Genomic DNA, 1084280 nt, shown 5'->3' on the forward strand with positions numbered 1-1084280 from the left:
TAAAGTGAAGTAACCCCATCATGGCTCTGCAACTTCTAAGTTTGGAATTGTAATGAGCTTAACTCCCCTCGGAAGAGAAAAAGTGTTTTTCATATACTAAAAAAGGAACAATTGGACCTGATTTGTTTACAAGAAACACATGTAACAAGGTTACACAGGAAAATACTCATTAATAAGAGACTGGGACAAGAGTTTGTCTCATCTGATAAAGTTAAAAAAAGAGGAGTTGTGATATATGCAAAGGAGAGATTATTACCGAAACTAATTTTTAAAGATAAGCAAGGAAGATTTCTGGCAATTGAAATTCAAGTTCAAGGAGAGAAATTTTTGATTGTAGGAATTTATGCACCGAATGAGGGGAAATCTGAATTCTTCAAGAAGTTGCATGAGACTTTATTGGACTATTTGGACTATAATTTGATTCTGATGGGGGATATGAATGGAATAGTATCTACAAACATGGACAAGGCACAAAGACAGGTAGTCACCAAAGATGGTAGACTACCAAAAACCTTTTTTGAGATGACAGACAATATGGACTTAGTGGACATTTGGAGAACAAGGAACCCCCTGGAGAGAGAGGGAACCTTCTTTTCTGAAGCCAAGATGACATGGACTAGAATTGACCAAATATGGGTAACTAGAGGAATGGCACCAAAGATAAAGAAAGTGGAAATCTGCCCAAAAACCTGCTCCGACCATAACGCTGTAAGGATGGAGATGAAGCAATTAACAACTGGCTCCTTCAGATGGAGGATGAATGACACCTTATTTAGAGATGAAGAAGTGTACAAAAAAGCCCAAAAAACTTTGAGAGATTATTTTGAAAAAAAACATGAACACTAATGTTGAAAAAAGAGTAATCTGGGACGCAATCAAAGCTGTTATGAGAGGGTTTCTGATACAACAGAATGCAATAAAGAAGAGAAGTCAAAATGAGAAAAAAGACAAAATTCTGGAGAAAATAAAAGAAGGGGAGAAGAAATTGAGAGCAAAACCAAAGTCGCAGGAGATTTTGAGAGAAATACAATTATATCAAGTACAATACATAGAATTGATGAATCAGGAAATAGAATGGAAAATTAAACAAATGAGACAAAAGACATTTGAATCAGCGAATAAATGCGGGAAACTGCTGGCTTGGCAAATGAAAAAAAGACAAAAACTAAATACTATTACAAATTTAGAAGTGGAAGGAAAGAACATACATAATCCAATTGAGATTAGAATCTGTTTCCAGAGGTACTTTAAACAATTATACCACAGAAAAAAATGGACATAGACCGATTTCTGAAGACAAATGGATTACAAAAAATCTCTCAAGAAAGTAAATTAATGTTGAACGATAAAATATCTGAACAGGAAGTAGAAGGTGCCATCCAAAATATGCAATTGGGCAAATCTCCAGGACAGGATGGGCTGACTTCCAGATACTATAGATCTTTGAAGGAGTGGTTACCTTTGAAGGAAGTCTGCAATGAAATCTTGGAAGGGAAAAGGGCACCAGAGTCGTGGATAGAGGCGTATATCAAACTTATACCGAAAACAGAGACTGAAAAGACTCAACTCAAGAACTACCGCCCCATATCGTTACCAAATGTGGATTACAAAATCTTTGCTGACATTTTGGCCAAGAGATTGAAAAAAGTACTGATGGAAGAGATTCATAAAGACCAAGCGGGCTTTCTCCTGGGAAGACATAATTGACATTCTGGAAAAATTAGAAGTGAATATAAACACTAAAGCAGTTCTGATATTTGTAGACGCGGAGAAAGCTTTTGACAACATCTCTTGGAGTTTTATGAAAAAGAACCTACAGGGGATGGGGGTAGGCCAAGGTTTTGAAAATGGTATAGGTGCAATATACTCTCAACAAAAGGCTAAACTAATTGTAAATAATGTGGTAACGGAAGAATTCAAGATAGAAAAAGGGACATGACAGGGTTGCTCAATTTCCCCATTGCTCTTCATTTCGGTCCTGGAGGTTTTGCTGAACATGATTAGAAGGGACCGGTTTGTCAAAGGTATACAGGTCGGAGCCAAACAGTACAAGCTGAGAGCATTTGCAGATGACTTAGTATTGATGTTACAGGAGCCAGAATCTAGTACTAAAAGGGTTTTAGAACTAATTCAAGAATTTGGTCAAGTGGCAGGATTTAAACTGAACAAGTTAAAAACTAAGGTTTTAGAGAAAAATTTAACATCGATTGAAAGAGAGAGGTTTCAGAATGAGACAGGTTTGACCGTGGTTAAGAAAGTGAAATACCTGGGGATTAATATGACAGCTAAAAATGGGAACTTATTTAAAGATAATTATGAAAAATGCTGGACGGAAGTGAAAAAAGATTTAGAAATTTGGTCAAATTTGAAGCTTTTCTTGTTGGGTCGTGTCAGGGAACTGCCATCGGAGGGACAGGTGGTGGAGAGGCTCCAGGAGAATAGGAGAGACTCTACAGCAGAAGAAGGAACCAGTAGGGGGAGAGCAGGAGTTCCAGCGGAAAGGGAATCGGGGGAGAGGCTCTGGGATACTTCTAGTGAGAACAGTGAGGAGGTAACAAGACCCCCTTTAGCAACCCCCACCCCTCGCCGGAAGCTGTCACGCAGAGAGTCCAGGAGGCGCATGTCCGTCAAACAACTTTTATGTTGGAGTAAGTTCCGTAGACGCCCACTGTCGGATTCTACCAGCGACTGACGGAGTCATGCTTTGGGGGCTCCGTTAGTGCCTAGGTTTGGGTGACCAGCCAAACCCCAGAGGGATCAAGCTTTTACGCACAAGCAGCTCATTATCCCATCACAGGTCGAATTGCAGCTATAAAGATGAATGTAGTGCCTAGAATGTTGTTTTTGTTTCAAACACTGCAAATTGTGGACAAGATGGACTGTTTCAAGAAGTGGCAGAAAGATATTTCTAGATTTGTCTGGCAGGGCAAGAAGCCCAGAATAAAATTCAAGATATTAACTGATGCAAAGGAAAGGGGTGGATTTGCCCTGCCAGACTTTAAACTTTACTATGAATCAGCAGCATTCTGCTGGTTGACAGACTGGCTGCTTCTTGAGAACACAGACATTTTGGATTTAGAAGGCTTTAACAATGTTTTTGGGTGGCATGCATATTTGTGGTACGACAAGGTTAAAGCACATAAAGCATTTAAAAACCATATTGTCAGGAAAGCATTGTTTAATGTCTGGATAAGATATAAGGATTTATTGGAAAATAAAACCCCGAGGTGGTTGTCACCAATGGAAGCAAAAGCTCAGAAAAAGCTCAATATGGAGGCCAAATGGCCGAAATATTGGGAAATTTTGGAACAAGAAGGAGATAGACTGAAACTGCAGAGTTTTGAGAAATTAAAAAACAAAGTGCGAGATTGGCTTCATTATTATCAGATAATGGAGGCATATAATTTGGACAAGAAAATTGGCTTCCAGGTGGAAAAATCAAAATTAGAAACAGAACTGTTAGAACCTAAAACTAAGATTTTGTCAAAGATGTATAACTTGCTGTTGAAATGGAATACTCAGGATGAACCGGTGAAATCTGCTATGATTAAATGGGCACAAGATGTTGGCCATAACATTATGTTTGCTGACTGGGAACAGTTATGGACCACAGGTATGAAGTTTACGGCATGCAATGCCTTAAGAGAGAATATTATGAAAATGATTTACAGGGGGTACATGACACCAGTCAAGCTTGCAAAAATATATCATCTGCCCGATAATAAATGTTGGAAATGTAAAGAAACTGAAGGTACATTCTTTCACCTTTGGTGGACGTGCCCAAGGATTAAGGCTTTCTGGGAAATGATCTATAATGAAATGAAAAAGGTATTTAAATATACCTTCCTGAAGAAACCAGAGGCCTTTCTCCTGGGCATGGTCGGCCAATTGGTGCCAAAGAAGGATAGAACTTTCTTTATGTATGCTACAACAGCAGCAAGAATACTTATTGCAAAGTCCTGGAAGACACAAGACCTACCCACTCTGGAAGAATGGCAGATGAAGGTGATGGACTATATGGGATTGGCAGAAATGACTGGCAGAATCCGAGATCAGGGAGAAGAGTCGGCGGAAGAAGATTGGAAGAAATTTAAAGACTATTTTCAGAAATATTGCAAAATTAATTAATGTTAGAATGAGGTTGGATAGAAATTAAGTGGTTTCCAGCTGTAATGCTTTAAGAGAATATGAAAAAAAGGTTTTGAAATAGGTAAAAAATTAATGGTAAGGATTTGCTGAACTAACAATCCGAATTGGAATACAAAAAAGGGAGGTATGAGGAGGTCCGGGAAACAAGCTAAAGGAAAATAAGTAATGGAAAATCTGTGTGTTTTTAATTATTTTTACTTTTGTATTTTTGTTATTTTTTCTTTTTCTTTTCATTGTATTATTATTGAAAATTTTAATAAATATTCTATAAAAAAAGAAAAGCTCAGTTTGCACCCACAATCACACCCACGCGCCCCTCCTTCATCCAGACAGGCAAGAAACTTTCTTACAGTTCTATCAAGGATGCCTTCCAGCAGGTGAAGCATCTGTGGAGCATACAGACCAACGCTAACCACAGACCCAGGACCTTGGGTTTCCCATCCTTGCTGCAACAGGGCATGAGCTTCAGGATGAGATTAAGTAGTGCATTAACCACCAGATTCCAGCTAATTGAAGGAAAAGCAGTATGGTGACCTGTGTAAAAGCTTTTGGTTCAGTCTGGCTCGTTGCTCTGGGCAATGAGGGGAGTTTGTTGTATGTTGTGATAGAACCTGACTGCTTTTGCTTTGGTGCCTCCAACAAAGCATTCAGCAAAGTTGAGCAGGTCTAATAAGTTCACTTCCCTTGGATGGCATTGGCAATCACTGTACAAGTAGAAACATTGGCAGCAATCCTGATTTTATGTCTCCCTTGCTGCCAGAAGTTCTTAAATAGGTTTAAAAACATGTGTCCAGAATGTTTTCTTTTTAAGTGTGCTGTACTCATTTAAAGTTTTAAATGGACTGTTTAAAATCTGGCACCTTATCCTTGGGATGGAGGAGACTCCACTGCTTAATGTTACCTGCTTTTGAAGTACAGATGTTCTTGCATTTCCCCCTAGGTTAAGTGCTTTTAAAAAAAACCCTGCACACAATTGCTCTCACTTTCAGAAGCCTGTTATGCCTGCAAGGATGAATCAGCACTGGGAAATTACAGTGAAATTCTGGGTACCCCCTTGTTTCATGGAAAGCAGCTGCCTTATTAGAAAGGCAACTAAAACAAAGCAGGTCCCCAAGAGTAAGAAAAGCAATATACAAAGTCACAAGAACTCCCAAGAGCAATGAATATTGCACCTGGAGATCCAATATTTCAAGTATTTAGATAAATTGTAATTGTTATGCAATTGTGGCAATCATTTCTGCTTGTTGATATATCTCTATCTGTATGTATGTAAGTAAGTAAGTAATTTTATTTACGGCCATAGGCCCATACAGGTAAAAAACGACACATAAATAACAACTTGTGCACGTGGGAAATAACATAAATAACAACTTGTGCACGTGGGAAAAACAGCCGCTAAAACACCACTATAACAATAAAATACTATAAGATAGAATGGCATACTACGCCTTAGTTAGCTTGTAGTGCTCCTTGGCGTCGCTTTTGGGTAAGGACAGCGACCAGGAACCTTGCCACTTTCAGGGTCGTATGAGTATCCTTATCCTGCAAGATTTGGGCAAGGTGGAATTTTGGTGGGGTACCCTCTAGTTTCTGTATGATTGATCCCAACAAATTTGCCCGTGGCACATTGAACAGGGGGCAAGTGAACATAATGTGCTGGAGCGACTCCGGTGTCTCCTTATCACATTCGCACATGGCGGGGGCTTGGCCCTTTGAGAATGTATGTCTCAGGACGTTGGAGGGAAAAACGTTGAACCTCGCTTTGGTGAAGGCCAGTCTATGGGCAACAGTCGAAAGGGAGGAGAGGTATGATGGAACGCAGTAAGTTAAAGTGATACCAATGTTCTGAGACGAACAAACACCTCCCCCCAGCATATAATTTCGCTGTAGATCGATGTCATCCAGTCTTTGGCGGATCAGTCTTTGAGCAGTAATTTGGTCTAGTTTTAGGGAATCTGAAGGAGAGATTCCATAGCTCAGGAGTTTGGCATGGATGTATGTATGTATGTATGTATGTATGTATGTAAAACATGTTCATTTTACAGCCCAATTCAAACCTAAGATCTGCCAAGATGAGCTTGGATTTGGTGGATCTTGGCTTCTTGGGCTTTCCTACCTGTGTCCCTTGTTCAGCTGGCAGAATTTACATGTGACCTAGCAACCCAGTGGAAGAAGTTAGCAAAAATGGTGGTGTGTCAAATTCCTCCCAAACAGAGAACTTAAACTGGCATCAGTTATGACAGCTTTCTATAATTAGGACTGCTCTTTCAAAATGTTCAATATAAAACATTTAAAAAAAAAATTCCATGACTTTTTGGGTTCCTGTGACCTTGTCTGCTGATTTTTTTTTAATTAGGACAACCATTGAAGCACATCGTAACCCATCAATTCTCTAAATTCCAAAAGAAGGTGGCAGAGGGCCCTTGACCCTAAAGTCTCCTTCCTTTGTAACCACAACTCAGTTAATGATTACAGGAGAATCAAGCAAATTGGAATATATGTCTGCATTTATAAATTATGCAAAATTCCAGAACATTTACAGTATTTCATATTGCATTGCTTGAAGACAGAGATGTGGAGAGTTCTGCTTTTGCCAGAATCTAGACCATAGTCCAGGGTCCAGAGTCCAGAGTGGTATTGTTTCAACAATAAATCCAGATCTCACTGGCTCTAGTAAGTTCTGAGTCTGTTCTGGAAACAGCTGGCTATATGGAGAGTAGCACAATGTTGCCACATGGGGCAAATAAGTCTCTTGTCACTACTTAGGTGAAACATCTGAGAAGCTCAAAAGAAGCCAAGAGAGTTTCAATAAGTCTATTGACATTTCTCAGGGGCTGGCTATGCATCTTGCATCCCTAACTGCAATTGTTGTGTGGTGGTTGTTTCCATCGCTGTGCAAAATTCTGGAGGAGCCTGTAATTGCACCCCCTGGAGAAAGGTAATAAATACCTTTTAAAAAGGTTTGAAGGTTTGAGAAATGAGGCATTGCTCATAAAGTGTACACACATCCCAGGCTCACCACTGCTTAGTGATGTAAGAATGCATTGTTTTCTGTTTTGCACTGTATTTGTCACATGCAGCAGTGTTTCCGTTCTGCTGCAGTTTGTCTTTTGCCAGAAACTTAGTTCTTCATCTCACTGCTGCTGTGGCAAAATCACATAACTTACTTAATCATGTAGTTAAGTTATATTGTCATTAAATCATTCCACTCCATTAAGCTCAATGCAAAGGAAACACAAAGCAGTGTGCATAATCAGTTACTGTGTATATTGTTTGTGGGCTGAAAGCAACAACAGAAGCAGAGAACGACTGTATGGACAGATTAGATTCCCATTCATGGAGCAAATAAGCAAACCTCAGCCATTTCCACTCCTATTTCTGTTTTCGATGGTTTTTGCAGTGTTTCCAACACCTTCAATATCGTGTTTGACCAGAAGTCACAGTGTTTCGGGGGGAGCAGGGCGCTGATAGGGATGGCAAAGCTGTGGTTTTCCACATGTTGTTGGATTGAATTTTCCATCATACCTGATGATGGTTCGTCATGCTGCCTGGGACTGATGGAAGTTGAAGTCCAACAACTTCTAGAATGACACCAAGGGGCATGACTCCATTATGTACTACAGGAAGTGATGCTTCTCTCCATCTACTTCCAAATCTTTTCTACCTGTCTCCAGTCTACATTCCAAAGGTCAAGAGCCATTTTTTTCTCCCCCTCTCAGTGCAGATGACAAGAAGTATGCAGAATGTGGTGAAGACATCATGTTTATTTCTTGCTGAAGACTCGTTATTTACATCACATGGACTATTTAATAGGATCTTATACTCTCTGAAGAAATCTAAGAATAAATATGAAAAAAGAAAAAAATATTTTATTCCAATGGTCTCTGAAGATATATTTTACATTTTTAAACATACTCTCTTGATTGCATGTTGAATATATATAGACTTATCTCCAAGGGTAAAAAAATCCATCTGAATCTTGTTATGCACCACAAAATAAAAATAAAATTAAAATCCATTCATCGTCCAAAGCAAAGATTAGCTACACATTAATGATGCCACACAGGAAGTGCTCATTGTCCCAGAAGGCCTCCTAGTCATAGTCAACATAGCTCTTCTCTGGAGAAGAAACTGTGGTGGTAAATTGTCTTGGATGACCTCCTACTGGTTCTTCAGGCTGCAAAAAAAAGGGGGAGGAAGAAGCTTCTTACTCATTTGCAACAGGAATGAAAGCACAAAATTTGAGGGCTCTCTGGAGAGAGGTGGGCCAAACAACAGGCCTTATCTGTAGCCCTTTTTTATGGGATGCTCTCTCCAGGGAGGCTAACCTGGCACCAACCATGTCATCATTTTGGTTATTGAGAGCTGTTTGTTTTCCAGAGTTTTGGGGCAGCACCATAATATATATATTATTGCATAGTTAAATCCGCTTTCAATCATGTTTCTGTGGTTTTAATGTAACATTTACATTTTTTATTCTAAATTGCTTTGGGACTTACTTAGTGGGAAGTAAGGTACACATTTCACAAACCTAACCAAATGATAAGCTAAGTGGCCATGCTGTGGCAAAGCCCACACACTGTTTTTGTGAAATGCTTCACTACCCTGGGGAGGGGGAGAACTGACATATTAAATGTTCAAATTACCTGGGGATGGGGGTCCAACATCTTCAAAATGCCCTTTCCATTCAGGTTCCTTGCCTGCAGGACTTTTAGCCATGTGACCACCAACCCCCCTCTGCAAAATTTCCTTTTAAATTCTCAAATTAACTTATGTTATGGCATAAACAGCTTGCTGGACCATTTCAATGTTTCCTGCTTGTTTGTATCCTCCCACTGCACTTCACGCTACAAACAAACAGGATCTAAAAAACTCCTCAAACTTATAGAACAAAAAAGGAGAGAACTAGACTCCTTAGAAATCAACAAAACAATGATCAACATTCTATACTCTAAACAACGTTTCTATGAATATGGAGGGAAAAACTCCAGATTACTAGCAAATAGATGTAGGAAAAAAGCACTCAAAACAAGAATACACTGCATCACCAAAAAAGACGGCAACATAACATTCTCCCCCAAAGAAATAATCTCAGAATTTGCAGAATTCTACTCCAACCTATACACCTCCCATAACCCACCAGAGAGGGAAATCAAAAAATTCCTAGCAGGACTGACCATGCCAATGAGGAACCAATGAGGAACAGGAATTCATGGACAGTCCTATCACCCCAGAGGAAATAGATGCGGTCCTCAAAAACATGAAACCACACAAAGCCCCAGGCCCAGATGGCTTCACAGCAGAATTCTATAGGAAATTCAAAGAACCCTTGATGCCCTACATGACCCGCCTATTCAACGACATCATAAAAGGGGGCCCCATCCCCAAAACCTGGACCCACTCCAAAATAGTCTCCATCCCAAAACCACTAAAAGACAGCCTCAAAGTAGAATCATACCGCCCAATCTCATTAATAAACCAAGACTACAAGATATTCACATCAATCTTGGCCCACCACCTAAAATTCTTCCTACACAAGTTAATAGCCCCAGACCAGACTGGCTTTGTCCCTGGCCGCAATATAACAGACCCCATCAGGAAACTACTGAACCTGATCGAACACAGCAAGGCAACTAAACTCCCATTGACAATTATGTCCTTAGACATCCTCAAAGCCTTTGATTGCTTAGAGTGGAAATACATATTAGCAGTACTAACTAACATGAAATTTGGCCCCAACTTCCTACAAATCCTCAAACAAATATACTCCCAAGCCTCAGCAAGATGCAGAACTAATAATATGGATTGTAATACTATAGCTATCCAAAGAGGCACGAAACAAGGATGCCCACTGTCTCCCTTCTTATTTATCCTGGCTCTGGAACCCTTAGCAATCCGCATCCGAGCAGCCACAGACATCAAGGGAGTGGAAATAAAAGGCAGAACCTATAAATTAGGGCTCTTTGCAGATGACCTAATGGTCACAACACCAGACCCCATAAGCACAGCAACCTCCCTAATCAGAGAACTCAACACATTTGCAATGGTGTCGGGCCTACAGGTAAACTTCACAAAGTCAGAAGCTATGTGCTTCAACACCCCTCCTCACACCCAAACAGAACTCACTAAGGTCACCAAAATAAAACTTTGCCACACCAAGTTCAGATACCTAGGGGTACAAATAACCAGAAACCTCAATAAATTGCAACTCCATAACTACAAGCCCCTGTGGCGACAAATTAACAAAGACCTAAAGAGATGGAATAACATGAATTTCACTCTCTCAGACAAAATAGCCATGATCAAAATGATCACACTCCCAAAACCTATTCCAAACCCTCCCAATCTGGATCCCCCCCAACCCAACTCCGCAGTTGGCAGAGAAAACTACACTCTTTTATCTTCTCACATAAAAAACCAAGAATAAGCCCCAAATACCTGCACCTCCCCACCTCAGAAGGAGGATGGGGAATCCCCAACATAGAAGCATATTACATTGCCAACCAAATACGACATATAATCCCATATACACTCAAAGATGAGACAAAACAATGGGTACACCTAGAGAGGGACACAATTGAAAATACCTGCACCACAGCATACCCACTCCTCCCAAACAAACTAAAGAAAATCCCCACAACACTCAACAGGTACACACAGACCATGCTCAAAGCATGGAAAACACAAATAGGCAAACTATCCCCAACCCCATCCCCACTAATCCCCCTGGCGTACCAACCATTATCCCACCATGCAGCACAAAACCTCCAGATAAAAACCTGGCGAACCAAAGGCTTATATCGCCTAATAGACTTTTATAAAAATAACAAACCTTTGTCAACACAAGAAATACAAGACAAACTATAAGACACCTGTCAGGGACGCAGCGGGAGCGCAGGGAGGTGAGGTGATGGAGAGCGAGGGGGAGCAATCCGAGGGCAGCGTAGGAGAAGATGACAGTAGCCCGAGAGATTCCATGAGCCTCTCCAGCGAATTGGAAGATTCACAGAAGGGGGCGCCGATGGCCGGGGCAAGGGGGGTCCCAAGAGGGACACCCCAGAAGCAAGGGGCCAGCGGAGACTCCCAGAGCAGCAGTTGGAAATCAGGACCAGCTTCCCCACCAGAGCGTAGTGGGGGGGAGGAGTCCCAGGTATCAGGGCCAGCGTATTCACCACCAGCGAGAGAATATGAGTCAGGGCTGACCACGCCTCCATCGGAGAGCGAGGGAACGGTCAGGAGGAGGGTTGCCGGCTGGGCGCGCGCGCCAAGTTCAAATGTACAGGCGAGCGGCACAGCAGGTAGCCCGGATAGGGAACCAGGTCCTAAAGCCCGCCGGAAGGAGGGGCAAGAATCAGGGGGGTCAGCGTCAGAAGAGTCCAGAAAGGATGAAACCCCAGCGGGCAGGAGGGCCCAGAGGAGGAAGGAGCTAAGGAAGAGGTGGAGCAAGGCTAGAGTCTTAAACTGGTGTGGAAGGGGAGGAGATTCAGACGGAACTTCGCCGGTCTAGACTTTAAGATGTAGAGCTGCACGCTGCGGCTTTGAAATGGAAATTGAACTTCAATAAAGACTTTTGTACATAACTACAGCCGGGCGTTGGTCCTTTGTGAGCTGGTACCTAGGGGCGGCTCTGACAGTAAGTTCCGTCTCTATAAAAAACCTTCGCAGCGTGAGAGACGCAGCGAGGGACAAAACTTGGTGCTTTGCTAGCTCACGAAGATCGGGAAGGATGAGTACCGATGAAAGAATAACAGCCTTGCAAGATGCGGTCTCAAGGCTTAACATGGAGATAGCAGCATCCAGAAAGAGGGAGGATGACGCAGCTGCTGCCTGCCGGGATCTGCAAACCAGGTTGGAAGTGTTAACCAAACAGGGGCTACCGGGTGCCAGACCAGAGGAGATTGGTCTAGGAAAGAGGGGAGGCAGCCTCGTGTCTCATTTCGATGGGAGCCTGCAGCAGTATCCAAACTTCAGAGCAGACGTAGTTTTCGCGCTCAAGTTGCTGGAGAAGGATTTTAGAGATGAGGAGGAGAAAGTAGGCTTCATACTAACTCATCTCCATGGAGAAGCTAAAGCGTGGCTGCGCAATCTATGGCGCGATAATGACCCAGCCCTCCGAAATGCGGATGCCTTTATTAAGGCGATGGACGCTTGTTTTTTATCAGCGGTAGATGTAGGTGTGCGACAATATCACTCCCGCTTTTTTGCATTGGTCAACGCGCTAGGGTGGGAAAAAGACTCAGCTGCCGTCCGGGACCTGTTCTGGGAGGCTGAATGGGCCGGTTAAAGATGAAATTGCGAGGGGGGAGAGACCCCAGACCACTAAGGAAGTCATCCAGAGAGTGCTGGCCATAGGAGTGAGGCTGGAAGAACGTCCTTGGAGCAAAGAAGAAGGACATTGGGGACGCACGCCAGCTAGATCGCCTTCTTTCTTTCCCAGAGAGACAGCGCGCGCCCATTCCACGCCTCCACTGGGAGGGGGTGAAGAGCCAATGGAGATAGGTGGTGCCAGGGCTCAGACAGCAACCAGAGCCCTAACACCAGGAGCAGTCAAGGCGAAGCCTCCTAGAGGGAGCAGGAAGTGTTACATCTGTGAAAGTGCTCAGCACATGGCGAAATAGTGTCCCCAGAGGTTCCACAAGCACACTGCAGCCTCAGCAACAGTAACAGAAGCAGTTCAGCAGAGAGAACCACAGCAGGGAAACGACGGAGTCTGGCTGGAAGCGGAGGCACTGGGGCCCAGCCAGACGAGTCAGTGAAGCAGTCCCCAGGAATCTTACAGCCCACAGACCCCCCTCCCACCCAAACCAGTGGTACAGCTCACCGCATCACTCCAGATTCACAATGGGCTCACCATGGAAGTCCCTATTACCATTGACTCTGGTAGCAATGCAGACTTTATAGGAGTGGATTTCATCAAGCAACATAGCATAGCGCTCCTGCCAGCGACGATGCCCCTGAAAGTAGTCACAGTCGATGGAAGAGAATTGCTGGGGGGACAGGTGGTACAGCAAACGCCGCCAATGATGATGCAAATTGGAAATCATCGGGAAGTCATCAGCTTCAATGTCACCCACCTGTCAGACACGCCCATAGTATTGGGCATGAGTTGGCTGCACAGGCATAGCCCGGCATTAGCATGGTACCAGCGTCAATTGACCTTCTGCTCCTCCTACTGCACAGAACACTGCATCCTGACTAGCCAGGAAGACGAGGGGCAAGAGGATGAACCACAGCTACAACTGGGCATGCTGCAAGCGGTACCCGACAAGTACAAGGCGTTTTTGGAGGTCTTCTGCGAGAAGGAAGCGGACAAGCTGCCTCCCCACAGGCCCTACGACTGCAAGATTGACCTTCTGCCGGGGGCGACGCTGCCGACGGGGAGACTGTATTCCATGTCTGAGGATGAACTGCAGGAACTCAGGGAGTTCATACATCACAACTTGAAGAGGGGATTCATCCGAGAATCAAAAGCAGTGGGGGGCAGTCCTGTGTTCTTCGTGAAGAAAAAAGACACGCCCCAAAAGAGGCTGGTAGTTGATTATAGAATTTTAAATTCAAAAACTAAGCCCACGGAGTTCCCCATGCCCAAGATCGACGACCTGCTCGCGACGGTGAGGAAGGGACGCATCTTCACCAAGTTGGATCTACGTGGGGCGTACAACCTCATACGTATGCGGGAGGGCGATGAGTGGAAGACGGCCATGTTTACGCCGCTAGGCACCTATGAATATAGAGTTATGCCGTTTGGTTTACAAAATGGCTCCCACTGTTTTCAAGCCTTCATGCACCACGTCTTAGCGGGACTCCTCTACAAGAAGTGCGTCTGCTTCCTGGACGACGTCCTGATCTTCTCAGAATCACAGGAGGCTCACGAGAGGGACGTCAAGGAGGTCCTGCAGAGACTACGGGAGCAGAGACTTTACGCCAAACTGGAGAAGTGCCAGTTCGACATGACGGAGGTGAATTTCCTGGGCTACAAGCTATCCGACAAGGGACCTCGCCAAGGTCCGCTCGGTGTTGGACTGGAAGAGCATGCGCAATCGGAAGGAGGTCCAGAAGTTCGTCGGCTTTGCCAACTTTTATCGCAAGTTTATCAAGGGGTTCGCCATGCAAACGGCGGCCATCACAGACACCCTCAGCTCCAAGAAGAAGAAGTTCATCTGGACGGAGCAGGCGGAGCGCTCCTTTCAGACGCTCAAGCATCTCTTCGCGTCCGAAGAGCAGCTGCTGCACGTAAACCCCAGGAAACCCATGAGGGTTGAAACGGACGCTTCAGACAGAGCCGTGGGGGCAGTCCTGTTGCAGCGAGACCCGCAAGGGGACTGGAGGCCGTGTGCCTTCTACTCCAGGAAACTCAGCAAGTCGGAGCAGAACTACACCATCTGGGACAGGGAGTTGCTGGCCATTCATGCAGCCTTCAAGGCGTGGCGGCACTTCCTCATCGGAGCCAAACACACAGTGCAGGTCCGCACGGACCATAAGAACCTGGAGTACTGGCGCACGGCGCGGTTCCTGAACCAGAGACACATCCGCTGGGCGGAGTTCTTTGCGGATTTCGACATCAGGATAGAATACATCCCGGGAGACAACAACATCATGGCGGATGCGCTATCCAGGAAACCGCAGTATCTCGAGGAAGAGGCACCGGCGGCGGCCAAGCACATTTTCGCACCGGAAGCGAGGGCATGCGCCTCAGCCACAGTGGACCTGGACGCGGTACGTCGCGCGCTGCAGACGGACTCCTTCGCACGATCCAAGATGGAGGAGGTGCGCAGCGGCACAGCGAAGGGCGACGAGTTCCAGATACACGACGGACTGCTCATCAGAAAAGGGGCCCTCTACGTGCCAGGAGACGACCTCCGAGCGAAAGTACTGCAGCAGTTACACGACGCGCCCAGCGCTGGGCACTTCGGCAAAGAAAAGACGGTGGACTTAGTAGCCAGGGACTTTTGGTGGCCCAAGATGAGGGGGGAAGTCGCGGATTACGTCCCGAGGTGCGACACATGCCAAAGGGCCAAGCCAGTACACAGGCCGCCAGCGGGACTGCTGGAACCGCTACAGACACCACTCGAACCATGGGAGAGGGTGGCCCTGGACTTTGTCACGGATCTGCCCAGTTCGCGGGGCAAAACAGCAGTACTCGTGATCGTGGACATGTTCACCAAGATGGCCCACTTCATTCCTTGCGCGAAGGTGGCCACAGCGGAACAGACCGCCAAGCTGTTCATAGACCACGTGTTCAAGGTGCACGGCCACCACGATCTATCCTGTCCGACCGGGGGCGCCAGTTCATCTCGAGCTTCTGGCAGAAGCTGCTGGGCATCCTGAACGTCAAGATCAACTTAGCGTCGGCACGACACCCGCAGACCAACGGACAAGCGGAGAGGGTCAACGCCATCATGCAGCAGTACCTGAGATGCTACGCGAATCAACAGCCCTCGACCTGGGTGGACTACCTACCGCTGGCCGAGTTCGCCTACAACAACACGAAGCACGTGTCCATGGGGGTGACACCGTTCTTCGCCAACAATGGGCGGCATCCCAGAACCTTCCCGGGATTAGAGAGAGTGGGGGAGGGGGAGCCACAGGGAGCAGAAGCCTTGGCAACGGAGTTACAGGAGGTCCACGAGCAACTCCGGAGGCAGTTAGAACTAGCAAAACATGCATACAAAATGCAGGCAGACAGACACAGTAGAGTTGGGTAAGACATACAGGTGGGAGACTGGGTCTGGTTAGCGGCCCAGGCAGTACCGGCCAGATCGTTAGCTAAGAAAAAGCTCGGACACAAGCAGCTAGGGCCTTACCAAGTCGAGGCACAGACCAATCCAGTGGCCTTCCGGTTGACACTCCCGGAGGGATCCAGAATGCACCCAGTCTTTCATAGATCAGTGCTCACGCCCTACAAGGCACCTCACAGGTTTCAGGCGCCAGAGACAGCACCAGACCCGCTCAGGGAAGCGACCACGAAGGGGGGGTCGCCGAGGGTGGAGCCACTCAACGAGGCCAAGGAGATTTTAGACTCGAGATGGGGGGAGGAAGGGATTGAATATCTACTCGCCAGGGAGGACACCCCGGCCAGCACCAACAAGTGGGTACCGGACTATGCCGTGGAGGAGCAATTCCTCAAAGACGAGTTCCATGCACTTTTCCCACACAGACCCATGCCGGCAGATTATTTTGATGAATATCTTTTCACACCCACACTCTCAGCCAGCACGTTTCAGGGGTTCTCCTCAGCTGAGGAAACGGCGCCGGAGACTACCTCGCCGGAGGGGTCGATCTCAGGCTTTGGTACGGACCGCTCTTATTGGTGGGACACTCAACCCGAGGAGGAGTGGCGCAGGGAACTGCTAAGAGGGCCCTGGCACGCAGCCTCACCCGAGGAGATGGGGGGACAGGAGGGCATGGACGGGTTGGGGGAGGACCCTGGGTTCGAGCACACCTGCAAAGAAAAGGAAGCGGAGGAGATCGACATCGATGTGCCCATCACGGACTGGCAGCAGGCCAGGGGGGAAGAACTGTATCCGGCACTCACCCCCACAGCATTGGAGCACCCGGAACCCACGCCAGAAGAGGGAGAGGGGGAAAGGGGGGGCTTCGAGGGGGGGATGTATGTCAGGGACGCAGCGGAGCGCAGGGAGGGGAGGTGATGGAGAGCGAGGGGGAGCAATCCGAGGGCAGCGTAGGAGAAGATGACAGTAGCCCGAGAGATTCCATGAGCCTCTCCAGCGAATCGGAAGATTCACAGAAGGGGGCGCCGATGGCCGGGGCAAGGGGGGTCCCAAGAGGGACACCCCAGAAGCAAGGGGCCAGCGGAGACTCCCAGAGCAGCAGTTGGAAATCAGGACCAGCTTCCCCACCAGAGCGTAGTGGGGGGGAGGAGTACCAGGTATCGGGGCCAGCGTATTCACCACCAGCGAGAGAATATGAGTCAGGGCTGACCACGCCTCCATCGGAGAGCGAGGGAACGGTCAGGAGGAGGGTTGCCGGCTGGGCGTGCGCGCCAAGTTCAAATGTACAGGCGAGCGGCACAGCAGGTAGCCCGGATAGGGAACCAGGTCCTAAAGCCCGCCGGAAGGAGGGGCAAGAATCAGGGGGGTCAGCGTCAGAAGAGTCCAGAAAGGATGAAACCCCAGCGGGCAGGAGGGCCCAGAGGAGGAAGGAGCTAAGGAAGAGGTGGAGCAAGGCTAGAGTCTTAAACTGGTGTGGAAGGGGAGGAGATTCAGACGGAACTTCGCCGGTCTAGACTTTAAGATGTAGAGCTGCACGCTGCGGCTTTGAAATGGAAATTGAACTTCAATAAAGACTTTTGTACATAACGACAGCCTGGCGTTGGTCCTTTGTGAGCTGGGACCTAGGGGCGGCTCTGACAACTCCCAAATGCCCTGGTTAACACAACACCAACTACATGCCCTCTTAAACAACCCAACAGTAAAATTAGCAGCAACTAGGCCCCTGACAACCTTCGAAAACCTCCTCCTAACAACAAAGGGAAACAGTAAAGGGACGGTATCCGCAATATACAAAATACTACTACAAAATCCCACAAACCCCCTAGACGCAATCAAAAAACAATGGGAGAATGACATAGGCTATGAGATTAACCCCACGCAGTGGACCAGAATGTGGTCTAAACCTCCCTTTAAATCCATATCAACGAAAAGAAAAGAACTCACACTGAAACTCACCTACAGGTGGTACCTAACACCAAGGAAACTAGCGCTAATACGCCCAGGAACCTCACCAAAATGCTGGAGAGGTTGCACCTCCACAGGCACATACCTCCACATGTGGTGGGAGTGTCCCAAAATCCAACTATTCTGGGCAACAGCCATACAAGAAATATGTAAAATAACTAAACAAGTATTAGATATCACCCCAGAATTGGCCCTACTAAACATCTTCCAAGACAACAACGCCCATTTACACCACAAAGAACTCATAACCCACCTACTTTCAGCAGCTAGAAACACCATAACCAGACACTGGAGAGACCTGTCAGGAGTAAGCATGGACCAATGGTACCAAATAGTATGGGAAACAGCCCTACTGGAAAAATTAACTAATAAACTGAAACTGACACGGGGACAAACAGTAGAAGACACCTTCACCCCGGTATGGCTCCCCTTTATCACATACACAGCCCAACAGGACAACGACAATAATCCACCAACAGCATACAAATCAATATGGCTAACCTGATCCAAAACACCCACCCACCCCACTCACACACGAAAACAAAAATCACCACAGCCAATCACAAACAAACAATCACACCCTAGGCCAACCCCAAACTCTCTCACCACCAAAGGAACACAAGTGAACAACACAAACAACGCTGACACCAAACTCTACATACATTAAGCATAATAGAAACACCACCACCTGACCCCACCCCCATCCATCTTCCCTCCCTCCACCCCCTTTCTTTTTCCCTTTTTTTCCCCTTCTCCCCCTAATGCCTTAACACATGAAACGGATTTGTAAAAATGTTACATGGGGGAAAAAATACGAGACATTACACTTCTGTAAAACAAGAAAATCCTAAATAATAATAATAAAAATATCTTCCCACTGCACTTTAACCAAACACTGCAAAAAATAGTAAATAAAAGAGCAACCTCAATGAGGTCACATGTAAGATTGCATGTAAGTCTTGGTGTCATTGTACATATAGTTATCAAGCTTTTTGGGGGGCCATGTCATTCAGCTCCTGCACCACACCAAAAAAGAGACTTGATGCAACCATAGGCACAACACAATCACAAAGACTGTTTCTTTGTTGTTGTTTTTCCCTTTCCCGATGTGCATGTGAAGACTGAATGCAGCCTGAGACTGGGGGAGAAATGAGTACATTTTAGGTGCATCCAATTGACATGTGACTGCCAATGCACAGGTCCTTTTGGACCCAGAAGAGGGAGGAATGGGGGGGAGGGGGGATGCTACCAGAGAAGAGCAGGCTTAGGCAAACACTGCCGACCCGCACAGGGGCCAGGAACCAACATGTGAGCAAAATGGCTGGTGCCTGGTGCAAGTAGGCATTTAAAGATGAATGCACTTTACAAAACAATATGAAAACAGAAGCACGGCTATCCTTCAAAATTCACACTTCTTCCAATTTTTGCGATTCAGTTTTCCAGCCAAGTAACCTGTAAAAAAAATGCATATGCTGGAGTAGTGTCTACAAAAATGTCTATATTAGTGAAAATAACATGCAAAAATGCATATACAGGGGGAAAATAATTTGCAAAAATTACACACAAAAATATTTGGAGAAACAGAATCTCAGGTAGGTGAACTGCCCAATTCCTAGAGGGTTGAATTAGGACGTGGGTGACCAGGGTTCCAATCCTTCCTCAGCCATGAAGTTCACTGGGTGGCCTTGGGTCAGTCACTGCCTCTCAGCCCAACCTCCCTCAAAGGATTAAATGAGCCAGCCTGAGATCCTTGAAGGAAAAGGTGAGGCATAAAGGCAAGCAAAAAAAATTTTCTGTGCTCTGCTGGTTTTGCACCAGCAGGACAGAAGGGCCAGAGCATAAGGTCCCAGGCACCCCAGAGGACACCCTGGAGAGCCACTGCCAGTCAGTGTGGAAAATAGTGAGCTGTATGAACCAATGGTCTGGCTCAACACAAGGCTGTTCTCTATATTGTTCCTTCTGTGGGGTTCATTATTTTGTCTATTCTTCTTTTCTCTGGTGCTTTCTGTCCCAGTTTTTCCCTCCCACTGGTTGCAATGGGGAGAACAATTGGCACGCCAACGCTGATGCACTTTCGCCCCATTCTTGGTCTGTGTGTCTGGTGAATGGGAGGATCCAATGAATGCTTTCTTTTTGATGGTGCCACTGTTGGACCACAGATGGCAGATTGGTGTAGGGCAGATGGTGTAGTTGGTGATGCTGGACATGAACATCATCTGTGAACATCTTCTCTGAGGTTGGAGGGGAGACACACTCTACCTGGTGGCCCCTGGGCTGTGATGCCCTCCCAAAAACCACAGGAGAGCATCTAAACAACTAACAGTGAGAGAACAAATGTTTTCTTTTGGGTGCAAAAGTCATTCCATCATTATAATATATATGCCTCTGAAATCCATTACACATTTAGTGATTTTCAAAATGTGATCAAAATACTTAAACAAATCAAGATAACTATTTCCCCCTTTCAACAAAAAAGAAAGATGAGAACTTTAAATCTCATCATGATGGAACTATTCCAGCCTCTTTCTAGCAGCACAGTATTAAAGTGCCTTTAAATCCCAATTAGCTTTTATAAATATTCATCTGCTAGAGTTATTATTGCACTACAGACCTCTTTTTCATATATTAGTTCTCTGCATGAAGCATGAAGCTCATCGAATAAACGTGGCTATTAATAAATGCTGCAGCAATTTAAATTACCCCCCAAAATAACAATCTTTTAGAAAAAATGGGGCAGATGTGCTTTAATGCTTTGGTGCTTAACAAAATTTCCTTAAGTTTTATGGAAATCTAACTGGGCAGAGTAACTTGAACATCTCTCAGGAATATATTTTGATTATGTGGGATTTTTACTTTAAAGGCAAATGAAGATGAAGGCAATGGAGGAAAACATTGTCTGCCTAGAAATGCAAGGTTATAAAAGCAGACAATGAAGACATTCAATTTTAGTGGCCCTTGTAAAGGTATAATGGGGAAGCTGAGCGAACACTGTGCTTGACAGCAAATTTTAAAATCTGGGGGGTGAGTTAAGGAATAGCATCCCCCACTCTTTTTTTCTGTGTAGTGGAGCCGACTTTGGAGAAATCAAAGCTAAATCCCAGAAGCTCTTAGCAATGGTGCCATGGGCTCAGGGTGCTGGCCTAGGGATGTGGGAGCCATGATGCTCACTGGGTGAGCTTGGGCCAGTCTCTGTCTCTCTCCTCCCCTAGAAGGATGAGGAAAATTGCAAAAGAAGCATCCCTAGAAGAGTGGATGATCTTGGATTAAAGCAATCAAGTGGGCACATATGAGGCAAGTAGACTGATTCCAAGCAGTGGAGGATTTTATATACTAATAGTTTCTTGGGTTCTTCTGTGCTGCAAGTGCTGGCTGGATGCCTGGCTGCAGGTAGTGGGAGACTCTCAGCTGCTCTGTATTAACTGCATCTCAGGGTCCTGGGCTAATCATGAGTAATGCCAGGTGCACTTCAAGGCAGGCTATAAAAGCCATATGTGGGAGGGGCCCGGGGAGCTTCTGCCCAGGTCAAAGGACCTGATGCTGGGAGAGTGACGGTCGGGGTCTTTTTCCTGGAGCTCCGGGCAGCTGAAGGGGAGATTGGGTAGCCCCTGTTGGGTATGTTTTAGTTTATGCTTTGCATGCCTGCTGTTTATTTGTTAATAAAACTGTTTTGGTTCCCCTTCCACCACCTCATTCCTTTTGTCCTGATATCCTTGGAAAGAACTGCTGTATTTGGCAGCACACTTGTTGAGCAAAAATGACAGCCCGAACCACTGCCAACCTGTCGGGGAAAGGGGCTCCCGGTTTGGGCTGGCAGCAGCCACAGCATGTCAAGCAGCCCGAGCTGCCCGAACCGGAGCCCAGGCCACCTGAGCCCAAGCCCCCAACCCCCTAAAAACCTGGACATTTCCTTTAAAATGTAAAAATCCACCCAGATGGGCATGTTGGCCCCCCAGAAGAGGACATGACCAGGTTTCCTCAGATGTATGGTAACTCTAATGTGAAATTACTAATGCCTGAACTACAGTGGTAGTCAATCCCAGCTTGGCTAACAAAATCCACTCCTCAAGACCTGGTACCCTGAGAAGACTCTCTATCCACAAAGACCCCTTAGCACTCTTCATGGTTCTGAGGGCTCCACTTGGCTGCTGTGGTGAATCCAAGGGGCTCCTGGCACATAGAGGTGTGCTATGCAGGAGAATGTGCCATTCCGGATAGTGACCCTTGAACATGACATGCACGGTGCTCTGCCTCACAGAAGGATAGTTTCTCAGTCATCACGCAGCTGGAGTTATGTGTGAAGAAGCAAAGTCTCCCTTCTGCCCTGCAGCGTCTCTGCTCCACTACAGTTCATGTTCCATCATCTTGTTATCCACCGTGGCAGAATTACATAATTAATTACAGACATTACATAAGCCACATTCCACCACATATACTACAATGCAAATGCAAGGCAAAATAAAAAATATACAGTATCTTATTTGTGGACTGAAAGCAAAGCAGCAGCAAATGTCATTCGTATTCACTGGACACAGGACAAATAAGTGAACATTAGCAATTTTTTCTCCCCTTTCTGTTTCCATTGGAATGCTCCAATGAAAGACCAACCCCAGAAATTTTGGCACCTGAGATTTTTCATTATGGAACTGAATTCAGTTAAAATATAGCATTAGTATTATTAACTGACAATGCACTGCCTTTAAATATTGCTCTGCAACTGTTGCCTGAGGTGACTGAATCATTCCTCTCTTAACAGTAGGCTTGGCCTTGCATGAGTCGCCTTCAGCATGGTTTCTACTGCCTGCCCCTCCCCCTTCCCTCAGAAAGTGGGTCAGGACACAAGGGCTTGGGTCTCTTTCTGCCAGCTATTACCAAGGAAGAAGATTCCTCCAACTTCTGCAGCCTGCCTGACCCTATTGTGGAAGTGGCACATGACTCTTGCCGTCCACTGACTGCTGGTCCCCATGGAAACCAGGCTGCTTACGAGTCCTGCGTTCAGCACAAACAGCCCTCTCCACAAGTGGCATGGCCTCTCCTTGCCCCTGTGTCTCACTCTGCTTTGTCTGCAGGGAAAAGCCAATTTCAGTCCCAGTCACCATGCCCAATTGACAGGGGTGATGGGAGTTGTGGTTCAACACCTAAAGGACTCCAGGTTAGCCTGACTAGCAGCAGTTCTTCAGTGTCTCAGTGAGGGTTCCCCCCCCCCACTCGTGGTCTTTTCAACTGACTATATGAGGGACTGAATCTGGGGTCTTGTGCACATAAAGCATCAGCTCCACCACATGGTTCTGTGAATGTCTGTGGGTATGCCTGTGCAAAGGGTTTGTGTGCAGAGGACTACAAACATGCAGGGGAATGACTGCACTCTACATTATTTTTAAATTCATCCCCCAAAATAAACTTTCAAAAGCAAAAATTACAAATGTTTGAAATTCAACCAGTTTGAATTCCAAAATGTTTCCAGTGTCATGTGTGCAAATTGTTGCTTTTATATAGATGAAGATGGACCATGTCTTTAAATTGTGACTATTGCACAATAGCAATTATGTTAAACATCAACTCATGTTTAAATCAATGATTAATAAAATGATTAATAAAATATATTCTAGTTTTCACTAATCTATTGTATTGTTGTGCGTGTGTGAGTGCCAGACTCCCCTGTGTACTGAATTTCAGACTCCCCTGTTGTGAATATCTGGGTGCCAGATACTGAACCTTTGGATTCAGCAAATGTTAAAATATAAGCCAGGCCAGTTTTGTGCTGAGGAAATCACCTGGGGTCATGGGCCATTAGGAGAACAAAAGGTGACATGCCATGAGGAAAGAGATGGGGCTCTGTGGTACATGGCAAATGGGATGAGCCCCTCCCTCAACTCATAGTTAGTTAGAAGACAAAGGCAGAGTTTGAGGTGAGCTTTTAGAGTTGAAGGGAAAAGGTTACAGTTGGGTAAAGGCGGCAAGCTAGAGCCATCAGAGCATGATGGTTGATTCTGTTTTGAATCTACTGCTGTGGGGGAAGCAAGACCCTCTTGGAGTGATTATGTTGTGAACCCCTCCATTGTAGGATCAGGTTGTATATATAAACCATATATCATAAAGACACCACAGTCTCTGCTGTGCCTCATTCCCAAAAGGAAGCACCAACTCTGAGTAAAGTTCCTGGAACCACTGGAAATCTTGCAGTGCTCAGAGATTGGGGTGTGCAACAACAGCATGTTCACCCGTCTTCTGATTATTAATTTGGGGATAATAATGTATTTTCCCATTCTCCAAGAGAGTTAAGGTCAGCTAGGGTCTACTATTTTTATTTCTTATTCAGGATGTTGCAATCATAAGAAATCCATTCACCAAACCTTGTATGAGTCATCAAAACCAAGTGGTAAAGGAGGAGCTGTAAATCAGACATTTTAGTAATATTTTTAACACTGTTCCCATTTTTTCCAAGACACTTGGACGCATCCATGATTAGTGAAAATAATTCTCTTTGACATTCCCAGTGCTCAGGTGGAGCACTTAGTTTATGCCAATTTTAAAAATTAATGTACTACATTATTATTATTATTATTATTATTATTATTATTATTATTATTATTATTATTAAAATTTCTATACTGACCCTCATCTGAAGATGACAGAGGTGTTTGAAACATAAAAATACATCATCCCGCCCATCTGGGTTTCCATAACATAGTAAAAAACAAAAACGATAATCCACAAATACAGTTTAAAATGCTACAGATTTTTTTAATTAGCCAAAGGCCTAGGAAAAGTGAAATATGTAGTAAAGACACTAGGCAAGCTTTCCTGGGAAGAGCATTCCACAAGCAGGAAGCCACCTAAGTAAGCTTTTTTTTAAAAAAAAAAAAACCCTCAAAAGTTCATCAGGTATACCTATTTAGGAATATGGGACTGGGATGGGAACACAAACAAGCTTGAAAATGTGATGTGATTTTGCCCAGACCAAACATGAGCTCAAGCAGGACCGACTCAAGACATTTTGGTACCTGAAGAAAACCACAAAATTTTGCCTACCCCCAACCTGGAAAGAAGGGGAGGGAGTGAAGCTCTACATCAGGAACAAGGTGAGGAGTGGAGAGCTATATCAGAAACAAAGGAAGGAACATTCACATGTTCCTAGTCTTTGGAAGCCAAATGTGCTGCCCCCTACCTTGCCTCATTGGTGGGCCAGCCCTGAGCTCAAGTGCATATTATAACAGTCTCCTTCTAATTCTTTCAGTTCCAGAATCTATCTTAGGCTGTGCTGTGAACCAAAAAGCTCTTCAGACCCATCCAGGAAAGACCCATCCAAAGACTCTTCAGAGAAATGTGTCTTCAAATCCAGGGGCGGGGGAACAGGGCAGCATATGAGGGTGTGCATATGAAGTGGCAGCCACAGCCTCACAGAAGCCATGTTCTGGGACAGGGATGGAGCAGGGGTGAGGCAACACAGGGGATCCCCAGGTCTTGCTGCTACCACATCTCCAGCCCAGCACCACTGCCAGGAGGGTGCCACTTCTCTTCTGTACCCCCTTTCAAGTGCCACTGCTGGAGGCAGTAATAGAGGGATAAAATGGCTCCTGAATTTTGGAAACCAGGCTGCTTACGAGTCCTGCGTTCAGCACAAACAGCCCTCTCCACAAGTGGCATGGCCTCTCCTTGCCCCTGTGTCTCACTCTGCTTTGTCTGCAGGGAAAAGCCAATTTCAGTCCCAGTCACCATGCCCAATTGACAGGGGTGATGGGAGTTGTGGTTCAACACCTAAAGGACTCCAGGTTAGCCTGACTAGCAGCAGTTCTTCAGTGTCTCAGTGAGGGTTCCCCCCCCCCACTCGTGGTCTTTTCAACTGACTATATGAGGGACTGAATCTGGGGTCTTGTGCACATAAAGCATCAGCTCCACCACATGGTTCTGTGAATGTCTGTGGGTATGCCTGTGCAAAGGGTTTGTGTGCAGAGGACTACAAACATGCAGGGGAATGACTGCACTCTACATTATTTTTAAATTCATCCCCCAAAATAAACTTTCAAAAGCAAAAATTACAAATGTTTGAAATTCAACCAGTTTGAATTCCAAAATGTTTCCAGTGTCATGTGTGCAAATTGTTGCTTTTATATAGATGAAGATGGACCATGTCTTTAAATTGTGACTATTGCACAATAGCAATTATGTTAAACATCAACTCATGTTTAAATCAATGATTAATAAAATGATTAATAAAATATATTCTAGTTTTCACTAATCTATTGTATTGTTGTGCGTGTGTGAGTGCCAGACTCCCCTGTGTACTGAATTTCAGACTCCCCTGTTGTGAATATCTGGGTGCCAGATACTGAACCTTTGGATTCAGCAAATGTTAAAATATAAGCCAGGCCAGTTTTGTGCTGAGGAAATCACCTGGGGTCATGGGCCATTAGGAGAACAAAAGGTGACATGCCATGAGGAAAGAGATGGGGCTCTGTGGTACATGGCAAATGGGATGAGCCCCTCCCTCAACTCATAGTTAGTTAGAAGACAAAGGCAGAGTTTGAGGTGAGCTTTTAGAGTTGAAGGGAAAAGGTTACAGTTGGGTAAAGGCGGCAAGCTAGAGCCATCAGAGCATGATGGTTGATTCTGTTTTGAATCTACTGCTGTGGGGGAAGCAAGACCCTCTTGGAGTGATTATGTTGTGAACCCCTCCATTGTAGGATCAGGTTGTATATATAAACCATATATCATAAAGACACCACAGTCTCTGCTGTGCCTCATTCCCAAAAGGAAGCACCAACTCTGAGTAAAGTTCCTGGAACCACTGGAAATCTTGCAGTGCTCAGAGATTGGGGTGTGCAACAACAGCATGTTCACCCGTCTTCTGATTATTAATTTGGGGATAATAATGTATTTTCCCATTCTCCAAGAGAGTTAAGGTCAGCTAGGGTCTACTATTTTTATTTCTTATTCAGGATGTTGCAATCATAAGAAATCCATTCACCAAACCTTGTATGAGTCATCAAAACCAAGTGGTAAAGGAGGAGCTGTAAATCAGACATTTTAGTAATATTTTTAACACTGTTCCCATTTTTTCCAAGACACTTGGACGCATCCATGATTAGTGAAAATAATTCTCTTTGACATTCCCAGTGCTCAGGTGGAGCACTTAGTTTATGCCAATTTTAAAAATTAATGTACTACATTATTATTATTATTATTATTATTATTATTATTATTATTATTATTATTATTAAAATTTCTATACTGACCCTCATCTGAAGATGACAGAGGTGTTTGAAACATAAAAATACATCATCCCGCCCATCTGGGTTTCCATAACATAGTAAAAAACAAAAACGATAATCCACAAATACAGTTTAAAATGCTACAGATTTTTTTAATTAGCCAAAGGCCTAGGAAAAGTGAAATATGTAGTAAAGACACTAGGCAAGCTTTCCTGGGAAGAGCATTCCACAAGCAGGAAGCCACCTAAGTAAGCTTTTTTTAAAAAAAAAAAAAACCCTCAAAAGTTCATCAGGTATACCTATTTAGGAATATGGGACTGGGATGGGAACACAAACAAGCTTGAAAATGTGATGTGATTTTGCCCAGACCAAACATGAGCTCAAGCAGGACCGACTCAAGACATTTTGGTACCTGAAGAAAACCACAAAATTTTGCCTACCCCCAACCTGGAAAGAAGGGGAGGGAGTGAAGCTCTACATCAGGAACAAGGTGAGGAGTGGAGAGCTATATCAGAAACAAAGGAAGGAACATTCACATGTTCCTAGTCTTTGGAAGCCAAATGTGCTGCCCCCTACCTTGCCTCATTGGTGGGCCAGCCCTGAGCTCAAGTGCATATTATAACAGTCTCCTTCTAATTCTTTCAGTTCCAGAATCTATCTTAGGCTGTGCTGTGAACCAAAAAGCTCTTCAGACCCATCCAGGAAAGACCCATCCAAAGACTCTTCAGAGAAATGTGTCTTCAAATCCAGGGGCGGGGGAACAGGGCAGCATATGAGGGTGTGCATATGAAGTGGCAGCCACAGCCTCACAGAAGCCATGTTCTGGGACAGGGATGGAGCAGGGGTGAGGCAACACAGGGGATCCCCAGGTCTTGCTGCTACCACATCTCCAGCCCAGCACCACTGCCAGGAGGGTGCCACTTCTCTTCTGTACCCCCTTTCAAGTGCCACTGCTGGAGGCAGTAATAGAGGGATAAAATGGCTCCTGAATTTTGAGTGTGTACACATTCCTACTGATAGACAAGCAATAGATAAGGCATTAGCAGAGAGTGGAAGGGAGAGAAGTCAGCTTGCTCAAGAAGCACAGGCAGCTTCAGAAAGCAGGGGGTAGCATTCCTCACCGGAAGAGGCAGCAATTAATTCCCTGAGCCCAAAGAGTAGATATATGGAAAAGGTATTAGACAGGAAACAAACCCAGAAATGCAATAAAACTTCTAGCTAATTTCAACTTGTGCGCTGTGTTATCAAGATGGCAGCCTGGGCTCCTGAAAGGGAGAGTGCTCTTTTGCTTGGATCTGGGTCGCCAGATTCCCACAGGCATCTGTTTGGCCACTGTGAAACTAGGATTCTGGACTAGATGGGCCATTGACCTAACCCAAAGGCTCTTATGTTCACATAGCATTAACCCAGAGGCACTGGAAGGGGATGGAGGTCTAGGGCCTATTTGGACATCTCTTCAGGTTCCGGCAAATGCCAGTTCCCTAGCAGTATGAGTCTCAAGAATATTGCTTTAATACCATTGGCTTTTATCTGTTCTCTCTCTATTCTGGGAGGCTGGAACTTGGTGTCATGTCACATTCATGGTTTTTGTTGAATGCAACAGTCATGTATCTTCTTATCTTCTCAGCAATATATAAACCTGTGATGGGCACTTCTGGGTTGGCGCCATCGTCGAATGGCGGAGTTCCTCCGACTGGAGGAACGGGCTCCGTGAAAATTGGGTCTTCCCACCGCGGCGAAGGTGGGGACCCGCTAGAAACCCCAGGCGGAGAAGCCTGGGGATGTGGGGTTTGGTGGAGCACCGAGAGCGCCTCCCCTACTCGCCGGGAAACCCTTTTTTTGGGCTCCGGAGTGAAGTGGGGTGAGCAGCGTGGTGTAAACGAACCGATTGCTATTTTCACGGAGGGAAGCCACACAGCCATCGACAGAGAGCTTTTTCCTGATGACATTTGGACTCTAAACAAGCACCTGTGAGTAAAAACGGAGGATTGGATTAAGGAAAAACATTTTTTTGAATTAGGCACGAAGCGGGAAGGTATAAAAAGGAAGTCTGCCTCCCGTTTTTTTTTTGTAAACAGATTGAAGCAAAGATCGTACAAACTAATTAGCCTTGAATTTGATTTAAAGATTGAAATTTCCAGCACTTATGACCAATAAAACCCCCTTGACAGCAGGAGGAAAGGGGGTAAAAGAACTTTGATTATCTAATCCTGCAGATAGAAAATAAAGGAATAAATTTCCATTGCCCCCAACCTGCGGACGGGACGTCGGGACAGATTCTTTGAAGGAAATGGATCTGGACAGATAGAAACAAAAGAGAAACAAATAGACTTTAATGTCGCTTTCTGCTTGTGCTTTTTGCAAGGAAACAAAGTATTGGAAAATTGAAAGTAAACTTTCCTCTGTTTGAAACATTTTAAAGATGGAGGTTAACAAAAGTTCTGCCCTCTAGAGGGAGTTTGTTAGCTTTTTTGTTGCAGTTCACAAAGAGACATAACAGCTGTGGAAATCAGAGTGAGACCAGATATTTGACCTTGACTAAAAATGAGCAGGAAGGAAGTTTTTCTTGCTGCCCTTGGTAAAGTGTATGCTATGCTACAGCAGCTGCAGGAGGATATGAACTTGGTAGATGAGAAACTGGATGCCATGACTGCTGTAGCTAGAAAGGAGAAGAAGAGAGTGAAACCTTACAACAACTGACCCAGGAAATTGACCTAAGGCAAACCCAAGGGCAGGGGGAGATGGAAGAGACTGCTATTATACCTCAAAAGTTACAAAACGAGAGGCCTAACGTTGTTGAACCCAAAGGGTGTCTGCAAACTTCTGGAGTTAAGGGGATTCTTAGCCCTAGTGGGACTGTGAAACGAGAAGAAGTACTTTTGGAGCAACTACCGTTTGGATTATAAATTTAACAATGGGGAGTGGAACTGGGGGGAATGGAACAACCTGACAAATGGAAATGGAGACTATGACTGTATGGAACTTCCCAGAGATCCACTCCCCAAAGAGAAGGGTAAGAAAGTACGAAAGACTTTAACAAGGGACAAAAAAGTCACGTATCACAACCAGGAGCAAGAAAATCTGCAGAGGTGGCATGGAAATGGCTTGAGAGCCTCAGACATTAGAACACCGGACTGAAAATTAAGATTAAAGGGTAGAAAGGACAGACGCAACCCGAAACCAGGAAGAAAGGGACGATGGACAAAACCAGAAGAGAACTTTTCTTTTTATGTATATATATTTGGTTAATTTTGAGTAATATTTGTGAAATAAGAGATTGTGGCGGAAAGGAAATAATTGGCTTTAGTAGAAAGATTTATGGGTAATAAGTTTAAATATAATTTAAATTCTAAATTTAAAGGTTTATGGTTCGGAAAGTAAAGATAAAGTTAAAGATAATATTGATCAATTTGAAATAGATCGTTAAGATAAACTAGTCTATTTTTGATAAATATGGGAAGAATTTGCTGAAACATTGATTAAATTGGAATACAAAAAAGGGAGGCATGAGGAGGTTTAAGACACAAGATAATGAAATGAAGCTATTTTGAATCTTGTATGCTTCTTTTCTTCTTTCTTTTTTCTTTTTTTCTATTTTTGTTTGTGTATGTTTTAAATGTTTTTGTATTTTGAAATTTTTGAATAAATATTATTTTTTTTAAAAAAAAAAACCCTGTGATGGGATTGGGAATAGAGGAGGAATTTGCTTTTTGCAATAGAACAGCTTGCTCCAACACTCCAAAATAAATCAGAATGTGACTCCAAATTGGATTATATAATCCAGATTTTGTGATGCAGTGTGCCTGAAAATATGTATTTTAGGTTTAAAACTGTAGTTCATTGAAAAACATTGAAAATGTACATTTAAAATAACAAATACATGCAAAATGTGTAATTTAAATAGAGATTTTTCATGCATTCCTCCAAAACATCTGCACACAACAGGATGGAAAACCTAAGACTGAGCAGCAGCAAAATTAGAATTAGGCTATTCAGTGCATTTCTAGATGTGGTATCATTATATTGCAAACTCCTCAACTCCTAGGAGTGGCACCAATGAAGTGAAGTTGGGACACAGAAACTTAAATTTAAGAAGAGCATTCTGGAACAGATCAAAAGCCCGTCTAATTCAACACCCCCCTTTTCTTATAGTGTCTGACCAGATGCCCGGGGCAAGCCCCAAAGCAGGATCTGAGCACCAGAGCACCCTCCCCATTTGTGCTTGCCAGCCACTGGCAACTCAAAGGCATGCTGCTTCTGAACCTGGAAGTAACATAGAGCCATCATGCCTCGTGCTCACTGATGGACTCATTTTTGATGGCGTTGCCACGTGGGAGCCAAGTTCATAAATAATATGTGCTGGGTGAAGAAGTCCTTCCTTTTTCTGAACAAAAATATTTCCTTCCAGTAGCACCTAAAAGACCAACTAAGTTAGTTCTTGGTATGAGCTTTCGTGTGCATGCACACTTCTTCAGATACTTCTTCTTCAGGTGTATCTGAAGAAATGTGCATGCACACGAAAGCTCATACCAAGAACTAACTTAGTTGGTCTTTAAGGTGCTACTGGAAGGAATTTTTTTTTGTTTTGACTATGGCAGACCAACACGGCTACCTATCTGTAACTTCCTTTTTCTGGTCTTGGATCCACTGTCCATTTCATTAGATGACCCTAGCATTATGTCAGATAAATTAAAAACACTTCTCTCCACACCATAAATCATTTTTGGTAACCTTTAATCATATCCATTCCCACCACCCACTGTTTGCTTCCCCCCCAAACTAAAAAGCTTCCGACATGGCCTTTCCTCATGTAAGAACTGCTGCAGCCCCCTGATCATATGGGTTGCTTCTTCTGAACCTACAACTGAATCATATTGTATTTATCCATAGTTCTCAGGGTGGTTCATAGCATAAAAACAGAAGATCAAAACATAAAATACATAATGAAAAGAAGAACGAAAACAAAACAAACCAATAATGCCCATCACCACCTTTCACAAGCACATTTAAAAGCATATCGTCTGATCACCTCATCTGTCTCCTGAGAAATCTCTATGCAACAGAACTGGATATGGAATAACTGATTGGTTCAAAATTGGCAAAGTATGACAATGCTGTATATTGTCTCCCTGCTTATTTAAATTATCAGCAGAACACATCATGTAAAAGGCTGGACTGGATGAATCCCAAACCGGAATTAAGATTGCCAGAAGAAATAACAACCTCAGATATGCAGATGACACGACCTTGATGGCAGAAAGTGAGGAGGAATTAAAGAACCTTTTAATGAGGGTGAAAGAGGAGAGCACAAATTATGGTGAAGCTCAACATCAAAAAAAACAAAGTGTTGGGATACTGCCAGGGGGACAAAGGCCATCATGCCCCCACGTCGATGCCGGACGATACATCGATCTCTCGTAGAAACGCAGTATCAGTCAATTAGTGACACGAGCCTCAAGAAATAGCTTGCCACATTCCAGAGCTCGTGCACGCTCTATCAGCATTCGCACAGCAAAAGATGCTCAGGAGAGTATTATCTACAACTTTATTCAGCGTTGATCAGAACAAAGAAAAAACATGACTACCTGCTTCGATGTCTCAGGCACAGAGAGAGAAACGAAAGCAATAGACAAAACAAACTTCCTGTGAACAGGAAATACGCAAGCTGTGACACAACAACCTGCTCCCTTTTTAAGGTGGAACGGAAATATCCTAACATCCTCCCCCTTTCCGTGTAACCTGTAGTACCTGTGGTTCAACCCAATTGCAACCTCTGTACATATACCTTAAGTTGTTCTCTGTTAACAACCTTAGACAACAGATCAGCAGGAATTTCATTTCCTGCCATGTAGGACACCTGAATGAGTCCTTTCTGAATACACTCTCTTGCATGCTGTAGCTTAATCTGCAAGTACTTGGTTCTTTGCTTGCAACTCTCTGAGTTCAGCAAAGCCAAACAGGATCTATTGTCTTGATACACTTGTATAGGACATTTCACAGAAACCCCAATGTCCTTAAACAGTTGCATCAACCATTCACAATCCATGAGTGAAAATGACAGAACATTGAGTTCTGCTTCACAGGAACTTAGGCTTACTGTCATCTGCTTTTTGCACAGCCAGTCAAACAGACAGTGGTTGTACATGTAGCATACTCCAGAAGTGCTTGTAGCATCCGTGGTGTCACTTCCAAAACTAGAATCTGCAAAGATTTCAAGACCTCCAGTCTTCTGACTGGTGAACCTCAGCCTGTAGTGCAAAGTCCCTTTCAAATAGTGGGCTATGCGCTTCAGAGCTTTCCAATCCTGAACAGTAGGATTGTTGGCATGTCTGCTAAGCAGGTTAGTGCTTACAGCTATGTCAGGTCTTGAGCATCTAGCAATGAAATTCATCTTGCCTAGAATGCATCTGTACAGCGTAGTGTCAGAAAATGCTTCAGCAGTACTATCTACCTGGTAACCTGTCACCATTGGTTTGTCTGCTGGGTTTGCATCAACCAAATTCAACCTGGTTGATACATCAGCAATTTTCTGTGTTTGGTGTACCTGAAAATTACCTGCTTGGTCCCTCTCCACCTGCAGAGAAAGATAGTTGGATACCTCACCAAGATCCTTCATGTCAAAGTGCTCCTTCAGCTGAGCTAGGGTGCTTTGGTACAAAGCCTGATTCTTCCAAAACATCAGAAGATCATCAACAAAACATAAACAATACAGTTTGTTTTGCCCCTCCTCTTTGACAAACACACATGGATCAGCTTTGCCCTGGTGAAAACCTAAGCCTAACCCTAACCAGGATGGGCCAGGATGGGGGCAGAGGTAAAAGCCTCCTTCAGGAGCTTGAAGGCCTCTTGCGCTGCTGGCGCCCACTGGAACATGGCGTCCTTCCGGACCAGGGTGCAGATGGGGGCAACCACATGCAAAAACCCCTGTGGCGGTGGAAGTTGGCAAACCCGATGTACCGTTGCACTCCCTTTACATTCCGGGGGGGGGGGCTGCAGTCCAGCACCGTCTGCACCGTTTGGGGGTCCATCTGGAGGCCAGCAGGAGAAATGATATAACTCAGGAACTCCATGTGCTCCTGGTGGAACACACACTTTTCCAGCTTGGCATACAGCTGGTGCTACCTAAGGTGCTGCAGGACCAGACGGACATGCTGGCGATGCTCCTCTGGGGACGTTAAAAATATCAATATGTCATCCAAGTACACGACCACAAACTGGTCCAGTAAGTCACAAAAAACGTTTGTAAACAAGTGCTGGAACGTGGCCGGTGCATTGCACAGTCCAAAGGGCATGACTCGGTACTCAAAATGGCCATACTGGGTTCAGAACACTGTTTTCCATTCATCCCACCTTTCGAACAATTCAGCCTCACGAACAATTCAGGAATTAATGGCAAGGAGTAGCGATTCTTGATGGTAACCTGGTTCAGCTTTCAGTAGTAGATACATGGACGTAGCTCACTGCCCTTCTTTTTAACGAAGAAGATGGCGGCCCCAGCAGGGGATGTGGAGTGAACCCCCTGGCAAGGTTGTCGTCTAGCTCCTCTCAAAGGGCCCCTAGCTTAGGAGCCGACAAGGCATAAATGTGGCCAAAGGAAATATCTGCTCCTGGCTGCAAGTCAATAGGGCAATCGTAAGTCCAATGGGGTAGCAACACCTCAGCCCCTTATACATCCGCCAAATCCCGGTAGTCAAGTCAAGTCAAGTCAAGTTTTATTGCGGCAAAAGCCAGTGACACAGAACACCACAAGATCAAACAAAAGGAAATCAACAACAGCATCAAGAAGAAAAAAGAAAAGAAAATTATTACACAAGGGAGCTTCGCAGTGTGCCATTCAACAAAAGAGATTTACGCTTCCTGATTGCTAAAGTGCAAAATTTGGCCACCTCATATGATATTGAGCTTGAGGAATCTTCCAGAAGGTATTTTCATAGAATTTCGGGGGAGGATTCCAAATAATGTTGAAGGGGTATAAATTTTGATAAAAGCGGCAAAATAAGTTGAACTCGTTCTTCACTATAGAATTCGCAAAATAGAAGGATGTGAGTGACAGATTCTACCTTATTAGACATACAGGGGCAGAGACGCGCATGCATTGGTACCCGCGTAAATTTGCCGTACAGCACTGCTGAGGGCATTGTCTCAAAGCGGGCTCTGGAGAAAGCCCATCTATAAGCTTCGTTAGTGATTTTTTTTTTTCTGATTAAATTTTTATTTCATGGAAGTAAAGAATATGTACACACACACACACATATAAACATACAAAAGTAAAAGTATTACACAGACAAATAAAGATAAAGAAAGAAATAAAAATAAGAGAAATATATAAAAACTTAATTTTCACTTTGGTCACATTTCTTAATCTTCATTTTCAAAACTTCCTTTAGCTTTCCCGAAAATCATTCGAAGTAACACTTTAAATTACACATTTCTTAGTATATATTGTCATTGTACCTTTTTATATACATTTCTTAGTGTATATTAACCTTACATATTATTTAGTCTCCTATTCTCTTTAAACAATAACTCACCATCTTTCACAGTGCGTCTCTAAATCCCTTTAGCGTTATTTTCCCTTGACTAATAAGTTCCAAGTAATCTACATATTTTCCCCAATCCTCAGTGAACTTTTGGTCTCTTATGTATCTTACTTTGCCTGTAAGTCTGTCCAATTCCATATAATCCAACAGCTTAAATCTCCATTCCTCCACCGTGGGTATCTCCTGCTTTTTCCACATCTGGGCCAGCATTACTCTTGCTGCTGTAACTGCATAATATACTAATCTACGATCTTTTCTTATCTCATAACCCAATATACCTAGTAGGAAAAATTCTGCTTTCTTTGGAAACGTATATTTTAAAATCTTCTTCAGTTCTATATAGATTTTTTCCCAGAACTGTTTAACTTTTCCACACTCCCACCACATGTGATAGAAGGAACCCTCACTAACCCTACATTTCCAGCACTTGTTATCCACCTTATACATTTTTGATAATTTCATAGGTGTTAAATACCATCTGTAAAACATCTTCATTATGTTTTCCTTTACCGTTACACACGCCGTGAAATTTAGTCCTTCCTTCCAGAGTTTTTCCCAATCTTCAAATAGTATATTATGTCCTACATCCTTTGCCCAGCGAATCATTACACACTTAACCTCCTCATCCCCTAAACTCCAATCCAACAGTATCCTATACATTTTCGAAACAATTTTTTCTTCTTTGTTTATAATCTCCGTCTGAAACTTAGATTCCTTCTCTGCATAGCCTCTTTCTTTAAGATCCTTCCTGAACATTTGGTTCACCTGGAGATGGTGTAACCAGTCATAGACATGTTCTTTAACCTGGTCGTATGGTCGTACAATCCATTTCCCATCTTCTTTAATTATTAACTGGTTATATGTTGCCCATTTACTTCTCATATTAATAGTCCTCGCACACATGACTTCTAGAGGTGAAAGCCAATGTGGGGTTTTTGGTTCCAACAGATTTTTATATTTATCCCATATTTCAACTAAAGGTCCTCTGAAAATATGATTCCCAAATCCCTTGTGTATCTTCCATTTATCCCGCCATAAGTAGGCGTGCCAGCCGAAGTTGTTATCGTAACCCTCCAAGTCTAATAATTCCCTGTTCTCTAGCCTTACCCAATCTTTGACCCAACATAGGCAAACCGCCTCATAATATAATTTCACATCCGGCAAGGTGAAGCCCCCCCTTTCTTTTATGTCTGTTAATAGTTTAAACTGAATCCTAGGTTTCTTTCCCTGCCATATGTATCTCGACAACACTCGTTGCCACTCTTTAAAGATTTGGCTTCCTTTAATTATAGGGATAGTTTGAAATAAGAACATCAACCTCGGCAGCACATTCATCTTAATTGTGTTAATCCTTCCCCAAAACGACAGTTTCAGCCCTCCCCAAATTTCCAAATCTTTTCTTATTTTCCTCCACGTCGATTCATAGTTATTCTTAAACAGATCTATATTCCTAGGTGTTATCCAAATGCCAAGATATTTCACTTTTTTAACCACTTCTATTTGCGTTTGCTGTTGAATTGTTTCTGTTAGTTTCTGATCCAAATTTTTACCTATTATTTTTGTTTTACTCTTATTTAATTTGAACCCTGCTACCTCTCCAAACTGATCTAATTCCTTTAATATCTCTCCTGTTGCAGTTGTTGGTTCTTCTGTCATTATAACTACATCATCCGCATAGGCTCTGATCTTATATGCATTCTGCCCAACTAACACTCCTTTTATTTTTTGGTTCTGCCTTATAGAGTTTAGTAGTACTTCTAAGGTCATTATAAACAGAAGCGGGGAGAGCGGGCAGCCCTGTCTTGTTCCTCTTCGTATCTTTATCTCTTCTGTCACTATATTATTGATAATCAGCTTGGCTTTCTGATCTGTATATATGGCTTTTACTCCATTAAAGAAATCCTCCCCCACTTCTATATGTTCTAAATTTTTCAACATAAAGTCCCAAATAACATTATCGAATGCCTTCTCGGCATCGACAATCATCATTATGGCCTGTTTGTTAATCTTGACAGATAAATACTCTAGCATGTTAATTATATTTCTTGTATTGTCTCTCATCTGCCGTCCTGGCAGGAATCCCGCTTGATCCCTATGAATAGTCTCTGATAGTAGCCTCTTCAGTCTTTTTGCAAGGATCCCCGCGAATATTTTATAATCTACATTTAGCAGTGAGATCGGTCTATAATTTTTGACCTGAGTTAAATCTGCGTCTTGCTTGGGGATAAACGTGATGTATGCCTCTTTCCAGGTCTCTGGGAATTCTCCTTTCCTTAAAATGTTATCCATAGTTTCTTTCAGAGGTCCCACCAAAATGGATTTCATCTCTTTGTAATAACCTGCGGTGAATCCATCAGGACCTGGGGCTTTCCCCCTCTTTAACTCTTTAATTACGTCTTCTATTTCATCACTTCCTATTGGGGTATTCAGCTGTTGTCTTTCCTCCATTGAGATTTTTTTCACCCCTTTATCCTTCAGAAATCTCTCTATTCTCCTTAAACTAATTTTCTCTTTGTTGGAATATAATCTTCTATAGTAATTGAGAAACTCTCCCCTAATTTCTTTAGGATCTGATTTCTCTTCCTCTCCCACCTTTATTTTGTTTATTGTGCTCCTTTCCTTCCTCTTTTTAATTTGCCATGCTAACCACTTGCCTGACTTATTTGCAAACTCGAAGTTTTTTTGTCTTAATTTTTTTATATTCCATTCCACCTCTCTGTTTATTATTGTGGCAAATTGAGCTTGTAAAATTTTTATATTTTCTTTTGCTTTCTGGCAATTGGGTTTTTGGGATAATTTCTGTTCGTTTGCCATTATCTGCTTCAAAATCTCATCTTTCCCTTTCTCTCTCTTCTTGTTTTTGATTGCATTCTGCTGGATAAAATAACCTCTTATTACTGCCTTACTTGCTTCCCATACTACGTTAGCTTTTGTTCCTTTACCGCGGTTTTCCATGAAATATTGCTTTAGTTTTTCCTGCGCTATCTCAACAATTTTTTGATCCTCCAGCAGATAATCCTTTAATCTCCATCTAAAAGTTCTTGGCTCCAGGCTTTTTAATTCCAACTCCATCGGATTATGATCTGAGAATACACTCGGTCTTATTTCTATTAGTTTAATTCTTGGGCATAATTCGCTTGAGATCCATATCTGATCAATACGTGACAACGACTGGTTTGGTTCGGAGTGGAAGGTGAATTGTTTATCCAGTGGGTGTTTAAGACGCCAAATATCTATCAAATTACCGTTATCTACCATTGAGAAGAAGGATTTTGGTAGCTTCCCATTCTTACTTCCTCCTTCCCTACACCTATCAGCTTCTAGAGAGACCACCCCATTCAGATCACCCATTAGAATAATTTTCTGATCGACAAATTCACATATTTTCTCTTCCAATTTTTTGAAAAATTCCGACTTATTATCATTTGGGGCATATACCCCAATTACCACCAAATTTTCTCCTTGCCAATTGATACGGACCCCTATTATTCTGCCCTCTTCGTCTTTAAATATTGGTTTAGCCTCAATCTTATTTTTGATATAAAAAACCACCCCTCTTTTCTTCTCTTTGTCCAAAGACTCAAATTCATTTCCTAACCTCCTATTAATCAGTATTTTCCTGTGCCTTCTTGCTACGTGCGTTTCTTGGAGACAAATAATATCTAGATTTTTCTTTTTCAGATATTGTTCAATTTTATTCCTCTTTTTTTTGTCGTTCATCCCATTAATATTCCAACTCCAGCTTTTTAACCCCATTGTTTCTATTGTTCCCTTAAATTTTCCTTATCTTTATAAATTTCCTGGATCTTCCTCTTCTGGCTCTCCTTCTGTCTCTTCGTCCGGTCCACTCCCTCCCCCTTCCTCCTCTTCTTTTGATTCAGATTCTCCTGAGGCTCCTCCTTCCGCTTCCCCCTTTCCGTTCATCTCCACCCTTAATTCTTTATATTTCCTCAAGAATTTCCCGGTTTCCTCCTGGTTTGATAGCTTATGCTTCTTGCCTCTATATATAAAGGATAACCCTTCCGGGAATTCCCATCTAAATTCAATTTTATTTTTCTTCAGTGCTTGCACCAACAATTTATAATAATCTCTACGTTTAAGTAGTCTGATTGGGACGTCTTTAAAGATAATAATATAATTTCCCTCTATATTCAATCTCTTTTCCCTATTCCTTAAGAGTATCTTATTAAACAATCTTCATTTCGCCACTAGATGTCGCCAGATCCTTAATTTAACATTAGCTTTTCGGCGTCCCCTCTCCCAAAGTTGCTCTCCCCTATAGTTCCAAGATATCAATTCAGTCTTTCATAAACAAATAGCAGTCCCAGTTTCTTTCTAAAATGTCCCTTTATCTTAGTTCTTCTGCTTTTAATCACTCACTATTTGAAAATTCCGGTTTTCATGTTCCAGTCCAGTAAAGGAAAAGAAAAAGAAGTCAAGCGCCTCAGTAATAGAAAGAAGAGAAAATCACCTACGGTGTGGTAGTTTCACTGGTGTATATCACTGTCCTTTTTTCCTCTCCCCTTTCCGCCTATTGCCAGATTCACTCTCAAAGGTTTCTAATGGCGGCAGGGGCTTCTCTTCCGGTTTGGAATCCCTTGCGTTTATCGCACAGAACAAAGAACAAAGAAGCGTCTTTTCTCCTCCTTTCCCCCTCCGTTTCGCCGAGGACGCCTCCCTCCAGATATTTTTCCTTGGCCTCTCTCCTTCCCCCCTTCTGTAACAGTACACCACAATTTTTTCTTTTCTTTTCTCCCTTTTGTCCTGAGGGGACGGCTGAGAGGAGGTATCTTATCCACCAAGGCAACTCACTTTCACTTTCCTCTCACACTGGCGTCGCGCTGCGTCTGGGTTGATTTTCGGTTTTCAGCTAAACTCCGTTCACTCCTCTTTGTTGCTCCGAGACTTCCTTGTTGTTGCTTGGTCTTTTGACCACCAAATTGGAATGTTTTCTTTCGTTTCGGAGTTCTTAGTTTGAGAACGGACCGCTTTCTCCGCAGGCTCAGGGCTTCGCTAATTGGAGGTAGGTAATGGCGTCCCTCAACCTGCAAGATCTCTCCGCCGCTCTCTTCACCTCTTAGAGGTTACCTGGCGACCGGGTCGATCTTTCTTCTGGTCGTGCCGGGAACCTGACCTTCTGAACACCCTCCAGAAGTATTTTTGGGGGTCTCCGCGCCCTGGAGTTGCCCCCACCCTCCAAAATAGCTCAGGTTCTCCCGCTTCGTTAGTGATGTTAGTTAAGTAAGGGGCAGCTGAAAAATTAGACCAAGCTTTTAAAGATCTATACGTCTCCGGGAGTAGGGCGTCTTCTTGTTGTAATTCGACATCGTAGAGTCTCTGAGTGATAATTACTTTAGCCTTGTTCAGAGTTCTAATAAGAAGATTTTCAGGGTTTAGGCCAATTTGTTTGATCTTGTTAGTTATTTGCATAAGCCAAGGAGGATAGGGAACTGCGGCCAGGAAGTAAGGTAACAGTCCCTTAGGATTGTAATGGATTTTCAACCAGAGGGATATTGTTTGCTCCCAGACTTTTAATTCCACTCGGGGCAGTCCTGCCTCTTGCCTTAAGACTGCATTAGGTGTACACTTTGGGGTAGCAAATAATGATCTTAAGAATTTTGATTGCACTGTTTCAAGGGTCTTAAGGTTGGTAGAAGGGCTAATTTGAGAGCCATACAGGAGTTCGGCTAACGATTTTGCCTGGAAAACTTTAAGGGCCATCGGGAGGAAGCCAGCTCCTTTCCTTCTGAATAATCTAAGGATGGCATTTGCACTTCTTCCTGCTGATATAGCTGATGTGGTCAGGTGTGTTGACAATTTGGCATTATAAGAGAAAGTAATGCCTAGGTATTGGAAGATCTTAGTCTGTTCAATGGCATTTCCCTTTACGCTCCAATTATCTTTCCTGAAGGAGCGGTTAAAATGTACAATTTTGGTTTTGGCAAAGTTAATTGTTAACAGCTCAGTGTTACATTGGTCACTAAACTTTCCTAAGGCACGTTTCAAGCCCACTTTGGTTTGAGAGAGAAGAACAGCGTCATCCGCATACATTAAAACTGGTACTTTTCGACTTCCGGGTTGGCGCCATCGCCGAATGGCGGACTCCCTCCGAGCGCCGGAGGGAGCCTGCTCGGCAGGGGCTGGGTCCTACCGCGCCGGTGACGCGGGGACCCTCAAAAACCATGGGCGCTGAAACCCATGAACATGGTGACTCGGCGGGCACCATTTGCGCCCCCCGACCCACGAAGGAGACTTTTTAAAGGCTACGGAGCGGGGGTCGGGGGGTGATGTGGTGCTATGAGTCCTCCGCTTCCCCTGCCGAGCGAAGCCGCATGCCATTTGACGGAGAGCGCTGACTTCTTCCATTGAAAATCTGGACTAAAAAGAACAACCCGTGAGTAATCGGAAATCGGACTTAAAAGGGAAGAAAATTTTTTTTAATTCGGAGCGAGCGGGGGAGGTGCAAAAAGGAAGTCCGTCTCCCCCCTATTGTAGAGGATTTAAAGCAAAGGATTTGACAACTAAGATCGAGAGCTACCTTACATTGATAAAGTTATTAATTTCACGATGGAAAATTATAAGACTGTGCTGAAGGAGAAAAGTGGAACGTATGAGCTAAAATGCAACCCCCCCGGGAACTGGGAGCGATCCGCGAGAGCGCCTGGTGAGGAGAAATAGAAGCTTTGACAGCTGTCAAAGGAGCTGTCAAAGTTGAAGAATAAAAAGAGAACTTTGTTACGAGGGCTTTGCCGGTTACATTTGTTACAATTTGATATAAATATGTGAAAACAAGGGATAACAAGTTACTTTGACTGTTGGGTGTGATCTGGAAGGAAACTGATTTACTAGAATCCCTCTAGAGGGGCTGTGGGACACTACATGGTTCTGGACCTCTTCTGAAGGTGGGTGGGGGGCAAAACTCTTTGCTCCCCCATGCCTGCCTTCCCGGGAGAGCGGAGAAACGCAGCGCTGCGTTTCTCCGCTCTCCCGGGAAGGCAGTCAGGGGGGACAAAGACTTTTGCCCCCCCGGCCTTCAGAAGAGGTCCAGGACTTCTTCTGAAGGCGGGGAGGGGGCAAAAGTCTTTGTCCCCCCTGCCTGCCTTCCCGGGGGCTTTTAAATCGCCCCGGGACAGTGGAGAATTCCTCCGCTGTCCCGGGGCGATTTTAAAATGCTGGCGGGCGGCAGCGCTGCTGCCCGCCAGCATTTTAAAATCGCCCCGGGACAGCGGAGAAGTCTCCGCTGTCCCGGGGGCTTTTAAAATGCTGGGGGATGGCAGCGAAGGCTTCGCTGCCGCCTGCCAGCATTTTAAGATCGCCCCGGGACAGCGGAGAAGTCTCCGCTGTCCTGGGAAGGCAGGCGGGGGGAAACAAAGACTTTCGCCCCCCGCCGGCCTTCAGAAGAGGTTGAGGGACAGACTGTCCCCGGACCTGGTCTGAAGGCGGTTTCCATAGGAACGCATTAATGCATTTTAATGCATTCCTATGGGAAACCGTGCTTCGCAAGACGAAAAACTCGCAAGACGAAAAGACTTGCGGAACGAATTAATTTCGTCTTGCGAGGCACCACTGTATATGGAGTTAGCAGAAATGACCGGCAGAATCCGAGACCTGGGAGAAGAGGCCGTGGAGGAGGACTAGAAGAAATTCAAGGACTATTTACAAAAATACTGTAAACTGTATGAGTGTTGAGAAAGATGCAAGATTATAAATAATATGGCACCATTAAATTAGTTGATATATATCTCTTTTCAGTGTCTACCCAATTGTGATGTAAAAAGTAAGGAATATGAAGTTAAGTGAAAATAAATGAAAAGTTAAACTTTGGTAAAATAATATGTTAAAATTAAGCTTTTAAGATTGGGGTAAAATTATTTAACATTTGGGACATAATATCTGAAAGTTATAAAATAAGAATTGAAACAAGGTGATAAATTGCTGGACAAAGTTTGATAAACTGGGAACGCAGGAACGAGAGACGTGAGGAAGTCCAATGAAGTGAAGAAAGTATGGTTATTGTAAAGTTATATGTCATTTTGTTTGTTTTTTATATTGTATTAAGAAAATCTTGAATAAATATTTTATAAAAGAAAAAAGAAAAGACCCTGATGTTGGGAAAGACTGAGGTCACAAGGAGAAGGGGATGACAGAGAACGAGATGGTTGGACAGTGTTCTCGAAGCTACGAACATGAGTCTGACCAAACTGTGGGAGGCAGTGTATGACAGGAGTGCCTGGCTTGCTCTGGTCCATGGGGTCACGAAGAGTCGGACACGACTAAACAACAACAAAAGGTTTGTTTCCGGGCACAAATTAAAGTGCTGGTGATTACGTCAATTAAGCCCCCAACAGCTTGGGGTCCAGACACTGGAAGGACCACCTTCTACAACATGGTAGAATCATCAAGGGCTTCTTCATATTGCCCTTTCTCCACAACCAGCAGGCAGATACAGTGGTACCTCGGGTTACGCTTCAGGTTACAGACTCCGCTAACCCAGAAATAGTACATTGGGTTAAGAACTTTGCTTCAGGATGAGAACAGAAATCGTGCGGTGGTGGCGCGGCAGCAGCGGGAGGCCCCATTAGCTAAGATGGTGCTTCAGGTTAAGAACATGTCAGGGAACTGACATTGGAGCCAGAAGTGGAGGCAGGGCTCCCAAGCGATGCCGGAGAAGGGCCAAGCAGGGAGAGAGGGGACTCATCAGCTGGGGAAGGAAATCAGCGTAACACCAGGGATAAAGGGGGGCGGAGGTGGGAATCGGAGAGAGGGCTCCAGGACTCTTCGCTGGAGACCAGCAGGAGAGCACAGGTCCTCCGCTACCCACACCCACCCTGCGCAGAAGACTTCCGTGCAGGGAAAGTAGGCGTAGACTTGGCGTCAAAGAACTTCTTTGCTGGAAGAAGTTCAAGAAACGCCCACTGACGGATTCTGCTAGCGACGAAGTGAAGGGCTGTCCAGCCAGGAAAGGTTTAACCAGGCTACCTAGCCAGGAGTGGCAGCAACTTACGCACGAGCAACCCCATATAACCATTACAGAACAGTTTCAGGTTAAGAACGGACCTCCGGAACAAATTATGTAACCAGTGTAGTGGCTAGGGAAGGGGGTCATAATAGCTCAGATTTCTTCAATTTTTAAACCCTGTCCACATTCATGTCCAGAAATCCAATTTAAGGCAGGCTAACTTTTTATAGGGACGCGGGTGGCGCTGTGGGTAAAACCTCAGTGCCTAGGACTTGCCGATCGTATGGTCGGCGGTTCGAATCCCCGCGGCGGGGTGAGCTCCCGTCGTTCGGTCCCAGCTCCTGCCCACCTAGCAGTTCGAAAGCACTCTTAAGTGCAAGTAGATAAATAGGGACCGCTTTATAGCGGGAAGGTAAACGGCGTTTCCATGTGCTGCGCTGGTGCTGGCTCGCCAACTGCAGCTTCGTCACACTGGCCACGTGACCCGGAAGTGTCTTCGGACAGCGCCGGCTCATGGCCTCTAGAGCGAGATGAGCACGCAACCCTAGAGTCGGACACGACTGGCCCATACGGGCAGGGGTACCTTTACCTTTAATTTTAACTTTTTATAAATCTTTTTGAAGTGAAGGTCAACTTCCTCTTAACAGAACAGTCACTGCTGCTTTGGCTCAGAGGCAAAAAAGCTGAGAGAGAAATCGTTTGCATTGTCTGAAGAATGGAAGGAATAAAAATGCAGTGAGGGGGATCTAGTCAAGGCCTTTCATATTCATAGATGCTGAGGAAAGGTGAGGTGTGCAGAGGAAATTGCAAGTGAAAAAATATAGAACAAGAGAGCAGAAAGGTAAGATTATTGGTGCATGTGATGTTTCCTTTGCCAAAGGCAAAGTGAGAAACCTTAAGCAGAAGTGGAGCTCAGTGGTGTTGCGTCAACTCACGGCACTCAGAGTGGGAACGTGCGTCTGGGGTGTGTGCATGTGGGTTGTGGAGGGTGAAGGATCCTGCCATGGCAGTCCAGGCCATACTGGGAGCACCTGCTTCATGCTCCCTAAAAAACCCACGGTGGCTGACTTAAAATGGTCAGCTGATGAAACAGTGAAATAGTGGGATTTTACAAATTATGGGGTGGGAGTGGGGGAGAACATAAAACTGTTATTTCAAAGTTCTCTTTAAGTTTTCATGAAGAGCCAAACAGACCATAGAAACTTCCATCTCCTGATACCTGTACATACAAACAAGCTTAGGGGACGAGCCCAAATTTCATCATTGCACAATTGCAGGGTTTTAACAACAGAGAAAAATAAATAAATGAACAATAAAAGTATATAGCACCTGTATGGCTTTCCACCAGGTATTTGGTAATCCAAATTTCCAACTGAAATTAAAATCAGAGTAGCACTGAGTAGTTTATACACACCTCCATTTGACCTGCCTCTTTCCCCCAGGGAAACTCAATCTTTAGCACTGGATCATCATCATTTCAGTAAAAATAAACTAAATCAAAACTTTAAAACATTTAAATGACCTAATCTTTGGAAACAGGTTGCCAGAAATTGCATATTTTAGCCATCAAATGAACAACCATCAAGGACATTTATAAATGCCCCTGAATGCTAATAATGAAGGGACAGATGTGCCTCACCATGAGGGGCGTTCCAGAATCAGGGGACCACTAAGAACCCTCAGGCCCATTCATGGATCAGCACCAACCGGACAACACTAAGGTGGAATCTACACTCATATAAAAACTATTCTGAAAATGCTTTTTAAAAAGCGTTTTTAAAAAATACATTGAATTTTCCATAAGGCCATCTAGTGTCACAATATATATCGCACTTAAAACACACTTAAAACGTTTTATTTGCAGCTGTATAGCTGAGTCCCAAGTGACACGACTGCCAACAGGGGCTCATCTGCCGGCCATACGGTCCAAGATGGTTGATACTGGGGGAGGCAATCTTTTAGGTACCTGGATTCCAAGCTATTTTGGAGTTTGCATGCAAGTACTAATGACTTGGGACGTGGGTGGCACTGTGGGTTAAACAACAGAGCCTAGGACTTGCCGATCAGAAGGTCGGTGGTTCGAATCCCTGCGACAGGGTGAACCTAGCAGTTTGAACACGTCAAAGTGCAAGTAGATAAATAGGTACCGCTCCGGCGGGAAGGTAAACAGCATTTCCGTGCGCTGCTCTGGTTTGCCAGAAGCGGCTTAGTCATACTAGCCACATGACCCGGAAGCTGTATGCCGGCTCCCTCGGCTAATAAAGCGAAATGAGTGCCGCAACCCCAGAGTCAGTCACGACTGGATCTAATGGTCAGGGGTCCCTTTACCTTTACCTTTACTAATGACTTGAATTGGGCCCAGAAACTCACTGGACAAATGAAGCTTGTGCTCTTAAAAAGAAAACCTTATATTAAAAAGAAGCTGTGCTATGGCATTTTCTAATGGTGAACTCCACCCCTAAGCAACTGCTAGAGTATTTCTCTTCTCCCCCTGGAGAAATTTAGTGAAATGATCCTCCTGATTTCTCTGACACCAACAGGGTGGATAACTTTTGAGATGCTGCTTACACATAGCTCTAATGTTTTGGCAACAACCCTTCACACAGCCTTTCTGTCTGTGACAAGTTAGCATGTCAAGAAGAAAGAAAGAAGATTCCACCTAAACATTAGGAAAAACTTCCTGACAGTAAGAGCTGTTCGACAGTGGAGTTTGCTGCCAAGGAGTGTGGTGGAGTCTCCTTCTTTGGAGGTCTTTAAGCAGAGGCTTGACAACCATATGTCAGGAGTGCTCTGATGGTGTTTCCTGCTTGGCAGGGGGTTGGACTCGATGGCCCTTGTGGTCTCTTCCAACTCTATGATTCTATGATTCTATGAAAGACTCAGCCTTAACCTTCTCTCCCATGTTCCTGGCATTATGAAGAAAGAAAGCTTCCAAGTACATGGCTCCTTCTGCTACATTCTGAAGTGATTCCAGGAGAGCTACACCATGTAGCAGTTCGAAACCTCTCTCACGCAAGAGAGAGGATCAAAATAGAACTACAGGAAAAGTGAAAAGTGGAATGACAGGTAAACAAGGAAATTGGTTCCCAACATGTTTTGAGATACTCTCAAAAAATGCATGCTTTTGTTTTGTTCCCAGATTTCCCTTGGGTTCAAATCTCTAAATGCAGTGGAAGCCAACTTGCGCAGCTGTCTACTTTCCTGTTTTTAAATGTCTAAATCTCTCTCTTGCTAGGAAAACCCATCTTAGGTTTCCTGTATTTGAGAGTGCAATCCAAAAACTTTCCTCCATGCCTGTCTCTCCATTATGATCATACTCAAAAGTCAAGGGCACAACCCTAATTTCCAAAATAGATCTGATTGAAGATGGGGGGGCAGTGCCCTTATGCCCCCCTCTCTCAGATTTACTCACCAAAATGTCACACCCAGCCAGCCAGCCAGCCAGCCAACAAAGGGTTACTCACTTGGTCTGATGTTTGGACCCCTTCAGGTGCGCGTGATACTGTTCTATGGAGTTTAGAGTGACATTGCAGATGTTACAGGTATAGCTCCGCTTAAGACCTGTGGACAGAATGCATCAGAATTAGATGCACTGTGTTATACTCACAGTGAATTATGGCAACATTTTGCACACACTCTTTGTCTGGCTTTCTGAGCGGCTATTTTGAGCTACAGATCTGCACAAACCTCTGCGAATACATTCAGAACAAGCAAATGTGCCCTTTGCTAATTTTTAGGATCTTCAGATTGATCTGTATATGACAAATTGACCTGAGTTGGTTCATGATTTGACCAAACACAGCGCACATCCCGAGTTTTATATCCCACTGCTCTCATACTTAAATCCTTCCATTGAAGCTTAATGGTGCTCAGTTGTGACTGATGATTCCCAAAATGTATAATCTTACATTATGTCTCCCCATTGCTGCAACAGATGGTTCTGCAGCCATTATCAGCTTAACATATGTTACAGTGAATGCCTGAAATTTGGTGACAATCCCAGACAAATTTTGTAAATGTCTAAAAACTTACAAGATTCAGAAGTAAATGTTGACAGTCACCTAAAATGTGATTGTCACAATTCACTTGCATATAGGTCTGAAAAGCAGGGAATAGTGCCCATTTGCACATGCTCAGAAAATTCATTTTGGACACTGCATTATAATACATGTTATTATTAGAAATTTGGCTGCGTTTATTAGCATGAATTCACATACTGGAATGATATCACCTGACAAACTCTTGTCTGGTCAGCTACTTAACAAAGGAATGTTAATATTCCTTAATGGTCTGACATCTCTGTCCAGTCTGTAAAAACAGAGCTGTGCGAACATTTTGAAAATTCCTTTTTGACCGTTTGTGAAATGAACAAGAATGCAATGAAACCCTCCAGATTTATTTATTTTTTGAGGAGGGGGAGAATGCTGTTATCCTGACTTAACTGTAGGAGGTGGCTAAGGCTTCTGTTTTCCTCCCTTGCTATTTCAACTTTTGAAAAAGCTTCTCACGGGATAATGAATGTTCTCTCTGCAGCTTCCCATAGGTCACACTTCATGGAACACCTTGGGGACTGATGTAGGGATGTGGGAGAACATTACCAAAAATGGAAAAGGGAGTAGAAATGGTTTCTTCAACCCATGTCCAGAATGGGAATCAATCCAGCTGCTGTTTTCATTCCACAAATGATATGTAATTGATTCCCCCCCCCACTGGATTGCATCATTTGCACTGAAATTAATGGGGTGGAATGCCAATATAATTTGTGCAATTTTGTCATAGCAGACAGTGAGACAAATAATGGTTTTTTGGCAGAAAACAAAGGACAGTGGAATGGAAACAGTGCTTCATGTGACACAAGGTGGGATGGAAAATGACACCTTCTTGCATCCCTTGAGTGATGCCACATTATGTTGCTCCCAAGGTATCCCAATAAATGCAGTTAGTAATGTGAGGCTCTCTCTGCAGCATCTCTTTGGTCACACCTTCTGGGGAGACCTGTAAGATCAGCAATATCTGATCAGCCTCCCAAAATCTTTGGGGAAATTTCTCTCACCTCCAAAAAGCAGTAGAAAATAGCAAGATAACACACACATTTCCACAGGGACACTATTTTCACAAAACTGGAAGGAGGGGGGGATTGATCAAACCCAGAGGGAAAGTGACAACTATGAATTTGGACAGAGACAGAGAGATGCAGACAGAGGCAGAATTTTCTGCTGGAGTTGGTTTTGACAATATAAAGCCCAGTGCTGCTTGCTTGCCAAAACAGTTATTTTGCTACCTGCCATAGATGTCTACTTGCTTCCACGGTGCTCTGCACCTCTGATTGTACATAAACCAGATATTATAAAGCACCACAAGTCTCCACTGTTTTCTCACTCCATGAAATCAAAACTCAGCAGCAAGCAACACCCTCACTGCTCAGGGGGATGGGTAGCATATAACAGTATTATCACAACTAATGGTTTAAATAATGAATTGTGTTAGGGATGGGGAACCTTTTTCATCTGAAGGACCATATTCCTTTCTGAGCAGCATTCCAGGGGCCACATGGAGTTCCAAAAAACCCCAACATTTCCAAATGGACTGGAAAAACCTTACTTTTTATTTTATTTATTAAGATAATTTCTACATTTCTAAGTGGAGTACAGAAAACTAAATCAACAATAGACAACCAAAATAATGAACGTTACAAAAAAAAAAAAAACATTTAACACAAATTACTAATAAATCAATCTGTATATAACATTTCCTTCTACTGCTTAAGTGTTTCTCCACTCAGCACCCCTCAGCATCCTGGCTTTCAGGACTCCATGCCTCCATGCTGGCTCTCACTGAGGGCCCAAACAAACTCACAAATCACCCCCCAAATCTCACAATGAAGGAAGTTCCTGAAACCTGCTGACATCACCTACATAGGTTTGTTTTTAATGGACTGGTACCCAAGTGAATGCAGCTTCCTCAGTTGCATGGCGAGTTCCCACCTCCCACCAGTAGAAATAAAGACACGTGACACAGATATTTAAGGTTAATGGGCGAAATTAGGCCACAGCTTTATTGGTTACAGGTAAAGAGTGGTATTGGCTTAGGCATTGGTCCTATCAGACTACCCGGCTTCAGCCTGCTTGCTTGAAGACCGGGAAGGGTTAACACCAGCAGGGGGAGCCCTGCTGATGCACATCAACTAGGGACTCCCCCGGGGTCACCGCTCGGGGGCGCACTTTAGACCCTGGCCTCCATAGGCTTCGGACGAGGCCACGCCCCCGGAATCCTTTACCGGACTACTCTTCAATATTTGGGGGAGGTGATGGCACTCCCCCCCAACAGATCTACATAACAATACCCCTACCAATGCCTAATCGCCAAGACCAAGTGAGTTGTGACGATTTGCTACAAGGTAGGTGAAAAACCAAATGGCCTGTGCTAATTTGCCGTGGAAAAATTTCCTACCAGGCCCCTTAATGGCGACCAACCAAGGTCCATAGCAAGGTCGAAAGGGGAACCTTAGAGGGTGGGCAGGTGGGAAAACCTTACCAGCTGAGCAGACCCAAATAGGGAGATCCCGGGGCCGTACTTGCCTTAAATGAGGCAAGCCATGTCCCCAGAGCCAGCTGATTGGCTGGCTCAGGGGATGACGCGGCCCCGAAGATTCCCCTGTTTGCGCGGGGGCTGAAGCCAGCCTCCGCACGTGTGTTGGGGACGTGAGCCCGCAACACCACCTCCTCCTTATGTCGGAAGTGGCTTTTCCCAACAGTTCAGTTGCACCCCACATGGAGACAGTTTTATTTGTTAAATAATTTTTTATTAATTTTTCATTAATAGCAATCCAATATAAGCCACATTAATACAATACCAAATCACAATACAATTAAAAGAGCCAATTATACAGTTCCGAATTAAACAATTTGGGGTGACTTCCCGTGTTCTGATTATCAGGAGATGATGATGTTATTCCTTGGTCCTGCTCCAGTTACCACAGTTCCGATCTTAATTCTTTATTTTAACAGTCACTGGTGTGATGACTTTCGTTTGTATTTAGCTATTCCATATCCATTAATTTGCAAGCGGAGTTTATATCTTGTAACTTACTGTGTGAAATATTTGTTTATATTGGTCCTTCTCTTCATGTTGTAATAATCAATCATCTTCAGCCTCATGCCCCCCTTCAAGGGCTGAATTCTCAATTATGCCACAGCTTCACGCCATCTTGCCTTTTCAAACTGAAAGTGAACTGGCATCTGACCATGGCTTTGGGAAGACTTCCAGCATTTTCTTCTTTCAACCTTTCCAATCTACTAACAAGCTGGTGTCTTGCCAAAACCATAACCATAATAAATCAAAGTTAGTGCCCTCTTTAGAAGGTAATGCCACCAATCCTCACAACATTTTCACAGTCTATTTGTTCAAATGATCCATAAAAAATTATGTTCTTGTTATTTCCCTCTTGCATTCCATTAATAGTTGTAATCCATGGATAATTAGATTCATTAGTAATTAATTCTTCTTCAGTGAAGGTTTGCTGAATCATAATGTAGCAGGTGTTTTCAGTCAAACAAAGACAAAGCAGGGGTTCGAGCAAATGCCTTTATTTTATAGCTACAGCTAGACCCCAGTCCTAAACAGACTGGAGTATTGATCTCAGTTCAGATAAAACTTATATACCGTAGGTTTTTCAGAAAGCAAATCTGCATGATGTATGAACATATTGTATTGTAGTCCAGAACTCTGACATGATTTATGAAGCAGGACGTTCTGTTAGCCAAGAAACTGACATGATGTATGAGACATTTGACATGTTACAGATAGGATGTAAAGTGGTACCTCAGGTTACAGACGCTTCAGGTTACAGACACTTCAGGTTACAGACTCCGCTAACCCAGAAATAGTACCTCGGGTTAAGAACTTTGCTTCAGGATGAGAACAGAAATTGCACGACGGCAGCAGGAGGCCCCATTAGCTAAAGTAGTACCTCAGGTTAAGAACAGTATCAGGTTAAGAACAGACCTCCAGAACAAATTAAATTCTTAACCTGGTTTCACTGTACAGGATTTTCTGACTGCCAGGAAGGTTGACGACATTCTACGTCCTTGATAAGGTACTTCAAACAACACAAACAGGCTGGACATGTCAATTACTGTCCAGATTAAAGCATTCCAAAGCTGAGATACTGTTTGGCAAGCAAAACATACAAATCCTCATTAGTCCCTTCCTGAAGCATTCTTACAAACTCCAGTCAAAGTAAACTTTTCACCCCTTCGTGAACTGCAGGCCTTGCAGAGAGAAAGTTTCTCCTTTTTACAGGCTTCAGTCTTGCAAACCCCAAATAAATTCTGTTTGCTCCTTCCCTCAATAAAACAGCATTTATATTATATTATATTATATTATATTATATTATATTATATTATATTATATTATTATATTACACATGGAGGCAGTTCTAGGCTGCAGAAGGTTCAGTTTGGTTTCTCAGGGGCTCCAAGGAGATACCAAATGGGACACCCCTCCACTCATCGCTCGTTCTCTGGCCTCTGCACACCTCTCCTCCTCCAGCCACTACCATGCTTTTCAGGGTACAAAATACCAATGTCTCTGGGGCTGAATAGGAGCAGAATAGCACTAAGTACTCTCCTTGTTCAAACAACAGCTGCCATTATCTCCTGCGCATTATCTCCTGGAGTGTAGCTCTTAATCAGCATGAAAATATGGTGCACTTTAAGTGCAAGGCATTATTTCTTCCTTCTCTTTTCCCCTTGGCAGAGGCTTCAGCCCAACCAAGTTGCCATCCTACCCTTGCTCACTTGCTTGGGCCAGAAATGCATGCAGGTTTGCAGACAAAGAGGCAAAAATACCCCCTTTCTTTTCTTAAAAAAGCAAGAACTAGGAGGAGTTGGCCTGATGCTTTGAAGTGAGCAGATTAAGGCTCCCCCTCAGAACCACAAAATTCACCAGCCAGAGCCAAGTGTAAAAGAGCTGTTCGACAATGGAATGGTCTCCCTCAGGAGGTGGCAGACTTGATCTTGGAGGTTTTTAAGCAGAGGTTGGATGGCCACCTGACATGGATGCTTTAGCTGAGATCCCCGCATTGCAGGGGGTTGGACCAAATGATCCCCAGGGTCCCTTCCAACTCTACAATTCTATGATTCTATGTACAAGTTGAACAATAACAAAAAAAAAAGAGTGCCTCTGAGAAGCTTCTGATACTAGGAATTTTCATTCCTGTATTTTCCAATATTAAATTTATTGCTTGCTCCCAATAGCTGCATACTTTAATAGCTCTAAACAGCCAGCTTGTTTCTTTGGTTTTTGTTGTTTTTAATTGGGAGATGTCTCTGGATACTGACATTACAGATCTCAGATTTAGCTTTTAAATCTCACTTTTTTCCTGTTCTTTTTTGGTAATGGAGTGATCTAGGCCAGAAAATGGGGCATTTGCTCTGTTCACAAAATCTTTTATTTTGGAAATCAGTTGCTTCTGGCAGAGCAATAACAACACTTTGTGCTTATATAACACCTTTCACTACAGGCCTTCAAAAGGGCTTGGATACATGCATCTCTGAGAACCTTTGTGGCCTGTCAGGTTGATGCTGGAGTTTAGAACTGTTGCCTGCTTCTGAGCACACAAGGAAGGAGCAGGTCTTTGGCACTCAAACATTGGTAAGTAGAGTTCACAAGGCTACTTTTTATTCAGATGTGAGCCTTTACCTGTCCGAATACAGATGTAAGGATCTCCAAAAACCTTCTGTGCCACCAGGGCCTTTGGGTCCGTCCCCTGAGAAACCAAAGGCTCCGTGCCTGAAAGAGGCCACCAGACCAAGGAATGTTGCAGGCCTGTGTGTCTTCAGGTCAGAGCACTGATCCTTCAAGGACCTGAGAGAGGTGGTTGGGAAGCAGAGGCTTAAAAGTGTTCAGTTTGCTCTCCATCATTGTTGGAGCATTTTTTTCCCATGGACCTACCTGTGCTCAGGGGATATGACAGTCATGGTATGAAGGAAGTTTCCCCCCTTCTCTCATAGCACTAGAACTTGTTGACATGCAATGAAGCTGAATGTTGGAAGGTTCAGAATTCTGAATCTTAAGAAATAGTGACAGCGAAGATTAGACAAACCATGGAGGAAAAGGCTATGGGACTGGGGGCACATTTGGAATTTTGAGAAGGTGCCAAGGGTGCCAGTCACAAAATGGCTGCCACCTGGGATGGAGCCTGAAAAAAATATCTGCCGCCTCCAAAAGTGGGAAAGAAAGAAAAGATATGGGAGCGTAATATGGTTCAAATATGGAAAATCTTTTCAATTCACTTCTTTTCCAGACATTGCTATGTTTTGTAGTCTGTTGCTGTAGATGACAGCTAGAAAATAAAAGATCATTGAACCCAGGAATAATTCTGAACTACAACCGCTGGTCATACACACACTTGCACAGCAACACAGCATTGGCAGTGCCTGGGGTGTGCAGGCACACGTTGGACGGGGGATCTACCAGTCCAGCCCTTGCTGCCACCACCGCTGGACTGACGCCACCGCCACCGGAGCAAAGTGGGGCTGCACTCAGCTACCTGCCTGCCTGCACAGCGGGCAGCCTGCCAGGCAGATGCAACCCTTGGTGGGCAGAAAGGGGCACACAGCACACAGCACACAGAGGGGCTGTGCTGGTGTCACCTGTGTGGGGGTGACTGGTTCACCTCCCACAGCTCCCCTGGCACCCCCATACTACACCTTTCCTGCACATGCATAGTCACAAATAAAAAGAAAAGGTTGGCAGACAAGAAAAAAGATACAGGAAATACAAACCATCCCTTAGAATACAAACAAACCATTGCTTAGTTCAGGAGTGAAGTGACAGACTCATGGAAAGTCAAATAGAGTGCTGCTCCTTCCAGGTTTGGGTCAAACCAAATAGCAATACAAAGCTATGCATATAATATGCAATATTTTTCTTACACTTGTAAATCAGTCATTTTGTTATTTTTTTAATTGAACAGAGCACTGTAAACCACATGTGTCATTGGAGTCATTTTAGAACCAGGTAAAAAAAAATTGTTTTGCCCCTCCATCCCCATCCCTGCTGACCTGTCCTGTATTTTGGCTGAACAAAGGTGGCAATCCCAGTAGCAGTTTCAACAATACTGGCCCAAACGAGTGTAATGTTTGAGGCTGAATGTTATGTACAAGTTCTGAAAATTGGAGGTGTATGAGATGAAGACATTAGCGTTTCTGACTTTGCCCTGTGCTCTGCCCTCTCCAGACAAGTGGGGAGCAATCCATGCAGGGGGAAAGTGCTGATGGGAGCAAGGATTCCTCTCAAAGGTGCCTTCAAACAGCAAGAACTTCAGAACAATCAGGAAAAAGGTGGTTCTTGTCACCTTTTTCTGAGGGCCACAGGGTTAAATTGGTTTAATTTGTCAAGTAAAGCTGATTTGATCCATGGGAGACAATTTGAATATATGAAAACATATTTTAATAGGAGGTGAGACTGACATTTCAGAGAACTTTTGTTTATTTTTTTTAGACCTGGTATGCTACTCTGCTGGGGAGTGTGTAAAGAGAGGTATTTTGTTTCTGAAAGCAACCTCTGTTTAGATTTTTCTTACGAAATTTTAAGTTGTTTCATATTTTTCTCAGTATCTCTCCAAGTTGTCTTCATTGTTTTGGTAACACGTGTTAAAGCAATTAAAATGCTGGGGATTCATCAAATATAAAATATTTAATCAGTGGACAGCCTTTCAAATATCAATTGCCAGGATTTAAATATTCAGTGGGCATCTTCTGGAGGTGATGGCTTTGAAAAAAAATATAGTAGATATAAAACTTATTCCCCAAATCCACAGCTCAGTATAATATAAATGGTACACACAACTGTAAACTCAACAAACTACCTTCAAATGCCAACAGTGTCCTTCAGCTCTCTATATTGGACAAACAGGCCAGACCTTACACCAAAGAATAAACAGACATAAATCGGACATCAGGAATCACAAGACAGAGAAACCAGTAGGAGAACACTTCAATCTCCCAGGACATTCTATACAAGATCTCAAAGTAGCTGTTTTACTACAAAGGAATTTCAGAAATAGACTGGAAAGAGAAGCTGCTGAATTGCAACTTATTACCAAACTTAAAACCATGGAGAGACCTGGTCTGAACAAAGACATTGGATTTTTATCTCATTATACATGACAAAGCCACTTTTCACCTTCTCACCCCTTGCTTTTTCCTGTAATACCTATTGCAGTCGTTAAGAGTCGTCAACAGGCTCATCACAGCTATCTGCCAATCACCCATTCCCACCACCCTTCTGAGTAATACCGCTCCCCACCTTCTCACTATATAGAAGGGTCACTGAAACTTTTGTTTCAGTGTATCTGAAGAAGTGTGCATGCACACGAAGGCTCATACCAAGAACTAACTTAGTTGGTCTTTAAGGTGCTACTGGAAGGAATTTTTTTTGTTTCAACAAACTACCTGTTTGTTGAATGGATTTGTTACCACCAGTATTTATTTATAACAATCTAGTGCTGTTGACACCCCATTTATGGGTGTTCACAGTGGGGGCAAGGGGAACAATTCCCCCAATGAACCTTCATGCCCAGATTCCCAGATTTCATTAAGAAAAAGAAAAAGAGTAAGGTTCTATCATTCTTAAAACCTGAGATAGGAGACAAAATATACAAGCACTCTTGTGAGAAATTAGCCTGTTCCCTTTCCAGTGTTTTACTCCACTCCCTCAAATAAATAAATAAAATAAAATACCCCACCCTGTAAAAATCCCTGCAGACATCTATGCCCCCATTCCCCCCCCCCATTTCTTATCACGGACAAACAGGACACCTTCCCTTTGCAGCAAACTGCTGGTGTTAAAATAATTTATCACTTTTGGTGGGAAAAAGAAATAACAGATTTCCCCTGTGTCTGCTTTTGTGTTTTGTTGTAAAATCACAGGTTTCGATCCAAATGCACTCCTGGAGGCTTAATGGAGGATATTCTTTGTGCAGGGAGACACAAACACACACCTCTGTATAATCAGAAATAAGCATGGTTTGTTGTATTTTAAATAGGGGTGCTTATGGTGCTGGCATCTGCCAGTTTCGTCTGCACTGGAGATGTTCACCCAAGATGGTTACTGGATATTTCTGACTAACTGTTGCATCCCCTTACTCTTCTAGAAGTACATTTCCAGAATCAGTGACTTTCAGGGGTGAACACTGTTGACTTCTAGAGGCTGGGTTTTCCACTGTTTCCCCACTAACAAATGTTTCGCTTGGTGATACTCCTAAACTGTGCTCCTAAAATTTTCCTCAAAAAGGGAGCGGTGCTATGCGATGACATAACTTGGCTTTGTTTTTGTTTTTTTAAATAATTTTTATTAAGTTTCATATTACCAAATTAAATACATCAAACCAATTAATCCAAATTATATCAATACATATCATGTAATCCAATTGTTTTCCAAATTATAAATTTTTGTGGGGGGTACCCATGCTTCTTGATCGGCCGGAGTCCAATCCTCAAATATTTCTGCTGCTTTCATATTAAGAATGATATTTCCAGTCCCCTCTTCTCAATCCTTGTCGTTGCTCATTTTCCTTTTCATTCACCTCCGAGTTGCTCCGCCGAGTGGGTTGAAAAAAAACAGTCTTATTTGTATTTCTGTGTGGACTTTGTACTGCTCTCTCATAAATCACTCTCATCCAATAGTCCAGGCATTTCCGCTCGAGCAAGCAATCGCCACCTTGTCGTTCTGATGAAATGCAGTCTAAAAGCTCGCTCATTAACTTTCCCGACCTGTTGCATCGTAAATTAGTCTTTTTCCAGGAGGGCTGCCCCTTCCAGTTCACAATCTCATTGAAATAATAAATCTTTGGCTCGCCCTCCCCACGACCAAACCTCCTGCAACACAGATCTATCTTTCCGCATCAAATCTCCATTCTTACTGTGTCACAAAGAGAGCCTTAATTCTTTCCAAATACTTTACAGAGTAGAACCTTCAAATTCATGTTATTCCCACACAGTTCATTTTTAGTCCCATTTGCCAATTAGTTGTTGTAACGGATCTTCTAAGAGGGAGGGTTATTAGTTAATCACATAGAGCAAAAATAATAAAAAGTCATTCCCCCCCTTTCAGTTCCATTGCATTCCATTCCACATACCAGCTTATCTGTAGTACTTTGATGTAATCTTCTGTCTCAATCTTCTTCATTTCAGTGGCAAAATTGTTAGCAGATAAAAAACCCCTGCCTCTCTTGAAGCATGTGCATTATCTTTCTCCAATTTTTTTTCCCTTTTAAGTAACGCAACTAGTTTCACTCCTGGAAGTAGCTTCGGAGGAGTTCCGAAACTCGCAGAGGGTTGTACACCCAGTGCCTCACCCCCTCCTTCTTCCAAACTCGGGGGTGATTTATGGCAACAGTGGGTGAAAACTGCATCTCTCCCCCCTGGAGAGATGAGGGAAACTGATTTACTCCCCATAATCAGCCTCTAATTACCTTGTGCGAGCTGGATAGATGTTAATATCCGCCATCTTCCAAGGCGCCCCTAGCGCCCAATAACTTGGCTTTGTTAGGGAGGAAAGGATAGAATACTGCCACTCCCAAAGTTACTGTATTGTGTTGTCCCTGAAATTTGTTCCTTTTTTATTATTCTTCAGCAGTTTTAGCCCCCACACAATTGAAATAAATCAATGGGTCAGATATTTCAGTCTAGCACTAGTACATCTGTGGCTGTCACTGGATTGGTAAAATGTGCGAGGGGGAAGGCCTTACATTCTTCCACCCGGCAGCATGGATGCAGCCTTTGCCAATTTGGTGCCACTATGCTGGCAGGGATGAGAGTTGGAGCCCAAACTGCCCTATTTGGCCTTCCAGTCCTTGCTCCAAACAAATATAAACATTTCTATGGTGTAAAAGTAACCATGTTAATAAAAATCAGTTAAAATAGTAAGTTCAGAATTCAATTAAAATGCCTGCTGGAATTTAAAAAAAGAAGTATTCAATAGGTAGCAGAAATTCAGCAAGGAGGGAGCCTGTCTGACCTCATAGAATCATAGAATCATAGAATAGAGTTGGAAGAGACCACAAGGGCCATCGAGTCCAACCCCCTGCCAAGCAGGAAACACCATCAGAGCACTCCTCAACTTGGAGTTCCATATAATTAGGCCCCTAATACTGAGCAGGTGGCTCCTAGTGGATGTGAGTCTGCATTTGAGCCATGGAGGACTTCCTTGAAGACCTCAGGGTACAAGGGATGAGCAGGCCTCTGAGTTATCCAGTGACCAAGCTGTTAAGGGCCTTGCAGAGAATCTTGAACCGGGCTCAATATCATCCGATATACTAATAATAATTAAACTAGAAAATGAAAAAAGGAAAGTTATTTCCTCAATGAGTTCACCATGAGGAAGGAAGGGATGTGATTCAGGGGCAAAGGGATGTGATTCAGGTCCCAGGTTCAGTTTCTGACATCTCCAGGCAGGGCTGGGAATGTCCATTGTCTGAAACCTGGGACAGCCTCTGCCTGTCCTTTTAGACAATGCTTTTAGACAAGGTGGGCCCAAGTTCCTCTCTTGTAAACAGCCAGACAGCTGGTGGGGAGGAAAGGGAACAAGGCATGTTGATCACAGTATGTGGGGTTTATTATCTCTTTGGATCAGAATTTTGTTGGCACATAATGCACCATATTCTTATCCCCGTGAATGGAAGTTTTCACAGTCAGCAAATGGTTCCCTTGTTCACCAAATAGATTTAGCAAGCTGGGTCAATGTTTATAGGATCAATTTTGTACAGCAAAGAAGGTCAATTTTTAATTTGCAAAACATGCCTGCATACACACTTATGCAATGCATATCATCCAGCCTGAGTTGAACACTTTAACACCTTTTGCCTGAGTCTCTTGTTGGAATCAATGGTCCTTAAAAGTGATTGTTAATACTCTGCCCAGGAGTGTGAGGTGGGCTTACACATATGTTTCTTAATCTAAAGGTTTGTCTCAGATGACTCAGAGGATCCTGGAGCTTGTGTGTATTCTGTGAATTGCTGAATTGCAGTAAATAGAGCCTATGGGCATCTTTTAGGCATGAATACTCAAAACACGGATGCAAAACTGTTCTAAAGTTTTCTGCAGGTAATACACTGTTTTAGTCATCTCTCTGTAGATTTAAAAAGTCAGAATTTCTGTCCTACTGCATTTAATAATTTAACATGAGCTTTAATGTTCAGGCAGTTGTTGCATTTCCACCATTTATCTCTTCCATTAGGATAAAAAAGAAGGTCTAAGTGCCCAATTCTGAGCTCAGATCTACTGGGCTGGGCATATTAGGATCCAGTCGATCTCTGTCTGAGCTGGGCTATGCCAGCATAAGTCTCCAAACCCAGCTGAGCTGGAGATACAGTGCTACCTCGAGTTACAAATGCCTCAGGTTACAAATGCTTCAGTTTACAAACCCCGCTAACCTGGAAGAGTTACCTTGAGTAGAGAACTGCCACAGGATGAGAACGGAAATGGTGTGCCAGCGGCGCAGTGACAACAAGAGGCCCCATTAGCAAAAGCACGCCTCTAGTTAAGAACAGTTTCAGGTTAAGAACGGACCTCCAGAATGAATTAAATTTGCAACTAGAGGTACCACTATGCTGGCATAAATCTCCCATCATGGTTTAGCCAGTACTCAGCCAGCATAGTCAAGATGTGTGGATATATATCTTATTTCCCAAGGAAAATCCACTTCTCAGTGCTAAATCACAGCAAACTGGAGAAAACCTGAATTGCTGTTTGCTTTGACTGTTTTGGCTGTTTGCGCTGGAAAGTGGTTTTCCCCATGGGATGAGAGGAAGTGTAGAGAAGCCCTCACATCCTTGCTTGTCTCTGGCTGTGTGGCATATTATTTATTTATTATTCTGTATTAAATGTCTAAACTACCCTTCATCTGAGGATCACAGGGCAGTTTAGATATATAAAAAAGACAAAAATACATACCATAGTAACAAACAGAAACAATTAACCCCACCCCCATTTTAATAGGCCACAGACTGTCTAATTGAAGGGACGCAGGTGGCACTGTGGGTTAAACCACAGAGCCTAGGACTTGCCAATCAGAAGGTCGGTGGTTCGAATCCCTGTGACGGGGTGAGCTCCCGTTGCTCGGTCCCTGCTCCTGCCAACCTAGCAGTTCGAAAGCACATCAAAGGGCAAGTAGATAAATAGGTACCGCTTCGGCAGGAAGGTAAACGGCATTTCCGTGCACTGCTCTGGTTCGCCAGAAGCAGCTTGGTTATGCTGTCTGTGGACAAATGCCGGCTCCCTCAGCCAATAAAGCGAGATGAGCACCGCAACGTCACAGTCGGTCACTACTGGACCTAATGGTCAGGGATCCCTTTACCTTTTATTGTCTAATTAGCCAGAAGCCAGGGAGAAGAGGAATGTTTTTGCCTGGTACAAAGATATTGTTATAGATTTTGGAAGAATTAGCGAAAGCTAACATCAGTGACACGCTGTTCCAACAACACAAGAGACGACTCTACACATGGACATCACCAGATGGGCAGCATCGAAATCAGATTGATTATATTCTCTGCAGCCAAAGATGGAGAAGCTCTATACAGTCAGCAAAAACAAGACCTGGAGCTGACTGTGGCTCAGATCATCAGCTTCTTATAGCAAAATTCAAGCTTAAACTGAAGAAAGTAGGAAAAACCACTGGGCCAGTAAGATATGATCTAAGTCAAATCCCTTGTGAATACACAGTGGAAGTGAGGAACAGGTTTAAGCATTTAGATTTGGTGGACAGAGTGCCTGAAGAACTGTGGATGGAGGCTCGCAACATTATACACCAGGCAGCAACGAAAACCATCCCAATGAAAAGGAAATGTAAGAAAGCAAAGTGGCTGTCCAACAAGTCCTTACAAATAGCGGGGGAAAGAAGGCAAGCAAAATGCGAGGGAGATAGTGAAAGATACAGGAAATTGAATGCAGATTTCCAAAAAATAGCAAGGAGAGAAAAGAATGCCTTCTTAAACGAGCAATGCAAAGAAATAGAGGAAAACAACAGAATGGGAAGAACCAGAGATCAAGAAAATTGGAGATATGAAAGGAACATTTTGTACAAAGATTACCATAATAAAGGACAAAAGTGGTAAGGACCTAACAGAAGCAGAAAACATCAAGAAGAGGTGGCAAGAATACACAGAGGAATTATACCAGAAAGATATGTGGTAGTGTGGTTGCTGACCTTGAGCCAGACATCCTAAAGAGTGAAGTCAAATGGGCCTTAGAAAGCACTGCTAATAACAAGGCCAGTGGAAGTGATGGTATTCCAGCTGAACTATTTAAAATTTTAAAAGATGATGCTGTTAAGGTGCTACACTCAATATGCCAGCAAGTTTGGAAAACTCAGCAGTGGCCAGAGGATTGGAGATCAGTCTACATCCCAATCCCAAAGAAGGGCAGTGCCAAAGAATGCTCCAACTACCACACGATTGCACATTTCACACGCTAGCAAGGTTATGCTTAAAATTCTACAAGGTAGGCTCAAGCAGTATGTGGACTGAGAGCTCCCAGAAGTGCAAGCTGGATTTAGAAGAGGCAGAGGAACCAGAGACCAAATTGCAAACATGCTCTGGATTATGGAGAAAGCTAGAAAGTTCCAGAAAGACATCTACTTCTGCTTCATTGACTATGCAAAAGCCTTTGACTGTGTCGACTACAGCAAACTATGGCAAGTTCTTAAAGAAATGGGAGTTCCTGATCACCTCATCTGTCTCCTGAGAAATCTCTATGTGGGACAAGAAGCTACAGTTAGAACTGGATATGGAACAACATGGATATGGAAAGGAGTACGACAAGGCTGTATATTGTCTCCCTGCTTATTTAACTTATATGCAGAATTCGTCATGCCAAAGGCTGGGCTGGATGAATCCCTAGCCGGAATTAAGATTGCTGGAAGAAATATCAACAACCTCAGATATGCAGATGATACAACCTTGATGGCAGAAAGTGAGGAGGAATTAAAGAACCTTTTAATGAGGGTGAAAGAGGAGAACACAAAATATGGTTTGAAGCTCAACATCAAAAAAACAAAGATCATGGCCACTGGTCCCATCACCTCCTGGCAAATAGAAGGGGAAGAAATGGAAGCAGTGAAGTGAGAAATTTTACTTTCTTGGGCTCCATGATCACTGCAGATGGTGACAGCAGCCATGAAATTAAAAGACGCCTGCTTCTTGGGAGAAAAGCAATGACAAACATAGACAGCGTCTTAAAAAGCAGAGACACCACCTTGCCGACAAAGGTCTGTATAGTTAAAGCTATGGTTTTCCCAGTATGGAAGTTAGAGATGGACCATAAAGAATGCTGATCGCCGAAGAATTGATGCTTTTGAATTATGGTGCTGGAGGAGAGTCCCATGGACTGCAAGAAGATCAAATCTATCAATTCTTAAGGATATCAGCCCTGAGTGCTCACTGGAAGGACAGATCGTGAAGCTGAGGCTCCAATACTTTGGCCACCTCATGAGAAGAGTCCCTGGAAAAGACCCTGATGTTGGGAAAGATGGAGGGCACAAGGAGAAGGAGACGACAGAGGACAAGATGGTTGGATAGTGTTCTCGAAGCTACCAGCATGAGTTTTACCAAACTGCGGGAGGCAGTGGAAGACAGAAGTGCCTGGCCTGCTCTGGTCCATGGGGTCACGAAGAGTCGGACCCCTGCAAAGTTGATGGGCATTGCCATTCAAATAGTGTGCACGCACCATATAATGTGATTGATTTTGTGGGGTGGGGCCACCGCAATATTTCATTCTAGTTGGCCACCGATCCTGGGAAGGCACCTGCAGCTCCCATTGCCATTCCAGTGCATGATGGCCTTGCAGAGACCCAGCTATAGTGGAGGCAGCAGCAGCTGCACCACCAGCGGATGCCATCTCACAGTGGCTAACCAGTGGTCTATGGGAAGCCTGCAAGTGAAACTTGAGCACACTAGGACTCTTTCCACTTGTCATTCCCAAGAAATCATATTCAAATGCATGCCTGCTTGATACTGGAAATAGCATGCAGTTAGCCATCATTACTTTACAGCAGCAGAACGATTAAGTTCAAACAAAAGAAGGGGCGGGGGAGCAAGCTGGTGCCATCATCACTTGTCTAAGGAAATCTCCCAACCCTGAATTTTAAAACATTTTTTCGTCCTGGTCCTCCGCCAATTTCTTCCTCCTTTCCTTCATGCTCCCTCCCCTTTGTTTCCAAAAGCTTCAGCTCAGCTCTAAATCACCCTAGAATTTGGCCTCTGTCCTCAGTGCTTCAGGATTAATACAGGCACATTCACCCAAAAGAGCATATCTCATGTCGTCTTAACATCTCCTCCTCTGCTACCCCAGGAGTGTGGGTGGGAGATGTCAAAGTGTCTGGCTGCTTAATTCCAGATTCCAGCCCTCTTCCCCTTCTCCTGCAGTCTCCCTGCAAACCTCCCCTAGCAAATCCTCTCCACAATATAGCAGGGCCTCAGCCTCTGGCAAATTTCAGGTGCATAATGAGTCTGAGATGCTTCTGTTTATTTTTCATGCACACTCTCAAATATGCCTCATGCATACCTCCAGTTCCTTGATAGTTCCTGTTGTATAGTTTATTTCTTTGTAGAGGCATATTTGATTATCCATCCCCTGCTGGTTGAGTCATCTGAAATGCATCTCAGACCATGTGGGGATTTGTAATGTCTCAACAGGATTTATATTCTAATATTCAGTAATGTTCTCCTTCCCCCTACCTCCTCTCCCTTACAAGCTTTAGGATTTTAAAACACACACACCTATGTCTCACATTAAGGGGAGTTAGAGGCACCAATTATTTAGCTTCCTTATAAAGCAAGAGGTGAGGAACTAGGGAGGAAGCAAGGTTAAATGCTCAACAGTGCAAAGGACTACTCATTTGATGGCTGAGAACAGTTTTTGCTGCAGGGGCCACATGTGTGGGTGGTCACTCACAGGCTCATTGAGTGCATGCTGAGATTTTGTTTTTTTCTCTGCCTAATCAAAACACAAATCTAGACCTATTGCATATTTTATGCCACTGAAAGCTACATTTTCACAAGCAGGTTTCATTCTGAAAATAAAAACTCAACACAGATTATTTAATTCCCCTGTTTGAAAATGGATGGAGGCAGTCCCAGCTGAATACAGGATTAGACACTATAAAGGATAAAGTAGAAGCAAAAATATTGTTGCCTTCCACTCCCATCTCTGAGTAGTGCCAGATTCCAGGGGTTCCAGGCGCTTTCCCAGGGTCCATATTTCCTTTTGGAAATGAGGCACAGTGGAGATTGTGGTGTCTTTATGATATATGGTTTATAGGGTTCAAAAATTCATTATGACATAGTGTAGTTAACGATGATCATCCTGGACAAATCTGGTTTTTAATTCCATGTGAAACATTTTATAATGAATAGAGTACTTTTCACAAAATGTTTTCTGAGAAACCTTTGTACCACAACAAATTTTTGAATTTCCTTTTTATCATAATTCTTCTGCTTCTAGAATTCTATTGTTTGAGAACCATTATTTAATTTAATAACCTACTATGTTTGAAATGTAATATCAGTTTCTGACATTTTACCAACATCAGTGGTGACACTAATAGAGGGATACTTATAATTAAAAATAATATTTTGGCAATGTATATTTAATCACCAATATTCTTCCAACCCATGATATTAGTAATGATAACTATATCTCCAGTTTTTCTGTTTCTTTATATAATTTCCCATGCTTAAGCTTTTCCATCTCTTCAAAGTTATTTGTTATCATTTTCCCTTGTTACGTCCCCCCCGTTCTCCTAGAAATCAAGTTCCACACATCTTCAAAACAAAGGCACATGCAACAAAAGAAAACACAACTTGTCCCCCTAGGCACATTATTTAAGAACCTGTTTGTGCTCCCCCTCCCCCACACTGTATGATGACACCAATGACAATCTTAGCTGCAGTGAACATTCATTTACCAGCTGTTGTACATGTTCCTGCACAACTTCAGCCATCAAAACTGTGTCAGGAGCTCATCCTACTCTCGAGTAGGACCCTGGCAGAGACACGTGCCCGACTGACATGTTCACTCCTTCCTGGTCGATCGTTCGGGAGCTCTATAAGCTTTCTTCTGCCCAAACATCACAGCGACCGATGCCAACAGACATTGACACACTTAGTTTCTTGCCTCTCTGAAGAAACAGTGTCTACCCTTACAGCCTTTGGGCCTGGTTTCCCGTACCTTGAGGAGAAACCCTGTACCCCTTTGAAGACTCTCCCCAGTGAGACCTGTGTCGAGCCACTAGCCACAGCTAAATCTGCAACAGCTGTGTTAGCAAACTCCTGAGCATACCTGGTTGGCTTCTCACCCTTCGTAGCTCCTCCTGATCTGCGCACCTGGCGCATCTCTTCCACTGTATCAGTGGAACTCACCTCAGTGCACCTGCTGTTTATAACAGCAACAGACTTAGTATCTATGGGGCAATGGGGTAGCCTAGGAAAATACACACATTTCCCCCCCCCCCCTCTGCTCTGCACTCAATATCCCCAGTGAGTAAAATTAGCTTGGTTTGAGGCTTTAGTACTCTGTACAAGCCTCCATACCACAGGAAGATTCTATGCTCCCTGCCTTGTGATGTCTCAACCCACATGTCAGACCCATCCATTGGCATCCTGGCTTTTTCCAGGTTTATCTTGTCACATTTCCCATCAGAAACTGTCTGAATCCAGGGAAAGACCTTGCAAACTATGTTTGCCGAGCATATCGCTCTGTGACTTTGGAACCCACATGTCAGATCCAATCATTGGCATCTTGGCTTTTTCCGGGTTTGCCTTTTCACTGTCATCATCACCAATAGGGTGCTTTTGTAAAATAGCCATATTGCTTCCCCCTTTTGCTTTGTCCTGAGCACTGGTACATCTGACCATCTTCATGTCAGACAGCAGCAATCTGGGAGCTTCATGCTTACAACCTGCATGAAAAACATGGTTAACAGACAAAACATTACATGTCTCTTGAACCATTCCACCATCCCCTATGTTAACATTATAACATAGCAAGAACAAGCCATTTACACAATAAACATCACAATGTAAAATGTCGCTTTCAGTCTTCTGGGTTGTTTCACTCTGTTTGTTGCCATAAACAGAACAGCCACACTGCACCAGCTGGGCTTCTTGACCTGGAATGAAAAACATGTTAGACATCATAGCATTACAGCTTTTCAGTTCTACGATCCAGGTGCTATGTACCCTCAACGAATCTCCACTCAACTGGTGGATTGAATCCTTCTGTGACGTACGCCTGGTGAACCAGTCCCATCTTCCACAAAGGTGTGCCTTCGCTTCAGATTCTAGTACAAGAGATTCTAGCACCTCTGCCCTGGAACAGTTAGTCACCATCTCTGCACTGAAGCTCTGTATCTCTGGCATTACTTCATGTCACCTGTCAGAAATGCTGCAAACCTTCCTGGCTTTTGGAATCTGTCCAAACTTCTCACAGGACAAACTTTCCACTGCTTTCCACTGGTTGCAGTGATGGTTGCGATGATGTCACAGCCAGTTCCCCTTCTTCTCCTTCCATTCTGGAGAGTCCTCTCCCCGAATAGGAAACAATGCAATTTACCTCTAAAACGCCTCCAAACACAACTGGAGCTTTTGCTTTCAAGAACCATTGCCTCCCATATAATGTGGGCATCGGAGACAGCAAAGTCCACCTCTCCAAACTTCTCTGGCATCCTAGATAGCCTGTCGCCATCTTGGAATGTCCAAGTGTGTTGCAGATGAAATTCCTGCTGATCACACACTCTGGCTGTTGGCGTCAGACACAGCATCATACTGCTTTTGCAGCTTTGGGAAAAAAACACTGCTCCCCCACATTCCCAAACTCACAGGGAGAATCAGAAGAATCCTGTCTTCTCAAAGTTCATTCCTTGCTGCTTCAACGCAGCATTGGGGGAAATTGCTCCCTCCCCCATAGCTGATGTTTCACAAACAGCTATTGCCTTGGCAAAGCTTGCTGCTGCGCAATCCAGCTTCATAAGCATCGGGGTATGTCCTCCCTTCTGTGGCACATAAATCAAGGCTACTTTCTTGGCAAAGACCTGCCACATCAGGTATTCCATTGCTGTGCAATGCCAGGTCAATGATTCATAAGACCACTGCCATCCATGACTTGATCATGGATGGAGGACTTGACCTGGCATGTGTAACAGAGACTTGGTTGGATGAAGCAGATGGGCCTGTCCTTGCCGCTGCTTGTCCACCACGTTTCTCTTACGCACAACAACCCAGGTCATGTGGGCGGGGAGGGGGGGTTGCAGTGATTTTTAGGAAGTCATTAGTTTGCACCAGGCATCCTATTGGGAAGACCCAGTTTTCGGAATGCATGTTCTGGAAGTTGGGCAATAGGGGCAGTACAGGATTCCTACTGGTGTACCGACCTCCCCGCTGCACCAAGGATTCCCTGCCCGAGCTGCTTCAGGTTGTGGCGGATGTTCTCCTGGAGACACCTAGCTTGGTTGTCCTAGGGGATTTTAACATCCATGCCGACACGACCTTACAAGGGGCCGCTCGGGACTTCGTGGAAAGCATGGCCTCCATGGGGCTGTCCCTGAATAAGTCTGGCCCAACCCATAGCCGTGGACATGCCTTGGACCTGGTGTTTACCTCTACGGATGTCGGTGATCTGACACTAAGTAAAAGTGAAACGAAAGAAGTGCCATGGTCAGACCACTTCCTGGTGCAACTGGACTTCTCTGCGACCCATCCCCTCTGCAGGGAGGTGGGACCGATTCGGATGGTCCGCCCCCGCCACTTAATGGATCCAAATGGTTTCCAGAGAGTGGTAGGGGATGCTTTATCCCATGTTGATGGCCTTTCAGCCGATTCCCTGGTGGCCCGCTGGAATGTGGAGTTAACCAGGGCTATTGACTGTTTGGCTCCGAAGCGCCCTCTCCGATTGCATGGAGCCCGGAGAGCCCCGTGGTTTTCCACGGATCTGAGGGCAATGAAACAATTGTTGAGACGGCTAGAGCGCCAGTGGCGGATAACTCATTCTGAATCTGACTGGACACAGGTTAGAGCTCAACGTCGAGCCTACCAAGTGGCGATAGCGACGGCGAAGAAGACTTTCTTCACCGCCTCTATTGCATCTGCAGAAAACAGCAGCAGGAGACTCTTTCAGGTGGTTCACAATTTAGCGGAACCACCTGCAACATCAGGGCCCAGTACGGGCCACATGTTCTCCTGCAATGATTTTGCAAATTTTTTTGCAGATAAAATCGCTCACATTCGGGAAGAAGTAGACTCCACCGTGGGAGCAGGGCCGGGGCGGGAGAGTGCTAGAGTCCTGTCTGGTCAAGTTGTGTGGGATCAATTCCAATCTGTTACCTCCGAGGATGTGGACAGGCTGCTTGGACGAGTGAAGCCAACCACCTGTCTCCTGGATCCTTGCCCATCCTGGCTTATAAAAGCTAGCCGGGAAGGACTGGGCGATGGGCTTCGTGGGGTGGTGAATGCTTCCCTCCGTGAGGGAGCCTTCCCAGACCCGCTGAAAGAGGCGGTTATTAAACCGCTTCTTACAAAACCATCTTTAGATGCGGCCACGATGGCCAATTATCGCCCAGTCTCAAACCTTCCATTCTTGGGCAAGGTGATTGAGCGAGTGGTTGCTGAACAACTCCAGGCACGCCTGGAAGAAGCGGACCATTTGGATCCCTTCCAGTCGGGATTCAGGCCTCATCATGGGACTAAAACTGCCTTGGTCGCACTGGTTGATGATCTCCGGCGGGCTAGGGACAAAGGTGAGAGCTGTTTCCTAGTTCTGCTGGATCTCTCAGCGGCGTTTGATACCATCGACCATGACATCCTTCTGGACCGTCTTGAGGGGCTGGGAGCTGGGGGCACTGTCATACAGTGGTTCCGCTCCTTCCTCCTGGGCCGTGTTCAGAAAGTGGTGGTGGGGGATGAGTGTTCAGACCCCTGGGCTCTCACTTGTGGGGTGCCCCAGGGTTCTGTCCTCTCCCCCATGCTTTTCAACATTTACATGCAGCCACTGGGAGAGATCATCAGGAGGTTTGGGCTGGGTGTTCATCAGTATGCAGATGATACCCAGCTCTACCTCTCTTTTAAATCAGAACCAGTGAAGGCGGTGAAGGTCCTGTGTGAGTGTCTGGAAGCGGTTGGAGGATGGATGGCGGCTAACAGATTGAGGTTGAATCCTGACAAGACAGAAGTACTGTTTTGGGGGGACAGGAGACAGGCAGATGTGGAGGATTCCCTGGTCCTGAATGGGGTAACTGTGCCCCTGAAGGACCAGGTGCGCAGCCTGGGAGTCATTTTGGACTCACAGCTGTCCATGGAGGCACAGGTCAAATCTGTATCCAGGGCAGCTGTTTACCAGCTCCATCTGGTACGTAGGCTGAGACCCTATCTGCCTGCAGACTGTCTCGCCAGAGTGGTACATGCTCTGGTTATCTCCCGCTTGGACTACTGCAACACGCTCTACGTGGGGCTACCTTTGAAGGTGACCCGGAAACTACAACTAATCCAGAATGCGGCAGCTAGACTGGTGACTGGGAGCGGCCGCCGAGACCATATAACACCGGTTTTGAAAGACCTACATTGGCTCCCAGTACGTTTCCGAGCACAATTCAAAGTGTTGGTGCTGACCTTTAAAGCCCTAAATGGCCTCGGTCCAGTATATCTGAAGGAGCGTCTCCTCCCCCATTGTTCTGCCCGGACACTGAGGTCCAGCTCCGAGGGCCTTCTGGCGGTTCCCTCACTGCGAGAGGCCAAGTTACAGGGAACCAGGCAGAGGGCCTTCTCGGTAGTGGCGCCCGCCCTGTGGAATGCCCTCCCATCAGATGTCAAAGCGATAAACAACTACCTGACATTCAGAAGACATCTGAAGGCAGCCCTGTTCAGGGAAGTTTTTAATATGTGACATTTTAGTGTATTTTTTGTCCCATTAAACTTTAATTAGTTTAATGTAAATGCCCAGTGCGCTTCCATCGTCACAAGTCCCACTACAGCAGAGTATTTCGCACAGCAGTTGAAGAAGGGCAGGAGAGGCAGTATCTTTTCAAAGAGGAGTCTTGGAGCATGCGGTTTGTAACTCAAAGATAAGGTTTATTTACAAAACAAAAAACAACCCTGGCGAAGAACCACACATCTCAGCAAACACGCCCAAAAAGGGGGAGAAAAGGGGAAGAACAAACACACAGGAGACTATTTATACAAACTCATGTTCCTGGAAGCCTAATGACCTCCAGCTGCTCAGTGATTAGAGCGTTTCTGCTACCCTTTAACCCTTTGATAGCAACACCCCCTCTCGCTCGTAACACTGAGCTGTACCAACCTTAATTCAAATTTAAACCTGAACAGAAACATTTATGAGATTGCGGACCCAAAGCTTTCGTAAAACCGTCTGCAAGGTTTTCTTGGCTTGGACAATACTTTAGTTCAATTAAACCTTGTTTTACACTTTGGCATACATTTTGATAACGGATATCCAAGTGTTTTGTGTGTGCCTTGAATTGACCTGATTTAGCTAGTTTAATACAAGGTTGACTGTCTTCCCACACTCTGATAGGTAGGGAACATTCTCCAAACAATTCTTGTACCAGTTGCTTATAAAATTCCAGTTCTCTACATACATCTGATAATGCATTGAACTCAGATTCAGTTGAACTTAAAGCTATAAGTGATTGCTTTCTTGATCTCCAACCAATTAGTGCATTTCCAAATTTTATCGCCATTTCTGACACTGATTTTCTATCTGGTCCAGCATCTGCCCAACTACTGTCGGCCCAACATTCAAGTTGTGTGCTGCCCTCTGCTGATAGTTTTAAGCGAAACCTTTTGGTAGTTTGGAGATACCTTAAAACTCTTTTTACTCCTTGCCAAGCATGCATTGATGGTTTTTCAGCTTGTCTACACAGCATGTTGACAGCATATGTTATATCGGGCCGAGTCCACTGTGCAATGTGGAGTAGACTGCCTATCGCTGACTGGTAAACCCCGGGATTAGAGAACTCTGCCTGTTGCTCGGCTTGAGCATCCTTTATGTAACTTAACTCCATTGGGGTTTTAACACCAGCACAGTTGTCCATTTTAAACCTTTCCAGCAACTGCTGGATCTTAGCTTCTTGGCTGAGCCAATAGTTCCCATTTTCATCTTGCTGAATTTTAACTCCTAGATAAACAGATACATTGCCTAGTGATTTTATCTGAAACCTTTCTCCAAGCTTTGTGGCAAATTGTTGTGCAAGTTTATCATCCTTTCCACTGTATAATAAATCGTCAACGAATATCAAGACTGCTTCTTGTTCACATCCCAAGCCTTTTAGATAAAGACACGCATCTGCTGCGCTTTTTCTGAACCCCATGCTCTCTAGAGCATCGTTTAAGCAGGAATTCCAATTACGGGCGGACTGTTTCAACCCATAAATGGATTTGTGTAGGCGCCAGACCTGGTTTGGCTTGTCTCCTTCAAAACCCGGTGGTGGTGTCATATAGACTTCCTCCTGTAAGTCTGCGTTTAAATAAGCCACATTGACATCAAAATGAAACAGCTTATTTCCCTTCTTAGCTGAAGAGGCTAAAAGCATTCTTAATGACTCCGATCTTGAAGTAGGTGCATAGATTTGAGAATAGTGAACACCTTTGCGCTGCGAAAACCCTTTTGCAACTAGTCGGGCTTTATATTGCAACTCTTCAGTAGTTGTGGGCTTTAAACGATATACCCATCGACAACCTACAGCTTGTTGCCCTTTTGGAAGCTCTGTACTTGTAAACACACCGAGAGACTTCATTGAAGCCATCTCTTTTTCCATTGCTTCCTGCCACTTAACGGCTTCTGAGCTTGGAAGCTGTTGTACCTCCATATAGCTATCTGGCTCACACTGTGCCATATTTACGTATACACTTGTCACCTTAAACCGCTCTGGTGGCTTGCCCTTTGTGGCACGATTTGACCTGCGCAATTGTTCCTCTTGTGCCCCCTCTGACCGTTGGCTGTCAGAATCTGTCTCAGACTTTATACCTGGATGTGCCTCTAGGGATAAAGACCTCCGTTTAGATACCTCCCTTGGGCTTGGTGTTGCAGGCGACCTGCTTTGCTTTTGCTGTCTGCTAGGCCTACTGACTGGCGATGTTGGAACACCCCTAGATTTTGGCTTTTCTACCTTAGGAGAAGGACCTTGTGCCTGGTCAGAATCTGCATCTGAACCATGTGCACCATCCTCTTCTGGCTCACTACTCTCTGGACTTTCATTCTCAGCATAAATGCCTAAATCATCTCCCAAAATGTCAGGGTTAGCATGTAAGTGAGTCCATCCAGATTGCTCACAAAATTCAGCGCTCCTACTGAGGACCACTCTTGTAGTATCCCCATTTGGGTTCACGAACCTCCAAGATTTGGCGTGTGGTTCGTACCCACAAAAGATGAGTTTCCTAGCCCTTGGACCTCCCTTTTTCCTTAACGCTTTTGGGATAAGTACATAGGCTGGACATCCAAACACCCGAAAGTAATTAATTTTGGGCTTCTTCCCATATAAAGCAAAATATGGGGTAGTTGCAATTACCGAATTATATACTCGGTTCAGAATATGAGTAGCCGCCTGCCAGGCTTCCGCCCAGTAACTTTGAGGGAGTTTAGCATCAAACAACATAGAGTTTGCCAGCTCTTGCAGAACCCTGTTTTTACGTTCGGCCATGCCTCCTTCCTGGGGGGAATAAGGTGTAGACAGACGATGCTTAATTCCCTTTTTCTTAAAGAAATTCTGCAACACAGACCCGGTAAATTCTGACCCTCTGTCTGTCTGAAAAGCAAGTACTCTAGTACCGAATTCAAGTTCCACTGCATGAACCCAATTTTTAACTGTTTCTGCAGTATCTGCTTTTGTTTTGAGAGGAAAAAACCATGTAACCTTTGTTTTGTCATCTGAGAGACACAGTGCATACCTCGAACCTCCCATGCTAGCAACAGGCATTGGGCCACATAGGTCCATATGCACAAGTTGGAATACTTTGTCAGATTTCCTATCTGAACTGGGATAGCTGCATCTATGAACCTTCGCCCTTTTGCATGCAGTACAATCCAAATACTTAGTACATTTGTTCATTTTGCACCCTTCTGATAATTCAGGTTGCCTTTTAACATACTGAAAATTAATATGTCCCAAACGGCGGTGCCATAAATGGACACAAGAATTATGGGTAGGTGAGTTCACACAACCAGCATGAACCTGTTCAACTTCATCTGGACTTGTCTCAAAATAATATAACCCATCTCTGCATTCCACCTGCAAAAGAGATACGTTATTCTTTGAAATAGTGCAAACCCCATTTTCAAACACAGTTTTAAACCCAACTCTATCAAGTTCTGACACAGACAAAATACACCCCTTCAATCCCTTTAGCACGTAGGCATCAATTTCTGTTTGCAAACATTTCAAGAACACTGTGCCTACGGTCTCTAAGGAACCTTTAGTTGAATCTGCCATTGTCACAACTTTAAGGGTTTGCAAATGTCTGCAATTCTGCAAATGGACACTAGATGGCGCCACCAGGTGGTGAGATGCACCACTGTCGATCAACCAGCGTAGATTGCTGCCTTGGCCACGCCCTTGCATCAACGCCATTACTGAAGCCATGTGCTGTGTGCTGTGGGAGTAGCCACGACCTCCTCCTCTTCTTCGACGTCCCCTGGAACTCCTTGTCTGGTAACTAGGGGTAACGGCCTTGGTGCTGTCTTGACCAGGTTCACGTGTGCAATTCCTAATTAAATGGGAAGGGGAACCACAGCGAAAACAGTGTCTAGCTGCAAAAGCATTTACTGTGTGCTCAAACTCAGCATCAACACTCTTAGGCACAGCATAACTCCCCTTTAAAGACAAACCTCTTTCTCTTTGCCTTTTATCCTGTTCATCTGCAAGCCGAGATGAAATGTATTCAAGGGTTAATTCAGTTGAAGGCATAGCTTCCAAGGTTAGAGCTAGAGTCTCATAGCTTTTATCAAGAGAAGACAACAATATGTATGACTGCTGCTCCATAGAGAAAGGAATGCCCAGCTGTCTTAGTTGATTAAAGGCAGACACCATTTTGGCAATATGTTCTTTCACACACGCTCCCGGTTGGAGACGTAAATCAAACAAACATCTTGTAGCATGGATCTTGGCCCCCGCAGTGTTTCTGGAATTTAGCCGCTGCAGAACCGTCCAGACCTCATGCGTGTTCTTTAACTCAGAAACGTAAGGCATTTGCTCTGGTCCCACTGCCAAAACAAGTAGACCTTGGGCTTTCCTGTCACGTTTCTGTGAAGCTGCTGCTGTTGCTTTGTCTTCTGCAGACGCGTCTGCAGCTGCCTGTAAAGGCGGTGCTTCAGTACAACTCCACAACTCTTTTGCTTGCAACCAAACCCTCACTCTAGCCTTCCAATCTTGCCAATTTTTCCCATTGAGTCACGTAAACGGGACAGAAAAACTTTCCTGGGACTCTGCCATCCTCCCTGGGGCTTAGGAACGATACTCACACACCTGTAGACCGTCTCCCAGCTGCTGAGGTGGCTCCTTGAGGAATAAGACGTCTTCCAGCGAGTACAAACTGCTCAGTGCCTGTTTAAAACTTTTCTAGGCACGTTGCAGGACTCAAGCTGCTTTGAAGGCTTTCGTTGTCGGCAACCGCTTCTGTCTTCGCTCCAGTCCTTTCATAAATCACTCTGAACTGCACTCCTTAGCTCCTTCTTGACGTATAAACAACCATAACCTGTCCCATTAAACTTTAATTAGTTTAATGTAAATGCCCAGTGCGCTTCCATCGTCACAAGTCCCACTACAGCAGAGTATTTCGCACAGCAGTTGAAGAAGGGCAGGAGAGGCAGTATCTTTTCAAAGAGGAGTCTTGGAGCATGCGGTTTGTAACTCAAAGATAAGGTTTATTTACAAAACAAAAAACAACCCTGGCGAAGAACCACACATCTCAGCAAACACGCCCAAAAAGGGGGAGAAAAGGGGAAGAACAAACACACAGGAGACTATTTATACAAACTCATGTTCCTGGAAGCCTAATGACCTCCAGCTGCTCAGTGATTAGAGCGTTTCTGCTACCCTTTAACCCTTTGATAGCAACATTTTTCATCTCTGTTGGAAGCCGCCCAGAGTGGCTGGGGAAACCCAGCCAGATGGGCGGGGTACAAATAATAAATTATTATTATTATTATTATTATTATTATTATTATTATTATTCCCTCTATTTAACTCAGGGACTTGGGATTTTTTTTTTTTTTACCCCTCCAAAAGGTCCATTCTGCAGCTTAGTCCAAGCTGTTCTTATCAGATGGCTAAAAATCAAGCCTTCTTCTGCCGGCTTGCCCTGGGCCCATGACTGTTGTCAGGAGCTTGTCCTACTCTCGAGTAGGATCCTGGCAGAGACACATGCCCGACTGGCATGTTCTCTCCCTTCTGGTCGTTCGTTCGGGAGGTCCATAAGCTTTCTTCTTCTTCTTTTCTTTTTTTAAAAAATAATATTTATTGCTTTTAAAAATTACAGAAAAGGAAAAGAAAAAGAAGAAAAGACAAAAGAGAAAAAACAAAAAAGAAAGGAACAATACAATACAATATAAAAACAATACAAAACACAGCCTAAACACATTAAACTAACCACATTAAACTAAAAAAAATCCTTCCAGTAGCACCTTAAAGACCAACTAAGTCAGTTCTTGGTATGAGCTTTCGTGTGCATGCACACTTCTTCAGATACACTGAAACAGAAGTTACCAGACCCTTCTATATAGTGAGAAGGTGGGGAGGGGTATTACTCAGAAGGGTGGTGGGAATGGGTGATTGGCAGATAGCTGTGATGAGCCTGTTGACGACTCTTAACGACTGCAATAGGTCTTACAGGAAAAAGCAAGGGGTGAGAAGGTGAAAAATGGCTTTGTGGGTTAAACAACAAAGCCTAGGACTTGCCGATCAGAAGATTGGCGGTTCGAATCCCCGCGACGGGGTGAGCTCCCATTGCTTGGTCCCTGCTCCTGCCCACCTAGCAGTTTGAAAGCATGTCAAAGTGCAAGTAGATAAATAGGTACCACTCCGGCGGGAAGGTAAATGGCATTTCCGTGCGCTGCTATGGTTCACCAGAAGCAGCTTAGTCATGCTGGCCACATGACCCAGAAGCTGTATGCTGGCTCCCTCGGCCAATAAAGCAATGAGTGCCGCAACCCCAGAGTCAGTCACGACTGGACCTAATGGTCAGGGGTCCCTTTACCTTTACTTAGAGTTGCATGGGGATTGCTACTGCACACCCAGTGGAAGAAAAAAAACTCTTGGGTAAAGTTACAACAAAGTTATTCTAGAGATTGAAGAGCAACATTCAGAAATGACCAGAGACCTGGAGTGCTTGCCAGCCATCTCCTCCTGGCTTCAGTTGGATCTACCACCCAGCAGAGACAGCATCCTCAGCAACTCTTGTAGCAGGACCCTTTAGAACTCTCCGAGGTCCTGTCTACTCTTTGTGTGATCTGGACTTCTGACCTGGATTCTGCCTGTTTTGCATTTGAGCCACAAGCACCCTCCATGCTGGGCAGTAGGAAGCTGCCTTATTCCAGATTAGATTATCTTTTCATCTATTACAATTTTGCCTGCTTTCACAGCACATACTACCTGGTCTTTTTACCTGGCGATACCAAGGATAAAGTGGGACATTCTGCATGTAAAACACACACTCTGCTACAGAGCGACAGTCTCTCCCCATAGCCTGGGCTGTGGTTAGGATTGGCTAAGGTGCAAGGTCACAAGGAACCTTTGTGCTCCCAAAGAAGCAATTCACATAAGCAAGTTGACTTATATGCAGCGAGCAGACTGCTGCCGTGACTACATATCCCCATCCTCTAAACCACATTTCTTGCCTTGCTGTAGGGAAATCATAGGAAGCTGAGGCTGAAAGATTTGTCTTGCCTAAGGCACCCTTGCAATGAGTGAGAGTTGAAAGGAAGGCCTCCTGCATCGTGTAACTCCCAGTGGATGCAGCTGCATTCAGGGACTGGTACAAGGTCATACCATGAACCACCCCCCCTCGACTGACCAGGTGTGTGAACCCAGGTCTCTCCAGCCAAAGTCCAGCATGCCAATTCCTACCTCACCCTTTGCCAGCTCACTTTTCTCTGGCTGTCAGCTGATCCCATTAATTTGGTATATTGGGTTGTATCCAATGCTAGTCCTAGAGACGAGCCACTGAAATGAATAGGCATGGTTAACTTAGGTCCATTAATTTCAATGGCTCTACCCTGAGTAGAAGTTACTTGGCTATACCTTTTGCTATCTACTCCTATTTGGGTATCCTGCCTTTTTCTTTGGCAGGGACTCAAGATGGCTCAGAGATAAAATAGAACCAGCTAAAAACTTAAGAAAAACCCAAATAATTAAAAACAATTAAACATTAATAGCTGTCTGGTATGTTTCTTTGTACTTTGAACTTTTACCACTACACTGCTGCTAAGTTCAAGAAATAGCTTAGCTCTGTCAGAGGTGACTGAGCTATGATGGCTGTTTTCACACATGCAAAGTATACAATCACTTAAGTTTGCAGTCCCCAAACTGACAGGGAACCCAGTGATAGGGTACAATTATCAGAGGGGACTGTGCATAGATTGGGATGAAGCTGTGGCTTAAAGATGAGCTTGTTCAGCTATGTAGTGTCTCTCTCTGTGTGTGTTTGCTTGGGCAGAAACAGATATGCAGATGCAGAGAAATTTACCGTATTTTTCTCTCTATAGGACACACCGGACCACAAGACACACCTAGTTTTTAGATGGGGAAATCAAGAAAAAAAATTATTCCCCCCAACCTCAAAGAGCAGCGGACAGGCTGCGCGCAGCCTGTCCACTTCTCCCAGAGCTTCTCGGGGCTGCGGGGGAAGCCTGGGTTCCCCCTCCAGTCCCAAAGAGCAAAGAAGCCAAGACAGCGAGCGGGATCCATCCCGCTGGCTGTCTTGGCTTCTGCCATAGCCGCGCAACCTCTCCAGCCAGGAGCTAAACCTCTCCAGCGCGGCTAAAGAAGCGTGGCTAAAGAAGCCAAGGCAGCCAGCGCGATCCATCCCACTCGCTGCCTTGGCTTCCTCTTTAGCCTTGCGCAGCCTCTCCCGGCTGGAGAGGCTGCGCACAGCTATGGCAATTCCCCCACCTACCGCAAAAGCCCACGGGAGCCGAGCACCCTTTAAGGAGTGTGCAGCTCCTGCGGGCTTTTCTACGAGGAGGGAGAAGGGACTGACTGGCCGCGTTAGTCCTTTCTCCCTCCTGGGGAAAAGCCTGCAAGAGCTGTGCGAAGCTTCTGTGCAGCTCTTGGGGGCTTTTCCTGCCTGCCTCCCCCCTGCATTTGCTCCATAGGATGCACAGACCTTTCTCCTTAGTTTTTAAGAGGGAAAAAGTGTGTCCTATGGAGTGAAAAATACGGTAATATAAGAGCATTCACAGATGGAACACTCCAATTCTAACTGGGTCAGTCAGAACTAAATGATCTCTCCCTCATCACAGCAGGTCACATTCGTGTTCACATACGGAGAGATTAACTTTACTATTAATAATCTTCTAAGTAAAAAAGGGAGATAAAGCCTAGGCAGAAGGCAATTTGAATATTTAAAATGTTTTATATCATTTTAAGGTGATAAAATGAAAAATCTTGTGCTAACCTTTTTTGCCAGCAGCTGCAGAATCTTGAGGATGACAGCAAGACACGGTGGTTGGATAAGGGGCTTTATTTTTAAAAAAGAAACATATGGATTTGATCTATTTAAAAAAAAGCTTTTTGGTAAAAATATTCCTTTAATTATTATTTTTTTACAACTGTCTAATGTTTATCATGGGACGCAGGTGGCGCTGTGGGTTTTGCGCCTAGGACTTGCCGATCGAAAGGTCGGCGGTTCGAATCCCTGCGGCGGGGTGCGCTCCCGCTGCTCGGTCCCAGCGCCTGCCAACCTAGCAGTTCGAAAGCACCTCCGGGTGCAAGTAGATAAATAGGGACCGCTTACCAGCGGGAAGGTAAACGGCGTTTCCGTGTGCGGCTCTGGCTCGCCAGATGCAGCTTTGTCACGCTGGCCACGTGACCCGGAAGTGTCTCTGGACAGCGCTGGCCCCTGGCCTCTTGAGTGAGATGGGCGCACAACCCCAGAGTCTGTCAAGACTGGCCCGTACGGGCAGGGGTACCTTTACCTTTACCTTTAATGTTTATCATAGGTAAAAATAGCCACTTTCTGTATATGGCAATAATAATAAAAAAGCATCCCACCCATCTAATATAGTCCCAGTTAGGGCACCAAGCACAGTATCAGCAGGTGGCATTCTTATGCAGAAAGAGTCTTGCATAAGCTGGGGGGTGGGACTGCTGTTACTGTGGGACTTACACTAAATAAGGAAAGCATATCTGCTCATCCTGTATATTTCACTATACAATAGAAATGTAAGAATGTATTTGTGCAGCCTCAAATAGAGGATTTGTAGTGCTGCAACACAATCTTGGATTTGCTCGAGGCCAAGGTATGTTAGGGGTGCAAAAGTAAATGCATGTTGCACAACAATGGGGGGGGTTGTGTGCAAGAGGGGAGTTGCACAAAGGAGTAGAGAGGAGGATGCATGGGCATGGGTGAAAGTGGAAAACGAGTGCCAAGCTGGCTGCAAGCAAAATAGAAAAGATAGGTGACATCAGTAATGGAACTGGGAAGGTGAAAAGTGAACTTCATAGTTGCATGAGCTGAGAATGGGAAGATCTAGGGGATTAATGTGGGGGGGGGGGGTGGGAATGGCAGGAGGGTTGGTGAGAAGAGCAAGCAGGGCCACAGCCTCCAGTCTGTCAACAGACATTTATAAAAAGCCATCACTGAAGTGAAATCTGTGGATTTGGTAGGTTCACCTTTAAATTTGAAAGGAGTCAAATTTCTCCCCATCTCTACTCTGAATACCAGTAGCTGGGAATCACAAGTGAGGAAAAGTGCTGTTGTACTGAAGTCCTCCTTGCAGACTTCCCAGAGGCTGCAGCATCATAAATGCACAGATTCATAGAGTTGGAAGCGACCATAAGGGTCATCTGGTCCAGCCCCCGGCAGTAAGGAATCTGTTGCCCAACGTGGGGCTCAAACCCATGAGCCTGAGATTGAGAGTCTCAGGCTCTACTGACTGTGCTATCTCTAATCTTGAATGCTGGACTAGATGGAGATTTGGTCTGAACGACCAGGGCTCTTCTTACACAGTGTTAAGAAGATGTTAGCTTAAGACTCCTCCCTCATCTCTCCTAGCATTGCTGGGAGTCGTAGGGGAAAAGTTCCCACTGGCAACCAAAAAGCTACAAGCCACACTAGATGGGGATGATTTCAATTCCAATCACAGTGGAGGAGTAAAGACACCCATCTCCTCTCCCCATATGCCTGCCCTGTAATTAATGAAGGAAAATCAAACTACATAGCTGCAATATTAAGCAGTATCTTTCCCTGTAGATCTGAGAGGAGAGAGGATGCCTTGTTGAATAATTGGCGTAGCTAATTGGATTGGACCCCAATTAGGCGCAGCTGCTTGAATGGAAGCCCGGCACACTTCTGTCTGGCACCTCTGCTCCCGGTCCTCCGTCCTTCGTCAGCCACAAATGCAGAGCTTTTACCCGCAGCGTGCTGTTGCTCCCCGGTGTTAAGCAGATCAAACACACTTAGGTGTCAGTGTGTTTATAACTCAGTTTTTATTCAAGCAGTTAAACAATTACAGAGCTTTCCTGGACTCAGCTCACACATTTTGCTTCTGTCTCTTTCGGAAGCAGAGACAAAACAGGCAGTGAGATAAAGCCACTCCCACCTAGTAGTCACGCCTCAGGAATGGAGAGACGTCACTCAGAACTCCTTAACCCTGTGAAACTAGCCACATGCCTATGCAGCAGAGATGTTCCTTAAGCTCTGTAGACTTGGTATTCTTTGGGACTTCAAAATGTCATTTGGCAGCACTTTGAGCTGGTTAAGCAGAATGCTAGTGCAACTGCGTCAAAATTGGAGTCAGGATGTGCTATTTTACACTCACCCATGTCAAGAAGCAAACTATTCTGCACTAAATGCAGTTTCCAAACCATCAAAAGTAGAGTGTATTTCAATCATCCCAGTGGGAAGCTTACAAAAGCACTGATGACAGAGGTCCAATCCTGGTCCAAGATCTCTGCCTTTACCAAACTTTGCCCCACTTTCAAACTTTCCCATGCAGCGTCTAGTTGGGCTGGATCTCTCAGCAGCCTTTGATACCATCAACCAGACATCCTTCTGGACCATTTAGAGGGGCTGGAAGCTGGGGGCACTGTTATACAGTTGTTCCTCTCCTTCCTCCTGAGCTGTGTCCAGAAAGTGGTGTTGGGGGGATGAGTGTTCAAACCACTGGGCCCTCACTTATGGGGTGCCTCAGGGTACCATTCTCTGCCCCAAGCTTTTTAACATCCATATGAAGCCACTGGGAGAGATCATCAGGGGGTTTGGGCTGGGTGTTCATCAGTATGTGGATGATACCCAGCTCTACCTCTCTTTTTAATCAGAACCAGTGAAAGCAGTGAAGGTCCTGTGTGAGTGTCTGGAGGCAGTTGGAGGATGGGTGGCGGCTAACGGATTGAGGGGACGGGTGGGGGTGGGGGACTCCCTGGTCCTGAATGGGGTAACTGTTCCCCTGAAGGACCAGGTGCGCAGCCTGGGAGTCATTTTGGACTCACAGCTGTCCATGGAGGTGCAGGTCAATTCTGTGTCCAGGGCAGCTGTCTACCAGCTCCATCTGGTATGCAGGCTGAAACCCTCCCTGCGCGCAGACTGCCTCACCAGAGTGGTGCATGCTCTGGTTATCTCCCGCTTGGACTACTGCAATGTGTTCTACATGGGGTTACCTTTGAAGGTGACCCGGAAACTACAACTAATCCAGAATGTGGCAGCTAGACTGGTGACTGGGAGCGGCTGCCAAGACCTCATAACACCGGTCTTGAAAGATCTGCATTGGCTCCCAGCAGGTTTCCGAGCACAATTCAAAGTGTTGGTGCTGCCTGGTCTGGTAGTGGCCTCGGCCCAGTATACCTGACAGAGCGTCTCCACCCCCATTGTTCACTGAGGTCCAGCTCTGAGGGCCTTCTGGTGGTTCCCTCACTGCGAGAAGTGAGGTTACAGGGAACCAGGCAGAGGGTGGTCTCTGTAGTGGCGCCTGCCCTGTGGAAAACCCTTCCATCAGATGTCAAGGAAATAAACAACTATCTGACTTTTTAAGACATCTGAAGGCAGCCCTGTTTAGGGAAGTTTTTAATGTTTGAAGTTTTATTCTGTTTTTGGTCTTCTGTTGGGAGCCGCCCAGAGTGCCTGGGAAAACCCAGCTAGATGGGCAGAATATAAATAATAAAATGTAGTAGTAGTAGTAGTACCAAATGGAGCCAGCACAACATATTCCTCCTGGCGGCTGGTGGTGGCAAGGAAACAGTCCCTGCAATGTGGCCAAAGCACATGCAGCTCCCTGCCAGGATGGAGGTCACACAGAGGCCACATCCTGCCAGCACTTTGGTCAAGGGCACAAATCTGCCCTGCATGGCACGAGGCTCTTCCTTCCTCGGAAGCCTGAACTGCAGTCTTGTAAAATTAAAAACACATCTGTACTCTGCGGATACATTTTTAATATAAACTTTGTAAATGTCACACTGAATGCATCCTCTTTGAACACACTGGTGGGGAGCCATCTGAAGCTGCTCATTCACTGACAGAGGGACCCTGGATATCCTTCTACCAATCTCTCCAAGGTAAGGATGGAGGGCAAATGCAGAAGAGTCCAACTTGAGGACCTATTTTACAGAACAGGAACAATATATGCATTGGGGTGGGAAATCTCAGAGTCAATTGTGGCCCTCCAGACTTCTCTGCCTAGCCCTAGGTCATTCTTTCTCCCTAAGCCATACCTCCCCTCTCTTCCGGCCTGCTCAACGCCCTCCTTGAGTACTTCTTCCTGGCTGAACTGAGGAGTTAAGCTTGCTAGAGGGGACCCTCTTGGTATTTCCACTGCCTTCAGAAGCTTGCATGGAGCAGCCTGGGGGAGGGGATTCTCTGTGGCAGCCCCTGAGCTGTGGAATTCCCTGCCTACAGAGGTGTATCTGGTACATTCACTAGGGGGTTTCCATCACATGCTGAAGGTGCTTGTGCGCCCCCCCCCCCCGAGAACCCACCCTGTTCTCTGACTATAATTTATTTTAAACTGAGAGTATGTGTGGGTGTGAAAGCCACCCTGGAATCTTACGTTGCGATTCGGCACTTCTGCACATGTGCAAAGCACGATTTAGTGCTTCTGCGCATGTGCGATCACCAAAACCCAGAAGTAATCCGTTCCGGTACTTCTGGGTTCAGTGCGGTGCACAACCCAAAAACACACAACCTGAAGCATCTGTAATCTGAGGTATGACTGTAAAAATAATATAGAAATCTCTGGTGTTTGTGTGGCTGAAATGTCACCCCCTGTGCAGAAGTAACAGTCACCTACATTTTGCCCCTGCCCCCCCGTACTGCATGCAGGTTTTCTCCTTGATTGTGTGTGTATGTGGCCCCCCCCCCACATACACATGTGGCAGGCTTATTTTTTAAAGGCAGGGTAAACAAATAGAGAATGCCATGCCTTTAAAATGCTTCTTTAAATCTTGACCTGTGCTAAACCAGTTAAATCAAAAGAGGCACTTAAAGAGGACATCGTGAATCGTGAGGCTGATATCAGATTTATAAAAGAGGATTATGGTAGTTAACACTCTTTCCCATATTAAACAGCTTCTAAGAAACTGAAACTTTTTTTTTTAAAAAAAGGTTTTATTTCACCCGGCACTAACAAATCAAATAGCTTTGCAGATATTAATTAATAATTCACCCCATCACTTCTTCTGTTTTATGCATTGCTTCATCCAGCAAAAGCCGAGAAAGAGCAGAGCCACCAAGGAAAAGAAGGGTGGAGAGAGAGAGAGAGAGAGAGAGAGAGAGAGAGATGGGGGTAGGAATGCCCTCTAGACATCTTTTTTATTGTGTGTTCATGATGAATTGTGCCCATCGTGGTCCTGGGGCAGTTACACCTGACCCCATTTTCAATACTGTTGGTGCCTGAGAAAGTTTTGGAGAGGACATACCACTTTGTTTCTGTTACATGCCCTGTCACTTCCTGATTATATCCTGCAACTTTTCATACCACGAATGTTCCTGGAGGTTCCGTTCTTTTTATCCCACTTTTGCTTTGCCTCACCATAGGGCAACAGTGCAGACACATTGGGGGATGCATCCCAGAACAGCTAACAAAGGGCAGTGGTATGTCAATGGTCCAGTATAGATCCACCACTGATGCACAATGAATGTCTCCATTACATGTTATTGCCTACACGAGCAGAAAAACACCCATCTGGAGGGGCCCTCATGTAGTCCTGAAGAGAGGAAGTAGATATATTTGTTTATAGAGTATTTATTTCTCAAGCTCCTCTTACACAAGGAGGCAACCTTGAGCTAGTCACTGTCTCTCAGCCTAATCGACCTCCAAAGGTTGCTGTGGGGGAAGATGGAGGCAAGGGACCCAATACGTGTCACTTTATGCTCCTTTCAGGAAAGATGGGATATAAATGGAATAATCATCATCATGCATAACACTTAAGGCAGCCTTCTCCAACTTAGCACCCTCCATATGTTTATTGGACAGAGCTCAAAATATCTAGAGGTCACTAGGCTAGGGAAGGCAAGTCCACGGAGGCTCTCTCTCAGAAAGTTGTTCCAAAGGAGAACCAGGAGTTTATATGGAGCATCTTGCATAGTAAATTGGAAACTGGATAGGAAAAAAAATAAAAATCTTTCATTTTGGTTGCCAACTTTACTCCCTGCCAATGTGCTTGTAATAATAATAATAATAATAATAATAATAATAATAATAATAATAATTTATTTATACCCCGCCCATCTGGCTGAGTTTTCCCCAGCCACTCTGGGCGGCTCCCAATCAGTGTTAAAAACCGTACAGCATTACATATTAAAAACTTCCCTGAACAGGGCTGCCTTAAGATGTCTTCTGAACGTCAGGTAATTCTTTATCTCTTTGACATCTGATGGGAGGGTGTTCCACAGGGCGGGCGCCGCTACCGAGAAGGCCCTCTGTCTGGTTCCCTGTAGCCTCACTTCTCGCAATGAGGGAACCGTCAGAAGGCCCTTGGCGCTGGATCTCAGAGTCCGGGCTGAACGATGGGGGTGGAGACGCTCCTTCAGGTATACAGGACCGAGGCCGTTTAGGGCTTTAAAGGTCAGCACCAACACTTTGAATCGTGCTCGGAAACGTACTGGGAGCCAATGCAGATCTCTCAGAACCGGTGTTATGTGGTCCCGGCGGCCACTCCCAGTCACCAGTCTCGCTGCCGCATTCTGGATTAATTGCAGTTTCCGGGTCACCTTCAAAGGTAGCCCCACGTAGAGCGCGTTGCAGTAGTCCAAGCGTGAGATAACTAGAGCATGCACCACTCTGGCGAGACAGTCCGCGGGGAGGTAGGGTCTTAGCCTGCGTACCAGGTGGAGCTGGTAGACAGCTGCCCTGGACACAGAGTTAATCTGCGCCTCCATGGACAGCTGTGAGTCCAAAATGACTCCCAGGCTGCGCACCTGGTCCTTCAGGGGCACAGTTACCCCATTCAGGACCAGGGAATCCTCCACACCTGCCCGCCTCCTGTCCCCCCAAAACAGTACTTCTGTCTTGTCAGGATTCAACCTCAATCTGTTAGCCGCCATCCAACCTCCAACCACCTCCAGGCACTCACACAGGACCTTCACCGCCTTCACTGGTTCTGATTTAAAGGAGAGGTAGAGCTGGGTGTCATCTGCATACTGATGAACACCCAGTCCAAACCCCCTGATGATCTCTCCCAGCGGCTTCATATAGATATTAAAAAGCATGGGGGAGAGGACAGAACCCTGAGGCACCCCACAAGTGAGAGCCATGGGGTCTGAACACTCACCCCCCACCACCACTTTCTGGACACGGCCCAGGAGGAAGGAGCGGAACCACTGTATGACAGTGCCCCCAGCTCCCAGCCCCTCTAGACGGTCCAGAAGGATGTTATGGTCGATGGTGTCAAAGGCCGCTGAGAGATCCAGCAGAACTAGGAAACAGCTCTCACCTTTGTCCCTAGCCCGCCGGAGATCATCAACCAGCGCGACCAAGGCAGTTTCATTGGAAGGGATCCAAATGGTCCGTTTCCTCCAGGCGTGCTTGGAGTTGTTCAGCAACCACCCGCTCAATCACCTTGCCCAAGAATGGCAGATTTGAGACTGGGCGATAGTTGGCCAAATTGGCCGGGTCTAAAGATGTTTTTTTAAGAAGCGGTTTAATGACCGCCTCTTTCAGCGGGTCTGGGAAGGCTCCCTCACAGAGGGAAGCATTCACCACCCCGCAGAGCCCATCGCCCAGCCCTTCCCGGCTCGCTTTTATCAGCCAGGATGGGCAAGGATCAAGGAGACAGGTGGTCGGTTTCACTCGTCCAAGCAGCCTGTCCACATCCTCGGAGGTAACAGATTGGAATTGATCCCATGTAACAGGACCAGACAGAACTCTAGCACTCTCCCGCCCTGGCCCTGCTCCCACAGTGGAGTCTACCTCCTTCTGAATCTGAGCGATTTTATCTGCAAAGAACTTTGCAAAAGCATTGCAGGAGATCTTGGGGTCCCTACCAGGCCCCGGTGGTACAGGTGGTTCTGATAGATTGCGAACCACCTGAAAAAGTCTCCTGCTGCTGTTTTCTGCAGATGCAATGGAGGCGGCGAAGAAGGCCCTCTTCGCCGTCGCCATTGCCACTTGGTAGGCTCGACGTTGAGCTCTAACCCGTGTCCGGTCTGATTCAGAATGAGTTTTCCGCCACCGGCGCTCTAGCCGTCTCAACGATTGTTTCATCACCCTCAGCTCCGGGGAAAACCACGGGGCTGTCCGGGCTCCATGCAATCGGAGAGGGCGCTTCGGAGCCAGACAGTCAATAGCCCTGGTTAACTCCGCATTCCAGCGGGCCACCAGGGAATCAGCTGAAAGGCCATCAACTTGGGATAAAGCATCCCCTACCACTCTCTGGAAGCCAATTGGATCCATTAAGTGGCGGGGGCGGACCATCCAAATCGGTCCCACCTCCCTGCGAAGGGGAAGGGTTGCGGAGAAGTCCAGTTGCACCAGGAAGTGATCTGACCATGGCACTTCTTTTGTTTCGCTTTTAGTTAATGTCAGATCACCAACATCCGTAGAGGTAAACACCAAGTCTAAGGCATGTCCGTGGCTATGAGTTGGGCCAGACTTATTCAGGGACAGCCCCATGGAGGCCATGCTTTCCACGAAGTCCCGAGCGGCCCCTTGTAAGGTCGTGTCGGCATGGATGTTAAAATCCCCCAGGACAACCAAGCTAGGTGTCTCCAGGAGCATATCCGCCACGACCTGAAGCAGCTCGGGCAGGGAATCCTTGGTGCAGCGGGGAGGTCGGTACACCAGTAGGAATCCTGTACTGCCCCTATTGCCCAACTTCCAGAACATGCACTCAGAAAACTGGGTCTTCCCAATAGGACGCCTGGTGCAGACTAATGACTTCCTAAAAATCACTGCAACCCCCCCTCCCCGCCCACATGACCTGGGTTGCTGTGCGTAAGAGAAACCTGGTGGGCAAGCAGCGGCAAGGACAGGCCCGTCTGCTTCATCCAACCAGGTCTCTGTCACACATGCCAGATCAAATCCTCCATCCACAATCAGGTCGTGGATGGCAGTGGTTTTATTAATCATTGACCTGGCATTGCACAGCAACACTTTCAGGTCATGTGGGTTTCCCTTGCTGATTACTGTATCCTTCCGGTCAGGACCAGACCTGGAGGCAGGGATAGTCCTCAAACAACGACTAAACCTGCCTCCTCGGTAATGACATGGTCTGGTCTTAGCATAACTCCTCCTCCTGCCCGTGATCACTGAGATTGGGTGTCCCAATACATCTCCCCCTGTGGAACCTGCCCCACCCAATCTATTGGCTGAGGCCCACTCCCAGGCAGCCATGACCCTTCCCCTTAAAAGGCAAAATACAAACTATATAATAATTTACAGTAGGCTGTAACAGTAGGCTGCCATGGATCTCCTCCTTCAACCCTCATGCAAACAGATCTTGTTGGCAGGCTACTTTGTGAACTTAGGCACTGTCCCTCCCCACCCCCTCACTCACTTCTCCAAGTGGCCCTCAATATTTGTAGAATAGTGTTTGAAAATACAATATTTGAAAGATTGTCTCTCATTATATACTCAACTATTTGCTGCACTCTGCAGGTGAGGGCCTTCTACAGGTACCATCTTATCAGGCAGTCCACAAAATGCAGGACTTGGGCCTTGAGTGTTGTGGCATCTGCCCTTTGGAACGCCCTCCCCTTGGAAATTAGGCAGGCGCTGCTTCTGTTGCCTTTTCAGCACCTGCTGAAGACCTTCCTCTTCCCACAAACCTTTTAAGTAGAGATCTTTCCCAGTCTGCACCTGTACTGAAATGGATTTAAGGTTTTAAAAATGCTTCCATTCTTTAATCTTTTGTTGTTTGCCACCTGAGGCGCCTTTGAAAGGAATAAATAAAAATAAATAAACAAACTTGCTGCTGGCCACGAATGTGAAAGAAGAAACTAGGGCAAGCACAAAGTCTGATGCAATGCTGGAATATTAAGTTTATGGCCTAATTTACCAAGTTCCTCACAAATCTGGTCAAAGCAGCACCAATCTTTATTACTCAGCTTTACGTATTGTTTCCGCTTAATTTCTTATATTTCTATATTGCTTCACGTAGCCAGAGATGTCCTGGTATGATTTATCATAATAAATACAATCTGGATCCCCTTGAGTTCTTTAGCTGGCTTCTCTGGAAGTAGCCATGTAAGAAGGGATGAATCTATCAATCTCTCATTTTTCCCATCTTAAATTCAGTATTAAAAATCCTCTCATGAAAATTCATCAGCATTTCACCCTTTATATACATATTTCTGTATGCAATTTTCCCCAATATGCAAGTTTTCAAAGCAAGTTTTCACTAATAGGCATTTTTATGCACATTTTACCATATTGCATGCATTTCTGTATGTAGTACTTGACCGGAGAACTGTGTTGTAAAATTTTGAGATAAATTAATTTTGGAGGATGGCTGTGTTTTGGTTCAGAAGGACCTCTAAATGAGAATTGAATTGAATTCCCTCTCCCCAAGGTACTTGTTATCTGGGGAATCAGGTTCGCGTCTCCGCTCCTCCACATGCAGCTGCTCGGTGACCTTGGGCTGTTCACACTTCTCTGAAGCCTCTCAGTCTCACACACCTCACAGAGTGTTTGTTGTGGGGGGAGGAAGGGAAAAGAGAATGTTAGCCACTTTGAGACTCCTTCGGGTAGTGATAAAGCTGGATATCAAATCCAAACTCTTTTTCTTCTTCTTCCTGCCAACCTAGTAGTTCAAAAGCACATCAAAGTGCAAGTAGATAAACAGGTACCACTCCGGTGGGAATGTAAACAGCATTTTCTGTGTGCTCTGGTTTCTGTCACGGTGTCCCGTTGAGCCAGAAGTGGTTTAGTCCTGCTGGCCACATGACCAGGAAAGCTGTCTGTGGACAGACGCCGGCTCCCTTGGCCTGAAAGTGAGAAGAGCACCACAACCCCAGAGTAGCCTTTGACTGGACTCAACTGTCCTGGGGTCCTTTACCTTTTTTATTATTATCTAGAAATAAACAGATCTTACAAAAATGCCATAAAGCCTTCAGGATTCCTCTCATCACAAGGGAATGAACCTTCATACTGCCTGGGCATGGAGTTATAGGTGCGATGGCATCATTATTTAATTAAACTGATGAAATCCCAAATATTAGATTTGGGAAGCAATGACTATTTCTGAAGAATGACAGCGTTATCAAAACTGGAGAGGATGTTTCATATAAAATTAAATACAGCTGGGCCTGTAAACATTGTTCAAGTGAAGCAACTCATTGGGAAAACAAAAGCAAAACAAAAACATTTTTTCTTGTATTGCTCAGGGACAGATTGTTACAAAACTTTGAAGCTTGTCAACAGGCAGAAAAAGCTGTCAGTTGGTAGAATTAGGGTGAGATTCCTCCACCTCCACCCGGTTGTTGTTACTTAGATCTTCTGGCTATTAGAGCAAGAGAAATTGACTTGGCAGATGTGAAAACCTTTGGGAAAAATTCAAAAGAGATATTTGTGCTGGATTGTAATCGGAAAGATTCTTTGCAGAACCACCCAGAAATCTTCACAGGTCTCATGATCAAGCAAAGCACTTGATTTTTCTGGAATGTGGACATGTGCTACATGCATAGAAAGTTATGTTCTTCAGGGGGATTTTTACTTATTCATTTCCACAGAATCACAGAATCACAGAACTGTAGAGTTGGAAGGTACCCTAAGGATCATCTAGTCCAACCCCCTGCAATGCAGGAATATGCAGCTGGTCCATACAGGGATCAAACCTGCAACCTTGGTGTTATCAGCACCATGGTCCACTTTTTGTCTTTTTTTTTTTTTAAGAGACTGAATAAAAGAAATTAGGAATAAGCTGAAACGCCTTACATTATTTTGGGTTCATTTTAGTTAATACTGGAAAATATGGTAGCCATGTGCCTTATTTTACTAAGAACTGTCTGTTCAAAGGCTGTCCAGTTCAAGTCTTTCCTGGCTTGATAGTTTTTTATCACAAGTGTCCACTTGTTATGGTTTTAGTATTGTTTCAAAAGTTTCTGTGTTTTTAACTATTTTCAATTATATATAAATCTAATTGAAATGGTGTCTTAGAAGGTGATCAATAAATTAATGACACGGATGATAATGATGAGGATAATAATAATAATAATAATAATAATAATAATAATAATAATAATGCTTTCCATTTTTTATTATATCACTGCAGTTATGAAGCAAAGGCTTTTCAGCTAGCCATCCACATTGTGGAAACCCTTTCTCAGGGACACTTGACACATCTGCTCTGTTCTAGTTTTTAAGAGGCTATTTTGCACCAGTGAGCAAAACTTAGTTTTATTAGATTGCACTGAGATCTTTCTGACATGTGCTCTCTCTCTCTCTCTCTCTCTCTCTCTCTCTCTCTCTCTCTTGTTGTCCAACATTTTGCTGCCTCAGGTCCTAAGAGTCCCCTTTCTTTTCAGCCTCCCTCATTTCCCTTCTGATTGGCCCCATCACCTGCTCCTAAGAGCTATATTGCTTCTGTTCCCATTGTCATAGGGCCCACTTCCTCTTGTACTGCCACTTTTCCCTGGGAAAACCCCACTGTTTACCACTGTATTGGGATGAATGCCAATCCAGTTTCTTCCAATTCATCAGGGTACTTTCCTGGGGAAAGTAGAGGAGCAAATGGTAAACCACTCAAACTCATGACAAGTGGAAGTGTGGATGCGCCCATAGTTGGCCATGGAACACCAGGAGCAAATCAGGGTTGATATGACTAGATAGAGGTTGTTGCTGCCATCCCTCTGTCTCGAGAGACAATGGACTGTGCCTCCAGGGATGAAGTCACACCACTCTGTGATCTCCCCGATGTGCAAGTCTGGGCTGTGTGGACGGAGATTCTGGGCTGACCAAACAGCAAGACACCCTTTTTGGCCTCTCTGATGTGGTCCCAAGGAAATCAGAATTTTTGCCACAGTTGCTGGAAAGGGGCGCACACGGCGCCATCCAGCCATCTTAGGGATGCCACTCTGGATTTGTGGAGGGTTTACTCCTGAGCCTTTTCTTCTGAAGATACCCTGCAAGGCAGCAGAGGTTAAGGAGCAGAGTTCTCCTTTTCCTAGATGGGCTCCCTTCCCAGGTGGATGAGCCCCACTTGTCCCTCACTTCCTGGGGAGGGCGGGATACAAAAAAAGGTTGTTTATTTTTTTATTTTTATTATTATTTACAGCACATGCAGAAACAACCTTCTTGACTGCTGGACCCACTATTGGTCTCCTCTGCTCAATCTGCCAGCACCTGTCTTCACATTCAGGGAAGTCTTTGACTCACCAAGAGTTTGAAACCCATCGGCTTCCCTCACCTGGTTTAGCCGGCCAGTCAAAGACATTCCCTGGGGTGTGGCTGCTGTCACCTGCTGACAGCTTCCTGGAGCCGCAGGTGAGAGCTGGGAGCAGGGTGAGGACAAACTACCCCAGAAGGAGCATGACATGTCTCCCACCAGAGGTACTACCCCTCCCCCAACACACCATACACCCCTATTGACTTTCACTCAAGGAGGGGTGTGGCAAGATGGCGGCTGTAACAACTTCTCCTCCGTGAACCCTCCTGGATTACAAACCTTTTATAGCCTTTTACAGCCTTTTATAGCCGTTTTTATAGCTGTTTTTATTAGACTTTTAATTATTTTACCTCTGTTAGAAGTTTTAACCATTTTATCTCTACTGTTGGCCAGTCGTGGCCAATATACATATTAACAAGGATATTCAAACCTTCTGCTGAGAAAGCCTGCTGCTGATTAGAAACGCCGCCTTGAAGACTGGGTTATGCTGAGCAGTGGAGGAGGAATAGCAGAGGAGTTGTGTCCACAAAAGATAAGTTCTCTTTTTATCTCCGTTTACGTCTACTTTTAACCTCCGTAGTCAGTGAGACAGTGACAAATGGGTCATGGCAAGCGACCAAGATCTGCTGAGAAAGGTTGTTCACCTCCAAGAGCAAAGCAGTCAAAGCAGTCAAAGCTTGAATCTCCCTCACCACCTACTAACAATAACAGCCAAACAGAGCAAGTAATTGTTTCTGCGGTCGAAACATACAACCGCTTTTGGCCTCTGTATGGTCAAGGGGAGCTGGAAAAGCCAGTTGATCCAGAGGCGGATGGAAGCCATAGGGAAGCCCCCCTTCCTGACACCTTAATTACACCTTCGCCATCACTAAAACAGGACGCATCAGGGCAAACTGCCCATGAATCAGTACCTGATCAAATACAACTAGTAATCAGGACTTTAAGCTTCATTTTCAAGCAATTGGAAGGGATTTCTTTATCTTTGAATAAACTTTCACAAGCCCTTCTGACGCATCCATCTTCCTCAACTGAGCTATCTAATTTGCATCAATCTCCTGTGCAGCTTGTAAGTGCCTTAAAGAGACAACATGACCAGAAATCTCACCTTAAGGGTTCTAGAAGCAGGCTGCCACTGCCCCAAAGGAACAAGCAATCCTTGATTTTTCAACCTAATAAAATATGTCTATCCATTTTTTCCCGTGACGCCCCCAGACTTAGGTGGAATAACCTGAGGATGGCTAAAGGGTACCTACGTGATTTGCTAAATATCCCTTTTTTCCAGATAGATCTTACATCTGTAGTACCCCTAAATGCCACGCCCTGGCCAAGGAAATTTATGCTCTCCTTCCAGTCTGCAAGGGTCCCACATCTTCTTGCAAGACAAAAAGACCAGCTGGCAGCCTGGGAGATTGTAACAACAAGAGTCTTTAAGGACACGAGTGTCAAACCTCTTTTTGCCAACTTCTTAACCGACAATGAATGCTCGTTACCTCCTTCTGTTCCAATAATAAAGGAAAAAACACCTAGCCGGGTACCCCCTGTTCCACCTGCGATCCCAAGTGCCCATCTAGTTACGCTGAGGAATGATCCAGTTTGCAAGTGGAGATTGGAATATCCCTGAAGAGAGAAATCTTATCTCCTCTTATGGAAAACTCCCTTCAGAAGAACAGCAGGCTATTCTCGACAGATTGGATCTACTCAAACAAAGACTCCTATCGCTAGGGGACCCCTTTATGCCGACGAGAGAGGAGAGCAGGCGCTCCACGTCCCACAAGGCGTCTCCATCAAATGCCTTGATAAGCTTTCAACCTGCTACTTTGTTACCCCCTACTGATCTGAATCAGCAGTCACCTGTGGACCAACAGCACCATTCTACCGTGGAGGAAGTCGATAAACTCAACACTCCCGTCTCTGACCTTATGTCCAATCAAAATATGGAAGTTGATGAATCCTTTGCTTCAATGCCAGAGCTAGAATCTACCCTGTCTGAAGATCACCAGGAAATGATTATGCATGCACCATCCCCATGCTCACGTCCTTCTATACATCTGCGTGATAATTCCTCTCCATCTGCGCAACAACTACAAGTGATGGCTGGAACACCTCTTAGCGCTACCCTGGTTAAGACTGACAACTCTGATGGATCTACTAGTATAGCCCATCAAAGACCTACTACTACTCACCTCAATGAACAGCATCCGACCTCACCAACTTTGCCTAATTCTTCCTCCCCGGCAAAGCCCTCCCTGCCTGTTAATGTTACCAAATCATGGATTCGACCAACACAGAAGAAGACCTTATCCGCACAAACTAAAATTACTGATTTCTCTATGGGTCCTCCTCCTACCTCCAAGAACCTATTAAACAACTCAAAGTGACAATTACCGGGACAGCACAAGGATCTGACATTATCAATACTTAGCTGGAACATTGCTGGTTGGAGAACCAAAAAATCAGATCCCGAATTCAGGAAGTATATAAATTCATTTAATATCATTCTATTCCAAGAAACATGGGATGTGGAAGAGATTACCATAGACGGCTTTGATCTTCTAACACTTCCGGCCTCCCCTTCCTTGAAAGGTGGTCGCCCCAAAGGGGGTCTTTTGATTGGGATCTCACTCCAACTTCACGCCAAATTCACTCTGGTACGGGCTTCCCCGCCTTTTGCTCTATCTGGACTGATCGCAGAAGGGAAGTCCTCATTACTAATTACTAATGTCTATCTCCCCCCTGAAGGCTCTGCACCTGATCTTGATTGGAGATGGGAATCATTTGAAAATCACCTATTGTCATGTCATACCAAATGCCCTAACTCGTACTCCTTAATTGGGGGAGACTTTAATGCTCGTATTGCCACAAACTGGGACCTACTAACCAAGTCCAAACGGTGGACTCCCCCATGCTTGGACAACTTTGACTTGGAACATGCCAGAATTAGAACTTCAAAGGACAACAGAGTAAACAAAGCAGGAGTAACCCTTTACCAAATGGCCATTCGCCTGAATCTAGTCTTCTTGAACGGCACCTTCCCCCCCGACATACCGGGGGAGTTCACTCACCTGGGACTAGCATCTAACAGTGTTATCGATTACTTCTTGATCTCTGCAAATTTGGCCGTTAATGTACTTTCCTTCCAAGTTGAAAACCAACATTTCAGTGATCACCTTCCCAGGTCATGGCTGCCTGGGAGTGGGCCTCAGCCAATAGATTGGGTGGGGCAGGTTCCACAGGGGGAGATGTATCGGGACACCCGATCTCAGTGATCACGGGCAGGAGGAGGAGTTATGCTAAGACCAGACCATGTCATTACCGAGGAGGCAGGTTTAGTCGTTGTTTGAGGACTATCCCTGCCTCCAGGTCTGGTCCTGACCGAAAGGATACAGTAATCAGCAAGGGAAACCCACATGACCTGAAAGTGTTGCTGTGCAATGCCAGGTCAATGATTAATAAAACCACTGCCATCCACGACCTGATTGTGGATGGAGGATTTGATCTGGCATGTGTGACAGAGACCTGGTTGGATGAAGCAGATGGGCCTGTCCTTGCCGCTGCTTGCCCACCAGGTTTCTCTTACGCACAGCAACCCAGGTCATGTGGGCGGGGAGGGGGGGTTGCAGTGATTTTTAGGAAGTCATTAGTCTGCACCAGGCGTCCTATTGGGAAGACCCAGTTTTCTGAGTGCATGTTCTGGAAGTTGGGCAATAGGGGCAGTACAGGATTCCTACTGGTGTACCGACCTCCCCGCTGCACCAAGGATTCCCTGCCCGAGCTGCTTCAGGTCGTGGCGGATATGCTCCTGGAGACACCTAGCTTGGTTGTCCTGGGGGATTTTAACATCCATGCCGACACGACCTTACAAGGGGCCGCTCGGGACTTCGTGGAAAGCATGGCCTCCATGGGGCTGTCCCTGAATAAGTCTGGCCCAACTCATAGCCACGGACATGCCTTAGACTTGGTGTTTACCTCTACGGATGTTGGTGATCTGACATTAACTAAAAGCGAAACAAAAGAAGTGCCATGGTCAGATCACTTCCTGGTGCAACTGGACTTCTCCGCAACCCTTCCCCTTCGCAGGGAGGTGGGACCGATTTGGATGGTCCGCCCCCGCCACTTAATGGATCCAATTGGCTTCCAGAGAGTGGTAGGGGATGCTTTATCCCATGTTGATGGCCTTTCAGCTGATTCCCTGGTGGCCCGCTGGAATGCGGAGTTAACCAGGGCTATTGACTGTCTGGCTCCGAAGCGCCCTCTGCGATTGCATGGAGCCCGGACAGCCCCGTGGTTTTCCCCGAAGCTGAGGGTGATGAAACAATCGTTGAGACGGCTAGAGCGCCGGTGGCGGAAAACTCATTCTGAATCAGACCGGACACGGGTTAGAGCTCAACGTCGAGCCTACCAAGTGGCAATGGCGACGGCGAAGAGGGCCTTCTTCGCCGCCTCCATTGCATCTGCAGAAAACAGCAGCAGGAGACTTTTTCAGGTGGTTCGCAATCTATCAGAACCACCTGTACCACCGGGGCCTGGTAGGGACCCCAAGATCTCCTGCAATGCTTTTGCAAAGTTCTTTGCAGATAAAATCGCTCAGATTCAGAAGGAGGTAGACTCCACTGTGGGAGCAGGGCCAGGGCGGGAGAGTGCTAGAGTTCTGTCTGGTCCTGTTACATGGGATCAATTCCAATCTGTTACCTCCGAGGATGTGGACAGGCTGCTTGGACGAGTGAAACCGACCACCTGTCTCCTTGATCCTTGCCCATCCTGGCTGATAAAAGCGAGCCGGGAAGGGCTGGGCGATGGGCTCTGCGGGGTGGTGAATGCTTCCCTCTGTGAGGGAGCCTTCCCAGACCCGCTGAAAGAGGCGGTCATTAAACCGCTTCTTAAAAAAACATCTTTAGACCCGGCCAATTTGGCCAACTATCGCCCAGTCTCAAATCTGCCATTCTTGGGCAAGGTGATTGAGCGGGTGGTTGCTGAACAACTCCAAGCACGCCTGGAGGAAATGGACCATTTGGATCCCTTCCAATCGGGATTCAGGCCTCACCATGGGACTGAAACTGCCTTGGTCGCGCTGGTTGATGATCTCCGGCGGGCTAGGGACAAAGGTGAGAGCTGTTTCCTAGTTCTGCTGGATCTCTCAGCGGCCTTTGACACCATCGATCATAACATCCTTCTGGACCGTCTAGAGGGGCTGGGAGCTGGGGGCACTGTCATACAGTGGTTCCGCTCCTTCCTCCTGGGCCGTGTCCAGAAAGTGGGGGGGGGTGAGTGTTCAGACCCCATGGCTCTCACTTGTGGGGTGCCTCAGGGTTCTGTCCTCTCCCCCATGCTTTTTAATATCTATATGAAGCCGCTGGGAGAAATCATCAGGGGGTTTGGACTGGGTGTTCATCAGTATGCAGATGACACCCAGCTCTATCTCTCCTTTAAATCAGAACCAGTGAAGGCGGTGAAGGTCCTGTGTGAGTGCCTGGAGGCGGTTGGAGGTTGGATGGCGGCTAACAGATTGAGGTTGAATCCTGACAAGACAGAAGTACTGTTTTTGGGGGACAGGAGGCGGGCAGGTGTGGAGGATTCCCTGGTCCTGAATGGGGTAACTGTGCCCCTGAAGGACCAGGTGCGCAGCCTGGGAGTCATTTTGGACTCACAGCTGTCCATGGAGGCGCAGATTAACTCTGTGTCCAGGGCAGCTGTCTACCAGCTCCACCTGGTACGCAGGCTAAGACCCTACCTCCCCGCGCACTGTCTCGCCAGAGTGGTGCATGCTCTAGTTATCTCACGCTTGGACTACTGCAACGCACTCTACGTGGGGCTACCTTTGAAGGTGACCCGGAAACTGCAATTAATCCAGAATGTGGCAGCGAGACTGGTGACTGGGAGTGGCCGCCGGGACCACATAACACCGGTTCTGAGAGATCTGCATTGGCTCCCAGTACGTTTCCGAGCACGATTCAAAGTGTTGGTGCTGACCTTTAAAGCCCTAAACGGCCTCGGTCCTGTATACCTGAAGGAGCGTCTCCACCCCCATCGTTCAGCCCGGACTCTGAGATCCAGCGCCGAGGGCCTTCTGGCGGTTCCCTCATTGCGAGAAGTGAGGCTACAGGGAACCAGACAGAGGGCCTTCTCGGTAGCGGCGCCCGCCCTATGGAACGCCCTCCCATCAGATGTCAAAGAGATAAAGAATTACCTGACGTTCAGAAGACATCTTAAGGCAGCCCTGTTCAGGCAAGTTTTTAATATGTAATGCTGTACGGTTTTTAACACTGATTGGGAGCCGCCCAGAGTGGCTGGGGAAAACTCAGCCAGATGGGCGGGGTATAAATAATAAATTATTATTATTATTATTATTATTATTATTATTATTATTATTATTATTATTATAGTGACCACTTTGTCATTGTTCCGGTGCCAGAAGGACTATAAACACTCAGTCCTTCTGGAAACCTCATCATCGACCAAAATAAGAGGGATCAAATGGTCGGAGGCTGTGGCCCAAAAATACCAGGAATTTTTTCATAGGAAAATCATTGCCTATCTACCTCAAGTAACTACTGATTTACAAGACTTCAATTCGGTTTTGAAACTTTTTAACCTTCTTATAACAAACCTTACCACTTTTTTTACATCACCTCCTCAAAAGGCGAAAGTGGCGCATTGCAGTACTGGGGCCCCTTGGTTTAACACCTCTTGCAAACAAGCAAGATCCCTTCTTCATTCTATCTATAATGAATACAAAAACTCTAATGCCCAGGCTCTACCACCCTCCTATTTACAAGCCAAAAGAGCATACAAACAGACTTTAAAGCTGGCCAAACGCGAATGGTACCAAAAGCGTTGGCGAGCCTTGATTGCGGCCTCTAGATCCCGCAGACCACAGGAATTTTGGGCTCTGATAAACAAAAGAGGAAGGAAGTACCCACTGGCGATTATCCCTGCGCCCACATGGGAACAATTCTTGAGTAAATATTTCTCTTTGGCAGAGGAATCCAACTCATCCACGGAATTCCGAGCCGACCATCTACCTTTGTGGCCCTCTACCGACCCAGAGCTGATAATGGACTTGATACTAGATCTGAAAACGGGCAAAGCCCCTGGGCCGGATCTAGTCCCTGCTGAGGCTATTGTTGCGCAACCGAGGTGGTGGGCTGAAATTCTGGCCAAAGTCTTTGATGCAATTAATTCTACGGGGCTTATCCCTAGGTCATGGAAGGAGGCCGTGATCGTACCAGTCCATAAAAAGGGTCCCCCTGCTGACCCAGAGAACTACCGGAACATCAGCCTTTTGTCTATCATCGGGAAAATCTATGCAAAATTTTTGCTGTCTAAGCTGTCCCATTGGGCATACGACTCAAATTTGATTGGCCATGAGCAAGCGGGCTTTAGGAACAATTATTCGACCACGGACCATATGGTAATTATGTATCATCTTGCCAGAAAATATTCTGCCCCGAGTCGGGGGCGCCTATGTGTCGCTTTCATAGACTTAAAGGCCGCCTTCGACAGTATCCCAAGAAACTGTCTATGGAAGAAATTAGAGAGATGGGGCATAGATAGAAGGCTGTTATGGCTTATAACCCAATTACACCACGGGTCGTCGGCTAGAGTGAGACTCACACCGGCGGGAAACCTATCCAATGAGGTCCCAATAAATAGAGGAGTGCGCCAAGGCTGCATTTTGGCCCCACTCCTCTTCAACTTGTTTATTAGCGACATGAAGCTCTTTCTGAGTGAGTCTCAAGCCAACATTCATGCCCCCCGCCTAGCTGATTTTCGCTGCCCTCTGCTCCTATATGCTGACGATGCAGCGATCCTTTCCTACACTAGAGTCGGTTTATGCAGAGCTCTAAAGATTTTTGCGGCTTATTGCAAACTCAACCATCTGACAATTAATCATGGAAAATCTAAAGTACTGGTCTTTACCAGGTCTCGGAAAACTTACAGCTGGAAGTTAGATGGAGTCCAATTAGAACAGGTTTTCAAATTTAAATACCTGGGAGTCTTTTTTCACTACAACCTAAGCTGGAAGCCACAGATACAGTATTTACTGAACAAAGGGAAAACAATACTTTACACTCTACTCCAATTTTTTGCGGTCGACGGAGCCTCCCACATCCCTTCTGCATTGAAGGTGTACCACGCAAAAGTGGTTTCCACCCTCTGTTATGCTGCCCCACTCTGGGCCCCAGGGTCCAATTTAACATCGCTGGGGACATTGCAGAATCAGTTTCTCCGTCGCCTCCTGAAACTCCCCATGTGTGTGAGCAATGCAGCCATACATCTGGAGCTAAGGACTGCATCATTGGAGACTGTCATCTGGAAGCGAGTCTTTGGCTACTGGCTGTCCAGCTGGCATAGGCTTCCCGACCATTACCTCTTTCAGTGCCTCTGGCGGGATGACTTTGTTAATCCGTGGGTAGGAAAAATCCATGCCAAACTTCTGAGCATCGGAATTTCCCCAGCAGACTCCTTAAAGATGAACCTACGCTCAGCCAAAAGCCTTATCGAGCAAAGATTAGCAGACATTGAAAATCAACACAACCTCTCCAGGGGTGGGGGTGTCTGCTCCCCCAGGTATCATGGAATAACCCCAGCACTTGGCCTTCCATCATATATGTCATCTCTTTCATCTGTACCACACCGACTTGCATTTATTCGTGCAAGGTTCAATGTTTTTCCATCGAACCTGCTGAGCCACAGATTTTCCAAGGGTTTGGTGTCTCCGCTATGCGAGTGTGACGGGAAAACAGTTGAATCTCTTCCACATATAATGTTCAACTGTCCCTTACATAGCATAGCCAGGACTAAATTCCTGGGTCCTGCTTTACTGCGCTTGGTTGGCAGGCCTGTTGAGTCACATGCCGCACTGCTTTTGCAGGATACAGATCCTTCTGTAACTCTGCAGGTGGCGAGATTCCTGAATGCGGTTATCTCACACACAAAAACCACCAAAAAACAACATCAACAACAAAAACTAATCGGACAGTTATGATGAGAGTGCATGACGGATCTCGTCTCCAGTTCTCCTTTTTCTGGGAACCGTCCCTTGGATCTTTCCGGGCCCCAAGCTGTTATTTGTCACTGCTCAATGACCCACCCTTGCATCGTGGTGTTCCCCTTCTGTTGTTAGATGTATTGGTTTTTATGTTTCTGTGCTTTTAGGTTTGTACACATTTTATGGGCTAATAGCCGTAAATAAATAAATTTGATTTGACTTGAGTAGACTTGGATCATTCAAGGCATTTAATACAAAGGTGCCGGGCAGGAGCTCAAGACTCCCTTGGCAACCACCTGTGCATCCCAAGGGAAGGTTAAAGCAATGGGCAGCATAGTCTTAAACCACTTTAACATAGAGGAAAGAAGCCCGGGAAGCCACTTCATGCTGCAGTTGCAAGAGTTTTGCACCAGAGGGTGCTGGAGAATAAGGCCCACGGGGGTCTCTCGGTCAAGGCTGTTGGTTTTTCTGGAATAAGACATAAAAGGAAATTCTGCCTGAGGCGGGAGACGCAGCAAATAAAAGAGAACCACCTATTTCCATCTCACATATAATCATACTGTTAGGGGTTATGTTGCTAAATTTGCTGCCTTGGGGCAGATGAGAGGATAATGCTTCAATCTCTGTGTTTTACATATATTCTGAAGAACACTTGTGGCATGTGCTTGTTCCAGAGGGAAGGATGCCACCCATTCAAGAAGGATTTAATAACAGGAGATTCATCTAGAAACTCAACCTGCATTTTGTGGAGCTCAGGCAGGGAAAGGGGAAAGGAACACAGCACATTAAAAAAACTATATATAATGTAGCACTAGGAAACCCTTCTGTTTTCAAATCCCTTTAGTGAGACATAAATGGATAAAACATTCCATATTTGATGGGCTTCCAGCTAATAGTACTTGACTGCAGGAAGTTAAAGGGAAAGAATGTTTCCCCAACTCAGGAGATGTGTTTTGTCAAGATTTTACATAAGTAACAGATTTCAGTGGAGAAGGAAGGGAATTGGGTGGGCAGTTCCTGTAAAAATGAGGAATGAATGGGCCTTGGCAAAAGTGGCTGCAGACCCTCCCTCCCCCAGGGAGACCTCACCTGCTGGGATTTTGTGGGAACAAGGTAGAAAATGGGCCATATTCTTCAGTCTGCAGCCGTCCTAAAGTAGGATATTCTAGACCAAGGGTGCCTAACCTGTGGTCTGTGGGATGCATAAAGCCCCATCAATGGTTAATTAGTGGCCCCAGGCAAGACCCACCAGAAGTGTCTGAAGGCAATTCACACATAGGAACCTGCCTTATACTGAGTCAGACCACTGGCCCATCTAGCTTGGCACTGTCTGCACTGAATGGCTGTGGTCTATTCCAGCCAGCCCAGGGATGTCAAGGATTTAAGCTGAGAGCTCCTGCATGCAAAGCAGATGCACCACGACATCAAGGAGTATAGGAAGCCGCCTTCTACTGAATCCAACCACCAAGCTAAGCCTTGTCTAAGCACTGACTGGCAACTCTCCAGGGCTTGAGGCTGGGTCTCTCCCAGCCCCACCTGGAGCTAATGATTCATTTACATTTATTGAAGGAATGGGTTTCCCAAACCCCAAAACATTATTATCTACTAATAATAAGGAGCCTGGGCTGATGAACAACAAGTGGTAAGGTAATAAAAGCATCTTGAAAACAATTGCTGTACACATGCAGAATGAGAAAGAGGAAGGTCTTGTATGCGCTGAAAAGACAACAAAGATGGCACTTTTTGGATATTCAAGGGGAGGGCATCCCAAAGGGCAGGTGTCACAACACTAAATGCCTGATTTCTACATTGTGTGGAACAGACCTCCTAATAAGATGACATCTGCAGGAGGCCTGAACCTTCTGCATGCAGAGCAGATGGTTTACCACTAAGCTACAGCAGCCCTGTCCCAACCATTAGGAACATAGATACATACCTTCCAAGTGTCCCAGAATTATGAAAGCCTTCCCAGCTTCTGATTTGATCCCAGAATGTCCCTATTTCGCCAAGCTCAGGGAGGAGGTTGAACTGGTGCTTGTCCTGAGCAACAGCAGTGGCAGCAGCTGCTGCAGCTGCGGTGGAGCCTCTCCATGGCCTCCTCCCTTGGGCACCTTGTGGCAGATGCTGGAGAGCAGGTGAGGAGGAGGAGAGGCTGCTTTTGCTGCTGACGCCCAGTCTCGCATGAGGCGCCAGCCCTGAAGTGCAGACAGAAGGCAGGGCTGCCCTAGGTGGGGAAAATGGGGCAGCAGAGTGCAGTCTTGATTTTCTTTATTTAAAAAATGCTTTGTGTGTCTGCATCTATTTCTGCCCCTTTATAAGATTAATTTAGGAGTGTTTTTTTTTTTTTTTTTTGTAAATCTACCAAAGAATCAAATCAAATCAAGATTAAGGGTTTTTCTCAGGATGGTGAAGGGGTGTGTGATGTATCCCTTTGGACTAGTGGTGGCAACATTTGCCCTTCTTCTGATAGGAAATGCTTTGCAGGGGACAATGACAAAAAATGGGGGTCAAGGAGGGTCAGTTGCGGCCAGGGGGGGAGTGAGAAATGCCCCTATTTTCATCTGATGAATGTTGGAGGGTATGTAGATAGGAAGCTGCCTTGTACTGAATCAGAGCCTAGTGGCACCGCCTGGCTTTCCAGGTTTCAGACAGACTTCTCTCCCAGCCCCCTCTGTGCTTTTCCACTGAGCCACAACTCTTCCTCAATATAAGAAGCACATAACTGGAGGCAAACATCACTCACTCCTATGAGGCAGCAGACCTCATAGATCTCACATCAGATCCCCAGGAAAAGAGAGACAGACAGACAGACAGACAGACAGACAGATGCTGCACCCTAAGATGCCTTGAGCCCCTGGGGTAGGGCATTCAACTAGTGTGATGGAAATCACTGGAATTGCATGGAGCCCTCCCAATGGCTTGCTACATGGACGCTTGGAGGACTGGGGAGAGCACTCAGGGGGTTCCCACGTTGATGCTTTTAGAAAACCAAAGGCTCTTACCTCTTAACTCGCCTAGATCCAGTGTCTTCCCTAGTTGCTCTAGTAAATCTGCCCTGGCTGCATTCTTTTTGTGCTTCTTCCCGTCATAGTGTTGCTGTGCCATCATTGGGTTATTAAACCAAGCCGTGCAGAGCTGGCAGTACCTGTCAGAGTCTCTTCTCTGATGGGGCGAAGACACCACAGGAGAACTATCCAGGTGTGACTGCTTTAGAGAACTCAGGTTGGTCTCTGCAAGAGAACAAAAGCAGGTCAGGTGAGCTGAATAAGAAATAGTTTTATTACATAATTATGCCTAACAAGCATTCCCACCTTTCATAGAATCATAGAATCATAGAGTTGGAAGAGACCACAAGGGTCATCGAGTCCAACCCCCTGCAAGCAGGAAACGCCAAGCAGGAAACCTTTAGCTAGAACAACAATAATTTATTTATACTCCAACAATCTGGCTGGGTTTCCCCAGCCACTCTTTCTCACTCCACTTTCTCACTCCACTTCCAGACCCACCTCCAGCTTGGGCCTCACTTCCTAAACTAGGTAAGGGAGGTGCCCTTAATGGTTTATCTTTCACATTTATCTTCATAGTGGCCAATGGCAACTATAATTGTGGGGTGCATGCAGCGCTCATCTTCTGTGGCATCTTGCCACTAGCAGAGGAAGAGACTCTGTGGTCAGATAGGGCTGGCAGGGCCTGCCATTGGACAAAGTGAGGGAACTGCTTCAGGCAGCAGATACTGAAGCCTTTCTTCTCTGTTGGAGGAGAGAGCTGGGGAAGAATTGCAGCACAGGGGTGGAGAATTTGCTTTGCAGGCAGAAGGTCCCAGGTTCAATTGCTGGTGCCTCCAGGAACGGCTGGGAAAAACTGCTCCTTGAAGCCCTGAAGAGACACTGCCAGTCAGAGTAGATAATGCAAAGCTAGAAGGACCAGTGATCAGATTTGGCATAAGGCTACTTCTGCACTATACATTTGAAGCAGTATCATGCCACTTTAAACAATCCCGGCTCCCCGCGAGGACTACTGGGCACTTTGCAGTTTGTTAAGGGGACTGAGAGTTGTTAGGAAACCCCCATTCCCCTCACAGAGCTTTATTGGCTTAATTAGGCGTGACGTGGCTAATTACTTTACGATCTCAATTAGCTCTTTACAGCGGTCCGGTGCGCTTCCTCAAGCTGCGGCAATCTGCTCCGTTCGGTCACGCCTTGCAGAGTAAAACACAGCGGGGAAAACTGTTGTTGCTGCTGCTGCTTAGATTCAGACAAACACACCAAGCACTTGTGTGTCCATTAACAGTTCTTTATTGCGACATTTCTCAGAAATACACTCCAGGACTTCTCGCAGCCATAGCTACTGCTTCCTTCTCCCTCAAAGACAGAGAGGAACAGAGAAAACTCCTCCCACCTTCGAAACCTTACGTCAGAATGTGAGGCATTACTCAGAACATCTTAACCCGTTAAGTTCTGAATCCCAACAAGCTTCACTTCTCAAAGTGGCTTAATAGCCTCTTCCTCTTCCAAGGGAACTCTAGGAGTTGTAGTTGTGAGATGAATAATGGGGTGGCCTCCTAGCAATTCTCAGCACCCTCAAAGACTACAGTTCCCAGGTTCTTTGAGGGGAAATCCATGGCAATTGATATGACAACTGCTTTAAATATGCACTGCTTCCTATGTCCTGTGTATAAGCTACACAGTCGGTTGTTTGTTCCTCTGCCCCCAAAACAGCTTGTTACTGGTGTAATGGAGGACACTATCCTAACCCCGAGTTTGAATTAAGGTTCAATGCCCACGCCAGTTGAGTGGCATATACACTGAGAAATAAATAAGTGAATGAATGAAAAAATACCTTCATGCTAGTGGTGGGTGGGGCTAAGGCCAAAATTGGAGGGGGCAACAAATGTAAATGTTGCCTTCGTGTAGTCAGCTAGCTTTTACACCTACTCCCCTCCTTCCATTCAGAGAAGCAGAAGGCATTATCAGAGTGCAAGGACACATCACACTGAAAGAAGGTGCAAAGCAGACTTCTGGTCGGCTGTGGGAGCCATTACTGGCGTGGATTTAGCCTCTACGGGGAAATCTGAGTTTAACAGGAGATTGGAGCTTCACAAAGGCGCTGTGAGCTCCAGAAAACCCCCAAAAGGAAGTTTTGGGTGCTGGGAACCCAGTGGCACCCCTGGTGTATCTCCCCCAGGGCTAAAGATCCTGTAAAAAGGCTCGGAAGCCCAGGGGGATGGAGGCGCGGGTGCATGGGGGGTTTAATCGCTAGGAGAAATTTGAAACAGGAGGAACTTAAATTAGATATTGCAGAGACCTTAGCAGAAATTAGAAAAGATATAAAAGATACTTGTAATGGTTCTAGGGGTTGCTCGTGCGTAAGTTGTTGCCACACCTGGCTGGGTTACCTGGGTGAACCCTTTCTGTCTGGACAGCCACCCACCCATGGCTGTCTCAATCGCTGGCAGAATCCGTCAGTGGGCGTTTCTTGAACTTCTTCCAGCAAAGAAGTTATTTGACACCAAGTCTCCTCCTACTCTCCCTGCGCGGAAGTTTTCTGCGCAGGGAGGGTGTGGGCAGCGGAGGACCCGTGCTCTCCCCGCTGGTCTCTGGCGAGGAGTCCTGGAGCCCCCTCGCCGATTCCCCCATCTGCCCCCCTTCTCCACTAGTGCTACGCTGATTTCCTTCCCCAGCAGATGGGCTGCCTCTCTCCCTACTGGGACCCTCTGTGGCATCCCTCTGGAGCCTTCCCTCCGCCTCTGGCTCCGATGGCAGTTCCCTGACATCCACCTCCCCCCCAGGACCCCCTCCACCCCGGCCCGATTTTCCGATTCAACCTCGTCTCTTTCCTCGGCCGACAATGCGGGGAATCCCCTGAAGGAGCTGTCGCCATCCTCTGAGGATTCAAAACCCGCTTCCCACCCGCTCCGATCTCTTCCCGCGGGGTGGGCCTCCCAGTCTGATTCTTCTCCCTCTGACACCTCCCCTCCCTCCTCTTCGGAGGCAGGAAAACCCACAAAGTCCTCTTTTTCGTCTGTGGTTCCAAATTCTTCCTCCCAGAATCTCGCTAGTGGTTTTGGATTATCTGGGAACAGGCTGTGGAATTCTTCCACCAGATACCCGTCATTGATCAACTCAGCGGGGACCCACGTGTTTTCTGATCTGGGTTCTCCCTCTCAAGCTACCAAGTACTCCACCTGGCGACCTCACCACCTTGAGTCAAGTGTTTCTGTGGCTTGGTTGCTGCGTTCCCTCTCCTCTACCTGCGGGTGGGTGGTGACTCCTCCCTCCCGCCCCAGAAATTCCCGTCCCTCCCTGTACGGTGAAAGTGGGGACCTGTGGAACACCGGATGTATCTTCATGCTGTTAGGCAACTTGAGCTTGAATGCCATGGGGTTCACCTGCTGTGTTACCTCAAAAGGCCCCAGCCGTCTCGACTGCAACTTTTTGCACCCTCCCTTTAGGGGTAACCCTTGGGTTGACAACCACACCCGGTCTCCCACCTGTATGGCCTCCCCCTCCCAATGGTGCTTGTCCGCCTGCCTCTTGTAAACTTCCTTGACCCGTTCCAAGTTCATCTTGAGTTGCTGGTGCAAGGCCTCCATTTCTTCTACACCCGCTCTGCCACGGGTATACTCCATCCTTCCTCCCCCCCTCCCCGGGAAGGCCCTGGGATGACACCCATAATTGGCCATGAACGGGCTCATTCCCGTGGACACATGTTCAGCGTTATTGTACGCAAATTCAGCCAACGCTAGTTTCTCTACCCAATCGTTCTGTCTCTCGATGACGTAAGAGCGTAGGTACTGCTGGAGTATACTGTTTGCTCTTTCTGCTTGTCCATTGGTTTCCGGATGCCTCGCCGTTGAGAAGCCCACCTTGACCTGTAGCAAGCTCATGAGCTTCCTCCAGAACCGGGAAGTAAATTGTTTCCCGCGATCTGAGATGACCCTCAAGGGAGACCCATGCAGCCTGAAGATGTGATCCACAAACAACCTGGCTGACTCCTCTGCCATCACCGCATGTGAGCAAGCTATGAAATGGCACATCTTTGTCAGTAGATCGATTACTACCATGACTGCTGTTTTCCCCCTTGACTTGGGCAAATCTGTCATAAAATCGATGGACACCACCTCCCAGGGTATTCCCGGTGTGGGTAAGGGTTCCAGTAACCCTGCGGGGGCAGCCCTCTCCCCCTTTGCCCTCTGGCATTGGTCGCACCCCCGTACATATTCCCGTACATCTTCCCTCACCCTTGGCTACCAGAACTGCCTGGTGACAAGCAGCATGGTCTTGGGACCCAAGATGGAGAACTCTGGGTGGTGCCAAGGAACTCCTAAAGGTGCTTTTAAATTTGGAGGCAACACAAATTGACCTCTGTGCAGTCCTCCCCCTTGTCCATCATCATAAATCCCAGAGAGTCCTGCTTGCGTTCCAATCCAGAAAAATTCCCACTATCATATTACGAAAGAAAGCATTTTTGTTTCGCTGTGGGATAGCACCAACGAGAGCCTTTATAGACCCTACGCCTAAACCCCTACTGTTGGAAGCAATAACCAAAGAGGGCTCAAAATCTGCTAAACCCGATCCACCAGTGGACACCGGAGTGGGTGTTCTACCCCAGGAGAAGAGTTATGTGGCCTCCACTCCCCTAGCAAAGAACAATGACCATCCGGAAAGTGGCCTGACACCACCAGAAGAGATCGAACTCATTGCCTCCTTTGCATATTTACCAGTGACGGAACAAAAAGAAATTATTAATAGACTGGAATCGCTTAAAACCCAACTTATTAGGAAGCTCAGCACCAGAATACTCACGTACAGCGAACATGACTCCCTAGAAGAACCAGATCATATGGATCTCTCAATATCTAATGCTAAATGTATGTCGGCAATGGAGGATAAGATACAACCCCAAGAAGCAACTACCAGTCCTTCCCTCCAAGCAGAACAATCCTCTGTGCTCTTAATAGATTTACATGACTGTCCATTGAAAAACATACCTGAAGAAGGCAGCATACAACAGGAAAAATCCCCTTCTACACATTCATCGATGCCAGACTTGGAACCTTCTTATAGCACTGATCAATCAAGAGAAGAGGTGCCTTTGCCAACCTTCCCAAATAGCCCTCTCGCCCAGCCTTATCCCTCTTTGCGGAGTATTATGGATTCAACAGCAAGACCAGTGATGGAACTGATTGAAGACCCAACAGGCCACATAAATCAGGTAGCCCAAAAGACCAGTAGCGGGCTAAAGAGAGACCAAACTTCTGATGAGATAGCTGGTCCACCCCGGGTGGCCCACCAACCTCTTTTGGAAAAGGGGTCCGCCCCTGTTCAAGGTCCTACTCCTAGTAGATCGAGTGGCCAAGCTCAACAGTCAGATGACCTTGTAAATCCCACTCAGCCTTTACGAGAGGTTTTTCATCAGAGGAAGATAACTGATTTCTTTATTGGCTCCCCTCTTCCTGTACTAAAGTTGAGCCAATTTTCCAAATGACAGTCAATTGGAGGAACGGGGAAACCCCAGCCATCAATATTAAGTTGGAACATTGCTGGATGGAAAAGTAAAAAATTAGACCCCGAATTCCAAAAATATATTAATTCCTTTCTTATCATACTATTACAAGAAACTTGGGTGGAGGAGGAAATTGAGTTAAATGGCTTTGAGTTTATATGTCTGCCTGCTAGCCCGTCAACGAATGGTGGCCGCCCTAAAGGTGGCCTTACAATTGGTATCTCCCTTAAACTTCGGGCTAAACTTTCACTAGTGCATGCATTTCTGCCTTATGCTATTACCAGACTGATCTCTGGTGGAAACTTCTCTTTATTGGTTACAAATGTTTATTTCCCTCCGGGAGGGTTAGCAGCTGATCTTACTTCTAGATGGGAATCCCTAGAGGATTTTTTACTTTCTTGTTATCTTAAATATCCCAATGTCCCCTCCATTACTGGAGGCGATTTTAACGCTCGGATAGCCTCAAATCGTGAGGCTCTTAAAAAGTCTAAGTGGTGGGTTGACCCCGGTGTTCAAACTTACGATCTAGTATACACCCCTACTAGAATATCAAAGGATGTAAAAGTCAATAAGGCGGGAGTGATGCTTTATCAGATGACTCTATGCCTTAATTTAATTATATTAAATGGCAGGTGTCCTCCAGACATACCAGGAGAGTTCACCCACCTGGGGTTAAAATCAAACAGTGTTCTCGACTATGTATTGGTTTCCCGGGATCTGTTTTTGAATGTCACCTCTTTTAAAATTGATAATGCCCAATTTAGTGACCATCTTCCCCTGACAACCAAGTTATGTGTTGACTGGCAGTTGCTCGACCGCTCCCACCCAATCCCGGTGATTGTGGAGTCGTCCACTAAAACAAAGGGGACTAGATGGTCCCCTGCCCTCGCTCATAGATATATGGATTTAACTGAGAAAAGTTTTCTGGTGATCAGCCGGACGTAGGAATAGTCCCGCGTGATTCTATTACCTGTATGAATTTTTTTCCTTGCCTGATAGAAGTTTTAACTCGCTTTTTTACTTCTCCAACCTATGGAGTTAAAAACGATTATGTTAAATTTGGCGCCGCTTGGTTCAACTCTGCTTGCAAACTAGCCAGACTCCATCTACATACAATATATAATGACTATAAACTTTCCGGAGCTCCGGCCTTACCTCCATCTTATTCCCTGGCTAAAAAAGCATACAAACAGGCCCAGAAATCGGCCAAATGGGAATGGCATTTAAATCGTTGGCAGACTATAATTTCTGCCTCAAAATCTCATAACTCCCAGAAATTTTGGTCCTTAATAAAGGGAAGAAACACGAAGTATCCCTTAACGGTGATCCCGGCCCCTACATGGGAACACTTCCTGAGAAAATATTTCTCAGTGGCAGAAGCTCCGGCCACTCATTGGAGACCTTCGAATCCCCTTCCCGTCTGGCCCAATACCGACCCTGCAGAAATCCTAGAATTGATAGCTGAGCTGAAAACTGGTAAGGCCCCTGGGCCAGATTTGGTCCCTGTTGAGGCTATAAAGCTTCATTCTGCATGGTGGGCAGGGATTTTAGTTAAAACGTTCGATGCAATAAATGCCACGGGCTTAATACCAGGAATGTGGAAGGAGGCCATTATAATTTCTGTCTACAAAAAAGGCCCTCCCGGTGACCCAGGGAATTATCGGAATATCAGTCTGCTATCGTCCATTGGGAAAATATATGCCCGTTTTTTGCTGGCTAGGTCGATGAAGTGGTCAGTTGAGGCTGACCTGATTGGACATGAGCAAGCTGGATTTAGATTAAACGGATGCACAACAGACCAGGCAATTATTCTTTATCACTTAGCCCGTAAATACTCGACACCTCGACGGGGCCAACTTTGCGCAGCTTTCATAGAGTTGAAAGCTGTGTTTGATAGTATTCCGAGGAAATTACTATAGGATAAATTTGCGTGTTGGGGAATAGATAGAAGGCTCCTGTGGCTTATCTCCCAACTTCATGCCGGGTCCGTGGCCAGGGTGAGATTATCCCCTGCTGGAGACCTGACAAACCCAGTGCCAGGAAATAAGGGTGTGCGCCAGGGGTGTATTTTAGCGCCTCTTCTTTTTAACTTATTTATCAGTGATATGAGGAACCCATTAGCCGTCTCACAAAAAATTATCCACACCCCTCGTATAGCAGATTACCGTTGTCCTTTACTTCTCTACGCAGATGATGCGGTACTACTCTCTTACTCCAGAGTGGGTTTAAGGAGGGCACTAAAGATTTTTGTGACATATTGCCATTCTAACCATCTGTCTATCAACCACACCAAGTCCAAAGTCCTGATATTTTCAAGGAGTCGAAAACTTTATTCATGGAAACTGGAGGGCACGAAAATCGAACAAGTACATAAATTTAAATATTTAGGAATTTATTTTCCATATAATTTAGGGTGGAAAGCACACGTTGAATATCTTCAAAACAAGACAAAAGCCCTATCACACTCCCTCCTCCGTTTTTTCTACTCTGAGGGGGCCTTATTCATCCCTGCGGCCTTGAAAGTGTATAGCATCAAAGTGATGGCCACAATGGCCTATGCTGCACCTTTGCAAACCTCTCACCTTTAGAGTCACTCCAAAGCCAATTCTTACGCCGACTTCTAAAATTACCAATATGCGTAAGTAATGCAGCTATTCGCTTAGAAATGAAGATCCCCTCAGTGGAGTTAGTTATATGGAGGAGAGTTTTGATTTATTGGATATCCCTATGGCATAAACTCCCGAACCACTATCTCATTCAATGCATGTGGCGAGATGACTTCACAAATTTGTGGTCAGGAAAAATCCATGCCAAATTGCTGTCCTATGAGATCTCGCCCACGGAATTGCTCAAACTGGATCTAAATGTGGCAAAAAGGTGTATAAATCAAAGGCTGGATGATGCGGAGCTATTCCAAAATTTCGTAGCTGGTGGTGGAGCCTGCTCGCCGTTAAATTTCGGCATAACCCCTATCTACCACGCTCCGTCCTATTTAACATCGCTTATGGCCGCGTCTCACCGATATGCCTTCATTAGAGCTAGGTTCAATGTCTTTCCAACAAACCTGCTGAGACATAGATTCACAAAGGGCCAAGTCCCTTCAATGTGTGCGTGTGAAATGAAAACATCTGAATCTCTACATCATGTTATGTTTATCTGCCCTTTGTACAGTTCAGTCCGTGCTAGTATACTAAACTCCATAATCCAGCCTATGGCTGACAAACCAGTAGACCTACAGCTCGCCTGGGTTCTTCAAGATGTGGATCCTTATATTACCCTACAGGTTGCTAAATTCCTAACAGCCGTCCTCTCGTACAAGAGACGGAATGGAATGTTAGCCGATTATTGATAGTTATAAGAATTTTCTATAATGACATCAGATATTGAGTTTAGTGTAGTGCCTAAAAATTTTAATTGTAATCTTAAACTTTTCTTATGAATGGCTAACATCTGTCCTTGTGAGTTGTGAACTGTGTTATACTACTTGTGGTTTGTACGAGTCCGCAGTTTTATTTGATTTGTTTTGTTGTGTTGTGTTTCATGATGGGCGTAAAGCCGAATAAACATTTTGATTGATCATGGTCTTGTGTTGTCCAAAGTGCCCAGCTGTTGGGTTGTCGTGGAGTTGTTTGAGTACCTTCCCCCTCAAGGTCTCCCCCGGTACATACAGAGCCCCCTTATAGTACAGTAGCCCTTCTTTTTCCTCAAACCCTCTCTGGTCTTCCCTTCCATCTCGGAGTTCTCTGATTTTCGCTTGAGCGAATGCGTTGTCTCTAGTAAGCCCGGTCAGTTCTCGTTTCCCAAACAACGCTCCCCCACACACCCATCGGTCCTCGGGAAACATGTGTCGGACCTCCGGCGGTCCCTCTCCTTCCATGTACTCCGGCTTCCTGGAGAGAGCATCTGCTCTTACGTTTTCCTCTCCCGGCACGTATCGTATCTCGAAGGAAAACATGGAGAACTCCTGAGCCCATCGAATCTGTCTCTGGTTGAGTACTCACACGGTCCTCCAGTATTCTTGTGGTCAGTACAGACCTGGATCTTGTGCCACGCCCCTATCAACAGATGTCTCCATCACCGAAAGGCTGCATAAATCGCAAGCAGTTCGTGGTCATACACGGTCTAGTTTTGCTCCGACTTGTTCAGCTTCCTTGAGAAAAAGGCACACTGCCTCCAGCTCTGCTTGGCCCCTGGCTGCAAAAGGACCGCTCCAACGGCTCGGTCGGACGCCTCCGTCTCCAGTTTCATGGGCTTCTCCAGATCAACGTGCAGGAGCTGCTCCTCCGAAGCAAACGCCTTCTCCAGTCTTTCAAAGGAATGCTGGGCACTTTCTGTCCACGCAAACTTTTTGCTACTGAGACAATCTGTGATGGGCGCGGTTAAGTGAGCGAAGTTCTTTATGAACTTCCTGTAGAAGTTGCTGAACCCTAGGAACCTCTGCACATCCTTCTGGGTTTTGGGGGCCTTCCATTCCAGCACTGCCTTCACCTTGCTTGGGTCCATAGCTAGGCCCTTGTTTGACAACTTGTACCCCAGAAACTCGACTTCTCTGGCGTGAAATTGGCATTTTTCCAGCTTGACCCACAACTGGTGCTTCTGCAATCTCTGTAGTACTTCCCTGACGTCTCTGACATGTTGCTTCTCATTGTCCGAATAGATTAACACGTCATCCAAAAAGGCTACACAATTCTTGTACAGCAGGGGCCCCCACACGTGGTGCATGAAAGCTTGAAAGCAGGCGGAGCCTGATTGTAATCCAAATGGCATGACTAAGTACTCAAAAGCCCCTAGGGGGGTGAACATGGTAGTTTTCCATTCGTCCCCCTCCCTTATCCTAATCAAATTGTATGCTCCCCTGAGGTCCAGCTTGGTAAAAATTTTCCCCTGCCTCACCCGTGTTAAAATGTAGTCAATCCTGGGCATTGGGAAGGTCACGGGTTCTGACACCAGATTTATCTGGGCTGATTAGTCTCCTTTTTGTTCACAAAGAACACCAGACTGCCCCCCACCACCTTTGATTCCCTTATGAAACCCCTCTTCAGGTTCTTGTCAATAAATTGCCGCAACTCATGCATCTCCCGGTCAGACATGGCATACAGCTTACCCACCGGCAGCTGAGCCCCTGGGAGTAAGTTGATTTGGCAGTCAAAGGGCCTATGGGGGGTAGTCTATCTGCCTCCTTCTTGCTGAAGACTTCCTTCAGGTCAGCATATTGTGGTGGCACCTCCCCTTTTAGTTCCACGGCAAGCCCAGCCACCCTGGCCACCGTCATTCTTGGGTTCTCCCCCAGACAGTGTTTCAAGCAGTAAGCTGACCCAAAGGTGACTGACCGCTGATGCCATGACACTACTGGATCATGCAGTGCCAGCCAGCTCATTCCCAGTATTACTGGGGGTCCTGCCAGTGTGGCCACGTGAAAAGCGATGGTCTCCGTGTGCCTGGAAACCCTCATTTGCATTGGCGGGGTCTGGTGTGTCACTCCCCCCCCCAGAAGTTCCCTGCCATCGATGGTGGTCACTTGCAAGGGAAAATCCAGGGGCAGCAGGTGGAGTTGGTGCTCCAGAGCGAAGTCCCTTAATCCAGCAGCCCCTTAACCTTGACTGGGTGCCCATTCGGGAATTCTAGCACCACTTCTATGGCTATAGCTGCCTTGGGAGGGTCAGGCTGGGGCACTTCTATTGGTTGCTGGCCTGGCTGCTGCCCCTGCTGGTTGGCAGCCAGGCGTTGTCATTTCCCTGCGCCTGCCCTTCCTCCCCCTTCTCCTCACAGCCAGCAGCCCCCACCATTCCTTGCCAGGCTTTTCTTTGAGGGCAGACCTTAGCAAAATGTCCTGGCCGCTGGCAGAAGAAACACTTCTTGGTAGTTTTCCAATCCTTCCCCTCCCTCTTGCGACCTTCACTGGAGTTTGAAACCTCGCACGTGCGTGCGCCATCAATTTCCATTGGCTCAGCCGCCTGGGAAAGCTGTCTCGGTATCTCAGGAATGCGGTAGTCATGGCAACGTTCCCCTCTCACTTCGCGTTTCTCCTGAGCCCGCGCTTCCTGCCGTACTCCAATCGCAAGCACAGCTTTGGTCAGCTCATCCATCGACTGTGGGCGGGGCGCGTGGAACAACTCGTCTTTCACCGTTGGGGAGAAACCCTCCTCAAACAACATTTGTATCGGTTCAGAGTCCAGATCCCACCCGAGCCAGTGGATCAACATCGCAAAGCGCAACCAGTAGTCTCTAAGGGACTGGCTGGCTTGCCAGCACCCCATCAGTTCCCGCCGAGTCGCACTTTGCTCCACTTCGCTGGAATACATCGCTGGAATACATTGTGTACTAGCCCCAGTACTTTCCTTGTGATGGGGGTGGGTCTGACCTGTGCATCCTGAGCCCGTCTTTCATCCAGCCGCGCCATCAGGATAGCTACATGCTGTTCCAAGTCTCGATTTCTCTCTACCAGACTCGGCATCGCAGCTGGTTGCTCCGGCTCTCTGGCTGTCCCTGTTCGGCTCATCGTGCTGCCTCTCTGGGGCTCCGCACAAGCAACGTCAGTGACTGACGGATTGCTGTAATGGTTCTAGGGGCTGCTCGTGCGTAAGTTGTCACCACACCTGGCTGGGTTACCTGGGTGAACCCTTTCTGTCTGGACAGCCACCCATCCGTGGCTGTCTCAATCCCTGGCAGAATCCGTCAGTGGGTGTTTCTTGAACTTCTTCCAGCAAAGAAGTTATTTGACGCCGAGTCTCCTCCTACTCTCCCTGCGTGGAAGTCTTCTGCGCAGGGAGGGTGTGGGCAGCGGAAGACCCGTGCTCTCCCCGCTGGTCTCCGGCGAGGAGTCCTGGAACCCCCTCACCGATTTCCCCATCTGCCCCCCTTCTCCACTGGTGCTACGCTGATTTCCTTCCCCAACAGATGGGCTGCCTCTCTCCCTACTGGGACCCTCTCTGGCATCCCTCTGGAGCCTTCCCTCCGACTCTGGCTCCGATGGCAGTTCCCTGACAATACTGAAAAAAATCTAGATAACAAATTTGATAAAATGGAGGGGGGAAATGATAAATCGGTGGCAGAACTAAGAGGCCAATTAGGAGAGGTCAGGACAAAAACACAAACCCTAGAAGAGACTGTAAAAAAGACACAGAAAGAAGTTAGAGAAAATAAAAAGGGGGGGAATAAAACCAGAAATTGCTGATCTACCTAAAATGCATGAAGAAACTATGGATGCTCTTGCCTTTATGGAAATGAAGGAATTAAATCTCCACTTCAGAGGAGTAATAGAGCAGGAAGGAGAGACTATAAAGGAAAGACTGATAAAGGAAATTGCAAATTGGCTAGAACTAGAGGAAGACCAAGTTGGAAAAACAATAGATAAGGCTTTTAGGATTAAATAGAAGACAGAAAGAGGTAAAAAACTGCCTGGTGACTGCCTTGTATATTTGAACTCGAGAGAAATGAAAGATTTGATTTTAAGAACAAATCGAGAAAAAAGGTTACACATAGATGAAAAATTCATTTACAAGGAAACACCAAAAAGATTTCTGAAATGCCATGAAATGTTACAATATGAGAACATCGCAGCCGCAGACAGCCAGCTTGTTGGCATCATGTGATATGGCTAGCTGTGGGAAAGTAAATTCCCGGAAGTTAATGGGGTGGTTTCCCTAGAAACGGACAGAACAGAAAAGAAAAGGATAACAAATCAAGGGAAGCTGCCTAAAACATTTTTCAGTTTGGTACAAAATAATGATTTGATAGACGAGGAACCCCTAGAACCATTACAGGAGTGGACATTAATATTGTATGGGATGCATCAAAGGCGGTAATAAGAGGATTTTGGATACAGCAGAACGCAATTCAAAAAAGATCAAGAGAGAGTAAAAAGGAAAAGATATTAAAACACATAATAAGTAATGAAAAAAAATAGTAAACAACTCCAAAGACAATCAAGCTAAAACTGATATAAAAAAGTTACAAACACAATTTTTGATATTAATAAATCAAGAAATAGAATGGAAAATTAAAATTTTAAATTTTAAAGCAAAGAAATTTTGAATCTGTGAATAAGATAGGAAAATTACTCGCCTGGCAACTTAGGAAGAGACAAAAACAGAATACAATAACGAAATTGACGGTTGAAGGGAAAACAGTTGAAAATCCAGATGAAATTAAGAAGAATTTTCAAGGATACTATAAACACTTATTTAGTAAAGGAAAGGAAGATGAAGGTAAAATAGAAGAATATTTGGAACAGAACAAATTGAAGAGAATATCAAGCTAGGAGAGAATTCAACTCAATAATAATAATACAATAGAAGAAGTTAAAATGGCAATAAAACAAGCAGTAATTGGTAAGACATTAGGCCCAGACAGATTGACATCCAAATACTATAAGAAATGCTCGGAATTCTGGAGACCTGGAGAGAAGCCCATATCACCCTGCTTCCTAAACCTGACAGAGACCCGACTCAAGTCAAAAATTATAGACCAATCTTTCTCCTAAATAATGACTATAAATTATTTGCTAGTATTCTAGCCAATCGGTATAAACAAATATTAGGAGAGAGAATTGGGAAAAACCAAGCCAGCTTTGTGCCTGGTTGACAACTGAAAGATAATGTTAGAATCATTATTGATATAATTGAATTTTTGGATGGCAGAAGGGATATGTTCTTGGATGCCAAGAAGGCATTTGATAATGTGTCTTGGCACTTCATGAAAAAAAATCTAGAAATTATGAACATGGGAACAACATTTATAAATGGAATTAAATCTATTCAGAACAATATCCCAGATTAATAATCAATAACACACTTACGGAAAGAATTGAAATATCAAAAGGGGTGCCCGTTATTCCATTATTATTTATAACAACATTAGAAATCCTGCTGAAAAAAATAGACAAAACAAAAGAAATAAAGAGCATTGGAATTGGCTATAGAGAGTACAAGTATAAAGCATTTGCAGATGATGTTGTGTTGACGTTGGAACAACCAACAACTAGTGCAGTTGAAGCAGTGAAAAGGATAGAAGAATAAGGTCACCTAGCAGGATTCAAACTTAATAAGAGCAAAACAAAATTATTAGCAAAAAATATGGACAGTAAGGAAATAGAAGAGACACAAATCAAAACATGACTAATGACCGCAAAAAGGTAAAGTACCTGGGCATATGGCTTACAACAAAAACATTACCCTCTACAAGGACAATTATGAAAAGGTATGGAACGAGATAAAGCAAGACCTAGAAATTTGGACTAGAATGAAATTATCGCAGCTATTAAAATGAACATGTTCCCAAAATTGTTATTTTTATTCCAGACCATTCCCATCGTATGCAGAACAAAGCAATTTGATATTTGGCGATAACGAATCTCTAAATTTATCTGGCTGGGGAAGAAGCCTAGGATTAAATACAAAATTTTGACAGATGTAAAAGAGAGAGGTGGCTTCTCACAACGAGATTTAAAAATTTATTACGAGGCATCTTGCTTTAGTTGGTTGCATGAATAGATGACACTGGACAATGAGGAGGTATTAGATCTAGAAGGATTCGATAACAGGTTCGGATGGCACGTTTACATGTGGTATGAAAAGGTAAAAGTACATAAAGGGTTTCTGTGCCATATCATCAGAAAATCCTTGTATGAGGTATGGAATAGGCATAAAAATCTGTTAGAATGCAAAACCCCTTGGTGGATTTGACCACTGGAGGCATTTGCAGTAAAAAAGAAGAATATGGGGGAGGAATGGGTGACATATAGAGATTTATTGGTGGAAGTCGATGGTAAATTAAAATTAAAATCATTTGAAGAGTTGAGGGAAGCTAACTGATTGGTTACAGTACCACCAATTGCAATATGTCTTTAGGAAAGATTATAAAAGTAATGGATTTGGTAACACTAAATCAAAAATTGAGACAGAACTGTTGTGTAGTAAAAAGAAAATGGTGTCAAAAATGTACAAGGTACTATTAGAGTGGAATACAAAGGATGAGGAGGTAAAGAGTGTGATAAGATGGGCACAGAATTTGGGACATAATAATGACTTTGAGAGATGGGAAGTAATGTGGAATAAAACAATCAAATTTACTGCATGTGTGGCTCTCCAAGAGAACTTAATGAAGATGATGTATCGTTGGTACATTACCCCGCGTAAGCCTGCTAAAATGTATTGGTGTCAGGATAAATCATGCTGGAAATGTAAGGTGAAGGAAGGGAACTTCCTACATATGTGGTGGACCTGCACCAAAGTTAAGGTTTTCTGGGACACTGTTTACAATGAATTAAAAATACAACTTTAGTAAAAAAACCAACCAGAGGCATTCTTAACTGGGGCTAATTAGTGAAGAAATTAATAAAAAAGATGTAAATTTATTCATGTACACCACAACGGCAGCAAGAATCCTCCTGGCCCAAAGATGGAAACAGCAAGAACTCCCCACACTTGAGGACTGGCAGATAAAGATGGCAGAATTTGTGGAGTTGGCGAAGTTGACAGGGAAAATCAGGAATCAATCCGATGAAAGATTTCAAAAGGACTGGAGCAAATTTATTTATTATTTGAAAGAAAATTGTACTTATCTGAAAACGTTTGTAGCTTTAACATGAAATGTTTAGTAATGTGAAATTAAGATGCTAATTTACAAATGAGAGAGTGATTTTTAAATGTTGATATAAAGTAAAGAAGTGATTATGGAAATGTGATAGATATGTTAATGTCATAGGGAAGTCAGAAAAGAGGGAGGGAAGGAGGTCAATGCTCTTTTTGAGCAAATAATATATGTTGTGAATATGTGTATTGAATTAAAATGAAATACAGTGGTACCTTGGGTTACATACGCTTCAGGTTACATACGCTTCAGGTTACAGACTCCACTAACCCAGAAATAGTACCTCGGGTTAAGAACTTCAGGATGAGAACAGAAATCATGCTCCACTGGCACGGCAGCAGCAGCAGGAGGAGGCCCCATTAGCTAAGGTGGTGATTAAGAACAGTTTCAGGTTAAGAACAGACCTCCGGAACGAATTAAGTACTTAACCTGAGGTACCACTGTATGGAAAACTCAATAAAAATTATGTTAAAAAAAAATAAAGAAGGTGAAAAGCAGGACATGGGAGGGGTGTGACTCGGGAAGAGGTGGTGGGACTAGGAAGCAGTGGGACTGGGGAGAGACTTGAGGGCCTGACGTACCCTCTTCCACAATCCCAAAGTGGCATAGCATATCATAGGTAGCTCACTGAGACTAAACAGTTCCTGGTCCTCAAACCCATGGAGTCTACAATAAAATCTGACTATGAATGGTGTCAGGGAACTGCCATCAGAGCAAGAAACGGAGGCAGGGCTACCCAGCGATGCCAGAGAGGGGACGAGCAGGGGGGAAGGATTTCAGCATAACACCCATAGAGAAGAGAGGGAGATGGAGAATTGGTGACAGGGCTCCAAGACCCTTCCCCCGAAACTAGTGGAGAGAGCGCTGGGACGCCCCTGCCTTCCCCTTACTTGTGCAGACGCGTTCCTCGCAGAGAACATAGGAGGAGACTCGGGGGTCAAACAGCTTTTATGCTGGAAGAGGTTCAAGAGACGCCCACTCTCGGATTCTGCAAGTGACTAACAGGTCACGGAGGGCGAGCTCCGACGCTAAGTATGGTTGGGCAAGCAAACTAACTGAACTGAAGTAAGGTTACGCACAAGTAACCCCTCACAACCATTACAGCAATCTGAGAGTCACTGCTGTTACTTGTGCGCAAGCAGTGGAAACATGAGCCAGACTGGAGGCGCCGGGGGCAGCGGAGCCAGCTGCGGGGGTGCAGGACTTACTAAAGAGGAACCAGGAGCTGGAACGGCATGTAGCACTGCTGATGGCGTGGCTGGACGAGAGGCACACCCAGGACGCGCAGGTTAGACCCACCCCAGTCGCAAAGAAGGTGCCAGGACTAGTACACAAATTTGGGGGGGAGCCCCAGAAATATAATGGATTCCAAACAGAAATAGAGTACGCCTTGCAGCTGCAGCATGACTTTGCTGACGAGGCAGCGCAGGTGGCGTATATCGTGGGGCACCTTGAGGGCAGCGCGAGGGAATGGGTTAGACCCCTAATGGCCGCGCAGAACCCCGCCATGAAGGACGTTCGGAAGTTTCTTCAGGCAATGGACGCAATGTATTCTAGCCAATTGGGGGAGAGCGTGAACCAAAGGGAACTGCTGAGATGCAAGCAGGGGGAACTTTCCGTGAGAGACTACTGGTCCCACTTTGCGATGCTAATACACCGGCTCAAATGGGATCTAGATAGCCCTCCCATACGGATGCTGTTTGAGGAGGGGTTGTCCCCAACCTTGAAAGATGAGCTCTCTCGCGCGCCCCGCCCAGAGACTATGGATCAGCTGACAAAAGCAGTGCTGGCGATAGGCGCTCGCCAGGAAGGGCTTTGGAAAGGCGGGAAGAGAGGGGAGAGCGCCACTCTGACTACCGCATTCCAGAGATGCCTAAGCTGCCTGCCGATGATGTAGTGCCAATGGAAATCGATGGAGCGCGGGTGCGCGAGGTTTCTGGCGCCAACCAAGGAGGCAAAAGGGAGGGAAAGGCTGGGAAAAGCACCAAGAAGTGTTTCCTCTGCCAACGGCCAGGACACTTTGCCAGGGTCTGTCCTCAAAGAAAGGCTTGGCAAGGGATGGTGGGAGCCGCTGGAAGTGAGCAGGATGGGGCAGAGGAAAAGGTGCAGGGAAACACCAGTGCTTGACTGCCCACAGGGGGGCGCAGCAGCCAAGCGAACAGATAACAGAAGTGCCCCAACCGGACCCACCCAAGGTTTCTATAGTGATAGAGGTGGTGCTAGAACTCCCAAATGGACATCCAGTCAAGGTGAAAGCAATGCTGGACTCAGGCAGCTCCTGTAATTTTTTTAGTAAGGAGTTTGCATTGGAGCACCAGATCCACCTGCTGCCACTTGATTTCCCGCTCCAAGTGACCACGATAGATGGCAGGGAGCTGCTGGGAGGGGAAGTGACACATCAAACCCCACCTATGAGAATGAGTGCATCCAGGCACACAGAGACCATTGCCTTTCACGTGGCCACACTGGCGGGACCCCCGATAATACTGGGCATGAGCTGGCTAGTGCTACATCATCCAGTGGTGGCCTGGCACCAACGGACAGTCACCTTCGGGTCAGCACCCTGTTTGGAACACTGTCTGGGGGGGGGAGAAACCCAGGGTGAGGTTGGCCAGAGTGGCAGCAACTACACTGAAGCAGAGAGCGGACATGCCGCCACAGTACGCGGATTTACAGGAAGTCTTCAGCAAGAGGGAAGCGGACATGCTGCCGCCACATAGGCCCTTCGACTGCCAAATCAACCTGCTCCCTGGGGCGCAGCTACCGGTGGGTAAGCTGTATGCCATGTCGGACAGAGAGATGCAGGAGTTGCGAGACTTTATTGACAAAAACCTTAAGAGGGGGTTCATAAGGGAATCTAAGGCAGTGGGGGGCAGCCCTGTGTTTTTTGTGGACAAGAAAAACACGGATCAGCTTAGGCTGGTAGTGGACTTTCGAAAATTAAACCTTGTATTGGAACCCGTGACCTTCCCAATGCCCAGAATTGATGATATTCTGACTAGGGTGAGGAAGGGCAAGATCTTCACCAAGCTGGACCTCCGGGGAGCATACAATCTGATTAGAATAAGGAAGGGGGACGAATGGAAAACCACCATGTTCAACCCCCTAGGGGCCTTTGAGTACCTAGTCATGCCATTTGGATTACAATCAGGCTCAGCCTGTTTTCAAAGCTTCATGCACCATGTGCTGGGACCCCTGCTGTACAAAAACTGTGTAGCATTTCTGGACGACGTACTGATCTATTCGGACAATGAAAAGCAGCATGTCCAGGACGTCAGGGAAGTGCTGAAGAGGCTACTAGAGCACCAATTGTGGGTCAAGCTGGAAAAGTGCCAATTTCACGCCAGTGAGGTGGAATTCCTGGGATACAAGTTGTCGGACAAAGGACTTGCCATGGACCCTGGCAAGGTGCAGGCAGTGCTGGAATGGAAGGCCCCTAAGACCCGGAAGGATGTGCAGAGGTTCCTCGGGTTCAGCAACTTCTACCAGAAGTTCATCAAGAACTTCGCCCACTTGACCGCACCCATCACGGATTGTCTCAGTAGCAAGAAGAAGTTCGTCTGGACGGAAAGTGCCCAAAGGTCCTTCGAAAAACTAAAGAAGGCGTTCGCCTCGGAGGAACTGCTCCTGCACGTGGATCTGCAGAAGCCGATGAGGCTGGAGACCGACGCATCAGACAGAGCTATTGGAGCAGTGTTGCTACAGCCGGGACGGAGCCAACACACCTGGAAGCCGTGCACCTTCTTCTCACGGAAACTGAACAAATTGGAGCATAACTACACGGTGTATGATCACGAACTGTTAGCTATTTATGCAGCGTTTCGACAGTGGAGACATCTCCTAATAGGGGCACAGCACAAGATTCAGGTTTGCACGGATCATAAGAACCTGGAATATTGGAGAACAGCTCGAGTGCTCAACCAGAGACAGATTCGATGGGCACAGGACTTCTCCAAGTTCAACTTTGAGATCAAGTACGTGCCGGGGGAAGAGAACGTGAGGGCAGACGCGCTTTCACGGAAGCCCAAGTATACGGAAGGAGAAGGACCGCCGGAAGCTCGACACGTGTTCCCTGAGGAACGATGGGTTTGCGGGGGAGCGTTGGTTGGGAAACGAGAACTAACCGAGCTGATTCGCCAGAACGAATTCGCCCAAACCAGAATCAGGGAACTCAGGGGAACTGGGGGAGATCAGGGAGGCTTTGAGGAGAGGGAAGGACTGCTGTATTACAGGGGAGCAATGTATGTGCCCGGGGAAGCCCTGCGAGAAAGGGTTCTCAGACAGCTTCATGACAACCCAACAGCGGGGCACTTTGGGCAACACAAAACCATGTTACTGGTTACTAGGCAATTCTGGTGGCCAAGGGTGAGGGAAGATGTACGAGAGTATGTACGGGGGTGTGACCGCTGCCAACGGGCCAAGGGAGAGAGGGCGGCCCCGGCGGGGTTACTGGAGCCCTTACCCACACCGGGAAGACCATGGGGGGAGGTGTCGATCGATTTCATGACCGATTTACCCAAATCTAGAGGGAAGACAGCAGTCATGGTAGTAGTAGATCTGCTAACCAAAATGTGCCATTTTATAGCATGCTCACATGCAGTAACAGCCGAGGAAACTGCCCGGTTGTTTGTGGATCACATCTTCAGGTTGCATGGGGCTCCTTCGAGGGTTATCTCCGACCGGGGGAAACAATTTACCTCGAGGTTCTGGAGGAAACTCATGAGCTTATTGCAGGTGGAAGTGGGATTCTCGACGGCGAGACACCCGGAGACCAACGGGCAAGCAGAGAGGGCGAACAGCATTTTACAGCAATATCTACACTGCTACGTCAACGAGAGACAGAACGATTGGGTAGAGAAGCTAGCACTAGCGGAGTTTGCATATAACAACGCTGAGCATGTGTCCACGGGGATGAACCCGTTCATGGCTAATTATGGGTTGCACCCCAGGGCTTTTCCTGGGAGAGGGGAGGAAGGGTGGAGCGTGCGCGCCGCAGAGCAGTTTGTGGAAGAAATGGAAGCTCTGCACCAGCAGCTTAAGATGAACCTGGATAGGGCCAAGGAAGTGTACAAGAGACAAGCAGACAAACGTCGCCGGGAAGGGGAGACCATTAGGGTGGGGGACGGGGTGTGGTTATCCACACAAGGCTTACCCTTCAAGGGCGGGTGTAAGAAACTGAGGCCAAAACAGCTGGGACCATTTGAGGTGACCCACCAAGTGAACCCGGTGGCGTTCTGGCTCAAGTTGCCAGACAGCATGAAGATCCACCCGGTATTTCATAGGTCGCTGCTCTCACCGTACAGAGGGGAGCGGAGGGTCCGGGAGGCAGGAGGGGAAGGGCTCACCCACCAGCTAATGGAAGAGAGGGAACGCCACCACGAGGTAATGGAGATCCTGGATTCGCGCTGGCGAGGGCGGCAGGTGGAGTACCTAGTGGCTTGGGAGGGGGAACCCGAGTCAGAAAACACGTGGGTGCCTGCAGGGGAAATAGATGATGGATATCTGGTGGAAGAGTTCCACAAGAGGTATCCGAGGAAGCCCAAACCCCTCGGGAGATTCTGGGAGGAGCAATTTGCCACCACCGATGCGGAGGAGGAGGATTTCGTGGGTTTTCCAGCTTCCCAGGAGGAAGGAGGAGAATCGTCAGGAGAGGAGGAGTCAGATTGGGAAGTCCCACCCGTGAGAAATTGGAGCAGGTGGGAAGCGAGGTTTGAGTCCACGGACGACGACAGCAGCTCCTTTCGGGGGTTCCCGGCGTCGTCGGCTGAAGAAGGGGACAAGGTCCCGTCACAGGGTCAGGCCGGGGGTGAAGGGGGTCCTGGGGAGGAGGTGGATGTCAGGGAACTGCCATCAGAGCAAGAAACAGAGGCAGGGCTACCCAGCAATGCCGGAGAGGGGACGAGCAGGGGGGAAGGATTTCAGCGTAACACCCATAGAGAAGAGAGGGAGATGGAGGAATTGGTGACAGGGCTCCAAGACCCTTCCCCCGAAACTAGTGGAGAGAGCGCTGGGACGCCCCTGCCTTCCCCTTACTTGCGCAGACGTGTTCCGCGCAGAGAACATAGGAGGAGACTCGGGGTCAAACAGCTTTTATGCTGGAAGAGGTTCAAGAGACGCCCACTCTCGGATTCTGCAAGTGACTAACAGGTCGCGGAGGGCGAGCTCCGACCCTAAGCATGGTTGGGCAAGCAAACTAACTGAACTGAAGTAAGGTTACGCACAAGTAACCCCTCACAACCATTACAAATGGCTACGTGCTCTGGCCAGATTCCATCAAACTTGATTTAAGGCAAAATGTCTAACAGCCATGTAGTTTCTCAACAAACACCTTGCTTGGAAGAAGGCTCAAAGAGTTGCATTTTCAAGTTGAATCTGATACATGAAAGAAGGCATTCTGTCTGAACTTCAATGAGATCAGATCTAGAGAAAACATAAACTTGATGGAACCTTGATCATTTGAGTCTGGAAGTGCAGAGGAACCCCCACTGCCAGAAACATATCCAACATGCATAACCATGACTTTTTCACAAGGAAACGGCATACATCCTTCCTCTAGGTCAGGGGTTGGGCAAATGCAACCCTCTGCATGTCACTGGGCTATTTATTTGTTTTATTAAACAAAATTCATGCACCACTTAATTGTAATGAAAAGTCTAAGCGGTTTACAACAAAATAAAATCAAACATTAACATTAGCATTAGCAGACTGTTAACTACAGTGGTGCCTTGGGTTACATATGCTTCAGGTTACATACTCTTCAAGTTACAGACTCCACTAACCCAGAAATAGTACCTCGGGTTAAGAACTTTGCTTCAGGATGAGAACAGAAATCATGCTCCACTGGTGCGGCAGCAGCAGCAGCAGCAGCAGCAGCAGGAGGCCCCATTAGTTAAAGTGGTGCTTCAGGTTAAGAACAGTTTCAGGTTAAGAACGGACCTCCGGAACGAATTAAGTACGTAACCAGAGGTACCACTGTATAGGCCATTGGTTGTCGAACCAGTGCACCATGGCACCCTGGGGAGATTGAGGACACTAATTTCAGAAAAGGCAAGCTGGGCTGTCATGTGCAGTGTGTCAGCTGGGACCTGCAGAACAGTGGTCTTGCTTGGGTTCCTGTCAGCATGTGCGCTCCCACTTTACATGTGTGCCAAAAATGTTGCCCAAAAGGGGCAGGGTGGTACAGGAATCCCCACATACGAACAATCTGTAATGGAGCCCCAGTGTAAGCAGTTCCCACAGGGGAGCTGCAGAAAGAATGTGGTTGGTCAAGGGAGCCATGGACTCAAAAGGCATTCAAACATTCAGCAATAGGCTAAAAAGGTCTGTGTTTTAAACTCAACTTCTATTATATCTTATATCTTATATCATTTCAGACCATTAGAGTCAAACAATGGTTGGAAGGCACCAGGTTCCCCACCCCTGCTATAAAATCATTTGTAGCCATATTAATTTCTTCTTTCCAAAAGAATTTTTTTTTTAGGTTCTGAGTGTTTTGGATGGCAAGCTTCCCCTCTCCTCCAATTATTATTATTGTTCTAAAGCTGCAACCCATGAGGCAGTGAGGGTAAAAGGAAGGAACTGCCCTACTGGTGAGACCATTGCTCATTAGCAAATTGAGATCCTTGGAGCATTTGGCAGTGAAAGGATAGGGACATTTTCTTTTCCATGGCATCATTTGCTCTTCCCTTCCAATTACCCAACTTTATTCCTTAGTACTCAACTTCCCTACAAAGCAACGACCTTGTTGATTTGTCGCATAACTGTTGTTGCTATGGTAGATCTACAAAGGAGGAGGAGAGGAAGGAGGAGGGAAATGCTAATTAATACAATCATCCTACTATTTGTCTTGGATCTGAACTCTAGGTCACACATCAAGCCAAGAGCAATGCTTAAATAGCATTGTGGTAGAAACATGCTTCTGGGAGGAGCAGGGCTTAAATAACATGGTGAACCTCCTCCCCTCTGTCACACAGATAGCCTCCAGCATGTGGTGGCCTGGAGGACAGGATCTGCATGATTTCTCCAACTCCAAGAGAGGGAGAGACTAATGTGAGCCAGGCTGCTGCACAATTGCGTGCACATGAATTTATTTGATCCAATATTCTGCCTTTCGGAACATAAATCCTCACCATTAAATTCACCTGAAGCACCTTGTCCATTAGGCACCACTCAGATTATTGCAATTCACCTGGAGAAGCCCTCCTAATGGACCGACACTTGTTGCTGTTATTAATTAATTAATTGAATTTGCCCTTCACCTGAGGATCACAGGGTGGTTCACAATATAAAAACATAAAAATGTGTGACAGTAACAAGCAAAAAGAATACCCCTCTCCCACAGTATTATTATTATTCTCATTTTAGCAATTTTAGCCTGGTTGGCCCACTCAACTGTGGCCGTGCCTCTGCCCTGCCTGGACTTGGGGTGGTGAGGTGTGGAAACCTCTGACCTTTGCATGGCCAATTGTACAAAGTCACATCCTACTGAAATCAGACAATTCGGATATTTCGCCACCTGCAGAAAACATTGTTGTTTCATCAAACATTTTTAGAGAGTGAATTTGAATAACCTTCTGCATTTTATTATTCTATGGTATTTTAATGATTTTGTTATACCATCATAAATTATATTTGTCCTATGAGTTGGTGCATTATAACAAAGGAACATAGGAAACTGTCTTATGCAGAGTCAGACCATTGGTCCATTCCGCTCAGAACTCTTTACACAAACTGGCAGCAACTCCATTGTGTTTCAAAACAGAATCCCTCTGAGCCCCACCTGGAAATGATGGGGATTGAACCTGGGACCATCCCATGTGAAAAAGCCACTGAGTCGCGACTCTTCTTGAAATCTGCTGCCTCTGAACAGGGAGTTTCTATAAAGCCCTTGTTACTAATGCCATCTGTCCCCCACTCTGGAGTTGTCTAAGGCTATGTACACACCATACATTTACAGTAATGCACACTTAAAGCACATGACTTTCCCCCAAGAATCATGGGAACTGTAGTTTGTCCCCATAGACCCAGTGGCGTAGCGTGGGGGTGTAGGGGGGGCCAGACGCACCGGGCGCAACATCTGGGGGTTAGGGATAGGGGGCGCAAATCCACGGGTTAGGAGGCGCAAATTACTTGCCTTGCCCCGGGTGCTGACAACCCACGTTACGCCACTGCATAGACCTACAATTCCCAACACCCTTAAAAAACTATAGCTCCCAAGATTCTTTGGGGGAGGTAATGGGATTTAAATGTGCACAGCCTAATCTTAATTCAAAACTATTTCAACAAGTGGCCATTGCCGCATCCCTAGATTAATTATGTGTTCTGTGAAGAAGGAACCCTCTTTTGTCTGACTCTTGCAGGATTCCTCCACACTGGCATAGCGTGACTGGGGCTGTGGGGTGGTCGGCCCTGGGCACATTATTCTGAGGGTGCAAAAGGGCATAACCAGGTGCCTCCATGAACAGGCAACCTATGGAGAGGTAAGCTGCACCAGGGGAAGCCTGGCTGGCTGGTGTGGAGCCGTGCTCTCCTCTCTCTCTAGGAGAAGGAGGCACCATCCCAGCCCCAAAGGCCTGGCCCTGGCGCAGCTTGCTTCCCCGCAGGGCGCCTGTTGCATCCTCTCAGAATCTGGTGGCGTCAGCGTTAGAAGACCCTGGGTGCGAAAAAGCCACAGTACACCACTATTCCTCCATCCCAGAGAGCGATTTGTGCTACAGTCGCTCTCTCCTCACCCCTTTCTATCTGGTCCAAGTTTTCCCTTTTACATGCACAGGAGTTGCTACCATAGCATTTAAAAAGAAAAAAATGCTTTGCACTCTGCACATCTTAAAGAAAAGGAATGACCCTCTTCTCTCCTCTCCCCTTGCTAGCATATCTGATTATTAGTTGTGGCTGTGTGTGTGTGTGTGTGTGTGTGTGTGTGTCATCTTGTAAATAAATAAAACATTGCCACATCTCTGTAAATCTGCAGACGTTTATCACCAGATAGCATAAGAGAGAAGTTGTTTCACTATGTCTTGGGCCATAAAGCTAAAAGTTTTGCTCTTCTGGGCAGACAACTCTTTGTTTATCATCTTGCTTCTGCCCTGCAGGGAACTAAGCTAGCAGCCATTGCCAAAGCTGGTAGTAGTAACCTCAGAATTTATATTTGATGAAAGCGGAAGAATTATGTACTTCCCAGTGGCTGTGCTGTGCCTAAGCCAGGCATAGGTAGATTTAGGTGGGTTCTGTTAGTATTTGTATTGTATTTGCATTGTTGCAAATTGTTTGCATTCTTGCATTGTTGTTGTTGTTTTATTTGTACCACACCCATCTGACTGGGTTGCCCCAGCCACTCTGGGGGGCTTACAGAATATGCAAAAACAGAACAAAACGTTAAACGTTTAAAATTTGCTATATAGGGTTGAATTCAGATGTCTTCTAAAGGTTGTTTATCTCCTTGACCTCTGAAGGGAGGGTGTTCAACAGGGAGGGTGCCAAGAAGGCCCTCTGCCTGATTCCCTGTAGCTTCAATTCTCACTTCAGCTTCCCTGGGTGACTGTGAGTTCTAATACTCTGAGAGAGGGGAGGAAAGGTTTGCAAACAATCGCTGACATTTGACTTTTCTAAATGTGAGAGTTAAGAGGGTCCGCATTACTGAAGGCACAGTGGGAGCATGCAAATATGGCAAAATGCAAGAAACCAACCCATCTTCCTCCCACTTTTAAAAAAGGAGGAAGAAAGACTAAATTCTCCACCAGCAGCAAGGAGCAAAATGATATTCTGTATGAGTGCTGGAAGGAGAAATAAACGTCTTTGTTGAGATGTCAATTAAAGGCAGTTCCAAAATTGGTTATACATGGCCAGAGGGTACAGCAACAGCTTCCATCTTACAAGCAAGTGTTCAGAAAATAGGGAAACAGAGACACTTTTTGAGTGGCATCTACAGGAATAAAGGGGGTCCTCATGAGCCTGTGTGGATGGGTGTTTCTAAGATTGCCACAGCAAAGCGAGCAATGAATAGCTGCTTTCCTTCAACTTTCTTTCTGTGCTTCTTGTCTGCTATCCCGAATCCACAAGGCCAGTCAAAGTGCCACCCTCACCTCTGCTTAACAGGAAACTGATGCATGGATCCAAAAAGACAGAGTATTCCACTCCTTAAAAAGAAAAGGGGGAAAAGGAAAGCCTTTATCGTCAATGTATTTGGACCTACCTGTGGCCTTTAACGTTGGCTGCTCTCCTAGCAACAGTTTTAATCTTTTGGCATGAATTTTCCCTTGATAGTGTGACTCAGCCACGACGGCTGAAGTAAAGGACATGTTACAGAGCGTACAGCATTTGTTCTTATCCACCGATTCATTGTCGCTGCCCTGGAGGATGAGAAGGAAGAAGCAAGGATGTTATGCATGTCAAAGGCAGCAGTCACAAGAGGGCCAGACTCAGATGCAAATTCTGGTAGCACCAGATCTTGGGGCTGGATTTTGAGGACTCTGGGTCTGATGGATCCATTTCAGACATCCGCCTGAAATCATGAGGCATCTGAAAGGGGGAAGGAATAGGAGAAGTGGGCTGGGATGAAAGGCAAGTGGCTAATGTGGGACTCTCCAGATGTTGTTGGACTCCAGCTCCCATCAACATCTGGAAAGCACCAGGTTGGCTACCCCTGATATCAGGGGTATAGTGGGTGGAGCAGGGGGGCTGTAGCCCAAGCCGTGTTTAGGGAAGTTTTTAATGCCTGGTTTTTATTGTATTTTAAATATTTTGTTGGCTGGAGAAACCCAGCCATATGGGAGGGGTATAAATAATAAATTATTATTATTATTATTATTATTATTATTATTATTATTATTAGGCACAAGCCAGGTGCCCCCAACAGGGATCCCTGTTCCACCCTGCCTGCTGCCAGTCTCTGTGGGCCTTTGAGCCTGGCTGAATAGCTGCCCAGCCAGCATCAGGGGGGAGGATTGCCTGCCAAGGGCCATGTCAGCCAGCCAGGCTTCTCCCTGCATGGATGGGCAGTGACACAGCACAGCCCCACTTGGTTCTGGTGGGCAGAGCTGAACGGGCACATGCACCCCATGGTGTTGGTGGCAAGGGCTGGCCTGGCGTGGTGGGTTCTGTTGACCCTCCATGCCCTGCTTGGGGCATGTGCCCCAGGCAACAAAAAAGGATGCAACACTGCTGCCTGATATAAAGAACAATTACTTGTTGCATTCCTGCCAACATGGAAACTGTTGGACCTAGAAGCACGGCCTTGTCAGTGAAATTACCATACCTAGCTAGGAAGGTAAGAAGACTAGCCCAGGCCTGGCTCCAAATAAGAATTTTTGTGTTTATTAAGGGAAGTGCATTCTTGATGAGAAATAGTTCTATAGTCCTAGCTAGCTAAGTAGCTGGAGAAACAAAGAAGCCATGCTTGCCCCTTTGTTCTCAGAAAATACATCCAAGAGAAGGAGGCAGTTGTAAAAAGGATATAAGCCAACACATTATCAGTCTAAATTTCAAAGGGCAGAGAGAGGTTAGCATACCAATTAAAGGTACAGGGTTAGCCTGTGAATCTGGAGGCCCCTTACTCTGCTTAAGCACCACGCAGACCCTTTTCTGCATGCTGGATCACACCCAAACTTCCAACAGAAACAGCAGAGGAACTCTCTGCAAGCCACTTCAGCAGCTGAGGGTTCTCATAACAGCCCTTCATCTGCCTGCATCTAAATCAGGGCTGGCAACTCACTGGCTGAGGGGACAAATGCAGCCCTACAGGCCTCACTATGGTCTTCAGAAGGTTGCCCAAGAGGGAATGTGGCCCTTGGGTAAAAAAAAATTCCCCACCACAATTTAAACAACCACAACAACAATTTTATTATTTATACCCTGCCCATCTGTCTGGGTTTCCCCAGCCACTCTGGGCATCTTACAATAGATGCATCCTTGTCCTGCCCAAACATTTGATTTCAAGAGGCTCAGGAGAGGAGACAAGGCTTACAAGACTCTAGTGCACATGTGTATACTTCATCAGCATTTTCAAAAAGCATCCTCAGAAGTCAAACAGGGACAGGTAGCAGAAAACCGGGTTAAGCTGGAATAGATGGACAGCTTTGACAGTGGACTCGTTTCCTGTGAGCTGCCTCTTACAACTCCCAAAGCATCCCCCAGTGTGAGTAACACTGATGCTGCAAGCTTGTATCAAACACATTATGCTAAGCTTGAGCCCAAATTTCTCAAGGACATTTTTCAAGGGGTGTGTGGCCTGAGATGTTTTTATTTTTCTCACTATGTCCCCCTCCCCAGAAAGAGAAGACCATGCTGCAAAATTACAGCTGAATATAGTCTACCATCTAATCATAGTGGATGCTGTTCCCTGACCCAAAGAAGCAACAGCACCCCATAATGACACACAACATCCAGAGCATTGTGAAGGATGTAAAATGGTGGCCTGACAGCTTCTGCCCTTTGCCCTGACATGCCACCAAAACACCTAAAACAAACTTTGGGAGCGGGGAAAAAGAAATTTCTGTTCCCCCTGGAGGAATTTAAGAAATTAGTCCTCCCAGTTCCTTTGTCCACACACAGTGGTGATGAATTTCGAGAGGCCATTTATACACAACAGCTACATGGGAGAAGCAGAAGCCAGGACAACAGCAGAGTAGGTAAACCTTTGCCATCTCTCCCTGCTCTGCATTTTGGTTGCTCTCTCAGCAAGGACAGTCGAGCTGCCAGACTGGAGTTGCCATATTTCAAACAGTGAAAATCCGGACAGAAAAGTTGAGTTTTTAAGGGAAATCAACCCAAATGACACTGCTGGCATGGATTGCCATTTAAACAAAATTGGCATGTAGATGTGTCTTATTATTCTGGGCTAGGGAGGGTTGCAGGTCATTTCATTGCTAGGGTGGTACCAAAATTTTCTATTTCTCTTCGGTGGAGTATCATCATGTTTTAATATTTTATATTGACTGCTAATGTTTATATGAATTTCTCTTCTTTTCTGTGGCATAATGTTTTTATGTATATGTTTTCCAATGCAAGTCACTTGGAGACTTATAAGTAAAAAATAACTAATATGCTTAAATAGTAATAGTAATAATGCTTTAAATTGTGCTTTAAATTGAGCTTAAACAGATGACCAATGGAAATGGCATAAGATCAGAAACGACTGCTCCAATCTTTAGGCCCAGATAATAGTCTGTTGACAGGAGTACGCCAGCAGTAAATCGCACTGTACACGTTGGAGTTAACCCTTTATTAACAAGAACAGGATCTGCACAGATTTGGCAGAATGTCAGGCCTAATGAGCGCAGGAACTCATCCCCACTAGGTCTTGCTGCATGGATCAGTTACCAAGACGAAAGGTCCTCACCTCCCCACAGCTGTCTTTGTCTCCTCCTCTTCTGGTTTTCCCCCAAGCAATCAAAGACTGTGCCTGTGTGCCTCCTGTCTTTGCTCCTTCTACTTCATGCCTCTTCTGGTTCTGGGAGACCAGCAGAGAGGGGAGCTTGTTGCAGCAGCAGGAGGAGACACCTTCTCCAGCCTGACTCCTCTCTGCCTCTTGGCTTCCCTCCCCTCCCTCCCCTGCTTCAGCTTCACCCTCTGATTCTGGACTTCTCCCTGCCACACACTCTCCCAGCTCACTAAGCCCTGTTACCCCTTCAGTGACACCTCCTCTTCCCAGTCTTTTCCCTCTGACCACTCAACATTGTCCCAGCACCGCTCCCCATGCTCTGAGCCTTCTTCTCTTGGCGGTTCCCCAGCTGGTTCCTCCCACTATTCCCCTACATCCAACCAGTCCATGACATCTGGACTCCATATTTTGGATCACTTGAGGTTTCTGGAATGCCTTTGAAAGACCGTGGATCCAGTCTACCATTATTGGCCCTGAAAATAATGGACATGTTTTGAGTGTGAGAGGTGAGCTGCATGCCATATTGAGGCCCTTTATGTTGGGCACCTCTTATTTAGTTATTCTGCCATCTTTCTCTCACTCCATAAACACAAGTAACAGAAAGGTAGCCGTGTTGGTCTGCCATAGTCAAAACAAAAAAATTCCTTCCAGTAGCACCTTAAAGACCAACTAAGTCAGTTCTTGGTATGAGCTTTCGTGTGCATGCACACTTCTTCAGATACACCCAGAGGTGTATCTGAAGAAGTGTGCATGCATACGAAAGCTCATACCAAGAACTGACTTAGTTGGTCTTTAAGGTGCTACTGGAAGGAATTTTTTTGTTTTGTCCATAAACACAAGCACAGCTTCCATCAGTAACAGCCATGACAGTTAGACCACCTGCAAACAGAACCTGTCATAAATTAGAAGATGCTTCCAGCCACATTAAAAATTAAAACTCTAGGAGATTAGTTTGTTTTTAAAAAGATCACAAAAAATAGCAGCCTTCCAGCCAAAAATACATACCCATGCTGGGCTTCCATTGCATTCAAGCTCAGTGTTCTGGATGACAAATGTAGCAAGGAAGCCCGATTTGTATGTAATGAATATTCACCAAGCCCTATCAGATTTGTGAAATGGTAAGCCTGAACTTTAGGAACATAAGAGAAAGTGAAATGCTGTGATGTGTCCAAATTGGACAACAAACCTATAAACTAAGGGCATTTGCAGATGACATAGTTCTTTTTGTGGTAAACCCTCTGGTTAATGTGATAAAGCTATTTGAAATGATAAAGCAATTTGGTGATTTAGCTGGTTTTTATACTGATAGGGATAAAAATAAAATGTTGGTGAAAACTATGGATCAGCATATGAGAAAAGTTCTGCAAGAGAACTTGGGCTAAAGGAGGAAAAAAAGGTGAAATATTTAGGTATAAAAATGCAGTGTTATATTAAAATAATTATGCAAAAGTGTGGAACAGCATGAAATTAGATTTGCTAAGATGAGAAAGAAGGAAGTTTTCATTGTTGGGAAGAACATCGGCTATAAAAATGAATGCGCTCCCTAGGATGTCTTTCCTATTCCAGACAATACCAGTAATAAGTAATATGAACTGCTTCAAACAATGGCAAAAAGAACTATCTAAATTTATCTGACAGGAGAAAAAATCCAGGAATAAATTTAAAACTTTAACGTATGCTAAAGAAAAAGAAGGGTTTTCACTGCCAGACCTAAAATTTTACTCTGAAGCAGCCCATTTGAGTTGGATGAGGGAATGGATGGTATTGAAAAACACGAGGTTACTTGATGTAGAAGGTTATGGGTGGCATGCATATTTATGGTAGGAGAAAGTCAAGATCCACAGAGAATTTTTAAATCATGTTATAAGAAGAAGTTTGTATAGCGTGTGGATCCAATATAGAAAATTTATTGAAGGAAAACACCATTGCAGTTATTTCCAACAAAGGCATGTGCTCAAAATAAATTGACTATGGAAGCAGAATGGGGTACATAGAGAGAGAGGTTTTCTGGAGATGGTTGTGAATTGAAAACACAGGAAGAAATTCAGGAATGGGTGATGGGATGGCTTTAATACCACCAAGTAAATGAATTATTTAAGAAAGATAGGACATATGGTTTAATAGACCAAATATCTGAATTTGAATTAAGAGTGCCAGAAGGCAAAGAAAAACTGATTCTGAAAATGTATAAAACGTTATTAGAATGAGAAACAAAATATGAACTGATTAAGCCCACAATTATACATTGGGCTAAAGATCTGTGACATAATATTGATATGGTGGCATGGGAAAAGTTGTGGAAATTAGATATGAAATATACTGCCTGTATAATGTATAATGTTATGTACTGAGTTGAATAGGATCCAAACTGCAGCAGTCTGATTGGTCTTAGAACAATAGGATTCAGAATGCAGCAGTCTGATTGGTCCAAGAACAATGCAGCAGTATGATTGGTTGGCAGGAACCACCCAATCATGCTCCAGATAGAAGTGAATCCACAACCTGATTGGCTTACAGTAGAATTCTGGAATTAGCCAATCATGTGCAGCCCATTGTGTAAATAATGTATATAAAGCAGATACTTTGAGGGGACTTTCATTCATTCCTCCTCACCACTATGAGCTGAATAAAGAGCATGAAATCACTTTGCGACTCTGAGTATATTTCACTGGCGACAAAGGTGGAATCCCACTGAGCTGACTGCCACACATAGCACCGCAGCACCGCCACCTGCCGCACCGCTACCTGCCGCACCGCTGCCTCGCACCGTGTATCCAGGCTTCAGCTCCGGGACCCAAGGAACTCAGAATGGCAACCAACAGCAGCTTCTCGCCATTCAACCCAGCATCTGGAGACTGGGAAGCGTACGCCTCTCGTTTCACCTTCCTCCTAGAAGCCAAAGGGATCACCGATGAAGAAGACGCCAAGAAGAGGGCAATATTCTTCAGCGTCTGCGGAGAGGAGACGTTTGAAATTGCCCGGGCTCTCCTTGCGCCTGAAGACGTTGCTACTGTTCCATACAAAACAATATTGGAACAGCTGAAGGGGCACTTTTCGCCACAGCCCTCAGTGGTGGCTCGTCGAAATGCCTTCTACGCAAAGCGGCAAGCCCCTGGGGAAACCATAACTGGGTTTGTGACCTCTCTCCACCAGGCTGCCCGGTTCTGCAACTTCTCAGAGATGGAGAACATGCTTCGTGACCGCCTCGTCAGTGGTCTGAAGGATGAGAAGCTGCAACGACGCCTCTACGCTAAGAAGAACCTAACATTCCAGGTCACTCTGGAGGAGGCCCTGGCAACGGAAGCTGCCGAGAGGTCGACGCAAGAGGCACGGCCGAGCCAGCCGTCCCAACCGAGGGTCCACCACGAAGACCTCACCAACGACTCAGGATCCAACAGGGAGGAGGTGCACCGAGTACAGCAGCGCATTCAAGCAGCCCACATACCTCAGCTGCCTCGACGAGAAGGAGGGAACTGCGTAAGCTGTGGAGAAAGTCACGAGAGGACTTTTGCTGTTTCCGCAACGCAGAGTGCAGGCAGTGCAGAAAATTGGGACACATTGCCCAGGTGTGTCGGGCTCGGCCCACCCGACGCCAGGCATCAGATGACCAATCCAAGAGCCCCAGGTCCCGGGGCCCAATGCACCAAGGCAACTCGACGGAGCTCACGGACTTCCAGGTATACCAGTTGCCCCACCCCAACGTAGAGAAAATTTATGTAGAGGTAGAGATAGAGGGGGCCCCATGCCGCATGGAGCTTGACACGGGTTCAACTCTATCCATAATCTCGGCAAGGACCTTAAGGAAACTGTGTCCTACTGGGGGTCCCACACTCAGGCCGGCCCCATTCACCCTCCGGGACTTCCAGAAACGCAATACCGAGGGCAGATGCGGCAACTGGACTTGCTTGTGGTCAAGGGCCCCTACATTAGCTTACTGGGATTGGCATGGTTTGGACCATTGGGGCTAGACGTCACCGGGGTGAACCACACCAGCTTACAAGTGGATGTGGACGCCATATGCAAGGAATTTCCGGGGGTTTTTGATGGGAAATTGGGACAGTATACGGGCCCCCCCCCATTGCTCTACAGCTTGACCCCACAGTACGACCGGTCAGGCTCAAGGCCCGCTGGGTCCCGTTCGCCCTGAAACCCCGTATAGACGAGGAATTGGACCGGCTTGTGGAGCAAGGAGTGCTGGAGCCGGTGCCTAATGCCCCCTGGGAAACCCCAATTGTCACACCCGTCAAGCCTAATGGTTCGGTCCGCATCTGCTCAGACTACAAATGTACTATAAACAAGGCCCTCACGGCCCATGCATACCCAGTGCCAGTGGTCAGCCATGTCCTTGCCACCCTGGCTGGGTCGAAAATTTTTGGCAAGCTGGACTTGGCCCAAGCATATCAACAGCTGCCAGTAGATGAGGCCACAGCAGAGGCACAGATGATTGTGACGCACAAAGGAGCATTCAGGGTAAAGCGGCTGCAATTCGGGGTCAGCGTGGCACCAGGCATATTCCAGAATCTAATGGACTCTCTCTTAAAAGGGATTCCTGGCGTCACCCCCTTCTTCGATGATGTGTTGATTGCCGGCCCACACCAGAGGAGTTTGAGGACCGCCTCCGCACCGTTCTGCACCGTTTCCAGACGGCGGGTCTCAAGGTGAAGAGGGAAAAATGTCTACTAGGAGTGCCTCAGGTGGACTTTCTGGGATTTATGGTGGACGCAGAAGGGGTCCACCCGACTGGGGACAAGGTAGGGCCATTTGTGATGCCCCAGCGCCCAAGAACAAGACTGAACTTCAGGCCTTCTTGGGACTATTGAACTTTTACCATTCCTTCCTTCCCCACAAGGCGGCGGTAGCGGAGCCCCTACACAGACTCCTGGACAAGCGGGCCCCTTGGGTGTGGGGCCAGCGCCAGGAGGCCGCATTCCAGGCAGTCAAGGACTTGCTTGTCTCAAACTCGGTCTTGGCACACTTCGACGAGAGGCTGCCGGTGGTGCTAGCATGCGACGCCTCGCCCTATGGCATCTGCGTTGTCCTGGGACACCAACTCCCGGATGGAAGAGAGGTACCGGTGGCATACTTTTCCCAGACACTCAATGAAACCGAGCGGAACTACTCGCAAATCGACAAGGAGGGTCTGGCAATCATGAAGGGAGTAAAAAAAATCCATGATTTCTTGTACGGGCGGCCCTTCACCTTCTACGTCCGCAGCCATCCAAGTACTACGCAGGCTGTTTGCAACCCACGGGCTCCCTGACACTCTCGTCTCAGACAATGGGACTGCATTTACGTCAGGAGAATTCCAAACCTTCACAGCGCAGAACGCCATCCGCCACATCCGTTTGGCGCCATTCCACCCTGCCACCAATGGCCAAGCAGAACGCATGGTGCGGACCACCAAGGACACCCTTCGCCGCATGACGCAAGGGGATTGGGAGTACCCCCTTGCCACATTCCTTCTAGCACAGCACAGCACCCCCAGCTCAACAACTGGCCGGAGCCCTGCTGAACTACTAATGGGTCGGCGCCTTGCAATCAGATTGGACTGCCTTCACCCCGATAGAGCTCAGGATGAGGTACTGGTGGGGGAAGGCAGGAACCCCCGGACCTTCGAGACCCAGGAGCCAGTGTACACAAAGAATTTTGGGGCAGGCCCTGCATGGGTACCCGCCACAGTCACCAGGGTCACTGGCCCCGTGTCATACGAGGTGCTAACAGATGGGGGGCAATGCTGGCGCCACCACTGCAACCGGATATGGCGACGATTCCTGGGAGAAAACCAGGAGGAGGAGGACAGGTCAGAGGAGTCCCAAGGGAACAGTGGGGCAGTGAGGCCCATAGAGCAGCAGGGGCAAGCAGGAGAGGCAGAATCAGTAAATACAGAGAGGACCCGTGAGGCCGAAAGGACACTGGAACCAGAACCACGACTGAGCGAGCCGGTTGCGCCAGACCAAACAGCCCCATCACAGCCAGCATCCTTGGAACATGAGCCAGAACCTGAACCCCGGACCAGGGAACACCCCAGGCCGCAACGCATACGTAGGCCGCCGGCGTACCTTGAGGACTATGAATGTGACCTCCCGGGCAGGACTGGAACTTAGAGGGGAGGGGTGTTATGTACTGAGTTGAATAGGATCCAAACTGCAGCAGTCTGATTGGTCCTAGAACAATAGGATCCAAAAGGCAGCAGTCTGATTGGTCCTAGAACAATAGGATTCAGAATGCAGCAGTCTGATTGGTCCAAGAACAATGCAGCAGTATGATTGGTTGGCAGGAACCACCCAATCATGCTCCAGATATAAATGAATCCACAACCTGATTGACTTACAGTAGAATTCCAGAATTAGCCAATCATGTGCAGCCCATTGTGTAAATAATGTATATAAAGCAGATACTTTGAGGGGACTTTCATTCATTCCTCCTCACCACTATGAGCTGAATAAAGAGCATGAAATCACTTTGCGACTCTGAGTATATTTCATATAAGGAAAATGATTTGAAAATGATATACAGGTGGGTCCTTAACACCTAATAAACTGGCCAGGATGTGTAAGATTGTTTCAAGTAAATGCTGGAAATGCAAACAGTCTGAAGGGACATTTTTTCATATGTGGTGGACTTGTAAAAAAGTAGCAGGCTTTTGGGAAATGATACATAATGAATTGAATAAATTTTTAAAATAGACATTAGCAAAAAGCCTGAAGTATTTATTTTGGGAATAATCAGTGTTTTTTTCTGGGGGGACACGGGGGGACGTGTACCCCTAAACATTTGGAGGAGCAGCAGCAGTAGTAGTGGGGGATTTGGGTAGCTTACACGCCCTGCAGAAAGAGGATGAGGCATCCTTTTTGTGGGTGAGTTCCTTTTTATCCTTAGCGCATCGTCTTTAGTTGGGGATCCTGGCTGGCCTTTGGGAGAGGGGGCGGGGGCGCATTGGAACCGAGCGGAGTGACTGAGTGAATGCTGCCAGTGGCGTCCTCTCTCTCCGCCCCCATGCACCACTTTCTCCTGGGTGCGCACGCGCCTAAGGCTGAATGGAAAATGGAAGCAGCCTGGAGGCAGGGCAGCCTCTCAGCGGCTCATGAGGAGCATCTCTGAGGTGAGAGATGTTGAGCAGAGGCTCTGTGAGAGGGCGTGAGGGATGCGTGGCAGTGCCTGTGTGCATGCGACTTAAGAGGGCGACCTACTGTCTCTCCCCTCTCCCCCCACTGCCCCTCACAAAGTCCCTGGCACAGCTTGGTGCTACTACAGCTGCTGCTGCTGCTGCTGCTGCTGTTGTTTGGATGAAGGTGGCTTCTTCTGAACGCTGAGCCAATGAGGGACCGCAGTCTCCCGCCCTCTTTTTTTAGTGGGATGTTGAGCTAAAGGCAGTGTTTTTCCCCACATACTGTATTTATTTTCCCCAATTTGAACTATAAAATGGTGATTTTCTTGAGTCAAAATGAGAGAACCCCCCAAACATTTTTTAAGAAAAAAAAGCACTGGGAATAATAGTAACACAGGTCCCAAAAAGTTGCTTAAATTGTTTATGTATGCCACCACCGCAGCCAGAAATCTCTAGGCACAGAAATGGAAAGAAGAAGTTCCAACAAAAGAGGAGTGGGATTTGAAATTATTGGACTATATGGAAATGGCAAAATTGACAGCAAAAATAAGAGAACTTTTTTGAATTAATTGAGGAAAATGTTAGTCAAATGAAATTGCAGGCAGGACTTGAAATATAAAAGGAATGAGAATGATAAATGAATGTAATGTAGGATACATGTTTTAGCTAAATATTACATTTGTGGGTGTAGATGAATGATTTGAATAGAAACATCATGGAAGTAAGGGTGAGAAGTCAAAATTTTAAGGGAATATTGTACTGAAATTGAATTGGATTTGTTAAATTGTTTGAAAACTAGTAAAAATTTGTGGGGGGGAAGCCTGAACTGTACATACTACTGAGGGAAATGGAAAGACACCCCCAGCACAAGACAAGTGGTGACTCTGAGGTGCCATTAGCGTTTATGTTCTGTATCATTGCATGCAGCACTGTTTCTGTTCCACAGCAGTTCATCTTCCACCCAAAACTATGCAAAAATGCTAGGATTTTTGAAGTGTAAAAATACCTCACTTTTACTGCCACATTCTGCACAATGGGTGGAATATCTCTTAGAGACTCTGCTCAAGTTGTTGCTATTACTATTGTTAGTAATATCAATATTAATATTTCTCATCATGTTTTACAAAATACCTCAAAGAAGCAACTTACAAAATATTCAAGTACTGAAAAACTTAACAAACTTCAAAATTCATAACATAGAATAAACCATAAGAATAATAAAAAGTATTCACCCGTCAGCAAGAATAAAAAGACCAATCCTATTCCACTAAAAGATGAACTACCAAAACAGGCTGGAATAAAGTTATATTTGCAGCACGGCAGCTTCAGTAACAAGTGAGTTTGACAACATATGGTTGAGGAGTTCACAGCATTTGCCCCTTACCATCATTGCACATTAGGACTGGTCCAATTTTACTCCCTGAAGCAACAGGTGAGATGGTGCCCTCCCTTTCTACATATAAGAGCCAAATTAGGCTGTGTAGGCAGTAGAGGGAATGCTCACCCCTTGCCCCCTTGCCCAGCACCTGCCACCTAAGGCGGTTTTCTCACCCTGCCTAATGATAGGGCCTGCCTTGCTGCCCAGGGTACTCTCATCCTCTCCCAAATTTGGGCCTTCTGACATTGCTTCCATAGTGTAGGAAGGAGCTGCACAGAAGCAGCAGGCATTCTCAAAGGTCATGCCAGGAGGGGTCTTTGGTTGCGGGATACTTACAGTCTCAGCAGTAAGAGCAAAACCAACAATTTCCATAAATCTATCCGACTAGTAAGAAACTTCCTTTTTGATTCCTGTGACTGTATGAAATCCTTCCCTCCCTAATTTCCAAGCCAAATTAATTAACGTTCCATTTATAATCATTAGTTCTCATACACGCAAGCTTCTTTAACCTAAATTACTCTTCCACCCCTGCTGTGTTACTTCCTCTGATGTATCGGCTATAAAATAAATCACTCCCTCCTGTCTCCAGAGCTAAATAGGCAACACTTTTTTTAATCTTTAATCAGATAAACTCTCTGCTCTTATGCATTTTCAGAAGTGTTCACACATCAGCTGTGAAATTCCAGCAATAATCTGCCTGCTTCTTATGCGTAACTGGGTTGCCTTAAGTTATCACTGAGGCTGTGCCCTACAGAGGCTGTGAATTTCAAGTGCACATCTGGTATGTTTTTATTAGCTTCACAACAATTTTCTTGTAGTACCTTTATGAGGACATAATAGGGCTGGCAACAGATTGCCGAGCCAATAGCTATGAGCCACAGGGCTCAATCACATGTCACAGCTGATAGCCATAGCCAAGAGTCAGCTGATCGCTCCCTCTAACAACAAACACAGGTGGTGAGTGTTGACAGGATTAAAGCCAGAAATGGAAGCAAGAGGGAGAGAACACTGAAAAAGTCAAGGGGGGAATCTCTACCCGCAACCCCCAGCCCAGGGAGGACTGAGGATGTCATGCAATGCTAACTGAAGAAAGAAAAGGGCGGGAGAGAGAGACTGACTGGAGAGCCAAACAGGTACCTACTGGACATATCTGCAGGAAGCTGCCTTATACTGATTCAGACCCCTGGTTCATCCAGACCAGTGTGGTCTCCAGTGGGACTGGCAGTGGGTTTCTAGGATATCTGACCAGGAGTCTCTCTCAGCCCCTCCTGGAGATGTCAGGGATTGAACCTGGGTCCTTCTGCATACAAAGCAGATGCTGCACCACTGAGCTACAGTCCCCTCCACCCTGGTTAGGATGGAGGATACACTAGGTTGCTTCATTACAGTGTCTGCTTCTATTATATCACTGACAATCTACTGGAAGGCTCAACATCACTAGGACAGATGGTGTGAGGTTCAATCTCCCTACATGGGAGCTATCCTCAGGGTGCCACAGTCTTGGTACACCATGAAAGGGCAATGGACCTGAAAGACTGCCAGCCCCTGTATAAACCTGAAAGATGACTTAGACCACCTGGGGAAATTCTACTTATGGTACCGCACCCCAAATAATATCATGGGGCAGGGACCTGAGAATGGGCATTTTCCACAATTGTCACTGTAGCACAAAACACCCTTCCCTCTGCCGTATGTGTTGATCATTGCTTGCTTCAGATGCCTTAGTATCGTTTTGCTCAGGCTTTTCCTGACCCACAAGATTGGACCCTGTCTTCATTTGCCTGAATTCTAAGTTTTTGTTTTCATATATTTTTGCGCTACTGTTCTCCTAGCTTTTGTTGTACATTGCTTTGAGGTTTTTTTTTTTTACCTATTTTAGAAATGCTTTTAAATAATATAATATAATATATTTGTGGGCAACCCTGGAGGTGACAAATCTGTTTCTTCCTTCTTGTTGCTGTGACCAGTATTTGATGCAAAGGATCCTTCTCTTGAGGCGAATGCCGCCGGTGGCTGGTCTGAGTTGCAGAGCACCGACTTTCATCCATTTTCAGACCCCTGTAGCAGTGGCAAGATTTGCTTTTAAAGCTTGAGCCAATTTCCTACTTTCTCCTAGTGTGATGAATAAGTAAGATTGTATTGCTATGGTGACTCCCCCTCCCAATTGTTATTCCAATCCCTCCCCCCTGCTTTTACCTATGGTTGAAACAATAAAGAATGACTGACTGACTGGTGTGAAGGCTTGATGTTGTTCCATCTCAAGTCCCAGGGGTCACTTCTAATGCAGCTCTACATTAGAGTCAGTCAGCAGTATACTTGTTCATCTGGAGAAATGTTTTGTGCCAGCGGAAGTTGGCTTCCCAAAATAATTCATGAGAGGCTTGCTGGTAACTTTGCTGCAGAATTGATTGCACAATCTGTTGCGTTATAAGTTGCTGCTAATGCAACTGTTGCACTGGATTCCTCTGTTGTGCAACACTGAAACTCACCCCTCCATTAGTGAAAGTGCTCTTGTGCTAGTAGAGCAAAAACATTAGTTACAGTCTCCAGATTGTGGCCCCTTTTTATATTCTTCCACAGAGCTGAATGGGAACTATGAAGAGCTAACCCACCACACTCTGCATAGACCTTCACTTTATAGCCCCAGAAATCAAACATTGCTGGCAAAGGATGCTTTAAACCCTCCTTCCCCAAGGACTGTATACAGTTGAAAATCATGCCTCCCCTGTAACATGTCTTTTATTAAAAAAAATTAAATGCCTGATGTGCTTCCAAGTGACACATCTAGTATTATATCTAGTTTTGGCCTTCACTTATATGCTTTCCTAAGTTGTTACCAAAAGAAACTTCCCTTTCCCCAGCTAAAAATGGTTCCCCATCCCGGATCTAGAAGAAGCTGCAGCTGGGGCACTAGCCTAAACTAATGAAAGACTGCTGTGGATGTATCAAACTATGGAAAATGCATAAATAAATAATAATAATAAAAATAAAGACTGTTGCATGGATTGCTGAAGCAACATATGTGATGCTCCTTTGACATTTGATAAATATTCTATATAACAAGCTGCATATTATCAATAACCAGGCAAGTTATATTATAAAGTCTTTTTTTCACCTTGAAAACCCAGGGACTAGAAAATTAGAAAATGTTTTAAACTGGATTTTATCATATTCTTGATTTTATCATACAGAGTATTTTGACTACTGAAGGTGTATCTATCAACATGCATCCTAGTCCTCTCATGCATATTTATGCAGAAATAAGTTCTGGCTTCTTCCTCCCAAGAAAACATGTCCATGGAAAGGCAGCTCTAACGTCAGGGTGTCTCTGCACTTGTTTACAGTGTCCACCACAAACCGATCTGATGTTTCATGGGAAGTGGCAGCAAGTCCTTCATTAATGGCACAAAATGCCTGTGCTGAGAGTCCAGCAGCTTCAGAGCTATTTTTAGTGGTGAAGTTGCTACTGAGTTTAATTAGCTTGCCTGACAGAAATATTTCCTGCTATTGATGTACCAGGAGAATTTATTAATAAGAGCTACTAAAGGTCCCCTTGTGTGTGAAAACATTTTTTAATCTTCTTGTTTTCATTACTGTTTAAGTGCCAACAATCATATCACATTCTTTGCCATAAAAACACGTCTGAAATGGACATCTTTGTGGGTCTACAGCCCTTTCGCACAGAAAAGTGGGGAGAAGGCCACCGGGTGGTGGCAGAGCATGCGTGCACGCAGAAGGTTCCTGGCTCATTCTCCAGGCAGGGCTGCAAATGCCCCTGGTCTGGAGCCCTGGAAAGCTGCTGGCAGCCTGGGTAGACAACACTGAGCTAGATGGACCAATGGTCTGAATCCGCATGAGGCAGCTTGCTATGTTCCTATGGCCAGGATGCCCCACATGCCACTGCAATCAGAGTTGTATCCAAGCTTCTCGGCCAGAGCTCTCGTGCTGGCAGACAGATGGATTCTAATTTTGTGCAACAGAAACTTGTGCAACAGATTGCACAGACTATTGTGTCCTGAAGTTATCAGCAGCTTGCTTATGCATTCTTTTGAGCAACTATGTTCCACTTGTGCAAAACATTTCACCAGCACAACTACTATATCGCTGAGTAACTTTAACTTAGTGCTCCACTGGATATAACCCATACAGCACAAACCGCCTAAGGAGGTGGACTTGGGAGTATCTCCTCCCAAGCGAAATGCACAAGACTGCTCTATCTTGGAGCTGTAGACATGACAGCGCCAGCTTGGGATCTCAGAAAACCCCATTTGGGAGAGCTTCCCACTTTGGATATGTTTGCTGATTCTCACCGGCAGGGATTCCAGCTCTTCTGCCTGCCTGTGGAAAGGGGAGCTCCAGGCCAGCAGAGACCTTGGTGTCACTCCAGAGCTGGAAGCCAGAGAGAGGCCAAAGGAGGCTGGCTGGGCTGTGGAAAGGGAAACCTGCAACCCATCGGCACACACCATTTGTTGTTGTTGTTTAGTCGTTTAGTCGTGTCTGACTCTTCGTGACCCCATGGACTGCTGCACGCCAGGCACTTCTGTCTTCTACTGCCTCCCGCAGTTTGGTCAGACTCATGTTTGTAGCTTCAAAGACACTATCCAACCATCTCGTCCTCTGTCATCCCCTTCTCCTTGTGCCCTCCATCTTTCCCAACATCAGGGTCTTTTCCAGGGAGTCTTCTCTTCTCATGAGGTGGCCAAAGTATTGGAGCCTCAGCTTCACGATCTGTCCTTCCAGTGAGCACTCAGGGCTGATTTCTTTCAGAATGGATAGATTTGATCTTCTTGCAGTCCATGGGACTCTCAAGAGTCTCCTCCAGCACCATAATTCAAAAGCATCAATTCTTCGGTGATCAGCCTTCTTTATGGTCCAGCTCTCACTTCCATACATCACTACTGAGAAAACCATAGCTTTTACTATACGGACCTTTGTTGGCAAGGTGATGTCTCTACTTTTTAAGATGCTGTCTAGGTTTGTCATTGCTCTCCTCCCAAGAAGCAGGCGTCTCTTAATTTCGTGGCTGCTGTCACCATCTGCAGTGATCATGGAGCCCAAGAAAGTAAAATCTCTCACTGCCTCCATTTCTTCTCCTTCTATTTGCCAGGAGGTGATGGGACCAGTGGCCATGATCTTGGTTTTTTTGACCATATTTTGCGCTCTCCTCTTTCACCCTTAATAAAAGGTTCTTTAATTCCTCCTCACTTTCTGCCATCAAGGTTGTGTCATCTGCATATATGAGGTTGTTGATATTTCTTCCAGCAATCTTAATTCCGGCTAGGGATTCATCCAGCCCAGCCTTTCGCATGATGAATTCTGCATATAAGTTAAATAAGCAGGGAGACAATATACAGCCTTGTCGTACTCCTTTCCCAATTTTGAACCAATCAGTTGTTCCATATCCAGTTCTAACTGTAGCTTCTTGTCCCACATAGAGATTTCTCAGGAGACAGATGAGGTGATCAGGCACTCCCATTTCTTTAAGAACTTGCCAGAGTTTGCTGTGGTCGACACAGTCAAAGGCTTTTGCATAGTCAATGAAGCAGAAGTAGATGTCTTTCTGGAACTCTCTAGCTTTCTCCATAATCCAGAGCATGTTTGCAATTTGGTCTCTGGTTCCTCTGCCTCTTCTAAATCCAGCTTGCACTTCTGGGAGTTCTCGGTCCACATACTGCTTGAGCCTTCCTTGTAGAATTTTAAGCATAACCTTGCTAGCGTGTGAGATGAGTGCAATTGTGCGGTAGTTGGAGCATTCTTTGGCACTGCCCTTCTTTGGGCTTGGGATGTAGACTGATCTCCAATCCTCTGGCCACTGCTGAGTTTTCCAAACTTGCTGGCATATTGAGTGTAGCACCTTAACAGCATCATCTTTTAAAATTTTAAATAGTACAGCTGGAATACCATCACTTCCACTGGCCTTGTTATTTGCAGTGCTTTCTAAGGCCCATTTGACTTCACTCTCCAGGATGTCTGGCTCAAGGTCAGCAACCCCACTACCTGGGGTGTACGAGACATCCATATCTTTCTGGTATAATTCCTCTGTGTATTCTTGCCACCTCTTCTTGATGTCCTCTGCTTCTGTTAGGTCCTTACCACTTTTCTTCTTTATTATGGGAATCTTTGAACGAAATGTTCCTTTCATATCTCCAATTTTCTTGAACAGATCTCTGGTTCTTCCCATTCTGTTGTTTTCCTCTATTTCTTTGCATTGCTCATTTAAGAAGGCCTTCTTATCTCTCCTTGCTACTTTTTGGAAATCTGCATTCAATTTCCTGTATCTTTCTCTATCTCCCTCGCATTGTCAGCTTGCCTTCTCTCCCCCGCTATTTGTAAGGCCTCATTGGGCAGCCACTTTGCTTTCTTGCATTTCCTTTTCATTGGGATGGTTTTCGTTGCTGCCTCCTGTATAATGTTGCAAGCCTCCATCCATAGTTTTTCAGGCACTCTGTCTAGCAAATCTAAATCCTTAAACCCAGTGGCGTAGTGTGGGGGGTGCAGGGGGTGCCAGCCGCACCGGGCGCAACATTTTGGGCACTCGCAGCTCTCTGCCCCTACCTGGCTCACTCTCTCTCACACACAGTTCTGGCTGTGCGAATCCGAGCTGCCGGGTCGCCGCCCACTGTGCGGAGCAGAGAGAGAGCGAGGGAGGGACTATCTGGGGGAGTGCAGCAAGCTTCGGGCCGCACAGGGCTCTTCCGACGGCGCCGAGCCCTTCGCGGAGGCTGCGTCACCCGTACTTTAGAAAGTGGTGCGTGAAGTTTCCCCGCAGTGGCCAGCCGGCCCCGGAGCACGTGCAGAGCGCCGATTCCCCCTGGGAGATCCAGGCCGGCCGTCCAGTCAGCGACAGCGCTGGCGCCGCGCTCCTTCCTCCCCGTGAGCGCCCCGTCGAGGGAGGCTGGTCGTCCGAGCCAGGCACGGCCGAGCGCGCCTGCCCGCCTCCTCCCGGCCATCGGGGGAGGGATCCAGGACGGGGAGCCACCCCGGGCGGAGGCGGAGTCGCGCAGGGGAAAGGCTGCCCGCGCTCTCTGCGGCCCTCTGCACATGCTCGCGGGCGCCACGGCCTCGCTCCTCCGCCGAAAACCAGATCCAGGGAAGGAAGCCCCGCGCAGCTAAGAGGCTCCGCGAGCATGTGCAGAGCGCCCGCCCGCCGGGACTGCGTGAGAGAGCCAACGGGCAGCCGGGGGGGCAGGAGGCGCCCGGGCTCCCCGCTTCCTTCTGGAGGGGAGATGGCGCTTGCCCAACCCAAGGCAAAGTGGAGGAAGAAAGTCTCTTCCCGGCTTCGTCCCCTTCCCAATATTCAATTTTTGAAACATGTCTAGGGCGGGTATAGCAGCGAAGAGCTTGGCGGCTCCTTCAAGGGGGCCCGAATCTGGAGGCTGCAGGCGAAGCCTCCCCAATGCCCAAAGGGCGAGGCTGATTTTAGTACTATAAAAATCCAAGGCTCCTAGCCCACCCTCCGCTCTCCGTTTTTAATGGCCTGATGCCTGTAAGCCGCCCTTTGATGGACTTTGAAACCCTCAAAGGGGGCGAGGGAGCAATATTTCCAATCAATCAACAGCCCACCTGAAAAGGAGGGGGGGAATAATCTGCCTCCCTCCCGCGATGGGAGAACTGGCAAAGGTTCCTTCTGCTTTAACTGAATTAGAGGGGGGGGGTGTTGTCCCTCGCAGAAGGCAGCCTTCCTCCTCTCACTAAAACAAAGCCACGAGGTTCCAGATTGTCTGGATAGCCAACACTGCGATCCTAGAATATATGTAAGTGGCACAAGGTGATCCCACAATTGCAGAGGCGTGTTCTGGCTGGAGAGTGACAGACGCAAGTCCCGCGACCCTCAGGAAACAAATCAAGAGTCAATAAGAACCAGGGAAGCAGGGCAAGGAGTCTCCCTTAGGAGTAAAGAGAGGATTAGGATAAAAGCCTTTACAACAATGAAGGCTATGAATGAGGTGGGACGAAACCCAAGGAAATGCTGATGGGCAACCTTGCCTAAGAACCTGAGCCTGGCCCCATCAGGGCTGGATGACCCTCAGGTGTTCTGGGTGGGAGCTGTTTTGGAAGACACGTACATTAGATGCACTAGCACTGAGCTACAGCCCATGTCCAATTGGAGGATATAAATATAAATTCTGTAATTATAAATGAATGGATCTCCGTGTGCTTCCCCTTGGGTCTCAGAGCAGCTCACTTTCTGGTCAGTCATGTCTCCTGTCAATTGAGGACCTGCCATTTTGGATTTTACACCTCGTGTGTATCAGAATGCCAATTCCAGCAGGAACAATTTGCAGCAAGGAAATAAAAAGGTAAAGGGACCCCTGACCATTAGGTCCAGTCGTGGCCAACTCTGGGGTTGCGGCGCTCATCTTGCTTTACTGGCCGAGGGAGCCGGTGTACAGCTTCTGGGTCATGTGGCCGCCATGACTAAGCCGCTTCTGGCTAACCAGAGCAGCGCATGGAAACGCCGTTTACCTTCCCGCCTATTTACCTATTTACCTACTTGCACTTGACGTGCTTTCAAACTGCTAGGTTGACAGAAGCAAGGACAGAGCAACGGGAGCTCACCCTGTCGCAGGGATTCGAACCACTGACCTTCTGATCGGCAAGTCCTAGGCTCTGCGGTTTAAGCCACAGCACCACCTGTGTCCCAGCAAGGAAATAGTGGGCAAATAAAGGATTCTGCTCCCCCCCCCTATGCCTCTGCTCCCGACATCACCACCACTCCACGAAATGCAGCTTTCCTGATCTGGAGGGGTCTGTTGGGTGCCTGAGTCATATTTGCTGTCTGAAATAAAGCTTGTCTTCTGGTTCTTATAGCCTGCATTTTGCAAGGCCATTTGTGTTCATTCTTAATCAGATGCACAGGGACATAAACATGAAACAGTTTATTATTCTACCCAAATATCAGTAAGACGGGCCAAAAATAAGTTATAAAGGTAAAGGTAAAGGTACCCCTGCCCATACGGGCCAGTCTTGACAGACTCTGGGGTTGTGCGCCCATCTCACTTAAGAGGCCAGGGGCCAGCGCTGTCCGGAGACACTTCCGGGTCACGTGGCCAGCGTGACATCGCTGCTCTGGCGAGCCAGAGCCGCACACGGAAACGCCGTTTACCTTCCCGCTGGTAAGCGGTCCCTATTTATCTACTTGCACCCGGAGGTGCTTTCGAACTGCTAGGTTGGCAGGCGCTGGGACCGAGCAGCGGGAGCGCACCCCGCCGCAGGGATTCGAACCGCCGACCTTTCGATCGGCAAGTCCTAGGCGCTGAGGCTTTAACCCACAGCGCCACCTGCGTCCCAAAATAAGTTATAGATGGTGTCAAATGAGAACAATAATCAAACAAATCTCAATGTGGCATGAATGCAACGTGGCGTAGCGTGGGGGGTGCAGGGGGGGCCCGGCCACAACATCTGGGGGTTAGGGTTAGGGGGCGCAAATTACTTGCCTTGCCCCGGGTGCTGACAACCCACGCTACGCCACTGCTTAAACCTGTTCCTCACTTCCACTGTGTATTCATAAGGGATTTGGTTTAGATTGTATCTTACCGGCCCAGTGGTTTTTCCTACTTTCTTCAGTTTAAGCTTGAATTTTGCTATAAGAAGTTGATGATCTGAGCCACAGTCAGCTCCAGGTCTTGTTTTTGCTGACTGTATTGAGCTTCTCCATCTTTGGCTGCAGAGAATATAATCAATCTGGTTTCGATGCTGCCCATCTGGTGATGTCCCCGTGTAGAGTCGTCTCTTGTGTTGTTGGAAAAGCGTGTTTGTGATGACCAGCTTGTTCTCTTGACAGAACTCTATTAGCCTTTGCCCTGCTTCATTTTGCTCTCCAAGGCCAAACTTGCCAGTTGTTCCTTTTATCTCTTGATTCCCTACTTTAGCATTCCAATCCCCTATAATGAGAAGAACATCCTTCTTTGGTGTCACTTCTATAAGCTGTTGTAAGTCTTAATAGAATTGGTCAATTTCAGTTTCTTCAGCACCAGTAGTTGGTACATAAACTTGGATCATGTTGTGTTATGTTAAAAGGTCTGCCTTGGATTCATATCGAGATCATTCTATCATTTTTGAGATTGCATCCCAGTACAGCCTTCACCACTCTTTTGTTGACTATGAGGGCCACTCCATTTCTTTTACGGGTTTCTTGCCCACAGTAGTAGATATGATGGTCATCCGAACTGAATTCGCCCATTCCCGTCCATTTTAGTTCACTGATGCCCAGGATGTCAATATTTATTCTTGCCATCTCATTTTTGACCACATCCAACTTACCCATCCAACTCACACACCATTATCTACTGATAAAACACACATTGAAACACATATTTAAATGCAAATGTTTCTACTTAACAAAATAGATTAATATGGAAATAGGACCACTCCTTTTCTTCTCACACTGGTCAATTCTGCTGGGGTCCTCATGCTGTGATTTAAGGAAAGGGAGCTGTGTTTAGACGAAGCACTCTGGCAAGGGGACGATAATTTTCTGACCCCCTCAGACTGATTTGAGAAACGTTTTTCCTCCAACCATTTTTTCCCCCAAGAACCTCAGAAAACTGCATACATTGGGGTGATGAGAGTTGTAGTTACATTAGGGACAGAGGGCTGAGAAAGGTTGCATCAATTTGATACTCATGAAGGACACACTGCAGAAGATGACAGTGGTGTTGGTGCCACCCCCAAGGCCTCCTGCAGCAGGCTTGCTACTCCTGCTAAGGCCACAATGGGTGGAGAGCAGTTTCTCTCAATTTCCCCCTTTCCCAATCTTAAATTCATCTCACCACATTGCCATACCATTTTGAGATTTGTTTACCTTGTGAAAATTCATAAGCATTTTAGTTCGACTCTCTCCCTCCTATACAAATCTTTATTTGCAAATTTTCCAACACATATTATTCATTTGTTTGCAAGGTAATTTCCCCTAATATAGTGCATTTGTGAGTGTTATTTTGCCAATATATTGTTGCACGCCACCCCAATCTCTGAACTATGTGAGATTCCAGGGGTTCCAGGTGCTTCCCTAGGGATCATGTTTCCTTTGGGGAATGAGGCACTGTGGAGACTGGGGTGTCTTTATGATATATGGTTTATCTACACATATATACAACCTGAGTCTACGATGGGTATGGGTGTGTGTGTGTGTGACAACATCACTTCCGGTTGGCGCCAGCGTTTAATGGCTGCCCTTGCCTCGAGCTCCGAGGCAGGACTGCTCCGCGTGTTCGGGTCTGACCCGCTACGGCGAGCGGGAGACCCCTAAAATCACAGGCGCAGAAGCCTGTGAGCAAGGAGACTCGGTGGGCACCTTTTGTGCCCCCCAGTACTGTGAAGGAGCCTTTTTAAAGGCTCCGGAGCGGCATCGGGAGTAGCGCGGTGCTGAGAGTCGCTACCCAGCCCGTGGAGTGAAGCCGCGTTGCCATGAACGGAGAGCACCGATTCCTTCCTGAAACTGAGAATTGACTGCAACATCCGTGAGTAAGATTGAGGGACTGAATGGGACACTAAATTGGGAAATTTGACTGAAAATGGGAAAGGCATAAAATAAGGAAGTCTGCCTCCCCGAACTGCATGACTAACAAAGCAACGAAAAAAGTAAGCTGCATTTGAAAGGAAAAACCTTTTGCAATTTGTCAAACCTGACATCGGATCTAGATTTCCCCCCAACAGACAGGAGAAGGGGGGAGGATAATCGGACATTGTTAACCTGCGTGAAAATAATTGGGAAAAAAGATCTTTCACTGTCAAACCCCCCCTAAGTCGGGCTGCCAGAGCAAGGCACCGTGAAAAGTGAACTGTCAGATTAAACTGGATACAAAGTGGGGTCTCTGTCTGAAACAAAGTTACTGGACTTTAAGGGAAGAAAGTTGCGGACTTTTTGGTTATATTGAAACAATTGTGGATTTACAGAGTGAACTCTTGAACTTTTTATTCATTGCTCTATGTTCTCCCTGCTTCCTTTGTTACCTTTTTCCTTTGGATACAATTGAATGCTCCCTCTAGAGGGCCTAAAGAGAAACTGTTACATTGAGAAAGAAACAGTGGGATTTTCCACTTGCAACTTTTTGCTGTGAGAACGACCTTGAGGACATGAGTGGTTCAGATGAGATAGTAACCAGACTCAAAACAAAGCAAGCACAGCAGAAGAGAAGGGGCTCAACATTAGGAACAACACCAGCTGCACAGGAAAAGACAATAACAGCATCTATGGATCCTATGACACAGGCATTGTTAAAAATAAATCAATCTTTGGAGGCACTAACAAAGCAATCCACAGAGAATTCCAAAAAATTGACAGAACTGACAGCAAGATTGGATTTGAACACAGCAAGCGTATCATCTAACACAGACTCTATAAATAGACTAATTCAAGAAAGTTCTGAGACACGAAAGATCGCGGAAAGTGCAAAAAATACTGCAGAAGAGACAAGGGAAAAGTTTGAACCGATTAGAAAAAAAGTAAATGAACATGATGCAGCCCTGTCCTTACTGGAACTACAGAGAAAGGAGAAAAACCTGAAATTAAGACTGGTACCTGAGAGTGAGGGGGATGACCTTGCGGAATTCCTTAGAAACAACTTTGCAGAATTTTGGCATGAAGAATGGGAGGAAAAAGATGAGCTTGAAATAACAACGGCCTTTCGGCTTGGCAGGAGACAGGGGAAGAAACCAAGGGACTGCCTGATTACACTGAGATCCAAGGAAGAAAGAGATAAAATATTGAACCTGCACTATCAAAAGGCGCTGGTGATCCAGAATTGTCAAGTACAGATTTTTAAAGATATCCCTAAATATATTTTGGAGGTGAGAACTTTATTCAAAGACTTGGTCGACCTGCTGAAGAAAAATATCATTCCTTTCAGGTGGGAATTCCCACAAGGACTATCTTTTAATTTCAAAGGAAGGAAGATAAAAATAAGAACAATTCAAGATAAAGAACAGTTTCTGGGGAGATACCTGGAAGATCTACAGAAAGGGACGGTAGAGGAGAAAGAACCAACTGACATTGCTAACCTGTCATTCGGGCTTTTACCACCATCAGAGGAAGAACAAAAACTGGGAGCAGTTGGAGGAACAGATATTAAGTAACAAAATGTCTCTGCAACTTCTTAGCTGGAATTGTAACGGTTTGAACCTTCCCCGAAAAAGACGGCAAGTTTTTCATATTTTGAAGAGAGAACAATTAGACCTAATATGTTTGCAAGAAACCCACATTGCCAGAATACACAGGAAATTATTAATAAATAAGAAACTTGGACAGGAATTCATTTCATCAGATAAAGTGAAGAAAAGAGGCGTAGTGATTTATGCGAAAGAAAAATTGGTCCCAAAAATGATATTTAAAGATGAACAAGGGTGATATCTGGCAACTGAAATACAAGTTCAAGGAGAAAAAATTTTGATAGTTGGAATTTATGCACCAAATGAAGGGAAGGCCGAATTCTTTAAGAAGTTGCACGAGACTTTAATGGACTTCCTGGACTATAAAATTGTAATGATGGGAGATATGAACGGAGTTGTCTCCACAAACATGGACAAAGCACAGAGACAAGTGATATCTAAGGAAGGGAGACTACCAAAGACTTTTTTCGAAATGACTGAAACTATGGATCTGATTGACATCTGGAGAACAAGGAACCCTCTTGAGAGAGAGGGAACCTTTTTCTCTGAAGCAAAAATGACATGGACAAGAATTGACCAAATATGGGTTACTAGTAGCCTGGCGCCAAGAGTAAAAAAAGTAGAAATCTGCCCAAAAACCTGCTCCAACCATAACGCTGTAAAGATGGAGATGAAACTAACAACAACTGGATCCTTTAGATGGAGAATGAATGATACCCTACTTAAAGATGAAGAGATTCACAAGAAGGCCCAAAAGGCATTGAAAGATTATTTCGAGATAAACTTGAGAACAGATGTGGAGAAAAGAACAATTTGGGACGCAAGCAAAGCCGTGATGCGAGGTTTCCTAATTCAACAGAACTCTATAAAGAGGAAAAAACAAAATGAGAGGAAAGAAAAAATCTTAGAAAAAATGAAAGAAGGAGAAAAGAAATTGAGGTCCAAACCAGTCTCATGAGATTCTGAGAGAAATAAAGTATCACCAGATGCAATATATGGAATTGATGAATCAAGAAATAGAATGGAAAATAAAGCAGATGAGACAAAAGACATTTGAATCAGCGGATAAATGTGGGAAACTTCTGTCATGGCAATTGAAAAAGAGACAGAAATTGAACACCGTGACAAGTCTAGAAATGGACGGAAAGATTATCCACAAACCTAATGAGATAAGTAATTGCTTTCAAAGTTTTTTTAGGAAATTGTATGCACAAGGGCCAGTCAATGAGCAAGAAATAGAAGAATTTATTAGAAAATATGGTCTACCAAAAATTTCAGAACAAAGTAAAATGATTTTGAATGAAAAAATAACAGATCAAGAAATAGAGGGTGCCATTCAGAACATGCAATTGGGAAAATCACCAGGACCAGATGGTTTGACCGCTAGATATTATAAAGCGTTGAAGGAATGGTTGATGCAACCATTGAAGGAAGTTTGTAATGAAATTATGGAGGGGAAAAAGGCACCTGAATCGTGGAAAGAAGCTTTCATCTCACTTATACCGAAAACAGAGTCTGAAAAGAACCAGGTTAAAAACTACCGCCCAATATCTTTACTTAATGTGGATTACAAAATTTTTGCAGACATTTTGGCAAAAAGACTGAAGAGAGTGTTGATAGGGGAGATTCATAAAGACCAAACTGGCTTTCTCCCAGGGAGACATATGTCAGATAATGTGAGGAACATTATAGACATTTTGGAGTTATTAGAAGTTGACATTAACAGAAAGGCGGTTTTGATTTTTGTGGATGCGGAGAAAGCCTTTGACAACATTTGTTGGAGTTTTATGAAGAAGAATCTCCAAGGGATGGGGGTAGGCCAAGGTTTCGAAAACGGTATAGGTGCAATATATTCTAAACAAAAAGCAAAGTTAATTGTAAACAATGTGGTAACGGAAGAAATTCCTATTGAAAAAGGCACACGACAGGGGTGCCCAATATCCCCTTTGCTTTTTATATCGGTCCTGGAGGTTTTGTTAAACATGATTAGAGGGGACCAGTTGGTTAAAGGAGTTCAGGTCGGAGTTAGACACTATAAACTAAGAGCATTTGCAGATGACCTAGTATTGACTTTGCAACAGCCAGACACTAGTACTAAAAGAGTATTAGAGCTAATCGAGACTTTTGGTCAAGTAGCAGGATTCAAACTTAATAAACAGAAAACGAAAGTGTTAGAAAAAAACTTAACTACAGAGGAAAGAGAGAGATTTCAGAGTGAAACAGGTCTGGAAATAACGAAAAAAGTGAAATACCTGGGGTAAACTTAACATCTAAGAATGTGAATTTATTTAAAGACAATTATGAAAAATGCTGGTCAGAAGTAAAGAAAGACCTAGAAATATGGTCAAGGTTGAAACTCTCCTTGTTAGGCCGAATTGCTACTATCAAGATGAATGTATTGCCTAGAATGTTGTTTTTATTTCAAACCTTACAAATATTGGACAAGATGGACTGTTTCAAGAAGTGGCAGAAAGATATATCAAAATTTGTCTGGCAGGGCAAAAAGCCCAGAATAAAATTTAAGATTCTAACTGACGCAAAAGACAGAGGGGGGTTTGCCCTGACGGACTTAAGACTCTATTATGAATCGGCAGCTTTTGCTGGTTGAAAGACTATTTCTTGAGAATACAGACATTTTAGATTTGGAAGGGTATGACAATAGCTTTGGTTGGCATGCATATCTATGGTATGACAAGGTAAAGGTATGTAAGGGTTTCAAAAAACATATTGTCAGAAAAGCATTATACAATGTCTGGATTAGATATAAGGATCTGTTGGAAAGTAAAACTCCCAGGTGGTTGTCACCAATGGAAGCTAAGGGGGTTAAAAAACTTAATATGGAATCTAAATGGCCAAAATATTGTGAAATTCTAGAATATGAAGGCGAAAGGGTTAAACTTCAGAGCTATGAGAAATTAAAGTCCAAAGTTAGAGATTGGTTACATTACCATCAGATAAACGAGACATTCAAACAAGACAGGAAAATAGGATTTCAGAAGGAGAGGTCAAAGTTAGAAACACAACTGTTAGAACCCAATACTAAGAATCTGTCAAGAATGTATAATCTGCTGTTAAAATGGAATACACAGGATGAAACGGTGAAATCAGCTATGATTAAATGGGCACAAGACATTGGTCATGACATTATGTTTGCCGACTGGGAACAGTTATGGACCACTGGTGTTAAATTTACGGCATGTAATGCCTTAAAAGAAAACATAATGAAAATGACCTACAGGTGGTACATGACCCCAGTCAAACTTGCAAAAATCTATCATTTGCCCAATAACAAATGTTGGAAATGTAATGAGACGGAAGGTACCTTTTATCACCTTTGGTGGACCTGCCCGAGGATCAAAGCCTTCTGGGAAATGATCTATAATGAAATTAAGAAAGTCCTTAAGTGGACCTTTCCTAAGAAACCTGAGGCTTTTCTCCTGGGCATGGTTGGCCAATTGGTGCCAAAGAAGGACAGGACTTTTTTTATGTATGCTACCACAGCAGCAAGAATTCTTCTGGCAAAGTATTGGAAGATGCAAGAACTACCTACTCTGGAAGAATGGCAGACAAAGGTGATTGACTTTATGGGACTGGCAGAGATGACCGGCAGAATCCGCGACCAGGGGAAAAAGACAGTGGAAGAAGACTGGAAGAAATTTAAAATGTATCTCAAAAATTGTTGTAAAATTGAGGAGGGTTAGATGTCAAGGGGTAAGAAGTAGAGAATTACAGCTGTAACTAATAAATTAAGGAAAACTTAATGAAAGGGAATTAAATGGATAAATGGATTGACGGGTTGCTAAAAAATTGTAAAATAAGGATGCAGTGAAAGGGAGGTATGGGGAAGTCGGATGAAAGAAGGTATACGAAAATAAGATTGTGAAATTATACATGTTTGTTTTTGTTTTAGTTTGTCTTTATTATGTGTTGTGCTTGTCTTTTTTGTATGTGTTTAAAAAATTGAATAAAAAAAATATTTAAAAAAAAGAAAAGAAAACATCAACACCCCAAAAAGGTGTTGTTTCTTCTATAGCCACAGCCTTGGATTCAAACAAATCCAACATTGCTCTCAAACATTGTTCTGGCTCTCTTTCCTGTTGCTACTTTACATCTAGGTCACATCACTCCCAAACTCTCTATGCTAAACACTGGCTTTATCTCTTGGGGGGGGGTACCCATTTGCCTCTTGCACCAAGACCCTTAATCCCCCATCAGCTCAGGAGGGAGCTAGCTTGGCTATTTCCCAGAATTAAAAGGCTTGATTAGCTTTTAACACTAGCTGAATCCAGGGAATACTTTCTTTCAAAGCCAGGGCCTAACCTGGGAGAGAGGGGTTTACATGACAAAAGAGGTTAATGGCCCATCTGAGAGGAATCTTGGGCCTGGGCAGAAAGCGGTTGTCAGGGGGATGTGGTGTGTGAGAGAGGTGACAGAAAATGAGTCTTTTTAGCAAGGTCCTCTGGGGCAAAGAAGTGGGGGAGAACAAAGACCCAAGGGGCAGACTGCCTGAAGACTGGCTAGGAGAAATGCCTTGGACTCCAGGGCTTCACCTCTGTGGGGAACAAACCCCTCTTGAAATGACCATACTGTAAGATCTGGACTCCCTCCATGCAGAATGAAGGTGTAAATAGGTGAATAAACTATAGTTCTTAAAGCTACAACAGTGTCTGCCATGTCTTCAATTCTCCAAAGGAGCACAGACCCTGGCTGAGGGCCAAGACCCCTGGAATCCCCTGTGTGGCACAACAGGGATTGTGGTGGCTGGTAACAAAACACACCTTGCTTGACTGGAGAACTGCACTGCAGAATTTGAAGAGTGAAAATTTTGAAGGATAGCTTGTGTTTTGGTTCACATGTTGTTTTGGAAAGTATAAATTACTTCCCCCTTTAAATGCAAACTGAATAGAATTTCTTCCCCAATGCTGGTGTGGGAGGGTGCAGACTGGCTGCAGGTAGAGGAGATCTGAAGGCACTTTGGCAGTAATTTCCTATAACCTGGAGCTGATGCTGCTATTCTGTTACCAGTTGAACCTGGGTGCTGACACATAGGCTTCCTTTTTTCTTCCTGGATAATTCCAGTTCAAGCCCACCTGAAGTTTGGGTTTCTGAGAGTTGCAAACCTGGTTTATTATGCAGTCAATTTGTCTCTCACCTGGGAGAAAGGGACTGAAAAGGAACTCTCCCCACATAAAGCATGTTTACTGCTCATCAAAATCTAGTAGGGAAAAAGACGATGTTCTAAACTACAGGGGCCATAAATGCTTATTAGCAGAGAGCCTTGTTTTTCATGCCCTGTTTTTATTTCTTCTTCTTCTTCTTCTTCTTCTTCTTCTTCTTCTTCTTCCCTTCCCCTTCTTCTTTTTACATCAAACTCTACTCTGCTCTAAGACCCCAGGGAATGATTTCAAAGTCATTTCAAAGTTGAAGTGCAATGAGAAATGCTCTGGATTAATGGATCGACATCCACTGTAACTCTCAAAAGAGCCACCCACGAAGGTCTTGTTTGAAAATCTGATTTAAAGGATGTTTGTGCTCTGGGATTCTCTCTCCCCCCCCCCCTCTCTCTCACACACAGACATGCTCGAGATGTGTTTGTTCTGAGCACCAGTGTCATTGTTTCTCTTCAACCTACTTTCAGAGAGATATGTGATTTAAAAATAAAAAATAAAAATCCTCCTGACAAATCAGATGCATCTTATTTCAAAATCCAGACTGTTTCTTTTCTCCTCTCTTACTGTTAACTCATTCTTCGTCTTTGTTCAGATGTTATGTTGAAGATTATGGCAAGTGCCTCACAGGAATGCTTAAAAACAACCTTATCCCTAGCAAAGAGTGCTTTCTTTGCATATTCCTCTTCTGTATTTTAGGTGATGCTTTACTATTCAGAAGGGGTGGGGGAGGATTTCCCCCCTCCACTTTTTGCAACAATCTGACTCCCAATCTTAGACTCCCAAACTTGCTTGAGAATTGGAACTCAACTCCCAGTTCTCTGGAGTTTGCAGTGGATTTTCAGTGCACAAAAAGTACAGACTAAAAGTCCTATTTTACTGGTGAATGCACTGGAAATCATTGAATAGGATGATCTTTACGTAAAAGGGGTGGATTTTACATAAATGTGTGCACAAAATGTGTATAATGGGATGGAATGGGACAGAGTGAGTTGGGATGGATCTATGACTATCATTGATGGCTCATCCCAGCAAGATCAAAACACGATGGTATTGAGTCCTCAGCCCCTGCTCCTTCCCTCCTTTTGCAGTGTGGTGCATTTTGTCATTAGCTGCTTTGTGGTTTTATGATTTCAGTTGGACTTTTAAAATGTGTGATACTTTCGTAGCCTGCCCTTGAGGCATTAGGTGAAGTAATAATAATAATAATAATAATAATAATAATAATAATAATAATTTATTATTTATACCCCACCCATCTGGCTGAGTTTCCCCAGTCACTCTGGGCAGCTCCCAATCGAGTATTAAAAACAATACAGCGTTAAACTTCCCTGAACAGGGCTGCCTTCAGATGTCTTTTAAAAATAGGAAAGCTACTTATTTCCTTCACATCTGAAGGGAGGGTGTTCCACAGGGTGGGCGCCACTACCGAGAAGGCCCTCTGTCCGGTTCCCTGTAACCTTACTTCTTGCAATGAGGGAACCACCATAAGGACCTCGGTGCTGGATCTCAGTGTCCGGGCTGAACGATGGGGGTGGAGACGCTCCTTCAGGTATACAGGACCGAGGCCGTTTAGGGCTTTAAAGGTCAGCACCAACCCTTTGAATTGTGCTTGGAAACGTACTAGGAGCAAATGCAGATCTCTCAGATTTCTGCAGATCTCTCAGTGTTATGTGGTCCCGGCGGCCAGTCCCAGTCACCAGTCTAGCTGCCGCATTCTGGATTAATTGCAGTTTCCGGGTCACCTTCAAAGGTAGCCCCACGTAGAGCGTGTTGCAGTAGTCCAAGCGGGAGATAACTAAAGCATGCACCACTCTCCGCAGGCAGGTAGGGTCTTACCAGGTAGAGCTGGTAGACAGCTGCCCTGGACACAGAAATAACCTGCACCTCCATGGACAGCTGTGAGTCCAAAATGACTCCCAGTTACCTCATTCAGGACCAGGGAATCTCCCACATCTGCCCGCCCCCTGTTCCACAAAAACAGTACTTCTGTCTTGTCAGGATTCAACCTCAATCTGTTAGCCACCATCCAACCTCCAACCACCTCCAGGCACTCACACAGGACCTTCACCGCCTTCACTGGTTCTGATTTAAAGGAGAGGTAGAGCTGGGTGTCATCTGCATACTGATGAACACCCAGCCCAAACCCCTGATGATCTCTCCCAGCGGCTTCATATAGATATTAAAAAGCATGGGGGAGAGAACGGAACCCTGGGGCACCCCACAAGTGAGAGCCCAGGGGTCTGAACACACATCCCCACCACCACTTTCTGGACACGGCCCAGAAGAAAGGAGCGGAACCACCGTATAACAGTGCCCCCAGCTCCCAGCCCCTCTAGACAGTCCAGAAGGATGTTATCGTTGATGGTGTCAAAGGCCACTGAGAGATCCAGCAGAACTAGGAAACAGCTCTCACCTTTATCCCTGGCCTGCCGGAGATCATTAACCAGCGCGACCAAGGCAGTTTCAGTCCCATGGTGAGGCCTGAATCCCAATTGGAAGGATCCAAATGGTCCACATCCTCCAGGCGTGCTTGGAGTTGTTCGGCAACCACCCGCTCAATCACCTTGCCCAAGAATGGTAAATTTGAGACTGGGCGATAGTTGACCAAATTGGCTGGGTCTAAATATGTTTTTTTAAGAAGCGGTTTAATGACCGCCTCTTTCAGCGGGTCTGGGAAGGCTCCCTCACAGAGGGAAGCATTCACCACCCCGCAGAGCCCATCGCCCAGCCCTTCCCAGCTCGCTTTTATCAGCCAGGATGGGCAAGGATCAAGGAGACAGGTGGTCGGTTTCACTTGTCCAAGCAGCCTGTCCACATCCTCGGAGGTAACAGATTGGAATTGATCCCATGTAACAGGACTAGACAGAACTCTAGCACTCTCCTGCCCCGGCCCTGCTCCCACTGTGGAGTCTACCTCCTTCTGAATCTGAGCGACTTTATCTGCAAAAAACTTTGCAAAAGTATTGCAGGAGATCTTGGGGTCTCTACCAGGCCCCGGTCGTGCAGGTGGTTCCAATAGATTGCGAACCACCTGAAAAAGTCTCCTGCTGCTGTTTTCTGCATGTGCAATGGAGGCAGCGAAGAAGGCCCTCTTTGCCGTCGCCATTGCCACTTGGTAGGCTCGACGTTGAGCTCTAGCCCGTGTCCGGTCTGATTCAGAGTGAGTTTTCTGCCACCGCGTTTTAGCCATCTCAACGATTGTTTCATCGTCCTCAGATCCGTGGAAAACCACGGGGCTGTCCGGGCTCCATGCAATCGGAGAGGGCGCTTCGGAGCCAGACAGTCAATAGCCCTGGTTAACTCCGCATTCCAGCAGGCCACCAGAGAATCAGCTGAGAGGCCATCAACTTGGGATAAAACATCCCCTACCACTCTCTGGAAACCAGTTGGATCCATAAAGTAGCGGGGGCAGACCATCCGAATCGGTCCCACCTCCCTGCAGAGGGGAAGGGTCACGGAGGAGTCCAGTTGCACCAGGAAGTGATCTGACCATGGCACTTCTTTTGTTTCACTTTTAGTTAGTGTCAGATCACCAACATCCGTAGAGGCAAACACCAAGTCTAAGGCATGTCCGCGGCTATGAGTTGGGCCAAACTTATTCAGGGACAGCCCCATGGAGGCCATGCTTTCCACGAAGTCCCGAGCGGCCCCTTGTAAGGTCGTGTCGGCATGAATGTTAAAATCCCCTAGGACAACCAAACTAGGTGTCTCCAGGAGAACATCCGCCATGACCTGAAGCAGCTCAGGCAGGGAACCCTTGGTGCAGTGGGGAGTTTGGTACACCAATAGGAATCCTGTACTGCCCCTATTGCCCAACTTCCAGAACATGTACTCAGAAAGCTGGGTCTTCCCAATAGGACGCCTGGTGCAGACTAATGACTTCCTAAAAATCACTGCAACCCCCCCTCCCCGTCCACATGACCTGGGTTGCTGTGCGTAAGAGAAACCTGGTGGGCAAGCAGTGGCAAGGACAGGCCCATCTGCTTCATCCAACCAGGTATCTGTCACACATGCCAGGTCAAGTCCTCCATTCACAATCAGGTCGTGGATGGCAGTGGTTTTCTTCATCATTGACCTGGCAACACTTTCGGGTCATGTAGGTTTCCCTTGCTGATTCCAGTATCCGTCTGGTCAGGACCAGACCTGGAGGCAGGGATAGTCCTCAAACGACGACTAAACCTGCCTCCTTGGTAATGACATGGTCTGGTCTTAGCGTAACTCCTCCTCCTGCCCGTGATCACTGAGATCGGGTGTCCCAATACATTCCCCCCTGTGGAACCTGCCCCAGCCATTCTATTGGCTGCCCACTCCCAGGCACCCCTGACCCGTCCCCTTAAAAAGCAAAATACAAACTATATAATAACTTAACAAGAAAGAAAGAATAAAAACAAAGCAAAAACAATTATACTAAAATTAAACAACTCCCCTCCCTGACTAATTATTTATCCCACCCCAAGCAAAAATAATAAAATAATATATTATACAAAAAAACCACCATTTAAGGTGTAATAAATTAAAAACACTTAAAACATTTAAAACCATTTTTGTCACTTGCTGCATGGAGCTGCTCAGGCCTCTTAAGCTGTGGCGGTGAGTGCAGGGCCCGCCCCCTAGGACCGATGGAGTTGGCAGGAGAGGGAGCGGTCCTCCCAGCACTCACGAGAGGATGTGTAAACAGATAAATCCGTAAGAACATAGGAAGAGCCTAAAAATAAAGAGAGAAATAACTTAAAGAAAATAGAAAAAAATTTAAAAGACAAAAAGGTGCAAAAGATCCCGACAGAACAAAAAGACCAGCTGAATACCCCAATAGAAGTGGAAGAGATCAGAGAGACGATAAAAGAATTGAAGAGAGGCAAAGCCCCGGGTCCAGATGGATTTACTTCAGGATATTATAAAGAGATGAGAGATGCCTTGTTATTTCCAATGAAAGTAGTTATGAATAACATCTTAAAAGCAAGAGAAATCCCAGAAACGTGGAAGGAAGCATTTATTACTTTGATTCCAAAACAAGATGCAGATCTGACACAAGTTAAAAACTATAGGCCTATCTCTTTACTGAATACGGACTACAAAATATTTGCAAGAATTTTGGCGAAGAGATTGAAAAAGATTCTGATAAATATTTTTATCCACAAAGATCAAGCAGGGTTCTTGCCAGGCAGACAAATGAAAGATAATGTAAGGAATATAATCAACATTTTAGAATATTTGACTGCCAAAAATGAGAAACAAGCGATACTGATGTTTGTGGACGCTGAAAAAGCCTTTGATAACATCATATGGGATTTTATGCTGAAAAATATAGAGTATATGGAAGTGGGAAAAGAATTTTTTCATGGAATCAAGGCAATATACACAGAACAGAAAGCTAAATTGATAGTTAATAATGTTGTTAAGGAAGATATAAAAATATCTAAAGGAACAAGGCAGGGCTGTCCGCTCTTGCCACTGTTATTTATAATGGTCCTGGAGGTTCTGTTAAATACGATTAGACAAAACAATTCAATTAAAGGGGTGACAGTAGGTTGGAACAAATATAACGTAAAAGCCTTTGCCGATGATCTGGTTATAACGATGGAAGAACCAGGGGAGAGTGTCAAAAAAGTGTTAGAGGAGATTGAACAATTTGGGAAAGTGGCCGGTTTTAGGTTAAATAAGAAAAAAACCAAAATAATGGTGGAAAATATGGAGCTTAACAAGATAGAAATAATGCAACAACAGACATAGATAGAAGTGGTAAAGAAAGTAAAATATTTAGGAATTTGGTTAACTCCTAAAAACATTGACCTGTTCCAAAACAATTATGTTCAGATGTGGAAAGGAATTAAGAATGATCTGGAGGTGTGAGGTAGAATGAAACTGTCCTTTTGGGGCAGAATATCTACGATAAAAATGAATGTGCTTCCAAGGATGTTATTTTTATTTCAGACTATCCCTGTTATTAAAGGGGTAGGGATATTTAATGATTGGCAAAGAATGATTTCAAGGTATATCTGGCAGGGCAAGAAGCCAAGAATAAAATATAAATTACTTACAGATGTGAAGGAAAGAGGAGGCGTCGCCCTGCCAGATATGAAATTATATTATGAAGCAGCTTGTCTTTGCTGGTTAAAGGAATGGATCAAACTAGATAATACGGAATGACTGGACTTGGAAGATTTTGATAACAGATTTGGGTGGCACGCTTACCTATGGTGTGATAAGAAGAAAGTTCATAAAGGATTTGGGAACCACATCTTCAGGGGTTCATTAATAGAAGTATGGGACAGGTACAAAAACCTTCTGGAGCCAAGAGTTCCACATTGGTTATCTCCGTTAGAGGTTATAAGTGTTAAGAAAATAAACATGAGAGGGAAATGGGCCACATAGGGAGAGTTAATAACTAAAGAAGGAAGAAAATGGAAACTAAAACCATACGAGTTTGTAAAAGACTATGTGTATGACTGGTTACATTAATTCCAGGTAAATGAAATGTTTAAAAAGGATATAAAGGAAAGTGGATTTGCAGAAAAGAGTTCAAAGTTCCAAACAGAGATAATAAAAAATGAATACAAAATTCTGTCAAAAATGTATAAGATATTGCTAGAATGGTATACAAAAGATGAAGAGGTGAAATCGGTAATGATAGTGGGTGTCAGGTCTGCCTCTAGATCCCAGCTCACAGAGGACCAACGCCCGGTGGATATAATGTACAAAAGTCTTTATTGAAGTTTAGTTTCCATTTCAAAGCTCTGGGCGCGCAGACCCACGTCTTGACACTAGACCGGCTAAGTCCCCTCTGACTCACTGCTCCACCCACACCAGTTTAAGATTCTAGCCCGGCTCCACCTCTTACGCTGTTCTTTCCTTCGCTGGGTCCTTCTGCCCTCTGGGGTTTCCTCCTTCCTGGACTCCTCTGACGCTGAGCCCCCTGAGTCTTGTCCCTCCCTCCGGCGGGCTTTAGGACCTGGCTCCCTTCCCGGGCTCCCCGCTATGCCGCGCTCCTGTACATTTGAACTTGGCGCGCGCGCCCAGCCGGTGACTTTCCTTCTGACCGTTTCCCCGCTTCCTGATGTGGGCGTTGCCAAACCTGACTCCTCTCCTCCCTCTGGTGGTGAGGACACTGGTCCCGACTCCTGGGACTCCCCCTCCCCACTGCGCTCTGGTGGAGACGCTGGTCCTGATCTCCAACTGCTGCTCAGGGACTCCCCGCTGGCCCCTTCCTCCTGGGGCTTCCCCCCTGGAACCCCCCTCGCTCTGGCCACCGGCGCTCCCTTCTGTGAGTCCTCCGATTCGCAAGAGAGGCTTGTGGAATAACTCTGGCCACTGTCACTGCCTGCGCCCCCCTCGTACTCCTCCTCCTCACTCTCCATTTGCTCCCCTTCCTGTGTCTCTCCTTCTGAACCCCTGACAGTGGGCCAAAGATCTTGGATAAAATATTCAATTTGAAGATTGGGAAAAACTTTGGAAAGAAAAACTAAAATTTACTGCATGTGTGGGGTTGAAGGAAAATGTAATGAAAATGTTTTATAGATGGTATATCACACCGGCAAAACTGGCAAAAATGTATAAAACATATAATAAGTGCTGGAAATGTAAAGAAAAGGAGGGTACATTCTACCATATGTGGTGGGAGTGTAAAAAAGTAAAGAGTTTCTGGGAAGCAGTATATAATGAATTGAAAAAGATGTTAAAATATACCTTTGTTAAGAAACCAGAAGCTTTTCCTTTAGGGATTACAGGAAAAGAAATAAGAAGAAAAGACTGCAAACTTTTCCAGTACGCAGTTACAGCAGCAAGAATTTTAATGGCCCAAAAATGGAAACAAGAGGAAATACCGATTCAAGAATGGAGAATGAAACTAACGGACTATTCGGAACTTGACAAACTGAACTGTCTCTCCTTCTGAACCCCTGACATCCATCCCCCCCTCGAAGCCCCCCCTTCCCCCTCCCCCTCTTCAGGTGCGGGTTCCGGGTGCTCTAGAGTTGTCGGGGTGAGTTCAGGATACAGTTCGTCCCCCAAGGCGTGCAGCCATCGTGATAAGTCCGGAAAGTCCTCCATGGGCTCATCGACTGCGATTCCCTCCGCTTCCATCTCCTGGGCTGTGTGTTCGAAATCTGAGGCCGCCCCCAAATCACTCAAAACCCCTTCTCCCCCTGTCGCCTGAGGTGACGCCACTTCCCAGGGTCCCTCCGGCATGTCTCTGCGCCATCCCACTTCGGGTTGGTCCTCCCACCAATAAGATCCCCCCGTGCCAAAACCTGAGAGCGATCCCTCTGGGGAGCTGCCTCCCGGAGCCGAGTCCTCCGCTGACGAGAAACCCCGGAAAGTGCTGGCCGAGAGTGTGGGTGTGAACAGACAATAATCGAAAAAGCCCGTCGGCATAGGCTTGTGCAGGAAAAGTGTATGGAATTCTTCCTTGAGCAACTGCTCCTCCAATGCGTAATCCGGCACCCACCTGTTGGCGCTGGCCGGGGTGTCCTCTGGCGAGAAGATATTCAATCCCGTCCTCCCCCAACCTTGAGTCCAAAATCTCTGTGGCTTCGTTGAGTGGCCCCCTTCTCGGCGACCCCCCCTTTTTGGGCGCTTCCCTGAGCGGGTCTGGCGCTGTCCCTGGTGCCTGAAACCTGTGGGGCTCTTTGTAGGGTGTGAGCACTGATCTATGAAAGACCGGGTGCATTCTGGACCCCTCCGGTAGTGTCAACCGGAAGGCCACTGGGTTGATCTGCGCCTCTACTTGGTAAGGCCCTAGCTGCTTGTGCCCGAACTTCTTCTTGGCTAACGATCTGGCCAGAACTGCCTGGGCTGCTAACCAGACCCAGTCTCCTACCCGGATGTCTTCCCCAACCCTCCTGTGTCGATCTGCCTGCACTTTGTAAGCCTGTTTCGCCATCTCTAACTGCCTCCTGAGCTGCTCGTGGATCTCCTGCAACTCCGCTGCCGCCCATTGTTGGCGAAAAACGGTGTCACCCCCGTGGACACGTGTTTCGTGTTGTTGTAGGCAAACTCGGCTAGCGGTAGGTAGTCCACCCAGGTCGAGGGCTGCTGGTTCGCGTAGCATCTCAGGTACTGCTGCATGATGGCGTTGACTCTCTCCGCCTGTCCGTTAGTCTGCGGGTGTCGCGCCGACGCCAGGCTGACCTTGACGTTCAGGAAACCCATCAGCTTTTGCCAGAAGTTGGATATGAACTGGCGCCCCCTGTCGGACAGGATGGACCGTGGTAGGCCGTGCACCTTGAACACGTGGTCTATAAACAGCTTGGTGGTCTGCTCGGCTGTGGCCACCTTCGCGCAAGGAATGAAGTGGGCCATCTTGGTGAACAAGTCTACTACCACGAATACTGCCGTCTTGCCTCTCGAGCTGGGCAGATCCGTGACAAAGTCCAGGGCCACCCTCTCCCACGGTTCGAACGGTGTCTGTAGCGGTTCCAACAGGCCCGCCGGCGGCTGGTGTACTGGTTTGGCCCTTTGGCAGGTGTCGCACCTCTTGACGTATTCCGCGACATCCCCCCTCATCTTGGGCCACCAAAAGTCTCTGGCTACTAGGTCCACCGTCTTCTCCTTGCCGAAGTGTCCCGCGCTGGGCGCGTCGTGCAGCTGTTGCAGGACCCTCGCGCGGAGGTTGTCTCCCGGCACGTAGAGGGCTCCTTTGCGGATGAGCAGGCCGTCGCGTATTTGGAAGTCGTCGTCCCTCGCCGTGCCGCTACGCACCTCCTCCATCTTGGCTCGCGCGAAGGAGTCCGTCTGCAGCACGCGACGCACCGCGTCCAGGTCCACCGTGGCTGACGCGCATGCCCACGCCTTTGGTGCGAAAATATGCTTGGCCGCCGCCGGCGCCTCTTCTTCGAGATACTGCGGTTTCCTGGACAGCGCGTCCGCAATGATGTTGTTGTTTCCAGGGATGTATTCTATTCTGAAGTCGAAATCTGCAAAGAACTCCGCCCAGCGGATGTGTCTCTGGTTCAGGAACCTCGCCGTGTGCCAGTACTCCAAGTTCTTATGGTCTGTACGGACCTGCACCGTGTGTTTGGCCCCAACGAGGAAATGCCGCCACGCCTTGAAGGCTGCATGTATGGCCAGTAACTCCCTGTCCCAGATGGTGTAGTTCTGCTCCGACTTGCTGAGTTTCCTGGAGTAGAAAGCGCACGGCCTCCAGTCCCCCTGGTGGTCTTGCTGCAACAGGACGGCCCCCACGGCCCTGTCTGACGCGTCCGTCTCCACTCTCATGGGCCTGCTGGGGTTCACGTGTAGCAGGTGTTCCTCGGACGCGAAGAGGTGCTTGAGCTTCTGAAAGGACTGCTCTGCCTGCTCCGTCCAGATGAACTTCTTCTTCTTGGAACTGAGGGTGTCAGTGATGGCCGCTGTCTGCATGGCGAAACCTTTGATGAACTTGCGATAAAAGTTGGCAAAGCCGACAAATTTCTGGACTTCCTTTCGATTGCGTGGGCTCTTCCAGTCCAGCACTGCCCGTACCTTGGTACTGTCCATGGCGAGTCCCTTGTCGGACAGTTTGTAGCCCAGGAAGTCCACCTCCGTCTTGTCGAACTGGCACTTCTCCAGCTTGGCGTAAAGCCGGTGCTCCCGCAGCCACTGCAGGACTTCCCTGACATCTCTCTCGTGAGCCTCCGGCGACTCCGAGAAGATGAGGATGTCGTCCAGGAAGCAGACGCACTTCGTGTAGAGAAGACCCGCCAAGACATGATGCATGAATGCTTGAAAACAGTGGGAGCCATTTTGTAATCCAAAAGGCATAACTCTATATTCATAGGTGCCCAGCGGCGTAAACATGGCCGTTTTCCACTCGTCACCTTCCCTCACGCGAATGAGATTGTACGCTCCGCGCAGATCCAACTTGGTAAAGATGCGACCCTTCCTCACCGTCGCCAGCAGGTCATCGATCTTGGGCATAGGGAAGGCTGAGGGCTTAGTTTTCGCATTTAAGAGGCGGTAATCAACTACAAGCCTCTTTTGGGGCGTGTCCCGCTTCTTTACAAAGAATACAGGGCTGCCCCCCACCGCCTTGGACTCTCGGATGAATCCCCGCTTCAAGTTGTGATCTATGAACTCCCTGAGCTCCTGCAATTCATCCTCAGACATGGAATACAGTTTCCCCATCGGGAGCGTCGCCCCCGGCAGGAGGTCAATCTTGCAGTCGTAGGGTCTGTGGGGAGGCAGCTTGTCTGCTTCTTTCTCGCAGAAGACCTCCAAAAACTCTTTGTACTTGTTAGGTACCGCTTGCAACATGCCCAAGTTCAGCTGTGGTCCATCCTCGTGCTCCTCATCATCCAAGTCAGCCAGGATGCAGTGTTCTGCGCAGTAGGAGGAGCCGAAGGTCAGTTGCCGCTGGTACCAAGCTAATGCCGGGCTGTGCCTATCCAGCCAACTCATTCCCAACATTATGGGCGTGTCTGACAGGCGGGTGACGTTGAAGCTGATGACTTCGCGGTGATTCCCAATGCGCATCACCATTGGCGGCGTCTGCTGTAGCACTTGCCCTCCCAGTAGCTCCCTGCCGTCCACCGTGACGACGTTCAGAGGTACCGTCGCTGGCAGAATGGCTATGCCATGTTGCTGGATGAACTCCATGCCTATAAAATCTGCATTGCTCCCAGAGTCAATCGTAATGGGGATTTCCACAGTGAGCCCATTGGGAAGTTGAAGGGATGCGGTGAGCTGCACTACTGGTTTGGGTGGGAGGGGGTCTGTGGGCTGTAACATTACTGGGGATTGCTTCACTGACTTGTCTGGCTGGCCCCCAGTGACTCCATTTCCAGCCAGACAGTGGAGTTTTCCTGCTGTGATTCACTCTGCTGAACTGCTTCTGTTACTGTCGCTGCGGCTGCAGTGTGCTTGTGAAACCGCTGGGGACACTCTTTCGCCATGTGCTGAGCACTGTCGCAGATGTAGCACTTCCTGGTCCCTCTAGGAGGCTTCATTTTGACTGCTCCCGGCGTTAGGGCTCCGGCTGTGGACTGAGCCTTAGCACCACCTATCTCCATCGGCTCCTCTCCTCCTCCCAGCGGAGGCATGGATCGAGCGCGCGCCGCTTCCTTGGGAAAGGGGGGCGGTCCTCTCGCTGGCGTGCGTCCCCAGTGCTCTTCCTCCTTGTCCCAAGGGCGTCCTTCCAGCCTAACCCCAGTCGTGAGTGCCCTCTCCACAACGTCTTTGGTGGTTTGGGGTCTCTCTCCCCTTGCAATTTCGTCTTTCACAGCTCCGTTCAGCCCCTCCCAGAACAGATCTCTGACGGCAGACGATTCTCTCTCCCAGCCCATTACATTCACCAATGCAAAAAAGCGTGAATGATATTGCCTTACAGTGGCTCTGCCTTGCCTTAGTCCGTGAATCTCTTTCCTAGCGATATCCACATCAATCTCAGACAAAAAACACGCATCCATCACTTTAAGGAAGGCACCCGCATTTTGGAGGGCTGGATCCTTATCTCTCCAGAGATTGCGCAGCCAGGATTTAGCCTCTCCCCGCAAATGCGATACTATAAATCCCACTTTCTCTTCCTCTCTTCTAAAGTCTTTCTCCAGCAGTTGCAGTGCATATACTACATCTGCTCTGAAGTTAGGATACTGCTGCAGGTTCCCATCGAAATGCGACACAAGGCTCCCTCCTCTGTTCCCCAGCCCAATCCCCTCTGGTCTGGCGGCCGGTAGCCTTTGTGCAGTCAGCACTTCTAACCTGGTTCGCAGATCCTGGCAGGCAGCAGCTGCTTCCTGTTCCTTCTTTCTGGACGCCAAAATCTCTGCGTTCAGCTGCGTCACGGCATTTTGCAAACTTGCTACCTTCTCTTCGGTAGTCATTTTTCAGGTATTCGTGAGCTCGCGAAGTACCAATCTTCACCCCTCACTGCTTTCCCGCACGTCACGAGGTGATAAAATTGGTGTGTAGGAGAGGGGACTTACTGTCAGGTCTGCCTCTAGATCCCAGCTCACAGAGGACCAACGCCCGGTGGATATAATGTACAAAAGTCTTTATTGAAGTTTAGTTTCCATTTCAAAGCTCTGGGCGCGCAGACCCACGTCTTGACGCTAGACCGGCTAAGTCCCCTCTGACTCACTGCTCCACCCACACCAGTTTAAGATTCTAGCCCGGCTCCACCTCTTACGCTGTTCTTTCCTTCGCTGGGTCCTTCTGCCCTCTGGGGTTTCCTCCTTCCTGGACTCCTCTGACGCTGAGCCCCCTGAGTCTTGTCCCTCCCTCCGGCGGGCTTTAGGACCTGGCTCCCTTCCCGGGCTCCCCGCTATGCCGCGCTCCTGTACATTTGAACTTGGCGCGCGCGCCCAGCCGGTGACTTTCCTTCTGACCGTTTCCCCGCTTCCTGATGTGGGCGTTGCCAAACCTGACTCCTCTCCTCCCTCTGGTGGTGAGGACACTGGTCCCGACTCCTGGGACTCCCCCTCCCCACTGCGCTCTGGTGGAGACGCTGGTCCTGATCTCCAACTGCTGCTCAGGGACTCCCCGCTGGCCCCTTCCTCCTGGGGCTTCCCCCCTGGAACCCCCCTCGCTCTGGCCACCGGCGCTCCCTTCTGTGAGTCCTCCGATTCGCAAGAGAGGCTTGTGGAATAACTCTGGCCACTGTCACTGCCTGCGCCCCCCTCGTACTCCTCCTCCTCACTCTCCATTTGCTCCCCTTCCTGTGTCTCTCCTTCTGAACCCCTGACAGTGGGCCAAAGATCTTGGATAAAATATTCAATTTGAAGATTGGGAAAAACTTTGGAAAGAAAAACTAAAATTTACTGCATGTGTGGGGTTGAAGGAAAATGTAATGAAAATGTTTTATAGATGGTATATCACACCGGCAAAACTGGCAAAAATGTATAAAACATATAATAAGTGCTGGAAATGTAAAGAAAAGGAGGGTACATTCTACCATATGTGGTGGGAGTGTAAAAAAGTAAAGAGTTTCTGGGAAGCAGTATATAATGAATTGAAAAAGATGTTAAAATATACCTTTGTTAAGAAACCAGAAGCTTTTCCTTTAGGGATTACAGGAAAAGAAATAAGAAGAAAAGACTGCAAACTTTTCCAGTATGCAGTTACAGCAGCAAGAATTTTAATGGCCCAAAAATGGAAACAAGAGGAAATACCGATTCAAGAATGGAGAATGAAACTAACGGACTATTCGGAACTTGACAAACTGATCAGGAAAATAAGATATGCTCGAAACCAAAAGTTCATCAAGGAGAGGATTGGGGAAAATTTGTAGAATATCTGAAAAATATATGTGAGGTGCAAACAACGCTAGTGGGGTTCCAAGAAGCACTGTAAAGGTATTGTTTAAAGAAAATAGAAAAAAGGAGGGACGATAAATGGCAATACAATTAAATAAATGTGTATCGAATGGTAAAAATGGATGATTACCAGAGAAGCTGAAGGAAGACCAAAATTTGAACTTTGTTAAAATTAGGTAAAATTTGGATAAAATTGTATGACTGTATTGAAAACTAATAAAAATTATTATTTTTTTTAAAAAAAAAGAACATAGGAAGAGCCTGCTGAATCAGGCCAATGGCCTACCTAGTGAGGCAACCTGTTCTCACAGGGGCCAGCCAGGTGCCCCAAAGGGGAGCCCACAAGCAGCTCCCACGGAAGGCAGTGATGGCCACCAACCTGAATGTCTTTAAAAGAGGACTGGAATGATTCCTGGAGATCCATCTATGCTCCTGGCCACAATGGCTCTGCTGTGTCTCCATGGTCAGAGCTGGAAATCACCATGGGGGGGGGCGTGCTCTTGAGCTTGGGTCCTGCTTGTGGGTTTCACCAGTGTGAGACCAGGATGCCGGACTAGGTGGGCCCTTGGCCTGATCCAGCAAGCTCTTCTTATGTTCAGTTGGGAGGTGGGTGTTGGAGATGGCTGTCTCTGTCACCTCACCTGATCAAAACAAACACTCAGCCTAGCAGCTGAGGGGGCATTCTAGAGGTGTTCTCACCCCCCCGAGCTCTTTGCCCCTCTGCAGGGGCGTCAGAGTCATTTGAACATAATGGCCTCTGCCCCCTTCTTCACCTGTGACACCACACTGCTTACTTTACTGCACCCTTTGTGTCCTCAGCAAAAGGATTTACAACAGCATTAGGATCACATTATCCCAGAAGAAGTTAGCTTTCTGCTCTAATTTCTCTGTATTGTTAGGGACAGCTGCAAACAAGAACTCTAGTTCCATAAAGCATAAAAATGTATAGCTGCCATGGTGGGGAATCCTGAGGCATGAATACTCTGCACTGATTACGAAAACTGCCTTGCCTGAAAACTGCTCTCTGTGAATTTTCACTTCATCTCCCCCACACCCCAATCCTGTTTCGTGATATTGTCTCCTCTGATGGCCATTTCCATCCCCTCCAACCACTGCTTACTTATCCTTCTTGGATTAACCATAGGGATGATACCAGACAACCAGAGATAACATTGTGCATATCTCTATGCTCTGTGATCAGTTTGGCTACAGTATGATATCACCAATACTGTCTGATGCTCCTGGCTAAGTGTGACAGATAAGTAGGAAAAGCAAGCCTTTCCCACGCAAAGAAAGTTGTGAAGGTCCTCAGGGAATTGCAGCAACCAGACTGGCTTCAGCCATGGCTGCCCTTTTCAGAAGACCCTGATCCCAGAGACTGGTGGGACAAGGAACAGTTGCTATAAACCTAGGAGGAATGAGGGCAAATAGTCCAGTGTCAGGGACTGGCTGGATACTGATGAATGGGCATCGGGAGAAAAGGCTTTGGAGACTGACTTGGAAGAAGGGATCAGTGAACTGGAGGAATCTGTAGCAGCCAGGAGACGAGAGTGAGAGGCAGGAGAAGCTGCAGGATTGGAGAGTGAAGAGCAGGGGCAGGAGCATGTAGAGAGAGGTCAGGGCTGCCCCATGTCCTCCTCCTGCCCCCACCTTTCCTGCCCCCACTGTCTCCCAGGACCAGGTGAGGACAGAAGAGGGAGGAGCAGAAGCAGGTCACATGCAGGCGAAGTCTTCACCTGCTTGTGTGAAGCGTTTAGGTTGAGGATGGGGCCCCTTTGCTACAGCAGCTGTTTCATCAGGTGCACACCTGGAAGTAGCTGAGAGATGTACTTTTGACAAGGGAACTTTTTCATCCCTCTGGGTATTCCATGCCTGACTGTGCCATGAAAACCAGAGGCAGCAGTTCATGGGGGGGGGGGGAGAGGAGAGGCTGGTGTGCTGGAGAAGGAAAGAGAGGAGCAGCTTTGTGTCACCTCTCCCCCCCCCATCAACATGTCACCTCTTGGCTCCATTCATGCTTCTTCCCCAGCCTTCAGGGAGGTTCTGGGGGTTCTGATAAGAAGGTGGAGCTGCTGCTTGTGGTTCCACCAGTCTGGCGGTGCAACACCTCCTTAAAGCCTGGACACACATGTAGAATGGCCATTGCCCCTGGGCATCATGGGAATTATGTAGTTTCCAGTGCTTTCCAACTTACTCACCAGAAGTGGGAGGCAACGGACAGTAATTTTTTGGGATTCCTGGAATTAATTGATACTCCCTGAGCACATCTACCACGGCCAGCAGCACTCAAGCTGCCCATGTCCCCTCCTTTTGCAAGCAAGGAGAATCTGCCAATGTTGATCTCTCTCTGTTTCTCATATTTCTAATCTTTAGTTATCCACATTTCCACATCAGTTTACATTTTTTTAAAAGTCATCATGAAAATTATTTAGCATTTAAACTAATATACACATTTTTGTATGCAATTTTGCCTGATGTACACATTTGGCAAAGTAATTTCCTCGAATATACTGTTCTTTTCACCAATAGGGTGAGCAGAGGCTTGACAACCACATGTCAGGAGTGCTCTGATGGTGTTTCCTGCTTGGCAGGGGGTTGGACTCGATGGCCCTTGTGGTCTCTTCCAACTCTATGATTCTATGATTCTATTATGATTCTAGGGATTTTAATGCATGTTTTCCCCTAGTATATGCATTTTTGTACACAATACTTGATTGAAGAACTCAGTTGAAAAACTATGGATTTAAGATTGATGTTTTGGTTTGCACATTGTTTTGGGACTTGAAAATAGATAAGTTGACCTTTAAGTGGAAACTGAATTGAATTTACCCCCCCCCCTTTTTTTTTGCAAAGAAAACTTTGGGAACCAGCAAAGAGGTGGTGGTGCAGGCCTTCAACACTGTAAATCATAATGCCCTGTGGACTGTCCTTCTGAAAATTGGCTGCCCAGATAAATTTGTGAACATCCTTCGACTCCTCCATGATAATATGACAGCAACAATCACAGATAACAATGGCTCTCAAAGTGAACCATTCAAAGTGGGATCAGGTGTTAAACAGGGTTGTGTTATCACTCCAACTCTATTTATTATTTTTATTGCCATGATTCTACAATTTGTTGAATGGAAACTCCCTACTGGAGTAGAAATCATATATCAAACAGATGGAAAGCTCTTTAATCTGAGTAGGCTAAAAGCAAAGAGTAAGGTTACCATAACTTCCGTCATGGAGCTTCAGTATGCTGATGACAACATAGTGTGTGCACACTAAGAGGATGACCTCCAAACCATCCTAAATATTTTTGCTGAAGCTTATGAAAAGTTTGGTGTATCGCTCAACATCCAAAAAACCAAAGTGCTGCATCAATAAGCACAAAACAACCCCTCTGCAACACCACAAATCCAACTCAATGGTGTAATGTTGGAAAATGTTGATCACTTCTCCTACCTGGGAAGTTATCTTTCCACAAGGGTCAACACTGATGCTGAAATCCAGCATTGCCTGAGCTGTGTGAGTACAGCTTTCTACTGATTGAAGTGCAGAGTGTTTGAGGACCGGGACATTCACAGGGAAACCAAAATGCTTGTTTACAAAGCTATTGTACTACCAACCTTACTGTACGCTTGTGAAACATGGACCACTTATAAACGCCATCTCCAACTCCTCGAAAGATTCCCTCAATGGTGTCCCCAAAATTTTTACACATCACTTAGGAAGACAGACAAACTAATGCCAGTGTACTGGAAGAAGCAAAGATCACCAGTGTTGAAGCAATGATTCTTCAACATCAACTCCGTTGGACTGGTCATGTGGTTTGGATGCCTGATTATCTTCTTCCAAAACAACTACTCTAGTCTGAACTTAAAAATGGAAAGTGTAATGCTGGTGGTCAACAAAAGAGGTTTAAAGACTCTCTCAAGGCAAATCTTTAAAAATGTAGTATAAACACCAACAATTGGGAGACACTGGCCTGCAAGCGCTCCAGTTGGAGAACAGCCTTTACCAAAGGTGCCATGGGCTTTGAAGACACTCAAACTCAGGACGCAAGGGAGAAACATGCTAAGAGGAAAGCACACTTGGCAAACCCTCACTGTGATCAACTCCCACCCAGAAACCTATGTCCCCACTGTGGAAAGACATGTGGATCCAAAACTGGCCTCCACAGTCACCTATGGATACAAAGTTAAAACCGTGTTCATGAAAAACAATCTTACTCAGCTATGAGCGATTGCTGAAGAAGAAGAAGGTGGTGCAGGAGCCAAGCAAGTCTGCTATGATCCAGGCTGCCTTTCAGAGTGTTTGGACTCAGCCTATAAGTAGCTTGATGTTTTCCAAATTGGGGAAGTTCATTTCTGAAAATTCATCTCCTTGAATCCTGAGCTTCCTTGACATAACCCCCAAACACATGTGTTGTGTCAGCTTGACACTTTTTGTGGTAGAGTGACAGATGTTATCAATATACTTTACTAACTGCCAAATAAATATTAGCAAATACAACCATTCATTTTCAGCTCAGTGGTAAAGGTTAGCTCACAAATGATTTTGAATTGGGTCATTTATAACCAGAAGTGTAGAGTAGGAACACTAAATGTGCTTAATTGTAATAGGGTTGCTGCACATATTCATTACTTTCCTTCTCAGATATGAATATGGCATATTGACAGCTGTTGGAACATGTCCCAAAATTAAGAGCTGCTCTCCAAATCATTAACCTGAAAAGAAAAGAAAAGAAAAGAAAAGAAGGGAAGGGAAGAAGGGCAGCAACACAAAGTCCAAACAATTCATAGACTGGGGGCCCCATCACCAACCCCTTCATTAATTTTTTTCAGGATATATTTGTGCCTCCTGGGTTTTTCTCCCCACAAAGCTAGGATTTTCAGACTCAGATTATGAACAGCTGCTAGCAGCAGGGTGGCAATGGTAATTCAGATCTCCAGAGCTGGGGAGAGAGACGTGTCCAATTCATAGCTGAGCTGACAATATATGCTCCTACATTTTCATGTGTTGCTTAGTGCTTCAAAGGTATTGCCATTGTTAAGGGCCCCATGAGCACACGAGGAACATTGTCTCCAAGAACACTAACAGGCTTAGTTCTTCATAGAACAGGTTGAATCCTACCCAGACTTCCCAGAATGCCCACACTTCCTGCATAGCGCATTCTGGGCCCCAAAGGATGATGGCGACCTTGACCACATCTTGGACCTGATCCATTTTAAGAGGTGTTTTGTAGTCCTGTTGGGTAGGTAACTGCTAACAGATATAGCAACAAAACTCACATTTTCTGACCGCAGCTTCTTCGCAGGACAGCCTCCATCTAGTGGGTGGAGCATATAGTAGAGACGAACTTTGCTGGCATGTTTCCGGCTCTGGGGAAGAAAACCCAAACATGTTGTTTGATATGGCATACTTGAATGATGACCCATTTTAAAAACAAAACAATACACCTCCTCACATGTGGAAAAGCAGCATGTCAAGGAGGAGGCTTCAGCAGTTCTGCCCTATTGAGGCACAGGAACATAGCACAACTCTGCTACAGGCTGGTCTGAGGCTACATATGAACCTGTGGCCTGTGGCTCACCAGCCCTTCTATTAGGCCCAGGAAGTCCTCTTCAGAAAAGGAAAGGAAACTCTAAGCCCAATCCAATGCTGTGTGCATTCCCAGTTCACTTGCACAGTCACCCCCCCTTTTTTTGCTATTGGAGATAGATGCAAGATGGCATGCTCTGACCTAATCTCTCCAAATGACATTAATTAGGCTAAACAAAAGAGCCAATGTGGCAGGTGCCCCAGAGGAGCAGCAAAATCAAGAGACCCGGCTCTGGAAATTGTTTTATTGGGTCATCTGATCTCAGTGGATGTGGAGGCCACTTTAAGGGGGGGGCAAAATCTGAAATGCTGTGCCAGCTACATGCAGCATGAGCTGCGCACTGCAGCAGCCTTGGAAAGAAGATGATGGATAGAAATGTAATAACTGAAAACCCAATGGGAGTATTGAAGGGTGAAAGGGCTGCAAACACCTGAGTTCCATCAAATCCCCTGCCTGCCATCTGGGAATGAAAAATAAGAGCATTAGGGCCCGCACAGTGGTGAACAGAGCCCTCATCAGAATCGTTACAAAATATAGGCCCGGTCCAGCTGTACTTCATTATTTTCTACTGATCTCAATGAGACTTCCACATGGGTTTCACTTAGTCCCACAGAAATCAATGGGACATAGAAGTATGGGTAGGGGAAGAAGTTCACTTTAGTTCACATTTAAAGGCAAACTTACTTAATTCACACTACCTGGCTCAATATGTGACCCAAAACACAGCATTCATTCAAAACCTTCACTTCTCTGAATTTTGCGGTGCAGTTTTCCACTCAAGTAATGTGTGCAAACATTATTTTTTTAAGGTAAAGTGTACATAAAGTGCTGCATATATATATTAGGGAAAGCAGCTTGCAAAAATGTATATATTAGGTGAAAATTCACTTAAAATGTGTTTATTTTGAGAAATCCACACCAAAATGCTGATGAATTTTCATGAGAACCTAAAAATAAACTCCATAAACTGATGTGGAAAAAGAGAGATTGCACATCAGTTTATGGAATCTCTGGAAAAAGAGAGATTGAGGGTTTCCGGTTTCCGTTGCAAGCAGAAAGGGAGCGCGGAAAAACTCCGGAGGAGTTTTCCGAATAATGCAGTGATCAGGGGGGGGTCGCAAAGGCACTGCGCCCTCCCAGAAAGCTCAAGGGGGGAATCCCTTGAGGGAAAGAGCCCCAGCCGTGTGGATGCGGACCGTCGTTTTTCGGGGTTTTTTTGTTTAAGAGCCCGGAGTGACGAGACCGCTAGCATCAAAGGGGAAACAACGATCCTGCATTACGATGCCTCAGGCTCCCCCTGAAGAAGGCGACGGACCTCCAAAATCATAAGTGCGGAACCCTTAGTGTGAGTAGCTGCTCTTTACTTCAAAAACTTTGAAAATACACTAAGAGAACGTCAGATGTTAGAAGATTTAACTTTGGGAGCTCATCTCGATCAGAGGCTTAAAATGGCGCTGGCTATAAAGTAGCAAGGAGGTGGCAGGAAGTCTTTTTTCCGCTTGACTGTGTGAGCTATAAAGCCATAAAGCAATTATCTTGTGAGCTATAAAGCTATAAAGCAATTATCTTGGACCTTTTGAGTTACAAAGCAAATATTTTGGACTTCTAGAGTAACGAACATAAAAAAACCCTGAAATATCTCACAGCCACGGACTCCTATTTAGAGGAGCTGCCAAGATTTAAAAAACAGTCTGACATCGAGCCTCTTCAAGACGGGACCTTTGTGGGTTTAAATAGAGAAAAAGAACTGTTTATATGAACTGCCTGTAAAAGTATTTGGGAGAAGGACCTGAAAGAGCTGGTCGGAGACACTGGCTGGAAACACGGTTTAAACATAAAAAGAATTAGCAACGAAAGGACCTTTAACCTGTGAAGAACTGCGGGCACGGGAGAGAGGTCTCCTTAAGACCACTACGCTTAGGACAAAACTTCACGAATTTAAAGTACAACTCCCCAGCTCGTAAAACCTTCACCTTCACTATGTATATAATTTAGTGTTTTTCCTCCCTCTGGTTCCCCCCCTTTTATTCCCCCTCTCCCTTTCCCCCCCTATTTACCTCCTCCCCCCATTTTTTCTTTAATACTTTAATACTTGCCCTTCTTGCCCTTCTTCCCTTTCTTCCCTCTTTATTGTAACAATTTAACTTAACTAACCTAAATAAAAATTTATTCAATCCATTTTTACCCTCATTTATATACCTTTAGTTATGAAAGGAATTTAAACTACCTGAACAACATCTGATCCAGGATGCTTCTTTATTTGCTGGTTATAACCTTTTACGCTGAATGATAAGGTGATTAACTACAGTCTGCTGTTGGCCACAACCGGTGCAGAGTGGCTTCGGGGACATAATTATATCTCTATAGAAACTGCAGAAAGAGACCTACTGGAACGTGGAATTAGAGTCACCAGAGTGCAAAGACTCAGTACAACTCCTGAAAACTGGATTAAGCCAACAAGTGGCTGAAAATTACAGGAATATAGAAAGACTATACAACCCCTCCTGGATTAAAAAAGAAAGACTCTATATTTGATTTTTGTCTACTCCCTCTTATCTTGTTTAACTTTGTCCTGTCTCTAATAACAACTATACTAATATACTAATTCAATTTGAGTACTCAACAATCCAAAGGTTTTTAGAAATGTAAATGGGATTTAACAATTTTGAGTGAATCATTGGAAATAGGCGAACTGAATTAAGATAACGAAAGTTATTATCTAAAACGGGGAAAAACGAAAGAGGATAAAAAGACAGGAAGATAGGAGAACAATTTACATAGCCTAGAGTGTCTCTGGGGTGGAGAATATGTATACATATAAGGGGGGGAAATAAAAAGAATAAAGAAAAAATAAAATAAGGATAAGTAAGATTGTGAGCCCCTTTGGGGAGAGAGAGACAACTTACAAGATGTCGTGGAAAGATGGTAAAAAAGTCGGAGGGACTCCAGGAGATAGAAAGGCATCCCGGCAAGAAGAGATTAAAGATCTAGACATTCTATGGCTAAAAATCAAAGAGGAATTCAAACAAAGAGAAGTGCATATGGAAAGTAAGTTAGGAGAATTGCAGGAACAAATAGATAGTAAAATAGAAAGTGCTGTAGGCGAACTCACAAAAAGATACAAGATCTGACAGTCAAATCAAAAATACTTGAAGAATCAAATAAAAGAACGCAGAAAGATTTGAGGGATCAAAAGAAAGAAACAGAAAAGCTAAAGGATGAAGTAAAAAACTTAAATAAAACACAAGATCAACTATGGGACAATTTGGCCATGGCAGAGATGCGTCAAAAATATCTTAATTTAAAATTCAGAGGGATTGCCGAAGAAGCAAATGAAAACATAAGGGAAAGAATAGTTAAGGAACTAGCAAAATGGCTGCAGATGAAAGAGGAACAAGTAGCATACACCATAGAGAACGCATTTAGAATAAGAGGGAAACCACAACAAATCAAATAAAAAAAAACCCCGGGAGACTGCTTAGTAATTTTTAACACCATAGAAATGAAAAACACAATTGTAAGAACGAGCTTTAAAAAAAAGCTGATGATTGGAGATCGTCCAATCATCATTTTTAAAGAAATTCCAGTCAGGATTCTATGTAAAAGGGAAGGATATACACAGTTGACAAGTGTGCTGAAGAGAAGCACAATTCAGTATAAATGGGAATTCCCAGAAGGGGTTTCCTTCTATTACAAGAACAAAAAATTCAAGTTGACAGATACACATGAAGCAGAAAAGTTCCTGAGAAGGTATGAAAAAGATCTGGGTAGAGAGGAAGCAAGACAGCGAGGAGGTGACCTGGATGCGGGGGGGAGGGAGGCGGGGGGGGAGTGGAGTTGGGGGTGGGGGGGGAACAGAGGAGGAGATGGAAGACACAAAATCGGAGGAAGAAGAGGAAGGAGAAGACAGAGAATCTAACAGAAAGAATAACACCAGATTCTAAACTAGAAACAAGGATAAAGCGCACACAATAATAACCCAAAATGTCTCTCAAGTTTCTTTCGTGGAATGTGAATGGTTTTAATGATAAGCCCAAGAGAAATAAATTTGAAAAGATTATAAAGAAAAAAAATATTGATGTTGTTTGTTGCCAAGAAACTCATGTTGCCAAAAAAACATAAGCATATTCTAATAAATAAGAAGTTGGGAATAGAATTCATCAATTCAAACTCAAAGAAAAAAAAGAAGAGGGGTAGTAATCTATGCGAAGGAGAAACTAGAACCCAAACAAATTTGCAAGGATGAGGATGGAAGAGTTTTAGGAATTCAAATTAACTACCAGGGAGAGAAAATAAACGTGGTAACAGTCTATGCCCCAAACTCAAATAGAATGGAGTTCTTTAAAAAACTGGAACAATCTTTATTAGAGCTAGACAACAATAAACTGGTCTTACTCGGAGATTTAAATGCGGTTCCGACGCCAGAACTAGATAGAAGTACAAGAAAAAAGAACATAAATCAAGGGAAATTACCGAAATCGTTTAATGATCTGGAAGAAAATCTGGACCTAATAGATATATGGAGATACAAAAACCCTACAACGAAACAATTTACCCATTTCTCTGAACCACATCAGAGCTGGAGCAGGCTGGATCAGATATGGATCTCAAGAGAATTAATAATAAGAACGGAGAAATGCGAAATACTACCCAGAACCTTGGGACGCAGGTGGCGCTGTGGGTTAAAGCCTCAGCGCCTAGGACTTGCCGATTGAAAGGTCGGCAGTTCGAATCCCTGCGGTGGGGTGCGCTCCCGCTGCTCGGTCCCAGCGCCTGCCAACCTAGCAGTTCGAAAGCACCTCCGGGTGCAAGTAGATAAATAGGGACCGCTTACCAGCGGGAAGGTAAACGGCGTTTCCGTGTGCGGCTCTGGCTCACCAGAGCAGCGATGTCACGCTGGCCACGTGACCCGGAAGTGTCTCCGGACAGCGCTGGCCCCTGGCCTCTTGAGTGAGATGGGCGCACAACCCCAGAGTCTGTCAAGACTGGCCCGTACGGGCAGGGGTACCTTTACCTTTACCTTTACCCAGAACCTTATCGGATCATAGCCCAATAACATTAAAATTAAAGTGGAAGATCCAAGGGTTGTACAGATGGAGAATGAATCACTACCTACTTGAAAAAGAAGTGATCGAAAAAGCTAAAACTACCATAAAAGACTATTTTGACTTAAACATCAACAAAGGAACAGGTATAGACACAGTATGGGATGCTAGCAAGGCTAAGTTAAGAGGCCTCCTGATACAACAAAATACCCAAAGAAAAAAGGCTAAAGAAAAAAAAAGAAGAAGAATTAATCCATCAATTGAAAGAATGCGAAAAAAATATGATAAAAAATCCAAACGACGATGGCCATAAGCAACAATATAAAATGCTCCAAACAGAATATTCGATATTAATAAGCCAAGAGGTGGAATGGGGAATAAAGTTAATGAAACAAAGGTCCTTCGAATCGGCAAATAAAATTGGAAAGTTTCTGGCGTGGCAACTGAGAAAAAGAAGAAAACTTAGTACCATCAATAAAATAAAAGTTGAAGAACAAGTCCTGGAAGACCCCAATGAAATAAAAAAGAACTTCCTTAAATTCTATGAGAACCTATACAAAAGAGAAGAAGAAGATTTAACGGGCATCGCAAAATACCTAGAAGAAAATAGTCCTAAAAATATATCAGAAGAGGAAAGAACCGCCTTAAATAAACCCATAAAAATAGAGGAGATCCGAGAGGCAATCAAAAGGATGAAACTGGGGAAAGCCCCAGGCCCAGATGGGTTATCTGCCAAGTATTACAAGGTCCTAGAGGAATATATAACACCAGTACTATGTGACGTAATCAACAAGATACTAAGAGGAGGAAAAATGCCAGCATCCTGGAAAGAAGCCTATATCACGTTGATTCCGAAACCAGATTCAGACAAACTTAACATCAAGAATTACAGACCGATTTCATTATTGAATAACGACTACAAGATCTTCACAGATATAATGGCACACAGACTTAAAAAGTGTTTAACTAATCTCATTCATATTGACCAGGCCGGTTTCCTTCCCAACAGACAAATAAAAGATAACATTAGACATACAATAGACATTATTGAATATTTAGAATGTCATAATGAAATTCCCGCTGCTTTAATGTTCGTCGATTGGAAAACACCAAAAATCCCAACACTAAAGGAGTGGCAACTTAAATTATCCGATTATTTGGAGTTGGCTAAATTGACACAGAAAATAAGAAATCAAAGAAGTGCAAAATTTAACAATGAATGGGATAAATTTAGGATATATATGGAAATAGAGACAAGGGGGAAATCAAAATGTTGATCAGAAACACATATGTACTTACAGAAATCACAGTAGGCATGAGATAACGCTTACTACGTAAAAAGTTTTATTAAGGAATAGACACAGCAGATAGATAAAGAAGGCAATATTTTCCGAAATCGAGATAAAGGGAAGTCGATCAATGTCATTTAAAGTTGTATGTATTTCGTGTTTTTCTTTTTCCCCCTCTTTTTCTTTTTTTTCTTCCTTCTCTTTTTCTGTTTTTTCTTTTTCATTTTGTCTTTTGTACGTTTGTGAAATATATTTATGTCAAAATTTAATAAATAAATAAAAGGAAAAAGGAAAAAGAGAGATTGAAATAGAAAGATTTGCCCATCTCTACTTAAAAGTGCTTAGCTTTGCCTGGAATGTGCACTGTGTATTAGGAGAGTGAGCGGGGGGGGGGAGGTGTTTAATATGTACCCTCCAACAATTTCACAAATGAAACTAAAAGCATTCTTGCCTAGTAAGAAAAGTCCCTAACTTGTACCCAGCCAGGATCACTGGCAGACCACCTACCCACTATTAAGTATTACAGACAACTCTCCTTTCCCTGCTAGGTGTCCTGACTGAGCCTGTCCTGCCAACGCAGTGCATCATATTTGGTCCTCTAATATACCAACAATTCAAAAAGAGCAAACAGGTGAAATGACAAACTGACTACATGGTTCCTCAGCATTCATAGACTCATCAGGTTAGAGGGAGTTCCAAGAGTCATCTAGTCCTGCAATGTAGGAATCAGCTCTCAAACAGCTCTTATCAGGGCCGGATTTAGGTTTGAAGGAGCCCTAAGCTACGGAAGGTAACAGGGACCTTTATATGTCCAGCTGTCCTTTGTCACTGTTTTTTGTGTTGAATTTCTTAAATTACTTACATCATAGGAGCCCACACAACACAAAACACTGTTGCTGTATGTCGGTTTTATTTTATTTGTTTTTTAATCTTATATTTTGGAAATGTACATCCAGTTTTTTTGCCTTTACATTTTTTTGGGGGCCCCCAAGAGAGTGGGGCCCTAAACCAGTGGTGGAGCTAGGGGCTTTGCCACCCGGAGCGGGGGACATGGCACATTGCCTGCACCAGCGACTCAATGGGAGCATCGAGGGAATTGTGGATGGCTGCAGCAGCAACGAGAATAACTTATGCAGGGCTTGCAATGCAAGTGATACTGCCAATGAAAAGCTCCTAGCCTGCTCTCCCGCTAGTACAAACACAAAGAAAGAAAAAAGAAAGGAGGCCCCCCTCCACAAACAGCGAGGGAGGCAAAGAACAAAACACATGGAGAAAAGCCCCCTTAGTGCTCCATGAATTTGAGCGAGGGAAAGGGTCAAAACAGTAGGGGAAAGAGAGGTGGAGGAAAGAGAGAGGCTTGGGGATGCTGACACGAAGTCAGTTGCGATTTAAAGCAACAGTAGGGAATGTAAGAGAATGGGCTACTTGGGGGGTGGGGAGAGAAGCCCTGAGGTGCCAATCCACAGCAAATGTGTTCTTCTGAGGAGGGGCCTGGGGAGCTTTGCTCCTCTTTGTGTTTGTGTGTTGCATGTTGCTGGGCTTTGGAGGCTGGGAGAGACAGGGGAGCAGCTTTGCCACAAGCCAGGGAGCTTGGCTGGAGCGCCCGGTTGGGGACCAGCCAGTCAAGGCTGACCGTTGGGGACTCCCCTGTCCTCCCCCCTCCCCAGCAGAAGCTGGCAAGCGGCAAAGTGGAAGCCGCTTACAGAAATCTGGGGAGGGAAGGAGGGGCATGGAGCCATGGCTCCCGTCTGTCCCCAGCCCCTCCCTCCCTCCTGTAAAGTCCCTCGCTCTAAAGTGACAAAGCAGGAGCCACTTACAGCGAGCCAAAGCTTTGCCACTCATGGGCTTGGGGGTCGCAGGCGGGGCCCCCTGCCCAAATGTCACCCCCCTTCAGGATGGCACCTGGAGCGGACCACGCCCTCATCGGTACGCCTCTGCCCTAATCTATAGCTTATTTAGTTTACCTATACGTAAATCCGGCACTGGCTCTTACCATCCAAATTCATGTTTTGTTGGAATCTCCTTTCTTGTTAATTTGAATCAGTTGGTTTGAGCATTAGAAAACATGTTTGCTCTCCCTTCTATGTGAAAAGCCCTTCAAATAATTGAAGATGGGCACTATACTTTTGTCGATGCAGCCTAGAACTGCATTAGGTTTTTCTGCTGCTACATCGCATGGTTGACTCATGTTAGGCTTGTGGCCTATTAAGACCCCTGGATCCTTTTCATGTGCGCTCCTGTTAAGTCAGGTGTCCCCCACCCTGTATTTGTGCATCTGATCATTTCTGCCTAACTGCAGAACCTTACCATAGCCCCTACTGAAATTCATTTTGTTCTTTGGGGCCTTTTTCTCCAACCTGTTAAGGTCATCTTGAATCCTGTTTTTGTTTTCTGTGCACACATTGCACACTTTGGAACACCAGAAGCTTCCTTCTTCCACCATTGGCCCATCTCACTCACCACTAACTGGCATCAGTTCTCCACCCCCACCTTGAGGTTGAAGCTGGTGCCTTACGTAACCAGGGCAGATGTTCTGCCACTGAGCCCAGGCATGCAAGTCAAGATGCATCAGAGCCCCAAAACTCAAAGAGATTTTAACTTTTAGCAGCCAAATGAAAGGGTCCTAATGCCGGAAAACTGAAGCCTACATCAACCATAATGTTTTAATGTATTGTCAAACTCCCTCAATCTAATAGCAAACACGGGTGGTGAGTGCTGACGACTGAGCCAAAACAGAGCCACTGAGAAATAACGTCAGGGAGACATTAATATTTGCAGAAGTAAAAGCCACCCCCTTTCAAAACAGTTTGTTGTAGGTCACACTTGTCTTTCCTAAAAGGCAAAGTAAAGAGAGTGATTTATCCAGATCACGCCACCCAGGATACTGAAATGGTCTCTGTCAAATTGGGAGAGCTGGAGAGTAGGCAAAGGCCCGGAGAAATGAAATGGGTGCATGCACCAGGTCCTATTGCTGAAAGTACTGTATATGGGAGAATTGTATTGGCCTGTGGTTCTAGGTTGTGCTATTAGCGGTTGAGTTATTCAGTTCAAAGAAAAGTGCAAATTTTGCATTTTGAGTGAAGTCATTTACCTTGCTTCAAACAGCATTAGGTTTTATGCTTCCGGGACTGGCTTTGCCCTCTTGTTAATTAAAACTTTGCCCTGCAGCATTCTTTGCTCTTCTAGAGGAAAAGGCACATTCGCACATGGAGGTCTTTGCAAGAGCCTGGGGACTTCTAAGAAGGAGAAGGCACAAAGCCTGGAAATTTGCATCTCATCTGAGCTGCAGAACAAACTTCTACATCTTTTCAGCCACACAACCACCCCCCCCCAGCTGAAAGGAAATCTGAGGCACTTGGGGGCAGAAAACACCCCCATAGCTTGCTGCTATAATGATCATTGTCAAGTTTCGCTTGCAAAGTCCTACCACAACAATGTGGCAATGAAATGAGAGGACAGGCAATGGCGGAGCAAGCCGATTGGGCACCTGGGGCAGCGCACGTGCCCTGTACCCAGGGGCGGGGCCAGTCACCCGTGGGGACGGGGCAAGGTGGGGCAGGACGCTCTATGGGGCCTCTGAGGAGTTTGCCTGCCTCCTCCCACTCAGCTGCCCTACAGCTGAGGTGGAGGTGGTGGGCGGACCATTTGGGGCAGCATGGGGGGCATTGCAGGCCCCATGGTGAGTGCTGCCGGACAGAATACCAGGTAACTGGCCTATGCAGCAGCAGGGGCAATGCAAACAGGTCTGTTTGGAATCCTTGCTTCTGATGGCACCACTCTGTTGGAATTTCAGATCACAGATCAGCAACTGGGAGGGGGCAGAATTAAATTGCCATTAAACTATGTTAGAAGAACATATTTCCCTCATCCAAGAGCAGAAGCAGTTCCATTTGTATGCATCACTGTGCCTGCACATTTTTTCCAGGAAGAAATTTGTGCATTAAATAAAAGATAAGAGTGCAAATAAGAGAACGAAACAAATTAGCAAGGATAAGTGGTGTCAAATAGCTACACTCTTTGGGGTGAGTGTTGGAGCAGAGAAGAAATGTATTTTCCCCTGACAGATGCTCAGATGATCTAAAGGGAAAAAATCACTTTTAGTGACATGTGAAAATATCCTTAGTGTTGCATTGCAGAGGAGCAGCAAAGTCTCCAAATGTTGTGCTGCAGTTCTCCACCTCTCTCCCCCATAAATTGATATTGAAATTGAAAAATTCATATGGCAAAATATTAATAAGGAGAAATGTGCATATGTATATATTAGAGATATACAGAAATGTGTTATATTAGGCAAAATTGCTTAGAAAAATATGCATATAAAGAGAAACAGCCACTAAAATGCTGATGGATATTCATTGGCTGCCCCTCCCTTTAATGGCAAACTGATGTGGCAAAGTGGCACACTGAACCTAAAACTGAAAGGAGAGAGAAAAATGGGGAGAAATTAAAATGTCTCCAATCTCTAGAGGTCTCTGCACCCAGTGTTGGAACTTCATGCTCCGGCACCGGGGGGGGGGGGGCGCGGAGAGCAGGCGGATTGGGGCTGGTGTGCGTCCTGGGGGTGGGGCATGCCGCCTGCACGGGGGTGGCACCCAGCGTGGGCAGGCAGTGCGGGGCAGCCGTGATGGCACCCTACCAGGATCGCACTGCCAGGGGCGGTGCGCTCCCCCTGTATTCCTCTTCCTCCGCTGGTGTCTGCACCCAGTTCTGCCACAACAGGCACTGGGGCTTCCTTGAAACTTGGTTGAGTTGCATGAGTTGTAGTCAATATTACCCCTACTCAAAGTAGACCCATTGAAGATAATGAATGTAACTAACTTAGGGTCATTGTTTTCAATTGGTCTACTCTGAGTTGAACTGGGTAGAAGCCCGTGTCTTTTGGTTCTTCATCATGCATGTATCAACTTTATCACTTTATCCAGCTACTGACCCTGATCCACCTACATTTAAGCACCCAACCACATTCCTATGCTCAGTCAGAAGCAGCCACCATTTGTTTCAACAGGACTCACTCCCAGATAAGTGTGTATAGGATTGCAGCCTGCACATGTAAGACCGCAATTCTAAGCACATTTACTAGGGAGTAAGCCCCTTTCACTTCTATAGAGTTTACTTCTGAGTTAATAGGCTTATGATTGCCTTGTAAGGCTGCAACCCTGTGCATGCTTACCTATGAGGAAGGCTCACTGCAGATAATGGGCTTTCCTTCTGAACAAGCACACATAGGATTAGGCTACATCTCCCACTAAAATCAATTGAACTAGTTAGACGTCCAGATGCTTTTGGTGGGACAGAGCCATTACTGACTATGGCCAGACTAGGTCCACCGTTCTCCTGCCCCCACCCACCCACTCTTTACTTGTGTGTAATGGTCTTGTATTAATTTTAGACTACTGGGGGTGGAGGGGGGCACCTCAGGACCAGGGACCTGTGATTATGTGGGGAGGGGCTTATCTGTCCTCCAATATTTTATTCAAGTTGGCACCCCTGGTTATATGTCAAGAACACATAGGGGAGGGGAGGAAATTTAAATTTACATTTATTTATTAAAGTGAAGCTTTAAGGTGGTCAAAAACTGGGCAGTTAAAAGACTAGGACTTTCACCATGCCTGTCAACTGTCCTGGAAAAACTGGGGCATCCCATTTTTCCCCCATGAGAGCATGGCGGTCAGTTGGGGTGTCTTGCTCTTGTACAATTTTGGGCCAAGATCTCGCCCTGTTCCGTGAACTCGCACAGTGCACCAACACATGCTTTTTCCCCAGTCTGAGATTTTGTGCAGTACCCCAAATGCACATTTTGGGTGCCTGCCAAAACCCCCACTTTTTCTGCACCCATGATCTTGTGCAGGTCACGTGACTCATATCGGAGTGCAGACCCGGAAGATAGTGTCCCGGATTGGAGCAATGTCATGTTGGAGGGTGTGCTTTAACCAGGAGCACAGATAAAATCCATGGGTAACAAAAAAGTCACTGTTGTTGATTGTAAGTGTTTACTCAAACCCTGCTAATGAGTCTATTTCTTTACATTGTTTCTGTAAATACAACATAAATGATTCCCAATCTTTTTAAAATTCTCTATTGTCTTTGTCTCTGAGTCTCTCTGTTAGTTTCGCCATTTCAGCATATTCCATCAGTTTTTGTATCCATTCTTCCTTAGTTGGTATTTCTTTGCTTTTCCATCTTTGGGCTAGTAGCATCCTAGTCGCAGTCATAGCATACATAAATAGTTTCTTCTTTTCTGTTGGTAGTTCTTGACCCGAAATGCCTAGTAAAAAAACTTCTGGTCTTGTAATAAAAGTCAATTTAAACATTTTTGATTTCATTATAAATCATATTCCAATAATTTTTAATCAGTTTGCAAGTCCACCACATAAGGAAAAAAATGCCTTCCTTTTCTTTACACTTCCAACATTTGTTGGAACCTGTTTTGTACATTTTTGCCATTTTTTTCAGGTGTAATATACCATCTGTACATCATTTTCATATAATTCTCTTTTAATAATATACAATCAATAAATTTCAAATTCACTCACCACAATTTTTCCCAATCTTCCATTTGTATATTATGTCCTATATCTTGCACCCATTTTATCATCACACTTTTCACCTCTTCATCTTTTGTTTCCCATTCTAATAATAAATTATATGTTTTCTTCAAAAGTTTGGTATTGTCCTCTATGTCTTTCCTTTGGAATCTAGAATAGTGTAGCTAAAACCTTTCTTTTTGTCTTCTTTGAAAACCTCATTTAGTTGTTGATATTGCAGCCAATCATAAACATATTCTTTGATCTCCTCAAGTTCTTTCAGCTTTAAATTCCCTTCTATTTCTGTCAGTAGGCCATGTTTTCCCCCTATTTATTTTTTTAATTGAAATTACTTCTGTTGGAGAGACCCACCATGGAGTCTTTTGTTCTAACAATTCTTTATGTTTTCCCCAAGCTCTTAAAAGAGATCTCCTGATTATAAAAAGCTTTGTGTCCTTTCCCTTTATTATACCACAGATAGACATGCCATCCAAATCTGTTATCATGTCCTTCCAAATCTAGTAAATCTGTATTTTCTAATTTTATCCAATCCTGGATCCAAGTAATACAAGCAGCTTCATATCTATCTTTAATATCTGTGAGTATTTTGTATTTTTTTCTTGGCCTCTTTTCTTTCCATATGAATTTTGAAATATCTGTTTGCCATTTTTTAAAGCAAACTTGTGATGGCCTGGGAATCGGATTCAGAGGCTGAACCTGAGGAATCCCAGACTGCACAGGAGTACCCACCCCCAGGGCCGGCTGAGCTGGGGCTGGGGCTTGAACCTGAAGGGCCCTCACCTGTGCTGGATCCTCAGGAGCAGACACCAGCTGAATCCGCTCTGGCTCCACAGGTGCCTGAGGACCCATTGCCTGCAGGTGCTCCTCTCCCAGCCCTGTCAGGGGAAGGTGAGGTTGCCTCTGGGTCTAGTAACCCTCCAGCCTCTCCTGAGCTGCAGAGGCTCAGGGCAGAGAGGCAGAGGGAACTAAGTTCTTGCAGGAGGAGTGCTCACCTTCAGGCCAGGAGAGGCGAGTCACCTGTGGACTGGGGTGGCCCATGCCTCAGAGGAGATAAAGGCCAGCCTGCCCAGCCCCAGGTTGCGGGAGTAACATCGTTGGTTACCTGTTCCTGCCGGCACCCTGTCCTGCTTTCTGCCAGAGTTCCTGACCACGCCTGACTCCCTGCCTTGGACCCCGCTTCAGCCTCGGACCGGACACTGACCACGCCGCATGGTAAACCCCCCCCCCAGGACCAGCACAATACTGTATTACTTCATGCCTGTATTGTCTGAAACAAAAAAAAACATTTTTGGCAATGCGTTCATCTTAATGGCTGCAATTCTTCCTAATAGTAACTTCCTAGATGGCTTTGTGATGGACCATTAGAAGAGCTGCAGCTTGCCTGGGCTACCTGTGGGATTGGCTGTTACCTGCCCACATTTTGGACCTGAACTGCTTCCCTGTGCTTGATATTTCTTGGATTGCACTGTACCGTCATCCCTGCTCTTCTTGGTAAGTGTTTTGGTAAGAGGCTTATACCTCCCGCCACTTGGATGCTAGATCCCAAGGGCAACCACTGGAGCAGGAAAGCAACTGGGAGTCAGTGAAATTGAGGCAAAATCAGTGCTACGTACGATGAACAGCTCACTTCAGCTAAAACTCTGGCAATTGCAAACTGGGACAAAATGTTGTCCTCTAAGGAAGGTCAAATGTTTAGGTACAGCCTCCTGCTGTTTCTTTGCTGGGTGCTTTGTACGTGACTTTCTCTTTTTATTGCCCGGTTCATTTGCAACTTATTACTGGGTGTTTTGGGGTGTTTTTGTTTTTGCATCCTGTGTAATGTGCTCAGATGTTTTACCTGACTAATGAATCTCAGAATAGATCCTTGTTTCTCTTTAAATAGCATCCAATCATTGATTCTTAAAGGGACTCTTTGGACTCAAACCCTTGGTTCCTCTCTCACTGAGGAATCCAATAACATCTTAAATGGATTCATTTTAATGATATTATCAAATGGAATGGCAGTGTCTGGATGCACCTAGGGAATGATAGCTGAATCCTTTATCTGTGTCAAATACCGTATTGACGTGAATACAAGCCACACCTTTAAAATTAAAGGCTTATTAGTGGGTGCGGCCCACCTCCCAGCTCTACCACCCTGAATGGGGGGCGGGGGGCAGCCAGCACACCCACCTCCTGACACTACCACCTCCCGGCACTACCTCCCCCATCTGGCACCGGGGGAGGCCTGGGAGTGGCAGGCGGGCTGCTTCTTGGGGGGGGGGGGGAGCCGTGCCGCTTTGCCAGCAGCGTAAGGTTGCAAATATAAGCCACACTTTAGGTTTTCAGGGTTGGAATTGGGGGGGGGAGGAGTGTGGCTTATATTCGGGCCAATACGATAATAGCTGAAGCCATTTGCTACATAACTGGTGATTATGAAATTACAGCAATGTCTCCCAAATTCCCCATTGTCCCTGCACATGAGATAAAACTGGAGCCCATTTCATGCTCACATTTCCCCCATTCTGTTCCTTTGTTGTTTTCAGTGGTGCCATTGGGGTAGGAAACTGGCGCAGATGCGGAGAAGGCTGCTTGGCAGAATGAACAGGTGGGCTCCTATATACAGCAGGACTAGCCTAGCCATTTGTAAGCAACTGCAGTAATGCATCTGTGTCCATTAGGGATGAATGAACTTGTCCCAGAAGAACATTCCACTCTCTCATTGGCTGTTCTGTTTCTAATATGCCTGTATTACCAGTGGCAGGGTGTGTGTGTGTGTGTGTGTGTGTGTGTGTGCGCGCGCGTGTGTGTGCGTGCGTGTGCGTGCACTAAACCCTAGAAACTAATAAATGGTAGGCTTATGATTATTTTGGCTTAGAGGGAAGAGATACCAGCTGCAGAGGAATTGCTGGGCTAGCCTATACAAGATGACCTGACCGAACTGGGGCCATTAAGAAACAATACAGGGCCAACACTGCCCTTCCCCTTGCCCCGAGGTGTGAACAGGGACTGGGTTCAGAAAGTGGCCACGATAACTGGGTGTGAGGAAACAGGAAAAAGAGTTTGGTAGCAAGGGGTTTCTTGGACAGGCTGGCTGAAGGCTGGCTGGGAGTGATGCCTTTGACTCCAGGGCTGCACAGCTGTGGGGGTCAAGCCGCTCTTGAGGTGACCATGCTGTGAGCTCTGGACTCCCTCCATGCCAAATGAAGGTGTAAGTAGGTGAATAAACAATGTTTCTTAAAGCTACGACAGTCTCCACCGTGCCTCAATTCTACACAGGGACACAGACCCTGGGTGAGTGCTGGGAACCCCCCAGGATCTTGTCACCACTCGGCAGAGAGAGGGGCAGGCACCCAACTTCTGTGACATTATTATTATTGTTTATTATTATTATTATTTATTATTATTATTATTTATTGCAATGCCAGCCCAAAGAGCAGATTCGTGATCCAAACAGTTAAACTGATTGGCTTGCAATAAGTAACAGAAGGGTTACAGTGAAATACCATTCTGTTCTAGTTTTTTCAATTGTCTTTACCATTTCAACTGTTTTAACTGTTTTTCTTATTGCACATTATAGTGTTGTAACCTGCCCTAGGTGAAGAGCAGGTAAGAGATCTCATAACTGAAATGAATAAATGAATAAAATATATGAAAACCATTTGCAAATGGGGCATTGTTCCTTAGAAGGTAAAGAGCTACAGGAATCAACATGTGAGCTGAGCAGGCCCAAAGATGCACCGGTCTGGATACTTACTCATGAACACCACAGAGGCTGAAAACTAAATCATAATTAAACTCTGTTTGCATTCCAAAATGTTAAAGTTCGTTCAATGTTAAAATGGTCCTGGTGCACATCCAGGCATTTACAGACCTAGCTGATTCATCCGCTGAGGTGCCTGTTTTCATGACCCATATTCCTCTGGTGTTTTTACTGTTGCTGTCACTGATGGAAGTATTGAGGGTGCTGTTGTATTAGCATATTGATGATTGCTATGTTTAAACTCTGTACTTTTGTTCTGTTTGTGAGTTGCCTAGAGGCTATTTTTGTATTGGGTGACTAATAAATCAAATAAATAAACAATTTCGAGTTTTAGCTGCATCGCTAATTACTATCTAAAGAGAGGGAGCTGTAAGACCATTACATTACCTAACTGCCACTGCTCATGGTTCCAGTGGGAGGCTTTCTAAAATAAATTCCAGTACTGGAGTACTAAATGCAGCTTTTTTGTTCTTTCTATTCCATCACTGCCTGGGCCATAATGGGAGGCAAGGGAACAGGCCAGCAGGAATAGTGAATAGCCAGGAGCAACTCCAGGGAGATCCTGTCCATGAGCCCTGCTCGGGGGGTCCTGGGCAGAATACCAGACTATGGGGTTGCTGGGTCAGGAGCATCCCAAACCCTGGAGCATGTTGGAAATCAAGCCTATATAGGGAGAAACTGGCAACTCTCCCAGGCACCTGGCTTGGTCTCCGGTTGACCTCCCTGGCTGCATTCCCCAGCAAGATCTAGGCTAGATCTCGATAGGCGATTCTTCCCAGCGTGCGAAGAACACACCCACTCCCTCCTGCTCTCCCGGCAGGGAAAGGAGACGTTTCTGTACTCTTCAAACTCCAGCAATCAAGTGACAAAGACTTCCTGTACTTCCTCTACATACGCAAGAGGAAGGTCTCAGATTACACTCTGAGCAAATTCCGGTGCATTGCCCTGTGAATTGACTGTCCCACTGTTTCCCACAGACAGTCCCAACATTCCTATCATGTGATGTTTTCAAGCTCGCAGCTTTCAGCTGCGTTGCATCCATATCGTAACAGGCCCTGCTGGTGACACATCGATCATTAAGCACAGCCACTGATTGCATATCATTCAAATAAAAACAGAATGTCTGTGGGGAGGCAGCTTGTCCGCTTCTTTCTCGCAGAAGACCTCCAAAAACTCTTTGTACTTATTAGGTACCGCTTGCAACATGCCCAAGTTCAGCTGTGGTCCATCCTCGTGCCCCTCATCGTCCAAGTCAGCCAGGATGCAGTGTTCTGCGCAGTAGGAGGAGCCGAAGGTCAGTTGCCGCTGGTACCAAGCTAATGCCGGGCTGTGCCTATCCAGCCAACTCATGCCCAACACAATGGGCGTGTCTGACAGGCGGGTGACGTTGAAGCTGATGACTTCGCGGTGATTACCAATGCGCATCACCATTGGCGGCGTCTGCTGCAGCACTTGCCCTCCCAGTAGCTCCCTGCCGTCCACCGTGACGACGTTCAGAGGTACCGTCGCTGGCAGAAGGGCTATGCCATGTTGCTGGATGAAGTCCATGCCTATAAAATCTGCATTGCTCCCAGAGTCAATCGTAATGGGGATTTCCACAGTGAGCCCATTGGGAAGTTGAAGGGATGCGGTGAGCTGCACTACTGGTTTGGGTGGGAGGGGGTCTGTGGGCTGTAACATTACTGGGGATTGCTTCACTGACTTGTCTGGCTGGCCCCCAGTGACTCCATTTCCAGCCAGACAGTGGAGTTTTCCTGCTGTGATTCACTCTGCTGAACTGCTTCTGTTACTGTCGCTGCGGCTGCAGTGTGCTTGTGAAACCGCTGGGGACACTCTTTCGCCATGTGCTGAGCACTGTCGCAGATGTAGCACTTCCTGGTCCCTCTAGGAGGCTTCATTTTGACTGCTCCCGGCGTTAGGGCTCCGACTGTGGACTGAGCCTTAGCACCACCTATCTCCATCGGCTCCTCTCCTCCTCCCAGCGGAGGCATGGATCGAGCGCGCGCCGCTTCCTTGGGAAAGGGGGGTGGTGCTTTCGTTGGCGTGCGGCCCCAATGCACTTCCTCTTTGTCCCAAGAGCGTCCTTCCAGCCTAACCCCAATGGTGAGTGCCCTCTCCACAATGTCCTTGGTGGTTTGGGGTCTCTCCCCCCTTGCAATTTCGTCTTTCACAGCTCCGTTCAGCCCCTCCCAGAACAGATCTCTGACGGCAGGCGATTCTCTCTCCCACCCCAATGCGTTCACCAATGCGAAAAAACGTGAATGATATTGCCTTACAGTGGCTCTACCTTGTCTTAGTCCGTGAATCTGTTTCCTAGCGATATCCACATCAATCTCAGACAAAAAACACGCATCCATCACTTTAAGGAAGGCACCCGCATCTTGGAGGGCTGGATCCTTATCTCTCCAGAGATTGCGCAGCCACGTTTTCGCCTCTCCCCGTAAATGCGAAACAATAAATCCCACTCTTTCTTCCTCATTTTTAAAGTCCTTGTCAAGCAGCTGCAGTGCATATAGTACATCTGCTCTGAAGTTAGGATACTCCTGCAGGTCCCCATTGAAGTGAGACACAAGGCTCCCTCCTCTGTTCCCCAGCCCAATCCCTTCTGGTCTGGTGGCCGGTAGCCTCTGTGTAGTTAGCACTTCTAACCTGGTTCACAGATCCTGGCAGGCAGCAGCTGCTTCCTGTTCCTTCTTTCTGGACGCCAAAATTTCTGCGTTCAGCTGTGTCACTGCGTTTTGCAGACTCGCTATCTTCTCTTCGGTAGTCATTTCCCTGGTTTTCGTGAGCTCGCGAAGCACCAATCTTCACCCCTCGCTGCTTTCCCACACTCCACGAGGTTTTAAAATTGGTGGAAAATGACGAGAGGGGACTTACTGTCAGGACTGCCGCTAGGTCCCAGCTCACAGAGGACCAACGCCCAGTGGATGTTATATACAAAAGTCTTTATTAAAGTTTAGTTTCCATTTCCAAGCTCTGGGCGCGCAGACCCACGTCTCGACGCTAGACCGGCTAAGTCCCCTCTGACTCACTGCTCCACCCACACCAGTTTAAGATTCTAGCCCGGCTCCACCTCTTGCGCTGCTCTTTCCTTCGCTGGGTCCTTCTGCCCTCTGGGGTTCCCTCCTTCCTGGACTCCTCTGACGCTGAGCCTCCTGAGTCTTGCCCCTCCCTCCGGCGGGCTTTAGGACCTGGCTCCCTTCCCGGGCTCCCCGCTGTGCCGCGCTCCTGTACATTTGAACTTGGCGCGCGCGCCCAGCCGGTGACTTTCCTTCTGACCGTTTCCCCGCTTCCTGACGTGGGTGTTGCCAAACCTGACTCCTCTCCTCCCTCTGGTGGTGAGGACACTGGTCCCGACTCCTGGGACTCCCCCTCCCCACTGCGCTCTGGTGGAGACGCTGGTCCTGATCTCCAGCTGCTGCTCAGGGACTCCCCGCTGGCCCCTTCCTCCTGGGGCTTCCCCCCTGGACCCCCCTTCGCTCTGGCCACCGGCGCTCCCTTCTGTGAGTCCTCCGATTCGCTAGAGAGGCTTGTGGAATAACTCTGGCCACTGTCACTGCCTGCGCCCCCCTCGTACTCCTCCTCCTCACTCTCCATTTGCTCCCCCTCCTGTGTCTCTCCTTCTGAACCCCTGACAATGTCTAAAAAACAAACAAATATGTCGCTTGTTGGAAATTAACCTCAGCTAATGCAGTGAGTTGGGGGGGTTCTCAGGTAGAGCTGAAGTAAGGGGGTCCTTCTTCCTCACCGGCTGAGGTAGAGGCAGCCCAGTGGATAGGAAACGTTTAATGTCAGCTCCTCACTTCTGGCCAGATGATCTGCATGCCCTGAGACCCTTACGCTTGGACAAAGGCTATAGCAGGAAGTGAGGAGCCTAGCAGGGTGGCTTGAGATGAAGACCCTCTCTGGCTCACAGGCTGCAGGCTGCAATTCTAAATGCGCTTTCCAAGTACCAAGCCCCACTGGACTCCAAAGGACCTGCTTCTCAGAAGATGCGCTTAGTTTTGTGCTGCTGGCAGGGCTTGTCAAGGGATCCTCCCCAAAGCTATTCCCCAAAGCAGTTCTCAACAAGCTCTCACGATCAGCTGCTGTGAATGGGTGTAAATGGCAGCCAGAATTGCAGGCCTTGAATTTCCTTCTGACCTCAGTATCTACTCAGTATCTACGCAGTATCGACCTGGCCACAGTGATCCATGCAACGGTCACCTCCAGGCTTGACTACTGTAATTTGCTCTACGCGGGGCTGCCCTTGAAGCTGTCCCAGAAACTCCAGTGGGTGCAGAATGCTGCAGCGAGGCTCCTCACGGGGTCTCTGCCATGGGAGCATATTTACCCAGTGCTTTTCCAGCTGCACTGGCTCTCGGTGGAGTACAGGGTCAGATCTAAGGTGCTGGTTTTGACCTTTAAAGCCCTTCATGGCCTAGCACCCTCATACCTATGGGGCCGCCTCTCCTAGTATGCCCCACGGAGAGCCTCAAGGTCCACAAATAGCAACACCCTAGTGGTCCCGGGCCCTAAGGAAGTTAGATTGGCTTCAACCAGAGCCAGGGCCTTTTCAACACTGGCTCCGGCCTGTTGGAACACTCTGCCTCATGAGACCAGGGCCCTGCAGGATCTGATTTCTTTCCACAGGGCCTGTAAGACAGAGTGGTTCCGCCTGGCCTTTGGCTTGGAGCCAATTTGATTCCATTCCCCTATTTCTTATTTCTTTTTCCTTTCTCCTCCTGTGATGAGGCTGCATTTTAATATTTTAATGTTTCAATATTTTAATTGTTGTATTTTAATCTTGTTTTTAAATTGTATTCATTCAACTTGTTTTTATTATTGCCTGTTATCTGCCCTGAGCCCGGCCTTGGCGGGGTATAAATAAAAAATTATTATTATTATTACTCCCACCTTCATCAAGACTTATGCCGTTCTACAAGACGTTCTTGTTCGTTCAGAACAATACATAGCATTAACTTTTGACTCTAAAATAATCCTTTTCCAAGCTTTTCATTCTAGTATGTAAAAATACACAGCCCTACAATCTCAAATTTGCTAACAGCAACAAAGGTGTTAATAACAAAAAGACTGAGACATATAAAAGCAATCCCTTCAAGGTGGATGAATGATAGGGCTGTGCACAGTCCCCCTTCCTGACCCGACCCAAAGGAGGCCAACCCCTCCTTCCTGTCTCCCGACTAGAAGCAGAAGTGTTTGATCCTGCAAGGTACAAGGTGCTTCTTTGCAAGAAGCACCTGCAGGGATGTTGTCACTTGCAATGGAGTGTCATGCAGGATTGAATCCCAATTCACCCTTCCTCAAATACCTCCCTGCCAGACCTCCAAACTTTCCAACATTCCTTAGGTGAAAATAGGGACATTACTCACTCCCAGCAAATGACTCTCCTCGAGACCCCAAAGCATTTCCAATCAGAAGAAGGGGGGGTGCCGCCACCACCACACCAATGGGACACAGCACACATGGCCTTCACCGTCCTGAGAAAGCCCCTTCATCCCAATTTTAATTTACGCTTTGGTGGATTGACAAAAAGACAAACACACCATTAAATACACTCTAGAAAGGGGCAAGTAAAGGGACATGGGTGGTGCTGTGGTTTAAACCACTGAGCCTTGGGCTTGCCGATCAGAAGGTCGGCGGTTCGAATCCCTGTGATGGTGTGACCTCCTGTTGCTCAGTCCCTGCTCCTAGCACTTCAAAAGCATGCAGTGCAAGTAGATAAATAGGTACCGCTCTGGTGGAAAGGTAAACGGTGTTTTTCGTGCGTTGCTCTGGTTTCGCCAAAAGCGGTTTAGTCCTGCTGGCCACATGACCCAGAAAAACTGTGAGTGGACAAATACCGGATCCATTGGCCAGTAAAGCGAGATGAGCGCCGCAACCCCAGAGTCATTCGTGACTGGACTTAACTGTCAGGGGTCCCTTTACCTTTAGAAAGGGGCAAGATTAGACACAGATGCACAAAAAAAATTATTTAAAAAATCAAGGCTCCTTCCGCTCTGCCCCACTCCCCCTTTCTTCTCGCCAGGCTGGCCCTGCCCTCTGCCTGCCCCTTAGGGCCAATGCATCACACAGGGCTGGACCTCAGAAGCCCAGCCTTTCCTCCTCCTCGCCTGCTCTTCAGCAGCCACTATGAGCTGCCCAAGGGAGGTGGCCAGCACTGGTGGCCCTGGAGAGTCCCTGGAAAGGCCCTGGAGAGGAAATAGGATGCTCTCTTGCAGCCACTATTGCTCAGGTCATCCTGCTCACTGAGTTCAGCAGCAGCAGCACTGGCAGGGGAAATAGGGACATTCCAGGATCAAATCAGAAGATGGGATGGCTTTCGTAATTCTGGGACTGTGCCTGGAAAATCTGGAAACTTGGAGGGGATGGACCTCACAGCCCATTCCCAAAGTCCCATTGTTACAGCAGCTGCCTGGGCATACCTCAGCGACACCCTAGCTCCCCCCAGGTCCCAGGTTCTCTGGAACTCCTGCAGCACCGCAATGGCTGATGGTAGTTTGCTGGGCAGTTGCTATGGCAACAGGACCTTAAGGATGGGCAGTGAAGAGGCTTGGGGCTGGGTTCTGCAGAGTGCTCTTTTGCAAGATCCTTCCACTCATGAAGAAGCACCCACCGGCTGGTGAGTGGATGATTCAGTCCCGCTATGCCCTCCCCCTAACACTCCAGGGTGCCTGACCAAAGATGATCCTGTGGGTGCCAGCAACCATCTTGGCTGAAGCCTGAATTTCCCCCTCCCTACTCTGAATCAGCATGATTTGGCTTGGGATTCAGGCTTTGGCCAAATCTGGTGCACAGTTCTAATAAAGAACGCATGGCAATGGACACAATTATTGGAAATTTATTGGAAAGAGTAAAAATAAAATTTTAATTAACTATTGGAAGATAAATTTTTGATTTCAGGAAGCTCTGTGAAAAGAATAGATAGGAATGTCGCTTAAAAGAGAATAAGGATTGTTAAAGTGCAACATAAATTTAGGAAATGTGAGAAGTTGTGATAAATATGAAAATTGTCAGATAGGCTGATGGAAGTCTAAAAGATGTATAAGTTAAATTGGATGTTAAATTATAAATGGAATGGTTATTGGAAATTTGAATAAAAATTAATTTTTTTTAAAAAAGAAGATAAATTTTGGAAGATAAATTTTGGTGTAGAAATTAATGCATTCATGTTTTACTGCTATATAAGCCACAGTTTAATATAGTTTGTATAATTTTTAAGTGGATTGCTTATGCTGTCCAGATATATATTGTCTAATCTGAGTTTTCATATTTATAATTTTTTAAAAACAGTGGTGAATGGACAAGAGAAGCCATAGCAATCTCAGGAGGAAGGGCCGTAGCTCAGTTACACAGCATCTGTTTTGAGTGCAGAATTCCATCCCTGGCAGCTCCAGGTAAATGCTGGGAGGGACTCCTGTCTGCACCCCAAGAGAGTGGCTGCCAGTCAATGTACACAATGCTGAGCCAGATGTACCAGTGGTCTGACTTGGAAGAAGGCAGCTTTCTATGTTCCTCATCGTATCTCCTACTTCACTGTGGGTTTTAAAGGGACATACACCTTCTCCAGACCACAAATGGGCAAAATGAACTTTGCACACAGAGATAGTACTCAAGAGGAATGATTGATGGTGGTAATGTTACACTCATTCCACTTCTGCAGGGTTTGGTTTCCTTTGGAAGGTCACTGGAGGTGCATAGCATTTTGTAAAATTTGCCTTTATACACAAATATCCAGGCTGGGCAGAAGAGCCACAGCATATGCTCTCCAGCAGGCAGCTACATACCCTGCTCCACATCAGATCTCTGGGTAGAGGCAGGCTGCACCCCAAAATGCTGTGAGCTTACAGAGCCCCCAAACATAATCCTTTGTTCCCTTTCACAGATCCCTGAATCACACCATCCTTCCCTTGGAGTGAAGTGAGGTCTGCTTTGCCCTATGCAGAAGCCTTAATAACCAGCTCTCAAGAGCAATCACCGGACAATGAGCTCTCATGGCGACACATTGCATTTAATTTCCCTGGCAAAAGTTGTACCTGGAAATTTCACCACGACTGTTAGCCATTTCTTCCAGCAGTGTTCCTACTAACCTTCTCTGTCCAAACTCCTCAACTTGCAGCCATTCCACTCTTAAAGTCAGTATCCATGATTGTGCCTTGACTACGCGCATTGGACTAGGCTAGACTACTTCTGCATCCCATCCACACTCCATTTTGGGCTGTGAGAGAAATAGAACAACCATAGCAGGACAGGCTAATACATGTGTGACACTTCTAATGGGCTATGTATTCCTTTAAAGCACCTTCTTTCCAACTTTGGAGCCCCAGAAATTGTTGGAATGCAACTCCCATCATCCCTGGCCACTGGTCCTGCTAGCTATGGATGAAGGGAGTTGTAGTCCAACAACATCTGAGGACCCAAGGTTGAGAAAGGCTGCTTTAGAGAGGCACAGAAGGGACAGTGTGAGTTGCCATGGGGACAGGGATGCAACTCCACCTATGAGAAGCCAGAAAACATTTGTGACCTTATGCGCGTGGCAGATGTGGGTGGGAAGAGTCACCTGAGATTGCTGGGAGAGAAGAGGAGGCATTAGGTGCTTCTGACCCCTCCCCACTCCATTTCTGAGGCTAGGGCAGAGGGTTGAGAAGCCAACAAAAAAGAGCCAGAATAGAGCCATGTTTCATAAGCCTTCCTGCCACCACTAGCAGAACTCTAGGATACTACAGTTGGGCAAAGAATTCACAGGAATGTTTCTGCCATCCCCTCCAAGAGAGATGTGACAGAATTCCATGGGAAATGGAAGCAGGAGCAGAAATTGCAGCAATCCCATTGGACATCTGAGGTCAGAAACAAAAAATCATGCAATAAAATGCAAGCGGAATGAACAGTCCCTCCTTTCTTTTAGTACACAAATATTATGTACATAATAGTGTTATTTTCTGAATTGTTTTAGTTGTTTCCCTAGCACTGAAATTATTTATGTAATTAATTGCATCCATATTGGCCACAGTGGATTGCAAGGCTAATAAGGGGTTATAGCAGAAGCTGGATTTGCAGCAGAACAGAAGCAGCCCTGATTGCGATGGTCACAGGACAGGAGAGATATCGCTACCTCCCAGTGAGAAAATGAACTATTCCTAAAACCACCACCTTAAACTTCCTCTCCCCAAAGTTAGAGATAAGTTTCTAGTGCATTTATATTTTCCTTCTGGTGAAGGTTAGTGGATAGGGAGAACAGACTTGATTTTAATTAAACTTGTCAGACATTCACTGGCTGCCTCGACCTTCTAGCTTTTACAGGCTGACAAGAAAAGGCAGATAAAACAGCTTTGTTCAGACCCGTGTGGGCTCAGGACTGGAGTTCACTTGTCTTCAACCTTTGTTTTAGCTTTTTTAAAAAATCAGAACAACTCAGACCTCATGCTTCCCCACCACTTCTTACATTCCAATAATGGAGGAGGAGAAAAGGGCACTCCAGTTTGCAAGAGGCAGGAAATGCATTGTAGGATTGAAGTAAGATTGAACCCAATATGTAATAATAAAAGATAGATTGCAGCTATGAAGCAGGGAAGTGCAAAATATTTCCTATTTCTGTGCATGTTTCCATCTTGCCAAAGAATGACTCTGCATGTTTGGAATCTCAAGATCATGGGTTTGCGACCTATGTTGAGCAAAATATTCCTTGCGTTGCTGTGGGTTGGACCAAGGGTACTAAAGCAGCTTGCAGATGTAATCTGAGAGCCTCTGTCTATAGTCTTTGAGAATTCTTGGAGAACAGGTGTGGTTCTTGCAGATTGGAGGCGGGCAAATGTCCTCATCTTCAAAAGGCAGGGAGAAGGAAGTCCCGGGTAACTACCAACCAGTGAAGTTAACATCAATACCAGAAAAGGTCCTAGAACAACAGACAGTTTGTGAGCATTTAGAAAAGGATGCTGTGATTTCTTTAAAAATAGGTTTCTCCAAAATAAGTTTGGTGGATTCAAGGGAATGCTGTGGACATAGTGTATCTTGACTTCAAAAAGGCTTTTGACAAAGTCCCCCATGATATTCTTGCAAGGAAGCTGGTAAGAACTGTTTGACCTTGGAATGGTCTCCCTTGGGAGGTTGTGAACTCTCCTTCCTTGGAGGTTTTTAAGCAGAGGTTGGATGGCCATCTCTCATGGATGCTTAAGCTGAGATCCCTGCATTGCAGGTGGTTGGACTTGATGACCCCTGTGGTCCATTCCAACTCTACAGTTCTGTGATTCTACAAAATTCTCAAGATATTGGTATCCTAGGAAAAGTGGGCAACATTCCATGTTGAAGTGCTAATGTGGTTCATTTTGCTTTCCTTGTTCACCCTCAAAGCATCAGGACGCTAGCTTGGGGACTGCGTATGCTTCCTCATTCTATCCCACTGGCTTAGAAGGGCAAACAACTTACCAATGAGGGAAAATGGGCAACCTCTATCTGCCTCAGTCAGTCCCTGTGACCATACATGTCATTCCTTCCGGCTCTACCTCAGATTGGGCTGCATCCACACCACAGTTCATTCCATTTCCCTGACTTTCCCCTAACTGTTAATATCTGCATTATTTCTGAGCTTTCAGGTGTTGTAAAAGCCACTCTCAGAAAAAACTGAATGTTGATATGTTGACTGTTCTATTCTGTGTTATTAGATTCCAGAAATTTTTTGTTTTGCAGTTCCTTAACCTGGAAAATCATGGGCATAAAGTGATGAAATCTGGGGTGGTATACCAGCACACAGTTCTTTCCTGCTGTTTCCATGGGGGAACAGATGCATGAATGTGCATAAAGAGTGGGGGAACAGCAACACTGTCCAATGACGCTGGTTGCTGTGCCACACCGCATCCACATGAAATTTAGTGTGACATGCTGGCATACTGGTCAAAAAGCTGCAGTTACACAACACGAATACTGCAGTTTGTGAAAAGAACATTAGAAAATGGGAAAGTGGCAGTAGCATTATGATCAGCCAAAATGAGTGCAATGAAGACCCCTTCCCAGCTTCCCAGTCCTGACAGGCACCACCACTCGCCACCTTCTTTTGAATGATAATTCTGTGCAAACTTCTTATTGACTGGTTCAACCAGCTGAGTGTCTAAATGCCATACCTTGGAGATTCAAATGGTCACAACAAGGAGCCTTTATCCATGCTGATGATGGGGTCCAAGAAGGCTTTCTCTCCTTTAAGTAAATGAAATGCGCCTGAGCTTTTAAAACGTCCTTTCCATTTGGATCAAAAAAACCTCCCTTTCCAAGCTTTGCTTGAATATGTTGACCATGTTTTCCACAACATGACATCTTAGTGCTGTATTTTAGTATTCCACATTATGGGCTACACCTGTTTGGGTCATATGGGCTAACATAACTAGCAGGCATTCCAACATGGGACACTCTACAGAGCAGCCTGAATCCCCCTGGGTTCTCCTTACCCCATGGATATATGTGCCCTAGGCCAATTGTAAGCAGTTTTTCTATCTGCAAAAAGCCACTCGTGTCAACAAGAGCTGTGAGCATGCCCTTAGAACAGCCTTTACCAATCTGGTGCCCTCCAGGTGTTTTGGACTACAACACCTAGACAGGAGATGTAGTCTGAACATTCTGGGAGGTATCAGGTTGAAGATGTCTACCTTACAGTGTGGAAACTAGTGAAAAAGTCATTTGTTGGGTGGGATGAAGCTGCAATACTGGTTTTTCAGCAGGTGGGTTGATGTTGCTTACCAGCAGGAAAAACAAGGCAGTAGTGAGGTCAGTGCAGTGTAAATGCACCAGCAGAGTCCATCTATACCCCTACAAGTGCAAATGCACTGTCCAGGATTCTCTGCTGCCTTGTTCCTCCCTCTCTCCTGCCCCGTCAGGGATAATGACCCACCTGTCAGAAAGCGAGCACAGCAGCCCCACCCCAACCAGCGAGCAGCTTCCGATTACTGTCACTAATTTATGAATTGTCTTCCACATGAATCTCAAAGTGATGTTCATAAAAGCAACTAAAAATAGCGTTAAAAACAGCTCCAAAACCCCTCCAACTAAAAACGAAAGGGAATAAACACCAAAGGCAGACTTCTTTGCACCCAGCTGGAAAAACTCAATGAAACTGCTTTAGAAGCCTTGGTGTTAACCAGCATAAATAATAATTTTAAAGTATTAATTGCTTTGTCTAGATGAAGTTTTGCTGACCATTTGCTGTTATTAATTTACATTATGCTTCATGTATAATTATTTTGTACACTGCTTTGTGAGGGCAACTGACTTGAAAGGGGTTTATTTAATCATTTAATAAGTAACTAAATTTTTAAAAAGCATAATGGCTCAATTTAGCAATACTTAATAGGAAAGATCCAACTCCCTCCAACCTGACTGAGAAATTCCTAGGAAGCAGTGGCAAAACTGGGGCACAGGCCTCCCTTTTCTTTCCTGTTGCACACACTTCCTTGAATCTCCTGTTCTCTAACAAATCAACTCTCTGCATAATCCAAAAGTATGTCTATGGCAATGACGTCCCTCCCACATGACTTGAAGAAATAAACATGTAACTGGTTCAGCTACAGGGAAAGTCAGTCCTGGGAAGAAAGCTCTGACTCCACCTGTTCAATCTAAGGCTTGTCAAGGCTGGGTTCAGATGCAGGTCAACACACAAGCAGCAGAGTCTTTCAGTGCAGTTAATTCTTCATTCAATAAAACAGCACACAACTCAGCCACACTCCTGGTGGGTCTTGCCCCTAGAGAGAAGTTGCCAGGATGGACAGTGCCCTCCTTCTTCCCCACTAAGGCTCCTCCCCTGCAGCCTCAAACTGCATCTGGGTACCTGCTATCTCTCTTCCGCATCATCCTGCGCATCCTGGGAGACAAGTGGGGAGGGGAGCTTGTTGCAGTAGGAAAAGCAGACTCCTGGTATTCTCCTGCAGCCTCTTGCTCCCCACCCTCTGCTTCAGTCTCTGAGTCTGAACTACTCCCTATCACTGGCTCTCCTTGATCTCAAAATCCTGTGGCCTCTTCAGCATCAAACAATGCCCCTGACTCTTCCCCCTCTGACCTCTCCTCAGTGTCACACCACCAATCCCCGGGCTCTGAGCCTTCCTCCTCTGGGGAGTCCCTTGGGGGTTCCCTAGCTGGGGCCTCCCACCACTCCTCTTCATCCAGTCCGTCCCAGCCTTCTCCAGCACAGTAGATACAAGAGGAGTCAGGACGGCTTTGAAAACAGTCCCATGTGGTAGCATTAGCCTATCAGAATGTGTGTGTTGGTTGGAGCACTTTGTTATTTTTTGGGGGGGGGGTTGTTTTGGATAATGTATATTTAAATTGATTTCAGGGGAAGAAAACTGCATGAAGCTGGAAGCAAGTTTTCCTCACTTTTTAAATAATGTGTTTAGGGTTGGTTTTTGTTTCATTTTTTAAACAGACATGTACATGTAAACAATTGTAAGTTTAAAAATTGTAAGTTGTGTGATACAGGTTAATTTCTAAATATGAGGGATGGAATCAATGTTGCCTGGAAATCCTACTTGGGCTTTCCTATGTGGGAGCTCTTTCCTTATCCAGAGATGTGCCAAAAATAATTGAAAATATATATTTTTAAAGATGAGAAGGGAATGGCACTCTGCCCATTTGTAAAGGCACACTTTCCTATGTAAGTGCTGTAAAAGCCATGTTGCGATTAAAACAGCAAGCTTAAAAATGACAGCCCTACCAAGTCAAAACTTTACCAGCCTGTACTGCAAGGAATCCTACTTCAAGGGATCCCCCTTCATGGATCACTGCCTTGCCGTGGCGAAGGGGCTTGAATAACTCAGAGAAGCTATGAACTATGCCGAGCAGGGCACCCATAGTGGAGAGGTCATAGTGGAGAGTTTCGACCAAACGTGATCCACCTAGAGGAGAAACCGGCAAGTCACTCCAGTATCCCTGCCAAGAAAACTCCATGGAAAAGAGAACAGGCATATAAAAGTTATGACGCTGGAAGATGAGCCCCTCAGATCGGAAGGCGTCCAACATGCTACTGAGGAAGACCGGAGGACAAGTACAAGTAGATTCAGAGCTGATGAAGCAGCTGGGCCAAAGCCGAAAGGACGCTCAGTTGCGGATATGCCTGGAAGCGAGGAAAGTCCAATGCCGTAAAGAAAATTATTGCATAGGAACCTGGAATGTAAGAACCATGAACCTGGGTAAGTTGGATGTGGTAAAAAATGACATGGCAAGAATAAATATAGACATCCTGGGCATCAGTGAACTAAAATGGACGGGAATGGGCAAATTCAGTTTGGATGACCATCATATCTACTACTGTGGGCAAGAAACCCATAAAAGAAATGGAGTGGCCCTCATAGTGAACAAAAGAGTGGCGAAAGCTGTACTGGGTTGCAATCTCAAAAATGACAGAATAATCTTGATACGAATCCAAGGCAGACCTTTTATCATCACAGTAATCCAAGTTTATGCACCAACTACTGGTGTTGAAGAAACTGAAATTGACCAATTCTATGAAGATTTATGGTCTGAAGCTCAACATCAAAAAAAGGAAGATCATGGCCACTGGTCCCATCACCTCCTGGCAAATAGAAGGGGAAGAAATGGAGGCAGTGAGAGATTTTACTTTCTTGGGCTCCATGATCACTTCAGATGGTGACAGCAGCCACAAAATTAAAAGACGCCTGCTTCTTGGGAGAAAAGCAATGACAAACCTAGACAACATCTTAAAAAGTAGAGACATCACCTTGCCAACAAAGGTCCATATAGTTAAAGCTATGGTTTTCCCAGTAGTGATGTATGGAAGTGAAAGCTGGACCATAAAGAAGGCTGATCGCCGAAGAATTGATGCTTTTGAATTATGGTGCTGGAGGAGACTCTTGAGAGTCCCATAGACTGCAAGAAGATCAAACCTCTCCATTCTGAAGGAAATCAGCCCTGAGCGCTCACTGGAAGGACAGATTGTGAAGCTGAGGCTCCAATACTTTGGCCACATCATGAGAAGACTCGACTCCCTGGAAAAGACCCTGATGTTGGGAAAGATGGAGGGCACAAGGAGAAGGGGACAACAGAGGACGAGATGGTGGGACAGTGATTTCGAAGCTACCAGCATGAGTTTGACTAAACTGCGGGAGGCAGTGGAAAACAGAAGTGCCTGGCGTGCTCTGGTCCATGGGGTCACGAAGAGTCGGACATGACTAAACGACTGAACAACAACAACAACAACTGCAAGGAAGAATCTGGTCCTTTGGCTCACAAGCAATGTCAGTTTCAAACCAAAATCAGAGTATTTAATTGAGCCAATGGGTCTTCTCAAACCACCATCAGTGTGGAAACCTTTAATGCTGCAGTTTTGCACAACTGATTAAATTAACAGCACCTGTGATTCTTGCTGTCTGATTCACTGATCCAGCTGGTTTGGAGAAAAGCAGCAAATTTCCAGCATGCTGAACAGGTGCTCTGAACAGCTTAAAGCAACACCATACACACAGGCTTTTTCAGGCATTGCATTAGAGCAGAAGGGCTCCATGATCAACCAGTAGCGCTGGCCTAATTCCATGCAAGTGGGAGGATGGGGAGAACCAAGAAGAAGAGTTTGTGGAGAGAGGGCTGGGCTGGGCTGGGCTGGGGTTGCCCTGGCAAATGTCCAGTTATCCAACAGATCAACCTTGAGAGAATGTGACCCTTGACAGAAAAACTGTCACTGCTCCTCACCCCCCATTATGGCAAAAAGTTTCAGACTTTTCCCCAAAGGTCTATGGAGTTCTTGGACACTTACAAAGGGTTCTAGATAGCAATATCAGGAGTAGCAGATAGTGATGGGAGTCAAATTCAATTCAGTTCGCATTTAAAAGCAAATGAACTTGCAATATATTAGGAGAAATTTGCATTAAAATGCTGGTGAATTTTCATGAGGACTTTGTTTTTAAATCACAAACTAATGCTGGAAATGTGAGGAATTGAATTTAAGATTGGAAAAATGAGAGAAACTACCCCTAATAACACTTCTAAATTTCTTTGGAAGACCTTGCCCATCTCTCCTGACCTTCTTTTCCAATGCACAGTCACAACACAGCATTGGCTGAAGCACTCATGCTTCAGGTGCTCTAACTCTGAGCAAGAGAACTCCCCTTGCCACAGAGGGGAGTCAGCCACATTCCTGGTCTAGCTTTCATCCTATGCTGCAGATGCTCCTCTTCACCTTGGCCTTTGACAGCTGTACATTTTTTAAAAAAATGATATTTATTGAAGTTTCCATTAACAACATATAAAAACAAACAACAACAATAAAAAACAAACATAAACAAAAACAACAATTATAGTTTCAGACCTTATTTTCTCAGCCTACTTTCCCCGACTCCCTCATACCTCCCCGTTCTGTATTCTAATTTCATTATCCAGTCAGTAAATCCACTCCCTTATTTCCCAAAGTTTTTTGACAATTCCATTCCTTTTCTTAATTAACATCTCTGAACACCGTATTATTTTCCAACCCATGTCTTTCTAGCCTTCATTAATTTTATAATACTTGTCAAGATAATCTTTAAATTTCTTCCAATCTTCTTCCACTGTCTCTTTCTCCTGGTCTTGGATTCTGCCCGTCATCTCTGCCAGTCCCAATGTAGTCTGTCATTTTCATCTGCCATTCTTCCAAGGTGGGTAGCTCTGGTGTCTTCCAATACTTTGCAATAAGAATCCTTGCTGCTGTTGTGGCATACATAAACAAAGTTCTATCCTTCTTTAACACCACATGGCTAACCATGCCCAGGAGAAAGGCCTCTGGTTTCTTCAAGAAGGTATATTTAAATACCTTTTTCATTTCATTATATATCATTTCCCAGAAAGCCTTAATCCTTGGGCATGTCCACCAAAGGTGAAAGAATGTTCCTTCAGTTTCTTTGCATTTCCAACATTTATTATCGGGGAAATGGTAGATTTTTGCCAGTTTGGCTGGGGTCATGTACCACCTGTAAATCATTTTCATAATATTTTCTCTTAAGGCATTAAATGCCGTAAATTTCATCCCGGTGGTCCATAACTTTTCCCAGTCAACAAACAAAATGTTGTGACCAATATCCTGTGCCCACTTAATCATTGCAGATTTAACAGTTTCATCTTGTGTATTCCTTTTTTTCCCCCAAATACATTTTTATTAAGGTTATGCACATAACAAACATACAACCAAATACAAAAGAAAAAATTGTAACAAAAAAAAGAGTCAAGATATACAAGCCAACTTTTTCCTCTCTCTAACTATACAAAGATAGATTAATCTGGCTATTTCGCAAAACAGTAAAAGATTAAAACACACACACACACACACACACACACACACACACCACCTCCTGGACTTCCTTCCATCCTTTTGGTAAGTATCGAATATCTGCTTCCATTACGTATTTGATTTTTAATCTATAGACCTAAATTCACACGCTGGTAGTATTTGTTCTGACCCCGCCAATCACATTAAGCATTTATTCCAATATAGTTCCAGTATTTACTCCAATTTTTCAGAGATTTCTGTTCATCGTGGTCTCTTAATTTACCTGTTAATTTATCAAGCTCAGCATATTTTATCATTTTAATTTGCCAATCATTTATATTGGGGATAGTTTCCACTTTCCAATATTGTGCCAATAAAATTCTCGCTGCTGTGGTGGCATAGAGGAATATCGTTCTATCTTCTTTCTTAATATCTTTACCCGTCATTCCCAGCAAAAAGGCTTCGGGTCTTTTGGGAAAGGTGTATTTAAATATTCTTTTAAGCTCATTGTAAACCGATTCCCAAAAGCCTTTCACCTTTTTGCATGTCCACCATAGATGATATAGGTCACCCTCCACCTCCCCACATTTCCAGCATTTCTTATCTTTTAGTCTATACATTTTGGCCAACTTCACAGGGGTGTGGTACCACCTATATAGCATCTTCCAAACATTTTCTCTCAGAGACATACATGCTGTAAACTTTATGTTACAATTCCACACTTCCAGCCACCTTTCAAAATCGATGTTATAACCAAAGTCAATTGCCCATTTAATCATTGCCTCCTTCACCTCCTCGTCCTTTGTATACCACTCTAAAAGTATGTCATAGATTCTAGATAGGGTTTTGTTTTTACCTTCTATTACTTCTACATTGAATTTTGATTTTTTGTCATCAAAACCCAACTTCTTCTTGTCCTCTTTTAGCAAATCATTCACCTGGTGGTATTGCAACCACCCAGTTATCTCTTCATAGGGTCTAAGTCTTGGCCCTTGGTCTGTTTTTCTTAACATTTCTTCATAGGTGGCGTTTTTTTCCTCCATGTTTGTTTTCTTCACCGTTAAAGCCTCAATTGGTGAGATCCACCATGGGGTCTTTTTTTCAAGGAGATTTTTATTCCTTTCCCATGATTGGTATAAAGGTCCTCTAAAAATATGATTTAGAAAGCTCTTGTGGACCTTCACTTTCCCATACCAAAGGTACGAATGCCATCCATACCAATTATTAAAGCCTTCTAAATCCAGTAGATCTCTATTCTCCAGTTTTATCCAATCTTTTAACCAAAGTATGCAGGCCGCTTCATAGTATAGACTTAGATCCGGGAGAGAAAAGCCCCCTCTTTCTTTTTTATCTATCAAAATTTTCATTTTTATCCGTGGCCTTTTCCCCTGCCAGATATACTTTGCCAAGACTCTCTGCCACTCTTTGCATTGTTTTAGGTCTTTAAGTATGGGGATGGTCTGGAATAGAAATAGCATTCTAGGCAGAATATTCATTTTGACAACAGCTATCCTCCCCAAAAAGGAGAGTTTCATCCTCCCCCAAAATTCCATGTCTTTCTTTATACTCCTCCAGGTGACATCATAGTTATCCTTATATAAAATTATGTTCTTAGCTGTGACCCATATCCCAAGATACTTCACTTTCTTAGCTACTGCAATTTCCGTCCTTCTCTCTAAATCTATTATTTCTTCCTTTGTTAAATTTTTAACCAACATTTTGGTTTTATTTTTATTTATCTTAAGTCCTGCCACGGCTCCAAATTCGTCAATCTTTAGTAAAGCTTCTTTTACACTCTTTTTTGGGTCTTCTAAAGTTAGTACGATGTCATCTGCAAAGGCCTTGATTTTATATTCCCTCTTTCCTACCTGCACTCCTTTTATTTCTGTTGCCCCCCTCAGTCTCTCATTCAGTATTTCTAGTACCGTTATAAACAGTAAAGGAGACAGGGGGCAACCCTGTCTAGTTCCTTTATATATACCAAAATATTCTGTTGTGGTGTTGTTTATTACCAATTTTGCCTTCTGTTCCTTATATATTGCTTCTATCCCTCTTCTAAATTTCTCTCCCATTCCCATCGTTTCCAGACTTTTCTTCAAGAACTCCCATGAGATGTTATCAAACGCCTTTTCAGCGTCTATAAATACCAAGGCCGCTTGTCTGTCTATACTCATATCCAAATACTCAATAATATCTATCAGATTCCTTACATTTTCCCTTAATTGCCTCCCTGGAAGGAAACCCGTTTGATCTTTATGTATTTTGTTGTTCAAAACCTTTTTTAGTCTTTCTGCCATTATGTCTGTGAATAGTTTATAATCATTATTTAATAATGAAATTGGCCTATAGTTTTTCACTTCCAGGGTATCTGCATCTTTTTTAGGAATCAAGGTAATATATGCTTCCTTCCAGGTGTTCGGGATCCTTCCTTCCTTTAATATATTATTCATCACTTCTCCTAGCACTGGGGATATTTGGTTACTTAGTGTTTTATAGTATTTGGCCGAAAGGCCATCTGGCCCTGGGACTTTCCCACTTTTCATCCTTTTAATAGCCTTTTTTATCTCTTCTTGAGTAATTGTCTGGTCTAATATCTCATTTTCTTCTTTTGAAAGTCGTTTTAGGTGATGCATTTGCAAAAAGTGGTCTATTTCTTGCTTTGTTTCCTTTCCTCTTTTATATAAATCCTTGTAATATTTTTGAAATATCTTTCTTATCTCTTTTGGCTCTTCCACAATCCTTTCTCCTTCCCTTATCCTACTAATCGTATTTTGTTTTCTTCTTTCTCTTATTTGCCACGCCAGGTATTTTCCTATCTTATTTGCTGACTCAAACGTTCTCTGATTCATCATTTTAATTTTCCATTCTACCTCTTGGTCGATTATTGTAGAAAATTTAGCTTGTAATATCTTTATATTCTGTTTTGCGATCTCCTCATTGGGGTTGATAGTCAACTTTCTTTCATTTTCCATAATCTGTGTTAGGATCTGTTCCTTCTTTGTCTCTTTTTCTTTTCTTACTTGACTATTTTTCTGTATTAAGAAGCCCCTCATAACTGCCTTTCCTGCGTCCCACACAGTCTCTATAGCAGTTTCCCCATTTAGATTCCATTTAAAATAGTCTTCTATTGTCTCTATTGCCTTATTTACGATCTTCTGATCATTAAATAAAAATTCATTCATTCTCCATCTAACCGTTCGGATATCCCTACCTTTTAGCTCAATGGAGACCGCATTATGATCAGATATAGTTCTTGGGAGAATTTCCGATTTAGTTAGATTTTGAGTTAGTTCCTTCGAAATCCAAATGCTGTCTATTCTCCCCCAACTCTGATTTGGGTTTGAGAAGAAAGTATATTGTTTTGTTGTGGGGTTTTTAAGTCTCCATGCATCAATCAGTCCCAGATTGTTTACCATATCAAAGAAGGATCTCGGTAATTTACCTTCCTTCTTCTCATGTTTTTTTGTTGACTTATCTAGGTTTGGGGACACCACCCCGTTAAAGTCACCCATCAATATCATTTTTTGGTCCGTCCATTCCATCAATTTGTCTCCTAATTCCAAATAAAAGGCTGATTTTTTGTCATTTGGAGCATATATTCCCACAACAACTATTTTTTCTCCCTGAAACACCATTTGAACAATGACTACTCTCCCTTGGTCATCTTTGTATAATAATTGTGGATCATATTTTTCCTTTATGTATATTACCACCCCTCTTTTCTTCACTCTATCTGATGTCACAAAATCTATTCCCAATCTCTTATTGCTTAGTAATCTCTTATGCTTATTTATTATGTGCGTCTCTTGGAGACATATTAAGTCACAGTTCTTTTTCAGTAATATGTGTGTAATCTGATTCCTTTTATTTTTATTGTTCAATCCATTCACATTCCAGTTTAGTATTTTTAATGCCATCTGTTATATACTATTTAATTAACTTATTAAACCTATATACAATTTAGTGTTCTTTGTCTCCTTCCTCTAGTTCTTCTCTTTCTCCTATTGAGCTCTCCTCTCTTTCTTCTTCTTCACTCCCTCCTTTTTCTTCTCCTTGCTGGTTCTCTACCTCCTCCTCCCCCATCATTTTCCCCAGGTCCTTCTCGTATCTCCTTGCAAATTTTTGAAGTTCTGAGATAGTGGACAGTTTAAACTTTTTTTCTTTGAAATAGAATGAAATACCTTCCGGAAACTCCCATCTATACAAGATCCCATTTTTCTTCAGTTGATTTGTTAATTTTTTATATGGGTCCCTCCTTCGAAGAAATCTCGAAGGAATCTCTTTGTAAATAATAATTGGGTTTTCTTCAATATATAACCTTTTGACATAGTTCTGTTTCAAAATTTCGTTTCTTATCTCCAATGAGTTAAACATGGCTATTACATCTCCTGGCAATTTTTTCCCTCTGGCCTTGGCCGATTTTGTTCTTATTCGAAATATGTTTACCAAGCAATGGTTTATCTCTTCTTCTTTTCTATCTAGCCATATTGCCAGCTCTTTCACCACTTTAGCTCTAATATTCTCATTTAAATCCTCTGGTATTCCTCTAAGTTTTAGGTTAGATTGGTTTTGTCGCAACTGCGTCATAGCCATGTTGTCCAACAACTCTTCCTGTGTTGCTCCTATTTCTTTAACTTCTAATCTAATCCTGTCCATCTCTTTCCTACTGTCTTTCGTGTCCTTTTGAACCCTTTTCACTGAATCCTCCAAAACCTTAGCTTTTACCGAGAGATCCTTAACTTTCCCTTTCAGTTCCCCTACCACTTCCTCCAGTTTTTTGTCTAGAGTATCTTGTACCTCCATCAATTTTCTCTCAATATACTGTTCATTATTTTTAAATTCCTTTCTTATTTCGGCCATCAAGCTATCATAATCTCTAATTTCTCTTCCCTCCTTCCCCTCTTCTTGTCTTGAAGGCCTCCTTTCCGCTGGTGTTGCCACCCCCTTCTTAGAACCGTTCGGCATTTGTATATTTAAGTTTAGTTCTTCCTAGTATACTGTATAATGTAATATACTATGTGGGTAAGATATAGAGGCCCCTTCATGGATCACTGCCTTGCCGTGGCGAAGGGGCTTGAATAACTCAGAGAAGCTATGAGCTATGCCGTGCAGGGCCACCCAAGATGGACAGGTCATAGTGGAGAGTTTTGACCAAACGTGATCCACCTGGAGGAGGAACCGGCAAGCCACTCCAGTATCCCTGCCAAGAAAACTCCATGGACAAAGACAACAGGCATATAAAAGATATGACGCTGGAAGATGAGCCCCTCAGGTCGGAAGGCGTCCAACATGCTACTGGGGAAGAGCGGAGGGCAAGTACAAGTAGATTCAGAGCTGATGAAGCGGCTGGGCCAAAGCCGAAAGGACGCTCAGTTGCGGATATGCCTGGAAGCGAAAGGAAAGTCCAATGCTGTAAAGAAAAATATTGCATAGGAACCTGGAATGTAAGAACCATGAACCTGGGTAAGTTGGAGGTGGTCAAAAATGAGATGGCAAGAATAAATATTGACATCCTGGGCATCAGTGAACTAAAATGGACGGGAATGGGTGAATTCAGTTCGGATGACCATCATATCTACTACTGTGGGCAAGAAACCCGTAAAAGAAATGGAGTGGCCCTCATAGTCAACAAAAGAGTGGCGAAAGCTGTACTGGGATGCAATCTCAAAAATGATAGAATGATCTCGATACGAATCCAAGGCAGACCTTTTAACATCACAGTAATCCAAGTTTATGCACCAACTACTTGTGCTGAAGAAACTGAAATTGACCAATTCTATGAAGACTTACAAGACCTTATAGAAGTGACACCAAAGAAGGATGTTCTTCTCATTATAGGGGATTGGAATGCTAAAGTAGGGAGTCAAGAGATAAAAGGAACAACTGGCAAGTTTGGCCTTGGAGATCAAAACGAAGCAGGGCAAAGGCTAATAGAGTTCTGTCAAGAGAACAAGCTGGTCATCACAAACACGCTTTTCCAACAACACAAGAGACGACTCTACACATGGACATCACCAGATGGGCAGCATCGAAATCAGATTGATTATATTCTCTGCAGCCAAAGATGGAGAAGCTCTATACAGTCAGCAAAAACAAGACCTGGAGCTGACTGTGGCTCAGATCATCAGCTTCTTATAGCAAAATTCAAGCTTAAACTGAAGAAAGTAGGAAAAACCACTGGGCCGGTAAGATACAATCTAAGTAAAATCCCTTATGAATACACAGTGGAAGTGAGGAACAGGTTTAAGGATTTAGATTTGGTGGACAGAGTGCCTGAAGAACTATGGATGGAGGCTCGTAACATTATACAGGAAGCAGCAACGAAAACCATCCCAATGAAAAGGAAATGCAAGAAAGCAAAGTGGCTGTCCAATGAGGCCTTATAAATAGTGGGGGAGAGAAGGCAAGCAAAATGCGAGGGAGATGGTGAAAGATACAGGAAATTGAATGCAGATTTCCAAAGAATAGCAAGGAGAGACAAGAAGTCCTTCTTAAACGAGCAATGCAAAGAAATAGAGGAAAGCAATAGAATGGGAAGAACCAGAGATCTGTTCAAGAAAATTGGAGATATGAAAGGAACATTTCGTACAAAGATTTCCATAATAAAGGACAAAAGTGGAAAGGACCTAACAGAAGCAGAAGACATCAAGAAGAGGTGGCAAGAATACACAGAGGAATTATACCAGAAAGAAATGGATGTCTCGTATACCCCAGGTAGTGTGGTTGCTGACCTTGAGCCAGACATCCTGGAAAGTGAAGTCAAATGGGCCTTAGAAAGCACTGCAAATAACAAGGCCAGTGGAAGTGATGGTATTCCAGCTGAACTATTTAAAATTTTAAAAGATGATGCTGTTAAGGTGCTACACTCAATATGCCAGCAAGTTTGGAAAACTCAGCAGTGGCCAGAAGATTGGAGAAGATCAGTCTACATCCCAATCCCAAAGAAGGGCAGTGCCAAAGAATGCTCCAACTACCGCACAATTGCACTCATTTCACACGCTAGCAAGGTTATGCTTAAAATTCTACAAGGAAGGCTCAAGCAGTATGTGGACCGAGAACTCCCAGAAGTGCAAGCTGGATTTAGAAGAGGCAGAGGAACCAGAGACCAAATTGCAAACATGCGCTGGATTATGGAGAAAGCTAGAGAGTTCCAGAAAGACACCTACTTCTGCTTCATTGACTATGCAAAAGCCTTTGACTGTGTCGACCACGGCAAACTATGGCAAGTTCTTAAAGAAATGGGAGTGCCAGATCACCTCATCTGTCTCCTGAGAAATCTCTATGTGGGACAAGAAGCTACAGTTAGAACTGGATATGGAACAACTGATTGGTTCAAAATTGGGAAAGGAGTACGACAAGGCTGTATTTTGTCTCCCTGCTTATTTAACTTATATGCAGAATTCATCATGCGAAAGGCGGGGCTGGAGGAATCCCTAGCCGGAATTAAGATTGCCGGAAGAAATATCAACAACCTCAGATATGCAGATGACACAACCTTGATGGCAGAAAGTGAGGAGGAATTAAAGAACCTTTTAATGAGGGTGAAAGAGGAGAGCGCAAAATATGGTCTGAAGCTCAACATCAAAAAAATGAAGATCATGGCCACTGGTCCCATCACCTCCTGGCAAATAGAAGGGGAAGAAATGGAGGCAGTGAGAGATTTTACTTTCTTGGGCTCAATGATCACTGCAGATGGTGACAGCAGCCACAAAATTAAAAGACGCCTGCTTCTTGGGAGAAGGGCAATGACAGGCCTAGACAGCATCTTGAGAAGTAGAGACATCACCTTGCCAACAAAGGTTCGTATAGTTAAAGCTATGGTTTTCCCAGTAGTGATGTATGGAAGTGAGAGCTGGACCATAAAGAAGGCTGATCGCCGAAGAATTGATGCTTTTGAATTATGGTGCTGGAGGAGACTCTTGAGAGTCCCATGGACTGCAAGAAGATCAAACCTCTCCATACTGAAGGAAATCAACCCTGAGTGCTCACTGGAAGGACAGATTGTGAAGCTGAGGCTCCAGTACTTTGGCCACCTCATGAGAAGAGAAGACTCCCTGGAGAAGACCCTGATGTTGGGAAAGATGGAGGGCACAAAGAGAAGGGGACGGCAGAGGACGAGATGGTTGGATAGTGTTTTCGAGGTTACCAGCATGAGTTTGACCAAACTGCGGGAGGCAGTGGAGGACAGAGGTGCCTGGCGTTCTCTGGTCCATGGGGTCACGAAGAGTCGGACACGACTAAACGACTAAACAACAACACAAGATATAGAGGTAACAAGGTTAACAAGGTTAACGTCTCTCAGATATTACAACAGGATTCCAAAATTGACTAAATTGGTACAGCACAAAAATTAACCCTTAATTAAGATCGGATATTAATAATACAGTTTTAACTGTACCTAAATTCAGACACGTATTTGAATCCTCAGAGTCTTATAATTAAATGTGGTAAACACCTGAACCTCCAGAAACACTTCCAGATTCAGGGGGTTCTCAAACTCATGAGCAAGGTCCTGCGAAAACGTATTCTTTAACTTTGCATCCCGGGGTGTATGTCTCTTTAAATCCCGAAGAATCAAGAGAATCACAGCTGTCTCTGAAGCTCAAGAACGTATCCGGTTGGGGATGAAGAAGGTGGGTCCCCTTTAACTCACTCAATATGGCAGTCCTTTCACAGTCTCACCATCTTTAAGCAAACTTTAAACAAACTTTAAACACAGTCTCACAGTCCCTGTCTTTAAACACAGAGTGCTGCTAAGGCACCTATATTCCACACTCCGTTTAAGTCCCAATTCTCCCCAATCCTGAGGTTTAAAAGCAAAAGTCCTCCACCGAAACCCGTGCTGGCTAAAACGCTCTCCGTCCCGATGAAACAGAAGTCTTTTTCCCCTCTCCCTAGTCGATGTAGTAGTTCAACTGTTGCCTTGCCTCTGACACTTTATACTTTGTGTCTGAGGTCTTTCCACCACACACTCACTGGCAGCTTGTTTCCTCTTTTCCTCTTTTGTTTCCTTTCTGCCAGCGTCTTGCTATACTTTCTTTTCACCTTACCGCCAGGAATGGACTCCTCCTCCTTTTCACCAATTATTTCTTCTCCGCTGGGTTCTTATCAAACGTTCCTTTAATCTTATCTAAGTAATTTCCAATATTTCTTTTATCCCCACTGCTTTTTCCACAGTGATTTATAGCTACTTCCCAGCTTCTCCGCTGTTGTTGGAGGTCCGCCGCTTTCCCTCGGAGCTTGAGGCTTCACAGCATCTTGTATTTCAACAGCAAATTATACATTCTTGACAAGTTCTTAGTATTGGGTTCTAACAGTTCAGTCTCTAACTTTGATTTTTCCACCTGGAAGCCAATTTTCCTATCCATCTTATAGACTTCCAGCATTTGATAATAGTGAAGCCAATCTCGGACCTTACCTTTTAATTTCTCAAAACTCTGCAATTTCAGTTTATCACCCTCCTGTTCCAAAATTTCCCAATATTTCGGCCATGTACATTCCATATTAAGCTTTTTTACTGCTTTAGCCTCCATAGGCGAAAGCCACCTTGGGGTTTTATTTTCCAGCAGATCTTTATATCTAATCCAAACATTGTACAGTGCTTTTCTGACAATATGATTTTTAAAACCTTTATGAGCCTTAACCTTGTCATACCATAGATATGCATGCCACCCAAAAACATTATTAAAACCTTCCAAATCCAAAATATCTGTGTTCTCAAGACGCAGCCATTCCTTCAACCAGCAGAAAGCTGCTGATTCATAATAAAGTTTCAAGTCTGGCAGGGCAAATCCCCCTCTTTCCTTTGCATCAGTTAAAATCTTAAATTTTATTCTGGGTTTTTTGCCCTGCCAAATAAATTTAGAAATATCACGCTGCCATCCCTTGAAACACTCCATCTTATCAATAATTTGCAGTGTTTGGAATAAAAATAACATTCTAGGCAATACATTCATCTTAATAGCTGCAATTCGACCTGACAAGGAAAGCTTCAAGTTTGACCAAATTTCCAAATCTTTTTTTACTTGGTTCCAACATTTCTCATAGTTATCTTTAAATAAATTCATGTTTTTAGCTGTCATATTGATCCCCAAATATTTTACACTCTTAACCACAGTTAAACCAGTTTCATTGACAGCTGTACATTTTAGGACCTACCCTATTCTTTTGTTTGTAAATTGTTTAACTGCTTTTAGTATTTTTAAAAAAATATATTTTTGCAACCTGCCCTAGGCTCTTATAGTGAAGGAGTGAAGGGCAGGTAAGAATCTAATAAAGACTGCTACCCTTACTGCTAATAACAGCTGCTCCATTAAAAAACCCCCAGCTCACAAGCATGCAAAATCACATCAGCTCCACAGTTTATGCACATGGTAGAACCACATGAGCACTGATGGCAAGGTAGCCAAGGCCACCAGCCCCAGCCAGGATGGCCAGTGGGCAGGAATGATGGGAGTGATAGTGCAACAACATTTGAAAGGCATTTGATTGGCTACCCCTGAGCTAGCCATCTTTATGGCTGAAATTCCATCTGGCAAGTGCCTCTTGCTAGTTCTTTATCAGTGTGGCAGTGGCCCATTTCCAGCACCAATTTTACAGGGGAGCAGCTGCACCGGCTTTCCTTAGCAACTTCCACATTTGTTGCTTGCCAGCTGCAAACTTCTCAATGGCACCCAGCATCTCTGTGTCACTTTAAAACCATGCAGACCATCACTTCCCTCTCTAGGTTTTTGTTGGACAGTTTTTGCTGCATGGCTGCTGCAGATGCCTAAGAAGCAAGCCATTCCATGTCTCCATGCCTCGTATTTTCATCAAAGCCCTTCCAAGCTCCTCCCTCAGACTCTGCACTAGTGGATGGCCATGAAGAGTCCATGTGTTTCCCTCACCTGGGCTGGATCTAGACACATCAAAGAAGCATTTCAGTTAAACGCGTTGTAAACTTTGTATGCAAAATTGGGTTGGCAAAAACAGAAAACAGCCCCATCTGGTGTCACAGTTTTATAATGCATATACAGCACATATAAAGCGCTTTTTCTATGCCAATGTAGCTGCATCCCTGTAATAAAAGGAGAGGGAGCAAACCACCAGAACAGAATTGCTGGTATCCTGCTTTGGGAAATATACAGTGGTACCTCAGGTTACAGACGCTTCAGGTTACAGACTCCGCTAACCCAGAAATAGTACCTCAGGTTAAGAACTTTGCTTCAGGATGAGAACAGAAATTGTGTGACTGTGGCACAGTGGCAGCAGGATGCCCCATTAGCTAAAGTGGTGCTTCAGGTTAAGAACAGTTTCAGGTTAAGAATGGACCTCCAGAATGAATTCAGTTCTTAACCCAAGGTACCACTGTATAGTGAAAGTTGGTTGTATTCAATCAAAAGCCTGCAATGAGTCATAAATCTGTTATGGAAGGAGCATAACAGAGTACTCACAAGCCCATCAACATTCCCTGATGACTGTCTGGCTTTCTCTGCATTAATGGATTTATCTGCTTAATCACGGTCTCTGTTAGATCAAGAACAAGATGAAATAGCTACAGATGTCTCTGGAGTCATTCCGTTCCTGTTAACAGCCTGGAACATGGACGTCGGGGGTGAGGGGCAGTTGATCCCTTGGTGAATCTCTTCAATTAGCTTAGAGTAATATTTTAATACAGATAACTGTTTTCTTCCTCCTGCTCCAGCATAGGGCAAACCCAGTCTTGGTAAGGAAATAAATGAGATTGAGCTCTGCTTCTTTCCCCACTCCAGCACTACCATCATTGAGCAGGGGAGCTCACCATTACCAGCCATGGATGCAATGATGATGAGGAGGATCAGTGGCGTAGCGTGGGTTGTCAGCACCCGGGGCAAGGCAAGTAATTTGCGCCCCCTAACCTGTGGATTTTAGCACTCGAGTCTCTTCCACTAGATTACCCCCCCCCCCCCGATTTTGTGCCCGGTGCGGCCGGCCCCCCCTGCACCCCCCACGCTATGCCACTGATGAGGATGAGGATTTCATTTCCTCCATGTTTCTCAGCAGCAGCACAAAAGGCAAAGCTCCTCTAAAGTAGCCTGCCCGCCATGTTGCTCACCCCATAATGCCTCAGATGTCGTATCATACTGTGTAAAAATGGCAGCCCCCCACCTGGCTGTCATTTCTCCCTAGAGGGCCCTGGAACAGGTGTAGGGAACCTTTGCCTCTTGAGATGTTGCTGAACTACAACTGTCATAATCCCTGGCCATTGGTTATGCTTGCTTGGGCTGATGGGCATTGGAGTTCAACAATATCTGGAGGGCCAAAGGTGCCCCACTCCTGCCCTGGAACAACACTGCATCTCTTGAATTGTGAGGAGATGAAAATGGAGACTGGCCTGATGAAGAGAAAGTTTGCCATGAGGGCCTCCATTGCCTAAGGTGGAGGCAAATAATAATAATAATAATAATAATAATAATAATAATAATAATAATAAATGCAAAGAGACACTAACCCATACCACAAGTAAAGGTAAACTCCTCTCAACTGCAAATAGTTTGTGAATTTCACCCTCCTGCCAGAAGCACCTAGCTGTTTTTTGTGGGGAGGGAATATTCTCTTTGGGGAACTTTTTGTAGGATAACCAGCCTCATATAACCAACATGCTTAAGTTTAATGAATGCATGAAGGTACACATGATGCATAGAGGATGCTGTTCAGTCAGGCTTAGCTATGTCACTTCCCTTGGGAGGAAAGAGGCCATCAATCCTATTGTCCCTCCCCCAGTCTAGCTGAGAAACTCAGCGGGTGAAGAGGTCTGAGCTGTTGTTCTAGCTGAACCACATGGCTCTTGAGTTCCTATACCAATAATCTAGGAACCTTTACCACTCTGTAACTAAGATGAATTCTACTGCCTGTGCAACTTTTTCTGAATGCTGTATGGAATAGCACATGAACCTGACCTTTTTATTATGCATTCATGATGAATTGTGCTCATGATGGTATTGGTGCAATTATACATGATCCTGGTCTCATGTTTATGTTTCAAAGGCTTTAAGGTGGACCTGTGGCTTCCTTTTCCAATCAGTGCACATCCCATAGTTTCCTGTTGAAATTCTGTAATTTTTTTAATGCCTCCAATATTCTGAGAGGGGTTTCTTGGTGCAGAAAAGACTGCTCCCTGAGGTGGCAATAATGTAACATTGAGGAAGAGTTGCAGAACAACTAATGAAACAAAACGATGTGTGGACAGTCCAGTAAAAATCCACCACTAACACACTATTTTTGCATCAATTGTATCTTACAAAAAAACTTCCACCAGTCTGGAGAGGCACCCTTAGCGCTAGTAACCAAGGATTTCAACATCCCTATCTCACACTGACAAGAGCTACCCTTCAGTTTTGAACATTTCTTCTGCTGTTTCAAAGTTATTCAGCTATAGACTCTTCCTCTGGCATCAATCTTTCAGTTTCAGGAATGTGATTCCTGCTTCTTGATCCTTAACACATTATTGCATCAACAGAAAATGGTACAACTCATTCATTTAGGCAGGAGTGGTTTTGCACGCCATTCTGTCTAAAAATGGACAAGCCAAGTGCCAGGAGATTAACTCAAGGCTCATCAAAGCTATTCAGACATTGATCACGCTGCCAAAACTGATTGCCCAAAGTGCTCATATATGACAAGACGAGGGCTCCCAGAGGCAGCACAAACTCAGGCACCAGCAAGAAAAGGACAGGAGGCCTTGCTTGTGTCTATGCAGGGAAGCAGCGTTCACATTTTAATTGACTTCCCATTCACATTCCCCAGAATTTTGGTCAGCCAACTGACAGCTGGATAGCATGAGCCAGGCGATCCCAAAATAACATACCTTTCAAAAGTACACCTTCTCTCTCTCTCTCTCTCTCTCTCTCTCTCTCTCTGTGTGTGTGTGTGTGTGTGTGTGTGTGTGTGTGTGTTTAAACCATAGCAAAATAAAATAGTAGCAATTTTTAGACATGGTGTTGTTGTTTTAAATGGCACAAGAGGAAAATGTTAGAAGAGCAGTTTAAAGAACACATGTGTGCTTGAATAATTTGGCTCAGGGCTGAATCTGAATTTGCCTGAGTAATTTGCCTGTAGTATTTTTGCAAGGAGAGACTCAAGCCTGGCAGGAAGCTGCCTTCTGTTGAATCAGACCATTGGTTCATCTAGCTCAGAAGTGTTCTCAGAGCCAAGAGGCAAACTGCTCCCTGGACCCTGTCACAAGCAGAATAAATGCCATGTGAGTGCTGTGGGCTTAGGGTTCCTGAGTCATGGAAGCTGTTCCAAATGGTTTTCCACTTCCCTCCAAGAAGGAGGTGTGCAGCTTCAGAGCATCCCATGGGGCCCATTTGGCCTCAGGGGCCCACAGCACCTTTGCTTTATTCTTTTCCATTTTGTTGTATTTTGTTTAATTCTCTAGGTTTGTTAATATTGTATGGCAGGTTTTCAAGTTGTATGTACACCATCCTAAAACACACCATCCTGAAATTCTCCTCCCACTCTGGAGTAACCCCCTGGGGGCCGGACTGGAGGCAAGTGGAGCCAAGGTCAAAAGTAGTCGGGATGCTTCCATTTCTACCTGCCTCTCCCCCCTTCTCGGGAACATTTTCTTCCTCACGCTTTCTGGCCCTCCTCTGCTATCTGCTTCTTTCTCTCTGCCAGATGCGCTCTCACTTTCTTCCACCCCCTTTTCCTCTTTCTGCCACGTCCTCCCCCATACCAGGCCACCCATATGACTTTGAGACCATCTTGGTTGCCTCTTATTGCAGACCCAGGTCATGGAACCTGGGGGCTTATCTGCACTTACCTTTGCTCTGCTCTTTCCAGGCACAGCCTGCAATTTCCCCATGAAAATATGCTCTTTAAAGCTCAATTGGAGTAAATGTAAATCCATGGAAACCTGAATTGATGTTCGCTTCGATTCAGCTTTAAAGAGTGGGTTCTTGCAGAGAAAGTTTGGGGCAAAACAAATAAATAACTAAATGCTCAGACATGGTGCATTCAAGGGCAGACCTCTGCCTGGAAAAAGGAGGGCAAAGCTAAGTGTGGAGCAACCCTCAGCTTCCACCCACCACCATGAACTCCCCTGGTCAGGACTGGCAGCAGCGGCAGAGACGTTCTCTTCTTATGATAATATTTTATTCTCGTGTTAATTATGCTGTTTTAAATGTGCATTTTATATCTGACTTCATTTAGTAATGTTGTCTTTTGAAACATTCAGGAGATTTATCTGGTTAAATTCACTATGCTAAATGTGCATTCTGTAGCTGACCTCCTTCGTAATACTGTATCTTGAAATCTTTAAGATAATGTTTTAGTTTCCTGTTAGCCATATTGTTTTGAATGTATACTTTATATTTGACATTCTTCAACAATCTTCTACTCTGGATTGTTTTATTCAATGTTTTAGTGTGCTGTTAAACCACTTTTTATTTTTTCTTACAAATATAAAACAGTATGGAAATGAAACATAATAATAATAATAATAATAATAATAATAATAATAATAATAATAATAATAGACAAAGGGCCACATGGAGCTTGATGTCCACAGCTTACCTACCTGTTATTCAATGCTTCTGCTCTCAGACATTTTTCTACATAATGGCGGTGAATTTCAAATTCTCTTAGGCCCTGTCCTTGTTTGGAAGATAATGTTTTTGCCTGTCTTCCTCCCTCCTGAAATGTTCCTTATTTTTGGTTCTTCGGTTACAACAGTAGCCTTCAGACATACTTGCAGAGAGACCACATCCCAAAAAAAGGAGAGAATGGTTGATATGAGATACTAGTGGGCTTGGGGTGGCACAAAGTTCTCAGCCCATGGTGCCTTCAGTTTTTTTAAAAAATTGGTACTTGGGGGTGCTCAAGAGATGTCCCTGCTGTGCCCAAGTTCCCAGATAAAGGACATTTGCACCCTAGCCCCAAATCCTCCTGGTGGAAGTGCCACATCAAACCCTCAAAGTGTCCCTATTTTCCAGGAATGTCCCTAATTTAGAGAAGCTTCTCCTGGTTTCTGATTTGATCTTGGAATGTCCCAGTTTTCCATAGGATGTCCCTATTTTCATAGAATAGAATAATAGAATCATAGAGTTGGAAGAGACCACAAGGGCCATTGAGTCCAACCCCCTGCCAAGCAGGAAACACCATCAGAGCACTCCTGACATATGGTTGTCAAGCCTCTGCTTAAAGACCTCCAAAGAAGGAGACTCCACCACACTCCTTGGCAGCAAATTCCACTGTCAAACAGCTCTTACTGTCAGGAAGTTCTTCCTAATGTTTAGGTGGAATCTTTTTTCTTGTAGTTTGGATCCATTGCTCCGTGTCCGCTTCTCTGGAGCAGCAGAAAGCCACCTTTCTCCCTCCTCTATGTGACATCCTGTTATATATTTGAACATGGCTATCATATCACCCCTTAACCTCCTCTTCTCCAGCCTAAGCATGCCTAGCTCCCTTAGCCGTTCCTCATAAGGCATCGTTTCCAGGCCTTTGACCATTTTGGTTGCCCTCCTCTGGACACGCTGCAGTTTGTCAGTGTCCTTCTTGAACTGTGGTGCCCAGAACTGGACACAGTACTCCAGGTGAGGTCTGACCAGAGCAGAATATAGTGGCACTATTACTTCCCTTGATCTAGATGCTATACTCCTATTGATGCAGCCCAGAATTGCATTGGCTTTTTTAGCTGCCGCGTCACACTGTTGGCTCATGTCAAGTTTGTGGTCAACCAAGACTCCTAGATCCTTTTCACATGTACTGCTCTCAAGCCAGGTGTCACCCATCTTGTATTTGTGCCTCTCATTTTTTTGCCCAAGTGCAATACTTTACATTTCTCCCTATTAAAATTCATCTTGTTTGTTTTGGCCCAGTTCTCTAATCTGTCAAGGTCGTTTTGAAGTGTGATCCTGTCCTCTGGGGTGTTAGCCACCCCTCCCAGTTTGGTGTCATCCGCAAATTTGATCAGGATGCCCTTGAGTCCATCATCCAAGTCGTTGATAAAGATGTTGAGTAAGACCGGGCCCAAGACAGAACCCTGTGGCACCCCACTAGTCACTCATTGGAGAAATGTTGGAGGGAATGTCACATGATCCCCAAGAGCCAATCCAGGCAAAGATATGGCAGCTGCCATTAGTACTGGCACCAGGATTTTCTCAGTGTAGCCAATACTGAGCAATAGACCACTGGTCTGACTCAACATAAGCTTCCTATGTTGAGCCAGTGTGAAACAGTGTTTGGAGTGCAGGATTGGGGCCTGGGTGATCTGATTCAAATTTCCATGCAGCCCTAGGGAGATTTGGGGCCAGTCACTGCCTCTCAGCCTAACTTCCCTCACAGTGTTGTTGTGGATAAAATGGAGAAGGGAAGAATCGTGGGCACCCTCCTTGGAGGGAAAGTGGAATATAAATGCTTAAATAAATAAAGGTTCCTGCCTGCGTACCAAGCACATGTCATTCCAAATCCCCAGGCAACCTCGTCCTTTCTTTAAAGCCTTCTAGGTTAGAGATATTTCCTACAGCTTTTCATGTGGATGAGAGATGAAATCCAATTGTCATTATTCCCAGAGACAAGCAGGAGGAGGAGGAGGAGGATGGCTGTCACAAAGAGATGTCCCACAAGGGCAGCGTGTTGTTGCATGTCAGGTCAGAAGCAAAGATTTGCAGGAAACATTCTGATTCTTTTGTCAGCTCCTCATTGCATTTGCCTTTGGAAAATAAATATGACTATAATATCTGCAGGATTGTTGACAAATTATGACCAGAATCCATTCTGGCCCTACTAAAAGGCAATGTAGGCAGTTGCCCTAGATGGCAGTCTCTAGGCACCAATCAGACCGTCAGAGAGGGAGACAGATAGATCTGACCCATGGGGCACAATCCACCAAGCAGTCTCCTGGTGCAAGCCCCCTAGAAATGGCTGGCAGCATCGTTTCAATGAAGTCTACATGGGAGAAATTCCTGGCCCACTGCTCATCTGAAGCAGGTTTGTCAGTGTATTTCGCTAGACACTCTTACAAGCCTTCTCATGACTCTGTGCGTTATTGTGAAGAGGTTTGTAAGCACGTTCAGCCACACATGAGTACAGACTTTGCTGCAGGGATGGAGTCCTCATGCCCGGTGAGCATTGGGAACATAAGGAAGAGCCTACTGGATCTGGTCAATGGCCCAGCTAGTCCAGCATCCTGCTCTCCCAGTGGTCAACCGGATGCCTGTAGGAATGCCGCAAGCAGGATTCAAGCACAAGAGCCCTCTCCCCTCTTGTGGTTTCTAGCAACTCGGATTCAGAGGCACTGCTGCCACTGACCAAGCCATCTGACCAAGCCCTCTCCTCCTCCAAGAATTTGTCCAATCCTCTTTTAAAGTCATTCAAGGCGGTGGCCATCCCTGCCTCCTGTGGGAGCAACTGCCATGCTTTATGACCTGTGTGGTGGTGGTGGTGAATTATGCTGCCTCTTCCAAATTTAAGCCCTGATATATATTTTTAAACGCATGAAAAGGACTCTCATCAGTTCGTACATTTGTTCTGACAGAAGGCCAAGCAAGACATTTGGGGGTAGAAAAGAGCTTGCGACAAATAGATTTGTGTGACAAATGTAAGGTGGAGCAGAAAACACCTTCCTATGTTTCCCTTCTGGCAAATAATGCCCCACAAATGCACACTAAGATGGACAGGTCCATCCCAAAAGCTCACAACCATGGTTTCTAACTTGCCTATATTGCTAGGCATATCATTGTTCAAGAAACTGTGGGATGTGAAACACATAGCAGTCAAGTACAACATTCCTAGAATGGATATGCTAGGGGATGCTTTGTACGAGCCAGGAGAAAACTTCCTATTTACTCCTGAGCTGGGACCGATGTGGGTGTGGCCTAATTTGGGCAAGAAGGAGCACACGTTCTTCTTTTGCTCTCTTCTTCTCCATTTTGCTTTTCCATGTGTTAGCAGAGGTGACTGCTGACTTGGAACTAACTCCCTTATGGGATAGTTCTACATGTTTTGTAGTTCTACATAGTTTTGTAACCTAAGTCTGCCTTCAGGGATCTGTGAACTGAATGATTGTCAGTAAACTACTTTTATATTTGTTATGTATTGAAGTTCTCACCCTGGCCACCAGGAGTATCGTGTATATAGTTTTCACTCAGGTACACGTCAGTTACTTTAGGCGGGAAACCCTGGGTTGTTGTTGCTACAATGTTGACAGCCGGCTGCCTATAAAAGCAGGCCAGCTGAGCTGTTTGCTGTTTGCTGTTCAGTTCTGTTCCAGCTTACAAATAAAGAGCTGCTTTGGAGAAATCACTGCGTTGTCTGCTATGTCTACCCACTATTTAACACTGGCGATGAGGATGGGATCAATGGACATCAGAGCACAGCCAGATTTGGACATTCACTGAGCAGAATAACTGAGCGGAATCACTGAACAGAACCAATTCAGAGCTGACCGTTCTGGCTAGAGCACTGTGTTCCATCCATCGCCCTCCAGGTCAGCATCGGAATCATGGCTTTACTCGTGCCTCTACCGCCGTTTGCCCCAGACTCTGAATTATGGGACTCTTACCTCGCTCGGTTCAACTGCTACCTCCAAGCAAACGTGCTGACAGCAGTGTCAGAATTGCGTAAGCGAGGCCTCTTCCTCAGCCTTTGTGGCCCCGAATTGTTCGAGATGGCCCGAGCACTGGTTGCACCTTTAGCAGTCCAGGAAGCACCCTGGGACACGATTCATGAGAAGCTCAGCAACCACTACGCACCAAAGCCGTCCAAGATTGCTGCCTGCCATGCGTTCTACCACCGGAACCAGGCAGAGGGGGAGTCAATTAACAACTACACCACCGCTCTCCGGAAGGCTGCGCTGCACTGCAAGTTCCAAGACTTAGACGATGCCCTGATGAATCGAATCATCTGGGACATCAGTCAACAACGGCGTCTCCTCGCCAAGCCAGACCTAACGTTGCAGAAGGCCATTGAGGAAGCCGTGGCCTCAGAAGCTGCTGAACTCTCCGCCCAGGAAATGCGCAAGGCCAGTAGCCCGCATCTTGCTAGGAAGCCTGTCCCAGTGTATCACGAAGAGGCCAGCAGTGACAAGGCATCCTCCAGTGAAGATGATGATGTGCACCAGACAAAGTGGGAGCACGGGAAGTTCAAACAGAAGTCCACGGGCCAATCAGAATGTGCTGGCTGTGGAGGCAATCATTCCCGTGCCAAGAGTCGGTTCAGAGACGCCATCTGTCGGTGATGTTCCAGGAGGGGTCACATCGCTAAGGTCTGTTGATCAGCTCCGTCCAACACCTCCCCCTCGCCATCTCACAAGTCCAGGTCTTCCCCCCAGTCAGCCAAGGGAAGCTGCTTCACCCTCACCTCGCCACTGCCCGTCCGGAACCATGATTGGCCAAACCGACTCGCCTACGCGTCGCAAGCTACACGTCACCGTGCTCATCGAAGGAGCTCCGTGTGACATGGAGATTGACAATGGGTCTGCCTTGTCCGTCGTATCCTGGAGCACCATCAAAAGACTCATGCCCAAGCTGCCCAAGAGGCAACTCGGCCCACACCGCATACATTTGAGAGACTATCAGGGTAGGCGTTGACTATCAGTGGTAGGCGTTGGCCGGTTCTGGCTCACTGTAAAGAATTTTTCAGGCCTGCTCCGACTGGTGGTGGTCGAAGGCCTGTGGCCTAGCCTCCTAGGGAAGACTGGTTTGAGGCCCTCAGCCTGGAAGTCACCGGCATCAACTGCATCTCTGACTCAGAGGCTGATGGCCTAATCAAAGGCAGGAAACCCTGGGTTGTTGTTGCTACAATGTTGACAGCCAGCTGCCTTTTAAAAGCAGGCTGGCTGAGCTATTTGCTGTTCAGTTCTGTTCCAGCTTACAAATAAAGAGCTGCTTTGGAGAAATCACTGCATCATCTGCTATGTCTACCCACTATTTAACAATATTGACTTTAATAACTTTGTCGTGTATATTCTTTTTAAGAGGGACAAGAAGGGATCTTACCAGGAATCTTATATAGAGAGGCTCAAATGAGCCCAGAACAAACAAACTGTTGTGTGTTTAAAGGGGAATGTTGAAACTGCTAAGATTTAGAACTTGCTAACGCAAGTTAGGAAGAATATCATTAAACAATATATCCTCTCTTGCCTCCCTGAACATTCCCCACAGACACAACATGCTCCTGAGAAATGCCTTGAGGAGGAAGAGAAAAGGAAGTGTTCTCTGTTAAGCCTCTGGTTCTCAGAGAGCAATTTCATTGGCAATAATGAAAGCACATTTCAAAGCTTTACCAGTGCAGATAGAGAAATGGGGGGGGGGGGATAGATGAACCTCATTGCCAACAGCTCCATTTTTTGAATACTGTAAGTGTGCGGCTCCTTTTTTTTATTCCTCACTTCATATGAGAAATGACTTTATAGGTCATTTTTAAAAAAATCTGTACATTTGAATTTTCGACACTGGGGGACAAAGTCAGAGAGAGAGTAAGGCAGCCCTTGACAATTGGAGTGGGAAGGGATGAAAGAGGGACCAGGTGGATGGATTTGTTACAGAAGGAGGTGCTGGTAACTGTGGAGAAAGCAGAATGTTCTTTTAACTCTCAAACATGTTCTGCTTGGGCATCCATGCTTCCCTGATATGTGCCAATTATTTCCAACAGCCACCTGTTAAGCAGTCTGTGAGTTTAGCTGCCTATCTTGGGAAGGAGATTAGTAACGCACATGTATTTTGATTTTTTGACAAAGGTTGGCCTGACATTTTTCTACCGTCCTTCTCCCCTACACACCAGAGGCCATGGGAACACCTTTCCATGGAATCAGGTGGAGGAAGGGCTTCAGGGTGCCATTCAGAGTGACAAGGTGCATCTAGGATACCAGGATGCTCACCCATGCGGAGTCATTGCTGATTTGCAAGATTCAGGGTTTTGGGCGGTGGGGTTGCTTTTGGTATTTTGTCTTTCTGGGGAAAGTGTCATGACATCTCTATGTAATTTGCAGCCCATTTCTTTGCACTGAAATGAAAGGGGTGGGATAACAACAATATAATTTACATAATGAAGTACGTATATTACATCAGCTATGGAAATTTGACACAGTGGACAGGGATGAGAGTAAAGTCTTTGGCAGATGGTGAACTGCAGTGGAGCAGAAATGGTGTAGCACATTACCAACAGGCTGGAGCAGAAAACACCTTCCTCTTCTAAAAAAGGTTCTTTGCTCTTTAGAAACAACACATTTTAAAAACCTTGGTTGTTTATGTTTTTTAAAAATCTCTTTGCCCCAGGGTGTGGATTGGATACAACCACTGTCCTCCGTTGCTAAGGAGCTCAGGTGTGCTGTCACTGAGTTTCACTTTATAGGCAACTGCTAAAAGCATGAGAATTTTGCAAGCTGGAGAAAGGGAACACTTTATAGATGGCCTCCATAATAGGCATTAGTAACTTTCTACCTGGGGGAAGCAAGGGGGAATGTAAATGCCTTTCTCTGGACCTGTTCCCCCCCCCACCCTACAAACTACCAATAAAAAGCCACTTATTAGTCCTGGTGGGAACAAAAGTGCCTTTCCAACAAAAATCTCCCTCCTGGTAAACTTGGCAACAGATGCTTTCATTTCTTCAGGTGAGGATCCACCACCTCCGTTTTGCACAGAGAACCCTTTTGCACTCACTACTGGTGCTTCAGAAGCAAGCTTCTGTAGCTGTGGGGAAACCACAGAAAAGGCCACCCCCTAAATGCACATGGAGGAGGACATCCGTAGACACAGCATGGTATCTATGGGAGAAGGAGAAGGTCTTCCATTAGGCACTGTGGTCCCAAGCTGTGAAGAGATGGGATAACTCAGCTGGCGGTACATGAGACGCTTAATCTCAGAGTTGTGTGCTCTAAAAAGAGCTAGCTTTCTAAAAATTCCTGCATTGCAGGGGGTTGGACTTGATGACCCTCGTGGTCCCTTCCAATTCTATGATTCTATGAAATGGATCTGGAACTGAATCAGAAGCTAGCAGCAGATGGGTGTCTACTTCTTCATCCACAAGATGCCAGTCTGAGATCAGGATGCATCACCCTCACCCCCCCGATAAAATATTTGAGAGGGCCGCCCCCCAGGTGGATGGGCATTGCCATTTCAATGGTGTGTGTGTGCTGTATCATGTGACCTGGGCCCCCCACTATTTTCAAGTTGGCATCCCTGAGATGCAGGATAACTCTTTCTACTGTTTCTCTAGCATCATCTGCTTAAAGAAAGGGTGGGTGGGTGAAAAACAGAGCCAGCAGGAATAGGGAGTGGATTCCACCACTGAGTGGAGAAAAACCCACCCCCATTTCCACACACCTCCCCCAAGAAAATCCACATTGCTCAGGCAGAGCAGCAAAAATGGTAGCAGTCATTAGGCTTATTCTTGATAATGAAAACAAATCAGTGCTTTTTACAATGATTTGGCAGCAGAGAGCATTTGAGCAGAAAAACTGGTTGTGAGATTATAGCATTCTTCACTAAACTGTCCCCATGATGCAGGTCTGTTTCAGGTGGGGAGGTGAGGGTATCTTTCTTTCTCTCTCTCTTTAGCTGTCTTCCAAAACAGAAATAGCAGGTGTTGCTCTTAGAATTTGATACTTCCTTTGCAGTCAGAGCAGGGCTGGATGAACCATAAAGCAAAATAAGCAGGTGCTTAGGGCATCAAGGGAAGGGGGCACCACAGAAATTTTCCACTGCTGGATTTTTAACATTAATGGTCACAAATTGCTCAGCTGAGCATTCATTTTCTCAGCTGAAGGATATAAAAAATCCCAGCAGAACAACTGTGCAACAAGGCAGGCTGGATGCCTTACCTCTGCTAAGTACAGAAGCAGATGTGTTACGTAAGATTAATTTTGAGGATCAAATCAAACACTTTGAAATTAGAAAAGTACAGAAATTTTTCAAGTATAAATAAAGGGGAAGTATACAAAAAAACATTTTTTTCACTGTACTGTAGGTTTTGTTTCATTTTGGAAAATAAAATTTTATTTTATGGTTTCTTCTTTAAAATTAGATATATATGGGGGCACCAAAATCTTTTAAGTGCTAAAGGTCTTATTCCAGTCCTGAGTTAGAGAACAGCATATCCTGCAATAAAATTGTTATAAAATGAAACCACTCCTTTTTGTCTGTTTGTTGGTGGCATTAATTTATATTAATTAGCATCAGTTATGACAAAGACAAGCTGTTAGGTCAGTTTTCCCCATGCATTCCTTTGTTTTACCAGTTTTGGTGATTAGCAGTAAGGAAGGCCAGACACCCCTGTTATTGCCTCTGCTGTGATTACAAAAGTTAGCCCCCCCCCCGCCCATTTGTATTTTACCCTTCCCCTTCGCTTCGTGGGCAATTCAGAGTAGAGAGAACAGGAGGTGCAAGCTGGCTTTGTCACAAGCTGCTGGTGTCCCAGCATTAGCGTGAGCAGGCACTGCAGGGAGCAGAAGCCAGCACTCAGGCGAGTTCCGCAACCACAGCAATCCTGCTTCTTCCTCCGCTGTCATCCAGCTTGCCTCTCTGCCAACCCAATAAAAAGCTGCTGCTTACCACCATTCCACTTTGCCACAGGTGGATATGATTTGCATTCCAGCTGCCCAGAACCATCAACCAGAGATGGGCAAATCTGTCAATTTTGGTTTCTGTCAGTTTTCAGATCTCAGCATTTCCACGAGATTTATTTTTAAAGTCAGTTGAAAATGATCAGTGTTTTGGCGCAAAATTCTCCTAATAGTTAATATTTATTTATATCTCCTCCCCAACCAGGATCCCATTTTATATACCCATTTCTTAATACAATTTTGCATAAAACACACCTTTTCCCATAGTGATTTCCCCCTAATATAATGTATTTTTGGCTGCTATTTGCACCAATATGTAGATGTTTATCCACAGTTTACCCTAGTATATGCATTTTTACACACATTACTTGGTTGGATAATTGCATTGAGAAATTCATAGAAGTGCACATTTCAAAGGATGGTTTTGTTCTGGTTTACACATTATTTCAGAAAGTGTGAATTCGGTTCACCTTTGATTGCAAACTGAATCAAATTAGTCACCCCTACAGTCAAACGCCCTTTTGTTTCCATTAGTGTCACTCATCAATGACCAGTCTCTCCTCTGGGTCACATGACACCATCAATACAGCATTCTAAGGGCTCCTTCCAAACACTTTCTCTTGGTCATATTGTTCTGAAGTTGCCAGGCAGACCAGGACAGGTTTGTGGAAACAGGAGGAGCAAAAACATATAGAAACCTACTGCTCACACTTCGCAGGGACCCCTCACTCAAGCCATGACCTGCTGATCATCAGGACAGACATGCTCTCAGTTGTATTATTACAATGAAGTCTGAAGTGTGTTGCTACATGTTTTATAGCCAGTTGATAACACCCTTTAACATGTCTTTTAGCAGACAGTCACACAAAAACCCCGAATGTATGTTCAGTCTGTGAATTTTTAACATTTATAATAGAAAGCTGAAAGCATCTGACACACCATTGAGGATGAATGAGATATTCAGTTCAGTTGACATCTTAATGCAAAATTGCATAATCTTCACTTTCCAAAACAATATGAAATGTAGCTATTCTTCAAAATTCATACATCTCCAAATTTTGCAATGAAATTTTCCAAACAAATAAACTTTCCAATTGCTTTAAATGCTCACCATCCCTAAACATACATCCCTGTACAATCCAGCATATACAGGGATAGAGCCAAATTTGCAGCACAATCCCAGGCTACCCAATTTAAGTTCTATTGAGCTTAATGGGGCTCACCTTCAGATGAATGAGCATTGGCTGCGAGGAGGAAGGCAGTTCAACTATCCACATCCAAATGCCAGCAGGATAGAAATGAGGTTGGAGGAAAAATCAGGAGGAATATCCAACTTTCCCTGCTGCATAAGGATGTGCCAGGAGACTGGGGTGGCTTTGGATCCTTTGGCACCCAGCCATTTCTCATCCCTCCCCTGGCACCCCACAGGCACCCCCCCTTTGGGCTCTCTTGTCACTGCTCAGATGCCAATTGGCCCAGGAGGTTAGAATTCACCATTGCATCTCATTCTCTGATGTTGCAGCCTCACACACAGCAGATATAAAATAATCTCTAATGTCAGAGCAGGATATCTGAGATTTCCCATGTTCCTGGGAGCCAGGGTCATAGAACTGCACCCAAATTTAGGTGACTTTAGTTCCCATTGAAAACAATGGGGCTTAGGTCATGATGAATAATTTGTCCCATTGATTTCGGTGGGACCTAAGACCAATTTACAGAGGCTGCTTCCGTATCACACATTTAGAGCACAATGCTTCCCACACAAAAAAATCATGGGAACTATAATTTACCCCTCAAAGAGCTACAATTCCCAGCAGATAGATAGATAGATAGATAGATAGATAGATAGATTCTTTATTGTCATTACACAAGTGCAACATTGCACAAGTGCAACGAAATTGGATGCCATCCCTTAAAAACAACAAAAGCAACACAACAACAACAACCAAACAAACCACATTCCAGCCACACCCACACCCATCAAACTCCCAGGTCACACTATCGAGTTACTGCATTTAAGAAGGCCACAGCTCTTGGATAGAAACTATTTTTCAGTCTATTTGTCCTTGACTTGATGTTTCTGTATCTCCTGCCAGAAGGCAGTAGTACAAACAGACTGTGTCCCGGGTGAGATGCATCCTGCAGGATATTGTTTGCTTTCCTAAGACAACGGGAACCGTACAGTTCTTCCAAAGATGGGAGGGGATGACCAATAATCCTTTGGGCTGTGGTTATGACCTTCTGGAGCACCTTCCTCTTCCTAGCTGTACAGCTGGAGAACCAGGCACAAATACAGTATGTGAGAATGCTCTCTATGGAGCCTCGGTAGAAGGACACCAGCAGTCTCTCACTCAGATTGTTCTTCTTTAAAAGTCTGAGGAAATAAATTCTCTGCTGGGCCTTCTTCACCAGAGCAGTGGTATTTGCGCTCCAAGTCATGCCCTGATCGATAGTCACTCCCAAAAACCTGAATTCCGCCACCCTCTCCACCCGTTCCCCGTTGATATACAAGGGCTGAATGTCCGCCTTTTTTTTCCTGTAATCCACCACCAATTCCTTGGTCTTAGTCGTATTAAGAGCCAGATTGTTCTCTCCACACCAAGCACAAAGCCGCTCCACCTCGTCCCGATAGGCGGACTCATCCCCTCCTGAAATGAGCCCCACCACCGTAGTGTCATCAGCAAACTTGATGATTTTGTTGCTGGAATAAATGGCTGTACAATCATAGGTATAGAGAGTATAGAGCAGGGGACTCAACACACAACCCTGTGGTGAGCTGGTGTTAAGGCTAAGGGCTGTGGACATATGTGACCCTACTCTAACCCTCTGAGAACGTTCTGACAAAAAGTCCAAAACCTGACAAAAAAAAGACAGGTGGAGTTGGAGAGTCCAATCGCCTCTAGCTTGGACACCAGTCTATGGGGGAGGATAGTGTTAAAAGCAGAGCTAAAATCCACAAACAGCAGCCTCACATAACTCCCCGGCTGCTCCAGATGGAACAGAGCAGCATGGAGAGTGGTAGTGATAGCGTCTTCCGTGGATCTATTTGCCCTGTATGCAAACTGGTAGTTGTCAAAAGCTAACAACCCCAACAAGCTACAGTTCCCAAGACTCTTTGGTGGAAGTCATGTGCTTTAAATGTATGCTGTGTGCACAGCCTTACTCTGGATCCTACCCATTCTCCTTATTTTCTTTTTGTGGATCCAACAATAAGATTCTCACCCTGCTGTCCATTGAGAATGCCTATTCACAACAGCAATTGTACAAAGTTTGCACTGAGCAGTGGAAAATCAGAGATATTTGAGAGCACCCCTTACAGACCTCTTTGTAGCCCAGAGGTACTGCAGCCCTCCAGATGTTTCTTACCTCGTAATGAGCCACACGCTGCGATTCTGATATTAGCTGAGCGCTGCACACTTTGCAGTAGCTTTCTGTGAATAATTCCTGGTCAATATCTGATGACTTCATCTGCTTATAGGGAAAAAAGAAAGGAAAACAATAAAAAATATGTGAATCGTTGTTGTCGCTGTCTTACTTGCAGCAGTTATAAAATAGCATTTCACAAAGACCCATGAAAAGAGCTGTGCAAATAACTTTTCTGAAAAATTGGAGATAAAATCAAAATTGTTGTTACAATTGAATTGGACTATTGGAAGAAAGTCTTTGCAATTATGTAGAATGTAGAATTGTAGCTGACACTCGAACTCAGGACACAAGGGAGAAACGTGCTAAGAGGAAGGCACACTTGTCAAACCCTCACTGTGATCAACTCCCACCAGGAAACCAATGTCCCCACTGCGGAAGGATGTGTGGGTCCATAATTGGCCTCCATAGTCACCTAAGGACTCATTGTTAAAATCCATGTTTTTGGAAGACAATCTTACTCGGCTATGAGGGATCGCCAAAGAAGAAGAAGTCAGTCCGATCCATCTGAGAAGAACTTGCTTCTCGTAGGTGAAGTACAGAATAGAGTGAAAATGAGCTTTAAATGTGAAAGTTACATTTTATGCTACTTCTGATTTCAGGATTGAGAATGTCATAGAACATGCTTTAAATCAACAGACTTTAAATCCCTCTTGCAAGTTAATGGATATGGAATTTTTGAATATGAGTGGAAGTCATTATACCAGTGGCTGCAAAAACAGAAGACAGGATCAAGATTGGAATTGCTGTATTTGGATTATAGATAAGACTATGCGCAGGACCTAGGAATAATTATTTCTGGACGATCAGAACACAGGAAGTCACTAAATTTGTTTAATTTGGAATGTATAATTGGCTTTATAAATTGTATTATGATTTGGTATGATTTGACATTGTAATGTTGTTGTTTAGTCGTTTAGTCGTGTCCGATTCTTCATGACCCCATTGTAATAATGTTACATTGTAATAATGTGGCCCATATTCATGACAAATTAATAATTTAAAAATTTAAAAATAAAATTATATATATTTAAAAATAAAATTATATATATTTTTAAAAGAGAATGTTATAGAACCATAGCATTGTGGACTTGGAAGGGACCCTGAAGATCATCTAGTCCAACCCCCTGCAATGCAAGAATCTCAACATGTGCCCCCCTCCCATCCAGTTTGAAACCATACTGGCCTCTAGCAGTTTTATTGCTATATGTCAGTGATGGCAAGCCTTTCAGAGACCAAGTGCCCAAACTGCAACCCAAAACGCACTTATTTAACGCAAAGTGTCAACACGGCAATTTAACCTGTATATGTCATTTTTTCTGTGTGTTTCATTTTTAAAAAATGCTTTATTAATCATTTTTCATGTATATACAACACATAGTTATCTTCATTTCAGTCAGTCCAATAATCTATGCTCACAAAGAAAATTACATATAATTTCAACTATGTGTTTTCTACCCAAACATAAGACCTCCCATTCTCTCCATGTTTCGCTTTGTAATAAACATATTACTTTAATTTGTTATTATTATTTGTAAAAATTCTCTTTTCTATTTTGATGTCATTTTCCTTTATATATATTATTTACAGAAATCATTCAAAGGGAACTACTGTGCTTACATTACAACTATTTTTCAAGTAGTTCTTGAAGTTATCCAATTCTAGAATGAACTCCTGTCTAGGTTTGTCTCTGATTCTTTCAGAAAGAGAGGCTAATTCTGCATATTCTGTAAGTTTGAGTAACCATTCATCTCTAGTAGGAAGTTTGTCATTTTTCCAATATGATGCAATAAGCACCCTCGTGGCCGCAGTTGTGTACAGAAATTTTTTTCTTAAGCCCTTGTGAATATCTGTACCTGTAATACTCAAAAGAAATGTTTCTGGTTTTTAAGGAAAATTTACCTTTAGCATTATTTTTAGTTCTGAGTATATGTCATTCCAGAACTCTGACTTTTCGGCAGGTCCACCATATGTGAAACATGGTGCCTCCTGTTTCCCCACATCTCCAACAAACATCTGGTGTGTTTTTATACATCTTAATTTTTTTTAAAATAATATTTATTAAAAGTTTCCAATTACAACAAAATAAAAAAACAAAACATCCAAATTTAAAATCTTGTTTTCCATAACATCTTTCCAGGACTTCCCCTCCCCTCCCCCTCTTGTATTCCAATTCTTACTTATAAATTCAGCAATTTCTTATCCCAAATTTTGAACTTATTGTCATTGACCCAATTTAAAAATAGTTTCCCATCTCTTAAAATCGACCTGTTCCCTTCCACGCGTTCCCCCCTTTAACATACATTACAAATTAAAATATAATGAAATAAAACGTAGTTTAACACCCTTTGGATTCCAAATTTCCCTCCCCCTTTTCCCGGTTGCGTTCCCAAAATTTATCAACATCTGATGTCTTCCTGGAGCTCCCACAATTATTTAAGCCATAGTCCTTTACCAGTCATCTTTAATTTCGAATGTCCAATCCTGGAAGGAGTCTGTCTCAAAAAGGCCCATTTTTTCCATCCAGATTTTTATTCATTAGGAATTTTATTTCTTTAAACCTTTCAAATCTGGATGTCCCAAATGTTCCCTCTTCCAACTTTATCCAATTCTTGTTATTCTTGTTATTCTTGTTGTTCTTGTTGATCTCTCTCCTTTTCTTTTTCTTTTTTTCCTTTCCTGTTTTCCTGCACAAATGTTCTAATTCCAAAAGCTTCAAATTCAGCTGCAGAGGCTCTGTTATTCAGGAACGAAACATAATGCCAAGTCCCTTCCATTTTTCAATAGATAAGTCTATTGTCTTCTTTAGTATGTCAGCCTCTGTAGTCAAAATAGTGTTCCATTTCTGCAGTTTCCCAGGAGATAGAAAGTTCTATTCAAATTCCATGTCAACAACTTGTAATATCCCTCGGCTCCTCTAGGTAGGTTGCAATAACTCAGTTCCCTTCCAGATCACCCCAATCAGTCCAAGTAACTTGTTATTCCTTGTTTTAAACAATTTGTATCCAATTTATAACAAATGTAACCGGCAAAGTCCTTGTAACAAAGTTCTCATTTTTGTTCTTCTGCTTTGACAGCTCTTTGATAGCTGTCAAAACCTCTCTTTGTCTTCTCCTGACGCTCTCGCAAAACGCTCCCAGGGTTTCGGGGGGGGGGGTTACTTTTTAAATCAATTCCACTTTTCTCCTCCAGCTCAGTCTTATAGTTTTCCGTCGTGAAATTAATAACTTTGTAAAAATAGGGTTGCACTCGATCTTAGATGTCAAATCCTTTGCTTTAACTCCTCTACAACAGGGGGGGGGGCTGACTTCCTTTTTGCGCCTCCCCCGCTCGCTCCAAATTTTTTAAAAAATTTATCCCCCTTTTTAGTCCAGGTTCCAATTACTCACGGGTTATTCTTTTAGGTCCAGATTTTCAATAGAAGAAGTCAGCGCTCTCCGTCGAATGGCATGCGGCTTCGCTCGGCAGGGGAAGTGGAGGACTCAAAGCACCACCCCCCCTGTCACCCGTTCCGTAGCCTTTAAAAAGGCTCCTTCGCGGGCTGGGGGGAGCGCAAAAGGTGCCAGCCGAGTCACCATGTCCATGGGTTTCAGCGCCCATGGTTTTTGAGGGTCCCCGCGTCGCCGGCGCGGTAGGACCCAGCCCCTGCCGAGCAGGCTCCCTCCGGAGCTCGGAGGGAGTCCGCCATTCGGCGATGGCGCCAACCCGGAAGTGTTGTTTTTATACATCTTAGAGAGTTTATGTGGCGTCAGGTAAAGGTAAAGGGACCCCTGACCGTTAGGTCCAGTCGTGGCTCTGGGGTTGCGGCGCTCATCTCGCTTTACTGGCCAAGGAAGCCGGCGTACAGGGGGGCCACTAGGTGGCGCATCTGAAGATGGCTGACAATAACATCTCTCTGACCCACACGAGGTAATTTGGAGGCTATGATGGGGGTAATTAGCCTCCTTAACCCCCCCCCCAGGATTGTGGGGGGGACAGCCCTTGCCTGCTGTGCCCTATACCACCCCTGGATTTGTGGGGGTGGGGGCACTAGGCACAAAGCCCTCCTGTGGGATTCCGGCACTCCTGGACGCCGTCCCTGATTCGCGCCGCTAGTTGCAAGAATCTCCAAAAGAAACAATTTGGACGAGATAAATTGCACATGCTTCAAGGAAAAAGGGGGAGTAAAGACTGCTGACAGAAGAGATCTCTGATAACAAGACAAGAATAAAATAAAATATGAGAAGATACGTCAAGATATGGTACGACAAATGACTGAGGGGGGAGGGGGGAAAAACCTGCCTTCCCCTTTTTTATGTGATTTAACAAGAATCCCCTCCCCTAATGAGTCAGAAACTAAGGACTTAAGCTGTGGATTTAAGGCTGTGTGGAGATAAACTTTCGAACCAAAGCAATGTTTCAAGATGAAGCTGAAAAGCTAAGAGTTTTGGAATGACGCAGTTAAAAATGCCATCGCCATTTTGAGAGGCAATGTAGGAGCTCTTGGGCCTGGGAGGAGAAAGAGAGAAATAGAGTTGTTTAAATATTGTGGATCAACTCCTCGGTGGGACTTAAGAGCGACAAATGCCAAATTTATGATGGAAAGAGCGATGCTATCTACGAAGGATATATATGGAAACCATCTGGACTTAGTGGAGGAACGGGAAATCCACAGAGGATTATTATTTTGCTTATCGGCTTAAGGAGACTAACAGAAGAGATCGTAAAGGAAAAATAGAAATTATATGAACAAGATATGCTGTGGAAACACCAAGATAAGACTGGATAGAATTATGAACTTTGTCTGGACTGATTGGGACTGATTTGGACATTAACGCAGTAATAAGAAGATGATCTGAATCCCCCTTTGGATCTTGAAGTATGGGTTCCCCCAACAAAATTTAAAAATTTGGCTTTGTAATTTGGAATTTATGCGATGTGATTTAATTTGATGTGATTGGCCAGTTAATAAAAATTATTTTTTTTAAAAAAAAAAAGGAAGCCGGCGTACAGCTTCCGGGTCATGTGGCCAGCATAACTAAGCCGCTTCTGGCGAACCAGAGCAGTGCACGGAAACACTGTTTACCTTCCCACCGGAGCAATACCTATTTATCTACTTGCACTTTGACGTGCTTTCAAACTTCTAGGTGGGCAGGGTCAGGTACCACCGGTATAACATTTTTTGCATATTTTCCTTTATGGAGTAACAGGCAGTAAACCTCTAATTTACCTTCCACAAATTCTCCCATTGGGACATCTGTATAGTGTGGCCTAGATCTTGGGCCCATTTAATCATAGCCGACTTAACCACCTCTGGGAAGTCAAGGAGGAGTCGGTAAGCCTTAGAAAGAGTTTTAATTTTGGAATTAATGACATCTGTTTGAGATCTTGTATTTTCTACCTCAAACCTTTTTTTTCTCAACCTTAAATCTTTCAAGCAATTGATAGTACAGTAGTACCTCAAGTTACAAAGCCCCAGGTTACAAATACTTCAGGTTACAAATGCCACTAATCTGGAAGAGTTGAGAACTTTGCCCCAGGATGAGAACGGAAATGGTGTGCTGGCAGTGCAGTGGCAGCTAGAGGCCCCATTAGCAAAAGCGCACCTCTAGTTAAGAACAGTTTCAGGTTAAGAACGGACCTCTAGAACGAATTAAGTTCGCAACTAGAGGTACCACTGTATTGAAACCAGTCACTCATTTGATCCCTTACTTCTTCAAATGTTTTTAATTTTAATTGGTTTCCTTCCTTCTTAAGTAATGTTCGGTAGGTAGGCCAATTCCTACTTGAATTTTTCCTCTTTATGGCTAATGCCTCAGTTGGTGAGATCCACCATGGTGTCTTCTGTTCTAGAAGGTCTGTATATTTATCCCAGGCTTTAAATAAGGATTTTCTAATGATGTGATTGGTAAAATCCTTGTGTATTTTAGCTTTTTCATAAATCAGATATGCATGCCAATCATATCTGATATTGAATCCTTCAAGATCTAATGTCTGGGTTCACCATTACAGTGGTACCTCGGGTTTAATTAAGTACTTAATTAATTCCAGAGGTCTGTTCTTAACCTGAAACTGTTCTTAACCTGAAGCACCACTTTAGCTAATGGGACCTCCCGCTGCTGCTGCGCCGCCGGAGCATGATTTCTGTTCTCATCCTGAAGCAAAGTTCTTTTTTAAAAAAATAATATTTTATTAGATTTTAACAAGAAAAAGGGTTACAAAGACAACAAAAGAATGAAAGAAAAAAAGAAAAACACCAAAAAATAAAAAATACAGAAGCCAAAAAATTTAACACAAAAACAAGAAAAAAGTAAAAGTAAAATAAAAATCCCTCCTTTCAATTTCTCATCGTTCTTTTACTTTTTTTCCTGACTTCCTCTCACCTCTCTCTTTGTATTCCATTTAATTTTTTTTAGCAAATTCATCTTATTTACTCAAACCACTTCATTTTTTGCATTAATATCATTAATTTTAACTTGTCCTCAAATCTCTAAAATTTCTAAATTCAAACCATATTTAACCTTTCTGCGTAAGCCAATTCCTTTCCAACATCCCTTAATATTTCATTAGTATTACACTAATTCCATAAATATAGGTTTATTACAAAAAGCATTTCTCATTCTAGATTTATCCAACGTCCCTTTTCCTGGTTCCGGGTAATGTCAGTCCTTGTCATTATATCCTCATCAGTCCGGTGTTCTAATATCTGAGGCTCTCAGGTCACTTCCAGGCCCCCTCTGCGAGTTTCCTTGTTTCTGTTTGTATTTGCATACATCCTTGTTCCCTGTTGGGTTCTTTTGAATTCTCTTCTCTTTCTCTTTGGAGAGCCAATCACCGGGGAGTTCCGTACAGTAGTATTTTTCATTTCCTTTTATCCAATTGTCCCATTCCCTGGTGTTGCACTCCCCAGTGTTTATTTTGTAATCCAAAAAGTGATTGTTCCAAAGATGATCTTCCACTTGTCTCACAGTCCCACTAGAGATAAGAATTTTCTTAAGTCCAAAATTTAGCCAGTATCCTCCAAGTTCCATCTCCCAGTGTTGCAGCTTTTGGTCATGTAGGACTTGAAGTCTCTGTGTCTTTTGAGGTGCATTCAAAACCTCTTCTATCTTTCTCTGCCCTTGCACTTGCCCTGTTAAACCAGTTTCATAAGTAGATTGTTGAGCAGTTTCTGTAACTGCATTTCCCATTGGCATCTCTTTGTTAACTGCAGCTGTTATATAGTCCATCTTTTGATTCATCAGAGACACTTTCTCATCCAGCTGTCGCAGCACAACATATATTTTGTCCAGGGCAGATAAAACTTCCTCTCTAATCATTTCTGTCAAGGTCAGGGAACAGGTCCCACGGTCTGATTTTCACAGTTACTATATTCTCTTTTTAGATTAAAGCAGACACACTGGCAGGCTTCCTCTAGGGGGTGTAGTTACTTTTTAACATCCATTTTCAAAATGTATCCAACAAGGAAAGAAAAAGTTACTTTCGATTTTCAGATATTTTGTTTCCTTCAATATAAAGCAAACAGGCAGAAAGCGGCGTTGGAATTATTTTTTTTCCTTTTCCAATTCTGTCAATTTTTCTATATTCAAATTGTAAACATCACCGACAGTTTCTTTCCTGTCATTCCGTCCCCAGGTTAGGGACAATGGAGACTTATTTTCTTAACTCACTCTCTGCAGGATTAGAAAGTCAAGTTTTTCCCCCTTGCCTCCTGCTGTCTAGGGGGATTTGGTAGTTAAAGGTGCAGGAAATTTCAAGCTGTCATTTTTTATCTGGCTTTCAGCTTGTAAAATCTTTGCTTTGATCTTTATACAAAGAATGGGAGGCGGACCTCCTGTTTGCGCCTTCCCGTCTCGGGTCAAATTCAAAGGTATATTTTTAATCCAAAAGTTTCAATTGTCCTACTCATGGGTTGTTGTTTAGAATCCGAATTGTCACAGGAAAAAGGACAGCGCTCTCCGACATCAGCTGTGCAGCTTCGCTCCGCAGAAGTACCGATTGACTCTCAGCACCACGCCAACCCCCGTCTCACTCCAGACCCTTTTGTGGGGTTCCTTTGCCAAATGGAGGGGGCGCAAACGGTGCCCGCCGAGTCCCACGGTCGCTGGCTTCTTCCGCCTGCGGTTTTCAAAGGGGTCCCCGCTTCGCTGCAGCGGTAGGACCCGATTTCTGTGGAGCTATCTCCCTCTGAATCAGAGGGAATCCGCCATTATCGGAGGCGCCGCCTCCGGAAGTCCTGAAGCAAAGTTCTTAACCTGAAGCACTATTTCTGGGTTAGCAGAGTCTGTAACCTGAAGCGTATGTAACCTGAAGCATATGTAACCCGAGGCACCACTGTATACACCATTCCCTTAACCAGGTGAGACAGACTGCCTCATAGTACAGTCTTATATCTGGCAGTGAGAAGCCTCCTCTGTCCTTAGTGTCAATGAGCCTCTTCCCCTGCCAGATAAATTTTGAGGTGTATCGTTGCCATTCCCTGAAGCGGTCTGTCCCACCCAGTATCAGGATTGATTGGAAAAGGAATTATAATTTGGGGAGCACATTCATTTTTATTATAGAGATCCTTCTTAAAATGGATAATTTCAATTTGCTACAGGTATCCAAGTTTCTTCTAATTTCAGCCCAAGCTGGGACATAATTATCCTGGTATAAGTTGATATTCTTTGAGGATATCCAAATGCGCAAATATTTAGCTTTTTGGCAGATCTTTAATCCTGATGTTTTTTCTAAGTCTGCTCTTTCTTCATTTGTTATATTTTTGACTAATATTTTAGTTTTTGTCTTACTCAATTTAAAGCCTGCCACCTCATCAAAATTTTCCATCATCTGGTTTTCTGTCATCACCAGCACGTCATCAGCGAATGCCTTCATTTTATACACCCTTTCTCCTAGTGTTATTCCTTTAATCATATTATCTTATCATATCATCTTATTTAATACAGTGGTACCTCGTTTTGAGTCTGCCCCGTTTAGCATCCATTTCATGGAACGTCTGCGGCAAACCTGGAAGTACTGGAATGGGTTACTTCCGGGTTTGCCACTCGCACACTCGCACAAGCACAAAATCACACTTAAAGCATGCGCAGAAGCACAAAACCGCTCCACACGCGTGCTCAGAGCGGCACTTTGTCGAGAGTCCCTTTCGTTGGGTTAGGGTCCCTTTCATTGAGCATCCGGGGCTCCGGAACAGATCCTGGACTCAAAACAAGGTACCAATGTACTTCCAAGATCAAAATTAATATTAAAGGAGACAGCGGTTAGCCGTGGGGTGTTCCCTTGCTTATTGGTCATTCTTCTTCTTTTCTGTGTGTTTCATGCTTCTTTTTTATGACTGCTGTTGTAATAAATAATCCTTCTTAAAAGTTATTGCATTACATTCTTCATTAAATTATTTTCCCATTGATATATAATTTTTTGGTATAACTCAGTGCTTTTTTTCTAAAATAAATGTTTAGAGGTACTCTCATTTTGACTCAAGAAAATCACCACGGGGGGTGGGGTGGAATAAATACAGTTCAAATCGTGGGAAATAAATACAGTGGTACCTCAGTTTTCAAACAGCTTAGTTCTTGAACTACTTGGAACCTGAATGCTTCAAACCTGGAAATGAGTGTTCCAGTTTTGGAACTTTTTTCGGAAGTCGAACATGCTCTCTTCTGAGTATAACTTCCATTTTGAATGCCACACTTCCATTTTCCTAGTGAGAAAAGGCACCTGCCACCCTCCAACGCTGGGTTCTGCCGTTGCAGCCACAACATCAACCAGGGAAGGTGGAGGCAGCCCAGAAGCTGTATCTGAGAGCCCCTGCACCACCTGAAAGCAGCCAGGCGCTCCTTAGATGAGCTGCCCGATCCTGCTCCTACTTGCTTGCAAGCAGGAGTGGAGGCGGGGATCTCTCAGCACAAAGTGCACTCCACTTCTGAGAGATCCCCGCCTCCACTACTGCTTGCACTTGAGCCCTACTCTCCCCCTCACCCCCAGCGCAGAAGTAGCTGCCCTGCTGGGGCGATGCGTGCTATATGTTCGCCACCACTGCTATATGTTTTGCCACCCAAATTCCACCAAAGAAATCCTTTTTCATTGTACTTTTCAGAACAAAAGCATAAATTGGACATTACAAAAACCATTTCCAGAGGGGCTGCTGTGTGAGCCTCTTGCAGAAAAGACAACAAAAAGCTTTGTAGCACATTAAAGGCTACCCAATGTATTATGGCATAAGCTTTCCAATACTACAGTCCACTGCATCAGATGTATGCAGTGCTTTTTTCCTGGAGGGATGCAGGGGTACCTTAAACATTTTGTGAATCTTTGTACTTTTGTCCATTTACTGTATTTATTTTTCCCAATTTGAACTATAAAATTGTGATTTTTCTTTAGTCAAAATGAGAGTACCCCTAAACATTTTTTTTTAGAAAAAAGCATTGTGTAGATGGATACTGTTTATGTCTTTTGACATGGTGCTATTCTACTTTTGTGTGTGAATATATGTATATACACTCTTAGATAGTAAGTGGAAATAATTAAATAAACCAATAAGCAAACTAGCAGCCTTGACTTTCGCTTTTCGTAGGAAACACGAGACAGAGATAACAGAAATGCTGCTAACTCCATGCTGGAGCTACAAACATTAATGCAAAGTTGTTTACTGCAGATGTAAATGAAAATTTGATACTGGCTCAGTCACAAAGCAATTTGCAGAGACAATTGTTTGGCACACTGTTCACAACAGGGCTGTGACTGAAGAGCCCAGGCATCTTTCTTAAGAAATGCTCAACCAGAAGTGACAATACTGTAGTTTTGAATCCCTCGCCCAAACATGTTCTCTCCAGCTAGAGAAAAGTGCTGTGGTGGTTCTGTATTTCAGGATTTTCTGTCAAAGGAAACAATGAACATGTACCACTCACTTGAGCTTACCAGAGCCTTCAAAATATTTGTGTCCTCCTGCAGTTTTCAGTAAAGATTCCCTCTCATTCATGGATGACCTGCTTCAAGGAAAGCTGGCATCGCTGTTCCTTCCTCCCTTGTTATCTGGGTGACTGGAGATCACCCACTGAGAGCAAGGGGGAGCCCAGGGAGAGTAGCAAATTGCTCCTTAAAGGGTGAGACTCCCTTCTAAGAAGATTCAAAGATCAGGTTAGAAGCTAGAAACCAAGGGGTGGGTGGAATGGGGGTGCTGGGCTCATTCAATCCTTCTAATGAGATACACAAGTGTTTAATGAATTCACAAGTGTTGTTGACTCAAAAATGAGTAGGCATCCTTTTATCAGCCGAAGAGGTGGTGGAACTTTTGCAGCCCAAGGGCCACATTCCCTTTTACAAAGTACAGCTTCCAGAATTATTTGGGGCAAGACACAAGATTATAAGGTGCTGTAATAATATTTTCAATGCAAGGTGTGAATGTGGCCTATATGATGAGGCTGCAAGGTCACATGGATCAGACTTGCCCCATCACTGATGCACAGAGTGGCCACAAACAGACCATCCATGCTTTTGCCACTGTGTGCCAGGATATGCCCTCACTTAAGCTAGGGTTGCATCTCGTTCATTTGGAAGAGATCCATGTGTGTACAAGACTCCCTTTACATGCTGTGTAGGCATTAGGGGATTGTGGCAGCCCTGTGCAATGGGATTGGGGCTAGAACATATGCCCCTGCAGCCCCACTCATACATTTTTCTATTCTTTTTTTGGGAGGGGTGACATCTGAACCTGCTATTAAGGCTACCTAAGGTTGAGTGTGAGTAAAGAAAAGGCATTCCCAGCTTACATTCTAAGGCTGAAATTCTATACAGAAGAAGGTCACGAGATGGTCCATAGCTTGGTTGTAGACCATCTGCTTTGCATTCAGAAGATACCAGGTTCAATCCCAGCATTTCCAGATAGGGCTGGAACTGTAACCCTGGTAAGTCAGTGTGGACAGCACTAAGCTGGATGGACCAATGGTCTAACTCAGTATGAAGGTAGCTTTTTATTGATAAATCAAGATGCAAATCCGAGTAAGGACCTGAGAAGCGAACTGAAGGCTCCTACATGTCTCACACTTCTTACCTTATGACATGACCCCTAAATCTAGCATGGAGCCAGAGTCAGAGATGGGAAGTCAGGTCTGGGTCAGGGCTCAGAGCTGACTTCTGAAGTTAGGAAGACCCTTGTGTCTGAGACTGTTGAACAAAAGTTCCAGAAGAACCTCCCAGGCCACCAAGGGAGCTCTGCAGGGCAGAGCCTGGACCCTTCTCAGGCACCTTCCCCATAGCTTGAAGAACAGGTGCCTCCCACTGCAAATCACAAGTCCAGCAGTGCAGGCAGGGCATCTGGAGGGAGGCTGCAGGAGAGAGGAGGAGTGATTGTCTTCAGGGCAGAGAGTTGGTCCTTTAAGGCTCTGAGGTTCTCTACAAGGAGGTGGAGTCTGGAGGAGATAGTCTGGAGATAGAGGCTTGGAAAGCCTTAGTCTATTTCTAGTATTCCTGGGAGTAAGTTGCTACTTCCATGGCCTTGGAACCTATAATCAGCTTTGCCTGACCTCTTTCTCCATGGGATTGGGAAATGCACAGCATCGTGACAGCCAAAGGTGAAGGTCTAAGGCAGCTTCCTTTATCTTGATTTTAATTCAATTTTAAGCTGTATTTCAGTCGATTGCTGGATTTTATGTCTTAATGTATTATATATTTTTTGATGTTAGCCGCCCTGAGCCCGGTTCTGGCCAGGGAGGGTGGGATATAAATAAAATTTATTTTTATTTTTATTATTTCTAAACTTGTTGCTCCATAGGAGAAGATGTGTGTTGAATTCTGCTGCAAGTTACTGTGCTAGATGAGGCCCATGTTGAATATTCTCTTTGTCTTTTAGAGGCCAGAAACAGTGTTGGGAGGGAGAAAAGTCTGTTCCCTAACATCTTTTCGGTGAAACAATATTCACCCCCCCCCCAAAAAAAAAAATCAATTGTCCACTTTCCAGCTATTTTCTGGTGTTTCAATGCCACCACCCCACCTTCTAGCTATGGCTCATTTCCTGTGCCTATATTATTTATTTGTTTATATACTCTATTTATAGACCATCCTAATGGCTCCCAAGGTAGTTTACAATAGAGCCAAATTAAAATAATTCACCAATACAGCAATCTGAGTCTACGTATAAACAAATCTAGAAACAAAATGGGCATGGAGTCTACCTCTTGCAACAATGAGCGGAGCACAAAGCCACATGGGCAATTCCAACTAGCCTGGCATCATCATGTCACGACTGGTATACTGTCGCCCTGCTGGGTAGTCAGTCAGATCTGGCCAGGTGATTCTGCTGCATATACATCATATATTTGAAGTACATTTTAAAAACATGATTTCCCCCAAAGAATCCTGGGAACTGTAGTTTAGCCATCACAGAGCTACAATTCCCAGCACCCTCAACAAACTACAGTTCCCAGGATTCTTTGTGCTTTAAATGTATGGTGTATATGAAGCCAAAGTCACTGAGGTCAATGTACTGAACCAAAAGAGAAGTGGGTAGGGATGTCAATAAACAGGCAAAACATTTCTGAAGACCTTGTGGGGGAAATGTCAGAAGACGGTACGCAGTTGGTGATGTTGCAGAAATATTCCCAATTAGGAATGTGCACCAACCACAACATGAAGTTCAGACACTGATTCATTGTTTCAAAAACAGCCCACTTTGGTTCAAGAGCTATACAGGCTCCCAGATTTGGATTATAGTCCTTCAAAGTCCACTTCATCTCTCCCTAGTGGGAAAAACAAGAAGTGCCATTTGTTTCCTTTTGACAGATACGTAAGAAATTTGCAGGCATGCAGTGGATAAATCCTGCCAAAATACAGTAAATAGGCCCAGGGGCTTTCATGCTGGGCACCTTTATTTTGTTAAACAAACAAATAAATAAAGTGTCAACAACATTTTTCCATTTGGGGGAGAGATTTCAAGTTTTCCTGAAAAGTCAGCCATTACAGTTTTTGAGTGTATAAAAAATAGAATAATAATCTCTCCGCGTGTTTTGTGGGCCAATAGGTTGTAAACTGTAGGCATCTGAGAGGAGTCCCTGAATAAGAAACCTGCCAAATTGCCGACAAATAGGTTGAGGGGCTTTTGAGCTACACATCTTTGAATTTGATTTTATGGTGGGAAGAACTAGAAGGAGTTGTTTTTTTGGGTAATATTATTCCCTGTGATTAACAAGCTAGACCTTCCAGTCATAAAAGAGCTCTCCCCACGCTGGCATACAGTGGTACCTCGGGTTACAGGTATTGGCCCATATTAACTTGCATAATTTCTATTTCTGACCTCCAACAAATGTGTGAACTGCAGCAGTTCCTACTGCTTTTTCTGATGGACATTTCTAACCAGTATGACCAATAGGTGAGGGTGGGTTGTATTCCAAAAACACTTTGGAATTCCCTGTGGGATGTGAAACACAGAGCAGTCAAATACAACATTCCTAGAGTGGACATAAAAGGGGATGTCTGGACCAGCCAATCAGAACTTCCTGTTTCCTCCTGGGCTGGGACAGACTTCCTCTGCATGTGACCAGAGGTGGGTGTGACCTCATCTATGCAGGTAACAAAATACCTCAGGGGAGGCAGCCATCTCTCTCTCTGACTCCATTCCTCGAAGAAGCAACATTTGCTTAGCCTGAGATGCTCTCTTGGCTTCAAGAGAGGACAAAGGAACTAACTCCTTATGGGATAGATTTAACGTGTACATATTTTGTAACAAGTCTGCCTTCTGAGATCCATCTGTAAACAGAATGTGTGTGAGTAAACTCTTTTATACTTTTATACAAGACTGTGTCGTGTCTATCTTTTCATGAGGGAATAAAGGGGAATTACCAGGAAACTTACTTTAGAGGCTTAAACAAGCCTGGCAAAGACGTTATCCATTGCACAAGTTTAAAAAGGAGAATGTTACTCAGCTAAATTATAGAACTTGTTAACACAAGTTGGGAAGGATATAATTAAACAATATATCCTCTCCTGCCTCCCTGAACATTCCCACATTCCCCACTTATGCTCTAAACTTCTATTCAACCTTATTCACCCTTCACAAAGTTCTTAGGGCAGCATTGCTGGCAGTTGTCCAAATTTATCTTCTCATTAACCTTCTAGAGCTGGTTAGACTGAGAGCAATTGACTTGACCAAAATGAGGGTATCCTTCAAACTCACTGCTGCAGCTGATTGACCATCGAGTTGTTTTACTAGACAGTCATTTTGAGGAGGAAGTGGAGAGCAGTGAGCCAAGATACCACCTCTGTCCCTGGAGATTTCCACCTCACGCAGCGTTTGTTACAATCAGTGCTGCTTCCATGCCACTACATTTCAGCTTGGACTAAAACCTATGTCATTCAACTCTGCTATGGCCATACCTAATGCAATTAATTATGTGATTTATTTCAGTGCCCTTCAAGGGAAAACAATACAGAGAAGAAAGTAATTATTTACATTATATTGCAGTTTAAAACAACAATAACAAAGACCATTTGTATTTGCTTATATGATTTCTGTTCCTGACGATTCCTTTCTCCCTCCATTTCTGTTTCCAGTAGAATTCTCTGAGATCCCTATACTACACTGCCTCTTTCCAAAGTGAAAGGGAAACATCACAGTGATTTCCAGGGTGAGGAGGGGAGTGTGGTGACAAATGCCTCCAAAGCAGCGCACTGAAGGTAGCTTCCTATAGATCAAATCCCCCAAAATGCATTTCATAGGCTTCAGGACTATTTCAACAGAACTGGCAAAAATGCATTCCATATATACTGTAGCCTGCATTTCTCTCCTCCCTGTAAGGTGTGTATTCCTCCAAAGCTATTATAGAGGTCCTGCTGTGGTGTTCTTGGGCTACCCAGAATACCTTCTAAGGGCTTAGAAATGCATCATCACAGCCCCCAAACACACTGAGCTAAAAGGAAAAGCAGAGGGTCTGGCAGCTGATGCAAGCAATTCCTGGTGTAGCAAGCCAGGAGGGGCAATACATGAAACTCAGAGCCAAATGCCTTGGAAGGAGTGCAATGGGAGGGCTGCTTTCCTCCCTCCCTTAATCCAGCCCCAAGTGTCCTTGCTGATGAAATGCAGGGGTCTGTAGGGAGAACTGTGTGTTCTGAGAAGTTTCCTTTCCCTCCCTATATCTCTAGTCTCTCTGAGTCAGAAGAATATTTGAGCTATAAGAACACAAGAAGAGTTTGCTGAATCAGGCCAGTGGCCAACCAGATGCCAGCAGAACCTGAGCACAACTGGCATTCAGCGGCATACTGCCTACAACAGTGGAGATGGAACATAGCCAGCAGGACTGGTAGCCACTGGTAGCCGTAGATCCCACTCTTTCCTCTGCACCTCCTCTAACTTCCCTGGTCACTTTCACTGCTGTTCCCATCACCAATGGATGGGGAGGGGAGTTTGTGTTTTGAGGCTGAGGAATTGAAGGACCAATTTTTTTAGAAATGGAGAAGGAACCACAGATGGGCAGGTAATTTTTATAAGCCTCTGGGTTTGACTGTGTGGCAGCAGGGAATATCTGGGATATCTGATACTTCCCAGTTATTTGCATGGCAACTCGAATAACGTCTGAGTTAATCTAAAGCAATTCTTGGATAGCTTGCTCATCTCTTGCTGTTGGTATTCCTTGCATCTTGCCAGCACCACTGGCAACTGTTATCCAGAGCTGGCAATTAGCCAAAATACTAGAGGATTTTGTTTTGCCTTCATTTTTAAGAGCAACAACCCAATTTGCATTTACTGAACCAATGCACAGAGTGGTGCAAATGCTCCATCCTTTGTAGGCACAGCCTCCATGTTTTCAAATATATTTCCATAATAAAGAGGACTAGAAACTCTGCTTGCTTTTCAAAATGAAATGCAAATTTCTCAGAATACTAGGTCAGGTGCTGGGAATTAATGGCACAAAATCTCAAGCTTTGCCAAATTTCCAAAGACAGCTGGAGATCTGACAGCCACGCACCAATTGATTTTTCAGCATACACATCTCTGATCTCTCAGCTCTTCTGGACCAGTCATCAAGTCCGAGACTCCCACTAAATTACTCAGGAGCAATAATAATAAGAAACCCCCAAGCACTTACTGTCTTAAACACTAAAAGCACCCACTAATTAGCCAGCCTCCTCCATCCCTGGGAAAAGTACTATTAGAACTTTTGACAGCATAACCCAACCCATTTGACATCACTGGAGTTAAATCCTGGTAAGTAAATCTGAGTGCATTGAGATACCATTAAAGCCTCCCTATATTTACAACTCAGCAACAAATTTCTCCCTACATACAGTGGGTCTGTAGGAGTGGTGGGAGAAACCATAGTTTTGCATGCCAAATGTCCCAGGTTCAATCCCCAGCATCTTCTGGTGGGGCTGAGATCAACTCCTATTTGAAAGCCTGCAGAAGCCAGTCAATGTAGACAAATGGATAGAACGGATGGACTCATGGTTGGGCTCAGAACAAGAGACATTTCTCTATTGCTAAAGGACATCTGGGGATGGGCCATCACAGTGGTAGAACGCCCGCTATGTGAATCACCCTGATATCTTGTGATGAAGGGTGGTATATTAACAACAACAACAGCCCCAACTTCAATCCACGTTCAGCCAGGATCAGAGGTATAGTGGTCTTGGGTCACAAGGGCTCTGTCTCCAACTTCCTTGAGTGCCTAATCAACATGAAAGTGACATTTCTGTTTGCCTTGTGCCTAGAAAGCACGGGTCTGACCAATTTCCTGCTTGTCCTGTGCTTTCTAGGCATGGATCCAACTATTTGTTTGCCTTTTTGCCCTGCCACTTCCCCCTAGAAAACCCACTGTTTGTCACAAAATCAGAACAAATGGCAGCCCGCCGAACATCCAGTTGCCATTTGTTTCAATTCAGCACTAAACCATGAGTTATAGAATCATAGAATCATAGAGTTGGAAGAGACCACAAGGGCCATCGAGTCCAACCCCCTGCCAAGCAGAAAACACCATCAGAGCACTCCTGACATATGGTTGTCAAGCCTCTGCTTAAAGACCTCCAAAGAAGGAGACTCCACCACACTCCTTGGCAGCAAATTCCACTGTCGAACAGCTCTTACTGTCAGGAAGTTCTTCCTAATGTTTAGGTGGAATCTTTTTTCTTGTAGTTTGGATCCATTGCTCTGCTTCTCTGGAGCAGCAGAAAGCCACCTTTCTCCCTCCTCTATGTGACATCCTTTTATATATTTGAACATGGCTATCATATCACCCCTTAACCTCCTCTTCTCCAGGCTAAACATGCCCAGCTCCCTTAGCTGTTCTTCATAAGGCATCGTTTCCAGGCCTTTGACCATTTTGGTTGCCCTCCTCTGGACACGTTCCAGTTTGTCAGTGTCCTTCTTGAACTGTGGTGCCCAGAACTGGACACAGTACTCTAGGTGAGGTCTGACCAGAGCAGAATACAGTGGCACTATTACTTCCCTTGATCTAGATGCAATACTCCTATTGATGCAGCCCAGAATTGCATTGGCTTTTTTAGCTGCCGCGTCACACTGTTGGCTCATGTCAAGTTTGTGGTCAACCAAGACTCCTAGATCCTTTTCACATGTACTGCTCTCAAGCCAGGTGTCACCCATCTTGTATTTGTGCCTCTCATTTTTTTTGCCCAAGTGCAATACATTACATTTCTCCCTATTAAAATTCATCTTGTTTGTTTTGGCCCAGTTCTCTAATCTGTCAAGGTCATTTTGAAGTGTGATCCTGTCCTCTGGGGTGTTAGCCACCCCTCCCAGTTTGGTGTCATCCGCAAATTTGATCAGGATGCCCTTGAGTCCATCATCCAAGTCGTTGATAAAGATGTTGAATAAGACCGGGCCCAAGACAGAACCCTGTGGCACCCCACTAGTCACTCTTCTCCAGGATGAAGAGGAACCACTGATAAGCACCCTTTGGGTTTGGTCAGTCAGCCAGTTACAAATCCACTGAGTGGTAGCATAGTCAAGACCGCATTTTACCAGCTTCTTTACAAGAATATCATGGGGCACCTTGTCAAATGCCTTGCTGAAATCAAGGTAGGCTACATCCACTGCGTTCCCTTCATCTACAAGGCTTGTAATTCTGTCAAAAAACGAAATCAGGTTCGTCTGACATGACTTATTTTTCAGAAATCCATGCTGACTATTGGTGATCACAGCATTCCTTTCTAGGTGCTCACAGACTGTTTGCTTAATGATCTGCTCCAGAATCTTCCCTGGTATTGATGTCAGACTGACTGGGCGGTAATTATTTGGGTCCTCTCTTTTCCCCTTTTTGAAAATAGGGACAACATTTGCCCTCCTCCAGTCTGCCGGGACTTCGCCTGTTCTCCAGGAATTCTCAAAGATGACTGCCAGTGGTTCTGAGATCACATCTGCCAGTTCTTTTAATACTCTTGGATGCAGTTCGTCTGGCCCTGGAGACTTGAATACATCTAAACTAGCCAAGTATTCTTGTACTATCTCCTTAGTTATTCTGGGCTGTGTTTCCTCTGCTGAATCATTTGCTCCAAATTCTTCAGGTCGGGCATTGTTTTCCTTAACCCTGGCTTCTTTAGGCACCTTCCATGTTTCCGTCTCATTGGTATTGCCTGAAGTTGTGCTTTTACTATCTCCCTCTTAACAAACTCCCAGCCATCATGAACTCCTTTTCCTTTTAATATTACTGTCCATGGGATCTCACCCAGCACTTCCCTAAGTTTTATGAAGTCGGCTTTCTTAAAGTCAAGAAATTGAGTCCTAGTATGCTTGGTTGCTCCTTTCCGCTGTATAGTAAACTTCAGAAGAGCATGATCACTCGCGCCTAATGATCCTTCCACTTCTACCCCACTAACCAGGTCATCAACATTGGTTAGGACCAGATCTAAAATGGTTGTTCCTCTTGTTGCTTCTCCCACTTTCTGGACAACGAAGTTGTCTGCAAGGCCAGTGAGGAATCTGTTTGACCTTATGCTCTTGGCTGAGTTTGACATCCAGCAAATATCCGGGTAATTGAAGTCCCCCATTACTACCATCTGTTCCAGGAAGGCATCATCTATGTCCTCCGTTTGGCTTGGGGATCTATAGTAAACTCCCACAATGAGGTTCCTGTTATTCATCTCTCCCTTAATTTTGACCCAAATGCTCTCACTTTGGCTTTGAGGTTCTAAATCTTGGATCTCTTCACAGGTATACACATCCCTGACATATAACGCCACTCCTCCTTTCTTGTCTGGTCTGTTTCTCTGAAATAGATTGTAACCCTCCATTATTACATTCCAGTCGTGGGACCTATCCCACCAAGTTTCAGTGATGCCTATTGTGTCATATTTAGTTTGCTGTACCAAGAGCTCAAGCTCATCTTGTTTATTACCCATGCTTTGCGCATTAGTGTACAGACATTGAAGTCCATTAATCATTCCCCCGTGTCTCTTATTTAAGGATTTTTTCCTCCCACCACTAGGTCTGTGTGCTGTTTGCTCCATTTGGTCTATGACATTTGGATGATCATCTTCATCAATTGATAGACTCCTACCTTCAGGAGCACTGTCTTCCTCCCCCACATTAGTCAGTTTAAAGCCCTCCTGATGAGGTTTCTGAGATTTTTGGCAAAAACATTCCTCCCAACCGTTGTGAGGTGCAGCCCATCTCTTGCCAGAAGTCCATCTTCAAGAAACTGCAGTCCGTGATCTAAGAATCCAAACCGTTCCTGTTTACACCATTTGCGAAGCCAGCTGTTCACTTCCACTATTCTTCTCTCTCTCCCTGGGCCACGTCGTTCAACTGGGAGGACAGATGAGATGACAATTTGTGCATTTAATTGCTTCAATTTCCTGCCCAGAGCCTCATAGTCTCTTTTGATCTTCTGGAGGCTATTGCTTGCAGTGTCATTGGTTCCCACATGAACCAAGAGGAAGGGGTATTTGTCAGTGGGTTTTATGATTCCTTGCAGTCGTTCAGTTACATCTTGGATCTTAGCCCCGGGGAGACAGCACACTTCCCGAGACATCTTGTCAGGCCCACAGATCACTGCTTCCGTTCCCCTCAGTAGGGAATCCCCTATCACCACTACACGCCTCCTCTTAGGTTTGGTCGGGGTTCTTCCGTGATCTGTCCGTTCCAAGGTCGCCTGGGACCAGGCAGCAATAATAACCTGTCACCAGGCAGCATTAATAACCCAGAATATATGTGGCTGTTTTTCCTCTCACAATCACATTTTGTTATTAAAGGGGTGAGATGTCATTGCATTGCATTGCATTGCACTGCATTGCATTACACAGATATGAGTCAATGGGAGTCATGAAAAAGCCTACGGGGATAAAGTGGAAATATGCCCCAGCTGCCAGGGGCATGGAAGGAGCCAGAGCTTCCCCCACTCCAGGCACCCGCAGGTCTCCAGGAACTTCTCCTGCAGAGTCAGATTAAAAGCAGTCTACCCCTGCTTGAGGTTCTCCAGCTGTTTGGGACTACAACTGAAGTCCAAGACGTTTCCTGGGCATGGCATTGCAGAAGGCTGGATAAAAACTGAACAACAAAAACCAGACCAGCCCTTTCCCACTCTCCTCCTAGGGCCCAGTTTAACCAAAGGAAAGCCCAGCCAAAGCACGCAGAGGCCTTAGAAGAAGCCATGTTTATGGACCCTGATTAGCAGCTATTGCATGCAGGAGCAGGGATGGAGAACCTTTCTCAGCCCTAGGGCCACATTTCTTTTGCAGCAGCCATCTGGGGGACATGTGACAGAGGTAGGCGGGGCCAGAGGCAAATGTGGGTGGGGCAGTGGAGGCAAATCCTGCCTTTGTACCATAGGCTTTTTCCTGCATTCTCTCTTCGTCCTTCATCCAAGCAAGCAAGAGACGTGCTCGGTGTTCAAGAACTTGTTGCAGGCGGGGGGAAAGGAGAGTGCAAAGAAGGGAAAGAAAGAGGGTGTGGCTGGGGAGACTTGGCATCCTGGGCCTCAGAGTTGGATCCCAGCTCTGAGATTTACCTCTGGTGTAAGGCTAAAGTGCTGGACTTGTAACCAGAGCATCAGCTCCCATCACCCCTGACCCTTGGCCACACTGGTGGAAGTGCCTGGGAGTGGAAGCCTACAACCTCTGGAGGGCAGCCCATTGGCTCCCCCTGATTTGCAGGATGCAAATAGACAAAGTTCGACTGAAACATCTCATCACCTCCCTCCCTCCTATTCCATGGTCCTGCTCACACATAAGCTGAGCAAGGAGGGTTTTGTGAACCCTGTTCACTCCCTTCAGAGCTTCCATTTCATGCTTACAATGTTTATTTTAAAGCATTTGGCTCAGCCCTTGCAAAATATAGCTTGTGGTGTCGCTGGAGCTGTTGACGGCAAGGGCTGCATCCAACGCAGCACTAAGTGAAAGTCACCTAGTGAAATACTTGTTCTGCTGGCAAAATGTTTTATACCTCCGGAACATTTTTGCACAAGAGGATGCATAAGCAGGTTGCTGGTGACTTTATTGGGCAATTGTTGTGCAATGAATTACTGCTAACACAACTGTTGTGCTGGGTTCCTCTGTTGTGCAACTTGCCTCTGCACTGGCAGACAGCTATCATTGGATAGAGCCCCGTAGGGTGGTGAGTTGTGTACTACCTGTGAATGGGTGCCTTCAATGCCCCTCCTGCTCTCCCTTCCTATGGTCCTCTTTAGTTTCAAACCAGACTGGAAAGCCTTCAAATACAGGGCTGCCCTCTGACAGCACCCTGAAAATGAGGAGTGTCCTCTATATAGTAAGACACATGACCACCCTCACAAGATGCAAGTCTGGAATAATTCCAGGGAAGCTTCTGTTGACTGATTTTTTTTAATCTTTGGGGGTATATATATATATATATATATATATGCTACCAGCTTTCTTTAGCACACTCAGTGACAAATACAGCTTGCAACAGGTTTGTGTTTTCTTCCTCCCAAAAGATGTCAAAACCTGGGCTATGTTTAACAAAATGACAAATTTAGAAGGCACACATTAAACCATACATTGTGCTACAATCTCCCCTAAGGGCACAGGTGTGCGGCAACTGAAAAGCAAAATGGAGACAATTCATTTGTAACATGATTTTCTGATTGATTTTTTTATTTATTAAAAAAAGGTACCTCAAGGCAACTAACAGTAAAACTAACAAACCATCCAAACTGACAACTCAGAGAATTCAGGCCTTCATTTGAAAGCCTCAACACAGTAACAATTTGAAATTGTAAAAAGCAATATCAGCCACATAAAATCAACAGGACAAAGAATCACCAGCACTGTGACTACATAAGAACACATTCATGTGTAAAACCTTGCAGAAAATACCTGAAAATGAATCTGTTGGTCATTTCCAAATGCCTTGCAAAGCAATACTGGCTCAGGCAGGGGAGGCTGGCTTTACTGGCCCATGGCCCTTCCAACGAGGATGTCAAGCAGGAGGAGAAGGTCAGACACTCTGCAACAGCTGTTAAAGGGGCTGGATGATTACTGCATACCGGGGAAAAACAAAATTATGGCTGGGAATGCTACAATCTTTTTTAATGAGGTAACAGGACTGATTATGCAGACTTTCCAAGTGTCCCTATTTTTCAGGGACAGTTCTGGATTTACAGAAGCCACCCCAGTTTCTGATTTGATCCTGGAATGTCCGGCTTTTCCTTAGGACATCCCTATTTTCATCAGAGAAATGTTGGAGGGTATGGAGTTATGAAACCCTGACCCATTGTTTGAAGATTGGCAGAGCAGAAGCTTCTCAAGTGAGGCTCAGGAGGGCATCAGAAGCCACTCACATGGTGCAGGCGCATGCAATCTGATGCCAGACAGGTTTTCACTATGAGCACGCAGAGAGCCACAATGATGACTGCCTAGCACATGGTGCATATACTGTGGTAAGCAACGCAAAGAGAAAAGAGAAAAGATCCCAGCAGGTGGAGAGAAGGGCTCAGGGTGTGGCAAACTGATCACTTCCCAAGGCTCTGCAGGAGCCAGAGGAAACCTTGTGGGCTGGCCGGGAGAGCCAGGAAGGATGGAAGTGAGAAGTCCAAAGGGTGTAAGGATGTCTTCAGCCTTGCTCTGGGATCAAGGGAGCACAATGCCCACATAGGAGGGGATTCAGAGACCAAAGAAACCTGTCCCAGGTAATTTTCAACAGAATTGTGGAGCCAGCTGTAATGTGCTGCCATTAGCTCTAGTTGATGGAGAAACAAAGATTGAACCAGAGAACCCTGAAATGTGTCGTGAAGCACAGGCTTAAAATTCTCAGTCCGAAGTACAGTAAACTCTATTACCTACAGTTCATAATTATTAAGGGAAATGTCCACAGAGAACTGCTAGGAAGCACAGTAGTTCAAGACATGACATTGACTCAGGTGCAACAGGAACACATCTTGCCTAAAGTACAATCCAGTGAGCAGATCCATTCTGTGGCATGGACAACAGAGAAAACGCTGGAGACATTTGAGGATGCTTTTCTTTTTCCTATACTAATTTTTATATAGAGATGCACATTTAGAAAGAAGTGCTACAACTGAAACACAGTACTGTATTTCCATATATTATTTTTTATGGATAGATGCAAATTTAGAAATAGAAAAGTAATATAATGTAAATAAACATGACACGTTCACCATATTGAGGGAGAGTGTGGCCAGTTGGCCTCCTCATCTGCTGTCCAGCTTCTCACTGTAGATGGGCACTTTTAAGGCCCATTGAGGCCTCTTTTCCTTCTTCTGGGTCTTTTTTTGGGGGGTGGGGGTGTTGCAAGTGAACAATATCACATTTGATTCTTGCAAGCAAATAACAAAGAGGGAGGGGAAAACAATGAGGACCAACATGTCAACATGGAAAGCCATTCTGAGTTGTCCCTGTTACACGTGTGAAAGGGGAAGGACATTTGGCCAGGAAACTCAAGCTTGAGGTGGATCCTTTGATCAAGCCAGTAAAGATCCCCCCTCCCCCGTCGAGTGCCTGCAGTGCTGGCAGAACCACGGAGGAAGGAACTGGCAAGCCTTCAAGCCTTAACTGCTCCAGTAGAGAACAGCACAGTTTGAATGAAGAGCTTAGCCATTATACAGAAGCCGCCTGGTAAATTGCTCTGGCTACAAATGCCAATGGACATCAGCCCAGCCCCAGCCCCTAAGTATTTCAATGCAGATTGAATCAAGAGATGGAAAATATCCCAGGACTGAAGATAATTGCAGGTAATATCCTAATTATGGGAGAGGGAGATGCAAGAGCCCAAGGGATCATGACAAACAGTTGTACTGTTCCCTTGAGTGGTGCAGAGATGGAAACATAAAGTTGCATCAAGATAAGGCTAGGGTGAGACTGAAAAAAGTACCCTGCATTGGCCACCTGTTGACGGCAGGTGGTTTGAAAGTGGACCCTTGGAATGTTAAGGTGAGACAGGAGGTGCCACTACCTGAAGTTGTGAAAGGTGTTTAAAGATGCTTGGGAATGGGAATCTACATGGCAACATTTTCCAAGGGGCTAACAACTAGCCATGAGCAGGTGACACTGTGGTCTAAACCACAGAGCCTAGGGCTTGCCGATTGGAAGGTTGGCGGTTCGAATCCCCACAATGGGGTGAGCTCCCGTTGCTCGGTCCCTGCTCCTGCCAACCTAGCAGTTTGAAAGCATGAAGTGCAAGTAGATAAACAGGTACCGTTCCAGCGGGAAGGTAAACAGCATTTCCGTGTGCTGCTCTGGTTCGCCAGAAGCGGTTTAGTCATGCTGGCCACATGACCCGGAAACTGTACGCCAGCCCCCTCGGCCAGTAAAGCGAGCTGAGCACCGCAACCCCAGAGTCGTCCACAATTGGACCTAACGGTCAGGGGTCCCTTTACCTTATGAGCCACTGAGACAGCAGACACATGAAGAAGTGGAGTGGGAATGGTCAGGCATTTGCTAAAATAAAGGTTACAGTAACGAAGGACCCCCCTCACAACCACCACCAATTGCTTCTCCCAGTAAGACACTGTCTGAATCTGCAAGAGGATGTGCCCAAATGGGAAAAGAACGTTGGGCTGTGCTTTCCAGTACAGTGGTACCTCTAGATGCGAACGGGATCCATTCCGAAGCCCCATTCGCATCTAGAAGCAAACGTAACTAGTGACAGCACATCTGCGCGCGTCGCTTTTCGTCGCTTCTGCGCATGCATGCGATGTCACTTTGAGCATTTGCGCATGCGCAAGCTGCGAAACCTGGAAGTTCCGGGTTAGCTCCGTTACTTCTGGGTTGCCGTGGAGCGCAACTCAAACGGCTCATCCCGAAGCACATTCAACCCGAGGTATGACTATATGCAGTGCTTCCACCAGCTCCCTTTGGGACAGACAGTGTGCATGTGCAATCTGATCACAAGTCATGATGCAGAAACCATTGTTTGACAGCCCTGAAGAGGCTTCAGAGGATGTTGATGAGACTTCAACATCAACAAGTATGATGTGCATATCAAGTATCATCCAGGCAGGGGTGCCAGGTTCTGCCCCACTTTGTGGGTGCCTGGCACTGGCCTGTGATGTCATGCGGCAAGAGGAGGCCACAGTGGACCTTCCGGAGGCCACAGTGGGCCCCAGTTTCATGGTATGGAGCCACACGGCGGGGTAGTGGGGGATAGTGGTGGTGGCAAGTGGCAGCAGCAGTGGTGGCACACATTGGCGTTGCACGTTGTGGTGGCGGCAGGAGGGGGCTGAGCATCCACAACAACAAAAATGTGGGTGCAAGGGCCCCTTGAAGTTGGGGCCACTGCATCTAGGCAAGCACCTTCGAATGGCAGATACACTGAGCAGAGTACCTCCCTCAGAGCCCAATGAAGATGGTTCAGTAGAAAAGGACATAGAATTAAACAAATGTGCTGCAGAGTCTACCCATTGCATTGCCAGACCAACAAGTGATCCTGGGTCCAGAGTTGCCAATAGCCAAATGTATTATCCTAGACAATGAAGTCTCCAGAAGAAATGGATGACACTTGTGCAAAAGCAACTGGCCTCTGTGGCATGCAGATGTACCAAGAGTATGCAAAAATGTTCAAATGGGAGAAACCACTCCTTGGGACACCCTGAACCAAGACCACATGGGGGTTTACAGGCCAGGACCTATACATTAAAACTGACCAACAGGTCAACTGAAACCAACATTATTCCTACTGGTCAACATGTTAGGGCCATATGCCAGAGGAAGGAATGGTCAAATTGAAAGTGAGCATTGCAAAGTTGAAATCTCCACCCTGCTCTCACTCTCTCCTCTCTATCCCAAGCCCAGGGCTGCAATGGGAATTAAGATACCCAGCCTCCTGCTAACCTAGCAAATAGCTCAGTCAGTAGAGCATGAGACTCTTAATCTCAGGGTTGTGTGCTCAAGCCCCATGCTGGGCATAAAAATTTCCTGCATTGCAGGGGCTTGGACTTGATGACCCTTGTGGTCCCTTCCAACTCTACAATTCTATGATTCTACAAACATCTGTCCTTCTTCTCGCACCATTGCAAACAGTTAGGAAAACAGGAAGGAGAGAAGTTATGATTCTGGAGCACACACAATGGCACATGAGGGGGAGAAAAGGCACCTTGGCCAGATTAGAAGGAAGCTGGAGTAACAGGAAGCTGGTTGGTTACTGATAGTTTTCTACTGCAGCTCCGGAAGAGGAGTCTGAGAGCTGGGGTGGGTGGGTGCTGGACTTAGTGCCACAGAGACTATGGGGCAGCATTAAAGGAGAGAAGTTATTCACTCTGATGCTTGCAGGACCCATGGAGGCTGTTTGCAGAGGTATAGATTCTACATCCATGTTGCCACGGATGTCATGTTTCCTCTTGGCCTTTTATTGGAAGGTGCATTGTGAGTTCTGTTGCTAGAAATGTCAGCCTTAACCTTACAGAACAGTACCATACTACCTTGGCAGAAAATAAAATAAAAGGAATACAGAATTGTTTACATGATGTTAACATCCTAGATACAATGTTCATGTGAATCCTATTCTACATCAGCCTTCCCAACCTGGTTCCTTCCAGATGTTTTGGATGACAACTCCCATCAGCCCCTGGAGCCAATGGGAGCAAATAGTTCAGAACATCTGCAGGAAAGCAGGTTGCAGAAAGCTGTACTGAAAAACAGCTTGAAAGCAGATATTTTTAGTGTCTGAGCTAAATCTCTCTCTCTCTCTCTCTCTCTCTCTCTCTCTCTCTCACACACACACACACACACACACACACACACATAATTATCATGGGGCACAAACAGCAGCAGTGATGATGAACCTGTTGCCCTACAGATGATGTTGGATTCCAGCTCCCATCAGCTCCTGGCTGCACTGCCAATTGTCAGGGATGATGTGAATTGTAATTCAGCAACTCAGCAGAATCTGGGCAGACATTGGTTCCTCACTTCTGAACCTCACCCGCATTTCTCAGGACCCCAATTCAAATGAACAGGAACTCTACAAGAGCATGGAAAGAGCATCTGGCTGAGCCTATGGATTCTAATCAGAGTGAGCCATGGGAAATTACTTCTGACTTGCTCAGGATTCCACTGCAAATGAAGCAAATCCTAAGCAAACATGGTATCAAGTCAGAAATGCTTTTCTTCCTCCAGCTCCTTCCCGACCCATTTAGATACAGTCATCCCATAATGTATCTGTTGCTGTGGCAACCAAGGTTTTGCACAAACAGCAGCATAAATAATTTTGTGAGAGCTTTGCCCAAATGTTTGGATCCTTGCTGCCGGGTATCAGAATGCACCTTTGCAGCTGAAGGTTTTCAGTGCACTTGGATTTTCTCCTAGCACAGCATCACTTGATGACCAATCCTGCTAGCCGGTCCATAGGAGGTGCTCAGCCCATGGAAGCTGCATGAAAAGTGTCTTCAACAGAGATGCTGGGAAAGCACATTTAAGTGAGAAATAGAAAATCAGTTCGGGGCATGTCTCCTGCCTATAAAATTTCAGCGCAGCTGTTGTCCAGAGGAAGGACTTTATTTTTCCAGAGAAGCAGAACCTCCTTGTTTTCATCATCTTGTGCATCCCCCAAATACTTCAAAACAAGTGGAGCTGAATCCTTTCTTTCTTGCTTCAACGGGACTCATAGCCCCAAGTGCTCTGCATAATCCATCCCTGCCAGTCCTCATCAAAATCAACTTGGAAACCCAGGAGGCAGAATGATGAAAGGTGGCAATGAGCTCAGATGTGGAGAAAGCCTTTCGGGATCAAATGTGACTCACAGCATTTAAGCAATTGTTTTAATACTGGTTCCCTGGCTTGCTGGCTGGCTTGCTTTATTTGTTTATTTATTTATTTTAAGCATCTTCTGTGGTCTGATACTCTGGCTTAGATAAACAGAGCATACACAGGCAACTGGAAGCTCAGAGGAGCAGATCAGTCCCTGAAAGGCTTCTCACATGGGCTCCATCATAGCTTGCCATCTCAGGCAGAAAAGTCCACAAGTGTGTGAAAGTCCATCCATGTTCATGCAAGTTTGAGTCACACAGGACTTCATATGGACTTCCTTTACAGAGAATGCCTTACTAATTCCTTACTATTTCTTACTATTTGGTCCTTGGGACTGAGGTTCCCCATCCCCATTCTGCCCATTTCCAAATGCTCTTTATTCTAACGCTGCATTTTAACATTGCAAAATGGAGGGAAATAATTGTGAACAGTAACAGAATGTAAAGACTTGCAGCTCACTGGATCAGCTGCATTGCAAATTCAGCTGCATTGTTCTCTGGCTCAGAATTTAAGCTGAACTGTTCCCTCCCTCCCTCCCTTCCTGGCACTTTGAATTTTCCTGTTTCAGCAGCCAGGTGCTAAGGACACATGCATGTGTAGCTTCTCAGGTCACTTGAGCCCTTTGTCTGAACATTAGACACCCTTGAAAAGAACATGTCCGGGGGATTTTTGCTCATGACACCATCTCATGCACAAAAAGTCCTGGGATATGTCATTTCCAGAGTGACTGATGGAAAACTACAATTAAGAAGGCATTTGACAATGTCTCCTGGAGGTTTATGGAAATAACACTGGAGTTGACAGATAATTTCTATAAGGTATAAATTATTTGCAACAAAGAGTTAAACTAGTTATAAATAACAATATAATGGAAAACTAATATTAAGAGAGGTAAGAGACAGGGGCGTCCTTTTTCCCCACTGTTATTTATTTTGGTGTTGGAAATTCTGAACACAAACATCAGAAAAGAAAAGAACATAAGGGGTATAGTTGTTGGAAACAAGACCTTCAAAGTTAAAGCCTTTGCTGACAACCTGACTATAACAATGGAAACCCCAAAAGAAAGTGTGCCAATAGTAGAATAAAATCATAGAATCATAGAGTTGGAAGAGACCACAAGGGCCATCGATTCCAACCCCCTGCCAAGCAGAAAACACCATCAGAGCACTCCTGACATATGGTTGTCAAGCCTCTGCTTAAAGACCTCCAAAGAAGGAGACTCCACCACACTCCTTGGCAGCAAATTCCACTGTCGAACAGCTCTTACTGTCAGGAAGTTCTTCCTAATGTTTAGGTGGAATCTTTTTTCTTGTAGTTTGGATCCATTGCTCTGCTTCTCTGGAGCAGCAGAAAGCCACCTTTCTCCCTCCTCTATGTGACATCCTTTTATATATTTGAACATGGCTATCATATCACCCCTTAACCTCCTCTTCTCCAGGCTAAACATGCCCAGCTCCCTTAGCTGTTCTTCATAAGGCATCGTTTCCAGGCCTTTGACCATTTTGGTTGCCCTCCTCTGGACACGTTCCAGTTTGTCAGTGTCCTTCTTGAACTGTGGTGCCCAGAACTGGACACAGTACTCTAGGTGAGGTCTGACCAGAGCAGAATACAGTGGCACTATTACTTCCCTTGATCTAGATGCAATACTCCTATTGATGCAGCCCAGAATTGCATTGGCTTTTTTAGCTGCCGCGTCACACTGTTGGCTCATGTCAAGTTTGTGGTCAACCAAGACTCCTAGATCCTTTTCACATGTACTGCTCTCAAGCCAGGTGTCACCCATCTTGTATTTGTGCCTCTCATTTTTTTTGCCCAAGTGCAATACATTACATTTCTCCCTATTAAAATTCATCTTGTTTGTTTTGGCCCAGTTCTCTAATCTGTCAAGGTCATTTTGAAGTGTGATCCTGTCCTCTGGGGTGTTAGCCACCCCTCCCAGTTTGGTGTCATCCGCAAATTTGATCAGGATGCCCTTGAGTCCATCATCCAAGTCGTTGATAAAGATGTTGAATAAGACCGGGCCCAAGACAGAACCCTGTGGCACCCCACTAGTCACTCTTCTCCAGGATGAAGAGGAACCATTGATGAGCACCCTTTGGGTTTGGTCAGTCAGCCAGTTACAAATCCACTGAGTGGTAGCATAGTCAAGACCGCATTTTACCAGCTTCTTTACAAGAATATCATGGGGCACCTTGTCAAATGCCTTGCTGAAATCAAGGTAGGCTACATCCACTGCGTTCCCTTCATCTACCAGGCTTGTAATTCTGTCAAAAAACGAAATCAGGTTCGTCTGACATGACTTATTTTTCAGAAATCCATGCTGACTATTGGTGATCACAGCATTCCTTTCTAGGTGCTCACAGACTGTTTGCTTAATGATCTGCTCCAGAATCTTCCCTGGTATTGATGTCAGACTGACTGGGCGGTAATTATTTGGATCCTCTCTTTTCCCCTTTTTGAAAATAGGGACAACATTTGCCCTCCTCCAGTCTGCCGGGACTTCGCCTGTTCTCCAGGAATTCTCAAAAATGACTGCCAGTGGTTCTGAGATCACATCTGCCAGTTCTTTTAATACTCTTGGATGCAGTTCGTCTGGCCCTGGAGACTTGAATACATCTAAACTAGCCAAGTATTCTTGTACTATCTCCTTAGTTATTCTGGGCTGTGTTTCCTCTGCTGAATCATTTGCTCCAAATTCTTCAGGTCGGGCATTGTTTTCTTTATCGGAGAAGACTGAGGCAAAGAAGGCATTGAGGAGTTCAGCCCTTTCTGTGTCCCCTGTTTGCATTTCACCATCTTCTCCTCTGAGTGATCCCACTGTTTCTTTGTTCTTCCTTTTGCTACGAACATACCCATAAAAGCCTTTTTTGTTGCTTTTAACCTCTCTGCTTTAGCTTTTCTGACTTTGTGTCTACACGTGCTGGCTATTTGTTTGAATTCCTCTTTGGTGGTTTCCCCCCTTTTCCATTTTTTGTACACATCCTTTTTTAATCTTAACTCAGTTAAAAGTTCTTTAGATAGCCACCCTGGCTTCTTTAGGCACCTTCCATGTTTCCGTCTCATTGGTATTGCCTGAAGTTGTGCTTTTACTATCTCCCTCTTAACAAACTCCCAGCCATCATGAACTCCTTTTCCTTTTAATATTACTGTCCATGGGATCTCACCCAGCACTTCCCTAAGTTTTATGAAGTCGGCTTTCTTAAAGTCAAGAAATTGAGTCCTAGTATGCTTGGTTGCTCCTTTCCGCTGTATAGTAAACTTCAGAAGAGCATGATCACTCGCGCCTAATGATCCTTCCACTTCTACCCCACTAACCAGGTCATCAACATTGGTTAGGACCAGATCTAAAATGGTTGTTCCTCTTGTTGCTTCTCCCACTTTCTGGACAACGAAGTTGTCTGCAAGGCCAGTGAGGAATCTGTTTGACCTTATACTCTTGGCTGAGTTTGACATCCAGCAAATATCCGGGTAATTGAAGTCCCCCATTACTACCATCACCCATTACTACTTCAATGACATTGAAGTCCATTAATCATTCCCCCGTGTCTCTTATTTAAGGATTTTTTCCTCCCACCACTAGGTCTGTGTGCTGTTTGCTCCATTTGGTCTATGACATTTGGATGATCATCTTCATCAATTGATAGACTCCTACCTTCAGGAGCAGTGTCTCCCTAGAGAAGATTACAGAATTTGGCTTAGTCGCAGGCTTCAAACTCAATAAAGAAGAAAACAAAATGTAAGTCAAAAATATGAGAGAACTACAATCATACCTCATGTTGCATCCACTTCAGGTTACGTGTTTTCATGTTGCATTCTGTGGCAACCCGGAAGTACTGAAACGGGTTACTTCCAGGTTTCAGCACTCGCGCATGTGCAGAAGCGCTAAATCACACCACATGCGTAGACATGGCACTTCAGCTTGCGTCAGTTCTGTGTTACAGTTGGGTCTCTGGAATGGATCCCGTCCGTAACATGAAGTTCCACTGTACAACAGCTTACAGGACTGACAATTTGTAAAAGATTCAAATATCTAGGAATCTGCATATCGGCAAAGAACATAAATCTTTATAAAGACAACTATATACCAATTTGGAAGGAGATAAAAAGAAGCTTGGAAATATGGGACAGATTAACATTATCATTCTGGGGTAGGATCTCCACAATAAAAATGAATATGTTGCCTAAAAGGCTTTTTCTATTTCAAGCTATCTCAGTAGTGGACAGTGCAAAACATTTTAAGACCTGGCAGAAAGATATAACAAGATTTATTTGGCAGGGCAAGAGGTCAAGAATAAGTTATAAATTATTGACAGATGGCAGAAAAAGAGGAGGTTTTGCACTGACAAATTTAGAATTGTATCATGAAGCTGCATGCCTATCTTGGATTAAAGAATGGCTAGTATTGAAAAACACTGATATACTAGACTTAGGGGGCTTTAACAATCGTTTTGATTGGCATGTTTACTTATGTTATGTCAAGGTGAAAGTCCACAGAGACTTTATGAATCATGTAAGAAGAAGGTCCCTATACTCAGTCTTGGTTAAAAAACAAAGGTATCCTGGAACAAAAGACACCCTGGTGGCTATCGCTGATGGAAGCCATGAAATAAAAAAAAAGGTTAACATCATGAATGATTGTGTTACATATAAAGAAATTCTCTGTGAAGGAGGTAACTGATTAAAACTCAAGAACTTTGAAAGAGTTATGAGGGTCCCACCAATTCACATCCTCTAGTTAACCAAGTAAATAGTGGCAAGACCTAGCAAACGTTGGCTGCTCACACAGTCCTTAGGTACTGTGAGGCCACTGGATCCTTTCCCAAGAGGTGCAGATTGGCTTCTCCTTCAAAGGAACACACTGGATGTAATACAATGGGCCCCATCAATCTGTGACCAAAAAGGGGGTGGGGCTCAATTATGTTGTAAAGCAGGAGTTGCCACCGTGGTGTCATTGCATGCAATGGTGCCCTTGAGGTCTTCCTCTGGTGCCCAAATAGCCCCTGCTTTGGTCACATGGAGGTAGGGGAACTGCTGCCCCCGCTTAAATCAAGTAAATAAATAAAAATACTTAACTAAAAGTAGAAATTGTAAAAAGATTTTGACAGATTTTTCTGAGCACTTGGGGCCAAAAGAAAGCAATTTAAAACAACTGTTGCTGAGACATTTCATTCCAAACCTGCTGCTAACAAGTGGGTATCCTGCCCCGTCCGCCCCCGGCCATAAATCCTGGCTATGCCCCTGGCTGGTCTTGAGATGGTGAGGGGGGCTACCCCTTTCTCCCTTAAAAAGTGCTGAAGGGGAAAGTTGGAAGACTGACACACTTTCTTCCAGCTCAATGTACTTTTCAGGACTCAGATTAATTCTATTGGCTCTGAGGCTTCCCAGAACACACATTGTGTGGGAGTCTATGGAGTTTTACTCAGAGCTGACCTTTTGAAATCAATGGAGCCTAGGTATATTCATTCATTTCAGTGGGTCTACCTTTGACTTTTTCTGTCTCACTGGGGGTTGGGGGGGGCTAATTCCAGGGAGGGAGACGGGAAGTGACCAGAGCGGAGGGTTCCCCCTGGCACTAGCTGAAAAATCTGAATGGGCCCACAGGCTTGAAAAGGCCAGCGCCCCCTGCCCATTCGCAAGGGACCCCATGCCACGCAGACACAGGGAGGGTGGGAGGACCCCCTGGCCTGCTCTTTAGCCTGCTCTGGTTTTTATTCCTCTTCCTTAGTGGCTTGTTATGAGTTTGATCCTGCACTCAGCTTCTCCTCACTCACAATTTCTTTCAAAAACAAGAATGCCACATGTGGCCAGCTTGAATGGTCCAGTTGCTCTTGAACCGTAAAAATCCTCCCTGTACATTTGTGGCCACAGGGCCATGCGTGAACGGTGCTTGCAGTGTTCGCCGTCAAAAAAGAGCAAGCGAGCATTTCAAGCTTCACTTCTGCAATCATCTAGTTGCACTTCACTGATGCTCACTGGGACCAGCTCTGGCTTCGTGGCTGCTGATCCCTCCGTCATTTCCTCTCCTGACCCTCCCCTCCCCCATGCATCCAGCCCTGACCCAGAACAACCAGCATGATCAATAAGAGGGATTCATGCCTGCTTTCCAGTGACTGGCTTAACTCTTTCCTCACCAGAGGAAGGCCATAGGGATTCTTGTGCTGAATCTCATTGAAATGTTGGCTAAAAAGAATAAAATTGCATTTTAGTGCAAGCTCATTCATTTGTCACTCAGATACATCCTGGCTCCTCTCTTTCAATTTGGGTCCTTCTCTTCATAAGGAATATGGATATTAGAATAAGAGCTGTGCAAAAAAAAAACCCCCAAAAAACTGGGGGGGGGGGGGGTTCTGTCATCAGTTGATGGGGGGAAATTTGCACCTGAAAATTAACAAGAGAAGAGAAAATGTAAGCGACATTCTCATAGGTGGGGACAGAAATTAGCTGCGTTATACCAAGTCAGACCATTGGTTCATCTAGCTCAGTACTGAGTACACTGGCTGACAGCAGCTCTACAGGATTCCAGGCAGGAGTCTCTCCCAACCTTACCTGGAGATGCCAGGGAATGAATATGGGACTTTCTGCTTGCAAGGCTTGCAAGGCAGACTCTCCACTACGGGCTTTTCAATGCACTGAACTTGTAAGAACTTGTGAAGTGACCAAGGGCAATTTGTGAGTGTCATTCATTCTACAAATTGTTTCACCAACGTTCTATCCTCTGCAGCCTCCCTGAGTGTCCATGCATCAATTGAAGCCCAGGGAAAGACATTATTAAGTTACTCCTACTGTGGGGCTTTCTCAGATCAAGAAAACCAGGCAACCAGGGAGGCTGCAGAGCACTGAAGAACAGAACAGATATTCTCTTTCTCTCTCTCGGATGAACACACACACACACACACAGCTCAACCACACCTAGGGATGGCAAAATGGAAAAATGGGATTGGTTCTCTCAATATCTCAACCCCCCCCCCCATCTAAATTCAGTTCTCTAAATTTCTGCAGCAATTTGTGCTGCAGGGAAATGTTTATTCTGCTAGGATATGCTTTTGAACGCTGTCAGCAGCGTGTCAAGGCCCAAGACACCACTGGCATGGTGTGACTGTGGCTGTGGGGACAGCAACCCCAGGCGCATGATTCTGAAGGCACAAGAGGGTACAATTTAAGGAATGGCAAAAGATACTATCGAGGTTATCTTATAATAGATAAAAAGGAAAGAGGTGGATTTTCAATGCCAGATTATAAACTTTACTACGAGGCATCCTGCCTGTGTTGGTTGAAGGAATGGATAACTTTGGAAAATACGGATTTACTAGACTTAGAAGGATACGACAACGGATTTGGATGGCATTCTTATTTTTGGCATGACAAAGTGAAAGTTCATAAAGGGTTCCTAAACCATGTGTTAAGAAAGATTTATGACGTGTGGGACAGTTATAAAAATCTGTTAGAACGGAAAACAGCATGGAGGCTTTCACCAACAGAGGTATTGTCTGTCAAAAAATTGAACATGGAGGGAACCTATGGTGAGATATTGATGGAAACCGAGAAAGGCTTAAAACTGAAACCATATGACCAAATAGAGGAAGTACTTACGGGTTGGTTGCAATATCATCAAGTAAATGATATATTTAGACAAAAAAACCACAGGATTTGAAAATAAAAAAATCGAGATTCCAAATCGAACTGCTGGAGAGCAAAGTAAAATTGTTATCAAAAATGTACAATTTTTTGTTAGAATGGTATACACAGTGGCGTAGCGTGGGGGGTGCCAGGGGTGCCGGCCGCACCGGGCGCAACTTGGGCGGGGGGCGCACTCGCACTAGCAGCTCTCTGCCCCTACTAAAATCCACGGGTTAGGGAGCCCGCGCTCGCTCGGCTTGGTGAGGAGGTCGCAGAAGGGGGAGAGCAAAGCCTTCTGCCGCGGGCAAAAAAAGGAGAGGAAGCCGGGCGGGCGGGGGTCTGGCTGCGCCTGCTGCTGCCGTTGCCGCTGCTGCCGGGCTTTGACAGCTTGGCGAAGCGGAGGGAGAGGAACTTTATGGTAATTGCTTCTCTCTCCACTGGCCGCCGGGGTAGTGAGCCGAGCCGAGCGGAGCCGGGAGTCTGGCGAGGGGGCGGGAAGAGACTTTCCCCCCTTTTCCCCACCTCGCCTGGTCAAAAGGGAGAGCGGAGTCTCCTCAGGGCGCCCTCAGGCAGGGCAGGGCAAGGCAAGCAGAGTGAGGAGGAGAGAGAGGGGAAGGGGGGGAGCAGCCAGGAAACGCCGCGGTGTGGAGGGGGAATCAATTAAGGAGAGAAAGCGAAAAGCCTTGGAGAAAGAGAAAAAAGGAAAGAAAAGAGGCAGCTCCGGGAGAGCGCGGGGGAAAGAGAAGCCTCGCTGCTGCTGCTTGGGAGAGTAAATTATTGTACTTGCCTTGCCCCAGGTTAGGGGGCGCAAATTACTTGCCTTGCCCCAGGTTAGGGGGCACAAATTACTTGCCTTGCCCCGGGTTAGGGGGCGCAAATTACTTGCCTTGCCCCGGGTGCTGATAACCCACGCTACGCCGCTGGGTATACAAAAGATGAAGAGATCAAAGAAGTTATGATAAAATTGGCTATTGACTTTGGGTATAATATTGAGTTTGAATCTTGGTCAAAATTGTGGAATGAAATCTTAAAATTTACTGCACGCATGGCCTTAAAAGAGAATGTAATGAAAATGATGTACAGGTGGTATTTGACACCGGTGAAGTCAGCCAAAATGTATAGGATGAGGAACAAACTATGCTGGAAATGTAAAGAGAAAGACGGAGATTTTTACCATATGTGGTGGACTTATATAATAATAATAATAATAATAATAATAATAATAATAATAATAATAATAATAATAATAATAATAATTTATTATTTATACCCCGCCCATCTGGCTGAGTTTCCCCAGCCACTCTGGGCGGCTCCCAATCAGTGTTAAAAACAGTACAGCAATACATATTAAAAATTTCCCTGAACAGGGCTGCCTTAAGATGTCTTCTGAATGTCAGGTAATTCTTTATCTCTTTGACATCTGGTGGGAGGGCGTTCCACAGGGTGGGCGCCACTACCGAGAAGGCCCTCTGTCTGGTTCCCTGTAGGCTCACTTCTCGCAATGAGGGAACCGCCAGAAGGCCCTCGGCGCTGGATCTCAGTGTCCGGGCTGAACGATGGGGGTGGAGACGCTCCTTCAGGTATACAGGACTGAGGCCGTTTAGGGCTTTATTATTATTTTTTTTAATAATATTTATTGAACATTTTCAAATATAACAGAAATAAGAAAAGAAATAAAACATCCATTTTATAACCTTATTTTCATTAGCATCTTTCCAGCACTTCCCCACCCCACCCCCTCTTGTATTCCAATTCCTTCAAATAGATTCAGCAAGTTCTTACCCCAAATTTTAAACTTTTTATAATTAACCCAATGTTAAAAATGTTTTTCCATCCCCTAAAATCGACCCAGCTCCCTTCCACGAGTTCCCCTCTTTAATATGCAGAACAGATTAAAATAAAAGAAAATAGAAAAATGAATAAAGTATAATTTAACACCCTTTGGATTCCAAATTACCTCCCCCCTTTCCCGGTTGCGTTCCCCAATGTCCATCAGTGCCTGTTGTCATCCTGGAGATCCCACATCTAGGCCGAAATCCTTCACAAGTCCACTTTGCCGTCTTTTTAATAGTCTTTGCCGTCTTTTTGATCATCTTTAGTTTCGAGCGTCCAATCTTAGAAAAACTCTATCTCAAAAAGGTCCATTTTTTCCATCCAGATCTCTGTATTTAAGAGTAAAAACTCCAATTTTGTTTCTTTAGACCTTTCCAATCTGGATGTCCCAAATGTTCCCACTTCCAACTTTGTCCAATTCTTGTTGTTCATGTTGTTCTTATTATTCTCTCTCCTCACTTTCCTCTAGTTTCTTTTCCTGCTCTCCTGCAAAAATGTTCCAATTCCAAAAGCTTCTAAATCCCCTACAGAGGCTTTGTTATTCAGGAACAAAACTTTACGTCAAGTCCCTTCCATTCTTCAATAGATAAGTCTATTGTCTCCTTTAGTGTAGAGACCTCTGTAGACAAAATAGTGTTCCATTTCTGCAGTTTCCCAGGAGATAAAAAGTCCAATTCAAATTCCATGCCAGCAATACTTGTAGTGTCCCACAGCCCCTCTAGAGGGATTATAGTAACTCAGTTTCCTTCCAGATCGCACCCAACAGTCAAAGTAACTTGTTATTCCTTGTTTTAATCAATTTATATCTAATTTGTAACAAATGTAACCGGCAAAGTCCTCATAACAAAGTTCTCTTTTTATTCTTCAGCTTTGACAGCTCCTTTGACACCAACACTTTGAATCGTGCTCGGAAACGTACTGGGAGCCAATGCAGATCTCTCAGAACCGGTGTTATGTGGTCCCAGCGGCCACTCCCAGTCACCAGTCTAGCTGCCGCATTCTGGATTAATTGCAGTTTCCGGGTCACCTTCAAAGGTAGCCCCACGTAGAGCGTGTTGCAGTAGTCCAAGCGTGAGATAACTAGAGCATGCACCACTCTGGCGAGACAGTCCGCGGGGAGGTAGGGTCTTAGCCTGCGTACCAGGTGGAGCTGGTAGACAGCTGCCCTGGACACAGAGTTAACCTGCGCCTCCATGGACAGCTGTGAGTCCAAAATGACTCCCAGGCTGCGCACCTGGTCCTTCAGGGCCACAGTTACCCCATTCAGGACCGGGGAATCCTCCACACCTGCCCGCCTCCTGTCCCCCAAAAACAGTACTTCTGTCTTGTCAGGATTCAACCTCAATCTGTTAGCCGCCATCCAACCTCCAACCACCTCCAGGCACTCACACAGGACCTTCACCGCCTTCACTGGTTCTGATTTAAAGGAGAGGTAGAGCTGGGTGTCATCTGCATACTGATGAACACCCAGTCCAAACCCCCTGATGATCTCTCCCAGCGGCTTCATATAGATATTAAAAAGCATGGGGGAGAGGACAGAACCCTGAGGCACCCCACAAGTGAGAGCCCAGGGGTCTGAACACTCACCCCCCCCCACCACTTTCTGGACACGGCCCAGGAGGAAGGAGCGGAACCACTGTATGACAGTGCCCCCAGCTCCCAGCCCCTCTAGACGGTCCAGAAGGTTGTTATGGTCGATGGTGTCAAAGGCCGCTGAGAGATCCAGCAGAACTAGGAAACAGCTCTCACCTTTGTCCCTAGCCCGCCGGAGATCATCAACCAGCGCGACCAAGGCAGTTTCAGTCCCATGGTGAGGCCTGAATCCCGATTGGAAGGGATCCAAATGGTCCATTTCTTCCAGGCGTGCTTGGAGTTGTTCAGCAACCATCCGCTCAATCATCTTGCCCAAGAATGGCAGATTTGAGACTGGGCGATAGTTGGCCAAATTGGCCGGGTCTAAAGATGTTTTTTTAAGAAGCGGTTTAATGACCGCCTCTTTCAGCGGGTCTGGGAAGGCTCCCTCACAGAGGGAAGCATTCACCACCCCGCAGAGCCCATCGCCCAGCCCTTCCCGGCTCCCTTTTATCAGCCAGGATGGGCAAGGATCAAGGAGACAGGTGGTCGGTTTCACTCGTCCAAGCAGCCTGTCCACATCCTCGGAGGTAACAGATTGGAATTGATCCCATGTAACAGGACCAGACAGAACTCTAGCAATCTCCCGCCCTGGCCCTGCTCCCACGGTGGAGTCTACCTCCTTCTGAATCTGAGCGATTTTATCTGCAAAAAACTTTGAAAAAGCATTGCAGTAGATCTTGGGGTCCCTACCAGGCCCCGGTGGTACAGGTGGTTCCGATAGATTGCGAACCACCTGAAAAAGTCTCCTGCTGCTGTTTTCTGCAGATGCAATGGAGGCGGCGAAGAAGGCCCTCTTCGCCGTCACCATTGCCACTTGGTAGGCTCGACGTTGAGCTCTAACCCGTGTCCGGTCTGATTCAGAATGAGTTTTCCGCCACCGGCGCTTTAGCCGTCTCAACGATTGTTTCATCACCCTCAGCTCCGGGGAAAACCACGGGGCTGTCCGGGCTCCATGCAATCGGAGAGGGCGCTTCGGAGCCAGACAGTCAATAGCCCTGGTTAACTCCGCATTCCAGCGTGCCACCAGGGAATCAGCTGAAAGGCCATCAACTTGGGATAAAGCATCCCCTACCACTCTCTGGAAGCCAATTGGATCCATTAAGTGGCGGGGGCGGACCATCTGAATCGGTGCCACCTCCCTGCGGAGGGGAAGGGTTGCGGAGAAGTCCAGTTGCACCAGGAAGTGATCTGACCATGGCACTTCTTTCGTTTCACTTTTACTTAGTGTCAGATCACCAACATCCATAGAGGTAAACACCAGGTCCAAGGCATGTCCGCGGCTATGCCTTGGGCCAGACTTATTCAGGGACAGCCCCATGGAGGCCATGCTTTCCACGAAGTCCCGAGCGGCCCCTTGTAAGGTCGTGTCGGCATGGATGTTAAAATCCCCCAGGACAACCAAGCTAGGTGTCTCCAGGAGCATATCCGCCACGACCTGAAGCAGCTCGGGCAGGGAATCCTTGGTGCAGCGGGGAGGTCTGTACACCAGTAGGAATCCTGTACTGCCCCTATTGCCCAACTTCCAGAACATGCACTCAGAAAACTGGGTCTTCCCAATAGGACGCCTGGTGCAGACTAATGACTTCCTAAAAATCACTGCAACCCCCCCCACCCTGCCCACATGACCTGGGTTGCTGTGCGTAAGAGAAACCTGGTGGGCAAGCAGCGGCAAGGACAGGCCCATCTGCTTCATCCAACCAGGTCTCTGTCACACATGCCAGGTCAAATCCTCCATCCACAATCAGGTCGTGGATAGCAGTGGTTTTATTCATCATTGACCTGGCATTGCACAGCAACACTTTCAGGTCATGTGGGTTTCCCTTGCTGATTACTGTATCCTTCCGGTCAGGACCAGACCTGGAGGCAGGGATAGTCCTCAAACAACGACTAAACCTGCCTCCTCGGTAATGACATGGTCTGGTCTTAGCAATAAAGTAAAGGTATTTTGGGAACTGATCTACAATTAATTTTAAAAGATGTTTAGATATACCTTCCCCAAAAAACCAGAAGCATTTTTGCTGGGTGTGATGGGAGAAGAAATTGCAAAGATAGATCAAAGACGATTTATGCATGCCACGACTGCGGCAAGAACTTTATTAGCCCAAAGGTGGAAAATGCAGGAATTACCAATGATCAAGGAGTGGCAGACGAAAATCATGGACTATGTGGAATTAGCCAAGTGACAAGTAGAATCTGGGACCAAGATGACAAAAAATTTCAGAGAGACTGGAGTAAATTTATTGAGTATATAATTATTGTAAAAATCTGAAGATACTAGTGGGATTGAAATAAAGCCTGCAATGAAAAACCTGAAAAAACTTTAAACTTTCTAGACCAAAGAGTCTAGATAATAAGGATACAAAGATCAGAAGTTGAGGATTTAAAGTGTGATATAAAGACTTGAAAACAAAAACCTGTTGAAGGGATGGAGGGAAGTCACGAGCTCAGCAGTGCAAAGAGTTTATTTTGTTTGTTACTGTATTGCTATGTTGGAAATGTGTTAAATTTGCAGTATAGTTCTCCAGCCAAGTAAGGTGTACACAGACACACACCTGGATAAGAGTGTACTTAGCAATACACACACAAAAATTCATTGTTTAGGGGATATAGTTTGCAACAATGTAAACAAAAATATTTACATTATGGAGAAATTCACACTAAAATGCTGGTGAATTTTCATGAGGACTTTTTAAAAAAAGAATTTACAAATTGATGTAGAAATGCAGAGAACAGAGGGGAGCCAAAATTGACAGATTCATCTGCTTGCACCTCTGGTGGCCTTGTGGTAACTTAGTAGTGAGCTTACTGCAGGGGTGAGATTCAGACCAAGAAATCTCCTGGCTCACCACTTGGTCTTTTGTCCACTTCCCATTCTGGCGAAGGAGTTTTGCTCACTGGCAAAGCTCCTGTGCAAATGGTCCCAGTTCAGTGGAGGCTACCACTGCCCACAACTACTGGTCAGGATTGCTATGGAGCATCTCCAGTGCCAGCAAATACCAGGTGCTTGTGGCCAACCCAGAGGGATCTATTTTCCTTCTCTTCCATATGCTTTCTTATCTTATTCAGTAGAACATCACAGGTCATGCAACCCGACGTGAAACTCTCACAGCAACTGGGCATCACATGCTGAAACATGGACCGAGGAGGGTGACCAAGATGGTCAAGGGTCTGGTCAAGGGTTCCTAATGAGGAATGGTTGATGAAGTTGGGTGTGTTCAACCTGGAGGAGACTGAAAGGAGTCTCCTTCTTTGGAGGTCTTTAAGCAGAGGCTTGACAACCATATTTCAGGAGTGCTCTGATGGTGTTTCCTGCTTGGCAGGGGGTTGGACTCGATGGCCCTTGTGGTCTCTTCCAACTCTATGATTCTATGATTCTATGATATGATATGATATCTTAAGGGCTGTCACATGGAGGGGGGAACAAGCTTGTTTTCTCCAGTTCTGGAGGGCAGGACTCGAATCAATCGCTTCATATGACACGAAAGGAGATCCCAACTATAATATTTAGGAAACCTCTGACGGCAGCCCTGTATAGGGAAGCTTTTTAAGGTTTAATGTATTACTATGTGTCAGGGGTTCAGAAGGAGAGACACAGGAGGGGGAGCAAATGGAGAGTGAGGAGGAGGAGTACGAGGGGGGCGCAGGCAGTGACAGTGGCCAGAGTTATTCCACAAGCCTCTCTAGCGAATCGGAGGACTCACAGAAGGGAGCGCCGGTGGCCAGAGTGAGGGGGGCTCCAGGGGGGAAGCCCCAGGAGGAAGGGGCTAGCGGGGAGTCCCTGAGCAGCAGTTGGAAATCAGGACCAGCTTCTCCACCAGAGCGCAGTGGGGAGGGGGAGTCCCAGGAGTCGGGACCAGTGTCCTCACCACCAGAGGGAGGAGAGGAGTCAGGTTTGGCAACGCCCACATCAGGAAGCGGGGAAACGGTCAGAAGGAAAGTCACCGGCTGGGCGCGCGCGCCAAGTTCAAATGTACAGGAGCGCGGCACAGCGGGGAGCCCGGGAAGGGAGCCAGGTCCTAAAGCCCGCCGGAAGGAAGGGCAGGACTCAGGAGGCTCAGCGTCAGAGGAGTCCAGGAAGGAGGAAACCCCAGAGGGCAGAAGGACCCAGCGAAGGAAAGAACAGCGCAGGAGGTGGAGCCGGGCTAGGATCTTAAACTGGTGTGGGAGGAGCAGTGAGTCAGAGGGGACTTAGCCGGTCTAGCGTCAAGACGTGGGTCTGCGCGCCCAGAGCTTTGAAATGGAAACTAAACTTCAATAAAGACTTTTGTACATTATATCCACCGGGCGTTGGTCCTCTGTGAGCTGGGACCTAGCGGCAGTCCTGACACTATGTTTTTATATATGCTGGAAGCCTCCCAGAATGGCTGGGGCAACCCAGTCAGATGGGCAGGGTACAAATAAAAAAATAAAAAATGATGCTGCTGCTGCTGATGATGATGATTAGAAAGAACATTCTGACAGGAGGAGCTGTTCGACAGTGGCGGTTGTGGACTCTCCTTTCTTAGAGGTTTTTAAGCAGAGGTTGAAAGGCCATTTGTCATGGATGCTTTAGCTGAGATCCCCGCATTGCAGGAAGTTGGACTAGATGATCCTTCTGAATCTATGATTCAACTGAAAGCACTTAATAGAAGGCAGCCTTCTTACCTCCTAAGCCCTGTCAACTACTGTTTGTGCCCCCAGGTGGAAGAATAACCATGAAGCAGAGAGGAGCACATCAGAGCGTGTGCCCAGGGATGCTACACATTGGTGCATTGAGAGAGGTGCTAGAACAGCCCCTCCTCCCCAGCCAGCAAGGCCCTATGATGGTGGGGCTCATGAGAGCTGTGATCCAAAGCGTTGGTGGAAGGGCTCCCACTTGGGGAAGGCCACACTATAAGGAAAGAACAGCAGTTTCATTTCCATAGGAAAAAATATGTTCTCTTTAGCCCCCTTTTGCTAAATGAGACAAAACCGGTGATCAGGGAAGAAAGAAGAGCATTGCAGTTAACAAGAAATTAAGCCAGCAATAAAATTAGAGAGGAATTAGGAATGGCTCCCCGGGGAGTGTTTCCTCAAGTCAAGGTCATTCTGTGAACTAGATATCCCTTGACAACTTTATTTCCTTCTAATTCATAAATATGTATGTGAGCAGCAAGACTCCCAGAGAAAACGGCACCCCCACCCCACCCCCGCAGCCAACCTTGAGCCCCATGTCTGCGTTTTGGCTGCGCAGGTCATGTTACCTGGCAGCTGGCGCCAGCAGGGGCTCCTATTGCGGGGAGGAAAGTAAGAGCATCAGCACATTGAGCAGACGCGGTAAAAGTGCCAGCCGGCACTTTCATGCCAAGGTGACCAGGAGCGGACGGAGCTTTGGGCAAAGCTGCAGAGAGTCAAACATCAAAGACTGGGGGACTCTTTCAGCAAGGCGGGGGGAGGTTTTGTGCACCCTGAGGGCCACCTTCCCATCTGGGCAACCTTTCAGGGGCCACATAGCAGTGGGGGTGGGTGGCAAGAGGCAAAACTGGGCAGGCAATTGAAGTAATGTTCACCTTTGCCCAGTAGGGTAGTTTTTGCACACTTTCTCTCTCCTCCATCCAGGCAGGCATTTTCAGAGTTCAAGAACACATTCCAGGTAGGCAAAGACATTCCAGGAGGCTGCAAACAGGGCAAGGGAGGGCTTGGCCTGGGGAAAGGGGGGGTGGCTAGGGTGGCCTGGAGAGAGTTCCAAGGGCCACAGAGAGAGACCTTGAGGGCCACCTTAGCAGTAATCTGCCTCATTTGGAGATGAAATGTGGAGGGGGGTTACAAGCATCATAAGATACTTGCTACAAAATAGCAGGGGTGAGCCAAAACTTACTTGCCTATTCGGCACAGTAGGAAGGGAGGGAGACCCTTACTTGTCCTCCACAATGTCACCACGTGATCAATGTGATAGCTCTCTTTTCGTTTACTGAAGCCCAAGCCCCCTGTAACTGAGATGTAGGGTCAGGATGCTGTCCATTCATGAGGTAGCCTCTGGTCAGATGGTGGTCATCCACATCTCTAACAAAGGAATGCAGAAGGAACAGCAGGCAAGGAGGGGGCAGGGCTAGAAGAGCCAAGAAGAAAACAGGCAGCCGAAGGGGAGGTACCAGAGAGCACTGAACAGGTTCAAAAATAGTAAATATGCCTAAAACCTTCTCCAGAAGAGGAACATTGGTAATTTCAAGGGCAGAAGCAAAGTGCTTCCTCTCTCATGCCTCCAAATACCGCCCTTTACTGCTACTCTGAAAACAGAAATAAGATCAGAAGGGGGAGGGGATCTACACACCTCTCTATAGCTGTTGGTGAGTGACTCGCATCTGCCACCATCACATGTAGTCCCACCACAAGTAACTGGTGTCTGTGGAGGGAGCACCCGGCTCATAAATTCTCCCAGATCAGATCTGCCCATATTACCTGGAAGAGTTTCTATGACAAAGATCTGGCTCATCCGTGCAGTACATCACTTTATCTCTTGCCATGTGATTGCACTGAGCTGAATCGGCTAAGTGTCTCTGTTACAAGCATTCTGTTTGACTTGACATTGGATGATACAAATGTTCTTTCCTTGGTGATTAATGTAGGGTGGCTCATTTTCACACACATGACAAAGGATGAACTTGCACAACCAAAATGCAAGTAGCTTTTTAAGGAGAGTAGCAAACTGTAACGGGCATCACATAAAAGGACCTGTGCTCCTTCACGCTCCCTCACTTATAGTCACATTTGTCCCGGTTTCTGTCTTTCAGTTATGTAGGATATAATCACATTTTAACTACTAGTGTTTATCCCTTACCTGTTTTAAGTCTCATTTGCTCGGTTTATCCTCATATTTTTAATCTTATGCTGGTCTGTGACCAAAATAAAGTTTGATACTGATACTGATACTGAATGGGCATCACGAAAGGAGAAGGGGTTGTTGTCTTTGTCCATAATTTGAGCACTGCTTACATGGTCCAAAACATCCACTGTCCACTTTGCCTCTGATCTCACCCACTACTGGAATGTGGCCTTTGGACTGAAAAAGGTTCCCCATTCCTGAATTACACATACCCAATGCACAGCAACACACAGCCTAATACCCAGTTTGTTAGGATCAGCATGACCGAAATCCTATGCATTGTTTTTTCCTGGGAATAAACTCCATGGAATCAGGAGAGGTTACTTCTGACTGCAGAGATTCTACTTGTAAAAATGTGTTAAGAAAATACATTTGCTGCACTGAAACAATATCTTTAGCTTTTAATAATAAATGCAAACCATATTGCAAAGAAGTGCTACCATTTAAAATGCTAGCCTGAAATAGAAACTCCATGAAAGAAAAGGAAAAATATCCATCTTCTGCTTGATTGTTTTTCTGATTCTCTGGCTTCCTCAGTCCTAATCTGTCACAAGCAAACTTGAAAGACTCCTTAACACCTCACATATGTGCTGGGACAAAAGATGTTTGTCAGTTGTGTTGATGCTCTGGCAAATAATGGCATCACTCCTGCTCTGAAAAAAGTCCCAAAGCTGAGTCCCACTGTACTACACCATTGCAAAAGATGGGGCAGAATTTTGATTCAGTTTTGCATTTGAAGGCAAACTTACTTAATTTTTGCTTTCTGGAACCATATGGGAATCAAAACACTGCCATCCTTCAACATTCACACTTCGTCTAATCTTGCAGTGCACTTCTCCCGCCAAGTAATGTGTATAAAATGCATATTGCTGTGAGTTTGTGGATGCCAAACACCCTAAATAGCCAGACCTGGGTGTATTAAGCCAGACTCATGTGTATTAGGCTTTGTATGAGACATCTATAATTCCCCAGACCTGTGTGTATTAAGCTGTGTGTTAGACACCTTTCTAAACCCTAGGAATCAGGATGTGTTAAAAACAAATTAGATGATAACCAGGGGACAGGCCATTAAATAAACCAAGCATCAAAAGGACTCTGACTGAGATGGCCAGTGGATGGGGCCCATCCCTCCTTCAGCAGTTGAGTTATGTGACCGGGAGACACAAAGCAGCAGACAGAACATGATGTCTGCTTGGATCAAGGGCTGCACCTATGGAGGAAGCAAGACCCTCCTGGAGTGCTGATGCTCATTTCCAAAAGAAAACACAGACCCTGAGTAAGTGTGACTGGAATCTCACATTGCTCAGAGATTGGCGCGGGCTGCAACAATATACTAGGGTAAGGTGTTAATAAAAATGCACATATTAGCAGAAATAACAAAAACATGTGCTATGTTTTGGGGAAATGATTTGCAAAAATGTGTACATTAGGCAAAATTGAAGACCATTTTGAGAAATTTGCATTAAAATGCTGGTAATTTTCATGAGAATTGGGGTGTACCTGCAGGTGTGTGCACACAGGAGAACAGTGTTTGCAAGTGATATAATTTCTTTCCAGGGCATACTGTGATCAAGCCACAGATAAAAACACAGCAGCAAGGGCTGGTTAAAAAGCTGGCAACTATTAGGACCAGAAGGCAGAAATAGGTCTCCTGCAGTTTGTAACAGATTTAACAACAACACAGTCCTATTTTAATCTCAGTTGTTGGAGATCTGATGGGACTGATTCAATTGTTTATTTAAAAAGGTATATAGCACATGAATATAGCACATGAATAGCAGAAGGCATGTGTTGAGATCAACAGGATCTGAAAGAGTATTATTCTCCTGCCCTCCTTCTCTCTCTCTCTCCTCCCCCCCACCCCCTCCGCCCCCCCGGCTGTGGGGTTACATCTATGCCAGATGCAACAGGGGAGGGGGTGAAATCAATGCTTTGTAGCAATATATGGGACTGCATTGCATTTTTATGAATTATGAAATGCCCAAGGCAAGCCCTGAACATCAGACTAACCTAAGTTGGGAAACAGAGCTTTGGGGTGAGCCAACATGAACCTGAGAATATTATCATGGAGATAGCAGTATAGTTTAGGAAATATGGAGCATGGAAATGCTTCAAAATTTACAACAAATCAGCCTGTTTCTGGTCTGGGCAGGTTCTGCCTGTATCCATGCATACATCTTTTCCATCGTATTTCCAATTATTAGCTGCATTTTTTAAAAAATAAAGCCTCATGAAGATGCATATTTAAAATGTTCTTTCAAAATACTATTGAAATATGTACTTTATCTCAATGTATGCATTTCTAAACAGTGCACATTTTAAGAGCATTCTGGTATCTTTCTGAGTCACAAAAATGGCTCAGAATCCAAGACACTCCACAGACATCCAGATCCATATGTTGGTCCCTGATGTGCAGAGTGGATCAGTTTGCTTCAGGATTCATATAAATCAAATTCTGTGAGCATGCCTAATGGACAACAACTACTACAACAACATAACCTTAAGCAAACCTTCTGTCTTGCACAAAGGCACAATCTCAAAAGCTTCTGCTGCCGATTCCAGGAGGCTTCAAATGTAAAACATGCTGCCCCTGGCAATTTGGGGAGAGGGGACTGAATTAAGGACTTCTGTATAGAAAAAAAACCTGGGAGAAAGGGTGATAATTTCACTGGGATGGGGAGGTCTCAGAGAGACTGGCAGCAGAGTAGAGGAAAGAACAAGGTGTTAGTCTTTCCAGGTGACTCTCCAGGGATTGATGGAAATTACTCAGCATAACACAATGCAAGCATCAAGGGATAACTATGGGCCAGCCCTGCGCTTGAGGATGAGACACAAAAGCTTCTGTTTAACAGGAAGACTTTATTATACAGTTTAGCCAAACTAGACAGCATCTTAAAAAGTAGAGACATCACCTTGCCAACAAAGGTCCGTATAGTAAGAGCCATGGTTTTCCCAGTAGTGATGTATGGAAGTGAAGGCTGGACCATAAAGAAGGCTGATCACCAAAGTATTGATGCTTTTGAATTATGGTGCTGGAGGAGACTCTTGAGAGTCCCATGGACTGCAAGAAGATCAAACGTATCCATTCTTAAGGAAATAAGCCCTGAGTGCTCACCGGAAGGACACATGGTGAAGCTGAGGCTCCAATACTTTGGCCACCTCATGAGAAGAGAAGACTCCCTAGAAAAAACCCTGATGTTGGGAAAGATGGAGGGCACAAGGAGAAGGGGACGACAGAGGACGAGATGGTGGGACAGTGTTCTCGAAGCTACCAGCATGAGTTTGACTAAACTGCGAGAGGCAGTGGAAGACAGGAGTGCCTGGTGTGCTCTGGACCATGGGGTCACGAAGAGTCGGACACAACTAAACAACAACAGCCAAACTGGAGAAAGGCCAGAGCCCAGTGGTAGAGCATCTCCAGTTTGGGTTGGGAATGTTTCCTGTCTGTAACCCTGGATATATGCTGCCAGCCAGTGTTGACAATACAGAACTAGATGCAACCAACTGTCTGACTCCGTACAGGACAGCTTCCTAAGTTCCTGAATTCAGCAAAGGCTAGAGATGGAAATATAGTCTGGGAGAGGTGGGAAGGTGGTATGACACAAACTACTGGGCACATGGCTTCTCCTGCAAGCCAGCTGCATCAGTGAACGGCAAAGCTGCTATGGAAAACTCTCTGTCTGCATCTGCCCACTGGCCACACTTCCTGGAATGCCTTGGGAGCAACACCACGTCTCTTTGCATCTTGTCACTCAAGGTATTCTGGGAAGGGGGGCTAGCAGGTAGTGGCACAAGTCTGTCTCCACAGCTTCCCACCAACTGCACTTTGGACCAAGAGCCAGCAGACATAGCAGGAACCCCATCCCAAACATTTCTAAATGCCTTCCAAAAACAGCAGAGGATTTGCACTGTTTTCCTTAGAGAAATGTTGTCATGAAACTGGAAAAGAACCCATGGAAAGCTGGGTCTTTAGTGGAAGACTGACTGTATGAGTTAGAAGGGGCTGCTTAACACGTTCCTGGCAAGCTGCTTAGTTCTTTTCTCCCACAAGCAAAAAAGAAGTTGAGTAGAAAATTGGGTGGTGGGGAAGAACATCAGAAGATGGATCACGCCAAAAGGAGTCCATCTAGTCTAGAGCCTGGTTCTCAACTTGGCCAACCGGATGCCACAAAGGGAAGCATGCAGCGGGCAGCTGAGTGCTGCTGCTGCTGCAGCAGCAGCAGCAGCAGCAGCAGCAGCAGCAGCAGCAGCAGCAGCACTCTCCTCACTTGTGATTCCCAGCAGCTGGAACTTATGGCAGTTCTCCAATGAGCTCCATGTGGCATACACGGTTCTTCCAATCCTCATTTAATCCCTACAACAAGCCTGTGAGGTGTGTTAGGCTGAGAGGCAGAATGACTGGCCCAAGGTCACCCAGTGAGCTTCATGGCAGAGCTGTGATTTGAACCCTGGTCTCCCAGAGTCCAGTGCTCTAATTGTTACACCACCCTCGCTCTTAGGATTCAGCCACCCCTACACACTCCAAACTGATTTTCCATTTTCCTTCTGGGGATGGTAGGTGGCAAGGAGAGAATCACAGAATTACACATAAGGCGCAATCTGGTCCTAAATTTAGAGAGCTGCAAACATTACCAGAGGGAGGTTGAGGGGGGGCATTAGGACACCTATGCCTTGATGCAGATGCAGGCCTTCAGTTTCTGTAAGGAGGTGATGACAAAGGAGCAGCGTCAACTGCTTCACCTGAGAGGTAGGTTTTGAGCAGAGATTTTAAGGAAAGCTGGCTTTGTGCTAAAGCCATAAAGGCTACACACGCACCACACATTTAAAGACTGCAACTCCCTCCAAACAATCCCAGGAACTGTAGTTTTCTAAGAGTGCTAGGAATTGTAGCACCGGGGAATATAGTTCCCAGAATTCTTTGTGCTTTAAAAGTGTGGTGTGTCCACGGTCAAAGTCTGCATTGGTCTCGGGCATGATGAAGAAGGGCCGTGACTCAGGGGCCCAGCATCTGCTTTGCTGGCAGAACGCCCAAGCTGGTCTGGGATAGCACCCCCCCACACACACACACACCCTGAAATCCTGGAGGGCCACAGCTAGTCATTGTATGCACGACTGAGCTACAGATGTGGACCAATGGCCTCTCTCAGTCTGAGGCAACTTCCAATGTTTCGAAGAGGGTAAAGGAGATAGCAGACTTTATAGATTAGGCACTCCTAGATGTTTATGCAAGTTCCAGGTTACACTAGGGATTCAGAGATGAAAAAACACCTAACAACCAATTCTCTGAATTTGGCAGTGGGAGGGAGGGGTACCCACCCTTCTCTAAATTGCCAGGCCCACTTTCTTGTCCCCTTCCGTGCCCCTTTACTCACCAACCAGTCTGATGAAGAGTTTTGGAAAACACAAAAGTTGCTTAAAATTTTGTGACATTTTGGCTGGCCTAATAAAGTCATTCGGGATGCGGGGGGTGCTGTGGGTTAAATCACAGAGCTATGACTTGCCGATCAGAAGGTCAGCGGTTCGAATCTCTGCAACGGGGTGAGCTCCCATCGCTTGGTCCCTGCTCCTGCCAACCTAGCAGTTTGACAGCACGTCAAAGTGCAAGTAGATAAATAGGTACTGCTCTGGTGGGAAGGTAAACGGCGTTTCTGTGCACTGCTCTGTTTCGCCAGAAGCGGCTTGGTCATGCTGGCCACATGACCCGGAAGCTGTACGCCGCTCCCTCAGCCAGTAAAGCGAGATGAGTGTCGCAACCCCAGAGTCGGTCACGACTGGACCTAATGGTCAGGGGTCCCTTTACCTTTACCTATAATAAAGTCATTGCCCTTCAGTGAGGTCTTTGCAGGACACAGCTAGTATGGTGTAGTGGTCAGAGTGCTGGACTAGAGCCTGGGAGACCTGGGTTCAAATCCCCCTCTCAGCTACAAAGATCAGCTGACAAACCTTGGACCTGGCACAGTCTCTCAGCCTAACCCAACCTAACTCACCAGTAGGAAAGGAGATAAACAAATACAAGAAAAACTGAGAAGATACATAGACAGCCCCCAAACAGAGCATTCTGAAGGTGGAGAGAGACTGGTGTGATTTAGGATCTTATGTTCATATACACTCCCCATTTAATCTTCATCTGCCTTTCCCCCAATACCTGATAACCTCCTCAAAAACCTACTGAGCAAGTACCAACTGGAACTCTTGGGTCAAACATGGCAAAGTGAGTCTCTAGAGCAACATCCATGACGGTTCACACCAATAAATCCTGAAACATGCAACAAGAAGGATTTGCCCCAGGAATGTTGGCTGTCTCTCCTATTGCTGTGCCAAAATTTTCTCCTACAGGCCCCTGCTCATCAATTAATAAGAAAGCAAATTGTATTTGAAAATTATGACCAGAGAGGGAAAATTTCAGTGAGATTCTAATGGGTAAGGTACAGAGTTATAGTTGAGCTCACTTTACTTTTGAATTTTTGTGAGTGGCCTTTCTCTTGGTCCACAGTTCATCTCACCTGTGATCTGTACTCTGCTGTCTTCCCAGGTGCTCACACTTCAGTCAGAGCGCAGGGGAAGAGCGTCCCAGGAGGCTTTTTTGAACCAGGAAGTGTAGGCAGCTGGAAAAATGCTAACTGAAAATAAAAACACAGGTGCAACACTTGACCACCTCACAAGGGCAAGGGCTCAGTCACAGAAATGATAATGAAATCACCAAGTGTGCTGTGGAGGAAGCGGGAGTGAGGGTGAGGAATGGAAGTCTCTTTCGCAGAGGCAGAAAACATCTGAGAAATCGAGGCACAAATTTCTGCACAGCACTTGTTTCTAGATTTTTTAGCGCACTCGCCATCCTTCTGACCTTCACATGCTCTGCTGCACACTGCTCTCTGACAACGCCACACTTCCAGAGCTGCAGCATGGAACACCTACAACAGATTTTGCCACCAGACTTTGCTCCCACCTTTTGCACCACTTTCCCAGGAGGTTGTACAGGAGGTTTTCTTCTTGTTAAAATATCTCTCCCCCCCCCCCCCACACAAGAAAGGTGGGAAACATCCAAAGGTATAATAGAAAAATAATTTATTGTATTTTATTTTAAAAGTTTATTCATTGTGTCACTGTTTCCAGTGGGAAAAGGCATGTATAAAGATTAATTACTCAACAGTGTTATAATCTAAAAAGGAAAGAACGGAAAGTCAATGTTTTGGGCAAACTTTTTTTTTTAAAAAAAAAACACCTACATGTTTTCCTTCTGTGAATTAGTACAGCTCTTGTTTTTAGAATCACTAAACATCCTCTAGCAGATAAGGTAATTCTGCACAGACCTGCAGAGGAGGAGAATCACTGCGCCGAGCAAAAAGTATCGTACAACATCATCGCAGCAAGACTCCAGACTGTCTTCAAGGGGTAAGATTTAGAGAGGTGCAAAATTATCTTGGGGAATTTTATGAGACCTGCTAGAATTGTCGTCTTCTTGTTTCCCCCCATGAGAATCCTCCAGGGTTGCACCAAGACACCACATTGCCAAAGCAACATTCAGCAGCATAAGGCTTGCAGTGCTATGCGCATCCACCTGCAAGGAAGCCTCTGATAACTCAGGGGGACTTACTTCTGAGTAGACATGCAGAGGCTCAGAGTGTGCATTTGACTTGATTTCTTCCACTGAAATCCACCAGGGCTGCTGCAGCTGGCTTTGGAGCAGGTTTAAGGTGGCCAAATGCGGAGAGGACAGACAGGCCTCTTGCCACACCTCTCATCAACTTCCTACACACCATTCATTGAAAGCACATTATGGCTTCCCCCAGTGACTCCTGGGAAGTTTCATTTATACCCCACAGAGACATCAGAGAGTTGTGGAGTTTGAAGGGATCCTGAGGACCATCTAGAGCAACCCCTTGCAATGCAGGAATCTCAACATGGGTCTCCCATCCAATTTGAAACCATACTGGACCTTGCATAGCTTTGCAAATGTGCTAGTGGTTTTATTGCTGCACAATTTGCCCTGTCCTCCTTTGCACCTCGCCAGCCAAAGTGGCCCTTTACTTTTTGAAAACATTAGAACAATATTTTTATAGCTTTTACTCATCTTATGGATATCTCCTTGATAGCTTCAGAGAGGCAACCCAGAAGCAAAATGGATCATCAACTGGCGGCTCCGAGAGCGAGGCTGAGCCAGATGCAGGAAAAGGGCTTGTCTACTTCTTCTACTGACCTGTGTGGTAGGCAACACCTCCTGAAGTTCCCTCGGCTACACAACTACTTTGGGGATTGGACTAGATGACCATTTGGGTACCCTTCCAACTCTGTGATTCTATGATTAAAGGTACATAAGCCTCGTCCTCATTTGCTGCTTCTGGGCCACCCTACTGAGAGCACTGCCTGCACTCCCTGCCCCCCCCCAAACAATATGCCAGAGGCGACAAGTGCAGAGGGAGTGGCATCTGAGGCAAGGGGACTTGCTTAGCACTCCTTTTCTTGGGTGGATCAGAACATCTATGGCCCACCAGGGCTCTCCCCAAAACTACCTGCCAACTCAGACCCCTCACACGAGAGCAATTTAAAAAGTGATCCGGGTGAAACTCCCCCATGCCTGTGCTGCAGCAACCCTCTCGGCAGGTGAGCAGGTGTGATCTCTGTGCTGCCACAGTTCCTGCTGCAGCTCACTCTTCAGCTACAGACAGGTATTCTCCCCATCACCCCCACCCAGGAAAGTGAGAGATACCCTTTGCTCCTTTCTCAAGCTCCGCCCCCCATCCTCCTGTTGTTCTCTTCCTACAGCAGATGAGTCATTTGTCTGCAACCCTCTTTCAAAGCATCTCTCCTAATATTCTGTCTCAAATCAAAAGCCTTTCCCAGTTGGCAGCCGAACAAATCCTGCAGAGTCTCCGGAAAGCAAACACAGACTCTCAAGGAGGAATCCGTCCACTGTCTTCAGAAACCCGCAACTCTCTTACGCTTCATCAAATGCTCTGCTTTTGCCCATCCAATGGAGGCACTGATACAGTCAAAGATTGGGGTGGGGTGGGGGAGGAATCGCTGGGGGCGAGAAGATCGCCCTGCACTCTCCGACTCTCTCTGCCTTTCTCTCTGGCCTGCGGGGGGTGGGGCTGCCTGTTGAGGCATATATGAACACATTTGTGCAAGAATACACACACGCGAGGGGGGAGGGTCGGGGCAGCAAGCAGCCAATTGCTGTTATTCTTTGTTACGGCTTGTTGATTGATGGTGCTGATTATTGGTAGTATTAGCATTTCAGTTTCTGATCTGCCCTTCACCCAAGAGGTCCCAGGGTAGGCTTCAGAAATTTAAAACACACAATATTAAAATCAGTGCAAAGCTAATGCAATTAAAAGAAGGTGACGGGTCCTAAAATATAAAGATCTCTGGTGCTAGGATGAAGAGGTGCATCTTCAGTGTTTGGATCAGTTCAGGTTGGAAACATCAATGTCATTCCTGCACCTGACAAAGTGGAAAGCCCTTTCTTAGGGAAAGCCTGAGTCTGTGCACAGATTATTGCTTGTGTGGGAGGAAGAGGGGTCTTCCCAGAGAACCTGCATGCAGAGGCATCATTGGCAATGGTGTGCTCCCTCATCCTCCTGTGGTTGCTGAGCAAATAGGTTCAACAGGTTTTGGTAGTGCTTCAAAAACCTGCCTCACCCATTGGAACTGGGCTTGCAGCTGACAATATAAAAATGAGCATGCTGCAGCAAACATTGCCTCCCCCAGACCACTCTTAAAGAAGACTCCTCATTCTCTAGCCCAAGAGTATATGGGACACACCAGATCAATCTGAGCAAGCATACTCAGGCAGTGCTGCTCTCCATTCCTATATGGATAAGCAAGCCAATATGGGGAGGTGAACCAGAAACCATCAGCCTGGGACCACAAATGGACAGGCCATAGCTCAGAAGCAAAGCATTTGCCTAGCACACCAAATGTCCCAGGTTCAATCACCAGCATCTTCCCTTGATATCAGGCAACAGGGAAGGAACTTTGCTCAAGATCGTAAGCTGCTGGATTTCAGAGCAGATGATAATGCTGGGATAGAAATGCAGACCAGCGTTCTAAGTCAATGTAAGGCACGTTCAGATGCTCAGCCCCACACACATGGCTGTGGGCTTGGCTTGGGTGCAGATTTAATGTTCTGTTTGCCTCAGACACATGTTGAAAGCTGGTTTTATTAGGTAAAAGGACCCAAGTTCAAATCCAGCCCATTCCACTTATGAAAACACAGCTGCTATAATATTGCCCAATCTGTTTTTGCCCTGCCAGGCTGTATTCACACATGAGGCATAAGAAAGCGATTGCCCTAAATGTCCCACAATTGCAATTCAAAAGCAAAATCTATCCTGGCTAGAACATACTTTCTAATGAGAACTGGTGCTTTCTACCCCACATTGGAAATGTCCACACATGCGCTGAAACAGTGTGAGGCTCATGGCCATTTTATGAAGCTGCATGTGTGAAACCTATTCTCCAGTCTTTTGGTTTTTATCCTTTTTCCCTCAGCCCCAAGTTCCTTAAACTGGGGTTTCATATTACTGAGGGTTGGCAATTCAGAGAGTGAGAGTGGATACCCTTTGAATAATAGTAATAGCAGTAATCATCCTCACCTGACTTTTCTTTAAATAAGTAACCTTAAATATATTTGGCTGGTGACGCTTTTCCTAGGATGGGGAGAGGTGCTGAGCAAATATTTACCTATTAAATTTCTGTGGGTCAGGGCTCTTAAAGACACAGGAGCAAGCCCAGTTAGAAAAAGACAGCATGCATACCCACCACAGGCACCCCGCTGAGGTGTGCTCTGAGCTCCTGCCTATATCCAGGCTGACAACATGGGCTCAACTGCACAACTGCAGAAGCAAAATGCCAGGAGCTCTCTATACCCAGCCCTCTGTGGGCCACTTCAAGGTGGCTTGGGGTGGGGGTTCCAGAGGATCACAGGTTAAGTGCAGGACAGGCATGCTCAAGCAACATTTGATATCCCAGAAGGGGATAATACTTTGCACTTGGGGTCCTCTTGATGCTGCTGTGCTACAACTCCCAGAAGCCTCAGAAGCCAGCGTGGCCAAGGATGAAGAGTGAAGGATGGTGGGAGCTGGAGTCCAGCAACATCTGGGAGGCCCCACAGGTCCCCCACACCTGGTTTAGAAGCATTGTGACAAAAAAAGCTTTCCCAAATTCCTCCTCATGTTGTTTTAACTGTTCTAAGTGCAGGATGCCCTCACTTCCTTGCAAGAGTGGCTTTCTAACAGCCCTTGAATGGTCCCTGAATGTCAACATTTTTTGGCTTGCAAACCAGAGAGCACCGTTGCATGGCTGCCTGTCTGCAGACATCTGCAATGTACTAAACAAACTTCACGTGGACAAGCCAGGATCTTGGGGACGGACCAGTCCAAATTTGACAGCTCACACGAGGCCCCCTCTAAAGTTCTGAATTCAAATGGTGCCCATATTTACTCAGGAGTAAGCACCACTGAACACAGTGGGATTTACTTCTGCATTAGCACACATTGGAGGATTGCATACTTTTAAAAAACACTCACACACATGCCAGGTCTAAATAGATTTACCTCTCATGGCACAACAAGGATGATCAGACTTGGCAACGCTTTGGACCTTGCTGCTGCTGCTCACTCACACACAGCATTAAAAATGCTCAGACTAGTAGTTGCTGCTGTTTTTACAGGCACCTACACTGCCAGTCCTACACATACCCCTGCCCCCCATTACCCTCATCTTAAAGTTAGGAAGGGGAAAGCAATACAGAGGTACCATATTGCTGCTGCTGTTTTTCAGGCAAAGAAGAGAAGCTAGTAGACCATTTTCCTTTTCCACACAAGCGGCAGAAATTTTCCTAATAAAAACTTTTCTCTGGCTGCTAAAGCATCACAGACCCAGACCATATGATCCACCCAGGTGGCAGTACCTTTTACCAAGGAAGACAGGAAGGAGGCAGCAGGAGGCAGTCCAGGGGTGATGCTACAGCAGCGTTCCACAAACACCGGTGCTTAGATTCCTGCTTCCCCTCTCACTCTGCAGCCAGATCTTTCAGCAGCCCAGACCAACTGGGCTGGAAATGCATTTAGTAATTATTTGCCGGATCTCAAGCCCCACCTCCAGGGCTCCGATTGGTTGGTTGATCCTGTGCTGGCCCATCTCGGCTTTAGTGCAGCCTCCCTCTCCGTTTAGCTGCTGTTGTTATCAATAGCTTTGGGGAAGGCTAATTATGTGTTCTGTAGACAAGCTTTGGATCTTGCGATGTGCCGACTGGTGTCAAGGGAAACAAAGGAAGTTCTCCGAGGTTGGAATGGAAGCAGGTCACGTGCCCTGCGAGCCCCTTTGAGAAATGGTAATCGTGTCAGCTCCTCAATAGTATATTCTCGTAGCAATTCGCATTGGTGCCCAGCTGATTTCTGCAACCTGCATATTTTATGCAAATCGAGCAAGATTTGCATAATTTATGGGGGGGTGTTTGCTTTTTTGTATAAATTTACACCATTTCTTCTGACCATGCAGAGGGACAAGGGATTATTATAAGAGACACTGAACCGCCTGTTTCTAACAACCGGCAACAGCAAAACCTCCTTGAGCTGCCCCTCAGGCTTCAGAGATTTCAGCAAGTGTCACCTGCCTCTGCAGGAATCTGTAGATTTCACTTTCCCTGACTTTCTCATTTCCCACTTGAGTTTTCCACATTTCCAAATCAGTGAGCAATTTTCCACAACTTTGTTTCCTAAGATAATGCATTCTTGCTTCTCATTTTCACTAATATGTGCATTTCTATGCACACTTTACTCCAGTAATTTTTGGACTCAATCATTTTTGGACTCAATACCTGGCTGGCGACATGCATCACAAAATTCACAGAAATGCACATTTCAATGGACAGCCGTGTTTTGCTTCATGTATTATTCTGGAAAGTGTGAATTAGGTCAATTTGCCCTTAAATGTGTACTGAATTGTATTTCTTTCCTATCCTTATTCTTCACAGCCATTAGAAGAAAGTTACTTCTAAAAAACAAAAGCTGTAAATTTCAGGAAGCTGGACTTGCCACATAGTATATTTTCTTCCATGCTCCCCCTCCAAATCAGAGTAGACCCTCCCTTTAGATCTTCTTCATTTTCTGCTTTTAGCGTCACTTTTTTCATTCTGAAACTTGGAAGAATGTAGGAAGGTGCCTTCTAACCAGGTCAGACTATTTGCCTATCTCCCCCAGGATTCCCAATTCTAGCCTTCTGCAAGCTGATACCCTCCAGATGTTTTGGACTCCAGTTCCACATGCCCTCCAAGTGTCCCAATTTTCCAGGGACAGTCCCAGAATTACAGAAGCCATCCCAGTTTCTGATTTGATCCCAGAATGTCCCAGTTTTCCTTTTTCCTCCCCTCCACATCTTGGAGAACAATTAAAAGTGGTGGGTGTGGGTGCAATAATGGAGTCTGTTACAGAAAATAAAATACCTGCACCTAAGCAAGGAAACTGTGAAGCAGGCATACGAAGTCCTTCCTATAATGTTGAAGGAAAATGTAACCACTTTAAATTATTTAATTATAATGCTTCAACAGCCAGCCATTGATTCCTTTATTGTAAATGGAGCCTTACACTGTCTTCTCAGAAGTATTCAATGGAGCTTACTCCCAGGTAACTGGGTCAAGCCTGGGCAGCCTTACACTGCAATCCTAAGCATTTTTCCTCAGAAGTAAGTCCCACCAAGTTCAATAGGATTTACTCTGTTATGTTCCTAATCATTCTAAGTTGTTGCTGTTGATGATGATTAGATAAGCACTAAGTAAAGCTATCTCCTTAGCCCCTCAAAAACCCAGGGTGGGTAGTTTGAGGTTGTTAACACTCAAAAAATAGTATTTATGAAAGTTAGGGACGAAGGCTAAAAGGTAAAGGTAAAGGTACCCCTGCCCGTATGGGCCAGTCTTGACAGACTCTGGGGTTGTGCACCCATCTCACTTAAGAGGCCAGGGGCCAGCGCTGTCCGGAGACACTTCCGGGTCACGTGGCCAGTGTGACAAAGCTGCATCTGGCAAGCCAGCGCAGCACACGGAACTCTGTGTAAGCGGTAAGCGGTCCCTATTTATCTACTTGCACCCGGGGGTGATTTCGAACTGCTAGGTTGGCAGGCGCTGGGACCGAGCAGCGGGAGCGCACCCCGCCGCGGGGATTCGAACCACCGACCTTTCGATCGGCAAGGCCTAGGCGCTGAGGCTTTTACCCACAGCGCCACCCGCGTCCCATAGGGACGAAGGCTATACAGTGTCAAATTAATGTAGTTTGGCCCCTCACTTTCCTCATAGCATGTTTTAACATTTCCATGTGAGCAACATGCTGAACACGCTTATACCAATGTTCAATCAAAACTCCCAGGGATGTTTTCCAGTTTCCAGATATTGTTGATGTGGCTGCAACCAAGAGGGATTTATTGAGATATTTATGGAGGCGTTTAGGGCTAGTGAAAATAGAAAGAAGAGCTGAAGGGGCTACTTTTGGGGTGACTTTGTTTGCTATTTTAGAAAAACAAGCAAAGATTCAATCCCAAAAGCTACAGATATGGGGCAGAACCACCACATGTGGAAGTAGGAGCCTTGATCTGAGGATTTGTCTATGAGATTTTTCCAAGCTATGTAGCTTTCAAGGGTATAGTCTCAGATACAAGTGGGGGAGAAATTCTATTCAGTTCACATTTAAAGGTGAACTTACCTTATTCACACTTTCCAGAACAATGCACTAACCAAAACACCAAACTGAAATCTGTCAAAATTCACTCTTCTCCAAATTTTGCAATGCAGTTCCCCTGCGAAATAAAGCATAGAAAAATGCTTTACTGGGGCAACGCGTCCACAAATATGCATATATTAGTAAAAATAACATACAACATGCTTTATATTGGGGAAATTGCTTTTCAAAGAAATGTATTTTAGGCAAAATTGCATGCAAAAAAATGTGTATAGCAGGAGACATTTGCACTATAATGCTTGCAAATTTTTATGAATTTAAAATTTAAAATTTAATTTAATTTTATGAATTTAATATTTAAAATTAAAAACTAAATAAATGCACAAACTGATGTGGAAATTTGGAGGGCTAAACTTCAGGTCAAAAAAATGAGAAACTGGGAAATTGAAATTGACAGATCCACCCAGCCCTAGGCACAGGTATTACATGCCTTTTACAAATGGATTTTATTCTCCGTATTCCATCAAGAACACTCTCAGTCATGAGCAATCTCCAAGAAAGGGGATAGCCAAGGCACAGGCAGGAAAATTGAATAAAGAGGAAAGCTATAGGCAGGGAACTGGCAAAATGGGCTGGAGGGATACATAAAGCTAAGGTCTCCAGAAGGATGAGTCCAGCATTTTACCTGAAAATAGGGACATGCTTGTACTCCTTTGAGTCATTCCTTCATTCACTGGTGGATTGGATTTCTAACACATCTGTCACCATAAGATCCCGGTGGTGAGTTACAACAAATCAATGGCACAATTTAAAACCAATAGAGAGTATAGTACCAGGTTTCCCAGGCCAGCACTGAAAAGACTGCACTACATTCCCTTTCAGGTATGAATGAATCAGCCAAGGTACAGTCCATGTCAGTTTCACATGTGCACATAAGTTTAGTCTTGTTTCTTCATCAGTAAATGCAGAAAAATGTGCCTTGTTCTTGGAGGTCTAGCGGTCACATTCTGGATTAGTTGTAGTTTCCGAGTCGCCTTCAAAAATAGAGTCCAAGCGGGAGAGAACCAGATAACTAGAGCAATTGAATATATAAAAATTATTTCAAATTCAAAACAGATACCAATAGGTATGCAAATCTCTACTTTAGAAGGCTTGTTGAGAGAGGAAAGAGGAAAAAGCAGCCCAAATGGAATAGGCCAATGTCCCATCTAGTTCAGCATCATGTTCTCACAGTGCCCAACCAGATGCTTCAATGGGAAGGACCTGAGTGCAAGAGCAACTCTCCCTATTTATGATTCCCAGAAACTGAAACTCAGAAGCATTACTGCCTCCAACTGTGAAGGCAGAAGGTAGTTTCTTGTTGTTTAGTCGTTTAGTCGTGTTCGACTCTTCGTGACCCCATGGACCAGAGCATGCCAGGCACTCCTGTCTTCCACTGCCTCCTGCAGTTTGGTCAGACTCATGCTGGTAGCTTCAAGAACACTGTCCCACCATCTCGTCCTCTGTCGTCCCCTTCTCCTTGTGCCCTCCATCTTTCCCAACATCAGGGTCTTTTCCAGGGAGTCTTCTCTTCTCATGAGGTGGCCAATGTCTTGGAGCCTCAGCTTCACGATCTGTCCTTCCAGTGAGAACTCAGAGCTGATTTCCTTAAGAATGGAAGGTAGTTTAGTAGGCGCTAATAATCTTAGGGGACGCAGGTGGCGCTGTGGGTTAAAGCCTCAGCGCCTAGGACTTGCCGATCGAAAGGTCGGCGGTTCGAATCCCTGCAGCGGGGTGCGCTCCCGCTGCTTGGTCCCACTAATAGTAACACCTTGAACTAGGTCAGGTAGCAAATCGGCAACCACTGCAGAACTCTGAGCAAAGATGTTATATGCTGAAGGGTCTCACTCTTGTCAGCAGTCAGGCTGCAGCTTTGCACACCAACTGCAGTTTCCAAAGCAAGCACAATGGAAGCCCCACACTGAGTGCATTGCAGTAATCAAATCTTGAAGTAACCAGTGTGTGAGCTGCTGTGGCCAAGCTTTCCACAGTAACTACTACTTTCCACTATGACTAATAATAGCAAAATTAATTATGTACAATTCAACCACAGTAAACAGAGAGACGAACATTGTTTTTGTAGGAAGCTAAACTGTGGTGTAATTAAAATAGCACTGAATGTGATGAACATGGGTCAGAACAGAAATTGATGCCTTCTTACATCCCATGGGAACGGTGCAATCCCTGGCACCTCTCTGACTTCTGTCTTGCCTAAAATTCTGGAGAGCCACTGCTAGTGAGTACAGACATTACTGCACAGTAGACAAAGGTGCAGAGGGTACACCAGATGGGAGAGTACAGAGTGCAGGAAAAGTGCCTGTCTATAGGCCAGAAGGTTACCCCTTGAAGAGATCTTCGTTCTTCAAAAAGGATCAGAGCTTAGGAGATGTAGACTTGAGACAGAAACGCAAAAGACCTCAGCTTACTGCCAACCCTTGTTGAAGCAAATTGTTCACGGAGAGCTCTCCATGGTATTGACTTGCTCTGTGGGGAAAGCATTTGCTTTGCATTCAAAATGTTCCAGGTTCAATCCCTGGCATCTCCAGGTAGAGCTGGGACAGATCCCCTGTCGGTGTAGACAACAGTGAGCTAGATGGCTCAGTGGTGTGATTCAGTATAAGACAGCTGCCTATGTTCTTCATTTCCTGTTTTGCAAGTAGATTGTGTCCTGTGGGAGGGTTTGCCATTTCTACCTTAGGCACCAAAATGACATGAAAATGACACAAAATGACATCCTGGACACAGCCAGCTTGTGAATGAGATCAGGCATCGCTAAGCTTACCCTATACAGCACCTGAAAGACTTGGCCATTATTGTGCTCTGCTAAGCTTAGACACACGGAATTTCATAAAAGACATTTTCAGGCAGAGATGAAAGGAAAACAGTGCTACCTGAAATAATCCTGTTGCCTACATCTATTCTAGTTTTAAAGACAAAACAGCTCTTACATTTTCATCTCACTCTTCTTAAGGTCCTTTTTGGCTACCTTGGAAGGATTTGTCATTGCAATGCAAAAACACAACGACTATAACCATCAAAACTATTGTGCCATCAAAAAGAATATCTATAAGAGCATGAATGGGAGGGCCCCAAATTTAGCATATGCCAGATGTGTCCTATCACATTTGCAAGAAGGAAACAATACACATGGCCATCTAAAGAGAGAGAGAGCCTCACAAGACCATTAAGTTGAAAGTCTAAAACTGCCTAGCTGCACGGGGAGATTTAACTTCTGGAGGCTCTGAGAAGAGAGTTGATTCAGTTGAACCCTGAGGAACAGCAGTGCTAAACAAACATTTCAACAAGGCATTCTTGAAAGGCAATAATAGAGATAGGAATTTCAGGGGGACAGGTAACTGAAAATATGGAAAGTTTCTGATGAATGGGAACATTTGGAATGTACTCAGGCATGAATGAGTGTGCATGTGCTCATTTGATTTCACCAACCATTGTTTCCATATTTTGCTATTCTGAAGCTGTTGTAGCCAGAGACCCAGCTGTGGAATTGTGGAATATGGGATACAGTAACAGCAAACATAGTTCTGGCTGGATCATATAGCACATTTTCTCATTTGACCAGCTTGCCTCTGGACAAGAAAGAATATAGCCTTGAGTAAAACCTTCTGATGAAGCACTCTTTTTATTAAAAAATAATAATTCCCCCCCATTAATAAAACTCCAACATGGGCCACATTATTACAATATCAAATCATGCCAAATCATAATTGTTAAATGTTCGGAAGAAGTCAGAAGCCCAAGGCAGTATAAGTTCCTCAACTACGTTTATTTAACATTTGTCAGTGACAACAATTCACTCATAGGAAAACAAGAACCGAACTGACTGCACAACACAATAATAATGCCGAGCAAGAACTGACCATTGACAGTTGACAGTTGAAAGTGCATGCACTTACTTGCCATTGGAACGTTTGTCTTCCACCGCTTATACGATTGATTAGAACGCGCCTTGTAACATAAAATGTGTTAAACCCTGTAATGATTATAGGGGTTGCTCGTGCGTAAGTTGCCGCCGCTCCTGGCTAGGTTACCTGGTTAAACCCTTTCTGTCTGGACAGCCCTTCACTCCGTGGCTGTTTCAGTCGCTGGCAGAATCCGTCAGTGGGCATTTCTTGAACCTCTTCCAGCAAATAAGTTCTTTGACGCCAAGTCTCCGCCTACTCTCCCTGCGCGGAAGTCTTCTGTGCAGGGTGGGTGTGGGCAGCGGAGGACCCATGCTCTCCCCGCTGGTCTCCGGCGAGGAGTCCTGGAGCCCCCTCGCCGATTCCCCCATCTGCCCCCCTTTACCCCCGGTGTTACGCTGATTTCCTTCCCCAGCCGATGAGCTGCCTCTCTCCCTGCTGGGCCCTTCTCCAGCATCGCTTTGGAGCCTTGCCTCCGCCTCTAGCTCTGATAGCAGTTCCCTGACATCCACCTCCCCCCCAGGACCCCCTCCACCCCTGGCCCGACCTTCTGATCCAACTTCGTCCCTTTCCTCGGCCGACGATGCGGGGAATCCCCTGAAGGAGCTGTCACCATCCTCTGAGGATTCAAAACCCGCTTCCCACCCGCTCCAATCACTTCCTGTGGGGTGGGCCTCCCAGTCTGATTCTTCTCCCTCTGACGCCTCTCCTCCCTCTTCGGAGGCAGGAAAACCCACAAAATCCTCTTCGTCTTCTGGGGTTCCAAATTGCTCCTCCCAGAATCTCGCTAGTGGATTTGGTTTATCTGGGAACAGGCTGTGGAACTCCTCCACAAGATACCCGTCATTGATTGCCTCCGTGGGAACCCACGTGTTTTCTGACCTGGGTTCTCCCTCCCAAGCTACCAAGTACTCCACCTGGCGCCCTCGCCACCTTGAATCGAGTATTTCCGTGGCTTGGTTGTGGTGTTCCCTCTCCTCTACCTGGTGTTACGCTGATTTCCTTCCCCAGCCGATGAGCTGCCTCTCTCCCTGCTGGGCCCTTCTCCAGCATCGCTTTGGAGCCTTACCTCCGCCTCTAGCTCCGATGGCAGTTCCCTGACAAACCCAATACATAACAATAATACAATTTATAAAGCCAATTATACATTCCAAATTAAACAAATTGGATGACTTCCTGTGTTCTGATCGTTCAGAGATAATTATTCCTAAATCCTGCACATAATCTCATATATAATCCAAATACAGCAATTCCGATCTTGATCCTTTCTATTTTTGCAGCCACTGCTGCAAACAATGTCTTCACTCGTATTCAAAAAATCCATATCCATTAACTTCCAAGAGGGATTTCAAGCCTGTAGTTTTCTGTGTAAAATATTTTTCCTTTGTACTTCCTTTCCTGTTATAATCCATTGTCAGTATTCCTTACAGTCTTCCTTCAAGAGCTATTTTTCAAACTGTGTCAGAGCCATCGCCATCTTGTTTATCTGAACCAAAAGTATACTGGCATCAGGCTAAGCTCTGGGCGGACATCTAGCTCTTTGTTCTTTAATCTTCCCATCTTTTTTAACAAGCTGATATCTCACCAAAGCAATTATAAATCCAAATTAATGCTCTCCAGAGGAGACAGTGCCGCAAAACCATACAGTATTTTACACAGTCTCTCATTTGAAGAACTCTGTAGGGAGATTCTAAAGTTCTTGTAAAGTCCCTGTTACATTCCATTTATAATTGTAATCCAATAGTAAACTCAATCCAATAATAATTACTTAGTTCATCTTCAGTGAAGGTTTGCCAGATCATAAATCAGCAAATATATTGTAAATATAAAAAGTGAACAGAAGCCCCCCCCCCCTTCACTTACATAATAATCCTGTTACGGCAAATTCCTCTCCAGATCAAAACCTTGGCACACAGTGGCTAATTCATTTAGCAGGTTATCATGTCTCCTTCTTCCCAAACACACCTGTTTCTTAAGTCCAGATTTTATCTTAAAAAACAGAAGTACTTCCACTCATGGCTGCCGCATTGGAGAGATTCTGATTCATGCAGTGCCAAGCACTCAGGGCCCCTCCCTGACCCTCGTATTCCGTCGGAGCGAGAGACAGTTAACGGACAGTTCATGAGTGAAAGCTCACCCTCCCTGACCCTGAGGGGGTCACAAGGATAATAACTCTCATATTATCCTTAATTAACTGCACGATTGGAGACTGTTATCATGGGTCCACTGCACGCCATGGCAGTCCGTGCTGGAAGTGGTCCAATGAAGCACTCGAGGAATTTCAGTAGCAGCACTAGGAATGGAAAATTTCAACATGCCCATTTCTTGGGAAATGTTTTGATTGCCACCAGGGATGGATGGTGAAGATTCTTTCAATAGTGAAGCTTGCACCTGAGCTGACCACTGGTTGCTTGCCTGCAGCCATTCACAAGCATGTGAGTGACGTTTAGCAGCACAAATTTCTTCAGTCGTGAAAAAAATAACGAACTGAATGGCAACTTATTGAACTAGACTATTATAACTGTGCAACACAATTTTATGTCAGGTCTATTGTGCTGCTGAAATATGTATTCTCTTGAACTCTGTTAAATTGAGGTGAGGACAGTGGCCGTTAACACACCTTGTTATGTTTCTAATCCTATCTCCTATCATGGTATTGCCAGGGGGTAGGGGAGAGTAGCTGTGCTTGGGGGTACTCATCAGGCAGCTCAGTTATTATTGTTGTTGTTTTGTAAAAGTCGTGCAAACAAGAGATGCTATGCAGTACAAGATGTCATTGCTGTGGTGATGTCACTACTTCCAATAGCAGCTGATTATTATTATTATTTTTAAAAACCATTTGCGTACATTTCTGGGTAACTATGTCTGCCTGCTGTAAGCCACATTTAGAACAATGGTTCTTACTCCCAGGTAAGTTGGGTTAGTATACAACCCTTAATGCATATTTTTTATTAACACTAAATACACACCATAGAAAAATCTGACCACTTTTGCTCTCTGATCCTCTTTAACATTTTATTATTAAGAGTGGGGGGGGGAGGAATGCAGGTGGGGTTTAAAAGGGACAGGACTGTTGCTGTGTTTGGCACTGCAGGAAATCAAGAACAAGACAAACAAATTGCAATCCCCCTGGGGGCAGGCCAATGGATACTTGATGATAGTGAGCAAGGATTTGCAGTAGCAAAAGTGCAGATAGCAAAATCTATTGTACAGTACAAGGAATTCCCTCAACACAGCCTGGAGAATCAAAGTCAATTATGCCATGTTGGCAAAATTTGAAAGCATGCCAATCTAACAAGCATTTTATGAGCTGTGCACCAAAAGGAACTGAGTTTACGCAAGGGCACACACAGAAAGAGAAGGAGAGAAAGAAAGAGAGACAATGAAGGGGTACATGACTATGAACCCCAATCCCAGCTGCTACTGAGTTTTACCTAAAGCAAAATTCCAAAGCTAAATTGAAACAATTCAAGGATTTTTTTTTTAAAAAAAAAAGGATTGAAAAGGCGGGTGAGATACTTCATACCTACCATTTCAAAAACTTAATTAAGTGCCTGCCATGCTCAACCCCACCAGGGATAGCCAAAGTGGTGCCTTCCAGAGGGTGTGGACTATGTCTCCCATCAGCCCCATCTATTGCATGGCCAATGGTTAGGGTTGGTGGGACTTGTGATCCGAAATATCCCAATACCCTCCAGGCACCACCAGAGCCGGCCCACCAATGATACAGGGCAAACTGCCTGCCTCAGGCAGCGGAAGAGCCAAAGGTGGCACATGACCTGCCCGCCCCACTGCTTCCGCTGCCGAAAGGGAGGCATTCCAGCAAGCAGCAACACTTGGAGGAGCACCCCAGCTCCTGCCAAATTTGGCAAGAACTGGGGTGCAGCAGCAGGTGCACAGCAGGCAGGGCCAGGAGGCAGCAATTCCCATTTCACCTCAGGTGGCGAAGCAGGACAGCCACCCCTGGGCAGCACATTGGCCACCCTGCATTAGACTAATGACCTCAGTGATTAAGCCAGGATTCAGTCTATGCACCACCACGTAGCTCTGCCCAAAGGAGGAGACGCGAATCACATCAGCTGAGGAAGCCTCTTTGCATCAATAGGCTAGAGCAGATCATGTGACAATTCCTGATATGCATGCAAGCTTCTGGAATCATATGTGTTGGCAGTTTTAAGCAGCTAGAGATCACCTGTTGCCTTTGCTTTGCCTTGCCCTGCCCTCAACTGCACAAGAGCCAAGTGCGTTGGGCCAGCTCCAAATGCACCATTCATTATAATGAAAAGACCACAGATTGGCTGTACCATTTACAGTGCATTTTTACAGTACTGCAGTTCTAAACTGCTGTTACACCCACTGCGTGATGCAAGGGGATAAAGCAACAGTATGCACAGGTTTAGAACAGGAATGGAACTGCTTACAATTGTCACAAAGCAATATGCCATCACTGGAAATGCCTTAAAGCAGGGAGGAGGAGGAAGACTTGCTGATGGGTTCATTATTGATCCTGTATTGGAGAAAACATTAAGAGGGGAAATTCCTGGCCTAATGGGAATCTAATAATAGCAAAGGTTCCCAAATGCATCCCTACAGAGATCGTCCAATAAAGGAAGAGGTTCAAGTTGCATCCAAACCAAACCTCCTGGGCCCTTTATTTCCATTGCAATGCAGTTTTGCTGTTTGCTGACCGTACCAAAGTACAATACACTTCCAGCAGAACAATTAAAGATGGGGAAGGGCCATAGCTCTTAATTTCATTATACTGTATATCATGTTCTGAAAGGCCTTTGGTTAGGCAGGTCTAGGTTTTAATCACAGCGAATGATCTTCACAGGACATTAAGGTTAAGGGGATTTGAGGGATGGATGCTGAAATAAGCATTTGAAATGGCATTCGTTTTTCACATGAATCTATGCTGCTTTCCCCCCATATATATGCCCCTGCCCCTCCCACAAGTCAGTGAAGATCTCTCTCTCTCTCTCTCTCTCTCTCTCTCTCTCTCTCTCTCCATGCATTCCCAACATTCACTGGTGGTAGATAGGGGGAGAAGTCTTGAGGAAACCGAGCTCTTGCTGAGAGGTGATGTTTTCCCTAGGTCAGGTTTCCCCCGGGAATCCATGATTCTCCCAGCACAATGTAGGTTTTTGGAGAGAGCTTTCGCTGTCCTGTAGAAAAGGCTGCACCCTGAAATGTCCATGGTGGGAGTGGAAGCCCACTCCCCTGAAAGACCCTTGGAGTAACATGTCCTTCCTGGGGTGATTTTCTCCATCCCAGTCTTTTTGGGGGACCACTCCTATTTTTATTGAGAGCTGGACCATAAGGAAGGCTGATCACTGAAGAATGGATGCTTTTGAATTGTGGTGCTGGAGGAGACTCTTGAGAGTCCCATGGATTGCAAGAAGATCAAACCTCTCCATTCTGAGGGAAATCAGCCCTGAGTGCTCACTGAAAGGACAGATCCTGAAGCTGAGGCTCCAATACTTTGGCCACCTCATGAGAAGAGAAGACTCCCTGGAAGAAACTCTGATGTTGGGAAAGATTGAGGGCAAAAGGAGAAGGGGACGACAGAGGACGAGATGGTTGGACGGTGTTCTTGAGGCTACCAGCATGAGTTTGACCAAGCTGCGGGAGGCGGTGGAAGACAGGAGTGCCTAGCATGCTCTGGTCCATGGGGTCATGAAGAGTCGGACATGACTAAATGACTAAACAACAACATGTGTTTATTTCCAACATATATATATATATGCATACTGTATATATATATATATATATATATATATATATATATGCAGGTTTTGGTGCATTTAAATCATTTTCAATTTTTTACACATTTGAGATTACTTGAATCCCCGGACTTTCCCCCACCCCACCCCTGGTTTCCAATATTTATCTATTCTTTTTACTGTATGTAATTACATTTTTCAAATTCATTTTATATCCATTTTTAACTTTGGTCTTATTACATTATAAGTGCTATAGAATCATAGAATCATAGAGTTGGAAGAGACCACAAGGGCCATCGAGTCCAACCCCCTGCCAAGCAGGAAACACCATCAGAGCACTCCTGACATATGGTTGTCAAGCCTCTGCTTAAAGACCTCCAAAGAAGGAGACTCCACCACACTCCTTGGCAGCAAATTCCACTGTCGAACAGCTCTTACAGTCAGGAAGTTCTTCCTAATGTTTAGGTGGAATCTTCTTTCTTGTAGTTTGGATCCATTGCTCCGTGTCCACTTCTCTGGAACGCAGAAAACAACCTTTCTCCCTCCTCTATGTGACATCCTTTTATATATTTGAACATGGCTATCATATCACCCTTTAACCTCCTCTTCTCCAGCCTAAACATGCCCAGCTCCCTTAGCCGTTCCTCATAAGGCATCGTTTCCAGGCCTTTGACCATTTTGGTTGCCCTCCTCTGGACACATTGCAGTTTGTCAGTGTCCTTCTTGAACTGTGGTGCCCAGAACTGGACACAGTACTCCAGGTGAGGTCTGACCAGGGGGTTTTTCTGGGGGAAAGTGGTGTGGCAAACAAAAGTGTGCATGAGCTCTAAGTCCGTTGGAGACAATTAGAATGAAAGGAGGTGAATCAGCCTCTGAGGCTCTTAGGGTCACTCTGCAGAAGCTGAGCAGGAAGAACCTCCAGGAGTTGTTGTTTTATGTGCTCTGAAGCCAAGCATTTAGGAACACTGAAAACACAGGCTCTTCCGTTTCAAGAGAATGGTGTGCAGTGTATGTTAAGAAGAATGGAACTTCAAGGAAAACACAACTTAAGTCTCTCTGACAGAAAATAGTGGAGCATGCCAATCATTTGCCCGTGTCTGTGCACAGAAAACAGTAGATCTAAGCTGAAGGGTGTAAAGGGGCAACACGTTAAGATCTGCATTGATCACTGAAGTGCATCTATTGTTGTTGCTGTTGTTGTCATTGCCTCTGTGGTCAGTGGGGATGCTTGCCTCCAGGTGGCATGGAAGGATTCCATAAGGTACTCTGCAGCGACCAAGCAGATTGGCAGCTGCTGCAATGACAACAGTAAGTTACTCAACATCCTCCCAGTCTCTGCCACTCTTCCAGATGCTCTTTTTAAAAATTCCAAAGCCCTGCCTGTACCTTCAGCAGGTGATAAGGAATGCAAGAAGTGAGGCATGGAGTGGTGATGAGCTCTGCTCCCTTCCAGGGAGTTGGAGTATTAATGCACAGCCACTCTTATTCTTGCCAGCTGGACTTTGACCATCCAGTTGAGCACAAAGCACTTTAGAGCTCAGCAAGGCCTGAATATTTCAAGTGTGTGTTCTCTCTTTTGTGTGTGTGTGTGTGTGTGTGTGTGTGTGTGTGTGTCCACCCCCTCTTCACCTCCTTGGTTCTCTTCCTACCCTCCTCTGATGTGGACAATGGTTGTTTTGTTTGCTTCTGTCATTTCACTAGAGTTGGTTTATTATTTGTTTGTCCCCACTGTTAAGAACTTGCTGGAATTGACCTGCTATACTTCACTTTTCTCTAATCTGTAACTTCCCCGTGTGGTGGTTCAGCAGCCCTGATGGTAAATTGGACAGAATGGGGGGGGGGGCTAATGGCACAGCTAATCATTTCTCAGAAGTGTCTGATTTCTGGCAACAGTTAGGGTTAACAACAAAAGAAAAACAATCGGCTCAAAAGGGCAGTGAAGTCTGATTCATTAAAATGAATGGGGCACTGCCCCCCAAACCCAAACCTCAGCCTGCGCTCAGACAACACCCACCTGCCTGCCTTCTCGGGGGGGGGGGGGAGGAGGTCCTCCTGTCCCCTTCTTACTCCATAGTCTTAGTGTCAGCCAGGGGAACAAAAGCAGAATGAGTTGGCTCTACCAGTCTTTGGCCCTGGCTCCACTGACTGCTCAGGATCCCTGACTCCCCTCCCAGCCAGCCCCAATGGGCACCAGCCACCAGCCTTTTAAACATGTTCTTGATATCTCAGCATACCTTAACCATCCTCTCCTAGGGGCTCCAGGGTGCATGCAGGGGTTCAAATGGGAGCAGGGCTCTCCAAAACTTCAGGAGCGCCTGCTCATCATGCCAAGGATGGGAACTTTTTCAGCCCAAGGGCTGCATTTCCCCATAGGGAATCTGGCGATGGGCTGGGGGCGAGTGGAAAGGGGGCCCCGAGGCAGAAGCAGGAGTGATGGGTGGGGCTCTTAGCTTTGTGCAGTCGGCTGCATTCAGTGCTACTTTTCTAGAAAAAGTAAACCAGTCATCCTTCAAAATTCACAATTTTGCAGTGACAAATAAGCATAAATGTATATGCTAAATTAAAGTGTGCATAAAAATGCATATATTAGTGAAAATAACATAAAATTCATTATATTAAGGGAAACTGCATTGCAAAAATGAGTGTACTTGGCAAAATTGCATATAAAAATGCATTCATTAGGTAAGACATACAAAAGAACCAAGCATTACAGTTCATTTTAATTTCAAATACAAATATTTTTGTAAAAAAGAAAACTTTTGTTTATTAAGAAAAATTCTCACAAAAATGGTGACAAATTTTCATGATTTTTTAAAAAGAAGAATTCGCAAACGGATGTGGAAATGTGGACAACTGAATTTAAGTCTGGATAAATGAGAAACTAAGAGAACCCAAAAACTTCCTAGTGCATAGAGGAACCTGCAGGCTGCACTTGGCTCAATGGCCAAAGGTCAGACAAGAGTTGATGCATTCAGTGTTGTGAGGAAATGCAGAATTTCCAAACCTTCACGACAGTGAGGAGCCCCTGCTCACCTGAACCCCAAAACTGCATCCCTGAAGTAGAAACATTTATAGCCAAGAGAAAAGATTTCAGCCCCCACCCTTTCCAAATTCTGACTTAATCTGCATGACAGGAGCTTTTATAAATGGTTAGGAGCTGTGATGTTCTATCATCCAGGCTGCCTCTTTAGCTTTTGAATAGCTGTTAAAGACTGGTTAAGCTCAACTACTAAGCCTTTGAAATTGACACAAGCTGCTTAAAGCAGCTGCCTGGAGCCTTGGATACCTAAATGCCAAGAACAGGGGCAAAAAAGACCAGGATATATTTAGTTAAGAGGGAATTTGGTCCCAACTTTTAAAAACTTTCATAGGTTATATAACTTGCAGCCTTGACAGCTGTTTCTGCTAAGCAAGATGTGTTAGAAATAACTTGCAAATTGGGAAATCTTTTAATCCCCTATCAATTCTTTCTTAAGAGTTTTGTTTAAGATTGCCGAGGAATATAATACCATTTACATTTTAAAAAACATCTCAATAACTAGCAATGGACATGAAAGTACCAGTCTTCCATGTAGAAGCTCCAGACCATCCACAGGCAACCTTAATAATAAAATATTTATAATTCCTTCTGTTCCCTGCCAAAGGAAGCCAGAACTGCCTTCGTAAATGTTACAAGCAAAGGATCAAGCTCTGCCTTTAGGGGAGATACACTTGGAGGAAGAAGATCAGGTGCACTAAAGCTCAGAATAAGCTCAGACTTGCAAGAGAAGTTTAAAATAATAAAAAAGTGTGGAAGAACAAGAAAATAGTAGGTTCTCTACTAGTAGGAGAAATGCTATCGGGTAACAGAGAGAAAGTGGAGCAGTTCAACACCTACTTTGCCTCTGTTTTCTCCCAAAAGGAAAGCAGTGCCAAACCTGATGATAACAGAATAAATGAGGCAAGGAGGGAGCTGCAGTCCAAGACAGGAAAAGAGGTGATAAGGGAACACGTTCCAGTTGAACGACATGGCCCAGGGAGAGAGGGGAAAATAGTGGAAATGAACAACTGGCTTCGCAAATGGTGTAAACAGGAACGGTTTGGATTCTTAGATCACGGACTGCAGTTTCTTGAAGATGGACTTCTGGCAAGCGATGGGCTGCACCTCACAACAGTTGGGAGGAATGTTTTTGCAAAAAATCTCAGAAACCTCATCAGGAGGGCTTTAAACTGACTAATGTGGGGGAGGGAGACAGTGCTCCTGAAGGTAGGAGTCTATCAATTGATGAAGATGATCATCTAAATGTCATAGACCAAATGGAGCAAACAGCACGCAGACCTAGTGGTGGGAGGAAAAAATCCTTAAATAAGAGACACGGGGGAATGATTAATGGACTTCAATGTCTGTACACTAATGCGCAAAGCATGGGAAATAAACAAGATGAGCTTGAGCTCTTGGTACAGCAAACTAAATATGACATAATAGGCATCACTGAAACCTGGTGGGATAAGTCCCACGATTGGAATGTAAAAATGGAGGGATACAATCTATTTCAGAGAAACAGACCAGTCAAGAAAGGAGGAGGAGTGGCGTTATATGTCAGGGATGTGTATACCAGTGAAGAGATCCAAGATTTAGAACCTCAAAGCCAAAGTGAGAGCATTTGGGTCAAAATTAAGGGAGAGAAGAATAACAGGGACCTCATTGTGGGAGTTTACTATAGATCCCCAAGCCAAACGGAGAACATAGATGATGCCTTCCTGGAACAGATGGCCAAGCATGCAAAAGGAAGGGAGATAGTAGTAATGGGGGACTTCAATTACCCGGATATTTGTTGGATGTCAAACTCAGCCAAGAGCATAAGGTCAAACAGATTCCTCACTGGCCTTGCAGACAACTTCATTGTCCAGAAAGTGGGAGAAGCAACAAGAGGAACAGCCATTTTAGATCTGGTCCTAACCAATGTGTGCTGGTCCCGGGGGGAAGGTACCGTGGTCGTAGTCAGAGTTCACAAGATGAGAGGCGAGGTCCGAAACAGGGAGCCGGGCGGGGAACAGGAACGCTGGAAGGTCAGGAGCAGGAGGCCGAGCAGGGAACAGGAACGCAGGAAGGTCAGGAGCAGGAGGCCGGGCAAGGAACAGGAACACTGGAAGGTCAGGAGCAGGAGGCCGGGCAAGGAACAGGAACACTGGAAGGTCTGAAGCCAACGACGACGTTGCTCCCGCAACATGGGACCGGGCTGACTGACCTTTATCTTCTTCTAAGGCCAGGGGCGGTCCCGGCCCCCAGGAGCCCCGCCTCCTCTGGCCTTAAAGCGAGCACTCCTCCTGGGAGCAACCAGTTCCCTTCGCCTCTCTGCCCTAAGCCTCTGCAGTTCAGGAGAGGCCGAAGGGTTACTGGGCCCTGGAGGAGGCTCATCTGTAGACACTGAGTCCTCAAGCACCTCTGGGGCCAGAATGGTTTCACCTGGTGCCTGCTCCTGAGGATCTGACACAGGTGCAGGCTCCTCAGAATCTAGGCCTTGCCCCAGTTCAGCCGGCCCTGGAGGCGGGGACTCCTGTGCAGGCCAGGATTCCTCTGGTTCAGCCTCTGAATCGGAATCCCAGGCCATCATACCATCCCCCCTCCCAGGCCCCCCCCTAATCGAGGGTCCGGACCCGGTTTGCCGGGCTACGCCGCATGGAACTCTTGGAGGCAGGCAGGCGCGTGGACGTTGGCCGCTGGTTCCCAGGAACGGTCCTCCGGTCCGTACCCCTTCCAGTCAATGAGATACTGCAGCTTTCCCCTGCGGTATCGGGAGTCCAGAATGCGTTCCACCTCATACTCAGGCTCTCCCTGAACCAAAACTGGCTGCGGTTGGGGACGGTTCGGGTGGAACTCATCGGGTGGGGCCACCGGACTCAGAAGGGACCTGTGGAAGACCGGGTGAACCTTCAGGGTTGCGGGCAACCGGAGACGGAATGCCACAGGTGAGACTTGGTCCACGATAGGAAACGGGCCGGTGAAACAGGCGTCCAACTTCCGCGAAGGTCGAGAGGGGTGGAGGTGGCGAGTGGAGAGCCATACCAGGTCACCGACGTGGAGTTCCGGCCCCACCTGGTGGTGGTGGTCGGCCCGGACCTTGTACGCCTCCTTGGCCTGGCACAGTTGCTCCATCAATAGCTGTTGCTGGGACTGGAGCTCCTGAAGCCACTCTGTCACCGCAGGGACCGCGGATGCCGGCAGCACATCCGGAAACAGCCGTGGATGAAAACCGTAACTGGCCTGGAACGGGGTCTGCTGGGTGGACGCATTCACTGCGTTGTTGTAAGCGAACTCCGCCAATGCTAGGTGGTCGACCCAGTCATCCTGCTGGTAGCTGCAGTAACACCGGAGGTACTGCTCCAGCACCGCATTCGCCCGTTCCGTCTGGCCATCGGTCTGTGGGTGGTAAGCTGATGAGAGGCAGACCTCTGTTCCGAGGGCCTGGTGCAAAGCTCGCCAAAACCGGGACGTGAACTGAACGCCCCGGTCAGACACCACACGCTCAGGTAGGCCATGCAGGCGGAAGACAGGCTGAAGGTACAGCTGAGCGGTTTCCTTAGCTGAGGGTATGGATGGGCAGGGGGCACAGTGCACCATCTTCGTGAAATGGTCGGAGAAAACTAGAAGGCAGGTGCAGCCACGAGACGGTAGCTCCACTACAAAGTCCAGAGAAACCGTGTGCCAGGGACGTGGTGGAACCGGCAATGGCTGAAGAAGGCCGGGGGGTCGCCCGGTAGGGCCCTTGGCCCGCCGGCAGACATCACAACCAGCGACGTAGCGAGCCACGTCAGCCTTCAGGCGGGGCCACCAAAACTCACTGCTTACCAGATGGGTGGTCCGATACCGCCCAAAGTGTCCCGCGGCTGGGGCATCATGGGTCATCCGGAGAACCTCAGCCCGCAGTGGCCCAGGCGGGATGTATAGGCGACCGTGGTGCAGCAGAAGGCCCTGATGCAAGACCAGCCCTGGATACTGAGGGCATGACCCTTCGGCCAGTTCCCGGAGTCATTCCTGGGCCCAAGCATCGACCCGCTGCTATTGCAGCACCCGAGCCTGCAGTGGTTCAGCCTTCTGGGTGGCCAGGAATGCAGCCGGTGGCAGGATCGTGGTGGGTGCTGCTTGCTGTACCGTGTCTGCGTTGTCTTCAGGTTTCCGGGACAGGGCATCCGCCTTCTGGTTTTGGGAACTCGGGATGTAGCCGATCCGGAACTGGAACCGGGAAAAGAACAACGCCCACCGGATCTGTCTCTGGTTCAGATTGCGGGTGGTCTGGAGGTACTCCAGGTTCCGGTGGTCGGTTCTCACCTCCACCGGGTGTCGTGCCCCCTCAAGATGGTGGCGCCAGACCTCAAAGGCCACCTTGATGGCCAGTAGTTCCCGCTCCCACACCGTATAGTTACGCTCCGCTGGAAGGAGCTGGCGGGAATAGTAGGCGCAGGGTAAGAGTGGCGCATCAGGTCCGTACTGCTGAGACAAGACGGCACCGAGAGCCGTACTGGAGGCATCGGTCTCTACCACAAAGGGTCGAGAGGGATCAGGGTGTTGCAAGATCGGCGCTCTCTGGAAACAGGCCTTCAACCCCTGAAATGCCTCCTCTGCCTCCTTGTCCCAGGAAAACGGCGTCTTGGGGCGCAGTAGCCGGGTTAATGGGGTGGTGCGATGAACATAATCCGCAATGAAGGTCCAGTAATAGTTGGCGAACCCCAGGAATCGCTGTAGGTCCTTGCGGTTCCGAGGTGCCGCCCATTCCCGAACCGCTGCCACCTTTCCAGGATCCATCTGCACCCCATCTGGAGAGAGTCGGTGACCAAGGAAGTCCACTGACCGCTGATGGAACTCGCACTTGCTGAGCTTTGCATACAGACGGTGCTCCCGCAAGCGCTGCAGCACGGTCCGGACATGATCCTCGTGGCGAGCCGGGTCACGGGAGAAAACCAGAATGTCATCCAAGTACACCACCACGTACTTGTCTAGCAAGTCCTGGAACACGTGGTTGATGTATCGTTGGAACACAGCAGGCGCGTTGCACAATCCGAAAGGCATAACCAGGTATTCGAACTGCCCGTACCGGGTCCCGAATGCTGTCTTCCACTCATCCCCGGCTCGGATCCGAATTAAATTGTAGGCCCCCCGGAGGTCTAGCTTGGTGAACACCTGCGCCCCTTGCACCCGCTCCAGCAACTCCGAAATAAGGGGCAAGGGGTACCGGTCTGGGATGGTAATTTTATTCAGGGCCCGATAATCATGGCAAAGGCGGAGCTCCCCACATTTCTTCTTAACAAAGAGCACTGGTGCAGCGGTGGGCGAGGTAGAAGGCCTAATGAAACCACGCTCCAGGTTCTTGCGCAAGAAGTCCTGCAAAGCCTCACGCTCTGGCTCTGTTAGAGAGTATAAGCGACTCACCGGTAGAGGCGCTCCAGGCTGGAGGTCAATGCTGCAGTCAAAAGAGCGATGTGGCGGCAGCTGGTCTGCCCCCCGTTCCTCGAACACGTCTTGGTAGTCCCGGTACTCGGCGGGGAGCGTGGATGCAGCCTCCTCAGTGGGTGCGGCTGCTAGCATCTCAGACTGAGCATGGGGACATGGGTCTGGGAAGTGCACAGTCCGATTGACCCAGTCGATCTGAACGTTGTGAGCCTCTAGCCAGTCCATCCCGAGCACCAGGGGGAACCGGGGCATGGAGGCAATGTCAAAAGTTCGCACCTCCCGGTGCTGCTGGAGACACAGGACCAAGGGCTGGGTCTCCTGAGTGACAGCACCCAAACGCAGGAGCCGTCCGTCAATTGCCTCCACCTGTACCGGTTCTGGCTTGTTCCGAAGTGGCACCTGATGATGAGCGGCAAAGGCAGCGTCCATATAGGAGCGGGTTCCCCCGGAATCTACCAGAGCGTGGGTAAGAATCCAGGGCCCACCTGGAGGGTAGAGACGCACCGGAACCATGAGATGTCGCAATTCCACTGGCGAGGGCCCCTCTTGCATGGTTTGGGACCCCAGGTTGCTAGGGCCTTCGGCTACCGAGGTTGGCGGTTTTCCTGCGACTGGCATCTTCTCGGGACAGGATCGGGCGTAATGTCCACTCCCACTGCAGTAAAGACACAGGTTCCCCTCCCGACGCCGCGTCTTCTCCGAGGGGGAGAGGCGAGGTCGCACAGCCCCAAGTTGCGTTGGCTCGTCCGGCAACTCAGCTGTGGGCGTGGACCTGCTGGGAAGGACTGGAGCCAGGAGCCGGGGGTGCTGGCGGTCCCAGGCCTGGCGACGGTCCTCCAACCGATCGTCTATCTGCAGGCTCCACTGAATAAGGGCGTCCAGCGTGGTGGGACGATCCATCATGGCCAGCTGGTCCAGTATCTTATCCAAAAGCCCCTCAAGATACTGGTCCCGAAGTGCAGAGTCTTGCGCCAACAACCAAAATTCCATGGTGTAGGCGGCCACAGTAGACTTGCCCTGTTTCAAACGCCTAATTGCCCAGTTGGCCTGACTCTCCTTCTGGGGGTTGCCGAACGCGGCCTCCAAATGGTTGCAAAACCCCATATAGTCTGTCAGCAAGGGGGAGTCTTGCCTGAGCAGCGGCAACGCCCACTTGGCCACCTGGTCCTTTAACAAACTGATCAAAAAGTGCACCTTGGTGCGGTCGTTAGGGAAGTTCCGGGCTCGCCCCTGAATATACAACTTGGCCTGGGCGAGGAACATGGGAAAGCTGGCCGGGGCCCCATCAAATTTCTCTGGCAAGGCCACTGGGTACTTGCCTGGAGCTGGGGCGTCGGCCACAGGAGCCGGTAGGGCATCCAACCGCTGCTGAAGTGCCATAACCCCATTGCTGAGCTGCTGCACGGTGTGAGTCAAAGCCTGGTTCTCCTGGGCCAATGCCACCAGCGCAGCTGCTTGATCGACCATGGCTTCTGGCTCTTCCCGAATGCACCCCAATGAAGGGGCAGTGCGGGCTGGCGGAAGCAAACTGTGCTGGTCCCGGGGGGAAGGTACCGTGATCGTAGTCAGAGTTCACAAAATGAGAGGCGAGGTCCGAAACAGGGAGCCGGGCGGGGAACAGGAACGCTGGAAGGTCAGGAGCAGGAGGCCGAGCAGGGAACAGGAACGCAGGAAGGTCAGGAGCAAGAGGCCGAGCAGGGAACAGGAACGCTGGAAGGTCAGGAGCAGGAGGCCGGGCAAGGAACAGGAACACTGGAAGGTCTGAAGCCAACGACGACGTTGCTCCCACAACATGGGACCGGGCTGACTGACCTTTATCTTCTTCTAAGGCCAGGGGCAGTCCCGGCCCCCAGGAGCCCCGCCTCCTCTGGCCTTAAAGCGAGCACTCCTCCTGGGAGCAACCAGTTCCCTTCGCCTCTCTGCCCTAAGCATCTGACACAGGTGCAGGCTCCTCAGAATCTAGGCCTTGCCCCAGTTCAGCCGGCCCTGGAGGCGGGGACTCCTGTGCAGGCCGGGATTCCTCTGGTTCAGCCTCTGAATTGGAATCCCAGGCCATCACACAATGTTGATGACCTGGTTAGTGGGGTAGAAGTGGAAGGATCATTAGGCACGAGTGATCATGCTCTTCTGAAGTTTACTATACAGCGGAAAGGAGCAGCCAAGCATACTAGGACTCAATTTCTTGACTTTAAGAAAGACGATTTCATAAAACATAGGGAAGTGCTGGGTGAGATCCCATGGACAGTAATACTAAAAGGAAAGGGAGTTCATGATGGCTGGGAGTTTGTTAAGAGGGAGATAGTAAAAGTACAACTTCAGGCAATACCAATGAGACGGAAACATGGAAGGTGCCTAAAGAAGCCAGAGTGGCTATCTAAGGAACTTTTAAATGAGTTAAGATTAAAAAAAGATGTGTACAAAAAATGGAAAAGGGGGGAAACCACCAAAGAGGAATTCAAACAAATAGCCAGCAAAGAAACAGTGGGGTCACTCAGAGGAGAAGATGGTGAAATGCAAACAGGGACACAGAAAGGGCTGAACTCCTCAATGCCTTCTTTGCCTCAGTCTTCTCCGATAAAGAAAACAATGCCCGACCTGAAGAATTTGGAGCAAATGATTCAGCAGAGGAAACACAGCCCAGAATAACTAAGGAGATAGTACAAGAATACTTGGCTAGTCTAGATGTATTCAAGTCTCCAGGGCCAGATGAACTGCATCCAAGAGTATTAAAAGAACTGGCAGATGTGATCTCAGAACCACTGGCAGTCATCTTTGAGAATTCCTGGAGAGCAGGCGAAGTCCCGGCAGTCTGGAGGAGGGCAAATGTTGTTCCTATTTTCAAAAAGGGGAAAAGAGAGGACCCAAATAATTACCGCCCAGTCAGTCTGACATCAATACCAGGGAAGATTCTGGAGCAGATCATTAAGCAAACAGTCTGTGAGCACCTAGAAAGGAATGCTGTGATCACCAATAGTCAGCATGGATTTCTGAAAAATAAGTCATGTCAGACTAACCTGATCTCGTTTTTTGACAGAATTACAAGCCTGGTAGATGAAGGGAACACAGTGGATGTGGCCTACCTTGATTTCAGCAAGGCATTTGACAAGGTGCCCCATGATATTCTTGTAAAGAAGCTGGTAAAATGCGGTCTTGACTATGCTACCACTCAGTGGATTTGTAACTGGCTGACTGACCGAACCCAAAGGGTGCTCATCAATGGTTCCTCTTCATCCTAGAGAAGAGTGACTAGTGGGGTGCCACAGGGTTCTGTCTTGGACCCGGTTTTCTTCAACATCTTTATCAACGACTTGGATGATGGACTCAAGGGCATCCTGATCAAATTTGCAGATGACACCAAACTGGGAGGGGTGGCTAACACCCCAGAGGACAGGATCACACTTCAAAATGACCTTGACAGATTAGAGAACTGGGCCAAAACAAACAAGATGAACTTTAACAGGGAGAAATGTAAAGTATTGCACTTGGGCAAAAAAAATGAGAGGCACAAATACAAGATGGGTGACACCTGGCTTGAGAGCAGTACATGTGAAAAGGATCTAGGAGTCTTGGTTGACCACAAACTTGACATGAGCCAACAGTGTGACGCGACAGCTAAAAAAGCCAATGCAATTCTGGGCTGCATCAATAGGAGTATAGCATCTAGATCAAGGGAAGTAATAGTGCCACTGTATTCTGCTCTGGTCAGACCTCACCTGGAGTACTGTGTCCAGTTCTGGGCACCACAGTTCAAGAAGGACACTGACAAACTGGAATGTGTCCCGAGGAGGGCAACCAAAATGGTCAAAGGCCTGGAAACAATGCCTTATGAGGAACGGCTAAGGGAGCTGGGCATGTTTAGGCTGGAGAAGAGGAGGTTAAGGGGTGATATGATAGCCATGTTCGAATATATAAAAGGATGTCACATAGAGGATGGAGAAAGGTTGTTTTCTGCTGCTCCAGAGAAGCGGACACGGAGCAATGGATCCAAACTACAAGAAAGAAGATTCCACCTAAACATTAGGAAGAACTTCCTGACAGTAAGAGCTGTTTGACAGTGGAATTTGCTGCCAAGGAGTGTGGTGGAGTCTCCTTCTTTGGAGGTCTTTAAGCAGAGGCTTGACAACCATATGTCAGGAGTGCTCTGATGGTGTTTCCTGCTTGGCAGGGGGTTGGACTCGATGGCCCTTGTGGTCTCTTCCAACTCTATGATTCTATGATTCTATGAACACCAAGCTACTTAGAATGAATTCAGTCTCCAGGGCCTGATGAACTGCATCCAAGGGTCTATCGGAGCTTGCGCATATAATCTCGAAGTCTCTGTCTACGATCTTTGAGAATTCCTGGAGAACAAGTGAGAACCCTGTAAAGTGGAAGCAGGCAAATGTCATACCCATCTTGAAAAAAGGGGGAGGGGAGCGAGAAGACCCAGGTAACTATTGACTGGTGAGCTTGACATCAATACCAGGTAAGGTTCTAGAACAGATACCGTAAATAAACAGTTCGTCTGTGGGCATTTAGAAATTACTAAGAGTGATTACTAAGAGCCAGCATGGATTTCCTAAAAACAAGTCTTGCTATACTAATCTTGTTGTTGTTTAGTCATTTAGTCGTGTCCGACTCTTCGTGACCCCATGGACCAGAGCAGTTTGGTCAGACTCATGTTTGTAGCTTCGAAGACACTATCCAACCATCTCGTCCTCTGTCGTCCCCTTCTCCTTGTGCCCTCCATCTTTCCCAACATCAGGGTCTTTTCCAGGGAGTCTTCTCTTCTCATGAGGTGGCCAAAGTATTGGAGCCTCAGCTTCACGATCTGTCCTTCCAGTGAGCACTCAGGTCTGATTTCCTTCAGAATGGAGAGGTTTGATCTTCTTGCAGTCTATGGGACTCAAGAGTCTCCTCCAGCACCATAATTCAAAAGCATCAATTCTTCGGCGATCAGCCTTCTTTATGGTCCAGCTTTGACTTCCATACATCACTACTGGGAAAACCATAGCTTTAACTATATGGACCTTTGTTGGCAAGGTGATGTCTCTACTTTTTAAGATGCTGTCTAGGTTTGTCATTGCTTTCCTCCCTAGAAGCAGGTGTCTCTTGATTTCGTGGCTGCTGTCACTAATCTTACTTCTTTTTAAAAGAATAGAGTTACAAGCTTGGTGGATCAGGGGAATGCTGTGGATATAGAGTTATCTTGATTTCAATACAACCATGGAATTATAGAATTGTACAGTTGGAGCATCTAGTCCAACCCCCTGCAATGCAGGAATCTCAGCTAAAGCACAGTACCACATGATATTATTGTAGAGAAGCTGGTAAAATGTGAGCTAGTTGATGTTACTGTTAGATGGATTTGCAGCTGGTTAACTGACCAAACTCAAAAAATGCTCTCCAATGGTTCCTCGTTGTGATGGGATGATGAGCTGCTTGTGCGTAAAAGCTTAGTCCCTCAGAGTTTGGCCTGATTATCAAAGCTCTGTCTATAGCGGAGCCCCTTAAGCATGACTCCCTCAATCGCTGGCAGAATCCGACAGTGGGCGTTTGCGGAATCTCTTCCAACATAAAAGCTCCTTAACGGAAATGCGTCTTCTGGATTCTCGGCGCGACAGTTTCCGGCGAGGGGTGGGTGTCCCTATAGGAGGTCCTGAAACTTCCCCACTGTTTTCGCTGGAAGTGTCCCTGAGCCATCCCTCCGACTCACTTTCCCTCGGAGCTCCTTCTCTCCCCCTGCTGGTTCCCTCCTCTGCTGCTGAGTCTCTCTTGGCCTCCGTGAGCCCTTCCACCACCTGCCCTTCCGATGGCATTTCCCTGACATCCACCTCCCCTCCAGGGCCCCCTTCACCCCCTCCCGTCCCTTCCTCCATGGGCGGTGAGGATGCAAAACCCCTGAAAGAACCTCCCTCATCTTCCGAAGTCTCGAACACTTCCCTCCACCGGTTGCTGTCCCTTGTCCCCGAGTACTCCTCCTCATCGGAGTCTACTCCTTCCAGCTCCGATTCTGGGAACCCTTCGAACTCCTCTTCCTCGTCGGTGGTGCCAAAATGTTCCCTCCGGAACCTCGTTACAGACTGAGGTTTCCTTGGGAACCATTGATGAAACGTTTCTATTAAAACCTCGTCGTTGACTTCCTCTGCAGTTACCCAGGTGTTTTCTGACTCTGGTTCCCCTTCCCAAGCTACCAAATACTCCACCTGATTACCCTTCCACCTGGAGTCAATGATTTCCGCCACATGGCTGTTGCGTTCCCTTTCTTCTATGACTGGTCCCTGTGTGAACACCCCTTCACGTCCCCCCCTGTACGGTGACAGCAATGACCTGTGGAATACTGGGTGTAGTTTCATGTGGTTCGGTAACCTGAGTTTGAACGCCACTGGATTGACCTGTTGTATGACCTCAAATGGTCCCAATCTTTTGGGTCTCAATTTCTTACAACCCCCTTTGAACGGCAACCCTTGGGTCGACAGCCACACCTGGTCCCCCACCCTTATGGTTTCACCTTCCCTTCTGTTCCTGTCTGCCTGCTTCTTGTATTCTTCTTTGGCCCTTTCTAGGTTGAGTTGGAGCTGACGATGGATCGCTTCCATCTCTTCTACAAAATGTTCTGCTGCCGGGACGCTCCATCTTTCCCCTCCTTCCCCTGGAAATGCCCTGGGATGACACCCATAGTTGGCCAAAAAGGGACTCATCCCTGTGGACACATTCTCCACATTATTGTAGGCAAATTCTGCCAGAGCCAACTTTTCTACCCAATCATTTTCTCTGTCATTGACATAACACCTCAAGTATTGTTGGAGGATACCGTTTGCTCTTTCCGCCTGCCCGTTGGTTTCAGGGTGTCGGGCAGTCGAAAAATTAACCTCTACGTGCAGTAAGCTCATGAGCTTCCTCCAGAACCTGGACGTAAATTGTTTCCCTCGGTCTGAGACCCCCCCTCAAGGGGCGCCATGCAACCTAAAAAATGTGTTCTACAAACAATTTGGCTGTCTCTTCTGCCGTGACCGCATGTGAGCATGCCACAAAGTGGCACATCTTGGTTAACAGGTCTACTACAACCATGATAGCTGTTTTTCCCTTGGATTTTGGCAGATCCGTCATAAAATCTATGGATACTGCCTCCCATGGTCGTTCTGGTATGGGTAGTGGTTCCAATAACCCCGCCGGTGCCCGCCTCTCCCCTTTTGCTCGCTGGCATCGGTCACACCCTCTTACATACTCCCGTACATCTTCCCGCACCTTGGGCCACCAAAACTCCCTGGTCACCAACCACATGGTTTTGTGTTGCCCGAAGTGCCCCGCTGTGGGGCTGTCGTGCAACTGTTTGAGTACCCTCCCCCTCAATTCTCCTTCGGGTATATACAGTGCCCCTTTGTAATACAATGCCCCGTTCCTTTCCTCAAAACCTCCTGGGTTCTCTCCCTCCCTCCAGAGTCCTCTGAGCTTATCCTGGGCATATTCATCATTCTCAGTCCCCTCTACCAGTTCTCTTTGCCCCACCAATGCCGCCCCACACACCCAGTAGTCCTCTGGGATGATGTGTCTCTCTTCTGGCGCTCCCTCCCCCTCCAAATATTCTGGTTTACGGGAGAGAGCGTCCGCCCTGACGTTTTCCGGGCCTGGCACGTAACAAATTTCAAAGTGGAATTTGGAGAACTCCTGGGCCCATCTCACTTGTCATTGGTTGAGTACTCATGCCGTTCTCCAATACTCTAGATTCTTGTGGTCAGTGCACACTTGGACTTTGTGTTGTGCACCAATTAGTAAGTGCCGCCATCTCCGGAACGCTTCATGAATGGCGAGTAGTTCTCGGTCATACACGGTTCCTCTCAGATTTATTCAGCTTTCGCGAGAAGAAGGCACACGGTCTCCACTCCGACTCACTCTTCCCCGGCTGCAGAAGCACCGCCCCTACCGCCCGGTCTGATGCATCAGTTTCTACTCTCATCGGTTTATGTAGATCCACATGCAGGAGCTGTTCTTCAGACGCGAACGCTTTCTTTAGCTCTTCGAACGCTCGCTGCGCCTCTGCCGTCCAAACAAATTTCTTCTTGCTGCTGAGACAATCAGTGATGGGAGCCGTCAAGTGGGCAAAGTTCTTGATGAACTTCCGATAGAAGTTTCCAAACCCTAGGAACCTTTGCACGTCCTTCTTCGTTTTTGGGGTCTTCCATTCCAGTACCGCCTGAACCTTGCCGGGATCCATGGCCAATCCCTTGTCTGACAAGCGGTACCCCAGGAATTCCACCTCCTTGGTATGAAACTGACACTTCTCCAGTTTCACCCACAGTTGGTTTGCTTGCAGCTTGCCCAGTACTTCCCGGACGTCCCTTACATGCTGCTCCTCGTTCTCTGAGTATACCAACACGTCATCTAAGAAGGCCACGCAATTCTTGTAAAGCAAAGGTCCCAGGACGTGGTTCATGAATGATTGAAAACAGGCTGAGCCTGCTTGTAGACCGAAGGGCATAACGAGATACTCAAAAGCCCCTAAAGGGGTGAACATGGTGGTTTTCCATTCATCCCCCTTCCTCATCCGTATCAGGTTATACGCCCCCCTCAGGTCCAGTTTGGTAAAAATCTTTCCCTTCCTCACTCGGGTCAAAATGTCATCAATTCTGGGCATGGGGAAAGCCACTGGTTCCGACACGGCATTCAGGGCCCTGTAATCCACTACAAGCCTGGGTTTATCCGTGTTTTTTTGTCCACAAAAAACACTGGGCTGCCCCCCACCGCTCTTGACTCTCTGATGAAACCCCGTTTCAGGTTTTTGTCACTGAACTCCCTTAACTCCTGCATTTCCCTATCGGACATGGCGTACAGCTTGCCCACTGGCAGCTGGGCCCCAGGGAGTAGGTTGATTTGACAGTCAAAGGGTTTATGCGGGGGCAGTTTATCTGCTTCTCTTTCGCTGAAGACGTTACCCAGGTCGGCGTATTGTCGGGGCACCTTCCCTTTATCCGTTACTTTCATCCCTGCTAGAGTGGCCTTGGCTCCTTCCTGAGCCTTCCCCTCCTTGCAGTGTTCTAGGCAATGTGCTGACCCAAAGGAAACTACCCGCTGGTGCCATCCCACTAGCGGATCATGCGGCGCTAGCCAGCTCATCCCCAAAATAATGGGCGCTCCTCCCAAGGTGGCCACATTAAACGCTATCAGTTCTGTGTGTCTTGCCACCTTCATTATCATTGGGACAGTCTGTTGGTTAATTTCTCCCCCCAACAGCTCCCTCCCATCAATCGTAGTCACCTGCAAAGGGTTGCTTAAAGGGATAGTCTGTATCTGGTGTTCAGCTGCAAACTCCTTACTCATAAAATTACAGGAGCTGCCTGAGTCCAGTAGCGCCTTTATCTTTAGTGGGTGTCCATTTGGCAGCTCTAGCAACACCTCTATTACAAGCGCTGGTCTTGGGGGTTCTGGTGTGGGCACATTCACTGCTCTTTGGCCTGGCTGCTGTGCCCCGATGGTGCTCCTTGCTCCTTAACTTCCTCCTCCTCCCCCCCAACAGCTCCCGCCATCCCTTGCCATTCCTTTCTTTGCGGGCAGACTCTGGCAAAGTGACCTGGCTGTTGGCAGAGAAAACATTTCTTGGCGCTCTTTCCCTCCTTCTTCCGCCCTTCATTGGGGTTTGAAACTGCGCGCGCGCGCGCTGTTCCAATTTCCATCGGCTCTACTGGCGGGGAATGCTGCTCTGGAATCTCTGGAATGCGGAAATCCCTCCAACGTTCCCCCTTCCCTTCCCACTTCTCCAAAGCTCTCGCCTCCTGGCGTGCTCCTATGGCCAGCACGGATTTAGTCAGCTGGTCCATAGACCTGGGCGCCCGGGAAAGTTCGTCCTTCACCGCCGAAGATAGCCCTTCTTCGAACAGCATTTGTATCGGTTCCGCCGACAGGTCCCACCCCAATTTATGGATCAACATGGTGAACTCAGTCCAGTACTCACGGACAGATCGGTTCCCCTGTTTACACGCCATTAACTGTCTGCGCACCACTCCCTGCTCAATCTCGCTGGAAAACATCAGATCCATGGCGCGAAAAAACTTCCTCGAGTCCTTTAGGGCGTCATTATTCGCTGCCATCAGGGGCCTCACCCAGTCTTTCGCCCCCCCTTCGAGATGCCCAATCACAAACGCTACCCTCGATTCCTCATTGGGAAAGTCATCAAACTGCAGATTGAGGGCATATTGCATCTCTGTCCTAAAGGCTTGATAGTTCCTGGGATCACCCCCAAACTTTTGCACCAATCCTGGCACCTTCCTTGTGAGTGGGGTGGTTTTTCCCTTTTCTGCATCCTGAGCCTGCCTCTCCTCGAGCCTCGCCATTTGCAGCGCTAGCTGGACTTCCAACACCCTGTACCTTTCTTCCAGGCTTGGACCCGCTCCAGCTCCTCCTGCGTCTCCGGCTCCGGTTGGGTTGCTCATGATGCCTCTCCTTGCACAAGCGGCTTTCAGGGACTGTCGGATTGCTGTGATGGGATGATGTGCGTAAAAGCTTAGTCCCTCAGAGTTTGGCCTGATTATCAAAGCTCTGTCTATAGCGGAGCCCCTTAAGCATGACTCCCTCAATCGCTGGCAGAATCCAACAGTGGGCGTTTGCGGAATCTCTTCCAACATAAAAGCTCCTTAACGGAAACGCATCTTCTGGATTCTCGGCGCGACAGTTTCCGGCGAGGGGTGGGTGTCCCTATAGGAGGTCCTGAAACTTCCCCACTGTTTTCGCTGGAAGTGTCCCTGAGCCATCCCTCCGACTCACTTTCCCTCGGAGCTCCTTCTCTCCCCCTGCTGGTTCCCTCCTCTGCTGCTGAGTCTCTCCTAGCCTCCGTGAGCCCTTCCACCACCTGCCCTTCCAATGGCAGTTCCCTGACACTCGTCATCCTGGAAAAAGGTGACAAGTGGGGTGAAACACCATAGTGTTGTGTCTTGGGCTTGTTGTTGTTTGACATCCTTATAAGTGACTTGGATTAAGGAATTGAGGGAATGCTCATCAAATTTACAGATGACACCAAACTAGGAGAAAAAAAATTCCTTCCAGTAGCACCTTAAAGACCAACTAAGTCAGTTCTTGGTATGAGCTTTCGTGTGCATGCACACTTCTTCAGATACACATCTGAAGAAGTGTGCATGCACACGAAAGCTCATACCAAGAACTGACTTAGTTGGTCTTTAAGGTGCTACTGGAAGGAATTTTTTTTGTTTTGACTATGGCAGACCAACACGGCTACCTATCTGTAACCAAACTAGGAAGGATAACTAATATCTCAGAATTCAAGATGAGCTTAATAGACTGCTAGTTTGGGCCCAGTTCTCCAAAATGAATTTCAATAGGGACAAATGTAAGGTTCTGCACTTAAGCAGAAATAATCAGAGGTGTAAATATAGGATGGGGGGATACCTGGCAGCAGAAAAGAAAAGAAAAAAGGCTTATGCAATTCTAGGCTGCATCAACGAAAGTATCGTGTCCCGATCAAGGCAAATAATAGTACTGTTTTATTCTGCCTTGGTCAGACCACACCTTGAGTCTTGTGTCCAGTTATGGGCACCACAGCTTAAGAAGGATATTGACCTGTGCAGAAGATGGTGACCACTGTCAGAAGAGAGTGCTGTGCTGGATGATCCATTGGTCTCATCTAGCAGGCTCTTCTTATGCTCTTATACTGAGCTAGATGCACCAATGATCCAATGTGGTTTAAGGCAGTGTAATAAACTTTGATGTTCCTCAGGCATCTTGCCCAACCTATGTGACTTTACCTTTTCACAGAGATCTTTTGCCAGTTGCTACAGTATAAGCCCCAAATGTTCCTTAGGATTCTTAACAGGCTTCTGTTTTTTGACACCCACCACTGGATTGGTTTTCTGTTTCTAAAAAAGGCAGAGTTTCTAGACAAATGGCTGTCTTGGGATTTAACAATCTCCCCTCTTTAGTGGGCAAAAGAATCCTGGAACGTTTTAGCTTTGATGTCATAATGCCAATTGCCAAGCACATTCAGAGAAAAATCACTACTTCCAGAGCTGAAATAACTCACATGAACATATCACATCCAAATTCTCATCCTCAAATATTGGTGGTGAATATTATCTGAATATATTCTATCATGCAGATATTTAGAAACTATTTGACATTCTACTGCAGCATTTTTTACACTTGATGGTTTTGCAAACATTTGCAGTGTTTGATAGCCAACATTTGGTAGCACTTAATATTGGACAGTTTTTGGACAACCATCAATCGGTATTTGACAACTCTTAACACTGTGTAGTAGAATTCAATATCTAACTGCTGCTTTGCAGTTGCATCTTGTAAATTTATACTAGGGATATGGAAGCTGGGTTGATTCCAGCTTGAAGGAAATTTGGGTTTCTGCACCTTCATTCACAGTTTCCCCAACAGGTGGGAAGGGAGACGTTGGACATGTGAATGGACAGGAGCTGCAGAAGTAGCATGCCTGGATGTAACGAGTAATCTCCTATAGAATGGTCTAGTGGTCCTGTCTGATGCCCATGCACTGGGGATGCTAAGGATCCACACTAGGGATGGGGGACTCCTGCCTGTCGAGATGTCACTAGACTCCAACTCCCATCACCCCAGACCATTGACATGCTGGCTGGGGATGATGGATGTTGGATACATTTGGAGGGCCACAGGTTTCCTACTCCTGACTTCTACTAATTCCATTCATTCATCCACCCCATCAGAAAATACTCCCTTGAATGGGGGGTGGGGGTGGGAGGGAGAGATTTTAAATTTTGATGTCAAAATCTGAGTGACAAATTGGGGTGGGACAAATTTCAGACTCACAATTCAATGTCTGTTGGGCAGTATATAAATTCTAATGATGATGATGATGTTTCTTTAAAAAAGCATTTCCATTGTATTGCTATTTTATTGTTATAGTAACTGAATTTTAACTTGTTTGTTTTATGTTGCAAGTCACCATGAGAAGTTGTCAATGGGTGCCCTATAAATACTGTAAAACAAACAAACAAACAAACCATACAGTCTGATATATGTTTCCCATAATGGATTATCCATTGAATTCAATTGCATCAAGTTTACATTGCACTGAGCTTGCATTGCATGACATTGACTTGAGTTCAACTGCATTGAGTTCAATTAGGATTATTTCCAGGTAAGTGCAAGTAGGATTGCAGCCTTAATGACACATGCAGGAGTGAAGTCACACTCCTCTCATCTTGTGTGTATTACTATGCATAGGTTAGGCTGATAGCTGTCAGGATGACCCAGCAAAGTTCCTGGCAGAGCAAGGACTTGAAGGCAGCCCTGTGGCCTCACACTCCACACCTTAGCTCAGGAATCTCTGGTTGCTAAACTACACTGGCTCCCAACAGCCTAGCCAGAAAAAAACCTTTAAATCCCTACCCCTTTTATGAAAGCCAAGAGACCAGGCAGTAGGATGAATTATTGAGTTTTCCATTCCACGTCCACACAGCAGAGGATAATCCACCTGCCTCTATGACATTAAGGCTGTTAAATATTTCAGGTGCTTGATATCTTAATGGGAACGGTCCAATTTTCTCTTCCAGAAGGAGAAAAGGAAACATCTGATTCTATTTGGTTTGACTCCTTCGCTGTTACCAGTCATATTGATTAATCTGAATCTTACTCTCTGGCCCAGATAGCTTCCTAAGGCACAAGATATGAGTCGAGAGAAGCAAACTCATTTGGACATTCACTCATCAACCTCCAGGGCCCTTTTAAAGTCAAATATTTTTCAACTTCCAATTATAGAAAGGCACCATCTTCTGGTTAGTAATTAATCAGCTTAAATACTTGAGAGCATGTGATGTGTGCCACGCAGAAAGAGCCTGCAATAGTGTTTGTTCAGGATGCTTGCAAAGGCTGTGGGCTGATTCCAAGGGCGAGGAACCGGAAGGGCGAGGACAGCGTCGCTGGGCCAGATCTAAGGTCCACCTAGACCAGCACCCACCTTTCCAATAGCCATCTTCCACTGTAGCTCCCCAGCCAGACTCAGCACCGCCACCCAGTGCACCAGGGCAGATGCAGGAGCCTTAGTACAATGACTATTGTTGTTGTTACAACAGAGATATTGTACAGGCAGAGATATTGTGGTTCAGTTCCAGCACTTCACAAGGAAGTGAATATTGCAATAAAGCAAGTCACACAATCCCCCTGCTGCAGTACATATAAAAGTTATGTTTACACTTTGCAGGAATTTATTAAGCCAGGTCCCCTTCATGGATCGCTGCCTTGCCGTGGCGAAGGGGCTTGAATAACTCAGAGAAGCTATGAACTATGCCAAGCAGGGCACCCAAGATGAACAGGTCATAGTGGAGAGTTTTGACCAAATGTGATCCACCTGGAGGAGGAACCGGCAAGCCACTCCAGTATCCCTGCCAAGAAAACTCCATGGACAAAGACAATAGGCATATAAAAGTTATGACGCTGGAAGATGAGCCCCTCAGGTCAGAAGGCGTCCAACATGCTACTGAGGAAGAGTGGAGGACAAGTACAAGTAGATTCAGAGCTGATGAAGCGGCTGGGCCAAAGCCGAAAGGACGCTCAGTTGCGGATATGCCTGGAAGTGAAAAGGAAAGTCCAATGCTATAAAGAAAAATATTGCATAGGAACCTGGAATGTAAGAACCATGAACCTGGGTAAGTTGGATGTGGTCAAAAATGAGATGGCAAGAATAAATATTGACATCCTGGGCATCAGTGAACTAAAATGGACAGAAATTGGTGAATTCAGTATGGATGACCATCATATCTACTACTGTGGGCAAGAAAGCCGTAAAAGAAATGGAGTGGCCCTCATAGTCAACAAAAGAGTGGCGAAAGCTGTACTGGGATGCAATCTCATAAATGATAGAATGATCTTGATACGAATCCAAGGCAGACCTTTTAACATCACAGTAATCCAAGTACCAACTACTGATGCTGAAGAAACTGAAATTGACCAATTCTATGAAGACTTACAACACGTTATAGAAGTGACACCAAAGAAAGATGTTCTTCTCATTATAGGGGATTGGAATGCTAAAGTGGGGAATTAAGAGATAAAAGGAACAACTGGCAAAGAATGCTCCACCTTCCGCACAATTGCACTCATTTCACACACTAGCAAGGTTATGCTTAAAATTCTACAAGGAAGGCTCAAGCAGTATGTGGTCCGAGAACTCCCAGAATCATAGAATCATGGTTGGAAGAGACCACAACGGCCATCAAGTCCAACCCCCTCCAAAGACCTCCAAAGAAGGAGACTCCACCACACTCCTTGGCAGCAAATTCCACTGTCAAACAGCTCTTACTGTCAGGAAGTTCTTCCTAATGTTTAGGTAGAATCTTCTTTCTTGTAGTTTGGATCCATTGCTCCGTGTCCGCTTCTCTGGAGCAGCAGAAAACAATCTTTCTCCCTTCTCTATGTGACATCCTTTTATATATTTGAACATGGCTATCATATCACCCCTTATCCTCCTCTTCTCCAGGCTAAACATGCCCAGCTCCCTTAGCCATTCCTCATAAGGCATCGTTTCCAGGCCTTTGACCATTTTGGTTGCCCTCCTCTGGACACGTTCCAGTTTGTCAGTGTCCTTCTTGAACTATGGTGCCCAGAACTGGACACAGTACTCCAGGTGAGGTCTGACCAGAGCAGAATACAGTGGCACTATTACTTCCTTTGATCTAGATGCTATACTCCTATTGATGCAGCCCAGAATTGCATTGGCTTTTTTAGCTGCCGAGTCACACTGTTGGCTCATGTCAAGTTTGTGGTCAACCAAGACTCCTAGATCCTTTTCACATGTACTGCTCTCAAGCCAGGTGTCACCCATCTTGTATTTGTGCCTCTCATTTTTTTTGCCCAAGTGCAAGCTGGATTTAGAAGAGGCAGAGGAACCAGAGACCAAATTGCAAACATGCGCTGGATTATGGAAAAAGCTAGAGAGTTCCAGAAAGACATCTACTTCTGCTTCATTGACTATGCAAAACCTTTGACTGTGTCGACCATAGCAAACTATGGCAAGTTCTTAAAGAAATGGGAGTGCCTGATCACCTCATCTGTCTGCTGAGAAATCTCTACGTGGGACAAGAAGCTACAGTCAGAACTGGATATGGAAAAACTGATTGGTTCATGAGAAGAGAAGACTCCCTGGAAAAGACCCTGATGTTGGGAAAGATGGAGGGCACAAGGAGAAGGGGACGACAGAGGATGAGATGGTTGGACAGTGTTCTTGAAGCTACCAGCATGAGTTTGATCAAACTGCAGGAGGCAGTGGAGGACAGAAGTGCCTGGCGTGCTCTGGTCCATGGGGCACGAAGAGTCGGACACAACTAAATGACTAAACAACAACAAAATGTGGTGATATGTGGGGTTGGAAATATTTTACTTTGTTGGTTTTTTTCCTTTTTTTCTTCTTTTTTCTTTTGCTGTTATATTAAAGTTATGTTTTTATATGAAACTTAATAAATATTATTGTTTTTTTTTAAAAAAAGAGGAGCGGGGGGTAGGGCATCCTTCCCCTGGAAGCAACCAGGCTGCCTGCAGCTGCACTCCTGTCCTTGTAAGGAGCGCAATAAAATGAGTCGTGCTGTGCTTCCCTGAGATGCTGCAACACGCAGTTCAGTGGCTCACCACAAGGGGCACACAGACCCCAGGTGCTCCTGGCAAGTGGATACCTGTTAACTGCCTCGAGACCTGCAGCTATATGGCAGTATATAGATTCAAATAATACTAATAATAATACCCTGAGGGCTGACCCATTTGACTGTGTTCATGACCAGGACTTCTTTGTCTTAACACTGTCAGCCCTCAACACAGCAAAAAGGATAAAACAGGCTTACACTAACGGACTGTGTTAAGAAAAAGAGGGCCAGGACTACAGAGCCGTGACCTGCAAGACTCCCCCACAGACAGCCACCCCATTTTCCAGAGCTGATGGAAACAGCAAGGTGAGTGGGGAATTGTTTCAGGAAAGATTTTGCCCTGTCTTCCAAATTACACTGTTCCCCCAACCCCCCAGAGAAGATCTCGGGAAGGTGTAGGGAAGGGAAGGAGGGGGGGGAAGTCCAACCATGCAAGAAGATATCCTTGTGCTGACAGGATGTGTTAGTTGGATACCTCCCCAGCACTGCAAGAATCAATGTACCGTATATTTCGCCCTATAGGATGCACTTTTCCCCCTCCAAAAATGAAGGGGAAATGTGTGTGCGTCCTATGGGGCGAATGCAGGCTTTCGCTGAAGCCTGGAGAGCGAGAGGGGTCGGTGCGACCCCTCTCGCTCTCCAGGCTTCAGGAAGCTATCTGCAAGCCTTGGGAGCCCAGCGGGAAGTCGCACCGGGCTCCCAAGGCTTGCGGACAGCAGCCTGCACCCCAAAGCGCTGAGCAAAGCGCCCCAGGCTTCGGGCAGATATCTGCAAGCCTGGGAAGACCGCGGGAGTTCCCGCCGGGCTCCCAAGGCATGCGGATAGCAGCCTGTTCTGGGGGCTGGGGTCGAGGGAAGCTCGGGCTTCCCCCGCCCCAGCCCCATGCCTGGGGGGGAAATATTTTTTCCCCTTTATTCCCCCCCAAAAAAAAAACTAGGTGCGCCTTATGGGCCGGTGCACCCTATAGGGCGAAAAATATGGTATATACAATTTGGCATGCATGGTGTTCAGAATGCTAATACTCCCCTCTCCCAATGAGTGAAGCCTTGGAGTGACATAGTGATGTTGTTGGTGCAGAGATCCCACAATTCAAAACAGGGCAGGGAGTAGGATGGCCAGATGCACCTTTAATAGTTGTGTAGAAGGGGAAATGTCAGCTGATGAGTAGTTTGTCATGCAACCTACAGCTGCTGAAATTCCCTCCTCTGCACAGCTATTCTAAGTGCTGGAGCTACACCCATTTTTGCATCCAGCTACCCTAGTAGGGGGAACAAAGTATTGCCAGTTACACATTCCCCAAAAAGATGACACATACTTGCTTAAAATGTAAATATATATGCTACTTTATATGCATGGATGCACATTTAGAAATAATTGCTACCTTAATATATAATAAAAACATAAGGGGGTCATCATGCTGCAGTTTGCTTGGCCACAGGCAAGAGGCACTGCAAACTGCAGCATGACAAGAAGTGGTGGATGGGCAGTTTGGGGGAGACATAGAGGGGCAGCCAGAACAGGCTGCAGGAGGCCCCCCAGATCCAATGGCTCCTCTGCTTGGAGCTCCAGTGTCCCCAGGTTGGCCAGCACCACTACTGACCAAAATGTCATGTGTGGAAGTAGCACTGGATGTCCTGGATTGGTCACAGCAGGTTGAAGATGGCACTGTAGTGCAACCATATTCTGCCAAGCCTTCCATAGTGCTGCATTTTACAACATACAAAAGTCAAAGTATGCAGGTTCTGCTCATTATGTAATACAGCAATGGGAGATAATGCTTGTTTTGTTCAGAGACATATTTAATAAGTGTGTGAAGATTCATGCTGGGTTCGTGGTAGTCAAGGAGACTCTGAGCTATTGAATCCATTAGAGCCTGCAGGATCTAACATTCCAATTAGCAGCACAGCCTATCAGGGACCCATAAGGAGTGATTTACACCTAGCTTGGCCTCTTTTAGTTGCACAGGGCAATGGAGAGAACAAGGAAGTCTGGCTTCTCCACTGACATGACAGAAGGGCAAGCTTTTCAGGTGTGATTCAATGAGTACTTTCTTTCCATTACTTCATTCACTTTCTCCCCATTACTTTCTCTCCAGCATCACTTCTGGTCTTTGATGAGACTCACTTCCCCACGAGGACACCGGAGACAAGTGGCTCTTAGCTACTGACGACATTCCACACACCAATAACAGCTGAAACTGCCCAGGGCTGAAATAGCCCACACAGTTTCAATAGTAGCTATACATTGTGCCATGATGGCTGGTACTCAATGGAACAGTTGGACAGGAGGCAGGTGAGCAACCATAGGTAGACACAAAGCCACATGTACAAAATTCAGCCAAGACCTGCACATTCCTCAAGGCCTCTTGTGGATTTGGTATATTGACCAAGAAATATGCACAATTCCCTCTTCGTGTGACGCTTATTTGCACGTTATCCATGAGGCCCAGTGAATGTGCACATTGGTTACATATTACGCATATTATTAAGCACTCAGCTTACATTCCCCTTAGCACACACATACACAAATATTTGTTATAATATTTATATTTCAAAATGTATTTATAAACAATTTTTCTCTCAACATACAAATTTCTAAACGTACATTCTCTCAAAATACCCATTTTTAAAACAGGAACATTCAAGAAGTGCAGAAGCCTGCAGATGACTATGTCATTCATCCAGGAGACCCAGATCAGGGTTGGCCATTTCAGAATTCCCAGTGATCAAATCCTTCAGGCATCTCTATTTCCCATTAGGGTTTACAACAGGGTTGGGGAACGTGTGGCTCTTCAGATGTTGTGGGACACCAGCTCTTGTCTGCCCCCCCCCCCCCCGCCAGCACAGACAATGGTCAGGAGTGACTGGCGCTGGACTCCAACAACATTAGAACTCAGGGACATGCAATGAAGCTGAGCAGAAGAGAAGCCTGCTGGTTCAGGCCCTGGCAGTATCCTGCTCTCACAGTGGCCAAGAAGATGCTGCAGTGAGAATAGATGCTGGACAAGGTGGGTCCCTGGCCTGAACCAGCAGACTCCTCTTCTGCTCTTATGTTAGGGTTGCTGTATTTTGAAAAGCAAAGAAGAGGACACATTTGCCAACTTCTACTTTTAACTATGAATCACTATGACAACTCTACCCCCCAAAAAGACGACGTGTCTGGTGGAAAAGAGGAAATATGGCAACCCTATCTTATGGATGTCCACAGGTTACCCTTCTCTGCGATCTAGGTACTACCCCTCTCTGTCTCAGTTACCTGTATGTGCTTCAAAAATTAAACAGTATTGTATTCTAGGCAGTTTGATGTGCTGGTGAGTGGATCAGCAGATTGACGCCAGTGGCTTCATCACAGTTACAAGCACAGCACAAACCGAACAGGCATCGTTTTACAATTTTAGAGTAAGTTTAGGGCCTCAGACAAGTGACGCCAAGCTGGGCTGATCCATATCTACTAGGAGATATTTGGTGATCTGCAGTAAATCTGCAAGGGTGTCTGTCTCCTGATAGTTTAACAATGCCAAAGTAAAAAGAAAATCTTTTGTCATGACTGATTATCACTTCTCTTACAGACTTAGAATTTCCTGGCTACCTCTGACCAGATCTCTGCTGTCTGCTGTGTTGCATTAGAATTCCTGGTCTGTAATAACTCAGATATAGATTCCTGCTTGAGAGGACACCTTATCCCCGTGTCCTTCCATGGGGTCAGGGAGGGAACTGGCTCACTCCTTGAGTACCTAGAGCCACATGTCAATCCACAATTTTGCTCCTGTTTCCGGTTAGTTGGATCTGGGGGTTTGGGGAAGGGAACAAAGCATATCCCGCAAGACTGTAGCCTGCCCACTTCATATTAAGCTATTCAGACTTCTAAAATATAATGTAAAGAACCTATACTTCTGTGTTCCAATGATAAGCAAAATGCCCATTAGTATCATGGGCTGCATTAAGGGTTGGCCAAGATGTTATATTGAAGGAATGGGTTTCCCAAACCCCAAAACTGACTGTGCAGGCAGTTTTTAACTGCACCCAAATCCCCATTTCTCCTTAGCTAAAATGCATAAACTTTAGCCGTTGAGCAAATGCAAAACAAGAACACAGCTCTCTCCCTTATCAGTTTGACGGCAAGACTGGCCTTGACTTTACTCCTGACCACAAATGACGCAGAGACCCAAGTCTGGGACTAACGCCAGAGCATATGTTCTCGGAAGTAGTGACCTCTTGCTCCAAGATAGGAGTAGGAACAGGAATATCTTTTTATGGTCAGAAGTACAGGAAGGAAGATCCTTTTATGGTTGAGAGTACTAGAGCAGGAACATATGTGATGTCAACCTGTGTACGTACGCCGACGTGGTTGGGCTCCTAGGGGAGGAGTGAGAGGGTGCCTGGAGGATATATAAACTGCATGAAACCTGTCATTTCTTTGTACTTGCTGTGGACTCACCACGCAGGTTCCTTCTGCTATCCGGAGAGCAGAATAAACTCTTTCTTTGAACCAACCTCGGTGTCGTTTTGACTTCCTTCCTCCTGTCCCGGAGCAACGCAGACTCAATCGGTGAACTCCAATAAGGCTACAATATTTATCACAGGCATGCTGCTGAAAACCTTGTTCAGCTGAGAGAAAGTAACTTGACTGCAAGGAGGCAGATTTACCAGAAGAAAATTAAATGAAACCGAGATAATACAAAGCACAGCTGACATTTATTTGGAACAGCAATGCTCTTTTTTTCTTCTAGGGGTGGCTGCTGGCCTTTGTCCTATACAGTTGTCCCTCACCTTACATTGGGGGTTTGGTTCCAAGTGTAACATGTATATGCAAAAATCATGGCTGAATCTTCACTTATATAAAAACACTGTGAAAATGCTTTTTTTAAAAAGTTTTTTTATATATGTGGAATTTGACATTAGCTCACTAGCACCATCTAGTGTCACATTTGTATAACACACTTAAAACACACTTAAAACGTCATACAGTGGTACCTCGAGTTACAAACGCCTCAGGTTACAAATGCTTCAGGTTACTAACTCCGCTAACCTGGAAGAGTTACCTCGAGTTGAGAACTTTGCCCCAGGATGAGAACGGAAATGGTGTGCCGGCAGTGCAGTGGCAGCAAGAGGCCCCATTAGTGAAAGCACACCTCTAGTTAAGAACAGTTTCAGGTTAAGAACGGACCTCCAGAACGAATTAAATTCGTAACTAGAGGTACCACTATATTTGAAACTATATAGCTCAGTCCCACGTATATCAAAAGTTGTGTTACGCTTATAGCTGTTTTCTGGCTTTGGGGATGTGCATAGATGCTAGGAGAGGATATATTTATTAGATATTATCCTTCCTTCCTCATGTTCTTGAGTTCAGCAGAGTGCATCATTTTGCAGCTTAAAAGGGAAGCTTTGATAGGCCAGTTTTAGCCTTTTAGTTTAAGTAATCCAGGATGCTTTAAGGCAGGCTGGATTCTCCTGGTATTTCCCCTTTTCTCCCCCTTAAAACAAAGATTACACAAGCAACCTTGCAAAAGGTAAAAATAACATTTACTCACCCAGGCAGCTCTGTATCAGGAAGCTTTCAATGTTTGAGGTATTACTATGTTTTTTTATGTGCTGTAAGCCACCCAGAGTGGCTGGAGAAATCCAGCCAGATGGGCACAGTATAAATAATAAAATTGTTGTTGTTGAAGAGTAACTAAAACTGCAGCTTTGATCAGGCAGGCTTAAAGTGGTAATCCAGTTACAAAGTCCAGTTTAAGATGGTGCCTGAATAATGGAGCTCAGACATGCAGATGTTATCACACTGCTGGAACGAGGTGAAGGAGAAAAGAGCAAAAAGCAGCTGAAGAGATTATCTGTGGCTACGCCCTCACTCTGTCAGGGCACTGTGGGAGTGGCTCTCAGAGTTCTTTCTAGGGAACTTACAGGAAAACTCTGTGAGCTTCAGCTCCTATCATGTGCCTATCTAGCAAACATGCATTGTTGGTTTGACTGCATTGTAAATATCCTGCATCTGTCTGTCTAGGGAGACAATGGAGGAGTGTGCCTTTGGGAGTGAGGTTTTTGTAGCACAGAATTGATCTACCAATTGGCCTGGTGCCTTGGGGATCCTGCCATCTTCCATTCTGTGGACATGACTAAGCCAGCATAGACATTGGTGAGATGGGAGTGAAAGCATGCTGGGAATGTGGCCTTGGGAGAGTACATTTTGTTTGGAATTTGCCTTGCCGAAGGCATCTGACGCAGCACATGTGGAAGGCATTGAGGTGTCGCTCCTGATGGTTGTAATCTGCCCACAACTCACTTCCATAAAGCAGCACACTCAGCATGCAAGCCTGATAAACCTTCATTGTGGTATTGGATGTTGGCATCGCATTCTCCCATGCCCTTTTGAAGAGGCGAGCCATTGCTGTAGCTGCCTTGCCAATGCACTTGTTCAGCTCAGCGTCAATGGAGACATTGTTGGTTATGGTGGAACCCAGGTAGACAAAATTGTCTACCACCTCTAGTGTGTGGTCATCAGTGTGGATGTGTGGAGTGCTAGCAGCATCCTGACCCTGGATGTTGGTCCTCATCAGGCTGATGGTAAGGTCTGTAATAAATGAAAACCTGCCCTTATTCCCTTATGGTGAACACAAGAGCCCTTATAGAGTCCTTTGTAGATTCTCCATCGGTCGGAGAAAATAGCAGAGGCCAACCAGAGAATATTGAGAAGCAAAGCAGCTAGTAAGCCTGATCTTTATTGAACTGTTGCAACAGGATGCCCCCCTCTCACGCAGGAAAGGAGGAGGACCCAGAACCCAGTTGTGCCTACCCTTATATAGACATTTTAAATTGCCTGCCCTGGAGTCCAAGACCACCCCCAGAAACATCATACATACATCACAGGGGTGTAGCCCAAGACCACCACCACCCAGATACATCATACCTACATCACTGAAAAGGCAGTCTAAAACAGAAATCTGAGTGCGTTGTTTTTCTCCTGTCATTGTTTATCTCATGTCTAGCAGGTTACCTGTTAATACTTACTTGATTGGTTACCCTGGGGAGCCTGGCCAGTCTTTTGTAGTGACAAATACTTAGTTCCTGAGCCAGGTCACAGGCTCACCCTATTCATACACAGACATACCCTTAAGACAGGATTTGTGAAGGAAAAGACAATGGGAAGGCTTTTCCATTTTCCTTTGACCTTGCAGAGAAAACATTTGGTCAGTTTGGGAGCCAAAATGGCTCCAGGACTGCCCTCCTGTGTTGCCTCAGACATGTGGCCCATACAATTTATGTACATGTTTGCCTGGCACATCCATTAACATTTATTATATATATAAGACCTTAATTTTTTTATTTCAGGTCAAACTCCTTGCAGGCTTGGGCAAAACAGCTGGTGAATCTCTGTAAATCTTCCTCAGAGTGCATTTTCAAGGACGTGTCATCTGCATACAACATCTCTTGGATAAGGACCTGCCACACTTTTGTCTTGGTGTGGAGGCATGCCAGGTTGTACAGACCATGATTGAGGGGGCTGGTGCCAAAGGCATGTCCTTGCCACGTAACGTATGGACATCACTCACACATGGCACTTGATGTGCTGATGTCACTTGTGCACACCGCACAATGTGCTAACATGTCATTTGTATGCTGCGTGGCTTTCACATGTGACACAAGCATTTCACACGGCATGCACAAGCGAGGTGCCACTGAATTTTTAGGGGGCTGACCCCCCCTCCTTGAAAATTGTTTGGGGGGCCCTCAGCTCCCGCTAGATGATGCCCCCCCCCCATCTTCAGCTGAGCTGAAGGCATATGAGAGCAGCAGGGAGAATTTGCCAAGGGGGCTGGGGCAAGAACAGAGCCCTGTTTCACACCATTCTTGTGAAGCTACAAGAACAAAGGCGACCTCCAAGACTGCAACAACTACCGTGCAATCTCCCTGCTGAGTAAAGTGGGGAAGGCCTTTGCTCATGTGGTTCTCAATAGATTGCAGTAACTCACTGACAGTGTCTATCCTGAGTCACAATGCAGCTTTAGAGCTCAGGGGTCAACAGTCACGATTTCCTCACTGTGCCAAGAGCAGAAACGCCCCTTGCACATCGCCCTCATAGACCTGACAAAGGCGGCTGCTGAGGGAGGGAGAAAGAGCATCCCTATCAGTCTCAGAGCTGGCATGTGAAGCAGGCCTTGCCCAAGAAGCAAGGCCCAAAAGCCCTTTGCACAAAAGAGCTTTTAAACTCTCAGCCTTGCTTCTTGGGCAAGGCCTACTTTGCACACCAGCTCTGGGACTGATATGGATGCTCTCACAAGATGTCACAGGGTAATCTGACTTCCTACAAGATCTCATGACAGCATACCAATCTTACCCACATACGATTGAAGTTGCAAAGGTTAAATATGTGTAAAATGCAGGCGTAATGTATATATAAGAAAATCAATTTCTCAGCTTCTGTCTCTAGGGCACACTGGGCTTCAAATTCAAGGTGACCTCTGCACGCTGGGGGTGAATCTGCTTTCATCCACCACCTGCCTGATTGCAGCCCCATATAAATTTGGAAGCAGCTAATCATTCTCATCTTCTTTCTCTTGGTCTCATTGGCTTTCCGCAGAGATCTACGCACGTTCCTTTGTCTACCTGTGTCTTCTTGCCTGGTGGTTCCTGTCTCACCCCAACATCTGCACATGCCTCCACGAAGTGCTTTTTTCTGGGGGGATGCAGAGGTATGCATACCCCTAAACATTTTGTGAATCTTTGTACTTTTATCCATTTACTGTATTTATTTGTCCCAATTTAAACTACAAAATGCTGATTTTCTTGAGTCAAAATGAGATTACCCCTAAACATTTTTTTTCAAAAAAAAAGCACTGCCTCCACATGTTTTCCTTATGACTGAAGAATTTCTTATGCTCTTTCTAATTTCAAAATCATGCCATTAGCAGGGATGTAATGAAGGAGTGAGGACCAGGGGTCCACCTGGGTCCACTTTGGAGAGCCAGGCTGGAGCCATTTTATAGACTGAAGCCATTATATAAGAAGCAAGCTAAAAGCTAAAAAACTATTTCTCTCCTCTGCCTGCACACAGCATTTTTGTAAATGCAGCAAATGTGGCCAGAGCACTTCACACCTGCTCTAGCGGTTGACCCAGTTCCAGTAAACAGACCGAGGAAAGAGCGAACAACAGGAAGATGTAGCCCACCACAAGAACGGTGGAAACACAGATGGTCAGGATGTGGTTTTACAAGGAATTGGAAATAGGTCAAGAGGATTTTAAGCCATCAGTGCCACCTAGTGGATAATGCAGCTTGGAACCGAAGGGCCACCATCAATTCTTTAATTGGTTGAGCTTCAATGAATATGCATAAAGGGGAATGTTTGGGGGGTGAGTTTAGAGGCTGAACTTTGCTTTGCCTAAGGGGATAAAAACTGTCTGCCCCTGGTGTTCGGGGGCATTCTCTCATTTTTGCTGAATGTACCCACTTTGCTTTGCTTGTCTGACAAATAAACCAAAGTCAATAAAACTTCTTTTAAAAAATATTGCTGCCTGGATTTTTCCATTCTGGTCTGGATTCTGAAGTCTCCAACAGTAACACTCAGCTGATATTATTATTATTATTATTATTATTATTATTATTATTATTATTATTATTTATTGAATGTATATACCGCCGTATACCCGGAGGTCTCAGGGCGGTTCACAGAACAAAATCAAAATATAAAACCACCAAATATATAATCAAAATAAAAACAACCCAATAAACACCCCCTTAAAAAAAAGAACCACGTTTTAAAAAGGCATAGGATATAAATCAGATCAACCAAAGGCCTGGTTAAAAAGGAATGTTTTTGCCTGTTGCCTAAAGGTTTATAATGAAGGTTCCAGGTGAACTTCCCTGGGAAGAGCACTCCACAGACGGGGAGCCACTGCAGAGAAGGCCCCTTCTCATGTTGCCACCCTCCGGGCCTCTTGAGGAGGAGGCACACAAAGAAGGGCCTCAGAAGATGTTCCAAGTCAAGCCATCATTTGCCTTATTAAGTCATTATATTAATTACTGGTATAACAGTGAACATTACTATTAAATTCTCCTTAGGCTGATGAGAATTGTAGTGCATGAACATCTAGAGGGCACCAGGTTGCCAAAGTCTGCCATCATCCATTTAATATTCTTTAAGGTGCCCCAAGACTCTTTGTTATTTATGTATCGTACTGGTTATTTAAATTGGATTTCTAATATCAGACTAATATTGGACCAACGTTTCTTAATAATAGGACAAACTCCCAGGCAGGTGCTGTTGGGGTTTGCAATTCCAAGCATCTGGAGGGCATCAGGTTGACAAGAATCATAGAATCATAGAGTTGGAAGAGACCACAAGGGCCATCGAGTCCAACCCCCTGCCAAGCAGGAAACACCATCAGAGCACTCCTGACATATGGTTGTCAAGCCTCTGCTTAAAGACCTCCAAAGAAGGAGACTCCACCACACTCCTTGGCAGCAAATTCCACTGTCAAACAGCTCTTACTGTCAGGAAGTTCTTCCTAATGTTTAGGTGGAATCTTCTTTCTTGTAGTTTGGATCCATTGCTCCGTGTCCGCTTCTCTGGAGCAGCAGAAAACAACCTTTCTCCCTCCTCTATCCTGTGTCACAGGATGCCCAAAGTAGCTGACAGCTGCATAATTGGTTGCAGTGCTGAGGGGATGTCAGGCTTGTCTACCAGCTGCTTCTTCCCATCTATGTGCAATTATGGTGCAGAGACCGTCTCACTGCATTTTCTGTTGCCCACTCTGTCCTGTCTCCTGAGAGCACATCAGTCTTTGTCATTGAGCTTCTGGAAATGAAGCCTCCATGAGAATCTGGCGAGGCCAAAAATTTGTCATGCACCTTCACAAACTGTTGGAAGAATTTTGTCTCTCTTCATTCACCCTCTCCCTGGAAGAACAATATATTAATGCCTCCCTTTAATTTCACCACCTGCAAAAAGCTTGGAGAATTTTTGAAGGCTATTTTCTCTCAGGCTGTGATTGTTATATTATTTCAGGGAGGAGGACTTTGCAGTCTCCCTGAGAGGACACACAGCAGTCTAAGGGGCCAAGGATAGGGCAATAGGGCACCATAAACGGAGACTCAGATATCAGGATGTGCAGTTCCGCATACCCCTCTGGGTCAACTGAAAATTGGCCTCAGGTGCACCTGGAGATGAGGCCCACACAAACATATCTATTTTCTGGGTTCCTTTTCCTAAGCCAACCTAAAGGAAGTAGTGGAGAGGCTGCCCTCAGCTTCAGGAATGGCCCTGAAGGGATGGTCACTCCCTGTCAGTTTCTTCTTCCGTAGTCTCAGGCTGCATTCCAACAGCAGTTTATTCTGTTTTCATGACATTTCCCTTTCTATTAATTTCAGCATTATTTCTAAACTTTCTCACCATATAAAATCCACTTCCAGAAATATTGTGGGATACAGCACATATAACACTAATTTCCACGATACTTGGTTCCAGAAAAAAACACATTTGCCTCTCCTCGTATGAAATGACCTATGATCATCATCCAATTGTAGGTTTGGAAAAGACTCCAGGGATCATCTAGTTCAACCCCCATGATGCAAGAATCACAGCTAAATAATTCCTAACAGATAGCCATCCAACTTCTGTTGACAAACCTGCAATGAAGGAAGGTCCACCACCTTCTGAGGTAGTCTGTGTTGCTGGCAAGGAAAAAATGGATATGAAAAGGATGGCAAGATCCAGGTTTGGGGCAACTGCTCTTTGGTGAGAGAACCCCAGAAAAGCTTTAAAATTACAAAACATGCAGCAAAGTAAAGTGTTGAAATAAGGCTGTTAGATCTTTAAAATATGCCATTGTGAGTTCCCTCTTCTTCTAGCATAGGGAAAGACCATACATTTGGTAAGTTAAAAATGGTTTACTTACAAACTTTCCAAAGGTCAGATTTATGTGCTTTTTCATACAGCATTCAGAAAAAGTTGCATAGGCAGTAAAACTTGGTTTAGTTACAGTGGTGAAAGTTCCTATATTATTGGTATAGGAATTCAAGAGAGGCTTGTAACAGCAGGAACATAAGATTGCAACATTTTCTGTGGGACAGCCCTTCAGGTAGTTGGAGGCACTTGGAGGATGGATGGCGGCTAACAGATTGAGGTTGAATCCTGACAGGACAGAAGTGCTGTTTTGTGGGGACAGGGGGCGGGCAGATGTGGGGGACTCCCTGGTCCTGAATGAGGTAACTGTGCCCCTGACGGACCAGGTGTGCAGCCTGGGAGTCATTTTGGACTCACAGCTGTCCATGAAGGTGCAGGTCAATTCTGTGTCCAGGGCAGCTGTCTACCAGCTCCATCTGGTACGCAGGCTAAGACCCTCCTTGCCCGCAGACTGTCTCGCCAGAGTGGTTCATGCTCTGGTTATCTAGACTACTTGGACTTGGACTACTGCAATGCACTCTACGTGGGGCTACCTTTGAGGGTGACTCGGAAACTGCAATTAATCCAGAATGCGGCAGCTAGGCTGGCGGCTGGGAGTGGCCGCTGGGACCACATAATACTGGTCCTGAGAGACCTGCATTGGCTCCCAGTACGTTTCTGAGCACAATTCAAAGTGTTGGTGCTGACTTTTAAAGCCCTAAACAGCCTTGGCCTAGTATACCTGAAGAAGCGTCTTCACCCCCATCTTTAAGCCCGGACACTGAGGTCCAGCTCCGAGGGCCTTCTGGCGGTTCCCTCCCTGCAAGAAGTGAAGTTGCAGGGAACCAGTCAGAGGGCCTTCTTGGTAGTGACACCCACCCTGTGGAACGCCCTCCCATCAGATATCAAGGAAATAAACAATTATCTGACTTTTAGAAAACATCTGAAGGCAGCCCTGTTTAGGGAAGTTTTTGATGTCTGATGTTTTATCGTGTTTTTAATATTCTGTTGGGAGCTGCCCAGAGTGGCTGGGAAAACCCAGCCAGATGGGCAGGGTATAAATAATTTATAATCATCATCATCATCATCATTATTATCCCCAACTCCCTCAGCTGTCCATCATAGGGCTTGGTTTCCAGATGCCTTATCATCTTGATACCTGCTGCTGGTGCTGGCTCCATCAACTGTTGGCCTCCCTACCTTCTGTCCCACAAGTTCCAATAGAGCAGCCACTATTGCAGCATGGTCAGAGAAGCCATAGCTCAGGGGCACTGCCTCTTCTTCCCATTCAGAAGGTGCCAGCTTAAATCCATGGCATCCCCCACAAAAAGGGATCAGATAACAAGCATTGAGAAAGTCACTAGCCCATGGGCCCAATTAAGCCCATAAGTCCTGGTGATGTGGCCCACAAGGCTGTTCTAGTCAAGCCATGCCCACCTGCCCATCACATATGATAACAGGAGTGAGGAAGTAAAGGAATGGCTGGATCTGAGGAGGAGTTTGCCAGCACTGCTGAGTTTGGCAGCAGCTGCAGAGCCCTGCACACACGATTTTGCAAACCCTGAGGATCACCTGAACCATGGGGCTTGTCAAACCTGGCCCACGGAAGGTAGAAGAGATACGGAACTGGGGAGATAAGGCAACACTGAGTTAGACAAAACCTTGGCCTGACTCAGTGTAAAGGCAGCTTCCTGTGTTTCTAGCAATCAAAATAAATTCCCTGTTCTCAATTCCTGTTCAGTGAATAAGCAGGCAGGGTGGGTGGGAACAAAGTGCCTCTTTGGTTGCCAAGGTTCTCTCATCTTTATAGATCACTCTGTGTATTTATAGTGCCCCTTGCAACAGCTGTCAGTAAAGGAGAAGTGAGTGAGAGAGCCCTTCACCTTCAATCAGAGTTATCCCCCAACAAAAATATGCATTTCTTTTTTCCAGGACATGTCTTCAAGTGTTTTGTTTTGTTTTGTTTTGTTTTGTTCTCCACCCCACCCCCCACCCCACCCCGAGTTCCACACTGGGTTTCAAAACCAGATTTCAAAGACATTTTCATGCTTAAAAGCCAAAATTAGGTGCCATTTCTTGTTGCTTGCAAGCTGTCATGATGATGTGGCCCATATTAGAAGGAAGGGATTTTGTAAGTATAATGTTTTGGAAACAAGTGTACAAGAACAAGAACAACAACTGATACGTTAAAATATAGGGCTTCAGGTATCAAGGAAAACCTGCCTAACCATCAACTTTGTATCAGCCCTGGAAAAGGGCTAATTTTCTAGAATCGTTTTAAAAACATTACAATGCCCCCCCCCCAATGTCTCCTGTTCAGGTTTGCAAGACTCCTAGCATTCACAAACATTCCTCAGCTGCTGCGAAAGTAAAGTAAAGGCATCTCAAACCCTGCATCCCATCACCAATGACAACTTCACCAACATTTTATCTCCTTTTTAGTAATTTTGAAATGCAATTTCTTTTTGTTAAGTTGTGGGTGAACATATCAGACGACACACCGATTCTTCAAACAGCTCTTGTTTATTCACAGGCCAGATCAGAACTGAACTGAAGGGTTCAGCCAGCCTGCTTATATAGAGCTCCACTACAACACAACAGTAACCACTTTCTGTAACTATCCAATCACTGAAAGTCACTTTTAATCCCTTATTTGCATATGTGGACCTGAGTCAAAACTAACTACAGTATCCCCCTGCTGGCCCAGGGTGAGAACTTCAGTACATAACACCCCTCCCCACCGAGATAAGGCGTTAGTTACAATCGTAATAGTTTCCTTATATACAGCACTACACATAATGGTTTAATTAGGCACAAAAGTATATCGGTTACATTTCACATACTTCCATTAGACCAGCAGTGTTACATGTCCAACAACATAGTCCTTTAAATAAGTTGGGCGCTTGGAAACTCTGCCAGACCGCCAGGGACCAGTAGCCAGGTCTGGGGGGCCACCCAATTCTTGCTGAGGCTGTGGCGCAACCCTAGGTGGCATTGAAACCAAGTCCCCTGAATCCGCTGCTGTGGGTGGAACCTCCGCAAGTGGAGTTGGCGGAATGTCAGGCATGGCAGTGGTCTGAGTCTGTGCTAAGTCTGGCAGACCCTCTGAAGTGGCTTTGTTTGGCTCCACGCCGGCAGTTTGCGAGAGAGGTGTAGGTGGAGCCTCACCATCTGTAAGTGTCTGTTCCGGAGCCACGAACGCAGTTGGGGACACCACGGTAGTGTCCAAGTCCCCAACCCTGTGCCTAAGCCGGCGCCACAAGCGTCTGTCTTCGAGTGCCACCTGGTACGAGCGAGGTTCAGTGACTCCCACTACTGTGGCTGGAACCCAAGGAATGTTCCCTACAAAGTTCCGGGCAAAGACCTGGTTTCCTGGAACAAATGATTGTGGTGCGTTGGCACAGCCTGGGGGTTTGGCCATGGTAAAGTCCGGGTGCAGCCGGTTGGGCGGGGACCTGAGGTGACGGCCCATAAGCAGTTTGGCAGGACTCCACCCTGTGGCCGCATGAGGGGTGATGTGTTGCACAAACAAGTATTCGGCGACCCGCTCTCGTGCCAGTCTCCCTGGTCCAGGCGTGCCAGTGCCTCTTTTGCCGAGTGTACCATTCTCTCTGCTTGCCTGTTGCTGGATGGGTGAAATGGTGCCATTAGGGCATGGCGGATGCCCAGTCCCAAAAGGTACCACTCAAAAGTGCCTGACGTGAACTGTGGTCTGTTGTCGGAGACAAGGACACCAGGATACCCATGCATCGCAAAGAGGCCTCGCAGCACCCGGATGACAGCCTCGGTAGTGGTGGAGGGCATCAGGGCCACCTTCAGCCATTTGGAATAGGCACCCACCACTACCATAAAGGTCCGGCCGCGAAAGGGGCTGGCCAGATCGATGTGCACCCTCAACCAGGGCGTCTTGGGCGTCTCTCAGGTGTGTCCCTTAGCTGCCGGTGGTGCAGGCCTAGATTCTTGGCACGCTTGACAGGCGGAAACCCAGGCAGTGATGGCATCGTCTATGTTAGGCCACCAGACGTAACACCGAGCCAATGCCTTCATTTTGACAATTCCTGGGTGGCCAACGTGCAGAGCCTCAAGAACGCGTTGACGGAGTCTTTGGGGAATCACGACACGGTCTCCCCACAGCAGATATACACAATGAGCCGAGAGTTCATGTTGTCTGGTTGCGAACGTTTGGAACTCTGATGCAAAAGGCCCTTGTGGCCACCCCCCCCCCCACACGCAGTTGAGCACACGGCTGATGATGTGATCCTGGGCAGATGCGGAGGCCACCATGGCAGCCGATACAGGTGCTGCTGGAAGATCCTCAATCAGGAGGAGCGATGAAGCAGGAGCCGGGTCTTCCACAAACGCTGGAAGAGGGCAACGGCTGAGGGTGTCGGCATCGCCCATCGATTTCCCTGGGCGATGGAGGAGCCGGTAGTGGTAGGTAGCTAGGAAAACAGTCCATGGCAGCATGCGCGGCGAGAGGACCGGTGGAGTTGGTCGATCACTACCGAGGAGGCCCAGGAGCAGCTTGTGGTTGGTGATGAGGTCAAAAGTTCTGCTGCAGAGGTATTCTTGGAACCTCTTCACTCCAGCCACAAGTGCCAGTGCCTCCTTGTCGAGCTGGCTGTAATTCCATTCCGTTGGAGATAGGCGTCGCAGGCAAGGACCAGCGGCCTGAGGACTTCCGGGTTGGCGCCATCGATTAATGGCGGGTTCCCTCCTAGCTCCGGAGGGAATCAGCTCTGCAGAGACTGGGTCTTACCGCTGCGGCGATGCAGGGACCCTTAAAATCACAGGCGCAGAAGCCTGTGAGCGTAGTGACTCGGCGGGCACCATTTGCGCCCCCCAATCCGTGAAGGAGCCTTTTTAAAGTCTTCGGAACAGGGATGGGGTGCGGCGCGGTGCTGAGAGTACTCCTTCATCTGCGGAGTGAAGCCGCAAGCTATTATCGGAGAGCGCTGACTTTTTCCTTGGAACATTCGGATTCTAAAACATCAACCCGTGAGTAATACGGAAATTGGAATTTTAAAGAAAAATTTGGCGGATCAGGAACGAGCGGGGAAGGGTTAAAAAGGAAGTCCAACCCCCCCCCTCTTTGTAAACAATTTAAAGCAAAGGACCTGCTAGCTAAGGTCGAGAGAATGTTTTCTCTTTTTTTAGTAAAAGACTTTAATTTCACGGTTTTGACATTATAAGAATTTTTGCTGGAGGATAATAAGATCAATTTTGGGAGCTGAAGTTTCATCCCCCCGGACCCGGGAGTGTCCCACGAGAGAGCATGTTGATGAACGACTGAAAAGTTTGACAGCTGTCAAGTTGGCTGTCGAGACGGAAAAGGAGAACCTTGCTTTGTTGCTTCTGTTGGTTAATTTGTAATAATTTGTTGAAAATAAGGAAGGGCTGATACAAAATAACCTGACTTTTGGACTTGAGCTGAAAAGAATATTAAGTAACTAAAATTCCCCTAGAGGGGTTTAGTGACATTACAGGAATGGCTGGAGGAAGGAAAATCCAGGCTGAATTGGACAGAGCATTTGTTCTCTTGAGAAAGTTACAAGGCCAAACTGATGTTTTGGCTACAAATGTTACAACTCTGGACTTAGCAGTAAAGAACATTGTTGAATCTGATAAGGACTTGAAACAAGGAGCCTATCCAACTGAACAAATTGAGAAAACAGAGAGCTTTGACAATATGGAGCAGGTGACATATGTTGCCCCTGAAGAAAAGGAAGGAGGAGCTGAAACTTTGCAGAAGTTAAAGGAGAGCAGCATTTTGAGGCCTGACATGATGACAAAAAAGGAAAATAAAAATCTGATGTGGAGAGCCTGGCCTGAATTGGAGGTGGAAGCTGGAGCTTGGGGGACATTTGGACCTGAAAGGAGTATAAAACAAGATTTGAAGTACCCCATAAGCTTTATTTTTAAATATGGAGGTCTGGCTGGTAGAAACATGGATCCTGTTGGGCCGGAGCTTCTTCGAGATTTGGAGTTTAACATTAAAGACTATCAAAAAGACCGGCAGAGAGGAACTGAGAGAGAATTGAGAGCCTCGGACGTGAGATCTCCAGGCTAAACAGTATATTGAGACTGATGGATTTTTGTTGAGGACTGAAACCGGGAAAAGGGTGGGTGGAGTTTGGGAATCCAAAGGGTATATAAATATAGTTTGTTTTATTTTTACTTTGCTTTACTATTGGTATGAAAATTGGGAAAGACGTGGAAGGGAAATTTTGGTCGACTTTAGGAAAAATGTTTAAGAAAAAATAATGAGGTATAAATATTGATGTGTAAATTTGGATAAGTTAAAATTGGTTTTTAAAATGGTCTAAATTAAATGAAAATAAGGTTTGTAAATATAAATTGAGGAAATGGAAGAAAGAAGAAAAGTAAAATAATAACATGTTAGAATAAATTAAATTAAGTTAAAATGGAGAAGTAAGTTAAGGATTTGCTGAGCTAATAATTTAAATTGGAATACAAGAAGGGGAGGTGTGAGGAGGTCTGAGAAACAAGTTAAAAGAAAATAAGTATTTGAACTTTTAGGTGTTTTTAATTATTTTTTTAAGTTTTGGATTTTTGTATTTTTTTGTTTATTTTTGTTTTTGTTTTTATATGTTTTGTCTTTTTTTGAAAATGCTAATAAATATTCATTATTTTTTTTTAAAAAAAGGACCAGCGGCCTGGCTTCACTGTACTGTACCAGCACACTCTCCGATGAAAGTAGAGCCTTGTCTCCCGATGACCCCAGGACCAAGGTGTCATCGTGCTGAGGAGTTGGTGGAGAGGCTCAGCCACCATGGCTTTGTGGGGTAGGAACATGTTATAAAAGTTCAGCAGTCCCAGGAATGCCTGCAACTCTGTCTTGTTCTTTGGGATGGGGGCCTGCTGGATAGCGTGGATCTTAGATGTGGTCGGGTGAAGGCCGGAGGCGTCGATAAGACAGCCCAGGAACTCCACCTGTGGAACGGTGATCTGTCACTTCTCCCCTTTTACTTTGAGCCCGGCCTCCTGGAACCTGGTCAGCACGGCACGGAGGCGCTCAAACAGCTGCTGGTGTGAGTCTGTGGTCACCAAGACATCATCAAAATATGGTACCATGCCCAGAAGCCCTTGCAGGAGACGCTCCATAAGGCTTTGGAAGATGCCAGGAGCCACACTCACCCCGAACTGCCCCTCAGTGGGTGACGATCGTCTGGGCTTCAGCAGTGGCATCATCGACGGGCAGTTGTTGATAGGCTTGGGCAAGGTCCAGCTTAGCAAAGACCTTACCCTCACCCAAGGAATGCAGCAGGTGTGGAACAACAGGAACCGGGTAAGCGTGCTGCTGAAGTGCCTTGTTGATCGTGCACTTGTAGTCGGCGCAGATTCTCACCAGCCCATCCAGCTTGACAGGCATGACGATGGGGGTTTCGCACTTGGCGTGGTCAACCGGCTCCAAAACTCCTTGGGCGATCAGCTTGTCCAGTTGTTTGTCCACCTTAGCCTTGAGAGCAAAAGGAACCCGGCATGGCTTTAGCTAGATGGGGGCAACTTGTGGATCAAGGCTAAAGGAGATGGGCGTACCTGTATATTGCCCCAAAGTGCTGTCAAAAACCTCAGCAAAGTCTTTGACCAGACCCTCAGTCTCTGCATTAGAGATGCAGTTGATGCTGGCGACTTCCAGGCCGAGGGCATCAAACCAGTCTAACCCTAGGAGGCTTGGCCGCTGACCTTCGACCACCACCAGTCGGAGCAGGCCTGAAAAATCCTTGAAGGTGATCCGGAATTGGCCAACGCCTACCACAGGAATGTCGTTTCCCTGGTAGTCTCTCAGGTGTACGCGGTGGGAGTCGAGTTGCCTTTTAGACACTCTGGGTACCAGTCTTTTGATGGTGCTCCAAGACACAATGGACAGGGCAGACCCGGTGTTGAGCTCCATGTCACATGGAGCTCCTTCAATGAGCACCGTGATGTTCAGCTTGCGTCGCGTAGGCGAGTCGGTTTGGCCAATCGTGATTCCAGACGGGCAGTGGCAGTTGGTGAGAGCGAAACAGCTTTCCTTGGCGGACTGGAGTGAAGACTTGCACTTGTGAGTCGGTGAGGGGGGGGGTGTCGGATGGAGCCGATTGGCAGACCTTAGCGATGTGGCCCCTTCTGGCACACTTCCGACAGATGGCATCTCTGAATCGACACTTGCCACGGGTATGGTTGCCTCCGCAGCCGGCACATTCCGATTGGCTCTTGGACTTCCTGCACTCCCGCTTTGTCTGGTGCATGCCATCGCCTTCACTGGAGGATGCCTCATCACTGCTGGCCTCTTCATGATGCACTGGAACTGGCTTCCTAGCAAGACGTGGGCTGCTGACCTTGCGGATCTCCTGGGCGGAGCGTTCAGCAGCTTCCGAGGCCACGGCCTCCTCAATGGCTTTCTGCAGCGTGAGGTCTGGCTTGATGAGGAGACGCCGTTGCAGACGGATGTCCCGGACCCCGCAGACGATTCAATCCATCAGGGCATCGTCTAAGTCTCGGAACTCGCAGTACATTGCAGCCTGTCGGAGGGCGGTGGTGTAGTTGTTGATTGACTCCCTCTCTGCCTGGTTCTGGTGGTAGAACGCATGGCAGGCAGCAATCTTGGATGGCTTTGGCGCATAGTGGTTGCGGAGCTTCTCTTTAATCATGTCCCATGGTGCTGCCTGGACTGCTACAGGTGCAACCAATGCTCAGGCCGTCTCAAACACCTCAGGCCCACAGAGGCTGAGGAACAGGCCCCGCTTCTGCTCCTGTGATACTTCTGTTAGCTCGTTGGTTTGGAGGTAGCAGTTGTACCGAGCGAGGTAGGAGTCCCATGATTCAGAGGCTGGGGTAAATGGCGGTAGAGGCACGAGTGAAGCCATGGTTCCGATGCCGGCATGAAGGGCGATGGATGGAACACCGTGCTCTAGCCAGAACGGTCAACTCTGAATTGGTTCTGCTCCATGATTTCACTCAGTGATTCAGCTCAGGTCAGCTCAGAGAGTGGCCGCATCTGGCTGTGCTCTGATGTCCATTGATCCCATCCTCGTCGCCAGTGTTAAGTTGTGGGTGAACATATCAGATGACACAGCGATTCTCCAAACAGCTCTTGTTTATTCACAGGTCAGAACTGAACTGAACTGAAGGGTTCAGCCAGCCTGCTTATATAGAGCTCCAGTACAACGTAACTGTAACTATTTTCTAAAACTATGCAATCACTGAACATCACTTTCGATCCCTTATTTGCATAACTATCTACAGTATCCCCCTGCTGGCACAGGGTGAGAACTTCAGTACATAACACTTTTCTCATTGATTGACAGAAAATAGTAAAACAAAAACAACAAACCAAGAGGAAGGCGAAGCAAATAATTTTTATGCACATCACTAATTTAAAGTAATGTACACATTTGGGTATATTCAAGATTCCCAAGCAAAAATAATAATTATGTAGCATAAAAGCATTTGCATTGTTAGCTTTTAAACCTCATGAGCTGGGTCTGAGCACCTTACCCCCCTTTTTTGCCCAGGCATCTACACACACACACACCCCAAACACCCCCACTTCAATCAGTGTTGAATCAGAACAAATGGCAGTTCAGGTTTGCACTGGATTGCCAATTGCTCTGATTTGGCGGCAAAGTGGGTTTTTGGGGATTAGCACTGGGGCAAAAAGTGCTCGGACATGACAGTTTAAAGCACAGACCTGTGCCTAGAAATGTGGCACAAAAGGAAATCTGGACGAACCTTAAGCCTTAGCCATTTCCTTTTATTGATTGATTGATTGATTGATTGATTGACTGACTGACTGATTTAGTTTCACACAGTTGTGTAGTGGCAAATGCTGAAATGCAGGAGCTCAATCTGACAGTCCCTGCAGCCATGCTCCATTCAACTCAGTGGTGCTGACAGTACAGATTCCACTTGCAAAACACATTGGGCTGAATCCAGTGCTAGTCCTACTCAGAGTAGATCCTTTGGACAGGGCTCACTTTTGGCTCATACATTTCTATGCATCCATCAGGGCGAATGAAGCACTGCTTGCCAACTTACGTCTGTCCTTAGCCAGCCCTCGCCTCCCTGCCATCTTACTTGCCGGGGGGGGGGGCGCTGCCTGCCTGCCTACCTGCCTCCTCCTTCTCAGTCTCAGGTGCTGGCCTGGTGCAACTCAGCCAGGAGGAGGAGGTGGGCAGGGGCAGAGGCGGGGCGGGGGGGCGGGGAGGAAGCTGGCTCTGCTTCCCACTGGCTCTGGCTCCACCAATGGTTGGGCTCCTTACCCTCTGCCCAGTGGGTGTCAACCACCACTGAATGGGTCTACTTGGAGTAGAACGTACTTGGACACAACCCACTAAGCTTCAGCAAGACATCTTCAGCTAGTTGAAAGGCAACACTAAACTTTTAAGTAGAAATGCAATCAATCTTGCAAAGAAGTGTTTAGGGTTTAAACTCCTAGTAAGAAGCAGAAAAACACCAACCAAGCAAAGGAAAGACATAGCCATTCTTTTCTTGATTATTGTCCTCATCTGCAGACTTCTGATGTGTCACAAATATTGGGGAATCATGAAAGCCTGGTTAAGAAAAAAATTCCAGAGCTGCACCCCACTGCACCCCTCCTTACTATGCTTCTGTTTTTACACTTCATAACTATTTACATTAAAAGCAAAAAATTCACCATCCACATACAAATTAAACTACCATCATCCATTACAAATTAATATCTACCTAAAGTATCCATCTGTTCCATCCACTAAAATTAAGATCAAACTGTATTTCAGGTGTTGGGGGGTGGGGGAGAGAGATAGTATTAAAAGCTGTCTAAAATGAGTGGTTTTCCCCCCATAAGTTGCAATGCCAGCCTGAATTTTAAACTCTGCCCAAGCCACTCCAATTTATTCTTGGTGTTCCGTCCCAATGAGGTGATTAATTGACAAATTATGAATCAGAGAGAGGCGTCTCATTTCTGTTTCCTTACAGCGCTGGAGGTTATCAATTTCAGAATGTTCTGGGGACTGAGTTTTACCTTTTCATCTCGAAAAAAGCAAACACAGCAACGTCAAAAAAGCAGGGAGCAATTAGAGAAACAAATACAGGAGACTCCATGCTCCAGAAAGAGGCAGACTGCAAATTGGTATCTGCGCTTATGTGACGCAGCCATTGCACCCGTATGCAGTGCCCTTGCGCATTCCCTGAGTTGGTCTGATGGCTGGCTCAGGAGGCATCCCAAATTCACCACAGGACACTTCGAGGCCCATGCTGTGTCCAGAAATATAATTCCAATGTTTCCCCCATCCCAACTATTTTCAATTAATGTAAAATGGATGGATGGCAGCTGTGACTGGTGCCCATTTGGGCTGGCAGGGTGAAGAGCAGGGAGCCAGGGGTCATGAGAGGCAGAGTCAATAAATTCTTGCTAACTGGCAGCAGCCCTCACACCTGGGTAGCCAGATGAGCAATGCCACCCTGCCTGGCTGCCCTGCTGACTTGTGCATAAATGAGGGTTCTTTTCCCTCACAAAACTATGATTTCCACAGTTCCCTGGGGAAGAGGGACTGATGGTTAAATCAGACTGGGAACTGTAACTCCATGAGGAAGATTCCCTGGTCCTGAATTGGTTAACTGTGTTCCTGAAGGGCAGGGCAGCTGTCTACCAGTACCATCTGGTACGCAGGCTGAGACCCTACCAGCCTGAGGACTGTCTCACCAGAGTGGTACATTCTCTAGTTGTACATTCTCCCGCTTGGACTTCTGCAATGCACTCTACATGGGGCTACCTTTGAAGGTGACTCAGAAACTACAGCTAATCCAGAATGTGGCAGCTAGGCTGGTGACTGGGAGCAGCCACTGGAACCATATAACACTGGTCCTAAAGGATCTACACTAACTCCCAGTATGTTTCTAAGCACAATTCAAAGTGTTGGTGCTGAACTTTAAAGCCCTAAACAGCCTTGGCCCAGTAGACCTGAAGGAGCATCTCCTCCCCCATTGTCCAGCCTGGACACTGAGTTCCTCTTCCAAAGAACTTCTACTGGTCCCCTCACTGCAAGAAGTAAAGCTACAGGGAACCAGGCAGAGGGCCTTCTCAGCAGTAGCACCCACCCTGTGGAACGCCCTCCCATCGGATGTCAAGGAGATAAACAACCACACAACCTTTAGAAGACACCTGAAGGCAACCTTGTAAAGCAAAGTTTTTAATGTTTAATGTTTTATTATGTTTTTGTATATTCTGGGGCAACCCAGTAAGATGAGAGCGGTACAAATTAAAAAAATATGATGATGGACTTCCGGGTTAGTGCCATTGGCGAATGGCGGAGTTCCTCCGAGGAACGGGCTCCGTGGAATTTGGGTCTTCCCGCCGTGGTGAAGGCAGGGGCCCACTAGAAATCCCAGGTGGAGGAGCCTGGGAACATGGGGTTCGGCAGAGCACCAAAAGTGCCTACCCTACTCGCGGGGAAACCCATTTTGGGGTTCCGGAGCAAAGTGGGGTGAGCAGCGCGGTGCTGCAAACTGACTGCTACTTTCACGGAGGGAAGCCGCACAGCCATCGCCGGAGAGCGCTGACTTTTTCCTGTTGAAAATTGGACTCTAAACAAGTACCCATGAGTAAAAACAGAAAATTAGACCAAGAAATTCTTGAATTAGGCATCGAAGCGGGAAGGTCTAAACAGGAAGTCCGCCTTCCACTTTTTGTAAATAGACTGAAGCAAAAACCTTGCAATCTAATAGCCGGGAAAGTTGTTTTAAAGACTGAAGGAAAATGGAGATTATTACCGGTTGGAACTCCCCAGAGACCTACTCCTCAAGGAGAAAGGGAAGAAATTAAGAAAGAAACCAATAAAGGACAAGGAAGAGTGTAAGTACAAACAAGAAGAAGAAAATCTGCAGAAGGGGCATAGAGGAGACTTAAGGGCCTTGGACATAAGATCACCAGGTTGATGGACTGGATATGGACAGAAAGGACTGACATAACCCGAGACCAGGAAGAAGGGACGTTGGACAAAAACTAGGGGGGGGGGAGTTTATAAAAAGGGAATGTCTTTTTATTTTTAGAATTAGTGTAATACTAATGAAATATTAGGGAAAATGTTGGAAAGGAATTATTTGGCTTTAGTAAAAAGGATTTAAGGAGTTATATATAAATATGGTTTAAATTTTGAATTTTAAAGTTTTTAAGGTAAGATAAAGTTAAACAAATTAAGGTAAACTGAATAACAGAACATGGTAAATGATGGAAAGGATTTGTTGAGTTAATTAAATAAGACAGACTGTTAAGATAAAATATTTAAATAAGAATTGAGATATAAGGGAAGAATTTGCTGAAACAATGAATTAAGTTAGAATACAAAAAGGGAGGTGTGAGGAGGTCAAGAAACAAGTAAATGAAAAGATGTAATTTGGGATTTGTGTTTTCTTTTTCTTTTTTGTTTTATCTTTTTATTTTTCTGTTGTATTTTTCTGTTTTCTTTCATATATGTACTTTTGAAATTTTGAATAAACATCATTTAAAAAAAAATACGATGATGATGATGATGATGAACCTCCTAACAACTCTGAGCACTCTTAACAAACCTCATTTTCTAGAATTCTTTGTGGGAAGCAGGACTTCTTAAAGTGGTATCACAGTGCTTTAAGGGGGGCCTTGAACTGCCTGGCTTACTGGCATACCCTCTTTCAGAAAGGCCAGGAGAAGCCCCTGTCTTCCCTTCTGCTCTCCCTTCCCTGACAGCCTATAGAGTGAGCGCAGGGCAGTGAAGGGTGCACAGAGCGCTGCCATCCTGCACCCCAGTGCTGCTCTTCACACCAGGAATTGGCCGCTTAAGGCGTTCAGCTCCACCAAGGGAGCAGAGTGACTGGCATTTCTTGTGGGGAGAAAAGGCCATCTTTGGGAACTTGAGGAGCTAGGCAGGGTGGAACATGGAGCTTTTTGATTTATTGAAAGCCATTGACTCAGACAAAGACAACCAAGAGTTTTGCTTGTGTATGTGTGAAAATGAAATAGAAAAGAAGGTCATTCGAGTACCTGCTGACCACTCAGAAGTTCTGACAAGCACAAAGCAGGGCATTTTGCAAGCCTCAGCACCAAAAGCTTCTCAATAGTGCCACTGCCAGTGCCACCCAGTGCCACCTGGCCCTGTTCACAAAGGATGTGCTTACAAAATTGACTCTACCTGGCAGGGGGGCGGGGAGCAGAAACACCCTCTCTCTGCAGGTTTGTTTTCCCTACGCAAGTGGTTTTTTTGCTTTGCACTCCCTGGAAACATTCACGAAGCCATCAGTATAAATAATGGTACATTATTCCGGACATAATAAATACTATTTATTGTGTGTGACCCTGATGCACAGTTTCCACAGAGAAATTGGTTTATGTGCAGAGTTTGCCATCAGGTGGCCAATATTAGTATGGCAGCGGTGAATTATGATTATTTTTTAAAGCATCGGGATTTTTTCTTGTGACATGCAGAACTTCTGGAAACACCTGCAGCACCTGAGCAAGGTAGACTCCAAGTGGAGCCTCTCCTTCAGAGTCCCAGTGCTGCTTGCCGAAGAGGCAGCCCATTTCCCCATTTCTATCTCAAGGGTCTTGAAAACTATGTTTGAAGGGGTCATGGGCAGAGTGCGCCCTGGTGGGCTTATCTGACAGCAGCAGCATCACTCCAAACAGTGAATCTAACACCCTTTCAGCCTCCCACAACACCTCACAGGGATGTGGGGATGTCCATTCCAGTTGCCCTCTTATTCTTCAAGTCTTAACTTCTCCACATGTCTGCATCAGTTTGTAAAGTCCTTGTGAAAACACAGCAGTATTCTTGCATGCAATATTCCCCAATATACCGTATTGCCCCCAATATAATCCACACTTTCCCCCCCCCAAATTTCCAAATTCCGACTGTGAAAAGTTAAAGTGTGGCTTAAATTCGTGACCTTAAAAAAATGGGCTTTTATGATATTGCTGCTGAAACAGACATACGGTAAAACAGAAAGGGTGTGAGTGCCTACAGAATTTTAAGGGAGCAGCTTATATTTGGGCATTGTCTTCTTTCCCTCCTGGAATTTTAAAGGTGCAGCTTATTTGTGGGTGCGGCTTATATTTGGGCCAATACTTTTTATTTTTGTTTGTTATGGTTTAAAATCAATAAAAATTATGTATGCAAAAAAATATATTTGGGCCAATACGGTACATCTTTGTGCTACAATAATGAAAAACCACAACTCGGTTTTAAAAATTGTTCTTTGAAGTGCAAGATTTCTTTCCATTCCCTATACAGTGGTACCTTGGTTTAAGAACAGCTCAGTCTATGAACAACTTGGATTAAAAACACTGCAAACCCAGAAGTAGGTGTTTTGGTTTGTGAACTTTGCCTTGGAAGCAGAACATGTTCCACTTCTGGAAAGCACACCTTGGTTTAAGAATGCTTTGGTTTAAGAACAGACTTCCAGAATGGATTAAGTTCGTAAACCAAGGTACCACTGTAATTATGTCACATCAGAAATATTGTAGAGTATGAAAAGGAGCACAAGATGGACCACAAGCACTGGGTGTTTCTCAGAGTGCTGCACCTGAAAAAGAATTGGGGGGGGGGGCAGGATGGGTGCCAGCCTTGATCAAGAGTGCCTTTACTATATTTTTATGTATTTTATTTTATCTGACAAGATATGTATGCTGCTTAATAATCACAAACCTCTAAGTCAGTCACATAAAACAATATAAAAATACCACTAAAATCAAATGATTATAAAAATTGACATAGAATTTATCAAAATAGAAATAAATTCAGTTGTTTCAGAACTAAAAATTGTGCTGTTATGGTCTAAGAACTAACACAATAAAAATTATTCAACTCACACAAGGAAATGGCATGCTAAAATAACATGTCTACTGAACATTGCTGTGTGGCACAGAAATACAGCTAATTGATTGATTACTTAATTAAAGACACAAATGGGTGCAAAATAGGAACAGCTGTTTACAAAGGACAGGTAACAGAAAATGAGGACTTTGTGATAAACAGGACTCCCATGGCAGGCTCCTTCACCTCAGCTACGTGGCTATCTCCTTCTGGAGCCATGGGAAGGCAAGCTGTGCCCAGGTTGGGCCTTCAGGGCTGTGGTGGCGCTTCCTTCTCCTCACAGCCGGCAAAGGGATGCCCACCCCTGGGCAGAACTCCTGCTGGCTGGAGCCTGGACTTTTCTTAGGGCTTCCCTCACAGCATGTGTCCTTGGGCAAGGTGTGGACCCCACAGCAGGAGTGCAGAGAGGAGAGCCACCTCCTCGCCGAGGACCCACCTGCACCTGCCTTCACACTACTCAGCCAAGGAGAGGCGGCTGGGGAAGGGCTGTGCTTGGCACCTCGGCCCGCTCTCCGCCTGCCTCCTCCCAGACCTGCTGCAGCTGTGGCTCCAGCACTGATGGGACTCTGCCAGGCCTGCCAAGGAGTACCAGCTGTTGCTCCTGCCAGTCGCTCACAGAGCAGAGAGGCTGACCGTGCTGATCCCATGCGCAACAGAATTTTTTTCATCAAGGATTTCTGGTTTCCAACTCATTGTCTGTTGTTGTATGCCCCTCATGCATGACAAGAAGGAAGCCTTGAATGTGCTTATCCATTTCCAAAACCAGTGGAGTTTTGTTCTTAACAAAGGTGAACGGCTGTGCTTTCGCTTAGTCCTCTCTCATTAACAGTAACCCTCAGCGGGGCTGGATTTGTCCCATGAGTTTCTAATTTATTTAATTACCATATTTTTTGCTCTATAAGACTCATTTTTTCCCTCCTAAAAAGTAAGGGGAAATGTGTGTGCGTCTTATGGAGTGAATGCAGGCTGCGCAGCTATCCCAGAAGCCAGAACAGCAAGAGAGATCACTGCTTTCGCTGCACAGCGGTCCCTCTTGCTGTTCTGGCTTCTGGGATTCAGATTTTTTCTTTTCTTGTTTTCCTTCTCCAAAAACTAGGTGCGTCTTATGGTCTGCTGCGTCTTATAGAGCGAAAAATACGGTAATTCATTCTATAAATCATCCCTCCCGTGTTCTGAACTCTGCAGCCTCCCTGGATGCTGACCCTTCACTTGAAGCCCAGGAGAAGGCATCCTGATGTAGCCCCTCCCATGCATAAACACTACAAATTAATTATAATCGCAACAAAATAAATTATCACAACAATTAATAATAAAACAGGAGCTTCACGGTGTGAGGAAACTCATTGGGATTAGCACCTCCTGTCCGTGTGTTTGCTTCTGCGCCCCCTTAAAACTTGCTCAAACTAGGTGGTCATTTCTGTTTTTCATGCTCACTGTTGCAAAGGTACTGTAGGTGGGTCTTCGGTGTTTTCTTCTCTAAAGGACACTGGCCTTTAAAGTTGCCATGAACTCCCCGCTGCTTAGGAAAGGGGGAAGGGACCAGGAATGTAAAAGTGTTATCCTAATTTTGACCAGGGCAATCCATTACCCACCAAGGCTGTTGCTTCTGGCTCCTCTTCCACCTCAGTGCTGAAGATGATTTCCTGCCTCCTGTGTGGTGCGGGCCAGTTTCCCAGCCTAGGATTCAGGAGGGGACACAGTTTTCCCCTCAGGAAGAAGTGTTGCTTGCTTAAGTCTGGCAAGAGTATGCTGGGCCAGAGCCAATTCCCCAGTAGTCCTTGGCTGCAAAGAATTGGGGGTGGGGAACACTGCCTCCCTCCTAGATCTTCAAGTGCATTCCCAGGCTTTGGGGGACATGCTTTATGTCAGGAAATGAAAATAAATCTTTGGCATCTACTTCCTCAGTCTGGCGGCAACTTGCCTACCAACTTTAGTGCAGAGGAAAGCAGCTCCTTTTTGCAGAGGTGCCGGTGCTCCAAGTGTGAGTGTCTGAAATGGGCCTGGCATGTCCACACAGGAGTGGTGGCCCTGCCAAGAGGCCAGAAGAAGAAACCATCTCAGGTGGTGGGTCAAGGGGGCAGTTAAAGATGGCCAAGTGGAAGTGTCAGGTAGCCCTGACCCACAGGGTAGGGCTGTAGCTCAACTGTAGAAGAGCATCTGCTTTGTGTGCAGAAGGTCCCGGGTTCAGTCACCTGTATCTCCGGTTTGGGCCAGGAAGGACTTCTGCTTGAAACCCTGGAAAGCTGCTGCTGCTCAGTGTAGACAGTACCGAACTAGGTGGGGCAAATGTCTGACTCAGTCCATGGCAGCTTCCTGTTGTTATAGGTCAGACAATTGTTATTTGTAAGATTTTGGCCTCAGCTGGCCAGTTATGTACCACCCTTTCCATGTCAAGAGACATGTTGCCATAGAGACAAGTGGGCGGGCCTTTCCCCACCTCACCTGACTGTCATCCTAGAATGGAGGCTAAGGGAGTGTGAGAGAGTTTTGGCTGGGGCTGGAAGGCATGTCTTGCTCTGTGCTGGACCCACAGCTGTGACTTAGGTCCTTGGACCCTAATGGGGAAGGAGGATCTGTGGGAGTGTTGATGCTGTGAGCCCCTCCATCCAATGCTCAGCTTGTATTTTTGTGTAAATAAGACCATACAGTCTAAAGTCTCCATAGTCTCCACTGACTTTCATTCCTAGGAAACCAAATTCTGGTGAAGCACTGGAAGCCGTGGGGTCTCTCACCACTCAGAGATTAGGGTGCATGGAACACTGTGCTGTGTTCCTGTGGAGCACGAAGAATCAACCGGGAAATGCTGCTAAGCAAGAGTATTGGAAAGGAATGGAAGCTCTTGTTCAGGACTGGCCCCAAACATCTTGCTGTGTTCTGCCTCCATTGTTGGGACACAGTATCCCTCTGAATACCAGATGCTGGGAATCAGATGCTGCTATTGCGCTCAAGTCCTGCTTTGGGGCTCCCCATAGACACCAGGATGTTCCTTGCAAGAAGAGGATGCTCAACACAGTGGCCTTGGCCTGATTCAGCAGGCTCTGCTTATGTTCTTCAGGAGGAGGAAGTGAAGTAGGAGTGATGGAATTATAATAAATGCATTATCTAATATGAAAAGCCCTGTTTGATCAGACCAAGGAACTACTGTGTGACCGGGCATTCCAACTTAGATCAGCCATATCCCTCTAGGATTCACACAGGCAGCACATGAAGTGGGGGAAGCTTTCCTAGTTGTTCTTCCCAGCACTTGATATTTAGTGGTCTAGTGCTTCTGCTCATGGAGGCTCCATTTAGCATTCATCAATGGATAGTTCTCCCTATATCATAGGTCCCATCTAGTTTCTAATGTAGCTTATGGTAGAGTCTTGACACAGTTATCCTTAAGGTCAGAAACTGAGAAATGACTAGCACAAGAATTCAACAAAACAAATGTTACATGTGAGAAAGAGTGAACATTGGTGGTCAGCCCATGTCACACAGAAGTTGTTTTAATATGCCATTTCAACAATATGTTCCTGCCTGAAAGGATGCCACACCAAACGGAAACTAACTTGATAAGCGACTGGAGCTCAGAAATAGGTCCTATCCTCATCTAAACCTTTTTTCTCTTTTTTTTTAAAAAGCAGCTTGTCCAGTCAGAACATATGTACAAAATAAAGCAGGGCTATTCAGAGAAATTGTGACAGGCATTTTCAGGAACCAAACGCTTCCCAAAAGCCCAAGCTCATCTGTTTTCCAAACCCATGGAGACAGGGGAATATGCCACATTCTGGATTGTGCTGTTGCATTGTAAAAGAACTTTAATCACTCATGATTTATGACTTCAGGAGCCCGAGAGTTCCAAACGCCATGAACTGTACTTTTGAGAACCAAATGGATTCTTTCTGGTCCTTATTCATGCCTTCTTTAAAATTCTGATTCTCAGTTCCCTTGGAGGGTAACCAAATAACATTGATATAAGATGCTAAGAGAGAATCAATTAAAAAATATCTCATTAGTAATAACCATGTATAGTTCTCCCTATATCATAGGTCCCATCTAGTTTCTAATGTAGCTTGTGGTAGAGTCTTGACACAGTTATCCTTAAGGTCAGAGGCTCAAACTGCACATGACGTCAATCATGTGCAATTTTTCTTCTGTTTTCTCTCTTCTTTCTACTAAAGTGCTGCCAGAAATCAGAGACCAGCAGAAGGACTGTAGGTGAAAGCAGCATCTTAACCTCTTCCTCTCCACTTATTTCATACCTCCCGCCCCATCTGCTTTTCTCCCAATGAGAGAAAACAAGCAGTTACCAGCAACAGTTTTCCAAGCTCAGTTGCATTTTTGACCACACAAAAGGTTTCCAGATCCATCCTGGTATCTCCAGGTGAGGTGATAAAGGACTCCTGTCTCTAATTTTAGGGAGACAGTACTGCCTTCAATGGATGGGTGGTCTGCCTCTTCATAAGGCATCTTTTTCTTTTCCAGATGAAGGGTAGGAAGTTGGAAACAGAAAACTAGTGGAAAGGAAAGTGTTTATGAAGCCCATTCTCCCCCTGCCCCCCACCGCCTGCCAACCTGTGAAGAAGGCCTTCATTTGGAGACTGTGGCCGTGGGCAAAAGGTGTGGGAGACACTGCAGGGGAAAAGAATCATGAGCCAAGATCTGGTTAAGTTGTGCAAGGATGGTGTGGGGCAGGAATTTGATTAAGTTCACATTGAAAGGTCAGCCTACCTGATTTGCCATTTCCAAAACTCCTGCCCCTTCTTTTCAAACAAGAACAACTCAGAGACAAACGAAGTGCAGAGCTGGCCTTCCTGCAAATAAAGAGCTTTAAGTGTAATTACAGGCTGTATAATCAGCATGAAGAAAAGAAATGCATTGTAATTGATGTCATATTTTATAAATATTCTGGCTGCTTCAGAAATTGAAAAAGCCTTTGTTTTCAAAAGAAATACTTTAGCATAATGATTATAAGGGATTTAATGGGAGGAATCTATTCTCTGAAGCTGGATTTTCGGCTCAATCTCAGGAAGATAAGTAGGGTTTAATTGCCCTGGTTTGCCAGCAAGCTCCCACCAGCACACCCCAACGAAGCACACCACCCTCCGGTGAGGTGCTGCTCCCTCCCTTAGTGAGCACGGCATATATAGAATCCCTCATTAGGTCGGCCATGTTTAATGGACTAATCAGTTAGATCCAATGTTTAAGGGATTTTAATCAGCTTAAAACACTGCTCCCAATTAAATCAGACGGTGGGTTTTTTTAAAGTATCGTTTTCAAAACAAGCACTTATAAAAACTGCAGGTGACAGTTTTGGAAAGAAAGGCTTTTCTAAAACTTAGGAACAGAGCCTTCTTTTGGCCTGAGGGACACGCCAAAGGCAACGGGAGGGGGGGCACGATTCTTACTTTATACAGTAGGTTACATTCCAGCCACACAAAAGTCAAAGGTCTCCAGACACCTCTCTATTCTCCATCCACGCAACACACACTTCAAGGGGTGTGGTCTGAGGGGAATCCCAAGGGCCACCTAAAGAAGACTCAAGGGCCACATTTGGTCTTTGAGCTTGCCCACTTCTGTTCTAATATGTTGTCATCCATGGCTCATGGGAGCATCATCTTTACAAAGGGCAGTCTCGTGTTCTGGTTACTCAGAAGTTCCACTGGGTTTCATGGAGCTTACTCCAAAGTAAGTGAGCGTACTGAACACCATATAGGGTTGTGCCCTAATTAATGGATTAATGGATTAGTTTATTAAATCTCATGCTATTAATTAAGTCTATAATCCTTTTTAAAAAATTGAATTTAGAAAAAGTTAAACAGAAATTATTATCAAGCATCTTGACAGTGGAATTTGCTGCCAAGGAGTGTGGTGGAGTCTCCTTCTTTGGAGGTCTTTAAGCAGAGGCTTGACAACCATATGTCAGGAGTGCTCTGATGGTGTTTCCTGCTTGGCAGGGGGTTGGACTCGATGGCCCTTGTGGTCTCTTCCAACTCTATGATTCTATGATCTTTTTTGTCAAAAGTAAACCATTAATCTAGATAAAAGCACAACCCACGATAAAAAAGAAAGAAAAGGAAAATAGAAAAAATGAGAAAAAGAGAGAGAAAGAGAATGAAGAAAAAGAGAAGAAATAGTGGGGGGAGGAGAAGGAAGGAAAATAAAGAACTTCCAATTCTTCATCTATCAACTATTTGTAAACATTATTCAATTTATCCACTCCAGTAATATACCTAACGAAACCACTTTGTATAAACCAACATTCTCTTCAGTTTTCAAACCCAAATTTCATTAGTTTGTTTTCTTTTTTACACAGGTGGTAGTACATGCAAGATGAAAAGAAAGAAAAATTAATATGAAAAGAATGTGATGATCTAAAGTGGATAGGCAAGGGGATTTATAACCTCATTTTTTTAAAGGGAATATGATACTGTTATGTAAATATATGAGCAGGAATTGATAAATTGATAGCTGATGGATAATAAAAAATAAAAAAAAATAAAAAAATAAAAATTGTAAATTGAATATAAGGAAGGAAATGTGAATTAGAGATAAATATGTAATATCAAGCAGCAAGAGGGAAAGTAGGGGTGCATCTAGGATGAAGAGCAGGAAGTCAACTTTTTTTGGGGGGGACTGTAATAAATTTGATGTAATTTGGCATTGATTTGTTAAAAAATTGGAAAAATAATAAATATTATTTGGCAAAAAAGGGAGTGTTTTTTAAAAAACTTCAAGAGGATCATCACGCCACATTTCACTCCTTTTCTGCATTTCTGGCAACTGGGATTATTGGATTACAGCTCTCTCCTTCAGTGGGAGTCCCTGAAAGAGATGGTTAGGGTGCCGTCACCTCCCTGGAAGTCCCCTCTAAGTCTACAATCCTGTGTTCCCTGAAAGGGCATCCTGGGACCAATAGATAAATCAGATCTCCCTCCATGACAGCGGAGATTGATTACTGAAATCAGTGAGGAAGATCTGATGCCAGATCTCCCTCTCCCCACGGCCACATCATCTAAGCTATGTCTGAGTTCTGACCTTGGTAGGGCCAAAAATGGAAGGATAGCTGCTTTTTGAAAGGAGATAGAACAGGGCAGAAGAACATGAAAGCATTTCTCCACCGGTAACTTCCGCCTTGCACAGCTTGGGCTTTGGGGAAGTTGGATATGGTATATAATAATAATAATAATAATTTATTATTTATACCCCACCCATCTGACTGGGCCTCCCCAGCCACTCTGGGCGGCTTCCATAGAAACCAAAAATACAGTAAAATATCACACGTTAAAAGCTTCCCTGAACAGAGCTGCCTTAAGATGTCTTCTGAATGTCAGGTAGTTGTTTATCGCTTTGACATCTGCTGGAAGGGCGTTCCATAGGGCGGGCACCACTACCGAGAAGGCCCTCTGCATGGTTCCCTGTAGCTTTGCTTCTCGCAATGAGGGAACCGCCAGAAGGCCCTCGGCGCTGGACCTCAGCGTCCGGGCAGAATGATGGGGGTGGAGACGCTCCTTCAGGTATACTGGACCAAGGCCGTTTAAGGCTTTAAAGGTCAGCACCAACACTTTGAATGGTGCTCGGAAACGTACTGGGAGCCAATGTAGGTCTTTCAAGACTGGTGTTATATGGTCTCGGCGGCCGCCCCCAGTCACCAGTCTAGCTGCCGCATTCCGGATTAGTTGTAGTTTCCGAGTCACCTTCAAAGGTAGCCCCACATAGAGTGCATTGCAGTAGTCCAAGCGGGAGATAACCAGAGCATGCACCACTCTGGCGATACAGTCCGCAGGCAGATCGGGTCTCAGCCTACGTACCAGATGGAGCCGGTAAACAGCTGCCCTGGACACAGATTTGACCTGTGCCTCCATGGACAGCTGTGAGTCCAAAATGACTCCCAGGCTGCACACCTGGTCCTTCAGGGGCACAGTTACCCCATTCAGGACCAGGGAATCCTCCATACCTGCCCGCCTCCTGTCCCCCCAAAACAGTACATCTGTCTTGTCAGGATTCAACCTCAATCTGTTAGCTGCCATCCATCCTCCAATTGCCTCCAGACACTCACACAGGACCTTCACCACCTTCACTGGTTCTCAATTAAAAGAAAGGTAGAGCTGGGTATCATCCGCATACTGATGAACACCCAGCCCAAACCTCCTGATTATCTCTCCCAGCATGTAAATGTTGAAAAGCATGGGGGAGAGGACAGAACCCTGAGGCACCCCACAAGTGAGAGCCCAGGGGTCTGAACACTCATCCCCCACCACCTTCCCCAGGAGGAAGGAGCGGAACCACTGTATGACAGTGCCCCCAGCTCCCAGCCCCTCAAGACGGTCCAGAAGCATTCACCACCCCACGAAGCCCATCGCCCAGTCCTTCCCGGCTAGCTTTTATAAGCCAGGATGGGCAAGGATCCAGGAGACAGGTGGTTGGTTTCACTCGTCCAAGCAGCCTGCCCACATCCTCGGAGGTAACAGATTGGAATTGATCCCACTCAACTTGACTAGACAAAACTCTAGCACTCTCCCGTCCCGGCCCTGCTCCCACGGTGGAGTCTATTTCTTCCCGAATCTGAGCAATTTTATCTGCAAAAAACTTTGCAAAATCATTGCAGGAGAACATGTGGCCCGTACTGGGCCCTGATGTTGCAGGTGGTTCCGCTAAATTGTGAACCACCTGAAAAAGCCTCCTGCTGCTGTTTTCTGCAGATGCAATAGAGGCAGTGAAGAAATTCTTCTTCACCGTCGCTATCGCCACTTGGTAGGTTCGACGTTGAGCTCTAACCTGTGTCCGGTCAGATTCGGAATGAGTTATCCGCCACCGGCGCTCTAGCCGTCTCAACGATTGTTTCATTGCCCTCAGTACCGTGGAAAACCACGGGGCTGTCTGGGCTCCATGCAATCGGAGAGGGCGCTTCGGAGCCAAACAGTCAATAGCTGAACCATCTTTGGATTTCCAGAACCAAAGTTTTAGGATTACAGCCTATGCTATACTACTGTGCTACTACTTTATAGTTTGCTTTCCAAGGTGCCCTAAAATGGGCCACATCAAATTATCACAATCAACACCATTGTTTTTCTGCTGCTGCTACTACTACTTATTATTTATAAAGCAGCTAAAATCTACTAGGCACTGTTCAAAAATTAAAACAAGACTGTCCCTGCCTGCAAGTTTAGAGTACGACAGACATGACAGAGAAGGAAAAGGTGGTGATGGGGAGAGAGAGAGAGAGAGAGAGAGAGAGAGAGAGAGAGAGAATTAAAACCAGGCACCAGTTTTGAAAGTTACACAATTGTTTTTCTAATGACCAGCAATAATTGGGCACCCAACATTTGTACTTTCCAGAAACAACTGAAGATATTTTTGTTTCCACAAACTTTTCCATTTGGAAGAAAAAGTTTATCTCTGCCTTGTTCTGCATTGTTTTTAAATAAACCTTGGGTTTTGGTATTTAAGTTTTAAAAGCTGCTTTGAAATGTACATGAAAAGCGGTTAATTTGTTAATTAATCAGTCCTGGCCCAAGACATTCAGCTGTTTGAAGTCCAAAGTGGTGTGGAGGATGGTGGTGAAAAAGAAAATCAATCCTCCTGTCAGACTGGGAATATCCCCTCACTCACCCAAGTTTAGGGTATTCCACGTATATGTCAAACGAAGCTTTAATAATAAAGAAAACAGTAAAACAATAACACACTGTGAGAGAAACCAAAAGAACATCATGAGGCCAGAAGGACCTGAAATATACTCGGAGTCCTGCAGTGATTTCATGCTCTTTATTGCAGCTTGTAAAACAGTGATTGAATTTCCTCCCAAACCTCAGGCTTTTATATACATTCTTTACACAATGAGTCCCATCTGATTGGCTGATTATGCTTCCCTCCTGGAGCCTGATTGGGCTGCTGCTGCAAGCCAATCAGTTGTTGCATTCTAGGATCCTACTTGCCTATTGTTCTAGGATCCAAGCTTAGTACATAACAGGACCCTTGGCCTCTCAAATGGAATGGGACGCCCAAAGCACAATACAAAATCCCTGCCTACAAGATGACAGACATTCTACTAATCCCATTAGATCCCAGTGTTTTCCTAACAAAAAACACTCCCACCCCCACTGCCCCCCCTATCGTCTCCCTGGTTAAGGGTCCCTTTTTAAGTGCTTTGGCTGCCTCCTTCCCATGGTACCCCTTCTAGCTGATCCATGTACCACTTCCTCTGGCTGCCTGGGAAGGCTGCCTGGAAGGCGATGGGTGGCCCCTGCTCCCTCTGCTGCACCCTAGTCCAAGGGCGGCTCAGAGAGGAGAAGCCAAAGAACGGCTGGTGTCTGAGCCAGGATGGGTCTCACCTTTCCCATAACAAACAGGCAGACGCTGGATTTGTGGGCAGCCCCAGCTCCCCTGATCTTTTAACTTGTCTCCTATACCCAGATCCAAGGAGGTGCTTTCAAAAATCCCTGTTTGCACAGGACAGCGGGCTCTCTCCAAGTGAGAGGGTTCAGTGGTTGTTGAGTGACAACAATGCATTGGCCCTTTTTTCTCTGGCAGCAAAAAAGATCAAGAAGAAGAAACTGGATAAAATAGCCATAAACTGTAAAGTAGATTCAGAGTGCAGTAGTACCTTGGTTCTCAAACGCCTTGGTTCCCAAACACTGAAAACCCGGAAGTGAGTGTTCCAGTTTTCAAACATTTTTTAGAAGCCAAACATCCAATGCGGCTGTCGACTATTGTTTCTGGGGCACCTGCACCAATCAGAAGCTGCGCCTTGGTTTTCGAAAATTTTGGAAGTCAACTGGACTTCTGGAACAGATTAAGTTTGGCACTTTTGTTTTTGCTATTTATTTTGTGTTTTTGTTTTTGAGGCTTTCTCGGTTAATTTGTTTTTGTGACTGTGTGGAACCCAGTTCAGCTACTGATTGATTGTGTGACTGCGGAAATGGATAAAAAAAAAAAAAAACTCATCCAAACAATGAGTATCATCAGTGCAGGTAAGAAAAAATAATAATTTTAATTTTTATCATCTACAATACTGTCTTATTTATTTTATAGTACAGTACATTGATGACTTTGAGCCAGACATCCTGGAGAGTGTCAAATGGGCCTTAGAAAGCACTGCAAATAACAAGGCCAGTGGAAGTGATGGTATTCCAGATGAACTATTTAAAATTTTAAAAGATGATGCTGTTAAGGTGCTACACTCAATATGCCAGCAAGTTTGGAAAACTCAGCAGTGGCCAGAGGATTGGAGAAGATCAGTTTACATCCCAATCCCAAAGAAGGGCAGTGCCAAAGAATGCTCCACCTACCGCACAATTGCACGCTAGCAAGGTTATGCTTAAAATTCTACAAGGAAGGCTCAAGCAGTATGTGGACCGAGAACTCCCAGAAGTGCAAGCTGGATTTAGAAGAGACAGAGGAACCAGAGACCAAATTGCAAACATGCGCTGGATTATGGAGAAAGCTAGAGAGTTCCAGAAAGACATCTACTTCTGCTTCATTGACTATGCAAAAGCCTTTGACTGTGTTGACCACAGCAAATTATGGCAAGTTCTTAAAGAAATGGGAGTGCCTGATCACCTCATCTGTCTCCTGAGAAATCTCTACGTGGGACGAGAAGCTACAGTTAGAACTGGATATGGAACAACTGATTGGTTCAAAATTGGGAAAGCAGTACAAGAAGGCTGTATATTCTCTCCCTGCTTATTTAACTTATATGCAGAATTCATTATGCGAAAGGCTGGGCTGGATGAATCCCTAGCCGGAATTAAGATTGCTGGAAGAAATATCAACAACCTCAGATATGCAGATGACACAACCTTGATGGCAGAAAGTGAGAAGGAATTAAAGAACCTTTTATTGAGGGTGAAAGAGGAGAGTGCAAAATATGGTCTGAAGCTCAACATCAAAAAAACGAAGATCATGGCCACTGGTCCCATCACCTCCTGGCAAATAGAAGGGGAAGAAATGGAGGCAGTGAGAGATTTTACTTTCTTAGGCTCCATGATCACTGCAGATGGTGACAGCAGCCATGAAATTAAAAGACACCTGCTTCTTGGGAGAAAAGCAATGACAAACCTAGACAGCATCTTAAAAAGTAGAGACATCACCTTGCCAACAAAGGTCCCTATAGTTAAAGCTATGGGGTAAAGCCCAGTAGTGATGTATGGAAGTGAGAGCTGGACCATAAAGAAGGCTGATCGCTAAAGATTGATGCTTTTGAATTATGGTGCTGGAGGAGACTCTTGAGAGTCCCATGGACTGCAAGAAGAACAAACCTCTCCATTCTGAAGGAAATCAGTCCTGAGTGCTCACTGGAAGGACAGATCGTGAAGCTGAGTGAAATATACTCAGAGTCGCAAAGTGATTTCATGCTCTTTATTCAGCTCAAGAAGCTCAAGAAGCTGCTGTCGGTTGCCATTCTGAGTTCCTTGTGTCCCTGAGCTGAAGCCTGGATACACGGTGCGAGGCAGCAGTGCGGCAGGTTGCGGTGCTGTGTGTGGCAGTCAGCTCAGCGGAATCCCATCCTCGTCGCCAGTGAAATATACTCAGAGTCGCAAAGTGATTTCATGCTCTTTATTCAGCTCATAGTGGTGAGGAGGAATGAATGAAAGTCCCCTCAAAGTATCTGCTTTATATACATTATTTACACAATAGGCTGCACATGATTGGCTAATTCCGGAATTCCACTGTAAGCCAATCAGGTTGTGGATTCACTGCTATCTGGAGCATGATTGGGTGGTTCCTGCTAACCAATCATACTGCTGCATTGTTCTAGGACCAATCAGACTGCTGCATTCTGAATCCTATTGTTCTAGGACCAATCAGACTGCTGCCTTTTGGAGCCTATTGTTCTAGGACCAATCAGACTGCTGCAGTTTGGATCCTATTCAACTCAGTACATAACACTGAGGCTCCAAGACTTTGGCCACCTCATGAGAAGAGAAGACTCCCTGGAAAACACCCTGATGTTGGGAAAGATGGAGGGCACAAGGAGAAGGGGACGACAGAGGACGAGATGGTTGGATAGTGTTCTTGAAGCATGAGTTTGACCAAACTGCGGGAGGCAGTGGAAGACAGGAGTGCCTGGCGTGCTCTGGTCTATGGGGTCACGAAGAGTCGGACACGACTAAACGACTAAACAACAACAACAACAATAACAACAACAACAGTACATTGATTATTGCTTTCATTTTATTGATCAATGGTCTGGTTAGATAGTAAAATTCCTGTTAAATTCTTGTTTTAGGGGTTATTTTTAAAAGTCTGGAATGGATTAATCCCCTTTGCCCTACTTTCTATGGGAAAGTGCACCTTGGTTTTGGAACGCTTTGGTTTCGGAATGGACTTCCAGAATGGATTATGTTTGAGAAACAAGGTAACACTGTACTAAATTGAAACTCAGTTAGTGTAGAAGCAGAAGAATCCCTGTTATTAAGTTGTGGGTGAACGTATCAGACGACACAGCGATTCTTCAAACAGCTCTTGTTTATTCATTTTTTTAAAAAATTCTTTTTATTAAGTTTCATTCATCACATACACAGAAAAAAATAGCACATAAACATTAAATGAAAAAGTAAAAATGCACCAACACAAAAAAGAAAGAAAGGGGGGCAAGTAAAAAAAAAATGAATAAAAATTAAACCAATACATAACACTCACTATCTGACTTCCTTCCCTCCTGATTTCGGATTCCTAATTTTAAAGGTTTTGTTTTTTCAGCTGATATTGGTTATTAGTTTATACATCGGAAGGTTTATAATATACCTGCTATAGTTGGTAGGTTTCTATAATTGCCTTCTATATATGCCATGAATTTAATCCAATCATTATTCAACTTTGTATTCTTTTGGTTTCTGATTCTCTGCGTCATTTTTGCCAATTCGACAAAGTCATATAGTTTCGTTTGCCACTCCCTCACCGTTGGTATATTTGTACTTTTCCAGTTTTGGGCAATTAACATTCTGGCCGCTGCTGTTGAATATTGGAATAAGGTTTTATCTTCCTTCCTAATTTCCTCCCCAGTAATACCTAATAAGAAGGCCTCTGGTTTTTTAGGGAACGTATATCTAAATATTTTTTTTAACTCATTATATATTGTATCCCAAAATTTTTTTATTTCCTCACATGTCCACCACATATGTATAAAGTTGCCTTCTTTTGTTTTGTATTTCCAGCAGGCCTTATTTCCAATCTTGTACATCTTGTTTAATTTCTCTGGTGTTATATACCATCTATATATCATCTTCTCTAGGTTTTCTCTGATTGCCACACTCGCCGTGAATTTTATTCCCTCATTCCACAGTTTTGCCCATTTTTCATATTCTGTATTATGTCCCAGGTCTATGGCCCACTTCACCATAACTTCCTTAATTTCTTCGTCTTTTGTATCCCATTCTAATAGTATATTGTATATTTTGGATAATAACTTAGATTTGCTTTCAATTATTTCTATCTGAAATTTCGATTTCTTGTCATTCATTCCAATTTTTTTATCTTCTGTCCATATTGCATTGATTTGATGATACTGTAGCCAGTTTATCAACTTCCCCTTCAGCTCCTCATATGGTCTTAGTTTCCAGCTGTCTTCCGATCTTATTAATAAATCTTCATATGTCAATTTTTGCTCCTCCATATTTATTTTTTTAATTGTTAAGATGTTTGTTGGGGACAGCCACCAAGGTGTTCTCCATTCTAGCAGTTTTTTGTTTTTTCCCCAGACTTCGTACAATGGACCCCTGATAATATGGTTTGAGAACCCTTTGTGAGCTTTCTCCTTATTTGACCACAGGTAGGCGTGCCAGCCAAACCTGTTGTCTACCCCTTCCAAATCCAATAAGTCGGTATCTTCCAAGGTTATCCAATCCTTCACCCAGCATAGGCAGGCGGCCTCATAATATAATCTTAAATTAGGGACTGCAAATCCTCCTCTCTCCTTTCGATCCGTAAGTAATTTAAATCTAATCCTTGGCCTCCTTCCCTGCCATATGAATCTTGAGAGGGTTTTCTGCCAATCTTTGAACAATTTAGGCCCCCTAATTACAGGAATGTTTTGGAATAAAAACAGCATTTTTGGAAGGACATTCATCTTTATTGCCTCCATCCTGCCCATCCATGAGAGATTGACTCTGTTCCAGACATCCATATCTTTTTTGATTTCTTTCCATGTTGTCGAGTAATTGTCTTCTATTAAGTTTATGTTTTTTGATGTGAGCCATATTCCTAGATATTTTATTTTTTTAGCTACCATTATTCCATATTTTCTCTCTAATTTTTCTTTTTCTACCTTTCCTAAGTTCTTTATTAACATCTTTGTCTTTAGTTTATTCAATTTGAAGCCTGATAATTTACCGTATTCTTCCAAAGTCTCCAGCGCTTTGCCGATACTTCCTTGCGGCTCTTCCAGGGATAGCATCAGGTCGTCCGCATAGGCTCTTAACTTATACTCCTTCGATCCTATTTTGATTCCTTGTATTTCTGGTATCGATCTTAATTTACTCGCCAGTACTTCTAACACCATGATGAATAAGAGCGGGGAGAGAGGGCACCCCTGCCTTGTTCCCTTCTCTATTTTAAATGTATTTGTGAGATTGTTATTTATTACCAGTTTGGCAAATTGGGTTGAATATATTGCCTGAATTCCTTTCAGGAATTCTCCCTCTATCCCTGCCTTTTCCATAGATTTTATTAAAAACGCCCAAGAGACATTATCGAACGCCTTTTCGGCGTCTATGAAAATCAGTGCCGCTGGTATCTCATTATTGATCTCCAAGTATTCAATTATATTAATAACGTGTCTCACATTATCTTTCAAAAACCTGTTCGGGAGGAAACCCGCCTGATCTTTATGGATTAAATTTGTTAGACACTTTTACAATCTATTTGCCATGATGTCTGCATATATTTTATAATCATTATTTAATAAAGATATTGGCCTGTAATTTTTAATGTTCAGTTTGTCTGTGTCCGGTTTTGGAATTAACGTTATAAATGCCTCCCTCCAAGACTCAGGTATTTTTCCTCCTCTCAGAATATTATTCATGGTCTTACAAAGCGCTGGTGCCAATTGATTTCCCAAAACTTTATAGTATTTCGCCGATAAGCCATCCGGTCCCGGTGCTTTCCCTAACTTCATTTTTTTAATCGCATCCTGGATCTCTTCTATTCTTATGGGTCTGTTTAGTTGAGACCTTTCTTCTTCTGTTACAGTCTTTCCTTCACAGTTCTTGAGGTACTCTTCTATCTGGATTAAGTCTTCTTCTCCTTTTTTGTATAACTTCTCATAAAATTTGAGAAAATTTTCCTGTATCTTTTTTGGGTCTTCTATCAGTTCCTCCCCTACTTTTATTTTGTTTATCACATTTTGTTTTTGTCTTTTCCTGAGTTGCCAGGCTAATAATTTCCCGGTTTTATTCGCTGATTCAAAATATCTCTGCCTCATTAACTTGATTTTCCATTCAATTTCTTGGCTCGTTAGCATCGAATATTGTGTTTGTAATATTTTTATTGTTTGTATACTTTGTTCATCTTTCGGGTTATCTGTTAATTTTTTCTCAGACTCCCTAAGTTGTCTGAGAATTTCTTCCTTCTTTTGCTGTCTTATTTTCTTTTTATAACTGTTTTGTTGGATGAAGAAACCTCTTAGGACCGCCTTACTGGCATCCCATACTACTTCTGAATTTATTCCTATGTTGAAATTCAAATCAAAATACGCTTTTAAGGTGGCTTTGGCTTTTTCAATAACCTCATCATTGTCTAATAAATATTCGTTTAACCTCCATCTGAAACCTCCCTGCATTACCCCTCTTATTTCCAATGTTACTGAATTATGATCGGAGAGGGTTCTCGGTTGGATTTCACATTTGGTGGCTCTTAGTGTAAGTTCCCTCGAGGTCCATATTTGATCTATTCTGCCCCAACTTTTGTGTACCTCTGAAAAAAACGTGAACTGCTTTTCTGTTGGGTGCTTATATCTCCAAATATCTATTAGGTCCATATTCTCTTCCAAGTCTTGGAATGATTTTGGTAGCTTTCCTTGGTTTCGTTTTTTCTTTTCTGTTTGTCTGTCAATTTCTGGTATTGACACTGCATTGAAGTCTCCCAATAATATCGTCCTGTTATTTTCTAATTTTATTAAAACTTGTTCCAGCTCTTGTTTATTCAGAGGCCAGAACAGAACTGAGCTGAAGGGCTCAGTCAGCCTGCTTATATAGAGCTCCAGTACATATAATTGTAACAACTTTCTAAAACTATCCAATCACTGAATGTCACTTTCAATCCCGTATTTGCATAACTATCTACAGTATCCCCTGCTAGACCAGGGTGAGAACTTCAGTACACCTGTTATCGGATATCTTGCATTAAATGTCTACTGTTTTTATTTGCAGGTGTCTGAGTTATATTTTGTGATTGTATGAAATTGCCATGGCCCTCCGCTAGTACAATAAGCCCCATCATCCAGCCCAGACATTGAGGTCCACCTCCAAGGGCCTTCTGGTGGTTCCCTACTGCAAGGTTACAGGGAGCCAGGCAGAGGGCCTTTTTGGTAGTGGCGCCCACCCTGTAGAACGTCCTACTGTCAGAAGTCAAGGAAATAAACAATGCTCTGACTTTTAGAAGATATCTAAACGGAAGTTTTTAATGACTGATGTTTTATTTTGTTTTTATATTTACTGGAAGCCTCCAAGAGTGGCTGGGGCAACCCAGCCAGATGGACAGGGTATAAATAATAAAATATCATCATCATTATCATCATCATCATCATCATCCAGTATTAGGTGGAGCCAGAGCCAAAGAAAAGACAAGTGGAGCCAAATAATGCTACTTTTGTCCCGTTCTTTTGGAGTCTGCCAATGACACTCCCAACTGCCCACACTTGCATTATTCCATCAGGAGACACCTCCAGTCCATCCAACCATCCACACTCCTCACACAAGCAGGTCTGGATTGCTCTTCCTGAATATCCCCAACATTTAGTCACAATAATAGCTATGGAAATGCTGCTGCCCACTGATGGGAGTTGCAGTCCAAAATGTCTGCCGGGCACCAGGCTGAGGAAGCCTACATCTTATGCACGGGAAAAAGCAGCCCCCCTTTCTGGTTGCAAAATGAAGTGCCCCTCAGGCTGGGCCTTCAAGAAGACTGTTCCCTATTTTTAATATTTGTTTTAACCTGTCGGTGAGATTTTTCTTCCTCCCTATGTAGCCGGGGCAGGGTCTGGATTTAATCAAGGCTGTGGTCCAAGTGTGTTTGGTTTGGGCGGGCTACTTTAGCAGAGCCATGGAAAGAGTTTCACCAAATGTATCAGCCCCTAGCAGATGGCACCTTAGTGTAAATATACATGATGAAAAGGGGCTTACACAGAGAAGCCACTCTCTGCTCTCTGCACTTAGAAGCTCCCCCATCCACTCAAGCGAGTGACAAATGATGAAGGATGATCGCAAGCGGTGGATCTTTCAGCCGATGCTAAGTAAAGCTTTCAGGCTGAAACGGCACAATTTCCTTTTTGTGCCAACTGATGCTTCAGATGGTCAAAGTCTTGCTGGACCTGGCCAAAGCACAGAGTCCTTTGTAGCAGCCAAGCGACTCTGGAAGCTCATGCACAGAGCATGAAGGAGATGGCCTCCCCTTGGGGCTCGTCCCCAACATCTGTCATTTGGGGATATACAGCAACTGCTGCATTCATTTAGCCTGGCTCATAGCAATCCTATGCAAATTGGTAGAATCATTCATTCATTTATGTCAGGACTGCCGCTAGGTCCCAGCTCACAGAGGACCAACGCCCAGTGGATATTATATACAAAAGTCTTTATTGAAGTTTAGTTTCCATTTCCAAGCTCTGGGCGCGCAGACCCACGTCTTAACGCTAGACCGGCTAAGTCCCCTCTGACTCACTGCTCCACCCACACCAGTTTAAGATTCTAGCCCGGCTCCACCTCTTGCGCTGCTCTTTCCTGCGTTGGGTCCTTCTGCCCTCTGGGGTTCCCTCCTTCCTGGACTCCTCTGACGCGGAGCCTCCTGAGTCTTGCCCCTCCCTCCGGCGGGCTTTAGGACCTGGCTCCCTTCCCGGGCTCCCCGCTGTGCCGCGCTCCTGTACATTTGAACTTGGCGCGCGCGCCCAGCCGGTGACTTTCCTTCTGACCGTTTCCCCGCTTCCTGATGTGGGTGTTGCCAAACCTGACTCCTCTCCTCCCTCTGGTGGTGAGGACACTGGTCCCGACTCCTGGGACTCCCCCTCCCCACTGCGCTCTGGTGGAGACACTGGTCCTGATCTCCAGCTGCTGCTCAGGGACTCCCCGCTGGCCCCTCCCTCTTGAGGTTTCTCCCTTGGAATCTCCCTTGCTCTGGCCACCGGCGCTCCCTTCTGTGAGTCCTCCGATTCGCTAGAGAGGCTTGTGGAATAACTCTGGCCACTGTCACTGCCTGCGCCCCCCTCGTACTCCTCCTCCTCACTCTCCATTTGCTCCCCCTCCTGTGTCTCTCCTTCTGAACCCCTGACATCCATCCCCCCCTCGAAGCCCCCCCTTCCCCCCTCCCCCTCTTCCGGTGCGGGTTCCGGGTGCTCCATTGTTGTAGGGGTGAGTCCAGGATACAGCTCGTCCCCTGAGGCTTGCAACCATCGAGATAAGTCCGGGAAGTCCCCCATGGGCTCGTCGACGACGACCTCCTCCGCTTCCATCTCCTGCGCGGTGTGCTCGAAATCTGAGCTCGACCCCAAATCACCCAAGAGCCCTCCTCCCCCTGTTGCTTGATGGGGGTCCACCTCCCAGGGTCCCTTCGGCATGTCTCTGCGCCAGCCCACTTCGGGTTGGTCCTCCCACCAATAAGATCCCCCCGTGCCAAAACCTGAAAGCGATCCCTCCGGGGAGCTGCCTCCCGGAGCCGAGTCCTCAGCTGACGAGAAACCCCGGAAAGTGCTGGCCGAGAGTGTGGGTGTGAACAAACAATCCTCGAAAAAGCCCGCCGGCATAGGCTTGTGCGGGAAAAGTGTGTGGAATTCTTCCTTGAGCAACTGCTCTTCCACTGCGTAATCCGGCACCCACCTGTTGGCGCTGGCCGGGGTGTCCTCTGTGGCGAGAAGATATTCAATCCCGTCCTCCCCCCACCTTGAGTCTACAATCTCAGTGGCTTCATTAAGTGGCTCCCCTTTCGGCGACCCCCTTTTTTTGGGCACTTCTCTGAGCGGGTCTGGCGCCTTCCCCGGTGCTTGAAACCTGTGGGGCTCTCTGTAGGGCGTGAGCACTGATCTATGAAAGACCGGGTGCATTCTGGAACCCTCCGGGAGTGTCAACCGGAAGGCCACTGGGTTGATCTGCGCCTCTACTTGGTAAGGCCCTAGCTGCTTGTGCCCTAGTTTCTTCTTGGCTAACGATCTGGCTGGAACTGCTTGTGCTGCCAACCAGACCCAGTCTCCCACCTGGATGTCCTCCCCAACCCTCCTGTGTCGATCTGCCTGCACTTTGTAAGCCTGTTTTGCCAACTCCAACTGCCTCCTGAGCTGCTCGTGGATCTCCTGCAACTCCGCTGCCACGTCCTCTGCTCCCTGTGGCTCCCCCTCCCGCACTGTGTCCAAACCCGGGAAGGTTCTGGGATGCCTCCCATAGTTGGCGAAAAATGGTGTCACCCCCGTGGACCCGTGCTTCGTGTTGTTGTAGGCAAACTCGGCCAACGGTAGATAGTCCACCCAGGTCAATGGCTGCTGGTTCGCGTAGCATCTCAGGTACTGCTGCATGATGGCGTTGACCCTTTCCGCCTGCCCGTTAGTTTGCGGGTGTCTCGCCGACGCCAGGCTGACCTTGACGTTCAGGAATCCCATCAGCTTTTGCCAGAAGTTGGAGATGAACTGGCGCCCCCGGTCGGACAAAATAGACCGTGGTAGGCCGTGCACCTTGAACACGTGGTCTATGAACATCTTAGCGGTCTGCTCGGCCGTGGCCACCTTCGCGCACGGAATGAAGTGGGCCATCTTGGTGAACAGGTCCACTACCACGAGCACTGCCGTCTTGCCCCTTGAGCTGGGTAGATCTGTGACAAAGTCCAGGGCCACCCTCTCCCACGGTACGAACGGTGTCTGTAGCGGTTCCAACAGGCCCGCCGGTGGCTGGTGCACAGGCTTAGCCCTTTGGCAGGTGTCGCACCTATTGACATAGTCCGCGACATCCCCCCGCATCTTAGGCCACCAAAAGTCTCTGGCTACTAAGTCCACCGTCTTCTCCTTGCCGAAGTGCCCCGCGCTGGGCGCGTCGTGCAGCTGTTGCAGGACCTTCGCGCGGAGGCTGTCTCCTGGTACGTAGAGGACTCCCTTGCGTAGGAGCAGGCCGTCGCGCACTTGGAATTCGTCGCCCCTCGCCTTGCCGCTGCACACCTCCTCCATCTTGGCTCGGGCGAATGAGTCCGTTTGCAGCGCGCGGCGCACCGCGTCCAGGTCCACCGTGGCTGACGCGCATGCCCACGCCTGTGGTGTGAAAATGTGCTTGGCCGCCGCCGGTGCCTCTGCCTCCAGATACTGCGGTTTTCTGGACAGCGCGTCCGCCAAGACGTTGCTGTTTCCTGGGATGTACTCAATTCTGAAGTCGAAATCTGCAAAGAACTCCGCCCAGCGGATGTGTCGCTGGTTCAGGAACCTCGCCGTGCGCCAGTACTCCAAGTTCTTATGGTCTGTGCGGACCTGCACCGTGTGCTTGGCTCCGACGAGGAAGTGCCGCCACGCCTTGAAGGCTGCATGTATGGCCAGCAACTCCCTGTCCCAGATGGTGTAGTTCTGCTCCGCTTTGCTGAGTTTTCTGGAGTAGAAAGCGCACGGCCTCCAGTCCCCCTGGTGGTCTTGCTGCAACAGAACGGCTCCCACGGCCCTGTCTGAGGCGTCCATCTCCACTCTCATGGGCCTGCTGGGATTTACGTGCAGTAGGTTCTCCTCGGAAGCGAAGAGCTGCTTGAGCTTCTGAAAGGACTGCTCCGCCTGCTCCGTCCAGATGAACCTCTTCTTCTTGGAACTGAGGGTGTCGGTGATGGCCGCTGTCTGCATGGCGAAACCCTTGATGAACTTGCGATAAAAGTTGGCAAAACCGACAAACCTCTGTACTTCCTTCCTATTGCGTGGGCTCTTCCAGTCCAGCACTGCACGTACCTTGGCACCGTCCATAGCCAGTCCCTTGTCGGACAGTTTGTAGCCCAAGAAATCCACCTCTGTCTTGTCGAACTGGCACTTCTCCAGCTTGGCGTACAGCCTGTGCTCCCGCAGCCTCTGCAGAACTTCCCTAACATCTCTCTCGTGAGCCTCCGGCGATTCCGAGAAGATCAGGATGTCGTCCAGGAAGCAGACGCACTTCTTGTAGAGGAGACCCGCCAAGACATGATGCATGAAGGCTTGAAAGCAGTGGGAACCATTTTTTAATCCAAAAGGCATAACTCTGTATTCATAAGTGCCCAGCGGCGTAAACATGGTCGTTTTCCACTCGTCGCCTTCCCGTACGCGAATGAGATTGTACGCTCCGCGCAGATCCAACTTGGTAAAGATGCGACCCTTCCTCACCGTCGCCAGCAGGTCATCGATCTTGGGCATAGGGAAGGCTGAGGGCTTGGTCTTGAGGTTGAAGACACGGAAATCAACGACCAGCCTCTTCTGGGGCGTATCCCTCTTCTTTACAAAGAACACGGGACTGCCTCCTGCCGCCTTGGACTCCCGGATGAATCCCCGCTTCAGGTTGTGATCTATGAACTCCCTGAGCTCTTGCAATTCATCCTCAGACATGGAGTACAGTTTCCCCGTCGGGAGCGTCGCCCCGGGCAGGAGGTCGATCTTGCAGTCGTAGGGTCTGTGGGGAGGCAGCTTATCCGCCTCTTTCTCGCAGAAGACCTCCAAAAACTCCTTGTATTTGTTAGGCACCGCTTGCAACATGCCCAAGTTCAGCTGTGGTCCATCCTCGTGCCCCTCATCTTCCAAGTCCGCCAGGATGCAGTGTTCTGCGCAGTAAGAGGAGCCGAAGGTCAGTTGCCGCTGGTACCAAGCTAATGCCGGGCTGTGCCTATCCAGCCAACTCATTCCCAACACTATGGGCGTGTCTGACAGGCGGGTGACGTTGAAGCTGATGACCTCACGGTGGTTTCCAATGCGCATCACCATTGGCGGCGTCTGCTGTAGCACTTGCCCTCCCAGTAGCTCCCTGCCGTCCACTGTGACGACTTTCAGAGGTACCGCCGCTGGCAGAAGGGCTATGCCATGTTGCTGGATGAACTGCATGTCTATAAAGTCTGCATTGCTCCCCGAGTCGATGGTGATGGGAATTTCCACAAGTAGCCCATTGGGGAGCTGAAGGGATGCGGTGAGCTGCACTACTGGTTTGGGTGGGAGGGGGTCGGTGGGCTGTAAGATCCCTGGGGATTGCTTCACTGACTTGTCTGGCTGGTCCCCAGAGACGCCATCTCCAGCCAGACAGTGGAGTTTTCCTGCTGCGACTCCCTCTGCTGAATTGTGTCTGTTACTGTCGCTGCGGCTGCAGTATGCTTGTGAAACCGCTGGGGACACTCTTTTGCCATATGCTGAGCACTGTCGCAGATGTAGCACTTCCTGGTTCCTCTAGGAGGCTTCATCTTGACTGCTCCCGGAGTTAGGGCTCCGACTGTGGAGTGAGCCTTAGCACCACCTATCTCCATCGGCTCCTCTCCCCCTCCCAGCGGAGGCATGGATCGAGCGCGCGCCGCCTCCTTGGGGAAGGGAGGCAGTCCTCTCGCTGGCGTGCGTCCCAAATGCCCTTCCTCCTTGCCCCAAGGGCGTCCTTCCAACCGAACCCCAATGGAGAGTGCCCGTTCCACCACGTCCTTGGTGGTTTGGGGTCTTCCCCCCCTTGCGATCTCGTCTTTCACAGCTCCGCTCAACCCCTCCCAGAACAGGTCTCTGACGGCAGGCGATTCTTTCTCCCAGGCTAGCACATTCACCAATGCGAAAAAACGTGAATGATATTGCCTCACAGTGGCTCTACCTTGTCTTAGTCCGTGAATCTCCTTCCTAGCGATATCCACATCAATCTCAGATAAAAAACACGCATCCATCACTTTAATGAAGGCAGCCGCATTTTGGAGGGCTGGATCCTTGTCTCTCCATAGATTGCGCAGTCACGATTTCGCCTCCCCCCGTAAATGCGAAATAATAAATCCCACTCTCTCTTCCTCATTTTTAAAGTCTTTGTCAAGCAGCTGCAGTGCATAAATTACATCTGCTCTGAAGTTAGGATACTCCTGCAGGTCCCCATTGAAGTGAGATACCAGGCTCCCTCCTCTGTTCCCCAGCCCAATCCCTTCTGGTCTGGTGGCCGGTAGCCTCTGTGTACTTAGCACTTCTAACCTGGTTCGCAGATCCTGGCAGGCAGCAGCTGCTTCCTGTTCTTTCTTTCTGGAAGCCGCAATTTCTGCAGTCAACTGCGTCACTGCGTTTTGCAAACTCGCTATCTTCTCTTCGGTAGTCATTTCCCTGTTTTTCGTGAGCTCGCGAAGCACCAATCTTCACCCCTCGCTGCTTTCCCGCACTCCACGAGGTTGCAAAATTGGTGAAAATCGAGAGGGGACTTACTGTCGGGACTGCCGCTAGGTCCCAGCTCACAGAGGACCAATGCCCAGTGGATATTATATACAAAAGTCTTTATTGAAGTTTAGTTTCCATTTCCAAGCTCTGGGCGCGCAGACCCACGTCTTAACGCTAGACCGGCTAAGTCCCCTCTGACTCACTGCTCCACCCACACCAGTTTAAGATTCTAGCCCGGCTCCACCTCTTGCGCTGCTCTTTCCTGCGTTGGGTCCTTCTGCCCTCTGGGGTTCCCTCCTTCCTGGACTCCTCTGATGCGGAGCCTCCTGAGTCTTGCCCCTCCCTCCGGCGGGCTTTAGGACCTGGCTCCCTTCCCGGGCTCCCCGCTGTGCCGCGCTCCTGTACATTTGAACTTGGCGCGCGCGCCCAGCCGGTGACTTTCCTTCTGACCGTTTCCCCGCTTCCTGATGTGGGTGTTGCCAAACCTGACTCCTCTCCTCCCTCTGGTGGTGAGGACACTGGTCCCGACTCCTGGGACTCCCCCTCCCCACTGCGCTCTGGTGGAGACGCTGGTCCTGATCTCCAGCTGCTGCTCAGGGACTCCCCGCTGGCCCCTCCCTCTTGAGGTTTCTCCCTTGGAATCTCCCTTGCTCTGGCCACCGGCGCTCCCTTCTGTGAGTCCTCCGATTCGCTAGAGAGGCTTGTGGAATAACTCTGGCCACTGTCACTGCCTGTGCCCCCCTCGTACTCCTCCTCCTCACTCTCCATTTGCTCCCCCTCCTGTGTCTCTCCTTCTGAACCCCTGACAATTTATTATATTGACAGTCCACTTTTCTTCCAAGTTGGGATTCAAGGCAGCTTCCAACATTAAAAAATTATGACAAAATGCTAAATAAATACTGTAATAGGTTAAGATCTGGTTAACGACAACAATTTTTTGTAATGTCTACAAGTCTGTTTTGTTTTCTACATGGGTTCTTTCTTTCTTTCTTTCTTTCTTTCTCCCTTCCTCCCTCCCTCCCTCCCTCCCTCCCCCTCCTCCTTGTTTAAAATAAAATAAAATGCTAAATAAAACACATGTTTTTACAATGTCATATACTTACTAAGTTTTGGGAGAAAGTAGTGGATTATACAATAGGACTGTGTGGAAGAAGCAAAAATTTTCAGAGGATAATATTCTTTTGAACTGCATGCCTACTATATGGAAGTTGACATCTGGACAATGTAAATGGATTTTCTGTGTCCTCACAATGACCAAAAGACTTGATAGTGCTGCATTAAAAATATAAATGTAAGATCTGACGACACTTGCCACCTGTGAGCAGTCTGCTTATAGATGCAGACTTTGCATGGACAAGTATAATAAAAGTTGGAACTCATTTATACAAAACACAGTAGTAAAAAAAGAGAGAGAGTTATATGAGTGTATTAGAAATAACTATATATCTTTTTGTATAACGTCTATATTAGATAAGGATATATGGAATTGTAACTGTTAACTGTTAACATTTATGGCAATATACTATATCCTAAAATAAATAATAATTTTAAAATGGTAAATAATAAAAACAAACTAAAAACAATAGTTAAAATACATCACAACACATTTAAAATCAGCAATTAAAATCCAGTTTGCCAGTGGTTAGCATCATCTGCTCCTTGGTTCTCAAAGGCTTGTCTGAAAAGGAAGGTCTTAGGGTACAGGCAGAAGGAGAACAAAGAGGGAGCCAGTCTAACTTCTCTTGGGAGGGAATTCCACAATGTGGGAGTTGCCACAGAAAAGGCTCTCTCTCGTGTCACCACCAACCGTGCTTCTGGATTTGATGGGACCAAGAGAAGGTGCTCACCTGAGGTTATTAGGGAGATACAAGAAGTAGATACTTCCGGGCTGCAGTAGCTTTATATGTCATAACTTGGGACTAATGACAGGCTAGGGATGCATTTTAATTTGCATTTCAAGGCAAAGCTTCTTACCGCAGACTTCCCAGCTCAAGGTGATATTGTTGATATCACTGCCTGAACTCTCTTAGCCAAAATGGCTGTTAGTATTTTAGAAGTGATCTTCAGACTGGGGAAATGTTTTTGAGAAAATTAAAAACATCAACAGATTCACCTATGGATCTGTTCAGTCTATAGAACCACTGCCTGAATCCTGACTCCTGCCAAAGCTTGAGGTGTGTGTGAGCATGTGTGCATAATGGTATCATTTCACTGTTTGATGACCATAAAATTTAGTGACACAAGATAATTTAGTGTTGTGGATCAGGAAATAATATCTCTCAGAAAGGTGTAAATGTGATGGCAGCTCCTTATCCCGAGGAGTATGACAACTTCTTACAACATGTGAAGATTTATGGGTCTATAATAATAAATAGAGGCTTTGCTGAAGAGTCCTGAAAATGCTGGTGCTAGATGTGGTCTCTGCTACTTCATCACACACAATGTGTGTCAGGTTACAAGGTTAAGTCAAGAACAAGTTCAAGAATCAGACACATCACCACCAATCCATTACAATGGCAATAGGATGGCGGGACAGATGGCTTGAGTAAATAGCAAGGGCTTTTTCCAAAACAAAGAGGGCAGTTGATGCAAAACTGCTCTTTATATTCAGTATAAACACTTCCCACGTTCAGTAATGCCCTTTGACCTCATGGAAATGCCAACATTTTCTTAACAAAACCTTACAGATATTCCTCAGCCTTCTGCAGACATATGTCTGGTGGTATTTTCATTGCTTAAGAAAATAGGTTGCTTGCACAGAAAATGTTCCATATGCAACTAGGGCACCCTGGAGAAACAGCCACTCAGGGATGCCTGACTGGATGAGCCAGGCTGCCTCAAACCTTTGCTAGCAAGCTGCAGAAGAGAACACTGAACTGTACTTTTTCTAATTTATTTTCCTTTCTCAATACCTGTTTTTTTCTAATGAATTTATGCTCTTATATTTTGCAAATGTCTTACCTTGCTGCAAGTTTCTCATCGGCTTCTGATCTCTACCAAACAGCAATGTGGGCAAAGAAGAAGGAAGATGCCATTGAGAGAAAATATATATAAATCACCGGAGCAAAAGAGTGATGAAGAGCACCAAACCAACACAAACAAGATGAATATTTGCCTAGGTGGATGTAATGCTCAGTAGTTTGGCTGCATCCAATGGGCTGCTTCTGAATATCAAAACTGGAGATTTTTTGGCACAGTCTTCTTGTGATTGGCTGGTCTGGTAAAGACATGTCCTGCTGGCATCAGACATCTTCACCAGCTCCCAGCAGAAGTCCCAGGTGATTCACTCCTGCTTTCCTTCTCCTTCAGGTAGTTGCTTAGCAATGAAACCCCACTAAAGTAAACATTAAATTAGGACATTTTGCCCCAATATTCAACTCCTTACAATGAATTGCAGTTGCCATTTTACTCCCCATTTCCCAGTCTGGAGAGATCCTTTCAGAGTTCTTCACAATCCCTGCACACATATCTCAGTACAGATCCTTGGAAGACTCTGGTCTCTACATCCCTCGCTTGGGAGAATAGATCACTTTCCTCCAGCTTTGGTTGCAGTCTGGTGCAGCAGCAGAAAGTCAGCGCTGTCTCTGACACATCTGGGGGAAGGTATCACTTCCTCCTCCACCAGGTATGATGGGTGCTGGGGTTAGCCACCAGGGAGGGCAGGATACAAATAAAAGTTGTTGTTGTTGTTCTTGTTGTTGTTGTCGTCATCATCATCATGGTTGTAGCCAATCACGGGTGAGCTAGGAGGCGTGGCTTGGGGATCAGACCAGAGGGATGAAGTCTTCCCTCTGATCCACTCTCTGACCATAAAAGCCAGCTGTGCCCAGGCCCTGCCTGTGCCCCCTCATTGCTGGATTCCCCACCTACCCTCCCTGCTCTTTAAGTGGTTGGGCTGCCCAAGGATAAATAGACAGCCCCTTCAGAGGACCTTGCTACAGAAGTATCGTATTTGGTTGCCATATTTGGAGACAGGGAGGAATTTGCTTTTAAACAAATTGGGCAATTGTCACAGCTTGATGGCAGATAAGGCATTTGGTTGCATCATTTGTGGACAGTGGGTGGATGGGGGCCCACTCCAAAGGATCAGGGTATCCCCTTAAAGGGATCCAGTGGGGTGCATTTGTCCAGATGTCTCAGATGGGGGGCGGATGGGCCATGGCACCCCAAAATGCTGTGTTTTTTTATGTACACCATAGGATAGATCCTCACCCTTGGTTAACCCTGCCAAAGTAATCAACTAGCAGATAGGTTGGTTGATTCAGCATACACACCTATTGCCTTCAACAAAACCTGCTGATACCTGTAATCAATAAAGTTGGGGTCTTGGATGTCCTGTGGTGAGTGCTTCCGGACCAGCAACATCCATGTATTCCTGCCATCTGCCTCCCTTTTCTTAAGCAGTTACTGATATACAAGAGGACCTCTGCACTTATTCCATGGCTGCTAAGCTTTCTCAAGAGTGAGGCATCTAGAGGCTTGCATCTATACAGTGGTACCTTGGGTGACAGACGCTTCGGGTTACAGACGCTTCAGGTTACAGACTCCGCTAACCCAGAAATAGTACCTCGGGTTAAGAACTTTGCTTTAGGATGAGAACAGAAATTGTGCGGCAGCGGCAGCAGGAGGCCCCATTAGCTAAAGTGGTACCTCAGGTTAAGAACAGTTTCAGGTTAAGAATGGACCTCCAGAATGAATTAAGTTCTTAACCCGAGGTACCACTGTGCATACAAGTCAGCAGATGCAATTTTTATGCAAATATGTGTCAGCTTTTGCCAACTTTTTTGTTTGGATACATTTCACACGGGGGGGGGGAGAGTGTGAGGAAGTAGCTGCCTTACTTGCTTCTCTGGCTCAGATATATAGCATACGTAGGCTACCCCAGCAAAATGAGCAATAACTGGTTTTATTTCTTAGTTTCTGGTACCCAGCTTTTCATCCGGCATCCATCGCAGAGCCACTTCCAAGGACAAAGGCCTCAAGATTCTCAGTTCCAACAGTTTCCTCAAAAGAACACATTTGCCTTTTGGCCAATGGGGGCAACCACATAAACATATGTTACAGGAGGTTCTTGGGCATCCCACCCACTGCTTTTCCTTTGCTCAAGATCCCTTAGCCTCACATCTGACTTCCAGGGCAGCCCACAGCTGTTTGGCACTCTGCAGTGACGTCCCATTCAGGCACCCCAGGGCACTCCTGAGGCACAGCTGCTCCAATGCTACAAAGACTTATGGGCTGGGTGAGGGTCTGGCCAGGCTGAGGTCACAGCCACTCATATCACAACAAAAAAGTAGCAAGGCTCGGAAGACCACACATGTTCTGATTGCGGTTTCTCTCCTACAGTCTTCACAGGCCAACCTCATCATCAATCTTCCTCTGAAAGTCATCCACATCTTCATAAATAAATGCCACTTAAGGGCTGCTGAGTTTCCCCTTTCTCAGCACAGTTTACATTTGGCACTTATTGGGCTGTAAAGTTTTTCCAAGGAAGGAATCAAGCACTTTCTCTATTTGCTTTCTTTCTCTCTCTCTCTTTAAAAAAATAAATTTATGTAGTAGATGAAGATCCTTACATCATACATGGGGCTGCTGCTCACAATCCCATTGGTCGCCAACCCTGCCTGTCCCTGGCTTCCGGCAAAGCCATCATTCCAAGGAAACAGACAAATCCCCTCATGGGGGCTGAGTTGCAAATCCAGGACCCTAATGGGGAACTACAAGCTTATGCATTTGGGAAGATAATGGAATGTGAGCTTACTTTTTAACTGCAAGAGATAAGTCACATGGCCTTATGTTATCAAGACACGAGGTCAGTCGTGGCTAATTACCAAATGCCATGGTCAGCTCTTCAAGACCACGGCCATCAGGGTGACCTGGGGTCCCATGCTAGAAGCAGCAGGGGCAGCTTGTCAACCCTCTGATGTACCTGAGAGTCCTATCCCTGGGGCTTCCCCTGGCTGACTACAGGGACAAGGTCAACCATATAAATAGGGGAATCGAAGCACTGCTGAGATCAGAGACCAGAGGCAGATGACGATCCCAACCCAGATAGAGGTTCCAGCTCAGACTTTGTGATGGCAGGAGGAGACCATCCAGCTCTAGCCATGTCCTTCTGCTGTTGGGTCTGATAGCACAGACAGAACATGAGAATGAAGAAGCCTGGGAAGGCAACGCTAAATGCTTAAGAGTTTGCCCTAGGGATTGTGTGTGTGTTTTATGTGTAAAAACTTGATGAAGCTAATAAAACTTGTAAATCTTCACCCCAAAGTACGCTTATTACCTCCGAGTCCAAAAAGAACATCTGCCCTTGAGCAGAACACCATGCAAGGCAAGGATGGCAGTGCACTTGAAATGGCCAGAGCTGCCCCCACTCCCCCCACTGGAGCCAGGCATTCAGGCTGCAATGCTGCCAGCCTTGACTAATGGGGCTTAATAGCTGCCAGACAGTAACGAGAATTCAGTTCTGTGCAAGATGCTTAGCCAGCCCTCAAGAGCGTAAAAGCAACATCAATCTCAGAAACAAATTTTGGTCAGAGCCTGGAGCTGAGGCACAATGAAAGCTGGTTTTGTACCTCCTGCCAGAGATTTTGCAACCAGAGACATCTTAAGGCGGGTCGTGCACAGCCCCATCATGTGTAGGCAGGCTGCCCCGTGCCATTTTACAGATAGAAACAGAGACCCTCTTGGATGGTTGCAATATTCCTGTTCTTCCTCTCTCCAAGGCTCTCTGCCCCCATTATGCATTACGGAAGACCTTTTGCTTCTTGTACTCTGTATACATTTACTTTGCCATAGCCTGTCCTGAAGTGATTTAAAAACCAAAAGGACTTTGGTTTTGGAGTAGAAGATACACCTAGAATTTTTTTATTACAGTTTTATTATTATTAAATTTGTATCCCACCTTTCCTCTCCAAGAAGCGCAGGGTGCCAGATATAAAAATTTTAAAACAGCACATTTTTTTAAAAAAAAACATATTTAAAATATTTAAAAACAATTAAAATCATCTAAAACATTTAGAACATCTCAAAATATTTAAAAGCATTTGCATTCCCTCGCAATTATTTATTTCATGGTTGTCTTGGCTGGTATCTATCAGCCATCAAACGCCTGGGCAAACAGGAATGTTTTAAAGTTTCTCCTTCTGAAAATCAATAATGAGGGAGACAGATGCACCTCACCAGGGAGAGCATTCCACAGATGGGGTACCACCACCAAGAAGGCCTTGGCATGAGGCAACGCCAACTGGGCAGCACCATTATTCTTTAGGAATATGCCATCAGCTGGTTAACATGAGACACAGCTGCTGCAGAGTGTGAACTGTCAGGCTGTACATTTCATAGTGTCTGACTTATAACATTTATATCCTACCTTCCCTTCCTGAAGCTCAAGGAAGGGGGGTTAGAGAAATAAGTTCAGCTTCCATGTTAAGGAGAACCAGCTAAGTCACACTTTCTGAACCAAAGCGTGAGCTGAAACAACTATCCTTTGAAAGTAACAGTTCTTCAAATTTTACGAAATCCATATTTAAAGTGTATGTTAGGGAAATGTGTGCAAATCTGTGTGTATGAGTGAAAATAAAGTATGAAATCTACTTTATTAGACAATATTGAGAACACAAGTGCACGCATTAAAAGAAATGTGCACCCAATATATGCAAATGTTTGACCATCCTAGCTCAAGGTAATGTGGCCTCTTGGGGGACCTCCATCTCCCCCCACCTGCCTGACCTGTGGCCTCTCAGAGGACTTCCAGGCCAGGACCTGCCTGCAGCTGAGCAACTAGGGAAGGGACCAGGACCCCAGGCAGGCAGGCAGGCAGGCAGGCGGCCCTGGAAACACTGGCTGCACCAGCTCAGCAGGCCCCCGCGGCTGGGGCAGCGCTATCAAGCCTGCCTGCTCTGGGGACGCCCCTCCCCCGGGGGCAACACCAAAGGGCCTTTCCCCCCTGGGGTGGCACTCTAGAGGTGGAACGAGGGCCTGGGTCAGCTCTCTTGTGATGAAATTATGGTTTTAATGGAGATAGAGTTTTAACTTCGGTGGGTTGGGTGTGGTTTTATTGGGAGTGGAGCTGTTTTAAATTGTTTTAAAATGTAATATGTGGATTTGTATTTTGTATTTGAATTTGTGAGCTAGGATATTATTTAGGGGATTATATTGAGGAATGTATTTTTCATTAGTTTGTATACATCAGTATTGCTAACTGCTTTAATTATTGTTATTGTGCACTTTGTGCTTTTTGTATTGTAACTTTAAGTTGTGAACTGCCCTGAGACCTACGGGTATAGGGCGGTCTACAAATTTAATAAAGTCCAACTACCTAGGTGGTCTCCTATCCCTTTTTTGCATCCCATGTGCAAAATGGCCACCCTAGCCCCATGTCCATTCTAGGGCCATAGGAACTGCCCAGAACAGAGGCTGATTCTGTCTGCATGCAGGGACATGTCAGGACCTCTTCCAGAAAAAGAAAGAAAAAGGACAATGCATGGAAAATGTTCCTCCTACCAAAAAACAAGGCCAACTTCGAAAAGTTGAAAGCAGACCACAGTTATAGGGGGTGTATCGTCTGTAATGAAAGAAAGCTTTTTTCCTATTAATTTCCTTTCTTTCAATTTCCCATGTTACTGTTCCTGCCTAATGGAATTAATTTGTCATTGCAGCATGTTCTGGCAGTATGTTGTTAGTCTGATAGCAACTGTGACTCAAATGACCTGATTATTTTCTTGCGCCATGGAGCAAGCTTTTTGGCAAAGTTTCATAAAGTGTTGTCCAGAACATACAGTATCTGGATGGCAAAACCAATAACAGTGATGTGGCCTTTTCAATGCCTTCTGAATGCCTACATTTTGTGCAGTCAGAAACTGTGTGGGCTGAAGCAGGACTTCACCCAGCATCCATGCGATTTACCTCCAAACTTTCCCTTGTTTCTTGTGCACCAAGCAAATGAACATGTGGAGGTGAAGAACGGGGCAGTGGGGGCAATACCACTCTCACCCATACATCCAGGTAATGCCTGCTCTAGGTTTCAGAGTACCTTTGGGGGAAACCTCCTCCAGGGGCCCTAGCGTTGCCACACCTTCAGTGCCAGGTAGGTGTGAGTGTCTTTTTTTTTAAAAAAAAAAAAAAGGTCCGTGCAGCTTGCAAGATTCAGGATTAGGCAAATCCATGGAGCAGGCTGCAAATTATTGTATAGACTTTTTGGCAAGCTTCCCCTTATATATTCTACCCTCTCGGACACAGGGCTACAGTTAGAGATTAGGATCCTGGCACAGCTACCTCTTTGCTCATCCCTTACAGAAAATGACTGTTCTCCTGCACTGTCAAACCATGATTTAGCATTATGAGGATTAGTTTATCTTGGGCTCTCATGTCCCTCCCCCCTACTCTAGCATGGCCACATGAAGCAAATCAGAAGCTTCCACTTACAAGCCAGCTACATAAACCACACCTTGTTTTAGTCAACCAAAGTTAAGACTAACCACAGTTCATCCAGGTTTGGAGGTCACAAGATACAAGTGTGAGCCTAATATGGAAAAGAAAGCTTTTGAACTCTGCCAGAAGAGCTGGAAGGAAGGGCACACCAGCCTGAGGCTTGCACAGACTCAGCCCCATGAAGCCCATAATGCCAAGCCATGCTTTCATAATACATGGACATGCAAGGCCCGCTGTTCAGGAGCAAAATGGCTAACCTTGCAGTAACAAGGCCTCTGCAGCAAACTCTTTGTGGCACATTCAGCTGAGATGGATGTCTGCAGCCAGCCGAGGGGTTATCTGTCCAGTTCATCTTGTTTGTGGCCCCCTCCTCTTCCCCAGAGGAACTGTGGGGCGAATTGTCCCCATCATAAGAGAAAGCCAGATTCTTTTCAATAGTTTTTATTTTATTTCTCTCTCTGTGTGTGTGAGACTTAAGGAGTTGTGAATTGATAAAGGCTTCCTACCAGTCTATAAAATCTGCTGATACTTTAGCTTGGCCATAAACTCATAATCGCATGCAGACTATGCTGTGCCTGTAAGTGCAAGCAGATGTATCTCATTGCTGAAATGCTAAATAAAAGCACAAAGGCCCTCGCTGTTATCTCCAATCATCAATTTACATGAAAAGCAAAGGACAGATTTTCAAATTTTATCTTTTGCAGAGCAGAACTGAGAGATTACATTCCTGAAGAAGCAGGACATTGCAAGAAAAACAAAACAGCTCAGAGAAAAATAAAGTTTTGTTACTTGGGGTTTGTTTACTTGGAAGGTTTTTGCCTTTTTTTTTTTTTTAAACCACCATCACCACCCACCCACTCTGAATCCCATACCAAAAGGAATCCCTTCCCACCAATGAATTGTCTCTGTATTGTAGAAGAAAGTACTGACTCCTATGGAAAACTGCCACTGATGCAGGGTGTAAGGATGGAGGGAAACATGCTTTGTTCAGCCTTTTTCCTTTCAGTGTCTGATAGGGAATTTCTGCAGTGGGAAATTCTGCTTTTAAAAAATGCTGCCTTCCCAGGCCTGTGGCAGGTCTTCTGGGGCTGAAGTAATGCTCAGCAAAGGTTGGGTTATCAAGCTGACACCTTTTAGCATTAGCTTTCTTGCCCTACACAATGTCTAAGCAGTGTTGGCTTTCAGATGTCTATATTAGCATGTTCGAAGCAGAAGGCTACCTCCCAATGTGCTGCGTGTGGGAGTTGGGCAACCCCCAGCGCCAGGGAGCTTGCAGGCCTCTTGTTCCATCTCCCCCAGGGCCCTCCTGCCTTTCAGCAAGGCTCTCAAAAGCCCCGGGCTTCCCTTAGGACAAAGGCGGCTGAAGAGCCTTCCAGCAAGCAGGAAGCAGGGAGCACTCGTGCCATTCAGGGGCAGTCACCCAGCAAAAAAGCAGGAGCAGAACCTAATCTCCTCACAGTTACCCAGGGAGATTAACCATTCTGTGCAGTTTATTGTGACAGAAATTGTCTGTGTTAGTGACAAGGCAAATTGAACCCAGAAGGCTTGGGGGCCGCCAAGGTCCAGGGCATTTTCTCCATGGGAGAGAGAGAGAGAGAGAGAGAGAGAGAGAGAGAGAGAGAGAGAAGCTGCCCCCTTTTCAGCTTGCAGCCTGGCAGATTCTGGAGATGGATGCTCTTCTGCTATTCACAAGTTTTAGGCATCTGGGGCTCCAGGCAAAGAATCTGGCCCAATGGCCAGTTGCATTCTGCTCCCATGGACAGACAGGTGAGACTGCATTCTTGGTTCTTGAGGGAGGCTTCCAAAAGTGTTTTAGTTTAGAAAAAAGCAAATAAGCAAATAACACTGGAATTCATGGACATCCAATGAAGTTGAATGCTGGAAGATGGAGGACAGATAAGAGAAAGTCCTTCCTCCTCTCCCAGGAGGCAGTGATGGCCACCAACCTGGATGGCTTTCAAAGAGATTAGGACAAATTCATGGAGCCTAGGGCTATGGATGCTCACTGGCGATGAGGGCTTTGCTCTGCCTCTCTTCCTCCTTGTATGTCCCTTTGGCCCTGATCTGCTTTCTGTGGCTTCAGCCTTGGCTCTTTGGCCAACACCCTTATCTCAGCATCTGACCACCTAGAGCAGATCCCTGCTGAGACCAGACACAACTATACCTCTCAGATCTGATCGCTTCCACAATCAAATTCAGTTGATCCTGGCAGAGATAAGTTCCATAGTTAACTCTGTGCAGCATGAAAAGGGACTTCTTAAAATCTCCCTTGTATCTTCCAACATTTGGCTTCATTGGATTTCTACAAGTTCTAAAGTTATGAGAGAGGGATGGAAACTCTTCTCTGTCCACTTTCTCCAGGCCAGGCATAACTTTCCTTGCTCTTCCTTGCCTTTTCCCTCCACTAAGAAGCCCCAATGCTGCAACATTTCCTCATAGAAAAGTCACTCTGCCCCCTGGATCATTGCAGGTGCCCCTTTCTGACCCTTTTCTGACTCTACAATGTCCTTTTTGAAGTGAGGTGACCAGAACCCATCACAGAATTCCAAGGGTGGTTGCACCATAGATTTGAATAAAGAAAGATGAGTGAGTGGAATGTCCTTTGTCAACCTTGGGCACAACAGCAAATGACCAATATCACTGCCATCTAGAGATGGTCCTAAATTATCACCATGCCAAAGAATGGAAAGCAGTTCCATAAATGATGTTACCGGCCACCTGAATCCCTGCCGAGCCATTCACAGGATTCCAGGGGTTGTGGCCTTCGGTCAGTGTCTCTGCTCCTTTGCAGAAATGAAGACATGGCTGAGGCTGCAGTAGCTTTAAGAAATATGATGTATTAACCTATTTACACCTGAATTTAGATGGAGGGAATCTAGATCTTACAGCATGGTCATCTCAGGGGGGGCCTGTTCCCCACAGCAGTGCAGCGCTGGAGTCCAAGGCATCTCTCCCAGCCAGCCTTCAGCCATCCTGCCCAAGATGGATCTCTGTCTTTGTTCACCCCTTTTCTTACCAGTACACCTTGCTAAAGACTCTCTTTTCCTGTCACCTCACACCCAGTTATACTGGCAACCTTCCAAATCTGCTGTCTCTGTTCATACCTTGGAGCAAGTGAGAAGGATGGTTCTCTTGCCTTGCCAATGGCCCTCAATGCTTTCTTAATGGTCCTAAGCTTGGCCAGGTCATCCTGCATAGGCTAGCTCAGGAATTCCTCTGCAGCTGGTATTTTCCCCTTTTGATCCCAAATAATCAGAATCCTATCATTTATTAATTTCTAGGGTTTAGTGGTGCCCCTTCTAAGCCTATAACATCAGTCTAAGAGAATGCCTTCTCCCATGGCATTGAGGTCAGAGAAGGAGGCCTGGCTGGCAGTCATTACACAGAATGACTCATGCAGCGCCTGGTTCCATAGAAGGGCCTTTTCAGTGGTGGCTTCACATCTGTGGAGCACTCTCCCTACTTCAGGTGCATCAAGCTACACCATGATTTTCTTTTAGGAAACTGGTGAAGGCGTCACCTTCTAGCCAGCTTTTGGGTGAGATCATCAGTGACTGAACAATTCATGAATAATTTGGCACTGCTGATTATTATGAATTGTAGTGTTTCAACTATCATCATCATCATCATCATCATCATCACTTCATGGGAACTGTGTTACATATCCACACTATGTTGCTTTTTGTGTTACTCTGTTGTAAACTACCCTGCACAGAGACCCTTGCACCATGAAAGCCAGCAGATGACCCTTGCTGCTTGACTAGAGACAGATCTGGCCAGGCCAAATCCCTCCATTGCCCATTCATTCTATTTGAGGAGCTCACAGAGTCCCAGGCTGTGGGGCTCCTGGACCCACATTTGGGGAGGGGTGCATGTTGGGGGCAGGTCTGCCAAGGAACAAGCAGATTTCTTATCATTCCCTAAAGAACCCAAGGCTTGGACTGTCTCCCCACAGCCCGGGTCATCTCAAGTGAAGTCGAGCTGACAGGGTGTTTAGCAAACATTTAAACCCAGGAAGCTTAATAGCTCTTTCAGGATTATTAAATAAACATTGAGAATGAGTGAGGAGGCAGGCAAAGGAAATGGTGGTGGGATTGGGGGTGGGTGGGGGCTAACATAAACTTTCCAAGGCTTGAGGCCAGGGGAGGTGGAGCAGGGCAGAATCCTGCCATGTCACGACGGCCCTCTCGTAATTTGAGAAATGCCACAAATTCGTGAAACTTTGCACTCCTGTGTCGTGTTAATTTTGGGAGGGAGAGCCATGCAAATGTTCAGTCTGGCGTTAATATTTCATTCCAGTCAAGGCCACCTTCAGGGGGGAGGCCAAGGCATCTGTTCCCAGTCCTGTTGAGGGGGCTGTGTTAAATTCAGTGACACAGCATTTTACACACAGGTGTCACGAGATCTGTGATGGTGGATGGTGACCTGGACATATCGGGATATAATGAACCTTTCAATCAGCAGCTGGGCGGGTGTGCTAGAAGAGATTTGGGGGCAGCACCCACCCACCCATGTTCAAAGGCAGCCAAGGAGGCTGAGCACAGAGCAAAGGGCAGTGTGGCTTCAGTGGCTGGCTCCTTCTGCTCTTCCTGCCATGGAAGGGAAAGAGCGGGGAAGCAGTCCCCAATCAGTGGTGGCGGCAAGAGCAGCAGCAGCAGGAGCCACGGCCACTGAAATTCCATGGCCACCACATCCAGCTCCACCTACAGTTCTTTCCGCGTCATGATATTGCACACGCAACACCCCCACAATTCTCCTTCGGAAGCTGGCACCTCTGGACAAGAGAGAGATGGGACACTTTCCTCCAAAGGTTTTCATTCTCCTTTCCATGGTGACCCACAGAGGCATAAATTAACAGTCAGAAGTATAGACACATACAATTTTTTTGTTTCGTCCTGCTGTCACTCCTGATCAAACAGGTTTTGCACCATTATCAAACCATGAAAAGAAAACCCGTACAAAAACTTTTAACCAGAGATAGAAATGTGCTAAGAGCAGCCATCCCTCTTGAAAACTGATTTCCGATTGGGGCAGGAGGGGGGAACTATTATCTGTCTCAAGCTCCAGAAAAGGCCCTTAAGTTAAAGGAAGGGCGAAAACTTAGATACAGATACAAAACCTAAATATGGATTTATCTACAGGTGATCACTCAGGTCGCTTGAAACACAACAAACTAGGGTTAGAAAACAACATTTCTTCATAAAAACACTCATAAAAACTTTAGTTAAATGAACGTGAATAGACACAGGGAAAGCACTTGAGAGGGAAACAGAAGAAGTATGAGCCTGCACATAGAAGTGAAGTGGTTCCATCAAACAGTGTGTCCAATTCTGGGCACCAGCTCCGGCCACTGATGTGCTGGAGTCTCTTCTTCCTTGAAAGCCAGATCCTCGGAAATTGGCCTGGGCCCTAAAGTTGCAAGCCTGTGCCTGCTTCCTTGGCAGTGAGGCCCAATCAACTCTCTTCTGCGCAGGGTCAGGCTGCATGTTTTGCAAACACCCGAGGTGGCCTCATCCTCATCCTCTCTCGACTCCATTGGTTCCACTCAACAGCAGACCTCCAAGGAAGCAGGCAAGGGGCATTCCCAGTCCTGCTAGATGACATCCTCTTAGCTGGAGATGCTGGGGATTAGACTTAGGACCTTCTGCCACTGACCTAGGAAAAGGGGGAGCTGCCATCTGCCTTGCCAGATCATGGGCCCATCTTTCTCCATATCATCAACACTGACTGACAGTGGCAGACCAGGATTTCAGGGAGAAGTCCTTCCCTTGTGCAATGACCTGCACACAGATAATCACTGGCCCCAATGTGTTGCTGATAGTGCTGATATGGGCAGGGGGGGGGGAGGCCTAGTGATGGCTCCAAAGAGAATGTGCTGGAGCTTCCAGAACATTCCTGCACATTTATTGATTACTTTGCTGATCCAATGACCTCTACTGACACTCCTTAAGAGACCCAGAGCCACTACATCGCAGGACTGAGGGAGGCAGCGTGTTAACCAAATGCAGGTGGTTTGCTTTCCCCACTCAAACAGGTGCTTCCCTTCAGAGCCAAAGCTAGCTCATTGCCACATACATCGCTCTGCACTTCTGCCTTGGACAAGATCCATCATTCCCCTTCGCTGGGGAGGTGGGGCAGAAAATGAAACTTGCCACTTGAAAAGATAGCACAGAAAAATGTTGTGTGTGCGGAAACCAATAGGTTGCCTTCAGTATTCCGACAAACAGAGGTCACCCCAAGAACTCAGTGCAGGACAGCCTGATCCCATGCATGCTTACTCCAAAGTAAGTCCCAGTGAGTTAAGCAGGGCTTACACCCAAAAGGTGTGCATAGGACTGCAGCCATTGGCAGAAAATCCAAACGTTTTATTCAACACCCTTATCAGTATTGAGCACAATCTATGTGAACAATTCTCCTGCTCAAGCCCCATTGGAAATGGGCAAGACCACAGCAAAAATAAGCATCTGAATTGGGCCTGACTACATGGAAAAAATCTGATTCTTTTGCCCAGTAGTCCCACAAAATGGAATTGGAAAAGCTTGATTCTGTGATTGGGAGGGAAATAGGAAGAGACCAGGCAAATTTGCCTTGAGCATGTCTTACCTCTCTACTCCCCAAGAGGAAATGCATTTATAGTATCCCTGCTCTTCTTATTCTTGCTCTCTCCACCCCACCCCACCCCACATTTCCCAGAATTGCCACTGGCAAAAAGCTCCCCTCATTTTTGGCTTGCCAGTTTTATGTTGGGGGGATCTTATACACAATTTCCGTTTTTCTTTATAAAGCCACAATAAAAATGCATAACTTTTAGATGTGAAAACAAAAAAAATTCCTTCCAGTAGCACCTTAAAGACCAACTAAGTCAGTTCTTGGTATGAGCTTTCGTGTGCATGCACACTTCTTCAGATACCACTTTTGCATATTTTCGTGTGCATGCACACTTCTTCAGATACCACTTCAGATACCACAGTTTGCATATTGGATTCACTTTTAGATGTGAATCCAATATGCAAACTGGAAATATTTGCATATATTTAGCCAATTTGTAAATGTCTCATATTGCCTCATATAACATTGAAGAAGAAGAAGAGTTTGGATTTGATATCCCGCTTTATCACTACCCGAAGGAGTCTCAAAGTGGCTCACATTCTCCTTTCCCTTCCTCCCCCACAACAAACACTCTGTGAGGTGAGTGGGGCTGAGAGACTTCAGAGAAGTGTGACTGGCCCAAGGTCACCCAGCCGCTGCATGTGGAGGAGCGGAGACGCGAACCCGGTTGCCCAGATTATGAGTCCACTGCTCTTAACCACTACACCACACTGGCTCTCACAATGGATATTATGCCTGTTTCCAACCTGGTGTCCCGTCCCCCCACATGCTGTTTGACTACAACTCCTATCATCCCTGACTACTGGCCATGCTAGCTGGGGCTGATGGGAGTTAGAGTTCAAGAACACCTGGAGGGCACCAGGTTGGGGAAGTCTGGGATATTGTGGCAGCTCTGGTTTGGGGCGGGTGGTGAGTCAAGATACCTGGGAGCCATGGTTGGGCAGAATTTGGCTGTGCTGAGTGCAGAGGCCCCAACCAGACCACCTGCTTTCTCAGCTTTGAACAATGGATGTGTCTTCTGTCCCTTCCCAGCATCCATGAGGGACTGATACCTGATCCTGTTTTAAATGGTATTGGAAAGAGAAGTCTGTGTTTTGTGTCAGAGACCTTGCACAGAGAATCATGGGGCTGCTGGGGTTGGGCAAATGTTGAGACTGCTTCTCTCCATAGAGCCTTTGCTGGAGTGGGGGACCTGCAGCTCCCCCAATGTTACTGGACTAAAACTCCCACCAGCTCCAGCCAGCCTGACTAATGGCCAGGGATGCCCCACATCTCTGTTTTTCAGAGTAATACAAAGATTTACAAGTAGCCTAAAAAGATTGCCATATGGCATTGGAAACATTTTTCTGCTTCTTAGGTTCTGTTATTTTTATGAAAATCAATATTAATAGAATAATGAAGAAAAAAGCACAAACTCCATTCTTAAACCTCAACATATCTCACATTTAACAACAAAATAACTGAATTTAAGAGGGGGTGGGGTTCAGGAAACAAGAAAATAGCATACTTTAAAACTAGAAAAAGCTACCAAAAACAAAATCCAAGGAAAGGGAACAGGGTTATAAACAATCATGTAACTTGTCCCTCCTGGGAAATAAAAAGGAACCCAGCAAGGTCCAAGCACAGCTAAAATAACTTGACACATTAATTAGCAACAGTTCATTAGATTACACTTTTCAGTAAATAACTAGAACAGGGATGGGCCACTGTCAGCCCCCAGAGCAATGTTCATCTAGCCTCTGGTGATGCTGTCAAAACTGAAGTCAGTATGCAGTAAAAAGCTTCATTCATAAGGACAATAAAAATGTTTTCAAGTTGCAATACATATTCCATACTTTAATGCTACACATCTCTTTTGCTTTCCCTAAGCAATTTGTAAATGTAAAAATTATATTGGTATGTAATATGCTGTTCCTAAGTGCATGGTGTTCTCCATAATTGTGAGGCTGTTAATGCTGGATGGCACCTGGGACAGCTCAGTGGATAGCACAAGTGGCGGAGGAAGGGGGCAGGGGACAGTCCACACTGGGTGCCATCTCTGAGGGGGGTGACAAGAAGGTACACCGTGGGGTGCTCATCCCGCCGCCATGAGCAGAAGATCCCACCGCCATCCGTACGGCGCTTGAGTGTATCAGTGCCGCGCATGCACTCCTGGGCGGTTTGCCCTGCCCCTCAACACCCCACACTGGGTGCCGGAGAGCCTTCCTTCGCCCCTGGATAGAGCATGAGACTTAACCTCAGGTTTCGGGGTTCAAGCCCCACATTGGGCAATGTTGGAAAAGATTCCCGCACTGGAGGGGTTTCATCCCTTCCAACCCTACAATTCTATGAACATTCCAGAAGGATCTGTTTCTGCAGCAAAATGCACTTCTTTCTCCAAGCCCTCAGACCATTGTGTACAGCAGCCTCCCCAACCTAGGTGGCAAATCCAATGGTCAGAAATTAGGGGAGCTGTAGTGTAAAACAAATGGTTGGGGGAAGGCTGATTTAAAGAATGCCCCCCCCCAAATACAGACACCAGTCATTTCTGAACTATGGCATTATTAAACTTACTCTACCCCCATTCTGCCAATTTAACAATTAACTCTTTATCTGCTTAATCCTGTGCCTTGGCAACACACAGGACAAATGGAGTGGAACCCAGGGGTTCTCGAACTGTTTTGACCATGGTTCTCCCCTCCCTTCGTCTGCCTTGAGGAGGCAACCAGAACCCAAGTGCTTCCATTTATTCCACAGGAGAGTGTGAGGGTTGCACACAACCTTCTGCTGGTTCATGTGATGATATGTGGGCTGAAATACTAGCTGAGCTGTGGAAGCAGAAGAGGAGTCAGATGGGGCATTGAACTCCATCTTTCAACAACCACTTATGTGGAAATTTTGTCAGAAGAAAGAAGCTCTTCTGAGCTTCCTTCTTTCAAAACTGAATTGATGAGCCAAAGGGGAGAGATTTCTACCAATCTAATGTGAATTAATGAGGGTCCTCCGGCAGGGGACACTGAACTATGATTATAGGAGAAATTCAATTCAGTTCCCATTTAAAGATGAATCTATCAAATCCACACTTTCCAAAACAAAACACAATCAGACCCCTCGTTAGGAAGGACTTCCTGATGTTACAAGCTGTGGAACAGACTTGGAAGGGGGTGGACACCCCTTTGTGAGGGGTTTCTTAAGCAGAGCTGGACGGCCTTTCAGGGAGGGACTAAACTACGTAGTCTTCTAAGTTCACTTCCAACTCTATGATCCAATGAAATGATTTAAAACACATCAAGTAAGCATGACATATGTGGGTGGTCTTAGGGTCCTCATTACTTCCTGTTGCACCTGCAGACACTCAGACTAAAGCTGAGTTTTTGTTTTTTTACAGACTAAAGCTGTTGAAATACCTCACAGTTTTTGTCGATGTTTTTGCCTTGCCAAAAGGAAAGAAAGAAAGAAAGAAAGAAAGAAAGAAAGAAAGAAAGAAAGAAAGAAAGAAAAAGATGTATTTCTATTCAGTTATATATTCTGTTATACTGCCCTCAGTTACCTACAGTGGCATCAGCACACAGCAAAATCTAACTGGCCACCTCTTGCTATGACACTATCCCATTCACCACAGGATTCCTTACTGGGTGGGATCATCCACATGGATGGTCACTGAAGAAATAGCCAGGAGAAATGACAGAATCAGAAAAAGGAGGTTATTCAGAAATCTTACTTTTTTAGTGAAAACTTACACCCCAGTGACATTGAAGATTTCTCCCTGAAAACTGGAGAGCAGCCAGCACAGCTCTGCTGAAAGTGCTTCCTTTCAAAATCACCTCAGTCAGGGGCTTATAGAATCATAGAATTATATATAAAGTTGGAAGGAATCAAGAGGGTCATCGACTCCAACCCCCTGCATTGCAGAAAGCTCAACTAGATCATGTGTGACAGATGGCCATCCAACCTCTGCTTAAAAATTTCCAAAGGAGAGTCCACGCAACACCAGATTTAGGGCAGTGCCCTGCACAGGGCACTGAGCTAAGGGGGCACAACATTGAGAAGATCCATCACTGAGAAGATTCATTTGGGGTGCCAAATTTTAGCCTGGCTCAAAGATTACCCAAATCTGCCCCCATCCACCACCTCTCATTGGAGTCTGTTCCCCTGTTGAACAGCTCTTACTGTCAGAAAGTTATTCCTGTTTAGTCAGAATCTCCTTTCTTGTAACTCGAATCCACTGGTTTGAGCCCTACCCTCCAGAGCTCCCTCTTCCATGTGACAGCCCTTGAGATATTTGAAGACGGCTCTCATATCCCCTCAGTCTCCTCGTTTCCAGGCTGAACATACCCAGGAGGATGGCCTGGGCAGGGGTGCGTGGCTGAGGAGATGTGTCCCCAATGACAGACAGAGAGGCTTGGAGGGCTGCATTTGGACCTAGGCCTGAGGTTGCCCACCCCTGCTCTAAAGGAACAAACAGAAAGAAACGACAAGGGATCAAAGTTCAGTGTCCACCAGGGCAGAAGGAGCCAAAATGTATGAGCCACCAAGTCCAAAAGAAAGTCTGTGCAAGTTCAGGGCTAGCAACAAAACAAAACAAAGAGAAGAGAAGAACTATTCCAATCCTGGCACCATCTGATCATTTGAAGACGGAGTGAAATGTGGGGCACTCGGGACTTTTCATTTTCTTCATGAACTTTTTGAACTCTTTGTTTTTCTTATCCCACTTGTGGATGGCAGTCAGAAGGTACTGGGTCTTCACTTTGCGCCCCATGATGAGAAACTGGTGACTGAGGTTGTCCAGTTGGTGGCAAGGGCAGTCTGCCCCGTTCTTCAAATAGAGCACCAGCTTCTTGAGATCTTTCTTCTTGATGGTGCCCAATTTCAAGGGCTTCTTCTTCTTGGGGATGATCTTCTTGTCTCCATTTTCTTTTTTTACCTCTTTTATTTTCATCTTTAAAGCTGGAAGTCAAAAGAAATGGGAAAAGGAATTTTTAAAACTCTTACCCATCAGGCACATGTGATCATAGGGCAGGTGAAAGCAGGATCCCATTTCACTGCATGGAATGACTTCATTTCTTATACCACAAAATTAATAAGACATGAACACTGATGCAGCACGCATCAACTTGAAAAAAATAATCGTAGGAAAGGTCAAGAGATAAATTATTAATATGGGTTAATAGATAGGTTGGCATTATGATTTGCAGGTCTTGGTGTCAGCAATCAGGGAGTGGAAAGGGGTCATCTGCTCTTTTCGTAACAAAAGTGGGAGGAAAGATAAAATGTTATTTTCCTGTTGCAACTTCCTGTTGCAGACAGTTTTCTATTGCAAAGCTTTATAATAAAAAGAAATAATTGAGAAATAAATGAGTGCTAGCCTCTTACAGAAAACAACAATAGCCAAGTGTCCTGTGGCCAAAGATGGAGGGATATTGCATATCCCTACATGTGTGTACATACTGTATGTGTGTACATACATTTCACCCAACGGCATCTGAATTTAGCACAAACAAGCTTGTTCAAGTCTACACTCACGGTCTCTTAAGTTGTGATCTTCTGTCAATTGCATTGAGGCAGCAATCAAAAAACCAAGGTTTACCTTGATCACCCTGACTTTTGAGCAGGCCTGCATAGGATTGCACTGTGAGCGATCCTAGATATAGGAGCTTTAGTAGCACCCAATCCTTGCATCTTTGCTTGCAACTTGAAACATAAGAGCAATGCCACTTCCAAAACTCTGGAACCCAAGTGAACTTTTGCAGCCAGACAGGCAGGACTGCCCCTCTCCCTAGAGCCAAGCGCTGTGTGGGTTGTTTGTGCACATTTGTGTGGTGGGGCCAAAAGGTCAAATGTTCCTCTCCATCTCACTGCAGATCTCTCATTTCCAACTGTGGCTGCAATTTAGTGAAATTTTAAAGAAACAGACAGTGGCCAACCAAATGCCTGTGGGAAACCCATGAGCAGGACATGAGCACAGGATCACTCTCTCCTCTCTCCACCTGCAGCTGTCAGCAATCCAGAAGCACAAAGCAGAGCAGTTGTAGATATAGTCACCCCACTCTGGCTTTTGCAGGTCTGGAAGGTACACATAAAGTTAAGAAGAGTCACACTGCCTGCTCCACTCATTTTTGCCTCCGGCACCCCCCACGCCCCCGCGCGCATTGCAAGTGGTTCTTGAAAGGTTGTCTTTGAGGTCATGTGGCCCTCTGGCTGATAAGGCTTGTGCCCCACTCCTGACCTACACAGGGCCACACCTCCCCCACAACACCACCACTTTAAATACCGGTCAAAATCCACCATTTCTGTGAAGCCCTCAGATTAACTCCTTTGTCCCTCACTCCTTTCAGAAACTAAACCTAAGTATGTGGAACTGGATGTGTCTCATGTTGGAAATGCAACAGCAGAGATCATTCAGTGTTATAACTCAGGGGTTAATTCTGTTGGTGTTAAAGTCGACTAGCTAAGAAGGGGAATGATGGAGATGTTGCTTAGCAACCAGGCAAAATGGCTTAATCTTTGCTGAAGTGCTGATTGACTGTATAGTTCTGCAAAAGCTTTTCTTCTGTATGTCTGGTTATATGTCTGCCTGCTATAAACAAGGTCTGCTCCTTTCTTCTCAAATTATACACTGTTTTTGCTCAGTTTTCTCAGTAAAGTGTTTATCGGGGCTTTTCCCTCTGGACTCTGCCTGTATTATTTAAGTGACTTTGCTAAACTCCAACCCAGTTGCCTGTTACTCCTACCTCTGGCTCTTCCCACCCATCTCTGCTGTTCCTTTCTTCTGTCATCTCCCTTGCTTTGAAATTTACACTGTGAACTCTTCTCAGGGCAGGTCTTTCCCTTTGCTTCCTTTACTCTGCAAAGCACCATGTACAACCAGAAGGTAGCACAACAAGAAAAGGGCGCACGGATGATGCACCATGTTTCAAGCGTGGTGCAATCTGCAGACTGACTAGTCCTGCTGAAGGGCCATATGTGCTTGAGCAACAAACAGAGCCAAGCAGGAGAGAGAAAGGGCATGTTTAATGCACAACACATTGACGTCCTGCTTGCCCTATTAAACTGAATTCCATCACACCGTCACCCGCAAAGGAACATTCACTGTGGGCTGAAGCTGCAATCAATAACTCAGAGAAAGCTCTGTGCCCAGCTGAGAATATTTTCCATTTAAGTCACAGCAAATTAGCTTCTCTTCCTCCCCCCCCCCTCAACACACACAGGTCTGGGGCTGTGCCTGCAGTGGCAAGCTGTCCCGAGCACCTTCACTCTTGAGGTGCAGAGCGGGAAGGCAGAAACTGCATCTTCCCAAGAGAGCAGCACCACGGCATGCCTGGATGTCATCCACACAGCTTTGCTGCTGACTTGTCAACAAAGCCCAGGCAAAACGGGACCCAAGAGTTGCAGCACCTTAAGCACAAACAACATTTATGGTTGCATAAGCTTTTATGGGCCAAAGCCCCCTCCATCATATGTCTGGAGAACATCAGCCACAGATTGGATCCTCCAGGGCCACATGCAACTAAAGCAACGGAAAAAGCTTAAGCGGTCGAACATCTTGTTCAGTTCATGGTACAATCTGCGCTCCCAGCTGTACATATTTCTCTTGCCTTGACCTGGTCCTGGCTTGGTCCCTGAGGGGGAAGGCAGATGCCCAGGGCAGGGTTAAGATAGCAAAAAGCCCGTCAGGGTAGGGAGCCAAAGCAGGAAGCTGCCTTACACAGAGCCAAGGAGCTGGGCTCTTCCAATAACTAACAACTGGCCATGGGGAGCTTATGTACCTTCATAAGCCAGACTCTGTCAAGTTAAAACGGGTTAGCCCAGCCCTCTTGGCCTTTGCAGAGGGTGAATGGCAAGGCCTGGCCAGGCACAGCGGGCTCCAGCGCCCTCTGCACCCTGCCCTGGGGGCCATGGGAGCATGCTCCACCGCTGCCCCTACCTGAAAGCCGCTGCCAGTCAGCGTAGAACAGGGACAGCCACATGGTGTCCTCAAGATGTTGGTGAACTCCAGCTCCCATCAGCCCCAGCCAGCAGGTCAGGGATGATGGAAGTTGTAGTCCAAAAACATTGGCTTTCCCTGGCACAGGCAATGCTGAGGTGGGTAGGCCCATCGTCTGACTCAATATCAGGCAGCTTCCTATGCTCCTATTGGTGGGATTTCTGCCAGATTTCAGGGGAGGAACTTACATTTTTATTTTTATTTTTACTGAATTTATAGACCACCCTATACCTGGAGGGACATAGGTGGTGCTGTGGTCTAAACCACAGAGCCTAGGGCCTGCCGATCAGAAGGTCGGCGGTTCAAATCCCCGCGACGGGGTGAGCTCCTGTTGCTCGGTCCCTGCTCCTGCCAACCTAGCAGTTCGAAAGCACATCAATGTGCAAGTAGATAAATAGGTACCGCTCTGGCGGGAAGGTAAACAGTGCTTCTGTGAGCTGCTCTGGTTTTGCCAGAAGCAGCTTAGTCATGCTGGCCACATGACCTGGAAAAACTGTCTGCGGACAAATGGTGGTTCCCTTGGCCTATAGAGTGAGATGAGCGCCACAACCCCAGAGTCGTCTGTGACTGGAATTAACTGTCAGGGGTCCTTTACCTTTACCTTTATACCCGGAGGTCTCAGAGCAGTTCACAGAATAATTTCTTTTTTAAAAGAACTGTTTGCTGCCACCCCTGCAGTGGAGGAAGGAGAGTTCCAGGCCCTTCCCAACATTTGCCCACCTAGCTTTTCTGTATTTCCAAATTTAGTTGTTTTCCACCCACTCCTGAGGCAAGTCCACTGTCCTGCATAGCCCTCATCCCGCCTGGAGGTTGGTCCGACTACTGCAAGGACTCCCTTTATCGTTTTCGCCTGCAGAAGTCATTGGGCAAACGGCCAGAGGAGAAGACTAGCTTGGAAGTCTTTACTCTCCTCTGAAAAAAAAAAGCCTTCACCCCCTAACCCTCCACTGCAAGCACCGCCAGGGAAAGAGTAGAGTTTAAATACAGCCACTTATCATCACAAATCTTGGCTTTTGGCCTTCATTGGAGCTGCCAAAGCAAATATCCCTTTGCTGGTTCCCCAGCTTTCCCATCAGCTCAACACACGCTTGAGCATCCTATCCCAGGTGGGATCCCTGAGGTGCAAATTACTGAGAAACTGGAATCCCGTCCAGATTGATGGGCGTTCAGCCATTCCACTGAACCCAGCACCATTCGGTCATCCGTCATCACAGCCATTATTCACCCAGAAAAGAGCTCAGCAATAACTTAATTTTAGTATCAGCGTGTACAGGAAATACCCAGATGGATGCAGCTAGACAAAAGAAAAGAAGAATGTACGAATGCAGTGAGTTGCAGTAGGCTATGGGCATCAGAGGACCAGGTAAGAAAAGGATGCTCAACTGTAAGCAGGACTGGCTCTAGACATTTTGCTGCCTGAGGCAAAGGCGAAGGTGACCCCCACACCCTCCCCATTCCACATACAGAAACAGATCAAACTAACGGCTGAATCAGGATAGGGTCCTCTTCTGCACCTCAGGGCGCCAGGCTTCTGAAGGGGTGCAGGGTGGTCCCCACGGCACACACAGCTCTGTCCTCTGGCATTTCATCTCACTCCCTCTTCCACCTGATGCCTGCTTACCACTCACTCAAGCATATGCCACAATGCGGCAGTGGAACCGGCCTGCACCCTGTGGGCAAAGCAGCACACACAGGTGGGTGCAAGGCCTGCTGTGATGCACAGCCCACTCATGCAGCCTGGGGGCTTTCCTGGCAGTGCTGCCTCTGGTTGCCATCCACAGCAGGTAACCCAGGAGCGGGGGTGGGGGTGGCATCATCATGTGAGCTTCATGTGAGCAGCTCTTTCTACAAGAAGGGATGGGGGTGAACAGCAGCCTCGTGAGCCCCCATCAAGCCTATCCCTCTGCAGTTCACTACCCTGCCGAAAGAATCCTTAAGAGGCTGACCTCCAGACTGAAGCTGAGCCCTTTCTGTGGCCTCCTGCCTGGCAAACTCTCTCCACCTTTGGGGTGACGCAGTAGGAGCAGTAGGAAGGGCAATCCGGCTTGGAGGAAGCTGCCTCCGTCCTCCCTTCCTCCTCTAATGGGGCACTGAGCAGTGGATGTATGGCTGAGTCCTGTGAGCAGTGGCAGGAGCAGCCCTAGCTTCTCTTCCTCGCCTCCAGGGCTGCATAGGAGCTGTGCCTCAGGTGCCTCACCCGGCAGGAGCCAATGCTCCAGAGGGTGGCTCCCCATAGCCACTGCTTGCACGAGAGGCCACTATTGATGTGAGCCAGAGCTGGCAGTGGCCCAGAGCAGCTCAGGGGAGAGGCTGTTGCATGAATGCCCTCGACTCTGGGGAGGTCAGTGCCTGGGGAGGCCAGCAACACCCTGGGGCTCCTTGTTTGCATGCACAGTGCCATGCGCTGCCCTGGGCAGCGACGCTCACCTGGCCTTGCCATACAGTGGCAGAACCTGCGCAAGGCGTCCCCAATCATCTGTGGGGCTGGCTACGGAGGGCTGGCTGGCTACTCCACCAGTTCAAACCGGTTTGAAGTCCACATCCAGGAATCAACCGTCGCCTGCTTCTTCCTCCCCACCTTATTTTCTCCTTCCTTCTTATTTTCAGGCATCGTGATATATCATTATATCACAATGTTTAGCTGGTGATATATGATGATATATTGCCCAGCCCTACCAGGAACTCAATCTTCTTTCCCTGGACTCATTAAACTCCTCCTTCCCTGACTTACAAGCCAAAGCATCATCACTAAGGATGGGGGCAGGGAATCCCACAAGTCTTGGTGCTAAGTGGAAGCACCAGCCCTTCCTGCCCAGATTCCCTATGCAGGGAACAGGACGGGGCTTCATTCTGCATTGCCAGATGACCACTCTGCTGTGGATTTTCATTCAAGTGGTCTGAGGGAAACCTGCTTGTCTTCTGTCCTTTTGCTTTTTTAAAGCAATTTTGCTGCCAGTTAGTGATGATGATGATGATGATGATGATGATGATGATTATTATTATTATTTTATTTATACCCCGCCCATCTGGCTGGGCTTCCCCAGCCACTCTGGGCGGCTTCCAAAAAAATATTAAAATACTGTAATACATCAAACATTAAAAGCTTCCCTAAACAGGGCTGCCTTCAGATGTCTTCTAAAAGTCTGGTAGTTGTTGTTCTCTTTGACATCTGGTGGGAGGGTGTTCCACAGGGAGGGCGCCACTACCAAGAAGGCCCTCTGCCTAGTTCCCTGTAACTTGGCTTCTTGCAGTGAGGGAACTGCCAGAAGGCCCTCGGTGCTGGACCTCAGTGTCCGGGTAGAACAATGGGGGTGGAGACGCTCCTTCAGATATACTGGACCGAGGCTGTTTAGGGCTTTAAAGGTCACCACCAACACTTTGAATTGTGCTCAGAAACGTACTGGGAGCCAATGTAGGTCTTTCAAGACCGGTGTTACATGGTCTCGGCAGCCACTCCCAGTCACCAGTCTGGCTGCCGCGTTCTGGATTAGTTGTAGTTTCCGGGTCACCTTCAAAGGTAGCCCCACGTAGAGCACATTGCAGTAGTCCAAGCGGGAGATAACCAGAGCATGCACCACTCTGGCGAGACAGTCTGCAGACAGATGGGGTCTCAGCCTGCGTACCAGATGGAGCTGGTAGACAGCTGCCCTGGACACAGAATTGACCTGCGCCTGCATGGACAGCTGTGAGTCCAAAATGATTCCCAGGCTGCACACCTCGTCCTTCAGGGGCACAGTTACCCCATTCAGGACCAGGGAGTCCTCCACACCTGCCCGCCTCCTGTCCCCGCAAAACAGTACTTCTGTCTTGTCAGGATTCAATCTCAATCTGTTAGCCGCCATCCATCCTCCAACCGCCTCCAGACACTCACACAGGACCTTCACCGCCTTCACTGGTTCTGATTTTATAGTTAATATAAACTATATATATAAACTATAGTGATAGTTATAAAAGAAGAGCCTGCTGGATCAGGCCAAAAGGGGTCCATCTAGTTCAGCCTCCTGTTCTCACAGTGGTCACCCAGATGCTTCAGTAGGAAACCCACAAGCCAGAGTCGAGCACAAGAGCAGTCCTCTCTCTTCCTGCACTTCCAGCAACTGGGATTCACAAGCACTGCGGCCTCCATTCAGGCAGAGGAGAGCCTGGCTGGCAGCCACTGATAGCGCCCCCCCTCCTCCTCCTCCTCCTCCATGAATTTGTCCAAATGTCTTCTAAAGCCCTCCAAGTCTGCAGCCATCACCTCCTCCAGTGGGAGGGAGTTCCATAAACTGACTGTGTGAAGAAGTCCTTTCTTTTTTCTGTCCTGCATCTCCCAACATTCAGCTTCATTGTGTGCCTACAAGTTCTAGTGTTAAGAGGGAGAAAATCCTCTCCACTTACTCTGGGCAGCTTATAGCACATACAAAATTGTAAAACATAAGACATAAAAATTTCCCAATATAGGGCTGCTTCTTCTAAAAGTCAAATACCATAGTTGTTTATCTCAATGACATCTGATGGGAGGGTGTTCCACAGGGTGGATGCCACCACCAAGAAGACCATCTGCCTGGTTCTCTGTAACCTCACTTCTTGGAACTGGACCTCAGTTTCTGGGCTGAACGATGGGGGTGAAGACACTCCTTCAGGTATACTGAGCCGAGGCTGTTTAGGTATCTTCTATCGTGAGTACGCGGGTGGCACTGTGGGTAAAACCTCAGTGCCTAGGACTTGCCAATCGTATGGTCAGCGGTTCGAATCCCCGCGGCGGGGTGAGCTCCCATCGTTCGGTCCCAGCTCCTGCCCACCTAGCAGTTCAAAAGCACCCCTAAGTGCAAGTAGATAAATAGGTACCGCTTTATAGCGGGAAGGTAAACGGTGTTTCCGTGTGCTGTGCTGGTGCTGGCTCGCCAGAGCAGCTTCATCACGCTGGCCATGTGACCCGGAAGTGTCTTTGGACGGCGCCGGCTCACGGCCTCTAGAGTGAGATGAGCACGCAACCCTAGAGTCGGACACGACTGGCCCTATGGGCAGGGGTACCTTTACCATTTATCGTGAGTATGTGCTCAGTCAATAATAGCAAGTAATAAAAGCAATTTAGCCACTAGCTAGAGATAGAGCAGCCAACCAGGAGACGGGGCTGTTACAGCCACACAAATGGAAATGAAGCAATTCCCCTGGTGACAGGATGCTGCTCTCAGAGGAATTTTCTCCAAAGAAGACTTCCCCTCAAGTGTGGCCAAGTCATTTTTTTGGAATAATTGTAGAATTTATTGCCTTTTGGTGAATGAGTTTCTCATCTTTTGTATTTTATATTGTATTTTATATCCACTTTGGTAACTTTTGGTTGTGAAGTGGTTTATAAATCCACAAACTGAAGAAATTAAATAAAACTTCGCATGCAATGTGTATTAAAGATGTAAAATTCGGTTTGAGACCAATGACAGGTCACCAAGACCCCTCACCCCCAGGGGGAATTGCTACATGGACTTCAAGATGTGCAGCCGCCGCCTCACACAATCACTGGTTGCTTTGAAGCAGCTGAAATTGCCTGGTAAAAACAAGAAAATATTGAGATAGAAAGGCAGCCCTCGGACTTCCGTGTAAGAACTCACGAGGCAGACCACTCTGTAGCATTGCTTTCCTTCATTTTACATTAAAAACTTATGTGCACCTTATGGAGAAGTTGGCGCACAAGGTCAGAGCCAGACTTTCACAGATGACTTCAGTGCTGGTTGGAAAAGCTTCATCAATTATATTGCAACAACTGAACATGACTGTAACCCCACCCCTGACTCCAACACAGGGAGGTCTGTGGAAAGATGAACTTGGATGGCTAAAAGTCACGCTCATATTTCCTCTTGAACAATGATGTCCAGACTTTGGCCTCATTGAACTTGCTTATGCGTTTGTGACTCTCTTGATGGTTGTTACTGTTTTCTATTTAAATTTACCAAAACAACAGCAACACACAAACATACAACATAACCTGTGCAGATTTTAAGGATTTATACAGAGTCATCCTCAAGAACTTGCACAGTAATGGGATGGAACTGACTTTAGTCTCATTCCATGAGGATGGGCCCAGCACAGATTTTGCCCAGGAGAAGCCACCACTCCTGGAGCACCAGCTCAGAAGAATGGGAACAGCTGGAGGATTCAGGAGAAATGACCTGGGACATCTCAGGAGGAGCAGCCAGGGCAGCAAAGGGGCCTCCACTGGAGTCCCCAAAATCTACTGCCTCGGGTGACTCCTTGGTGGGCAGCATTTTGCAAAGTTTTAAAGAAAAGAAAATTGACAATAGCCACAGCCACGACTGTGAAAAGTAACCCCCTGCTCCTGGAACAAAATTCGCCATGGTTCAGTGCACCTCAGCTAGACACACACTTGTCATTCAGGCCTCTGTTGCCTCTGGTCAAACAGAGTTTGTTGCTTTTTGGAACAATGCAAAAACCTAGCAAATAGTTTGGCCAGAGACAAAAGTGGGATGAGTGAACTGAGCAAACTTCCACTGTGCAAACTATCGTCAACTCTTTGATAAATATATATCACCACAAATGAAATCTCCCCTCCACCCCAACAAATGGAAAGTCATTAACTCCCTGTAATGACCTGACACAACAGGAACAGGATGTAATTGCTCCCCATTTTTCATGGGCTGCTCCAAAAGCATTCATTCTTCAATGCTGTCCATCTCACTGCTGCTCTTGCCACCCGTGATAGATTTTCATTGCTTTAGAGGACTGCTTTCAAAATGCCTCCCAAGGGTAAAGGACAACAGATCCCACACTCCTCTGCATTGCAAGCAATGACCAGCTTGCTATGCACAGGGACTCTGGATGCTGCAGAAATCTCAAGCTCCATCAAGTGAAGTTTCCAAAAAGCAAGATTGCTGGACCACATTCCTTCCCAAGTGAAACCTGGAGGTCTGCTTCATTCTCACATGGAAAAAGGTTTACTTCTGTAGTGTGTGAGGAAAAAAGAATGACCCATCTTCAGCGAAACCCATCCAGTTCCTTTGTTTCTACATGGCTCTGGATGTGCCTTATGACTGGGAAGATACAACCCCAGCACAGGGACTCATTCATAGATGCAATGGGCAAGCTCTCTGGTGGCAGGTGAATTTGCAGAAACATCTCCACAGCCCCCTCCAAGAGATGTGGGTGGCCCAAGTCTACCTGATGGAGATATGCAGCAAAACTGGACACCCAGGAAGAGGAAAGGCTGGAGCCGTGAGTCATGCAGAGACACTGTGGGGACCCCCTTCAGTAAGTGGGTAGCTTGGGGCTCACAGGGGAATGAATTCATGTATTCATTTGTCAGGGCACACCAGCCATTGCAGCATAGGAGTGTGCTTTACCACACACTTGGAAATTTCTGGTTGGGGATGACCATAAGCCAGACCATCATAAAGCCCTTACCAGGAACAGCCAAGAGCTTACCTTGGTGCATAGGCAAACATTGCCCACCACAGTGGCTTGCCAGCTCTACAGCAAAACATCGCAGGGTGGAGTTTTCTGCAAATGTGGTCAGGCAAGATTGACTTGTTGCTGTTTAGCATCCCAGCATCCACTTCACACACATCCTCCCATTTTCCATTTTTTTCTCCCCCCAAGTCAGTAAGCATCCCATGGCCTCTGAGCATGTGCAGTCCTCACTAGGCTATTGTTTGCCCCCTTATGTAGCTTTCTGACATAAATTGAAATTGCAGGTTATTGCAAAAGTGTGATGCAGCAGACATACAAATGAACACATGCAAAACTGACATGGGTCAGAAACAGGCTGACCCCTTTGAACGCATGGCTTAAAATTCTCTCTGGTTTAGATTCCTGTTTGGACAAATGAACTGCCTAAACTCATCTGTACATTTAAATTAGGAATGATCTAACACCGTGGTTCCCAAAGTGGATGGTACCACCCCTGGGAAGGGTGGGATTACCTGGAGGGGGGGCTAAGAGTCAAGGGGGCAGCTGGCAGGTGCTGGAGGTGCAAATGACCATCAGACTTTGAAAAGCTGGTATAACTGGATCAAGTTCATCAATTCTGTTTGTTGGATGGATGAATAAATGAATGAATGAATGAATGAATGAATGAAACTAAATAGTTTTCACTGGATTCTGAATAAATGTGCAATTAATGGTTATGATTTTAAATTTAAATGTGTTATTTTCTCCCTTGGTGGGTTGTGCAAACTGCTACTCTGAATAATGTTCTTTACAGGGTAGGGTAGGGGGCACTAGGGATGAGTTTATGGAACCAAGGGGACCGTGACCTGAAAAAGTTTGGGAACCCTTGAACTAACACAATCTGGGTGCAACCTCCTACCCCACTATAACTGACGGAGCCCTCCAGTCCAACAGAGCAGCGAACTTTCTGCACTCATCTCAGAGCATTCACACTGGTGTGCCTGAAGCCATTCTGGACATGATCCCCTGCCATGGGCACAAGTGGCCCGTGTCCTCCTGCTTTGCTGTTTTTAGTGAAATCTATGCAAAATCTTTATCAATCAGACTTATTAAATCTGCAAATGATCATCGGATGAATTTTACGACCTTTTACTGTTCTCAGTTCAAAATGCATCTATCGCTCTTGGAGGAGCCAAGCACTGAGCTACAGCAAGCAAAACCCTTCTAATATTTTTTTCCTTTTCCCAGTTTGTACCATGACTATCACTTTTTTAAAAGCTGGTGTCCACTTTATTTCATGTTCTGCTACTTTTATTTATTGCTATTATACACATCTGTAAAATATGTGCTATGGGCCTCTTGTTTTGCTTCTTTGATGCTGGTCATTAGCCGTAACTTTAAATATTTGATTTGATTCATCCATATTGTTAATATGATGGCTGGCAATGTTTTTATCTCCCCCCGCCCCCTTTCCTTGTCTTATATTTGAAAAATGAATCTTTAATTTAAAACAAAACAAAACCAGAAATAGGCTGATCTGCCCATCCCCCAGCTACCACCAAGAAATGGGCTCCTTTCATTGGAATCCCTTTCCTCTCAAAAGACTGTGGGGTGGAGGCATCAAGGGGAGGAAACAAGAAAGCCCACTTCACTCTTCCATCTCGAGAGAAGGAAAGCTGCCAAGACATCCATTAGATCTGTAAGACAAGAAGGCTTTAGGCAACGACCCGCCAGTCAGAGGGGTAAGAAAACAAAACGGGGTATTGATTTAATTTTAGTTTCCACTGCATTTCATAAGGACAGTGCTTCTTTCTGGGTGGACACAGGGGTATGCATACCTCTAAACATTTAGTGAATCTTTGTACAGTGGTACCTCAGGTTACATACGATTCAGGTTACGTACACTTCAGGTTAAAGACTCCGCTACCCCAGAAATAGTGCTTCAGGTTAAGAACTTTGCTTCAGGATGAGAACAGAAATCGTGCTCTGGGGGCGCAGTGGCAGCAGGAAGCCCCATTAGCTAAAGTGGTGCTTCAGGTTAAGAACAGTTTCAGGTTAAGTACGGACCCCTGGAACGAATTAAGTACTTAACCTGAGGTACCACTGTACTTTTGTCCATTTACTGTATTTATTTTTCCCAATTTGAACTATAAAATGGTGATTTTCTTGAGTCAAAATGAGAGTAGCCCTAAACATTTTTTAAGGGGAAAAAACACTGCATAAGGACATAAGAAGAGCGCTGCTGGATCAGGCCAAAGGTCCATCAAGTCCAACCTTCTCTTCTGACAGTGACCAAGCAGATAGATGCCTGTGGGAAGCTTCCAAGCAGAAAAGTGGACAGAGAGATACACTTTCTTTCTTTTTTTAAAAAAATAATATTTATTACTTTTAAGCCTTACAAAAAGGAGAAAAAGAAAAGAAAAAAGAACGAGCAAAAGGAAGAAAAAACAATACAATACAATATATAAACACTACACAACATTAACACATTAAACAAAAAAACACACAAAGCAAAAACAATTTAAAAACATACATCATGCCATCAATACCCTCTCTTTCATTCCCTTGTTTCATCGACCTCCTCTCACCTCCCTTTTTGTATTCCATTTCTATTAATTATTTCAGCAAATCCTTTCCATCTTTCTCCATTTTCTGTCATATGGTTATCTTTATATATTTTAACCTTATTTTCCATTAATACTATAATACTTATTTATACTTAATTCATTGTAACATTTCTACTAAAGCCATATAATTCCATTCCATCATTTTTCTAACACTCATTAATATTACATTATTTCTATATATAAACTTTAAACTTTTTCCAATATTCTTCCACCGTCTCTTCTCCCTGGCCTCAGATTCTGCCAGTCTTTTCTGTCAATTCCATGTAGTCCATCAACCTGGTGATCTTCTGTCCGAAGCTCTTAACTCTTTTCCAAGTCCGTTCTGCGAGTCTTCTTCATATTTATGCATGCACTTTACTTTGTCTTCTTCTGATCTTATTCTTATTTTCCTTCCTTTGAAGCTGAAGAGTGGATCTCGGGGAAATTCCCACCTGGCAATGTTTTTATTCCTTCTCAACAGGTCAGCCAAATCTCCATAATTAAAACTAAAATTCAAAATATATTTCAGGACATATTTCAAAGTTCCTCCAAATCTGAAGGCCCCCACAACTCCAGTCTCCTCCTGACCCAAGTCCAAGTCCCAAAGGTCAGTAAATCCCTGCATGAAGGGATCTATCCAACTTTCCTTCTCCAGTCCAAACAGGACTCCAATCCTCAAACTCTGACTTTCTCTAAATTCACTCATAAATGGCATCAACTTATATTCACCAAATTGCATCTGTAAGGCTGGGGCTCTCTCCCCCTCCACTTGTACTACTTTAGGTTCATCAACAACCACTTTCTCCCCTGCCTTCTCCACAATTTGCCCTGTCAAAGTAGATCCCTGTATCAGTTCCTGAGTAGTTTCTGGAATAATGTTCCCTTTTTGTCCCAAATTATCAATTTTTATAGTCATGACATCCGTCTTCTTATGGAGCTGTTCCAGTGAGTTGTTTATCTTACGTAATGCAACCACTAAGGCTTTTTCTGTCAACATTCTTAGCGCTCCAAGGTCAGTCCCAGATTCTCAAAGTATTTTATCTTGCAGCTGGAGAATTCCCCCAGCTCAGCTCATGTAACAATTTCAAAGGCTTCCTCTAGGGGGAAACAATTTCTATTTGTATCCATCCTTTTAAGCACAGTTCAAACAATAAAGTTAGTTTCAATTTTCCGTTATTTTTACTCCTTTTTAAGCGCAGAGGGAGACAATGGAAACAATGTATTTCTCTTATTTAACTAGCTGTCAACGAACGATCTATTCACAGTCAATAGGCATTTCCAAAACGTGTCTTACTAGCAGCCCGTTTCCAGGTTCAGAGCGGTGGTAATTTGACTTTCTTCACTCTCTTCTGCAGGCTTACACAATTCAAAATTTCCCCCCTCTTCTCCTGCTTCCAAGGGGGGTTTAATAATTTTAGCCGATGGAAGTTTAATCCTTTACGAAAGGCTTTCCAAGACTTTAGCTTGCAGCCTCTTTGCTTCAGTCTATTTACAAAACGGGGAGGCGGACTTCCTGTTTGAAACCTCCCCGTTTCGGTGCCAAATTAAGATGTTTAAGAATCCAATTTTCTGTTCTACTCACGGGTAGCTGTTTTAAAATCAAATTGTCCACAGGAAAAAGTCAGCGCTCTCCGGCAACAGCAATGCGGCTTCACTCCGTGAAAAAAGCAGTTGATTGAAAACCCCGCGCCACTCACCCCACGTCGCTCCGGATCCCCGAAACCGGGTTTCCCCGCGAGTAGGGGAGGAGCAAAAGGTGCCAGCCGAATCCCACGTTCACAGGCTTCTCCCGCCTGTGATTTTTGTGGGTCCCCGCCTTCGCCGTGGCGGCCAGACCCTAATTTCCATGGAGCAAATTCCTCCCGATCAGAGGAATTCCGCCATTGTCCGGAGGCGCTAACCCGGAAGCCCAGAGAGATACACTTTCCGTCAGCATCTCCCTCTCCCGTCCTCTCTCTCCCTGCCTTCTTAATGACATGAGTGCAGTTGCATTCTTGTGAAACCCAACAACTGCGTGTAGCCATAAAGATGTCTAATCTGCTCTTAAAGCTGTCCAAGTTGGCAATCATTATCATTACATCTTGTGGGAGTGAGTTCCACAATTTAACTATGTGTTGTGTGAAGAAGTACTTCAAGAATGACTTGCAGCTAATAGGGTAGCATCAAAATGAAAAGGTAGGTAAAAGGTAATGGTAAATGACGCCCTGGACCGTTAAGTACCGTCAAAGGTGACTATTGGGCTATGGTGCTCATCTCGCTTTCAGGCCGATGGAGCCGGTATTTGTCCACAGACAGCTTTCTGGGTCATGTGGCCAGCAGGACTAAACCGCTTCTGGCACAATGGAACACTGTGACAGAAACCAGAGCGCATGCAAATGCCGTTTACCTTCCCGTCGCAGTGGTACCTATTTATCTACTTGCACTGGCGTGATTTCAAACTGCTAGGTTGGCAGGAGCAGAGACAGAGCTTTCAGGCCGATGGAGCCGGTATTTGTCCACAGACAGCTTTCTGGGTCATGTGGCCAGCAGGACTAAACCGCTTCTGGCACAATGGAACACTGTGACGGAAACCAGAGCGCATGCAAATGCCGTTTACCTTCCCGTCGCAGTGGTACCTATTTATCTACTTGCACTGGCGTGATTTCAAACTGCTAGGTTGGCAGGAGCAGGGACAGAGCAACGGGAGCTCACCCCATCACACAGATTCAAACCACCGACCTTCTGAGGTAAAAGCAGAAGGAGTGAATTCTGAAAGTTGTAGAAATGGACTGAACATGTGAGAAAGTGTTTAGTAGGTTTCTTGATATTCTGAAGGAGAACCAAGATGCAAAAAAGATGAAGGTGGCAGACCTGGGGCACTGCTTGTGGCAGCAGAATAACAAGCAAATGAAATACAAGCCCCATTGAAACAAGCAGGGCCCCCAGCACCACCCCTGCCGGGACCTTATCATGTCAATTTAGTAGGTTTTTTGCCACTAGAACAAAATATCTCAAGCTGGTTCTGACAGATGAGCTGCTGCAGAATATCTTCTTTCATTTCTTCCCATGAGTTGCGCACTCCAGCACCACAGAGCCCAGAGCAGCAAGGACCCTCAGTCTGTGTCCACACTGAATACACAAGGGCAGACTAGTAAATCGGGGGAAAGTTGTGGATGGAGTGTATCTTGGTTTCAGTAAGGCTTTTGACAAGGTCCCCCACAATATTATCGTGAAGAAGCTGGTAAAATGTAGGCTGAACAAGGTAATTGTTAGGTGGTTGACTCACCGAACCCAAAGAGTACTCATTAATGGTTCCTCGTCATCCTGGGGAAAAGTGACAAGTGGGATGCTGCAGGGTTTTGTCCTGGGCCTGTTGCTGTTCAACATCTTTATAAATGACTTGGATGAAGGAATTGGGGTGCCCAGGCCCCCAGGAGTTGGTGCCAGTGCTCAGAGTTCTTCCAGCTTTACACTGGAACAGCTTTACAACTATGGTTCTATGATTAGCTGACTTGGCAAACAAACATCTTCTGCTTGCACTGCTTGGCTGCCGTTTCCCCTTGAGTCTTCATTAGATCAGCAGCCTGAGTCACTGCACCTCCTCCCTGGTGCCCAGAGTATTATAGGCACCAGGAACCCTGGGGCATGTAGTTTCCAGGGCCTGCAACATCCATACTAAGGACTTAGTTGTCCTGGAAATGTCCTGCTTGCCCTTCTCCACTCGAGACAAGGCAAAGGCACTGCAACATTTAGTCTGGAAGATGCCTCTGGACAATCAACAAACACCCAGGGCACCACCCAGTGCAAACCTTGGTGGAAGGCAGAGCTCAAATGGAAGGGTTCAGAGGATGCCAAGCCCATCTCCTCCCCCTGCTGAGGTCATATTCCAAAGTGTGTGTGTGTGTGTGTAAGACAAACTGAACACCCCCCCCCTCAATTCACATATCATAACAATGCAAGCTTTCATTCTATAGACCTGGCTTTCTCCCCAGAAACTGTTACCTGCCAGTTAACAGTGTTTACCTTGGTGGAAATTCATGAGAATTTTGAGTCTGACTAGATTAGGGTTTGTGTTAAGTGCCAGGCATATGGTTTTGCCTGATAAGACACCCACTGGGGAACGCTTTCCTTCCGAAGAGCTAGCCAGGCTTCTCCAAGCACTTTCCAAATGTGGAGCCTGTCCTGGGAGATAGTATTCTTCATGTCCCTTTCTTGGCAATCTGCAAGTTGACAGGCGCTGAGGGTTTCATTGGTATATGTTTAATACCTTCTCCTTGTCCATTCTATTTTCCTTTCTCTGTCTCACACTCAGAGGCCCACTATTTGCCATTTGCTATAAGGTGATGCCACACTTCCAAATAATCTTTTTTTGGCATTTGAGAGGCAGTGCAGATGAAGTGAGCCTGCACCTATGTCTGCACTCTGAGCAGAAGCAAGGGTGTCCTGGGACTGGGCCTTCTCTGTGGCAGCCCCCAAGGGGTGGACTCCCCTCCTCACACAGCTGCAACACTGGCCTGCAACACTGAAGCTGTGCGCTTTCAGAGCCCATCATATTGTGAATGTAATATGTTTTAACTGCTCTTAATTGTGAATTTTACATTGTTGTAACCTGCCCCAGGGCCTGCTGGTAATGAAGAGCAGGTAATGTATTCAAATTATTGTTATTATTATTAATGTTTCTAGTAACATTAGGTAAATCTGTCAATTTCTGTTTCCCTCATTTTCTCATTTTTCCAATCTTTAGCTCAATGCTCCACATTGCCACAGCTTGGGATCATTATTTTTTTAAAGTCCTCATAAAAATTCACCAGCATTCCAGTGTGATTTTCTTCTAAGATGCACATGTATCCATGCAATTTCCCCTAAAAGAATGCATTTTGTATGTCATCCTTACAAATATATGAATTTTTAAGAGCATTTGTCTTTTAGCTCACATTACCTGGCTGGAGAACTGCATTGCGAGATTTTGAAAAGTGTGAACTGCGAAGGACGGCTGTGTTTTGGTTCTTGCATGGTTCCATAATGTGTGTGTTAGGTAGGTTCACCTTTAAATGCTACCTAAATCAAAATTCTCCCCTGCCTCTATCTACACAACCTGCAGATGAGCTGCCTATACTTTACAAGGGTGGATCTGGTGACATAATCCCAGGATTACAAACTAGCTACATTTAGGTGCTGTAAATCAATTAAAAACGCATTTCCAGAGTTGTAGTCAGGTTGGTGTGCCTGAGGCAAGATATGACTCCTGGCCAACAGCTAAGGGAGGAAAGTCCGTTGACTGAGGCCTGACTTGGCAGGGGTCTTTTGATTCCCCCTTCCAAAAATCAATAGAAGCTATCAAAAGAAAAACAATACGCATAATTGCCAAATAATTCCTAACAGCCCTGTCTGGAAGAGGCCTGAGCCAAGTGCAATTAGGAACGGAAGACAGGAAAAGCAGCAGCAGCAGACTCTGCCAAGCAAAGGGACTCATCATTTGGTTGCAAACACCCCTGCAAACACCCCTTGGTTGCAAACAACCCCTGGTTGGGAGAGCAGCTCCTCTAGAGTAGTCCTGCTGCAGTGGGATGACTTTAGGGTGAGCCCCTAAAGTCATCCCACTGCAGCAGGACTACTCTAGAGGAGCTGCTCTCCCAACCATGGCATTCAAAGCAGCTGTTCTAAAACATTGCCTTTGGGCCAAACAAGACATGATATGGGACATTTCTCGAGAAACAGCCAGAGTGTGTGTGTGTGGGGGTGTTATTTGGTTCACGCAGCAGCACTGGGGGAGGGGGGACTAACCTGGATACCCCACATTGATTCTCCCACGGAAAATTTCTCTGACACTTCTATTAGCCCCAGAGGGGAAAACACACAGGCACCATTTCCTCCCTAAGGCTTCCTCAGGTGTAATAGCAGCTTCAGGAAGGAGTGACTTGGATCAGGGCTGCAACCAGGTGGGAGGGTTACACCCCTCGAGCCATGAGGCCATCTCAAATTGACCCCCCCCCCCAGTTTTTTTGTTTGGGGGTTTAAAAGTGAGAAAAATCATAAATGTGGGAACATTGGAAGCTGCCTTAGAGACTGAAGGTGGCTCCAGCTAGCTCAGCATTGTCTACACTGACTGGCAGCAACTCTCTGGAGTTTTCAGCCAGGAGTGTCTCCCAGCCTGACCTAGAGATGCTGTGGGTGGAAACTGGGACCTTCTGCATGGAGAGCAGGTACTCTACTACTGAGCTATGGCCCTCTGCATTGCAGGGGGTTGGACTAAGTGACCCTTAGGGTCCCTTCCCACTTCACAATTCCATGATAAAGCACCTTTTTCTTTTTTTTCTTTTTGCATGAAGAAGGTTCCAGGAGCAATCCAGCAGGGTTCTCCTTATTGTTCTTAAAAAGCAGAGCATGTGCCTGTTTCATATCTTTTTGAATATGCATTCATTTTATTTTTATTTGCATTACTTTTTATCACACCAGTGTTTGCCACCCTGGGTTCCTTTGGGCAGAAGTATGGGAGATAAATTTAAATAAATAAAATCTGTGCCATCTCCAGCAATTTTTTAAAAAAAGGATTTGGGAATAAGTGATATGAAAGCCCTTTCTTGGGATCTGTGAAGTGCTGCCCCAGGTGGCAAGCTACTGAACTGCAGGGGGCAGACTCTCAGGGAAGGGCCTTCAAGCGCTGGACTGGCTCTGGACTTGGCCCCACCTTTGCAGTGTGGTTCCGCATTTGCCCTGCCGCTTTCCCCCAGAAAACCCGCTCTTTAGTGCTAAACCAGACCAAACAGCAGTCTGTGGAAAACCCGGTTGCTGTTTGTTCCAACCCAGCATTGAAGATTGGGTTTCCCTGGGGGCAAATGGAGGTGTGGAAAAGCCCTCTCTCTGCCGATCCAGAGTGGGAAGGAGACTGAGAGGGCTTCCTTCCCCAGCTGACTCCTGAGGTGCACCTGTATCCTTGCGTCTTCCCAAGGTGCTGGCCTCCCAAGACTTTGTCTTGGTTTGTTCTCTCAGCCCCACTCACCCCTTTGGTTCTGGCTCCTGGCTTTGGACACATGTGTGCCACACAACAAAAGTGCTATAATCACACCTTAACCAGCCATGGCTTCCCCCCTCAAAAACTTCTGGGAGCTGCAGTTTGTTCAGGATGTTGAGAGTTGTTAGGAGGCCTTCACCCCCCCCCCATACACACTGAGCTACAGAGTTCCCAGAGTGGTTTAACAGTCCATCCCTCTTCATGGCAAGCTCTGAAAACTGTAGCTTTGGGAGGAGAGCACCAATTCCTCCTTGCAAATGCGCTTCCCCTTCCCGCCCGCCCCCACTAACAGTCAGACTTATGTCTAGTCTCTAGAAAAGTTTTTCCCAACCAGGTGCCCTCTAGATGTTTTGGACTACAACCCCCACCAGCTGGGGTTGGTGGGAGTCCTAGTCCAAAACACTTGCATTCAGCTGGCAGAAGAGGGCGCTCTTCACTGGTGGATGCTGGCAGGGCTGTCCCCACCACCCTGGCTTGGAGCAAAGGGAGCTTGGTTTGCACATTTAGCCTCCTCAGCGCACTCTTAAAGGGGAGGATGACAAGATGTTGGCCATGAAATCTCAAGGTCTGAGGTTGGTTACCCAGAGATATGGGTTCAAGAAAATCCATAGAACATTGGAAGGGCTGTTCTGGATCAGGTCAAAGGCCCCACTTGTCCAGCATCTTAGAATCATAGAATCATAGAGTTGGAAGAGACCACAAGGGCCATCCCTCTGCCAAGCAGGAAACACCATCAGAGCACTCCTGACATATGGTTGTCAAGCCTCTGCTTAAAGACCTTCAAAGAAAGAGACTCCACCACACTCCTTGGCAGCAAATTCCACTGTCAAAACTGCTCTTACTGTCAGGAAGTTCTTCCTAATGTTTAGGTGGAATCTTCTTTCTTGTAGTTTGGATCCATTGCTCCGTGTCCGCTTCTCTGGAGCAGCAGAAAACAACCTTTCTCCCTCCTCTATGTGACATCCTTTTATATATTTGAACATGGCTATCATATCACCCCTTAACCTCCTCTTCTCCAGGCTAAACATGCCCAGCTCCCTTAGCCGTTCCTCATAAGGCATCGTTTCCAGGCCTTGGACCATTTTGGTTGCCCTCCTCTGGACACGTTCCAGTTTGTCAGTGTCCTTCTTGAACTGTGGTGCCCAGAACTGGACACAGTACTCCAGGTGAGGTCTGACCAGAGCAGAATACAGTGGCACTATTACTTCTCTTGATATACATGCTATACTCCTATTGATGCAGCCCAGAATTGCATTGGCTTTTTTAGCTGTCGCGTCACACTGTTGGCTCATGTCAAGTTTGTGGTCAACCAAGACTCCTAGATCCTTTTCATATGTACTGCTCTCAAGCCAGGTGTCACCCATCTTGTATTTGTGCCTCTCATTTTTTTTTTTGCCCAAGTGCAATACTTTACATTTCTCCCTGTTAAAATTCATCTTGTTTGTTTTGGCCCAGTTCTCTAATCTGTCAAGGTCGTTTTGAAGTGTGATCCTGTCCTCTGGGGTGTTAGCCACCCCTCCCAGTTTGGTGCTGTCAGGGGCTCAGGAGCAGAGGCACAGGGAAGAGAGGAAATGGAGAGCGAAGGGGAGGAGTCTGAGGGCAGCGTGGGAGAAGATGACAGTGGCCCGAGAGATTCCATGAGACTTTCCAGCGAATCGGAAGATTCCAAGAGGGGGGCGCCAATGGCCAGGGCAAGGGGGGTCCCGGGGGGACGCGCCAGGAGCAAGGGGCCAGCGGTGACTCCCAGAGCAGTGGGTGGAGGTCAGGACCAGCTTCCCCACCAGAGCGTAGTGGGGGGGGGAAGAATCCCAGGTATCAGGGCCAACATCTCCTCCAGGAGAGAGAGAAGATGAGTTAGGGCTGACCACGCCTCCATCGGGGAGCGAGGGAACGGTCGAAAGGAAGGTTGCCGACTGGGCGCGCGCGCCAAGTTCAAATGTACAGGCGAGCGGCACAGCAGGTAGCCTGGATAGGGAACAGGTCCTAAAGCCCGCCGGAGGGTGGGGAGTGAATCCAGGGAATCAGCGTCAGAGGAGTCCAGAAAGGCTGAGACTCCAGCGGGCAGGAGGGCCCAGAGGAGGAAGGAGCTAAGGAGGAGGTGGAGCAAGGCTAGAGTCTTAAACTGGTGTGGAAGGGGAGGAGATTCAGACGGAGCTTCGGCGGTCTAGAGTTTAAGACGTAGAGCTGCACGCCAAGGCTTTAAAATGGAAACTGAACTTCAATAAAGACTTTTGTATATATAACAACGACCTGGCATTGGTCCTTTGTGAGCTGGGACCTAGGGCAGTTCTGACAGTAAGCTCCGTCTCTTTCGAACCCTAGCAGCGCGAGTTGGCGCAGCAAGGGGCAAGACTTGGTGTTTTGCAAGCTCACGAAGATTGGCAAGATGACTACTGAGGAGAAGGTAAAACAGCTGCAAGAAGCAGTGACAACGCTTTACTCAGAAGTAGCCGCATCCTAAAAGAGGGAGGCAGAAGCGGCAGAGCTCTGCAGGGATCTGCAAGCCAGGTTGGAACATTTGGGCAAAGGGGGGCAGCCAGGACTCCGGCCGGAGGGAGTTGGCCTCGGCAAGAGGGGGGGCAGCATCATAGCCCATTTCGACGTGAACCTGCAGCACTATCCTAACTTCAGAGCAGATGTAGTTTTCGCGCTCAATTTGCTTCGAAAAGACTTTAGAGATGAGGAGGAGAAAGTAGGCTTCATTATAACGCATCTGCATGGGGAAGCCAAATCGTGGCTGCGGAATTTATGGCGCGAAAATGATCCCGCCCTCAAAGATTCCGATGCCTTCATCAAGGCTATGGACGCTTGTTTTAAATCAACGGTAGATGTGGATGTTGCCAGGAGGGAGATGCATGGGTTGAAGCAGGGGAAAGCCACGGTGAGACAATATCACTCCCGCTTTTTCGCATTAGTAAATGCACTGGGGTGGGAGAAGGACTCCGCTGCCGTCAGGGATCTGTTCTGGGAGGGGCTGAATGGAGCTGAAAGATGAGCTGGCGCGGGGGGAGAGACCCAGCACCACCGCAGAAGTCGTGCAAAGAGCGCTGGCGATAGGGGTGAGGCTGGAAGAATGCCCTTGGAGCAGAGATGAGGGACGAATGGGGCGCATACCAGCCAGAACAACTCCCTTCCTACCCAGAGAGACAGCGCGCGCACAGTCCACGCCTCCACTGGGAGGAGGAGAAGAGCCGATGGAGATAGGTGGTGTCAAGGCTCAGACAGCAACCAGAGCCCAAACACCAGAGCAGTCAAGGCGAAGACTCCTAGAGGGAGCAGGAAGTGTTAAATGTGCGACAGTGCACAGCACATGGCCAAAGAGTGTCCCCAGAGGCTCCAAAAGCACACTGCAGCCTCAGCAACGGTAAAGGCAGCAGTTCAGCAGGGGGAACAACTGCAGGGAAACGAAGAGGTCTGGCTGGAAGCAGAGGCACTGGGGCCCAGCCAGGCGAGTCAGTGAAGCAGTCCCCAGAGATTTTACAGCCCACAGACCCCCTCCCACCCAAACCAGTGGTGCAACTCACCGCATCCCTCCAGCTGCCCAATGGACTCACCCTGGAAGTCCCTATTACCATTGACTGTGGTAGTAATGCGGACTTTGTAGGGGTGGATTTCATCCAGCAACATCGCATAGCGCTCCTACCAGCCACAATGCTCCTAAATGTAGTCACGGTCGATGGCAGAGAGCTACTGGGAGGACAGGTGGTACAGCAAACACCACCAATGGTGATGCAAATTGGAAATCACCGCGAAGTCATCAGCTTCAACGTCAACCACCTGTCGGACACGCCCATTGTGTTGGGCATGAGTTGGCTGGACAGGCACAGCCCGGCATTAGCATGGTACCAGCGTCAATTGACCTTCTGCTCCTCCTACTGCGCAGAACACTGCATCCTGGCCAGCCAGGAAGATGAGGGGAAAGAGGATGTACCACAGATACACTTCGGCATGGTGCAAGCGGTGCCCGACAAGTACAAGGCGTTTTTGGAAGTCTTCTGCGAGAAGGAAGCGGACAAGTTGCCTCCCCACAGGCCCTACAACTGCAAAATTGACCTCCTGCCGGGGGCAACACTGCCGACCGGGAAACTGTATTCCATGTCTGAAGACGAACTGCAAGAGCTCAGGGAGTTCATAGATCACAACTTGAAGCAGGGATTCATCCAAGAATCCAAAGCAGTGGGGGGCAGTCCCGTGTTTTTCGTGAAGAAAAAAGACACACCCCAAAAGAGGCTTGTAGTTGATTACAGGGTCATAAATTCGAGGACAAAGCCCACGGCATTCCCCATGCCCAAGATTGACGACCTGCTCGCGATGGTGAGGAAGGGACGCATCTTCACCAAGTTGGATCTGCGAGGGGCGTACAACCTTATACGCATGCGGGAGGGCGACAAGTGGAAGACGGCCATGTTTACGCCTTTAGGCACCTATGAATAGAGAGTTATGCCGTTTGGCTTGCAAAATGGCTCCCACTGTTTCCAAGCCTTCATGCACCACGTGTTAGCGGGACTCCTCTACAAGAAGTGCGTCTGCTTCCTGGACGACATTCTGATCTTCTCGGAATCGCAAGAGGCCCACGAGAGGGACGTCAAGGAGGTTCTGCAGAGACTATGGGAGCACAGACTTTACGCCAAACTGGAGAAGTGCCAGTTTGACATGATGGAGGTGGATTTCCTGGGCTACAAGCTGTCCGACAAGGGACTCGCCATGGACAGCGCCAAGGTCCGCTCAGTGTTGGACTGGAAGAGCCCGCGCAATCGGAAGGAGGTCCAGAAGTTCGTCGGGTTCGCCAACTTCTATTGCAAGTTTATCAAGGGATTCGCTATGCAGACGGCGGCCATCACGGACACCCTCAGCTCCAAGAAGAAGAAGTTCATCTGGACGGACCAGGCGGAGCGGTCCTTTCAGAAACTCAAGCGTCTCTTCGCGTCCGAAGAGCAGCTGCTGCACGTAAACCCCAGCAAACCCATGAGGGTTGAAACGGACGCCTCGGACAGAGCCGTGGGGGCGGTCCTGTTGCAGCAAGATCCGCAAGGGGACTGGAGGCCGTGTGCCTTCTACTCCAGGAAACTCAGCAAGTCGGAGCAGAACTACACCATCTGGGACAGGGAGTTGCTGGCCATTCATGCAGCCTTCAAGGCGTGGCGGCACTTCCTCATCGGAGCCAAACACACAGTGCAGGTCCGCACGGACCATAAGAACCTGGAGTACTGGCGCACGGCGCGGTTCCTGAACCAGAGGCACATCCGCTGGGCGGAGTTCTTTGCGGATTTCGACTTCAGGATAGAATACATCCCGGGGGACAACAACGTCATGGCGGATGCGCTATCCAGGAAGCCGCAGTATCTCGAGGAAGCGGCACCGGTGGCGGCCAAACACATTTTCGCACCAAAAGCGTGGGCATGCGCTTCAGCCACCGTGGACCTGGACGCGGTACATCGCTCGCTGCAGACGGATTCCTTCGCACGAGCCAAGATGGAGGAGGTGCGAAGAGGCACAGCGAAGGACGACGAGTTCCAGATACGCGACGGACTGCTCATCCGCAAGGGGGCCCTCTACGTGCCGGAAGACGACCTCCGCGCGAAAGTGCTGCAGCAGTTACACGACGCACCCAGCGCCGGGCACTTCGGCAAGGACAAGACGGCGGAATTAGTAGCCAGACACTTTTGGTGGCCCAAGATGAGGGGAGAAGTCGCGGATTACGTCACTAGGTGTGACACATGCCAAAGGGCCAAGCCAGTACACAGGCCGCCGGCGGGACTGCTGGAACCGCTACAGACACCACTCGAACCGTGGGAGAGGGTGGCCCTGGACTTTGTCACAGATCTGCCCAGCTCGCGGTTGTAGACCTGTTCACCAAGATGGCGCACTTCATTCCTTGCGCAAAGGTGGCCACAGCGAAACAGACCGCCAAGCTGTTCATAGACCACGTGTTCAAGGTTCATGGACTACCGCGGTCCATCCTGTCCGACAGGGGGCGCCAGTTCGTCTCGAGCTTCTGGCAGAAGCTGCTGGGCATCCTGAACATCAAGATCAATTTGGTGTCGGCACGACACCCGCAGACCAACGGACAAGCGGAGAGGGTCAACGCCATCATGCAGCAGTACCTGAGATGCTACAGCCCACGACCTGGGTGGACTACCTACCGCTGGCCGAGTTTGCCTACAACAACACGAAGCACGTGTCCACGGGGGTAACACCGTTCTTCGCCAACAATGGGCGGCATCCCAGAACCTTCCTGGGATTAGAGAGGGTTGGGGAGGGGGAGCCACAGGGAGCAGAGGCCTTGGCAGCGGAGTTACAGGAGGTCCATGAGCAACTCCGACGGCAGTTGGAGCTAGCAAAACATGCCTACAAAATGCAGGCAGACAGACACAGGAGGGTTGGGGAAGACATCCAGGTGGGGGACTGGGTCTGGTTAGCAGCCCAGGCAGTGCCGGCCAGAACGTTAGCCAAGAAGAAGCTCAGACACAAGCAGCTAGGGCCTTACCGAGTTGAGGCACAAATCAATCCAGTGGCCTTCCGGTTGACGCTCCCGGAGGGTTCCAGAATGCACCCGGTCTTTCATAGATCGGTGCTCACACCCTACAAGGAACCCCACAGGTTTCAGGCGCCAGAGACAGCACCAGACCCGCTCAGCGAAGCGCCCATGAAGGGGGGGGTCACCGAGGGCGGAGCCACTCAACGAGGCCACAGAGATTTTAGACTCGAGATGGGGGGAAGAGGGGATTGAATATCTCTTAGCCAGAGAAGGTACCCCGGCCAGCGCTAACAGGTGGGTACCGGACTATGCCGTGGAGGAGCACTACCTCAAAGACGAGTTTCATACACTCTTCCCACACAGACCCATGCCGGCAGACTTTTTTGATGAATGTCTTTTCACACCCACACTTTCAGCCAGCACTTTCCAAGGGTTCTCATCAGCGGAGGAAACGGCGCCAGAGACTAGATCCCCAGAGGGATCAATCTCAGGGTTTGGCACAGACCGCTCTTATTGGTGGGAAGATCAACCGGAGGTGGGGTGGAGCTGGGACCTGCAGAGAGGGCCCTTGCACGCAGCGTCACCCGAGGCAACAGGGGGACAGGGGGACATGGACGTGTCGGGGGAGGATCCTGGGTTCGAGCACACCTGCAGGGAGATGGAAGCAGAGGAGATCGACATCGACCCGCCCGTAAAGGACTGGCCGGATCCAGCTGGCTGGCTGCACACCAAGGGGGAAGAACTGTATCCTGCACTCACCCCCACAGAACTGGAGCACCCGGAACCCACGCCGGAAGAGGGGGAGGGGGGGAGGGGGGCTTCGAGGGGGGGATGGATGTCAGACTCCCAGAGCAGTGGGTGGAGGTCAGGACCAGCTTCCCCACCAGAGCGTAGTGGGGGGGGAAGAATCCCAGGTATCAGGGCCAGCGTCTCCTCCAGGAGAGAGAGAAGATGAGTTAGGGCTGACCATGCCTCCATCGGGGAGCGAGTGAACGGTCGAAAGGAAGGTTGCCGACTGGGCGCGCGCGCCAAGTTCAAATGTACAGGCGAGCGGCACAGCAGGTAGCCCGGATAGGGAACCAGGTCCTAAAGCCCGCCGGAGGGTGGGGAGTGAATCCAGGGAATCAGCGTCAGAGGAGTCCAGAAAGGCTGAGACTCCAGCGGGCAGGAGGGCCCAGAGGAGGAAGGAGCTAAGGAGGAGGTGGAGCAAGGCTAGAGTCTTAAACTGGTGTGGAAGGGGAGGAGATTCAGACGGAGCTTCGGCGGTCTAGAGTTTAAGACGTAGAGCTGCGCGCCAAGGCTTTAAAATGGAAACTGAACTTCAATAAAGACTTTTGTATATATAACAACGACCTGGCGTTGGTCCTTTGTGAGCTGGGACCTAGGGCAGTTCTGACAGGTGCCATCTGCAAATTTGTTCAGGATGCCCTTGAGTCCATCATCCAAGTCGTTGATAAAGATGTTGAAGAAAACCGGGCCCAAGACAGAACCCTGTGGCACCCCACTAGTCACTCTTCTCCAGGATGAAGAGGAACCATTGATGAGCACCCTTTGCGTTCGGTCAGTCAGCCAGTTACAAATCCACTGAGTGGTAGCATAGTCAAGACCGCATTTTACCAGCTTCTTTACAAGAATATCATGGGGCACCTTGTCAAATGCCTTGCTGAAATCAAGGTAGGCTACATCCACTGCGTTCCCTTCATCTACCAGGCTTGTAATTCTGTCAAAAAATGAGATCAGGTTAGTCTGGCATGACTTATTTTTCAGAAATCCATGCTGACTATTGGTGATCACAGCATTCCTTTCTAGGTGCTCACAGACTGTTTGCTTAATGATCTGCTCCAGAATCTTCCTTGGTATTGATGTCAGACTGACTGGGCGGTAATTATTTGGGTCCTCTCTTTTCCCCTTTTTGAAAATAGGGACAACATTTGCCCTCCTCCAGTCTGCCGGGACTTCGCCTGTTCTCCAGGAATTCTCAAAGATGACTGCCAGTGGTTCTGAGATCACATCTGCCAGTTCTTTTAATACTCTTGGATGCAGTTCATCTGGCCCTGGAGACTTGAATACATCTAGACTAGCCAAGTATTCTTGTACTATCTCCTTAGTTATTCTGGGCTGTGTTTCCTCTGCTGAATCATTTGCTCCAAATTCTTCAGGTCGGGCATTGTTTTCTTTATCGGAGAAGACTGAGGCAAAGAAGGCATTGAGGAGTTCAGCCCTTTCTGTGTCCCCTGTTTGCATTTCACCATCTTCTCCTTTGAGTGACCCCACTGTTTCTTTGTTCTTCCTTTTGCTACAAACATACCCATAAAAGCCTTTTTTGTTGCTTTTAACCTCTCTAGCAAGCCTGAGTTCATTCTGTGCTTTAGCTTTTCTGACTTTGTGTCTACATGTGCTGGCTATTTGTTTGAATTCCTCTTTGGTGGTTTCCCCCCTTTTCCATTTTTTCATCTTCCTGTTTTTCCATCTTCCTGTTTAGCACAGTGGCTGACCGCGACAGGAGAGCAGCAGCACTCTCTCATTCATGCTGCCTCTAGCAGGAAGTCATGCACAAACAACATGACTAGGTGTCAGGGGCTGGGCAAAGGAGGAGGAATGGTGGAGACCACCTCTCCGCCTGACCCTTCCAGGGAGGAGGAAGAGCAAGACAATATACAGGGGTCTGCAGGAGGTCGCAGCTCAGAGGCAGGTGAGGGTGAAAGTTGGGAAATCATGGGAGAGCCAGAGCATCACCCTGCTGACACATTGTCATTGGAAAGTATTCCAGACCCTCCATCTCCCAAAACCCGGCAAGCCTTCAAGGTAGGAGAGCAAAGAGTTCAAAGACATGGCAACACCCGTAGAGGAGGTGATGAAGATGACGAATGAGGAAGTGGGAGAGATTCACTTGGGACAACACCACTATCCAAGAGGCTGGGTTCTATAGCCTCTCTCTGTAAAAACTGAAATAAAAAAGGACTTAAGAAACTTTTCCTTGTCTTTATACTTTCCTGGGCAACCAGCCGGGAGCCGCTGACAGGATCCTGACACTAGTAGCCATTGATGAATCCATCATGAATGTTTATCGTCTCTTTTTAAAGCCATTCAAGGGGCTGGCCATCCCTACCTCTTATACGTCTGCTTTATACTGTGTGAAGAACCTGGCTGCTGGATGCCTCTGATGCAGCATCTCTTCTCCTGGTGGCAGAATCTGAACCCAGCAGCAACACTTCCCCACTTGGGCTCCCTAGCAACTGCTGTACAATAAATGCACCTTAAAAAAAGAAACAAAACCCAACAACACTTGAAGAACTCAACAAAACTATTTCAGCAAAGCCAGGAAACCAGTCACAGCAATATTCAGGGATTTATTTTAGCCCTTCTTTAAGTAAGTGCGTTGTGAGCCTTGGGAAATCCTCAGAAGTCAATCACAGAGCCACCACTGAGAAGATTCTTCTCCTTGTCATTGCTCATCTCATTGCTTGAGCAAGGTTTTAAACTGCGGCTGCAGCAACCTTCTGCAGGAATCTTATTGCCCTGTTTAAAGACTTGTATTTCTGGAGCAGGAGCTCTGCCCACCAGTGACAGCTCAGCCTTGTTCCAATGATCGTAAAGACTTCTTAAGCCCCAAATACAGCAAGCACACATGGAGAGAGAGCATTCAAAGATAGTGGTTCCTGGGCGTCATTGTCTCTTTAGAATGCAAGTACTGGGGACCTACAATAGCCCCAAGTGTCCTGGTCCCTTCTTGCTCCTCTCTTCACATACAGACAGCAGCCATTTTGTGCAGGGGCTCCATTTCCAGACCTTGCACGCATCAGTGGAATGCATAAAAGCACAGCCCACCCCGTTCCTCATTCCGTCCCTGCTCAGCCTCTTTCTGGTCCAAAAGGACCCGTGTGTCAACAGACACACCTAAAACAGTTGCTGCCTGTACTTAGTTACTCAGAAGTGTGTGGGGGGGGGTTTCCTTTCAGTTCCCACTGGCCGAGGGAACTCATCACAAGAATTGTTGCTTTTCTCCCAGAAAGCACATCCTGTGCCAAATACCTCCAATGCTTTCAAATCGGGGACAGGAAAACACACAGATAGATATTTGCAGCATCCTTATTCTACAACTAGAAGCCAGACTCCAGGCCAAGGATTGCCAGCATTTTGGGGCCGCCCATGGGCACATTTGCAAACCAAGAAAACTTGTTGGCACCACACAGACATCCCAGCTAAACTCACCTCTCCAACAACAGCTATAAGACAGTGCTTCTTTCAAGCCTGATTTCAGTGGTGGAAGGGCAGAGAAATGGCACCCTGGGGTGCACCCACTGGAGCCATGTTGGTGACCCAGGCTCTGAGTTAAGAGATTTACAAAGCTCTAACCTTTTTCCAAGAGAGCTAAAGCTCTTCCACAATGACAGACAGGCTTGTAAGTGGATATTGGCCTTGTCACTAGAGGTGAACAAGCATTGCTTCCAGCCAACTGGAAAGTTGGGAAGAACAAGGTTTCCAATGTCCAGCCTGTGTGGTGCCGTGGTTCACATGTCAAGCACTCCAATCTCCACTCAGCCCTAAAGCTCACTGGGTGCCCTTGAGCCAGACATTCACTCTCATGGCCTGGTTGCTGTGAGGAGATGGGGGCTCCTTGAAGGAAAGGTGGGGTATTAGTATAATAAATGGGATGGGATGAGATGGGATGATCTACTTCTTCTGGCCACCATTATGTGAGACTATAGCTGCATCAATGGGTTCTTAGTCTAGCATGTACCACTTAAAAGCCAACATCTCATACGACAAACTTGGAAAGGCAAGAACCTCCAGCATCACCTCTGAAATGTTAACCATTTTACTTTTGTGTATACCCCACCATTCTTCCTTCCATGGAGATCAGTGCAATAGACCCAAGGGAGCCCCAGCAATCTCCCATCCAGGAACGGACCAGACCTGGAGCTGCTTAGTTTCAGCAAGGCTCTTGCCTCACATGCCTTCAGTCTGTGCCCCAGGAAATAGGAACCTGCATGGTCAGGATGAGGAATTTGGCTAAGGATCAGAATGTTTACAAAGGAGTCTGCCTTGACAAACATTTTTTAGTGGAAGTGAGGAATCTGGAATATATATTTTCTCTACTGATGAACCTGACTATGTATTTCTTTTAGTCTCTCTGGTTCTCACTTTCCCATGTATATATTTCCTTATGTCTCAATGATCCCAATTAGAAAACTACCACCTTGCGCATGGGGTGGGGGGAATGACCTCAGGCCTGGGAGCCATGTGGCCCCCCAGTCCTCTCTCCTTGGCCCTTGGGACTCTCCCCAGGCCATAACCTCCTCTCCTCAGGCGACATCCCAATTTCTGCTTGTCTTCTGCTCTATCAGTCCCAATAGGCACCAGCCACCAGTGCCAGCAACTAGAGGGAACCATCTTGGCAATCCCTAGGATAAAGGAATCCACTGAAGGTGCTGCCCTGAGGGGCTTGGAGAGAGATATACTTCACAACTGGGGATAACTTTTCATGCCTCTGATGAAGAGGACTTGAGTTCACAAAAGCACCGGCCACATTGAATCTCCTTGTTTCTGCACCAAGACTTTATTATTCATACTGCAGCAAACTATCAGTGAGGGGAAAATATTTATAACATCCCTCCCCGACCTGTTGCACCTCAGATGTTTTGGACTACAACTCCCAATGACTTGAATTTTGAATATTTGCAAATGTGTGCTTCTATCCTAGCCTGCACTCAGATGTTGGAAGCTGGGCTGCCATTTTGAACAAAAAGTTGGATGTTCGCCTCCACATCTGTTTTGCCATCCAGGCTGAACCAGGAATGCCCTGGCCAAGCCAGGACTCAGGAGTGGCTGTTGATATTATTTTCCTGGTATAAAAATGTTCCCAATAACCACTCTGGACTTGGAAAGATTTGGCAAAGCAGCTGCCCTGGAGAGTCAAGAATTTGTTAAAAAGAGAGTTCCACTCCCTGCTTTGACAAAACGTGGCACACCCAAGCACTAATCCCAGAGGAATGCCCAACTTCTTCAATAGGCCTTTCATTTCCTTCCTGGAAAATTAAGCTTTGCCAAAAAGGCATAAACGTCACTTGTTTGAACTGAACTTGTGCTAGCCAAATACCAGAGCTGGTCTTGGTTCCAGGGGCATCCTGGCTGGATACTCCCTGCCACAGCCCGTCATACAGATATAGCGCTTACAGACTGCTTTTATTTCAGCATGCAACTCAAGGCACTGGCTATGGCCTCTGCATCATAAGAAGATGAGAGCAGTGGAAACACACCACGGGGGGGGGGGGGTGATTAGGTCAGCTACTGTCTTGACACCTCACTGACCTTGCCACTTCTCCCCTGCAGCATTGACTCACCTGCTGGGAAGTCAGGTAACTGTCTGCCCTCCACCCCACTGTTTCCAAGTGCTGGTAGTTCCAAATGTAGCGGGCAGGGAGGGAGCCATCAAAGACTGCAAAATCTTCCCCACCAAACTATGGATTACTTCCTACCAACCCAGCCCACCCATTCCATAGGTGAGAAGCCCCTTCCTGTAAGCCAATGCCGCCATCATTTTTGAGCTGGAAGAGGAGGGTTGGGTTGTTCTGGTTCCTGAGAAAACAAGTGTCCTCCATCCCTGGCCTAGGGCAATTAAGCTCAGAAAAAGGAGGATCTCCTTACCAAATTCACTCGCACACAGGTGCTCCAGGATGGCGTCTGACTTCATCTCATTGTCGCAAGGAGGACATACTGCAGTGCCTGCCAAGAAAGGGGACAGCAGAGGATTAGTATGAAGGGCAAAATAATTATTTGGGGAGACTACCACTATAAGGGCCGCAATGCTGCCCCTGGGATGCTAGAGGGTTCTGTGGTGGAGCACCAGCTTTGAATGCAGAAGGTCCCAGGTGCTAGGAGATTTAGACTACCTGACGCCTGGAGGGGTCAATGCTGGGTGTGCTCCTTCACTCATAGCCAGAATTTTTTTCAGGCTCATTGGCAAACCTGGAGAAAGCATGATGGCTATATTCTGCCTCTCTGGTTGGAGGCTGTGATGCTTCTGAATGCCAGTTGCTGGAAACCACAGGAGGGGCTTGTGCTCTTGCACTCAAGTCCTGCTTGCAGGTTTCCCATGGGCATCAGGTTGGCCCCTGTGAGAACAGGATGCTAGACTAAAGGGGCCATTGGCCTGATTCTGCAGGCACATCTTATGTTCCTATGAGAAGCAAAAGCCCTGACCGAGACCTTTGCTTAATGGGCTTCAGACCTAAAACCAGAGAGCCCTTTCCCATCTAAACAGACTGTCAGTATCAGCAATCAGAGCCTCCAAAGCTGAACCTGTCTTGTTATTCCCTGTCATTATCTTTACAATGGAATTGCTTTCTCTTCTCTCCCCCCCCCCTTCACATTTCACTTGCTTCTTCGCTCATTTCTCCTAAGATGTCTACACAGGCCCTGAAGTCAGCCATGAAAAATGTGGAGGAGAGCTACAAGATTTTCAGAGCAATATGTATCCAAAGAAAACTCCAGCTAGGATGACAGAAGTTCCCAGAACGCAGCCATACCTGAATCCCTCTGTGTGTGTAGGTCTGCAGGTGTCTATGCAACAAATGAAATCAGATTCCACTTTGTTTCTCTACCATGGACCTCAGCCAAGTGAAGACTGAGCTGATGGTCCCCAACAGAGGATTCGCAGTCTCTTCACAAAAGAACAGTTACAGACAGGGATGGGGGAGGAATTTGTTTCAATTCACATTTGAAAACTAATCTATGTGACTGGCACTTTACAAAAGCAAAATGCAGCCATTCAAATTTATCTGAAATTTGCAATGCATTTCTCCAACCAAGGAATGGGTACAGAAGACGGTGGAAAAGAAACGCATAATTGGTAGAAATAACATACAATAATGCATCATATTCGAGGAAATGTGACTATAAGGCAAAATTGCATACAAAAATGAGCATATTATAACAAATTAGCACTATAAAATGCTGATGAATTTTCAGGAGGACTTAAAAAATAAAAATAAATTACCAAACGTGGAAATGTAGAGAATGGAAGGCTAGGGGGGAAATGAGAAACAGAAAAATGGTAATTGTCAACTCAGAGATGGTTGGGAGGACCAAGCCTGAGTTTAGAGTGTTAGAGTTGAAAGTGATGTGACCTAGAGGTAAAGCAGCAAGTGGAGAGAGAGGCAAAGCCATCTCTGCTGTCTGTTTGAATTCAAGGCTACGGCTGTGGGAGATACAAGACCCTTGGCAGGGGGGTTAATACTCTGAACTCCACCATCGCAGGCTCAGGTGGTATAGATGTGTCAATGAACCATATCTCATAAAGGCACCTCAGTCTCCGCTGTGCCTTATTTCCAAAAGGAAACACAAACCCTTGGTAAGGAATCCCAGGAATCTGGCCCCCAGCGGAGACTGGGGTGGGGGGCAACAGTTGTAACTATTAATACAAGGTGTGCCGGAAGTGGATATTGCTCGCCGTACCAAAACTTGGGGTCATCCATTGAAGCTGAATGGTGGGAGATTCAGGACAGACTGGAGAAATCACTTTTCACACAGCACACAAGGGATTTGCCACCAGAAGACGAGCTGATGGCAGAATTTTTTGGCCCTGCTTTTTTCAGCAAGGAGAATGAGGGGAAGGGAAATAAATTAGGTTCAAAAATCACACAAAGCTCACTGTGTGATCTTGGGCCAGTCAGTATCTGTCAGCCTAGTCTGTCTCACAGAGTTGTTGTGAGGATAAAATGGGGTGGACAGAAAAAAACATATTAGAGCATCCTGACCTCTTTGGAGAAACATAAATGTAATAACAAGTGAATGCATAATATGAAGCCAATCCAAAGCTGCAGTGTAGAGATGTTCTTGGACTTGCCCAGCTAAGCCTGTGTTTCATAAGGTTTTCTTCCCATCTCTTTGCAGCAGCAGCATCCCTCCTCTGACCCTTTGCGCAGCACAGCGCTGCTCAAAGCAAAACCTTACTCCAGGGCGAGGGAGAGGAATGTGCAACGCTCTACTAATCGGCAGCTCCCACCCAGTGCATCCAGCAGGTCTGCAGGCTTTGCCATCGCCGTGCCTAAAGCAAAAGGAATTCAGGCAAGTCAGCATTTCAGAGGCAGGGACAAATCCCACTTCTCAGGCGTTAATAGAGGAAAAACTGGAAATGGTTTTCAATGTCTATATAGGATCTTCTGGAGGAACACCAAGAAACTTACACAAACACAAGTCACCTTTGTAGGTTTGATATACAGTCATACCTCAGGGTAAATTTGCTTCAAGTTGAGCGTGTTCGAGTTGTGCTCCGCAGCAACCTGGAAGTAACGGAGGGTGTTACTTCTGGGTTTCACTGCTTGCGCATGCGCAGACGCTCAAAATGCCATCACTCGCTTGCGCAGAAGCGGCGAAAAGCGACGCGCGCGTGCACAGACGTGCCGTCGCTAGATCCGCTAGAACGGATCCCGTTCGTATCTAGAGGTACCACTGTATTACAATACTTTTAAATGTGTTAGAACAGTGGTGGGGAATCTCAGCTCCGGGGACTTAATACAGCCCTCTAGGCCTCCGTACACATCCCTCACAACTTTTCCCAGACCACCCCCTCTCTGTATAGGTCATACCACTCCACACAGTTTGCACCCACCTCGGGCCAGAATGGAAGAGGGGCACCCAGGCTCAGCTGACAGCTGAGGAGAAGGAGAGGAGCAACAAAAGGCGGGTGATGTCTGGACTGGGGAAGGGCGGGGCACTCTGCAAGCATAAGCCAATCCAAGGCTGATAAATTTCCGCTGCCAGGAAACAAAATCCCAGCTATTCTGCGAGATCCAAGAGGTACAATGGACCATGTAGGATGGACCTCCCAAAGAACCCTTGCGCTCCAAACCCACCTTGGCCTTGCTCTTCAAAATGGGACCAAAGGGGGCAGTCAGGTGTGGACACATCCTAGCTTGTGTCCAGTCATGTATATCTTAAAGTCCTGCTTCAGGTTCTGTATCTTGGTCTGTGTTTAAATGGTGTCCTAACTTTTGGAATAAAGCTTTTGGGGATTCTCTAGCCAGGAGTCCATGTACTTTGTCTGAGAGTGAGAGCCAGGACACTCACAGGCCAACCAGGGACAGAGAATAAATTCATTTCAGTTCACATTTAAAGGCAAACTTACTGAATTCACACTTTCCAAAATAATGCATACCCTTCAACTGTCTTGGGAAAGCCGGGATACCCCATTTTCTCACGTGAGAGTATGGCAGCCATTTTGGACACCACAACCTTGCCCCCCAAAAGTGCTTTTGTCATACAGCACCACAAAATGCATGCTTTTGAGCACCATGCTCCCATGGGAGAGCACACCCCCGGAAAAAAGTATATTTTGGGGACCGCACTCTCGTGTTGGTCATGTGACTTGCCTGGGAGATGCATGTCCCAGTTTTTGACCTGGACATGTTGAAGGGCATAATAATATGCAAACTGAAGTACAAGCCCTCCTTTAAAATTGCAGTTCTATCGCTATGTAACATTTACCCCAAAAAGCATATAATAGGGTAAAGTGTCCACCTAAATGTATATGTTGATGAAAATAACATACAAAAGCACATTACAGTGGTACCTTGGGTTACATACGCTTCAGGTTACATACGCTTCAGGTGACAGACTCTGCTAACCCAGAAATAGTGTTTCAGGTTAAGAACTTTGCTTCAGGATGAGAACAGAAATTGTGATCTGGCGGCACGGCAGCAGCAGGAGGTCCCATTAGCTAAAGTGGTGCTTCAGGTTAAGAACAGTTTCAGGTTAAGAACGGACCTCCGGAACGAATTAAGTATTTAACCCGAGGTACCACTGTATATTAGAGGAAATTCCTTTCAGAAGTGTCTATATTGGGAGAAATTTGCACTAAGATGTTGATAAAATTTCAAGACAGCTTTTTACAAAAAGAATTGCTAATCATTGTAAAAATGTGGAGAACAAAACTTAATATCAGAAAAATGAGAAGCACCCATTTCAAAAGCCAACGAAGTGAGGCCACGCACTATAGCTTCAGTCCAGCTTCCACTCTGGTCATGGGACCGAGATGGCTCTGGTCGCCCTAACAGACGATTTCCGTAGGCAGCTGAATCGAGGTGGGTCAGGGCTGTTAATTCTCTTAGATCTGCCAGCAGCCTTTGACATGGTCGATCACGAACTTTTAGACCACCGCCTCGCTGATGTGGGGATTCAGGGCACAGTCCGATAATGGCTGCGCTCATTCCTTTCTGGTCGGGGACAGAGGGTGGTGCTGTGGGGGGGGGGAGCTAGCGTTACTCCTTGGTGTGTGGAGTACCGCAGGGCGCAATTCTCTCCCTTATGCTTTTCAACATCTTTATGCGCCCCCTCGCCCAGTTTGTCTGGAGTTTTGGGTTGGGCTGCCATCAGTATGCTGATGACACCCAGCTTTATCTGTTGATGGATGGCCATCCTGACTCGGCCCGAGACACACTGATCAAATGTCTGGAAGCTGTGGCTGGATAGCTATGTGGGAGCCGGTTGAAGTTAAATCCTTCAAAGACAGGAGTCCTTTGGCTGGGTCGGGATAATATATGGTTGGGGGGCGAACTCCCATCACTTGCAGGGGCACAATTAGTGCCAGTGCCTTCTGTCTAGAGTTTGGGTGTAATCTTAGACGCCTCGCTTTCTATGGAGGCGCAGGTTACAGCTATAACAAAGGTGGCATTTTTTCATCTCCGCCAAGCTAAGCAGTTGCTCCCTGACCTCTCTCGCCCTGACCTCGCCACTGTGATCCATGTGACAGTCACCTCCAGACTTGATTATTGTAACTCACTGTACGCGGGGCTGCCCTTGAAAGTGACCCAGAAACTCCAGCGGATGCAGAATGCCGCAGCGAGGCTCCTTACGGGCTCCTTGCCATGGGACCACATTCATCCAGTGCTTTACCAGCTGCGCCGGCTCCTGGTGGAGTACAGGGTCAGGTTTAAGGTGCTGGTTTTAACCTTTAAAGCGCTATGTGGCCTAGGACTCTCGTACCTATGGGACCGCCTCCTCTGGTATGCCCCACAGAGGACCTTACGGTCTGCTAATAACAACACCTTGAAGATCCCGGGCCCCAGGGGAATTAGACTGGCCTTGACTTGAGCCAGGGACTTTTCAGCCGTGGCCCCGGCCTGGTGGAATGCTCTCCCACAAGAGACCAGGGCCCTGCGGGATTTGACATCTTTCCGCAGGGGCTACAAGACGGAGCTCTTCCACCAGGCCTTTGGGCAGGATGCAGTTTGACTTACTTTCCTTTGTATAAAACAAGCCCCAAGGAGGCCCCCAACCTGCTCACAGGTCCTTGTGTGATCAGTGGAAACAGTTGGTCCTGGCAATTATTAACCACTCTCAGTTCCACCCTGATAATTGCCACCTGCCCAGATTTTAACTTGCTGAATTAATTTTAAGATGTATTTTAATGAATGGATGTCTATTTTTATGCATATTGTGTTGTTCTTATGATGTTAGCTGCTCTGAGCCTGGCCTTGGCCGGGGAGATACAAATAAAAAAGTATTATTATTATTATTATTATTATTATTATTATTATTATTATTATCATCTTCTGAGAAAGTAGCCCAGCCTTCTCCACATTTACTCAGAGGTAAGATCCATTGAGTGAAATGAGACTCCCTCCCAGGAAACTGTGCAAGATTGAAAAAGCTCATGGGAACCTTCCTGCTGGGAATAACTAGAACGGACATAAATAAGAGGGACTGTAAACTTTTTCAGTACGCAACAACAGCAGCGAGAACATTGATGGCTCAAAAATGGAAACAAGAAGAAGTACCGACCGTGGAAGAATGGAGAATAAAATTAACAGACTATGCAGAACTGGATAAACTAACTGGAAAAATCAGATTCCAAAGGGACCATAAGTTTTTAGAGGAGTGGGGGAAATTTAGAGAATATTTGAAAACTGTATGTGAGGAACATACAACGCTAGTGTGTTTTAAAGAAGCTTTGTGAAAAATTAAGGAATATTGCAAGAATGTAAATGAGGACAGAAATATTGCATTCAAAGGCAATATCAAAATTAAGGAATGTGAAGATAGAAATTTAACTACGAATGATTGTCAGAGAAGTTGAGGGAGGTCCAATATGATGTGGAATTTTGTATGATTGGAGATTTTATGGAAAAGCTTAATAAAAAAATTTATTAAAAAAAAATGAAAAAGCTCATGGGATGCTTTATTTTCCCTAAATCAACAGCAATGAAGAATATATCAGCTACCCTGGGATCCTTTGGCAAGTAGAGCAAGATATAAATTTAATAAATAGATAAAGATTCCACTAGCACCAAAATGATTAGGAGGGTTGGTGCAACTCCTAAAACAGGGACAAGAAACTTTCAGCTCTCCAGTTGTTGTTGGACTATGATTCCCATAATCCCTGACTGTTGTCCATGCTGGCTGCGGGTGGTGGGATTTGGAGTCCAACATCTGGAGGGCCACAAATTCCCTGTCATTACCCTGCAAGGAAAGCTTACAACATTTGGGGATTTTTTAGTTCAGAGAAAAAGACGAGTAGGGAGCATGTATAAAATTATGACTGCGGTGGAGAAAATGGGTAGGCCTTTTTCACGAGACTAGAATACAGTGTGTTTGGTCACCCAGTGTAGCCGAGTGTTGGGGAGATTTAGGATGGACAAGAGAGGAAGCAATTCTTCACACAGCATAGAATTGCTAAGCCATGGATTTTGCTGTTCATGATAGCCAGGCTACAAAAGGCCCCTTGTGATAATGGCCACCTTACGTCCAGAAAGGGTGCCTCAGAATACCAGTGGCAAAGAAACATCACCTGGAGATGACCATTGCCCTCCTGTCCCGATGGCAGGCTTCCCAGAGGCATTGGGTTGGCCAGGTAGGAAACCAGATGTTGGAGAAGCTTTCACAGAAGACCTTCCATTGTTGAGTTTGGGACGGGAGCCAAGACAGGCAGGGTGACCCCTGGATTGGATGTAAGTGCAAAGGCAGGCAGGTGGAGGTTGGCTGAGAGCAGAGAGAGGTTGGTGGGGCAGAGCAGCGTCTGCTGTGCCAATCCCAGGAGAACATCAGAACCGTCACAACAGTTTGCCTGTCCAGAGGTCCAGTGGGAAGGGAAAGGTGCACATGGCTGCCTAGCACAGATTGCCTCTCTCACACACGGATTGCTTTGTGAATCAACCCAAAAGATGTCCCTGATTACTCAGGCAGCTTCTTTGAGGCATACATATATATCCCTCAAATATCATGCCTGTTATGACATATGCATGCCCACGATCTGCAGCAGGGATGAGAGTCATGAAGACTTCCAGATGTTGTTGGACTCTCACCAGCCCCAGCCAGCAAGGCCAATGGCCAGCTGGGGGGACAGAGGATAAATTCAATTCAGCTCACATTTAAAGGCAAATATACCAAATTTATACTTTCTGAAGTAATACATGAAACACCTTTTGAAATTCGCACGCATAGAGGAGAGTGCATTTACTAGTGAAAATAACATACAAAAATTGAATTGAGGAAATTGCTTTGCAGAAATGTGTGCATTGAGCCAAAATGCATATAAAATTTGTATATTACCAGAAATTTGCACTAAAATGCTGGTGAATGTCATCATTGCATGCGGTCTCCTCACTTATTTCTTTTGTCCTATTGTATTATTGAAGCGCTTAAGAAACTCTGTCAAACCAGCGTTTGACCAGGGATGGGAGTAGTGGTGGGGAATGAATTGGAAGGAAACATTTCCTATGCAAATCCCACCCCCCGCCCCACCCCCCGCCCCACCCCCCGCGATCGCCAGCAACTGGTTCTGAGGCAAACTTCCCAGGCCTACTGGAACCTGAACCGTAGGCCTTCTGCATTCAGCACACACTCTAACATTGATCTCCTCTGACCATGTCCTCATGAGCCAGCCTGCTCCCTCCATTGCTCTTGGAAAGGCCTTGTGTCCGTTCCCCGTAATCTGATCCAGGTGCAAGGAATCTTTTTCAGCTGGAGGGACACATTCCCTTCTGAGCAACTTTCTACGGACCCCGTGCCAGCGCTGGCTGAGGCCAGAGGCAAAAGTGGGCTGAGCAAGGACTGACACTTTTGCACAGAAGTCTCATTTCTACACACACTCCCACCTCCCTCTCTATCCCCTGTGAAGTGAAGCCAGAACCATGGACGCCAAAAACACTCAAAGAGGTGTGAATTGGAGCAGCGAGAAGGGTACTCTGGGAAGGGGAGGTGTGGCCTGGGCAGAGTCCAGGGGCCAGACAGCGAGGGCAAAAGGGTCAAGCTCAACTGCTGGGCCTGTGGTTCCCCAACCACAACCTGAGGTAAGGTGGGCCATCTCAGTGGAATAACCTCCCAAGGGAGCTTCTCTAGGCTTCCTGTAGGTGGGTTTCAGAACAGACCTGTGAAGTCTGTTAAAACCTTCCTTTGTGATAGATTTTTTTGGAGAGGCACACTTCTTGCAGATGTTGTTCTTGCATTTTCTTACTCAAGTTAATGTTTCGTCGCTATTCTGTGCCATCACATGACTGTGCTGGGTTTTGATGCAGCTGTTTTTATTTCAATGCGAGTTCCTTTTCACTGGGAAAACAGAACGCACAGCAAAGCCCCAAACAGCTAAACCACACTGGCTCCAGGGCCAGATCAAGGTAGCTTGAGGAGGAAAAACCAAATGGTTTTGCAAGTTCTGCACTCTCTCTGCATTGGAAGAGGCCTGAGCAGAAGCAATCAGGGCCTTTTCCAAGGGGCTTGCACAAGAGAACGAGGCACTCCTTGGCAGTTCCAAAGTGCTCCAGATGCTTCAAACACACTACCCTGGCAAACCTCACAACAACCCTGCATGGTGGCTTCTTATTATTATTATTATTAGTAGTAGTAGTAGTAGTAGTAGTAGTATCCCTAACATGTAGGGATTAAAGACAGCAGCTTGCTTAAGTCTGAGTACTTACCATACATTTAAAGCACATGTCTTCCCACAAAGAATCCTCAGAACTGTAGTTTGCCCCCTCACAGAGCTACAGTCCCCAGCAGCCTTAAACTACAGTTCCCAGGGTTCTCTAGGAGAAGTTCTATGCTTTAAATGTATGGTGTGGATCTGCCTTCAGTGTGTCTTAAGGGCACACCCCTACATTCCTCATGGCAGAGACGAGATTTGGACCAGGATGCCCTCCTCTCTGTACCAGCTCTTGATAGACCTGCCCACCCAACCTGTTAAGGCCTGCTGGCTATACTTTACGAAGGGGGATTGGGCAAGCTCAACGGGGAGGAGAGGGTTCTCACCAGAAGCATCTGGTTGGCCACTGTGGGAAACAGGATGTTGAGATACCCAGTGGCGTAGCGTGGGGGTGCAGGGGGGGCCAGCCGCACCGGGCACAACATCTGGGGGGGAGCGCTCGCACTCGCAGCTCTCTGCCCCTACCTGGTTCCATGGGTTAGGGGGCGCAAATTACTTGCCTTGCCCCGGGTACTGACAACCCACGCTATGCCACTGGAGATACCTCAGCCTTCGCCAACCCAACATCAGTCCCAGTCAGCAGCCTATCAAGTTGGCAAAGTCTGGTCTAGATGAATCTTGGATTTGATCCCCCACAGCTCTTAGCAAGCCACATTATACCATGTTAAACCACTGATCCATGTATTTAAATTTTCTCCCATGATTGGCAGCTGCTCTCCAGAATCTTTCCCAACCCAACCTAGATGCCAGGGATTGAACCTGGGATCCTTTGCCTACAAGGCAGGTGCCTCTGCCGTGGAGCTGGAGCCCTTCCCTCTTATGTCCTCCTTAACGTCACACGGGAGCCTGCCTTCTACAGATTCCTCTATCCCAGGATCGTCTGTTCCGGGGGGGCCAACATGATGCTCTACAGGATCAAGGATGATGGGAACTGGTGTCCAACAACATATTCAGGGCAGCCCATTGCCATCCCCAGATCTGCTCCAACTGGAAGAAGCTTTCCACCATAAAGGGTTCTTTCTCAGCCCAACTACCAGAGATCCTTAACAGAAAAAGGAGGGGGATTAGGCTGGGACCTTCTGTGTGGAAGCTAAGGACCCTCTCCCTGAACATCCACAAGACCTTCCCAAGAGAACATGCCCCGGGCGGGCCTGAAGTGCCTGTGTCCCCACCCCGCCATCCCTAATCTGCCACCTGAAGCAACCATCTCACCTGGCTTCACAGCAGGGCCATCACAGACTGGCTTGACCCTTAGGTGGTCATAGGCACCTCTCCCAACTTTGCCTGCCTGCTTATCATCAAAAGAGAAGGGTGCTACTCATGGCAGACCCTTACCTTGGGGTTTGGACGCCTCCGTGGCATTTGGGGCAGTCATAGCAATGCACACGTCATCCTGCGGGAACTGGTCACACTTGAGCATCTCGGGCCAGTAGAAGCCAAAGAACTGCATGACGGGCTCACAGGAGTCGCGGACGGCCTCGCAGAGCCAGCGGCAGGGGTAAATGGGCCTGTCCAGGCAGACTGGGGCAAAGAGGGAGCAGAGGAAGACCTGGGTGCCCATGTGGCAGTTCTTGTTGAGCAGAGGCACCCAGCTGCTGGCTTGCTGCTTCACCTCCGCCATGGTCTCGTGGTCCAGGAGGTTGGGCAAGACCATCTTGTCGTAGCCCACGCTGTGGCACAGGCGGAGGTCAGCCGGGATGGCCACGCACTGAGGGGGCTTGGTGTAGAAGCGCCCGCTCTGGTAGGCACTGATGTCGGACTGGAAGCTGACGTAGTCATACTCGTTGCCCTTGGCCAGGCCGGGCAGGAGCAGAAGCCCAAAGGCCACCAGGATCAGCACCCGGGGCCCCTTCCGCGAGGGGCCTCTGGAGCACCAGCCTGCGCCCATTCTGGCAAGGAAGCCCGCGCCTTGCGAGCGGCTGGGCATCAGCCGCCTGCTCTTTGCCCCGAGCTCTGGAGGTTGGCAAATAAGGACGGGGGGAGCCCGAAGGTGGTCGCGACTCCCTCCCCCGGGCGAGACCCCCATCAGCTCCTGTCCGGGCTGCGGATGCTGCGCAGCTCTTCCCCCGCTTGCTCCACGGGGTCGGGACGCTTCTCTGCTGCGCGGATCCCCTTCCCGATCTCAGTCAGCAGCGGGACCCGAGGGGACCACCGAAGAGCACTTTCTTGCCGAGAGTTGCGGAGCCCCTTTCCCCCCGCAGCCAATCGGTGCCGGCCTGCGCCCCTCCCCTTCCCTCTGCCCCCTCCCTCCCCCAGCTGTCGCTCAGGGGCTGCCTTGGCCAATGGCGTCGCGGGCCGGGGCTGGTTTCCAGGCTGCGCGGGTCGCCTCCCCTCTCCGCGCGGCGGGGAAGGTGAGCCGCGGAGACGCTCGCTTGGCGCCCGGAGGAAGGCGCGGGCGCGGATCTCGGGCGCCTTTTCTGGCGCGCATCCCCCGCGGGGGCGCATCTGGCTCGCTCGCTCGCGCCGGCAGCCGGCTAGCGCCATCCTGGGCACGGTTTCGAAAGGGGTTTCGTTTCGCTTGGTGGGGTTTCGCACAGAATCGCAGCTGGAAGTTGCGCGCGCTTCTTGGCAAGGATGGGCAGCGCCTCAGCCCATCGGGATTTTCCTCCAGACCCCGTAATGGGTGCAAAAGGTGCGCAACGCGGCTTCAGTAAGCGCTCTCTCACGGAAGTAAAGCCCCGCTGGTTTTCCACATGGCTTACTTCCTAGTAAGTACTCTCGAGGTGGGGGGTGTATTTGTGCAGCCCGGGATTGTGTAGGTTTACCCCAAAATTAATTAACAGCGCAAGCCTAGCCACGTCTACTCAGAAGTAAGTCCTGTTGAATTCAAGGGGGCTTGCTCCAAGGTAAGTGGGGTTAGGATTGCAGCCTACGTTCCGCGGTGTTCAAGAGAACATCGGGTTTTCTGGATAAGACACCCCACTCCGGACCCCTTTGTGCGTGGCCCCTCTTGGAGTCCTCGATGTGTTTAGGGATGCAGCCTTCAAGCCCAGCTGACCCGCAGTCTTACTCTGCAGGTCTGCAAGAGAGCAAGCGCTGCTCTTGCCTTTTACCAGGGTCACAGCGTGGCCTCCCCAATAAAGCAAGGAAACCTAGTTAGCTGGTAGTTGCGAAGAGCCAGACTGCGGGGCCACCTCCTGGACCACGAGACTAGAGTGTGGCGCTGAGAAGGCCAAGGTTGCAGGATTGATCCCCATATGGGTCAGCTACATATGCCTGCATTGCAGGGGGTTGGACTAGATGATCCTGAGGATCCCTTCCAGCTCTATGACTCTATATGTAAGAGACTCATTTATAATTATATTTTGGGAATGATGCATGCTCTTATGTATCTTCATTGCATTATACTTTCTGCATGTCCCATGATCGTATTATAAAGTAATTGTGCTCTGTGTCATAAATAAAGAACAGCTATGAGTTGTTTCTTTTTGTTTTCCAATGTACTTCTTATCAAGAAAAAAAAAATTGATTCAGAAACCATTTTATAACCACAGCAGCACACCCTCCTGGAAGTATTTTTAGTCTGTCTTTTTGGAGGGGAGGCACAAGAGGTCAGCACATGATGAATGCCGCCACCTACCAGCTTTCAACAAATTTCTGCCTCTGCTTCTTTAGTGGGCAATAATACAATCATAAGGTATCACATTCAACATTGTTGAAATGAGTTTATTACAATCATATGTACACTTGATTTTTTTTTAAAAAAAGGATGTACATTTTAAGAATTAGTGCATTTTGAGAACAAGTAAAAATACTTATCTATCCACCCTTACTACAACAGCACTTTAAAAAATAAAAAGCTTAGACATCCTCACAGGGTGGGGGTGTGTGCAATGGGCTCTGCCCCAGTTGCTCCAAGGGTCCCTGCAGAGGAAGGGAGTTGTGTTGTTCCTGCTCTCAGAGACATCAATTGTTCCAGGGTTGGGTTCCGACCCTGACAAGTTCAGGGGCTCAACGTGAGCACAAAGTAAGCCTGAGCTCTTGGCTGTTCCGGCTCTGGTGTTTTTCCTTCACTTGTTTTGATGCATATTAACCAGAGTTTATATGAGAAGGAAAAGTGCACACCTGCCTGACAGGTAAAAAGAGTAGACAGGCACTCCATGTCCCTAGCTGGGCGTCCAGTTCACTAACCAAGACAAGCTGGAGGAGGGGCTCCACCCCACCCATTTGCCCCTTTCCTTTGTTTCTCTTAATGGCCCATCACCTCAGCACAGGAAACAAGCCTGGCTTCAGTGCTTTTTTTCTAGAAAAATAGGTGCTGGTACTCACAGTGAAGTTCTTACAGTAAGTGCCACACTTTTTAACAACAACAACAACAAAAGGTGCCGGTACTGCGCACCCTTGAGTATCCCTGGGGGGAATATACTGCCTGGCTTATATTTTAACACTTGCTGGATCCAGGGGTTAGAAGGGTCTCACAGAGAGCCTGCTTCCACCCAGCCCAAACTCATAACCATATTGTTTCTTCAGTGCCACTGGGCTGGGTTCCTGCATTCAAACAACTTAGATGTAAATGATTTTTCTTCCCCTGCTGGCATTTTCAAAGTTGACAGTGCCTTTGAGGCTTACATAGATGCCCTAAGTGACCTCTCCTCAAGGCTTATCAGAGCGGAATATGAGCTGCCCCAATGATGGTTGCTGTGTGGAGCAGCAGATTCAAAGGATGCATCATGGTTTAAACTCAATCTTTCCCAAACTGATGCCCCCCAGAGGCTTGAGCTACAACTCCCAGGCTTGTTCATGCTGAAGTGAAACACATCATTTTAAACTGGGTGGCAAGTAATATTGAACAGGCTTGGCACAGTTTCATGTAAATGTGTGCTAATCCCACAAGACACGCTAGATTTACAGATCTCTTTTCTGAACCTAAGCTATTGTAGTCCGGCTGGTTCTCCTTCCTTCAAAAATATATGGGACTATATATGTATTTTCCTCACAGTTGCACTGCATCATGGACATTGTAGTCTCAAGTCCTCCGCAAATAGATTCTTGTACATTATGTTTCACAAATGGTGATGCTGTGTCCATGAATTTCATAGTTTTAAATATATTTAGTTGTATGTACACAAATACACTCAAATGCTAAGTGTGAACTGGCATAGCACACTGGCTAAGACCTGAGTCAGATGCCCCCAGTTCAGATCTCTTGATATTTTTATCTCCTTATTCTCAAGAAAGAAGCAAGAAAACGAGTGCACAGGGAGACCCGTGTACTTTAAATCCCACAGTATTAAAAATATTAAAAACACAGTACAGCAGTAAACATTAAAAACTTCCCTAAACAGGATTGCCTTCAGAGCCAGTGTGGTGTAGTGGTTGAGAGCGGTGGACTCTAGTCTGGGTGACCTTGGGCCAGTCACACTTCTCTGAAGTCTCTCAGCCCCACTCACCTCACAGAGTGTTTGTTGTGGGGGAGGAAGGGAAAGGAGAATGTTAGCCGCTTTGAGATTCCTGAAGGGGAGTGATAAAGCGGGATATCAAATCCAAACTCTTCTTCTTCATTTTTCTTTAATATAATTTTTATTAGTTTTTTTAACATATAATTTTCAACAATAATTAAACATACTTTTTCAATTTCAATTTTTTGACTTCCATCAATCCTGTCTGAAAATTTTCCAATCTAATCTCTCAGTATGCATTTCTTATCTTCCCTATTACATTTCAAACTCATAACCAATATCTCTATCTTTTTCTACTTTGTAGCACTTCATATATTTCTCCTTACAAAACTTCTTGTAATCCTACTAGCGTAATTTGTTGATTACAGTTGCTCTTCAAATAATTCATATACTTCTTCCAATCTTCTGTAAATCTCTGGTCCTGCAGGTTTCAGATCCTTCCTGTCCTTTTGTCCAATTCTGCATAGTTCATTAATTTCGTCTGCAATTCTTCTTTCGTCAGAATTTTTTCTTGTTTCCATTTCTGGCTAACAATACTCTTGCCGCGGTTGTTGCATATAAAAACAATTTAACATCTTGCCTATTAATGTCCTGACCTATAATACCAAGTACGGTAAAAATGCTTCTGGTTTTTTAAAAAATGTATATTTCAACATCTTTTTCATCTCATTATATATCATTTCCCAGAAGTGCTTTATTTTTTTACATTCCCACCACATATGATAAAATGTTCCTTCTTTTTCTTTACATTTCCAACATTTATTATTAGGTATTGTTTTACCTAATTTCACTGGTGTAATATACCATCTATACATCATTTTCATCATATTCTCTTTCAAAGCATTACAGGCTGTAAATTTTATCCTTTCATTCCACAACCTTTCCCATTCTTCAAGCTGTATAATATATCCAAAGTCTTTTGCCCATTACCGATTTCATTTCCTCATTTTTCAAATGCCATTCCAACAGTATTTTATACATTATAGACATTGTTTTACATTCATTGTATATCTATTTCAAATTTAGATTTTTTATCATCAAATCCTTTTCCCTTTAAATCCTCTTTATATATTTCATTGACTTGGTGATAGTGCAACCAATCATTTACATATTCTTTAACCTCTTCATGGAGGGACGCAGGTGGCGCTGTGGGTTAAAGCCTCAGCGCCTAGGACTTGCCGATCGAAAGGTCGGCGGTTCGAATCCCTGCAGCGGAGTGCGCTCCCGCTGCTTGGTCCCAGCGCCTGCCAACCTAGCAGTTCGAAAGCACCTCCGGGTGCAAGTAGATAAATAGGGACCGCTTACCAGCGGGAAGGTAAACGGCGTTTCCGTGTGCGGCTCTGGCTTGCCAGAGCAGCGATGTCACGCTGGCCACATGACCCGGAAGTGTCTCCGGACAGCGCTGGCCCCTGGCCTCTTGAGTGAGATGGGCGCACAACCCCAGAGTCTGTCAAGACTGGCCCGTACGGGCAGGGGTACCTTTACCTTTACCTTTAACCTCTTCATATGGTCAAACTCTTCTTCTTCAGATGTCTTATAAAAGTAGGATAGTTGCTTATTTCCTTGACATCTGATGGGATGGCGTTCCACAGGGCAGGGGCCACTACCGAGAAGGTCCTCTGCCTGCTTCCCTGCAACCTCACTTCTCACAGTGAGGGAACCATCAGAAGGCCCTCAGTACTGGACCTCAGTGTCCAGGCTGAACAATGGGGATGGAGACGCTCCTTCAGGTATACTGGGCTGAGGCCGTTTAGGGCTTTAAAGGTCAGCACCAACACTTTGAATCGTGCTCGGCAATGTACTGGGAGCCAATGCAGGTCCCTCAGGACGGGTGTTATATGGTCCCGGTGGCTACCCCCGGTCACCAGTCTTGCTGCCGCATTCTGGATTAATTGTGATTTCTGAGTCACCTTCAAAGGTAGCCCAAAGTAGAGCACATTGCAGTAGTCCAAGCGGGAGATAACCAGAGCATGCACCACTCTGGCAAGATAGTCTGCGGGCAGGTAGGGTCTCAGCCTGCATACCAGCTGGAGCTGGTAGACAGCTGCCCTGGACACAGAACTGATCTGCACCTCCAAGGACAGCTGTGAGTCCAAAATGACTCTCAAGCTGTGCACCTGGCCTTCAGGGGCACAGTTACCCCATTCAGGACCAGGGAGTCTCCACACCCACCCGCCCCCTGTCCCCCCAAAACAGTACTTCTGTCTTGTCAGGATTCAACCTCAATCTGTTAGCTGCCATCCATCCTCCAATTGCCTCCAGACACTCACACAGGACCTTCACCACCTTCACTGGTTCTGATTTAAAAGAGAGATAGAGCTGAGTATCATCCGCATACTGATGAACACCCAGCCCTAATCCCCTGGTGATCTCTCCCAGCAGCTTCATATAGATGTTAAAAAGCATGGGGCAGAGGACGGAACCCTAAGGCACCCCATAAGTGAGAGCCCAGGGGTCTGAACACTCATCCCCCCAACAGCACTTTCTGGACACAGCCCAGGAGAAAGGAGCAGAACGACTGTATAACAGTGCCCCCAGCTCCCAGCCCATTTAGACAGTCCAGAAGGATGTCATGATCAATCGGATCAAAGACCGCTGAGAGATCCAGCAGAACTAGGAAACAGCTCTCACTTTTGTCCCTAGCCTGCTGGAGATCATCGACCAGTGCGACCAAGGCAGTTTCAGTCCCATGAGGAGCCCTGAATCCCAGTTGGAAAGGATCCAAATGGTCCACATCTTCCAGGCGTGCTTGGAGTTATTCAGCAACCACCCACTCAATCACCTTGCTCAAGTATAGAAGATTTGAGACTGGGCGATAGTTGGCCAAATTGGCCAGGTCTAAAGATGTTTTTTTTAAGAAGCGGTTTAATGACCACTTCTTTCAGCGGGTCTGGGAAGGCTCCCTCGCAGAGGGAAGCATTTACCACCCTGCAGAGCCCATCGCCCAGCCCTTCCCGGCTCGCTTTTATCAGCCAGGATGGACATGGATCAAGGAGACAGGTGGCTGGTTTCATTTATCCAAGCAGCCTGTCCACATCCTTGGAGGTAACAGATTGGAATTGATCCCATATAGCACGACCAGACAGGATTCCAGCCCTGGCCCTGCTCCCACGGTAGAGTCTACCTCCTTCCGAATCGGAGCGACTTTATCTGAAAAAATACTTTGCAAAATCATTGCCGGAGATCTTGGGGTCTCTACCAGGCCCCAGTGATGAAAGTGGTTCTGATAGATTGCGAACCACCTGAAAGAGTCTCCTGTTGCTGTTTTTTGCAGATGCAATAGAGGCGGTGAAGAACATCCTTTTTGTCGTCGCTATTGCCACTTGGTAGGCTCGACATTGAGCTCTAGTCAGTGTCCAGTCCGATTCAAAATGAGTTTTCCGCCACCGGCACTCTAGCTGTCTCAGCAATTGTTTCATCGCCCTCAGCTCCAAGGGAAACCACGGGGCTGTCTGGGCTCCATGTAATTGGAGAGGGCGCTTCGGAGCCACACAGTCAATAGCCCTGGTTAACTCCGCATTTCAGCAGGTCACCAGGGAATCAGGACTACTGGGTACCTCCTAAGGAAATCCACCTGTCTCACCAAGGTTTGTTTGTGCTAGTTAGCTGGATCCCCTCCCTCTCTCTCCATCCATCTGTGATAAGTGTTTTGTTTGTTTGCTTGGAGAAAAAGAAGATCCATTTCCAGCTCTGCCTGCACCACCTTCCCAAAACCCTCTGTGAGGTCCTGAATCTCAGCCAGGTTATGGAACATTATGAAGAGGCTCTTGTTAAGCCTACTGGGAGGTCCTGCCCCCCCAGCCCCCGCCACTCAGCATTTCTGCTCTGCTCCTGCACTGAGCACTGATATAGAACACAGCTGGGAAAGTTGGCTTCTGTGGACATGCATTCAAAATCTGAGCATTGGCTCGGTCTACAGAGCACACCGGCTGTTGTTCATAAGAGAGAAGCAGAATCCCAAGTGAGATGGCAGGAAGGGAACTCTCCATCCCCAGTTAGACCTTGAAGTGCCCTCTGCAGAAATTCAGTCCAGGGCAGGGGCTGTTCATTGGCATGCGCTATCTGCAGGCAACGTCTAGAACAGGGGAGGAAAACCTGGTGCCCTCTTGATGTTGAGAGCTATGGCTCCCATTGTCTCTGACCATTGGCCATGCTGGTTGGGGCTCCTTTAAGTAGAGGCTGAATGGCCACCTGTCATGGATGCTTCGGCTGAGATTCCTGCATTGCAGAAGGTTGGACTAGATGAGCCTGTGGATCCTCTCCAACTCTACAGTTCTGTGATACTATGCCCTGGGTCCTGCTGCAGCTGAGTCAGAGCTGCCATTTTTATTTCCCACAATGTCCCTCATATAAGTTGCTCTGGGGCATTGTGGGAAACTTCAATGTAAATGGGGGCCACTAGTGGGGACTTGGCAGCTGCCTTTTTAATTTCTCTTGATGCCTTGTAGCTGCTCCACATCAGGGGCATTGTGGGAAATGAGCATGGCAGCCTCCAGACATGCCTATGTCCACACAAACACACAGGTCATGTCTGCACCATGCATGCGCAGCACTCTTGTGCCACTTTCCGAGTCATGGCTTCTTTCAAGGAATCCTGGGAACTGCAGTTTGTGAAGAGTGCTAAAAGTTGTTTGGAGACCCCTAGTCCCCTCACCAGCATCCCCTGTGAAGAAAGAAACTGCAGCTCTGTGAAGGGAATGAGGCCTTCTAACAACCCTCAGCACTTTTGATGAACTATAGTTCCCAGGATTATTTTGGGGGAAACGCGACTATGAAAATAATAGGGTTTAAGTTTAGTGTTGAAGTCGCCTGGCAAGGTGGTAAAATTCTGGACTGGACTACTGCAAGCTGGTGGGGGGGGGGAGGATGGCTTTCTTTTTTTTTAAATGCTCACAGACACAAGCCATGCATGTAGAAAATGAGTCCAGCAAGATGTTTTTGTTTGTTGCTTTCTAACGTGAGGAAACATTATCAAATATTGCTCATCCTCCCACCTCTGTAGGTGGTGCAGTCCACAATTCTGCCACTTCATTCTGCTTCATGAAGAGCCATTAAAATAAACCCAGGATCCATATTTTCCTTGCTCCTGGCTCTCTGAATCTACACTTTGCAGAGCCTCCAACAGACCCAACCCCAAACGATGAAACCTAGTTGCACATGAAAGAGGGAGAGTGGGAAGAGAGAGGCAAAATGAATAGCTTCTCCAATACAAATGTCATTCAACCTTTGTTTACAGAGCCCTGTGTCCCCTTCCCCTCCCCACCCCAGCCTGTGCCAGAGCCCCAAGAGGAATGTGCAGGGGCTCTCTCCCAGGCCTGCTGCACAGCTCCCCCATTGAGAGCGCTGTTACACCAAATATTACCCTTAATTTGAAACAGATGAGGGAAAGGCTCCAACACTATAGAGCTAGTATAGCAGAATGACCTGACCTTTCCAACTTGCTGAAAGTCCTGCTGAAATTCACAAGAACACATTGCAACTTCTGCAAAGAGTTATTTATTGCAAGTCCATAAATAATATTTGTGATGGATTTTCCCTGCTAATCTAGAAAATGAATTAGATTGGAGGGATCTGTGGAATTGCTTGAACATCAGGCAGATGTGTTGGCTTAGACCTGTTTAGTGATTGCTCATTTCTTCTTCAGTTGGCTAGATAGATTAAGTTTCATCTGCAGGGAAGGAGAGATTTTTAATCAAACCCTTTCTAACTCTTTCTAGTTAGGGTCTGTGTGGATTGGAAAGCAAAGACCTCTCCCCTCTGCTTAAACATTCAGACTTAGATATTAAGAATGCAATACTGGTTTCTAGAAAATGCAGAATCACTAATTCCGTTTTGGCCTCTCTAAAACACACACACACACACACAGAGAGAGAGAGAGAGTGCATTCTTTGGTTTGTTCAAAAGCAACTGATCTCCAAGAGGAGTCATGGAATTATGCAGTCAGTGATGAGTGGATTCCCCAAATTCACTCTGGAAATAATCTGGGAAAAGCAGAATAATGTTCTGAATGCCTAGGAAATTAATCTGGACCACAGACTGAAGTCACTCCCAGATGGTCTGCTCTTTGAGTATTCATTCTGATTTGCTTGTGGGGAAGTTGGAGGGGGGAGCATCAAGTGTTTTTCCACACTTTCCACAGCATTTCCTCATCACAGACCCTCCAAGTGTCCCTATTTTCCAGGGATGCCCCTGATTTAGAGAAGCTGTCCCAATTTCTCATTTGATCCGGAAATGTCCCACTTTTCCTTAGGATGTCCCTATTTTAATTGGAGGTATGTTGGAGGGTATGAAATTATCTGATCCTTGAGCCGTCTGAAGGCAATCCTATTTAAGGAAGGTTTTTTAAAAAATGTTTAATGTTTTATTATGTTTTTATATATGTTGGAAGCCGCCCAGAGTGGCTGGGGCAACCCAGTCAGACGCGTGGGATATAAATAGCAAAATTATCATTATGGAATGGGATGTCCCTATTTTCATTGGAGAAATCTTGGAAGGCATGCCGTCACTCACCTTATCACAAAACGTTCAGTTGGCGTGGGGCGTGGCTTTGTTGCCAAATCCACTTTAATTTTATTGACATCAAGCAGGCATCTTCACTACACTCTTTTTGGCACCTGCTTAAAGCATTTTTAGGCAAGCCTACCCAGACACATAAAGCTTGAAAGAAAAAGAAGAAAGCTTTTTCTTCTTTTACTTTTAATTATTTTTAAATGTTTGCAACTGTTTTTACTGAAAACATTTCTTGTAAAGTGGCTAGAGGCTTTTAATACAGCCAAGCAGTATATACATTTTGTTAAAATAGGTTGCGGAACGTGAATGTGTCAGCATGCGGCACAACCCCACCCCAAGATGGCAAAGGTTTGCCTAGGAGCGCCCACTGTCTTGGGTTCATGGCCGTCTTTACCCGGGGGTGCAAGAGGTGAGGGCACCCAGGTGCCAAATTCTGGGGGGCGCCAGGCACTCACTGCTGAAGCTGCCTAAGCTAACTATCTACCTGTTATGAAATAATAAATAATTTTGATCCAGCTAGAAAAACAAAATGAATATATACCTAGGTATTACCGAAATGTATACCTACTGTTTCACTAAAGGACTTTTGACTTTGTGTGCTCATTTAGCAAAGACGCTCTGCGCCAGCGGCGGCACATGTCATTCACAACAGCACACGAAAGGAACTTTTACATCAAAATATCATGTTACGTATTGCATTGAGCTGCTCTGCTATGTGGCAGCAGGGTCAGCAGTACCTTTGACACAACTGATGTTTCTCCTAAGTAGGTGCCTAAACAAGCCATATGCTTTAAATGTGCTTCACATGTTTGGTGTGTACACAGCCTAACTCATATTTGCAAAACATTAAAGATCTACTGCAGAAAATTGGTTGCACTAAAGCTGAGAAGCTTTAGTGATGGTAAAAGTCACATTATGAGCCACTATAGGAAATGAAGCCTTTCCTATTTTGGAAAGTTGGAAACCATCTTTGCTGTATTGAAATCCTTTTGAAACATATCATGAAGATTGTATTGAAATATTAAATAAGATCCAATACAGTGGTACCTTGGGTTACAGACGCTTCAGGTTACAGACTCCGGTAACCCAGAAATAGTACTTTGGGTTAAGAACTTTGCTTCAGGTTGAGAACAGAAATCATGCTCCAGTGGCACAGCAGCAGCGGGAGGCCCCATTAGCTAAAGTGGTACCTCAGGTTAAGAACAGTTTCAGGTTAAGAATAGATCTCCAGAACAAATTAAGTTCTTAACCCAAGGTACCACTGTATTAGTCAAACCCATTCAGATCCTGGTGGTCCCTTCCATTTCTTCTGCAATTATATGATTCTTTGAAGTCAATGGAATCAAGTAGCTCATACCCAGAGGGTCTTAGTCACCTAAGTTCTGCACAGAGGTGGACTGAGGGCAGCCCAACCGATTCCCCTGCACAGGGCATAGGGGCCAAGGGGCCTTCTTCTCAAAGTCTAGTAAGTGCTGGGCTTTGGGAAGGAGGCTTGAGATTCTGACAGGATCCTAGAGTCCTCCTTCCCAAAGCTTTGGGAAATAGGAGGGAGGGCTCTAGGACCCTGTCAGAACCTCACGCCTCCTTCCCAAAGCCCGGGGCCTTGCTTACCTGGCTTTGGAAAGGTAGCAGAAGGGCTGGGGGCAGGTGTCCAATTTTGGCCTCGGACAGGATGCCATATTACCAAGGTCCACCCCCATCCTACTCAGAGTAGACCCACTGAAATTAATAAACCTAAATTAGTCATGTCCATTAATTTATATGGATCTATTCTGAGTAGGACTAGCATTGGATGCAACCCATTGATATTTACTTAAGACTTACTTAAGATTTACTTAAGATTTACTTAAGTGTGACATTGCCTAGAGTTCCCTGACCACGAATGGACCCTCCAAACTGGATTGTCTATAGAATATTTGTGGTACTTTATTTCTATATTTTTATGCAAATAAGTATTACTAAATATAAATTTTAAGAGAATGTGTGTGAGAGAGGGGATGGGGGCAAAAGTCAGTGTGCTCCTTTCTACCTGGGGACAGTCTCCCACTGAAGATTAAAGTCTAGGATGCAGCTCTAAGTAATGAGAGGTGGGTTGGGGGACTAGTGCAGGGGTCTGCAACCCGCGGCTCCAGAGCCGCATGTGGCTCTTTTACACCTTTGCCGCGGCTCCGGGGCGGATACTAGCGAGGGGAGGAGGCGCATTGTGCGCCCCGACACTCCCCACTGTGGCGGGCGCTGTACTGGCTGTCACCTTCCCACCCGCCCGCTACATTATAAGGGGCATGTACGCTGGTCACTGCATTGAAAGGGGGCATGTATGCTGGTCACTGTTTTGAAGGGGAGTGAAGAACACACACACACAAAAAGGTAACTTGTTAATTTAACGTTTATTTCTATGAGGAGGAGTAATTCTGAGGGGTCAAACAAAGAAATAATAAAAAGTGACGAAAAAGTTATTTTTATAATGACGAGTTTTGCGGCTCCCAGTTTTTTTTTCTTCGGAAACGGGTCCAAGTGGCTCTTTTTGTCTTAAAGGTTGCAGACCCCTGGACTAGTGGATTAATGCCATGCATATTAATGCCATATAAGAACATAAGAAGAGTCTTCTGGGTCAGTCCAATGGCCCATCTAGTCCAGCCTTCTGTTCTCACAGTGGTCAATCAGATGCCTATGGGAAACCCACAAACAGGATTCAAATGGTTTTCAGAAACCTTAGTGTCGTAATCTCCACTCGGCCAAGCTGATAAAGCTCATCTTCCGGCCAAGCCTTCAGAATCACCCTCCCATGAATAATTAACGACCTGAGCCTTTGATAAGGTCTCAGGCACGCTCCCCCATTCAGCAGAGAATCCAGCACAAGGAAGTGATGAGATTTATGGCTACATCTCTGTGCTTTATTTCTTACTACGCAGACAACAAAGAAATATACATCCTCTCTCTATGAAAGCAGAGAGCAACTGAACAACAAAGGAACAAAGGAAACAGGAAACCAGTACGTCACATCCATCTCTAGTCTCCCGTGAGACTTCCAATAGCCTGGACTGTCTCTGGAATGTAAACAGAGCCTTGTGACTCTAAGCAGCTGCTCAGTGCCAAACAGAAACTAACGCTTAGCACCTCCAACTCTGGAGGCAGAACATGGCCTTCATAGCTGGCAGCCATTGATAGCCATTGATAGCCATTGATAGCCATTGATAGCCATCTCTTCCATGAATTTGTCCAGTCCTCTTTGAAAGCCCTCCAAGTTGGTGGCCCTCACCGCCTCCTGTGGGAGGGAGAGCCATACTCTAACTCTGTGCTGTCTGTATTGAATCTTCCAACAAGATGCCATAAGTAGTTTGAGCCTGGCAGTGCCCAGCCAAAGAGCCCGCAAGATCCTGGCACCTGCCCTGAAAAGCAGCCTCCGTTTCATTATTTTCTACAATCCTTGAGTCCATCCGCTTATCCTTACTGGTTTTCATCATCCTTGACTGATTCTGCCCACCCTCAATGGCATCTTCATGCAACTAAAGCTAGTTGCCTCCGTAGCATTTTGATATCTTCCTGTTCAGTGCATGGTGCCTGGTTGGCTGGGACTGCCCAGGTGACTGATGCAGGAGGTATTGTCCTTAAACTCAGTTATCTGCCTACTCTCAATGATGTTATCATGAGGCCCAAAGTGATTGGGAATGCAGGATTATGAAATCCTCCCTTTCACAATGAGATCCCTGATTGTTTGGGGTGTGACTGATCCAGGAACAAGAAAGAAGGAACAGTCCATGAGAAAATGGCGCAAAAGCAGCACTGGCAGTCAGAGAAAACAATGGCCCTGGTTGGTTGGCATCCAGCTGCCTTGAGAGACAGTGGAAGACTGCGCCTTGGAGGTGAAGTCAAAGCGCCGGAGAATTACGCCTGTTGCAGCTGCAGAGACGGATATGGGAGAGACATGTTCTGTTGCAGCCAGGCCTGATGAATAATCAAAAAAGAATATTTGCCCACAATGTAGCTTGGTAAATATTAGCATCCCGCTGAAACTGCAATTTTTGAACAAGAAAATCACACCTTAAAAATATTCATCTCAGCCCTTTATTGGGGTGTAAAGGCCTGTGAGGGAGCCCTGAAGCCAGAGGCAGCATTGAGTGCACTTTGCACCAGGCTTCCAGGAAGCTGTGGATGTCAGTGGCAAAGCCGTTGGGCACATAGCCAATGGTACCCACTCTCCATGTTGTAAACTGGGCCCCAGCAAATGTATGGCAAGTGTCAGACATGGGCTATCTAATAAAAGTGAAGTCAGCTTTACCAAAAGCAGCAGTCTGGGACACCACTATTGTTTGCAGGAGTTGATCAGAGGGAGTTTGCCAGTGGGTTATTTAATTTGAGCTTGTATCTTGTTGCAGTTAAGGAAACATTCCCAGTAGAATTAGCCCTAATCAATATAAAAAAATTAAAAATGGTAGCAGGTGGGTTGAAGCCACTTGAATTTTCCATGGGGGCACAGAATGTCTTCAGCCACCTCCTCCGGTTTTCTAGTTGCATGTGTGACAAAGGCAAGCAGGAAGCTGATCCATACATGCCTGAACAATTGACACTGTTCTTCTGCGTCTTTCCTTCCAGGCCTGGAGTGCTCCTGGAAAAAAACTTGACATGAATGATTTGATGTGGCTCTCTTCTGTTATCAGACCTTGCCCTTTCCCCTCTGGCCTTTGCCCTGCTCCAAGGGCAGCAGAGCAGGGCTCTGGCCACAGTGCAGGCTCAGCTCCCATGGGAACAGAAGCATCTTTCTGAGCTATCTTCCACTGGGAAGCAGAATCTGGAGTGACTCAATTTCCCCAGACCAGCAGCTGGAACAGGCAGAGAGTCCTCTCCAGAGAATTCTGCCACTAATACCAGCATCCTCTCAGGAGCTCTTCCTGTGAGGATGCTTCCCTGCGTTGCTTTCTCCTGTTCTAGGTGGTAAAGCAGCCTGCAAAGAAACAGTGAGCTACAGAGCAGGGTAGAAATTCACATACGTGTATTAATGCAAAACTTCCTGAAACTATATGCTAACCAAACTACCGTACATTTCTCCTTTGAAATTTGCATTCTCCAAATTTTACAGTACAGTTCAGGGGGGGGGGGTGAGAGTACAAACATGCATGTTATATGGGAAAATGTGCATTAAAATGCATATATTAGTGAAAGTAGTAGACAAAATACATTATATTAGAGAAAATTGCTTTGCAAAAATATGCAACAAAATTGCAGACAAAAATGTGTATATTAGGAGAAATGTGTGCTAAAAATAAATGATTTTGTTGTGAGGACTTTGAAAAACCTGATGTGAAAATGTGGTAAACAGAATTTATGATTGGGAAAATTTGAAACTTGCTGTCTTTCGTCTCCTACTTTAGCACAGTCCTAGCCTGGGTTTACCAAAACTAAGAACCAAAACCTATTTTCACTACAGTACTTGGCTCATTCATCTCTATAACATCTCAAGTAATAGTAAAGAAACACACCAATGAGCATGTACAAAATGTCTTTTCCTTACCACTGAGTAAATACAAAGTCCCCACAAATTCATTAACTTTGTTAAAGAAAACTTATTACTCCCCTTTTAACTGATGAACAGCCATCTATGTTCACCAGCTACCTTTGTTGGGTGCCCCGTTTGAAACAGCAGTGAACTACTATCTTGATTCCACAGCAGTAATTTAACCCTAAAGTCTTCCTTTGCTGCCTTAGACCCTAAAGAAACCTTACAGGAGAATGTAGACACCCAGCAATTGGCTTAAATGTAAACTACCAGGCAAAGACTCACCAACAGTGAGGAGTTATTAGCTCCCTCCTTCACTGCTCTGAACTCCCAAGATGCCAAAGCATTTTGCCTAAAGTGAAACATGGAGGTGAAATTGGAGAGCTCTGCTCCAGCAAAACATCTCAGGAATTCCGAGGAGAGAGCCAGCCTTGTTTCTATAAGAACACTGTTCTGATGTTAGCTTGACCATTGGGGTCCTTCCTTGCTAATCTTTCAAAGGAAGTAAAACAAAACCTGTTAGCCATTTCTCTCCTGCTGGAGGGAGGGGTCCCCACAGTGTCCAGCCCTTAGCCCCAATGGCACGCACGGCAGATTGGATATGCTAGCCCCCAGGTGTGTTTGCATGCAGAGGGAGGCCTGGCTCTGATCCGTACCTGGAGAATAATACTCTGGTCAGAACAAGGCAGCAGTGACAGCAGAGAACAACATTCATCCATTTTAGTCATTACATATCTACACACTACACACAGTACAACCCAACCAGGGAGGACAGGGACTACAGACTAATTTTTGCAGTCACTTCAAATTAAAAACCGAGAGGCATCATGATATATAGAACATTCTCAAATCCTTAGAAAAGCCATGTTTCACACACTGCTAAAGCCATTGAGTCCTAAGGCTATTTGCAGCAGTATAAGAAATGAAGTCCCTCCACAGAGCATAGAAATGTTCAGGAGTTTCCAGTCCCCCAGAAACATTCAAATTAGGCACTATTTTGTCATATTCACTGTTAAGTTGTGGGTTGACATAGCAGCCGACACAGCGATTTCTCCAAGTAGCTCTTTATTTTGTAAGCTGGAATAGAACTGACTGCAAACAGCTCAGCCGGCCTGCTTTTATAGGCAGCCGGCTGTCAACATTGTAGCAACAACAGCCCAGAGTTCCCGCCTAAAATAACTGACGTGGACCTGAGTGAAAACTATCTACAGACCTGAGTGAAAACTATATACAGTATCCCCCTGCTGGCCCAGGGTGAAACTTCACTACATAACACCCCTCCCCACCGAGATAAGGCGTTAGTTACAATCGTAATGGTTTCCTTATATACAGCACTACGCGTAATGGTTCAATTAGGCACAAAAGCATATCGGTTACATTTCCCATACTTAGACCAACAGTGATACATGTCCAACAACATAGTCCTTTAAATAAGTTGGGCGCTTGGGAACTCTGCCAGACCGCCGGGGACTGGTAGCCAAGTCCGGAGGGCCACACAGTTCTTGCTGAGGCTGTGGTGCGACCCTAGGTGGCGTTGGAACCAACTCCCCTGGATCCGCTGCTGTGGGTGGAGCCTCCGCAAGTGGAGTGGTCTGAGTCTGTGGTAAGTCTGGCAGACCCTCTGAAGCGGCTTGGTTCGGCTCCACGCTGGCAGTTTGCGAGGGAGGTGTAGGTGGGGCTTCGCCACCTGTACGTGTCTCTTCTGGAGCCGCAAGCGCAGTTGGGGGCACCTCGGTAGTGTCCAAGTCCCCAACCCTGCGCCTAAGCTGGTCTATGTGCCGTCGCCACAAGCGTCCGTCTTTGAGTGCCACCTGGTACGAGCGAGGTCCAGTGACTCCCACTACTGTGGCTGGCACCCAAGGAATGTCCCCCACATAGTTCCGGGCAAAGACCTGGTTTCCTGGGACAAATGACCGTGGCGCGTTGGCACAGCCTGGGGGTTCAGCCACAGCAAAGTCCGGGTGTAGCCGGTCGAGCGGTGACCTGAGGCGGCGGCCCATAAGCAGTTCAGCAGGACTCCTCCCTGTGGCCGCATGAGGGGCGATGTGTTGCACAAACAAGTATTTGGCGACCCGCTCATGCCAGTCTCCCCAGTCCAGGCGCGCCAGTGCCTCTTTTGCCGAGCGCACCATTCTTTCCGCTTGCCCGTTGCTGGATGGATGAAAGGGTGCCGTTAGGGCATGGCGGATGCCCAGTCCCAAAAGATACCGCTCAAACGTACCTGACGTGAACTGCGGTCCGTTGTCAGAGACAAGGACATCAGGACACCCATGCGTTGCAAACAGGCCTTGCAGCACCCGGATGACAGCTTCGGTAGTGGTGGAGGGCATCAGGGCGACCTCCAGCCATTTGGAATAGGCGTCCACCACTACCATAAAGGTCCGGCCGTGAAAGGGGCCAGCCAGATCGATGTGCACCCTCGACCAGGGTGTCTTTGGCGTCTCCCAGGTGTGTCCCTTAGCTGCCGGTGGTGCAGGCCTCGACTCTTGGCACGCTTGACAGGCGGACACCCAGGCAGTGATGGCATCGTCCATATTAGGCCACCAGACGTAACACCGAGCCAACGCCTTCATTTTGACAATTCCCGGGTGGCCATCGTGCAGAGCCTCCAGGACGCGCTGACGGAGTCCCTGGGGAATCACGACGCGGTCTCCCCACAGCAGACAGCCGTGATGAGCCGAGAGTTCATGTTGTCTGGTTGCAAAGGGCTGGAACTCCGATGCAAAAGGCCCTTGTGGCCACCCCCTCCACACCCAGTTGAGCACCCGGCTGATGGTGCGATCCTTGGCAGACGTGGAGGCCACAGTGGCAGCCGATACAGGCGCTGCCGGAAGATCCTCAATCAGGAGGAGCGATGAAGCTGGAGCCGGGTCTTCCACAAATGCTGGAAGAGGGCAACGGCTGAGGGCGTCGGCATGGCCCATCAATGTCCCCAGGCGATGGATGAGCCGGTAGTGGTAGGCAGCCAGGAAAACAGTCCATCGCAGCATGCGTGGCGAGAGGACCGGTGGAGTTGGACGATCACCGGCGAGGAGGCCCAGGAGTGGCTTGTGGTCAGTGATGAGGTCAAAAGTCCTGCCATAGAGGTATTCATGGAACCTCTTCACTCCAGCCACAAGTGCCAGTGCCTCCTTGTCGAGCTGGCTGTAATTCCGTTCCGTTGGAGATAGCATCCTGGAAAAGTAGGCGAGCGGTGCTTCTCTTCCGTCTGGAAAACGGTGACTAAGGACAGCACCGATGCCAAAAGGTGAGGCGTCGCAGGCAAGGACCAGCGGCCTGGATTCACTGTACTGTACCAGCACACTGTCTGATGAAAGGAGAGCCTTGACCGCGTTGAAGGCCGCCGTCTCCCGATGACCCCAGGCCCAAGGAGTCTTAGTGCTAAGGAGTCGGTGAAGAGGCTCAGCCACTGTGGCTTTGTGGGGCAGGAACATGTTATAAAAGTTCAGCAGCCCCAGGAACGCCTGCAACTCCGTCTTGTTCTTTGGGGTGGGGGCCTGCTGGATAGCGTGGATCTTGGATGTGGTTGGGTGAAGGCCGGAGGCATCGATAAGATAGCCCAGGAACTCTACCTGTGGAACGGCAATCTGGCACTTCTCCCTCTTTACCTTGAGCCCGGCCTCTTGGAACCTGGTCAGCACGGCACGGAGGCGCTCGAACAGCTGCTGGTGTGAGTCTGCAGACACCAAGACGTCATCAAAATATGGTACCACGCCCGGAAGCCCTTGCAGGAGACTCTCCACAAGGCTTTGGAAGATGCCAGGAGCCACACTCACCCCGAACTGCAACTGGCGGCAACGGAATGCCCCCCGGTGGGTGACGATCGTCTGGGCTTCAGCAGTGGCATCATCGACTGGCAGTTGTTGATAGGCTTGGGCAAGGTCCAGCTTAGCGAAGACCTTACCCTCACCCAGGGAATGCAGCAGGTGTTGGACAACAGGAACCGGATAAGTGTGCTGCTGAAGTGCCTTGTTGATCGTGCACTTGTAGTCAGCGCAGATTCTCACCGACCCATCTGGCTTGACAGGCGTGACGATGGGGGTTTCCCACTTGGCGTGGTCAACCAGCTCCAAAACTCCTTGGGCGATCAGTTTGTCCAGTTGTTCGTCCACCTTAGCCTTGAGAGCAAAGGGAACCCGGCGTGGCTTTAGCTTGATGGGGGCGACTTGTGGATCAAGGCTAAAGGAGATGGGCGTACCTGTATATTGCCCCAAGGTGCCGTCAAAAACCTCGGCAAAGTCTTTGACCAGACCCTCAGTCTCTGCGTTAGAGATGCAGTTGATGCTGGTGACTTCCAGGCCGAGGGCATCAAACCAGTCTAGCCCTAGGAGGCTTGGCCGCTGACCTTCGACCACCACCAACCGGAGCAGGCCCGAAAAATCCTTGAAGGCGATCTGGAACCGGCCAACGCCTACCACGGGAATGTCGTTTCCCTGGTAGTCTCTCAGGTGTACGCGGTGAGAGTCGAGTTGCCTTTTGGACACTCTGGGTACCAGTCTTTTGATGGTGCTCCATGACACGATGGACAGGGCAGACCCGGTGTCGATCTCCATGTCACATGGAGCTCCTTCAATGAGCACTGTGACGTTCAGCTTGCGTCGCGTAGGCGAGTTGGTTTGGCCAATCGTGGTTCCAGACGGGCAGCGGCAGTTGGTGAGAGCGAAACAGCTTTCCTTGGCAGACTGGAGTGAAGACTTGGACTTGCGAGTCGGTGAGGGGGGGTGTCAGACGGAGCCGATGTGGCCCCTTCTGGAACACTTCCTACAGATGGCGTCTCTGAATCGACACTTGGCACGGGAATGGTTGCCTCCGCAGCCGGCACATTCCGGTTGGCCCTTGGACTTCTGTTGGAACTTCCTGCACTCCCGCTTTGTCTGGTGCAGGTCATCGTCTTCACTGGAGGATGCCTCATCACTGCTGGCCTCTTCATGATGCACCAGAACTGGCTCCCTAGCAAGACGCGGGCTGCTGGACTTGCGGATCTCCTGGGCGGAGCGTTCAGCAGCTTCTGAGGCCACAGCCTCCTCAATGGCTTTCTGTAGCGTGAGGTCTGGCTTGGCGAGGAGACGCCATTGCAGATGGATGTCCCGGACCCCGGAGACGATTCGATCCATCAGGGCATCGTCTAAGTCTCAGAACTCACAGTGCATTGCAGCCTGTCGCAGGGCGGTGGTGTAGTTGTTGATTGACTCCCCCTCTGCCTGGTTCCGGTGGTAGAACGCATGGCGGGCAGCAATCTTGGACGGCTTTGGTGCGTAGTGGTTGCGGAGCTTCTCTTGGATTGTGTCCCATGGTGTTGCCTGGACTGCTTCAGGCGCAACCAATGCTCGGGCCGTCTCAAACACCTCAGGCCCACAGAGGCTGAGGAATAGGCCCCGCTTCTGATCCTTTGATACTGCTGTCAGCTCGTTGGCTTGGAGGTAGCAGTCGAACCGAGCGAGGTAGGAGTCCCATGATTCAGAGGCTGGCGCAAACGGTGGTAGAGGCACAAGTGAAGCCATGATTCCGATGCCGGCGTGAAGGACGATGGATGGAACACAGTGCTCTAGCCAGAACAGTCAGCTCTGAATTGGTTCTGTCCAGTGATTTCGCTCAGTGATTTCGCTCTGTGATTCAGCTCTGTGATTCAGCTTAGTTCAGAGGCTGGCCGCATCTGGCTGTGCTCTGATGTCCATCGATCCCATCCTCGTCGCCAGTGTTAAGTTGTGGGTTGACATAGCAGCCGACACAGCGATTTCTCCAAGTAGCTCTTTATTTTGTAAGCTGGAATAGAACTGACTGCAAACAGCTCAGCCGGCCTGCTTTTATAGGCAGCCGGCTGTCAACATTGTAGCAACAACAGCCCAGAGTTCCTGCCTAAAATAACTGACGTGGACCTGAGTGAAAACTATCTACAGACCTGAGTGAAAACTATATAAAGTATCCCCCTGCTGGCCCAGGGTGAAACTTCACTACATAACATTCACAATGGTCCATGTGTTTTTTACTGGGAAATTTGCAATGTCTTCCATTTTTGTGCAATACATATTTTATCTGCTGCCAACAAGCTGTCATGAATTCTTTTAAATGCCATTGTTGAGTCTGATCATTCTGTTGATTTAACAGCAACAGAGCTGTAGAGTCATTTGAGCGGGAGCCCTACAGATAGCAGAAAACCTCAAACCAAAAGTTTTGTACAAGCTCTGCCAACATAAACGGGGGGGGGGGGGCACCCACCCTTGTACTTCACAGCTATGCTAACAACATAATGTCATTTGTGAAGTTGTCTCTAAAAGCTGGATCAGTGTACGATACCATCTGTGGGAGATTTTCAGTTAACCTTGCCATATATATTAACTGATGCACATTGATATGGCTTTTACGTCCGTCATTTCTTCCACTTACAGTCTGAGATGACTGTCCTCATATGCAAGCCCCAGAGCATCTTAAGTGTAGGAGAAGCACTGAAGCCGAATTTGATTGATGGGATACCTGGCCTCTAGTGGGCAGGGCTTTCATGTGGTGCTCTAGAACCGGCCTCTCCCTTCAGTTAAAAAGAGGCTAAATGCCACTTGCCTCAAGATGTGCCATTTTTCTCAGTCAATGTGTCACATTAGTAATTAAAGCTTTGTTTCATAAATATACATTTTATGTACTGAGTTGAATAGGATCCAAACTGCAGCAGTCTGGTTGGTCCTAGAACAATAGGATTCAGAATGCAGCAGTCTGATTGGTCCTAGAACAATGCAGCAGTATGATTGGTTGGCAGGAGCCACCCAATCCAGCTCCAGATAGAAGTGAATCCACAACCTGATTGGCCTACAGGAGAATTCTGGAATTAGCCAATCACATGCAGCCCATTGTGTAAATAATGTATATAAAGCTGATACTTTGAGGAGACTTTCATTCTCATTACCCCTGGGTGTGTCTCGTGCAGGGCTGTGAGGACCCTTTTGTGGAGGGGCTGGGGAACAACGACCCTGCATCCCCATAACAGGCACCCCTTGTGGGCCGACAGTTCATGTTTGCGGGTTGTGTAGCCGGCGAATTCTGGCCCAGGACTGCTGCTGGGCCATCTCCTCCACACCCAGTCCAGGACCTGGGAGATGACCTTATCTTTCTTGGAATGGTGTGCAACTTCTTGTGCCTGAATGGGGCGGTCAGGAAGCAGCTCCAGGCTCATAACCTCTTGTGCAGGTGCTGGGTCGGGGCCTGTTTCCGGTAGTGGTAGCCTGCTGAGGGCGTCCGCATGGCCCATCGCCTTCCCAGGGAGGTGAATCAGTGCATACTGGTAGCTGGCAAGGAAAATTGACCACCTGAGGACGCGAGGAGACAGCACTTGGGGGGTCTGCTTTTCGGGGGCAAACAAGCCAAGCAACGGCTTGTGGTCAGTCACCACGGTAAAGGGCCGCCCGTACAAGAAATCATGGAATTTTTTTACTCCCTTCATGATTGCCAGACCCTCCTTGTCGATTTGCGAGTAGTTCCGCTCGGTTGCGTTGAGTGTCTGGGGAAAGTATGCCACCGGTACCTCTCTTCCATCCGGGAGTTGGTGTCTCAGGACAGCGCCGATGCCATAGGGTGAGGCGTCACATGCTAGCACCACCGGCAGCCTCTCGTCGAAGTGTGCCAAGACCGAGTTTGAGACAAGCAAGTCCTTGACTGCCTGGAATGCGGCCTCCTGGCGCTGGCCCCACACCCAAGGGGCCCGCTTGTCCAGGAGTCTGTGTAGGGGCTCCCCTACCGCCGCCTTGTGGGGAAGGAAGGAATGGTAAAAGTTCAATAGTCCCAAGAAGGCCTGAAGTTCAGTCTTGTTCTTGGGCGCTGGGGCATCACAAATGGCCCTACCTTGTCCCCAGTCGGGTGGACCCCTTCTGCGTCCACCATAAATCCCAAAAAGTCCACCTGAGGCACTCCTAGTAGACATTTTTCCTGCTTCACCTTGAGACCCACCGTCTGGAAACGGTGCAGAACGGTGCGGAGGCGGTCCTCAAACTCCTCTGGTGTGGGCCAGCAATCAACACATCATCGAAGAAGGGGGTGACGCCAGGAATCCCTTTTAGGAGAGAGTCCATTAGATTCTGGAATATGCCTGGTGCCACGCTGACACCGAATTGCAGCCGCTTTACCCTGAACGCTCCTCTGTGCGTCACAATCGTCTGTGCCTCTGCTGTGGCCTCATCTATTGGCAGCTGCTGATATGCTTGGGCCAAGTCCAGCTTGCCAAAAAAATTTGTGTTTTTTTATAATAATTTTTATTAAAGATTTTACATTACAAAAAATAAAAAAACAGAAAAAAGAAAAAATATCCAACAAAAATTATTAAAAACAATCCTTTCCATCTCCTTAATTTTCATTTACTTGTTTCTCAGACCTCCTCATACCCCCCTTTTTTGTATTCCAAATCAAATTAATAATTCAACAATTTCTTTCCCTCTTTTTGTTACCCAAATCTTATTCTTAAATTATTACAATTTTAGATTTTTACTTATATAAACCCATATTTTCGTATTCTTTTAACCCATCACAGCTAGAAACCACTTAGTTCCAATCCAACATTATTCTAAAATTCCTTAATTTTACAATATCTCTGTAAATAGTCTTTAAATTTCTTCCAATCTTCCTCCACTGACTCTTCTCCCTGGTCTCGAATCCTGCCGGTCATTTCCGCCAATTCCATATAGTCCATCACTTTCATCTGCCATTTTTCCAAAGTGGGTAGATCTTGTGTCTTCCAATATTTTGCAATAAGTATTCTTGCTGCTGTTGTGGCATACATAAAGAAAGTTCTATCCTTCTTTAACACCGATTGGTCAACTATGCCCAGGAGAAAGGCCTCTGGTTTCTTCAAAAGGGTATATTTAAATACCTTCTTCAGTTCATTATATATCATCTCCCAGAAAGCCTTAATCCTTGGGCACGTCCACCAAAGGTGAAAGAATGTGCCTTCATTTTCCTTATATTTCCAACATTTATTATCGGGCAAATGATAGATTTTTGCAAGCTTGACTGGGGTCATGTACCACTTGTAAATCATTTTCATAATATTCTCTCTTAAGGCATTACATGCTGTAAATTTCATACCGGTGTTCCACAACTGTTCCCAATCTGCGAACATGATGTTATGTCCATGGTCTTGTGCCCATTTTATCACAGCAGATTTAACCGTTTCATCCTGAGTGTTCCATTTCAACAGCAAGTTATACATTCTTGACAAATTCTTTGTTTTGGGTTCTAACAATTCTGCTTCTAATTTTGATTTTTCCACCTGGAAGCCAATTTTCTTATCCAGATTATATGCCTCCATTATCTGATAGTAATGGAGCCAATCTCACACTTTTTTCTTTAATTTCTCAAAACTCTGCAATTTAAGTCTATCTCCATCTTGTTCTAGGATTTCCCAATATTTTGGCCATTTAGCCTCCATATTGAGCTTTTTCTGAGCTTTCGCTTCCATTGGTGACAGCCACCTTGGGGTTTTATTTTCCAGTAGGTCCTTGTATCTTATCCAAACATTAAACAATGCTTTCCTAACAATATGGTTTTTAAATGCTTTGTGCGCTTTGATCTTATCATACCACAAATATGCATGCCATCCAAATACATTGTTAAAGCCTTCCAAATCCAAAATGTCTGTGTTTTCAAGAAGTAGCCAGTCCTTTAGCCAGCAGAAAGCTGCTGATTCATAATAAAGTCTGGCAAGGCAAACCCACCTCTTTCCTTTGCATCTGTTAATATTTAAATTTTATTCTAGGCTTCTTGCCCTGCCAGACAAATCTTGAAATATCTCTCTGCCACTTCTTGAAACAATCCATCTTGTCCACAATTTGCAATGTCCGGAATAAAAACAACATTCTAGGCAATACATTCATCTTTATAGCAGCAATATGACCCAACAAAGAAAGTTTCAAATTTGACCATATTTCTAGATCTTTTTTCACTCTACCCCAACATTTTTCTTAATTATCTTTAAATAGGTTCCCATTTTTTGCTGTCATATTGATCCCCAAGTATTTAACTTTCTTAACCACTGTTAAACCTGTCATATTCTGAAACCTCTCTCTCTCAGTTTGTATTAAGTTTTTCTCTAAAACCCTTTAGGTACTAGATTCTGGCTCCTGTAACGTCAAAACTAAATTGTCTGCAAATGCTCTCAATTTGTACTGTCTACCTGTATGCCTTTAACCAACTGGTCCCTTCTGATCATATTCAGCAAAACCTCCAGAACCGATATAAAAAGCAATGGGGAAATTGGGCAACCTTGTCATGTCCCTTTTTCTATTTAAATTTCTTCCGTCACCACATTATTCACAATTAATTTTGCCTTTTGTTCTGAATATATTGCACTTATACCATTTTCAAAACCTTGGCCTACCCCCATACCCTGTAAATTCTTTTTCATAAAAGTCCAAGAAATGTTGTCAAAGGCTTTCTCCGCATCCACAAATATTAAAACTGCCTTAGTGTTTATATTCTCTTGCAATTTCTCTATAATATTAATTATGTTTCTCACATTATCAGAAAGGTGTCTTTCTGGGAGAAAACCCGGTTGGTCTTTATGTATCTCTTCCATTAAAACTCTTTTTAGTCTTTTAGCTAAAATGTCTGCAAAGATTTTGTAATCCACATTAAGCAATGATATGGGACGGTAGTTCTTGAGCTGAGTCTTTTCAGTCTCTGTTTTCGGTACAAGTGTGATATATGCTTCCTTCCATGACTCTGGTGCCACTTTCCCCTGCATTATCTCATTACAAACTTCTTTCAAAGGTTGCACTAGCCATTCCTTCAAAGATCTGTAGTATCTGGAAGTCAATCCATCCGGTCCTGGAGATTTACCCAATTGCATATTGCGGATGGCACCTTCTATCTCCTGTTCAGTTATTTTATCACTCAACATTAATGTGATGGCCTGGGATTCCGATTCAGAGGATGAACCAGAGGAATCCCAGCCTGCACAGGAGTCCCCGCCTCCAGGGCCGGCTGAACTGGGGCAAGGCCTAGATGCTGAAGAGCCTGCACCTGTGGCAGAGCACCAGGAGCTGGCCCCAGGTGAAACCCTTCTGGCCCCAGAGGTGCTTGAGGACTCAGTGGCGTCAGGTGAGCCTCCTCCAGGGCCCAGTAACCCTTCGGCCTCTCCTGATCTGCAGAGGCTTAGGGCAGAGAGGCGAAGGGAACTGGTTGCTCCCAGGAGGAGTGCTCGCCTTAAGGCCAGAGGAGGCGGGGCTCCTGGGGGCCGGGACCGCCCCCAGCCTTAGAAGAGGATAAAAGCCTAGTCAGCCCGGTCCCAGGTTGCGGGAGCAACGTTGTTGTTGGCTTCGGACCTTCCTGTGTTCCTGACCCCTGCTCGGCCTCCTGTTCCTGACCATCAGATACTCCTGTTCCCTGCCCGGCCTCCTGTTCCTGACCATCTGGTGCTCCTGTTCCCTGCTCGGTCTCCTATTCCTGATCATCCGGTGTTCCTGTTCCCTGCTCGGTCTCCTGTTCCAGCGTTCCTGTTCCCCGCCCGGCTCTCCGCCTCGGACCTCGCCCCTCTTCGTGTGGACTCTGCTTACGCCCACGGTACCTTACCCCCGGGACCAGCACAGTTTGCTCCTGCCACACCCGCACTCCCCCTTCGTTGGGGTGCGTTCGGGAAGAGCCAGAGGCAATGGCTGACCAGGCTGCTGCGCTGGTGGCTTTGGCCCAGGAGAACCAGGCCTTGACTCACACCGTGCAGCAGCTCAGCGACGCGGTTACGGCACTTCAGCAGCGCTTGGAAGCCCTACCAGCTCCTGGGGCCGACGCCCCGGCTCCTGGCAAGTACCCAGTGGCGTTGCCTGAGAAATTTGATGGGGCCCCGGCCAGCTTTCCCATGTTCCTTGCCCAGGCCAAGCTGTATATTCAGGGGCGAGCCCGGAACTTTCCTGACGACCGCACCAAGGTGCACTTTTTGATTAGTTTGTTAAAGGACCAGGCGGCCAAGTGGGTGTTGCCGCTACTCAGGCAAGACTCCCCCTTGCTGGCAGACTATACGGGGTTTTGCAATCTTTTGGAGGCCGCGTTCGGCAACCCCCAGAAAGGGAGTCAAGCCAACCGGGCGATTCGGCGGTTGAAACAGGGCAAGTCCACGGTGGCCGCATATACCACGGAGTTTCGGCTGTTGGCACAGGACTTGACCTGGAATGACTCGGCACTGCGGGACCAGTATCTCGAAGGGCTTTCGGACGAGATACTGGACCAGCTGGCCACAATGGAACGCCCCACCACGCTAGACACTCTCATTCAACGGAATCTACAAATAGACGACCGGCTGGAGGATCGTCATCAGGCCTGGGGTCGCCGACACTTCCAGTTCTCGGCACAGTTCCTTCCGGCAGCCCCACGGTCACAACTGATTTAACGGAGGAGCCTATGCAGCTCGGGGCAGTGCGGCCACGCCTTTCCCCCGCAGAGAAGGCGCGGCGTCGGGAGGGAAATCTATGTCTCTACTGTGGCGGAAGTGGACACTACGCTCGGTCCTGCCCTGAGAAATGCCAGCCACAGGGAAACCGCCAACCCCAGTAGCTGATGGCCCTAGCTACCGGGGGTCCCAAACAGCGCAGAATGGGCCCGCACCAATGGACTTGCAACATCTTATGGTTTCGGTACGTTTATACCCTCCAGGTGGGCCCTGGATCTTCACCCATGCTTTGGTAGATTCAGGAGCAACCCGCTCCTATATGGACGCTGCTTTTGCTGCCCATCATCAGGTGCCACTTCGGAACAAGCCAGAACCGGTCCAGGTGGAAGCAATTGACGGACGGCTTCTGCGTTCAGGTGCCGTTACTCAGGAGACCCAGCCCCTGGTCCTGTATCTCCAGCAGCACCGGGAGTTGCGAACTTTGGACATTGCCTCTATGCCCCGGTTCCCCCTAGTGCTCGGGATGGACTGGCTGGAAGCTCACAACATTCACATTGACTGGGTCAAACGGACTGTGCACTTCCCAGACCCATGTTCCCATGCTCAATCCAAGACGCTGGCGGCCGCGCCCATGGAGGAGGCAGCACCCACGCTCCCAGCCGTGTACCAGGACTACCAGGACGTGTTCGAGGAACGGGGGGCAGACCAGCTGCCGCCGCATCGGCCTTTTGACTGCGGCATAGACCTCCAACCAGACCTTTACCAGTGAGTCGCTTATATTCTCTAACAGAGCCAGAGCACGAGGCTTTGCAGGACTTCTTGCGCAAGAACCTGGAGCGTGGGTTCATTAGGCCTTCCACCTCGCCTACCGCGGCACCAGTGCTCTTTGTTAAGAAGAAATGTGGGGAACTCCGCCCTTGCCATGATTACTGAGCCCTGAACAAAATTACCATCCCAGACCGGTACCCCTTGCCCCTTATCTCGGAGTTGCTGGAGCGGGTGCAAGGGGCACAGGTGTTCACCAAGCTGGACCTCCGGGGGGCCTACAACTTGATTCGGATCCGAGCCGGGGATGAGTGGAAGACAGCGTTTGGGACCCGGTACGGGCAGTTCGAATACTTGGTTATGCCTTTCGGTTTGTGCAACGTGCCTGCTGTGTTCCAACGCTACATCAACCACGTGTTCCAGGACTTGTTAGACAAGTACGTGGTGGTGTACTTGGATGACATACTGGTTTACTCCCATGACCCGGCTCGCCATGAGGGACATGTCCGGACCGTGCTGCAGCGCTTGCGGGAGCACCGTTTGTACGCAAAGCTCAGCAAGTGCGAGTTCCATCAGCGGACTGTGGACTTCCTTGGTCACCGGCTCTCTCCAGATGGGGTGCAGATGGACCCTGGGAAGGTGGCAGCGGTTTGAGAATGGGCGGCACCCCGGAACCGCAAGGACCTACAGCGTTTCCTGGGGTTCGCCAACTACTACCGGACCTTCATTGCAGATTATGCTCATCGCACCACCCCGTTGACCCGGCTACTGCGCCCAAAGATGCCGTTTTCCTGGGACAAGGAGGCAGAGGAGGCGTTTCAGGGGTTGAAGGCCTGTTTCCAGAGGGCGCCAATCTTACAACACCCTGACCCCTCTCGACCCTTTGTGGTGGAGACCGATGCCTCCAGTACGGCTCTCGGTGCCGTCCTGTCTCAACAGAATGGACCTGAAGTGCCACTCTTACCCTGTGCCTTCTATTCCCGCCAGCTCCTACCAGCAGAGCGTAACTATACTGTGTGGGAGCGGGAATTACTGGCCATCAAGGTGGCCTTTGAGGTCTGGCGCCACCATCTTGAGGGGGCACGACATCCGGTGGAGGTGAGAACCGACCACCGGAACCTGGAGTACCTCCAGACCACCCGCAAGCTGAACCAAAGACAGATCCGGTGGGCATTGTTCTTTTCCCGGTTCCAGTTATATCCCTAGCTCTCAGAACCAGAAAGCGGATGCCCTGTCCCGGAAACCTGAAGACAACGCAGACACGGTACAGCAAGCAGTACCCACCACAATCCTACCTCCAGCTGCATTCCTGGCCACCCAGGAGGCGGAGCCACTGCAGGCTCGGGTGCGGGAACAGCAGCGGGTCGACGCTTGGGCCCAGGAACGACTACAGGAGCTGGCTGAAGGGTCCAGCCCTCAGTATCCAGGGCTGGTCCTGCATCAGGGCCTTCTGCTGCACCACGGTCGTCTGTATATCCCGCCAGGGCCACTGCGGCTGGAGGTTCTCTGGATGGCTCATGATGCCCCAGCAGCGGGGCATTTTGGACGGTATCGGACCACCCATCTGGTAAGTCGTGAGTTTTGGTGGCCCCGCCTGAAGGCTGACATGGCTCGCTACGTTGCTGGTTGTGATGTCTGCCGGTGCGCCAAGGGCCCTACCGGGCGACCCCCCGGCCTACTTCAGCCATTGCCAGTTCCACCACGCCCTTGGCACACGGTTTCGTTGGACTTTGTAGTGGACTTACCCCCGTCTCGTGGCTGTACCTGCCTTCTAGTTTTCTTCGACCATTTCACCAAGATGGTGCACTGCGCCCCCTGCCCATCTGTACCCACAGCCAAGGAAACCGCTCAGCTGTACCTTCAGCATGTCTTCCGCCTGCATGGCCTACCTGAGCGCGTGGTGTCCGACCGGGGCGTTCAGTTCACGTCCCGGTTCTGGCGAGCATTACACCAGACTCTCGGGACAGAGGTCTGCCTCTCGTCAGCTTACCACCCACAGACCGATGGCCAGACGGAACGGGCGGACGCAGAGCTGGAGCAGTACCTCCGGTGTTACTGCAGCTACCAGCAGGATGACTGGGTCGACCACCTGGCATTGGCGGAGTTCGCCTACAACAACGCGGTGAATGCGTCCACCCAGCAGACCCCGTTCCAGGCCAGTTACGGTTATCATCCACGGCTGTTTCCAGATGTGCTGCCGGCTTCCGCGGTCCCGGCGGTGACGGAGTGGCTTCAAGAGCTCCAGTCCCAGCAACAGCTTTTGGTGGAGCAACTGCACCAGGCCAAGGAAGCGTACAAAGCCCAGGCCGACCGCCACCGCCAGGTGGGGCCGGAACTTCGCGTCGGTGACCTGGTTTGGCTCTCCACTCGCCACCTCCACCCCTCTCGACCTTCGCGGAAGTTGGACGCCCGCTTCACCGGCCCGTTTCCTATCGTGGACCAAGTCTCACCTGTGGCATTCCGTCTTCGGTTACCCGCAACCCTGAAGGTTCACCTGGTCTTCCACAGGTCCCTTCTGAGTCCGGTGGCCCCACCCGACGAGTTCCACCCAAACCGTCCCCGACCGCAGCCAGTGTTGGTTCAGGGAGAGCCTGAGTACGAGGTGGAACGCATCCTGGACTCCCGATACCGCAGGGGAAAGCTGCAGTATCTCATTGACTGGAAGGGGTACGGACCGGAGGACCGTTCCTGGGAACCAGCGGCCAACGTCCACGCACCTGCCTGCCTCCGAGAGTTCCATGCGACGTACCCAGGCAAGCCGGGTCCGGACCCTAGGTTGAGGGGGGGGGCCTGGGAGGGGGGATGGTGTGATGGCCTGGGATTCCGATTCAGAGGATGAACCAGAGGAATCCCAGCCTGCACAGGAGTCCCCGCCTCCAGGGCCGGCTGAACTGGGGCAAGGCCTAGATGCTGAAGAGCCTGCACCTGTGGCAGAGCACCAGGAGCTGGCCCCAGGTGAAACCCTTCTGGCCCCAGAGGTGCTTGAGGGCTCAGTGGCGTCAGGTGAGCCTCCTCCAGGGCCCAGTAACCCTTCGGCCTCTCCTGATCTGCAGAGGCTTAGGGTAGAGAGGCGAAGGGAACTGGTTGCTCCCAGGAGGAGTGCTCGCCTTAAGGCCAGAGGAGGCGGGGCTCCTGGGGGCCGGGACCGCCCCTGGCCTTAGAAGAGGATAAAAGCCTAGTCAGCCCGGTCCCAGGTTGCGGGAGCAACGTTGTTGTTGGCTTCGGACCTTCCTGTGTTCCTGACCCCTGCTCGGCCTCCTGTTCCTGACCATCCGGTATTCCTGCTCCCTGCCCGGCCTCCTGTTCCTGACCATCTGGTGCTCCTGTTCCCTGCTCGGCCTCCTGTTCCTGATCATCCGGTGTTCCTGTTCCCTGCTCGGTCTCCTGTTCCAGCGTTCCTGTTCCCCGCCCGGCTCTCCGCCTCGGACCTCGCCCCTCTTCGTGTGGACTCTGCTTACGCCCACGGTACCTTACCCCCGGGACCAGCACAATTAATTTGTTTTCTTGAGAGATTTTTTGTAGTCCATTTTTCTTCAAAAATTGGTCTAAATCAATTTCTCTCTGTGGCCCTTGTGTATATAGTTGTTTAAAATACCTCTGGAAACAATTTCTGATCTCAGCTGGGTTCTGTATATTCCTTCCTTCCACTTCTAAGTTTGTGATTGTATTTTGTTTTTGTCTTTTTTTCATTTGCCAAGCCAAGAGTTTCCCACACTTGTTAGCTGACTCAAATGTCTTTTGTCTCATTTGTTTGATTTTCCATTCAATCTCTTGATTCATCATTTTCATGAGTTCCACTTGGTATAACTTTATTTCTCTCAGAATCTCCTGCGACTTGGGTTTTGCTCTCAATTTCTTTTCACCTTCCTTTATTTTCTCCAAAAAATTTTCCCTCTTCTCATTCTGGATTCTCTTTTTTAATGCATTCTGTTGTATCAAGAACCCTCTCATAACCACCTTACTAGCATCCCAGATTACTCTTTTTTCCACATCAGTATTCAAATTTATCTCAAAATAGTCTCTCAAGTTTTTTTGGGCCTTCTTTAAAACTTCTTCATCTCTAAACAAGGTGTCATTCATCCTCCATCTGAAGGAGCCAGTTGATATTAATTTCATCTCCATCTTGACAGCATTATGGTCGGAACAGGTTTTAGGGCAGATTTCCACTTTCCTAGTCTTTGGTGCCCTTCCTCTAGTTACCCATATTTGGTCAATTCTAGTCCATGTCATTTTGGCTTCAGAAAAGAAGGTTCCCTCTTTAGCCAAGGGGTTCTTTATTCTCCAAATGTCCACTAAATCCAAGTTGTCTGTCATCTCAAAAAAAGTTTTCGGTAGTCTACCATCCTTGGTGACTACCTGTTTTTGTGCCTTATCCATATGTGTAGATACCACTCCATTCATGTCTCCCAGCAAAACTACATTGTAATCCATATAGTCCATCAGGGTCTCATGCAACTTTTTAAAAAATTCAGACTTCCCCTCATTTGGAGCATAAACACCTACTATCAAGAATTTCTCTCCCTGTATTTGAACTTCAACTGCCACAATTCTTCCTTGGTCATCTTTGAATATAAATTTCAGTTGCAATCTTTCTTTTGCATAAATAACAACTCTTTTTTCACTTTATCCGATGAAATAAACTCCTGACCAAGTCTTTTGTTAACCAATAATTTCCTGTGTAATCTTGTTATATGAGTTTCTTGTAGACAAATCAAGTCCGATTGCTCCTTTTTTAATAAATGAAACACAGATCTCCTCTTCTTAGGGGAGTTCAGACCATTACAATTCCAACTTAATAATTGCAGAGCCATGATGTAGGTACTATGCTTCTCCTCCAACTGCACCCAGTGCCTGTTCCTGTTCTGTTGGTGGTATCACCTTCTTCAAACGCTCTTTTAATCCAGGAGGGAGATCTGGTATGTCCAAGGTTTCACTTACAAGTGTTCTTAACTCTCCTTCAGCTTTCTTCTGCAGGTCTTCTCCGTGGTCTCTCCAAAATTTGGTTTTGTCGTCCTCTGATTTTATTCTTATCTTCTTGCCTTTATAGCTGAAAGACAGGCCTTGAGGTAATTCCCACCTAAAGAGAATTCCGTTACTTCTCAGCAGTGTGGTCAAATCTTTATAATTGGACCTAAGGTCCAAAAGATGTTTCAGAATGTCCTTAAATATCTCCACTCTTGACTGATGTATTACCAGGGTTTTCTGAAAGTGTAGACTCAAAATTTTATCTCTCTCCTCTTTTGTTCGAAGGGTGATCAGACAGTCTCTTACTTTGTTCTTTCTCCCTCCTTTCCCAAGTCTGAAAGCACTCACTATCTTGAAGCTGTCCTTTTCTAAATCTGGATTCCAAAAGTCTACAAATTCCTTTGTAAGGAATTCAGTATCTTTCTCCAATTCAGGGACCACCCTGACCCTTAGATTTGTCTGTTTCTCTCTCAGTTCAATCATCGAAAGAGTTGATTTGTGATCCTGTAGTTGTCTACATATTGGTGGTATCTTCTCTTCTACCACAGTGGCTGTATAGGTTGCAATTTCTTTTACCTCATCAGCTGTCTTTTGTATTGAAGATGATTCCTGAACTAATCTCTGGATAGTCTCAGTATTAGTGTTTACTTTCTGACCCAAACTATTGATACTTGTGGTGTTTTGATTAATACTTACGGTGTTCTGGTCGATTTTATTCGATGCCTCGGCAAGTTGTCTACTTATTTTGTCCAAAGACTCATTTATTTTACTCAGAGCCTGAGCCAAGGCATCAGCAGCAGCCATACCTTTAGGCTTAGATTGTGCCAATGGGGTTGTTGTTGGCAAGCCAGAGGAGCTGGGTACCGAGCCTCTCCTTTGCAGCCCAATATCTGTACGCAATACTTTCCCAGATCTGGTAGCTTGTTGAGACTCTAATTTGTCTTTCCCATCAGCCATAACCTCCAAAAAAAAAAAAAACCAAGGTCAGTCACACATTCAAAGTCAGAGTCAGAGTCTGAGTCTGTCAAGGTCAGTCACACTCTCAGAGACTAAACTTGTTTTGAAATGGAAAATTCCCTTAATCCAGCTGCAGTTGCAGCAAATTCTAAGTTCCTCTAGGGGGACACAATGTTAACAACAGTCAATAATGTTTTTAAAGTCACTTAATTTCCATTTCATCCCCCAGTCTCTAAAGGACAACGTTTTTTGTTTCAATTTGTTTGTTAAATGATACTTTAAAATCAGGAGAAACCAGTCAGTAAAATTGTATCTTAATTGTATCTTCAAACGCAGAGTTAACTGTTGCGAGGAAGAAGTACTTACAGCGACAACACACGTCCCAAAGCAATATTATTTAATTTTTTGACCCAGCCAGGGTGGCAAGGACATGGCTGACCACTGGCACTGGGTATGCGTGGGCCGTGAGGGCCTTGTTTATGGTACATTTGTAGTCTGCGTAGATGTGGACTGAACCATTAGGCTTGACGGGTGTGATGATCGGGGTTTCCCAGGGGGCATTGGGCACCGGCTCCAGCACTCCTTGCTCCACGAGCCGGTCCAATTCCTCGTCTATACGGGGTTTCAGGGCGAACGGCACCCAGCAGGCCTTGAGCCTGACAGGTCGTACTGCGGGGTCAAGCTGTAGAGCAATGGGGGGACGTATACTGTCCCAATTTCCAATCAAACCCCCCAGAAATTCCTTGCATATGGCGTCCACTTCCACTTGTAAGCTAGTGTGATTCACCCCGGTGATGGCTAGCCCCAGTGGTCCAAACCATGCCAATCCCAGTAAGCTAATGTAGGGGCCCTTGACCACAAGCAAGTCCAGTTGCCGCGTCCGCCCTCGATATTGCACCCTGAAGGTCCCCACCCCCACTGTGGGGACCTTACGTTTCTGGAAGTCCCGGAGGGTGAATGGGGCCGGCCTGAGTTTGGGACCCCCACTAGTACACAGTTTCCTTAAGGTCCTTGCCGAGATTATGGATAGAGTTGAAACTGTGTCAAGCTACATGCGGCACGGGCCCCCGCTCTATCTGTACCTCTACATAAATTTTCTCTATGTTGGGGTGGGGCAACTGGTATACCTGGAAGTCTGTGAGCTCTGTCGAGTTGCCTTGGTGCGTTGGCCCCTGGGACCTTGGGCTCTTGGATCGGTCATCTGATGCCTGGCGTTGGGTGGGCCAAGCCCGACACACCCAGGCGATGTGTCCCAATTTTCCGCACTGACTGCACTCTGCATTGCGGAAATGGCAGGTGACTCTCCTCGCAGCTTGCGCAGTGCCCTTCTTCTCGTCGAGGCAGCTGTGGTCTGTGCACTGCTTGAGTGCGCTACTGTACTTGGTGCACCTCCTCGCTGTCAGATCCTGAGTCATCGGTGAGGTCTTCGTGGTTGACCCTTGGTTGGGACGGCAGGCTCGGTCATGCCTCTTGCATTGACCTCTCGGCAGCTTCTGTTGCCAGGGCCTCCTCCAGGGCGACCTGAAACGTTAGGTCCTTCTTAGCGTAGAGGCATCGTTGCAGCTTCTCATCCTTCAGGCCACCAACGAGGCAGTCATGAAGCATGTTCTCCAATTCTGAGAAGTTGCAGAACCGGGCGGCTTGGGGGAGAGAGGTCACAAGCCCAGTTATGGTTTCCCCAGAGGCTTGCCGCTTTGCGTAGAAGGCATTTCGACGAGCCACCACTGAGGGCTGTGGCGAAAAGTGCCCCTTCAGCCATTCCATTATTGTTTTGTATGGAACAGTAGCAACGTCTTCAGGCGCAAGGAGAGCCCGGGCGATTTCAAACGTCTCCTCTCCGCAGATGCTGAAGAATATCACCCTCTTCTTGGCATCTTCTTCGTCGGTGACCCCTTTGGCTTCTAGGAGGAAGGTCAAACGGGTGGCATACGCTTCCCAGTCTCCGGATGCTGGGTTGAATGGCGAGAAGCTGCTGTCAGTTGCCATTCTGAGTTCCTTGGGTCCCGGAGCTGAAGCCTGGATACACGGTGCGAGGCAGTGGTGCGGCAGGTGGCAGTGCTGAGCTGCTGTGTGTGGCGGTCAGCTCAGTGGGATCCCATCCTCGTCGCCAGTGAAATATACTCAGAGTCGAGAGTGGATTTCATGCTCTTTATTCAGCTCATAGTGGTGAGGAGGGAATGAAAGTCCCCTTATGTGTGGTGGCCGGGGATCGACAGAGAGATAGAGGCCTGGGTCAAACACTGCCAGGCCTGCCAAGAATCCCACCCAGATCCCCCAAGGGCCCCAGTCCAGTCCTGGGAGTCCGCCCGAGCACCATGGTCACGCCTGCATGTGGACTTCGCTGGCCCCTTTCAGGGGAAAACATTCTTCATAGTGGTGGACTCCTACACCAAATGGCTGGAAGTCGCACTGGCATCGTCCACTTCCACGTCCTCAGCTGTTTGCAACCCACGGGCTCCCTGACACTATCGTCTCAGACAACGGGACCGCATTTACATCAGGAGAATTCCAAACCTTCCCAGTGCAGAACGCCATCTGCCACATCCGTTTGGCGCCATTCCACCCTGCTACCAATGGCCAAGCAGAACGCATGGTGTGGACCACCAAGGACACCCTCTGCCATATGATGCAAGGGGATTGGGAGTACCGCCTTGCCACATTCCTTCTAGCACAGCACAGCACCCCCAGCTCAACGACTGGCCGGAGCCCCGCTGAATTACTAATGGGTCGGCGCCTTGCAATCAGACTGGACCGCCTTCACCCCAATAGAGCTCAGGATGAGGTAGTGGTGGGGGAAGGCAGGAACCCCCAGACCTTCGTGGCCCAGGACCCAGTGTACGCAGGCCCAGCATGGGTACCCGCCACAGTCACCAGGATCACTGGCCCCGTGTCGTATGAGGTGCTAACGGATGGGGGGCAATGCTGGCGCCGCCACTGCAACCAGATACGGCGACGATTCCTGGGAGAAAACCAGGAGGAGGACAGGTCAGAGGAGTCCCAAGGGAACAGTGGGGCAGTGAGGGCCATAGAACAGGAGGGGACAGCAGGAGAGGCAGAATCAGTAAATACAGAGAGGACCCGCGAGGCCGAAAGGACACCGGAACCAGAACCACGACTGAGAGAGCTGGTTGCACCAGACCAAATGGCCCCATCACAGCCAGCATCCTTGGAACCTGAACCCCGGACCAGGGAACACCCCAGGCCACAACGCACACGTAGGCCACCGGTGTACCTTGAGGACTATGAATGCGACCTCCCGGGCAGGACTGGAACTTAGAGGGGAGGGGTGTTATGTACTGACTTGACTAGGATCCAAAATGCAGCAGTCTGATTGGTCCTAGAACAATAGGATTCAGAATGTAGCAGTCTGACTGGTCCTAGAACAATGCAGCAGTATGATTGGTTGGCAGGAGCCACCCAATCCAGCTCCAGATAGAAGTGAATCCACAACCTGATTGGCCTACAGGAGAATTCCGGAATTAGCCAATCATGTGCAGCCCATTTTGTAAATAATGTATATAAAGCTGATACTTTGAGGGGACTTTCATTCCCTCCTCACCACTATGAGCTGAATAAAGAGCATGAAATCCACTCTCGACTCTGAGTATATTTCAATACATAAGCTGTTTGCTTCACTGGATAAAGAAACAAAACTCTGCTAAAGGAGAAGGTGGCATCTCTTACACTGGGTGAGTGAGGAATTAGTTCCCTGACAGGAAGACTGAGTTTTAGTCACCCCCTCCATCAAGCCCTATAAGGGGTCCAGATCTAAACATTCCCGGAGGCAAGCTCTTTTCCAAACAACGCTGGCAATGCACAGGTGATAATCTGCTCCTCCAGTGATTTACCAGATAAGTGCACACAGGGACTAATGGTTTCTAAACATTTTCTAATGACTGTCATAAAACCCATCTCTAGCTGCTCCAGGATGACACTGGAACACCAGAACAAAGTCAGGAAAACCCCTTCTTTCCTAGATTCAAACTCCGTGTAAATTACAGCACAAATATATATCCTGGGGTCAAAAAAGATTTAAACACCGGAAGTGAAATTAAAAGAGGGACAATATTCTCTCTCTCTCTTCCATTGTGGGTTCCCTGCATTTTCTTATATTTAGTAAAAATTTGGCTCCAGAACATTTGATTTCCATCTGAGTGCGCCCAAAGTGGGTGCCTGTGTTTTTCTGACGGTCCTGGGAGCTTCTTTTGTAAATCACTGGAGCAGAGCATCATTAGTGAGAAGTGCAGAGACGTTGTACAAAGAGGAACTTGCCAAATTACTAATAAGCAAAAACCCTCATCCATCTTAATGAGACAGGGTTAAGAAAATAGCAACCTAAGCTGCACACAATGAGGGCCTTCCCAAGCTGTTCATTTATTGTGTTCAAAAGTAGTTCAGAGCTGGGATGATGTGCTTGTGTGAGATGGTTGTGGGATCTCCCAGTGGTGCCCTTGCAAGCCACAACATTCACATAATGTGTAGACCATCATGGCTAAAATCTGGAGGTTCGGGGATAAATCATTTGGGAACTCTGCAAGTTTGTAGAAAATGCCACAAGTGGGATATAAGCATGATGCACAATGCATACTTTCTACCAGGAGATGCATGACAAGAATGGTCTGTCTCAGGATAGAAAAGTATCCAGTGTTCAACATCGTCAAGCAAATGCAATAACCATCTCCTACCCAATTATTGGGACGCAGGTGGCGCTGTGGGTTAAAGCCTCAGCGCCTAGGACTTGCCGATCGAAAGGTCGGCGGTTCGAATCCCTGCGGCGGAGTGCGCTCCCGCTGCTCGGTCCCAGCGCCTGCCAACCTAGCAGTTCGAAAGCACCTCCGGGTGCAAGTAGATAAATAGGGACCGCTTACCAGCGGGAAGGTAAATGGCGTTTCCGTGTGCGGCTCTGGCTCGCCAGAGCAGCGATGTCACGCTGGCCACGTGACCCAGAAGTGTCTCCGGACAGCGCTGGCCCCTGGCCTCTTGAGTGAGATGGGCGCACAACCCCAGAGTCTGTCAAGACTGGCCCGTACGGGCAGGGGTACCTTTACCTTTACCTTTACCCAATTATTTGTAAGTGTTATTTGGACACTTACGGCTGATGGTTGCTGACAGATGTATCCATATCCATAAACATGCCCAAACCAGTAGCCATTAGGCACGGGGAATGGGTAATTATTTTGTTCGCACTATGATGTAAAACTACCTAATCTGCACTTTCTGAAACTATATACACACAAAAACTTACACTTTCCCAACTTTTGTGAAACAGTCATTCAACCAAAGGTTCGGGGATCGTACCTAAAGCAAAATCGCATACGGTCAAACCACACTGGGTTCAATGGCAGGTGGAACTGTCAAGGTCTTTTTTCCTGGACACCTGCCCTCTTTCTGCCCCCTGTTAAACTTTTTTTTAAATTGCCAAATGCCTAAAGCTGAACGTAGACAAGTTAAATGCACATAAGTTGTGGGTTCCCTGTATAGCAAAACTGGAAGCGGATTGAAAGTGTAGTATGCAAGAAGGTTGTGCTATCTCAACAACTGACAGGACTAAACTCAAAAACTAAGCTGAGTAAGAATAAAAAGGCACAACTTCCCATCCCATGTAAAGATATAAAAAGGCAAGTGTAGTCAAAACAGATAGTAGTACAGTCTTGGGAAGATGATACAATAACAAACTGACTCCACTATTCAGGACAAAGCCTGATCAAAATCTTTATATTGCCAATAAACAACAACAAAATTTGTGAAAGGCCAATAGTCAAAATGAATAAAATCACAAAAACAAATATATGTGTCATAACAAATATGGAACGATATGACCAGAGTTCAGATCCTTGCTGAGCTCACCAGGAGGCCTTGAGTCATTTGCATAAAATGGGGAGAAAGAGAACCAAATGCACCAGCAGGGCACCTCGGAGGAAAGATGCAATCTCAATGCAATAACTAAAATAATAAATAAGAAGACGGAGCTATGCACAAATGGCCAGTGAACATTTTCCACTGAGAAATTGGGAAGGGGGTGTGAAAACCAAATTTCTCCAGGGGGTGGATAAATTCCTGAAGGGTTGCCTGCTGCTCCCCATTAGCTTTGGCAGAGGCGTAGCTGCTCTGTTTTTTCTTGCTGGGGCAGAGCTGCGTTGCTCACTTCCTAGCAGGAGGGGTTGCTGCTACTCCCCAGGAGGCAGAAGCAGAGGGGCCAGGCAGTGGGGAGTTTGGTGTGGGTGCACCAGCCACACTTTGACACCACGCAACTTCTCCACCTTTCTCTCCCGTTAAGCAGCAGGGACACTGTTGCTGGGAAGGAGAAACTTGTGCCTGGCTCTGCCCCACTGGGCAAGGGGAGGAACCCGTTTCTGAGTGGCAGCTACTTTTTGATAGCACAACAGCCCCATTTTGTATCCTCTGCAATGTCCTGGACTTGGAGTCATTCTGAGGCATTGGGAGGGGGAGAATAGCAGCCACCTCCAAAAATGGTGGATAATATTTGGAGAAAATTCTGCAAAGTGGCCCCCTTTTTCTTGGAGGGTGAGAAAAAGAAACCTATCAGAGAAAAGTATTCTGATCAATTTCAGCTGTGGTCTACTTCAAGAACTGGATGCCCCCCCCCCCCGTTTCCCTTCTGCCTTCCATGCAGACAGCTGTGGTGTAAACCCTTCTGGGAAATTCCAATGTTTGGGAAACCTCTACATCATTGAAGATCATTATGGAAAGGAATGCCTTGTAATGAGGCATCTAATCATAAGCCTGCATTTTTTATCAAAGCTTATATATTTCAATCAGGGCCTGTATCTTAAAGATTTTCAAATGTTTCATGCCAGGCAGAAGACTAAAAAACCTTGGCAATGTTTTTCCTCCTAAGACAAGGGGGCCCCCTGATTTATAGCAGAAAACAATTCTCAAAGTCGTAAAAAAGGAAATTACAGGCTGAGAGCGAGGACACTGATCCTACATGTTACAGAAGATAAAAAAAGCAGAGATAAACATAATTAGGAATGAGTAAATAATAAAATGATACCATGTGCCTCCCAGTAAAATGAGCCATATCTTCTTCCTAAGGTTAAAAAAAGGCCAAGAGCAATGGAGAGGCATCTAGCTGGCAGAAAAAGAGAGCATTTTAAGGAAATCTTTTAAAGCTGTTTCTTTTTTTAAACTGAGAGAGTTAAAGGGCAATAAATGTTGGGAAGAGCTAATGGGAAAGGAGGGGTGAAAGGAGGGGTGTAAACTGAAGAGGCTTCTTCTTTTGAAGCTGTTTTTTTACTGAGTTCCTTTTTTACTTTACAAAGGCCTTATTCCATTTAAAAGGCTACCTATGATAATGTATTAAATATATTGGCTTAAATGTAATTATGCAAAGGATTTAAGAAATGCTAGATTCTTATTTCATATAGTTGTAAGAGTTTTAACTATCCTGAAATTAAGTCAGCCACCAGCCTAGCCCCCCTGCCAGACAGGAGACGCCATAGAGCACTCCTGATATATAGTTGTCAGGCTTTTTGTTTAGAAACCTTCAAATGAAGGAGATCTTTCAATGTTGATGTGAACTCAAGATCCTTGACATCTGTTGAAGATAAAAATTCAAGATTAACTATCTGTTTTGGAAGGCAATAGGGCAAGGAGGGCAAGAGGTGAGCTGGTAATTAAGATTCCTTGTTGAGACACATGTAAGATATATTACTACTTATTTGTCATTTATAGATGGAAGAATATATAGCTCTTTGTGTTCCATAAAAGGACAGAAGGAAGTGGGTGTATCTTTTGTGATTGGTTCTAGCAAACAGCCAATAGGAATTTCAACCAGGCTGATTGGACAGAGGCAGCCAAAGGAGGAGCAAGGGGGCTGGATTAAGGAAATATAAGTGCTGGCCAGAATGGCAGGAGGCCAGGCCAGAGCTTGGTAACCATACCACTGTGCCTCTCATTTATTTGTCTGACAAATAAATTATTATTTTAATTTCTCTATTGCTGCGTTGAATATTTCATTCCAGCTAAGCGTTAACCACAAGCAGAGGTGCTACAGTAATGCAGCTGTTTCATTGGAATAAATATTTATAATTACAAGGCATCTATTTGTCATAGGTTTCCATCTGCTTTAGGTGACAAGGAGAAGCATTCTGCAGTAACTTTTGATGACGATGACAATGTTAAAAGGCCCACTCCCTGGCAGTTGAGACCAGAAGGAAGAAAACACCGAGGGAGCTAGCAGGGTATGCCTTCTATTTTACAGAGGACAGTCCTCAACTTAAAGGACCATCTAGTCCCACCCCATGTTAAAGAGAAAGAATCCTAATAGACGGGGGGGGGGCTTAAAGTAGGCCATCAACAGTGAGCACCTGGAAAGCCGGCCGAAGAGGCACACAGCTCACCTGCTTACAGTCTCCCCCATTGTGACAAGATGCACAATGTCTATTACTTATTTATTTGTTATATCTGTTGGCTGTTTTCCTCACAAGGGGACCCAAAGCAACATTACAACCATTTAAAACAAACACAACCAATCAAAGCCTAAAAGCACATATATCCAGAGAAAAGACAGATCTTGCTCCTCTGAAAGAGGCCACAAATGCCCCAAACCCTTCAAAGACTGAACAAGTTAAATCCGTAATGATACACTGGGCAAGGGATTTGGGGCATAATATTCAGCTTTCAGATTGGGAAAGGTTATGGAAAACAGACTTGACATTCACAGCATGTTGTACGCTGAAAGAAAACTATACGAAAATGATGTACTGGTGGTATTTGACTCCTAGTAAGTTAGTAAAAATGTATAATACAAGTACAAATACCTGCTGGAAATGTAAAGAAAAAGAAGGTACCTTTTATCATATGTGGTGGTCATGTAAGGTAATAAAAGCTTTCTGGGAAATGATATATAATGAACTGAAAAAAAGTTTTAAATAACTTTTGTAAAAAAAAAACAAAAAAAAACCCAGAAGTTTTTTTTTATTAGGAACTGTGGGTACCGACATCCCGAAGGAGCAGAAATGACTAGCTACTAGCCCAGAGATGGAAAGATGAGTCCCTGCCATAGAGAAATGGCAAACCAAGCTGTTAGTCTACGCCGAAATGGCAAAGCTGGCTGGAAAGCTCAGGAACCAAGAGAACAAAAACTTTATTTAGGACCCACCACTGTAAACAGATGAAAACATTAGCAGGATTTTAATTTCACTTGTAATGTAACAAACATTATGAACAATATGGACAGATAAAAAATATAGATTATGAATTAATATGCAGTTGAAAATGTTGACAATAGGTCCCATGGAGGGAATGGGGGGAAGTCTTGAGATTCAGAAAAATCTCTATATATGGATATGTTTTTGTTACTGTTATAAATTTACATTTGTAAAATCAAATAAAAATGATTTTTTTTAAAAAAGGCCCAAAGACTGGGTAAAGAGAAAAGTATTTGCTGGTGCCTAAAAACAGATAGAAAATGCACCAGAATGCATGCCTCCCTGGGGAAAGCATTCCACCAAGTGAAAAGACCTATTCTCCTGCTGCCACCCTCAGGACCTCCCATGGAGGGAGCACACAAAGAAGGGCTTCAGATGTCAATCACAGGGTCTGGATTGGTTCATGCAGGGAGAGGTGGTCCATCAGGTATTGAGCTTTATAGGTCAAAATCAGCACTTAGAATTGAGTCAGTAACCAGTGCAGTCATGCCAAAATTTGTGTTATATGCTCCGACAGTCCTGCCCCAGGCAACAATCCAACTGCAGTTTGTGAACATCTTCAAAGACAGCCCCATGTATTGCAGTAGCCCAACCTAGAAGCCACCAGAGTGCAGAAAACAAAAATTAACCTCTCCTTCCCGGGATTGGGGCACAGATGGGCCACCAGTCAAGGCTGATGGAAGGCCACACATAGACTACTTGAGCCTCAAGTGACTGATGGATCCAGAAGTACCCTGAGTACATCTCTGCTCCTTCAGAGGAAGTGCCGTTCCATCCAGAGCAGGGCACATCTGGGTTGGGAAGCACATGCTAAGAGCGCTGTGGTCCTGTTTGAATTAAGCTTCAGTTTATTGACTCTTATTCAGTTCGTTTCCAAGGCAAGACATTAATCTGGCACATCCACCACATTCCCATCAGCAGCTGAATTATAGTACTTTTTCCCCTAATTTTGCATACATTCATATATACTAGGCATACCCCAGTTTTAGGCAAATGAGTGTCCTCTTTTTTGATCATTCAGAAGTGGCCACCTGAGAGGGAGCAAGAGGCAAAGACTGGTGTTGGAAGAGAGCAAGACAACTGCTTAGATCAGAGCATCTGTTTGACTAAGAAGCTGTTATAAAATTCAGGGAGTATCACCTGACATGGCCTGGCTTATCAATGCAAGACAGTTCCTTAGCTGGCCCAATCATTCCTCCTGCCCTTAGTCCTTTTGAATAGCACAAGAAGTGTGGGCACCTGGGAAGGTTGCAGAATGATATGTGGAATGAAAGGAAGAACTTTGTGTGGGGGGGACCCCTAGACTACCTTGGAATGTGGTAAGTACAACAAAATCCTGCATCCTGCCCATGAGAATATCACTGACGTTATCTCCCCTTTGACAATTTTGAAAGGCAATTTCTTTTCTCATTAATTGAGGCAGAATAGTTTTTAAATAATAATAATAATAATAATAATAATAATAATAATAATAATAATAATAATAATAATGCAGAAGTCATTTTCAGCACAGCACTACTTTCAACTAATCCAACAGACACTCCTTGCATTCAGAAAATGAAAGGATGCTTTGTGCCTTGCCACTGCTTCCTCCAGGACTGCCTGGTTTAGACCAACAAAGATCAGCTTGGAGTCTGGTAGCATCTCTATGCAGATGGAATGTGATGAATTGGCACACCTGTCAAGACTGAAGGCTGCCGTGTGTTTGAAAACAGTAATCAGAGGGATGTCAATCAAGGATCCCATCTCACGTGCCACCAGCCAAGGATGCTGTCAGGGGTTCAGAAGGAGAGACACAGGAGGGGGAGCAAATGGAGAGTGAGGAGGAGGAGTACGAGGGGGGCGCAGGCAGTGACAGTGGCCAGAGTTATTCCACAAGCCTCTCTAGCGAATCGGAGGACTCACAGAAGGGAGCGCCGGTGGCCAGAGCAAGGGAGATTCCGAGGGAGAAACCTCAAGAGGGAGGGGCCAGCGGGGAGTCCCTGAACAGCAGCTGGAGATCAGGGCCAGCGTCTCCACCAGAGCGCAGTGGGGAGGGGGAGTCCCAGGAGTCGGGACCAGTGTCCTCACCACCAGAGGGAGGAGAGGAGTCAGGTTTGGCAACACCCACATCAGGAAGCGGGGAAACGGTCAGAAGGAAAGTCACCGGCTGGGCGCGCGCGCCAAGTTCAAATGTACAGGAGCGCGGCACAGCGGGGAGCCCGGGAAGGGAGCCAGGTCCTAAAGCCCGCCGGAGGGAGGGGCAAGACTCAGGAGGCTCCGCGTCAGAGGAGTCCAGGAAGGAGGGAACCCCAGAGGGCAGAAGGACCCAACGCAGGAAAGAGCAGCGCAAGAGGTGGAGCCGGGCTAGAATCTTAAACTGGTGTGGGTGGAGCAGTGAGTCAGAGGGGACTTAGCCGGTCTAGCGTTAAGACGTGGGCCTGCGCGCCCAGAGCTTGGAAATGGAAACTAAACTTCAATAAAGACTTTTGTATATAATATCCACTGGGCGTTGGTCCTCTGTGAGCTGGGACCTAGCGGCAGTCCTGACAGTAAGTCCCCTCTCATTTTCACCAATTTTGCAACCTCGTGGAGTGCGGGAAAGCAGCGAGGGGTGAAGATTGGTGCTTCGCGAGCTCACGAAAAACAGGGAAATGACTACCGAAGAGAGGATAGCGAGTTTGCAAAACGCAGTGACGCAGTTGACTGCAGAAATTGCGGCTTCCAGAAAGAAAGAACAGGAAGCAGCTGCTGCCTGCCAGGATCTGCGAACCAGGTTAGAAGTGCTAAGTACACAGAGGCTACCCGCCACCAGACCAGAAGGGATTGGACTGGGAAACAGAGGAGGGAGCCTGGTATCTCACTTCAATGGGGACCTGCAGGAGTATCCTAACTTCAGAGCAGATGTGATTTATGCATTGCAGCTGCTTGACCAAGACTTTAAAAATGAGGAAGAGAGAGTGGGATTTATTATTTCGCATTTACGGGGGGAGGCAAAATCGTGGCTGCGCAATCTATGGAGAGACAAGGATCCAGCCCTCCAAAATGCGACTGCCTTCATTAAAGTGATGGATGCGTGTTTTTTATCTGAGATTGATGTGGATATCGCTAGGAGGGAGATTCACGGACTAAGACAAGGTAAAGCCACTGTGAGGCAATATCATTCACGTTTTTTCGGATTGGTGAATGTACTAGCCTGGGAGAAAGAATCGCCTGCCGTCAGAGACCTGTTCTGGGAGGGGTTGAGCGGAGCTGTGAAAGACGAGATCGCAAGGGGGGGAAGACCCCAAACCACCAAGGAAGTGGTGGAACGGGCACTCTCCATTGGGGTTCGGTTGGAAGGACGCCCTTGGGGCAAGGAGGAAGGGCATTTGGGACGCACGCCAGCGAGAGGACTGCCTCCCTTCCCCAAGGAGGCGGCGCGTGCTCGATCCATGCCTCCGCTGGGAGGGGGAGAGGAGCCGATGGAGATAGGTGGTGCTAAGGCTCACTCCACAGTCGGAGCCCTAACTCCGGGAGCAGTCAAGATGAAGCCTCCTAGAGGAACCAGGAAGTGCTACATCTGCGACAGTGCTCAGCATATGGCAAAAGAGTGTCCCCAGCGGTTTCACAAGCATACTGCAGCCGCAGCGACAGTAACAGACGCAATTCAGCAGAGGGAGTCGCAGCAGGAAAACTCCACTGTCTGGCTGGAGATGGCGTCTCTGGGGACCAGCCAGACAAGTCAGTGAAGCAATCCCCAGGGATCTTACAGCCCACCGACCCCCTCCCACCCAAACCAGTAGTGCAGCTCACCGCATCCCTTCAGCTCCCCAATGGGCTACTTGTGGAAATTCCCATCACCATCGACTCGGGGAGCAATGCAGATTTTATAGACATGCAGTTCCTCCAGCAACATGGCATAGCCCTTCTGCCAGCGGCGGTACCTCTGAAAGTCGTCACAGTGGACGGCAGGGAGCTACTGGGAGGGCAAGTGCTACAGCAGACGCCGCCAATGGTGATGCGCATTGGAAACTACCGTGAGGTCATCAGCTTCAACGTCACCCGCCTGTCAGACACGCCCATAGTGTTGGGAATGAGTTGGCTGGATAGGCACAGCCCGGCATTAGCTTGGTACCAGCGGAAACTGACCTTCGGCTCCTCTTACTGCGCAGAACACTGCATCCTGGCGGACTTGGAAGATGAGGGGCACGAGGATGGACCACAGCTGAACTTGGGCATGTTGCAAGCGGTGCCTAACAAATACAAGGAGTTTTTGGAGGTCTTCTGCGAGAAAGAGGCGGATAAGCTGCCACCCCACAGACCCTACGACTGCAAGATCGACCTCCTGCCCGGGGCGACGCTCCCGACGGGGAAACTGTACTCCATGTCTGAGGATGAATTGCAAGAGCTCAGGGAGTTCATAGATCACAACCTGAAGCGGGGATTCATCCGGGAGTCCAAGGCGGCAGGAGGCAGTACAGTGTTCTTTGTAAAGAAGCGGGACACGCCCCAAAAGAGGCTGGTCGTTGATTTCTGCTTCTTGAACCTCAAGACCAAGCCCTCAGCCTTCCCTATGCCCAAGATCGATGACCTGCTGGCGACGGTGAGGAAGGGTCGCATCTTTACCAAGTTGGATCTGCGCGGAGCGTACAATCTCATTCGCGTACGGGAAGGCGACGAGTGGAAAACAACCATGTTTACGCCGCTGGGCACTTATGAATACAGAGTTATGCCTTTTGGATTAAAAAATGGTTCCCACTGCTTTCAAGCCTTCATGCATCATGTCTTGGCGGGTCTCCTCTACAAGAAGTGCGTCTGCTTCCTGGATGACATCCTAATCTTCTCGGAATCGCCGGAGGCTCACGAGAGAGATGTTAGGGAAGTTCTGCAGAGGCTGCGGGAGCCCAGGCTGTACGCCAAGCTGGAGAAGTGCCAGTTCGACAAGACGGAGGTGGATTTCTTGGGCTACAAACTGTCCGACAAGGGACTGGCTATGGACGGTGCCAAGGTACGTGCAGTACTGGATTGGAAGAGCCCACGCAATAGGAAGGAAGTACAGAGGTTTGTCGGTTTTGCCAACTTTTATCGCAAGTTCATCAAGGGTTTCGCCATGCAGACAGCGGCCATCACCGACACCCTCAGTTCCAAGAAGAAGAGGTTCATCTGGACGGAGCAGGCAGAGCAGTCCTTTCAGAAGCTCAAGCAGCTCTTCGCTTCCGAAGAGAACCTACTGCACGTAAATCCCAGCAGGCCCATGAGAGTGGAGACGGACGCCTCAGACAGGGCCGTGGGAGCCGTTCTGTTGCAGCAAGACCACCAGGGGGACTGGAAGCCGTGCGCTTTCTACTCCAGAAAACTCAGCAAAGCGGAGCAGAACTACACCATTTGGGACAGGGAGTTGCTGGCCATACATGCAGCCTTCAAGGCGTGGCGGCACTTCCTCGTCGGAGCCAAGCACACGGTGCAGGTCCGCACAGACCATAAGAACTTGGAGTACTGGCGCACGGCGAGGTTCCTGAACCAGCGACACATCCGCTGGGCGGAGTTCTTTGCAGATTTCGACTTCAGAATTGAGTACATCCCAGGAAACAGCAACGTCTTGGCGGACGCGCTGTCCAGAAAACCGCAGTATCTGGAGGCAGAGGCACCGGCGGCGGCCAAGCACATTTTCACACCACAGGCGTGGGCATGCGCGTCAGCCACGGTGGACCTGGACGCGGTGCGCCGCGCGCTGCAAACGGACTCGTTCGCCCGAGCCAAGATGGAGGAGGTGTGCAGTGGCAAGGCGAGGGGCGACGAATTCCAAGTGCGCGACGGCCTGCTCCTATGCAAGGGAGTCCTCTACGTACCAGGAGACAGCCTCCGCGCGAAGGTCCGGCAACAGCTGCACGACGCGCCCAGCGCGGGGCACTTCGGCAAGGAGAAGACGGTGGACTTAGTAGCCAGAGACTTTTGGTGGCCTAAGATGCGGGGGGATGTCGCGGACTATGTCAATAGGTGCGACACCTGCCAAAGGGCTAAGCCTGTGCACCAGCCGCCGGCGGGCCTGTTGGAACCGCTACAGACACCGTTCGTACCGTGGGAGAGGGTGGCCCTGGACTTTGTCACAGATCTACCCAGCTCAAGGGGCAAGACGGCAGTGCTCGTGGTAGTGGACCTGTTCACCAAGATGGCCCACTTCATTCCGTGCGCGAAGGTGGCCACGGCCGAGCAGACCGCTAAGATGTTCATAGACCACGTGTTCAAGGTGCACGGCCTACCACGGTCTATTTTGTCCGACCGGGGGCGCCAGTTCATCTCCAACTTCTGGCAAAAGCTGATGGGATTCCTGAACGTCAAGGTCAGCCTGGCGTCGGCGAGACACCCGCAAACTAACGGGCAGGCGGAAAGGGTCAACGCCATCATGCAGCAGTACCTGAGATGCTACGCGAACCAGCAGCCATCGACCTGGGTGGACTATCTACCGTTGGCCGAGTTTGCCTACAACAACACGAAGCACGGGTCCACGGGGGTGACCCCATTTTTCGCCAACTACGGGAGGCATCCCAGAACCTTCCCGGGTCTGGACACAGTGCGGGAGGGGGAGCCACAGGGAGCAGAGGAAGTGGCAGCGGAGTTGCAGGAGATCCACGAGCAGCTCAGGAGGCAGTTAGAGTTGGCAAAACAGGCTTACAAAGTGCAGGCAGATCGACACAGGAGGGTTGGGGAGGACATCCAGGTGGGAGACTGGGTCTGGTTGGCAGCACAAGCAGTTCCAGCCAGATCGTTAGCCAAGAAGAAACTAGGGCACAAGCAGCTAGGGCCTTACCAAGTAGAGGCGCAGATCAACCCAGTGGCCTTCCGGTTGACACTCCCGGAGGGTTCCAGAATGCACCCGGTCTTTCATAGATCAGTGCTCACGCCCTACAGAGAGCCCCACAGGTTTCAAGCACCGGGGAAGGCGCCAGACCCGCTCAGAGAAGCGCCCAAAAAAGGGGGGTCGCCGAAAGGGGAGCCACTTAATGAAGCCACTGAGATTTTAGACTCAAGGTGGGGGGAGGACGGGATTGAATATCTTCTCGCCACAGAGGACACCCCGGCCAGCGCCAACAGGTGGGTGCCGGATTACGCAGTGGAAGAGCAGTTGCTCAAGGAAGAATTCCACACACTTTTCCCGCACAAGCCGATGCCGGCGGGCTTTTTCGAGGATTGTTTGTTCACACCCACACTCTCGGCCAGCACTTTCCGGGGTTTCTCGTCAGCTGAGGACTCGGCTCCGGGAGGCAGCTCTCCGGAGGGATCACTTTCAGGTTTTGGCACGGGGGGATCTTATTGGTGGGAGGACCAACCAGAAGTGGGCTGGTGCAGAGACATGCTGAAGGGGCCCTGGGAGGTGGACCCCCATCAAGCAACAGGGGGAGGAGGGCTCTTGGGTGATTTGGGGTCGAGCGCAGATTTTGAGCACACCGCGCAGGAGATGGAAGCGGAGGAGGTCGTCGTCGACGAGCCCATGGGGGACTTCCCGGACATATCTCGATGGTTGCAAGCCTCAGGGGACGAGCTGTATCCTGGACTCACCCCTACAACAATGGAGCACCCGGAACCCGCACCGGAAGAGGGGGAGGGGGGAAGGGGGGGCTTCGAGGGGGGGATGGATGTCAGGGGTTCAGAAGGAGAGACACAGGAGGGGGAGCAAATGGAGAGTGAGGAGGAGGAGTACGAGGGGGGCGCAGGCAGTGACAGTGGCCAGAGTTATTCCACAAGCCTCTCTAGCGAATCGGAGGACTCACAGAAGGGAGCGCCGGTGGCCAGAGCAAGGGAGATTCCGAGGGAGAAACCTCAAGAGGGAGGGGCCAGCGGGGAGTCCCTGAACAGCAGCTGGAGATCAGGGCCAGCGTCTCCACCAGAGCGCAGTGGGGAGGGGGAGTCCCAGGAGTCGGGACCAGTGTCCTCACCACCAGAGGGAGGAGAGGAGTCAGGTTTGGCAACACCCACATCAGGAAGCGGGGAAACGGTCAGAAGGAAAGTCACCGGCTGGGCGCGCGCGCCAAGTTCAAATGTACAGGAGCGCGGCACAGCGGGGAGCCCGGGAAGGGAGCCAGGTCCTAAAGCCCGCCGGAGGGAGGGGCAAGACTCAGGAGGCTCCGCGTCAGAGGAGTCCAGGAAGGAGGGAACCCCAGAGGGCAGAAGGACCCAACGCAGGAAAGAGCAGCACAAGAGGTGGAGCCGGGCTAGAATCTTAAACTGGTGTGGGTGGAGCAGTGAGTCAGAGGGGACTTAGCCGGTCTAGCGTTAAGACGTGGGCCTGCGCGCCCAGAGCTTGGAAATGGAAACTAAACTTCAATAAAGACTTTTGTATATAATATCCACTGGGCGTTGGTCCTCTGTGAGCTGGGACCTAGCGGCAGTCCTGACAGATGCTCATAGGATTAATTTGCTAGAGTGGCTCTGGCGTGGTGTTTTAAGGAATAGGACAGTCAGCCATTCTGTACTAGGTCTTGGTTATCAAACTTGGGTTGTAAAAGGTTGCTTCTTGCTTTCAAGGCTTCCTGCATGCTGCTCCTGAAACCTGAAGAGGTTGTGCTGCATTTCCCCGCTTTCATATGGAAACTTGGGGAGGTCAGGGTACCCCAGTACCAGCGGCTGCAGAGCGAAGGCCATTGATCTGCCTCAGTTGCTGCGCCTGAGAGGGGACAGCAGGATGCCAGAGGCCACCTAGAGATTTGAGCCTCCACCCGGCAAACCTGGAAACTACTTCTGCCTCCCGTCTGACTTATCAGAATTGCAACACCAGGATCACACCACGGGCACAGACCCTGCTGTCCAAATGGCACATCTGTCTTCCTTTTGACGCATCAGAATTGCAGCCGCAGCTGGGAAACAGAGTTTATTGGAAAGCGACTTTGTGGGCCTGTTAGCAGGAGATGTTGCGCCAAGTGTTTTCTGTGAGAGCTGAAACTCTGCCTGGGTGCGGGTGGGGAGGGAGGGGGCTCTTCTTCTCAATATTCTTTAGCTCTTAATCATGAGAATGGGAAAAGGAGTCCATGTCACACTCTGGGCTCCCGGACTCGGGTTCCATTCAGGTCTTTCAGAAAACAGGGTCAGACGTGTCTTCTGACCTCCGACCTCTCGCTTCCCTCCTCACCATAATTATCTTATACTGCGCTCCCCCTGTCAACTACAATGAAACAATTTGTCAGTTCAATTGTCTGTCAGTCAAGAGTGAGCCCCTTTTCAACAGGCCCAACACATGTTTTTTTGAGAGCTTGTCAGCAAGGCCTGTCTAGCCAGACACCATAAGCACAGAAAATAGGACCTTTGTTAATTCTGGTTCTTAGAAAAGTAAATCCTTTCACTCCCCCCTCTTCCCCCAGAGCCTCTCCCTCTCCCTCTGCGCCCCCCCCCCACCCTTCAATTGGGTGTTTCCACCAGAAGCTTGAATTGCTCCTGATCCTTAAATGATTGGTCAAAGGATTTGCATGAGGAAGCAGAAAATAATTATTCTTTTCTTTGGCTTGTTTTATTTTCTTTGCTTTCTTTTTCTTTTTCTTTTTTAAAAAAATCTGTAATTGTGTGTTTAGAAATGAGATTACATTATGGAGCAGTGCAAAGGGTCTTGGAGGAATTACTTTGCATTTATTTAGCTCCTTAGAGTTAAGATCCCCCTAATCATTTAAAGCATTTCCTAAGAGTCTCTCTGCTTTTACTCTCGACATTAATGACTAAACAAAGATTGGGCTGTGTTTCCCGAGAGTTTTTTGGCAGCTCTTTTGGGCTTGAGAGAGTAGGGTAACCTGGGCTCTTAAATCTCCAGTGAATTTTTGGATTATGTTGGCAACGTTTTGCTACCAAAAGGTCTTTGCCACTCAAATCAAAGATTTTGGAAGATATTAAATGTCACCTGTGCTGTTGGAATGGATCTGGGTGTCCTTTTAAGCACCTGAGCTTCAGGCTGGAGCAAACTGACCCAAACGTTTTCATAATCGCTGCTGGGCTTTTTTTCATTTCACAGAGCCAGTTCCAAATCAGCTGTGTAACATCATGAGTCAGTCTCAGATGGGGATCCAGAAATAATCTACTACTAGGACAGCCGAAAAAGAAAAAGGACAGAATACCACTTGCCACCTCCAGCTAAAACCATTGCTAGGACATAAATTCTATTCAGTTCACATTTACAGGCAAACTTACCTAATTATCACTTCCCAAAACAATACAGGAAGAAAAACACAACCATCTTTCAAAATTTGCACACCCCCAGTCCCCCAGCCATGTGTACAAAATGCATATACTAAGGCAAAGAGTACATATAAATGCATATATTAGTGAAAATAACATACAAAATGCATGATATTAAGAGAAATTGCATGTACATATTCTGCAAAGTTGTTTACAAAAATGTGCATATTAGGAGATTTTTTAAAAAAGTATAAGAATTGCAGACTGATATGCAAATGTGGAAAACTTCAGAGCATCAAAATGAGAAATAGAGAAAAAGCAAAACTGACAGTTTTTCCCATTCCTATTACAAACCGTCCTGAACAACTATCTTTCCCTTTCATGGGCTTGGACTGCGCTTGATACATAAAGTGCCCTAACCTAAAGGAACTCCCCACCAAGAACAAGAGGCCACACAACAGAGACTCAAACACAGCATCAGAGCCCCTGCCATGTGCACAGATGCTGGCCCTCTCCGTGCAACTGACACAGAAAGGGGGCTTTGGCCTCAGCTGATGTCAGTCTCAACGAGTCTGGCCAGAGCTCTGTATGAGCCAGGTGTATCTCCTAGAATGGGTTCCAGAGTCCTCTGCAATTGGAAGGATGGGGAGAGTGGGGTTGCCCTTGTCCTCCTTGTGGGCTTCCCATCAGCTTCTGTTTGGGCACAAGGAAAACAGAATGCTGGACTGGAAGGGCCACTGGTCTGACCCAGCGCGGCTCTTCTTGTGTGATATCTACACAGAATAGGGTCAAGGGAGGTAAGAAGTCTGGAAACTGCTAATTTACTAAAGTCTATAGCAGCCACGTTCTCCTGCCAACCTAGCAGTTCAAAAGCACGAAGTGCAAGTAAATAAATAGGTACTCCCGCTCTGGCGGGAAGGTAAAACGGTGTTTCCATGCGCTGCTCTGTTTCACCAGAAGCGGCTTGGTCATGCTGGCCACATGACCCAGAAGCTGTATGCCGGCTCCCTCGGCCAGTAAAGTGAGATGAGCACCGCAACCCCAGAGTCTGCGACTGGACCTAACGGTTAGGGGTCCCTTTATCTTTATAGCAGCCAGGTTAGAGCATGGACATCTTAAAGCAAAATTTAGGGCTGCTGCTATCATAAATGCTCTGACTTGGATAGAAAGACTGTGGCGGACAATGAGAAGGAAGAAGACAGTGAGATGGCAGAGTGAGACCAGGGAATGGAAGTACTCCCCTTTCCTGAAATCTGGCATCTTTGAATGGGGAGACAGGGATTCTGACTCACCTCTTCCCTACTGGGGAGATGAGAGCATCCATGGGGTTTGGAGAAGGTATTGACTAGCCACTGGTGGTGGAGGAACCAGAGTCAGAAGGGGAAGGCAGAGGACGAAGCAGCAGTTCCACTTCTGGAAACAGACCCATCCTCCTTGACACAGTGCACGTCTTCATGCTTGACATTTCCACAAAGCACAGGAGTCACCTGAGTAAGCTTGCCTCTCCTTTAAAGGACAACTGTCAGGACACCTCTGTTGCTTCCACAAAGTTCTGAACTTCTTGCCCTGATCTTGGACTCCTTAAACTTGAACTGCTACATCTAGCCCAGTAGATTCCACAGTTCCCATCAACTAGTTCAAGCCATGAGGCTGTTGTGATTCAGTTCCTTTTGCTGAGCCTGGACCTTAAAGACGCCTCAATAAATATATCTTCCTTACTGTCCCATGATGGCTTTTGTTGTCATGGTCTGAGCAGGAGCCAGGAGAGCTGCTATGCTCAGGATGCTCTTCCAGTTTCAGCACAGTGACCAAAGCTGGACTCTTAGCCAGCCTGTCATCCCAGGGTCACCTCAACAACCTTTCTTCCAGCCAATGTTTCCTCCATCCAGACATTCAGACTCCAGTCAATGAAACTTCGGGGAATATGATGAGAGGGCAAAGTTATACAAAAGGTTTGCCTCATGTTACATGGCTGATCTTTGGGAGGCAAAGGAATATGGACTGTGTTTCTTCCATTACACCAAGATGATGGAAAATGTAATGCTTGGGTCTCTCCCAGACACATGAGACAACTTCAGCAGTTACCGTAATTAAGATTTATTGGTTCAACAAAAGCCCCGGGTTGGAGCTCCGCTAATTTCAGTCTTCCTTCGATGCCACTGTTGCTGGGACTGAGCTTTGCCCCCTTCTCCCCAAACAGGAGAAACCCCACCTCCTCTTCCTGTAATTTTCACGCTTCTCGCCTAATCTTGTGAGTCTTCGAGATCGGGGTGATTGCACTCTCTCTATTTCTGTGTCTGAGCCTTGCAGCTGAATTCCTGCTCTCGGCAAGAACCTCTGCAAGTCTTCCTTAGTCTTAGGCTTCTGCCAATCTAGCACCACCTTCACCGTAGCCGGGTCCATGTACACCCCATCAGGAGACATGTGGTATCCCAAAAACTCCTCTTACCTGGAACTGGCACTTCTCCAACTTTGCGTTGAGCTGGTGTGCCCTCAGCCGTTGCAGCACTTCCTTTACGTGTTGCACGTGCTCTTTGGGCTCTCAAAGTATATCAAAAGATCATCAAGATAAGACAAAACTGTATTGTCTAACAAGCCCACCAACACATGATTGATGAAGGCCTGGAAGGTGGCTGTGCTCAATTGTAATCCAAACGGCATAACCAAGTACCCAAAATTTCCATATCTGGTATTAAAAGCCATCTTCCACTCATCACCTTTTCTCACACATATCAGATTGTACGTCCCCCTCAGTTCCAGCTTGGTGAAAATTTTTGTTGACCTCAACAGGTCACCAATCCATGGCAAAGGGTACCGGCTGGGAATCATGAGTTGGTTGGTCCTTCTGTAGTCCATGATGAGCCTCTTTCCCAGGGGGTCCTTCTCGCTCACAAAGAAGACTACACCCCCCGGTGCCTTAGTCGGTCGAATAAACCCCATTCCAAATTCTTCTGCAAAAACTGCCTCAAATTGGCTAGTTCCGCTTCCGACATGGAATATAGGTGACTGGTGGGTATTTTGGCTCCTGGCACCAGGTCTATTTTGCAATCATAAGGTCTGGGGGGGGGTAGCCTATCTGCCTCTTTCTCACAGAACACATCCCTATAAGCTTTATACTGTGGGGTTATGGAACTCTCTTCTCCCATGAGTTTCCCTCCTACCTCTGCCCCCTTTGCTCCCCCCCCTTCTCGGCGCTTTAAGCCCCAGGCAGTTCACTTGGCAATAAGCTGAAGCAAACATTAAGAAACATTGCCCCCACACTATTACTGGGTCATGCTTCATGAGCCACGTCATTCCCAGGACTAGGGGGTAAGTAGCTTACTTGGTGACGTGCAACCTCATTGTCTCCTTGTGGCCAGTTATCTCCACCCCCACTGGCTGTGTGGCATGGGCAACCTCCCCCCCACCAATGGTCGGCCATCAATTGTTTGCACCTCCAATCTAATCGCTGCGTCCCCAGCTTCTGTTAATAATAATAGTAATTTATTTTATTTTTATACCCCACCCTTCCCGGTTCAAAAACCGGGCTCAGGGCAGCTAACAACAAATTTAAAATACTTAATTGTAAAAACAGCATAAAATACTGTATGAAAACATGAATAACAATAAAATTCAAAGTTCAGAAATCAATTTAGGGGAAATCCATCTAATAAGCGTTAGATAATCAACAGGGCTAGCTGGCTGAATTAGTCCTACTTGGCCCAGCAAGGAGACCAGGGGAGAATTAGCTGTGGGGTCCAAGAGCAGATAATCTTCATAAAAGGGGAGGGGGAAGGAAGAGAAGGGAAATACTGTAAAAGATCAAGCTGAATTCAAATTAAAGGTTGGGTGGAATAGCTCTGTCTTACAGGCACGACAGAAGGAGGTTAAATCCTGAAGGGCCCTGGTCTCCTGGGACAGAGCATTCCACAAGGTTGGAGCCATCACTGAAAAGGCCCTGGCCGTGGTGGAGGATAGACTTCCTTAGGGCCCGGGACCTCTAAACTATGGTTATTCATGGACCTTAAGATCCTCTGTGGGGCATACCAGGAGAGGCGGTCCCGTAAATACAATGCTTTGAGTTTCCAGACTCTCTGGAATGGGGAATATAGGACCATCCTCTACTGTTGTTCCACAGTCTACATCTATAAAGTCTAGAGAGGCCTCTGAGTCTACCAACCCCTGCATTTGCACCCTACAACCGTCTGGGAGTTGTAGTGTCATGGGCAGAGCTATCCCAGGGACTGCTGATTCCATCTGAGGCCCTTTTACTGACTTGCCTCCCAGCCCTTGGCCTCTTTGGTGGGCTGGGACCTGCCGTTTCCCACCTGTGCCTCTTGTGGTTTGAACCTTTCCTCTACACTGGCCCCCAACAGGGATCGCTCTGTCTTCCTATCAGGACACTGCTTTGCCAAATGCCCCTGTCAACCACACACAAAGCAACTGCACGTCTCCCTATGGCATTGACTCCCTTCTTGCCATGCCATTCTAGTCTTCCTCCTTCCTGCCTTAACCCCAGCTGTAGGGAAGCCCTGACTATCTCCTCCAGTGACTGCATTGGCTGCATCTTTGCCATTTCATCCAGGATCAATGCATTCAATCCTGCCCTATACATGGCCTCAAGAGGCCCATTGTTCCGTTGCCAGTCAACCTTCCACACTAACGAATTGAAGGCAGTCCAGTAAGAGGCCACAGATCCACCCCCTTGTCGCAGATTCAACAGTTGTTGCTCAGCTGCAGCATTCTTCAATGGACTTTGGAACATGGCATCCATCAACTCCCAGAACTCCCGCAGGTTTCCCAGGGCACTGTGCTGGGCCTCCATTAAAGGAATCGTCCAGTCTTTAGCTGGCCTCTCCAGCCAACTGATCAGATAAGCTGTGTGATGTTTATCTGAGCTGAATTCTGCTGCTCTCATGTCCAGAATGGCTTCCATTTTAAAGGCAGCATAACATTCTGGGTCCCCATTGTGTTTGGAAAGGTGAACCTGAGGTTCCTTTCAGGCTCTGTGTTCAATCTTTGTTTTAATTTAGGGCCCCCATGAGGGTATCCAACTGGGATTGTAGCTGCCACGTGTAGTGTTTCAGCTCCATTATGGGGCCTGTGGGCTCTCCTGCCCCTCCCCCTGCTCCCCCAGCTGCTTCTCCCCCAGCTTGTACTTGCCCTTGCATCTTGCTCCCTGTTTTCCTCCAGCGTGAGAGAGATGTTAGTCCTGGCAATCTGTAAGGCTTGGGTCTCTCACACGAGATGACTCCAGCAGTTAATTAATTAAGATTTATTGGTTCAACAAAAAGCCCCAGTTGGAGCTCCGCTAATTTCAGTCTTCGTCCGATGCCACAGTTGCCGGGACTGAGCTCTGCCCCCTTCTCCCCAAACAGGAGAAACCCCACCTCCTCTTCTTGTAATTTTCGTGCTTCTTGTCTAATCTTGTGAGTCTACGCAATCTGGGTGATTGCACTCTCTCTATTTCTGTGTCTGTGTCACTATCTGAGCCTTGCAGCTGAATTCCTGTGGCTAACTCCTTCTCCCTGCTCTTCCTCTGTGCCTGTTCTTTCGCTGCTTGTCAGAAAGTCCAGTTCTCTGACAGAAAAGATGCAAAACTCAGCCATTACGGGACCATACCTGAACACTGAGTTTTTCTGCTTTTTTGGTGCTGTATTAAGTGGTACACCATGTTATGTTTGAGCTGCATTGTACACCTGTCCAAAGATGAATTTATTAAAATCCAGATTTGTGCTCCTTTTTCCAGATATTAAGTCAAAATCAAGTGATTCATTATGCAACCAAAGGCAACATAATCAGTTAAATATTTTCATATTGGACTCACATCTTAGTAAGAATGTGCTTGTTTGCACACAGAAGGTCCCAACTTCAATCCTTGGCATTTCCAGGTAATGCTGGAATAAACCCCTGGCAAGCTGCCGCCAATCTGTGTAGACAATACTGATCCTTAGGAACCAAGGGTGTGACTCTTTCTTTTTTTCTTTTTTTTCTTTTCAATGCAGAATCATAACAAAAATTACAAACATTGAATCCAAAATAGTACTATACAGACAAAAATCCCCGGAACATATTAAAAAAAAGGGGGGGGCAAAGGAAACAAAACTAAACTAAACAAAAACGAAAAAACACACATCCACAGAGCAAAACCATATCATTACATACATAAACACAAATTGACTTCCTTCCTTTGTTCTAAGACCTCAAAAAATTTACTCTTACTGTATTGTTGTGTCTAATTAGATTACTTCCATCTTTGTGCTTTTTTACACCATTTTTCTTGTTCTTTAACCCTGTAAAGCATCATTCATTACATACCAATATACTAACTCCAGAACAATGTTTTTTCATATACTCTTTAGCACAACCCCATTCTTTTAATAATTTCTGGTCCGATTGTCCCCTTATGTAAGCTGTGAGTCTTGCCAGATTTATATATTCACAAGATTTAATTTGCCAATCTTTCACTGATGGAATTTTTCTGCCTTTCCAGTTTTTAGCTATAAGCATCCTGGCAGCTGTTGTTGCATAAAGGAATACTTTCCTTTGATTTTCGGGGCTATCATTTGTAATTAAACCTAAAAGGAATGCCTCCGGTTTTTTACTAAAAGATATTTTAAACATCTTTTTGAGTTCTTCATAGATTTCATTCCAGAATTGTTTAATAGGTCGGCATTCCCACCACATGTGAAACATTGTTCCTATTTCTTTTTTACATCTCCAACAGGTATTCGATTTTAATTTGTAAATTTTAGCCAATTTTACTGGAGTTAAGTACCATTGGTACACCATTTTCATAAAATTTTCTCTTATTGTATAACATGCCGTGAATTTGATGTCATATTTCCATAATTTCTCCCATTGGTCCAGCCGAATTACATATCCTATATCACATGCCCATTTGATCATAACTTCTTTTACTTCTTCGTCCTTTAATTCCCATTCTAATAGTAAATTATACATTCTGGATATATATTTTTTTGAGTTTTGTAATAATACTTTTTGTAATTTTGATTCTTCTTTTTCAAATCCTATTACATTATCCTGGTTGAATATTTGTGCAATTTGGTGATATTGTAACCATGTGGTACAGTATTGGGTCACCTCATCATATGGTCTTAGTTTTAATTGGCCCTGTTCTTCCTTTAGGAGCTGCTAGTAAGTTGCCATTCTTCCTATAGTATTTTTCTTTTTAACTGATATTACTTCTAGCGGTGAGACCCACCATGGGGTTTTTGGTTCTAACAACCTTCTATGTCTCACCCAGACCTTGTATAATGCATTTCTAATTACGTGGCTTAGAAATTCTTTATGGACTGCCACTTTGTTATAAATTAGATAGGCATGCCAACCATATCTGTTGTTCCATCCCTCCAAATCCAAAATGTCACTGTTATCCAATTTGATCCAATCCTTGATCCAAGTAAAGCATGCTGCATTGTAATATAGTCTCAGGTCTGGGAGTCCAAAACCTCCCCGCTCTTTTATGTCAGTTAATAATTTATGTTTGATCCGTGGCTTTTTGCCTTGCCATATAAACTTTGTTAGGTCCATTTTCCATTTTTTAAAACAATCATCTTTACCTATTATGGGAATCATTTGAAAAAGGAACAGAAGTTTTGGTAAGATATTCATTTTGATAGCCGAAATTCTACCCCAGAGTGTTAATTTCAGTCTTGTCCAAGTTTCCATTTCTCTTTTTGTTTCTTCCCAAAAATTTTTATAATTATCTTCAAACAAATTTATATTTTTCATTGTTATTTGTATACCTAAATATTTCACTTTTTTTACAATTTGTAATCCAAATTTTTCTACCAGTTCCTTTTTCTCTTGATCTCCCATATTTTTTACCATTAGTTTCGTTTTTTCTTTATTCAAAGCAAAACCTGATACCCATCCAAAGTTTTCCATTTTTTCTAGAGCCTTTGCTATGCTTTCCTTTGGATTTTCCACCATTAAAACTAAATCATCTGCAAATGCCCTTATTTTGTATATTTTCTCTCCTAGGGATATTCCATTTATTTCTTGATCCAATCTGATTTCTTGATTTAATATTTCCAAAACCAAAATGAATAACAAAGGTGAAAGTGGGCACCCTTGCCTGGTGCCCTTCTGTATTTTAAAATAATCAGTTGTGTCATTATTTATTATTATATTTGCTTCTTGTTGTTCATAAATTGCTTTTATCCCTCTTGTGATTTGGTCTCCCATGTCCATCTGGTCTAATAATATTTTTAGAAATTTCCATGATACTTTGTCAAACGCCTTTTCCGCGTCCACAAAAACAAAGGCTACCTTCTTACTTGGTTTCATGTCTAAATACTCGATCATATCGATCACTCTTCTTATATTGTCACTCATTTTCCTGCCCGGCAAGAACCCTGCCTGCTCTTTATTTATACAATCCTGCAAAACTGTCTTTAATCTTGTTGCCAATATTTGTGCATAGATCTTGTAATCATTGTTTAGTAATGATATTGGTCTATAATTGGTTATAAACTCTTTATTTCGTCCTTGTTTTGGGATTACTACTATGTGCGCCTATTTCCAGGTGTTGGGAATCTTCCCGTCTTCTAATATTCTATTTAAGAGTGTCTTCATAGGTGATAATAATGGTTCCTCTAATTTTTTGTAATATTGCGGTAAGACCATCTGGGCCTGGGGATTTTCCCAGTTTCATCTTAATTATCGCTTGATGAAGCTCTGTCGTGGTTATTGGGGAGTTTAGCTCTTGAATCTTTTCTTTCTTAATTTTAGGTATATCCTTTCCACATAAATACTCTTTTATTTCAACCTCTGTCTCATTTCCTGCTTTATATAACTTATTATAATATTTTGTAAAACACTTTTTAATTTCCTCAGGGTTGTCTAAAGTTCTCCCCTCTTCCACTATTTTATCAATCAGTTTTTCCTTTTGTCTCTTTTTCAGTTGCCAGGCTAGCATCTTTCCGGGTTTATTTGCAAATTTGAACGACCTTTGTTTCATCCATTTAATAAAAAATTCCTTCCAGTAGCACCTTAAAGACCAACTAAGTGGTCACTATTTAATATTGCTGAAGCCTGAGTTTGTAATATTTTTAGTTTTGGGTTTATTAATTCATTTTTTGGTTGATTTGCTAATAATTTTTCATTTATTCCTATTTCCTTCCTTATTTGTTCCAGTTTTTGCTCTCTGTTTCTTTTCCTTATTGCGCTTTGTTGTATGTAAAAGCCTCTTATGAAAGCTTTACTTGCATCCCATATTGTCCTGAGGTCTGTATCCTGTTCTTTATTTAATTCAAAAAATGCTTTCAATAGTTCTTGCGCTTTTTTTACAATCTTTTCGTCATTTAATAATCTTTCATTAAGTCTCCATCTTTTATTAGTTTTCTTGTGTTCCTTTAATTCTAATGTGACTGGGTTGTGATCTGTAATAATTTTGGTCTGTATTTCTGCTTTTTTAATTTTCGTTGTTAAGTTATTTGATACCCATATGCTGTCAATTCTGCCCGCTGATTTTTTAACTTCCAAGAAATGTGTATACTGTCTTTCTCCTGGATTTTTATATCTCCATGTATCAATCAAATTTAAGTTTTCTACCATCTGAAAGAAGGTGTCTGGGAGTCTGCCTTTTTTAGATTTTCTTTCTCTCTCTGTCCTATTTAATTCTATTGATATGACACCATTTAGGTCTCCCATCAAACTAATTTCCTCTTCTATAAATTCCAGTAAATTAGCTTCTACTTTTCTGAAAAATTCTGTTTTGTTACCATTCGGTGCATAAACTCCTACTATAATTAAATGCTCTTTACCTTTTGTTATTTTTACCCCTAGTATTCTACCCTCATCATCCTTGAAGATTTTCTTTGCGTCTAGTTTAGGGTTCACATAGATCACAATTCCCCTTTTCTTTTTTACATCTGAGGATATAAATTCTTGACCCAATCTCTTATTTTCTAAAACCCTTCTATGGTTTCTAGTCACATGGGTCTCCTGCAAGCATATAATATCCCATTGTTCTTTCCTTAATACATGTTCTATTTTATTTCTCTTCCTCTTATCATTTAGTCCGTTAACATTCCAAGATATAATTTTTAGATTCATTAATTTTTATTTATTATCTACAGTAGTTTCGTTGAGTAGGTAAAAAAAAAAAGAAAGAAAAAAGAGAAAAAACTCAGAAATTTTAGGATTTTGATAATCTGCTTCTTCCAATCTCTCTCCCCCCCCTCCTTGTCTCTCTATGCTTCTTGTGATGTCTGCGTTGTTTCCTCTCGCTCCAATGTTGGCTCTCCAGTTAATTCTTTTTTGTACTTCCTCCAGAATTTTCCCAGCTCATCTACTGATCTAAAAGTTTTTCTTCTGTCCTTATATGTGAAGGTGATACCCTCAGGAAATTCCCACCGGAATCTAATCCAATTCTTCTTGAGTGCTTCAGTTACCGTCTTATAGTTCTGCCTTTTCTTCAGAATTCTTTTTGGAATTTCCTTGAATATTTTGATAGGCCTATCATCTATTACTAACTTCACTTGTCCTTTTTGATGTAATATTTTGTCCTTTAAAAGTCTTGAGTTGAAAAAAATTAAGCAATCTCCTGGCCCTTTATAAGTGTCCGATCTTTCTGATTTGATCCTGAAAATTTTATCAATATCCAATAGCATCTCTTCTACCTCTACTCCCAACCAGTTTGCAATCTCCTGTGATAGTTTCTCTTGAATTTGTTCATCATGAGTTTGTGGGACGCCTCGGAAACGAAGGACCATCTCCTTCTGACGCATCTCCATCAATGATATATCATCTAGCAGCTCTTCATGGGCTCTCTTTAGGTTGTTTATTTCTTCCTTCGTTGAGTCTTGTGATTTTTTAATGTCCTTATTTTCCATTTGCAGTTTCTTTGTCATTTCCTCTTGTTTGGTAGATTTACTCTTAAGTTCTTGTACAGATTTATCCAGTTCTTTATTTTTAAGTGAGAGGTCACTTATTTGTGTTGTTAGGTCTATTATTAGCTTTGAGTTTTGTTGGATGTTGCCGGTTAGTATGTCCAACTTATCATTTAGGCTCTTTTCCATCCCCATTATAAGGTCTTTTATGTCAGCATCGGGGTCTGTTTCAGCTGTTGATTGTCTTCTCTCTTGTAGACCTGACCCAGATGTCAGTGTAGTTTGGTATTTTTTAGAACCCACATTTGTCATTCTTCCTTTTGGTTCTGATCTAGATATCTTTATTTCAAACCAAGAATATATATATTCCTAAACTTTGAAAATGCTCTGTTTATAGTCTATAATTTGGTCCTTTTACCTGATGGGATTGAGAGTCAGTTAAGATTCCGGTGGTTTTACCCTATGTTGTTATCAGTTCATCTCAAATATTTAATTTTTTTTTAAAAAAAGTCCAAGTCAATAAAAAATTATTTAAGTATTTTTAATTACTTTGGCAATGATCAGAGAGAAAGAAAAAAAAACCTTCGCAGTACTTAACATCCGTCATAAGAACTTATTTTCTAGAAGCTGAACTTGGTATTTCAAATGTCCTTTCGTGTATAGCTAGTTTTCTTTATGGTTGTACTTCAAGCCTGTGTCTTAGCAGCGATTTTTAAATTATGGGAGTAATTTTATTTTCCGCCACTAGGTGGCGCAATTTTCCAGTTTACTTGTGAGGTGGTCCTTCTTGTTTTGTTTCTCTAGCCTCTCTTTGTTGCAGTGACTGTTTCCTCCACTATTCTTCTTCCGGCTTTTTCCCTTCTGAGGGCGATGACTCATTCTTCCCCTCCCAGCGCCATTTTCGCCAGCTGCTTTCTTCCCTATTCCAGTCTTTTCCTCCTTCTTTCTCTCCCTTTGTGTATCTCTTCTTCTTCCCTTTCACTTCTTTATCTTAATCTTTATCTTCCCACCGCTGCCTGGTCTTCAAATCTTTTCTATTCCTTCTCTTTTTCCACTGAATCCTCCACGTTTCTCCCCCTCCTTTTCCTTTTTCACTCACCCCTTTGTTTTACGCTGATCTCCTTCTTAATGGCCACTGCTTTGTTGTCACCGCTGCTGCTGCTGCTTGCTATTTCAGCTCCTTGTCTCTCTCAACAGAGCGTCCCCCTGTAGAAGCAGGTACTCAGTATGTCTCAGTTTATATTTTCTGCCTCTTTACAAGGCTTATTTTCCACAACTTGATAAATCTCAGAACGCTGAAGCTCCTCTCTCCATTAGCTTTACTGTCCTTTGTAATGTTAAGTTAGTCCGTACTCCTTTGTTTTAATTTAAGCCAGCATTATTACCTTGTTCCTTCAGGAGTACTCTTGATTTTACAGTTTTAGTTTGGAGCAGCCTGGTGCTTTCTCATTCGGGTCTCAGGGGCGTCTCACGGTCGGGTGTGCGATCTTTTCTGTGCTGAAGTTCTTCCACCTCCCTCCACTTTTTGTGCTGGGACGGCAGAAAACCCCTTTATGCGCTGCTTGGATCTGTTTTCTTCAGTCTGGAACCTCCTCTCAGACCTCTTCAGGGTTTGCGTCGCCCTCGCTTCCCCGTCTTTTTATCCCGTAGCCGTGATTGGGAGCGCTTTTACTGCAGCAGAGCGCTTTCCCTGACCCGACGCTGAGCGCACCACGCCAGGAAGTCACCGGGTGTGACTCTTTCTAAGGCAGCTTCCTCAGTTCTTAATAATTTAGGATTGGGCCGTAGCTCAGTGGTAGAGCACATATTTGCATGCAGGGGGGCCCAGATTCCATACCTGGCATCTCCAGGTAAGGTTGGGAGAGACACCTTGTCTAAAACCCCAGTGCGGATATTAATGCTGAGAGAGATAGACCACAGCCAGGCTTGGTATAAGGCAGCTTCCTATGTCCCATGCATTTTGACCAGTAGCTTCTCAAACTCTTCATCTCTACCTCTGCTCTGCCCACAGACCATTTGAAAGTTGCGGAGAATCTCAGCAGATCACCTAATGCTTTTTCTGCCTGTTGTAGCAATTGTAATGATGGTGCTCAACGTGTATGATTTCTAGTTGAATCAAAATTAAACCTTAATTTTAGCCTCCCATTTACTGTCTTGCTTACCTTTCGGGTTAACTGCCAGGTTCTAAGAATGATGGAGCAGCTCCAGCCCCAGCCCCAGCTGTTCTTCACAGACATGTCCCAGACCTCCTCCGTGAAGCTCATGGACCACAGGTGGTCCACAGAGCACTATTTGAGACCATATTCCTAAATGGGGCTTGAGCAGGAGACTTTCTGGAGACCTGGTGGTTTTGATCTGCCTTCCCCTGATCTATTAGAGTATTATTAATAGCCTTACTTTTCCTCATTGCACATCAGTTTCTGCAAGAAGACCTGATGGACTCAGATTGAAGTTTTTTTATCACACAAAACACAATGCATCTCTGGGGGAATGGATTTGCTCCTTCTGCCCTCTCTACAGGCCATGTCAGCATCAACTGACAAATGCTATGGGTGAAGCTAATGGAGCCATGACAGCAGAGAAGGTCAGAAGGGCATATACCGACTGACTGCTAACACAGCATGTTTAAAACATTTCACACAGCAAGGGAGTTGATACTGCAGGGTCACAAAAGCAGGAGATAGACGGGGGGGGGGTTGAAAAGTGATTTGAGTTGCTGGGGGAAATGAGTGGGAGGAGTGCCATTGCGCTCAGGTCCTGCTTGTGGCTGGGAACATGAGTACATCAGAAAAGTCTGGTAGCTCAGGCCAAGGCCCTTTCTGGTCCAGTGTCCTGCTCTCACAGTGGACAACCAGATGCCGATGGGAAACCTGCAACAAGGCCTAAGCACAGCAGCTGCCTCCTTCCCTGTGGCATCTAGCAACTGGTATTCAGAAGCTTTGCTGCCTCTGATCATGAAGGTAAAAGAAAGCCATGTGGCTAAGTAGCCATTGATAGCTCTCCATGAAACTGTCCAATACTCTTTCAGAGAATCCAAATGGGGGCCATCCAATTCCATAGTTTAAGTGTACATGGCCTGAAGAAGTATTTTATTCAGCTTCATTGGATATGCATGAGTTCTAGTGCTAGGAATAGGGGGGACAGGAATTTTATCTATCCCCTTCTCCATATGATGCATTGCTTTTTATACAGGCAACTCCCCATTTATGTGGTGGTGATGTTCTGAGGTACTACATGTTTAAGTGAAACTGCAAATATTGGGAACTCCATTGAAAACCCGGAAAACACCCTCTAAACGTCTGGAAATGCAAAGGCTCATGGGATTGCTAGGCACTATTTTTGTCCACTTTGGCCGTTTATGCACTCTTTTAGGGCCATTTTTGTCCCTTTTCGTGTGACCTCTGGGTTCACAGCAATGCACACATGCAGTCACATGTGCCTTGAATATGCATAAATGGGGAGTTGTCTGTATTTCTATCATGTTGACTCTTGCTAGCTTTTGCTCTGCAGCGACTAGTCCTGAACTCTGCAACCTTTCCTCATAGTGACATCCCTCCAGCATCTTGATCATTTGGGTTGTCCTTTTCCAAATCTTTTCCAACTCTGCAATATCCTTTTTCAGGTGTGGTGAGCAGAACCACTTCATGAGAAAACCAAAACTGAAGAAAGATGGAATTCTGTCTGCTCCAAGCAAACGCCTTTTTGGGAAACAGTCAGTGGTTTCCAGGCCCCTCCACCACCACAGATGCCCATATTCAAGAGGTTAGAAAAGCAAGGCTCCTCCAGCAAAATCCTGACACCCCTTCTGGGGAGCATGGCAGGCTAAGGAAATAGAAGGCAGCTCCTGTTTCAGCTGAAGCCTAAGAGAGCAGGGATTGGCTTGCCCTCCCAACCTTGAAAGTTGAGGCAGGAGCCCAAAGGGAAGTTCGTGAGATGGCTCATCTAGTGGCATAGCTAGCTGCTCAGTTGCCCGGTGCGGCACATGCTGCCACCTCCCCCTCAGCTGTAGGGCAGCTGAGGGAGATGCAGTGGGCAGACGCAAGCCCTACGCTGCTGTTTCACTCCCAGGAGAGATGTGTGGCTCAGGCATGCTGCAGACCCTGCGGTAAGTGCTGGACCCTGCGGTGTAGCGCCCAGTTCCACCCACGTTTTTTTACGTTTGTTGACTGAACGAAAAAGTTTCGTGAGCCCAATTTTTTTTAAACTTATATTTTTGTCATTTTGTCACCCCCTCCCCCAGTGATGACACCCAGGGCAGCCCGCACCCCGCTTCCTCTGCCACTGGGTTCTTGAGAGCCAGCCCATCGGACTCCCTTCGCTCTCTGACCAGAGCAGTTTGCTCCTTCACACAAAGGCAACCTGGAGGTGAAATCAGATGGCGCAACCACGCCTGTATGTGGTTGTTTAGAAGGCGATTCATAAATTAAGGATGATAATAATATTAATGCTTCCTAGCTCTAGCACAGACTTGCCCAACCTGGTGCAAATCCCATCAGCCCCAGCCAGCACAGCATGATGGGAATTTGAATTCAAGCTATCTGGGTCCAAGACTGAAAAATGCTGCTCCAGGAACTGAAGACTACTCCAGACAGTCTGTCGACTAAGCATCTATCCTCTTTTCCTTGCAAAAGTTTACAAGGAGGTTAGATAATGTCCAGCCCCTACCAAGCCTTTCTTCTAACTGGTTTTCAGGGATGTTATGGGCAGTGGCGTAGCGTGGGGGTGCAGGGGGGCCGGCCACACCGGGCGCAACATCTGGGGGGGCGCTCGCACTCGCAGCTCTCTGCCCCTACTAAAATCCATGGGTTAGGAGGCACAAATTACTTGCCTTGCCCCGGGTGCTGACAACCCAAGCTACACCACTGGTTATGGGACAATGTGCTCTCATCCTCATTTGCTGTGCAATGTTCATTCATTTCTCCTTAAATCGTTTATCCACCCCATGCTTCTCAGTGTGCTTTTTAAATGACTTTTTAAATGGCAGAAAGGCTGTGGGGGTTTTGTTTATATTAAGTGGAGTTGAGGAGCAAGGGTGACAGAGCAATTTAAAGGTAAAGGTAAAGGTAAAGGTACCCCTGCCCATATGGGCCAGTCGTGTCCGACTCTGGGGATGCGCACCCATCTCGCTTAAGAGGCCGGGGGCCAGTGCTGTCCGAAGACACTTCCGGGTCACGTGGCCAGCGTGACGAAGCTGCTCTGGCGAGCCTGCACCAGAGCAGCACACGGAAACGCTGTTTACCTTCCCGCTATAAAGCAGTACCTATTTATCTACTTGCACTTAAGGGTGCTTTTGAACTGCTAGGTGGGCAGGAGCTGGGCCCAAACGACAAGAGCTCACCCCGCTGCGGGGATTCGAATCGCGGACCATACGATCGGCAAGTCCTAGGCGCAATTTAATCCTCCTTAATTGTGCAAACTGAGAGCTTAGAAGAGAAGAAGAAGAGTTTGGATTTGATATCCCGCCTTTCACTCCCTTTAAGGAGTCTCAAAGCGGCTAACATTCTCCTTTCCCTTCCTCCCCCACAACAAACACTCTGTGAGGTGAGTGAGGCTGAGAGACTTCAGAGAAGTGTGACTGGCCCAAGGTCACCCAGCAGCTGCATGTGAAGGAGCAGAGACGTGAACCCGGTTCCCCAGATTATGAGACTACCGCTCTTAACCACTACACCACACTGGCTCTCTTATCCTGGCTTCCTTTTGTGCTGTGTTTCAAGGCACAGGTCCGCATTTTAAAGCAATGTGTCTTAGTGCTTTTGTGGGTTTTTTGCCTCAAACTTTCCCTCTGAAAACTTGCTCTTTCCTGCCTGCTGAATCAGAGCATTTATTCGATTTAGCATGAAAGAGCAGAGTTTTCTGGGGAGAGCAATGGGCAAAAAAAAAAAGTCCAAAAGAGATGGACTGGGAAAGCAGGGACCTGTCCCTAGAAAGCACAGGGCAAAAGGTGGGGGGGAGCCCTAAATGTCTGGTATGCACTTAAAACCCTCCCACAAAATGCTGGCAGTCTGGAGGTGACCAGCCTGGTCAACCACCTGGAATCATTGCCATTATTCCTCCTCAAAACCATCCAAGTTGGCCTTCAAGCCAGACTCCACCTACCCACGCGGAAGTTGCTGTTTCTGAGTTTACATGAAGCCACTCCCAGGTGCTTCCTTTGGAGTTTCTCCCCGGCAGCACAGTTTTTAGCACATGCACCGCCGGGGGGGGGGCAAAGATCCGCCCAGCGCCCCCAAATTTAGTTTAGCCCCCAAACTAACTTATATTATGTTTATGTCAGACACCACGCTTACGCCTTATCTCTCGTTTATGAAAGAAGGGAGGAAAAAGAAACAAACTTTTTTATTTGCTCAACCACCACACTTAAACTTTTAACTATTGTTTAGGCACCTACTTAGGAGAAACATCAGTTGTGTCAAAGGTGCTGCTGACCCTGCTGCCACATAGCAGCGCAGCTCAATGCAATACGTAACATGATATTTTGATGTAAAAGTTCATTTCGCATGCACAGCGCTGTTGTGAATGACACGTGCCGCCGCTGGCGCAGAGCGTCTTTGCTAAATGAGCGCACAAAGTCAAAAGTCCTTTAGTGAAACAAGATGAATATGATGGACTATATGGAACTGGCAGAAATGACTGGCAGAATCCGAGACCAGGGAGAAGAGTCAGTAGAAGAAGATTAGAAGAAATTTAAAGACTATCTACAGAAACACTGTAAAATTAAGGAATGCTAAAAGGGTGTTTTGCCGTGGCGAAGGGGCTTGAAGAACTCAGAGAAGCTATGAACTATGCCGAGCAGGGCACCCATAGTGGAGAGGTCATAGTGGAGAGTTTTGACCAAACGTGATCCACCTGGAGGAGAAACCGGCAAGCCACTCCAGTATCCCTGCCAAGAAAACTCCATGGACAAAGACAACAGGCATATAAAGATGGTTGGATAGTGTTTTCGAGGTTACCAGCATGAGTTTGTCCAAACTGCGGGAGGCAGTGGAGGACAGAGGTGCCTGGCGTTCTCTGGTCCATGGGGTCACGAAAAGTCGGACACGACTAAATGACTAAACAACAACAACAAAAGGATGTTGGAATGATGTAATGTGGCTTTTGCAGTAATGCTATATAGGGTTAAGGAAGAATGGATTGTTAACAGGTCAGAATGTAAAGTTACAATATATTAAGATAAATTAGTAAGATAAAAATAAGAATGGAAAGGATTTGCTGAAATAATCAATTGAACTAGAATACAAAAAAGGGAGATGTGAGGAGGTCAAGGAAACAAGTAAATGAAAGACAAGACATGGAAAGATGGATTTCTTTTTAATTGTTTTTACTTTTTCTGTATTTTGTATTTTCTGTTTTTCTTTTTCTTTATTTTTGTAAATTTTTTTGAAACTTTAATAAATATTTTTTTTTAAAAAAAAAAGTCCTTTAGTGAAACAGTAGGTATACATTTCGGTAATACCTAGGTATATATGCATTTTGTTTTTCTAGCTCGATCAAAATTATTTATTTTTCATAACAGGTAGATAGTTAGCTTAGGCAGCTTCAGCGGTGAGCACCTGGCACCCCCCAGAATTTGGCGCCTGGGTGCCCCGCACCCCTTGCACTCCCGGGTAAAGACGGCCCTGCTGCCCAGCTGGACAGGCTCAGGACAGCCAATGGCACTTGTTTAGCATAAAATAAAGACACAGAGAGCCTGCAATATTTTCATGGACGGAGGGCAGCTCATTCCAACTTCTTCTCCCTCTCCGGTAACTTTTATTATCCTTTGTTCTGTCCAGCCGCATGGCCGTTTGCCAATCTCATGTTACCTCATCTGGTTAAGTTTTTATTGCACCCATCGCCATATAAGGTCATTACATTCCAATACATTGTAAAGCTCAGAGTGCTGGTCACGAGGTCCGGAGGTACCCTGCAGCATTTACAAACCTCTGCCATGGCTTTATGACTCCCACATGCCCTCTTTCTTTATTTTATTAATCAGAGTCATAAATGTCAGTATCAATACGATTATATCGAGTGCGATAAGCGACTCCTGTTAAACCGGAAGCGGGCCGCGGACTGGAGAACCATGCAGTACACATAGAAATTAAAGAAGGAATACATTGTATACAGCAACACAAAATAATGCAAATAACTACTATAATGATCACTAAAATCAATAAATGTCGAAGCCAACTTCCATCCGGAAGCCAAGAATCTTGACAGATTAGAGAACTGGGCCAAAACAAACAAGATGAATTTTAATAGGGAGAAATGTAAAGTATTGCACTTGGGCAAAAAAAAATGAGAGGCACAAATACAAGATGGGTGACACCTGGCTTGAGAGCAGTACATGTGAAAAGGATCTAGGAGTCTTGGTTGACCACAAACTTGACATGAGCCAACAGTGTGACACGGCAGCTAAAAAAGCCAATGCAATTCTGGGCTGCATCAATAGGAGTATTGCATCTAGATCAAGGGAAGTAATAGTGCTACTGTATTCTGCTCTGGTCAGACCTCACCTAGAGTACTGTGTCCAGTTCTGGGCACCACAGTTCAAGAAGGACACTGACAAACTGGAACGTGTCCAGAGGAGGGCAACCAAAATGGTCAAAGGCCTGGAAACGATGCCTTATGAAGAACGGCTAAGGGAGCTGGGCATGTTTAGCCTGGAGAAGAGGAGGTTAAGGGGTGATATGATAGCCATGTTCAAATATATAAAAGGATGTCACATAGAGGAGGGAGAAAGGTTGTTTTCTGCTGCTCCAGAGAAGCGGACACGGAGCAATGGTTCCAAACTACAAGGAAAAAGATTCCACCTAAACATTAGGAAGAACTTCCTGACAGTAAGAGCTGTTCGACAGTGGAATTTGCTGCCAAGGAGTGTGGTGGAGTCTCCTTCTTTGGAGGTCTTTAAGCAGAGGCTTGACAACCATATGTCAGGAGTGCTCTGATGGTGTTTCCTGCTTGGCAGGGGGTTGGACTCGATGGCCCTTGTGGTCTCTTCCAACTCTATGATTCTATGATTCTAAGAATTCTGATTCCAAGCTGCATGGTAGGCTTCCTTTCTAATTTATAGCCATGCACTGGTGTCACTCCTATAGCACTGAGATTGGTCACTGTATGTTCCTGTAAGAGAACAAGAGCTATTAAAAGTGAATTTCAATGTATATTGACAGTTTGGATATATGCCCCATGATTCTTTCCCCTCTCTATTTCGAAAACAAACAGGGGCAGGCTCATGGAGGGTCAATTGTACTGGAGGCCAAAAGGTTTGCTTAGGGGATATAATATTAGTAAATTGAAAAGATCCATTGACAGGCACACCATGAAGCATTATGCTGGAATGACTGGCAAAAGGGGGCATGTGCATACATAACCAACATTTAGAAGCATGCAATAAACTGGTAAACTTAATCATATCTTGCACAAAAATATTATTCCTCCATATCTTATGATAATTTTCTCCCCTAAAAGTCTTATTCAACAACGCTGTTCTTATAGTTCGAGAGTGGCTGAGCCGTGGATGCTGCCAGCCAGAGTAGGATTCTGATGACAGCGGCTTGCCAGCTGATAAGGTGAAATATGGTGGTTTCAACTGGACTGGGTCGTTTGCTTCTCTTCCTTGTATAACGGTGCAGCAAAGGATGGCAAGGCAAATGGTTAGGATATTGCTTCCGTGGTTGAAGATGCTCGCCATGGCCGCACGCATCGAGCTGGAACCCACAAAGGCTTGTCCTATACGTCCACTGCCGCGTATCCTCGTCCCCATGTAATCAGCGGGACAGGTCCATGCCACGCGGGATCAGGCAAGCGTCGGTACACCACCAAGGGGCGGGGGAGTGCCTCTTCCTTCCTAAAATGCAATTCAGCGGGGGTATGGGTCCTGTTATGTGGATATAAAAGATGGTTAAGTACAAAAAGAACTTGGTGAACAGCCGAAGGGATATCCGCTGTTGGTATGCTTCGGCCGCCAAGCTGTTTAAGCAATAGTGTTTTGAACGTCAGGTGTGCTCTTTCCACTATCGCTTGCCCTGTGGAGTTAAAGGGTATACCATGAGTTAATTTCACATTCCACAACATACAAAATTCCGAAAATGTTTAGAAATATATGCTGGACCATTATCAGTTTTGATGCACGCAGGTTTACCCATGACTAAGAAACAGCGAATGGTGTGCTGAATGACATGACGAGCTGTTTCCCCCCTCATGGGCATAGCCCATATGATTCCAGAGTGGGTGTCCACCGTGAGGTGAACCTTGGAGAGTGGAGCCAACACAGGTGTGTGTGTGACATCCATCTGCCAACACGCCAATGCAGACGTGCCCCTAGGATTGACAGCATCAAAAGGGACGGCCAGCTGAGATTTTGAACAGGAAGCACATTGGGACACAATATCCCTAGCTTGGGCCAAAGGAATAGAAAACTGCTTAGCCAATGCTTTCGCAGGGAGATGAAAGGTGTTATGACATAGTACAGGATCAGAAAAGAGAGAAAAGGCAGAAATGTCCCTCAACGCTGCATCTGCTCTTGCAATGCCTTCTGCTAAATACCCTGGGTGCGATGTGTGGGAGCGAAGATGTGCAACATAATAAGGGAACTCTCTGTGCTGAAGTAAGGCCTGCAGGGCGAGAAACAAAGAAAACAAATCAGAATCCAAGGAAGGAGTTATATAAGATATTGGTAAAATAGCAAAAAGGCGATATACATACTGAGTATCCACAATAAGATTGAAAGGTTGAGTAGGAAAGGATTGAAAGGCAAGAATCACAGCTGCTAGCTCAGCTCGCTGAGCAGAAGACTGTGGAGGGGTAAATAAACATTTCCATTTTCCTCCCTCCCCCCACGTCACTACTCCCCTACTTCTTGTTCCATCCGTGAAAAGGGTCAGTGCAGAGGGGAGAGGTGTGAGAGACAAGGGGGTAGCCAGAACATAGGTGACCTGTGTCAGAAATGTCAAACGGTCATCCTTCGGAGGGTTAAAAATGATGACACCTATAAAATCCGCTAAGGCGATTTGCACAGCAGCATTAGTTATGAATAAGTGCTGCTGTTTTGTCTGTGAGAAAGGCAAATAGATTGATGCAACATCGAAACCGCTCAAGGTCAAGGCACGAGAACGGCCTTTTATGACAATGTCTGATGTGGATTCAATTACTGAATAAATTTTTTTTGGTGGGGTATTTTGTAAATGTAACCATTGTATAATGCAGATAGTCTTCTTTTTGTCCGTCTGAGCATATAAGATCCCTGTTGACAACAAGGCTGTAGCAAACACTGCTAGATGCAGCTCATGTGCAAAGGCTTCTGTGACCCTGTCCACGAGAATAGATCGCAGGTGCTGAATAACGGTTTGTAATGCAGTAATCATTGCCGAAGTGACCTGGATTACATCTGCTGGATCCTTGTGGCCTGCGAACGCTGAAAACAATGGTGATAATGTGCTGGTAGGTAATGCAAGGAAAGAGCGAGCCCAATTCAGATGCCCAAGTAGTTGTTGCAATTGCACAAGCTTCATGTTTGAAGGGATAGTCAGTTGGGGAACAATAGGCAGTGCTGCTTGTGCAGAGACTTTATGTCCCAGGTAGGTGGCGGGCAACGTCAATTGAATTTTTTCAGGTGCTACGTAGAGTCCCGCTTCTGCTAACATGGCAGAAAGTTCTTGGAAAATGCCAGGCGGGAGTTCCTTTGCAGCGATCAAATATACCGTAAACCAACTGACCGACAAACATATCTACATGCCTCTAGCTACCATCCCAAACATACCAAACAGTCCATTGTATATAGCCAGGCACTACGTTACAGCCGTATCTGTTCCAATTCTACAGACAGAGACTCTCACCTAAGAGATCTACAGCAAACCTTTTTAGAACTAAAATACCCAGCAGATGAAGTTAGACAACAGATCAACAGAGCCAGACTGATACCCAGAGAGAACTTGCTGCAAGACAGACCCAAAAAAGAAAATAACAGAACACCTCTAGTCATCACATACAGCTCCCAAGTTAAAACAGTACAACGCATCATCAGAGATCTACAACCTCTCCTGGACAATGACAGTTCTCTTTCTCAAGCTCTGGGAGGAAGACCTTTCATTGCCTACAGACAGCCACCCAATCTTAAACAACTCCTAACCCACAATAATACTACAACCAGACTTAACACGGACACTGGCACCAGAGCCTGCAATAAACCCAGATGCCAACTTTGCTGCCACATACACCCGGACAACACCATTACTGGCCCCAACAACATCACACATGCCATCTCGGGACTATTTAATTGCTCATCATCTAACATTGTGTATGCCATCAAATGCCAACAGTGTCCTTCAGCTCTCTATATTGGACAAACAGGCCAAACCTTACGCCAAAGAATAAACGGACATAAATCTGACATCAGGAATCACAAGACAGAGAAACCAGTAGGAGAACACTTCAATCTCCCAGGACATTCTATACAAGATCTCAAAGTAGCTGTTTTACTACAAAGGAATTTCAGAAATAGACTGGAAAGAGAAGCTGCTGAATTGCAACTTATTACCAAACTTAAAACCATGGAGAGACCTGGTCTGAACAAAGACATTGGATTCTTATCTCATTATACATGACAAAGCCATTTTTCACCTTCTCACCCCTTGCTTTTTCCTGTAAGACCTATTGCAGTCGTTAAGAGTCGTCAACAGGCTCATCACAGCTATCTGCCAATCACCCATTCCCACCACCCTTCTGAGTAATACCCCTCCCCACCTTCTCACTATATAGAAGGGTCTGGTAACTTCTGTTTCAGTGTATCTGAAGAAGTGTGCATGCACACGAAAGCTCATACCAAGAACTAACTTAGTTGGTCTTTAAGGTGCTACTGGAAGGAATTTTTTTTGTTTTGACTATGGCAGACCAACACGGCTACCTATCTGTAGCGATCAAAATGTCATCTGTGTAATGATAACATATGACCTCTAGGTGGCGCATGCGGAAAGGTTTCAATGCTTCATCCACAAAATGTTGACAAAGTGTAGGGGAGTTCCGCATGCCTTGAGGCAGGACAACCCACTGATATCGCTGGGTGGGCTGCGAATTGTTATATACTGGCAATGTAAAAGCAAACCATTCCCTGTCTGCTGGAGCCAGTGGGATGAAGACAGTTCAATGTGGCCAAGGGTCAATTGTTCAGAAATAAGCTGGTGCCATTGTTGCGTATTTTTCTTTTGGTAGATGCTGTTCTACCCACACTGGGGTATCGGTGATCCTGGTTTGCCACACTGGAAAAATGTTGTATCAGTGGCTACAGGCTGGTTTTTATTTAACGCTGCTGCTAACAGTTGTGCTTTATGAGTGGCTGTACCAACAGACTGACAAATGTGAAGCATAGCTGCTGTGTCTGTGGCAGGATTGTGTATTATCAGTCTTAACGCAACCTTACAATCCTCATTTGCATTTTCAAAGGCCAATTGTTTCATAATTATTTGTTTGGCTTCAGGATTTTCAATTTGGCGACTCACTGCTGTAAGCAGCCTATCCATGAAGGAGGAATATGATTCTCTTGCCTCTTGCCTGATCGACCCCCATCTAGACTGAACACTGGTGGGTTCTGGAATTTTTCTCATTGCTTGTTTAGCAGCAAGAGCAGTGTCCCTCAATAAGATTTGCAGCAGTGTGGCTTGCACTGAGGCCTGAGCGAAGGGACCACGCCCCATCATGGCGTCTAGGACGTCTGCGAGGGTAATATTTGGATTATTCCCTCTGATTTGTTGTAACAAAGCTGGAGCATAAACATGGCAGGCAGTTTCCCATTCGTGGGCAAACAATACACCTGCTGATGGGGGTAAAACTGTACGTGCCAAAAGCTTGATGTCATCTGGAACCAAAAGCTGGGCTTGAATTCCTGCTGGAGCACCAGCAGGAGGCACAATAACGGGAAATGCCACAGTATCCCGAATTAAGGAACAGGCAAGGACTGCACGTTGAAAAGGGGTAGCTGGTTCTGCCGCTGAAAGAGTAGGGTCATTTCCAGCCAGACCACTGTATTTTTGCAGGATTGGGTCCTCTGGTGAGGAACTGTAGTCCGGAGATTTGGGGTCTGGGGCTGCTGGCAAAGCGAGTGCTGGAACAGGCGGCATCACAGCAGGCTGGACTAAAGAAGCCGGGGGTGATGTTGGCAATACAGCCATGGAGATATTTTTTGGTGATAAAGAGCCCATGGCATAACGAACCTTGCACCATGCATTTAAAATCCGAACACCTATGCTGGGGTGTCCATGAAAATGTGCTCCAATCTTATCCCATTGTTTTAATTCCCACGTCCCATCTGCAGGAAACTAGGGGCAATGTTCATCGATGGCCAGAATGAGCTGTATCAAATCACCATCAGGAACTTCCAGTTTGTTGGAGGAGAGGAGAAATTTTAAATCTCTTAAAAATTTCTGTTGGGGAGTAGTCAAAGAGCTGCCCATGTTTCTAAAATAAGATAAAAAAAAGAATTGAACTCACCGGGATCTTTTTTAAAGATGTAAAGCGCTTGCAATCCTTGCCGGACGTAGTGAGCCAATGATATCCACTGCTTGGATCGAAAAACCTCTCACAGTTTCTTTTAAAATCCTCTTAGTCTGCCTCAGACTGTTTTCTTTAAGTTGCCTCTCACGGTTCTCTTTTAAAAGCCTCAGCCGTATTCTTTTATTCATCCTCAGAGAGGGCACCACTTGTCGGAGCCAGCCATCACAAATGGCACTTGTTTAGCATAAAATAAAGACACAGAGAGCCTGCAATATTTTCATGGACGGAGGGCAGCTCATTCCAACTTCTTCTTCCTCTCCGGTAACTTTTATTATCCTTTGTTCTGTCCAGCCGCATGGCCGTTTGCCAATCTCATGTTACCTCATCCGGTTAAACTTTTAATTGCACCCATCGCCATATAAGGTCATTACATTCCAATACATTGTAAAGCTCAGAGTGCTGGTCACGAGGTCCGGAGGTACCCTGCAGCATTTACAAACCTCTGCCATGGCTTTATGACTCCCACAAATGGATGCCCGGGGGGGGCGGGTCCGTGCATGCATGTTTGTGTGTGTGTGCGTGCGTGCATGTGTGCAAGTGGTTAAAACTAGCAAACCCCATTCCGCTGTGAAAAAACTTGGCTCCAAAAAGCACCATTTGGCATGTCTCAGAGGCTGGATCTGCAGCCTTCAGATCCCAGCTGGTTTCACTTAGCAATAACAAATGCAAACTTTTTTAGTGGGCTTCCCACCTACACAGGTTCAAATCACACTGCGGGAGGGAGAGCAGAGGACTCTTGGACTCCTCATGGCTGAGCTGCAGACAAAAAAACAAGGATGGATTCAAAGAAGGAGGCTGAGAGCAGCAGGAGGAAGGAGATCTGGTCATTACTAGAGTCATCAGCCTTTTTAGGACCCGAGGAAGCTCTCTTCTGCCAAGTCACGGGAGCATCAAGCTCAGTCTTGTCTATACGTCCCACCAGCCCCAGTGGCGTAGCGTGGGGGTGCAGGGGGGGCCGGCCGCACCGGGTGCAACATCTGGGGTTAGGGTTAGGGGGCGCAAATCCATGGGTTAGGGGGCGCAAATCCACGGGTTAGGGGGTGCAAATTAGTTGCCTTGCCCCGGTGCTGGCCAGCCCATCCTAATACTCAGGGCCAGGGAGAATTGTGAACCAGCAACATCTGATTGGCCACAGGTGGGGATGGTTGTATCTGTCGATTTGGGTGTTGTCAGGACTGCCGCTAGGTCCCAGCTCACAGAGGACCAACGCCCAGTGGATATTATATACAAAAGTCTTTATTGAAGTTTAGTTTCCATTTCCAAGCTCTGGGCGCGCAGGCCCACGTCTTAACGCTAGACCGGCTAAGTCCCCTCTGACTCACTGCTCCACCCACACCAGTTTAAGATTCTAGCCTGGCTCCACCTCTTGCGCTGCTCTTTCCTGCGTTGGGTCCTTCTGCCCTCTGGGGTTCCCTCCTTCCTGGACTCCTCTGACGCGGAGCCTCCTGAGTCTTGCCCCTCCCTCCGGCGGGCTTTAGGACCTGGCTCCCTTCCCGGGCTCCCCGCTGTGCCGCGCTCCTGTACATTTGAACTTGGCGCGCGCGCCCAGCCGGTGACTTTCCTTCTGACCGTTTCCCCGCTTCCTGATGTGGGTGTTGCCAAACCTGACTCCTCTCCTCCCTCTGGTGGTGAGGACACTGGTCCCGACTCCTGGGACTCCCCCTCCCCACTGCGCTCTGGTGGAGACGCTGGCCCTGATCTCCAGCTGCTGTTCAGAGACTCCCCGCTGGCCCCTCCCTCTTGAGGTTTCTCCCTTGGAATCTCCCTTGCTCTGGCCACCGGCGCTCCCTTCTGTGAGTCCTCCGATTCGCTAGAGAGGCTTGTGGAATAACTCTGGCCACTGTCACTGCCTGCGCCCCCCTCGTACTCCTCCTCCTCACTCTCCATTTGCTCCCCCTCCTGTGTCTCTCCTTCTGAACCCCTGACAGGTGTCTTTCAGTTTTTCACTTAAATGGGCTGGCATAGCTCAGTTGGTAGAGCATTAAGCTCTTAACCTCAGGATCATGGGTTTGAATCCCATAGAGGGGGGTTGGCCTAGATGACCCTCATAGTGCCTTCCAGCTTCTACCATTCAATGTTTCTGTAATTTTTCCAATCTTCATTTCTCTACATTTCTACATCAGTTTGCTGAATTTTGGGGTAAAAGTCTACATACAAGGTCACATTTTAGTGTGGATTTCCTCTAATATACAATTTTTTGCAAATAACATTTCCCCAATCGAATGCATTTTTCTATGTTATATTTGTGGGATAACTAGCCTCATATAACCCACATGTTTTAGTCTAATTGATACATGAAGGGGTTCAGATGATAGAACATAAGTGCCAGCTCTAGGGGGCCTGGGGTTGCAGGGCACCCACAACATGGGGCTCCGATGTGACTTCCAGTTTCTACTGCAAGTCATAGAATCATAGAATCATAGAATCATAGAGTTGGAAGAGACCACAAGGGCCATTGAGTCCAACCCCCTGCCAAGCAGGAAACACCATCAGAGCACTCCTGACATATGATTGTCAAGCCTCTGCTTAAAGACCTCCAAAGAAGGAGACTCCACCACACTCCTTGGCAGCAAATTCCACTGTCGAACAGCTCTTACTGTCAGGAAGTTCTTCCTAATGTTTAGGTGGAATCTTCTTTCTTGTAGTTTGGATCCATTGCTCTGTGTCCGCTTCTCTGGAGCAGCAGAAAACAACCTTTCTCCCTCCTCTATGTGACATCCTTTTATATATTGGAACATGGCTATCATATCACCCCTTAACCTCCTCTTCTCCAGGCTAAACATGCCCAGCTCCCTTAGCCGTTCCTCATAAGGCATCGTTTCCAGACCTTTGACCATTTTGGTTGCCCTCCTCTGGACACATTCCAGTTTGTCAGTGTCCTTCTTGAACTGTGGTGCCCAGAACTGGACACAGTACTCCAGGTGAGGTCTGACCAGAGCAGAATACAGTGGCACTATTACTTCCCTTGATCTAGATGCTAGCTGCCGCGTCACACTGTTGGCTCATGTCAAGTTTGTGGTCAACCAAGACTCCTAGATCCTTTTCACATGTACTGCTCTCAAGCCAGGTGTCACCCATCTTGTATTTGTGCCTCTCATTTTTTTGCCCAAGTGCAATACTTTACATTTCTCCCTGTTAAAATTCATCTTGTTTGTTTTGGCCCAGTTCTCTAATCTGTCAAGGTCGTTTTGAAGTGTGATCCTGTCCTCTGGGGTGTTAGCCACCCCTCCCAGTTTGGTGCCATCTCCAAATTTGATCAGGATGCCCTTGAGTCCATCATCCAAGTCGTTGATAAAGATGTTGAATAAGACCGGGCCCAAGACAGAACCCTGTGGCACCCCACTAGTCACTCTTCTCCAGGATGAAGAGGAACCATTGATGAGCACCCTTTGCGTTCGGTCAGTCAGCCAGTTACAAATCCACTGAGTGGTAGCATAGTCAAGACCGCATTTTACCAGCTTCTTTACAAGAATATCATGGGGCACCTTGTCAAATGCCTTGCTGAAATCAAGGTAGGCTACATCCACTGCGTTCCCTTCATCTACCAGGCTTGTAATTCTGTCAAAAAACGAGATCAGGTTAGTCTGACATGACTTATTTTTCAGAAATCCATGCTGACTATTGGTGATCACAGCATTCCTTTCTAGGTGCTCACAGACTGTTTGCTTAATGATCTGCTCCAGAATCTTCCCTGGTATTGATGTCAGACTGACTGGGCGGTAATTATTTGGGTCCTCTCTTTTCCCGTTTTTGAAAATAGGGACAACATTTGCCCTTCTCCAGTCTGCCAGGACTTCGCCTGTTCTCCAGGAATTCTCAAAGATGACTGCCAGTGGTTGTGAGATCACATCTGCCAGTCACATCAGAGCCCCAACGAAACCTCCCAGATGATGTCCGAGGCCCTACAAAGCCTCGGAACACAACTTCCAGTAGAAACTGGAAGTTGCATTGAAGTTCTCGCGAGGCCTCGAAAGCGCTGCTATGCCACCAATGTAACGTGACATCAGGGTGTCAGGATGTCACATTGTGTCATATGTCATTATGCCATTGGGCCCCTATAACCTGGGGCCCAAGTCAGGGCTCCTGCCATAGAGCAGGCTGTCCTGCCAGGCTTAGCTCCCCTTGGGAAGAACTAGGTAATCAGGCCTATTATTCTCCTCCAGTCTACCAAAGAAGCTCAACCTGTGAAGAGATTTTGAACTGGTTGCAGCTCAGACCATATGGCTCTTGCAAGCCATTCTTGTGTTCCTATACTAATACCAGTAATTTACAAATTTTCACCACTGTAACTAAGCCAGGTTTTATTGCCTGTACAACTTTTCTGAATGTTGTGTGGAAAAGCACATGAATCTGACCACTGTAGAGTTTGTAAGTAAACCATTTTTAACTTAACTAAAGGCCTCCTCCCTTGGGCAGCTCCTAGGGGCTGCAGGAGAGGGGGCAAGGAGCAGAGGCTGCTGCCACTGAGGTCCAGCCCTGCAGGACACACTGGCTCTGAGGGGCAGGCAGAGGGCAGGGAGACCCTGGGACGGAAGAAAGGAGTCTTGAATCTGTGTATATGTGTATATGTGTGTGTGTGTATATATATATATATATATATATATATATATATATATATATGCTTTGTGCATTATTGTGCATCTAATATTGCCCCTTTCTAAAATGTATTTATTGGTGTGTGTTTTTTCTTTTTGTGAATCTAAAAAAGAATAAAATAAAATCAGGATTAAGGGGTTTTCTCAGGACAGTGGAGGCCGTGTGCGCTGTGTCCCACGGGGTGGTGGTGGCGGCACTCGCCCTTCTTCTGACAGGAAATGCTCTGGGGGGTTGAGGGGAGTGAGAAATTTCCCTATTTTCATCTGAGGAGTGTTGGAGTGTGTGTGATCCTGAGGCATCTAATCATAAGCCTGCATTTTTATTAAGGCTTGATCAGGGCCTGAATCTTAAAATGATCTTAAAGATTTTCAAATGTTTCATGCCAGGCAAAAGACCAGCTGCCTAAAAGGCCTTGGCAATGTTTTTTCCTCCTAGACAAGGGGCCCCCTGATTTATAGCAGAAAACAATTCTCAAAGTCGTAAAAAAGGAAATTACAGGCTGAGAGCGAGGACACTGATCCTACATGTTACAGAAGATAAAAAAAGCAGAGATAAACATAATTAGGAATGAGTAAATAATAAAATGATACCATGTGCCTCCCAGTAAAATGAGCCATATCTTCTTCCTAAGGTTAAAAAGGCCAAGAGCAATGGAGAGGCATCTAGCTGGCAGAAAAAGAGAGCATTTTAAGGAAATCTTTTAAAGCTGTTTCTTTTTTAAACAGAGAGAGTTAAAGGGCAATAAATGTTGGGAAGAGCTAATGGGAAAGCAGCTGGCTGGAAAGGAGGGGTGAAAGGAGGGGTGTAAACTGAAGAGGCTTCTTTTGAAGCTGTTTTTTACTGAGTTCCTTTTTTACTTTACAAAGGCCTTATTCCTTTTAAAAGGCTACCTATGATAATGTATTAAATATATTGGCTTAAATGTAATTATGCAAAGGATTTAAGAAATGCTAGGTTCTTATTTCATATAGTTGTAAGAGTTTTAACTATCCTGAAATTAAGTCAGCCACCAGCCTAGCCCCCTGCCAGACAGGAGACGCCATAGAGCACTCCTGATATATAGTTGTCAGGCTTTTTGTTTAGAAACCTTCAAATGAAGGAGATCTTTCAATGTTGATGTGAACTCAAGATCCTTGACATCTGTTGAAGATAAAAATTCAAGATTAACTATCTGTTTTGGAAGGCAATAGGGCAAGGAGGGCAAGAGGTGAGCTGGTAATTAAGATTCCTTGTTGAGACACATGTAAGATATATTACTACTTATTTGTCATTTATAGATGGAAGAATATATAGCTCTTTGTGTTCCATAAAAGGACAGAAGGAAATGGGTGTATCTTTTGTGATTGGTTCTAGCAAACAGCCAAAAGGAATTTCAACCAGGCTGATTGGACAGAGGCAGCCAAAGGAGGAGCAAGGGGGCTGGATTAAGGAAATATAAGTGCTGGCCAGAATGGCAGGAGGCCAGGCCAGAGCTTGGTAACCATATACCACTGTGCCTCTCATTTATTTGTCTGACAAATAAATTACTATTTTAATTTCTCTATTGCTGCGTTGAATATTTCATTCCAGCTAAGCGTTAACCACAAGCAGAGGTGCTACATTTTATGGTGCCCCTGTGACTCGGATAAGTGGTCTGCTGGAACGCAGCCCCTTCGCCCTACTGGGCAGGGTACAAGAGAGAGGATCTCTAAACTGCTTACCCAGCGTGCACTGGTAAATTTTTCCAGGGGGAACGCAGAAGACTCGTCTGTCTGATACCCTGCTCACTGGCGGCGACGGACCGGGGGGAAACAGGGAACCAGCCAAGGGTAAGTGCACAAAGGGATTTTTGGCCCTCCAATTAATTGGGAGGAAGAGAAGTCTTGTTCAAACTTCTGCGTCTCAGTAAGGGGGAACTGAGTACGCTAGGTGGTTGGGTACATCAGATGTTGGTCTGGTGGAGGAAAAAGGGAAAATTGGGAGGTAGAGTGTGGTGAAGTATCCAGCGCATTGTATGTGTGAGAAAGTACAGAACAATCTGTAGCTGACCTGAGTGTGGAGTGGGTAGTACTTCGGTTCCCAGTGAGGCGACTCCATCTGGGCAAGGAACCTCACGAAGCAAGTGTGTGAGTGACTGAGTGGATACTTCACAGGGCCATACAATGGGAGTTGGGGGTTCAAAGGGGGGAAATACACCTCTTGAATGTATGTTAAATAATTTTAAGAAAGCCTTCTCAGGGGCATATGGAGTCAAAATGACGCCAGAGCGCTTGAGAACGTTATGTGAACTAGAATGGCCAAAACAAAATACTGAATGGCCATCTCAGGGAACCTTTGATATAAATTTAGTAAGTAAACTTTGGACTAATATCGCCAAAGAAACTGGAGGGTGCCCAGAACAATTTTCATATATAGATTCCTGGCTGAGCACATTAAATAAAAATCCTCCATGGATAAGGGAATGCAAAGTCAAACGATGCAAATTATTGGCTGTAAAAGCCGAAGCTAGGAAAGGAATCTTGCCAAATAAACTCAAACCCATTTTTGAGGGACCAGAGGAAGAGGTGCTTCCACCTCCACCCTATGCTCCACATCGAAGGGAGCCTAATCCAAACACTCCACCAGTTGTAACCCCAAGGCAAGAAACTGGAATGAATAATGGGGGTGGAGTCACAGAGCTTGATTCCTTGATAGATTATGATAAATATCTTCAGGAGGCATTGGAGTCCTATAATAAAGCCCAAGCAGAAGTGGTTATTCCACCTGTGACTCCTAATAGACCTCCATCTACAGTCTCCTTTAGTGGAACAACTGATTGCCCACCCCAAACCCCTGTACATCCAAGTCCCAGAGAAATATTACAGAAGTTACAGGGAGACTTTGATCGGTCAGCAAGCAATACAGCCAGGCGTATAAAGCTGCTAAAAGAACGCCTTGGGACAGATACCATCCCCTATGATTTGAGGCCCCTAGAGCAAATTGAAGAGAAAGGTCACGTAGTAGCCCCTCTTAGAAGAGTATTTGATGCACTTGAGGAGCCTGTGCTGGTTAACGGGCAACCCGGACCATGGCCACCTCGAACTTCGACCCTGCAATATATTCCATTCACGACTACGGATCTGATGAATTGGAAAACACACACCCCATCTTTCGCAGAAAAACCTCAGGCTATGATGGACTTGGTGACTTCAATAGTAAATACTCATAGCCCTACTTGGACAGATTGTCGCCAGCTCCTAAATACTCTTTTCACCACTGAGGAAAGGAGAGACATAATTGAAAAGGCACAGATATATTTGCGTGAGCAGGCCAGAGTGGGAAATATTTTTAATATTGACCGTCATCTCCAGGACAACTTTCCCTTGGAAGATCCTAATTGGGATCCAAACAATGCAATTCACCTAGCCAGACTTACCACCTACCGCCAGACACTTGTGCAATCGGACTCTGAAAACCCAATTGGCAAAATTAACCCAGGAAACGGGATTGGGATGGGTAGATGTGTTACCCATAACACTGTTTCGTGTTCGGTGTGCACCCACAAAAAGACTTAAGTTGTCACCTTTTGAGCTCCTGTATGGGAGGCCGCCCTCTTTTGTTCAGGATATTCCAGCTGACCTTAAACAAATAGGAGATCATGTGACACAGGGACAAGTGCAATCTCTCTCCCGTGTTTTTGTTTCTCTTAACAGGTGGGCCCTCGAGCGCACGCCGTGCAGCATTGCCGAGCCGATTCATCAGTTCCAGGCTGGCGATAGCGTATGGGTGAAAGAGTGGAAACGCGATCCACTTGCACCTAAGTGGCGTGGACCTTACACCGTCTTGCTCTCTACTCCAACAGCGGTGAAGGTAGCTGAGGTGACCCCCTGGATTCATCACTCTCGTTTGAAGAAGTCCGAAGGCAGTTGGATGTGCAAAGGTGACCCCTCTAATCCTTTAAAACTGACTCTCTCCAAAAACCCCTGTATCTAGCCCTACCGGGAACGGGCTAGGTCACGGGCAACATTTAGATGACCGGCCTGCTGCAGCCACAACCTGGAAGCTGGCTGACCTGCGCACGCCTGAAGCTTGAGGAGCGTCTGAACCAGCGACTGTGAACGGGAAGATTCTCTTATACAATTGATTGACTGCCCCCTTGTGGAACAATTATAAGGGATATTACTCATTGGGGATCCTCGGGATATATGTTTTGGTCTTGGTGGTTCCCCATTTCTGTCACTGGGGGAATTATATTGGGGCTAATATTTATTTGCTATCACAATAAGGTAATCTTTTGTGGAAGGAATGCATATGCTAGACATCAACATGATTTTATTATTAATCCTGATCCCTTGGGAAGGGGAAGGGTCCTTGAATCTGACCAAATTTGCTAAATATGGATTTCGCCATGACCACAATATGTGGGTAGGCTTAGCTGAGATGGTAGCCAATGTTGCAAATAGGACTAATTGCCTTGTTTGCTCTCTTGGGCCAGATGATTCAGAGGGAGGTATGCCCTTATTACCAATACCATTAAGTGCCATTGGTATGGTAAGCGAAATGCCACACCAAACAGAAGTACAGAATTTCCCCGGATGGAACTCAACTAAACCAATACGAGTTATACCTGTACAAGGGGAAATCTGTGTGCATAAATCATCAGATGCAGCTGATCCTACCATGATAGGCTCTTCTCATTGCCACTATACTTGGGATTATATTAAGAATAGTCAAACCTGGGCAAACGGTACTACATATCGAACTCGGAATACCTTGCCCTGTGCACCTCCTTTTATTCATGCATGGAAAGTGGTATGGAACATAACTGTGACAGAAAAAGGCAATCTAACATACTGCACTGTGAACTCTCTACCCCTTTTGATATTTCGCCTTCTGCACTCCACGTACCAAAAACCTCAGACCCGATGGTTGTGGTGGATATGTGGAGAATGGGCATACAAGAAACTCCCTTCCAAATGGAGTGGGACTTGTTTCTTGGGATGGGTATTACCACCAATGTGGATTATGCCCACTAGTTCGGCCAAGCGTACACGAAGAAACGCTGATATTTCTCATATAGCAGGAGGAAGTACCCAAAGTTGGAGCGATACTGATGATTGGCCACCAGAGCGCATCATAGCCTATTATGATCCTGCCTCCTGGAATCCTGGTGAGCTCATACAAGGGGCACGGGATCCTATTTATAATCTAAACAGAATAATTCGATTGCAAGCAGTAGTGGAACTTGTAACCAATGCAACGGCCCAGAGTTTGAGACTTATTGCACAACAGTTGGATGAAAGTAGAGCCGCCATTTTGCAGCTGAAAATGGGAATGGATTATGTACTTGCCAGGCAGGGAGGCCTATGTGGAGTCTTGAACTTGACAGGGAATGCCTGTTGCTTTAACATTTCTGATAATGGTGAGGCAATCCGTGTGTTGGCCACAAAGATGGAGAATATAGCACATGTCCCAGTACAAACATGGGAAGGATGGGATATGGGATGGCTCACCAATTGGTTACCTAATGTCGCAGGACTCAAAGGGATACTATTGTCTTGCTTGTTTTTTTTGACAGTAGTAGTAATAGTTTTATGTATGATGCCATGTATCATTTCATGTTTTAGAAGTACAATTAGCAAGATGATTTCAAATGAAACTTTACCTCATATCATGGCCCTATACAGAGCTTTACCTCAGGAATATGATGAAGGTCAAGCTATCAAGGACAATTGGGATGAAGGTCCTTGAGCTTGAAAGGGGGGAATGAGGCATCTAATCATAAGCCTGCATTTTTTATCAAAGCTTATATATTTCAATCAGGGCCTGTATCTTAAAGATTTTCAAATGTTTCATGCCAGGCAAAAGACCAGCTGCCTAAAAGGCCTTGGCAATGTTTTTTCCTCCTAGACAAGGGGCCCCCTGATTTATAGCAGAAAACAATTCTCAAAGTCGTAAAAAAGGAAATTACAGGCTGAGAGCGAGGACACTGATCCTACATGTTACAGAAGATAAAAAAAGCAGAGATAAACATAATTAGGAATGAGTAAATAATAAAATGATACCATGTGCCTCCCAGTAAAATGAGCCATATCTTCTTCCTAAGGTTAAAAAGGCCAAGAGCAATGGAGAGGCATCTAGCTGGCAGAAAAAGAGAGCATTTTAAGGAAATCTTTTAAAGCTGTTTCTTTTTTAAACAGAGAGAGTTAAAGGGCAATAAATGTTGGGAAGAGCTAATGGGAAAGCAGCTGGCTGGAAAGGAGGGGTGAAAGGAGGGGTGTAAACTGAAGAGGCTTCTTTTGAAGCTGTTTTTTACTGAGTTCCTTTTTTACTTTACAAAGGCCTTATTCCTTTTAAAAGGCTACCTATGATAATGTATTAAATATATTGGCTTAAATGTAATTATGCAAAGGATTTAAGAAATGCTAGGTTCTTATTTCATATAGTTGTAAGAGTTTTAACTATCCTGAAATTAAGTCAGCCACCAGCCTAGCCCCCTGCCAGACAGGAGACGCCATAGAGCACTCCTGATATATAGTTGTCAGGCTTTTTGTTTAGAAACCTTCAAATGAAGGAGATCTTTCAATGTTGATGTGAACTCAAGATCCTTGACATCTGTTGAAGATAAAAATTCAAGATTAACTATCTGTTTTGGAAGGCAATAGGGCAAGGAGGGCAAGAGGTGAGCTGGTAATTAAGATTCCTTGTTGAGACACATGTAAGATATATTACTACTTATTTGTCATTTATAGATGGAAGAATATATAGCTCTTTGTGTTCCATAAAAGGACAGAAGGAAATGGGTGTATCTTTTGTGATTGGTTCTAGCAAACAGCCAAAAGGAATTTCAACCAGGCTGATTGGACAGAGGCAGCCAAAGGAGGAGTAAGGGGGCTGGATTAAGGAAATATAAGTGCTGGCCAGAATGGCAGGAGGCCAGGCCAGGGCTTGGTAACCATATACCACTGTGCCTCTCATTTATTTGTCTGACAAATAAATTACTATTTTAATTTCTCTATTGCTGCGTTGAATATTTCATTCCAGCTAAGCGTTAACCACAAGCAGAGGTGCTACAATCCAACAAGCAGCACACAGCCTGCACTTTCCTTTGGGGCACAGCTATTTCTGCCTAAGACGGGGCCAGCAAGGGGCTGCTCCTTCCAGCAGATTCCAGGTCCATGAGGTTGGTTTGCACGGCAACTGCAGTTCTTCTACAACATTCTGCAGAGCTTCTGCAACAGCTCTGCCCAAAAGGCGGCATGTAGAAGCAAGCTCTGCATGCAATGAGAGAGACAGGTTTCTTCAAAGCAGGTTTCTAACTTTTTCAAGAGAGGCAACGCTGCTAGTTCTTCAATGAAGCATTTCACTTCCAATTCAGCCACTAGAGATTTTTCTTGTTGTCAGGCCCGTTGAGATGACTCCATAAGCAATTACTTACAGCTGGAGAAAATATCGTACCCGTTTGTTTTTCCTGTGTTCATTAGCGCATTCTGAAAGCTAACAGAATTTTGGACTGAAATATTGGCACATTTGCATGCGAATTCAAGAGATTAATCTCAGAAGAAAGTCACAAGGCAATTTAACCACAAGGGCTTTAGAATTTACTGGAAAGGCCACAACATTCTAAAACTCCCTAAAAACAGACTCCTGGCTATGGTTTTTAAGTCCTAGTAAAATTGTAATTGGATCAAATTTTGTATTCAAAAGTACATTCCTGCAGAATGTTTTATATGCACATAAAACTTCAAGAGAAAATGTTAAACATTATGATCTTAACCATTTGCACATTGGAAAGAGGTAAAGGTTAGGAAAATGCAGCCCATCTGCTACCAAAGAATTAAAAATTTGATTATTGTGTATCTGTATGTACATTTCCTTAGGGGTTAAGATATGTCCTCATTGCAGGACACAAAGTTGGGAATATTATCCAAAACAGGAATGACATAGCATTCCCCTTCATAACCAGGGCCTAGTGGATCAGTCCCTCATTTGCCCTAATGGAGCAGCCTCCAGTGTGCATTGCAGGGTGCTGGCACTGCCCCTCCAGCAGAAGCCGCAGGCCAGTTCTGGCCATGTGGCCCCAAAAGGCGTGAGAACTTTGCCTGTGGCTTCTCCTCCTCTCTGCTTCTGCTGCTCTTGACTTCCTTTGGCTCTCCCCCCCCCCCCCATTGTTCAAGGCCTGTTTGCTCCTGAAGCCCCATGAGGTGTTTATTAACTTTCATTACCAAGTGCCAGAGGGCTAATTAGTTCGTGCTGTTGCTACAGAAACTTGGGGGAAGGGAGGAAGGTGAACCTCTATTAGCATCATGAAATGTCCAGTCTCCAAGTCTGGCTGCACCAATCATCAGGTCTATGGGCTGGACAGATTTGCAAAGCAACCCCAAACTATAATTATCACATTGACATACCAGCAAGAAGGTTAGACATACATACTTATGGGAATGCAACCATGTGTATGAGATTTATTGTTGTTTCTCAGGTTTTAGTGGTTTGCAAATATTTGCATACTTAATGCTATGCATTATAAGTTTAGTATATCTGTTTTTTTATAATACCTTTGAACTGGAAAAGTGCGGTCAAAATTATTTAAACAAACAAAAAAATACTTTATTTTCATTAATAAAGAAAAATGCTTTTGTTGCTTTTATTTATCTATTTAGAAAATGTATGAACTGCTGGATCAAAGAGCTCTCTAACGGGTGTACACGTTTTAAGATACTGGAGGAAGATGGCAGCATATGTACTTTGTTGTCTTTAGAACCCCAACAAGGAGCCACAGAAAAGATAGAGAGGGAGAGGAAGAGTCAGTCATGGGGACGGGAGGGGCCCCAAGAGAAGTTTTTCCCAGGGAGGGAGCAGGCCGGAAGCCCATGGAAATAGGGGAGGATAGGAGGCCACCTGGCACTCAGCCAGTTCTTGCAGGGCGAGAGCTTGGATAAACAAACGAGGCCAGTGGTGGGAGCTGATGGGGTGCTTCTCCCAGCAGTCAGCCATGCTGCGTGACAGGTGTCACTAGGTCCCACAGCATGAATAGAAGCAGGAGGGTGTAACTTGAGCCTTCCTGCTCGCTTCCCTCCCTCTCCCGCCAGGTGCTCCAGCTGCCTCCTTGTCCCACCAGCAGTGCCATTCCTTGGCCACAAGGCACCTCCAGGGTGGATTGGGACAAGTGAGAGAAAGGGAGGCAGGAGCAGGGCAGCCTCCAAGGCCTCCACCCCAGCCGCCCCATCCACCAAGGGGGCACAACACTTGCCCTGTCCTGGGTGCCGGCAACCCACCGTCTGCCTCTGGGTGGCCACTTAGGCATCACCAAAAAACCCACGAGGAAATCCATCACTGGACAAAAGGACAAACGAGAATGCAGAGTTGCATCAAAACTGCATTTACTAATTTATGTGTGGTACAAATATTGGGGTCTATTCAGTGTCGACCCACTGAAATTCATGGATGTTAGTCATGTTCATTGTTTTCAATAGGTCTACTCTGTATACGACTAGCGCTGGAGACAAGCCATAACAATCATGGGTTGTAGCCAACATTGGTCCTCCTCAGAGTAGACCCATTGAAGTTAATAGGCATGACATAACTTAAGTTCAATCATTTCTGTGGGTCTACTTTGAACAGAACTTAGTTGGATTCAACCCTGTTACTCTCATTTCAATAGAAATGCAATGTATCTCCGCATAGGCTGTGGCCAGGAGGTGTCCCTTAGCAGAAAAAAGATTCTCCATCCAGCTTTCGAACTGCATTGATAAAACTGCACAGAAAATAAAATCCGAACAAGTTGAGTGAGACAAACTGAAATGGAATTCCCAGCTCTGGCTGATGATTTGTAGCTTCATTTCCCAGCTGCCCTATCAGCCCCCTTTGAGGCGATGGCACAATGTCACCTTCATGCAGCAGGCACAAGGCTGGCCCTGGGCACCTATAATTTTGCAAAAGTGATGTTCAGGAAAGAAATAAAAATATTGGTTGTTGTTTAGTCATTCAGTCGTGTCCGACTCTTCGTGACCCCATGGACCAGAGCATGCCAGGCACTTCTGTCTTCCACTGCCTCCCACAGCTTGGTCAAACATGCTTCAAGAACACTATCCAACCATCTCGTCCTCTGTCGTCCCCTTCTCCTTTTGCCCTCAGTCTTTCCCAACATCAGGGTGTTTTCCAGGGAGTCTTCTCTTCTCATGAGGTGGCCAAAGTATTGGAGCCTCAGCTTCAGGATCTGTCCTTCCAGTGAGCACTCAGGGCTGATTTCCTTCAGAATGGATAGGTTTGATCTTCTTGCAGTCCATGGGACTCTCAAGAGTCTCCTCCAGCACCATAATTCAAAAGCATCAGTTCTTCGGCTGTCAGCCTTCTTTATGGTCCAGCTCTCACTTCCATACATCACTACTGGGAAGACCATAGCTTTAACTATACGGATCTTTGCCGACAAGGTAATGTCTCTGCTTTTTGAGTTGCTGTCTAGGTTTATCATCGCTTTTCTCCCAAGAAGCAGGCATCTTTTAATTTTGTGACTGCTGTCACCATCTGCCGTGATCATGGAGCCCAAGAAGGTAAAATATGTCACTGCTTCCATTTCTTCCCCTTCTGTTTGCCAGGAGGTGATGGGACCTGTGGCCATGATCTTAGTTTTTTTGATGTTGAGCTTCAGACCATATTTTACGCTCTCCTCTTTCACCCTCATTAAGAGGTTCTTTAATTACTCCTCACTTTCTACCATCAAGGTTGTGTCATCTGCATATCTGAGGTTGTTGATTTCTTCCAGCAATTTTAATTCCGGTTTGGGATTCATCAGTCCAGCCTTTTGCATGATGTATTCTGCATATAAGTTAAATAAGCAGGGAGACAATATACAGCCTTGTCGTACTCCTTTCCCAATTTTGAACCAATCAGTTGTTCCATATCCCGTTCTAACTGTAGCTTCTCATCCCACATAGAGATTTCTCATGAGACAGATGAGGTGATCAGGCACTCCCATTTCTTTAGGAACTTGCCATAGTTTGCTGTGGTCCATGCAGTCAAATGCTTTTCCGTATACTTCAGTAGCTTCTTGGCGTGCCTGCAGTGGGCAGGCCATGCAATAACATGTAGGTGCTCTCCAAACAAGTTAACCCACCCAAAGAGCAATTTCCATCTTCAGCTACGTGAGTTAGAGATCACATTTTTACTACCCCCATCTGGAATTTCAAAAGCCCTTGGAATAGATAACATCTGGATTGAGTTCTCCTCTTGTTGTTACAGAAACTTCTTTTATTTAATATTATTTTAAAACAGTTTAATACTTCTCTGTACTATTTCATAATCTGCTCCTGGGCAAGAATGAAAAATATCTGAGGGAGGGAGAAATTGTGAGTGTTTTCTGTGAAATGATGCTTCCACCAGCCAATGAAAGGAGCATTGACTCAATGGAAAGATGGAGGGCTCTCTCTCTCTCTCGCACACTCTCTCCTTCCTTCTCTCTCTGTGCGTGTGCAGAGCACATTCATGGCAGCATAAGAAATTCAATTCAATTTGAATTTAAAGGCAAGTCCACAAAATTCATGCTTTCCAAACATTACACAAACCAAAACACAGCCATCCTTCTGAATTTGCAGTTCTCTGAATTTTGAGACGCACTTCTCCAGCCAAGTAATATACAAAACACATAGACGAGGTAAGGTGTACAAAAAAAATCATACAGCTGTGAAAATATTGTATAAAAATGCACTACTAATTGGTTTGAGAAAATGTGTCTGTTAGGCAAAATGGAAAAAGAAAAATGTGTAGATTCAGATAGTGGGGTAGGAGAGTTGAAAATAATGCCAATAGAGCTCACATCTGGCAACCAATGGCCCCCTTGGATTCAGATAGTACATGGGTAGATGAGTCAAAGAAGCCCGGGACACAAATTTTCTCAGCCCTCCAGTCTTGGGTGGCTCCTTTAACAGAAGTAATGTATTTAGTGTTAACTCTAGAAGTGTAAACTCAATTCTGATCAAACTAAGTCTCCTAGAGCCCAGAATACACCAGGAGGCTTTATTATGGTATGGTAGTGGGCATAGCTGTGTTGTAACTTTTGAATAAATGTAATAATCATCATCATCATCCAGGTTTGTGAAGGTGTAGAGCTGAGATGAAATGCAACATTATTAACCCTTCCCTTGTTCAGTCCCTACTGGAGACGGCTCAAGATATCTTCAGGCAACTGGCCATTTGCTGTCCTTTCTTGGTCCTGGGCCAAGCACTGGAAATGGTTGGTTTTTCCTAAATTTATCCAAAGGAACTCAAGGCAGCCAATGAATTGTAATAATGAAAACAAGAATTAAAATGTTGTTTTTTATTTTTTAAAAAACCATTATTGGGCATGTGTCAAATGGGAGCAACACATAGCAACCTCTGCTACTTCCTGGGAAAGCGTGGCTCCCTTGCCTTGCAGGACCCATCTCAGCAAGCAAGGGAGCAAGGAAACAAGCATCTCTCCCCTGCTGTCTGGGTCGGCTCAATGTTGACGAACACTGGAGATTCATTTTCCAAGTCTTCTTGAAAGGACATTACGGGGAAGCCACAAACCCAACCCACCCAAATCCCTGTCTCTGGTTGGAGCAGCCCTTCAAGGGTTTCCAAAGGAATAAGTGGCGAGTGGTAGGGAGATGCCAAGTGTGGAAAAGGCCCGATGAAGACTTCAGAAATAACAGGCATTTGCAAAGAACTCACAATTCCATTCTTGTTATTTTACTTTTTCAAAATTCCATTTATAATATTTCTCTCACACACAACTCCAGCCACCTTTATTTAACCCTGACATTTCCATGAATTCCTGATCCTCCTCCTGGGGCATCAGAGTAACCTCCCACCTGCTGGGTGCCCAAGTCCTCCCACAGCTGCTGAAATTCCAGAGGTCATAGCAAGAGGAATTTAATCTAGCCGCAAACATGTGCTCATACCTAGCTTGCTCCATAGTCTTCAGATAAAGACTGTCAAGGATGAGCTGGGCTACTTTGTCAAGGAGATAAAGGGTGAGATCCAACCCAACACAGCTCCTGCTGCACAACCTTTCGTGTGATACAGGGCCAATGGCCCCAGACCAGATAGGAACACAGGCAGCTTCTGAGCTTCGCAGAACTCTTCTTCAGGCTTAACCTTAAACAAGAAAGGCAGAAATAAAGACATGTCATTTTCTTGATGAATCACAGCACAGTCTCACTGGTCAGACATAATTGGGTTTGCTGCCAAAACCAAACGGGTTTTCTACAGAATGGTTTGTTTGTCTGCAAGGGAGAGGAAGCCTGGAGGCTCTTTGGCTCTGTTTGATGTCACAGTAGAACAACAATAAATATTGGTTAGTTAACAATAAAAATATTGTGAAGACCTGTCTTAAAAGTACAATTTTAAAGAGATGCCTAAAAGGTGGCAGGGACAGTTTGTGCCAAATGACTACAGGCAGAGAGTTCCACAGGGCAGGGCTTGCTCCCTCGTAAAGGTCAAGCAAACCTCAGGTGCCTGGAGGACCGCCAGAAGTGCCCCATCAGAGGAACTCAGAGTGTAAAGAATCCGATTGTCCTTAAGGTATTTGGGACTCGAGTTGTTCAGGCCTTTGTAAATTAGCACAAAAACTTTGCGCCTGTTTTGACAGCAAATCAACAGCCAGTGTCACTCTCTCAACAGCAGAGGAACACGTTGCCAGTAATTGGCTCCTGTGGCCAGCCCAAAAGATTTTGGCACCTGAGGTTTACCGCAAAATCATGCCCACCCCCATGCACCAAGGATGAAGGGCAGAGGAAAGATTGACATCAGGAAAAAGGGGTAGAAGAAAAGTCAATCATGGGATATGCTGTCCCAGTGGATTCTGCCACCTGAAGTAGTTGCCTCACCTTGCCTGACCTTGCCCTGCCAAGAGGTAATCTGGCTACTGCATTCTTCCCTAGTTGCAGCTTCTGGACCAGATACAAGGGCAGCCCCACAGACAGTATGTTACAGTAATTCAGCCTGATGTTGGCATTGATCCGCCAGAACTGAACCCTCAAGTGTCAACCCCCCTGGAGCTTGGCCAACAATTGGCAGACTCCAGGGCTGCACTGCTGTGGGGGAAAAACCCAGTGGCAAAGGAAGCCTCTCCAGCACCTGGGGAGAGGCGCCAAGGGGCGGAGCACACAGCTGGCAGCGCATGCGTAGTGCCCGTATGGAGTGCGCATGCGTGGCGCCCGTACAGACAGTGCTCAAGCGGTAGCTTGTACGGATGCTGCACATGTGATCTTGGCCGCTCTGCAGCTGGGGGGGCAGTGGGCCATCTTGTCACTTCCCCTGGGTTGCACCCCCCGCACCCACTCATACACCCCTGAATAAACCCCTCTTGAAATGGTCATGCTGTAAGATCTGGACTCCCTCCAGACAGACTGAAGGTGTAAATAGGTGAATAAGCCATAGTTCTTAAAGTTGCAACAGTGTCTGCCGTGTCTTCAGTTCTCTAAAAGAGCACAAACCTTGGGTGAGTGCCTGGAACCCCCTGGGATCTCACCGACACTTGGCAGAGAGTGGGGGTGGTGCCCAACTCTTGTAGCAATATCATCTGATTTGACCCAGGATGATTTGGAGAGCCTAGATGGGTGGACCTAAATCCCCCAGCAGAGTCAGCCCAGCATAGGCACCATCTCTGGGAGCCCTGGGGGCCTCAACACCAACAGAACCTCCACTGCCTATTGGAGCAGCCCCAATCCCATTCCTACTTGCGTGCAAGCAGGAGGGAGCTGGGATCCCTCAGCTGGGAAGGGAGGCTTCCCGTTGCCTAACTGAGAGACCCCTGCCCTGCTCCTGCTTGCACACAAGTAGGAGTTGGGAGGCTGCTCCAATAGGCAGCATGAAGCCTCCCTTCCCAGCTTAGTTGCTGGGGCCAAGGAAGGTGGAGGCAGCCCCAAAGCTGCATCTTTGAGCCCCTGTACCACCATCATATGGGGACTTCCGAGCAGCTCCTGAAGTCAGCCAGAGCCAACTGCTCCAGGCTGCTGAGACTGCGTTTCCCGGGGATGTTAGATGAAATCCGGGGACATTCCGGGGATGGAATTTGTCTGGGGACTTATTCACAAATCCGGGAACTGTCTCCAGGAAACGGGAACGTCTGGTAACAGTTTGCAGATGAGCTGAGGGTTAAGAAGGGCATGTATGAGAAATGGAAGAAAGGGGAAATCACAAAGGAGGAGCATACATGAGTAGCCAATAGTTGCAGGGGGGAACTCAGGCGGGCTAAAGCTCAGAATGAGCTTAGGCTCGCAAGAGAGGTTAAAAACAATTTTAAAAGGTTTATTTGACCATATTCAAAGCCAGAAGAAGAACAAACAAGGGGTAGGTCCTCTGCGTGAAGACGTGTGAAATGGTATTGGGTGACAGAGAGAAGGCTGGACTGCTCAACCTGGTGATAACAGAAGGAATGATGTAAGGAGGGAGCTGCAGCCCAAGATAGGAAAAGAGAGGGTAAGGGAACAACGAGCTACTTTAAATGAATTCAAATCTCCAAGGCCTGATGAGCTGCACCCAAGCTTGCAGATATAATCGCAGAGTCTCTGTCAATCATCTTTGAGAATTCCTGGAGAACAGTTGAGGTCCCTGCAGATTGGAGGTCTGGGGCTGCAAAAGTAGAGGAGGAGAGAAGAAGAAGAGTTAGGATTTGATATCCTGCTTTATCACTACCCGAAGGAGTCTCAATCTCCTTTCCTTTCCTCTCCCACAACAAACACTCTGTGAGGTGAGTGAGGCTGAGAGACTTCAGAGAAGTGTGACTAGCCCAAGGTTACCCAGCAGCTGCCACATGGAGGCAGTGGAATTGGAAGCAAAAACAATGTGTGGCACTTTGGTCCTTCAGGCCTTTGGCACTCTCTCCAGGCCTGCCCCCTCACCAGACCAGCAAAAGGCCTCCCTCAGGTCTTTCTGCCAGGCTGGAATATGTCCTTGGATGTTGCTTCTAGCTTGACTGCAAGGTGTGTGCATGTGGGTGTGGGCGTCAAAGTCTCTAAATTGTGTATGAATGGTTTTTGGAATGCAGGGTAAGAGTAGCATTGTTTGTCTTGCCCACTTTCCCCTCTGGTCCTGCTCACACTGGTATGTGGCCCCTGAAAGGTCGCCCATGAGGGAATGTGGCCCTTGCCTGGAAAAGGTTCTCCATCCTACCTCAGAAACTTTCTATACTAAGCAGAAGCAGAGTTTCCCAATAAGACTCATGTGGGGATGATTAGGGAGGCAGGAGAGGATATATTATTTAATGGTATCCTTCCTAACTTGCGCTAGCAAGTTCCATATTCTACCAGAGTTCCAAACATCTTCCTTTTTAAATTACGCAGCGATCAGCTTGTTGCTGACTCATCTGAGTCTTACTATTAAAGATTCCTTCCTGGTAAAATCCCCTCTAATCCCTCTTAAAAAGAATAAACACAAGAATCTGATTAACGTTAATATAAAAGTAGTTTACTCAACAGATTCATTCAGGTTCACAGACATATCCCTGAAGGCAGACTTAGGTTACATAACAACTAGAACCATTCCATAAAGAAGTTAGTCCCAAGTGACGGTGACTAAGCAGTCACTTCTCCAAACACACAGCAATACCCAAAATGAAGAAGACACACTGATCAGAACATGGAGGCCGTATGCTCCTTCTTGCTAGTACAACAGACCGCACCCTCTTCAAGTCTTTCCCAGTTCAGGAGGAAACAGGAAGTCTTCTCCCGAGTGGGACAAAACATCCCTTAACATGTCCACTGTAGGGATGTTGTACTTGACTGCAGTTTTACACCCCATAACTCACTCACCTTGTGCCTGCCTTTCTTTCTTTCTTTCTTTCTCTCTCTCTCTCTCTCTCTCTCTCTCTCTCTCTCTCTTCCTCTTTCCTTTGTTTAGGTAAAATGTTTCCAAGTCAATGTCATTAAACCCAGACCCCATTCAGCTGTAGCCATGTGCATTTTCTTACTTTTATAAACAGCCTTCAGACTGAACTCTTTCTTGAAAAGATTTCTTTTCCTTTTTTCCCACAGATCAGGCACCGTTGGGCTGCCACCTCAGCTGAGAAAAGCCATCATCCAACATGCTTACTCTTATTTTATTTATTACAGTTATCTCTATCCTACCTTTCAGGATACAAATTAAGTGGCCCCTGCCACTTAATGGATCCAAATGGTTTCCAGAGAGTGGTAGGAGATGTTTTATCCCATGCCGATGGCCTTTCAGCTCGTTACATACAGTGAAGATACCAGGTAACCTGACATCTGGCTGGTTGATAGGGCATCAAATACTTATTTCACTCATTATAATGCACATCAATCTCTGACTTTTGTCTTCTAAGTTTCTGGGGGTTTTCCTGTTGTTATTCTGTCTCTCACAGCTACAATAAACCTACCATTAAAATTATGGACTGGTCATTTCTTCGTCAGAGGGCAAAGGGGCAAATTTAGCAGGTGGTCAAATACTTTTTTCCCTCACTGTACATTGGCTCCTAGTACGTTTCCAAGCACAATTCAAAATGTTGGTGCTGACCTTTAAAGCCCTAAATGGCCTCAGCCCAGTATACCTGAAGGAGCGTCTCCACTCCCATTGTTCACTGAGGTCCAGCGCCGAGGGCCTTCTGGCAGTTCCCTCACTTTAAGGTTACAGGGAACCAGGCAGAGGGCCTTCTACATTAAGGGGTTCAGATCATAGAGCATAAGTGCCAGCTCTAGGGGGCCTGGGGTTGCAGGGCACCCACAACATGGGGCTCCGATGTGACTTCCAGTTTCTACTGCAAGTCATAGAATCATAGAATCATAGAGTTGGAAGAGACCACAAGGGCCATTGAGTCCAACCCCCTGCCAAGCAGGAAACACCATCAGAGCACTCCTGACATATGGTTGTCAAGCCTCTGCTTAAAGACCTCCAAAGAAGGAGACTCCACCACACTCCTTGGCAGCAAATTCCACTGTTGAACAGCTCCTGAAGTTCTTCCTAATGTTTAGGTGGAATCTTCTTTCTTGTAGTTTGGATCCATTGCTCCGTGTCCGCTTCTCTGGAGCAGCAGAAAACAACCTTTCTCCCTCCTCTATGTGACATCCTTTTATATATTTGAACATGGCCATCATATCACCCCTTAACCTCCTCTTCTCCAGGCTAAACATGCCCAGCTCCCTTAGCCGTTCCTCATAAGGCATCATTTCCAGGCCTTTGACCATTTTGGTTGTCCTCCTCTGGACACATTCCAGTTTGTCAGTGTCCTTCTTGAACTGTGGTGCCCAGAACTGGACACAGTACTCCAGGTGAGGTCTGACCAGAGCAGAATACAGTGGCACTATTACTTCCCTTGATCTAGATGCTATACTCCTATTGATGCAGCCCAGAATTGCTTTGGCTTTTTTAGCTGCCGCGTCACACTGTTGGCTCATGTCAAGTTTGTGGCCAACCAAGACTCCTAGATCCTTTTCACATGTACTGCTCTCAAGCCAGGTGTCACCCATCTTGTATTTGTGCCTCTCATTTTTTTTGCCCAAGTGCAATACTTTACATTTCTCCCTGTTAAAATTCATCTTGTTTGTTTTGGCCCAGTTCTCTAATCTGTCAAGGTCGTTTTGAAGTGTGATCCTGTCCTCTGGGGTGTTAGCCACCCCTCCCAGTTTGGTGCCATCTCCAAATTTGATCAGGATGCCCTTGAGTCCATCATCCAAGTTGTTGATAAAGATGCTGAATAAGACCGGACCCAAGACAGAACCCTGTGGCACCCCACTAGTCACTCTTCTCCAGGATGAAGAGGAACCATTGATGAGCACCCTTTGGGTTCAGTCAGTCAGCAAGTTACAAATCCACTGAGTGGTAGCATAGTCAAGACCGCATTTTACCAGCTTCTTTACAAGAATATCATGGGGCACCTTGTCAAATGCCTTGCTGAAATCAAGGTAGGCTACAACCACTGCGTTCCCTTCATCTACCAGGCTTGTAATTCTGTCAAAAAACGAGATCAGGTTGAGTATATGCATGGGAACTTCCAGTTGAGCCCAATCCCAGCGCAAGCGGGGATTTTTCTGCTTGGAGAATCCCAGGCTTTCCGAAGGAAAAGGGGGTGGTTCGGGGTGCAGTAGCCCCCGAAAACACTCTCTGGTGGATGTCCAGGAGTTCTGGTTCCCGCTGATGCCGAAACGCTGATCGTCTGGCCGTCAGGTAACTCCTATTTGGAGCGAATAGAACGACGGGCAGGGAAGCGGGCTGAGGGGAAGCCATTGCTGCCTTCAGAAAGCGAAGCCCCGAGCTTGCAGGGAAAGTGCTCAACTCTCAAAACATAAGAAATTCGGACCTAATTTTAACAAAAAAAAGGGATCAATTTGGCTAAGGAAGGATTCGGATTAAAAAGTTAAAACTACGGAGGTCAGCCGTCTTCTGAAATCAGCCTAGACGCAGGACTGCAAGCAGAGCTGGAAACGGGAAGTGAGTAGCCGCTAGCGGCTTTGATCTCTTTCCTCCTTCTGAAACTTTTAAAAGTAACTCTTTGAGAAGTAGTAGTGGAAAAATAACAAAGTTAAAAAGGGGGAAGAGGGCTGAAACTTTGAAAGTCCTCAAAGATATAAAGTACTGAGCTCGAAGGACTCTGTGAATAATTCAGGTTTCACTTTTGGAATATCTGCGCAACGGAGCTTCAGACTCCATTGTTACTATTTTTAGAACAGTGCTTCTTGTTGGGAAGTAAAAGAAAAGAAGGCAATATTTGAATGCTATTTTGGCTGGACTCTCTTCTGTTTTTTTTCTTTCTTCTTCTTCTTCTTGGAAGGATCGCAAATAGTTAATTTTTAATATCATTATTATTTGGAATAGGGGAAAAATCAAGCTATAAGTTACCAAAAACTTTTTATATTTGAAATAGAATATTTGGGACTTGGAACCCTGTGGTCAAACAGGGAACTACAACTTGTTTTTCTGTTCTGGCTTTTTCTCTTTTGTTTTCTAGGCTGCTTTATTGGCAGCTGATTTCACAGTGGCCGGGACTGCTCTTAAGTGTGGGTGGCTTTTATTTTCTTTTATTTTTCTCTTTATAGCAAATTCACGGACTGATTGGATATAACAAATAATATAATAAATTTAATTGGCTAGATACAGTATATTTAAATTGAAATTTTGGACTTATGGAATCTATCTACGGATTATATTTTCCCCAAAATTAGAAACTGTTTAAAGTATTTTTATTTGGATTCAAAACCATTCTTATTTGGACTTGGAACTTATTTGGACTTGGAACTGTCTCTCATTTTTTTTATTTTATTCTATTTTTCATTTTTCTTATTCCCTTTATAACTTTGGATCTATTTTTGCAAGAAATTTGTGAATGGTCAATATAGTAATGGATTAATATCTCTTCACCCTAATTTTTAAGTTTGACCTGCTCCTATCTCCAGCTTGGGAAGTCCAATTTTACATTTTTGGAATAATTTTTGGACTAATTTTACATTTTTGGATTAACTTTGGTGGGAAGTCTTCGTGAGATACAACTTAAATACAGTTACTATAATTGGATATAGTGGATCATAATTTCCATAAATGGATTATAATCTTCATGATTGGTTAAAATTCTCCTTATTTACTGTGACTTATCTGTTCTGGATTATTTTGGACTTTGGTTTTTTGCTATCCCCAGCTAATTGGAAATAGCCTAATTGGTGGCGGAAGATACTATTAAGGATTAGCCTAATTGGTGGCAAAAAGCTATATGGGCCATATCATCCTTTCTTCATTATCATCTTTCAGCAGAACTAAAAACTTTTGAATTAGGAACTATTTAATAACTTCTACCTTCCTTTGGCTGGATCTGCAGACCTTACCCTCTCCGATCCTTAGAGGGAGTTGATACACTTTTGTTAATTGGTGTGATTTGATATCATCAAAAGGTTGACTATTATAATTTGAAATTTATTGTTTGTTATAAATAGACATTATGGAAAAAATGAAAAAAACGAGTGAAGGAACACCAGCGGATAGGAAAGGGTCGAAACAGGAGTCAGAATTTAAAGCAAAAATTTTGAGAATGTTTGCAGAAATTAAACAAAGTGAAAAGAATTTAGAAACTAAATTAGAACAGGTGGATAATAGAATTGGTAAAATGGATTAAAAAAATTGATGAATCAGTTAATGAACTTAAAGGTCAAATAAAAGATGTCTCTAAAATAACACAAAAATTAGAGGAAGGGTGGAAGAGAACGAAAATAGAAATGAAGGAGATGAAAAGAGAGGAAGAGAAAATGAAAACAGGTATGTCAGAGATGAATAAAACCCAGGAGGAAGTTTTTGATGTGATCGCAATGAATGAACTGAGACAGAGAGAAGGCAATCTGAGGTTGAGAGCCATACCGGAGACACAGGGAGAGAACATCAAGGAGAAACTGATAAAAGAGTTGGCCCAATGGTTAGAGATAGAGTCAGAAGAGGTTGCAAAAACAGTTCAAAGTGCATTCAGAATGAGAGTAAGATCAGCTAAAACACGGAAAGTTCCAGGAGACTGTTTAATAACATTTAAAGACAGAGACATGAGAAATCTGATATTACAAAAGAACAGAGAAAAAAGATTAAACATCGATGGAAGCTATATTATCATCTTTAAAGACTTTCCAATAAGACTACTGAAACGAAGAGACCCATACAAAGCATTTGTTCAAATTCTTAAGAGAAACAACATTGAATTCAGATGGGAATTTCCTGAAGGAATTTCATTTTTTTATAAAAGTAAGAAACATAGACTGACAAGTCCAGAAGAGACAAGCAAGTTCCAGAGAAAATATAAAGAATTAAGAGTAGAAGATGATGATTGATAAATCAGGAAATAGAGTGGAAAGTTAAATTAATGAAACAGAGAACATTTGAATTGGCGAATAAATGCGGGAAACTGCTAGCATGGCAGTTGAAGAAGAGACAAAAAATGAATATAGTTACAAATTTAGAGATTGAAGGAAGAAACATACAGAACCCTGTGGAGATTAGAAAGTGCTTCCAGAGATATTTCAAACAACTGTACACTCAAGGGCCGCAAGATGAGGTTGAGATAGAACAATTTTTGATAAAGAATGGACTACCAAAATTGTCACAAGACAACAGATCAATCCTGAATTGTAAAATAACAAGACAAGAGATTGAACAAGCCATTCAGAATATGCAATTGGGCAAATCCCCAGGGCCTAATGGGCTTACCTCCAAGTATTATAAGACATTGAAAGACTATCTGACACAACCATTGATGGAGGTAGGCAATGAAATTTTGGAAGGGAAAAGGGCGCCGGAAACATGGAAAGAGGCTTTCATCACGTTGATACCTAAATCAGAAACTGAGAAGACACAACTTAAGAACTACCGTCCCATCTCCCTTCTAAATGTGGATTACAAAATTTTTGCGGACATTTTAGCAAGCAGATTTTAAAAAAGTCCTAAATGAAGTAATTCATAAGGACCAGGCAGGCTTTCTCCCAGGCAGACATTTGTTTGCTAATACAAGGAACATTATTGAGATTTTGGAACTTCTGCAAACAAATATTAATACAAAAGCTGTGTTAATTTTTATAGATGCGGAGAAGGCCTTTGACAACATTTCCTGGAAATTTATGAAGAAAAATTTGGAAGGGATGGGAGTGGGACGGGGATTTGAAAATGGGATAGATGCAATCTATTCAGAACAAAAGGCTAAACTGATAGTTAACAATGTGGTGACAGAAGGGTTTAAAATTGAAAAAGGAACACGACAAGGCTGCCCTATTTCCCCTTTGTTATTTATTTCTGTCCTGGAGGTGCTCTTGAACATGATTAGAGGAGACCGGTTGGTTGAAGGAATACGGGTCGGAGCGAAACAGTACAAACTTAAAGCTTTTGCAGATGACCTGGTTTTGACATTACAGGAGCCAGAATCTAGTACGAAAAGAGTATTACAATTGATTCAAGAGTTTGGTCGGGTGGCGGGATTTAAATTAAATAAGCAAAAAACTAAGGTTTTGGAAAAAAACTTGACAGTTACAGAGTCAGAAAGGTTTCAGAAAGAGACAGAGTTAAATGTGGTTAAAAAAGTAAAATACCTAGGGGTAAATATAACAGCAAAAAATCTGAGTTTATTTAAGGACAACTATGAGAAATGTTGGTCAGAAATTAAGAGAGATCTAGAAAGTTGGACAAGATTGAAACTTTCCTTGTTAGGCCAAATTGCTGCTATTAAGATGAATGTATTGCCAAAAATGTTGTTTTCGTTTCAAACTTTGCAAGTTGTGGACAAAACAGAGTGCTTTCGGAAGTGGCAGAGAGATATTTCTAAATTTGTCTGGCATGGCAAAAAGCCCAGAATTAAGTTTAAGATATTAACTGATGCGAAAGAAAGAGGGGGCTTTGCCCTGCCAGACTTAAAGTTGTATTATGAAGCCGCAGCTTTCTGCTGGCTAAAAGATTGGCTACTTCTCGAGGACACTGACGTACTAGATTTGGAAGGTTTTAATAATGCTTTTGGGTGGCATGCATATTTATGGTATGACAAGGTTAAGATCAATAAGACTTTCAAGAACCATATTGTCAGAAAAGCAGTGTTTAATGTCTGGATAAAATACAAAGACTTATTGGAAAATAAAACTCCAAGGTGGCTTTCACCATTGGAAGCTAAGGCCCGGAAAAGACTCAATATGGAGGCCAAATGGCCGAAGTATTGGGAAATATTAGAAGAAGATGGAGATAATTGGAAATTGCAGAGTCAGGAGAAAATGAAAGACAAAGTGCGAGATTGGTTACATTATGCTCAGATTAAAGAAGTTTTTAAAATTGATAAAAAGCTAGGATTCCAGGTGGAAAAATCGAAGCTAGAAACGGAACTGTTAGAGCCTAAGACTAAGGTACTTTCAAAAATGTATAACTTGCTGTTGAAGTGGAATACACAAGATGAAACGGTTAAATCGGCTATGATAAAGTGGGCACAGGACATTGGATACAACATTATGTTTGAGGACTGGGAGAGGTTGTGGACTACGGGGCTGAAATTTACTGCATGTAATGCTTTGAAAGAAAATGTTATGAAAATGATATATAGATGGTATATGACCCCAGTCAAACTTGCAAAAATATACCACTTGTCTGATAACAAATGTTGGAAGTGTAAAGGAAATGAAGGAACATTCTTTCACCTCTGGTGGACCTGCCCTAGAGTGAAGGCTTTCTGGGAAATGATATATAATGAGTTGAAAAAGGTACTTAAGTATACCTTCCCTAAGAAACCAGAGGCCTTCCTTTTGGGTATTGTCGGCCAGAATGTGCTAAAGAAGGACCGAACATTTTTTATGTATGCAACAACAGCAGCAAGGATACTTGTCGCCAGGCATTGGAAAACACAAGACCTACCCACACTGGAAGAATGGCAGATGCAACTGATAGACTACATGGAACTGGCTGAGATGACTGGCAGAATCCGAGACCTGGGAGAGGAGACGGTGGAAGAAGATTGGAAGAAATTCAAGATTTATTTACAAAAATATTGCAAATTGTATGAATGTTAAGAAGGATGCTAGAGTATAAACAACTTGGCACCATTGAGTTAGATGAAGTGAATTAGGAAGATAAGATAAATTTAAGAAAAGATAAAAATTTGGAATATGTAGGTTATATTCAAACTTTTTAAGACTTGAATAAAACGATAGTCAAAATCAGAGATATAACATTGGAAAATTAGATATTAAGATTAGAAATAAGGGGATAAATTTGTTGAATAAAATTTTATAAACAGGAACGCAGGAGCGGGAGATGCGAGGGAGTCCAAAGAAGTGAAAAGATGTATGTTAAGAGATGTTATATTGTATTGTTTTATTGGCATTGTGATTTAAACAAAAAATTGATAATAAAAATTATTATTTTAAAAAAAAAGAGTAGAAGATGAAGAAGAAAAAGGAGCTGTAGGAGGAGCAGGAGGAGCGGGTCCAAAGGATGATGATGGGAAAGGTGACAGAAGAAGAAGAAGAAGAAGAAGAAGAAGAAGAAGAAGAAGAAGAAGAAGAAGAAGAAGGGGGAAAGCAGAAGGATTATAAATAACAACAAAAGCCTTTATTTAATTAAGAGGTTATAATGGCATTAAAAATTTGGAATTAGAACATTAATGGAATGAATGACAGGAAAAAAGGAATAAAATTGAGCAATGTTTAAAAAGGAAAAAATTTGGATATAATTTGCCTACAAGAAACTCATGTGGCAAGAAAACATAGAAAAGTTTTGATTAACAAAAGATTGGGAAACGAATTCATATCTTCCGATAAAGATAAGAAAAGAGGGGTTGTATTATATGTGAGGAATAAAATCGAAGCTCAACAAATTTTTAAAGATGAAGAAGGAAGAATCATTGCAGTCCAGATCAAATGGCAAGGGGAAAAAAATAATAATTGTCGGGATCTATGCACCAAATGGAAACAAAACTGATTTTTTAAAAAAATTGGAAGAAAAGCTGTTTGAATATATAGACCAAAAGATTATAATAATGGGGGACATAAATGGTGTGGTGTCATTGGAAATGGATAGACTAAGAGCAGTAGGGCTTAGTAAAGAACGGAAATTACCAAAGACATTTTTTTCGATGATAAAAAACTGCAACTTAATTGATATTTGGAGATTGAGACACCCACTGGAAAAACAATTTACATTCTATTCAGACTCAAATCAGTCAATGTCGAGAATTGATCAAATACGGGTCTCAAATGAATTAACTCCAAGAATCAGGCAAATAGAAATTCAACCGAGAATAATTTCAGACCATAGTCCAATAAAATTTGAATTACAAGGATATGAAGAGAGAACGTTTAGATGGAGAATGAATGATTATCTCCTAGATGACCAAAAAATTGTTGAGAAAGCCCAAAAGACTCTGATGGACTATTTTATAAACAACTCTAACAAAGGCACAAAAATCAACACAGTATGGGATGCCAGCACGGCGGTTATGAGAGGATTTTTTATTCAGCAGAATTCAATTAAAAATAAAAGCAGAGAAAAGGGAAAGAAGGAAATCTTAAAACAAATAATGGGTAATGAACAAAAATTAGTTAAAAAACCGAATAATGAGAAAGTAAAACAGAATATAAAGACTCTGCAAACTCAATTTGTGATGATAATCAACAAAGAAGTAGAATAGACCATAAAAAGAATGAGACAAAGGAACTTTGAATCGGCTAACAAATAAGGTAAATGGCTGGCATGGCAAATCAAAAAAAAAAAAAAAGAACAGAATTCAATCAACAAAATCATCGTGGAGGGTGAAGAAATAGACACTCCAAAAGGATTCTTGGATTTTTATAGACATTTATATAAAAGAACAGAGAAGAATAATATGAGGAAGATAGAAAGATATTTAAAGGGGAAAAAGGTGCAGAAGATCCCGACAGAAAAAAAAGATAGGCTGAATGCCCCAATAGAAATTGATGAAATAAAAGAGACTATAAGAGAACTTTAAAAAGGGAAAGCTCCGGGACCAGATGGATTTACAGCAAGCTACTATAAAGAAATGAATCACATCCTGTCAATACCCTTGAAAGAAGTTATGGATAATATTCTCAAGGAAAGGGAAATTCCAGAAACATGGAAGGAAGCATTTATTACATTTATACCAAAACAAGATTCGGATTTAACACAAGTTAAAAATTATAGGCCTATTTCATTACTCAATACAGATTACAAAATTTTTGCAAGTATTTTAGCAAAAAGGATTAAAAAAATATTACAAGAAATTATTCATAAGGATCAAACGGGTTTCCTACCTGGCACAGATGAAAGATAATGTAAGGAATATACTGTAATTAATATTTTGGAATATCTGACTGCCAGAAATGAGAAACAAGCTATGTTAATATTTGTGGACACAGAAAAGGCCTTTGATAATATATCTTGGGATTTTATGTTAAAAAATTTAGAATATATGGAGGTGGGGAAGGAATTTCTCAATGGAATAAAGGCAATATATACAGAACAGAAAGCTAAATTAATTGTAAGCAATATGATTACGGATGAAATAGGGATAACTAAGGGTACACGACAGGGGTGCCCACTTTCGCCACTGTTATTCATCATGGTGCTGGAGGTCTTTCTAAAATCCATAAGGGAAAATGAGGCAATAAAAGGGGTTGCAGTAGGCTGGAATGAATATAAGGTTAAAGCCTTTGCCGATGACCTGGTCATAACGGTGGAAGAGCCTTCGGAAAGTATTAAAAATATACTTGTTGAGGCGGAGAGATTTGGCCAAGTGGCAGGATTTATATTGAATAAAAAAAAGACCAAAATAATTGCTAAGAATATGGATCCAGGCAAGACAGAAATAATACAACAACAAGTAGGTATAGAGGTGGTGAAAAAAGTGAAATATTTGGGTATTTGGATAACCCCCAAGAATATAGATTTATATCGGAATAATTATATACCAGTGTGGAATGGGATAAAGAAAGATCTGGAAGTGTGGGGACGAATGAAATTGTCGTTTTGGGGGAGGATTTCAATGATAAAGATGAGCGTGCTGCCAAAGTTATTATTTCTATTTCAAACGATTCCAATAATCAAGGGGACTGGGACTTTTAAAGAATGACAAAGAGTGATTTCAAGGTATATCTGGCAGGGTAAGAAGCCAAGAATTCAGTTTAAGTTATTAACTGACGCTAAAGAAAGAGGAGGCTTCGCCTTGCCAGACTTGAAACTGTACTATGAAGCCTCATGTCTCTGTTGGTTAAAGGAATGGATAAAATTAGAAAACACGGAGTTGCTAGACATAGAAGGATTTGATAACAGATTTGGATGGCACACGTATCTATGGGCTGAAAAGAAGAAAATCCATAAAGGTTTTGAGAACCACATTTTCCGAAGATCGTTGATAGAAATATGGGATAGGTATAAAAACCTACTTGAACCAAAAACTCCACACTGGTTGCCTCCATTAGAGGTTATGAGTGTTAAAAAAATTAATATGAGAAAGAATTGGATTACATATTGAAATTTGATTGTTAAAGAAGGGGGGAAATGGAAAATGAAACCCTATGAAGAAGTAAAAGAGTTGGTATATGACTGGTTGCATTATTTTCAAATAAATGAAATGTTTTAAAAAGATCTTAAAGAACATGGATATGTAGAGAAAGATTCTAAATTTCAATTAGAAATAATAAATAATGAATATAAAATTATATCCAAAATGTATAAGATATTGTTGGAATGGCATACAAAGGATGAAGAAGTCAAATCAGTTATGATACAATGGGCCAGAGACATTGGTCATAATATACAATTTAATGATTGGATAAAACTATGGAACGAATGTATTAAATTTACTGCATGTACTGCATTAAAGGAAAATGTTATGAAAATGATATATAGATGGTATATTACACCAATAAAACTAGCAAAAATGTATAAAACATGTAAGAAGTGATGGAAACGTAAAGAAAAGGATGGTACATTTTACCATATGTAGTGGGAATGTAAGAAAGTGAAAAGCTTCTGGGAATTGATATATAATGAACTGAAAAAAAATGTTGAAATATATATTTGTTAAGAAACCAGAGGCCTTTCTCTTAGGAATTGTCGGAAATGAGATAAATAGAAAGGATCATAAACTTTTCCAATATGCAGTAAATGCGGCAAAATATTACTGGCCCAGAAATGGAAACAAGGGGACTTCCGGAGGCGGCGCCATCGGCAATGGCGGAATCCCTCTGAATTAGAGGGAGAAGCTCCGCAGAAATCGGGTTTACCTGCTGCAGCGAAGCGGGGACCCTCTCGAAAACCGCAGGCGAGTGAAGCCTGCGACCGTGGGACTTGGCGGGCACCTTTTGCCCCCCCCCCCGTTTTGTAAAGGAACTCGGCAAAGAGAGAGTTGATTGCTACTTCTGCGGAGTGAAGCTGCACAGCTGATGCCGGAGAGCGCTGACCTTTTTCCTTTGAAAATTCGGCTTCTAAACTACAACCCGTGAGTAAGATCCTGTAAAAATTGGGAGATCAAAGGATTTGTTTCCTTTGACCGACGCAACGAACTTGAATTTGGCACTGAAGCGGGAAGGCGCAAAAAGGAAGTCCATCTTCCGGTTTTGTAAATAGGACTAAAGTAAGACTTTTGAAGCTAAGAACTGGAAAAGTTTGAACTAAAAGGAGCTAAATTTTAATGCCAGACATAAGAACTCCCTCTCAGAGCGGGGGGGAGGAGAAGAAACCTTTTGATTGGAGGGGAAATGGTGGGGGGGGGAAGACCACCGCTTAATCCCTGATATTGGTCTGCCAGAGACAGCAGGAAAAGTCTTGCACCGTTTATAGACATTGTAACTATATGTGACTACTCTGCAATTGAACTGAAAATATTGAAGGACCCCCTTTGTAACTGTTGCTTTTGACTGGAAAATTGGAAAGTTAAAAAGGATACTACTGCCTTTAGAAACAAGTTGCTTTGAAAAGAACATTGTGGCCAAGGTCCTCCCCTAGAGGAGGCTTGTGACATAGCTGGGGATTTCCCCCTACAGCTGGCTAGGAAATTTTCCCATTACAAAAGAAATCTGAACCGTGAGAGTGACCTTGAGTTCTAAAGATAAAGTAATGGATCAGCTCAAACCCCAGGAAAAACCTTCAAGGATAAAAACCAGGCAGCAGCAACGAAGACAATCAATAGTAGCCCCTCCTGTCCTAGAAAAAGAAGATACTGGGCAACCTGGAGCAAAAGGTTTGGGCTCTGAAGAGACATTAAATGCATCATTAGATAAAATATTTGGAGCTTTGGAAAAATTGTCAGCCAAAATTGATTTAAACACCACAACTATCAGCTCTAACACACAGGCCATCGATCGATTGCTGCAGGAATCCAAATTGACAAGAAAAATTGCTGAGGAAGCAAAAGAGAAGGCGTTGGCGGTAGAAGAAAAGATACAGCCAATTAACAAACAACTAGAGGACCATAAGGCACAATTGTCCTTAATTGAACTTAAAGATAAACAGACCAATTTAAGGATCAGGGCGGTACCAGAATTGGAAGAAGGTAATTTGAGTGACTTCCTTACACAGGAATTTGAAGAATTCTGGCTGCCTTTAGACTTGGCAAAGGGGGAAGAAAGAACAGGGTAAGAGACTGTTTGATTACATTCAGATCCAAAGAAGAGAGGGATAAAATATTGAGCCTTCATTACCAGAAATCATTGGAAATAGAGGATTCAAGGATAGAAATTTTTAAAGATATCCCAAAACATCTACTGGACCTTAGAGCTAATTATGGAGACCTAGTGTACTTGCTAAGAAGAAACAGTATTATTTTCAGGTGGGAGTTTCCCCAGGGCCTGTCTTTCACTTACAAAGGGGAAAAGGTGAAGATAAGATCAGAGGAGGACAAAGTGAGATTTCTGAAAGACCACGAGGAAGATCTACAAAAAGAGGCAGAGGAAAAAGAACCGAAGATACCAAGACCAGGAGTTTCGGACCCAGCAAAGTTACCATTGGGACTGGATAAACCAGAGAAAGTGATACCACTGACAGATCAAGAGCAACTATTAGGAGCAGTTGGAGGGAAAACAGAATAATTACACAATGTCTCTGCAGGTATTAAGTTGGAACATTCGAGGTTTGTTTTATGGTGTTTTCAAAAAAAGAAGGAAATACAAATGGAGAATAAACGGTCAACCTATCGACCAGGTAGCAACTTTCAAATACCTGGGAATAACTTTTCAGGAAAGGGTCTCGTGGCACCAACAGATGAAAAACACCATTGCCAACGCAGGAAGGGCCAATAAAGCCCTTACAAGATTTTTTCACGGGAAAGGGGGTAAATACGTTCCGGCAGCCTCCCAGGTTTTTGCTGCAAAAATACTCCCACAACTCACTTATGGATCCCAGGTTTGCAGTTTTAAAAATTTTGCGCCTATGGAGGCATTTCAAACAAAATTCTGTGTCTATTGGGGATCCCCCCCCCCCGTGTATCTAATATAGCTGTCCGCTTAGAAGTTGGACAACCACCCGTTAACGTGCGGTTGTGGATTCTAAAGATACACTGCTGGTTAAAACTTTTTTTTTCCCGGGCCGGTTTGGCTCCTTTAACACTCTTAGACACCTTTCATTCTACCTGGAAAGCTTCCCTGTTTGAAAAGATAAGAAGCTTGGGATTCTCCCCGCAGATCTTGATAGCGGCAGGATATGAGAGAGCCAAAAGTCAAGTGCTTCAACGCATTAGGGACATAGAGTTGCAATGTCATATGGGCAAAATGGATAAACCATGCCACAATCAGAGATTTTGGGAGAGGGTTTTCACCCGCAAATTATCTGGCTGATTTACAAATACCTAAGTACAGACACTCCTTTACCCTGGCCAGATTTAATGTTCTGCCCTCTGCCCTGCTGCTAGGCAGATATGAGGGCAAACCATATGAGTCACGTGTTTGCCCATGTGGCTTATCGGAAGTGGAAACAAGTCTGCATGTATTGCTGCACTGTAGTTACTACGAGGATCTACGCCTGACCTTTATTGCCCCAGTTCTACAAAAGCTTAAAAATGAACCAGAACTCCAACGTATGAGAACCTTGGTAGAAGATAAGGTTCCTGAAATTACGATCAATGTTGCCAAATTCTGTGTAGCCGCTATTAGCCGCAGGAAACAAGAGCTTTCCAATGTCAATATGCAGGCGAAGGCAAATAATTTTATTTATGCTGTCTAATTTTAAATTGCTGTTATGGCCTAATCTGTATTGAAATTGTCCTTTGTTTTTTCCGGTGTTATGCTTCGCTGACTAGCTCTACGAGTTAATCTGGTCTGTGACCGTTTAATAAAATTTGAATTTGAATTTGAATTTGAAAAGAAAGTTTATCACCAAAATTCATTTTTAAAGATGACCAAGGAAGATTTGTGGCAATTGAAATACAATTCCAAGGAGAGAGACTCTTGATAGTAGGGGTATATACACCAAATGAGGGGAAATCAGAATTTTTTAAGAAACTGCACGCGATGTTGTTGGACTTTATGGACTTTAACATTATTATGCTTGGAGACATGGATGGAGTGGTATCGACAAATATGGATAAGTCAGAAAGACAAGTGGTGACAAAAGATGGAAGACTACCAAAAACTTTTTTTGAAATGACAGACAACATGGATTTAATCGACACTTGGAGAACTAAGAACCCCCTAGGTAGAGAGGGGACTTTCTTTTCTGAAGCCCAAAAGACGTGGACAAGAATTGACCAAATCTGGATAACCAGAGGAATGGCTCCCAAGATTCGAAAAGTGGAAATTTGCCCAAAACCTTGCTCCGACCATAACCCTGTGAAAATGGAAATGAAATTAACACCGACTGGTTCCTTCAGATGGAGGATGAACAACACCTTGTTTAGAGATTCAGAAATTACCAAGAAGGTCCAAAAAATTATGAAAGATTATTTTGAGATAAACTTGAAGACCTCTGTGGAAAAAAGAGTAATCTGGGACGCAAATAAAGCTGTAATGAGAGGGTTCTTGATACCGCAGAATGCAATAAAAAGGAGAATTCAAAATGAGAAAAAAGAAAAGATTTTGGAGAAAATAAGAGAAGGAGAGAAGAGGCTTAGAGCTAAACCAAAGTCACAAGAGATTCTGAGAGAAATCAAACTAAATCAAGTACAATATATGAAAATGATAAATCAGGATATCAAATGGAAAATTAAACAGATGAGACAAAAGACTTTTGAATCAGATAATAAATGTGGGAAGCTGCTAGCGTGGCAGCTGAAGAAGAGACAAAAGTTAAACACGGTTACTAACCTTGAAGTGGATGGAAAGAACATACAGAACCCACAGGAGATTAGAAACTGCTTCCAGAGATACTTTAAACAACTTTATACACAAGGGCCACAGATTGAGACAAAAATTGACCAATTTCTGAAAACCAACGGATTATAAAAAATTTCTCAAGAAAATAAATTATTATTGAATTACTGTATAAAATAACTGAACAAGAGGTGGAAGGTGCGATTCAGAATATGCAATTGGGCAAATCTCCAGGGCCTGATGGGTTAGCCTCCAAATACTATAGAACTTTGAAAGACTATTTAATTCAACCACTAAAGGAGGTTTGCAATGAAATTATGGAGGGGGGGGGATGCCTGAGTCGTGGAAAGAAGCTTACATCACACTTATACCGAAAACTGAGTCTGAAAAGACACAACTTAAGAACTATCGCCCCATATCCCTGCTTAATGTGGATTATAAAATTTCTGCAGACATTCTGGCTAGAAGATTAAAAAAGTACTGGCAGAGGTGATACATAAAGACCAGGCCGGCTTTCTCCCTGGTAGACATCTATCGGATAATATGAGGAATATAATTAATATCTTGGAAAAGTTGCAGGTGAATATCAACACAAAAGCAGTTTTGATATTTGTAGATGCGGAGAAAGCCTTTGATAATATTTCTTGAAGTTTCATGAAGAAAAATCTTCAGGGGATGGGGGTTGGACAAAACTTTGAAAACGGTATAGGTGTGATTTACTCTGAACAAAAGGCTAAATTGATAGTTAATAATGTGGTGACAGAAGAATTTAAAATTGAGAAGGGGACACGACAAGGCTGCCCAATTTCCCCATTGCTCTTTATTTCGGTCCTGGAGGTTCTGCTAAATATGATTAGAAGGGACCACTTGATTCAAGGTATTCAGGTCGGAGTCGAACAATACAAACTTAAAGCTTTTGCAGATGACCTAGCACTGAGATTACAGGAGCCAGCATCCAGTACCAAGAGGGCTCTAGAAGTAATCTAGGAATTTGGTCAAGTGGCAGGTTTTAAATTGAATAAGTTAAAAACCAAGGTTTTGGAGAAAAATTTGACGCCGATAGAGAGAGAGAGGTTTCAGAAAGAGACAGACTTAACATTAGTAAAGAAGGTGAAATACCTGGGGGTGAACATGACTTCTAAGAATGTGAATTTATTTAAAGATAACTATGAGGAAATGTTGGTCAGAAGTGAAAAAAGATTTAGAAATTTGGTCGAATTTGAAGCTTTCCTTGCTGGGTCGAATTGCTGTTATTAAGATGAATGTATTGCCGAGAATGTTGTTTCTATTTCAATCATTGCAAATTATTGACAAGATGGATTGTTTCAAGAAGTGGCAAAGAGACATATCTAGATTTGTCTGGCAGGGCAAAAGCCCAGAATAAAATTTAAGATACTCACTGATGCTAAAGACAGAGGGGGGTTTGCCCTGCCAGACCTTAAACTCTATTATGAATCAGCAGCTTTTTGCTGGTTGAAGGAATGGCTGCTTCTTGAAAATACAGATGTCCTAGATCTTGAAGGTTATGACAATGTATTCGGGTGGCACGCATATTTGTGGTACAGCAAGGTAAAAGCACATAAGGCATTTAAAAACCATATTGTCAGGAAAGCATTGTTTAATGTCTGGATAAGATACAAAGACTTTTTGGAGAGTAAAACCCCAAGGTGGCTATCACCTATGGAAGCAAAAGCTTTGAAAAAACTTAACATGGAGGTCAAATGGCCAAAATACTGGGAAATTTTAGAACAGGAAGATGACAAATTGAAATTGCAGAGTTATGAGAAGCTTAAAGAGAAGGTGCGAGACTGGTTACACTATTTTCAAATAAGAGAGGTTTATAACCTGGATAAAAAAATTGGTTTCCAGGTGGAAAAATCAAAGTTAGAAACAGAACTGTTAGAACCCAATGCTAAGATACTATCAAGAATGTACAATTTGCTGTTGAAATGGAACACTGAGGAAGAAATGGTAAAATCTGCAATGATAAAATGGGCACAAGATATAGGATATAATATTATGTTTGCTGACTGGAAGAAGTTGTGGACCACCGGGATTAAATTCACGGCATGCAATGCCCTGAGAGAGAATATTATGAAAATGATGTACAGGTGGTACATGACTCCAGTCAAGCTTGCTAAAATATATCATCTGCCCGATAATAAATGTTGGAAATGTAAGGAAAATGAAGGTACATTCTTTCACCTTTGGTGGATGTGCCCAAAGATTAAGGCTTTCTGGGAAATGATCTATAACGAAATGAAAAAGGTATTTAAATATACTTTCCTGAAGAAACCAGAGGCCTTTCTCCTGGGCATAGTTGGCCAATCAGTGCCAAAGAAGGATAGAACTTTCTTTATGTATGCCACAGCAGCAGCAAGAATTCTCATCGCAAAGCATTGGAAGACACAAGACCTACCCACTCTGGCAGAATGGCAGATGCAAGTAATAGACTATATGGAAATGGCGGAAATGACTGGCAGAATCCGAGACCAGGGAGAAGAGTTGGTGGAAGAAGACTGGAGGAAATTTAAAATTTATTTACAGAAACATTGTAAAATTTCTGAATGTTGATGACATTGAAATGAATTGAAGGGGTTCTAGCAACAAGGTAAAATGTAAGATTGGATTGATAAATAGATGATAAATTAATAGGATATGAATTTGCTGAACCAATTTCCAAAAGGGATACAAAAAAGGGAGGCGTGAGGAAGTCAGGAAAATAAGTTAACTAAAGATGAGAAATTTAAAAAGAGGGATTTTTGTTTGTTCTTTTTATGTGTTGTCTTTTTCTTTTTCCTTTTTATGTTAAATGTTTGTATTTTTGTATTTTGTAATTTTGTATTTCTGTGCTTTTATGTTTTTATATCTTTCTTGTGTTTTTTCTTTTCTTTGTTTGCTGGTTTGGAATTTCTTTGATTGTTAAAACTTAATAAAATATTATTATAAAAAAAAACAGAAATGGAAACAAGAACAAATACCAACGCTGGAGGAGTGGAGACTGAAGCTGATGGACTATGCAGAACTTGATAAACTGACTGGGAAGATCAGATATCTACGAGATCAAAAGTTCATCGAGGACTGGGGAAAGTTAGTTGAGTATTGGGAGTGTATAAGTGATAATGGAATAATGTTAGTGGCATTTAAAGAAGCTTTGTAATAACATAAGAAATATTGTAAAAAGGGAAAATAGAAGTGGAGGGTAGGCATAAAGGCAATAGCAAAATTTGGAAATGTGTAATTAAAGAAGATATAATTCGGATGATTGGCAGATGTTTTTAAACATTTCACAGACCTGATAGTAATGCAACCAGTCATAAACAAATTCTTTTACTTCTTCATAGGGTTTAATTTTCCATTTCCCCCCTTCTTTAACTGTTAATTCTCTGTATGTTATCCACCTCCCCCTCATATTGATCTTTTTCACACTCATCACTTCTAAAGGTGAAATCCAATGGGGGAGTTTAAACTCCAGCAAATTTTTATACCTGTCCCATACATTTATCAATGACCTTCGGAAGATGTGGTTTTCAAACCCTTTATGAATTTTCTTCTTTTCATACCATATATATGCGTGCCAGCCAAATCTGTTATCAAACCCTTCTAAGTCCAACAATTCTCCATTTTCTAATTTAATCCACTCCTTTAGCCAACATAAGCAAGATGCTTCATAATATAGTTTCAAATCTGGCAGGGCGAAGCCACCTCTTTCCTTCGCATCTGTTAATAACTTAAACTGAATCCTTGGCTTCTTTCCCTGCCAGATATACCTTGATATTATCTTTTGCCATTCTTTAAATATTGATGTCCCCTTGATTATCGGGAGTGATTGAAATAAAAATAACATCTTTGGTAGCACGTTCATCTTTATCGTTGATATTCTCCCCCAAAAGGATAACTTCAACCTTCCCCACACCTCCAAATCCCTTTTTATTCCATTCCACACAGATATATAATTATTTTGAAACAAATCTATATTTCTGGGGGTTAACCAAATTCCTAAATATCTCACTTTATTCACCACCTCTATTCCAGTTTGTTGTTGCATTACCTCTATTAATTCTTGTTTCATATTTTTCGCAATAATTTTTGTCTTCTTTTTATTTAAATAAAACCCTGCGACTTGACCGAATTGATCTATTTCTTCTAATATTCTTTTAATACTTCCCAGTGGTTCCTCCACTGTTATTACCAGATCATCTGCAAACGCTTTAACTTTGTATTCATTTTTACCCACAGTCACCCCTTTTATTTCATCGTTTTTCCTTATTGACTTTAACAAAACTTCCAGAACCAAGATGAACAATAGTGGTGATAACCGACATCCCTGTCTTGTACCTTTGTTTATTTTTATGTCTTCTGTCATAATATTATTTACTATCAACTTTGCTTTCTGTTCTGTATATATTGCTTTTATTCCATTAAAAAATTCCTTACCCACTTCCATATATTCTAAATTCTTTAACATAAAATCCCATGATATATTATCAAAGGCCCATGCAGCTGCTGGGTGACCTTGGGCCAGTCACACTTCTCTGAAGTCTCTCAGCCCCACTCACCTCACAGAGTGTTTGTTGTGGGAGAGGAAGGGAAAGGAGAATGCTAGCCGCTTTGAGATTCCTTAAAGGGAGTGAAAGGCAGGATATCAAACCCAAACTACTACTACTACTACTACTACTACTACTACTACTCTTCTTCTTCTTCTTCTTCTTCTTCTTCTTCTTCTTCTTCTTCTTCTTCTTCTTCTTCATTGGAATTCTCTGACATTCTTAGTGGTAGGCAACTACTGCTCCGCAGCTCATGTGGGGAAGGGAAAAGTCCAGTCTTCTTCCCCTCCCTTCCTCCCTCCCTCTCTCTTCAGTTCTGGGTTAGCTCACTTAATATCAAGCACATGCTGAATTTAAACAGTACCAAATGTAAGCCTCACTACAAACAAACAATTGGGACTCCACGCATGCACTCAGGATTATTCCATGGCAGCCAGTGCTGTAGTTTTACCTATCACATTTGACATAATTGAGTGACAGGTGTGTGTTGCCTGCCCAAAATAGCAGCATGGGCCAAATTTGCTAGTCTGGCCGATCTCATTTGCCCCCCTTGGCCAGAGATTCCTTTCCCTGCTGAAGGCCAAGGGACATTCAACAGTCTCTTGAGCATGAAAGGCCAGGCACTTGACAGAGCACCTTGCAGAGAGTGAACCACCAGTTCCAGCAGAAGCAGCAGAGCTGGAAGAAACTGCTAAAAGTTTATATTTGGCTAGTTTGATGCTCCCTGCTTTGGGTTGCATGTATAAAGTTTGTATGGTGGTTTGGACCTTAAGAGAGAATAGTAAAATAGGCCTGTGACTTACAGTTGTCCCTGAGATGCTGTGTTTGAGTGTGTTGGTTGTGTTTAGGGTAAAGAACATTTGGGACAGAAATGCCATCCCCCATAGCAAAAATCCAGATATCTTTGAACACTTTGCTTCAGATTTGTTCCTTCCTACTAGGCACTGTAAAAGGAGATGTTTTAAATTGATATGCATTTTTTATTATTATGGGCTGTGCATAATAATAATAATAATAATAATAATAATAGTTTATTACTTATACCCAGTGCTTTTTTTCTGGCTGTACTTACTGTAACTTCATGGTGAGTCCTGGCACCCTTTTTTCCTAGGACAAAAAAGCACTGCATGCAGCCAAGCTTGTGGACAGACCGTGACCTTAGAGAACCCTCACAGAGGTGAGGTGGATACAGATCATGGTAGACAACAAAGAACTGGGTTCAAATGGCTGCTTTGCCATGAAGCTCCCTGGGTCAGGCTGCTTTTTGTCTAACCTGCCTTATAGGGTTGTGTGATGTCAATAATTTTCCTTCTATGTACCCTTGAATAGGAAAATTTGAGTACAGATACGAATAGTAATAGTAGTAACCAGTGAAAGTGGCACGTTTTATTTCTCTTATTTTCAGCATATTTATACCAAGCCTGTAAAAACCAGAAGGCAATGGGGAAAGGAAATTGCATTCAGTGGGTGGGGGTAATCACATAAATAACCCAGGAATTTTAGGTAGACTTTAAAAGTACAGTTTCTAAATGGATGTGGATTGCAAAGGATAAAGTTTGCCAGGAGTCTTTTCGGATGGAACTTCACTTCAAGACTGACAGAGAAAGAGCACCACCTAGAGATGGTCGGAGGGTGGAAAAATCTATTTTACAACACATTAAAAGGGGAAAAAGGAAATGTTTTAAGTGTTCTGCAGGGACTGCAATTCATTACATAAGAAGGTCACCGTAAATTCAGAGAGAAATAAAAATATTCCTTCTAACACAGCCTTTGCCAACTCAGGGTCCTCCAGATGCTTGGGAGGCTGTTCTAACCTGTGCTCACAAGACAGGAAGAGCAGGTGTGACAGTGCTGCAGCTGCTGCTTTCAGAGGACAGCTGGGCTGAGGCACAGATTGACTGGATGGGAACAGAATAAGAATACAGTGGTACCTCAGTTTAAGAACAGCCCTGTTTACAAACTATTCTCTTTACGAACTCCGCAAAACCAGCAGCAGTGTCCCGGTTTGTGAATTTTACCTTGGTCTAAGAACGGAAGCTGAATGATGGAAGGGCACCGGCGGCAGGAGGCCAAGGCCTCATGAGGGAAAGTGCGCCTCAGTTTAAGAACAGTTTTGGTTTAAGAATGGACTTCCGGAATGGATTAAGTTCGTAAACCGAGGTACCAGTGTAATAAAAAATTATTTATTATTCATACCCCGCCCATTGGCTGGGTTTCCCCAGGGGGTCTGGAGCTTGTGGGTTTCACAGAATCATGGAAGGGGCCCTAAGGGGCATCCAGGCCAAGCCCCTACAATGCAGGAATCATTTGTCCAATGCGGAGCGCTAACCCACAACCCTGAGAAGAAGAGTCTCGTGCTGTAGCGACTGAGGTCATTAAAGAAACCCCCATTCCCCACCCAAATGCAAGTATCACTTCTAAATGTCACAGTCTGAAGTTTCTCTGATTGAGAAAGGGCCCAAATGGGTAGACAGTCAACACACAACTTGTGCTCTTTTTCCTTATGTGATGGCAACCTTATGCAGGTGATGGAAGAATAAAGAAAGAATTGGGAAAAGAAGGAGGAAATCAAAATACGAGGTAGAAAAACATCAGGAGGAGGAGGGAGAGCGGGCAACAGCAGCTGGCAATCCCATCGCCCATTGCACTTGCCCTGGGAGAGAGTTTGGGCTTTGCCAGAGAGTTGGAGTCAGAGAGTCAGAGAGTTGCACAGGGCCTAGCGAGAACACAGAGAGCCAGCAGAGGTGTTCCCAGGATTATCTGGGAGAACGCACATAGCGTTCTCTTTGCATGTGTGTGAATTGCATGGTACAGATGTGACCGACATGCATGCCCTTCTGACAGGAATACTCAATGGTGCATTGTGGAGGCATGATACAGCCCCTCTGCATTTCCCCCTTCCTCTCTGGAAAAATTTGCTTCAGTGCATTTGCTTGGGAAATGCTTGACAACTGCACATTTTGTTATGTTTGCTCCCAAAAAACCCTTTTAGCTGGACACTGAAGTCAGGGGTCTTCACTTACCAAGGGTTAGGCAGGGATGGAGAACATGTACACACACACACATACACACAATGCCCAGCAGAGGCACATTCAGGGCAGCAGGACCGCATCCCCAACACTGGGCGCTGAGCCTGGGGGTACCACAGGGCCTGGCAACTCTGACATAGTGAATTGAGCAGAACAGAAGGTGAGAGGCGGGGGGACACTGAGTTTTGGTTGTGCACAGGGCGCTGCTGCAATCTGAAAGACCAAAGTCCACTTCTGCCACCAGATGTTGCTGGATTACAATTCCCATCATTCCTGACCACTGGTCATGCTGGCTGGGGGTGGGGGGAGCTGGGAGTCCAACTACTGAGCTCACCACCCTGGTTTAAGCTGTTTGGGGGACATTTAGCTACAATATGAGAAAACATGTATAACTTCCCTCTCAAAGCAAAAGGCTTAACAGGAAGGACCTCATCCCAGGAGCCAAACTGCAGAAATAGTAATGTAGATTTCAAATCAAATCAAATTTTATTAAACGGTCACAGACCAGATTAACTCGTACAGCTAGTCAGCGAAGCATAACACCGAAAAAAACAAAGGACAATTTCAATACAGATTAGGCCATAACAGCAATTTAAAATTAGACAGCATAAATAAAATTATTTGCCTTCGCCTGCATATTGACATTGGAAAGCTCTTGTTTCCTGCGGCTAATAGCGGCTACACAGAATTTGGCAACATTGATCGTAATTTCAGGAACCTTATCTTCTACCAAGGCTCTCATACGTTGGAGTTCTGGTTCATTTTTAAGCTTTTGTAGAACTCGGGCAATAAAGGTCAGGCGTAGATCCTCCTAGTAGCTACAGTGCAGCAATACATGCAGACTTGTTTCCACTTCCGATGAGCCACATGGGCAAACACGTGACTCATATGGTTTGCCCTCATATCTGCCTAGCAGCAGGGCAGAGGGCAGAACATTAAATCTCGCCAGGGTAAAGGAGTGTCTATACTTAGGTATTTGTAAATCAGCCAGATAATTTGCGGGTGAAAACCCTCTCCCAAAGTCTCTAATTGTGGCATGTTTATCCATTTTGCCCATATGACATTGCAACTCTATGTCCCTAATGCGTTGAAGCACTTGACTTTTGGCTCTCTCATATCCTGCCGCTATCAGGATCTGCGGGGAGAATCCCAAGCTTCTTATCTTTTCAAACAGGGAAGCTTTCCAGGTAGAATGAAAGGTGTCTAAGAGTGTTAAAGGAGCCAAACCGGCCGGGGGGAAAAAAGTTTTAACCAATAGTGTATCTTTAGAATCCACAATGGCGCGTTAACGGGTGGTTGTCCAACTTCTAAGCGGACAGCTATATTAGATACACGGGGGGGGGGGGATCCCCAATAGACACCGATAGAATTTTGTTTGAAATGCCTCCATAGGCGCAAAATTTTTAAAACTGCAAACCTGGGATCCATAAGTGAGTTGTGGGAGTATTTTTGCAGCAAAAACCTGGGAGGCTGCCGGAACGTATTTACCCCCTTTCCCGTGAAAAAATCTTGTAAGGGCTTTATTGGCCCTTCCTGCATTGGCAATGGTGTTTTTCATCTGTTGGTGCCACGAGACCCTTTCCTGAAAAGTTATTCCCAGGTATTTGAAAGTTGCTACCTGGTCAATAGGTTGACCGTTTATTCTCCATTTGTGTTTCCTTCTTTTTTTTGAAAACACCATAATTTTAGATTTGCTGTAATTTATTGATAGTTGTTCCTCTTGACAATAGTCAGCAAGTGATCTCAAAAGCTTCCTCAAGCCAACGCAGGAAAAGGAGAGTAGGACTGCGTCGTCCGCATACAGAAGCACTGGGAGGGGCAAACCTGCCAGTTTGGGAGGGTGGGCATTTTCTTTCGCCATATTTACTGCTAGAGAGTTGATGTAGAAATTAAATAGCATTGGCGCGAGGACACATCCTTGTTTAACCCCATAGTGTGTTTGAATTTCTTTAGTTAGATGGCCTGACCAATCGCATCTTACCCTCACCCTGGTGTTTTCGTATAGACCACGAATAAGGCGTAATAAGCGTTTATCTATGTTTGTAGCGCCAAGCTTTTCCCAGAGTCTATCCCTTGGTATTAGATCAAAAGCCGATTTAAAATCGACAAAAGCTGCATATAAAGACCCCCCTTTTCTAGAACATTTATCTGCCAGGTGTTGAAGGATAAGGGCCTGGTCTATAGTTGAACGCTTTGCTCTAAAGCCAGCTTGAGCTTCTGATAGAATATGCTCTCTTTCCATCCACTCCACTAATTTATCAAATGAGCAGCGTACAGTTTACTAATAATACTTAATAGACTGATTGGTCTGTAGTTAGCTGGCTCAGTTCTGTTTCCTTTCTTGAATATTGGAATGATGATGGCTAAACCCCAGTCCTCGGGGATAATAGCCGCTTGATTTATACTAGTGAACAAGGCGGCTAGCACAGGGGCCCACCATTCAACATTTGCCTTAAGAATTTCTGGTGGGATATTATCAGCACCCGGGGCTTTCCCTGATTTAAGAGATTGAATAAGGCCAGTAATTTCTTCTGTGGTCACAGGGGGCCATTCCTTGCCAAATTCACTTGAAGCAGGAAGCAGAGCTGGGACCAGTTGATTTGATGAATATAATGAGAGGAAGTAGGCTTCCCATGCTCCAGCGGGTATAGAGTATTCGATTTCAATTGGGGAGTCTCTCCAGCTTTTTGCAATTGTTTTCCAAAACGTGGCAGAATCTTTCCTTCGGGAGGCCTCCACTAGGCACTGCCATTCCTCCCTTTGTGCCTGGAGCTTTTTCTTGTTAATCAAAGCTTTATAACTGCGTTTTAACTCAAACCAGTCTAATGGAAGCGAAGGTAAGTTCGCTGCTGTATAGTTCCTGTACTTATCCAGCAGGAGGCGTTTCATAGCCATGCATTCTTGGTCAAACCAAGGTTTGGATTTATTAGAGTGTAGAGATTGCCGTGGCGTTTTTTTGTTGGTCAGATAAGGTTGTAGGGACGAAATCAGTTCCCGGAACATATCTAATCTAGCCTCAGGAGTTGGGGAATTAACGAGGTTCTCCTTTCTAGCAAGAAAAGTATCTGAGTGAAGTCTTTCCGATATTTCATCACTCAATTTGCTGGACCATTTGATACGTGAGTATCTTAGCTCCATGTTTTCGAAACATGGGGCTACAAGTTTATCAGAGCAAAATAAATCTTTTCTTACATCCAGTATTAAACAGAGCGGTAGATGGTCGCTGTCAACCCTCTCCACCACTTTACATTCCCGTGCTCTGCTCAAAAGGTTAGATGACACCAGGACATAATCGATAGTGGAGGCTCCCATGTTGGATATAAATGTAAATTCCCCACTGGGTTCTCTGTCGACACGACCATTTAATACAGTCAGATCCAGATTGTTGGAAAAACGTAAAAGGCATAGGCCTGCGTAGTTGCAGCCCTTGTCTTTTGAGAGCCTTGGGGGAATAGAATGGGCTTCTTCAGAAATGGGAGGTACGTCATGGAAGTGAGCATATAACGCTTCGTCTGATTGGCCAATTCTGGCATTTAAATCCCCAGCCAGCAGCACTGCCGCTACAGGAGTTTGATTCATTAGCTCATCGACATATGATTCTAGCCTATGCCAGATATTTTTGATAAGCTGCTTGCCTCTTTGGGGAGGGGCATATATATTAATCAATAGAAGTGTGCAATATCTGCATTTCATTAATAATGCCATGGCCACACTGCTCAGAGGCTCCAGCTTGACGAAAGATGCTCTCAACTTTGTGGATATTAGAATGCCTAGCCCTCCCTTAACTCGTCCCCCTTTGTTGCTTGGTGAACCTGCGAGCGAAAATGAGGCAAAACCATTTACATCTAAGTCCCCTGTTAGCCATGTCTCTTGCAGGAAGACTATATCATGATCTTGAATAAAATTGACAAATGATTGGTCAGTCGCCTTGTTGAGCCAACCAGCAGTGTTCCATGATAAAAATTTAAGATTGGCTTTATCACAGTCGAGTCTTTGTCAATTATTAGCTAACGTACTTTTAGGGTTTGTCGCTCTATGTATCGGTCGCCTATCGTCTTTGTATGGCGGGCTATCCAGCCGCTCTATGATTTCAATAGGTGGATGCAAAGTGCTCACGTTTGTGAACACCGGATCTTTATTATGCATAGATTCCTTCTGTGGATATTCTGTTGCGACCTGATTTTGGCCCAGTTCTGTTTCATCTAGGTATCTCATTTTGTCCCATACGTCTGGTGGGGTCACCTTAGGGATATTTCTCCTTCGGGAGGGTGATGGAGTGCTCTCCTTGAAGGGTGGCACATTCTCTCTTGGTGGAAAGTTAATCTCCGCTTTAATCTGAAGGTTACGTGTTGTGGTCTTTTTTTGGTCCCCCTTAATAACCTCGTTGCCTGAAGCTCTCTCGGCCAGCTTATCTCTTAGCTTGTCTAGTCTTCCCAAGATGTCAGTTTGTATTAATGGTGGGAACATCCAGAATTGGTCAATTAGGATATTTTCTTCCATAGTAAAGAAATCCTCACCTTTGCTCACAAGGCATTGCGGATTCTGTTTGTCAGGCCAGAATTTTGAGAGTTGTTTCCCCTTTCTAAGATTTGCCTGCTTAGTTTTCAAAAGGGGGCTCAAAGGAGCCTTATTTTCAAAGAGCCTAAGTATTGTTATCCGTGCTTTTAAGAAGGCAGGTCTTGACCTAAAAATAAACTTGGCCAGGTTCTGATCCCTAAAAGTGGTCAGTGCTCTCACTGAGTGACCATCATAATGTAGATATTCCACCGAGGTGATGTCATTAAAATTAACCATTCCTGGCAGTATGTCATTTAGGCTAGATACAAAGTTCATTATTCGCTGTTTCCCTGTAAGGAAGCCCCTAGGCTTCGAGAAGTTCGTGAGTACCAATTTTGGGGGATTTAGGATCAAATTCCAATCTCTTTCCTGTCTGGAAGCTTGCCAGGTCTGAAGGGGGGTATCATCTCTGCCAAGCGCTTCCTCTTCCCCGCTGTTCGATTTGCTAAGTGTTTTATTGCCTTCATAGGTAGAGGCCTCTACTTCCGCAGCATCAGGTTTGTTAAATAGTTGGTTATCTAGGGACTGAATTGTTACTTCTGCCTTCTCACTTGCTACTGGAGTCAGCCTTGGCAAGTCCTCCTTAGCCGGTTGCTGTGTAACTATCTTTGTTTCCCTCTTTTTACCCTTCTTTTTACTGCCCCGTGTGGCCGATTTATTTGGGGCCGAGGGCAGAAGTTTAAACAATTTCTGCCAATGTATGTTTCGATTACTGCGGGTATACTTGACTTTCCTTGTTGTTTTGATATTTTTACTTTTCTTCACCTTTACCCTTGAGTTGTGTCTTTGCAGATTCTTATTTATTACTGGTTTGTTCATCCCCACTAGCTCAACGGTTTTATGTTCTTGGGGCATATCATTTAATTTTATCTCTTTTAACTGAGGTGTGAAATTTTCTACTAACGTCAGCAGTAGCCCATTTGTTATTGTTAAATAATTTTTTATGTTGGCTAGATCAGTACTTATTGCTAGGGAATAATCCAAAGGCCGGCTGTCACTCAATTCTGTTTGAGAGTATTTTGGAATAGGTATCTGGTTCTGATGGGTTGATGTAATTTCTTCCGTGGGCAGCTGTTCCTTAGTAATAGAGGTATTTCCCTCCTGAAGTTCCTCGGCTAAAGCTAGTTCTTGCGCTAGGCTGCATGGGGAGTTAATATTTCCAGTATCTTGATGTATCTCTTTAGAATAAGACGTCCAATCAAGAACAGTAAGAGAGGGGGGTATTACTTCATCAAGAATTAACTCTTTTTGTGGACTCTTACCCTCCTCCATCTTAGGAAAGTAATTTGTGATTTTGCTTTGTCTTTTACCAGGGCCCGGGGGGCTGATTGCCGAGTCAGGCAGTATACCCAACTCCTTATATGTTCTTCTAGTAAAAACCATGGTAAAAGTTGTCTTGATATAGAGAGAGGGCAGTTTACCCCAGGTGCGACTGCCTTAAATTGGGGGGCAAGTGGGGATATCAATCTATATTCCCACCTGCTCTCTGCAGCAGCTTCCTGATGTGCTCGTCAGCAGCCTCAGTATATTTCTCTATTCTGAGTTCTCTGCTTTTAGATCTTGGCGATTGTCCTAAGCCTGTAGTTTTCACCTCAATCATGCGACCAGCGCTGTTTCACAAATGCAGCAACCTAGTCAGAATATAATAATAGTAAAACAATGCTGCCAAAGGGACAGCAGTAATAAAATGGCTAAAAATTACATTAAAATTAAAATTGCCTTATTTAGGCAATTTATGTGCAGCTGGAAAAGGATAATAGTGGGGTTTGGCTATAGTGTATGTATAGCTATGATAACCTTGTATTCCGGCCCCAGGTTAGTCTTTAGAGGCCATCTCTCACCGCCCTATACAGAACGAAGGATATCCAAGAGCCCCAGAAGGGAAACTTTCTGTGGGCTGATTCACTGATTCCTTCTAAGCAGTCTTTCAGAGGCCTACCACATAAGGCAGGGCACAGAACGGTATCTTGCTGACGCCGGCTTTCCAAACCTCCAGAGGGTCCTATCCGACACACTGTTGTAGAATTATTGTGTAGATTAAAAACTTCCTGTAAAAAACTCAGGATGCCTTCACCAGGAGACTCTGAGAGTATAAATGCTGGTCTCCTCAGAACAGTTTGTTAAAATGAGGAGTCTTTCCAGCTACTGCACTTCCTCTTCAGCTGCAAGCAGGAATTCTGTCCCCAGCTAGTTCACACAGCCCCCCAGCTGGGTGGGGGTCAGTCAGTTCAGTTAACCCCCGAATCTCCAAGCTTTATCTTTCTCTGTATTCAGCAGAGCTGGGTGTCTATGGGCCAGTCTCAAAGCAGGGCTCACAGTCGTGTCTCTCCTTACCCTCCTTCTCCAGGCACCGTTGGTCGGGTAAGCAGTTCACAGTTCTGTCTTTAGACCTCTTCTCTCTCTGCTCTCAGTTCAGGCAGCAGCGTTCTCTCCTCTCTGGCAGCCTTGACCGGGCAGCTGATAAGGAGGGAGGGAGCAGGCTGGAACAAGCTGAAGACAAGCTGGGACAAGCTGAAGCTCGCAGAGCCAGCCGGAATTATAAAAGTGCTCAGAGTCTTTAAAATGTTTTCCGTTTGTTAGAAATTGGCATCCGGAGGGCAATTAAGATAAGGTTTTAAAAGAATAAAAGTGAGCGCCGGAGAACCTAATTGGAGATGGCAGACATAGCAGGCATGATGCAGTTCAGCATCATCTGGAGGAGAGGACCCCACATCTACCCATGTGGAACCTCCACAGTCAAAGGAAATATACCTCTGAACCCCCAATGCAGCAAACAGTGGGGAAAGATCATGCCTTTTTTTGTAAGCCTCCAGAGGCATCTGGCTGGTGGCGGCTGCAAAGAGGCTGGTAGGCAAGATGGGTGTTGCTTGGCTCCAGGAAGGCCAGGTTCAAGCTCCAACCCCAGTTCCAGATTTTGCACCGTGGTGGGTTCTGGCTTTAGAAGGGCTGTGACCACATGCTTCTTCTTCTTTTGTATTTTTATTAAAGATTTTCTTGATTTACAGAAGTATGTGTAATGTCTCTCTCTTGTAATTTTTCCATGTAACATTTTTACAAATCAGTTTCGTTTGTTGAGACATTAGGAAGAAAAGGGGGAGAGGGGTGGAGGGAGGGAAGATGGGTGGAGGTGGGGTCAGGTGGTTTCTATTTTGCTTAATGTATGTAGAGTTTGGTGTCAGCGTTGCTTGTGCAGGTTCTCTGCTGTTCACTTGTGTTCCTTTGGTGGTGAGAGAGGTTGGGGTTGGCCTAGGGTGTGGTTGTTTGTTTGTGATTGGCTGTGGTGATCTTTATTTTCATGTGTGAGTGGGGTGGGTGGGTGTTTTGGATCAGGTTAGCCATATTGATTTGTATGCTGTTGGTGGATTATTGTCATTGTCTTGTTGGGCTGTGTATGTGATAAAGGGGAGCCATACCGGGGTAAAGGCGTCTTCTTCTGTTTGTCCCTGTGTCAGTTTCAGTTTATTGTTTAATTTTTCTAGTAGGGCTGTTTCTCATACTATTTGGTATATCGGTCCATGCTTACTCCTGACAGGTCTCTCCAGTGTCTGGCTATGGTGTTTCTGGCTGCTGAAAGTAGGTGGGTTATGAGTTCTTTGTGGTGTAAATGGGCATTGTTGTCTTGGAAGATGTATAGTAGGCCCAATTCTGGGGTGATTTCTAATACTTGCTTAGTTATTTTACATATTTCTCGTATGGCTGTTCGTCCAGAATAGTTGGATTTTGGGGCACTCCCACCACATGTGGAGGTATGTGCCTGTGGAGGTGCACCCTCCCCAGCATTTTGGTGAGGTTCCTGGGCGTATTAGCACTAGTTTTCTTGGTGTTAGGTACCACCTGCAGGTGAGTTTCAGAGTGAGTTATTTTCTTTTCATTGATATGGATTTAAAGGGGGGTTTAGACCATATTCTGGTCCATTGAGTGGGGTTAATCTCATAGCCTATGTCATTCCCCCATTGTTTTTTGATAGCGTCTAGGGGGTTTGTGGGATTTTGGAGTAGTATTTTGTATATTGCGGATACCATCCCTTTACCATGTCCCTTTGTTGTTAGGAGGAGGTTTTCGAAGGTTGTCAGGGGCCTAGTTGCTGCTTATTTTACTGTTGGGTTGTTTAACAGGGCATGTAATTGGTGTTGTGTTAACCAGGGCATTTGGGTGTCTTCTAGTTTGTCTTGTATTTCTTCTGTTGACAAAGGTTTGTTATTTTTATAAAAGTGTATTAGGCTTGCCAGGTTTTTATCTGGAGGTTTTGTGCTGCATGGTGGAATAATGGGTGGTATGCCAGGGGAATTAGTGGGGATGGGGTTGGGGATAGTTTGCCTATTTCTGTTTTCCATGCTTTGAGCATGGTCTGTGTGTACCTGTTAAGTGTTATGGGAATTTTCTTTAGTTTGTTTGGGAGGAGTGGGTATGCTGTGGTGCAGGTATTTCCAATTGTGTCCCTCTCTAGGTCCCTCTCTCAGCCCTCTATGACAGCAGCCTGGGCACAAACGATGTCTTATCCAGGATTTAAACACCACACAGCTGTCTTCCTCTTAAGCCCTCTCTCCAATTAAGATAATGGCGTTCTCTTCTCTTTTAGCAGCCGAGGCCGGCCCGCTGATAAGAGAGAAACAAGGAGCAGTCTGCAGCAGTCTGGAGCAGGCCCAAATCTCTCAGAGAGTTGCCATAGCATGTAGCTGGAGCAATTATAAAATGCTTCAAAGACTGACTGGGTCAGTTAAGATAAAATATAAAGGATTAAAAGAAGATTAAAAGAAATCCGAAGAGCACCGGTAAGCGCGTCTTACCTCGGCGCCATGTTGACTCCCCCCTCTAGGTGTACCCATTGTTTTCTCTCATCTTCGAGTATATATGGGATTATATGGCATATTTGCAGTTACAGATAGGTAGCCGTGTTGGTCTGCCATAGTTAAAACAAAAAAAATTCCTTCCAGTAGCACCTTAAAGACCAACTAAGTCAGTTCTTGGTATGAGCTTTCGTGTGTATGCACACTTCTTCAGATACTTCTTCAGTGTATCTGAAGAAGTGTGCATGCACACGAAAGCTCATACCAAGAACTGACTTAGTTGGTCTTTAAGGTGCTACTGGAAGGAATTTTTTTTGTTTTGACTATGGCATATTTGGTTGGCAATGTAATATGCTTCTATGTTGGGGGTTCCCCATCCTCCTTCTGAGGTGGGGAGGTGCAGGTATTTGGGGCTTATTCTTGGTTTTTTTAATGTGAGAAGATAAAAGAGTGTAGTTTTCTCTGCCAACTGCGGAGTTGGGTTGGGGGAATCCAGACTGGGAGGGTTTGGAATAGGTAGGTTAGTTTTTTGGGGGGAGGGAGTCATTTTGAACATGGCTATTTTGTCTGAGAGAGTGAAATTCATGTTTTTCCATCTCTTTAGGTCTTTGTTAATTTGTCGCCACAGGGGCTTGCAGTTGTGGAGGTACAATTTATTGAGGTTTCTGGTTATTTGTACCCCTAGGTATCTGAACTTGGTGTGGCAAAGTTTTATTTTGGTGACCTTAGTGAGTTCTGTTTGGGTGTGAGGAGGGGTGTTGAAGCACATAGCTTCTGACTTTGTAAAATTTACCTGTAGGCCCGACACCATTGCAAATGTGTTGCGTTCTCTGATTAGGGAGGTTGTTGTGCTTATGGGGTCTGGTGTTGTGACCATTAGGTTGTCTGCAAAGAGCCCTAATTTATAGGTTCTGCCTTTTATTTCCACTCCTTTGATGTCTGTGGCTGCTCGGATTCGGATTGCTAAGTGTTCCAGAGCCAGTGATCACATGCTTGAAACACTTGTTTGTTTTCAAGCATGGGGAGGAACTTGAGGTTTTAAAACTTTTAATTCCCCTCAGGTGGTTTTGCACCTGCCATGCAATAGACTTCCTCTTTTAACCAACTGTTTGCAAGCTGGAATCTGCTTGTGGTTTTGCAATAAAAAAACCCTGTGTGGTTACAGGGCTGTGAACTGCATGCTTTGTGTGCACTCATTTTATCTCAAGACTGTGAGCAACTTGAGTTCAGCTGCGGTCGAGGTGCTTGACTGAAGCCAGACCCTGGCACAAAGCACAGCTTTGGAGAAGGATCACACGGACAGACTATATCTATGATTTGTGTCTATTGGAGCTTCCACAAGAGGGCTGTTTTGGGGTATAATTCAGTCACATTCCTGAAAATTCAGGTTGCACCATTAAAGTTGTTGTTGTCAACAACAACAACAACCCCTTTGTCTGTTTGCAATAAGGAAACTGACATAGAAATGCACTGGAAAGTGTGGGGTAAAGATTGCTTGGTGCAATATCATATAACATTCCCTGAAAAGAAATTGGAAGGAATTCTCATGGAATCTAACTTCCCCACAGACTTTGTGCAAACAAATCCATGGGGTCACGAAGAGTTGGACACGACTAAACAACAAAAATAATTACCATTTTTAGATGAACCATTAGCACTCAGCTTACTAGTTACTTGAAAAGGCAAATTCAATACTAGCTGCTATGTAATTTATTAAGTTCCTATTACTTTGATCAGAATGGATTTTGACTGAATTGTGAGATGCGGTTATTGGAGTAGTTTGCTGTTACCCCGACACTGTATCTCAAGGGAAACGTTTTAGAAGGGCAACACATTGTCATCAGTATAAATCATTAACAACTGCTCCTCTTATTATTAATCTTATTTGTCATTATTGAATTGCTAATTATTAAATTATTAGTCGTCATTACAGTATTAACTTGTCATAAGTTTTTTTATTTTAGCACTTGCATCAGGAACATAGCTGTCAACTTTCCCTTTTCTTGCAAGGAATCCCATTCGGGATAAGGGAATTTCTCTTTTAAAAAAGGGAAACGTTGACAGCTATGATCAGGAACATAGTTTCCCGCCTTCGCTTACCTCCACACATGTAACATTCTTGTTTTATGCTGTCTTGTTACATTTTGCATTTCTTTCCCAAAGGACAGCTCTGTTGCAGAGGGATCGTAGCCACGCCCAGCTGCGTTCAGTTTGCCAGGTAAGTTAGAGCAGTCTTTCCCAACCTTGGGTCTCCAGCTGATTTTGGACTACAACTCCCATCATCCCTAGCTAGTAAGGGCAGTGGTTAGGGATGATGGGAATTGTAGTTCAAATACAGCTGGAGACCCAAGATTTGGGAAAGGCAGCCCAGGTCCCTCCTGCCCTCGCCAACCTGGTGCCCGTCAGATGTGGCGGGGCTGCGGCGGCCAGGGGTCATCCAGCCCGACCCCCGAGTCAGGTGGCCCTCCAAGCTCTGCTCCAAGGAAGGAGCAGAGTCTGCTCAATATTCTTTTAATACACACAATTCAGAGATGCAGTTAAACGGTTTAATATATTTAATCATTAGACCAGCGCAACCCACACGGTTGCTAGAAGAAGAGCGAAGGGGATGCAGCGCGTGCCGCGCGATGGGACTTGCTCGCGAGTAGGCGCGCCTCCTCCCAGAGCGAACCCGCAAGCGCCTCATCCCGCCAGCCGGACGGGCCCATCTCGCCTTTGCGTGTCTCTATGGCGCAGCGCGGCCCGCCGCTTTCCGGCCCGGCCTGGGCTCCGTCGTGACCGCGGGGAGATGGCTTTACAGCAGCCGTAAGTGAGGGCGTTGGGCGCGCGACGGAAGCTGGCCGTGGCGGCGGAGGGCCTCCGGCTCTGCCCGTGAGAGAGGAGCGGGAGGGGCTGGGCGGGATGGGGGGGTGGAATTGGCGGCGGAGACCCCAGGGGTCATCTAGCCCACCCACCCACCCCCCCCGCGCGCGCGCGCCCGCCCGCCCGGGGAGACTCCTCCGAGGCGCGGCGCCCTCGGCCTCGGGAGGGGCTCTTGCCAGGGCCGCTTCGGGCGGGGGTGGACTAGACGGCCCTGGGAGCCCCTCCCCAGTCCGAGGCTCTGCGCTCCTGCTTCCCGGGCTGGGCGGGTGCGAAGGCGACTCCAGGGGACTCTGCAAGCCCAAAGGATAAACTAGGGTGGCATTAGTTTTGAAAAAGGAAGGGGAAACAGTGCTACAAAAACAGTGTGGCGAACAAAAAACACACCTTCCATGTCCGGGGTGTGTGTTCTTTAAAAAGACATGGTTTTTTAGAGAGGGAGGTGTGATGGGTTGCCCTCCCGGATAGCATGAAATGAGGGCGTTGGGGTGTAACTTGAGTTAGTTTTCAGAGGAAAAGGGCCTTGGAGAATTGGTGTAGGTCCCAGGGAGGCTTAAAGGCCTGTCCTTCTGTGTATTAGATTGCAAAACAGCAATCTGCATGAAGATAATTACCACGGCTGCTTGAAGTCACAGTAACTTTAACCTTGTTGCCACACAGATCAAGTGTCTGTCCTTTTTTAAACTAAGGGATTGGTACCTCCGGTATGTAGGACAAGTACATGGGCCCATTGTTCATCACAATGGTCACCCTGTGTACGGAACCAGTGAGTTGGTCACATGCAAGTGCTCCTGATGAATAAGGGGCAGATCCTGTGAAACACAGTCGGTGAGACTTCACTCCCTAAAGAGCACCCCTGGGTGGCAGTTTGGAGTGGGAGACCAGCTGGAATTTGAGCAGAGGCAAAGGTTAAGAGGGAGGTGAAGGGAAGGAATGACTGATCTGGCTGGAATTTGATGGAGGCTGAAAGGCTGTGGAAGGAAAGTGGGTGCCTGTCTTGATGAGGAGCCCCCTCACCAGCCCTGTGTATGTTCTCTTTCCTCCCACCTCCAGACTGGCCAGTTCGAGTTGCGAGATGAGGCCGCAGCAGCCGCCTGTTGCCAGCAAGGTCTTTGTCCAGCGGGACTACAGCAGTGGCACCAAATGCCAGTTCCAGACCAAGTTTCCTCCAGAATTGGAGAATCGAGTAAGGGCTCCGTGGTTTTGTTGTCCTTTGCAGTCTGACACAAGTGGGGGAGAGTTGGGTTACACCCAAGTTGACATTTCCAAAGTTGATAGAAAGGGTGACTTTTCCACAGTAATGTTCATGATTCCAGTTTAAGTAATAATATAAAAATTGGAACATTCAAATTTATAAAATTAAAGGTGCACAGCAGCTAAAAGCAACCAATACAAACTTAGGTTTTGAAGTTTTGATGAAAATATACAAAGAAAAAGCAGCAATATTAAAAGCTAGGAAAACTAATTTTCCCTTCCTTTGGGAGTCCTAAAAAGCATTCTTATTCTTGTTTGGAACACAGAAGTATTTTTACGCACCCGTTAACTACACACTTCATTTTTTTTAAAAAAATGCCTCAAATTGGACCCACCAATTCCCGGTCAGAGTCTAGGATATCAGCTGTGTATGGTCTTTGGAGGGGTGGCAATCTGCCTTACTGTTTTTGTTTGCTTTCTAAAGTTCTGGCTGGCAAACAGGGACCAGATTTTAAATTAAGTGTGGGTGAAAGGGTCAGCGCTGCTTCCTGTGCCCAGATTTGCTCCTGCTGAATCTTTTTCTGCTCTTTTTGGAAGGATTCCAAGAGAGAGGGGGAGTCAGACAGGCAAAGTCCTATCTCGGGACCAGGGTGATCTACCATCAGCTTTCCTGTGGAGAGGATCCTAGTCCCTTTTTTTTTATTATTTTTAAATTTTTGTTTTAATTTTACTTGTAAACTAGTTTGGAACGATTGTATCCTGAAAGGCAGGAGAGATAGATAGATAGATAGATAGATAGATAGATAGATAGATAGATAATTGTAACCATATGTAAAGTAAGTACTAGTGTGAAATCAACATTTCTTTTATTTATGTTATCCCTCAATGCACGTCAGCTACAGATGTGTGCAAAGTCCAAGTGATTGTCCATGGCTGAGGGCATAAACTCCTTATGTCCTTATCCTGGTGACAGTTTACATTTCTGTTACTGGGTGGGGAAGGTATTAAAAAGGCTGTGGCTCAATATAGAAGGAGGTGCCTGAAGTGTGTGATAAAGGGTTATATCCTTGGAAATAAGCGCTATAGTGAAGTGCTCTGTGAAAAACCCTTGTAGTCCACTTTTGCCGCTGGCTTTCAATTGCCAATTCCTTTGCTCAAGAACTAAGTGTCATTATACATTCATACCTCAGGTTATAGATACTTCGGATTGTGTGATTTTGAGTTGTTGCACCACGCCGAACCCAGAAGTACCGGAACGGGTTACTTCTGGGTTTTGGCACATGCTAAATTGCGCTTTGCGCATGCGCAGAAGTGCCGAATCGCGACCTGCGCGTGCGCAGATGCAGCGCTGCAGGTTGCGAACGTGATTCCCGCACGGATCACGTTCGCAACCCGAGTGTCTACTGTATTTGCCTTTTATTTGCAATTACTAGAGACCAACCTTTCATGGGCTGTAAGTTTCTAGTATCAAAATAAACTTGGGCTATCTAGTGAAAACCCAAGATCATGAACATCTTTGTGTTTTCTCTATTGATTGTCACTTCCTGTGTATAAGTTTTGCTGAACTTGTAGATCCAGCTGCACACTCAAGCCCAGGCAGTTAAAAGCAGCTGAGTTGTTCTTGAGTCACGTTATGTATGTGGAAGTTCTCTAGGTTACTTAGTGTGCCTAATGCAACAGTGACGTATCTTCTCATTGGATTCTATTTGTATTCTTGGATGTTGGTTCACATTCTGCATTTGGAGAGTTGCCTAAAAGCCTGCATGCTTAAGGTTAACTTAGCAAAATAGTACATGGGGATGAAACTTGAAGTTTCAGCAATGGAAAATAAAGAATACAACTCCCTGCTAGACCAGATGTTTTGGGACTACAACTCCCATCATCCCTGACCACTGGTCCTGTTAGCTAGGGATGATGGGATTTGTAGTCCTAAAACATCTGGAGGGCCGAGTTTGCCTATGCCTGGTTTAGATGATCACCCATCACATGTTCCAAACTGAAGCAAGCAAGCAGGGGAAAGTGAAAGGGTGAAGGCGCAACTCTGGAAGACCACCCAGTGGTCGTCCCCAGACCCCATCACATTAACCTCAAAGTGGCTTTTTCTTTTCAGCACAGTGGACATTGTAGTCTATTCCAACAGTACAGTCATACCTCGAGTTAAATGTGCTTCAGGTTGAGCATTTTCAGGTTATGCTCCGCAGCGACCCGGAAGTAATGAAGTGTGTTACTTCCGGGTTTCGCCGCATGCGCAGACTCTCTAAATGACGTCATGCACGGAAGCGGCGAATCGCAACCCGTGCACGTGCAGACGTGGGTTGCATTCGCTTCAGGATGTGAACGGGGCTCTGGAATGGATCCCGTTCGCATCCAGAGGTACCACTGTATTGTCCTGATCTTGAAGAGTTGAGGGTGTGTTCATAGAGCAGTGACACGGCAAGGGCACCACCTTCAATGAGCTTAGTTAGGTGAGACTTGAACAGGGGCTCTTAACTTACTACATGTATACAGTTGTACCTCAGAAGTCAAATGGAATCTGTTCCGGAAGTCCGTTCAACTTCCAAAACTTTTGAAAAGCAAAGTGCGGCTTCTGATTAGGAAGCCACGGAAACCCTGTCAGACGTTTGGCTTCCAAAAATAGTTCGCAAATCAAAACAGTCATTTCCGGGTTTGCTGTGTTCTGGAGCCAGAACGTTTGGGAACTAAGCTGTTCAAAAACCAAGGTACTACTGTACTCTCTTTCCTCCAGAAACTTACAACAGTGTTTTAACCTCACAAGAATCCAAGGAGTCGTCTTAAACTGCAAGAGCATCTTGCCCAAGGCGACCCAGTAGCTTAATCCTATGCACATTTCCTTGAAAGTTTGGCTGAGTACAAATGGGGATACTTACAAATAAGCGTGTGACAGATTGCAGCCTGAGCCTTGGCTTCCTGCAACTAAACGCCAAATGGTACCAGCTCAGAAGTTAAACAAAAGGAGACAGCGACTTAGTCCAGTTTTGATGCTGTCATCCTTAATGGTGGTGATAATAATGAAGCCATTGTCTTCCACAGTGAGATCACTGCCCCTACTGCCATTTGAATTCAGTTCTTCTTTAATTTGTTTTGTTAGTTGGTTTGTATCCAAAATGGATTTGAAAGAAATTCATTTTCCAAGCCTTTTAGTGGACCTGTGCAGAGATTGTATGAGGCCTGTTGTGGGAGTCTCCAGTCGGCTGGGAGACATGGGGTGTTCTTCACATGACAGTGTAAGTCCGGCAGGCTCATGGTGGGGGCCCCAAGTCAGCTTAGCCCTCCAGTCGCCAGAGCAAGTATAGCTGGCTGCCCCTCCCCACTGCACAGGCCTGCCAATTTGTACAGTGATACCTCGGGTTACATACGCTTCAGGTTACACACTCCGCTAACCCAGAAATAGTGCTTCAGGTTAAGAACTTTGCTTCAGGATAAGAACAGAAATCGTGCTCTGGCGGCACAGCAGCAGCAGGAGGCCCCATTAGCTAAAGTATACTGTATACTGCATGCAAATACTTTTTTAAAGAATCCTGTTTGGGCCTGTATATAAGCTGACGTCTCCACTGGAAAACATTCTAGAAACAAAGGTTTACCTGTTGCTTAGCTATCACTGCACAGAAAACCATATATGCATTGGAGTTTGCTACGTGAACCAGGTTGAATGCCTTCTGCTAAATGTGATGCCTTTTTCAGGTCGACAGGCAGCAGTTTGAAGAAACAGTGCGAACTCTAAACAATCTTTATGCAGAAGCAGAGAAGCTTGGGAGCCAATCTTACCTTGAAGGGTGCCTGGCCTGCTTGACTGCCTACACTATATTCTTGTGCATGGAAACACATTATGAAAAGGTACATTGAGTTACTGTGACCTCTGGAAAGGGCAGGGTGCAACATGGGCAAACTGGAGTTGTCAATGGCAGAAAGTAATTCCACAAAAACAGGCACGTTAGTCTCTTGCAGCAATGAAGGCCAGTGGCACCATTCTGTCCCCAGGAATAAACTTTGCTCTCACTTTCTGGTAAGAGTTAAGGGTGCTTGCCTGCCTGCCTTTAACAAAGGAAAGCACTGGGAAACAGCAACAGTTCCCTCTGCTAGTTGGCTTTCTGGCCCCAGCTGAATTTTCAGGATACTTTTCATAAATGGGTGGATGCATTTCCCTCCCATCAATCACTTCCTTGACATTATAAAGGCTATCCAACTGTCTCTTGGCCAGACAGTTCTGAATAAGAGGTGCTTTGCTTTCTCTCCTAAGCCAGCATGACATATTTATTTAGTTCTCCAGAGTCCATTTCCTCTCACCATGGTGCTTCTGTTTCTGAGATTATGTAATCTGGATTTGGTGCCTTTGTTACTTGCTTTTTGAGGTTACTCAGAATACATTTATAATATATTGGCTTTCAAGAAAGGACACTCAAGGTATTTAGATCCAACCACAGTAAATATCCAAGTTGACTTTTAAAGTTTGCTGTGCTTGACTTAGAATAAAAGCACCCATTCCAAAGACCATAAAAGGTAAAGGGACCCCTGACCGTTAAGAATCATAGAGTTGGAAGAGACCACAAGGGCCATCGAGTCCAACCCCCTACCAAGCAGGAAACACCATCAGAGCACTCCTGACATATGGTTGTCAAGCCTCTGCTTAAAGACCTCCAAAGAAGGAGACTCCACCACACTCCTTGGCAGCAAATTCCACTGTCGAACAGCTCTTACTGTCAGGAAGTTCTTCCTAATCTTTAGGTGGAATCTTCTTTCTTGTAGTTTGGATCCATTGCTCCGTGTCCGCTTCTCTGGAGCAGCAGAAAACAGCCTTTCTCCCTCCTCTATGTGACATCCTTTTATATATTTGAACATGGCTATCATATCACCCCTTAACCTCCTCTTCTCCAGGCTAAACATGCCCAGCTCCCTTAGCCGTTCCTCATAAGGCATCGTTTCCAGTTAGTTCTAGTTGTGACCGACTCTGGGGGTTGTGGAGCTCATCTCGCTTTATTGGCCAAGGGAGCTGGCGTACAGCTTCCGGGTCGTGGCCAGCATGACTAAGCCGCTCCTGGCGAACCAGAGCAGCGCACGGAAATGCTGTTTACCTTCCCGCCGGAGCGGTACCTATTTATCTACTTGCACTTTGACATGCTTTCAAACTGCTAGGTTGGCAGAAGCTAGGACCGAGCAACGGGAGCTCACCCCGTTGTGGGGATTCAAACTGCCAACCTTCTAGACATAGAATAAAAGCACACTTTCCAAAGACCATACTTGAGTTAAATGCTTTTTTCTGTAAATGAATAATTTACTAATGCTTCAAAAGAGCAATAAATATTGTTGGCAGTTAGTTATTATCTGGATAACCTTGGCCTATGTTTCTTTAAATTTGCAGATTTTTCCACTGGTCCTGGCATTCAGGGTGCATTGAAGCTGTTCAGTTATTTAATAAAACTGCATAGTTGGATCAAGCTGTTTAACATGTTACAGATAAGTTAGGAGGCAAATTTGAAACGCAAAACAATATTTTGTGTTTCTATATGCCATCTATAAGCAGTATAAAATGTACCAGCTAACTAAACAGCAGAGCAAGACGTGGTTGCCTATGCAGCTGGCTATTTATGCAGTACTCGCCCTGATATTCAAAGCACTTTACTTTCATTATCCTGATAAATCTGCCCAACAATCTGTAGGGTCAGCCATTACTGCTGGGACTGAGGCAAGGTAATTCCTTGATCATGAGACTCTGCAAACAGGCCAGCACCTCCTTCCTTCCTTCCTTCCTTCCTTCCTTTCTTTCTTTCTTTCTTTCTTTCTTTCTTTTGGTTTAATGTTTTTATTAATTTTCACACACAAAAACTAAATCATTACATTAAAGAAAAAATGAGACATTTAAATGAGACATTTAAAACAGCTATACACAATCAATATTAAATCCACATTATGGGATTACTTGAATCCCCCGACTTCCCTCCACTCCTTCCCTTGGTTCCTTTGTATTATCTTCATTCATGCATGTCAAAAAAAATCTTTATCTCTAATTAACTCCAACTTTAAACATTGTCTATAACATTACAAGTGTTTTTAAAAATCCTGCTAACGTATTAACTTGCATACATTGCTTTTGTAAATATGCAATAAACATTTCCCATTCTTTTTTATATTTGTTGTCATCTTGATCGCTAAGTTTCCCAGTTAATTTATCCATTTCCGCATACTCCATTGACTTAGTTTGCCAATCTTCCTTGGTGGGGACTTCTTCTTTCCAGTGTTGGGCTAGCAGTATCCGGGCAGACATTGCTGCATACATGAACAAATTCTTGTATTCTTTACATAAATCCATTCCTGTAATACCTAATAGGAAAGTTTCTGGTTATTTTAATTTTTTTCCAATTCATTATATATCATTTCCCAATTTTTAAAATAACTTTAAAATAACTCATTGTCACCACATATGAAAAAAACGTACCTTCTACTTCTTTACATTTCCAACACTTACTTTCTCTTGTTTTATACATTTTGGCCAATTTAACCGGTGTTAAATACCACCTATAGATCATGTAATTCTCTTTAAGTAAGGTGCAGGCTGTGAATTTTATATCATTCTTCCATAGTCTTTCCCAATCTGTCATCTGAATATTATGTCCCACGTCTTTTACCCACTTTATCGTAACACCTCTTCATCCTTAGTTTCCCATTCCAACAGTTACACATTTTTGATAATAATTTAGTACCACTTTCTATTATTTCTCTCTGGAAATTTGAGATTTCATTGGTGAATCCTTTCTTTTTATCATTTTTGAATACTCCATTTAACTGAAAATATTGTTACCAGTCTGTTACCTTTCCTCTTCTTGAAATTCCTTCAATTGTAATTGGTTATTCATTTCTGTTAACAGCTCTCTATGTTGCCCAATTAGGTTTCATATTTAATTTTTTCACGGATATTGCTTCCAGTGGGGAAAGCCACCATGGTGTTTTTGTTCTAGCAAATCTTTATATTTTTCCCAAACTTTAAAATCACAATTTTTATTATATGATTCTGGAAGTTTTTATGTACTTTTGCCTTCTGATACCACAAGTACACATGCCATCCAAATTTAGTATCATGTCCTTCTAAAACTAATAAATCTTTATTTTTTAATATTATCCAATTCCGGATCCAGCATATGCAAGAAGCTTCATAATATAATTTTAAATCTGGTAAGGAGAAGGCACCTCTTTCCTTAAGATCTGTTAATAATTTATATTTTATCCTTGGCTTCTTTCCTCACCAGATTTCACCTTTGAAATATCCTTATGCCACTCTTTGAAGCAGCTCACATTGCTTATCACTGGGATTGATTGAAACAGAAATAACATTTCCTTTTTTAAAAAAAAATTAAAAATTTATTAACCGACCAATCAAATCAAATCACATCACATAAATTCTGAATTACAAAGCCGAATTTTAAATTTTTGTTGGGGGGACCCATATTTCAAGTTCCGAAGGGGGATTCCGATCATCTTCTTGTTGCTGCGTTAATATCCACAAATCTGTCCAAATAATGCTCATAACTCTATCCAGTCTTATCTTGCTGTTTCCACATCTCATCTTGTTCGTATATTTTTCTTTTTTTCTTTATGATCTCTTCTGATAATCTCGAAAAGCAGGTAAACACCAATTATAATCCTGTGTGAATTTTTCCGTTTGTCCAATCATCATATCAAGATGGTTTCCATATATCATCACTTTCATAAATAACAACACTCTTTCCATCATTAATCTCGCAAATCTGTCGCTCTTTAGTGCCTCTGAGGAGCTTACCCACAATATGAAAACAAATCTACTCCTCCTCCCAGAGATAAGTCTTTCGACAGAACTTGCCAAAATGGCGACGCTATTTTTTGCTGCGTCATTCCAAAGCTCTTATGCTTTCCACAATCTTCTTGAAACATGCTTTGGTTAGAAAATTATCTCCACACAGTCTTAAATCCACAGCTTAAGTCATTTAAAAGGCATTTCTGACTTGTGACTTGTGGGGGGGGGGATTCTTGGTTAATCACATAGAGAAAAGAAAGGAAAGTTTTTCCCCCTCCCCCATCCAGTCCTGTTGCCGAACATACCGAGCCTTGGTGTGTCTTCTCATAATTTATTCTTGTTCCTCCGACCCGTCTTGTTTCTCAGAGATCTCTTTGGTTAGCAGTCTTTACTCCCCATTCTTCCTTGAAATATGTACATTAGCTTCCTCCTAATTGTTTCTTTTGAAGTTGCTGCAGCTAGAGGCAACGTCCAGGAGCACCGAGATCCGCACAAGGGCTTTCTGCCTAGTGCCCCCACCCCCTCAAATTCGGGGGTGGTATAGGGCACAGCAGGCAAGGGCAGTCCTCCACACACACTTGGGGGGGCCGGGAGGCTGTTTACTCCCATCACAGCCTCTTAATTACCTCGTGTGGGTCGGAGAGATGTTATTGTCAGCCATCTTCCGATGCGCCCCTAGTGCCCCCCCCAAGAAATAACATTTCCTACAGGCGCTTGTAAAAGGACTTTACTACTTTAAACATGGTTTTGCAAACATAGTTTTGGGAAGCAGATTGGATGCAAATGCTACAGGAATGTTTGACTCTTCTTTCCCCAAGGTTCTGAAGAAGATTGCCAAGTACATTCAGGAACAGAATGAGAAGATCTATGCCCCACAGGGCATCCTCCTGACGGACCCCATTGAGAGAGGGCTCAGAGTTGTATCTTTTTCTGTGGCTTCCTAACCTTTTGTTCTCTGGTAGCTCTCATATCTGTTTGTGCCTTTGTAATAAAACAGCCTGTGACCATTAAACAAACAAATCCTGCTGGGATGAAATTAGTATTTTACTCCAGCTTTTGAGCAAATCTTGTTTTAGCCTTTGTTGCGTAAGCACAGCCCCTTAGCTATCTTCACAATTAGTGTTGGCCTAGGACTTGAGAGATTCGTGCTCCTCACTCAGCCAAAAAGCTCACTAGGTAACCTTGTGCCAGTCACTCAGTCTTGGTCTTAACAGAGTTGTTGTGGGGGGAGTGGGGAAAGAACCTTGGATGAAAGGGTGGGATATGAATGGAACAAATCCCTTTCTTAGGTGTGGAAATCACTTCATACGTAATGATTGCTACTTCCGCTGAGTTTTCGCTTGATAGCACATGGGGTGAAGCTGGCAGATAGAACCTTTCCATTAGTGCGTGTTGGCATCTCTCCTCCAGAATTCAAAGTGGGGGTGGGGAAGGGTTTATGCTAGTTCATTAATAGTATAACATTTGGAAAGAAAGAATTTGGCTGAGTCAGACTCATTGGCCCATCTAGCACAGCATTGTCTGCACTGGCTGGCAGCAGCTCTCCAGGCTTTGAGGCAGGGGACATTCCCATGGAGACCTTTGAGGACTGAGCCGGGTGTCTTCTGCAGGCAAAGCACTGAGCTGAGGTCCTTCTCGCCCTTTAAGTGGGGGTGGGGCAATATAAGATTCAGTACTTCGCTATCTTGATGTTTTTACCCACATGCCTCTTCTGCAGTGTATTTTTTTTAACAGCCCTGCTGTGCAGATTGAAATTACCATTTATGAAGACAGAGGTGTGAATAGTGGGAGATAAATCCTGAGGTCCAAGGTAAGTGTTAACTGTAGATGCTGCTTTGTGATCTGCTTTTCTACAAAAGAAAACCCCACCAAAATAGTTTATTCCCACTGCTCCCACCAAAGAAAATGGTTTCTGCATTTAAAGTTCATGGGAAAAACAACCCTATACTATTGCATTATGATTGTTTCACGTAGCCCTAAATAAGTGAAAATTTTAAAATAATGTTAACCCCCTGGAGAGCTGTTCTAGCAGCAAATGAAGGAACAGAATTGAGAGCCAGTGTGGTGTAGTGGTTAAGAGCGGTAGTCTCATAATCTGGGGAACTGGGTTTGCTTCCCCGCTCCTCCACCTGCAGCTGCTGGGTGACCTTGGGCCAGTCACACTTCTCTGAAGTCTCTCAGCCCCACTCACCTCACAGAGTGTTTGTTGTGGGGGAGGAAGGGAAAGGAGAATGTTAGCCGCTTTGAGACCCCTTAAAGGGAGTGAAAGGCGGGATATCAAACCCAAACTCTTCTTCTTCTAATGATTTTTCTGGAATTATAGAATAATTAGACTTTTTTTATTTAATCTGATTGAGTATTATCTTCTGCCTATCACATTGAAAAGAAGGAATCAAGATTGGGAGGATGTGGAGGAAAGAAAAGGAGAACAGGGAGACTCACAAAACAGTGATAGCTGGTTTGGAGTAATACTGTTGTAGTCACCAAGAAGATAGAGTGCATATTAAGGTTTTTCTTTGTATGCATGTTGCTTGTTTTCAGGATGCTGGTTCTTGGGTTCTGTCACCTAGTCATCAGTTTTGAATGGAGAGTGAATTTTCCCAACAACCTAGTGGGAAACCAGAATGTAACCAAGCACTGAAGGACAAACAGAAATCCTCAGCCGCTTGGCATGAGGAGGATTTCCTTTTGGACACTTTGTCAGAAATTGCATGTTGCCTTGCAGCTCAGCCCCCCCCCAGTCCGCCTTGCTGGGGGGTCTGCACGGAGCAGAGGGGTCCTTCCACCTTGCCCTTGAAGACTCCATTGCCAGTTGTGGGGAAGTTTGAGCAAGTGGGCGAGTGGAAGCTGCCACGGACAGGATCCAGTCAGCAACTCCCCCCACCCCCCAAGAAGGTGTCTGATAGGTGGACCCCACCACCAGCTCGAGACTGCAAGGGGCCCCTCTGTTTCTGCCCAGGGGTTAGGATTAGCAGCCTGAGTTTCAATGGCTCAGAAATGGACTGATGATAAGTCTGAGACTGAATAATACTTCCAAGAAATCAACCAATCTACATGTTGTAGATGTGGCACACCCACCTGGTACAAAGAAAGATGTTAAGAGATATTTAAGTTGGCTTTAGGACCATTGTTGAATAGCAGGCAACATGTGAAAGCAAGTGACAAGTCTGGTGAATTCACCAACTGGCAATAAAAATGCCATTATCAGGCCAAATAGGTCATTAAAGAGAACACCAATCTTTCTTGCCAGATAGGTGATTTATAATGCAAGGATCAATTTTTAGTTGATTGGTCAGTGTCCTCTATCAGCTCCTATGCTGATCAGAAAGAAGTTTCACTCATAAGCATGTGCAATTAAGAGTATTCTAGTTTGATCTATCTTGCCTTAAGTTGTGCATCTTCATTACTTGGGAGAGAAAAGTGGGATGAAAACCAAATTTGGGAGTTGAAATCTACCCTCTTGTATAGGCAGCAGCATTATTGAAAGTGAAATTCTAGATATTTTATCCTGTCACAAGAAGGAGTGTACAGTGGTACCTCGGGTTACATACGCTTCAGGGTTAGGGTTAGGCCCCATTAGCTAAAGTGATGCTTCAGGTTAAGAACAGACCTCCAGAATGAATTAATTTCTTAACCCGAGGTACCACTGTAGTGCTGATGGAAGTAATTAGTTGAAATGACAAGTGATTTTCCCTATAAATATAAAAAGTTTAACCAGAAGCCATTGTTCAAATGATTAACAAAGTGTAGTCCTGCTTATTGCTGCTGCTGCTCTTGTTTCGAAAGCAATTTCTGTCCAGTCTGTTGTTGGCTTCCCTGGAGGAAAATGTTGGCCCCTGTCACCCTTTGGCTGCAGTATGACTGTTGCTGGTGAGTTTAAGAATAGTGCAGCTAGTCCATTGGAAGGTCCTGCTAATCCCTGAACTCTTGAGAGGAAGCTGTCATGTTAGGCTCTTGTTTTCTGTGGCTGTAATACACCCTCTTCCCTCCACGCCAGCTGCGTTTACTGCCACATCTGTTTGGCACCATCCATTAGATATGGCTCATTTGACAGTTGCTAGTGCTTTCCAGAAGAGTTGTAGGGATTTTGAGCAATTACATACACAAAGGACCTATGTTATTGGTGTTCAAGCCACTGTGAAATTTCTAAACCTAAGGCACATAGACTGATGGTACATTTCTGAATAGCTTCATTAACTGCAAGTGTGTTTTATTTAGCATGATGATTTGAAGCTCTCCAGTAATGTTGAGGTAGAAAAGGAGCTTTGTAGATTCTCTGGCTGCCAAAATTGTCCTTTGGTCACCTTCCTCTTCCAGCCATCTGAGGTTGGCTTCCTGTCCACGGCATTTGTCCAGAATGGTCCACAGCTGTTGAACATGCATAGCAAGGATGCCATGGGGACCCTCATGACATAGGCACTCAAACGCCCCTTTGGAAATTGGCGTTTAAGTGCCTGATGCTCATCAGAATGACACAGAGCTGGTACTTTATTTATTTAGTGCAGCGAGGCTCCTCACGGGGTCTCTGCCATGGGAGCACATTCATCCAGTGCTTTTCCAGCTGCACTGGCTCTCGGTGGAGTACAGGGTCAGATTTAAGGTGCTGGTTTTGACCTTTAAAGCCCTTCACGGCCTAGGACCCTCGTAGCTACGGGACCGCCTCTCCCGATATGCCCCACGGAGAGCCTCAAGGTCCATAAATAACACCCTAGTGGTCTCAGGCCCTAAGGAAGTTAAATTGGCTTCAACCAGAGCCAGGGCCTTTTCGACTCTGGCTCCGGCCTGGTGGAACGCTCTGCCTCATGGGACCAGGGCCCTGCAGGATCTGATTTCTTTCCGCAGGGCCTGTAAGACAGAGTTGTTCCGCCTGGCCTTTGGCTTGGAGCCAATTTGATTCCCCCCCTCTCTTTTTTTTCCCCTTTCTTTTCCTTCTCCTCCTGCGATGAGGCTACATTTTAATATTTTAATGTTCCATTATTTTAATGTTGTATTTTATTTTTGTTTTTAAGTTGTAATCATTCATCTTGTTTTTATTATTGCTTGTAAGCCGCTCTGAGCTGGGGAGGGCAGGGTATAAATAAAAATTATTATTATTATTATTATTATTATTATTATTATTATTATTATTATTTTATAAATAACCTCCAGCCAATCAGAGTCTGCTGTCACCCAGGCCAGTCAGATGGACTTCACCTGATGCAGGCCACATGTAATAAAACCTTAAAGCAATTGCCCCTCTCTCTCCTCTGTCAGAACCACTGCTCCACAGGTTTGCAACACTGGTAACAGTACAAGGCTTCAAACCTTTAAAGTCACTGAAAATTTTACCTTCAAAACACAAACATATCTGAGATGTTTTGTTTTAATCTGTTTAACTCAGCTCTCTTTCTTCCTAGGTTCCAGCTTTTGTTCCAGAAAGTTCCCCTACCTCCTCCATCATAACATCATTCCTTTCTTCTGCCGCCAATCCCATGGTGCCATCTACCACAAAGACTTAACTTCTCAAAATCCTACTCCTTCACAGCAAAATCCCATGGACAGGATAGCATTCATTTTGTGTCATATGGGTAAGACAAAAGCAATGGCGTCTGCCTGGTAGCTTTAGCTTCCAAGGACCAGTTGAGCAGCCATACGAGTCAGTGGGCACAAGACCAGACTGGAGTCGGTTAAGGGCTGAGTGGCTCCTTTTGCAAGCGCTCGGATTTTGTCAGCTGTTCGGGAAGAAAGCAGCAGTGCGGCATAGGCAGCTGAATCTCCAGAAATGAGGCCCATGTTTGTGAAGTGGCAGCAGGGTGTTTCTCTGCTTGTTCAGAGGAGACTTGGAACAAATACCATCTTGAGTTGAAGCCTCCTGTGGTGGTAACAGCAACAATGCAAAAAGGCTTTCATTTTTAACACTTCACCAAGAGCTAGTGCAGTCTTCGGGACACGAAGTCCTCTGCTTTCACTGTGTCTTTCAAGAGAGGAGGTCAATGGTTTGTTTTGTTCAATGCGCGGAAGTGCGGCAGCCCAAATGTATGCTGTGCCAGTCAGTGTAACCGCCCCCTGCTCTCTCCACCCCTTTTCAAGTGTTGAATATGTGAGCTAGGTAATAAATGGCTTTTTCAGTTTTGTTAGCAGTTAAAAAGTTTTAGGGCAAGCTGGTAACTTGACTAGAAATGGTGTTATGATAGCGCTTTGTTTTAGATCTCTCTCACAGTTGCAACTCAGCAGCCTGTAGTACTTCCACTTGCATTCAACATTCCTCTAGCAACACTTACAAAATATATAGAAGATTTTAGTCTTCTGAGTTGATACCTTCTTATGGATCAAGTGTTTTTCTCCGTTCATCCAAATGGGCCCTTGAGTAGAGGCCAGCAAGAGTCGCTTAGCCGCTTGACAGTTGCTGTCACCTCCCATGTCCAGGAATTCAAGGCTTTGCCAAACGAGACCACCTACAAAACGGATAAAATATTTCACTTCTTGAGCGATTCAAAAAGCCAGTAGTGAATCAGGGTCTTTAGGTGGATTATTCTTCAATACCTATTTGCCGGTTTCTTTATCCTTTCCTCTAGATGTCTGTTTAATATTTAAGTGTACAAAACACCTGTTGTTGTTTTTCTAAACTGTAACAGTGTTCTGCCTTTTGCACCCGTTACAATCAGTTTTGAGAAATATTAATGGATTGGTAACTTTTTTTCTTAAATAAATTTTGTCATTTGTTAGCACTGATCTGAATTTGGGTTTATTTTCTTCCACAAAAGTTAAACCAATGACATTTGGGGGGGTTTGAAGATCCCCTCTGCTACTCAGCCTGCCCATGGCCTTATTTGTATGTATACATTAACTTGCATGTTACAGGTATATTTGTGGAGACACATTTTGGGGGGATCTTTAATGTGAATATTATTGCACACCAAGGAAATCATTGCACTGCACTTACACATCCTCAGTTATTTGGAGGAATTAACAAAAGACAGATTCCCAATGTCAATTCAAATAAAATATTTTTATTTATTTGCAGCCAGAATGGTGTGCAGTGAGTAAAACGCCTTTGCTTCTTGAAGCTCTGGATTGCAGCATTAGAGGATAGAAACATGGCTAATGATTGCAAGAAAATACCTAACCCCATATTGATTGGGCCAATAGCTTTTTTACTATGGTAAAGAGGAGACCAGCTTCCCTCATAACTTAGTACCTTCCAGGTGTTTAGGACAACTCACTCTGGATTGTACCTATGGGTCCCTTCCAGACTTGTGATCCTGCATGTGTGAAGTTGGAATCTTTTGAGAGGAAACCATTATTGAACTGATCTCACAGTCTTGTTACACAAAAGTTTGCCCCTATTTAGTTTTTTCATTTCAGCTAGCTATTTCAGATGGAAAAAGTTGTTTTGCTTATGCACAATGAGTTGGAATTGGTTTCTGCTTTCCTGCAAATCAGCCAGAGATCTCCTGGTAGATCCCAAGCTATTTTATGTGCCCCAACCTGTCCTATTGTACAGCAGATTTTCTAGTTCTGACAACACAGCATGAAATGGGAGTTAAGATAAGGTTACCAGATTTTTTTCAATGAATCCGGGGACACTTTAAATAAAATAAATAAATAAATACTATGTTTGGGACATTGATGCTGCAGCAATGGCGGTGGCAGAGGGGCGGCCGCCAACTTGACCTCAACTGCTATGTTTCCCCTTCCTCTGAGGCTTCTATCTCCTTTCTCCATGAGCCTGGGCAGCCCCTGAGTTGTTGGTTCTTCGGTGGTGGTGGTGGGGAATGGAATGTGAAAGGCAAAGGAGGGCCAAAGGCTTGGGCAGCGCGATGCCTCTCTTCCCATCGGAACAGCCCAATCCCATTCCTGCTTGCACGCAAGCTCTGATGGGCAGCGTGAAGCCTCCCTTCCCAGGTGAGTTGCTGGGGTCAGGGAAGGTGGAGGCAGCCCGGAAGGTGCATCTTTGAGCCCCTGCACCACCATCATATGGGGACCTCCGAGCAGCTCCTGAAGCCAGCCAGAGCCAACTGCTCCGGGCTGCTGAGACTGCGTTTCCCGGGGACGTTTGATGAAATCTGGGGACATTCCGGGGATGGAATTTGTCTGGGGACTTATTTGCAAATCCGGAGACTGTCCCCAGGAAACTGGGACATTTGGTAACCCTAAGTTAAAAGGTGCGGCTGGGTGTTCTCTCCCCATCCCGCCCTAGGGCAGTGACTCTTCAACTTACTTCTCTGAGCCACACTTTCAGGATACAAATTTGTTCACCTTTTTGTTTTAATTGATAAACAATACCCAGGGAAACAAAAAGACACCACTCCCAGCTGTCATTTCTAACGCAGAAGCAACCACAGTACTTTAGAATAGGCTCAAGGGACAACGCTGCTGCTTCATTTCTTCCTGATCCCATGAAGCAAGCCATCCTCTGTCCAGGCTCTCATCTTCTTATTTGCGGGTGGATTAGTTAATTGAGTAATTCATAATATATGTGTCAACGTTTCTTCGGCGGTCCTTGAATCTTCGCGCTCGCCCCGCTGCCGGGAGGAGAGGCCGGGCGGCGGCGGTGCCTTGAAGAGGCCTCTTCGTCCGGGGCGGGGCGCTCCGGCTTTTCCCGCGCGGCGCCATGGCGGACTCGGGCGAGGAGGTGCTGCTGACCCCGGCGGAGCTGCTCCGGAGCCTGGAGCAGGTGGGAGAGGCGCGGGCCCTGGGTCCGGGGGGGGGTGGCTTTGCCCGCGAGGCCGCTGCGGGGGCCCGGGCGCCGCCGAGGCCGCATTCCCGTCGGGGCGGCGGGGCCTCGGCCCGAGCGGGGAGTCCCGGCAGACGAGGCCGGGGGCTGGCGCGCGAGGCTGGCGACCCGCCTGGGGAGCCCCTGGCCAAGGGCGGCCTGGATCTCCGCGGCCAAGCGGGCGCCTCTGCGGGAGCCCGGAGCCCTCTCTCCTCCGCGGGCTGCCCGTCCTTTCGCGAGATTTACTCGGGCAGGAGCCGCTGAGTGCGGGGTCAGCGGGGTGCTCATTGCTTGTATTGCTACTAAAGCAACAAAACCCACAAAGTCGTTTAGATAAAACCATGTCCGTGAGCTTATATATTATATGTTACTTGTTATTTGCTAAAGTTCTATATCCAGAGACGTCAGGGTGGTTCACAGCTCAAAAACACACGATAAAACCCCAAAAGACAGAAGGAGAAACAAGAACAAAAGCAGAGGAAACCAATGACATCCCCAGCCTCTCCCACAAATCCATTGAAAAGCATGACTTAAATTTGCATCTGTGTGCATAGATAACCATATGCAGATTTGCACCGCAGTCTTGTAAGGACCTGGAATTCAGGGTGTTATAAAAGAGGCTGGGAAAATTGGTACCACCACCACAATGCCCATTGGCTGTTTCTGCTCTCCAGGCCTGGATGAATGAGAAGTTTTCCCCTGAGCTGCTGGAGAGCAAGTCAGAAGTGGTGGACTGTGTGGTCGAGCAACTGGAGCACATGGTAATATGTGGGGCGGATGGGAGGGACCTTAACTCTGTTTGTTTGGAAAAAGCCATGCCCAGATGAACGCTTAAGGCAGGCGTGGCTAACCCTTTGAGGGTCGAGGCCACATGGACCCGCAGGCAGGCAGCCAGCCTTCTGGGGGCCACATGTAAAATTGACTTTGGTCAATCTAAAAGACACCCCCAATACATTGTGGGAAAAGGCTGTAGCCCTAAGGCAGAGCATCTTCTTTGCATGCAGAGTCTGGTCCCAGGTTCGGTCCTCAAAGGCATCACAGGTAGGACTGGAGATATTCCCTGTCTGAAACCCTGGAGAGCCATTGTCATTCACTGGACACAATACAGAACAAGGCAGTATGCATCAATGGTTTGAGTCTGTATAAGGCCGGTAAATTCCTTTGACATTGCAGAATCAGAGCAGGAGGCATGAGAATGGTCAGCAAAAAAAAAAGGCCCTTTAAAATGGACAGATATTGGGGGGCTACAATGACCTTTTGGTGGGCATCGGGTTCCTGTATAAAGAAATAATTTACTTTATGCATGTATGTCTCGTGCTTGCATAAGTTTTTCAAACGGGAAAGTTAGGTGGGTGGGTAGGTGTACAGCACCAGAAACATTTCTCGTCATAGTGAGGAACCTGTGGAAGCAATCGGGTTTGTTTGTTTTTTAAAAAAGTAATTGCAGGTGGCGACAATTTTGCATGCATCCAGTTGGCACACAACTGCCAGCATGTGGGTTGAAGAGGGCAGAACAGGGGCAAGGTGAGTGGCCAACTGCATACTCCGCCGAAGCACAGGGGGCCAGGAACGGTGGCCGCCTGTCTTACTTTTTATTTTAAATTGCACAGGGTCAGCACAAAATTTCTATGGCCTCACAGTGGGAAGGCCCATAAGAGCTATTTTTAAAAAATCTTTTTGTAATTGACGTATTACAGGAGTCTCATGGGGGCCAGTACATAACCTTAGAGGGACTGTACATAACCTTCAGGCTATGGGTTAGCTGCCCTTCCTTAAGGGTGTATGTCTTGATTCACTATCCCCATGTTAGGGAGTCTATGTCTTACTTTGAAGGAGGCACACTGCATCACACTGTGGTGTGACCAAGGAATGGGAACAGCTGGAGGCTGGACATCAATTTCTCCCCCTGCGTCCTTCCATGTGAGCGAATGTCGCAGCTGCGCAGACGAAAGGGTTTGGCCGACTGTGCCTTCTTCCTCGGTGCAGAACTTCTGATTTTGTGTGTGTGACAGGAGGCGAATCTGAAACGGGCCGAGAGAGGTGATCTCAAGGTCAGCATTCACCGCATGGAGGTCGAGAGGATCCGTTACATCCTCAGCAGCTACCTGCGCTGCCGCCTACGGAAGGTAAGGGCCAGCTGCGTTTTGCTTAGAGGTGCTGCTCTCTGCTCTAAATAGGTGGGTCGCTGTGAGCGTGATTTCCATGCAGAGGTCACATGTCACATCAACTTTCTTTGTGTGTCTTCTGCTACCTGTTGTACAGCTTAGTAAGGTAGAGAATGATCTTCCATATTTTCAGCAAGTGCTTCCAGCCTCCCTTCTCTCTAGAGAGAGACAGAGAGGGGGAGTGTGCAGGGAGGCTAAAGGGCCGTGGAGGGCTAGCCTTGGTAACCTCTGATCAACTGCTGCAATATGTTATGCACGGGATAGCCTTTGAAGAATATTTGGAAACCTTTGCTGGTCCTCAGAAGAGGAATCGTGTGTGTGTACAGCAGTAGCAATAAAATGAGGGGCAGAGCTCATGGGCAGAGAGTAGGCCTTGCTTGCAAGAGGCCCCAGGTTCCTTCTCTATTATTGCCATGTCCAAGTCTGTTGCAGCGTGTAGCCCGCTTAGCAGTTCTTACGCCATTTATTTCCGCTTGCAGATTGAGAAATACTTTCCCCATGTCCTGGAGAAGGAGAAGACTCGGGCAGAGGGGGAGCCAGCCCTCCTATCACCGGAAGAGTTTGCCTTTGCCAAAGAGTGAGTGAGTGGGCCATGGGGAGGCAGGAAGGTGAAAGCAACGGGTGGCTCTCGCCCCTCATTTCTGTGTTCTTAATTTCAGTTGCATTGTGCATCTTCCAGGTGGCCTGGACTAGCTGCCAAAAATTTAACATACAGACACAAAACTATGGTTGCCAACTGATCAGAAAGAAAGGCTGGCCGGCTCCTGTGCCTTTAACAACAGCATGCTCTATAGTGGCAGGGGGAGGGGGCCACATTCCCTCATGGATGACCTTCCAGTGGTGGGCTGTACCAGCAACAAATGTTGCTGGTACAGCCCACGGGCACAGGAGGCTCCCCCCCCCCTTTGCACCACTCCTTTAAGCTGCTGCAATGCTGCTTTAAACAGTCATGGCTTCCCCCAAGCCATAGGTTAAGGGAGCTGAGAGTTGTTTGGAGATTCCCTCCCCTCACAGAGTTTGGGAGGGGCAGAAGGAGGAGACCCCCTGCTTCCTCCTAGCTGCTCCTTGTTCTTGGGATGGCTGCATGCTTGTGCCGCTCTCACGCTTCTCCCTTTCCCAGGAAAAGCCCACGACTGTGACTTTCTTGCAGGTACATGGCAAACATTGAGGCTCATCTCAGAAATGTGGCCTTGAAGCACATGCCTCCCAACCTGCAGAAGGTGGATCTCCTGAAGTCTGGTAAGCAAGGCTGGACTTGGCAGTGGGCCATCAAAATACTCCCCACCACGTGGCTTTGCAGAAGTTAAGAGGCAGGTCCTTGCTCTGAGGGGCTTACAGGGTTGGCAACGCGAAGCGCTCCAGCTGTTGTGGGGCTCCAGGTCCCACCATCACTGGCCACTGGCCAAGCTGGACTGGGTGGGTGGGGAGTTGGGGATCAGAGCAACGTCTGGAAGTTACCACATGGGCTTCATGCGGTCCTTTATGTACCTTTGCTTTTTCATACCATAAATATACATGCCATCCAAATGTGTTATCTTGCCCTAAGTCTAAAATACCTGCATTTTTCAAAATTAACCATTCCTGAACCAACAGATACAGGACGCTTCATAATATAATTTTAAATCTGGCAGGGCAAAGCCCAGTCTTTCCTTAGTGTCTCTTAACAGTTTATATTTTTTCCTTGGTTTCTTCCCCTGCCATATAAATCTGGAAAGATCTTTTTGCCATTCCTTGAAGTGTCCTGCACCGCTGATCGCAGGTATTGGATGAAATAGAAATAACATTCTTGACAAAACATTTTTATCAGTGATATTCTTCCCCAAGATGATAAATGCATCCTTCCCCAAATCTCTAGGTTCCTCTTTATTTCTTTCCAAATATTTACACAATTGTATTTATATATATTTATATTCTTCGCTGTATACCATACACCTAAATACTTAGCTTTTTTAGCTATAATTAAATCCGTAGTTTGTTGTAGGTCCTTTTTATATTGCCCTGTCATGTTTTTCACCAAGAGCTTATTTTTATTTAATTTGAAACCTGATACCTGATCAAATTCCAGGATCCTCTCCAAACCCTTGGGATCTTCTACAGTAATCACAAGGTCATCTGCAAAAGCTTTTAGTTTATATGCTTTTCTTCCTACCTCTTATTGTCTCATCAAATCTTAGGTTTCTCGCCAGGGTTTCTAACACTAAAATAAACAATAACGGTGACAGGGGACACCCTTACCTTGTCCCCTTTGTTATTTTGCATTTTTCAGTTATCACATTATTCACAATCAGCATAGCCTGTTGATCTGAGTAAATTGCTTCAATACCTCTGCTGAATGCCTCCCCAAAGTTCATCATTTCTATTGTCTTCTTCTTAAAAGTCCTTGAAATATTATCAAAGGCCTTCTCTGCATCTATAAACATTAATGCTACTTGTTTTTCATTCCTGCCCTCCAGATATTCTATAATGTCAATTATATTCCTTATGTTGTCCTTCATCTGGCAGCCTGGTAAGAAACCGGCCTGATCAATATGAATTAAATCCATTAACCCTTTTCATTCAGTTTGCAAGTATATTGGCAAATAATTTGTAATCATTATTTAATCAAGAAATTGGCCTGTAATTTTTGACTAAAAGTACATCCGTATCGTGCATTGGAATCAAAGTAATACAGTAGTATCTTGGGTTAAGAACTTAATTCGTTCCGGAGGTCCGTTTTTAACCTGAAACTGTTCTTAACCTGAGGTACCACTTTAGCTAATGGGGCTTCCCGTTGCCGCGCGATTTCTGTTCTCATCCTGAAGCAAAGTTCTTAACCCGAGGTACTATTTCTGGGTTAGCGGAGTCTGTAACCTGAAGCGTCTGTAACCCGAGGTACCACTGTATAGGCCTCTTTCCAAGACTCTGGTACTTTCCCAATATTTAAAATCTCATTCATTACATCTGCAAGCAGTTGTACCAGAAAGTCTTGTAATTTTTTTATAATACTTTGCTGACAATCCGTCTGGTCCTAGCATTTTACCTATTTTAGCTTATTTAACTGCATCTTGCACCTCCAGCACCATTACTGGCACATTTTAAAAAATCATTTTTTTCTTTTGCAATTTTTGGTAATTTATTTTGCTTAAATATTCTTCGATTTTCTCTTTATTTTCAGTACCTGCTCTGTATAGATCTGTATAATACCTTACAAATTGCAATCTTATATTTCAGATTGTCTGTTACTTTCCCCTCTATATTTAATTTGTTTATTAAATTTGCGCCCCGTTTTTACCTTAACTGCCATGCCAGTAACTTACCTGGCTTGTTGCCATATTCAAAATTTTTCTGTTTCATCCTTTTTATTTTCTACTCTGTCTCCTGATTTATTATCATTGAATATTGTAACGTTTTTATTATTTGTTTTATTGATTCTTTCCCAGTTTTTTAAACTGTTTTTTTATTTTTAATCAATTCTTCCAGTATTTCCCTTCTCTAATCTTTTTCTGGTAGGCATTTTGTTGGATAAAATAGCCTCTCATTACAGCTTTATTGGCATCCCAGACCATCTTTATATCTGTTTCTTGATTTAAATTTAATTCAGAATAATCCCTCAGGACTTTTTCTGCTTTTTGTAAAACATTTTGATTATCTAAAAGTCCTTCATTTAATCTCCATCTAAACAGGCAATCTTTTTCTCCTTTTAATTCGAGTATTATTGAATTATGGTCTGAAAGTGTTCTTGGTTGTATCTCTATTTTTTTGGTTTGTATTGATAATTCTCTAGAGAGCCATACTGAGTCAATTCTTCCGCTAGACCAATACAGTTCTGAGAAAAATGTAAATTCTCTCTCCAGTGGGTGTTTAAATCTCCAAATACCAATCAAATTAAAGTTATCCACTATTTTAAAGAAAGTTAAAATTCCTTAAAAAAATTTATTGGGTTATACATTTTTAAACATCAAAATGTCACATTATACAGTGGTGCCTCGCAAGACGAAATTAATTCGTTCTGCGAGTTTTTTCGTCTAGCGAATTTTTCGTCTTGCGAAGCACGAAATCCCATAGGAATGCATTGAAAATCAATTAATGCGTTCCTATGGTCAAAAAAAGTCCAAACAAAGCCAAATTTGGTACAAAAAGAGTTTATTAGAAGCTCTTTAAAGTCACACATACTGTAAAGAGCATTTCAAAAATTGAAGGAACAATAAATTAAGTTTCTAAACATGACAGAAAAACATTTAAAAATCAACAAAGTGTACAGTACATTTTCTAAGACTCTGGGGGACAACTCGAAGAAGGTTCCTCTTCCACTCTTTGCTTCTTGCTAAAGAACCTGTCCATGGTCTGCTGCTTCATCCGCCTTTTCAGCACCTCCCTGAAAGGCGACATGACCCTCGTATCAAAAGTGTTCACAAGGTCATGTGCTACGTGCTTGTCAGGGTGGGGCCGCTGTGCAAAAGCCTGCACATCCTTCCACTTCAGGCAAATGTCCCTCAGTTTTTCGGAGGACAGCCGTTCCACAGTTGCTTCCTCCTCTTCCAGCGAGGCCTGCTCCTGCGCAGCCTCTGCCTGCTGTTCGACCAGCTCCTGGGTGGTCAGCTTGTGGTCGTGCTCCTCCACCAGCTCGCTGATGTCCTCCTCTGTGACCTCCAGGCCCATGGTCCTCCCCAAGGCAACAATGTCCTGCACCACTGTTGACTCTGGTGCATCAGAGTCACTTGGTGCCACACAGTCCGGCCACAGGCTGCGCCAAGCGCAATTCAAAGTTCTCTGGCTGATCCCGTTCCAGGCCGTGGTGATCATCTTCAAGCAGGTGACGATGTCGAAGTGGTCCTTCCAGAATTCCCGCAGGGTGATGGTGGTGCAATCAGTCACCTCGAAGCATCACCTGAAAAGCTCCTTGGTGTAGAGTTTTTTGAAATTGGCGATGACCTGCTGATCCATCGGCTGGAGCAGTGGCGTGGTGTTAGGCGGCAGGAACATGATGCTGATGAAGCTGAACTCCTCCAACAAGTCCTCCTCAAGGCCTTTAGGATGAGCAGGAGCATTGTCCATCAGAAGCAAAGCCTTCAGCGGCAGGTCGTTGTCCAGCAGGTACTGTTTGACAGCAGGGCCAAAAGCAAGATTGACCCAGTCCACAAACAGCACACGTGTGACCCAAGCCTTACTGTTGGACACTCAGCTGCTCCTTGTCGACCTTGTGTTTCTTGAAGGCCCGTGGGTTCTCCGAGTGGTACACCAGCAGGGGCTTGATCTTCAGGTCGCCGCTTGCGTTGGCACAGAAGAGCAGGGTCAGACGGTCCTTCATGGGCTTGTGGCCAGGCAACTTGGCCTCCTCCTGTGTGATGAAAGTCCTTTTGGGCATCCTCTTCCAAAACAGCCCGGTCTCATCGCAGTTGAAGACCTGCTGTGGAACGTAGCCCTCCATCTTCACAACCTCCAGGAACTCCGCTGCAAAGTCTTCAGCCGCAGGAACATTAGAAGTGGCAGCCTCTCCATGCCTGACCACGCTGTGGATTCCAGATCTTGTCTTGAACCGGTCAAACCAGCCTCTGCTTGCCTTGAAGACTTCTGGCTCGCCTGAGGTTCCTGGCTGTTCCCGGACGAGGTCTGCGTGCAAGGTCTGCGTGCAAATGACGGCCTCAGTCACTGTGTCCCCTGCACGCTGCTTCTCTTCTAACCAGATGAGCAGCAACTTCTCCACCTCCTCCAGAACAGCTGGGTGGTTCTTCATGATCCTGGTGACTCCCTTGGCTGCATCAGTCGCAAGGATCTTCTCCCTCATCTTCAGGATGGTCCCGATGGTCGATGGATTCCTCCCGTACTCCCTGGCGAGGTCTGTCACACGCATTCCACCGTCGTGCTTCCGGATGATCTCCTTCTTCATTTCCAGCGTCACCTTCTCCTTCTTCCTCTCGCCGCCCTCTGCAGCAGCAGCCTTCTTGGGTCCCATGGCAGCACAGCTCCTACCTTCGCAAACCCCCCCAAAAATAAAATCGGTGCTTCACATCCAAAAAATTCAAAAGCACCCAGCCAGCCGCCACACAGAAATTCAAACCCAGAACCAAGTCCTTGAATTCCAAACACCCCAACCCAAAATCCAAACCCCCCCAAAAAAGTTTTAAAAGTTTAACTTACCAAATGGCTGCAAAAGAAGTTTTGGAAAAGCTTCAAAAATCACCAAAGTCTTCCCCCAGCCACCCACCACACAGAAATTGCAAACCCCTCCCCAACTGTTGCAGACCCCTCCCCAACTGTTCCCCCAGCCCCTCCCCAACTCTTGCAAACCCCTCCCCAACTGTTGCAGACCCCTCCCCAACTGTTCCCCCAGCCCCTCCCCAACTCTTGCAAACCCCTCCCCAACTGTTGCAGACCCCTCCCCAACTGTTCCCCCAGCCCCTCCCCAACTCTTGCAAACCCCTCCCCAACTGTTCCCCCAGCCCCTCCCCAACTGTTGCAAACCCCTCCCCAACTGTTTCCCCAGCCCCTTCCCAACTCTTGCAAACCACTCCCCAACTGTTCACCCAGCCACCCACCACACAGAAATTCAAACCCAGAATTTTTTTAAAAAACAGCAGAGTGGCCCAATGGTCACAGAAAATCATAAAAATTCAGAAAAAAACCACACAAGCTTCCAGATTCTTGCAAACCACTCCCCAACTGTTCCCCCAGCCACCCACCACACAGAAATTCAAACCCAGAATTTTTTTTTAAACAACAGCAGAGTGGCCCAATGGTCACAAAAAATCATTAAAATTCAGGAAAAAAACACAAGCTCCCAGGTTCTTGGAAACCCCTCCCCAGACCAAGTCCTTGAATTCCAAACACCCCAACCCAAAAACCCCAAAAAATGTTTTAAAAGTTTAACTTACCAAATGGCTGCAAAAGAAGTTTTGGAAAAGCTTCAAAAATCACCAAAGTCCTCAAAAACCTCAAAAAAGGCTACCACACCGCGTGCTATGTGTTGCTCCTCAAAGTTCAAGTCGCAACTGCACCTCTTCAAGCAATGCACCCTGGGTATTAACGGTTTTACGAAAAGGAAACAAACTTGCAAGACGTTTTCGTCTTGCAAAGCAAGCCCATAGGGAATTTCGTCTTGCGAAGCACCTCAGAAAACGAAAAACTCTTTCGTCTTGCGAGTTTTTCGTCTTACGAGGCATTCGTCTTGCGAGGTACCACTGTATAACAATAATATCATTCCCCCTCCCCCCCATACGACTTTCTCAACTTCCTCTTCTGGTTTATTTTAACGTAATATCTTCTCCTACTTCTTCTACTCTTTTCTCAACTTTTTGGTATCTTTAAATCATATTCTTATTGTTTTGTTCTCATATCAACGTCATATTTATACTTTTGAATCTGCCATTCTGATTTATGTTATAATTTTATTATTTCTAATTATTGAATTATGAATTTTGTTGCTTTTGTATCTCTTCTTATTTTTCACCTGTATCCTAGGGAGTTTCCTCCCCTTCTCCTGTCAAGGGCTCCGCTTCTCCTAGTTGTTTTTTAGACTTTCTCCAGAATTTCTCCACTTCCGATGTATCTCTGCACCTTTGTTTCTTACCTTTATACGTAAAAGATACCCCTTCCGGGAATTCCCATCTATTTGGGATGTGATTACTTTTCAAAGCATCTGTCAGGAATTTATAAGGCTTTTGGATATAAGGCTTTTTGGTTGCACTGTAGAGCAATTCATCAAGATCTGCCCCAATATTCTGTCATTCTGATACTCCGTTTCCCAGTCTCTGCTCTGGACGGTGCTGTACTTGTTAGTCACTCTCCTTGAAGTCTCCAGAGAAGTCAGTCTGTCTCACTCCCAGATGATGGAGTGACAGTCTCCCCTTGGAGGAGTGCTTTGCAGACAATTTTGATGGAGAAGCCTTTCCCTCTCTGTGTGTTTCCTTACAGTACCCAAACCGAATCTGGATTCCTTCGTATTCCTGCGGGTGAAAGAGAGACAGGAGAATATCCTGGTGGAACCAGAGACTGATGAGCAGAGGTAGGAAAGAGACTCCCAAGAATGGAGCTTGCTGAGCTTATCAGTACCCCAAAAAGGAAGGGATGAGCCAAACACCAGCATCCAAATGATCTCCCCAGAGAAGTTCCCTCCACCAGCCTTTCCCAGCCTGGTGCTTTCCAGATGTTTAAGGCTGCTACTCCTGTCCACCCCAGCAGGACAAACTCCTGTTCAAGCCGTTGTTCCCAAGGAGCCTCCAACAAGGTGCACGACTTCTGAAAAAGAGAAGCCTTTGCACCTGCTTGCTGGGTGTGTCTCTTTGCTTCCTTGTGGCTGATATTCGGCATGTCCCTTTGCCTTTTTGAAACCTCTAACGGCTTACACAACAGGCAGGATTGTAGCTACTTCTTGGGCTTTGTGCACTGAGGCTGAGCTAAACCACTAAAGGTGCTTGGTTGGCTTCCATCAGCTGCTGTCTTAAATGTTATTTTCTAAACAAGGATGGCTGTTTATGTTTCAGGGTTTTGTTATAGTTGATTTGAAAATTGCAAACTGCTTTGTATGTCCATGGACAGAAAAGCAGGGTAAAAACAACAGATCGTCAGCTTTCTCAGGAGCAGCCCAGTAGGGTTTGGCCGTTGCTCCCCTGCTTCCTTCGTTACACAGCAAATAGTGAAAATGTGGAACTTGCTGCTGCAGTATGAAGCAAGGGCTACAAACCTGGATGGCTTTGAAAATGAATGAGCCTTATTCTGTATTCACCCATCTCTCAAGGGCTTCTGGCCACAGCGGCTGTCTCTGTTTTTCCTCCACTGCCAGGGGCCGTATGTATCTAAATGCCAATGGAAATGGATTTCTTTAAATATGTCGTGGGTGTTAAGCCTGATTTGTGAGGCTTCCAGTCCTTCTGCTTGGAAAGGCTTGGCGGTTTTTGAGAGAGGCTGGGGAACCTGTGGCTCTCTAGATGTTGGCCTACAGTTCCCACCTTATCCCTGGCCAGGCTTACAGGATGGCAGTTGGAGGCCAACAATATACAGAACGACATGGGTTCTCCACCCTGTTGTACGTGTGTGTAAATATTTGCAGATCTTTGACATTTGAAAATATATTTTCACAGTGAGCTCAGAGAGAGGGGAGATGGAAATTAGTGCCCTAGTTGAGTTTAATAAATTCCTAGTAACTAGTATGCAAATCAATCCAACATATCTCTAATTAGAAAGAAATTCCTACTATGCTCAAAAGTAAGTGTACATAGGATTGCCACCTTACCTAACCTTATTATGGTCTGTCTCTTTCAGAGAATATGTGATTGACCTGGATGAAGACTCTCAGCATCTGATCAGATACCAAACCATTGCTCCCCTGGTGGCTTCTGGGGCAGTTCAGCTCATCTAAGCAGCATGCAGATGCTTGGACATCCTTGCAAATGCTGAAGCGAATATTTACCCCACATCAAAAGGACTGCCTAGTGACCATCTCTGTCTCGTTCCTGGTAATTCACCTCCCTTGGCTTGCTGGCATCTGGGCGACTCTTGATAAAGCTAAAATAGCAACTTGAGATCATGTCAGGGGAAATGTCCCCAGCAGACAGGAAAGAAGGGCTGTTATCCCTGGAAAGAGGATTTTGGAGGTGGGGAAGCTTGACTTCCTAGGCGGTCTGGCTTCAAAAAGAGGCACAGCTGCTGTTCTGTTGCATCTCCAGAAGATGGCAATGTTTCACTGGATCTGTTCTGGGCATTGCTGCGGCGATGACTGGGCCCAGCATCCCTTCCTTTTCAGCCTGACTTCTGCAGTAGTTCCCTGGGTGACGTCAGAAAACACCAGTCGCTTCTTACAGGGCCAGAAACAACTTTTGAGGACATTAAAGCAGAGCAGCTTGTTCCAGGAGGGTCCATTGTTTCCACCTCTTTCAAGGGTGTTCTCCATCCATCCCTAACCATGCATCAGCGCTGCCCTCGCACTGGGTGTTGGGAAGGGCCACAGGTCAGGGGCAGAGCAGTTGCTTGGCACACAGAGGTCCTGGAAGCAGATTCCTGGTTGGGGAGGTGTCCGCAGGGGCGTTGTTCTTGCCCTCCGTTCAGTGCCTGCCCTCTTTCTAAGCCATTTGGTTCCAGTCAGTGGAGGCAATACTGAGCTAGATCAACGGTCTTTTCGTGTTCTCATTTTGTATTTTTATCTTGTGAAGTGTCCTGTGATCTTTGGGTAAGGGATATATACAAATTTAATTAATGATAATAATACTCACCTGATTGTAGGAAAATAGGAAGGTGCCTTACTCAGTCCATCTACCTCAGTATTGTCTACACTGACTGGCAGCAGCTTTCTTGGGTTTCAGAACTTAAAACTGTGGCAAAGTAGGTGCCACACTGCTCAGCTGTGGGTCCTTCCCACAAAACACCTTCGGGGGCCCTTGCTTCTGATGTTGCCATGGGGTCAAGTGAGGATGCAGCAAGAAGTTTGAGGCAGCGGAAGCCTTTGGGCAATTGGCTTCCTTGGTGGTCGGCTTGGTTAGCGTATGGGGAAGGAATGGCCGCTGCAAAGGGGACAGCGCAGGGAATTCTGTGGAGTGGTTTCCCCTGGACTTTCATGGGGCATCGGGAATCCCTCTGACCCAGCGTTTGCCGGTCACTGTCCAGGTGGACACTTGGGAGAGGGCGGCGCATGGCCAGCCGCTGTTTTTAGCTGCTTTGTCTCCTGTGTTCACGTCAAGGCTGCTTGTCTGGAGGATTAGCCAGCAGCACAAGGCTAATTAGAGGAAGTGGGGGCCTTGCTCTTCCAGTCCAAGGTCTGCTGGAGGCCAGCAAAGTCCCTTGAGCATAGCAAGCAACCTTCCACAGAGTCGGGCCACTGGCTCATCTAGATCAATATTGTTTGCACTGTCTGGCTTTTTGAATGTGTGACTCCCAGCTCTGCTTGAAGTGGCTACGAATGGAGCCCAGGACCTGCATTCAAGACATGAGCTCTACCACAGAAGTAGGGCCCTTTCTCGAAAAACAACTAATTTGCTGTTGCACGTTCAAGGTGCCGCTATTAGTATATGCGGCCCTTAACAAGTTGGCACTGGTTCACTTGCATGATTTCCTTACCCCACAGAACACCCCCTTGACCACTTGGATCTGCAGCCCTGACAATGTTACAACAGCCCAAATACCCCTTTTGCATTTGTAAGAAAGATCTCTTTTCGTGTGGCAGCACCCGCTCTCCAGAATGCCCTGCCTATTGACACCAGGACAGCACCGTCTGTCTAAAACTTTTTGGTACCTGCAAGTAAGAACTTTGTTCAGACAAGCCTACCCAGGTATGCAGAATGCCACTATGTTTTTTTGGTTTTTTTTTGAGTTTTTAGCTTATCGTTGATTTTAATATTATATATATTAAATACAGTGGAACCTTGAGTTGTGGACATAATCCGTCCCGGAGGCACGTCCGCAACTCAAAGCGTTCGCATCCAGAAGTGCTGCGCGATTTAGCGTTTCTGCGCATGCACAAGCAGCAAAACCCGGAAGTAACTGTTCCAGTACTTCTGGGTTGCCGCGGGATGCAACTTGAAAAGACGTAACCTGAAGCAGATGCAACATGAGGTATGACTGTATAATATTACATATATTAAGTAGGAGTTGCTGTAAGGAGGCGTAGAAGGTGCCATCAAACGTCCCCATCTGAGGGACTCTGCTCCCAAAGATGTCCCACAAAGCAGCAGAGGTTTCGGCCCAGAGTTTTCCTTCTAGATTATTATTATTTCATTTCTATACCACTTTATGTTTTTAAGAAAAATCTCAAAGTGGTTTACAGCATATTAAACATCAATAAAACAATGCATAATCAAATATTTCTGAAGAAAGTCAAATATAAAGTACACAGTCAAAGCAAGACAATTAACAGGAAACCAATATACCATCTCAAAGATTTCAAAATAAAACATTACAAAGCAGGTCAACTACAGAATACATATTTAACACAAAGTTAACAAAAAACCAAAACCATTTCAAAAGAAAACATTGCTAAGTGAAGTCAAATATAAAATGCACATTTAAAACAGCATAGTTAACAAGAGAATAAAATATTATAAGCATGACACGGCTGTTTGGCAGGCACAAAAAGATGGGGCAGAAGAATCCAAAAAGTGGGATTTGTTGCCAGGCATAGTGATGTTCCTCCAGCCTCATGAGGAGCCTCTTCAGTGGGGCTGCCACTTTCCTGCCAGGATGGAGAAATGGGCATTGGTGCCACAAACCTCATTTTTGCACAGCTGGTATGTCTGCTGCAGCAAGGTGGGAGCTTACACCTGTTGGCATGGGGCCGCAGGAGGTTGCCTATGGGCAAATAGACTCCCTGGCCTGATAAAGGTTCCCTGACCCTGTGACTCAGTTTCCAAATAAGGTTGCCACTTTTTTGCATGCGAGGCAAAGGGTGGAGGAAAACTTTGCAGGTGAATTTTGAGCTTGCACCCCTCTGTGGCTCTTTGCAGCCGTTGCCTTAAATTTCACACACACCCCCCACTCCAGATCTTTTAAACAGCCCAGCCTCCATCTGGCCCACAACTTCCTACACTTATCACAGCAAAGCAAACTGCTGGCCATGGGCTGCCTCCTGCTACTTAATTTCATATGAAAATATAAAGCACACAAAAGGCCATGCCCTGTTTTTGCACTGTCTCCCATTTTACAGCTAGGGGAAACTAAGGTGGAAATAGAGCTGTTTGTTGTGTTTATCACATTTACACCCCAGCTTTTTCTCCACGCTGGCATACCCTGTTCTCTTTGTTTAATCTCCACTGCAATCCAGTGAGGCAGGTTAGACTGAGAGGCAGTGACTGGCCAGAGGCCACACGCTGACCTTTGTGGCCAAGAGTGGGGATCTGAGCCCTGATCTCCCAGGTCCTACTCTGACGCTCTAGTCTAATCCAACTGGCATCCCCTGCAGATTCTGGCCCGCGGACGCTTTTGCCATAATAAACTTGCTTGCATTTGTGGCACTACTCCTTGGCTAGCTGTCCGTCTGTTTTTCTGCTGCGAAACCAGCCTGCCCCTTTGGAAATGTATTGGTGAGTGAGAACCATGGCCTTCGGGAACAGAGCCTCTCCCTCCCCAGCCCACGATTTGGAGCCTTAGCTGCAAGTTCCTCGCTGCTTATGGAAATGCACTCTGCACGTGCTCTGGGGTTTGCTTTTGCATGCAAACCACGTTGTGGGTTGTCTGTTACCTGTCTGGTTGGTTGTAAGCCGCTTTGGGTTGCGCTGGGCAATGCTCACAAGGGGCCCCCTCCGCTGCTCCTCCTCCCCGCCCAGCCAGGCGCACGAGGCAGAGTTGGGTCAGTGGGGGCGTGGCCAGAGCGGTGGGGGCGTGGTCACGCAGGCATCGGCTCCTCCTCCCTTTCCAGCGTCTTCATTCATTTCTTCCTTCATTTCGGGAGCGCCTCGAGCCCACGACCCGGGACCGTGGCTGCAGGCGGCGCGATGAGCTGCGGAGAGTGAGTGTCGTGGGAACGGGACACGCGCGCAAAGGAAGGGGGAAAGGGGAGCAGTCTGGGGCGCGCCGCTTTTTCAGGCGCTGCAGCCTCTCCCCTTGAGCTCTGACCATAACTGGGTTCCCATGGAGGCAACTTTTCCCTTCCTAACGCTGCGGCCCCCAGGGATGCGCTTCGAGGGGAACGCCTGCTTGGCAGCAGGCGGAAAGGCTCCAGTTCAGATCCTGGCAGCTCCCGTTAGGTCTGGAACCGAGCCCTGGAGTGGAGAGGGAAGCCTTTCTGGGAGACGCCTCTGGGCTGACGGGGGTGGGATATAAATAAATGTAGTACTACTAACTATCCTAATAACAGTTTGAAACATCTGGAGGGCGCCAGGTTGGTGAAGGCTGGAACTGAGGCTGCTGAGCCAGATTAGCTACACTGATATTAATAGCACTTTGTGGTATAAATCGAATTAACTGAATAAATTAAGTAATCATCTCAGTATAAGGCAGCTTCCTCTGGGTCACGGGACTGTCTTTCTACTTCAGTGTAAATTGGGGGTTGAGCCGGCAAGAGGGGAGAATGGGCAACGCTCAAATGCTGGAGGCGTGTTGGAGGGACCCCCTCCAGGTTTTCTTGGTAAAGCCACTCTTAGGAAGAGCCCTGTTGCTTTCGGAGGTGGAAATGTTGCCGGTCTGACCATCCAGGTCGGGAGCTGAATTCAATAAAAAAGCATTTGCTCCTTATAAGGCGAGGAGGTGGTAGGATTGGTGATGGGGTCACCAGCTTCTCCATGGATCATTGCACCCTGTGTCTTTTAAGGGGACTTGCAGTGTAGATTTTAGCAGGGAGTCAAGCTTATCTCTGTGCCGCAAAGAGCCTCTTCTGAGTTCTGGGCATCAAGAATCTGCTAAAGGCACAAGAGAAGTAGCCCTTTGAAGACAAATAGCACTGGGTTTCCCTTATTTGGCTGCATGCACACCATAAAGTTAAAGCACCCACCCCAAACAATCCTGGGAACTGTATTTGTTGAGGGTGCTGGGAATTATAGCTCTGTGGAAGGTAAACTACAGTTATCAGGATTTGGGTGTGGGTGTGCTTTAAACAGGTGGTGTGTGTGCAGCCTTAGAGACTGACCTCTGATTTTGTTGTGATCTTTAGCCATGGCGCAAGTAGGTTTAACTTTATCAGCTGCAGTTACACTGGTGCCTTGGTGTGATCCCTGCTGGCAAAACCCAGGTTCAAATCCCCGCTCCCTGGTTGGCCTTGGGCTGGCATCTATCACATAGATAAAACAACGTGAGGCAGCCCTGATCTTCTGGGACGAAACACAGGGATATAGCTAAAATAGGAAAGTATCTGAGTGGTTGAGTGCCAGCTTGACATGCCAAAGATTCCAGGTTCAATCCTTGACATCTCCACCTAAAAAAATCTAACATGGGTAACTTCCTACTGAAAACCTGTAACTTTACATACCACAAATATCCAGAGGGTTGTTGTTGTTTGTTGTCCTTCTTTTGTTCTGCTGTAGTACAAGAGTGCCCTTCCAGACAACTAGAATGTGATAACACTGCGGAAGAATTACAGAACAGATAATAAAGCTGAATGACGTGTGGACAGTAGAGTATAAATCCACCATTGATGTGCTATTATTGCATCAGTGGCATCTTGCAGAAGAAAGCTGCAAATCAACAACAACAAATGTCTGGAAGGGGCCCTGAGTGGTGCAAACTTGCCTTTCTGCTATTTTGGTACTTGTATATCTGCCTGAAGGCTTTTGTGTGCATGCACCAGCCTCCAATCACAGGTATTGGGAGTGAAATGGATGCTCACATTCTCTACTACATCATCTGTGTGGAGTTATCCGCCCCGAATATGTATATTAATAATCTCTATGTTGAGGGGGAATAAGTCACGCCAAGACTTGTGCTGTCTCTGATCCTGGCTAGGTGCTTCCACGTGAGTCCCTAACTCCCTCTCCGGCTTCCAGCCTTTTCCAGGTGTTCAGCACGCGGGCGATGGTGCCCCGAGCCACCTCCGTTGATCGGGCCATGAGGCTTTGCCTGAGCCACACCCCTCCCATTCGCAAGCTGCTGGATTCCTACGAGGAGCTGCGGGAGGGTCTTGGGCACCAGCCTTTGCGCCCTTGCCTGAACAACTGCCTGGAAGGCGAGAGGCGAGACGCCATCAAGGGTTGCCGTGGCAAGAAAAAGAAGAAGGTGGTCTTTGCCGACATGAAGGGCTTTTCACTCACGGCTGTCAGGATCTTCTCCAAGATTGAGGAGGACCTGTGTGATTTGCACCAAGCTCTGTCTCACCTGACAAACTTCCGGAACAAGCTACGTGGCTCCCGTCCTGAGACGAAAAAATACATACTGGATTTTCCCCAACCTTCTGCTGATTATTTAGCCTTTCGCAACCGCTTGCAAAGCAGCTGTGTGTCTCTGGAGAACTGTGTGATCCAGGAGAAGTCCCTTTCAGGGACCATCAAAGTCAGAAACATCAGCTTTGAGAAGAAAGTGTACATCCGCATCACCTTTGATTCATGGAGGAGCTTCCGCGATGTCTGTTGCCAGTACATGCCCAACACATACAGCCTCACCGACACGGATGTCTTCTCCTTTGAGGTGGCCCTACCAAAGTCAGCAGCTCCTTGCGGGAATATTGAGTTCTGTGTTTCCTTCCACTGTGGCCAGAAAGTCTATTGGGACAACAACCACGGGAAGAATTACAGAATCCGCCCCGTAATGGGTCCTTCCCCTCCCAATGCACTCTCCCGTCTGGCAAAGGGCACCTTCACGGCTGGCGAGCCCCTGGGCACCTCTCGTGCTACCGCTCTGGTCCTCTCTCGCTTGCACACCTGGAGGCGCTCCGATGACCAAGCCTACTGGTAGGGTGCTTTGGATTGAGCTCTCTCGGCTGAGCTCCAGATCATGACTCTGACCCATTGCTCTCCTGACGGCTCTTGCAAAGACTGTTCTGTGGCCGATGCCACATGCCGAGTCTATACTTTGGCAGTGTGCAATTTGATCTTCATTTGCAACCAAGCCATAAGCTCTTGAGGTTCGTGGCAGAATTGGGGTTGGCTGCACCAGAGAGACTTTGACGGCCAGAAGCTGGCCAAATCGGAGGTGCAGGTCAAGGAGAAAGCAGGCTCTCCCAATTATTCCACTGCAGATGGGAAATGGACGGTTATCTGGGAGGAGGCTTGCCTGGTTTCATAAGCATGGATTAGAAAAACTGCCTAGGACCGTCATAGCGCCATATTGGTTCTTCGCCCTGTAGGCCATTCTTAGATCAGGGGTGGGGGAGCTTTTTCCTGCACAAGGGCCTCGTTCCCTTCCAGGGAACTTTCCAGGGTCTACATGCCATTGGTGTCTGGGGCCAGAAGTGCAACAAAATGTCCCAATTTCTACATACCCTCATACAACCCCCTCTGTTGTCCATCCATTGTCATTGCTGCCCTGGGCTCCTTTGGGAACAAGGGCAGAATGTAAATTTAATAAATTATTATTAATAATATCAAGCAAGTTCAAAGACACATTCCAGCCAGGCAACAACCCTCAAAGACGGCCAATAGTGGGTGGGGAGAGGGGTTCTGACCTGCAGAGAATCCTGAAGGTCAGAATGAGAGGTTGGGAAGGCCATGTTTTGGCCCTGGTCCAGAGATTCTTTGCCCCTGACTTCTGTCTGCCTCTCTCTTACACACACAGACAACCCTGACTCCCCATATTGCAATGAAGGTACTGACCTACCTGACCGGGTGGTTGTAAGGATTATGCACGTGAAGAACTTTGCACGTCTAATATCTCCAACCCTACATGCACCTACCGGAGAGTAAGTCCCTTTTGGCAGGACTGACATCAGGAGTAAATGTGCATAGGATCTTGTGCTGCACAATGCTGATGTAAATGTCAAATTGTTCATTAAATATTGTTCCTGTGTAGACCCTGAGTGATGCTGCCGGTCTGGCGACTGCAACCCATCTCCTTTTCCCTTGAAGTGAGCAATTGTTTAGGGGGTGCTTCTAAGCCGTCCTGGGAAGGTGTGCCTTGCTCTCCATGTGAACCTGGCTGGATTTGAGCCCCAGTGGCTGGAAGTGCAGCTGAAAGCCCACAAACGGGGGGGGGGGGGGGTAACCAGGTGTGATGGCAGCAGGTCTCTGTGTTACAACCTGTGTCTTCTGAGAAAAGTGGAGGGCAGGAAAGTGGTGTAGGCAAAGGAGCAGTGGCCGAGAAAGGGGTGCTGAGCCCTTCCTTCCCCTGCTTGCTGCAAGCACTGGTGCCAGCGGTCAGTACCAAGCAGGGGCCACACTGCCAGTCTCAGAAGCCTCCTCCCTTGCTTCTCCTCCTTACGTTTGGTGCCTCTTTACCTACCTTAACCCAGGGAGTGAGCAGCTATGGCAGAGGGGAGGAGAAAGCATGGGAAACATCTGCGTGGCTTTGCCTTTCTCCTCTCTGAGAGGTGAAGCTGACTGGATCCAGAGGGAAGGATCCCAGCTCAGTGATAAGAGCATCTGCTCCAGGTTAAACCCCTGCCATACCCTGGTGCAGCTGGGAAGTGGCTCCTGCCTGCAACCCTGGGAAGCTGCTACCAGTCATTGCAGACCAGCGCTTCCCAAATGTGGCTCTCCAGCCTCTTTGTGGACTGCAACTCCCATCATCCCTAGCTAGAAGACCATTGGTCAGGGATGATGGGAGTTGTCCAAAAGCAGCTGGTGACCCAAGTTTGGGAAACACTGTATGTAGACAATAACAAGCTAGATGGACCAAAACCAAACATACAAAAAAAAAAAAAAACCAGAAAAGAAAAAGGGAAAGAAAACAAAGGAAACAAAACCAAACTAAACAAAAACGAAAAAGCACACATCTACAGAAAAAAACCATATCATTACGTACATAAACACATATTGACTTCCTTCCTTTGTTCTAAGACCTAAAAAAAATTTTTTTTTGTATAGTATTATTTTGGATTCAATGTTTGTAATTTTTGTTATGATTCTGCATTGGGGGAAAAAATAATAATAATAAATGCCACTAGAAATAAAAAAAAAGTTAGATGGACCACTGAGTTATCTATGCCCCTTCTGCAAGGAAGCCCTCGAGCAAGGCAGAAGGCAAAATCCTCTGTACCTGCTATGATCCTGTCACCTCTGCTGAACTACTCTCCTTACCTTATGGTGCCACTATTATGACCTCCCTAGTGGTACAGCAATAAAACTGCTAGCTAAGCAAGGTCCAGTATGGTTTTGCATTGGAAGGGGGCCATGTGTTGAGATTCTTGCATTGCCGGGGTCCCTTCCAACTCTACAATTCCAGGGTTCTGACTTGTCTGTGAGGAAAGGGTACATTTGTGGCTGTTTTGTTGAGAAACAAGGCAAGCAAGGGGGGACATAGAGAGAGAGATTTAAATCTTTCATATCCCACTCTTCCAGCCCAAAAGTTCCCAGAGTGGCTCAAGGATTGTCATTTCATAGAATTGCAAAGAGTGGGTTTTCACAGGGAAAGCACAGAGGCAAAAAAAAAAAAAAAAAAAAAGCACTCTGACAGGGAGCTTTAAAGCACAGACCTGTACTTTAACACAGCACAAGAGAAAGTCTGAATAAGCCATCCCTCTGTGATTTGGCATTTATTCGTGGTGCTTAAAAAGAAGTCGTCCATCCCTCTCTTGCTTTACTAGAACCTGGGATCATCCAGGCAGGCTCTGTGCTAAACATGTTCTCTGTAGGTGACTGCATAAGGCAAGTTGGCGAATGCTGGCAAAAGGAACTTTCCAAAATGATGAGGCTGTTTCAGACTCTTGCTCTTTTGTGGGTGGGCTTCTCTTGCGCACTAACAAGTTCAGGTTGTGCAACTGCAGTTGAGTTGGAATTCTTGCGCAGCAAACACACTCCCTGCAGCCATAGATTTTTGTGCTAAGAAAAGTGTTGGGGACATGCACTGGAAGGTATAGATGTGACATCTCCCCACTAACAAATCAAAATGATTGCTCCCTAAACAGCATACATTGTACAACCTCCCCACAGATTTGTGGAAGCAAATCAGGATGCTCAATAAACAGGTTGGCAGTGACCAGAGTGTCTTTCCAGATTTTGTATGCCCTTCTTAGCTCTTTCATCTTAAGCTGGCCATTAATCTGGTTCAAGAAACCTGGATTTCCTGTGCCTGCGTCATGGAACTCAAATCCTTTTCGTTCCTGTGTCCTCTGCCACTGTGATTAGCAGGTGACATGATGGGGAAAGTGGCAAACCAGAACTGACATCTGCATTCCCCTAAGCCAAGAGAGGCCGTTTAGAAGGAAAGCCTTTCTTGCAGAGGAGATTTGTCTCTGCAGCTGCTCCTGGAAGCAAGCGTGGTCCTTTCCACAGCAGGTGGAGTTAGGACCACTGCAGTGGGCATCTACAAACAGCAGCATCTGCTGCCTCCATGCCAGAGATGCTGGTGAATCCACTTGGGAGCTTACCTTCTGCATGAAAAGCAGGTCCTGTACCACTGAGCTATGCCCCTAGTTTAGAAGAACATACAGGCATTTCATGCCTTGGAAGCAGGGGCTCTACAACAGAGGTACACAGGAAAGTCCAGTCTGCACATGCTGCAGAATGAGTTGGCAGACTAAGCAGGGTCAGTTCAATGTGTTTTTTAAACTTTCCCTGTGTAAAGACAAAACAAATCAGGCCTCCCTGCAATTAGTAAAGTAGTACATCAGAGAGAGAGAGAGAACATAATATAAGCCACTTCTTGATGTGCTATTTTTCTACATGCAAGGAATTTTGTACCAGATGAATACATAGTACAATTTTAACTTGGCAATAACCACAGAGTAAAAAGTCTGGCCCAAGCTGAGGTGGATTCTTTTACAGAAAGTCTGCCAAAGAAATAGAAAGGCAGTTTAAACAGATTTAGGAGAAAAAATTGACACCTTTTAATTTGGCGTCATTGAATGTATGCAATTTGTGCTTTTTTTCTTTAAAAAATGTTTAGGGTTACTCTCATTTTGACTCTAAGCTACCAGCATGAGTTTGACCAAACTGCGGGAGGCAGTGGAAGACAGGAGTGCCTGGCGTGCTCTGGTCCAGGGGGTCACGAAGAGTCGGACACGACTGAATGACTAAACAACAAAAACAACAACATTTTGACTCAAGAAAATCACCATTTTATAGTTCAATTCAGGAAAAATAAATACAGTAAATGGACAAAAGTACAAAGATTCACGAAATGTTTGGGCGTTATGCGTACCCCTGCGTCCCCCCCAGAAAAAAAGCACTGAAGCACATTATGACATATCTCAGGTAATGAGGTTTTTTCTTTTTCTTTTAAGACCACTATAGGCAGTATCTAAGTTCTACTCAGAGTAGACCCACTAAGTTATTCATGTCTGTGGGATAAATGGATAAGAAAAGGCTTAGCAGAAGCAACCATGCCTCACCTTGCTGTTGTAACTGTTTGCATTGCAAAGACAGAGGAAACTCGTGGTAATATGTAATACATTAAGTATAGAAATTGCTGAGAGTAGCCAAAAGGTATTAGAGCATGGGTAGGCAAACTAAGGCCCAGAGGCCGGATCAGGCCCAATCACCTTCTAAATCTGGCCCGTGGATGGTCCGGGAATCAGCATGTTTTTACATGAGTAGAATGTGTCCTTTCATTTAAAATGCATCTCTGGGTTATTTGTGGGGCATAAGAATTCGTTCATTCCCCCCCCCAAAAAAATAGTCTGGCCCCCCACAAGGTCTGAGGGACAGTGGCCCGGCCCCCTGCTGAAAACGTTTCCTGACCCCTGTATTAGACAGTCTGTGGGTGACTCAAAATCACGAGGAAAAATGCAAGAGAACAGTTAGAAAGGCATTGCACATGATTAAAAGGGCTATGAATATTAGTCAAACCGCCCCTGGTGGAGCTATAGCTAATTAACATGAACATGTGATGTATCTAACAGTGGGGGTACATATCAAGGAGAAAATATGTACCGGTAATAGGCGGACCGGGAAGTCTGTAAACTTCAATTTCTTAACCAATAGGAGATTGTAGAAGAGAAATTTGGACAGGCTTTAGGGTATAAAGTACTTGTGATGTAAATAGGATGGTGCCCTCCCTCTTTGCAGCATGAGCGGAGAGTTGTCCGTGCAGCGCTGTCTCGAGAATAAACAACTTGTGGTTTTGCCTGATCGTGGTGTCAGACTCCTCCCTCTCACAGAGCAATTGACTACCTCTGGGGAAGATCCCTGGGGCAAATTTGTCCAACAGTGTCCATTAACTTCAATGGGTCTACTCTGAGTAGGACCAGCACTGGATACAAAAATAAAAGCACATTTTCCTGCACACAGATGCCAATGTGCAGGGCTACCTTTTGGATTCTGTGACATCATGCCTCCCTCGACTTGTGACCTCATGTAGTGATTATTGCTGACAAGATTGTAGCCAAATTGAGGCTGCTGAAGAACAAGAGAGGAGTATTGGTATATTTGGGCCATCCTAAGGCCTAGGACTTGCCGATCAGAAGGTTGGCAGTTTGAATCCCCGTGACGGGGTGAGCTCCCGTTGCTCGGTCCCTGCTCCTGCCAACCTAGCAGTTTGAAAGCACATCAAAGTGCAAGTAGATAAATAGGTACTGCTCCGGCGGGAAGGTAAACGGCGTTTCCGTGCGCTGCTCTGGTTCGCCAGAAGCGGCTTAGTCATGCTGGCCACATGACCCGGAAGCTGTATGCCGGCTCCCTTGGCCAATAAAGCGAGATGAGCACCGCAACCCCAGAGTCGGTCATGCCTGGACCTAATGGTCAGGGGTCCCTTTACCTTTACCTAAGGTTAGCAGAAGCCTAAGATGGCAAAAAATAAATGCCTCCCAGAAACATCCCACCGAAGTCTGGGCATGCACAACAGCCACAGAATGGGGGGGGGGGGGTGTCCTGCTTGGGCCCTGCCTTAAACTATTATACCAAGGGGCCCATTTTCTTACGCTTGTGGTTTCTCCATGGTGATGATCTGCTAAGCATGGGTTTTACTGGATGAAATGTAATGGGCCTGTGTGAACGACACTGGAGCCCAAGGATTGGGGTTGGGCTAGATGACCCTCAGGGTTCTTCCAACTCTACAATTCTATGGCCTTGTGACTACCTTCCTGAGTTTGCTGGACTCCAGCTCCAGCTCATTCTGTGAGCATTAGTCTCTCTGGCTAGAGCTCATGGGGGTTGGAGTCCAGCATTGGGAGAGCCACAGGTTCCCCATTCCTGCTGCAGTCTGGTGCCCATGGAAGTAATGCCTGTTAACTTCAGCGTGACTTGCAACGAAACATACATAGGATCAGGCTGCACAAATGTCACAGCCTGATCCTCCGAGGTTTGCTTGCACCCAGAGCAGAGACAAATATTGGTGCTGGAAAATCCAGACACCTCCAACTAATTCAAGTGGATCACAACCCAGGGCAAGCCTTATGGAAATGAACAGGATCTGGATCAAAGCTTGACCATGCTCTTGCACAGCTGCCACTCATTTCAGTGGGACCTGCATGGGGGATGTTTGCCGTAGCTCAGATCTGCCCATCCTCTTCTACTCTAATGCCCTGAAAAGCATGCAAAAATTCTATACCAGAAACATTCTGATCAGCTTGGCTCAAGGAAAGACACACACATACAACTGTGATTAATAAAGGTCTATTTTTGTGTGTGGAAAATGTTTCAGTTTTTTGGAATAAAACAACAGCAACTTGTTTTGCTAATCAGAGTAGCATATTGTTACAGGTTTGTGGGTGTCAGTCTGGATTGCACCTGTGGGTCCCTTCCAAACCTGAGATCCTGTGTATGTGGGGTTAGATTTCATGAGAGGAAACCTGCTAAACCAGTCAAACCAGTCCCTTGCTTATGGTACTGGCCTGGGTTGCTATTTGCATGCCCTAAGAGGTTGCTAGAGAGACCAATGGACGGGCCTTTTCCTACCTCACCTGACATGCCACATCATCCAAGGATGGGAAACAATAGGCATTTTTGTCCTCGATGTGTTCTGTCCAAATGTTGTTGTACTAGCCAGTGGCCATGGCAAATCTGAATAAAAAATAAATACAAGCAAAAGGAGTGTCGTGCCACAAATAATGGTCTCTCTTTAGATCTCTGCGTCTCCCTTACAGTTCAGTGCTATATTGTCCAGGGTCTTCTTTCTGATATTTTCTGGCCTCCAAAGCAAAAAGGGTGACTTGTTGAGTCACTGAAGCATTTGCATCACCAAGAAGCAATAGGACCTTCTCTGTTGTGGGGAGACAAATTTCCTGTAAGGTGAGAAATTGCCTCCTGGGTCCAAGGTATAGTAAATAGTAATATAGTAAATAGTGCAAGGTGTCTTCCACCTGCAGATGCCCACATATTCAGAGTCTTATCTTCGTACGGTACCCTGTTATATTATCTGTCCAGGACAGTGGAGGGCATAACTTGAAAATACAGCTAAGTAAAAGCAAATCTAAGTGCGGCTGGCCAGAGATTTGACAGGTAACTGGCTCTAAAATGGACTGTTTTTAGAAGAGGGAACCGAGCAGAGTGTTTCCTGCTTGCCAGGGGGTTGGACTCGACGGCCCTTGTGGTCTCTTCCAACTCTATGATTCTATGATTTAGAGAATTTAATCACTTGCAGATCATGTAGTGATTCTGTCCAGTGGCACCAATCCCTTAGTTGGCATTTGTCTGTAGATATAATCTCCTCTATCCTAGGGAAATAATAAAGAGTTCAAATAATGTTATGTGTTAGATTTCCACTACCGGCTGTTCACCAATTCCGCATAACAAGTCTTTTCAGCTAATTAAACCAGGTACAAATAGCTCTTGCAGTTAATGTTGGCCATCCACATTCCATGTGTAAGAGTTCGGATGCTGTTCCCTTGGGTGCGGAAAACAGTCTCTTGAGAAAGTGGTTTTGCACCATTTCTAATCCTTTAATAGTGCTCTCATCCTCACCCCAGATTGTTCTTGATATGTCTTCTTCCTTCTTCTTCTTCTTTGGCGATCACTCGTAGCCGAGTAAGATTGTCTTCCATAAACACGGTTTTAACAATGAGCCCGTAAGTGACTGTGGAGGCCAATTCTGGATCCACACGTCCTTCCACAGTGGGGACATTGGTTTCCAGGTGGGAATTGATCATGGTGTGGATTTGTTAAGCGTGCCTTCCTCTTAGCACCTTTCTCCCTTGTGTCCTGAGTTTGAGTGCCAATGACACCTTTGGTAAAGCCTGTTCTCCAAATGGAGCACTCGCAGGCCAGTGTTTCCCAGTTGTCAGTGTTTATACTACATTTTTTTAGATTTGCCTTGAGACAGTCTTTAAACATATTTTGTTGACCACCAGCATTACACTTTCCATTTTTAAGTTGGGAATAGAGTAGTTGCTTTGGAAGACGATCGTCAGGCATCCGCACAACATGACCAGTCCAGCGAAGTGGATGTAGAAGAATCATCGCTTCAACACTGGTGATCTTTGCTAATTCCAGTACACTGGTATTAGTTCGCTTGTCTTTCCAAGTGATGTATCAAATTTTCAGAGACCCTGTTGATGGAATCTTTCAAGGAGCTGGTGATGGCGTTTATCAGTGGTCCATGTTTCGCAAGCGTACAGTAATGTTGGTAGTACAATAGCTTTGTAAACAAGCATTTTGGTTTCCTTGATATGTAGTATCCCTTTAACTCAGGGATAGAGAAACTATGTCCTCTCCAATTTTGTTGGACTCCAGCTCCCCTCAGCCGCAGGCAGTATCACCCATGGTCAGAGTTGTTGCAAGTTCTGGGAGGAAAGTATCCCAAGGACTCTGGGATGTCATGCAGCTTTTGCCAGAGGCAGTGATGTCACTTGACTTGGAAGGCTTCGGCGTTAATTTCGAGGCTCCCTACGGGAAGGAGCAACAGCACCTCTGAGCACGTTAAGAGTGCAGCGTCCTCCTTAATGGGCAAACACGTCCAATGTTTCTCAAACTTGGCTTCCCAGCTTAGCGAGCAGGTAGAGAGCAGGAGACTCTTCATCTCGGAGTCGTGAGGGGGTTGGACTAGATGACCCTCAGGGTCCCCTCCGCCTCTACAACTCCCCCCATCCCTGACCCCCCCCCCAGGGCCGAGCGGAGTCGCGCTCCAACCACAGCCGGGCCTGCGCAAACCTCGCGCTGCGTCTCTCCGCCCCGCCCACCTTTTTGCGTCGCGGCGGGAGAACGACGTGTCCTCCGGAGGGGGGTTGGCTTAGGAACACTATTCGACGCGCTGCGCGCGCACAATAGGACGCCCCTTCTCCGTCAGTTGTCCCTCAACCCTAGCGCCGTTCTCATTGGACGCTCGCGGCACTTCTGGAAAAGCTGATGCCGATTGGCTGCCTCGCGAAAAGGCGGAGCTCGAGGGCGCCCCTGGTGGGCGGAGCGACCGGCGCCGGCGAGTCTCCCCGGCTGGTGACGCTGTGACGTATTAGCGGCGGCGGTTTGTGCGCGCAGGCGCACCAGCTCGCGATTCCTGGCTCCCGGCGGCGGCGGCGCCTCCTTCACCTCAGCCGGACCAGTTGGGGGAGGGGCAGAGCGCGAGCGAGCCAAGGCAGGTGAGTGCCCCGCCCATTCCGCCAGACCACGCCCCCTCCCTGGAGGACCCCCCAACGGCTCCCTCCCCGGCCGCCTCCGTCGGGCCTGGCCCTGGGACGGGGCGGCTGGGCGAGCGCGTGGAGAAGAGCGGGGCGGCCGTTCACACGTGACGGCGCCAGGCTTGCGTGACGTTGACACGTGTACACCGCTCTTCCTCTGCTGAAGGCGGGCGTGTCTCTCAAAACAGCCCTGCGAGGTAGGTCAGCGGGCGGGATTTGAACCCGGCTCCAACCCCCGCACCTCCGATCTGTTCGTGGCGCCTGTCTCCCCGCAGGGGCAGCCTCTGCCTGGGGCTGGGGGCCTCCAGGGCAGCGCTTGGCCCCTCGACGCCTTGCAGGAAGCCACAGCATCCCGTCTCCTGCGCCTGCCTTCCTGGGAAGCGGGAGCCTTGGTGCTGCCCAGCTGTGGCTGCGGGACAGTTTCCCCTTATGAGCCAACATAGCTCTGGTCTGCTGTGGTTATTAACAGGAATCGAATCAAACCACTGCCTATGACATTAATCATTAGTTTCTCTTGCTGTTAATCATAATTACTACATTATTAATTACTGCCCACCAGCTTGCCCCTTCCCTCTTCCCTTCCACACCCTCCCAGAACTGATGCCCAATGCTCTTGACTTGCATGATGATTGATGTCAGTCACCCTGTGTTTGAAATACAATGTGCATGTAGGTGATTTAGTACCATGTACGGGGGTGGTGCTAGTTTGTTAAAGGGGAAAAAAAATTCTAATTAATTAATGGATTTCTAGCCCGTTTTCAGGGTTGAAAGCCACTTGCAAGGTGAATTACAGCACACTTAAAACACAGCATATAATCGAACCATGTTAACAATGAGCAATGTTCAGTTCCCAAATTATTAAAATAAGATAGCCTCAGCAGATAAAACTTCAGTTAAAAGCACCCAAATGCAGGCTGGAGTATAATAAAGGATTGCTTAAAATGTTTTGTAATTGTTCTTATTATGCTTCATAATATGCTTTCTATTCACTGCTTGAATAATTATCCTATTTTTATACATTATACGTGTGTACTCAGATGTAAATCTCCTTGAGTTCAGTAGGACTTACTGCTAGGTGTGTAGGATTGAGCAGCAGTCTTTCAAATTCTCCCAAGGCTAGCCATGCGTCGGCTTTGCATAGTGTGTGTGTGTGTGTGTATGTATATATGTGTGTGTGTGTGTGTGTGTGTGTGTGTATCAGTATTATATCAGCTGTCCATGTGGCAGAGACATGCGAGTTGCTCTAGTGAGGACAATCCAGAGCGTCAGTGCCATAAAGGCCTTGTTCCTTGCATCCACCCATGGAAACTCAGCTGGCAGGAGGATCTCAGGTGCTGAACCGAGTGCTTGTATACTTGTGTGTGTTGGCTTGTATTATACATTAGAATATGTATTAGAGTAATTCCCTATCTTTTTTGCATTCAGGCTGTGAGTCCTTATTTGCGATGCCGTTATTGGCAGGCTTGGGTGAAAGGCCAAGATTTGCAGAAATACTACTACTACTACTACTACTTCTACTACTACTACTGATAATAATGGGGGAAATACTGAGGAATAGGGGATGAATTCCCAAAACAAGCCAGTGAGGACTGAGCATATGCAATGGGTGTGGAATGTTGATTGACAGTTGAAGGGGGAAATAGAAAATTAGGCGAGGAGAAGAGTGGAACTGAGAACAGTTTTTAAAATATATTTTTTATTTTTAATATTTAATTCTGTATTATTGATTGGAAGCCACCCAGAGTGGCTAGGGAAACTCAGCCAGATGGGTGGGGTATAAATAATAAATTATTATTATTATTATTATTATTATTATTATTATTATTATTATATAGGGGATGTCTGACTCAAACAAGGAACTGGAAAACACCACTGTTGTTACACCTTTTTGTTGCAGGCTGTACTTGTTACAATATTCACAAATAATTACAGGTACACCACAATCAGAGTTAAGTGCTTCAGAGTCTACTTAATTAGTGTGGAAAATATTTGCACCCTAATTGTAGACAGCTTTTATATTTTAGAGTTGCATTTTAAAATATATTTTGTTAGCCATTTCTAGCAGTTCAAAGTTTGGACCAGAAAGGCAGGACACAAGTCTTTCTAAGGAATGAATATGTTGTTTACTGATAAGTAATTCTCACCATTTTTAATGAACTTACTCCCAGGGAAGTGTGTGTTTGAATGTGGCTCTACAACACAATTTTGTGCATATCAACTCAGAAGGAAGCTCCACTGAGTTCAGTGTGGCTTATTTTAAGGACAATAGTAGCTCATACTTTCCTCTCAGTAAAATCAGTGGGTCGACCATTGGTCCATCTAGCTCAGTATTCTCGGACAATATTCACTGACTGACAGCAGCTCTCCAGGATTTCAGACACGAGTCTCTTCCAGCCCTACCCTGAGAGGCCAGGGATTGAACCCAGGACCTTCTGCTTTCAAGGCAGATGCTCTGTTGCTGAGCTATGGCTTCACAGTGGCTTAAGTGGATTGTGAGAGTGTGAGATGCCTGCAGGTCACTGGGGAGCAGGTTGGTTGTGGTGCTTTTAAAGAAACAAGCATTTCCAAAATCTACTAGCAGCAAGGAGGATTCTCTCACACTTAGCAGATAATGCTTCTTCTAAGGTGATGCCTGCTGTGACATGTGTGCATCATGTAAAAACTGGATAAAACAATCATACTTTTTCTGAACAACTGTTTAATCAGGTAACAGCCTCATTATATAGGTGTGCTTATGTAAAAAATGTGTTAAAGTAAATGCCAGGAACTTGTTGACTGCAGGAAAATGATGATACATTTTTAAGTTGCATGAGGCCTAGGTAGCAAGCATGGTCAGGGAATCCACATTTTTTAATGATTTGTGCACTTGCATTTGCATGTGCACCATGGTAGATGTTCTTTACCTACAAACTGTGGGAATGAGGATGATGTTTGGAGATTTATTGAAGATACTCCATTTGCATGTGTGCAAATGGACACACCACCCTATGAAATTCTCAACATCTTCAGGTCTTGGGCCAATCTTAAACAACGCCCTGCATTATAACAATTAATAATAATATGTTCTTCCAAGGAGGCAGGGGTTATAGTATCCCAGTGGCCCTAGATTTCAATCCATAGTTGAGAGCATTTTTTTTAAAAAAAACCAACAACAACCCTCTCTTCCCTGAAAGGCTGAAGTACATGTCTGTAAGTCATGGTAGAAGACCATTGGGGGCTTGGTAAGCTTTTCCTAAAGGAATATCGAGTCAGACAAGTAACTTGACAGCTAAAACCTATGAATAATTATATGGAAGTAGCATTCCACTGTGTTCAGTATTCCCCAATAAGTGTCCTTAGGATTTCAGTGCAATTGGTTGCTCTCCTGCTTCATAGAATCATAGAGTTGGAAGAGACCACAAGGGCCATCGAGTCCAACCCCCTGCCAAGCAGGAAACACCATCAGAGCACTCCTGACATATGGTTGTCAAGCCTCTGCTTAAAGACCTCCAAAGAAGGAGACTCCACCACACTCCTTGGCAGCAAATTCCACTGTTGAACAGCTCTTACTGTCAGGATGAAACCAAACCTAGCAGCCGCACATCCACTTACAGCAACAATCCAAAATGGAAGGTCTGGCCACAGTCCCATGGCAAAACACAGATACAATGTGAGACAAAGTCCAGAAATAGCCCATGATTAAAACACAGGGAAGTCCTATCACCAGCAAAAAGCTTCCCTGGAAGATAGCTTTCCATTCCTACCAATCTGCTGCTTTGGGCAGTTGCAGTGCATGGATAGGCCCCCTGGCAGTTCACATGGCCTCTTGGCAAGGCTCAGGCAGCCACCTGCATGAAGTAGGGCACTCCAGACATCCTGCAATACATGCAAGTTCCATGGCAGATGTATGAGTGTCCATTAGCAAACCAGTTAGGCTGGAAAGGTCTCTGTTAAAGTAGATAGTCGGGAAGCCTCTTGCTTAAATTGACCCTTGGTCCCAAACCAGTCAGTTGACTCCTCTAAACAGGAACATAAGATGGGCCTTGCTGGATCAGACCCAAAGACCTATCCAGCATCCTGCCTCACATACTGACCCAGTTCATATATCACTTGAAGCCATAGCTAAGAGTAAACTGAATTGATGCAAGTGAACCATGTGCTTTGTGCCTCTGCTGAAAAGTTCTTGCTCTGCTCCTCCCCTGCTGCCGTGCTGCTGGGGAACAGGCCATAGTCTGCCTTGCCATAATATCCCTGATGTTTGTTGTCCTCTAAGCAAACCATGAGAGGTCAGCCAAGAACAAGTCTTGGTTACTGTTTGTGGTTTGTTTATATTAACGAAAGTTGGCTTTTACTTGATTTAATGTGACTGCATACCAGGATAGTACCTTGGAGGTCACAGAAACAAGGAGGATCTGACTTTGCTTTTACCAGAAGAATAAAAACTAGACTTTGCAATGTAATAATTCAGACAGCTACTCAAACAAGGACTTCCTTTGGTTAAAGTTAGGTCATTACAGTAGCTGAACATTAAGAGCCCACAGAAAGCAACATGGGAAATGGCAGGTGCAGATGTCCAAAACTGGTTTGCAAGGAATGCTAGAGGTGAAAGAAATTTTTTAAGGCTGCAGTCCTAAACTCTACAAGGAAATAAATCCCCTGAGCTTTGTGGGACCTCTGCATAGGACTGTGCTGTTCATCAGGTTCCCTGAATCCCACTGAAGTTTAGCCCAGAATACAGTGGTACCTTGGGTTACATATGCTTCAGGTTACATACGCTTCAGGTTACAGACTCCACTAACCCAGAAATAGTACCTCGGGTTAAGAACTCTGTTTCAGGATGAGAACAGAAATCACGCAGCAGCGGCGGGAGGCCCCATTAGCTAAAGTGGTGCTTCAGGTTAAGAACAATTTCAGGTTAAGAACAGACCTCCGGGACAAATTAAGTACTTAACCTGAGGTACCACTGTATGGAGTTTCCCCAAAGCATATCTGCCTCTCCTCATAAACTCCAAAATTTTAAGGAATTCAATTGAGGCGGCCATGAAGGTGGTCTTTTTAGAAGATAATGTTCTGATAGTCATAGGTGCCAACTCCCTGGGCCCCTGCGTGCCTGAGCACCCACAAAATTCCCCATGAAAGGGCCAGGCACCCACAAATGTTAGTGCCAGGGCCATGCACGCTGCATGCCACCTGCAGCCCCAGGGGCAAGTTGGCACTCATGGTTATAGTTCTGCTGAAGTCTATTCTGCTGCATCTGACTGGTGGCTTGTCCACAAAACCCCAGAGTTAGAAAACTAAAGACTGCAATCCTTGCCATATCTGTTCAGAAGTAAGTCCTATTGAACTTATTGGGCTTACTCCCAGGTAAGTGGGGTAAGGATTATAGCATAAGGATAGCTCCTTAGTTTTCTCATTCTGGAGTTTTCTGGACAAGCCCTCACCATCATGCTGGAAGAGAGGAAAGAGGGAGCTTCCCAGCTTAACACCTTGGTTTTTGACAGTAATACATGGATTTTATTTATTTTATTTTTAAAAGGAAGACAAAAGGCATATGGAGTCCAAATGGAACAGATAAGCAGTGAAGGAGGTGTTGATATGTGCCATATAAGATTTTTTGGGAGCTCATCCTGCTTAGTGCTGCCCAGAGCTGTTGGGGGGGGGGTGAAATTTTAGGTGCTGCCTTATCCATCTAGTTTATCAGTGAAATACCTCACATATTTTCAATTCCTTTCTTGGCAGCTCTTGCAGGGGTATTTTTTTCTAAAGAAAAACCCATGCAGATTTTTGACACATAAAATATGTATATTTTAAGTCAGTTCTCTATGCTGCCTTGCACCAGAGCTTAACCAAGATCCAGGATGGGCCTGTGCAGAAAGAACAAGCTTGATTCTTAATTGCTTGGTCACTAGGGGCAGAAAGCAAGTATGCCACCCCCCCCCCCCCCGGGCAATAGTGCCATTGAGTCCTCCCTTTTAATTTGGACCTGGGTACTTGAAGGACTAGGACACGGGTGGTGGTGTGGGTTAAACCACAGAGCCTAGGGTTTGCCGATCAGAAGGTTGGCGGTTCGAATCCCCGCAACGGGGTGAGATCCCATTGCTCAGACCCTGCTCCTGCCAACCTAGCAGTTCGAAAGCATGCAGTGCAAGTAGATGAATGGTCACCACTCTGGCAGGAAGGTAAACAACGTTTCCGTGCACTGCTCTGGTTCACCAGAAGCGGCTTAGTCATGCTGGCCACGTGACCCGGAATCTCTATCTCAGCCAGTAAAGCGAGATGAGTGCTGCAACCCCAGAGCCGTCCCCGACTGGACCTAAACGGTCAGGGGTCCCTTTACCTTTACTTGAAGGACCATATTCTCCTATAGGTGTCCTTCATTTCCCTCTGGCTCCTGAGGTTCTGCTTCTGGTTCCCCTGCCAATAGAGCATTAGCATGTCCATGGGGAGCATCGCAAAAGCACTATCTAAATGTTATACAGTGTTCTTAAGGGACCTATTAGAAAAAAAGCTTATGGACAGATGGGAAAACTTAAAATAAGGGAATGGTTTTCCTGTTTGAATGTCTCTTGCTCCGAATGATGGGCAGTTTGTTGTATATATGAATTGTCTTGCTAGATCAGATCTATGGTGCCCCTGGTCTACCAATCTGTTTACAACTGTGGTCTGACAGATGTTCTGAATGCTCACAAGCAGGACAGACACCTGATGCCCTTTTCCTGTTTGTATGGCCTGGCACTCCAGTTGTTGTTAAACTACAATTCCCATTAGCCCCGGCAAGTATGGGCAATGGCCAGGGATGATGGGAGTTGTAGTTCAGCAGCATCTGCAGGGCCAGAGGTCCCCCTTCTGTTTACACACGAAAGTTCATACCTTAAAAGCTTATATTTAGTTGATCTTTAAAGGTGCCACTGGAATTAATTTTTTCATCTTTCATCTTGTTATTTATTATCCCTTCTATTTGGTTATCATTGCTTACTCTCTGGAGGCTAATCTAATCCCTTTGAGCATAATAAGCAAATAAGAGCTTGGGAGCAGTCCAGTGGTAGCCATCCCACACCTGCCATCACAGAGGCTCTTCAAGCATCTTGCTCTCAGGGAAGCCAAGAAGAAGTTGCAGCAGCTTCTCCAAAAGAAACAGTTGTCTTTTCTGTTTTATTATTTAAATAGTTGCTGGTTCTTATTGTGGGAAAATGTTCATGTAAACCACTCTGTGAAAATGTTAGATACCTAAAATAAATGAATAATAAACCATTCTCTTTTAAAGCCAGTGCATGTTGTCCCATTTGACGGTACTGAACTCCATAGGTTAATTGTCACAAAAGTGAGCATGTTGATATAATATCACTGCTGCCTCACTCATTAGGAACCGCTAATGTGATCCGTTGAGGTTTCAATTTCATTGACCACTTCCCTTGCTTCCCTTAATGAGCATGATGGGGAGAACTTTGTAGGCTATCTCTTATCTGCCACAGTTGTGTAGTACAACAATGATATGTATTTGTGGTTATTTGATGATAAATGGAATTATTTTATTGAGCCCTGAGCAATGCAATCTGGAAGGAAGATTGCTTGAAACAGAACCTATTCTGATACCAGTGCATATTTCAGATAGTGATGTAAAACAACAACAGGAAGCATTGCTGTTTAAGTCTACAATTACCAGTGAGAAAATGTTTCCAGCTCTGCAAGCCAAAATTGTGATGGAAGTGAATATGTCTGAGTTTAATCATTGTCACATTCTGCTCTTGTCTGCTCTTGCTTTGCTTCCTTCCCCTGCTTTGTATATGGCAGAGTTTTTGAATTGCACAGAATGCTGCTGAGACCTGCCTGCTGAAGAGTTCTGTTCTTGACTTCCGGGTTGGCGCCTCCAGCAATGGCGGAGCTCCTTCGATTGGGAGGCACTTGGTCCGTGAAAAGCAGGGTCTGACCGCCACGGCGAAGGCGGAGACCCATAGAAATCACAGGCGGGAGAAGCCTGTGAACTTGGGATTCGGCTGGCACCCTTTGCGCCTCCCTTACTCGCGGGGAAACCCTGTTTTGGGGATCCAGAGCGACATGGGGTGAGTGGCGCAGTGCTTTGAATCGACTGCTTCTTTCACGGAGTGAAGCCACATTGCTGCTGCCGGAGAGCGCTGACTTTTTCCTGTGGACAGTTGGATTTTAAACAACTACCCGTGAGTAGAACGGAAAATTGGATCTCTAAATACTTTAATTTGGCACCGAAGCGGGAAGGTTCTAAACAGGAAGTCCGCCTTCCGCTTTTGTAAACAGACTGAAGCAAAAACGTTACAAGCTAAAGTCTCTGAAAGCTTTTGACAAAGGATTAAATTCTCATCGGTTAAAAAAACAAAAAACCCCTTGGAAGCAGGAGAAGAGGGGGGAAATTTTGGACCTAGTGAGCCTGCAGGAGAGAGTGAAAAATCAAATTACCACTGCTCTGAACCTGGAAACGGGCTGCCAGATGACGTTTGGGCAAAGTTCATTGACAGAACGGATTTGACAGCTAGCTAAAATAAGAATAAGATACTGTTTCCATTGTCCTGCGTTTAAAAAGGAGGAAAAAGTAACTGAAAATTGAAACTATTTTTATTGCTTGAGTTGTGCTTGAAAGGATTGATACAAGTGGAAACTGTTTCCCTCTAGAGGGAGCATGTGAAACTGTTACAGGAGTGTAACAGGGAGATCTCCAGCTACAAGATAAAGATTCTGAGAACCAGAGATTGACCTTGGACCATTCAAAATGTTGACAGGAGAAGCCATTGTGACTGTATTATGCAAGATAAGCTACTCGTTGGAACAGCTTCATAAAAAGACAGATGACACTATTTTTAAAATTGATAACTTGGAACAGAAAGTGACTAATTTGAGTCAAAAAGCGAGCACCAATACAGAAATAATTCAGGACTCGGCACAGGAATACACCTTGGCAGGACAAATGGTGGAGGAAAAGGAGAAAGCTGTTGTGGTGAAACCTAAAGTAGTACAAGCGGGATCCTTAGTCTTACAGAAGCAAAATGAGGACTATAAATTGAGGCCTTTTATGATTGAATCTAGCAAAAGTCAGACTTTGAGGATTGGATCCCGGCTTGGACTGAAGAAGGAAAGTTGGAAAGATCCCTCTATCCAGGGATCAATTGACTTTTGGGACATGGGCTTGGGTTTGGAGGAGATTGAAGTTTTGGGGGCCTTTGGATCTGGAGGAATCCTGAAATACGTCCTGAAACACTTTATGGACCTTAGCTTTAACTATGGAAATTTGGCTGAACTGCCCAGAAGGAATAAAAGTACTGTTAGGTTGGAGTTTTCCCGAGATTCACTCCTTAGCATTAAAGAACATGAAGAAGATCTGCAGAAGGGACTCGGAAAAGAGTTAAGAGCCTCGGACATAAGATCTCCAGGTTGATGGACTATATGGAACGGACGGAAAGGACTGGCAGAATCCGAAACCAGGGAGAGGAGATGGTGGAAGAAGACTGGAAAATTTAAAGTTTATATTTAGAAATATTGTAAAAGTAATGACTGCTAGAAAAATGGTGGAATGATATTTCATGGATTTAGCAGAAATGTTATAAGAAGTTAGGTATATATTAGTGCTTTAGTTTTAATGGGAAATAAGGGTAAAAAATATGTTATTTATAATATGATAGAAAATAGAGAAAGATGGAAAGGATTTGCTGAAACAATTAGTAGAAGTGGGATACAAAAAGGGAGGTGAGAGGAGGTTGAGGAAACAAGGGAATGAAGGCTTGAGTATGGAAAAGGAGGGATGTTTTTAAATTGTTTTTGTTTTGCTTTATTTAGGTTTAGTTTAATGTGTTTAGGTTGTGTTTTGTATTGTTTATATATTGTACTGTATTGTTTTTGTTTTTCTTTCTCTTCTCTTTTTTTGTCTTCTTTTTTTCCTTCTCCTTTTTTGTAACTTTTAAAAGTAATAAATATCATTTTAAAAAAAGAGTTCTGTTCTTGAAAATCTGCTATGCAGCGGGGGACCACTGGGGGCGCATCAGAAGATGGCTGACAATAACATCTCTCCGACCCACACGAGGTAAATTGGAGCCTGTGATGGGAGTAAATAGCCTCCCTACCCCCCCCCCCAGGATTGTGGTGGGGGGCTGCCCTTGCCTGCCCTATACCACCCCCAAATTTGTGGGGATGGGGGCACTAGGCACAATGCCCTCCTGTGGGATTTTGGCACTCCTGGACGCCATCTCTGATCCGTGCCACTAGCTGCAAGAACTTCAAAAGAAACAATTTGGATGAAGCAAATGCACATATTTCAAGGAAGAAGGGGGAGTAAAGACTGCTAACAGAAGAGATCTCTGATAAAACAAGACGAGTCGGAGGAACAAGTATAAATCATGAGAAAATATGGCAAAGGGACTGATGGGGGAGGGGGGAAAACTTTCCTTTCGTTCCCTTATGTGATTAAACAAGAATCCCCTCCCTTACAAGTCAGAAATGTCGTTTTAAGGACTTAAGCTGTGGATTTAAGGCTGTGTAGAGATAAACTTTCGAACCAAAGCATGTTTTAAGAAGAGCGTGGAATGTATAAGGGCTTTGGAATGACGCAGTTAAAAATTTCGTCGCCATATTGGGAAGTTCTGTCAGAGGACTTAAGTCTGAGAGGAGAAATAGAGAAATAGAGCTGTTTTTATATTGTGGGTGAAACTCCTCAGTGGGACTTAAGAATGACAGTTCTGTAATTAATGATGGAAAGAGCGCTGTTATCTATGAATGCGAGGATATATGGAAACCATCTCGATTTGAGGATTGGAAGAACGGAAAAATTCACACAGGATTATTATTGGTGTTTATCGGCTTAAGGAGACTATCAGAAGAGATCATAAAGAAAAAAGAGAAAATATATGAACAAGATGTGATGTGGAAACAGCAAGATAAGACTGGATAGAATTATGAAGTTTATTTGGACTGATTTGGACATTAACGCAGTGGCAAGAAGATGATCAGAATCCCCCTTCGGATCTTGAAATATGGGTTCCCTCAACAAAATTTAAAATTCGGCTTTGTAATTCAGAATTTATGTGATGTGATTTGATTTGATTTGATTTGATTGGCCGGTTAATAATTATTATTTTTTTTTAAAAAAAGAAAATCTGCTAGTGAAACTTGATGTCTCTGAAAGTTTACCCACTCTTGATTCTTTCTGTCTTGGGGACCACAACGTTCTGATGATGTTGTGATTAACATATTTCAGTCAAAATAATTTTGAGTCAGCTTTCCTGCTTATTTGTATCAGGTGCACATTTCTAGTCAGTCAGTTTGGGAAACATACAAATGGCTTTATACCACTGCCAATTACTTAGAATCAGGCTGATGCCCTCAGGCAGTGATTTCTCTTGACTCTGATATGTTGCTTCCCACATGGAGGAAGCCATTTCGTCATTCCCAGCGTGAACCATGGAATCTCTTGGAACATTTTGCAAAGATTACACACCCCAGCTGGGTGTACATGCTCTTGACTGCTGTTCCATTCCATTGGTGATGCAAGATCGTACACTGTTCCAGTTGAGGGCAGCCAGTGGTGAGTTTCTCTCTTGTTTCTGTTTCTCCGCCCCCACCAGAAAAAAGCAACCACCCCTTGGATGTTGCTTAATAAACAGTCTCCTGGGCTAAAGCTCCGGTTCTTCACCACCTCCCTCTGTGACTTCTATTCAGCTTCTGTGAGTAAAATTCTGAGTCAGCAGCAAAGTACTGTTTGACTGTTTCCAAATTTTGGAAAGAGAGTCTGTGGCCTTGGCAGGGCTTTGGATTCGGTGTAAGTAGCTACTCAGTCAGTTCAAACTGACTGAGACAGGGGTCTTCTGTGTCCTTAGCTTCCGCCAGGGTGGGATCCTGGGCAAATGGGAGAGTTGGTCAGGGGTTTGATATACAGTGGTACCTCAAGTTACAAACGCTTCAGGTTACAAACTCCACTAACCTGCAAGAGTTACCTCGAGTTGAGAACTTTGCCCCAGGATGAGAACGGAAATGGTGTGCCAGCGGCAGCAAGAGGTCCCATTAGCGAAAGCATGCCTCTAGTTAAGGACAGTTTCAGGTTAAGAACGGACCTCCAGAACGAATTAAGTTCATAACTAGAGGCACCACTTTATTTATTTATTTATACCCTGCCCATCTGGATGGGTTTTCCCAGCCACTCTGGGCGGCTTCAAGCAAAATATTAAAATACAGTAATTCACATAGAGAGAGAGTGAGTTGTAGCATCTCCATCATGCCTCTAGGCTTAGTTGATGTTGCAAGTGCTGATGGGCAGATGCCTGGGCTAGAGTAATAGTGTTTTTAATTAGTGTTTGTTACACTCTGCTTTTTCAGAGAGGTTAAAGAGGCTTTCCTGGGTCTCCCAGTGGTCTCCCATTCAAGCAGGTCCATCTTCCTCATGGGTAGGCAAACTGAGGCCCAGGGGCCGGATCTGACCCCATCGCCTTCTAAATTGCAATCAGTGTGTTTTTACATGTGTCCTTTTATTTAAAGGGTTATTTGTGGGGCATAGGAATTCGTTCATTCCCCCCCAAAAAATATAGGCCAGCACCCCACAAGGTCTGAGGGACAGTGGACTGGCCCCCTGCTGAAAAAGTTTGCTGACCCCTGCTACCTCTTTGGTTCAGCAGTATAACACAATCAAGTGCTCCCTTAGATTCAGAATGGCCAAGCCTTTCAGATGCATGCTACTTCCATTACAATACATTCCAGGCATTCTGGAAGAGTCTGACTTGGAAATTTTATGATACCCTAATTCAGCTAGCATCTGATTTAGCATGTTTTGTTTATATATATGTATGCATGTGGTATTTGTCTATCTGCCTGCCTCTGTATTTATTCATTTATTTCATAAATTTTACTGTTTGATTGTAGAAAAAACTCCAAAGTGGTTTACAGAAAGATAAAACAATAAAATTATCACTAAAATAATTACACCATAATTTAAGACAAACAGAAAATTAAAGCCACAGTAAAATAGACTAAACAAATTAAAACTCATACAAGCTTTCTAGACACCTGGGAGGCTTGTCTAAATACGAATGACTTCAGCAGGCTCCAAAAGGAAGACAGCGAAGGTGGCTGCCTGATTCCAAGAGGCAGCTCTGTGCCTTCCTAATTGCATCCTAACCCGAAGGACAGTAACCTGAAAAATCTTGATTACAGCTTTGAAAATGATCAATTTGTGACATTGTTGGCCCAGTTCAAGTGCTAGGACTCCACTTAAATGACTGAGGACTCAGGTACCTTAAGGGACATTGGCTCATCTGCCCTGACAAGGATCAAGCTCCTGAAGTTCTGCTCATCTGCCACCACTGAAGTACAGGCAGGGGGTGAGTTTGGGAAGCAGATCCTTTTGCGTTATGGTACCAATGCTTTGGAAAGCCCTTTCCAAGGAAGTCCATGGGGCTTCCCATGCTATATGGGAAGGAGGGAGATGTCATCGCGCCACCCCTTGGTGTGTGGAGTGCCGCAGGGCTCAGTCCTCTCCCCAATGTTTTTTAACATCTTTATGCGCCCCCTTGCCCAGATTATCCAGGGCTTTGGGCTGGGTTGTCACCAATATGCTGATGACACTCAGCTCTATCTGTTGATGGATGGCCATACCAACTCGATCCCTGACACACTGACCAGATGTTTGGAAGCTGTGGCTGGATGGTTTCGTGGGAGCCAATTGAAACTAAATCCTTCAAAGACAGAGGTCCTCTGGCTGGGTCGGGATGGTATGGGGATGAGGGACCAACTCCCTTCTCTTGCGGGGACCCAATTAGTGCCATTGCCTTCTGTTAAGAGGTTGGGTGTAACCCTTGACGCCTCCCTTTCCATGGAGGCGCAGATTACAACAGCAGCCAAGGCGACATTTTTCCACCTTCGCTGCATCAAGCAGTTGGTCCCTTACCTTTCCCGCCCTGACCTGGCCACAGTGATCCATGCGATGGTCACCTCCAGGCTTGACTATTGTAATTCGCTCTACGCGGGGCTGCCCTTGAAGCTGTCCCCTGAAACTCCAGCTGGTGCAGAATGCTGCAGCGAGACTCCTCACGGGGTCTCTGCCATGGGACTTTTCCAGCTGCACTGGCTCCCGGTGGAGTACAGGGTCAGATTTAAGGTGCTGGTTTTGACCTTTAAATCCCTTCACAGTCTAGGACCCTCGTACCTATGGGACCACCTCTCCTGGTATGCCCCACGGAGGACCTTAAGGTCCATATATAGCAACACCCTAGAGGTCCCGGGCCCTAAGGAAGTTAGATTAGCTTCAACCAGAGCCAAGGCCTTTTCAACACTGGCTCCTGTGGTGGAATGCTCTGTCTCTTGAGACCAGGGCCCTGTGGGATCTGATTTCTTTCCGCAGGGCCTGTAAGACAGAGTTGTTCCACTTGGCCTTTGGCTCAGAATCAGTTTGATTCCCTCCCCCTCTTTCTTTTTCCTTTCTCCTCCTATGAAGAGATTGCTCCCTAATTGTTTTAATGTTGTATTTTAAACATTTAAATTGTATTTTAATCAACTTGTTTTTATTATTTTTTGTTAGCCGCCCTGAGCCCGGTCTTGGCTGGGGAGGGCAGGGTATTTTTTTTATTTTATATTATTATTATTATTATTATTATTATTATTATTATTATTATTATTTTCATTTTGCCAGCTAATTAAAACCTGGCTCTTTGGAAAAGGCTCATGGCTGACCTCTCTAGTGTTACAAATGATATAGTATTGTTTTATTGCTTTTATAGATATGTTTTACAATTTTAGACACTTTGGACTCCTGTATTTAGAGCATCTCTGTGTGTGTCATTAATTGACAAATAAATAAATAAATAAATAAATAAATAAATAAATAAATAAATATTTTCAGGAAAGAATCTTGTGGTGCCTTAAAAGCTAACAGTTGTATTATGGGATAAGCTTTCATGGACTCACACCCATTTTGTCAGATGCATCCTGTGTGCTACAGCAGTCTTTTTTAAATAAATGTTGTCTCCATTCATTAAGTTACTTATTTATTTTGTGAAACAGTTCAATTTTAGAAAAAGGAAATATTCTCTCTCTCTCTCACTCACACACACAAACACACACACCCATGGGAAAATAAAGAAGTAGAACATGTTCCATTTCAGAACACATTCTGTCCCTCTTCACAGGTTACTGCTTTCATTTTGAAAATAGTTGCATGTTAATGTGCTAGGCTTGTAAATCGCTTCTTGCTTGGTTACCCCCGCCAGTCAGAATCACCTGTAGCCAACTAGGCAGGGAAGTTGTCCAATAGCTAGGTCTTATTCATTTCCTTTTATGACCACAAATCAGACAAACTGGGAGCAATGTTTGTGCACTACAATCATACCTCATGTTATGTCCACTTCATGTTATGTTCTTTCAGCGTCCGTCCCGCAGCGACACGGAAGTACTAGAAAGGTTACTTCTGGGTTTCGCCGCTCGCGCATGCACAGAAGCGCAAAATGACGTTACACACATGTGCAGAAGCAGCGGATCACAACCCGCATGTGCGCAGACGCGCCGCTGCGGGTTGCACTCTTTTCATGTTGCGAACAGGCCTCTGGAATGGATCCCATTTGCAACCAGAAGTACCACTGTAGTAACTTTAGTGGACTTTGTCAACAATACACAGATCTGACTGGCAGGATGAGTTGATCCTTCCCAGGTTTTCTCCTTGCTGTCATTTTAGCGAAAGGTACTCGAGCTTCCCCTTCGCTGCTGTCCTGGAACTGGTTAACTCCCTTATCTTACGTTCCCCTTATCTTACGTTCCCCTCTCCTGTTCTGATATTTCAGTGGCATGGTGTGCCTGACCCTTTCTCTTTCCTCCCCTAGTGTTTGAGACCTGTGAATTCTGCAGTCTCACAGAGCATCTTCCAAAGAAGAGGAAGCACCTGCCAGTTGTGACTTGATCCCAGACACCCTTGGAATGACACTTGCCACAGACTACATGAGAGATTCAGAGCTGGCCCTTGTGTCTCAGTGGCAAGAGCTCTAGCTCTGTAGCCCACCAGGCTTTCCTCCTAATGCTGGGCAAGAAAAGGAGCTCACCTCAGCCTGGCAAAGAGACGTTTCATGCCCTTGACAGCTCAGAGGGGCTTCATCCTCGCAGCTTCCTGGGAGCTGCTCCCGAGCACATCTCTCCTTGCCCTTGGTGCACTTCGCTGTGGCACTCCTGGTGTGACCTTCGTACTCTTAAGCCTTTGCCATTTCTCTTTGCTCGGTTGCCTGTTTCCAGACTGGATCATGGGGGTTCCTCACCACCCCACAACTGTTGGAGGAAGGGTGTGAACTTTGAAATGGCACCTGTGAAATGCCAGGGACCTTCTGCACACACAAAGTTGCCACTGGTTGACACGAGAACTGGCTGACTGCCCAGGCATCCTCTCTCTGCCTGCCTCAGGATCCCACAGGACACTCACCTTGCCTCCTGCTCGTCATGTTTCTACTACTGCCCTTTGATAGCTTGGTGGTTAACCTGCTGGGCATTTCCCTGACCGTACTCTTCACTCTGCTCTTGGTTTTCATCATTGTGCCAGCCATTTTTGGAGTTTCCTTTGGCATCCGCCGCCTTTACATGAGAACCCTGCTGCAGATATTCCAGGTGAGTCAAAATTCCTGATGTTGCTGTGAGTGGAAGGCACCAAGAATTAATACCCTCCACTGGATGGGATGTGTCAGCAGTCAGGGTGACTCAGAGCTTTTTGACAGCAGAAGGCTTTGCAATCAACATTCAGGCAAGGCTTTATTTGCTCTAGGGCTGGCACTAGCAGCTGTTGTCAATGCCAAGACTTAGCCCTGGAACGTATGACGTTGGAGTCAACGAAGATGACCCTGAGCAGGTGCAAAGTGCTACTAAATAAGTAACTACAAAGTTTCCCCATGCATTGGCAAGGGGAGAGAGTTTCCAGATCAGAGGGCAGGGTCAAAGAGCCCGTTAGCACAGCCGTCAGTTTTTCTAGAGTTTTAAGAGTGGGCTTTGTGGACCACCTTGCACAAAAGGGTCTCCCTAAGGAGGAGTGGGCACAAGCTCCCCTCTGACACCGTCCAGATCACTTTCTATATGGGCTGTGATTGGTTTGGGAGGCAGACCCCCCCCACCCCAGTCTGCTCGTGATGGGCAGCTGTGTGAGCAACTGTGCTTGCGTAAGCAAATCATATATCATGTTGAGTTTAGCAATTGAGAGAAGAGCAGTCAATGAAAGTGCCTCTGCTCTGCATAATTTTTTTTGTTTCCCTGAGGTCCACATCTCCTGGAACCTAAATGCACACCATGGGCCTTTGTGCTCCAGTTCTCTTTCTGATCATTAATTCTGCCAGACTCTTAAGTGCTGGGCTGGCACAGGCATACCCTTAACTCCATCTAGGAAACATGCTGAGGGTTCCAGCGCACCCTCCTCTCTCCTTCTCTTCTTGTCTCTCTCCAGCCCTTCTGTCAGCTTGTTTCAGCATTACATTTACTATTTCTAAAGTGATTTCAAATCAAAGTGTTCTGCAGTAGACCACATCATCACCATTTGAGCTCAATTTCACCCGAGTTGATAACAGGCGCACACAACAGATGTTCTTAAATGTCTTTTTAAACATATGTTTAGAAGTGAGGGGTTCAAAGAGAGTTGCGTGTCCAATTGCATACCCTGTTCTGAATTGCTTAACCCTGCTTAATTGTGGGCTCAGTGCATGTGGGTCATTATTGCAGCTTTCTCTTCATTTCAGTGAGGAAGCTTTGGGCAGACTCTTCTGAACTCTGAGAAGCATATCTTAACCAGTTTTAGAATCCTCATTTCAGAACCCTACCAAGAAATGCTGCAGTGTTCTCAGCCTGAGAGATGGTTGTGTGCTTCCTCCGACTGGACTTGGGTGGAGAAAAAGCCTGTTGATCGAGGAGGAGTGTGGGCCTGTGGTGCAAGTTTAGTGCCCTGAATATTTTAGTCCTTAGTTGTGTACCAGTGCAGCAGGGTGGAGGAACAGAAGGCAACCAGGAGTCCAGTTGTGGGTATATTGTGCCTTGGAGGGGAGAGGCTTACCTGGGCATAAGGGGGAAATGAGGCTGGCTTCAGGCAATCACTTGAAAAGCTGCCCAGGGTTGTGTCTTGTTCTGTGGCTGGTTGGGGCAGAAAATTAGGAGCACTGGAGGTGGCAGGGCAGGGAGAACTTTGCCTGGCTAGGTTGCGTGAACCCAGAACTGGCCCAGCAATTGGGCAGGGTGAGGCCACTGCCTCAGGTGGCAGAACCCCTCAGGCGGCACTCCCGGGGGTGCCCCACTGCCTCCGTCAGTGATGATGAAGCACTGCCACCAACAACGCCAATTTCAGGCAAGACTGCAGCCATTTTGAACAAGATCTCACCAAAAACCAGCCCAATCTTGTTTGAAATTGGCGGTGCCCACAGCGCATGTGGCTGCGTTTGCAGGTATGGGCAGGGGGTGGTGAGTGGGCAGGATCAGTGGCAGGGCAGGGCAGGGGAGGGCAGGGCGGCACTTCCCGTTTCATGTCACTTCCAGAGGTCAAGTAGGCAAAAGCTGGCAAGGGCATTAGGCAACAAGCAGAGCTCTGGCCCTGACTGGGTTAAGCTGGCTTTTTGCTGTTCCTCATGTAACTTGGAAGTCAGCTGGAGGAAGGATGTGTGTGCAGGTATGGTTTTCCCTTTCCTGAACTTCCAAGGATTTGCTTTTTTATTTCAACAAATACCATATTGACCTGAATAAAGCTGCACTTCCCCCCAAATTCTAACCGTGAAAAGTTAAAAGTGCGGCTTATATTCGCGACCTTACGGTATGCAGCCAGGAGTGTGGGGCAAACAGTGGCACCTGCCCTGCGCGTAGTCCCCCATCCCCTCCCCCAAGACCGGGAAGGGAGAGAGCAAGGAAGGGGAAAGGCTGCTGACAATGCAGCACACACGAGCACACACACACCCAGTATGCAGCCAGGAGCAGCAAGGAAGGGAACGACATATTCAGGTATCCCCCCCCCCCACTCCAATTTAAAAGCTGCGGCTTATATTCAGGTGCGGCTTATTTTCGGGCCAATACAGTGCTTTGGAAAAGCTTTGACTGGACCAGCCCTTTCCTATTTTTCAGGCCTCCCACTTCGTGGGCTGGAAGCCTCCACAGGCTGCTATTGTTATGATCTAGGTCCACAGATTGTTTTTCCAGTCCCATCCTTCCCAGAATTTGATTCGGATATATTTATTTATTTTAAGCGTTTCATGGGCTGTATTTTTCTGATAAGACAGCATCTGAAGCAGGCTACCAAAAAGAAAGAAAGATTACAAGCATCAGTAAGCAACACTAGCATTTCAATTGCCATCAGTAAAACAGGCAATACAAACCAGGCACTGCAGCCAGAGAAAGGCATCCACAACCAGATTAAACCAGCAACCAGTGAAAGCATCCTGTCTGCCTGTGAGACAGGCCTTTGTTTATTATGAGGGGCCAGGTCTGCCCTTGTCGGAGCTGGGAACTCAACAAACCCCACTAGGCAAAGCAGCCTTGTGTCCTGTTCATTCTCCTATAAGTCGCTGCTCCTCCTAGCCTGGTGTTGCCCACCCTGATTCATAGTGGCTTTCCGAGGTCCTATCCCAGCCACTCGCAGTCTTACCAGCTTAGGCTGCTGGGGGTTGCTTTCCTGCACACCTAAGAGAGAGCTTCCTGGAGCAGACGAAGGGCCCATTGTCCTGTTCCTCATCCAACAACAGACAACCAAGCATCCAGAAGGCTGACAAGTGAGTGATGAAGCCAGTGGCCACCCCTGTTTATCTCCAAGATTTGGTATTCAGAGGTGAACTACTACCGTATTTTTCGCACCATAGGACGCACTTTTCCCCTCCTAAAAAGCAAGGGAAAATGTGTGTGCGTCCTATGGAGCGAATGCAGGAAGGAGGCAGGTGGGAAAAGCCCCCAAGAGCTGCACACAAGCTCCGTGCGCTGTTGCGAGTTTTTCCACAGGAGGGAGAAGGGACTGACTGGCCGCATCAGTCCCTTCTCCCACCTCCCAGAAAAGCCAGGAGAAGCCCCGATCTCTTTAAAGGAGTTGCACGGCTTCTGCCGGTTTTGCGGGAGGTGGGTGAATCCCCCCACCTCCCAGTAAAGCCAGGAAAGCCCTGCGCAGCGTCTCCCGGCAAGGAGAGGCTGCACGGGGCTAAAGGGGAAGCCAAAAGAGTGAGTGGGATCCATCCCGCTCGCTGCTTTGGCTTGCTCCATAGCTGCGCACAACCCCTCTGGCAAGGAGAGGTTGCACGGGCTATGGAGTCTTTAGCCCCACGCAGCCTCTCCCGGCAAGGAGAGGCTGCACGGGGCTAAAGGGGAAGCCAAAACAGTGAGCGGGATCCATCCCGCTCGCTGATTTGGCTTGCTCCATAGCTGCGTGCAACCCCTCTGGCAAGGAGAGGCTGCAAGGGGCTATGGAGGTTGTGCGCAGCCTGTACGCTGCTCTTTGGGGCTGGGGGAATTTTTTTTTCTTGATTTCCCCCCCTAAAAACTGGGTGCGCCCTATGGTCCGGTGCACCCTATGGTGCGAAAAATACGGTAAATGGAGTTGTGACTGTTGCCCATTGGTAGGGCAGAAGGCAGGAAGGCAACTAGTAGGGAGGAGCCAGAGCCAAGTCAGTCTACTTTTCTCCCCATCCTTCTCCTTTGCCGAGTTCCACTAGGGCAACATGGAGGTAGTGGTGATGGAGGAGGAGGAAGCTGACTTGGTTATAGGCAGGCTGGTCCAGGGGTGGCTAAGAGCAGACTGAAGTTGGTGGGACAGTTCCCCATTCACCCTAATGGACCAGCCTCCGCGGTGTTCACTCTGGTGGTTGGTCCACCCATCCTCTTCCCTGAACTTGTCCAGCTGTTTTGAAAGCCATCTGTGTGAGTGTCTCTTGCCACATTTCACAGGAGTGAGTTCCAGGTCAGTTGTGTGTGATTGGTAGGATTCTCCTTTTTCTACTCTGTTGTCTTGCAGTGGGCAACGCTGAGGATTGAGCGTGGGGCCAAAGAGAAGAAGCACCCGCTTTATAAGCCCTATGTGAATGGTAAGAGGCCTTGCTGCCGTCTCTCTGGGGGAGGAGGGGGTGTGTGGTGGGTTTCGTTCCCCTCACTGTGTGTCTGCTGCAGGGATCATTGCAAAGGAGCCCACTTCCTTGGAGGAGGAGATCAAAGAGATCCGGCGGAGTGGTAGCAACAAGGCCCTGGATGCCCCCGAGTTTGAACTCTCTGACATCTTCTACTTCTGCCGCAAGGGCATCGAGACCATCATGGATGATGAGGTGACCAAGCGCTTCTCGGCCGAAGAGCTGCAGTCTTGGAACTTGCTGAGCAGGACCAACTACAATTTCCACTACATCAGCCTGCGCCTCACAGTCCTCTGGGGCCTGGGCGTCCTGATCCGCTACTGCTTCCTCCTGCCACTCAGGTAGGGCCTGGAGCCTCTCCTGGGAAAGACTGAGCTGGGTGATGGCCCCACCGCAACCGGGGCTCCCTATGGTCCAGGGATGGGGAACCTGTGGCCCTCCAGCCAGTGTTGGACATCAATGCCCATCTGCTCCTGCCAGCAGGGGTAGTTCTTAGGGATGATGGGAGTGTAGCTGAGCAACATCTGGAAGAACCTCCCCACTTGCTCCAGAATGAAAGCTTGGGGGGGGGGGGTGTTTCATGTTGTGCCTGCCCCATGGTGGAACTATGTTAGTGGCTGGGGTACCAGTGCAGTTGGTGGTCCTGCCTCCTCAGGGTTCTCATCTCTCTCTCTCTCTTTCTCTCTCTCTCTCTCTCTCTCTCTCCCCCCCCCCCCCCGCAGGGTAGCTCTGGCTTTCACTGGCATTAGCCTCTTGGTGACTGGCACAACCATGGTGGGTTATTTGCCCAACGGAAGGTGAGTTCTCAATAGTGGACCCCTACAAAGATCACCACCTGGCAACAGGTGCTGAAATACTCTTAACTTGCTTCGGGTACTGGGATTAAGGAGCAAACATCAGAGGAAAACTAATGGATTTAAATGTGGACTCCCTGTTTCTGCTCTTGTCTCTCTGGTCAGGCTCTGTTGATTCAACCTTCATATCACCATTTTGCCCTCGGGCAATTAAACGTGGAACAAAAGTGGGCGAGACTTTTTTTTTGTATTCTTCTCTATTTGGGTGGTGGGAAGGGGGAATTGCCCTCAGCATCTTAAGAAAATTTGAATAACTGAGCAAGAATCTTAAAAAAAAAGGCAGAGCAAAGGAGAAATAGAACTCTGTTAAGATGATGCCATTCTCACTAAAAGGTCAGAGCTTATCAGTATATCCAGAAGGCTAGCCTTTCTGCCTTTCACCCCAACCCTCTTGAGTCACACCAGTCCAAAGGGGGCTTCCCTGAGATCTCCCTCTTTTTGCATGTGTGCAACTTGTGCAAAAAGCAACTTGTGAGGAAGCACCCCCACCACAGGGCTGCTGTTGCACAGGCTTCACACGGCAGGCTCCAGCCCTTTCTTAAAAGTGGGTCCATTGACCAAAGCCACCAGTCCAGGAAAATGGCAGGATCCTTCTGTCTGCACCCACTGGATTTGGAGTCATTCCTCATCAGGGGATCATCAGAAGAAAAGGATGGCTGCGGTTTTCTCTTTTAAAGCCATGCTGCCACCTGTTCCTTCATGTAGTCCTATCTGGTTGGTGATTTTGAAAACCAGCTGCTTCCAGAGGGAGGCGCTAAAAGTTGCCTGGTATGTGGCCATTTGGAGATGTGTGTCTTCCTCTTTTCTTTAGGTTTGTAAGTGCTATTTTGAGGAAAGCAGGGGCACCTAGACATAGATGGTTACTCTATGCTATAGCCGTTGTGATAGTGTGTTTTTAATAGATTTTTAAAATAAACATATGCACATAGTTTTAATATTTAATATTAAGCATTCTATTACGGTTTATACAGTAGTTGTTATTTTCTTTTTTCTAGCTGTTCCTATTTTATCTGCAAGCTACTCTGAGTACCTATTAGGGAAAAGGGTGGAGAATGAATGAATGAATATCCACAACAACAACTTTCAATTTAATCAGGTGTTTGCCCTTTAGGTGCAAAGAGTTCCTGAGCAGGCACGTTCATCTGATGTGCTACCGGATCTGTGTGCGAGCTCTCACAGCTATCATCACCTACCACCACCGGTATGGAGGGGATGGGAGGGAGGTTGTAGTACACATGCCCAGAAAAGGGGGAATGTTGACTGGGGCCTGTGTGTTGGCTGCATTTCTGTGGCTTTCATTTTAAAAAAACAGAAAGAGGCTAATCTCTTTTTCTTTCCCAACTTCAGGGAAAACAGACCCCGCAATGGAGGAATCTGTGTGGCTAACCACACGTCCCCGATTGATGTCATAATTCTGGCCAGTGATGGTTACTATGCTATGGTGAGAATGGAGAACCATGTGCATGTGTGTGTGTGTGTGTGTGAGGAGGATCACTGTGTAGCAGCAGAAGGTTCTTGAACATAACATTTATTGAAAATACTGGATTCGTTTTTGAAAAATCGGGGCCATTGCCCAATTCTGTCAGGCAGCATTGGTGGCACTGGGTTGTTTTTAAACCAATCTGTCAATGTGCCCCTCCCAATAGCCATGGGGAGGAAGCATGTTCTGTTCATGCTGCTACGATGTGCCCACCACCCAAAGGAACAGTCATAGGATAGGAGTGTGGAGGCCGTTTGAACTCTCCTTGAGCATCCTCGCTGCTCCTGCCTTTTCCCTGAACCTTGGGAGCTCCTCTGCAGGCAGATGGGGGAATCCTTTGGCACCCTTGGTGGTCTCTGGAGAATGTCAGGTGCTTGGGTGGTCTGCTGCAGCTATTTGCACACTCCTGAGCTTCTTAGCCAAGAGAGGCCTGTGTTCCTCTGCAGCCCTCCCTGAGGACCCTGTGCTTTTGGACAAAGGGAGGGCAGGTGTCTCCCACATTCCATGATGGGTGGGTAGCAGTCAGGTCCCACATTCTCACCTTCCTTAACGCTTGGCATTCCTGCGGGATGGAGAGTTTTATACAGACAAAGGTATCTTCCTCTGCAAGTAGAGCTGCTTGATGTTGGCATGGCTGTCTTAATGGGAGGCTGCTGAACCAAAGTCTCCCCCCACACCCTGACTGACCTATGACCTCTTTTCTGTACCTCAGGTGGGCCAGGTCCATGGGGGGCTCATGGGGGTAATCCAGAGGGCCATGGTTAAGGCTTGTCCCCATGTCTGGTTTGAACGCTCGGAGGTGAAGGATCGCCACCTGGTGGCTAAAAGGTGGGTGCACAATCTGTCCCTGCTCTATATGCCCAGCAGGCAAGGCTTGTGGGTTGTGCTGCGTATGGTCTGGGGAGTTGCAGCTCTGACTGGTGACAGACTTGGCTACCTGGCTGATTTGAAGTTGAGGAGCTTGCTTGGTGGTTGCTGGGGCTGCTGGAATCTTCTTCTGGATCAGCCAGGCATGTACCTCTCAGTGATACACACACATGCTCTCTCTCTCTCTCCTTTCTACCTGCAGGCTGTCCGAACATGCTCATGATAAAAATAAATTGCCCATCCTTATTTTCCCTGAAGGTAAGCAAGAATTAAGGAAGAAGGGTTAAGTCCCAGGGCTCTCTATAGTCATGGTGCCCCAGCCACAGGACAGATGAAAGCATCCTATTAAACATATAAACTGTAGAGGAAAGTAAAGGCTGGAGGGACTCACAGTCCTGAATTCCAAGTACCTAACAGAAAGCAGCCACTTGGGTGGGTAGAGACTGAAGGCCACTCTATCCCTGCATCTCTATGGTCCACAACTTCTTGGCTTGGTATGGTTCACCACTGAAAATACGTTCTGTTTGAAATTGGATGTGCCACTCAGACTTCATTGAAAGCTATGCCCTTGATTTATGCTGCATTCTCACAAATACACAGGCTTCCCCACCCTACCCCACCCCCATGGGTAAGTCCTCTGTCCCACCATTGGTGATCCCTGTTCCTACAGAAACGGCCATTTCTCTTCACAGGCACTTGCATCAACAACACTTCCGTGATGATGTTCAAGAAAGGGAGCTTTGAGATTGGTGCCACTGTTTATCCGGTTGCTATCAAGGTGAGAGCTGTTACCATTGAGCAAAGAACCCTGAAGCTTGCTAGGTAGGCCTTGGGGACTGGAGGATAATGCCACTGTGGTGTGTATGGAGCCAGGAATGCTGGAGAGTTGAGAAGCCCTGGGAATTTCTGGCAAGAGGTTCCAGAATCTTGTATTATGCAACACAGGCCCTGCAACTTTTCACAACCTCTCAGCCTGTTATGCCATTGAAAGTATTTACTCTTGGGCTTTACATTGGACACGTTCCACTGGGGAGTTCTGTAGATGAGCCACCTTGGAATGATTGGGAGTGATCCCCATTTATTCATCGGGACTTTCATAGGAGAATTCCCCATTAGCCTATGCCTATTTGGACTAAATTTCAGATCCATGGAATTTGTTTGGGGCACACTCAAAACTTGCATGAGCATGTAGAGAGTTGGGTAAAGCAGGCCACTGCACAATGGCACACAGACAGAGGAATTTCAGCTGCATTGCTCTACACCTTGAGGTGGGGACCTATGGCCCTTCTTGAACTTTAAGCTCTCATCAGTCCCATCAAGCATGGCCAGTGGCCAGGAATGAAGGAAGTTCTAGGTCTTCAGCAACATCTGCAGGTTCCCCACACTTGGTCTTCCCCACAGTGAAAACTGGGCATGTTGCTCTCTCAGCCTAATTTACTGATCTCATGGGGTTGTTGTGAGGATGGAACAGGATAATCTCATGTAAACTGATCTGAGCTCCTTGAAGGAAGAGCTGGACACTGCTGTTTAAGAAGGATGTTGACAAGCTGGAAGGTGTGCAGAGGAGGGCAACCAGGGTGATCAAGGGTCTGGAAACTAGCCTGATGAGGAAGAGGGGTTGATAGTTTGGTATGTTTAGCTTGAATAAGACTGAAAGGTGAGATGATAGCCATATTCAAACATTGTAAGGACTATCACATGGAAGAGGGAGCCAGCTTGTTTTCTCCTGCTCTGGAGGGTAGGACCCAAACCAGTGGATTCAAATTACAAGAAAGGAGATTCCGACTAAACACCAGGAATAACTTTCTGACAATAAGAGCTGTTCAACAGTGGAACAGACTTCCTCAGAAGGTGGTGGACCTCATTGGAGGTTTTTAGACAGAGGTTCGATGGACATCTGTTAGAGATTCTGTAGTTGCAGAGTGTTGGACTAGATGCCTCTTGAGTTCCCTTCCAACTTTATGATTCTATGGATGCAAATATCATAAATGGAAATCCTTTATTGAAAGGCAGTTCCTACAGGCATATTTCTTGCCGTGTGTTGAATGTGGCATAAACCTCTTTTGCTTTCAGGAGGTGTTGAGTTCTCTATCTTCCCCTCCCTCCCCTCCTTTTGTCCTTCAGTATGACCCCCAATTTGGAGACGCCTTTTTTAACAGCAGCAAATACGGCATGGTGACTTATCTGCTCAGGATGATGACCAGCTGGGCTATAGTTTGCAGTGTCTGGTACCTGCCGCCAATGACCAGAGAGGTGGGTACCTGAACTTGGAGTAGGGTTGTTATCAGAGAAATGGCAGCCATCCCCACCAGGCTCCTTTCTGCAAATTCCAACCAGCCTTTGTTCTTTTTTAGCCTGATGAAGATGCTGTGCAATTTGCCAATCGGGTGAAGTCTGCCATTGCTAGGCAAGGGGGTCTTGTGGATCTCCTGTGGTGAGTCCTGAAGCTGATGGATCGGGAGGATGGGGAGAAGCTGGGAGTCATGCCATTGGTCCACCTGGCCCAGTGCTCTGGACACATTTTGCTTGGAAAGCAATGGCTCTACCTCTGAGCTCTGCCCACTCAGGGAAGGGCCATGAGAGTAGCATCTTCCTGCAGAAGGTCCCTAGTTCAGTCCCCAAAGGCATGTGTGGGCAGGGCAGGAGATGTCCCTTGCTGAAAACCCTGGAGAGCTTCTGTCAGGGTAGACATTCCTGGGTTAGATCAGCCAATGGTCTGCATTTGTATAAGGCAGCTTCCTAAGTTTCTGTGTCACAGCCATGTTGGGATGTGGATGGGACTCTATCCTGGCTAAATCTATGGCTTCCTTGGGCTCAGTCTACGTGTTAAGATTCCTGCATTGCAGGAGTTTGGAATAGATGATCCTCCGGGTCCCTTCCAAGTCTATGATTCTATAATTAGGCAGAATTCCATGGTTCTTCCTACTACATTTTTAAGAGCTCCAAATCAGCTGTATGCCAGTAGAAGAAGCCTCCTTCACCTTTAAAAGATGTGGGGAGGTTGATTTTAAGCTGGAAAAGAATAGGGAGAGTAAAGACTTCAGCAATGTTTCCATGTTTGGCAGCAGCCTGCATAGGATGTTCTCTGTTTAAAGACCAATGTGGTGAGGAGAACCATGGACACTGGCCTCAGCTGTGGCTTGAGCCTCCAGCAAGCCAAAGAGCTAGCTGCCTGTAGCCTGCAGCATCTCTGCAGCCAGCCGCTGCTGAGCCTTTTCCACAGTGGATGGATTATGGGAATGGGGCTGGCCAAGCAGCCTTGAAGGCGCTGGCTGTGGTGGGGTAAGCCCATGTGCCTGAGGCTCCCTCCTTAGCACTGCCACATGATAAATCTGCACACAGTGGCTGTGAGTAGAATTTGCAAGTGCAGTTTTTCCCTTCCTGCTTGCCAGGGCTGTACGTTCCCTCTTGCACGTTGGTGCTTTTAGCCAACAGGGGAGTAATTTTCTTTTCTTGTCCGTCTGCCCACTCCCTCTCTCTTTTTCTAGGGACGGAGGCCTGAAGAGGGAAAAGGTGAAGGACACCTTCAAGGAAGAGCAGCAGAAGCTCTACAGCAAAATGGTTGTGGGCAACCATGAAGACCGAAGCCGCTCCTGAGCTTCGTGGAGCAGGGGCTGCTGCGGGACTGACAGCCTCCACCTCCTCCCAGCCTTCTGGAGCACATTCTTGGCTGAGCTGCCACTCCAGGCCAAGGTGGTGCTGCCCAGAGGCTCATCAGCAAGAGGCCTTATTTCAGCTGCAATGGCTTGGCTCGCTGCTTAGACAGCCACAGTGGATCACTTTTCCCACAATGGGAGTGGCTGGATGGGCTGCCCCACGTTTTGTATCTGTGTGACGGTGCTGGAGAATGCCTGAGTGTGTCTGCGCGCATGTGTGCCTGCACTGGAAGCTGCTGTGGTTGCAAGAGCAGCTGGACTTGTTGAGCCCCTGCTGCCTGTGGTAGGTGCCCCCAGCAGCTTCCTCTGCCCTTTGCAGCCCCAGGGAAAGGCTCTGTCCTCTTTGCATTCTCTCTTTTCACTCTTTCTCTCCCCCCCCAAAAAAAGAGAACTGACTGAGACTGCATAGGGTCCCTTTGCATTTTTTAATTAAAATATATAGAGATGGAGCTTTGTGCTGAATAATCCCTCTGCTGTTTTTCAAATGGAACTGCAAAGATGGTGCAGCGCTTTGGCTCTCAAAACTGGGAAGGGGCCTCCTTAAAAGAAGTGCCAGGTTAAGGAAGGTACAAGGCCTTTCCCCTTCCTCTTTGGCATTGTGTGTGTGTGTGTGTCCGTGTCCTACTTGGACACAAGTGGCTGGGTGCAGATGTGGCTGCACTCTGTTAGAGGGCAGTGAGATGGCCAGTTTGGGACACAGAAAATATCACCACTACAGCAGGAAAAGGTGTGACCCTGGGTGGGGAATTCTGCTTTGCCCATTCCAGGGAGACGCCACATATAACCGTGGCCTGAGCTTCACCCACATCAACCCCTGCTAATTCTGGCCTCTGAAGAAAGTTGGTTTTTAACATCTGCTAATGCAGACTCAAGTTTAAGATACTGAAGTCAAGGGCCCTGAGTCAGAAGCAGTCTTCTCTGCCATGTGAGAAAACTTCTGAGGTGCTGCGCTGACAAAGTCAAAGTCCATCTCCTTGCCTCCAGCTCCATCCCTGCCCTGTGCTTTGCCTCCTAGGGCTGCTACTTTGAAAGCAGCGCTTGCTGCTCACAGTGGGCTGGGCTGCTCTCCACCTGCCCTCCTGCCCCTGGTGACGCATAATGGCCTCCTTCACAGGCTGATGAGGGAGCAATGCACTCGGAAGCCACACAGGTGCGTTGGGGCTGGGGGCGTGTTTCATCTTCTTCACATGGAAGCTTTTTGGCCCTTTCCCAAGCCAGATCCTTGTTTGCATTTGCATTCCTAACCCACCTACCTTCTCAGAGATAAATAGAATGGAAACATCACAACCCTCTGAAGCTGGCGAGAGACCAGAATGATCCAATCCAACCCACTTCTTGAATAAGCTTTGGTGCTCAGAACCTCTACGGGCAATGAGTGGCCTGCCCACTCACAGACATTGCTTATTCCGGCAGCTCACAGCAGAACAGCCAGGAACAGCTCCAGTCGGGGAACTTGTGGACTGATTTTGTTATAGGCATCCACTAATGGCATTTGGCCTGTGGGCCTGAAAATGGACAAACTGAACAAGGAGTTCTGGGTTTGGGAGCTCACGTTTGAGATTTGCCACGGCATAATGTGTGAAAAGGCCCTCCATTTCCAGGAGCGGGCTGAGTTGATGGGGTCATCCGCTTTCTCCTCCCTCTACACTTGGCTGTGCTGTTGGGTGGCTCCTTGGCTCACTGGCAGAAGTTCAGCAGCACCCAAGACCAATCCTACATTGGCCTGGAATCCAGTCACCAGTAAAAAGCATGCCAGGACACAGAGTTCTGTGCATTTAGGATTCAGAGTGGGGTATTGGCATTGTCAGTTCATTTGGAATATTTTGCCACCGACCAGTAAAAAGAGTAAACCAAGGAAGCAGCAAGGGGGGTGGGCAGAGATACAAGGGGCCCAGACCCAAAGAGATGGGAGCCTACCTTCTTCTCCCCTGCTTTCAGTATTGGAGAGAAACTTGGCTTTCAAAAAAACAGCCTCAGGCTTCTGCTCTGGCTGCTCCATTCTGTAATTGCGGCCAGGTGGGTTTGGCCCAGCTTTACTGTTGGAGTTTTAAGGTCTTGCTGTAAATATTTGTGGGAGGTGCAGTTGTCTTACCTGCTCAGGAGACCCATGAACCCACAATCTTCTCTGGCCCACTTCAGACTGATCAGGCCCCCCTTAACTTTCACTCCCTCATGATGCCCAACCTGATGGGGGGGGGGATTTCCAAAATAAGAGGTTCATAAGAAGAAAGAGTCAGTGGGACAGTCTTCCTTGGGAGGTGGTGGACTCTCCTTCCTTGGAGGGTTTTAAGCAGCGGTTGGGTGGCCATCTGTCATGGATGCTTCAGGTAAGATTCCTGCATTGCAGGGGGTTGGACTAGATGACCCTTGGGGGTCTCTTCCAACTACAGTTCTATGATTCTATGTGCCTCTGTACTGAGCCTGAACAGCAGACAACTGCAGGGCCCAACCTATGTGTTTGGATCAGGAAGGGAATAGACTTACCTCATTCTTTGGGGAGTTGTTTGGTGTTCCTCTTTGCTCCCATTCAGGGATTCCATTTGCTTCTGTGGTGCCCTTGAAGTCAGGCTCCAGTTGCCTCAGACCAGCAGGGGAGGGGGGGAGAATTCACCTCCAGCACTGTTCTCATTGTGCGCCATGGAGCATGCAAAAATGTTATCGAGGCACGTAGAGTGAATTATCCATGCACACGTTTTACCTCTTCTAAAAAAGACCTGCCCCCACTTGTGCCCCATTTTTGCAGGGCCCCCGTCTGTGTCTTGGCTTCTTCCTTGAGTTGAGAGCCAGCCTGCTCTTGTTCCTCCAGCAGCTGCAACTGCTCTGGTTTCCGTCATGATCTCTTTGAGTCTTGGGGGAATGTTGCCCTAAAGAGTGGGGCAGGAGGTGTCTCTCCTTGCCCCCCACCAAGCGCTCACCATTTTCTTGGCAGGAGAGAAGAACACTGCTGTGATCCTCCCTGGGGAAAAGCCCATTCCTTCTTGTGTTTGCTCAACCCTGAACTTTGCCCACATTTGATAAGGAGGATCTTGCTTTTGCAACAAGCACTTAAGGGGTGTGTGTCTTCTGTCTCGGTGCCTCTGCTGCCTCTCGGCCCATGAATATGCACGTCCCATGGCTTGGGGAAGCAAAGTGTACTCTGCCTTTTATGGTTTGACTCAAGAGGCCAATGTGGGGGGGTTTGTGGACGTCAATGATAAGGCCAGCCCCTCACACCCTTTGGAAGGAGGAGAGCACCTGGGTTCGCATGAGCCAGCAGTTGTAGGTGCTTCTGCCTGGGCTATTCTTTGCAAAACCTCACAATCCGGGCCTGAATCAGACCAAAGTTGGGTCTAGCATAGCATTTTGCACCTGCCAGCAGCCATTTCTCACACAGCACAGAGGCAATGTGACCACCCTCATCCAGCAGCTTTGGGTCTGTTAGCAAAAAAAGTGGAACGGCCCCACCAACCTCCGGCCCCACCCCCGCTTGCAACCTGTTCAGGAAGTGGCAACCCCTGCCAGCTTCCTCTTCAGTCTCAGTGTTGTAGAACTAAGCAGGGAGAAAGATGGGGACAAACCTGGAATTACTTGGTTCTGACTGGCCCTCCTGTTGGCTTCCCTAACTTCTGCCCTTCCAGTCCCCATGGGCATCAGCCACCACTGTGTGATATTCTACCTCTGCACCCAACGCTTTCACTACCTCCTTCCAGAGCTACCAAATCCCTTTGGGGACGGAGCAAGCAGAGCTGGAGGCAGCATCATATGCAGCAGCAGCAGCAGCAAGGAGGGCTGTGGTCTGCATCCTGGCACAAACTTGGAATTAGTTTCCTCATTGCCACGGGAACTGCGAAAGGGGAGGCCCTCCAACAATAGCACAACCCTAACCCTAACCCTAACCCTTTGGCTCACCTCTGACCAGGTTTGGTGCTGTCCAAAACATCTGGAGAGCACCAGACTGGGGAAGGCTGCCCTATCATAATAGCGTCTGAAAGGCCAGTGGCGAATCCCAGGTAATATTTGCTTATTGGTTCATGGGGAAAACAAATTGCACTTGAAAGCTGGTATGCGAATGTGATATTGAGCCTGCCCTCGTAGATTCACCTTTGTGCTCTGCGCTGTGTCGAAAGCACCTATAGGAGAATGTAGGTCAGCTTTCACATGGCAGCTTATTGCAAAATGGGAGCTTGTCGGGCATGGAGGTCCAAATGACATCCTCCTCAAAATGCCATCCCATCTCCCCCCCCCCCTGCTGTTGTTTTTCCTACTTACTGGCTTTTCCGTGGAAGCAGTAAATCTGGATTAAATGGGGAACTAATACGGGGAAAGGTTTTGATTGGGGTGGGGTGTTGGACAGCAGCAAGTCCACAGTCCTCTTCATCTTGTGGCTCAGAGGTGCGGATCCCACTGCGTCTGCCACCTCCTCCCATACAAAATCCACCACAATGGAGGCCAAACAAAGCCAGGATCAGGAAGCCACTGTTGATGTGCGTATCAGCCCTGTTGTGTATTAAGCAGGGACAAAGGGAAGTGCGGCTCTTTCTAATGCTGAGAAGGTTGTGCAGGGGAGGAGCTGAACCCTTCCTCTCTGGCATTTCAGGGGATTGGACTGCATGCACAAGTCTATGATTCCCCATGTTCTGTTGTTTCTGACATTTTCCTCTTGGCTCAATCTGACATCAGAGTCAGGCTAGGAGAGGAACAAAATCACCTGGGGAGGCAGATTCCAAAGCAGTGAGGAGGGGGAGAGATCAGCTCCCCTCACCCCACAACTCCCCTTATATTTGACGGTCTTCAGCCCCAGGTGGGCAGCCTCATGCATCTGCCAAGGCCCATGCTCCAGCAGGAGGTCCTCTGGCAACCCTCCTCTTTGCTTGTCCTCTGGGCAGCCAAAGAGGGCAAACGAGCAAGCAGGGGGACAAGGCAAGGAAGAAGTGACCCAACCGAAGGCACTTTGCCCAAACGCCCCATAAAGCCCAGAGCCAGCACTGTGTCCAGTTTAGCCAGCAATTGACAACCTACCTGGTCAGCTTGTATTTGCCAAAAGGACTTCTTTGTTTGCTTCTCTGCTCTAGTACTTCTGAGTGCTATAGACTTTGCATAAGGCCCAGTTTTAATCTTTAGTCTGCAAAGGGCTGCCTCTTCCATTACCTGTCAGGGACTGGTTGGAGGCAGAAGGCACTAGCTGGGGAACTGCCAAGGAAAGGAGGCTCAGAGCCTGGGGAGTGGTGATGAGGTGACATGAGAGGTCAGATGGAGAAGACTGGGAGGAAGAGGTGGCGGAACCAGAAGGGGCAACCCAGTTTTGTGAGCAGGGAGAGTCTGTGGCCGAGATAAGTCCAGACCTGCAATTCATTTGGGCCCAGTTCTCCAACCCTAATCCTAATCCTAAACCTAACTTTAGACACCAAACTGGGAGGGGGAGCCAATGCCACAGAAGACAGAATCAGGATTCCAAATGATCTTAACAGATTGGAGAACTGGGTGCAAGCTAAGAAAATGAATTTCAATAGGGACAAATGTAAGATTCTGCACCTAGGCAGGAAGAACCAGGTGTCCATATATAGGATGGGGGACACCTGGCTTACTAGCAGTACCTGTGAAAAGGATCTAGGGGTCTTGGTGGACCACAAGCTGATCATAGAATCATAGAATCATAGAGTTGGAAGAGACCACAAGGGCCATCGAGTCCAACCCCCTGCCAAGCAGAAAACACCATCAGGGCACTCCTGACATATGGTTGTCAAGCCTCTGCTTAAAGACCTCCAAAGAAGGAGACTCCACCACACTCCTTGGCAGCAAATTCCACTGTCGAACAGCTCTTACTGTCAGGAAGTTCTTCCTAATCTTTAGGTGGAATCTTCTTTCTTGTAGTTTGGCTCCATTGCTCCGTGTCCGCTTCTCTGGAGCAGCAGAAAACAACCTTTCTCCCTCCTCTATGTGACATCCTTTTATATATTTGAACATGGCTATCATATCACCCCTTAACCTCCTCTTCTCCAGGCTAAACATGCCCAGCTCCCTTAGCAGTTCCTCATAAGGCATCGTTTCCAGGCCTTTGACCATTTTGGTTGCCCTCCTCTGGACACGTTCCAGTTTGTCAGTGTCCTTCTTGAACTGTGGTGCCCAGAACTGGACACAGTACTCCAGGTGAGGTCTGACCAGAGCAGAATACAGTGGCACTATTACTTCCCTTGATCTAGATGCTATACTCCTATTGATGCAGCCCGGAATTGCATTGGCTTTTTTAGCTGCCGCGTCACACGGCATCATGAGTCAACCGTGTGATGCAGCAGCAAAAAAAGCTAATGCTATTCTAGGCTGCATCAACAGAAGTCTAGTGTTCAGATCAAAGGAAGTAATAGTACCACTCTATTCTGCCTTCGTCAGGCCACACCTGTTAAACTGCGTCCAATTCTGGGCACCACAATTAAGAAGGATGTTGACAAGCTGGAACGTGTGCAGAGGAGGGCAACCAAGATGATCAAAGGCCTGGAAACCAAGACTTATGAGGAACAGTTGAAGGAGCTGGGCATGTTTAGCCTGGAAAAGAGGAAACTGAGAGTAGATATGAGAGCCATCTTCAAATATCTCAAGGGCTGTCACATGGGGGAGGGAGCAAGCTTGTTTTCTCCTGCTCTGGAGGGTAGGACTCAAACCAAGAAAGAAGATTCCAACTAAACATCAGGAAGAACTTTCTGACAGTAGGAGCTGTTCAACAGTGGGACAGTCTCAAGAGGTTGGAGGTTCTTAAGCCAAGGTTAGGCGGCCACCAGTCAGGGATTCTTTGGCTAGATGATCCTTGATGCCCCTTCCAACTCTACAATTCTAGGCTTTTAGGATGCTGGACTAGATGGGACAGTGCCCTGATCCAACAGGCTCTTCTTATGTTCTTGACTAAGCCGAGTCTTGAGACACAAGACCGTAGGGGAGCCTGTGGCCCTGCGGATGTTGTTGGACTCCCATCATCCTCTGCCACCATGGCCAGCAGACGGGGATGGTGGGAGATGTAGTCCAGCAACACCTGAAAGGCCTCACGGTCCCCATTCTGACTTAGAGGAATATGGATGTTATCTAGGCTGCAACAACCAGTGGAAGGTTTGGCCAGAGAGCTTGTTGTTGAGCACACCCAGGAAAAGGCTAACGTTTGGGGAGCATTGGGGAGGCTGCCTGCTGCTCTGTGTGTGGCATCCCCTCTCAACTGGCAAAGAACCAATCCTCAAGGAAGCCTGGGTATCTCTGCATGCCTTCTTGCCCTTGCCCTGGCACCTGATGATCTCTGAGGAACAAAGAGAGAGCGGGCAAGTCTTGGGGAGAAGAATCCAGGTTACCAGGCCACACAGGTAACTTTGGAAGCATCCATCTCAGCTAGGATGTCCCCTCCCCCTCAGTCAATACATCTCTCTCTCTCTCTGATGGGAAAGTTAATAAATTTAGCTCTAGATTAAAAGTATCGATCATTTCATTTGTAAATGATATATAAATAGGGGGCTCCGTGGGCGGCAAGTGAGGCAGGGGCCGACAGGAGCTGCCACTCGGCTGCTGGGGGGGCACAGGGGGGCCCCTGATCTGCATTCTGCCCTGCTGCAAACATTGATTTCCTATTAGTCTCCCTGCACCACCCAATAGCACATCATTCCAGGATCCGCTATTAATGGCCTTTTGATAAATAATCACTTGTAAGTCAATAAATTTTTATTAAAGAGTGTGGTGCTTTGATTTATGAAAATCCGACGGGGTTTGTCTGGGAGAAAACGGATGTAGAATTGAAGTGGAGGGTCCATCCATCCCGCTGCCACCTTCCTCCCCCCGCCCGCCTTTTGCCATCTGCTCATCAGCTCTCGCAGCCCATAAAGTGATCTTGAACTCCTCTTTCCAGCAGAGGCACAGCACAGCTCAGCTTCACCTTGTGTTACTTTGCAGGTAGAATAGGCTAAAGCTTAACAAAGGATTTTGCATAACCCAAAAAAACTTGCCTTCAAAAAGTTGTGGTGCAGTGGTATTATTATGCAAGTTTTGCAGTCACACAGAGCTCTTCAGCAGACAGGTTGAAACCACATTATAGAATCATAGAATTGTAGAGTTGGAAGGGACCCCACAAGGGCCAGACGCCTGCAATGCAGGAATCTCAGCTAAATAATTCCTCATGGAGGACTATTCAACCTCTGCTCAAAAGCCTCTAATGAAGGAGAGCCCCCATCTTCCCAGGAAGTCCATTCCACTGTCAAACAGCTCTTACTGCCAGAAAGCTATTCCTAATATTTCTTCTCCCCTTTCTTGTAATTTGAACCTGTCTCTTTGGGTCCTACCCTCTGGAGAAGCTTTCCTGTATTTATGTTTGAAACCCAGCCTTGGACATAAGTCCAGTATAAGTAACAGCAGAGCAAAAATGAAAACAGGAAAGAATGAAAGCGTGATAGTGAAACCCCCACCCTCTCTCGCACACACCATGTAATAGCCTAGCCCTATCCCTGGGCCAGTTAAAAGGTTTTTCAATACTTTTTAACGCATGCCTAGTCTGCTTTAGGGGCCTTTTAAAATGGTTAGGTTGGGCCGAGGGATTCCCAAGATATGACATTTCAAAAATAAACAATATTCTGCACTAGGCTAGTTGAACTAGGCAAACTACATACCCTATTTTTTGCTCTATAAGACGCACATAGTTTTTGGAAGAGGAAAACAAGGGAATAAAAGATTCTGAATCCCAGACGCCAGGACAGCCAGGGAGAGGCTGTGCATGGCTAAGGCTCCCCCAAGAGCCGTGCTCCCTTTAAAGAGTGTGCGGAGCATGTGTGTGGCTCTTGGGGGCTTTTCCCCGAGGAGGGAGAAGAGCAGCACGACTCTTTAAAGGGAGCACTGAGTAGAGCCTCCTGCCTGCATTCGCGCCATAAGATGCACAGTTATTTCCCCTTACTTTTTAGGAAGGGAAAAGTGCATCTTATAGAGCAAAAAAATACGGTGAATTCTCCAAATCTGTGCCTATTTACTTGTTTGGCACAGTTCACTCAGCTTCCTCTAGTCAAGTAGGGGGAGCCAAGTAACCATGTGTGACACTGAAGGACTCTTCCATGGCCAGGAGAAATCCAGGAGCACAGGCCTTTCACTGGTCATCTGCCATGACAGCCAAATGGAACCTTCACTTCCAGTGACAGTATATCTTTGAACTTCTTAAGCTTCCAGACATGTTTCCAAGGGTTGCTCATGCGTTTCCAATCATAAGGGCTTTTCAAGAAATGTCATATAAAAATGGATGTTTGGGTCAGTTATTGATGTCCTATTCTACTTTTTCACAGCAAAGCATAATGGCCAGAACCAGGGAGTGGACCACTCAGGAATATCAGGAGCCTGGTCCTGAAAAGGCAGGTTTCCCAAATGCTCAAAATTTCTTTGCAGATATTTCTTCGTTGTGCTTTTATCAGGAGTGTAATGTCTTGAACTGAGAGCTTCTGCTCCCCGACAGAGAGTCCAAGGCAAAAGAGGGAGACATGGGGCACAACACTACAGGTGCCAGGAGGTGAGGGAGGCATGTCACTAGCTGAGGAGGGCTGCAGCAGGGTGCCACAGCCCTCGCAATGCCCAATACCCCAATGCCCACGCAGCTATGAAGCTCATTGGGCTGCCAGAATATTGCTAATACGAAATAGATTTTTCTAGTCGCTTGTTACCCAAAGTTCTCCAAGCGACTTACAACACATTTTAAAATGTAAACATAAACCCACCACACCTTTAACAGATTCATACACGGCACACACACACGAATGCCATGCCAGAGACTGCTCCCTCCCACCCCCACCCTCCCGCCTTCCTGCAACCGCCCAGAGGGTGGCACCCCCACCGCGAGGAGGGTGCCAGGAGAAAAGCGCGCTCCGCCTGCCCGGGCTCTCGGCCTCCGTGTCTTTGGCCTCATCCGTCCTGATGGGCGCCGGCCCTTCCATTTCGTTTAGTTTCAGTGACTAATTAATCTTAAAAAGGGATCCAGATCAAGGTGGTGGAAAGTTCTGCTTGATACTTTTAGAACTGTCTACAGACACACCTTGCCAGGATAAAACGGAGCCGGGAGAGAGCCGAAGCGGGCAGGAGGGCAGACTGGCAGGAAGAGCCCAAGGCTCAGCACCTGCCATCGCCTCGCGGCGGCGCCCCTGATCCGCGGGGCTCCAGCCATCTTTCTCGCTGAGCAGAGGCGCTCCGGGCCCCCGAAGCTTCCCGGTGCCATTTGTCATCCCCCCCCCCGCCCCCCGCAGCCACTCGAGGCCCTTTGGCCACCTGCTGTATTTTTCTTCCTGCGCTGACGGGGTGGCAGACAGGTGTTAAACTACTTAATCACTTTAAAATTGTTTTAATTTTCTGTTTTGTATTGATCTCCCCAGCACCAATTAATCAGCTCACTGGACCAGGCAGTTAGTGCATTAAAAATTGTCAGCTACGCCAAACAGCTTAGAAAATGTCAAAAGCATATTCCAGCGGCAGCCAGGCGGCCCGAGCCCGACCAAGGCACTGCTGCCGGGCCGAGCAAGGGGCCGCTGGGACGGGCTCCGGGCTTGCCGGGGCGCGGTGGGCGCAGCGTGCGCACCGCAGCTCCCAGGAAGAGCAGCCTGCCAACAGCTGGCCAGGCGGGATGCCGACAAAGGCACAAGTCCCGCCTGCTAAGCATCCCTCTTCCTCTCCTCTGACTTAAGTTAAAATCCAGCTGAGCATCTACTAGCCACCCCAGAGGGGAGGGGAGAAAAAGGGAAAAGAAGGAAGGATAGAAGGAAGGCTAGTTCAAGGGATTCGCCGGGTCCCTACCAACTCTGCAATTCCATTATTTCCTTCCTTAGATTTAACAGCAAAACAAGCAGCTGACAGCGAGAAAACGGGCACCTTTCCAACCTCGCTTGGAGGGCAGCCTTCCCGCGCCCCTTCCTTTTTCCAAGACTGAAAAACCAGACAAGGGAGCCTCTCTTCTGCTTCACCGGGAAACGGCAGGGAGGGTTAGGAACGGGAAGACTGAGCAGGCAGGCGGGCGCCCGAAGCCCAGACCGGCCCCCCTGGAGGCTTCCCTGGGGGCGACTAAAGGCGATGGCGCTGGCCTGCCAGGAAGGAAAAACAGGGGCCAGCGCCTTGTAAGACACTTTGGGGGCTTTCCCTTTTTTAAACCATCTAGCGGTGTATAGATTTTATGAAATAAAAGTGAGCCAGAGGCTCATCTCGTGCCCAGCATCTTGTTCTCACGGTGGCCAACCAGATGCCCGGGAGAAGCCCCCACGCCTGAGAGAACCAGATGCCCGGGGCAGCAGAGCCTGAGCCCCAGAGCCACGCTCTCCTCTCTTAGGCTTTCTGGAACTGCTGTTCAGAAGCATTCCTGCCTCTCTCCGACTGCAGGAAGGGAGGACGAGGCTATAAATGGTGCAGCTGAGAGTCTGGGTGTGGAGAGCAGCCAGCCCCCCACTGCCCCGCCCGTCATGCCCACACCCTTAGCTAATCGCGCTGTAATGCATTTTATCTGCCATTGATTTTCCTGGTCACGACTTCACAGCTCTGTTTGCTTTCAGCCACCTGCCATTTAATTGTCTCTGAAGGGAGCAACTGTTGGCCCCTTTTGTGGTGGACCAACCCTATCACCTCCGCACAGGGGAGACTGGTCCAGGAGGGCAAATGGGGCATTGTCCCGCCAACCTCATTCTGCCCCCAGCCAGCCCCCCGCCTGCCCTCTTACTTGTCCAGCCCAGTCAGCCCCCACCTCTCTCCCTCTCTCCATTGTATGAAAGGTTTTTATTTCAGGTTGAAAAAACAAAGAAAAAGCCATATACAAAAGTTAACATCAAGTACAAAGCTTTTTCTTTTTCTTTACCATAAATACTAAAAGAGAGAAAAGGAAAGAGAAGAAGTAAAGACTTTCGATTTCCCATCTATCCGCTATATGGACTTTCTGCAAAACACCTGCTGCAGGAAAGCATGCTTTCCATGAACCAACCTTTTTTCAGTCTTCAAACCCAGATATCACAAGTTCATTTTCTGTAAAGTCCATAAGGGGTTTCCAGTCATTGATAAATGTCAACCATGATTTTTCTCTGATGAAACACATCAACTTTGCCATCTCAGCCAAATCCATTCATTTCAGTGGTCATTCTTCTCAGTTGCCACCTCCGCAGCCTCAGCAGGCTTAGCTAGCCCCTGTCTTGATGCTAAATGGGAAGTGCCCCCCTGCTCTGCCACCTCTCCCCACCTGCCCCACGGCCTCTGGGGCTGGCAGAGAGGTGGTGCTGGCACTGGTGCTGGTTTCCCGTGAGGTCTCCCTGAAATGCTGGTGCTGCCTCTTCAGCAGCACTGGAGGTGGTGGGGTTGGTGGGGCAGCCAGGGGGGCCGGCTTGGGGGCTTCTGCATCATGAGGTGGCTGCTTCGCCTTGGGGAGCCAGGCCTGGTTCTGCCTGTCCTTGGCTCTGGCCACCCCACTCCCAGCCATGGGTCATGGTAAGATTTAATAATAATAATAATAATAAATTTTATTTATATCCCGCCCTCCCCAGCCGAAGCCGGGCTCAGGGCGGCTAACAATAATCAAATAATCAAACAATCAAATAGTCACACATTCAAAATATTTCATTATAAAAATTAGTTAAAATCAAATTAATGGCAACCGATTAAGCAAGATTCTGTACAGGTTGCCAGAGGAGGGAGTCAGGCTGCGCCCTGACCAAAGGCCTGGTGGAACAGCTCTGTCTTGCAGGCCCTGCGGAAAGATGTTTAGGGGAAAATTTAGGGATTCTTTGGGGGATGGAGCCACATGCATTTTATTCACACATGACCACGTTTATGCGTGGTGCTGGGAAATATAAATAAATATCATACCCAGAAATATAAATATAATATCAGAAATATAAATAAATATCATACCCAGAAATGGCAGGAGAAAGTCTGGCCTGCTGGGAGACTGTTCCTGCTTCTCCCCCCCGGCCCAGGCTTCATAAGAACTGCTGCTGCTGCTGCCCAGCAAGGGCTATTTGGGGGAAAGTTTTGTGGGGAGTTTTTGCTGTAATTTTTTGTATCTTTATTTCTATGCAGTAATTGTTCAGTTTGGTTATGTAGTTTTTGATGTGTTTTGTTTATTTTTATGACTACTTTGCTATGTTTGTAACTATGTAAATCTTTTCCTATTGTAAGCCGCCTTGAGCATTGTTTTAACTGTGGAAAGGCGGCATACAAATAAAATGATGATGATGATGAAAGCAGCATGCCTCGGATCATATCCCTCAGTATCTGCCTGCAGTATTTAGTCACTGAATGTGCTTTACAGCCTGACCTCCGCCCTCCCTAACCCTCTGAGAAAATGAACATGAGAACTTAAAAGGTGATGCTGGTCAATGTCAAAATGGTCTCCGGTGTCCAGGCTGCTGTGCCCCCAGCAGATGCCTCTGTTGCCCCACCTTAGTTACACCCCTGCCGCCGGGATTAGCACAGGGCTATCTGGGCACAAGCGCGTGATCTGTTGTGCACACACTGCTGACACACGGCTCCGCAGGCAGGGCAGAAGTGGGAGCAAACACACCACTGCTATTGCCAGCGCATCAATCCTGCAGCCCTGACAGCTCAATGGGCTTTTCCTCCTCAACCTAAGATAAATTGAGATTGATTGTGTGCTCATACATTCTAGTAAGCGGCCTAATGAGTAACTTTTGAACTGACTCTTTGGGTGGCTCTGGCAAGGTGCAAGGAAAACCACAGGAGCACAGAACCAGTGGCAAGGAAATGGCCTCTTCTCAGGCTGGGGGGATCCGAGGGGCTCTGAAACCTAGGGAGCTGCCTTCTACTGAGTCAGGCCATCAGACAACCCAGCTCTGCATTGTCCACATGGAGGGGCTGTGGTCTTCCAGGATTTCAGTCCAGGAGCTCTCTCCCTCCTGGTTGGAAAAAGTTCAGTCCAGCCCTGTGCTATACCTTGTGTATGGTTCCAAATGCCCAGCATCAGAGTTGAGCTTCACTGGGGACGTTCACACATGCATGTTTAAGCACTCTTTTTGCTGCAGGAACAACTTGTGTGTCAACGGTCTTTCACAACTGTCACGCCCCCTCGCCTCATGTTAATTTCTTCTCCATGGAGTCAGTCCACATATTCAGCTGAGAACAATAAAGTGTTTCAAATTGTGCACAAATTCATCCCCCTAGGAAGGTGTGGCCATGCATGCAAATTTCAGTCAATTGTGGCAGAAAATGAAAAAAGATGCTATAGGCTTTTCTTTTGTTTTTAAAAATACCTAATTTCATGCTGTGCATGAAAACCCCTTAATGCATCTACTTACGATTTGGCTTAATTTACTCTGGAGGGGCTGCTATGCCTCCAAATTCCATCCAATTCTATGACAAGAAAAAACCCAACAACAACCATTTTTAGATTGCCCATTCCTTTATAGTGAACGGCAAGAAAATGGAAGATTGTATTTAACAGATCAAATTCAGTCCCAAAAAATAAGTCAAATTGGAAAGACACAGAGCAGCTCTGAAATAGACTGGACTGCTTCCCTAAACTGCAGAAACATGTCGAATTTTGTGGCTGATGCACAACCCTACCGCATAGTAGACCAAAGGGAAGGGAGGGGAGGGAATATCAGGCTAGTTGATAGGTTGAAGGGTTCATTTGCTAGAAATTTATTTATTGCCCACTGATCTTTGAAAAATTATTGGAGCTACACCCATTTAAAAACATTAATTTTTACAAACGGACATTAATTTCTCCTGCATCCCCCGCTGTTGTGAGTGGAGACTACGCAGGCAGATGGTTTTGACTGGAAATCTTTCCAAAAGAGCAGTCCTGTCATTGCTGATGGCCAGACCATTAAAAAGGCCATTTGAGCTACCCAGAGGGGGGCCATTTTTTCATTGCCAATCAAAAATGAAAATGCACTGCGGAACAAAGGATGAAAAGGGACAGTGATTTGCATTAAAAACCACATATTCTTATTGAAATGCACATTTAGAAATAATTGCTACCATTTAAATCACAATGGACTACATGTTGCCCTTGTGGAAAAGGCTGTGGCCAGGCAGCTCCATTTGCTGTCTAGCTGCTCCCTGTACCTGGGCAACTTCAAGTCACCTTCCTCCGCTCCCTGGTCAGAGTCCTTGATGTTTAAGCTAGACTTGGACTGTATTTTTAATCTCCTATTGGATGCCGTACAGAGTGGCTGGGGAAACCCAGCCAGATGGGCAGGGTGTAAGTGTTGTTGTTGTTGTTGTTGTTGTTGTTGTTGTTGTTGTTGTTGTTGTTATTATAATACTGGACAACCTTTGAAAGAGAGGATGCTTTCAGAAAGAGGAGCCTCAGAGCACTGGCCACTATAAAGGAAGTTACATAACTGCCCTAATTGCCACAGAAGGCAGACGGAATGTTGTCTCCATCACCAGCGCCCCAGCTTCATTTCATACCAAATTCCCCAGAAGCCCTGAAGTCTCTGGTTATTATGCAGAGAAAAGCACACCTGGCAGTTTCATTTGACCAGATGCAAGATTATGGTTCTGAACGTGCACTGCCTTCTGAAATCTCTTCCTCCCCTCCTTGGCCCCTCAAAACCTGGCAGAAACATCCTCCGTCTTCACATCAGCAGGGTGGGGGATGGATGGGAGAGTAGGGGAAACAGAGCACAGAGTCTTTGTTTCGGTGCACATTCTGGGTGTACACCCTTAAAGGTGTACAGATTTTAAAACAGCCGTGGGAATTGAACCAACCAACTAACCAGCTGGTCTTGCTTTTTGCTTTTCTGGTAATAGGCCTGAAACAGGGGGGGCAGAGAAAAGTGTTGAAGTAAGAATTAACACCCTGGTCAACCGGCTTCTGCAGGTGGTGGGGCGTGGAGGGGATGCACTTTTTTCATGGCTTCAGGCCAGCCCCAATATGAAAATGCTGGCAGCAAAAACCCGGCAGAGACTGAGACTTCAGTCAAAAAGCTGCCCACCCACAATTTCCTTGGTGAGATCTTTCCCACTGCATCTCAGAGAAAGAACTGGACCTAAAGCACATCCAGGTAACATCCTTTATTGATTAGGTTGCCTATGACCTGTATGTACAGCACATCCTGCCTTCCATGGAGCACCAAAATGTCCCCCGCCTCCCTCCGCCCTTAGGGCTGCCAACACCTCACTGTGAAAGATGCTCCTGGGCTGCCCAAAGCTGCAAGGCAGGGAGAAGCAAAACCAGAGTCAGATCTGTCCAAAGTAGGGATTGGTGAATATGTCAGTATTGATTTCTCTCCATTTTTCATTTCCCCATTCTTAAATTCATTTCCTAAAAAGTCCTCGTGAAAATTATTCAGCATTTTAACACGAATTAATCCCAATATACACATCTTTCTATGCAATTTTGCCCAATCCTCACCCTTTTAAATGGGAAGCTTTGCTTCGAGTCCCGGTTTGTGTGTGTGCTGGCTAAGCAAAGTGGTGCAAAAGATCCTCTTCATATGCCCAGTGGCATTCTGTTCTCTCCAGCTGGCCTGCATGTGCAAGGAAAAGACAGCAACGAGAAGTTCTGCTTCAGCTCAAACATGCAAAACCATACAAAAGCATTCTTAATGACTGCTATAGAAAATGTGGAGATCTTCATTCTGAGATTCCCGCCTCTTTTGCCAGATCCCCCAATGCAGCAGGAAGCCAGGCAGCCATACTGAAGCCATCTGCGGATGCCCCAGTGTCTCCCCCTCCCCCCACCTGCTTACTTGCTTGCTGCCTCAGAGAAGAAAATGGCAGGATCAGCTCCTTGACTCCCTGAACTGACCTGCATCTAGTATCCTGGATCCCAACTCCAAAGGTTGCTTGACTCTGGCTCCCATCAGCCTTAGCAAGCCTGGCCAATGGCCAGGGAGATGATGGGAGTTGTCTCATTTGGCACCCAGAGGACCAAAGGTTCCCCACACCCAAATTAGAGCATTGGGAGTGCAGCCAGATTAGGAACCTCAGTTGAAAGTGAGAGGGAAGAGGTGGCAAATGGGAGGGGAGATGTGGCAGGTGCTTGTGCCTAACCCTTTCTACCCTGTAGGTCTTCTCTTGCACTTTCCAGGTGTTGATTGCCAGTCACTGGGAATGTAGAGTGCAGAGGAGGAATGGCCAGTGAGGAAAGGGTTGTATCCTTAAAAAAGTATACAAACACACACTCCCCACTCCTCTTGTTTGGCCCTAATGGACAATTTTAAACTAATCCCAACACATTTCAGGCCACATGAGGCGTTTGCAAGGAGTGCCTTAAAACTATGGTGGATGCTGTAATTAAATTATAGGGCAAGGAGCATGGAAAAGATTGCCATTGCAGCCATGAAAGCAGGGGCTGATGGGAGTTATAGTCCAGAGCAGGCATAGGCAAACTTGGCCCTCTAGATGTTTTGGAACTACAACTCCCATCAACCCTAGCTAACAGGACCAGTGGTCAGGGATGATGGGAACTGTAGTCTCAAAACATCTGGAGGGCTGAGTTTGCCTATGCCTGGTCCAGAGCATCTGGAGGGCACCAAGTGGGGGGTGGGATGGGTTAAGCCAAGTCAGCCCTTTAAGTAAGCAGCAACCCCAGAAATGCTTTCAGTGAGCATTGCAGCTAAATTAACCCACTTTTTGTGGGTTATGCCAATTGCTTCTATTTTTGCATTGTTTGCCTGAGTTTTTGTGCAATTGCCTAACCCATAGTCTTTCCTCCAAAGGCAAATCCTATTTATCAGCAGATGATTCCCTCAAACAAAGCTGCTAAAAGCATTTAAAAGCATACATAAAGCTTTCCCGCCTCCAGCCCTCTTGAGCCAAACTGGGTCTCCAGCCTGGTGCCCCCAGTTGCCTGGCCTGCAACTCCCACAGCCGTGCTGGTTGAGTCAGACAGGAGAGACAGTCTTAAACCTGGTTGGTGAAGGTCTCTCCTGAATTTGCTTGCTCATCTGTGGACGCCAAATAAGTAAAGTGTCACTCCTTCATTCAGGTGAGCTGGGGAACCCCAAGTCTGTTGGGAATTAATCCAGAAACTTAGAATATCTCTGCATGTGAAAGCCCCAAAGCCATTCCTACTTTTGTATTATCCATTTGGGGTATTTGCACAAGGAAACTGCATCTTGGGTTTTGAAGGGTTGGGGTTTATTTCTCTTCATAATTTTGCAGCCCAGTCTTAGCCCAGAAATGAAGATTTGATGATTTCAATGTGACAAACACCTTCAATTTACACATACAAAATGTTAATGATTCCACGGAAATAAATATTTTTTAATGTACTGAAAACATTTTAAAATGTGTGCTACTGGTGTGATTATCAAAGAAACCCTAACCCTTTTCTTTTATATTCATCTTTTTTTTGTATGAGCAAGAAAGCAATTACAGCTGTTATGAGGAAGACTTATAAGGACTCTTGGAAACTGATTTTGCTTTTAATGGAAGTTGTTTCTTTTACCTAAAAAAAGAGAGAGATTTCAACACTGATTTATTTAAAAATAAAAGCCTTTGCTTTTTTTTAAAATGCCCACAAACCATGGTCTGGCAAGCAGTAGACAGGACCCCTGCCTTCTGCACGTACATGAAAGCCCAGCCACAGCTGCCCTGGCCTTTCAGAAAGTGCTGTCCCTCACCGAGGCTGTGGGATGCAGAACCACGGGACATTTGCAGAAGGAAGAAACCCCTCAGCCACTTCAAAAGGAAGCTACGGGCAACAAAAACCCTGCACTAGACCCATGATAATTTTCTCAACATTTCCTCTTTCCTGTGATCATTATTCAATGCAGTTTCTTTTCTCATTAATTGATGGAGAGTGGACAACAAGAAAAGAAAGAAATGCAGGAAAAATGTTTGGAACAGCACTAATTATATCCTCTTCTGTATATCCTAGGCTTGAGTCCTGGTACAGTACTTTAGTTTTTTAATTGTAGCTTTTTCTTGTGAGTACAGTATTGGAACAGGAGAAGCTGCATTTGCCAAACTTCTCCCTGCTAGCTTCTCATCTAGCTACATTAAAAGCATATATCAGATCTGCATCAGTTTTGCTGCAGTGGCAGCCTCACCTCAGCAAAGGAATTGCTGCTTGGTGGTTGCTGAGAATGAATAGGTTTTTTTCTGCCTTCCCTGGGAAAACAGAATATTGCAGACCCAGTTTAAGCCTGCAGTTTAAGCCTCTCAAAGTGTTGCCAGGATCTGGTGCTGATCTGGGCCTAAGGGGACTCACATTTGTACCTGCAGCTCCAACTCCAACAGGTTGTGGGAGGGCAGGCTGTGACACCGGAGTGGCAACTGAAGTGTACTCTGCCTATGTTCAGGAGCACTCTCCTTTATATTTGCTTTACAACTTTCAGAGCCGGATGTCAGTACTGAAGGCGGGATGCTAGGGCCCAGCACTTGTGAGCTCTGGCTCAAATGAAGGGTGAACACAGGTGTAACGTTTTATGAAGGGTGTTGCTGGTCAGTCTCCTCGATACTAGCACATCTTGAACAATTGGGGGCATGTTTTCCGCATGATTCAGTTTGAACCAGGAAAAACTGGCTGTGGAAGGTGACTATTGGCTCGTGCCTGTGACACAACCTGAGAGCGAGTGCCTCCCGCAACCCCTGGAGTCATTTTGTAAGTGGTTTGAAAATATTTGCTTTTCTTTTTTACAAACAGAGAAATTAAAGCCTATGTGATGAAACTTCCCTTGCTGCTGGAGAGGACTTGAGGGTCGGGCGGCCCGAGTGCGGCGTGAGCCCCGCCCCGTCCTGCCGCCCGAGCTGCTCCGCTTCCCGCTGGCCGGAGTCCTCGCTGCCGCTCAGCCGCTGGGCGAGCCCAGGCCGAGCACCGAGAAGGCGGCGCGGTGCTTGCGCAGCAGCAGGCGGATCTTCTCGTCGTCCGAGTCCGGGTCCAGAGGCTTGTTGTATTCGTCGTCCTCGTCCGAGGCTGGGCGCTCGCCCGCTCCGGCCGCCGCGCGGGGCGAAGACGACGACGGCTCCAGGGCGCTCTTCTTGCGCCACTTGGTGCGCCGGTTCTGGAACCAGACCTGCAAGGAGGCGGACGGGCAGCGGGTCAGGAGCCGAGCGCAGGCGGAGCCCACCAAGGCAGGAGGGGCTCGCGGAACAGCCGCCCCGCTGATGGGCTTCTGGCGGCAGGCTCTGTAAGGCAGAGGAGCCCTGCCGGCGGGGAAAGATGGCAATCTTACTTCTGAATTGGGGGTTGCCACTTCACCCCAGAGGAAAAGGGGCTGGCAGGGGTTTGTTAAATGATAGCTGAAAAAGAGGTTTATTGATCCAGCGGTGCCTCTTCAGTTTCTTAGGCATACTGGATCTGAATTCTGAATCGCTCTTCTCCACATTGTCCCTGAAGGAGGACCAGAGGGGTCTGAAATGCTCTGGCTCAATAAACCCCTTTCCTTTTTTCCATTCTGCTATTTGTTTCCACTTCCACTTGCTTTTTGGAGTTCCTATTTTTGTTGCACTAAATTATCGACAAACCAAGAGTTCTCTGGTAAAAGAACTAGACATTTGAAAGAAATTCCCCCTTTTCAAACTCCTGCAGCATTTTAGTCCTGGCCTAGAGAAATTTTAGTGAAATGGCCTCCCCAGTTTTGAACACAACAGCAGTTCCAGTTTTACCACTGTTTAAATATTATTTCAGATCTAGTTTTACCACTGTTTTAAATATTATTTCAATTTTCTTGAAGGAACCAGGGTGGACAGGTGTCCCTCCTTCTCCTAGACCTTTTTTCTTGGCCCACAGCTTCTTTCTTTCCTCCACTAATAAAATAAAAGAAGCAATAGTTTCATTTGCCATCAAGTGAGCTAAAATTCATTTCTCAGAATAGAGTTTTCAAAGAAAAAATATTAAAGAATCTTTCATTTCCCTCCAAGTATAAATGGCAAAATGCCCCTCACACAATTTCACCACCCACAAAAAGTGTGAAGAGTTTTGGGAGGCCATTTTAACTCTGTCTTAGTTTAAATTATATTGACTTTAGGGCTACAACATTTAAGACAATCCATTTGTTAGATCAATTGATGAAAAACTGGTGATGCGCCAAAGCCTGCCCTTCTGTTTCTGGAGAGATTTCTTCCCAGGGTGTCCTGCCCAGAGGAAGAGGAGGGGGGCAAATACACATTGGTCTATAAAGCCCTTAACAACACAGGGACCAGTTTACCCGGGAGATGGCATTGCCCCAGGTGTGTCCTCTTGACTGCTTAGACCTGGGGCTACATAACCCTCACTCCGTGTGGCAGTGCCAAAAAGGATACAGGGAAGGGCTGGGAAATCCAAAATGGAAATGTCGCCTCCGGCTCCCGCTTAAAATCTTTTTGTGTAGGCCAGACTACCCAGATATCTCGTGTGCAGATGTGCATTTTAATCTGCTTTTAGCTTAGCACTTATTTCAATTATTATCTGAATGTTTTAAATTGTTGTTTTTACCTGTTCTTATCTGTTTTTACTCATATTCGTATTGCTTTATTCTTTTTGTAAACTGCTTTGAGTTTTGTTTTTGTTTTACAGTCAAATTTTATGAAAACAAATAAATAAAATAAAATAAAATAAAAGGTTTGGGCAGTTTGGGCAACCCAGTGGAATCAAACCTGCACCAAGAGATTCCCTGGCTTCTGCCTCATTCTCAGGCGGCTCTAGAATTCCATTGTGCTTTTAATGGGTGTGGGATTGAGCTTAGCGCATCCCTCAAGGTGGTGATGTGTGGAGTTTCTTTGGCCACATTGACACCATACATTTAAAGTGCTATGATACCAGTTTAAAGAATCATGGCTTCTGGCCCCCACCAACAAATTTGGGAAGCTGTAGTTTGTTAAGGGTGCTGAGAGTTGTTAGGGGGCCCTGATTCCCTTCATGGATCTACAATTCCCAGAGTTCCCTATGAAAAGGGATTGACTGTTAAACCACTCTGGGAACTGTAGCTCTGGGATGGGAATAGGGCTTGCCTAGCGACTCTCAGCCCCTTTAACAAACTACAGCTTCCATAACTGGGGGGGGGGGGAGAGCTGTGAGTGTTTAAAGTGGCATGAATATGGCCTTTTTCTGTCCAGTAAATATTTCAAATATTTCTTTAGTGGTTTGCAGCCTCCCCTGCTGCATACACCCAAGAGAGGAAGTTGCCTCATGGCACCCAGGGAGGCTACAGAGTGCAGAATGCTGGAGGGATGCTAGAAAGAAAGAAAGAAAGAAAGAAAGAAAGAAAGAAAGAAAGAAAGAAAGAAAGAAAGACCCTTTGATCACTTCAGATATAATATAAGCACCACAAATTGCACACATGTACATGACAAATTAACCAAAATTTTCTCTCCCTTTTGAGAATTTCTTTCTCATTAATGGTTTATAAAAAGGTAAATAGAAGAAATTTCTGCCACAGCACTGTTAAAGATATTTTGATTAAAAGGGGCCAGCAGAACTGTTTTTAGAAGTCAGATATTTTTAATACTGCACCTGGCTTGCAGTCTGGCACACAGAATGCCTCTTCTAAGACTGTGCGTGCTGCCATTCATTTTCATTTATTACATTTGTACTTCACCACCTTCCCTCCTTGGAGCTCCAGGTGGTCAAGGACAGAGGTCTCCTCTCCACTTATCCTCACAAGAATCCTGCGAGGTGGGATTGGCCAAGAGTGAGTGATGGCACAACGTCACCCTGTGAGCTTCATGGCCGAGTGGGGTTTGAACCCTGGTCCAACCCTCGTGTGCCATCTGAAAACAAAATGTGCCTCTTTCTTTGGAAATATTCTTATTGTCATATGCAAATACATTCAGATTTAACCATGTAACTGGTGGACTAAAACAAATGCAATCCATTGGCTTTCTTTAATTGGGTAGCAGGTTAATTAGTCTGCTTAGACATGCAGCCATTTCCAAAAAAATAATTCGGATGCAATACATATTGACAATTTTGAAAAAGAATAATGTTCCAAAAGTCTATCACTAATAAACTGCTATTCATTGCTAATAAACTACGATTAATTCTTGAACTTCTAAAAACCTCAACAGTAGCATAATTTTAAAACCAAAATAAATCTCCCACTATGTTTTGAGGGCTTGGGACGCGGGTGGCGCTGTGGGTTAAACCATAGAGCCTAGGATTTGCCGATCAGAAGGTTGGCGGTTCGAATCCCCACGACAGGGTGAGATCCTGTTGCTCGGTCCCTACTCCTGCCAACCTAGCAGTTCAAAAGCACGTCAAAGTGCAAGTAGATAAATAGGTACCGCTCCGGCGGGAAGGTAAACGGCGTTTCCGTGCGCTGCTCTGGTTCGCCAGATGCGGCTTAGTCATGCTAGCCACATGACTGTACGCTGGCTCCCTCGGCCAATAAAAGCGAGATGAGCGCCGCACCCCAGAGTCGGCCATGACTGGACCTAATGGTCAGGCGTCCCTTTACCTTTACCTATGTTTTGAGGTGATGTGTGCTAAGAATTTTGCAATGAGACAATGCTTAACGGCTTGACCGAGCTTTGGAAAAGCAGCAGCCTGCTAGGGAAGCTTGTGGCAGAGAGAGGGCAGGCCCTGCCGTGGGGCAGTGTAAAGCAACCACCTCAGGCGGCAAATGCCAAGGGGCAGCAGGGGCAGCCCCCTGGCTGCTTACCAAGATGGAAACAAGATTCCGTCTCCGCACTCGGCAGCAGCTCTATGTAGGGCCTTGGACAGTTAGATCAAAGGTGGGCCACCTTTCTGCACATGAGTCGTTGCAGAGTCAGGTCCAAAGTGTATTGGTTGCCAGCTTTTCTGCTCATCCAGCACTTGTGAAAAGCTGACAGAAGCCAGTCCTTTCTCCTGTCCTGCTCAGCTGGTGACTCTGAAAGCAGGAGAGCGTGTTTTTAATTCTATAGCACATGTAAACACACACACGCCTCTGTTTTGGAGCCTGTTGTGACACAGGCAGAAACCCAGCTGAGGCAAACTGCTCCAGCTCTCCTGCTCCTGTCCCAGTGCCATTTGAGGCAAAGCCCATGGCATAACTCTGTGGGCTTCCCTGCACATATCACCCACGTGAGTGAAAGGGACACAGGCTGCACACAGGCTTGCTATGCATCTTTAGCCCTGATCAGCAAGTTGGCTTTGGGGGATGGGACACACTTTGAGATGGGGGTTAAGGGCAGAGAGCAAGCATTTCATTGGTCACCCCTTAAAGCATGGGCCCTCAAACTTTTTGGGGTTCCCAGAGGCACTGTTGAAAATCTCAGAAACTGTTGTGAGCACCACAAAATACAGAGTGCACAGGACCTAACCCTCCTTCACCACCAAAGAACTGCTTCCCCAGCAAACAAAGCAGAGACAAAAAAAGCAGGAACCTCCCCCCCCCCACAAACCAAGGAAACCCAAAGCAACCTCTGCAAGCAAAAAAGGAAAAAAAATCCCCAACAATTGGGATGAATGGGTGTTCAGCCATGTGCCTGAGGGTGCTCTGGTGCTCACAAGCACCGCATTGTGAGCCCCAGATTTAAACTGATGTCCCATCAATGCCTCTTCTCCAGCTTGTTCTTTCACCTCCCAATTGGCAGTGCCTCTTTGGAGACTGGATTTGGCCCAAGGGCTGCCAGTTGCTGACCTGGGCGAAGCAGAGCCTATGGGTGCTGCTGCTGATTCCCTGCCCCCACCCTCCCCCAGCTTGTCTCACAAAGGTACAGGGAGCTCACCTTCACCTGCGATTCACTCATTCCAAGGGAATAGGCAAGTCTGGCCCGCTCAGGCCCAGCCAGGTACTTGGTCTGCTCAAAGGTTTTCTCCAGGGCAAAGATCTGGTGGCCCGTGAAGGTTGGCCGCGTGTGCTTCTTCTTGTGGAGGCTGTCGCCCACAGGCCCTGCAGCTGTGCAGAGGGAGAGGGGCAGCGTGAGGCCTGAGGGGCACTGAAGCTGGCTAGCGCTCCCTTCCCTGTGCACCAGGCAGGATGAGCCCTCCAGCCGCCCCTGCCCCAGACACACACCAAGGCAAATCTATGCCAGCTATCCCTAGGAAAGCAATCAAAACCAAAACTGCCCATCCCATCATGCCCTTAGACCACTCTGCCACATGACCGTACTTGGAGTGCTGCGTGAGGTTTGGTTCACCTAACCTCAAAGAGGACCCTGCAGAAAGAGGCTCAGAGAAGGGCTGCCCAAATGATCAAGGGAATGGAGAGACTCTGCTATGAGGAAAGGCTGCCGCATTCGGGACTTAGAGAAAAGACAATATGAGCTGACGTGGTAGAGGTCTATAAAATGATGCCCAGCGTGGAGAAAGAGTTGGGAAGAGTTTTTCTCCCTCTCTCCTCAACACTGGAACTTATGGGCATCCAATGAAGCTGTATGTTGGGAGACCCAGGACAGAAGCATAGTGCATAGCTAAACTATGGAACTCCCTGCCACAGGGGGCAGAGCCGGCCACCAACTTGGATGGGGAAATTAACGGAGGACCAGGCTAGCCGTGGCTACTAGCCGCAATGACTATGCTGTGCCCCCACCATCAAAGGCCTGGCGCCTCTGAAGGCAGCTGCTGGGCATCGCAGGCAGGCAGAATGTCTCATGTCCTGCTTGCAGGTCTGTCCCCCCCGGCGTCCAGGTGGCCACTGTGAGATCAGGGTGCAGGGCTGGGGGGGGGGGCATGGGCCTGATCCCGCAGTCTCTTCTGAGGTTCTTAAGCTACCACAGGTTGAGGAGGACCTTTTTAAGCTAAAAGATTCACTTCTGTGCACTGTTCTGTCAGGCCTATTCGTCATCTGGTGCTGGGCAAGAAGAATGAACCAGACACCCCACAGGTTGAGGACCTTGGGGAACAGGCCCATACCTAGGGGTGCCTTGAGGTGCCCTCTGGCCTGACCCCAGAGGAAGAACCTCGGGGCATGTCAGAGGATGGGGTGGGAGTGCACCCCCCCCAATCCTTGAGAGTGCAGATAACAAAATCTCTGGGCCCAGGATGAAGGACAGTAGCTCAGGAGGTCTCCATGGGTACAGAATGGGCAGGTTACTCGTGAGAAAGGGACTGCAGTGCACCACAAACCCTGTTTGTGCTGGCAAGGTTGGCATTTCTGATGCTGGGGCCTGAGCCCCTGAGGGAGCCCCCCGAGAGTGACACTTCCTGACGGCTGAATGCCAGTGGGAGAAGCAGGGGGAGCAATCCAGGCAAATGTCTCCCTTTGCAAAGTGCACTGCTCTCTGCTCATGCTCACAGAGCCCTTTCTGTTTTCTGCCGGGGCAACGTATATTCCTCATCGGGGATCAAGACGCGTTCCAGTCAGGTAAACCTCTCTAGGGGGCCTAGCAGGACCGGGGGGTGGGGGTGGGCATGGCCTCAGGTTCCCTACTCTCAGCCTTCCCCTGTCCGCCCTATCACTTGCTCCTCTGCCTGTCCGAAGTGATGCTCTTAAGATAGTATTCTTATTTAATAGAGTTATTTATTACTTGGCACATGATTACTCCAGCAAGCCAAACAACTTGGTCTACCAAACACATCTGGGTGGCTTGTGTGTGTTTTATTAATCTAGCAGCCTTGGGTTGGGTGCAAATCTGGGCTGGGACTTGTGGCATGCCTTCTCAGCCCCCTTCCCAGCAAAACACCAATGCCAAAGCTATATAAGCTGTTAAGGGCCCCCAAAGGAGCCTTGGGGTGTGTGTGGGGGGGTGTTGATTTGAGAGACTCTCTCTTCTTCCCCATGAACCTGCCCATCAGCTGAAGTCGCCTTCCCAGGACTTGCTCTGCACTCAGGCCCCTGAGCAGGTGCACCGGGGGGGGGGGGCAAGGGCATGGCTGGCCCTTTTTATTCTGTGAACCCCCCGAGATCTTATGATGAAGGGCAGTATATACATTTAATTTATAAATATTAATAGTGATAATAATAATCAGACACAGTGGGGCTTTAGATACTTTGGTTCATTGCATCAATATTTTATTGTTGCAAAAAGAAATTATTATAAGAAATTTTGCAGGGATGTGAGCTGTGGCCTTGGTTCCTCTGATCCTTCCCCCATCCCTACCCCCACTTCCGCTGCAGAAGAGCCCCCAGATCAGGCCAATGGCCCACCAGACCCTGTTCTCATCCTGTTGCCCACCAGGTCCTTACGGAAAACCCTCAGGCAAGACCCAAGTAAGAGCAAGACCCAGGCCATCTCCTCTTGTCTCCTGCAGCTTTCAGCAACTGGCATTCAGAAGCATCACTGCCTCCAAACAATTTGCATAAGACTAGTTAGAGCTAGTCTTCCCCAACCTGGTGCCCTCCAGAAGTGTAGAGCTGGGAGGGACCATGAGGCCCATTTAGTCCAACCCCCTGAAGCAGAGAGCAGCTGCAGGGAATGCAAAGTTATGCTGGACTCCAGGGCAGCCTTTATTGCCCAGCTTCCCCAACCTTTGCCCAACCAGATGTTATTGGACTCCACCTCCCATCAGCCTCAGCCACAGCAGCCATTGGTTAGGGACGATGGGAGTTGTGGTTGAAAAACATGTTCCCCCCTGGTTTGGGGAAAGCTGCCCCAGAGGAACCTCTGCCTCACCAGATGGTGCTAGACTGCCACTCCCATCGTCCCTGACCATTAGGCCTGATGGGAACTGGAGTCCATCAGCATCTGGAGGGGCAGAGGCTCCCCACCCGCTGCCCTAGAGGATGTGATGGGGCACAGCTCTTCCCTTTGCAGAGGGTGGGTTTGCCACGTGTTTCTCCTTCCACCAGGGCTGTTTCCCTGGCACCTGTGCCCATGCCACACTAGTGCCCCTGGCCTTTTGCACACTTCTTTATGGAGCCCCATATCAGCAACACCCGGCTACCCGGCGCCGTCTGTCATTCCAAGGGGCACTTTCGTGGCAGCCAAGGATAAACTTTGCTTGATTCCGAGAACCGCTCCCTTTGCCCAGGAAAAGCAACGCAGAGGGAGGGCGAAGGAGCCAGTCACCTTCCTGCAGCTTTCTCAGGCACCTGTTCCAGAAAACCAGGTAACCTCCCCTCCCCCCACTTTCTGCAGTGACCAATCTCCAAACAAATGTGAGGTGGGGGTAAGAGATACATGAGGGATCCCAGGGCTCTCTGACCTAGAAGGTCTGCCCCAATCCAAGAGGTGAAAGGCTGCCTGTGGTTATTAAAACTTTGCACATGCTCAAGGATACTTGTCTCCTTGTTTGCCATGTTATCTCTAGTTACTTTTTCCTGTCATTGCTGTCTCTCACACTCTCAAAACCTGTAAGCTCCTGGTTCCAAAATATGCTGTTTTTCCTCCTGCATGTGACTCTGTGAAAGCACTACAAACACTGATGACTCTACATGCAAACCTGCCTCTTTCTGGTGCCCTTTGACTTCTTAAGCGCCCCCTCTCTTCCCCAGTCAAACAAAGTCCAGCATGTTTAGCTGCCTTTGCCTGTGTTCATTCATCCTTCAACTTTCTCTCTTTTTTCTTCACTGTGTTTTTTCACTTGCTGTTCAAATGCATACTGCAAGCCCCTTGAGGCAGGGAGTGCCCAAGTTGCTCCACTACTTGAATGATGCCATAATGAACAATCATAACTACTTTGCGTATTCCAGGACCAAGTTCTGCCCTCGGTTCAGCCTTGCCAGTTTCCTTTCGCCACCCAAGGCCATCGCCTCACCCTTACAGATACCTCTCCTGGCTACTCCCCCCCCCACGTCCCCCCAAACCCACCCCACCCCATGGCTAGTTTGCTACTCACGGTTACCACATGGCCGAGCTCCATGCCACTCCTGCCCTGTGTCTGCCCAGCAGTTCCGACCTCTGGCTGAGTATTCGCTTCCGGCTTTGGAGAAGTTCCCCACTTGAGACCCGTAGTAAAGGCTCTGGGTGCCCAGTCCGTTGAACCCACCAACGTGGGAGTAGCCCGAGAGAAGACCCCCATTTGGTGGAGCCACTGGCCTGCTCAGGATGTCGCTGATGCCATGCGGTGTGCCAGCAGCCAGCTGGGCACTCAGCCCAGGGGGGCTGAGCTTGTAGAAGGAGTTTTGCACTGTATACTGGCACATCGAGGCCTTCACCTCTGGGAAAGGGGGCAGAGGAGGGTTGTTGAGAAGGAATGTCCCCTGGAGGTTGGTGTCCATCGCTAGACTGCCCGCTGGGAGATGAGCCTAGTGAGGTTTGGGGGGTCAATCATGCAGCTTTTAGATTCCCAGAAGTGCATGGCACATTGGAAGTGCCATCTCACAGAGACTCTGCTTCTACTTGGCAGCCTCCCTGCTGGCACAGAGGCAGCTGGTGGTCTGGAGCAGCTCCTGCTGGCCAAGGGAACTGTGGCTCAAGTCCATTGGGTGCCTGGCTAGCGGACCTCCCTGTGCCCCAGAGATTCTGAAGTCAAAACTGGCCAGCCACCAAGTTTAACTTCAAGGGAAGCTTCATTCCCTCTGATAAAAGATGGGGCTTATTAGAATACTGGGCCTCTGATAGGCTGCTGTGCTGGGTCTCCTGGCTCTCATTGGCTGGGCCAAGGACAGGATGTGGATTGGCTGCTCCCAGACAAATTACCCTTTGAAAGATCTACGGTCAACACCAGAACCTTAACGCTTGGATGGGGGGGGGGGGGAGGAGAGCCTGCCTTTGCCTGGTGTGTGTGATGGATGATAGAGTGGGAGGGGTGGGGGTGTTTGTGCAAGAGAGAGAGAGACTCTGCACCTTTGTAGGAGACAGACTCTGATTATGGGCGAGTGCAACAGAAGGACCATGGATAGGAAATGCGGGTGCAGCTCTCCAAGGAGCAGGATGAGGCCGCAGCCTCAGGCAGTTGGTTTCGGTGGGCCTTTACAGGGCAGCAAAATGGGAGGTCAGACAAGCCTGAGCCCTGGTCCTTGGGGGAAGCCCTACAGGAAATAGATGGGAATCTGTGCAAGAGATTCTGCTCCTGCATGGTAGGGAATATTGTTTTATTTATTTTTTAAAAGGCTGTTGTGGAACGTCCTGGGGGACTGGGACTGGAGATTGACAGATCTGTCCATTTCACTTTCTCAACAATGTTACTTCTATTTTTATTGATTACGAGTAAAATGCTTGGGAAAGGGCAATACTTTATCATTAAGAAAAAAGATTTTAAAAATCAAAAGGAAAAAAGTCTGGCTTAGGTATCTTTTCTGCCTCCATTCCCACTAGCATGGATATAACACAGTGGAATGTACATGAACAAAAAGGACCTTCCTTGCCAGGGGGGTGGGGGTGGCGGTCCGTGGGCCAATTTTGGTCTTCCATGTCTGGTGTGACCCATGGGGCCATTTCCCCCAAACCAAGGCCACCTGCGCACCAGCCCACATCACAGTGGGGGCTGTCTTAAAACGCTTTGCAATTGGGAAAAGTACTTGGAAGCCGCTGCAGGTTCCCAAGTGCCTGGCTGTTGAGGTCCTGCAAGACCCGCCCAAGAGATTTTCAGACAATGTCAATCACACAATGTCATAATAATGTCATGTGATTGACAGGTGGGTGATTTTGATAAGGACCCAACCCATGTAGCCAAAAAGGTTCCCTACCTCCCAAAGTGATGAAAAGTCCATTGCAATTCTTCCTGCAGCTCAGCTTGGAGCCAAGAAAGAGAAGGAGATTGTGGAGATGCCGGCAGGAACCAATGACTGAACGGGCATTATCACTAAGAGAGCTCAGTGAACTTAGGGATACAGTGGTGACAAGAGACGGATGTCTAAGCCTCATTCACAAATTTACAAATCGCCATGTCTGAATGCCGATCATCCAGGAGTCCTTCAGGAATGCAAAGGTGAAGTTGCTGATCTCTAACAAAAATATTATTATTATTATTATTATTATTATTATTATTATTATTATTATTAAAATATCTAAAACCATCCTCTGTTCAAGGACTGATCTGGACCACAGAGGGGCTGAAGTTAGAATATTTTACTTTATTTTATGTTATTTGGACCTTTGGATCCAGAAAATGACAGGCCAGTTAGCTTAACATCTGTTCTGGGTAAATTGGTGGAAAGCATGCTTAGAAGTATGCCCTCCCAAGGATCTATAAAGGGGCCTGTACTTTTGAATTTGTTTTTAAATGATCTGGAGCTAGGAGTGAGGTTGTTTATTATTATTATTATTATTATTATTATTATTATTATTATTATTATTAATTTCTTATTTATATGCTGCCCATCTGACTGGGTTTCCCCAGCAACTCTAGGCAACTTCCATCAAATTAAAATGCAGTAAGACACCAAACATCAAAAACTTCCCTATACAGAGCTGCCTTCAGATGTCTTCTAAAAGACAGATAGTTGGTTATATTTCCTTGACATGGGAGGGTGTTCCAAAGGGTGGGCACCACTACCGAAAAGGCCCAGATAGGATCAGGATTATGGACAACAGCGAACTATTCAGGGTGATAAAGCCCAAAAGGGATTCTGCAAAGCTCCAAAATGATGTTTCCAAACTGGGTAAATGGTCAATAAAATGCCAGACATCATTCAAGGAAAGTACAGTGATGCACACTAGGGTAGGAAAACCCTAAATTTAGAATCAATTCCGAGGGTGTCTGAATTGATTATGACTGACCAGGAAAGGAATTTTGGGGTCATGGCAGGCAGCTTAATGAAAATGTTGAGGCTGGTGTGTGCAGGAGGAGTGAAAAAGTGAAAGGAAAATGGAAATCCAGTGTCCAGGGTCATGGAAAAGGATCAACAATAACGTACCAATGTCAGAATGCCTTTATGCAAATCTGATCACCCCTGGAATACTGTGGACAGTTCTGGGCATCCCAACTCAACAAGGATATTGTAGAGTCAGAAAAGCATCAGAAAAAGCAGCCAAAATGATTAAGGGGATGAAGTGACTCTTCTGTGGAGAGAGCTTACAACATTTGCGGTTTCTTTATTTTAGAAAAAGGCAATTAAGGAGACTGTGTTGGAGGTGTATTGATTTTACACAGTATGGAGAATGTGGATAGGAAATTTTTCTTCCTCTCTCATTGTACAAGAAACCCAGAGGAGTAATCCAGTGAGCGAAGAATGAATGGTGAACGGCTGTACTTTTTCATACTGTGCATGGTTAAACTATGGCACTCTCTGCCACAAGATGTAGTGACAGCAGCCACTTTGGACAGCTCTAAAAGAGGGTCATACAAACTTAAGTCGTCAGTGGCTACTAGTCATGGTCACTATATTACTTACTGGGTATCAGAGTATCTGATGGTGTTTCCTGCTTGGCAGGGGGTTGGACTCGATGGCCCTTGTGGTCTCTTCCAACTCTATGATTCTATGATTCTATCGGTATCTGCACGCCAGTTGCTAGGAAGAGAGCGAGCGTTAGGAGAGAGCTATGGTTGCCCGCATGTTCTGAAGACGATGACCCCAGTGGAAACAGAATAGTTCCAGGTCTTTGGTCTGACCTAACACGGCTCTTCTTACACTTTTTGAGCTACCCATCTGAAAGCACACATTTTGGGGGCAGAAGAATGGGATTGTGCTGTACAGTATAGGATGAACCCACTATCAGTGTACAGGGATTGCATGCAGTAGCTTTCATGAAATGAATCCTTGTTTAGTGCACACCTTTAATTAAAGTCATGCAGATGGAGACTTTGCAAAAAATAAGAAAGCTTTCGTTTACTCAGGGAAGTACATTCTTGAGAGGAAAGAGTTCTTTAGTCCTTGCTAACGAGTTTACTAAAACAAAGAAGCTAGGCATGCCCCTTTGTTCTCAGAAGATACATCCAAGGTCCAGGAAAGTGTGAGAGGGAAGGCAGAAATGAAAAAGGACACCACCTAACATGGATCACTTTCCCTTCAAAAGGACAGGTCAGCACAGAGATCAAAGGGACAGAGACTGTCTAGGAGCCTGGAGTCTCCCATGCTCTCTCTCTCTGAACCCCATCCAATCTCTTCTATGCCAGCCAAAGTGCACTGCTTATGTCTCTGCAGAGGGTGAGGTGAAGGGGTGTTTTGGGGATGGGTTTTGTAAGTAGAAATCATGGGAAGGGATGAACAAAATCTGTCTGTTTTGATTTCCCTCAGTTTCTCATTTTCCCAATCTTCCATTTAATTCTCCATATTTTCACATCAATCTGCACTAAAAAAAATCCTCATGAAAATTCACTAACATTTTAGCGCAAATTTATTCTGATGTACACATCGTTTGCAAGCAATTTCCCCAAATATAATGCATTTTATGTGTTGTTTTCACAATTAAATGCATTTTGTGCACATTTTCTCCTAATATAAACATATTTAGAGACATTATTTGGTTAGATAATTGCATTGCAAAATTTGGAGAAGAGTAACTTCTCTGTTTTGATTCGCATCGTTTCAAAAAGCACAGATTAGGTAGTTTCACATTAAAATCTCAATGAGACTGGATTTCTCTCCCAGCTCCACTCACTGGCTTGCCAGCCCACATACCCCCTCCCCATTCTTGAGGGCCAAAGGAGAGTTCTGCACATAGGCGCCGACTCCATGGGGCCTGAGGGGGCCCGAGCCCCCTCAAAAATTCGTTTGGGGGGGCTCCGCCCCCCCAATAATTTAAGAAAATTATTACCGTAAATTTCACTCTATAACACACAGATTTTTTCTCCTAAAAAGTAAGGGGAAATGTCTGTGCGTGTTATTGAGCGAATGTGTGGTCCCTGGAGCTGACTCGCCGGAGCGCAGGGGCAAAAATAGGCAAAAATCAGGCAAAAATAAGATCAGGCGGTCGGGCGGAGGGAAGGCGGAAGCTGCTGCTTTCCTGCACTCTGCCTCAGGGTCTTACTGCCCACCCGCTTCTGTTGCAGCGTTTGCTCAAACTCAACAAAGAGCAGGGAATCCCCTGCCCTCCTGGCAAGCAGAGGATTAAGGAAAGGATCGAGTCCTTCCTTCTAATTCTTTCCTAGTCACACTGCGTGCAGGCTCCAGCCCACCACCTCCTCCTCTCCGTGCTCTAGGGATGCAGGTGGGAGAGAGAGAGAGAGGGCTGGCTGGGGGGGGGACTTTTGCCTTCCTTTCCTCCCCCCCACCCCGTTAAACTCCTCCCCTGCATCCTTAGCCAGCTGCTTCTCCGCACACCCCTCTTGTGCTTCTTGTCCCTTCTGTGTTTTTCCTTCCCTCCCCATTTAAAACGTGGTGACAAAGCACGGATCCACATGGATCCTCAGGATTTTTGCATTGGGTCACCCCAAATTCACCATCAGATCACATAGCATGTTCATGGCTACATCTTGCACCAAAAAAATCACGCACCCACTGTTGCCTAGGGTCACAGTGGTGCAAAAACGTGGTTACAAAGCACGGATCCACGTGGATCCTCAGGATTTTTGCATTGGGTTACCCCAAATTCACCATCAGATCACATAGCATGTCCATGGCTACATCTTGCACCAAAAAAATCACGCACCCACTGTTGCCTAGGGTCACAGTGGTGCAAAAACGTGGTTACAAAGCACGGATCCACATGGATCCTCAGGATCTTTGCATTGGGTCACCCCAAATTCACCATCAGATCACATAGCATGTCCATGGCTACATCTTGCACCAAAAAAATCACGCACCCACTGTTGCCTAGGGTCACAGTGGTGCAAAAACGTGGTTGCAAAGCACGGATCCACATGGATCCTCAGGATTTTTGCATTGGGCTACTCCAAACTCACTGTCAGATATTAAAAATCTTTATAAAATAGAGAATTAAATACATACAGAATGTTAAATTTTCAGTTTTGAAATATTAGTACTAGTTTAGTACTGTATTTCTATATTACTATAGTACTGTATTAGTTATTTTCAAATACTTAAATATTTTTAGGGTGTAAGACCCAATTAAAGCCCGTTATTTACATACAGTATTACAGTATTTACATACAGTATTAGGCATACTGTATTAACTTTATTAACTGTATTAAAGCATTAACTTTGAGATATTATATTTATTTAATGAACCCTCAGCCTTATTCAAAGTAAGCTTAAATTAGCTATTTCACTTATTAATCAAAGTGCTATTACTGTGCGACAGCAATATTTTATGTTTTATTCTTTTAATGATAGTTTAGGATTTATTTAAATATCATTTCAGTCTTTTCAGAGCTATATATTCACTGCTCTGTAATAGTCTATAAGCATAATTGTTACTGTAAATTAAATTAGCTTTTTACGAAAATACCGTGCGTGTTTTTGTTTTGTTTCTTTTTTCAAAGCCAAAAAGTGTTTCAGGCTTGTCGAGTTTCCCGGAGTGTGGAGTTATAGAGAGTCGAGTTTTCGGGGTTCTAATGTTGATCATATGACTCTAAAATACTTTTAAAAAACTTTAAAACTCACTAATTTTCATCTAAAATTTAGAAAACTTCCCGGGGCAGGACCCCGGTATGGGCCCCCCCAATATTTTTTATAAGTCGGCGCCCCTGGTTCTGCATGATTGTCACACATTTGTTAAAAGAAAGAAAAACAGACTTGGGAGGTTGTGACAGTGAGAAAAGCAAAGGGCTGGAGGAACTACTTGTCCCTTCTCCTTCCTGCCTCTAAGCTTTGCATCCATCTCTGCGTCCCATTGATACTTTCCTCTAAAGCACAGACACACATTGCTTGATGGGGGCATGCGTTTCCTGTCTTGTTGGGCCTTAAGAGTTAGGGCTTGTTACAGGAAAAATCGGAGGGCTCCCTTGGGCAAAACAAAGACACCAACCAGGATAACTTGGAGCAAAACAGCAGCCTGTAGGCTTGGCCTTTATTGAACTGTTGCAACAGGGTGTTCCCCTCACTTGCAGGAGAGAGGAAAGACCCAGAAGAATAGTGTGCAAGGTCTTATAAAAACTTTTGAAATTCCCCTCCTCTAGATCAAGCCCACCCCCAGAAACATCATGCATACATTACAGAAAGGAGGGGTTGAGGGAGGAGTTGGTGGTAACCTGAGTGTCTTGTCACCTGGCTGGTTCCTCCCTTCCCCCCTCCCCATGAGTCACTTCCAGGAGACAAAGGGGAGTTTGCAGTTTCCTGCCCCCAGAGGGAAGATCTGATCATTGTCCTTTGTTTCAGACCATGCTGAATCCACTCCCATATGCAAGTTCTTTGTGATCTTGATTGTCTTCTGTCTGGGATCATCAGGGTTGGCATAACAACTGGGCAGGGCTCCTGTGGATGTGCTGAGATGGTGAAGGGATTATGGCTGACCAGGACTAAGCCACCCCCCTTTGTTAGTTCTTGTCATATGGAGTAAAATAAAAATGGAACAGTGCAAATCCGATGTATGGTTGATTTTCTATGAATTTATAACAGAAATGTGGCGTATGTAGTGTGTGAGTGTTTGTGTGTGTGAAGTTTATACAAACAGAATGATTGGGGTGGGGGGGGGGTTCCTGCTACAGGCTTATTCACACTTACTTTTTGACCTGCTCTTTCCAAGTACAGGTCCGTTCTTAAAAGCTCTGTGTCAGAGCATTTTCTTTTTTTGCCCTGAGATCTCTCCATGAAAACTTGCTCTTTAGCACTCAATCAGACCAAATGTCAACTTGGGTTTTCTGCAGATTGCTATTTGCTCCTGCTGAGCTTTAAAGAGCAGGTTTTCACAGAGAAACCTCCAGAGCAAAAACAAAGGCTGCCCGGACACAGAGCTTTAAAGTGTGAACCATGCCTGGAGAGAGCAGGGAAAAAGGTATGTGTGCATAAGCCCTGAAATGGACAGGAAAGTTCTGCCAGGCGGGGTTTTCCTCCTCAAGCAGTGCTGTAAGCCCAACCGGACAGTCTGCCCAGGCCACTGAGATCTTCAGAAGGGGCTCTCTGGACTACAGAAAGTTTGGCTGGTCAGGGTGCAGAGAAGACCTTTCCCCCCGTAGCACCTACTTTATGGACTGAGTTCCCCATGGAAATCAGGAGAGCTTTCCCCATGGAAGTCAGGTGGTGGTGGAGCTTTCCAGGAGTTAAAGATCTGCCTGATTACGTTGGCCTCTCCTGGCGGTTGATATTGCAATTCTTGGTTCTGTTTGCTGCTGTAAGAGCTGTTCTTAACATTTTATGACTATCTGGATGCTTTTAATGCTTGTTACTTGCCTCTTTTAGAGACTTTCTTGCTTACTGTGAACCACTCTGAGATTTTATAAATGAAAAGCAGTGTAGAAGTTTCAAAATATATAAACAGATAAATAATCCTTGGGCCTCTCCAGGCATCCTTTTGATTTGTGTGCATGATGATGTCAGAGCAATTATCTACAATCCAACTTTCAAGGTTTTTGGTGCCTGCGAAAAGTTTCAGGGTGGACAGGAAGCTTGGCTTCCAGTCAGTGCACGACCCAAGGCTTCCTGCTGAAAGGATGTAATTTTTCATACTACAGATGTTTGGCATGGGGGGTGATTGTCCTGCTTTTGTTGCACTAGGGCAGAGTGCCCCCCCCCGACTCCAATAGTGCATTCGTTTTAAGGATGTAATGCAGAACTAATAAACAGAAGTCTGTGGGGATGGTCCAGACTAAATCCACCACCTGTGCAACTATTAGTGTGTCAACAACATGTTGCAAAACAGCCACCAGCCTGGAGGGCCTCCTTGTTCCAGGAGTCAAAGCCATGCGACTGAACATAGAGCAGGGACCTGAAACCCCATCATGCCCAAATTTTGTGTGCAAAACCAAATAAAAAGTACAAGGTGTGCACTCTTTGTGTAGTGTAGACATCGGGAATGCAGGAGAGGGGAGGGCCAGGCCACTTGAAATGAAGAGCTCATGTTTTAGGTTTGGCTTCAGGAGGAATAATTGGGACATGCAGCCAAATGTCTTGAGTGGTCCTGCTCAGAAAACCAGCCACCTGTACCCTTCCCAAGGATACTCCATTTGGTTCCATTCCACTCTAGCTCCACCTTAACAGCATTTTTGTGGCTGCTAAGCATGCTAAGCCCTTGCTGTGCGCCCCTTCTCAAGTTCTTTTATTTTACTTCTGCAAACCCTGGGGCTGCCACAAGACTGTGCACACCTCCCCCTGGTGCCTGGATGGTGCCATCTTGCCTACATAAGGATAGGCACTAGGAGAATGAACTGCCTATGTTTTTTAGCAGGTCATCCACACCATCCCTTTGCAGAGGGATACACCCTCTTTCACTAGACTCTTCCCTCCCCCCTTTTTTATGTTGTTTAGTCAGATTTATTAAGTTAGTCAAATTTATGCAACAGAGGTTTTCAAAGAATGTAATAGTTGCTTGTGGCATGAACACGTTTCACACTATTACCTCTGCCAGACAGGTGTTTGTTTTCTTACATGTAGCTACTTGACCAGAGACAACAGTAAGGGCTTCTACACATTATTTTAAATGAGTGGTACAATGTGTGCACACATTACTTCAGCTGTACACTCATAGTTATTCAAATGCAACATTTAATGTGTGTGTAGCTATGTGCACAATAGCTGAGTTGTACAAATCAAGTGTACACTCTTTCACATCAATAGCTGCAGTGACAGCTTGTTCACTACACTCTTAACTTTCCAGCAAGAAAGAAGGCAGATGTGGCAATTCCTACTGGCTTCTTTGGTGTGTGTCCACTCTCCTCCGTGACATGTTGCCCCCTTCGGGAGACAGAATTCTCCTTCATGGCTTTGCCTCATTCACTAAAGAAACACCCACAGAAACCAACATCACTTACTGCTGGAAGCACCTTGCACTGAACTGCAATGTTTGTAATCAGTGTTGACCAGGTGGGCTGGGCAGCTGGGACATTGGGAGGCTCCCCAACGCTGCTTTGGGGAATGCACCCTTAACTTCTTTCTTGGGGTCACAGAAATGCATTTGCAGGGATCAGCTCCAAAGGAAAATTACCTAAGGGCAAAGCTAGACACAACATCAATCATGTGATTTGCCCTTGTCTGACTTGGCTTTTTAAAAAAATAAAAATAAAATACCATAGCTACATAGTTCAGTGGAAGCTGCAGGAAACCCACATCATCTGGAGGGATGGGCAAATCTGACCATTTCAGTTGCTCTCTAATTATTCCATTATTTTTCTTAGTTCTATGCATATCCACATCAGTTTGCTGTACTAACACACACACACACCAAAAATTCATTAGCATTTTAGTGTGCCTTTATCAGGACGGGTGTCAGGAGCAGGCCACAAGGTGTCAGTGAAGTTAACTATTTATTCAAATAAACAAAACAGCTCAGTCCTAGAGGTAACCGCAGCAACCCTTCCCAGTAGGTCTTGTCCCAGTGAGGCAGTTGCGAGGACTGCCGGTTCCTGCCTTCCCGCCACTCTCTAAGTCTCCTCCTCCCCTGGGTCCTTCTCAAGCAATCTGAGACTCTGTCCACATGTCTCTCTCTGCTCTGCCATCTTCTTGCCTCTTCTGGTCCTGGGAGACTGGGGGGGGGGGGGGAAGCTGGTTACAGCAGGAGGGGGAGGCCCCCCAGATTCTTCAGCAGCCTGCCTCATCTCTGCCCCTTGGCCTCCCTCCTTTCCTGCTTCCCCTTCTGGGCTTCTCTCTGCCAGACTCTCCCTACCCACTAACCCTGTTACCTCTTCAGCTTCCACCACCTCCCCCTCCCAGTCTTCTCCCTCGGACCACCCACGGCCACACTTCCCTTGGGGGCTCTCCAGCTGGTGCCTCCCACCACTCCTCTGTGCCCATGGCAGGATTTCTGCTCATATACACATTTTTTGTCTGCAATTTTGACTAATATACACGTTTGCAAAGCAATTTGCTCTAATGCAATTTCCCTATGCTGAGGAACTGCATTGCAAAATTCAGAGAGCAAATTTAGAAGACTGGCTAGATTTTGTTTAGCGTATTGTTTCAGAAAGGGCAAATGATGATAGTTGCCTTTAAATGTGAACAGCATCAAACTTCTCCCCCTTCCTTAGATGTAAACTGGCAAAATTACAGCAGTCTTTGCAAATCTCCATGTCCAATGTTACCTTTGATACCCTATTTACCACGTCCTGGTTATCTAAACTATTTTACAAATAAAGAGAGAAGTCAAGTTAGTAAGTAGGGCTGCCAGGTCAGGCGTATCCCAGACCCTGAGATTTCTGGGCCCAGCAAAGAGACCCCTTGAGGTCATGCTGGGCCCTGGAAACAGAGGTCAATTGGGAGAGGGAGCAGGGGAGTCAGAAGGCCCCCTGCTTCCCCAAGGGTTCATGCTATAATTTGAAGCCAGCTCCTGCTGGGCTGAAGCATGCAAGCTGCAGGCAGAGTCTTCTGGCTGTTTTATTATTATTATTGAAGGCGTTCTCACCCCCTGGCGATCCAAGCCCCCCAACTGCCTCCTGGAGGGGACCAGGCAAAGCTGGATTTCTGGCGCTCCTCTTAGCAAGCGAGAGGAAGAAGAGACAGAAGCCGAGGCAGCACAAAGTGGTGTTGGTTTCTTTATTAACTCGGATTCTGGTAGCAGGTGGACAAGGGAGGATGGTCTATACATCAGGGGTGAGGGATGGAGGTGGGGAGGAAGAGGGAGGGGAGGAGGAGGAGGAGCCAAAAGGCTCAAAAATTCCCATAACAATAAAAAAGAAACTAAAAGTAATCTCATAAACTTCTAAAAAGCATCTAGAGTGCAGACGGCAGCATTCTCTAGGCATCACCCTCCCCTACAGCTCCTACTAGCAATCAGCGGGCAAAGCGTCGCCCCGCAGGCAGGCGAGGGGGGCACAGTTCGCAGCTCATTTTCCTACGCACTACAGGAGGCCAAAGCATGGGGGGCCCCCACGCTAGAGTCTATGGCAAAGGCTGTGTCAGCAATTTGGGGTGGGTGGGCATACAGGGCACATGTTGCATGAAAGTGGTGGGGGGGTGTTGCTGTGTGTACTTTGCATGGTAGTCACTGGGGCAGCTCTTGATACTTTCTGTGGAGATGCCTGGACCACATTCTTGGGTCTTTCCCCAGCTTCCCTTCCCTCGCCCCATCACCCTGCCCCTTGTGCATGAGAGTGGGACCCACATGCTTGCCCAGCCCCAGATTGCTTGGGGGGGGGGGTCAACGAGCCGGGCCTGCTGCCGGCAACAGCAGCAGCAGTAGCAGCTGCATATGGGGTGGCAGCAACACCACCAAAGGCCTGGAAGGGGGGTCCCTGTGGGAAAGAGCTGAACTTGTGCATTTCTCAGGAAGCTGGTGCCCCTTGTCATCTCTTCTGGGTCCAAAGACTGATGAGGGGGGGGAGTCACATGGCAACCAGCCAGCATAACTCCCCCCCAACTCCCCCCCCCCTGCTCTCTTTGGAATCCCAGGGCAGATGCCTCCTAAAAGGATCGACCTTTTGCTCAAGGAAGGAGTCCCAGGCTTCTGGCTTGGCTGGAAGAAGTGTCATGGGGAGGGGGAGGATTCCCCAAGCACCAGGGGCAAGGAGGGGGCAGTAGAGCATCCTCTGGCAGGGAAAAAAAAGGCCCAGAGTGCACTGCTCTTCGCTTTATTCATCCTGGGACTTGGTGTGGGAGTGTGTAAGTGGGTTGCGGGGGGAGATTCAGCTACTCCCCAGCTAGGAGTGGTCCAGGAAACTTTGGCAGGTGCCACGTCTGTGCTGAGTTGGGAGGCCTTTGCAGGTCCTCCCTAGTGTAGAAGCGCAGGTAAGGTTGCAACGCAGCTCTGCACCTCTCCTGAGCGACAGATTGTGCTGGGTGGATCCGGGCATCGGACGCAAGCGGGACGCTGCGCTCTTCCAGCCCGAGGTCTTGGTGCCCATGGGCCTGGCACAAGTGGACTGGCAGAGGCTCATGCACTAGCCCTTCCTCCCCCCTCTCTTCTTCCCCCCACCGCTCACCCCGCCCCCCGAATGTGTGTGTGTGTCCTTGCAAGAGAGAGAGATATGAGCCTGGGAGATCTGCTCTGCCTGGCACCATCCTTAGTGGCACCATCCCTGCCTCCGTCCCGCTGTGGGCTGGCAGCCCGGGGAGGCTTCTCGGGGAGCCGCGCCAATGCCATCCTGCCGAACGTCCCTATTTGTGTTTGCATAGTAGGTATCTGTTCGCATTGTATACACAAGGTTTGAGCCACTGTCCAGGCCGCGCTTTTCCACCCGAACTGGGCAGGAACAGCCGTGGGGCGGGTTTCTCTCCCCCGGGGCAGCCCTGCTCTGCTTCCCATCTCCTAGGCCTGCAGACCTGGACCGAAGGCTGGGCATGAGGGAGGGCTGGGCGAGGGTGGATGGGCCGCCGAGTGCCATCCCGCTGACTCCTTCCCTGCTGCGTCAGAAGAAGAGGGCTCCGGGAAGCAGGCGCCCCCGCACGGCTTCCCCTCCTCGGTCCGGGCTTTAGGTCAGGAGGAAGAACTGTAGCTCATGCGTCTGCAGTCGGTCGGTCATGCGAATAAGACAGTAAAGTTAGGTCTCTTACGGAAATCATGCCATGTAACCTAAAGAGTCATGGAGAGCCAGCCCTGCCCCAGTGAGCTCGTGGCTCCGCTCGCCTGGCCATCGTGGGGGCACAAGAGGGAGGTGGAGGTCAGTGGATTGGTGTTGAGGTGAAGCCCTGGTGGAAAGAGAGGAAGAGGAGACAGGAAGCTCGGGTTAGAAACATGTCAAGGCCACAGCAAAGCACCTCCACCCGTCCCTCCTCTGGGCTCGGAGATTTCAGTGCAAACAGAAGGAACCTTTCCAGCACAGACAGAATGATCTCTGCCGCTGCACTTCAAACACAGCACACCCACCTGGGTCAGGGCTCATTCCCACTCTCTCCAGGTAACTCAAAGTATCGAATAAAGCACTTCCCAGGGTGATTTGGGTTGGGTGGGCAGGGGGATCCTGACAGTTAAGCTGGCTCAACACAAGGGGGGAAACATGCTAGCGTAAGGAGGCCTCCAACTTGCCATTGCCACAGCCCACAGGAGGGGCCTTAGGTGCTAAAGTTTCTGCTACATTTTGCCTAAAACAAGGCTCAAGGGAAACGTGAAGGTTTTCTGCAAAGGCTTCCAAAGAAGGCAAACTTTAATTCCTTCTAGAAATACCCTCACCTTGTCGTCAAATTTACGTGAAGTTTGGAAGTTCTTATTTGAGCTACGCATCTGATGAATCTGAAGAGGAGCCAGTCTGACTTAGAGAAAGCTCTTTGGACGCTCAGTACTCCAGGCTTGGGGCCCAGCCTCCCAGCTATTGTTACAATAACGCCAGCAGGGGGCACAATTCGGCTAAAATTGGTCAGAGGGTAAGGCCTGTGGATTTCCTTAAGGGGTTTCCCTACTCTCTTATAATTCATGCACTGGCATTTCTTATTATCATACAACTGCAAAAAGGAGAAACTGCTCCTGGATGCCAAGTTTCTAGTCCTTAACGATCACTGCACTTTCCATGGAGACTTCCTATACTTCTGCAAATCCTGTGGCCCTCCAGATGTTGTGGGAGTCCAGCTCCTACCAGCCAAGGGTGCCAAGTGGAATAAAATATTGCAGGTGGGCTGTGTGTGCAGGGAAGCCCCATCCTGCATAATCAATCACAAGATGTAGTGCATGCACACCATTTGAATGGCAATGCCTACCAGCCTGGGGGGGTCCAGCCCCCCCAAATATTTTACAGGGGCGGGGGCTGAAGGGACCTCACCCCCTACGAGTTGGCTCCTATGCTACCAGCCTCATGGAACATTACCAGTGGCCAGGGATGTTGTCAGCTGTAGTCCAACAACCTCTGCTGAAATTCAGGTTTTTCCAGGTGAGAGCAGTGCCATCTGAGCATGCAAAAGATGCTCTCTCTCTCTTCCTTTGCAGGGGGCTGGATTAGAGGACCCTTCTAACTCTTCAGTTCTATGGCTCTATGACTCTATAGTGACGGATGGCGACAGCACTCAAGGCAAGAGGAGGCCTTCCTGTTCCTACCCCCCCCCCCAAGGCAGACAAGAACTAAGCCTTGTGCTGCTCAGGACAAGCCCTGTTTAAGGGCACAGACTTTGGGCTCCCAGCAGGGCAGAAGGAAGCAGCTGTGAGAACAACGCAGAGAGACAGTGACACAAGCAGGCACAGACAGGCCCAGGGAGAACAGGGACTCCCAAACACATCTAGGAGGATTGGCAGCTTGAAAAGCAAGTGGAAAGGGAGAATTTGGGTGGCTGAAGCTTCTCTCACTATAGTGCTACACGCCTCGGGAACATTTCCCCCTCTTGCTCTGCCCTTCTGCCCAACCAAGCAAGGCCCAGGAACCAAGGGCTGCTCCCCCACTCCTGGCAGCCTTCAGATCTGTTCAGCAGGCAGAAGCTCAACTGATGTAGCTTCTGTTGCATCAGAGACTGGAAGGAGCCACAGGTCAGTCCTGCCACAGATGTTGCTAACCAGGCCCTTCCAAGGATTGCCAGATTGCATGAAGGCTGAAGGCTCACACTTTCAGCCCTTGTATAAAGGAAGGAGCTTTGGCAGATATGGCTTCTCCCATCAGAGTAGGAAAAATGTACCTCTGCCAAACTTGACTATTATTATTATTATTATTATTATTATTATTATTATTATTATTATTATTATTATAAGACACAGAGGCTGTACCTTTGGCAAGTTGTGAACAGTCAGAAAGATTGTCATGGATGCTTTAGTTGAGACTCCTGCCTTGATGACCCTTGGGGTCCCTTCCAACTCTACTATTCTATGATTCTATAAGTATACATACACACATACACCCCCATACATCAGGGAGAGGGACTAGATCTGGCAGGTGAACTGGATCAAGATTTCCCCAAAAGGAGATGGACGGGTGGGCAGGGCTGCTGCCTGCCAATGGAGGTCAGGTGACCTTTGGTCCTCCCTCCTTTGCCAGGCTCCCAAAAGGCAGCTGATTGCCTACTCTTGTGAGGCTCCTCTTGCAGCCCTTTGCAGGATCCTCCAATCAACTGATTGGTGGTGTCTGCAGACTCCCTTTCGGCTGAGAGAGGTTTTCACCTGTCATCCCATGTGATGGCATATATGAGCTTAGGCATAGGGCAGGTGGGGGCGGCTTGGCTGAAATGGTATGAATTTTGGCACGAATCACTGCTCTGGGCTTGCCAGCCAGGAGGTTTACCCAGAACGGGTTTATGGAGGGATCTGTTATGGGAGGCTTGTTCTCTACTCTGACACTCCCTAAAATCAAATCTTCTGTGTGCACAGAGTGAAGGGCACCCCTGCTTTTCTCAAGAATGCCACCTCTTCCGCACAGAAGAGCAGGATGAGGATTCTGGTGCCACCAGACCCTCAAGAGTAGCACAGAAGCGCTTTGCAGGCACTCCTTTGTGTCGGGAAGGGAGAAGGCTAAGGCTAAGGAGAAAAAGGCGAGGAAGGGGCGGCAGGATAGCAGTTTATAATTATGCATGGCATGGAAAAGTTTCTCTCTCACACACACAGTACAAGAACTCATGGGCAGTCAATGACACTGAATGCTGGAAGATTTAGGATGGACAAAAAAGTCCTTTTTACGGCAGTGCTTAGCTGAATGGTGGAGCTCCCTCCCACAGGCGGCAGGGATGGCCACCAACTTGGATGGCTTGATAAGAGGATTGGGAAAACTCATGAAGGAGTGGGCTATGCTGGGGGTTGGACTAGATGTCCCTTGGTGTCCCTCCCAACTCTTCAATTCTATGATTCTAAGGCAATGATCTGCATTCTGTGCTGGAAACGGCAGGAAGGGAGAGTGCTCTTGAGCTCAGAACCTGCGTATGGCTTTCCCACTGGCATCTGGCCAGACGCAGGTGCTGGACTAGAGGGGCCAGTGGCCTCATCCAGCAGCCCTTCCTCTCTTTTTATGTTAGAGAAAATGCTATGCATGCAAACCATCCCAAGTTCCATCACTGGCCTCTCCGGTTAAAAGAGAAAAGGCTCAGGCAGCCACTGAGGCTGATGGGCTGTGTCAGATTGTGTCAAGCTGGTGCTCTCCAGATGTTGTTGGACTACAACTCCAATTCTTTCTGACGATGGCCCATGCTGGCTGGGACTGATGTGGCTGAACAAAGGCCAGCATGGATGATAAGGAATTCTGTGCAGGCTGACACAGAAGAGACAGATGACTCTGCCCCTTCTCCACCAGCTTGCTAGACAGAAGAGGCTAAGAGGCAACATTTGCTTGGAAATGCAAGCTGCTATCCTCTGAATAGACCAGCACTAAAAGATGGCAGGCTAGTAGGACTGTTTGAAGACCAAAGCAGCTGTGGACCCCCAAGAGGCCCTGAAGGTGCTTTGAGACTCCTATTTTAACACCCACGTCACATGTCCAGAACAGAGGATGGGCCTGCCCCTTGTGGAGTCCTAGATGGATGTGTTCAGGGCTGCCCCTGAAGATGGCGTTGAGGTGGTAGCCAGTGCATAATGTGGCTGCTGGGCTGCTAAGTGGGGTGGCTCAGTGGGGCCAATCAATGTTTTATACTGGCCTATAAAGCCCTAAATGGCTTGGGGTCTGAGGACCTAACAGAGCACCTTTGTCAGTATCAACCGTCTCAGGTCCTACAATTGGCAGCTGAGGCCAGGGTGGTGGGGCTGCCTGGTTGGTGCTGACCCAAGACAGACAGGGCTTTCTTAGTGGTGGTTTTCCATTTGCAGAATGTGCTCCCTGCTGAAGTGCAGCCATTATTATTATTATTATTAGGTAAAGGTAAAGGGACCCCTGACCGTTAGGTCCAGTCATGGATGACTCTGGGGTTGCAGTGCTCATCTCACTCTATAGGCTGAGGCAGCTGGCGTACAGCTTCCAGGTCATGTGGCCAGCATGACTAAGCCACTTCTGGTGAACCAGAGCAGCGCACGGAAACGCCGTTTACCTTCCCGCCGGAGCGGTGCCTTTTTATCTACTTGTACTTTGTGCTTTCAAACTGCTAGGTGGACAAGAGCAGGGACCAAGCAATGGGAGCTCACCCCATCACGGGGATTAGAACCACTAACCTTCTGATCGGGAAGCCCGAGGCTCTGTGATTTAACCCACAGCGCCACCAGCGTCCCTATTATTATTATTTCATTATATATACTGCCCTATATCCAAAGATCCCAGGGCGGTGTACAACATTTAAAAAGAGAATTTACATAGCATAATAAAAATAGTAAAATAAAGCAATCACAAAAAACCCCCACAGCAACAGTTTAATGGCTGAAGGCCTGGGAGAAGAGTTTGCCTGGTGCCTAAAGACATACAATTATGGCACCAGGCAAGCCTCCCTGGGGAGAGCTTTCCACAAATGGGGAGCCACTGCAGAAAAGGCCCGTTCTCTTGTTGCCACCCTCTGGGCCTCACATGGAGGGGCACACGAAGGAGGGTCTTGGCTGACAAGCGCAGGGTCCAGGTTGGTTTGTATGGGAAGAAGAAGGTCTTAAGGTGTTGAGGTCCTGAGTTGTGCGCGGCTTTATCAGTCAGTACCAGTACTTGGAATTGGGCCCAGAAACTCATTAACTTTCCGGAGGAATCAAAAACATTCCAGGGATTTGATAGCTGAAAGGCCTTTTCTTTAAAAAAAACAACAACTCTGCTTATAATTCTTTGAAATTTGTTATTAGTGTTAATGTGTTTGTTGCCCTGGGCTCCTTTGGAAGGGTGGGATACAAGTTGAAATAATAATAATAATAATAATAATAATAATAATAATATACAGTGTTACCTCGGTTTACGAACTTAATCCGTTCCAGAAGTCCGTTCTTAAACCAAAACAGTTCTTAAACCAAGGCGTGCTTTCCCGAATGAGGCCTCCTGCCGCTGGTGCCCTTCCACCTTCCACCATTCGGCTTCCGTTCTTAGACCGAGGTGAAGTTCTCAAACCAAGACACTATTTCCGGTTTTGCGGAGTTCGTAAACCAAATCGTTCGTAAACCAGACTGTTCTTAAACCGAGGTACCACTGTACAGGCAAAGGAGAGGGACTCCAAGGGAAACTGCTAGGTCCTACCACAGTTGACACACGGCCACCGCGCCCCCCCCCCCCAGCTAGTAAGAACAAAGGGGTGTTTACCTCCAAAGAGGCCACTCGAGGGGTGGGGGGTGAGGGGTGTCACTGCTTCCCCCTTTTCAGGCTGGCTCGTTTCACTATCTGAGCCCCCATCCTGCCCCCGAGAAGCTCCGATCTTGAGACACTCCCTTGAGCCTCCTCCTGGGCAAACGGCAGCGAGAGACAGGAAAGCGGCAAACGGTCACAGAGAAACCCATGAGGGGGGTGGCAGACGGACGGACGGACGGACGGAGAGACACAAGGAGAAGGAGAGTCAGATGGCAGCAGGGGACTCCTGCAGCAAAGTGCCTGGCATGGGCAGAAGGAGAGGGTCCTGCTGCGCCAGGCAAGGGCGAGGGGGGGGAGAGAAAGAGCAGGGGACAGACGACAGAGAGGAGGACGCAGCTGGAGCCCTGGGGCTGGGAGGCCCGTGGGGCTTGGGTACCTTGCTGCCTGCACTCTCCTGCTGCCAAGGGGCATGGGCCAGGAAGCGGCCAGCCTGGGCTTCCAGCGCATAAGGCTCCTGCAGGGAGCCTTCCATAATCACCTCTTCGTGCTGCCGTGCGTCGCCTGTCCCGTCCGTTTCCAGCCGCCGCACCACCTTCCGGATAATCTGCAAAAATTAAGTGCAGCACTTTTAGACAGTCTCCTGCTGCCTCAAGTGATGCCCACCAGCCCTCGGAAAGCCTGCCCGCTCTCCCTTCCAGCCCCGGATGCCTGGAGTGCCTTCCTGCGAGGCACAGCCCTTGATCTCTTGTTCTGGAGCCTGGACCTGCCCCAAATGGTGCGGCAGGGCCCCATTTGCCCATATGAAACAAACTCCACTACCTCCAAATTTAATTTTATAGCAGTAATACCTATTCATCACTCACAGACACCTTTGTAATGTTGAAAGACCATGAGGGCATCATGTTTCCCTCTGTGAACTAAGGCATAAAGACATTATCTTGCAAGAATGTGTACAGCTGCCTTTCTCAACCTGGTGCTCTAGGACTACAATTCCCACCAGCTCCAGTATTATATGGCTGTGGCTAATGAGAGTTGTAGTCCAAAACATTTGGAGAGCACCAGGTCGAGGAAGGCTGGGCTCTGACAAGGGAGATATATCTGCTCAGCCTCAAATCCTTATTGGGTGATGTTGGACCAGCCTCTCTCTCTCTTCCTAACCTACCTCACGAGGTTGTTCTGAGAATAAAGAAAGGAGGCTGACTGCATGAACAGCTCTGGTCCATGCATGCATCAATCCCTGCGGGCTGAGGCTGCTGGAAATTGCAGTGCAAAACATCTGGAGGGCACCAGGTTGGTGAAGGCTGCCTTACGATGCCCCTATAAGGCAGGCCAGCATCTGGTGTCCAGGTGAGAGCCAGCCATTTGCTTAAGATCACCTGCTGGGTTTGGGGGAAAGGAGATATTTGACATCCTAGGGACATCCTGGTTCATAGCTCAGACCCTGGGGCCTATGTGCCCTTGCCTGGGAGTCATTCCCACTGAGTGCAGGGAGATTTAATGTTGGAAGAAGGATAACTAGGATGGCAGCATGAGCTACTACACTCAGATTTCCCCAACCTGGTGCCCTCCAGATGTTCTGAACCACAACCCTGACCATTGGCTGTGCTGGCCGTGGCTGATGACAGTCGGGAGTCCCAAAGGTTTGGATGGCACAGGGTTGAGGAAGGCTGACTTACCGTATTTTTTGCTCTATAGGATGCACTTTCCTCCCTCCAAAAATTAAGGGGAAATGTGTGTGCGTCCTATGGAGCAAATGCAGGCTCCTTGGCTTCAGTGATAGCAATGCGAAGCCTCCGAAGTGTAGAGGGAGAGCTCCCCCCGTGCTCCGGAGGCTTCGTGTTGCTTTCACTGAAGCCCCTGGAGCGCAGGGAACTCCCGCTCCGCTCCGGGGGCTTCAGGCAGCTATCCACCAGCCTTCGGAGCGCAGCAGAAGGGGCTCCATTTCTCCTACCGCTCCACTGAAGGGGCGCTGAGCAGAGAGGGGGAGAATTATTTTTTTCCTGTTCTCCCCCTGTGCGTGGGGGTCCTGTGCGCCCTATGATCCGGTGTGTCCTATAGAGTGAAAAATACAGTAGATTGCAAAGTCCTTTGGGCAGAAATGTTTCTTTCTGCCGTTGCAACTCAGTAAAGTGCAATGTGCATTGATAGTGCTGTATTAAATAATCATCTTCAACATCATAATCACATTTATGTTGTAACTGCCCTGAGACCTGCGGGTAGAGGGCGGTATACAAATTTAGTTAATAATAATAATAATAACCATTGCTAAGAACTGCGCAATGCGATCTCCCCTCTCTCCAGGTGGCAAAAGAAGACAATTGCCTGGAGGACGGAATGTTAGTCTCAGGAGGCGTATCTTGCATGACATGCGACACGGGCTGACATTCCTTGCTCTGCACAACCCCACCCAAAGGCACAGGAGGCCCTCCCCTCTTCTGCATCTGGCCACCCTCCCCACAAGACAAGGGAGCGAGGAATTCAGCAAAAGAAGTCCTACACCCTTTGGGTTTCTCCTTCTCCCTGTTATCGGTAGGTAGCCGTGTTGGTCTGCCGTAGTCAAAACAAAATAGCAATAGCACCCTAGAGACCAACTAAGTTTGTTATTTGTATGAGCTTTCATGTGCATGCACACTTCTTCAGATACCTTCTCGTTCTCCCCGCTCAGCATTGACCCCTGCCTACCTCCCAGCACCTGGTGCTGGCCCTGCGCCCGATTTAGATCAACTGGTATTTTTAGGACCTTGCAGGAAGCTACAAGCTCACTCTCCCACCCAGTGCTGTGGCAGGTCATTCACCTCCCTCTTCATTCAGCTCCTGCATGAAATTCCCACAACAAGGTTTGCAGGGAGCAAAGGCCAGTGTGGCTGAAGCCAAGTCAGACTGGCAAGATCAGAACAGTTCCCATCTCATCTCAGTGCTCCGACACACATTCCCTTGGATGACCAGAGTTTCTCTCTCTTACACACACAAGGACCCCTATAATTAGATCTTTTGCAATCATCATCATCAGCTGCTGCTAGTGAAGCAGGTGGAGAATCACGATCAGGAATTGACCCACAGGCTAATTCCATCACCCAACCTTATTTCCACATCCACCCCAATTTACCCTCAAAATTCAGACCATGAGTCAGAATATGACTCAAGCAAGTCAGTCAAGCTGCATCCTACAGAGCAAACTAAGGTCACCCTCCCTCCCCCCCCCCGCATGCGCATACTAGAAGCCACCCCCCACAAAAGAAAACCCCAACACAAACTCTCTTGGGCTGGGTAGTCCTGACAGAAATTTCTACAACTACTGCTAGTGAGACCCCATCAAACAACCAAGCCTATCTGTCAGGGTTCCTGCCAGCACACTCTGCGATAAAGTCCAAGTGTGTCACACTGAACGCAAGCAGGCAATGTGAAGAGCAAAACTCTGGCACAAAGGAAAAGAGGCTGGAGGCGCAGGAGCCCAGCAGGATTCTAGCGTGAGGGGGAGGAAGGGCTTCTCGGGGAGCCGGGGGCCGACTGGCCCAGTTGCCGCCTCCTGCTCTGCCCTCCGTCTCCCCCTGGCAGGCCACTCACCTTCTTTGTGACCATGTTGCCCTGCTCATCTGTAAATTGCTCCTCGGTCACTTGTTCCCCTGGAATATCCAGCGCTTCATTCCCCTGGAGGGTTGGGAAAGCAGAAAGGAGAGTGAGCAAGATGGCTATGGGACCACAAAGTCCTTCCCCCTCCCAGAACTGCCACAGAGCAGCGGACGTCCTCTCGAAGCCCCACGGGGGGTTCAAAGAAAGTCAGCTCTTGGGGCAAAGCCAGCGCTCTTCCTCTCGCTCCAGGCCCTGCCCTGGTCCCTGGCGCCCTTCCGCCACACTACCAGTGAGTGAAGCCTGGCACGGCGTCCCTGAGGGCCATCCAGGGCAGGTTGGTGGGCACCGGCCCGGCCAGTCTTGGGGAAGCCTCCTCCGGCCAGCTACCTGGACAATGACTCGCCGGCGCACCACCCGTGTGGAGACGGGCTCCTCATCATCACTCAGCCCCTCGCTCTCGCCCAGCTCCTTGTCCAGCTCCTGGTGGATGTGCTTCAGCATAAAGCGGAAGGAGCCCTGGGCAATGTGCAGCAGGTTCTGGCAGCTGACCAGGAAAAAGCCAAGCAGCACCAGGCTGATGAGCAGCTGGGTCAGGAAGCCCCACATGGTGCTGCCACCTCCCGCCCCACCCCACCCCAGCCAGCCCAGAGCCTAACGCTGGCCTTCCCTCATGGCATGAGGGCACTGCCCAGGCTACTGGCAGGAGCAGCCTCTGGCTCACGACTGGGAAGCGGGTAGGGGCCGGGCTGGGTAGGAAAGCTGCTGTAATTTTAGCCTCCCCCGACCAGCTGTTTGGAGGCTCTGGTCAACCCTCCCTGCCCCCTCCTTTGGGGGGGGGACTTGTCAACGTCACCCAGTGCTCTGCCAAAGCCCAGGCAGGGCAAGGAGGTGGCACGAGGCCTGCCCCAGCCTGCAATCCAGCCTGGTGTCTCCTGGTGCCCCTGGGCACGAAGAGCCGAGAAGCACGCTTTGCCTGAGCCACCTAGGAGAGGGCTGTGCACCTATGTCTTGCAAAGGAGCCCCCCCCCCCCGGGCAGTTCTATTTCTCTGGCATCCTGGGCAGTTCTATTTCTGGCCCCTCCATACCTGGCTCTGGATGAGAACCAGGCGCTACCCAATTAGGAAGCAATGAAGAGGCCGGCTGGCTAGGATATAAATAGAGCAGAGAGGCTGAACATGGCTGCTGGGCCAGCCCCCTCCCCCAAGCAAGAGGGGGGGGCAAATGAGCTTCTTCTGCACAGGAGTGCAAATGTCAGCAGAGCAACCTTCTCATTTAGCTGACATACGCACACACACACCTTTTTTTAGCCAAAGGCATCTCCCCCAAAGCTGCTGGCAAAAGCTAAAAACTATCACTACCATATCAAATAAGAAGCAACAAGTGAAACAAATTGGAAGCCAAACATCCAGCAGAGTGTCGGCAGGCAACTCAAGTGATGCTGAAGCCCCCTGAAATAGTTCTCTCTGGATCCCAACAGCTAAATCTTGGCAGAAGATTTCTGCAGCCTTGGTCCCCCACCCACCTACCCAGCCAAGGGCCTGCAATGATATGCGTCTGCTTCACTGGGTAAGAAATACTGAGCTAAAGCACGAAGAGCATGCTGGATGCGTGAACTGAGCCACTTTGCTGGACCAGTTCTTACAACAACCCAGGAAAGGAGGCCTGGTTTTTTGCTTCCCTGCTACAACTAGAGACTGCAGTGTTACTCTGCTGCCCCCCCCCAAGAGACAGCATGGTTTTAATGGGTGCAGTGAAATACTGTACCTGTCAGGGGAATCTCTCACCGCTTGACACACCTGATGGGTGAAATCTTATCAACAATGTTTTGTTTCATTTTAAAAATGATTTAGTGATGTGTCAAATTTGATTTTTTAAAAATAACCCCCCCTTATTTCTGTCCATCTCAGTGAGTCCTTGGATGTGCAAATCCTCCTCCCTAAAATAATAATAATAATAATAATAATAATAATAATAATAATTTATACCCTGCCACCAAGGCCTGGCTCAGGGCGGCTGAAACCCTTCCTTTCCCTTCCACGTGTGGAGGGAAGGGAACACAGAGACAAAGGGCTACACCTCCTGCAGTTCCACGGCAGAACATCTGTTGCACGCAGAAATCCCAGGTTCCACCCCACCATCTCCAGGTAGAGCTGGGAGAGACTCCCTGCTTGCAACCCTCTGGAGAGCTGCTGCCTTTCAGAGAAGACAATGCTGGGCTGGGGGAATCCATAGTCTGCCTCTGCAGAAGGCAAGTTCCTTATTTCCTGTTCCATCCCCCACCTTGCTCTAGGTCCCTGCGCTTGGGCTCGTAGGTGGGGATGGGGACTGTGAAAGATGCAAAAGAATAAATTAAGTCAGCCTTCACCTTCAGGATATCAAGCTTTGGGTGTGTTGTATCTTTACATTTCATGGCTCCAGTGCCACCAGCATTTGAACGATGCATTCCGTCAGCAAAGATAGATATTTCAGAATACACTGATGCAATATTCCCTAGAGTGCCTGCATTTCAGCAGTGTATATAGTTTAAATATTCTTCTATAGCCTTGTTTTTTTTGTAAAGCTTTAAAATCTTTTCATATCTGTGCTACAGATATACATGAGGTGAAATTTAATCTCATGCTGTGATGTTTCTTCCACATGTTGTTCTGAGGGTTCTCCCATCCCCCCCCCAGCCCATTTTCCGTTGTGCAAGTGGAAGTCCTTACGCAGGGCTGGTGAGGGTGGAGCTCCTTTGGTGAATCCCACCCACGATGCTTATCTAGTGCCTTGACTTTGTTTATTCTTTTGCCTCTAGGGACTGATCAGGGGTTGCTTTGTCTGGATGAGAATCGCAAGGGAATGTTGCACTCTCCTACCTGTGTTTGTCGAAATATGCTGCTGTCAGCTTCCTCCAGCCACTTAGCCAGGCCCTGCCGCCTCCCAGGCTGGAGCCCCCATTCCCTCTCCTCCGAGGAGTCCATCCGGGTGTGATCCGGCCTCTCCCTCTCCCGGCCCCGCACTCTGTAGGGCACCGACTGCCGCAGCGCCGGGGGGCTCAAGGACACCCCCTTGGGCAGGTCCGACAGACTGGAGATGAAGGTGCTCTCCACGGCCCAGTTGCCCAGCCTAGGGAGCAAGGAGAGAAGCAGCACAGGCTCACCAGCTCTGCTCACGTGGAAATGCAGGCAAGCCAAGGGAGGCGAAGCACAGGGCTGCCTCATACGGAGTCAAGACAGCTTTATGGGATCATCCCTAAACTGTTCTGTGAACCCCACATTTTGTACTATCCACCCAAACCGAGTAATTGATACACCCAACCAGGGTTCGTAGTTAACACCTAAAAATCAAACACTGTGTGATTCACTCCAAACAAACCCTGTGCTTTGATTGGTTCACCTGGCGCAGTACTGTCTACGCAGACAGCTATGCCCAGCACCACAGGCCACATTTAACTGCAGAATGGACCCCATTCCTGAGCCTGCCCCCCAATGCACGCACACAGTAAAGGACAAATAATCTGCAGAACAGAGGGGTGATTCCTGTCTCTCATATCCTAGTAACCCCTTGCTTGGAGTGACTGCTGCAATGCTCTCTATGCAGGGGGCCTTTCAAACTAGCCTGGAGATTTCAGCTGGCACCCAATGGGTTCCCGTTAGCAAAGGAGTGACCAGATGGGTTGGCACCCAGAGTAAAGTTCAAAAATCCAGTGGTGCCCATGTATCTAACAGCCTCTGGTCTCCTCTGACTGGCAGCAGATCTCCAGGCCTTTCCTGTGTTAGGCAAGGTGTGTTTTGAGGGGAGATACAGGTAATTGAACCTAGGGTCACCTACATGCAAGGCATGCAACACTGAGCTAGAGACAAGAAAATAATAAAAACAATACATTTATTATTTGTATCCAGCCCATGTGATAGGGTTGCCCCAGCCACTTTGAACAGCTTCCAACACATAAAAAAGCATAATTAAACATCAATCATTAAAAATACAGCCAATACAGGGTTGCTTTCAGATGTCTTCTAAAAGTCAAATAGTTGTTTATCTCCATGACATCTGAAGGGAGGCTGTTCTACAGGGCAGGCGCCACTACCGAGAAGGCCCTGTGCCTGGTTCTCTGTAACCTCATTTCTTGCAATGAGAGAACTGCCAGAAGGCCCTCAGGGCTGGACCTCAGTGTGTCCGGCCTGAGTGAAGGGGGTGGAGATGCTCCTTCAAGTATACAGGGCCAAGGCTGTTTAGGGCTTTAAAGGTCAGCACCAACAGTTTGAACTGTCCTGAGAAACATACTGGGAGCCAGTATAGCTCCTTTAGGACCACTGTTATATGGTCCCGATGGCAACTCCCAGTCACCAGTTTAGCTGCCACATTCTGGATTAGTTGTAGCTTCTGAGTCACCTTCAAAGGTAGCCCCATGTAGAGTGCATTGTAGTAGTCTAAGTGGGAGATAGCCAGAGAATGAACCACTCCGGTGACAGTCTGTGGGCATGTAGGATCTCAGCCTGCATACCAGATGGAGCTGGCAGACAGCTGCCCTGGACACAGAATTGACCTGCACCTCCATGGACAGCCGTGAGTCCAAAATGACTGTCAGAATGCGCACTTGATCCTTCAGGGGCACAGTTACCCCATTTAGGTGTGGGAGTCCCCCACACCAGCCTGCCCCCTGTCGCCCATAAACGTTCAACCTCAGTCTGCTGGCTGCCATCCATCCTGCTGCTGCCTCCAGAGACTCACACGGGACATTCCCCGTGGCTGGCATCCCTGCAAGCGGGGAGTGCATTACCTCTCTTTGCCCTTGTCGATGACCCGACTGACAGTAGGCGACTCGGTGATGCGGGCCTGCACCCTCTGCTGGCCTGAAACGAGACAGACTTTAGTGTGGGAACCCGGCTTCCTGCCCAGAGGCCCCCCTGGCGCTCGCCGTCTGGCCTCCTCCCCTCTGACCTCTGACCTTCCTCCTGCTCTAGCATGTCCATCAGGCCATTCATGGCGTCTGAGTCCACTGTGTCGTCCTCCACCAGGTCCATGGAGCCCAGCGGGTCGGGGCCATGCGCGTCCTCCAGGAGCTGCCCCGGGAACCGGCCTTCGCTCGTGGCGTCCGAGTCCTCGGCCTTGCTGCACTCCAGCGAGGAGTCTTCGGCAGTCACCAGCGAGGGCGTCAGCCCCGAGGACCACACCTGCATGTCGGACATCTCCATGAGGGCGTCCTGCTCGCTGGCGGCCATGGGGACGGCATCCATGACGGCCACCTCGCTCCAGTACTGGTCAGCGCGCAGCGGGGAAGGCAGTGAGTAATGCAGGGAGGCGGGGGAGAGCAGCTCGTCCTGCAGCGAAGCATAACCTGCATGGGCAGACAGAGGGCGACAGGCTAAGGTGCTGCAGGGCGCAGGGCAGGACACGCAACCTCTAGCCGTCGGGGCACGCAGGGGGGGTGCACACTTTGTGCGCCAAAAGGTCTCCATCCCAACGCGCATCGGTCCAAGAGAACACAGCCATTGGGGCGGTGAGCAAAGCCAGCTAAACCATTGGGGGTGCGCAGGTGGAGAGAGCGCCCCCAAAGATGGGCTGCCACCCAAATGGCAGATTTCAAATGGAAACGGGAAGCGAAGGCCCCGTGTCTTAACCTGTAGCCTCCCAGATGTTGCTGAGCTTCAGTTCCCATCGTCCTGGACTTCTGGCCATGATGTTGGCTGGGACTGATGGGAGTTGGAGTCCAGCTTTGCTGGGCAGGCCAAAGGTTCCCTGCCCTGCCCTGCACCGTGCCGTGTTTCTGGTGGGCCCTGGAGCCCTTGCCCTCAGCTGCCTCCTGGGGTGGTCCCCCTAGCACTGGTTTCCCAGAGAATAATGTAGGGTCCCTTGTCAGGCGTAAAGGAGAGCGGAAATGGGGCAGTGGGGAGTGTTAAAAAGAAAACCTGATCAGGAAACAAATGTCACCAAGCCAAGCACTACCGTATATAAGGCTCAAGTAGCACTGATGCCTTTCTCTCTCCTTCGCTCAGTTTTTGCAAATGACTGATTAGTCATCAGTATCAAACATGAAGATCAGGAGAGGGACTTGTAACTCAAACAAGCCTTTTTGTGCAATTGCATTATAAATTCTATTTCAGCAGAAGTTAGAAACAAAACAAGACAAAACACCTTGTAATGATAATATAATAATAATTTGTTACTTAAACCCTGCCCATCTGGCCAGGCCTCCCCAGCCACTCTGGGCGACTTCCAATGGGATATTAAAAACACAATAAAACATCAAACCTTGATGCCTTATGTACGAAAACTCCCTTCAAGTCTTTAATAGTAACATAAAGAGTCCAGAATGTAGCACCTCAACATGCCCTCCTATTTTATATATATCAAACATATTGATTGCCTTTATATATGAGAGGCAACAATGAAATAGAAAACAATCTTTCATTCATTTTTTGAACTGCTTTCACTTTCTGTCACTCTCCAAAGCATAGTTTTTTGACTTGAAATGTGCTGGTCTACTAAAAAAATTCATTTTAATATTAAAGACTTAGGGATTATCTATATGTTTTGTTTCACTGAAAGCTGTTTTCTTTCATTTGGTTTTTGATTCTCTCCTGTTCACAGAAAGTGAAGGGAGGCACTCACTCCTTTCCAAGAACCCACAGCTTCAAAGAATTGGCCTCACCCTATAAGGCAGATGAAATCAGGGCCGGCCCTACTATTAAACCAAGTGAGGGAGTGGTGCCAAGATCCTGGAGAATGGAATGTGTGAGAGAGCCCCATGGTGTGCCATCAGCTGCAGTGTGTGGGTGGAAATCAATAAAACGTCCTGGACAATCCAGACGTATGGCAGACCATGCCGGCAGTGCCATTTTTGCCGATGTTCAAAAAAAGAGAGAAAAGCTAAAACCTTTTCACTGTTTGAAATATGGCAGCCCTAGCCCTATGCTAACTCCCTCCCCTCAAATGCAGCGAAAGCTACTGTCCAAACCCCAGTGTTGTGGCAAGATTCAGCGGTCAGTTTAATAAGCTTGGCTACATGGAATGAGAGAGAGCACCATCTTGGCCCTGGGTATGAAGAGACAGCTGAAGACTGACAATTGCCCTTTGGGGGAGTTGGAAGTGATTTGAAAGAGGAGAACACATTTATCCCACTCCTGCATCTGGAAACTGAGGGTTCTATCCAGTGACCTCTGTCCACCAGCACATTGTCTCTTGCACAAGCGGAAGAGTCAGTTTTATTATTGCACAACACAGGAACTCAAGACAACAGTTGCACTAGCAGAAGCCTGCTGTGCCACAAATTGCACAATCTGTTGTGCAACTAAGGCCACATTCATACCATACACTGAAAGCTTGTTTTCTCCCGCTCTGGAGGGTAGGACTCAAACCTATGGCTTCAAGCTAGAAGAAAGGAGATCCCAACTAAACACCAGGAGGAACTTTCTGACAGTAAGAGCTGTTCAACAGTGGAACGGTCTCCCTCGGAAGGTTGCGGGCTCTCCTTCCTTGGAGGTTTTTAAGCAGAGGCTGGATGGCCATCTGACATGGATGCGTTAGCTGAGATCCCTGCATTGCAGGCGGTTGGACTAGATGACCCCCAGGGTCCCTTCCAACTCTACGATTCCATGATTCTATGAAAGCACTATGATACCAACCACATTAAACAGCCATGGCTTCCTTCAAATAATTCTGGGAGCTGTAGTTTGCTAAAGGAGCCAAGAGTTATTAGCAGGGTCATCTTCCCCTCTCAGTGCTACAGTTCTCAGCCTGGTTTAACAGTCAAGCCCTGTGGAACAAATATGCCACTAACTGACTTAGCTCCACATGAGTGTTTGGGTATTGTTTAAATACCTGTTTGATCAGAGGCAGCAGCCAGACAAAATAAAATGTGTGTAAATGCTGTGGGAAGCAGAGTCTCTTTCAAACCTCACTTTCATTTCTCTTCAAAATGACTGTCATTTAAGCCAGAGAGGGAACCAGGTTTTTGAGACTGGGGTTCAAAGGTAGAGAAAATATGCCTCTGACCATATGCAAAAGGAACTTCTCTCAACACCGAGTAGCTGCAACCAGTCTTGTACTTCAGGGAGTGGGGAGAACGGCTGTAAAGAATCTAAGCAACTCAAAAGCATTCCCTGAAGATCTTAGCTACTGTAATTATACTCTTACCCCTTTGCTGTTGGTTCAAAGCAGCTTCACCTGCAATGCCTCCCTCTCTCTGGGAATTTGGTGTGGAGGAGAGCGACTCTCCCACATGTTCCCACACTTTGCACTCGGAAAGAAAAAGGACTCAGCGGGATGAGTGCTGCTAAGCCAGGTAAGTGCACAGACAGGAGATGCTTCCGGGATCAGGTCCCCAAGTGCAAAATTACCAGCTCCGAAAACAGGGTGCTTTGGCTCACATGTTCCACTGTAGCCCAAAGCCAACGAAGAGTTTTGGGGCATTTTAAAGACTCCCCCCTTAATTAAGGTGTGCTGAAGTAGCTGCAGAACACCACATGGGCTCTTCTAGGCTTCCGTGGACTAGAGTCCTCTTTGCCACAGTACTTTTGGTGCTGTTCTTTTGGGGTCCTGCTGTCACTCAGCGTTGCAAAAGGTGGCAGAGGGGGAGGCAACTGGATCTGTGGGGCACAGCTCCTATGGGGCATGCGGCAGGGAAATTCCCAGTAAGTTGTGCCCCATGTGCCTTAAATATGTGTGCCTGGTGGTGGGTGTCATGGATGGCTCCGTCTTAAACTTGGGGTCATGGTTTGAGCTCTGCGTTGGGCAAAGATCCCTGCATTGCAGGGCGTAAGATTAGATGACCCTTGTGGTCCCTTCCAACTCTACAATTTGATGATTTGAATTTTCCTGTTCAGGCATCAAAAGGAGTCACACTGTCCAGCATTCATAAGAAATCTATATTTTGATCTGCCAGCATCCAAACTTTGCAACTCCCTGCCTATTGACATCAGGCAGACACTTTTGCCATATTATTTTCAGCGCCTGCTAAAAACCTTTCGGCTTCTGCAACCCTGTCCAGACCTGTAGAAGCTGCATTTGTAGCTACTGTTGATTTTAATTATGTTTTGAATGATTTTAATGATTTTGAATAATTTCTAATGATACCTATTTTAAACTGTTTCTATTTAAAATAGAATTGCTTTTTTAAAAAAACTGCTTTGAGTCCCCCCCCCCCCCTTAAAACCCAGTGGTACATCCATTTTATGGAGTAAATAAATGCAACGTGCCGGCCTTCTGATGGCTCATTTGCACCCAGCGGGCACTGACATGCTCCCTTCTCCAGCTCAAAGCATTTAAAGGGTTGAAGGGAAGAAAGAGCTCTTGGGCCACCTCAGAAGTACAGAAGTACATGGGCAGCTTGGTCTGTGAAAAGGACCCCATCTCTTAGGGGCCAAGCCCTTTTGGGCCCCCCAATGTTTTTTGGGAGGGGTTTCCCCTATGTTCAAAAGTGGCAGAGGAGGCTACAGACGGTGAGGCTTCAGTGGCCAACTCCTCGTCCTGCAGTGGAGGGGAAGAAGCGAGGAAGCAGCCCCTGGCCGGTGGCCATTGAAGGTGCTGCCGCACTTGGCTCCACCCCGGCTCCTCCGATGTCCTGATGTCACACGTGCGACATCATGCAGCGCATTATGTTGCCCCCTCTTCTCCTTTGGAAGCTGGTGCCTCTGCAGTGTCATCTTAAGCATGCATAGGTTCGCTGAGCCAAAATGGGAAGGTTTGCTCCAAAATCACACAGTGCACAAAACCCACGAAGGATGAGGAGAAATTCCATTTCCAAAACAATATGGGAATGGAGACAGAAGCATTCTCTGAAATGGACACCTCTCTTATTTTACCAAGGCTGTTCTCCAACCAAGGAATGTGCAAGAAATGCATATCCTAGTACAATGCACCCAGAGTTTCCACTGGCTCCCTACAGCTGCTCTTGACCTTGGGCAGCCCTTGGGCAGCTGCTGCTCCCAGATGCCCCCACCAGATTTCGGGCAGCCAAGGAATGAACCACCCACAGAGGCACCCGCAGTGGGCATCTGGGCCACAGCAGCTGCCAAGAAGCCTGGGAAAAGTGTGAGACGCACCTCAGTGTATCTCAGCAGGGAAGGGAGGAGTCAAGGAGAACCAGGGATGCTGGAGAGCATTTGTAGCCCCCCTTACTTACACCTGGCTACAGTTGGGCATGAGGATTAAAGGGCTTACTCTGAGACTTCATAGGAAAGGTGAGTTTTTGGATTCTGAAGCTTAAAGCCCTTGTAGCTTTAATCTGCTCATGTTCACTCCTTGCCAGACTGATCTCCCACCCCGTTCTCTTCTTTGCCTCCCCCACTATTGACATTTAGGCTGCAAGTTCCTTGGGGACCAAGACCTATTTATTAGCAAAGCTCTATAAGGCACCATGTCGCTTACTGATAGTGCTGTGTAATTATGGATAAAGAGCAACGGGAAGGGCAATTGCTTCACCCGGTGGCAGGGGAACCAGGGGAGCCAAGGCCTCCTGCAGGTGTGCCGTGTGTGTGTGTGTGTGTGTGTGAGGGGGACTCTTGCTCCATGCAGCTTTTCCACAGTTGCTGTGCCTGGACTTTGCCTGCTCAGCCGTGCGGGGGTGGGGTGGGGGGTTGACCTGCCCAGGGGGGCTTTGGGATCAGCAGGCTGAAGGGAAGCCCTTCCCGTTTCCCCAGGCTCTGCTAACAGCCGTTGGGCAAGGAAGGGAAGCCAGGAAGGGAGGGCGGGTAGCAGCAAAGGGCAAAGTGGCAACATTCAGCCTGGCATGGCTGCCAGGTCCGGCCAGGCACAGCATGCATTCATCAGCAGGGCAAAAGCTCTCGGACGGACGGCTCAGGTCAAATGAGAGAGAGAGAAAGAGAGAGAAACAGTGGAGACAGGCAGTGGAGGAGAAAAAGGAGGAAGAGGAGAGAGGTCAGGACCAAGACGGAGGACAACGGTCAGGATAGGCGCCAACTGGCCAGCCAACTCAGGCTGATAGCATGTGGAAGCACGCAGATTGAACTGGGATGGGGGGGAGGGAATGAGCGCGCACACCTCTGAACCCCCGTGCGCAGCACTCTTGACCACAGGGTTGGCTGCTGATCTGGCTCCCAGGGCCCACTAAGCCACACCAGCCCACACCCTCTTCCTAATGTGCAATGCGTCTAACTGATAGCTGGAGCCCAGGGTCCAGGCTTCAAAGCCCAGAACCTCTCTGCACCCATCTCCAGGCACACCTTGCGCCAACCCAAGGCCTGATCCCTAGAGGCCATTTGAGCTGCACCATTGCAGGGCCTCTTTCTCTCTCTGCACCAACCTCAGATTCCCTCTCTCAGGGCAGCCTCTCTCTGGATCTACGCAGGTTTTCCTATCTCTTTGCACCACAGAAGGTGTGCTCCTTACCCCTCCCCCCTGCGTCGCCACAAGTCTGCATTCCTACCGCCTATCTTTCTGCAAAAGCCACTTCCTAATGCCAGGGTCCCAGTCTGGACCCCCCCCCCCACTATTCACTTTATGGACCACAAGTGCCCTGTGTATGCAGTGGGGCACATGGCACCACAGCCACTTTGCCCCTTGGACTCCAGGACCCTGGGCTCGTCCACCCTTCCGCTTGTCTCGCTGCTTCCCCCCAGGAAAAGCTCCTCCTCCTCACTGAATGGGTTTCCCATGTATGGGTGTTTGTTCTGCTTCAGTGATAAAGAGTGGATTTTCCCAAGGAAAGAGGTGGGGCAAACTGAAAACTAGGAGACCAGTGGAAATGTGGATGTGTCCTCACTCACAACTGTTCTTTAACACCTGGCTGTGGCCCTCGCTGGCCCTCCCAGCTATGCTCTTGCCTCCCTTGCCCAAAGCCACACAGCGTGCCCCAGCACCTGATCCCCCCACGACATTCCCTGGGTGTCTGTGGATTTATTCCACCCCACCAGGGTGTGAGCTTAGAGTTGGCTGGTTCTAGCTGAGGCCAAAGGGGAAGGAAGCTGCCAGCCAGGAGGGTTTTTTAGCAGGCAGGTAGCTGGTTGATCTCAGGGACCACAAAATGGGCTGAAGGGGGCAGCAGAAATCCAGAGGGAGGGGGGAGGGAGGGGCAGTCACACTGAAAAGACCTGCGCAAGCCTAAGCCTGGGCACATGACTCCGGGTTCACCAGAGACACCAGGCAAGGATCTGGTGTGGCAGGATCTGGGCCGGCACTCACCATTCATCTGGGAGGGTGACAGGGAGTAATCCCGATTGGAGTAGCGTTTGTCTCCCTTCAGGCTACGACTTTGCCGGGAAGAGCCTTCCAGCATGTTGATGATCTCACTGCGGTCTATGTTGCGCAGAGCCGTGTACAGGTTTTCCACTGCCAAAGGAGAAGAGGAAGGAGACATATCAGCCAGACGTGACAGCAGGGGATTCATTTTTGCAACCATCTATCATGGAATGCAGCAGGAACAGGTTGTCCAGCACCTGCAGGCTTCTTCTTCTTCTTCTTTTCTCCCCTCCCCCCATGCTTTATTAATTGAAAATTGTATAACAAAAATGATCATTAGATGTTGAAGACAGCATAAAAAGTATTAAAAAAATACAGTTGTTCGTTCCTCAGTTATTTGCTTTTTACACCATTTTGCAATTGATTTCAACGTGACCTCCCATCTTCCATTATATTCCCAGATTATATTTCTTGCACACTTCACTTTATTTTCTCCACATTGTTTGGCTTACTTTAAGTATTATATTATCCTATTCACCCACAGACATTCAGTCAATACCTGCCAACGGATTAATATTTTGACAATGTTCCTTTACACAAACACTATATATGTCCCACTCTCTGTTAAATTTTTCATCTGTAACGTCTCGTAAACTTGCTTGTTAGTTCAGCATACTCTCTCAGTTTATTTTGCCAGTCTGATTTGAATGGGATATCTTCTCCATTCCAGCCTTTTACAATTAACATTCTGGCAGCAACTGTAACATACATAAAGACTCTCCTAAACTTTTTTGGAATTTCATTACCCATAATTCCTAGCAGGAAGGCTTCCGGCTTTTTAGGGAAGGAACATTTGAACATTTTCTTCAGCTCGCTATAAATCATTTCCCAGAACTATCTAATCTTTTTACAGTTCCACCACATGTGGATTCATGTGCCTTCAGCCTCCTTGCATTTCCAGCAAATGTTTATCCTAGATCTAAACAATTTGATAGTGCAAATCCTCCTCTTTCTCTTATATCAATCAATAATTTATGTTTAATTCTAGGTTTTCCCCCATTCCAGATAAATCTTGATATATCCTTCTGTCAATCTTTGAAGCAGCCTGCCATCCCTATCACCGGAATGGACTGAAACAAGAAAATCGTTTTTGGGAGTATGCTCATCTTTATTGTGGAAATTCTTCCCCCAAAAGAGATATTTAGCCTGCTCCAAATTTCCAGTTTGTTTTTTATTTCCTTCCAAGTGTTAACATAGTTATCCTAGAATAAATTGATATTCTTAGCTGTGAACCATATACCCAGATATTTCACTTTTTTGCTAATTTCCAGGCCGCATATAACTTGTAATTCATTTTTTTCCTTGCACATCCATATTTTTTTACCAATAATTTGATTTTCTTTGTGTTAAGTTTAAAACTTGCCACTCTCCCAAATTCATTTATCAACTCTAGTGTTCTCAATAGACTTTCCTTTGGGTCATTTTTATCAGGTCATCAGCAAAGGCTTTGAGTTTATAAGATTTTCCCCCACACACTATACCTCTTATCTTCCCTTCTTCTCTTCTCTTTTTATTCAGGATTTCCAATACTAAAATAATGGAGACAAGGGGCATCCTTGCCTGGTTCCCTTCCTTATACTGCATTCCTCCATGATGTTGCTATTTATAATGAGTTTCGCTTTTTGTTCTGAATAGCTCGCCTGTATTCCTCTGCAGAAAGTGTCACCAAATCCCACGAGGTTTATTTGTGTTTTCATGAAACTCCACGAAACAGGCTTCACTTGTCCACATCACAGTTCGATCCGGTGGAATGAATTTGCACCTTGAAAAGCATGTAGAGCTGGAAGAGGATGTAGGAAAGACTGTCCTTCTTTTGACTTCCTTTCAACTCTAGGTACTTTTCAAGGAAGAAAAAGTAACCCTCCTCACAACCAGGGAGGAAATGAATGCTGGCAGAAGATCCCCAAGAATGTACCTTTAGGGAGACTAGCCATGCACAAATGAGGAGCATTGCCCCCCTCACTGCCGGCCCAGACCAGGAAAGAGCAGGCCTGAGGGGGGCATGGCCAGCTGCTCCAATGTGCAATGCATTCAATGTTTTGATGGGTGAGGGTGAAGGAATGCCATGTATTGAATGTGGTCATGTGCAAAGGAAAGTCCCCCGGGGGAACCTCAGTTCTGGTGGTGTGTGGCCTCCCTCTTCAGGACAGCAAGAGGTGAAGCCCATGCGCCCCCAGCCCCCTTGCTAATACGCACTGTTGGCACTCTGGCTGCCACGGCTGGTCCACAGGTTCAGCAGGGCCAGGCTCTGCTCCAGAAGGGAGTTGGGATTCTCCACACGGATCCTATTGATGTCATCCACACCAAACTGCAGCTCCCGGGCCAGTTCTGGAGGGAGTGGGGGGTGGCGGGGCCAGGAAAGAGACACAAAGCACAGCAGCCATCAGACATGGGGGGGGAGCAGGAAGGCCCTGCGACCGGCCCTCTGTGCAGTGAACTTTTTGCAGCCCGAGGGCCAGCATGCAGAGCAACCTTCCAAGGGCCACATGCCAGGGTGGCGGGAGAGCAATGGAAGTGACTCTTCTGCTGCACAGGGGGCTGGTTTCTGCACACAGGCGGTGCTCCTCTCTGCCCTGTCTCCAGGCAAGCAAGAGGCGTTGTCAGAATCCAGGGACACATCCCAGCCAGCCAAAAACTCTGTGCATGCAAAACAAGGGCTAGTGAGGGGTGTGGCCCAAGGGCAGCACCAAGAGTCAGACGGGAAGGCCTGAAGTTCCTCACCCCTCCCTGCTATTGGGTATGCCACACTTGATGCAGTTTAGCTATATATTTAGAAAAATATCAAAATGCTGCCCAGAGTGGTTGGGGCAACCCAGTCAGATGGGTGAGGTACAAGTAATAAATTATTATTATTAGTTCTTGGTTTACAAGAACTATGTGTGAAATCACACAAGAAAAACCATACACAACTGTTGTAATCAGATATGGAAGGATGTGCTCCTGATTGCTGAGGGCTAATGGAGCAGAAACGGTTCCAGCCTGCATTTCCAAGTTGGCATTTCCAAGCCTGCATTTCCAAGTTCACCAGCTGAATCTCCCCAGGCAGAGTCTTCCCTACAACTGGGCCCATGACACTGAAGGCTCAGGCTCAGTGCTTGCTGTTGCCAAATGAGCCTGGCCAACTTGGGGAACGACCAGCAAGAGGCTCCTGCAGAAGATCCCAGTGACCGAGCTGGGAGACAAGGGTTCTGGAGACTTTTTTGCCAGGTGGGTGTTCACAAAAAACAAAAACAAAAAACCACAGGGAGTGTGTGGGATAATAGCAGGAAAGATTCCCACCCAGCAAGCCCAGAGTGCTGGGAACTCAGAGCATCTAAGGTCAGTTGTGGGAACAGATGGGAATATTTGTGGCATGGAAAATGGCAGGATGTTAGCAGGAAGTTATGCAATAAGTGCCAGTTGGAAACGAGGCCGTATGTCTGCCCCAAAACACTTGCAGGCACAAACAGTATTGGCAGCAGCATTGTGTAGAAGCGCCTTTATGCCTCCAGAAGAACAAATCATGAAAGTACAATGAAAGGGACGCCTGGAAGGGCCTTTCACCCCTTTTTTGCAAGGACACCAGTGTCACTCACCAGCCCAACTGAGGCCCAAATGCTCTGCAATAACAGCCATCTTCATGTCTGTTCTGTCCTTCTCTGTGCTGCTTACTGAGCCTGGGGGGGGGAGGGAGGGGGAAGCAGAGTAAGTTTTGGGCAAAGACAGGGCACAAAACTCACAGTCACTGCTGGGGTCTCTGACATTGTGCAGGTTGTTAGCAGGTTGTTAACAAGGTCAAGAGGCTGATTGGTCCCTTACTCAACTTTGCCCTGGTCTCAGTCACAAATCCTGTTCAGTTTCTCTACTACTACTACTACTACTATTATTATTAAAATTTCTATACTGCCTGTAGCTGTTACCATCAAGTAGTCTGGCACCCAACCCACCTGGGATGCTAGCTTTCCACAAAGGAAACAGAGGAACATATAAACTCCCTGCCTGCAGAAAGCTCCTATCATCATCATCATCATCATCATCATCAGTTGCTTTTCAGTTGTACTGAAAGCGTCTCAAATTAAAACCAGTTAAGAACATCCAATAAAAATCTAGAAACACAGCTGAAGCAATAAAAGGGTGCACAGATCCCACCTCACTAAGAGACACCAGAATGTCTCCCTTCAGACTAATGGCAAAAGGCCGTCTTGAATCCCAGTTCCATTTCCTGACCTATGAACTGCCCTGCCAAGCCCCCTCTTCTGGCCCCAAGGACTCTTACCCAGGGTGCTCTCGCTGGGGAGGCTGTATCTCTCACGCAAGGCTAGCGGCGTCAGCGTTCTCCTTCGCTCCTCACTGCCGGAACTCTGGGGGCATCAAGGAAAGGCATAACCTCCAACATTTGCCCGATAAAAATAGGGACAGCCCATTCCATAATGATAATTTTACTATTTATACCCCACACATCTGACTGGGATGCCCCAGCCAGCATCTCAGCAGCTTCCAACATATATAAAAACATAATCAAACATATATCACCAAAAAACCCTTCCCTATACAGGGCTGCCTTCAGACGGCTCGGGGGTCAGATAACTCCATACCCTCCAACATTTCTCCAATGAAAATAGGGACATCTTAAGGAAAAGTGGGAAATTCCGGGATCAAATCAGAAGGCTTCTCTAAATCAGGAATGTCCCTGGAAAATAGGGACACTTGGAGGGTCTGGAAAGGCTGGTGATTTTCCTGCCTCCAGGAGCCCCTGAGAGAGGGAGGAGCAGAGAAACATGGCAGATTGGAGGAAGCCCTGCCTTATTGCACTGAAATCTTGCAGTTTTGCTTGACCTTGTGTCAGTATTAAACTGAATGTTGTCTTTTCTGAGACTGTAACAAACCAATTGTTCTTATACGAAAATTGCATGGATAGATTGTCTAATTCCTTACCGTACTGTGGTACCTCGGGTTACATACACTTCAGGTTACAGACTCCGCTAACCAAGAAATAGTACCTCGAGTTAAGAACTTTGCTTCAGGATGAGAACAGAAATCGCGCGGCAGCAGCGGGAGGCCCCATTAGCTAAAGTGGTGCTTCAGGTTAAGAACAGTTTCAGGTTAAGAACAGACCTTCAGAACGAATTAAGTACGTAACCAGAGGTACCACCGTACTGTGCTAGGGCTCATCCAGCTGCAATTAGTGAAACTGTTAACAGTTCTTAAACAATGTGTTATATAACTTTCCCCAACCCTTTTCTATCTGGTGATGCATTTATGCATACATATATTTTATGTAAGCTGCTTAGAGACCCTCTGGGTGACAGGTGGCTAATAAGTTTAATCAGTACTATTTTTCTAGAAAAGAGTGGCTGGAACTTACCAAAACGCCTCCCTTGTTCTCTTACAATGGTGATGGTGCCCACCTGACAGCCACCAGAACTCACCTGAGAGATGCCGGAACTGAGTTCCAGCAAGTTCCTCCTGGGGAAAAAGCCCTGCGTTTAACGAGTAAATAAATAACATGCTCAGGCAGGACTCACCTTGGAGCAGGGCGGCATTGTGATGTTCAGGTGGCAGAGGACATGCTGGAGCTCCTCGTACTTCATGGCTTTGCGGAGGAAGGACAAGGAGCCGCTGGCTTCCCGGCTGCTGTCTCGCACCTGCTCCCAATATTATTATTATTATTATTAATTACTACTACTACTACTACGCAGCTTTTCTTCCTGCAAGGACTCAGTTAAGCTTATGAATAAAACAGAAACAACTAAAAACATTTTTTGAAACCCAATAATTTAAAAACAATTATACATTTATTGAACTAAAACAATATGTGTGTGAGAGAGAAAGAGAGAGAGAGATTAAAAACATGCAGCAAATTACAATAAAAACAGCACAGTACCAGCCCTTTCACTAAATGCAGTCAGTTCCCAAAAGCCTCCTGGAATGAGAATTATTATCATGATAACAATTATTTGTTTATACCGCCTTGTTCTCAGAAAGGGACTACAGGACAGCAGGGAGGGAGCCTGTCTAACTTCTCCCGGGAGGGAGTTCCAATCTGAGAGCAGCCACCAAGAAGGCCCTCTCCCACGTCCATGCAAGTGGGCTTGTGAGGGTGGCAGGACCGAGAAAAGGGGGGAATGTGGTTTTTCAGAGAGCTTGGACCTAAGCCTCACAGGGCTTTATGGGCCATCATCAGCTCTTTTGAGTCGTGCCTGGAAACGGACCAGTAGGCAGTGGGGCCGTTGTAGGAATGGGACTGAAGGCTCCCTATAACTCCAGGAAGTGAGGAGAACAATGGACGGGAGTGATCTATTCCTCAGAGTCAGGATCAGTGCTGATGGGCTTTCTCAACAAGTGTTTGGAAACTGTGCTCCACAAGTTTTCTCCAAGCTTGCGATGTCTTTTTTGGCCCCCTCCACACCTTGCTCCCTTCACTGAGCTACAATTTCCAGAGTTCCTTAAGGAGCTGAACAGAATGGGGAGACCAACACCAACTGGACGCAGGTTCCTCACGTATCTCCTGGCCTATGCATCTGCAGGTGGGCTCAAGAGAAAGACTAGGTGGGGCGCTGGTCCTGAGCCAAAGCGATGTGGGACTTGTGATGTATTGGAGCCACGTCCTCTCTGAGGGGGAGATGGCACCTGCTCCCCACTGCAGGGACAGGACAGACCGCTGGCTTGTGCTTCCACGCTGGTAATGGGAGGGTATTGTCCACTGCGCAGCGGGTGTGCTGCCCTCCAGCTCCTGCCACCTGAAGCAGCTGCTCCACTTCATCCAACAACAGGCCTGGGCCCTGTATCTGGGCACCACAAGCTTTTAAAGTGTGGGTTATTTGGGAGGGGTTATTGGGTTGTTGTTGTTTTTATTTTGTGTATTTTGTAGTTTTATATTCTGATTTTATTCTGTGAACTGCCCTGAGAGCTGTGTATATAGGGTGGTATATAAATTCAAACAAGCAAAGAAGCTGGGAAAACATGATTGCCAACCAGATCATGATGAATTTCAGTGGCATCACAAGTGAGAGCAGCAGCAGGCTGGTCGATCAGAGCCCAGCGATTTCACTCCCAAAGCATCCTGCTGACCCCCTTGCCTCTCACCTTGACAGGGATGATCAGGCGGTTCTCCCGGAATGACTGGAACAGGAAGCTGCGCTGCTGGGTGGCCTTCTTGATGGGCACCAGGTTCCCAGAAAGCTCTGTGTGCAGGGGCATCCCCTCCACCACCTGCAGAAACAGGCAGTAAGGTCTCCAAGCCTTTGAAAGGGTTATGCTCCACCTCCAGAAATGGCAGCTCATCATGAAACGCTCTCATGGCACAGGTTTAAGGCCATCCTAGAAGCTATGTTGGGCAGGTACTTTGTTCTGGCATGCTTGTTTTTTAAATCAATCAATCAATCAATCAATCAATCAATCAATAAGGAGGCATTTGAGCTAAACTCCCCCTCCCCAGCAAACAATTTTAGAGGGTCTTAGAGTGCCACTATATAATTTTTCTGCCTGTTGTAGCAATTGTAAAGAAGAAGAGTTTGGATTTGATATCCCGCTTTATCACTACCTGGAGGAGTCTCAAAGCGGCTCACATTCTCCTTTCCCTTCCTCCCCCACAACAAACACTCTGTGAGGTGAGTGGGGCTGAGAGACCTCAAAGAAGTTTGACTAGACCAAGGTCACCCAGCAGCTGCATGTGGAGGAGCAGAGACGCGAACCCGGTTCACCAGATTACGGGTCTACTACTCTTAATTGCATTTTTGCAGACACATTACAAACCATTTGAATGAAGGTCACAAATCACTGTCTGGAAACCACTGCAATGTACAATTCTAATGCTACTAACAATAGGCAAGGGCTATGACAGCACTTAAAAAGCTCCTTCTAGACGGTGGCCTGTCCCTCAGCCAAGAGCTTCAGCAGGGCAGGGCCCCAGGTACCAGGGAGCTACCTCAATGTCCCGGCTGCGTGCCACTTCAGTGAAGTTTTCATGCTGCTCAAGCGTCTTGTCCACTTTGTCGTCGGTCATGCAGTAGCAGCGCAGGCGGCCCTCGCGGCCCTCGTTCATTTTGGCAAACACCACAAACTTGGCCATGTAGGGCACAGCTGCCAGCTCTTTGTAAAGCAGCATAGCAAAATGGATGGCTTCGGCTGTGCACGGGCAGTCTGCCAGCCAGAACCTGGGCAGGAAGAGGAAAGGGGCACATGGAAGAAGCCACAGGCTCACCACCCAGCCGTAACCAGAAATTTAGGAAGCTGAGCTATTTCCCAGACTTTCAACAACAACAACAATTTATTTATACCCCACCCATCCGGCTGGGTTTCCCCAGTCACTCTGGACAGCTCCCAACAGAATATTAAAAGCACGCTAAAACGTCAAACATTAAAGACTTCCCTAAACAGGTCTGCCTCTGGTTAACCTTTTTCTATGTTCCAAAGCTATGCCAGTTTAATTGTCACTTTGAGGTGCAATGCACGCAGCTCCCCCAAATGGCCCCTCAGGCTCACCTGGCAGAAACATTGGTGGTGAAGTTTGCACACTCGTTGGCATAAACAAGCTTTGTGGTCCCTGTGATGTCCTCCCATTGTGCTGGGGCTGTTCCTCCTGAGACAAGAGAGTGGGGAGAAAGCACACAGGTGTGCACAGGAGGTTTTTGGAGCAGGCAGACTGACCTGGAAGGGCCCTCGCAGCCTTCAGTCCAAAATGCACTTTCCCAGATTTGAGCCGGGAAGGCTGGTCCATTAGGTCCAACCTCACGCTGCTCTCCAACCAGCCCAATGTGTTGCCGGTTGCCAGGCTCCTCTAGCATTGCCTTTGCGGAACTCCGAGGAAGAGGATGGGAAACAAACTAGAGGAAGTTGGGTTTGCCTGGCACTGGCCTGGCTACCTTCCACTTCAGCAGTCCCAGCGGGCCCAAGCCAGCCCTGGACTTGAGCTTGGGGGGCCGAGAGGCTTTAAGCAGAAGCCTGGCTGCACTGATTGGTGGCCCCTAGCCCCAAGAACCTCCTCAGGTGCACAGCACAGTTTTGTATTTCAGTACATTAATTAAAAAGGGGAAAAAACCTAGGTAACAGATGAATTTTTCAACACTTGAATGTTCACACAGCACTTAAAATGGAAAAGGCAGAAACCACCGGGGAAGGGGGAGAACTGAGCCAGTGTTTCATTCCGCTGGCATGCTCAGTTTCCACTTCAGCTGCAAAGTCCTGAAGAAAAGGGGCCTGCTCTGCAGTTGGAGAATATTCTGTGAGCTCTGTGTTGATATTTATTTCTAATGTTTATGGAATATATTTATATGCCATCTCTCCAGCCAGTATGGTGTTTAATGGTTAGAATGTCAGCCTAGGACCTGGTAGACCAGGGCTCAAATTCCCACTTGGACATGAAGCTCCCTGGGTGACCTTGGGCCAGTCACTGCCTCTCAGCCAACCTCCCTCACTGGGTTGGCGTAGGGATTAATGGGGTGGGGTGGGGTGGGGAGAACCACATATGCCACCTTGAGCTCCTTGGAGAAAAAGGGAGGATATAAATGTAACAACAACAACGTTTTATTCCAGTCCACCCAGCGATGCAGGCAGTCACACTGGTTCTTCTTCCAGCACATCCTGGTTCCTTCCTCCCCGTGAGGTTACGCAAGTCACAGGGATGGAGAGATGCACCCAAGAGGCACCCCCCCTCCATTGCTCACTACCGTGCATAATTTCTTGCCAAACCACCAAGCAACCTTCCTCGCTGCTGCTCTGCTGCTCACCTGAGATCACAGGCATACAGGAAGCTGCCTTGCACTGAGTCCGGCTGTTGGTCCCACCAGCTCAGAACTGCCTACGCTGAGTGGCAAGAGCCTTCCCAGCTCTCCCTGGAGATGCCAAGGATGGAACGTGGGACTATGTGCATGCAAAGCAGATGCTCTGTCACTGAGTTACTGAGGATGAAAATAAAGACAACCACCAGGGAAAGACTGGCCTGATCTCAAGCACCAGTCAGAGAAGCAGCAGCTGCAGGAAGCTTTGCTGTATTTGTTCGTTTCCACAAAGGAGGTCATGGTGTCGTCTTCCCCAGCCCACCCCTCCCCACCTGACCTCACAACAACCCTGTGAAGCAGGGGCAAACGAAGGCTAACCGACACCCAGGGCAGGGCATGCGTTGTGCTGCGACATACGATGCATGCATTGCGTTGCTGCGTAGGGCACATGTGCGGTGTCACTGCGTACAACGCATGTGTGAGACACTGCCCATGAATTGTATGTAGCAGTTTGCTGCTGGCACCGCCCAAGCGCCGTACAGATGGTGGTGGGATCCTCCGCTTGCGGCTGTAGTGGCACCGGAGGGATCCCACCACCATTCATAAAGTGCTCAAGCGGCGCTGGCGGAAAACTGCTATGTACAGTGCATGTGCGGCGTCACTACGTACAGCGCAAGTGCGTGACACCGTGCATGCATGTACGTAACGGTTTGCTGCCGGCGCCACTCAAACACCGTACGGACAGTGGCAGGATCCTCTGTTCGCAGCTGTGCCCACGGGGTGCCTTGTCACCCCCCCCCCAACATGGCACCGCCCCCTGCGACGCCACGGGTGTGAAGTAGCTGAGGCTGAGGGTGTGACTGGTCCCATGGCACCCAGCAAGCTTCACAGCTGAGTGGCCATTTGAAACCTGGGCACCCAGGTGCTAGTCCAACACTCTAACCATTACTCCACCAGAAAGAACACTCTGTTCCAACTGCCAGCTGCTCTGGGATGGCCGAAGGGAATCTTGCTTTGACCCCCTCCGTCAGCCGCAGAACTGAAGGCTGTTGGGTCATCCTGGCATGTGTGAGTTCAGGGTTCTTTGCGTTAGGTATTACCTGTTACTTGTAAGTCGCCTTGAGAATCAATTGATTGCAAGGTAGGGTATGAATCTGCTAAATAAACAAAACAAACACAGGATCCTTTTATAGTTTATGTAGAAGCTTGTTCTTAAACCCAGCAAATCTTAGCACTGTCATTGTGACTTCACTTTATTTCAGACTTAAGATCTTGTCTGGGCTGATCCAAAATTGATGGCATGGAGATTTGGTGTTGGAAGAATTATGATTAGGAATCTTTTGGCTCAGTTATTTTTAAAAGTTTGCTTCGATTCTGGGGTGTGCAAATTTTTGCTGTTAACTTTGCATTGTTAATAGTAAACTGCTTTATGCATGGAAATGATAAAATACATAATTACAAAAAAATGGATAGGGGGATATTTTTCCAAGTACAAAACAAGAATAAATACCTTGCTGGGAAAATGCATTGCATCTCCAGCACAGAAGACATCCAGCTGGGCAGCCACCTGTGGGGGATTCCCTAGCTCAGCCTTTGCCGACCTGGTGCCCTCCAGATGTTTTTGGGCTCTGCTTTCCATTAGCCTCAGGCAGCCCAGCCATACAAGGCTATCATCCAAAAACATCTGTGATGAAAGGACAAGAGTCCCCAGAGGCAGAGGGCATAGCTGAGCCCCTGAACCATTAAAAAGAGCCAACCAGCAGACCAAAACCGATGAAGGGCCCCTGAAAGAGCAGCCCACCCAAGAAAGAGACAACACTAAAAGATTTGCAGGGAGAGCACGAGTGCCAGTGGGGTAGATGAGCTTCCTTGAAACTGCTACCTGGCTTACCTTTTCCCGCTGCCTCTTCTTTTCCATTCTTAGTGGTACCTGGCTCTCCCCCCAACCACCCTTCCCTCTCCCGCATGATGTCCTCCTAAAGCGAGCGCAGAAAGCATTTCCCCTCACTCTACTGCTGCTGCCATCAAGGAGCATCTTTCTGAAAGCAGAGTGAGCGCAAATCTTCTTGCCCTCACCCTAGGGGTGAAATCACAGGCAGTTGCTGCCAACGGTGGAACATTTGCTCCCTTCCATTGCCTCTCCCACCAAATCCCTGAAATCTCTCTGCCATCTGCCTCAAGCTGCAACTTTGGAACCTACAAAGTGAGCAACAAAATGAAGAGCAGGAGGGAGGCTTGTGCTCCAGCCCCAAAAGACGCCACCAGTTATCTCTACTCACCTATGACACTGCAGAGGAGCCGCAGGCTGGTTGTATCGCCCTCCCCACTGTCCCGGGGGTTCTCCCTCCATGAAGGGGGCAGGGGGATGCGCAGCCCAATGGGGCGGTGGAATTTCCTGCGGCGTGGCTCCACTGTCACTATGGGGCTGAATGTTGCCTGGTTCCCCAGAAGTTTTGTCACCAGCTCATCTGGCACCGGCTGCGCCTGCAGGGAGTGTGGGATGTAACATCAGCAGTCAAGTACAACATTTCCTGTTTGACCAGAGTGGACACGCAGGGGAATGTTGCTCCAGCCAGGAGGACTTCCTGTCACGCCTCGTCTGGAGCGTCCTCCCCCTGTGTGTGACCAGGTAGATGGGCGTGACCCTGGCAGACCCTACAAAGGGGCAGGTCACGCAGCCATTTTCCTCTTCCTCTTGATGCTCTTCCTCTCAACTCTTCTTGATACCTTTTTTGCTGTGTGTGGCTCTCAGCCAGCAGCACATGGGCTCATTCCACAAAAGAGGGTGAACCCACACATTTCTCTGTATCTGTAACTAAAGCCTGCCTTCAGGATCACACTGTGTACTGTGTGAGTAAACCTTATCATTAGTTTCTTAAAGAAGACTATTGTGTCATTATTGTTTTTAAGAGGGAACAAAAGGGGATTTACCAGGAACAAATCCAGTCTGGACAAGCCAGACTGGATTGCTTAACTCAAGTGATTCTCACAATTCATGGTCCCACAGACGCCGCAGTGGTCCAGTGTGTGTGTGTGTGTGTGTGTGTGCGTGTGCGTGTGCGCGCATACGCACGCACGCACGCGCAAATGCTATTTCTGGTGCTCCTTCCAGCGCGGAGGAGGCGTGCACAGCTTCCCATTGGCTGCAGGAGCTTCCTGCAACCAATGGGAAGCTGGCCAGTGTCCCGGAAGGCAGTCTGCCACGAGCAGGTGGCGGGGGTCCATGGGCCGGTTAAACGACCCCCATGGCCGCTTGTGGCCCATGGGCCTTAGGTTGCTGACCCCTGTATTAATCAATATATCCTCTCCTACTGTCCTCAACATTCCCACAGGGAGACATGCCAAAAGAGCCGTGCTGCTGGAGGGGGCCCCTCCTTGCTGCCAGGATGCCAGCCATGTGCTCTGCTGTGGCCTCTTTCAAAGGCAACTCCAGAGCCAGGCCCCTGAATAACCCGAATGTCCACCAGAGATCTGCAAAAGTGGGAGATCCAGTAAGCAGCCCAGCATTTGTCACTCTGAGGACCAGACTGGACAATGCATTAATGTGTGCTTGCACTGAATGGATCTGGTTTTTGTTACTCTGTTAGTGGCTGAGCCCCATGCAGCCACCCAGTCAGGACTTGGTTGCATATGGCAACCAAGTTCCGCCTCCAGCCATGGCAAATCCCACTCAGCCCCTCCTCCGGTTTCTGAGATTTTAAATGTTTTTACAAAACTATTTTCATTACCTTAAGGTCAAGAAACTTGTTTTGCTAAATAAACAAGTAACTTGCTGAGGATGCTGAATGATGCTGAAGCACAACTCCAGTTTTCGCCATCCAGCCCTGGCTGCTATTCCTGAAACCCAGCGCTCAGTCAGATCCCTTGCCTAGATCTCAATGCCTTTCCATTATTCCCTGCCAAAATACAGGCAACCCCCGTTTTGTGTGCGTTCTAAGGACGTGCCACTGTGCACGTATGGGGCATTTTTGGAGCCTGAAGAGGGTGTAACAGGGTAGGGCAGGCTTATGCGTGCTCCATCAACATGCACACTGACCTGGAATGCAACCCCTGCACAAATCGGGGCTTGTCTGTATTCCATATTTTTTGATTGCCTATATTATGTTGCCTATATTATGTTGCCTATATTATGTAGGACTTGCCGATCGTCAGGTTGGCGGTTCGAATCCCCGCGGCAGGGTGCGCTCCCGTTGCTCGGTCCCAGCGCCTGCCAACCTAGCAGTTCGAAAGCACCCCTGGGTGCAAGTAGATAAATAGGGACCGCTTACTAGCGAGAAGGTAAACGGCGTTTCCATGTGCTGCGCTGGCTCGCCAGATGCAGCTTGTCACGCTGGCCACGTGACCCGGAAGTGTCTGCGGACAGCGCTGGCCCCCGGCCTCTTAAGTGAGATGGGCGCACAACCCTAGAGTCGGACACGACTGGCCCGTACGGGGAGGGGTACCTTTACCTTATGTGCACATTTAATTTGCATTGGTTATTTTGGCTGTGTTTGCTTATTATGAAGCCCACCAAGCCTGCTCCCCAAATTCAGAACTACACCCACAAACTCCCATGTCCACACCATTCCTGCTTCAAGTCCCCCTGGACTGCTCTGCTCTAGAGATAGATGCAAGAGACAGGAGGTTGTCCATGTACCTGCAGAGCTAGCTTGACCTTCTTGGTGACTGCTGTTTCTGGGAATGTGGCCTGGACCAGAGGCACCAACGTGCTCTGCAGACAGCCACCCTCTGGGCCAATCAGGTCACAGTCCTGGGACACGCGAGACATGACCACAAAGTAAAGAGGGAAATCCGTGGTGATGATGCGGCAAATCCTCTTCTTCTCCAGCTCCTCGAGGCTCTCCAGCTCTGTAAGAGTTGGCAGTGGCACAGTAAGATCACACAGCAAGAATTTCCTGAAGTGCATATTGCTGATAGTGTGCCACGAGCAATAAATCAATAGAAGAACTAGACTGACCAGTCATGAAAGGCTCAGAACCCTGACCCACAGACCAACAGTTTGACTTAGCATTCACACTCCTTACGACTTCAAATCATTGCAATCAGAATAATTTTTTTAATTTACATTTTCCTTTTGAGTAGAACCACCAGCAGACAGATGAAACTGTACTGGAGGTGAGGGGGATTAATGGCAGCTTAAGAGATTCAGGAACAGCAGCGAAAAATGTCACACCAAAAAATCAGGGAGCATAAAACAGGCACCAGCAACTTGCTAGGCCAAATGTCTGTCAAAACCATCGGAAGGGGACAAAGCAATTTCCCAAGGTAGGGAGTTGGACTTCTTAGGGGTGGCCCCCAAAGGCCTCCTCCCTCATCCCAGAGAAGAGCCTCCCAGCAACCTGCAACGCACAAGCAGGTAACTTGTGGGCAAAGGAAGCCTTTTAGGTAGCCTGGTCCTATGTGGTTAGCAGTGGCATAGGAAAGGGGGGTGTGGTGGGTGCAGGCTGCCTCGGGTGTCCTCACTGAGGAGGGTGACAAAATGGCAAACATGTGTTTTTGAAAAAATAACTTCCACACCCACTGGCCTACGCCACTTCCTACGCCACTGCAGGAGCCCTCTCCCCTCGAGTGATTTCCAGAAACCAGAAGCATTGCCGCCTCCAACTTCGGAGGCAGAGCACAGCCTTTCTGGCTAGTAGCCTTTGACAGCCCTCCCCTCCATCACTCTGCCTAATCCAGAGGCATAGCTGGGTGAGGCGGGGGGCACTGGGGGCCACACCGTGGGGCCTGCAGCATGCCTGAGCCACGCGTCTCTCCTGAGGGGGAAGCGGTGGGCAAACTGCCTGCAAGCTCAGCGCTGCTTTTTCGAGCAGCGTGGGGCTTGCGCCTGCCCACCGCCTCAGCCGCCCTACAGAGAGGCTCCATGCAGCATGCCCTGCCCCCATAGGTGGCTCTCTCCACCCCCGTCTGCAGGGTGCGCACACGGCCCCGGGCACCCGAGTGGCTAGCTATGCTATGCTCGGTGGTTAGGGCAGGGGTGGAAAACCTCAGGCCCGGGGGGCAGGCACATGCAGCCCTCCTGATCTCTCCTCGTGGCCCCTGGAAGTCTCTGTAGGCCACCCCCCCTTCTTTTTGCCATGTTGGAATGTGTCCTTGAAGATAATGCTTCTTGCCTGCCTGAATGGGGGCAGAGCGGGCTGAGAGTGGGCAAAGAAACCAGTTTACTGCACCAAGTTGAAATTCACATTCATTTCTCTGCCTGCTTTTGCCTCTGGTCTCTGGGAGGCTGCTCAGAAGCAAAGGGGGCTGAGGATGGTCCCTCTGCCCCTGAGCTGAGGCTTGGAAACCAGAAAAGCTATTGTCACTTCCTTGCTCCTTGGGCAGTTTTGAGCCTCTTCCCCAACTGGTTTCCCCTGTCCCTGCCAGGCACTCGTACCTTCATCCATGCCATTGAGGACCTGGTCCAAGTAGCTCTCCCCATAGCGGCTGCGGTGCTCCTTCCATATGGATCCATTCTCACTGCGCAGAACCACCAGCTCCCTGTCACCGCGGCCGTGCGAGGCAAAGTGAGGGATCTCCACGATTACAGGGCTGTAGGAGAGTGGAGTGTCAGGGCCCAAAGCGAGTGGCCATTATGCTCACCCGAGAGTTGGGGAGAAGCACCTCTGCTGTGCAACTTTCTCACATAACATCAAATGCCCCACGGGATTGTCAGTGCTGCTGTGCAAGCAGGAGGATATTTTTTCTGCTTGTGTTGGTGGGAATGCTCTGGCATCCAAATTCTGGACAAACAATTTTCAAGAAATCTTTTAAAATTTTAAATGTCCCACCCAAGCCTCCTCACAACTTGCACTTTCGAACTTGTGACATGATCAAATGGCAACTTTCTGATCTAAGAAACATCTTCCATGGATGCAGCGAGAACTTCTTTGGCCTGGAAATGGAAGCTTCAACTACAGGACTTAAGCTTCTTGCTGTGGTACAAGAATATGTTCTTGTCCACATTCTGCTTCTTCCATGCCTGGAATGCAGAGAGCCAAGCGGGTTTCCCTGCTCCTCTGAGCAAATGTCAATTTGGAGAAAACCCAAATTGCCATTTGCTCCATTTGCTGAGCACTACGGATCAGTTTTCTCCAGGGGAAAGCAGCAGGAGAAGAGGAAGTGTATGTAGATTCTGGCTAGTGCAGAAAAAATAACTCACAAATTATGTGCTTTTAAAGGTAAGGAAGACCTGGAACGTTTTTACGCCACTGGGTGGGATTTCATTTCTTATGTGTCAGATTCAGATACACTGAACCTTCCCGCACCATCAAATTGTGATATTTGGCTTTGATTCTATGTTTTGCTTCTTTTACTGTTTTACATTATCTGTTTTCTGTTTCTTTGGAAAATACAAGCTCTGTACTGCTCCTCCTATGTTTTGTAACTTTGATTTCGGGGTTTGGTTGGTTTTGGGTACTCTTGATTTTACATTAATAAAAAACCTTCATAATATTTATTTTTAAGTGTTGTGGAGAACTAGAGTCACAGAGCTGGAGGGACCCTGGAGGTCATTCAAAGTGAGACTGCACTTCAGCTGCATCTGGAGCACCACAGGCTCCCCATCCCTGCTCTGCTCCACAGCATCTCTATGCTGAAAGCCATGAACCTATAACATACACAGAGAGATAGGATACTGGGATTTCAGTTTGGATGTGCCCCCAAGCACTGCATTTGGCGCTTAGAGGTACCACGAGGGCTTTGATGTCTTCCTGATGTCGGAACAGCAGGGCCACCCACCACCCTCCTTTTCCTACCCAGCACACATGGCGGCGAGTGATTAGAGCTCAGAGTGCCAACTGGCCAGCAGCCCGCTAGTGAGGAGAGGAGAGTGTCTAGCCTTCTTCACCTGAGGAACTGTGCTCCGGCAGGGCCCAGGGCAATGATCCTGCTGGCCAACCCTTCTTCCTCGGCCAGAGGAGGTGGGGCCTGCAGTTTCTGGGGCTTGACCAGGCGGCAGGTGATGCGTGTGGGTGCTGCGCATGTCCTGGGTGGGATGATGACGCGGAGGCCGTTGTGCCTGCTCCCACGCATGGACCCGCCACGAGCATCCACCATGAAACTGACGAGGAATCTGGGGAGGGGGCAAAAAGGCAGGATTCAGTTGTCAAATGCACAGGTCACAGCAGGGCTTCCCAGAGTCCCAAAGCAGAGAAGCTTGGAAATGCACCCCCCTTCACCCCAGTGGTTGCTCCTCAGCTGGAGGATCTGCAGGGAACCCAGCTGCCATTTGTTCTGATTCTGCGCTAAGCTGCAGGTTTACCAGGGGAAAGTGGTGTGGCAAGCAAAGGTGTGGCTGAGCTTTCTATGTTCCTTATTGGGAAAGAGCATTTGCCTTGAAAGCAGAAGGTCTCTTGGCAGGTGCTCTCCCTAAGGCCCAGGAGAGTTGCTGCCAGTCAGAGCATGCAGGACACAGCTGGGCTTGGCCGTTCCTTGATTTGACTCAGGATAAGTCATTGGGATAGCTGCAGGGGCTGATCTGTCTCACGTCCCTGGTGCCTGAAGGACACGCTCCACTTTGGGGTTTTGCAGGGAAACATCCCAGGGCAAGTGGGGATGTGAGAAGCAGGAGGAACTCACCCTGTGTGGACTGGGCTGGCCACAGGGCTGATGTTGTCAGAGGTCTCTGTGGCAGGGCTGCTTGGGATGAGAGACTCCTCGTCAAATTCCTTGGAAGCCTACAGGGACAGAATCAGAAGACCCGTTCAAGCACAAGCCTAGATGCTTCCACCGACGACCTCTGTGGAAACTGAGGGCTCCCCACGCCCCCACCTCTGCCTTCTTCTTTTATGGGGGTCCATCTTCCTCCAGATCCCAATTTGGGGCCCCTTCCTCAGCATGCCAATGCTCCCACCCTACAGCCAGGGGTGAGTTGGGAGGGGACATTGGGCGGCAGCCTGCTTGAGACACATGTCTTCAAAGCACGTGGGCTTTGGCCCCCTCCCAGAGCCATGGAGGCCAATGGAGATGACTCAATGGGGACAGAAAGCCCCTCTAGTCCAGCACCTGCAAAGAGCACTCTCCCTCCTGTGGATTCCAGCAACTGCTGCCCAAAAGAGATCCAGCCAGCCACGATGGGAGCTTCTCTGGGACAGGCATGTCAGTTTCAGGGCACCACTGCTGCAAAGGCATCATTTCTGGTCGCCAGTGGTTTAGCCTCCGAAGAGGGAGAAGCCAAGGGCCACTGTGGATGGATGCTGTGGGTCCCCCCCAGGTCCTTTTTACGGCTCTGCCCCTCCAGCTCTGCTGAGACAGACACCCACCCACCTGTTCTGGCTCCTCGGGTCGGATCAGGACCGTCTCAGGTGTCACACACGGGATTCGCGGGATGGCGGGAGACTCTTCCCTCCTGAGAAGCAGAACACAGTCAAGCAACTATTGCTCAAAAACCTGATTTATATGTGGAATTCTTCTTAGCTTGTTTTGCATATAGAACTTTAAAAAACTTGTTATGTACTGAAGTTCTCACCCTGGGCCAGCAGGGGGATACTGTAGATAGTTATGCAAATAAGGGATCGAAAGTGATGTTCAATGATTGGATAGTTTTAGAAAGTTGTAACAATTATGTGTACTGGAGCTCTATATAAGCAGGCTGACTGAGCCCTTCAGCTCAGGCCTCTGAATAAAGAATCGCTGTGTCATCTGATATGTTCACCCACAACTTAACAAAACTGTTTCTACGTTCTTCTGGTTTTATGCTTGCAACCATCCCATTCATTTCCTAAGTGGGCATTTTATTGCCTTTTCCTGCACTGGAGCTCCAAGTGGTGTACATGGTCCCCCCCTTTCCTCCTCACAACAGCCCTGTGAGGTTGCTGCCCTGGACACAGAATTGACCTGCGCCTCCATGGACAGCTGTGAGTCCAAAATGACTCCCAGGCTGCGCACCTGGTCCTTCAGGGGCACAGTTACCCCATTCAGGACCAGGGAATCCTCCACCCCTGCCCGCCTCTTCTCCCCCCAAAATAGTACTTCTGTCTTGTCAGGATTCAACCTCAATCTGTTAGCCACCATCCATCCTCCAACCGCCTCCAGACACTCACACAGGACCTTCACCGCCCTCACTGGTTCTGATTTAAAAGAGAGGTAGAGCTGGGTATCATCCACATACTGATGAACACCCAGCACAAACCCCCTGATGATCTCTCCCAGTGGCTGCATGTAGATGTTGAAAAGCATCGGGGGGAGGACAGAACCCTGGGGCACCCCACAAGTGAGAGCCATGGGGTCTGAACACTCATCCCCCACCACCACTTTCTGAACACGGCCCAGGAGGAAGGAGCGGAACCACTGTATGACAGTGCCCCCAGCTCCCAGCCCCTCAAGATGGTCCAGAAGGATGTTATGGTCGATGGTATCAAACGCCGCTGAGAGATCCAGCAGAACTAGGAAACAGCTCTCACCTTTGTGCCTAGCCCACCGGAGATCATCAACCAGTGGAACCAAGGCAGTTTCAGTCTCATGATGAGGCCTGAATCCCGACTGGAAGGGATCCAAATGGTCCGCTTCTTCCAGGCGTGCCTGGAGTTGTTCAGCAACCACTCACTCAATCACCTTGCCCAAGAATGGAAGATTTGAGACTGGGCGATAGTTGGCCATTGTGACCGCATCTAAATATGGTTTTTTAAGAAGCGGTTTAATAACCGCCTCTTTTAGCAGGTCTGGGAAGGCTCCCTCACGGAGAGAAGCATTCACCACCCCACGAAGCCCATCACCCAGCCCTTCCCGGCTAGCTTTTATAAGCCAGGATGGGCAAGGATCAAGGAGACAGGTGGTTGGCTTCAATCGTCCAAGCAGCCTGTCCACATCCTCGGAGGTAACAGATTGGAATTGATCCCACGCAACTTGACTAGAATGGTATTTATTACCATTCAAACAATAATTGCTCCTTGTTAAATTCACCCCAGTGGAAGGGAGGCCAGCTGAAGTCTCTGCTGGAGGGACCCAAATGTCTTGGGCCCAACCCCAGCTTCCCCCAAAAGGACAACTCCCGCCTTGCTGCTTCCCTGCCCTGCCCAGCATGTCTTACGTGTGGTCCAGTTTGGGGACAAACTCCACAATTTCTCTCTCATCCTCCTGATACTGGAAGTCCCGCTTCTGTGGCTTTGTAGTGGGCAACTCATCACCTGAAAAAGAGAGAGGGCTGAAAAGAAAAGGGGGGAAGAAAGCCCCACCAGCAGCACGATGGGGGGGTGCACTTGGCTCAGGGCCAAATCGAGCAGCACAGCAGCGCTTGTAGCCAACTGGGCAATGGAGGGACGTTGGCCCTCCTGCCGCTTGAGATCCAGGCTGGGGAAGGGGCCGAGGGAATCACTGGGGGTGAGTGGGCTGCCTTGAGAGAAAATATTATGAAAATGATATGTAGGTGGTACATGACCCCAGTCAAGCTTGCAAAAATTTACCACTTGTCAGATAACAAATGTTGGAAGTGTAAAGAAAATGAAGGCTCATTCTTTCACCTCTGGTGGACATGCCCAAGGATTAAGGCTTTCTGGGAAATGATATATAATGAAATGAAAAAGATGTTTAAATACACTTTCCTGAAGAAACCAGAGGCCTTTCTCCTGGGTATGGTCAGCCATGTGGTGTTAAAGAAGGACAGAACTTTGTTTTTGTATGCCACAACAGCAGCAAGGATCCTTATCGCAAAGTATTGGAAGACATCAGATCTACCCACTATGGAAGAATGGCAGATGAAGATGACAGACTACATGGGACTTGCAGAGATGACGGGCAGAATCCGAGACCAGGAGAAAGAGACAGTGGAAGAAGAATGGAAGAAATTTAAGGACTATCTTAACAAATATTATAAGATTAAAGAATGCTAGATTGACATGGACTTAAAAATATTGGTTTTCAGAGACATTAGAGTAAGAAAAGGAATGGAATTAGTAAGAAACTTTTGGGAAATAAGGGAATGGAGTTGCTGATGGGATAATGAAACTAGAATACAAAACGGTGAGGTATGAGGAAGTCGGGGAAATAAGGTTGAGAAAATAAGTTTTGAAATTATACTTGTTGTTTTTTTGTTTGTGTTTGTTTTTATTGTAGTTGTTTTGTATTTGTATGTTTTTATTGGAAAATTTAATAAATATAATTTTTTTAAAAAAAAAAACTGGGGGTTGGTTTCCATTTGGGCAGGACCCCACTTTGCCCCATGGATGTTTAAGGGCTGCAGTGACATGAGAGGAGATGGTTCACAGGGGCAACGCCAGGGTTAGGGCTCATCCACACTGACCATTCGCCCCACACTTTTTTCACCCTCCACCCTTTAAAACTCCATGTCGGAGTGCTCCCCCCCCCCATTGCTTTCCCCAGAATAAACAGCAATTTGAGTTTTCTGTGGCTTCCCATATGCTCTGATTCAGCAGTAAAAAGCAGGAAAGCGCCACGGCAAAAACCCCACAAAAACTCAGACACAAACCAGGAAGGCGTGGGGTGTGCCTCAAAACGTGCCACAAAAGCAAGTCTGCATGAGCCCTTAGAGGCCCAGGTGGTGAGAGATGCTGACTTGGGGAGATTCGTCTACAATTCCATCCTGGGAAGGGCATGGGATCTGGCCACACAGAACAGCCAACTCCAGCATCACCCCATGGCAATGTATCAAATGGGGCAGAGGGGGGAGGCACAAAGGGGGCTCCCCAGGCCTCTGTCCCAGACACTCGGGAGCCTCCCCAGGCTTCTTCTCCTCCCCCCTGGCTCTGCTCACAGCCTTGTGGGGTCTCCCTTGGCCGGAATGTGGCCTTGCTGGGATGGAGGCGGGGGGGGGGCAGGAGGAGCAAGGAGTCGGCTGCACAGAGAGGGGGGGTTGCACTATGGCTTGGCCCCCTTTGGCCCCTGCCCATTCCAGCATGAGCTTTGCTCTTCCCATGCTGCTTACACACCTTCTCTCTCTCTCCTGCTCTGTTGCTAAGGGCAGTTTTCAAAGAAACTGAAGGCTTCTTACTACCCACAAGACAAGACAATTAAAAGGCGGATAATATGAGGAACGGCTAAGGGAGCTGGGCATGTTTAGCCTGGAGAAGAGGAGGTTAAGGGGTGATATGATAGCCATGTTCAAATATATAAAAGGATGTCACATAGAGGAGGGAGAAAGGTTGTTTTCTGCTGCTCCAGAGAAGCGGACACGGAGCAATGGATCCAAACTACAAGAAAGAAGATTCCACCTAAACATTAGGAAGAACCTCCTGACAGTAAGAGCTGTTTGACAGTGGAATTTGCTGCCAAGGAGTGTGGTGGAGTCTCCTTCTTTGGAGGTCTTTAAGCAGAGGCTTGACAACCATATGTCAGGAGTGCTCTGATGGTGTTTCCTCCTTGGCAGGGGGTTGGACTTGATGGCCCTTGTGGTTTCTTCCAACTCTATGATTCTATAATAATCCCCATGAAAACCTCATGGACTGGCAGCCAAGCCAGGATCCCAGCACAGCTATAAAAACTGGGGTGGTGGTATGCAGCTGAGTCCTACTCAGTGTAGACCCCTTGAGATGAATGAGCCTAAGCTAGGCATGCTGGGGAACATCAATGGGTCTACTACTGGGCAGAATTAACTTTGGATACAACTCCAAACTCCAGGAGAAGTTGGAAAGGAGAAGGGCTGCCAGATCCCCCAGGAAGTCTCCAGATGTGCCTGGGGGAGGGGCGTGACTCTCCAGGGAGGAGAGAAGGCCTTTTATTTTTATTTGTTTTTTTTTAATTAAGAAGATTGGGGGGGGGGGAGATGGCAGATGAAGTTGACTGCTGGCACTCCTCTCAGTGGAGATAATTATGCAACGATTCAAGGTACCGAGATAAGGGAGTTCAAGGATAAGCTTCAAATGCTCAGAAGAAAAAATTATTACACCAGAGACAGAAGTTTTCAGGGTGGAGGAGTGTCTCAAGCGAGGACTCACAGGCCCCTGCATCGCATAATAGCCCTTAGATTAGATTCTTTTAACTATTTCTGAAACCTGGAAATAACTATAAATCTGATTTTCTATCTGTCAATTAATCAACACCCAGATGACAAATGGGCTGCTGGGGAATGAAAAAGCATTATTTAACAGCCTAAAAAATTAACCAAAAAGCTTATCTTAATCACTGGCAACTAAGAAAGAACACAACTGATAATATGGCTCTGAATCTGTTTAAAATCTTCACTTTATACTGCCCCTAAGTCTCCATCTTGTACATGCTGTGTTGGCTGCAAAAACAAAACTGCACCTTGGTGGAACCGACGCACACATAAAAACCGCTTTGAAAATGCTTTTTTAAAAAGCGGTCTTAAAAATACATTGCATTTTTCATGTGGCTCACCATCGCCCTCTAGTGTCACATTGTATACTGCATGTAAAACACATTTAAAATCATATTATTTGCAGCTGTATAGCTGAGTCCCTTATCTTTGTGAGAAAGGAAGGAGCATTTAAAGAAGCAGACACAAGTTCCTGGAGGCAAAGGCAACGCTGAATGCCTCCTCCCTCACTTGTGTCCTCTGCCAAGGGCTGGAGGAACAGCAAACAGAACCAAGAGCTGAGATGTGCAGAACGTTAAAGGAGACGGGATCAAAGATACACCAGATGAACGAGCACACAGGGCCTTTGGGGAAAGATGTGGGCCCAGATCTGCCTGACCATGAGATGACATCCATACAGCTGTCTGGAGGACTGAAGCAGACAAAGTGGGGGTGAAGGGAATTGTGAACAGAGGCCTTAAGAGGCAACCGGAGATGGCAGCAGCGATGGAGCCGAGAGAGAAAAGGCTTTGGGTACAAATTAAAGGGAATACAGAAGAAAAAACCTCTAAGCTCTTGGGAAAAGAATGGGGAAAGTGGAGGATCAGAAGGATTTTCCTTTTTCTTTTCAACTAAGACGAAGCATGGTCAACAGGTAATAGGACTGGAACATAAGGAATTGGGTAGAAATTAATGAAGACACAAGTCAATAAGGAAGGACATTGTTAAGATTAGTTGGAAGGACTATTTTGACATGTAATGATAATAATAGGTGGAGAGCTCCTGTTGGATTTTTTGGATGGAAAAAGGTGGATTTCAGATGCCTGGGATTGAAGATTGAGAAAACAATGCCAAGCAGATTGGGAAATAGCTGGAAATTAATAGAGATAGATGTTATCCTGGAGGGCATATTTTGAATAATTGTCATAATTGGCAGACAGAAAAGTGGAAGCCCTTCTTATTTTCTTTCTTAAAACTTCTCTTATCTTCTTTTTATATGAGCTCTCATTCTTCTTGTTGTTGTTCTTGTGTTTTGGTTAATTCCATCTACATTTATGCTTTGTTTTTGTAGTTTTCTGTCTTAGGCTAATGAAAATAAATGCAGGAAGGCGATGGCTGGAAGATGGAGAGCCATGTGTGAGGGCAGAGCAGAGAGGATCTCCCAGAGTGGGAGGCTGGGGGAGAGGAGGGGGAAGCTCCCAGGTGAGAACTCATTCTTCTGTGTGGAGAATAAAGGTCAAGGCACAATGGTCATAAAGAGCCTTTTATTCTCTTTCTCTTCTTCTCTTCTTTATTTTCTTCCTTTTCTTATTCTTGCTTCTTTCTTAATTTTCTTCTCTAGATTAGTCTGGCTTCTATTGTATTTTATGTGGAAAAAATAGATTATAAAAAAGAAGACTGTGCTTGCAGCTTGCAAGCTTCAGCCCAGCAGGAGCCAGTTGCAAAAATTTATAGACTTTTGGGGCCTTAGCCCTCTCTGCTCTCCCAATTAACCTCCATCTCCAGGACTCAGTGGTGGGAGGGAGCACAAAGGAAGACAAAGAACTGGGCTGGGCTGAAGGGGAGGAGAGGGTGATGAGTCCGCATGCATACCTGGCTCATTCGTTAGACTTTGTGGGTTTTGTGTGAATGACATACTCTCAGCGACTGTGTTTAATGCTTAACGTGCCATGCCTAGTGACATCTGCAGGGCCCACTTCCTCAGGGCTCCTGAAATCTCAGGAACTGGGATGCTCCTAGACCAGAAGCAAAAGTGGGGTGAGTGTCCACACCATGAGGAGTGATCACTCTTTCAGACCAACTTAGACCACCATGGCCTTGATGCCTGTGAATGGCCTGGCCAGGTTGGGCTCCAAGCTCAGGTGGCCTGGAGAACTAAGCCGGGGGCCTGATAAAAGGTTTGGGGCCGGATGACATGTGACCTTCACAGCATAGTTCTAACAGTGCTGGGCTGTTTCAGATTTCACCCCAGGACATTAAAGGAAAAGAGGGTGCTTTAACCCTTGGTCATGATCCTGACCCAACCAGCCCTTGTACCTGAAATGGAAGCAAATGGGATCCTTTCGGTGAGTGCAAATTGCAGGCATAGGACAATTAATGGGCATGGAGCGGACAACGGTTGTATCAACTACTGATTCTACTCAGAGTAAAACTGTGCTGGGTCCTAATCTGAATCAGCCCTTCTGCCCTGGCAGTTTTGGGAGGGGTGGGGGTGCCCTGCATTTGTGGCCACATGTAGTTTGGTCCACAGTGCAGGGGTGGGGTGGAGAAAGGAGGAGCTGCTGAGAGCTGGTCAGTTACTGGGAAGGATGGGTCGTTGTCACCAACTTCAAGGAAAGCAGGGAGGTTGGGGGGGGGGATGGCTCAGATCCTTGTGCTGTCTTCCCTCCCACTTAAGCGACTCCTCCGATCCTTGAAGGAGATGGGAAGTGAGGTGGAAACGCAAATGTGGAAAGAGGGGGAGAAGGGGGTACAGGAGTGATGGTCAGCAGCAAGGGGAGTCCGGGAGCAAAAGGAGATGGTTCCCTTCTATGGGAGACAGGCAAAAGCCCAGGTTTCTTCCTGGGATAGCTCTCTAAGCCCTGGCACAGATGCCCTGGCATGCCTCCCACCTGTGGACCAGTGTGCAGCAGAGCTCAGCAGCCATATGGGTGAGGGCTCTCTCATGCAGCCCCCTTCCCCACGCCACCCTCTCCCCACCATCCTCACAGCCACAGACACAATGAGTGGGCAGGTGGGCGAGCTGGCCCCCTGGGAAGCCAAGGGCGGCATGGGATGGAGGTATGTGAGGCCTGGTGGGTCCGCGTGGGGTGGAATGGGGCAGATGGGTTGGGCGGGCAAGCCAAGCCCACAACAGCAACACACAGTCCGTACCCAGGAGAGTTATGTGAGCCGTGCCTGGAAAGCAAGAAAAAAAGAAGAGCAGGTTTGAACTGTGCGCTCCAGGTTGGTGGGCGCAAACGCACAAGTACATGGTGGCGGGCCTGGCACCCTCTGTGCCTCAGCTCAAAACCAAACACCTGCTAGGCTGCCTGTCCCAAGGTGGGCTGGTGTTTGGCATCATTCTGAGAGAGGCGGGAGGCAGATATCTTGGGGAAAGAAGGCCCCGTCCCTGATGGCAGCCAGGCATGAGATCCATGCCTGCTATTCAGCTGTGAGCCCTGCATTGCAGGGGGTTGGACCAGATGATTGCTAGGGTCACTTTCCAGCTCTACAAATCTAGTGCCCCTATACAGCTTCACCTCTGGCTTCTAAGATTCAGCAGGCACTTCCTCAAGCAATTTCAAGCACATTTTATATATTTATTTGATTCACAACATAAAATCTAGGCCTTCATATGGGCCAGAAACTTGTTTCAAAACAATAATCTAAGCCGAAGATTCTCAGGATTCTCACTGCCCTATTCTGTGCTTTTGATGTGCTCCCCTGGGACTGAGGCAAACGCAGAGACCCGCTGGTGGCACATCCTTTTGCAGGGACTTGAACTGCTCTAAGCTGTGCAGAAAGCAAGCCTTGCTGGTCATGTTCTCCAAGCTACTGTAAGCTGAATTCAAAAAGGAAGTGGAGGCACCGTCACAAACCTATTTCCAAATAATTTGTGAAGGCTTGAAAAATAGAGGCTACTTATGCTTATGCTGGGGGGGGGCAGGTGGGGAAATGGATCTGGGCAGGCAGGAGGAGTGGCAGATAAAATCAAGCAGGGAGAGAAAGGTTGCGGAATGTTCCGTTTCAGTTCAGTCCTCTTTTCTACCAAAAAATACCCAATGCAGCCATTAAACAGGAAAAGCTGGCACCTCGTGCAAGGAGGGCAGGATTCAGGCTGTGCACACAACTTCCCAAAGATTTCCGGGAACTGTCCTTTGAGGTGTGCTGGGAACTATAGCTCTGTGAGGGGAAAACCGCAGTTCCCAAGTTTCTTGGGGTGGGTGGAGAATGCGCTTTGGTGTGTGCACAGCCTCTGTCACCCTCGTGCCCGGATCTCCCTCCCAGAGCAGCCCCAAGCACAGGGGAAGCCGGAGACGCACCTTCGTCCTCGGACACGTCCAGGATCTCGTCCACCGTCTCTGGTAAACTCATGTGGTGCTTGTCACTGAATGACTGCAAGAGGCAACAGGTCAGGTGGGAGCACAGCTTCAGGGTCACCACAGCACTGCTCCCCCTCCCCACCCCACCCTCCAACCCCAGGTTAGGCTTGACTGGGAGACTCACCAAGAAGCTGGACTCATCAGTGACAATTTTCAGCACATCGGTCACAGAAATGTAGCCCAGACGCTTGGCAATGGCCAGAGGTGTGGCCCCATTCTGCAGAGAGAAGAGGGCAGGTGGGAGAAAACCACTCAGCCAACAGCATACAAGCCTCAGGTCAGGCCTGTGTGTAAATATCTACATTTTTTTGCACCAAAAAGCTGAATTTAGCAATTTGCAAAAAGTATGCAAACTTGCATTCAAGTTGCATAATGGGGAAGGGCCAGGAGCTTTTCTGGACAATGAAACCCGCACTTCAGCCACTGAAAATCTCAGTGCAGAGGGAACTGTAGCTCTGAAATGGGGATTAGGGAGCTCCTAAGAACTCTCTTCACCCTCAGCGAAATACAGCTCCCAGAATTCTTTGCAAGAGTGGAAGCCATGATTTTAAAAAGTTGTATCAATATATTTTTAATGTATGCTACAAATGTGACCAAGGATTCTTCCTGCCTCTAATAAATTATTATTATTATTATTATTATTATTATTATTATTATTATTATTATTATTATTATTTACCCCATCTATCTGACATATTTTGCCCCAGCCACTCTGGGTGGCTTCCAACACATATAAAGGCATAATCAAACATCAATCATTAAAAACGTCCCTTTACAGGACTGCCTTCAGATGTCTTCTGTTGTTTATTTCCTTGAAGGGGGCTGTTCCACAGGGCGGCTGCCACTACCAATAAGGCCCTCTGTCTAGTTCCCTGTAGCTTCACTTCTCTCAGTGAGGGAACCGCCAGAAGGCCCTCACAGACAGACCCTGGTTGAACGATGGGGGTGGAGACGCTCCTTCAGGTATACTGGGCTGAGGCTGTTTAGGGTCAGCACCAACACTTTGAATTGTGCTCAGAAACATACTGGGAGCCAGTGAAGATCCTTTGGGACCAGTGTTCTATGGTCTCCGCAGCCTCTGGCGAGACAGTACACAGGGAGGCAGGGTATCATCCGGCGTACCAGATGGAGCTGGTAGACAGCCTCTTTGTCAGGGAGAAGGCTAAACTTAACTGTTCTACCTTACAGATAGGTAGCCGTGTTGGTCTGCCATAGTCAAAACAAAAAAAATTCCTTCCAGCAGCACCTTAAAGACCAACTAAGTTAGTTCTTGGTATGAGCTTTCGTGTGCATGCACACTTCTTCAGATACAGAAGTGTGCATGCACACGAAAGCTCATACCAAGAACTAACTTAGTTGGTCTTTAAGGTGCTACTGGAAGGAATTTTTTTTTGTTTTGTTCTACCTTACACTATATAAGGTGTACCTTATACTAGCTTTCTGCATGAATGGATTGTTTATGTGTGAGCATTCAAAATTATGCCCACCCCCCCACCCCCCGTTGAAGTATTGCAGTCCAGGATTTGACTGCCTCTTTCTGTAGCGATAGCAGCAACACTGGTGACCCCAGGTGACCCCAGCATGGCCACACCAGCACCATCCAGTTAAAGCACCATGAAGCCACCTCAACAGCCGTGGTTCCTCCAAAGAATCCTGGGAACTATAGTTTGTGAAGGGTGCTGAGAGAGGCCCCTGTTCCCCTCACAGAACTTCAGTTCCCAGAGTAGTTTAACCCCCCCCCAATCCCCCTTTGCAGGGGACTCAGAAAAGTGTAACTCATTGAAAGAAACAGGGGTCTCCTAATAACTGCCAGCGCCCTTAACAAACTACAGCTCTCAGAATTCCTTGGGGGGAGGGAATCATAGAAGGGTTCACAAGGGTCGCCCAATACAGCCCCTGCAATGCAGGAATCTCCGCTCCAGGGGAAGCCAAGGACTCGAGAACGGATGGTGTGGATGTGGCAGGAGCCTCCACCCGAGGACCCTGCAGCAGCCCCAATGCCCAGGCCCTCAGGAGCCCACACTCACCGAGCTGACTTCATTGGGCGAGGCCCCATGCTTGAGCAGAAGGGTCACGATGTCGGTGTGCCCTTGCTGGGCCGCTTGGTGCAGAGGAGTGTATCCCAGCTGGGAGAGAAAGAGAAAGAAAACGAGTACACCCAGGAACAGCTTGCGATGGCACTTAGCTTTATAAAGCATACCCCAAGCATGTTCTCTCTCTCAAAGAATTCTGGGCACTGAAGTTGTAGCAGGAAACCCCCCCCCCCCATCATCCAGTTTGTACAAACTTCACACACACACACACTCACACTCACACTCACACTCACACACTACATACACCACACTTCTGTTATAAATTCATAGAAAAATCAACCATACATTGGATTTGCACTGTTCCATTTTTATTTTATTCCATATGACAAGGACTATCAAAAGGGGGTGGCTTGGTTCTGGTCAGCCATAATCCCTTCACCATCTCAGCACATCCACAGGAGCCCTGCCCAGTTGTTATGCCAACCCTGATGATCCCAGACAGAAGACAATCAAGATCACAAAGAACTTGCATATGGGAGTGGATTCAGCATGGACTGAAACAAAGGACAATGATCAGATCTTCCCTCTGGGGGCAGGAAACTGCAAACTCCCCTTTGTCTCCTGGAAGTGACTCATGGGGGGGGGGGGACAAAGGAGGAACCAGCCAGGTGACAAGACACTCAGGTTACCACCAACTCCTCCCTCAACCCCTCCTTTCTGTAATGTATGCATGATGTTTCTGGGGGTGGGCTTGACCTAGAGGAGGGGAATTTCAAAAGTTTTTATAAGACCTTGCACACTATTCTTCTGGGTCTTTCCTCTCTCCTGCAAGTGAGGGGAACACCCTGTTGCAACAGTTCAATAAAGGCCAAGCCTACAGGCTGCTGTTTTGCTCCAAGTTATCCTGGTTGGTGTCTTTGTTTTGTCCAAGGGAGCCCTCCGATTTTTCCGGTAACAAAGTTGGCTGAGGGCTGCTGGGAACTAGCTCTGTGAGGGCCCAGAATTCGTTGGGGAAAGAAAGTGCTTTAAAGGCATAGTGTAAGCACACCTTTACGAGGACCAATGATGGCAGGAACCTAGGAAACTGGTTTGGCAAGGCTCAGTATTGTCTGCCCTGACTGGCAGAGGTTCCCCGGGGAGCCAGGCAGGAGCACCCCCAGCCGTCCCTGGAGATGCCGGGGGGGGGGGTTGAACTTGCTGGGAGTTTCGGGGGGGCAGAGTGAGCTGCAGTCCCTCTTTCCCCACAAAGGGACTGCATGGAGTGAACTTTGGCTATAATTCTTTCTGTTTGAATAACTGAAGTTTCGGATAATGAGAGTTCCGAGAGCAGGATCCACATGTAATTCATGTAAGGCATGCACAGGTCACCTTACCCCATGGATGCCTTCTTGATCGCTTTGATCTACAGAACTGCCACTGTTACAGGCACCACATAACATATGTTCCACATTTCTAAAAATCAATATTTAACTGTGGCAGCACCTACACTTTGGAACTCCCTGCTTATTGACAGCAGGCAGGCACCTTCACTGCACTCCTTCTGGCGCCTGCTAAAAACATTTTTATTTAGGCAAGCCTACCAGATGTGTAGGGACGCGGATGGCGCTGTAGGTTAAACCACTGAGCCTAGGACTTGCCGATCAGAAGGTCAGAGGTTCAAATGCCCGTATTTAGAAATATGGTCAAATCTGAAGCTTTCAATGCTAGGCCGTATTGCTGTGATAAAAATGAATGTATTGCCAAGAATGTTGTTTTCGTTTCAAACATTGCAAATTCTGGATAAAATGGACTGTTTCAAGAAGTGGCAGAGAGATATTTCTAGATTCGTCTGGCAGGGCAAGAAGCCCAGAATAAAATTTAAAATACTAACTGATGCGAAAGAAAGAGGTGGATTTGCCCTGCCAGACCTTAAACTTTACTATGAATCAGCCGCATTTTGCTGGCTGAGACAATGGCTGCTTCTTGAAAACACAGACATTTTGGACTTAGAAGGTTTCAACAATGTATTTGGGTGGCATGCATATTTGTGGTATGATTTTTTTTTTTTAATGATATTTTATTAAATTTCACAAAATTTAACAACAATAAAAACAACCCAAATCACAAAAAACCAACAAACGCATACAACAAAAAATACCAACAAAAGACAAAAAAAAACGACAATAAAAAACATAACAAAGAAAATTCAAGATTAAAAACAAACTCTGTTTCGAATTAATAACCTTCCAGATCTTATTTTCCTTGCTTCCACCCGCTTTCCTTTCATGTATTCCAATTTAAAATTAGTTCAGCAATTATCATATTATTCAAATTCATTTTTTATCTTTACCTTTATACTCTTATTTATCTTAATCACTGGAACCCCTTCATTTCATTTACAATGCCCTTAACATTCATAAATTTTACAATGTTTTTGTAGATAAACTTTAAACTTCTTCCAATCCTCTTCCACCTGTTCTTCTCCTTGATCTCGGATTCTGCCGGTCATTTCTGCCAGTTCCATATAGTCTATGACTTGCACCTGCCATTCTTCCAGGGTGGCTAAGTCTTGCGTCTTCCAGTGCTTTGCGATGAGTATTCTTGCTGCTGCTGTGGCATACATAAAAAATGTTCTATCCTTCTTTGGCACCAATTGGCCGACCATGCCCAGGAGAAAGGCCTCTGGTTTCTTCAGGAAAGTATACCTAAATACTTTTTTCAGTTCATTATAAATCATTTCCCAGAAAGCCTTAATCCTTGGGCAGGCCCACCAAAGGTGAAAGAATGTTCCTTCCATTTCTTTACATTTCCAACATTTGTTATCGGGCAAGTGATAAATTTTTGCTAGCTTGACTGGGGTCATGTACCACCTATAAATCATTTTCATAATATTTTCTCTTAAGGCATTACATGCCGTAAATTTCATACCGGTGGTCCATAACCGTTCCCAGTCAGCAAACATAATGTTATGACCAATATCTTGTGCCCATTTTATCATAGCAGATTTAACCGTTTCATCCTCAGTATTCCATTTCAACAGCAGGTTATACATTCTCGACAATGTCTTAGCACTGGGTTCTAACAATTCTGTTTCCAACTTAGATTTTTCCACCTGGAAGCCAATTTTCCTGTCCGAGTTATAGGCCTCTCTTACTTGAAAATAGTGTAACCAATCCTGCACCTTATCTTTAAGTTTCTCATAGCTCTGCAGTTTCAATTTGTCCCCATCCTGTTCCAAAATTTCCCAATATTTTGGCCAATTCGATCTCATGTTAAGTTTTTTCAAGGCCTTAGCTTCCATTGGTGAAAGCCACCTTGGGGTTTTATTCTCCAAAAGATCTTTATATCTGACCCAGACATTAAACAATGCTTTCCTGACAATATGGTTTTTAAACGCCTTATGTGCTTTGTCCTTACCGTACCACAAGTATGCATGCCATTCAAAAACATTATCATGTCCTTCCAAATCAAGAATGTCTGTATTCTCAAGAAGTAGCCATTCCTTTAACCAGTAAAAGGCTGCCGCCTCGTAGTATAGTTTAAAGTCCGGCAGGGCAAACCCCCCTCTATCCTTTGCATCAGTAAGAATTTTATATTTAATTCTGGGCTTTTTGCCCTGCCAGACAAATCTAGAAATTTCTTTTTGCCACTTTTTGAAACAGTCCATCTTGTCAATTATTTGTAAGGTTTGAAACAAAAACAACAATTTTGGCAATACATTCATTTTAATAACTGCAATTCTACCCAGTAAGGAAAGCTTTAGGTTTGTCCATATTTCAAGATCTTTTTTCACTTCAGACCAACACTTTTCATAATTGTCTTTAAATAAGTTAGCATTCTTCGAAGTCATGTTCACCCCTAGGTATTTTACTTTTTTCGTTACTATTAGACCTGTTTCTCCCTGAAACCTTTCCTTCTCTATTGGTGTCAAGTTTTTTTCCAGAACCGTAGTTTTTAATTTATTAAGTTTAAACCCTGTCACCTGACCAAATTCTTGTATTATTTCCAAAGCTCTTCTAGTACTAGGGATTGGCTCCTGTAGTGTCAAAACTAGGTCATCTGCATGGGCTTTCATATTTGTGGTATGATAAGGTCAAAGCACATAAAGCATTTAAGAACCATATTGTCAGGAAAGCATTGTTTAATGTCTGGACAAGATATAAGGACCTACTTGAAAATAAAACCCCAAGGTGGTTGTCACCGATGGAAGCGAAGGCTCAGAAAAAGCTCAATATGGAGGCCAAATGGCCGAAATATTGGGAAATTTTGGAACAAGAGGGAGATAAATTGAAATTGCAGAGCTTTGAAAAACTAAAACACAAAGTGTGAGACTGGCTTCATTATTATCAAATAATGGAGGCATACAATCTGGACAAGAAAATTGGCTTCCAGGTGGAAAAATCAAAATTGGAAACAGAACTGTTAGATCCCAAAACTAAGACCCTGTCAAGGATGTATAACCTGCTGCTGAAATGGAATACTCAGGATGAAACGGTAAAATCCGCTATGATTAAATGGGCACAAGATGTTGGACACAACATTATGTTGGCTGACTGGGAACAGTTATGGACCACAGGTATGAAGTTTACGGCATGTAATGCCTTAAGAGAGAATATTATGAAAATCATATACAGCTGGTACATGACACCAGTCAAGCTTGCAAAAATATATCATTTGCCTGATAATAAATGCTAGAAATGTAAAAAGACTGAAGGTACTTTCTTTCACCTTTGGTGGACGTGCCCGAGGATTAAGGCTTTCTGGGAGATGATCTATAATTAAATGAAAAAGGTATTTAAATATACCTTCCTGAAGAAACCAGAGGCCTTTCTCCTGGGCATGGTCGGCCAATCGGTGTTAAAGAAGGATAGAACTTTTTAAATGTATGCTACAGCAGCAGCAAGAATACTCATCGCAAAGTATTGGAAGACACAAGACCTACCCACCCGGGAAGAATGGCAGATGAAGGTGATGGACTATACATGGAATTGGCGGAAATGACTGGCAGAATCCGGGACCAGGGAGAAGAGTCGGTAGAAGAAGGTTGGAAGAAATTTAAAGACTATCTACAGAAACATTGTAAAATTAAGGAATGTTAGAAGGACGCTGGAATGAAGTTATGTGGTTTTAGCAGTAATGTTACAAAGGAGTATGTAAAAATGGGTTGTTAACAGGTGAGAATGTAAAGTTACAATATATTAAGATAAATTATTAAGATAAAAACAAAGATGAAAAGGATTTGCTGAATTAACTAACTGAACTAGAATACAAAAAAGGGAGGTGTGAGGAGGTCAAGGAAACAAGTAAATGAAAGATAAGATATGGAAAAATTGATTTGTTTTTAATTGTTTTTATTTTTCTGTATTTTTTATTTTTTGTTTTATAATTTTTTCTTATTCTTGTAATTTTTAGAAACTTCAATAAATATTACTTTAAAAAAAAACCACCAAATGCCCGTGACGGGGTGAGCTCCCGTTGCTCGGTCCCTGCTGCTGCCAACCTAGCAGTTCGAAAGCACAAAGTGCAAGTAGATAAATAGGTACCGCTCCAGCGGGAAGGTAAATGGCATTTCCGTGCACTGCTCTGGTTCGCCAGAAGAGGTTTAGTCCTGCTGGCCACATGACCCGGAAGCTGTACGCCGGCTCCCTCGGCCAATAAAGCGAGATGAGCACCGCAACCCCAGAGTCGGTCACGACTGGACCTAATGGTCAGGGATCCCTTTACCTTTACCTTTTCCTTTTACCAGATGTGTAGAATGTTGACATGTGCTTTAATCTGTTTTTAGTCTATCACTGATTTCATAAGCCACTTTGTGAGGTTTATTTGTTTTACAATCAAATGGTGTACAATTTTTATTAAAATAAATAAATGAAATGAATTTGTCTTGCTTGTCAGCCATCCTTGGGACATTTAATGATGAGTGACCATACAACAAATAATAACAGAATTCTTATAAGCCAAGCAGAGCAGAAATAAAAATAAGAAAGACAAACAAGTGATCATAGCAGCCTTTCTCAAACTTGGGTTCCCAGATATTGTTTGACTACCACTCCCATCATCCATGACCAGCAGGAGCAGCAGTCAGGGATGACGCTTGAGAAAGGATGCCTTCAAGAGTTTTTCCATACCTTGGTCTTTGAATTGACATCCGCTTGATGCTGCAGCAGAAACTTCACCAGTTTGATGTTCCCGTAGTGAGAAGCCACGTGCAGCGGAGTATAGCCCATCTGCGAGGCACATATAAAAAGGGCAGACTTTCAGGTCAAGGCTTGGTGGTGGGGTGACAATGAATGGTTAGAGGGAGAAGAGGGAGCAGACTGGGAAGAGGAGGGGTCGGAAGTGGAAGAGGTAACAGAGCTTAGCAGGCAGGGAGAGTTTGTGGCAGAGAGAAGTCCAGAATCAGGGGCAGAAGCTGAAGCAGGAGGGAGGGAGGAAGGAGGTCCAGAGGCAGAGAGGAGTCCAGCTGGTGAGGATTAACAAGTAACTCCCCCTCCTGCTGCAACAAGCTCCCCTCCCTGCTGGTCTCCCAGAACCAGGAGAGGCATGAAGAGGGCAGAGGAGAAATTGGCATCACACAGGCACAGCCTCAGATTGCTTCAAGAAAGCCCTGCAGAGGAGGGAACTGAGGCTCCTGTGGGAAGGTGAGGACCTTCAGTCTCCACAACTATCTCATGAGGGCAAGGGCGACCAAGGGCGTGCTGCTGTGCTCTTTAGGCCTGGCACTCCTGTGCAGATTCTGTTTTTCCTGATAAAGAGTTAATTCCACTTGCTTCATGTGGCTGACTGTTGGCTTGCCCCTGTCTCTCTGCCACCAGCAACCCTGGCTGGCTTAGGTCCTGTAGGCATGTGCTGTAGGAGTTTTCCTCAGCTTTGCGCTCTCTGGGTGTGGTTGGACCACTGTTCCCATCAGCCACAGGCAGCATGACCAGCAGTAAAGGATGATGGGAGCTGTAGTCCAGCAACATCTGGAAAGCACCCTGGAAAGCTATGGTGTTCTGGTGGTGGTCCTTTCCGCTTCCCAAGCACAGGAGATACCTGGAGCCTACAAATGGCGTAGCACAGCCTTCTCCAACTTGGGGCCCTCCAGGTGTTCTGGACCACAATGGCCACCAGTGCCAGCCAGACCAGAAAGGACACTCTAGACTCTGGGCCTCTCTGTCTGATGGAGGATGCCATGGCATTCGAGGGGACTCACCCGCGTTGTTGCATCCACTCGAACTCCGGCCCGGAGGAGGACGTCTGCCACTTGGACATGCCCCTCCTGAGCCACCAGGTGGAGGGGGGTGAGGCCGCTCTGGAAGACAAGCAAGAGCCAGGTTACCCACTGAGGGTTCCGTGGGGAGGTGGGCAGACACCGGGAACCACTGCTAGGGCCCTCCCAGCTTTCTAGGAGGAGCCTTCTCAGTAGTGGCACCAGCCCTGTGGAACACCCTCCCATCAGATGTCAAGGAAATAAACAACTATCTGAGATCTGAAGGCAGCCCTGTTTGGTGTAGCTTTTAATGTTTGATGTGCTATTGTGCTTTTTATTCTGTTGGAGGCCACCCAGAGTGGCCGGCGAAACCCAGCCAGATGGGTGGGGTATAAATAAATTATGATGATGATGATGATGATGATAATGAAAGACTCCCAGAGGCTTGAATATGGCATCTGGAAGAGCGACACCTGCTCTTTCTTGATTGGTTTGGGGGGGTGGATGGCTAAATAACAACAAGCATTCATCCTGTTTTCATCCTGATTTCCTTGCACTGCAATTCTACACCTTACCATTGCTCATTTGCCCCACACCATTTAGTGAATTTCCCTGATACTTTCCTAATGGTAAAAGGTCTGGAGTCTTAAATTTGGGGGATTTCTTCAGTAAGGGGTGTTAAATTTCTGATTTCTTTCCTCAGGGCCTGTAAGACAGAGTTGTTCCACCTGGCCTTTGGCTTGGAGCCAATTTGATTCCCTCCCTCCCTTTCTTTTTTCTTTTCCTTCTCCTCCTGCAATGAGGCTACATTTTAATATTTTAATGTTTCAATATTTTAATGTTGTATTTTAATTTTGTTTTTAAGTTGTAATCATTCAACTTGTTTTTATTATTGCTTGTAAGCCGTTCTGAGCCCGGCCTTGGCTGGGGAGGGTGGGGTATAAAAAATTATTATTATTATTATCATTATTATTATTATTATTATTAAAAAATATGCTTTGGAGCTTGAGGAGTTCCAATCTGCTATTATTTTTCTGATTGGACAACATTTAGTTTGATAAGTCTACAATTGAAGAAGTGAGGCATCTGATCAAGGTCTGTATTTTAAAATGAGCTTAAAGATTTGCAAATGTTTCATGCCAGGCAGAAAACCAGCTGGCTAAGGACTTTGGCAGTTGTTTATCCTCCTGGACAAGGGCCCCCCTGATTTATAGTAGTAGCAGGAGACAGGTTTCTCAAGGTTGTAAAAGGGAAATACAGGCTGGGAGCAAAGGTTACACTGACCCTACATATTACAGAATACAATCAAGCTGCAAAAAATACTAATTAAGAGTTGATAAATAGTAAGATCTCTGTTTAGATAGAACTTAATACCACGAGCCATCTGTTTTAGCCACTTGTTTTGGAATGTAGGGGCAACAGGGGCAAAACGTGATATGGCTACTTGTCTGCCATTTATGGATAGAAGGAAATATAGCTCTTTGTCTCCCATAAAAGGTAATAGGAAATGGATGTATCTTTTATGATTGGTTCTAGCAAACAGCCAATAGGAATTTCAACCAGGCTGATTGGACAGAGGCAGCCAAAGGAGGAGCCAGGGGGCTGGGCTGAGGAAATATAAGTGCTGGCCATCAGGGCTGGAAGGGGCAGAGCTTTGGTAACCATATACCACTGTGCCTATCATTTATTTGTCTGACAAATAAATTATTATTTTAATTTCTCTATTGCTGCGTTGAATATTTCATTCCAGCTAAGCATTAACCACAAGCAGGGTGCTACAGAAGCACAAAAACGGCTTTTGGAAAACCCAATAATTTTAATGTTACCTTCTGAAAATGTCAGGTAATGCTAAATAAAAATATATAAGAGATAAGAGAGAATATAGAATACAACTGCAAGTACTTAGCAATTTCTATGAAATTTTACACACTCTTTACTTACCAAGCAAAACTAAATTATATTAATTTAACCAAAATATCTTTTGAATTCCCAAGCCATGTTACAACACTTTACCAGCCCTCATTTTTGAAATTGAAAGTTGAAAAATTCTGCATGCCCTATAGGCCCATGCAGAGAGGAGGAGCCAGCAGCCCCTTCTTGGGGTGTCCATTTGGGGTTCACAGGAGCCCTTCTTTGCCTGTTTAAGTCCTTTCTCAAGGCCTTACTAGCAGTTCCCTCAGGGTCCCCAATTAGGGAATTGGGGTCCCCAAGCTGAGCTCTCGATCAGGGGTCAGCAACCTTTTTCAGCAGGGGGCCAGTCCACTGTCCCTCAGACCTTGTGGGGGGCCAGACTATATTTGGGGGGGGGGTGAACGAATTCCTATGCCCCACAAATAACCCAGAGATGCATTTTAAATAAAAGGACACATTGTACTCATGTAAAAACATGCTGATTCCTGGACCTTCCGTGGGCCGGATTTAGAAGGCGATTGGGCCGGATCCGGGCCCTGGGCCTTAGGTTGCCTACCCCTGCTAGTGTCTTCCCACAAAAAGAGGCAACAGAGAACACACTGGTGCCACCTAGTGGCCACTGGTAGAAGTAGAAACCTAACAGCTGCTTGGCAAGTTTAGGGCGGGGGGGGGGGGGAAGACTCATCATGGTGCCATCCCCAAAGATGGCAGCCCTGCTGGAGCAGACCCCACTCCTGCCTTGCTCTGCATCAAACAGTGACCAGAGAAGATTCTCTCAAGAAGAGCAGGGTGGCAAATAGGGAAAGTCTGCAGCTCAGCAGGCAGCACCTGGTCGCATGCAGAAGGTCCCAGGTTCAGTTCCAACATCTCTGGCTTGGGCAGGGAAACACTTTGAAACCCTGGAGCATCACTCCTGCTCAGTGGAATCATGGGATGGCTGGTGAAAGAGCAGGTTCCTATGCCCAACCCCCTCCTGTGCTTTGCCCCTTCCCCAGTACCTGTCCAATGAAGTGGTAAACTGCTCTCAAACATGGAAGCTCTATTTAGTTTCCATGGTTGAAAGCCACTGGCAGAAATAGCCTCCATGAAGAGGATGAAATAAAACAGCTTCTTGGCTTATTCTGGCAGAGGCTGACTCCCTCTTCTCTCCTTGCCTTGTCACCAGGATTCAGCCCAGGGCCTCTTCCCCAGGGGGAACCGCCCAGGAGTCGCGCAGGCCAGAAGTGAACTAGAAGCAAGAGGCCCCAGTGGGTGCAGCGATTGGTACAGTACCCTTGACCTTTAACGGGTGGCTTTAAAAGAGGTTTGGACAAAGTCATGGACTGCTAGTCAGGATGGCTCTATCCTGTGCGCATGGCTGGAGGCAGTGCTGCTTCTGAACACCAGCTGCTGTTGGAAACCACAGGAGGGGAGAGCACTCGGGTGCTCAGGTGCTGCTCCCTGGTTTGCCCCAGATATATGGGTGGTCCCTGCTGGGCTAGGGGACCATGATCCTGCAGGGCTCTTCTGATATTCTGAGGTGCCTTTGCACATTAGTGTACATGCCAAGAATGCAAAAGCCAGAGGTTTCTATACACATGTGTGAACACACACACACACAGCTCTCCATCCTATCAAGCAACAGTCACAATCATGGTTGAAAGACACATTGGGTTGAGCTGTGTAGGAAGAACCACTTCTGCTCATACAACAGACCTCCCCCATCCTTTCCAAGGCACCCTGCACCCCAAGTATGCTTCAGATGGTGGGGGGACACACAGGGGGATGGGAAGCTCCATTGCAAATAACTGAGAAAGGCGTGGGGAAGCCCCCCAAGAGCCAGACAGAGAGGCCTGGAGGGCGCCATTTGCCCCCCACCTGAGGTTCCCCACTCCTGCCTTATCAGGGTTGTGTTTTTCCACCCCCCCCCCCCGGGAAGCAGACTTGTCCCTGCAGGGCACCTGCACACTCACAGGAGCCTTTTGCTCCACTCACCTTGCTGCCAAAGTTGCCATTGGCCTGCTTGGAGAGGAGAAGGGCCACCATATCGGAGTGGCCTTCCTGGGCCGCCAGGTGCAGCGGGGTCACAGCTTGCGTGGATTCGGCGTTGGCGGAGGCGCCATACTGCAGCAGGCTGCTGGCCACCTCCATCTGGTTCTGCCTGGCGGCAATGTGCAGGGGAGTGTATCCGTTCTGCAGAGGAGAGAGACGACCCCACAGGCCAAAGGCAAGTCAAGTCCCAGAGTCTGATCCGCCGGAGTCAACGGTGGCTCCTGCCAACCCCATGACTCCCCTCTGAGGCTGCTCCCTGCAGGCAGGAGAAAGGGGCAGCTGTGCTCAGGTTTCCTCTGCCCTCCCCTCCATGGCGCTGCCCTTCAAATCTTTAAATCCTAGACAGAAGTGCGGCCTGGAAGCCAAAGCTGCCCCTTACCCAGGCCACGCTGTGCGGGGATGCTCCTTTGGGCAGCAGCACTTTGACAATGTCCAGGTTGTTGTGGTGAACAGCGACGTGCAGGGGCGTGAGGCCATTCTGCAGAGAGAGGAGCAGGGGCATTTGAGCATTTCTGACATGACCTTGTAGCAGGTGAGCATCCTGATCTATACATTGAGAGACAGCTTCCACGTCAATGGATGTTCAAAGGGGGTGTGAAAGGATATTGGTAGGGGAATCTGCTTACTGTACACGTCAGGGGTGTTTGTGAGGAGGGAAACTCAGACTTTGACCAATTTGAGAGAAAGAAGACACTGAATTCTTCCTGCTGATTTTGGCATCCACACCAGTTTCTTTCTTGTTGGAATTGTCTGCATTTGGGCCTTCAATATTTCTCCTTTTAGAAACTCCCATCCTTCTTGGACTCCCTTCTCTTTGAGTATTTTTGTTCATTGGATCTCACCCAGTAGTTCCTTAAGATTTTTGAAACTGGCCTTCTTAAAGTCCAGAGCGCAGGTCTGGCTACGCTCAGCTTTCCCTTGCCTCTGTATCAACTAACTTGGTACAACAAACATAAGACACACGTGGCCATCGCCAGGTCTGAATTCCTCAGGGCCACTGCATCTCCCGCTAAGGCCCCCGACATACACACCTTCCCCGCTGCGTTGGGCTGGGCATTGTGCTCCAGCAGCACCTTGGCAACATCCACTTTCCCATATTTGGAAGCAACGTGCAGAGGGGTAAATCCTTTCTGGGGAGAAACAGGGAGCATCAGTGCCTGGCTGGGATGGGAGAGGAAGACAACAGGTCAAGCAGGATCAAGGGGAGTGGGGTCAAGAAGGCCTCAGGGGGAGGCAACCCAGGCAGCAGTCCAGGTTTCTCTGCTCACTCCCTGCCCTACAGGCATCGCAACGCCCACAGCACGCACAGGAGAGAGAGAGAGAGAGAGAGGAGACATCTAGAGCAGAAACAAGTGTTAACACAGAATTTCAGCTTGGTCAATACTGTAGATGAGCATGTCAGATCTCCTGCCTCAGAGGCTGATCCCCTGCCCCTCGAGGCACCCTGCCCTACTCCTGGCCTGGCCTGGGGATGAGGCTCTTCCATCACCCTCCGAGTTGGAAGAGGCCTCCCCTGCAGCTTCTTGTGCTCCACAACCCCAGAGCAGCATGTGGTAGCAGGACAGGCCCTTTAAATATTGTACACAGCGCCTCATGGGGGCAGAGTCACTGCCAAGTCAAGCCTCTGCCAGCCTTCCTAAGGCTTCAAGCAGCTCCAGGTCTTTGCTGAGGTGAGACCCTCCCAACCTGGGCTAGCAGCACCCACAGGGAGCTGTCTGGGGCCTTGCTTCAGCAGTTTGGAAGGAACATGACCCAGCGCCCCCGTTTCCCTACCTTGGTCATGACAGTCTGTGAAGCCTGCTTGTCCAGGAGGGCGCAGGCACAGTCGAGGTGGCCCTCGCGTGCTGTGATGTGCAGGGGCGTGTGCCCAGCTGTTGTGGACAGATTAGGGTCGGCGCCGCTCTCCAGCAGCAGCTTCACCATAGTGCAGTGGCCAAGGCGGGCCGCACAGTGCAGGGGGGTCTGGTCATCCTACAATGGGGAAGAAGGACAAGACACTTCAGATGAAGACAACAGCACTCTGTCCTCAAAAGAAATGTGTATGCGCACCCTACATAGTATATGCCTTTTTGAACTCGTTACTTGGTTTGACACCTGCACCACAAAGTTCAGAGATGTGTGCATTTAGGTTTGCATCTTATTCCAGGAAAGGAAAGTCCATATGATACCCTCTGAGCCTTCCGACCAGCAGTGGGAGGAAGAGACAATGCAATAGACCCTTTAGACACCACCATCCCGAAACACCCAGAGGTTGCCTCTCCCTCACTTGCAGAGAGCAAGGGACCATTAAAGACGGGTAGACTGTATCCCCACGGGAAGATGGTGAGACGGTCTGATGATGTCTCCCAGGGAAAGGGGGCACCAGCAGGAGAACAGAGAAGACTCTTCCCCTGGGCAGAGTGTCACAGGGACAGGGATTGTCGCAAGCGTTCTCCTCCGCTGCTTAAAAGCTTGGCAGGGAGGCAGGAAGACTCACCAGAATAACTGCACTGTTTCTGTGCAGTCTTGAAGCCCTGTTCCTGATCTTGAACACCTGGGCCTGGGCCTTGATTCTGAGCGAGATCTAAAGATCTACATGGGGATCTGCTGCCCCAGTGATCTGGCTGCCTGAGGTGGCCGCCTCGCTTTGCCTCATGGGTGAGCCAATCCTGGTTGCTACCCTTTTGCCTTATAAGACCAGCTGGACTAGAGCCTGCTCTTTCTGAAACACTGAGCTTGAAGCACTAGCCCACAATAATAAATGTTCAATTATTTACTTACAAGAAAGTGCACCTGTTGTGTAGGGCCAACCCTGAGGCAAGGTGAGGAGGCTGCCTCAGGCAGCAGGATCCGCAGGGGCAGCAGATTCAGCCTCTAAGGAATGCATTGCCCGCTGCTGCCACCGCCATGGTAGCAGCAACAGCTGCAGTGCCCTCCTTGGAGACTGGGTCCGCCTTCTCCTCCGCAGCGCCCCCCCCCACATGCCACCTTCCCTGGCATGGGATGATGCCTCCATACAAGCAAGTGTGGGCCACTCATGGGGACAGGAGTCTGGGTTGCAACTGCTGCTGGCCCAGAAAGTCGAGGATGCTCTCACCTTGGCCTTGGCATTGACTTTGGCCTTGTTCTGCAGCAGGTACTTTGCCACTTCCGTGTGCCCAGCCCGGGCTGCCATATGTAGGGGGGTCTCCACCTTCTTTGGAAAGGGGAAAAAAAGAGGTTGCATAGAATGTCATCTGTTTCAAAAGATCTCATTCGGTGACCATCTGATCAATCTCTATAAAAGCCAGTGGGACTTGAGATTCTTGCACCCTGTACTATTCGTGCAGTGCAAACAAAGGTTTGACCCAAGCCCAAAGAGATGGGAGAACTTAATGCACTCCCCCTGACCCCATTAAAAATCTCCCTGATGGTAGAAAACAAGCACATTTTACTCCCTATAAATTCCCATAAATTAAAATTGCTATTGATGCAAAATGCCTTTTACTAAGGGTCCACAATCTAAGCATACACATTATTACAAATCATTTCATATCTGCAAAAATTATGATATATATATATACTTTAACACAACTTTGTTAATATATTCAGAATGTTTATCTGAGCATATACTGTTCTCATTTTACCTAACTGTTGCATGTTTTATGTCTAAATATAATAAATAAAATTCAAATAGTAATAGTAATAGTAACAGTAATAATAATAATAATAATAATAAGAATAAGAATAAGAATAATAGCTAGCACATAAAGATAAAGGCTAGGTAAGAGCTATCTCACTGCCCTGCTCCATTTCCATAAACCAGGGTGTTTTGAGGTGAGACAGAGCATTCAGATACGTTGTGTTCCACATGCAATTTGAAGTGGTGCAGTCTAAGGTAACCTCTGCGTCAGACACTAAAACCACATGGTTTCCCCCAAAGAATACTGGGAACTGTAGTTTGTTATGGGTGCTGGGAACTGTAGCTCTGGGAGGGACACGCTACAGTTCCCAGGATTCTTTGGGGAAAGTCGTGTGCTTTGAATGCAACTGTGTGGGTGTGACCTAGGAAGGTTTAGGAACATAGGAAGCTGCCTTATCCAGGGACTGAACCCTTGTTTATACACACATCTTTCTGGGTGTGTAAATCAGATCTGAACCTGGCTTAGAAATTGCTCCGGGCTTGGATTCTAAAGTCCTGGGGTGCAAATCTCCTCCCTCGTGCTCCTCAGCCCCTGAAGCCAGTGGCACCATTTCTGATGGGAATAATGCCCTGCACGTCCAGAGGCCAAAGGGATTTGTAAAAAGAACCATTTCATTGTTCAAAACAAGAGGAACCTGGCAAAGAAGAACCGGAGAGCTGGCCAAATTCTCCCTGTCTCACCTCTACCCAGACGGAGGGCTCACCTAAGAGAATGTTTCTCTGTATAATTCTTTCAAGCCCCACACACAGAAAACAAACTTGTCAACGAAGACTGCTTTGTGTCCAGCAATATAAGGCTATTTTTCACAGAACATTTTATTTATTGTATTTATTGAATTTATATACCGCCCTATAGCCGGAGGTCTCATTCCCTTATGAGAGCCCAAACCTGTAGCAGTGCAGTCAGGGCACAGATCTCCCTGCCACCCTCCCGCTTGGCTGGACTGTTGGATGAAGAACTGGGGGACCAGGACTCAAATCCCCATTTAGCCACCAAGCTGGCTGGGAGACCTGGAGCCAGTTGCAGTCACTTAGACTAATCTACCTCACAGGGTTGTTGTGAGAGGAAGGAGAAGCATGCATGCCACCTTGAGCCCCTTGGAGGAAGGTGGGATATAAATGTCATCATTGTCATCACCTAAAACACATGTGCATGTGTGTGAGAGGGGGGCAGGGCGAGGGCAAAGGAGCTGCCACCTCTTGCCCGCCCTATGGTATTCTGAGGAACCTCCTTCCACCCACCCTAACATTTGTTTTGTGCAACTCGGACTCTCCAGCGAAATGTTCCAGTCCCAAATCTCTGACAAATCCCCAGAGCCAAAGCTCTCAGGGTTGAGTCTTTGACTATGAAAGCCTCAGCACAAATCCTGAGGGGTTGCCAGAAGCTGCGGGGGTCCACGTCTTCCCCACTTGCCCTCTGCGCTTCTCCCCACTCACCACGTTGGAAACATTGGGAGAGGCTCCTCGTTGCAGCAGGATCTTGACGATGGGGAGGTTCCCCATGAAGGAGGCCACGTGGAGAGGGGTCAGCCCAGACTGCGGACAGGAGAGAGGGAGCAAAGGGATGCAGGACGCTGTGCAGCGGAGACACACGACACACACAGAACTCTGCCTCGTAACCCTTTTGCTACCCAGCCACGTACCCTCCAACATTCCTCTACATTCCGGGATCAAATCAGAAACCGGGATGGCTCTGTGAATTGGGGACTGTTCTTGGAAAATAGGGACACTTGGAGAGTCTGCAATCAGCATCTTTGGATAACAATCCAAAAATATACATGAATTACTACATATCAGTTGACTGATCAACTAAAGATTTAGGCTGCAATTTATAAGAAATCCATCTTCTAGGAAGGCAGCACCTGCACTTTGGAACTCCCTGCCTAATGACATCAGAGAGGCACCTTTGCTGTACTCTTTTCGGTGCCAGCTAAAAACATTTTTCTTTAAGCAAGCCTACCCAGATATGTAAAATGTTGACATGTGTTTATTCTGTTTTTAGCTTAGCATTGATTATTTCTGAAAAATGTTGTAAATAGCTGTTTGTATTGATAATTTCATTGTTTTATTCTTTCAGTAAACTGCTTTAAGGTTTATATAAAGTACAGAAAAGTTAACTAACTAAATAAATCATATACCCACTTACTGGGGAGTAAGTTCCATGGTATTCAGTGGAACTTACTTCCCAGCAAGCATGCACAGGACTGCAGCTTCAGGACCCAAGCAGCCAAGAGCACCCTTGTCTCTAGTCTCAGGTTGTCCTATTGCAATCGGAGAACAAAAAAGAAAACGTTGCCTTTCCATGGACCTTGTGCTAGAATGAGTCACCAGTAGTTGGGCAGCCTTGGTTCAGACACCAGTGTAGGAAGACTAAATGCATCATTACAGATTCACTGAGCAGAAGTTGATCCATGGCTATTAACCAGGACAACTGAATAGAATCTCCATGTCCGGAGGCCCCGGCAAACAAGGAAAGAAAGCGAAAGGGCTGTGTCTGACACACACCCCTTCCCTGGTCTGCCTGTGGGCCTCCCAAAAGCATTTATTGGCTGCCCATAGTTGGAAGCAGGATGTTGGACTAGACAGACCCTTGGCCCGTCCCAGCACATTCGTCCAGTATTCTCATTTACTTAAGGCATGAAAACCTCTGAAATGGCTTCTACAAGCCAAGCTAAATGGGGCATTTAAATGCAACTGTTTCAGTTAAAAGGTAAATGATTAATCAACTGAAAATTCCAAAATCAGACCGAACCCCCCCCCCCCAAAAAAATCTCCACATAGCCACAAATGCCAAGAGATTTCTATTTGTCATGAGCCAAACTGAGTCAGAAGCAATAGGCTTGGAACCTCCATTTCCCCTCTCATGAATGGATGGGAGTCGGTTGAAAATTCTGCCTAAGGCCGCAAAAAAGCAATCTACCAAAATCTGTGGGTAGCCAAGAAAACGCCCCAATACATTCCAGGCATAATGTGATGAATAAAAGGTGTGACAAATTGCTGAAAGGTATCTTTGAACTATTGCAGACTGTTTTTCTTTTGGCTAGATCAAGTTATTTCCAAGAGTTCCTTATATGAAATGCTAAAGGTCCTATGACTGTATCGAAACCAGGCCTGCCCCTCCCCTAAGCCAAACACAGCGACCCACAAATTAGGGCATTTGATCTGCCAGTGCCTGGAGATGCTGGGCTTCAGACCAGAGGTGAGCTCTGGGGCTCATCATGAAAGTTTTGCTGTGTTTGGCTTGGTGGGGAACATGTTGTGTGGTCTTCATCTAAATGGTGTTTTCCCTGGGGACAAATCCTACAAATTAGTATTTGGGGGTCCCCTTGGTGGTCCCCCTAACTTGCAAGGTCGTGCAAATTCAGAATTCACTAGGGCCACTTCGCCTCTCCTTGGATGCTCTGAGCCAGTGGAAATGGTGGCACATTTAGAGTCTGGCTCAATGGCCTCTACACTTCACTTTTCGTGTCTAGGCCTCTGCTGGGCTTGGTGCCCTGGCAGGTGCCTAACCTTGGATATCCGCCATGATGTTTGTCCTAATTAATCCAAATTAACAGAGAAGTCCAGAAAAACCCCATTGCATATGTGGCCGTGGTCACGTCAGTGTGCCTCACGGCTTCCCGTGCTGCATACATGGGGCACCAGGTACCTCGGTGACAGCATCAATGGAGGCTCCCGTCTTCAGCAAGAGCTCCATCACCCGGATGTGGTTCTTCTTGCAGGCGATGTGCAGAGGGGTGAAGCCATTCTGCAGGCACAGAGAAAAGGAGAGGCCCTTCAGCCTCCCTGGAAGAGAGACCCGTGGCTCCCCCTCCTGCCACTTGCCCGCCCACTCACCAGCGCCCGAGCATTGGGCTTTGCCCCCTTTTCCAGCAGGACTTTGGCCACTCGGTGGTGGCCACAGTGGGCGGCCACGTGCAGCGGCGTCAGGTGGTCCAGTGTGATGTCGTCAATGTCAGCATTATACTGCAGCAGAAGTCGCACACAGTCCAGGTGGTCTCCCTGGGAGGCCATGTGGATGGGGGACAGGCCGTTCTGTGGCAAGGAAATGCAAGGTGAGAGCTTGGCGTGACCCGAGGACGGAGACCCAGACCATCAAGGGTCTGGAAACCAAGCCTTCTGAGCAATGGTTTAGCCTGGAGAAGAGAAGACTGACAGCTGTCTTCAAATATCTGAAAGGCCATCACACAGAAGATCTTGCATGCTTGTTTTCTGCTGCTCTGGAAGGTAGTACCTGAACCAACTAATTTAAATGACCACAAAGGAGATTCTGACAAAACATTAGAAATAACTTTATGATGCTAAGAACTGTTCAACTGTGGAATAGACTCCCATGAGAGGTGGTGAACTCTGCTTCACTGGAGGTTTATAAGCAGAGGTTGGGTGGCCACTTGTCATTGATGCTTTAGTTGTGATTCCTGGACTGGATGACCCTTGGGGATCCCTTCTACAATTCTATGATTCCATGATTCTATGATTTAAAGCACTCTTGTGCCACTTTAGCAGTCATGCCCCCCCCCCAAGAATCCTGAGAATAACAGTTTGTAAAGGGTACAAACAGAGATGCATTTCCCAGCACCCTTAGGAAACTACATTTCCCAGGATTCCTTGGAGAAAACCATGACTGTTAAAGTGGCATAAGAGTGCTTTAAATATGTGGTGTGGAGGTGGCCCCGGTAGCTGGGAAACAAGAGCCACAGTCCGATGCCAGGGTGGGTGTTAGCAAAGGGGAAAACCACCTCTGTCTCTGGGGAACGTGATTTTGCTTGCCCCACGGCTATTCCCCCACTGCCCATCACCTTGGTCTTTGCTTGGATGGGAGCACCGTGATCCAGCAGGATTTCCGCAATCCGCACATGCCCATTCCTGGAGGCGCAGTGCAGCGGTGTCAGCTCGTCCTGCAACAATGGAGAATAATAATAATAATAATAATAATAATAATAATAATAATAATAATAATAATTTATACACCGCCCATCTGGCTGGGTCACTCTGGGTGGCTTCCAACAAAATATTAAAATAGAATGAAAGTCAGGGATGCAAATCAGCAGCAAAAGAACCACATGCACCACCTTGAGTTACTCGGAGAAAAGGTGATATTACCTCCCCTGGACAAAAACCCAGAAATTTTTGAGGAAATTGAAAAATATGCAATACTTTTAAAAGCACTTTTACAGATCAAAAATCAATTATTACTTTAGGAACATAAAATGTATTATATATTACTTAGTTTGACATTAAATTATCTGGTATATTAAAAATACAGTGTATTGAGTTAGTCATTCCTTTTTATATTTTTGATTAGAAATGGATCTATAAGATGCTGAGCTGCAAGGAACCTTGTATGTCTTTCATTTTGCCAATTTATGAGCAGCAGGGAAAAATAATAAAAGCAGATGAAACCGTCAACATTATGGTAAAAAAGAAAGAAAATTATTATGTATTCTGAAAACTATTATGGGTCATATTCAACTAAGTCCTACTTAGGGTACACCCATTAGAATTAATGAACCTAAATTAGTCATATCTATTAATTTTAGCAGGTCTACTCTGATTAGGATGAGTGCTGAAGACCACCCAATGCCCCTTGTCTCTACTGGGCCAAGCAGACATCAAGCACTCATTCCTATAATGGCTCTGAAAACAAGGGGTGGGGGGGACGAGACAAAACTCAGTGAATACTGCATGAAACTTAGTCTCATTTTCTGAGTTATCACTATCAGTTTCTGCTTCTTCCTGTTGGGGGAAAAGTGAGGATTTTCCTCCCTCCCATGTTCTGCGCTTGCACTTCTCATGCCTGGAGTTCTCACTAAGCTGCAGTGTAATTCTGAAGAAGTCCTTCTCACTAAACTCCTTTGCCAGGCTCCTTTGGAGTGGCTTCTCTTTGAGACACCCGTCCCTCTGTGGGTGAACATGAATTCACGCAGAGATGCAACAGCTTCCTCCTCCATAGGCAACATTGGGGGAGTCATTGAGCCACACAAAAGGGAGAAGGAAGAGGACTCCAATTTCTTATTGTACACAGCTCACTCTACAACCGAGAGCCACAAGGGGCTTTGCCCCGTCTGGGCTGCCTATATCCTCACGAGGAAGAGATCAAATCCAGAGCAGTGACTCTTGTGGGGAGGCCACGGACACCCTCTTCTGGGCCTAAATATGTCTGGCTTCTCCTGTGAGTCATTAGAAAGAAGGGGAAATGCCCAAAGGTGATGAAAGGATTTCTTCACTACAATATGAGTATCATATTCGAGAGCTCACTGGGGCTTCCACAAGGAGCAGCCAAACTCCTGCCAGCAGCTCTTGAGGTTCACCTTTCTCTTTGGTCTGAAGATTGGTGCCCATGATGTCCTCATGTTTAGGTAAGTAATGTTGTGCGCACATTAACAGTAAATAAGGTAAAACAGTACAAAGCAAAGGTGTTGGTAAGCATAATAGAGGAATTAAGTGTTATCTAGGGAGGGGGAGAGTGTGAGATTGGAACAGGGGTGCCAACTGCTGGGGGCCCAACCCTTTTGGGACCCCCAATATTTTGGAGGTGGGGCCACCCCCAATGTTCAAAAACGCCGGAGGAGGCCAAGCAGCTTCAGTGGTCTCCTCCTCCTACTGCTGCAGCAAAGGGGAAGCAGCCTCAACTGGTGGTGACGGCAGGAGGAGGAGGAGCTGCTGGCCATTGAGCGGAGCTGCCACTGGGTTTGGCTCTGCCCCTGCCTCCTCCTGACATCAGGATGTTGGGACGTCGCATGCGTGGTGTTGGCCCCTGCAGTCTCCCTGGCAAGTTGGCGCCTCTGGCTTGTGATGTTGGTAGTGAGTGATGATTGGATGAGAGTTTGAAAGGGAGTTTGAATACTGATGAGAGGGTCTGTTTGGGAGTGTGTGGTTGCTGGAGGGAGAGTGTGGATGGTGGCAGGGTTAGTTTGATAGAATAAGGACTGCCTTGTTGTTCACCATTGTCTTATAGAGGACAAAGAAACAATAAGATAATACAAAACCGAACCTATAGGCTTCTGTCCGCTTAATGATCATAACACCCCTGTTTCTCCTTTCTGCTTTAATAAATGCTTGTAGTGTGCACTCATGCCATTTGACTATGTTAGAGGCAGGAGATATTCAGGGATAGCTCAGCCAGTGGATCATGAGACTCTTAATCTCAGGGTGGTGGGTTTAAGCCCCACATTGGGCAAAAGATTCCTGCATTGCAGGAGGTTGGACTAGATGACTCTCGAGGTCCCTTCCAACTCTACAATTTTAATTCTTGAAAAAACATAGCATCTGTGTTGGCAGCAGAGAAAAGGAGGGGCTGTGGACCTCGCAGAGGGCGAGAGGTAGTAAGGGGCAGCTGGGGGGGGGTGCAAGGACCACATAGCTGAAGGGGTGGTGGCCTGACAGGGCTGCCCTCCTTTTCTCCTTACTGCCTCTCCTGATGCAAGGCCCTGTCTTGGTTGGAAGATTCAGAACAGACAAAAGAAAGGACTTTTCTTCCATGCAGCACATAGTTAAACTGTGGAACTCCTTCCTACAGGAGGAAGTGATGGCCACCAACTTGGATGGCTTTCAAATAAAACGAGGCAAAGTCATGGAGGGGGAGAGCGCTCTTGATGGCTACTAGCAGGATGGCTATGTTCTGCCTCCAAAGTTGGCGACAGCAAGGCTTATGGGAAGCAACCATAGGAGAGCATCAAATTCTGCTTGCAGGTTTTCCTTGGGGCTTCTGGTTGGCCCCTGTGAGAACAGGATACTGGATGAGAGGGGCCATTAGCCTGATCTTATGTCCCTACCTTGGTGCGGGTCTCGATGTGGGCTCCCCGGTCCAGCAGCAGGCGCACCATGATGATGTTGCCCCGGCGGGAGGCGATGTGCAGTGGAGTGATCCCATTCTGTGTTTGAAGAGAAAAGAGCAGAGGGAGCTGCCTCATACCCAGCCAGACCACTGGCTCATCTTGCCTAGCAATGCCTCTTCTGATGGGCCATGGCTTTCCGAAATCTCCAGCTGGTCAGTCCCAGTCAGGGACTGGACCCAGGAGCTTCTGCATTCAAGCCAGCCCTCTCCTAGCAGCACATGTGGAGCCATTTCCAACCCGAGGGACCCTCTCCTTTCTGGACATCCTTCCCAAACACCAGTGGTGGGTGGGACCAGAGCATAGCTGTCAACGTTTCCCTTTTTTAAAGGGAAATTCCCTAAGCTATTGGTATTGGGGGACTTCAACATCCATGCTGATGCTACTCCCTCCTCACAGGCTCTGGACCTGGTGTCTTCCATGGCGACACTAGGGCTCTCCCAGTTTGTTTCGGGCCCCACACATCAAACAGGTCACACGCTGGATTTGATCTTTGGTGTAGGTATAAATGTGATCATGTCTCCTTCAATGAAGGTGCCATGGTCTGATCACTACGCTCTGAAAGCCAGGATTGACTTTCCACCCCCACCCTGCTTAGGTGGCGAGCCAATTTGGGCTTGCCCGCAGAGGCTGATGGACCCTGATAGATTCCATCAGGCCATGCGGGACCTTGCTCCCCCTGGTGACTCATTGACTGAGCTTGTTGAGGACTGGAATACCCAGCTCCTGGCAGCCATCGATGATGGCTAAGCGCCCTCTGCGACCCCGCAGAAACCGGGCTCCCTGAGGAGCTTCGGAAAATGAAGCGGGACCTCAGACAGCTAGAGCGAGTATGGCGGGGTGCCCGTGACGGAGCCTCAAGAACATCTTATGTTCTTATGTTTCTATAACATCTTATAGAAAACCTATGAGATGGCGGTGAAGGCCGCTAAGAAGTCTTACTTCTCGGCCTCCATTGCATCCGCTAGCTCTCGCCCAGCACAATTATTTAGTATAATTAGGTCTTTAACGTCCCTTGAAGGACAGCCAAATTTAAATAACAATCTGACACACAGCTGTGAGGCATTTGCGAGCTTTTTTGTGGAGAAGGTCCTGTTGCTCCGCCATGACCTCCCTGCCAATTTGGATACAATAAAGGAACTGGAGGCCCCTCGACTGTCCTCGGGTCCAGTATTGGACCACATTGACCAGATATCCCCAGCCGATGTGGACAGACTCCTCCGAGCTGGAAAGCCCACCACCTGTCCTCTTGACCTGTGCCCATCTTGGCTGATTTGAGCGTGTCCAGACGAGGTGTGGCCCCCCCTGGGGGATATCATCAATTTGTCCCTTGGCACCGGGATATTCCCAGGGGAACTGAAAGAGGCAGTGGTGTGCCCGCTCTTAAAGAAAACATCATTAGATCCCTTAGATCTATCCAATTACCGCCTGGTTTCGAATCTTCCATTCTTGAGTAAGGTGATTGAGAGAGCGGTTGCTGAACAGCTTGATAGGTTTCTGGATGAAACATTGGCTCTGGATCCATTCCAGTCCAGCTTTTGTGCTGGTCATGGGACCGAGACAGCTCTGGTCGCCCTAACAGATGATCTCCGCAGGCAGCTGGATCGAGGCGGGTCGGGGCTGCTGATTCTTCTAGACCTGTCAGCAGCCTTCGACATGGTCGATCACGAACTCCTGGACCACCGCCTTGCCGCCGTGGGGATCCAGGGCACAGTCCTTCAATGGCTGCACTCGTTTCTCTCTGGTCGGGGACAGAGGGTGGTGCTTGGGGGGAAATTGTCATCGCGCCACTCCTTGGTGTGTGGAGTGCCCCAGGGTGCGATACTCTCCCCAATGCTTTTTAACATCTTTATGCGCCCCCTCGCCCAGCTTGTCCGGAGTTTTGGGCTGGGTTGCCATCAGTATGCCAATGACACCGAACTCTATCTGTTGATGGATGGCCATCCTGACTCGGACCCAGACACACTGATCAGATGTGTGGAAGCTGTGGCTGGATGGTTACGTGGGAGCCGGTTGAAGTTAAATCCTTCGAAGACAGAGGTCCTCTGGCTGGGACGGGACGATATGGGATTGAGGGGGCAATTCCCATCTCTTGTGGGGTGCAATTAGTGCCAGCACCGTCCGTTAAGAGTTTGGGTGTAATCTTCGATACGTCCCTCTCTATGGAGGCTCAGATTACAGCTATAACAAAGACGGCATTTTTTCATCTCCGCCAAGCTAAGCAGTTGGCCCCTTATCTCTCTCGCCCTGACCTAGCCACTGTGATCCACGTGACGGTCACCTCCAGACTGGATTATTGTAACTCGCTCTACGTTGGGCTGCCCTTGAGACTGACCCAGAAACTCCAGCGGGTGCAGAATGCCGCGGCGAGACTCCTTATGGGGTCTTTGCTGCGAGATCACATTCATCCGGTACTATACCAGCTGCACTGGCTCCCAGTGGAGTACAGGATCAGGTTTAAGGTGCTGGTTTTAACCTTTAAAGCCCTATATGGCCTAGGACCCTCGTACCTACGGGACCGCCTCTCCTGGTATGCCCCACAGAGGAACCTACGGTCTGCAAATAAAAACATCCTGAAGGTCCCAGGCCTCAGAGAGGTTAGGCTGCCCTCAACTAGAGCCAGGGCTTTCTCGGCTGCGGCCAGTGGAACGCTCTGTCACAAGAGACTAGGGCCCTGCGGGACCTGACATCTTTCCGCAGGGCCTGTAAGACAGAGTTGTTCCACCAGGCCTTTGGTCAGGGTGCAGCCTGACTCCCTCCTCTGGCAACCTGCACAGAATTTTGCTTAACAGTTGCCATTAATTTGATTTTAATTAATTTTTATAATGAAATGTTTTTAGAATGTTGGATTATTTGATTGATTACTTGATTGTTGTTAGCCACCCTGAGCCCAGCTTCGGCTGGGGAGGGCGGGATATAAATAAAATTTATTATTATTATTATTATTATGAATAGGATTCGTCGCAAGAAAAGGGAAAAGTTGACAGCTATGGACCAGAGGCAATGATGTTGGTTGCAGCAACCAACATCATAGAATCATAGAATCATAGAGTTGGAAGAGACCACAAGGGCCATCGAGTCCAACCCCCTGCCAAGCAGGAAACACCATCAGAGCACTCCTGACATATGGTTGTCAAGCCTCTGCTTAAAGACCTCCAAAGAAGGAGACTCCACCACACTCCTTGGCAGCAAATTCCACTGTCAAACAGCTCTTACTGTCAGGAAGTTCTTCCTAATGTTTAGGTGGAATCTTCTTTCTTGTAGTTTGGATCCATTGCTCCGTGTCCGCTTCTCTGGAGCAGCAGAAAACAACCTTTCTCCCTCCTCTATGTGACATCCTTTTATATATTTGAACATGGCACATCAGTGCCACCTTTGTAGAGCAGGCTGGTTTCTACACATCCTCACGCTTTCCCCCACATCCAGGCAGCCAAGAGGCATTAAAGGAGCTCAAGGACACATTCTAGCCAGGCAAAAACACTCACGGAGGGTGTCAGTCAGGGATGCTGAAGGGGGTGTGGCCTGGGGGAAAGGGTGTGGCCTTGGATGCTCGCTGGGATTGTGGTCCCAACCTCTGTTCTGTGTTGTTCCACCGTGCAGCAGTCCGTGGCTAATCAGATCAGGCACCGGAGTGCAGGGCTCCCTTTTGCACAGGTCTCTAAAGCCCCCCTGGGCGCGAGTGCCTCTTCAGCAAAGCTTGCCGGCAGCCAGGCTCCAGCCCAATCCCACCCGCACCACCAGCGCTCCAATTCTGCCAGAAGCCTCACAAGCTGGCTGTGATCCTCAAGGACACCACAAAGCTAACTTAGCACTGACAAGAGGTCTCTGATCTATGCTGAGACTGAATGGACCCAGCCCCTGACCACGAGTGTCTGAAGGGCCCTCCGAGCCAAGTCCAAGACCCAGAACAAGCCGTAACCCTTTCTCCTCACTCCTGTCCTGCTTCTCAGGGACCGGTGAGAAATTGTGATGAAAGAGCCCAGAGGCGACTAAACAGGGCATTTGCACTAAGGGAGGGGGTTGGCTCCTTTCTCAAAGAGGGTCCTCTTTGCTGTCTCTGAAGTAGTGCAGGTCAAGGAGCACAGTGGAATGTTCCTCTGTACAAAAGCATTCCCTGAACATAGAAAAGGAGCCTGTCAGGGTTCTAGCCTAACCTCGCAGCCAGGTTGGCTTTCTATGTGCTAGTTTTTTTATTTAAAAAACCTCTTTTTTCATTTTTGTACAAAGGAGCATTCATTCATTCATGCAAGCCATCCCCTAGAACAGTCTGATTTGGCAGATAGGAAGCTGCTATAAACAGAGTCAGCTCAGTATTGTCTACACTGGCTGGCAGCAGCTCTCCAGGCTGTCAAAAAGGTGTCTCTTCCAGCCCTACCTGGAGATGCAGGGATTGAGCTTGGGACCTTCTGCCTGCAAGGTAGGTGCTCTGCGCTGAGCTGTGGCCCTTCCCTTCCCCTTCTGTAAGCACTGGGGCCATGTCAAGGGCCTCCTGCAAGAGCCAGCAGAGGACTCTGGACACCCACCTGGGGAGTGAAATTGACGCTTGCGCCTCGGTTCAGTAGCAACTGGGCCACGTTGAGGTTCTCGTAGTGTGCAGCAATGTGCAGTGGGGTAAAACCAGTCTGTGGGAGAGAAGAGGGTGGGGAGATTCCAGGTGAAAATAATGCCATGACCTATCTGCAAAACGCAGGAAGTACTTCAAAGCTGGCTCTTCTGTCAGCCCTTTTCTTTAGGCAAGATGCCGGTCTTGGGTGGCTAGCCCCATAAACTACCTTAGGAGGGATTGCACCTGGAAACTAAGCCTTGCTCAATCTCAGGCAGCCCCTCAAAGGCAGCCCTTGCCCTTACTGGAACTCCCTGCCTACCTTGGACAGGACGTCCGCATTGGGGTCGTTCTGCAGGAGCACAGCCGCCGTGCGAGTGTCATCATTGCGTGCAGCTATGTGCAGTGCTGGCAGCCGCACTTTGCCCCTGGTCCCGTAGTTAATCAGGTGAGCCACCACATTTTCGTGGCCCTGCTGCAGAGCCACAGCCAGAGGTGTGAATCCATCCTGCCGTGGATCAGGGAGGGAGGAAGAGAGACATAGTGAGCCAAGGGGTCTGTGTCATCCCAAAGAAGCGCAAGGGCAGAGCATGGAGTGGGAACTCCGGACAAAGGGGGAGCTACTCACTTCCGTGGCAACGTTTTGGTTGGCGCCATTCTCCAGCAGGAACTTGACCACTTCCAGGTGATTCTCCTGTGCTGCCATGTACAGAGGCGTAAAGCCTTTCTGCAAACACAGAATCAGAACCTGCATTGCCAGTCACACAAAACAACCCCCATCGATCGCTGCTGATCACAGAACGGCAGGGAGGCACAAGGGGTGAAATGGATTGGCTTATGGGGCAAAGGGAAATACTCCAAAGTTCAATAGAATCAATGGTCGCATAACAGCAAAAAGCCTGTTTCTGAGTCCCAGCTCTTTGTCACATGGTGTGATGACCAATGGAAACCAGAGCAGTGCTATGCAGAGAGAAATAGGGTTGCTTATCAGCAGCTCCTGCTGAACTTCACAGGGAGAAGGCTGCAAACTGGGACAAAAAGTAGGGGCAAGGGGAACCTGCCCTTGCTTCTGCTTTTGGAAGTTTCATTTCTATGTCTGGAAAACCGCACCGTCACTCTGGATGGTGAGACAGGGGGAAACCTGTCCTTGGAAGGCAAGGACCCCAAAGAGAAGAGAGCAATACAACTGATCCTTCAGTAATCCTTCAGCAATACAAGGAACCTTCCCAATGTGTGCCCTGGGCTAACTGGTATGGAGAGGTGGATTGGGTTAGGAGCATCATTTGGATTCTCTACTGTAGGCACCAAAAGGCCTTGGGACCACCCATAAAATAACAGAAAAGGAGACGGTGTGGGGCTGGAGTAGGATTTAGGATGAGGGAGGGAGGGAGGGAAGGGAGGAAGGGAGGACGGAAGGATTTGGAAAGAAGGTTATCAACGATGAAATTTTAAACAACAGTTCTGCATTTTTTATTCATTTCAGTTTCTACTGAAGATCCTGCTTAGCAAAGAATAATCTAGAAAGGAAACAAATAAACTGCTAGCCTAATGCAAATCTCGGTCTGTGCATATTAAAACCAAATGGTTGGAATTGCCAGCTGTTTACTCACCTGCTTAGCAAAAGTATCGCCAGCATAAGCGGAGAGGCTGAGCATTAGCTCTAAAGCGCTCACAAAATGAGCATTCCTTCATGTTTATGCAACCAAAGGCAAGCACACTCAGTCTCCTTGCTTTGGGAAAATGACTCAAAAGTACAAATTGCAAACAGGATCAGAAGGATTTGGGGGAGGGGGAGGGGTCTGCTTGCTGATCTCAGCCAGAGTGACCGACAGCAGTGAGTCCTGAAAATAGAGAGCTTGCCCTCTAGGCCCCCTAAGCCTGTCATTCTGCATTCCACCCCCCACCTTGCCTCAGTGCTTCCCTACCCAATTTCTCTCCAACTCCCTGGCATTTGTTTGACCTTCAGATACCTGCTTATGTAACTCAAAGACACAGCAGACTGTCACGGAGGGACAGTGCCTCCCCAGGGCCAGCAGGGGGCTCCGGCGCCAGATGATGGTCCCTATTCCATCCAAACAGGCACAGAGACATGGCGACCCACACTGCCCCCCCCCCCCCCCGCAGCTCTGCCGGAGCAGGTGACATGAGGATGGTTGGCTGCCTGGCAGAAAGAGAGTGACGCTGGCAGGGAGATAGCCGGGGAGTGAAGCTGCTTAGAAGCATCTATGTGATGCACACAGAGGGATGTGAGAGAGAGACCTTGGATGGCTTTGAATCTGCAAGCTTCACCCAGCACAGCCAGACTCAAGCTAAGCAATATTTACAATGCTGCAGGCTTGAAGTGGGCAGATTAATCAGCCAACTAACACCATTGGTGATTGGTTTGAAATAGACCCGGGGCCACAGTCTCTCTTGCAGGGACCACATAATGGTGGCAGGTAGGGTCAGGGAGGGGAAAGTGGGCAGAACGGGCAGAGCAACAGATGGGACTCATCTGTTTGCACAGTGGCAGACAGTCCAGCCGTGGCTTCACACCCTCCCGGAGCACTTCTCTCTCACTTGGAAGGAGGACAGAGAGGGACGGATGCCGGCGGGTGTAGGAACCAGAGCACATTGACATTTGCTACTCTGCTTACTTTTGCATGAGCTTCCCCACCACCACCACCATTTGCTTGTGGCCCCTGAATGCTTATCCAGAAGGCAATGTGGCCCTTAGTCTGAAAAAGGTTCCCTAGCCCTGTTCTAGTATTATTACTACTACTACTACTACTACTACTACTACTACTACTACTATTTAAAAACAATAATAAGGCACACAGCTTGGCTGGCTTGCCAAGTCTGGCAAAGGACTGCTGGATCAATGTAGAATCGGTTTCCTTGTGCGCCCAATACTCTCTGCCCCCTGCTTGTTAAGGGGCCTGGTCCACTCCTGGTCTTTCCCTGCAGAGCCTTCAAAGCCCTGAAGCTTCAGAGCCTCCCAGCTCTTTGCCCAGGCGAGGCCACTGCAGGGATAGGGAGAGGCAGGCAACTTACCTGGGACTGTGCATTGACATTTGCCCCAAAGTTCACCAGCTCCCTCACCACGTCCTCTTGTCCTGCCAAGGCAGCGATGTGCAAGGCCGTGTTCCCTTTCTGAAAAAGCCAGATGGAAGAAAAGGGTCAAGCAGGGTACAAATTGCAAGCAGTCTAGAAAAAACACCTTTAAAAACAAACAAACAAACCCCTATGGATCTATACATTGAGAAAACAGCAGAAAACCACACACACACCCAAGTTGGGTAGCGTATCACTAGCGTATTTTGTTCTAGTTGACATCCATCTGTCTCAAGATACAATGGAGTATGCCTCTGGGGGTGAAGTCAAACCGCTGTGCTAGTAGCACCAAAGTGACCTCCCCAGGGAGCAAACCTGGGCAGTGTGTCTGGAGATCCTGGGCTGCCCAGGCCTGCTGATGTGGTCCAAAGGAAAGCAGAGCAATTCCTTTGACACCAGCTTGGCTGCAGGAGTTGCCAGAAGGTGGTGTACAAGGCGCCATCTAACCCTCTTAGGGACCACTCCAGATTTGTGTAGGGTTTAATCCTTAGCCTTTTCTTCTTCTGAATAAGCATCTCCACCTCCATTGTTCAATTCTATGAATATGTGACAACAGCGTCAGCTGAGCTGGCGGATAGCCACTCTTTAACCCACCCCAATTAACCACACAGTTAGGGGCTGCTAATGATCATAAGTGAAGTGTCCACAATTGCTAGGGTCCTGCAGTCTAAATCAAGCTCGTGGGTAGACTTCAGGCTGGTGGGATTTACTTTGAATCAAACAAGACATGGTGTTAATTATGAGAAAGCAATCAACATGCACTTAAAAACAAAAAAAGCAGGATTGGAACTGTGCAATGTTTAAGCCTTTCTCTCTGTTGTATTTCCAGCAGAAATCCTTTCCCCCGGGGCAGCAAAGAGCAACTTTGTGAGGAGATTTCTGTTTGGTCTCTATAAAGGATATATATAAGGGATTCTAGCCCCGGAGAGGCTCATTTGCTGGTCTCAGCAACCATGAGAGCTCTTCTTGTTGGTTGCAGGCCTCCTTTGTCTGTCTCCAACCTCAGTTTCAAAAGAGCCATTCCCACCCCAACCTGGGGGGGGGGGGCTTACCTTGGTGGTGGTTTCCAAAATTATTTCCTTGTGCAGCAACTCAGCCACCATCTTCACATGTCCCTCCTTGGAGGCCAGGTGCAAAGCATTCAACCCATTCTGGAAAGAGGAGAGACTCCATGAGACCAGGGCCGGAAGTGAGCTTGCTCGCTCTTCACTGGCTCTGCCTTGCAACAAGTTCAGATTCAGCCAGGGCAGGGGCTCAGATGTTCAACCCAGAGTGTTGGAGAGAGGGGCAACTGTTCCACACACACCACATGCTTCATCAAGGGGAACACTACAGGTGTCCTGCAACATTTCTGGTGTGCGTGATCTCTTTATTATATTTCTGCCACATGCATATACAATTATGCAGGATCAATCTAAAATATAAAGTTGAAAACATCAAGGAATAGGAATTACACCTAGTAATGCTGAGGTATAAGAAGACAGAAAAGGCAACCATTTTCAGCTTAAAAGAATAATTTGGGTTTGTCATTTGTTCATGACAAACAGCACATTGTTGTTGTTGCTGCTGCTGTCATTATGTCATTTAATCTTGTCAATTCAAGTTTGCTACTAGTCACAGCTGTTAATCCTACTAACTACAGGTAGAAGAAATTCCACAGTAATGGTTCTGGACTAAGCTTTTAGCAGGACAGGTCATTGATTCGTCTTCCAACTGGGTCCCAACAATGGCACCAATAAAGTATCCAAGTTTCTTCTGGCCATGTTTTGCATATGCACACACACACTCAATTCATTTGTTTAACTCTACCAATTGTGAAGATAGAGTTTCTAAGGATATCCTGGCACTGAGAATAACAGCGCATAGTTAAGCTGCCACAGGAGGAAGCAATGGCACCAACTGGGACAACTTCATGGAGGACAAGACTCTCAATGGCTCCTAGCCAGGATGGCTGTGTTCTGCTTCCACACCTTGAGGCAGCCATGTTTCTGAATCCCAGTTGACAGGAGGGAAGAGGGCTCTTGTGCTCGAATCCTGCCTGTGGGCTTCCTGCAGGATGCTGGCTTAGATGGGCCACTGGCCTGATCCTGCCAGAACCTTTTCCCACTCTACAATATCCTTTCTGAGGTGAGGCGACCAGAGCTGGGCAACGGCTGAATCAGTCTGAGTCCGTGCGCAGAACCAGCCAGCATGGCTCCACCTTGCCAGCCCCCCTGCTGCCCCCCTGAGCAAGTGAGCAGAGCCCCCTCACCACCTTTCCAAGCACAACAGAGAGACCCTGGAAAAGCGGCCAGGTGAAAGGGGAGACATTTGAAACTCCTATGCACAGGTTGGGGGGGGGCATCACCTCTAGACCGTCAGTATTTCGCAGGAGGAATCCAAGGGTGTACTTTAGGTCTGTGCAACTGAAGTGGATGAAAGCTAGTCTGTCATGCTGGCACAACAAAACCATTTAACAGCAACAGCAACAACCTGTTGGGATGAATGAATGGTTAAGAGGGAAAGTGTGGGATGAATGAATGATGTGGAAACACCCCAGAAACAAATCAGCATAAATTTGGGAGGAAAGTTCATGGCTGTATAACCCCCCTGCAAGCAAATCAGAATGAATGCTCAATAAAGTCTAAGCTCTGCATAAGCTTTGTGCAAGCGAATCAGTGTACCTGCTCCGTCAATAGGTCATCTGGAGGATAAGCCCAAAGAACACCACATCCGCTCCAGACATTGTAAAGCAGTATTGTACTGGTTTAAGCAGCCGTGCCCCCCCCCCCGAATCCTGGGGACCACAGGGAGAGTTGATAGGAAGCCCTTATGCCCCTACAGGTAGGGCTACAGTTCTCAGAGTGGTTTAACAATCAATCTCTTTTCCCAGGGAACTTTGGGAATCATAGCTCTGTAAGGGGAATTAGAGTTTCCAAACAATTCTCAGCACCCTTTAACAAACCAGAATTCCCAGAATTATTATTTGGGTGGGGAGGGGGGCCCACAACTTTTTAAATGGGTATCATAGTGCTTTAAATCTATGCACTATGTGTGGCCCAAGACTGATGGCCATCCTACTGGTCCCTAAACCCACACAGGTAAATAACATCTTTGCCTTGAAGCCCCAAACTCCCTGCAAGCGGACACAGGCTCCCTGCACCCACCCCAAACCATGTGGATTCTTCCTTCCTTTTCAGCTAGGCACCACATTGGCATCCCAGGGCAATCCGAGGTCTCTTTCTCTTTGCTGCTGGGCATCTAAAGTGGCACATGACAGATGGAAGATGCAGATGCAGGTCCTCTGAGAATGGTGGTGATGGAATTGAGGCTGGTGCAGATGGTGATGGTGATCAGATGGTAGGTTAAGAGGCCGTGCTCAGTTTTGTGTGAGAATACAAGGCTTGTGGGCTAGGTCTGACCACACGCATCCCTCTTTTATCTCATACAGGACATGTGAGGTTGGACCTTGACCACAAGTGTGATATTCCCCAGGGTGGAAAGGCAGGTGCGCTATCAGACCATGAGAGGCCAGCAGCGGACGGGCACCTGGGTCTTCACTTAACAAGCTCCAGAATTTGTCATGACTGGCAGATGATCAGTCCCAGAGCAGATGCCCCATTTGACAGAGAATCAGGTAGTGCACCCCCCCCCCCATGCCCATTTGACTCAGAGGGCTTGCTCACCAATTTTCACTGGTGGCTCATCCCAGAAAGCCACATTTCCATTTATTCAATTCCTTAATAAGACTGTAGATGGCCAACTTATATAAAACCCAATAGAATAATTAAAACATCATAAAATTACAATATCACAAATGACAGAGCAAAAGACCAGCACTGAATTTTATTTATCTAAAAATTATTGGCAAAACAAAATCATTCTGAACAGGTAATGAAATATCAGAATTGTTTGAATTCAGCTGGAGCAGCATTTCAAAATACTGGTGCCAGTACTATGCTAAAAATCTTAGTTTGTGTAGACACCAAGGGCTTCTGCTTTCCCCATTCCTAGAAAAAGCACAAGTCTGAGCGGTTTCTCCCTTCCTTTTGTAGGGAAAACCCGCTCCTCAGTGCTAAATCAGAGCAAACGTCAATCTGGAGAAAACCCGAATTGCCATTTGCTCCAATAGGGCGTCGAAGAGCAGTTTCCCTCTAGAGAAAGCAGTGAGACCAGAGGGAGTGTAGATCAGCCCTAAATGAATAGGACCATGGGGAAGTCAGGAGGACTCCTCCAGATTATTGCAGCTGATCTGGGTTTAAGGAATGAGACAACCCTTCAGGTGAGCAGTTTGGGGCTTTGTCCACTGGCAGCTACACATTGAACTTGGTTCAGTAAGATATAGGCAGCCAGTGCAGAACGTAGATGTTTAGTTTCAGGACTCAGATGCAATGCGGTTCTGGACACAGAATATTATTACTAGTGTAAGAGCATAACAGGAGCCTGCAGGGTCAGGCCAGGAGTCCCTCTCGTCCACTAGCCTCACAGTGGCCAAGCAGACGCCTCCGTGGGAAGCCCACTAGCAGGACTGAGCCCAAGAGGCCTCTCCTCTCCTGGGGTTCCAGCAACTGGCATTCAGAAGCATCTCTGTCTCCAACTGGGGCCCCTGATAGGCTTCTCCTCCACAATCTGCCCAGTCTTCTTTCAAAGCCACTGTTGGTGGCCATCCCTGCCCTTACCTTAACTATGCGCCATGTGACGTACTTTATCCGTCCTGAATCTCCCAACATTCAGCTTCATTGGATGTCTACATTATTATTTATTAAATGCCAAGATTCCAGTCGTTGTAAAAGGGAAGGGTGGATGAAATAGTAGACGAGCTGACAGGCAAAGGATCCAGGTTTAGTGGCTCAAGCACAGTTGCCTTGTGTGGCTAGGGCAATGTCTCTTTTCCCCCTGGCGCTGTTGCTCTGTGAAAAGCAGGGTCTGACTGCCACGGCGCAACCAACTCACAGAACACCAATCCCAAAAATCCCCACAGACTACCTCAGATTATCTTGTAGGGGACTTGCGTGAGGTAAACTTAATAATTAGGAGTCTCAGAAGGGATTTGTACAAATAAACAATAATGATTTTATTTAACAAGGAAGTTTATGACACAAGTGAATAAAATTTAGGATACTTCAGTTTACAATGTTATTTCACTTCAGGGTTTTCTCAGTTGTTTCACACTTAATACTTTGGTTCTTAACTTAATACAGTGGTGCCTCGCAAGACGAAAAGAATCCGTTCCGCGAGTCTCTTCATCTTGCGGTTTTTTCGTCTTGCGAAGCAAGCCCATTAGCGGATTAGCGGATTAGCGCTATTAGCGGCTTAGCGGGCTTAGCTGATCAGCTGTTAAGCGGCTTAGCGGCTTGGGGAAAAGGGGGGGAGGAAAAAAACCCCGCAGGAACTCGCAAGACATTTTCATCTTGCGAAGCAAGCCCATAGGAAATTCGTTTTGCGAAGCACCTCCAAAACGGAAAACCCTTTCGTCTAGTGGGTTTTCCGTCTTGTGAGGCATTCGTCTTGCGGGGCACCACTGTACTTTGGTTCTTAACAAGGTGGTACTTTCTGTCAGTTAGACACCCCTTAGACAACCCTACTCCTGCAGTACTCCAAGTAATAGACCCAAGGTTCCACTGGTTTGGGACTCTTCTCTTATTAGAAGTATCTCTCCCCTCCTGACTGGAATGAGACCTAAGTAGATGGTCTCTTTCCAGCTTCTACTTCTCCTGGCTCAGCCTGGCTTTACTCTCACAAGACACCACACACTGTCCTTCACCCTAAGCTCAGAGACTCCTTTCTCTAGCTTGTGATATCTTCCTCAGAGTGGATGTTTCTACCCAGAACCAACTCCCTCTCCTCTCCCTCCTCTCTCTCTGCCTATCATCCCAACCAAAGCCTCCTCCCTCCAAAACTCACTCCCTGTCTCTCCAAATCCTCTCCTTTTCAACTGCCCCTCCTGGAACCTCGGCCAATCAGAGGCTGCCATACATTAACCCTTTTCTGACATGGGGAAAAGAAAAGGAAATACTTGGGGACCCAACCTACCCCAGCAAAAACAAACTTTTCCGTCACAGCTAGAAGGTGCAGAAATACTTCAAAATCCACAGTAGAGGTGGAGATGCCTTTATTAGGACCAACCAAAATGGCACAAAATAGCAAGCCAGCTTTTAGGTTCTCTGTTTCCCAAAGACAGTCCCCAGATTTACAAATCTGTTACCGGACAAAATCTGTCCCCGGAATGACCCCGGATTTATATTTTAAGTGCTGTAGATTTATTAGTATGGAATGAATGTTGCGTGAATGGTTCAATGGCACAAGACACATCATATGGGGACTTCTGGCGAGGCAAAATGGTGGGCATCACAGCAGCGAGCAGCTCCTGAAGCCAGCCAGAGCCAACTGCGCTACCAGGCTGGCTGCAGGCTGCTGAGGCTGCCGCTGCTGCCGCCAAGGGGAAACTGGGGACACCCAGCGCATCAACTGGGGGAACTGCTGACCACCACCCCCATGACCCAAATCGAGCTGTGAGTGAGAGTGCCCAGCCACCCAGCTGCCCAGGAAAACCCCGGAGCTGATGCAGAGAGAAGGAGGAGAGGAGAAGGGAGAGAGAGAAAGAGGAAGGAGAAAAAAGAGGGGAGCCACCTCCGCAGAGGAGCAGAAGTAGGAGAGCACTGGTAGGGCAAGGACATGTAGCCAAGCCCAGGCCCTCACCAAGCCTACTCCACGGCAGCTAGCGCTCCAAGAGAGCAGGTCGGGGCCCAGAGGAAGGCTGCATGACAGAGGAGACTACAGAAGAGATTACTTTTTAAAAAATAAAACTTTTTTCAATAACTTTTTTTTCTCTTAAAAAGAAAAGTGTCCCCGGATTCTTTGAAAAAAATCTGGTAACCTTATCTTAATCAGACAGGAAGTGAAGCAAAGCAGACAGCGGGGGCGGGGGGAGTAACGTGGGGAGCGAGAAAAAGCTGGCTTGGGGGTGAAGTCTCCCCTCTGACACCACCCTTTTTGTGTAGCAATCCAGAGTAAATTGTGTAGAAGAGGAAGATTGCTGAATAAGTCATTGGGGAAGAAAGCATAAGGAAATGAAAAACTAGCACAGTTGCATCGTTTAAGGTTTCAGATCACAGCTTTTCCTGGAGAGGATGTGGGGTCTTGGTGCTGAATTTTGATTTCCCAGACAATCTACACCTATAAACTGTTAATGCCACTGCCTATCTCTCACTGAAGACAAACTTCTAGCATCTGGCAGCAACCCCTCCTTGCCCCAAATTTCTAGCACTCCACCTCATGAATGAAACTTCCTGAACAGGGAGGGGGGCTCAGTCTGACACACAACTCACCCTGCGATGTGGGAGCACCTCAAGGCAGAAGGCCTCGCCTGTGGCCTGGAAGGGGCACTCAAGGGCAGGAAAAGCTTCCTCTATGGCTTAGACAAACAGGCCCTCAACATGGGAGCCACACTGACACCAAGGCCTGGCTCTATTAGCCAGAGCAGTTGCAGTCCTTTCAGGTCAGGGAATAAGCGAAACATTCTGGAAGAGCACCTAAGGCAACAGGAAGCCAAGGTCCGTGTCTGGGAACAGATCAATAAAATGAAATTGGCGGCAGGGCATTTGCTAGCTCTTAGCAGCTGCAGCCGCAGCACCACTGAGCCAGCTGTGATGGCTCCCTTGGCTTCCTCCCGAAAAGAAGCTAGAACATGCCTAGAAATTAAGGCAGGAACAGAAGAGATCGTTGGCGCTGTAACACACCACCCCCCTAACAGGGGCTACCCCACAACTATGTGCTGTATCCAAGACTGCGGGGAGAAATGTTTCCCATGCTGCCTTCAGACCAGGGGCCAAAGAAAGGCTCTTCTGGGTGCCCTTGTTCCTCAAAGAACTGTTTAGGTTTCTTACAAAGTCCCAGCTGATGCCTTGCTCCAGAGGCAGACTTTGGTAAGGTAATCTTTCATAATATGGCACTCTGAGTTTTGCATCCCCAAATGGATCTTCTCAATTTACACCCCCTTTTACAGGGGAACCACCCATACCACCCTAAATCTGGCACTGGTTGCTCCAAAGATATTATGGGAAATTAAAGTGGCAGCCCTAATTGTTGAGCCTGCTATCAGAGTTCATGAGAGGCAGCCAGGTCTCACACCTGCAGGATCTACTTTAGGGTAGGCTCATCCTAGAGCCCTAAGATTCACCAACTGGAGCCAGGTGCAAATGAGTGGGTCAGGCAGGCGGCCACACATGAAGAATTGAGCAAGAGTGGTTTTTATGGCTAACTTTAGGCCCATTAATTTCAGTAGGTCTACTCTGAGCAGAACTTGATTGGATACAACTCAGCATGTGTCTGAGAACATGCTCAGCCCAGGAATTTGTGATCAGTACCAGCAGCAAGCTCACAACGCCTTTCCCACAAAAATCCACTCCGGTTCCCCACCTTCTGCACGTATTGTTTTTTTATGGAAGGGAGAGAAAGCTTTTGAGGTGTTGTTTTTGTGAGGTAACCAGGAGTTAAAATCATTTCTTGCTGATCTGCTGCAAACCACCCAGAACTCTCCCAGTAGATCCCAATCTACCTGACACAGGAGCGGGAATTCCAAGACAGGGCGCTGTGCCAGGAGTGTCAGTGCAAGGCTTGGGAGGAGGCATGAGAAAGCTTTAAAAAGAATCAGGCTCCGGAAAGCCTGTTCCAAGGGCCTTGCGTGTGAGCGCTCCATTGTTGCTACCAATTTCTGGATGGTAATTTTCCAATTATGTAGGCAATTAACTCCTTAACAAGCTGGTGCTCTTTGAAAAAGAAGCAACCCAGTTAGTCGTCAAAGATGCAATTGTATACTGTTATGTACTAAGCTTGGATCCTAGAACAATAGGCAGGTAGGATCCTAGAATGCAGTGGCGTAGCGTGGGGGGTGCAGGGGGGCCCGGCCGCACCGGGCGCAACATCGGGGGGGGGCGCGCTCGCCGCCTCCGGAGTCGCCGAAGAGCCTCGGGCGCAGGCTGTAGCAGAGCCCCATGTCTCACGGAACCGACGAGCTGTGCGCGCGACCGGGCTGAAGGCGTCCGGCAGGCAGCAGCTCTCAGCACTCGCCGCAGTTCCCGCGCGTCAGAGCCGCGGAGGGCGTGCCAGGCAGCCCCTCCTCACGCCGCCGCTGCAGCTGCTGGGCCATGTTGCATTTTCCTCGCCTCTCTGCCCTCCTCCTCCTCCAGGCAAGCGGCGTCGTTTGGGCGGCAGCGCCAGCGGCAACTCGCCTCAGATCACCAGACACGGACCCGCTGCCGCCGCCGTGGCTACCTTACCGTAAATACCCCAGCCCAGGCAGCAGCAAGAAGAAGCTGGCGGCGACGGCAGGTTAGGGGTTAGGGGGCGCAAATTACTTGCCTTGCCCCGGGTTGGGGGGCACAAATTACTTGCCCTGCCCCAGGTGCTGACAACCCACGCTACGCCGCTGCTAGAATGCAACAACTGCTTGGCCTGCAGGAGAACACCAATCAGGCTCCAGGAGGGAAGCAGAATCAGCCAATCAGACGGGACTCATTGTGTAAATAATGTATATAAAGGCCTGAGTTTTGGGGGGAAATTCAATCACTGTTTTACAAGCATGAAAGAGCATGAAATCACTGCAGGACTCTGAGTATATTTCACATACTCATTTTAATAAACTTCCTGCAACAAAGACTAATGCAGGCATCCCCAACCTGCGGCCCTACAGATGTTTTGGCCTACAACTCTCATGATCCCTAGCTAGCAGGACCAGTGGTCAGGACTGATGGGAATTGTAGTCCAAAACATCTGGAGGGCCGAAGGTTAGGGATGCCTGGACTAATGTGACCATCTCCTCCTGAAGGGTGCAAGAGCTGTCTTGCATTATGAAAGTGTACGAATATATAAATAGTGACCGCAACTACTCCCCTGCCCTGCGCTTTTCTCACTTAAACCAGACAGCTTGGGAAAACTGAGGGTGGTTGGATCCACCCTGCCTCTCCTAAGTCCAGATAATACCCAACAGACACAATTCCACACATCCAGAGGGAATGTGATCCTATTAGACTTCTCCCCTTTTTTTGGTCTCAGTTTTCTAAAAGAGCTGGGGTGGGGGGCACCTTGAATAAGTATTTATTTCTGATCAGTGATGGGGAAGAAAATCTACCCAAGAGCTGTGTGTGTGCATCCATTACCACAAGGCCTCCCTTCCTCTTCTTGGGCGGGAGCCCGGCTTGACAGCAGCACTTCATGATAATGAGCACAACAGTCTCTCCCAATTAAGAACAAACGGCAGCTGCCTCCAGAATCAAGGGCTGGATTTGTGCCTGTGCCTGTGCCTGCGCTGGGGGAAAAGAGACTCTCCAGAGGAACACATCTTCTTCCTCAGCAGAACAGGATCAAACAGCAGTGCAGCAAGATACAAAATCACCCAACATGACCAAAAAGTGAAGTGGCTGCTTCAAGGGAAGGTTGTGCAGTGAAATTAGGGATAAGGGAGGAATTCATTCTGTGTGCATTTTAAACTGGAACTTACCAAATTCGCTCTAGACAAACCAAAACACAACTTTCCTCCAAGCCCGGGAATGGAAAGGGAGCAAGCTGGGTTAACTTTATCAGAAGAGAGATGAGGAGGAGATGGAACCCTGTTGGGTCTCCTTGATCTCTCAGTGGCTTCTGAAACCATCAACCATGGTGTCCTCAGGGAACAACTCCGGGGGTGTGAGGAAGATGGAGGCACTGGACTGCAGTGGTTCCACTTCTACCTTCAGCGTATTTGGCAGGAAACAGCACGGGGGGACAACTGCTTGGAGCTACAGCCTTTAGACCGTGGGGCCCCTCAAAGGTCCATCTTCTCCCCCGTGCTGTTTAATGTCTATATGAAGCCATTAGAACCCGTCAACTGGAGATTTGGAGCATGGTCTCATCAGCATGCAGAAGGCACCCGGCTCTCCCCCCATTTTCCACTTAAATCAGGAGAGGCTGTTTGAGTGCTGAAACTAGCAGCCTAGAGGCTTTGATGGCTGGAGAGGGTGGACAATAAACTAAAGCTAAATCTAGACAAGATGGAGTTCCTGTGAGTAAGTGGTGCTCAGTTTTAGGTATGGGGATGTTGGCCTGTTCTAGACAAGGTAGCATTCCCCCTGAGAGAGCAGGAACGTGGCTTGTGAGGAGCTCCTCAATGCAAAGCTTTCTCTGGCGGGACACAGGTGGCGTCACTTGCAAGGAGCGCTTACAGCCAATTACACCCATTCCTAGCCCAAGAGCATTTCATCTCAGTGATCCATGCTCTAAGCACCTCCCGGATAGATTCCTGCAATGCACTCTACATGGACAGCTCTTTGGAAGCTGCAGCTCATGCAGAATGACGCTATGCAGTTACTTTATGGGGTGGCAAGAGATGATATCACCCCCATCCTCAAGACAATGTGCTGACTGCCTGTGAGCTGTCAGACCCAATTCATAGTGTTTGTACTAGTCGCCAAAGCCCTAAGTGAATGGGGACTATTAAGGGGACTATATAAGGAGGGAGGAGCTTGGTTTTTTAAATAGCAGTTGGATGTTCTATTAATCACATGTCAAAACAAAAAAAATTCCTTCCAGTAGCACCTTAAAGACCAACTAAGTCAGTTCTTGGTATGAGCTTTCGTGTGCATGCACACTTCTTCAGATACACACATGTTTTGTATATATTTGTATATTAATCACATGTTTTGTATACAGGTGTAACCTTCACTTATAAAACAATAAAATACTTTTCTATTTAATGAAGTAGGCCAATCCTGCTGTGTTTGAGCGTCTCCTGCTTCTTCTGCTAGGTTGGGCCTTGGTGCTCTGCTCCAAAGTCACAGGACTATAGAAATCTGCTTGTTGCAGAGTCAGAGTGCTGCTCTGTGTAGCTGAGCACTGCTGACAACAGCTCTCCAGGGTTTCAGACAGAAGACAACCCCAATCCTGACTGGAGATGCCAGGGGTTGAACCTGAGACCTTCCACACACAAAGCACTCAAAGTGCTCCACTGCTGAGACACAGCCCTGACCTGACAACACCTCTGACACAGGGCACTTTGAGACTGCTGCTGTTTTGCAAGAGGGATTCAGTTGCTTCTGGGCAAATTCAGGTTGCACCATTAAGGTGATCTGGCACACTTGGACAACAAATCCACTTCCCTCCCCTTGAACTTTTTCTGCAATAAGAAAAGTGACAGGATAATGCACCAGAAAGTATGAGGTAACAAGAATATGTATTTGATTGGCTGCACTATCATCAGATAAGTGATATCTTTAAAAAAGAGGTGAAAGAAAAAGGGTATAAAGAAAAAGATTTGAAATTTCAAACAGAAATTGTTAACAATGTTTGTAAGATACTTTCAAAAATGTATAAAATCTTACTGGAATGGCACACGATGGATGAGGAAGTCAAAGCGGTAATGATTTATTGGGCCAGAGATTTAGGATATAGCATAGATTTGGAAGATTGGCAAAAAATATGGAATGAAAATTTAAAGTTTACAGCATGCATTACGTTAAAAGAAAATGTGATGAAAATGGTTTATAGATGGTATATGACACCAGTTAAATTGGCAAAAATGTACAAAACCAGTAACAAATGTTGGAAATGTAAAGAGAAAGAGGGTACATTTATTCATATGTGGTGGGAGTGTAAGAAAGTGAAGGGGTTCTGGGAAATGATATATAATGAATTAAATAAAATGCTGAAATATAGCTTTGTAAAGAAACCAGAAGCCTTCTTACTGGGAATAACCAAAAATCAAATAAATAAGAAAGACTGTAAACTTTTTCAGTATGCAACAACAGCAGCGAGAATATTGTTGGCCCAAAAATGGAAACAAGAAGAATTACCGACTTTGGAAGATTGGAGAACAAAACTAATAGACTATGCAGAACTGGACAAATTAACTGGGAAAATCAGACTTCAAAGAGACCATAGGTTTTTAGAGGACTGGGGAAAATTCAGAGAATATTTGAAAACTGTATGTGAGGAACACACAACGCTAGTGTGCTTTAAAGAAGCTTTGTGAAAAAATAAGGAATATTGCAAGAATGTAAACGAGGATAATTTTTTTTTTTTTTTATAGGCGATATTACAATTAAGGAATGCGAGGATAGAAAATTAATTATGGATGATTGTCAGAGGAGTTGAGGGAAGTTCAATAAGTTAAAATATGTGATGTGATATGTGGTATGAACAGAGATATTATGGGAAAATTCAATAAAAATCTATTTTAAAAAAACCCAGAAAGTATGAGGTAACACTTTCTCATAAACAAATCTGAACAAATGCTCAATAAAAAGCCAACATCGCAGCCCATCCCTACAAACGTTGCACAAACAAATCCAAATGAAAGCACCACTAAACAGGCCGCCATCTTGAAGCTGCCATAGACACACATATGTTCCGAATGGGAATTTCTCCTCATTGAAGATGCTTGGTCCAGAACATGCACCTCTGTGGCCCAAAGCAGCCCAAGGTCCTAGCATTAAGGTCAAGGTCACATAACCTCTGAGCTGTCAGGAGCCCAGGCTGCCGTCTTGATAACACAGCACGCAAGTTGTAATTATTATTTTTTTAAAAGAATATTTATTACTTTTAAAAGTTACAAAAAAGGAGAAGAAAAAGAAAAGACAAAAAAGAAAAAACAGGAAAGAAGAAAAAGAAAAAGAAAAGCAATACAGTACAATATATAAACAATACAAAACACAACCTAAACCCATTAAACTAAACATAAATAAAGCAAAACAAAAACAATTTAAAAACATCCCTCCTTTTCCATACTCTATCATTCCTTCCCTTGTTTCCTCGACCTCCTCTCACCTCCCTTTTTGTATCCCACTTCTACTAATTGTTTCAGCAAATCCTTTCCATCTTTCTCTATTTTCTGTCATAATATAAATAACATATTTTTAAACCTTATTTCCCATTAAAACTAAAATATTTATATATACTTAACTTCTTATAACATTTCTGCTAAATCCATAAAATATCATTCCACCATTTTTCTAGCAGTCATTACTTTTACAATATTTCTAAATATAAACTTTAAATTTTCCAGTCTTCTTCCACCATCTCCTCTCCCTGGTTTCGGATTCTGCCAGTCCTTTCCGTCAGTTCTATATAGTCCATCAACCTGGAGATCTTATGTCCGAGGCTCTTAACTCTTTTCCAAGTCCCTTCTGCAGATCTTCTTCATATTCTTTAATGCTAAGGAGCAAATCTCGGGAAAACTCCAACCTAACAGTACTTTTATTCCTTCTGAACAGTTCAGCCAAATTTCCATAGTTAAAGCTAAGGTCCATAAAGTGTTTCAGGACGTATTTCAGGATTCCTCCAGATCCAAAGGCCCCCAAAACTTCAATCTTCTCCAAACCCAAGCCCATGTCCCAAAAGTCAATTGATCCCTGGATAGAGGGATCTTTCCAACTTTCCTTCTTCAGTCCAAGCCGGGATCCAATCCTCAAAGTCTGACTTTTGCTAGATTCAATCATAAAATGCCTCAATTTATAGTCCTCAATTTGCTTCTGTAAGACTAAGGATCCCGCTTGTACTACTTTAGGTTTCACCACAACAGCTTTCTCCTTTTCCTCCACCATTTGTCCTGACAAAGGTATATTCCTGTGCTGAGTCGTGAATTATTTCTGTATTGGTGCTCGCTTTTTGACTCAAATTAGTCACTTTCTGTTCCAAGTTATCAATTTTAAAAATCGTGTCATCTGTCTTTTTATGAAGCTGTTCCAACGAGTAGCTTATCTTGCATAATACAGTCACAATGGCTTCTCCTGTCAACATTTTGAATGGTCCAAGGTCAATCTCTGGTTCTCAGAATCCTTATCTTGCAGCTGGAGATCTCCCTGTTACACTCCTGTAACAGTTTCACATGCTCCCTCTAGAGGGAAACAGTTTCCACTTGTATCAATCCTTTCAAGCACAACTCAAGCAATAAAAATAGTTTCGATTTTCAGTTACTTTTTCCTCCTTTTTAAACGCAGAAGAGGACAATGGAAACAGTATCTTATTCTTATTTTAGCTAGCTGTCAAATCCGTTCTGTCAATGAACATTCCCCAAACGTCATCTGGCAGCCCGTTCCCAGGTTCAGAGCAGTGGTAATTTGATTTTTCACTCTCTCCTGCAGGCTCACTAGGTCCAAAATTTCCCCCCTCTTCTCCTGCTTCCAAGGGGGGGTTTTGTATTTTTAACCGATAGGAATTTAATCCTTTGTCAAAAACTTTCAGAGACTTTAGCTTGTAGCGTCTTTGCTTCAGTCTAGTTACAAAAGCGGAAGGCGGACTTCCTGTTTAGAACCTTCCCGCTTCGGTGCCAAATTAAAGTATTTAAAGATCCAATTTTTCGTTCTACTCACGGGTAGTTGTTTAAAATCCAATTGTCCACAGGAAAATGTCAGCGCTCTCCGGCAGCAGCAATGCGGCTTCACTCCGTGAAAGAAGCCGTCGATTCAAAGCACCGCGCCACTCACCCCACGTCACTCCGGGTCCCCAAAACAGGGTTTCCCCGCGAGTAGGGGAGGCGCAAAAGGTGCCAGCCGAATCCCAAGTTCACAGGCTTCTCCCGCCTGTGATTTCTATGGGTCTCCGCCTTTGCCGTGGCAGTCAGACCCTGCTTTTCACAGAGCAAGTTCCTCCCGATCGGAGGAGCTCCGCCATTGCCAGAGGTGCCAACCCGGAAGCCTCTGCAAGTTGTAATTATTGCAAAGCAAACAATTAGCCTCTGAAGCTCTAGCCGAGCATCCGTCTCTTACGATTCAGTTGACCCTTCTGAAGACTGCTTCCTGCTTCTGCAGAATATTCTGAACCTATGACCCTTATGTTTCTGGGTTTGTTTTCTGTCTAATATTTTCCCTATTCGTCTACTCCTTGGGCTCATGGAGTTAACTGCCTCCTCTTCCAGTGAGGAAATGCTTACCTTCCTGTCTTCCGAGCCTCCCTGTGCTTCTTGATAGAGTTGGCTTCTCTCCAGCCCACCCTCTGCTAATGGCAACAATAATAATAATAATAATAATAATAACAACAATAATAATAATTTTTATACCCCGCTCATAATATTAAAATACAATAGTATATTAAACATTAAAAGCTTCCCTAAACAGGGCTGCCTTCATTTCATTGTCAAGAAAGGGGGGAGGGTTGACAGCCGACTGCTTCCAGCTGTCTGAGAGAAATGCAAGCCTCTCTGTTGCTGACTGCATTCTAACTCATGCTGTACTTCTCTACTTTGGGCAGGCAGGTTCATGACATGAGCTCAGAAGCAGGTTAATTACACACCAGAGGTGTGAAATGCTAACACCGTTTCCCTAGCAGAGTCAAGGGAGTAATGACTCTAGGAAGCCTGCAAGGGAAAGAGAAGTGAGCCGTGCCACTCGGTAAAAAACATGCAGCCACATCTCCACACAGCAGACACAAAGACCTGGTTTCATAGTCATTCCCCTCTCCTGGAAATGCAGTTGTGTGAGAGGGACAAGGGATCTCCAAGAGAGAGTTCTCAGCAACTTCAGCAAACTACAGGACCAGACAAGGACTGGAGAGGGGGGAGCAGAAACAGGTTGTACGCTGACGCAGCCTTCACCTGCTTGCACACAGCTCAGGTGGGCGAGATACATAAGCAGAGGTGGGAGGTGGGGCCTGTCTGTTGTGGCAGCTGCTTCATTGGGTGCACACTTGGGAGCAGCTGAGAGATGGGATGGACATGTCTTTCCTTAACATGCTAAGTGCACTTTTGACAATAAAGAGCTGATTCCTCACTTTGGGCATTCCGTGCCCAACTGCGCTGTGACTCCAAGATTCCTATTTGTAAGCTCCAGCAACTATTTCCCTGGAAGAGCCTCCAGGGCATGCAGGGCAGAGATGGCAGATGACTGGTTTCCATGCAAGCCCACTCCATCAGCATTCTGAAGCAGCCCAAATGTGGCTCTGGGGATGAGCCAGGTGAGTCACCGTCTGCCTGTGGAGGCCCTTCCCCCACCTTGCATGCAAGCCTGCCAGTGGGGAATGCAAAATGGGCTCCCCAAGGGCACTGGCTCTTGTGCTCTCCCTTAATGAAGGACTCTGGCTTGTTTGTTTGGGTTCTGGGAGACAGGAAGAGCCCTCTCCAGAATATTTTATGCAGCAGGTAGAATAGCCCAAATCCTTCCCCTGCAAAAGTCACCTTGTAGCTTGGACTTTCTCTTGCACACACGCCTTAAAAGCAAACTGCCAGATGTCTTCTTAGCTACATAAGAGCAGCCCTGCTGGAACAGAGCAAAGGCCTGCCTAGTCCGGCATTCTGTTTATTGAGCACCTCCGCACAGCTCACAGGTGAGGCAGGAAGAAGGAAAGCCCTCTCACATCCAGGGGCATATTGCAATAGTAAGGAGCTTTTTTCAGACAAAAGGCCACATTTCCCTCTGAATAAGCTTCTGGGGCCACATGCCAGGGTGGGCAGGGCCAGCTGTAAAAGTGGAGGGATGTGGTGAGGGATACATTTGGGTGCTACACGACTCCCTTGTTTCTATACTTGATACATCATTTGCCCAGGCCATGATCCGGGTCAAGAAGAGCCAATGGGTGGGCAAGGTCACTCTGGAACCTAGGAATCTTGTGGCACCCTTTGACCAGCAGCTCTGACTGTTCATCACACTGGGCAGCTCCACACAGATCCAGAAGGTTCCCTCTTTCAGGCCAGGAATCCTGGACATTTTCCTTCAGCTCGAGAAATGAAGATGCAGAATTCTGTACTTAACTTCCGCCATGCAGTTGTGCAGGAGGCTACGCCACCTAACTCTCTCCTGGTTAGGCCCTGAAAGCCCTGAAGAACTGAGGTTGAGGTTACCTCAGGGATCGCCTGAACCCTTACAGCCCGTCACTGAGCATCTGCAGGAGCGTCACTGGTTGTCTACCGAGTTGGTGGGGATCATTTGACAACAGCAGGAAGCCAAGCCTTTAGGGTCCTGGGCCCAGGATTGCGGGATAATCTGCCCATAGAGATTCAGCAGGTGCCTTCTGTTTCCACTTTTAACCTCCTGGTGAAAACACTTCTATTCCGTCAGGCAATTAAGAAAACACCTTTCCACAATAGTCAGCTGGCTTCTAATTTTGACATTTTATATGATTTTTACTGCCTGGTTTTATGTACAATTATAAACAGCTCTATTTTTTTTTTTTAAGTTTATGCATAGTGGTAAATAAATATGTTTACAAATGATTATTTAAGGCAGAAAGCATTCCATGGCAAGAAAGGTCTCTCTTCCCTCCACACAATCCCTAAAGTTCAAGCCATCTGGATGTGCACTAATTATATTATCTATTTTACTTATTTACTTATTTATCTTTAGTAAATTTGTATTTAATAGATCTCAAGGCGCTTCACAACATGAAAATACAAGATACAAGCCATAGTTATTCATCAGTGAGTGAAACATATTCTGCACATGCCCAGGGGTGCTCTTTTTATTATTACTTTACACATTCTGGAGCTTAGACTGCAAGAAAAATTCTGCCTGGCAGAAGAATGAGGGAAACTCAAGAGCTCTAAAAAATGAGGGAGCTGATCTTCTACCTCTTACCTGGCACCGCAGCTGGCACAAGCTGGAGGGCCATGAGGCCACCTGAACAGCATCTGATTAGAACCCAAGGGCAGAACGCAAGCCCATGGCTGGATCAATCAAGACCAAGCCAAAAGCTGGTGGACCAAGGATAGGGGGTGTCAGGGAAGAGCTCATGGCCTACCTGGTTGCAGGTGTTAATATCCACACCATTCCTCAAGTGGTCCAGAGCCTTGTCCAAGTTTCCAGATCGTGCCGCCCGTAAGAAGCTGGTCGCAGCATCAGCCTTGGAAAGAGAAGAGGCATTGTTAGTGGGTGTATTGGGCTAACCTGCAATAGCTGAAGTGCAGCTCTCGCTGATGTGGTTAAGCAGCATCTGGGATTCCGATTGCAGGTGGGGGCTCACCTGATTGCTCCTCCACACAAAAATAAACAAATCCTTGCACACAGAAAGTTAGTGTCTCAGGGAGTAGGTCTTGGTGCCAGCCAGCACCCAGGGAAGGCGAGGCCAAGCCCTTCTAAGTCTAACCAGCATTTTGACTGAAGGAAGAACACTGTTAAAAGAAACACAGACCTGCCGCCCAATATGGCAAATGCGCGTACAGGGGTACCTCGGGTTAAGTACTTAATTCGTTCCAGAGGTCCGTACTTAACCTGAAACTGTTCTTAACCTGAAGCACCACTTTAGCTAATGGGGCCTCCCGCTGCTGCCGCGCCACCGGAACACGATTTCTGTTCTCATCCTGAAGCAAAGTTCTTAACCTGAAGCACTATTTCTGGGTTAGTGGAGTCTGTAACCTGAAGCCTATGTAACCTGGAGCGTATGTAACCCGAGGTACCACTGCACCAAGTTTTTCCCTCCCCCTCCGTAACACGTGGCACCACTCACTGTATGTCTTGATATCACTAAGCAGCAAGTTTCCCTGCCCCACACCACTAAAACACACATTTTTACAAAGTAATTTCTCCAAATATAATGCACTTTTCTATGCTATTTACACTTACCCTACAATATTTATTTTTATTTCTTTATTAAATTTGTATACCGACCTATTCCTGTAGATCTCAAAGATAGGCATCTTTACACGCATTCCTTGTCTGGAGAACTGCACTGAGGACATTCAGAAAAGTACAAATGCTAAAGAACAGCTGTGCTTCAGTTTGCATATTGTTTCACAGAGTGTGGATTTGGTAGGTTTACTACCGTTAAATGTAAACTGAATCTAATTTCTCCATTTTCAGCAGAAGCGTTGCATATCTTATGACACGGAGCTCCGCAAGAGGTGTCCTTCCTCAGCTCCCCTGTGGAGGTCAGGGGCTTCCCTTCAAAACAAGCAGGGGGAACCTTTAGTCCTCCAGACATCGTTGAACTACAGCTCCCCTCATCCACTGGCCAGGCTCGCCAGGGATGCTTGGAGGGCTCCCCCCTCCTGCTTCAGAGTATCCAATTAGAATTAAAACAAAACAGGTTGGGTTTTTTGTATTTACTTTTTGGCAAATTTTTTAGTTTTAACATTTTATTAAAAAAAAACCCAACAGATGCCTTAAACAAAAACATTAAATGCTGATGAAACTGAAGGCAATATTGCCACTGATCACTGTGCTTTTACATCTCAGAGGGATTTCTCCCCTTCCAAAGCTTCTAAATCCAACAACATCCATAATGCCAGCCTAAGTATTCCTAACTCAGAAATACATAGGGAGATAGATGCTGCCCTGTGCCAGGTCCACCAAAGGACCGCCTGACTCTGTATGGCCACAATGACCAGCTAAGCAGAGAAGGAGCTGAAGGTCCTGATTTGGGGAGAGCATTGGGAGCTCTCCTCTTAGGCTGACACAGCAGATTGTTTTTATCGCAAGAGCTGACCGTGGGCTGATTTTGCACTCACAATGCAGTCAACAAATGACATGCTGTAGCAGACCTACCAATTGCCTTGTCTTAAGTGGGACAGCCCCACTTTCTTTGGAGGTGCCTTGGACTCTGCCTTTGTCCCAGGGCACCCCAATTACAGCCCTACCTGGAAATGCTGGGGATCCAATGAGGAACCTTCTGTGTGCAATGCAAGTTCTCTACCGTTGAACTACAGCCTTTCCACAGATGCATTTGCCTTTTATTTTTTATTTTTTGCTTTTTTTAGCATTTATATCCCACACTACCTATATTCTGCCCAGAACAGCTCACAAAAAAAGGGTAAATAGAAAAGTTAGCATGTAAGTTCATGAACATGACCAGATCTTTTTCCCAAAAAATGAAAAACAAACATAACATTGGTACATTCTTATAAACAAGATATGGTAACCAAATCTCACATTGTTTAAATTAAGTTTTAGTGATGTGTCTGTTCCGTAATTCTCACCTCTTTCAGAAACATCGCATTCAGCCTGCCGACAGCTTTCCCTGGGTGTTCACAGGTAGAGGCATCACAGCTGACTACAGCAAACCCTCCAAAGTTCAGCCAAGAAAGATTGGGACGTGGGCCTCTTGCCTCCTTCCCCAAGCCCAGTAAGAGCTTGCCCAGCTTTGGGAAGGAGGAAGGAGGACTCCAGCGTGCTGCCAGAGCCTCGTGCCTCCTTTCCCAGTGGGTGGTTTAAAAAAACAAAAAAAACTTAATAGATTTGCAGCTGAAACCATAGATCTGGCTGATTAGATCTGGCTGAGTCAGACCCCTGATCCATCTAGCTCATCGCTGTCTACACTGACAGGCAGCAGCTCTCCAGGATTGCAGGCAGGCAGGCAGGCAGTTGGTTTGTTGGAGCCCTTGGCAAACATGAAAGCTGTACAATATGCTTATGTGCAAACCCTTTGGTTTTCTATAAGTGGATGTAAAAGATGGCCTGAGAGAGGCCTCATGGTAGATCTTTGTTTTACAGTATGCTTGCCCCCCCCCCCCGCACTTCAGACACCTGAAGCAGCAGGACAAAAGGATATAGCACCTGCACAGCCTAGGCAGCAAAGCCTCTCTGAGGTCGCCTCCAGACTATCAGTACTTTGCTGGAGGTATTCAACCACATGCTGGGAAATTGAGGTTTGTGCAATTCAAAGGGGAATAAAGTGCTCTGTCACAACAAATCCACTTTTTAAAACAAACAAACAAACCAACGGACTCTTTGCTGTTAGAAAACTGACAACGAAATGCACTGATAAGTGTGGAATTAATGAATGGTTAAGAGGAAGATGTGCAACCCCAGCACAGGCAAAAAGGGACAAAGGCTTGCTGTCCTATGTCTGCCCCACAACAAATCAGAAAAAATGCTCAGGACACAGACAAAACTGGACACGGACGTTATGCAAGCAACTCATGCCCCATAAGCAGGGGTCATCCGGAGGAGCTCCAGAGCCACTTTCAGCTCTCTTCAAAGGGAAACAGTGTCCCTCTCGGACCCAGGAGGGGCAGACCCCGCAGACTAGAGCAGCAGCCGGCATTTAGCACTGAAAACGGACATGGGTCCCTTCTCTGCTGCTTAGCTTGACCCTACTCAAATTTGAACTCTTGCATAAGCCTTTGGGAATGGAAACCCCCCTCCCCCCCTTACACTTCTCAAAATGAAAGTAGAGCAGGCAGGTGTCCGAGCAGATGAGATAACCAAGATGCTCTGGCTATAATTAACTGCACACTTCCTATGTGGGACCCTGGCCCAGAGAAGGAGGCCTCTTGAGTCCAGGAGAGGGGAGAGGCAAAAGAGAGCTGGCACCACAGGGAGGAGAGAGATTTGTGAATGGAGGCAGGCTTTGTGCAAAGGCCCTAGAAAGCCACAGCTCAGTGGGAAGAGCACATGCCTGTTGCGTGAACATCATCCCAGGTTTCAATCCCTGGCGTCTCCAGGGTGGCTGGGAAAGGACCCCCCCCCGATTTCTCAGTTATAGAGATGGGTGGACCAATGGTCTGGCTCTCTTTAAGACAGCTTCCTCCATGCCTAAAAGCTAAGTAGGGGCTTCTGACTCTGGATGCAGAAAGACCACCTTCCATTCCGCCCGTCAGTGCAGATAAATATTGAGCTGGATGAAAGAAAAGCCTGACTCTGTATGAGAGAGAGCCTTATGACCCCATGGTATTTCATGCCAGGACTGGTCCCCCTGGCCTTGAATGGCGGACAACAGTGCCAGCCCTGCCATTGGTCAGGGTGAGGCAGCCATCTCAGGCAGCGGCTGCTTGGAGAGGAGGGCAGCCAAGTGATGGAGGACTGAGGGCAAGATGTTGGAGGGCAGAGGTGTTTGTGCCATGCAGCCTGCCCTGCACTAGCCTGCTAGCCTACATTACAATGAAGGATGCTGTCCTGTCGTCAGAAGATAAGATGAGCCCTCTGGATCAGGCCAATGGCCCACGTCACCCAGCATTCTCTTCTCCCAATGGCCAACCCAATGCCAATGGGAAGCCTGAGAGCACAGCCACTGTGCGTAGGAGCCATGGAAAGCTGGATCCTCCAAGAATTTGTCTACTCTTCTTTTAAGGCCATCTCTGTTTCCCATGGGAGTGAAGCCCACAGTTCTGCTTGCCCATCCACTTTTTCCAAACTACACATCCCCTCTGCCATGTCTCCTGTTAGGGCTCACCCATGCTTCTGCTTGTCCTGTGCTTTCTAGGCATGAGTCCAACCATTTTTGCCTTTGCCGTGCCACTTTCCCCCCCAAACCTGCTCTTTAGCACTCTTTAGTCATGGGATGGCACCATCGTCTGCTTCACCTCAGGTAACGAAACATCTTGGGCCATTGCTGGCAGAGACTGTACCCTAAAGGGTTTCTGCTGGTGGCAGCATAACCAAGAGGGTTGGGCAGAAGAACTGTCTCCTTGCCACTCCTTGAAAGGGTGGAAATAACTCCACCCATTTTTGCACAGTGAAATATGCAAAGATTGAGTAGACTCTTCCTGGAATGTAGCCAGGGGCCACAAAACGGAGGCGGCAAGTAGAGGGCACTTGTTGTTGTTGTTTAGTCATTTAGTCATGTCCGACTCTTCGTGACCCCATGGACCAGAGCACGCCAGGCACTCCTGTCTTCCACTGCCTCCCGCAGTTTGGTCAGACTCATGTTGGTAGCTTCAAGAACACTGTCCAACCATCTCGTCCTCTGTCGTCCCCTTCTCCTTGTGCCCTCCATCTTTCCCAACATCAGGGTCTTTTCCAGGGAGTCTTCTCTTCTCATGAAGTGGCCAGAGGATTGGAGCCTCAGCTTCAGGATCTGTCCTTCCAGTGAGCACTCAGGGCTGATTTCCTTAAGGATGGATACGTTTGATCTCCTTGCAGTCCATGGGACTCCATAGAGTCTCCTCCAGCACCATAATTCAAAAGCATCAATTCTTTGGCAATCAGCCTTCTTTATGGTCCAGCTCTCACTTCCATACATCACTACTGGGAAAACCATAGCTTTAACAATACGGACCTTTGTTGGCAAGGTGATGTCTCTGCTTTTTAAGATGCTGTCTATGTTTGTCTTTGCTTTTCTCCCAAGAAGCAAGCATTTTTTAATTTCGTGTAGTCACCATCTGCAGTGATCATGGAGCCCAAGAAAGTAAAATCTCTCACTGCCTCCATTTCTTCCCCTTCTATTTGCCAGGAGGTGACGGGCCCAGTAGACATGATCTTGAGTTTCAGACCATATTTTGTGCTCTCCTCTTTCACCCTCATTAAAAGGTTCTTTAATTCCTCCTCACTTTCTGCCATCAAGGTTGTGTCATCTGCATATCTGAGGTTGTTGATATTTCTTCCGGCAATCTTAATTCCGGCTAGGGATTCATCCAGCCCAGCCTTTCGCATGATGAATTCTGCATATAAGTTAAATAAGCAGGGAGACAATATATAGCCTTGTCGTAATCCTTTCCCAATTTTGAACCAATCAGTTGTTCCATATCCAGTTCTAACTATAGCTTCTTGTCCCACATAGAGATTTCTCAGGAGACAGATGAGGTGATCAGGCACTCCCATTTCTTTAAGAACTTGCCATAGTTTGCTGTGGTTGACACAGTCAAAGGCTTTTGCATAGTCAATGAAGCAGAAGTAGATGTCTTTCTGGAACTCTCTAGCTTTCTCCATAATCCAGGGCATATTGGCAATTTGGTCTCTGGTTCCTCTGCCCCTTTGAAATCCAGCTTGCACTTCTGGGAGTTCTCAGTCCACATACTGCTTAAGCCTGCCTTGTAGAATTTTAAGCATAACCTTGCTAGCATGTGAAATGAGTGCAATTGTGCGGTAGTTGGAGCATTCTTTGGCACTGCCCTTCTTTGGGATTGGGATGTAGACTTCTCAAATCCTTTGGCCACTGCTGAGTTTTCCAAACTTGCTGGCATATTGAGTGTAGCACAGCATCATCTTTTAAAATTTTAAATAGTTCAGCTGGAATATCATCACTTCCACTGGCCTTGTTATTAGCAGTGCTTTCTAAGGCCCATTTGACTTCACTCTCCAGGATGTCTGGCTCAAGGTCAGCAACCACACTACCTGGGGTATAATTCCTCTGTGTATCCTTGCCACCTCCTCTTTATGTCTTCTGCTTCTGTTAAGTCCTTACCACTTTTGTCCTTTGTACGAAATGTTCCTTTCATATCTCCAATTTTCCTGAACAGATCTCTGGTTTTTCCCATTCTATTGTTTTCCTCTATTTCTTTGCATTGCTCGTTTAAGAAGGCATTCTTGTCTCTCCTTGCTATTTTTTGGAAATCTGCATTCAATTTCCTGTATCTTTCACCATCTCCCTCGCATTTTGCTTGCCTTCTCTCCCCCGCTATTTGTAAGGCCTCGTTGGACAGCCACTTTGCTTTCTTACATTTCCTTTTCATTGGGATGGTTTTCGTTGCTGCCTCCTGTATAATGTTACGAGCATCCATCCACAGTTCTTCAGGCACTCTGTCCAGCAAATCTAAATCCTTAAACCTGTTCCTCACTTCCACTGTGTATTCATAAGGGATTTGATTTAGATTGTATCTTACCGGCCCAGTGGTTTTTCCTACTTTCTTCAGTTTAAGCTTGAATTTTGCTATAAGAAGCTGATGATCTGAGCCACAGTCAGCTCCAGGTCATGTTTTTGCTGACTGTATAGAGCTTCTCCATCTTTGGCTGCAGAGAATATAATCAATCTGATTTTGATGCTGCCCATCTGGTGATGTCCATGTGTAGAGTCGTTTCTTGTGTTGTTGGAAAAGAGTGTTTGTGATGACCAGCTTGTTCTCTTGACAGAACTCTATTAGCCTTTGCCCTGCTTCGTTCTGAACTCCAAGGCCAAACTTGCCAGTTGTTCCTTTTATCTCTTGATTCCCTACTTTAGCATTCCAATCCCCTATAATGAGAAGAACATCCTTCTTCTTTGGTGTCATTTCTATAAGGTGTTGTAAGTCTTCATAGAATTGGTCAATTTCAGTTTCTTCAGCACCAGTAGTTGGTGCATAAACTTGGATTACTGTGATGTTAAAAGGTCTGCCATGGATTCGTATCAAGATCATTCTATCATTTTTGAGATTGAATCCCAGTACAGCTTTCGCCACTCTTTTGTTGACTATGAGGGCCACTCCATTTCTTTTACAGGATTCTTGCCCACAGTAGTAGATATGATGGTCATCTGAACTGAATTCACCCATTCCCGTCCATTTTAGTTCACTGATGCCCAGGATGTCTATATTTATTCTTGCCATCTCATTTTTGACCACATCCAACTTACCCAGGTTCATGGTTCTTACATTCCAGGTTCCTATGCAATATTTTTCTTTACAGCATTGGACTTTCCTTTCACTTCCAGGCATATCTGCAACTGAGCAACCTTTCGGCTTTGGCCCAGCCGCTTCATCAGCTCTGAATCTACTTGTACTTGTCATCTGCTCTTCCTCAGTAGCATGTTGGATGCCTTCCAACCTGAGGGGCTCATCTTCCAGCGTCATAACTTTTATATGCCTGTTGTCTTTGTCCATGGAGTTTTCTTAGCAGGGATACTGGAATGGCTTGCTGGTTCCTGCTCCAGGTGGATCACATTTGGTCAAAACTCTCCACCTTGACCTGTCCGTCTTGGGTGGCCCTGCATGGCATAGTTCATAGCTTCTCTGAGTTATTCAAGCCCCTTTGCCATGGCAAGGCAGTGATCCATGAAGGGGTACTAGATCCATTCTAAAGTGACAATCAAAGCTCTCTCAGCTTTGGGTACTAGCCCTAACTTTGTGGTGGAAAGCCCACTTTGCAAACAGAAGGTTCCACGTTCAACTCTTGGTATCTTCAGGTAAAAGGGTCAGGAAGCAGGTGATGACAGCAAGCTGCTGTACACTGAGCCAGATTCCTGTTTTGGTTAGCTCACTATGGTCTACATGAGGTTTGGCTATCCTGCAGCCCTCCAGATGTTGCTAGACTACAACTTCCAATTCCAGTGGCCTTGGTAGCTTGACCAGTGGCCAAGCTAGATGGGGCTGATCGGAGTTTGAGTCCAGCAACAGTTAGAAGGCCACAGGGCAGCTCCCCATAATCCACACTGGCTGGCAGCAGTTTTCCGGGGTTTCAGAGAAGAATCTTCCCCAGCCTGGCCTGGAGATGCCGGGGTTGTATCAGGGACCTTCTGCAGGCCAATCTGATGCTCTGCTACTGAGCCCCATTCCTTCTCCTAAGAAAGGAAGGAACTCTGCCTGAATCCCTGGAGAGATGCAGCCATTCAGAATAGACAACACTGGACCAAATCAATGGCAGCCAGTCTGTTGCCCTCCAGCAGTTCCTGGACTCCCATCATTCTTGACCATGGGCTTCTGCCTGAGGCTGATGGGAGCTGGAGTTCAGCAACATCTGGGGAACATCATGTCTTGCTATCCCTGCAGCACATGGACAAATAGAGGGACCGGCTTCCCATATTCCTAAAAAGCGACAACCTCTAAGACCAGCAGAAGGCATTTGGGTGCATGTGGCAGAAAATCCAAATGGCAGCCTCACCACTGTCAATTAGCATTTGGCACAAACCAATCCAGCCTCTTTGGGTCATTCATAAAATGGCCCTTTCATGTTCCAGAATGGCGTGTCCAGATCCCTTCCCTCCTCTGTTTTATTCCACTGGTACCTGGTCAACCACTATTACTATGTTGAGTATTTAGGAGAAATGGTGCTAGCCTGCAGACCAGGGGTAGGGAACCTTTGGCAGCCAAAGGGCCACATTCTCTTCCAGGCAATCTTCTGGAGGCCACATGCCAGTGATGGGCAAGCCAGAGGCAAACATGGGTACAGCAACAAATTAAAACATTACTTTTGTACAGTAGGATAGCTTATACACCCCTCCCTCCCCCACCCCACCGCCTTTGAGGCAAGCCAGAGTTGACAAGAAGCAATCCAGGAGAGTGAGAAGCAAGGCCTGAGGATGGGAGGCCGTGGCCGGGAGGGGATCTGGTCTGAAGAAGGTCCCCAGGAGTCTGAAGGGGCACAGGACTTCCCTGGTATCTGAGGTTCTCCGTCCTGATGCACACCCTTCCAGCACAGAAATACAGGCAGTTGCCATATACAAAGTCAGACAGTCAGTCACTCTAGCTCTGTATTGGCTACACTGACTGGCAGGGACTCTCTAAAGCTTCAGACAGTCTCTCCTAGCTTTCCCTGGAGATGCCAGGGATTGAACCAGGGACCTTCTGCATGCAAAGCAGATGCTCTACCTCTGAGCTATAGCCCTTAGTTTCTCCCCACCACCACCACCACACATGTGCATCAAAATCGTCTCTTTGAGCTTCAGCTGCTCTTTAAGAAGTGCAGGAGGGTCCCCTGCAAATCAGGTGGGAGGATGCTTGGGTAGTGTGTACTATTATAAGTACCCAAGAGATTCTGGCAGGTGTGCCACCCTGGTATTGTTCTGGCATCACGAAGCCCCACAATGGCAAATGTGGGAGAAGGCCTTCTGCAAGTGAACGGTCTACCTCTTACAGGCCTATGGGATGCATCCATCTCCGGGGGCCTCAAACATTTTGGCTGGCCTCGACTGAAGCCATTGCTTGTGGGTCAACGATGACCACTCCATCCTGCTCTTCATCCAAGTCCTCTGGCACCTGCAAAGGACTCAGGAGACAACAGCAACCAGGCTCTCCCTTCGCTTCAGATTCTTTCAGAAGTGGCAGGAATCTCTCCAGCTGCTTCTGAGTATCTCCAAAGGCTGTGGCGTAAAGAGAAAGGCGGAGGTGTGGGGGGAGAGAGCTTGGTCCCACCCGCACCTATCAGAGTATGCTAGAGCCCTTGGTGGAAGGCAGTCTCTGGCCCTAGGAGGAGGAGCATCCCAATTTCCCTTTATTTCACTAGTTTTTCCAGCTCCAAGTTCTCCGCATTTCTGCATCAGTTTGCAATTTTTTAAAAAAGATTCTTCATGAAAATTCATCGGCATTTTAATATAGATATATTACTGTTACACAATTTGTATATACCACTTTGTATATATGCATCTTATGCATAATTGTATGCAATTTTGTCTAACAAAATTTGCAAACAAATTTTTCTACCACAATGCATTTTTTGTATATTAGTCTTACTAATATATGCATTTACATGCACATTTTCACATATGTAAGTATGCATCGTGGTACACATTATTTGTCTGGGGAACTGCATTGCAAACTGCCGAAGTATGTGTTTTGGTTTGTGATTTGTTTCAGGAAGCTGAAGTTTGCATGTAAATCACACACATCTCCTGCCCCCAAGTTCTCTGCAATGCACAGAGGAGGGGGTGTCCCTCACTTTGCGCTGGGCAACCACAGGGGTAGGATGGCTTGCAGTTCAGCCATCTGAAGGCAAACACACAGATTGCATGCCATCGCTGAGGCTTACTGGAACAGCTGCAACCAAAGAACACTGGCCCTTCCATGCAGAGTAGTGAGTGTGGCCCCACAAAGGGTGACTGCGAGAGAGAGAGATGGTGGAAAGAGGACCAGGGAAAAGTGAAATAAAGCCATTAGCTCACTAAACTTGGACAGAGGAGGACATCAGTTTGCTTGTTTTTCCCGTGCAGAAATGGATTTAGGAGCTTGTCTAAGAGAAGTCTTGTGTGCCCTTCTGCTTGCTCAGTTTTTTAACTGCTGGAGGACAAGACTCTGCAGCTGCCACCACCCTCTGGCCTGAACTTTACATGTTGTCCTAAAGTCCAAACAACTAGGCAGAGCCAAAAGGGAATTTCTCACTCCAAAGGCCTGTAAGGCAACTCAGAAATGGGGAAAGGGTGGCTTGGTATGTCAGCTGGGGGGGGGGGGAGAGAGATGGACTCTCCCCTTCTGTGTGAGCTTTCCCCTGCCCTCGAGAGACACATAAATAAGTACATGTGAAGCAACATGCAAACTGAATTTTGAGGGCTGAAATGCTACCCCACCTCCACCCCCAAGTTCTGACAGGCAGGCAATTTCCAGAGCAAGAGAAGCAGGGCGGGGGGGGGGGGTGAAAGCACAGGGACAGGAGGCTTTGTGCGAAGGAAAAGCACATTTTATACTCACAGCACTGCCTGGCCCAGACTTCCCTTGCCGTGCTGCCATAGCCCAGCGCTTGAGCCGAAACCTGAGCCCAGCTTCAATCTCTCTCTCTCTCACTCTTCCTCCCTTAGCTATTCCCCACCTTTGGGTGAGACGGAAAGTTGCGTTGCATCCTGTCTAAAAATATAGGCTGCCTTCCTCCTGCCTCTGTGGCTGCTGCAGAGTGAGCCAGATGCTAATGGAAGATGTTCCGCTTCTCCTTCTTCTTCTTGCCATCATTATGTCAGGCAGGGATATTTAATAGCTGCCTGCCTCTCAGCAACAAGCGGCTGCTGGCTGCCAACCCATTGGCGGCGGCGGGGGGGGGGGGTGTCAGCAGAGATGCAGGTGCCTGGCCCTCAGGGGGAATGCCGGTCAGCAGGCAGGGGAATCAATGGGTGGCAAGCTTGCCACAAGCAAAACAGAGCCAGGCCAAGGCATTCTGGTGCCGAAAGCAGGGGCAGGCAAAGGGCTCAGCTCTTGTCCAGGGGAGACGCTCCTGCACAAACAGGGATGGGCAAACTCGGTCAATTTTGGCTTCTCCCAACTCCTTTTCCCGATTTCTTCAGTGTAGTTCCCCACATTTACACATCAGTTTTTGATCCATTTATTCTTTAAGTTTCTGCTTAGAGTATTTCCTAATGTACACATTTTTGCAAGCATTCCCCCCCTAATATAATGTGTTTTTAATGTCTTTAAAATATGCATTTGTAGGCAATACTCCCCCCACCCCCAAGTACTACTGGGTCAAGTTGGTACTAACTTATACAGCTCAAGACTAGGTTACTTGAGATTTATCCCTTTTATCCCCAGTAGATCACTGTGGTCTGAGAAAAAGCTTCTCCTGCAAGTTCCAAAGATCCCACAAGCGGTTATTCTGCAGTAACTCAGAGCAGGGCTTTTAGTGTTGCTGCTCATGTTCTGTGGAACAGCATTCCTGTCCAGATGTGACAGGAACCCACAAACTGCACTTTCCAGCTGAAGACGTTTTTCTTCCAACAGACTGTCTCACCTTGACTCTCTGCCACAGCTGTCAGCTCTGTACTGTTTTTAAGTTTATCTGCCATTATTTCCTGTGCTGTTTTAAACTGTTTTGGGGCTGATTTTATTGTATTTTTACATTGCCATTAAATGTATGTTCAAGGAGATAACAACAACAACAACACTTGCCTGCGAGTGCTCCAGTTGGAGAACAGCCTTTACCAAAGGTGTCATGGGCTTTGAAGACACTCGAACTCAGGACGCAAGGGAGAAACGTGCTAAGAGGAAGGCACGCTTGGCAAAGCCACACCGTGATCAACTCCCCCCGGAAACTAATGTCCCCACTGTGGAAGGACGTGTGGATCCAGAATTGGCCTCCACGGTCACTTAGGGCCTCATTGTTAAAACCGTGTTCATGGAAGACAATCTTACTCGGCTACGAGTGATCGCCAAAGAAAGAAAGAAAGAAAGAAAGAAAGAAAGAAAGAAAGAAAGAAAGAAAGAAAGAAATGTTTTTAATTTAACTGCCATTATTTCCTGTGCTGTTTTAAACTGCTTTTGGGCTGATTTTATTGTATTTTGTACATTGGCATGAAATGTATGTACAATGAGATCATCATCATCATCATCATCATCATCATCATCATCATCATCTTTGTATGCATTGTATGCTCCTTTCCTCCAAGCTCCAGGTGGCATACATGTTTCGCGCACTCCCTTGTTTTCTCCTCACAACAGCCCTGTGAGGGAGGTTAGTCTGAGAGGTGGTGAATGGCCCAGGGACATCCAGTGAGCATGACTGGAGGAGGAGGGATTTGACCAAGAATCGCCCAAAAACTAACCCAATGCTCAAATCTTACCACTATGCCACATGGGCTTTCTCGCTGTCTCTGTTCCTCTCCACTACACAGGCTTGGCAAACTCTTGCATCACTGGGGTCCAGAAGAGTATTTTGGAGAGGAGGGACCATAAGCAGAAACTTCCAGACAGTCTGTAGAACTGGGATGGCGCTTGCTCCATTATTCCACAGACCTGCGGCTTGCAGTGTGGAAAGGGAAGCCACCCAGAGGTTGGTGGCCCACAACACCAATCCCCCTTGACCCCTGGCTATGCTGATTGGGGCTGGGGGGGGATCCCAGCATCACCTGGTGGCATGACAGCTGCTGCCCCTGCCGTGTGGGGTGCTTGTGTGCACACAGACATGCACATCAACATCCCAGGCATGTAGGAGAAGAACATCGTAAGGGGAAGACCCCACATCACAATTCCAGAGGAAAAAGCACAGGAAAGGACAGGCAGCAGGGCCAGTGTGCACTGGGAGGAAGGGTGTGGCCAGAGGAGAGTCTCAGGAGCTGGAGAGTGAGGGAGGGAGGCCCAGTTGCCCTATTCCGTCTGCAGAGCTGAGGTTCCCCACCCGTGAGCTACAGCATCTGTCTCAGTCCAGGGTCTGTTCCAGTCTAAGCTGGAGATCATGTTAAGGAAGAGGCTCCCCTCTGTGCAAATGACCTTGCCATGGCCTTTAGTGATGGACTCTGCAAGGAGAGGGCACTCCAGGGAACCAGTAATGGAAGCAATTTGGCATCTGGATCTCTGGACTGCACTGCAGGATTTAGAAAACAACACTCTCTGGGTTTGCATCAGTGCCAACCTTGACTTTTAAAGCGGGATTTTAAAAATGGTCCTGTGGGTGGCAAAGGTGCTGGGGGAGCCTGGAGAAAGCCGGAGGGTTCAGGGTAGAGACCCAGCATTATCCGCCACAGCATGCCAGCATTTGTCAACCGGGTGCACCGCAACTCCCATCAGCTCCTTTATGGGGTGATGGGAGTTGTAGTCCAAAACTCCTGCAGGTGCTGGCTGGGCAAAGGCTGCCTTAAGGCTTGTTCCTTCGGCAGACCAGCAGCAGGGCTTGTGGCACAGAGGCAGCAGCCTTCTAAACTGACTTCAAGTGAAAGCAGGCACCACAAGTGAAATTTCAAGCAAGGGGAGGCAGATATGGGCTGCAGACTGGAAATCTGACGGGGGATGACAGCGTTCCTCACCCTGGTCCTCCCCACCCTGATGGCCTGAACTTTGTTTTAGATCAAGGGGAGGAAAGAACAAAACACATAAAGAATCAGGGCTTCCAAGGATCTAGGAGTCTTGGTTGACCACAAACTTGACATGAGCCAACAGTGTGATGCGAAAGGTAAAAAAGCCAATGCAATTCTGGGCTGCATCAATAGGAGTATAGCATCTAGATCAAGGGAAGTAATAGTGCCACTGTATTCTGCTCTGGTCACACCTCACCTGGAGTACTGTGTCCAGTTCTGGGCACCACAGTTCAAGAAGGACACTGACAAACTGGAACGTGTCCAGAGGAGGGCAACCAAAATGGTCAAAGGCCTGGAAACGATGCCTTATGAGGAACGGCTAAGGGAGCTGGGCATGTTTAGCCTGGAGAAGAGGAGGTTAAGGGGTGATATGATAGCCATGTTCAAATATATAAAAGGATGTCACATAGAGGAGGGAGAAAGGATGTTTTCTGCTGCTCCAGAGAAGCGGACACGGAGCAATGGATCCAAACTACAAGAAAGAAGATTCCACCTAAACATTAGGAAGAACTTCCTGACAGTAAGAGCTGTTCAACAGTGGAATTTGCTGCCAAGGAGTGTGGTGGAGTCTCCTTCTTTGGAGGTCTTTAAGCAGAGGCTTGACAACCATATGTCAGGAGTGCTCTGATGGTGTTTCCTGCTTGGCAGGGGGTTGGACTCGATGGCCCTTGTGGTCTCTTCCAACTCTAGGATTCTATGATTCTATTGATTCTAAGTCACCCTTTAAGTAACCTCAGCTGCATCCCGAGATCCTTGGAATGGAACAGCAAGAAATAAATAAAATAAAATAAAATAAAATAAAATAAAATAAAATAAAAAAATAAAATAAAATAAAATAAAATAAAATAAAATAAAATAAAATAAAAACTACAACACCTCTGTGCATCAAATGCTGCAAAGTGCAATGGACATAGCAGGGCAGCTCAGGCTGCTTTCCCAGACAGATGCCATCACCCAGCAGTTCCACCCAACTCCATATAATTCTGCACTGGACTGATAAGGAAAGGTTCTAGAGAATTCCACCTTCTTTCATGAAGCAGACAAATTTATCAGCTACGAGACGTTTGGTGCTGTACTCAGCATGTGTGTCAAGTTGCCGGTTTTTGGACTGCAGCAAAGAGCAGGCGCTCAGCACAGACCCATTGAGCTCCAAGGCCAGAAGCTCCAAAGAGGCATCTGGCTGGATGCTGGGAAGGCGGCCACATCCAGAAGGCTCTTCTTCAGTTCTTTCCCCCAAGCTCTTCTGAATGGTGCCTGGGGCAAAAGACATACACCCAGAATGAAAGGATATTGAGCCCCAAATTGTGGTTTGAGTAACCAGAAGCTGAGCTCACAGCCCTACTGTACAAAAATCCAGTCTAAAATAAAGCAGAACAACCTACTTCCAGAGCAAAGCCGACTCCTGCCGCCTGTTCTGGCGAAATGCACAGCTTCTCATGCGTGTCCCAAGAGACAACAGCCATCTTCCCATCAGGAAGTTGCCTGACTCCTAACTTAGCCCACCCAAGAGCAGAGGACAGTGTCTTATTCAGAGTCAGACCATTTCCCCACTGAGCTCAGTACTGCCTACCCTGGCTGGCAGTGGCTCTCCAGGTTTTAAGCAGGGAGTCTTTTGCAGCTGGACCAGGAGATGTGGAGACTAAACCTGCTGGGACCTTCTGCATGCAAAGCAGATGCTCCCCCTGAGCTAAGGCTCTTCCAGCTTCAATGCCGCTCTCTGCTCACAGACAATTAGCCCATGGATCTAGCCTGGAACCAGCCGCTTCCTTTCGTCTGCAGGCTCAGAAGTGCATCCTGATGTGGGCTCTTATGTCTTAGCACCAAGCAATCTTCCTCAAACCAAGAAAACTCAACACTTCCACCTAATGGCAAAATGGCGCCTCTACAGTCAAGACCCCTCAAGCACCAGTGTGGCTTGGCGCATTGCTAAGTGTCACCTCATCCCTGGCCAAGATTTCACGGCTGCCTGCTCTGCAGGTCTTTTCCTTGAATCTTGTGCTGTTCCTTCCCCCTCGCCCCAGCTTCCAAAATCGGAATTACTCCACAAGTATCAGTTGCTGCTGTTTTATTTCTTGCCAGCAAAATTAAGAAATGAACCTGGTGTTAGATTAGACACGGGCATTTGACTGAAGATCCCTCTAATGCACTTAGCCGTTTTCACAAAGCAGGAGATGCAAATGTAAAGAGAGAGACAGGAAAACAGGAGGATAGATCCCCGGTGGAGACCCTGCCCCAAGGACCTTATAGTTTAAAGCAAGAAGGAACAGCAAGAAGGGATGAATGCAAGCAGAGGCAGCCAAGCGTACTTAGGTTTTTGTTAATCTTCAAAGCCATAATGGGAATTGTTCATTAACTCCTCATGGCTATGAACTGCTAAAGCTGCCTGAGACTGAATCTGACCCTGGGACCCTCCAGCCTCCACCAACATGGTGCCCTGAGGATGCTTTGGGTGACAAGTCCCATCAGCGCCAGCCAGCAGGGACTTCCTGGTCCACAGCTCAGACTCTCAGGCAGCAGTTCTGTGTGCACTTGCCTGGGAGTAAGCCCCACTGAACACAGGGAGATAGTTGGAAGTACAACAGCAGGGACCGTTCAGTTTGTGTGACTTATGGGGTTAATTCTGTGGCTGGTGTGGCTGGAAGCAGACTTTGACTGGCTGGAGATTTTAGTCTGTTGGGAGTTAGCAGTTTCTCCCTGGATTATGTCTGCTTTATTCCAGCTACTCTGCTAACAGAGACTAATGTCTGGAGACACATGCCTAGGATTGCAGCATTTGCTACTACATTGCATCCACTCTATACAGTGGTACCTCAGGTTAAGAACTTAACTCGTTCCGGAGGTCCGTTCTTAACCTGAAACTGTTCTTAACCTGAAGCACCACTTTAGCTAATAGGGCCTCCCGTTGCTGCCACGCCGCTGCTGTGCGATTTCTGTTCTCATCCTGAAGCAAAATTCTTAACCCGATGTACTATTTCTGGGTTAGCAGAGTCTGTAACCTGAAGCGTCTGTAACCTGAAGCGTCTGTAACCAGAGGTACCACTGTAGTTAATAACAGTCTTATGTAAACTGCTTGGTGAGATCCACCTGAAAAGCAGTATATAAATATGGTAAATAAGTAAACAAATAAGTAATAAATAAGTAAACAAATAAGTAAACAAATCACACCAAGCAGGGGAGGGACATTTAGGAACATAGGAGGAGGCTGTCTTATACTGGATCAGACCACTGGTCTATCTAGCTCACTATTGTCTGAGCAGCAGTGGTTCTTTTAGGCAGGTAACACTCTGAGCCCCACCTGGAGATGCCAGGGACTGATCCTGGGACCTTCTGCATGGAAGGCAGAGGCTCTGCTGCTGAGATAGGGCCAGGGCTATTTGTCCAGAAAAAGAGGTGCCAGAACTCACCAGGAACACCTCCCTTGATGGCGCCCACCAGAGAGGGACTGGAACCTCTAGCAAGTTCTAGGCTCGTGACTCTAGTGAGCCCTGGATATGGCCCTTCCCTGGCAGTGCGATTCTTTTCCTGGAGGGCGTCAAGGGCTGCTATTGCTTTGTCCCATCTCCACCGCTGGAGGCAGGATGCCTCTGGGCACCAGTTGCTGGGAATCCCAAGTGGGAAAGGCCCTGCCTGCCTCGCCCTCCATAAAGGAGTCTAACCCTCCTTGAAAGCCCTCCACGTGGATGGCCATCATCCTCAGCTTAGCTGGATCAGCCCAATGGTCCATCTAGTGCAGCATCCTCTTCTCAGAATGGCCAGCCAGATGCCCAGGGAAAGTCCCAAAGTGCTTTCCCCACATGTGCTCAGAGGCAGATCACGTTCAACAGGAGAGAGAGAGAAGCCACCATGGTTGGAAGCCACTGCCATCCTTCATTAAAAGAATTCATGTGTCTGCCGATTGCCATAGGCAACACACACATTTCCCCAGCATGCACACACAGTTAAAAACGTGTGTGCAGGAAACTGTCACACATGACGTTCTACATCAGTCTCATCCCCTGCAGATGTTTTGGATGAGCGGAAGCTGTAGTCTAAAACATCAGGAGGACCAAGGCTGGTGAATGCTTGCCTGTTTCCTGCACAGACGAGCCTCTTGTGTTGGCTTTGCAATACGTGAAGTGCCTCTTGTTTCCAACAAAGCTGAAAGAGAGCAGCCAACAGAGCTTTCTCCCAACCTCCTGGCTTCCTTTCTGCCATCCCCTCTGCCAGCTGAAACCTTCATATAGCTCCCTCTGACCAACCATCTTGATCTCCCACTTTTAGCAAATTTGATGGTGGGAAAAACGAGTTTTGAACGAGCCAGGCAGCTACTGGCAAGGAGGCCTGTTTCCAGAAACACAAAACTCATTTGCTGCAATTTGATACAAATGCTGAAGCTGCTCGGACAGCAAAGTGGGGGGAACTTAGCTTTAGAAAGAGCCAGCCTCCGAGAGTAAGGCTTCGTGACAGCCGGGGTCACTAAGGACAGTCTCACTGTGGTGCATCCAAGGATGGCCCCTGACCGCCTGCCGCAGGGGCTGGCACCAAAGTCACAGCCACCGTTCTGTGCGCAGGAGCAGACTTGTGAGGATGGACTGGGTGAGCTGGTGCAGATGGACTGGGTGAGCTGGTGCAGAGGCTCAGAATGTTCCGTTGCTCACAGAATCTAGCAGCTTGCAGTCCAACTTTTGTGAGGCAAGGGAAAGCGGTCCATTTGGCTGGGAATTAAAACCTCACACAATGGGAAGCTGAGGAACTAGGAAGAAGTCTCAGAATGTAGGGAACCTAAGGAGTATGAGCGAAGAGTCTGAGAGGAAGTACCCAGAGCAGGAAGAACTGGAAAAGAGAAGCTTGAAGGGAGGGTGGTTGGAAGATGGGGGAAAGGGCACCAAAGCAAGAAAATCAAAGAAGAAACCTCACAGCACAAACTCAGGAAGGAGCTTTAATTTATTTATTGTCTTTTTACCCCATCTTTTCTCCACAGAGTTCAATGTGTTGCATATGTCTTGTGTCTTCATCCCCACATTTTATCCTCACAACAATCATATGAGGAAGGCTAGGCTGAGAAAGTGTGACTGGCCCAAGGCCCCCTTGTGAATTTCGGGTGGCTGAGGGAGGATTCAAATCTTGGTCTCTCAGGTCCTAGTCCAACACTCTGACCCAGCCTTTCTCAACCTTAGATTCCCAGACATTGTGGGACTACAACTCCCATGATCCACAGCCAGCAGGGGCAGCAATCAGGGATGATGTGAGTGCTAGTCCAACAACATCTGGGAACGGAAGGCTGAGCAAGGCTCCTCTAACCGCTCCACCACACAGGCTTCTGTGGGGCAGGGGGAGTCTTAAGAGACAAGGCACTTCAAGGAAGTTGGGGCAAAGCAGGCAGTGGCCCAGAAAGCAGGCATGCAAAGGAGCTTGGGAGTCAGGGAACTGAAGAAAGGAGCAACCAAAGGGAAAGGAGGGGTGGGGGGGGAGGTGTCTGCGGAATCTGTGTATCGGGCCCAGGGAAAGGAGGGGCTCTGAATAATTAGCAGGAAATATGTAGGTAAGGGAAGAAGAAGAAGAAGAAGAAGAAGAAGAAGAAGAAGAAGAAGAAGAAGAAGAAGAAGAGTGCCAGTCCAAAACATCTGGAAAGTACAAGGTTAGAGAAGGCTGGTAATGTTAATCAGTCTTCAGCACCATGCAGAAGTGTGTGCAGGAGCCTCCCTCACACCCAAAAGCTCCAAGAACTTTGATAAGAAGTTCTTGCTCATTAATCTCTGAGCAGCAAACCTGACATGGGTGGCACTTTCCAAATAGCAAGGTAAGGAGATGCTCCAGAAGGCCACAGCAACCTCGGCCAATAGCCGGATCCCAGAAAATGGGGCCCCTCCTGCAGGAAGTAAGGCAGCCATGGCTCTCCCTGCCTTTGCCCCCAGTCAGCCTAGTCATCCAACCCTCCTCTCCATGCTTCAGGCATAAACTGGGAGAGAGGATGGGCTACAAGGGGAGGCAGGGGGCAGGCAGCGCAGAGGAACAATATTGGAACATAGCAAGGTGCCTTTTATGAGTCAGACCCTTCATCCATCTAGCTCTATATTGCCTGCACTGACTGGCAGCAGCTCTCTGGGGTTTCAAGCAGGGTTCTCTCTGAGCCCTACCTGGAGATGCTGCTGGGGATTCAACCTGAGGCCTTCAGCAGGTACTGCAAGCGCTCAGATTTGGTGCGAGACCCCTTTCTCTGCTCCTCTGTAGAAGAGGCTGCCTGCTACATCTCTGCATGATCCTGCTGCATTGGGCAGAAGGATTCACCCTGCTCTGACCAGTGTAAAGATGCTGCAGAATTACATACCCTCAACTGAGTCTGACTGACGCATCTCTGAATAAGTTTTGACTTGGACTTGCACCTGCTTTCTCCCAACAGTGACTCATGCAGAAGCCGCTTTTCTGGAGGCAGGCAATTTTGAGGCACTCTGCAAGCAAAGCTTTTGGGGGTGCCAGCCTCTCACAAAATCCTCCATTGCTGATTTAGTGGTGCAGCCACCAGGAATCTGTAGTGTTGCTTTCCCAGCTTATGATGGACTTACAAAATTTTGAAAGCACAAAGTATGACCAAAATATTAGAAAAGGGGACAATGTATTGCAATAAGGGCCATACAATAACCTGCAAAACAAATCAATCAAGAGAGCAGCAAAAATATACCCCCAATAGACTGCAAAATGCCCTGGAGCAAGCTTAGAGGCAGTTTTAGCAGTCATGTCCCCTGACCCTGGATTTTTAGCACCACCAGCAAACAGAGGAAGAAGCCACAACACAGACTGAAATGGGTGGGGCTGAGAACCTCCGCAACAGACAGACACACACACACACACACACACACACACACACACACACAGGGAACCCATTTCAGAAGCCATTCCCTCCAGCTTCCCAGCAAAAGTCTGCTAACAGAGCATTAATTCTACCAATCTGTTCCCTCTCAGCTTTTTTAGCAGGGTGGAAGCAAGACAAGTTCACACCTGCTTGGCCTAGACATTCTGGACGAAGAAGGCTCAGAGCAGAGAACTGTCTGCTGCGATCTGTCCAAGCCCAAAGAGAGAACTCTGGCAAGGCAGCAAACCAACGAGAAGGATTCTTTCCTGCAGCCAGTTCCTGCCAGCTCAGCATATCCAGGCTGGTGGCCAGGCAGCAAGGCTTTCAAAGCACCAGCCCTGGGTCTTGCCTTCAAGGAGGTTTGCCAGCTGCTCTGGAGAGTGTGGTTTTGAATGCAGGGAGTCCCTAATTCTCTCTCTCTCTCTCTCTCTCTCTCTCTCTCTCTCTCTCTCTCTCTTTCTCAGCTCATCCAGACTTCCTTTAGTGCCGCGTTTTGAGGCACAGGTCCGTGCTTTAAAGTTCTGTGTCTGACCGTGGTGATTTGGTTTGGTTTTTTGTCCCAGCGCTCCTCTCAGAAAAAACAGCATTTTACTGTTGAATCGGCACAAATGGCAATTGGGTTTTCTGCTGTTCGTTCCGATCAATGGTAAAACACAAGTTTTGCCAGGGGCAGCACCAGGACCCAAAACAGCAACCATCACTCAGACACAGATCAGATTGCACCCAAACCTGTCTACAGCAGCTAGCAAAAGAAGTGCAGAAACAGGCAGCCGGTGTTGTAGGTTTCCGTTGCATTTCAAAAGCCTGCAGAACCTGTGTGACCATTAGCAATAGTGGTGCCTTGTATACCAAGGCAAGCCAGACTCCTTCCAAAAAGCCAGCGGACACCTCTCTCTTGAGTGTGGGTGATGCTGTTTTGGCTACATTAGAGTCCACCCTCAGAAAATCAGTTTGCTACTATAAGGAGGTACCGCCAGCCAGTCCTTTTTTTCCTGGGGATACTCAAGGTACAGCGTACTGGCCCCTATCCCTCCCCCCAAATATTAGAAGTGTGGCACTTTCTGCAACAACTGCATGGTGATTACTGGCACCATCTTTTCTTTTCTTTTCTTTTCTTTTCTTTTCTTTTCTTTTCTTTTCTTTTCTTTTCTTTGAAAAAGCACTGCTGCCTGCCTGCCTGCCTGCCTGCCTGCCTGCCTGCCTGCCTGCCTCTAGGTCAGGGGTCAGCAAACTTTTTCAGCAGGGGCCGGTCCACTGTCCCTCAGACCTTGTGGGGGGCCGGACTACATTTTGAAAAATAATAATGAACGAATTCTTATGCCCCACAAATAACCCAGAGATGCATTTTAAATAAAAGCACACATTCTACTCATGTAAAAATACGCTGATTCCCAGACCATCCGTGGGACAGATTTAGAAGGCGTTTGGGCCGGATCCAGCCCCCGGGCCTTAGGTTGCCTACCCATGCTCTAAGTCAAGTCTAGGATTGAAAGGACACCCAAGCAAAATCTGCTGTACCAATACTTACCCTGCACTGGCTCCATTGCCATATGGAACCCGACATCGCCGCTGCTTCCTCCAGGTAAGCAAGTGGATCCCCCCAATGTTTTCAGGCCTCACACTCAAAGAATGGGGCTCACTGCTGAACTTTCTTCAGCCACACAGACACTCCACACCAGGAGTGGCAGATAGAAGGAGTGGCAGATAGAAGTTGAGATGGGGCGCACCGTAATCGGCAGGCACAGAGATGCTGCAGCACTTGCTGCAGGGGAGGCCCCCCTTCTGGGACTGTGAGATTATACAGAAGGCAGGACAACAGAGCTCATGAACTTTGCCTTATCACAGAACACAGTCCATAAACAAGCTCACGGCTTGGGATGATTTCGTTGTAGCCATTAAATAAAGCATCACTGGCAGATGTAGCAAGGAGACCAAGCAGATAATAAGCCTTGGCATTGACGTAGCGTTGTTTTAATTTTAAAAATGTTACACCTCACCCTTTGTCACTTTGCTCTAAGGTAGCTTCCCACATTCCTAGCCTAATGTAGAGTGCATTCCTAGTGGGCAGAGCCCAGTAATCTTCACAGCAGCCCTGCAAATAGGCTATTGCTTTTATTGTTGTCACTGTGTCTTCTTCTTCTTCTTCTTCTTCTTCTTCTTCTTCTTCTTCTTCTTCTTCTAGAATGCATCTAGAAAGTTGGCATGCTGAAAAGAAGAATTCTGACAGGCTAGTTTTTTATGTGCTATCGGTTATTTTTATATTAGGGCATCCTCTTGCAGTCTGGAGCGGGACCCCATCTCATCTATTGCTTGTGAGAAACAATAAATACAGAAGGCCCTCAAATGTTCAAATCATGTCACATGCATAGGTTCCCTCCTTCTCATTACAGCAACCTTGTAAAGGAGGTCAGAATTAATGCTTCCATTTCCAGGTGGGGGAGCAGAGGCTAAGAAAGTATTAGACAACCCACTCCAATTATCAATGTCCTCATGTGTGTGTGTTTTATGTTTCTTGTGGCTGATTAGCTGCTCTCCCTGTGCAAAGGTCTGAAGGGGCAGGGTTTCTGTTGAAGCAGGTGATTAGCTGTGGGAGGAGCTTATCAGAGCTTGCAGGGCAGTTTGATACATCTTTTAGATTTAAGGGAGCGAGTCTCAAACGTTTGTTGGGGGAGACCTAGGGGTTTTTGGGGGGGAGTTATTTGTCCTGTCTTCACGCTTCTTATGATGGAGGACCGCTGTAGCCACCCCGAACAACACGTTCTCAAGATGGAGGGTGAGGGAACAGCTGCAGTCGCCTGTGGTTCCTGCGCAATGTTTGCCATCTTGCCAAAGGTTGCAGGCAAATTTACCTGCAGCAATTGCATGTTGATTGCCCTCTTAGAAGACAAAGTCCAGCAAATGGAGGAACGTGTAGCTACGCTCCAAAGAATTAGAGAGCTGGAGCTCTTCTTGGAAGCAACAGAGCACACCGTCTCCACCAAGGAGGAGACAGGGGACTCCCCTGAGAAGGAGGCTAGTTCACCAACACAGGAGCCAGATATATAGATATCTGGAGAAACGTGACTCAAAGAAGTAGGAGGCCTAGGGTTCACTCTGATTGTTTAGAAATACACAATCGCTTTGAGGTCCTCTCCCCTAGCATGGAAGACGAAGAGCAGACTTCATTTAATTGAATTCAAAATTCAAAATTTGGCTTTGTAATTCGGAATTTATGTGATGTGATTTAATTTGATGTGATTGGCCAGTTAATAAAAATTATTTTTTTTAAAAAAAAGAAACCTGGTGGGATAAGTCCCACGATTGGAATGTAATAATAGAGGGATACAATCTATTTCAGAGAAACAGACCAGACAAGAAAGGAGGAGGAGTGGCGTTATATGTCAGGGATGTGTATACCTGTGAAGAGATCCAAGATTTAGAAGCTCAAAGCCAAAGTGAGAGCATTTGGGTCAAAATTAAGGGAGAGAAGAATAACAGGGACCTCATTGTGGGAGTTTACTATAGATCCCCAAGCCAGACGGAGGACATAGATGATGCCTTCCTGGAACAGATGGCCAAGCATGCAAAAGGAAGGGAGATAGGAGTAATGGGGGACTTCAATTACCCGGATATTTGTTGGATGTCAAACTCAGCCAAGAGCAAACAGATTCCTCACTGGCCTTGCAGACAACTTCATTGTCCAGAAAGTGGGAGAAGCAACAAGAGGAACAGCCATTTTAGATCTGGTCCTAACCAATGTTGATGACCTGGTTAGTGGGGTAGAAGTGGAAGGATCATTAGGCGCGAGTGATCATGCTCTTCTGAAGTTTACTATACAGCGGAAAGGAGCAGCCAAGCATACTAGGACTCAATTTCTTGACTTTAAGAAAGCCGACTTCATAAAACTTAGGGAAGTGCTGGGTCAGATCCCATGGACAGTAATACTAAAAGGAAAGGGAGTTCATGATGGCTGGGAGTTTGTTAAGAGGGAGATAGTAAAAGCACAACTTCAGGCAATACCAATGAGACGGAAACATGGAAGGTGCCTAAAGAAGCCAGGGTGGCTATCTAAAGAACTTTTAACTGAGTTAAGATTAAAAAAGGATGTGTACAAAAAATGGAAAAGGGGGGAAACCACCAAAGAGGAATTCAAACGAATAGCCAGCACGTGTAGACACAAAGTCAGAAAAGCTAAAGCACAGAATGAGCTCAGGGTTGCTAGAGAGGTTAAAAGCAACAAAAAAGGCTTTTATGGGTATGTTCGTAGCAAAAGGAAGAACAAAGAAACCGTGGGGTCACTCAGAGGAGAAGATAGTGAAATGCAAACAGGGGACACAGAAAGGGCTGAACTCCTCAATGCCTTCTTTGCCTCAGTCTTCTCCGATAAAGAAAACAATGCCCGACCTGAAGAATTTGGAGCAAATGATTCAGCAGAGGAAACACAGCCCAGAATAACTAAGGAGATAGTACAAGAATACTTGGCTAGTTTAGATGTATTCAAGTCTCCAGGGCCAGATGAACTGCATCCAAGAGTATTCAAAGAACTGGCAGATGTGATCTCAGAACCACTGGCAGTCATCTTTGAGAATTCCTGGAGAACAGGCGAAGTCCTGGCAGACTGGAGGAGGGCAAATGTTGTCCCTATTTTCAAAAAGGGGAAAAGAGAGGACCCAAATAATTACCGCCCAGTCAGTCTGACATCAATACCAGGGAAGATTCTGGAGCAGATCATTAAGCAAACAGTCTGTGAGCACCTAGAAAGGAATGCTGTGATCACCAATAGTCAGCATGGATTTCTGAAAAATAAGTCATGTCAGACTAACATGATCTCGTTTTTTGACAGAATTACAAGCCTGGTAGATGAAGGGAACACAGTGGATGTGGCCTACCTTGATTTCAGCAAGGCATTTGACAAGGTGTCCCATGATATTCTTGTAAAGAAGCTGGTAAAATGCGGTCTTGACTATGCTACCTCTCAGTGGATTTGTAACTGGCTGACTGACTGAACCCAAAGGGTGCTCATCAATGGTTCCTCTTCTCCATCCTGGAGAAGAGTGACTAGTGGGGTGCCACAGGGTTCTGTCTTGGGCCCGGTCTTATTCAACATCTTTATCAACGACTTGGATGATGGACTCAAGGGCATCCTGATCAAATTTGCAGATGACACCAAACTAGGAGGGGACAGGATCACACCTCCTGTCCCAGAGGACAGGATCACACTTCAAAACGACCTTGACAGATTAGAGAACTGGGCCAAAACAAACAAGATGAATCTTAACAGGGAGAAATGTAAAGTATTGCACTTGGGCAAAAAAAATGAGAGGCACAAATACAAGATGGGTGACACCTGGCTTGAGAGCAGTACATGTGAAAAGGATCTAGGAGTCTTGGTTGACCACAAACTTGACATGAGCCAACAGTGTGACGCGACAGGTAAAAAAGCCAATGCAATTCTGGGCTGCATCAATAGGAGTATAGCATCTAGATCAAGGGAAGTAATAGTGCCACTGTATTCTGCTCTGGTCAGACCTCACCTGGAGTACTGTGTCCAGTTCTGGGCACCATAGTTCAAGAAGGACACTGACAAACTGGAACGTGTCCAGAGGAGGGCAACCAAAATGGAAACGATGCCTTATGAGGAATGGCTAAAGGAGCTGGGCATGTTTAGCCTGAAGAAGAGGAGGTTAAGGGGTGATATGATAGCCATGTTCAAATATATAAAAGGATGTCACATAGAGGAGGGAGAAAGGTTGTTTTCTGCTGCTCCAGAGAAGCGGACACAGAGCAATGGATCCAAACTACAAGAAAGAAGATTCCACCTAAACATTAGGAAGAACTTCCTGACAGTAAGAGCTGTTCGACAGTGGAATTTGCTGCCAAGGAGTGTGGTGGAGTCTCCTTCTTTGGAGGTCTTTAAGCAGAGGCTTGACAACCGCATGTCAGGAGTGCTCTGATGGTGTTTCCTGCTTGGCAGGGGGTTGGACTCGATGGCCCTTGTGGTCTCTTCCAACTCTATGATTCTATGATTCTATAATTTTGAACAGTTGCAGCTCAGTCTCCTAGCCATTTAAACTATACCGCTTAGGCCTAAGAGTGCAGAACACTATGGTGTATCTGGCCAAATCCCAAAAGCTGGAGAAGCAAGGGAGCAGGATTTGCATTTGTCAAGAGGACTGGATCTCAGGGGCCTCTCAGAGCAGCAGCAGAATAAGTTCTGCAGGTAAGCAGATACCTGCAAGTCAGCCACATTTGCATCCTTGATTCAGCTCAAAGAATTGCTTCCTTCCAGTGCAGAAACAACTGGCACAGGGAGAGCAGCGCTGCAGCTGCTCCGACCCCAATCTATCCAATCTGGAGTGGCTTTAGATGACATGGCGCCATCTGGTGGCCACTTGAAATGTCACTCCACAACAGCTGTCCCCCCTCCAGAAAGAGAGAGAGAGAGAGAGAGAGAGAGAGAGAGAGAGAGAGAGAGATATGAAGCTGCTGGCCATCTTTTCTGTGTCCTTGCTGTGGTACAGCAATCTGTGCAGCCATACCATGCAGCCAGCTGGCTCCACATGGTCTGACTCAGTATCAGGCAGCTTCCTATGTTCCTGTGTTGCATTTCCTACCATGCCCCTATTTTGCTTTTCCCACAATGCACCTGTGTTGCATTTCCCACCATGCCCCAAATGAGCAAACCTCCATGATATTGTGGGAAATGTAAAAAGGGGGCAGCTTTCCAACCCAGCTGCTGTTGTCAGATAAGGCTGCAGCCTTGGACGGCCACTGACAGCAGCATCCTGTCAAGGAGAGCTTGCAGGGCAGCAGCTGAAGAAGGAGCAAAAAGGGTTTTCTTGTGTGTGTGTTTCTTGTGGCTGATTAGCTGCTCTCCCTGTGCAAAGGTCAGAGGGGGCAGGGTTTCTGTTGAGGCAAGTGATTAGCTGTGGGAGGAGCTTATCAGAGCTTGCAGGGCAGTTTGATCCATCTTTTAGATTTAGGGGAGCTAGTCTCAAACGTTTGTTGGGGGAGACCTAGGGGTTTTTTTGGGGGGGGGGGTTATTTGTCCTGTCTTCACGCTTTTTATGATGGAGGTCCTCTCCCCTAGCATGGAAGACGAAGAGCAGACTCCATTTGAGGATCTCTCCCTCATTACAGTCGATCAGGTATATGAAGACGAGCAGCAAAGTCAGTCCTCAGGGAATGTGCAGACGACCTTGGAACGGACAGCTCACGGAAGAACCCCGACCAGACCTAAGAGGAGGCGTGCAGTGGTGATAGGGGATTCCCTACTGAGGGGAACAGAAGCAGTGATCTGTGGGCCTGACAAGATGTCTCGGGAAGTGTGCTGTCTCCCCGGGGCTAAGATCCAAGATGTAACTGAACGACTGCAAGGAATCATAAAACCCACTGACAAATACCCCAGATGCCCCACTGGGAAGCCCCCAAGTGGGACAGGAGCACAAGAGCAGTGCCCTCCCTACCCATTTCCCCCAGCAAATGATATGCGGAGGCATGAAATCATAGGGCTGTAGAGTTGGAAGGGGCCCCGAGGGTCATCTAGTCCAACCCCCCACAGTGCAGGGATCACAGCTAAAGAATCCCTGACTGGTGGTCATCCAACCTTTGTTTGAAAACCTAGAATGAAAAAGAGTCCACCATCTTCCAATGTAGTCCATTCTACTCTCTTCCCATCAGAAAGTTGTTCCTAAAGTTGAGTCGGAATCTCCTTTCTTGTAATTTCAACCCATTGGTTCCGGTCCTCCAGAGCAGTAGAAAACAAACCAGTTCCCTCTTCCGTGTGACAGCCCTTGAGATATATGAAAATCTCTTCTCAGTCTCCTCTTTTCCAGGCTAAATGTCCTCTACTCCCTCGACCATTCCTCATAAGGCTTCTTCCAATCCTGGAGGTACTGTATCACCCATCACAACTAGCAACCATTTTGTGGAAGTGAATTTCCATGGTTTAACGGTGCGCTGTGTGAAGACTTCCCCCTCATCTGCTCGGAGTCCCCCACCATTCAGCTCCCTGCCTAGTCCATCTGCAGCGCTTCCACAACAAGTCCAGGGGCAGACGTTCTACGCTTCAAGGATGCCATCTGGGATGCCCCTATGTCAGTCCCTGTCCACCAGGTCCTGCAGAACCCGCCAAGCTCAGTGCTGACTACGCTGGCTGACAGCATCTCTCCATCTTCTTCAGGCTGGGGACTGAGCCTTTTGCAGGCACGGCTGCTGCGGTCCCCACCCTGTTGGGTGAGGAGGCTTCTGCTGTGCTCCTACTCCCTATCTGTGATTGCTGCACTACACTTGATCCCTGCAAGCCTCTGGCTAAGTTGGACTGACAGGCCCCTCACCTGACTTGCTGGATCCTGACTCTGGCTAATGATCTGGAGAGGTTCCCAGTGGGCTGTATTAATAGGCTAGATCCTCCCTCCAGATGACCCATTTATTGGGAATTCGCCCCAATCTGCTTGCACAAGGCTTGTGGGAGAGTTATGCAACATCCACTTTTGTGTGGCACTGGTTTTGGTTCTTATGTATGGGATTTTTACAAAAATGAGTATTCGTCTCAAATCGTTTGCATGGAGGTTACATAAGTCTTCCAGTTCATAAATTGCTCATCTCATCATTTGGGGGGCATATCGCTGACTGTTTCCTAACCACACGAAGCCTCTGGTTTTTTAATGTGCGTTTATTGTGCCTGGACAACAGAGCACTTTAATTGCACAAACCTGTTATGCGACTGAGTTTCCTGTGAAACTCTGGCCGCCCGGAGGTGATGCTGGTGCCCAAAATCCATCACCTGGGGCAGGTGCTCCACCCTGCCTCATGCAAGGGATGCATCGGCAGTGGCAGGCAACAGGGATGCCTTCCATCAGCAGCCATGCCTGCAGGTCAGCCAGGCGGCCTCCTTCTACGGAGGATAGCCCTCTGTTGAAAGGAATCTTCTGCTTGAAGGACTGTCAAAAGATGAAGAACCATAAGACGGTATAGCAGGAGGATGTTCATGTTGCCCATTAGCATCTGGAGCACAGAAAGAGCAGGTGTGTGGCTCACCTGGCTGAAGTTCAAGGGGACTTGGCTTTTTCAGAAAAGATTCCTGTGCAAGTCAAGGCAATGTGCACAGGGTAATTTGCGTCAGGAAATTTTCAGTTTGCCCTGGTAAATTTCCCAGTGTGGTGGAGAGGGATCCTAATTTAGCATGTTCATTCTACTTGTACTCCGCAAACATTACTGAAACCTTTGAACGTGCCAAACTTGGCTCATATTGATTTGTAATTGGTACCCCTTCATGGTTACGCATGGACTGTGTCCCAGTTCACAGTGCAGTGGCTGGACTGCGACCTGGGAGGCCAAGATTCAAATCCCACTCAGCCAGGAAACTGACTGGGTGACCTTGGGCTGCCTCTCAGCCTAATGCACCTCACAGGGTTGTTGTGGAGATAAAGTGGGGTGGAAGAGAACCCCATATACCACACTGAAATGCAGTAGACAAAAAAAAGACTAATCTATAAATAACTTATGAAATGGAAAACATTCCATGGAAAAAATAAATCACTAGAACAATTTCCACTTCATATAACTGCAGTTTTACCCTGCTATGGGGAGGTATATTGTATGTATAATAAATTAATTCTAAACATGCATCCATTCACATAAATTAGCATATGCAAATAGTATGATGTCCTGTGCTCTCTCTTGTCCTCCTTTCAAGTGATGCACAATTGCCCTCACATCTACCTTTCAAGCAGGACACTTGAATTCTATCTGCATCCACAGAAACGTGAAGGTTTTGGTTTTTCCTTAAAAGAAAAATACTGAGAAAATAAAAAAGTCAAAAACAATACAAGCCTGCCTCCTGCTTCATTCTGAACTAGCAAGGACACACCACTGGATTCTTGTGAGGTGGAGAGGGAAAACCAGCCTCCTTTTAGGTCAGGGGAGACAGCAGCAGATATCAGTCCACAGCAACAGATCTGTGACCACATCTCAGTAACTATCCATCACCCACAAACGGCAGGGGCCCAAAACACAAATTCCCAGCAGCCTCTCCTACCTTGCGTGCCCTTTGCTGTGCTTAAAATAATCTGGAGGCCTTACAGGCTGCTTCCACCTCTCCTTGTGTGTGAGGAAAGCCCCAGGGAACAGCCCAGGCTCTGCATCCAACAAAACAAAAATCCCACAAGCATCTCCAGGCCAGCTCTTCTCTCGGTTACACAGCAACCAGGAGAAGATGCTGGCTGGCTTGCTGTTCCTGGCTGGCAAGCAAAGGACAACTAGGTCACTACAGACAGGCAGAGGCATGGTCCCCAGGAAAGACTGGAATGAAAGGTGGGGAGGAGAGTCAACTCAGTTTGCATCTAAAGAAGAACATAACCAGGAGCTCAGAGTAACTCACAGAAGGGAGCAGGGCAGAAGCAGCCGTCATGCGCAGGATAGATGCAGATTCCCAGCAGAAACAATCCAGGGCAGGCATGGGGGAGGTGTGGCCACCCAGATGCTGATGGACTCCAACTCCCATCAGCCCCAGCCAGCACAGCCAACAGTCTGGGGTGGTGGAAGTCACAGTCCAGTGACATCTGGAGGGCCACAGGGTAGCCAGCATGATGCTCTTCAGCTGGACCACAACGCCATTGTTAGAAACTCAGATATAAAAGCGAGTCGCCAAATGGCAACTTAAACTTGGGTTTCAGTTGCCTCAGTAGAATATCTAGCTGCCATTTCCTTTTGCAAGATTACAAAGCAAAAAACGAATTGTTTCTCTTGTCAACATTAATATATTTAACAATTCAGTCACATTTTTTACCAGTTAAGAGTAAAAAAAAATTCTCAAGACATGTTAACTCTGCATCTTTTGCTGCTGTGCTGCCACGTGAGTCAGCCAACTAGTGTAGTGGTACAGCGACAAAAGACACTGCTGCCCACCAGCCAAGGAGATGGTGAAGATGTCAGTCACCAAACCTGGCGACCATAAATCTCCACTTGGTCACAAGTGGATGGTCGTGAGTTACAAAAAGCGACTGGCAACCAGGGAATTTTGAACACTGCACAATTCCCAGGATTCCTGACCCCTGGCCATGCCCCTACAACACCTGGAAGTCAGTCATCATGTCGGCCATCTTTGATTCCAGGGGTTTTGGTAGGGGGTAATTTGGCAGTGGAACCAGTGGCCCAAATCCGCCTTGCCCAGGACACCTCCATCCTTGGCAGTGAGTCTGAGTCTCTTGCCACACAGACCTTTGGCTGCTTGGATTGTCACCTGCCTCAAGCAAGGCTCACAACTGAGCGACACTGGCACCAAGCATCAGAGGTGCCTGATGCTGTGCCCAAGGGCAAATCACTTCTTAATTACTGCTTACAGTGCAGGTTCCTGCTTCGGCTTGGGCTGCTGCCAGCCCTGGGGACATGCCAAGGCCCTCAGCTCTGCTCGTGGTTAATTGACCCCTGCTATCGATCTGGCTTAAATCCATTGACCCTGTTTGTGACCGGAGAGAGAAAGAGAGGGGTTTTGTTTCCTTGCTGGGCGGATGTTCCAAGAGCAGCAGTGACAAAACCCAAAACCTTGTGCAGGGGGGCATATGATGAGACATTAAACGTATCAGTCCTTGGTAGAGCAGACGCTCCAGAAGAGGGGGTGATTCAACTAGAAAGAGGACTCAGATTTGCATGTGCCCATTTATATGTCTCAGTGCCATCAGGGTTGCCGGGAAGTGGGCCCCAGCCAACAGAATGGCTGGGGCAGGTTCCATTGGGGGTGGGTGCGCTGGGACACCAGATCTCAGGGATTACAGGGAGGAGGAGTTATGCTAAGATCAGAACACATCATTATCGAGGAGGCAGGTTTAGTCATTGTTTGAAGACCGGAAGGATGCTGGAATCAACAAAGGAGACCCACATGACCTGAAGGTGCTGCTATGCAATGTCAGGTCAATGATTCATAAGACCACTGCCATCCACGACTTGATCATGGATTATATATACACACACACACATTTTAGATAGATAGATGATAGATAGATAGATAGATAGATAGATAGATAGATAGATAGATGATAGATAGATAGATAGATAGATGATAGATGATAGATAGATGATAGATGATGATAGATAGATAGATAGATAGATAGATAGATAGATGATAGATAGATAGATAGATGATAGATAGATATAGAGATAGATAGATAGATAGATAGATAGAGAGAGAGAGAGAGAGATAGATAGATAGATATAGATAGATAGATAGATAGATAGATAGATAGAGATAGATAGAGATAGATAGATAGATAGATAGATAGATAGATAGATAGATAGAGATAGATAGATAGATAGATAGATAGATAGATAGATAGATGATAGATAGATGATAGATATAGATAGATAGATAGATAGATAGATAGATAGATAGATAGATAGATAGATAGATATAGATAGATAGATATAGATAGATGATAGATAGACAGACAGACAGACAGACAGATAGATATAGATAGATAGATAGATAGATAGATGATAGATAGATAGATAGATAGATAGATAGAGATAGATAGAGATAGATTAGATAGATAGATAGATAGATAGATAGATAGATAGATAGAGATAGATAAAGATAGATAGATAGATAGATAGATAGATAGATAGATAGATAGATAGATAGATAGATAGATAGATAGATATAGATGATTAGATAGATATAGATAGATAGATAGATAGATAGATAGATAGATAGATAGATAGATGATAGATAGATATAGATAGATAGATAGATGATAGATAGATAGATAGATAGATAGATAGATAGATAGATAGATGATAGATAGATAGATAGATGATAGATAGATAGATAGATAGATAGATAGATAGATAGATAGATAGAGATAGATAGATAGATAGATAGATAGATAGATAGATAGATAGATAGATAGATAGAGATAGGTGATAGATAATTGTCCAGTAGCACCTTAGAGGCGAACTAAGTTTGTTCTTGGTATAAGCTTTCGTGTGCATGCACACTTCTTCAAGTGTTGTTGTTGTTGTTATCAAAAGAAACCTGAGGCATCTCCCCTGACGTATGCCAGCGGAGGACAGGCAACTTCAAGACCCCTCTTGCTCTCATAGGAACACAGGAAGCTGCCTTAGAGTGAGTCAGACCAATGCATTGTCTCCCAGTCCCAGCCCTGCCTGGAGAGGCCAAGGATCAAACCTGGATGTGGAGTGGACACTGTCCTCTGCACAGGAGGACACATGGGCATAGCCAGGGGGCAAGGGGCACAGCTCCCCCCCCCCCAAATCAAGTAAATAAATAAAAATACTCAACTAACTGATCAATCATGTTGAAGATAGCTCAGTTCTGCCCCCCCCAAAAAAAACCAACCCTGGCTACGCCCATGGGGGACACAGAAGCACGCAATTCTGGGGCACTTGCGAGTTGAGAGGGTGATCTCTCAGGACTGCTCATCACTACCTACAGAAGAACAAGGAGAGCCTGGAGGGGAAAGGAAGCCAAGGGAATGCAGCATGATCAAGAACTTAGGTCAAACTCTGAGCTGTCAGGATGACCCACAGCTAGATGCAGTCTCCGTCAATGGTGCCTTGTTGAGATGGAGGGGCTCCCCTCTGGTCCATGATGCTGCAACCCCCCCGACTGCTCCCAAAGTGCCATTCAGTAGCATCTGTGGGTTCCTGTGCCTCTGGCCTTCAACTCTGGAACTGCTTAGCCCTTGAAATAAACGCTTCACTGGCAGTATCAGGGGCTGGAATCCAATTCATTTCTGATCAATATCCTGGCTACAGCCCAGGACAAGGCTGGAACTTACTCAGCTTGTTACATTTTCTCCAGATATATGGCAGGCCACTTGGAAACGCTGGCACAGCAAAAATACCCAGGTTTGGTGGTGTGTGAGAGACTTGGGCTCCATTCACACCATACATTTTATTTATTGATTTCATAAAATTTATATACTGCCTACTGGTAAGAAGAAACCTTAAAGGGGTTACAACACTTTAGGATGGGTGGATGATGCCCTGTATGCTTCCTTCCAGCGACTCCTGCCACCAAGATGGTACCAGACGTCTTGCTCCCCTTTCCTTTGGAACACATCAGCGAGGGGAGTCTTGTGGTCTGGGCAGCCCAGGACCCCCAGACACATCGCCCAGCCTTGCACCCTGGTGAATGTCACTTCAGGGCTATGAGCACAACGGTTTGACTTCACCCCCGAGGCCACTCTGTTGTCTCTCGAGACAATGCCACCTTTTCCTCCAATTAGCTCATGGTTCTCCTCGTTCCTCCTCCCCACAACAGCCCTGTGAGGTAGGTTAGGCTGAGAGGCAGTGACATGCCCCAGGTCACCCAGTGAAACTTCATGGCTAAGTTGGATTTGAATCCTGGTCTCCCAGGTGCTAGTCCAACACTCTAACACTCCAACTCTCTAACCACTACACCACACTGGCTCTCTCTGTTTAAATGAATTAAAAGCATCTAAAACTTTAAAAAAAAACAATAGAAAACTTCAAAACAAAATTTTAAACAAATGTAGTAGAATAGTTTTCAGTAGGCATCTAAAACAGTACAGCAAAGATGTCTGCCTAATGTCAACAGGGATTTAAATAATCATACAGATTTAAAATCAGATAAAGCCCTTTTGAAGCAATGTGCAGGTGTCAAATGACACTTGTCTCAGAGGTCAAAGGCCAGAGGGCAGAGAGAGGGACGGTTTCACAACGGCAGCAACAATACTGGGCTTCTACCTGCCTTTAATTCTTTGCCACTTAATTCTAAGTGTGCCCGGCAAAAACATTTATTTTCTGCCAGGCCTTCGGCTTTTAAGGATCTGTGGCTTCCATGACTAGGCAGGATGCTTTAATCCTGCCCTTTAATGCCACGATCACCTTTCAGATTTTTCTGTTTTCCTTTTTGCTGGTTTAAATGTTTGTTGTTGTAAGTCACTTTGATTGGCTTTTACAAATAAAATAAAAAGTGACCAATAAGTTTAAACAATCACTTGCATCCAGTTGGTGGCTCTAGGGGATTCTAATAGAAAAACAAAGTAGATCCTGAAAAGTTTTGCTTTTTTCCAAGTCCTCATGCAACGCTCTAACCACTAGGTAAAGGCAAAGCTCCAACCACTACACCAGGCTGGCTCTTTGCAAAGCATTGTCCTGCCGTCAGCCAAGCATGAGTTGGAGTTATCCCATTTTATCCTCACAACAACCTTGTAAAGTAGGCCAAGCTGAGGGGGAGTAGGGGGGGCTCCCAGGGAGCTTTGTGGCGCAGCAGAGATCCCAGGCCACCTCTGGCCATCCGCCACTCCACCTCTGGCTCCAGACTCCTCTGACAGCCCTGGGCCTGGAGCAAACTTGGGGCTCCTCTCACCACCACAAGCTGCCTTTGAAGACACCGTTTTGCCATGAGGCATATTAACATCCATGCATAATTAAGCCAGCCTGAGGAAACTGGGCACACAGAGGAGAATCCACCCCTTTCATGTTCTCGGCTGCTCTGCCATCTATAATTAAACCACTTAATGCCCTGGGACGTTCCGTGGGTGGCATGCAAGGAGGGGGGAGAGTTTAGGAATGAGCCCCACGGCAGATGCTCCAGTGCCATAAAAACTGCAGTATCTGCAGCAGGAAAATCTAAGCCCTGTTACATGCAGCAGACAAGCGGAGGAGAGAGGGTTATCTCTCTCTCTACACAAACACAGTCCATTGCAGCATATATTGTGCTAAAACCCAAGGCATTATTTCGGTGATGATTTACTTTTTAAGAACTGCCTGTTTCCAGGATTCTGTCACACCCTGGCATGACCGAGTCTCAGACCACCTGATCGGTCAAAGCTTCTCCTCACGCCTGCTTGCCATGAGGATGATGCTGGCTAACAGCTCACAATTTTGGAAAGGGAAACATTCCAGAAGCCAGAGTGAAACTGCACAACTTCCACTCCAGGGTAATTGCCAAGTTATCTGAGAGAGGAAAGGGGTGAGCCTGCCTCGTCTGCGCTCACTCATCAGCACTTACGAGCACTTCAGAGGGGAGGCTGGTGGGAGTTTTTTATTTTTTGTCCAAAGCCTAATTGAATTATGTAAGATGCCTCTGGATGCAGGCAGCAAACTCCTTGGCTTGGATGCAAGTCAGAAAGATGTGTATAATGAACAGCTAGGAAGGAGGAGGGCACAGCAAGGCTCAGGAGACTGCACTGGGGCCGTTTTACTTAAAGCAAACATCAACCCTTTTCGTGCCTGGAAATCTTCTTATTTTTATCTATTTATTTTGGTACTTATACCCTGCCTTTTTCTTCAAGAAGCTCAGGGTGTCATCCATGGTTCTCCCCCTCCACTTTTAATCGCCACAACAATCCTGTACGGGAGGTTAGGCTGAGAGGCAGGGACTGGCCCACAATCACGCAGGGGATGTGAACTCTAGCCTCCCAAAGTCCCAGGCCAAAACTCTTACAACACCACGCCCTCTCCCCTTGAACACCGGCAGAATTAGGGTTTTGTTCTGGCCTCAGCTGCCAGAATGGGTACATTTCCTCGATAAAAATCACACTCGAGTGCGCATCATACATTTATAGCACTGCAGCACCTCTCACTGCAGCCTCCAGAAGCTCATGACCAGAGCCAAAACAAAACCACACACAGGTGACTGGGGGGAGGGGAGTGGGGGGTTTGTAGCAGTGCCCCAAACACCTTCCCCTTTTCAAAAAGGCCTTGCAAAACTGATCTTGAGGAGGAGGACCAGGAAAGAGGCTGTCCAATGTGATGGAAGCAGGAAGAAGAAAAGAGAAGCCGGGAGAATCAAAACCCGCCCCATCATTCCTATCATCATGGGGGGGGGGTTCTATCGCAAATATGAAACCAGAGAATATTTAGTAAGCTCTGCTTCTGACCCATAACAGGGTTATGCAGCAAGGTTTGTTTGTTTTTCATTATTTATTTATTTATCCATCCACCCTGCCCATCTGACTGGGTTGCCCCAGCCATTCTGAGTGGCTTCCAATATATATATAAACATAGTAATACATTAAACCTTAAAAAGCTTCCCTATACAGGGTTGCCTTCAGATGTTTCCTAAATGTTATATAATTACTCATCTCCTTGGCATCTGAAGGGAGGGCGTTCCACAGGGAGGGCGTCACTACCAAGAAGACCCTCTGCCTGTAACCTCACTTCTCACAGTGAGGGAACCGCCAGAAGCCCCTCGGCGCTGGACCTCAGTGTCTGGGCTGGACGATGGGGGTGGAGATGCTCCTTCAGGTATACAGGGTTGAGGCTACTTAGGGCTTTGAGGGCAGCACTGACACTTTGAATTGTGCTGAGAAACATACTGGGAGTCTGTATAGATGATGATGATGATGATGATGATGATGATGATGATTTATTCATACATACATACATACATACATACATACTGTCAGAGCTGCCTCTAGGTCCCAGCTCACAGAGGACCAACGCCCGGTTGATGTAATGTACAAAAGTCTTTATTGAAGTTTAGTTTCCATTTCAAACCCCAGAGCGTGCAGCCCTACGTCTTGACTCTAGATCAGCGAAGTCCCCTCTGAGTCACTATCCCTTCCGCACCAGTTTAAGATCCTAGCCCGGCTCCACCTCCTGCGCTGTTCCTTCCTCCTCTGGGCCCTTCTGCCCCCTGGGGTTTCCTCCTTCCTGGACTCTTCTGACGCTGACCCCCCTGAGTCTTGCCCTTCCTTCCGGCGGGCTTTAGGACCTGGCTCCCTATCCGGGCTACCTGCTGTGCCGCTCGCCTGTACATTTGAACTTGGCGCGCGCGCCCAGCCTGTGACTTTCCTCTTGACCGTTTCCCCGCTCTCCGATGGAGGCGTGGTCAATCCTGACTCATCTCCTCTCTCTGGTGGTGAGAACACTGGTCCCGATGCCTGGGACTCCTCCCCCCCACTGCGCTCTGGTGGGGAAGCTGGTCCTGATTTCCAACTGCTGCTCAGGGAGTCCCCGCTGGCCCCTTCCTTCTGGGGTTTCCCCCTTGGCACCCCCCTTGCCCTGGCCATCGGCGCTCCTTTCTGTGAATCTTCCGATTCGCTGGAGAGACTCGTGGAATCTCTCTGACCACTGTCACTGCCTACACCCCCCTCGGATTCCTCCTCCTCGCTCTCCATTTGCTCCATCTCCTGTGTCTCTGCTCCTGAACCCCTGACACATACATACATACATACATACATACATACATACATACATACATACCCTGCCCATCTGCCTGGGTTTTCCCAGCCACTCTGGGCGGCTCCCAACAGAAAATTAAAACAGAATAAAACATCAATCATTTAAAACTTCCCTAAGTAGTTTTATGGTCCCAGTGGTTGCTCCCAGTCACCAGTTTAGTTGTAGTTTCCAAATCACCTTGAAAGGTAGCCCCACATAGAACACATTGCAGTAGTCCAAGCACATGCACTGGATTCTGCACCACTTTGTGGGTTTCCAGCATGCACAGGTGATGCCACATGGCAGGAAGAGGCCTGATGGGGCACACTGTGGCTTTGGGTAGGCCTGACAGGGCCTGTCATAGCCTCAGGAAACCCCAACAAAGGCCCTGCAGTGGAGGCGGAGGCTCAGCTCCAGTTGCCACTGTGGCACCAGAGAGAGGTAAGTGGGTGGGAGCTGAGCACCCACAATCAAAATTTTGTGGGTGCCCAGGCACCCAGGGGCCCCCACAGATGGTGCCAGTGAATTCAAGCAAGAGATAATCACTACTTACAGAGTGTACAGGCAAGCAGGGTCTCATCCTGCGTACCAGATGGAGCTGGTAAACAGCTGCCCTGGACACGGATTTGACCTGTGCCTCCATGGACAGCTGTGAGTCCAAAATGACTGCCAGGCTGCGCACCTGGTCCTTCAGGGGCACAGTTACCCCATTCAGGACCAGGGAGTCCCCCACACCAGCCCGCCCCCTGTCCCCCCCCCAAACAGCACTTCTGTCTTGTCAGGATACGACCTCAATCCATTAACCACCCCCCCCATCCTCCAACCACCTCCAGACACTCACACAGGACATTGGCAGGTGCTGCCTTTTGGCCAAGTGCAGCCATTACCTGCCCGCCTCCAGCATCAAATATGACGTCAAGTGTCAGGGAGGTTGGCATGGCTTGCCCCAAACAGCCTTGCAGGCAAAATCATTAGACCAACTGATCAAGACATAAGGCAAGTAATTCCCAGCAGTATCACCTGAGAAGACCTGAGAAGTCCGTGAATCCATGTCAAGTTTGGCACATGACCAAAGGGCCAGGCACTTGCATAGGATTGGGATGGAAGGATGATGGGACCATTCTACAATGACAGACTCTCCTTGTGTATGATGTGCAATTCAAATATTAAACCAGAACAGTTTAACCGCTCACCCACTCCAGTTTGCTGTCTCTCTCTTTTCTGCATAATTTCTGGGACTGCTCTCAGAAATTTAGCTTATTCATTTAAATCAGTGGTGCTCACAGTATCCCTTGGAGACTTGATCATGTAGCCAAATTGTGTTGTGGGAACTTGCACGATTTTAACACAGCCACTCATCATTTCAGGTATGGCATTGTGACACCATCCAGTTCCCTCTGGGTTCCCTGATCTGCTGAAATCACCTATGTAACGAGTTCAACAAACAGGAAGCAGAAGCACACAGGGAAATATGGGGGGGCATGATTATTTGCATACTCTAAAAGTTTGGGGGTAAATCATTATTCTCATCCAGAAGAATCTGTTGAATAATTTCTGTCTCCCTATTTAAAAGTGTATTAACCACTCTAAGAGAGGGACAAAAAGCCTTGCGGGGGTTGAGTCTGGCAGCATGCTGAGACAATCTCTTCGAAAAACATTTCTGTGCACTGGAGGGTCACCTGGAATTCAGGACTGGAATGCCAAAGAATCCCTCAGGACTTCGAGATCTGTGCATGATCAGCCTGCTTTTCTTGTCCTCTCCACTGCACACAAATCCCACGTCAGTGACGGGAATTGCATCCGTTTGTGCAGCAAGCAAGCAGCCTGACAAGCCCTAGAGGCAAAGTCTCCCGCTAGATGGCGCCTACCGGGCAAAAGGGATGATCAGGGCTTACAGGACACACTCCTGCCAAGACAGTTCTGTGATGTGGGAGGTTGCTACGACTGCAGCAGAGGGACGAGCCTGGCTCTGGATGCTCCAAGCCCCTGGCCCATTGCACGTGCTGGGTGGAACTGGCCCTTCAGCATCTAGGCAGATGGATATCTGCACTGCCCAGTAAACGTTAGGCTCTCCACTAGGCAGGGAACGAGGGTCACGGTTTCTGAACCACTGCAAGTGACCATAAGTTGGTGAAAGAAACTATGCTTGCATGTTTGGCCAACATGACCTTGCTGGTAGTGGTGGCCTCCAGCTTGGATGCCTTAAAAAGATGATTAGAAAAATTCATGTCAGTTGCTACTAATGCTGATAGATATGTTTCTCATGGCTCCCTCTGAGCCCACTGTTCAATGTCTTTATTAGAGACTTGGATGAAGGTATTGATGGGATGCTTACCAAATTTGCAGATGACACCAACCTGGGAGGGGTAGATAATGCCACAGAAGACAGAATCAGGATTCTTAGCAGATTGGAGAACTGGGCACAAGCTAACAAAATGAATTTCAATAGGGACAAATGTAAGGTAGAAAGAACCAGATGCACAAATTTAATATTGGGGGTTGGGGTGCCTGGATTGTGAGTAATACATGTGAAAAAGACCTAGGAGTTTTAGTGGATCATAAGTTTACCATAAATCAACAGTGTGATGCAGCAGGAAAAAAAGCTAATGCTATTCCAGGCTGCATCAACAGAAGTCTAGTGTCCCTATCAAGAGCAGTCATAGTCCCACTCTATTCTGCCATGGTCAGAGCACACCTGGAATACTGTGTCCAGTTCTGGGCACCACAATTTAAGAAGGATGTTGACAGGCTGGAACATGTGCAGAGGAGGGCAACCAAGATGATAAATGGAAACTAAGCCTTACGAGGAGCAGCTGAAGTAGCTGGGCATGTTTACCCTGGAAAAGAGGAGACCAAGAGAAGATATGATTGACATCTTCAAATATCTCAAGAGTTATCACATGGAAGAGGGAACAAGATTATTATTAGTATTATTAATTTTATTAGTATTAAAATTTATATGCCACCCTATACCCGCCAGTCTCAGGGACTTCACAATATAATATCACAAAACAAAAACACAAAATACATAATCAAAATAAAAACAAAAGCAACCCAATAACGCCCCCTCAAACATTTTAAAAGGGCATTGATTTCTCCTTCTCTAGGACCCAGTCTAATGGATTCAAGCAGGGGTTGGACTAGATGATCCTTGGGATCTTTTCTAACTCTACAGTTCTGTAATTCACACCAGGAGTGGGAGGCACGCAAGGACAACATGTGAGTGTCAGGCAGACAAAGCCCCACTGTGTCCCCAAGATGTGCCTGGAATGAATGAGGCAGGAGATCTGGGGCTGCTCCTTCCCAGACTATAGAGGATGAGAGGGCTCAGAGGCCCAGCCCGCTGTGAGGAGGCGCCTCATCAAGAGAAAAGAGGGGATTCGCTCCCCCCAGAATTCACTCCCTCCTCTTCAGGCTAGAAATTCCCATAGTGACTAGAATTCTCACAAGAAACTGAACTTTCTCCGTCTGTGCCTAAAAACTTGGCGAGTAGGCAGGGAAACTTTGCAGATCCTGTGTGGTCCTGAAACAGGATGCTGCCCTGCCAAAATAAACGGGAGCGGCACAAGGACATCCTGGCAGATTGTACTCCGTGTTAATCAGTGTGAGGGAAGCATTATTTGGATGCTCTTCCCAAGCACCAAAATATCTTCAGCCTGTATCTGCGCCTAGGAGCACAGGGAGCTGTCCTGGAGCAAGGCAGGCAATTTGTTCATCTGGCCACGGCTGTCTACCTGGTCCGGCAGGGTCTCTGGCAGAGAAAGCTCTTCCCCATCACCTGGTTTCTTCAACCAAGCCTTTGGCTGATTACTATCCTATGGCCTTTTAAATGTATCTGTGGGAAGGGGGGCATTGTTGTCTTGTTGTTTTGGTTTAATTATTTGTTGTTGTTTAGTCGTTTAGTCGTGTCCGACTCTTCGTGACCCCCTGGACCAGAGAACGCCAGGCACCTCTGTCCTCCACTGCCTCCCGCAGTTTGGTCAAACTCATGCTGGTAACCTCGAAAACACTATCCAACCATCAAAACACTATCCAACCATTAATTATTTACTTGTGTTTTATTTTGTATTTTATTCTGTGAACTGTCCTGGGATCTCTTTATGAAGAGTGGTATGTATGTATGTATGTATGTATGTATGCATGTATGTATAAACAAACAAATGTCTGGCATCATGAGTGGTGCAGCTAGGTAATTCTAGACCAGCCTTCGGCAACCTGGTGTGTAGGAATGATCGCTGGGTGTGGAGTACACACTCCCTCCCCCCCCCCACAATCAAAGCCACAGCTGTCTGAACATCATGCCCCCTATCTAACCTTTGCACTCTTAGTGGTCTGCCGTGCCCTGTCTGTGACCTTTGTCTCCTTCGCCATACATTGTGCAAGGGGGAAGTGACGCGGTGGAAACAGGTGCCAAAATACCCTTGTACCACCCCACGATCTCAGGACTGGAAGATGTAAAGGTCACAGTCCAAAATGTATCTGTCTGGTTTTGCATATTGTGCCAATAAAAAGGGCAGCAGGGCTAGCTGGCAGCTTGCCTGTGCACAGCTCACCTGCATTACCAACTCCTGCCTCATGTCCTTCACTTTGCCAGTGCCTTCACCAAACTGGTTTGGACTACAACTCCCAGCCAACTGGAGCTGATAGGGTTTATAATCCAAACAAGTTTGGAGAAGGCTGCTTTAGAACCCACATGTAGTGGTCTTAAGAGATCCCCATTCCCATTCCATGCTTTACAACTGCTCCTAGGTTCCTAATATATTAGTGCAAAAACAGTACACCAAGCCTGATTTTAAAAACAAAAGAAAGATTCTAAGATGTGCAGTTCAGATTTTAAAACCTTTCTAAAATCATAAGCTCCACCATGACTTCGGGAATAATATTGAGTTTGCTTCTGCTGCTCTGCTGCTAAACCCATTTGCTTGGGATTAAGCAACATTTTGTTATGAGGGGGGGTGTCTATTTTTAAAGTGAGAGAGAGAAAGAGAGCATCTATAACCATGTACTTTCCCAGCCTGCAGTTCTGACTATAATTTTTTTTAAAGAATAAAAGGATGTCACCTTCAATTTAACTGGAGGTGCCTTTAGGGATTAAACTTGGGGTCCTCTGCATGCACCGCAGGGGCTCTACATCTTGAGTCGTGATCCCTCCCCTCACCAAAGGAAGGGTTGAGAGTCCTCTAGACATTAGGCAGTGGGCATCCTACAAAATCCAAACACCAAACTTCATGCAGAAATCCAGGTTCCAATGGCCCGCCACCCGGCGTTTTGGTGGAACTAGGAAGCTGTTTTTACTCAGTGAGACTGATCACCCATCAAGCTCAGTATTGCCTACACTGACTGGAAGTAGCCCTACCTGGAGATGCCAGGGATTGAACCCAGGAGCTTCTGCATGCAAAGCAGATGATCTACAGCCCTTGGCTACAAATGACTTATTTGTAGCCAAGTTGAAGTTGTTGTGGTCTGTCAAAGCTTTGTGGTCTTATTGCCACAGCCCAAATATTGGACAGACTAGTGTTATTTGCAGGTGGGATTCCATCACATACCGGCAACTTCATGTTATGGAATTACTGTATAACAGATTTTGCACTCTTCAACAACAAACCCCTTTCCCCCCAAATTCAGACTTTTTGCAATGAGGAAAGTGGCGGGGAAATGATAGGGGAAGTGTGGGATAACCCTCGTTTTGCCACAAAGTCATCTAACCTCAAACACGTGAGGGGTGAATGCTCAACGAACTAGTCATCTGGAAGCCCCTCAGGGGCACAACATTGCCACCCAGCCAGACCCACATCTGAATTCCCTTTCGCTGGAGTCTGCAGTGCCAGGTTGCAGAACACTTTATCAGCTGCGCCTTTGCATATATTTCCTTGTATATCAAAGAGAAGAGCCAAGAGCAGGGAGCAAAGCAGGAGCCGAGATCCTCTTGGCACCAGGGAGGGAAAGAGGCAGTTTGCTCTCTGCTCAAGAACCCTGGAGAGCGCGGCAGGCAACAAGGGCACCTTCAGGCGTTGGAAAGGGGACTGCTGAACTGCGTCCCCATCAAAGGAGCTGCTTCATGTAAGCCTTTCGAGTCCCAGGCTCCCCGGGGCTCGTTGTGAAACAGACACTGTCACTGGAGCAGCCTCCTTGTTCGTCCCTGTTCCCCATCCTCACTCGTGTGCCAAACAGATGAGCCACTCGCTCTGCTGTGTGGAGCAGCTCCTCTCCCCCGCTCTCCGCAGGCCAAGCCTCACAACTGAATTCACAGAGGAAAACATTTTGGAAAGACCGGGGAGGGGAGGGGAAGAAGATATCCCAACACAACAAAGGGGCAGGCAGGCATCTCCCATTTTTTGGCACAGCCTGAGCCTCAAACAGCCCCGGCTTTAAAGTCTCCCCTTCAGGGCCATCCCCACAATGTGGCAGGGTGAGGCCACATCCCCAAGGGGCTGGTGCTGGGCTGCAGCAAAATCTCTCCCCCCCCCCCCCGGATCCTCCTGACCTGACCAAGCTGGCTCCCCAGCCTCCAAAGGGAACCCCAGACCCCAAAGAGCATCAGGACAGGAGAGGATGCACACAGGGAAGCTGCATGGGCCTCCCCAATTTGCTGAGAGGCTGGCTCCAGGTTGGGACAGTACCAGATCTTCCTGGGTCAGACCGGGGCCAATCCAAAGTGTTGGACTTGGACCTGGATTGAACTGAGGGGAGGCACACACAGCCCAAGGAATAACCTATTAAGAGAAGATATGCAATGGTCTCCGCAAACCACCATTCTCTGAGAGAAGCCATGATAACAGTTCATTGGTTATAAAATAGAGATCTGCATGTAGCAAGTGATCTCTTGCTCGTTTGTCTCTCTATTAGCACCTAATTCTTTGCACATGTAAAGGTAAAGGGACCCCTGACTATTAGGTCCAGTTGTGGCCGACTCTGGGGTTGCGGCGCTCATCTCACTTTACTGGCCGAGGGAGCCGGCATACAGCTTCCGGGTCATGTGGCCAGCAGGACTAAGCCACTTCTGGCGAACCAGAGCAGCGCACAGAAACGCCGTTTATCATACAAATACCCAAATGCACTATTTCAGATATATGAGTTCAGAACAGAATATGAATTTAGCAGGTTTCTGGTGGTGGTTTTTAAAGTAGTGTTACAAACTACTGCTTCCTGGACCGGAAGCATACCAAACTGCAGAGAGCCAATGCAGTATTATTATTAGCATCAGCTCAGTCCTAGATTCCCCCAGCCAAGCTCTCTAGGCTAAAACTCAAATCCCTCTGTCTCCAGCAGCCACTAGGAGTGTTCAGAGCCAGCTCCATGCAACGGCCTTCAGAGCAGTCCAAGAAGACATTGTCCTTGGAAGTGCCTTTGCTGTCCTCCTGGGACAGGACTCAGCTCCACCTCTCAAAGGGAGCGCACACACTGAGCACTGAAGCTGCTCTTGTCAGGGTCCCTGCTTGTGGGAAGCCACAGTGCAGTGGGGGAAGGCCTGGGTGGTTTCAGGAGGCAGCAGAGTGGAAACGCCAGGCAAGATGGACCTAACAGGCTCAGTCCACTGATAGGTCCTCCAGAGCACGCCTTGCTGAAATGAACAGGAGCTGCACACACTTGCACTCAGTTCCTTTTAAGAACAAAACACTAACTGTGCTGGGTGAGGCCCGCCTAGTCCAGCATCCTGCCCTCCAAGTTGCCAGCTGGATGCCTCTGGGAGGACAAGGAGGACTCGAGTCCAGCTGTGCTCTGCAGCTCTTCAGAGGCACAGCATTCCCAGGACTGGAGGCAAAGCATGGCTGTTGTGGCTAGTAGCCACAATGTTTATTTCAAGGAGGCATGTGCAGGAGATCTTCCCAGTGGATTGAGCTCCATGTGAGATCTTTGCAGATAGGGCAGCCCACAGCTATATTCCTGCCATCAGTTCTTAACCCTGTCATCCCAAAATTTCAAGCTGTTTATAAATTTGTTTGCTTTTTTTAAAAAAAAGCATACAAAAATAAACCTCTAAAAATGTGGGTGTAAGATTTAAAACCATCAACTACCATCAATCAACCACCTCTCTGTCTTGTCTCCCCCCAACCTCACCCCCCAACACCTGCTTGAGAAACTCACTGCCAAGCTTTCCAACCTGATCTGATGGTACAAGCTCTGGGGAATTTTGTCAGAGCAACAGAGAGACTTTGGGAACTCTGCCTGGACGAAGCCAATGCCAGCCTGTGGCAGATGGCCTCAAGGCAGCAGCCCCCACCTCCCAGCTGAGCAGCTTTGCAAACAGAATGAAATTGTTGCTTGTCCACTAAGGGGAGAAAGAAAGAAAAATCAGCTGTCCACAGTTCCCAGGTGCCACAGCTAGCTATGAAAACAGTGCGTCCTTCCCACAAGTAACAGTGTTGCAATGCCCACCTATCTGGAAGAAGCGGTGTTTGATTCGAGAAACCATCCTCCAAACCACAGACAAATGGGGATTTCTTGCTTGGCTGATAGGAAGGAAGGTAGTCAGACCTTGGTCCACCTAGCTTAGATGGTCCGCAGCAGGGGCAGGGGATCTGGTGCCCTCCTGGTGTGGTTGGAATGGCCAACAGCATGATGGGACTTGAAGTCCAGTAACATCTGGAGAACCACAAGACTGCTGACTGGCAACAGCTATCCTGGGGCCTTCTGCATGCGCAACAAGTGTCTTATCATGGAGCTGCACTTCAGACCTGAGCACGGCAAAGAAGTTATGAATGACACACACAGATTATGCAAAGAAGTTATGAATGACACACACAGATTATGCAAAGAAGTTATGAATGACACACACAGATTATGCTCTTCCCTCTGTGGCTGTTTGTTTCCTAACACAATTCCAAATTTTGTTTCATACCAGCTACCGTAATTGAATGCTATCTTAGTTGCCAGCCTTACCTCTGCCCCCACAGTAGTGGGGGCAGTTTCAAACATTTAAAAACTTCCCTAAATAGGGTTACCTTCAGGTGTCTTCTAAAAGTTGCATTGTTACTTGTCTCCTTGATATCTGATGAGAGGGTGTTCCAAAGGGAGAGCACCACCACCAAGAAGGCCCTCTGCCTGGTTTCCTGTAACCTCATTTCTTGCAGTGAGGAAACCACCAGAAGGCTCTTGGGGCTGGACCTCAGTGTCCGGGCTGAATGATGGGGTGGAGACGCTTCTTCAGGTATACAGGGCCAAGGCTGTTTAGGGTTTTAAAGGTCAGCACCAACAGTTTGAATTGTGCTGAGAAACATACTGGGAGCCAGTATATATGGTTATATGTTATATGGTCCCGATAGCAACTCCCAGTCACCAGTTTAGCTGCCACATTCCGGATTAGTTGTAGCTTCTGAGTCACCTTTAAAGGTAGCCCCACGTAGAGTGCATTGCAGTAGTCCAAGCGGAAGATAACAAGAGCATGCACCACTCTGGTGAGACAGTCTCTGGGCAGGTAGGGTCTCAGCCTGCGTACCAGATGGAGCTGGTAGACAGCTGCCCTGGACAAAGAATTGACCTGCGCCTTGACAGAATTGACAGCTGTGCGTCCAAGATGACTCCCAGGCTGCGCACCTGGTCCTTCAGGGGCACAGTTACCCCATTCAGGACCAGAGAATCCCCCACACCCACCCGCCCCCTGTCCCCCCAAAACAGTACTTCTGTCTTGTCAGGATTCAACCTCAATCTGTTAGCCATCCATCCTCCAACCGCCTCCAGGCACTCACACAGGACCTTCAACGCCTTCACTGGTTCTGATTTAAAGGAGAGGTAGAGCTGGGTGTCATCCGCATACTGATGATCCCCCAGCCTAAACCTCCTCCTGATCTCTCCCAGCAGCTTCATATAGATGTTTAAAAGCATGAGGGAGAGGATGGAACCCTGAGGCACCCCACAAGTGAGAGCCCAGGGGTCTGAACACTCATCTCCCCAACACCACTTTCTGGACACAGCCGAGGAGGAAGGAGAGGAACCACTTTATTTTTTTTTTTTATTTTTTTTTATTGAGTTTCTCTTAAATCAACAAAAAAACCAAAAGAAACAACAAAAAACAAATCAACAATTTCAAAAAAAGAATTAAAGACAAAAAAGAAGAATATTCATACATAATCCAAAAAGAAAAAACATCTCTTTCTGTTACTGTTCTTTATCTTATTCTTTACATCATTATATCTTTATATCTTTATATCTTTAGATATTTAGATCTTTCTTCTACGCACCTATTGACTTCCTTCCCTCCTGATTTCGGGCTTCTTGATAAAAAGAATTTTTCTTATTCTCTTTTTTTTCTGCAGCTGATAATTATTAATGGTTTACGCATCGTAAGATTTATATCAAACCAGCTATTGTTTTTAAATTTCTGTAATTTCCTTCAATATATACCATAAATTTATTCCAATCATTAATAAACTTTGTATTTTTTTGGTTTCTAATTTTTTGCGTCATTTTTGCTATTTCAACATATTCAAATAATTTTGTTTGCCAATCTCTGACCGTTGGGATATTCAGAGTTTTCCAATTTTGTGCAATTAGTATTCTGGCTGCTGCTGTCGAATATTGAAATAATGTCTTATCTTCTTTTTTAATTTCGTCCCCGATAATTCCTAATAAAAAGGCCTCTGGTCTTTTAGGAAAGGTGTATTTAAATATTTTTTTTAACTCATTGTAAATCAAATCCCAGAATTTCTTCATTTCTTCGCACATCCACCACATATGGTAGAAATTGCCTTCTTTGATTTTGCACTTCCAGCAGGCCTTATTTCCTGTTTTGTACATTTTTCCTAATTTTGCTGGTGTAATATACCACCTATACATCATCTTTTTAAAATTTTCTCTGAGTGTGACGCAAGCCGTGAATTTCATTCCATTTCTCCATAGTTTTGACCACTTTTCATATTCTATATTATATCCCAGGTCCATTGCCCATTTTGTCATGACTTCCTTTATTTCTTCGTCTTTTGTGTCCCATTCCAATAATATGTCATACATTTTGGATAATAACTTGGTTTTGCCCTCAATTATTTCTGTTTGGAATGTGGATTTTTTTTCACTCATCCCTACTTTTTTATCTTCCAACCACATTGCATTTATTTGATGGTATTGTAGCCAGCCTGTTAATTTTTCTTTCAGCTCCTCGTATGTTCTCAATTTCCAGCCGCTTTCTGATCTTATCAGTAGGTTTTCGTAGGTTAATCTTTCTTCTTTCATATTTGTTTTCTTAGTTGTTAAAATATCCGTTGGTGATAACCACCAGGGTGTTTTCCATTCTAGAAGTTTTTTATTTTTCTCCCAAACTTCATATAATGATCCTCTAATAATATGGCTTGAAAACCCTTTATGTACCTTTTCTTTGTTTGACCACAAATAGGCGTGCCAGCCGAACCTATTGCTGGACCCCTCTAAGTCTAATAAATCAGTGTCTTCTAAAGTTATCCACTCTTTGATCCAGCAAAGGCAGGCAGCTTCGAAGTATAATTTCAGATTCGGGACCGAGAATCCCGCTCTTTCTTTTCGGTCTGTGAGTAACTTAAATCTGACTCTTGGTCTTTTCCCTTGCCATATGAACTTCGAAAGGGTTTTCTGCCAATCCTTAAATATTTTGGAACCTTTAATCACTGGTATGTTCTGGAACAGGAACACCATTTTTGGGAGTACGTTCATTTTTATTGCCGCCATTCTTCCCATCCACGAGAGTTTGACTCTATTCCATATATCTAAATCTTTCTTAATTTCCTTCCACGTTGTCAAGTAATTATCTTGAATTAGATTTATATTTTTTGTAGTTAACCAGATTCCCAGATACTTTAATTTTTTTTGCCACCTTGATTCCATTCTGTGTCTCTAACTTTTCTCTTTCTTCCTTTCCCAGATTCTTAGTCATCATTTTAGTCTTTAATTTGTTCAATTTAAAACCGGATAGTTTGCCGTATTCTTCTAATATTTCAAGCGCCTTGCTGAGACTGTTTAGCGGCTCTTCTAGAGATAGCATCAAATCGTCTGCGTAGGCTTTTAATTTATATTCTTTCGTTCCAACTTTAATCCCTCGAATCTCTGGTGTTGCTCTTATTTTGTTTGCAATTACCTCTAATACAATGATAAACAGGAGTGGGGAAAGGGGGCAGCCCTGTCTTGTTCCTTTTTCGATTCTAAATGGATTTGTTAAGCTGTTATTTATAATCAGTTTAGCAGATTGATTCGAGTAGACTGCCTTTATTCCTTTCATGAATTCTCCCTCTATCCCAGCTTTCTCCATACTTTTTAATAGGAACAACCATGAGACATTATCGAATGCCTTCTCCGCATCGATGAAAATCAGAGTCGCCGGTATCTCATTCTTACACTCCAGATATTCAATGATGTTTAAAGTATGTCTTACATTATCCTTCAGAAACCGGTTTGGGAGGAATCCTGCTTGATCTTTATGAATTAAATTTACTAGACATTTTTTAAGCTTATTTGGCATTACCTCTGCGAAGATTTTGTAGTCGTTATTTAATAATGATATAGGCCTGTAGTTTTTAATGTTTAGTTTGTCCGTATCTGGTTTGGGGATCACAGTGATGTGAGCCTCTTTCCATGATTCTGGTATTTTCCCTCCCCCTAATATATTATTCATGGTGTCACAAAGCACTGGCATTAATTGATTTTCTAATACTTTGTAGTATTTTGTGGACAGTCCATCCGGTCCCGGGGCTTTCCCTAATTTCATTTTTCTTATCGCATTCTCGATCTCTTCTATTTTTATAGGTTTATTTAGTTGACATCTTTCTTCCTCTGTTATGGTCTTCCCACTACAGTCTTCTAAATATTTTTCTATTCGGTTTAAATCTTCGTCTTCCTTTTTATACAATTTCTCATAAAATTTGAGGAAGTTGTCCTTTATTTCTTTTGGATCTTCTATCAATTGCTCCCCTATTTTAATCTTATTTATCACGTTTTGTTTTTGCCTTCTTCACAGTTGCCAAGCTAATAGTTTTCCTGTTTTGTTAGCTGATTCGAAATATTTTTGCTTCATTAACTTAATTTTCCATTCAATTTCCTGATTTGTCAGCATTGAATACTGTGTTTGTAATATTTTTATAATTTGTATGTTTTGTTCATCTTTCGGGTTTGTTGTCAGTTTTTTTTCACAATCTCTTATCTGATTAAGAATTTCTTCTTTCTTTTGCTCCCTTATTTTCTTCTTGTAGCTGTTTTGCTGGATGAAGAAGCCTCTTAATACTGCCTTGCTGGCATCCCAGACTATCTCTATACTTGATTCTGTGTTAAGATTCAAATCAAAATATTCTTTTAAGGCAGCCTTAGCTTTTTCAATAACTTCTTCACTCTCCAGTAAATATTCATTCATTCTCCATCTGAAACCCCCTTGTGATACCCCTTTTATTTCCAACATTATCGAATTGTGGTCAGAGAGAGTTCTCGGTTGGATTTCACATTTTAAAGTTCTTAAAGTAAGTTCTCTTGAGATCCAGATTTGGTCAATTCTACCCCAGCTTTTGTGTATTTCCGAGAAAAAGGTGAATTGCTTTTCCATTGGATGTTTGTGTCTCCAGATGTCTACTAGATCTAAATTTTCTTCTAAATTATTAAAAGATCTTGGCAGCTTCCCTTGATTTCGTTTTTTCTTTTCTGTTTGTCTGTCAATTTCTGGTGTCGGTACTCCGTTAAATCTCCCAATAGTATTGTCCTGTTACACTCTAACTCTAGTAGTATTTGTTCTAGTTTCTTAAAGAATTCCAGTTTGTTCGAGTTCGGGGCATATATATTTATCACATTAAGTTTTTCACCTTGGAAATTAATTTGCACCCCCAATATCCTTCCTTCATCATCCTTATAAATCAATTTAGGTTCCCATTTTTCATTAACATATGTTACTACTACTCTTTTTTTCCCCGCGATGGAATTTATAAATTCAACTCCCAGTTTTTTATTTATCAAAATATGTTTATGTCTTTTGTTTACATGTGTCTCCTGCATACAGATTAAATCAAGATGCTTTCTTTTCAAAATATTCACAATTTTATTCCTCTTGGTTTTCTCATTCACACCGTTCACATTCCATGACAGAATTTTCAGATTCATTGCAATGTTTACTTTCCTATGTATAAAATAATTAATTTATATCCGAGTGGTTTTGTCTTCTGTTTCCTCTTCTTCTTTTTCCACCTCCTCTTCCACCTCTCCCTCTTCTCCTTCTTCCTCCTCTTCTCTTCCTTCCCTACTCTTATCCTCTTGTTCTCCTCCCTTCTCTCCTCTTCTTCTTCTCTCTTCTAAGTCACCATTTCTCCCTCCATACCTCTCCTCTACTTTCCCAAGATCTTTTTCATATCTGCGTAGAAATTTACCCACCTCCCGACTTTCAGTGATCCTAAATCTTTTATCTTTGTAGAAAAAGGCAATCCCTTCAGGGAATTCCGATCTATGTTGTATCCCGTTCTTTTTTAGAACGCTTACTAACTGTTTGTACCCCTCTCTTTTACGTAGGAGTCTGGTTGGTATTTCTTTAAAGATTATAATTGGCCTGCCTTCAATTATCAGTTTCTTTTGATAGCTTTCTCTTAAGATTGTATTTCTCATCTCTATCAAGTTAAATATAACCAAGCAGTCTCCCGGGATTTTTTTAGATTTTACTTGTTTAGACCTCATTTTTATTCTGAAGGCATTTTCTATTGTATGTGCAATCTCTTCTTCCTTCAGTTCTAACCATTTCGCTAATTCTTTAATCATTTTTTCCTTAATGTTCTCGTTAATTTCTTCTCCTACTCCTCTGAACTTTAAATTTAGCTGTTTTTGTTTCATTTCTATCATCGCTAAATTATCCAAAACTTTATCCTGACTCCTATTCAATTCTCCAATTTCCTCTTTTATCCTGTCTGTCTCTCTCCTTTGTTCCTTCATCTCCCTCTGTGTTTTTTTGTTTGATTCTTCTAAAGTCTTTGATCGGACCGTTAAATCTTTTATTTTACTTGACAATTCCCCTACTGCACCCTCTATCTTCTTATCTATCAACTCATGCATCTCTCCTAGCTTTTTCTCCATGTGAATCTCATTCTGTTTAAATTCTTCTTTTATTTTTAACCATAGGATGTCTAGATCTTTAATTTCTTCTTGTTTGGATGCTTTCCTCTCTGATGGTGTTCCTCCTATCTTTTTTCCATTTTCCCCCGACATTTCCCCGTTTCCGCTCTCTCTTTCCCTTTATTTCTTAATTTCTATATATATATTAAATTAAGATTCTTGTAGTATTTGTTTCTCTCCCCTAGAGGGCGCACAATCTTAACAAATTTTAATTAAGTTTCAGGAAAATGATTACGGCAGCATGCACTTATACCAACTGATTCCGAACTTTTACCGATCAAGCAGAGCGATATGGAGTAATTCTGTAGGTTTAACCAATGCAGTTATCCCCTGTCCCTTTAAATTTCTTCTAATGTAACAGAATATTATTTGTACTTTGTATTTATATGTTTTCCAGATCAGAGTCCGTGATTTCAAATGATTTCCAATCCCATACCCACTTAATTCAATTACAGTCTGTATATTTCATACCTTCTAAATTTGGGTAGATCCCAAACAGACTCCTAGTCTATACAATTTTATCTGAGGCTTATCAAATATATAAAGATATAGGTCCTATGATAAGGCCCTTAATTAAATATCTTCCTTGGAGGAAACCTTTATGTAGAAAATAAGAAGACAGGAGAGTCAATAATTTAACCTGTGACCAAATTCTTGTTTAAATTAAGGGCAGTTTGTTCTTTCTTTTGTTTGATCTTCGGCCACTTGGTTGGTCTAGTCCAATTCTAAGGAGGGTAGACAGCACTAGGGGATCTGTCTCAGCAGAGTCCCCTCCGTATCCGGAAAAAAGGAAAAAAGAAAAAGAAAAGAAAAGAAAAGAAAAGAAAAAGCAGAAAAGAGGAAAAAAGATAAAAATAATGCAGGTAGTTCCAAAGCTCCAATACAGTTCAAAAACAGTCCGTGAAAAAGAGTAAGTTCTAATTTCTAAACTTTCCCACCACTTGCTGAGTTATTCCAATATGAAACTGTATTGGGGGAGGAAAAAACCAGAAGAGAAATAATAATAATAATAATAATAATAAAATAAAAATACAAAGGTTCCAGAATTAGGTCCAGTCCATCAGGAAAAGGTGGATATATACCTCTAAACAGCTTCTTCTGTAACTCAGTTTGTAAATAGTTCAGGTCCAGAAATTTCCAAATTTTTAAACGTCCAAAATATTCCAAAAGTTAATCCAGCCACTCGGAAGAAATGGAAAGAAAAGAAAAAAGGCAGGTAAATGTCCTACTGAAAATACAAATGGGGTCCCATAAATTCAGTTTGTATGGAATCCCCAACCATCAGGAGAAAATAAAGAGGGAGTCAAAAATCCAGGACCTTTTAAGGGGGTGAGAGGGTTAGAGTCCAAAGTTGAAAATTGAGGAAAAAGAGACGTTTCCTTGCCCAGAATATAATATCAAAAATCCAAAGTTTGAGGCAGGAAGGGTAATGAGTGGGACACCTTGGCACCTTTGAAGCCTTTGTGCTTATTCCTTCTTTTCCTCCTCTCCCTTCTCCTTTATATTTCCATCTTAAGGTTTAAGGCTTCAGCGTGCTCTTTTACTTTGTAGCCACTCTTTTGCTTTGTAGCCACTTAGTCTTTCGTCTTGTTCTTAATGCTTTCTCCAAAGAGAATACAAAGTCTCTAAGTGTTTTTTCTGTCTGTTACTTTTTATCTTATATTGTTTCCTTTGCCTCGCTAGCTTCAGCCGAGGACTTTCACTTTTCTGTTTCTATAGCGGGTGACTGGTCATTTCCTTTTTCGTTCTTACAACTGTATATCCTGCGCCATTTTGACTCTGAAAAGCAGGTCGGGCTCCTCACTTAAATCCTTTTACATCCAAAGCTCACTTAGTGTATTGTCCGTATTTTTAACTCAGGATTGTTCTCAAAACACTAAGGGTTCTGTTCTTAAAGTTATGGAGGTTTGTCGCCTTTCCAGTGAGAGCTAGAGGCATCGCCGCATGGGGTCCGCAGAGCTTACCGTTCGCGTTTCTCAGTCCCGTCGCTCCCGAGTCTTTTAAAAAAAAAACCGAAAAAACGATGGAACCATTCCAACGCTGCTGGCTAGCTTTTCCCTCAAGAGTACCCCTCTTGAGATTTCGGGGGTCGCAGTGCCTTTGTGTTGCCCCCAAGTCCCCGTGCAGCTCGGAAAAGCCCTTCAGCGGCTTCTCCGCGCTCCCTGCTGCTTGCGATCCAAACCGGAAGTCGGAGAGGAACCACTTTAGAACAGTGCCCCCAGCTCCCAAGCCCCCTAGATGTTCCAGAAGGATACCATGGTCAATGGTATCAAAACCACCAAGAGATGTTAGTTAGTTAGTTAGTATACCGCCCTTCATCAGAAGTTCACAGGTTGGTTCAAAATATAAAAATACAAAATGAGAATACAAAATACATAATAAAGCAAAAACAAAAGCAAGCCAATAACCCCTCCCATGAGCACATTTAAAAAGCCATAGAATGTTAATTAGCCCAAGGCCTGGTTATACAGCAGCATCCCCCCACCCCCGCACCTAAAGATATGTAATGAAGTCACCAGGTGAGCCTCCCTGGGGAAAGCATTCCACAAAAGGGGAGCCACTGCAGAAAAGGCCCGTTCTCCTGTTGCCACCCTCTGGGCTTCTCATGAAGGAGTCACCTGGCTGGACTGCACCTGTGTTGCCCCACCCCCTCTGCCTTTGGCGTCCAGCCCACAGGGAAGGTGACCCTTGGGCTGAAAAAATTCCTGGACCGTGGACCAGAAAGGCAAGGGAAGAGATGCAAATGGGAGGTGGTGATGCCACTGATTCAGACACTATCCTACAGGCAGAAGCCACTTCAGGATGTGCTAAGGTATGCGGCCTTACCTGAGTCAGACCATTGGACCATCAAGTTCAGTACCACATACACTGACCAGCAGCAGCTCTCAAAGGTGTTAGACCGGAGACATTCCTGGGGCAGGAGGGGCTCTGTTTGCCATCCCCATGAAGATTCATGCTACAGGGCCTTCTCCATGGTGGCACCCTGGTTGCAGAACTGCCTCCCCTTGGAGATGCATTCCTCTTCTTCACTTTACAGATTTAGGCTTCAGCTGGAAACATTTTTTGTTTTCTCCTTAGGCATTTATAAATTGAGGCCAGGTTGCTTTAGTACAAACAGCTGCAGATTTTCCGGAAGGGTTTTTGAATGGTTCTAAGCTTTACAGATATTTTACAGTTATAGTGGTTGTTGTTATGTTTAGCTATGATAAGTACGTTGTGGTTTTGTATTCTATGCTACATTGCCCTGGGAGAAAGGCTATTTGGAAATGTAATGAATGAATGAATGAATGAATGAATGAATGAATAAATTGTGCCCATTAGTTTGCCAACGCCAGGATTTCTGTGTTATCACCAACAACTGTTTTGTGAATGACTGCTGTGAATAATGTAATCTCAAGGCTCTGTCTGTATTTCCTACATTTCATTTCTCTCTGACCTCCCCAACCATGTGTGTGTGTGTTAGTAACACAAGATAATGCTTACTGTATGCAAAGCACAAAGCTTACGCCACAATGCATTTGTTAGTCTTTAAGGAGTTGTTTTTGTTGCAAGTGACTATCCCTCTGGAATTTTCGATTTTCTGCTGATTTACAAATATGCAAAAATAGCCTCTAGGAGGCATGCAGAGACACCAGGAGCAGCAGCATTTGAAGGATCTCCAGCTAACTAACAAAACAAAACAAAAAAAACCTTGCCACTCTCTCTTCTACAGTGGTACCTCTGGTTACGTACTTAATTTGTTCCGGAGGTCTGTTCTTAACCTGAAACTGTTCTTAACCTGAAGCACCACTTTGGCTAATGGGGCCTCCCACTGCCGCCGCGCCGCCGCTGCACAATTTCTGTTCTCATCCTGAAGCAAAGTTCTTAACCCAAGGTACTATTTCTGGGTTAGCGGAGTCTGTAACCTGAAGCGTATGTAACCCGAGGTACCACTGTATTTCCTTTCCCAAGACAAGCTCTCCCCCCTGCTTCTCCTTCAAGAGACTGACTTCTGATCCCACCCGCATGCAGCCCCCATCATCAGGTGAGAACAGCCAAACTTTGCATCCGCTGGGAAACCTGGAGCTACTGCACCAGCCTTCAAGAAGTCTTTCTCAGGGCACTGGGAGAATGGTTGCACCCTGGGTGCAGCTTGGCCTGGCAACCGTGGGTGCCAATGGGCCAAAATTTGTGGTTGCCTGCCCCTTCATGGGTAATTTTGTGGGTGCTCAGGCACCCAGGACCCCAGCGGCTTCTTCATTCCTTGAAAACAATGACACAAGCTTGAAAAATCCCAGTTCTCTCTATTGCCTCAGATTGTTCCAGCGCCCAGTCACTTAGCTGCCTTGAATACAGTAAAGCCAATGGTCTTCACTCCAACTCCTTGGAAGCCTGAACCCCTCTTCCTTTGTCCTTAGCCGAACTCTGGCTGCATACAGATCATACGATTTAAGCACGCGCACACCCCGGAAAAGGAATCCTGGGAAATGCAGTCTGCTAAAAGTGCTGGGAATTGTCGCTTTGCAGGGGCCAAACGACAGTGCCCAGGATTCTTGGGTGCCTTAAATGTGCTTTGATTACGTGGCCTGTACGAAGCGCCTGTTGTGCTGCTGGCATTTGCCCTGACCAGTGTTTTTCCTCGTCTGCTCTTTTTCATCCGCACTGGCACCCGGAGAAGACAGGAGCTGTTGTCTCCCGCATCAGAAAGGAGCCCTCCGGGGAAAGCGCACCAGACGCGCCATGCTTCTGTCCCTGATTTAGGCCAGTGCACGAGCGCAATCTTGCTCCTGTCCCAAATCCCGGCCGCCGCTTGCTGTCGGAGACGGATTGGGCGGGGGGGGGGGGGTCAGGCCAGCAGTCTTCCTGCTTCCTAGCGCATGAGCAATACTCCGAGAAAGAGGTTTCGTGGCCGCTGCAGCAACTGCGCGCCCCGCACCCGCTTGAGCCGCCTCACTGCAGCGCTTTGCTGCTTCTGCTGGAGCCCACGAAATTACCTGGATGCAGTCCCACTTCAGCGCACACAAAAACGCAGCTGCCTGCACAGATGGACAAGATCCTGTCCCGTTTCTCTAGCTGCTGCCCCCCCCGCCCCCAACTCTGCCTGTGCCCTCCTGAACACTCTTTTCCCTTCTGCCCGCCCGCCCCACACACACCGTTGTTTTTGCTCCTCACTTTAGCTTGTGTTACGTTTCCGTAATAAAGACGAGAACTGCAGAGCTTCCAGGTCCCAGATTTAAAACACACGGCCCCATGGAGACTGCATGGATATTTATGGATCTCGCTCTCTGCGTTTTGGCTACTCATCATTTTATTTTATTTATTTTTGCCAGCCTCCAAAATAGTATAGTGCAGCTGGAGGACGCTGTAACCTAATTATACGATGCAAAACGAAACCCCAAAAAACAAGAACTGCTATGGACGCGCGCGCCCCGCCCCCAGGAGCCTTCCTTTGGCTCTCAAATCGGTGTGCTGCAGTTTGCAAGAAGGAAGGCTCCACTCAGCAGCCGCTTATCGGGACAGGGCTGTGTAGCAGCGGCAACAGCCGGCACCAACCTGGTGCCCTCCAAACCAATTCATGGTTTCTTTTAAGCTGATAAATTGATTCGTTAAATCTAAACAAGATCGCTCGGGGGACAAACCCTCAACAGGAGTGCACTGAAGTCATGCAAGATGTTGCGCTTTACCTGTACATGATCTCAGACATCCTCCCAACAACCCTGTAAGGTAGACTGATTATTATTGATCCTGTTGCAGCTGCTCTCCCGCGTTTCGCAGCCACACCAGGAGCTGCCGGGGAATGAACTGGGAACCCTTTTCATTCAAAGCAGATAGGAAGCCAGGCCAGTGGCCCATCTAGCTGAGATCTAGCAATCCCCAGGGTTCCAAGCAAGGATATTCCCAGATGCTGGTCCTGCAGTAAAAGCAGGTGCTCTCACACTGAGCTGAGGCCCTTCCCCCAACTTGCCTGCTCTTTCTCAGGGCAGGTGACCTGGCTAGGGAGGGAATGCAGCCCCTATTCCAATGGTCACATGGAGGCACATTGCAAGCCATGCATGTACACACAGTAAGACCCTTACTCTATATCTACACTGCCCACCTGGCCCAATACACACACCATCATGACTGCAGGCATTTTTCTTGCAAAAGTACGCAGTGCTAGCAGCCCTCACAGCCATTTCACTTCTAGAAGAAGCACCGCCTGTTCAGCCTGTGAGTCGCTCTGTCGAGACTGCCAGCTGAGAGGAAGGGAGAAAGGAGGTAACATCTAGTAGACTCCTGCAGGCCCACAGGGTGGGCCGCAGCGCAGGAGCTGAGCTGCATTGCTGCTCTGCAGGCTGTTAAATTATTCAGGTGTTCCTGCACGAAGGCTGCATGAAAGAAGGTGACTGAGCTGGTTTCAGGAAACTTCATTTGGCAGTCAGTTCCTCCTGCCCAAGTAGGCAATTGCCCTCCTTTGGCAGGGGCTGAAGCAGTGGCTGCCAACCTTTTGGGGGCCTGCAAGCACATTTTGCAAACTGCAGAAACTGTCATAGGCACACACCCCACAGCCTATTCCATGGGTTGTGGGAGAATGCTTCTTTCAAACCTAATTTGGGCAGGGGGGGCACCACGATGGCAACTCTGGGTGTAAAAGGTTCCTTCTGTACTCCAGAAGTCTCATGGAGCAAGCTGGCTCAGCCTTCGCACAATCTGAAAGGAAGGTCCCGGGTTCAGTCCCTGGCATCTCCATGTAGAACTGGAAAGAGCTGTGCCCTGAAACCCAGGAGAGACACCTCCAACAGGTGTAGGCAATGCTGAGCCCAGATGGGTCAGTGGTCTGACCTCTGTTCCCTTTTGAGGCTGAAACAGAAATGCAGCTGGCTCAACACCTCTCTACAGTATCTTTCTCAGCATGAGAATCACACTCCTTTCTGAGCTGCCTTCTGGGAGCCAGGTGCTCATGTGGACAGACCAGTAGCTGAAAATATTTTCCTTTACCAGCTGTTGTTGGACTATAACTCCCATCATCCCTAGCTAGCAGGACCAGGGGTCAGGGATGAGGGGAGCTGTACTCCTGCAACTGCTGGGGACCCCAGTTTCAGAAACAGTGTTTGGACAGTAGGCTAGTTTCTACACACACTCGCATGCCCCTGTAGCCCACCCCCCAGGTGAACAAGAGGGGGGTTCCACCCGGGAGGGTGCAAAGCAGGGCGGGCAAGGGATGTGGCTCAAGTGGGTGAGTCACCAGGGGAGAGTCCTGAGAGCCAGATAGAGAGCGCTGGAAGGCCACATTAGACACCTCACTTCTGTCCTAAACAAATGGAGTCTCACAAAGAGGGGAGACACAGAGGCGCTAGTGCTGCCCTGGGGGGAAGGGCACTGAGTCCCCCTGGCTCTCACTTCGGGAGGGGCACTTGAGTCCACAGACGTGTTAACAGCCCACCTGTCCTTTGATGTGATTACTTATCATTCACATTGCATGATCAGTGTGCATGGCCCCTTATATATATAGGGAAGAATGGTATTTTAAAGATTCTGTGCCTCTCTTCAGTTTGAAAATCTCCTAGGGTAGTTACTAAGGGGTGTAAATAGAATAAAATGTAAGCATATAAATACTGTATTGGCCTGAATATAAGCGTCACTTTCCCCCCAAATTCTGACCGTGAAAAGTTAAAACGTGGCTCATATTCATGATTTATTGATGAAAAGGCAGTTGATTAATCAAGGTGAGGTTTTATCTGAAGCATTTATATCCTGCCTCTTTCTCCCCTTGCTCAGCACATCTCAACATCCAGTTCCTCCCTGACAACCTCAAAGTCCAAAAACAGTTACTAAAATCAGCACCTTCAAGAACATTTAAGAAAATGTTGTTACCCAAACCTAAATGTGACTGCCTTTCTGAGATACTGCAGGACATGTGAGCTAACTCATAATTTAATAAAGAAAGACGTTTTGCTGTCTTCTACAGCAACATGAAAGAACAAAAACAAAACAGAAACTATAAACAAGTGCTGACTTAACTCACAGTTCCATTGATTAAAACTGGCCTCAGCGAGCCAGTCAACCAAAGTTTCAAGTTGATGACTCTATCACTTAATGTCTGCACTCCTACATAAAACGCATTAGGACTGTGAAGCACAGATGCTTCCAGTGTGGACCAGCCATGCTAATCTAATGAAAACAGTCAAAGGTTAACCAAGAGTACCGGGGGGGGGGGGGACTTTAAAAGCTTCACCTGAAGCTGTTCCTGAAAGCTCAGGACAATGGACAGACCCTACAGCCTCAAATAGGGGCCCCTAAAAGGTATCTTTATTACTTATTTCACTTATGAATCAGTTCTTAATGAAGCACCTTGAAGCACTTTCAGTTATAAAAACAGTTTAAAAATGGTATTCATGTATAAAAATAAAAGGATAACATACCTAAAATCAATCACATCTATGAAAACAATTTCACACAAGGCTGCTGTACACAAATCCCCACAAATCCTAAGAGTGAAGACTCATATTGCTGAGTGCTCGAGGCACATGAAAAAGAATTCTTCTGATACCCAGAAAGCTAACATGCCAGAGTCAAGTCCCTGACAGACTCATTTTTTAAGTTCAATGATTGTTTTGTGTGAGAAAGTGGATGAGCACTCAGGTTTGTGAACTCCATCCATGCATTGTGAAGTGAACCAGCCCAAATACAGAAAAAATGAGCCCAGTGAACTCAGCCAAAGATTTCTGTACTTGGCCATGATTTCAACAAATAAGAAAAGCTACTCTTCTTAGACAAGAAGGCCACTTTAAATATCTTCTCATTCCTTATTACAACCACAGACCAGAAACAAAGCAGTTTCAAGAGGTGTGCCCTAACTTTGGAGCCACACTGGTGAAAAGTGGCCCTGGCAGATTACTCAGTGGAAACTTTGGCTGATTAACCTACCAATGGAACCCTGCAGCCTTACTTGAAAGTAAATCATATTTGGTTTTATTGGAACTTGTTTCCACACAATCCATTCAGGTTCAGGATGCATCTAATCATAGGATCGTAGAGCTGGAGGGGATCCCAAGGCTCATCTAGTCCAACCCCCTGCAATACAGAGAGCTCAGCTAAACCATCCATGAAAGATGGCCATCCAATCTCTGCTCAAAAACCTCCAAGGAAGGAGAGTCCACAACCTCCCGAGGAGTCCATCCTAATGTTGAACAGCTCTCACCAACAGAAAGTTCTTGATCATGTTTAGTCAGAATCTCCTTTCTTGTAACTTGAAGTCCTGGGTTTGAGTCCTGCCCTCCAGAGCGGGAGAAAACAAGCTTGCTTCATCTTCCATGTGGCAGCCCTTGAGGTATTTGAAGAGGGCTCTCATATCTCCTCTCAGTCTTCTCTTTCCCAGGCTAAACATACCCAGCTCCTTCAACCATTCCTCATCATCTTGGTTGCCCTCCTCTGCACACCTTCCAGCTTGTCAACATCCTTCTTAAATTGTGTTGCCCAGAACTGGACACAGTAGTATTCCAGGTGTGGTCTGACTAAGGATTATTACTTCTCTTGGTCTGGACACTAGACTTCTGTGGATACAACCTAGAATAGCATTAGCTTCCCCCCCTTGCTGCATCACACTGTGACTCATGTTAAGCTCTATTAGATCATTGTCATGTGTACTACTCACAATCCAGGCACACCCCATATTAAATTTGTGCATCTGGTTCTTCCTGCCTAAGTGCAGAGCCTTACATTTGTCCCTAATGAAATTCCTTTTGTTAGCTTGCACCCAGTTCTCCAGTCTGTTAAAGTCATTCTGAATTCTGATTCCGTCTTCTGCGGCATTAGCTACCCCTCCCAGTTTGGTGTCATCTGCAAATTTAATGAGCATCCCCTCAATTCTTTCATCCAAGTCATTTATAATGTTGAACAGCAACGGGCCCAAGACAGAACCCCGCACACCCCACTTGTCACTTTTTTCCAGGATGCCAAGGAACCATTAATGAGTACTCTTTGGGTTCAGCCAGTCAACCAGCTACAAATCCACCTAACAGTTACCTTGTTCAACCCACACTTACTAGCTTCCTCCCAAGAATATCGTGGGGGACTTGTCAAAAGCCTTACTGAGATCAAGATACACTATGTCCACAGCATTCCCCTGATCCACCGAGCTTGTAACTCCATCAAAAAAGGAAATGAGATTCGTCTGACATGACATTTTTGAGAAACCCATGCTAGGACTTAGTAATTACAGCATCCTTTTCTAAGTGCTCACAGGCCAACTGCTGAACTATCTGTTCTAGGATCTTTTCTGGTATCAACGGCAGGCTCACCAGTCAGTAGTTTCCTGGGTCGTCTCCCTCCACCCCCCTTTTTGAAGATGGGGACAACATTTGCCCACCTCCAGTCTGTAGGGACCTCACCGGTTCTGCAAGAATTCTCAAAGATCAAAGACTCTGAGATTACACCTGCAAGCTCCTTTATTACCCTTGGATGCAGCTTATCATGCCCTGGAGATCTGAATTCATTTTAAGTAAGTAGATGTTCCCTTTTCCTATCTTGGGCTGCAGCTCCCTCCTTATATCACCAGGTTGAGCATTGCTTTCCTTATGGGTGAAGGCAGAGGCAAAGTAAGTGTTGAGTAATTCCGCCTTTTCTCTGTCACCCAATAGCATCTCTTCATCTTCTCCATGCAGAGGACCTAAAAGGTAAAGGTACCCCTGCCCGTACGGGCCAGTCTTGACAGACTCTAGGGTTGTGCGCTCATCTCACTCTAGAGGCCGGGAGCCAGCACTGTCCGCAGACACTTCCGGGTCACGTGGCCAGCGTGATGAAGCTGCTCTGGCGAACCGGCACCAGAGCAGCACACGGAACACCGTTTACCTTCCTGCTAGAAAGCGGTACCTATTTATCTACTTGCACTTAATTGTGCTTTCGAACTGCTAGGTGGGCAGGAGCTGGGACCGAACGATGGGAGCTCACCCCGCCGCGGGGATTCGAACTGCCGACCATGCAATCGGCAAGTCCTAGGCGCTGAGGTTTTACCCACAGCGCCACCCGCGTCCCTGCAGAGGACCTACCACTTGCTTATTCTTCGAGTATTTTAACATCTCCATTCAGAGCACATTCAGTGTGTCTGCAAAAGTCACAAGACAGTATCATATTTTAATGCTGGGCTATAGATAAGGTTCTTATCTCTTCATGAATTCTAGTCTGAAACTAACCTATGACCGACTGTTGGCAGAAGCTCGTTTTGGGCCACCTCTGTGTCCACAGAGGCACAGACACAGCTGCACTGGATGCTGGATGCAGACCGGAATCCATCTTTGTCATACCATCTTCAATGGGCCTCATCTCAAACATACAGCACCTCAGCTAAACACCACCTTTGGCTCAGTGTGCAACCAAGTCATGTGACCTATGCACGACACAGGGGTGATCTATGGTGCAATCACAACTTTGCTGCTTGCACACAGATGCCACCCAGACAGAACTTTAATACCTGCCAAGTTTTGCTTTGGGGCCTGTTGGCAGACCAGAGAGATTCAAAACCAACATCTGGGTAGGTGGGTGGGGGGTGAATTCTAACTAATCAGTTATTGCCATTTGTGTGCATATGCATCTTACCACAGTGTACACATATGCACTAAGGCAGCATACAATCCCTGGATGTATCTGTGGTGCAGAATATGTGTGCACACTGTAAACTACACAAAAAACTTCTTCCTGAGCCTCTGCTCCTTAGGCAGCATGGATGTGTCTGGGGTGAGGGGTCCCATTCATAGCACAGGCAACCAAGCCAACTCAAAGTGGAAGTCAAGCCTCTCTTGATACTTTAGAAAGACTCAGTGGCCAATCTACTTCAGTGTTGTCTGCATTGACTGGCAGCAACTCTCTCCATAGTTTTTGGCAGAGAATCTCTCGCAGGCCTACCTGGCAATGCCGGAGACTGATCCTGGTGCCTACAGCTTGCATGGCAGATGTTCCACCGCCCTTCCCCTAATTCTTCCCCCTAGGCTGCCTCTCAAGCAGCCCAGCTGAGGGCGTGTGTGCAGGTTACATCTTCCGCAGCACACTGAGTCTCCTGAAAGGCAAGGAAACATTTCCTATTCAAAGGAAAGTCACTTTGCCTTGCTCAGAAGCATTCTGCATTAGGAATCAAAGCAGACACTCTAGCAGAGGCAGCCTTGCAACTGTCCCCTATGCACAGGCCTCATTGAAGGCTATATGTATAGTGCCATTCTCTACCCAGTCTACTCTCATTCATCTGCCACAGCTTTTTGGAAGGATGGAACCCTGGGAGGTGTAGTTCCATGTGTTTACTTGTCAGAGTGAATCTGAAAAGCAAGAGGGAGAACCCTGGGACAGTTTAACATGCAGCCGATTAAGAGTGCCATATATAAATAGCAGCACTGTTTAAGAATGGGTTTTCCTGCATCTGTTTGACTGCCAAATTAAGCATTTGGCCGACGAGTTTCCAGCACGAGTTTCTCTCCCTTTCTTTTTGCAAACTCACTTCCAGGCAATAAAGATAGATACACAAAAACTTGTTCCTAAATGACATTTGTGTCCGGGGGGAGAGAGTCTATCCCTGGAGACCCCCTCCCCTTTATCTTCTGCCCCCGACTCTCCAACTGGTCCTGAACCTGGAGGAGCATCAGGTGGGCATTGAACTTACTTAGCACAGAGCAGCACAGCAGCCCAGCAGCCAAGGCAGCCATGCAGCCACCAGGGGCAGCGCTTGCCCTCCTGCTTGAGCTGGCACAACTCCTTAAGGGGCACAGACCAGACTCCCCCTCCTCCTTCCCCAGCCTGGCTCACAGAAATGTTAAGGGTGCGGCTGCCCTTAAAGACAGCTCAGAAACTTCATCGGGTCCAAATGCAGTGGCCAAATTATTGGCCAGGGTTGCTTTTAGAACTCACGTGACCCCACTTCTCAAGCAGCTTCATCAGATGCCAGCACATTTCCAAACCCAATTTAAAGTGCTCACATTAGCATCCCAAGCCCTCGATGCCTTAGGCCCCCAGTACTTGACAGTCTCCTTCCGTACAGACCCCCACCCCGAGTATTAGGATCAACGGAGGGAGAGCTCTTGGCAGTTTCAACCCCCTCAGAAGTTTTTTTTTGGGGGGGAGGGGTGGCCCAGGAGAGGACATTCTCTGTGGAGCCCCTAAGTTGTGGAATGCCCTCCCCACAGAGGTGCATCTGGATTCTCCACAGCTTCCAGAGAATGCTGAAGCTTCATCTCTTTGCCACCTTTGCCACCCAAGATGTGTTTTTGGGACCCATCCTGTTCTTGTGAATGTGATAAATATTATAACTATTTTTAATTCTCAAATTGCTGCAATCCACCCTGGGACCTTATTGGTGAAGGGCATGTCATAAATTTAAATAAAAATAGTAATAGTAATAATAACAATACATTTCCCCTATCCTTCCCTATTCTTCTGCTATTCTCTTTGAAGAGAGCAGTTCGTACTGTCTGCTACTGGATCCATGTTCTGCAATGATGGAGTCTGGAGTCTGGAGTTTCAGGGCGAAAGAGGGGAAAGTGGGGAGCAGAATTCATCTCATGTGCCTCTACACATACACTAAACCATGGTGCCTGTGGAATCTACTAGGTTTCCCCCTCAGAATTGCAAGATCCACCAAGCAGAGCCAGGTGTAAGCCACACATGAAGAATTAGGGGAATTCTGAGCCCAGGACTTTGAGGTCTTTCCATCCAAAAACTCATCTGCCAGTAACTCCAAGCTGTCCTCCTTTCCACAGTATAATCTGCACTGCATAAGAGAGCAGGGGGTCATTTTGTTGTTGCCTTTGTTAAGCAAACTAGGAGCCAGAAACCCTTATTGATCTGCTGTCAATCTCCTGGTAGGTCCAGATTTAACTTCTGCCCACACCTGCACTAAATGCACAAAGAACCCTACTGAGCGCCCCCCCCTCAGCCCCCCCCACCTGCCCCCACACCAATGCTGCACCCACAACACACTCACATTGCCAAGAGGCAATACAGGGAGGGTCCTGATCCCCCTGGAGTGCCCACAAAGTGAAGCATCTCCATGCACACCACCAAATGCGCATGGGCAATATTTTTCACACATTCCCCTTGAATGCACATGTGCTGGGAGAGTGGGGGAGAAGGCCAATGCAGCAATGTCAGGGGGAAACACAGCCGCACCCCTGCCGCACCCCGTGCATTTAGCATGTGCATGGAGTCACGCACAAGGAGGGTTTGGGGACACAGAAACAACTTTCGCTATGCTCTTCTATTAAACAAGGCCTGTAACTATCATACCAACTTAACTTCAAAGCTTAAAAAAAGAAAAAAATGCTCCCGGTTGTGCGGCCTGGGCAGCCGGAGCTGGTCATGCAAATTACCCAGTTGCAAAAAATAAATGGAGGAGTTGGCCAGGGTTCATAAAAATGTTGCTGATTCACAAGGAAATTCTGTTCCTCCTGCATTTCCCACGACTCTTGGGACTTGTCTGGTGCCTTAATAGCTTCACTGCCATTCTTCCAAAGCCCTCGGGTGGCTCTGCCCACCAGATGCCTCACTTTAACACACAAAAGATGGGCTTCCAGCCAGGTGCGTGACCCGGCTCTTGTCAAGCTGGGGAGGGGGAAAGCGCCATGGCACCTCATGGAAATAAGAAGCGCACAGGGCAAGGGGACTTGTGCCACAGACTCAAGACTCTGGACATGCAGGAGAGAAGGTGGGTCAAGAAATACGGGTAAATTTGCAAAGCACTCGTCCCAGTTCCAGGAATGGCACAAGCAAGCAATGCAGCCACTGCATGGTGCCCTAGCCATCTCCAGATGTGTTGCACTACAACTCCAATCAGGTGGGTGCCAGGTTGGAGACGTCTGGTTTATTCTAGCTGGGTGGGAAGAGCTCTCTAAGGACTCAGGGAGCAGATCATGCCCAGCCAGGCTTCCTGTACCACAGAGGCCAAACACGGAACCTGGGACCTTCTGCATGCAAAGCACAGTCTCTATGACTATCTATCAGTTTATAAATAACCATGATAGCTCTACAGAAGCTCCTGTTTCAGAAGCAGTCTACCTTTGAATACCAGCTGTTTGGAAGGAAGCAACAGGCGAGAACTGTTTCTTTATGCTCTACTTCAGGGATTCCTAGACGCACCTTGCTGGCTAAATAGAAAGCTGGATGAGAAGGAAGAGCCTCATCTCAGAGGAGGTGCCCGTGCTCTGCAGACAGAAGGTCCCAGGCTCATCTGCAATGGCATCTCCGGGTAGGGCTGGCTGGGAGGGACCCCTGCCTGAAGCCCTGGAGGGAGGCGCCAGTCTGTGAGGACAATACGGAAGGAGATGGACCAACTGAGGCTGCTTCCTCTCTTCTATGGACCTAGGTAATTATGTTCTTATAGGTACACTTACAAGTCAGAACCCTCCTGATCATGGGAGTCAGGTGATTCCCAAGAGCCAAGCCCATATCATTACCTACTGCGTACCTATAAAGTCTCTAACATTTCCTCAGCCTGGGGAAGGCGAAGTGGGGGCCGACCTGCTGTTGCTTCAGACATTGCGGGGCTCCAGCTCCCAGAATTCCTGACCATTGGCCTGTCTAGCTGGGGCTGATGGGAGCTGGAGTTCCCCACCCTTGCACTAAGGGAATACTTGTTCTCTCTCTGCCCGTCCCCTTGCCATCTGCCTCTATGACACCTCCTCTGTGCCGGGTACTTGGCACCTCTTCATTGGCTGGCACCTGAGCCTGGGCATGACTCAGGCCTGGGCAACTAGCAAATTTTAGCCTCAACTAAGGGGGCCAAAGCAACATGAAAATTAAGGTGGAGAGAGATCAGGAAGCAGATTGCAGCTTCCATAGGAAGGGCCTGTGCCAGCCCTAGGGGCCTCCAGATATTCTTGGACTGCAACTTCCATCAGCACCAGCCAGCACGGCCAATCATCAGGGATGGTGGGAGTTGTAGTGTAGTTTGGCTCTGCTGCCTATGGCTGGAGGAAGTGGTAGCCCAACAAAGCCAGGAGGGTGTGAGAAGCCTGATTCGGCATATCTCACTGCACACATCACCAAAAGACTGCGCTTGCCTCCTTCTGCCCAACCCCCTGGAAGCCAGACTAAAATAACTCTCTCAGAAACTCTTCTGGGTTCTAATCTGCTGGGAATCATTTATTCTGTGCCAGGGGAACCAGTAGTTCCCTGTGCTGTGCTCTACTTCACCTTCAGAATGCCCTCTGACAAGGCAACCTTGTCATCCCATTTTTTTACCAGCATCACCCCTTCCAGCTGCTCATGATTTTAATAGGGCTTCTTGATAACAATGTTTTATCGCCAATGCCAGTAGCTATAAGATCTGCTCTCTCTCACAAAGCTCTCTGGAACCCATGACATGGATTTAATTCCTACAAATGGACGGGGGGGGGGTAGATTCAACATGCTGCCTCTGGTTGCATTGCAGCCCAGCTCCAGACAGTTGCTGGCCTAGTTAGGAGTCACCTGAGTGCCCAGGATTTGCAGCACATCTCAAACACCAAAGGCCACACCAATGTGGTGTAGTGGTTAAGAGCGGTAGTCTCGTAATCGGGGGAACCGGGTTCGCGTCTCCGCTCCTCCACATGCTGCTGGGTGACCTTGGGCCAGTCCCACTTCTCTGAAGTGTCTCAGCCCCACTCACCCCACAGAGTGTTTGTTATGGGGGAGGAAGGGAAAGGAGAATGTTAGCCGCTTTGAGACTCCTTAAAGGGAGTGAAAGGCGGGATATCAAACCCAAACTTTTCTTCTTCTTCTTCTTCTTCAACTCTCACAGCCACTTATTAGTGCTTAACATGCAGAAGGAAAACAGGCCTTTCCCTTCAGATCTGTTGCTGAATGAGTGGAGAACTTTCTTGGCCTGATCTTTATCTGCTGGGGGCCAACTTTGGCAGATGGACGGGACTACCACCTGTCAGTCACCAGTCATATGTCAGGACCAAGCAGCTTGTTCCAAAGGAATCGTGGACTAGCCCACCTGCCAACAGATGCATTTAGCCATTTGCAGCACACTGGTAGCCTAAACGTGGGGAAAACAGACCACCCCTCTTCCAACTTACAGAGGTTTTCATGTCTGCATATCACAGTCCCCTGGCAGCACCAAGTTCCAGGACAACCACTACAGGTTCAATTTTCTCAATGAGAAGACTGCTCTTGAGATTTATGGGATTTCTGTGTGACAGCAGTCATCTTCAAAACAGCATCAGCCCAGATCAAACAGAATATACTTGACAGTTGCAAAACTGCAGATTTCTTTTTGCCAAACCAGTGTTCAAAATTAGCCAGGTACCAGGTATATTTTGCACCTGCCTATTGGCCACTTGTGACCAAGTGAAGCTGCTTGGGCGCTGCCAAGATGGTGCCTGACATCACCACCATCTGGAAGTCCATACCTGGGAATCTTTGGGTCATAACTGTTTTCACACACTGATTCTACATCTTGTAGAATTCTATCAGTTACATTTTATCTGCACAATCAGAATGAATTTCTGGAACCAAAATGCTTTTTCTGTGCAGCCTGAGCAGAAGCATTGAACAAAGTTATAGCTAATTGTCTCAGCTTGTTTTCACTTACCCCAGCCCACTGCCCGGCTCACAGTTGTGAAGAATATCCCTATGTTATGAATGGTCTGTGTCACTATTAAGAAAAACAGGTTGGAATAGGCCAACACACACACACACACACACACACACACACAAACACAAACACAGTCCCTGGATCAAGTGTCCCTGAACTGAAAATGGATATTGGGTCTTCTGATGGAGGTAAGAACCTGCTTAGCCACAAACAAGCACAGAACCTGAAATCGGAACTCTTGCAATCGTGGGTCTCCTGGGGTTGCTTTAGGGTGTGTGGAGGACTATTAGAAACATATTGCCCTTTTTCCAGTTTCCAGAACAATCCTGTGAGAAGCAGGATTTCTCTGACATTCACACAGCTTCAGGCTGACTTGTTCCGATTCTGCAGAGAAGCCCGCAGGTCAACTGGCCCAGAAGCATGGAGAGTGCCTAGCCACCCACTTGCTCCAACAAGGATTGGAACAGAACTGGAGTCTTGGGAGCCTCTGCCTCCAGTCTGCCTCTCTGAGGCTACACCTGTTTGGGAAACTGAAGTCTCTTGAAGGCCAGCCCTCTGCCTGGAGATGGACACTTCTCCCGTGCTCTGTAGCCTCCTGCCTGGTGTGCTCCCAGGGAACACAGTAGGATGCACCTGGTTCCCCAGGGCAAGGTACTTACTGTATGAGAGTCTTGGCTCCTGGTTCACAGGGTGTTCCTGGCTGCCAGCCTCGGGTTCAGTGGCCCCCTATCCACCAGCCCAGCTCCTTAGCCAACAAGGCAGCCTCCAATCTGATGCCCTGGTCACTGCTGGACTCCAGAATCATGAAACAGATTGCAGTCAACTTACTTTGACCCACATTGATCCCACTCCCAGCAGCTTCTGGCCTTTGTCTCTTAATTATGGAGCAGGTGGAATGTTTTAAACCTCCCTTTAAAAAATATATTTGTTTATATACTGAAAGTAGTTTTGAGTTACCTTAGTTACCTTAGTAAAAAAAAAAAGAGCAATCAATATATTTAATTAATAATGAAGGCTGTGCAATTACAATGACTAGAACTGTTTTAAAATTCACTTCCAATACATGGAATACTTCCACTCACACATCAGTTTTTAATTTTTTTCAGTTGACATGTCAACATAATTATCTTCTCAGTACCGGGTTAAATAATATCTGCTTTGCCCAGATATCCTAAAGAGGCTGTATTTGATTTTTCACTGTCACCTTATGATGGCTTATACTTTGCTTTTATCATATTTTATTATTGATATTATTGTACACACTGCCCTGGAGAACAGTTTAGACATTTTAAAAATAAATAATTCCAAGCCACTGGCTTCAGCAAGTCTGATCTAGTGAAAGTCCTTAATTATGATTCACAGCCTCCTGCAGAAAAGTTGAGCCCAGAATAAAGTTTGTAACTTGAGCATGTAGCAACGAATTCACATGAACAAAAACACACACATGCACACACAAAATGACTGAAACACTGGTTGTGCGAATCAGCCTTTAATCAACAGAAGGAATGCAGCTCTTAGAAGCTACCCAATTGGTAGTCCTGGTGGTTAGAGCCAACGGTCTGTCTAACTATACTTAATATGCACTAGAAATCAGGCTTTTAGTGTTGCAGCTCCAGCCCTCTGGAATCAGCTACCAACTGAAATTAGGCAAGTACCTAGTGATCTAGAAGCCTATTGGAGACATTTGCATTTAAGAGGGCTTTCCCTGAAGTGTGACCAGTCATTTTAGGGAATAATTATTGAAATGGGTTTACTGCCTTTAGTTCACTGCATTTTGAATCTTTTTTATTTTATCTCATTTTATTGTACACCAATTTGGTAACTTTCAGTTGTGAAACAGTTTACATATCTGCAATTAAATAAAATAAAATAACCATTGCCTACTCCAACCAGCGACTGACCAGCTGTTTATGTGAAGCTCACACGCAGTAGCCTCTTGGTAATTCTTTCACCCAGCAAATGGTAGAGTGCATCTGACCATGGAAGCTCTATTTAGATACCATGGCTAAAATCAGCTACTCTAGACCAGCCCTCCTATATGTCATTTAAATTTCTCTTCTGTTCATCAATTTACTTAGGTGAGTTCTAAAACAATGGAAGAGTCTTTCCCACCACATCTGCTTTGTGCTTTCTCTACACTATTCCCAATCTGTTAATGAAAAATTGTGGTCTTTCTTAACTGTTCTTTTTCTACACCTACATCAACTGTATGTATGGAACACTGCCCAGCAGAGAAGTGGATGCTGTGCTTCCTTCCTCTTAAGACTCATAGAACGAAATGGAAAAGAAGGAATAGTGTAACAGTGATTGGGAAATTAGTCACTGGAACTCATAGCAACAAAACAGAAGCAAAGACGAGAGCTTCAAAGAACCCAGAAGCTGGCAGGAGTCAAATAAGCTTTGCTATGGCCCTCCAAAACCCTGCCTCCGTACCAAGGCCTTGTTTGTCAATAGACATAAGCAAGGAACGTGCTCCAACCCAAAATGAGGTGGTGGCCTCAGGTAAGTGGTTGGGTGTCATGAAATGGCAGCAAGATTTTAGAAATTTATATTAGCTATATGAAATAGTAATATGGTGATGGTGATACTGTTGAGAGGCACTTGTAGGATGTTCTGCCTCAAGTTGCTAAAGCAGCCTGACCCGCCTTAAGACCCAGGCGCCTTGATCTGGTTGGTGGGGAGAAACAAGCTGCAGTTCTGCCTCAGGCAGCAAATTTCCTGGGCAAACCCTGACATGGAGCCTAGGAAGCCGCCTCAATCCTCAGGGAGAGCATTGATCCACTGAGCCCAGGACTGCCGACACTGACCGGTTTTCAGGCAGGGCACCTTCCGAGCCCCACCTGGAGATTCCACGGATGAAACCTGGGGCTTCTGCAGGCAGCGCAGGGGCTCAGCACTTGCTGAGCTATGGCCTTTCCTATGTGTGGTGCCCAAGAATGGAGATCAGGATGTAGATCTTCTTTCCCATGTTTTCATATTCTATTTTGCATTAAAGACCAATTTGCGTGTCTGGTGCAAGTCCAAAGACTCAAGCCAGCCAAGTCAGCGTGTTGCATAGGCTGCTAATACTGAATATAACATAACATGAATATATGGCAAGAGGATATAAATGGACATTCATGTTCCTATATTATGTATGATTTATAACCTAAAAAATTAAACCTGAAAACTGACTAACGTGCTCCAACCCAAAATGGCGCAAAAATGAAGAAAAGAGTACATTTGTTTCCGCTACATTAACCCTCTGAATAAACTAACCAAGCTAATCTGCAGCATCCAAAAGGGCTTTCTGTGTGCACCTGTGTGTGTGCCTGCCTTTGGCAAACCTGTTTTAGGGGATTGCTTTTGATCTTGACCAAATTTTTGTTCTGGGTTTTTGTACCTCCAGGCAGGATGGGTTTTATTAATTTAGTGCTGGCTTTTATTATTTATTTCAAAATGTAAGATTGCATTGGATTTAATCACATATGCTTGCTTCAGGATGACTTTTTGCCCCTAAAAGTGACATTAAAATATTTTAAATAAAATAAAGAGAGGAGCAGGCTGAATAAAGGAGCCCAGACTGAGAAAATATACTCCCTACCCTTTACTGACATGATGAACTATTTAACCAAGATGTTTCACATTTTCTCAGGCAGCATCTAATTGCTGGAGGAAGTCTATAAGGCAATATTGCAGAGGATGGATGAAATGGTTTTTATCCTCAAAACATGCATGGACACATGGATGCAAACACACATATCACCTGATTTCTCACTACTTGGCTATTTGCCACTGACTGTGTGAACAGACTCCTTTAAAAGCACACATGAGATGGTAATGAAAGTTCTGTGGGTGGTCTTTGACTGCGACGAACCATTCTTTTTGCAAAAAGGCTGCTTGATGCTGCAGGCCTCGGATGTTAAGCATGAATGAAAGAACTGGGTGAAATGAGGTTCCAGGCCCTCTAGACTCCAAAACGTGGGACCTAGTGAAGCAAAAAAAACCAACTGTAACCATGTATGCTCCATGCAAAGACCTCCAGGCATCTCTCTTCTGGGTTCAGCGTGATGCTTGCATGTGGGCTTACATTTCAGTTGGACATGCATAAATTGGTCATTGCCTGTACAACTACAAAACTGCTGCTAGCATATAGGGTTTGTTTTATTCCTAGCCTGTTTGCCCACACACACACATTAGCCATTTGCAATGTATCACCAGGTAGAAAGAGGCTGATTTCTTTGCCATTAAAAAAAAAAGTCTGTTTGCCTGTATAAGTTTATGACTCCCCATAGGTGACCAGGAGACTGTGTATATAGAAACTTGCTATAATACAGCTTGTTCACACAAATTATCTTCATAGACTTCTGATGCATATAAACACTGAATTCAAAGCCCTGTCTTCATCCAGAGTATTTCATTCTTAAAGTAACTTTGATAGATTCCTGCTATGATCAAAATGAGATAGCTGTGTTGACCCACGATGCCCAAAATCAGTGTGATTTAAAATACTTTTAATAAGAATCAACCAGTATTCACACTGTGGGATGCAAGCTTCGGATTACAAAAAATTCATCCTCTTCCTGGATGATCTCAAAAAGAGAGGGAGGCGGGAATGAATGTTTCCCAGCAAGGATAAGACCATCTTAAGACTGAAACAAACTTCAGGCAAAGATTGTATCCTCCTTTTCCCCACATCCACTCTCTTCAGGCTGAGGAACAATTCTGTGCAACTCAAAAGCTAGCGGACATCCCTAGCAGGGACATTTCTGCAAGAGCCAGGCTAAGGCATCAGCTGGAAATTCAAATGGCATCAGCCTCACATACTAATTAGCATGGATCATAATCTACCCGGAAACTGAAAGGAACAGGAGCAGCTCCTGTTCATTTATATATAAACCTGCGTGGCACAGAGCTGGACCTTTGGTCCATCTAACTTAGATTGTCTAGACCCCTACAATGGCTGCTGGCATCAGCTTTCCAGAATCTCAAGGCCTCTCCCTACCTGGAGACACCAGTGAATGGATGCATCTGGGACCTTCTGTGTGTAGAGCAAATGCTCAGCCATTGAGCTACGGCCCCTCCCAATGACACCTGCACATGGAAACGGGGGGGGGGAGGGGGGTATTCTAATAACAACACCTAAAATCCATTGCCCCAGGCGGCCACCTCATCTCACCTCTGAATACTGCATTATGAACATCAGCTGGCCCTTTAAAGGGGGCGGAACTATCATTTCACTTCCCCTCCAAAAGAAGGGAATTCAATCTCCTTAAGCTGAAACGGGAAGAACAGCTTCCTACAAAGGGAAAGGAAAAGAAATGCAGTCTCAGGTTTAATCATGAGATACCTGGCATTTGGAGCCCCCAGCAAAAAAGCCCTCCCCGCCCCTATTGCCATATAATTAGGAGTAAGTAAGTTTGTGAATGAGAAACACATAAAGCTATCTATTAGCCAATAGTAGTTCAATGGAGCTTCAGTGCACAGAGGAAGTATACCATTGAAGACCAGATGCCAAGGGGGGGTTTAAGCTGCCTGATTCATGCTGCAGGAGAAGGGCTGGAGCTCAGAGGCAGAAGGTCCCAGGGTCAATCCCTAGCGGACATTTCCAGGTATTGTTGGGAAACCCTGAAGAGCTGCTGCCAGTCTGTGTCGGAAATACTGAGCTAGATGGACCAATGGTCTGGTGCCGTCTCAGGCGACTTTCGGGCGGCCACTGAAAGAACAACAGGCGAGCAGGTCTTGCCTTGCATCCTTATCCCCACGCAAAGAGGCAGCCAGCAGAACACCGCCCCGTGCCCAGGCGAACAAAGGACTCCAGGCAAACCTGTGGACCTCCAGACCTTGGGGGACTTCAGCTCCCATCAGCCCCAGTCAGCCCAGCCAATGGTCAGCATGATGGGAAGTGGAGTCCGACACCATTTGGAGAGGCACTAGTCTCGCCAGTTCCCACCCCTGGAGTCCTTCAAAACAGCAGCGTCTGGAAATATACGAACCGGCAGAAAAGGGCAAGAGGAGAAGCACAACATCCAGCACGGGCAAAATGGACCAAAGCCAGGAGGAGTCCAGAACCTGCCAAAGGAACTACCGGGAATGGTCCCCAAGCTGCTTTATGGCTCCTGGGACCTGCTTCTCCCCTCAGCCCCCGCCAGCTGGAGGGCACCAAGCTGGGGAAGGCTGGACTAGTCCGTCTGCAGCCTCCCAAGTCGGGCTTCAGGGTCCCTGGAAAGGGAAGCAGGAGCCCCCAGGAGCTGCAGGCCCCGCGCTTGGCGGGAGATGGGGACTTCTAAGCTGTGGGTATCTTCGCCCCCTGGACGCCAGACTAGAGGCAAGAGAAGGCTAGATGTTCGGACAGGCGGATGGAGGGCGGAGAGGTCCCCACCACCGCAGCCCCTCTTCTACCCTAGCCAGGACCTTCCCGGGGCTCCACTGTCTGGCGCGCCTGGAAACTCCAGCGCGGCCAGGGAGAGGCGGCGGATCAAAAGCCAGTGCGCGCTCGGCGACGCCTGATCCCAAAGCCGGAAAACACCGCCACGCCAAAGAAACTTGCCCGGGAGAAGCTACTCCCCACGGGCCCATCTCCAGAGCGCAGACCCATCCGCGCCCCCGGGATCTGCAGGAGGGGGTTCCACCTGCCCCAGCCCTCCCCTCGCCGCCGCCGCCCCGCGCGCGCCCGGGCCCTGCGCACCTTTTTCTTGCGGTCCCGCGAGCGGTTCCTGCGCTTGCGGTTGGACTCCTCCTTCTCCTTCTGCTCCTGCAAGGCCTGCGCCTCGATGTCTTTGATCTTCTTGAGCTGCTTGGCCGCCTGCGCCATGGCGAGCAGCCGCCGCACCGGCCCCGCACGCGGCCCCGGACCAGGACCAGGACGGCCCCAGACGACGCCGACGCAGCAGCGGCCACTGCAGTCCCGCCGCCCCGCGCCCGAGCAGCTGCGCCGCGGCCGCGCGGGAGGGGAAGCGGCGCCGCGGCCGGAGGAGAGACTGCTGCTGCTGCGGCAGGAGGCGGGCGCGGCGCGCCGGGAGCTCGGGAGGCGAGGGGCAAGGCGGCCCGGGCGCGGAGGATGGCGCGCAGCGGGGCGCGTGGGCTGGGCGCGCTCCGGCCGCTGGGCTTCAGTGCGCGCTTCCCGGCGGCCCGCCCGGCGAGCTGGCCCCGGGCATGCCGGGTCCGGCGAGGTGGCGGCTCCGACGGGCCACCTGCGCAGGCGAAGCGAGGCGGGCTGCGGGCAGGTAGGGCGCCTCCGCCTCCGCCGCTGCAGTGGGGGGGGGGGGGTTGCTGCCGCCGCTGCCGCTGCTGCTGCTGCTGCCGATGCCGATGCCGCTGCGGTGGCGCGTCTGCCCAGCTCAGATGCTCCCCGCGCGGCCACTAACCGCTCAACAGCGGCGGGAGGGGGCGGCGGGATGGGATCTGAATCGATGCAGATGCGGCTCTGCCTGGGCTAAGCAGGGGACGTCTCCTGCCCACCACCACCTGCCCATCCTCTCTCTGTGCTCGCCGCAGGGGGAAGAGGAGGAGGGCACCCCTCGGCTGCCCGCCCCCTAAGCATCTCTTTTCAATGAATGGGCTCAACTCTGGAACATCGTGAAGAAAAGAGAGGGTGCAGAGTTAAGTTTCCTTCCACTGGCAGGTTGCGGGTCAGAGGGCCCCTGAGCAGGTGCAGAGTTCTGCTGCTTTCAACAGGCAAGGCTGTGGGCAAAGAGCCCCCCTGCTTTCAGATTGTAGAGGGGATGGAATGCTAAAAGGCATGCCTGTTTTGTTTTTCTTTTGTAGAAATTTAGAAGTTTACAGAAGCCACAGTCAGGAGAGACCCAAAATGCCTTGCAGAGTATTCCAGTTCCTCCCTAGGAAGGAAATTGTTTTCTGTGTGTGAACAGGGCACTGGGCACATGATCCAAGGCCAAACCCAGGTGGGCAACAGGGAGCAGGGAGGGGAGACAGTGGCTTTGGTCCTTGGCACACGTCTAGTGTAGGGGAGGCTGTGATCTTAAGCATAGTTACTTGAGAGTAACTCAGCAGGACTTGTTTGTGAGTTGAAATGCATCGGATTGGGCTGCATCAGCATGCTATGACCCAGGCTGAAATCGCACCAGAGCTCACCTGGGTGATGCAACAAGCAGCTGTTCCATTATATTCAGCACCTGCCTTGCAACACGGGGATAATAAATGCTTGCTACCCTTTCATGACTAAAATCAGCTGTCTCTCTTTGCCTAGTAGTCAAACTGGCCATCTTACAGGGTGTTTGATCAACCAAGCCAACCATTTCTCTTCCCTTCACAAACCGGACTGGAATGCAGTGCCTGTCAAAGGCACCATCACTCCAGAGGGGAGGGATCTGGGTGATCACTTGGAGAACAGGATGTGGGACTGGATGGGCCATTGACTGAATCCAGCAGGCTCTTCTGATGCAAGAAAGGATGCTGGGAGTTGTAGTCCAGCAACATCTGGAGGACCACAGGTGCCCCATTCCAGGTGTAGACAATACTGAGCTAGATAGATCAATGGTCTGTCTCAGTATAAGGCAGCTTTCTGCCTTGCTGTGCCAGTTTGCGCAAGCCATTTGCCCACCAAGCTGAACAGAAACCACAAGCCTCTGGGCCATGAGAAATCTGCAGAGTATTTGCTAGCTACCTCAGACTGCCAAAATAGGCTGGAAGGTTAAAAGCAACCGGGAGGTGGGGGGGCAGCTATTTATGGGATGTAATCCACTGGGAGCAGTCAAACACAACATTCCTTGTTTTGCTAGAGTGGACATGGAAGGGAATGTTTGGTCCAGCCAGTCACAACTTCCTGTTCCTCCTGGCCTGGAGCATCCTTCCTTGCATGGGACTAGTGGGTGGGCATGACCTTTCCAGACCTGATAAAAGGACAAGGCATGCTGCCACTCTCTCCCTTTCTTCCATCTTCTTTTCGTCCTGCGAACTTCCTGGAATGAGCTGCTGGCTGCCAGCCAAGCAGTCCCCCAGGTCATCTGTCTTATGGGATAAACCTGTTAGTATACGTTTGTAACTTTAAGCCAAAAGTCTGCCTTCAGGGATCACGCTGTGCTCTGCCTGATCGTGAGTAAACTTTATTTTTATTGAGTATGAATAAGACTGTGGTGTCCTTGTTCTTTTACGAGGGATTCAAAAGGGACATACAATTCAATCTGAGGGAGATTGAATTGCATAATAGTAAGAGGTTCTAACAAGTCTGCAACCAGATTTCTGCTGTGCGTGAGAAGGGGAATGTAAACTCTGCTAAGTAAAGGAACTTGCTAGCACAAGTTAGGAAGGATATTAATAAACAATATTACTTCTCCTGCCACCCTGAACATTCCCACACTATTTACATCTTCCATTGGACAGTGTTTGGCTGGCCTTGCTAAAACACAGGTGGGGGTGCTTTGGAAAGAGCAAGCAGCATCACCCCAGTTTGGATGCTGTCTTCCATGCACACAGACTTGGGTCTGCCTCTCACACATGTCGTGTTGGAGATCCTTTCCAAAACTGTCAGCAAGTTATTTGTGGGGCAGGAGAGATGTGCCCTGCCTGGGGCAAAGCTTAAAAGGGCTCCTTGTCTTTATTTTGGCTTTGTTTTTAATTGGAATTCATCATGGCTACTCCTTGCCACAAATATCTTGGCTTCAGTATTTGCACCCGAGGGCTGTGGAGGCCTTTCCAGGAGCAGCCAGCTGGCAAGGGAGAGAGGGTGTGGCTGACTGCTGGAGAGGCAGAGGCAGCCGTAATGGGAGGCCATCTGCCCTACTCTGTGCCCTTAAGAGCGGGAGGGTAGCTGGAGGGGAGAAGGGGAAACCCACAATGGGATTGGATGAAATGTCATTTATCAGCTTTCTTTCCCTCCTTTCTCCCAGGAATGCAAGGTGGTAGGTGTGGTCTTTCCCCCACCCTCAGTGAAAAATGGATCTTGTTGCTCCCAGGAGTTTCTGAACTATAGCTCTTGACCATCAGTCTTGACCATTGGTGTCATGGACTGGCTGGAGGCAAAGGAATGGTGGGAGGACCCTGCTGGGGGAACCCCCAATGGAAGAAAGCTCAGAACCTGCGGAGTGGTGGTGGGACAACAATGAGTGCTTAGAGAAAGAAGACTGGGAAAAGGAGGTGCTGGAAGCTGAAGAGGTAACAGGGCTTAGTGAGCTGGGGGAGTCTGTGGCAGAAATAAGTCCAGACTCAGAGGCAGAAGCTGAAGCAGGAGAGGCAGATGAGGGAGGCCAAGAGGCAGACATGAGCCAGGCTGGTGAAGAGTCATGGGTGTCTCCCCCTCCTGACAAGACGTTGGATTCACACAGGCACAATCTCTGCTTGCTTGGGAAAAACCCAGGGGAGGTGGGGACTTTCAGTCTTGGCAGCTGAACCATGGGGTATGGTAGCTCAACCTACCAGGTATTAGCTACTGTGCTCATTAGGCTTGATACTAAGCCAAGTCAAGTGCAGATTGTGTTCTTGATGATAAAGAGTTAACTCCAACACTTAACACCAGCTTGTGATTTACTGCCAGCTCACTCCTGTCAATTGGCTATACTGGCTGGAGCCCCCCTTGTAATGTAGGAGCAGCCAATTGGAAGAGCCCAGGATGCATGATTACCACATGGAAATTCACACAAACATGGGGGGGGGGCACAGGATCTCCACCTTTGGTGTAGGCTGAGAGTTGGCTCAATGTCACCCAGTAAGTTTTATGGCTGAAGGGGAATTTGAACCTGAGCCTCCTAAGCCCTTGTCCAGCCTTCGAACCATCCCATGAGAGATCCCCAATGTGGTGCCCTCCAGCCATTGTCAAATTCCAGCCAGCCTAGGGCGCTTTCTGTAAGGAGGGCCCTCGGTGAAGGGCCTCAACCGAAGAGAGGAACACCACTAGTCCACCCCGCTCAGTATTGGGAGCAGCACTGGCTGGGAGCAGCTTTCCAGGGGTTCCAGGAGCGCTATCTTGCAGTCCTGCCTGGAGATGGCAGGGACTGAGCCTGGGACCTTCAAAAGGCCAAGCAGATTCTCTGCTACTGAGCTATGGAGAAAAAGCTAACCATCTCTTGGATCTGTCCAGGGTCTGACCTGGTGAGAGACTGGCCTACTTTTTGTCTGGGGTTGCAAATCTTGATATCCTGGCTCAATTGGGTCCCTTTTTCCTGGCATGCTAGCTTTCTGCAGAGAAGGATATTATTTGGGCATGAAGTGGTCTGTAACGTGAGCCTCACCTGGAGGGCGGCTGCCAGTCAATGTAAATAATAGGGAGCTAGATAGACCAGTAGTGTGATTGGGTAGGGGGCAGCTTCCTATGTTTGGTCTTCTGCTGAGGCCCTTCTCAGAGAGCCTCCCTTAGCAGAGTTGCACTACTCATTTAATTCAATCTTAAAAAATGTAGTATAAACACCAACAATTGGGAAACACTTGCTTGCGAGCGCTTCAACTGGAGAACAGCCTTTACCAAAGGTGTCATGGGCTTTGAAGACACTCGAACTCAGGACGCAAGGGAGAAAGGTGCTAAGAGGAAGGCACATTTGGCAAACTCTCACCATGATCAACTCCCGTCCAGAAACCAATGTTGCCACTGTGGAAGGACGTGTGGATCCAGAACTGGCCTCCACAATTACTTACGACCTTATTGTTAAAACCGTGTTTATGGAAGTCAATCTTACTAGGCTACGAGTGATCGCCAAAGAAGAAGACTCATATAGTTAATAAAAAATTATTTACCACTTGATTGTAAAAATCCCAAAAACGTCAAAGCAGAATAAATCAAAATTATCAGTAAAATCAGAAAATTAAAACTTTCAAATAACAATTAAAATCAGCAGCAAGCTGAAGACTGATTCAGGCACATATAATATGTATGTATGTATGTACAAAGGAGAGAGCCATTTCTGTGGTGGTTCCCCAAACTAGAGGAGGTTAAGACGTGTTTATTACCCCAGCCATTTTAAAGGGTTATGTTGCCTCAGTCTGCTTTTAGCTTCTATAGAGTTTGCTTAAGCAGAGCACATCTAAAGTTACCGTCCAGTTTATAGATTGGGAACAACTTCCGTAGTTGTATTGCCCCAAATTAGGCTGACGACAATTGTCACAAAAGTTGTCAGCATGTTGACTCAATCGATTGCATTGGTGCAGGTTTGGGCTGCCAAAAATTGATTAGCTCGTGAGACGCCACCATGGAGCAAAACTTCATTTGTATTCCATTGTTAAACGATAATCACAACCTGAAATCTTTAATTTAAAAAGCTCAAAAGATTTTTGTTGCAATTTTCCGAATAGCTGATGCTGGAAATTTTAATTGGAAACAGTCTTCACCTCCTCCTGTTGCAAAAGGTTTCTTCAGTGGTGTCAGGGAGAAGGCAGATTGGGATCTACAGTGGTACCTCTGGTTACATACTTAATTCATCCTGGAGGTCCGTTCTTAACCTGAAACTGTTCTTAACCTGAAGCACCACTTTAGCTAATGGGGCCTCCCGCTGCTGCCAGAGCACGATTTCTGTTCTCATCCTGAAGCAAAGTTCTTAACCCAAGGTATTATATCTGGGTTAGCGGAGTCTGTAACCTGAAGCGTCTGTAACCCGAGGTACCACTGTATTAGGAGATTGCTGGGTGATTTGAAGTAGATCTGCAAAGTTTTCTTATTTCCAACTGTTTGATAATGGCAAGAACAAAATGATTCCCCCACCGCAAAAGAATTTATACTATTGAAATGAAGAAAGTGGAGGGTGGGGGCAGGGATGATGATGATGATGATGATGATAATAATAATAATAATATTAATAATAATAATAATAATAATAATAATAATAATAATAATTTATTTTATTGTTACAAATGTAACCCTAGTTCAGTTCAGGTATAAAAACAAATTTGGGGGATCAGAAATATTTTATTCCATGTCTCTTTTGCACTTGAATCCTGTTTGTGAAAGCATAAGAATATCCTGTGTTGTTGGGGGCCACTAGGGGCGCATTGGAAGATGGCCGACAATAACATCTCTCTGGCTCACACGAGGTAATTAAGAGGCTGATATGGGAGTATGCAGCCTCCCTTGTTGCCCAGGGGAATGGGGAACACTGCCTTTGCCTGCTGTGGCCATAAATCACCCCCGGATTCGAAAGAAGGGGGTGAGGGCACTAGGCACAAAGCCCTTGTGTGGGTCCGGCTCTCCCGGACGCTGTCTCTGATCACGTGCTGGCTGCATTAGCTCGAAATAAACAATTAGAAAAGAAGCAAATGTACATACTTCGAGTGAAGATCGGGAGTAAATACTGCTAATTAAAGGGATCTCTGGGATGTGGAGCAACGGGCTGGATTCAACAAGAAATCAAGAAGAAGAATCATCAAAGGATTGGTATGTTGGAGCGAGACTGAAAGGGGGGGACTTTTCTTTTTTTGTCTTATGTGAGTACCCAATAACCCCTCCCCCTAAGAAAGAATCGTCGCGATTACTGATCACAAGCAGGAGGAGTAAGAACTGTGTGGAAATTAATTACTAATCAAAAATATGGCATGTGGGAACATCGAGAAAGGAAAGAAAGTTCTCCGTGATGCAGTCATAAAAAGAGATTGTTATGGCAGGCCTGCCCGCAGGAGGACTGAGGGGGAGGAGGACTATGGCTCGTTACTATATCGGAATGTGAGATTGGCCTGGCAGGGCCCCCTGAGAAAATTTATGAGAGCAGCAGGCCTGTGGAAATCAGGACAGACTGTGGGAAATGTTTTGTATGGAGGTGTTGAAATGATGTCTGTCTGTTTTGATATGGCTCTTGGATGAGTGTACAATCCACACAGGATATAACGTTTGTTTTCAACCCGCTTGTGGAGACTATCAGAGATCATAGAGAAAACAAGAAGATAAGGAAAACAGATAAGGAAAACAGTGGATATTGATTGGGAAGAGGAATGTCCAAAGCAGTGACTCACACAGGGTTGCAATGGGTGCCTCCTCCTCTCTGGGTAGTTGCTTTTGGCTCAACGAAGCCAAGTTATTTCATCAGTGCCTTCCTCAAAACATATTTTGGGAATGATTCTATTATCGGGGCTAGGCAAATTTTGTGATGGATATGGGGGGGGGGGAAAGTTTCTTAAGAAAAGTCATTCCTGGATTGAACCTTTCTATGTTTTGAAATGCTCTCTAATTATGTATCACGGATCAATAACGGTAAGCCACCTGTTGATTCTTTGCTGTGTTCTACTGCATTGTATAATGTTTTCATTACTCAACAAAGTCTTTTTAAAAAAAGATAAAGAGTGATTTCAGTTATTTTCATCCAAACTGGAGCTAATAAAAAGTCTGCATAGTATTTGCAGAAATATTAAAACCCTCCTAAGGCAAAACTGCTATTGAAATCTGCAAGCCTGTACTAATTTTCCTGGGAGTAAGCCCTGCTAAACTGAATGGGACTTACTTCTGAGAAGGCATGTATAAAATTGTGCAGTGCTAGCACCTGCTGAAACTTGAGAGAAAGTACATTAATGATATGATAGTCATCTTCAACTGTCTGAAGGGCTGTCACATGGAGGATGGTGCAGCCTTGTTTTCTGCTGCTCCAGAGAGAAGAACCCAAATCAATGGATTCAAATTACAAGAAAGGAAGTTCCAACTAAACAGTGGAAGGGTCTCACTCAGAAAGTGGTGGTTTTTAAGCAGAGGCTGGATGGCCATCTGACATGGATGCTTTGGCTGAGATCCCTGCATCGCAGGAGGTTGGGCTATATGGCCGTTTGCGTCCTTCCCAGCTCTGCAATTCTATGATTCAACATATTGAGACTTGTTCTAGTTGCCAGTGCCCTAGAGCCATAAACCGTTCCAAAATTCCTGAGTTTCCAATCAAGGAAGTGAAACTAAGCTCTGCCCTCCATCAGTTTTCAGATAGGTCTGTCTGAAAATCATGTCATCAGAATTGCTGTTATGTTTATCATCATCAATATTATTTAAATAAATTGAAATATTCTTTTAAAAAATCAGTCGCCATATACATTACTACGTTTTCATTGCCCTGTTAAAGGAGTCATTCCTATATAGTGGTACCTCAGGTTAAGTACTTAATTCGTTCCGGAAGTCCATTCTTAACCTGAAACTGTTCTTAACCTGAAGCACCACTTTAGCTAATGGGGCCTCCTACTGCTGCTGTGCCGCCGGAGCACAATTTCTGTTCTCATCCTGAAGCAAAGTTCTTAACCTGAAGCACTATTTCTGGGTTAGCGGAGTCTGTAACCTGAAGCGTATGTGTAATGGTTCTAGGGGTTGCTCGTCTGTAAGTTGTCGCCACACCTGGCTGGGTTACCTGGGTGAACCCTTTCTGTCCGGACAGCCACCCATCCGTGGCTGTCTCATCGCTGGCAGAATCCGTCAGTGGGCGTTTCTTGAACTTCTTCCAGCAAAGAAGTTCTTTGACGCCAAGTCTCCTCCTACTCTCCCTGCACAGAAGTCTTCTGCACAGGGAGGGTGTGGGCAGCGGAGGACCCATGCTCTCCCCGCTGGTCTCCGGCGAGGAGTCCTGGAGCCCCCTCACCGATTCCCCCATCTGCCCCCTTCTCCACTGGTGCTATGCTGATTTCCTTCCCCAGCAAATGGGCTGCCTCTCTCCCTACTGGGACCCTCTCCGGCATCCCTCTGGAGCCTTCCCTCCGCCTCTGGCTCCGATGGCAGTTCCCTGACATCCACCTCCCCCCCAGGACCCCCTCCACTCCCGGCCCGATTTTCCGATTCAACCTCGTCCCTTTCCTCGGCCGATGATGCGGGGAATCCCCCGAAGGAGCTGTCGCCATCCTCTGAGGATTCAAAACCCGCTTCCCACCCACTCCGATCTCTTCCTGCGGGGTGGGCCTCCCACGTCAGCCTTCAGGCGGGACCACCAAAACTCACGGCTTACCAGATGGGTGGTCCGATACCGCCCAAAGTGTCCCACGGCTGGGGCATCATGGGGCATCCGGAGAACCTCAGCCCGCAGTGGCCCTGGCTGGATGTATAGGCGACCGTGGTGCAGCAGAAGACCCTAATGCAAGACCAGCCCTGGATACTGAGGGCATGAGCCTTCGGCCAGTTCCCGGAGTCGTTCCTGGGCCCAAGCGTCGACCCGCTGCTGTTCCCGTACCCGAGCCTGCAGTGGCTCAGCCTCCTGGGTGGCCAGGAATGCAGCTGGTGGTAGGATCGTGGTGGGTACTGCCTGCTGTACCGTGTCTGCGTTGTCTTGGGGTTTCCGGGACAGGGCATCCGTCTTCTGGTTTTGGGAGCTAGGGATGTAGCGGATCCGGAACTGGAACCGGGAAAAGAACAACGCCCACCGGATCTGCCTTTGGTTCAGCTTGCGGGTGGTCTGGAGGTACTCCAGTTTCCGGTGGTCAGTTCTCACCTCCACCGGGTGTCGTGCCCCCTCAAGATGGTGGCGCCAAAACTCAAAGGCCACCTTGATGGCCAGTAGTTCCCGCTCCCACATGTGGGATGTAAACACAGGAGCAGTCAATGGCAACATTCCTAGAGTGTACATGTTAGAACATGGGGAGGGATGTCTGTCCAGCAAGCAGGTAAACTTCCTGGGGACAGACTTCCTCCGCATGTGACCAGAGGTGGGTGTGGCCTCACCTGTGCAGGTAAATGATAAAAGCACAGGGCAGGCAGCCATCTCTCTCTGCCATCTTCCTTCCATGAGGAAACATCTAAGGATGCTCTCTTGGCTCCCAGCCAAGAGAGGAGATAAGGACTATCTTGCTACAAGATAGATTCTAAATGTATTTTACCTTTTTAAGCTGTGTGCCTTCTGGGATCATATTGTGAACAGAATGTGAGTAAACTCTTTTATACTTTTATACAGACTGTGTTGTAACTTGTATTTTAAGAGGGAACAAAAGGGAAAATTACCAGAGTAATTATTATAGAGGTTCTAGCGAACCTTAGCACACGTTACCGTTGCGTACTTAAAGGGGAATGTCTACAAATTTCTCAGGCAAGGCCACTGGGTACTTGCCAGGAGCCGGGGCGTTGGCCCCAGGAGCCGGTAGGGCATCCAACCGCTGCTGAAGTGCCGTAACCGCATTGCTGAGCTGCTGCACGGTGTGAGTCAAGGCCTGGTTCTCCTGGGCCAATGCCACCAGCTACTTGGTCGGCCATGGCTTCTGGCTCTTCCCGAACGCACCCCAAAGAAGGGGTAGTGCAGGTTTGGTGGGAGCAAACTGTGCTGGTCCTGGGGAGAAGGTTACCGTTGGCATAGTCTCTGTAGTACTTCCCTGACGTCTCTGACGTGTTGCTTCTCATTGTCCGAATAGATTAAGACGTCATCCAAAAATGCTGCGCAATTCTTGTACAGCAGGGGCTCCAACACATGGTGCATGAAAGCTTGAAAGCAGGCAGAGCCTGATTGTAATCCAAATAGCATGACTAAGTACTCAAAAGCCCCTAGGGGGTGAATATGGTAGTTTTTCATTCGCCTCCCTCCCTTATCCTAATCAAATTGTACGCTCCCCTGAGGTCTAGCTTGGTAAAAAAAATTCCCTTCCTCATCCGTGTTAAAATGTCGTCAATCCTGGGCATTGGGAAGGTCACGGGTTCTGACACCAGATTTAACGCCCGGTAATCTATGACTAATCTGGGCTGCTTAGTCTCCTTTTTGTCCACAAATAACACCGGACTGCCCCCCACCGCCTTTGATTCCCTTATGAACCTCCTCTTCAGGTTCTTGTCAATAAATTGCCGCAACTCCTGCATCTCCCGGTCGGACATGGCATACAGCTTACCCACTGGCAGCTGAGCCCCTGGGAGTAAGTTGATTTGGCAATCAAAGGGCCTATGGGGAGTAGTCTGTCCACCTCCTTCTTGCTGAAGACTTCCTTCAGGTCAGCATATTGTGGTGGCACCTCCCCTTTTAGTTCCACGGCAAGCCCAGCCACCCTGGCCACCGTCATTCTTGGGTTCTCCCCCCCCCAGACAGTGTTCCAAGCAGTAAGCTGACCCAAAGGTGACTGACCGCTGATGCCATGACACTACTGGATCATGCATTGCCAGCCAGTTCATTCCCAGTATTACTGGGGGTCCTGCCAGCGTGGCCATGTGAAAAGTGATGGTCTCCGTGTGCCTGGAAACCCTCATTCGCATTGGCGGGGTCTGGTGTGTCACCCCCCCCCCCAGAAGTTCCCTGCCATCGATTGTAGTCACTTGCAAGGGAAAATCCAGGGGCAGCAGGTGGAGTTGGTGCTCCAGAGCAAAGTCCCTGCTGAAGAAATTACAGGAGCTGCCCAAATCCAGCAGCCCCTTAATCTTGACTGGGTGCCCATTCGGGAGTTCTAGCACCACTTCTATGGCTATAGCTGCCCTGGGAGGGTCAGGCTGGGGCACTTCTATTGGTTGCTGGCCTGGCTGCTGCCCCTGCTGGTTGGCAGCCAGGCGTTGTCGTTTTCCTGCGCCTGCCCTTCCTCCCCCTTCTCCTCACAGCCAGCAGCCCCCATCATCCCTTGCCAGGCTTTTCTTTGAGGGCAGACCTTAGCAAAATGTCCTGGCCGCTGACAGAGGAAACACTTCTTGGTTATTTTCCAATCCTTCCCCTCCCTCTTGCGACCTTCACTCGAGTTTGAAACCTCGCGCGCACCATCACTTTCCATTGGCTCAGCCGCCTGGGAAAGCTATCTCGGTATCTCAGGAATGCGGTAGTCATGGCAACGTTCCCCTCTCAGTTCACGTCTTTCCTGAGCCTGCGCTTCCTGCCGTACTCCAATCGCAAGCACAGCCTTGGTCAGTTCATCCATCGACTGTGGGCGGGGCGCGCGGGACAACTCATCTTTCCCCATTGGGGACAATCCCTCCTCAAACAACATTTGTATAGGTTCAGAGTCTAAATTCCAGCCGAGCCGATGGATTAACATCGCAAAGCGCGACCAGTAGTCTCTAACGGACTGGCTCCCCTGCTTGCACCCCATCAGTTCCCGCCGAGTCACACTTTGCTCCACTTCGCTGGAATACATCACATTCATTGCCTGGAAGAATTTCTTAAGGTCTTTCAAGGCATCATTTTGCGTCGCCATTAGGGGCCTGATCCATTTGCATGCCCCATCCTCCAGATGCCCCACAATGTAAGCCACCCTCTCCCCGTCATCAACAAAGTCATTATGCTGCAGTTCCAAAGCGTACTCTATTTCCGTTCGGAATGCATTGTAGTCCTGGGGTTTCCCACCAAACTTGTGTACCAGCCCTGGTACTTTACTTGCAATGGGGGTGGGTCTGACCTGCGCATCCTGAGCCCGTCTTTCGTCCAACCGCGCCGTCAGGATAGCTACATGCTGTTCGAAGTCTCAATTTCTCTCTACCAGACTCGGCATCGCAGCTGGTTGCTCCGGCTCTCCGGCTGTCCCTGTTTGGCTCATTGTGCTGCCTCTCTGGGGCTCTGCACAAGCAACATCAGAGACTGACGGATTGCTGTAATGGTTCTAGGGGTTGCTCGTGTGTAAGTTGTCGCCACACCTGGCTGGGTTACCTGGGTGAACCCTTTCTGTCCGGACAGCCACCCATCCGTGGCTGTCTCAATCGCTGGCAGAATCTGTCAGTGGGCGTTTCTTGAACTTCTTCCAGCAAAGAAGTTCTTTGACGCCAAGTCTCCTCCTACTCTCCCTGCGCGGAAGTCTTCTGCACAGGGAGGGTGTGGGCAGCGGAGGACCCGTGCTCTCCCCGCTGGTCTCCGGCGAGGAGTCCTGGAGCCCCCTCGCCGATTCCCCCATCTGCCCCCCTTCTCCACTGGTGCTATGCTGGTTCCTTCCCCAGCAGATGGGCTGCCTCTCTCCCTACTGGGACCCTCTCCGGCATCCCTCTGGAGCCTTCCCTCCGCCTCTGGCTTCGATAGCAGTTCCCTGACAGTATGTAACCTGAGGTACCACTGTACTGTGTTATGAGGAATGAACTGGTGGAATAACTTTGCTCCTGTGAGCCAAAAGCTCCAGAGAGGAGGCGGCTCCCTAGAATCACAGAATTGTAGAGTTAGAAGGGATACCCAAAGGGCCATCTAGTCCAACCCCCTGAAATGCATCATTGCAACTCTATGTGAGTCATCTCTTCCCAGTCATCTCTTCTCCACAGCCTCCCTGTTCTGGGCTTGTTTTCCCAAAGAAGATGTAGGTATCCCAGACTGGATAAGAACACTTTGCCGCTTTCAATTTGTATCCCACCTTCCCTCCCAATGGAGCCCAGGCCATCAAACACATCAATAACAATATCATTAAAGGCATTCCAGAAACAAAATCCATCCTCTCAGCTGCTGATTTCATGGATGCCGACAAGAGTATCTTTCAGCCAGTATCTTTTGCAATGAGGAGGGGCCTAGTCGAGAGGCAGAGCACCTGCTCAGCACAAAGGAATGGGAAAGATCCTTTTCTGGAGAATCACTGCCCGGCAATGCAGGCAATGCTGAGCTAGCTGGACCAATGGCCTGGCTTGAAATAAGGCAGCTCCAGATGATGTGGAGCAGCCCACACCAACAGATTTTGGACTACAAATCCCATCAGCCACAACCAACACATGCTGATTGGGGTTGCAGGCCAACCCATCAGGAGGCAGAGAAGGTGGCTATCTAGGGTGGCTCACAGCCTTGTGGGAGGGTATGCAGAAGGTCCTAGGTTCAACTCTTGGCAGCGTCTCCAATTATTGTGATCTCAGAACCACTGGCAGTCATCTTTGAGAATTCCTGGAGAACAGACGAAGTCCTGGCAGACTGGAGGAGGGCAAATGTTGTCCCTATTTTCAAAAAGGGGGAAAGAGAGGACCCAAATAATTACCGCCCAGTCAGTCTGACATCAATACCAGGGAAGATTCTGGAGCAGATCATTAAGCAAACAGTCTGTGAGCACCTAGAAAGGAATGCTGTGATCACCAATAGTCAGCATGGATTTCTGAAAAATAAGTCATGTCAGACTAACCTGATCTCGTTTTTTGACAGAATTACAAGCCTGGTAGATGAAGGGAACGCAGTGGATGTAGCCTACCTTGATTTCAGCAAGGCATTTGACAAGGTGCCCCATGATATTCTTGTAACGAAGCTGGTAAAATGTGGTCTTGACTATGCTACCACTCAGTAGATTTGTAACTGGCTGACTGACCGAACCCAAAGGGTGCTCATCAATGGTTCCTCTTCATCCTGGAGAAGAGTGACTAGTGGGGTGCCACAGGGTTCTGTCTTGGGCCCGGTCTTATTCAACATCTTTATCAACAACTTGGATGATGGACTCAAGGGCATCCTGATCAAATTTGCAGATGACACCAAACTAGGAGGGGACAGGATCACAACTCGTGTCCCAGAGGACAGGATCACACTTCAAAACGACCTTGACAGATTAGAGAACTGGGCCAAAACAAACAAGATGAATTTTAACAGGGAGAAATGTAAAGTATTGCACTTGGGCAAAAAAAATGAGAGGCACAAATACAAGATGGGTGACACCTGGCTTGAGAGCAGTACATGTGAAAAGGATCTAGGAGTCTTGGTTGACCACAAACTTGACATGAGCAGACAGTGTGACGCGGCAGCTAAAAAAGCCAATGCAATTCTGGGCTGCATCAATAGGAGTATAGCATCTAGATCAAGGGAAGTAATAGTGCCACTGTATTCTGCTCTGGTCACACCTCACCTGGAGTACTGTGTCCAGTTCTGGGCACCACAGTTCAAGGAGGACACTGACAAACTGGAACGTGTCCAGAGGAGGGCAACCAAAATGGTCAAAGGCCTGGAAATGATGCCTTATGAGGAACGGCTAAGGGAGCTGGGCATGTTTAGCCTGGAGAAGAGGAGGTTAAGGGGTGATATGATAGCCATGTTCAAATATATAAAAGGATGTCACATAGAGGAGGGAGAAAGGATGTTTTCTGCTGCTCCAGAGAAGCGGACATGGAGCAATGGATCCAAACTACAAGAAAGAAGATTCCACCTAAACATTAGGAAGAACTGTTCGACAGTGGAATTTGCTGCCAAGGAGTGTGGTGGAGTCTCTTTCTTTGGAGGTCTTTAAGCAGAGGCTTGACAACCATATGTCAGGAGTGCTCTGATGGTGTTTCCTGCTTGGAAGGGGGTTGGACTCAATGGCCCTTGTGGTCTCTTCCAACTCTATGATTCTATTAAGGCCCACATAACGGAGGATGAGGAAGACCTCTGGCTGAGATGCTAGAGAGGCACTGCCCAACAGAGTGGATGATCCTGGCTTGAAAAGGCATGTAGGCTTACCCAGAGCATAGGATCACTTGACCACGGTCCTAAAGCCATTGCATTCTACAATGATGGACCCCACCCCAGCTGCAACCAATTATACAATGGCATCATGGGTGCCTACATGCGGTTGGAATCCATCTGTCTGGAGAGACCATGGAGTATGTCTCCGGAATGAAGCCACACCGCTGAAATAACAGCACCAAAGGGACCTCCCCAGGGCGCAAGCCTGGGCAACTATGACCTGTCCGTCTTGGGTGGCCCTGCACGGCATGGCGCACAGCTTTTCAGAGTTATTCAAGCCCCTTCACCACGACAAGGCAGGGATCCATGAAGGGGATGACAAGCCCTATCTGCCTGAGCGAGGCAGGGGAAGTCCCTCACTCATGGAGGGTTTGGTCGGCTAACATCATCTGGTTTAGCCAGCCAGTTGAAGCTGTACCCAGTGTGTGATTGCTGTCCCCTGCTGACAGCTTCTTGCAGCCACAGGGTTTAGTAAGCAGAAAGAGGCAGGAGGAGAGGGACCAGCAGACAAAGAGGTAGGCTGCTGAAGAATCGGGGGGGGGGGGTTCTCCTCCTCCTGCTGTGACCAGCTCCTGTCCCCCTCTGGTCTCCCAGGACCAGAAGAGGCAAGAGGTTCAAATGTGTAGTTCCTATAAAAAAGGTCACAGGTTCAATTCCTAGCATCTTTTAGAGGTGGTGGGGACCTGTGGCTCTCCAGCTGTCAAGACCCCAATTCCCATCATCCCCAGTCAGCATGGCCAATTGTCAGGGATGGCAGGAGTTGTAGTCCATCAACCTCAGGATCTCCTACCCCCCGTTAAAAAGGTGAAGGACAGGTGATAAGAGAGCTGCTTCAGACCAAACAGCAGTCTTTCCTGTCTGGGTACCTCCAGCTGTTTTGGACTACAACATCCATCAGCCCCAACCAGCACAGCCATGTTGGTTGTATTGGAGGGGGATTCCAGCCGGTGGCAGAGGACAGAGTGACTCCAGGAGGCATAGGTGTAAAAAACCCAAACGGAAAAAACGAAGACTTTATTACTAAACAAATAAACACAAGCTCTGGTGGATGTTATTCCTGCAGGCAAGCAACAAAACTCAGCTTTTCCCCTTTATAGCAACGGTCACCTGCAGCCAATTAATCCCAGAAACTTCTTAAAGGTATACACACATGTTTCTGTGCCGAATGTCCTCTAACACCCCCTCGTTCAAACAGAAACAATAATATTTTAAGCAGAACAGAACATATTTACATATCACACACTGCAACACCCAACTTTGTTACCAGTCGTGTATGTTTTTCAAAGGTTAACGCTTTTGTAAATACATCCGCCACATTTTGTGTACTTTCACAATACTTCAGCATTATCTGGTTCTGTTTTACATTTTCAGCTACATTTTGGTATTTAATTTCTAAATGCTTTGATTTGTTTCTAAACAGGTCAGATCCAGACAAGGTTATTACGGCTTGATTATCTTCCATAACTTGAATAGGATAATTACACTGTACATCTATATGCTTGAGGATCTGAACATAAAATTTTACTTCATTACATAATTCCGACAATGCACAATATTCGGCCTCAGTTGATGATGTGGCCACTATAGTTTGTTTTTTGGATTTCCATCCTACTAAAGCATCTCCAAATTGAAATACCATTCCAGAAATTGATTTTTTATCAGGCAGGTTGGCCCAATCGCTGTCCACGTAACACTGCAATTTTGTGGACCCTGAAGATGGTAATTTTAAACAATAATCAAGTGTTTGCTTTAGATACCGAAAAATACGTTTTAAACCTTTCCAGGCGTTTTCTGTAGGATAGTTTACTAGTCTGCTTAGTATTCCAATTGCATAACTCAAATCTGGTCTGCTCCACAATGAAATGTATAATAAACTTCCAATTATTGAATGGTACATTTCAGGATTTACAGGTTTTGTGCATTCTTCTTCATTTTTTGAAAAAACCTATTTCCATTGGGGTTTTTATTCCCTTGCAGTTTTGCATATTGTTTCTTTCAAGTAACTCCACTATTTTGTCTTTTTGACTCAACAAAAACTTCCATCGTTTGTTCTTTGAATTTCTAAACCGAGATAATTTTTTACGGGCCCCAAATCTTACTTTAAATTCCTTTCTTAGTTGTTCTGCAAATTTTTTCACTTGCTTGTCACCTTTTGTAGAGTAAAGCAAATCAACATCATAACACAAACACAATTCTTGTTTATCACCCTTTCCTTTAGTGTACAAGCAGTTATCAGCTAAGCTTCTTTTAAAACCAAGATTTTTTAAAGCATTATCAAGACATTCGTTCCCATTTCTAGCTGACTGTTTGAGCCCATAAATTGCTTTGTTCAGCCTATATACAGAATTCTGTTCTCCTGCCTCAAAACCTGGCGCTTGATTCATAAAAATTTCTTCTTGCAGATTTGTGTTAAGATAAGCTGTTTCAATATCAAAATGGTTTACCTTAAACCCACGTTGTGCTGCAAGAGCTAACAATAAGCGTACACTTTCACTCCTTGCAGTAGGAGAAAAGGTTTCATCAAAGCTTTCACCTTTTCTTTGAGTAAAGCCTTGTGCTACCAGTCTGGCTTTGTACTTAACATCACCACCTGCCAAGTGTTTTATTTTATACACCCATCTACAGCCCACTGCCTTTTTTCCTTCTGGCAATGGCTCAATGGTAAAGACAACGTGTTCTGCTAAAGATTTCATTTCTGCTTTCATTGCATTTTTCCACCTTACTATTTCCTGGTATGGTAACTTTAAAACTTCCTCATAATCACGAGGTTCCTTTTTCACATCAACAGTTTTAGCTTCTTGTATAGTAAACCTTTCTGGAGGTACCCCCTTATTACTTCTTTGTGACCTTCTAACTTGGACACTCTCCCCCTCTGAACTATCTTCCCCTTCTGATTCATCCTGCTCAGGAGAAATTGGTTCAGCTTTAGGAGATTGTGTACTGGGATCCTCATCCCCTGAATCCTCATCACTATCACTTTCAGAACTTTCTTTAATTTGTGGCTTTTCTTCCTCAGATTTCACAAATTTATCTGTATTATCAGAAGATAACATAACTTCTGAATTTCCATGTAAACGAACCCAACCATCTTGCTCGCAAAACTCTGCATGTCTTGATATTACAACTCTGCCACGCGCTAGTGCAAGAAGATGGCAGAGCAGAGAGAAACATGTGGACAGAGTCTCAGATTGCTTGAGAAGGACCCAGGGGAGGAGGAGAAATAGAGAGTTGCGGGAAGGCAGGAACCGGCAGTCCTCGCAACTGCCTCGCTGGGGCAAGACCTACTGGGAAGGGTTGCTGTGGTTACCTCTAGGACTGAGCTGTTTTGTTTATTTGAATAAAGAGTTAACTTCACGGACATCAGGTGCTTTGTTGTTGTATTGCTGAACTATGCCTAACAACCTAGCAGTTGAAAGCACGTCAAAGTGCCAGTAGATAAATAGGTACCACTCTGGCAGGAAGGTAAACGGTGTTTCCGTGCGCTGCTCTGGTTCGCCAGAAGTGGCTTAGTCCTGCTGGCCACATGACCCGGAAGCTGTACGCTGGCTCCCTCGGCCAGTAAAGCGGGATGAGCGCCACAACTCCAGAGTTGGCCACAACTGGACCTAATAGTCAGGGGTCTCTTTACCTTTTTTTAATGTCTAACAGTATGTGTAAAGCTGCTGATTTTTGTGTGTTTGGAATGTAGCCTATTGTACAAAGCTAAGAGTCACATTTGTTGCTCCACCCACTTTTGCCTCTGGCTACACCCACCACTGGTGTGCGGCCCCCAGAAAGTTGCCCATGAAGGAAGATGTGCCTGTGGAGCTCAAGGCAGCTCCTCACTCCTGCTATTGTAGGGGAAATACTGGGGGAATATCCAGGTATTAAGCAGGTATTCACTGCTTAATGTCAATGGTATTGTTTTCTTGCCTGCCTGCCTGCCTGCCTGCCTGCCTGCCTGCCTGCCTCTTAAATTTCTATCCCGTCCTTCTCCCAGATGAACCCAGGGCAGCAAACACAAGAGTGATAAAACAATGAAAAAATATTAAATCAATTCCAATACAGGTGCAGACTGGGAATGATCTCTACAGAAAAGGTTTGTGGGAAGATGAAGGTCTTCAGCAGGTGCTGAAAAGGCAACAGAGGCAGCGCCTGCCTAATTTCCAAGGGGAGGGCGTTCCAAAGGGCAGATGCCACAACACTCAAGGCCCAAGTCCTGCATTTTGTGGAACAGACTGCCTGATAAGTTGGTACAGTGGTACCTTGGTTCTCAAACTTAATCCATTCCGGAAGTCCATTCCAAAACCAAATCGTTCCAAAACCAAGGTGCACTTTCCGATAGAAAGTAATACAAAATGGATTAATCTGTTCTAGACTTTTAAAAACAACCCCTAAAACAGCAATTTAACATGAATTTTACTATCTAACAAGACCATTGATCCATAAAATGAAAGCAATAAACAATGTACTGCAGTCACACTATCAATCAGTAGCTGAACTGGGTTCTACACAGTCACAAAAACAAAACAAAAAAGAGCCGCAAAAACAATAGCGCAAAATAAATAGCAAAAACAGACAGAACTCAGTGTAACACTCAAAATGGAAGTGTGGCACTCAAATTGAAGCACGTTCAGCTTCCAAAAAAAGTTCGCAAACTGGAACACTTACTTCCGGGTTTGCAGTGTTTGGGTTCCTAGTTGTTTGAGTACCAAGGTACCACTGTACCAGCAGGAGACCCTCCCACCTCCAGAGGTATGTGTGTGGTGAGATGACCTTTCAGGTATCTTGGTCCCAAGTTGTCTAGGGCTTTATGCAGCAGTCAGAACTTGTTGGTTGGCTGGTTTGGAGCATTGGTACTCCACTCTTCAGCAAAACAAGCTTCCAGAGTGGCTTAGCTACAATCCATTAAAACAAGACAGTCCCTGCCCACAGGCTTACAATCTAAAAAGACACAACACACCAGGGAAAAGGGATAGGGAGAAAAGCAGAGTGGGGATCAAATGCAGGCACGATTTTTTAAACTCTTATACTGGCTAGCTGGCACAGTTCAGTGGGAGAAGGTGCCTGATGGAGCTGGTCTTTTGGCAAAGCTGAAGGCATGAGCCCTGCTTCCCACCTCTCCTGCTGATGCAGGACTTGGCCCAGTTGCTCAGTGCTGCCACCCCACCAAGGTATCTGCATGTTAAGAACGGGTCCAGGGCAGCTTGCCAGCAGCCACTGGAGAAATATGAGAAAGGCAGGAAAAAGGAAGCTCTTCATGAGCATAACAGAAGACAGATTGTCTCTGAAGGAAGCTCAGTCTATGAGCCGATGGGACAGGCCCCTCTCAGCAGTGTGGTGGAACTGGCTCCACAACCCAACCTGCCAACCTTTACCACTACATGCATTTGGAAAGGTGTGTGAGGCTTTCATGTTTCTGCACGTTTTTGAGGATGTGCCTTAATTTGCTAGTCTCTCCTCTCTCTTATCTACCTTATTATTGTTTGATTATATTTAATTGTTTAATATTGCAGGTTTGTGTTTAGATTTTACTGTTCAATGGAAATAGCTTTAGATTTTTAAAAATATATATATTGAAAATATTTTGGTTAAACAAGATAAAGTGAAAAAAAAGGAAAAAGGATACAAAAGGTGCATAGAAAATGAAGTGGCTTTAGATTTGTTGGTAAGCTATTTTGAACCTTTAAAAACAGGTATTTTTTAAAGAAAGAAAGATTTCGTGCTGTTTCCACACATATGGAAGGCCAGCGGCTGTTATTTATAGCTTTGTAAGTACAGAATCATAAAATCATAGAATCATAGAGTTGGAAGAGTCCACAAGGGCCATCTGCAATCAATCGCAGGAAGCAGGTGGTATCCCATAATGTTCAAACCCCTAAATGTTAATTACAGGGGACACGCTAACAATTAATTTTAATTTTTATATTTAAAGCCTTGTTATATTCATATTGTCCCTTGTATTTCTGATATTTTTTATGATCTGTGATATTGTGTGTGTTGACGCTGGTCTGTGACCGTATTAATAAATTCATTCATTCATTCACAAGGGCCATCGAGTCCAACCCCCTGCCAAGCAGGAAATACCATCAGAGCACTCCTGACATATGGTTGTCAAGCCTCTGCTTAAAGACCTCCAAAGAAGGAGACTCCACCACATTCCTTGGCAGCAAATTCCACTGTCGAGCAGCTCTTACTGTCAGGAAGTTCTTCCTAATGTTTAGGTGGAATCTTCTTTCTTGTAGTTTGGATCCATTGCTCCGTGTCCGCTTCTCTGGAGCAGCAGAAAACATCCTTTCTCCCTCCTCTATGTGACATCCTTTTATATATTTGAACATGGCTATCATATCACCCCTTAACCTCCTCTTCTCCAGGCTAAACATGCCCAGCTCCCTTAGCCGTTCCTCATAAGGCATCGTTTCCAGGCCTTTGACCATTTTGGTTGCCCTCCTCCAGAAACCATTTGGCAATAGACAATGCAACCTAGGAAGGTTGTGTGATGTCTTTTCATTTGAGAGCTGGTTCACACATGAGCTGACCAATCACTGACCCATCAAGGAATGACCCACAGTCACAGAATCACAGAACTGTCACGTTGGAAGGGATGAAGAGGCTCATCTTGTCCAGTGCCCTGAACTGCAGGAAACCTTTGCCCAACGTGGGCCTCAAACATGTGTGAATGACACGATACATATGAATCATTAGAGACATATGTTTTCCTATCAACTGAGCAAGTAGATAAAAGTTAGTTTTTTTAAGGCCTTGGGACCAAATGTAGCCTTCTACTTGGCCCTCAGGACTCTTCCCAAGCTACATTCCTTCCTGAGCTGCACCCCTCCCAAGCCCTGCTTCCTTGAGTGTTTTTGCCTGGCTGCAAATCTGATCATGCTTGAGGCCTCATTCACACTATATTAATTTAAGCCAGTATTATCCCACTTTAAACAGTCATGGCTTCCAAAATCCTGGGGGTTGCATTGTCATTAAGGCTGCTGAGAGTTGAGTTAGCCATGTCTATTAATTTCAGTCAATCTACTTTAAGTAGGACTATCACGAGACATAACCCATAAGTGGAAAATGAAACAAAATACAACCAAGCAAATTAAAAGAAGATTAAATAACGACATCCCAAAACAGGAGAGGTCAAACATCAGGGGCTCAATAGTCATTGAAAGCCTACTAGAACTGGGTTTGGGCATGGGGGGCGGGGTGTACCCCCCCCAATCCAGCAAGGAAATCAGAGAGGCCAAACATACATCTGGAGAAAACATCTGCAGAGAAAGCCCAATCCTATGGAGCCACCAACTTACCTTCAATGGCAGAGAATGATCAGACTCTGCCAGCCCCCCCCCCAATCAAAATGGGCAGAAAGTATCATAAAACTGTCCTTCAGATACCCTGGACCATGTGGGATTTAAGAAATGCAAAACCATCATTTTGAATTTGAATCAGAAATGTGCTTATGCAAAGACTCCGAAAGAAGAGAGTGGAAAATGTAAAAAGCAATAAGGAATGTTCAGTTATTGAAATGTTGCCTCCACCTAGTGTTTAAAAGTGTTGCTGTGCAGTTTGTTCTCTCATCTGGGTTGCTCACTAGCTGAGGTTGCTTTCAGTTGCCAAGCCTAATACTTTTAGGCCAACCCTGTTTGCACATTGATCATGTGTGTGGCTTTAAGCACCGTACAGAACAGAGCCAGCCATTTGCTGGGTGTAGTTCCATTGTTTTTTTTATTCTTTCGTCTAAGCCAGGAATGGCTGCTATTTCTCCTCCTCTCCAGTGTGAATTTTAGTAACATGGATGGAACCACAAATCATGCTGCCCCTCCAGAGCTATGCTTATTCTGCCGTTCTGTGGTGGAACAGTATGAAAATGGGCATCAATATTCGTACTTGGAACTGGCCAGATGAACAGTCGGCCCCAAGACTTCTGCTTTGCCCATAGTAGGCGCCAGCAAGAAGTCGTGCCAATTAATCTAGCTTGGTCCCCATCTGTCTTCTGCTAAGTTCTAAAAGGGCAATGTGAAGAAACTGGAAGGGGTAGCCAATGCTCCAGAAGACGGAATCAGAATTCAAAATGACCTGAACAGATTGGAAAACTGGGCACAAGCTAACAAAATGAATTCCAGTAGGGACAAATGTCAGGGTCTGCACTTAGGCAGGAAGAACCAGATGCACAAATATAGGATGGGAGACACTGGCTGTACCTGTGAAAAGGTTCCACGAGCTTAACATGAGTCAACAGTGTGATGCAGCAGCAGCAGCAGCAGCACAAAAACCTAAGACTATTCTAGGCTGCATCAACAGACATATAGCGTCCAGATAAAGGGAAGTAATAGTCCCACTCTATTCTGCCTTCCCTCAGGAGGTTGTGAACTCTCCTTCCTTGGAGCTTTTTGAACAGAGGTTGGATGGCCTTCTGTCATAGATGCTTTAGCTGAGATCCCTGCATTGCAGGGGACTGGACTAGATGACCCTTGGATCCCTTCTATGTCTAACCCCATGCCTTGCTGGAGAAAGGAACAGGGGAGACTTGCCTTCTTGGCACAGGATTCTAAAGGGGAGAGCTTAATTCTCAGAGTTAGGACTGATGTCCTATCCCTGACTTTGTGCTCTGCTTGCTCCAGATCTTTCCCCACCTCCCTCTTCTTTTCAGTGTGGGCCTGTAGCACATGGTTATTCCCACTCTCTAGGCTTTGGGTTACAGATTCTCTTTATTCTCTAGATCTAATGTGCAAGTATGCTTAATGGCTGAATTGCTGCCCCCATACTGACAAGTTCGCAGTCTGAAGCAGCCTCCATTTATTCATGTAATAAACCAATGCTTCTCCAATTCATGTAATAAACCAATGCTTCATTTCTTGCATGTGAACTTTTGTATCAGGCATAAGGTGAAGGGCAAACCTCTGTACATAAAAGACACATGTACAGACACCACACAAGATGTTCTGGCTCTTTCTGAGCTGTAGGCTGAATACTCGGGCAGTGTACATGCATGTAGGTTCAAATGTGTAGTTCCTATAAAAAAGGTCACAGGTTCAATTCCTAGCATCTTTTAGAGGTGGTGGGGACCTGTGGCTCTCCAGCTGTCAAGACCCCAATTCCCATCATCCCCCGTCAGCATGGCCAATTGTCAGGGATGGCAGGAGTTGTAGTCCATCAACCTCAGGATCTCCTACCCCCCGTTAAAAAGGTGAAGGACAGGTGATAAGAGAGCTGCTTCAGACCAAACAGCAGTCTTTCCTGTCTGGGTACCTCCAGCTGTTTTGGACTACAACATCCATCAGCCCCAACCAGCACAGCCATGTTGGTTGTATTGGAGGGGGATTCCAGCCGGTGGCAGAGGACAGAGTGACTCCAGGAGGCATAGGTGTAAAAAACCCAAACGGAAAAAACGAAGACTTTATTACTAAACAAATAAACACAAGCTCTGGTGGATGTTATTCCTGCAGGCAAGCAACAAAACTCAGCTTTTTCCCTTTATAGCAACGGTCACCTGCAGCCAATTAATCCCAGAAACTTCTTAAAGGTATACACACATGTTTCTGTGCCGAATGTCCTCTAACAGGTTGGGGCTGCTGGGAGTTGTAGTTCAAAGTACTTGGGAAGGTACCAGAGTTGGGGAAGCCATAAAGAACCGTTGCAGGTCAAGTACTAAATATGGCGTTAGGTAGGTAAATGGTCTGAGCTCACCATAAATCAGGTTTCTATGACTGAGGCTGGTACATCTATGGAATCATAGAACAGAATCAAAGATTAGAGTTGGAAGAGACCACAAGGGTCATCCACTCCAGCTGCCTGCAAATGCAGGCATCTTTTTGCCCAATGTGGTGCTAGAACTCATGTCTTAGCAATGCTGTGTTGCCCATCTGTTAGGATCATTGTTGGTTGTTTGCCTGGCAAAACCTTCCTCTGCAAGGCTGACACTCATTAAGGATTGCTTGGAAAGCATTTTAGAGCATGTTGTGGTCTTGAAAGGCAGGGTGGTGGTGATGTCATGATGATGTACAAGAGCATGCACACTGCAAAAACATGGTAGTCAGGGCAAAATTCAGGCTGAGAATATTTCATTTTTAAAAAATAAGAGAGACTGGCTTTCTGGTCCTTACGGTTGCCAAGTTATGCTTGAAAGTGTCTTGAGAAGTCTCAGAAGCCAGAGACTCTTGTAAGCAGTTTTGGAGATGATTTCACTGCTTCTCCACAATGCCTTGTTTTGCCCCTCCTGTCTAATGAAAATCATGCAAAATAAGAAAGTTAAAATGAGAAAGAACTTTGCTTGGTGTTGACTTGACACACCTTTATGCAGAATTCTGAGCAGGCTTCTTTCAAAAGTAAGAACCCTACTGCTGGACCAAGGCCAAACATCCAACTCGCATCCAGAATCCTGTTCTCACAGGGACCACCAGATGATGCCTACGGGAAGCAGCTGTGCAGGACCTGAGCCGGACAGCAGCCCTCTTCCTCCTAGTGCTCCTCATCAGCTGACAGCCAGAGGCATACACAGCTCTCGTTAAGAGGGGGCCATTTAGAACACACACAAGCATCTTGGGGGAGAGACAGAACCAAGTTAGCATAAATTTTGTTTGCTCTTTTTACTCCTTTTCTTTCAGAGGGAAATCTCACTCTCCCATCTTCTCAAAATATCCCATTTTCCCTACATCCTTTAAGCTTAAAAGCTGTAATCAGGTAATCATCTTCTAGACTCCACTCCTTGAACAAAGTCCACATTGAATTGGCTCATCAAGTGCTCTTTAGGAACATGGATTCTAATAAATTTTGAGATCAAACCTGTAAATGAGTTGTTTTAGCTCTCTCTCACACACATCCCTTCTCACATGAATTTAGCCTAGTAAAGTACGAACTTAAATCCAGGAATCCTGCCATACTGCACTTGCCTTTTAGGGTTGAAGGTAGAAGAAAGCAATAGGTTTGAGAAGAGCAGAAATGTCAGGGGAGACTCTCTAATCAGCAACATCCCATGATGTCACCTTGATTGGTAGAAGCCAGTTTCCATGTGTTTCAACTTAAGCTTCCAACTTTTAATCCCTGAAGCTTTTTAGCTTAGACAGTTGACATCCTACAAATATTGTAAAGGGCACAGAGTGGGCAACAGCCAGTTTGAAATGGAAAACTGCATTTTACAAAATTTAGAATAAAATGCAGCTCAAAAAATCTGGTGCTAGAAGAATCCAATTTTCACCCACAACCGGGCTGCAGGTGGACTCTGCATTGTGTAGGTCCAGCTCACCTCCTGCTTTACCTTCTTGCCCTTAACCTGAGACCACTTTCCAGTTCAGCCACCCCCAACCTGGTACCCTCTAGGTCCTTTGGACTACAATCCTCAGCAGTCCCAGTAAGCATAGCCATAATACAGCTGTGCTGGCTAGGAGATGTAGCCCAAACATCTGGAAGGCTGTTCTTGTTGCTTAGCTTTCATTTCGGGAGGCTTTACTAGTTCTTGAACAAGCAACCTCACAATGACAGAGCTCAAGTCCCGTCCCCCGTCCCGCCTCCTACACAGAGGATAGTTGGAAAATTTCTGATTAGACTTTGTAGATACCAATCCAGGGGCTTAACCCATCCATAGAAGACTTCTATTTTGATGCCCAATCTAAAGTACCCCCCACCCCCAATATTAGCTAACCAAGACATGAACACATAGGCTCACTCAAGCCTCATCCCCACATGCCTCAGCGGCTCACTGCAATTTATTGCATGAACTTTAGTATAAGTGGAGGACTCTACCAAGTTGGTGCTTTGAGGGGAAGAGTTAGGCCACATTCACACAGTACATTTAAATTACTAGGATCCCAACTTTAGAAAGTCATGGCTTCTCCCAAAGAATTCTGGGTGCTGCAGTTTGTTGTATGTGCTAAGAGTGGATAGGAGAGCCCTATTCCCCTCCCCACTCATGGAACTACAATTCCCAGAGTGGCTTACTAACCATTCTCTCTTCACAGGTCAGAAAGGAGAAACATTAAGCTTTGGCGCTGTTCGTTGCCGGCTGAGGATTGGGGGGAGGTGATAGCATGTCTAGAGTTTTTTACACTGATAAACTTCACACACACACACACAGCGTCCATCCTGCATGCAAAGTATCCCAAGAGACCCCTCGGCCCCCTTGCTGGCTTTGGCTCTCCAACGTTTTAGAGGAAGAAAAATTTGATGTGCAAAACCAGACATCCAAAATGGCTCAACATAATTTATTTTTTTATGTTAAAATGTACAGAGTTCTTTTGAAAGTACTTGCTAGAAAGGGGGGAGGGAAAAAGTGATATTACATACAAGGAGAGGAAGGGAGGCCGGCCGGCCCAGGAGCGCATGACATGGAGAATTACAAAGGGTTTATCATCCAGGCACCCCTTCCCCTTTTTAAGCTTACAAGTCACCAAGAACGAAGTACAAAGAAGTTACAAAACAGGAAAAGCAAATATAAACAGACAGGAATAGACGCGGCTTCATTTTGTACATGCGGCTTTAGAGGCATCTGGAACTCTAGTTACACACTCTAGAGATCTCTTTAAAGAGAATTTTCATCTTTCTTAAAATAGTCTTTAATATTCTACAACAAAGATAAAAAATTTTAAAGATGGAATGAAATGAAAAAGCTCTTTTTTTTAAAAGGCATCAAAGTCACTAACAGTGAGTTTTTTTTAAATTTCTTTTAGAAGATTACCAAGTTTATTTTGCTAAAAATACATTATTATTATTATTATTATTATCATTATTATCATTATTATTTCTTAAACAGAAGTGGGAGGATGACAGGTACCAATATTACTGTGTCAGATTTTTTTTTATAATATAGAAAAGAACATTGGGTTCTCTACAATAGTTCTACAGTCACAAAGGTTTGTGGAAAAGAGGGAGCTGCCCAATTGATTTTTAAAAACCATACAAAAAACCCAAAACCGAAAAAGGTTAACAGCAGACAAAAAATAATAATAATAATAAAATTACATGGCCCTTGTGCCAACAGCTTTGCTTTTGACACCCCAATAACGCCCCGCCCCCTGCAACCAGGAAGCAATGCCAGCTCAGATGACCAGGGAAGGGAGGAGAGGGCAGCCCGAGATGTCTTTCGACACAGATGAGGTGAGCCTGGATTCATAGATATATACAGGGACAAGGATCCTACACAGCCTTGTACACATGCTGAAGAACTAAGAGAAAATGAGGGCTGGAAGCCCCTGGGATTCTGCTTTTATACTCAACAGTATAGAGGAAGTCCGTTTTAGTGCAGTTGAACCCCCCCCCCTCCACAACTGCCTTTCAGGTTTCTTTGAGAAAAAAAATTCTTTACACATCTAAGTCAATCTAAGTGCGTCTGTGGCTCTACAGGAATATACAGAGAACTTTACATTAGAAGGATAAGCTACATGTCCCCCTCCTTATCATTAGTTGATGATGCGCCCACAGGCCTGGCATCTCTCCACAGGATGAGGGGATGGATTGCACTGCACAGACTCGCCCTGCCCTCCTGTCTCCCTTGCATTCCCTCCTCTGGCCCCCCAGGCGCACACAGCTGAAGGAACACCCAAGAGAGCCCTACGATGCGCCTTGGGGCAGGAGGAGCAAAGGGGCAGCAGTGCCAGCAACAGGCCCGCCAGGGAAGAAGGTGACAGGCTCTTGACAGCCATTGAAATGTGCGCCCCAACTTTCAAGGGGGTGCAAGAACCTTCGGAATCTCAGTCCGTAAGCAGAGTTGTGTCCAAGATTCACATGCCAGATCTCCAGCTGCAGGGCTTACTGAGCATCCCATCTCCCTCACTCCACCCCCAAGCGCCCCGCTTTCCGGCTGCACTTAGCTTGTTCTCAAGATGCTGCTGCTAGGCAAAGAAGTCTTGGATGAAGGCAACGGGCACACTTTTGAAGTTACATTTAAACTGTATTTTAGTTCAGAAAGAGAAAGGTGGGGACAGAGGAGAATAAACCATTCAGAGTTCCTATTTCTGGAGGGATGGCAGAAGAAGACCAGAAAGTTTGCCTTGGGCTCTATTATCCCATCCTTAAGTCACCACCTCAAAGCCTGCTGTTGGGCCTGAAGTAGGAAAGAGAAGCTAGGGGAGGGTGGGAAGGATCTGACCTTTAGAGATGGCGCCATCTTAGGAGCTGTGCACAAGGGACAAATGGAGGAGAAAGAATATGGCGGCTGAAAATGAGATAATATGACAGTTTTAAACACTCTGCCCAGATGGTCAGCAAAGTAAGACTCTTTGTTAAATTACAGAACTTTTTTGTGCACATTTTCAATTCCCTCCCTGAAAAAAATAAAAGTAAACCCAAACCCCATTTTAAAAATGGATTTGAACTGTGAAGTGTTTCAGGATCATGAAGGGAAAACAAAGACCCAAACCAAAAGAACCCCACAAAACGTGAAAAGAATAAAGACCAGGCCCCCTAAAAATAAAATAAAATAAACCCAAAGGGAACAAAACCCCATCTAAGATCTACAGCAATATTTAACTGGAAAAATGTCCATTGTCTCTGGTTTGTCAGTATAAAAGGTTCCTTTATTTATAGAGAGATTTCAGTTAGTTCTTTAAAGACAGCAAGTTTATCTTGCTCATCTTCTCATGTAGGGTCCGTTGAGAGACTGCTTGGGGACCCCAGCAGCATTCATGTAGCTGTGATGAGAGGGGCCAGTGTACATCATGTTCCCGTGAGGGTTTGGCTGCATAGGCTGCTGGGGATAGGCCTGGCTCCCCATCATTCCCATTTGCATCTGCATAGGATACTGGGCTGTCTGGTTCATGTAGGCAGGGTTGCTATGGTAGCTGCTGTTCATCATGGGCTGGGTCATCCGGTAGCTGTTCATAGCATTCAGGGTATTCATATTCATGGAGTTGACGTTGTAAGGGGCGGTTGGCATCAGGTTCACCCCCATGTTCATGCCGCGCTGCACAGCCAGCGCTCGGGGGCCGGCCTGCATGGCAACCGCTGGGGGGCTGCGCCCGTAGAGCTGCTGCTGGTGAGCAGCTGCTGAGGGCAGGGGTGCCGACTTGGAGCGGATGGAAATGTGCCCCTTGACGGGCATCTGCCCCTGCAGCCTTTGGGTGTGGGGGATGCCGATGTTGGTGGTGGACATGTTGCACTGGAGGAGGGGCGAGGCGAGGTTCATGGTGGTGGAGGCCAAGTTGGGAGGGGGTGTCATGGTGGCTTGTGCTTGGGGCGTCCCGGCCAACGGATGAGACGGAGCCAGCTGCGCCAGGCCGGTGTTGGACAAAGACACGCTGGTTGCATAGGAAGTCACAGCGGGGGAATGGCTGTAAGGCATGGCATGAGGGTCCATTATGGTGTTGGTCAGCTGCTGCAGCTTGGCTAGGCTGAAGGTGGCCGATGGCTGGGAGTAGCCACCAGCACCAAAATCCCCAGGAATCCTCTCATAGATGCTTATGTTGCCCGTACTGCCAGATTCCGGGATTTCCATTATCATGGGTGCTGGAGTGAAGCTATTGTTCATGCTACACTGGGACAGGGAAGGCTGCTGTTGCTGCGCTGGAGGAGGGGGCTGGGGCTGCTGGGGCTGCTGAGGCTGCTGGGGCTGCGGGGGCTGTGCCGCCGGCTGCTGGTTACTCGGAGGCCTTTCAACCACGCAGCTCTGGGGGGACTTGATATTGCAGTTTGTGGCGGGCTGGACACTGCCCTGGGGCATCATGCTGCAGCTGTTGCCCATGCTGGCTATTTGCTGGGTGACGACGCAACTGTTCTGGGTGAGGCTGCTGGAGGACGACAGGCCACCATAGGAACAGCTGCTCTGAGACGAGTTGTTACCGCAGATGCTGCCACCCATGGTCGAGTCGTAGCTGCTGGGGTTCTCGTAGTTCTCTGTTGTGCTCTCGATGCTGCCGAGGTCGCTGAAGCCACTGTCCACCACCTGCTGAGAATGGTCCGATACAGAAGGCACATCCATCATGGGGCTGGTCTCCATGTTCTGCATAGAAGGTGCGGAGAGAGAGCCTTGCTCAGGGCTTATCTGGGTGTAGCCGCTCTCCAGGGCACTGGGCACGCTGGGGCTGCTGACGGAGCGCACCGACTGGCTAGGGTGAGACTGGACAGAGGAGATGGGGCTGTTATGTTCCGAGGCCTGGCAGTCCTCAACCATAGACATCTGAGGATCCTCTTCAGCTTGGGTGTAGCTCTGCAGGTTCTGACAAGCCGCTAGGGTCTCCTCGCAATCCTGGTAGGCTACGTCGTGCTCATTGTTCTCCTCCTCCTGCGTCAAGGATTGCACTGCTTGGACGGTTTCAAGATCCAGTTCACTGTGAGGGATTGGCTCCTCTTCCTTCAACTCAATTAATCCTTCCTTAGCATGCTGCTCTTCCTCTTGGTCATCTTCGGAACCAGGAACGGGATCTGATCCCACTGATGTCTCATGGGAGGCTTGCTCCTCCTCAGAATCTGCCTCTCCCTCACTCTTGTTCTTGACATCCTCTTCTCTGCTGTCCTGTGTGCTTGTTTCTAAAAAAGGCTCCTGAGCGTCAGGCTCTTCCTTCAGTCCCTCTGTTGCTGCCTGCTCTTCCAGTTCATTCTTCTTGGCAGGCTCTACCTGCCCATCGTCTTCTTCGTCATCCGCATCGTGGTCTTCATTCTGGTTTGCCACAGCTGCCACTTCCTCCTCCTCCTCCTCTTCGCGCTCAGGTTCTTCCATCTCCGGCTGCTCTTCTTCCGACTGCCTCTGCTCTCCGAGGCTCTGGGGCTTCTCCACCTCTTCCTCCATCTCAGGTTCCTTGACTTCTGCTGCTGGGCTGCTGCTGCTGCTGCTGCCTAAAGGAGAAGCCCCTCTTGCTTCACTGGCAGCTGCACCTTCCTCTTCCTCTCCCAGGTCCCCAACTTCTGGAGGCCCTTCTTCTTCTTCTTCTTCCTCTTCCTCTTCTTCTTCTTCTTCTTTCCTTTCCTCTACAACATGCAGAAGCTCTTCCTTCTGCTCAACAGGCTCTTCCTTCTCCTGCACTTTTGGTTTGCGACCTGGTTTCAAAGCGGCTTCCGTGGGGTCAGTTGCCTCTTCGGTGGCAGCTGCCAAGACCTTCCCTCTCTTCAGCTTGAAGCCTGGCTTGCGGCCAGGCCTCTTCTTCCAGTGGATGGGCTTGCGGCTTTTGCCTTTGGGCCAGCCCTTCTTCTTCTTCATGGGGGTGGAAGTGTCTGGCTGGAGTGGGGAATCTTTCGCTTCACATTTTCTCAGCACCGAGACTGGTTTCAAGGTAGGAGAGCCTAAAGAGGAGGGGAAAGGAGGAGGGAAAGGTTAAGCAGCTGGACCTCTCGTCCCAATTCCTCACTAGGCTTGCAGCTGAAATATCTGCAGTTGATTAACCACCTGCCTGTTAATATTACATACTGCCAAAAGCTCCATAGAGCAGCCTCTCTAAGATGTTACAGCAAGCTCAAGTTAATGTGCAATTTATCAAGTTACCACTCCTTATCCGAAATACTGTATTTAAAGCTGCCTTTTTCACTCAATTGTTGCCCCCACAGTTGACTGACTGAAGATTTAGTCTGCTATAGTCTACTAATTAAACCTTGTAGCCCTACCTAAAGAACAAACTGCACATCTATTACAGGGTGGGGCTGGTGTGTTAGAGGAAGGAGATTCAGCTGGGTCTCCTGACCTGAAACTGCTTTCTCTCTCTCCCACCTTCCCAGGTATTGCATTTACACCTCAAGCCTCGAAAGGGCACAAGCCCAAAGAGCTCTCAACCAAGGTAAGGAGACAGAGCAAGAGATGCTGGCCAGTGAGGTGTCAATCAAGTGGAAGATGAAGCAAGCCAACAGACTGGTAGAGAAGGAGCACATGGTCACTGGTTGGCTGCAACTATTATATCCTAAAATAATATTACATGCTGGAATCTAAGAACTATTTCTGCTGCTCAGCTTTCCATGGGAAGAGCCTGCTACTACAAGGACAGGCAGAAAATCACTCCTTGAGTTTGTAGATATAAAATCAATGCCTTTTAACAATGTCAAGAAATGAACAAATGAAACTGCCTTGACAGAAGGAATTTTCTCCATTCAGGCCACTACTGTCACTGACTCTTCAGAGCTGTGGGTCACTAGGTCTTTTCTTTGCAGCACTTGTAGCAGCCTATAGGCACCATTTCAGTATTTCTGCTTTAATGTTTTGCTTAATGTTCTACTGGATTGTTATGGTGTTTAAATATCATGTACAGACATCTGGGTTGTGATTTTATTATTACAATTTGTGTGATCCACTTGGAGACTTCATTGTATTAAGCCATGTATATATAATTTAATGAAATGAACATATTCACAGCCACCAACTGCAGCTTGTGCCATGGCATTTGCAAAGATTGAGCAACCTTTCCCAGCTTTGAGATGTACGACTTCCCAGCTCTGTGGCACAGGGGTGTAATAACAACTGTGATAGAAGCAGCCGGAGCCTGTGGCACTCTTAGACAGCAGTAGGGGTGTCTGGGAGCCAGGTTGAGGCTGCACTCCTGGGGGCTTCTTGCACAGCTGTGCTGTGACTGGGACTAGAAGTGAGCTGCAAAACTACACAAAGGCACAGGGCACCGCAGGGACACACAGTGTGGGCAAGGCAGAAAGGCCTATTCATACTTTAGAGCTCAGACTCAAATTGTCTAACCCTCACTGATACAGCCCATTTCCAATGTTCACAGTGCATTAACTAGTACTATTTATAGCAGCCCAGGGAGGCAAGTATGGCTATCCAATTTGGGGGGTGGAGAAGAACTGAAAGAATAATTCATAGCTTTGCACAAGAGGATCATTTCCTTGTGGATTGTGGAAGCCTCTGCAAGGTAGGAACTTCCACACACCTCAATCCTCCTAATTCAATCCACAGCATCTATCTTGCCAACAGCTGCTCCCATGTGGCATACTAGCCTCTCTCAACCTTGGGTGCCCAGATATTGTTGGACTACAACTCCCATCATTCACAGCAAGCAGAAGCAACAGCCAGGAATGAGGGAAGCGGTAGCCCAACAACACCTAGGAACCCAAGGCTGAAAAAGGCTGCTCTACTGGAAGGAGGAGGAATCAGTGGAAGCAGATTAAAATGTTTTGTACTGCAGTTTTGAAAAAAGGTAATGGAGCATTATAGCCAAGTATCTCACAGTAATTGACTCATTCACATGCAGAGAGCATAAGCATCTGCCTAACAGGTTACTACAAAACTACACTTAACAGGGCCATCTGGGCTTAGTGACTGTCGTTTAACCTCTTAAAGGTTAAATGCAGCTTAATAGTCTAAATTCAAGACTAGATGCAAAAGCACTTTGGAGAGGGTTAAGAAGCTACAGCCTAGCATGAACTTTCCCACAATGTCATCTACGACAAACGGAGAGTGGCAGGGGGGTGAAGAATGAACCAATTCCAGTTTTTATGGAACTGAACAAATGCAATTTGAAGGTAACAGCCTATTAGATGAAGAAATGTGGACTGCTACTGTCTTATAATGGCTTGGTAACAATGAGTGGAGGGTTGCAGAGCTAAAACAGATAAACGATCAGACACACAGGTAGACACAGAACATCCTCAATGATATTGCTTTCTATTATGTAACTTAGTTTTATGATCTTATATTCTGTTCTCTGAGGAATGCTTTTACAGCTGATTCCAGAAAAGGTATTCCGCTAATCTAGAAAGAAGGTACTTAGAGATTCCTGTAAATCTACTCTTGTGGAATCTAAAGCCAATGCAGAGGACATTGCACTTTATGCACTGTGCAGTCCATTCTGTGTACCCCTTAGGAGTAAGCTTTTGACTGAAATATAGGAAAGGATTGCTATAAAGAACGATTCTGATAAAATGCCTTGGATATAAACAAAACATAAAAACAGCTTTTATACGCAGCACCTGCACAAAAACTAGGCCAGTCAGAGATCGTATCCGGTTGCTGAGAGCCTCTGGTTCATGCAGCATATACTTGCTGACTACAGGACTCAAAATGCCTGTGCTTCTACTTTGCAGTGACAGACTGATCTAACTAAATGAACCACACTGAAACTAATGGGCTATTTGATGGAAGTGGGTGCTTTACCTTCCACTTTCTTACCACCAGGTGAAAGGAGGGTCAACAGATGCCTGCACTGGTAAGATTGCTTCTTCTTGTTGTTGAATTCCCCCACCCCACCCCTACCAGTAAGCCATGGAGTTCATCCCAGTTCCTTAAGCGGGTTGTATGTCACCAGCTGGCCCCCTGGAGCTTGGCTTTGGCCCTCATCTCTTTCAATAGAAGTTTCATTGTCATCCATGGCAGGAACAGGGAACCTGTGGCCATCTGGATGTTTTAGCCTGCCATAACGGGAGGCGGAAACCCAAGAACCCGAGTGGGGGGGGTAGTGTCACAGGTTGCCCTTGGTCCAAGGGCTCTGGCAGCCCTTGTCCTTTGTCTTTTCCCACATCCATGCTCTCCCCACGTTTTCTTCCCTAGTTGTCACAGCTCATGTATTCCTGGGACTGGGCAATCTTGCATGTTTCATATGGGCACCGAGTGCAGGGAGGGAGCAGTTAGCGACCTTTCTTATGGCAAGTTACACTGCATTGAAGCACCCACTGACAACTGTTCTTGAGAAACCTACCAGTGGCATCGTCGGACTCCTCTCCACCCTGAGATCCTCTCTTGGAGGAGGGCCTGTGCCTGAGGGAGCCTTGGGGAGAGAGGCGACGAAGATATCCTCTTGGGAACAGTTCACTTTCTTCCTCATCCTCCTCGTCCTCCATCTCAAAGGTGGGCTCCAGTTGAGGCATGGGCCTTTCAGAATCAGAGTCCTCAAAAGGCTCATCCAGGACCTCAGTCGTTTCAGAGATGGTTTCTGTCACAACACTGCTGTTGTGATATTTGCGCTTGCGGACCCGCCTCTTCCGGGGAATGGGCTTCTGCACAAACAACCACAACCAAGTGACAGGTGGTTACATACAGCACAACTCAGTGAGGCAAGAGAGAGAAGCCCTATAGCATGCGGAGAGGAGACATCCGAGGAGGGCCACTGTCATTTCCTATGGCCACCAGCTGGGCTCACATTGGCCAAGACAGGAGGAGGGGAGGCGACTGGAGAACATGTCAGTACTCCAGTTTCAGGACTGGCATATTCCACCCCCTCCAGTGTCAAGGGCATGCCAGACCCCCCTCTGCACCTACCATCAAAATACGGATAGTAGAGAACTAACTGTAGCTGCAACGAAGAGGCCTCTGGAGACATTCTCTGCCCATAGAGAGAGTCCCCTAGGGCCCCCTTTCAAAGTCTAAACCTACTGCCTTTCCCTGGCACAAAGATAAAGCTTTAAAAATGGATGGGGAATCTGGGGCCCAGCTGATGTTGTGGGCCTACAACTCCCATCATCCCTGATAACTGACTGTACTGGCTGGGGCTGACAGGAATTGGGAGTCCACCAACATCTGGACGGCCACAGGCTTCCCACCCTTTCTTTAGAATATGCATCTCACAAATATGTAAGTAGCAATATGTGCATGCTGCAACAGCTGAGCAGAATAAACAAATGGAGTGCAGCAGTGGGCTGAGATTTTGCTTCCTGAGAGCCTCTGCATTTGTTTAGAAAAAAAGAAAAAGCAGCAAAGTTTCTGGCACTGTCTGACTTAACATGTGTTTGGAAGTATAGGCGATGGCTGCTAAAATCTCAGAAGCCAGAAGACCTGCTGGATAAGAGTCCCAATGGTTGTGAGTGGGATGTCAGTGCCCTGCATGTCTCTCCCTTAACTAGTAAAATGGGGGGGGGGGGGTTGAAAGTTCCCTCCCAGAACTGCTACTTGTAAAACAGTAAATTTGCAAAAAGCTAAATTACAAAATTAAGTTTTTCTGGGCTTATTATTATTAAAAGCATACACAGTCCTGAATATGATCACCTTCTTACACATGCACATAAAGCCTACAGACGCAATAGCTTTTCAGGAACCTATCCAGGGAATGAGAGAGGTTCAAGAGGCAAGCAGAAGCTAACACAAGGAGAAAGCTCAGGGTTGTGTGCAGCTGCAGAGCAGACAGAAAGGGAGAAAGATATACCTTTCGCTTCAAGGTGGGTTTGGTGAGAACTGGTGGGGAAGTGGAGCAGGGGCTGACAGGCTCCTCCCCCTCCTCTTCACTGCTCTCACTGAAGTGCCTGGGCAGTGTCCTCTCACCCTCGCGGTGGGGCCGGGGTATTCGGTCGCACTCCTTGGAGAGTCTGCCTTTCAGGGGCTCGTGGGTCTTCAGCTGCCCTCGCCACACTTCACTGTATCTCTGAGCCACTGAGGGCTTCTCCCCTTTGCCATACTGCCCATGGGAGATGGGGGACTTTTCCTCATCTTTGCCAAAGTGCCCCCGGGGAGCCGGGGACTTTTCCTCACATTTGCCACACTGTCCCTGGGAGGAAGTGGTTCTCTCTTCAGTCTCCCCAAATCTCTCTCGGGAAGCGGCCGCAGCTGCAGCCGCCGCAGCAGCCGCAGCTGCCTTTTCCTGACACTCCCCACAGCGACCTCCCCTGGCCATGGCTGACTTCTCCTCTAAAAGCAGTTTCAAATCCTTCTCTGCAAAGGACTCCCGCGGCTGTTTGTTCTTCCGACGGCCCCTCCGTGGCATCTGGTTGTTTGCAGGAAGACCAGCAAGGGGAAGACTTTGTTTGTTTGGCCGCACAGAATTGGCTGGAGAAACAATGTCTGGCTTTTTTTCACTCTCCAGAGGAAAGTAAGACTCTCTCTCTTTTTTCTCCCAGGATACAGATTTGATCACCTGGTATAAAGAAAAAAAGCAAGCTATTTTATTTAAGACTTTCTTGCAACTGTTACTTCCTACAGACATAAGGTTGCTGGGAAAGTTGGTTCTGCATTTAAAGTACCAGCTTGCAGCCAAAGACTGGAACAATCTTGATCTTTCCTTGATTCCACAACTCCTGGTCATGTCCACCTTTCCTTTCTTCCGATTCCCCTCCAGTTTTCCTCTCCCAAATACCTCCCCATTAGCTAGCCAACTTCCACCCTCAAGCCCACTCCCTCTTCCTGGGCCCCACCACTACTTCCCTGGGTTTTCTGCTCTCCTTCCTTAGCCTCAATTTTTCTACACTTCGTGTGCAGGCCTACCAATGACCATGGAAAACCTCATCTGAACAATCCCATCCATCTTTCCATCCAGGCTGCATAAATTTCCCGTCACTATATAGGCCACGAAGGGAATATTTTTATTCCAAAACTGGGTTCATGAGTGCAATAGACCCCGGGGGTTTAAGTTCGGATGAGCCAAATTTTCAGACCTAAGCCCATTATTCAATAATAGTACAAGCACTGTTCCATGATTCAGTCTTAATCATTTCCAGTTAAAGGATCTCAGGTTGCAGAGTAGGAAGGCTTCTGTCTGAGTGCAGAAAGGAGCAAAGCCTGCGAGATCTTTTGTAGTTGTTGCAGCTTGATGACAGGAACAAAACACTTGTAGTAGTGAGACCATTACATGGCCTCTTCATCCCAGTCTCTAGTATTTCATTTCTGGTATCTGGGCAAAGATGATCTAAATCCACTTGTGTCTGATTTCATGCCCATTTTTAGCATCAAAACAGCCTCAGTTGCCCTGACTGATTGCCTTTATCAGAAGAGAGAGACCAAGAGGTGGGAACAACCCTTGATCTTTCAATGGCTTTTGCCATCACTGACCATAGTCTCATTTTGAAACAAATCAGGGGGTTGGGAGCTAGAGGCACTGTATTGCAGCAAATCTGCTTCTGCCTGCAGGGTCATTACCAGAAGGTAACACTAGAGGAATGTTGCTCAGCCCCATGAGTTCTGAGCTGTGGGGTCCCACAGGGTCCATTGTGTCTCATATGCTAATTCAACATTTATATGTTAATACCACACTGCTCTCTTCCTCTCCCTCCTTCCATCTAAATCAGCAAAAGCTGTGGGGTTGGACTGGTGCCTGGCTGAAGTGATAAGCTAGATATACTGAGACTAAACAGTGGGTGATTCTCGGATCCAGAAATAAGGTAGACAGCTTGCACTGTCCCTTGAAGGAACAGGTTTGCAGTCCGAGAGCATTCCTGGATTCCAGCCAGGTGGCTTCTGCAGCTAGGAGTGATTGCACCCAAATTAGGCTGGTTTGTCAGCTATTAGCCTGACCTCAGTTGCCCATGCTCTAGTGACTGAATACAATCCAGAAGCTGCAGCTACAGCAGAAAAAGGTTGCTAGGTTGATGAGTGGGGCAATTTGATAGGACCATGTGTCACTGGTCCTGAAAGTGCTTCACTGGCTGCCAGTCTGAATTTGTACCAGTAAACAAACCCTAAAGGGCTTGGGACCCAAGACAGCCTCCCTCAAAACCAACCACCTCGGGCCAGAAAACCATCAAAGCAGGCCCTTCTGGCAGTGCCACCCCTTCTGGGGACTTCCTGATTGATGTTGACCCACAGCAGGGCCTTCTCAGTACTGAAGTGATGGCCAAACTTGGCCCTCCAGCTGTTTTGGGACTACAACTCCCATCATCCCTGGGTAACAGGACCAGTGGTCAAAGATGATGGGAATTGTAGTTCCAAAACAGCTGGAGGGCCAAATTTGGACATCACTGCAGTATTGGTTCCTCACTTATGGAACACCTTCCAAAGTATTCAGGGGGTTTTTAAAAACATTTCTATTTGTCCAGGTATTTAATAGCTGCAACATACTAATTTAATTTTCTAGCCTAATGTGTTTATATCCCACCCTTTGTCCAAGGAGCTCAAGGTGGTGTCCATGGTTCTCCCCCTAATATAATCTCCACAACAACCCTGTGAGGTAGATTAGGCTGAGAGGGAAGAACTAGGCCAAGGTCATCCAGTGAGCTACATGGTCGGGGGTGGGGTCTTGAACCTTGGTCTCCTGGGTCCTAGTCCAACACTCTAATCATTGCACCACTCTCTTCCTGTTTCTAGCAACCTGGAAATTATTAGGTGTGAGGATACATGGCTGTTTTTAAACGTTCTCAGATGTTTTTAACATCTAAATATTATGTTAGTTTTTGTGTTTTCTTGTTTGCCTCCCTGGACTCCTTTGGGAGGACGTACTAGATATAAATTTAAAAAATAGATAATGGTTTGGGCTCAGGATAACAAAGTTTCATGTTTATTTGTTCCTACCCCACCTTTTCAAATAAAATTCCTCCCAATGTGGCATATGTAGAGGTAGGGCAAATTAATACAGGCTTGATGGAAAGATGAAGGGGATCCAATTTTCCCATTACATTCCTTAGCAACTCCAGCTGGCTTTTAGCCATCCGCACTTTTAAGCTACCTTTCCATCCCTCTGCCATACGGGGCACACATGTGGCTGCTTTGCTAATTACTCCACAATTGCATGCATATATAAATATCTATTCCACACTGACCTCTACCTCTCTTTCCCTTTGCTGCTGCTGCTGCTCTTCATTTTCCCCATCTTCAGCTTCTTCTTCTTCCTCTGAAACCACTGAGTTTGAGACAATGACAGGAGTCCAGCGTAGGCATTCTGGATCTACAACTACAGGCCGGAGATTCAGTTTCAGCTTTGCCATGTGGTCTTGGATAAGCTTCTCCCGCCGGACAATCACAAATCTGAGAATGAGGAAAAAATGATTCAGCCAAATTTTGACGTTTGAGTACAGGTAACAAACGTACGGACGCAGGGAGGAAGAGTGACCAGCAGGAGGATGCCCAAAACACTGTCACATTACTAAGCAGCTGCCATAGTCTGTTGCATCAAGAAGCAAACAGATCAAAACAGCATTTGAGGTGCACAAATAGGTTAAAGTCAGCTCCAAAATTCCTACAAAACAAAATTCCTTCCAGTAGCACCTGAGTGACTCATGTTACAGGTAGGTAGCCATGTTTGTCTGCTGTAGTCGAAACAAAATGCATGCACATGAATGCTCATACCAATAACAAACTTAGTTGGTCTCTAAGGTGCTGCTGGAAGAAATTCTTTTATTTTGTTTCGACTACGGTGACTCATGTGAAGTTTTGAAAAGAAGTTGTGTAGGACATTTCTTTCTCACTTCCGTTTGAAACTTGCAGCCCAGAATCAAACTGAGATGACACTAGAACTGATGTAGAGTGCAAGGTAATGAAGAATCATTAAAGGCAGCTAAGCATCTGTTGCAGGAAAAGAAAATATATGTACCAGTTTTTCTGGCTTCTTGTGCCTCAGGCTGAAGGCATCGGAAGGCTCTTAGTGCCTTGGCTGAAACTGCAACAATCTCAAAACCCAAAATCCTGCAATGCAATGATTGCGTTTTAGCAATAAAAATAAGCTCCAAAGCCAAAAAGCTTGAGCTAAGCTTTCGAATCTCAGGTTTGATTTAATAAAATGCATATTTCTATCCCTATTGTTTGAAAATGTGCTGATGTCTCAGAAATCAAAGTAAATCAGCATATTAATCACATGGTAGTGTTTATATCCCCTTGCAATGCTAAAACTATAGTAAATAAAAGAAACATGCAAATTTAATTGATCGGCAGGATTTAGAACAATTACAGAATTCAGCTGCTTTTGGTGAAGAATTCTGATTGCCTGAGTACAGAATTACTTTTTAGTTAGCCTTAATTATGAGAATAAGCAATTGCATTTTCAGCAGAAGTGACAGATTTAGTTTGCTTCAGCGGGGCTTGTACTCTTCTGTTCAATGTACTCAACACAAGGTCTGTACATGTTATGAAAATGTTTCCTGTTGCCATTAGCTATGCTGGAGGGTGGAAGGAGCAGTTGGACAAGGCACTGAATGCCTGCACTGTGACTACTAGAAATTTTGGGACAGACAGATGAAGAAAATACTAGAGAATGTTTCAGCTATATGGGATCACTGGTCTTACTTGAAAGGAATTTCTCTATGCATGTAAATATAGTCTCAGTTGAGATGTGAGCTGCCCCTAGTGTTTTATGGCATAAACACAAATTGTTTCGAAAGCAGTTAAATTCTCTCTTTCCCTCTGTAGCACTAGTTTTTGTTCATGACAAAGCTTAAGAGCAGAAATGTTACACAAAAGAAACAAAAACACAGACAAGCATTCAACTGCACAAACGACATTGTTCCCATGACAAACTCACACCCCAGTAGGCACTGTAAAATATAGAGTGCAGCCCAGAGACCATCATTACATGCACAGATATTTTTTTCAGTTAAGACCAGCAGTCCCTTCTCTTGTGCATGTAAGATGGTCTCAGATGGAGTGTCCAAAAGTGTACCCATGTAGGGAAGGCTTTAGCTGCCTATTGGTCTAGGAGTCCGTGCTGCAGCACTTTTCTCCCCAAAGCTGCCTCAGCCAAGGCATATAAATCCATTTTGTAGTGCTTTGTAAATGTGTAGCAACCTCCTGAAGAGGTCTGCTCATTTGGCCCCTGCCCCAGTAGCTGAGTGTGCAGTAATTTTAGATGGTGACGTCAAGTGCAACACATTATATGGCATATTTATTCAGACCCTAACTCACTAAGACCAAGTGGAATTTGAAACTCTCTTTCCTAATCCATTTGCATGAGAAGATGCAAATAATGACTATGTAATTGGCTTTGTACATGCAATGTGAATCTTCAAAGATCTTCTCACATCCAGAGAGTGCCATGCCTTCTCTGTAGGATGTTCAGGTGAAGGACAAAAAGTTGGAAGAATGAGCTCTTACTGTCCATGAAAATGTGTATTGATTTTCAGACTAAAAGAAGAATCAGTCTGTAATACTACTTGGTCTTGATAAAGTACATAAAGGTGTTTGGCTACCGATAGTGTATTCAGTTGAGAAACTTGCCTTGCTGAAGTAACAGTGTTAAGAAATACAACTTAATTGGTAACAAACGTAGAAACTGATTTTAAATGTTTAAATGCTGGTCATTGCAGAGTCTTTAGCTCTGTATGCAATTCCACCGGGGGTACAGGTGGATTTATTATTGTAGCCTCTTTAAGAAACTAAGGAAAGGAAGAGCACCTAAAGAAACCTCCTGAATGTCAGACAAGACAGACCACGATGCTGATGACAATCTTCACAATGTGTTGGGGTGTAAGTCCTTTGGGGAGGGGAGACAGAAAATCTCTAATGCTAGTCCTATCCAGCTGCACTCGATTCTGCTTGCACCTGTGCAGAAATGCTGACGATGCTGAACGATAAACACAAATTGGAGAAGGATGTCTTGAGGCTAGAATGGTATTCACCAAATCTGAAGGCAGGCACTTGTGTTCACTTCATAGAATCATAGAGTTGGAAGAGACCACAAGGGCCATTGAGTCCAACCCCCTGCCAAGCAGGAAACACCATCAGAGCACTCCTGACATATGGTTGTCAAGCCTCTGCTTAAAGACCTCCAAAGAAGGAGACTCCACCACACTCCTTGGCAGCAAATTCCACTGTCGAACAGCTCTCACTGTCAGGAAGTTCTTCCTAATGTTTAGGTGGAATCTTCTTTCTTGTAGTTTGGATCCATTGCTCCGTTCCAGTTTGTCAGTGTCCTTCTTGAACTGTGGTGCCCAGAACTGGACACAGTACTCCAGGTGAGGTCTGACCAGAGCAGAATACAGTGGCACTATTACTTCCCTTGATCTAGATGCTATACTCCTATTGATGCAGCCCAGAATTGCATTGGCTTTTTTAGCTGCCGCGTCACACTGTTTGCTCATGTCAAGTTTGTGGTCAACCAAGACTCCTAGATCCTTTTCACATGTACTGCTCTCAAGCCAGGTGTCACCCATCTTGTATTTGTGCCTCTCATTTTTTTTGCCCAAGTGCAATACTTTACATTTCTCCCTGTTAAAATTCATCTTGTTTGTTTTGGCCCAGTTCTCTAATCTGTCAAGGTCGTTTTGAAGTGTGATCCTGTCCTCTGGGACACGAGTTGTGATCCTGTCCCCTCCTAGTTTGGTGTCATCTGCAAATTTGATCAGGATGCCCTTGAGTCCATCATCCAAGTTGTTGATAAAGATGTTGAATAAGACCGGGCCCAAGACAGAACCCTGTGGCACCCCACTAGTCACTCTTCCCCAGGATGAAGAGGAACCATTGATGAGCACCCTTTGGGTTCGGTCAGCCAGCCAGTTACAAATCCACTGAGTGGTAGCATAGTCAAGACCGCATTTTACCAGCTTCTTTACAAGAATATCATGGGGCACCTTGTCAAATGCCTTGCTGAAATCAAGGTAGACTACATCCACTGCGTTCCCTTCATCTACTAGGCTTGTAATTCTGTCAAAAAACAAGATCAGGTTAGTCTGACATGACTTATTTTTCAGAAATCCATGCTGACTATTGGTGATCACAGCATTCCTTTCTAGGTGCTCACAGACTGTTTGCTTAATGATCTGCTCCAGAATCTTCCCTGGTATTGATGTCAGACTGACTGGGCGGTAATTATTTGGGTCCTCTCTTTTCCCCTTTTTTGAAAATAGGGACAACATTTGCCCTCCTCCAGTCTGCCGGGACTTCGCCTGTTCTCCAGGAATTCTCAAAGATGACTGCCAGTGGTTCTGAGATCACATCTGCCAGTTCTTTGAATACTCTTGGATGCAGTTCATCTGGCCCTGGAGACTTGAATACATCTAAACTAGCCAAGTATTCTTGTACTATCTCCTTAGTTATTATGGGCTGTGTTTCCTCTGCTGAATCATTTGCTCCAAAATCTTCAGGTCGGGCATTGTTTTCTTTATCGGAGAAGACTGAGGCAAAGAAGGCATTGAGGAGTTCAGCCCTTTCTGTGTCCCCTGTTTGCATTTCACCATCTTCTCCTCTGAGTGACCCCACGGTTTCTTTGTTCTTCCTTTTGCTACGAACATACCCATAAAAGCCTTTTTTGTTGCTTTTAACCTCTCTAGCAAGCCTGAGCTCATTCTGTGCTTTAGCTTTTCTGACTTTGTGTCTACACGTGCTGGCTATTTGTTTGAATTCCTCTTTGGTGGTTTCCCCCCTTTTCCATTTTTTGTACACATCCTTTTTTAATCTTAACTCAGTTAAAAGTTCTTTAGATAGCCACCCTGGCTTCTTTAGGTACCTTCCATGTTTCTGTCTCATTGGTATTGCCTGAAGTTGTGCTTTTACTATCGCCCTCTTAACAAACTCCCAGCCATCATGAACTCCCTTTCCTTTTAGTATTACTGTCCATGGGATCTCACCCAGCACTTCCCTAAGTTTTATGAAGTCGGCTTCCTTAAAGTCAAGAAATTGAGTCCTAGTATGCTTGGCTGCTCCTTTCCGCTGTATAGTAAACTTCAGAAGAGCATGATCACTCGTGCCTAATGATCCTTCCACTTCTACCCCACTAACCAGGTCATCAACATTGGTTAGGACCAGATCTAAAATGGCTGTTCCTCTTGTTGCTTCTCCAACTTTCTGGACAATGAAGTTGTCTGCAAGGCCAGTGAGGAATCTGTTTGACCTTATGCTCTTGGCTGAGTTTGACATCCAACAAATATCTGGATAATTGAAGTTCCCCATTACTACTATCTCCCTTCCCTTTGCATGCTTGGCCATCTGTTCCAGGAAGGCATCATCTATGTCCTCCGTTTGGCTGCTCTTCTTCATATACCTGATCGACTGTAATGAGGGAGAGATCCTCAAATGGAGTCTGCTGTTCGTCTTCCATGCTAGGGGAGAGGACCTTAAAGCAATTGTGTATTTCTAAACAATCTGTGCGAACCCTGGGCCTCCTACTTCTTTGAGTCACGTTTCTCCATGTATCTGGCTCCTGTGTTGGTGAACTAGCCTGCTTCTCAGGGGAGTCTCCTGTCTCCTCCTTGGTGGAGACGGTGTGCTCTGTTGCTTCCAAGAAGAGCTCCAGCTCTCTAATTCTTTGGAGCGTAGCTACACGTTCCTCCAGTTGCTGGACTTTGTCTTCTAAGAGGGCAATCAACATGCAATTGCTGCAGGTAAAGCTGCCTGCAACCTTTGGCAAGATGGCAAACATTGCGCAGGAATGGGTTCACTTGGTCAGGTTCAACCACAAAAGGTGTTGAGGAAGCAATGGCCCTTGTGACAGAATGTTGCATCTTCCTGGAAGATGCCAGGTGGTCACAGCCAGTGGGACAACCTCTGAGAAACAAGGTCTCCTTCACCAATTCCCTTTGAAGAACTGTCTGACATTGCCTTCTCAGCGGCTCATCCTCTGACAAAGCCTCAAGGATTGTGAAAACTACTGTGCCCTCTCAATGCCACCACTGGACAAGGATTGAAACTGGGGCTTCTGCAAGGGCTTCCCTGCCATTACTTCTCTGTCTTTACACACTGACTGCTCCCACAAAAGGCAGTGGCAGCTGACCTGGGGTGAGCTAGCTAAGCCCTGATAAGCTCACAAACAGTGGCTAACATAACATCTAGAACTGCAGTTGCTGCCGACATGAAGCCTTTCATGCTCGGTCCTCTCAGGGATCCACATAATGGCAGCAGTTAAATTAGATGTTATGCTTGCTGCCACAGATGCTTCCAGGTCTCTTGTGTGCTGGTGCTTCCTTATTAACTTCCATGCTGCTACTGCAGGTGCTGACAGTCTCTAATTACCCCTCCCCCCCAGCCAGAAAAGGTATGGGGCAAAAATAACCGCAACATGGGAGACAGGATTGTAGGGAGACAGACTGTTAGAAAACCAGGAAGAACTGAACAGACACAAAATGGTGGGATGGGTTTTTGTTTTTTGTATTTAAGCAGCACATGCGGAGGAAAATGGGATGGGCCTAAACTTAAACAGAACATGTGCAGAAGGCGGCAACCAAGATGATCAAGGGTCTGGAAACCAAGCCTTCTGAGGAGTGGTTGAAGGAGCTGGGTATGTTTAGCATGGAAAAGAAGAGACTGAGAAGAGATATGAGAGCCATCTTCAAATATCTCAAGGGCTGCCACGTGGAAGATGGAGCAAGCTTGTTTTCTCCTGCTCAAGAGGAGCAATGGCTTCAAGTTACAAGAAAGGAGATTCCATCAAGAAGAACTTTCTAACAGTAAGAGCTGTTTGACAGTGGAACATACTCCCTCAGGAGGTTGCAGACTCTCCTTCCATGGAGGTTTTTACGCAGAGGTTAGGATGGCCATCTGACATGGACACTTTAGCAGATATTCCTGCATTGCAGGAGGTTGGACTTGATGACACTCGGGTCCCTGCCAACACAATTCTATGATTCTATGAAAAGGGTAAAAAACAGACTGTTATAGAAGAGTGGCAGATGAAAATGATGGACTTTGCGGAACTGGTGAAGCTGACGGGGGAAATCCAAAACTAGCATGACCAAGTATTCCAAAAAGACTGGAGTAAATTTACACAATATTTGAAAGATCATTGTATGCAATGCGCCGCCAGCCTTCGGAAGGCTGTCCTGAAGACTTGCGGTGGGGCGGAGAGACCTTCTCCCCCCGCCAGGCTTCGGAAGGCTCCTCCGAAGGCTGGCGGTGGGGCGCAGAGACCTTCTCCCCCCGCCAGGCTTCGGAAGGCTCCTCCGAAGGCTGGCGGTGGGGCGCAGAGACCTTCTCCCCGCGCCAGCCTTCGGATGGCTGTCCTGAAGACTTGCAGTGGGAGGAGGGTTTTCCTTCCCACCGCCAACATTCAGAATGCTGTTCTGAATGTTGGCGGTGGGGAGGAAAAACCCTCCTCCCACCACAAGCCCCGGGCACAGAGGAGAAGCACTGCGCGCCTTCCCCTCTGTTCCTGTACCTGTCCGAAGGCTGCCAGTGGGGCAGAGAGACCTCCTCCCGCCGAAGGCTGCTCCGAAGGCTGGCGGCGGGAGGAGGTCTCTCCGTCCCACCGGCAGTCTTCGGAAGGCTGCTCCGAAGGCTGGCGGCGGGAGGAGGTCTCTCTGCCCCACCGGCAGTCTTCGGAAGGCTGCTCCGAAGGCTGGCGGCGGGAGGAGGTCTCTCCGCCCCACCGGCAGTCTTCGGAAGGCTGCTCCGAAGGCTGGCGGCGGGAGGAGGTCTCTCCGTCCCACCGGCAGTCTTCGGAAGGCTGTCCTGAAGACTTGCGGTGGGAGGAGGGTTTTCCTTCCCACCGCCAACTTTCAGAATGCTGTTCTGAATGTTAGCATGGGGAGGAAAAACCCTCCTCCCACCGCAAGCCCTGGGAACAGAGGAGAAGCGCTGCGCGCCTTCCCCTCTGTTCCCATACCTGTCCTGAAGGCTTGCGGTGGGGAGAAAAGCCCTTCTCCACACCGCCAGCCTGGCAAGCGGTCTCCATAGGAACGCATTAATTGATTTTCAATGCATTCCTATGGGAAACTGTGCTTCGCAAGACGAAAAACTCACAAGAAGAAAAAACTTGTGGAACGAATTAATTTTGTCTTGCGAGGCACCACTGTATATATTTTTAAATGGAAAATAAAAATTATTTTTTTAAAAATGGACTGTTAAATCACACACACAAACAGTTCACACTGAGTGAGGCCAACACACACCAGGGGAAAACTATTTCCTTAATAGGCAAGTCACACATACTCCAAGGGGCCCACCATAAACTCCTCAACACCACAATCGCAGCAGGCAATGCCAACAAGTAAGAGAAAAGAGGAGCTTCAGAGTCAGAGGGACTGGCTTCAGCAGTGGCTTGAGTCAGGCAAGAATTAAAACTGGCGCTTCAGAGGAAGAGAAACTGTTTAACTGCCTTTAAGCAAGTCAGTGTTTGCACCATCAAGCACTAGGCAGTAGGCTGAGTTCATGCCCCACCTGAGACTGTTTTGCTTGCATGGGAGAATGTCCCCATCCCTCTACAGAGGGCTGTGATTTCCATTAGCCTGCTTTGATATTACTTTTGATCCACCTTGAAAAGATCCATATCCTGAAATGCAGAATATGACTATAGTAAATAAATTATGCAATCCCTCTGCTTCCCACATTCTAAAATTGCTCTCACTTTAAAAGCAGTGTACCAGAACAGTAAGGGTTAGAAATTTGGATGATTTGGGTTTCTGTCCCCCTTAAGAGGAAGCACAGTTTTACACCCAAAACTACTGCACTTTTGCAGTGCTTCCACAGAAATCTACCATTGGGCACAGCCATGTCTTTAATTATGACCCTGCCATTTCTGGCCCTCCAATTCTACGATGCTCACTGATCATTTCGGAAATCAAGCATTCGCAGGTGATGCAGGGTGGAAGTGATGTCTTGAGGGCAGATGCCAGTCAGCTTGCTTAGCTTCTTGATGCTGAGTTGCTTGTCATTTTGGTGATAAAGGCACTCCAAGATTACGCTTTTCCAATAAGCCATGTAAGAGAGACGACCCAAATCTGATAGCGGCTTCTCTGGGGATCCTGCTTGGCCTTCACGCTTTGATAGGAGATAACCTGAGAGAAAGCAGAAAACACTTAGGACTGGGCTCTGTACAGAAGCCAGCCTACCCTGTTTGAGTGTCTGCTCCTTATTCAGCTATAGGGTCAGGCACTCTGACTGGAATTTAAGTCAACAAAAACAGCCGTGGCTCTCAGACAGGACCCAGAAGCTCTTCTCTCCAGAGGAACCAGCATTTCCCACCCCCTTCCACACAGAGGTAGCCACCTGTACAAGGAGATACATGATTCTAATCTGTGCTGAAGGCATTTTGAATTTTTCAGAAACATGGACAGAAATGTAGAACACCCTCCAGTTAATACTTTTGATTTCAGAAAAGGTCAACCAATCCCCCCCAGCCACCAAGAAGTGTTTCAGCACCAATTCCCATGGGATCATGGAAGCAAACGCTGGTAAATCAGTGGGAAAGGTCTTGCAGGCTTCACTACTTCTGACTGTAATTGGTATAAACAGTGCCACTAGGTGGCAGATTTTTTCTATTACAGTGAAAAAAGTGAAACTTGAAAAAAAATCTTGCAGAGCAGAGCTCCTCCTGTTCAGGGTTGTGGTCAAGAAATCATGGCCTTTCCCCCTGCCCCCCCCCCAAAGGCCACAGTTTCCACTAAGCCTTCTCATTCTTCACCCAGTTGTTTGGGGAATTTCCCCCCTCCTTTTTGTTCCCCACCCTCTATTGATTGTTTGCCTTTCTGCAAACCTTAAGGTTTCCTCCCTCTTCCTAAAGCATACCTCTCTCTTGTTTTTTAGCAGCTCCATTTTGGCCATCATCCCATTGGCACTTGCCAGCTGAACTTGCTATGAGAGGCAAGGACAGATAGGTGGGGGTTTTGGAACTGGAAATCCAGGCACTTCTTTATCTCAATGCTTAATTTATCCAGAGTATTTTGGTCAAATTACGTTTTCTTGGCCCTCTTACTATTTTTAGTACTTCCCACAGTACTTCTCTCTTTCACTCCTGCTGTGTGAACACAGGGCTGACTCTGTTGATTCACTCATCCTTGCTAGATCCAGAATACAACTATTAACAACTGACTCACTTTTTAATTAGACATGTTATTTTTACCTTTGCTACCTCTACATATGCCTTCATCTCCTTCTCTTCCCTTACTTTCCAGAGAATGATCCAAAAGCCACTGATGTGAGCGACTTTATAGCAGATCTCATGTGGACCCTAGTTCACAAAAGTATATGCCAAAATGTATTTGTAATGTATTTATCATGCCACAAGGCTGCTGTCACGTAAGAGGGTGATCTAGCCAAGCCTACTGGTTTGAAGCAAGTTGTCTAACAGTTACTCATGAAATATATAGGTGATATGAAGCTTCTGTTGGCCATGGAAAACCCATTCAGTTCACACTCCCTATGACTTGTCCTCATCAGCAGGCAGGTTTCAGGGTTACATTCTAGCTGCTACTTTCAAAAACAGGCCTGGAGGAACCTCCTGCTCCTGTTCTACAAGTGTTGCTGGACTACAACGACATTTTTGGCCCCTGGCCATGTGGCTGATGGTAATGTCAGCCCAGAGACATCTGGAGGGTTTCTCTGTAGGTGATCCCAAGGACACTACATTACGTTAGTCAAGCTTTGAAGTTATGAAGTCCAAGGGCTGCTACAAGATACCACTATGAGGACTAAAAGGCAGATGCAACTTGATTTTCCTGGTGCAAAATTCACCAAAGATGCTCTTCCGCCCAGGTAGCAGGTCTCACCATTCACCTGTCTGTTTAAAAATTCTGTTTGAATCAACTCCCTCCACTCTTCATTTGTAAGTTCAAATACAAAACCAACCAACCTTCATAATCCGCTGACTTTTCACAAACCTTCAACTTGCACATCAGTCTCAACAATGTGATAGTAAAGCAAATGAAGGAGCTACTGTCTCAAGCACTTATGTAAACTAAGCATTAAAGCAGACTGTACATGGGTAAACTTTTGCATTAAAAGAAAGCTAATGAAAGGGTTTTGCTGCTGGAAGTTCTTTAGCAGGAATGGGGAACCTATGGCTCTGCAGATGACCTCTGACTCCCATCAGCCCCAGTCAGCATGACCAATGGTCAGAGCCAGATGTCCCCTCGTCCGGTTCTACAGTACATGTGTTTTTTCCTGACAATGAGTGAGTGAGCATCAGCATTCCTATAAGAGTGAATAATGTGGGCCTCACTCCTCACCAAATGGGAAGATGCCCATCAGAAGTGATGGTCAGTGATAAAAATAGAATATAAAAGATAGAAGGACTTGGCGAAAGGTGGTTAGCTTAGCTTTGGAACTGGCTCTTTGCTTTCCCTCCAGAAAGCAATGTGGCTGTATTCCCTTTGCGTTTGATGCCACTGCCATTGAGCCCTCCATAAAACGCACCTTGCTTCTTTGTTTTCCTTTATGCGACGATCCTATAAGCTTTAAGGATATATATGCCTTTGTTCCTTTGTAATATTAATATTTTTTCTTGAATATTTAGTACAAAACTAATTTGAACAGAAAAATGGAAATTCTATATTTAATGCCTACATTTCCACAAGTTATAGAACTCAAATTAGCCATGTATACTGAGATACGTTCATTTTTCAGACAAACATTTATAATGGGAAATTAAACAGCAGAAGCTGCACAGATATGTCATAACCACCAGTAAAGGTAGAGGGACCCCTGACAATTAAGTCCAGTCACGAAGGACTCTGGGGTTGCGGCGCTCATTTTGCTTTACTGGCCAAAGGAGCTGGTGTTTGTCCACAGACAGCTTCCGGGTCATGTGGCCAGCATGACTAAACCGCTTCTGGTGAACCAGAGCAGCGCACAGAAACGATGTTTACCTTCCCACAGGAGCGGTACCTATTTATCTACTTGCACTTCGTGCTTACGAACTGCTAGGTGGGCAGGAGCAGGGACCAAGCAATTGGAGCTCACCCCATTGAGGGATTTGAAACTGCCAACCTTCCGATCGGCAAGCCCAAGGCTCAGTGGTTTACACCACAGCATCAGTAGTGCCCTGGGACACGGGTGGCGCTGTGGGTAAAATCTCAGCGCCTAGGGCTTGCCGATCGCATGGTCAGCGGTTTGAATCCCCACGGCGGGGTGAGCTCCCGTCTTTCGGTCCCAGCTCCTGCCCACCTAGAAGTTCAAAAGCACCCCTAAGTACAAGTAGATAAATAGGTACCGCTTTATTGCGGGAAGGTAAACGGCGTTTCCGTGTGCTGCGCTGGTGCTTGCTCACCAGAGCAGCTTCATCACACTGGCCACGTGACCCGGAAGTGTCTCCGGACAGCGCTGGCCCCCGGCCTCTTAAGTGAGATGGGCGCACAAGCCTAGAGTCAGACACGACTGGCCCGTACGGGCAGGGGTACCTATCAGTAGTGCCAGCTAAAAATGTTTTGCTGTCTGCAGTCAAAGGCAAGATGGTGCCCACCTACACTGAACACACAAAAGCCAGCCTGACTGGCAGCTCAAACTTATTTCCGCACCTAGCAACAGCACAGCAACCTCTACCACATCAGAAAGCTTTGGGGTGCAAGGCAGGCTTTGAGGCACACACAGCTCCCTCCTCTAATAGGGCCAAGTGGTCAGGGGGCTCAGAAGAAATGGGTGCCCTCACCAGACCCAGCATCTGCTGCTTGAGGCAGCTGCCTTGTTCAGGGCTGGCCCTGATGGTCCGCTTTACTCTCTTCTGAAAGAAGAAACCCATCTACTGATGTAGTAGATTTGCAAACTGGGCACTTTCCCTAATCAGGTTGTATTTCAGCCAAAACGCATAATAAATTTATGCTACTGTTTGTCAATAAATTCACACAACTATATGGTCAAAAAAATAAGAAGTGGGTCTTCAAATGCTACAGGTGAGTCCCAGGAGTGAAAAGGGTAAAGACTACTGGTAAATGATTTGATGTGTTTGTTAGCCACTTTGCACGATATAGTGGAAAAGACAGGATATGAATAGCCTTTTAAACATACAAATAAAATTTCTGCCTCTCCACATGGCTAGGAAAGCAGGGAAGAAGAGCAAGTTCTGAAGTGCCATCTTAGATGTCCCTGTGGGCTGAAGTGTGATGGGGGGGGGGGCTTGTGTGCAAGCATCTGGGGTGCAAGAAAGCAGTTGGGAAAAGGATGCTGGCCAGAATCCCAAAAAGTAGGCATTTCAGATAATTAATGCTCTTGAAATAAAGTGCTGGAGAATTGCATGGTTTCATAAACTTTAATCTGAAGCTGAAGAGAAAGGCAGAAAAATGAGAATATGCTTACTGAAATCAATGAGGAACCTGCCATAGCCCTTGCGCTGGTACTGGGGAAGAATCATTATGCAGGAAACATTGTATTTCTGCTGGCAGTGCTTCTCCTAGTAAGAGAGACACACACACACACACACAAACACAGATTAGCAAGATGGAAAAGAACTTCTTCTCGATGAGGAATTAATTGGGGTAAATCACAATCACCCCAAAAGCAAGTCTCCAAGGAAAGAACACAAGGCATTATCAAGCCACTGAACCTCTGTGATCACAGCCAGGAAGGAAAAGGAAGAAAGAACTGTCACTGAGCACACAAAGTTGCTTTCTGTAAACCTGTATCATTCATGTACCTAGTGCAGTAATGTCTACCACTCCAAGTGACAGTGGTTCTCTGGGGTCTCAGTCACATAAGCCCTCCCAGTCCTGCTACCTGTGATCCTTTTTAGTTAAAGATGCTCAAGTATGAACCTGCACCACCACCAATTATGGCCCCTCCCCTGTAATACATCATTTCAGGACCTTGTACTTACAGCAAACTTCTCTCCCTACTTCTCTACAAAGGGCTTTTCAAATCCTCAGAGATTTCCAAAGCAATAAAGAACCTTTGGGGGGGGGGGGAAGACAAAATAAAAGTCCATCTGCAGGTGGGCTTGTGGGGGGGGGTAGAGGATGGCCATAGATTAAGGCTACATTATTTCCTTTTCTGAAAGTGTTGAAGTAAAAAACAACTTCTATTTTTTTTGGGGGGGGGGGTGTTAAGACGGGCCTTTCAAAGTAACTCTCTGTCCCTGTGTGAGGAATACTAAAGCCACATTCAGCCTCCATGGTCTCTTTACCAAAATGCAAACAAAAGCTCTGAAATGAGATCAGCATCTGATTTGAGAAGCAAGCTCATTGAAGGTAACAATTAATGTTTACTTCACCAACTAACTCTCCTCCTCACCACCCAAGGGACTAGGAAGTCATTTAAAACCCTCTCCCCTCAGAGCTGCCAGGCTGGAATTCATGCTCCTTAGAGAATACACTCTGTTCAACATCATAAAAAAGAAAGCTGCTTTGATTAACTGCTTCAATTCCCTGGATTCTGCTTATGCAGAACTTTAAAGGCTGTTTGGAACCCATAAAATTATACCCATCACTTCAGAAGTGTGACTGGACACTAGTTTGGTTAGATCCACTACACTAAGGAGGGAGAAAATTTAGATCTGCTGAAAAATTACTTTCAGTTTACGCACAATTCAAATCCAATTATATTTTCTTGGATACGAGTCATACCAGTGTGAATAAACTTTTCCAGAGGTATAGCCAGTCTTATCACACACAAGACTTGACAGGAAGAACAAAAGAAAGTTTATAGTCTTTTTGCATACACTAGGTATTTGGCCATCGTCAGGGTTGTGTGTATGAAGCAAATCTACACAAGCACAAAAAAAGTGTGGAATGCAATATTGGGTGCAGAATTCAGTTTATTGAGAGTTTCAGTCTCAAAAAGACATTCCCAGCCTTTTTTCTTTTAAGTGCAAGCATAGGCATGGGAAAGTGTATGGCCAAAGCTCCTGCACATGTCAGCAGGAAAAGTTCCAGGAGCTAAGCAAGGGCCTGTAGTGTCTTGTGCCTCTCCTCATGATTAGCAAAAACAGAGCAATCAATTAAGCAAAAGCTTAAGAATCCACCTTTCCTCACCCAATATTTGGATTAACTTGGTGCAGATTTTTTTAAAAGTGCATGATAGATATGCTCCTGGTTTATAGTTCCCTTAGGTATTGTCAGGACACCAACAGAACACCAACAAGTGGAAATCCCCCCACCGCTCACCTTGGAGAAATAGCCAACCAGGTGGCAACCCTTCATGTCATTTTGCGTCAGCACATAGAAGAGAAATGGCTCCACATCATAATAGAGCGTTTTGTGATCCAGGAAGAGTTTTGCTAATAGACACAGGTTCTGGCAGTAAATGGTACTGACGTTGCCATCCACCTTAGAAAAATGGAGAACAGGTCAAGACACTATTCCTCATGAACTGCTAGCAGGCCACAACACAAAGTGATTACTTTAAATCAAGTAGGATTATACCAAACAGATACAAACCATCTAAGGACTTGTAGCTTCAAGAACTAAAGGATGCAACCTGAGGTAAGTAGTCACTTTGAGGAGAAGCCCAAAGCGGCCAGCGCTCCTCACACTACCAACCTTTTCCTAAGAGGGATGTACAACATAAAATGCCAATATACTTCTGTTTTGCAGCCAATCATTACTGAATGGAATGAGACACTCATTAAATATTACAAAAGTAAGACAGTTCTGGGTTGTTGTTTTTTTAAAAGTGGGCTGCCCTCAGCCTCCCAAAGAGGGGATTCTACCCATGATTAGAGCCCATTACAAGGGAATTAGGTTCCTACAACAGTTCTTCTCTGGGAAGCTCACAGCAGATTATGCCCCAGAGATTCAGGAAGGAACATAAACAGCAGCTAATAATCTTTGACACTTACCTCAAAGACTGAAACATTGCTCTTCCTGTAAATTTCATTGGCTGGGGGATGAAACCAGCCACACTTCTTCATGTGTTGCTGAAGGATAGTTCTGCTTTTCATATACTTAAGACAGAATTCACAAATGTACAGCTTAGGCAGCCTGCAAGATTAAAGGCATGGATGCATTGAGCAGTTTTGCAAGGTTACAACTTGAGGCAATCAGTACTGTTATCTCTACTGTGGCAATTCCCATAAAGGTCCATTGTCTTAAAGCTGGGTATACAGGAGGCAATATAGAAACAAAAAAGCATAAGAGCAGGTTTAAATGTATATTTGGTTGGATTCAGTTACTGAGACTGGGGGTCTTAAAAAAGACCTCTTAGGATTACTTCTAGCCTAAAGTTTACCAAGGGTGTCCATCACTGGATATGAAGGGACCCCGTAGGCCCCTTTCCAGTACTGTCCCTCCACCCCTTAATTTATGCAACTGGCAACTGGAACATACATAGGAAGCTGCCTATTATCAAGTCAGACCTATTGGCCCATCTAGCTCAGTATTACTTCCACAGGCTGGCAGCACTCCCCTGGGTTTCAAACAAGGGGCCTTCCTAAATCTACCTGGAGATGCTGGTGATGAAACCTGGAACCTCCTGTATGCAAAGCAGATGCTGTACCACTGAGCTATGACCCTTCCCATCATACAAATTTCAATAAAACAGAAATTCCGCTCTTCTGTTTCTTTGCTGCACGGCACAGAAAATAAAGAACACTTACATCTACAAAATGTTTACTAAAACAAAGTCTTTCAGTATGTTAATCCCAAAGATAGGAGGAAGCTCAGCTCTGATTATTCTGAATACTTCTTTCAGTTATCACTAAATATTGTCTGGTTTTCCTTGGTTATAAGTAGAGCAGATCTGTACCTATACTGTATGTGAAGATGATCAGAGAAACGAGGAACCCAACACAATTTGACATGCTGACATTTCTGTGCTTGTGTTTGTTTAAAAACAAGTTGCCAACTCTCACAGTTGCAAATGCAATGCCTTTACTTCAAGAAGAAAATCAGTGGCAGAAGGATCTGAGGGGGGCTGGGCAGTTTCAAAATCCTGTGTCTCCAATCCTTGCTACTATTTTTGCACACCAACCACTACACTCAAATTTCCATGCTCTTTGCTCTCCCCCCCCCCCGCCATGTCACAGTACTTACTAAAATATATTAATTCTTTGATAGCTTCAACCTTAAAAAAATATGCTACACAAGCAAATACCTATATACATAATATATACATTGCATGATTTAACTTGGTTACACATTTGGTTTGTTCAGAGGACATCCAGTCCTACTTTTAAAGAAGAGCATATCTTTACAGTATGAGCTTGTCAGCCTTAACACATAGTTACACTTTATTTCCTACTCTTGCTAAACATTCAGCTGCATAATGTAAACTGTATAATAGGAGGCCTGTGTTGTACCTGGAATACTCTTGTGGGTATGGAGAGGAATACCAGGTGTGGATTTCATATTTCCCAAACTCGATGACTGATGGACAGCGGACTTGTGGATCAGGGGCTCCTGTTACTCCTACTTTCTGTAAAAGAAACAAATATCTCTCTAAGTTAACAACAACAAAAGCAATACTTAACAGATCCAGCAATCCAGGAAAGAAGGAAAAGCTTTGGGATAGCACAGTTTTCTTCCACTGAACTACAGTGGTACCTCGGGGTTAAGAACTTAATTCGCTCCGGAGGTCCATTCTTAACCTGAAACTGTTCTTAACCTGAGGTACCACTTTAGCTAATGGGGCCTCCTGCTGCCGCCATAGCACAATTTCTATTCTCATCCTGAAGCAAAGTTCTTAACCCAAGGTACTATTTCTGGGTTAGCGGAGTCTGTAACCTGAAGCATATGTAACCCGAGGTACCACTGTAATTCACAAAGCAAGAAAAATATAAAGCCAGGTGTGCTAGTAAAAATGCTAGTCCAATCCGTCTTAGCATTATGCTTGCCTGTTAAGAGTAATCTAAAGGAATTACCATATTTTTCGCTGTATAGGACGCACCCGACCATAGGAGGCACCTTGTTTCAGAGGGTCTATAGGACGCACCCTTCCATTTCTCCTGCCGCTTCGCTGAAGGGGTGCTGCGCAGAGAGGGGGAGAATTTTTTTTTTCTTGTTCTCCCCCTCTAAAACAAGGTGCGTTCTGCGCATTCAAGGTGTGTTCACCTGAAGCCTCCGTTCCCGCTGCACTCTGGAGGCTTCAGGCAGCTACCTTGGAAGCCTGGAGAGCGAGAGGGGTCGCTGCGCACTGCCCCTCTCGCTCTCCAGGCTTCAGTGAAGGCAACCCGAAGCCTCAGGAGCGCGGCGGGAGTTCCCGCTGGGCTCCGGAGGCTTTGGGTTCCTTTTGACTTGCTCTTTGGGGCTGGCGGGCGGAAGCACTGCTTTCCCCCACCGCCAGCCTCAAAGATTCCTGAAGCCTTCGGAGCGCAGCGCGAGTTCCCATTGTGCTCCGCAGGCTTCGGGTTCCTTTTGCTGAAGCCGGGAGAGCAAGACTCTCCCGGCTTCAGCGAAAGGAACCTGAAGCCTCCGGAACGCAGAGGGAACTCGCGCTGCGCTCCGAAGTCTTCAAGCGGCTATCCCTGAAGCCTGGAGAGCAAGAGGGGTTGGTGCGCACCGATGCCTCTCGCTCTCCAGGCTTCAGCGAAAGCAACGCAAAGACTCCGGAGCACGGAGGGAACGCTCGAGCGCTCCCTCTGCGCGTCGGAGGCTTCGTGTTGCTATCGCTGAAGCCAAGGAGCCTGCATTCACTCCATAGGACGCACACACATTTCTCCTTAATTTTTGGAGGGGGAAAAGTGCGTCCTATAGAGTGAAAAATACGGTAATAGCCACTTAATAAATCCAAGGAAATAAATGACTCCTGAAAAAGCAAAAGGGAGGGAAGGAAGCAGGGGCAGGCAGGCGTGTATCCCAAGTGCACCTGTAATAGACAGCACAGAACCTGGTTAGGAACTGCAACAAAAGGCAATGGGTGAGCTACAAACCTACAAACAGGGTTTTGTTTTGTGTAAGTTTTCAAAACTCAAGATGCAACACCTCTCTCTCAAGAATATTTACATCAAACCAGAAAAGTGTCACCAAAAGAAATATATAGAAATACCGCAAACTGTATCCTTAAATTTTTCAGAGCACAAGGGGGCTTTTTCGTCCCCGCGGCTCTAAAATTATACAAGGCCAAAACGTTGGCACAGCTCCTTTATGGCCCTTTCTGGGCCCACCTTCCTCTGCTTTCTCCCCCCTTGAGAGAGTTCAATTCAAACTCCTTAGAGCTCTCCTACAAGTCCCCAGATGCATTTCAAACGCATGGGTTAGACTAGAAACGGGGATGATGAGAGTGGAGGCTTCTATCTGCCTAACATCAATCTACAAATGGCTGACACTGAATCTGCTCCCCCGAGGAATAGCCCCACTGATCTTCTGCGACCAATTCCAGTCAGGCTGGCAGACTGCAGTCCTGAACACCCTTCAGAAACTGGGTTTTGCCCCTCAAGCCCTTCTGAGCCTGGGGTTGGGCCAGGCAAAAGCAATGGTTAGGCAAAGAATTATAGACACCGAGAGACAACAGGAGTGCTCAAGGTGCCCCGACTATAAAATTGGAGAAATCGAGAGAGATATAGCCGCACTGGCAGCATATCTCATCTTTCTCATATCTAAAAATGCAAGAAGAGCTTTTACACTCGCCAGAAGCTCGGCTCTGCCCTCGCCAGTCCTGGAAGGAGCCTTTTAAAAAGTCCCATATTCTCAGAGACCTTGCGCCTGTTCACTGGGGGGAGATAGGAAGCCCAGAACACTTGTTCTTTAGATGTCTCTCTTATGAAGAGGCACGTAGTAAGACCATTGATCCCTTACTGGTGAGGCTCGCTAACCTCACAAAATTTGGACCTTTTTAACCTCGCAAAAATTTTAACCTCGCAAAAATTTGACCTTTTCCTGTTAGGCAAAGATCAGAAGACGACCTGGATGGTCGCCAGATTCTGTGTACAGGTCTCCAGGTGCAGACCATCTCCCAACTCAAACTAGTTCGTTAAGAAAATCCCCAAACTCGGTTTCATGGGTGACTCTGGGTCAACTTCCTGTGGTAGTTTATTGTTGTACATTGTTTTAATTATTTGTTTTCCTTCTGTGACTATACCCCCAAGTGTGTTTTATAAGCTGGTCTCCGACCATAATAAATTATCTATCTATCTAGAAATACCCAGATTATGGGGAGCTATCCAGTGGATGAGGCAATGAAATCAAGTATTTCATGTCCACTTATTTCAATGGGTCTATTTTGTGCACAACATAGTTGGGTATCATTCATTTAAAAAAATGGCAAAGGTGTTTTGCAAGAAGAATCATGGCCATCAACCCTTAAGGAAATCTTCCTTTGGGGCAATCTGCACACCTCTGGCCTCCATTGTTATTTTTCATGCATGTATAAGGTAAAATATAGCTTTCCCTTTCTACCCACCCCCTCACCAGACACATTTTCTTCCTTATATACACTATGAAGAATTGAGGGTGCTTTGCAAATTACATCTACAAGCAAAGGCTCAGGAGTGAATGGAAGAGAGAAAATGCTGGTTAGACTTCCAACACTCTTTTATCTCAGTTTACATTGTGTATTGAGAAAAATAAACTATACATTAAAAAGACTTGCTTAGTGGTGATAATACTATTATTATCCCAGGACTTTTGGAAACATCAAGTTCTAAACAAGTGCTAAAAGCACTTTATCTACTATGGAAGGTCCATCTCTTACCTTCCCTCCCTTTGCACACACCCACATTTCTTCAGCACTACGAAGTCAGTGCAGATAGTCCCTCAGTGGGGGCCAGTTAGGTCAGCTTAACCAACACAGAAATGCTTGCTTAAAGCAATTTCTTTTCCCCTTTGTTTTTCTATAAACTACAGGGCACTTTTCAATGCTCAGATGCAGGAAGTGGCAACTGAGTCTCCTCCTTTCTCTCACACACAGCTCAGTTCAAGTGCATTCCCACGCTATACTTAGGTGGTTCAACAAGCCTCACACACCTGCCTCTACCCCTCACTGTAATCCAATTCTTCAATTGGAAAACTATGGACTGTGCTTGCCCTACCAAGCAGGACTTTAGCTCAGTCTGCATGCCTGGTTTGGAGGGCAACTAGAGTTAAAGTCTGCCTCTGTTTGGCTGGAACTGCAAGGTAACCCCATGCAGTGCAGCATTGTGGGATTGGAGGGAGGGCAGGAGCACCCAACTACATGTTTTGCTCATAACACTCCAAAATGAGGTTTGGTGATGCGAGCACCAGTCCTATAATTTAATTATAACATGGGGTGCTACCAGTTCATAAATATTTATACCTGTGGCCCCAAAAAACATGATTTATTCAACTGAGAAAAACCATTGTGCCCATGTGTTTCCACCTCATTCAGACTGCATTTTCAGACTTTGTTTGTAGTCTAAGATTTAACCAGTTTCCCAGTTTGGAAGTAACAGTAAACAATGGTTTTAACAAACGCTGAAAGTATTTCAGTGCGGTGCAAGAGAAAAAAGAGCATGCAGGTATAACACTCATTCTCAGTCTTATAAACCATAGCATATTTAATTGGAATTCTTTCATCTGTCGGAGAGCCTTGGGGGTAGAATAGAGCAGATAACTTATCCAAATAAATGGCCTCAGTGACCAAAAATGCACCCTTAACACAGACTGCAAGGACAGAGAACTTATCCCTCTAACTGTGCAGAAAAGACTTCAAATTTAATTTCAGAATATAAAAGTGCTAAACAGGAACTGGTGACCCGCTTATGTCTTGAAATAATATTCATACTGATTTACTCTTTACCCAAACTGTGCTAAAAGCACTTTGGAATTCTCTATCATGAGAGATACTGATGGGATTTTTAAAGGACAGCGGTCTCCATCCTGGTCCCTTCCAGATGCTTAGAACTCAAACTCTCTTTATGGTAGTTGTAGTTCAAACATGTGGTGGTGATCAAGATGGGAAGGGCTGGATTAGGATAAGAGCTGGGTCTAAACCACTGAGCCCAGGGCTTGCCAATCAGAAGGTCAGTGGTTCAAATCCCCAAGACGGAGTGAGCTCCCGTTGTTCGGTCCCTGCTCCTGCCAACCTAGCAGTTCGTAAGCACATCAAAGTGCAAGTAGATAAATAGGTACCACTCCGGTGGGAAGCTGAATGGCGTTTCCGTGTACTGCTCTGGTTCACCAGAAGTAGCTTAGTCATACTGAACACATGACCTGGAAGCTGTCTGCGGACAAACGCCGGCTCCCTTGGACAGTAAAGCGAGATGAGTGCCGCAGCCCGAGTCTCCCGCGACTGGACTTAACGGTCAGGGTCCCTTTACCTATGTCTGACTACCAGGAGAAGGCTCCTCCCATGAATAATAGAGACCCCTGGCTGGCCAGTGCTAGAAACAGGATGCTGCACTATGATGGACCTTTGGTGCAATTCAACAAGGAAATCCTTCTGTTTTTATACAAAAGTTAAGGCAGAACCATTTTTTCTCCAAACGTTTGTAGACATTTCTTGTTTTGCCATTTTTCTTCCACCTTTACATTTGAATAATCTCAAAGCAGCAATAAGGAAACAGCTATATTCACCAAATCTCTTTGTTCTTCCCTCATATCTTGCCATACCAGAAAACAACCTGATGTACCTTTCCACAGCAATACACAAATAAAATCTCTCAGTTACTTAATAGTGTGCACAATAGCAAGTTCAACTGCTCTAAAGATACCTCTTCGCCACTGATTGAGTCCCAGGGCTCTTTCTTCCCCTTTTCTTTTTTAAGGAAAAAAACCTGAGGGATTGGATGGGTTTTCCTAAGGGAAAGGCTGCAACAGCCAATTTACTTTCCCTAAGATACAAAATATCCTCAGTCAAAAGAGAAAAAAGCACACAATAGCCAAATCAAAATCATGTTTGATGCTAGAAACTCTCTTGCAATTGGCTCCTCAAATATAATGGGTAGCACAAGTTCAATCACCCAAACTGAAACTCAAGAATTCTACCACCTGATAGAAGTCAATTTAAGAACACATCATTCCATGGAAGAATGAGAGACACACAATACAGTATCTATGAAAATCCACAATTCAAAAAGCGTAGTTTAGAATTGCTAATCCCAGACAGGACAGCGTTGAAATTACTCAGCTCACAGTCTGTTGCCAACAGAACCACACTGGTTTACATGGAGATGCTTCAAGGATGCTCTCAGACTGCACCTGTGGCACTGCCTTGCATGTTTGTGCCTTCTGGATAACCACTGAATTCTCCTCCAAATAGATGCCTGAGATAAAGGTGGAGTCCCAGTTCCAGTACAACTGCTTGCACATCATAACAGCTCAAAGTCCCATCAAAGCAGACGTCCAACTCCCACAACGGTGGCACCCAGCCACAGACCACTCCCTCCACCTGACGGTCTCTCTCCAACAACTCAGCCAGCCATCCTTGCACCTCTGCTCAGCGTATTCCGATTTGCTCAGGTGTGGCACTCTGCTCTACCTGGATACGCACTGCGTCAGCAGCTCAGCTGAGTTTAACCCAATCTCTGCCAAACTCACACTCACAAGTCTTTGCAAAGTTACGGTATATACAATATCAGCAAGAAAAGAGAACAGTAATATTTATCAGAAGTTGCAAAGAGATGTAGGGCTGCTTAGTAACTCATGAGCAAGTACTCTGGATTTTACACCATGCTATATATGCTAAGCAATTACTTTCAAATATCAGAAGTCTACATTGATCAGAGATTAACTAGTTTGTGCTGTCTGAAAGGCCTGAAGCTGGCTGACCAAAAAAACCTGTTACAAAAATAATATATTTGCACCAGCCATTCTAATTTGTGCACAGAGTGCACCTATATAAACACAACTAAATATAAAAGTGTCAATTTCAGAGGACATTGTTGTGGTCCTTACTTTAATGGCAGAAGCTAAAATATTTGTGGTCTTTGCTGTCACCAGCTTATCTTGGTCTATAAGAGAAGACTCATGTAATAATCAACTAAACCTCCTGGATGAGATAATGATGAGCAGTGTTAGAAACTCAGATATACAAGCCAGGTGCCAAGTGACACCTTAAACCTTGGTCATGGCCACCACAACGGAATGTCTATTCACCAGGGGGTTGGACTAGATGACCCTAAGGATCCCTTCCAACAATTCCAACAATTCTTCCAACAATTCTACGCTTCTATGATCTCAACTACATTGCTTGACTGTCCCAATATGTAAGAAGGAGAAATGCAGCAGAAATGGAAAAGATGTAAACTATGGACTAAGGCAGAGGTTTTTAAACTGTGGTTTGTGAGTTCCATTTGGGTAGCCTGTGGAAAGGCTGTAGCACAGTCAAATAGATCTGTATTCAGCCCTGCACTTACTTTCCTTGATGTGATGATGGAGGACTAAGGTGCCCAGCAAGGGATCCATGATTTGGATAGCCGCGCAGAAGCACAAGACTCACAACTTTTACTGCACGAGTCATCTGGCTCGATTGAGATGTCAGTCACCAACCTGGCGCCCAGAAATCTCCATGTAGTTGCAACTGGACCCTTGCCAATAGCAAATGTGCATGGTGCACAGTGAATTCCGAACACTGGTGATGAGGTGATTACCAAATATTTGTAAAAAGAGCATACTAGCAACACATGAGCCTTTGTTTCTGTATTCCCATCAACACATGGATATATATGACCTTGGAATCTTCCTGTTACAGAAATACCAACAAGCTTTCTTTTCAATTTCTTCATCTGCTTACTCCAAAGGTTCTGCTGGCTTTTGTATTTGTCTTCTTCCAGGCAGAGGGTCATCAACACCTCCCAAGAAACATAACCTATAAGCCTCCTTTCCCCTGCAGTTTTGAAACAGGACATACCGTATCTGTACCAATACAGCCATGCAGGAGCTGAAGGGCCATGCTTAGACAGATGTGCACAAACATGGAATATTGAACAATCTACCATGCCTCTGCATTAAGCCAATATCATTTATACAGAACACTGAACAACAAGCAAACTCCCCTCACAAATGCCAGGCAAGCCCTTGCAGAATTCAATGTGCACTAAAACAGGGAGGAAGAAATGTCCAATACAGGAAGGTACAGACTTACTCTGATTCAGTTTTGAAGCAAGCAAAGCTATTGTATAGCTTTGGCATGCAAATCTTACAATCTTGGACAATCCTTGATGCCCAATCGTCAGCCCCATGTTTCTGGGCTATAATATTTTAAGTTTGCCTCAGAGCTGCCTGCTTATCTCTCATCAGCATCACACCTCATCACTTCTTATCAACTGGCTGGTTCCCAGAAAATCCTCAGTAAACTACCTGTCTCAATCTTCTCAGTACTATGCATCTTATGACTAATATACCCCTGTAAAAAGGTAAAGGAACCCTGACAGTTAAGTCCAGTCACAAACAACTCTGGGGTTGCGGCACTCATCTGGCTTTACTGGCCGAGGGAGCCGGCAGCATTTGTCCTCAGACAGTTTTTCCGGTCATGTGGCCAGCATGACTAAGCCGCTTCTGGCGCAACAGAACACCAAAACCAGAGCAGCACACGGAAACGCCGTTTACCTTCCTGCCGGAGCGTTACCTATTATCTACTTGCACTTTGACGTGCTTTCGAACTGCTAGGTGGGCAGGAACCGGGACAAAGCAAAAGGAACTCACCCTGTCGCGGGGATTCGAACTGCCGACCTTCCGATCGACAAGCCCCAGGCTCAGTGGTTTAGACCACAGCGCCACCCGCACCTCTGTAGGAGTCTACTAACCATACCTTTGAAAGCAAGCTTCATTCAATTTTACCTGCAGTGCTTGCTCCTGAATATCTCTGAACAACTCCATATCTTTCTCAGTCATGACATCTGGACCTCCAAGAAGCCATTCTTCATTTTCCTGTTTTCCATCCCAGCCATCCTGATTGTCTGAAAATGAACACACAACGACAAATGGAATTTCCTGAAATTAAGCCGCTGAATATGTAAGGTGGTCACAGGATAAATAACTATCTAAAAGGGGGTTATTGCACTAATATGTTTTGAAGTTCATGGCAGGCTACCCCTTTAGACTAAACTGTGACATACCACCCCTTCCACCCCACCACCTGGCAGCTTCAGTTCTTCCAGTGGTATAACCATTCCACTCTCACCCATCAATACTTAGAATAGAATCATAGAGTTGGAAGAGACCACAAGGGCCATCGAGTCCAACCCCCTGCCAAGCAGGAAACACCATCAGAGCACTCCTGACATATGGTTGTCAAGCCTCTGCTTAAAGACCTCCAAAGAAGGAGTCTCCACCACACTCCTTGGCAGCAAATTCCACTGTTGAACAGCTCTTACTGTCAGGAAGTTCTTCCTAATGTTTAGGTGGAATCTTCTTTTAAGTTTGCCTTGGCTTTGGGAGAAGGCATAGTCCCCTGGACTGTGGAAATGTGCTCTCAGTCTAAACCAACCTCACATGGCTGTTGTGCCAGGAAAATGGGGAGAACTATATATGCCACCTTGAGCTCCTTGGAGGAAAGGTGCAATGTAAGTCTAATAAAATAAATAAACATTCTTACAATCTTAACAAACACAAAATAATACACACTAACCTCCACTGCTTGGACTGTTGTCCACAAATGAAAAGATATATTATGATGATTTTAGCGTATACACTTTGCCAAGGTTCTGTGGTGTATTTGAAGATGACCCTTTAATTGTACGTGGTTATATATATATATATATATATACTGCTTCCACCCAAGAACCTTCCACCCAAGAACCTTCAGAGGAATGTATTGTGCCCCAACAACATTTATGATAATGTAAAAAAAAACCAAAGTGTTGAAGTTTCTTCAGAATCTGTTCTCAAATTGAAAATTAGAAGTCCAAAAAGTAAGAAGAGATAATACCCTCTACAATTAGCTACCTGTAGGCCAGTCTGAAGTGCTTGATTTCCTATTGTCTTTCCTCCTGATCCTATACTGCTGAGAGTAATCCACCACTTCTCCTCGAGCTTTACGCCCATCAGGGGATGGGGTGAAGAATTTGGTAAGGCCATCAATTAGCCCTTTGGTTTTCTTGTTGAATTTCAAGGTGGTGCTTGCATCTCTGCAGAATTCCAGGCCGTCGATTTGCTCCAAATAGCCCCCTTCTGACGAACAAGTTGACTGACTGGATAGGGGAGTCTTGCGCTTACGACCTCGACCAGGTCCCGTCTGAACTTTGCTGAAGGGGGCTTTTGATCTAAACAAATAGTAAAGTGGGTAATAGAGACTTAGAATCATAGAATCATAGAGTTGGAAGAGACCACAAGGGTCATCGAGTCCAACCCCCTGCCAGAAAGAGAAGCTATGCAGGGTATTAGCCAGCTGATAATTTCAAATTCTTCCTTGGGCAATAAAGATACCTGCAGTGCAATTTAATGGAAGTTTACTCAGAAGCAAATCCAACTCTGTTCAATGAAGCTTACTGTATGGTTAACTGTACACAGAACTGGAGCCTTCCCAAATTTCTCAGGAATCTGGTATTCTGAATAAAAATTAAGTGTATAGGAGTTACGTACTTAATCCCCACCACCACCAAAAAAATGCCACGAGAACTCAAGTGTTTAAGAGCAGTGTATAATGATCCTAATGGCAAGGCTTCTTTGACCCTTCAGATAGTTTCCCTCCCACACCTTTCTGACATGGAACTCTAGAGCAAAATTGGAAGCCATCTAAATATTCAAAAGCAGCAGTGACATGGATCATGTCCTGTGTTCTGTAAAGCAACAATCCAAGCACCCTCCAGATTTCATGGGTGTGGAAAAATCTTGAAAAGCAAGTGAATGGCAGCAGAACATTCTGCCAGTCTAACTTGAGAGGCTAGAAGGGTTTGTAGTGCAAGAAACATAGTTATATATTGCCTCAAGCTAAGAGAGCAAAGTGGATGCTCAAACTTATTTTATTGAAGGAGGGAAGCTCATCGCTTACTTTAGATTCAGTGGGAATGCAAGCTAAGAATGGCCATTGTTGTTATCTAGCATAGAGATCTACCTCCTAAGTAGAAGCTTGGGCTGCTTGAAATCAGCACCGAAAGTTTTTTTACTGAGGACTAACTGCCTACACTGAAAGGTGTAAACAGACTTCTACAAATAAAAAAATGTGAAAACCAAAACAAATGCTGAGTTTTAGGAAGCTGGGAAATTAATGAATCCAACAAAGGAAAAGATATGCCTGGTGTCACATTCAGAAACAAAAAGCATTAAAAATTTGGACAGAAGTACTCATAATCTTTCCAGAACACGTACCAAAATATTTAACCCAACAAAGAAGATGGAACATCTCTAACAACAGAACTGCACAGGTATCCATATTCACACTGTACCCACTGCCACCAAGTTTTGGAAAAACTTACGTTGCATTTTGGTTCTTTAATCGATTTTTGGGACGTCCTATTGGGTTGGCATAACGCCGCTTTATCTGTGCTGCCTTCTTGTGTAGAAGTTTTCTTCCTTTTTTACGTGGCCGACATATCTGACATATCCACATGCCTGTAAAGTGAACAGACTCATCATAATGTATGTCAACATCTGTTAGTCCCAGAGAACAACACCGTATTATTTATATAACCTAAGAATAGCCCTGCTGGGCACGCAAGTGGCCCATCTAGTCCAGCCTCCTGTTCTCACAGTGCCCAACCAGATGCTCATGGGAAGCCCATGAGCAGGACAGGAACACAACAGCAATGCTCTCCCTGGGACTGTATATAGTACTGCTTGAGTGTTCAAACACTTCAAATACATTCTCTGCAATCACAGAATCATAGAGTTCCCTACACCAACTTTTAACATATGGTAGTAGTATTATACTACTATACTGCAGTTTTTTGAGGGGTGGGGATGAGGAGGAGGAGCTGAGGCTGTCAGACTTGTGTTTCCCTAAGGAAACCTACTAAGCTCATGGAAAAGGCCAGATTCAAGCCATGGTCTTCTTCATGTCTCGCAGCTCACGCTCTTATTCACTACAACACTATCTGTAAAGTTATTCAGAACTCTTAATCAAGCCTATGCTACTATTCTGTTCTGCCTGTTAAAGACATCTATAATTTGAAGGCTAAAAGGGTTGTTTGTGTGAGTTTCTCCCCCTGCAGCATATTTTAACCCTTTCTTACCTTTTGGCATCCTGGTCAGAGGGGGGTCACAACATTCCATGTGAAAGCCACGATCACATGAGTCACAAAATAGCATATTATCCTGCGAAGCACAGAAATTTCAAGTTACTGCAATTCAAGCACTTAGACCAAGAACACTCTTTTCTGTTATCATCAAATATACTGTATTTTTCGCCCTATAGGACGCAATTTTTCCCCTCCAAAAATGAAGGGGAAATGCGTGTGCGTCCTATGGGGCGAATGCAGGCTTTCGCTGAAGCCTGGAGAGCGAGAGGGGTCGGTGCGCACCGACCCCTCTCGCTCTCCAGGCTTCAGAAAGCTATCCGCAAGCCTTGCAAGCCTGGCGGGAGGTCCCGCGGGCTCGCAAGGCTTGCGGGCAGCAGCCTGCAGCCCACAAGCTCGGGGGACAGCGGGGAGGCGCAGCGCCGCCACCCCGCTATTCCCCGACCTGGTCTGGAGGCTGGCGGAGGGGGGGGGAGAAGCAAGCTTGCTTCTCCCCCCCACCAGCCCCAAAAGCTTGGGGATAGAGGGGAGGCAGAGCGCCGCCACCCCGCTATTCCCCGACGTGATCTGGGGGCTGGCGGGGGGGGGGGGAGAAGCAAGCTTACTTCTCCCCATCGCCAGCCCCACAAGCTCGGGGGATAGCGGGGAGGCGGAGCGCCGCCACCCCGCTATTCCCCGACCTGATCTGGAGGCTGTCGGGGGGTGGGGGAGAAGCAAGCTTACTTCTCCCCATCGCCAGCCCCACAAGCTCGGGGGATAGCGGGGAGGCGGAGCGCCGCCACCCCGCTATTCCCCGACCTCATCTGGAGGCTGGCGATGGGGAGAAGCAAGCTTGCTTTCGCCCCCCCCGCCAGCCCCACAAGCTTGGGGGATAGCGGGGAGGCAGAGCGCCGCCACCCCGCTATTCCCCGACCTGATCTAGAGGCTGGCGATGGGGAGAAGCAAGCTTGCTTCTCCCCCCCACCAGCCCCACAAGCTTGGGGGACAGCGGGGAGGCGGAGTGCCACCACCCCGCTATTCCCCGACCTGATCTGGAGGCTGGCGATGTGGAGAAGCAAGCTTGCTTCTCCTCCCCCCCCCCGCCAGCCCCACAAGCTCGGGGGATAGCAGGGAGGCGGAGCGCTGCCACCCCGCTATTCCCGGACCTGGTCTGGAGGCTGGCGGGCGGGGGGGGGGAGAAGCTATCACCAGCCCCACCAGCTCAGGGGACAGCAGGGCAAGCCGCTGCCCCACGGAGGCTAGAGAAGCTGTCCCTGAAGGCAGAAGAGGGAGACGGAGCGCTCCATCTCCCTCCTCTAGCTTGGGGATGGCTGCGCAAACCTGGGCGGGAAAAAATTTTTTCCCTTGATTTCCACCCCAAAAAACTAGGTGCGTCCTATGGGCCGGTGCGTCCTATAGGGCGAAAAATACGGTAACCACTATGATTCTAGGCTGAGAGGGGGTATTCCAGCTGCAGACGGGTATCTTTGTAGCCTACTGTTCTGCTTAAAAATCATCTGAATTAGCATAAATGAGCACAAATGCAACCAATATAGATTATTTTAAAAAACAATAGCTTGCAGAGAAAATTGCAGTAGAAACAAATAAACTCAAATCTTAAGTAGGAAGAATAACCAAGACCTCTCCGCTAAACACTTCTGGAAAGGAAGTTTTAACTTGTTAGTAAAACGCAAGAACATAGCCTAGGTGCAATGGCCATAAAGGTCCTGTCATGCATACTAACCCACCTAACCTGAGAAAGTGGAGAGAGACAGAGCAGCACCAGCAGACTCTTTGGGGAGAAGGCAGACCCCCCCCCCTAAGATCTCAGGCTGTTCAGGGCTTTGAAGGTTGACGGCCAGAACTGGGCTCAGAAGCAAAAAGGGAACCAACACAACAGATACGACAAATGCCCTCTGCAGAACCACCACAATTTGTAGCAATTAAAACTTCAACATACTTTTCCAGAACAGCATGCTGGAAATCTCATGCAATTAGTTAGAATATGAACATGATCCAGAAGGTGAATGTCCAGGTACTCACAGCATTCTTGCCCTGATCTCGACAGGAACTGCATGTTTTGCACTCAATGCACTGCCATCGTAAGGCCTTCACACGAACTGTTAACTCTGGGGAGAACTTCAGGCAGGATGGATGACCTACACCAAGATGAAAACAATTTCAGTTAAACTAAGTAGGAACAGCCTGTGCTCAGGAAGAGCAGAAGGTACAGGTTCTATTGCAGTTAACATCTGACATCTTAAAAAGACTCCAGTTCTGCCAGAGCAGTTCTGTGTGTGCTTGGCACTCTGGGATGAACCCACAATATGTGTTTTTGGAAGGGAAGTTGGTTTCTTGCCCAAACACTCAATATTCAGAGGAAAGAGGAAAAAAAACCCTTGAGGAATTGCATGAATGGTTCTAACCGAAGATGATTCCAATATGTACTTAAGTACTTGCAGAAATTATGATGTGCCCAAATAATGCCAAAGAAGCCGTTCATGAGGTGAGCTTTGTAGATTAGCCCCGCCCCCCCAGCCTGCCAACACACCTTTATATTCAAAAGTAGAGCTTACTGGGTTTCTATGTTGGACACGCAGGAGGCAGAACCCTGTCCAGTTCATCCAACATAGTAGGTGGCAGCCAAGGCACAGATAGGTCTCTGCTTTCTTAGTAAGTCTCCTGCACTTCAGTGCTGGACATACAAAAGGAAAAGTTCCTTCCTGTGTATCCAGCATACAATTAAAGAAACCTGGTTCAATAACAGAGACACAGACTGTCATCAGCTCACCATGTTTCTGTTAAATGCAAAAAAGATTCATTGGCTGTGAGTCTAGCACAGAGCTTTCCAAACTTTTAATGTTGGTGACACACTTTTTTTGACATGCATCATTTCATGACACAGTAATTCAGTTTTACTAGCAAACCGGAGGTTAAACTAACCCCTTTCCAGCGTTCACGCAACATACCTACACACTGCAGCCGACAGACATGTGCTGTGACACACAGTTTGAAAAGCTCTGGTCTAACACATTAACATGGTGGGCTAATGGTGAAAAAGTAGAGCCCTTCTTGACTCCATTTCCAACCTCTTGGTTTCTATGGTAGGCAGGGAGCTTTACCTCCTATGCATCCAGTGCACTGCCAGAGGATGCGTGAAATGCTCTATGCCTATGCTAGTAAACCACAGTTTCTATGCTGGATGGGAAGGGGGGCTTCCATTTCTCCTTGACCAGCATAGGAACCATGTGGGCTGTCAGGAGATGTGCAGAGCACTCCATGCAGAAGCCCACTTCGTTTCTGCAATGGGTAGAGAGGAGGCAAAGCACCAACTTTCATGCACAAGATATAAATGCGCTGGGTTGCCAGAGGACAGCCTGAGCATTCTGTTTCTCTTGTAGTAGCTCACTCAGCTGTCTGAGTGAAATTCCACCTACGCTCACCAGGCAAGCAGCTAAAAACAATGCTGCATCAGGCTAAAGGGCACATCTGCAGGGGACATTTTTACAAATTGTATTCCCTGCACATTGCATTCATTTTTTAATAGAGCTATTGGTGGTATCTGTGTGACAAAGAGTCTTCCCAGCCTACAATGAACCTTCTTTCCAAGCAACTTATCTTTTACTTCTCTTTCAGCAGCAAAACTCTAGAGCAAGAAATACTTTAGCACACTGTACCACACAACTTTTCAGCCCCAACACGAACTCTGGTCATATTAAGTTTTGCAAGTTTCTGCACTGCTCCAAGCATTACCTCAGAAAACATAAAGCTAATCCCTAGCAGCATAGCCAAGCATAAGGAGAAGTATAACTACAGTGGATATTGCCCATGACAAGCAGTCTTGAAGCAATTCTCCAGCTGGGTTAAAAAGGTGGGTTTTTTTAAGTTAGCTTGTTAAATGTGCACAATGAATGCATTTGAAGGTCACCAATTCAATAGATCTCATTGCCCAAAATGCAGGCAGCCACCTACCACTATTGCCGCAATCAGCACAAGAAATGAGCTCCTCAGGTTTCTTTTCTCGGTTTTGCTCTTTTGTACCAAGGCAGAAGCTGCAGATTGGGATTGGTTCAGCAACTGGCTGTGGGGGAAGGAGACGAATAATAGAGATTTTCATTAATTATATCATATTTGCAAAACATATACTGAATGAAGACATTAGAGCAGAGATAGCTAACTCAGGTCAAAAGTATTGAGATATAAGCAATTCATTTCCTAGGGCAGTGTTAGAAAATCAGATATATAAGCAAGGAGCCAAATGGCTCCTTAAACCAAGGTTACAGTCACCAAAACAGAATGTTTAGTTGCCATTTTGGGGTAAAATAGCTCAGAAGTCTTGTTTTTCAAATGATGGATTGACTGTGGTTGATTCTCAGTTAAACATCTGGCTAACTCAGCCTGGTAGATGAAGGGAACGCAGTGGATGTAGCCTACCTTGATTTCAGCAAGGCATTTGACAAGGTGCCCCATGAAATTCTTGTAAAGAAGCTGGTAAAATGCGGTCTTGACTATGCTACCACTCAGTGGATTTGTAACTGGCTGACTGACCGAACCCAAAGGGTGCTCATCAATGGTTCCTCTTCATCCTGGAGAAGAGTGACTAGTGGGGTGCCACAGGGTTCTGTCTTGGGTCCAGTCTTATTCAACATCTTTATCAACAACTTGGATGATGGACTCAAGGGCATCCTGATCAAATTTGCAGATGACACCAAACTGGGAGGGGTGGCTAACACCCCAGAGGACAGGATCACACTTCAAAACGACCTTGACAGATTAGAAAACTGGGCCAAAACAAACAAGATGAATTTTAACAGGGAGAAATGTAAAGTATTGCACTTGGGCAAAAAAAATGAGAGGCACAAATACAAGATGGGTGACACCTGGCTTGAGAGCAGTACATGTGAAAAGGATCTAGGAGTCTTGGTTGACCACAAACTTGACATGAGCCAACAGTGTGACGCGGCAGCTAAAAAAGCCAATGCAATTCTGGGCTGCATCAATAGGAGTATAGCATCTAGATCAAGGGAAGTAATAGTGCCACTGTATTCTGCTCTGGTCAGACCTCACCTGGAGTACTGTGTCCAGTTCTGGGCACCACAGTTCAAGAAGGACACTGACAAACTGGAACGCGTCCAGAGGAGGGCAACCAAAATGGTCAAAGGCCTGGAAACGATGCCTTATGAGGAACGGCTAAGGGAGCTGGGCATGTTTAGCCTGGAGAAGAGGAGGTTAAGGGGTGATATGATAGCCATGTTCAAATATATAAAAGGATGTCACATAGAGGAGGGAGAAAGGTTGTTTTCTGCTGCTCCAGAGAAGCGGACACGGAGCAATGGATCCAAACTACAAGAAAGAAGATTCCACCTAAACATTAGGAAGAACTTCCTGACAGTAAGAGCTGTTCGACAGTGGAATTTGCTGCCAAGGAGTGTGGTGGAGTCTCCTTCTTTGGAGGTCTTTAAGCAGAGGCTTGACAACCATATGTCAGGAGTGCTCTGATGGTGTTTCCTGCTTGGCATGGGGTTGGACTCGATGGCCCTTGTGGTCTCTTCCAACTCTATGATTCTATGATTCTATGACTACCTTGAGTCAGCTTAACTTTGAGAACTTAAAAGTCACTTGATTCAGGAACATGCCCACCTACACAGTACATTGGCCTATTCCAACCTCTCATTCTTAATGGTGACATAATAATGTAAGAATATTCTTCACCACCATGAGAAGGACAGTGGGGTGGGGTAAGTGAAGACAAGCTACAACTAATAACTATAACTATTAACTATAATGTTGTTTACTGCTACTGCTCAGGCTGCACACAGAAAAAGCATATTGGTTCCAGAAAATCATTCTGATTATGCAGATAAAATATAACTGATAGATAGAATTCTACAGGATGTGGTATGAGTGAGTGGAAAGAGTCAAGACCCAAGGATGATCAGAAATGCACCTCCAAATGGTGGTGATGTCAGGTGCCATCCTGGTGCCCAGGCATCTTCACTTGGTTGCAAGTGGTCGATAGCCAGGTGCAAAATGCAACTGGCACCTGGCTAATTTCAAACACTGTCCTAGGGTGTTAGACAACTATGCTTTATTCAGAGAGAAACTAATGGGTCTAACTTAATCATGGTCATTAATTTCAATGGGTCTGCTCTGAGTAAAACTTAATTGAATACCGTTCCTAGTCCCTGTCCCTACCTCAACAATTCACAGAGCACTGCAGTGAAGATAGCCAGTTCCAAGTGATTGCAATGAGAGCAGACTGCAGGTGCTGGGCCTGTATTGGTCACAGAGACAATCTTAAGTGGTACTCGGGACCTGATGTAAGTGTTGTGGTACAGACTGGAAAACAGTGACTACAATGCTATCAAATTCAACTTATAGGCAAGTGGGCAACTGCCAAGGAAGTCAAACAGTCACACAGAACTTCAAAGGAGAAAACTGAGGGGATTGGCAGAAAGGAAATAGAAAGGCAAAGTTAAATTTCTCCAGACTGCCATGAGGTTATTCAAATGAATAATGAATGTTAAATTATATAATATATACCACAGATCAGGAAAGGTGCCACAAAGGTCTACAGGATGTGTGACTAACAAGCAAAGTCAATAACATAGCGGCAAGAATGTGTTTTTCACAAAATAGATGAGATGACAAGAAAAAGCAACAAAACATTGGTAAAATAAAGGAAAGCTGACAACAAAAAATACAAAAAAGAATTTCAAGGAGTTCATCACTAAAAACATTATGCCTAGTAATAAAACATTATTTAACAAATTAGAAGCAAGAAAAATGCTTAGGGATGATATTGGACATTTGGTCAAATGTGTGCTAAGGGAGGAAAAGGAGGCTGATGGGGAAATGAACGAATCCTTTCAACAGTATTCACGGCAGACGGGCAGAGCCCTGTGCCTGAGCTAGTCGGAGGAACCGGGGCAAAGAGTGGAGAGAAGGCATAAAGTCCTAGGCCTTAGTGACAAAACAAACCAACAAACAGGAACTTGAGAGTAGGAAAAAGTGGGCAGCTCCCACATTGGAGAAATATATAGTAAGTGGGGGTCAACCATGGATCTGTACTGGGACAAGCTGGAGTTGGGCTGGAAAGTGAGAAAGTCAAACCTGGAGGTGGCAACAAATTGATCAGGGTTCTAGAAACAAGAACTCACTGGATGAATAGGAGCTAAAAAAAGCAAATGCAGTTAAATGTCAGGAAGTGCAAAGTTATGCACATGGGGACAAAAAATCCTAACATACACAGCAATGGGTTCTGAATTGGTGATGGCTGGCCAAGAATGAGATCCTGGAGTTGTAGTGAAGGTATCAACCCAGTGTGCAGCAGCTGAGAAAACAGCAAATTCCATTTTAGGGATCATTAGGAAAACGAGTGAGAATAAAACCACCCAAATCTTAATGCTGTTATATAACTCTATGGTCCACAGTTCTGATCAATCATCACCAAAGAAGATACTGTAGAACTCAAAAAAGTGCAGAAGAGGATATCCAAAATAATAAAGAGGCTGGAACAACCTCCTCATGAGGCAGATTTACAACATTTGGAGTTTTTTTAGTTTAGAGAAAAGAGAAGTGAAAAGGGGTAAATTACAGAAATGTATAAGATTATCACACGGTGGAGAAAGTGGACAGAGAAAAGCTCTTCCCCCTCTCGCATAATACTAGAAGCCTGTGGGGTCATCAAAAGAAGGTGAATATTGGAAGATTCAGGACATACAAAAGGAAGTACCGTATTTTTCGCACCATAGGACGCACTTTTTCCCTCCTAAAAAGCAAGAGAAAATGTGTGTGCGTCCTATGGAGCGAATGCAGGGGGGAGGCAGGTGGGAAAAGCCCCCAAGAGCCGCACACAAGCTCCGTGCGCTCTTGCGGGCTTTTCCACAGGAGGGAGAAGGGACTGACTGGCCACATCAGTCCCTTCTCCCACCTCCCAGAAAAGCCAGGAGAAGCCGCAATCTCTTTAAAGGGGTTGCGCGGCTTCTGCGGGCTTTTGCGAGATGTGAGGGAATCCCCCCACCTCCCAAGAAAGCCAGAAGAAGCCGTGCAGCCCTTTAAAAGTGTGCACTACTCATGACAGAGTGTCTACTCATGTCCCATTTGTGTGCCTCTGACACACATCCACTTGGCCACTATGAGAACAGGATGCTAGACTAGATGGCCTGATCCAGCAAGGCTCTTCTTGTGTTTTTCTTTTTCATGTGGAAAAGGTAATAGCAGTTCCACAGTTAATTTGTTCTGGAGTTCCGTTCTTAACCTGAAACTGTTCATAACCTGAGGTACCACTTTAGCTAATGGGGCCTCCTGCTGCCGCCGTAGCACAATTTCTATTCTCATCCTGAAGCAAATTTCTTAACCCGAGGTACTATTTCTGGGTTAGCGGAGGCTGTAACCTCAAGCCTCTGTAACCTGAAACCTCTGTTACCCAAGGTACCACTGTACCACTCTATTCTGCCTTGGTCAGACCACACCTGGAATACCGTGTCCAGTTCTGGGCAACACAATTTAAGAGGGTGTTGACAAGCTGGAACATATGCAGAGGAGGGTGACCAAGACAATCAAGGTCTGGAAACCAAGACTTACGAGGAGCACTTGAAGGAGCTGGGTAGCTTTAGCCTGGAAAAGAGAAGGCTGAGGAGATATGATAGCCATCTTCAAATATCTCAAGGGCTGTTACATGGAGGAAGGAACAAGCTGGTTTTCTCCTGCTCTGGAGGGTAGAAATCAAAACTAATGGCTTCAAGTAACAAGAAAGGAGATTCCAACTAAACAGCAGGAGAAATTTTCTGATAGTAAGAGCTGTTCAACAGTGGAATGGTCTCCCTCGGGCTTTTAAGCAGGGGTTGGATGGCCATCTGTCATGGATACTGTAGTTGAGATTCTTACATTGCAGGGGGTTGGACTTGATGACCCTTGGGGTACCTTCCACCTCTACAATTCTATGATGTGATGATTATATGATTCTACTGCACAGGGTTTGTCAGAGAAAAAAATGTATCACTTAATGCATTCCACCTGGAGCTCCTTGGAGAGAAATGGGAAGCAAATGTGATTAGTACTAACATTATTTATATATGTACAATGCAGGCCTTGAATACTAATTGACTATGGGGAATGAAAGCTCTCAGTCACCCCAACATACTCAGTCAGAGAAAATTCAATAGTTCCCACCTCCATAGATTAAATGCATTGCTTATTTTCGCACCAACTGATGGTTCATTTGTCTTTCCAATGTCCTTTAAAAATATATGAGAAAACTACCCTCTTTCTTTCTTCTCTCCCACTATAGCTTTATCTTTTTTTACTTTCACCAATGTGAATGTGATCAAGAATCCTAGTTTTCTTTTCAAAAGAGCCATCTAGCCTTTTTAGTTGCATAGGCAACTTTTGAGCATGTACAAGCAAGCATGTCAGTGACAATGTTTAGTCCCTAATAAGTTCTTCTCTGCTCTTAAGAAATGGTTTTTCTTCTCTTAAGAAATCAACTCTGGCCCTCCAGATGTTTGGGACTACAATTCCCATCATCCCTAGCTAACAGGACCAGTGGTCAGGGATGATGGGAATTGCCTATGCCTGGATGCCTTCCAAACCATAAAAACTTTCATGAGCTGTAGTAAAGAACAAAAGCACGTACATTCCCATCATATAATCTTGATAGACATATAATCTTGATAGACACTCATCTACATAATCACAGTTGCCCTGAGAATACAACAAAGGGAAGGGATAACTCTTTGGCCCCTGCCATCAGTTTCACCACTTCTACCACACCAAAACCACCAGCAAGGGAAGAATGGCTTCATCAGCTGGATATACCGTAAATGTTTGTTTATTCTGGGTTGTTAAACTGATTGTTCTCCCCCTTTCCATAGTGTTTGGCCTGTAGGTCTGAGTGCAGGATCTGTGTCTCATTGTTTGGTTGATGTGAGCCTACTTTGGAAGGCAAAATTCATCTGTAGTGAGATAAAAATATAAAATGAAACAAACATCATCCCTAATTTCTCTCAGAACTGCAGCTGCCTACCCTCTTATTCCCATCTTGTGTTCTGCTGGCTGCCATGAGTATTTTTCTCCTCAGTCTGCACTGCTGAGAGCAATAGAAACCTTCCTTCCATGGGACTGTTGCATCTGCTCTGCACTATGAAGAGCTCTCAGATTTTGCCTCCCAACCATATATATCACCACACTATTAACCAATGCTCGTCAAATGTGACAGGGCTTCATAAGTAGATGCTCACTGAGTATGCCACCTAAACATAATTACACAACACTAGAAAGAAAACTCTAGAGCACAAATTACTGTGCTAGGAATCTGCCCATTAAAAAGAAATTTCGAAACAACTACACATCTATTTTCATTGAAATCCCTTTGCCCAAACAACTACTGTGAGTGCTGAATTGAAGCTAAGCATCATTTTGTTAGTCTTTCAAGACTTTGTTAGTTCTCATTTTGATGAAGTTTAAAGACAATCACATTCATAAAGTTGGCTGCATCTTCACTAGTAGATATATAAATCATTAGCCAAACAGGTGAAAAAACGGACCTTGGTAGGGGGCTCTCTTGCTTGTGAATAAGTCAAAGAAACTGCTGCCAAATTTATTTTGCCACAAAACTGATGTAAGGGATTTTGCAATACCAGTGCAGTTCCAAATGAAACTGTAAATGTATACATGGAGTGAAGAACAACAAGCTCTTAGTCACAGCTCCATATCACTTCCCTGAACAGACTTTCCTGGTAGGTTTCCCAAACATTCGAGAGAGCAATTTAAAGTCAAAGAAAAGGAATGTCAGTTCTCCAATATTTGTTACAAAAATATTCCATATGTGTATTGACTTTATTTGGTGAGAAACCTGGCATTAGACTGCACAAGAAAGGGAGAACTTAAGCGCTATTGAATATACTGATTGATCATTGATCAAAATTGGTCAAGATTGTGCGCCCTTTTGGGGAGAGAATAAATATCACAAGAGTTGAAATTAAAAAAAAGAGTGGAAAGGGAGAAAATGTCTGGGAAAAATGGAAAAAAGATAGGAGGAACACCATCAGATAGGAAAGCATCCAGACAAGAAGAAATTAAGGACCTAGATGTTTTATGGTTAAAAATAAAGGAGGAATTCAAGCAGAGTGAAATGCATATGGAGAAAAAGCTAGGAGTGATGCATGAGTCGATAGATAAGAAAATAGAGGGAGTAGTAGTAGAACTGTCTAGTAAGATTAAAGATTTAGCAGTTCGATCAAAGACTATGGAAGAAACAAACAAAAGAATACAGGAAAAAATGAAAAAAGAAAGGAAGGAGACAGAAAAGATAAAAGATGAAATAGGAGAATTGAATAAAACTCAAGATCAAGTTTTGGACAATTTAGCAATGATTGAAATGAAACAGAAACAGCTAAACCTAAAGTTTAGAGGTGTAGGAGAAGAAGCAAACGAGAATATTAAAGAAAAAATGAGAAGAAGAGGTTGCCTATATGATTGAAAATGCTTTTAGAATAAAAGTGAAGTCTCAACAAGTAAAATCAAAAAAAGTTCCAGGAGATTGTTTGGTAATATTTAATTCGATAGAGATGAAAAATGTAATATTAAAAACAAGTTATCCAAAAAAATAGTAATTGAAGGTAGACCAATCATCATTTTTAAAGAAATACCAACCAGACTCCTACGCAAAAGAGAAGGCTATAAACAGTAAGTGTTCTGAAAAGAAACCTCATACAACACAGATGGGAGTTCCCAGAAGGGATCTCCTTTTTTTTATAAGGATAAAAGATTCAGGATTACCGAGACCCAAGAAGTGAAGAAATTTCTGCGGAGATATGAGAAAGATCTTGGAAAAGTAGAGGAGAGATATGGAGGAAGAAATGGAGACTTAGAGAAGAGGGAGAGAGAAAGAAAAAGAACAAGAAACTAAAAGAAAAGAAGAAGTAGAAGAAGAGGAGGAAGAAGGAGTAGTGGGAGGAGAAGAGGAGGAAGTGGATACAGAAAACAAAACCACTCAAATTTAAACTATTAGTTTGTTGTAGATTGGAAAGTAGACATAACAATGAATCTGAAAATTTTGTCATGGAATGTGAACGGTTTAAATGAAAAAAAAGGAATAAAATTGAGAATTTTGATTTAATCTGTATACAGGAGACACATGTGACTAAAAAGCATAAACATATTCTGATAAACAAAAAATTGGGGGTTGAGTTTATTAACTCTATCGCAAAGAAAAAAAGAAGGGTAGTGATATATGCCAAAAGAAAATTGGGAACCCAAATTAATCTGTAAAGACGATGAAGGAAGGATTTTGGGGGTACAAATTAACTTCCAGGGTGAAAAACTTAATGTGATAAACATCTATGCCCCAAACTTGAATAAAATGGAATTTTTTAAGAAGTTGCAACAAATACTGTCAGAACTAGAGTGTAACAAGACGATATTGCTGTTAGGATATTTCCGTTCCACCTTAAAAGGGAGCAGGCTTGTGAGTCACAGAGTCTGCGCATTTCCTGGTCACAGGATGTTTATGTTTGCTATTGCTTTCGTTTTCTCTCTCTCTCTGTGCCAGAACACGCTAGCAGGCAGTCATGTTTGTTCTTTGTTCTGACCAACGCTGAATAAACATTCTAAATGATACCCTCCTGAGTGCAACTTTTGCTGTGTGAATTCTGCTGACAGAGTGTGCACCAGCTCAAGAATGTGGCAAGCTATTTCTTAGGCTTCGTGTCTGATACTGTATCTATGGGAGGTCGATGGATCGTCCGGCAGCCGGCTTGGGGGCTCAGATGGACTTTATCTCCCTGGCAGTATCCCAACAACAGGTTTCGGGCCCAGATTCACGGCATTTACAGGAGGGTAAAACTGCGACAGACTGCTGAGGTATGTGGAAAAGCGAAAGAGGGGGCCGCGGCAAAAGGCCTTTGATGTTGCGGCAGGGCTTAATTGGCCTGGGAGCCGAGCCAGACGGCTTCGTGATTAATGAGCTGCCAAGATAAGGACTCTTTGAGGTATAGAGAGAGACTCGGGCTCAAGGAAAACCTGAAATGGAATTTTTCCAAGCTGCTGAATGCCCTAAGTTAAATGGGAAAAATTATCAGACCTGGGCAAAATGGTGTGAGAGTTTGCTGCGTCAGTATGGAGTGTGGCATACCGTGTCTCAAGCCCCTCCAGTTCCTCTGACAGATAGATGGAGGGCCCAGAATTCAAAGGCCATTGACGTAATTGTCTTATCCGTCTCTCTGGAGGAAATAAAAACGCTTGCTGGCAACGTGACGGCACATAAGATGTGGAATGCTTTGAAGAAAGCTCATTTGCCAGTCATCCCAGCTCAGAGTCTGAATGCCCAGAGTGTGAATGCATCGGAGGTCCTGGCTGTTTCCCAGAATGCAAGTGAATGCAGGGATGCTGAGGGCACCGGTTGCAAGCTGCAGGGGGAGCAGACTGTGATGTCATCCCAGGCAGCATTCCAGCCTCCAGGGGGAGCCAAGGAGTCGGCAGCTGAGAGCTCTGTTTCTCGTGGGAACCAAGGTCTTCGCCTTTGCAGAGGCTGGAAGGCCAGAGGTAAACAGAGCAAGATGCCTGCAGATGGCCAGGAGCGGGGGGGGGGGGCAAGCAGCAAAAGCCCATGCCAGGGAAAAACAAAGCTTTGTTAGCTGGCACAGCTTCACCAAAGGCTAAAGGCAAGTCTGATGGCCAGGAGCAGGGGGGCAAGCTGCAAAAGCCCACGCCGGTGGAAAACAAGGTTTTGCTTGCCAGAAAAGCTGCTCCAAAGGCCAGGTTTATTGTTGACTCAGGGTGTACCCGCCATTTATCGAAGGATAAGCACCTGTTTATCTCCTTCACACCTCAAGACGGAGAGATCCACCTGTCTGATGGAAGGACGTTGCAAATTGCAGGAGAAGGGACTGTTAAACTTGCAAGTTTGCATACAACCATCAGTAATGTACTTTATGTTCCAGGAGCTGCGGACAATTTGCTAAGTGTCCCACAGCTGACTGGGCGTGGTTTTGAGATTTCCTTCAAGAGGAGCGTCTGTGTCATCAGGAAAGGCAAAGTGGACATTTTGCATGCAAAGTTTATGGATGGTTTATTCTGTATAACTTATGATGACAATGCTGTTGTGTCTAATGTTGATTCTTGTTGTGTGGCACAAACTAACAAGGTTCTTCATGCAGGATGTATTCATGAAGCACATCAAAAATTTTGTCACGTGTCTTGGCAAGCGCTAGCCAAGATTGGTTGGTTGAAGGTTTGAACATCAGACCTTGTAAGTATCACATGAAATGTGTATCTTGTGCAGAGAACAAGGTGAAGGTTGCTCCAAAAGGCAAGGAGTCTAGCAGGCAGGCTTCCAAACCCTACCAGCTAGTGCATGCAGACCTGTTTGGTCCACTTGCGCCCTCTTTCGGAGGAGCAAGGTACTTCATGGTTCTAATTGATTCTTTTTCTAGGTACATTCATGTGTTTATGCTTGAGCAGAAATCACAAGCATTTCCTAAGTTCAAGGCATTCTGTGCTTGGTTGGAGAATGTTCGTGGTAAACGTATCAGCTGTCTTTTTACCGATCGGGGCGGGGAGTTCACTTCTCAGCAGTTTGAAGCTTTCCTGACTGAGAAGGGAATCCAGCATGGCTTGTCAACGCCTAGATCGCCATGGATGAATGGACTTGCGGAGCGAGCAAATCAGACTTTGCTTCAAGGCCTGAAAACCTGAAAAGTTTTTGGGGGAGGCTCTGTCGACGTTCGCTTATTCCTATAATCGCAGACTGTCATCACCTATTGGTTGTACTCCGTACGAGAAGATGTTTGGTAAAAAACCGAACGTCAAGCACATGAGAATCTTTGGTTCTGACATGTGGGTACACTCCCCACAAAGCAACAAGCTTGGGGCACATGGTTTGTTCATGGGGTACGAAAAAGGTGCATACAGGGTATGGATGACTAACTCTAAGTCCAATAAGTTCACCAAGAGTGTTGAGTACAATCCTAAGTGGGGGGGAAATGTGGGAATTTTCCAGAGTTACCCAGAGGAGGATGAAGGTGATGTGAAAAAGGCAGATGATGTTGAGGAAGCTGAGGATGAGGATGATGGTGATGATGATGATGATCAGAGTTCGGATTCCAGTTCAGCTGGCGGCGCTGCTGCTGGTGTCAGCGACAGTGATGACACAGCAGACTACAAGAGCGCAAAGGCCTCAGTCAGACCATCTGATGCGTCTGACAATGAACTGGAAGAACCACTGTTCACCATTGGTCACTTTTCTCCTAAAAGGGAGGAGATGAGTCCAGAAGACTTACGTCTAGTACGCAGGTGTGAAAGGGCGACCAAAGGCAGACCGCCGAAGAGATTTGCTGATGAGTTTGCTAAGACAGCAACTGGTGTTCTTAGTAGCTCAGAGAAGGTGTGGGAACCTTCAAGCTTCAAAGAGGTTCAGGAGTTAACCTCTAAAGATGCTGAGCCTTGGCTAAATACCATGAAGGCTGAAGTTGATTCCTTGAATATGAACCAAACTTGGGAATTGGTACCGGTAGTCCCAGGAATGAGACTGGTTGGCAGCAAATGGGTCTTCAAGGCCAAGACAGACCAGAATGGCAAGGTTGTCAGACACAAAGCCAGATTGGTTGCCAGAGGTTTTTCACAGGTACCAGGACAGGATTACCACGAGACCTACTCGCCCACCGTCAAATATGAGAGCATTCGGCTAATGCTCAAGATAGCTGCAGAGGAGGACTTCCGGGTTGGCGCCATCGCCGAATGGCGGACTCCCTCCGAGCTCCGGAGGGAGCCTGCTCGGCAGGGGCTGGGTCCCGCCGCGCCGGTGACGCGGGGACCCTCAAAAGCCATGGGCGCAGATGCCCATGGACCTGGTGACTCGGCAGGCACCGTTTGCGCCCCCCCGATCCGCGAAGGAGCCTTTTTAAAGGCTTCGGAGCGGGGGATGAGGGGTGGCGTGGTGCTATGAGTCCTCCGCTTCCCCTGCCGAGCGAAGCCGCATGCCATTTGGCAGAGAGCGCTGACTTCTTCCATTGAAAATTTGGACTAAAAACAACAACCCGTGAGTAATTGGGAAATTGGACTTAAAAGGAAAAAAATTTAAATTCGGAACGAGCGGGGGAGGTGCAAAAAGGAAGTCCGTCTCCCCCCTGTTGTAGAGGATTTAAAGCAAGGATATGACAACTAAGATTGAAAGAAGGCTCTGTTTTTTATTGATAAAGGTTATTAATTTCACGATGGAAAATTACAAGATAGTGCTGGAGGAGAAAAGGGGATCGTGTGAGATAAAGTACAACCCCCCCCCCGGGAACCGGGAGTGATCCGGGAGAGAGCCTGGTGAGGAGATATAAAGATTTTGACAGCTGTCAAAGTAGCTGTCAAAGTTGGAGAACAAAAAAAGAACTTTGTTACGATGACTTTGCCGGTTAGATTCGTTACAATTTGGATATAAATTGTTGAAAACAAGGGATAACAACTTAGTCTGACTTTTGGGTGTGATCTGGAAGGAAACAAAGTTACCATAATCCCTCTAGAGGGGGCTTTGGGACACTACAAGAATCGCTGTAAGTGGGAAAATACTCATGGATTTGAACAGGACTTTTTATCTCCTGGGAAAGCTGCAAAAATGAAACACTATTTTGTCTACAGAGGTCTCGACACTAAAGGAGACAATAGATATATTTATTGAAGAACGGAAGGGACTGGACGTAAGTTTTTGTTCCTGAATAAATAAAGCCTCTGTAGTGGAACTAGAAGTTTTTGGAACTAGAATGTTTTTGCAGCGGAACAGGAAAAGAAACCTGAGGAAAGTGAGGAAAAAGAACAATAAGAATTGGATAAAGCTGGAACTGGGAGTATTTGGGACATTCAGATTTAAAAAGGTCTAAGAAACAAAATTTGAGTTTTACTCTTAAATATAGAGATCTGGATGTAAGAAAAAATGGACCTTCTTGAGATAGAGCTTTTCAAAGACTGGGTGTTTGAAACTAAAGTACTAAAAAGACGGCAAAGTGGAGCTGAGCGAGATTCGGACATGGATGTGGGGTCTCCAGGCTGACAACAGATAGATTGATGGATATTGGGGATCGAAACCGGGAAAGGGGGGAGGGAAATTCGGAATCCAAAGGGTGTAAAATTATATTTTGTTCTTTACTTTGTTATTTCATTCTGTTCTGTGTATTAAAGAGGGGAATTCGTGGAAGGGAACAGGGGTCGATCTTAGGGGAAAAATATTTTTAAGTGGAAGGACGGTGGAATATATAGGGAAAGTGGTTATATAAGATGAATTAAATTGAACATTGGGTCAATGATAATAACGATAATAAGCTTAAAATTTGGGGTAAGAACTTGTGGAATTAATTTGATGGAAATGGAATACAAGAGGGAGTGGGGTGGGGAAGTCCTGGGAAGATGTTAATGAAAGTAAGGCCTAAATGCAAATGTTTTCTTTTTCTTTTTTTTTCTTTTTTTTTCTCTTTTTTTCTTTTATATTTTGTATTTTTCTGGAAATTTCAATAAATATTATTTAAAAAAAACAACAAGATAGCTGCAGAGGAGAAACTGCATGTTTCCCATCATGACATTAATACAGCTTTTTTGTACGGGATTTTGGGGGAGGAGCTGTATATGCTTTCACCTGATGGAATGCAGATACAGAAGGGAATGGTCTGTAAACTGCGGAAATCCTTATATGGTCTCAAGCAGAGTGCCAGGTGTTGGAACACAAAACTCACTGAGACATTGCTTTCTCTAGGTTTTCACCAGGGCAAAGCTGATCCGTGTGTGTTTGTCAAGGAGGAGGGGCAAAACAAACTGTATTGTTTATGTTTTGTTGATGATCTTCTGATGTTTTGGAAGAATCAGGCTTTTTACCAAAGCACCCTAGCTCAACTGAAGGAGCACTTTGACATGAAGGATCTTGGTGAGGTATCCAACTATCTTTCTCTGCAGGTGGAGAGGGACCAAGCAGGTAATTTTTTGGTACACCAAACACAGAAAATTGCTGATGTATTAACCAGGTTGAATTTGGTTGATGCAAACCCAGCAGACACACCGATGGTGACAGGTTACCAGGTAAATAGTACTGCTGAAGCGTTTTCTGACACTATGCTATACAGATGCATTCTAGGCAAGTTGAATTTCATTGCTAGATGCTCAAGACCTGACATAGCTGTAAGCACTAACCTGCTTAGCAGACATGCTAACAATCCTTCTGTTCAGGATTGGAAAGCTCTGAAGCGCATAGCCCGCTATTTGAAGGGGACTATGCACTACAGGCTGAGGTTCACCAGTCAGAAGACTGGAGGTCTTGAAATCTTTGCAGATGCAAGTTTTGGAAGTGACACCACGGATGGTACAAGCACTTCTGGAGTATGCTACATGTACAACCACTGTCTGTTTGACTGGTTGTGCAAAAAGCAGACGACAGTGAGCCTAAGTTCCTGTGAAGCAGAACCTAATGCTCTGTCATTTTCACTCATGGATTGTGAATGTTTGATGCAACTGTTTAAGGACATTGGGGTTTCTGTGAAATGTCCTATACAAGTATATCAAGACAATAGATCCTGTTTGGCTTTGCTGAACTCAGAGAGTTGCAAGCAAAGAACCAAGTACTTGCAGATTAAGCTACATCGTGCAAGAGAGTGTATTCAGAAAGGACTGATTCAGGTGTCCTACATGCCAGGAAATGAAATTCCTGCTGATCTGTTGTCTAAGGTTGTTAACAGAGAACAACTTAAGGTTTACGTACAGAAGTTGCAATTGGGTTGAACAACAGGTACTACAGGTTACACAGAAAGGGGGAGGATGTTAGGATATTTCCGTTCCACCTTAAAAGGGAGCAGGCTTGTGAGTCACAGAGTCTTCGCATTTCCTGGTCACAGGATGTTTATGTTTGCTATTGCTTTCGTTTTCTCTCTCTGCGCCAGAACACGCTAGCAGGCAGTCATGTTTGTTCTTTGTTCTGACCAACGCTGAATAAACATTCTAAATGATACCCTCCTGAGTGCAACTTTTGCTGTGTGAATTCTGCTGACAGAGTGTGCACCAGCCCAAGAATGTGGCAAGCTATTTCTTAGGCTTCGTGTCTGATACTGTATCTACGGGAGGTCGATGGATCGTCCGGCAGCCGGCTTGGGGGCTCAGATGGACTTTATCTCCCTGGCAGTATCCCAGCAATTGCTGGGAGACTTTAATGGAGTGCCGGCACCAGAAATAGACAGTCAGGAAAGAAAAAACGTAACCAAGGGAAACTGCCAAGATCCTTTAACAACCTGGAAGAAAATTTAGATCTAATAGACATCTGGAGACATAAACATCCAATAGAGAAACAATTCACCTTTTTTTCAGAACTACATAAGAGTTGGGGCAGAATTGATCAAATCTGGGTCTCATGAGAATTAACATTAAGAACCTCAAAATGTGAAATCCAAGCTAGAACTCTTTCCGACCACAATTCGATAGTTTTAGAAATAAAAGGTGTATCACAAGGTGGGTTCAGGTGGAGAATGAATGAATATTTATTGGATAATGAAGAAGTTATTGAAAAGGCCAAAGTTACCTTAAAAGACTATTTCAGTTTGAATCTTAATAAAGAAACAAGTATAGATGTAGTCTGGGATGCCAGTAAGGCGGTTCTAAGAGGTTTTCTTATTCAACAAAACAGCTATAAGAGGAAAGTAAGAGAACAAAATAAAGAGGAAATCCTCATTCAGTTAAGAGAATGTGAGAAAAAAAAAATAATAAATCCAAAAGATGAACAAAACACACAAGTAATAAAAATATTACAAACACAGTACTCAATGCTAACAAGTCAAGAAGTTGAATGGAAAATTAAGTCAATGAAACAAAAATACTTTGAATCAGCTAACAAAACAGGAAAACTATTAGCTTGGCAATTACGAAAAAGGCAAAAACAAATTGTGATAAATAAGATAAAAACAGAAATTAATAGAAGACCCAAAAGAAATAAAGGAAAACTTCCTCAAATTTTATGAAAAATTATATAAAAAAGAAGATGAAGAGATAATTAAAAGAGAAAAATACCTAGAAGACTATAATGGGAAAACTATAACAGAGGAAGAAAGAAAGCAATTAAATAGACCCATAAAGATAGAAGAGATCCAAGATGTGATAAAGAAGATGAAACCAGGAAAAGCCCCAGGACCAGATGGATTGTCAGCTAAATACTATAAAGTACTAGAAAACCAACTAACGCCAGTGCTTTGTGATATTATGAATAACATCTTAAGAGGAGGAAAGATACCAGAGAATGGAAGGAGGCCCACATTACGATGATACCTAAACCTGATACTGACAAATTAAACATAAAAAATTATAGGCCCATGTAATGGTTATAGGGGTTGCTCGTGCGTAAGTTGCCGCCACTCCTGGCTAGGTTGCCTGGTTAAACCTTTTCTGTCTGGACAGCCCTTCACTTCTTCTTCTTCTTTTTTTTTTGCAAACATAATTTTTATTGATTTTAAACCATAACAAACAAAAATAAAAATATTTACATCTTGTTATCACAAATTTCTTTCTTTAAGACTTCCTTCAGCTTCCCCACAAATCATCCGTGCCCTTATTTGAAAAGTTTACGCAAATCCTGGTTTATATTGACATTATTTTCTCTTTTCTTCCTTTTCTCTTTAGACAATATTCCTACTTTTTCACAGAGCCTTTTTAAACCCAACTAGCGTTATCTGACCTTCACTTATGTTATCCAGATATTCCACAAATTTCCCCCAGTCATCAATGAACCTTTGGTCTTTTATATATCTAATTTCCCCCGTCAATCTGTCCATCTCCGCGTAGTCTAGCAATTTTGTTCTCCATTCCTCAACCGTCGGTATGTTCTGTTGTTTCCAATTTTGAGCTAGTAGGACTCTTGCGGCCGTTGTTGCATATTGAAAAAATTTACCGTCATTATTCTTTATATCCCTTCCTGCTAGTCCTAACAGGAAAGCCTCCGGTTTTTTTTTCAAAGGTGTATCTTAATATACTCTTCATTTCATTATATATGCTTTCCCAAAAACCCTTAACCTTTCTGCATTCCCACCACATGTGGAAGAAGGATCCCTCTTTTCCCCTGCATTTCCAGCATTTGTTACAAGTTTTATACATTTTTGCTAATTTTGCAGGAGTTATAGACCATAGGTAAAACATCTTCATAAGGTTCTCCTTTAACGTTATGCAAACTGTAAATTTAAGGGTTTTTTTTCCAAAGTTTCTCCCACTCTTCATAATATATGTTGTAACTAGCCCAGTGAATCATCACCGACTTCACTTCCTCGTCTATCAAATTCCACTCTAATAGTTGATTGTACATTTTAGATAGGATTTTATAGTCATTGTTTATTATTTCGGTCTGGAATTTAGAATCTTTATCCGCATATCCTCTCTCTTTAATATCTTGCTTAAACATTTCATTTATTTGGAAGTAGTGTAGCCAATCAAATACTTTTTCTTTAACCTGGTCATACGGTTTCATTTTCCATGTCCCCCCTACTTTAATTAACAGTTATTCATAGGTTATCCAATCACCTCTCATATTTACCTTTTTCACACTCATAGCTTCTAATGGGGATAGCCAGTGTGGTACTTTAGGTTCTAATAGAAATCTATTCCTCTCCCATACTTCGATCAGAGGGCCTCTAAAGATGTGGGTTTCAAAACCCTTATGGATTTTCCTCTTTTCATGCCATAAATACGCATGCCATCCTACTCTATTGTCAAATCCCTCCAGATCTAGCAATTCCTTGTTTTCCAATTTTATCCACGTTTTCAACCAGCAAAGGCACGATGCCTCGTAATATAATTTCAAGTCTGGCAGGGCAAATCCCCCCCTTTCTTTAGCTTCTGTTAAGAGTTTAAACTTAATTCTTGGTTTTTTGCCCTGCCAGACATATTTTGAGATCTCTCTTTGCCACTCTTTAAATATCTTGGTGCCCTTAATTATCGGTATATTCTGAAACAAAAAACATTCTCGGGAGCACATTCATCTTGATTAAGGCTATCCTACCCCAGAATGACAATCTCAACTTCCCCCACCTCTCAAGGTCCTTCCTTATCTCTTTCCATACCAGCTCATAGTTGTTCTTAAATAGATCTATATTTTTCGGGGTTATCCATATTCCTAAGTATTTCACCTTTTTGGCCACCTCTATTTCTGTTTGTTGTTGCATTTCCTCAATTGCCTTCGAGTCCATATTCTTCACCATTATTTTAGTCTTTCTTTTATTTAATTTGAAGCCAGCCACCTTACCGAATCGTTCAAATTCTTCCAGTATCTCTTTTGTTGAGCTCATCGGATCTTCTGTTGTTATTACTAAGTCGTCTGCGAACGCCTTGACTTTATATTCGTTTTGACCAATTGTAATCCCTTTTATCTTCTTGTTTTGTCTTATTGAATTCAAAAGTATTTCCAATACTATTATAAACAACAACGGGGAAAGTGGGCAACCCTGTCTCGTTCCTTTCGCTATCATTATTTCTTCTGACACCACGTTATTTATAATCAGTTTTGCCTTTTGCTCCATGTAAATTGCCTTTATTCCATTGAAAAATTCCGGGCCGACCTCCATGTATTCTAACTGTTTTAGTAAAAAATCCCAAATTACATTATCGAATGCTTTCTCTGCATTCACGAACATCAATATAGCTTGCTTTTCGCTCCTGGCCGACAGATATTCTATAATGTTTATTATATTTCTAATATTGTCTTTCATTTGCCTGCCAGGCAGAAAGCCCGCTTGATCTCCATGAATATATTCTAACCAAATATTTTTAACTCTACTTGCCAATATTCCTGCAAAGATCTTGTAATCAACATTCAATAATGAAATCGGCCTATAGTTTTTGACTTGCAGCAGGTCTGAATCTTGTTTTGGGATTAAAGTAATAAATGTGTCTTTCCATGTATCTGGTATTTCTCTTTCTTTCAGGATGTTATTCATTACTTCTCTTAATGGTGTCGATAATATAGTTTCCATTTCTTTGTAGTAGCTTGCCGTGAAACCATGCGGGCCCGGGGCTTTCCCTCTTTTTAATTCTTTTATTGTTAATTTTATTTCTTCTATCTCTATTGGGATGTTCAGTTGCTCTTTTTTCTCTATCGGTATCTTCTGCACCTGCTTGTCCTTCAAAAATCTTTCTATTTTCCTCTGGTTGTTTCTCTCTCTGTTTTTATATAATCCTCTATAATAGTCTAGAAAAGCTTTCCTTATTTCCTTAGGATTAGTTATTTCTTCTCCATCCACTGCAATTTTATTTATTGTACTTTGTTCCTTTCTTTTTTTAGTCTGCCACGCCAGGAGTTTCCCTGACTTATTCGCAAACTCGAACGTTCTTTGTCTTAGTTTTTTGATGTTCCATTCCACTTCTCTGTTTATTAATGTTGCATACTGGGCTTGCAAGACTTTAATGTTTTCTTTTATTCTCCTATTATTAGGCTTTTTGACTAGCTTTTCCTCATTGTCCATTATCTGTTTCAGAATGTCTTTTTTCCCTTTTTCCCTTCCTTTATTTTTAATGGCATTCTGCTGGATGAAAAAGCCCCTCATCACTGCCTTGCCTGCATCCCACACCACTTTAGTTTTTGTACCTTTGTTCATATTATCCTTAAAGAATTCTAGTTACAGATAGGTAGCCGTGTTGGTCTGCCATAGTCAAAACAAAACAAAAATCCTTCCAGTAGCACCTTAAAGACCAACTAAGTCAGTTCTTGGTATGAGCTTTCGTGTGCATGCACACTTCTTCAGATACACAGCACCTTAAAGACCAACTAAGTCAGTTCTTGGTATGAGCTTTCGTGTGCATGCACACTTCTTCAGATAAAACCTTGGAAGAAAAACTAGCTGATTATGTAGACCAAAAAATGATTATATTGGGGGATATGAACGGGGTGTATCTGAAGATGTGTGCATGCACACGAAAGCTCATAACAAGAACTGACTTAGTTGGTCTTTAAGGTGCTACTGGAAGGAATTTTTTTTGTTAAAGAATTCTGTCATCCTTTTCTGCGCTTTTTCTACAATTTCTTGATCGTCTAAAAGATAGTCCTTCAGTCTCCATCTAAAGGTACCTTCTTCCTGGCCTTTCAGTTCCATCTTTATTGGATTATGATCAGATATTGTTTTAGCCTGGATCTCTACCCGTATGATTCTTGGTGTTAATTCATTCGAGACCCAGATCTGATCTATTCGGGACAATGACTGATTGGGCTCAGAGTAGTACGTGAATTGCTTTCCCAGTGGATGTCTAAGTCTCCAGGCGTCTATTAAGTTACAATTTTTGACCAATGAGAAAAAAGTTCTGGGCAGCTTCCCTTCCTTACCCCCTCCGTCTCTAAGTCTGTCCATTTCTAATGAAACCACCCCGTTCATATCCCCCAATATAATCATTTTTTGGTCTGCATAATCAGCTAGTTTTTCTTCCAAGGTTTTATAGAACTCAGACTTATTATCATTAGCGGCATATAACCCCACTATAATTAGGTTTTGTCCATGCCGTTTAATTTGTACCATCATTATCCTTCCTTCTTCATCTTTGAAGATTTGCTGAGCCTCAATTTGTTTTTTAACATAGATGACCACTCCTCTTTTTTTGACTTTGTCAGATGATATGAACTCATTTCCCAGTCTTTTATTTATCAAAATTCTTTTGTTTTCTTGCTATATGAGTCTCCTGTAAGCAAATAATGTCTACACTTTCTTTTTTCAAGATTTGTTCAATTTTATTCCTTTTTTCCTCTCGTTTATCCCATTAATATTCCAGCTCCATATCTTTAACACCATGGTGTTTAAGTTTAACCTAATTTACTTCGCTTTTTATATTTCAGTTGTTTCTTCTTCCTCCTGTTGTTCTTCTTCTCCTCCTCGTGTCCCTTCTGTTTCCTCCTCTGTCTCTTCCTCTACACCTCCTGCTGCCTCTCCTATTTTATCTTCCTCTTTTTCTAGTCTCAGTTCTTTATATTTTCTTAGGAATTTATTAGTTTCTTCTGGACTTGTCAATCTATGCCTCTTACTTCTGTACATAAATGAGACGCCCTCCGGAAACTCCCATTTAAACTCGATATTATTTTTCTTCAGCGTCTGTACCATTGCTTTATACGGCTCTCTACGTTTCAGAATTCTAATTGGTATATCTTTGAAAATTATTATGTAATTCCCGTTAATGCACAGTCTTTTTTCTCTGTTTTTTTGCAAAATCATATTTCTCATTTCCTTTTCTTTAAATGTAATCAGGCAGTCTCCTACAAATTTTTTAGCTCTGGTTGTTTTTACTTTCAATCTAAATGCCGTTTGTACTGATTTTGCCATCTCTTCTATTGGCATTTCCATCCATTGAGCTAATTCTACTATCAAATTCTCTTTAATGTTTTCTCCTTTTGTTTCTGGAACTGCTCTGAGTCTTAAATTAACCTCCCTCTGTCTTAATTCATTCATAGTAATTATGTCTTTCAGATCTTCTTGCGCTTTACTTAGTTCTAGCACCTCTACTTTAATCCTCTCTTCCTCACGTCTTATCTCCTTCAATTCTAGTCTCGTCTTTTTCAGTCCCTCTTCTGCTACCTGTGTTCTCCTAAACACTTCCTTTATTTGCCCTTTTAATTCATTGACTGTTTCGTCCATTTTTTTATCCATTTTCCCTATCTTATTGTCTACTTGTTCTAATTTTACTTCTAAATTTTTTTTCGCTTTGTTTAATTTCCGCAAACATTCTTAGTATATCTGCCTTAAAGTCTTGTTCTTGTTTGGATCCCTTTCTTTCCGATGGTGCCCCCCCCTCCCCCCTCTTTGCTGTGTTTGACATTGTCCCCAAATTACAATTATAAAACCACCACCCTTCTCCTGATTATTGAATACAATACAATAACCAAATTTACACAGACCCCAAATGATACCGCTATGACCAATATAGTCCAGTAATAATTTCAGCGGACCGGCAGACCAGCAGCCTTCTTTCTCCTCTTCTTGCCTCTATTCAGGCTAATCCACGTATTTACTTAGTCTTCTTCCTCCTCTTTGACTTAATTGTCAAGTCACCGTTTAAGTTCAGTTTTATATTCCCTTCAAATTCCTATATACATGACCTCCTCAGTCCAATATACTTAAAGAGTTCATGAAGAGAAGCTGGTATCAAAATAGAGTCTATCTGCCAAGTATAGAATGTATTCCTGTTAGTAAAGAGTCGTGGGGCTATAGGGGAGTCACAAAAATAGATAGAGGCTATAAAAAAGAAGGAAAGAAAAAAGACCAAATTGTGGTATTGTATTCTCTCCACTAGGTGTTGTCTGTTATTATAGCAGACTTCGTAGGAGAAGAGAGGGACTTCAAGCGAGAGTATCTGAGTTTCCACTTTATATCTGTTAAATGTTACTATAACCCCGTTCCAAAAATATCCCAAATAGGCTGGTAAGTAGAGATAACTTGCTTCAGTACAGTCTGTCAGGGTACGTTGTTAGTTATAAATTGTTAGTCACCACGCTTCGGCTTCTGTAATGGCGTCGGGACCTTCTCTTCCGCTTTCGCTGTCTTTACTCTTTAATTACCAAGGTGGAGAGCTTCCTCTCTTTACCCCCTTCAGCTCATTGAGTACTTCCAGTTTGTAAATGATACTTTCTGTCCCCTGTTTAAATCAATCAGTCTCTTGATATTAAGTGTCTTTCCCTTTGGTTACTTTAAAGACCAAAGATTAAAGCCCTTCAGGGAAACAAAGAAACGTCGCTAGGGTATTTCACTTTCCCTTTCTCCGCTCCGTGAATTACCTTGTGTCCGTGCTGATTCCGGGCGAAAGCTGAACTCCTTGATACTCTTATTTCTCACCCTGGATTTCTTTTGTTCTTAAACTATTCGCTCACTTCAATTTAATCCCGGGTTTCTTTGGTTGGAGAGCGGTGCGCTTGCCTCGGCAGGGTCGGGGCTTCGCTACTCGGAGGGTAGGAAATGGCTTCCCTTGACCTGCTGCTCAGCTCCGCTGTACTCTTCGCTTCTTATTGAAGTTACCTGACGGCCGGGCGAGCTGCTGTTGGTCTTGCTGGGATCCTCGCCTTCTGGACACCCACCAGAGGTAATTTGGGGGGCCTCTACGCCCTTCGACACCCCCTTCTCTCCCCCGAAATAGCTTGGGATTTCCCTCGCGGCAAATCCCCTCCTGCTACGAGCTCGCGCTCTACCGGAAGGTCCTGTTATAGCATAAACTTTTTGGACTAGAGTTCACCTGATGAGGTAAGCTTGTACCCTTCACTTCTTGGCTGTTTCAGTCGCTAGCAGAATCCGTCAGTGGGCGTTTCTTGAACCTCTTCCAGCAAAGAAGTTCTTTGACGCCAAGTCTCCGCCTACTCTCCCTGCGCGGAAGTCTTCTGCGCAGGGTGGGTGTGGGCAGCAGAGGACCCGTGCTCTCCCCGCTGGTCTACGGCGAGGAGTCCTGGAGCCCCCTCGCCGATTCTCCCATCTGCCCCCTTTATCCCTGGTGTTACGCCGATTTCCTTCCCCAGCCGATGAGCTGCCTCTCTCCCTGCTGGGCCCTTCTCCAGCATCGCTTTGGAGCCTTGCCTCCGCCTCTAGCTCCGATGGCAGTTCCCTGACAGCCCATATCATTATTAAATAACGATTACAAAATCTTTGCAGAGGTGATGGCAAGTAGACTTTAAAAATGTCTAACAAATTTAATACATAAAGATCAAGCAGGATTCCTTCTGAATAGGTTACTCAAAGATAATGTAAGGCACATTGTAAATATCATTGAATATCTGGAGTGTGAGAATGAAATACCTGCGGCGCTAATCTTTATCAATGCTGAGAAGGCATTCGATAATGTTTCATGGCAGTTCCTATTGCAAAGTATGGAGAAAGCAGGGCTAGAGGGCAAATTTATGGAAGGAATAAGAGCGATTTATTCAAACCAATCGGCAAAACTGATTATTGATAATAACTTAACAAATTCATTTAAAATTGAAAAAGGAACAAGACAGGGTTGCCCTCTATCCCCTCTTTTATTCATTATAGTTTTGGAGGTAATCACGAACAAAATAAGAGCAACACCAAAGATACGAGGGATTAAAGTAGGCACGAAGGAATACAAACTAAAAGCGTACGCGGATGATTTGATGTTATCTTTAGAAGAGCCACAAGAAAGTGTTAGTAAGGCTTTGTAAATATTAGAAGAGTATGGTAAACTATCCGGTTTTAAGTTAAATAAATTAAAGACAAAAATGTTGACCAAAAATTTGGAAAAAGATGTAATAGGAAAATTAGAGACACAGAATGGAATCAAGGTGGCTAAAAAAATAAAATATTTTGGAATTTGGTTAACCACGAAAAATATAAATTTAATCCAGGACAACTACTCTACAACATGGAAGGAAATTAAAAAAGATTTAGACACGTGAAATAGAGTAAAACTTTCGTGGTCGGGAAGGATGGCGGCAATAAAAATGAATATACTTCCAAAAATGTTATTCTTATTCCAGAATATTCCAGTGATCAGTGGATCTTCAATGTTTAAAGATTGGCAAAAAAAACTCTTTCGAAATTTATATGGCAGGAGAGAAGACCGAGAATCAAATTTAAATTACTCACAGATCGGAAAGAAAGGGGGGGATTCTCGGTGCCAAACCTGAAACTATACTTCGAAGCCTCCTGCCTTTGCTGGATCAAGGATTGGATTAATTTGAAAAACACAGACTTGTTAGACCTAGAAGGTTTCAACAACAGATTCAGATGGCACTCTTATTTGTGGCTAAATAAAGAAAAAGTGCATAAAGGTTTCTCAAACCATATTATCAGAGGGCCATTATATGAAGTCTGGGAGAAAAATAAAAAACTTTTGGAATGGAAAACACCCTGGTGGTTATCCCCAATTGATATCTTAACAACCAAAAAAGCAAACATCGAAGGAGAAAGACTGACCTATGAAGACCTACTGATAAGAACGGAAAGTGGTTGGAAATTGAGAACATATGAAGAATTGAAAGATAAATTAACAGACTGGCTGCAATTCCATCAAATAAATGCAGTATGGAAGGAAGATAAAAAAAATAGGGGTAAATGAGAAAAAATCTAAATTTCAGATAGAAATAATAGAAGGTAAAACCAAGTTATTATCTAAAATGTATAGTATATTGTTAGAATGGGACACTAAAGATGAAGAAATAAAGGAGGTTGGGATACAATATAGAATATGATAATTGGGTGAAATTATGGAGCAGAGGTATGAAATTCACGACCTGTGTTACGCTTAGAGAAAATTTGGAAAAGATGATGCATAGGTGGTACATTACACCGGCAAAATTAGAAAAAATGTACAAAACAGGAAATAAGGCTTGCTGGAAGTGCAAAATCAAAGAAGGCAATTTCTACCATATGTGGTGGACGTGCGAAGTAATGAAGAAGTTCTGGGAACTTGTTTATAATGAATTAAAAAAAATATTTAAATACACCTTTCCTAAAAAACCGGAAGCCTTCCTATTAGGAATAATTGGGGATGAAATTAAAAAAGAAGATTATACACTATTCCAATATGCAACAGTAGCGGTTAGAATATTAATAGCACAAAATTGGAAAAACCCAAACATCCCAACTATTAGAGATTGGCAAACAAAATTAGTCGAATATGTTGAACTAGCAAAAATGACGCAAAAAATCAGAAACCAAAAAGACGCAAAGTTTATTAGTGATTGGAATAAATTTATAGTATACGTTGAAAGAAATTATAGAAACTTAAGGACCACGGCAGGTTTGACATAAATCTTACGATGCGCAAACAATTAACAATGAAGCTGCAGAAAAAAGAAATAAATTTTGTTAAGAAGCCCGAAATCGGGGGGGAAGGAGGTCAATAAGTACGTAGAGGAAAGATTTAAAGAAAGAGACAAAGAATTGTAATGAAAATTTATTTTATTTTTATGTTGGGTATGGATGTTTTTTGATATTGTTGATTTGTTGTTGTTTTTTTAGCTATTTAAATGAAAATTAATAAAAAGAATTTTTAAAAAATTCAAAATACTTTAGTTTAAAGTAGCCTTATGGACCCATGATTCAGCAAGACAATCAGGACAACCACTCACAGATATTAACCTCTCCCCCATCTAGACCAGGTTGAATTCACAACGTGATGAGAAAACCTCCATTTTTAATATCACCCAATATGCCTTCTGGACACAGAACTGTTAAGACTCTAGTCTGTCAACTTTAAACAAACAGTACCATGTTTACTCGAATGTAATGTGCACCTTTTTTGCCCCCCGCCAGCCCCAAAGAGCAGGTCGAAAGGAACCTGAAGCCTGGAGAGCGAGAGGGGTCGGTGCGCGGGACCCCTCTCGCTCTCCAGGCTTCCAAGGTAGCCGTCTGAAGGCGACTGAATGCACCTTGAACGGCACATTGTTTTAGAGGGGGAGAACAAGGGGGGGAAATTCTCCCCCTCTCTGCGCAGCGCCTCCTGCCGCTTCGCTGAAAGGGCGCTGGGCAGAGAGGGGGAGAATATTTTTTTCTTGTTCTCCCCCTCTAAAACAAGGTGCGTCCTATGGTCCGGTGCGCCCTATAGAGCGAAAAATACTGCACTTTTTTGGTTTCAAGGTTTTGAAAACGGAGGTGCACATTAGATTCGATGGTGCATTAGATTCACATAAATACGGTATATTTTGAACTGAACTAGCAACTTGGGTACTGCCCATCAACTCACTCTCAGATGAACCAAGCATTGAGCTTCTTTAACACCCTCATTCCTGGAGCAAACAGTAACTACAATTTTGAGAAAGCTTCCCCCTTGTGCATCTCAGCAGCTCACAACCATTTGCTTCTATATGGACCCCCAGAAGGGAGTGAGCAATTGTGGTACATAAAGTGAGCTTTGGCAAAGCCTCTGCTAATGCTCAAACTAGCAAAGGGAGAGATCAAATGCCCCTTGCCTGTGCCTTAGCCACAAAGAAAATGGACCTCGTAATAAGCGCTAAGCTGAGGGACAGATAGGAAGTGAGCTCAGACACTAACTCCAATTCAGGCCATAGTAGCCCTGAATCACACACACAAATATGACATATTGGAAGTTTCATCTTTCAGCTCATTCCTTGCCAAAGGAAGAGCATGCAGAGCCTAGACTGAGGGAATTGGCAATTATCCTATTTTTCAATCATAAGCACTGCCAAATGGGCCACTGCCACCGGCCTCAAAATGGCAACAGTCTTTTCACAACTGTTTGCAAGCAGATTCTCACTTAATATCCATTTAATTTCTACCCTACAATTCTAGGCTCCTTCTCTCTCTCTCTCTCTCTCTCTCTCTCTCTCTCTCACTCACTCTCTCTCTTACACACACATACACGCACTGTATTACAATTGTAAGTTTATTAAAGTGCATCTACTGAAGGCTGATCCAGTCATTTTCGGAGTTTATTCTAACCGTGGTAGAGACTTGTGCTATTAACATCAACTTAGGTTAATGAAGAAACAAACATTGTTTATTTCTACAAAATGTATTTATTACTGGTTCACTGAATATGTCCCATCATTATTTTTTAAAATCCAAAACAACCCTAACAAGCTTAAGTTTCCTTTAGCAATGACAAAAAAGAAAAGTTAGACTTCTAAACTTGGAAGAAAAACTGATCAGACAAAAAAATACTCACAGTGACAACAATACCACAGAGTAGTGGTAGCACATTATTTACATGCAGCAGGTCCAGGCATTTCCAGTTAAAAGAGAAAAATGGATGTGCCTTACAACTTGGAAAGTCACTGCCAGTCCCAAGTAGATTTTACTGAACCATTTGAATCAATAAATAGCCTGACTCAGTACAATAAACTGTTCTAGAATCATATCAATATATGGTTATCATGAGTTTTAATCATGCAAATATTTACTATTTATGATTAAGTAAATAGAAGCTTGCATTATTAAATAATTGTGGCAATGAGTCAGTCATATTTCTAGTTTCCTCATATGCTCCTTTCCAATAGACCCCCCAACTCTTCCAAATTACTCATTCAATCTCATATTTGGTCTCTGCCCTCTGCAGTCAACACACACAGGTGCAGCCTGATGCTGCCCCACACTGGCTACAGCCCTGCCCTCCTTTTGCCAATTCGCTGCATAGCATTACTGTAAATATATATTATCAAACTTTAAGTGGCCAAGCAGATTTGCCCAGTTTTGATAATTTGTGCATGCATGTCTCAAACTTCAGCTTTCCTTGACAAATAATTTTTTTAAGTATGCATACCCTTTTACACACAGATTCCTGGCTACAATATGAAAAGGAAGCAGTAGCTCTTTAAGGCCTGAAATGAATGAATTGCTGAGCAACACAATAATAGTTGGAAAGGAAGGAAGACAGGCAGCACACAAAAGAAGCCACAATGTGGAATTTGAGTTCACGGAGAAAGAAAGGAACAGGGCTGGCAAACAGCTCTGTCCCTGGTGCTAAGTTCAGCACTTCTACTCTGTTTTATTTTGCCAATTCCTTGAAGAACGAATGTTTTCCATTTTTGTTTTTTAAGTGCAAGCTATCTTGAACCTTTATTTAATTGAAAGGTGAATACACTATTAAGATGGACAATGGACATTGTCCAAAATGGACAATGTTTCTAACAAGCATCTTGAACAGGGTTAACCATTTGCTACCAACTACTCAGCACCAACATTCAGGTTAAGTTACAGAAAGTGGGGGGGGGATCTCTTCAGTGGGAGTGAGAAAAGGATACCTTATTGTTCCTGTGTAAGTTGAGTTACTAGACCACAGAAATTATAGTAGTCACCTTCTCCACATATATCTATGGCTGTTATTTGTGATACACTAACGGCTTGAATGGATCACTCACCAGATGTACCTTGTCTCACTGGCCTGAACAAAATTCTTAACAAACACACATGAGAAACCATGCACACTGGCTGACTTAATCCAGTCTAGCAACATTACTGTAAATGCTTCTGTTGACAATAAATGGTTCATGTACCACAGCCTCTTGAGGATGGCTTGTTCTGTGATACCAAGAGTCACATTAATAGAGAGTCCTAAGCAATAGAATTTTATACAGCATACTGGCCCAGATTAATTTGCAACTCTTTGTGTTTAGCTCCCACTAAACTTGTCCCTAAACCCAACACTTTTTTCTTTTTTCAAATATACGTCCACTGCCACACCAGCTTCTACATTTTTGCAATATAGTTTGGCCTTTCAGACTAAATGCTAATGTGCTGCCATCTCCTTTGTTTAAAATTCCATCCAGGCCATACCTGTTGCTTTGCTTCTTGTCACTATTATGGAAACTCGTGAAAGGATGCCACTTACACAATATGCTAGGTTATTAGGAACCATTTCACCTGTTCACAAATCCAGTGAAACAAATTCAGACTAATTTTCTGGCACTGGGGTTTCCAGAGTTGCACACAGATGGTGGCCATCTGTTCAGAGCCATGACTCCCCTTGTCAGATAAAGGAGATGAAATACAGCAACTCCCCTAATCCTGCTCCAGCTGCGACAGCCCATGCTTACACGTGCGAGGTCTCTCCTACTCTCATTACACTATACTAGCCAGCACAAATCATTTCTATACCGGCTCCACCCAAAATAAACCATTCCATAAACATGTCTACTTTCTATTAGATAGCTTTTGGCTCCAAAGTTTGTTTATGAAGTCTCTGTAGACGAAAAGCAGCATTAATCATATGGACAAAGGCTGAAGAGACTATTATATTTATGTATCTCCAATAAGTCAACTTTCCAGGGCATGGGGGAAGATTTTTCAAAGCATGTTTCAGCTGTGTTGGGGGGAACAATACAAGGCCTTTGTATGAGTTTTAAGGGTATTTTCCATCCCAAAAAAGTGGTATACAACACAGCAAACTTAAAATAAATGAAAAGAGCAGGAACAACTTCATTAAAAAAATTATTACAAAAACAAGACAGCAGCAAAAAACAGCAGCAGTGGGATAAAGCAAGAGTTAGTAGATTATGGTTACAGGAGATACTCAAGACATACTTCAAGCAGGAGGATATTCCACAATATTGGTGCTGTGATAGGCCTTGCTTCACATTTGGAGGCCCATCCAAGCCTTCACAAAAGAAAGAGTCTGAACAACTCCCTAACCTGCAGAGTTTAAGTGTGATGATCTTCACACAGGAGTAATCATTTCCTGAAATAACCAGGACCCAGGCTACTTAGGACTTTAAAGGCATAACTAAAAACCTGAATTGGGCATGGAAGCAAACAGGCAGGCAAGTGCAGCTGTTTCAGAGTAACTGATATGACTGTGCTAAAGAGGCAAACAACATTCTGCACCAGCTGAATTTCTCAAACCAATTTCAGTGGCAGTGGCACATAGAATACGTTGCCAAAATCTAGTTGGCAAGGCATAGGTTTCTATCTTTCAGTAGCAGGTATAGCTGGTAAAATTAGCTAAAGATGATAAATGGCATTCATGGTGATAACCACAAGTTGGAGATTTAACAGTATCCCCAAACAGACAGTTTCGAACTCATCAACCCACCAACAACTGCATGCAAAGTTTAAAGACATCATACTGCATATGGAGCCAATATAAAGGAAAAATAGGGAAAAAACAGATTTGAATATTATCAAGTTTACTGATAACATTGAAGCTCATCTCACCCAGAGATTTCATGTGGACAGCTACTGAGGGGGAGGAATAAAAGGAACAACAAAATCTGGACTCCATCTTCTGAAAAAGTACAGAACCACTATAATCCAATGGCCCCAATCTCCAGTTTAGAAGAGTATCAGGATTAATTATATCTAATAGGAAAGTTGAAGAGATTTAGCAAGGTCAAACTTCTGTCCTGCCTGCACAGGTTGTCAGTAAGCATTATTGAGACAGCTTTGTTCCCAGGTATAATTCACTCTTTCATTACCACTTAAGAATTATTATCAAGCTTTGGAAAAACCCGTGAGAGACTAGTCTACACACATTTTTACTGGTTATTTAAGTACACTTTCAGCCTGAAAAAGGGTGGGGATCCACTTATTCATTTCATCGTACCAACTGTCCAAGTCAACAAACTCAGTGTTGTGTAGGGCTATTACCTGCCATTCCTCAACAGACCACCTGCCCAACAACAGAATCCCACCAGGAAAGACACAGGGCTCCTTTTCCTCACAGTCCCTTCTCAAATGGTGATTGGCTGCTACCATCTTGTTTAACACAGAAAAGCAAACTTTCATGCCTTTGATAAAGTTATTGAGAGATTAATGCAAAAATGTTAAAATGTACTCAAGCTCAGGTTTCATTTAGATTTATAAGAGATTGATTCCCATCCACCCAGCATCTGATTTAAATACCGGTACTGGTAAGTCAGATACACAACCCACCCAGGGTAGATGCTCAGTACCAGAGTCAATTTAATTTCCTTTTGCTTTTGCCTTGAGGAAGGCCTCCAAGCCTGATCAGGAACCTCCAAGTCTGCTGTAGGCATTCCGCTTAGATCTGCTTTGTCTAGAGTTAGAGAAGCAATCTGAGTTTGTTTTGTCTTAGTTTAACTGGGAAAACTCAGCTTGTCTCAAAAGTCAGTTCAAGTGAATTAAACTGGGCTTACTCACAAGTGGGGATAGGATTGCAGCTCTGTGCCATGATCTCTCCTGGCATATCCCCTATATGAGGGAGCCAATCCCCAGCATTATAAATGAAGATATAAATAGCTTGTTTACTTCCTGTGCTAAGCAGCATTAAACTATACTCCTTTTGCCAAAAGGAACTGCTGCTGTAGTCCAACAGAATAATGTTTAGTTTAACTCAATCCTCCTAACTGACCCACCCAAAACTACCAGTAAAGCCAAATAAAGAATTTAAGAATATTGTTACTGTTCAATATTAATATTAATTAATAAAACTAATTTTATTTTTAAATGAATGCCTTTATATATGAAGTATCTTTTTAAAATAATCTAGTCTCAATTTAATACAAAGATCTTAAAATGTACACACTCCCCTAAAACCCTTTTATCACAAAATACTGTTAAAGCCTACTTTTCTATTTTAGAAGACAACAGGCTGTGCCTTGTGCAGGTGCTCTGCTGACGAATGCCAAGCATGGGCCAATGTCAGCAGTGGTCATTCACCAACAGCACACCTACAGTGGTACCTCGGGTTACATACGCTTCAGGTTACAAACTCCGCTAACCCAGAAACAGTACCTCGGGTTAAGAACTTAGCTTCAGGATAAGAACAGAAATCGTGCTGCGGCGGCGTGGCAGCAGCGGGAGGCCCCATTAGCTAAAGTGGTACCTCAGGTTAAGAACAGTTTCAGGTTAAGAACGGACCTCCGCAACGAATTAAGTACATAACCAGAGGTACCACTGTACTGTGCAAATCACCCTGTGCGCCAGCTGCCTCCCAAAGGAGCCAACCAGTCAAGGCCTCCCTGCATCTCAGTCGCTAACTGCCCTATGATTGACCCCACCAAGGACAATAGCACCTGGTGTTGGAGATCTGAGGTCTAACACTGTAACTAGTGTTGGATCCAGGGGTGCCAACTTGAATAAAATATTGGGGGGGGGCAGATAAGCCCCGTCCCCAATCATAGCAATGAGGTACCTAGTGCTGGTGAAGGTTTATTCCTCCTTCACCCCACTTTTTATACCCAAAACAGCTCTGTGAGATTGACTGGTTTCAGAAACAGCAACTGGTCCAGGGTTACTCTCAATTCTTAAAGGTGAAAATGAACTTGAACCCAACTCTCCCCAAACCCAACTTGCTAGGCATATGGTTGCACCTCCCCCCTCCAAAAAAACCCCTGAGGGCTGGCTGTAAAATTATGCATATGCCTGCTGGGGCATCTTTTTTAAACCCACCTTAATTCTGTGACAGTAAGTTGTTTTAATTTGCTTTTAAATATTGTGTTTTAATTCATGAACCACTCTGCGGAGCAAGCAGTTTGCATTATCTCTCTTATCTCTCACACTCTCTCTGCTCCAAAATGTCAAGAGGTTTTTGTTCAATCCCAGCTCTCTTGCTATCCAGCAACCCTTTTACAAGTTCACTTAAAGTGCTTGTTGGGAAACGGAAGTCCAAAAGTGGAAAAGAAAGAAAGGCAGCAATGCCCATCAATTTGGAGGTGGGGGGGCCGGCCCCCTCAAATATTTTAGGGAGGACAAAGGGACCTGAGCCCCTAGGAGTTGATGCCTGTGGTTGGATCTACTGGGTTGTATCTGACACTGCAGCTCATGCAACAGACCAGCCTGCACAACAGAACTTCCCTCTCCCCTACAACCTCAACTGCCACACCTTCTAAATCTGTTCCAGTGGATTGGGAGACCCTTTGGAGAAGGCTGGGGGGGGGGGGTAAGCAGGGGATGAGAGGAAGAGGAATTTCCATTGTATGAGCAGAACACCACACCTGCAGCATCGGACACAACGTATTATATTTATGAAATTATGAATTGTCAATAGCAGAGCATGATTATTTAATATCCAACTCATGAAGAAACACTGATGGGCCAGGTTAACTACTAGCTCTGGTTCTGAAAGTTTCGGACACTTGAAAACAAAGGAATTACTTTTGCTTAGTGTAATTTAAAGCTGGAAAAATAATAAACACATATACTTCATTTCACAGTTGCCCCGCTCTATGATATATAAATTACACAGTGCAGGGAGGCATGGAGGATGCATGACTAAAGGTTTTGGATTATACTACCTAAGAGTTCTATTTCATTACAAACACATCTTTATTACAGTGACCAATTTATACAGTATGTATGCTTATTCAGGAAATACACCAATTAAAAAAGTTGGAAACTTGCTTATCTCAGTGATTTAAATTGCTTTTACTTATTTTTATATCATTCAAAACAATCTGTTACTAATCCAGCCAGTTCTGTCCTAAAAACCCCTAGTCCTGCTGCGGCTGCCACACTACCCAGAGCAAAGCCATGATTTGGCTTAGTGTTATGCAGGAACCCAAGCTCATGGTTGTCTCCTGTGTGACAGGTCAAGAACAAACCCTGGCTACAGTTCATGATTTGTCTGGAGTGAGACAAACCATCAGCCCAGTTTTGAATGTTAACACTAAGCCTAACCATGGTTTAGCCCCAAAGAAATGAGAGTGCCAGACCACCTTATCTGTCTCCTGAGAAATCTCTGTATGAGACAAGAAGCAACAGTTAGAACTGGGTATGGAACAACTGATTGGTTCAAAAATGGGAAAGGAGTACAACAAGGCTGTATATTATCTCCCTGCTTATTCAACTTATATGCAGAATACATCATGCGAAAGGCTGGACTGGATGAATCCCAAACCGGAATTAAGATTGCCAGAAGAAATATCAACAACCTCAGATATGCAGATGACACAACTTTGATGGCAAAAAGTGAGAAGGAATTAAAGAACCTCTTAATGAGGGTGAAAGAGGAGAGTGCAAAATATGGTCTGAAGCTCATCATCAAAAAAACTAAAATCATGGCCACAGGTCCCATCACCTCCTGGCAAAAAGAAGGGGAAGAAATGGAAGCAGTGACAGATTTTACCTTCTTGGGCTCCATGATCACTGCAGATGGTGACAGCAGCCACGAAATTAAAAGATGCCTGCTTCTTGGAAGAAAAGCAATGATAAACCTAGACAGCATCTCACCTTGCAGACAAAGGTCTGTATAGTTAAAGCTATGGCATTCCCAGTAGTGATGTATGGAAGTGAGAGCTGGACCACAAAGAAGGCTAATGGCCAGAGAATTGATGCTTTTGAATTGTGGTGCTGGAGGAGGCTCTTGAGAGTCCCATGGACTGCAAAAAGATCAAACCTCTCCATTCTGAAGGAAATCAACCCTGAGTGCTCACTGGAAGGACAGATTCTGAAGCTGAGGCTCAAATACTTTGGCCACCTCATGAGAAGAGAAGACTCTCTGGGGAAAAACTCTGATGTTGGGTCAGATTGAGGGCACAAGGAGAAGGGGACGACAGAGGAGAAGATTGCTGGACAGGGTTATAGAAGCGACCAACATGAATTTGACGAAACTCCGGGAGGCAGTGGAAGACAGGAGTGCCTGGCATGTTCTGGTCCACGAGGTCACAAAGAGTCAGATACGACTAAATGACAACAAACCAGCAGGGAAGCAACCATGATTTGCGCTGTGAGTTGCACATTCATACTTGGCCATGGTTTGCCTGAGTGTTACATCTTGGAACTTTGAAGTGTCAGGCATAGCTCTAATGGCTTTAGCCCAAACGTAGCAGAGTTTTCCTGCACAGCGAAGAAGCTAGTTGAGGTGGAAATGACTAGTCAGCTAGACTCAGAATAACTATTTACAGGATTTATTAAAAGGAAAAATAAAACCAGCAGAGTTTCTGCATACAAAACAAAGCAAAATAAATCCTTTCTTTCTCTCTCTCTCTTAACCATACACAGCACTTCTTCTCCTAACACACCCACCTAACACAAACTGTGCTAGCATTCCTAGATAACAGAGTTGAGTGCTGGTCGTTAACCAATCAGAGTAAGTAGTTTCTAGGTCAAGCAGACCTTGGCTTTCTGCCAAGAGTAAATTGACACTGCCTTGAGTTAATTGTGTGAAGCCAGAATCTGTAAGTTTTCATGAGAATCAATTAACAAAAACTGAACATTACATGTGAAAACTAGTGTTAGAAAAGCTATTTGCCACATGGCTCCTGAAACCTGGGTTATGAGAGCAAAAAATAGAATGGCTAGTCACCATCCCCCCCGATGCAGCAGCACTTTGTATTTATTTTTTCATAGAGAATTCATTTGGTTCTTTTTGCAATTTGTGGTATTCGGTGAACTTTATGGCTGAGTGTGGATTTGAACCCGGGTCTCCCACATTCTAGTCCTACAGGCACTCTAACCATTATACTACACTGGCTCTCACTGGGGTGAACTATTTTCTTTCAAAATAAAAAAAAAATCATTCCAGTAGCACCTTAGAGACCAACTATGGTAAGTTTGTTATTGGTATGAGCTTTCATGTGCGTGCACACTTCTTCAGATACACTGAAACAGAAGTCACCAGACCCTTAAACAGTGGTACCTCGGGTTAAGTACTTAATTCATTCCAGAGGTCCGTTCTTAACAAACTGTTCTTAACCTGAAGCACCACTTTAGCTAATGGGGCCTCCAGCTGCTGCTGCCGCGCCGCCAGAGCACGATTTCTGTTCTCATCCTGAAGCAAAGTTCTTAACCTGAAGCACTATTTCTGGGTTAGCAGAGTCTGTAACCTGAAGCATCTGTAACCTGAGGTACCACTGTATATAGTGAGAGGGTGGGGAGGGGTATTGATCAGAAGGGTGGTGGGAATGAGTGATTGGCTGATAGGTGTGGTAAACCTGTTGACCACTGTTAACGACTGCAATTGGTCTTACAGGATAAAGCCTACCTGTAACTATTTTCTTTCAGTTTGCAAGGTCACAGCTTCTGTGATAAGTGGAGCTGCCAGTGAGGGATATTGTCTCACTGTCTATTCGTGCCCACATAATGTGATTATTTTCAAAGTTCTAATGTTTTTATTACTGTAAGCAAAGCACTTCCTTGTGTAAATGGTAAAGGAGCACCTGTGCAAAAAAGTCCATTTCAAGATCCTTGGTATCTTTTAAGGTTTGGCCCCACTGCAAATTACTATAGCAGCTGTAGTGACTTAACTCTATGAGTGTAGATGAGAGGAAGTCTATGGGAAATGTTTGCACTTAAAAAAAGCTACCCTTCTTTATAAACATCTAGGATTTAGCATGAAAACCCTCATACATTTATACAAACCCTAAAATGTCATTTCTTCTGACATAAAAAATGGGATTTCCCTAAGAAAAACACTTTATTCACTTCCAGTAAAAAAAACAACAACCAGTGCAAGTAATACTGACCTCTTGCAGTTTGAATTATAAATGTTGATAGGTCATTCTGAATCCCTTGCACTTAAATGATCATACAATTCCACACACACCTCTTTCTTCTATTTCTAAAAGATTATATTTTATAGAATATGCACCAGTTTAAAAGGTGTTCCCCACACAGCTGTTCCGTTTCTCCAAAGCTACTATCTTCCTCCCCGCCCGCCCCCCCCAGCTTCTTCACAGTTCATTTAGCACATTAAAAGGCTTCCTGGGGAGCAGGCAGAAAGGGAAGGGCTTCAGCCCAAGGACAGTCACAAACCACAAGACTGGAAATATCAACTTGGTCACTAGGTAGTGCTCCAGAGTTACAAAAACAGCAACTGGCAACCGGTTAATTTTGAACACTAGTGAAAATACGGTCCACTGTGCCTGATATCTGACAAATTTTACAAAAATACTGAAGAGAAGACCTATTTGAAGCAAGTTACAGCTACTCTCTACTAACTTGAACTATTACTGTACTTTAAATAATAGTTTAACTCTATTCCTGATGGCAAATTTTAAAATCAAAGTGTAGCATTAAGTTAAAACCTCTTATCAGTTTCATCATGATCAAAAAGTATTTACCTAATGGTTCTGAAGGCGTTAAATGGAAACTGCCTTACCACAATCCTAAAGCTGGCCAAAGTCTGGCTGAGCATCCTCAGGGCACATTAACTTGCACCCCACTGGCACCCAAGCACTTTTGCACTCAGAGGCCTAAAGTTCTATGGATGCAGTTCTACTACCAGAATTATGCCATCAGAAATAATAGGGAGTACTATATTGGCCTGAATATAAGCCGCACCTTTTTTCCAAATTCCAACAGTGAAAAGTTAAAGTGTGGCTTAAATTTGCGACCTTACAAAACCTGGCTTTTACGATATAGATATCGCTCCCCTCCCGTCCTGTCAGCAGCTCCTCCAGCCTCCCCCAAAGCTGGGTAGGAAGGAACACAGGGAAGGGGGAAGACCACTGGCACCGTGGCACGGCTCCCCCTCAGCCTGTAATGGCCCCCGCCAAGACAAACACACCGGGAGCACGGGGAAGCGGCACCCACTCCACGCGCAGTCCCCCATCCTCCCCCCAAGGCCAGGAAGGGAGGAAGCGGAAAGGCAACCAACAATGCAGCAAGGCTCCCTCCCCCCCCCCCCCCGCCCAGTGTGCAGCCAAGAGCATGGGGCAAGCAGCGCCAGGAGTCCTCTCTAGTACCTGTAGAATTTTCTTCTACATTTGCCATCTACGGGGTGTGAGTGCCTGTGGAAATTTAAAGGAGTGGCTTATATTTGGGTATTGTCTCCCTCCCCCCCCCCCCGAATTTTAAAGGTGCGGCTTATTTGTGGGTACAGCTTATATTCGGGTCAATACGGTATGTTAAGGGTGTATGACAGGAGATCCAGATTCAAAGGCACAAAGTTCCCACACTCCAAAAGGATTTTAAAAAAACAAGCCCTGGAGCTGGTTTGGTGATTTTTTCTCACTGATGGCAAAAGGAGAGGAGAAATAAAAAAATTAAATCAGGAGAAAGGAAAATGGGCAGCCCCTCCACCACCCCTGGACCCAAGCAAGCTAAAGGGCTTTGGAATTAACAGTTCTTCTTCAAATTATTTGCTAGCCACTGAACTTTCTCTGCTCACCTAGATGGTCACTTGGCACCTCCATCGTTTGCCTCCATCACCCCTCACTTTCTATCACAAAATGAAGCCAGCAGACTTCTCTCCGACATCATTGCCTTCAGAATCTCCTCTGGCTCCCAACAAAAAGAAAAGAAAAAGAAAAGCAAGCCACCAGCTGCATAGGTCGGCAGTAGTGAATTTGGAGTTTCACTCTACCTCTGGCACTGCAGGTATAGGAGGCAGAGATAAACAATATATGCAATTTGACCTAGTCATAAGACTTTCACAAATCAAGAGTTTTGTATAAAATAAGGTATCTGCCAAAATAAAGTCAAAACTAGGCACAACACGTTAACATTAAAATTCAGGTTAAAATTCTGAATTTTGCAAGCAGATCACATTACCCTTTAGAAATTTTGACCTTAAAAGTATATGCAACCTTGAATAGTGTTCTCTCAAGAATACCCCCTATAATCAGCTGAAAGCAAAGAGGAAAAAAATACTTGATATTTGTTGTTCTTCCTCACCCCCACCCCAAACTTCAGATTCCCATGGACAGTGGGTGCTATTGTTTCCAACTGATATGAGATAAATGGCTATGGGTAGACCACGAAGGAGCCCAAACACATCTGGCCACATGGTTCTTCTCTGAGAATGGTCACTGGGGAGTGACCTCTGAGAAATGAGGTCACTGGGGAGACCCAGCCAGATGGACAGGACACAAATAATAAAATTATGATGAGGACGGTGATTATGATTATGATGGTGATGATGTCTTTTACAGGGATCACAAATTCAGATCCTGGGCAGCTCCTCCAGCAGTTTCTGTTGAGATCAAAAGTCAAACTTGACTTATTTAAAGTCCCACTTGTTCAACCAGCTCTATGACAGGGAACGTTAGAAACACTGCTGACTTGATATATCATTCACCTTTTTGCATTCGACACTTCTAGAGTGGTGGAGAAAGAATGAAATTGAAAGGCATAGGATAAACAATTGTACCCTTAAAATGTCAGATGGCAAAAAAGCCAACTACCGAGAAGGCTGCATCACAGAAAACACAACAAGCCCAAACCTCTGCACAATTTTCCACTGTTTCAAAACAGACTGCAACACAACAAAATAAGTCATGTCAGACGAACCTGATCTCGTTTTTTGACAGAATTACAACCCTGGTAGATGAAGGGAACGCAGTGGATGTAGCCTACCTTGATTTCAGCAAGGCATTTGACAAGGTGCCCCATGATATTCTTGTAAAGAAGCTGGTAAAATGCGGTCTTGACTATGCTACCACTCAGTGGATTTGTAACTGGCTGACTGACCGAACCCAAAGGGTGCTCATCAATGGTTCCTCTTCATCCTGGGGAAGAGTGACTAGTGGGGTGCCACAGGGTTCTGTCTTGGGTCCAGTCTTATTCAACATCTTTATCAACAACTTGGATGATGGACTCAAGGGCATCCTGATCAAATTTGCAGATGACACCAAACTGGGAGGGGTGGCTAACACCCCAGAGGACAGGATCACACTTCAAAACGACCTTGACAGATTAGAAAACTGGGCCAAAACAAACAAGATGAATTTTAACAGGGAGAAATGTAAAGTATTGCACTTGGGCAAAAAAAATGAGAGGCACAAATACAAGATGGGTGACACCTGGCTTGAGAGCAGTACATGTGAAAAGGATCTAGGAGTCTTGGTTGACCACAAACTTGACATGAGCCAACAGTGTGACGCGGCAGCTAAAAAAGCCAATGCAATTCTGGGCTGCATCAATAGGAGTATAGCATCTAGATCAAGGGAAGTAATAGTGCCACTGTATTCTGCTCTGGTCAGACCTCACCTGGAGTACTGTGTCCAGTTCTGGGCACCACAGTTCAAGAAGGACACTGACAAACTGGAACGCGTCCAGAGGAGGGCAACCAAAATGGTCAAAGGCCTGGAAACGATGCCTTATGAGGAACGGCTAAGGGAGCTGGGCATGTTTAGCCTGGAGAAGAGGAGGTTAAGGGGTGATATGATAGCCATGTTCAAATATATAAAAGGATGTCACATAGAGGAGGGAGAAAGGTTGTTTTCTGCTGCTCCAGAGAAGCGGACACGGAGCAATGGATCCAAACTACAAGAAAGAAGATTCCACCTAAACATTAGGAAGAACTTCCTGACAGTAAGAGCTGTTCGACAGTGGAATTTGCTGCCAAGGAGTGTGGTGGAGTCTCCTTCTTTGGAGGTCTTTAAGCAGAGGCTTGACAACCATATGTCAGGAGAGCTCTGATGGTGTTTCCTGCTTGGCAGGGGGTTGGACTCGATGGCCATTGTGGTGTCTTCCAACTCTATGATTCTATGACTCAGGATACTACATAAACAGCATCCGAAATTAATTGGTCGCCAGTCAGTTTTTGCGACTCAAGAGCTCCACCTAGTGATCAAGGAGTCCTGTGCAATTTGTCTAAATGTAGTCTCTATTTCGAATCCCTGCGGCGGGGTGCGCTCCCGCTGCTCGGTCCCAGCGCCTGCCAACCTAGCAGTTCGAAAGCACCTCCAGGTGCAAGTAGATAAATAGGGACCGCTTACCAGCGGGAAGGTAAACGGCGTTTCCGTGTGCGGCTCTGGCTCGCCAGAGCAGCGATGTCACGCTGGCCACGTGACCCGGAAGTGTCTTCGGACAGCGCTGGCCCCTGGCCTCTTAAGTGAGATGGGCGCACAACCCCAGAGTCTGTCAAGACTGGCCCGTACGGGCAGGGGTACCTTTACCTTTACCTTTAGTCTCTATTTACCCTAAGTTTTCAGTGCCAAGGAAATGCCTTATTATGATAAACAGGAGCAGAACTTGAGGAATCTCTCTAAAGCATAAGCATCTACAAAATAATTTCCTCCAAAGAATCCATGAATCAATAGCCATGGTTTTAAATAAAATAATACTTTCCTTGTATGAGAGCTATTCAATGTTCAAAGTTGTCACAATATACCATAACTTCAGGTATTGCCCTATCCAAAGGTATCCAACAGCTATCAAGGTTTATCATGATTAAAATAATTCAGCTATATCCAAACAGGAATGTCAGGTGGGATTCTGTGGAACTAGAAAAACTGTGAGCTGGTAATTACATCACCCAACACAGACACAAGAAGTTTCACACAAATAACTTCCAAGTTCTTTTCTACACAACCAACACCCTAATTCAGCCACACCTAAAACTTGCAGTATGTACTTCCCATTGTACATGGAGTTTTACTTGCAATTATGCAAAATAGGTTCCTCTGCCATTTATTTTCATAAAGTACAAAGTATTTAAAAAGCCATCCTTTCCTTTAACTAGGCATTTTAACCAAGTAGTTAGATTAAAAAGACAAGAGTGGTTTCAGCCTTCAAGGCTATAGTGTGAACAAGTGCTTAAAATGTCAGAAGAGGTTAGACACCATATGAATGAACAAGGTTGTTATTCAAATAAATCCCTCGAAAACATTCAAGAACCACTACAGACAACATGTTCTCTGAAATGCTTAAGAGTGTGGGGATTAGCATTACATCACTGGGAGACCATTGCTACATTTGTGAAGCCAGGGTTAAATCTTTGGGTCTTGATATTGAAAAGACTAGGAAAACAATTTATACAACTAGGGGGGAGGGAGGTATTATATACTTTACAACTTTTCAATAAGTCACCATAAGGATGTTATTTGCCCAAGACCAGCCAGTGAATTGCAGGGCTCAGCACAGAGAGTTAAGCAAAGACCATGTCCCACTCTATCTTGATGACTTCAACTTTTAGATTACCTTTTTTTGGAGGGAATGTCTGTGTCTCTCAAAGCAATACCTTTTTGCTAACATATGCTGGATTGCCAAATGTTTTTATCCCTTTATATCAGGCAATCCTTTTAAGCACTGACATGGTGCACCTACAACAGCATAGTGAGAATTTAGAAATAAAGCTGGCAAGAATGTACAAAAACATATTTCACTGTTGAAGTGGAAGTTAAATACCAGACAGCATGAAATATAATTTACTTAAATCTATGGCACCACCTTGTTGAGAAAAAAAATCAATAAAGGGTTAGCATGCAGATTTGAAACTTAGAAGGGATTTAGACATAGTCAGTTGGAAAGCTTTAGAGCCTCAGTTTGAAAGCTTTGCCAAATGCTCAAAAGAACTTTTGTGTGTGTGAATTTGTTCCCATGTTCAAAACCTAACCCCAGACAAGACATGTGATCTATTCTAGGTAAGCGCTATGCTCTCAACAGCCCCCTCCAAAGCATTTCTACTCAGAATTATTTCAGAACAGAATTCAATGGAATTTCTAGTAAGATGGCTTGAGATGCCTACCTCAGAAGTTCAGCATACCTACCCGCCCTTCAGCTGCCTCCCCTACATTAGCCACAACACTGCTATGTTAAACATGCAGCAACGTCAGGGTTTCCCATCAAGCAGTGACTCTCCATGGAATATCCAGCAGCTGTATTCCAGATATTTCAGGGGTGGGGGTGGGCAGAGTGGACTCCAAGTGACTCCCTCTGCGCTCAGAGGGAGCCTTGCAATCTTAGTACAGTCATACCTTGGACGTCAAACAGAATCCGTTCTGGAGGTCCGTTTGACTTCCAAAACATTTGAAAACCAAATTGCAGCTTCTGGTTGGCTGAAAGAAGCATCAGAAGCTGCGGAAGCCCCATCAGATGTTCAGGTTCCAAAAAAAATTGTTTGCAAACAGGAACAATAACTTCCGGGTTTGTGGTGTTTGGGAGCCAAAATGTCCGAGTTCCAGGGCGTTCGGGATCCAAAGTATGACTGTAGTTACAAACAGAGAAACAACAACAAACAGAGGATCCAGCAACAGGGGCATCATTGTATCAGATCCTTTAATAGAAGGGACCAGCGTTCGAAACCAACCAGGCACCAGACGCGTTTTGCAACTGGTGTGGGTCCAATTGCAACTACATGGAGATTTCTGGGTGCCAGGTTGGCAACCAGTTTAAAAACCTCTGCCTTAGTTCATAGTTAATTCCATTTCCATTTCCCCTGTGTGCTTTTTTCCTTTTGAATACTGGGACAAGTGAATTGTAAGGGCAAGCTACAGTCAAGCAATGCAGTTGAGATCACAGAATCATAGAGTTGGAAGGGACTCTGAGGGTCATCTAGTCCAACCCCCTGGTGAACAGACATTCCATTGTGGCAACCACAACCTAGATTTAAGGTGCCATTTGGCACCTAGCCTATATATCTGAGCTTCTAACACCAGAAGGGATGTGTGTAAACAGGACATCAACCAAAAAGAGATTGCTAGAAGAGAATGCCTGATGAAATTCTCACATGCACCTTTAAGAAATTAATGTTTTCTTAACCATTAATCTTTGCATAAGTTGCCATAGGAAATGGAAATAGCCATGGCCAACAGAAAAGGAATAGTGGATTCAAAATGCTGCTCAACCGTGAAGCATACTGGGTAGACCTTGTATCACTCATTATTTCTCAGCCTCAGCTACCAGACAATATTACAGTGGTACCTCTGGTTACATACTTAATTCGTTCTGGAGGTCCGTTCTTAACCTGAAACTGTTCTTAACCTGAGGTACCACTTTAGCTAATGGGGCCTCCCGCTACCGCCGCACCACTGCTGCGCGATTTCTGTTCTCATCCTGAAGCAAAGTTCTTAATCCGAGGTACTATTTCTGGGTTAGCAGAGTCTGTAACCAGAAGCATCTGTAACCTGAAGCGTCTGTAACTCGAGGTACCACTGTATTATGGATGTAAAACTAGATAATCCCCTTCTACACCACTTCCTGCCAACCTAGCAGTTCGAAAGCACGTCAAAGTGCAAGTAGATAAATAGGTATCGCTCCGACAGGAAGGTAAACGGCATTTCCATGCACTGCTCTGGTTCGCCAGAAGCGGTTTAGTCATGCTGGCCACATGTACGCCGGCTCCCTTGGCCAGTAAAGCGAGATGAGCGCCGCAATCCCAGAGTCGTCCGCAACTGGACCTAACAGTCAGTGGTCCCTTTACCTTTACCTTACACCACCTTTACTCCAAAAGGAATGGGTGCATTCATTAGAGTGGACAACTCATTACCACTTCCTGAACAGTCAGGAAGAATGCTCTCATGTCAAAAGCAACCCAAACTACTACAAATGAGATCAATAGGGAGAACAGCTACTAAGACAAACTTTATAGACTTCCTCTGGCCTTCACCAATGCTACTTGCTACACTGGATCATGTAGTATCTTTTTCCTGTATCCCAATATTTAAGATTTCCAAGATGACAAGTTTGTAGCATTATTGACTAACAGTGTTTACTCTATGTATCAACTGAGTTAGACAATGGTCACCCTTGCTACCTTAGTAACGTATTCACATCACAACCACAGATTTCAAACTTTTATCTACCAAGACCAAATGAGGTTGGCAGACTATCTGAAACAGTCAACAAAATTAAGATTGACAGGACATCGTTTAAAAGTTATTGGTGCTACACTTTACTTTTCATTTGCAAATAACCAATGTCTGCTTCATTTCTAATGAAGTATCTCTTAATCCGAGATACCATTGTATTTCTATACTTAAGATATATATAATATCTAAATCTTGTATAACTGCAATGTTCAACATGATTTTCCAAAGCCCACAAAAGCTAGGAACAGGGGCTACTTTAAAGACAGAAACTTCCTGTCTTAGAAGAATGACAATATGTGATATCAACAATAAATTATATGGTCACAGACCTGGCAATATAACTGAGTCACAAAATCCCCAGCTTTTTCCTCATCCCATGTGCTAAGTTCACACGGCAGTAAGTTACACACGGCAATCAAAGCTCTTAATCACATCACTGTCAAATAGGCAGGCCAATGCTATTCTCACTCTATAGAAGGTGAACCAAGGCCAACAGCCAAATACTTGTCATCCAACCAGCTTGTGGCTTAGCAAGAATGTGAACTCTAGTCTGCCAGCTCTCTTCACTAGACATGTCACTGTCTGCCTTGTCATCCAAGATCAATTGGAATTACATTTATGGGCCCTTAGGTATCTCTAGACTTTCTAGTGTATACCAGCACTTAAAACTTTCAGCTGTTACTACCACATTGCATTCCCAGTAATCTAATCTTCCTCCCAATTAGGAGAAATGGTAGCTCTGGACTAGTTGATAGAATAAAGTACCTACCAGGTTTTTACTAGCAATAACAAATTTTGAGGAAGGAGGGAAAACAGTGCAACATAAAACGTGGTACACCATAGAAGAAAATAGTCAATTCAGAAAGTAAAACTACAACTTTGAAATTTGCTATGCTGGCAAGTGACCTGTTTCATCCAGCAGTCCAGAGACATGGTAATAGGAATGTAAGAAGGGCCTGCTGGATCAGGCCAATGGCTCCTCTAACCCAGCAACCTGCTCTTACAGTGACCAACCAGGGGAGCTGAGCATAAGAGCACTCTCAATAACAGGCATTGAGAAGCTTACTGCCTCTGAATCTATTTGAATCTATTGATCTATTTAGTGGCAAAGCAAGAAAGTAGAGCCCATTCTGAAGGAGCGAGTTGTAATATTAACTGAAAAGTCAGATGATACAGCATAAACAAATTAATTTCTAATGTTAGTTATCTTTTGGCTTTCCCAAACTTAGTATCAGGACAAGTGTTGATTTTAATGTAACAAATAAGAGGTCTCTATGATTATCACATTCATTACATCAACAGCTACTCATTCTTTAACATACAAACCCCACCTTCCCATTTCCAAAGTTGCTTAAAAGCAGCTTCCCTCACTCTTTCCCAGTGAGGACAAAACTTGAGAGGACATTGAAGGTCTTAACAATAAATTCAATACTGTGTATTTGGGAAAGAAAGTATACTGAAGTTATGAGGTTTAGGATCCTAAACCTCATGTACATTATCTGGGAGAAGTTAAGATGAAGCATATCAACTCCACCCCAACTTAGCTGGCCTTACGTGAGTGTAAATAGCTTACCCAGCTCATGGACTTACACTGACTGAAGAAAAGCCCTGCTGGGGAAAGTAACACCAGTGTACAGGGCAAAAGGGGGCATGTCAAGGGTGGGGAAAGCAGCTCATGGAGGAGGAGGAGGAGGTACAAACTATGGTTTGCTGCATCCTCACTATCTTCATTCTCTGGCCCTACACACAGAGCTCAGTGTAACTTACACTGCCAAAAATGCAAGTGTAAATTTAATTCACCCATTGGAACAGGATAAAAGCCCCTCACCAACCAGGAGCAGTTAACATGCAGCTTAAGGAGAGACACCACATATCTGTCTCCCTGCGAATCTGCCTGTTTAAAATTGATCTGCTCTCCTCCAAACAAAATACCCAATGCTTGGAAAGAATAATCTACGCACCATAAAATGCACAAGGCATATCTGTAGTGCTTTTAATAATGCTGCTTAAAACTGACAGAGCAAACCTGCCTTCTCTTAGTAATCCTTACAATAGACCTATGAGGTAAACTGGCATTACCCCCCCCCCCCCCCGCCGGCACACACATATTGCAAATTGAAAGATGAGGGATAAGGCCTTGCCTAAAGCCACTTGGGAGTTCAGAGCTGAGCTGAGAGTCCTCAGCTCACACTCTTAGTTAACAAACCAACACATTTACAAGTTACTTTTGTAAAAGTAATGTGGAGCACTGAATTTCCCATTCAACACCCAAGAGCTGGTTAGCAAGTGGTTCTTACCTTATCTTTTTCATGTGGAAGGAGAGATACTGGAGGAAGACAAGAAAGAGATTCACAGCTCTCTTTCCCATCTGCATTTGTGGCTGCTTTAGTATTGAGTTGGTACAGAGGTCCATCTTTAAGGAGTCGCCCATGGCCAATTGCCCGCTTGACAGCCAATCGCAATTGCTGGTGAAAGGTGGAAGGGGCACTGCTTGCAAATAGAGCTGACACATCCTTCTGCCCTTTCAAAAAGCGTTCAATGTTCTTCAAGGATGAGCCACTGGACTCTGCCAAGCCCTCAACTGCCCGTTTAATCAGTTTATTCCAGTCCACGTTTGGTTTACCATCCAACTTTCCATGGTTTCGTGGTTTGGGAAGTGCTATTCGCCCAGGGTTATCAGGATCCTTATAGGAATTAAGTCCCTTATTGGAAACCTTTAATATGGTCCCATCTTTAACACTCAGTTCCAATTGCTCCAGAACCGTTTTTCGATCCAAACCATGGGACGAAGACACAGCATTGCATATCCTCTCTTCTGAAGGGCGCTGTTTTTGCTTCTTGACCTTTTTAATTGCCTCCAAAATCCACTCCGTGTACAGCGGGTTAGCGAGTTTTACCATGATGAAGACTTCTGTATATCCATAGAGTCGTTATCCCTTATCCCTATACTGAAGGAGTTTCACAGAATGGGAAAACAGATGATCGGAGGATAGGGACCAGTTAACCATAGCATACACGTTGTTTGCCCCAAATTCCTTTTTCAAACATAAGATTTCCTATTTTCCATTTAAAAATATATATCCTGTTAGGAACCAATTCATATTTTCCAATTGCCCCCCTCCAAAAAAAGCAGCAGGTGTATCATACAGGTGAGACGAATTCAGCACATCTCATTCCAGCTCTTTACATTCCCAATCTGGTACACAAGTAAATAAAATGGTAAGCCTGAAAGAAAGAAAAAAGAGAAAACAGAGTTATTTGACTTTTTAACAAGCAGCTCATAACTGTAAAGTTTTGCTAGCCCCTCAGCACAACAGCGTCAGCATAGCTGTGTTAAAAAAAGGGAAATTTGTCCAAGAATATTTGGTCTAAAAAAAAAAACCTGAAAGCAATTAAAGATTTGGCATTTAAAATGGCAATGTATTGGGCCAATGCTTCAACAAGTCTGGACTTGAAGCAAAACACCATTTAGAAGGCACTAACCACCAAAAGAACTGAGGCAAAATCCTCCAAAGGTAGAGAAGAAAATCGCATAGAAAAGCCAGCTCATTCCATCTCCTCACCCAGGAAAGAGACTTGCAGGATTACTACAAGAAAACAAGCTGGTTGGACAAGTCACCATCATTTGGGGGGAAACGAAGGTAAGTTGGGAGGGGCAAAGGCAACTGCCTAACAAGAAAGCTGCAGAAGCCCATCTAGCCCAACCTTTCACAGCAGTCGGGCCAACCCAACACCTACATGAAGGTTGCAGCTACGCTACTTTCTGAAGGTATATGACCCTACCACCTGCTCAAGAAGAGCATGGTTGGGGTCTGGTCAGGGCCTGAGTGGCAATCACATGTATCCCACCTCAGGCTCCAAGATGCAAGGGAACAAACTTTAAAACTCCCTAAACTTGCAAGGGTTGTACAGAAGAACTATGGCGTAATGCACTGCACGCCTTGAGCCCAAAAATAAGCCAGAATGCTGCCTACCCTAACTTTACGGGATAAAGTTTTTACCCTCTTTAGAGTCCCTTTTTTGTTTTTAAGTTTGCAAGGGGCGCTCAGGTCTGAACACCGCAAGATCTGGGTGGCCGCGAAGCCGCGCATCTTCCGAAGTCGGGAAAAGGAAAAGTCGCTCGCATCCGTGCGTGTGTTTCAAAAAAGCAACAATAAACAACTGGCCGCCAGAGCGAGGAGGAAAGGCGTTATGTAAGGAGAAGCAGCGGCAGCAGCAGCAGCAGCGGCGCAAGTTGGGTCCGGAGGCGGCGGGCCGTCGCCGTCCTTCGGCCGCTTCTCTCCTCTCGCACTTTCAGGCCCCGGGCAAGGAGGAGGCAGCGGGCCCAGCCGCCTCGCCCGCGGCGGGGTCCCCGACGGCGAAGCGCGGCCCAAGCCCAGGAGGCCTCGCCCGAGGCGGCCCGGATGCCAAGCGGCGGCGCTCCGGCCCCGCGGCGGCCTCGCCGGCTAGGCCCGCCCGCCTGCTCGCTCTGGCGCCGCCGAGGCCGACTTGGCCTGCACCTGCCGCCGGCGGGCGGGCGGGCGGGCGCCGAGGGAGGCGGCCAGGCAGCAGGCAGGCAGGCAGGCAGGCGAGGCCGCGACTGGGCCTGGCGCGGCGAGCCTGGGCCGGGCCGGAGCAGGCCGCGGCCGGGCCTGGCGCGAGGAGCCCGCCCGATGCCCGCCCGCCCGCCCGCGCGCAGCCTCTCGCTCCCTCGGCTTCTCCCCGCCTCCGCCTCCTCCTGCTTCGCCTCTCGCCGCCGCCGCCCGGCTCGGAGCCGCCCCTCCGCCCGCCCGCCCTCGCCCTTCGCCCGCCGGAGAGGCGCCGCGGCCGCCGCTGCTTACCGGGGCCTACGCGAGGCGGAGCCCAGGAGCCTGAGGCCGGACGGCGGCGAAGACCCAAACTGACACGGCGGCCATCTTGGGTCCGGAGCTGGGCGGAGGGCGGCGCGGCGCGCAGCGGAACAGCCGAGGGGGCGGAGCCGCGGCGGCGCGGGGAGGGGGCCGGGCCGCGGAACGGCCGAGCCCGGGAGACGCAGGGCGCGTGCGCGCCGCCGCCGGCGCCCCGGGACGCGCAGCCCCGGTCGGGCGAGGGAAGCTCAGGCGGGACTGGGCGCCGCTCGGGGACCCCAGGCCAAGGGCGCGAGGAGGAGTTCTGCCCCGAGGAAACCAGAGCCAGGCCATGTTCTGTGGGGCTGAAGCCGTGCTTTTGGGGGGCGGGGACGCAGATCCCTAAACATGTTTGAGTCAGTAGGAAACCGAGAGCAGCCCTCAACATGGCCTGAAGGCATCTCCAGCCCGGGCTTCCTGGGAAACGGCGCTCGCCGTGCAGGATCCATCCGCCCAGCCAGCCCTGCAGCAGTGGACTTGGGAAGAAGGCCTCTCGGAGCGCGTGCAGAGTGCATCTCCTTCTCTCTCCCCACAGCCAAGCCCCCGAAAAAGACGGAGCTGCTCATGCAAGCTTCTAGCCCTCACTGCTGACTTTAGAAACTGAGCACTGCGGATAATCATCACCTCTTATTTTGTACTACTAATGTATTATTAGTAACTGCATAAATATGCCATGAAAGGGATACAGGCAAAGAAGCCACAGTTTTTGCTTGACTGTACAGTTTAAACAAAAAGAGCATTGAGAGGTAATAACTGACCTGTTTGTGTTTGTTAGCTGACCCAAGACAGCACTTTAAATTTGGGGATTGGGAGATGAGATCCATGGTGAAGTTCAAAGGATAGGTCATGAATACATTTAAACTGAATTATGAGCAGGGAGGGGGGAGAACAAGAACATTTGCTGTGGTCATTTTCCATATCCCCCTTTCATAATAAGTACTGAAATATGTTTTCAGCACTCTTCAAAATCAGCTTCTTTTGATGTAATGGGATTTTTGTTTTTTGTTTTTTAAATAATATTTATTAATTTTCACAACTAACAAAAGACAAAAAAGAAAACAACAACACACACAAAAAAAAGAAAGAAAGAAAATAGACATATACAAAACACAAAAGGTGTGACTTCCCCATACCTCCCTTACACTGCATCCTTGTTTTGCAATTTTTTAGCAACCCTTTGGTCCTTTTTCTATTTGTATCTCTCTCCAATTTCTTAACATTATTATTTACAGCTGTAATTCTCTGTTTCTTACCCCCTGACATCTTAACAATCCACAATCTTACAACAATTTTTAAGATATAGTTTAAATTTTTTCCAGTCCTCCTCCACTGTCTCTTTCCTCTGGTCACGGATTCTGCCGGTCATCTCCGCCAGTCCCATAAATTCAGTCACCTTCATCTGCCATTCTTCCAGAGTGGGTAGTTCTTGCGTCTTCCAATACTTTGCCAGAAGAATTCTTGCCGCTGTAGTTGCATACATAAAAAATGTCCTATCCTTTTTTGGTACCAGTTGGCCAACCATGCCCAGGAGAAAGGCCTCCGGCTTCTTTGAAAAGGTCCACTTAAGGACTTTCTTAAGTTCATTATAGATCATTTCCCAGTAGGCCTTAATCCTTGGGCAGGTCCACCAAAGGTGGTAAAAGGTTCCTTCAGACTCATTACATTTCCAGCATTTGTTATTGGGCAAGTGATAGATTTTTGCAAGCTTGACTGGTGTCATGTACCACCTATAGATCATTTTCATTATGTTCTCTTTTAAGGCACTACATGCCGTAAATTTTATACCAGTGGTCCATAACTGCTCCCAGTCAGCAAACATAATGTCATAACCGATATCCTGTGCCCATTTAATCATAGCTGATTTAACCGTTTCTTCCTGTGTATTCCATTTCAGCAGCAAGTTATACATTCTAGACAGATTCTTAGTATTGGGTTCTAACAATTCTGTTTCTAACTTCGACCTCTCCTTCTGGAATCCTACTTTCCTGTCTTGCTTAAATACCTCATTTATCTGATGATAATGTAACCAATCTCAGACTTTATGCTTTAGCTTGTCATAACTCTTAAGTTTAAGCTTTTCACCATCTTGTTCTAAGATTTCACAGTATTTTGACCAATTGGTGTCCATATTAAGTTTTTTCACTGCCTTAGCTTCCATTGGTGATAACCACCTGGGGGTTTTACTTTCCAACAAATCTTTATATCGAATCCAAACGTTATACAATGCTTTCCTAACAATATGGTTTTTAAAGCCCTTATGCACCTTTGCCTTGTCATACCATAGATAAGCATGCCAACCGAAGTTATTGTCATACCCTTCTAAATCCAAAATGTCTGTGTCCTCAAGAAGTAGCCATTGCTTCAGCCAGCAGAATGCTGCTGATTCATAATAGAGTTTTAGGTCTGGCAGGGCAAATCCCCCTCTATCTTTTGCATCTGTTAAGATCTTAAACTTTATTCTGGACTTTTTGCCCTGCCAGACAAATTTAGATATATCTTTCTGCCACCTCTTGAAGCAATCCATTTTGTCCACAATCTGTAATGTCTGAAATAAAAACAGCATTCTCGGCAATACGTTCATCTTGATAACAGCAATCCGGCCTAACAAGGAAAGTCTCAGCCTAGACCATGTGTCTAGATCTTTCTTCACTTCTGTCCAGCATTTTTCATAGTTATCTTTAAATAAATTCACATTCTTAGATGTTAAGTTCACCCCCAGATATTTCACTTTTTTCATTATTTCCAAACCGGTTTCACTCTGAAATCTATCTTTTTCTTCCATTGTTAAATTTTTTTCCAGCACTTTTGTTTTTTGCTTATTCAATTTAAATCCTGCCACTTGACCAAATCTCTCAATTAACTCTAACACTCTTTTAGTACTAGCGTCTGGCTGTTGCAATGTTAGTACTAAATCATCTGCAAATGCCCTTAATTTATAATGTTTTGCTCCGACCTGTATTCCTTTAACCAGCTGGTCCCTTCTAATCATATTCAACAAAACCTCCAGGACAGATATAAAAAGCAGAGGGGATATTGGGCATCCCTGTCGTGTACCTTTTTCTATTGGAATTTCGTCCATCACAACACTGTTCACAATTAGTTTAGCTTTTTGTTCAGAATATATTGCACCTATACCATTTTCAAAACCCTGGCCTACCCCCATCCCTTGGAGATTCTTCTTCATAAAACTCCAACAAATGTTGTCAAAGGCTTTCTCCGCATCCACAAAAATCAAAACTGCTTTCTTATTGATGTCCACCTCTAATAACTCCAAAATGTCTATAATATTCCTCACATTATTTGACATGTGTCTTCCTGGGAGAAAGCCTGTTTGGTCCTTATGAATCTCCCCTAACAATACTCTCTTGAATCTTTTTGCTAAAATGTCTGCAAAAATTTTGTAATCCACATTTAATAGTGATATAGGGCGGTAGTTCTTAACCTGATTTTTCCCAGTCTCTGTTTTCAGTATAAGTGAGATGAATGCCTCTTTCCACGATTCGGGAGCTTTTTTCCCCTCCAAGATTTGGTTACAAACTTCCTTCAATGGTTGTATTAACCATTCCTTCAGCACTTTGTAGTATCTCGCAGTCAAACCGTCAGGTCCTGGTGATTTCCCCAATTGCATATTCTGAATGGCACCCTCTATTTCTTGTTCCGTAATTTTCTCATTAAGCATCATTTTATTCTGTTCTGAAATCCTTGGTAATCCATATCTTCTAACAAATTCTTCTATTTCTTGTTCATTTACTGGCCCTTGTGCATACAATTTCTTGAAAAAACTTTGAAAACAGTTACTTATCTCATTCGGTCTAGTGATAATTTTCCCATCCTCTTCAAGAGATGTCACAGTATTCAATTTTTGTCTTTTTTTCAATTGCCATGATAGAAGTTTCCCACATTTATCTGCCGAATCAAATGTCTTTTGTCTCATTTGCTTTATTTTCCATTCTATTTCTTGATTCATCAGTTCCATGTATTGCATCTGATAATACTTTATTTCTCTCAGTATCTCTTGAGACTTTGGTTTGGATCTCAATTTCTTCTCTCCTTCTTTCATTTTTTCCAGAATTTTTTCTTCCCTCTCCTTTTGTTTTTTCCTCTTTAATGAATTCTGTTGAATTAGGAAACCACGCATCACGGCCTTACTTGCGTCCCATATTATTCTCTTCTCCACTTCTGTTCTCATGTTTATCTCGAAATAATATTTTAAAGCTTTTTGGGCCTTCTTATAAATTTCTTCATCTCTTAAAAGGGTGTCATTCATTCTCCATCTGAATGTTCCAGCTGTTGTTAGTTTCATCTCCATCTTTACAGCATTATGGTCGGAGCAGGTTTTTGGGCAGATTTCTGTTTTTTTTTTACTCTTGGTGCCAAATTGCTAGAAATCCAAATTTGGTCAATTCTAGTCCATGTCATTTTTGCTTCGGAGAAGAAGGTTCCCTCTCTTTCTAGAGGGTTCCTTGTTCTCCAAATGTCTATAAGGTCCATGGTGTCAGTCATTTCAAAAAAGGTCTTTGGTAGTCTCCCATCCTTAGATATTACAAGTCTTTGTGCTTTATCCATATTTGTTGAGACGACTCCATTCATGTCCCCCATCATCACGATTTTGTAGTCCAAAAAGTCCACTAAAGTCTCATGCAACTTCTTAAAGAATTCCGCCTTCCCTTCATTAGGCGCGTAGACTCCTACTATTAAAAATTTTTCTCCTTGTATTTGGATTTCAACTGCTAAATATCTTCCTTGATCATCTTTAAATATCATTTTTGGGGCCAGTTTTTCTTTTGCATAGATCACTACACCTCTTTTTTTAACCTTGTCTGATGAGATAAATTCCAGTCCCAATCTCCTATTTGTCAAAAGCTTCCTGTGTATCCTGGCAATATGGGTTTCTTGCAAACATATTAAGTCCAATTGTTCTTTCTTTAGAATATGAAAAACTTGTTTTCTTTTTCGGGGAAGGTTCAAACCATTACAATTCCAGCTCAGAAGTTGCAGAGACATCTTTATTGATGGGTATCTTTTCCACCGACTGCACCAAGTTGTTGTTCCTCGTCAGTTGGTGCTGGGCTAAGTCCAAATGATAGATTTGCAATATCAGTTGGTTCTCTCACACACACAGTCCCTTTTTGTAAATCCTCAAAGTATCTCTCCAAAAAGTGTTCCTTGTCCTGTACTGTTTTGATCTTAATCTTCTTCCCTTTAAAGTTAAAGGACAATCCTTGTGGGAACTCCCACCTAAATGGGATGTTGTTTCCTTTCAGCAGGTCGACAAGATTTTTAAAATAAGTTCTCACTTGCAGGATATATCGAGGGATGTCTTTAAAAATCTGTATTTGAGAATTTTTTATTACCAATGCCTTCTGAAAATGTAGGTTCAATATTTTGTCTCTCTCTTCCTTGGATCGTAATGTAATTAGACAGTCCCTTGGCTTCTTACCTTGTCTCCTGCCTAGCCGGAAGGCTGTAGTTATCACAAAATCTTCCTCACCTTCCAAATCATCAAGCCAAAATTCACGAAAGTTCTCTGTAAGGAATTCCCCAAGGTTGTCCTCTTCTTCCTCAGGAACCAATCTTAACTTCAGATTTTTTCCTTTCCTCTCCAGTTCCATTAAGGCTAAAGTTGCATCACGTTCACTCACTTTTTTTTCAATTGGCACAAATTTTTCCTTTGTTTCCTCAGCAGTACTTTTGGCGCACTCAGCAATTTTCCTTGTTTCCGTGCTTTCCTGGATTAACCTATTTATAGAGTCAGTATTAGATGAAATTGTCGTTGTGTTCAAATCCAGCCTTGTTGTCAATTCCGTCAGTTTCTTAGAGTTGTCCGTGGATTGCTTTGTCAGTGCCTCCAAAGATTGATTTATTTTAAGTAGTGCCTGTGTCATAGATTCCATTGATGCTGTTGCTATTTTTTCCTGTGCAGCTGGTAGTCCTGACGTGGAGCCTCTTTTCTTTTGTGCTTGTTTTGTTTTGGATCTTGTTAATATTTCCTCCACTGGATTGCTCATAGCCAAGGTCGTTCTCACAGGAAAGGTTTACAAGTGGAAAATCCCACTATTTCTTCCTTAATGCAACTGTGTCCCTTATGTCCTCTAGAGGGAGTAAATTGTATCCAAATGGAAATAAACCACAAAGGAACATCTAGCATGCAACAATGAAAAAACTCCAAAAGTCCCTTACTTTGTCTCAATCAGAGATGTTGCAATTTTTACAGTTCTTAAGTCCACTAAAGCCGTTACTTTCTGTCAAATAAAGTCCTACTTTGTATCCACAATCTGTTTGACAGATCACTTTCAGGCAAACGCTAATCAGGCAGTCCTGGCCAGAGGGGTCGACAGTATGAGGTTTTGCATCCAAACTAAATTAAGGCAGGTTCACAAAATCCCATTTTTTCTTCCCCCCTTCTCCTGCCCGGAGGGGGGAGGTCCACTTTCGATGTCAGGTTTATCAATGCAAAAAGAGATTTTCATTTAAATGCAGCTTTCTTTTTCGTTGCTTAGTTAATCATGCAGTTCCGGGAGGCAGACTTCCTTAATTTATGCCTTGCCCGCTTTCAGCCAAATCCAAATTTAGTGTCCCGTTAAACTTTATTTTCTTGTTCTTACTCACGGGTGTTGCTGTCAATCTGTAATTTCAGGAAGGAATCGGCGCTCTCCGTTAATGGCGACGCGGCTTCGCTCCGCGGGCTGGGTAGCGATTCTCAGCACCGCGCTCACTCCCGATGCCGCTCCGGAGCCTTTAAAAAGGCTCTTTCGCAGTACCGGGGGGCGCAAAGGTGCCCACCGAATCTCCTTGCTCACAGGCTTCAGCGCCTGTGATTTTAGGGGTCCCCCGCTCGCCGTAGCGGGTCAGACCCGAACTCGCGGAGCAGTTTTGCCTCGGAGCTTGAGGCTAAGACCGCCATTAAACGCTGGCGCCGACCGGAAGTCTCTGATGTAATGGGATTTTTGGAGCCCTAAGTGTAGTGTGGTAATTAGCATGTTGGACTGGGGCCTGGGAGACCAGGGTTCAAATCCCCCTCTCACCCATGAACCCCACTGGGCATGACCATGGATCAGGCCCCGTCTCTCAGCCTGATCGTTAGAATAACATGGAGAAGGTGAGAAGTGTATACAACACCCCAAGCTCCTCAGGAGAGCCAGTGTGGTGTAGTGGTTAAGAGCGATAGACTCGTAATCTGGGGAACCAGGTTCCCGTCTCTGCTCCTCCACATGCAGCTGCTGGGTGACCTTGGGCCAGTCACATTTCTTTTCTTCTTTTTTTTCTTTTTTCTTTTAAATAATTTTTATTAACAGACCAATCAAATCAAATCACATAAATTCCGAATTACAGATCCTAATTTTAAATTTTTGTTGGGGGTACCCATATTTCAAGTTCCGAAAGGGATCCAATCCTCTTGTTGCTGCTGCGTTAAAAGTCCACAAATCTGTCCAAATAATGTTCACAATTCTGTCCAATCCTTTCTTGCTGTTTTCCACATCTCTTCTAGTTGTTTTCATATATTTTTCCTTTCTCTTTGTCTTTGTGGCCTCTAATAGTCTCCATAAGCGGGTTGAAACAAATTTGTATTCCTGTGTGGATTTTTCCGTTCGTCCAAGGGTCATATTTCAGACAGCTACCGTATTTCATCGCTTCCATAAAGAAAAACATTATTGCTGTCTACTTGTTAACTTTTCACAGGTCTGTCCCCTCTTTCTCAGTCCTCGAGGAGGTTCTATCAGAAATCCAATATGAAAACAAAGCTTCCTCCTCCCAATCATGAATCTTTCGACAGGACCTGTCAAAATGGCGACTCCCTTTTTGTTGCTGCACCATCAAAAGCCCTTGTTCTTTTTCTCAATCTCACAAGCCAAACTTTTGGTAGTAAATCATTTCCACACAGTTTTTAATCATCCTGCTTAGGTCGGTTATGCGATGGTTCTTTTTGGGGAGGGGTTATTGATTAATCACATAGAAGAAAAGAATAAAAGTTCCCCCCCCATCCAGTCTCGCTCCGGCATACTAAACCTGGTGTATTTTCTTCATGTTGTAGTCCATTAAATCATTTCACAGAGGTCACTTCAGTTAGCAGTCTTCACTCCCGTTCTTCACTTGAAATATGTGCATTTGCTTATTTTCCGAACCAGTGACAAATCAGAAAAATCAGAGACAGCGTCCGGGAGAGCCGGACCCACCTGAGGGCTTTGTGCCTAGTGCCCTCACCCCCTTCTTTCGAATCTGGGGGTGAATTATGGACACAGCAGGCAAGGCAGCGTTCCCCATTCCCTTGGGGCAACGAAGGGAGGCTGCATACTCCCATATCAGCCTCTTAATTACCTCGTGTGGGTCGGAGAGATGTTATTGTCGGCCACCTTCCAATGCGCCCCCTGGTGCCCCGCCCCCGGGCCAGTCACATTTCTTTGAAGTCTCTCAGCCCCACTCACCTCACAGAGTGTTAGTTGTTTGAGAGGAAGGGAAAGGAGAATGTTAGCCGCTTTGAGACTCCTTCGGGTAGTGATAAAGAGGGATATCAAATCCAAACTCTCGGACGAGGAGTGGGATATAAATGTAATAATAATAATAATAATAATAATAATAATAATAATAATAATACTGAATGCACAGTAGTGCGTATGGGACCCAGTGACTTGCCAAGATTACAGGAGCTGCTGAATAAATGAGAATCAAGAGAGATGGTGCATGATGGACACAGGAAAAGCAAAGGACTTCATGGGGAGCAGCTTTGCAGCAGACGTTAAATTTCTGAAAGCAGAGAAAACAGCACATTTAACATTAATGCTCTAACCCTAAGCATAATTTCTCTAAAGTACGGTAGGTCCTACTGGTTTTGATGGTGTTAGCTTTCTTCTAAGTATGCGCAGGAGTGCAGCATTGTACAATTTTCAGTTTATGGTTCAATTAAAACTTGCATGTGAAAGTGCCTTTCTTTCAAGTAACCACAGGAATCCAGCAATGAGGGTGGAAGCGGCTTATTTTGGGAGGGTGGGATTTCTCCCTCCTCACCCACTCCTCTGCCACCCCCAATGCAACCTCCGAGTGATCCTGTGTAGGGTTGGGCTATACAGATGCATCCCCTAGCCACTGGAAACCAGTTTCCATTTGTTTCAAGACAAATGATTTCCTTCAGCCCACTGCCTTTTTTGTGTTCAGGAAGCCTATAAAGTCATTTCAGCAATCACTGAGAAATCAGAAGAGGGGAGGAGGGGTCATAGTGGGGAAAATAGTTATAGCCTTGTTTCCCATTACAGTATCAGCAAATTCAGCTGCTGTGAATAGCAGGATGGCAGCCAAAACAGAATTATAGAGAAGTAAGCGGGAGGAATCGGCTTGCTCAAAAATATTTAGGGGAAAGAACTCTAAAGGGACACAAACACACAAAAGCAGCCCTGTGAGGAATGATTGTGCCAGCCTTTGCTAACCTGGTGCCCCACCCCACCCCACCCCCGATGTCCTGGCTGTGGCTTATCAGAGTTGTAGTCCAAAACATCTGGAGGGCACCAGGTTGGTAAAGGCTGCAATGAGCTCATTGACTACAGAATGCTGAATGTCAGCATGGAGGACAGAGAGAAAAAAGGGGGAAGGGGATCAATAGAGTATCCTGGAAAAAGGCGAGTCGGGCCAGTTAGAACCTTGAACAGGGAACACCCCACCTTGCTACAGAGTCCACTTTTGGAGACCTAAATTTAAACTAGGGAGTATCCAGCTGAAAGGTGAGTTTGGTACTTTGCATGCAGAAGATCCCATGTTCATGCTTCAGCCAAAATGGAGGCCAGGTAGCAAGGATTGTCTTCCCAAGACACAGAAGAGCCAGTGCCTGCCAGAGGAGTAGGCCAGGCTGAGCCAGATGGAGCTGTGGTCTGACTCCCAAGTTCCTTGTTTGGCACAAAGGATATACCCATAATTTTTCACTAAAAGTGTGGTTTGTTTGTTTATTTATACTATTTCTTATAATTAAACCATCACTTCCACCTGAAGTTAACCCCAGACAATCCGTTTCACCTCATTTAGTGTCTAATTGGATGCATGTTTATGATGCCTGTTGACACGCACGCCAGCCTGTTCTCCGCCTCTCTCGTCATCTCTCAACCTCGCCTCCCTCACTGGGGTGTTCTGTGCATAAAAAATGAAGGAGAGAACCATGAATTCAGCCTTGAGCTCCTTGGAGAAAAGGCAGGATATAAATGTAATAGATAAGCATCTGTTCTCCCAAATATGTATGTGTGCAACTGAAGCCTCAAATTGGGGGCAGGGTCATTGGGTGTTTCTGCAGCTCAGCCAACTTACCTATTCTTAAAAGCATAACTTAAGCAAACATTCCTAGCTGCAAAGGACAGCTATAAAATGGGGGGTTATCATGTCTCTGCCTCCGGGCCATACAAGATAGTGTCTATAGCTTGTTGTTGTTTAGTCGTTTAGTCGTGTCCGACTCTTCGTGACCCCATGGACCAGAGAACGCCAGGCACCTCTGTGCTCCACTGCCTCCCGCAGTTTGGTCAAACTCATGCTGGTAACCTCGAAAACACTATCCAACCATCTTGTCCTCTGTCGTCCCCTTCTCCTTGTGCCCTCCATCTTTCCCAACATCAGGGTCTTCTCCAGGGAGTCTTCTCTTCTCATGAGGTGGCCAAAGTACTGGAGCCTCAGCTTCACAATCTGTCCTTCCAGTGAGCACTCAGGGTTGATTTCCTTCAGTATGGAGAGGTTTGATCTTCTTGCAGTCCATGGGACTCTCAAGAGTCTCCTCCAGCACCATAATTCAAAAGCATCAATTCTTCGGCGATCAGCCTTCTTTATGGTCCAGCTCTCACTTCCATACATCACTACTGGGAAAACCATAGCTTTAACTATATGAACCTTTGTTGGCAAGGTGATGTCTCTACTTCTCAAGATGCTGTCTAGGCCTGTCATTGCCCTTCTCCCAAGAAGCAGGCGTCTTTTAATTTCATGGCTGCTGTCACCATCTGCAGTGATCATTGAGCCCAAGAAAGTAAAATCTCTCACTACCTCCATTTCTTCCCCTTCTATTTGCCAGGAGGTGATGGGACCAGTGGCCATGATCTTCGTTTTTTTGATGTTGAGCTTCAGACCATATTTTGCGCTCTCCTCTTTCACCCTCATTAAAAGGTTCTTTAATTCCTCCTCACTTTCTGCCATCAAGGTTGTGTCATCTGCATATCTGAGGTTGTTGATATTTCTTCCGGCAATCTTAATTCCGGCTAGGGATTCATCCAGCCCAGCCTTTCGCATGATGAATTCTGCATATAAGTTAAATAAGCAGGGAGACAAAAAATAGCCTTGTCGTACTCCTTTCCCAATTTTGAACCAATCAGTTGTTCCATATCCAGTTCTAACTGTAGCTTCTTGTCCCACGTAGAGATTTCTCAGGAGACAGATGAGGTGATCAGGCACTCCCATTTCTTTAAGAACTTGCCATAGTTTGCTGTGGTCGACACAGTCAAAGGCTTTTGCATAGTCAATGAAGCAGAAGTAGATGTCTTTCTGGAACTCTCTAGCTTTCTCCATGATCCAGCGCATGTTTGCAATTTGGTCTCTGGTTCCTCTGCCTCTTCTAAATCCAGCTTGCACTTCTGGGAGTTCTCGGTCCACATACTGCTTGAGCCTTCCTTGTAGAATTTTAAGCATAACCTTGCTAGCGTGTGAGATGAGTGCAATTGTGCGGTAGTTGGAGCATTCTTTGGCACTGCCCTTCTTTGGGATTGGGATGTAGACTGATCTTCTCCAATCTTCTGGCCACTGCTGAATTTTCCAAACTTGCTGGCATATTGAGTGTAGCACCTTAACAGCATCATCTTTTAAAAATTTTAATAGTTCAGCTAGAATACCATCACTTCCACTGGCCTTGTTATTTGCAGTGCTTTCTAAGGCCCATTTGACTTCACTTTCCAGGATGTCTGGCTCAAGGTCAGCCACCACGCTACCTGGGGTATACGAGACATCCATTTCTTTCTGGTATAATTCCTCTGTGTATTCTTGCCACCTCTTCTTGATGTCTTCTGCTTCTGTTAGGTCCTTTCCACTTTTGTCCTTTATTATGGAAATCTTTGTACGAAATGTTCCTTTCATATCTCCAATTTTCTTGAACAGATCTCTGGTTCTTCCCATTCTATTGCTTTCCTCTATTTCTTTGCATTGCTCGTTTAAGAAGGTCTTCTTGTCTCTCCTTGCTATTCTTTGGAAATCTGCATTCAATTTCCTGTATCTTTCACCATCTCCCTCGCATTTTGCTTGCCTTCTCTCCCCCGCTATTTGTAAGGCCTCATTGGACAGCCACTTTGCTTTCTTTTTTTTATAATATTTTTTATTGAGTTTATGAAATACAGAAAAAAGAATAGAAAACAGATTATAAGAATAAAATAGAAAAGTTACAAATTTTCATGTTCTTTTTTCCAAGTCTACTGGACTTCCCCGCATCCTCCCAACCCTGCATTCTCTATAATACAGAACATCAGCAATTTGTTAACTTGTTTCAATACTTATTGTATCCTTCATTTTATCATGTTACCTAATTTCAAATGTGTTATAACCCAAATCATGTACATTTTCATTTAAACACAATAAAGTTGTTTCATTATTCTACCTCTGACTTCTTGTACCTTAATTTCCATTTCTTTAGTTTATCATTGCTGAAGCTAGAATTTCCTAAAAGGTGCATTTTTTAACATTCATACAGCTTATAATGTTTTTTCAAATAGTCCTTAAATTTTTTCCAGTCCTCCTCAATTGTTTCTTCTCCCAAGTCTCGGATTCTGCCAGTCATTTCGGCCAGTTCCATATAGTCCATCAACTGCGTGTGCCATTCCTCCAGTGTGGGTAGATCTTGTGTCTTCCAATGCTTTGCAATCAGGATCCTTGCTGCTGTAGTGGCGTACATAAAAAAAGTTCTATCTTTCTTAAACACTCTCTGGTCCACCATGCCCAGGAGAAAGGCCTCCGGTTTCTTAGGTAAGGTAAATCTAAGTACCTTTTTTAGTTCATTATGAATCATCTCCCAAAAGGCCTTCACTTTCGGGCAGGTCCACCAGAGGTGAAAGAATGTCCCTTCCGCCTCTTTACATTTCCAACATTTATTATCAGACAGGTGATATATCTTAGCAAGCTTGACTGGGGTCATGTACCACCGGTATATCATTTTCATAATGTTTTCCTTCAAGGCACTACATGCCGTAAATTTCATTCCGGTGTTCCATAACCTTTCCCAGTCTTCAAACATAATGTTATGCCCCAAATCCTGCGCCCATTTTATCATGGCGGATTTGACTGTCTCATCCTGAGTATTCCATTTAAGCAGCAAGTTATACATTCTCGAAAGTAGTTTATTTTTTGGCTCTAACAGTTCTGTCTCTAGTTTCGATTTTTCCACCTGGAATCCAACCTTCTTGTCCACTTTAAAAACCTCTTGAATTTGTGCGTAGTGCAACCAATCTCGCACCTTGTTTTTTAGCTTTTCCAAGCTCTGCAACCTCCAATTGTCTCCAATTTTTTCAATTATTTCCCCATATTTAGGCCAATTGGCCTCCATGTTAAGTCTCTTACGTGCCTTGGCCTCCACCGGTGAGAGCCACCTCGGAGTCTTACTCTCCAATAAGTCTTTATATTTTGTCCAGACCATTAAAATTGCTCTCCTGACAATGTGGTTTTTAAACAATTTGTGCACTTTAACCTTGTCATACCACAAATACGCATGCCACCCAAAAGCATTGTCAAACCCTTCCAGATCTAGGACATCAGTGTTTTCCAGTAAAATCCAGTCTTTCAACCAGCAGAAGGCTGCAGATTCATAATATAACCTCAAGTCTGGCAGGGCAAATCCCCCTCTTTCTTTCGCATCAGTTAATATTTTAAACTTTATTTGGGGCTTTTTGCCCTGCCAAACAAACTTGGAAATATCCTTCTGCCACTTTCCAAAACATTCCACTTTGTCCACGATCTGTAGGGCCTGAAACAAAAATAACATTTTCGGCAGTACATTCATCTTTATAGCTGCTATTCGGCCCAGCAAGGAAAGTTTCAATCTTGACCATGTTTCCAAATCTCTTTTGATTTCTGACCAACATTTCTCGTAGTTATCCTTAAACAAATTCAAATTTTTGGAGGTCAGATACACCCCTAGGTATTTTACTTTTTTAACCACATTTAGTTCTGTTTCTTTCAGGAACTCATCTGTTTCTGTAGTTGTCAAATTTTTTGCTAGAACCTTAGTTTTTTGCTTGTTCAGCTTAAATCCCGCCACCCGACCAAAGTCAGAAATTAATTCTAACACTCTTTTAGTACTAGAGACTGGCTCCTGTAGTGTTAATACCAGGTCATCTGCATGCTTTCTTGCATTTCCTTTTCATTGGGATGCTTTTCGTTGCTGCCTCCTGTATAATGTTGCGAGCCTCCATCCATAGTTCTTCAGGCACTCTGTCCACCAAATCTAAATCCTTAAACCTGTTCCTCACTTCCACTGTGTATTCATAAGGGATTTGACTTAGATTGTATCTTACCGGCCCAGTGGTTTTTCCTACTTTCTTCAGTTTAAGCTTGAATTTTTCTATAAGAAGCTGATGATCTGAGCCACAGTCAGTTCCAGGTCTTGTTTTTGCTGACTGTATAGAGCTTCTCCATCTTTGGCTGCAGAGAATATAATCAATCTGATTTCGATGCTGCCCATCTGGTGATGTCCATGTGTAGAGTCGTCTCTTGTGTTGTTGGAAAAGCGTGTTTGTGATGACCAGCTTGTTCTCTTGACAGAACTCTATTAGCCTTTGCCCTGCTTCATTTTGAACTCTGAGGCCAAACTTGCCAGTTGTTCCTTTTATCTCTTGATTCCCTACTTTAGCATTCCAATCCCCTATGATGAGAAGAACATCCTTCTTTGGTGTCACTTCTATAAGATGTTGTAAGTCTTCATAGAATTGGTCAATTTCAGTTTCTTCAGCACCAGTAGTTGGTGCATAAACTTCGATTACTGTGATGTTAAAAGGTCTGCCTTGGATTCGTATCGAGATCATTCTATCATTTTTGAGATTGCAACCCAGTACAGCCTTCGCCACTCTTTTGTTGACTATGAGGGCCACTCCATTTCTTTTATGGGTTTCTTGCCCACAGTAGTAGATATGATGGTCATCCGAACTGAATTCACCCATTCCCGTCCATTTTAGTTCACTGATGCCCAGGATGTCAATATTTATTCTTGCCATCTCATTTTTGACCACCTCCAACTTACCCAGGTTCATGGTTCTTACATTCCAGGTTCCTATGCAATATTTTTCTTTACAGCATTGGACTTTCCTTTCGCTTCCAGGCATATCCGCAACTGAGCGTCCTTTCGGCTTTGGCCCAGCCGCTTCATCAGCTCTGGATCTACTTGTACTTGCCCGCCACTCTTCCCCAGTAGCATGTTGGACGCCAGGGGCGCCGACTTTTTTTTTTTAATATAAAGATATTTATTAGGGTTTTTTATAAAAAATACAAAAATAATAAACAACATTCCTTTTGTCTTAACAAATTTTCAAACCTTTTTGGACTTCCTCACATTTCCCGTTCACACTTACATTGTCAATACATTTTTCCAAGCAAATTATCATGTAATTTATAGTCGCTCTTTTAAATGATAAATAACAATTCTTCAGCAATTTTTATTTTCTAAAATCTCACTTATCTTCCAATTCAAATCCAGATTAGTGATGGCCAGTTTTTTGTAATCAAGCACCCTTCTTAACATTCCACCAAATTACAATATTTTTGTAAATAAGTCTTAAATTTCCTCCAATCTTCTTCAATCTTTTCTTCTCCCAAGTCTTGGATTCTGCCGGTCATTTCCGCCAGTTGCATATAGTCCATCAGCTGCATCTGCCATTCTTCCAGTGTGGGTAAATCTTGAGTTTTCCAATTCTTAGCGATAAGTATCCTTGCTGCCGTTGTAGCATACATAAAGAATGTTCGGTCCTTCTTTAACACCTTCTGGCCGACTATACCCAGGAGGAAGGCCTCTGGTTTCTTAGTGAAAGTATACTTAAATACTTTTTTCAGCTCGTTATATATCATTTCCCAGAAGACCTTCACTTTCGGGCAAGTCCACCAGAGGTGAAAGAATGTTCCTTCATTTTCCTTACATTTCCAACATTTATTTTCGGACAAGTGGTATATTTTAGCAAGTTTAACAGGGGTCATGTACCATCTATATATCATTTTCATTACATTTTCCTTCAGAGCATTACATGCAGTGAAGTTCAGCCCAGTGGTCCACAACCTTTCCCAGTCTTCAAACATAATATTATACCCGATGTCCTGTGCCCATCTTATCATAGCAGATTTAACCATTTCATCTTGTGTGTTCCATTTCAACAGCAAGTTATACATTCTTGATAATATCTTACTCTTTGGTTCTAACAGTTCTGTCTCTAACTTCGATTTTTCCACCTGGAATCCTAACTTTTTGTCATTTTTAAAAACTTCTTTAATCTGAGCATAATGTAACCAGTCTAGCACTTTACCCTTCATTTTCTCCAAACTCTGCAATTTCCAATTGTCACCATCTTTTTCTAATATTTCCCAATACTTTGGCCAATTGGCCTCCATATTGAGTCTCTTCCGGGCCTTGGCCTCCAGAGGTGAAAGCCACCTTGGGGTTTTGTTTTCCAACAAGTCTTTGTATTTTGTCCAGACATTAAATACAGCTTTCCTGACAATATGGTTCTTAAAGGCCTTATTGGTCTTAACTTTGTCATACCATAGATATGCATGCCAACCAAATGCATTGTTAAAACCTTCCAGATCCAACACATCCGTGTCTTCAAGAAGTAGCCAGTCCTTGAGCCAGCAGAAAGCTGCTGCTTCATAGTACAACTTTAAGTCCGGCAGGGCAAAGCCACCTCTTTCTTTCGCATCAGTTAATATCTTAAACTTAATTCTAGGCTTTTTGCCCTGCCAGACAAATTTAGAAATATCTCTCTGCCACTTCCTGAAGCACTCCGTCTTATCCACAATTTGTAATGTTTGAAACAAAAACAACATCTTTGGCAATACATTCATCTTAATAGCGGCAATTCGGCCTAGCAAAGAAAGTTTCAACTTTGTCCAACAGTCCAAGTCTCTCTTAATTTCAGACCAGCATTTTTCATAATTATCCTTAAATAGACTCAGATTTTTTGCTGTTATATTTACCCCTAGGTACTTAACTTTTTTCACCAATGTTAGTTCTGTTTCTTTCTGAAACCGTTCTGACTCTATGTCTGTCAAGTTTTTCCCTAATACTTTAGTTTTCTGTTTATTTAATTTAAATCCCGCCACCCGACCAAAGTCTTGAATCAATTCCAAAACTCTTTTTGTACTAGATTCTGGCTCCTGCAGGGTCAAAACTAGGTCATCTGCAAAAGCTTTAAGTTTATATTGTTTCGCTCCGACCTGAATCCCTTGCACCAACCGGTCCCCTTTGATAAGATTCAGGAGCACCTCCAGGACTGTAATAAACAACAGCGGGGAAATTGGGCAGCCTTGTCGTGTTCCTTTTTCAATTTTAAACCCTTCCGTAACCACATTGTTGACTATCAGTTTTGCCTTTTGTTCTGAATATATCGCATCAATCCCGTTTTCAAAACCCCTCCCCACTCCCATTTCTTTTAAATTTCCCTTCATAAACTTCCAAGAGGCCTTCTCCGCATCTATAAAAACTAACACTGCTTTGGTATTAATTTCTGTTTGCAACAGCTCCAAAATGTCAATAATATTCCTTGTATTAGCAAACATGTGTCTGCCTGGGAGAAAGCCTGCTTGGTCCTTGTGTATTACTTCACTTAAAACTCTTTTAAGTCTGTTTGCCAAAACTTCAGCAAATATTTTGTAATCCACATTTAAAAGGGAGATGGGACGGTAGTTCTTAAGCTGTGTCTTTTCAGTTTCTGATTTTGGTATCAATGTGATAAAGGCTTCTTTCCACGATTCCGGCGCCTTCTTCCCCTCCATAATCTCATTGCTGACCTCCATCAGTGGTTGTATCAGATAGTCATTTAATGTCTTATAATACTTGGAGGTCAAACCATCTGGCCCTGGAGATTTGCCCAGTTTCATGTTCTGAATGGCAAGTTCAATCTCTTGTCGAGTTATTTTGCTATTCAAGAGTGTTCTATTTTCCTGTGACAGTTTTTTGAGCCCATTTTTTTCCAAGAATTGTTTAATTTCCATCTCATTTTGCGGCCCTTGAGTGTATAGTTTTTTGAAATATTTCTGGAAACACTTTCTAATTTCCACGGGGTTCTGGATATTTCTTCCTTCAATTTCCAAATTTGTTACTGTATTCAACTTTTGCCTCTTTTTCAACTGCCAAGCCAGCAGTTTCCCACATTTGTTTGCCGATTCAAACGTTTTTTGTCTCATCAACTTAATCTTCCATTCAATTTCCTGATTTATCAATTTAGAATATTGTGCCTGGTGGAGTTTAATTTCTCTCAAGATCGGCTGCAATTTTGGATTTGCTCTTAACTTCTTCTCTAGTTCTTTGATTTTCTCCAAAATCCTGTCTTTCTTTTCATTCTGTGTTCTTTTCTTTATAGGGGCGCCGACTTATAAAAAATATTGGGGGGGCCCATACCGGGGTCCTGCCCCGGGAAGTTTTATAAGATCCGCTCCCGGCCCGTTGCTGCTGCTGCCGCCCGCCTCGTGGCCCCCTCGCCAGCTGAGGGAGGGAGAGAGACCGAGAAGGAGAGAGATGCGTGGTGGGCAAGGCAAGTGCCCGCCTCGCCTCCCACCGCCCCTCGTGCCGGCCGCCCCCTCCCCTCCCTTCCCCGCGCGCGCGCGCTCGTTCGCTCGCCCTCCTCACCCCAGCTCTTGGCCGTTCACCCCAGGAACTCACCGCTGTTGGGGTTGTAGATGAACCTCCGCCACTCGGCCATAGACTGGCTGAAGGGCTTCTCCTCCTCCTTGGCCATAGCGAGAGAGAGAGAGAGAGAGGCTGGAAAGAGACAGGGAGCTCGGCAGTTCGCGGGCAGCGGTTTTTCCCCTGCCGAAACAACAGCGGCTCCTCAGAACCGCTAAGTAACTCTCCCTCAGGCGCCCGGCGGGAGAGCAGAAGAGAGGAAAAGGAAAGAGGGGCTGGGCCAGTCGCACGCACCGAGCAAAACTACTCGCGCCGCCTCTTTTACTACCGTAATAATTATTTGTTTTAACTCATTACTGAATGTATTTTAAAAGGTAACTATCATCAAACAAGGAAAATAAAAAATACCAACATAATTTTGTGATTTTACAAAGCATAATATAACTACCGTATTTTTCGCTCTATAACACGCACCTGACCATAACACGCACATCGTTTTTAGAGGAGGAAAACAAGGGAAAAAAACATTCTGAATGAAACAGTGGATGTATCATTTTTGTGCTTCATGCTGTGGCCACAGACATGTGATCTGATGGTGAATTTGGGCTGACCCAATGCAAAAATCCTGAGGATCCATGTGGATCCATGTTTTGTAACCACGTTTTTGCAACATTGCAGCCCCAGGCAACAGTGGGTGCGTGATTTGGGGGGGGCAGGCTGTAGCCATGGACATGCTATGTGCTCTGATGGTGAATTTGGGCTGACCCAATGCAAAGATCCTGAGGATCCATGTGGATCCATGTTTTGTAACCACGTTTTTGCACCATTGCAGCCCCAGGCAACAGTGGGTGCGTGATTTTTGGGGGGCAGGCTGTAGCCATGGACATGCTATGTGATCTGATGGTGAATTTGGGCTGACCCAATGCAAAGATCCTTAGGATCCATGTGGATCCATGCTTTTTAACCACATTTTTGCACCATTGCAGCCCCAGGCAACAGTGAGTGCGTGATTTTTGGGGGGCAGGCTGTAGCCATGGACATGCTATGTGATCTGATGGTGAATTTGGGCTGACCCAATGCAAAGATCCTGAGGATCCATGTGGATCCTTGCTTTTTAACCACATTTTAAGTGGGGAGGGAAGGAAAAACACAGAAGGGACAAGGAGCAGGAGAGGGGTGTGCAGAGAAGCAGCTGGCTAAGAATGCAGGAGAGGGGTAGGGAGGAAAGGAAGGCAAAAGTTTTCCCTCACCTACCCACCCAAGCCAACCAGCGCGCTCTCTCTCTCTCTCTCTCTCTCTCTCTCTCTCTCTCCCTCCTGCATGTTTTCAGCTTTCCCTTCTGCTTGCCTGGAGGGGAGGGGCTTTCCATGCTCTTTGTTCCGTTTGAGCAAACACAGCAAGGAAACAGAGCAGGGTGGGCAGTAAGACCCTGAGGCAGAATGCCAGAAAGCAGCCGCTTCCTCTTTTCAGATTTCCCTTCTAGGAGACGCGCGATTTGATTTTTGCCTGCTTCTTTTTTTGCCTCCCCTTGCACCAATTGGCTCCAGGGACCACACATTCGCTCAATAACACGCACAGACATTTCCCCTTCCTTTTTAGGAGAAAAAGTCCGTGTGTTATAGAAGGAAAAATACGGTAATAATTTTCTTAAATTATTGGAGTCGGCGCCTATGTTGGACGCCTTCCGACCTGAGGGGCTCATCTTCCAGCGTCATAACTTTTATATGCCTGTTGTCTTTGTCCATGGAGTTTTCTTGGCAGGGATACTGGAGTGGCTTGCCGGTTCCTCCTCCAGGTGGATCACGTTTGGTCAAAACTCTCCACTATGACCTGTTCATCTTGGGTGCCCTGCTCGGCATAGTTCAGAGCTTCTCTGAGTTCTTCAAGCCCCTTCGCCACGGCAAGGCAGTGATCCATGAAGGGGAGTGTCTATAGCTATGGAAGGGCAAATCTAACAATTTTGGTTTTGCTCAGTTTCTCACTTTTTCAATCTTAAATTCAGTTCTCCATATTTTTGCATCAGTTTGCTAATGTGTTTTTTTAAAAAAAAAACCTCTCATGAAAATTAATCAGCATTTCAGTGCAAATTTCCCCTAATTTTTGCATGCTGTTTTCACTAATATATGCATTTTCTATAGTGTGTGCATTTTTTAAAACTCAAGACTAGTAAGCAGCATTGCAAAATTTGGAGAAATAAAAAATCTGAAAGATTGTGGTGTTTTGGTTTGTGTATCACTGAGGAGAGTGCAAATTAGTTAACTTCACCTTTAAATGTAAAATTAACCAATAAACTGAAACTGACACAGGGACAAACAGAAGAAGACGCTCCCCTTTATCACATACACAGCCCAACAAGACAATGACAATAATCCACCAACAGCATACAAATCAATATGGCTAACCTGATCCAAAACACCCACCCGCCCCACTCACACATGAAAATAAAGATCACCACAGCCAATCACAAACAACCAACCACACCCTAGGCCAACCCCAACCTCTCTCACCACCAAAGGAACACAAGTGAACAGCAGAGAACCTGCACAAGCAACGCTGACACCAAACCCTACATACATTAAGCAAAATATTCAACATCTTATTCAACATCTTATCTTATTCAACATCTTTATCAACGACTTGGATGATGGACTCAAGGGCATCCTGATCAAATTTGCAGATGACACCAAACTAGGAGGGGACAGGATCACACCTCCTGTCCCAGAGGACAGGATCACACTTCAAAACGACCTTGACAGATTAGAGAACTGGGCCAAAACAAACAAGATGAATTTTAACAGGGAGAAATGTAAAGTATTGCACTTGGGCAAAAAAAATTAGAGGCACAAATACAAGATGGGTGATACCTGGCTTGAGAGCAGTACATGTGAAAAGGATCTAGGAGTCTTGGTTGACCACAAACTTGACATGAGCCAACAGTGTGACGCGGCAGCTAAAAAAGCCAATGCAATTCTGGGCTGCATCAATAGGAGTATAGCATCTAGATCAAGGGAAGTAATAGTGCCACTGTATTCTGCTCTGGTCAGACCTCACCTGGAGTACTGTGTCCAGTTCTGGGCACCACAGTTCAAGAAGGACACTGACAAACTGGAACATGTCCAGAGGAGGGCAACCAAAATGGTCAAAGGCCTGGAAATGATGCCTTATGAGGAACGGCTAAGGGAGCTGGGCATGTTCAGCCTGGAGAAGAGGATGTTAAGGGGTGATATGATAGCCATGTTCAAATATATAAAAGGATGTCACATAGAGGAGGGAGAAAGGTTGTTTTCTGCTGCTCCAGAGAAGCGGACACGGAGCAATGGATCCAAACTACAAGAAAGAAGATTCCACCTAAACATTAGGAAGAACTTCCTGACAGTAAGAGCTGTTCAACAGTGGAATTTGCTGCCAAGGAGTGTGGTGGAGTCTCCTTCTTTGGAGGTCTTTAAGCAACCATATGTCAGGAGAGCTCTGATGGTGTTTCCTGCTTGGCAGGGGGTTGGACTCGATGGCCCTTGTGGTCTCTTCCAACTCTATGATTCTATGATTCTATGAAATAGAAACGTTGCCACCCGACCCCCCCATCTCCCCCCCCCAATGTCTCAACAAATGAAACTGATTTGTAAAAATGTTACATGGAAAAAATACAAGAGACATTACACATACTTCTGTAAAACAAGAAAATATTTTTTTAAAAAAAAGTTCACCTTTAAATGTGAACTCAATTGAAATTTTCTCCTATATGTATATTGTAAACTTTATCACTACAATCTACGGCATTGAGTCTTGTGAATCAGATTTGCGTCTGGGGTACCACAAAGGCCTGTGAAGGAGCTGTGGTCTCCTTGCTTGATTTCTTTGTGGAAGCAAAAAACAAACCCATATGTTTACCAGTAAGTATGTAGGGTAGCAGAGAAGGTTCCAATGCAATTAAAAGGACATTTATTTGTAGGAAATCAGATCAGTCGGCATTTCAATATGAAAAAAGCATTCCAAAAAAATAGCACTGTACCACTTGGGAGTAGGGTTCAGAGTTCCAAAGAGTAAAAATCTGTGCTGATATGGAGGGCCCTTGGGCAAGGTCACCTCAGTGAATCCTCACTACAGTCTTTCCACACATTTACTCATCTTCCTCTGGGCACAGTCCTCACCAACATGCAGAGCAGGAGGTGGGCGGCTATTCCTCCTGTTCTTCTCCACTGCCAGCTCTGGTACCCCTGCAACCACCTCTGAGCTACAGCGTCTCTGTTATCCATTCCCAGAGAGCTTGTCGCTTTCTCCACCAAGCCCATGGCTGCTCTTCTAATTGACCAGAGATGGCCATTTCTGGGCAGCATGCAAACTCCTAACCTGATTCTATGCATATTTACTCAAAAGTAATCTCCACAGACTTTCAAGCAGGGAGGGGGAACCTTTGCTACTCCAGATCTTTTGGACTCACATCAGCTCCAGACAGCCTATGGCCAGGGAGGAGGGTGGAGGTGGTTCTCCAGCACCATCTAGAAGGTGTGTACAAGGCGGGGCACTTAAAAACTCTTTCTGAGGCAGGAAAACCCAGCATGGAGAAAACCTTTAAGCTCTCTGCCTTCCTTACTGGGCTCTGGGAAGGTCCTGCATGGGTCCTGGAGGCCTTCACGAGATCGTGTGATAGAATCATAGAATCAGAGTTGGAAGAGACCACAAGGGCCATCGAGTCCAACCCCCTGCCAAGCAGGAAACACCATCAGAGCACCCCTTGACATATGGTTGTCAAGCCTCTGCTTAAAGACCTCCAAAGGAGGCTCCACCACACTTGCACAGCCCCACAATATCTTGTGAAAGCCTCCAGAGCCCATGCAAGAACTCCCCAGAGCCCAGGAAGCAGCACAGAGAGCTTGAAGGTGCTTTCCATGCTGGGTTTTCCTGCCATGGAAAGAACTTTTTAGTTCTCCACGTTGTGCAATTGCATGCTGGCCAGCTGCCAAGCATGTAAAATTGTCACACAAGTTAAATGCATGCAAGTCAACTGTACCAACAGGGCAGGTGTGCAGATAGCTGAATGTGCATGCCTTATTTCTTAAAAGAATTCCCCATCCAGGGACAACAGCAAATTATTTTTAAACAAAAAACACCCCTTTTGCTGTTTTCTGGATTTGTGCAAAGCATTCCAGGGCATGCCAGAAATAGAAGCATAGCTGGAAAAGAAATGAAAGCAGTTTTGAATTCTCCGCACACACCTTTTAGATTGCTGTGCAATGTCTGGTGTAGGATTTTTTAAAGTAGCTTGCTTGTACAGTTTTAAAGTTTTGTGCAAATCTGAGGGATCAAAAGTTGTACAGGGGAATATAATAGTTATGACCGTGGCAAGGGTCGGGGAGTGAAAGCACTGAGGAAGTTGTAGCTGTGGAAAGGGGAGAAGTAGAAAGTGATTATTGATTCACCCATCCAAAAAGCAAAAGCAAATCATTGGCAATCCCAAGAGGGGTAGTTTGGAGCCTGATTTCCTGAAATTTATCAGATAACAGGTGAATCTGAATTTACAGGGGGAAAGCATCAAGACTGGTGTTGCTTGAGGGTATGGACTACAAAAATCAAATAGGACTGCAAATAGCTGAACACAGAGAGCAAACTCTGGTTTGCAGAAGTGCTGAGGCTCTTCCACAAGATTCACCTGAAGCATAGAGTGTGGCAGCCAAAGAGACTCCTTTCAGTGGTGGTCTCCAACCATGGGATGTTCTCCCTAGCGAGGCTCACCTGGGCCCTTCAGTGACATCTTTCTTGTTTCACCTAGGCCCTTTTTTATAACTTCTAAGAGTTTTAATATCTTAAAGCTGACATTATTGTTTTAGATTCAGGTACCTACCTGAATCTAACAACACAGACCAACAGCTGTGTTGGTCCGACGCAGTTGAAATAAATAAAAAAAAATTTAAAAATTGTCCAGTAGTACCTTAGAGACCAACTAAGTTTGTTCTGTGTATAAGCTTTCATGTGCATGCACACTTCTCTATTGCGACAGCATTTTAGACCTTTTATCCATTTTATCCCATTTGATCTTCTCTAGTATTATTTAAGTTGTGTTGCATGTTTCCTGGAGAGGCACTTTATAAATTTATTAAGGCACTTTATAAATGTCAAATTCATGCAGTTGTCTTGTCTCCAACTCTGAAATCACGGTGGGTACCTTCCCCTTCTTTACATCTCCAACAATTCTTTTGTTCTATTTTATATATTTTTGCAAGTTTTAATGGTGCAATATACCACCTATAAATCATTTTCATGTAATTCTCTTTCAACAATATGCAATCCATAAATTTCAAGTTCACTTTCCAAAGCCTTATCCAATCCTCAAGTTGTATGTTGTGACCGAAATCCTGTGCCCAATTAATCATTACTGATTTGACTTCCTGATCTTTAGTTTCCCATTCCAACAGAATATTATACGCCTTCTTTAATAATTTGGAATTATCATCTATGATATCCTTTTGGAATTTGGAAAGCGTGTAAGTGAATCCTCTTATTATCTACTTTGTAATTAAATTTTAAAATCTGGAAGAGAAAAGCCTCCTTTTTCTTTTAGATCTGTAAGTATTTTATGCTTTATTCTTGGCCTTTTCCCACTCCAGATAAATTTTGAAATATCTTTTTGCCATTTTTTGAAGCAGGCATTGTTACAGTGGTACCTCAAGTTACATACGCTTCAGGTTACATACGCTTCAGGTTACAGACTTCGCTAACCCAGAAATAGTGCTTCAGGTTAAGAACTTTGCTTCAGGATGAGAACAGAAATCGTGCTCTGGTGGCGCAGCAGCAACAGGAGGCCCCATTAACTAAAATGGTGCTTCAGGTTAAGAACAGTTTCAGGTTAAGAACAGACCTCCAGAACAAATTAAGTACTTAACCCGAGGTACCACTGTACCTATTATCGGTATTGTCTGAAAGAGGAACAACATTTTGGGCAACACATTCATTTTAATTGCTGCAATTCTTCCTAAAAGGGAAAAGTTCATCCTGTTCCAAATTTCTAAATTCCTTTTTATTTCATTCCAAATTTTTTCATAATTATCTTTGTAGATATTAAGATTCTTTGTCGTGAACCATATTCTGAAGTATTTTACCTTTTTATGAAGTATTTTACCTTTTTATTACCTTTCTATGTCTATAAGTTTGGATAACTCTTTTCTGATTCTTTAAGATTTTTGACTAACAATTTAGTTTTGTTTTTATTGAGTTTAAACCCTGCCACCTGTCCGAACTTTTGAAGTTTTTCAATTACTCTAGGAAGAGAATTCTTGTCCGCGAAGGCTTTCAATTTATGCTCATTTTTCTTTATTTTTATTCCTGCCACATCTATGTCAGCTCTAATATTTCTTGCTAAAACCTCCAGGACCAGAATAAACAAAAGTGGTGATAACAATCTCTGCTCTCTTTCTAACTTGCTTGTTAGCTGCCCAATTGGAGCATAAATATTTTAAATAAATAAAGCAAAACTGAAATATACTCAGAGTCGCAAAGTGATTTCATGCTCTTTATTCAGCTCATAGTGGTGAGGAGGAATGAATGAAAGTACCCTCAAAGTATCTGCTTTATATACATTATTTACACAATGGGCTGCACATGATTGGCTAATTCTGGAATTCTACTGTAAGCCAATCAGGTTGTGGATTCACTTCTATCTGGAGCATGATTGGGTGGTTCCTGCCAACCAATCATACTGCTGCATTGTTCTAAGACCAATCAGACTGCTGCATTCTGAATCCTATTGTTCTAGGACCAATCAGACTGCTGCCTTTTGGATCCTATTGTTCTAGGACCAATCAGACTGCTGCAGTTTGGATCCTATTCAATTCAGTACATAACACCCCTCCCCTCTAAGTTCCAGTCCTGCCCGGGAGGTCGCATTCATAGTCCTCAAGGTATGCCGGCGGCCTACGTGTGCGTTGCGGCCTGGGGTGTTCCCTGGTCCGGGGTTCAGGTTCTGGCTCGTGTTCCAAGGATGCTGGCTGTGATGGGGCTGTTTGGTCTGGTGCAACCTGCTCGCTCAGTCGTAGTTCTGGTTCCGGTGTCCTTTCGGCTTCACGGGTCCTCTCTGTATTTACTGATTCTGCCTCTCCTGCTTGCCCCTGCTGCTCTATGGGCCTCACTCCCCCACTGTTCCCTTGGGACTCCTTTGACCTGTCCTCCTCCTCCTGGTTTTCTCCCGGGAATCGTCGCCGTATCTGGTCGCAGTGGCGGCGCCAGCATTGCCCCCCGTCTGTTAGCACCTCGTACGACACGGGGCCAGTGACCCTGGTGACTGTGGCGGGTACCCATGCAGGGCCTGCCCCAAAATTCTTTGTGTACACTGGGTCCTGGGCCTCGAAGGTCCGGGGGTTCCTGCCTTCCCCCACCCCTACCTCATCCTGAGCTCTATCGGGGTGAAGGCGGTCCAATCTGATTGCAAGGCGCCGACCCATTAGTAGTTCAGCAGGGCTCCGGCCAGTCGTTGAGCTGGGGGTGCTGTGCTGTGCTAGAAGGAATGTGGCAAGGCGGTACTCCCAATCCCCTTGCGTCATGCGGCGAAGGGTGTCCTTGGTGGTCCGCACCATGCGTTCTGCTTAGCCATTGGTGGCCGGGTGGAATGGCGCCGAACGGATGTGGCGGATGGCGTTCTGCGCTGTGAAGGTTTGGAATTCTCCTGACGTAAATGCAGTCCCCTTGTCTGAGACGAGAGTGTCAGGAAGCCCGTGGGTTGCAAACAGCCTGCATAGTACCCGGATGGCTGCGGACGTAGAAGTGGACGGTACCAGTGCGACTTCCAGCCATTTGCTGTAGGAGTCCACCACTATGAAGAATGTTTTCCCCTGAAGTCCACATGCAGGCGTGACCATGGTGCTCGGGCGGACTCCCAGGACTGGACTGGGGCCCTTGGGGGATCTGGGCGGGATTCTTGGCAGGCCTGGCAGTGTTTGACCCAGGCCACTATCTCTCCGTCAATCCCCGGCCACCACACATAACTCCTGGCAAGGCCTTTCATTCTTACTACCCCTGGGTGTGTCTCATGAAGGGCTGTGAGGACCCTTTTGCGGAGGGGCTGGGGAACAACGACCCTGCTTCCCCATAACAGGCACCCCTTGTGGGCTGATAGTTCATGTTTGCGGGTTGTGTAGCCGGCGAATTCTGGCCCAGGGCTGCTGCTGGGCCATCCCCTCCACACCCAGTCCAGGACCCGGGAGATGACCCTATCTTTCTTGGAATGGTGTGCAAATTCTTGTGCCTGAATGGGGCGGTCGGGAAGCAGCTCCAGGCTCATAACCTCTTGTGCAGGTGCTGGGTCGTGGCCTGTTTCCGGTAGCCTGGTAGCCTGCTGAGGGCGTCCGCATGGCCCATTGCCTTTCCAGGGCGGTGAATCAGTGCATACTGGTAGCTGGCAAGGAAAATTGACCACCTGAGGACGCGAGGAGACAGCACTTGGGGGGTCTGCTTTTCAGGGGCAAACAAGCCAAGCAACGGCTTGTGGTCAGTCACCACGGTGAAGGGCCGCCCGTACAAGAAATCATGGAATTTTTTTACACCCTTCACAATTGCCAGACCCTCCTTGTCGATTTGCGAGTAGTTCCGCTCGGTTTCGTTGAGTGTCTGGGAAAAGTATGCCACCGGTACTTCTCTTCCATCCGGGAGTTGGTGTCCCAGGACAGCGCCAATGCCATAGGGTGAGGCGTCGCATGCTAGCACCACCGGCAGCCTCTCGTTGAAGTGTGCCAAGACCGAGTTTGAGACAAGCAAGTCCTTGACTGCCTGGAATGTGGCTTCCTGGCGCTGGCCCCACACCCAAGGGGCCCGCTTGTCCAGGAGTCTGTGTAGGGGCTCCGCTACCGCCGCCTTGTGGGGAAGGAAGGAATGGTAAAAGTTCAATAGTCCCAAGAAGGCCTGAAGTTCAGTCTTGTTCTTGGGTGCCGGGGCATCACAAATGGCCCGTACCTTGTCCCCAATCGGGTGGACCCCTTCTGCGTCCACCCTAAATCCCAGAAAGTCCACCTGAGGCACTCCTAGTAGACATTTTTCCCGCTTCACCTTGAGACCCGCCGTCTGGAAACGGTGCAGAACGGTGCGGAGGCGGTCCTCAAACTCCTCTGGTGTGGGCCCAGCAATCAACACATCATCGAAGAAGGGGGTGACACCAGGAATCCCTTTAAGGAGAGAGTCCATTAGATTCTGGAATATGCCTGGTGCCACGCTGACCCCGAATTGCAGCGGCTTTACCCTGAACGCTCCTCTGTGCGTCACAATCGTCTGTGCCTCTGCTGTAGCCTCATCTACTGGCAGCTGTTGATATGCTTGGGCCAAGTCCAGCTTGCCAAAAAATTTTGACCCAGCCAGGGTGGCAAGGACATGGCTGACCACTGGCACTGGGTATGCATGGGCCGTGAGGGCCTTGTTTATGGTACATTTGTAGTCTGCGCAGATGCGAACCGAACCATTAGGCTTGACGGGTGTGACGATTGGGGTTTCCCAGGGGGCATTAGGCACCAGCTCCAGCACTCCTTGCTCCACGAGTTGGTCCAATTCCTCATCTATACGGGGTTTCAGGGTGAACGGGACCCGGCGGGCCTTGAGCCTGACCGGTCGTACTGCGGGCTCAAGCTGTAGAGCAATGGGGGGGCCCGTATACTGTCCCAATTTCCCATCGAAAACCTCTGGAAATTCCTTGCATATGGCATCCACGTCTACTTGTAAGGTAGTGTGGTTCACCCCGGTGATGGCTAGCCCCAGTGGTTCAAACCATGCCAATCCCAGTAAGCTAATGTAGGGGCCCTTGACCACAAGCAAGTCCAGTTGCCGCGTCCGCCCTCGGTATTGCACCCTGAAGGTCCCCACCCCCATTGTGGGGACCTTATGTTTCTGGAAGTCCCGGAGGGTGAATGGGGCCGGCCTGAGTTTGGGACCCCCAGTAGGACACAGTTTCCTTAAGGTCCTTGCCGAGATTATGGATAGAGTTGAACCCGTGTCAAGCTCCATGCGGCATGGGGCCCCCTCTATCTGTACCTCTACATAAATTTACTCTACGTTGGGGTGGGGCAACTGGTATACCTGGAAGTCCGTGAGCTCCGTCGAGTTGCCTTGATGCGTTGGGCCCCGGGACCTGGGGCTCTTGGATTGGTCATCTGATGCCTGGCGTCGGGTGGGCCGAGCCCGAACACACCCGGGCGATGTGTCCCAATTTTCTGCACTGCCTGCACTCTGCGTTGCGGAAACGGCAGGTCCTCCTCTCGTGACTTTCTCCACAGCTTGCGCAGTTCCCTCCTTCTCGTCGAGGCAGCAGTGGTATGTGGGCTGCTTGAGTGAGCTGCTGTACTCGGTGCACCTCCTCCCTCTCGGATCCTGAGTCGTCGGTGAGGTCTTCGTGGTGGACCCTCGGTTGGGACGGCTGGCTCGGCCGTGCCTCTTGCGTCGACCTCTCGGCAGCTTCTGTTGCCAGGGCCTCCTCTAGGGCGACCTGGAACGTTAGGTCCTTCTTAGCGTAGAGGCGTCGTTGCAGCTTCTCGTCCTTCAGGCCACCAACGAGGCGGTCACGAAGCATGTTCTCCAGCTCTGAGAAGTTGCAGAACCGGGCGGCTTGGCGGAGAGAGGTCACAAACCCAGTTATGGTTTCCCCAGGGGCTTGCCGCTTTGCGTAGAAGGCATTTCGACAAGCCACCACTGAGGGCTGTGGCGAAAAGTGCCCCTTCAGCTGTTCCATTATTGTTTTGTATGGAACAGTAGCAACGTCTTCAGGCGCAAGGAGAGCCCGGGCAATTTCAAACGTCTCCTCTCCGCAGACGCTGAAGAATATTGCCCTCTTCTTGGCGTCTTCTTCATCGGTGATCCCTTTGGCTTCTAGGAGGAAGGTGAAACGGGAGGCGTACGCTTCCCAGTCTCCAGAGGCTGGATTGAACGGCGAGAAGCTGCTGTCGGTTGCCATTCTGAGTTCCTTGTGTCCCGGAGCTGAAGCCTGGATACACGGTGCGAGGCAGCGGTGCGGCAGGTGGCGGTGCTGCGGTGCTGTGTGTGGCAGTCAGCTCAGCGGGGTCCCACCTTCATCGCCAGTGAAATATACTCAGAGTCGCAAAGTGATTTCATGCTCTTTATTCAGCTCATAGTGGTGAGGAGGAATGAATGAAAGTCCCCTCAAAGTATCTGCTTTATATACATTATTTACACAATGGGCTGCACATGATTGGCTAATTCTGGAATTCTACTGTAAGCCAATCAGGTTGTGGATTCACTTCTATCTGGAGCATGATTGGGTGGTTCCTGCCAACCAATCATACTGCTGCATTGTTCTAAGACCAATCAGACTGCTGCATTCTGAATCCTATTGTTCTAGGACCAATCAGACTGCTGCCTTTTGGATCCTATTGTTCTAGGACCAATCAAACTGCTGCAGTTTGGATCCTATTCAATTCAGTACATAACAAAAATCTTTTCCTTGATCAAATGAATGGAGAATCCTTTCCACACTTGAGAGCTTTGAGTACTGGAATTTATTCTCTAAGTCTAAGTCTGGATTAGCCTGACTGCTGCAAATAACAACCGACACTAAGAATTCTCTTTTACCCAGCATTGTTCCAGAATTCTGAGAAATCAAAAAATCAGTGCTGTTTTGAAATTCAGTGGTTAAATTCAGTGCAGTTTGAAAGATTCAGTCTGCCATCTTGATTCAAAATGGCATCTAATTGGATCCAAACTATGGCTGCATATATTTCAAACACGTCTGTAGGAGTGTTGTTGGCTGATCCCTAAGTTGGGGAGGTTCATTTGACAAGAAGCCAATCCTTTCGTGTCATTGGCCCAATAGTGTTGGCTGCCCTGCCAACGGAGATTCTGTAGGTGCTGTCTGTTTCTGATGAAAAAGGCTTATGCAGGCAATTAAGAATACATCATCATCATCATCATTATTAATTTTATTTCTATACCACTTTATATTTTTAAGAAAAATCTCAAAGCAGTTTACAGCATATTAAAACATCAATAAAACAATCAAGAATTAAACATTTCTGAAGAACTATAGAGTATACAGTCAAAGCCACATAATTAACAGAAAACTAAAATACTATCTTAAAGATGTCAAAATAAAACATTACAAAGGAGGTCAACTACAGAATACATATTTAAAACAAAGTTAACCCAAAAAAACTTAAACATTTCAAAAAGAAAAAAACATTGCTAAACGAAGTCAAATATAAAATACACATTTAAAACAGCATAGTTAACAAAAGAATAAAATATTATCATAAGCATGACACGGCTGTTTGGCAGGCACAAAAAGGTGGGGCAAAAGAATCCAGTAACTAGGACTGGTTGCCAGGCATAGTGCTGTTCCTCCGGTCTCATGAGGAGCCTCTTCAGTGGGGCTGGTGAGTGTGGCCCCCCAAGCCAGGTGGAAAGGGCCTTGCAGGGAGCAGCCTTCACCACTCACAGCCAGGTGATCGTCCTTTCACAATAGCTGATTTCTGATTTTGTCCTTTTTCCATTTTTTAATTGTATGGTTTTATGCACAATTGTTGTAAACTGCTCTGATATTATTTTTTATGAATAGCAGTGTATAGAGATTTTTATAAATAATTAAAATAATATTTCTAAAATATATAGTAGAAATATCTATAATACCAAGGGCTCTAATCACTTCCTATTAACCTGAGAGGGAGGATAAAGTGCAGTTGCTTTGGACTTGCTTAAGAAATGAAAGCAGCTTGCTTGGTCTCCACCTGCAAACAGAAGATGTCAGTGCAGCACAGCAAGAGTTAATGTAAATGACAGGCCACAACTTCAGGGCACCAGCTGCTTTTGCATCAGATTCACAATCCCCTGGGGTCTCTTAACTACTTCATAAACCTGGTCTTTGTGGATGCAATGCCTTGCACCATTAGCATTTTGGGGATGTGCTGGTGTTATATGTGCCCCAGCAGACACACAAACAAAAAGGGCTGGGGGGGGGGCTTTCTCAATGTTGCCTTCCTCTCCCTTTTGTCCCACAACCTGTCAGAAATGAAGGAAAGGTCATCCCCACAACACCATTCAGGAATTACTTAGGGGTCGAGGTATGCAACCAGACTTGACTGATTATTTGGGGCTTTCCGGACTGGGGGTAGGAAAGGCAGTAATTGCAGGGTGGGGGTGGGGAGAGACATGAGAGACATAATTAAAATTATGTATGCTATGGAGAAAGTGAGTTTTTCTCCCTCTCTGATAAAACCAGAACTCTCAGTCAGTGAAGCTCAACACCAGATGATTCTTGCACAGAGTGACTTCAGTTTACGTGCCACGGCTAAGCTGTGGAATAGGCTGCTGTAACGTGGCGATGACCATCATCGTGGGTGTCCTCAAAGCTAGGAACCTTTGGCTCTTCTGATGTTGCTGAACTACAACTCAGGATGGTGGAAGTTGCAGTTCAGCAACATCAGGAGGGCCAAAGGTTCCCCAAAATCATTTTAAACAAATCCTGATGAGATGGAAGTGCTGGCAGGTGGGGTTTCCTGTGCCCAGGCATTGACAAAATTACTTGTTCTTAATGGGGTTTAAGGAGCAGCTCCATGCATTGGCGCTTGTCCTGGATCTATCATCGCTTGAGGCAAGGGCTGCCAGGTCAGAAGCACTCCAGACCCAGAGGAGACCTCAAGGCAGCTCAGGGATATCACAGAGGACTTTTTCTCCTCAGCCACCATGTCCTTTTTGTGACATCACAGACAGTTTGCAGCCAATGGCTACAGCTGGAGAGACATCAGACCATCTCCTCAGCACTGATTTATTGTTTATTTCTCACCCAGTCCACTCCCCAGGCGTACTGATACTGGGGGTGCTGTGGGGGACACACACTATAAAACACAGGTATTTGATTTTCCGTAAGATGGAATTTACACTACTGTACAGCCAGATGTATTGAGAAAGCCATCCATTTATAAATGTAAGTTGGTTTGCTTAAGCACTGCAATTCTCTTCATTGCTTTCAGAGGTGGTCTTGAGAAAACCTCACTGAGTTCAGACATCTTTGGAAAAAGCAAGCTGAGACAATGAAGGGCACGGCTACCATTCAAGAGCATCCCCAGGCAGCTCAACTGACTCCAGCCTGGAAACTTCATCCATTAAGTTCATCCTTCCAACTTCCAGGGGCTTCATCTATTCATGAATATACACCAGTTTCCTGTCACACATTGCCTTCATTCACCACAACCACATCTGAAACCCCCCATGCGCCAGCTGACAGCCATGAAGAATGCCAATGGACACATTTATTCATTGTTCATTCTCCATTCACATACCCACAGATATCCACTGGCTTCTCCAGACCAGCTTCCAAAGATGAATTGCCCACTTGGGGGTGGGGGACAGCAGCTGCAGAATTTTGAGGGGGCTCAACCCCCTCTTTGAATTTTTTTTGGGAGGCTAGGCCCCCTGAGCAACCCTAGATGGAGCCCTGTGTAGCACTTAGCAGTATCTGAATACAAACTTCACTGACTTCAATATCTGCCAGCTTCTGCTAGGTCTACCACTAGGTATCAGCCAGCTTCCAGCTGTGGATATCAGGCCCCTTCAAGCTGCAATCTCACTGAGCAAGTTATTAGTGCTCCTGCTGCTGGATGGTCACCCCCATCCATCTGACAATTTGCCTCCTACAGGTGGAAGAAAATTGGGCAATGCTGAATGTCACAGGTGTTTCTTGCTGTGTTCAGTTGGGTAAAAGGAAAAGACACACACCTAAAGCCACTCAGCTGTGACATCACAGGTAGACCCTAGCCAATAGTACCAGGCTGGAAAGCCTCACAATTGTGGGTGCACCTCAGCAATTATTTATTCGTGAGCCCCTTTATTACTAATAATATTCATTTGAGCCCACCTTTCATCTATACTGATACTTGGGGGGGCACACACCATAAAGTGGTGGCAGGGGACTTTTTTTTAGCACAATCTCTTGCAGGCAACCTTTCAGGGGCTGTAGGCCAGAGTTGGGCAGGATCAGAGGCAAAAGGGAGTGGAACAATTAAGGTGACTCCTCTTTGCATAAGGGGCTTCATTCCAGCTGTGCAAAAGCCACACTTTCTATGCCAACCCCCCCACCCTGCTAATCTCCAGTTAAGCAAGAAGCATCATCCCAGTTCAAGGGAACTAGGGAAAAACTCTTGAGGAGGGTGCAGAGCAAGGCTGGTGAGGGGCATGAAATAAATAAAGAAATAAACAACTATCTGACTTTCAGAAGACACCTGAAGGCAGCCCTGTTTAGGGAAGCTTTTAATATTTGATGAATTACTGTATTTTAATATTTTGCTGGAAGCCGCCCAGGGTGGCTGGGGAAACCCAGCCAGATGGGCAGGGTATAAATTGTTTTGTTGTTGTTGTTGTTGTTGTTGTTGTTGTTGTTGTTGCCTCTTGAGAAGATTTGGCTTACAGACTAAGGCTCTCTAATAGAGCAGCCAAGTTGTTGGAGACTTCAGAATCCAGACCAGAATGGAAAAAAATCCAGGCAGCAATATTTTTTAAAGAAGTTTTATTGACTTTGGTTTATTTGTCAGACAAGCAAAGCAAAGTGGGTACATTCAGCAAAAATGAGAGAATGCCCCCGAACACCAGGGGCAGACAGTTTTTATCCCCTTAGGCAAAGCAAAGTTCAGCCCCTTCACCCACCCCCCTTAAACATTCCCCTTTATGCATATTCATTGAAGCTCAACCAATTAAAGAATTGATGGTGGCCCTTCGGTTCCAAGCTGCATTATCCACTAGGTGGCGCTGTAAGCTTATAATCCTCTTGACCTATTTGCAATTCCTTGTAAAACCACATTGGCCATCCGTGTTCTCACCTTATTTTGTGGTGGGCTACATCTTTCCTGTTGTTCGCTCTATTCTCGGTGTGTTTACTGGAATTGGGTCAACGGCTAGAGCAGGTGTGAAGTGCTCTGACCACATTTGCTGCATTTACAAAAATGCTGTGTGCAGGCAGAGGAGAGAAATAGCTTTTAGCTTTTAGCTTGCTTCTTATAAAATGGCTTCAGTCTGGCTCTCCAAAGTGGACCCAGGTGGACCCTTGGTCCTCACTCCTTCAAAGTGAGATTTCATGGCCCAAAATGGAGATCTGAATGGACTTCCGGAGGCGGCGCAAAATAGCAATGGCGGTCCTCTTTACCTGGTGAAGAGGGGCTCCGCGAAAAAGGGTCGTCCGCTACGGCAAAGCGGAGACCCATTAAGAAAAACCGCAGGCAGAGCGAGCCTGCGGCCGTGGGACTCGGCGGGCGCCCAAAGCCCCCCCGGAAACGAAGAAGGGGCTCCGTAAGGGGCTCCGGAACGCGAAAGGGGGAGCGGCGCTGTGAGTTCATCGCTCTTTTCGTGGATGCAAAGCCGCGCTGCCGCTGCTGATGAGCGCCGACCTTTCTTCTTGAAAACATCAAAATTGGCTGCTACATACCCGTGAGTAAGGGCAGCTAAACATCGGAAAATTTGGGAATTTGGTTGAAATTCGGCTGAAAACGGGAGGCGAGTAACAGGAAGTCCGTCTCCCGATCCTGCTAACCAGATTAAAGCAATTGCGCAGAAGAGCGCTGAAGCGCTGAAAAGGGACTGTAAAAGTAAAACGAGGGTGTATTTGACAGACTTTGTAGCGAAAAGACAAGCAGGAAATCTTTGTAAAAGTTGTGGATTTTATTTTTGGGACCTTCTTCCTAATTTTGAGCTATGTGGAGTTAAAAGAGACAACCCAGCGATCGGGCTGTCAGCGTGCAAAGGAGAACTGTCAAATGCTGATACTGTTATTGGAGCTTAACTGATACATAGACTGAGACATTAACGTTTAAACATTGTTGCTGGGACCCTTCTTGACACCTTGTGGCTTTTCTTTAAGACAAAGAAAGCCTGTGGAAACTTCCTTTTGTGCTCTGGAACTATCAAAGACTTAACATAGGGAATATAAGAACTTCAATGGCGGATAAGAGCTCTCTCCTTCCTTGAAACTTTGAAATACCCCCACCTAGAGGATTGTGGAGATATAGAGGCCTGGGAACTGTACTTTATTGTGATTCTCTGTGGTTAAATTGTTTATACTCTGGACTTTGTCTAACTTATGAAACAAAAGAAAATTTGACCTTGAACAGAGGCAGGTGTGGAATGAGTGGCACAGGGAGAACAAGAGCAGCTAAAGCTAAAGAGAAAGAAAAGAAACCAGGGCAACTTGTTCAAACAACCCTATCTCATCAACGAAGATCATCCGTCCCAACTGTGCTGACAGCACAGGAGGTGGAATTTGAAGAGCCTGCTGCAGAGCCCGTTGCAGAAGATATGGCAACTGGAGGATCTGAAATAGTTCTGAAGCAAATCTTGGAACAACTTGGAATTTTAAATCAAAAAGTGGACAACCAATCATCAAAAATTGACCAAGCTACATCCTCTATTACTAAATTATCTGAGCAAGTTTCCCATCATACTCAGGCAATTGAAAAATTACAAGGGGCAACAACTGAAAATTATAAGCTTGCGGTGGAAGCTTGTCAAAAAGCAGAACAGGCGAACAAAAAGGTTGATGAGATTAGGGGGGAAGTAAGGCCTCTGAAAAGACAGGTAGGGGAACAACAAGCCTACCTGTCATTGGTTGAATTGAAAAGTAAGGAAAATAATCTCAGATTAAGGGCTATCCCAGAATTGGAGGAAGGAAACCTACAGGGATTTTTAACACTTTTGTTCTCCAAATTCTGGGGGATAGAGGAAGATAAGGACTTTAAAATTGTGACTGCCTTTAGACTGGGAAAATTGATAAAGAAGGACAAGTCCAGAGACTGTTTGGTTATTTTGAGATCGAGAGAGGAAAGAGACAAGATACTAGGCCTACACTTCAAAAAATCCTTGGAGATAGAAGGAAAAAAGGCTGAAATTTACAGAGATATACCTAAACACCTTTTGGACCTTAGGACTACTTATACAGATTTGACCAAATTGTTGAGATATAACACAATCCCTTATAGGTGGGAGTTTCCGCAAGGACTATCATTTACCTACAAAGGAAGGAAAGTAAGAATTAAAACACCGGAGGACCAACAGAAGTTCCTACACGACCACGAGGAGGACCTCCAGAAAGGAGCCGCAGCTTCTTGGCCTCCACCACCACCGGGACCATCTCCAAAGCCTACACCGCCTGGATCTGGACCAACATTACCACCTCCGGGATCGGAGGGAAGCCTAGACACCCCACTGTAGACCCACCAATTAGACCAGGGTGTCGCTGCAGCTTCTTAGTTGGAATATAAATGGCGGAAATTCTCTGGAAAAAAGAAGAAAAGTATTTCATATTTTGAAAAAAGAACAATTGGACATTATTTGCCTGCAAGAAACGCATGTGACAAGGCTCCACAGAAAAGTGCTAATTAATAAAAGACTAGGCCAAGAATTTATCTCTTCGGACAAAGTGAAGAAAAGAGGTGTGGTGATATATGCAAAGGAGAGCCTGTCACCGAAATTCTTATTTAAAGATGAACACGGCAGAATTTTGGCGATTGAAATTCAGACACAAGGAGAAAAATTTCTGATATTAGGAATATACGCCCCAAATGAAGGAAAATCGGAATTTTTCAGGAAGCTGCATGAGATTATGCTGGATTACTTAGACTATAACAACATCATCATGATGGGTGACATGAATGGGGTTGCGTCTGTAAATATGGATAAGTCGCAAAGTGCTAACATAACGAAAGATGGCAGACTACCTAAAACTTTTTTTGAAATGACTGACAACGTGGACTTAATTGACATATGGAGGGTTAAGAACCCCCTAGGAAAAGAAGGGACTTTCTTTTCTGAAGCTCATCTGACATGGACACGAATCGACCAAATATGGATAACTAGAGGACTGGCACCCAAGACTGGAAAGGTGGAAATCTGCCCAAAAACCTGCTCCGACCATAATGCTTTGAAAATGGAATTGAGACTAAATACAACCGGATCCTTCAGATGGAAAATGAATGACACCTTATTAAGGGACGAGAAGATTGTTAAGAAGGCCCAAAAAACTTTAAAGGACTATTTTGAGATAAATTTAAATACCACTGTGGAAAAAAGAATAATCTGGGACGCAAGTAAAGCAGTCATGAGAGGGTTTCTAATACAACAAAATACGATCAAGAAAAAATTCTGGAATGAAAAGAAGGAGAAGATATTGGAAAAAATAAGAGATGGAGAGAAAAAACTAAGATCCAGGCCAAAGTCGAAGGAGGTGCTGAGAGAAGTGAAATTTTTCCAAGCACAATATTTGAAACTGATAAATCAAGAGGTGGAATGGAAAATTAAACAAATGAAACAAAGATCCTTTGAATCAGCAAATAAGTGTGGGAAACTGCTAGCATGGCAGTTGAAAAAGAGACAAAAACTTAATACTGTTACAAATCTAGAGATTGAAGGGAGAATGGTTCAGAAACCCGAGGAAATTAGAAAGTGCTTCCAGAGATATTTCAAAGAACTTTATTCACAAGGGCCACAGAAAGATTCGGAGGTAGACCAATTTCTTAAAACCAACGGATTACAGAAAATACCTCAGGAAATGAGAACAACCCTGAATAGTAATATCACACAGCAAGAAATTGAAAGCGCCATTCAGAACCTCCAATTAGGCAAATCTCCAGGCCCCGACGGACTTACCTCCAAATACTATAAGGTTTTGAAAGACTATTTGATACAACCTTTGTTGGAGGTTTGTAACCAGATTATGGAGGGGAGGAAGGCACCGGAAACGTGGAAAGAAGCCTTCATCACATTGATACCCAAACTAGAAAGTGAAAAGACTCAGCTGAAGAACTACCGCCCCATCTCACTCCTAAATGTGGATTACAAAATTTTTGCAGACATTTTGGCAAGTAGGTTTAAAAAAGTGCTTAATGAAGTGATCCATAAAGACCAGGCTGGCTTTCTCCCTGGTAGGCATTTGTTTGGCAACACAAGAAACATTATCGACATTTTGGAACTTTTACAAACAAAACTAAAGACTAGAGCGGTGTTAATTTTTATTGATGCGGAGAAAGCCTTTGACAATATTTCCCGGATGTTTATGAAGAAAAACTTGGAAGGGATGGGAGTGGGGCGGGGGTTTGAAAATGGAATAGAAGCAATATATTCAGAACAAAAAGCGAAATTGATAGTAAACAATGTGGTGGCAGAGGAGTTTAAAATTGAAAAAGGGACACGGCAGGGGTGCCCCCTATCCCCCCTATTGTTTATTTCAGTTCTGGAGGTGCTATTGAACATGATTAGAAAGGACCGGTTGGTACAGGGAATTGAGGTCGGAGTGAAACAATATAAATTGAAAGCATTTGCAGATGACCTGGTATTAACATTGCAGGAGCCTGTCTCTAGTACTAAAAGAGTGTTAGAATTAATTTCGGACTTTGGTCGGGTGGCAGGATTTAAGCTGAACAAGCAAAAAACTAAGGTTATAGCAAAAAATTTGACAACTACAGAAACAGATGAGTTCCTGAAAGAAACAGAACTAAATGTGGTTAAAAAAGTAAAATACCTAGGGGTGTATCTGACCTCTAAAAATTTGAATCTGTTTAAGGACAATTACGAGAAATGTTGGTTAGAAATCAAAAGAGATTTGGAAACATGGTCAAGATTGAAACTTTCCTTGTTGGGCCGAATAGCAGCTATAAAGATGAATGTATTGCCAAAAATGCTATTTTTGTTTCAGACCCTACAGGTCGTGGACAAGGTGGAATGCTTTGGAAAGTGGCAGAGGGATATTTCTAAGTTTGTTTGGCAGGGCTAAAAGCCCCGAATAAAGTTTAAGATACTAACTGATGCGAAAGAAAGAGGGGGATTTGCCCTGCCAGACTTGAGGTTATATTACGAAGCTGCAGCCTTCTGCTGGTTGAAAGATTGGATTTTACTGGAAAACACTGATGTCCTAGATCTGGAAGGGTTTGACAATGCTTTTGGGTGGCATGCATATTTGTGGTATGACAAGGTTAAAGTGCACAAATTGTTTAAAAACCACATTGTCAGGAGAACCAAAAAGTAAACTACTTTCGAGAATGTATAACCTGCTGCTTAAATGGAATACTCAGGATGAGACAGTCAAATCCGCCATGATAAAGTGGGCGCAGGATTTGGGGCATAACATTATGTTTGAAGACTGGGAAAGGTTATGGAACACCGGAATGAAATTTACGGCATGTAGTGCCTTGAAGGAAAACATTATGAAAATGATATACCGGTGGTACATGACCCCAGTCAAGCTTGCTAAGATATATCACCTGTCTGATAATAAATGCTGGAAATGTAAAGAGGCGGAAGGGACATTCTTTCACCTCTGGTGGACCTGCCCGAAAGTGAAGGCTTTCTGGGAAATGATTCATAATGAACTAAAAAAGGTACTGAGATTTACCTTACCTAAGAAACCAGAGGCCTTCCTTCTGGGCATGGTGGACCGGAGAGTGTTTAAGAAGGACAGAACTTTTTTTATGTATGCTACTACAGCAGCAAGGATTCTGATTGCAAAATATTGGAAGACACAAGATTTACCCACACTGGAGGAATGGCACACGCAGTTGATGGACTATATGGAACTGGCCGAAATGACTGGCAGAATCCGAGACTTGGGAGAAGAAACATTTGAGGAGGATTGGAGAAAATTTAAAGACTATTTGGAAAAACATTATAAGTTGTATGAATGTTAAAAAACGCACCTTTTAGGAAATTCTAGCTTCAGTAATGTTAAATTAAAGAAATGGAAATTAAGGTACAAGGAGTCAGAGATAGAATAATGAAACAACTTTATTGTGTTAAAATGAAAATGTACATGATTTGGGTTATAATACATTTGAAATTGGGTAACATGATAAAAAGGAAGATACAATAAGTATTGAAATAAGTTAACAAATTGCAGACGTTATGCATCACAGAGAATGCAGGGTTGGGAGGACGTGGGGAAGTCCAACAGATTTGGAAAAAGGAGTAAGAAAAATTTGTAACCTTTCTTTTTTACTTTTATAATATGTTCTTTATTCTTTTTTCTGTATTTTATAAAACTAATAAAAAATATTATAAAAAACAAAAACAAAATGGAGATCTGAAGCAGCCCCAGTGATGTTATTAAGCATTAACCACAGTCACCAAGAGCATGTCGTTCACATAAAAAACCCACAACATTTAACAAATGAGCAAATATGTCACTGGTTAGAAAGATAACGATAGAAAGCTTAGCCAAAAGGTGTTTTCCCAGGTCCAGCTAAAACACTGTGCTTAAGGCACAGGATGGAATGGGAGTTGTAGTCCACCAAAGTAAAAAATGCAAGGATCCTCTTTTCACACTAAGAACAGATGTTTCCAAACTTCTGCTTTACACATCAGCACAATTTATTTCCAAAGCTCTTTGGTAGGATGAGGAGAACCAAAAATACCACTGGACTAGCAGAAGCTAGAGAACATTACACCCTTTTTAAAAGCCCCACATCACCCTTCAGTTGCCAGGTTATAGGCCTATTCTTAATCATTGAGACAGTGAAAATGTGTAACAGCATTTAATCAGGGACATTCTGTCATGGAACAGTTACCGTATTTTTCGCCCTATAGGACGCACTTTTCCCCCTTCAAAAATGAAGGGGAAATGTGTGTGCATCCTATGGGGTGAATGCAGGCTTTCGCAGAAGCCTGGAGAGCGAGAGGCGTCGGTGCGAACTGACCCCTCTCGCTCTCCAGGCTTCAGGCAGCTATCCGCAAACCTTGCGCGCCCAGGGGGAGTTCCAGCGGGCTTGCAAGGCTTGCGGGCGGCAGCTCCCAGTGACGTGAGCAAGCTCCGGGAGCGATGGCAAGGTTGCAAAAGCTCGCCTTCGCTCCCGGACCCATTCTGGGGGCTGGGGACGGGGGAAGCTCCGGCATCCCCCGCCCCCAGCGACGCAAGCAAGCTCCGGGAGCAATAGCGAGGTTGCGCAACCTCGCCATCGCTCCCGGACCCGTTCTGGGGGCTGGGGATGGGGGAAGCTCGGGCTTCCCCAGCCCCACAAGCTCCGGGAGCGATGGTGAGGTTGAGCAACCTGGCCTTCGCTCCTGGACCCCCAGCCCCGAGGCTAAAAACGAAGCCAGGACAGCTTCTTTGCTCTTTGGGGCTCGGGGGGGGGGATAATTTTCTTTTTCTTTATTCCCCCCCCCCAAAAAAAAATAAGTGCGTCCTATGGGCCGGTGCGTCCTATAGGGCGAAAAATACGGTAGTTTTTCAGCTGGGCTAATACAACCACAGGTACATGTCAAACCTTTGTGTTTCTCTTTTCCTAGGCACCTTTCACAGGCATAAGCAACTGGATCACCCTTTACTTATGTCCCAAATTTGTTTCCTTATTTGTTGGCCTTCATGAAACACGGCAGTACTTAGATTTTTTAGATGATTTATGATGGTTGTTGTCTCTGCACTTTTTTTAGCAGCAGTCTGGTTTGCGGGTAAGTTCCCACAGGCTTTTGTGCAACATTTGACATATCAATTTAGCACTACTGCAACAGAGATGAGAAGCATGATTGCACTGTGTAGCTGGCAGTGCTGTAGGTATCCAGGTTGTACAATGATCTGTCTTGGCCTGTCAAACCTGCACCCTCTCAAAAGGTTATGATAAAAGGACTGGCATTTATATTTTGAAGCATTCCTACCAATTGTATATATTCCTATTTGATTCTATCTTCACCCATCCTGACCATTGTATATGGTCCTAGAGATACTTGCAATCTCATGACTGTACCTAGGCAAAAACAGGGATGTTGCAAGATTGGGCCTCTGAAATTCTGCAGGCTACTTTCCTAGGGGGCACCTCTGCAATGTATGTTATTTGCATAATAAAATTATTGCCTGAGAAACCACTGGGAATGAATCAAATCATTTTTAGCTGTCTCCTACCAAACAAAAAAAATATAAACTTTAAAGGTGCCTTGCCCATAGACCCATAATGGTTTGCCATTTGGTCAGGCTTGTTTGCATGTTTCTTTAACTAGGGGTGCCTCCCATGTGTACAATTATCAAATTTATTGTTCAAGGAGATTAAGTGGTTCATTTTTAGCTCACCTTAAAACTATAAAGGCTGCCCTTGTAGGAAAACTACTGTAGCTATCCTTCCACAAGCTGACAGGACAGGCCTGATATCTTCAGAAGGGTATACTATGTTTGCAAATTTCATCAATTTCTATCAAGAAATTTTAAAAGTATTTGAAGAGTGTATGTGATGAGCAAACAACACTAGTGGGTTTTAAAGAACCTTTGTGAAAGAATAAGGAATATTGCAAGAATGCAAATATGTTGGTAAAGGTATCTTAAAAGGCGATATTAATTTTGGGAATGCGTAGATAATAAATTTAAATACGGATGATTGTCAGAGAAGCTGAGGGAAGTCCAAAAGAGAAAAATATGTTAATTGGGAATTGTTAATTGGACATATTTGTGTAAAACTTAATAAAAAATTTTTTTAAAAAAAGAAATTTAAAAAGTGGTAGATGTTTCCCTTTAAAAAGAAGCAAACTTTAAGCACATCCAGCATAAACAAATAAACCAAAACTGGTTCTATTCACCTGTAATTAGGACTGCTATATGAACTGTGCAGTGGTTACAATGCCTGCAAATTCCATTCACTTCTGCCAATAGAGGGAAAATGTTATATCCATTTTTTAGTCCTCATAATAGAAGAGGAGGAGGAGTTTGGATTTGATATCCCACTTTATCACTACTCTAAGGAGTCTCAAAGTGGCTAACATTCTCCTTTCCCTTCCTAACCCACAACAAACACTTTGTGAGGTGAGTGGGGCTGAGAGACTTCAGAGAAGTGTGACTAGTCCAAGGTCACCCAGCAGCTGCATGTGGAGGAGCGGAGATGTGAACCCGGTTCACCAGATTACGAGTCCACCGCTCTTAACCATTACACCACACTGAGCAGGGCAGGAAGTAGCTTCATTTTTTTCCAGAACTGGATTTGGACCCTGAGGTGAATCAAGCAACCTCAGAAGTGCTTCAGACAAAAGTGAACTATTTCCCAAACAGCTGAATCAGGATCTACCAAATACTGTGGTGGGTTCACACTTCTAACATTGTAAGCAGCACTTAAAATGCACAAGTCTGGCTAATTAAAAAGGAAGATTTATTGCAAAGAACAAACAGAAAGTCTGGCAGGTCGCTCCATTACAGCCTCCAATGACTCAACTGGACTTTGGTTTCCCTTTCTCTTACTACGGAAGAAGCAACGGCAGTACGTCTTTTTCCTGCGCTGCTTCTCCCTCTATGTTGTAAGCCTGCCCTCCAGTGACGTCTGTGACTGATGGCCTCCGATTCCCTTTTTGACAAGCTGTCACTCTGTGCTGGCTCCCGCTCTACCACTTGACCCGTCACCTAGATCCTGCCTGCTTGTTTCCTTGGCAACTTGAAGTCCATTCTCTCCTTGACCCCTCTCTTCAGACTCTGCTAACATGTGCTCTCCAGACAGCAGCAAATTCTTATATGAGGGTTCTTCCATCTTGACAAACATGTCAAGATGACCCCTGAGACTGGAATTCCAGGTGTGGAATCCCTAGTCTGTCATTCCAGTCCCAGAGACCCAACATTCCAGTCCCAGGCCTGTCATTCTATCCTCATGGGTCTTCATCTCACTCCAAGCAGTCCCAGGTCTATAATTCCAGTGCCAGAGGCTGGAGAACCCATAATCCAAACAAATTAGTCACAAGTCATCTATCCAAGCTAGCCTCACTTGGTCAATGGAGTCAGCAGAGCCCTCTCCCAACCAAACAGGTTTATTTTCATCCATCCCAGACAACCTGTGATGGAGAGGCATAGCAGTCCAGAGTCCTCTAATCGAGGCACATTAAGCTCTTGTTCCAAGTCTGCATCAATCTTCTTTGGTGATCACTTGTAGCCAAGTAAGATTGTTTTCCAAAACAGGGTTTTAGCAGTGAGTCCGTAAGTGACTGTGGAGGCCAATTCTGGATCCACACGTCCTTCCACTGTAGGGACACTGGTTTCCGGGCAGGAGTTGATCACGGTGTGGCTTTGCCAAGCGTGCCTTCCTCTTAGCACGTTTCTCCCTTGCGTCCTGAGTTTGAGCATCTTCAAAGTCCATGACACCTTTGGTAAAGGCTGTTCTCCAACTGGAGCGCTCGCAGGCCAGTGTTTCCCAGTTGTCAGTGTTTATACTACCTTTTTTAAGATTTGCCTTGAGACAGTCTTTAAACCTCTTTTGTTGACCACCAGCATTACACTTTCCATTTTTAAGTTGGGAATAGAGTAGTTGCTTTGGAAGACAATCATCAGGCATCCACACAACGTGACCAGTCCAGCGAAGGTGATGTTGAAGAATCATTGCTTCAACACGGGTGATCTTTGCTTCTTCCAGTGATGTGTTAAATTTTTCAGAGACACCATTGATGGAATATTTCGAGGAGTTGGAGATGGCATTTATCAGTGGTCCATGTTTCACAAGCATACAGTAATGTTGGTAGTACAACAGCTTTGTAAACAAGCCTTTTGGTTACAGATAGGTAGCCGTGTTGGTCTGCCATAGTCAAAACAAAAAAAATTCCTTCCAGTAGCACCTTAAAGACCAACTAAGTCAGTTCTTGGTATGAGCTTTCGTGTGCATGAAAGCTTCAGTGTATCTGAAGAAGTGTGCATGCACACGAAAGCTCATACCAAGAACTGACTTAGTTGGTCTTTAAGGTGCTACTGGAAAGCCTTTTGGTTTCCCTGCGAATGTCCCGGTCCTCAAACTTCAATCAGGAGAAAGCTCCCTGGGGAAAGAGAGCTGCCCAGGCATCCCCCCCCCCCCGCTGTGTTTTCAGCTCTTCAGGCGCCATAAAAGAGCCAGAACGAGGCGCCCGCTGCGGCTGCTCCTCGATGACGTCACTGCCCTCCCGCCCTCTTTTCCGCGCGAGGCCCACCTGAGCGTCACGCGCCCGGACGAGGCGCGGGTTCGGGCGCCGGCCCGTTGCTAAGGCGCCTCGGCCGCGGCCGCGGAAAGAGCTCCCCTGCTGCCGACCAATCGCCAGCCCCGCTCTCCGCTGCGGTCGAGGCTCACGGGCCGCCGCCGCTGCCACTCGGACAGGTCGCCCCGCTATTGCCCCTTCGCTCCAGCCTATCAGCGGCCGACGTGGAGGAGCTCCGCCCCACGCCGCCCCCCCTTCTCAGCTGCCGCTGCCGGCGGGGGGGAGGGCGAGGGGGCTGTCTGCCGCGAACCAATCAGCGGAGACCGCCGGGGTAAGGGGCGTGGCCAAGGCTTGGCGAGGAGAGGAAGCGTCCGGTGAGCCGGGGCGGGGGGCGCGGGCGGGCGGGCCGGACCCTGGACCCCGGGGGGCAGGGAGGGTCGCAGGCCGAGACCCCCGGGCGGGAAGGCGGGGCTGCGGCCCAGGGGGGGTTCAGAGCCGCAGTCTCGCGGGATTCCGCCAGTGGGGAACGCTTCGCAACGTTGGCCAAGGTGGTGCCATATTTCCCAAGCGTAGGCTGCCAGCTGCTTTTGGACTCCAGTTCCCATCATCTCTCACTGCTGGTATTGCTAGCTGGGGATGGTGGGAGTTGTAGTCCAGAAATAGCTGGAGCCCCAGGTTTGGGAAACACTCTTCTAGATGATGTTCCACTACAACTCGCCTCTGCCCCAGCTGATGGCCATGCAGAGGGCACCACCTTTGGCAAAGGCTGCTTGAGCCAGTATGTGCAGCAGCTAGAGCGTTGGTCAGGGTAGGACCTGGGAGACACAGCCATGAAGCCCCTTTGGGCCAGTCACTGTCTCGGCTTAATCTCCCTGGCAAGGTTGCTATGGGGATTCAATGAGGTCATGTGGGTGAAATCTATGGGGTTGCAATGTGCATACTTATGGAGAACAGGGAGTTCAAAAGGTACATAAGATATGGGGCTCTGCGTTCCAGAGGTGTGGAGGGTTGTATGAAAGGGAGTGTTTGCGTAAGTGGGAGGGGGGCTCAGGCTGATGTGCTGGTATGTTAGGTATGAAGGTGTCCCAGTGAGGATGCTTAGGAGCTCCATTAGGGTCTTCAGCGTAGCATCCTAGAAGACAGTAGGGCAGTAATAGCCATGTTGAGTTGAAAACATTCCACATTTTCAAGCTCTTTATTTTTCTATGAAAATGCTTCCATTTTAAAAGTTTGTTACTAAGAATGAATGGATACCAAGTGCAATAATTCAATATTAGGCTACTTTGGAGTTTTAATTTTTTAATCTATTTGCTAAATGCAAGTAAAACAAATGTGCTAAATTAGATTACTCCAATGCATCACAATATCTTCTGATGGAAACAGAAAACTATTCAGTGCAAATTTTCCTAAGTTGTATGGGGGAGGGGGAATTAATTTATTTTATTAACCCACATCACTAAGTAATAGTCGAGTTAGCAGAAATCCTCTCTGTGCTCTGGGGCAATTGTAATAGGAATTCTTAGAAATAACACAGGTTCTAATGTGGGGGTAGAGAAAAAAAACAACCCTGTGGATGTCTAGCTGTGAGCTATGCAGTTGTAATGAGGATTTTAGGAATGACAAGCAACATCCATGGACGGGCTTTTTATTCTGGAGAGCTGAGAGACTGCAGCTGAGGTTGCTTGCAGATTTACAACCTGTGTTGTGTAGGGGGTTGACTTACAGCATGGGTAGAGAAACTAAGGTCCAGGGGCCGGATGCGGCCCAATCGCCTTCTCAATCCGGCCCATGGATGGTCCAGGAATCAGCGTGGGGCCTGCCTGGTGTTTTTACACGAGTAGAATGTGTGCTTTTATTTAAAGTGCAAGGGGTGAGAATACCTTGACCTCAGGGGGTTGGACTCGATGGCCCTTGTGGTCTCTTCCAACTCTATGATTCTATGATTCCCCAACTTTGAGGTGGGAAGGGGGGGGTGTTGTCTTTGTTGCCCTGAACCTCAGAGCCATTTGGAAAATGATGAGAAGTCTACTTGCTGAGTGCCTCTTAGGTGCAATGTGGCCCCTCCACTCCTCCCAAGCAGAGAAGGTCAGAGGCTGTCCCTAATGCTATCCTTGCTTTTTCTAGGGGAAGACTGGCAAGTGCAATTGTGGATCCCTGAATAGAAAAACAGGAATGTGGATGCTGGAGACCCTGGTGATTACTAAGGGAAAGCCTGGGAGAAATTCACAGCAGAGCTTTGGGGTCACATAGTATATTATTATATGGTACCACATTAATTTGTAATACTAGCATTTTATTATAAGCAGCAAAGAAAGGAAACATTCTTGTAAATTTAAATAAAGTCTGCAATCCCAGCTGTCAAACAACTGCACAAATAAAATAAGTTTTATTCTGCTCTTGAAACGCATTGAGGTTTGGGTTCTGGCAAACCCTAAGCGAGAATCTGATCCATAAATGCAGCATTGTCAGAAATGCCCCTGTGCATTCCCTTGATATTTGACATTGGTGCATGGATGTCATTGTAGAGAGAGTGCTTGTTGGTCAGGCTCAAGCCTTCACAAGGTATGTGACCCTGTGGAGAAAGCCTAACTGGAACTGATCAGTACATGCAGAAAACATACCACCATTTCTGCAAATACTGTCGCTGTTACTTTCCATCCATGCAATTGCATCGTAATCACATCACGTTTACTGCCATGGTCCCACACTTGAAATTCTCACTCCAACTCTCTCTTGGTTGTGACTGCAAGTGTGAACCATCTCTCAGTTTGCTGTAGTCTTCAAAGCTTAACACAGGATGAGCTAATTGGATGAAGGCTAGGAATGAAAGGAAGGTATCTTACTTGTAATGGGGCACCTGGAAGTGAAAGGACAAGACTGGCTCAAGCTTAATAGATGATTGATAAAGTGAGCACTCTGAAATTTGAGGAGGTGGGGGCTGAAGTAGAGGGACATGAGAGGGTATGTGAATGGAGACTGGCCAAGGTTTGCGGGGGATGGTGGGGTGTGTGTTGTTTTTTGTTTTGAAGATCTGTTCTGCAAGATGTCATTGACACAGTAATGGGGCATTAGTGGTGGGTATATACTGGACGCAGGTGGCGCTGTGGGATAAAGCCTCAGCGCCTAGGACTTGCCGATCGAAAGGTCGGCAGTTCGAATCCATGCGGCGGGGTGCGCTCCCGCTGCTCGGTCCCAGCGCCTGCCAACCTAGCAGTTCGAAAGCACCTCCGGGTGCAAGTAGATAAATAGGGACCGCTTACCAGCGGGAAGGTAAACGGCGTTTCCGTGTGCGGCTCTGGCTCGCCACGTGACCCGGAAGTGTCTCCGGACAGCGCTGGCCCCTGGCCTCTTAAAGTGAGATGGGCGCACAACCCCAGAGTCTGTCAAGACTGGCCCGTACGGGCAGGGGTACCTTTACCTTTACCTTTTATATACTGGACCAGCCACACATCATTCCCCCTCGGTTATTCTGGGATGCCTCCTCAGCATTATTGCATTATTGCCGCCTGGAGGGGCCCCTCATTGCAGCATAAAGAGATACAGGGTTTCAGCAGGAAGTTAAACATGGAAACAAAGCTGTAGGTCTGTCCTTAAACTTCTGAAGGCACAAACAGTATTAAAACTGAGATTGCATATAACCACCCCAACACCATCATGAGCTGCTGCTGCTGCTTCGCCAAATAATCTCACTTCGTAGCCGAGTGAGATTGTCTTCCATAAACACTGTTTTAACAGTGAACCATCTTGAGCAGCTGGGTGGGAGCTGCTGTGGCTGCTGGGGGTGGGGGGTGAAATGACTGAGATTTATTTGTCCTGAGATTTATTTGTTCTGATTACTCCTTTTATATCCCATCTTTTTATCCTTACAGCAACCCTGTGAGGTAGGTTAGGCAGAGAGACAGTGAGCTTCATGCTTGAGCTGGGATCTGAATCCTGGTCTCCCAGGTGCGAGTACAACACTTGTGAGCTGGCCTTCCTCAATAACACTCAATGAAGTAATATATATTTTGTCACTGTTGATTTTTTAAAGATCTGAAGTAGCACAGTCCAACTTCCTTTGGACTTGGCAAGGCATCTCCAGCGTTGGGCTTCCCTGTTGGACCAGCCATGATTCACAGCCTCTTCCTGATCAACTCTTCTGGGGACATCTTCCTTGAGAAACACTGGAAAAGTGTGGTTAGCCGCTCGGTTTGTGACTACTTCTTTGAGGCACAGGAAAGAGCCTCAGAGGCAGAAAATGTGCCCCCCGTGATCCCCACCCCTCACCACTATCTCTTGAGTGTCTATCGGCACAAGATCTTCTTTGTGGCAGTGATCCAGACAGAGGTACCCCCGCTTTTTGTCATTGAATTTCTTCATCGGGTTGTGGATACTTTTCAGGTACGTAAAATGGCAACGAGGACTAGAAACTGGTGTAGGATTCTGTGTTTTGTCACAGGGCACCTCATGATCAGGAACATACGAAGCTGCCTTATACAGAGTCAGACCACTGCTCCATCTAGTTTTCCATGGTCTACACTGCCGGGGGGGGGGGTCAAAACCCTCCAGACGGTGGACTATTTGTTTGTTTGTTTGTTTGTTTGTTTGATAGGTTGTTATTTATTTGTTAAGCTTTCAGACCGCTTTTCAGGAGATGTTTGCAGCTCATGCAATCTCTTGCCATTGGGCATGGTGACTGGGGAGGATGGAAGTTTGAGTCCATCGACATCTGGAGGGCCACAGGTTGCCTGCCACCAGTCCCACTGACTGGCAGCAGCTCTAAAGGGCTTCTGGAAGGAGTCTTTTGCCACCCCACCTGGAGATGCGTTCAGAGCAGGTGCTCCACCACTGAAGAACCACCCTTGTTTTGGGCTCTTGGCCATGCAGACTCCTAGACCCCCATTTAAAAGGCCACCTCAGAGATGCTCCAGTTCTCTTTCCTAATTTTTTACCCTTCCTTACAGAAAAATCGCTTTCACCTCCTTTCTTACTTTGGGCATGCTCAGACTGCACACCGACCACAATTTTCTAACTACCTGTCAGCACATGAGAACCAGTGATGGAATCTGAGTTGTAATCTGATGAGCTGAGCATCAGGGATGCTTCTCTGCACTCCTTCATTATTTATGTGCCTCATTTTCTCCTCCTCCAGTTACCACTGTAGCTTCCTGGTGACTGTAAGAAAAGGGTCGGGGAAGACGGAGAAGGAGAGCCCACCCTCCCAAATTTGGGAAACTCCAAACCAACTTGGGTCACAATCCAGGGTGATGTTCTGAAATGAACAGGGCCAGATGCTTCCTTACTTCTAATAGTTTTATACTTCAATTCTTCCAAGTAACTTGTGGTGACAAGCATGGGTCTCTCCCCCCCCTGCCCTGCCCTGCCCCCCACCACACAAAATATTCCCACTTTATCCTCACAAGACCCTGTAGGAGTAAGGTCAGTAAATAGTCACTGGCCCCAAGGTGCTTTGTGAGCCTCATGACTGGGTGACATTGAAATGCTTGTCTCCTTGGCCCTATTCCAGCATTCTCTCCACAATTACAGAGTGCTCTGGTTCACTTCCAGGTGGACCAGCATTGTTCCCCTATTATTTTACTTTACTGTGTTTTTTTAATACTAAAATGCTATTCTTCATTTATACATTTTATAAATCTCAAAGTGGTTCACAGTATACATAAAATCAATAAATAACACCAGTTAAAACACCAACAAGCCATATACAGTACTTTTCAACAGCAGCAGCAACCAAGAGAGCAAAATTCTGTCTGAATTCCAGTTGCTGGAAACCACAGTGGGTGAGACTGCTCTTGTGCTCGAGTGCTGCTTTTGGGTTTCCCACAGACCTCTGGTTGGCCACAGGTTGTTGGACTAGATGGGCTGCCTGATCCAGCAGGTTCTTAAAATGTTCTTAAAGGAGTTCTATACCAATAGTCAAGGAATCCCAGAAAGGTCTTCAGTTGTCTGCAAAAGGCCTCCATTGTCTATGCTCACCTGGTCTCTATAGGGAGCTTGTTCCACAAAATGGGCTCCCCAGTGGAAAAGGCCCTCCTTTGAACCCATGCCAAATGGACTTTGGTATGGGTAGCAGTGCCCCCCCCCCATAGATTGCAGTCACCTGCATGGACCGTGGATGGAAAAGGCTGACCTAACCTGGTCCCAAGCGGTCCCATTCGTTCCTTGTGATCTTGTCAAGAGAACATCTCCCAGGATTGTATCCCATGGGCCAGGACTCTCCATCTCTCACTCTGCTGCTCCCAGTGATGCCTCAAAACGCCTGCTTGAATTTGCTTCCTCACCTTGCTACACAGGAAAACCACCTCTGGCTTTTCTTTTCATGGGGAATAAGCGGAGCTCTCCCTCTTTGGCCTGTTTCAGCAGATACCCTGAGGAGGCTTGTTAACCTTGTTTCCACACACAGGATTATTTTGGAGTCTGCTCCGAGATTGTCATCAAGGACAATGTCGTGGTGGTCTATGAGGTGCTGGAGGAGATGCTGGACAATGGATTCCCATTGGCTACTGAGTCCAACATTCTGAAGGAGCTGATCAAGCCCCCGACCATCCTACGGACAGTTGTCAACACCATTACAGGTCTGTGATTTTGTGTGGGTGGGTGGGTGTTGCCTCCAAATAACCTATTTATTGAGCGTTCACACTGATTTGTTCGCAGGGAGATTGGATGGCGTTAACTGATGAGCACGCATTCTCATTTGTTGGTGGGGTGGTTAGATGATGATGCAGTGCAGCTGGAGTTATCTCACACTTTTCACTGGATTTTCCCATCCCTGGTGGTGGGCAAGGGCTGAGCCTTAACAGGTGAACTAGTGGAGAACTGGTGTAAGAGCTTTAAAGTAAAAAGGTTTCACAGCTGCATTTTGCAACTGGAAGTTTGTCCCCACTGAGACAAGTAGGATTTGCTTACAAGTAAATTTTATGCAGAGTTGCATCAATGAGAGATGCATTTGATGAGAGATGCATCAGACTCTGGTGGTGTTCATAACTTCCTGAAGAATCTTCACTGCATGTGCTAGATGGATCCCATGACTTACTGTTTTCACTGGGGAAGCACATGTGGAATTGTGGACCTCCTCTTGACAAAGAGCACAGCCAGGTTTATCCTCCTGAACAGCTAGAATGAATGTAAGAGGTAGCTCTTTCAGCTCAGTTCAGATGATGTCAAGAAGACTGTCACGAACAAGTTTGACAACTGAATGGTTCTGAGACACTATTCTGCATGTAGACAACCTGACAACTGTCCCATATTCAGTTCAACAATTGTTCTCCATATTTGGCCTTGACCGCTTTCTACTTCTAATTTTTGTCAATAGGTTTTCTCACACTGCAATACAGGTCAGTGAGCTGATTGTCTGCACTGAAGGCAGGGAACCTATGGCTCTCTAGATAACATTGGGCTCCAACTCTTATCAGCCTCAGCTCACATGGTCTGTGGTCAGGAATGAGGAGATTTGGAGCCTTAACAATATCTAGAGGGCTTCCCATTCCTGGTTTGCATGCAGATTGTATACCCCCACAGCTCCTACCTTCAGATAGTCTCATTTGGTCATCAGTGGCTGTGTTTGGATGATCAAATCTTGGCTTAATATGCCAAGTTATGAGCCAGCGTTGTTCCTCCACATGCAGCTGCTTTGCTGTTCCCTTCATAGGATGGGGAAATGAGCCAGGAAGCCACAGTTTAAAAATAGCTTCTCATTATGTACCAACCAGGAAACTATGATTAATGGATTCTCAGCAAGCCAGAATATGGAGAGACAGCCTAAGGTTGGTTGGCTTGGAAGCAGTTAACCATAGTTTGTTGGTTTGAATGTAAGGAGAAGCTATGGTTAACTGTTGCATGTACCCATTGTAGCTTTGGGGACCTAAACAAAGCTTTCCTGAAAAAGCAACTTCTCCCATTCATCCTAGATCTCTGTAAGGATGAAGGTAGCCAAGAGGTTATGCCTCAGTTTGAGAATAATGTTCTCAGGGCTAATGGTGATGGGATCTGTGGAGAAGATTTTTATTTTTATTTATTTTTATTTTATTTATAACTTGTTCTGAACCACAAATGAACAGTCAGAATCCCAGCAGGGATCTTGCCCTCCCATGTTCCCACACTGTAAGATTTATACACAGTTTCAGTGTGCATAAGACAATGTTCATGCATATGACTTCTCCTACTGTACCAGAAGTTGTCCCTGGAGGGTGAATGCCTGATAGACCTGCAAGAACATATGCAAAGAAGATTTTTCAAGAAGACACAAATACCCCCAAGTTTGGTGCATTCCTTGCCATAAAAATGTGAGCAAATTTATGTGTGAGTAGCTCTCATTAACCTCAGTGAGACTTAGCTGCTCCCTTTGGGCTGTGGGATATTTTGCTGCAAGAGTTGCAAACTTCCATATGCATACAGCTTCTGCCCTATGAATCTGGTAGGCAGAAGAAAAATATTTTGGCTCTTCCTGGTAGGAACTCCTTGCACTAAATGCAATCTGAAAATACTGCCGTTTCTGAGAGAGAGAGCAGTGTTTTGCTGTGGTACAAGAGAATGAGAAATTAGGAAATGGGTTTGGCTGTCCACTTGTCTACTGCCATCTCTTTTAACCTTTTCAGGAAGCACCAATGTGGGAGAGCAGCTCCCCACAGGACAGCTGTCTGTTGTTCCTTGGCGAAGAACCGGTGTGAAGTACACCAACAACGAGGCCTATTTTGATGTGATTGAGGAGATAGATGCCATCATTGACAAATCAGGTACATAGATCTGTATTCACATGGCATTGCCTCTAGGCAGTAGTGTCCTTGCCTCAATGAACAGAAGCAGCAGCATTTGGGGCCAAAGGAAGACACATTTCAATGCATTCCCCTCCTCTTGTTCATTTCATTTCCCTCGTCAGTGATGGTGTTTGCATGCTTCTTTTCAGATGTAACTTACAAAGTGATCTACCATTTTGAAAAGCCTCGACTACTGTTAACCATAATCAGTGTCCAAAGTGATTTCCCCGGGTTTCCTGGCCTCCTTTGTGACCCACTTGGGTTTTATTTCCCATGGCAGGTTCCACGATTACGGCTGAAATCCAAGGGGTGATTGATGCTTGCGTGAAATTAACTGGGATGCCAGACCTTACCCTCTCCTTTATGGTAAAGTTTGAGAGGAAGGACCTCTTGCTTGCTTTTTTCATGCTCTGAGTAGACCTACTTGAATTAAGGATCATCACAAGCTTATGGTACCCTCCGTATGTCCTTTCAGTTGTGCCTTCATGATTATTTGCACCCATGATGTTGATGGGGCAGTTATAGGCTATCCCACTTGCTATACTGCTTGTGCCTGCAAAACTTTTGGGGCGGACACCCTGCTTCATTTCCAATCCATGCATGTCTTGTAACTTTCTGCTGAAATCTTGTATTTTTTTATACTGTAAATATTCTGTTTGTTTTTTGTCCTTCTTTTATTGCGCTATAGTGCAATAATGGCCCACCAGGCAGCAGTGATGTGGTCGCGTTGGGCAAAGATTGCAGAACAAATGAAGTGGAATGGCGTGGGTGGGTGGTCCATTAATCCCAATGGTTCCAGTTTAATTGGATACAACTCTGTGCTGCTCTTCCGTATAAAAATGTCAGGGTGGCATATGTAATACAGTAGAACAGTTGGTGTATAGTAAAAAAGCAGGAGGAGCCAAGCAGGAAAATTGCTGCCTACAGCGATGCTTAGGCAATTAAAAAAAATTATTTGCCTAGCAACATTACAGCATCAAAGTCAGCACCAGGCAAGCACCCCTAGGGAAGGCATTCCATATCTGGCTATATGGAGCCTCACAACAGAGAAAGACCTTTTTCCTGCTCTCTCTCTGCCTTGATTCAGATGTCAGGGAAGCCTGGAAGATGGCCATCAAGCCCGATGGGGCTTGTGTGGTCCTTCATCACTTGATGACTGTTGAGGTCCAGGCATTCAAGTGGGGCTTGTCCTGCAGACCCGCCAAGGTTCCCTGGGGGAAGATGCCAGAGGAACTGGCTGGTGTGGGTGGAAGGCACTGCAGAATGTTGTGGTGGGAAGGAGGGTTTAAACTAGGGGTGGGGGACACTTTTTCAGCTGAAGGGCCATATTTCCTTCTGGGCAACCCCTTGGGGGCCACATGACAGTGGTGCATGGAGACAGAGGCAAAAGCAAGGAGAGCAACAAACCTTTGTCTAGTAGGCTAGTTTCTACACATGCTCATCTCTCCTCCATCCAGACAAGCAAGAGTCACTACCAAAGTTCAAGGACACCTATCCAAGCGAAAGCACCCAAGGAGGGTCCAATGCCTGGCTGGGGAGGGTGCGTGACCTGGGGAAAGTCCCAATGGCCCAGCCCTCAGTTAGACCTCTGAAATGGGTATTGGGAATACATCAGGGACTGTGGGGAAGAGACAGGCAGCAGAAAAGACAACCCACTGATTTCAGGAGAGAGAACAGTCTGGTTAGAAATCTCTGCTGTCTTTATCTTGCTTGCATTAGAATCCCAGGTTGCTGGACGACGTCAGCTTCCACCCATGTGTGCGTTTCAAGCGTTGGGAATCAGAACGAATCCTCTCCTTCATTCCTCCAGATGGGAACTTCCGTCTGCTGTCATATCATGTCAGCGCTCAGAAGTAAGGAGCGGGGTTGGGAGCAATCATTGGCTCCCAAGGTCCAGGATCTTTCCCTAAACACTTGGTTTGAAAAGGAATCCCTCGTGGTGACATTGTGCCTCTCCCCCACCAAGGGGAACTGCCACCCTCTTATTGGCTCCATTCCCTTTTTGATTTTATTTTTATTTCTCTTCTCTTCATTGCCCACACTTCATCATCAAGTCCCAGAGCGGGTTACAACAACTTAAAATTCTGAATTAAAAACAGAACATACTACATTCACAAGAATACGGTATGTCCTGAAAACACACATCTCAGGCGTCTAAGGGTAAAGAGGTATGTCTCCAGCATTTGCCGAACACTACGTAGCAAAGAAGCCAGTCTGTAAGGAAGGAGGCAAGGTTTTAAATATATATATATATATATACTTGAGGCCTGAGTCATTTAGGGTTTTAAACATGAACATGAGACCTTGAATTGGGCCCAGAAACAGATCAGCAACTGTGTGGCATGAAGTCAACCTTGGCTTGGAAGATGCTACAAGGAACCTGCAACGAAATGTTACAGCATGGTGTATTGCTGTTCAGGATACTCTGCTTTGTTCCTCATCCCCAGCAGTCAGTCCGTATTCAGTGGTCACTGCAGACACTCAGTCCCGGAGGTTTCTGTTTTTGCTCTATAAGCAGTGACATCCCTGAATGCTGGAAATAGAGGGAGTGATGAAACGGGATATTGCAGACTCTTTGCTAAAACTGAGCACAGAAAGAGCAGAATTAAGACAAAGGAGCAGCTCCTTTGTCCTGGATCAGCGGGAAGACTAGATGCTAGGGGTGTGCACAGAGGGACCCCACCTCCCTCCCAGTGACCTTCAGAAGTGCCATTTAGAATCATAGAGTTGGAAGAGACCCCAAGGGCCATCGAGTCCAACCCCCTGCCAAGCAGGAAACACCATCAGAGCACTCCTGACATATGGTTGTCAAGCCTCTGCTTAAAGACCTCCAAAGAAGGAGACTCCACCACGCTCCTTGGCAGCAAATTCCACTGTCGAGCAGCTCTTACTGTCAGAAGTTCTTCCTAATGTTTAGGTGGAATCTTCTTTCTTGTAGTTTGGATCCATTGCTCCGTGTCCGCTTCTCTGGAGCAGCAGAAAACAACCTTTCTCCCTCCTCTATGTGACATCCTTTTATATATTTGAACATGACTATCATATCACCCCTTAACCTCCTCTTCTCCAGGCTAAACATGCCCAGCTCCCTTAGCCGTTCCTCATAAGGCATCGTTTCCAGGCCTTTGACCATTTTGGTTGCCCTCCTCTGGACACGTTCCAGTTTGTCAGTGTCCTTCTTGAACTGTGGTGCCCAGAACTGGACACAGTACTCCAGGCGAGGTCTGACCAGAGCAGAATACAGTGGCATGATTACTTCCCTTGATCCAGATGCTATACTCCTATTGATGCAGCCATAGTCAGACTGGCTCTTGAAAAATCAAGATGGCAAAGCTAATCTGCTCTATAGTAGAGCTGAAACAAAACCTTACACAAACTAAAAATATTGCCATTGCCATTCAGTGTTGAGAGTTGCTTTTGGGATGTAACAGTACTCATGGATTTCAAGGTGATGATGCTTAGGGACTGACTGACTGACTGACTGACTGACTGACTAAAATCTATAAATCTGAAAGTAGTTGTCATTGGCAATGCTGACAATGTAAATTCAAAGTTTTGCAAGCCAAATTTAAAAAGGAAAAAAGCACTTGGGAGCCACCATCCCTCCCCCAAATTTGTTTCAGATCTACAGTGCATCTTTGGCTCCACAAAAATCCTTCTCCTCCTACACAGGACTGGGCAGGTTAGGGCAGCTTTCTCCAACCTGGTGCCCTGCTCCAGATGCTTTTAATTGCAATTCCCATCATCGTTGGCCAGCAGTGGGGCAGCTGGGGGGGGGGAGGTGGCGGTTTGGACCACAGTGCCGAAACGTGACTCCCCTGCTGGCTAGGCTTGATGAGAGTTGTTTTCCAAAACATACGGAGCAGGAGACCAGGTTGGGGGGAGCTGGTTTTTACTGCTGCTGCTGCTGCTGCTGCTGCTGCTGCTGCTGCTGCTGCTGCTGCTGCTGCAATGGTGTCTCCTCTCTTCCAGCTTGGTGTCCATCCCTGTTTATGTGAAGCACAACATCAGTTTCCGGGACAGCAACTCCTTGGGCCGCTTTGAGATCACCGTGGGTCCCAAGCAGACAATGGGGAAGAGCGTGGAGGGGGTGATGGTCACCAGCCAGATGCCCAAAGGAGTCTTAAACATGACCCTCACGCCTTCGCAGGGGGCACACACATTTGATCCTGTCACAAAGGTGAGAAGGGAGGTGGGACTGGGGCAGCAAAGTCTGGTTCTTGAACAATTTCTCTCGTCTTCCAGGAAGAGAGGAGATGAGAGCCCCTTGACCCATTTAGATGCTTTTCAGCATCTTTTCAAAGTAGGGCAATTAGAGTGGCACAATTTCTGCATGCAGTTCTCCAGCCAAATAATGTGTACAGAAATATATACTAAACTGTGCATAAAAACACATGTATTAGTGAAAACCACATACAATAATGCATTATATTACAGGAAATTGCTTGTGAAATTGTGTATATTACTAAAAATAGTATACCAAAATGTGTTCACTAGGAGAAATTAGCACTAAAATGCTGGTGAATTTTCAGGAGGATTAAAAAATAATAATCCACAAGTTGCTACAGAAATTTGGACTGAAATTATGACTGAAAAAATGAGAACCTGAGATCCATTCCTACTTGCCACACAATGTTCTTTCTTTCTTTGGCGATCACTTGTAGCAGAGTAAGATGGTCTTCCACAAACAGAGTTTTAGCAACGAGTCCGTAAGTGACTGTGGAGGCCAATTCTGGATCTACACGTCCTTCCACAGTGGGGACATTGGTTTCCAGGTGGGAGTGGATCATGGTGTGGATTTGCCAAGCGGGCCTTCTTCTTAGCACGTTTCTCCCTTGCATCCTGAGTTCGAGTGTCTTCAAAGCCAAGACACTCAAAGACAGGCCACATAATGTGCATATGCACTGATATATTAAAACCAAGTTAAAAACAATTTGCAGTCACCAAGGCAGTCAAGTGAGTAGAGTGGAACTGGAAATGGCAGCAATAGGAATGACCAGTTTGCTTTAAGAGAGGAAAGGTTTTGGTCAGCCCACTAGAGGTGTCCAGTGAGCAAACCATGAATTCCCCAGGGAGGGCACCACTGCTTAGAAGCCCATGTTCTGTTTCCTCCCTTTGCCCTCCCCACCCTCTGATTCCAAAGGCAGCAGCACCCTGGGAAGGGTGTCTTGGATGATTAACTAAAGCTTCCTATCCACACTTAGGTCCTCTGAATAGAGCAAGAACTTGCTTCTGAATAAGCACACAAGAGGGTTGAGATGTAAACTCAAATTAATTCACAGTGCATTAGTTGCAGATTGGTCTGTATGTCTGAGGTCAAGGCAGAGGCATATTCTGATACCCTCCCTTCCTTCCTTCCTGTGTGTCAGCACTGCAAGTCCTACACTTTCCAGGCCCCAAACCTTATTTTCCAAGGAACTCAAGGTGATACACTTTACTTCTCCTCCCCATTTTATCTTCACAACAAGCTTGTGAGGTAGGTTAGGCTGAGAGTGAGCGACTGTCCCCAGGTCACCCAGCGAGCTTCATGGCCGAGTGAGGATTTGAACCCTGGTCTCTCCCAGGTCCCAGTCCAGCCCTCCAGCCACGACACTACACTGGCTTTCAACCTTCCTCTGTCTTACTGACTCCAAGCTCTGTGGTTGCCTGTCTTCTGTTTCTCCTGTGAAGCTGCTGTCTTGGGATGTGGGGAAGATCAACCCCCAAAAGCTGCCCAATCTGAAGGGGACCATGAGCCTCCAGGCAGGAGCCTCCAAGCCGGACGAGAACCCCACTATCAACCTGCAGTTCAAAATCCAGCAGCTGGCCATTTCCGGTATGTGGGCAGAGAGTTCAGTGACACTCCGCTTTTTTAAACTTACGCACTTTCTTTTGAAACATTTCTCTCTCAGTTGACCCAGTTAGGATAAACCAAAGCAGACGACAGCAGAGGATGGTGGGCCTGCAAGGCAATTTAACAGCCTGTTGCTGACACAAAAGCCACCCTTATTCCATCTTAATGGTTGCGTTGAGCCGCCTTGAAAAGCTCCCACTCTGTTGGGCAAATAGGTGGGGGGATTGGTGTTTTAATGAATGCCCAGTGTCCTTTTTGCCAGTTTCTTAAAAGAGGCACCTCACCAAAGCAGGTAGGTCTTCCTAGGCCAAACATTCTCTATCCTGGACACCATCCTTGAGAATCCCCTCTCTTCTGTCATGCCCTATCAGTCTGGTGCCTGGAGGAGCTCACGTATCCAGGCCGGTCAGCTGCCTCAGTGGCACGGAGCGTGCCCAGTGAGTGACTTGCTACGAGAAGGTTGGGAGTGAACGGAGGCCTCTTCAGCCTCTGCCTTCCGTCCTGCCTCTTCTGGCTCCACGTCCTTTGGGGAAGCAGTGTCCTTAAAGGGGCAGCCTCTGGCCTGAAGATGGCCACTTCTCCTAGGTGCTGTGGCCTCCTGCCTCCTGTGGTCCCTGGTCAGGTCATTTGGGAGGGGCAGGCACTTGGTTCCTCGAGCTCAGGTGAAGCATCTTGGCTCTGGTTCTCTGTTGTGGGAGCTGGGCTCAGAGATTCCCTTACTACCTGTGTCAAGCTTGGAGCCAGGAACCTGATCTGGCTCCTTAACTGAAGGCTGTAGCCTCTGACTTGGTATCCTGGTCGTTGCTGGACTGTGTTCTGGGGCACTTAGCCACTCACCTAACATTTATTAGTTTATTAAACTTCTTAATGACATTATCTCGCCCAAAGTGACTTAACAACCCACTCACCCACCCCACAGAGATACACTAAAACCAGGGGAGGGGATACATTAAAAACATCCCACCCCCTTCTAAAAGGCCACAGATAGTTAAAGGCCGAAGTCCTGGTTACAGGGGATTTTTTTTTGCCTGGTGCCTAAAGACAGGGATGTACAAAGCAGCAATCTTACTGCTACAGGGAGACATGTGAAAGAAACTATATGGCTCAGTGGACTGCAGCAGACAATTAGTCCCCTCCTTTGCTGCTTCCCATCTCTAGCATAATAGGTTTCATGAACATTAAGCAGTTCTGTGCATATGTGCCTAACAGTCGCAACATCCTAAGGGGCTAAGAGGAGCCCACTGGATCAGGCCAGTGGCCCATCTAGTCCCACACTCTGTTCTCGCGGTGGCCAACCAGATGCCATGCGAAGTGCGCAAGCCGCCCTGAGTACAAGAGCACTCTCCTCACCTGTGGTTCCCCGAAATGGACACTCGGGTCTTCTGCCTCCGTCAGTGGAGGCAGAACAGAGCCGCCATGTCTGCTCTCCCCCAACCTCTCTCCTTACCTTCTCCACCCTCCTAGGTTTGAAAGTGAATCGCCTGGACATGTACGGAGAGAAATACAAGCCTTTCAAAGGGATCAAATACATGACCAAAGCTGGGAAGTTCCAAGTGAGAACCTAACGGTGGCCCTGCCTGCAGAAAGGCTTGCCTGTGCCCTGACTTTCAGTCCGACTGTGTCCCACCTCCCAGAGCTGCTCCTTGCTATGGCCCACCTGGAGTAGGTCAAGGCAGGTATCTCTTCCCACCCCCCACCCCCGCCAGCTGGGCAAACCTAGCAATTACACCTGGATCTTAAATTGTGAAGCTCTTGGGTGGGATTGAAGAGCAAACGGGAAACCGAACCATCTTCCCGGCTTACCAGTGAATGTTTCAGCTCATGAAAATCCTGCCCCCTTCTCCCTATTTTTTGGCTGGCATTTGCTTAGTTATTTGCTGTCTGGCGTTCCAGTAGCATCTGAAGACAGGAGGAGACGTCTTTAGAGGTTGAGGGGTTTGATCCTGAAGATGATCCTCCTCTTTTGCATCTAGGACTCTTCTTGTTTGTTTCAAAGACTGCCTAGGAAAGAACTCCCCACCCCGTAAATCCTTGACAAAGAGCTGGCTGAAGAGGACTGGACAGGGGAACAGGATGCTCTCCTCATTTCCTCCTGTCCCGTTTTAAATGTATTGCTTGGGGAAGAGGTTGGAAAGAGCTAATAGTCTTGCGGGGCCTGAAGGTCACGTGGAAGAGGCACTTGAGCTCCTTGCAGATCTGCCAAGGGCCAGTCCAACACTCATCTGTCTCGAATGGCTTTTTGCAGATTTCTTGGTCATGCTTTGAAAACCACAAAGCCTGTTCATCCAGAGATAGCAGTGCGACACAAAATGCAACTGTGTTCAGGGCTGCTGCTGCTGCTGCTGCTGCTGCTGTACCATCTTTTGCTGTCCAAAAAATCTCCACAAAAAAATTCCTTCCAGTAGCACCTTAAAGTTAGTTCTTGGTATGAGCTTTTGTGTGCATGCACACTTCTTCTGAAAGCTCATACCAAGAACTAACTTAGTTGGTCTTTAAGGTGCTACTGGAAGGAATTTTTTTGTTTTGACTATGGCAGACCAACACGGCTATCTATCTGTAACCCAAAAAATCTCCGTTACTTTCTTTGCTGAAGGGTTGTAGTGGGAGGGGAGGCTGTGTCCCCTGCGTCCTTCGTCTTGCTAAGGCAGCCCCTTCACCAACCTGGCTGACCTCCAGGCACTTTGGACCATCCTGGGGCTGATGAGAGTTGTAGTCCCAAACATCTGGAGGGCACCAAGACAATGAAGGCTGGATTCAGGGAGTGGAGTGGTGGCAGGAGCCTGGGGCTTTGCGGGAGCTGCATTGTGGCTCCTCTTCCTGCATGCAGTGGTGTGTTGCTCTCCTGGCTGTCCTCTCTCTTATGCATATCGCTCCTATGCAAGTAGATTATAGTTGTGTGCTTACATCAATTTTCACGCTTGTTTGTTTTATAAAACGCAGCAAAGCCAGGTTGTTTCCTTTTTGACACAGCAAACCATCTTCCGAATGTCCCCATTGTTGAGAACTCTAAAAGCACAGCATACAGCTGTGAGCCACATGGGGAGAATCCACGAGGCTGGTTAATTACTGTGCCAAAACAATCCTTGCATGCTGGACTTCACGATTGAAGTGCCCATTTTTTTAAAAAAAATTAATTATTAAAATGGCAGTGTACCTTGGATTGCTTTTTCAGGACTCTGGTGGGTCAGAATCTCAGAAGACCCTTTCGCCCGTCAGATACCTGCCACTCTCTGAGTGCAAAGAAGACAGAATGAGGTGCATCCCCTTGTAGCAGTGGAGGTTTTCTCTTAAAGAAACTTCCTCCACCCTCAATGATCACCTTCCTACAGTAAAACCCCATATGTAATCACCAGCCCATTGAATTGCAGCCACTAGCAGATTGCAAGGTGGTGCCATTTTTAGCAGAGTGTTGTAATGTGGTAATCTGTCTGCATGATTCTGCACCAGCTGTCATTTCCAAACACTTTTGAATGATAATTCCATGTGTAGATCTGATCCAAATGTGACAAAGTCACTGGCCAGATCTGCTTTCTCCAGGGAGGGGTGCAGCTGACACACCTGCCGAAACTGGGCCAAAGCACTCCTTGCCACCTGAGGATCTGGAAGCAGCTCCAGATCTGAGAGCACCTACAAAACTTGAATTGGGTCCTTCAGAGGGAGCACAAGCCCACCAGGCACAAGCCCACCAGGAACAGGTCTGCCCTTCTGTTCTTGCCCCAGCATTTCCACAGACCATTACTTGGCTTAAGCCTCAGCTTCCCATGTCCCATGTCCACATCCAGTCAGGCTGCAGGGCCAGCCCTCTGTCCTCAGCCCCAAGATGGTGCATCACTCCTGAAGTTTCTCCTACACATTAAGAGTGGACATCTGCAAAGAAAAGTCTACATGTATAGACTTCCAAACACATTAGACTTTCTGTGTTTCTGGAATCCTGCCTAGATGTGAACATGGGGAGGCTTTCCTTTGCAAATGCCTAATTTGTGGGTGTTGTGGAGGAGGCCAATGTTGGGGTGTGGCTTTGGCAGTGTGTGTGTGCAACCGTGAGTGCAGCCCTTTTCTACCTACAATTTCCACCCCCCACATCTACAGTCCTTGTGTGAAAGGAACTCTGGTCTCTGATATTTCCATATAAAAGTGCATAAAAGTAGTGTACTATTTAAAAACAACAAAATCTCAAACCAGATGAACTCTGGCATAAAGACAGATCTACAGCAAGGGTGGGCAGGCTTCAGGCTTGTGTGATGTGCTTTGTTGTGTGTTTTATTTATACTGTAGCCTCAAGATCTGTCAACTGGAGCCAAGTACGAAAGACATACACTTAGATGTAAAAGAATTATGAGCCCAGGACTTCGTTTTGAGTCTTGGAACCATGGATGAAGCGGTCAGGGATTACGTGAGGTAGAAGGTCTGTTCCTATTTCAGCACTTGGTGCAGGCAAGAAATCAGAGTTGGTGTCAAGAGAGCATTCCATGAAGACAACGGAACAGAGCCTTTCCCTCTTGCTTCAAAGGACATGTGGACTTGTAGAAGCCTCCCAGGACAATCTTAGAAATTCAGGCAGATTTAAGCAGGAGAAAGGAGTCCTTTAGGGTCCTAAAGCACCGTATATGAGAGGATGATATTCAGTGCATGCTGTCATTAGCAATGGAATTGGATATGCACAGCGGTGCTGAAGCCCACCACACCCATGTGAGTGTGTGTAAGGGAAAGAAAAACTTAGGTGTGGTTTTGGCACATGTGAGAAGTGCACTCTCCTCTTTCTGTGGGAGGGAGAGATGTGCTTGCTTCCCATGCTCAGTAGGTGGAGCTGCAACTCCAGGAATGGTGATTATGTGCCCTTGGATAGTTCTTCCCCTTCTGCAAACCAGTGGGCCTTCTCAGGTGGGAGCCAAGAGGAAGGCCTAGTTTAGGTGGGTGGGTGATGTTTGGCACCATTTAAGAGCAGGAGAGCAAGAGGTGCACAGATCTGGCCCGTCAGGTACAACAAGGAGGAAATCCTGCACCTGAGACCATGCTCTTCCGCAGCTCCTCCCATTGATGGCAATGTCTTGCTTCATTTCAAGGGAGCAGGCGCAGCACTTCTGCATATGTTGTGCCCTAGGTTAGCTGATGGCAGGGTTGCAGGATGTCCCGATGGAGGGCTTCCCAAGGGGCACCTGCGATGGCCACAATAGGATGATGGACTAGGCAGGAGCAGCAGAAGCTGCTCTTCTACCCTCAGACCAGCATTCCTTCTAGCCCACTATTAAGGAAGGGCCAGAGCTCAGTAAGAGAGCATCTGCTTTGCGTGCAGAAGGTCCCAGGTTAAGTCCCCACCAGGTCGGGGTGAGAACACCCCCTCTCTGAAATGGTTGGGAACTGTTGCCAGTCAGTGCAGACAGTACTGAGTGAGATGGACCAGTGGATTCATTTGACTACATTGGCTGGCCAGCAGCTCTCCCAAGTTTTCAGGCAGGGTCTCCCAGTCCTTGCTGGAGATGTCAGAAGTTGAATTTGAGACCTGCATGAAAAGCATGTGCACTACACATTCCTGCCTGCAGATCTCTGGCACTTCTGTCTGATTGAACAGGTGTCTCTCAAGTGCTTGTGCCTAATGAATGAATGAATTAATTTATTACGGTCATAGACCAGAAAAAACAACAACGATAGTTTACAAGGGGAGTAATGGTGTCAATTAAAAATTGTAAAATTATACATAAAAGCAATACACATATGCACACACACACACACACACACTACAATGTATGTATAGACTTAAAAAATGAGGGGGCTTGTCCAGGGGCCAAGTCTTTTACTTTTTTACAGCTAATGCCCTCCGCTTGATCGCAGCCGCAGAAAATTTGGCCACTTTCAGTGTTACTTCTGGGTTTTTATCTCCTAGTAGGATTTTCAGCCGCTGAGATTCAGATCGACCTGGAAATTTCTGAACGATAGGGGAAATAAACAGTGACCTGATATCCCCATAGAGGTCGCAGTGTAGCAACACATGTGAAGCCGTTTCCACCTCTTTCAGACCACATGGGCAGACTCGTTCAGCATAGGGTTTGCCCACGTATCTGCCCTTTAGTAAGGCAGATGGCAGTACATCAAATCTGGTAAGGGTAAACGCCCGCCTGTATTTTGCGATTTGTAAATCCAGCAAATATGGTGTTAGATTGAACCCTTTTCCATAATCTTGGATGGCTGGATATTTATCTATCTTGCTCATATGGTCCTGAAGCTCTACATCTCCTATTCGCTGGCTCACCATCCTTTTAGCCTTTTCAAAACCTGAGGCTCTAAGTTCTTGTGGGGAAAGCCCCAGGCCCTTCAATTTTTCATAGAGCAACAATCTCCATTTAGACTGGAACGGGTCTAATAGAGTCAATGGAGCCACTCCCACTGGGAAAAATATGAGTTTTAGCCAGAAGTGAATCTTCAGGATCCATATCCTGGCATTGATAGGGAGTTGACCTACCTCCAGCCTAATGGCTGTGTTGGAAACACAGGTAGGTAACCCTAGTAGGGAGCGGTAAAATTTAGTTTGTACAGATTCCAGGGACTTGAGTTTTTGACAATTAAATATCTGGGTGCCATACATCAGTTGTGGAAGTATTTTTGCGACAAAGACCTGGGAGGCAGCAGGAACATATTGACCTCCTTTTCTATAGAAGAATCTTATGATAGCTCTGGAAGATCTTTGCGCATTTGCAATGGAATTCTTAATCTGATGGCACCAGGATCCCTTCTCATCAAAGATTATTCCAAGATATCTAAAGGATGTTACTTGCTCAATAGGTTGGTTATTAATTTTCCATTTATGTCGGAGTTTTCTCTTGGAGAACACCATAATTTTTGATTTAGTGAAATTTATTATTAGGTGTTCAGCTTCGCAATACTCTGTAAGAGCTCGTAAAAGTTTTCTTAGACCCACACAAGAGAAGGAAATAAGTGCCGCATCATCTGCGTACAAAAGGACTGGGATTGGTATATTATTTAGGTTTGGGGGATGAGTACTTGCATCCTCCATCTTTCTGACTAAGGAGTTTATGTAGAAATTAAATAGAATAGGGGCAAGAACACAGCCTTGCTTGACACCATGGAAACTTTGGATTTCCTTTGATAGGTTCCCATAACGGTCACATCTAACACGGATCCGAGTATTTTCATGTAGTCTACGGATAAGAAGCAAAAGACGTCTGTCGATGTTTGTGGCACTTAATTTTTCCCAAAGTCTGTGCCGGGGTATCAAATCGAAAGCTGATTTGAAATCTATAAAGGCTACATAGAGGGAGCCTCCTTTCTTTGAGGTGTATTCCCATGTGCCTAATGGGAATGTCTCCTTGAACTTGGAAGGGTCAAGAGGTGTGTGTAGAAACCTCTGACTTTGCATGGCTCAGATATAGCCTCCTGCATAAGACTAAGAGTCATGTCCGTTGAGCTGCTCGCCTGCATGTCTGGCGGTGCCCATCTTTGGCAGGTAGCCCCTGCCAGGCAGCCTATGAGAGAATTGGGCTGGAAAAGATTCCATGCCTCTGCTCTAACCACTCACCATGCTGGTTTTAATGTAATACGCATGCACCCAGCGTGTGTGCCAATCCACTTGATGCACTTTTACCCCACTCTTCCAAACCAGTATGTTTACTGGACTTCTGAGGAGGAATTGTGGTGGACTATATGTTGACTGCTGACACTCCTCAGCAGAGATAATCGTGTACGGGCTCACTAGCAGTACATGTGGAAAGGATCAGCAGAAGAATCAGCAGAAGTTTAGTGTCCAGATCAAAGGAAGTTATAGTCCCACTCTATTCTGCATTGGTCAGACCACACCTGGAATACTGGGTCCAGTTCTGGGCACCACAGTTTAAGAAGGATGTTGACAAGCTGGAAGGCATGCAGAGGAGGATGACCAAGGGTCTGGAAACCCAGCTTTCTGAGGACAGGTTGAAGGAGGTGGGTATGTTTAGCCTGGAGATGTTTAGACTGGGAGGAGATATGAGAGCCATCTTCAAATATCACAAGGGTTGTCACATGGAAGATGGAGCAAGCTTGTTTTCACCTGCTCTAGAAGCAATGGCTTCATGTTACAAGAAAGGAGATTATGACTAAACATCAGGAGAAATTTTCTGACAGTAGGAGCAGTTTGGCAGTGGAACAGACTCCCTGGGGAGTTGGTGGCCTCTCCTTCCTTGGAGGCTTTTTAGCAGAGATTGGGTGGCTATCTGCCAGGGATGCTTTAGCTGGGATTCCTGCATCGCAGGGGGGTGGACTGGATGACTCTGGGGGTCCCCTCCAACTCTACAATTCTGTGGTTCTATTCTTGCTTTTCTCTCTCTCTTGCTTTCTCTTTAGATTAGCTTGGCTTTATTGTATTTTATGTGGAAAACTTCCAATAAAAATTGATAAAAACAAAAGAACAAACCAGTATGTTTACTCTGGTAACTTGGAAGCATTCTGTTGATTTTGATCTCTGAGGGCAAGTTCAGCTTGCTCAAAAGCCTGGAATTTGATGTTGCTTCCAAGTTTAATCCTGGGATGACCCAGTTCTGTATCATCATCAGGCCTTCCTGATGAGTTTGCATCCTCTTCAGCTTTTGAGCTTGGAAAGATGAGGCTTGGGCTGGGCTGCCTGCCAGGTGCTGCCGCTGCCGCCACACTCCCTTCAGTGCTGCTGTCTCCTGGTCCCCGCTGAAAGCCTGATTCCAGTTGGTGGATCTGATGGTCTCGTGCTGCTCACCTTCAGTTCAATGGGAATATAGGAAGCTGCCTCCTGTCAAGTTGGCCCATTGACCTAAGTGTTGCTGACACTGACCAGCAGTAACTCTTCAGGGTTTGGGGCAGGGAAATGTTGACTGAAACTGGGAACCTTCTGTGTTTAAAGTGTGCACTCTGCTACCTCCAAAATAAAACCCTTCCCCCTCAAAATAAAGTAAGATTCCAGCCCTCATGATTCTGAGTAAAGGACTGATTTTAAAAGGAGACAAATCCTTATTCCATTGAGCCAGTTGCAAAGTGTGTGCTCTGAGCCATGGCCCTCCGCCAGCAACTTCTGCAAGTGAGCTTCCCTACAAACTGGTGTCCTCCCCACCCAGGGGGGTCAGATTTCACACCCAATTTGTGGTGGTGTTGGTTGACAGCCATCTGTATCAAGAGACAACTGCATATGCCTTGGCAGGGGTGGGAATCAAACCACTGAGAATCACAGCACCTGCTGTGGCTGCTGAGAACAGTAACTCGTGACTGCTGCCTCCCGCCTTGTTTTTGCTGCGTTAGTAGCACCAAAGCGACCTTCCCAGGGCGCCAGCCTGGGCCATGTGAAGGGAGGTCTTTGGCTTCCCAGACGACAAGACCTGCCTCTCTGCCTCACTGGTGGGGTCCAAAGGAAAGCAGAGCAATACATTTGGCACCAGCTGGGCTGCAGGAGTTGCTGAAAGGAGACACCTCTGGTACTACACAAAATCGACAGCCTCTGCCCCCCCAGATCTCTGTGGTAGAGATGTGGCCCTTCAGGAATTGCTGGATTACAAGTCACATCATCCCTGACTATTAGCTATGCTAGGATTGCATTACGTCTGGAATTTCCCGGACATAGCCAGGACCCATCCCTTGGAAACAGCGTCTGGTTGAAAACCACTGAAATGTCCAGGAAAATCTGGACGTATGGCAACCCATGTTGGAAGTGTGGATTTTGGCTAATTTCCTTTAAAACTTCATATATATTTTTGAGATTTTGCAAAAGAAGCTCAACAACTTTGGCCAAAAATAAAAAAGCCCCCCCCCCCCCCAAAATACAACCCTAAGATATGCTGACTGGGGCTGATGGGAGTTGTAGTTCAACATCATCTGGAAAACCATGGCTTATCTATGCCAAGGACACAGCAGAGGGAGCCAGGCAAGCGTCCACATTACTGCCGTCATTTGTTCTGTTGTTGGGGCTTCTGGAGAGGGAGAAATGCCCGTCTCATTTCTCTGAGTCAACAAGCCTCCCGCCGAGGAGTGAGGCCTTCATTCCTGAAAGGCTAAATCACCAGAAGGCCAAATCAGCCCTGGCTTGAACTTTGAACAGCAGCAGAGCAGAAAGACCTTGTGAAGTTGGGAGGAGGAAAGCCTGGAATTCCCAACCCTGATACCTCAATACAGATGCAAGTCCTCTTGAATTCAGTGGGACATGCCCAAGTAATTGTGTATGCCATCAATCTCTTATTTTCAGAAATAATAGTACTGTAATATCCTTTTTGCATGATTTCTGCTTCTTTTCTTCACCTTTAACTGCCCTGAACCATTTTGCTTGTTTTTCTTTTTTCTTACTTGCTACTCTCTTTCTCCGTTCATCTATTTCTGTCATTTCTATATACGAGGACGGTTTGATTCCTGCAGTTGACCTTTCACCAACATTTGCTGTTTGTGCTGTCCTCAGCATCCTGCTGGGCACCACGCAGAAATCAAAGAGGGGCACATTCTGACCCCCAGGCTTGCAATCTAATAAACTATGGTATGCAAGAGAAAGGGAATGCAGAGGGGAGAAAGGAAGATCATGAAAAAACAGCAGGACGGACAGAGTGAGAAAATGCACTTTCAATAAGTAGCTGTTTGGATCAAAGGTGGAGAAATATTCCAGGCTTATGGGGCAGCAGGGTCAAAAAACGAACTGCTGAAAAATGGCATACGAGAGCTGGGGTATGAAATGCAGGTTAACATTGAAAGTTAGCACCTTAAAGACCAACTAAGTCAGTTCTTGGTATGAGAAGTGTGCATGCACACGAAAGCTCATACCAAGAACTGACTTAGTTGGTCTTTAAGGTGCTACTGGAAGGAATTTTTTTTGTTTTGACTATGGCAGACCAACACAGCTACCTATCTGTAATTGAAAGTTAGCGTCCTTCAGTC

General features: G+C 46.1%; 11 protein-coding genes and 3 long non-coding RNA genes across 56 annotated transcripts; 5 read left to right on the forward strand and 9 right to left on the reverse strand.

Moving 5' to 3' along the window:
* Positions 1-7573: 7573 nt before the first annotated feature.
* On the reverse strand, positions 7574-303835 carry ZMAT4 (zinc finger matrin-type 4). 5 transcript variants are annotated; one of them, XM_083753412.1, is made up of 7 exons: positions 303403-303802; positions 244367-244468; positions 182316-182405; positions 132862-133018; positions 105578-105805; positions 48019-48115; positions 7574-7985 (listed from the first exon to the last, which is right to left on the reverse strand). In XM_083753412.1, the coding sequence occupies exons 2-7, from the start codon at positions 244466-244468 to the stop codon at positions 7967-7969; spliced, it is 693 nt and encodes a 230-aa protein (XP_083609538.1). In that variant the 5' UTR covers positions 303403-303802; the 3' UTR covers positions 7574-7966. The 5 variants fall into 5 exon arrangements, with proteins under 5 accessions (XP_083609538.1, XP_083609539.1, XP_083609537.1 ...); XM_083753413.1 differs by lacking the exon at positions 7574-7985 and adding an exon at positions 8005-8326 and having other exon boundaries at positions 303403-303799; XM_083753410.1 differs by lacking the exons at positions 7574-7985; positions 48019-48115 and adding an exon at positions 66044-67513 and having other exon boundaries at positions 244367-244471; positions 303403-303829.
* Positions 56915-698414, reverse strand: NKX6-3 (NK6 homeobox 3). Of its 2 annotated transcripts, XR_014567614.1 has the most exons (4): positions 696805-698414; positions 692814-692983; positions 685239-688198; positions 56915-57008 (listed from the first exon to the last, which is right to left on the reverse strand). XR_014567614.1 is itself a non-coding variant. In XM_083753425.1 (3 exons), exons 1-3 carry the CDS (start codon positions 697184-697186, stop codon positions 687971-687973), a joined length of 780 nt encoding a protein of 259 aa, XP_083609551.1. In that variant the 5' UTR covers positions 697187-698414; the 3' UTR covers positions 684254-687970. The 2 variants fall into 2 exon arrangements, 1 of the variants encoding a protein (XP_083609551.1); XM_083753425.1 differs by lacking the exon at positions 56915-57008 and having other exon boundaries at positions 684254-688198.
* On the reverse strand, positions 410414-458660 carry SFRP1 (secreted frizzled related protein 1). The gene is made up of 3 exons (XM_083753364.1): positions 457778-458660; positions 447172-447249; positions 410414-414028 (listed from the first exon to the last, which is right to left on the reverse strand). The coding sequence occupies exons 1-3, from the start codon at positions 458466-458468 to the stop codon at positions 413706-413708; spliced, it is 1092 nt and encodes a 363-aa protein (XP_083609490.1). The 5' UTR covers positions 458469-458660; the 3' UTR covers positions 410414-413705.
* Positions 594070-610268, forward strand: GOLGA7 (golgin A7). Of its 4 annotated transcripts, none has more exons than XM_083753448.1 (6): positions 594070-594530; positions 595638-595770; positions 599481-599633; positions 604380-604481; positions 605309-605371; positions 608958-610268. In XM_083753448.1, exons 1-5 carry the CDS (start codon positions 594334-594336, stop codon positions 605354-605356), a joined length of 633 nt encoding a protein of 210 aa, XP_083609574.1. In that variant the 5' UTR covers positions 594070-594333; the 3' UTR covers positions 605357-605371; positions 608958-610268. The 4 variants fall into 4 exon arrangements, with proteins under 4 accessions (XP_083609574.1, XP_083609575.1, XP_083609577.1 ...); XM_083753449.1 differs by having other exon boundaries at positions 594525-594596; XM_083753451.1 differs by lacking the exon at positions 594070-594530 and adding an exon at positions 594587-595412.
* GINS4 (GINS complex subunit 4) lies at positions 611498-624247 on the forward strand. 2 transcript variants are annotated; one of them, XM_083753446.1, is made up of 7 exons: positions 611498-612217; positions 612931-613017; positions 614269-614382; positions 614901-614998; positions 615572-615660; positions 622312-622402; positions 623659-624247. In XM_083753446.1, exons 1-7 carry the CDS (start codon positions 612155-612157, stop codon positions 623753-623755), a joined length of 639 nt encoding a protein of 212 aa, XP_083609572.1. In that variant the 5' UTR covers positions 611498-612154; the 3' UTR covers positions 623756-624247. The 2 variants fall into 2 exon arrangements, with proteins under 2 accessions (XP_083609572.1, XP_083609573.1); XM_083753447.1 differs by lacking the exon at positions 612931-613017 and having other exon boundaries at positions 612085-612217.
* Positions 618836-717809, reverse strand: LOC310851981 (putative CENPB DNA-binding domain-containing protein 1; the record flags this gene model as incomplete). Its single annotated transcript, XM_083754696.1, has 3 exons — positions 717806-717809; positions 619981-620370; positions 618836-618849 (listed from the first exon to the last, which is right to left on the reverse strand). Exons 2-3 carry the CDS (start codon positions 620351-620353, stop codon positions 618836-618838), a joined length of 387 nt encoding a protein of 128 aa, XP_083610822.1. The 5' UTR covers positions 620354-620370; positions 717806-717809.
* LOC310851144 (protein phosphatase 1 regulatory subunit 3C-B-like) lies at positions 626533-631754 on the forward strand. The gene is made up of 2 exons (XM_083753336.1): positions 626533-627829; positions 629799-631754. Exons 1-2 carry the CDS (start codon positions 627492-627494, stop codon positions 630700-630702), a joined length of 1242 nt encoding a protein of 413 aa, XP_083609462.1. The 5' UTR covers positions 626533-627491; the 3' UTR covers positions 630703-631754.
* On the forward strand, positions 640164-668716 carry GPAT4 (glycerol-3-phosphate acyltransferase 4). Of its 4 annotated transcripts, none has more exons than XM_083753309.1 (13): positions 640164-640351; positions 656188-656956; positions 661302-661371; positions 661454-661751; positions 662133-662207; positions 663376-663465; positions 663612-663705; positions 664457-664572; positions 664814-664869; positions 665304-665389; positions 666736-666864; positions 666966-667045; positions 668100-668716. In XM_083753309.1, exons 2-13 carry the CDS (start codon positions 656792-656794, stop codon positions 668206-668208), a joined length of 1368 nt encoding a protein of 455 aa, XP_083609435.1. In that variant the 5' UTR covers positions 640164-640351; positions 656188-656791; the 3' UTR covers positions 668209-668716. The 4 variants fall into 4 exon arrangements, with proteins under 4 accessions (XP_083609435.1, XP_083609438.1, XP_083609436.1 ...); XM_083753312.1 differs by having other exon boundaries at positions 640199-640347; XM_083753310.1 differs by lacking the exon at positions 640164-640351 and adding an exon at positions 640354-640587.
* On the reverse strand, positions 708360-889177 carry ANK1 (ankyrin 1). 29 transcript variants are annotated; one of them, XM_083753142.1, is made up of 46 exons: positions 889019-889177; positions 810530-810631; positions 792904-793002; positions 791792-791890; positions 789387-789485; positions 789081-789266; positions 788739-788837; positions 784156-784254; positions 781180-781278; positions 780218-780415; positions 780030-780128; positions 777818-777916; positions 775796-775894; positions 774493-774690; positions 773751-773849; positions 773099-773197; positions 772663-772860; positions 768781-768879; positions 767714-767812; positions 761601-761699; positions 759698-759790; positions 759514-759586; positions 758363-758386; positions 752309-752405; positions 750547-750628; positions 749860-749957; positions 749129-749353; positions 747677-747831; positions 745937-746148; positions 743580-743784; positions 742401-742454; positions 740066-740162; positions 739509-739737; positions 738668-738793; positions 737107-737226; positions 735858-735942; positions 735178-735258; positions 733799-733930; positions 731546-731692; positions 724353-724742; positions 724185-724257; positions 722281-722530; positions 719419-719502; positions 716393-716458; positions 715870-716007; positions 708360-710464 (listed from the first exon to the last, which is right to left on the reverse strand). In XM_083753142.1, the coding sequence occupies exons 1-45, from the start codon at positions 889142-889144 to the stop codon at positions 715909-715911; spliced, it is 5691 nt and encodes a 1896-aa protein (XP_083609268.1). In that variant the 5' UTR covers positions 889145-889177; the 3' UTR covers positions 708360-710464; positions 715870-715908. The 29 variants fall into 29 exon arrangements, 26 of the variants coding, with proteins under 26 accessions (XP_083609268.1, XP_083609267.1, XP_083609253.1 ...); XM_083753141.1 differs by having other exon boundaries at positions 742401-742457; XM_083753127.1 differs by lacking the exon at positions 889019-889177 and adding an exon at positions 833197-833455 and having other exon boundaries at positions 742401-742457.
* A 27476-nt stretch (positions 889178-916653) lies between these two features.
* Positions 916654-1012265, reverse strand: KAT6A (lysine acetyltransferase 6A). The gene is made up of 17 exons (XM_083753112.1): positions 1012133-1012265; positions 1009610-1010537; positions 962483-962591; positions 960554-960669; positions 958529-958610; positions 957773-957908; positions 956304-956620; positions 955197-955315; positions 946823-946938; positions 945365-945506; positions 944691-944852; positions 942889-942982; positions 938426-938657; positions 929784-929988; positions 926465-927169; positions 925025-925322; positions 916654-921677 (listed from the first exon to the last, which is right to left on the reverse strand). The coding sequence occupies exons 2-17, from the start codon at positions 1010210-1010212 to the stop codon at positions 919033-919035; spliced, it is 6081 nt and encodes a 2026-aa protein (XP_083609238.1). The 5' UTR covers positions 1010213-1010537; positions 1012133-1012265; the 3' UTR covers positions 916654-919032.
* Positions 1012266-1020615: 8350 nt separating this feature from the next.
* Positions 1020616-1046384, reverse strand: LOC310851251. The gene is made up of 4 exons (XR_014567652.1): positions 1045492-1046384; positions 1044627-1044697; positions 1022177-1022287; positions 1020616-1020919 (listed from the first exon to the last, which is right to left on the reverse strand). It is a non-coding gene; the product is annotated as an uncharacterized lncRNA (long non-coding RNA).
* Positions 1046385-1059084: 12700 nt separating this feature from the next.
* On the forward strand, positions 1059085-1075750 carry AP3M2 (adaptor related protein complex 3 subunit mu 2). 3 transcript variants are annotated; one of them, XM_083753327.1, is made up of 10 exons: positions 1059130-1059208; positions 1060959-1061027; positions 1062865-1063214; positions 1065235-1065406; positions 1067426-1067563; positions 1067865-1067950; positions 1069304-1069437; positions 1071554-1071761; positions 1073252-1073396; positions 1074879-1075750. In XM_083753327.1, exons 3-10 carry the CDS (start codon positions 1062942-1062944, stop codon positions 1074977-1074979), a joined length of 1257 nt encoding a protein of 418 aa, XP_083609453.1. In that variant the 5' UTR covers positions 1059130-1059208; positions 1060959-1061027; positions 1062865-1062941; the 3' UTR covers positions 1074980-1075750. The 3 variants fall into 3 exon arrangements, with proteins under 3 accessions (XP_083609454.1, XP_083609453.1, XP_083609455.1); XM_083753328.1 differs by lacking the exon at positions 1060959-1061027 and having other exon boundaries at positions 1059085-1059208; XM_083753329.1 differs by lacking the exons at positions 1059130-1059208; positions 1060959-1061027 and adding an exon at positions 1061078-1061098.
* LOC310851271 lies at positions 1061879-1062608 on the reverse strand. Its single transcript, XR_014567678.1, has 2 exons — positions 1062282-1062608; positions 1061879-1061935 (listed from the first exon to the last, which is right to left on the reverse strand). It is a non-coding gene; the product is annotated as an uncharacterized lncRNA (long non-coding RNA).
* Positions 1075532-1079004, reverse strand: LOC310851253. Its single transcript, XR_014567654.1, has 2 exons — positions 1075957-1079004; positions 1075532-1075750 (listed from the first exon to the last, which is right to left on the reverse strand). It is a non-coding gene; the product is annotated as an uncharacterized lncRNA (long non-coding RNA).
* Positions 1079005-1084280: the final 5276 nt, after the last annotated feature.

Source organism: Podarcis gaigeae, assembly GCF_964106915.1.
Source record: "Podarcis gaigeae genome assembly, chromosome: 8".
NCBI classification, from domain to species: Eukaryota; Metazoa; Chordata; class Lepidosauria; order Squamata; family Lacertidae; genus Podarcis; species Podarcis gaigeae.

Excerpts from the sequence above, each read along its gene's own strand:
- ZMAT4 (XM_083753410.1), bottom strand. The coding sequence starts at position 244,468 with ATGAAGTCATCAGATATTGACCAGGAATTATTCACAGAAAGCTACTGC. Across the intron at positions 133,019-182,315 it reads AGAAGCTGCGGTCAGAAAAT|GGCAGCGACAATGAATCGGT; the intron begins GTGAGTTTTGTT and ends CTCATCCTCCAG. Across the intron at positions 105,806-132,861 it reads GCCAACGTTAAAGGCCACAG|AGACCAACCTGAGTTCTCTA; the intron begins GTAGGTCCAAAT and ends GTTCTCTTGCAG.
- SFRP1 (XM_083753364.1), bottom strand. The coding sequence starts at position 458,468 with ATGGGGGTCTCGCCCGGGGGAGGGAGTCGCGACCACCTTCGGGCTCCC. Across the intron at positions 447,250-457,777 it reads GGAGGCGTCCAAACCCCAAG|GCACTGCAGTATGTCCTCCT; the intron begins GTAAGGGTCTGC and ends CTTTCTTGGCAG. Across the intron at positions 414,029-447,171 it reads CCTGTGTGCGAGTGAATTTG|CTTTAAAGATGAAAATAAAA; the intron begins GTAAGGAGATCC and ends TTTGACTTCCAG.
- GOLGA7 (XM_083753448.1), top strand. The coding sequence starts at position 594,334 with ATGCAGCGCGTGCCGCGCGATGGGACTTGCTCGCGAGTAGGCGCGCCT. Across the intron at positions 599,634-604,379 it reads TGGAAACACATTATGAAAAG|GTTCTGAAGAAGATTGCCAA; the intron begins GTACATTGAGTT and ends TCTTTCCCCAAG. Across the intron at positions 604,482-605,308 it reads TTGAGAGAGGGCTCAGAGTT|ATTGAAATTACCATTTATGA; the intron begins GTATCTTTTTCT and ends CCTGCTGTGCAG.
- GINS4 (XM_083753446.1), top strand. The coding sequence starts at position 612,155 with ATGGCGGACTCGGGCGAGGAGGTGCTGCTGACCCCGGCGGAGCTGCTC. Across the intron at positions 612,218-612,930 it reads TGCTCCGGAGCCTGGAGCAG|GCCTGGATGAATGAGAAGTT; the intron begins GTGGGAGAGGCG and ends TCTGCTCTCCAG. Across the intron at positions 614,999-615,571 it reads GAGTTTGCCTTTGCCAAAGA|GTACATGGCAAACATTGAGG; the intron begins GTGAGTGAGTGG and ends ACTTTCTTGCAG.
- LOC310851144 (XM_083753336.1), top strand. The coding sequence starts at position 627,492 with ATGGAAATGCACTCTGCACGTGCTCTGGGGTTTGCTTTTGCATGCAAA. Across the intron at positions 627,830-629,798 it reads GGCGCGATGAGCTGCGGAGA|CCTTTTCCAGGTGTTCAGCA; the intron begins GTGAGTGTCGTG and ends TCCGGCTTCCAG.
- GPAT4 (XM_083753309.1), top strand. The coding sequence starts at position 656,792 with ATGTTTCTACTACTGCCCTTTGATAGCTTGGTGGTTAACCTGCTGGGC. Across the intron at positions 662,208-663,375 it reads GGTTATTTGCCCAACGGAAG|GTGCAAAGAGTTCCTGAGCA; the intron begins GTGAGTTCTCAA and ends TTTGCCCTTTAG. Across the intron at positions 664,870-665,303 it reads CATCCTTATTTTCCCTGAAG|GCACTTGCATCAACAACACT; the intron begins GTAAGCAAGAAT and ends TTCTCTTCACAG.
- NKX6-3 (XM_083753425.1), bottom strand. The coding sequence starts at position 697,186 with ATGGACACCAACCTCCAGGGGACATTCCTTCTCAACAACCCTCCTCTG. Across the intron at positions 692,984-696,804 it reads AGCTCGGCCATGTGGTAACC|CTGCAGGGCCTGTGGGCGAC; the intron begins GTGAGTAGCAAA and ends CCCTCTGCACAG. Across the intron at positions 688,199-692,813 it reads TGAGTGAATCGCAGGTGAAG|GTCTGGTTCCAGAACCGGCG; the intron begins GTGAGCTCCCTG and ends GCCTCCTTGCAG.
- ANK1 (XM_083753119.1), bottom strand. The coding sequence starts at position 889,144 with ATGGCGCAGGCGGCCAAGCAGCTCAAGAAGATCAAAGACATCGAGGCG. Across the intron at positions 780,416-781,179 it reads CCATCCAAGCAAAGACCAAG|AACGGCCTGTCCCCCATCCA; the intron begins GTGATGGGCAGT and ends TCCTTGCCACAG. Across the intron at positions 773,850-774,492 it reads CACAGACTGTCATGACCAAG|AAAGGATTTACCCCTCTGCA; the intron begins GTAGGGAAACGG and ends GTTTCTCCCCAG.
- KAT6A (XM_083753112.1), bottom strand. The coding sequence starts at position 1,010,212 with ATGGTAAAACTCGCTAACCCGCTGTACACGGAGTGGATTTTGGAGGCA. Across the intron at positions 955,316-956,303 it reads CACTTCAGACTGGCCTACAG|ACAATCAGGATGGCTGGGAT; the intron begins GTAGCTAATTGT and ends GTTCATTTTCAG. Across the intron at positions 925,323-926,464 it reads AACCCACCTTGAAGCGAAAG|AAGCCCATTCCCCGGAAGAG; the intron begins GTATATCTTTCT and ends TTGTTTGTGCAG.
- AP3M2 (XM_083753328.1), top strand. The coding sequence starts at position 1,062,942 with ATGATTCACAGCCTCTTCCTGATCAACTCTTCTGGGGACATCTTCCTT. Across the intron at positions 1,071,762-1,073,251 it reads CATTTGATCCTGTCACAAAG|CTGCTGTCTTGGGATGTGGG; the intron begins GTGAGAAGGGAG and ends TCTCCTGTGAAG. Across the intron at positions 1,073,397-1,074,878 it reads CCAGCAGCTGGCCATTTCCG|GTTTGAAAGTGAATCGCCTG; the intron begins GTATGTGGGCAG and ends CCACCCTCCTAG.